The sequence below is a fragment of the Schistocerca cancellata genome, chromosome 6, assembly GCF_023864275.1.
Source record: "Schistocerca cancellata isolate TAMUIC-IGC-003103 chromosome 6, iqSchCanc2.1, whole genome shotgun sequence".
In the NCBI taxonomy this organism is placed as follows: domain Eukaryota; kingdom Metazoa; phylum Arthropoda; class Insecta; order Orthoptera; family Acrididae; genus Schistocerca; species Schistocerca cancellata.
Window position 1 is genome coordinate 286378667 of NC_064631.1, and position 1153433 is coordinate 287532099.

The window sequence follows — 1153433 nt, forward strand, 5'->3', positions numbered from 1 at the left end:
TATATTCTGTCACAAAACCTGAATGTAATAAGAATAACATATACTGCTAAAAAGTTAGGAATAGTCATCAAAAATAAGTTTCTACAAAGGTTTTTTTAAGATTGTTACATTGTGAGTAAGTTTCTTAAATGTTAAGAGTTTATCTGCCTCCTGGATGAAATACGCTGCAATGTTTCTCAATAAGCTACGTACACCATATATGAATGCATGGTCATGCAACGATAAGATGGAATAAAATCTACTCATTCTTCTAGCTGCTGCAAGTGGTCACTGACTGCTGTATTGTCGTGGCCTTGTCCTTATACAGCCGCAGTACTAATTGTGCTTGTCTAATCTCCCCCTCCCCAATCCTGCATCTGCTGCACCCAATCAACCCTCACAATGTCTGTGTTCCACACTGTACACAACTGTAAATTACTTTATTTATTCATGACATTATTAGATATTTTGATCTCTGTAGCTTACTTTATTACACTATTCCAGAAGCCATTAGACAACAGAGGTACTGTAGACTGTAATTTTTTGATTCAAATAATGAAAACTGCACCAGGTACTTGTTTTGATGCTTAGCATAATGCTTTTCCAGAATACATTCTCATTTTCTGGCGCATTTATATGACAAATGCACTTCAAAATGAGAATAAATTCTTAAAATGCGTTGCGTTAAGCATCAAACCGTAACTGGTGCAGTTTTCATTATTTAAATCATGATTGACACATTTGCAGTCTTTAATGAAACATCTAACGGAAATATGAAATTTTTTATGTTTTCCAGTGCCTTTTTGGACGCCGCTTTCTCTCTGACGTTGTTGCAGACCTCTCTCGTGTTCAGTTTGATAATATTGTCCACATTCACTTCTGAGGTGTACAGTATCTTCCACAGTCCTCTTTACATTTCATTAATACTTGTTCCACGGATCATCAATACATTTCATAATGATGTGGAACATGTCACTTTAATGTAAGTTTTCTTTATACCATTTTTGAGTAGGAGTAGTTGTCATTCAGAAATTCTTTTACTTTGTTTTTAAATGTTGGTTGGCTATTTGACAGACGTTTAATACTATTTGGAAAATGAGCTTAAGATTTTATCCGGAGCTTAAGATTGTTTTGATGTTATGTCAATTCACAAGTTGATTAATCTTCCATGTCACAGAATGGATCCTGATATTGCTTGTAATATTTATTTGCTGCATCATTCTCGTGGAATTCTTTTCGTGGGTGGTTTGTTTCTTGTGGCAAGTTATCAGAGGCAACTTCTGCTCAGTGAGTCCATGTCTTTAGAATAGTGTGCTATTTGGCTGGATGGTGGTTTAAAGTGTGCAGATATGGGTAAAGATGAGTGCTCTTTTTCAGTATACACAGTGGCAGAAGAGGCAGATGTCAGGTAAGAGTAAACTACCTTTTTTATGTCTGCCTTGAACTTGTTGTCACGGATGCTATTGAGATGTTTAAGAGGAATTGGCAGGAACGAAACTTGCATTAACAATCGACATAAAATTGAATTCAACCAGACCTCTATCATCATGAAGACTAAGGCCCATTTCATTTAAAATTGCCCAAAATAAAGAAATTTTGTCCTCATGTCACAGATGTTCGTGAAAAATCTGTGTAAGGAGGTACCTAATGTAAGAGAGTTAAAATAATTTTTCTAGATGTGTTTGATCACAACCACACTTCAAAGCACATATTGAAATACAGGTCATTTCACAAACTGGTGTCAATAGGAAAGGTTCGTTAAAACTTTGCGCTTTGCATCTATATGTTCTTCACTTGTCTCCAGAATTTTTCCAAGCCACCATTGATATGAATTTAGTAGATGATGAAACCAACTTTATCAGCAGTCTGCCTTCATTCATTGGTTTTTAAAAAAAATAGATGATTGCGTCTTGTCCCAAGAATGGTAAAACCAGTTTAATATCATTTCTGTAACATTTTTGTGAATTTTGTTATCTACTGTGTTGTAACATAAAATGTTTGTATTCCTGGAAACAGAGTTTGGGCAAATATAAACTAATGCTTTGTACTTAAAATTTGCTTGTCATATGAACACTGTAAACTTTCTCTTGTGGCTAAACTCTGTCATGTGCATTTTTGTCTTGACTAGTGGTTAAAAAATCCATTCTGAAATTACATATGATATTGCTTGTGATGTCACACATTTACAAAGTTCTTAAAGTTTTGTATTGTGCATAATTGTCATTACTGAAGTAAATGTCATGTTCACTGTTTGGTATTTGTTCCTTTACATAGGTGAGAACAATTTTTTTGGAAAACAGAATGTGTTTGTATATTGTGCTACAGTCAGTCACTTACACAACAAAAGGACACTGGCTTAATGAAAACTACTGTTTTATATTACACAAGGAAATGATAAAGAGTAATTGAATGTTCTGTCAGTGAAACTCTTGTGCAACTTCCTGGAACAGATGTATAGTTTCCAGCAAAATCCACTACAGCTGTACATAAAGTGTAATGGAGTGTATCCATGCTTGATTTTAAATAGCAACTGTGAGATTTCAGTATGTAATATTGTATCAAGTTTTGAAGTTTTTTGATGAGATATTCAACAAATTCATTGACTGTCTTCATTAAAGTGTCCAGTGTAGTCTATGAATTTGGATCAATTGCGTGAAAAATAACACTTTCAGAATAGTGTAAGGATTCCAGCTCCATTCTTATTCTTGAGGATACATGAGCACAGTGATGCAGCATGAATTCATTTTCTAGATTGCAAAATAACTTAAGTACACATCTTTTACGTTACACAAAATTAGTCTTTTTCCCTTGTACCCTCTTCTGACATTTCCTGAAGGGGCAGGTAGACAATTTCTTTATTAGCAGAAATTCAGCTTATATCCTTGTCCAAACTTTTTACTACAAATGTTTCCAAATCCTTACCTATTGTGCTTCCAACTTCACAGCTTTTTTTTAATAATAACCTTGATTTCTTCACTACGTATTCAGTAGTGCTAAAGTTTGGATTTTTGCTTCACCCCATGAAGTTGGTTCTAAGGTAGCAGTTTTTTCTTTAACAGAACTTCTGTTAAATTTCTCTTGAAGTTTTTGTATTAAACTACTAGACTATTATAGTCTTATTTTCCACTGGAACATGTAGCACTTCTGATGCTGTTTGCTGGAATATTAATGCTAAATGATGATACTTGGATTGAATATATTCTGGACACCTGTCTTTTGTTCTTTTGGTAATCTTAACGTTGAAATTTCAAGTAATTCATAACTTTCATTAAGTTTTTAAGGGGTGTAAATGGATTCGGTCTATGTTCTGAATCTTCAATTTGACACCCATCTATCCCTGCCAAGCTATGTAATGTAGGAGATAGGATGACATTTATGCCATGCTATAAAAAGTTTAGTAACTGGGATAAAACAAAGGCTTCTATATTTCCTTGCCATGGTTAAAAGACTTTCAAAGATTTGTTAGTCTTTTTATTGTGCTCATTAAGGGGTTACAACAATGAAGTCCTTCAGAGATTAAAAAGCACACACACACACACACACACACACACACACACACACACACACACGACACACGACACTTCGTTTCTGCGAATGCTGCTGCTAGTCGAAATTATTCGTTGTTGTTTAGCCATTTTAAGCAACAATCATTACAGCTTTATTTAAAAGGTACCAGATCTGGCAAGTAAAGAAAAACAAACTGCTGACTGTATATTGAAAAGTATGGCAATAGGTGTTACGTGAACCAAAAATTAGTATGGAGAGATAAAAAATCCTAAAATTAGAAATAGAGGCTTTCATTACAGATTTGAAAACATTTGTACACATTTTAATAATTTTATTTTATGGTCAATTCTTTTCTTTCCAGTGACACCAAATTAAAGAACATTGATTTGTAAACAAAAAAGTCTTGATCAAAAAATTATTTTGACCCTTTTTCAATAGGTATGTACATTCTTACACCAAATGTTCACAGAGAGATGTCATGCGAGGGTAGCGACCATTGAATGACTTCTGGAATCGCATAATGAAATATGATATAAGGATCTAAGTATCTAATAAAATACTCAATAAAAGTGGTTGTTTGTAGCTGAGTGCAGTGTGAAACCCAGCCATTGTGATGTTACAGCAGAAGCAGGAAGAAAATATTGCCTTACACAGTGATGACCTCAGTACCAGTGAAGCTACATCTGGAGAGAGCATGGCTACATAAGGACAAGTAGTTGGGCAGTTTCAGACCCGAACCATAATATTTTGTATAAAGTTTTTACTCTTTCTTTTATATACTCAGGGATGCTGATTTTTATGGGTGCCTCTTTGTCATCATTGAGCTTTTTTCTTTTTAAATTACATAATTTTTGTTAAGATGCTCTTATCAGGATTTTGAAGTGTTCCAAAGAATACAGAAAAATAAATGATTCTTTATTATTTTTTAATAATTTTTAAGATATATCCAGTCACGTCATCACATTTAAAACTACATTCCATTCTTATACAAACCCCCCCAGGGGGTCCACAACTCTTTTGTGGATACGTGCGTAGCGAGCACGGGACCCCGAGCTAATGTGGCCTTCCTTCCTTTCCGGGCTGCATACCTTCCCTTTCCGCATCCTTCCCCATCCCGCATCTTCGCCCCTCCTCCCCTCACCTCTGGCTCTTTGCTTCCCTTTCTCCCCATCTGGGAGTATGGTTTGTGCCTACGTCCGGAGACGGACGCTCGAAACTGTTCCAACTTCCTTGCTTTCTACACTTGCAAGTCTTCGTCCTTCCTCTATCCTTTTATTTTCCTTTCCTCTTCTCTTTGCCCTTTTCTCTGCTGCGGCGTTTGAGAGCCCTCTTCTTTCCTTTCCCTTTCTCCTTTTCCTCCCTGTGCGTGTCTGAAGGCCGACCCACGCACTTCCATGCGTAGCCGGTGACGGGGTAACGCGTAATTCCCCGCCCCGGGTAGACAGGTAGGACACGTACGTACCCCCTGGTAGCGGCCAGGCCCAGGGAGGGGTGATTACCTGAGCTGATACCTTCCGAAAGTGCCGATTGGTCCCTCCGTCCGTTTGTCGGGAGGTGTGACCTGAGGTGTGAACAATCACCTAAGGTGGGAGTGCCCTCAGTGAGGCCCCCCACTAGGGAGGAGCGCGCCATCGGAGACGCTGGTAATCATGGGGGATTCTTCCGCAATTCCCCCGAAAGGACCATCCTGCCACTCGGAAGCCCACAATTTGACTCCTTTTTAAACTCACTCATTGGCTATAAGAATCACGAGTGTGCCTTCCTGGCATGGTTGCCTGCTTGCTTCACATGTCTGCATCACACTGGCTGTGAGCATTTCCTATTAAAGGGTAGACACATATAGCACTCTGATAGCTATGCCATTACACTGTTGGCGGATGACACTGAAACCATTGCCAGTACATCTACTATTCCCAGGTGACATGTGTTGTCATCAGAACAAAATTGACATTGTATTTCCAGGTGTACAATATAACCTGTATCAGCAGAAACATGTGACTAAAAAGATGCTAGCCTTACATTATTCTTGCACATTATCATTATCTTTGATGTTAATATGACAAGAAACATGAAAAATGCAATATCGAAAGTGAAGTTCATGGGAGAGATCTATGAACCGTTCAGAGTAAAGACAGGAGTGAGGCATGAGGATGGCCATCACCTACTCTATTTAACTCAGTTTTGGAGAAAATAATCAGGACATGGGACAAAAGAGACAGATGGGTGAAGACTGAACCGTCGCCCTCCAAGTGCTGTGCCAAACAAAGACTGCACTCTACGTGTAGTCAGATCATGTCACACACCACACCATGGCTTGCGGAATATATATGCACATGTAGATAAAATGTCTGGCCTTGCTGATGATATAGCCATCATAACAAATAACAGAAAAGAAGACAAAAAAGCTCTACAAACTCTTTATCAAATCTCAGTCAAAACGGGACTACAAATCACACATAAAAAAACTTGTACATTGACACAATGTAAAGAGACAGACACCCACTGGTAACAAAGTATGGAAAGATATCACATGAAGAAAGTTTCCAGTGCCTCGAAGAGATTACACAGAAAATGGGACTGAACTCAACATCCAATGAAAAAAGAATCACAAAACTACATAAGGTATTCAGACTTACATGCCACAATTATAACAAAAGAAGTTTTTCCATCAATGCCAAATTAAGACACTGTAGTACAGCAGTTACCACAGGCCTTGTACACCTCAGAACAACAGCAATGAAGGGAAGAACAAAAATCAAAGATATGGAAAAACAGAAGGAAAGATCTACAGGCCAGTTCAGAGAGAGGGAATCTGGATAAACATATTGACAAAAGAATTGTACAAATACAAACAGAGGATTAAAAACACCAGGTAAAGAAGGACAAAGTTCTAGAGACACATACAAATTATGCACAAAAACAGACTTACCAAGAATATTTTTAATATAGTTATGACTAATAAAGTGAAAACCAACTGGGTATAGGAAACCATGGAGGACCTCAAGAAACTAAACATCTCCACAGAAGACATCACAGACAGGAAAAAATACAGAGTAAAAAACTGGAAAACAGAAATTTCAGCAGATATTGAAAGAGAAGAAAACGGGGAAGAACGGTACAGAAGAGAGGAAGAAGAATCACAATGAATATATGAGAAGTTTTTGAAAGACAAATGAAAGAGACAGAAAAAAAAGCCTTGAAAATTGATGGTGCTTTACTGCTCTCCTTAAGGGGGTATTAATTAACAATAATTCAATATAATAATAATAATAATAATAATAATAATAACATCAATAATAATAATGACACTGTCTCTGTCTCAAGAAACTGATCTTCGAAGATCAGCTGAAGTTATCTCCCATGTCTTACTCTGCCTCTGTCCATGTGAATAACAGTAAAATTTAGGCTTATTTGGGAAAACAGCATCAAAGAAATTGTTTATTACAAATGGAACAACAGTATTATAGATTCCACATAACAAAGATTTATTGCCACAAATTGATGTTATCACCACTCTTGATAAATCCTGTTAATACAGTACAATAAAAAATAACAACACCCGATAAATCTCTGTACACAAGCCACATTACCACAAGTGAAAACTACATGGAGTGGAAACAGAGGGAGATACTACGACGCAAAATTGTTTCCATCTTATGACCTTTTTGTTGTTGCTGTGGTAGTCTGAAGATTGGTTTGCTGCAGCTCTCGATACTAATCTATCCTGTGCAAGCCTCATCACCTCCACCTCTACATATCTATTACAACACCCACCCATTTAAACCTGCTAGTTGTCGTGAAGTCTTGATCTATTTCTACAGTTTTTATACCCCTTCCCTTCCAACACACACACACACACACACACACACACACACACACACACACTCTCTCTCTCTCTCTCTCTCTCTCTCTCTCTCTCTAGCCACCAAAGGAAGAACCTACAGCTTTGATTCCCCCCCCCCCCCCCCCAGTCATACCCTCATACCTCCCTAACTATGCTTTGTTCATTACTCCATCTTCCACAATCGCAACGAATTCCTCCATCCTCCATGAGATATATACATCCTAAACACCAATCCTGTAAAACTGTTGTCAACCTTTCTGCCACAACTCTTAGCCCTTCAGAAGTCTTGGTACTTTCTAAAGGCCTCACCTTTAGCCCAAAACCTAAATTCAAGTGTGCTGGACTTGTAAAGGACCTTCTTTCCTTACCTAATCTCTGCAGTGGAAATTTCTTCAATGTGCATTAGGGAGGTATGATGGTATGACTGGAAAGGGGGGGGGGGGTTGTTGAATCAAAGCTGTAGGCTCTTCCTTGGTGGCTAGTGTGTGTGTGTTGGAAGGGAAGGGGTATAAAAACTGTAGAAATAGATCAAGACTATGCTAAAGACTAAATGCTGAAAGGCATAATCAGTCTTAAATGATGATGATGATGCACCCCACTAATAACAGCCAACAAAAACCTCACATAGAACCTTGCTTAAAACAGTTCCAGCCTCCCTCCCACCCTGAACCTCCCCTTCCAGCCAGTCATCTCTTGGTTATCTTTCAGGAATTCGTCACTTCTAACCCGGCCTTACTTTCCTTTCCTAAATCCTCCCTAATGAGACCAACATCACTCCTATGTAACACACAGCTACCCATATCCTGAAAATCAATCCGTGCCTTATCATCTTTCCCACAGATAAAAGCTTCATCACAGTGTTCATGAATCATAGTGACTATGTGGCTGAGAGTCTTCACCAACTTTCTAACACCTCTGCATACAAACCTTACAACCATGATCACATCCTTGAATTCCAACAAGACTCCAGCAGCTCTCCAAGACCTTAAGTCCATCCCATAACCTGACTCCTGGATCAATCTCCCTCCTCACACCACTCCTTCCTTTTTACCTATTCGCCAAACTACACAAACCCAACTACACCGGTCTCTCCACTTGTCCAACTGTGGCTGGGTACAATCCTCCCACTGAACATCACATGCAAACCATTGTCTGTAACCTCCCATCCTACAGTGAAGACAATGCTCACTTCCTTCACCGCCTTTCTGCAGTTCCTGTTTTGCTACCACATGACTCCTTGCTGGTTACTATGGATGCAACATCATTTTACAACATCCCCCATGCCCATGGCCTCACTTTCCAAACATCCTCCTGATACCAAACCCACCACCTCTTTCCTAATCCCCTTACCCAATCACATCCTGACCCACAATTATTTCACTTTTGAAGACCAAGTCACAGGGTGAAATGCCTAAAGCTCGCACCACAAGTATGAAGTGCTATTGATTTGCGGCTTTGACAGAATGGATTGGTAGTCAGGGACTCATTATTGTTACCCAATCAACAGATTGTAAAAATCCTTTCTTGTGCAGATGTACACTTTTTAAATGAAACTGTGCTTACTGACATTAACAAACTAAAAATATGGTAAATCAGAATGTCAGTGGGGTTTGTTGCAGGATTCTAGTACAAGTTGTCAATGAGATACTGTATTTTTAAAAGTTTCCACACCAATACTAGTTTGTGCCACTCAATCTGGGTAGTTGCTAGGTATGTTTTTGTTTGCTCACAGTGTGTTTGTGTGTGTGGGTAGTTGCTAGGTATGATGTTGTTTGCTTACAGTGTGTTTGTTTGTGTGTTCCTCGAGTGCATTGTGACTTGCAAGTCAGTGAGTGTGTGACAGTCCAATCAGTAGGTCGTGAGTGGACGATGGGATTTACCAACGCAGAAAAAGGTGACATGCTCATGGTGTATGGAGAGTGTACGAAGAATGCAGTTCATTCTTGTACAGTATCTGCGGCAATAAATCCCAATAAATGTCAAGCATCTCGGCAATCATTTATCAACCTCTTCAACCAGTTATGTGGAAGTCATAGCCTAACTCTTAGCAACATAACAGATGAAACAAGTAGTTGATCCACATGTTACCTCTTGCACAATCGCATGTGGAAATGGGATTAATCGGGCAAGTGTCCTATGCATTTTCCATTGACATAGGTTTATCCCTTTCTATAAAGAGCTGCATGGAATTGATCAAGAGAATTGTGTTAACTTCCATACATGGGCATTAAGACAGGATACTCCAGATGTATCATGTATCTTGTTTAGTGGCGAAGGAAATTTTAACAATCGTGGCCTGGTAAAGTGCTGAAATAAGCACTATTGGTCTGTTAACAATTCTCTTTGGCTGTGGCAGGTGGAATGTCAGCATCCTTGGAGTGTAAACGTGTGGTGTGGGGCAGTGAACCATCAGCTCATAGGCCCGTTTTTCTTAGAAAGAACACTGAATGCGCACAAGTATCACAGCCTCCTAACAAATCATCTTCCACGGATGCTAGAAGAGATTCCTCTGCAGACTAGGAGCAACTTGTGGTTCCAATACGATGGCTGTACAACCCACAGTGCACGAAGTACAACATGGCTTCACAAACTGTTTACAAATCATTAGATTGGATGCAGAGGACCTGTATCTCGGTTGACCCATTCGCCAAATTTCATGCCTGCGGACTTTTTTTCTAAGGGGAAAGCTGAAAGACTGTCTACAAGGACATACCAACTACATCTGATGATATGCAATGATGTATTACTGCAGTCTGTCGGATTGTCCCTGCTGAAATACTGGTATGTGTGCAGCAGTCTTTCCATACCAGAATGGGAGCATATACTGGTGCTGCCAGTGGTCATTTTGAACACAGCCTGTGATGGTCAATTGTCTCATTACTGGTCACAATCCACATAACTAGTGTATGGACTTGGACTGTTCTTCGGTGTGTGCTACCGCAGCTAATGTACAAGTGTTGGCATGGGAACTTTACAGCTAATGTACAAGTGTTGGCGTGGGAACTTTTCAAAATATGATATCTCATGAATGGCTCACACTAGACTCCTGCAACAAACACCGCTGATAGACTAATTTACCCTACTTTTAGTTAATACCAATAGGCATAGTTTCATTTAAAAAAGTGTTATGTTTGCACAAAAAATGCACTTTCTAATATCACTACAATCTGTTGGTTGGTTACTAGCATAAGCCCCCAACTACCAATCCATCCTGTGAAAACCACACATCAATAGCACTTTCCATTTCTGCAATGTTTGTGGTGCATGTTTTAAGCGATTATCCCTGTATAAACAAATCTGTAGTACTGCCATGGGTACTCGCATGGTGCCATCCTATGCCAACTTTTTTATCGGCCATCAGGAGAAGTCCTTCCTATCCAGTCAACACCTAAAACCCCTTGTCTGATTCAGAGTAATTGAGACATTTTCATGATCTGGACTCATGGTATAGACTGCTTCTTCCATAACCTAAAAACCTACTCCCAAATCATCTTAACCTGATTATTCTCAACTCAATGCGCCATATCACTAGACATTGATATCCATAAATACATGTCAAGTGGACCAACCACCAACAGTACCTCCCTCCACTTTGACAGCTGTCACCCATTCCATGTCAAAAAGTCTCTTCCATACAGCCTTGTCACACGTGGACTAACTATCCTCAGTGGAAAGCAGGAGTTGTCTCAATATGGCAATAGCACTACCAGAGCCACAGTATCCTATCCGTCTCATTCATAAATAGATCTCCCGTGCCATCTCCTCATCTCACACCTGTAACCCTGTTAACCAGACAATGGTCAGCACTCGTCTAATCACCCAGGCCTTTAAAAGCTCAACCACATCCTTCACTGGGGCTTTGACTATCTCAGATGGGGTATACTGTACTCAAGATACTACCCACTTCCTGCAAAGTAGTGTCCCACTGCCCGCACAATCTAGAGAACATCCTTGTCCGCCCCTAATCCTGTGAGTGACCCAGGTGCAAGACCTGTCCCACAAATCCACCCACCATCTCCTACAGCAGTCCAGTCGCAGGCATCTCCCACCATATAAAAAGCACGATCATGTGCAAAAGCAACCTGTTAAAAATCAGATATGCTGCAATTACCATACAATTTTCCATGTAGGGATGACAAGTAACCAACTGTTCACACACAGTAATGTCTAGCACCAAACTGTGGCAAACCACAGACTTGACATTCCAGTTGCCAAGAGGCTGTACACCACTTCAACAACTGCTTCACTAGACATACCATTTGGATATTCCCTTCCAGTGCAAGTTTCTCTGAACTACGCAGGTGGAAATTGTCTCTCCAGCACATCTAGTGCCATCCACCTGACCTAAACCTCTGCTAATTTGTTTCCCACTGTATCACTTTACCTTTTCCCATCTCTCTTCTGTACCCACCAATCTTTTCCCATTCAGACCATGTACTGTCTTCTCCAATCACTCTGCCCCCCCCCCCCCCCCTTGCAGCTACTGTGGGTGTTGTGACAGTGCCACGAGATTTATAAGTGCCGCTACGTCAGTACACAAAACACGGCGATAGAGGCGCTTCGCAGCTCGGCTGAGCGCGGGAGCGCCACCTGGCTATGAACGGCGCCGGCCGCATGTCACGGCACGGCAGTTGAGTGACAGCTACGGAGTTGGTAGCATGAAACCCACTATTGTTTCTACGTTTGTATATCCACGCATGTTATTAGTGAATTAAAAGTTATAACACTGTTTGGCGACGAGGTCGGATATTTTTTTCCAGCGTTGGTGTATTGCGCGTTCGTGTCTGGGTAGACATGGAACAGCTTATGCAAGCGCTCACTGAACAACAAACCCAGCTGACGGCTGCTATTCAGGCGTTGTCGACGTCGCTTACTCATCGTCTGTCGTCCTCTTCTCCGCCTCCGTTCCCTCCTTACGACGAGGCCGCTGAAGACTGGGAGGATTATGAGAAGCGTTTGCGGCAACACTTCTTGGCTTTCGGCGTTGTTGACGCTCCGATGTGTAAGTCGTTATTTCTATCTTGGATTTCCCCATGGATCTATCAGCTGCTATCTCAGTTAGCACCTGCGGGAACCTGCCTCTCTGTCCTTCCAGGAAATGTGTGACTTATTGTCTAACTATTACCGAAAAACACCCACGTCGTTGCCGCCCGCGTGGCGTTCTACCGGTGTCGTAAACAGCCCCATCAATCTTACCGGGCTTGGGCGGCGGAACTACATGGTCTGAGTAGGAAATGGCAGTTTGTCACGGACACTCATCATGAGTCTTATGCTGATTCAATGGTTAGGGATGCTATTCTACGGCTTGCTCCTGATAAAGAAGTCCGGCAACATGCGCTACAACTGCCAAACCCGTCGTTGTCGGAAGTTCTAAGCATCGCTCAATCCTTTGAAGTGTCTCACGCTGCTGGCGTGCAAATAGACGCGTGGTGTGATGTGGGCGCTGAACAGTCAACTTTCGACACAGACAATTTGCCTGTTTCCCAGGAGAACGATGATGTGGCGGCGGTTCACTCGCGTAAACAACATCGCGTTGGGCCGCAACGCTTGCAACGAAAACAGCAACCACAGAAACAGGTTCGTTCCGCCCTTCCTTCTTGTCCACGTTGTTTCGTACAGCATGACAGGGCCGCGTGTCCAAAACATTGGGCCACATGTAATTCATGTAGGAAAAAAGGCCACATTGCTTCTGTGTGTCAGTCCCCTCACGTTCCTGTCAACGAGGACGAGGCATCGGACATGGATGTTAACTGTGTGCTTTCTCAAACAAATAAGTTGTTTGTTACTGTTCGTGTTCTGGATAAAGACATTCGCATGCAAGTGGACGCTGGCTCTGCAGTAACTCTCATTAATTCTCGCACATTTTTGGAGTTGGGCTCCCCTCCCTTGTCTCCAGTTACGTGAAATGTGAGAACTTATAATAAACAGAAAATTCCTATCGTTTGCCAGTTTGATGCTTCCACTGCCTACAAGTCTGTTGTTTGGCCCCTCACGTTTTATGTGGTGGATCATGCGGGCACTGAAAATCTGTTCGGTTATGATGCTTTCCAGTTGTTTGGGTTCTCCATTGATGATGATGTGCACCTCATATCTGCGGATATTCCGTATCAACAGCTGGATGGATTGTGTTCTGAATTCTCGTCCCTCTGCTGGTCTGAGTCGTTCCAAGGATTTTGAAGCCCACATTACTCTTAAACCTACAGCTCGCCCTAAGTTTTTCCGGGCACACCCTATTCCGATGGCATTGCGTGCACCTGTCAAGGCTGAGATAGACAGGTTAACAGCTTCAGGGATTCTCCTTCCTGTTACCTCCAGCGAATGGGCATCGCCAATCGTGGTGGTTTCTAAACCCAACGGGAGTCTGAGATTGTGTGGCGATTTTAAAGCCACTGTCAACGCTCAGAGTCTCATTGACACTTATCCTCTTCCCCGTCCTGAGGAGTTATTTACCAAGCTCGCCGGGGGCCAGTTCTTTTCCAAACTTGACTTATCGGAGGCGTACCATCAGTTGCCGGTGGATGGGTCTTTCAAGGAATTTCTTGTCATCAACACTCCTTGTGGGTTGTATCAGTACCAGTGGTTACCATTTGGTGTCGCTAGCGCGCCGGCCATTTTTCAGCGGTTTTTGGAACAGCTCACGGCTTCCGTTCCTGGCTGCATCAACTACCTGGATGACATTGTTGTCACGGGGGCCTCCACTGAGGAGCACCTTCGCAATTTGCGTTCATTATTTCGGGTTCTGCATTCGGCTGGGTTGAAGTGCAATCTGGACAAGTCACAGTTCTTCCAAACCTCCATTGTGTATCTTGGTTTCCACTTGTCCCGTGAAGGTATACGTCCTCTACATCAGCACGTTGCGGCCATCACCGCTCTCCCCCGGCCGTCTACGGTCAAAGAACTTCAGGCGTTTCTAGGCAAGATTGCTTATTATCACAAATTCATTCCATCCGCGGCGGCGGTGGCTCATCCTCTGCATCGGCTGTTACGCAAAAACGTACCTTTCTGTTGGTCCGACGAGTGTGAGCAGGCTTTTGTTTGCCTGAAGGCTCATTTGCAGTCGGCGCCTTGTCTTGCCACCTTCCGTCTGGGTCAGCACTTGGTTCTGGCGACTGACGCGTCACAGTATGGCCTAGGGGCTGTTCTCGCCCATCGGTATGAGGATGGGTGGGAACGACCCATCGCCTATGCTTCAAAGACCCTCAACGATGCCCAACGGCGTTACTCTCAAATCGAAAAGGAGGCGCTCGCTATAATTTATGCTCTAAAAAAGTTCAGCATTTTTTTGTACGGTTCTAAGTTTCACCTCATCACCGACCACAAGCCGCTGGTCTCTCTGTTCAGCCCTTCGGCGTCGCTTCCGGATAAGGCGGCTCACCACCTGCAACATTGGGCCCTATACTTGTCTCGTTTTCACTATGAGATTCACTATCGCCCCACGGCCCAGCACGCCAACGCTGACGCGTTGTCGCGTTTGCCGATGGGCTCCGACCCGGTTTTCGATCGAGATGAACTACTGTTTCCACATTGATGAGGAAGAACGTCGTGCGGTCGAGGGTTTTCCGCTTACAGGTTCACAGGTCGTGTCGGCTACTGCGAGGGACCCGGTCCTGCGTCAGGTGATTGGTTTTGTTCAACGGGGTTGGCCGGACAGGACCAAGGGCCGGGCATCGGATCCCCTTCGCAACTACCATGCCTTGCGCCTTCGTCTGTCTGTTCGTGAGGGTGTTGTTCTTCTGGCCACGGATGGCGCATCTCCACGGGTCATGGTACCAGCTTCTCTTCGCAAAGATGTTCTCAAACTATTGCATGAAGGCCATTGGGGGATTTCTCGGACTAAGTCCCTGGCCCGCAGGCATGTTTATTGGCCCGGTATCGATTCGGACATCTCCCACATGGTCGCTGCGTGTGGTCAGTGTGCTCAACAACTGCCTGCACCCCGTACAATGCCCTCCCCGTGGCCTGATCCGGCGCAGCCATGGGAACGGGTGCACGCTGACTTTGCCGGCCCCTTCCTCGGCACTTATTGGCTACTGTTGATTGACGCCTTCTCGAAGTTTCCGTTTGTGGTTTGATGTCCGTCGCCCACCACTGCGGCGACGATGCTGGCTTTGTCCAAAATTTTTGCGCTAGAAGGTCTTCCCTCCACGATTGTCACGGACAACGGCCCTCAGTTCTCTTCGCAGGCCTTCCGTGATTTTTGTACTGGACAAGGCATTCATCATGTTACAGCACTGCCCTTCCATCCCCAATCGAATGGGGAGGTCGAGCGCCTTGTCCGCACTTTCAAAAGCCAGATGAAAAAATTCCTTACTGATTTTTCTACCGATGACGCTCTGTTGCAATTTCTGAGTTGTTATCGCTTCACGCCTCTAGGTGATCGCAGCCCTGCTGAACTCTTGCATGGCTGCCAACCGCGCACTCTACTGCACCTGCTTCACCCTGTCAGGCTTAATACTGTGTCCCCTTGTGCGGGAAAATACTCGGTGGGCGCCGACGTGTGGGCACGAGGGTATGGATCTCGCCCTAAATGGATTCCAGGGGTGGTCAAGGCTCTTCGCGGCCGCTGGCTTTGTGAAATACGTACGGACGACAGCATGGTTGTTCGTCATTACGACCAGATGCACCCATGAGTGGTGGCCACGCCGGTGCCACCGCCCCTTCTTTCGCCTCCACCAGCCCGAGAAGCCAGTCCTGTTGCTGCTGCCGATCTCCCGTGCGTGTCGCTGCAGCCAACGTCGCTGCCGCTTCAGAGTACGCCGGAACCAGCCCCAGTCGCGACGCCGCCTTCTCCGGGACCCATCTCGCTGGAGCACACCCACAGGTTCACGACACCTATGGATGCTGCTCCGGAGTTTTCACCCATCATCTCGTCCAGGAGGCACGTTCCACGCACAGGCTTCCGTCCTGGACATTTTCGACCATATTCTCGTGTTTCTCCGCGGGATCTTCTCGGGGTCTCCCAAGAGGCCATGGATGTCTCCGCACTGTCCGTGTCTCCAAGGAAGTGAGCGTGTTTTTTTTTCAAGGGGGGAAAAGTGTTGTGACAGTGCCACGAGATTTATAAGTGCCACTACGTCAGTACACAAACACGGCGATAGAGGGCTCCGCAGCTCGGCTGAGTGCAGGAGCGCCACCTGCCTATGAACGGCGCCAGCCGCATGTCACGGCACAGCAGTTGAGTGACAGCTACGGAGTTGGTAGCATGAAACCCACTATTGTTTCTACGTTTGTATATCCACGCATGTTATTAGTGAATTAAAAGTTATAACAGCGGGTGTGTACATTTGGGTGTTTGTGTGGTTTCCAAACTAAACCATGTGCATTTTAGATATGTTAGATCCATATAATTTACCTGAAACTAATTCTCTGAGGTACTGAGACTACTGCTTACTGGCTCAGGGTTTCTATTTTCAGCTAACACAGAAGTATTGTCTACAAACAAAAGTGTATGGGACAGGATATTTACCAGTGAATCATTCACACTGGACACCAAAAAGACTGTTGTGTGGCATGTAGACAACCCCTGAGATGGTGCACCGAGGTAGTGTGTGCAGGAGCAGACAGCAAAAACTCTACACAAAAGATGGTCCAGCACTTCTCAGAGCTTACAGTCAAAAATTATCAGGCGAGGTGTCCATATTATGCAAATTAATGTAGGATTAACAAGTGACAAATGCAGTTACCAAAGCAAATTAGATGATGAGCATGCCATCAGTATTATAGCTCTATAGGAAATGCATTTAGGTGATAATTCAGCAGCTACATGCAAGATTACGCAATATAAAGCAATATCAATACTCCTCTCAATTGTTAGGTGCATCCACAATAAATGAAAAAAGGAACAGCTCTTGGATTATGCTGGCTTAAGCTGTCAGAAAAGTAGTGATGTAGAAGTAATTAGGACAAAACTCAAAGGCCTGGTTAATACATCAGTCCACAAATCACCTAACAGAAAGTGTCTGACACTAGTCTTACACACAGCAACTAGACAGCACGTATATGTTTAAGATTTTAATTCCAAAACACAACCCGGAGATACATAAATAGAGACAAAAATAGAGAACCATTGTTCGAATGGATCAACACACAAGAAATTATCTAAGTTTGATGCCAAGGAATTTAAAACGTTTTGGGCAGGCAGATGGAAACTGATACAAAACCTGACCCATCCATCTTTTCCACTGATGAGAACAAATTACCACTGAATCACTCAATAGTAGTACTGAAACATTTTTCAAGGATTGTACATTGGCTCACAAAAGTTATCATTGGTGCTGAAATATCAGTTACAAAATACATTGATAAACCCACATGGAAATTTGAAAAAGCTAACTCGATACAATACACCCAGGAAGTGGAGAGCAACCCGCACTGGACACCTCAAAAGGCAGAACATCGGGAATTATTGTAGATGTAGCTAAATGGAATATCTGAAGGGAAGTAACAAAATAATGTGTACTAGGATGGGACAAACCTGCCCAAGTCCTCTACAAAGGATACCAAGGGTCTAAATAATGTTTTGATAACATTTTGTATTTAAAAATATTTGTGTGTATAAATTGTTCATGTTGATGTAAATTTGACAATTTAAGAAATGGTCATGCTTAGGAACAATGTAAGAAATAGGTGTTATGTAAAAGCCAGTGTGCTTTTGTTTGAAACGAAAATGGCTGTGGGGAGTGGAAAAGGTGCGAAAGGCGAATTGGCGTGCTACCTTGAGCAAGTGCGGGAAGTAAGTCACACAGTCTGTAGGCAGCAGTGATTGAGGTAACTCCTTTGTGGAGCAGAAGCTTTGCCTGCAAATTTTCATAAAAATGCCTCGGTTGAAGACTGCAAACAGCTTACAGCATAGCTGCGAGTTGTTGAGCTACTGTATGTAAAACTGAATGAAGCCAAGAAGAGAAATTGAGCCCATACAGCAAGAAACTTGCAGGCCGTAGTGTGGGTAGTGTAGCCGTCATAACTGTTCACCACACCCAAGCCTACAGCCACCAGATAAGATTTTTTTGTATTTTTACCTTTGTACAGCATGAACCATTAATTTAAACTGTGTTTTAATAATCATTCTTGAACTTTACGGAAACTGGCTCACCCTGTTATTTCATCCTAATCATACATCTGTATAGGGTTCCTTCCTGGTGTTTGATTAATCCGAGTGTCCTGTTTTACAGACTTATGAAGTGCCAAGTTAATATAAAGAGGCACCATTTAAATTGCTTTAGTGTAAATAATAAAAATGTTTTCTTAACTATTGCAAAGTGTTATAGTTTGCTTACATAAAATTCAATCAGAGTGAAGCCAAGTTACTAGAACCTGTTAGATGGCTATACAGAATTAGTTCAAAGAATAATAGCTTTTGAAAGTAAATTCCACCAAGAAAGAGGTTTTTTTTTAAGTGAAATGTTCAGTTAAAAAGTGTGTGATTTAGTGTCTAAGTATTAAAGTTTCTTGATTATGGAAAGTGCTTTTCTAAAGGTTGTCCCCCCCCCACCCCGGATAATTTTTTTTACCTTCCTTGAAGTTATCTACTGGGCTTTTTCTTTTTTAAAAACATAATGTATAAAGATGTAGCCCAAAATTGTTTAAGTGGGGTAATTTATTTGAAGAGCCAAACTAAACAGTAGCAAGAAAGTAGGCAAAATTCACATTTCTGCTTCTCCAATACTTCACTATTTCATTGCCAGGATAGGTTGGTGACCATTAAGTACATGTTTTAAACCACTAAATGAACTTGGAAATGAGTTGTCCTAGCTTCAGTATATTATTATTCATACTGTGTTTCTATCTAGCCACTGGGTAAGATCTTAGGAAAAGAAGTGAATAGTCCAATTTACTTACCCATTAGACGCAACACACGGTAAATCCTGTAAGAAGGATAACTCTATTGATTATCTTCTCCTATAAACAGGAGTATCCTTCCATAATGTATTTTATTTGGAAACTAAACTAAATTTTAGTAAGAGGGTTATACGTGGCAACATAGAGACAGGGTTTCTGTTATTTACGTAAAAGCATACTAATATCATAATGGTAGTGTTATAAGGTCCTATTAATGTGTGGTCATGACATTTGTTAAATGTCTCACCACATTCCTATTGAAACTATTTACTCTTCTTGTAAATAACACCTATGACAATTTTATACAAATGTCCACTAAGACTTTGCTCATCAACTTTCATTTACGTAACAGCGATCTTTTAGATGTATTTAAATCAGTACTGTAAGAAATACTGACTAGCTTTATTTTCAAGAATCTCAAGTTTAAGTTATACATACTGTTATCCTCCAATAAGAATCATTGGCCGATTCTTCATCTTTGACAGGTTCATCATGCCTGCAATGCAAAACATTATCTTTTGTATTAACAGATGAAATCCAACTTTTTAAATTTAATAAATGCTTATACAAACATAAAGTTTCTTCAAAAAAATGTATTTCTGACAACTTCCTGTCAGATAATTTTCACTGAATGTTGCAACCCAGTTATATTGCTGATGAGAAGCAAATTTTGATCTTTTCCCTCTCTTCCTTCACCATCTCCTGTTTTGTTCACCTTGACATATTTCTACCAAAAAGACTACCCACTGCTTATATTTAACACTCAGTAAATTCAGTGCAAATATTTCCTTAACACAGGATGTGCATTGACGAGCTTGAATTAATCAGAAAAATATAAACAGATACTAACCATTCCACAGCTCTTACAAAATACTTGCATTAAGTAATCATTACAGCTACTTTTTGTACAGCAAGAGGACTAACAGTCAAAATGGTGCTACATGCTACAGGCAGTGCAATACAATTTATTTTACTCATTGCTACAGCAATAAATGTACTTATAAAAATATTCAGTATAATCAAATACAGAGAGAGAAAATATTCTAACTAAAGAGATATAGCAGCCATAGGCAGAAACAAATAAAAATCTTAGCTTTGAGGACCTAAAGTTTCTTCATCTGGAAAAAGTAAAAAGAGAAATGAGACTGTTCAAGAATTAAGGATGAAAATTCAGGATCTTGAGTCAAGGAAGATGGATGGTTAAATGAATGAAAACACTAGACTGGACATGATGAAATTCAGTTGCGAAAGAGCAGCAGATGATGTAATTTAAAATGCTGAGAAATAAGATCTCTTCAAGAGGAGCCACCAAAAGGTCAAATAAGTGAAGAACAAGCTGAAAATACTGGTAAATGGGCTAAAATGGCGGCAAATAGATAAAGGAAACAGAAAGAAAGTGCTGAAGAACAGGCAACCAAACAACAACAACAACAACAACAACAATAATAATAATAATAACAGCAAATTGTAGCAATATATAATAGCAGTCCCACAACATCTGGAGGAAGATTTTCCACTAACAGAGCAATAAATTCATGAAGCCATCAAATCATTCCAAAACTTCAAAGCAACAAATGAAGACTCCACTACAGCAAAATTATTGAAATAGTCAGAACACACAAATGATCTACAACTGCTGTTTGAGAACATTTGGAAAGCTGAAGAGATTATGGAAAGCATTAATCCACAGCTATGAAAAAAAGGGGACACACAAAATGTCAACAATTGCAGAGATGCCTCACTTCTGCCAGTGGTATACAAAATATTATCAAAAATTCTCTGGACAGAGTTGTAGAAACTTTAGACAAATAACTGGGAGAATCTCAAGGAGCTCTAGAAAGGCAAGACCCTGCACAGAACAGATGTTTATTAGAAAATCGATAATTCTCCACAGACTGTTAATCACCAAACCTTCAATAGTATCATGTATTGGTTTCAAGAAAACATTTGATTTGGTAGGCAGAGAAATTATAGGTAAAATCATCAAAGAATTTTGTGTTAAAGCAAACATAATCCTCAAAACACTAGCAAATAGGATGACTGAAGCTAAATTTATGGGAGAAGTATCTCAACCATTTGAAATAAAAACTGGTGTTAGACAAGGGGACAGTTTATCACCTTTACTGTAACACTGCATTCTAGAAAAAAATAGAAAGTATCTGGAATTTGGAGAAAAAAAATCACAAAATTGAACCAATAATTCTAGGACGAAAAACAAATGGAATTAAGGTAAACTGCCTGGCTTCTGCAGATGATTCTGATATACTTTCAAAAAAATTTGACAGACAGTTATTGAAAGAAATCTTTTGGAAGAAATAGCAAAGAGAGCTGGTCCCAAAATTTCAGCCGAAAAAACAACATTGATGACAATTTCAAACAATGCATCAACATTCTTAGAAAAACAAAAATGTAAAATAGCATTAGTAAGTAAATTTAAATATATTGGACAAACTGCACAACAAAATGGACTAGAAGAATTAACAGTAGATGCAAGAGTCAGCAAACTGGAGAGAGCAAATCGTTTGACAAAGGATATTTACAACAAGAAATGTACAACTAAAAAAACCAAACTAAAACACTATCCCACAGTGGTATGACCAGGATGTTTATATGGATGAGGATGCCTAATGATGAACTATAAGCTGGACAGAACAGAGGTTCCTCAAAGGAGCATTATTAGAAAATAATGGTTGCAATACAAGCTACAGATGGCTGGAAAATGAGAAGTAATGAGGAGATCTACAAAAATTTTGAGAAAATATCAGAAGTAATGGCTAAAAGAAGATTAATCTTTTTTTAGAGACCTCTACTGAATGAGTAGTTCTGGAAGAAGGAATCAATGATAGCATGGATTACAGAAATAAGAAAGAAACAACATCAAACAATCAGAAATAATAGAAAGAAACCTTTTTACAGATAAAATACTAAATTTAAAAGGATCATCACCTCTCCAAGATCAAAATTAATTTCATCCCTCTCAATAAGACCGTGAAAACCAGAAATAAAATTCATAAATATGATATTGCGAAGCTCAAAATCAATCAAAACATATTGGAACAATGCCACCAGTAACTGACAGTTGAATCCCATAAATGGGCAGACATTGCCTCCATGATCCTACAAGCAGCTAATACTACAATCCTGACAGCTAAAAAGAGGAATCATACATGGTGGAATGAGGTTTGTGATGAGGTGGTGGCCCAAACAGCAAGTGCATGGAAAAAGTGGAGCTCTACCAGGAGACCTGAAGATTTTGATGTATTCCATGAAGTTTGAAAATATGCAGCCAGAACTCTACGAAGGGCTAAGCAATTGCATGAGAAACAGCAGTTAGAACAGATCGATCAGCGTTTCCAGATAAACAATGTCAGAGACTTCTATCAGACATTCAAATCGAATTTGAAAGGATACCAAGCCCCAAGTTTTTGTTTTAGAGACGAAAATGGAAAGCTCAGTGTTGTGTACATAGTTCTGCGTATTCAGCGCGTACACAAATTTCCCACTAGAGTGCGACCCGCTAAGCACAACAGCGCAGGCGCAGCACTCGTCCATCTCCGCACTACGAGATGGCGCTGCCATAGAGACGGACCAAATTCTGCTTCCGCCGATCCACGTATTAATATGTAACGCAGCCAATGAGATTGCTGCTAACATAGAACACTTTCTCCTCGCGCATCTCACTCGTGCAGTGATACATGAACGCGCGAGGTATTATAACGAGTGTAAAGACCTTCGATCAGTCAGTCTGCATTTGTCTGCACCAGTCTGTACCAGTCTGCATTAGTCTGTAACAGTCTGCATTAGTCTGTACCAGTCTGTACGAGTTCTACAATTGTCTGTACCAGTCCATAGTCAAGATTCAGTCTGCGCCTAATAAGATTACCATATTCCTGTACATAGCCATGAAGATAAATGTATAGACACTTTTGTCAAGTATCCAAGATATACACTCCTGGAAATTGAAATAAGAACATCATGAATTCATTGTCCCAGGAAGGGGAAACTTTATTGACACATTCCTGGGGTCAGATACATCACATGATCACACTGACAGAACCACAGGCACATAGACACAGGCAACAGAGCATGCACAATGTCGGCACTAGTACAGTGTATATCCACCTTCCGCAGCAATGCAGGCTGCTATTCTCCCATGGAGACGGTCGTAGAGATGCTGGATGTAGTCCTGTGGAACGGCTTGCCATGCCATTTCCACCTGGCGCCTCAGTTGGACCAGCGTTCGTGCTGGACGTGCAGACCACGTGAGACGACGCTTCATCCAGTCCCAAACATGCTCAATGGGGGACAGATCCGGAGATCTTGCTGGCCAGGGTAGTTGACTTACACCTTCTAGAGCACATTGGGTGGCACGGGATACATGCAGACGTGCATTGTCCTGTTGGAACAGCAAGTTTCCTTGCCGGTCTAGGAATGGTAGAACGATGGGTTCGATGACGGTTTGGATGTACCGTGCACTATTCAGTGTCCCCTCGACGATCACCAGTGGTGTACGGCCAGTGTAGGAGATCGCTCCCCACACCATGATGCCGGGTGTTGGCCCTGTGTGCCTCGGTCGTATGCAGTCCTGATTGTGGCGCTCACCTGCACGGCGCCAAACACGCATACGACCATCATTGGCACCAAGGCAGAAGCGACTCTCATCGCTGAAGACGACACGTATCCATTCGTCCCTCCATTCACACCTGTCGCGACACCACTGGAGGCGGGCTGCACGATGTTGGGGCGTGAGCGGAAGACGGCCTAACGGTGTGCGGGACCGTAGCCCAGCTTCATGGAGATGGTTGCGAATGGTCCTCGCCGATACCCCAGGAGCAACAGTGTCCCTAATTTGCTGGGAAGTGGCGGTGCGGTCCCCTACGGCACTGCGTAGGATCCTACGGTCTTGGCGTGCATCCGTGCGTCGCTGCGGTCCGGTCCCAGGTCGACGGGCACGTGCACCTTCCGCCGACCACTGGCGACAACATCGATGTACTGTGGAGACCTCACGCCCCACGTGTTGAGCAATTCGGCGGTACGTCCACCCGGCCTCCCGCATGCCCACTATACGCCCTCGCTCAAAGTCCGTCAACTGCACATACGGTTTACGTCCACGCTGTCGCGGCATGCTACCAGTGTTAAAGACTGCAATGGAGCTCCGTATGCCACGGCAAACTGGCTGACACTGACGGCGGCGGTGCACAAATGCTGCGCAGCTAGCACCATTCGACGGCCAACACCGCGGTTCCTGGTGTGTCCGCTGTGCCGTGCGTGTGATCATTGCTTGTACAGCCCTCTCGCAGTGTCCGGAGCAAGTATGGTGGGTCTGACACACCGGTGTCAATGTGTTCTTTTTTCCATTTCCAGGAGTGTATGTGAGAATAAGATTAACGTACCAATACCAAAGGAACTTCAGATTGTCAATTGTAAATAGCATCCAGGACCAAGTTAAGTAATTTTTATATTTGTTATTATTTTAATAAATGTGTGTGAAAATTAATCAAGTTCTGTTTAAAGTTGCTCACCATCAATCTGCCACTCTAAGCGTGCAAGTGGCATTTCTATCGTCTGATCTAATGGCAGAAGATAAACATGCCATGATAAGACCACGAGACACATTGCTGACACTCGCTTACTTCGTTAGAGCAACAAGTCAAATAATCTGATGGTGTGTGTACTGAAGGTCTTACAGTACGCACACCACACTCGGCCTGACCAACAAAGAAAACTGCAAGATCATGTCTCGTTACTTTGAAAACCCACTTAATTGTGATGAACCGAAAGAAAGATTCCCTGTATGTGCCCCAATCCACAACTACCCCTCATCTCCATTTAGTAAAGAGGAGACCAAAGAGATCATCAACAACTTTAAGAATAATAAGGCAGATGGAGAGGATTCAATAGTGGTGGAACTACTGAAGCTGGCAAATAATGAAACTCTAGATATACTAGTCCAACTTTTTGAGGAGATCTGGAGAGCTGGGATGATACCAACTGAATGGCAGTCAGCTTTAATCCATCGTCTACACAAAAAAGGTGATAAATAGAATGTCAGTAACTATAGGGGTACCTCATTAGTATCTGTTCCATATAAGATTCTCTCCAAAGTGATACAGAATAGAATAGAAGATCATTGTAACCAACTGATTGGGGACTATCAAGCTGGTTTCCGAAAGGGCGATTCTTGCACAGAACAGATCTTTAACCTGAAGAACATCATCAGGTACAAAAAAACTGGAAGAAATAACTATGTGGTCACGTTTGTTGATTTTCAGAAAGTATATGACTCCATCGACTGACAGGCATTAATGAATATTTTGGAAAAGTTTGGGGTGGATAATACATCAAGAAAGCTGATCAAACAAACTCTTACTAACACAGTGTCAAAAATTAAATTTATAGGTGAGGTATCTGAACCCTTTACAATCAGAACGGACATAAGACGAGGAGATGGACTATCCCTCTCCTTTTCAATTGTGTCTTGGAAAAGGTCATTCGAGAGTGGAGAAAGTTATTAGCCCAAGAAGAAACAAATGAAGAGTGGTTCAGACTTGGTCCTAAGAACAAAGGGGTGTGCATTGACTGCTTAGATTTTGCAGCTGACCTGGCCATTTTTGCTAACAACATAGAGTCAGCAGTCAACAAGATAAATAGGCTGTCAGAAATTGCTGAAAAAAGTTAGACTCCAGATCTCTATTCAAAAGACAAAATATATGACGAGCATCTGTGACGGACCTGAATGGATGATAACCAACCTGGGAAAAAATCGGACGAGTTAAGAATTTCAGGTATCTCGGTGAAGTCATCCACCAGGAGAATGGATTAAAAGAAGAAGCAATTGTCGGGATGAGGAAGTTAGACCAAGCATACCAACTGAAAAAGAATACTTATAACAAAAAGTCTATGAGTATATGGGCCAAGTTCCAACATTATAATACAGTTGTAAAACCTGAGGGCTTATAAGCATCCAAAACTTTGACCATGAATAGACAAGGTCAAGCTGAGCGGCTGGAAAAGCGTGAGTGTAGGATATTAAGGAAAATCCTAAGGTAATAGATGGGTCGATGGACAATGGCGAATGAGAGCAAATGAGGACTCGTGCAGCAAGACAGAACCTATCACAGCATCCATTACGAAGAAATGATTGTTATTTTATGGTCATCTCATGAAAATGGACGGTGATCGACTAACAAAAAGAATACGGAGTTTCATCCTATCTAAGAAAATGAGGCCGAGATAGTTCAAAGAATGTGAAACAGATCTTAAGCAGATTGGTATCTCAGAGAGAAATTCCTGAAAGGAACAAATTTAGAAGATTGGTGACCAACTACCAAGGTTTTAACATGGCATCAACATCCGAAAGACAGTGAGGACCATTATCTGAAGAGCATAAAAAGGCACTTCTTGGAGGGGCTCAGAAGATACTGGCAGGAAGTCAAAGCTGGAGCAAGAACAAGACCTGGACACTAGAGTGAAGTCGGTTGTTACCACGCAGTCCGTAGAGACTCACCTCGATAAAAAAAATAAATAAATAAAAATAAAAGGCTTTTGATGCAGAAGAAATAGGGGATTGAGAACAACACGAATAGAATAAAGGGGGGAAAACATGAGGAGGAGATGGACGAGTACTGGAAAAACAGGAGACGACAAGGGAAGAAGAAGAAGTGAAGTTATTACATGACGAGAGATGGTGATTGGATTTGATTTGATTCAGTTTTCGTTACATACACCGAAAAAATGAGATGATTCTCGAGGATGTGGAACATGTCAGAATGTATAACACAAAACATTTTAATATAATGAATACTACCCTGATCATTTGTCACGAGATTGTCAAAATAGGTGAATACAATACAGTAAACTGGAAAAAGCTAATATTTACAGAATTAATACGCTGTCAGAATGAAACATTGTTATGCACTATTAATAAATTTATCATACACAAAATACCTAATATTGACTGTTGCAACCAAGTGCTGTCAAAACTTAAATCTAACATATTTTTACTTAAGCTGGCCTAACAGTCTCTGTTAGGATATTTATCTATAGAGTAGAAGGCATTGCCTATCAAAAAGTCATTCAAACTCTGTTTAAACTGTGCTTTATCTGAAACCAAGTTTTTAATGGTTGCTGGTAATTTATTGAAAATGTGTGTTCCTGAATATTGGACCCCCTTTTGGACCAACATAAGTGATTTTAGGTCTTTATGTAGATTGTTCTTATTCCTAGTATTGATAATATGTATTGAGCTATTTGTTGGAAATATAGATATATAACTTGCAACAAATTTCATTAAGGAGTAAGTATACTGAGAAGCAATGGTTGGAATTCAAAGTTCCTCGAATAGGTTCTACACGATGTTCTTCAAAGACTGGTCCCAGATACTCCATTGCACCATTCACCGAACCTGATAACCCCGAGCCATCAGTAACAAAAATTAAGTCTTGCTTAAGAGATTTACAACACTACATGCACTTGTTACCAAAGTCTCATTTACTTTTAGAGCTATCTGTTCCACTTCCTTTTTGGCCCCACTTCTCTCTGTCTTCACTATATCCCATACAGTTCTTATTTTGTTGCCCGATACAATTATCTTTTTCTCTTAATAAAGCTACTTCGATTTCTGGATTACTTGATTCAATATTTTGCAGTATTCTTTGTGATGCATTACAATGCTAATATCAGAAATGTTCCTAGATAGTAGATACAGTCTCCTTTTTGCCCCACATGATATCTTTATTCCTTGTGTAATCCATGGTTTATCTTTTGACTTTTGTGTGATTTGAGTTACCTTTAGGGGAAAACAATTTTCAAAAGAGGAGGTAACTTTATTAATAAATGCTTTGTATTTTCCATTTGAGTCAGGTAAACATCTCTCCAGTTCATGTCTTTGAGCAATTTCCTGAATTCCTCAATTTCTGGCTTATTTATTATCCTCCTGTACTCAGATTTAATATTTTTTTATCCTGACAAGTTTCAACATTTAACACAAGATGCTGCACGTCGTGATCAGATAGTCCATTTACTATTGGTTTTGTGATATGACTTTTTTCCCCTAGATTTGTTCATAAAGATATTATCAATAGCAGTCTCAGAGCTTTTACATATACTAGCTGCAAAGTTCACAGTAGGAACTAAATTGAATTTTTTTTTTTTTTCAAGCCATTCCTTTCGCTTTGTGAAATGAAGCACTGCCTAGTTCCAAAACACAGGACTACTATGACAAGGTGAAATGTTCTCAGAGTGCTACATGTATGATAGTAAATGTAATCAGCACTATAGTTGTTTTCTGAGTAGTTATGCTGTGTGTGTTTCATTCAATCAGATGAAATGGAATAAAATCATCAATTTATTTATTTTGGCTCTTTATCACCAAGATACATTCAATGTTGGTTGAGGTTTATCTTTTGAATTCACTCCAGTGTAGATTGTCAAAATTTTATCAGTTGTCAAAGTACTTGTAACACAGTTTCCGAATTTACTGCCATCCAGGAAAGTCTAGCACTCAAATTATTCTCAGAGACTGAGAGCTGGCTGAAACCCAGAGTAGAAAGCTCTGACATATTTAGTGATTAATGGAATATATATCAGAAAGGCAGGTTAGACACTGTAGGAGAGGGAGTGTCCATTGTCTCTACTGAGGTCAAAGCTGATTGTGACAGTGAAGTTACCTGGTTGCATATAACAAGTCTACGTGAAATCATGTTAATTAATGGATGTTTTAATCAGCCACCCGGTTCTGCTATGACAGTTTTGGAGCCATTCAAAGAAAGTCTACAGACAGTAGCACGTAAATACCTAGATCATGCAATACTAGTTGGAGGTGAATTTAGCCTACTGAGTATAGATGGTAGCCTATGGCTTCATTGCAGGGGGTGCAGTCAATCTTGTGAAGCACTTTTGAATGTGGTTTTCGAAAATTGTCTTGAGCACCTAGTTTGGCACGCCACATGCAATGGAAATATCTTAGACCTTGTAGTTACAAACAGGCCAGATATCATCAATGACTTCAGCATAGAGATGGGGATTAATAATCATGATAACATCATAACAACTAAGGTTACAAAAATTAATAAATCAGTCAAGAAGGCTAGGAAAATGTTCGTGCCAGAAAGAGCAGATAAGCAGATGTTAGCATCTCACTTAGACAGAACTGACATCACTTAGTTCCATTAAGATGGACGTAGAGAGATTATGGTCAAAGCTTAAACAGATCGTGAATTGCACTCTCAACAAGTCTGTACCTAGTAAACGAATTAAGGATGCAAAAGAGCCACTGTGGTTTAACAATGAAATTCGGAAAATACTGAGGAAGGAAAAGCTACTGCACTCTTGGTTCAAAAGAGAATGCCAAATGGCAACAAGGAAAGGTCATACCTTAGCAAAAGATCTGGCTGAGAAGCAGGGAAAATTATTGTCCTATGTAAAATCACTAAGTGAGTCAAAGGTTTCCATCAAGTCACTTGACCAGTCTGGTGTGGCAGTAGGAGATAAATGTTTTAAATTTTGCATTTAAGAAATCATTCATGCAAGAAAATCATATAAACATACCGTCATTTGACAATAGCACAAAGACACCTAACAACAATCACCACAAGAGGCCAGTGCTAGCACAAGTTGTTCACATGATATTTGTTGACTGCTGCCTGTAAACACGTGCCATGTCAGTGCTCTTGGAAGAGAGCTGTGGCAGTGACACAGCTCTGTTGTTGTTCCTGTGTAGTGATCTGCAAAGACGGGACGGGGGGAGGGGGGGGGGGGGGGGTCGGGTCGAGATTCAAGCAGTGATTAAGTACTTCATAAAGAAAGGTATGAAAGCGAAGGACATTCATGCCGATTTCCAGAATACACCAGGGGACTCTGGTCCTTTGTCTTCAACTGTTGCCAAGTGGATAAATGAATTTAAATTTGGTCAGGAGAGCTTAGATGATGATCATCCTTGAAATGGTCAGCCAAGATGTATCACTACTCTAGAAATCATTGCAAAAGTGCACATAATGATCAAGGAGGATCACCAATTTAGAGTGCATGAAATTGTTCATGCTTGCCAGATGTCATCTGAAAGGTATCCACAAGATGGGTGCCGCGACTCTTGACGCTGGATCAAAAACGCATGAGAATGGACATATCACAACAATGTTTGGCCTGTTTTAGGAGAAACAAACAAGATCTTTTGTGCTGGTTTGTGACCACGAGGAAACTTTGGTTTACTACTATACCCCAGAGACAAAGCAACAATCAAAGCAGTGGAAACATGCTGAATCTCCGCCGCCAAACTCCTTCAGCGGGGAAGGACATGGCGTCAGTGTTCTGGGATGCGCCACCAAATTCCTTCAGCTGGGAAGATCATGGCATCGGTGTTCTGGGATGAGAAGGGGATTCTGTTTGTACATTATCTCCCCACTGGGCAAACAATTACTGGAGAATACTATGCTAACCTTCTGGACAAATTGCAACAAAAGATATGCGAAAAAGGCCAGGTTTAATAAGGAAGAAAGTCATCTAGCATCAAGCCAATGCACGCTCGCACGCATGTGCCATCGCCATGGTAAAATTACACAAACTAAGGTATGAGAGAAATTTGTTAACATCGAGTATAGATTTAAGCGTCAGGAAATCATTTCTGAAAGTATTTGTATGGAGTGTAGCCATGTATGGAAGTGAAACATGGACAGTAAATAGTTTGGACAAGAAGAGAATAGAAGCTTTCGAAATGTGGTGCTATAGAAGAATGCTGAAGATTAGATGGGTAGATCACATAACTAATGAGGAAGTATTGAATAGGATTGGGGAAAAGAGAAGTTTGTGGCACAACTTGACCAGAAGAAGGGATCGGTTGGTAGGACATGTTCTGAGGCATCAAGGGATCACCAATTTAGTATTGGAGGGCAGCGTGGAGGGTAAAAATCGTAGGGGGAGACCTAGAGATGAATACACTAAGCAGATTCAGAAGGATGTAGGTTGCAGTAGGTACTGGGAGATGAAGAAGCTTGCACAGGATAGAGTAGCATGGAGAGCTGCATCAAACCAGTCTCAGGACTGAAGACCACAACAACAACAACAAGGTATGAATTGTTGCCACACTTGCCTCTTCCCTAAACTGAAAATTTTTCTTTGTGGATGAAGATTCACTTAAATGAAGAATTGATAGCCTGAGTTGACAACTGTTTTGTAGGCCTGGAGGAAAATCATTGTCGAGATGGGATAAAGGTATTGGAACACTGTTGGACCAAGTGAATTAATCTACAAGCAGGGTACATTGAAAAACAAAAAAGTTTCAGTGACATAAGTACTTTTTTTCTATTCTGTTTCAAGAACTTTTCAAACCACCCTCGTAAGCATCCCTGACACCTGAAATAATTAAAAATAAATAAGTTGCCAGTTGCAGATGGAATCTCAATTTGGTTTTACAAAGAGTGCTATATGGCACTGGACCCTTACTTAGCTTGTATTTATTGTGGATCTCTCACCCAGCAGAAAGACCTAAGCAACTGGGGAAAAAAATACAGAGGCGTCTCCTGTATATACGAAGGGCAAAAGAACAGACCCGCGAAATTACAGACCAATACCTGTAACATCAGTTTGCTGCAGAATTCTTGAATATATTCTGGGTTTGAATCTAATCAGTTTCATAGAGACCAATAAGTTTATGTCCACAAATCAGTACAAAGCATCGCTCATGGACAACTCAGCATGCCCTTTTGTCATACGACGTCTGTTCAAAAAATTCCAGAACTTTGTCCACAAAATTTTCTATGCTTATCTTTTAGTTACTATGGATTGTCTCCTTCGAAATACTCTCCTCCACAATTGATACACTGCTCCCAATATCATTTCCACTTCCAGGAGCAGTCTTGACACACCTCTTGCTGGGTCGCATAAAGTGCCGTCTGCGAATTTTCTTTTATCTCATCTACCATTGCAAAACTTCATCCTTTTCAACTTTGGAAATAAAAAGAAGTCTGCAGGGGTCATACTATTCTCGCAAGGAACATCTCATTCTAATTTGTGAGATCCAAAAACTGTTTTTGGTCTTGACTCATGAGCCGTGGAATGAACTTGGCGGCAACACAATGCATTCCAAGATGCTGTGTCATTTCATAACATGATCCAATTGAAATGTTACATTCTTCTACAATCTCTCAGACAGTGAATCTTCGACTGGCACACACAATTTCGTTGACGTTCCTGACACAAGTGTCATCAGGGGACATCCAAGAGCGTCCTGAACAAGGATCATTTTTGACTTTTATAAAGCCATTTTTAAAACATGTGAATAATACGTAACACCGAGTATGGCTTAAGAACTCATCGCTATAGGCTCCCTGCATCATTTGGTGTGTCTCTGCAAAGGTTTTCTTGAGTTTCACGCAAAATTTAATGCAGATGCATTGCTCCTCTAACTTTGCCATCACACAATTCACAAACCCAGATTCCATATTTCTTGATTTCCGAGAAGCATTTGACATAGTGCCTCACTGCAGACTTTTAACAAAGGTACAAGCACATGGAATAGGTTCCCAGACATGTGAGTGGCTCAAAGACTTCTGAAGTAATAGAACCCACTACATTATCCCGACGGTGAGTGTCCATCAGTGACTAGGGTATCATTAGGATCGTTCCAGGGATGTGTGATAGGAGCGCTATTACTCATATTTTCTATGTGCATAACTGATCTGATGGACAAAGTGGACAGTAATCTGTGGTTGTTTGCTGATGATGTTGTGGTGTATGGAAGGTGTCATCGTTGAGTGATTTAGGAGGATAAAAGATGACTTGGACAAAGTTCCCAGTTGGTGTGATAAATGACAGCTAACCCTAAATGTAGAAAAATATAAGTTACTGCAGATGAGTTGGAAAAACAAATCCATAATGCCAGAATCCAGCATTAGTAGTGTCATGAATGAAGAAGTCACATTGTTTCAATATCTGGACATAACGTTGCAATGTGATATGAAATGGAACGAACTTGTGAGGGTCATGGTAGGGAAGGCGAATAATCATCTTTCGTTTGTTGGGTGGATTTTACTACAGTGTGGCTCAGCTGTGATGGACATCACATATAGGATGCTAGTGTGATCTCTTCTTGAGTACAGTTCGAGTGTCTGGGATCCGCAAGGGGTCGAATTAAAGCAGACATTGGGGTAATTCAGAGGCAGGATACTAGATTTGTTAACAGTAGGTTGAAACAACAACATACAAGTATTATGGAGATGTTTCTGGAACTCAAATGGGAATCCCTGGAGGGATTTTGAGGAACACTGTGCTGACTGCAGAACAATTCTGCTTGCACCAACATACGTTACGCATAAGGACCACGAAGATGAGAGACGACAAATTAGGACTCATAGAGAGGCATATAGACATTCACTTTTTCGTCACTCGATTGGCAGATGGAACGGGAAAGGAACTGACTACAGTCGAATTAAAATTACTTGATAGTTGGCACTTCAAACGCCAATAAGAGTAGTCAGCGTCACACTTGAACTGTCTGCTGTTGCCAAACTCCACCAAAATTGGCCAGTCACTTCCAATTCCTGGTTCAGCATTCTTTCTTGATGTATTTGTATCCCGAATTATGAGCCCGACACTTTTATTATGTATTTCATGACACGCGATAACTACACAAAAAACAACACACATTAACAATGCTAACGAAAGACACACATTTCATTCATAGCACTAACCAAACACTACCGAATAACTCAGCACAAGGTGTAATTCAGTATCATACATATAGTTATCATATTCACAGAGATCATCTTACATTAGATAAGCTTTTCACTACACTGCGTGAAACTGAAATTTTTAAGGTTGCAATTCATAGTTGCAACTGGGTCACTACATTCACATATATAAATACTTCATGCAGTGCTGTGGCATAGCACAATGGTTGGCAGATTAATCTAATGTGTAGCATGTCATAGGTTTGAATCTCATCAATGTAGCAAAATTTTTATTTCTAAATCTAACCAAAAGAGTGTGATTATTATTTTCATTCAATTAATTGGTTTAAATGTATTTTTTTATTTTTAATACTTTGCTGCATCATTTTTCATCATTGTTTTGACTGTTCTATTTGGTCTTATTTTTCTTCCTGTCATTATTTCTTCATTTGCAATCTGCCTCAGTCATCTATAATCCACGACCAAGTGCCCACACAGACTGTTCACTGGTTTCTAACATGGCAGCATGTGCAGCTAGTGTAAGAATAGTTACAGGTAACAAATGACATGGAGAAATTTCAATTTGCTTTCAGCCCTGAAATTGAGTTTTTGTTGTCTCGAGTTTATCCTTAAGGGTTAGCTTTAATCGCCATGAACAAAGCAATCATGATATTAGTACTGCTGCAGACTGTTGACCACAATTTTCTTGGCTGGGTTAGGACACAAGTTTACAGTCAGGGATACAAAATGGGTCATCTGCCCCAGTTCAGTCACTGGTCACTTTAAATCAATAGTCGACAGAGTAGCCAACATTTCTGGCATACCTTGCACCAGCCACTAGAAAAATTGCTCTGTGTTAAACATTTAACATAATTTGTGAAGTGAGCCGCTTGTTTGTTGTCACCTGTAACCAAACGGTAGCTGGTAGCCAATGTGGCAACACTGTTGCAGCAAGTAATTGATGTCAACTATCAAGTAATTTTATTCAGACTATTGTAGTGAGACAGGGTACCTTCTGCCATGCACCATATGATGGCTAGTGGAGTATGTATGTAGATGTGGAATCAGTCTTTCCTTCTCATCCCATCTGGAAAGTCTCCCCTGATCTGCAGTTCTGGGTAACTTTCTCAAAATCTACCCTTTTTCCTAGACCTATCCTTCACACCTCTTCCTTCCACTTCAACCCTTCTGCCTGAAGAATGAGCTACTGGCTCTGAAAGCTCGCCTAATTATAATCTTCTTTTATGTGTGTGTTCTGCCGCCACTTAGCGAGTAGATTGTTTATCTATCCAATTCAATTATCATGTAATCAAAAGCTGCATTTAACACACCAAGTCTCTTTTACCAATCATTTTTAATATGTCCTACAGAATGTACTGTCTATCCTGTCCTTTTTTGAGATTACTGTTTTGTTGTACTTTTCTACAGGCATCATCTTACTTATTAGGAGTCAGTTCCTTCATAGTCAACAGTTAAGGAATGGGTGGCTGAATTCATATGTGGCATATGTCTCTGTAAGATGACTCATGAACAACTTCCTAGAATTACAATCAAATATGAAAATGCTGAGAAAGAACACAGTGTGATATTGCAAGATCAGTAATTAAAAAGATGTGCAAAATAGTTGATGCCGCAGCCGTACCAGAAAGTGAGTGGCATGATGTCTGTTGAAGCCTGACTACAACCTAATGTGAAAAACAATTTGGGACAATCTGACACACAACTGATTCTATGCACCAATCTGTTCCCGTGGATGAGAGATGACCAAAATGAAACAGCAGTTGCACAAAAATAGCCAAGGTGACTTCATCGGAGAGAAAGAGTGGTCATTGTTTTCTAGGATGCAAAAGGGATTTGTATTTTAGATTAGCTTGCAAGACTAAAACAATACCTCACAAATACTATGCAAGTATTCTGACTCAACTGGATGAAAAAATATGGAGCCAAGACCCAAGGGGGAAAAAAAAGTTTATCGTCAGTGAAATGCATATGGTCACAAAGGCACTTTCACAATAGGAAAACTGGGAGTTTCAAGTGTGAAGTCTTCAAATATCTATTCCATTCTCCAATTTTTTCACATTCTGACTTTAGCTTCTTCTTCTTTTCTTTTTGTGTGAATGATTCACTTAAGACTACATGCGTCACAGCTCAAAACTGTTTTGTGAGTCAACAACTGGATATGTTTTCACTGCTCTGTCTCTTGTAACTCCGTTGGACATGGAGGTAGCAAATGAGGATGTAGGATGTCCATGACATACTGCTGTGCTGTCAGAGTGACCTGAAGTCATATCCGATGCTGCCCCACACGCCCTCTCCCTATGTCGTTGTCATACTCACTGACAACTGTCATCGCGGGTCTTGCAGAATGTGACTCACTGCTGATCACATGACAGGTGCAGGTGTGAAAGGGTTCCAATGTGCTCGGCGTACATTACAGCAATTCTCCCATGGGCTCGTCAGACACGATCAACCGGAAGCTTGCTGACAAGCACGCCGCCCTTACGTTCCCAAGCAGTCCAACATGGGGCCACTACCACATCTGAATGTCTCACAAATCTGCATATTGCATAATTCAATCAGCCTGGCAAATGGAGACACACAATTAGGCCCCTTCAAATTTTGTTAGGTGTTGATAATGCTGACTCACAGAAGTACAGGGCATCTGTGTCCTTCACAGGGATCACTCAACATCTTACACTCTTCACATCTCTTATAGCTCCTACCATTCATGGTAACAATCCGAGACACAAACAAAGCTAATGCAATCTGGTGGCCTTTGTATCCATTTCAGAGAGTTGCAACTCTCATAATTTACCACTGGTATGCACACTCATGAAACTACGTTGCTTCAGGGAGCTTCCCTTTTTTTTCTTCAAGCAGTTTAGTTCTTTGAATCCTTTTTTTTTTTTTTTTTTTTTTTTTTTTTTTTTTTTTTTTTTTTTTTTTTTTTTTTTTAGCTCAGAATAATTATTTTATTGTGTAGCAAACTTACAGACTAGCATTCTGCTCTGAGCTGTCGGAGTTGGCGGTCATGTGTTTGTGAGGTGTGCTTACTTGTGTGAATGAATGGTGGGTGTGTATTTCTATTTCTTTTTCTGATGAAGGTTGTGGCCAAAAGCTTATGTGTAAGTGTCTTAACTGTGCCTGTCTGCATTTTAACATGCCATATTTATGGTAATTAGCACTCTATCTTTTTCTACACTGCTGATATTCCAACCTGGAGTTTCCATTGTTTGAACTTACAGTCTACTGTTTTATGTTGCAGTGCACTTCTACAAGTGTAATACACAAATGTTGCCTTAGGAAAGAGTCACAATAACATCCATGTCTACCGTTTGCTATTTTTTACGAAATAGCATGTCACACTCGAAATTTAACTTAGCCAATGAAATAAGTTTGAAGATTTATTGTGCGTAAAAGACACGAGGGTCCACTGTGTGGGAAATGTGGGAAGTTCTGTGCAGAGATGGAGTTATTCACAGACGCGGTAAGTCTGGGGAGCTATACGGGTGTTAAAACATCGCCACCTGCTGGGATGAGGGGCCACTTACTCTGTGGTGGCGCTGTGCCAGCAACGAGCTCGACCCATTGATTAGCACCACAGATGACAATGAGCAACCAGCTGCTTCTCTGTGCAGAGATATAAAATTTATCGATTTTGGACGTCGGGTGACAATCTGTCACATGGAGAACAATGTTTACTCTGGCAATTTTAACACTAATCTAGTGTTCTGCAACATATTAATGTGAAATGTTGTCTATGATGTTGAAGAGTGTAAGTTAAACTGACATCTGAGAATTTGTTGTTTTTGTGGCATTACCTGGAAAATGGCCTCTCTTGCAGCTCCAAGCATAAATGTCAAGTGAAGAAGAATAATTAGCACAGCACACTGGAACCGAGTAGGGATCCGGTTTACTGCTCGGCCACTAAATTAGCATATCGTGAGTACACCAGAAGAGACGCTGTACACACTTGCATATACTATATACACAAGTACAAGCATCGATCAAGCTACTGTGAAACTGCACTCTGTGTGACTCGTCACTACATCAGAATACTGTAAATGTGGTGATTCCAATTTCTTAAGGTCTCTTCCTGTTTGTTTTCATCAGTTGGATCTTATTTTTCAAGTATGTGGGAATCCAATGAGCTGCCTGTTTGGATACATTCTTTCTGTATGTCCCACAAGTTGGATTCTTTGGAGACACATTGTAACAAGAGTTTTTAGGAATTTGCCTGGAGATTTCACACTGGGTTCTGTGTGATGTATTCCATCTTTTATTCTTGGACCTAAGATTTTTACTACAATTTTACATTCTTCTAATTCAGTTTACTGTTTTCATGTCTTGTGTTGGACAAAGAGTCTCTCTCATGCATAAAGAGATTCTAATTTGATCACTGTTGTACAATGTTAGATTTTAGAGTTCCAGGAAAAATACTTTTAGTTAACTGAGAGACAGTTTGTATTTTCTGAAGTCTGGATTCTATGGCCTTCTTTTCATTATGATGTTTAGTGGTCTTTTTCACCTAATTATTTAAACTCTTTAACACCGAATACTATGTCATTGCCTATATAAGTTCACCCAGTGCCATTTTGGTATCAGCCAAGAATTTTTTCTCCAGGTGAAATTAGTAGTCCAATTTTCCTAGCTTGCTCCCTTAATATTTCAAATTGCTTTAGCACATCAGTGATGTTTTTGTCAATTAGTATTATGTCATCGGTATAGGTTACACAATATAATTCTATCTTTAAGTTTACGTTCTAGTCAGTGTAATAGTGCACCTGCTCTTCTCCATTGTTGTTGTTGTTGTTGTTGTTGTGGTCTTCAGTCCTGAGACTGGTTTGATGCAGCTCTCCATGATACTCTATCCTGTGCAAGCTTCTTCATCTCCCAGTATCTACTGCAACCTACATCCTTCTGAATCTGCTTAGTGTATTCATCTCTTGGTCTCCCTCTACGATTTTTACCCTCCACACTGCCCTCCAATGCTAAATTTGTGGTCCCTTAATGCCTCAAAACATGTCCTACCAACCGATCCCTTCTTCTAGTCAAGTTGTGCCACAAACTTCTCTTCTCCCCAATCCTATTCAATACCTCCTCATTAGTTACGTGATCTACCCACCTTATCTTCAGCATTCTTCTGTAGCACCACATTTCGAAAGCTTCTATTCTCTTCTTGTCCAAACTAGTTATCGTCCATGTTTCACTTCCATACATGGCTACACTCCATAGAAATACTTTCAGAAACGACTTCCTGACACTTAAATCTATACTCAATGTTAACAAATTCCTCTTCTTGAGAAACGATTTCCTTGCCATTGCCAGTCTACATTTTATATCCTCTCTACTTCGACCATCATCAGTTATTTTACTCCCTAAATAGCAAAACTCCTTTACTACTTTAAGTGTCTCATTTCCTAATCTAATTCCCTCAGCATCACCCGACTTAATTTGACTACATTCCATTATCCTCATTTTGCTTTTGTTGATGTTCATCTTATATCCTCCTTTCAAGACACTGTCCATTCCGTTCAACTGCTCTTCCAAGTCCTTTGCTGTCTCTGACAGAATTACAATGTCATTGGCGAACGTCAAAGTTTTTACTTCTTCTCCATGAATTTTAATACCTACTCCGAATTTTTCTTTTGTTTCCTTTACTGCTTGAATAACATCGGGGAGAGGCTACAACCCTGTCTTACTCCTTTCCCAACCACTGCTTCCCTTTCATGCCCCTCGACTCTTATAACTGCCATCTGGTTTCTGTACAAACTGTAAATAGCCTTTCGCTCCCTGTATTTTACCCCTGCCACCTTCAGAATTTGAAAGAGAGTATTCCAGTTAACATTGTCAAAAGCTTTCTCTAAGTCTACAAATGCTAGAAACGTAGGTTCGCCTTTTCTTAATCTTTCTTCTAAGATAAGTCGTAAGGTCAGTATTGCCTCACGTGTTCCAACATTTCTACGGAATCCAAACTGATCTTCCCCGAGGTCGGCTTCTACCAGTTTTTCCATTCGTCTGTAAAGAATTCGCGTTAGTATTTTGCAGCTGTGACTTATTAAACTGATAGTTCGGTAATTTTCACATCTGTCAACACCTGCTTTCTTTGGGATTGGAATTATTATATTCCTCTTGAAGTCTGAGGGTATTTCGCCTGTCTCATACATCGTGCTCACCAGATGGTAGAGTTTTGTCATGACTGGCTCTCCAGAGGCCATCAGTAGTTCAAATGGAATGTTGTCTACTCCCGGGGCCTTGTTTCGACTCAGGTCTTTCAGTGCTCTGTCAAACTCTTCACGCAGTATCTTATCTCCCATTTTGTCTTCATCTACATCCTCTTCCATTTCCATAATATTGTCCTCAAGTACATCGCCCTTGTATAAACCCTCTATATACTCCTTCCACCTTTCTGCCTTCCCTTCTTTGCTTAGAACTGGGTTGCCATCTGAGCTCTTGATATTCATACAAGTGGTTCTCTTCTCTCCAAAGGTCTCTTTAATTTTCCTGTAGGCAGTATCTATCTTACCCCTAGTGAGACAAGCCTCTACATCCTTACATTTGTCCTCTAGCCATCCGTGCTTAGCCATTTTGCACTTCCTGTCGATATCATTTTTGAGACGTTTGTATTCCTTTTTGCCTGCTTCATTTACTGCATTTTTATATTTTCTCCTTTCATCAATTAAATTCAATATTTCTTCTGTTACCCAAGGATTTCTATTAGCCCTCGTCTTTTTACCTACTTGATCCTCTGCTGCCTTCACTACTACATGCCTCAGAGCTACCCATTCTTCTTCTACTGTATTTCTTTCCCCCATTCCTGTCAATTGTTCCCTTATGCTCTCCCTGAAACCCTGTAAAACCTCTGGTTCTTTCAGTTTATCCAGGTCCCATCTCCTTAAATTCCCACCTTTTTGCAGTTTCTTCAGTTTCAATCTGCAGTTCATAACCAATAGATTGTGGTCAGAATCCACATCTGCCCCAGGAAATGTCTTACAATTTAAAACCTGGTTCCTAAATCTCTGTCTTACCATTATATAATCTATCTGATACCTTTTAGTATCTCCAGGATTCTTCCAGGTATACAACCTTCTTTTATGATTCTTGAACCAAGTGTTGGTATGATTAAGTTATGCTCTTTGCAAAATTCTACAAGGCGGCTTCCTCTTTCATTCCTTCCCCCCAATCCATATTCACCTACTATGTTTCCTTCTCTCCCTTTTCCTACTGACGAATTCCAGTCACCCATGACTATTAAATTTTCATCTCCCTTCACTACCTGAATAATTTCTTTTATCTCGTCATACATTTCATCTATTTCTTCATCATCTGCAGAGGTAGTTGGCATATAAACTTGTACTACTGTAGTAGGCATGGGCTTTGTGTCTATCTTGGCCACAATAATGCGTTCACTATGCTGTTTGTAGTAGCTAACCCGCACTCCTATTTTTTTATTCATTATTAAACCTACTCCTGCATTACCCCTATTTGATTTTGTATTTACAACCCTGTAATCACCTGACCAAAAGTCTTGTTCCTCCTGCCACCGAACTTCACTAATTCCCACTATATCTAACTTTAACCTATCCATTTCCCTTTTTAAATTTTCTAACCTACCTGCCCGATTAAGGGATCTGACATTTCACGCTCTGATCCGTAGAACGCCAGTTTTCTTTCTCCTGATAATGACGTCCTCCTGAGTAGTCCCCGCCCAGAGATCCGAATGGGGGACTATTTTACCTCCGGAATATTTTATCCAAGAGGACGCCATCATCATTTAATCATACAGTAGAGCTGCATGTCCTCGGGAAAAATTACGGCTGTAGTTTCCCCTTGCTTTCAGCCGTTCGCAGTACCAGCACAGCAAAGCCGTTTTGGTTAATGTTACAAGGCCAGATCAGTCAATCATCCAGACTGTTGCCCCTGCAACTACTGAAAAGGCTGCTGCCCCTCTTCAGGAACCACATGTTTGTCTGGCCTCTCAACAGATACCCCTCCGTTGTGGTTGCACCTATGGTACGGCCATCTGTATCGCTGAGGCACGCAAGCCTCCCCACCAACGGCAAGGTCCATGGTTCATGGGGGGGGCTCTTCTCCATTATCTTACAATTTTCTTAGGGGCATAGTTGAACAGCAATGTGATATGCCATCCCATTTTCATATTCTTATGTCTCTCTTAAATTACACTGCTTGAAAAAAAGTGAGACACTCAGAAGGTGGGGAGAAAACGAATTGAAACATAGCGAATTTAGAGGGTATGTGATGTTATTTCAGTGATTACAAAACAGAGTCAAATTTACACAGAACTTATCAGTTTGAGACCACTTATCAATACAGCATTGCACCCTGTCTGGCCTGGACAGTGCGGGAGGATGTCATAAAGCTGCTGCATACCCTCCTGAGAAAGGTGATCCACAACTGTTGTAACTGGACATTGCAATCATGGATACAGGCAGTGGGATGGAGTTGACGTCCATGTTGGTCCCATAATGTTCTATTGGGGACAGATATGGGGATTTTGCTGGCCACAGGAGTATATCAACATCACGCAGACAATTTAAAGAGACACATACTACATGTGGACAAGCAATGGCTTATTGAAAAATAGCACCACAATACTATTACACACTACTGTACCATCAGAGTTCCCTCGGCCATTACAAGCCGTGACCTGAAGTCATACCCAATGGCTCCCCACACCATGGGACTCCTCTGTGACCCCCCCCCCCCCCCCCCAAAATGTGGAAGAATGGGACCTCTCCCCATCTCCCCGGATCACTGTCAAACTTCTCCACGATAGTCATTTGGAGCAGTGCAGGACTGGGACTCATTAGTGAACATAATGTGACGCCATTCATTAGCAGTCCATACTTCTCGATCATGGCACCACTTCACATGCAGTCATTTGCTTGGATATTAATGGCAGCCTATGCGCAGGATGGCAATTCCATAGTCTGGTTGCTCCTAGCTGTATGACACAGCATGTTGCAAGGAGTCTATTACAGTGAACTCCTGTTTATCCGAAATGATCGGGACGGTGGTCGGTTCCGATAACGAAAATTTCAGATAAATCAAAGTCCCCCTGTTTTCACATGTGAACACTCCAAATTGCATCAATATTGCGAAATACGATTGTAAAACATGCGTAGGGTATGTAAAATGTTACTGATACGGTTGCAAATAACCCTGCACTTTTTTACTGAAAAAATTGTGTTGACATGTTAAAAAGGCACCAAACTATGATTGAAAACTCAAAGTTTTTAAATGCTGTATAACAAAGCTCGTTTATATAGCATTCTTACAGAAAAAATCTCCCTTATTTGGCAGCAGGAAAAAACAGGAGTTTTAATTTTATTACCTACTCTTTTGAATAAAAAATAAACTACTTAACAATATTATGAAACAAATCTAGAGATTACTCAAAGGAACGAAAAGTCTGTCTAGAGGAACTTTCAAGAAAAGCAAAAAAAAAAACTTTTTAAGTTATGGACATAGAAGTTCTAGGATGCTTCATTAGAGTTTATTTTTTGGTAACGAAGTCACGAATGTCTTTTTTTTTTTGTTTTTTTGCTTGAGAAACTATTGCTGCAACAATACATCTCCAACGTTGAAAACAAACTATTTCAGGATAAATCGTCTCCTCCTGTTGGCTGATGTACTCCAGGGCAGTTTGGATCACTTCGTAACAGAATGTGTGAGGAATATTTTTCTCTGATTCATCATCAGAAACATAGTCTTCTGACGCTTTATGATCGGTCACAATTTGGACGATTTCATCCTCAGTCACATGAAAAAATGCCATTTTCCATCCACTCTTCAACGTCTTCGAAGTGTGTGTCTTTACAACCAGCTTCTCCAGTAAATTCACCAAAATTATGTCAGCTTGAGTTTCGGTGTTGCCTCCTCCTTCCCACCACTTAGGTCGCCTTACGATCTAAGAGTTTTTTCCAAGACCTAACAAGAGGAACTGGAGGAATTAGATTGCAAGCCTCAGCAATCAATGAATGACACTTAAAACATCGATTTTTTTAAGAGCTTCCACAAAATCATCGGCAGCATCAATCACCCTACTAAGTATTCCAGCATCTTGCGTCTGGAATGTTTTTCCATCGCCTCAAGAATACCTTGGTCCATCGGTTGACATAGAGATGTGACATTTTGTGGGAGAAATACAACTTTGATATCCACATCTTGCAGATCACCTGGGTGAGAAGGAGCATTGTCCACAAGAAGTAGCGCTTTTCAAGGAAGTACATTTCCTTCCATGTAATTTACTACAGCTGGAACAAACTCTGCCTGGAACCACTCTCTGAAGATGGCACTGTTCATACATGCCTTAAGACTGATTCGTGTACCTCAGTGGCAAAGCTGGTTGGTTGGTGTCTAAATGCTCTTGGTGTTTTGGATTTGCCAATTAAAGTAAGACACAGTTTATGATTGCCAGTGGCATTACTGCAAGCGAGGACAGTAAATCTTTCTTTGATTTTTTTGTATCCGGAAGCCATTTTTTCTTCTTTAGAGGCAAGGGTTTTCGTTGGCAACATTTTGTAATTCAACCCAGTTTCATCATATTTGTAAAGTTGATTGCCAGTATAACCTCCTTTGTCAATGATTGTGTGCAGTTTCTTCTTAAAATCAGCGTAGCAGCTTCATCCCCAGATAATGATTTGGCACTGATGGCAATTTCATGAATGCCATGCCGCTTCTTGAAACGATCCTGCCGGCCATTACTTCCGAGGAATTCTTGCTTCTTTCCTTCAATCAGCTCATCAGCTCATTGTGACAAAGTAGAGGAACTGAAACTGACACACCTTTGGCTCTTATTTATTCATGCCACCTTTTCTCATTGTTTTTCAAGATTTCACTGCACTGCCCAATGCTTGGATGGAACAAAATTTTTCAATTCCTGATCGATTTGTCTTCTGATCAGTAATTGTACTCCTACTCTGCAGCAACTTTTGTGGGTGGCTCACCAGCATCAATTCTCTGCAAAGTGTGAAGCTCTTTTTCCAACAAGATCACATTCGTTTTATGTTTCGTGCCTGTAGTCACGTTCACTGTTCTTTTTACGTACACTCGACTGAGTCCTTTATGGTTTTTGGCCCCTTTTATCTCTGGACACTTTAATGCACATAGTGGGAGCACAAAACCTCAAATCAGAAACACACAGATGCACAACTTGACAACACTCGAGATGCACTAGACAAACTTTTGACTTTTGAAACCAGGCTGTGGCAGCCATCAAATGAAAGCATTCGATACATCTATGCCATTTCCTCTGTTCTACCCAAGCCCACGTGGCAACACAACAGGGTGTTGTACGTTCACTGTTAAACACTCAGCTTTGATGTACCGACAACAAGTGGAAAGTGTTAGGCGGCGCACTCTAATTGTCGGTTTCGACAGGGCTACGTTGCGCTGCATAGAACAATACTGTATGTACTGTACTTCCAAGGAGTTCCAATAGATGGCAGTGGCATGAAACCATGCAATACGAATAAGAAACACACTAGAGCTTCAACCAACACACGCACAAATTGACGATACTTGGACTTTTGACATGCACCAGTGCACTGATTAGCAGTAGATTGCCAAAAAACACCAGCAAATGCTTGGCTCCAGGTGCACGCAAATTGAAACTTGTCAAGTGTCAATCTAGCTAGCCAAAAGTGTAGCTGCACGAGAGTTTACTGTACTTGTTCTCAGATGGCAGTCACAGACGTGAACAGGTTACAATGTACTCAGTACACTATACAGTGATGCTCCCTTGTAGTGGTCTGATGTAGTCAACTGGAACATTGATGATGAGTATGCCCTTACTTTCCAACATCAGGCCACTGTCAGATCCAAATACTCCAAAAATACAGATGTTGCAAGGTTTAACCAGGCGACCAAATGGACATCCACAATGAGGTTTCTTTCAAACTCTCATCAGATAATGCTGTCTCACACCAATATGCAGCACCTTCATATCCTCCAGAGTGGTGATTCAACATCTGACGCTATTCGCATCCCTTATATACCACATGATGCTTGCTAAACAGCAATAAAAACAAAGAACACTAATGAATAATGAAGGAAAAGACAGACTGTTACTTACCATAAAGAAGATACCTTAGGCTGCAGATGGGCAGAATTAAAAGACACTTACATAAAGCTTTCAGCCACAGCCTTCATCAGTAAGTAGTAATCTGTCTTTTCCAACATTGTTGATATTCCTACTGGAGTTTCCATTGTTTCAAGGACACTGATGCTTTTCTGTGAGTGTTTCCTTTATGATGTTTTCTGCATTTTAGCTTTTTTTAAAAAAAGAAAAAAAAGAAAGAAAGAAAGGAAAAAAAAAGATTTGTTGCTGGAAAACTTCTGAAGTCCACTAAAGGAGTTACAACAGCCATATATGGTTATCTGGTGGACCTTGCAGAACCAAATTCTAGGGCTGAAATGTACTGTTGACCAATGGGCATTAATCAGAATGAATACTAAATAAAAAATTAAATCCAATTTTACACAAAAAACACAGGTTCTATCACTTTTGTTTTTCGTTCTATTTTGCTCTTATGTTTGCTATGACTTGTTAAGCAGAAATTTTCTTTCTATCTATAGAGTTACATTTGCTGTAATGTATCTTACCTGCATGTTGTTTCTTCTTTCTTCTCACTGCTGCCCCAATCATGGCAAGCAAGTCATCCTCACTGCATTTGCTTCGTATTGCATCTCTGAAACAACAGTTAAAACACCCGTTAAACAGTACCAGGCAATTACCACACAGTGAAATGTTGGTACACTAAAAAGGAAGAAAAACTTTGTAGAAATCTTCAACAGTAATCTTGTAGTCTGCAGTAAGCAACAGCAGGATAACAAACCCACTGGACAAGAATGGGAAAGTCATGATAGAAGTTACTTTTATTTTTATAAATAAACAGGTATCTTACACAAATGCTCAAGAGTATACATAGGATCTCGGGCTGAAGAGGTGGAGCAGAAACTGACATTAGTTTTGTTGAAGAGGGAGTAGTGGAACACAGCACAATTTCTTGCAAAATGAAGCCAAATTTATTGATAAACTGTTAATTAATTGCCAAGCTCACTAATGTGACCATTTTACAACAGGTACTTACTGCTTGGAGTATATGTGAATTTTCAGGCTTGCCTGATAGATCTGTTGCAAAAACACTTTGGGTTCCCCACCAGATAACATTATGCAAGTCCCTCCCTCAATATTTCAGTGACACAACTTTTTGGCATCTTCAGGTGGTGGTGATTTCCACCATCACTGCTGCAAGATGCAACTGGCAATTTCCACGTGACAGCTTTGAAATTTATCATGTGGATGACTATGACCATCATATTTAAAATTCAGAGGATTTCATAGAATACCTGAAGATGCTTAAACTAGAACTTTCAGATCTTTTATTTAGCTCAAATGTTATATCATTACTTACAAAAGTGCCCCTGCAGTCCTCATTAGAGGTTATTAGCAGCAAGTTTGAGAAAGAAATTGTGGTGCTGTTTAAACATGTGCATACCTCATCCTATTTCTTATGTAACACCAATTACTTTGATCAAGTGGACAGTGTTCCCATGGGAGATCCTCTATTTCCCTTAGTAAATATCCAACATTCCTCCTTCTGGCAGAATGCTGAAGAGACATTTGTGGTGTGGCCCACATAATACAGACACTACCTATGTTCCTGCAGCATTTGCACTCGCATCATCTGAATATTCAGTTCACTGTGGAAGTACAAAAAGATAGCAGCTTACCATTCCTGGATGTCACGGTTAGAAGAAAAGCTGACAGAACACTGGGGCACAGTCTCTACTGCAAACTGATACACGCAGAGTTATATTTGCGGTCCAAAAGTTGCCATCACCCTGCACAATGTGGTAGTGTCTTACACTCCCTGGCACATAGAGCACACGTGATCTCAGATACCGACAGTCTGCCTGGTGAACTGTAACACCTAAGAACAGTGTTCCAGCAGAATGTTTATTCTTGTAAACAGATTTGCAATGTATTCTGAGCAAAGCAAGTTCAGTGTAGGGATGTAAATGAAGATACTTAGACAAGCACTGCAAATGGCTTTCTTTCCATATTTCAGTGGCATGTTTACAAAAATAGAAAGAATCGCTAAGAGAAACAGAATCAAGTGTGTTTTTCATCTACCAGCAAAACTAAGGAATTGTTTGTGTTCAGTTAAAGACAATCTTGACCTTAGAAAACACAGATCATATATAAGATCTGATGCCATTATGGGAAATCTTACATAGGGCAGACACCTCACATTGTGCAAGAACACTGTGTTCAACAGCGCTGACAAAAATGCCACCCAGTAAATTAGTGGTAGCAGAGCACTGCCTGAATACAGGGCACCACACGTTTCCCAAGAGGACTGAAATTTTATCCTCAGCATCATCACTCTAGGATTTTGTTTTTAAGAATGAGGCATGTATCCATACGGTGGGCAATCTTACCAACAGGAATATGGAATTTTGACTAAGCACTGCCCAGAATCCAGCACTGACTGCCATGAAATTAAAACAGTAGAAACCAGATCCTCCGAAGTATGACCTGATGCAGCACCTTGCAGAGAGTTAATTCAGCTTTTAACCACACGAGTGTCCAGAAGTGCAGTCATTGCCCACAACACATAAGCAGAAGGCTACTTGTTGTGACTCGCCGATTATTCAAAGTGCCGCCGCGCAATTAGGCACGTCCTCTACGTGTGGCGCTGTCTGCCAGCCAGGCAGCAGCTGCGCCACCTAAGCGGCCACCCGAGCAGCGGCCGCTAGACTGAGACTCAGTGTTTAACCGAATGCCGACTTGTACACAGGTCAACTTACTCAGTGACTTATATGTGTTGTTGTGTTGTCCGAAAAATGTGTTAAATTTGAAGATATAAAAATTGGCGACGAGGTAGTGGATTTTTCCTTTTCACCGTTGACTCACAGGGTTCCATGGCTACTGTCGAGCAGCTCTTGCAAAATCTCCTTGAACAGCAAACGCTTCTAACAGCGGCGATTCGCGATTTCGTCGCGGCGTCCAATGCGGGGCGTTTCTCGTCGTTGGCTGTACCTCCTTTTCCACCTTACGACGAGACGGCGGAAGACTGGTCTGATTATGAAAAACGTCTTTGACAGCACTTCTTGGCATTTCATGTCACGGATAAACAACCCACTAAGAAACTGCAGCAAAATCCCCGGCAACTTCCTTCATGTCCGCGGTGTTTTACGAAACATTCACGTGAGGATTGTCCCCAACGTTGGGCTGTGTGTCACACTTGCAAAAAGAAAGGTCATGTGTCTTCCGTTTGTAAATCCAACCGCATACATGATGTTCATGAACATGACGCTGATTCTGATTCTGTGTTGTCTGTCAATTGCCCTTCTTCCCTTTCAGGGAAGTTATTCCTCACTGTCCAAATCCTTGGTCGAGATGTTCGCATGCAAGTGGATACCGGTTCTGCTGCCACTATAATTAATTCTCAGACGTATCTTCAGCTGGGTTCTCCACTCCTGTCCCCTGTCACTCGGCAATTACGGACGTACAATAAACAGAAGATTTCTCTCTTGGGACAGTTTATTGCTGAGGTATCTTACAAATCCATCGTTCGCACTGTTCCCATATTTGTGGTTGACCAGAGCACCGCAGAAAATCTTTTTGGTTTCGATGCCTTTCGCGTTTTTGGGTTCTCCATAGATGACTCTGTCAATATTGTCTCTGACGCTATTCCTTATGCTCAACTGGATTCCTTGTCGACGACATTTTCGTCCCTTTTTTCTTCTGGGTTAGGCCGTGCAAACGACTTTGAAGCTCATATCATGCTCAAACCCACTGCTCGGCCTAAGTTTTTTCGGGCCCGGCCCATTCCTGTGGACCCTTCGTGATCGGGTAAAACGGGAGTTGGATCATCTCACTGCTTCAGGGGTCTTGCTTCCTGTCACTTCCAGTGAGTGGTCCTCTCCTGTCGTTGTAGTTGCTAAGCCCAATGGTGATATTCGTCTCTGTGGCGATTTCAAAGCCACTGTAAATGCTCAATGCCTCATCGACACTTACCCTATGCCCCGTCCTGAAGAACTGTTCACTAAACTCGATGGAGGACAGTATTTTTCTAAAATTGACCTGTCGGAAGCTTATCATCAACTTCCTCTCGACGCTGCTTCCCGGCAGTTTCTGGTCCTTAACATGCCTTTCGGCCTCTATCAATACCAACGCTTGCCATTCGGGGTTGCTAGCGCCCCTGCTCTCTTTCAGCGATTCTTGGAACAATTATTGCTCCCTGTCCCGGGGTGTATCAATTACATGGACGACATTATTGTCACTGGCTCCACCACTGAAGAACATCTTCAAAATCTCCGCGCACTTTTTAATGTCTTACAGACTGCCGGTCTTAAGTGTAATCTTCAGAAATCACAATTTTTTCAGGCATCTATCACGTACTTGGAGTTTCAACTCTCTCGGGATGGTATTCGTCCGCTTCAACACACTGTTGCTGCGATCGATGCCCTTCCTCGCCCTACATCTGTTAAGGAACTGCAGGCCTTCTTGGGGAAAACAGCATACTATCACAAGTTTTTACTGTCTGCTGCTTCGGTGGCTCAGCCGTTGCATCGCCTGTTGCATAAAAACGTGCCTTTTTACTGGTCCGCATCATGTGATGTGGCTTTCCAGAAATTAAAGGCTATGCTGAAACAGGCCCCGTGCCTGGCTACTTATCAACCTGGCCAACATCTTGTTCTTGCCACAGACGCCTCTCAATACGGGGTCGGTGCCGTCCTTGCGCACCGTTTTTCTGACGGTTCGGAACAACCCATCGCTTATGCCTCCAAAACGCTCACAGATGCCCAACAAAAGTATTCTCAAATTGAGAAAGAAGCTTTGGCCATCATTTATGCTCTTCATAAGTTTGGTGTTTTTCTCTATGGCTCAAAGTTTCATCTTGTTACGGATCACAAACCGCTTGTTTCCTTGTTTCATCCATCAACATCACTTCCCGACAAGGCTGCACACCGCCTCCAGCGTTGGGCTCCTTACTTGTCCCGTTTCAATTATGAGATTCATTTCCGGCCAACGGCTCAACATGCGAATGCTGATGCTTTGTCTCGCCTTCCCATGGGTCCTGATCAGGCATTCGATAGGGACGAACTTTTGTGTTTCCACCTGGATGTTGCTGAGCAATGGGTTGTGGACGGGTTCCCCATCACTGGGGACAGGCTGGCGGCTGCTACAGGTTCTGACCCTACCCTCTCCCGGGTTTTATGCTGTATTCAGAAGGGTTGGCCAGATCGCCCGTCCGCTAAGACTTCTGATCCATTGCGGAACTACTACACTTTGCGCTACTGCCTCACGGCTAGGGATGGTGTTATCCTCCTCTCCACTGACAATGCTTCGCCGCGTGTTGTGGTACCTGCGTCTTTGCGTGCTTCGGTCTTGCGCCTCCTTCACCAGGGGCACTGGGGTGTGTCTCGCACAAAATCTCTGGCACGCCGTCATGTGTACTGGCCTGGCATCGACTCTGACATCGCACACATGGTCGCTGCTTGCGGCCCTTGTGCGTCACAGGCCGCTGCCCCGAAGTCATCTTTGTCACCGTGGCCTTCGCCTGAGAAGCCCAGGGAGCGCATTTATGCTGACTTTGCGGGACCCTTTATAGGTACTTATTGGCTCCTCGTAATTGATGCCTATTCTAACTTTCCTTTCATTGTCCGTTGCATGTCACCTACCACCGCGGCAACCACCAGTGCTCTCGCCCGCATTTTTTCTTTGGAAGGCCTCCCCTCTACTCTTGTTACTGATAATGGTCCGCAATTTGCCTCTTCCGACTTTGTGGATTTTTGTGCTCGTCACGGCATTACGCATGTCACGGCCCCGCAGTTCCATCCACAATCCAACGGTGAGGCTGAACGACTGGTCCGCACATTTAAGGGTCAGATGTGGAAACTTCTGACTTCTTCTGCTGCTGATGACGCGCTTCTCCAGTTCCTGGCGTCTTACCGTTTCACCCCCATGGGCGATCACAGCCTGGCTGAGCTCTTACATGGCCGACAGCCCCGCACGCTACTTCATCTTCTGCGGCCTCCCACCTCACGGCCGCGGGTGCCTTCCCTTTGCCGGTTCACCGCCGACGACCTCGTCTGGGTACGGGGATATGGCAGGCGGCCAAAATGGAGCCCGGGCCGCATCTTACGACGCCGTGGCAGACGCCTGTATGAAATCCAGACGGACACGGGTGTTGCAGTGCGTCATTCGGACCAGCTTCGGCCTCGGGTGCCAGCAACGCCTGTTCCGAATGCCGCCACACCACCTTTGGCTCTACCTGATGCTCGGGATCTTGGCATCTCTCAATACTCACAACGCAGCCCTCTCACCGTCATCGCGATGCCAGCACCAGAACGGATGCCACCAGGAGACGTGCCCATGCAGGAACCGGAGGACCATCCTCTGTCAGAGTACATCTACTCGCCTCCTCCTCCAACAGACGCCGACACATCGCCCATGTCTCCTGTCATATCAACTGGACTTGCCGCAACGGGCAGATTGGTGCAGGGGGCCCCAGCAGATTCAACCCCTATGTCTCCTGTCATCTCGACCCGTTATCATCGGGGACACTTCCGTCCGTACGGGAAGCCTCCTCCTCGAGACTTTACGGCGAGTCAAACAACGCCTATGGACATTAGCCATCTCCAGGACACCTCCATCAAGACCAGTGCAACAATTTCAAAGGGGGGAAAAGTGTTGTGACTCGCCGATTATTCAAAGTGCCGCCGCGCAATTATGCACATCCTCTACGTGCGGCGCTGTCTGCCAGCCAGGCAGCAGCTGCGCCACCTAAGCGGCCAGCCGAGCAGCGGCCGCTAGACTGAGACTCAGTGTTTAACTGAATGCTGACTTGTACACAGGTCAACTTACTCAGTGACTTATATGTGTTGTTGTGTTGTCCGAAAAATGTGTTAAATTTGAAGATACAAAACTACTATGAATGGCATTTCCATCCAACTGGGAGTGCCTGTCCACACATTCGTACTCCTGCTTCTAGCCTGACAAATTTCAATTCTGCTGTGCGAATATCACCAGTCACATCTTGCAGCAGTGATGACAGGACCCACCACTACCTGAAGATGACGAACAGTTGTGTTGGTGAAATATTGTGAGGCTTGCACAAAGTTATTCAGTGGCAAATCTGAGAAGATTTGTATACATTATTTTTCTGTGACGCAGGTAATGTGCAGCAAAATTTGATAACTTTCTGCATTTGCCTTTTTGTACATTTCAAAATACCCCAAAAATTGGTGAGAAACACTGAACATATGACGTAACCAGATGACATACCCCACAGCATGTGCAGCAGTCGGGGTTGAGTGTAAAGGAATGATTGAGCAGTGCAATACTTTCATTTGAGCAAACAGAGCAAATTTCGAAAACATTTTGTAAATATGATCTGTTGTAAATGTAGATGTTACAAAATTATTGTCCCTGCTGTAATCAAGCAAAAGCAGTCCTGATTTTGTGTTTTTTGCTTCTGTCCCTTCTCTTTTTGTTTACAGACATTAGTTAGTAAAGAAAACTTAGGTCATTTAATGGCGATGATGCTATTCTGAAGTTTATACTCATCTACTTGTTACGCAATATGGTAGGTTTTCATTGTACTGTACTTTGCAATAAATCAAGGAAACTGCAAGACCGGTAAATAAAATAATAAACCTCAATATAAATACATAATTGTTTAACACAATGAAAAAATACTGCCTGCCAGATGCAAGACTCAAATCCTGAACGCCATCACTAAAGTTGCACACGTGTGTCCGTAGCCACAATGATATGAATACTTGACTTGGGTTGGGATGATCAAGTGTGACAGACCGAGAGGCTCAACCACTGCAAGCATGGCAAGGTACATCATCTGGTGACATTTGTCATTCCCTTTTGACACATTTCCCAACATTTGTATCATATCCAACATTTGTGATCCCATGTGTCTTGTATTAAATTACTTGTCTCAGGGTCATCTACAGTGCTTTGGAGGTTCTTAAATGTTAATACGCATCACCCTGTCTGTGTGTGTGTGTGTGTGTGTGTGTGTGTGTGTGTGTGTGAAACAAATACTAACAAAGAGATAGAGGGGCTGGCCAGTACTTACCTCAGCTCAGTACAGCCGATAGATACACAAAACAGAACAGAAAATTGACGTATCCTAGCTTTCGGAACTTCATTCCTTCATCAGAGAGGAGAGAGGGGAAAAAAGGGGAAGAAGGGAAAGTGGATTCAGTTATTCACAACCCAGGTTATGAAGCAACAGGCGAAAGGTAAACAGGGAGGGTAGCAAAGATGGAGGCATGGATGTCAGAGGGAAGCCAAAGATATTCTACTGTAAGTACTGTGCCAGCTTCAAACCAAGGAGGATGAATACAGAAGTAAAGAGGTACATAGTATAAAGATAAACGCAACTATGTAGGATGAAAAGATGTGTGAATGGCTAAAGAGGAAAGGGAAAGAGGAGAAGACTAAAGAGTAAACGGGAGTGAGGTTGGTTAACGTAGGTTCAGTCCAGGGGGATGGCGGGATGAAAGGATGTGTTGGAGTGCAAGTTCCCATCTCCGCAGTTCCGAGGGACTGGTGTTGGGTGGGAGAAGCCAAATGGCACATATGGTGTAGCAGGTTCCTAGGTCCCTAGAATTATGCTGGAGGGCATGCTCCGCTACTGGGTATTGGACATCTCCTAGGCGGACAGTTCGTCTGTGCCCATTCATGCGCTCAGCCAGTTTAGTTGTCGTCATACCAATGTAAAAGGCTGTGCAGTGCAGGCATGTCAGCTGATAAATGACGTGTTGTCTCACATGTGGCCCTGCCTTGAGTTGTGTATGTTTTACCAGTAGCGGGGCTGGAGTAGGTGGTTGTGGGGGGATGCATGGGGCAGGTTTTGCATCGGGGTCGGTTACAGGGGTAGGAACTGCTGGGTAGAGAAGGTGGTCTGGGAATATTTTAGGGTTTGACAAGGATGTTACGGAGGTTAGGGGGTCGGCAAAAGGCAACTCTGGGTGGTGTGGGGAGAATATTGTCAAGGGATGATCTCATTTCAGGGCTTGACTTGAGAAAGTCATATCCCTGGCGGAGTAATTAGTTGATGTATTCGAGGCCAGGATAATATTGGGTGACAAGGGGGATGCTTCTGTGTGGTCTGGGGGTAGTAACATTGTTGTTGGGTGGGGAGGAATGTATTGCTTGGGAGATCTGTTTGTGGACAAGGTCTGCAGGATAGTTGTGGGAGAGGAAAGCACTGATATATAATATAATACAGGGAAACATTCCAAATGGGAAAAATATATCTAGAAACAAAGATGATGTAACTGACCAAACGAAAGCGTTGGTATGTTGATAGACACACAAACAAACACACACACAAAATTCAAGCTTTTGCAACCCACAGTTGCTTCATCAGGAAAGAGGGAAGGAGAGGGAAAGACGAAAGGATGTGGGTTTTAAGGGAGAGGGTAAGGAGTCATTCCAATCCTGGGAGTGGAAAGACATACCCTAGGGGGGAAAAAGGACAGGTATACACTCGCACACACACACACACACACACACACACACACACACACACACACACACACACACACACACACACACACACACATATATCCATCCGCATATATACAGACACAAGCAGGGTATATGTGCGGATGGATATGTGTGTGTGTGTGGCATACTGATCTGAACTATGCAGCCTTCAAATGGAAGTTTTTTGATCACTCCTTACTTTGCACCCTGCCACCTTGGCAATATGTACCGCAAATCATCAGACAGACGACCTTCCTGCATGCTTCGAGCATCCACTGGTGCTGTTCCGAACCAATGCTAATCTTTGTAACTGTGACGAGCAGTGTGCAGATTGCATCTTTGTACCCCACAAAGAGGTGACAGTTCCCAGTGGCATGAATGGTTACTGTTTATTGACTGTCACTGAGTTGGTGAGTCATTTGCTACGTTATGGCCCACCTGTTTGCTGCTAAAGCCATGCTAGTCAGTGGTAACCCCTGTCAATGATATCCTGTTGCCCATAGCAGTTCATTCTGCTGATTGTGATAGTATTTTCCTTGAATAAATCTGCTCACAGTACACCTTTGACACTGTGGTACAAGAAAGCCCAATGACTAAAACCCTTATAGAATAAGTGTCTCGAGCCATGGGTACCCACAATATGGCAGTGATAAAATCACCCTGTGATCAATTGTCACACTGCAGCTGTAAGCTGCACCTCCTTTTTCAGAATACTCAGATTTATTAATTTGAAGTAAATCAGATCTTTTGAAGGAAGATTTAACAAAAAGAGCACATCCAGGAAAGGATGAAACCATGTCTAATTAACTGGCACACAAAATTAATAATTAGTGGTGACAAAGATCCTCTGCAATAAAAAATAATGTCCACTGACTTCATGTATTAGTCTTCAAGTGACAGAATATATGTAACTGTGTCCTTCTTATTTACACTGATTAAACAATGGAAATTCCAGGTAGGAATATCAACAGTGCAAGGAAAGATAGATCACTATTTACCGTAAAGAAAACAAAGTTGCACACAGGCACAACACACAAGCAAGCACACCACGCGCGCGCACACGCACGCACGCACACACACACAGAGAAAAAAAAAACTGCCAAGTCCAGCAGCTAGGGGCAAGCTGCTGGAGTTGGCAGTCATGTGTGTGTGACATGTGCTTGCCTGTGTGTATGCATGTGTGTGTTTCTCTGTATCTCTTTTGCTGATTGAGGCTGTGGCCAAAAGCTTTGTGTAAGTGCCTTTTTAATTGTGCCTGTCTAAAATGTAACATGTCTCCTTTACAGTAAGCAGAAATCTATCTTTTCCTATATTTTTCATTTACACAGATGTAATTAACAAATCAGAGTCTATTTATTCCAGAGAAGTGACAATTTGTTCGTGACAGTTCAGCACAAATCTGATTTTTTTATATATAGCAAGGCTACCTATAAATTATTCTGTGTGCCAGTGTTCATGCTGACTATAGGGATTCACACTGATCATGTGTAATTTGACATCTGGTCCTCTAAACTTACTTCTGCTCAACGTGAAAAATTCTCCAATTCACATTTTGTAATTAACCTTAATACACTCCTGGAAATTGAAATAAGAACACCGTGAATTCATTGTCCCAGGAAGGGGAAACTTTATTGACACATTCCTGGGGTCAGATCACACTGACAGAACCACAGGCACATAGACACAGGCAACAGAGCATGCACAATGTCGGCACTAGTACAGTGTATATCCACCTTTCGCAGCAATGCAGGCTGCTATTCTCCCATGGAGACGATCGTAGAGATGCTGGATGTAGTCCTGTGGAACGGCTTGCCATGCCATTTCCACCTGGCGCCTCAGTTGGACCAGCGTTCGTACTGGACGTGCAGACCACGTGAGACGACGCTTCATCCAGTCCCAAACATGCTCAATGGGGGACAGATCCGGAGATCTTGCTGGCCAGGGTAGTTGACTTACACCTTCTAGAGCACGTTGGGTGGCACGGGATGCATGCGGACGTGCATTGTCCTGTTGGAACAGCAAGTTCCCTTGCCGGTCTAGGAATGGTAGAACGATGGGTTCGATGACGGTTTGGATGTACCGTGCACTATTCAGTGTCCCCTCGACGATCACCAGTGGTGTACGGCCAGTGTAGGAGATCGCTCCCCACACCATGATGCCGGGTGTTGGCCCTGTGTGCCTCGGTCGTATGCAGTCCTGATTGTGGCGCTCACCTGCACGGCGCCAAACACGCATACGACCATCATTGGCACCAAGGCAGAAGCGACTCTCATCGCTGAAGACGACACGTCTCCATTCGTCCCTCCATTCACGCCTGTCGCGACACCACTGGAGGCGGGCTGCACGATGTTGGGGCGTGAGCGGAAGACGGCCTAACAGTGTGCGGGACCGTAGCCCAGCTTCATGGAGACGGTTGCGAATGGTCCTCGCCGATACCCCAGGAGCAACAGTGTCCCTAATTTGCTGGGAAGTGGCGGTGCGGTCCCCTACGGCACTGCGTAGGATCCTACGGTCTTGGCGTGCATCCGTGCGTCGCTGCGGTCCAGTCCCAGGTCGACGGGCACGTGCACCTTCCGCCGACCACTGGCGACAACATCGATGTACTGTGGAGACCTCACGCCCCACGTGTTGAGCAATTCGGTGGTACGTCCACCCGGCCTCCCGCATGCCCACTATACGCCCTCGCTCAAAGTCCGTCAACTGCACATACGGTTCACGTCCACGCTGTCGCGGCATGCTACCAGTGTTAAAGACTGCGATGGAGCTCCATATGCCACGGCAAACTGGCCGACACTGACGGCAGCGGTGCACAAATGCTGCGCAGCTAGCGCCATTCGACGGCCAACACCGCGGTTCCTGGTGGGTCCGCTGTGCCGTGCGTGTGATAATTGCTTGTACAGCCCTCTCGCAGTGTCCGGAGCAAGTATGGTGGGTCTGACACACCGGTGTCAATGTGTTCTTTCTTCCATTTCCAGGAGTGTATATCAAATAATGCACCCTTCGATATAACTGCTTATTGTCCACTTCCCATCACTCTATTCCCAATGTCAACCCAGCTGACCTCTACTTCTAATCCAACAACCATGGTTGACTCAATGTTTGCTATTGCAAGCTATTGCTATTGCAACACAAAAGTGCCAGAGGCACCAGTAATGATATATAATTAAAAATACTAGAAAGTAAGGCTCACCGGTTAGTACATGCTAAGACGAACACTACAAGTGTCTATGACACTGCGCTCTCACACAACAAGTACGAGGTCTGAATACATTCCAGTTACGATACACTAAACTGTTTCATTCACAGTGGCAATATACATACTCTCTCGCCAATAAACAGAATAGTTATAACTCAATTGTTCACAAGTGTATATTATGACTCTTGCCACAGCTATGCAGTCAGTATGCCACAGGCGTGCCATAGAAAGGCATCAGGTTCAATTCCTTGTAGAGCCGGGAAATTCTGCTCGGTGGACAGACTGGAATAGGGTACACTCTGCTTGTAGTTCCAGCTGAGGAGCTACTTAAGTGAGAAGTAGTGTCTTCAACTTCTGAAAGTTGATAACAGCCTGGAGAGTTGTATACTGACCCCCTATCTCTCCATAGATATATAGTAGAGGACATCTCTCGAAGAGCATTACGTGGTCTTCTGGGCCCAATGCAGAGTTCCTTTATCAACGTATATTGTATATCACCACCTGTACACACTCATCAGCACAGTACCATATTGTCTCTTCATGTGGCAAATTTTTATTTCCTCGTTTCCAGATCAACATTTTTCCTCTTCTTCTTCTTATTCTTCTTCTCCTCTCTCTCTCTCTCTCTCTCTCTTTTTTTTTTTTTTAACTTTACTTGTACCACACATATTCCACATGGTTTATGCTCACTCCTTCAATGATACTGCCCATCCTTCTCTACTGTGCGAGTTGTCCCTGCTTTCCTGCGTGTTTGTTGGTTTAAACACCCTTGTTTCAAAAGAGAGTGACAGCTTAGATACAGTCTTGTCAACATTTTGTATTTTTATTTAGCAATTATTGTTTGAGCCTTATAGGCGAATGTCACAAGATATGGTCAACCACTGCATTCACTAGATTGGAATGGGGTTCATGGTAACTTATCAATTCATTTTTTAAGTTGCTGTTATCTTTTTCATCCTATCTTGGACTAGCTTTTCCATACTCCCACTCTATTTTACGTAGTCAAACAGTTATCTGCCCTTGCAAACTTGCTCCTTTACTACCAAGTTAACTAATACTGGGCAGCCTAACAGAAGTTCCAATATCCAGTCTTTCACCACAATTCACCTACACACACTTTTCACACACTGATTTTCTTTTTGCAATGTCATAAATATTTTGCTTTCACAGACTGCTGTGCTTTGAATATAAAATTGTAGGAACAGCTGCCTCACATGTCAGTTTTTTTTTTATTTATTTATTAAAGAATATGTTCCTTGCTTATTCCTATCTGCTTCTGATACATTTCCATTCTCACTTTTATTTTGTTTTGATCCATTTCTTTTTTCTTTGATAGACAAATCAAACAACAATGGCAATATGTTGCAGCCCTGTGTTTCACCCTACTTACTATGAACTTACTTTTCTTAGCTTCCAATTTTATTAGTCATTTGGTTTTTAATTGTTTGACCCTGTATTTTTATATCTTATTTTACCTTGGGTTGATAAAGGATTTCTGGTATGCTCACAAAGAGAGAGCTGATTCTTCCCACCCCCCACCCCCCTTACCTTGTCCTGAAACAAACTTATCGCCAAGTATCTTGCAGTTTTTTTCCTATTATTAATCTCTTAGTCTAGTCATCAATTTAAAAGTGTCAGTTGTTGGTCCCATTGTCTAATAATTTGTACATTTATACACATGAAGTTCCAATTTTTATTTGGAACATATAGACTCTGATAATCATGAATCACAGTTCAAATGGCTCTGGGCACTATGGGACTTAACATCTGAGCCAAGGCAGGATTCAAACCTGCGACCGTAGCAGTCGCGCGGTTCTGGACTGAAGCGCCTAGAACCGCTCGGCAACTGTGGCTGTCGAATCATAGTTACCATCACATGGACAGAAATACTGTGTTAACTTTATTACAACCTAGGGACATAGTTAAAAATGTCTTTACATAATTTCCAGTCCTGATTACTTTCCTTTAATTCAATCTCACAAATAGGTTAGTGTAACATGATGTTGACAGAGGCAAATTATATATACTCACAAATTATTTAGCTAGAGGTATCTGGTTTGTATGTCTGGGAGGGAGGAGGGTGCAAGCTGAAAACTTCAAGAAAAGATTACTCATTTCATACCTGCTGGATTTAACTGCAGTTTATCTCTTCCATATACCAACCACATACCTAATGAGCATGGCAAACAGTTTGAAAGTATTATTCTATACTCAGCATTTGGAACTATCAGTTCCTTCATGAGAGAGGAAAGAGGGATAAGTTTCTGAAGGTCTGAAAGATCACTTGGACTCCACCACTAATGTGAGGACAAGAGGAACGAATGTGTCTATAAGAAGTTTTGGAATTTCACCTCCTGAAGGTAAAATACTGATCAGTCTGTCAGTCTTCTAGTCATTTTATGGTTTCCTCACATGAATTTTCACTTGGACACAATTATTCTATGTTTCATCACTCACCTGAGAGATATCTCTGAATTCCCAAAGAGACACACCTTCAAATTGCCATCAGCTGTTATCCGTAAACGGTTGCACGTGTCACAGAAGAGTTCACTCATTGAGGTAATAAATCCCACACGTCCCTTGAAGCCCGGGACATGGTATGCCTGCAAAAAGAAATTGTAAGAAAATAGTTACTGCTGTTGTGAAAATACTATAAATGTGTTGCTCACCAAGTGGAGGAAGGAGAAAACGTGCATTAAGGGGAGTTTGAATGCCCTATCCTGACAATGTTAAATTTAGTGACTTAACTTCCCCGTATTTCAGGAACAACTGTAGCCATTGACAAGAAACTTTTACAGGACATTAAACTATATGTTCTGAGTCTTACAATAATTGCATTTCAGCCACTGCTTTTGGAAATACAATTTTTTAATTGCACAGTTAAAATTTTGTGTACTTTTTTGTATGTTATTCTAAATAATTTTATTTATACATAACATTATGTTCTTCTTTTAGTTCAGAAGACTCAGGATACGTATGTTATTACTCCCTGAAAATTTGAATTCGCTACTCGAAGTAGTTTCTTAGATTTAGGGAAAAATGCAAGAGAAAATGTAAATTTTCAGGAAGAGTTTTTAAAGTTTTAATAGACTGTAACTCAATATATGCTTAACATTTTATTTTTAGTTACTCAGAAGCACCCTGCACCATACTGTGTATCATCCTCTTGATCTTTTTTAAGTTTTTTCTTGTTTTCTTCTTTCTGGACTCCATAGTGGCCAACTGTGCTGCATACTCTGCTTTACCAGTGCAAACCTTGTCCATCCATTCAAATTCTCTGATGCAGTTTGCTCCAGAATTAATTCCCATATGTTGTAGCACTTTCACGCTACCAATGTTGCGATCATTAAAAGCAATAACAGCATGACTGACCCCCACTTTAGTGTCTTCATTACAAGAAAAACATTTTTTGGTCCACATCTACATCTACATCCATACTCCTCAAGCCACCTGACGGTGTAGGGTACCTTGAGTACTTCTATTGGTTCTCCCTTCTATTCCAGTCTCGTATTGTTTGTGGAAAGAAGGATTGTCGGTATGCCTCTGTGCGGGCTCTAATCTCTCTCATTTTATCCTCATGGTCTCTTCGCGAGATATACGTAGGAGGGAGCAATATACTGCTTGACTCCTCGGTGAAGGTATGTTCTCGAAACTTCAACAAAAGCCCGTACTGAGCTACTGAGCGTCTCTCCTGCAGAGTCTTCCACTGGAGTTTATCTAACATCTCCGTAATGCTTTCGCGATTACTAAATGATCCTATAACGAAGCATGCTGCTCTCTGTTGGATCTTCTCTATCTCTTCTATCAACCCTATCTGGTACAGATCCCACACTGCTGAGCAGTATTCAAACAGTGGGCGAACAAGTGTACTGTAACCTTTGTTTTTGGATTGCATTTCCTTAGGATTCTTCCAATGAATCTCAGTCTGGCATCTGATTTACTGACGATCAACTTTATATGATCATTTCATTTTAAATCACTCCTAATGCATACTCCCAGATAATTTATGGAATTAACTGCTTCAAATTGCTGACCTGCTATATTGTAGCTAAATGATATGGGATCTTTCTTCCTATGTATTCGCAGCTCATTACACTTGTCTACATTGAGATTCAATTGCCATTCCCTACACCATGCATCAATTCGCTGCAGATCATCCTGCATTTCAGTACAATTTTCCATTGTTGCAACCTCTCGATATACCACAGCATCATCCGCAAAAAGCCTCAGTGAACTTCTGATGTCATTCACAAGGTCATTTATGTATATTGTGAATAGCAAAGGTCCTACGACACTCCCCTGCAGTACACCTGAAATCACTCTTACTTCGGAAGACTTCTCTCCATTGAGAATGACATGCTGCGTTCTGTTATCTAGCAACTCTTCAATCAAATCACATAATTGGTCTGATAGTCCATATGCTCTTACTTTGTTCATTAAACGATTACGGGGAACTGTATCGAACGCCATGCGGAAGTCAAGAAACACAGCATCTACCTGGGAACCCGTGTCTATGGCCCTCTGAGTCTCGTGGACGAATACCGCGAGCTGAGTTTCACACGATCGTCTTTTTCGAAACCCATGCTGATTCCTACAGAGTAGATTTCTAGTTTACAGAAAAGTCATAATACTCTAACATAATACATGTTCTAAAATTCTACAACTGATCGATTTTAGAGATATAGGTCTATAGTTCTGCACATCTGTTCGACGTCCCTTCTTGAAAAAAGGGATGACCTGTGCCCTTTTCCAATTCTTTGGAACGCTACGCTCTTGTAGAGACCTACGGTACACTGCTGCAAGAAGGGGGAAAGTTCCTTCGCATACTCTGTGCAAAATTGAACTGGTATCCCATCAGGTCCAGCGGCCTTTCCTCTTTTGAGCGATTTTAATTGTTTCTCTAACCCTCTGGCGTCTATTTCAATATCTACCATTTTGTCATCTGTGCGACAATCTAGAGAAGGAACTACAGTGCAGTCTTCCTCTGTGAAACAGCTTTGGAAAAAGACATTTAGTATTTCGGCCTTTAGTCCATCATCCTCTGTTTCAGTACCTTTTTGGTCACAGAGTGTCTGGACATTTTTTTTTTTTTTTGATCCACCTACCGCTTTGACATAAGAGCAAAATTTCTTAGGATTTTCTGCCAAGTCAGTACATAGAACTTTACTTTCGAATTCATTTAACACCTCTCGCATGGCCCTCCTCACATTACATTTCGCTTCGCGTAATTTTTGTTTGTCTGCAAGGCTTTGGCTATGTTTATGTTTGCTGTGAAGTTCCCTTTGTTTCCGCAGCAGTTTTTATAACTCGGTCATTGTACCACGGTGGCTCTTTTCCATCTCTTACGATCTTGCTTGGCACATACTCCTCTAACGCATATTGTACAATGGTTTTGAACTTTGTCCACTGATCCTCAACACTATCTGTACTTAAAACAAAACTTTTGTGTTGAGCCGTCAGGTACTCTGAAATCTGATTTTTGTCACTTTTGCTAACCAGAAAAATCTTCGTACCTTTTTTAATATTTCTATTTATGGCTGAAATCATCGATGCAGTAACCGCTTTATGATCGCTGATTCCCTGTTCTGCGTTAACTGTTTCAAATAGTTCGGGTCTGTTTGTCACTAGAAGGTCTAATATGTTATCGCCACGAGTCGGTTCTCTGTTTAACTGCTCTAGGTAGTTTTCAGATAAAGCTCTTAAAAAATTTCACTGGATTCTTTGTCCCTGCCACCCGTTATGAACGTTTGAGTCTCCCAGTCTATATCCGACAAATTAAAATCTCCACCCAGAACTATAACATGGTGGGCAAATCTACTCGAAATATTTTCCAAATTATCCTTCAGGTGCTCAGCCACAACAGCTGCTGAGCCAGGGGACCTATAGAGACATCCAATTACCATGTCTGAGCCTGCTTTAACCGTGACCTTCACCCAAATTATTTCACATTTCGGATCTCTGTCAATTTCCTTCGATACTATTGCACTTCTTATCGCTTTAAACATGCCTCCCCCTTCACTGTCCAGCCTGTCTCTGCGGTATACATTCCAATCTGAGTTTAGAATTTCATTACTGTTTACATCTGGTTTCAGCCAACTTTCTGTCCCTAGTACTATGTGGGCATTGTGACCGTTTATTAATGAGAGCAGTTCTGGGACCTTTCTATAGATGCTCCTGCAGTTTACTATTAGCACATTAATATTGTTATTCCCTGTTGCATTTTGTCTACTCCTACCTTGCCGCATCTCAGGAGGTGTCTTGTCAGGCCTAGGGAGGGAATTCTCTAACCTAAAAAACCCACATGTGCACTCCACACATACTCCGCTACCCTTGTAGCTGCTTCCTGCATGTAGTGCACACCTGACCTATTCAAAGGGACCCTACATTTCTCCACCCGATAGCGGAGGTCGAGAAATTTGCACCCCAGATCTCCGCAGAATCATCTGAGCCCCTGGTTTAAGCCTTCCACTCGGCTCCAAACCAGAGGAGCACTATCGGTTCTGGGAACGATACTACAAATAGTTAGCTCAGATTCCACCCCGCAAGGCTTTCTGCCTTCACCAACTCCGCTAACCGCCTGTACGAACTGAGGATGACCTCTGAACCCAGACGGCAGGAGTCATTGGTGCCGACATGAGCAACAATTTGCAGTCAGGTGCACCCAGTGCTCTCTATCACCGCCGGCACGGCCTCCTCCACATCTCGGATGAGACCCCCGGCAAGCAGACAGAGTGAACACTGACCTTCTTCCCCGACCTTTCCGCTATTTCCCTACACAGCAGACGTGACGCAGACGGCAGTTATGACACTGACACTATAAGATTACTGAACGACTCATTGGGATTTTGAGTCTGACAATGCAGACACTTCTTCAATAATTCAGGATTGCCAGGTCTCTCTAAACAGGTTTTATGATATCCACAACTGCTGCTGGGATAGAATGTTTATGGCTGTATGACCTGTTTGAGTACTGGGCATTGCGGTAATTGCACCATGAACCAGATCCAGGAGGGCAAAGATGGTGTACTGGTTTATCATCAGCTGACAGTCTCTGGAAGAAGGTGGCCCATACTGCCTGCTTCATTTTCAACAAATCCTCAGTATTATTTCTAATGGCAATCTCATAATACTGTTGTAGTTCATCAATCATTTTGTCTGTCAGCCTGCTTCTTATGGTTTACCACCTGAAAGTTTCTTGTCTCTCAAACTTTGGTACCCATCCTCTACTGGACATGACCAACACATTCCAGTTCTGTGATAAGCTTCTCACCATAGGCTGAGTGGCTACTACACTGTTATATGCATTTCAATCTGCATAACCTAAGAACTTAGTGTAACACACTCCCCTTTAGTTTACAGATCGATTATAAATTTCAACAGCTGCACAGGCCTCCGTACGACTAGTGTCCTTCATAATTTCTGTCACAGATATGCCCTTCTTCATTCCCTGATTTATACTTATAACAATGTTTGGTTAAAATCTGGAAATCTATTAGCTTTCCAGTATCCACACTGGTCACTGTAGCAACAGAATTCTTAGAACTGTAGCTGTGCTTCTACCAAGTGCCCCAAAAGCTACTGATATGTCAATCATACCATCGTTTATTTCAGCAGCTTCATTTGCAGCACCCTTAATTGACTCACATGCAGCAGATTTCACAGCAGCTCCAATAAATCCTGCATACTTGTCGATTTTACAAAGTGGGCGTGGCATATACATCACAACACACATTGTTTCTGCCCCTTTGCCAATAGCTCTGAATCCATAAAACCACCTTACATTTATTTCAAAATAATTATCTTTACACTTATCAGAATTCCAAAATGAATGAGTATATTTACAACTGGCAGAATTAATGATAAGTTTTTTGGCTAGTCCATTTGATACCTCAATGTCTTCATGTAAACTAACTGGCCCTCCACATACATACAGCACACACATTCACATAACATCCCTGTTAGGATGTGTAAATGTATCAGAATATAACCTAACCTACCGTTTACATGACTTTTGTTTTGAGAAAACTGTGTTATCACTACGTTTTATTTTAATCTTCGAAGCACTAATGGGTGTTTCTCTAGATACTGATGAGTTTGCCAGTATTTCATTGTCTGTAACTTCACACACCACATGCTGAACACAATGTTTCTCTTTATTCAAAAATTTATTACCATGAAACCCACATTTCTTAAAAACACTTCATTTTGGAGTCATACTTTTTGAGACATTTACCAGTCTATTCGTCACTTTTCCTTGGAAAAACGTTAGCACTTCGATATACAAAGCATGTTTATACTATGAAAAGATACGATACTATTTTTGACAGTGCTACCAATACAAACACATAATTTAACCTTTATAACACAGCAATCCACAGCTTTCTACAGGGTGGTCCATTGATAGTGACTGGGCCAAATATCTCACGAAATAAGCATCAAATGAAAAAACTACAAAGAACGAAATTCGTCTAGCTTGAAGGGAGAAACCAGATGGTGCTATGGTTGGCCTGCTAGATGGTGCTGCCATAGGTCAAACTCATATCAACTGAATTTTTTAAAAATAGGAACCCCCTTTTTTTATTACATATTCATGTAGTACGTAAAGAAATATGAATGTTTTAGCTGGACCACTTTTTTCGCTTTGTGATAGATGGGGCTGTAATAGTCAAAAATGGTTCAAATGGCTCTGAGCACTATGGGACTTAACTTCTGAGGTCATCAGTCCCCTAGAACTTAGAACTACTTAAACCTAACTAACCTAAGGACATCACACACATCCATGCTCGAGGCAGGATTCGAACCTGCGACCGTAGCGGTCGCGCGTTTCCAGACTGTAGCGCCTAGCACCGCTCGGCCACTCCGGCCAGCTGCTGTAATAGTCACAAACATATAAGTATGTGGTATCACATAACATTCCGCCAGTGTGGACGGTATTTGCTTCATGATACATTACCCGTGTTAAAATGGACCGTTTACCAATTGCGGAAAAGGTCGATATCGTGTTGATGTATGGCTATTGTGATCAAAATGCCCAAGGGGCGTGTGCTATGTATGCTGCTCGGTATCCTGGATGACATCATCGAAGTGTCCGGATCATTTGCCGGATAGTTACATTATTTAAGGAAACAGGAAGTGTCCAGCCACACGTGAAACATCAACCACGACCTGCAACAAATGATGATGCACTAGTAGGTGTTTTAGCTGCTGGGGCAGCTAATCCACACATCAGTAGCAGACAAATTGCGCGAGAATCGGGAATCTCAAAAACTTCGGTGTTGAGAATGCTACATCAACATCGATTGCACCTGTACCATATTTCTATGCACCAGGAATTGCATGGCGATGACTTTGAACGTCATGTACAGTTCTGCCACTGGGCACAAGGGAAATTACGGGACGATGACAGATTTTTTGCATGCGTTCTATTTAGCGATGAAGCACCATTCACCAACAGCGGTAACCTAAACCGCCATAATATGCACTATTGGGCAACGGAAAATCTATGATGGCAGCGACAAGTGGAACAGCAGCGACCTTGGCAGGTTAATGTATGGTGTGGCATGAAGGGAGGAAGGATAATTGGCCCCCATTTTATAGACGGCAATCTAAATGGTGCAATGTATGCTGATTTCCTGCGTAATGTTCTACCAATGTTACTACATGATGTTTCACTGCATGACAGAATGGCGATGTACTTCCAACATGATGGATGTCCGGCACATAGTTTGCGTGCGGTTGAAGCAGTATTGAATAGCATATTTCATGACAGGTGGATTGGTCGTCAAAGCACCATACCATGGCCCGCACGTTCACCGGATCTGACGTCCCCGGATTTCTTTCTGTGGGGAAAGTTGAAGGATATTTGCTATCGTGATCCACTGACAATGCCTGACAACATGCGTCAGTGCATTGTCAATGCATATGCGGACATTACGGAAGGTGAACTACTCACTGTTGAGAGGAATGTCGTTACACGTATTGCCAAAGGCATTGAGGTTGACAGACATCATTTTGAGCATTTATTGCATTAACGTGGTATTCACAGGTAATCACGCTGTAACAGCATGCGTTCTCAGAAATGATAAGTTCACAAAGGTACATGTATCACATTGGAACAACCAAAATAAAATGTTCAAATGTACCTATGTTCTGTATTTTAATTTAAAAAACCTACCTGTTACCAACTGTTTGTCTAAAATTATGAGACATATGTTTGTGACTATTACAGCGCCATCTATCACAAAGCGAAAAAAGTGGTCCAACTAAAACATTCATATTTCTTTATGTATTACACGAATATGTAATAAAAAATGGGGGTTCCTATTTAAAAAAACACAGTTGATATCAGTTTGAGTTATGGCAGTGCATTATAGCAGGCCAACCATAGCGCCAGCTGGTTTCCCCCTTCGAGCTAGACAAATTTCGTTCTTTTTAGTTTTTTCGTTTGACACTTATTTCGTGAGATATTTGGCCCGGTCACGATCAATGGACTACCCTGTATATAAAAAATTACCGATTTTATTAGGTCTTAAAGTAATGCATGTAAAAATTTTAACATTTTCAACTGGTGTAGATTATATTTTAGAAAATAAAATAAAATACTTCCCACGCAAGTTTATAAGTAATATACATATCATTTTATTTGGAACATTGCAAATTTTATAATCAGATAAAAGCCCGAAAAAGTAAAAAAAGAATGTTTTCCCCTTCTAACTCCCCTTAAAGTTACGGAAATGTGCAAGCTTTCAGAGCCAGTGGCTTCTTCTTCTGGCAGAAACAATGAAGGGGAAGGAAAAGGGAAGAAAGAAAAGGATTGTCAAGGTTTAGGAAATGGGGAGAGTTGCAGGAAAGCTGCACAGAAACCCAGGCCAGGACAGACTTACTGAATGGGATGAGAAATATGTAACTAAACCAGTCCATCTCTCATACCACCAGCAGATGTGAAGTATTCTTGTGATTGGTAGTAAGTCACAAACATTAAATTATTTTCAATGTATGTTCATATGTAATACTGCACGTACCTTTGAGGTATCATTGGGCCCATTGGGAAGAGGTTCAAAATCAGGCCACTGCTTTCTAATTATTTGGAGCATTTCACTAAATGAGACCATCTTCCCATCATTCCATTTGTTGCCGCTGAAAGGCATGTACTCGATAAATCTTACATCAACATTTTTCTCTTTTGTTAACTCCACAAAACTGCACACTTCATCTTCATTAAAACCTCGCATTACAACACAATTTATCTGTGGAAGAAAGACACCATTAAAAACTTGGTATCAGATAAAGCATGGTTTAAACAGAGTTTGAAAGACTTTTTGATAGGCAACTCATCCTACTCTATAGATGAATATCTTAACAGTGGCTGTTAGGCCAGCTTAAATAAGAATGTCTGTTAGATTTCAGTTCTGAGAGCACTTTGTCATAACAGTCAAGATTATGTACTTTTTGTTTGATAAATTTATTAATAGTGCATAACAATGTTTCAGTCTGACAGCGTATCAATTCTGAAAATATTAGTAGTTCCAGTTTGTATTGTATTCACCTAGTTTGACAATCTCCTGACAAATGATCAGGGTATTCAAATGTTTTATATTTTTTATGTTATACTTTCTGGCATGTTACTCACCCATGAGAATCATCTCATGTTTTGGGTCTTGGAACAAAAGCTGAATCTAATCTAATGTAACCTACAAAATAATGGTTCTACAAGTCTGTCGTTATATTTGTATACCTCACTGATTCTGTTAAATTAATCTTTTTCTCTCTTTTTAGAGAATGTGGGAATTTATCTTAGCATGCCAAGCTGTTAACCTTCTTAACAATTTACAAAAATTAAACTACATACATCTCCAATCTTTTTCCCCACTCCAACGCACACATCTTTTGCTATTTACATTACATTAAATTAAGAAGCTTTCTTGAAACTGTGCTGCCATTTGTGAAACAAAGTTAAAAGTGTTCTCAATATAAAAGGTCCTCACAAAAGGAGCATTTAGTATCTGTGCAGGCGGTAATACTGACAGCCTTCATATAAACAAGCCCAAATGGTAGAACATCCTGCTTTACACATACACGCAATGGCAGAAAAAAGGAAAAGAGCACACCTTTCATTCAAGCATTGAATATATAAACTGATGAGACAAAACACTATGACCTCCTGTTTGATAATGTGTTTGTCCACTGTTGGAACACAATACAGCAGTGATTTTGTGTGGGACAAGTTCAACAAATTTCAGGTATATTTGCAGCATTATGTGAGGTATGTTCCCAGCATTATGCAGCACCGCATGTCTAAGCACAGGTCATGTAATTCCCATAAATTGGAGATCAGTGGTTTCTGGGTGCAGAACTGGTATCTGATAGCATCGCAGATGTATTCCATCAGATTCAGAAGGGGTGAATTTGATTCTGGCCTCGTGACACTGAAAGTCATATTGTTGAAACAAGTCACCTTCATTAAGGACAGGGTGCGGACAGTGCACAATAATGTTCACACAGAACAAAGCTGTTATGGAGCCTTCAGTTACTACCACAGGACCCACAGAAGACCAAGTGAATGTCCTCCATAGCATAATATTGCTCCCACTGGCCTAAGTCTGTAGCAAAGTGCACCTTTCAAGCACCAATTCACTCTGTTGACAGTGTATGTACATAAAACCGTCAAGCATGTGTAATGCGAAACACGAATGATTCAACCAGATGACACATTTCTATTGATTCACTGCCCAATCTCAATGCTCCTGAGCCACAGAAATTGTAATTCAACAGTGTTGTCAACATGAGAACATACAGGGGTTGTCTGCAGCAGAGCCCTATGTTTAACAATGTGCAATGAATGGTGCGCTCTGAAATACTCGTGCTTCCACCAGCACTGTGTCATCAGACCTGCCACAGAAATTAGCTTCCTCAGCCGAATGTCATCTTTTTCAAAGGAACCATCCCAGCATTTGTCTTAAATCATTTAGGGAAATCAAGGAAAACCCAAATTTTGGTGGCCCGATGGGACTCGGGTCCGTTGTCCTCTCGAAGGCAAGTCCACTGTCTGACCACTGTGGTGGCATGACCTAGTCTTAATTAAGCCAGAAAATCCTGGGAAATGGTGACATACTTATTGATTTAAGATATAACAATTTAAAACAATCCTTTCATGAATTTCACTACAATTTTCTGCTCTTTTGAAAAAAAATTTCTTTTGACTGTTTTGATGTTGTTTAGTATGTTTAAATAATGATGGCAGTCTCTATAAAAGGGCAGTTTGACTTTTAAGTTTAGTTATACTGTTTTAAACTACATCCTTCATCTATTTGTCCACCCAGAAGTGCTACAGGATATAACTTGAAGACTATGGTGAGGTGGTGGGGGACAGTCGTGTTGAGAAGGAGGTGCTGCCAGAAATGAAGTGTGTGAGGTGACGTTATTGACACTGCATACAGGGAGAATAAAAATACTCTATTCCATATTCATTTACAATCTACGTCTGGCCCCCATATGGTTTTACTTTTCTCCAATAAGAAAAAAGAAATTGTCAAAAGCTTACGTGTTTAATAGGTGGTTTTTTTTTTTTTTTTTTTTTGCCCCCCCTCCTGCCTGCAACACAACATCTACACTATACAGTGAGTGCCAATCTATCCTTTTCATAATACTGTCGTTACCATCTTGCCAAGAGGCATATTGTGGAGTAATCCGAAGGGCTCTACTAATTTGTACAAGAGAAGGAGAGCACAATCTCAATGTAAGTTTTTAGAAAACTGGTATGTGCATTACTTCTGCAAACCTTTCAGAAAGGACACGGTATGCACTTCATTCAGCAAGATGAGTAATAAACAATCTTAGCAATACTGCATCAAACTTGTTCACTTTCATCTTTGGATTATACATTCGATTTCAGAGTGTACAGAATTTGGCAGAATCAAATTTTGGGGATATGTGGAACTGGGACAATGGCATATTTTTTACCCATTCAACAAACTAAGCACTGCTGATTGCTACTTTTATTGTGTCTGCTGCTGCAATGCATATATGAAACTGTAAGTGCAGCATCTATGATGGAATAAAATGTTATACAAATGAAACAAACAGGCACAGTGAAATAGAGTAGTATGGCTCATCATTTCGGTCTCACAGATTAGCAGGTGTTGACTTGAAAGATAATACTGAAGAAGTTGAATCCAAAGGAGAGGATGTACCGTATTTACTCAAATCTAAGCCGCACTTTTTTTCTGGTTTTTGTAATCCAAACAACCGCCTGCGGCTTAGAATCGAGTGCAAAGCAAGTGGAAGTTCTGAAAAATGTCGGTAGGTGCTGCCACAACTAACTTCTGCCATCGAATATATGTAGCACTACACAGGCATGCTTCGTAGGCACAAAGATAAATACTGGTGCCAAAACCTCTGTGTCAGTAAATAAATTTAAAAAAAAGGTGGAAGACGATTTTCATACATTATCCAACGAAGTAAATACAAATTCCGTATTGTTCATCTTCGAATGTAGCAGAACTTCAATGTATTACGAAAACCCGACTGGCAAGACTGTTTGGGATGTTTGTCAATATTGACCAACTCTACGTTCTGAATTTTTTCCTACCTGTGAGAAGAGATGGTTGCTAATAGGAACCTGATGAAATGTGCATCACATGCAGTATTCTCTTCACCATAAGAGTAATACGAATATAAACATTTTGCCACGTATTCTTTCGTGTTTGCTGCTATCTTATTTAAATCCTGTCTGCCTAATAAACTACGAAACTAGAGTGAGACAACAGCAAACGCGGAAGAATATACGTATTGTGTCATGTTTATATTCGTATTATTCTTATGCCTAATAGTGATACAGTCAGAAATGAAGCACGGCAACTGACTAGATTTTTAAAATCTAAGATGACTCTAATTTCTGTGCAGAATTTGATGTACTAAAGAAGCGGCTGCAAAGATTTTCAAATGGAGAAAAATTTTCGCCTAACTCTCGTTCAGAACATGTTCTATCATACGCAGTCTATTATTTGGTTCTTGTTGATCATTATCAAAGAAAGCAGCAGTGTAAGTAACAACAAATAGTAGTCTCTTGCCATTGTTTCGCTAATGAGACGATTTCTCTCTCTCTCTCTCTCTCTCTCTCTCTCTCTCTCTCTCTCTCTCTCTTTTTTAATTGTAAGCGGCGGTAGCGTGCACAAAAGCAAGCCATGCCGCGAGCGACGACAGGCCGCAAACACGCACTATCAGAATGCGACAAACAATGCATGACACAGTACAGTAATGCATTTTCAGCTTAGAGTGACATAAATGCCTATAACAAGGAAAACGGCACTTATCAGATCAAAGCAAAATAAGCAATCGATTCAAACCAGATGAAGCACATGAAAAAGGAAGGGTACCAGAATAAATACGGATGGAGCGCCTGACGCATAGCAATGGCTACCTGGTAAAGCTTAACTGCTAAGCTTATGACTCGAACCAAACTACTGTAGCTGTATCGTCATTCATTCGACCTAAATTGTGTCTCATATTACAATGGACCAACTTTGTTTCGATATGGAGGTGCAGCCTAAAACTTTTCTCTCCCCTTGAATTTCGAGTCTCAAATTTCAGGTGCGGCTTAGAGTCAGAATTATTTTTTTTTTTTTTTTTTGCGAGTCTCATTTTTCAGGTTTGAGTGCGGCTTAGATTTGAGTAAATACGGTAGGTGGTATTTCAACTAATTCTGACTATGAAATAAAACAAAGTACAGCAGGGAGGTCTGACGAATCAAAGAGCAGCGATGAAGATTCTGATGAATAGTAAAGTATGAGTTAAGAAATAAGATGCTACTGAGATCGTAAATTTTTGTTGTATTGATGAATCTGTTAACAAACATATTCAAAAATGCACTGAAACATTGGCACATGTAGTGTTGGGAGGTGATAAACTGTCATTACTGTTAGAGGAGCTACGTATTTCTTGCTGTTCTACTCCTACATGACACTGTATCTGAAGGTATAGAATGAATCTTCACTGGCTAGAGAAATGGGTAACACAATTTTACAAGTCTCTGCTGTCATGTAATCTCTTCAGGGAAATCATGACTGTACTAAGATTCAGTTTGTGGTTGACAAGGTCAGAGTCATTAAGAAATGCAAGGCAGCTACCATGTCAGTCCTAGAAGAGAGAGACGTAGCAAACTGTCAAAGCATGTACATTCCCGGTCCATATGTTTGTGGTGATGTACTAACCAAGTAATACTGAAGTGTGATCCAAGTCGCACAAATATGGCTTTAATAATAACCTCCGAACAATATGCCTCTAAGGACTCAACAAGACACAGAACACTGATGTGCACATTACAAACTAGAATCACACAGAGAGTCAGTCAGCACTGTTCCACACTTATATATGTGCGAGTCGCCAGCAGATGGCACGTCAGGGACCGCGCCGCACGCTTGGCTCCCAGAGACGGCCTCCAGCAGCCAGCCTGCAATGATCAGTCGGTGACCAATTTAAAGACGCATGTACGGCAACACCACTCTCGGTGCACTCACACTGACACGTACTAGTAGCACGATACAGCAGTGATGAGCAGTAGTACCCCTCCTGTCTTGCGCGCCTTTTATCTGGCTCTACAATTTACTTTCCTAGACCCACACAAAAGCCTGATCCTCCTAATTCAATTTGCTCTGCAGACTATTTAAAATTCATAAAGAAAAAGGAGCCACAAATGCACTTTGTGTGCCAGTTACTTTCCAATACATTGGCACCAGCTGATCTTATTTAAGAATACTCAACTTTCGTAGCCATACTTACAGCACATCCTTTGCTTCCTGGCCTAAATCCAAGTTAACTCCCAGCTCCCCTCCCCCCCCCACCCACACACATGCACCTCCCCCCCCTCTCCCCAATCAGCTAGTTGTGTGCTGTTATCTCACGTCACACCCTAGTCTATGAGTGCCCAGCTGTCTGTCGCCTGACCCCTCTACCTGCACCCCTAGCTAGCCCACAGATGGCTCCCCACTCTCCCACGAGCCACTAAATGCTTCCCTCCAAACCCCTCCCTGCCTCCCATCTCTCTCAATCCCTTATAAAATTGCCTCAACCCACTCCATCCTACCCCACTCTAAAGCCCCACCTCACTCCAGAACACTCACCGTGGGCCAGTAAAGAGCTGGCAGTTGAGCGACCACAACATAAGGAGACATGCATGCGAATATATGTGTGTGTGTGTGTGTGTGTGTGTGTGTGTGTGTGTTTTCCCTACAGCTAGAAAAAGAAAGTGCATTCTGGAAGTTCGCCAAGCAACGTACCTTTTAGTTTGGAAGGTAGAAGATGAGGTACTGGTGGAAGTAAAGCTGTGAGGACGGGTCGTGAGTCGTGCATGGATAGCTCAGATGGTAGAGCACTTGCCCATGAAAGGCAAAGGTCCCAAGTTCGACTCTTGGTCCGGCACACAGTTTTAATCTGCCAGGAAGTTTCATATCAGTGCACACTCCACTGCACAGTGAAAATCTCATTCTACATACCTTTTGTTCGTGTGCCTATCCATGAGACAGTGCTTCTGCCTTTTGGTGAGTCATCTCCTTTATTCCTAAATAATTTGTAATTTTCAACAGAAACTTTCCGTACGTTACTATTGCATCCTACGTTACAATATGCAATTTCCACAATATGTGGTCATCTGTGAATATAATGGGGGTAACAACTGTAGGAGACCAAAAAATGACTGCAGTAAGCAAGTTCAAGTTATTGTATGCTGCAGTAGTTATTCAGAGGTGAAGAGGGTCACACAGGATAGGCTAGCATGGGCAACTCCGTGAAACCAATCTTCAGATGGAAGATCACAACAAGAAAAACATTTGATTCAGCATACACCAGACTCCAAACAGCGTACACAACCTGTATGCTCAGAAACACAGAAAATCATATTGGTTCCATCAGCAGGAAACTTCAGCCCGTAATTGTTATGGAACACTGCGGCGATTTTGTTCATTAATAAAACCCAAAACTGGGGAGTAATAAGAGAGTATTGTTGTAACTTCTTATCAACCTGGTTACCAAAATACATATTAAGAAGACTGGTAAAGTGTTATTTTAAAGGGGTCACTCCAAAGCGCCACGAAAGTATTTGAGCAATGTATAAAATTAGAGAATCAGTGCACAACATTGAAAGCCTATCTACATTATCTATATCTGCATGACTAGTCTGTAATTCACAATTAAATGCTGGCAGAGGGTTCAGAGAACCACCCTCAACCTATTTATCTACCATTCCACTCCCCTACAGCATTTGAGGAAAAACAAACACTTCAATATTTCCGTACAAGCTCTGATTTCTCTTATTTTATTACAATGATCATTTCTCCCTATGTACGAGGGCTCTAACAAAATATTTTCACATTCGGAGGAGAAAGTTGATGATTGAAATTTTAAGAACCTGCTCCAGCAAAATGCTTTTGCTTTAATGACTGCCACCCCAATTCACATGCGATATCTGTGGCATGCACTTTCCTGTTTCCCAATAATACAAAATGAGCTGCCCTTCTTTGAACTTTTAAATGATGTCCTCTGTCAGTCCTATCTGGTAAGGATCCCACGCCATGCAGAATACTCTAAAAGATGACAGACAAGTATAGTTGTAGATAGTCTCTTTAGTAATCCTAATCTTCTAAATGTTTTACTATTAAATCACAGTCTTTTGTTTGCTTTCCCACCGCATTATCTATGTGAGCATTCCAATTTAAGTTATTTGTAAATGTAATTCCTAAGTATTCAGTAGACTTCACAGCCCTTAGATCTGCGTGAATTATCATGTAACCAAAATTTAGTAGATGCCTTTTACTACTCATGCGGATGACATAACAATTTTTATTATTTAAGGTCAGTTGCCACCTTTTGCATCATATGGATAGGTAGCCTAAATCATTTTGCAGTTCATTTTGATCATCTGATCACTTTACATGACAGTAAATGATTTGCAAGACTGTAAATGATAGCATCATCTACAAACAATCTAAGAGGACTGCTCAGATTCTCTCTTAAATTGTTAATGTAGATCGGCAACAGCAGGTGGTCTATAACACTTCCTTGAGGAATGTCAGATATCACTTCTGTTTTACTTGACGATTTTCCATCAATTACTATGAACTGTGACCTTTCCGACAGGAAACCACACATCCAGGTGCACAACTGAGACAATACTCCATAGGCACACAATATGATTAGAAAATGCTTGTGAGGAACTGTTTCAAAAAGTCTTCTGGAAATCTACAAATATGGAATCAATTTGAGATCCCCAGTCGACAGCACTTATTACTTTGTGTGACTAAAGAGCTAGCTGTGTTTTAAAACGTCGATATTTCTGAATCTATGTTGGCTATTTATCAATGAGTCATTATCTTTGAGATAATTCATAATATTCAAACACAATATATGTTCCAAAATCCTAATGCAAATCAACATTAGTGATATGAGTCTGTTATTTAGTAGATTACTCCTCTTTTCTTTTGCCTGTAAACAAGTGCCACATCAGCAGTCTAGGAAGAGAGCTGGGGTGGTGACGTAGCTCTGTTGTTGTTCCCACGTAGTGATTTGCGAAGATGGAAAAAAATCGAGATTGGAGCAGTGATTAAGTAATTCGTACAGAAAGGTGTGAAAGCAAAGGACATTCATACCAATTTCCACAATACACTGGGGGACTCTGGTCCTTTATATTCAACTGTTGCCAAGTGCACAAATGAATTTTAATTTGATCAGGAGAGCTTAGATGATGATCCACACAGTGGTCGGCCAAGATCTGTCACTACTCCAGAAATCATTGCAAAAGTGCACAAAAATTGAAAGTGCATGAAATTGCTCATGCCTGCCAGATGTCATCTGAAGGGGAATATCATATTTTAACTGAAGAATTAGAGATGAAAAAATTATCTGCAAGACGGGTGCCATGACTCTTGGTGCTGGATCAAAAACGCATGAGAATGGACATACTGGATCAATGTTTGGCCCAGTTTAGGAGAAACAAACAAGATTTTTTGTGTCGGATTGTGACCACAGATGATACTTGGGTGCATTACTATACCCCAGAGACAAAACAACAGTCAAAGCAGTGGAAACAAGCCAATTCTCCACCACCAATAAAGCAAAGACAATTCCTTCGGCAGGAAAGGCCATGGCATCAGTGTTCTGGGATGCAAAGGGGATTCTGTTTGTAGGTTATCTCCCCAGTTGACAAACAATTACTGGAGAATACTATGCTAACCTCCTGGACAAATTGCAACAAAAGATACGTGAAAAAAGGGCAGGTTTAGCAAGGAAGAGAGTTATCTTCCATCAAGACAATGTGCGCCCGCACACATGCCATTGCCATGGCAAAATTACATAAACTAAGGTATGAATTGTTGCCACACCCACCTTATTCACCTGATATGGTTCCGTCAGATTTCCATCTCCTCCGTAAACTGAATTTTTTTTTTTTTTTTTTTTTTTTTTTTTGGTGGACGAAGATTCACCTCAAACAAAGAATTGTTAGCCGGAGTTGACAACTATTTTGCAAGCCTGGAGGAAAGTCATTTTCGAGATGGGATCAAGGCACTTGAACATCGTTGGACCAAGTGCATTACTGTACAAGGAGATTACACTGAAAAAAAAAAAAGTTTCAGTGATGTAAGTACTTTTTTTCTACTCCATTCTGACAATTTTTCAAACCACCCTCCTACCTATGACACATACCAATGACATTTGATGATTGCGACAGATTTCCACAATCACCAGTGGATCATATCGATCTAGCTGCTGCATAGACCGGCCTTGTCTCATAATGTTCAGTTGCCTTGGTGGCTGACAGTGTCAGACATTGGCTTCTATCTGCAGTGTATTGTCTCCCAGAACCCACTATACAATCGCCAATGTTTTGTATTATAGTGTACGGGATGTAACAGACAGAGAATGACAGCGTTGAAATTATGGGGACAGCAGCCATCGCCGTCTACTCCAATAAAATGTGCAGCAACTGGCTGCATTTCACGAATAACAGCTGGCGTTCAGAAATATTAGCATCTTTATTGAATTTAAAGGTCAGGAACCATGACTGCCAGCAAAAAGGAAGGAACCGTACATGCAGACACTGTGCCAGGCATCAGACAAAACAGAATCCATAATTACTTTTACCATTAATTCCACTGGTACAAGAAATTAAATAAATTGTACAAATAAATAATATGTAAAACACACATTAAAAACTAAATGTCCCATTGTGATCGACACTGCTTTCTTCACTTGTTTAAATTAGTTTATCAGACTACGCAAACACAATTACAGTAGGTGATCAAATGCCTGTCTCCAGCATCGCAGCATGCCTGATATCTGAATATTGCAGACTGCTGCACTCACTCAAAGATCCAGGAGTGGTGCAAACAACCTCATATGCTGCTTGTAGCCTCACCACCTGGTCTTCCACTGCTTTTACCAGGGCTTCGCACACCACATTCTTCAGAGGGACCCACAGGGCAAAGTCTAGTAGGTTGAGGTCAAGGTCAGAGGACTACGACAGCCACATTACAGGGCCACCTCGACCAGTTCAGTGATCTCTTAAACAATCTGCATTCTGGCAGCTCGACTGAAGTACATGGATGCCCCATCGTGCTAGAATCACATGTCAACAGACTGGAAGTGGCATCTCTTCCAGTAATTCCAACAGCACTTCATAGATGAACGTTATGTAACTGTCGCCTATGAGGAGACAGGGAAGCATCTAGGGGCCAATCAACTAACCGTTGACCACGTCAACCCTTACATTTCCTGATGACCTCGTTTGTGTGTGGCATGAGTGTTCGCCTTCACCCACACATGGCAACTGTGGGTGTTGAACATAAGCTCATGGGTGAAGGATACCTCATTTGGGAACAACACCACATATGCAGCATAATATGGCCGCCTGGCACAACGCCGCAGGAACCACTGTCTGAATTCTATATTTGGAGCAAAACTGCGGGCCAACAGCGTCTTTGTTTACTGAAGGCATGGGTGCCTAACCACCTCATGCAGCACCCACCAAACCTATGAGTGGGATCTTTTCTTTGTGCGCGCCAGAGCAGGGGTGCTTGTGGATGGCTCAGCACAAACCTCTCTAGTACATCCTTTTCCAATTGTGGTATGCATATGACCTCTGTCATGTTAACACCCTGTGAAGTCACCCGTTTCACCCAAATACCAACGGATGGCTGCAAATCACACTTGGTGGGCAGTATGCGATTCCTCATCCTAATTCAAGACAAAGGAATATATAGCAAAACCTAGTTCCGTTAATAGGTATTACAGAAATGCGATTTAAAAAATGAGGTTCTGGCAATGCCGTATCTGTGTGCTGTATGGCGAAGAACAGGTAGCATGAACTCTGTGCTGCACCATAACTGCCCCATTAGCTCGGTGAGATGAGGTAATGCTCTAGGGATCAGATATTCAGACTAATCCTTGTTTGAGCCACGGTTGCACCAAACATTCATTAGTATCATTATTTTTTTACTGTGGATAGGCCATTGAGAATCACATTCCAGTATCAATTCTTCATTCTTTGATCTTTCGTTTTCTTCTTTCATCTGTTTATGTTTTTTCTTTCCGTCTTCAGGCCATCCTGAAATTGTCTTTTCAGCTGCTCTGCCTGGGAAATTTTCCATTTTCAATATTCTCTCCCAAAAGGCTTCTCTGTTGTTTATACCTTCTGCTTTTAATTGTTTCTTTCTAAATTCTTTTTTACTTTGTTAAACCAGCTTGTGGTGGATTCCTTAGCCCACAAATATTTGAAAATCTTTTAGTTAATCTACTGTCTTGCTTTAAAAATAAATGCCCAAAAAAACATTAGTCGTCTTTTTCTCGTTATGTTTGAAATATTTTCTATATTTTTCCGTATTTCAGCATTACTTCATGATTTCCAACCTTTCATTGCGCTTTGTAGTCCTAATATTTTCCTTATAATTCATCTTTCTAATACTGCTAATTTATCCAAATTATAATTTCATGCCAGGCATTTGCTTGCACAAAGGCATTCGGGTTTCATCAGTGTGCTGTAATTCCTTATTTATGCATTGTTGGACATGCACATTTTCTGTAGAGATTTCTCCCTATTTTATGCAACTTTTCCTCTACTGTAAGATTTTTGGATAGCATTTTCTTGGATTATCTCTCCTAGATATTTCAATTTTTTAACCCTCTCTATCTGGCCAATATGTTTTCAGGAATTTTGGAGCATCCTTAATGTTCGTTAAAAATCTTGTTTTTTTTTTTCTGCAGAAATTCTTAGGCCAGTTCTGCTGGCTATTTCTTTCAGGAGATTATTTGTGTTATAGTAGATGCTACATTTTTCGAAAGTATAGCAAAATCATTTGAAAATGCAAGACAGTCGATTTCGGTCATTTTGCTTCCTCTTTCCAACCTTATTGTCAAAACACTGAGTTCAGTATGTTTTTTATTCTAAAGTCTCACTGTTTTCTCTAAAACACTATTAAAAAGAATTGGGGATAGGCTGTCACCTTGTTGTACACCTGTTTTTATTTTGAAAGGCTGTGAAATTTCTCCCATAAATTTTACTTTGCACACTGTACCTCTAAGTGTTTCACATATTAGGTCTGCCAGTTTAGACTTTATGCCAAATTCTTTAACTATTTTATCTATAGTTTCTCTGCTAACAGAATCAAAAAGCCTTTTTGAAATCCACAACAAAAACTACACTGTCCTTTCAATTAAGTAATCTGTGGCAAATTACTGACTTGAGATTAAATATTTGTTCTGAGCACGACCTTCTTTCCTAAAACCACCTTGATATTCACCTAAATAACTGTCTTGTGTTGTTTCTATTCTGTTTAATAAAATCCTGGAAAATACTTTATACACTACTGGCAGTAAAGACATTCCTCTGTAGCTGTTCACATCCTGTTTATTATCTTTTCTGTGGAATGAATGTATCAAGGCAACTTTCCATTCCTCTGAGATTTTTTCTGTTTTCCAGATTTCCTCCAAGAGTAAATTTAGCTCATTTGCTATATTTGGCAAGGGCCATGTAATAGAATCTTCTTGATTAGCTTTGTTGTTTTTGAGGGTTTTAATTACTTCTTCAATTTCTTTTATAGCGAGTGGTAAATCATCTTACAAATTTTCAGCAATATCTGAGAATTCCAATTTATGACTTGGTTCAGGACAGTTCAGAAGTTGATGAAAATATGTTGCTAGTATTTCACAATTTTCAGTATTGCTTATTCCAATTTTGATTTTTTCTGTTTTTGAAATGTCACGGATATTATGTTTCACAAAGTTTTTGTTTATTTCTAAAAGTCTCTCCTTTTCAAAGGCTTGTTTGGTATTTATGATTAACCTGGCTGTTTCCTTTCTTTGTTGTATAAATTGATCATGCTCTTTAGTTTTTTTGAGCATTTCCATTTTAGTCCTCTTTGCTATGGCTTCTTTTCATATTTCATTCCCCCAAATGTTCCTTTTATTTTTTATTGATCCAAATGTTTTTGGTGGATATTTCTTGCCAGTTGCCATGTTTAGCCACTTTAATTATGGCTTGATAGTTTTTAATTGATTCTTTCATTATAGCAAATTAGTCTGTACCATATTTTATTAACCTTTGTGGTTTTCTTTGTTCTTTATTAGGTAGGAGTCTGACTTTAGTTTTAGAGAGGTAATGACTAGAACCAAATTCACCATTCCTTACTACTTTCATATTCATATCTTCCATTGCACTTTTTTTTTGCAAAATAGCCACATGTTCCAACTGAAATTCTCCTAACATAGGGTTGGAAGGTATCCATGTTTTAGCTTTTCTTGGAGGTTTCCTAAAGAAGATTGACATTAGTTTCAGGTGAGAGCTTCGACACAAATTGATTAGCCTCATACCATTTGTGATGGTTCTTCTACTACATTTGTAAATTTCTTTTCTCTGCCTATTTGTGCATTGGAGTTGCCTATGGTGTTCACCTTTGGATCTTTCAGTTTCTAAAACATCCCAAAATTCCTCTGTTTTTTGTGGATTTTTCCTGTTGTCTTCATTTATTGGTGCATGGCAATTAACAAGTATGTATATATTGTTTTTGCATTTAATTGATAGGAAAGTTATTCTCTCCGAGGTGAATTTAAATTCTGTTGCATTTCCTATTATACTTTTACGAGCACAGAAAGCTGTATCCAGTAACGGAATCCGATTCATAATTTTGATTGCTGGTTTGCCTTTGAAGATTCTGTAATTACAAGTATCTACTACAATTTCATCTAGGAACCTTTCTTCTTGAACTGCTTAAATCTGTATTTTGTTTGCTCTAAAAGTATTTCTAGCTTTTGGTTTACCAGTCTTGAGTAGAGAATTTACATTTAAAGTGCCTAGAAAGAATTTCTTTTTGAATTTTATTTGAGAAAGATTCCAAGGTTGTTCCAATTCAACCTTTTGATTGCAATTGTAGAGACTCCCCACACAAAGTGATATCTTGTGTAATTCTTTCTGTTACTGTTATCTTTATTTAAACATTAAGACAAAATATAAACTTCCCACACATAAACAACCAGTTTGTTTTGTCCATGATGTTTAACATCTGGCGTATCTTCACAGAGCGGGTACGTACACATATGAGCAACGTTCACTTTAGAGGAGATGTTCAAAGCAACCACATCGCATCTGCAAACACTTCACCGCTCGCTGGTTCAAACTTTGCTGGACTGTACACAACATATCTGCATCCAGCATTGCTGAAGCGACATGCACATTTGTGGGTTGAGTATTATAAACTTATTCCTTTGTGTGTCCCCAAAAATGAAAATCTAGCAGATTAAGGTCTGGGGAACCAGGAGGCCAGAACACTGGACCTCCCTGACCAATCCATTTCCCCAGGAACACTTCATTTACATAGTTATGCATATTCATTCTGAATTGTGGAGGTGCACCATCATACTGAAACTGTAGGTGCCGCCGTACACCAACTGAAACATTTTTAATGGGCAAGCAAAGTGTACATGTCCGGCAATAGGTAAGGGCCCAAAAGAAAAACTCCCAGAATTCCAGCCCACAGATTTATGACAAAGCATGCCCGAAAGCTACATTCGCTGTTGATATGGGCCCTGTTCCAACCAACAACAGCTGTTGTAGAGGTTGTAAATAGCTTCAGGAGTTAAGCTAGATTTGTTAGTCCATGTTGTTGTTGTTGTGGTCTTCAGTCCTGAGACTGGTTTGATGCAGCTCTCCATGCTACTCTATCCTGTGCAAGTTTCTTCATCTCCCAGTACCTACTGCAGCCTACATCCTTCTGAATCTGCTTAGTGTATTCATCTCTGGTCTCCTTCTATGATTTTTACCCTCCACGCTGCCCTCCAGTACTAAATTGGTGATCCCTTGATGCCTCAGAACATGTCCTACCAACCGATCCCTTCTTCTAGTTAAGTTGTGCCACAAACTCCTGTTCTCCTCAATTCTATTCAATACCTCCTCATTAGTTATGTGATCTACAGGAAAATTAGAGAGACCTTTGGAGAAAAGAGAACCACTTGCATGAATATCAAGAGCTCAGATGGAAACCCAGTTCTAAGCAAAGAAGGGACAGCAGAAAGGTGGAAGGAGTATATAGAGGGTCTATACAAGGGTGATGTTCTTGAGGACAATGTTATGGAAATGGAAGAGGATGTAGATGAAGATGAAATGGGAGATATGATACTGCGTGAAGAGTTTGACAGAGCACTGAAAGACCTAAGTTGAAACAAGGCCCCGGGAGTAGACAACATTCCATTAGAACTACTGACAGCCTTGAGAGAGCCAGTCCTGACAAAACTCTACTATCTGGTGAGCAAAATGTATGAGAAGGCGAAATTCCCTCAGACTTCAAGAAGAATATAATAATTCCAATCCCAAAGAAATCAGGTGTTGACAGATGTGAAAATTACCGAACTATCAGTTTAATAAGTCACAGCTGCAAAATACTAACGCGTATTCTTTACAGACGAATGGAAAAACTGGTAGAAGCTGACCTCGGGGAAGATCAGTTTGGATTCCGTAGAAATGTTGGAACACGTGAGGCAATACTGACCCTACGACTTATCTTAGAGAATAGTTTAAGGAAAGGCAAACCTACATTTCTAGCATTTGTAGACTTAGAGAAAGTTTTTGACAATGTTGACTGGAATACTCTCTTTCAAATTCTGAAGGTGGCAGGGGTAAAATACAGGGAGCAAAAGACTATTTACACTTTGTACAGAAACCATATGGCAGTTATAAGAGTCGAAGGACACGAAAGGGAAGCAGTGGTTGGGAAGGGAGTGAGACAGGGTTGTAGCCTCTCCCTGATGCTATTCAATCTGTATATTGAGCAAGCAGTAAAGGAAACAAAAGAAAATTTCGGAGTAGGTATTAAAATCCATGGAGAAGAAATAAAAACTTTGAGGTTCGCCGATGGCATTGTAATTCTGTCAGAGACAGCAAAGGACTTGGAAGAGCAGTTGAACGGAATGAACAGTGTCTTGAAAGGAGGGTATAAGATGAACATCAACAAAATCAAAACGAGGATAATGGAATGTAGTTGAATTAAGACGGGTGATGCTGCGGGAATTAGATTAGGAAATGGCACACTTAAAGTAGTAAAGGAGTTTTGCTATTTGGGGAGCAAAATAACTGATGATGGTCGAAGTAGAGAGGATATAAAATGTAGACTGGCAATGGCAAGGAAAGCGTTTCTGAAGAAGAGAAATTTGTTAACATCGAGTATAGATTTAAGCGTCAGTCAATAACACATTATTTCTAAAAGGTCTGCTATCCTCCACTTGGTGCACAACTCATTCACAAAACTGTACTTGTAGAATGCAATCTTCTGGCCACTGGTGCTGAATCGAGTATAGATTTAAGCGTCAGTCCGTAACACATTATTTCTAAAAGGTCTGCTATCCTCCACTTGGTGCACAACTCATTCACAAAACTGTACTTGTAGAATGCAATCTTCTGGCCGCTGGTGCTGAGTTACCGAATGTGTAATGATATGGACCCAGTTCTTCATCATGCAACACTATAACAACCAGTCTTTGAGACATCTGGAACTACATTGCAATATCATGGATACTTCACTGAGGTGATTGGTGAACGGTTTCAAGAATCACGTCCTGTTTTTGTGCGGTATGTCTACTTCTTGAGCAATCTCTGTCCATTACTTGTGGCTGAAGATTACTGGTTTCCCAAAGGCATTGCTCCAGGCGATGAAAAACATTCTCATTGGGATGGTGCTTTTGAGGGTACCACACAACTGAGCAACAACAGCAGCTTGGTTATCTGGTGCACCTACCATCTGATTTTGCTTGATAAACTTTTGTCTTGATCTGGATGAGGGATTGCATGCCAACATCCCAGTGCGGAATTTTTTCTTCAACCCATATACAGTTGATTTTTTTTGGGCCTTTCTTATGTACTTCTTCAGTTTAAAGTAAGCACTCATGAAGTATCATAAATCTCTATTTTGCAACCCCAATATTATTAATATATTTAGTAATTCTTTCAAGCTTTCTTATTTCTACGTATCATTCGTTCTCCCCAAATGATTATTTTGAAATATAATAGTTGTGAGGTTCTGCACAGCTATACACTGAAATACATTAGTCTGAGGAGGATTGGGGGGGAGGGGGGGGGGAGATGTAAAATTTGCAAATTCTGGCTTTGTCTAAACCATAGTTTAAAATTCACATTAAGTATTAGATTTGACAATTTGCCTATAAGGAATGTTACTGATTTAATACTTCATCTGACATGAAGCAAATTAATCTCATTGAGTATGTAACTTGTCTTTTACACTTAGTAGAAATTATTATCCTTATGAAATGTATATTTATTACCATATTGAGTGTTTATGTTTATGCCATGTAAAAGGAACTTATAATTTTGCTATGAGTTTGCACTTAAGATGTAAGGAAATCTGTAATTCATACCCACTTCACACATTCTTTACACTCCACAACACTTATCAGTTTTACTAGTCAGATGCCAGTTTTCTGAAGTAATACAGCAATAAAAATATTTTCACAATTTGTATCTCAGGTAACAGAACAGCTTATACTAATGGAAGACACCAGATTAAGACAATTTGAACTGCTGTTTGAATGTTGAAGGCAAAAAGGGAACCAAAAGGCCTAAGACATCGGCTATGGTGAACAGATGTGGACCAAGTAGGTTGTTATCATGGACCAACTATTTTTATTTGTAAAAATATTTGTGAATCATTTAAAATATGATCTTTCATTTAGCTACATGAAAATGGACAATGAATCAAATGAAGTTGAGGGGGGGGGGGGGGGGAATTCTTTTATGCTATTATTCATCTCATTTGTACCTTCTTATGTAAATTTGTGTGTGCACCATATGCATGGACATTGAAACAAATGCGAAAACATAATGATAATTTTTAAAATGTTTGCATCTTTTTCTTTCTTACAGACATTCTTAACGGGGTTTGGGTTTTACACAGGATTCTGTTAAATTACAAAGTACACCTAAATCTGCCAAAATTTTTATGTTGCTAGATGTACCTAATTATGTTACTTTCAGAATTGTGAAGGGGGAAAAAAAAATAAAAATTAAAAAAAAAAAAAATATGTGCACAGCGTTACCCTGTTGGATAACATCTGCGCCAGTATAAATTATACTAAAATTTAGTTTTACTATACTTATAATGAGTTACAATTAAATTTCAATATCAATACCACACAAAAGGTTACGTACAATTCTGAATATTTAGGACAAAAATCAGAATTAAATTATATGGGAAAATTAATGTTATTATAAATACTTATATTACATAGTGATGATATGTAAGAAAAATGAATAATTTTTTCAACAAAGAAATTCCAAATTGGTGAAAATAGTGAATGTATACATATTTGAAGAACCAGTTAATTTGTACAGTAATATACAACACCAATATTTTAATTTTAGGTGATACTTTCAATGTATTTCAGCTTATGGCATTTGAAAAATTCCTCGTTATTATGGTAATTACAATTACGCAAGTACTAGGATTACTAGCAGACCTTTACCCAGCAAATTCAGCTAGAATTTAATATGTTCAAATTTACGGTGGTCTGAAACACTAGACCACACAAGAAGTTTTCTTTTTTTAACATTAAGCCACTTAACAAATTTATTTCTGACACTGATACAGTTGACGTCATAGTCAAGGATTTTTCAAACGAATCATCACATGTCTATGATTTCTGCCTCTGAAATCTGTTGTTACAAACAACAATCTGTCCATTCACTTTCTTCAGGGAACTCTTCTGAACACTAGATGAAACAGTTTGGTACATGACAAATTTGGTAGCACTTTGGCACTACAGGAGATAACTGTTGTTCATATTTTTGTGAGATACGTCCACAGGTCCATGCTTCTTCTCAATCAATCCTTAAATTGATTTTGAACTTTAATCCTGTTTACATTTCAGCTACTAATATTTCAAGGTCATATGTCAGTCTTGCTCACATCTTCCAACATTATGCCAGTTAAATGCATTAAAAAATCATCTGCTGAGAAACTGGCCCTTCTAGACGCAAAGTTTCTACTCAGTTTTTTAATATTTGCTTTCCTCTTCTTTTCTTTGGCTTTAGATATCCCCGTAAATATTATTTTTCTTGGTTTCTTAGGCCCAAGAATGCAACATGAACCATTTTTTCTAATTACTGGCTCCTCATATATAGTTTCCAGGTGTCTCGCAAGTGGTTTCTGAAATTTCTTATTCAAATAATAACTCTCAATATCTGCCACATCCATTTTGGCTGGTTTCAAACTGCATCGTCTGTTCTGTGTAGCAAAATCAGTTGGCTTCGAACAGCTTCTGGTGATCCTTCTTTGAGAGTCCATATTTTCCAGGATTACAGCATCTGGTACTTCACTTCCAACATCACGTAACTTCAAATTAGCCATAATTAATGGAAGTTCAACATCACTGTCTCCTAGAACATAAATGTTACTCTAATAGTAAAAAAACATGATACTGTGAAGGCAACACAGCATTAACCTGCAGTGAAAACTGAAGCAGAATCAAATTTTATGTAGTATTCCTGAGGACATCACAAATATGAATACACCACATAATATGAATTACCTATGGCGCTGTTAACAGAACTGCTGCTGTTGAGAATAGTTCCATAAAGAGGATCAGTAGAACATGCAATGTTATTTCTCTTATTATCTTTGGCAGATGTCACAGGGTTTGCAGAGACTGAATGAGACTGTTGGTTTGTTACAGAACACATCAGATGCAAACCAGGTGCAGCACGTGCTACCTGGTGGGATACCTTTGATGGCCTCCTAGAGTAAACAAACAGAAAACTTTGTTGGCATTACAGCATTTTTTGTTCAACCAAAAAGAGAGAACTTTATTTTTACCTTAAAGACAGAATATATGCAGTGCAAGACAGAAACAAATATTAATGGCAAATAAATAAACCTCCACTCTTTGATTTAAATGGAAACCAATCTGCAAAAAACTGGTTGTAATATGTGCATGATTGCAACGGAGCTTTGTTGCTGATTTATGATGCAATAAATCTTCAGGAAAAATGCAGAAAAAGATAAATTCTTTATTAATATGTAGCATACATTTTAATGACGTGTTTAGCTGACCATCTACCACTAATGCCTGCAAATACAAAACTATTCACTCACCATTAAGTACTCTTTATTTCATTTCTCTTTCAACTTGAGTCATTACTCGTTTTAGTGTTTCTTCAGTTTTTAAAATATCATGGCGCATTGCATAAATTTGTATTCACAACTGATTTTTACTTCTATTTCAATGTGAACCTTTACCCAAAATGGCCAGGGGATTAAATGAGTATTACACAAAACAGTATGCAACTGGTTATTGTTTATTACTGACTCTTTCATACCAGAAAGTGGATTAAAATGATACTTGTCAAAATTCATACTACAATAACTATGAATGAAAGCAGTTGTAGGGTAAAGGTACTCAAAATAGAAGACAAACTGTTATTTATTAAATTACATTAGAAAGTATACTGTGCAGGTGAGGAAGAAAAAGGGGGAAAAATTGATTTAAGAATCTAAGAACTAGTTTTAATCAGACACTATTCCACATGTTTGACACATCAAATAATATAATTTTACACTGATGCAGGAAGTTGACGCCTGGTCCTAGCCTTTATAAAAGATTTGCCAAAGATAAATACTACAGCTAATTGTAAAACAGGAACAAGCAAATGCCATAGACCAGAATACAAGAGATACAGTCATGCAACAACAAAATTGAAGAACTCAAAGCTTTTTGTTCACTGGTATATCTTCAGATTTTTTCAGGCTTTCCAGGAGGCTCGTCTCCCATAACAACTTTCTGAAAGACGAGCTTACCGAAGTTTTTTATCCACTAATGTTTTCTTCTAATTGGACAGCAAAGCATTACTATTAAAAATAGTTTCAGTTGCACAGATGGAGATATAGAATGGTAACTTTAGCTGGTTAATTTGAAAGCATTCTTTCTTTCAACACAATGGGACCTTTCTTTTGTGAAATGGGACTGTCGTGTCTGAAGTTTATCTGCAGGGTGTAGGAGGTTGTTACGAGTATGTATAGAGTTCGGTGTTACATTAGCTCACAAGATAAAAGGTGGAGGCTGAAATCCAGAGTAGACACACAAAGTTCATTCAAGCAGCAGTTTCCAACCGTCTCAGGTACACCTAGGGTGGAAAATTTTGCACGAGCAGAGGACTCCCCAGCTCCAAACTGTTTGGGACTGGCCAGAAGCTGTTCAATCAGTGATCACAGACAGCTGGAAAAATTAACAACAAATCAGGACTTTTTTCTCATACAGATTTGCTAAAAACTAATATAAATTTATGTGTTATAACGTCTTTTCTGAAAATATTTGTCTGGAGTGTAACCTTGCACAGACGTAAAATGTGCCCAATAAACAGTTAACACAAGAACAGAACATAAGTTTTTAAAATGTGACGCAACAGAAGAACGCTGAAGATTGGATGTGTAGATAATATAACTAATGAAGAGGTTAAATCAAACTGAGGAGAAAATAAATTTATTGCACAATTTGACTAAAAGAAGGGACTAGTTGAAAGGAGAAGTCCTGAAGCATCAAGAAATAGTCAGTCTGGCAAAGGGTGGGGGGGAGGGGGGGGGGGGGGGAAGTGAAATTTGTAGAGGGAGACTGAGACCAAGTAGTGTCAAGATGTGGGTTCAGGTATTAACCAGGAGATGAAGAGGATTACACATGATGGATTAGCATGGAGAGCTGCATCAAACTGTATCAAAGACCACACAATCCCAAACCAAATTATCACAATCCCAAACCAAAAATCAACACATATGTAAAACAGTATGTGTACGATCATGCAGCTCTCCTGCTAAATGAAATCAAAATGGGCTTTTGTGACTGAAAGCTGCCAAGTGCTTTCAAATACATTTCTTAACATAGCCTTTTATTTTCGAGTTATTAGCAGAGCAACCAATGTTTTGCAGACTGTTGAAGATTTCAGTTTGAAAATTAAATTAGGCTTTTATATACTTGATATTTTTTCATGTTTGCATTCCCTAATGGAGAACCACAATGAGGTCCCTTCTTGAGTTTGTCAGGTGCTGATAAAGCTGCCTTACATGGGTACGCATCATCTTCATGTCCTTCACAGTACTAGTCAGTATCTGATGCTGTCCACACAGCTTATGTAATTTACCAGGTCTAGCAAAACAACACTAAACACGAACAACACTAATGCACTCTGGTGGCTGTTCACTTGTCAAGAGAATTGCAACTACAATCATTAATTTACTTGTATCTGGATGAACAGACTTTAATGACAATTGTCGCCTGTCAAAAATTATTCCGAAATAAATTTGCTGACTGCAAATATCTTGGCATCAGCAGTGACATTTTCCTATATTATTAATAGGTTGAAAATCTACACCTAACACAGCTGATGCCAAGCTATTCGCAACCAACAAATTTATTTCGAACGTAATTATTTACATACACATCCATGAGTACATAGTTACATCAACATCCAGCTGTATGTTCAGGGTGCTTCACTTTATTAGTCAGACAGTATAGTATGGTACCTTGTACTTGTCACTCTAACTTACACACTGTTCTTGTTTAGAAAAAAGTCATGAGAGCAATGAATGGTACAAAACAACATGCACATATAGAAGACCTCTTATCCAACATTAATCAATTTCACATCTTGGCATACTAAGGACATCTAAGTTTTCTGGAAGCAAAATATGTTCTAAATATGTAAAACGAATCTCCATGTTCATACAACAGAAAACGTTGGATTTTATAATCTTTTTTTATCAGCATACCATCACCAACACCACCTACTGGCAAAATTGTGTGCATTATGCCATGGTGAACTACTTGTGTCAGTGTGGGCAGTGACAGTGTCAAGAAATGGAGTAGGAGGTGGCATTGCACCCATTGATTATGATAGGTTTGTCTCTCAGCTTCAATGAGTTGCTATAATATATGTCTTTTAATATCTTGTCTTTCATTGTACATTTATAACACAGATCTGATGAAACAAGAAAGGAAGGACATGAACAGAGTGAGAAAACATGTTTGTTATGCTTATTGCAGCAGAAAGCAAGAAATAAGAATAAAAACTGACAACAATCAACACCAAAGGTTTTCAAAATTACAGCCCTGGACTGTGAAGCAGGTCTCACAGGCCTGGTGTATTGGTCAGCGAGATCAACAGGCCTCACTTGTCTAGACTACTTCCTCTGGGTATATGTAAGACATTGGTGTATAAAACCCCTATTAACAGTGCTGAGGAACTTCGTGTACACATTGTGGCAGCTGCCGGGGAAGTCCAGGGCATGCCCGGTGTTTTCCACAAAATCATATCTTTCATTTGCCAGAGATGTGTGGCCTGCATTGTAGGGTGGGCCATAACTTGAAACACCTTCTTTAATGGCAAGTGGTGGCTGTTTTAGTTCTTATTTTTTGGTTTCTGCTGTATTAAGCATAATAAACATGTCTTCTCGCTCTGTCTGCCCCCTTTTTCCTTGTATTTTTTGCTGTCAGTACCGCACACCTTCTTAAATGACAACTCTTGGGTGTTTTTGTTCTTATTTTTTGGTTTCTGCTGTACTAAGCATAATAAACATGTGTTATCACCCTGTTTGTGTCCTTTTTTCCTTGTGATTTTTGCTGTCAGTACAGCACCTAGAAAATGCTTTGACCATGCACATGTGATTTTGCATCATCTAGGTTTTACTCTATCTCACCTCAAAGTTTGTAATCGTGCTGAAACACCCTGTATACTGGCATTCAAGACAAGTGTATTACCACTTCAATACACTGTTGTACTGAGTGGTGCAGATGACTGGATGGATGAAAATACATATCCTTGTGTTTCAGTTTGCTGTGAATAGCCTGACATAATAGGTCATCAAGATTTATTTGTACCAAAATGTTGAGTAATGGGAGACAATTATCTTCCTTTATTTCAGCTATGGATTTTCACTTCTCAGTGTCCACAACATTTGTTACCAGAGCCTGCTTGCCATGCAGCCTTAAGATGGAAGTGTTCAAACCCACATGCAGAGATAGATGGGTTTGAAACACATGTTTTCAATGGTAACTTTCTCAAACTCTTCAAAATATAGATTGTCTGCTTTAAGTTTCAGGATGGATTCCATAGTTACACTGTGCATTCGCTTATACTTTTGAAAATAAGTTGTGGGAAGAGTGAGTTGAAAAAGTCTCACCATGCATGGTCAGCGGCATTTGGTTGAATAACAACAACACTGAATTTCACCAGTTGGTGATCTTTGCCAAGTCAGACATTCTTCAGCAAGTCTCACAAATTCACACGTTTTTCCACATGATGTCAACAGTTTCTCACAAAAGGCTGGCTCCAGTACTACTTTCTGATATCTGGCCATTTCATTTCATAGGTCAAACAGCTGAGGACAGTGACAATCAGCCGTAGACTGCATTCTCTCCTTGCGAACTTTTGAAAGCTCCTATAAACTATTGAGACATTTTTGCCTTAAGAGGCCATCACACACTCAATATACTGAGTACTGCGTAATGATGTTGACTGTGTGAGGGGGGGTATTGACAGTGTGCACCCAGATATAGGTTCCTGCTACTCCCTAAATTTTGAAGAAAAATCATCTGCAATGTTGCCAAAGTCTTCGAGCATAGGAAATCACCCTCAGTCAGCCAATGGCCTTGTCATAGAGGGTGGAGAAGTGGGCAGAGGTTCAAAGCACACTTTTGCCTTTAGGAGTGGGAAATTGCCCCTAAAGGTGAAGAATCAGCAATGATCGATGGCATGAGGGTGCAGAAGGCAATGGAACATGGAAAACACCGCATTAAAGACACAATGTGTATCCACAGGACATGTGACATATAACTGACGAAGTATCATGATGATCTCTCCATTGGCTTAAGATTCTGGAGAAGTCCACCATTCAGATCTCTGTGAGGGGGCTGTCAAGAGGCAGATGACCTTGAGAAAATGATTGAATAACCAATGAAAGGATAATGTTCAATAAGTCGGGACTTGGAATGTCAGAAGCTTGAACTTGGTAGGGAAGTTAGAACATCTGAAAAGGGAAATACTGAGGCTCAATCTAGATACAGTGGCAGTCAGTGAAGTGAAATGGAAGGAAGATAAGGATTTCTGGTCAGATGTGTATAGCATAATACCAACAGCAACAGAAAATGGTATAATAGGAGTAGGATTTGTTATGGATAGTAAGGTAGGGCACATAGTGAGTTACTGTGAACAGTTCAATGATATGTTTGTTCTCACTAGAATCTACAGCAAACCAACACTGACAATGGTATACATGCAATGTTGTAAGCCGATGATGAAGAGACAGAGAGAGAAAGTATATGAGGAAACTGAAAGGGTAATTCAGTAGGCACAGGGAGATGACAATCTAATAGTCATGAGGGACTGGGACACAGTTGTAGGCAAAGGAGTAGAAGAAAGGGTTATGGGACAATACAGGCTTGGTAGTAGACACAAGAGGAGAAAGACTAATCGAGTTCTGCAATAAATATCAGTCAGTAATAGCAATCGCAAATACTCTGTTCAAGAATCACAAGAGGAAGAGGTATACTTGGAAACAGCTAGGAGATACAGGAAGATTTCCAGTTAGATTTCATCATGGTCAGCCACAGGTTCCGAAATGAAATACTGGATTGTAACGCTTACCCAGGAGCAGATATACTCACTTAACAATTTAGTAATGATGAAGAGCAGGCTAAATTTTAAGAAACTAGTCAGGAAGAATCATTGCACAAAGACATGGGACTTAAAGTAGTAAAAAATGAAAAGATGCATTTGAAGTTCTCAGAGGCTACAGATGCTGTGATAATGAATAGCTCAGTAGGCAATACAGTTGATTAGGGCTGGACATCTCTAAAGAGAGCAGTTATAGAAGTTGGAAAGAAAACCTTAGGCACAAGGAAGACAACTGCCAAGAAACCATGGATAACAGATTAAATACATCAGCTGATCGACGAAAGAAGGAAGTCAAAAATGTTCAGGAAAATTTAAGGATACAGAAATACAAGTCACTCAGGAATGAAATAAATAGGATGAGCAGCGAAGCTAAAGCAAAATGGCTGCATGAAAAAAAGAAAGCTTATAGGAAGAACAAATTCAGCATATCATAAAGTCAAGACAATCTTCTGTGATATTAAAAGCAATGGCAATAACATTAAGAGTTCAATGCAAATTCCAGTCTTAAATGCAGAGGAGATAGCAGATAGGTGGAAAGGGTACACTGAAGGCATCCACAACAGTGGATGATGTGATAGAAGAAGAAACAGGACTCAACAGGGAAGAGACACGAGATCCAGTATTGGAATCAGAATTTAAAAAAGCTTTGGAAGACTCAGCATCAAATAGGGCAGAAGGGATAGATAATATTCCATGTCCAGAATGAGATTTCCACTCTGCAGTGGAGTGTGCACTGATATGAAACTTCCTGGCAGATTAAAACAGTGTGCTGGACCGAGACTCGAACTTGGGACCTTTGCCTTTTGCGGGCAAGCACAGCTTGGGTAGCTCAGTTGGTAGAGCACTTACCCGCGAAAGGCAAAGGTCCAGAGTTCGAGTCGTGGTCTGGCACACAGTTTTAATCTGCCAGGAAGTTTAATATTACATCTGTTCTAAAATCATTGGGGGAAGTGACAACAAAACGACTATTCATGATGGTATGTAGAATGTATGAGATTGGTGATATAATGTCACGCTTTTGGTTAGTCTTCATCCACACAATTCTGAAGAGCCAACAATTATAAGAATTATGGTACAATTACCTTAACAGCTCATCCACCCAGGATAATATACAGAAGAATGGAAGAAAAATTCAGGATCTGTTAGATGACTATCAGCTTGGTTTTAGGAACGGTAAAGGCACCAGGGATGCAGTTCTGACATTGTGTCTCATAATGGAAGGAAAACTGAAGAAAAATCAAGGCCAGCCACTGGATTTGTCAAATGTGAAAAAGTGTTCGACGATTTAAAGGGTGCGAGATGTTCAAAATTATGAGAAAAATAGGGGTAAGCTATAGGGAAAGACAGGTAATACACAACACATACAAAAACCAAGAGGAAACAATAAGACTGGAAGGCCACGAATGAAGTGCTGTAGTCTTTCACCCCTATTTTTCAAGCTATACGTTGAAGAAGAAATGAGAGATATAAAAGAAAAGTTCAAGAGTGGGATTAGAATTCAGGGTGAAAGAATATCAATAATAAGATTTGCTGATGACATTGCTATCCTTGGTGAAAGTGAAGAAGGATTGTTGAATAGAATGAACAGTCTAATGTGTACAGAATATGGATTGGGAGTAAATTAAAGAAAGATGAAAGTAATGACAAGCAGCAGAAATGAGAACAGCAAGAAACTTAACATTACAATTGGTGATTATGAAGCAGACAAAGTTATGCAATTCTGCAACCTAGGCAGCAAGGTAACTCACGACTGATGGAGCAAGGAGGGTGTAAAAAACTGACTAGCTCCGGCAGAAAAAGATTTCTGGCCATGAGAAGTCTGCTAGTGTTGAACATAGATCTTAACTTGAGGTAGAACTTCTGAGAATGTACGTTTGGAGCACAACATTGTATGATAGTGAGACACAGACTGTGGGAAAACCGGAACAGAAGAGAATCGTAGCGTTTGAGATGTGGTGCTACAGAAAAATGTTGAAAATTAGGTGGACGGACAAGGTAAGAAATGAGAGTTGGCAAGGAAAGGAACATATGGAAAACACTGACAAGAAGAAGGGACAGAATGATAGGACATCTGTTATGGAATCATGGGATAACTTCCATGGCACTAGGAGTTGTAAAGGGTAAAAGCAGTTGAGGAAGAAGATACTGGAATACATCCAGCAAATAATTGAGGCTGTAGGGTGCAATTGATACTCTGAGATGAAACGATTGGCACAGGAGAGAAATTTGGATGGGCTGCATCAAATCAGTCAGAAGGCCGACGAAAAATAAATAAATAAATAAAAATTCAATTAGGTCCAAACAAATTTCCACAAGTAACTGAAAAAGTAGCCAATGAAAAAAGATCAGGAAGTATGCTGGAAGATGTATATCAAGCAATATTCCTTACTTTGAGAAATGGGGTCCTGACTGTTTAGGAAATGCAAACTACCCCATTGTCCACAATGGAAAAGGAAACTGCAGAGGATGGTGTCACAAAATTAAACAGAAATGTTTATTTTATCTGCAGTAGTTTTCAGAGTTGGCAAAATAAGATCAGGTCAGTTGTCCAGTGAGCATACTTTTTTCCCCAATTGCAACAGTTGTCACACCACTGATATAAGCTCATATAAGCTTTCAATCAATAATCACTACATAACTGTTTTATTTCTTTTGCAACAGTTGACACCGTAGAGAAATATATATTCACTTGTTGATTTTGCAATTAGTAGTCATTGTGTGTTATGATTCTATGCTGCAGAGAATAGGCCCCAGGTGCACTGAAACGTTTACTGGAAGCTTTTCAGGTTTATTCTGTCCATTCTGCGTAATGTGTATTTGTGTTTTGCAAGACAAGCAACTCGGTCATAATACATAAAGGTTCCACATCGTTGAGTACCAACATGTTCACTACAAAAGCACAGTTCTAACTGATGCCTCCTGGGCATAAATACTGTGCAATCATACTGTGCTGTTCTTGGCATTGGCCAATCTACAGACATAATATTATTGTGCAATAAACATTAAGCGTGTGAGGGCCCCTTTAGACTGTAGTAGTTTATCCCATCCTGTGGAAAGTCCTAGTTCTTCAGAAAAAAAGATAGCTGCTCCATTAAACCAATGTCATACCTTTCACAAGTCCCTTGCATGCTGGTTCTCCGGAGCAATGGGCTTATTTTTTTGTTGATATTCAGAGACACTCAACAAGATCATTGTAGAGCCTCCATCCACTAGCAGCTCTACAGTGTCTTTATTGACACACAATGTATGAAGCACTTTGCTTTCTGCCTGCATTAACATATGTTTTTGGGACTTTCAATATGCTGGTGATTTTGCACGTTTAATGTCTACTTTTGAATGCATCCACATACAAATTGTTAATGATCTGTTCCATTTCCCTAACGATCACTAGTTTAGGCAATGACATTAAGCTATTATAAAATTATGACTTTTCGCAGCACTGCTTTTGTTCCTTCTCTACAAGATTTATTACCACCCTATGAGCAGGGAGTTCTATGTTCTGTGTCCGCACACGTCATTCTGCCATGCTTGTTTTGCTGTCTCGAACAATCCTGTTGCTTATGCAAATGTTATTTCAATGCCATCCACCCAGTTCCACATATCAACTGAAAATTCTTTGGTGAAATGCAAATGATACAGAAGCAGTATATGTACAACCAAGTCAGGGTCACTAAGAGTTTAATGTATAAGCTCTCTCACAATGGCCATCCATGCCTTGAACAGAATTGTTTTTCTTAAATAAAATTTCCTGGATGCCATAGTTATGTTAACCAAGGGGGCGGGGGGATCTCATAGTCTTGGCACAGTTAGACAGCTATGCAGCTTAGTCTGTTGATAAAACTGCACAACTCAAATCCGTGCATTTCAGCAAGTACATCTGAACACTTAGTGACTGAAGGTCAGTGAAATGCATGATGAATTTATTTACATGCATTCAACTGCTACCATCCAGCCCAATTATGGGTGAATAAATACAGTAATTTTCACACCTCTTGTCATAAGTTAACCACTTCTTTACAAACTGAAATTTTTTACATCTCACAACACTATTCGGAATTTTATATTAAAAAGAAAACATTCCCTGTATGCTATACTTACACCATGTTCATGACCTGTCAACTGACAATATGAGGAGTCATGGAATGAACCTTCATAAATAATTTTAGCTGGTACAATTCCTATGATGTTCCCATATGGGCACAATATGTAGTACCACTGACAAATGCTGTCTGGTCCATATTTCTTGACTTTTTTAACCAGCGCAGATTTTCAGTCAGTATCTGCAGTCACTGTAAACAAGACAACCACAACACTAGACCTCAACGGCTTTAAAAATGATATTTAGTCTACTTAACGAAAGAAAGTTGGGTGAAAAGATTCATGTCATCCAGGTAGTATGTGTGGACAAAGAAAAAAAAATCCTGTATTTTTCCCAGACTCCCGGTTAAAAATACACTTTTTCCCTGTTAAGTGACAGTATACTTTCCCTTGGAACCGTAAAACTTATCAATCCTTTCAATGGTTAAGGTTTTATAAGTTGGTTTAACTTCCCGGCAGTTTAGAAAACTAACCACGACCCCCCCCCCACCTCCCCCCCCCCCCAAGTGTGTTTTGGAAAGATCTTTGGCGTGCAGCAACAAGTAAGCTGTATATTTTTCGTATTATGAAAGTATATATTTGAATTCCACCAAAAACAGCACCTTAGTTTCCAAAACATTGGAATCGAGATTGTGATGCACTTTAATAGACCAATCATAGCTCATGTTACGTAATCTCGCCAGCCGACAATGGCAGATATTCCGAGTATAGGACACGTGATGTACTCGGCCAATAGCAACATCACCACCAGTAGCGTGAACACGCAAATGGTTTAAATTAATAAACATAGTGTAGCTACAAGTAAAGCTAAGCTTTCATGTATAATATCGGTCTTTTTTGTGTGCATTACACTTTAATATACATCACACAAATGTGCCAGCAAAATTTTAAATAATGACATAAATGTCTGGTTTTCTGGGCTCAAGTTCCTTTTCAGTGGCTGGCTCTTTAAGTGTTTACGCTTTACGTGAGAATCAAACGCTCTGTGATTTAAGAAGTTCAAAGCACATTTGCACACGTAACATAATTCATCTTTCAAAAATGAAATTTACTTTGAAAGTAAAGTTTTTAACTACCATTCGCAATATTTTCCCGCAACCTGGAATTTGTTTCAGCAGTTATCATAGAGCGCCAAGAAGGCGTTAATGCGAGTGCGCAGCTCGATGACGTAGATTGCCCAAATGTTCGTACATATTTGCATTAAAAAGATCATACATTACATCATAAACGAAGCAGGACGTCAGTGGATACTCCAAGAGCATCGGAATTTCGTAAACCACACTAAAATGGATAATTCGGCCGAAAATGCACATTCATATGTCCAGATTCACAAAGACGTAGGCCCCACCCTGATATTATGCTTTTCAGTACGGTTTTAGGGCTGCAAATTTTCTTGGAGTGCCAGTACTGTATTATTTCTAGTTTGATTCTTTATTATGACAAAATGCCATGCGTGCCAAAAGATAAAAACGGGCACTTTTAATTCAGCAAACAGCTGACACTAGCCAATAGTGTGTAATGAAAAACTTCTTTTCAAACAAATTGACTGGTTCTGCGGTAAAGATTAATAAAAGCCAGATTTCTTTTGCAAATTTAAAAAAAATAATTTCATTGTTCTGCAAGGCAATTAATGCTCGACTGCCAAAAACCTAGAAATAAAAATAAAATAAAAAATCAGAAAACTGAAACTAACAACATATTTTTGTCTTCTATAATTATGTGAATGTATTTCAATTCATTGGTAGCTCCCGGCCATAGAAATCCGCTTTGTTGTCATTTGACGTGACAGCTGTAAAGGAAGAGGAAATAACAAATTACTAAACCTAAACATGGGTCACGTGGAGACTGCCCCCTCCCCACTATAACGAAGACTAATCTGCGCATGCGCGAGTCTGACAAGAACATTTCTGAAGTCTGGCTGCTTATTGCTACTGCTGATACAGCTAACAGCCGCACTTAAAAGTAGCCACAGGTGGAACAGGTAGTGCTCATACGTGACTCAACTGTACATGAGCCCTCTAGCAACTGCTCAAATGAACCTAATGTAAACCGTTTTCACGTCACACTCATTTTGTTATGAAGTATTGCATAGTCTTCGTCCTAAAGCCTTTGACACATTTTGCTGTTGGCAGACGCTTGAGTGTGCACTGTGTTTTGTTGATGTAATTGGTGCATTTCCCTTGCAATTTAAGTTTTATTTTTTTCCCTTGTTTGTGTTTTATTGGTTCAAAATGGATCTGAGCACTATGGGACTTAACATCTATGGTCATCAGTTCCCTATAACTTAGAACTACTTAAACCTAACTAACCTAAGGACATCACACAACACCCAGCCATCAAGAGGCAGAGAAAATCCCTGACCCCGCCAGGAATCGAACCCGGGCATGGGAAGCGAGAAGGCTACCGCACGACCACAAGCTGTTTTATTGGTTCAGTATTATTCTGCAGTAGTGGGCTAAAATAAAATTCTTTGTTAGAGCTTTGGTTCTTACCCGTCAAAATCACAAAAATTCATGGAATTATAAAAAAATTGCCGGGTTTTCCCGGTTTTGTCCCGGATGAAAAAATTCCCGGGTTTTCGCCGAATTTTCCGGGACGTATACACCCTGTTGTCACATATTTTTGTGCCGTGGTAGGAAGCAGTGCCAAGAGCAACAGTATACTACAAATGCTAACTGGTGGAATGTAAGTTTGGGGAACATTTTTCAGGTCACTATCTTGTTTTCTTGAATAACTAAAACTGAGGCTTCCAGTGAAAATGTTTTCTGTTAAAAAACTAAACTACATTAAATTTCCTACAAAAAGGCCCTATTCACTTTTTATCTATGACTTTTCAATTTTACAGGCAGACTATACCTCGCCAGCACCTCCTTCGAGTTCTCTTATGTGCGTAGACAAAATAAATTCACTGAGCACATGTTCAGTTTATTAAATGAATACTTACTTGCATTTGTTAAATGGGTTTATACATTCATACAAACGGTGGCTGAGAAATGTTTAATTTGTAAGTTTGATGTTATCAGTGACCTATGTAGTGTTGGTGGGAAAGGGATTGGATTGTTAAATGTGGTATCTTGTATCTTTCTATCATTGGCGGTGTACTGTGAAGTTGTGTTTTAGTCACTTTGTGGTGAATTAATGATTGACAAGAAAGTTATTGCATTTCAAGACAGAGTTACTGGTAGACTCCATAAATCTCTTACATTTAGGAACTGCTTGCACTTGTGGAGTGAGCTGCACTGGGTGGGGCCACTTACCACAAATATACTGTACATCTTCTAAGGTGGGTGTGAATATGTCTGATAGAATGGGACTGATTACATTCAAGTGTAGAATAGTAATCTGCTTTAATGCATCACTTGACTTAAATTGAAGCCTCTGGGCCTCTTTAGACATTGGGAACAAAGATGATGCTGGGGTAATAATGCATTTGGTACTCCTCACACTGTGGAAGTATACCAGCCAGTGGTAGCAGTGGCAATGAAACTGACAACTGCAAATTTTTATTTCCAACATACCTTAACTTCATTTTGTATGTTTTCTGATATCCCCACAACTATCCAAGATGTGGTCACACACAATATTTGTAACGAAGAAACACAATTGTTTATCGTTTTAAGCATACTGCCTCATAATTGTAAAATGTATTCTGATAGCAACAGAAAGTGTATTGTATCGTGCACCGAAAAATTTCTAAACACCACGGTAAAGTACACATTCATACAACTTAACTCATTTTGAGTTAGCATGTAATTTTCACCAAGTCCATTATATGCAAGGATTTGTTACTGATCCTGGAGCTATCTTTCAGTGCTAACTTGCATTGTCTGTGGTGGCTTAAGTGCTACAATTATGACAGAAATATTAGGTTAAAGCCAAGGGGATACACCTGACTACCATGCGAGAGAAGCCACGTGTGGGGCACTTTTCCAAAGTTTCTAAGACTATTCGTGGATTGTTTACAAGAGATTTCCAAGTCTCCAGTGGTCCACTTAGCCAGTTCTCAAACCACAGATGGGTTACCTAATGGATCCCATTCTGGAATTCTGTCACCAAAATTATTTATCAGTGTTACAACAGTTTAAATTCTGTGCCTACTTTTTAATGAATTCCTCAGGAAATCACAATTTTGACCCAAAAAGAATGCTTCAGGAACTGAGTGGCAAGTGGAACGAATATGGAGAACTACAAAGATGTATGAAAGTAATCCAAACATAACATTCTTCAAACAAAATTCAGTAAATGTTACCAACCCACCAGCTGATGACATAACTGCAGACTTTGAATTCTGGCTGACACTACTGAGACTTAAATTTTGGCAACAAAAGGCACCAAGTCTCAAGACACTTTTTCACATGGATCCCTTGAAAAATGAATTGTAACAAACAGCTGATCTCTCTCTTGCTCCAGCAATCATGTGTGCAAAAGACATTCATTCTTCTTGATTTATCCTAGATGATTCTATCTGAGGCTTTTCAACCAAAATTAAAGTAAGTTTTGTTGCATTTTTGGGACTAATCAAAATATATTCAAATTACCCATTTCGGTATTCCTCCAACGCCATCACACACAGACATTGCTGGTACTAAAGAAGTTCTATTCAGCTTTTATACCAAAATCTTGGTGATGGTGGTGCAAATTGATGTAGTCTTTAAAATTGTCGTATGGGGCACCAAATATATCACTAAAGTATAAAATTCTCTACAATTCAGTCACCATCTGCCACAAAAACATGAACAGCTACTTTCAAGGCTGATACTTTTAATGGGATCGTTCCATGTCAAGTGGTCCATTTCCAGAAATCAACCCCCCCCCCCCCCCACACACACACACTTTTCATATTTAATGCCAAGATGCCTGTATGCTCTGAATGTAATTTCATGTATTTTTCTGGTCCATCCGTACCCCACTCCCAACCCTTAGTCATAGGTGTCACACTCCTGAGGAAGATCAAGGTGAGAGACCTACCTGATTCAGCCACTCAGCACATCCTACTGCTGTCTTTTCATGGGCTTCTCCTACCATGTTAGAGGCAGAGCCACCTGTGAAAGCAGTCATGTCATAAACCAGCTCTGCTGCAACTTTTCCGCAGCATTTTATGTGGGCTTAACTGCAAACCAGCTCTCCCACAGAATGAATGCTAACTGCCAAACTGGGACCAAGAACAGAGTTGACCACCCAGTGGCATGACATGCTGTTAGGCACAACATGCTCGAATCCGATTGCTGCTCCACAACCCATGCAAACTGGATCCTTCCCTCCAGCACCAGCTTTTCTGAACCACGTAGATGGGACTTTCGCTTGCAACACATCCCTCACACATGTAATCCTCCTGGCCTCAATCTCTGCTCACCCACTGTTCCAATACCCTTTGTTCAACAGTTTCCCTTTCTCAGTCCTGTTATCCCCTCTCAATCTTCATTTCCATGTCGTCTTTATCCTGTGCTACTTGGACTCACCAGGTCTCATATGTTCAAGAACCTTGCTGTTCATTTCTATGTTAATGGTGTTACAAACACCATTAAGATTAACCTCACTTTTTTCACAGATGTGATTATCTACCAAATTAATGTCCAAAAAAGTTGCACAAATATTCAGTTGGGTCTTAATAAGATTTCGAAGTGGTGCAAGAATTGGTGACTAGCTTCACATGTTCAGAAATGTAAAATGTCACTCCCCCCCCCCCCCCCCCCCCCAAAAGAAGAATAGAAAATAAGTAGTATTTAACTACAATATCAACAAGCAACAAATTGAATCAGTCAATTCTTTTTAACGATGCGTAGGTATATGAAAATGGAATGCTCTCATAGGCTTAGTTGTAGGTAACTCAGGTCACAGATTTCAGATCATTTGCAAAATACTAGGAAAATGTAGTTAGTCTACGAAAGAGATTGCTCACAAAACTCTCATGTCACACATTCTAGAATACTGCTCAGGTGTATTGGATCCACAATAAATGCAAATGCACCACAAATGGTCACAGGTTTATTTGAAGTGTGGGAGTGTCGCAGAGATGCTGAAACAAATGAATTATCAGATGAAGAGGCAGACTATACAAAGGGAGCCTAACTGGAAAGTTTCAAGAACTAGATTTAAATTATAAATCTCTGAATATAGTAAAACCCCAACCACATATCAGTCACGTAGGGAATGCCAGGACAAGGTCAGACTGCAGACAGGACAATGGAAGAATGTCCCTGACACTTCACATCAGTGCCAGTTTGAGCTCTAGAATTCATAAATGATGCCATGGTGATAGTCCCATATTGCTACCCCTACAACTGATAGTTGCACATAGCCTACTGAAAGTGTACCAACATAGTGTAACATTGAGCGTAGTGACATTGCCAACCAAGCTACCAGCTGTCATGGGTGTTCTTTCAATAGTTCGATTATAATTACAGTGCACACAGAGGCGTGTAGGCAATTATTCTTCCAGTGCTCAACACACAAATGGAACAGAAAGAACTGGAAGTATCCTCGGCTGTACGCTTCACAGTGGTATCCAGAGATGGAATAAACAATGGTTTTGTGCACCTAGAGTTACAACATTGTATTTACTAATCTCGTTAAAAGTACAATTTGAAATTTTTAGCGTTTTTATTAGGACTTTTATCTATTTTGAGAAAATGGTCTCAAAATGTTTTGAGTCATCCTTATTTCAGCTGCTTTAATTGTCATTATGAGACCAAACACACTTAAAAAAAAATAATAATAATAATAACTGCAAGATGATAACATTATATTTCAAGCAGTTGCTGTCTATATTTGTGTATGTCTATTTTAGCACATAAAATAACTATAGATTTCGTCAGTTTTAGTACCAACCTTGTGATTTAAAAATAAAAAGTAGGCAAGGAAAGAAATATAGATGTGGTCATCTCAGTGTGCAACTATGAAATCATTTTCACTATGTATAAAACAAAAAATTTAGGAACCAAAGAACATTCAAGAATAAATCAGTTTGAAGCCTCAAAGAAAAGTACATGTAATCAGCATGAAGAATACTAAAGTACCAAATTTTGACTTTTCTTTCCTTATCTCAATGAGCATTCTCCATGGGATCCATGGAATACAGCCAATGATGATTACAATCACATCACACACTTGTTCAGATCTAGTCTGCATAAGGAACATTATCTTTCATTTAGTTCTGATAATGACACTATGAATCACCTCATATGGATCACAACCAGGATTTCAGAGAAAGGGAGGATGATGGCTATCAAACTCTGGCCCAAAAGATTTACATCATGTTCTGACTCTCTAATACGTTTCCATTTACAACAAATACAAATAGCATTCCTACTGCATGACTTAATATAAACAATGAATCTTCATGAATTGCACATTACTACCCAAAATTGTACTAATGAAGTGCTTAATTCTTAAGTTGTGAACACCATGACAGGTAAATATGTTGGGTGCACTTTGGTTCTAATGAGTTTTCTGCATCAGAATTTTAAATTAAGGAAATAAACAAAATAAGCTCTTTCTTTTATTGAGCCAAGTATAGTAAAATGCATCAACAACAAAACCCTGTGCAGATTCTAGTCTCTGTCAGTATCAAACAGTTCTCATGAGAAATGCAAAAAATAAAACGGAGTTTAAGGACGTTGACTTACAGTCTAAACATCACAGGATAGATTTATTATTTTGACAGCAGTCGAGTCTATCGAAAAAAGAATTCATTGCTTGCAATAAAAGAAACAAATTACAGAAGCCATACTGCCTAAGGGGAAAACAAGTGATCGTCTTGTAACGAAGTTATTTCATTGTATTTAATTACTGTACGTAATTATGTGGCCCAATGCTGAAAAATACAATATGAGAATTTCGTAGCAAATTACATTTTCACGGGTGGTAGTTTCCCATCTACATACACTCGAGTGACCCTTACCTGTAGCTTTCAAACGTATTCCACTACAAGCTCAATAGCAAAATAAATGTATTCCTGCAAAAAATCTACTACATTTATGTCTTAAGATAGTTTTAATAATCGGAGAAGCATCTGTTTCGTTCATACAAAACTTGTTAATGACACAAACACATCAACGACGCTAATTCACTTCGTTTAAATATACTTTCGCACAGTGTTAACTGTAAACTAAGGTTCACAACGTTGTCACGTTGTGGGTCGCACGGACAGACACCAACAACAAACTGCTTAGAATTAACTGAGAGCATTGTTTATTTAACTTACACGGCCTAGTACAGTCACCAGACAGTCACACGTGATCAATATGTACGAGTAGTGAAAATGTATAGGGACGAAACTGCACAATTTGGCAACGTACGGTCAACATGTCAACATGTTTGAAATCTAGACCATCATCTATGATGTGGGTGAAAAATATCGTAAAGTCTTGATCCAAGTTTATATTTGCCTCTGTTGCTATGAATTATTTTTAGCTCTTTCAACTTTTTTAAATATGATTTTACGTATTGAGGTATCTTGTAAATTGGAAAAGAAACCACCATGCTTATTTAAACGACAATATCAAAAATTAGTAACTCTATTCTTTGTAAAACTGAAGATAATTGAGGGGAGCATGGTCCTTAAGCATAATAACTAAAATGTGATGACAAGAAAGTTACTTCGTGATAAATTTTAAATAAGTGAGATAGTTCCTATCACAGTCTAGTTAGATTGTGGTCCCTATATTATTACGGATGTTACCGACTTGCCGAGACAGTACGTGATATCTTTCTGCTAAAGTTCGCTGGATGGCGTCTGCTATAGATATACAAATAGTTCAGGGGGCGTGCTAGTTTTCTGTAGTAGCAAAAGGTTATGAAGAGACGAAACTTCTTGTGGATTATTTACGATCTGACGGATGTTAAAAATTTTTGAGTGTGTTTTAAAAATACTGCTCTTGTGATGCCTTCTGCCAGGGACCCAGAAACACTTTTCGTACTCAGTCAAAAAGTAATTGTTGATTTCTTGACATTACCTTGGCGAAGTAGAAACCAGTTCACATTCGAAATTTCGAACCGAATCAATTCTATTTTATCATGTATACCGGCATCTTTAATAGATTCCGTCGTATCTGGTGTGATAGAAGAATTCTCGCGACTTAAAACTGTAACAGAAGGAGGCGCTGCCGAACTTTTACTGAAAGCTGTGGTCGTACCACAGTTGCAAGTGTTGGACTGCCGGACGCTTGTCAAGCTTGGATACGTTTCAGATGAAGTACGACATGGTTTTCAGTATACTATAGCAGGTTTGATTCCGTCATTGCGCAATTTAGTGCAGCTGTCTTTTTCAACTCACAAGAATGAATTCACACTTCCAGTTTGTGATGATGAAGTGCTATGGAACATAGGCTGTAATTGCCCTCATTTGAAGTCTTTAAACTTTAGATGTTGTAATCACGTTACAGATGAGGGATTAAAGTGTTTAATACCTGGGTTCTCTGATAGTACAGGCTGTAAACATCTCGAAGAATTATACGTGTTCGAAAGCTCTGTTACTGAAAAAGGTGTTACTCTCGCACTGGAACATCTAAAAAAGTTACGAATAGTCGATTTCAGAGAACTGTGCACTTCGCTGATACTTCTGTACAATAAGTGTATGACGAATGGTTCACCCTTGTTGGAGGATGGACTAAAAATAACCCATATAAATAATTTGGGTGTCTGCCGACCAGCACAAAAACTACAGTTCGACCAGAAGATTGTTAGAATTTGTCAGATTTTATGCCCCAACTTGAGAAATCTCAAAGTCAGGGTAACTGATTTTGATGTTGCACATTTAAAAAAACTTCCGTCATTGACAGCTGTAGAATTCGTCTATAATATTGGTAGGCCGCTGTCTCCTGGTGAAGGGACAGTAAACTTCCTGACGCAGTATGGCCATCAATTGAGTGCTCTAACAATAATATGCAATTTATTTGCAGTAGAACTGTTTGTCACTATAGGTGACAACTGCCCAAACGTAAAAGAGTTATGGATCAAATGTAATGAACTATTATGCAACCCTGAGTGGGTTGCTCCTGTTTCACAAAGAATAGTGTACACCCATCTAGAGTCTTTGTATGTGAGAATTGGGGAAACTGAGGATTCAGAGTGCTTTTTACCAGCAGAGGTGTTGGTATATATTTTGAGATGTAGTTGGGGCTTGAAATCTCTGCAGCTGATTTTTAGAAGTGTGTCAGTGGCAGATACTTGGTTTGATTCCATACTGATGGAGATAAACACTGGATCATTGGAAAAAATATTTATAGCGATTCCTGGCAGTAACTGCAATTATTCTGCTGTTATGTTGTCGATGGAAACTGTTGAGAGTATTATGATACACTGTCCAAAACTGAAAGTGTTGGGAAATTTGTTGGTATGGAATGTTACTCGCACACAGGTTAAGGAATTGAGAGACTGGATTACTGCCAGAAATTTAGATGTGATAATTGTATACAGATTCATGAAAATTAAGTGATTTCATTGTCTGTAGCCTTCTAATTGAACATTTTTTTTTTTTTTTAAATGTAGGTTATTGATGTGGACAAATGAAAGTTAAGCAGTAACTGAAGATTGGAATTTGAGAATTTCATTATTGTTTTTATGAAACCGGATGTGAAGTGGAGTGAATCGTTAAAAAAATACTAAGCATTGTTTTATGAAGGACTAAGTAATTGCCATTTGCACAGTGGCAACTGACTCATTCCAGTGCCTTACCCTGCTTTGTTTCTAAGATTTTTTAGGGTGTAAGAAACAGGTTTTATACTGTTTTAGACCTGTTGCAAATAGAATTTCACAAATGTGTATTGAAATTTTTGCATTTATTGTTGATTTTTTTAAAATCATGTACTTTGGTAAATGGTTAGACACAACTGGTTGCGTTTGACAGAGCATATTGTGTAACAAATGCTTATAAGTACTTATCTATATTTTCATGTTTGTTGTGTAATTTGCATTTCCTTTTGTGCTGATAAAGTCATCTAACAATTTTAATGGCACTAACAATGAAATCATTAAAGCATTAGTTTATTGCTGGTCTCGAAGAGATAAGATCTTCTATGAATCACCATTTCTTTAATTCTGCAGATAGTGCATTGATTTCAATTACCATTTTTTATTTAACTGCTTTCATTTTTAGTTCACAGGTAATTTTGGAATAGTTTTGTGCAGTCCTGTAACACACTGTGTTTCATGATAATGATATCATATAACTATGTAAACTTGTTTTGTTTTCATATGTTCTTCATTAACTGTATTCACTTCGGTTAGACATTGATCTCGTTAGTCTTTAAGTAGACGATGTAAGGATATCGATCGCTCTATTCTTAAATTTGTGAAACACTGGTTCTGTCTGAGTAGAAGCTTAATGGTGCTGCTTTGCCATCAAGTTTCCATTGTTAGTACAGCCAATAAGTAAAAGCTCATTTACATTGCTCTTTTTAATTTTAAAATCACTCATGGAAAAGTACTTTTAGGTAAATTTTATTACAAAAATTATGTTATATAAATAAATCTAGAATTTTTTAACATCAAAATGCCTGTATTGATGTCATCCTAGGTATATTGGGTTTAGGATTGTGCAAATCACCAACTCACAAGGAATCAGTTTTGCCTGGACCAAATTAAATACACTATAATCATCTCATGGATTTAAGTGTGCTGATAACAGAAGCAGAGAAGTAGTATGTTAAGCCAGAAGGCGACATGAGTTGTTAAAGCCAATGAATGCGGTGTCATGGAAAATAAGTAAAACTTTTTGTTCTGTAGGTTACAATTATTAGATTTTGGTGGGTGGCATATGGCTGCTATTTTTAGTCGCATCATTGGTCAGAACAGGTGGTGCAATACAGGTAAATTATTTCTGGCAGTATCAGTTAAGGCTGCAATGTGGTAGTAAATTCCACAATCTAAAGCCAGACAACAGCTTAGTGTGGCTTTTACAGTGTTCTGAGGTCTCCTCTTGAGTATTTATTTAGTTTTGTAAAAAAAAATAGACTAACTTTAACTAGCATTTTAATTAATACAGTATGAATAAATGTTTATAGTTGAGATTTCCTTAAGTATTTATAAGGAAGCTGTGCATCACAAATGTACCTGTACGAAATTTTGCTCAGTGTAAAGTACCTTCAAATGTGTACCTATTTAATCATAGAAATTCATTTTAAAAAATTTTGATATGTTGTAATGCATATCAGTGTAAAAAAAAAAAAAAAAAAAGCCAGTGGACCAATAAATAATTGTAAGGTAGTAAGCCCTGCATCAAATAGTGTGTTTGCTATCAGTGTATAAATTTATCATCTCTGCTGAAAGTAAGAGTTGCTAAAGTACATACTGTTCATTTTCTTTATGTTCGATGTTAATTTATTACATACTGCCCAATTGTAAATGACATTGAGGATTTCATTTACTTAATCTAACAGGAGTTCTGATGGATCACTGACTACTATATTGCTGTCGTTGACAGAAAGAACTTTCTCCATGGCGTACACTATCTGGAAGAACAGCATTGGACCTTATACAGTATACAGAGGATCTCCTATTTTGTATGTTTCTAGTCTAGCAATTGTTTCACTAAAAAATCATCATCAGCAGATATGTGAACAACCTTCCCCCTTTCCACCCTGTTTACCAAGTAAGGCTGACACCATTTATTTGCTGTTCCTTTACAGCCTGCACTTCTATTTTGCACAATAGTATTTTATGGTCAAGTGTCAAAAGCCTTAAAGAAGTCTGTAATACAATCATCCCTATCCAGTGCTTCCAGTGCTCTTCTGTGAACTTTGCAATGGCCAACATTGTTCTTCTCCCTCTTCTGAAAACAAACTGTGCTTCGTAAAAGAGGTGTTGTGTAGTATACCCTGTAACAGTACCCAATCATTTCCTTTCCTGTATATAAAGGAGGGAGAAACGACAGTCTATGTGCCTCCGTATGAGACCTAATTTCTTACTCCTTATCTTCGTGGTCCTCACATGCATTGTATGTTGGAGGCAACAGAATCATTCTGCAGTCAGCTTCAAATGCTAATTCTCTAAATTTTTCTCAATAGTGTTCCTCAAAAAGAACATCGCCTTCTGTCCAGGGATTCCCATTTGCGTTCCTGAAGCATCTCCTTCAATGTTGTCCTTTAATCCAATCTTGTATGGATCCCAAACACTTGAGCAGTACTCAAGAACAGTCATCTTTTTACAGATGAACCACACTTTCCTAGAATTCTCCCAAAAACTGGGTCGACTATTCACCTTTCCTACCACAAACCTCACAAGCTTGTTCAGTTTTGTATTGCTTTGCAATGTTATGCTCAGATATTTAAACAATTTGACTGTGAAGCAGGACACCACAAATACTGTATCTGAACATTACGGGTTTGTTTTTCCTGTTCATCTGCATTAACTAGCTGCCATTCATCTCAATAACTAGAAATTTGGTTCAAGCCGTCCTGTATCGTCCTACAGCCACTCATCTTGGACACCTTATTGTACATCACAGCATCATCAGCAACTAACTACAGATTGCTGACCATCCTGTCTGTCAAATCATTTATGTATATAGAGAACAATAGCAGTCCGTCATTCGCGATTGCTTGAACTATTTTTGAGAATGAAGACTGTAGTGCAGCTGGCTTGTAGTTTGCAGTGATTTCTGTATTACCTTTCTTTAGTAAGGCCACCACTCGTTCATGCTCTATTCTAGGAAAACACCTAAACCATAGGACTCTTTTTTTTTTTTTTTTTTTTTTTCTCTCGTCCACTATCTATGCACATCTTCAGAACAGATATGAACCTCATCTACTCCTGCAGACTTACTTACTGTTTTTAATATATACTTCAAGCTCTGTAATGGGAAACATCACCATTGTGCTTGCTGTGTAAATCATTGCGGGTTTAGGAAGATTTTGCTGTAGCTTCTCTGAAATACTAGAGAAATAATTGTTTTCATAATTTGCTAATTTCTGGGGCTTTTCTATTATTTTATCCTCGTCTTTGATGTGAATGTTATACCTATGCCTGCTTTTCTAGGTTCTTGTTTTACAACATCCCACACAGCCATGCTTTTGTTTGCTGCATTATACATTATTTTGTCATTGGAACTTTTTTTCCCGGCAATCAGTACCCTCGTGCACAGTTTTCTCTTGCTGTTTCCTTTACTTTTTACATAACTTCATTGATGTCGCACATAAAATAAACCTGGCTACGAATAAGAATAGGAACTTGTTTACATTGAATATTCCTATGTGTCAGATAATGGGACTCTTCACTCTAAACAACCTAAACATTTCTAATTAGTTATTAACATGCTGACTGCTGCATGATTATTTCATTACCAGGCCTTATCAGGAGTGAGGCTCTGCTGTAGCTGCTGGTGGACACATGGTGTCTGGTGTAAGGCTCTGCTGTGGCCACTGGCAATATCATGGCAGTCAATGTATTAAGTCAGCAAATTTAATACAGGGTAAACAAATACTTTGTATTATATGATCGCAGTAGATTCTGATAAGGACATGGAACTATATGTTGAAAATTTTTTTCTCATTCTTTGGACAGCTACAAACTAAAAATAATAAAGACAAAAATAATGGTGATGGAAATGAAGTGAGGCAGTTTGGATCTGCAGAGGAAGCCAGTGATCATTGTATTGGAGCAGATTATGTGTCAGTTTATTTACCATATGCTACTTCATTAAAGTTGGATTCTAATTTTGGCTTGGCAGCCATCAGTGTATCACAGACTCCTTGCCTGTAGTCACTGCTGTAATCATTAGATCTGATGATGGCTGCAGTTTTAATAAAGTAGCCAAGACATAGGCATTCTATACGCTAAGGTGATGGATAAATTGAACAGACAAGCAAGGGCGAACATTAAGATAGGAAATAAAGAAATTTGTTTTACTGCTTGAGAAGCATAATCACACATGACAACAGAAGTATAATGGAATTGCAGTAACTAAAAAGGCTTTCTGAAAGAAGAGTAATTTATTAACAACCAACCATTTTAATATAGGAAAAGACACATATTCACTAAGGCACTTTGAAGCATTTTAAGCTATGGCTATGAAGAGTGGAAAAAGCAGTAGAGATTTGGATATAGAGAAGAGCCATGAAAACATGGACTGAAAGAAAATATAATCAACAAATCCTAAAAGAAATTAAGAGAAAAGATGTTGATAGGCATGATACAAAGAAGGAAAACTAAATGAAATAGGTACCAGAGTCTACATAATGGCTTCACAAAAACATATTAGAAGGGAAAACCCTGGGTGGTGTGTGGAAAAAAAAAAAAAGAAAAAAAAAAAATGTTCAGGCCAAGAACATTCGTTTTATGAAGTGAAGTGTTTTCAATTGAACGATCTGCAGAAATTACATTAAAGTGGTAAAGATGGTGAGATTAGGAGAAAGATGGCTGCACCAACAAGGCAAGCCTTTTGTGTCATGATAATATTTTTAAAAATTTTCTTTGGAATGTACAGGTATTTTCAGTTTCTCGTTTTGTCAGGTGTGACCTCTTTGAAGGCGTCTTGGAGTTCAATGTAGTAAATGCACAGTGAATACCAAATTACATCAATAGTACATCTGATGAATTAAATAAATTGAAGTAAGTGCATACATAGTATGTGTAGAAGCTGATAAGTTGTAACAAGTGTTAATGGGCACAAATTATTTTTTTTAAAATGTTTTTGGGGGGAAGATGGTATAGAATGTACAGGTATACTAATATGTTAAAGTGTGATGCTTCAACATAATTTAGTACATGGAGGCTTCCAAAAGGTAAATATTAAGCTTCGTACAAACATGGCCCTATCATTTGATAGACTGTGGTTTGTTACATGTTGTTTATCTATGGAAATAAATACTTAGTTGTATGTGCAGGCACAATCCCTTAAGTCCTTGTTTATTGTGCGGGTTGCATTTTCTGTTGTGGGAATAGTGGTGATAGTAGTGGGACATTGGTGCTTAAATTTCCTTAGTCTGTTTCCTGTTGCAGTATCCATCTCAGTGTAATAAATTGGGGTATAATGTACTGACTATCACACAAATAGTGATGGATGTTTCATTGCCAGGCCAGTGGACACACAGTCAGGTGTGAGCGAGGCTGTGCTGCAGCCGCTAATAACCTCATAACAATTGGTGTGTTTAACCACTTCGTGATGTTACATCACAAGGAAACAATTGTGGAGTATCTGTTGCCTGTCCTGTGTATGTGCCTGAGGAAGTATCCTTATCATTAATTTAAATATTTTGTACTATAGATCCATTTTTCAAACCACTGTCTTCTGGGTGTTCAGGTTGTGCATTATAGTAATGGTTGCCTCTGTGCTATAATATTGATCTTTGCTCATCTTTCCACATGTTGTACACCCTCCATTTTTTTAGGGATAAGTAAATGCTTGTGCATTCTGCCCTTTGTAAGGCTGTCCATTTGGGCACCTGTTCTGTTCAGGACTCTGGTGTGACGGAAAACGAAGAACGTTTACCAAAGCTTCGTACTGCTTCAGCTCAGTTACCTTCTGCATTATGCTTAAAAGATGAACACTCTCTGCATTCCTGTGGCATCAAGAGCTTACAGTGTGCTTGTAACTTGAATAAAACTACAGTGACTTATTCAGTCCAGTGGTTTGATAGACAGGAGAGCCTGCTTGATGGCTGCTGCCTCTATGGTTAAGACTGTTGTGTTATGAGTGAGGAGTGTGACCATTCTGTTTGGATATCTGGACAAAGGAAGGCATTGTATGTATAGGATTAATCAGCACAGGGTTATGGAACCACACTTCGAATTTTAGGCAATGAGACAAAGTGTGCATAAAAATTATATTTGTTTCCTATGTTGTTACTGTATATATAAAATATAAACTGAAAGTGATTTTTAGAATTGAGAGCAAATGCTGTAAGGAATAAATATATCACACATGATAGTAAGAACTTAAAGTTCTTGGGAAAAGCTTCTGTAAGCTTTCCCAGTTTTCCTGGATAATGGCTCAAAAGCCAAAATCGTGACAGTCGAAATAGTAAAAACACCATACAGTTGAATGGCTGCAATCTTATCATTTAAACACTCCTGCAAGATGGTCAGTTACCCACTTTATAAATATTATTCACTATTGCTGAATAAATACTTTAATTACATTGATTTAGAAGATAATGCCACCAAACAGGAAGGAGACGTATGCAAAATAAAACAGCAACCTGGTCAACGACGTGAGGGCTACTCCAAAGAGCAAGCCATTCCAAACTTATCTTCTTGATTGTTTCTGTCTTGCTTTCATTTCAGTTTGTTATCCATTTATGCCTGACCTCCAAGGAACTTTACACACTTTCTTTTAGAGTATGACTATCAATGCCTGCTGCTGGTACTAGGAGATTATATTTATTTGCCAAAAATTGCATTTCTGAAATCAAAACTCATGATTGTGATGTCAAGCAATTATAGATATGTTAATTAAAAAAATAATAATTTGCATCTGTGCTTTGTCTTGTAAGGTTAAATTTGGACCCTTAATTAGTAGCCTTGTGTGATCTGCAGATACTAGGCTGTAAATTGGAAACTTGTTTATATAGAGCAGGAGTAGGAGTGTAATGCTGTACCTTGTGAGACTGTTTGATGTTCATTCTGAGTTTAGGTTTGTTTCCGTGGTGCTATTTGTTGTTGTTAGCCTATTCTTCCTTTAACACTGTATTCATGCCCCAAGTGCCGTAATATTTAGTGTCCCAAGCCTAACTTTAAAGTCCACACAAGAAAAGGTGTTGGAAGAGCCACAAAATATGCCAACAGACTTGTTTTTGTTGTTCAGTCAGGCAGGACTTCATTTATTAATCACATACTTCTGTCTCCTTAGAGCATCCTCTGCAAAAGCCAGATCGACAAGAAGAAAGGGCTTACACGCAACCAACTGATTTGACTCATGTTTGACAGGTTGCTTATGACCACTTAAAATGAAGGACCTGAGGTACTTTGGCTCACTGTTCCCCGTTCTTGAGAAAACCACTGTTAAAGTTCATGATGTGTAGTTGACTCAAAATTGTTGGGATCAATAGATACTTGAAAACTGAGCATTTTTCATTATCATGAATGATGTACGCTAATACCTTTTTTCCCCCCTGAGAAATCAAGAAAAGAAGCTTTTATAACTGCCACCGCTGTACCCATAATGTTAGCATCTGTCAATCATCAAGGAAAGCACTGCTGGCAGAGCTAGCAAGGCTGGGGAGTGGAGGGCTTATATTTGATTTGATTCCTACATGCATTCTACAGTTCTCTCCCCCCCCCCCCCCCCCCCCCCCCCACACACACACACACATATATTGTCCATGTATCGAAATTTGGGGGGAATAGAAGGGAAAGTAACAAGCTATGTAAATAAATTTCTCAAAGAACTTGGATGAGTAAAGTATTGAAATTTTAATCTTGGTCATTTTATAGTCTCTCTTCTACTCACTCTGTTAAATATCCTCACATCCTTTCAGTTAGCAAGGTGGGTAGTACTTATCACATAAATGATCAAAGCAAATTTATTTGTGCCACTGATCTAATAATGCAATCTTCGGGCAACTGCATTGTTCCTTCCCAAGATTTGGTGGAAACAAGCTTGGTTTACATCTTACTCTATTTCTTTTTTGGGAATTAATTTTGTGGCATATTGCACATAACATAACATTGCTTGAAAAATTGATGCTGAAAGCTAAATGAAGCTTTGGATAGTTATTGCATCTGCTCAATTGTGCACAACCCCCTCTCCCTCCCCCCCCCCCCCCCTTCCTCCCTGAACGTCTAGTTTTCCAGAAGAGATTTGCTATCATAAAGCATCAACATAAAGTTATTTGCGATCCTTTGTTACAAATTTGGAGCAGTCCTCCTTGAAGTTGTTTTCATACAATGATTAAAATTTTAATTCTTAACTCACCAAAGTGGTTTGAAAATTTTTTTACCTATTTTGTTAGTATTCCTTATTGATTTGTTTCTTATTAACTATCCTGTTAGCACCATTTCCAATATGGAGGAAATACATGTTAAAAATAATTTTTTTAGAAAACTACAGAATCCATGTAGAAATTGCCGCTTGCTTTCTGCTACCCAGCCAGCTACCCTGGTTACTTGGCCAGAACTGTTTTTGTTGATGGATATTAACCTTATGGGTACATAAGAAGCAGTTTTAAAAGTTACTTTCCTCAATTTCCCAGAAAATAAATGTTTGTTGACCCATATATAATGGTGAAAACTTCTCAGTTCTTCAATTATATGGTGATCCCATCAATTTTGAGTCAACTACACATCATACTCTTTAGGGGCAGTTTTCTCAAAAATGGGAGGATAGTGAGTCAAAGTATTTAAAGAGTCCTATATTTTAGGTGGTAAAAAAGTGACTTACCAAACATATGCTGAATGGATTGGCTGTCTCTGAGACCTTCCCCTTGTAAAAGGCAATTAGCAAGTCATTCTGTATCAAATGTGCATGTGTTTTAATGTTGCCTACTTTCTCAAGAAAGGACTAGGAGTGTGCTAGGTCTATATTTACATGTTTTGCTTGTCAAGAGTGGAAACCTTATTACCATCAGTAAAGTACAATTCCTCAGTCATTGGACATAAAAAAAAGTATGCACTGTGTCAAAGATGTTGAATGATAAAGAATAAATGATCAGGAGAATTATTGGAAGTTTCAAAAATAGCACACACAAAAATTTGATGACAGATTCCTAAGAGTGGAAGCAAAGGTAGGTGCTGGTTAGAATTGCTTGTGTCAAAGTATTACTGATATAAACTAAATTTCCACACCCAATCACCACTCCAATTTGAGCTGTCTTAGTAACTAGTCAGTAATCAACTCTAGCAAAATGTGTAATAGTAACGTCCAACTATAAAAAAATGGGTAAACCAATAGTAATTACAGATAAAATCACTCATATTTTTATCAAAATTTTTTAGCAGTACAAAAAACCCATTTTTCTGATTTTTGACCTTACAAAGGTATTAGATTACTTGGCATATAAAATTTAATTTGGAAAAAAAAAATGCCATTAATGACATCCCACCCTGCCTGTATAGATTGTGATTTTCATAAGTGAATGTCTCAGCTTTTACAAACTGTACTATAGAATAACACTAACCTTCATATGTCAGCAAAAATAACAAATTTTTGAAAATATAATGTACTTGGATATATAAAAAATCTACTCACAAAGTGATGGCATAATATGCAAACGAGAGTTTGGGTTATATGCTTTGATATCTTTGCCATATGGGCTCATGGTGAGGTTCACCTTTTAAAATTCTTACTATCTCTAAATACATTCTCCCAGTTAAATTTCACATGGTCCTATGACAAATCCTATGCCATTCTCCTTGATTTTGACCTCATCCTCAGTGAAAGTCAGCTATACACATGTCTGGCCTTTTACATCAGCATGACTACCACCAAGTCATCAGTTAGGATGAATGGGTGTAAGCAGAGTGTGTATACTGGCAGCACATAATATGTTGTTGCAGAGCATGCTTGACAACATGACAGTAATGGCTATGGTGCCTGTTCCACCACACTAACCATCTGGATTCTGCAGGTGGGGAACTGGTGTTGCAATATGTCCTTGGTTCTCACCACCCACCTGGCCCTAATTTGTGTAAATTTCTTTGGTCTCAGCATTTCTTCACTCCCTTGTAGTTTTCTATATCTTTCATTTTCTGACCTGTCTGTTCCCCCTTGTACACAGTGATGATAAAAGGCTTAAAACAAAATCCTTGTGGACTTTGCTTTCTTATGAAGGTTTCATAATATGGTTCTGTATTTTGGTGCAAGATGAGAAGGTACCACTGAAATATTTGTCTAAGAGATCTGAAGAGAGTTCCAAACATAAATATAAATGCCCATTTAGGGGATTCAGAACCTTTTACCAAGTGAGGTGGCACATTGGTAAGACACTGGACTCATAATGTAGAGGATGCTGCGATTGTTTCTTCAGCTGACTTCCTTCCTAAAATTCAAGTTTATACTCAGTCTGTAATGACCTCATAAGAGGGATGTTATACCTTAATATTCCTTCCCATCCTTACTCAGTGCTTTGTCTGTAGACGTAAAGCAGGAGGTTAGGAATCCCTGAATACTCAAAATATGTTATATTAATAAAACCTACAAATTACCTACATTTGACAGTTAAAGTTCATGATAACAGCATCATATGTAATAATTCACACTGTAAGTTGGCCTCTATTCTTGTGTGTAGGTAACTATTATTCTTTAACAGTTGCCAGTGTACTAGTGCAAACATTAATAGATGAACAGCAGCTGCACAATATAACTAAAAATCAGCATACTTTTCCTAGCTAGTGGCTTTCCTGCTAGTTGTGTTATGATGATTTGTGACCTTCATGAAAAAACACAGAAATTCTGAATTTTTTGACATCAGCTTAGTTGACATGATGTTTGAGTTTCAGAAGAATTCTTTTGAAGTTTCAGGTAGTTTCTTGATTGTAAATTGTGCAGTATTTCCATAAATCGTGTAAGCAATTATTCTGTGAAGTTTGGAAGGTATGAGTAAGACTGGTGGGAATAAAGCTGTGAGATTGTGTCATGAGTCGTGCTCAGGTAACTTAGTCAGTAGGGCACTTGCACAGGAAAGGCAAAGGTCCTGGGTTCAAGTCACAGTCTGGCTCACAGTTTTAGTCTACCAGAATGTTTCAACTGCGGTAAGTTGTTGTACTGGTGACCATTTTTCACTAAATGAACTTTCCAATTTTTTGTACTCAAGTGAATCCTTACCTGACTGGAGACGTGATCTTCACTCATCTTACCCTGAACTGCATATGAAAACTATACTTTGTGGTCAAAGGTACAGTTGTGTGTCATACCTTTGACTGGAAGGTATTGTACCTTTGACGATGTGGTGGTAGAAACTGACAGTTAGATACAAGTTATTTAATTAACATTTTTATTCAGAAATTTATACAAGTGGCAGGTATATCTGATTCAAAGGAGGTTAATAAAACATGAAATAAATTCCAATTTCTCAATAGTCTTGCGTGTTTACATTATACAGTGAAAAATCAGCTCCAAAAGAGAAGCATTCTTTTAATAGATTTGTGCCAACAGCTATGGTTGGATTTGGTAGCCCGGCCACAATATCTTGTAGTTTTATATCATAGAGCTGGTTATGTTCTTGGATAAATTTTGCTATCTTTGGTAGTTTTTCAAATATTTAACTTCTTTCCCCCAATGAAAATTCAATATCAGACTGAGAATCATAGACAAATAATCGATTTTTTTCCCTTTCCTTCGATATGATTTGATTTTAATTTCTATTTCTTTTACATTATGCTTGCTTCCTTCTATTTTATTTTTTGCAGCCTCAGTATTCAGTTTTTTGGGAGTGTCACTGAGAATTTGAGACTTTCAAGTTGGCCTTCCCTTGCTTCTTTTTTCCCCCCTTCTTTGTACTTTGGGAAACAGTCTTACAGCTTCTGGAGTCACTAGAATAGCAGATGTTGATGCAACATTTCCGTCTTTGAATTTGATGTCATGGCTGTGCGACAATTTCACTTGTGCAATATCCTATCAGTCACTGAGAATGGGAGGAACTCATCTTGCGTGAAAGTATTCTCATTATATGTACAAAACCTGTCACTAAATTCTTTCAAAATATTATTTTCCTTTCACTTATGCAACACCAGCTAGTTGAGCAATGTCATAAATTGTTGAGAGTTTCACAGCATTTCCTGGAGTCAGCATCCAGTTATTAGCCACCTGATTATAGAAAATATTGAATGACCCAATATATCGTCAGTGTCACACCATTTTCCTTTGCTAACTCAGTAATGGGAACAATTATGTTGACTTCATGATTGTCTAAATTTAACAGGATAGGCCTAGCAACACTTGGTTTAACAAAGGATATAAAGTGTTTCATGAATGGCAAGAAAGTTGTTTCATTGAACCAACCTGATGGATTGGCAGTCCCAGTAGAGCCTGGAGGTGCACCAACAAGCATAAAAGGCATGAAATTTACATGGGAAAACACAAATGAGGATATAATACTATTCCTGCTTGCACTTGTGCAAACCACAGTCACTGTGGTTCCTCTTTCAGCAGGTGTTATTGCTTTGATTTGTTCGTTACATTTTCAAGCAAGCACTTCTGGGATTTCAAGAAAGCGTTGATTCCTGTCTTGTCACTGTTCCATATGTCACAGGCTTCACACTTGTGATATTTCAAAACACATTTATAATTTTCAGATACAGCTACCACATTATGTTTATTGAAAGCTGTTGCACAAGCCATGCTTGTGGCTCGGCGTTTCCAAAGTTTTATGCCTTGGTCTTTCATGGTGTCAATGACAGAACATAAAGTCAGTGCAGTCGTTACAAGAAATGAACACTTTTAATGGTAACACAAAAAATAAACAGTACACAATTCCGATATGGAGGTTGCATAAGTAAAGCTACTTCGGTAGAGAGAAAGATTTCTCATGATAGTTCAAATAGGTGTCTTGATCGGTGTTGGGTCCATGTCTGATTTGTGTGCGGGTTGGTGATATGGACAGTGCCCTGGTCAGTGATGTTGCCGGTGTCCTAGCAGGTGTCCAACTCGATTGGATGTCGGCTGGTTGTTTATTGGTCAGAGTCTCTGGGCCTTGCTGGGTTGACTTCTGGTCGAAGGTTGCTACTGATTGGTGGTCTGTAGGCAGCAGCCTGCATTGCGTTCGGAGCGAGAGTGCAGATAGCTGTGACCATGCTGTGCCTTATGTAATCCAGCAGATGGATTTCCATGCTGGCCATGTGACATGAGGACCAAATTTAGTGCCCCAACTTGCAACACTGCGGTCAGCTGTGCGCCCTGCTGGTAGGGGTGATGGCCCCTCTCACATGGCCCACTGGAGTCTCGCCTGTACACAGAGGACAGTTTATGTTGCTGTTGTCCTTCAAGTGCACAGCAGGAAATGTTCTAGAATTGTTTCTTTCAGGAGTGCTAGTTCTGCAAGGTTTGCAGGAGAGCTTCTGTAAAGTTTGGAAGGTAGGAGACAAGGTACTGGCAGAAGTAAAACTCGGTCCAGCACACAGTTTTAATCTGCCAGGAAGTTTCAAGTTTCAGGAAATGTCTGTTGTGGTCTGGTATGTACTCAGCACAGTGTGAACAGTCAAACTCCACATATTCCTGGCTTCAGTAGAGGTGCCTAAGAGTGTGGCAACCCATCAGCTGCAGATTTGTTCCATGGTGTCATGTGCCCAGGTGAGTGGCCAGATACTACATGAAGAGACAACATATCATTGTGCTTTTTTCAGAAATTCCATAATCATGGCTTTTCAGCACTTTTATCTGCCAGCCAAGAGGTGTCCATAGTTTTATTATTTGGTATTGCAAAGTCATAAGCCAACCTCATTATCTGAGTTTTCGATAATCTGTAATGCATGTTTGCTGCCAAAGTTAAATTATCAATTAGTAAGAACTCCTTTTCATCAGTAAACATTATCTTTGGCATTTTTGATGGATATTTATAGGCTAAGGTACCAGGTTCCTTGAACTTTTTAAGAAGGAAAATTAAAGTTGATTTCTTCACCAATAGTCAGTTTTTTTTCCCCTGGAACTAACTTAATAGCAGCTTCCAGATCATCTTTGTTTATTGTCAAATGTTTAATAGCCGTTTTGCTTCTGGTCATCTTTACTCAGTTTTCAGTAGTACGTAGCAGAAAATGAACCCAAAAATTTTTAAATGTCCATCTTACATAATGCTAGAATTGGTAAGGAAGTATGTGCACATTAAATGCACCAGCCACCAACAGTACATGCCTTTTGACAGCTGTCATCCCTTCCACACCAAAAAATCCCTCGCACACAATCTAGTCACTGGGGCATAGCATATCTGCAGTGACAAGAATTCATTTGCCCAGTATGCTGAAGGTCTTCCCAAGGTCTTCACAGACAGGTATCCCGCCCCCCTCCAACCCCCCCCCCCTCCAGACCTAATCTGCAAACAAATTTCCAGTGCCATTTCCACACAAACAACCCCATCCTCCCACCACCCCCAAAAACCAACTACAAAGAAGTGTTCCCTTTGTCACCCAATACCACCCCAAACTGCAACAACTAAAGCAGAGCCTTCCTCAGGGCTTCAGTGATCTATCATCGTTTCCTGAAAAAAGGGAAATACTTCCAATGGCCCTTTCCACCCCACCTAAAGTGGTGTTCATATCCCTGTAGAAGACCCAGGTGCAAGACACACCCTATCCACCTACCCAGAACTTCCTATTCCACCCCTGCCACAGGCGTATCCTATTCCATCAGAGGCCAGGCCACCTGTGAAAGCAGCTGTCTCATGTAGCAGCTGTGCTGCAGTCATTGCACAGTGTCTCGTATTAGTATGACTACCAACCAGTTGTCCATCAGGATGTGAATTGCCACTGCCAAACGGTGGCCAAGGGCAAAGCTTCATTCTATCGTGACAGTCTTGTCCTGCCTCCATCTAGGCCGTGTATGCGTAGCCAGCTATCTTCTCTGCTACCCCTTCCCCTTCCCTGCTCCCTCCAGATTTCTGCTTTCATTCAACGTGACAGTTGCATTCTGGTCCAAGCTGCCAGGGATGGCGGTCATGTGTTCATGAGCTGTGCTTGCTTGTGTGAATGAGTGTTTGTGTGTGTTTTATTTTTTGAAGAAGGCTTTGGCCAAAAGTGTAATGTGTAAGAGTCTTTTTGTTGTAGCTGTCTGCAACTCATTGTGTCATCTGTACGATGAGTTGCAATGTATTCTTTTTGTTATATTGTTGTAAGTAAAAATATTTACATATTAATAAATGATAATTTGCCTTCAACGTGATCAGAGCAACAGCACCCTGTTGTGGTCAAAGGTACAGCACATTACATTTCACACCTCACTACAGTTCTGGGGTAATCCAATCATCTTAAAAGTCCTAACCACCAATCTATAGGCATACATTTATTACTCATTCTTGTTAAAATTACAATCAAAAGAAAACAAACAATGTTATTAAGGAAAGTTCACTTGCAAAATACTTACTTTTTGGTGATGGAATTGTAAAAATATTTTTTACTTCTTGCAAGTCAAAGATCTAACTGCTGCTAGGGGTGAAAACTGCCTCTAGTGGAAGTGTATACATTAAACACAAAAGTTTTTAAAGTATACTGATAAATCACAGCACTAGCAATGGTCATCAAAAATACAATCAGTCAGAGGTACAACACTCTCTGCTACTATGGTGTGTAAGTGTGGAGTTATTCCAGATACTGTTTTACTCCTTGTCTAATTGATTTTGGTACTTTCTCTGCTCTTTGTTCACAACTTTTGGACACCTCTCTACAATTATTTATCATATTCTGTAGATCCCATTATGGAGGAGGCCTCCAGGAATGAGGAAGAAGTCAAGGTAACTTATGTGTTGACAGACAAAGAAACTCCTATTGCAAATGAATTCTTCACACTTTAACATTGTTAACTGTTACACAGCTGACAGAATTGTGAGAGAGCAGTTTTGAGAGAGAGAGAGAGAGAGAGAGAGAGAGAGAGAGAGAGAGAGAGCGTGCGCGAGCTGACAAAGTTCGCGTATGCCTGTTGACATTTCAACAATTCAATTGTTCAATTGGTCTGTGTAACCCCACTCCACTCTTAATCCTAGATAACATTTGATATTGTCTCATGCTGTAAAATATAAAAAAATAAGAAATATATTCCCAAGTATGTAAATGTTAGAAGTATGTAAAAATATTTGTGATGGACAGAACCATCTAAATAATTTTTGGCTACAAAAGTTCATTAAAAACGAGGAAGAGTGACTGGATGGTTCATGTTTTAATGAATAAAAGTCAATCACAGTAGTAAGTGAAGTATTTAAAGTTTTGTATCCGGCAGGGCTAAAAAATCTGAATACATAATAATGAAATGTTATTCATCTAATTAAATAAAGACTGGGAAGAACGTTCATGTAAATAATGAAGAGAGGATAAACATGAAGCATTATTTTTTTATAATTATTGCACTATAAAAGATACAGCAAATGATATTCTTTCATTAGATATAATGTCATTATTACAAACATCATTTTAAAATGAAAAATAGCCTAAACTGACAGGAATTGTTCAACACTGTTGAAGAAATGCCACCATTACTATCAACAGCATCTATGAGGAGCATTCAGTGATTAATGTAACCCCTTTTTTTCCTTGGCCAATTTCAGTTGAAAAATTATGGAATGTATTGTGGGGCATCATGGAACATTACTGCTTCAGCCCCTATAGTTTCATGAAGATTCAATGCATGCTGTAAGCAGCTTTCAAAATGGTGTCTGTAACGGAGATGAGCATTCCAAGCAGCGTGCTGACATTGAGTTTGTTTTTGATGGAAAACCAGAGCATCACAAGTATTCATAGGTGCTTGCTGAATGTCCATGGACACCTGGCAGTGAACAAAAGTATGGTGAGTTATTGGACAAGGCATCTGTCATCAGTACAACAAGGTCATGCAAACCTGCTCGATTTTTCATATGCTGACTGGCCGCACACAGCTGTGACTCCTGGAGTGTTGTAATGTGTGGACACTGTCATTTGAGGTGATAAATGGATGACAATCAGACACCTCACTGCTCAAATGGATGCCTCTGTTGGTAGTGTTGACATATTCATCCACCGGTTGGGGTTGACCAGTAGAGTGGTACAGTGGTACCATATAGGCAAACAGGACCCCCCCCCCCCCCCCCCCCCCCCCCCCCCCCCCCGTGGCCATTGCATTGAACGGAAGTTATGTTGAAAAATAGGGTTTTGTAGCCAAAAGAGTGGGGGAATAATGTGGTGTATTGGAATCTTGAGTAAAACCAGTTCGCTCTCAGAAAAAAATGTGTTACCTTATTTACTGAGCACCCCTTGTACTTTATGTAGACCCAGATTTGCTTGTAGATAATAAAGTGAAATTTTCAAGGTAGATATGTGGTATAAATTTGAAGAAATTTCATATATTCCCCTCCACCTTCTGGATGATATTAAACCTCATGTCCACCATAAAACTGGAAAGTGCTTTAAGCATCCCATCATTTTTGTTAACAAATCGGTTTGATTGATTGGTATATGTACTGAAGTATTGACTTACTGCAATTTTTTTAATAACTGATTCCACTGCTTGAATCCTCCCCTCAGCGTGCTGTTGGCGCTACCACCGCTGCTTGCTACTAACTGAACAGCTGCCGATGAGAATGGCACTGAGGCATGAGGGTTGCTTTGTCTGGATCTCAAAGTATTCACACAACTTATCCATTGCAAGGACTGATCACCACAATCTCACTTCATGAACATGCTGTTGGTGACTCATGACTACAGGCATGTATTTTAGCTGGCCACACACGAGCAGAATTCTGTGACAGGTCAGAACTGCTGGCCAGTTCTGCGGGTATCTCCAATGGGTAGGAACCACTGATCTGAGGCCGGTTATTTGCCACTAACATGTAGGCCCTGCCTATCAGATATAATTTCTCTGATCTGCCCACAGACAAGGTTCATTCCTGTATGGCTTCAATCAGTAGATTTTCACGATTTATCTGCAGACCCATGACTGCAGTACTTGCTCAACGGGCCAGAGGCCAAGGGTAGCAGATTTCAGGAGTTGCAGCTGCCTCTCACTGCCCGTATGTTGTACAGTGTGCCATTTTATATGAATTTTTATTTAATGTAGTATATTTCACACTTTAAAATAGTTTATGAATATAATAGAGGGAAACATTCCACGTGGGAAAAATATATCTAAAAAGAAAGATGATGAGACTTACCAAACAAAAGCGCTGGCAGGTTGATAGACACACAAACATACACACAAAATTCTAGCTTTCGCAACCAACGGTTGCCTTGTCAGGAAAGAGGGAAGGAGAGGGAAAGACAAAAAGGATTTGGGTTTTAAGGGAGAGGGTAAGGAGTCATTCCAATCCCGGGAGCGGAAAGACTTACCTTAGGGGGAAAAAAAGGACGGGTATACACTCGCGCGCACACACACACACACACACACACACACACACACACACACACACACACACACACACACATATATCCATCCGCATATACACAGACACAGTCTGCTCGTGTCTGTGTATATGCGGATGGATATGTGTGTGTGTGTGAGTGTATACCCGTCCTTTTTTCCCCGTAAGGTAAGTCTTTCCGCTCCCGGGACTGGAATGACTCCTTACCCTCTCCCTTAAAACCCAAATCCTTTTGTCTTTCCCTCTCCTTCCCTCTTTCCTGACGAGGCAACCGTTGGTTGCGAAAGCTAGAATTTTGTGTGTATGTTTGTGTTTGTTTGTGTGTCTATCGACCTGCCAGCGCTTTTGTTTGGTAAGTCTCATCATCTTTCTTTTTAGATATATTTTTCCCACGTGGAATGTTTCCCTCTATTATATTCATAACCCAACAATCATGTTTGTTATTGTTATCGTTATTGTTATTGTCACTGTTACATTTCGTAGTCTTTTCTGTCGTCTTATTTCCTCCTTCTGTTTTTGCCAGCAGTTTCACTTTCTATTCACCTTCTCCTTTTTTACCGTAATCCAGTTTAAAATAGTTTATATATTTGAGAGACAATATGGGCCATGCTAGGAAGAAAATTGCGGCTCTTGCCATTGGTTTGTACACTATGAACTCGTACATTTCCTGAAACAAAAATTACACAATACACGTAAGATAATGGACATAACACAGCGGAGAATAGCATACAATAATGAACAGAGTACAAACAACATTTTATTGGTGCTCACTATATTGTCAGTTTATACAACTCATTCCCCCCTGTTACATTTCTTTCAAGGGGCCTACATCTTTCTATGCATATTTCTGAATTTATTGAAGGGTCTTTGCAACTTCAAGAAAGTGCATATTTTTGTCACCAAATGTGTTCCATTTTATTGAAATAAAGTGTCAGCAGTGGTCTGTAATGAAACATATTTACAATTTGACTCACTTTTTACCCCTAAAATAGTACATTACAAAAGATGATGATGATATTTACAGCCTGCTATGATTGATCTTCGCTCTTGTCAGAAAACACTGTCTGCTTGCTGTTTTTTTTTTTTTTTTTTTTTTTTTTTTTTAAAAAAATACGTATAGCCTGCTTTGGTGCTGTTGTTTCTTGTACCGTAGTTGCAAAAACACGTTTAAAATACCTTCAGTTATTATAAATTAGCTACAGACAACATGGTCACACAAACAAAGACTTTTTCTGAAATTTTATTTCAAATTCTGTCCTTAGTTTTTATAACACTGTGGTCCACATTTGGGACACCATCTAGAAATGTTTAACCATCTCATTGTACACCCAATTTTTACAGCTTTGTTTGTGTATTGCTCATGTGTCAGTTTTCACATACAAGGTATTTTATGATACAATACATAAGCTTTTTGAGATGTCACCTAAAAACCACTCATTGATCAGAGACGAATTTCAAGTAACACCTACATTTCTCTTGTTGTTATGTTAAAGTTTACTGTCTTTGACAAAACAAACTGTAGTTTGCACTTTGTTGCCTTGCTAACATCGTAATGCTGTTGCAATTGTGACAGAATCCTGAAACAGGGGTTTATTAAATGAGAAACTGAGGATAATTCAGATGAAAAGCTTGTGAGAAATCACATCTTAGTATAAAAATAAATGTGTAATTTCCTCACGTATCTTTTGGAAAGCCACATGAATTTTCATTTCACTAGCTATCGAAGCCCCTTAAAAAATTACATCATTCCACATGAAAAGTCTGTGGTTCCTCATACACCACGGTGGATAAGAAAGTTCTGCATGTTTATCATATAGCAAAATACTCTCTTCTTTCAGTTCTATCATTTGCATAAATCTTTTTCAGTATTTTGAACCTTTTATGAGACACAGGGATGTGAATATTTCATTCTTGCATGTACGCGAGTGGAAAGGAAAGCTGTACATATGACCTATTTTTTTGAATCTGGATTTAGATATTGATCTCCTTCCAAGTTCAAGGAAAAATGCAATGTAATAGCTAAATTTCACACACAACACTATGGTTGATCTACACCTGTCGTCTAGTGGTAGCATCTTTGATGAGTAATGAAAACATCCTCAGATTTGGGTTCAAAACCTGCCACTGCTTAAATTTTGATTAATAATCAGCATTGAGCGCCGAAGACTTCCGTCATGAGAAGTAACTGTCATTCTGCTAATGGCATTGTCAAAGAGGGCGGAGGAGAGGACAGAAGTTTAGAGCTCTCTCTTGACCTTTGGTTGGGAAACTGCCCCTAAGGTGGAAGAATCAACAATGATCAACAGCGTGAGGATGTAGAACACAATGAAACCACTGCTTTAAAGACAAAATGTGTATCCACCGTAATTGAAAAAGTGTCATGATGATCTCTCCGTTGCCAAAATATCCAGAATAGTCTCCCATTCAGATCTCCGGGAGGGGACTGCCAAGGGAGAGGTGACCATGATAGAAAGATTGAGTAACCAACAAAAGGACAACATTCTATGAGTTGTGGTGTGAAATGTCAGAAGCTCAAATGTGGTAGGGAAGCTAAAAAATCTGAAGAGGGAAATGGAAAGGCCCAATCTCAATAAAGCAGCGGTCTGTGAAGTGGAATGGAAAGAAGACAAGGATTTCTGGTCAGATGAGTATAGGGTAGTATCAACAGCAGCAGAAAATGGTATAACGGGAGTAGGATTCGTTATGAATATGGAGGTAGGGCAGAGTGTGTGTTACTGTGAACAGTTCAGTGATAGTGTTGTTCTTCTCAGAATTAACAGCAAACCAAAACTGACAATGATAGCTCAGATGTACATGCCAATGTTGCAAGCTGAAGATCAAGAAATAGAGAATGTATATGGGGGTATTGAAAGGGTAATACAGTATATAAAGGTAGACAAAAATCTAATAGTTGTGGGGGGACTGGAATGCAGTTGTATGGGAAGGAGTAGAAGGAAAGGTTACAGGAGAATATGGACTTAGGACAAGGAATGAGAGAGGAGAAAGAGTAATTGAGTTCTGTAATAAATTTCGGGTAGTAGTAGCAAATATTCTGTCCAAGAATCACAAGAGGAGGAGTGTAATTGCAAAAGACTGGGTGATATGAGAAGATTACAGTTCATTACATCATGGTCAGACAGAGATTTTGAAATCAGATTTGGACTGTAAAGTGTATCCAGGAGCAGATATAGACTCATATCACTGTGTAGTAGTGATGAAGAATAGGCTGAAGATTTAAGAGATTAGTTAGGAACAATCGATACACGAAGAAATGGGACACAGAAGTACTGAGCAATGACGAGATATGCTTAAACTTCCCTAATGCTATAGATACAGTGATAAGGAATAGCTGAGTAGGCAATACAGTTGAAGAGGAATGGTCGTCTCTAAAAATGACAATCACAGAATTTGGAAAGAAAGACATAGGCACAAGGAAGTAAGTGTGAAGAAACCATGGGTAACAGAAGAAATACTTAAGTTGATTGAGGAAAGAAGGAAGTACAAAAATGTTCAGGGAAATTCAGGCAGAGAGAAATACAAGGGACCGAGGAGTAAAATAAACAGGAAGTGCAGGGAAGCTAAGATGAAATGGCTGGATGAAAAATGTGAAGAAATCGAAACAGAAATGAGAATCGGAAACCTACAGTGAAATTATAATCAAGGGTGGTAACATTAAGAGGCAACGGGAATTCCACTGTTAAATTCAGAGGAGAGAGCAGATAGATGGAAAGAATACATTGAAGCTCTATGAGGGGGAAGATTTTTCTGATGTGGTAGAAGGAGGAACAGGAGTCGATTTAGAAAAGAGAGGGGATTCAGTATTAGAATCAGAATTTAAGAGAGCTATGAAGGACTTAAGAAGGGGTAGATAACATCCCATCAGAATTCCTAGAGTCATTGGGGGAAGTGACAACAAAATGATTATTCACGTTGGTGTGTAGCCTGTATGAGTCTGGTGATGTATCTTCAGACTTTAGGAAAAATATCATCCACAAATTACGAAGACTGCAAGAGCTGACAAGTGTGAGAATTATTGCACCATCAGCTTAACAGCTCAGGCATCCAAGTTGCTGACAAGAATAATATACAGAAGAATGGAAAAGAAAATTGTGGGTGTGTTAAATGGCTATCAGTTTGGTTTTAGGAAAGGCAATTCTGAGATTCGGTTGATAATGGAAGCAAGACTAAAGAGAAATTAAGACATGTTCATAGGATTTGTCAACCTGGAAAAAGCATTTGACAATGTAAAATGGTGCAATATGTTCGAAATTTGAAGAAAAATAGGAGTAAGCTATTGGGAGAGACAGGTAATACGTACAGAAGCCAAGAGGGAATAATAATAGTGGATGACCAAGAACAAAGTGATAGGATTATAAATGGTGTTAGACAGGAATCTAGTCTTTCACCCATACTATTCAATATGTACATTGAAGAGGTGATGATGGAAACAAAAGAAAAGGTTGAAGAGTGGAATTAAAATTCAAGGTGAAAAGATATCAATGATACGATTCACTGATGACATTGCTATACTGAGTGGAAGTGAAGAAGAATTACATGAACTCCTGAATGAAATGAACAGTCCAATGAATACAGAATTTGGACTGGGATTAAACTGAAGAAAGGCAAAAGTAATGAGAAGTATCAAAAATGAGAACAGCGAGCAACTTAACATCAAGATTGATGGTCATGAAATAGATGAAGTTAAGGAATTCTACTGCCTGGGCAGCAAAATAACCAATGATGGACGGAGGAAGGAGGAAATCATAAGCACACTAGCACTGGGAAAAAGGACATTCCTGCCCAAGATATGTCTACTAGTGTCAAACATAGGCCTGAATTTGAGGAAGAAATTTGTGAGAATGTACGTTTGGAGCACACAATTGTATGTTAGTGACACATGGACTGTGGGAAAACTGGAACAGAAGAGAATGGAAGCATTTGAGATATGGAGCTACAGGTGAATGTTGAAAATTAGGTTGACTGATAAGGTAAGGGATGAGGAAGTTCTGTGCAGATTCGGAGAGGAAAGGAATATGTGGAAAATACTGACAAGGAGATGGGACAGGATAATAGGACATCTGTAAAGACATCAGGGAATGACTTTGTGGCGTTGATAGGTCACATCGACCATGTAAAGCATGATCTTTGAACTCTAACTGCTCTGATGAGCCGCCATGTTAATGTTCTAGTCAGCCTTTGTACCTTGTACAGTATACACGTGTATCTTTCTTTGTGCAGAAAGATATGTATCTATAGACATTTATGGGAACAGTTTGTTGCGTATACAGTTATCTATATTCCTGTTTCCCATATTGGTGACCCCGAAGTTTCTACGTATTTCGCAACTTTCGCGCCGGCTGTGTGAAATCAACAGGTTTTACGTTTGACGCCATGACTGCCTCACCCAACATTTTATACGAGGATTTGGATGCTCAGCTACTACTACCAGGCCACTCCAATCCGCTGCCAACAGTTGTTTCATCGCTAACGGACAGTGATTCTCAATCTCCAATGAAGTTAACCTCGAACTTTGCAGCTCTACAACGGCCGAGTGTTACGCTGTTACCTCAAACCATAGACTCAGGTTTCATGACACCGGACTGTGCACGCCAACATGTGACAAGTGAAGTGGACGTTTTCCAGAATTGTGTAATGATCGATCGCTCCTGTAGTGTTCGAATGTACCCAAATTTGCACACATACTTTGATCCTCTACACGCTGCAACGTCGGTTACAGTAGTGTTGTGTGCAACACTACGATTTGTGCAAAATGCACACGCAGTCAACTGCTATCAAGCTATGCCAGTTTTGCCTTCCTCACAGTTTAATAATGGACATTTTTATACATCAAGTTCGCCAGGCTCAACCACCAGATCTGTCGCCCAGTTTCTCAAACACATGGGTTCGAGCACACTTGATTGTGATTCGCCATCCAGGAATGTTGTGCTACGACAATGTGATGCCAGCACGTTTCACCAGTGATTTGTGGTCCTAACACATGGGGTGCATTTCCGATGTGCACAGAAAACTCTCGCTGTAGCCACACCAAGTACCAAACCACCCTCCCTACCTCCCCTCACTCACCGGGGGCCCCGATTCCGACCATACAACTGCTCACTCCTTCTGCAGTACTGTCTGCACCAGCTGCACTGGCCTTCTGCGTCATTTCCGAGGTGGACAATTGAAGTACTGTGCCTTTAACCTCCGGTCCAGGTTACTGGCCTACCTCACCACCAAGGGACAGCAGGCCTTCCAAGATACGCCGAAGCCACCCTCGCAACCCCCTTTCCCCCCTCCCACCCTGGCCGTCTGCTGAAGTTACCTCCTTTATACAAGGAAAACCCCATTTCATGGTCTGCACTTGTGGAGCACCTTTTCGAGTTACATCAGGTGACCGATGACAACTCTAAATTTCTATGTCTTATCATGCACCTCCATGATCACTCAGATTTAATTTGTGACCTCCTCCTTCCGTCACCGCCGCTGCCCAAAATACGAGTTTGTCAAGAAAACAATATTGGACTGACTCGCCTGCACGCCACAGGAATTAATAATCAAGATCCTGTACGGGAACACCTGGGGGACTGCACTCCGTCACATCTCTGGCGCTGCCTTTGGCTACTTGTGAGTGAACACCCAATGCTGGACGTTACCCTGTGGGCGGTATGGTCTGCCAAGTTACCTACCAACCTGCAGATACACCTGCCACCGCACTCCTTCAAGTCTATTGTCTCTCCCTTCGCGTTGCAGATCAGCTGTATGCACTTCTGCGACAAAAACTTCCAGCACACCTCTCGTCGCTGGTTGGCACTATGCTGCCTGTTTACTGGCCATCTGCGGGCAGAGGCAGGGCTCATTCCACCTCCACACCACCCACATCACTGGGCAGTACTCATTCGCTCTCTCTTCTTTTCGAGCACTCAGGAATCACACACGCACCATACGTCCTGGTTTACATTCCAGAACAGATCAACGAGGACAAACTTCCTCTGCTGTCACAATTACTGCCACCGTCACATCTGGCTCATCTGTTCTGTTGGTACCACAGGATTTTTGGGGATGAGGCCAAGAAGTATAGATTACCTTGCCAGCACCCAAACGCCGACCGCAGGATCTAAAAGATGTTTAGTCCTGTGGGGAACTTCACTCAAACATTGCACTCCGTCCACTCGGCTGATAAGTCGTTTGTATGTGACCGACATTTCGTCGCGGTTTGTTTTCCTAGTCAACACAGGCGCTGATGTGTCCATCATACGTACATCATTGGCCCCTCCCATTTTTTCACCAACGAAGTCACTTCTACGTGCTTTCAACGAATCAACATTACAAACTGTCGGCTCTTCTAAAGTTATTGTGCATCTATCTCCTTCTTTAGGTTTCCCGTGGACTTTCTACATCGCCAACGTTGACAAACCAATTCTCAGTAGGGATTTCTTGTCCCATTACAAACTCTCCCTGAACATAGTACTAGGTTCAGTGCTACACCACCCTTCTGACACTCAGATACCGTGCTCAGGCACTTATGCTCGTAGTTCTGTTTCTGTCGCGACATGTGATTTGGTTCACGATCGCTCCACCCTCGTGGACAAAATTGTGACCTGCATCACTAATCTACTGTCAGAGTACGATGCAACTCTGTCAGCAAAACGATGAGTGGAAACAACGCATTGCTCACACTTTCGACGAGCTCACCGCAGCTTGTACCTCACTACTGCAACTGCAATCCACAGTTCCTTCACCTGATTGACTTTCATCAGCAGACACCAGCACGAACACTTATCAGGTTAGTGTTATATCAACAGGTTAACATCCATGTGCGAACAGAAATGTTTATTAGGTGGAGCAAGGCCACTGCTTAATTTTACAAAAAGATAAACTTTCTTTGAAAACAAAAGGCTTCTTCTCCTACCAAAATTTTATAACAAGCCAAAGAATATGGCACCTTATTGAATTGAAATATTAGCAACTGAACTGAATTTACTTTCCTTTGTCTGGTTTTCTCTCGACGCTTTCTGGCGGGTGCCAAGGAAGTAGATAGCTGCAGAGTCTTGGGTCGATGGCCAGCTTAGCGAAGATGTGGCACCTGGATGTTCTGGCGGCATCGAAATATCTTGCGGGCGGCAGCCTGCGGTGGATCGAAAGATGCCTGTCTCCCTTTCTTTTGGTTATTTAACACAGCGGCTCCTGTCTTCCTCCACTGATTCTGGAGTGATGATTGGTGGCTGTTGGCGATCCCTGACTGGTGGATAGTGATATCATAGTGTGACCATCTGCACTGGAAAAAGGCTCATGTGCGTGCGTAGTTCGCGGCTGATTGAATGTTTGGCGGGAACGCCTCTAGTGCCGGCTGGCAGAACGTGCCGACACTAAGTTACAGGTGCCGCTTAACTCTGCCACAGTAGCCGACCGTTGCATTTGTGTAGCTGTGTGCACCACGACAGTTAGTTCAAAAACATTCATTGTGTGTGACAATTCATGTTCAGTGATCACTGCACTCGCCACACACCCACTATGTGCAGTGCCATGTGTTTCAAACAGTACTTCTAATGACAGTCGCGCACACGATGCGAACATGCCCACCGCGCAGGCAGCCGCCGTGCATGCTGGTAAACATTCCCCCTCTCTCGCACGCCAACCAAGTGATACTGCGGCCATTGCCGTTCCCCGCATGATGCCAGCGCCTCTCTCGCCCGCACTGGTTACTCAAGGCAGAGTTAACAACAGACAGTCACTGCACGCCCCGTCCGCTCCATGCTGCACGCGCAGCTGACCTCTCCATGCTCGCGTAATAGGCATGTGAATTTCGTGTTGCCTTTTCCCACTTGCACTAATGGCTACACCTCATCATGCCCGACTTGTCCCAAAACTTCATTTCAGGACATTACTCAGCCTTGTGTGCAGTTCTCAGTCTCTTTCGTCACTGGTGGAACAACATACAAGATAATTACCACTGCTGGCCCTCCTGTTAGGCACAAGGTTAGACACCTCAACCCCATTAAGTTGTGCATGGCCTGGCAGCAAATTAACAAACTTCTGGAGGCAGCATTCTACAGCCATCAAACAGTAATTGTTCTTCACCGATTCACCTCATCACCAAACACAATGGTTCTTTTCGAATGTTTGGTAATCACAGACGCTTAAATGCTTGCACCATCTTGGACAATTACCCAACGCCGAACATAAATGTTTTCACCCATATTTTATCGGGTGCCACAATCTGCAGTGTGATTGACTGTAAACGTGCCTATCACCAGATTCCCGTAGCGCCGGAAGACATTCCAAAGACTGCTATCATCATGGCGCTCGGTTTGTACCAATACAACTTCATGCCATTTGGCTTAAAGAATGCGGCACAAGCATGGCAACGTTTCATTGACTCAATCTTACGACAGTTCGAGTTCTGCTTTGTATACCTGAATGACATCCTCATTTTCAGCAAGTCGACTGAGGACCATGTAGATCATTTATCCCTGGTCCTCCAGACCCAATGGTGTTGAGGTCAACAAAGATAAATTCCAATTGCACCAGTCTTCTGTGACATTTTTGGGTTATACTGTATCTGCAGATGGAATACAGCCTTCCAAATCCTGCATGCAGGCTATCATGTCATTGCCACCCCGGCTACATACAAATAACTCCAATGTTTCCTGGGCACTGTAAATTACTACTGCTGACATCTACCTTCGGACCTTAAGCCACTCCTTTGGACTGAACCTATGCTAGAGGCCTTCAGGGCTCTAAAGACAGTGTTAGCTCACGCCGTCGTACTCGCCCACCCCGATCAGTCTGCCAAATTGTTCGTCACTACAGACATCAGCAACATCGCGGTCGAGGCAATATTACAGCAACGCAAAGGTGACACGTTTCACCCCTTCATTTCTTCTCTAAAAAACTGTCTACAGCACAGAAGAAATATTCCGCTTTTGATAGAGAACTTCTGGCAGTCTATGAAGCCGTCAAACACTTTCTCCCTGACATCAACATCCGTTCTTTCTTAATCCTTACTGATCACAAACCACTGGCGGATGCCTTCTGCAACCCTCCCGAGGCCCCACCCCCTTGGTGTTTCTGCCACTTCAACCTGGTCTCTCAATTTACTACGCACATACACTACATCAAAGGCATGGAAAACATCTGCGCTGATTTCTTTTCGTGGATGAATACTGTCTCAGGCAACATTGATTTATCCAACCTCACCGCTCTCCAGGCCTCTGACGAGGAATCTCAAGCTCTCTTCACAGATCCTCAGACATCGCTTGTGTTTACCAAAGCCAAGTACCCGGTGGTTTGGGTGAAGTGTGGTGTGACTCTTCTACCGGCACTCTGCGGCTGTTGCTCCCTCCCACTTTACGCCGACAAGCCTTCGAAACTTGCATAATCTCGCCCACCCTGGCGTCCACGCCACCACATGCCACGTCACAGAGCGTTTTGTTTGGAAAAATGTTCAGCAGGACTGTCAAACCTGGGCACGAAACTGTATTTCCTGCCAACGCAACAAAATCGGACGCCATACCTCTCCCCCCCCTCAGCAAGTTTGACATTCCGCAAGGACATTTTCGTCATGTACATATCGACCTTATCGGCCCTCTGCCACCATCAGAGGGCCACAGTTATACCCTCTCCACAATTGACCGCATGTCTCGTTGGGTGGAAGCTGTTCCTTTGCCCAACATCACAGCAGAAACCGTAGCCAAGGGATTCGTCTTATCATGGATCACAAGGTTCGGTTGCCTATCCACCATCACCACCGACCAGGGTCGACAGTTTGAGTCTGCACTTTTCACGATTCTATGTAACCTTTGTGGTATTAAAAAAAATTCATACAACAGCCTACACCCACAAAGCAACAGATTAGTGGAACGATGGCACTGCACCCTTAAAAGAGCACTCAGGTGCCATGACTGCCTCTGCTCTGAGGCACTTCCTGTCTCCATTCGACCTTTAAACCTGACTTACAGGGCACCATTCCTGAATTCGTTTTCGATGAGAACCCAGTTCTACCTGGGGAACTTACCCTGCCTAAGCACCCGAGGACTTCCCCACCTCCCCAGACTTTATTAGTAGAATGCGCACCGACTTTAGACACGCACGGCTACACTGGCCTGTCAGTCATTCCCCACCGGACACTTACATGCCAACTGCACTCAACACATACTCCCACGTTATGCTCAGGGATGATTCTGTTAGACAACCACTGCAACCACCATGCCTTTGCCCTTTTGAAGTACTCTGGAGGGGCGAGACAACGTTTGACATTATGGTTAAAGATCGCCCGCAGACCATTTCAAGCCTGCTTTTGTGGACTCCGATGCCCCTCTGTCGTCCCAGTTGGACCATTCAGACAAATTTTCCATTGCTGAGCCCGATAACGAGTTAGCTCATCCCATGGTAGGGTCTTCTCCTTCTGGTGATTCGTCACCGCAGTTCGCGGGTTTCCCAAGCATGTCGTCATCAACCCCATGTACAGGTTTTGATGATATTTCATCTACTGGAGAGACTCGCTCCCCGACTTTCAACTTGCACTGCAATGAACCACCTAACCGCGTCGACGACGTCTCGATTATCGCTTTCAATGACAGTGTGCTCGTGCTCCTTACAGACATTGCAGACTTGACACTCAACAAGGAACTAGATGTCAAGGTAGTGCATAGCCTGTCCCTCTTCCAAGAGTGCGATCCATCAAGAGTTCATGCATTCATCTTCTCGGACGACTCGATCTACATTAGGGGCTGGCACGCTCGCATGCCGCATCCCTCCACACACCTCTACTCCTGGGCCGGCCAACGCATAATCCGCCCCCACTGGGTGTCTGATTACGATGTGGACCTGCAACCCGTCACCACGCCTTTGCATGCCGCCCTGACTGAGGTGGAGCTTCCAGTCGCGCCTGCCACCTCACACTACTCACTCCGATGCAAACGCCCACACGACATCCCCTCAGGCCTCACAGGCTCTACTCCATACTGCAGGGGGGAGGGGGAGGGGGTGCTGTGTGGCGTCAATAGATCACTTCCACTACGTATGGCATGATCTTTGAACTCTAACTGCTCTGACGAGCTGCCATGTTAACGTTCTAGTCAGTCTTTGTATCTTGTACGGCGTACATGCAACTTCTTGTTAAGTAAGAAGTTTTGGACCTGTGTGTAAGCTACAAGAGAAATGATACTTTTCAAGAGACTCATTCTGAGGAATGGTCAAGCCTTCCATTAACAAATAGTGTATGAGAGTCAAGCAAAAAATCAAGGCATTGGCAGCCATACATCAAGTAAATGATGACCTGAAATCGGTTGGAAGTGTCTTCAAGACTGGCGTTAACAAGGGAATGATTCTGGACTATCGCAGTGCTTGAGATTTGTATGGTGTGACTTTGAAGCAGAAGCAATGTAAAGAAGATGATGAAGCGAAGACAGGTAGATGGGAGAGGTCCACATCCAGCAAGTCAATGAACTGAAGGCCAAAAGGTCACAGATACTTCCAAGAGGCCACTGAACTGGTCGCTTTGCTCACAAAGGATTTTGGACTGATTTTCATTTATCAATTTTAATTGTTTGTTTGACATTTTATTGTTTGACAGAACACTAAGTATTATGCACAGAGAAAATGTCACTATAGGTTCCCGAGTACATCCTCAATGTTTGCAAGTTCTGCATCATCAGAAGATGGGAATGGCCTAATTAGGTTGTGGCTGATCTGTATATTTGCTCTGAACACACTGCGTAGAATTGAAATTCTTTGCAATGAAAAATAGGGGTCACTACAAAACAAATTACCTTCCCCAATATTGGACACTGATTTTTTTCAATGCATGAATAGCTGAAAACAGTGATGTCTTCTTATCAGCTGCATGCTGATCATGTGCTTTGTTAGACAAGAAATTATTTTCTGGACTGTTCCATATTTTTGAGTCTCAATTCATACATACAGCAAAGATTTTCCTGTAGGAAAATTGTGGCAACTGAAATTAAACATGCAGATTACACATTCAAGTGATAGAGATACTCAAGGTACCCTCCGCCACACACTGTCAGTTGGCTTGCGGAGTATGGATGTAGATGTAGATGTGGATGTGGATAATGAGACAGTTAAAAAAAAAAAAAAGAAGTAACATCATATATTTATCCCACTGCAGGACAAGATGGGCAGGTGTTCATGAAAAATGTTTGTGGGTGCCTGTGGAACCATGATTGTACCCAGGCATGCACCTTTTCATCCGAAGCAAGTCGATTACCACAAATGTCTTTCTTTGGGCCTCCAAAAATATGGAAATGGCATAGGAAGAGATTGGGACTGGATGGAAGATTAATCACCCAAGATTAGGAAAGGTGGGGGAGGCTGAGATTGAAATGAAAACAATATGTTCTGAGACACTTCACCATCAGGAGGGTGGTAAACATTGAAAATGTTAATATCCTGAAATGCCGTCACCTGAACAGCCACAGCCTCAAAAGGTGGACTAAGAGGCACAAGTCTGCTATATAGTGTGTCCAGAACATACGTCCAAAACCGCCCAACACCCTTTCATAGATAGCTCGATCCTCATAATATCCCCGGTATCCACAAAGAGCCAGGTCCACATTGCTGGAAACCAAATCTCCTGAAGGGTAATGTAGAAGGCATGGGATGTGTTTAAATGATGTCATTGTCAAGTATTGGAAAAAGCTGCTACAATTCCACTGGAGAATAATGTTGTCGATATACTATGAGGCTGTGAAGGAACCAAGGAGGCAGGTTATGCCCTAGGGTTACCTGCTGTCACTGGTTGAGGAGTTATGGCATCAACACACATAGGTTCTGGCTTGGTTGTGTGGTGTGACCCCAGGCCTCAGGAGCTATTGGAAACTCTGTCTCGGCCACAGGAGTGGAGCAGCCATGATCTGATGGTGTGGTGGCCACTGGAATCTCCTTCTTGGAGGACTACTTCTTATCTTTCCTCTCCTTAGAAGATTTGGATGACTGTTGAGTGCTTCTCTGAATCAGTTTCAGGTAATAATGGTCACCAACCCATGTGACAAGCAGTTGTGACTCTTCAGTCACTGGCTGGTGTCCAGTTGTAGACTGACAGAAGCCTTGGAAGGAAGTGTCCCAAGAGAGACCTTCCTGATGAGAGAAGCCAGAGGGAGGTGATTTGTCAGTGGCTGGGAGGTGGGCACCCGTGACCCCAGTGGATGGGAAGCAATGATCCCAAATATGCAGGAAGGACAGGCCCCAATCATCAGGGCTGCAGGAAAGGTCGAGTGGCCCTGAAAGCACACTGTAGGAAGTGTAACAGGTGAGAGTACCACCACCAAAGGGGGCAACATCATCATAGCTGTCAACTGTTGTGACTCTGGATAAGAATTTTGAACATTCTCTAACTCTTTGTTGAGGTCAGTGCCCATCTGAATCCTGAGGTTTTGTTGGTTGATGTTGAAAGGTGAGAGACAAACTTCACTGCAGATCGTCTTCAGTTCATTGGATAGGATTTGTTGTGTACCATTTGACAGCCCAAGTCTGTTACAGACTTCATAAATTGCCTGCCTTTGGTCTTCATGAATCATGTCATGCACTTTCATGATCATTTACAGTGTTGCGCAAGTTGGCAGTCAGCCAGAATGTTTGTCAACTGCCACAGATCCTCAGCCTTTTTTAAGCAGTTTAACCATTCAAATGTTCTTGCTTGACTCAGTGCCTCTGTAATGGTACTTTGACTTCCGCAAAGTTATAATTTACGATCACGCACGCAGAAGAGCGCTGCGCCAGCGACCGATTTTATAAATAATTTTGTTCTTATTTTTGCGTAGTTTTTTTGTTTTTAAGAACTAATGGATGTCTCTCTCTCTTGTCTGGATACGAAAGACGTGTATTTTTCCGCGATGTGTTGAATGTGCTTTTGGTGAAAATTAAAATTACATTACAAAGCGATATTGTTTCATTAGCTAATGAGGAGAAGTTATAAAAGGAAACACTACAATTGGCGTCCTGGTGACAGGATTTGATACAAGTGCAGTTTGGATTTGATACAAGTGCAGTTTGGATTTGATACAGGTGCAGTTATTATAAATTTTGCACATTTTATCTAATTTTAACCACTTAATAGCATCAGAAAATGAATTTGGACTAAGTCTCATTCATTTCAGTTGTAATGTTACGTGCATAAAATTTACAACAATATTGTTTTCCCTGTTATTAATTTGTGTTAATTTTCATTTTCATGTTGAGGAAATTAATTTGGTAAAAAAAAAAGGAAAAGGATAACGTTCCATAAAATAATTTGCACGGACGCGAAAGAAAAATTTTGGATTGAAAACTATATATTTGACGCTACATTTGCAACATAAGACTGAAAAAAAAAAAAAAAAAGGTGAGTACAGAAATTTACATTTTTTCCAGTTTCAAGCAGCCATCTGTACTTTCTTTATTCCGATCCATTTATTTCGAAATTATTTTTTCAAATTGTAGTTAAAATCGATTTACTACTATTATTGCAAATGATAAGTGAAGAGCATATTCACAGTCATTTATTTGTGAGAGGGAAATTTCAGTGCCAATTTAATAATTCAATTTCTAATTAGAAATCATATAGAAATATCCATTTCCATAAGAGAAATTTCAGATTTCAACATATCATATTTAAAAATTCTTTTTTACCAATGGAAAATTTTATTTGCAATTAATTATGAAAATCGCAAGATGGACGCTAGACGCGTAGAAATTGTTTCCGCGGACGAGCTTAGTGAAAGTGACACATTGCAAAACATGTCCGACAGTCAAATGAATATTGAACTTAATAGGGAGGATGTTCAAGACATAATTTTACCGGATCGATTAAGACAACAACCCCTATATTTAAACAGATATACAGGCGAGTGGAGAGTGAGTACTACGCGACAAAACGTGACATTGACAACGTCAACTTCACAACCAGACATCAATCAGACACAGAAAAATGACGAAACTAAGACACAGGACTCTGACATGCTCAACCAGATTCTGAAGTTACTTGGTGACCAAAACAGAAAATTTGACACTTTAGACAAAAGATTTGACACTAAATTCGATGAACTGACACGGGACATAAAACAAAATTTTGAAAAACAATCGAGACAAATTGCCGACTTGACAGAAACCACCAGTAGTCTTGGAAGGAAATTTACTGACTTATCAGACAAGGTTACGAGACGAGAAAAGGTATTTGTGGAATTCAGTGACGAGACAAAAACTGACTTACAGCGATGTAATGAGAAATTGTTAACAGTAGCTTTTGAACAACAGAAAACCAGTACCCAAGTTGATGAATTACGACAGTCACACAATTCCGTAAAAACAAACCAAGAACACTTAGACCTGACGATTACAGACCTTTCAGACAGATTAAATGATGTAACATTGGAGCAGAAATCCTTACAGGAAAAGTTAGAAAAGCTTGAAGACAGAGCAGATGTAGCATCTTTAAAGAATGACACAACTCTAGCAGAAAAACTTGTACATGAATGCAAATTATGTGATGATTATTTAGATGAGAAGTTTGAGACAATGACACAGATCATTTTAGATAAGACAAAGGAACAAGTAAAGGGAGAAACAGATAATATTCAGAAAGAGGTACGTAAACTTAAAGAGAATGTAATACCAAGTTCGTCAGTGATACCAAAACCCATAACAGACAACCAAAACATAAATGAGAATCATAATAATGCTAGACCCAGCACACAGCCGAAAATAGAATTACCAATGAGTGATACAAATCCCAATGAACCATTTTCAATGCTACCACAAGATCAAAATTACTATCAGACATCACCACATACTATGCACAGTTTGACACAAAATACAGGACCCATAATACCATCGGGAGTAGCTGATGAAACATTAGTACGACATGGATACTTTCAGACATTTTCATGTGATGAGAAAGACAAAGTGCATCCGATTGTTTTCATCCGCTCTTTTGATGGTATTTTCCCGAGACATTGGTTAGAACCCGACAAAATTCGATATGTTACAAATTTGTTACGTGGAAGAGCAGCTAAGTGGGGAGCAGCAATTAAAAGACGATGTTTAACATTTGAACAGTTTGAACAAGCATTTCTTGAGGAATTCTGGTCGATCACAGAACAGCAAAGTTTAAAACGAGAAGTATACAATCCAGAACTTTACAACCCGAAGACAGAGTCTTTACGACAATACTTTGAATGCTATCTAGACAAAACATTATATTGGACAAAACCAGCAGATTTACCAGATGTAATTAGAACACTTAAGAGCCACTTACCATTTCCTTACCGTGATAAATTAATAGGAGTGTCCGAGGACAACATAAAGAATTTTTTCAGTTATGTTGATGAGATAGATGTTGTTTACAGAGATGAGATCAGGAATTTCAATCAATTGTATCCGATCCATCCAAGCGATTCGCGTACGCACAACAGAAATGACAGAGGCTATTGGAATCCGCCTCCGACACCACAACAAAACACTCAAAGAAACAATTCACACTACACTGGGACAAATCCATTCAATATTAGGAGAAACAACTCGCAGCATTGGCAAGGAAACAGTAATTATTACTATAATGGTTATCCGAACAGTAATTACAATCAGAACAATAACAGTTATATTTAAAATAACAACAACAGAAGAAGGAACCGAAATTATAGAGATCAAAGAAGAGAGGATAACAGGTACCATCCAGGATATTTTCAGAGAAACAACATCCAACAACATCCAAACATGTATTGCAGGAATAACAGTAATGACAACACCAGTTACAGTCATGGGCGAAATAATGTATGGGGAAATCACAATGGACAACCGCCACGACACATGCAGTACAGCAACCCTCAATTTGTACCTAACGGAACTCCCAATGCGATGCGGGGTAATGTCAACAACCAAACAGCTGATACTTGGGTGACGCGCGACAGAAATGTAAATATTATTGAGTTGGGCAATGAACCCAACCCGCAGCAACAACCGAATTTGCCGGAAAACGAACGACGACCGAGCTAAGCGCTCGAGTTACGGTCAATAGGGAGCAGAGCGCAACGGAACCGACGATTTGTTTTCTCCGATATGATGACAGTAAGAAAATAGAAAAAGAATTATATCAGGATGTAGATTTTAATAGTACCAGTAAAACAAAGAAGATTATTCAGGCTATAACACGAGTTATGATTGGTAGTTAAGAAGTAGAAGTAATGTTAGATACAGGAGCAGCAGCAAGTGTCATTTCAATGTCCTTATATAATGAACTCAAACAAATAATGAACATACAAACATTGCCAGTACAGAATTGTCACATTATAAGTGCCATCGGTAACAAATCAAAGAATGTGGAATTTCAAGTGCTAATTAACTTCACATTTTCAAATATACCACTCAATTACAGTTTTCTGGTAGTAGACAAATTAGTTATGCATTGCATATTAGGAATTGACTTTTTGAATGAATATCAAGCAATCATAGATTTAGGAAAAGGGAAATGTCATTTAACCGTAAACCAACAACAACTGACAATAGAGTTAACACAGGGTAAAAACTTAAACAGTAAACAAGGTAAATTTGAACAGTTACATTTTGTGTATCCACCAGCAATAAACATATGTGATTTAACTTTTAATGAAGCTGTATCTCAGGGAATTAAACCTAATGATTTATATGAGAAATGCACAGAATCTGAATATCTGACGAAGGAACAACAACTTGAATTACTTGAAGTTTTGCAGCAATTTGCTGAGGTATTTGTGGAGAAACCTGGAATTATTAGAGGCTATACTTATGAGATGGATGTTAAACCACACAAAACATACTATAGAACATATTATAATATTCCTTGGTCAAAGAAACCCGCAGTTTTGAAAGAGATTGAAAAAATGCAAGCTTGGGGTATCATTGAAAGGTCACATTCACCATATTGCAGTCCGATCCTAGCAGTTAATAAAGAGGATGGTAGTGTACGGTTAGTGCTGGATGCACGAGAAATTAACAAAGTTATAATCCCAATCAACACACGACCTATTAATTTGGAAGAACAACTTTTAAAATTTCATAATGTACAGTATTTAACCAATATCGACCTCCGCTCATCATTTTGGCAGGTGAACCTCCATAAAAACAGTTGTAAATACACTGCATTTCTATGTGAGGGATGTAGTTATCAATTTTGTGTTCTACCCTTTGGTCTACAAGTGAGTGCTGGAGTATTTATCGAAGCCTTAGATGCTGTTCTTGGACCACAATTGTTATCGCAAATCACAGTTTGTGTTGACGACATTGTCATTGCCACCACTACTTGGGAAGAACATGTAAATCTTTTGAAGCAACTTCTGACTAAATTTTCTGACGCAGGTGTCACTATCAATTTATCAAAGACGAAATTAGGGAGGAGAGAAATCAAATTCCTTGGTCACATCATATCAACTGAAGGCATTTATCCAGACTCAAGAAAAATTGATGCAATAAAGAATTTTCCATCCCCACAGAATCGTAAACAACTCAAAGCCTTTCTTGGTCTATCTTCATTCTTCAGGAAATTTGTACCCTACCACCTTCTTAACAGTCCACATCTTCTATCTTTACTCAAAAAAAATAATATTTGGAAATGGACAGAGTTCTGTCAGACAGATTTTGAAGCGATTAAGGATGCTTTAGTTAATGCACCGTTGTTATGTCATCCTGACATGATGTCAGACTTTTGCCTAGTAACAGATGCAAGTTCCTATGGGCTTGGAGTATTTTTATTCCAAATTCATGTAGAAGATGAACAAACAGTCATCAAACCTATAAGTTTTGCTAGCCGCACGCTCACTGAATGCGAAAAGTCATATTCAGTGACCGAGCGCGAAACACTTGCCATAGTATGGGCTTTTCACAAGTTTCGCTACTTTCTATGGGGAAAACGTACTAAGCTTTATACTGATCATCAAGCTCTTTCTTTCCTGCTATCATGCAAGTTATTACATCCACGTCTTGCACGCTGGTGTGCATCACTACAAGAATATGATTTTGATATTATATATATATAAAAGGAGAATCCAACATTATAGCCGATGCTCTATCTCGTTTGCCACAAGGCCTACAAGAATTTTCAGATGTGACAGAACAAACATTAGATTTTAAAATTTTACTCATGTATGACGATACATTTGCACCTTACTACAAAAACAGGTGCAGGAAGTTAGCCATATTGCAGGACAATGATCCCAGGTGGATCCAGATAAAGAATAAATTACGTGCAGGAACAGACCCACATCTTGAAAAATATTACACGTTACACAAAGAAGTATTATTTCACCGACGAAACCCTGAATCACAGCATTGGTGCTGACCTGAAGCTCATGTTGATGATTTTATTTTATTTACACACAGAACTTGGGGACACTATGGTGTAACCAAATGTACAGATAAGGTTATACAATATTGCTATTTTCCAAATTTAAGGCGAAGAGTATTGAGTAATATTAGGAAATGCATCATATGTCAGAAAGCCAAATATTCCAATCGCACAAGCATGAATGAATTGCACCCAATCATACCTAAGAGGCCATTACAGTTAATTTCTTTAGATATTGCAGGACCCTATCCACAAGCACGTGGAGGAATGAAGTACATCCTTGCTGTGTTAGATGTTTTCACAAAGTATTTAAAATTATATGCTTTACGTTCAGTTTCTACCACTGCTATTACCAGACGTCTATTAACAGATTATTTTGTAAGAATAGGAAAACCTGAAGTTATGATCACGGATAATGCAGCTTATTTTACCAGTTTAAAATGGAAGACATTTATTGAAGAACAGAATGTTAAACATATTTTAATTTCAAGATTTCATGCAGCAGGTAACCCAGTAGAAAGAACATTTCGAGAATTTGACAGTTTATGAGAACACACACACCAGAGAAGCACACAAAATGGGTAGAATACCTAGCACCATTTGAACAAATAGTGAACAATTTAACTCACATTTCTACTGGATGCACACCAACTGAATTAATTATGGATAAAACAGAAAGAAATGAATGGACAGACCCTCTACCTAAATTTACAGCAACAACAAATCATGTTAGTTTAGAAGAAAAGGTAAGACAAGCTTACACAACATTATGTGACAAAGCTAAGGAAAGAAAGCAGAAATATGACAGAGGTGTCAGGAAAGCACAAACATTTCAAGTTGATGAGTTAGTTTTACTAAGAACACATCCTAAACCCACAAAACTGAAACATTTAAACAGGAAATGGCAGATCTTATACTCTGGACCATACCGAATTGCAAATATCCCACACCCTGGCTGTTATTCATTAGAATATCCATTAACACATAAACCCAGAGGTCTACATCCACACAGACATTTGAAAAAATACATACAGTAAAATGTTAGCTACTGAGGAGAAGATAATTAATATGATATACAGTTATGATGAGCCTACATTTAAGTTATACAGATACTTACAATCTAATGAATGCAGGTAAGTCTAGAAAGCAATGTGAACCATCCAATAGCTAATAAGATATTTGGTTATAAGAGGAGTTGCTATTGAGGCATATACACATTAGAGGAGGCATATACACATTAGAGGAGGCAGAGAACTGAACAGAATTATTTTCTTTAGGAGGCATGTGATAATAGTAATGTTGATATGAGTGATGTGAGTGACTGAATGAGATGAGTGAATGTAATTTTAGTTTAATAAGAGGATAAATAGTAATATGGAGAGAGGTAAATGGAATATAAGATGAGAAAAGGGTATTATTATTGTTTTTGTTGTTGAAGTAAAAAGTAAGTGGTGATGAATAAGAGGAAAATATATATATATAATGCTGAGGAATAAGTATATGTTATTTTGCGAAGAATGAATAATGGGTAGGTGAGAATGTTATGAGTAATTGAGAATATGTTGAGAGGAGAGAAACTAGATTTGAACGCTATATCACATGTACTCATGGAATACAGAATGAAAGTAGTGGAAAGAATATTATTTATTGAAAGATTGGTATGCCTGAGATAATAACTTATGTGGTGTCTTATATATTCTTATAACTAAAGGTGAAAGTATAGATTTATATGGAAAGAATTATTTACAGCAGCCACTGTTGGAAATATACCAGAAGATTTAAATCTATAACACTTTAACACTAATCTAATGGGAACTTGTAATGAAATTTTTGGAGTTATGTAGGCTTGACACTTCAGATTGGAAGAATTATTTAAGAGAACATATTTAGCAGTCATCTAATGACATAATTAAAGCTCAGCTACTGAACTGAACTGATACACCATTAAATAGAAAGGAGAATAAGGAGAAAACAAAAACGTCAGTCCTCTGTTGCGGCTCATACTCTCATCCCTTCCTTAGAAAAATTTATACATGTTGATGAAATATTGGACATTATATAATTCGTGATTATCTGACAGTATGGAGAGACATACACAAATATTTATTTATGAATAGAATTTTACAGGTACCACAAGGTAAATACAGAATGGATATACAGCGTGGAACGCAGCAGCAATTATCTAAGAAGATTTATTTATTTATTAAGTAAAACCTTTATTTATATTGCTTGACACAAACTTTATAGGAAACATGATTGACTTGAACTATATATATATATATATATATATATACTTACCACACTGATGTACATACTTGTAGGATCCTAAGATATTTAGAGGGGCACCACTCTTAGAAACGGTAATAGAGGGGTACCACTCTTAGAAACAGCAATAGTGGGGACACCACACTTAGAAACGGTATAGGAACTGTTACGTTATATTAAGTTAACATGTATTTTATTAATCATATTTTATTTTGTGTAGTCCATTGTAGGGGATCACTTTACTAGTATTTATGAAGTAGTCAGCAACCATCCCATGAACCTATCCTCCTACAGAGGGCTGTCTTGAAGCTTGAAATATGTGTAAATTTTATTCCAGGAGGCAAGATGAATTTTAAGTTGAGAGAGAGAGAGAGAGAGAGAGAGAGAGAGAGAATGAGCTAACAAATAAAATGTATATTTCAATTTGAATGTAATGTAATTCACATGTCAGCACAATGATATTGAATGTAACGTAAAAAAAAAATTGACTATATTTTTCATTTAATTCTGTATATGTACTATATGACAACAATGTATCTCATGTAATGATTAATTGTAAATATTTGTATATTTATGTAGTTACTATATCAAGAAATGTATTTTAAGGAGATGTTAATGAGCTGCAAAGGACTTGTGCATGTAGCACATGATTCATATAAATGGAACTGAAAATGCAAAGAAGAAACCAACGTGATGGAACTGGTCAAGCAATATTTACGTAGTGTCAATATGTTTTGAAGTGTATGGTGTTGTGGAAGCCGGCAGGTCTTCAGGTTGGTGTAAAAGACAAGCTCATCACCTGTCGTAGGCAGTGAGGTATTTCCTGTGCCCTCATTGACCATTTATACCCCGGTAGACGCCACCAAAATTCGACTGCTGGAGATCAAAATTTCGTGTTGACACATTGAACAAACTTTGGATTTTCTTCAAGCCACACGCAAGAGATCCAGGCAGTACACATACACTCAGAATCCGATACTACGTTTAAAGACATTGGAGCAATGTAATAGAAACATTTATTGTTCAAATTAATTCCATTGTAAACACGAATCATGTGATTGTGAACTGAATTCAAACGCCGCGCTAAGCAACGATAATACGCTGCAATTCAAAGCCATTAATGTTACGACTCCTAAAGAAGATACACACCAAAAAGACTGTATACAAAGACTGACATGCGAAGAGCATTGTGCACAGAAATATTTTTTGTAATATGTAAATTTCTTATTTTCTCATATATATATATGGAAATTTTCTATACTGCCACGCTCGCTTGCGGAGCGTGTCAGTAGAGGAGGCATTGTAATGGTACTTTGACTTCCGCAAAGCTATAATTAACGATCGCGCACACAGAAGAGCGCTGCGCCAGCGACCGATTTTATAAATAATTTTGTTCTTTTTTTTGCGTAGTTTTTTTTGTTTTTAAGAACTAATGGATGTCTCTCTCTCTTGTCTGGATACGAAAGACGTGTATTTTTTCCGCGATGTGTTGAATGTGCTTTTGGTGAAAATTAAAATTACATTACAAAGCGATATTGTTTCATTAGATAATGAGGAGAAGATAATAAAAGGAAACACTACAACTCTCACCAAATGCTTCTGTCAGTATGTGGTTTTCTTCAACCTTAAACAGAATTTGATTCAAATCCATTTCTCTTTCATGTTATCTATCCATTTCACAATTTTCAGAAGCACTGAAACACATCCTGACATGCACCACTAAAACTCACAACTGCATGCGCTGAAAGTGATGCAACTTTGGTTTCCAGCAATATGGACCTGGCTCTTTGTGGATACTGGGGATATTATAAGAATTGTGCTATCTATGACAGGTGTTGAGTGGTTTTAGACCTATGTTCTGGATACTCTATATAGTAGACTTGTGCCTCTTAGTCCACCTTTTGAGGGCAAATTAACCACAGTATTGTCATGTTTGATTTTTATGAATTCTGCACTGAATGAAATGTCGTTCACTTTTAATTTACCAATCTTGTAAATTGTAAGTCAGTGGTGGCATAAACTTATGTCAATTTTTTTGCTTTACGCCATTGAGATTTACGGAATTTGTGTGGGAGAAAAGAAAACTTTCATGGTTTTGCTCTAAAAAGAACTCTTGCACATCATAGTTCCATAAAAGTTATTATTCAGACAACACAATGTACACTACACACTTCTCACAAAAAATACTTCTTCTCCCTATGAGAACTAAAGACAGAGTCCTCTAAAAAATTGACAAAAAACTGAATGGAGTTTCCATCATTTGTCATTCACCTCCTGGCGTAGCAAACTACATCTTTTCCGATGCTTACAGTGGTCATGCTAGTGATTATTATCATTGGTTTTAAATTTTTATTGTAGCTTGTTGGGGCTTTTCCTTATGTACCTACACAATTGCCCCCACACTGTCCGGTGACATACAATGGAGGCACACAGTGTTTTGTACACACTCGTGCAGCTTAAATTTAAATTTTGCCAAAAGGTATACAATGACCTTTATTTGTCGACATATTTTTCTTTGCGTATTGGGTTGGAGATGTCAGCTTGTCTTTCTTACACATTATCTTACAGGAAATTCATAACTTACATACGGAATGATAATTCATTAAGTATTTACATGACAGCACTGCAAGAGCGGCTACTTGTCCTTCTGGCAACATTGTCAGTCTCTGTGCACATGCGCACAAAATATATTTGTTGGCTGGGGAACATATTATTGTGTACAGTCATTCGTGTTTCTACTCGTGCTTTTAGTGTCATTTTCACACTGAGTGCCGTACTATTGCGGAGCATAAAATTACCAAAATTGATTCATTGCACTATTGCATACGCGTTTGGATACCACTATATATTTCGTCGTTCACTTTGTCATGAGAATTGTTTTAGCCCTTGAGGTTTTTTCCTTTTTTGTTAGTTCCTCAAGTTCATCTTTTACATATGCCTCAATATACACTTAAAATTCACATAAACATTTTGACATAACAATGCATATTACAATGGCTTACATCTAAGGCTGACATTCCACCCATTATTTGTATCCAACGTAGAAAATTCTCAAATACTAAAACATTACAGAATTCCTTCCTCAATTACACTTACTCATTAGTATAGTTTGTCTCTTAACTTCAAAAAAACATTCCTTTGTACATAAATACAAATAACTTATTTACATTTCATTACAATGTGTTACTATATATGAATTTAATGCATCCACATTTTATTTTCCAGTCACGCACACATCAGTTATGAGAGTTTAATGTTTTCCTAAGGAGAAATAGAGAAAAACATTTATAGCAGGATTCTACATTACACATTGCTGGCTTAACTATGCTTTGGTGCCACCGCCTGCATTGGGGAGGGAATAAGGAATTACTATTCTACTGGTTTATGGATTACTAAGGAAATTCTGTTTGTCCTTTCTTAAATCACTTATCAGGGAACTCCTTTTTCATAGAAACAAAACATATGAAAGATTTACTCAAGTACTATATACCATAGCATTGCTTATATTTATTTACGTGTGTTCATAACGCAGAAGTTTTTGCATTACATCATGCTTACCTCTCTACAATTACATGGAAATGCTGTCGTTTATATTCACATGTGATGCGATATGAATTGATTAGTTTTATTTGAGGTCACATGCATCTGTGTTTATGTGCACTTCGTAGTCAGTAGGTACTGGTAATTGTTTTGTTGTTGCACTGTGACGATGTATATTGTTATTTTTCATTCACTTCATGACCAAAATATACACATAGACAAGCTAACAACTAAATCATTTCCTTGAGGTGTGGCCCGATTTTTCATTTGGTACCTATAACACCCATCGTAAATCTCTTCTTCTGTGCCATGTTGATGCACTGGTCAGTGCAATATAAAAAACTTATAACTAACTTAAAAACTGATTGTATTTCATAGCTCATGACCACTCATACACTCAGTCATCTCATTTGTTCGCAGACGTTTTTCATATTTCATTCTTATTTGTTTATATATTTATTCACTTGCATTTTCATACCTTTTATTCATTTACCATGCAAAGAAAGTTACTTTAATATCTCCTATGGTATCTTATCTTTTGTTAGCTAACATGTCCTGTATGTTTCATTGTAATGATTTCTTTTAATTCTAGTTACAATGTATACATCTTAGTATTGACACAACTTCACATGTTGATATATTATTATATTCTTTAATTCCCTGATAGTAAATATAGTTGTTACGTGTTATTATTTATTTTGAAATTGAATTTGATGCTAGTGTAGCTTCTCATTTATATTTGGTTGCACCGCGAGTAAGCCTGTTGCACTTGCACAAGTTCCAGGTTTCTCTCCTAGTACTGGCATAAGCGTGCATTGTTGAGCGCACACAGCTGAGTTGTACGCTGCTCCAGTTTGCATTTCACTTTGTGTGGCGCTGTGTTTTTACACTTTCTTCTTGTCAAATGTTTGTCTTTGCTTACAAAACAAGAAAATTACTTAAGTCTATACATATTTCATTCAAAAATACACATAATTTTTTTTACTTATAAAACTGTGATATTACTTACCTGATTACTGCTTGCACTTGTTGTCCCCTTGCTCATCAAATCGTACGAAACACATTTGAAAATCTGATTTGCCCCATCGCTTGTAAGGTCTGTAGTATGGGGCTCAACTACGACCAATTCGGGTTTTCCTGCAGTGTAGTCTGATCTACTTCTGTGCATGGAACAATTTCTGTCAGTTGTACTGTGTGATTGTTTCTCGAGTTCGTATCATTACCAGCTTGCAACATACTTTCTCGAGTGTTCATATGGCTGTTGGGAAACGTTGCTGTATTGTGATTTTGTTGGGCAAAGGTTTTCCGCAGTACAGCATGTGGCATGTTGTTGTTGTTGCCTCGCGCTGGCCTTTGGTACGGCTGACTGTTTTTATTTACACGCGGTGCATAATTTTGAGAGGAGAGACTGAAATTAGCTAGTGGATGGTAATTGTTCCTGTTATACGGAAAGTTTTGTTTAAATATCTTGTTCCTGTCATTTCCATTCCTGTATCCATTACCACAGTTAATGTATCCTTGTGGTTGCGCATACCGGCCTTGCTGTATTTTTGCGTCTGGCTTTTTGTATTGACCATTCGAGTTATGTTGTTGCGGTGTTTGGCTGTCTGTTATCACTTGTTATCACTTTCTCCTCATATATTAGGTTGATTGAATCTAAAATGGACAGAAAATATTGTGTGTCATGCTCATGTGTAGTAACCAATTTTTCACGAATGTGTGATGGCAAATTACTTTTTAAAAATTTTTAAAACATCAACGTGAGAAATAGGATTCGTACAATAACATGTTTTATTGAGATACTTCTCGAAATACCCTCACAAGCTATCATATTTGCTATTTAAAGGGACGGGGTTAAAAACCTCTCACTAAAGTATCTCCTGTATGGCTTCTGACCAGTATTTGTCAAGAAATACCTGTTCAAATTGTAAACATGTGGCACAATGCTTCACTGCCTTGGTTGCCCACAAACGTACATCGCCTTACGTATACCCAACAACAAACCTGAACTTTTGTGCTTCTGTACAATTTCTAGGAAGCACTAATAAATGCAACAGGATTCATCCTCTTACCCTCACTTGTAAACGTTGGAAATTGAGGGTGTCTTAATAGACCTTCCTCAGCAAATATAGCTGACAAGCTGTTTGTATTTTGTGCTGTGTTTACATAGCTGTCATAATTATTTACATTTCTCGTAGGTACTGGTTCTGGTGTTATTCCATGTAAAGTTACACTCTGCGGTCTGTCATTACTGCTGGTATTGTTTGTAGGGTTTGCAATGATCGGTGTGCATACATTACTTTGGTTTGCTGTGGCTGGCTCTTTGTTATGTGTACAACTTGTTTCTCTGTAAAACTTTCGCCTAAGTAGTTGAATATCCTGTGCTCCTTAGCTTGGAAATTGGTGTTAACTTTTTGTCGATGATGTCATTTTCCTTTTGCTGAATAACGTTTTTAAACTACATCATTGATTAATCTACATTCTTTCACTACCTTTTCTGCTGCGATACTGGTTTTGTCCAAAGTACCTATTTCAACTTGTGAAATTACATCAGATAAATTTTCATTAATTGTATCTCTTTCCTTTTTGGTACAGACTGTTTTGATTTCAAGTGATGCTACTTTTAAAGTGAGTCCAACAATTGCTATTGGTATATTTTTGTAATCCTTATACAGTTTGTTCACTATGGTAGGGATGGTCTTTACTGTGGAAGTTAATTGTGTTTGTGGAGCTTCCAGGTTGGTGTGTGTGTCTTTAATTGCTTTTATTTGCTGCTCTACTGTATCATTCTGCTCTTTAAGAGAGTCTAATTGCTGTTTAATTTGCGTAATATCATTGTTTACTTCAAAAAGTACATCTTGCTTTAGCTGTTTTTCCATGTCTTTAAATTTTACATTTGTTTCCTCATGAAAATTCTTTGTCAAATCACTGATCTGTTGTGTGACTGTACTCTGAAAATCTTTTAAAACTTGTTTCTGTTCTTGTTTTATGTTGTTTATGTCTTGTGTGACTATGGTAAGGTTTTGCAACAAACTGTCAAATTTTGTATTTATGTTTGCATGCAAATTGGTGTTTGTATATTTTATGTCTGTACGCAAATTGGTGTTCATACTATTGAGTTTTTGAAGTATGGCAGCAGGTGCGTTATTTTGGTTGCTATTTAATGTACTTTGGTTGTTAACAACTGTACTTTGTAAATTGACATTTGGATTTCGTATGATGGGTGACGGTAAAGTGTCGTCAAAAATCGCTTTACATGTTTTCTTGTGTGGTTAGAATGTTGCTCGCGGAGATACGTGATGTAGTTTCATCTGTTGTCATCAGTGTATCATCAAAGTTAGAACTCTGTGAAAGCTCACTAGCACTTGTTACTTTGGTTATGTTCATCTCTGATCTAATTAATATTTCTGAGTGTGGAAGACATTGTGCTGCTAGTTCAGATGTTCTATCTTGCAATTGTATGCCATCTTGGCGCATTGCATTTTTGCCATTGTCAACAATGATGGAAACTGATTTTTGTGCCATTTTGATTGAATATTAAAATTAAAATTTTGAAAAATAGAAAATTGAAATATATTATTTTCAGAAATTTAAACATACGATTTACTTGTCATCAAGCGTTAATTGGCTACTTTTATGGTGCATGAAATGATGTGACACAAAAACTTCAAACTTTTCTCTCGCTAATCATTACATAAAATTCCTGAAAAATTCACTGCAATACATTTAGGAAAGAAAATTAAGGAAAAGGATGTCTAATTACTACGCAGGAGATGCTACCAAGCATAGGTAAGCAAACAGTTGCGTAGCTGTCCTAACTTTGCTACGATGAAACAAACAGCGTATTTCCAAAATTTTCTGTAAATTCCAGTTTCACTTTTGATTCCATTTTTGAATTGGTTACTTTATCCACAATAATTTCTGGTTCTGGTTATTTTGCTCCCAGTTGTGGTGCTGCACATTAAAATTTAAAAATGATTAGTACATGTAAAAAATTTCATACAATGTTATCAATAATTTTAAATTACTTGCTTTATACATAACTGGTTTCATGGCTTTCTCAATGTCCTGTCAGTGTTGCCAGTTGTGCAAATAATCAAATTAACCACATTATTGTCATGTTTGATTTTTATGAATTTTTCAGCAAATGAATTGTCTTTCACTTTTAATATACCGATCTTGTAAATTGTAAGTCAGTGGTGGCGTAAACTTATGTTGATTTTTCTTGCTTTATGCCATTGAGATTTACAGAAGTGGCCGTGCGGTTCTGGGTGCTACAGTCTGGAACTGAGTGACCGCTATGGTCGCAGTTTCAAATCCTGCCTTGGGCATGGATGTGTGTGATGTCCTTAGGTTAGTTAGGTTTTAGTTCTAAGTTCTAGGTGAGTGATGACATCAGAAGTTAAGTCGCATAGTGCTCAGAGCCATTTGAACCATTTTACAGAGGTTGGTTATATGCCTCTTCTTCCGCCATGACTACTTCTCATTTTTGACCATGAGTATAATACTGATTTTTATCGGACTTCCTCTTCAGATACAGGCAGCTACAGTGACACGACGTTAGCATGATGAGTGGAAGAAAAGAAAACTTTCATGGTTTTGCACTACAAAGAACTCTCACACTTCATACTTCCATAAAAATTATTATTCAGACAACACAATGTACACTACACGCTTCTCACAAGAAATACGTCTTCTCCCTACGAGAACTAAAGACAGAGTCCTCTAAAAATTTGACAAACAAATTGAATGGAGTTTCCATCATTTGTCATTCACCTTCTGGCATAGCAAAATACATCTTTTCTGATGCTTATAGTGGTTGTGCTAGTGATTGTTATCAATGGTTTTAAATTTTTGTTGTAGCTGCTTGGGGCTTTTTCCTAAGTACCCATACACCATCCTGACAAAAGACAGTACACTGGTGGTCATTAGAGACTGGAGGTGGGCTCTCCAATGCCATAAGTGGCACCCATCATTGGAACACCTCATTGTCTTTAAGTGACTCTGTACCGGTGTTCATTTCAACCATCAGACCATGTACCTCATCTTCGCACGTTTGGGCAATGATCAGGTGCTTCTACGGGTACCAGATGCCTGCAGGTGTAATTGGTGTTACCTTGAATGGTGTGACCTGCTCTGACCCAGATGTTGTCACTGAACATTTTGCTGTGCATTATGCCCGAGCCTCTGTCTCTGAGAATAATCAACCTGCCTTTCGTGTCCTAAAACAGCAGGTGGAGCAAAAGCAATTGTCTTTTATTACACAACACCTGGAACCATATAATACACCCATTCAGCAAGTGGGAATTTGTCAGTGTCCCAACCACTGTTCTGGTACTTCTCCAGGGCTGGAGCACGTCCACAACCAAATTATCAAGCACCTGTCTCTGGATGGTCAATGTCATGTCCTTGCAATCTTTAACTGCATCTTGAGCAAGCCAAGATCTCATTGCATTGTAAGAAAGCATCATTGTCCAAGAACTGGAGCTGAGTAAGCACCTTCTAGAGATGTGTAGTTATCACCCAATTAGTCTCACCAGTGTTCCCTGTAAGTTGCTTAAATGCATGGTGAGCCAGTGGCTGTGTTGTCTCCCTGAGTCTTGGGATCTCTTGGCTCCATCCCTGGTTGATTTTTGCCAAGGCTGTTCCACTTCTGATGATCTGGAGTCTACCAACTGAATAACTTTCACCCAATGTCAGCACCTTATAACTGTTTTGTTTGACTGCAAAAGGCTTATGACACCATGTGGTGACACCACATCCTTGCTACCTTATATGAGTGGGGTCTCCAGGGTCCGCTACTGATATTTATCCAGAACTTCTTGTTGCACCATACTGTCGAGGTTCATGTTGGTGCTTCCCACAGTACCCCCTATACCCAAGAGAGTGGTCATGTAGGGTACTCTACAGTGTGTCCCTCTCTTTCTAGTAGCCATCAATGGTCTAGTAACAGCTGTGGGGTCCTCTGTATCACCCATCTTGTGTACTGATGACTTTTCCTTTGCTATTGCTTCTCTACTGTGAGTGTCACTGAACCGTGTCAGAAAGGTGCCATATGAAAGGCACTGTCATGGGCGCTCACCCTTGGCTTTTGGTTTTCAGCCACAAACACTCAAGTCATACACTTCTGTCAATGTCATACCATTCACCCACAACCATAACTTTACCTTGATGAGCAACTACTCAATGTGGTGGACACTTATCACTTTTTAGGACTGGTCTTCGATGGTCGGTTGGCACAGATTCCCCATCTTCGCCAGCTTAAGTAAAATTTCAGTCTGCACCTTAATAGACTTCACTGCCTGAGCAACATCAGCTGTGGTGCAGATCACACTACCCTCCTGCAGCTCTACAAGACCCTGATACAGTCCTGTCTTGATTATAAGAGTCTGACATAAGGTTCAGCATTCTCCTCAGCATTGCAGATACAATGTGCGGTTTGATTTGTGACAGGAGCTTTTCGAACTAGCACTCTGAACAGCCTATACTTGGATGCTGCGGTCCCTCCATTGTGGATCAGTCACCAACAACAGCTTATCAGTTGTGCTACACATGTTCGTAGCTCCCCTAAGCGTCTGAACTACCGTCTCCTCTTTCCAAACACCGAAATCCATCTCCTGCAATGGTGGCCCAGGAACTATAATCACAATCTGCATTCAGTCCTTCCACTCTGTACTGCAGTTGTTCCCTCTGCCACCTGTCCTCGGGGCCCACTCACGTACACCTCTGTGGTGCATCCCTCAGCCACAGCTTTGTCTTGACCTATCACAAGATTTGAAAGACTTTGTTCAGCCCAAGGTTCCTCTGACATCAATTTTTCTCCATCCTTGGTGCATACTGAGGTTCAGAAGTAGTCTATATTGATGGCTTGATGGTTGCTGATCACATAAGCTTTGCATATATTCGTGTGAGACATAATGAACTGTGCTCCTTGCCAGATGACTATAGTGTTTCCACTGTTGAGTTGATAGCCACCTCTTGTGCTCTTGAGCATATACATTCCTGCACTAGTGAGTCCTTTCCCATCTGCAAGTACTCATTGAGCAGTTTTGCAAGCTATCAACTAGTGTTACCCATTCCTTGGTCATGGCTGTCCAAGATTCCCTGTATGCCCTTGAACAGTGTGCTCACTCAGTGACCTTCATGTGGACACTGGGCCATGTTGGGATTATGGGGAATGAACTTTCTGATAGCTTGGCTGACTCTTGAGATCAGTATTCCAGAAACAAACTTCCAATCGGTATTACATTGTCAAGTTTTAGGGATATGGAATGACTCACTCTGACTTCACCAACAAACTATGGGTGACTGTGGGTGATAAAGGTGACTACAAATCTGTTGGGGTCCTCCATGCAGGTCTCTCGCAATAATCCTTTGCAGGCTCCATATCGGCCTTACTTGGTTGACTCGAGGTCATCTCCTCTTATGTGAGGATCCACCCCACTGTCATTATGGTTCCTGTTTAGCATTACATCTCTGATGACATATAGACATATAGTTTTCTCTGTTTGAGGAAAAAGGGACTGTTGACCTAGTAGTTTGGTCCCTTTAACCATCCAACCAACCAAACAATCTCTAATGCTTATTAGCAGTACTACAATAACATTCATGTTTCCCAAGTGAGAACTTCTACCTATCACATTAATGTGCTTCATAGTGCAACACAATTAAAAAACCACCATCCAAATACTATCAGATTTATAAAGAAAGAAAGAATTCTAAAAAAAAGCTGTAGTTATTTCTGATGAACAAGTATATAGCTTGCAGCTCCCACTATTGCCATGAGATATTAGTCCAAACACCAATTAAATATGGAACATATAACATGTTTTCTGCCTCCTGAGAACTTGCCATCTCCTATGCCAGACCAGGGCGAGTATCAGAATCCCTACAGTTATTCTTGAAATAACCATTCATACACAGGCGGGAAATGGTGGTGAGAGAGTTTAGTTTACAATATGTATGGAAGAAGAACATGTGTGCAGATGTACAGATTATGGTGATAATTTCATGTGGCTCAGTGGCCTGTTGCAAGTCTTTAGTGTGGACATCACTTTGGTGACTAGCATGTCCTTAAACAGTTATTCAATGTGGAGAGAGGCCCTACAGTTTAATGCAGAATCCAAACCATGTTTTGTTTATGGAAATCTCAACATCATTGAGAGGGGACTGAAAGGCTAAAACATAGAGTTAAAAATCAATGGTCCACCCAGTATTCAACCCTGTGATGTTTCAGTTTCCAGGCACATGCTTTATCACTTTTTATTTTTTTAAATTATATTTAATAGTTTTTAACATTACACAATATATCACAATAACATCACAAGTAGGTAAAGCAGAATCTGATTACAAATTATTATACACTTTGTGCCACATTCACACATCAGTCTTAAAGTATGGAAAGCTGTGGGCATATACATTCTGCTTGTTTTTGCTATCAGGTTCTATACTTGCAAAACATCAACTTTGAATGAATGTCCATTGGTAATAAACTGTCAAAAATTTCCTGAAATAAAATAAAAATGAATAATTCTTCTTTGCTTTGTGTTAAGCCATTGAAACTTTTTTGTATTTAGATTTATTCAGTTTTACCTTCTTTTAGTCATTTTCAGTTTGTCACTTGTTTCTCAAGTACTGGTAAGTTTCAAGAAAGTTTTTCACTAGACAACCAGGTCCCACATGGATTTTGGTCAAGCTTTGCTGCTCTGTAGTGTGGCAGCAGTTGTACTGCCAGGTGACAATGGCATCTTTTCACAGTGACACAAAATTTTAATTTATAATGGTTCAGCCAGTTTCCATGAAATTTTTGTAAATTGTATATACAACCCTTCCTTGTGAATAATTCTATCTATTAGTCAAAACGGGATCAAAATCCCTACAGAAGCTCCTGATATTAACCTGAAAATACTCATACAAGGAGAAAATGTGTCATGTGACTTCAGTTTATAGAATGTATAGAATAGATAGAAGATTATCTTGACATATCTAAAGTGTGCTGTGAATTGTATTCATGTTGTCCTTAGTATTTGATGCCTTGCCTATAGTAATCACATGATAAATTGTATTAATGTTGTTGTTCATGTGTGATATTTAATGTTATGTTGTGTATTGATCTCTGTTATGTTTGCTAAAGATGTCAAACCACAAAAATAGAACAAATGAATAAAAAAAATAAGAAGTGTAAATGAAGGAAGTTCACATCCACAAATAGTTTTTGTGGTTGTTAAAGATGACATAATGCACAAAGGTGATGTTTATGGCATAGTGCAGCTAAAGCAATTCGGGAAGAGGTCAAGCAGATACTACAACACACAAATTATTAGTAGAATTCGACAAGATGGCAGCTAGTGTTGATATGCATAGTGTTCATCCGAAAAAAGTGAAAATTACACCGATAAAAACAGCGTGTGCACGAATTGTAGTGATGAAATCAGAAAGTTAAATGATCGTGTAAGTAGTCTGCAACTAACCATTAATACTCTGATGAGCGAAATAAAAAAACTTATGTCCGGAAAGTGTGAACCTACATCAAACTTGCCTCACAGTAACCGCGAAATTCCAGGCAAAGTGAAAAACAAAGTGCCTTATTCTCAACGAAGCTTATTGTATGAGCCGAATATTGCGTTTACAAGCAGGTTCAATGCGCAATCAACTGTGCAAGATAAGAAACATTGTGCATGTGATAAAACTAACTTCCGAGCCGAATGTGAAACGACAAATACGCGGAGTGATACATCCAAAAGAATGCCTAACAACTCAACTACTGTTAGGAAAGGAAATGAAACTGAAAGACCTGAACACTTGCGTGATCTAAATATCAAGTATTTGTCCAGCGCTGATACTAAATTGTTTGGCCATAACGCCGTTGGGCCTTCTAAACATGCAGAGAAACAGAAACGAAGAAAAGTAGTTGTGATGGTAGACAGTAATGGTCGTGGATTTGCTCACCTTCTGAACGGTCAGTCCAGTGTACAAACAATCACTTACATAAAGGCTGGTGCTTCTATGTCGGAAGTTTGCAATCATGTACGATCCACAGACTTATCCTCTGAAGACTTTGTTGTGCTAATTGGTGGGTCAAATGACGTATATAAAAATGAAACGCACAAAGCAAAACAAGAACTAAAAAGGTGCTTAGGACAGTTGACACACACAAATGGTTTAGTGCTGAACATCCCACATCGGCATGACTTACCGTCTTGGTCATGCGTAAATAAAGAAATAATCGATGCCAATCAAGAAATGTCATTACTTTGCAAACATTTCAGAAATGTAGAACTCGTAAATGTTAACAATATTGTGTGCAGATTCCATACATTACATGGATTGCACATTAACAACATGGGGAAAATACTGCTGGTCAGAAAAATTGAAGAAATTATCATCAAGAGGCATCAAACACTCAAAAGTAAAATCATCCTGGATTGGCCCCCCATATATTCGAAGCAAACAATGCCAGCAAGACCTTACTCTCCAACATCAACAACAAAAGAAGGAACAAGGTGCCTCCAATACTCAGGCACAGCAACAATGAATGCAGTAACAGCTCTACCAATTGCAGACCCAGCTCTAACACCAGCAGCAATATTATCAACAGTAGGATCAGCAGCTGGACAACTACCAGGGGAGCCAGACACAGAAGAAAATTCTGCTGCAGATGATAATAGAAGATTAGGTGCAGTCGGGAAAAGAAAAGCAGTACTTCCAGCACACCTGAATGATTTTTTATTGACAAGGTAAAGGTAAGTGATCAATTAAATATGCCAAAGTCTAAAAATATGCCAAAGCCTAACAAATCCTTTAATTTCTTGCTGATTCATCAAAATGTCCAATCATTGCCATAGATAGACTGAATGAAACACTTGCAATGTTTTCAGGACATCCCTGTAGTGTTGTCCAATTAATGACGTGTTTGCAGGTACAACATGCTGATAAACCATTCCATGAATATCAAAGAATGAGATGGCCGTAACTTTCCCAGCAGAAGCAACCACTTTTGCTTTTTTGGGGGTTAGTGATGAAGGTGATTTCCACACTGAGCTTCGCTGTTTGCTCTTAGGATCAAAATGATGTAGCCAAGTTTCATCAGCAGTGATTACATTTGAAAGAAACTCCGGATCTTCCTCTAACATGAACTTTAACTGCATGCAGACCTGCAAGTGAATGTCCTTTTGTTCGGGAATCAACAGTCTTGGAACCCATAGTGCACAAACACGTGCCGTGTGTAATTTTTCTGTCACCAACGTGTGGGTGGCACCCAATGAAACGTTCAGTATTTCAGAAAGCGTTCTTAAAGTAATTCGTCGATTGTGTCTCACAATGCCAGCAGCAGTGTTGATGTTTTCTTCCGTAAGAGAGTAACTGGAGCACCGGGTCCACCTTCCTTTGAAATTGATTGTTTCCCTTTTTAAACATTTTAAACCACCTTCGAGCTGTGCTGTAGTGAAGAACAGACTCTTCATAGGTCTCTTGTAACATTGTATAGGCCTCAGCCGAAGATTTTTTGAGACGAAAGCAGAATTTCAAAGCCGTATATTGTTCCTCGCGTGTCACCTCCATTGCAGTGGTAGGGGATACGGAAAGCCTGACCTTGCCTGCCTCTCAATGGTGGGAACCAGGAATCCCAACAATGAAGCTACTCCGGCGTGTTTGTTGCACACTAAGCTAACAGAATACCATAAGATTAAATTTTTGCGCGAGAAATTACTACCATAAAAAATTATGACCATTCTTTATTGAACAGCCCTCGTAGATACTAGAGTCAATGAGGCTGAGAAATACCTGAAGTCGTTAAACTTGAATAAAGCTCCAGGCCTGACGGAATCGCTATCGGATTCTGTACCGAATTCGACGTTCAGTTATCCCCTCTTTTAGCCATAACATACGCCACCGAAGATGCCTCAAACACCAAGTTGTGCCGAGTGATTGGAAGACAGCACAGGTCACACCCATCTATATTGAAGAAGGGTGGAACAAGTGATCTACAAAACTAACGCCCAGTATCCTCGACGTCCATTTTTGTGGAATGTTAGAACATATTCTGAGCTCAAATGTAATTAGGTATCATGAACAGAGGACCTTCTCCACGACAACCTGTGTAGATTACGAAAACATCGATCATGTGAAATACAACTCGTACTTTTCTCATATGACATCCTGAAATCCATTGATCGAGTCGAGCAGGTAGATGCAGTGTTTCTTGATTTCCGAAAGTCATTTGACTTAATACTAAATACACAGTTTTATCGAAACTGCTATTATATGGGGTATCAAGCGAGATTTATGACTGGATTGATGATTTTTTGGTGGGGAAGACAAATCATATTATTTTGCGTGGAGAGTCATCTACAGATGTAGAAGTGACTTCAGGCGTGCCATAGGGGAGTATGTGGGGCCCTTGTTGTTCATGCTGTACCTTGCAGGCAATGTTAATAGTAGCTGCAGACTTGTCGCAGATGATGCAGTTTTCTATAATGAAGTACAGTGTGAAGAGAAAGCTGCACGAATATTCAATCATATCTTGATAAGATTTCAAAGTGGTACAAAGACTGGCAGCTTGCTTTAAATTTTAAGAAACGTAAAATTTTTCCCTTCACAAAACGAAGAAATCTAGCATCGTACAATGCAGGTAAGTCACTTTTGTAATCGCTCAACTCATGCAATTTGTAGCGACAGGAAATCAAATGATCATATAGCTTCAGTGGTAGGGAAATCAAGTGGCAGACTGCGGTTCGTCGGTAGAATACAGAGAGAATGCAGTCGGTTTACAACGCACATTGCATACAAAACCCTCGAGGGACCCAGCCTACATTGCTCAAGCTTGTAGAACCCAAAGCAAATAGATCTAAAAGGGATATTGAACATAGACAGAGAAGCGCAGCACGAAAGGTCACAGGTTTGTTTGACCCATGAGAGAGTGTCACGGATATGCTGAAAAAATTGAACTGGCAGACAATTGAAAATAAATGCAAACTATCCCTTGAAAGCCTACATAGTAAGTTTCTAGAAGCAACTTTAAGTAATAATCTAGAAATATACTACAGGTCGCATAGGGATCGTGAAGACAAGGAATCTTGTCTTTTTTTGTTTTGTTGAAGAAGAAGTTCCCTTGCATTTCACAATCCCTAAGTTCGAACAGGCCTTGAACGCCCAACGGTACCCACCGACTGCCCTATTATGCTCAGCCCACAGGCGTCAGTGGATGCGGACCTGATGGGGTCAGCACCCTGCCCTCCCGGCCGTTGACAGTTTACGAGACCAGAACCGCTACTTCTCTGTCGAGTAGCTCCTCAATTTGCCTCAGATGGGCTGAGTGCACTCAGCTTGCCAACAGAGCTCCGCAGACCCGTACGGTGCTAGCCAAGCCCGACAGCGCATAACCTCGGTGATCTGCCCTACACCGATGTTACAACTGAGGCAAGATTCAAATGGCTCTAAGCACTATGGGACTTAACATCTGAGGTCATCAGTCCCCTAGACTTAGAACTAATGAAACCTAACTAACCTAAGGTCATCACACACATCCATGCCCGAGGCAGGATTCGAGCCTGCGACCATAGCGGCAGCGTGGTTCTGGACTGAAGTGCCTAGAACCGCTCGGCCACAGAGGCCGGCTGAGGCAAGACCGTTGGCACATTTCACAATCAGTGAGGAAAAATTGCAGGTATTGTGATGATACATGCTGGTCGCTTAGTCCACCTACATTTACTTACTCCAGCTATATTCATGCATCTGTAACAATAGGAAACTAAACAAATATATTTTCTTTGCCCTTTTATTATTCTTCAAATTAAAATGGTGAGATCTAAATGGAAACACCTTAGAGACAGTTACAGAGAAGAACTTAAAAAACTTGGCAAAATGATCTAGGGAAAAGTCCATCGAAATGCAGTTCCACTTAGCCTTATTTTCATCACACGAATTTCTTAAAAGATATCTTAATTTCAAGAGCTACGCACACTACCTTGCACGTGGAAACAAAACCAGGGAGCCAATTTGCGTTGTCTCAGGAATGTGTGCCTCTCAATCTGTCTGTACCACAAGCTGAAGATCATTCAGAAAGGTCGTCATTGGCACCAGTCGATGAAACATCACCACTGACAAGCAACGCTTCACTAAGAAGAAAGAGAAATAAAAAATAGTGAGAAAAATATTAGAGAATTTTTGCGTCTCCGAAAGGACAAAATACCTTTGATGAAGGCACAGCAAGACATTACCGAAGATGACGACACTATTTACTTGCTGCCGTGTCTCAGGACTTCAGTAAACTCCCGTCCTCCTCAGATGCAAACATTTAAATACCAGAGCTTCACTATAACAAATTAGAGGCAGTGAGTTCTGTATAAATTTCTACTTCAAATCAACCATTGTACACTAATTTATCTTACCTTATTGTTATAAATAATTTGTTTTCTGTTGTTTTCCTCCAGCTTAAATCTGTATTCTGTTTCGAAATTTTGTCTTGCAGCGCATTCTGTAACACGAATACAATTTTTCAGGAAAGTCTTTAGTTCTTTATGTAAAGCTAAAACTGCCCTAAATATCTGTCGCTATTTATGCGATGAGTCTATAAAACCTCCCATTTCTTCTGCTCTTCAAAGCTGGACGAGTCACTGCGCTGTTAATACCAATAAAATAGTGAAGACAATAATGGTGTCATTATTCTGTAAGACTGACTGGCAGTGAGTAACTGATGGCTGCAGCTGTATTATCTACGCCCTTGTGTGTCAGTTGTCGAAGAGTGGGGATTTCCTTGGCCAGTCATCTCACCCCGCCCCCTTTCCTCCCATAAAGAAAAGCACGCACACCTACACCTTTTAGCTGCCCTGCAGCGTTTGAGGGTACGCTGAACCTGCCCATTATCCCTCCTCTTAACCGTCTGTCGATGTCGACGGGACGCTAAACCCCAATCTTCCCCCCTTCCTTCTTTCTGCTAAAACAGAAAAATCGAAATGGAAACTCCTCAGAGACAGAGATGAGAACTGAAAAATTTTGCTACGTGACATCAAGCAGTTCAGGGAAAAGTCCTTCGAAACGCAGTTCCACTTGCGCTTGGTTTCATCACATGAATTTCCTAAAAGAGATATTACTGTATTCCTAACAGCTGTCCACAGTCCTATGAAAGTTGAGACACGATCGCTCAAAAGCAAGTAATTACATAAAAAAGGGGACGACAAACCACGAGGGAAGTATCCGAATGGGATGGAAATAGGTAGATGTGATGTACTTGTGCAGACAAACCAATGATTACTATTTTAGAAAAAGTGGACGATTTATTCAAGAGAAAGAGCTTTACAAATTGAGCATGTCAATAATGCGGCTCTCAGGCAAGCAATATTCGACTTGGCAGTGATTGATTGGAGTTATTGGTTGTCCTCCGGAGGGATATTGTGCCAAATTCTGTCCAATTGGCGCTTTGGATCGTTCCAAGCTGGTTGGAGGGCTCTGCCCATAATGGCCCAATCTTTCTCAATTGGGGGAACATTCAGCGACCTCGCTGACCGAGATAATGTTTGGCAAGCACTAAGGCAAACAGTAGAAACACACGCCGTGTGTGAAAGGGCATTATATTGCTGAAATGTAAGTCCAGGGTGGCTTGCCGTAAAGGGAAGCAAAACGGGGCGGAGAATATCGTTGAAGTACCGCTGTGTCGCAGATGACCACCAAAGGGGTCCTGCTATAAAACGAAATGGCACCTCAGACCATCTCTCCTGGTTGATGGGCAGTATGGCAGGTGACAGTCAGGTTGGTATCCCACCGCACAGAGGTACGTTGACGATATCCTATGCCCCGTTAGGTTGCCCTTCATGACAAACCATTCTGTGCTTACATTTCAGCAAGAACCATGGCTAGAGTTTCTGCTGTTTGTCTTCGTTCTTGCCAAACCCGACTTTGGCCAGTGAGCTCACCAGATCTCTACCGAACTGAGAACTGGAATGGAACAATAAATGAGGATTGTCTTAAATACCAGTTGAGAACGGAGAATTATGGGTAGGGCCCTCCAACCAACTTGAGATTTTGACGATTTAATGCGCCAAATGGACAAAATTTGCCACGATACCTCTTCTGCTTGCTTAACGGCCAGAAACTGTCCAAGGCGTTATTAACTTGCTCAATTTGTGAAGATATTTCTCTTGAATAAATCATCCAATTTTTCTGAAATTGTAACCATTTATTTGTCTGAACAAGTACATCAAAACTACCGGTTTTCGCCCCATTCGGATGATCCCTTTGTCGTACGTGCTTTTCTTCTTCTTAGAGTGTATTTACAACTTGTGATATCACACTCTCGTGGAAATACTAAAGTAAAAGGTTGAAAAAGGGAACATCGAGGAAAGTAAAGCGTTTAACGAAAAAATAAGTTCGTAAAACGATGTGGCGAAGTTTTATGTAGCATCTATAGCCTTTACAAGATGAAAATCAAAGAAGGTAATTTTCCCCCCTTTCCTCCGTGACGGCTGGTCGAGCAGTGTGAACAACCTGGGCAGCGGCTTGTGCGAACAACACCTATAATCCGTTCATCATAAGAATAAACCTGAAGTAAACATTGCAATATGTATTCTTCCGCATTTGCTGGAACCTCATTGGATTTCCGTTTCACGTGAGACTGCAGCCAAGCTGTCGCGAGTAGTGTCAGGTATGATAATAAGGATACGTTTTGTGACGTGCGTTATGTACACGTCGACTTAGCCATAATACGGAAAACAGCTTTACTGGCGCATTTAACTTAGCACTGGCCGGTCAGCTGATACAGTTAGCCTGCAGTGACGTGGCCAGCTGCAGTTCACACGTAAAACGAGAAGAGCAGAGGAGCTTCGAATGTCATTTAATTTTTAAGCAGCATGAAATAATACATTGCGAATCTCCCACAGTACGGTCCTTAGACGACTAGACGAAAACAGCAACACGTTATCATTTCTAGCTAAGGTACTATTGTAACTAAAAACAAGTCACAAAAATTCCTGACTTAACCACAGGGTAATTTTTCTGCACCAGCTGTGTTGTGTAAAGTAAGAGAGTATCCAATGATTTCGCCATTTAGTTAAATATTGAAGCCACTAAAGGTATTACTTACAGTCAGTCGTCTGGTAATGTCTTAGCTCCTTCCTTATGCGAATCAATCCTGGAGGTGTCACCTGCTACGTGGACAACGAGCCTATCAAGAGAATCCACGAAGCCAACTAGGCGCAGCATTTTTCTTTTATGACGAGCCGTTCCATATCCCGCCAGCGTTCGGAAGTGACATTTTAAAAGGCTGCATGCGTTAGTTCCAGTACGTCTGGCAGCTTAACACTCTTGTTACTTCTCGGTCCAAATCCCGCCCCTTGAGTCCAGATCAGTTCTGTTGGATTCATATTGTAATGGTACAGTAGCAAATGTAAAATTGCAACATTTGTATGATGTGCTCGATGCTGTGAAAATGATTGTTTTCCATGTTTCTACGTTACTTATTTACCTCTGTATTGTAAAACGATGGACACAGTCCAAATAAAGAGGATTGGTTTTTCATTTTTGCCTTAAAATAAATTGTTGTGTTTTCTTAATTTAAACAACTTTTATGAACAATGCTTTCATGAAACACTGATAGTTAAGAATTTGTATTTGAAATGGAAAAAGGAATTCGCGTCCAATATGTAATTAGAAACGAGAACACGTGCATTATTCATAAAAAATGATGATGAGTTTCATAATTACGAGAGTAGGTATTTTAAATTTAACTAGAAGAAAAAAATGATACTGGGGAAGTTTAAACAAACGCACGAATAACCACTGCCATTGCTTTACATTATCTTATGCTCCGACTGCGCTACACGTTCAATGTGGGTTTATATATCAACTGCATTATATAAAACGCTGGGAAAACTTCAGAGCCGATTATCTTCGTAAATTTATGAAAAACATTAAGAACAGCCTATTTCTTGGCACTTTATAACCGTGTTCCACGTGCGTGTTTCGCTACGGAACAGAAAGCAGCCTCAGCCATTTTCATACTGCGCAATGCGCATTAACGGCGCGACAATCAGAGCACAACGCTGCGGAGGCTGTGGCTGTTCACGACTTTTGAAGTAAAAACTACGTGGCTAAAGCAAGATTAAGAAAAACGTTGAAGGCTGTTAATACATTTGAATATCTTAAAGTTTCATTTAACGTAACTTAGTAATAAGATATTTTATACATAAGTAGGACCTACTTCCAAGAGCGTAGCAACACCAGTGTACGTGTGTTACGGCTTCTGACCAATCATCGCGTTTGTGTTTGTTTATATCACGTTTATTCTTCTGATGAAAGGTTTATAGACCATGTGAGCTAGGCATAGGCCGATCTACTACATCATATCCCATCCCGTCCTGGCGCGCAGTGTGAACGCAACCTTATAGAGCACACACAGGAGTTAAGCAACCGTTCTGCTTGCTCTCAAGACGTAAACGGAACGAGAAAACGCACTAATAACTAGCACGATGGGAAATATCCTCTACCATGTACTTCACAGAGGTTTGCAGAGTATGGATGTAGATGTAGATACAACTATTGCCACCCTTTAAACATATTTAACTGTACCCAAGCTTTAATTTCCATCTACATTTTTTTGTTTACAGCCCCTTTCCACCACTTCCAGCCGCTACTAAGTCACCTATTCCTTGAAACTTCAGAATGTGTCTTATCAACCTATACCTTCTTTCCAGCAAGTTAAAGCTCTTTTCTCCAGAATGATATTTCTTCATTAATTGCTCGTTATATCCATCTAATCTTCGGCGTTCTTCTGCATTTGAATAACTTCTATTCTCTTGTGTCTGTACTGCTTATCGTTCACTTTCACTTCCATGTAAGGCTATACTCCAGACAAAACTTTTAAAAAAGACTTCTTAATATTCAAATTTATATTCAATGTTAACATACTTATCTTTTGCAACAAAGCTTTCCCTGCAGTTGCCAGTGATCATTTTACATTTCGGCCGTTGTCAGTTAGTTTACTGCCCAAACAGCAAAACTCGTTGATTGTGTCGAGGGTCTCATTTCCTAATTCAATTACCTAAGCATCACCTCAGTTTATTCGTATGTACATGCAAGTGGCACTTACAAAATGTGTACAGACGTGAACAGGGTGTGAGTCTGAAGTAGAGTTCGACGTTTCTCAGGGAAGATGTGCTCAGACTGCTTTCTCTGTGTTCCATTTTCTTCTACTCTATGACAAACTCACTACATCTTGAAGATTTTAATGAAACATGTGAGATTTTCAGTTATCAAACACCAAGGAAGTCCTTGGAGAAATTTTAATTGTGGTGTATAACATATGAAAATAGATAAAGCTTACATCTTGCAAAACATGAAATACATCACATTACACACACATTCACATATTGTAACATTTTACACAATCATCATTACTTACAGTGAAGCAAGTGTAATTTGTGGAAAGATGAAATGTTTGAAAGCACTGTAACAAAACACAGGTTAATTTCTTGACACAACATGCTTTAGCATCAGACTCTCAGCACTTCACTATATACAATAGAATTACTGTTATGTACAACTTTTAGGCTTCACCAATTGCAGTCATTAAAAAAAAATCACAGTCATTATACAAAATTCACAAATTAGCAAGTTACATGTGTACAACTTTCTTTCTTTTTTCTCTTTACACTGAAAACAGTACGCACAGCAGAGACTGCCTGAAGCGTTAAATCTCCTTAGGACAGTTACTCGGCAATAGTACGTGTCAACAATAAATAAACCACAACAATACAAAGCCAACCGCCAGTGGTAAGTGATGCTGCAAGCTGAAACACTTTATAGGTGCAATATCGCCTTTAGATGACAGCGTCCTGCACATCCATGCACTGGCGGTATGGCCTCTATGCAGTAAACCAAGTAGCTCTATATCTTACTTCACACGCATATTTGTGAACTTTACACTCTTAATCCTACATATCGTATCTCACGACAGGATACCATGCATGCCTCGGACCTTCCCTCAGAATCTGTTTATCCATACTATAGAAGTGCTGGTAGCATTCTGAACGTGCTTCATACATCTTCTCAAACAATAGGCCATCAGATATTTCAGCTGCACTTATTTTATATAGCAGTATACAACTTCTTCTCGGCCATCCTGAACTTGCTTCTGGACTTGAGAAGGAGAAAGGCACATTGTATCATATGGATTGCAGATAAGAGACTGGAAAAGTGTTTGGTGTTGTGGCATCCCTTTTAAGACAACAAATTCACTTTTTGGTTCCACCTGAGTGCTCTGTTAACAAAACAAAAGGACTTTCACAGGCTTATTAGTTCCACATGTGTGTTGTTTTAAACAGACAAGAGAACTTATTAAAGCTGAATATTTCCACATGAGAGTTCATCGTTTCTGTCTTGACTCTGCTGAATTCACTATGGAGGAATCCTACAAGAGTTCACAATTCGTTGCTGGCCATGACATCGGCACTTGCCTTTGTATGACGGTGGGAACCTAGGTTTCACAAGGACACCCCTTGGGCTGCTCTGCCCTATTTGATTTTCTTCATGTTTATAGGATTTCAAGTTCAATATCCAGACATCAGTTTCTTAAATTAATACATTTCACTTCTTAAGAACACTTGAAAGAAAATCAAATTTGATTTCCAATCCCAATTAAGTATAACAAATTTTGAACATTTTGACAAAGCTGTCCACAGCTTGAGTGGTTGCTGCTTTGATTCATGTTAGACACAACTTATTTTAATTTGATAACTAAATTTGTTACCCCAATAGAAATATTAATTAACATATACTGAATTATACAAATTAATAAAATAATTATTTTTAATTACTAACAGCATGAAAAAGTGAGTGTTCATAATATATTAAAATTTGATAAAGAAATCTGAAACATCAAATAGAAAATAATATGCTCTTGTTTCTAGAGGCAACAAATAAATACAATTATAATAAAAGAACACTGTTACTAATGTAAACAACATTTTCATTTAACAACAAGGTATCCACATTTTCATACAGTTACTAATTAAAACTAAAAGATGACATTTTATTGTAAATTTATGATTCAGTATTTATTAATTAATGTTTAAATTTCATAATAAATAAAAATTTAAATACATTCAGAAAATAATGGGTGATTGTCAAAAGAGATTCCACAACTTTTAAAAATTTTTAAAATATTTATTATAGCACTCTCAGTTGCAAACAGCTATACTAGGTAACTAGTTTTGTTCGCATTTAAAGGTCATCATCAGATCTAAAAATTAAATGAAATAAAGCAATAATAAACAACTGTTACTGCAGATCATAATTGAAAATTTTTAAGCTTTAAATAATCTTGAAATTTACCACATTATCTGTATTGTTCCTTAGTCATAAATTAATTGTCTTATGTCTTTTAGGAAATATTTATGTTAAATTTTAATACCACACAACATCTGTGCTTTTCCTTCTATCTCCCATTTTCCTCCCTCCTATCCATTATCCACAAAGTGTGGGTCTGTGTGATGCAAAATCGATTCACCTAAATGCTTGTGATCATGATGTGTTGTCACAAGTATAATTTAGTGCTGCTCCTTTTCTGTTACAGCTAATGACATTATTCTTTTTAAAGAATTTTAATTTCTCATATTTTGTGTTTAATCAGGTACAATTTTGAGAATCTTAAATTTTAAATATTGTCAGTCTATATTATGTGCTTATTCGAGCAAAATTTTGAGAATTTTTAAAATATAATTAATTTCACTGTATGCAATCTATGGAAATAGTTATTTTTTAATGTTTAATTTAATTTAATTTCATTTTTACACCTGAAGATGATCATTAAATGTGATAGAAACTACCATTATCAAGTACGACTATATACAACAGAGACTGTTGCAATAAATATTTAAGTGAGGAAAAAATTATAAGTTGTGTCTAATGAGGGTGAAACCAGCAGTCTCAAAGTTACAAGACTAGTAAGCCATTAACCCTTTCAGAACTGAATTTTTTCCAGAGGAAGGAAAATTTTTCTTTGTGGTCTGATACTCTTAGGTGACTTTAGATGCAAGATCTATACACATATATCTACACGTATTCAGAACATACTTTGTGCACTTGGCTTCTTTTATGGACTAAAATAATTAATTTTGAAATTTTCACTGTTGTAATAAATAATCCGATCATTCAATAATTACCATGCAAAATAACAATAATAATATTGAATTACACAGCAGAATAGAACTAACCAACTACTTGTGTGTATTCTGGCGGCCGTAAGCTGGTGCATACTGCCACATTCAATTGTTGATACTTTTATAATTATGCACAGCAGGTGGCAGGACTAGTGCATGGTGAAAAGGTTGAACATTCACAAATGTGTACTTGAGGTTCCCATTGAGAAAAATATTTCTATTGCAGCTAATACACAGCGAACGTTAATGTACACAATTGTAGCGAGCGGGTCTGAAAGGATTAGCGCAGCTATGGGTGGCTTTGTCATATTTTTGAAATTTGTTATACTTAAATGGGCTTGGAAGTCTTCATAGTCTATTGTTCTGGTGTTCTTGAGAAGCGTATTGTACTATTTTACGAAATTAAGTACGAAGAAAATTGAAAAGAGCTGAGCCCAAGAGGTCTCATTGTCTAATGTAGGATTGAGAACATAACGTCTTGGCGCTATGTAGATTCTCGATGAAAGTTGAGAGTATTTCATTCTAATTACACAGGGAAATGCCACGAGTGAGTCATTTATCTCGCAGAAGCAAGGGTGAGCCATTCCCAGCTCGACCAGCACGAAGAAAATCCATAAGGTCCCCTCGTGAAACCTAGATTTCTGAACATAAGTGACTGGCGTTATCTAGATTCTCGATCAAGGCCGATGGCAAATTTTATCCCAGTTGTGCAGAGCAACGCTTGGGGAACGCCACAAGTGGACCGTCCATCCTGCGGAAGCACGGGGGAGTCGCCGCTGCCTCACAGCTTGGTGGTGGCCTGCAGCTTGACGTAGTGCGGCGGACGCTCGTCGTCCTGCTGGCCAGTCAGGAAGTACTGGTGTGCGGCAGCCATGTGCGTCCTGCCGAAGACGACGCGGGAAGCGACGTACAGCAGCGCCACCAGGATGACCGTCGCACTGGCGGCCGCCAACGCCGCGACCACCCCGGCGCCGACCGGCTGGGGCAGGTCGCCGTTCTTCGACTGGGCCTGCTGGTGGCGCACCGGGACGCACAGCGTGTCGTCTTCGGGCTGGGGGCCCGGGGCGTCGACACTGGCGCACAGGCGGAGCTGGCCGGTCCCGTCCAGCTGCAGGCCTCGGAACAATGCCTCCGGGTAGGAACAGTTGACGTGCTGGCTGCGCTCGCGTGCCTTGCCGCGGTACACGGCGATGGTCAACGTGCAGGGGGCAGCCACAGGGACCTGAACGAGACAGCAGCATATTAGTAGAGAACATTTTCTACTATAATTCTGAAAGTTTACAGAGACGACATGAAGGTAATAAATTATTTTATCACTTATGACAAAAAGTCTCTTTTATGAAATCTGCGACCATCTTTAGCACGGAACGGAAATACACTGAGAAGCTGAAACATTATGACCACTGCCCACCGCAACGTTGGATCCCGCCTGTTGTCGTTGAGGGCACGTACGCGATAAAAAAATTATGTAAACGAAGCTGACATGTGCGGATGATCACCCTAACGGAGATAAGGGCTGCAAATGAGGAAATCCATTTAGATAAGCGACTTTGACAAAGGGCAGATTATTGTTAAGAGGATCGCGAAAACGACGAAGCTAGTCGAATGTGCACGTGCTACGGTCGTGAGCATCTACAGAATGAATGACGACAATGAAACTACTACTAGGCGCTAAATGGTTGGATGTCCATGACTCTCCACAGAACGTGGGGTTCAAATGGCTCTAAGCATTATCGGACTTAGCATCGGAGGTCATCAGTCCCCTAGACTCAGAACTACTTAAACCTAACTAACTTAAGGACATCACACACATCCATGCACGAGGCAGGATTCGAACCTGCAACCGTAACAGCAGCGCGGTTCGGGACTGAAGCGCCTAGAACCGCTCGGCCACACCGGCCGGCAGAACGTGGGGTTCGGAGGCTTGTATTCTCTGTCAAGGAGGATAGGATGTGGCATCTCTGAAGAAAGAGCATAATGCTGCTGCACAGACAGATGTTTTGGAACACAACGGTTGTCATACACTACTGGCCATTAAAATAGCTACACCACGATGACATGCTACAGACGCGAAATTTAACCGACAGGAAGAAGATGCTGTGATATGTAAATGATTAGCTTTTCAGAGTATTCACGCAAGGTTGGCGCCGGTGGCGACACCTACAACGTGCTGACATGAGGAAAGTTTCCAACCGATTTCTCATACACAAACAGCAGTTGACCGCCGTTGCCTGGTGAAACGTTGTGATGCCTCGTGTAAGTAGGAGAAATGCAAACCATCACGTTTCTGACTTTGATAAAGGTCGGATTGTAGCCTATCGCGATTGCGGTTTATCGTATCGCGACATTGCTGCTCGCGTTGGTCGAGATCCAATGACTGTTAGCAGAATATGGAATCGGTGGGTTCAGGAGGGTAATACGGAACGCCGTGCTGGATCCCAACGGCCTCGTATCACCAGCAGTCGAGATGACAGGCATCTTATCCGCATGGCTGTAACGGATCGTGCAGCCACGTCTCGATCCCTGAGTCAACAGATGGGGACGTTTGCGGCCACGTGCACGAACAGTTCGACGACGTTTGCAGCAGCATGGACTATCAACTCGGAGACCATGGCTGTGGTTACCCTTGACGCTGCATCACAGACAGGAGCGCCTGCGATGGTGTACTCAACGACGAACCTGGGTGCACGAATGGCAAAACGTCAATTTTCGGATGAATCCAGGTTCTGTTTACAGCACCATGATGGTCGCATCCGTGTTTGGCGACATGGCGATGAACGCACATTGGAAGCGTGTATTCGTCATTGCCATGCTGGCGTATCACCCGGCGTGATGGTATGGGGTGCCATTGGTTACACGTCTCTGTCACCTCTTGTTGGCATTGACGGGACTTTGAACAGTGGACATTACATTTCAGATGTGTTACGACCCGTGGCTCTACCCTTCATTCGATTCCTGCGAAACTCTACATTTCAGCAAGATATTGCACGACCGAATGTCGCAGTTCCTGTACGGGCCTTTCTGGATACAGAAAGTGTTCGGCTGCTGCCCTGGCCAGCACATGCTCCAGATCTCTCACCAACTGAAAACGTCTGGTCAATGGTAGCCGAGCAACTGGCTCGTCACAATACGCCAGTCACTACTCTTGCTGAACTGTGGTATCGTGGTGAAGCTTCATGGCCAGCTGTACCTGTACACGCCATCCTCGCTCTGTTTGACTCAATGCCCAGGCGTATCAAGGCCGTTATTACGGACAGAGTGGTTGTTCTTGGTACTGATTTCTCAGGATCTATGCACCCAAATTGCGTGAATATGTAATCACGTCAGTTCTAGTATAATATATTTGTCCAATGAATATCCATTTATTATCTGCATTTCTTTTTGGTGTAGCAATTGTAATGGCTAGTAGTGTATATTTTTGAACATGGAGGTCTGCAGCAGACCACCCCTGCGTGTTTACCTGTTGGCGTAACGACATCATCCACTACGATTGCAGTGGGCATAGGGTCATCGGGATTCGTCCGTCGATCAATGAAAACGTGTCTCATATTTTTGCTACACTACGCCGCTGATCCTCTCCACAAACACAGTAACACAGTCATCGAGATGAACGGCGGCTCGAAACGTGCAACGCGCCACGGACGCAGGCTGTTGGCAGTAATCGAAGATACTCTGACAGTTGCGAACCACCTGCATCCCTTCATGCTTGTTGTCTTCCCCGACGGCGATGTCATCTTTCAGCAGTATAACTGTGCATGTCTCGGAGCCAGAAGTGTGCTACAGTTGTTTGAGGAGCACTGTAATGAACTCACGTTGATGTCTCGGCGATCAAATTCGCCTGATGTAAATCCTATGGAACCTACAGGGTGTTTCAAAAATGACCGGTATATTTGAAACGGCAATAAAAACTAAACGAGCAGCGATAGAAATACACCGTTTGTTGCAATATGCTTGGGACAACAGTACATTTTCAGGCGGACAAACTTTCGAAATTACAGTAGTTATAATTTTCAACAACAGATGGCGCTGCAAGTGATGTGAAAGATATAGAAGACAACGCAGTCTGTGGGTGCGCCATTCTGTACGTCGTCTTTCTGCTGTAAGCGTGTGCTGTTCACAACGTGCAAGTGTGCTGTAGACAACATGGTTTATTCCTTAGAACAGAGGATTTTTCTGGTGTTGGAATTCCACCGCCTAGAACACAGTGTTGTTGCAACAAGACGAAGTTTTCAACGGAGGTTTAATGTAACCAAAGGACCGAAAAGCGATACAATAAAGGATCTGTTTGAAAAATTTCAACGGACTGGGAACATGACGGATGAACGTGCTGGAAAGGTAGGGCGACCGCGTACGGCAACCACAGAGGGCAACGCGCAGCTAGTGCAGCAGGTGATCCAACAGCGGCCTCGTGTTTCCGTTCGCCGTGTTGCAGCTGCGGTCCAAATGACGCCAACGTCCACGTATTGTCTCATGCGCCAGAGTTTACACCTCTATCCATACAAAATTCAAACGCGGCAACCCCTCAGCGCTGCTACCATTGCTGCACGAGAGACATTCGCTAACGATATAGTGCACAGGAATGATGACGGCGATATGCATGTGGGCAGCATTTGGTTTACTGACGAAGCTTATTTTTACCTGGACGGCTTCGTCAATAAACAGAACTGGCGCATATGGGGAACTGAAAAGCCCCATGTTGCAGTCCCATCGTCCCTGCATCCTCAAAAAGTACTGGTCTGGGCCGCCATTTCTTCCAAAGGAATCATTGGCCCATTTTTCAGATCCGAAACGATTACTGCATCACGCTATCTGGACATTCTTCGTGAATTTGTGGCGGTACAAACTGCCTTAGACGACAATGCGAACACCTCGTGGTTTATGCAAGATGGTTCCCGGCCACATCGCACGGCCGACAGCTTTAATTTCCTGAATGAATATTTCGATGATCGTGTGATTGCTTTGGGCTATCCGAAACATACAGGAGGCGGCGTGAATTGGCCTCCCTATTCGCCAGACATGAACCCCTGTGACTTCTTTCTGTGGGGACACTTGAAAGACCAGGTGTACCGCCAGAATCCAGAAACAATTGAATAGCTGAAGCAGTACATCTCATCTGCATGTGAAGCCATTCCGCCAGACACGTTGTCAAAGGTTTCGGGTAATTTCATTCAGAGACTACGCCATATTATTGCTACGCATGGTGGATATGTGGAAAATATCGTACTATAGAGTTTCCCAGACCGCAGCGCCATCTGTTGTTGAAAATTGTAACTACTGTAATTTTGAAAGTTTGTCTGCCTGAAAATGTACTGTTGTCCCAAGCATATTGCAACAAACGGTGTATTTCTATCGCTGTTCGTTTAGTTTTTATTGCCGTTTCAAATAAACCGGTCATTTTTGAAACACCCTGTATATGGGTCGCTATCGGGCGCCATCATCATGTACGCAAATCAGCGGCCCGTTATTTGCGCGAATTACATGACTTGTTCGTAGCCATCAAATTCCACATACCTCCACAAACCTACTAACAAAATGTCGGATTCCTGATACGCAGACTCAGTGATGTATTTCGTTTCAAAGACGGACAAACAAGCTATTAAGCAGGTGGTCACACTGTTTTGGCTCATCAATCTACACGAGAATTCATCACCAATACAACTTTTATTAACATCTCATCATTAAACGTTTTGGGACACTCCCATCATCAACCTGTGGTGTAAAACTGAAACATAATACAACAAATGAAACTCAAAGATACATATTTAAAAAACTTTATTTCAGTGTGCTTCTTTTATTATAAATTTTTTTATATTAGTTTACTAACAAAATTTATATAGGGTGTCCCACATAAAACCGGTTCGCCTCACGTACAGGTTATTCATCTCTAGTCGAATTGCTTGGGAAGTGGCAACACTGTCTCTAAAGTTGGCTACACTCAATTTGTCGGAAAGTTGAGTGCAGCTATGCTTTCATACATCAGTTGTTGTGAGCAGCTCGTGTTGTTGAGTTGTCACAGAAGTGAGGTAGTTTGCATTAGAACAGGTATTGATATTGTGCAGGGTTACATAAAGACAGGTTCCATCAAGGAAAGTAAAGAAATGTTTCAAGCGAAGTATCCTGGTGGGAAACTCCCCACGACCTGCACTATTCAAGCTCTGTACAAGAAATGGAGGGCTTTAGGATGTGTTCAGAACGTCCAGAGGAATAGGCGACTGACAATGAGGACACCTGTAACTATAGACCGAATTTGCATGAACAATACGAGAAGTCCCCACAAGTCCGTAAGAAGGTTAGTGCAGCAGGTTGGTGTATCTCATACACCGTGTCGCCGTGTACTAAGAGATATGAAATTAAAAGCCTATCGTGTGAGTGTGGTGTAAGGGTTGAAATTTGAGGATCAGGAAAAAAGAGTTCATTATTGTAATTGGCTGTTGAAATCTGTTGCTAATGGTTACTTGGATCTCTAGTTTTACTTTTTGCCAGAGGAAGCCCGGTTTCATTTGTCAGATCATGTAAACTCCCAGAATTGGAGATACTGGTCGCAGGACAACCCACGTATTCCGCATAAAGAACCTTTCCCCTCAGAGAAAATAGGTGTTTGGCGTGCATTGTCCAGCATGTGCATTACTGGTCCTATATTTTTGAATTTCACCTTAAACAGTGCTAGATATCTAGCGATCTTTAACTCTTTCTATGCACAATTAACAGATACAAAGAAGGTGTATGCAGTATTCCATCAAGACAGAGCAACTGTTCACACATCCAACCACAGTATGACCCACATCACCAACGTGCTCCCTTAAGACAGACTTGTCAGTAGAGGCCTCTGGCTCTCTAGATCCCTGGTCTTAACATTGTGTGATTTTTATTTATGGGGAACACTAAAAGGGAAAGTGTGTGCTGACAGTTCTCGCACAACAGACGATTTTGTAAGAAACATTAGTGGAGAAAGTAACATCACGCCTGCAGAATTACAGCGTGTTGTTGATAAAGTCATCATGCCAAGTCAGTGATGTCTTCCAGCATCTGTTATAAACGGGTAACTACATGTTCTTTAACGTTACTGTTATTTGATCTTTTTTAGTTAGTTCATTGTTACTTGAATCTCGGGCGTGAAGCATACCGGGTTTACGTGGGACACCCTGTATATAGGCTGATTCCATGATGATATTACAAACTTTCAGGGATGATGGAGAAGTTTAAACGCATCAATTTGAGGTAAGGGAACCTGGTCCAGAAACGACTGAGTGAAATTCATAAGCGAAATTCGTTCTGATACTTCCGGCATTAGAATACATGTACCAGTATTGTTGTTGCTAAGATTGTAGGGTGCGAAAATTTCAGAGGTGGTAGTACGAATGTAGGAATGTCTAGGAAACATGAGCTCTAAAAAAGTATATCTGATGAGCTGTGAGCGCTTGCTCATCTTCAGTACTATGAAACACATCTCAGCTTCTGCAAGCTCTTTGCTCTCCATATTTTTGGAGGCGGTAATACGGATCAAAACAAGATAAAAATGTCCAGTAAACAAGGGCTCTGAAGTAGGTACATACCTTAAGAGCTATGAACACTTGTTCATACTTGCTACTGTGAAACATATCTCTTCTACTGAATGTGTGCCCATAGCTCTTAAGGCACGCATTTTGGAGCCCATATCTACTGGGCGTCTTTTTCATGTTCTGATCCATACTTCCTCCTCCAAAAATGTAGAAAGCAATAGAAGAGACGTATTTCAAAGTATCGAAGATGTTAAGGTACGCATTTTAGAACCAATGCTTACTAGATATTTTTTTCTTGCTTTTGTGCATAACACCACCATTGAAATTTGTCTACGTTACAACCTTAGCAACAACAGCACCGGTGTATTTATTCTATTGACGAAGTATCTGAATGATTTGCGCTTGTAATTTTCGACTCGATCGTTTCTGGACCAGGGTCTCTGGCCTCATCTTGATACATTTACCCTTCTCTATTGTCCCTTAAAGTCTGTAACATCGTAGGGGACTCATGATGTATTCGTATACACAGTACTTAAATACTTCAAGTTTCAACTGGCAACGTTGTATACTTTGTGCCGTGTGATACTGCTTTTGTAAATTTGGACACTGACGGTCTGGAGAATGTAGTAGGAGGCGACAAAGGACTGTAATTGGATTTCACAGGTACAGTTGTCAATTCCTCTGAATTATTGAAATATGTAACTTTAAATTTCATTTCCTGTCTTATAAGTAAGTAAAGCTGCCACCAATCTGAAGATTGTTTTGAACCCCACAGTGCTTTACCAGACACGATCCTGTTGGAGTTGGTTTGCCTTTGGCTTCCTCTAACCGTTGAACTGAATTACCCAGCCAGCTGTGCGGGGACCAGCAGTTTAATGTGGGTTCCGAATCACGGATTAACTCGGCATTTCGACATCAACAATCATTGCCAGAGGTGAAAGAAGTGACAGATGTCAGATAAAAATCCTAGGATTGTCCAGGTATCAACCTCGACCCTTTTGGATTTGTAGTCTGGCACTTTTTTCCCCTATCATCGTGATCTTTCTTCTGAGTGGAGATCGGTTCTGTGCAGATTTCTCAAGACGTCCCTTAATAGTCTAATTTTGAAAATGTCACTCAATTATTATTATTATTATTATTATTATTATTATTATTATTATTACAGAAGGTTGCCGGCAGCATCCTGTCCGAACGTGCCGAGCACCGTGCTGGCCTACTGAGTCACTCAGTATATTTTATGTTTATACCACAGATCTAATGATGAGGATATTCCAGAAAGCTTGATGATGAGGTGTTAATAAAACTTATATTAGCGTTTAAGACTATTGCATTTCCATCTGGTAGTAAATTAATTTTTTCGTTATATTAAGATCATTTAACCTGAGACTGCGATGGAGTGTATAACAGTAAATATGAGGACTAGCCATCACTTCTTAGCTGTGACCTCAAAAAAAAGTTACATAATTATTTCTTTTGTATGTGGCGTCTGTTGTGTTCGACATAGCAGACACCACTGGTATTACAATGGCTGTGTAGAATACGATATTAAGAGAAAGCAGGACTTCAGTCGTCTACAGGCATTGACGGTGAAGGCTGAAAAATTTCTGCTAGACCGTGACTCAACCCCGAATGCTCCACTTCTCTGGAACTTGCCTAAATCACTTCAGGCAAATGCCGGGTTGGTTCCTTTGAAAGGGTGCGGCCGACGTCCTACCCCATACTTCCCTAATAAGATGGAGCCGATGACCTCACTGTTTGGGCCCCTTCCCCCAAATCAACAAACCGATCAGTCGTGTACACTCGACAAGTATACATATGACAGCTCTCACATATCCTCAAGGAAAGGGGTCAGTATGTGAGGAGGAAGAATACTCTTTCCAGCGGGTGGCTGAACTCACCCTGCGGGGTATCCCACGCAACAACTTGTTATGACGTTTATATTTACATTAATTTTACATTTTAATTATTTCACTAGTTTCTCTTGTCGGATGATATAGCATCTTCAGATCTGTGGAAATCACAACATACACAAGCGGAAAAACGATCGCAACACCAAAAAAGATTACAGTAATGAAATTTCAGAAATGTATTTGTCTAGGTAACATATTTAAGTGATTAGCACTGAAAGTTCACAGGTTAATGTAACCTTGAGATAAGCCATTGCAAATGTAAAATGCTGGTACGTTAATAACCGATGTAGCCAGCAGAATGTTGGCCGGCTGGAGTGGCCGAGCGGTTCTAGGCGCTTCAGTCTGGAACCGCGCGACCGCTACGGTCGCAGGTTCGAATCCTGCCTCGGGCATGGATGTGTGTGATGTCCTTAGGTTAGTTAGGTTTAAGTAGGGCACTGATGACCTCAGATGTTAAGTCCCGTAGTGCTCAGAGCCATTTGAACCATCAGAATGTTGAATGCAAGTGTAAAAATGTGCTTGCATTGTGTTGTACAGATGCCGGATGTTAGTTTGTGGGATGAAATGGAGTTCCATGCCCGTTGCACTTGGTCAGTGAATACATAGAGAGTTAATGCTGTTTTAGGCTGACGCTGGAGTTGTCGTCCGACGATGTCCCAAATGTGCTCAATTGCAGATAGATCTGGTCACCGAGCAGAATGTTGTGTTACAACAGCGGTATGTGGGCGAGCGTTATCCTGTTGGAAAACAGCTCCTGGAAGCCTGTACATGAATGGCAGCACAAGAGGTCGAATCGCCAGATTTATGTACAGATTTGCAGTAATGGTGTGTGTGATAACCACGAGAGTGCTCCTTCTGTCATACGAATTCGCATCCCAGATCATAACTCCAGATGTAGATCCAATGTGTCTAGCACACAGACAAGTTGATTGCTGGCCCTCAACTGGCCTCGACATAACCAACACACTGCCATCACTGGCACCGAGGCAGAACCAGCTTTCATCAGAAAACACAACAGGCCTCCACCCTGCCCTCCAATAAGGTCTCGTTTGACACCACGAAGTCGCAAATGGCGGTGATTTGGGGTCAGTGGGATGCACAATACATGGCGTCTGGCTCCCAGCTGTCCTTTAAGTAACTGATTTGAAACACTTCGCTGTGTCATTGTGGTACCAACCGTTCCTCAAATTGCTGCTGCGGATGCAGTACGATGCAGCAGAGCCATACACGAAACACGATGATCTTCCCTCTCGGTAGTGCCACATGGCTATTCAGAGAATGATCTTATTGCTACCGTACATTCTTGTGGCCACTGCTGCCAGCAGTCATGTACAGTGGCTACATCCCGTCAAGTTTTTCTGCAGTATCGCAGCTGGAACATCACGACCTCGTTAAAACTCAGTGTGGTGTTGATAACGGCATCTTTGTCCCCTTAAAGGTATTCTTCACTAATCAACTCACCACGTCCAATCTGAAGGCTAACTAACGCTCACGGCCATCACAGCGTGTATTTCAACGAAGCCTGATTTGAATCCTCGTAGTGGCGCTACTACCACCACTCTTATGCAACTGGTGCAAAATTAGAATCCATCTTTCAGATCCAGAGGGCAACGGCCTTGCCGCAGTGGATATACTGGTTCCCGTCAGATCACCGTAGTTAAGCGCTGTTGCGCGTGGCCGGCACTTGGATGGGTGACCATCCGGGCCGCCATGCGCTGTTGCCATGCGCTTCAACGGGGTGCACTCAGCCTCGTGATGCCAATTGAGGAACTACTCGACGGAATAGTTGCGGCTCCGGTCAAAGAAAACCATCGTAACGACTGGGAGAGTGGTGTGCTGACCACACGCCCCTCCTATCTGCATCGTCAGCTGAGGATGACACGGCGGTCGGATAGTCCCGATGGGCCACTTGTGGCCTGAAGACGGAGTGCTTTTTCAGATCCAGAAGCATGCCCACGAACTTTCGTTTATGTAGCAAAACTCCTTGATGCTGCGATTTCTTTTTCATCAGTGTATAATAACAGCATGAAATAAAGTTAATGACTAGAACTTTAATTACAACATGGTAACTTACATTAACTGTTCTGGTGGGAACTCGTTAGGTGTCAAAATCAGCACTCGGCACCATAGTGAACACGATGTATGTAAGCTCACTGGGCAAAATATTAGTCAGTCCCTCAGAACAAGAGCATACTGGTCGCTCTGAAGCGGGGTACAGCTGGTAGAAACCAGTCATCTACCACTCACTAAAGTAACGGCAGTGAAGTGTTGTGAGTGGGTCAGTCGGTTACACGCAGGCACCACAGTAAGGTGATTCGACCTGGATATGTCACAGAATGGGAGAAATGTGCGTTTGTGTTTGGACGTATGCATAACCAAATTGTGAAAAGAATTGTTCGATTTGTTAGAGTATTAACGCAGATTGTCCACAAGAAATGATGTATCACTCGCAGTCGTGTAGTATGGCGTAAGTACAGTGGTTGCAAAAAGGACTAACCAACAGAGACCAGAGGGGAAAGACATGCCTTGTCAATAAGAATCGGCTTCAGCCTGACAGGGATTGGTACAGTAAGCGAATTAGAGTGCATCTCAACCAGTTCTGAGTGAACATTGCAAAATAAATTGCATGAAATGGGTATTTGCAGTTGAATATTTCACAAAATAGCATTACTCACAATAATACATAAAACTGCACATGCTTTGTCAGCATAGTAATTTGACAGTAGCTGTCTAGTGGCATATAGGGTGATCGAACAAGTCCCGATTTTGCCTGTTTTCCAAATGAGGCAAGGCACTGAGACGATGAGTTTAGTCACAGTGTGTGGAGGCTGCAGCTCACGTTGGAGATAGCTCTGCGATGTCTTGGGCATGTTTTTCGTATCATGACTTTGGCCTTGTGGTTCAGGTCACTGCAAACATGAACAAGGATGGTTATTTCAACATTCTCGGTGATCAAGTGCTGCCGTTTCTACTACATCTTCATACTGATCCTCCAAAATGGCAACAGATGCGTTCACGTAGCTTCAAGAATATGTTTCAGATTTGAAAACAGCCAGACACCACACTGCTCTTTAACTGCCTTTCCAAATCGTCCAGTCTTAATCCTATAGAAAATCTCTAGGTCTGTTTGGAGCAGTGAGTGAGACATAGCAGTCGACATCCATGCAGCTTGATACCTATATGGGACCTAATCATCGATGAATAACTTCATCTGGATGTAGAATACCTGAAGTAAATTGTACACTCTCTTCCTCGACGAAATGAGGTTATTATCAGGACTAAAGATAGTATTATTAGCGTGATGTCTTTTGGGGTGACTAATTTTTTTGTCCGTTGTGCCCAGGGCGTTCAATAATTAATACAATATATTTTTTCTGAAAGTAGGTTGGTTTTATTCCATATTCGAACATAACACATTATTCCCGACTCTTTTGGCAACAAAATCCTGCTTTTCAACCAAACCTTTGTTGAATGCAATGGCCTTATGCCACCTCCATGCCCACATGGTCACTGATCGGCGTCAGCGCCATCGTCTTGCTTCATCAATAACCTCCCAATCATCCATGTACTGCTTCCCGTGAAGTGCCAAAGTGGGCCAAACAGATGGAAGTTGGAAAGTGCAAAATCCGGGCTGTAGGGTAGATGAGGAAGAACTTTCCAGTGAAGTTGAGCCCCTCCTGGGTATGCAGACTCGTGTGAGGCCTTGCGTTGTCATGGAGAACGAGAAGTTCGTTTGCATGTTTATGGCGACGAACACACTAAAGCCGTTTCTTTAATTTCCTGAGGGCCAGCCTGTATGTGGGAGAGCTGACAGGTTTGTACATTCTGTTGCAATGATGACAGTCGCCTCGCCTGATGACTCATTGTGCTTTTGTTCACTGCCAAGTTTCCACAGACATTCTGCAAGCACCTATGAATATCTGTAGTACTCTGGTTTCCTGCCAAAAGAAACTCAATGACAACTCTTTGCTTGGAATACACCTCTGTTACAAACGGTATTTTAAAGGATACACACAGGACAGATATGATAAAACGGTCAAAAAGGGCAGGGACGGATTCCTGTCTCGAAATGGAGGTACAAAGGTCCTATGAACATGTGTCTGGTAATAGACAGTGTGTATGCGACGACAACAAATCGTCCCAGAGCACAATACAGACCTGCATCACATCCATGTCACAACAGAAGTTAGAAGTGGTCTCCACAGAATTGCAGGTGATAGGGATAGTAGTCATGCTGGATACACAGAATCTCGTACTTTGGCTTACACTGTTTGGCAGGCCACTTGCCTGGCGCTTTTACTAGGCATTTTCTCAATGGCCTATAGAACCTGGTCCTTCGAGTATGGTGTACGCACAGTCTGCAGTGTCCCTGCAAGTTCGTCTGTCTGAAAGGAACCACGATCACACAAATGCCCAAAAAGGACTCGAAATGCTGTGTGATGCGGTTGGTGTCTGTGAGGGTACTTGTTTTGGTATAGCTCTGCTGCCTCTCGATTGTTTCCATCTGCTTTGCCGCACACAGACAACATCTCAACTCGTTCCTGACATTTATACTGGACCAATCTGCTATTTACAGTATGCTACGTCAGTCACACAGCCTGCAACTCACGGTATGTTGTGTGAATAACTGTCATTCGTCAACACCATCTAGTGTGGCATTGATGGATTTCCAGACACATCTTCAATGGACCTTTTTTCCTACATTTCCAGTCAGTTTGTCGCTTTTATTAACGTTCACCCTGTGTAGTGCTGCCACCTATCGGAACTTCCTGAAACTGTAGGGGCTAAAGCGGGAATATTTCACTTCCTAAACTGAAGAGCCAAAGAACCTCGTACACCTGGCTAATATTGTGTAGGGCCCACATGAGCATGCACAAGTGCTGCAACATGACATGGCATAGATTCGACTAATGTCTGAAGTAGTGCTGGAGGGAATTGACACCTTGAATCCTGCAGGGCTGTTTATAAATCCGCAAGAGTACGAGTGAGTGGAGATTTCTTCTGAACAGCATGTTGCAAGACATCTCAGATATGCTAATTAGTGTTCATGTCTGGGGAGGTTGATGGCCAGCAGAAGCGTTTAAGATGGCCAGCAGAAGCGTTTAAACTCAGAAGAGTGCTCCTGGAACCACCCTGTAGCAATTGTGGACATGTGGGGTGTCGCATTGTCCTGCTGGAATTGCCCAAGTCTGTCGGAATGCACAGTGGACATGAATGGTGATCAGTCAGAATGCTTACATACGTGTCACCTGTCAGAGTCGTATATAGATGTATCAGGGGTCCCTTATCACTCCAACTGCACACACCCCACACCATTACAGAGCCTCCACCAGCTTCAACGGTCCCCTGCTGACATATAGGGCCCATGGATTCATGAGTTTGTCTCCATACCTGTACACATCCATCCATGTACAATTTGAAATGAGACTCGTCCGACTAGGCAACATGTTTCCAGTCATCAACAGTCCAATGTCGGTGTTGACAGGTGCAGGCGATGTGTAAAGCTTTGTGTCATGCACTCATCAACGGTATAGGAGTGGGCCTACGGCTCTGAAAGCCCATATCGATGATATTTCGTCGAATGGTTCACACGTTGCACTTGTTGGTGGCCCAGCACTGAAATCTGCAGCAATTTGCGAGAGGGTTGCACTTCTGTCACATTGAGTGATTCTCTTCAGTCGTCGTTGGTCCCTGTTCTTGAAGGATCTTTTTCCGGCCGCAGTGATGTCAGAGATTTAATGTTTTACTGGATTCTTGATATTCACAGTAGTGACACGGTCGTACGGGAAAATCCCCACTTCATTGCTACCTCGGGGATGCTGGCCCATCGCTCGTTCACACTCATTTAAATCTCGACAACCTGCCATTGTAGCAGCAGTAACTGATCTAACAACTGCGCCAGGCACTTGTTGTTTTACATAGGATTTAATGTTTTACCAGATTCCTGATATTCACAGTACTCTCATGACATGGTCGTACGAGAAAATCCCCACTTCATTGCTACCTCGGGGATGCTGTGGCCCATCGCTCGTGCGACGACTATAACACCACGTTCCAACTCACTTAAATCTCGATAATCTGCCATTGTAGCAGCAGTAACCGATCTAACAACTGCGCCAGACACTTGTTGTCTTACATAGGATTTAATGTTTTACCGGATTCCTGATATTCACAGTACTCTCGTGACACGGTCGTACAGGAAAGTCCCCACTGCATTGCTACCTCAGGGATGCTGTGGCCCATCGCTCGTGCGATGACTATAACACCACGTTCCAACTCAGTTAAATCTCGATAATCTGACATTGTAGCAGCAGTAACCGATCTAACAACTGCGCCAGACACTTGTCTTGCCTAGGCGTTGCTGACGACAGTGCCGTATTCTGCCTGTTTACATATCTCTGTATTTGAATACCCAAGCCTATACCAGTTTCTTTGACGCTTTAGTGTACAACAAGTTCGCCGGCCGATGGTGGCCGAGCGGTTCTAGGCGCTTCAGTCTGGAACCGCGCGACCGCTACGATCGCAAGTTCGAATCCTGCCCAGGGCATGGATGTGTGTGATGTAGAGATGGGTAGTTCGCAAACGAACGGGTGCAAAGGAACGGTTCACCAAGATGAACGAAAGGACCGAGGAACGAATTCCAAGGAACGATCGGTTCATAGTTCACTTCGGTCGAAGCAGTCTACTTATAGTTCCCGGGAACGAGGAACGATCGGTTCATAGTTCACTAGTTCACTTCTGTCGCGGCGGTCACTTCGGCAGTTCTCGTTCCAGCCTCGGTCGCGTGCTCGTCTCAGTGTCGGTCTCTCTCGGCCGCATTCGTCGTTCTTCGCATGACCACCTGTCTCAGTTCCACTGCCGACTGCTCCTAGTTAGTTCAGTATCTAGTTGTTCGTTTCGTTCACTGCTCTCGCCTATTTAACATGTGTTCCAAAGTGTTCTTTGCACTTGGTTCTGGCTATTCAGCGACCACGACCGGTAATCAGAAAGTATTTTATAGTTACGTAAATTACATAAAAATTACGTTGTATGTAATAGGTACGTCTTTTCAGGTAACAAAAGGGCATATCAGCTCACTTCATTATATCGATGAGCAGCAGAAGACATACTTATAACAAGGCAAGTTTTTTTTTGTTATTCATATATTTTTTGGTTTCATCGACTTGATTTAGCGGCTAACTTTCAATAATTTGCTTAATTTTTAGTGTAAGAAAATTCATAGAAAACGATTTTCGTGTATCTTTCATATACAAAACATTACGTTTAGAAAGGCTCTAATTATTTTTAAGTTTGTTTGTTTCTAATCTGCATTACCTGCTAATTTCCTTTCTTTGAAAAAAAAAAAAGGTGTGTTGTGGGTCATTTTGGCTCAGTAGCAAAAGCGGTGCATCTCCATTTGAAAAGACATAGGTTGCCATAAAATCATATTTACTTATTATCTCAAAAACATTTGTTCAGAAGGAGCTTTCAAACCAAAAACTTTATTACTGCAAACTTAATTATTATTATTATTATTATTATTATTATTATTATTATTATTATTATTATTATTATTATCGCTGCATTAACGTTAATAATCCAACATAAAAACTTAATGTTTACTAAGTGTGTGACGCTAGTATGAGAAAACCACATTTTATTTTTTGCTTCCATGAAGTCTCTACTTCGCCTACGAACTCAGAGACAACGTGAAGTATATATAGGGTGCAAATGAATATTGTTTACAACTTAGCATAGCTATGTAGTGGAAGTCGAAACGAAGAATTTTGTACAAGAGACTTATGGTCTATTAAGTTGAGAAACAGCCACCATCAGGTGGCGTGGCGTGAGATTTTCATGTTCTCTTCTCCAGCTCTCTACACATCGTCATCGATTGTTTCGCAATTGTTGCTTGCATTACCCTTTTATTTCTTCACTGCCTGATTATTACATGTTTGTCTGTTTGTTGTATCTGCTCGTAACGGGCAACACATTGTCTGTAATTGGCGAGCAGTCTGTTCTCGGGGCCGGTTTTCCGTACACCACCCTATATTATTTCCCTGCGATCAGTCACACTAGGCTACGGTTGGCTTAACGAGAGGTTCTGCAGAATCACAGAAATTACTTCTAAAAGTGTGTAAGAGTTCTGTAATGAATAAAAACTCTATACTCCAGGAGGGAGGCAAGCGCCCCCTCTTGGTGCCCTCCATCCTTCAGTCACTCACACTACTAGTTTTCAGTTTTTCATAATAACCATATACCAAGCACAAATGAATGGTGAACGAGTAAAAATGAACGGTTCCCAAAAAAGAACGATCAGCAGTGAACTAGTTCCCAAGAATGAACGAGTTTGCCCATCTCTAGTGTGATGTCCTTAGGTTAGTTAGGTTCAAATGACTCTGAGCACTATGGGACTCAACTGCTGTGGTCATAAGTCCCCTAGAACTTAGAACTACTTAAACCTAAGTAACCTAAGGACATCACACACATCCATGCCCGAGGCAGGATTCGAACCTGCGATCGTAGTGGTCACGCGGTTCCAGACCGAAGCGCCTTTAACCGCACGGCCACACCGGCCGGCAGGTTAGTTAGGTTTAAGTAGTTCTAAGTTCTAGGGGACTGATGACCTGAGATGTTAAGTCCCATAGTTCTCAGAGCCATTTGAACCATTTTTTTTGTCCAACAAGTTCCGGATTTTTTCAAACGAAATTGGCCAAGGAAAAAATGTGTCGCATCGGTTTTTAAACGCCACTCGTAGATTTAGATTTCGTGCGAAGTTACGACTCAGCAGAAAACGAGGAACGGGATGTTTAAAGCTGGAACTGACCTCGAGAAGAGTGGCGGTGGCAGTGAGGACCCCGTCGGAGGCGACGTCGGCGTGCAGCGCGGTGAGCTCCGGCAGCGGCCGGGCGGGCGCGCCGTCGGCGGACAGCGGGATGGCGTCGCTGCAGCCCCACTCGAGCAGCAGCTCGTCGGAGCGCGCGCCGCCGCCGCGCAGCAGCAGCAGGCAGTAGCGGTAGCTGCGGCCGCGCTGCAGGCCCAGCCCCGCCAGCCGCAGCGGCAGCGCCGCCGGGTCGCCCACCTGCGACGAGTTGCAGTCGAGGCGCACGTTCTCGAGCAGCACCTCGCGCGCGCCGCGCTCCTCGTACACGACCAGCGAGTGGCACGAGTAGGCGCCCGCGCCGCGCACCGACCACTGCAGCCACACCGCGTCCGCCGCCGCGTCGTAGCGGAACGCCCGCAGCGCCGCCGTCGCCTCGCTGTCGGGCAGCTGCAGCTGCGCGCCCGCGCCTGCGCCCGCCTCGTCGCCGTCTCCGTCGGCGATCTCGTCGCCGACCTCGTCGTCGGCCGGCGGCAGTTCCTCGCCGCAGACCAGGTCGTCGGGCGCCACCTCGGCTAGCGCGCCGTTCTCCAGCGAGGGCGGCGTGGCGCAGATGGCGGTGGCCACGTCAGCCGCCGACAGCCGCCGAGACTCGGACGCGTTGCGCAGCCACGACGCGAACTCCGACAGGCTGCAGTCGCAGTTCAGTGGGTTGTCTGTGGGCAGTACGGCATCCCACTGTACTACGAGAGCACTGCTTTCGTAGAATGGGTGTTCCTGTCATATCCCAGAATACTAAACATTCTTCTGGGAAACACTGTATATGCCAGAGTTGTGTGGTCGACATTTAAAATCGTGTGAAATTAAGAGAGGGAGGTGGTGCAATGCTCAGTAGCAAGGATCAGCATACCTCGTGGCGCTCCAGCCAATAGTATCGTTCTGCCACGGCTGGTTGTAGTGTGCGCTTCGGGCTGCGCGTAGACCAATTAGCGACGGTGTTAATTAATTTATGGAGTGTGTACTTACCACCGCGGGGACACAAAGCAAAATTTCAAGGACTGCATAAGCAAGTCATAACGGTAGTTTTCCGAGCATATACATTTTATAGAGGCATTCAGAATCTGAAAGAATGGTCCACTGTGGTGCTTATCCCAGAGTTACCAGTTACAAGGGCAGGAAAATGATGGAGCGTGTGGCGTGCGATACACAGAGCACAGTGGTGATGCTGCAAGGTATTTCCTGTGACTGTCTCCACAGTGGCCCAGTATAACTGGGAGCATCGACAATGTACAAAAATTGGAAATTTGTGGTAAGTTCTATGGGACCAAACTACTGAGGTCATCGGTCCCTAGGCTTACACACTATCTTGTACATGGCTGCACGTTCAGAGACCTTGAATAGTTACAATTGAAAGAAAATGAGCCATCAGTCACTATTTTTAACAAATTAACCTGGTTTCGACACTGCTAGGGGTGTCTTCCTCAGAATTTAAATCAAAGAATGGTCTATATTCTATAACATGGTCACAGAATTATGACTAAAAACGTATGATAGAGTATAAGTACGGAATCGTCGTGAAAGACTGGCAGTACTTATATGTCATTTATAAAATAATAAATACTCTATCATACGTTTTTAGTCATAATTCTGTGACCATGTTATAGAATACAGACCATTCTTTGATTTAAATTCTGAGGAAGACACTCCTAGCAGTGTCGAAACCAGGTTAATTTGTTAAAAATAGTGACCGATGGCTAATTTTCTTTCAATTGCACTTACACAATACTTAAACTAACTTACACTAAGGACAACACACACACCCGTGCACAAGGGAGTACTCGAACCTCCAACGGGGGGGGGGGGGGGGGGGGGGGGGGGGGGGAGACGCGCGGAACCGTGACAAGGCGCCTCAGGGCGCACGGCTACCCCACGCGGCGACAATGTACAGTACAGTAAGCAACTGAAGGGTCCAGAATGGATTTATGTACTCTCAAGGTAGTATTCCGAGATTTGACAGGTACACTCATTTGAAGCAGTAAAGTTCGTATGGGCATATACCCTATTCTGAGTCGTTTCCGAGATGGAACACATTTAACCCTTCAATAGCCGCCCCTATTTGCCTCCCATCCTAAGTGGCACTGCACCTGTAAGGCGATTAACCCTTTCAGACCTGAACTTTTCTTTATGCTGTAATGTTCTTAGACGATTTTTTAATGACTTTGCAAGATTTGTACAAAAATATATACCCATTTTGAAAACATACTTTATACACTTGGCTTCTTTTTATGAACCAAAAAAAAACTAATTTTGTAATATCTACTGTTGTAATAGGTGAACTGATCATTCAATAATCACCACGTAATTCAGGTCTGAAAGAGTTAAGCGCCTTACAGGTACAGTGCCACTTTGGATGGAACGCAAATAATTACCACGTAAAATAATGATTATATTCATTTATACAATGGAATGTAACTAACCAACCACTTCTGTGTATTCTGCCAGTCACAAGCTGCTGTACACTGCTACATTAACTTGTTGATATTTTGGCAGCATTTGTACATGATAAAAAATGGTTCAAATGGCTCTAAGCGCTATGGGACTTAACAACTGAGGTCATCAGTCCCCTACACTTAGAACTACTTAAACCTAACTAACCTAAGGACGTCACACACATCCATGCTCGAGGCAGGATGCGAACCTGCGACCGTTGCAGCAGCGCGGCTCCAGACTTTAGCATCTAGAACCGCTCGTCCACAGTGGCCGGATGTACATGACAAAAAGACTGAACTTTCACACATGTGTACATGACGGTTCCACTAGGGAAAAATATTTCTATTGCAACTAAGAGACAATAAAAGTTAAGATACACCATTGTAGTCAGAGGATCTGAAAGGGTTAATCACTTTTTACCACTAAAAAAGTTTCCAAGCGTCTATGCCTTTTTAAACCCACGGATAAAGGAGGAAACAACAACTTTTATGTAAATAATAAACTCTTCTTCATTTTAAAATGAACAAATAAATGATACGGATTACAGACTTACGACTGCTAGAACACACTCGAGGTGTGTACAACTAACGGAATGTTAACGTCACATCTGTAGATTTTTCTGGAATAACTCGAAAATTGCGGTCTATAGCGAAAACGTGCTGCAGTACAATATTCAAGTGATTTAATTTCCTACAAAGACGGTCATATTCATTTTTACTCTAGGATTAATAGTTTGAGCAACGAGAGTGCAGCGCCCATGCACTGTAGCTTAGGTAGTGCTTGTAGGCCAATTTGAGTACTTTCCCAACTTGATACACCACAAGTATCCGTATCAAACTGTTCGTCTGGACTGCCTCTACACTATTTGTATTTATAAACAATGCCAACATATGTTCAAATGTTCAAATGTGTGTGAAATCTTATGGGACTTAACTGCTAAGGTCATCAGTCCCTATGCTTACACACTACTTAACCTAAATTATCCTAAGGATAAACACACACACTTATGCCCCATGGAGGACTCGAACCTCCGCCGGGACCACCCGCACAGTCCATGATTGCAGCGCCTTAGAAATGACAACATACTGAATACATTAAATAAATTCACAACTGCGAATAACGACAACCATGAGTTGTAGAACGGAATGACGACAGTGAAAATTTGTGCCGGACTGGGAAACGAATCCGAATTTCCCGCTTATCACGAGCGTCTATGACCTGTACTCGTACATCCATTATGTGTATTCCCATGCAGGTCAGACGCTGTAGACGCTTGGTTGACGACATATGGAAATTTGGGTCTGGCCGCGAGTCGTGCTTGGATAGCCAAATGGCAAGGCGACCGCGCGTGATAAGTGGGAAATCCGGGTATGTGTCCCAGTCAGGCACAAATTTTCATTGTCGTCATTACATTTTACAGCTGATGGTTGTCCTTATTCACACCTGCAAATTCATTTAATGTATTTCATAACGGCTGTAGTCGCCACAGTGCCTGCATGCATGCATGTACAAAGGAACTTTCCATCATAATCAGAATAACACAGGTGCATACTGAATAATACAGAAAATAAACAATAATTTACATCAAATGTGTTCATCTGGCTAAGGGCAGATGTCCACGAAAAGTAATTTACTTCAAATAATGATTCCTGTCATATCCCTGAATATTGGCCATTACTCATGGGAAACCCCATATTGAACAAACTTCCATTCAGCCAACCACCAATCCAAAACAAATTTTAAAAAATATGTCTTCAACTATTCTGTCGCACAGCACAGCCACATTGCAAACTACAGCAAGCTGCAGTCACGCTGTTGTATGCCGCCAACACAATTTTCCACTGTGTCTCTGGTCCTGCGTGACGTGGCCCAGGACCAGGAGTATAAACTGGGAGTGACCAGCAGTGTAGAGTACACAGGAAGTATGAATTAAAAGGCTTTCAATCACAACTTCCTCGTGTTCTACTGAATTACACTATGCATTTTCGAAGTCTAAATTAGTTAATGATGTCATATTTGGTTCTAGGCGCTTCAGCCTGGAACCGCGTGACGCTACGGTCACAGGTTCGAATCCTGCCTCGGGCATGGATGTGTGTGATGTCCTTAGGTTGGTTAGGTTTAAGTAGTTCTAAGTTCTAAGAGACTGATGACCTCAGAAGTTAAGTTACATAGTGCTCAGAGCCATTTGTCATATTTGCACCAAATGTCATCACAATTCTGGCCAACGCCACCGTGGACGTGTCACATCATGGGAAGGTCGTTACAGACCCTGTTACCCAGATTTCACCCCTTCTTTTGACGCCTCTGCGATGGAGGTTAGAACCGCGACACCCAACCTTGAAATCACACTTTTTTTTAGTGGTTAAGGAAAACATTTCAGATACACTGCCACTTGAAGTTGACACGAAAAGGCCTCGGGAAGTGGCTTGAAGGGTGTCAACGAAGGCACCTTTTTCCTTTGGACGTTGATTCCCACACATTCCGCGGTCGAAAATGACAGTTTGCAGTGCCAAGAGCAACAGGCAAGCGTTCTTGACAATATTTGATAAGCTGGCATCTCCCTGACGCTTTGACCAATCTCTAAGGACATTGTGGCCTAGCAGCCCCACTCAACGTAAACTCATCCCTTTGGACTGCAGTACGATCTCAGTTTTTGCTCTGGTGCACAGGATAGAACTACTAGCGAACGTTGAAAATCATTCGACGAAATTTGAACTGATCTGAAGCAGCATCTCTATTCTTTTTCAGTGCTCCTGTTTCATGGCCTCTTGTGATGCGACACGGAGGGATGCAACATTGATCATCAGTCCCCTAGACTCAGAACTACTTAAACCTAACTAACCTAAGGACATCACACATATCCATGCCCGAGGCAGGATTCGAACCTGCGACCGTAGCAGCAGCGCGGCTCCAGACTTTAGACACACCTTTGTTGAGCATGTTTGACATGTACCCGTCAGAGGCTTCGACACCCTGTCAGTGGTGCTTTGTGGCTGCTCTAGCGCCTGAGGGTAGGCAACCTCTTCGACATCCCTTAGATGCAGCTGCCTGCCCTCAGGCGCTAAAGCAGCTGTGAGGTACCACTCAGCTGAAAGGGTGTCGAAGTCCCTGACAGGTACGTTTTTAATGTGTTCAACAAATGTGCGTGGATGACACCAAAGGTGTTGGTGAACTGGAAGGTATTAGATGGACACTTTCCTGTTTTGTTCACGCACATGTCAATGTTGCATCCCTCTGTGATCACACCACAGGAGGGCGCGAAACAGGAGGGCTGAAAAAGAAGAGACACTCTTTGCTACTTCTGATCACGTACAAATTTCGTCGAATGGTTTTGAACGATCCCTAGCTGTTCCATTCTGTATACCAGAGCAAAAAGTGCAGTCGCACTACGCTCCAAAGGGATTAGATCTCGTTCATTGGGATTGCAGCCTCATGATGTCTGTCGAGAATGGTTGAATTGCCCAGCGTCAAAGATTCTCAAGAATGCCATCCTGTTGTGCATTGTACTGCGAACTGTCGTTTTCGACATTGAAATGTGTGGGAAACAACACCCCAAGGGAACGGGAGGTTTTATTGACACCTTTTATGCCACCCTCTGGGACCCTTTCGTGTCGTTTTCTGAGCAGCGGTGTGTCTGAAATCTTTTCCTTGGCCACTCGGAAGAATTCCGTGTGATTCCAATGCTGGGCGCCACGGTAGAGGCGTCAAAAGAAGGGAGTGACATGAGGGGAAGAGGGGCTGTGGCGACCTTCCCATCGTGTGCGGTGAAATTTGGTGCCAATGTAGTATCATTAACCCACTTTACAATCGAATGAGCTCTGGTCTTTTTTTCGTATGTGCCGACACCTTGCTGTTTACAGCGTCGGCGAGAGGGCAGCGTCGCAGGCCGCCATGCTTTTGCACTATTGCAGAGGAAGGGTGTAGGCACCTTTGAACCAAATTTCAGACTTACGCGTCACAATGGGAGGTAATTATAAAGTTTCGAAAAACTGATCCCTCAATTCTGTTGCGCAGTGTACGAGGGTTGGAACTTTAATAGTGGCAACTACTTATTTACAGCTCGTACACAATAGATACGTGTTTCAAAGCTTTGCTGGCCTTCAAAGTAGCCACCAGCATTGTGTATAACCAGTTGCCAGTGATGTGGAAGTTGTAGGATACTCTTAGCAGTGCGAGTTGTGTTGACAGTTCGAGCGGCGTGGTCTATTGCCCGACGAATTTGTTGCAGTTCTGAAGCAAATGCCGTGGAGTGTGTCCTTCAGTTTAGAAATCGAGTTGAACTCACGAAGGCTTAAATCAGGGGAGTGCAGTAGGTGGTATAGCACTTAGCATCCCCATCAGTCAAACAAATCAGTAACAGCTTACACTGTACGTGCTTGAGCATTGTCCTGCAAAATGATGGTCAAGTCCTGCATAAAGTGTCATCATTTCTGTCTCTAAGCTGGTCGTAGGTTGTGTTCGAAAAATGAACAGCATAGAGACAGAAGTGATGACACTTTCTGCAGGACCTGACCATCATTTTCTGGAGAGTGCTCAAGCACGCACAGTGTTCGACTCGATTTGTAAACTGAAGGAAACACTTCACGGCATTCGCTTCAGAAATGCTACAAATTCGTCAGGCAACAGACCGCGCCACTCGAACTGTCAACGCAACTGGCACTGCTAGGAGTATCCTACGACTTCCACATCCCTGGCAACGTGTTATAAACAATGCTGGTGACTACTCAGAAGGTCAGGAAAACTTCGAAACACGTATCCATTTTGTACGAGCTGTAAATAAATAGTTGCCACTTTTAAAGTTGCAACCCTCGTATGTTCACTGATGGAGTGAAATACTGTCAATAGTGAATGGAAATTTTGATTTTATGTTGTGTAGGTTTTGATTTTGTTAAAGTTGTGAGAGTTTGCACCTATTATAGTTCTTAAATCAAATGCATGATACTCCAGAATTTTTGGACGAATGCTTTTCAGTTGCTGTGAGTCTATGAACTGGAATTTCTTGGAAGTTATGCTAAAACTATGTACCAAGCACTGACACAAACAAATTATTACAATGCAGGGAAATGCTCCACAATCTACAGCTCCTCCCCCGTCTGAAGTGAACCCCGAGCTCTGCTGGCCCTGGATTCACCTGAATGCTTGTGAAGCCAAGTGTAATAGTGGTTTACGCCTCTAACACTCTATAGGGGAGCGCACAAGTAACCTGCTTCATTCGTTGTTTATTAATTCACCACTATATGTTTTGACAGAGGAAAAAGTTTTTACACTCTTGTTCATATTTAATTATTTCTCCTAGACATTGGTGGGCAAGCCTTTGAATCTATATATAATCTCAAATAGTAAGGTTGAAGGTTAATATTTGTTATTAAATCGTTTCATTTAGATGTTTGGAACTGGACCCCATACTTTTCTATGTTTAAAGTCTGTCTGTATTAGTAAATACTCCTATTTTGTCGGAAAATGTCGCCGGCCGCCATGACTGAGCGGTTCTAGGCGCTTCAGTCCGGAACCGCGCTGCTGCTACGGTCGCAGGTTCGAATCCTTCCTCGGGCATGGTTGTGTGTGATGTCCTTAGGTTAGTTAGGCTTATGTAGTTCTAAGTTTGGGGGACTGATGACCTCAGCTGTTAAGTCCCATAGTGCTTAGAGCCATTTGAACCATTTCGGAAAATGTCCGAAATGAAGTGCAATATACCTGAGGATGCTTCAAAAACAAGACGCAGACCTAAAATTTTGGGTAAAGATCCTGAAGAAGAGATGGTTTGCTACTATCCTGCTATGGAAGCTCCTTTCTTGGGCTTACTTGTAATGACTTGTGAAGAATGGCCGTGCAACAGGCAAAAAGAAATAACACTGAACACCTTTTCAAAATCGAAATTGCTTGCAAAAAGTGGGTTAGTATTTTTCTTAAACGCTACAAAAGCAGACTGTTAGAAAGAAGCCTACAGAAGCTTCGTATGGCAGGGCTCTACATTTCAGGAAAAAAAAATTACAGACGAATACTAGAACCAGCTGGAAGGTGTTATATTATACCTCGAAACTAGATTATGTCTTCTCTGGTTTAATAGCATTTTCTTTTTCTCTTTAGTGTTATTTCAATTATTTGTACAAGGAGTCCGATTTTGGCAACTATCTTTCAAACTCGCTAAGTGTAAGATTCTTGAAAATATTTTTACAATAACTTATAATTATATTTTGCAGCAGTAAAATATAAATCGTGCATAAAATTATAGAATAAATGTTACAAGGTTTTAAAACATATCTTTTTACTATTTTTAAAACAAAAAAGCAAAACGGGGGTCTGGTTTTGGGGACTTTCCTCTATTAAAAATATTATTTACTTTATTGTTATTATTTTTATAGCTGTAGGCTTTTCTGCAAAGTTAAAAGGGGCATTGATGGTAAGTCTGATTTGTTTTGGGGGGTGGGGAGAGGAAGAGAAACTGTAACAAACTGCGATCCCCACCTGGATTTTCATCTTATCCAGAATGGAGTTATGTACTCTGTTAGGAAGTTATTCAAGAAGCTTCCATCTAACAGGAACCAGAAAATTGACAATACCTACCAACTCAAAAGGAAATTAAAAATGCATAATTACACATTCGTTCTACAAGTTAGATGAGCTTCCATACTGAGGAAACGAAAAGTTGTGTCAGCTACCTGGCTAGCAGCAGTATTGTCATAATGCTGCAAGACAAGTGTGAATTTATTGCAAATAGAACTCACTGTTAACATATGTTAGAAAATATTTTCTTCTAAAACGCTTGGTAATCGAGTAAACATTAAGCCACCAATAGCTGACATTCAGCAGCTACCTAGTATAGGTGAGAAGGCAGGAGATTTCTTCAGAAGAGCAGCTTTCTTTCTAATTTACTACATTAAATTTAACCGGCATAAGTACGAACAGTGTTAACAGGTATAATGTTAGTTAATTGCTAATACAGTACACAGATTAAGTTGTGTTTTTTATATACACTGTAATTCTTTGCAAACTGCTGAAGGTTCTCTCCTTTTCGATGAATCTGCAAAACACGATGAATGAATGACAATGAGAACGCCTGTAAGGGGTATGCACAGAGTGGGGAAAAAGTCCTTGCCCTCACTCCCTATTGTTCTGCGGCTGCCCACAGTCTGTATCATGGCCATCTGAATATTATTGCCTTACCAGGTGACTATCCTGTCAGCCTTGTGTGTTTCACTGATTTCCATTTATGGTCTTCTGGCTTCTTTTATTTTTTACATTGCTGGTCATTAAAATTACAGTACCGTGAAGGTAGCATGCAACAATTGTAGAACTACCACATACTGTTCTACATGCTTGCACATGCAAATGATTAGAATTTCAGAACAAACGCACGAAGTAGGTAGTAGTAACATCATACATATTTTCTATGTGAAGAAAGAAGATCACACAGTGGGTTTATCATATCAAAATTTGAGTTGATTGTTTATAACACAAATGTGTTACGTTTCGTGCAAGAAGGAGAAATGTCTACAAGTAAATGTGATAATTCGACGACGATAGGATAATGGCCTATCAAGACTATGGTTTATCACTCCACAATATTAGTGCTCACGTTAGGTTGGGACCCACAAATGTCTTTTGAATGTGGCAGTGGTGGGTTCAGGATGGTCATGCAAGATTTCAATGGCCTCTTGTGACTCACACCTTAGAGGCAGGCATGTTGTTTGCTTGGTTGTAAAGAATTTTACAGCCAATTCATGTAACTTGAGGCAGGAAATGGGCAATTCAAGTATCCACGTGGAAAATGATATGATAACTAAGGGACCATGGACTCTCAGCATTGTGACCACCGTCGCAGCTTCCCTTGATGTGGAAGAAGGGAGAGGTCTGACAACAGTGGTGCACTTAATGACAACACTGGACACAGAAATGACAAAACAACGTCTTTTCAGATGAGTCTCCGTTCTGTGCACTAAATATCTTATGAGTACCAACCTACTACCGATATAAACCCATTCAGGTTATGGCAGCGCGACCTGGTGAGGAATGACTGCTAGTCAGACAGACACATGGATCATGTAGTATCAGTGAGCATGCTGTCTGTGTGTAGAATGAGGAAGGTGCGCAATCTATCTAAGTTTGACCAATGACAGATTTTGATGGCCTGGAAGCTCAGCACAGGCATTTGACAAACTGCATGACTTGTTGGGTGTTTGAGGATTGCTGCTGTGTGTGTCTTCAACATGTGGTGAAACCACGTCCAGATATTGTGGAGTTGAGTGGCCACATCTCATTACAGATGTCAGATGTCATAGGCTGGGCAGACTGGTAAAACAGGAAATGTTCCGAAAAGCGATGGAACCAACATGAGACTTTAATGCTGGGCAGAGTGCGCACAGTGCACTGAACACACATAACAATGGGCCTTCACAGCCAACAACATATGCATGTGCCAATGCTGCCACCATGACATCAGCAACAACAACTGAAATGGGCATGTGACCATCAGCACTGGACATTGGCGCAGTAGCAGAGCATTGCATGACCTAGCGAATTCCTACACATTCTTCATTATGCTGATGGGAGGGCGCGAATTCATCACGTTTCAGTGGAACAGTCCCTTGATGCCTGTATTGCGCGATGGAGACCAACTGGCAGTGACACCATTATGCTCTTGGGAACATTCACTTGAGGATCTGTGGGTCCAGTGGAGCTTGTGCAAGGAACGTGACAGCCGAGGAGTGCCGTACACTGGTGGGAGACCACATATACTCCTCATGACGATCATTTCCTGAGTGCCACAGCATTTTTCAAGAAGATAATGCGCCATGTCACAAGGCCAGAAGTGTGATGGGGTGGTTCGAGGAACACAGTGGTGAATTCCAATTGATCATCTTTGAATCCAATCGAACACATCTAGAATGTGATTAAATTTACGGAATTAGGTGACTTGTGTGTGCAGAGGTTGTGCCAACTCCCTCCAGCGACCTATCAAGGCCTCATTGCTTCTAAGCCACATTGCGTCGCCACATTTATCTGTGCCAGAGGTGGACATACTGGCTATTGGGAAGATGATCATAATGTTCTGGCTTACCAGTGTAAGTGCATTTCAGAATAAGTGTTTCAGTTAGCTAGCATTTCTCCACGGAAAATAATCACCTGGGAACCTATATCTTATTCCTCAGTTAAGCTGACTATTAGCTTTTTAGACGTGATACGTTTCGACATACCGGTGAGTGTGAGGCGGCTGAGGAGTGGCGCGGCGCGTTCGAGAGCGGCGCCGGCCACCATCGAGATGTCGTTGTCGTCGAGCCGCAGCTCTCGGAGGGCAGAGAGTGGCGCGACCAGGTCTGCGGCGAGTGCGCGCAGGAAGTTGTGCGCCAGGTCTAGGTGCGTGAGCGCGCCTAGCCGCGCAAGTGACGCACCCGACACGGCCACGATGCGGTTGTGCGCCAGCACCAGCTGCTGCAGCTGCGGCGCGCCCAGCGCCTCGTCCTCCAGAACGTCGATGTGGTTGTGCTCCAGCGACAGCGTCCGCAGCGACTCCAACCCTGCCGAGACAAAGCCCTAGGTGTAAACGACCAGTGACGTGGGCGCAATGTGGCTGCGCATCAGTACCAGCTGCTACAGCAGGTGCACCTCCAGCACCACATCGTCCAGTGCGTCAAAGTGAGTTCCCTCGGACGAAGTATCTGCAGCAGCTGTGGTGCACCCAGCACTTCATCCTGCCGACTGATAGCCCAGAGCATAAACTATCATGTCATGCAACACTGGGATTGTGCATGAACTGCCAGCTGACTGTCTTTCTGAATGCAATGGAGTGAGATGTTCGCAAAGAGTACAGGTTGAAGCTTCAGTCTAGCAATCAGTTTATTCTGTTCACAAGTTTCATCTTTAAATGAGGAAAAACAAACGATTCCCCACAAAAATATAGACCAATTGCGCTGCTCAGTATTAATTACAAACGTTTGGACGATTAATCTATAACACCCCATTCGAATAGCTAGGATTTGGCCCTCATCAAAGCTGCCCAGATCAAGTTTTCTGACTAACAACATTCATAGGAACAGACTACCAAAAACAATTGACAACATCAGCTGTGTCTATCGACATTACAGCAGCAAATAATGCTGTTTGAATACAGTACTTAATATTAAAACTAGAAAATGTGATTCGCTGCAATACTACAACCAACCTGATCAGTGGCATGATTTCTAGTAGATGCTTCCAATCATCGGTAATAGACTGAGCACTCAAATGATGCAGAACAATGGTCTCCCACAGCGATCTGTTCTGGCTCCCCAGTTATTCAGCTTTTATATAGCTGATATGGCCAAACCCACACCACAGATATTTGAATATGCTGATGACTGGGATCTGCTAGTAAGTTGCAAAGATGTAGATGGTAGTGAGAACATCTTGATCAAGGACCTAAACGTTATTGGGAAATACTGGAAATTGCAACCCAGTGCCACAAAGACAGAAGTCTCTACATTCCATCTTGACGACAATTAGCCAGAAGAGAACTCAGTATTTATTTTGAGAACAAACTACTGTCCCACAACTGACATTGTCCAAAGCTCTGGACTAGTGGCTAGCTCTGCTGCCACTGGATCACTGGGTCATGGGTTCAATTCCAGGCCGGGTTGGGGGTTTTCTATGCCAGCGGACTGGGTGTTTGCGTTGTTCTTATCATTTCATCATCATTCGTGAAAGTGGCTAGATTGGACTGTTTAAAGATTGGGAATTTGTACAGGTGCTGATGACTGTGCACTTGAGCGCCCCACAAACCAAACATAATCAAAAACAACTGACATCCAAAATATATAGGAATCACTCTGTATATATCACTGAGCTTCAACAATCATCTTGTACAAATTTGCTGGTACTTCATGGGGGTCTTCAGCCACCATGATATGGACTTTAGCTTTAGGCCTAGTCTATCCAGTTGTGGAATATTATGCGATGATTTGTCTGAACAGTACTCACACTAGTCACATTGCTATCCAACTAAATCAAGCTACATGCCTTACAACAAGCACAATAAAGGCATTAGAAAATTCAAGAAAGATAGAAAACAACCATCTTTACAAAACCATCAAAACATCCCCAACGACGAGAGAATCAGACTGCACTCTAGATGTCCACCCTTAAAGAGTGCAACAGTTTTGGATAAAAATGGATTCAGCCTAACTGATCGCTGGTAAGAGGTGTGGATCAAACCAGTACCCACTACCTCTCACAATATTCTTTGCCTCACCACCATACCATGCAGATTCGACAAGCCTTGCAAAATTTGATCTACGATAAATAGAATACAAACAAACTTCGATAGATTAGTGACATGTTGAATAGATAGATGGGGAAAAATTGCTTCTTCCAATTTAAATTATGGAGTTCCTCAGCAAATCGTAAAACATATAGCTGAAGTGCCTAGTGACATCATCAGTGGTGATCACTCAGAATTTCCGCACGCTACCAGAAAGTCAGTAGAGTATATCAGTAATACGGATATACACGCTACCAGAAAGTCAGTAGAGTATATCAGCAATACGGATATACAGTTTTAGTTATGTTCCCACATATTTTGGCCGGCCGGGGTGGCCGAGCGGTTCTAGGCGCTACAGTCTGGAGCCGCGTGACCGCTACGGTCGCAGGTTCGAATCCTGCCTCGGGCATTGATGTGTGTGACGTCCTTAGGTTAGTTAGGTTAAAGTAGTTCTAAGTTCTAGGGGACTGATGACCTTAGAAGTTAAGTCCCATAGTGCTCAGAGCCATTTGAACCATTTTTAACCATACTTTCTCTTTTTATACATTTTATGTCTTTGTACATCTATTTCTTTCTTTTTATATGACCAGTATGTTCCATATGTATTTTGAATGTTCGTATAGTAGAGTATTTTATGTAATTAATTCATGTGATGTACTGTGCCATATGCTAAATAAATCAATTATGGAAAAATCTCCACTTCACAGTGAATGATTCATTCGGCAAACAACAGATGTGTAGCTTACAAGATCATATTGTGCCTCTATCGATACAGTATTTATCTCTGTGTACAGAATAGACCTTGAGATAAATAACTGATAGTCTGGAATAAAAGTTTAACTTTTATTAAAATAAACATCTTACACTTGATACCAACAGTTTAAGGCCATATCAACTGTTCAAACTGACGAACACCAGTCCCAATACGTGCATTACAGCATGATCTATTGGTAGAACTGATCTCTCAGTTTAAAATAATTTGGTTCCATTACTTGTACACATTGTTCATTATAGTGTGTAACTACTGTTCCACCAGTACGCTCCACACTATTCTTAGAAGTGTACATTTTACAGCAGTGTTGATGCATCCTTATTGATAAATCTGATTCCATACAATAAAAAGCGACCTACTGAAATTCTACCATGCAAAATTTTCAGTTGAAAACTTTGGACAGCCGATATGATAAGGAGGACATAGCTGCTCATAATTTTCTATTCATGCTGATAAATTTCCTCGAATTAGTGTGACATTTGCTTCGAAAATTTTTTCTGTACATACATTAAGCTTTTCAGACATTGCCACACCTTGGATTAAATGCAGGTCTACTTGTTCCTGTAATCCTCCTCCATAGCTAAGTGGCCAGCATGGCTGACTGACATGTGGTGGATCTGGGTTCGATTCCTGGCACTACCAAGGATTTTTCATTGGAGAGGGGACTGGATTGAAGTACACTCAGCCTCATGAGACTAACTCAGCAATCCAGGTCACGAAAATTGACAACCGCCAGGAGCAGTGTGCTGAACCCATGCTCCTCTATACCGCAGCCAATTACGCTGCTCACAGAGACGAGATGGCGGCCGAATGGTACCAATGGGCCCACCAGTTTCTACGGACGGAGTTTTATGTGTTCTCGTAATGAGTAGTGCTATTCGCCAGCCATTCATTAACTGAAAACAATCGTAAAATCTACTGTAGACAGCTAGAGATGATGATGTGTTATTTTGTAGTGTAAAGCCACCAAAATCAATTCAACAGGCAGTTGTCTGTTGCGAAACAAGAGCATGTAACATATCATTACCTAGCTTCCCACATCTTCTAGCTCCCCACATCTGCTACGTTAGTTTTCAGGGCCAAACAGCATCTGACTATGAGGGAAGGTTCTTTTTTCCTTCAGCCTGAAGCTGATGCAGTCGTCTTTCCCCAATCCTCCTAAATGGGTTGTGGGTGGAGGCTACATGGCCTGACTCATAAGCAGAGTAATTTCCCTGTGATGACTGGTTTTCCCAACAACTACTGCAGATAAAGTTCTTAGGCAGCAACTACAGAAGTGCCACAACCAGGAGCAAGAAATGACCAATGAAAATGCCTGCATGCTACTCCTGATTCCGACTCAGCTGAAAGGCCTATATGTTAAATAATTTCGTAGAGCACTTATACTGTTCGTAAAATTGGAGAGGTGGCCGGCAAGCCTCATGGGACGAATTTGTATTCTATTTGGTAGTCTATATTTAATGATCCTTCGTAATCAACATACTCCTTTAGTATGGAAAGCCTATAAAGCATTCGAAAGTATGTTCCCGTATGTTGGTGTCGAATTCTACTTAGGCACGTTATTGCTTCTCTTAGAGTGTTGTGGATTAGTAAGTGTGGACTTGCTCAGTAGAAAGATGCCTCAGAGCGCAGCACGGAGCCATTAACTAGCTAGAGTTATTGTTGGATAAAACTGTCAGTCTTGGCTAGCGTTAATTGGGACCAATAAATTTCATTTGTTTCCGTCAAAATTTGAGAGAGTTGCGTTTGTCAATTTGTGAGACTCTTTTCGTACTGACTTTGAACTGCCATATTTTGCTGTGGAGATGATTACGCTGGGAGTCGCTAGTAGCCAATTGGAAACAGTGTATGGAACTGTTAGCGGTGAATCTATTCCCAGTTCAGTGGTCAGATCTTGGAATATTTTCTGAAAGCAGATGGATTGTTACAGAGCTATTAATTAATGATACTGAAGTAGTGAGACATTTGTTTCTGTCTCGCGGGTCAAAGCGGAGCTGACCGCCCTTATTTAGAATGATTTGGTAGTGTAACAGAGCACAGAATTAAGCTGGGTCTGCCATTAATAGTGTCCTATTAAATATTTCGAGCAGCTCGTCATGTAATTTGACTAATGCGCTGCCCATTGCCAAGAATACGTGGATTCTGCCTGTGGCCATGAATGTGATATTGCATGACAACTCTGATAGTCCAATACACGGACAAAAGGAACGTTTCAAAATGGTTCAAATGGCTCTGAGCACTATAGGACTTAAATTCTGAGGTCATCAATCCCCTAGAACTTAGAACTACTTAAACCTAATTAACCTAAGGACATCACACTCATCCACGCCCTAGGCAGGATTCGAACCTGCGACCGTAGCGGTCGCGCGGTTCCAGACTGAAGCGCCTAGAACCGCTCGGCCACTTCGGCCGGCGGAACGTTTCAAGCCGTTGACAAACACATGGTTTACATGCATAGTCCATTCAAGGCCTCGTTCCACCTGAAACATTAATTTCAATCCCTTTCTTCTTGAGTGAGGAACCTCTAGCATCTGAATAATTTTGACTCAAAAGTTTTCGGACATCATGTCGATTACTAGTCGTACCCAAGTATGGTACAGGTGATTCCTGTAAACCAAACGTTCTTGATGTTCATGTCTTGCAGCGAGTTGTTGACACCTCAAACACCAACAGTCCAGATTCGTATTTTGGTAGAGCAACTGTTGAAGAAGTATCATTATTGTGAAATCTCCACTGTACAGTGAATGAATCACTCTGGAAACAATAGGTATGTAGATGATGTGGGTATAAGGCTGTACATCTAAGTACATCATGATCAGGTGGCGCCAGTAACAGCTTCGGCATATTTGGGAGTGCAGCTGTTTCGGTTTGGACTTCAACATGAAATGGAGAGAAAACATACAACACTATCTTACACCAAAATGTCGAAGACGATCACAATGACCACAACGACATTGGTGAATTTAAGAAATTGTTAGATCAGTTGCATCCTCCTTTCTAAATAAAAGTTACTGCCAGAATAACAACTTTTCTGTAGCAAAAACCTATAAGAAAGGGTGGGTGACCTTCTGGCATAAGGGAATAGTCGTGCTTAGGACTAACACTTCCACTTATTCTCAATAATTCCTGAACAAAACTTTACATATTGCACTTAAGGCGAGTTATTATGAAGACTGGAACTTCAATAGTGGTAATACTGCCACAGAGGTGCAACACACATGACTTAGATAACTCCAGTCTTACCTCAGCACAAATAGTCGCTACCTTCCCACTTTGTGAACAAGTGCAGTTATGGGAAGAACAGACCCTCAGGAAGCATATGGTATAATGTGGTGCTGTCATGAAGTTTTCGAAACAAGAACAATCAAGTAATATGAAAATTATATGTGCTAGAGGACTTGCAGCATGAAAATGTCATCAAGGTCCTCTAGAGACATTCACAGAATCTGCATTGTCTTTCAGAACAGTGCCAAGTTGGATGAAAGCTTTCAATGAGGGATGCCAAAATGCAGCAGGGATTCGTTGGCCAGGTCGTCCTTGTGTTAATGAAGAAGAAGTGTCTGCTCTTAGCATTTTATGATACAGTGACTGACACCAAAAGATTTGTGATCTGGCCTGAGAGACAGGATTAGTTGCATGTGACAGTGCATCACATTCTGGGATAGAGAAAAATGGTATCATGATGCATTCTGCTCAGAGCTCTTATTCCCTTGGGTTGCTATGATCAAAGCTTTCATTACATGTGCAAAATTTTATGAGGCACATCGGATGCACCAATGAAATGAATGTCGTATTAAGGGTCACCATGATGATCGGAAGTTCGTGATAACCCCAGCAATGTGAAATTTGTGGTGATTCCCATGGATAACTGTGATGATGTAATTCTAACACACACCATTCTTAAATAACAAACCATCAGTGTACTGTATTACAGTTCATTGTTGAAACGCTTCATGGGACCAGGATTAAGAAAGAATCAAACACATTTTCTTTTGGGAAAAAATGCTTGGCTCATACAAAGCAAGATGTGACTAATTTGTTGAGTCGATAAATCTCGGAAGTGCTGTACCATCTCCCATAATGTCCTGAATTAAGCCTCTGTGTCTTCAACTGATTGATAAGATGAAGCTAGCATTTATGGCATTCATTTTAGAATTGTTGTATAGATTCGTCAGGCAACAGATTGCACCAGGTATCAACATAACTGGCACTGCTAATGGTATCCTACAACTTCCAAATCGCTGCAGTGATCATATAAAATTAATTGTTGGTAAGGCGGGTACAAGGTTGAGATTCATTGGGAGAGTCCTTAGAAAATGTAGTCCATCAACAAAGGAAGTGGCTTACAAAACAGTCATTCGACCTATACTTGAGTATTGCTCATCAGTGTGGGATCTGTACCAGGTCGGGTTGATGGAGGAGATAGAGAAGAGCCAAAGAAGAGCGGCGCGTTTCGTCACAGGGTTATTTGGTAAGCGTGATAGCGTTTCGGAGATGTTTAACAAACTCAAGTGGCAGACTCTGCAACAGAGGCGCTCTGCATCGTAGTGTAGCTTGCTGTCAAGGTTTCGAGAGGGTGTGTTTCTGGATGAGGTATCGAATATATTGCTTCCCCCTACTTATACCTCCCGAGGAGATCACGAATGTAAAATTAGAGAGATTCGAGGGCGCACGGAGGCTTTCTGGCAGTCGTTCTTCCCGCGAACCATACGCGACTGGAACCGGAAAGGGAGGTAATGACAGTGGCACATAAAGTGCCCTCCGCCACACACCGTTGGGTGGCTTGCGCAGTATAAATGTAGATGTAGGTGGGTTATATACAAAGCTGCTGATACTTTGGAGGACAGTAAAACTTTAATAGTGGCAAATATTTATTTCCATCTGATACAAAATGCATACATGTAAGACTCCATCATGGAGGTCGTATGCATTTGTTTGCTTGTATAAGGGTTGTAACTTAAATAGTGGCAAATATTTCTTTGTTATTTTATCCGTGTTAGATTTAGTGAACTCCATGGATGTTAATGATAGTCGGTGAATGACGCTACCAGCCACAAGAACTTTTTAAATGTTTTATTTTAGTGCTGTAACCAGTTTCAGGTTACGATGCCTACCTTCAGATGTCTAATTGATATATATGTGTTGAATTCGACACAGCACACATATTGAAAATAAATTACAGTGACACACTTCATAATATTTGTAATACCAATGTTGAGCATCACACATGTGCTATACACTTGATTTTTCTATTTACAGTGGAAATATTATCAGAAAGCAAAGATACAAAGATATCACTCATTTCATATTGACCAAAGATATATACAAAGCAAAGGTTATGTGGGGGATGTGTAGAATGCAGCATGTTAATAACAGAAAACTGTTTGCACTCTAAGAGTAAACTTATTAATAAAAGACATTATGGCAGTTATTTTATTACTGTGAGGCGAAACTTTTGATAAAAGTACAGATATTTGAATACAATTACAGTTTATAAGTTAGCTGCAGGAAATACAAAATTAAAAAGGGTGGGATGAGAACAACACTTTAGTTCATCATACTAATCTAAACTCTGCCTAAACAGGCCACAAAGGCCCAATGGTACTGACAGGCTGTTGTGTCATCCTCAGCTTGCAGGCATCACTGGATGCATTTTTGGAAGGGCAAGTGCTCAGTATACTGCTCTCCCAGCCGAATGTCAGTTTATGACACTGGAACCACTACATCTCAATGAAGTAGCTCCTCAGTTTGCCTCACAAGGGCTGAGTGCTGAGTGCACCCTGCTTGCCAACAGGGCTCGGCAAACTGGGTTGTCACCCACCAAAGGGCTAGCCCAGCACGAAAGTGCCTAATTTTGGTGATCTGACAGGTACTGGTGTTACCACTACGGCCATGCTGTTGGCTTTAGTTCATCATGTTAATTTATATTTATATAATTATATGCTAATAGCTTAAACTGCAGTGGCATGACTGTTGGTGGTCCAATTTGTGTTTGATTTCTGTGAAGAGCCAAGGAAATTATCTAGAAAATGCTAGCTCCAGCTGCTCATTTAAAATGTATTAGGGTGAGCTGCGGGTGTGAATACATATTTTCTGTTTAATAGCATATACATCAACCTTGGAACTGCATGAACCAAACCAAACAAATCGCCATCTATTGGAACTGATGTTTTATTTATTTATTGTTCAGCTAATTCAATCTATACAATATGTAGCCTCTTTAAGTTGTTAAATACATTTTTAAGAGGTTTTTCCATGCATCTCTGTCCGCTGCTGCCTTCTGCCAGTTGAAGCCCGCAACTTTCCTGAGTTCCTTATCCCAGCGATCGGGTGGTCTCCCTGGTGGTCTTCGTTTTTCTCTGGGACTCCTTTCTAAAACTGATCTTATTCATCTTCCATCCTTCATTCGTGCAATATGTCCTGTCCATTGCCATTTTAGAGTGCTAACCCGTTTTATAATATCTTTTACTCCTGTTATTGCTCGAATGTCTTCATTTTTCTGTCGATCTTTCATAGTGAGACCTAACATCGATCTTCCCATAGCTCTCTGAGCAGTTCTAAGTTTCTTTTTGAAAAATTCATTTTAAGTCCGAGTTTCACACCCGCATGTTAAAACCAGTAGGACACACTGATCAAAAACTGTCTTCTTTAAGTAGACTGGCATGTTAAATTTGAAAACTGTAGAATTCCTTCCGTAAGCCCTCCAACCCAGTTTAATTCGACGAAAAATTTCAGGTTTCAAATATCCTTTTGTGTCAATTAATTGCCCGAGATAAATGTATTCTGTAACATTGTTTAGGATGTTGCCGTTCAGTGTTACTTGTCCTTCAGCTACCCACTTATTATGCATAACCTTAGTTTTAGAGTGATTTATTTTAAGTCCAACTTTCTGACAACTATCTGTTAAGTCTTTTATAGAGGACTGCCTTTCCGCTCTTACTGTTAGTTAGGGCCACTACATCATCGACAAATCTCAGGTTGGTGAGCCTTTTACCGTTTATCCTTATTCCTCTGCTGTTCCAAATAATTTCGGACGTATCCCTCACGAGAACTGCTATAAATAACTTCGGGGATATAGGATCGCCCTGCTTTACTCCTTCTAAAAATGGGAAATTCGCACTTGTTTTTTCCTATGTTGATAGATGCTACAGATGTATCATAAAGGTTGCACAATACGTTTATATATTTTGTTTCCACTCCTTGCTCAGCCAGTGCTTGTATGATTGCAGTACTGATGTAATTGAACATAACTATTTTGCATAATACATAAGTGTATGTAAGCACTTAAGCGTATTTTTATTAATAAAACAACTTATAAAATAACACTAAATACTCAAACTTACGCAGTTAGGGAGCAGACGACATGCTGTTGGTCACAACATCTGTGCAACTAAAAATATTAGTCATTTGAAGCAGGGCATGGTAGCCTGAAATCGGTTATGGCGCTAAAATAAAATATTTAGAAAGTATTTGTGGCTGGTTGCATCAGTCACCAACTAAATATTTATTTACAGCTGATTCAAAATACGAGAGTCACTCCAAAAGAAATGCACACTATTTTTTTAAAATACATCTTTTATTCTACATGTTTGAAAGTTTTACAGTGTGTAGATACATCCTTTAGGAACAATATTTTCATTTCTCCACATAATTTCCATCCCTCTCAACTGCCTTATGCCATCTTGGAACCGGCACCTGTATACTCGCATGGTAAAATTCTGGACCAACCTGTTGGAGTCACTGTTTGGCAGTGTGCACAAGGGAGTCCTGGAGTCATCATCTTCAAACCTTGTTCCACGAAGAGATTCTTATAGTTTCCCAAAGAGATGATAGTCACATGGAGCCAATTCAGGACTGTAAGGCGGGTGTTTCGGTGTTGCCGATCCGAGTTTTGTGCTCGCTTCCACGGTTTTTTGACTGACGCGTGGCCGTGCATTGTAGTGCAAGAGCCAAACATCATGCTTTTGCCAATATGGTCGAACACGACTCAGTCGAGCTTGAAGTTCCTTCAGTGTCGTTACACATGCATCAGAATTTATGGTGGTTCCACTTGGCATGATGTCCACAAGCAAGAGTCCTTCGGAATCGAAAAACACCGTAGCCGTAACTTTTCCAGCAGAAGGTGTGGTTTTGAATTTTTTTTCTTGGGTGAATTTGCATGATGCCACTCCATTGATCGCCTCTTCATGTCTGGTGAAAAATGTTGGAGCCATGTTTCAGCACGGGTCACAATTCTTCCTAGAAATTCATCTCCACCATTCTCATACTGTTCCGAAAGTTCGCCACATACCGTTTTTCTCGTTTCTTTGTGAGCCAATGTCAACATCCTGGGAACCCACCTGGCACAAACTTTTTTTAACGCCAACACTTCCATTATTCTGCAAACACTTCCTTCCCCTATCCCAACGTAGCATGACAATTCGTTCACTGTGATGCGTCTGTCAGTAGTCACCAACTCTCTGCACATTGACTGGAGTGTGTGCAGTACGAGGCCTGCCACTGCGAGGACAATCCTGAATATTGTCGTGCTTTCATCACGTAACCTGCTTGCCCACTGACTAACTGTACTGCGATCGACAGCAGCATCTCCGTACACCTTTTCCAACCTCTTGTGGATGTTTCCCGCTGTCTCCATTTCACAGCACAGGAATTCTATGACAGCACGTTGCTTCTGACGAACGTCAAGTATAGCAGCCATCTTGAAGACATGCTGTGACGGTGCCACTCACGGGAACCGGTTGAACTAACAAGGAGACCGCACGACCGTGGGGTCAGGGATTTGTCTGCAATTTTGTGTGGTGAAAGAGGACCCCTAACACCTCACGTGGTTAAAATATTACGATGCACTACTCCGAAATTCCCGAGATAAATCGATCCAAAGTTTCTTAGGTGCCTTATAAGCATAAAATGTTAGTCCATTGTCGTGCCGCCATCTGACATACATGGACTCTTATGCCAGAGGTCTCGGGTTCGATTCCTCCTTTGGCACTTTTTTTTTTCTTCTGTTGCTTGCAAAATTGCAGCGCATTGTTACAGGAGAATCGTGAAATTAATTCCCGGGAAGATTGTATAGAAATTCATTCTATAATTCACCATGAATTATCGTCACCAATATTCCGAAACATGATTTAATATGCCTGGTTTGCCTCAAAATTGTCAGAAACTCGAAACATTTTCGTAAATGTTAATGGGGCATGTTTTTCTACAGATTTATTGCAAATGCCCTGTGATTGTAAAAAATCCGCTTTTTTATGTTGCACAAGATGTCGCAAAAATTATTGCTTTGTTTGTTTTCACGATAATTATCACTGTGGTTCTTGTTTATAAATATTACATGTATAAAAATTCAATGTTTCCCAATCGACTTTGTTATTCTGATTAAAAAGGCAATGTTTTTCCTCATATACTTTACAATGAAAAATGGAAAACCCACCGCCATGAATTGTGTTGTTGGATGAAGAGAAAATAATTTTTATTCGATAATGTAACTAATTTGTTAAAGATAATGTAGGTGTGGGCAACTTTCTGAATAATTGGTGGCATAACCAAAGAAAATGAAACAGAAGAAAAAAATAAGTGCCAGTGGAGGAATCGAACACAAGACCTCTGGTGTAAGACTCCGAGCCCTAAACACCTAAGCCAGAGGGGAGCTCGGCAGTGTACTAACATTTTACACTCGTAAGGCACACGAGAAACTTCGGATCGATTTTTCCCGGGATTTTCCGGGCAGTGCGTCGTAATATTTTAACCACGTGAGGTGTTAGGGGTCCTCTTTCACCACACAAAATTGCTGACAGATCCCCAACCCCACGGTCGTGCCGTCTCCTTGTAAGTTTGAAAACGAGTGGGAAGGATGTATCTACACACTGTAAAACTTTCACACGTGCAGAATGAAAACTGTATTTTTACAAAAATAGTGTGCATTTCTTTTGGAGTGAGCTTTGTAGATACATATTTGAAAGTTGCACCCCTCATACAAGTTGTGTTAAAATTATCAGATAAATAAAGAAGCAAAAAGGTGCGAGCTCTGTGACGGACGTATCGCGGCGCGTAGGTACCTGCGAGCGCGCCCCGCCGCACGCTGGTCAGCTGGTTGTGCGAGAGGTCGAGCGCGTGCAGCTTGGCGAGCCCGCGCGGCAGCGTGCGCGGGCCCAGCGGCCCCGCCAGCGCGTTCGCCGACAGGTCGAGCTCGCGCAGCTCGGCCAGGCCGCGCACGTGGCTGACCGCGTGCAGCCGGTTGCCGCGCAGCCGCAGCGTGCGCAGCGCGGGCAGCCTGCTGAACGCGTCCGCAGACAGCTCCGTCAACCGGTTGTCGCTCACGTCTAGGAACGTCAGCTCAGGTAGTTCCTGCAACACGTACAACAGTCAGTCAATAAAGCACACTGGAAAAAAAGGTAGTAATCCCAGGAGACAACACACCTATAGTCGGATTTACGAACGAGGGCGGTTTGTGCAGTTGAGGCAGGGACAGGGATTGCATTGTTGCCAGTTCTGAGCGAGAGTTGCGGGATGCACGTAGAGTGCTTGCAGAATAACGAGGCAGGTAGATGTGGGAACGGCAGGGCACGTGTGGGGCGAATTGTACTGGTGAGGGTTGTAGGTCAAAAAAATGGGTCTAAGCCAGGGCCAGCTAAACGCTGCACAGTGTGCAGACCTGCGGGAGTGCTGCACATGTGCGCACATGTGCGACAGCGAGCGACAGCGACATCTGTTACGTGTCCTAAATGTCCTAAATGAATGGCTGTGGCTCCACTTCCCTGTGGTACAAGTAAGAGCGCAACATATCCAGTCTCGTTTATCCCTGGTGACCGTAACCTTAACAGAGAAGTACTGAGAAATGGCAAGTACTGTGAAAAATCAAAGGACAGGAGATCTATGTTCTCAGTCTTTAAAAATGACTGGCAACTGCTATTCTTTTTTGTAGCCGTTGGTGAAAACTCACAGTGTTTGATGTGCCGCCGAATAATAGGCGTCCAGCGTAAGTTTTCAATTGAAAGACATGACAATACATATCACAAAGACGAGTGTAGTGCACTCAACACTGAAGAACGGCAAGCAAAATTAAATGTCCTTCAGAAAATGGATGAGACACATCAACTCGATTTTACTGTACATCAAAGTAACTGATACTTCTCGAGCTCTTAGTTTCTTGTGTTATATTTATGTCTGTTTTACTGTACGTTGTACAATGTACTGCTTTCAATTTTCTAGAATGACAACCACACTAAATCTTCACTGCGAGCAAGTTTTAAAATCGCATTAAGAATTGCACAATCTGGAAACCCTTTTCCGAAGGGGATTTTGTGAAAGGGTGTCTAATGGATGCTGCAGAACTTGTGTGTCCCACGAATGTTAGCAGGTTGCAAGAAATCAGTCTATCCAAACAAACAGTGACAAGACGTATCAGTGCTATGGCCGGCGATCTGCACAGGCAGTTTATAAATAAGGCTAAATACTCTGTTGTTTCTCTGTTGTGCTCGATGAAGCAACAGATCTTACAGATACAGCCCAGGTTGTGATATACATACGAGGTGTCGATAACGCAGTTTGTGTAACAGAGGAGCGACATCTGTGCGTAGAAACATACACTACATGAACGCTGACAGCTGCGGTGTGCACGCTGTGAGCCAGAAGTTGAACATGTACAGGAGCACCGCACGCATGTAGAATTTCTGGCTGGCCCTGGTTGACATTTGAGGTCACCAGTCCCTTAGACTTTTTAAAAAAAATTCTTTATTCAGTTATTGTGTTTATACAAATTAACCCACTATCTAAATACATTAGTGGGTCCTAATTTCATACTTTAAATTTTTGCAGCTGTTATTTCTACACTACAGGTAAATCCTTAATATTAATCTATCACTAGAAGATTCTCTAATTTTCTAGTTTTTAATTTCTACCTATGTCTGAATTTTAGTTACTTATATGTCTTTGTTCTGTTATTATTAAGATGCATCTGCTTTATTCTATGAGCCTATGCTACCTGCAGTGTTACAAGTGTGCCAGTGATCTATAAACCTAATTGTTGTTGGCCTTGCCCACCAAGCTAATCCCAGTGGGCATGCCCCTGGCATTGGGCTGGCCGGTAACTTCGTATCGCTGCACTGTATACTAAAGAGCATTATCCTATCTTTCTACATGCTAACCTATGTCTTAAATCTAGCGTCTCAATTGGTGCACATCATATCCGGTGGGTATGCACACCTTCCCCTAGACTTAGAAGTACTTAAACCTGACTAACCTAAGGACATCACACACATCCATTCCCGATGCAGGATTAGAATCTGCGACCGTAGACTGAAGCGCCTAGAACCGCTCGGCCCCTTGCGGCCGGCTGGGTGTTGTAGGGGAAATGTTGAGTGCTGGAGGGGAAGTGCTGCTCTAAACTGAAGACTACATACACATTTTTTATAAATATTAAGTGGAGCCCCTCCACGGCAACACTTTCCTGGTGACCCTACAAACAACATCTACTGTCACCTCTGCATTGGTTAGTATCTAGAAATAATCCCGCTAAAAATGCAACAAAAGCAGCGATTTATTTTCGTCTGGCATTTTAACCCTTTGGAACTTTCAGCGAAGCGATATGAATGGCCAAATTCGAGTAAAACTTACATTTCCATAGTTCTATTCTAAAATTTGCTTCTTTTGCCAAAACACAATGGGGTTTTACACAATGTGACTTAACATCTGAGGTCATCAGTCCCCTAGAACTTAGAACTAATTAAACCTAACTAACCTAAGGACATCAGACACATACATGCCCGAGGCAGGATTCAAACCTGCGACCGTAGCAGTTACGTGGTTCCGGACTGAAGCGCCTAGAACCGCCCCGCCACCGCGTTTGGCCAAATAATTCTGAAATCCTGGTTTATTAAATGAGGAACTGAGGAAAAGTGAGGTCAACAACTTATGAAAAAGCACATACCTGGTACAAAAAACATGTGTAATGTCTTCACTTATGTCGTTCCAAATCCCAAATCATTTCCCATTTCACCAGCTATCGATGCTCCTTAAAAATCATATCCTGTCATCGAAATAGTCTCCACTTAATGGAATAACACGGTAGATGACGAATATTTTTTGCATTATAACCATAGACAAAATATTTTCCTCTTCTCATTCTACCATTTGGCAAAATCTCATTTCGATATGTCAAGCCATTTATGAAATGTGAAGAATGTTGTGGATATTTCATTCTGGCTTCATCGTAATCACAAATGAGTGTGGTATATTAGATCAATTTTCTTGACATTAGTGGCAGATAGCGACCTTCACCCAAACCTAAAGAAAAATTAAATGTCTTAGCTACATTTCATACACACAACATATTATTTAAACCGCATCAGACGTAAAATCATACAGACACTTATTTTTCATTGCAAACTTTTTCGAATTTCACGCAGTGTCTTACTTAAATGCAAATATCTCAATAACTATGATCATTAACAAAATGATGGACATATCATCATGAAGCTGGCATATAAAGCTACATAAATAACGCAAAAATGAATTCCTTTTATTGAGTAGTTTGCGAAAAATCGTTTGAGAAAGACTGTAGGCCATGCGCTTCGATTATGTCATTGCAGCCTAAAAGGGGACAAACAATGTCAGCCTTCCCTTGTGAACAAACGAATGAACTTGCCCAGCACAGAAAAGTGGTCACTTCACATCGGCCACTCTATCCTGCACGGATTCTATGTGTGCTTTGCACTTGAAGAAAGCATCCTACAAATTATGTCTATCACTTGCTTATGTGTGAGGGGCATTCAATAAGTGATGCAACACATTTTTTTTCTGAAATCACATTGGTGTGATTCAGCATTCCAATACATCATATTATTCCCCACACTTTTGGTTGCAAAATCCTATTTTTCAACGTAACCTCTGTTCAATGCGGCGGCCTCACGCCACCTTACTGGGAGAACCTGTATGCCCGCATGGTATCACAATACTGGTCGATGTCAGAACCAACGACTAGCTGCATCAATAATCTTTTCATCACCTACGTATTGCTTCCTGTGGAGTGCATTCTTCATTGGACCAAACAGATGGAAGTCGGAAGGTGCGAGATCCGAGCTGTAGGGTAGACAAGGAAGAAGGGCCTGACAATTGCAATAACGTATTTGTTTATCTTATGCTGTTAAAATTTACAAAATTACTAGCCAAAAATTACACAAACGTCAATTTTACAATTTGTAAGTGCTCGACTAAGCCGCTGGCATAATAAAGCCAGTCAACGAACACCAAAAAAGGTTGAATGTAGGAAATAATCCGTGCAATCGCAAATATTTGTGTAGTGGTAGCAGCGATTGCCTTGAACAACATACTAGAAATGAGGACCGGTGAGGGCCGACAGTGGGCGTGGGAGTGTATTTGAAGGTCAGTTTTCTACGTTTTTTGAAGAACTCTAAAACTACGGTCTGTAGCGGAAACGTACCCAGCACAGAATTTAACTACATTAAATTTCCTGCAAAAAGATCCTGTTCATTTCTCTGTAGCACTAATTGGTAGTGCATAGCGAGCGACAGAAAATGGAAATATCACGCATGGTTCATGAAGGCCAGCTATAACATTGTCGGTCGCATCCTTAGGGGCAGCTGAGTCACCGTGTATGAAGGCACTTTCGATAAAATGCTTTGGTGTGGTACTTACTCTCATCTACATCGTGATCAGAACACGCACATCCCTGGACTTGAATCAGATTAACTAAGACATCTGTTTGCTTACAGAGCTGCTGCCATAGCAACAAACAATCCCAGTGTGGCAGTGATTCATTTTTATATTTGTGTGTTACGAGCAGTGATCTCTATCTACACTGTCTGGATTTCGAGCTCCAGCTGTCTGATTTTGCCATGTCACGAGAAAGCAAAGTGAAAATACTTTTTGATTATGCTTCCACATCAGCCTATTACATTACTATAAATTTCAAAGCCAGAAGTAAGTAAGGAATTCGTTATTACGTACAGACCGGTGGTAATTTTTTGACCCAATTACAACATGGCGGATTACGCAGATGACAAGTATCTGCGGATGATTTGATTTGATTTTTATTGTTGTAGAGACCTTGGAGATCATCTGAGGCATTATGAAAGTCAACATTACACAGTATAAATGTTACACATATAATTTTAAAAAAACAAGAAAAATATTACACATTATAAATATTACACAAATAATTATAGTACCTTCACACAAATACAAAACACACAAACTTCTGGTACAAATTGATATTCCATAGTAAATTTAGCCAATTACAGACTTACTCAGGTATAGAAGCATATACAAACTGATCACATAAAGTGTAGTCATACCATATTATTTGCCTCTCTTAAAAATTCATTAGTTTCAAAAATGGCTCTGAGCACTATGGGACTCAACTGCTGTGGTCATAAGTCCCCTAGAGCTTAGAACTACTTAAACCTAACTAACCTAAGGACAGCACACAACACCCAGCCATCACGAGGCAGAGAAAATCCCTGACCCCGCCGAGAATCGAACCCGGGAACCCAGGCGTGGGAAGCGAGAACGCTACCGCACGACCACGAGATGCGGGCTATTCATTAGTTTCATAAATGCTGAGCTTAAGAAGAAATTCTTTTAGTCTTTTTTTTTTTAATTGTTGGATTGGAAGATCCCTGATATGTTGTGGTTTGGCATTAAAAAATTTTATGGACTTGTATAGGAAGCACTTTTGTGTATTTTTATAGTTACATTGGAAAGAATCTATGTCCTGCTTGTTTCTTGTGTTAGAATTATGTCGCATATCATACTGTTGATAACTGGAATAGTTTTCCTTAATATGCATTACACACTGTAGTATAAATATTGATGGTAGGGTCATAATCTGTAGTTTTTTAAAGCTTGGCCTACAGTGAGCTCTGGGTACCAAGCTACATATCAGTCTTATTGCCTTCTTTTGTAGTTTGAAGACATTAGCTGCTTTGCTTTGATGTCCCCACAGTATTGTGCCGTAGAAAATGTGACTATGTATTAAAGCAAAATAAACCACTTTAAGTACTGGCACGTTTAGACAAAGACGAAGCTTCCTTAGAGCAAATATTCCTTTGCTAATGTTACTTCCCACTTTTTCTATTTGGCTGCCCCAGGATAATTTTGAATCAATTGAGATTCCATGGAAATTAACAGCATTTGAGCTCTGCTCTAATTCAGTGTTATTATTCCACGATACATACAGGTCTTGTACTTTTTTTGGTTGACACAAAGGGAATTAGCTTTACACTAATTTTCAACTTTAACAGTGCACTGGTCTGCTTCATATTTCACCTTCTGTGCTGTTTCTGCAACTATACATCTGCAAATAAGTAAATCCTAGTTGACGGCCCAACTATGTTACATGGTAAGTAAGATGAGAGATCTACATCTATTTACTGTACAGACTCTGGTTGTGAGATTAGCGATAGATGCATATGTGTTCTCCGACACACATTTTCATCTTTACCGTTCTCCTGTTAGTTCTGTGCTTTTCGTTATCCTGGGGAAACACTCATTTCACAACCATTCGTGCAAACGTGTTGGCATTTTGACGTCATACGCAATATCGACGACCGCATGATTGACTATCGAGTTTTGTTACCATTCGATATGGGACTATGACAAGACTTCAAGTACGCGTACCGGAGATTTATACAAACAGATCATTCTTGGAATGATTTATTATAATATTTGCTATAAGTAAACGTCACATTATGATTTATTGGCGGTTAATGCTACCATATAAGAGTGCTCTTTCAGGAGAGAAACCTCATCGTCAATAGTTTACAAATAAAGCATGAAACTTGACTGTATTATAATTTGCAGTATGCCGTTTCAGGGTAACAGGCATTGAAAATTTATCACAAACACATCACCATTATCATTAAATGTCACTTAATAACGCATCAACGATATAAGCCTTCAAGAGATAGGATGATAACAAAGACAGGAGATAAACTTCACACTATGAAGTGCTAACATAATGGATAACGTCGTGGCTTCTGCAGGCGAAAGATGTGGGTTCGCATCTCACCACATGTAAATATTTTTTTCATGTTAGCATTCTTAACACATTCTGGGACTTTATTATGAATGTAGTATAAATGTGTTCTGCTGACATTATTTTTATTCCGGATAAAATAAATATTTAGCCATTTCCGAGTGTGAACTTGGGCAGAAACCTAAGGGAACAACTTAAATTGCTGCGACTGAAACGAACAGCAATAAAGAATCATATTGCTCTTTCTCACAAATATTTGGCTCTTTACTTCCGAATATGTGCCGACTTCCGAGTGTGTGGTTAGGCAGGAACCTATGGGGACAGGTTAAACTGCTGCGAGTGAAACGAGGACAATAATATTCATATTCTTCCTTGTCACAAGTATTTCACTGTTTGTTTACGAATATGTGGCGATTCCCGAGTGTATGGTCAGGCATGAGTACGGCTTTAAATGCTGCGACTAAAACGAGCTGCAATAAAATTCGTATTCTTTGTTCTCGCAAATATTGGGCTCTTTATTTCCGAATATGTGACGAATTCCGAGTGTGTGGCTCGGCAGGAAACTAAGACGACAGCTTAAATTGCTGCGAGTGATCGAGAAGCGATAACATTCATATTCTTCATAAAGTCGATAGCCAATGATGCGGAGCCGGCCGCTGTGGCCAAGCGGTTCTAGGCGCTTCAGTCCGGAACCACGCGGCTGCTACGGACGCAGGTTTGAATCCTGCCTCGGGAATGGATGTGTGTGATATCATTAGGTTAGTTAAGTTTACTTAGTTCTAAGTCTAGGGGACTGATGACTTCAGATGTTAATTCCCATACTGCTTAGAGCTATTTGAACCAATTTCGATCATGTGGTCGCCGATATTGCGCGTGTCGTCAAAATGATGTCACGTTTGCAGGAGGTGCTATGAAACAAGTGTTACCCATTATCTTGCTTTACCGAACGTCCCTGTGTTTTTAAGATGGCGAATAAATATTAATTCTGTATGTTACAAGTATACGTACGATTATTTATACGGATTACGTATCGAAACAAATAACTGGTCACACCGATTAAGAAGTTTGTTGCCTTCCAGCGAACGGTATTTCCGATAAACGGCTAAAATACGCATGGAGACAATGGACGACGACAACATACTATTCCACGCCATCATCGACAAGATAAACGAACTATGCAACGATATAAAGATTTTGGAGCTACCTCTCTCAGCGATTCTGAACGTAAACGCTATGCAGTGCGACAAAACCGTCTCCACACCATGATAGAGTGAACATTTATGTCGAAGTGTGAGGCGATGTTAAGCCGAAATTGTAAATTCCGTCGAACCAGGTAAATTCTCCCATGTTGCCCCATGTGTTGTGAGGAACTCTACTACACTGTTGAGAACGTAAGTGACATAGCAAGTCCCACACCTTGCTGCAGCGATCTTTCCTGCTAAGACTGAAAATGTGGTCATGTCAGACTCAGGAACAGTAGCGGCACCAGCAACCTCTTCCGTGCCGCGTTCACAGTTCCAAACAACGAACTATTTGTACGACAGTTCGTCTGTGCCGCGCCTGCAGTTACGGGTTCCACAGTTTATGCCCATCCATCCGCAAACTTTGTAACGGATCATTTCCGGGCCGAGACGGTCGGTGAGTGCCGTTCGCTATTGTGGGCGCAATGTCCGTGAGACTGTGGCTATTCTCCAGTCCGAAGATAAAGGGCGGGCTTCTCTTAATCCGTCTAAAGGGTGATGGCCCGGCCCGAGTTCGTTCCCACAGAACGGCTGGCGTTTCGTGGTACGCTTTAGGAACAAACTTCTGGAAGTGTCGGCATGCAACAGCATTTTAAATATGAGAAGCTCGTTTCCAAAAGTACAAAATCCATTAAATCTAATTTAACGGGAGAGATAAAAAGCTTTTTACAATCACAGCAGCACCAGAATATGTTTTGTAGCTTTCTTGTTTCATTCGGACAAATGTTGGGACACATTACGCCAAGTATCTCTGTTAAATGTTTATTTGTTTGGTTGTTATTACATAAATAAAAATCGATTTGATACCTTCTGGCAGAAAACTGGGTTCAGTTTGGTAACTGCTGTTCTGGAGTTTCATTATATTGCAACTAGCAGTAAAACTTACCTGACTATATAATTTGAATTTTTTTGCACTGCAGTTTACACTCTTCATGGGTTATTTTGAACTGTTAATAGGTTAAAAGTTTAGAAAAACTGCAAAGAAAATTAGTGAGAATATTTTTATTTCACAAAATATTTTACTCGTTATTTTCACTTCCACACAACCTGAACAATGTAGTAAACGGGAATCGATGGCACTTTCTGCAGTGCTGTCATCACCATGAAGAACAATATTAAAGACCTACTGTATAACAAAATCTACGGGTGAGAAGGAGGTACGCCACGAAAATCTGTCATCGATGAGGAGACTGACATCATCACAACATCCTTTTCCTGGGTGTATAATATATGACTTTCATTCCTGTGTAAATTAAAAAAATAAACATGCTTTATAGAAACTGTGAGGTAACTCTTGAATCTCAGTAGGCTATAAACGTACAGCACTGCAAAGCCACTGTCATGTTCAAAACTAATTTGAGGCATAGCACTAGCCTTTTTTGCTTGGTTATTTTGTTTCGCGACAATTTTATTCCATTTTTCCGATCTACATACCCTTTTCCTTCGATTTCTGTTGGTGATTGACAGTATTTATCTGTTATATCAGAGTCCATAATTTATAATTTAATTAAAAACTCACAATGAAAAAAAAAAAACTGACGCGTCTTTACAACACACAATGTCATGTAAACAAATGTCGGCCATGTTGTGTGTGACCTCATTACCAAGAGGAACAACGTCTCGCTGCCGGCATTTGGTACGTATTGGAAACGAAGTAAGACTAGATTTGGTACTCTTTGCTACTAATCGCAAGTCCTAAGGGAAAATATCAATGGATATGATACGTTTTGGCACACATAAAAGTTCTTATTACATGAGTAATGGTTCTAAGTATCGCTGCCACCTTGATCTCATTTTTCAGGTTTTAGGATGTGCTACCTTTTCGAAATGAGCTTCTGGTATGTACTCTGAGCGTTGGTAGGGAATAGCCAATCGCAGTGACTAATTTCTGCTCTGGAGGCTGAATGACCGAAATGTTGGCATGTGAAAACAACGTCGTGGAGCTGTGGGCAGCTCGCGAAATCGAGGAATCGGTCAGTGGCAGTGGTAGGATGCAGGAGGGAAGTTGAGCGCTCTGGGGCGGAGGTGGTGCGGAGTCATATTTTGGAAGTTCGTAGTCAAGAAGCACTAAGATTGTTTCTATAGATGTAGAAAGTTCAGAAGTGTTCGGAAGTGTATTGGCTTTCTCCCGCTGGAAACGTCTTAGACTATTGCTGGTTTTCGAGTTGAGGTTTGATGTTAGCGAGCGTACACGGGCTGTTAACTAGGAGGCGGCCGAATACAAAAAATGGTTCAAATGGCTCTGAGCACTATGGGACTTAACTTCTGAGGTCATCAGTCCCCTAGAACTTAGAACTACTTAAACCTAACTAACCTAAGGACATCACACAAATCCATGCCCGAGGCAGGATTCGAACTTGCGACCGTAGCGGTCTCGCGGTTCCAGACTGTAGCGCCTAGAACCGCTCGGCCACCTCGGCCGGCGGCCGAATACAGCGCGCAGCGACGGGCTAGCTGGAGATGTTGTCCGACGCACGAAGCGGATTTTGCAAGGGATATTAGAAGAGGATATACTGTGTATTATTTCAACAGAAATTTTGAAGTACGCAGCCTGGCCGGCGACTTTTTATTTGGCTTTATAGCGAAGGTGTAGCAGGGCCTACAAATTATCCAGGTCCGCCAATAAAGGAAGGAAGTCTAGGGAGCAATACATCGGGTGATTTGTCACGCGCACCGCATGGCGCTAAGAATTCATGTATTCTGGCCACAGACACGACAGGACTGCACTAGACGCTACAAAAGCTACGAGACAGCTGTCGGGGAGGAACGTTTCAACTTGGTTCGCGGTATTACACTACTGGCCATTAAAATCGCTACACCACGAAGAAATGCAGATGATAAACGGGTATTCATTGGACAAATATATTATACTAGAACTGACATGTGATTACATTTTCACACAGTTTGGGTGCATAGATCCTGAGAAATCAGTACCCAGAACAATCACCTCTGGCCGTAATAACGACCTTGATACTCCTGCTCATTGAGTCAAACAGAGCTTGGATTGCGTGTACAGGTACAGCTGCCTATGCAGCTTTAACACGATACCACAGTTCATCAAGAGTAGTGACTGGAGTATTGTGACGAGCCAGCTGCTCGGCCACCATTGACTAGACCTTTTCAATTGGTGAGAGATCTGGAGAATGTGCTGGCCAGGGCAGCAGTCGAAAATTTTCTGTATCCAGAAAGGCCCGTACAGGACCTGCAACATGCGGTCGTGCATTATCCTGCTGAAATGTAGGGTTTAGCTGGGATCAAATGAAGGGTAGAGCCACGGGTCGTAACACATCTGATATGTATCGTCCACTGTTCAAAGTGCCGTCAATGCGAACAAGAGGTGACCGAGACGTGTAACCAATGACACCCCATACTATTACGCCGGTGATACGCCAGTATGGCGATGACGAATACACGCTTCCAATGTGCGTTCACCGCGATGTCGCCAAACACGGATGCGACCATCATGATGCTGTAAACAGAACCTGGATTCATCCGAAAAAATGACGTTTTGCTATTCGTGCACCCAGGTTCGTCGTTGAGTACACTATCGCAGGCGCTCCTGTCTGTGATGCAGCATCGAGGGTAACCGCAGCCATGGTCTCCGAGCTGACAGTTCGTGCTGGTGCAAACATCGTCGAACTGTTCGTGCAGATGGTTGTTGTCTTGCAAACATCTCCATCTGTTGACTCAGGGATCGAGACGTGGCTGCACGATCCGTTACAGCCATGCGGATAATATGCCTGTCATCTCGACTGCTAGTGATACGATGCCGTTGGGATCCAGCACGGCGTTCCGTATTACTCTCCTGAACCCACCGATTCCATGTTCGGCTAACAGTCATTGGATCTCGACCAACGCGAGCAGCAATGTCGCGATACGATAAACCGCACTCGCGATAGGCTACAAAAAAATGGTTCAAATGGCTCTGAGCACTATGGGACTTAACTTCTAAGGTCATCAGTCCCCTAGAACTTAGAACTACTTAAACCTAACTAACCTAAGGACATCACACACATCCATGCCCGAGGCAGGATTCGAACCTGCGACCGTAGCGGTCACGCGGTTCCAGACTGTAGCGCCTTTAACCGCTTGGCCACACCGGCCGGCGCGATAGGCTACAATCCGACCTTTATCAAAGTCGGAAACGCGATGGTACGCATTTCTACTCCTTACACGAGGCATCACAACAACGTTTCACCAGGCAACGCCGGTCAACTGCTGTCCGTGTATGAGAAATCGGTTGGAAACTTTCCTCATGTCATCACATTGTAGTTGTCGCCACCGGCGCCAGCCTTGTGTGAATGCTCCGAAAAGCTAATCATTTGCATATTACAGCATCTTCTTCCTGTCGGTTAAATTTCGCGTCTATAGCACATCATCTTCGTGCTGTAGCAATTTTAATGGCCAGTAGTGTAGAAAACATACTCTGTCAACAAAAAACGATCAACGAGCAAGAAAAATTTACTTTTGTACTTAGACAAGTGATGTACCAAGAGAAACGTGGTGACAAGGTCCCATCAGAGTTCTGGCGACATTTACGTAATTTAAGAAACAGCTCCACAGTGTCCGGCGATTTGTTACTGCTCATTGGCATCAAGAACTACCGACACAAGTACAAATAGCGTTGGCAGAACATGGCAATAACTCGCCCGACAAATCGCTGCAGGTCACAGATAGGATCTACATGACGCTCAAGCCGCCCGCAAGAGTTACTATGACAACACCGGTGCAGTTTCCAGCCGAACCCGACCTCTGCCTACCGAGCTCGCCCTAGGTGACAACATCGGACTGTGCAGCCGGCACGTCACGACGCCCGCCGAGCGATTACTAGGAAGTACACTCTAAGAAATAAATAAATAAATACACTAATGGCCATTAAAATTGCTACACCACGAAGATGACGTGCTACAGACGCGAAAAATAACCGGCAGGAAGAAGATGCTGTGATATGCAAATGATTAGCTTTTCAGAGCATTCACACAAGGTTGGCGCCAGTGGCGACACCTACAACGTGCTGACATGAGGGAAGTTTCCAACCCATTCCTCATACACAAATAGCAGTTGACCGGCGTTACCTGATGAAACGTTGTTGTGATGCCTCGTGTAAGGAGGAGAAATGCGTAGCCGCGCCGGATTAGCCAAGCGGTCTCAGGCGCTGCAGTCATGGACTGTGCGGCTGTTCTCGGCGGAGGTTCGAGTCCTCCCTCGGGTAAGGTGTGTGTTTGTCGTTAGGATAATTTAGGTTAAGTAGTGTGTAAGCTTAGGGACTGATGACCTTAGCAGTTAAGTCCCATAAGATTTCACACACATTTGAACATTTTTTTTTGAGAAATGCGTACCATCACGTTTCCGACTTTGATAGAGGTAGGATTGTAGCCTATCGCGATTGCGGTTTATCGTATCGCGACATTGCTGCTCGCGTTGGTCGATATCCAATGACTGTTAGCCGAACATGGAATCGGTGGGTTTAGGAGGGTAATACGGAACGCCGTGCTGGATCCCAACGGCATCGTATCACTAGCAGTCGAGATGACAGGCATTTTATCCGCATGGCTGTAACGGATCGTGCAACCACGTCTCGATTCCTGAGTCAACAGATGGGGGCGTTTGCAAGACAACAACCATCTGCACGAACAGTTCGACGACGTTTGTAGCAGCATGGACTATCAGCTCGGAGACCGTGGCTGTGGTTACCCTTGACGCTGCATCACAGACAGGAGCACCTGCGATGGTGTACTCAACGATGAACCTGGGTGCACGAATGGCAATACGTCATTTTTTCGGATGAATCCAGGTTCTGTTTACATCATCATGATGGTCGCATCCGTGTTTGGCGACATTGCGCTGAACGCACATTGGAGGTGTGTATTCGTCATCGCCATACTGGCGTATCACCCGGCGTGATGGTATGGGGTGCCATTGGTTACACTTCTCGGTCAACTCTTGTTCGCATTGACGGCACTTTGAACAGTGGACGTTACGTGTCAGATGTGTTACGACCCATGGCTCTACCCTTCATTCGATCCCAGCTAAACCCTACATTTCAGCAGGATAATGCACGACCGCATGTTGCAGGTCCTGTACAGGCTTTTCTGGATACAGAAAATTTTCGACTGCTGCCCTGGCCAGCATATTCTCCAGATCTCTCACCAACTGAAAACGTCTGGTTAATGGTGGCCGAGCAACTGGCTCGTCACAATGGGCCAGTCACTACTCTTGATGAACTGTGGTATCGTGTTGAAGCTTCATGGGCAGCTGTACCTGTACACGCAATCCAAGCTCTGTTTGACTCAACGCGCAGGAGTATCAAGGCCGTTATTAACTACAGAGGTGGTTGTTCTTGGTACTGATTTCTCAGGGTCTATGCACACAGATTGCGTGAAAATGTAATCACATGTCAGTTCTAGTATAATATATTTGTCCAATGAATACCCATTTATCATCTGCATTTCTTCTTGGTGTAGCAATTTTAACGGCCAGTAGTGTAAATAAAAGAACACAACGACCACCACGAAGGAATTATCCGAATAGAGCAGAAACTGGTAGATGTGGTCTACTTGTACAGACTAATAAATTATTACTATTTCAGAAAAAAATGGACAATTAATTCAAGAGAGAAAACTACACAAATTGAGCAAATCAGTAACGTGCTGGTCCACCTCTGGCCCTTATCCGAACAGTTATTCGGTTTGGCATGGATTGATAGAGTTGTTGAATGTCCTCCTGAAGGATATCGTGCCAAATTCTTTCCAGCTGGCACGCTGAATCGTCACAATCCCAAGATGGGTTGAGGGCCCTGCCAATAGTGTTCCAAACTGTTGGGTAGGGATCTGGCGATCTTGTTGCCCAAGGTAGGGTTACCAAGCACCAGGGCAAGCTCTCATCATGTGTGGGCGGGCAATATCTTGCTGAAATATAAGCGAAGGATGGCTTGCCATGAATCTCAACAAAATGAGGCACAGAATATCGTCGACGCACCTCTGTGCCGTAAGGGTGCCGCTGATGACAACCAGAGGGATCCTACTATGAAAAAAATGGCGCCTCAGACCACCACTCCTGGCTGTCAAGCCTTATGGTGGGCGACAGTCATGTTGGTATCTCACCACGGTCTGGGGTGTCTCCAGACACGTCTTCGGCCTGGGATCTCATTGACTGGAATAAAACTGTCTTCAGTACGGAGACCTACTTCGAACAGAGCTCTGATGACCAGTGGAGACGCCACAGCGCTGGGATACCAAACCGATTGTCTCCCCCATACGGCCCAACAGGCAGGAGTGATGGTCGTGGGCGCCATTTCTTTTCATAACAAGTTCCCTTTCGTTGTGATCTCCGGCAACCTTACTGCACAGTGGTACGTCGACGGTATTCCACGCCCCGATTCGTTGCTTTTCATGATAAGCCATCCTGGGCTTACATTTAGGCAAGATAATGCCCGCATGCAACATGGCATGAAAGGGCCCTCACACACTCAATACTTATTTCCAGTACTGAGCACTGCGCAATAATACTGACTGTTTGAGAACGGCAGTAGCGGTTTGCGTGATATATTTCAGAAGACTGCAGGGGTTTGAAAATATTGTCACTCGTTCAATACATTGCACAATATATTACAATGCGTAAGGTTGGTATTGCACAATACGTTAGTTCCTTCCGAGACCGAAATAAGTTCAGTGCACTCAGAACGAATTTCCACAAAGAACTAGAAAAAAGTAAATGATGAAAGATTAGAATGTGGTCAGAAGCATTTATACGAATGCACGATGTGACATACTGATTAAATGAAGCTCCTGATTATCAGAAAACATCAGATAACTACATGGCAGTAAGCAGAAATGTTACTCTACTTGCAGAAATTCTCAGAACTGGCAAGTAATATCAGGTCAGATGTCCAGTGAGCGTCGATTAATCTTGCAGCAGTTATCACACCAGAGATCATGTAAGCTGTTAATCAGCATAACTGTTGTATTTTGTTCGACACAATTTTACAATATGTAAATACACTACCAAAAACAAAAAAACAAAAACAAAAATGCAATACCTTCAAGGACTGTGTTCAGTGGCACCGGGGTACAGCAGAAGTTTGTGTGAGCTCAGAAGTTGTAGCGTTAGTGATTCATTTGTCACAGTCATTGGCGATGGCATGGCTCTCAGAAGGCCCGTCCATTCACCGTCTGTTTTGACTCAACAGGCAGTAGCTATAATAAGTTTGGAGGTGAACTGTGTTTGCAGTATTCATCCTAGGATACGCTCCAGTGACGAGTGCGCTTTCCTGTCGAACAGCTACAACCATTTGAATGGGATCGCATTGGGAGCCTGTGGGAAGCTGGGGGGATGTACCCACGGACTGCTGCACATGCAGGGCACAATCTGTTGGAGGTGTGTCGCTGCTTTGAACAGTGGTCTGTGGAACATTCCCACACCTGTACATCAGGATTCGGACGTCAATGTAATACAGACACATGTCAAATGGTTCAAATGGCTCTCTCAGCACTATGGGACTTAATATCTGAGGTCATCAGTTCCCTAGAACTTAGAACTACTTAAACCTAACTAACCTAAGGACATCACACACATCCATGCCCGAGGCAGGATTCGAACCTGCGACCGTAGCGGTAGTGCGGTTCCAGACAGACACATGTCAAGGTTGGCGCATGTGTAAGCAGCGTTGGCCAACCAAACATCATCCAGAGACGGGATCCGCAACTGCTGTGTCACCAGCGATCGCTAAGAGCCGCCTCCTTGTAACAGTATTAAGATCACGCATGCCTCTGACTAGGGTACCTTCCACGCCACGACAAAGCTAAGTACGGCTAAGCTGGCGTCGTGAAAGAATTGACTGGAGAGTGAAAAGGCGCTCTGTTGTAATCAGTGATGAGGGAAGGTTCTGTCTGTATGCGAGTGATGAACGTACTCGTGTGTGGTGCAGACATGGTGAGCTGCCTATTGCAGAATGCGTGCACCCACGACACACCGGTTTGATCCAAGCCTTCATTGTTCGTGTTTCGGGAGGGGGGAGGGGGCATCAGTTACATCACGTGGTCACGTTGGTGTTTCTGTAGGGCGAAGTATTCAGTGCCCTATACAATGGCTGCTTCTTCCTATCCCTGTGCTACTAGTATGATCTCTCGCCAGTTTAACACATACTGACTTGATGAAGTGGGAAGTTATTCATTCTTCAGAGCCTGGAAGTACCATTGCAGAACTGCAACAAAAGGCACATGATGCTTGAGACAATCTATCGTCGTAAGCCATACAGCATCTTTATGAACATTTGCATGTAAGAATTCATGCCTGCATTGCTGCCAGAGGATGATGCACTGTGCACTGATGTGACTGTTTGAGCATCCTTTAATGTGAAATATGTGTTTCATTTGGTCTGAATTTGTCATCATATACTCCTGGCAATGATGAACTTCCTGTCACCTCGCTCATCAATGAAATGACCTTGTCGTTGAAGGTGTTGCATTTTTTTCTCGCAGTGTGCATAGGAAACAGTGCACATACATGATAAATTATATAGTTAATTTGTTTAATTTGTAATTAGTTATCATTGTGTTTTACGAGTCTATGCTGTCATGAGTGCATTTCGCACTTGTTTCGCCAATGTGCAAATTTATGCTTCTCTTTTGCAAGGCAAGCAACTCAGTTGCAGCACATATCCACACCGTGGATCGTCGACATGTTAACTATGAACGGAGAATTCTAAAGCTGTGTTTTCTTAGGAGAAGAAATTATGCGCCGTGCAAACAGAATAGGGCATTTTGCATCGACAGGGACGCAAAACTTAAATACGAAGCGCATTTGTGTTTTCCCAGAAAATGAAAGCGCCAGCACATTAACTATTCAGTCCACAAGGGCAGTCTGGGAAGAAAGTTAAAAAATAGTTTTGTTAACTTTACCCAAACCACTAATACCAGGTGTCCCAGAAGGCTTTCCTTGATTACAAACTTCCTTAAGGCATAAAATATGACACATACACAAATAATTTTTATCTTGAATTGCTTGTGACATGTTCAAGTTTTTGTGTACGTTCGAACTCACTGTTACTTTGTTTGATACATGACCCAGTGACGTAACAACAGCGGAATCGGACACCATTTGTACACGACATATGTCTACTAAAATCAGGAGAAAGCCCAATATATCTTCTTATATCAAGAGAGACAATCACCAAAAACAGTCAACAGAAAGTTTCAGATGACGTACCATATATAGTTATCAGACGTTAAAAGCATCAAGACCAGATGTGCGAAGTTTAAGGCAATAGAGAGTGTCTGTAATCTTCCTACAACGGCTAGCCCTCGACCTAGTGCGCAGAAAATTCAGTGAGAGACGCCTTCGTGAAAGTCCCAAGAAGTCAGATCGCAGAGCCTCACGAGAATTGCTGACTCCAAAGACATCAGTGCACCACATCCTACATAAACAACTAATTTTCCGCGAGTCCAGATCAGGCAGTCGCCCCAACCAACGGATTACCGTGCTTGTTATGTCTTTGGTGTTGCCATGCTGGCTCAGATTGAGGAAGATGATGACTATCTGAAATGTGTCCTTTTCTCAGAAGATGCCACATTTCATTTAAACGATGTTGTCAACTGCCAACCTTAATAGTTTGAGTACATGTTGTTTGCAAATGGTGTCCAATTGCGCTGTTATTAGGTCAATGGGCCTTCTAACAAACAAAATAACAGTATGTATGTATCTACATTAAACTAGGATATGACACATGCAATTCAAGATAAAAAGTATATGTCTGTGTCATATTTTATGTCTTATGAATGTTTGTAATCAGGGAATAACTACTGGGACATCTGATATAGTGTCCAGTATTGATGGATCTGCCTGGGTTTGCTGACAGCAAGTCATATAATGGACCATGAAGAAGAGGATTATTTGCCTCACGGTAACGTGAATTGCAGAAAAACAGACACCAATATCTAGAATGAGATTTTCACTCTGCAGCGGAGTGTGCGCTGATTTGAAACTTCCTGGCAGAATTAAAACTGTGTGCCGGACAGAGACTCCAACTCGGAACCTTCGCCTTTCGTGGGCAAGTGGTTTACCTTCTGAGCTATCCAAGCACGACACACGCCCCCTCTTCACAGCTTTACTTCTGCCAGAACCTCGTCACCTACCTTCAGCGCACACTCCGCTGCAGAGCGAAAATCTCATTCTGGAAACATCCCCCAGGCTGTGGCTAAGCAATGTCTCCGTAATATCCTTTTCTTTCAGGAGTGCTAGTTCTGCAAGGTTCGCAGGAGAGCTTCTGTAAAGTTTGGAAGGTAGGAGACGACATACTGGCAGAAGTAAAGCTGTGAGGAGGGGGCGTGAGTCATAGTTGGGTAGCTCAGATGGTAGAGCACTTGCCCACGAAAGGCAAAGGTCCCGAGTTCGAGTCTCGGTCCAGCACATAGATTTAATCTGCTAGGGAGTTTCAGTCAGCAATATGTTTTTGACTTTGCATCATTTAACAGTTAATCTTCCTCAGCAGTCTCTCTCTGAGCACTATGGGACTCAACTGCTGTGGTCATAAGTCCCCTAGAACTTAGAACAACTTAAACCTAACTAACCTAAGGACATCACACACATCCATGCCCGAGGCAGGATTCGAACCTGCGACCGTAGCGGTCGTGCGGTTCCAGACTGTAGCGCCTTTAACCGCTCGGCCACTCCGGCCGGCCTCCTCAGCAGTGACAGTGAAGCCGGCCGCTGTGGCCGAGCGGTTCTAGGCGCTTCAGTCCGGAACCGCGCTGCTGCTATGGTCGCAGGTTCGAATCCTGCTTAGGTCATGAATGTGTGTGATGTCCTTAGGTTAGTTAGGTTTAAGTACTTCTAAGTCTAGGGGACTGATTCCCCCAGATGTTAATTCCCATAGTGCTTAGAGCCATTTGAACCATCAGCAGTGAAATGCACTTATAACTTTTCAGCACACATTGTAACCATTTTGCAACAGGCTTCACCTCAGTTGCATCAACTGCTTCAGTAAAGTGCAAAGCACAAAAATGGTTCAAATGGCTCTGAGCACTATGGGACTCTACCTCTGTGGTCATCAGTCCCCTAGAACTTAGAACAACTTAAACCTAACTAACCTAAGGACATCACACACATCCATGCCCGAGGCAGGATTTGAACCTGCAAAGCACAACATATCACAGTTGTCCAGAAGTAGTTGCCCTGTGACGCCCGACATGAGGCATTGGCATACTATGCGTTGCGCTCTGCCAGAAAAGACCTCCACTTTTTTTTTTGTCACTGTTGAGAGGACGACACACAACCCCGAGCTTGTTATGTACTATGTGATTCAAAATTTATGCTCCTAGGAAATCACGACATTCTGATGTGTCCTGGAGGTACCCTGAGGTGACAAAGTCATGGGATTCCTCCTAATATTACATCGCACCTCCTTCTGCCCGGTGTAGTGGGGCAACTCGATGGAAATGGAAATGAGCGTTTGGCGTCATTGGCCGGGAGACCCCTTGCGAGGCAGGTCCGGCAGCCTTGGTGCAGGTCTTACTACATTCGACGCCACATTGGGCGACCTGCGCGCCGGATGGGGATGAAATGATGGTGAAGACAACACAACACCCAGTCCCTGAGCGGAGAAAATCTCCGACCCAGCCGGGAATCGAACCCTGGCCCATAGGACGGCAATCCGTCAAGCTGGCCACTCAGCTATCGGCGCAGACGGAGCAACTCGATGTGGCATGTTTTGGCAGTCCCCTGCAGAAATACTGAATCATGATGCCTCTATAGCCATCCAATGCGAAAGCATTGCTGGTGCATGAACTGACCTCTCGATTATGTCCCATTAGTGTTCGATTATATCAGGCTATCTGGGTGGCCAAATCATTGGATCTAATTGTCCAGGATGTTCTTCAAACCAGTTGCGAACAATCGTGGCCCAGTGACATAGCGCACTGTGGTCCATAAAAATTGCATCGTTGTTACGGAACATGAAGTCAATCAATAGCTGCAAATGATCTCCAAGTGGATGATCATAACATTCCAGTCAATGATCGGTTCAGATGGACCAGAGGACCCAGTCCATTCCATGTAAACACAGCCTGCACCGTTATGGAGCCAGTACCAGCTCGCACAACATTTAGTTGACACTTGGCTCCGTGGTTTCACGGGGTCTGCACCACACTCAAGCCATACCATTAGCTCGCACCAACTGAAATCGTAACTCACCTGACCAGGCCACGGATTTCCAGTCATCTAGGGTCCAAACGATATGGTCAAGAGTCTAGGAGGGGCAGTGCATGCGAAGTCGTGCCGTTAGCCAATGTACTCACTCACATCGGTCGCCTGCTGCCATAGCCCATTAATGGCAAATTTCGTCACTCTTTCCTAATGGATACGTTTGTCGTATGTCCCGGATTGATTTCTTCAGTTGCTTCTCGCAGTGTTGCTTGTCTGTTACAGTGACAAGTCTGTGCAAATGCTGCTGCTCTCAGTTGTTACATGAAACCCACTGGCTACTGTTTTGTTCATGCTGAGAGGTAATGCCTCAAATTTGGTGTTCTCGGCACGCTCTTGACACTGCGGAATACTGAATTCCCTAATGATTTCCAAAATGGAATGTCCCCCAATTACCATTTCACGTCTGATAATTTCCCCGTGCGGCTACGATAGTCTCGGAAACCTTCTCACACGAATCACTGAGTATAAATGACAGCACCGGAAACGCACTGCCCCTTTATACCTCGTGTACGTGATATTGCCGCTATCTGGATGAGTGCATATTGCTGTCCCATGACTTTTGTCACCTCATTGGAAAGTGGCAACGATAATACGCCATTCCTCCAGTGGTATTTTTGTGCAGTACAGTCAGTTCCACAAGAAAGTGCACGCCGTTCTCTGTACTAAATAAATATATCATAAATATATGTTTACATGAAAATAAATGTTATTACTAATCGTACAATTTCCTAATAGTTAAGCCAATCGTCGCCATTACCGATTATAGCTTGGCACCTTGTTGGCATGCTTTTCACAAGATTTTCTCTGTAAAGATCTCCATATCGTCCTGATTTTATATGACAGCTGCTACAAAGTATACCGTATATTGGCTTTCTTTTAAGCTTCATCTCAACATACGACCAAACATTTGCGGTCGGATTTGCATTCGGAGACATTGCAGGCTAATCCATCGTGGACACCCTATAGTTTCTATGCTGTACAGAGACAGCTGCGATATTTCGGATCATTATCCTCTTGAGGCACCCAGTTTGCCTCGTTTGAAAATAGATTCTTACCGGACCTCAGAAGCCATTTTTAATAAATGTTGCACATTTTTTCAGCGTTTACATTGGCTGTAAATAACTGCAAATAGCCAAAAGTGTAACTGACAAAATGAAACATCCAACTCTCATACTGCTTAGCTATACACTGTCCAAAAGCGCATTGGGTACAGATGAGAGACCGCTGCCAGAGATGTCGCTGCGGACGTTACATTTAACACTATGGCGTACACTTTCTTGTGGAACTGACTGTATATTGACACGGGGGTCTGGAGCCCGCTTTAGGCCCGAAGTCTCACCTCCGGCGCTGAAATGTAAGTTGAAAAAAATAACGAGTACTCCTTCACCAAAGAAGACGAAGTAAATATTCCTGAATTCCAATCAAGAACAACTGGCAAGATGAGAAACATAGAAGTAGATATCCTCGGAGTAACGAAGCAGCGTAAATCACTACATGAAGGCAAGGCTTCCGATCCAGATTGTATACCAGTCAGGTTCCTCTCAGAGTATGCTGATAAAATAGCTCCATATTTAGCAATTATATACAACCACTCGCTCCCAGAAAGATCCGTACCTAAAGACTGGAAAATTGCTCAAGTCACACCAGTAACCAAAAAGGGAAGTAGGAGTAATTACAGGAGGAATTACAGTCCTATATCACTAACGTCGATTTGCAGTAGGGTTTTGAAATATATACTGTATTCGAACATTATGAAGTATCTCGAAGAAAACGATTTATTAACACATAGTCAGCACTGATTCAGAAAATATCGTACTTGTGAAACACACCTAGCTCTTTATACTCATGAAGTAATAAGTGCTATCGACACGGGATGTCAAATTGATTCCATATTTTTAGATTTCCAGAAGACTTTCGACACCGTTCCTCACAAGCGTCTTCTAACCAAACTACGTGCCTATGGAGCATTGCATCAGCTGTGCGACAGGATTCGTGATTTCCTGTCAGAAAGGTCACAGTTCGTAGTAATAGACGGAAAGTCATCAAGTAAAACAGAAGTAATATCCGGCGTTCCCCAACGAAGCGTTATAGGCCCTCTATTGTTCCTGATCTATATTAACGACATAGGAGACAATTTGAGTAGCCGTCTTAGGATGTTTGCAGATGATACTGTCATTTACCGTCTTGTGAAGTCATCAGATGATCAAAACGACTTGGAAAATGATTTAGATAAGATATCTGTTTGGTGCAAAAATTGGCAATTGACCCTGAATAAGGAAAAGTGTGAATTTATTCACATGAGTGCTAAAAGAAGCCAGCCGAAGTGGCCGAGCGCTTTTAGGCGCTCCAGTCTGGGACCACGCGACCGCTACAGTCGCAGGTTCGAATCCTGCCTCGGGCATGGATGTGTGTGATGTCCTTAGGTTAGTTAGGTTTAAGTAGTTCGAAGTTCTAGGGGACTGATGACCTCCGCAGTTAAGTCCCATAGTGCTCAGAGCCATTTGAACCATTTTTTTTTTTTTTTGCTAAAAGAAACAGCTAAATTTCGATTACGCGATAAATCACACAAATCTGAAGGCTGTAAATTCAGCTAAATACTTAGGGATTACAATTACAAATAACCTAAATTGGAACGATCACATAGATAATATTGCGGGTAGGGCAAACCAAAGACTGCGATTCACTGGCAGAACACTTAGAAAGTGCAACAGGTCTACTAAAGAGACTGTTTATACCGCGCTTGTGCGCCCTATTCTGGAGTATTGCTGTGCGATATGGGATCCGCATCAGGTGGCACTGACGGGTGACATCGAAAAAGTATAAAGAAGGGCAGCTCGTTTTGTACTATCGTAAAATAGGGGAGATAGTGTCACAGACACGATACGTGAATTGGAGTTGTTGTTGTGGTCTTCAGTGCTGAGACTGGTTTAATGCAGCTCTCCATGTTACTCTATCCTGTGCAAGCCTCTTCATCTCCCAGTACCTACTGCAGCCTACATCCTTCTGAATCTGCTTAGTGTATTAATCTCTTGGTCTCTCTCTACGATTTTTACCCTCCACGCTGACTTCCAATACTGAATTGGTAATCCCTCGATATCTCAGAACATGTTCTACCAACCGTTCCCTTCTTCTGGTCAAGTTGTGCCACAAGCTCCTCTTCTCCCCAATTCTATTCAATACCTCCTCATTAGTTATGTGATCTACCCATCTAATCTTCAGCATTCTTCTGTAGCACCACTTTTCGAAAGCTTCTATTCTCTTCTTGTCTAAACTATTTATCGTCCACGTTTCACTTCCATACACGGCTACACTCCATACAAATACTTTCAGAAACGACTTCCTGACATTTAAATCTATATTCGATGTTAACAAATTTCTCTTCTTCAGAAACACTTTCCTTGCAATTGCCAGTCTACATTTTATATCCTCTCTACTTCGACCATCATCAGTTATTTTGCTACACAAATAGCAAAACTCCTTTACTACTTTAAGTGTCTCATTTCCTAATCTAACTCCCTCAGCATCACCCGACTTAATTCGACTACATTCCATTATCTTCGTTCTGCTTTTGTTGATGTTGGAGTGGCAATCATGAAAACAAAGGCGTTTTCTCGTTGCGACGGGATCTTCTCATGAAATTTCAATCACCAGTTTTCTCCTCCGATTGCGAAAACATTCTGTTGGCACCCGCCTACATAGGGAGAAATGATCATCACGATAAAATAAGAGAAATCAGGGCTCGCAAAGAAAAATGTAAATGCTCGTTTTTCTAGCGTGCCGTGCGAGAGTGGAACGGTAGAGAGACAGCTTGAAGGTGTTTCATTGAACCGTCTGCCAGGCACTTTATTGCATCTAGACTAAAATTAGCTCGACATCCACGGAAAAAAATGGGTCCATTCGATATCACACTTTGTGCAGTTCAATTTGTGCCAAGTTTATTTTCGAGGCTTATTGTGTGTTTGTAGACAGGCATGCGGTGGTGGCGTTGACGATACACACGTCGACGAGGCATAGTGCTTCAATGCTGTTGCAGATAGAGCTCACAGCGGAATGGTTCCGCTGGCGTGCACTGCCCGCTTATATAGAGAACGCGTGACCTTGGTTACGTAACACGCTAATAATTTTCAAAAACTAAGACCGGCGTGTACCCCATTTTTCTCGTGCTGATTAACGTATACAAGCTATTGTCCGATGTGAGAATGTCTCTCTTCCCGGACTCAAATCATTCGGCGACCGAGATGTCATCGCTTACAAGACCTGGCATTGTGGAATAGATGCTAAGTCTCAGTCTAGACCTAGTTATGTATACAGGGTGTTACAAAAAGGTATGGCCACACTTTCAGGAAACATTCCTCACACACAAATAAAGAAAAGATGTTATGTGGACATGTGTCCGGAAACACTTAATTTCCGTGTTAGAGCTCATTTTAGTTTCGTCAGTATGTACTGTACTTCCTCGATTCACCGCCACGATTTCATACGGGATACTCTACCTGTACTGCTAGAACATGTGCCTTTACAAGTACGACACAACATGTGGTTCATGCAAGATGGAGCTCCTGCACATTTCAGTCGAAGTGTTCGTACACTTCTCAACAACAGATTCGGTGACCAATGGATTGGTAGAGATGGACCAATTCCGTGGCCTCCACGCTCTCCTGACCTCAACTCTCTTGACTTTCATTTATGGGGACATTTGAAAGCTCTCGTCCACGCAACCCCGGTACCAAATGTAGAGACTCTTCGTTCTCGTATTGGGGACGGCTGTGATACAATACGCCATTCTCCAGGGCTGCAGCAGCGCATCAGGGATTCCGTGCGACGGAGGGTGGATGCACGTATCCGCGCTAACGAAGGACATTTTGAACATTTCCTGTAACAAAGTGTTCGAAGTCACGCTGGTACGTTCTGTTGCTGTGTGTTTCCATTCCATGATTAATGTGATCTGAAGAGAAGTAATAAAATGAGCTCTAACGTGGAAAGTAAGCGTTTCCGGACACACGTCCACATGACATGTTTTCTTTCTTTATGTGTGAGAAATGTTTCCTGAAAGTTTGGCCGCACCTTTTTGTAACACCCTGTATAGTAATATGCCTTTTACATTGTATACCCGCTCCTGTCGTAAAGTTAGTAATGATGAAAAAATACATGTACGGATGAAAGGACTTGGTGTACTTGCTGAAAATGTAACTCTAACTGGTGATGTAACCCTGTACTATAATTATTAATGAAGTGTGATCTGTAGCGTCAGCCATTAACCGGGGAGCGTACATCGCGAACCGGGGGCTCAAGGATGCAACAGTTTGAAAAAAATTAACAAAGCATGCCGATTACGCAACCCGCTCGGCTCGGCGCCAGGCCGGCGCACCAGCAGACGCGCGCTGCTAGACAGTAAAGTGTGTGTCACCTGGAGTGCGCGGTCGTCGATGCGCTGCAGCAGGTTGCGCGAGAGGTCGAGCCGCTGCAGCGCGGGCAGGGCGGCGAGCGCGGCGGCGGGCACGGCGTCCAGCCGGTTGTCGGGCAGCCCGAGCGCCTGCAGGGGGCCCGCCAGCCCGGCGAAGGCGCGCGCCGACACGCGCCGCAGCGCGCCCGACGACACGACCAGCCCGTGCAGCAGCACGCCCGCCAGCGGCGGCGCGTCGAGCGCGGGCAGTCCGCGCGCAGACACCTCCAGCAGCGACACAGCGCGCGGCGGCGACAGCCCGCGCAGCGCAGAGCCCACGGCCCGCAGCGCGCCCGCGCCGCCCGCGCACCGCAGCGTGTGCGGCAGGTCGCACGCGCACGCCACGCCGCCGCCCACCGCCGGGCACCGCCACGACTGCACCTCCAGCTCCGAGGGAGGCGAAGGCGAAGGCGAGGGAGAAGGAGAAGGCGCGGCCGCCACCGCTGCCGCCAACAGCCACAGCCAGCGCATCCTGCAACACCGCACACACTGCCGAATAAGATCGTGTCCGGGCACGTTGCAGACACGGTCGAATAGTAGCTCAACCTGAACGTTACCCAAAGGAACGGGCACTGTGGTGACTACAGCCGTTATGAAATACTGTACATGAAATGTGTGGTGTCACCGCCAGACACCACACTTGCTAGGTGGTAGCCTTTAAATCGGCCGCGGTCTGTTAGTATACGTCGGACCCGCGTGTCGCCACTATGAGTGATTGCAGACCGAGCGCCGCCACACTGCAGGTCTAGTCTAGAGAGACTTCCTAGCACTTGGCCCAGTTGTACAGCCGACTCTGCTAGCGATGGTTCACTGACTACATACATTTTTATTTGCCGAGACGACCGTTTAGCATAGCCTTCAGCTACGTCATTTGCTACGAGCTAGCAAGGCGCCATATTCAGTTACTATTGACATTGATATTGTGAATCATGTACCCTCAAGTGCGACGTTCATCATAAATGGATTAAAGTTAAGTATCAACTAGCTACGTCCGCTTTCTGAATTCTAACTCCTTGTAATGTTCCAGACCTCACGTCAATATAGTCCTTCCCTCCTCACGCCAGCCTGCGTGAACTAAAACGCGTGCACTCCGGCCTCCTCTAGTAACACGGTGTTGGCTCTTCTGCCAACACAACAAAATGAATTCATACTTGCTCAAAATGGCTCTGAGCACTATGGGACTTAACATCTGATGTCATCAGTCCCCTACACTTAGAACCACTTAAACCTAACTAACATAAGGACATCACACAGATCCATGCCCGAGGCATGATTCGAACCTGCGACCATAGCGGTCGCGCGGTTCCAGACTGTAGCGCCTAGAACCGCTCGGATAAACTGGCCGGCTCAATTCATGCTTGCGAATATGGACAAGCACAGCGGTATAATGATATAGCGACAATGAAAATTTGTACTGGACCAGGACTCAAACCTTCTTATCGCTATCAGTTGCCTTACCATTACACTATCTGAACACGACTCACGGCCAGACCCAAATTTCCACACAATGTCAACCATTTGTCTACAACTTTTGCTTGTACATCCATTACGTACATTCCTATACAGTTGAGACATTTTATTGGAAGTCGCTTGCTCATTGTCGGCGAACAAATACGATATTGTCCGCCCCGACAGCTGAGTGGTCAGCGTGACAGAATGTCAATCCTAAGGGCCCAGGTTCGATTCCCGGCTGGGTCGGAGATTTTCTCCGCTCAGGGACTGGGTGTTGTGTTATCCTAATCATCATCATTTCATCCCCATAGACGCGCAAGTCGGCGAAGTTGCATCAAATCGAAAGACTTACACCAGGCGAATGGTCTACCCAATGGGAGGCCCTAGTCACACGACATTATAATACGATATTACAGTGTCTATGTTACTCGGAATTATGACGCTGTGTTCCGCTGGACAGCCATGCAGGCAGTTTGGGCCTTGCTGTGAGTCATGCTTTGATAGTCTAATGGTAAAGTGACCGCTCACGATAACTGGGAAATTCGGGTCTGAGTCCCAGTGTGCCACTAATTTTCATGGTCGTTCCGTTATGCGGCTGATGGCTGCCCATATCGCAATTGTGAATTCATTTCATGTAAACGTAAATAGTCTTTTTTGTATGGTTTCAGAATCGCTGTAAAGTTTGTACAGGAAGTGAAGTGTATCTCTTAACACTTTTTATTAGATCGCTTTCTTAGCTGTCTGTTCACTATAGATTTTAAATTGATATTAAACTAATCTCCCACGATCTAGAGACATGGAACTTTAAACTTAGATTATAACTGTATTAACCCTTGAGTGGTCCCACCTATGTATAAAGTGCTCCAACCACAAATAACATTGTCTTGTAGCGTTCCATTGTTGTGTTATAACTATCAGCCCATACTTATTTCTGTTCTGGCGTAAAGTCAAGGGCCGGCACTCCAATCGGGAACGTCAGGGAAGAGAGGGCCGGAAATAAGACGCCAGCCAATAGCACGCTTACCGACCCCTCTCTTGGACGACAACGCGACAGCAGCGGACTCTACGCGAAGAGAATATAAGCGTAGAAGTTAACAAGAAAATCACCATCATATTTGGCGTCAAGTTGCATAACGTCCATTATTGAAATTTAATGTGTAACCGATCACCAAATCAATCAGACAGTGCTGAAGACTACCCACACTGCTGTCGATATAGATACAATTTCAGTTATTAAGAACTGACGCGTAGAAGTTAAAAAAGAAAATCACCTCAGTGTTACGAACTTTGGTGGACACTAGAGACCTATCAAAAGCGCGTCCTGCTTAAGCAGGGGGAAAAACACACATCAAAAAAAGTTTTGCATCACCCCAGTTCCCAGAACTCCTGAAGATAGACATTGACTGTGGATACTGTAGACACAGTCCCTTTGACTGTTCAGGGACGTCACTAAACCGCCCAAAGATGTAAACAACCACGCATGAGCAGCGCCTATTAAACGGAAGGGTCTGACAGCCGATCAATTCAAAATGTTCAAGTGTGTGTGAAATCTTATGGGACTTAACTGCTAAGGTCATCATTCCCTAAGCTTACACACTACTTAACCTAAATTATCCTAAGGACAAACACACACACCCATGCCCGAGGGAGGACTCGAACCTCCGTCGGGACCAGCCGAGACGATCAGTTCCAATCATTCCACCAGGAAGGAGGTACATGACTCGTGTTGTCTGCAGTTCAGTCATGCCTAGACGGTCAATACCGCGGTTCGATCGCGTCCGCATTGCTACTTTGTGTCAGGACGGGCTCTCAACAAGTGAAGTGTCCAGGTGTCTTGGAGTGAACCAAAGCGATGTTGTTCGGACATGGAGGAGATACAGAGAGACAGGAACTGTCGATGGCATACTTCGCTCAGACCGCCCAAGTGCTACCACTGCAGTGGATGACCGCTACCTACGGATTAGGGCTCGGAGAAACCCTGACAGCAATGCCACCATGTCGAATAATGTTTTTCGTGCAGCCACAGGAAGTCGTGTTACGACTCAAACTGTGCGCAATTGGCTGCATGATGCGCAACTTCACTCCCGATGTCCATGGTGAAGTCCATCTTTGCAACCACGACACCATGCAGCGCGGTACAGATGGGCCCAATAACATGCCAAATGGACCGCTCAGGATTGGCATCACGTTCTCTTCACTGATGAGTGTCGCATATGCCTTCAACCAGGCAATCGTCGGAGACGTGTTTGGAGGCAACCCGGTCAGGATGAACGCCTTAGACACACTGACCAGCGACTGCAGCAAGGTGGAGGTTCTATGCTGTTTTGGGGTGACATAATGTGGGGTCGACGTACGCGGCTAGTGGTCATGGAAGGCGCCGTAACGGCTGTACGATACGTGAATGCCATCCTCCGACCGATAGTCCAACGATACCGGCAGCATATTGGCGAGGCATTCGTCTTCATGGACAACACTTCGCGCCCCCATCGTGCACATCTTGTGAATGACTTCCTTCAGGATAACGACATCGCTCGACTACAGCGGCCAGCATGTTCTCCAGACATAAACCAAATCAAACAGGCCTGGAATAGATTGAAAAGGGCTGTTTATGGACGACGTGACCCACCAACCACTGTGAGGGATCTACGCCAAATCGCCGTTGAGGAGTGGGACAATCTGGACCAACGGTGCCGTCATGAACTTGTGGATAGTATGCCACAACGAATACAGGCCTGAATCAATGAAAGAGGACGTGTTACTGGGTATTAGAGGTACCGATGTGTACAGCAATGTGGACCACCACGTCTGAACGTCTCGCTGTATGGTGCAATGTGTAGCTTTCATGACTAATAATACGGGCGGAAATGAAGTTTATGTTGATCTCTATTCCAATTTTCTGTGCAGGTTCCGGAAATCTCGGAACAGAGATGATGCAAAACATTTTTTGATGTATGTAGTAAGACACTAGCAATGCCTTCCATTCTGTAAACATGCATTAATCACGAGTGCTTCATTTTACGTAAGAAAAATATTTAAATTTTGACTAATGGAACTGTAGTTTGAACAGAAGAAACAGATATTTAGTTACTGTGCATCATTTTGTGAATTTTATGGTCCTCGGAGCCTTATTATCGGATTCCGTGATCGTTACTGTAATCAGTGAGTTTAGACTGGCCTTCACATAGGACTGTCTGTGAGAAAGGAGGTTTTCCTGAGTTTTGTCGGGACTAATACATGAGATGGCATCCCACGTACTAAGACATAATTGTAGCGTCATAGTAGCGTTGCTAAAAGTCACTGCAAACTTCACTTTTTCAAGGCGCATGGTATAAGCCACGAGCTACAGAGAAGAAATTCAATGGGGACGTCGAGACGGCTTTAAAAGATATGAGGTAAGCAAGCCTCCACATGGTAGTCTAGGGAAGAACTGAGTGCAGTTCGCTAGAATTTACCTTCATGCTTCATTCTACGTAGCGCTCCACATGCTAGCTTTCGTAAACAGCAACTTCCGCGTTTAGTATACCCGACGCGGTAAAGCGTCATGACAGGAAGTTCTTCCCTTTTTGGCTGTAACAATTTTTTAAGAGGAGAAACGCTTCAGAAGCTAGAGCATTGCTTCTTCTGACATCGTCGATGCAACGTTACACCGATATTCCCTCCTTTTGGCGGCCACTGTCGTCCTGTCCCGAGACATGCTGGAGAGAGGGCGGCCTTCTCCGTCTCTTGACAGATGGAGACCAAACCGCAGTCACACGAACACCTATCGATTACATAAGCGGATTTCTGTTATGATCCGACTTCCTGCCCACCTCCGCTACGGTCACCGCTGCCGTCGTCACCGGTGCAATGAACACAACAGCAGGGTGCTGTTCCTTTTAACGGCCTCATTTCAGGCGTTGTACGTATTAGTATTTATGACAGTAGAAGATTCTGTGACAATACTGAGCTCTGTTTGGTGACGTGATGGATGTGAGAGGGTATTGTCTGCCATGCTATCATTATGCGAATCTCAAAAAAACTTCTCGTGTTTTAGCGTCTTCATTTTTTTAAGGGCTGGAAGAAGACAAGAACATACCTGCGTCAGTAGGTTCGTGCCTAATAATGTTATTTGGTGTTCAAAACAATTTTCACGGTTATGAAAATATTATACTGTATAAATAAATTTAAGATCTCTGTGGCTTCGTCTTTAGAAGGATAGGCCGTTGGGATTCCACCTATTTTGCCCAGGGTACGTCCGGATGTGCATTAAGATCTTTGGCGAGGCTGCTTCTGTGTATATTTATGCTGATGATACAGCGGCTGCTCCACAGGACTACACACTCGAAGAAGTGGAAGACGAATTGGTTATATTACCGGTAGAACCTCAACTATCTAAAGCTAAACCCATAAAAATCTGCGTATGTGCTTCTCACCTAAGAAGCTAACAAGCTATTTAGGAAACTACAAACAGATGGATGTAACTATTAATGAGACTGGACGGATTGTGTCGGGCTTTGGAGACCAAACTTTATTGAGAAAATTTATCCCATTGGAGGAATTACTCTACCTTATACACTGAAGTGCCAAAGAAGCTGGTATAGGCATGCGTATTCAAATACAGAGAAATGTAAACAGGCAGAATACGGTGCTGCGGTCGGCAACGCCTATTTAAGACAACAAGTATATGGCGACGTTGTTAGATCGATTATTGGTCCTACAATGACTGGTTATCAAGATTTAAGGGAGTTTGAACGTGGTGCTATAATCGGCGCACGAGCGATGTGACACAGCATCTCCAAGGTAGCGATGAAGTGAGGATTTTCCCGTACGACCATTTCACGAGTGTACCGTGAATATCAGGAATCCGGCAAAACATCAAATCTCCTACATCGCTGCGACGGAAAAAGATCCTGCAAGAATGGGACCAACGAAGACTGAAGAGAATCGTTCAACGGGACAGGAGTGCAACACTTCCGCAAATTGCTGCAGATTTCAGTGCTGGACCATCAAGTGTCAGCGTGCGAACCTTTCAACGAAAGATCATCGATATGGGCTTTAGGAGCCGAGGGCTCACTCGTGTACCCTTGATGACTGTACGACACAAAGCTTTACGCCTCGCCTTGGCCCGTCAACACCGACAGTAGAATGTTGATGGCTGGAAACACGTTGCCTGGTCGGACGTCTCTCGTTTCAAATTTTTTCGAGCGGATGAACGTGTGCGGGTATGGAGACAAGCTCATGAATCCGTGGACCCTGCTTGTCAGCAGGAGATTGTTCAATCTGTTGTAGGCTCTGTAGTGGTGTGGCGATCCTGTCTGAACATCTGCATCCATTCATGCCCATTGTGCATTCCGACGGACTTGGGGCAATTCTAGCAGGACAATGCGACACCCCACTCGTCCAGAATTGCTACAAAATGGTTCAAATGGCTCTGAGCACTATGGGACTCAAGATCTGTCATCAGTCCCCTCGAACTTAGAACTACTTAAATCTAACTAACCTAAGGACATCACACACATCCATGCCCGAGGCAGGACTCGAACCTGCGACCGGAGCGATCGCGCGGGTCCATACTGAGGCGCCTAGAACCGCTCGGCTACTACGGCCGGCAGAATTGCTACAGAGTGGCCCCAGGAATAGTCTTTTGAGTTTAAACACTTCCGGCTGCCGCCAAACTCCACAGACATGAACATCATTGGTCATATCTGGGCTGCCTTGCAACGTGCTGTTCAGAAGAGACCTTCATCCCCTCGTACTCTTATCGATTTCTGGACAGCACTGCAGTATTTATGGTGTCAATTCCCTCCAGCACTACTTCAGACATTAGTTGAGTCCATGCCATGTCATGTTGCGGCACTTCTGCGTGTTCGCGGGGGCCCTACACGCAGATGTATCAGTTTCTTTGGCGCATCGGTGTGTCATCGCAAAAGAAATCCAAGGGGATTAACGAACTGCTGATCTACGCCATACTCTACACGAACATTAGATCTGGCCTTCCAGACTTAGTTCTAGGAAGAGCATTTAAGAGCAAGTGAGGCAATTATTGGTAATGCAGAAACGAGCAGAACGTAACTGTAGCAAGAGCAAGTACCAGTCCCAGGATTAGAGCTGAAGGAGGCTACCTCAGAAGGCTTTCACCTCCAGATCTAACTCGGAAGCCCCTTAACAGACCGAGGAAGGGAGTTTCAAGATGTCAAACCATGCTTGTTAAATGAGGCATCCCGAAGAAGTGACTGCAGCACTGTCACAAAGCGAATAACGTCCTATTCTCCCAGAATCTGAACCTCTACCAGTCGGGATCTTATAATATGATGTAATAATGCTGTGTTTTGTAGCTACATACTGATAAAACAAAATTTGAAATATGTTTTTATTATTACATTGCCTGACATGAAAACTGAACCATCCAGAAGGGGAAGACGAAACGAAATGAAACTTCACGGGATGAGAGTATACGATATTATTTCAGTGATTAAAAAATTGAATTAAATCTACAAATAATTTTGCAATATGAGCCCACTTGTCAGTATGACGTCGTACCCACTCTGGAGGTTGCTGGGAACGGCACTGGTACAGAGAGTGAGCCGGAGTTGGCGTCCGGGCTGGTACCACTCACGTTCGATTGGAGACAGATCTGGGATTCTTGCTGGCTGCGAGAGTACCTCAACATTAAGCAGGCAGTTAATAGAGGCACGTTCAATATACGGCGAGCATTGTCCTGTTGAAAAATGGCACCACAATACTGCCGCATGGGGGGTAACACATGAGAACAGAGGATGTCCGTGACGAACTGTTGTGCTGTCAGAGTTCCCGCAGTCACTACCAGCTGTGACCTGACGTCAAACCCTATAGCTCCCCATAGATGACGCCAGGAGTAACAGCGCTGTGCCTCTCCAAGACAATAGAAAAATGGGAAACCCCCACAGGTTGCCGACGGTTCTCATACGAAAGAACTTGCAGCATGCTGCAGATGAAAAATACGTCCACAACGTGTCTTATAATTAAAATAAATGGCTGTAGTTTGGTCATAACTTATATTGAGAAGTATCTTCTTTTATTTCTTGATGGTGACTAGTTTCGGACATTGTCCGTTTTCAAACCATCCGTATCGTAAGTGTGACAAATGCAGGAGATAGCCTATGTACAAAAGCTGCCCCTGCAGTGATGGCAAAAAGGCACTATGGCCGACTCAATAAAAGTAAATACACCACATAGGACTGACATTAGAGAACTCTAATATCCATCAGATGCTGAGTGATGGCTGCGAAGGACACGGAGATGCAGCGCAATCTTGTTAGATAGCCTATATATCCTACCAGGCCTGGTAACAACATAACCATGAACAACACTAATCTACATCTAAATCATACTCCGCAAGCAACCTAATGGTGTGTGGCGGAGGGTACTTTTAGTACCACTATCTGATACCTCCAACCCTGTTCCACTCGCGAAGAGTGCGTGGGAAGAATGACTGTCGGTAAGCCTCTGTATTGGCTCTAATTTCTCGAATTTTCTCCTCGTGGTCAGTACGCGAGATGTATGTGAGGAGAAGTAATATGTTGCCCGACTCCTCCTGAAAAGTGCTGTCTAGAAATTTCAATAGTAAATCTCTCCGTGATGCACAACGCCTCTCTTGTAACGTCTGCCAGTGGCGTGTGTTTAGCATTTCCGTAACGCTCTCTCGCCAGCTAAACGATCCCGTGACGAAACGCGCCGCTCTTCGTTGGATCTCCTCTATCTCCTCTATTAGTCCTACCTGATAGGGACCCCAGACAGATGAACAATACTCAAGAATCGGGTGAACAAGCGCCTTATAAGACACTTCTTTCGTGGATGAGTTAAATTTCCTTAAGATTCTTCCGATGCATCTGAGTCTGGCGTCTGCTTTTCCCATTATCTGTTTTATGTCGTCATTCCAATTAAGGTCGCTCTGGATAGTTACTCCTAAATATTTTACGGCAGACTCTGTCTCCAGCTGTTTATCATCAATAGTGTAGCTACAGTAGTGGATTGCTTTTCCTATGCGCCATATGTTACATTTATGTACGTTCAGGGTCAACTGCCAGAGTCTGCACCATTCATCAGTTCTCTGCAGTTCGTTCTTCAAATTTTACTATCTTCTGGTGTTGCTACTTTGGTATAGACAACTGCATAATCTGCGAAGAGCCTTAAAGAGCATCCGACACCTTCTACTAGATGGCTCTGAGCACTATGCGACTTAACTTCTGAGGTCATCAGTCGCCTAGAACTTACAACTAATCTGAAACTTCAGTAGCGCTCTGTTTGAACAGACCTCGAAAGGCCCAATGGTACCGACCGGCCGCCGTGTCATCCGGTCAACACATCGTTCTCCCGGCCGTATGTCAGTTTACGAGACCGGAGCCACTACTTGTCAATCAAGTAGCTTCTCAGTTTGCCTCAGAAGGGCTGAGTGCACTCAGCTTGCCAACAGTGCTCGGCAGACCGGATGGTCAACCATCCTAGTGCTAGCCCAGCCCGATCACGCTCAACTTCGGTGATCTGAAGGGAACCGGTGTTACCACTGCGGCAAGGCCGTTGGCTAAAAAATTGATGTAAATCCCATTTATGTTTTACATACACATTTATATATGTGATACAATACAAAATTATGTAACCTATGTCAATCCGAGTGTTCTTACGTGTATCGTGTAAAAATTGGAAGTACATCAGTCAAAAGCTTTCCGAGATTTATGGTAACAACGCTTCCCCCTTTACATATTACACACACACACACACACACACAAATATATAGCCTATCTGCTTATGTCCGTCCGAATATTAGAGCATCGTGTAAAAATTTGAAGTCAATAGTTCAAGAACTTTTAGAGAATGTCATAAATACGCTTCCTCTTTATATATTACATGTATATTTATGTCTTATATATATTACAAAAATATATTGCTTATGTCAGTATCGTGCAAAAGTTTCAAATAAATCAGTCGAGAACTCATGGTGATTTTCGGTAACAAGTTTCTCCTTTAGATATTACAGATGTGTTTATGTATTGTTTATACACTCCTGGAAATTGAAATAAGAACACCGTGAATTCATTGTCCCAGGAAGGGGAAACTTTATTGACACATTCCTGGGGTCAGATACATCACATGATCACACTGACAGAACCACAGGCACATAGACACGGGCAACAGAGCATGCACAATGTCGGCACTAGTACAGTGTATATCCACCTTTCGCAGCAATGCAGGCTGCTATTCTCCCATGGAGACGATCGTAGAGATGCTGGATGTAGTCCTGAGGAACGGCTTGCCATGCCATTTCCACCTGGCGCCTCAGTTGGACCAGCGTTCGTGCTGGACGTGCAGACCGCGTGAGACGACGCTTCATCCAGTCCCAAACATGCTCAATGGGGGACAGATCCGGAGATCTTGCTGGCCAGGGTAGTTGACTTACACCTTCTAGAGCACGTTGAGTGGCACGGGATACATGCGGACGTGCATTGTCCTGTTGGAACAGCAAGTTCCCTTGCCGGTCTAGGAATGGTAGAACGATGGGTTCGATGACGGTTTGGATGTACCGTGCACTATTCAGTGTCCCCTCGACGATCACCAGTGGTGTACGGCCAGTGTAGGAGATCGCTCCCCACACCATGATGCCGGGTGTTGGCCCTGTGTGCCTCGGTCGTATGCAGTCCTGATTGTGGCGCTCACCTGCACGGCGCCAAACACGCATACGACCATCATTGGCACCAAGGCAGAAGCGACTCTCATCGCTGAAGACGACACGTCTCCATTCGTCCCTCCATTCACGCCTGTCGCGACACCACTGGAGGCGGGCTGCACGATGTTGTGGCGTGAGCGGAAGACGGCCTAACGGTGTGCGGGACCGTAGCCCAGCTTCATGGAGACGGTTGCGAATGGTCCTCGCCGATACCCCAGGAGCAACAGTGTCCCTAATTTGCTGGGAAGTGGCGGTGCGGTCCCCTACGGCACTGCGTAGGATCCTACGGTCTTGGCGTGCATCCGTGCGTCGCTGCGGTCCGGTCCCAGGTCGACGGGCACGTGCACCTTCCGCCGACCACTGGCGACAACATCGATGTACTGTGGAGACCTCACGCCCCACGTGTTGAGCAATTCGGCGGTACGTCCACCCGGCCTCCCGCATGCCCACTATACGCCCTCGCTCAAAGGCCGTCAACTGCACATACGGTTCACGTCCACGCTGTCGCGGCATGCTACCAGTGTTAAAGACTGCGATGGAGCTCCGTATGCCACGGCAAACTGGCTGACACTGACGGCGGCGGTGCACAAATGCTGCGCAGCTAGCGCCATTCGACGGCCAACACCGCGGTTCCTGGTGTGTCCGCTGTGCCGTGCGTGTGATCATTGCTTGTACAGCCCTCTCGCAGTGTCCGGAGCAAGTATGGTGGGTCTGACACACCGGTGTCAATGTGTTCTTTTTTCCATTTCCAGGAGTGTATAACTTTCAAACTGATTTTTTTGTTATGAAAACATATGACAGCAGAACTATCAAACTAAACGCAACACATTTTTATTTTCTTTTTCATACCAAAAGTACCATTACCATCCCCAGTTACGAAAAGACACTCTCTCTTCTCTTCTCTCTCTCTCTCTCTCTCTCTCTCTCTCTCACACACACACACACACACACACACACACACACTAAATAAAAATATTTTTTAAAAAATAACAAAATCATCCTAATCTGTCGAATTGTCCTCAGATGATGATCTTTCTTTCACGCAACAACCGATTTTTATTTGGTTTGAAGTGGTAAACGTTAATTGAAACACAGTTTCAGATAATTTTGGTAACTCATTCTTGTCAGATAATGTTTCTGTAATTGTTCAGCATTACAACAAAGAAACACATCAAATTAAAGATAAGAAACCAGTTCAGTTCAATACAAAGTAGTTGTTGTTGTTGTGGTCTTCAGTCCTGAGACTGGTTTGATGCAGCTCTCCCTGCTACTCTATCCTGTGCAAGCTTCTTCATCTTCCAGTACTTACTGCAGCCTACATCCTTCTGAATCTGCTGAGTGTATTCATCTGTTGGTCTCCCTCTAGAATTTTTACCCTCCACGCTGCCCTCCAGTACTGAATTGGTGATCCCTTGATGTCTCAGAACATATCCTACCAACCGATCCCTTCTTCTAGTCAAGTTGTGCCACAAACTCCTCCACAATTCTATTCAAATAGTTCATAATATTCAACATATTATTTATTTTTGTACAGAAAATTGTCCCTAAAGGCGGAAGAATCAGCAATGATCAACGACATGAGGATGCAGAAGGCAATGGAAACCACTGCATTAAAGACACGTAACGTGTATCACAGGACATGTGGGCTGTAATTGAAGTGTCATGATGATCTCTCCATTGGCAAAAGATTCCGGAATAGTCCCCCATTCGGATCTCCGGAGGGGACTGCCAAGGGGGAGGTTACCATGAGAAAAAGATTGAATAATCTATGAAAAGATAACGTTCTACGAGTCGGAGCGCGGAATGTCAGAAGTTTGAACGTGGTAGGGAAACTAGAAAATCTGAAAAGGGAAATGCAAAGGCTCAATCTAGATATAGTAGGGGTCAGTGAAGTGAAGTGGAAGGAAGACAAGGATTTCTGGTCAGATGAGTATCGGGTAATATCAACAGCAGCAGAAAATGGTATAAAAGGTGTAGGATTCGTTATGAATAGGAAGGTAGGGCAGAGGGTGTGTTACTGTGAACAGTTCAGTGACCGGCTTGTTCTAATCAGAATCGACAGAAGACCAACACCGACAACGATAGTTCAGGTATACATGCCGACGTCGCAAGCTGAAGATGAACAGATAGAGAAAGTGTATGAGGATATTGAAAGGGTAATGCAGTATGTAAAGGGGGACGAAAATCTAATTGTCATGGGCGACTGGAATGCAGTTGTAGGGGAAGGAGTAGAAGAAAAGGTTACAGGAGAATATGGGCTTGGGACAAGGAATGAAAGAGGAGAAAGACTAATTGAGTTCTGTAACAAGTTTCAGCTAGTAATAGCGAATACCCTGTTCAAGAATCACAAGAGGAGGAGGTATACTTGGAAAAGGCCGGGAGATACGGTAAGATTTCAATTAGATTACATCATGGTCAGACAGAGATTCCGAAATCAGATACTGGATTGTAAGGCATACCCAGGAGCAGATATAGACTCAGATCACAATATAGTAGTGATGAAGAGTAGGCTGAAGTTCAAGACATTAGTCAGGAAGAATCAATACGCAAAGAAGTGGGATACGGAAGTACTAAGGAATGACGAGATACGTTTGAAGTTCTCTAACGCTATAGATACAGCAATTAGGAATAGCGCAGTAGGCAGTACAGTTGAAGAGGAATGGACATCTCTAAAAAGGGCCATCACAGAAGTTGGGAAGGAAAACATAGGTACAAAGAAGGTAGCTGCGAAGAAACCATGGGTAACACAAAAAATACTTCAGTTCATTGATGAAAGGAGGAAGTACAAACATGTTCCGGGAAAATCAGGAATACAGAAATACAAGTCGCTGAGGAATGAAATAAATAGGAAGTGCAGGGAAGCTAAGACGAAATGGCTGCAGGAAAAATGTGAAGACATCGAAAAAGATATGATTGTCGGAAGGACAGACCCAGCATACAGGAAAGTCAAAACAACCTTTGGTGACATTAAAAGCAACGGTGGTAACATTAAGAGTGCAACGGGAATTCCACTGTTAAATGCAGAGGAGAGAGCAGATAGGGGGAAAGAATACATTGAAAGCCTCTATGAGGGTGAAGATTTGTCTGATGTGATAGAAGAAGAAACGGGAGTCGATTTAGAAGAGATAGGGGATCCAGTATTAGAATCGGAATTTAAAAGAGCTTTGGAGGACTTACGGTCAAATAAGGCAGAAGGGATAGATAACATTCCATCAGAATTTCTAAAATCATTGGGGGAAGTGGCAACAAAACGACTATTCACGTTGGTGTGTAGAATATATGAGTCTGGCGATATACCGTTTGACTTTCGGAAAAGCATCATCCACACAATTCCGAAGACGGCAAGAGCTGATAAGTGCGAGAATTATCGCACAATCAGCTTAACAGCTTATGCATCGAAGCTGCTTACAAGAATAATATACAGAAGAATGGAAAAGAAAATTGAGAATGCGCTAGGTGACGATCAGTTTGGCTTTAGGAAAAGTAAAGGGACGAGAGAAGCAATTCTGACGTTACGGCTGATAATGGAAGCAAGGCTAAAGAAAAATCAAAACACTTTCATAGGATTTGTCGACCTGGAAAAAGCGTTCGGCAATATAAAATGGTGCAAGCTGTTCGAGATTCTGAAAAAAGTAGGGGTAAGCTATAGGGAGAGACGAGTCATATACAATATGTACAACAACCAAGAGGGAATAATAAGAGTGGACGATCAAGAACGAAGTGCTCGTATTAAGAAGGGTGTAAGACAAGGCTGTAGCCTTTCGCCCCTACTCTTCAATCTGTACATCGAGGAAGCAATGATGGAAATAAAAGAAAGGTTCAGGAGTGGAATTAAAATACAAGGTGAAAGGATATCAATGATACGATTCGCTGATGACATTGCTATCCTGAGTGAAAGTGAAGAAGAATTAAATGATCTGCTGAACGGAATGAACAGTCTAATGAGTAAACAGTATGGTTTGAGAGTAAATCGGAGAAAGAGGAAGGTAATGAGAAGTAGTAGAAATTAGTACAACGAGAAACTTAACATCAGGATTGATGGTCACGAAGTCAATGAAGCTAAGGAACTCTGCTACCTAGGCAGTAAAATAACCAATGACGGACGGAGCAAGGAGGACATCAAAAGCAGACTCGCTATGGCAAAAAAGGCATTTCTGGCCAAGAGAAGTCTACTAATATCAAATACCGGCCTTAATTTGAGGAAGAAATTTCTGAGGATGTACGTCTGGAGTACAGCATTGTATGGTAGTGAAACATTGACTGTGGGAAAACCAGAACAGAAGAGAATCGAAGCATTTGAGATGTGGTTCTATAGACGAATGTTGAAAATTAGGTGGACTGATAAGGTAAGGAATGAGGAGGTTCTACGCAGAATTGGAGAGGAAAGGAATATGTGGAAAACACTGATAAGGAGAAAGGACAGGATGATAGGACATCTGCTAAGTCATGAGGGAATGACTTCCATTGTACTAGAGGGAGCTATAGAGGGCAAAAACTGTAGAGGAAGACAGAGATTGTAATACGTCAAGCAGATAATTGAGGACGTAGGTTGCAAGTGCTACTCTGAGGTGAAGAGGTTAGCACAGGAAAGGAATTCGTGGCGGGCCGCATCAAGCCAGTCAGTAGGCTGATGACAAAAAAAAAAAAAAAAAAAAAAAAAAAAGTATACGAAGCTACGCTGACATCCCATCACACCTTCTGGGCGCTTCGTTTATGACAGACAACATTTTATTTTTGTGTATTATTAATATAATTATAGGTACGTTATTATCATGCACATCTTTATGTAATAGCAGTTGTATGTGTAGCTGGACATTGAAATTAATAAATAAATTTAAAGCAGAGTGGTGGAAGCAGCAGTTCGTTGCAGGCAAGTAAAGCCAGAGCCTCGGCACAGGGAAGCGTGGAGAGCGCTGCGTTCTGTTTGTCCAGCCAACACAGAGGACGAGGCGACTGCGTCGGTGCCGCCCACGTGCCCTGTGGGCGCCGCCGCCCACGTTGTCCCACATTCCTTAGCCGGCCGGCTCGCCGAAGGCCCACCAGCGCAGACCTCGGAACCGGTCATCCGAACTGTTACAACCATCCCACTCCTTATCAGGTGGCTGAGCACTCCCACCGTAACGAGATCCATTCACTCTGTCCCTCGATAGCATCACTGTCTCCTTTCCGAACAACTACATTAACATACACACTCCACAAGCCACTTGACAGTGCATCGCGTCGGCACATCGTACCAACGTCATCGATTTTGTTTCTTATCCCATTCACACAGTGAGCGAGGGAAAAATGACTGCCTACACTGAAGTGACAAAAATGATGCGGTACCACCTAATATCGCGTTGGACCTCCTTTTGTCCGGCTTAGTGCAGCAGCTCGACGTGGCAGGGACTCCACAAGTTGTTCGACGTCCCCAGCAGAAATACAGAGCCATGCTACCGCTGTAGCCGTCCATAATTTTGAGAAAGTGCTGCTGTTTCAGGATTTTTGCATGATGTTACCTCTGGCTTACGACCCATGTTGGGGGATCTGGGTGACCGAACCATTCGCTCGAACTATCCAGAATGTGCTTCAAACCAGTCGCGAACAGAAGGCTATATGGAAAGCTGAACTGCATAATAGGAGATGAACAATTTGGTATCAGGTGAGGAGTGGGAACTAGAGATGCCATTGGGCTACTGAGAGTGGTAGGGAAGAGGTACATGGAGAAGAAAAGGAAGGTGTATGTTGTGTTCATTGATCTTGAGAAGGTTTTTGACTGTGTCAGATGGGACAAACTGATGGAAATCCTAAGGAAACATGGAGTTGACTGGAGGGATACACGGCTAATTAGAAATTTATATTTGAACCAGAGAGCAAGAGTAAAAATGGGAGGTGTGATGAGTGAAGAAATTTACCTGGGAAGAGTTGTAAGACAAGGTTGTTGCTTATCACCAACACTGTTCAATATATATCCGGAGGAAACTATTAGTGAAAGTTTTGAAGGAAGGAGAGGAGTTTGTATTGGGAGTCGGAGAGTGGAGTGTATATTTGCAGACGACATGGTTGTGATGGCTGAGAGTGCAAAAGAGATGGAACAAATGTTAGATGATCTAAACACAAGAAGAAAACGAAAAGCATGGTAATTGGAGGAAAAGGGAGAAAATGCCGTATGAAAATAGGTGAGAGGAAATAGAGCAAGCGAATAACTTCAGTTACTTGGAAAATGTCCGCCCCCGGTAGCTGAGTTGTCAGCGCGACGGACTGTCAATCCTAAGGGCCCGGGTTCGATTCCCGGCTGGGTCAGACATTTTCTCCGCTTAGGGACTGGGTGTTGTGTTGTCCTAATCATCATCATTTCATCCCCATCGACGCGCAAGTCGCCAAAGTTGCGTCAAATCGAAAGACTTGCACCAGGCGAGCTGTCTACCCGACGGGAGGCCCTCGTCACACGCCATTATACTTGGAAAATGTAATAATGGATGATATGTATTGCTCAACAGAAATTAGATAAAGAATTGCAATGGCAAAAGAAGGATTCAGGAGGAAACAGAAATTACTTTGTGGACCACTAAACAAAGATCTGATGAAAATACTTGCCAAATGTTACATCGGAAGCGTTGCACTATTTGGTGCGGAGACCTGGACATTGAGGAAGGAAGATGAATGAAGACTGGAGGCACTAGAGATGTGGATATGGAGAAGAATGGAAAAAGTGAAATGGGAAGACCGAGTAAGGAATGAAGAAGTATTAAGAACAGTTGGAGAAGAAAGAAACATGCTGAAAGAGAAAACGGAATTGGATTGGACATTGTTTAAGAAGGGACTGTTTATTGAAGGAAGGAATAGAAGGAATGATGGAGAAAGAAAGGGTAAGAGGAAAAAGAAGATATCAAATGCTGGACAATATCAAAGGTGACATATATTCAGATTGGGAAACTGGCTGTGGACAGACAAAAGTGGAAGAGGCTTAACCCATGACAAGACCTGCCGTAAGGCAGAATACCACACTACTACTACTACTACGCGAACAATAATTGTGGCCCTTTTAACATGGCGCATTCTAATCCAAAAAAATTCCATCTTTGTTTGGAAACATGAAGTCCATGAGCGGCTGTAAATGGGCTCCAAGTAGCCGAACATAATCATTACCACTTGGACCAGAGGAATCCACTCCATGTAAACACAGCCCAAATCATTATGGAGCCATCAACAGCTTGTACAGTGGCTTGTTGACAACTTGGGTCCATGTCTTCGTGGGGTCTGCCCCATACTCGATCCCTAACATCAGCTCTTACCAACTGAAATCGGGAGTCATTTGACCATACCACCGTTTAAGGTCCAACCGATATCGCCACGAGCCCAGGAGAGCCGCTGCAGGTGCTGTTAGCAAAGGAACTCGCCTCGGTTGTCTGCTGCCATAGCTCATTAACGTCAAATTTCGCCGCACTGTTCTAAAGGATACGCACGTCGAACGTTCTACATTGATTTCTGCGGTTATTTCACGCAGTGTTCCTTGTGCGTTGGCACTGACAACTCTACATAAACGCCACTGCTCTCGATCGTTAAGTGAAGCCCGTCAGCCGCTGTGTTGTCCATGGTGAAAAGTAATGCCTGAAATTTGGTATTCTCGGCATAGTTCTTGACACTGTGGTTCTCGGAACATTGAATTCCCCAATTATTTCCGAAATGGAATGCGCCATGCGTTTAGCTTCAACTACCATTCCGCGTTCCAAGGTCTGTTAATTCCAGTCGTACCGCCGTAATGACGTCGGAACCCTTTCCACATGTATCACCTAAGTACAAATGACAGTTCAGCCAACGCATTACCCTTTTATACCTTGTGTACGCGATATTACAGCCATATGTATATGTGCATAGTGCTGTCCCATGACTTTTGTCACCCCATGGTATTCTTTCCACCTTCCCAATACTTACTCCGGTTTATGAACCATTGTATTATCACTTCTTTCTATTCCCGTATTTGTCCTGCTTTTCTTTGTTTCATAGACTCTATCCCTCAATAGTGTCACTCCCTCCTTTTCGGACAACTGTATCAACATATATACTTCGCAATCCACTTTACAGTGCATAGCGGAGGGTACAACGTATCAATGTCATCGATTTTCTTTCTGATCCCATTCACTTAGTGAGCGAGGAAAAATGACTGCATACCGGTATATATCCCTGCGCGTGTCTGATTCCGTGATGATGTGACAAAGTTTCAGGTATGATAGAGAAGGGTTAGTGTGTCGATCTGAGGTAAGGGAGCGTGGTCCGGAAACGATCGAGTCGAAATTTATGAGCGAAAATTGTTCTGATGCCCTAAAAATGGTTCAAATGGCTCTGAGCACTATGGGACTTAACATCTGAAGTCATCAGTCCCCTAGAACTCAGAACTACTTAAACCTAACTAACCTAAGGACATCACACACATCCATGCCCGAGGCAGGATTCGAACCTGCGACCATAGTGGTCGCACGGTTCCAGACTAAAGCGCCTAGAACCACTGGACCACCACGGCCGGCTCTGATGCCCCTAACAGTGGAATACATGTATTGGTACTATCGCTGTTCAGGTTGTAAGGGAGGCGACTTTCAGAGGTGGTAGTATGGACCAAAACAAGAAAAAAAGTACATAGTAAACATGGAGTATGCAATGCATACCTTAAGAGCTAACAGCACTTGTTCATCTTTGCTACCGTAAAACACCTCTTGCCCATAGCTGTTGAGGTACGCATTTTAGAGCCGACATTTACAAGACATATTTTTCTTGACATAACAACGTAGTCTTACGCGGCCTATGCCACGATAATCAAAATTCTTCTGGGTGTTGTACCGCGTCATTGTGTATAATACTTTAATTATAAACTTAAAACCAACGTCTCGACCGTATTGCAACAGACTTCCTCAGGGCAAGAGTGGTCTTGGTGGAGGAAAGTTGGCTCTATTTACTGCAAACGATCGGTGTCAACGCGTCGTATTATTGAAGTTCCGCCTTATGCAAGACACCTTTTTTCTTTTTGTTTCACCCATACATGTTTCAGCACTTTTGTGCTATCGTCAGTAGGTTCTATTTTTATTTTTAACTTACATGATGTTATTGTCCTCTTGTTTTGGTAGCTATTCTGCTACACAATTTACAACTTGTCATAGTTTTGAAGTTGTGGTACGTTTTCCTGTGTTGTTGGCGAAGTAAATGGGCTTACTTCTTTGCCTGTGTTCGCGTGGCAATGCAGTTTTTCCGATTACTCAAAACACAGGCGAAGTTTTCGCTGCCATTACGTGTTGTTCTAACACCATCTGATCAAAAGTCTGCGGACACCTAGTAGTAGACATTAACATATGGTGAGTCCACCGTTGCCTTTATGATGAACACATCTGGGGCACTTTCAACAAGATGTCCGAATGACTGTTGTGGACTGGCACTCAGTTCTTCCCCAAGATCCGGAATCAGAAAAAAGTAGTCATATTTGACGTTGGGTTTTAGGTTAGTGTTGTTTAACGTCCCGTTGACAACGAGGTCATTAGAGACGGAGCGCAAGCTCGGGTTAGGGAAGGATGGGGAAGGAAATCGGCCGTGCCCTTTCAAAGGAACCATCGCGGCATTTGCCTGAAACGATTTAGGGAAATCACGGAAAACTTAAATCAGTATGGCTGGAGACGGGATTGAACCGTCGTCCTCCCGAATGCGAGTCCAGTGTGCTAATCACTGCGCCACCTCGCTCGGTTTGACGTTGGGGTCTGGAACGAAGCCGACTTCTATCTTATCTCAAAGGTGTCTCAATTGATTCAGGTCGGAACTTGTGGCAGACCAATCCATTTTAGAAACGTTATTGTCCACAAACAGCTACCTCACAGATACTATTTTATGACACGGAGCATTGTCAAGCTGACAAAATTGTCATCTCTGAACTGTTCCTCTATTGTACGCAGTACATAACGCTGTAAGATGTGTTCTTATCCTTTCGTATTTAGAGTTTTGTCAAGCTCGAGAAAGGAACCACACCCTAATTACAAAAAACAAGCTGACACCCTAACACCACCTGCTCCGTACTTCACTGTTGGGACTACACATGATGGAAGGTACCACGTGGTGAAATCACAGGGCAAGCGTAATCTTTCATTTGTTGTTACTTTTGAATAGAGTCTCAGTAACCAGGCATTCACCTACAATATCTAAGATTTATTTTCTATCACAGATCGTTTAAAGAAATTCATGTAAACTTCGACTGCACACGTGTTCGTATACTCACTCTCGAACGTGTATTTAATTTGATCACGAACTTTACTGTGAAAGTTGCTTTCAGCAGAAATATTAACCAGTACGAAGTAAAACTATAGCCAGCAGAGGCCTTTTTCACTTTCTTTGCATGCCTTTGCAGCTCAGAAGGTAAGTAGTGCGGCAGAGACTTCGTGGCAAGTTGCTGTTTACAAGATTATGTTCGTCGTGATTATTACGTTTCGTTTTCTTGTGTCGGCAGGCATTAGGCTATCAGATGGAGGGTCACATCCTCATAGTACTCGATTTACCTACAAGGACGATCAGTTATACGTTCACCTAATAGGTTATGAAATTTCGAGAAGTAATTGTTATCTTAAGTTCACTCAAATATTAATACAGGCCCCCATTTCTTTCCGATGTGCAGTGTAAACATCTCCTACTCTTGAATACAGGGCGTCCATAATTAAGCACTGCTCAGAATGACGTCAAATTTGAACAGCATATTATTGACGCAGGGGGGAACCTCATGGGGATGGGGAGGGGGTGGGAGAGGGGAGGGAAATCGATAAAAACTTGACCAATGATGGTGCTGAAAGCATCAGCATATGCAGACCATGCCAACAGATGCGTGGCACATGGTTGTTCCTCTATTTGCCCCCGAGGCGCTGAACCTATCTCCACTAACGGATCGCACACTGCTGGTAAAGCTCTCTTTCAGGAACGGTGACTGTAGTGCTGCAGGCGTGCTGGACACTCAAGGGTATGAAAAAGAGCATTGGTCTGCTAAGTGTCTGGAGAAAATGATTAAAAAACTCAAAAAGACAGGTTCTTTTGAAGACCAATGTGACAGAGGGAGGAAAGCAGTTGGTTCGACGTCTGTCGAAGATGTGGCCACAGCAACGGAGGAGGGGTCGAACGACGGTGTGCAAAGATGCAGTGCTCGGGGAATTGCCCGAGCTCTGGACGTGTCTGCGAGCACAGTGCATAAAGTCCTACGAAACATCTTGCATTGCTATCCATACAAAAACATCCATCTTCAGGAGTTGTTTCCTGCTGACCTACCAGCAAGCAGATATTCGCTCTGGAGTTTCTTGCTTGCGTTGATGTGGGCAATGAATGGTCGTGGAACATCCTGTGGACAGACGAAGTTCATTTCCATCTTCAAGGTCACGTCAGTACGCAGAATATGTGCAATGGAAAATCCGCACGTACATCAACAGGCAGCTCTTCATTCTTCAAAGGTAACTGTGTTGTGCAGAAGATAGTATCGTTTATCGTGCGACCGTATTTTTTCGAGGAGATGAGTCCTGAGGTTCCTCTTCCCTGTAACATCACTGGTAAACGCTACGAGAGTCTTTTCCGCATAATCGTAGTTCCAATCCTTTAACAGCTTGGATGTGTGGGTGGGACAATTTTTGTACAAGATGGGGCTCCTCCGTACACTCCACAGCTATTGCATAGGCATTTCTAAAATGCTAAAATTATCAGCTGTCGTTTCTCTACAGAATGACCATACAGATCATCTGATCTTAAGTCGTGTGACGTCTGGATGTAGTGTTATCTGAACGGTGTTGTATTCAGTGCTCCAATTACGACCGTAGCTAAATTCCAGGCACGCATTGCGGAACGCATTCTGAACGTGATCCTCAAGACACTCCGATCTGTTGTGGAACGTGCAGTTTTCCAAATTGTGCCAGAAAACGGTGGACAGCACATTCAACATGTCTTGCGCCAGACTCACGACAATTAGAGACCGGTGTCATTTTGCTTTTTATGCGGTTGTTAGCCCCAGGAAAATTAAAAAGGTATACAATTTCGTTTTTCATGCCGTTTTTGGACTCAGGGCAATTAAAGACCGATTTCTTCCAACCGATGTGGTACGATCTTGCCTTGGTGGATGAGCTTAACGGTGCCACAACTGTTGACTACCGAATTTATGCAGTCATGCGCACTGAGCAGTACAAATTATGTAATCTGCAACTAAAACCACAGCAGTAATATTGCAATACATCCGTCATTTGTAGCCAACCCCATTTACGTTAAGACCCCATCTACTCGTATAATTTTCGTTACTTTTTTTTCAGGAATATCCTGTTCAAATTTGGCGTCGTTCTGAGCAGTGCTTCTCATTCTACAGCGTTTTGAAACTGGAACTTTAATTGTGGACACGCTGTATGCTTATGAAACTCTGGACTGATAGCATTATAAATAATTTCTTGGGTCAAATTTTTGCGCAAAAGGGGCATATGTTCCGAGCATTTTACTATAGTCACATGTTCTCAGTACTTAGTTCAGTTTCCGGCCCCTGTGGCCGAGCGGTTTTAGGCGCTTCAGTCAGGAACTGCGTGACCGCTACGGTCGCAGGTTGCAGTCCTATCTCGCGCATGGATGTGTGTGATGTCCTTCGGTTAGTTAGGTTTAAGTAGTTCTAAGTTCTAGGGGACTGATGACGTCAGACGTTAAGTCCCATAGTGCTCAGAGCCATTTGAACCTTTTGAACTTAGTTCAGATACAAAAGAGGGTAGGGGCTTATAACATTCAAGCTGCAAGAAATCATGCACATGTAAGTAGATGTCTATGTAAACTGAAGAGCCAAAGAAACTGGTACACCTGCCTAATATCGTGTAAGGTAACCGCGAGCATGTAGAAGTGCCACAATACGAGGTGGCATGAACTCGGGTAATGTCTGAAGTAGTGCTGGAGGGAACTGACGCCATGAATCCTGCAGTTTATCCAGAAATCCGTAAGAGTACGAGGGAGTCCAGATCTCTTCTGAACGGCACGTCGGCAGGCATCCCAGATATGCTCAACAATGTTCATGTCTGGGGAGTTTGGTGGCCAGCGGAAGTGTTTAAACTCATTAGGGTGTTCCTGGAGACACTTGTAGCAATTCTGGATGTGTGGGGTGTCGCATTGTCGTGCTGGAATTGCCCAAATCCGTCGGAATGTACAATGGACATGAATGGATACTTACGTACGTGTCACCAGTCAGAGCCTTGTCTAGTCGTACCAGTGGTCCCATTTCACTCCAACTGCACACGCCCCACACCATTACAGAACCTCCACCAGCTTGAACAGTCCCCTGCTGGTATGCAGAGACCATGGATTCATGAGGTTGTCTCCATAGCCGTACACGTCCATCCACTCGCTACAGTTTGAAACGAGACTCGTCCGACCAGGCAACGTGTTTCCAATCATCAACAGTACATCAGTGTTGACGGGCCCGGGCGAGGCGTAACTTTGTGTGGTGCAGTCATCAAGGGTACACGAGTGGGCCTTCGCTCCGAAAGCCCATATCGATGATGTTTTGTTGAATGGTTCGCACGCTGACACTTGTTCATGACCCAGCACTGAAATCTGCAGCAATTTGCCGAAGGTTTCCACTACTGTCACGTTGAAAGATTGTCTTCAGTCGTTGTTGGTTCTGTTGTTGCAGGATCATTTTCCAGCCGCAGCGATGTCGGAGATTTGATGTTTTACCGGATTTCTAATATTCACGGTACACTCGTGAAATGGTGGTAGGGGAAAATCCTCACTTCATCACTACCTCGGATTTGCTGTGTCCCATCTCTCGTGCGCTGACTGTTACACCACGTTCAGACTCACTTAAATCTTGATAACCTGCCATTGTAGCAGCAGTAATCGATCTACCAACTGCTCCAGACACTTGTTATTTTACATAGTCATTGCCGACAGCAGCGCTGTATTCTGCCTGTTTACACCGCGCGGGATTAGCCGAGCGGTCTGAGTCGCTGCAGTCGCGGACCGTGCAGCTGGTCCCGGCGGAGGTTCGAGTCCTCCCTCGGGCATGGGTGTATGTGTTTGTCCTCAGGATAATTTAGGTTAAGTAGTGTGTAAGCTTAGGGACTGATGACGTTAGCAGTTAAGTCCCATAAGATTTCACACACATGTGAACATTTTTTTTCTGCCTGTTTACACTTCTCTGTATTTGAATACGCATGCGTATACCAGTTTCTTTGGCGGTTCGTTGTAAAATGTCTTGTCTGAAAATCACTTCGAGCACCAATTCATTTAATAACCTCTATGTGATGAATATCTCCACAAATTTTGATAAATATCAGACTTGTGCCCCATGCGGGATAGCACTTTCCGTTTCCGTCAGCGCACCTTTCAGACGTTCCTGGGGCACCTGTGCTGAGAACAGGTTTCAACGTGCCCGGTCGGGTATCTTAAACCCGAGAAGCGCCACGTCTCGGCGTTTTTTTGTTTTTTGTTTTTTTTTTTTGGGGGGGGGGGGGGGGGAGATGAATGGGAGCGCGCGGCTATCGGCGAGCATCGCCGGCAGCAGGAGGCGGCGCTTCCGGCGGCGCGCAGGTTCACAACCCGCCGGCCCGGCGTGGCAGCCGAGGCCCCGGGCCGTCTGTTTGCTTACGACTTCCGGCGGCGGCCACTGGCGCGTGTCGGATCGACGGCACATAAAGCCACTTTATGTTTCCGTGCCCGCGAGATTCCGCCGGGCCGCACTGTTCCTAATGGAGATAACGACGCTTGAAACGATTTGGGCCCTCCCGCGAGATATGAGCAAAAAAGAGGAACGCGGCCAGGGCGCAGGGCGCAACGAGGCGGAACGGCGGCGCCGGGCAGGGAGGTCTGGCCAGTGTCTGCCACCAGGGCACAGCAGAGTCACATCACTCGGTTCCGCCTCTGTGGTCGCCGCCGACCATTAAGACGTCGCCTACACGGCTCTGCCGCTCCCCTAATGACGGCCGCGCTGCTCAAAAGCCAGATATCTGGTCTGCGCATGCCCTCAATAGCAAACATAATCAGCGCCTATACAGTGTTATTTAAAGACAAATATGCCTGTACCAATTAAAAGTCATACCCTCGAAGTGTCCATAATAACACCGTCAGACACAAAATTTCGTGTTTCATTAGATCAGAACATGCATTTCCGATCCTATGAATCCATCATCATTTACAAATCGTTTTAATACTGGCCATTAAAATTGCTACACCGAGAAGAATTGCAGATGTTAAAAGGGTATTCATTGGACAAATATATTATACTAGAACTGACATATGATTACATTTTCACGCAGTTTGGGTGCATTGATCCTGAGAAATCAATACCCAGAACAACCACCTCTGGCCGTAATAACGGCCTTGATATGTCTGGGCATTGAGTCAGACAGAGCTTGGATGGCTTCTACAGGTACAGCTGCCCTTGTAGCATCAACACGATACCACAGTTCATCAAGAGTAGCGACTGGCATATTGTGACGAGCCAGTTGCTTGGCCACCATTGACCAGACGTTTTCAATTGGTGAGAGATCTGGAGAATGTGCTGGCCAGGGCAGCAGTCGAACATTTTCTGTATCCAGTAAGGCCCGTACAAGACCTGCAACATGCGGTCGTGCGTTATTCTGCTGAAGTATAGGATTTCGCAGGGATCGAATAAAGGGTAGAGCCACGGGTCGTAACACATCAGAAATGTAACGTCCACAGATCAAAGTGCCGTCAATGCGAGCAAGAGTTGACCGAGACGTGTAACCAATGGCACCCCAGGTGATACGCCAGTATTGCGATGACGAATACACGCTTCCAATGTACGTTCACCGCGATGTCGCCAAACGCGGATGCGGCCATCACGATGCTGTAAACAGAACCTGGATTCATCCGAAAAAATGACATTTTGCCATTCGTGCACCCAGGTTCGTCGTTGAGTACACCATCGCAAGCGCTCCTGTCTGTGATGCAGCGTGATGGGTAACCGCAGCCATGGTCGCGAAGCTGATAGTCCATGCTGCTGCAAACGTCGTCGAACTGTTCGTGCAGATGGTTGTTGTCTTGCTAACGTCCCCACCTGGTGACTCAGGGATCGAGACGTGGCTGCACGAGCTGTTACAGTCATGCGGATAAGATGCCTGTCATCTCGACTGCTAGTGATACGAGGCCGTCGGGATCCAGCACGGCGTTTCGTATTACCCTCCTGAACCCACCGATTCCATATTCTGTCAGTCATTGGATCTCGACCAACGCGAGCAGCAATGTCGCGATACGATAAACCGCAATCGCGATAGGCTACATTCCGGCCTTTATCAAAGTCGGAAACGTGATGGTACGCATTTCTCCTCCTTACATGTGGCATCACAACAATGTTTCACCAGGCAACTGCTGTTTGCGTATGAGAAATCGGTTGGAAACTTTCCTCACGTCAGCACGTTGTAGGTGTCGCTACCGGTGCCAACCTTGTGTGTTCGCGTCTGTAGCACGTCATCGTCGTGGTGTTGCAATTTTAATGGCCAGTAGTGTACTTTATTCACTTCTGCTCAGAGTCGTAAAACTACCGTAGGCATCTGAAGACTAAGTAACTGTAGACTACGGCAGTTTTCTTAGTAACTTTGGTCAGTTAAAGTCGTACCTGCGTTACTTGTGCATTGGGTGTGTTGCATACCTATCGGGGGTTACCTCGTAACGATTGCTTTCTTTCCGTATGCTGTCAGTGTCTTACTTCTCCCCTAAAAACCAGAAGTGGTGAACCGTTTAGAATCTGAGAGAGGATATATAAAGGGCCAAGTAGCTTACAGCACATTTTTGTTCTACATAATTACCCTCCTGTCAGTTACTTAAAAGCAAACAGTATTTATAGCAAAACTAATATTGTCAATTCAGGTTTTATTCGAATATTGTTGATTTGAAACGTGAAACAGAGATATGTTGCAGTAAAAATAAAGAAAACAATATAGATTTATCATTCAGTGCTACAAAACGTAACTTCCTCAACAAAATGACAAAATAACAAAAAAGGCAAAAGAAAAATTTGTCAAACATCGTTTCAATACATCGTCGAACGTATATAAAACATGTTCCTGTTCTTCGTGAGCAGCTTTCGTCTTTATTTATAAGTACAAGAAACTCTTGCTTTTGTTCATGATGAAGAATGTTCTATTGAGCACAGAATAACAGCTATAATTAAATATATGTATTATACATAGTTTTTATGTTTGTGCTTATAAAGTGCACTTCCAACAAAAGTAATTGCTTTGACAACATAAAAGCACAGAAGTTGCGTGATCAATTAATTTTTATCACTTGTAAATTGCAATTTATATTCTGAGAGGATATAAACTACACAGTGGGCCGACACTGAATGATGTGCGAGTCCATTACGTGCAAAACAAACAACTAAACACACACACAAAAAAACAAAGAGAAGTCGTCTGCTCCAACTTTCTCTCTTACATATTCATTTGTGTTTCTTTCCCTACCAATACTACGAATGCTACCGGTAATCCTACCATTTATTACATCATTCATCTAATGTACCAAAACTATGAACCATAATTTTGGTAGGGCGCAGCTCTATTTCTGCTCTTAAACGAGGTGGTGCGAAACGGTACGTTTCTCTTATGGTAACGTTAGTTATTAAGTTTCGAAATTCGTGAATCAAATAACCCAAAATACTGTGAGAAACAATGAAAACTTACCGAAAGATCCAGGAAGAACATTTTTATGCTCTAAATCAGCAAACTTTGATTTATTCATTGTGTAATTAACTCAATATGACATCTGTCAAGGCTCATACTTGCATGTACACTGCAATATGAGATGAGCTAAGATGTTGTTTATTATTATTAACTAGTGTAACCTCGTCTCCGGTGTCGCTATGGGAGCAGTATGGAGGGCACTATAATATGTTTGTAGATTCAGCACTTAAAATTCTTTCTGGAACCTTTCTAAGTGGGTTTTCTCCGAACATTTTCCGCTTATCTTCAAGAGTCTGCCAGTTCAGTTCTTTCGACATCTCAGTGACACTCTTCCCTGGGAAGAGTAACCATTCTTGCTGCCCTTCTCTGGGTACGTTAAATATTCCTTGCAACTCCTTACTGGTACGGACTGCACACATTTGAGCATTGCTCCAGAATGGGTCGCACAAGTGTTTTGCATGCAACCTCCTTTGTATAATGATTGTATTTCCGTAGTATTTTACCAAAGAATCGCCATCTGTCACCTGCTTTACTTACGATGGAGACTATGTAATCGCTCCATTTCATATTCACACAAATTGTTAGATCCAGGTAGATAGTGGCGCAAAATAGTTATTAGAAAGTTTTTGTCTGCTACAACGTAACATTTGTGATATATTTTTCCTATATTTATACTATAGCAGACAACCCGAAATTTAATACTAACTTAATAAGCGGTTCCCTTTTGCAGCAAGTAGAGCCTCAAACTGAATTCCTTGATGATTTTTCTGAATAACATTGTTATAGACGACATGAATCTTTCTGTAAATTGCAGTACCAGCATCCTGGAGTGTTGCAGATGCATCTTTGAAGAATCCGTCTTTCAGACAAACCCTTTAAAAATAATGACATTGGTGAGATCGGGACTGTAAGGGGGCCACCCACACCATCTCCAGTGAATACTAAGGAGTCCAAGGCAACCATCTTATCTCTGAACGTCTCCTGAAAGAAATCAAAGATATCTGCAGTACGATGTGGAAGTGCCTCATTCTGCACGAACCAGCGGTTTCGGACATTTCGGCCGAGTCACACAACCGGTACAAACACACGTTCCAGTACCTGTCTTTGTCTGTCTCCACTGACAGCTCCGTCAAGAAGGATAGGACGAATAACGCATTGTGCATTGATTACACATCAAACCATGACTTTTTGTTGATGACGTGGAGCAGCAACTTGACCGTGTGGATTCTCAGTAGCCCAGATCTGATGCGTAGCGACAGTTCCATTTTCAAAAGTCTCAGTCATCTCATTTCCATTAGAATAACGTCGCTCCACATGCCTGTCCTTCAGAGGTTGCCACCGTTTCATTTTGTTAGGGAAAAGGTTACATTTCTCTTTCGTTATTCTCTGGGGAGAGAACTGAGTTACTGAGCTGCATGTCTTGTTGATGTAGTGGGCTCCTCACTGAATAAGCTTCGCACTCGTTCCACATTCTTCAGCATTACAACTGAGGCTGGCATTCCCCATTGTTACAACTAAGGCTGGTCGTCCTCACTCACCCTTCCGGGCATCATTTAGGGAGCTGATCTTTTCAAAACAATTCATCAACCCGTTAAAAAACAGGGACAACATTACTCAAAATCTGTACCAGAGCATCTTTAAATTTTGTCATTACAATTAGACTTCAGCTCCATACTGTAATCTCACCTAAAACTGGTCATTCTGAATGGTGCTGTTCTTGGACAAATGCGCTGTTGGACACGCTTCTCACCACAACGACAGCAGTACGTTCAGTATTTGCATAAAACCTCTTTACGACCAACAAAAGCTGTTCCAGTATTAGTGTTCCATCTCAAATGCAAAATGAGACATCGTTGATAGAGCTATAGAATTTTCAGAGCTACAGTACAACAATATCACAAGGCGAATGATTTACGACATACAGTTTGTAAGACGTGTTTATTTCTATTGTCTATTGTCAAACCACAATTTATGAATGATGTTTATATTTTATTAACAGGATTAAGTAGGAATAATTAATATTTGTCATGTTGGAAGTAATTGTGGTAGCAGGGAATGTCTGCATCAAAGTATTGTTGGTAAGAGAGACCGCAAATTCATATAATTTTAAAAAGGGTGGGAGAGACCGCGTATGGATACATTTTAAGAAAAGAGCGGCAAAGACCGCGCATTGATACATTTTGTAATGGTAGCAGGGATTGTCTGCACCAGAAAGCATTGTTGGCAGGAGAGACCGCACTTTAGCGTTCGTAGGAAGTCAGTAGTAAGGGAGATGTGAAGCGAGTCGGTAGCAGGTCTGAAGCGGGAGGTTGAGAGAGCAGTGTGCGTACCAGCCACCAGCTATGCTTTATAAGAGATTATAAACGGATGTACAGAGACATTAGCTAACTATTATCGTAAGAGGAACTAATATTAGTGAATTATTTTTTTGAGAAACTCAAGACTACTGAAGGTATGTTTGCGCAATGCTAGTTGTAAGATTATTGTAAAAAGTAAGTCCCATTTGAACGTTTGTAAAATCATTTCATTACCAACAGTAAATATTTGAAGCGTTTTCAGAATATGATTAATTTTGCCAGCAATGTTGCATTACTGATTATAATCCATCCCAAAAACCATCAACGTAAAACTTTGCAAAAATTTTATTGTTGTCAAGAAAAAGTGTAACTATGAATTACGTAACTTCAGTCAAATTAATTAAAGAATAACGTCAGCTTTACTATTGAAGAATAACGTCAGCTTTGGTAATAAATACAGCCACTTATTATGACAGCCCACCAGCAATTAATAGAATATAGTAAACCAGAGCAAGTATATTCATGTCGCAGTTCGATGTAGCAGTCAGATGGCGATCCAGTAACAGTAAAAAAGGTAAGGAACAGTTTTGGGTTATTGCAGATAACGACTGAGGGCCACGACGACGACACATTCTATGTTTCGTCTAAATAATCAGAAAATCACTTTTAATAAGCAGCAATTAAATTTGTATGCAAAGATTGAGAAAGAGAATAAATTGCAAAGGGAAGATTTCATTTGTTATTATTAAGCAAGAGAAAGAAATCCTAAGGAAAGGTTTCATAGGTTATGGTAGAAGGGAAGGTTATCATTAACAAAAGACATGTAGAATAGACGGTTGTTGAGTAAACAAAACAGAGATATAGAGGAGACGGGAAGGTTTCAAGTTAAATTACAATAGACAAATACTTTCTAACATCTATTTGCGTCATCCTGTATTTGTACGAGTTACTGATTGTGTATTGTGAATTACTATCTGTGCATGTCGTGAAACAGGACAGTGTTTAGTTGTGTAAGGGGTGACGATGATGAGTAATGCGAGCTTGCGCGGCTAGCAGAACGGCAGGTTATTCCTGGCGCCTTTCCAGGAACCAGGAGGCGCAGAGGAGCAAGGCTGGCAGTGGTGGGGGTGGCGGCAGCATCCGGCGGACCATTGTCCGTGGCTTCCGGTGCTGCGGCCGCCCCCACACGCCTGGCCTCGGCGAGCGCCAGTGTATTACAGCAGCACCCACAGGCAGGAAACTATCATACAATCCTGTTTATTTCACTGGTCTTTCTGTAAATTTAAAATCGATTACCAGCACTGCATCTACAACTTGTCGACTGTTTCAGGCGGAAGTTACTTTGTTCATCGTAACTTATTTTTTTTACGTAAGATAAAAACTGACTCCTTCAAGAAACAATGTTTGCTCTACTTTTTCTTTAACTGATACACAAGTGTTACATCGTCGTCAACATCTTAAAAGGTTTGCTCTGCTGATGATATTGTGTAACAAATTATGTCCTGGCCGCATCTTTGTGTACATGTGCGTTATTGTGTGCTAACCCTTGCACGTATGGCCGTGTCGAGCGCCAGTGTACACAGCTATATCTACACTAAGGAAACTGTCGTATAATCCTGTTGATTTAACCGGTTTTTTCGTAAATTTAAAATCGATTACAATCGATTATTTCAGACGTAAACCTCTTGGTTCAATGTAGCCTAATTTCTAATGTAAGATAAAAATTTACTATTTTCAAAATATTAGAACACGTGAGGCAATACTGACCTTACGACTTATCTTAGAAGAAAGATTAAGGAAAGGGAAACCTACGTTTCTAGCACTTGTAGACTTAGAGAAAGCTTTTGACAATGTTGACTGGAATACTCTCTTTCAAATTCTAAATGTGGCAGGGGTAAAATACAGGGAGCGAAAGGCTATTTACAATTTGTACAGAAAGCAGATGGCAGTTACAAGAGTCCAGGGCATGAAAGGGAAGCAGTGGTTGGGAAGGGAGAGGCAGGGTTATTCAATCTGCATATTGAGCAAGCAGTAAAGGAAACGAAAGAAAAATTCGGAGTAGGTATTAAAATCCACGGAGAAGAAATAAAAACTTTGAGGTTCGCCGATGACACTGTAATTCTGTCAGAGACAGCAAAGGACTTAGAAGAGCAGTTGAACGGAATGGACAGTGCCTTGAAAGGAGGGTATAAGATGAACATCAACAAAAGCAAAACGAGGATAATAGAATGTAGTCGAATTAAGTCGGGTGACGGCACTTAAAGTAGTAAAGGCGTTTTGCTATTTGGGGAGCAAAATAACTGATGATGGTCGAAGTAGAGAGGATATAAAATGTAGACTGGCAATGGCAAGGAAACCGTTTGTGAATAAGAGAAATTTGTTAACAGCGAGTATAGATTTATGTGTCAGGAAGTCGTATGAAGTGTAGCCATGTATGAAAGAGAAACATGGACGATAAATAGTTTGGACAAGAAGAGAATAGAAGCTTTCGAAATGTGGTGCTACAGAAGAATGCTGAAGATTAGATGGGCAGATCACATAACTAATGAGAAGGTATTGAATAGAATTGGGGAGAAGAGGAGTTTGTGGCGCAGCTTGACAAGAAGAAGGGACCAGTTAGTGGGACATGTTCTGAGACATCGAGGGATCACCAATTCAGTATTGGAGGTCAGCGTGGAGGGTAAAAATCGTAGAGGGAGACCAAGAGATGAATACACTAAGCAGATTCAGAAGGATGTAGGTTGCAGTAAGTACTGGGAGATGAAGAAGCCTGCACAGGATAGAGTAGCACAACAACAACAACCTCAAGCATCAGTGTTACATCCCCTCTTTATTTAACTGATAGAGAAGTGATATCCTGGTGATGGTGATGATTCCTGTAACATAAAATATCCTGGACGCGCCTTTGTGGGCTTGTCCTCGCACGTCGGTTCGCTCCGAGTGCCCGTGTATTACAGCCACATCTGTACTCAGGGAACTCTCACCTAATCCTGCTAAATCATCCTCTCTTTTTGGCAATTTAAAATCGTTTGCGTGCTCTGAACCTACATGTAATCACTGTTTCAGACGGAAGCCTCTTTGCTCATCGTAACCTAATTTTTAACATAAGATAAAATTGTGTACCTCAGGGATCAGTGCTTCCTATCCTTTTGTTTTAACTGATGCACAAGTGATATGTCGGCGTCAACATCTCAAAAATTTTGCTATGCTGATCGTATTGTGTATTACATAATGTACTACTGTGTCTTTGTGTAGTGAGGTTTTGTGCCGCGGCAGTCCGAAGACTAAAGACTGCTCTTTTTCTGATTCTCCTAAATGGAAGTTGGTCGGAGCCGAGTGATAGTTATTGTCCCTAGGACGACAGGTGCTTCCAAACACATGCCGGGAAAGAAATACTTCTAAATCCCTGGCAGTATTTTGCAGTGGAGTACTTAATGCGAACAAGGAATAGCCAATGAAAATTCCTACTTTCTACTCCTGAGTCTGATTGGCCAAAAGACCTGAATGTTAAATAACTTTAGTGGACAGTTGTGAATTCGAGGAATCTGCGGCAGCGCACACAGGTGGAGATGGCGTCGTGTCCTTTGGGGCGGAGGAAGTGTTTTAAAGTCTGTTTCTGCAGTCAGTAGTTGGGAATCCAGAGTGCCAACCAGTTTCGGCGTTTCCAAGATGTTCGTTTCCAGCTGCGAGGTTACAACAACGTTTTCTTTGTCAAAGTCGATTATGTCAGTGAATTTGCTCATTTTCGACCTATACCGTCGCTAGAACAATTCCCCATTCGTGTCTGCTCCGCTTATACAGGCTGTCCCAGAGGGAGTGGTCAATATTCAGGGATATGACAGGAACGATTATTTGAAGCAACAAATTTTGCGTAGACATATACCCCATTCCGAATGGTTTCCGAGACAGAATACAGGTAATCATACTCTTATTTATTTTCTGCATTAATCAATACAATGTCAGGTTTACACATCTACATATGTAGAACAGATTGAAAACGTTACAAAATACTTACTATCAAAAACAGTCTTGATCACAGATTATTTACTACGGTAACCGGTTTCGACCACTACTGTGGTCACCTTCAGACCTACAAGTCGTATACAAAGGTTTAATTAGAGGGCTACATACATTAAAGAAAATACATAAAGTTATAAAGCTATAAGACGATGAATTACCAATGAGTAAGTACCTCCTTCTGCTGGAGAGTCACTACTGGAGAAACCAGTGCACGTCTTACTATATATAATGGAGGCTCCAAATGGTTCACTAACAGGCCTTGAGAGGACAACACATGTACTGTCAAAACGAAGTTCATTTATCCTACATGTTTAAATATTTTTAACGCTTCTTAATTGACAATAGCTGTTAAATAAGCTAAGTTTAGTGTGTGTTTATTTTTCTTTCTTGACAATGTTCTTTTAACTAAGAAATTTTACATCGTTATTCGACCTATAACCCATTGGTTAGCAATGACAAAACTCCGTCAGAAGCGGGCGGAGCCTCCATTATATATATTAAGATGAGCACTGGTTTCTCCAGTAGTGATTCTCCAGCAGAAGGAGGTTCTTACTAATTGGTAATTCATCATTTTATAGTTTTATAACTTTATGTATTTTTTTAATGTATGTAGCCCTCTAATTAAAGCTTTGTATACGACTTGTAGGTCTGAAGATGACCACAGTAGTAGTCGAAACCAGTCACCGTAATAAATAAATTGTGATCAAGACTGTTTTTGATAGTAAATATTTGTAACACATTGATCACTGTTCACTCCCATTGTGTATTCAAAAGTAATTAAGTTTCAAAATACGTTTTACTAAAGATCATCTGAAAAATACGTATTTTAACGCATTCACCTCTAAGCATTATCGTACACATTACAAGTGTTGTACAGTTCACAATAAATTTTCGAATATCCCGCCATCAACTTCAGTGCATTGGTGCACTCGTGGGAGAACATGTCGCGTTACCTGTGTGAGTGCAGCGTCTATGATGCGACCACCAGTTCACCTCGTTTGTATACTTCGCACTTCTCTTGTATACTTCACACTTCTTCCAACCCCATAAACAAAAATCTGATGGCGTAAGATCTGGCCATGTCGTTGGCCAGTTAATCGTACTACCACGACCAATCCAGCGAGTAGGGTTAAGTGCAGTTCAAATGTTCCCTCACAATTCTGGTAACATATGAAGGGTCTCCTTCATGCTGGAAATACATTGCGGGCCGCGTGGCCAAAGAAATTTTCTCAAGATTTTCAACAAACTAAATGTGAAAAAAGAAAAAAAATGCAAGTAATTTTGACCTGTCATTCTCTCTTCTAAAATGACTGAATCTATCAATATGTTACCGATTACGCCGCACCAAACATTGATCTAAACACGAACTTCGAAGTTGGTTTCCACTGTAGCGCCCTGATTTTCCTGCGACTACCGATGATTCTTACTTGTGCTGTTGATTCCATTCCGTGTAAACGTGGTTTCACCGGTAAATAGTGTTAACGGAAGCAAATGACAATCGTCATTTAACGAGCGGCAAAATTCAGAGCGTGTGGGATTGTCGCCAGTGTGAAGATTGCGGACACGTTATATGTGAAATGGGTACAAGTTTTCCGAATGTAATGTTCGCCGTACACGTGTTCGTGAGACACTGGTTTGTGTAGAAAGCCGCTGTGTGCTGGATGTAGGACTACGCTGCACCATTTCAACAATATGTTACTTTCTGCACCGGTTGTTGCACTACACTTTCGAATGAAAAATGGGAACTTCAAAGAATACCTGTTACACATAATGTTCTGGAAACTTTGGTCATCACTTTACGATTAGGAATTCGACATTTCGGAGAGAGTCGATTGTATTCTTCGACGGCAGCAGTAGCACTAACAACGCAGAAGTCGTAAATATACACCATATTCTTCATTAGTGAAGATGTGTGGCATTTTAGCCAGCGCTCGCGTACAAACACAGTTAACCGACGCTCCTCTCTGATACACACGCAATGGCTCACGCTGCTACCATGGACAACAGCACGTCCAACGGTCTAGTTTAATGGCACAAGGACACCACGAGAAAAGAGGTTGAAAGCAACGAGGTAGGTTGACCTAGAATAAAACGTCGAAGAGGTTGGGTCGTAAGACAGACATGTGTGCGCCACTAGCCCAAAAACAAATTACGATAAATGCACACTATCTCGGAAACCATTTCGAATACGCCATATGCTCGTATGAAGGTTTTTGCTTTAAACAAGTGTTCCTGTCACATTCCTGAATTTTGGTCATTCCTCCTTGGACACCCTGTACATTTTCCTTACCATCTAACGCCATTGCTACGCGGTGGACAGCGTTCTTATAGTTCTGGCTCATCAATCTAGCTATATTGTGTAGCTTGTGTACTCGAGTGAATTGATGGAGTCCTGTGATCGTGGTTTAGATTTTCTATGGTTCTTCATAATTCATTTAAAACGAATGATGATACGGTTTCTTAAATAGGTCTCAACCGATTCTCTACTTTTCCATTCCCATCTAACCTATTCTGTTTCAAATGCGCTACATGTTTACTGTACGGTACACATGCTTCCTCCTCGTATTGGTACTAGCTGCGACATTGAAACTGTAGTTATGTAAGCAAACGCAAAAGGGAGTTGCATTTCCTAATTTTGCATTCCCTCATGATCGATGCTCAAACTAAAGTTTCTAGCCTTTTGATTCTTGAACAAGGTCACATAAAATCACTGAGGACGCGAGCCTGTATAGCGGCTACGTCAATACTTCCCCCAAATAAAAGGCCGACAGAAGAATGACACTTTGCTGAAGGGAACAGGAAATTCGGGGTGCAATAAAGAACGACAGGAAACCCATTGTGACTAATGTGGGACTGTGACCTCTGTGCAGTAAATAAAGAGACTGTCACAATGCAAATGACACCACGGACGTAAATGAAAATAAAGTTTCACAACAGCTGCGAAGGTCGTGGTACGGTATGAATTATTGCAAATGTCCTCGCCTGCAGCGAGAGTGGCGTAGGTACAGTACTCTCACAAACGTTGTCGTTTTTCACGACCAGGCATCGTAAGGAATGAAATTAGAGTCGAGCGTACATCAAGGTAGTGTGATAGGATCGTTATTGTTCATAATATGCATAAATGAGCTGGCACATGACGTCTGTAACCCTATGAGGAAATTCACAGACGTTGAAGTTGCGCACAGGCAGGTGCATAGTTAGGAAATGTTAATACATAATATTAAAAATAATAGAAGTGATTTTAAAGCAGCAGGTATACATAAAATTCTATGCACTGCCAAATCAGTAGGAAGTTTAAAATCGTTTAGCAAGAGCTTATCGGTCCAATCACATTAATACGAGGGTCACTCAAAAAAAAGGCACACTTTTTGTAGAAATACAGTTTTCATTCTGCATGTGTGAAAGTTTTACAGTGTGCAGATACATCCTTCCCACTTGTTTTCAGATTTAGTTCAACCTGTTCCCGTGAGTGGTGCCGTCACAGCATGTCCTCAAGATGGCTGCTACACTTGACGTTCGTCAGAAACAACGTGATGTCATAGAATTCCTGTGCTGTGAAAACGAGACAATGGGAAGCATCCACAAGAGGTTGAAAAAGATGTATGGAGATGTTGCTATCGATCGCAGTACAGTTAGTCGGTGGGCAAGCAGGTTACGTGATGAAAGCGGGCACAGCAGTATTGAGGATTGTCCTCGCAGCGGCAGGCCTCGTACTGCACACACTCCAGACTGTGTGGAGAGAGTTAACGAATTGGTGACTGCTGACAGACGCATCACAATGAACGAATTGTCACGCTACGTTGGGATAGGGGAAGCAAGTGTTTGCAGAATACTGAAAGTGTTGGCGTTAAAAAAGGTTTGTTCCAGGTGGGTTCCCAGGATGTTGAGAGCGGCTCACAAAGACACAAGAAAAACGGTATGCAGCGAACTTTTGGAACAGTTTGAGAATGGTGGAGATGAATTTCTTGGAAGAATTGTGAAAGGTGATGAAACATGGCTCCATCATTTTTCACCAGAGATGAAGAGGCATTCAATGGAGTGGCATCATGCAAATTCACCCAAGGAAAAAAAAAAAAAATTCAAAACCACACCTTCTGCTGGAAACGTTATGGCAACGGTGTTTTTCGATTCCGAAGGACTCTTGCTCGTGGACATCATGCCAAGTGAAACCGCCATAAATTCTTATGCATATGTGACGACACTGACGAAACTTCAAGCTCGACTGAGTCGTGTTCGACCACATCGGCAAAAGCAGGATGTTTTGGTATTGCACGACAATGCACGGCCAAATGACAGTAAAAAAACCGTGGAAGCGATCACAAAACTCGGATGGACAACACTGAAACATCCGCCTTACAGTTCTGACCTGGCTCCGTGTGACTATCATCTCTTTGGGAAACTGAAAGACTCTCTTCGTGGAACAAGGTTTGAAGATGATGACTCCCTTGTGCACGGTGCCAAACAGTGGCTCCAACAGGTTGGTCCAGAATTTTACTGTGCGGGTATACAGGTACTGGTTCCAAGAAGGCGTAAGGCAGTTGAGAGGGATGGAAATTATGTGGATAAATGAAAATATTGTTCCTAAAGGATGTATCTACACACTGTAAAACTTTCAAACATGTAGAATAAAAGATGGATTTAAAAAAAATAGTGTGCATTTCTTTTGGAGTGACCCTCGTATGATCACCGCCTATGTTCGAAGTCAATGTGCAATAATCTCTCGCAGACGCCAAGTGGCAGCACTAGCAGTGCAGGGTATACAAAGTGGGCTGAGGTGGGGGGAGGGGGGGGGGTGGCGCGTAAAACATTGCAGTTTATCAAATGGCATGACAAATGACTTTAGGGCTAACAAGGGGAAGGCCTCAGACACGGCCAACCGATTCGGCTCAAATTTGGCAGGTCGCTTGTGTACAACCTAAAACGAAGGAATCTAAGTTATTTTGGGTCAACATCCCCGCGTTTTTGAGAAAATCACCCCTAAAGGTTATGACGAGCAATCGACTCAAAATTGGCGGGATTGACAGATAATTGTAAATAGAGCATTTTTCATCATCAGTTATGGGGTCTGAAAACGAATACTTTTCCAGAAATCGAGGTAAGAAACTTTCACAACTTCCGCTTCTGTACCCACATGGTAAACGCTAGTAGCCGGCACTGTAGCTCAGTGTGTTCGGTCAGATGGTTAACTGCCCTCTGCAATAAAAAAACTGAGTCAACTGCTCAACACTGAACTTGAACAGGTGTCATGGGATATCCGCACCGAACAAATGGACCGACCAAAATCGGAAAAAAAAGATAGCGCAACGGCCAAGGTAACTGGTTGGGAATTGGAGAACCCGGGTTCGAATCTCTAAGAAACCTAGCGCATGTTCTTCTTTTCGTTTGTATTTTTCCATATCTCAATTCATAGGGATAGGAGGGCTAATAACGTGAGTAGATCAATAAGGAATGATAATAATAAGGTAGGAAAACTGATTTCCCAAACTCCGTGAGTTAGTAAAGTATTAAACTTTTAAGCCTTGTCACATGAAAACAACTCCGTGTAAGAGTGCAGGCAAATTCCTCACGAGTGATCACAGACAGCCAACCGCGCGACGCTTGTATACAGTGAGGCACGGGACAGAATGCACACGGGGAGAGTTATGTTGTCCCGGTTGCCTCTTCGTCATATCATAGTTGTGAACCAGGAAGAGTGAAGGTGTCTATCACGAGCCTTATAGAACTCCATCGGAACGAGTTGTTTTCTGTCATTAGGCTGCCGCGAACCTCGCGGATACATTAGTGATTTTTCAATCGTTAATGCGCCGAATGAAATACGTTTTGTGAATGAATGCAGTATTCTTCCGTAAGTAACGTATGACGAGTACTGATGTAGTTTGTAGTAATTAGCTCGTCTGCTTATGCCGTAATAACTTGTTATTGTTTGTTGTGTCATATCTTTCAGGCGCATAATCTGAATAATGGAAGGTGTACACCGTTTGACTAGCGCTGTAATATATAGTTGGCAGCCTGTCACAGACAATGGCAAGTGGGAAGATACTGACGCTGTATTTTGGTTTGTAAAAGTGTTGCCAGACAGATGCATTATCAATGCACTACCGGATGCAGGCAGTTCTGTTTCTCGGCGTTCCAGATTGATGTTTACATTTCCTGCTCCAAATCCGGGAAGCTGACGAATGCGATTTACAGAGCATTTGTTGAGAATGTTTTAAAACCACACGTTTCTGATAATAAGTTTTGTCTAATATTGGATTCCTGGAGTGGACAAATTAATACTACAATATGTGACACAAAGTTTATAGATGGCGAGGGTCAGCCGACGTGCACAGTAAAAGTAATACTGCCAAACTGTACACCTGAGTGCCAGCCGTGTGATGTTTATTTCTATAGCCAGGTTAAAAACTTTATTTCCAGGCTTCAGAATAGTAGTGTGCTTCTGGAAACCCCGTGGGAATCGCACAACCGCACGGATACAATAACTATTCACAGCATAATTCATAACCAACTTTCAGCACCGATTTTTCAGGCAATGATATCGTATGCGTGGTACGCATCAAAATTAATTCCCGAAAAAGACTTATTTTTAAATGTAAACCAAGTTTGTTTTCCGCCGACTCTTCGGAAGGAACAGTATTGCTGTCGAAAGATTGCATTCATTAGATGTTCTTGGTGCCGTGAGTATATTTGTTTCGAATGTTCATATGACAAGTACCATCCACCTAGTTGTTCGAAGAAAAGTGAGGACACGTAACAGTAACTGGAAGAGCCATTGTAAAGTGACCTGGAGTAACATTTCAGTTGTTTACTATCCCAAGAGGTTTGAGAAATTTATTTACCTACCTTATTATTATCATTCCTTATTGATTTACTTACCTTATTAACCATCCTATCCCTATCAATTGAGATATGGAAAAATACAAAAGGAAATAACATCCGCTAGGTTTCTTCGAGATTCGAATCCGCGTTCTCCAATTCCTTGGCCGTTGCGCTATTTTTTTGTAATGTCATTTTGTTCGTTTTCGTTCGTTGCATCTCCTCGGAGCGGCTGTCACAAGACATCCGTTTCAGTTCGTCGTTGATCCATTAACTCAGTTTTTTTTATTATAGAGGGCCGCTAACCCTCTGACCGAACACGCTGAGTTACCGTGCCGGCTGCTATAGGTGCTGTCTGCCACAAGTGGTTACCATGTGGGTACAGAAGCGGCAGTTGTAAAAGTTACTTACCTCGATTTCTGAAAAAGTATGCGTTTTCGGACCTCATACCTGATGATGAAAAATGCTCTATTTACAATTATCTATCGATCTCGCCAATTTTGAGTCGACTGCTCGTCATAACCTTTAGGGGTGATTTTCTCAAAAACGCGGGGATGTTGACCCGAAATATTTTAGATTCCTTCGTTTTAGGTTGTACACAAGCGACCTGCAAAATCTGAGCCGAATCCGTTGGCCGTGTCTGAGGCCTTCCCCTTGTAAGACTGGAAGTAATTCCGAAACAGCTAACTTTGCAAACTGTTCGCATGCTGCCGTGGTTAAAGTATATCGCGCATGACAAAATGGTGCTATCCAAAACAGGCGCCGCGCCTGCTATGATGCACCGTGGGCCATAGATGACGTGTGAACGACGGCTGAGGAGATGTGTACCGGTGAATAGACGTGCAACTGTAGAGCAACTGACTACCCAGATGAACGAAGGACTACCAACGGCATCTCCTGAACGACCATTCAGCGAAGGTTGCTGCATATGAGCGTCTGCAGCAGCCTTGGTTCATGCACCCATGATGACTGCTGTTCTTCGGCGATGAAGGCTGGAATTTGCACGCCAGTGCCGCAACTGGGCGTCCACTAAGTGGCGACAGGTGGCCCTTTCAGATGAATTACACTTTATGCTCCTTCTGACATATTGCCGTTGGCATGTACGGTGTGAAACTTCTGAAAGCAAACAACCTGAAACAATCATCAGAGGTTACGGTCTGGGGAACGTTTTCGTGGCATACCCTGGGTGATATAGTCATTCTGGAAGGTACAATGGATCAACACAAGTAAGCATATATGCTTGGGGACCATGCCCACCCCTACATACAGTGGAAGGTACAATGGGTTAACACGATTATGCATATATGCTTGGGGACCATGTACACCCCTACATGAGATACAATGGGTCCAACACAAGTATTCATATATGCTTGGGGACCATATCCACCCCTACATACAGTGGAAGATACAATGCGTCAACACAAGTATGCAAATGTGCTTGGGGACCATGTCCACCCCTACAAACAGTGGAAGACACAATGGGTCAACACAAGTATGCATATATGCTTGGGGACCACGTCCACCCCTACAAACAGTGGAAGACACAATGGGTCAACACAAGTATGCATATATGCTTGGGGACCACGTCCACCCCTATATGGAGTGGAAGGTACAATGGGTCAACACGAGTATGCATATATGCTTGGGGACCATGTCCACCCCTACATACAGTGGAAGGTACAATGGGTCAACATGAGTATGCATATATGATTGGGGACCATGTCCACCCCTATATGCAGTGGAAGGTACAATGGGCCCAACACAAGTATCATATATTCTTGGGGACCATATCCACCCCTACCTACAGTGGAAGATACAATGGGTCAATACAAGTATGCAAATGTGCTTGGGGACCATGTCCACCCCTACATACAGTGGAAGATACAATGGGTCAACACAAGTATGCGTATATGCTTGGGGACCATGTCCACCTCTACATACAATGGAAGGTACAATGGGTCAACACAAGTGTGCATAAACAGTAATGTCAGAAATTGAGGCCGTCTTGATGCAAGACACCTTGTTATTCGTTTATTTCTTTATTATCTGAAACTAGTTTCGGTGACAAATATCACCATCATCAGTGTTTTTTTTTAAATATAAAACATGCAGAAAATAGCATGGTTATACAAACACAGTAAAACATTATTACATTTTTACTATTCGTCTTTTGAAATATAGTTTTCTATGGATACTTTCATACTACCTTATTTATTGTATGTTACAGCATGTTTTAAGCAATTTTGCCGCTGTTTGCTGCATATTTTCTGTGCTCTTTTTTTTCTGTGGCCGTTTTTTACTTAGCGAACATCATGTCATCTGCAACCATGTGAGCGGCTGTTAGTAAACAGAGTACTAAAGGGTGAACTTCGTATGTCAGCAATATATTCTTGGGGTTGTGGTAGTGTTGTGGAAACCAGTTGCTTGGTGTGTACTGAGCTGTTTCCACAACACTACCACAACTCCAAGTATATATTGCTGACATACGAAGTTCACCCTTTAGTATTCTGTTTACTAACAGCCGCTCACATGGTTGGTTCAAATGGCTCTGAGCACTATGGGACTCAGCTGCTGAGGTCATTAGTCCCCTAGAACTTAGAACTAGTTAAACCTAACTAACCTAAGGACATCACAAACATCCATGCCCGAGGCAGGATTCGAACCTGCGACCGTAGCGGTTGTGCGGTTCCAGACTGCAGCGCCTTTAACCGCACGGCCACTTCGGCATGTTTTAGATTTAAAAAAAACCACTGATGAAAGAGTTCCAAGATAAAATCACAAGTATGCATATATGCTTGGGGACCATGTCCACCCTTACATACTGTTAGTTTTTCCTCAGCTCGATGGCATCTACCAGCAGGACAATACAACGTGTCACACAGCTCGCAGGGTACATGCGTGGCTCTAAGAGCTCCAGGATTTTGTTTTCCGCACTCTCTTGGCCACGAAACTTCCTGGAAATAAACAAAAGCTAGAATCCGTTGGACCATCTCGACCGGGCTGTGTCATGCCCTGGCTCCTCAACTGAGAAACGTAGCTCAGCTGGCCACGGCTCTGTGGTGGTATGGCTCCATATCCCTGTCGATTCCTTCCAGAACCTGACTGACACGCTTGCTGCACGTTTTTCAGTGGTGCGCACTGCAAGAGATGGTTATTCAGGCTTTCAACGGTTGGTGACATTAATGTGAATGGACAATGTGGTAAGGAAGAACGCATGCCAGAAACCTACTTTTGCATGCCATCTGCTCATAATGAATAAAATTGTCCGTCTTGATTGCTGTTTGTATTTTTCTTTTTAAAAATATACACCTTAATGTGTTCCAGTCACAGCCATCATCAGAATCCGCCAGATAAACAGAAGAAATGAGCAGTAATTTCTACAAAAATGCACTTAGAGAACAAAGTGATGACATTTAAATCTCGATACACTGCATCTCATCAGTTCACATATACACATCTACCATGACTAGTGTTGTTTAGTGGGCCAGCCTAACTTAAACAACAATCTGAGGCTGTTAGGTGGCGTTGATGCAAGTGGGCTTGTCACGTTAAATTTCAAATTAACGGCTACAAATTGAGTATACAGCCATTTCACAAAACTACTAATTCTCGTTTTATCTGTTTATCTGACAGATTCTGACGATGGCTGTGGCCGAAAAGCTTTAAGGTGTTCATTTTTAAAAATGAAAATAGAAACTGCGATCAAGATGGTCAAATCTATTGACTAGTAATAACGATCGCGGACTTTTACAATGTTTTTATGTCATTTATAGACAAGAAAGCCTCAGTCCCACAAGCATAAACCAAGCATTACAATTTTGAATACAGTGGAAAAATGTGACCTATGGACTTCCTTTAAGAATCTGAAAACAAAAAATTCTGCTCAGCATGAAAAGAACAAACGTCCCAACGTATAGAGAAATTTTGATAACACCGAGTATCTTGGTGTCTTTCAGAATATAAGTAAAGTATTTCTATGTAAGTGAATTTGACTCCTTGCTTAGGGTCTTTTGTCATATGAAAGGGTGGACAGATCTTACAGACAAAATAATAAAAAAAACGTAAACGTAAGACAGGAGTTATTGGTAATTAATATAAATGAAAACAGAACAACAAAAAGTGACCGTTACAAGCAATTATTATGAACTCAGGGCAAGGCCCACGAGAAAGACTTAGCTTCATAAAGCGACTTGTCAGAGAGGCGGACATTCGAGGAAGAGATGGGAGAATGATCTTGAAATTCCTGTTAGAACCGAACTGACTGTATAGCCCACTACGAAGAGGCGGATGAAGATGACCGAAAATTCTTTCTGGTGCTATCAACCAAGGCTTTCAAACAATTACACAAATATTTCCACTTTGTTCACATGTAAATAAAAATGTGCATCTAATAAATTCTAATAGCCTTACCTCCAGGTCAAAGGACGGGAAAAAACAACCAACTTCTGGTTCTTGCTGTCCATAAACTTCCAACAGTCACACATATTACTTTAATGAACGGAAACTGGGAGACGGCCGAGATATGTTAAGGGGCCTACATACCTTCAGTTTAACTGCGCTGTTTACCACGTTTGACATCAAGTCTGAATACCGGATGCGACTGAGCGGTTCAGACATACCGTTCGCCTGCGCCAGAGACTCGTCTTCTATGACCAGTTCCCTCCGGCAGTCTTACAGTTCTCTCAGTCTTGTCGCCGCGTCTCCACTCGAGACATACATAATTAAAACGATGACGCCCAATGATCCCTTCAAGTGAAAATACACATCAAGCTTGAACTCTTAGTGGAATCGGCTAGATGCCACGGGTAATAAGGCTAATAAACAGGGGCACTGCATCAGTACTGTGTGGAATAAGTTGAGAATTTGGGTCTGACGGGAGGCATGCTAGGGTAGTCCGTGGCCGGCGTAGTGGTCAGTACATCTGTCTTATAAGCAGGAGACCCAGGTTCGAATCTCGGGCCACCACAAATTTTCAACTTGCCCTACTGATATAAATCATATTTTTAACCGTCGGAAAAACGACGAAACATCACGCATATAAATGCGTCTACGAGATAGAATGGTGAACGATGTTCTGTGTGCTGCAGTGCTTGCGAGTTTTTGAAATCCATTTTCGCCTCCACGAGATACGTCAAAATATGAGATGCACACAGTACAACATTTTAATCGTCTTTACACCATTCATTTTTACATTTGGTTTTGAATAAGTTCGATAAATGGCTGTCGCGTGCAGGTTTGTCAACTAAGCTCTCTTTTTGGACCAAAAGCTGAATTTGCCATTTCAGAAGCATTTACACGACTGTCTCACAGTAACATAACGAACAGATTACAATATGTGAAATATTATCCGTTTTGGTGTAACCGAGATTTTCACATACCCAGTTCATCCGTTCCAGGGATCGAGGATCAACGATTTTTGCCTGTATCGACATTGATACTGGCAAGATATTGGTCCCAGGGATTCTACAACTTTCGAAAATGTATTAATTTCGAGTCTGAAGTTGGATAACAAATCGCAAAAAAGAAAAAAATTCGTGAGCTATGATTACAAATTAACTATTTTATAATTTTTTTCTTTTCTTGTCCTGTGTGACTTTTCTTTTGCCAGATTTCATGATTACAGACCAACGGGATGCATCCTATAGATTTTGATGAGTAAGTTTGCGAGTATCAAGATATGTGACGCAAATAACCGGATCTTTTGATTACATTGACTTAGAAGCTAACGTTTGTTATACCGCCAACGGACGATAGACCACAGTATATAACATAAGTTCAGCTTGATACGTCTTCCCGCTCCTGAGATAAAGGGTAGACAGCGGACGAACAATAAAGTGATTCAAAAGGTGCCGTTTTCAGCGTTTGAAGTATAAAAAAACAAAAACTCCTCCCGAACAGGCCATGAAGGCCCAACGGTACCGACCGGCCGCCATGTCATCCTCAGCCCACAGGCGTCACTGGATGCGGATATGGAGGGGCATCTGGTTAGCACACCGCTCTCCCGGCTGTATGTCAGTTTCCGAGACCGGAGCCGCTACTTCTCAATCAAGTAGCTCCTCAGTTTGCCTCACAACGGCTGAGTGCACCCCGCTTGCCAACAGCACTCGGCAGACCGGATGGTCACCCATCCAAGTGCTAGCCCAGCCCGACAGTGCTTAACTTCGGTGATGTGACGGGAACCGGTGTTACCACTGCGGCAAGGCCGTTGGCAGCGTTTGAGGTATGGAACCCTTATTTAACTCCAGATTTTGATTAAAAGAAAGCACCACTAAAGAAACGATATTATTGAAAGAGTATTACATTCATATACAATTCATGTGAAAAAACGCTGTAACAAGTTATCACAGATGACGTAGGGACGCTACGCTGTGGCGGCAGCCGAGAGATATTCCCCTGAAGAATGACACCAAATGGGGCAGTTGTGCCAGAAGAGAAGTTGTGGATTTGTGGCCGGAAAGCAGTTATAGATAGTTTGGGGCGGATCTGTCTGATGAACAGATAAGTGATGGACGTAGGGAGTGAACATTTGGCGAATGAAGGAATAATGAGATAATTGTTTTGTGACAGATACTGATGTCGAGAGATAGTGCTGATTCTTGATTATGAATGAACTCGAACAAGTTTATTGTGAAAAAGTGCAACGTAGAAGAAACATGTGGTACGGTACAACAGGTAACGACAGTGTATCGTAACTGTTGGTGTCTTAATATAACAGTCGAAATAATGAATCTTAATGCAAAGGAAATAATACTAGATCGCTTAGTCCAATAAATCATTTCCCGACGAATTGACCTCAAGAAAGGCCCGGCGCAGTCTATCACACCTCATCTCATTTTAAGGTAACAAAGAACCGATGTGTATTGCAGGAGTTGCAGCATAGTTTTTCAGACGAAGACGACTTGAGAGTGTTGTTTACAGGTCGAAATTCTCTAAATAACTTCCGCTGCAGTCAGATTCTATTTAAAACGAAGCGAGAATCAATAATAGTGTGCAGACGTATAAATTTCATCGGCACATAGTCATTAATATTTAATAAACAGATCAAGGTAGGCGTATTACTCCTGTCAACCCGTGCCAGGATAAGATAGCATGCATGTTATACTTGGCTTACCATACCAGTATAATAAACAGCGATGACGAAAGACAAACTGTAAATGCTTAATATTCCGGTCGTGTAAAACAGAAAGCAGGGGCGCGCAATATATGGTGGTTACATCATTGGAACGATTCTTTTACCGAAATGGTGTGTAACAAGTCAGTTTACAGGATATGCATATATGTTTAGAGGTGTTAATGATTATTTTTAGTCCCACTCAGGTAACTTCACTAAAAACCTGCCTAGCTTTTTTCTCCCACAGGCTCTCAGTTGTTTAACAGAAGTTCATCCACTGAAGAGAAGTAGTTATTCAGTAGAAAAGATTTTAGGTTAGATTTAAAACTTGCTTATTTATAGAATTGAGATAATGATGTATTTTTATTTTATTTTATCTTGTTTTATTTATTTTTTTGGTATATATTGAACTCGTTTCTGAGCCACTGACTGCTTTAATAGGGGTAATAAAGGTCAGTTTTTCCTCTAGTTCATCTGAAATTGTGATGGAGTATTTATGGCGAATTTCATTAGCAAATATATGTATTGTGATGGTGCACTTAAAATTCCCAGTTCCTTGAGTAGGTACCTACAAGAGGATAAACGACATCTTATTCTTACTGCTGACTGTTGTGCAATCATTACTTTCTTTCAAAGTGTTGTAGACCCCAGAAAATTATTAAAAAAGACATTACTGAGTGGAAATATGCAAAATATGTCAGAGATGGACTCGTTTATTTCCAAGAATAGAAATTATGCGAAAAACAAAAGTAGTCGAACTTAAAGATTTTAATAGACAAACTGGACTCTGGGACCTGAAGCCAGTCGTGACTGTATAGTGAAGAAAATAAAATTCGATCCGCTTTTCGGGAAGAAGTAAAGAAGGAACAAGCTCAACTACATTACATACTCTAGTGACTCATTGCCATGTCAAAGTACGCCCTAATGAGAGAAAACTGAATTCATCCTACACACCTGAGTTCCGACACCTGTATAGATTTTCGGTTGGACGGATAACTGCACAGTCAGACTGAAGGTGTTTAGATCCCTTTAAATGCACGTAGCACATGACGTCATACAAACTTGAGATGCTGTTACCTGGACTTGGTGGCGGCGACTTGGGACGCCTTCCTGGAACATAGGGCGCCACGAGGTAAGAGAAAGGCGGGTAGGAGTAGGGCGGGGGGGGGGGGGGGGTGGAGAGGGGGAGGGGTGGAAGGGAAGCAAGGCGACACCAGAGGCGTGCAGTGTGTGGCTGCAGGAAGTGCTTTTGGTCCTCCACTACGCGCGCCGCTAAATATAATCGCAGCCGAAGCGCCTTGTCCGTCTAATTTTACTGTAGCTTCTCCTGTCTTTAGGTCTGGAGCCACTCTGCTCCAAGCGACTGGCTTCATGTAAAAGGTGTAAAGGGCTTCATCTAAAGAGTGCAATTTTTGAGTGCGTAATAACGTACAAGTTTATTGGTGAAATTAAGCAATTTACATATTATTGCTGTGCATGCTGACTATGATTATGTATGATTTCGTTGGGCTTGCAGCAATATTATCAATCACGATGGCGAAGCTTTTCGCAGAACGACTGATAGGAGGTCACGTCGAGGGCTTAATACCCACAACGGAACCCGTTTTTTCAAATTTAGCTATCAGTCTCCTCACAGTCGACTTATTCTGTGCGTTACGTTGGGCCAGACATACCACGGAGTTTACGAACAGCATTTGCACCCCATCTGTAATAAATTTTCATTATGACTACATGCTGTTCCGTCGTGGAGGGATCCTTTGCTTAACACAAAAACGATTAAAATCGTGCTACGTTCAGTGCTACCAACATACTAGAACAGAAATGGAGGGGCCTTTAGTTCACTATCAAAATGTATCGGAATCAGTACATCTACTGAAATGACGTTTTCCTACTTTAGCTGCCACTATCGTTAATGTTCTACTATTGACCAATTACGGCTGTTATAAATTTCCTTTAGTTGACGTCTATGGCCACAGTTTTTTTTTTTTTTTTTTTTTTGTCATCTGCCTACCGGTTTCGGTCTGTAATGAACATCTTCAGATCAGTTTTATAAAAACATGTCCTAATATACTGGAGCCATAGCGGCGTCGTCAAATGCTAGTACTTGGCTCTAGTATATTAGAACATGTTTTTATAAAACAGATCTGAAGATGGTCATTATAGACCGAAAGCGCTAGTCTGATGACAAAAGAATTTGTGACCATAGAAGTCACCTAAAGGAAATTTGTTCTATGTTCGGATCACTGTTCAATTCGTGACCATGACGCAGCTGTCCAACCACCAGCCTGTGAAGCATGAATATAAAATTTACGGAAAGTAGTATTTTTTTTGTGCTTTTCACTCTCTAGGCGGAGGGGGCAGTTTGAGTAATGACCCGTTACAGAGTCAGCAACGTTTCAGCCAAATACTCAGCAAGCTGATAGTTTGACGGAGGGAGTCCACTTGGGAAAATCTGGGAGACGAATTTCAGTTTCGACAGTTACCTTACAGCTAAGCGAAACCTCATGGAAACCTTGGTGAAAACAGAGGAATGTGTGTGTGTGTGTGTGTGTGTGTGTGTGTGTGTGTGTGTGTGTGTGTGTGGATTAATAAGGGACTAGACTGCTGCCATCGGACCCTAGACTTACACAATACTTATACTAAGAACAAGACACACACCCATGCCCTAACAACGAGCTGAAAGCCCAGTTTGCAAAACTTAAGGACGAAAGTAACTTTGGCACGACGTGTCACTGACAAGTAATGTAGTTCGATGAAACTTGAACCACACATAGAAAGAACTGCTAAGTATAGTACATAACGGACGGCTTTCCTGATTTGGAAGGAGCGCCTGATCACCGGCACGAATCCGCCCGGCGGACTTGTGTAGAGGTCCGGTGAGCCGGTCAGTCTGTGGATGGTTTTTAGGAGGTTTTCCACCTGTCTAGGCGAATGCGGGCTGGTTCCCCTTATTCCGCTTCAGCTACACTATGGCGGCGATTGATGCGCAAACAAGTTCTCCACGTACTCGTACACCACCGTTACTCTACCACTCGTCTGGTGTGAGACGTTCCAGGTGAGGGGGGGGGGGGGGGGGAGGTCCACAGGGGGCCGAACTGCACAATAACCCTGAAAGAGTGGTTCGGTGTGGGGCGGTGGAGGGCTGAAGTGGACTGCGGTAGTCGTGGGATTGTGGACCACTGCGGCTGCAGCGGGGACGGAGCCTCTCAGTCGTTTCTAGGCCCCCGGTTAACATACAATACAATACTAGTACAGCAGGTAACCGAAAGAAATACACATTGAGACGAATAGAAATGACACTTTTAGTTAAAAGGAACATGGTTCTTTATAGGGTATGTAATCATCGCGGATGGAAATGCAGGGTCTGCAACGTGCTCCCATACTGGCCACAAGGTTGGTAAGGAGTTCTTGTGGTAGGGAGTTCCGTTGTTGAGAACTGCTGCATGGTCGTTGGTGCATGTGGACGGGCTGCAGAACGTCTGCCCAACACATCCCACGCGTGTTCCATGGGCCTTAAGTCGGGGGAACAAGCAGGCTAGTCCATTCGCCGAACGTCGTCTCGTTCCAAGATATCCTCCACCTGCACTGTTCGATGCGGTCGGGCATTGCCGTCTATAAAAATATTGTCAGAGATGAGTGCAACCCTGAAAAGTCGCACATGGGGAAAGAGTACAGTTTCAGAATAACGTTGACTGATAACTGTTGTGTGTTCCAAGGTTTGAAGGTCGGGTCGCGCAAGCACCATTATGTCCACAACATAAGAGGGCGAGTCAAATTAAAACCTTAAATTTGTAATAACAAATCGAAATTTCGCGCCGTTATCCTGTAAGTTGGTTAGTTTGCTACAAACAGCGTGCAGAATGGTCTGTAGGTGGCAGCATAGTCCAGATGCACGCATACCGTCGCAATATCAGTATAAAGGTGGCCGCCCCATTTGCGACTTGCACCAGGGAAGAGCAGCGTTCTGTTATTCGGTTTTTGCGTGGTGAAGGTGTGAAACCTATTGAAATTCATCGACAAATGAAGGTTCAGTACGGCGATGCATATTTGCCACAGCAGCAAGTCTACGAATGGAGCAGGAAGTTCGCAAATGGTGTGACTTCAGTGGTAGATGCTCCTCGTCCAGGTCAGGCACAACGAGTTGTGACTCCACAGAACATTGCAGCAGTTGAAGCCATAGTGAAGGAAAACCGCCGAGTGACACTGAATGACATTGCAGATGTTTACAGATTAGCCATGGGTCAGCACACCACATTGTGCATGATGTGCTCCAGTTTCATGATGTGCCTGCCAGGTGGGTGCCACCGCAGCTGTCTCCTGAAATGAGAGAACGACGTGTTGATGCTTGTGAAGAACTTCTTCGGCGCTTTGAACGAGAAGGTGATGGCTTCCTTTCAAGAATCGTTACTGGGGACGAAACGTGGGTTCACTTCCATTTTGAGTGTCTTCTTCATTCACCATACTCACCAGACCTTGCCCCAAGTGATTACCATATGTTTGGACCACTCAGAGACGCTATGGGAGGAAAGAAGTTCCGTTCTGATGAAGAGGTACGCCACGCGGTGCATGAGTAGTTGCGCGGACTACCAAAAGATTTTTTTTTCTAAAGTAATTTATGCACTTCGTAAGCGCTGGAGGACTTGCATTGAGCGTGGTGGAGATTATGTTGAAAATTGATACAGCTTTGTACCACTTCTGCACAATAAATAGTATTTTAAAAAATGTTTAAGGTTTTCATTTGACTCACCGTCGTAATACCTGGACCACCAAAAAGATCAATGTCGGCAATGTTCGTCGGCGCACTGCATGTTCCACCCTCCCGTCATAGGACGGTACGTCCAGAATCACTACTGAGTTCTTCTCATCCGAGAAGAGCACGCAACCCCTCCCCTCGTTGGTCCAGTCCCTATGCTTTTGACGCCATCTCGAACGGTGCTGCCGATGTGCGGATGTCAACGGAACACAACATACTGGTCGTCGGGTAAAGAGATCACCCCTATGCAGTCGTCGAGCCCCTCTGGAGAGTGAGATTGCGTGCTTTTCAGTCCTGTTAAATGTGGTTGCAACTGCACACGCTGTCTGACGTGGGTAAAAAAAAAAAAAAAAGGTTCAAATGGCTCTGAGCATTATGGGACTCAACTTCGGAGGTCATTAGTCCCCTAGAACTTAGAACTCGTTAAACCTAACTAACCTAAGGACATCACACACATCCATGCCCGAGGCAGGATTCGAACCTGCGACCGTAGCGGTCTCGCGGTTCCAGACTGCAGTGCCTAGAACCGCCCGGCCACGACGTGGGTCACTTCTTGCCTGTAGCATAATGTAGCGACATTTGCTGCATAATCTTCGGGGAGCGATGTCTGTGGTTCGAAAGGCTTCTTGTGCACGTGTAACAATTCTGTGATTAAATCAAACTCCTGGCTACTCTTAAATTTTCTTCCAGTCACACTTCGTCCTTCCCGATGTGTCTTCACATTGTGAAGTCATAACTGGTCGCTGATTGATACACATTTTCTATTCCCGTTCCTTCAACTACCTCATGCTGCGGGGCTAGCCTCATTTGGCGCTGTAGTCACGCTTACCTCTCGCTATGTGACGTCCAGCTTTCTATACACGGCTGGGAGACCTCTGGCAACATTCTGCCGCACCTTAATTCATTTTCACCCGTTTGTTAATATATGTTACGTTTGTTTATCTATCTCGTCCTTAAGTTTTGCAGAGTAGCTTCTATGAAAGTGTATTTGTTTATGTGAGTACAGAGTTAAAACGATGACTTTGCCGACTGCACAGCTGCACCGTTCCGCTAAAATAATCACGTGTTCATTTGGTATAGAAATAGTTTAAAAGCAGCAGCAGAAACGAGAACATTGCCCAGTGCGAGCCAACTGTCATAAAATAAGCTATCGTTGCACGAGCAAAGGGCTGACAGGTAATAACTTCCGCCACTGAGCGCACATGTTTCATTGCCGTGGCTCCAAAATGGAGCCTTTCCGACTTGTGGTTACCTGGAAAATTTTTCTCCATTCGATGCCTCCTACCCTGATCTAATATTATCATCGGGTTGTTTCTCTCCAGCCTGTATAGCCATGACGACGATAAACAGAAAAAACCAAAGAGGGCCCAAGCACTGTGTTGAACAATTAAACGCATCATCAAAGGAAGATTTAGGAAAAAAACCGGACAAGTATGAGCAGAACTCGCGCTCTGAGCTATTTATATAGATATTTCACCTAAAGGTTTTGATGACTGAGTTTGCGCATATCAAAGTGTAAGTAGGCCGTTTAGATTTTTATATTGGCAACGTTACGTAGCGCTCTGTATGAAAATCACTGGCTGTGCTGTGTGCAGTATGTGGCTAGTTTGCATTGTTGCCTGCCATTGTTGTCATGAACTGCTATAGCTGGATGTGAACAGCAGATTGCGTTGGGCAGTTGGAGGTGAGCCGCCAGCAGTGGTGGACGTGGGGAGACAGATGGCGGAGTTTTGATAATCTGTAAGACTGAATGTCAATTATGAATATTAAGGTAAATACATTGTTTGTTCTCTATTAATATCTTTCATTTGCTAACTATCCCTATCAGTAGTTAGTACCTTCAGTGGTTTGAATCTTTTATTTAGCTGGCAGTAGTGGCGCTCGCTGTTTTGCAGTAGCTTGAGTAGCGAAGATTTTTGTGAGGTAAGTGATTTGTAAAAGGTATAGGTTAAAGTTAGTCGGGCCATTGTTTTGTAGGGGTTATTGAAAGTCAGATTGCGTTGCGCTAAATAATATTGTGTGTCAGGTTAAGCACAGGCTTGTACAATTGTTCTAAGTGGACGTTTCACATGTAAAATTGTTCTAAGGGGACGTTTCATATGTCGACCCTTAGCCTAGGATACCTCACTGGAATCTTCTGATTTTTTCTTGTAGTTTGTGTATTTAGTGTAGCTTTTGTTTATTGCTAGCGCGTAATTGTAGAGAGAATCTCCTTTGTAGTTGCAGTCTTTCATTGTTGTAATGTAAAACAGTTGTGGCATGCATGTAGATTTGCAACAAGTATTTCGCAGCTGCGCTTGTAATTAACTACATATTATTTTCAGCGCTATGTTAATGTGTTCTCTTATTTTTGCTCTTCAAATTGTGTTTTTCTGTGTTATCGTGTGAAATATTGTCACAATAATGGCGTGTGAAAAACGTAACACTCGGCTCCAAAGTAAAATGAGAAACGACAGTGAAGACGAAAGCAATGTGTTAGCGCCACTGTGTAATGAGTTAACTAATGTTCAAAGTAGTAATTTGGTAACTGTGCATAGGGAAATGGAGCGGGCGTCAAACAATGGCGTAGACAGTCAAACAGGTAGTGAACAGGGAAGCATTATCGATCGATCGGTCGGCAACAGCTCGCCTCAGGAATCCGAAATGATAGGACACAATTTTGCAAATACTGTAGATTCAGGTTTTGCGTCCTCACCGTTTTCTCAAATGAGTCAAGACACATTTTCTGCTTGTCAAAATGTGAATGTTGCTGGTGCAAATGCACTGCCGAAAAGCGTAGAGGAACAGATTCCAGACACTAATGCATTGTTATTACAATTAATGCAACAAATGGGACAAAATCTCCTAAAGTTAGACACAATGGAACAAAATCTTAATAAGTTAGACACAATGGAACAAAATCTTAAAAAGTTAGACACAATGGAACAACACCAGAAACAAACACAGCAACAGTTACACACAATAGAACAAAATCAGAGACAAACACAGCAAAAGCTTCAAAAGTTAGACACCACACTTGAACAAACACGTGAAGATTTAACTACTGAATTACATAACATTGAATCGAAATGTCAAAAAGTCTGTAATGACGTAAAAACACAAATTTGTGAGCATTTTCAGCCTATTTTTTCGCGGCATGAAAATGCATTACAGAATCACGAAGCAGCCATAAAAGAGCTGCAAACCATTGTTCATGAAAATCATGAGACCTTGTGGGCTAAAATTGACTCAGTTGCATCTACCGATTCGGTTACGCAACTGGCAAAAACTCAGGAAAACTTAAAGAACACAGTAGATTCGATTTCAACACAAATGGACACTCTGAAACTTGGTTCAGAAAAACACACTGAGGAAATGTGTTCACTATCGGAGAAAGTAGCTGAACTTTCGGATCAGGTCACTAACTTATCTACAAAGGTAGATGATGATCTAAATGACACAAGACCCGTAGCCTTCACTGACACAGAAGAGTATGAACAAATAAGAAAATTCAAACAAAATCAGAATCAAATTAATACGCAATACAAAAGAGAAATGCGGGAAGTACAAGATCAGCTGACACAGGTAATACAAGAATTACGTATTTCAGAGGACACTCGCGCCCCAATAAGGGAAGAGGGACATAGAAATACGGAACAGCCGCAAAATAATAACACAGAGCATTTCGGTAATTATGAAAGGAATTGGCAAGGTGCACCGAATTTTGAGATGGAACCGCCGACACGACGTAACAATGACCGATATGTGACTCGCCATATGAAACGTCCCCTTAGAACAATTTTACATGTGAAACGTCCACTTAGAACAATTGTACAAGCCTGTGCTTAACCTGACACACAATATTATTTAGCGCAACGCAATCTGACTTTCAATAACCCCTACAAAACAATGGCCCGACTAACTTTAACCTATACCTTTTACAAATCACTTACCTCACAAAAATCTTCGCTACTCAAGCTACTGCAAAACAGCGAGCGCCACTACTGCCAGCTAAATAAAAGATTCAAACCACTGAAGGTACTAAGAAAGTTTTTCGCAATACATTTCATTCCATTGCTGTAATCGGTAACACCTGAGGGTATAATTACAATAAACCTCAGGGGGGTACACGCCTACTTTGTGTACCATGTGTTTGGCAAGCACAAGGAGCCCTAGCTAATATGGTATTTGCTTATACAACTTTACACATCGGTACCATATTTCTCTAACACATAAATTACACACCTATCTGATCATTTAACAGAGAAACAAACATCTTTTTACTACGTCAGTGACACATGTTTACGCAATTACAGAGTTGGATTACTTCACACTTAAGAAATTGTACTTTGTCTGTACTTTGTGAACTGTTCATATTTTTTCGGAACCATTGTGATACTATGAGAACTTTGAATGATGTATTTGGTAAGGGAGTATAATTTTTAAAGTACGTTTGAGGTAGATGACACTACTGAAATGAGCAGAGAATTTTCTTTAGGTTTTGAAACAATTGCAGAAAGCTATGACGTTTCTGAGATTTGACTGAGGTGTTATGATGTTATTTTTACGACGACGATGTGTATTATGCTGTTGAGGTATGTTTATGTCAATAAAATTCTTGACCTATGAAATGTTTTTATATGAGACTGTCACTGTAGCGGAAACTGCTGTCGTAAATATTTCCGTAAGAAAGTTAAGTGACCACCTGCACATAATGCGACGTGGGCACCCAGGTGTGTCAGACACCTGGAGAACAAGCCTTTTCAGACGCTCAGGTAGAAAAGAAAGCCATTAGGATGTGCCTTTCATCGCTAATGCGACACGCTCGTTACTTGAAAACATATGATTTTTGTAATGCGTTGTGGGCACACAGCTGCGTCAAACACCTGGAGAACAAGCCATTAGGGTGTGCCTTTCATCGCTAATGCGACACCCTCGTTACTTAAAAACATATGATTACTCGCACTTTGTGCTAATTACTGAAATGCTTATGAATTGATGGGAAATATTCGTACATCTGCACACCTGATTATGACACGTGTCTTTTTACGAGAGTTGAGAGCAATTAACTTATGAAACGAAATGCCACATGACTATTGAATGATATTTTTATGCTTTGCTTTTCGTAGTTGCTTATTTCATTTGATATCTGGTTTCCAGCTGTGTTGCAGCATTGCTTTTATAAAATGAGATGCATTTGCTAATGTGAACTCTTTCTGTCAACAGATCTATTAAATGATAATTTTGTAATCCACATTCTTTAAAAAGGGAGCACTTGGAAAGGAAAGAACAATAAGAAGTAACTAGTAACAGTAACACTTAATTTTCTTTTCAGGTACATGGTAATATTTTTTTACAATCAGTTGTTATGGTGCACCACTTCAATTACATAGACATTAAGATGTGAATATGCATTTCCCTTGTCTGCATTGTTGTTTTTACTGTAATATTTTTTCTGGTTGCGCTATGTCATGTTTAGGTATAAGTTGCTGCTGTTTGCCAGGCATAGTGTTATTGAATTTGACTTTTGCTAATTTATGCTGCTAGCTTTGCCAATTTGCATTTTTTGTCATTTCTGTTTGTGTTGATTTGTTGTGATGCTGCATTGCCTCGTCCTTTGGTATATATATCTGAGCTCAGTAGATTTAAGTTAGCTTAAGAGGGGGTAGACTATATAAGAAACTGACTATGGAGAATAGGTAAAGAATGCATTGCGAAGAAAGATTTGGGCCCCAATGAGTATTGTACAATCAGAAATAATTATTTTGAAATAAATATGAATAGAATACAGGAACGAGGTATAGGTAGGATTTTCTTGGAAATAAATGATGAGGTAAGCAATGTGTGAACATATAAATACAGAAAGCATGCTTAGATAGGATTTTTTTTGGTGGAAGCAAAGGTTGAAATAAGACGAACAATCTATGGAATGAAGGGAGATCTCCAAGCAAAATACTGCAGTAAAACAAACCCTGTCCTTTCCTCTTTGCTGCTTTTTCCCAATATGTAATTGTGTGTTGTCCTTTCCTTTTGTGTTATCCCACTATGTGTTTGTGTACCCTTGTGTATTTGTGTTTTCCTGTCTTTATGTGTTTAGCTGATGAGAGCTATGTTGTAGAATTTTTCTAATACTCTGTTATTTTCTTTGTAAAGATGCTTAGACTTTATTTATTCTGTTTTGTTTTAATGCTCATGTGTGAAGTTGACGTTTCAAAAGTTATTCTGATCTTTTATGTATGTACTCATGTCATCATTCCTGTAACACTGATGTATATGTTTATTTCTATTCTTTTGTAAAGCCCCTATTACTACAAATGTTATCTGTATTGTTATGTTTTTAATGATGTATTTTGTATCTTTGTAATTGTATTCTTATGTTATATAATTGTAATTGACGCCAGTTAATCAAATTAAGTAATTTGTAAGCATTCATTTCACTGCACACATTTCTGTTGGTCATAGTATATGGACAATATGTGAGAAGTAGGGACTGTTAGTGTTTGCACGTGTGTTAATAATTCAGCAAGGGACTGGATAACAGCATTGCTGGTTCTAAGGACAATTCCAAAAACTTTGTGAGTGCACAAGTGGTGGTTATGGACTTGCTCTATTATCCGCAAGACTCTTCAATGGTGATTGTGCACCTGCACAGTCGCAACAGATGGCTGCTGGCCATCTCTACAAGGACTACAGTGGGTCTACACCTCTGGTGGCCCACAAATACCACAATCTCTACCAGGACTACAGTGGGTCTACTCTTTGATGACCTATCTACCAATATTCTTCGAAACGTCGACTGACTCTGCTGGGGGTTTGCTCTGTTGTGGCCCATTACCTGTCAGCATGTCAAGAGTCAGCACTGTCTTTCCGTTGGAAGGACAACACTACTTCTTCAAGACTGCATGGAAATCCACTACTTCTGTGTGCAATTTCTTTTACTAATGAGACTTTGTGAACTGTAATTACTATTATGATGAATGATCAGGACTGTCTCTATGGACTGTGAGAAAGTTTTAGCTTCTGACCAACATTGTATCAATAATTGTGTGCATTTGATTTCGATGTTCTTGTAATTGTAAAAAAAAAAAAAATTTAACAAATATGTATTGGCCACTGCCCAAAAATATTATGTAAAATTTTTTGTGGGGAGCATGGGGGCTATGTAAGTAGGCTGTTTAGATTTTTATATTGGCAACGTTACGTAGCGCTCTGTATGAAAATCACTGGCTGTGCTGTGTGCAGTATGTGGCTAGTTTGCATTGTTGCCTGCCATTGTTGTCATGAACTGCTATAGCTGGATGTGAACAGCAGATTGCGTTGGGCAGTTGGAGGTGAGCCGCCAGCAGTGGTGGACGTGGGGAGACAGATGGCGGAGTTTTGATAATCTGTAAGACTGAATGTCAATTATGAATATTAAGGTAAATACATTGTTTGTTCTCTATTAATATCTTTCATTTGCTAACTATCCCTATCAGTAGTTAGTACCTTCAGTGGTTTGAATCTTTTATTTAGCTGGCAGTAGTGGCGCTCGCTGTTTTGCAGTAGCTTGAGTAGCGAAGATTTTTGTGAGGTAAGTGATTTGTAAAAGGTATAGGTTAAAGTTAGTCGGGCCATTGTTTTGTAGGGGTTATTGAAAGTCAGATTGCGTTGCGCTAAATAATATTGTGTGTCAGGTTAAGCACAGGCTTGTACAATTGTTCTAAGTGGACGTTTCACATGTAAAATTGTTCTAAGGGGACGTTTCAAAAGTACGTGACGTAAATGACCATAGCTCTTCAAAAAATGGTTCAAACGGCTCTGAGCACTATGCGACTTAACTTCTGAGGTCATCAGTCACCTAGAACTTAGAACTAATTAAACCTAACTAACCTAAGGACATCACACACATCCATGCCCGAGGCAGGATTCGAACCTGCGACCGTAGCGGGCGCTCGGTTCCAGACTGTAGCGCCTACAACCGCACGGCCACTCCGGCCGGCCAGAGCTCTTCATTCAGGTTACACTTTTTACACATCCAAGGGGCCGTAGACTTCAATATTTGACATAAATTTCAACTTGTTGCCTTTACTCGTTCCTGAGCGAAAGGCATCTTAACAGGCGGACCGACAGAGGGACAACAGAGTGATCCTGTAAGTGTTCCGTTTATTCCGACTGAGGTAAGGAACCCTAATAACTATGTAAACTTTTATAAAATTCTAGTTGTTCCAGTGTTACTTTATGGAAGAGGAAAGTCATATATAGGCGACAGAGATGAAATTTCTTAAATCTAACAAAAGGTATGCGTTATGTAATAAAGTATTTAGCGAAGAGTTTTAAAGTATTTAGCACCAGTGATAAAGATGGAAAAGAGAAGTGGAAGGATCATGTAAACAGGATGAGGAGATGAAAAATAACGAAAACTTAGCGGGCCTGTTCTTGAAACGGAAGCACTAGAAGAAGAAGAGAGGAGGAGGAGGAGGAGGAGGAAGAGTTTCACACATGACAAATTATGCTGGAAGTCACTGCTTTAGTACATGAGTACGCGACCAAGAATCTTTAATTTTCTGGTTTTATATTCAGTGCTACTTTACCACAGTAGGCTATAAACCTCAGTCTTTACCTCAATGTTTCTCACGCACGTGGAGAGATCACAGCGACCGTTACAACAAGCACTTTCAAAGAAAGTGTATCTAATTATTCAATTTATAACAAATGCAATGCCTGATACATGTAGGAGGGGAAATTACAGCTCTGATGATCGCATTGACGAATCAGTCGCGTGAGTATTTAATAAGCTGGAAACCTTAATACACAAATTTCCTCTATAATATCAACTATTGTGGGTATTCTGGAGCGACCGATGTATTGCTTTGGTACCAGACCGTTGGCTGGCGAGAGAGTAATTTTAAGACCGCCAAGCATATTGTTTAAGAAAGATCGCATAAATCACTGAAGAATAGAGCCATTGCGTTCAAATTGGCTTCGTAGCAACGCTCTCGCGGAGTAAGACATTTTTTTCGTGGGGGTGTCCAAAAGTGGCGCCGCTGCAGAATAGCCCGCTTAATGGGCCAGGGAGCCTCCCACACTCCCCGCCTAAAGTGCTGATGGAGGGTCTAGCACAACCTCCCCAGTAAAGTTGGCTGCAGGGACTACTTTTTATTGGTGGAGACACTCCACCGATGCACTATAACTGAAAACGCGCTCTCTGCCACACTTTGAAGCAGTTTTTCATCGGTGCAGTTTGGTTTTGAGATCGATAGTAACAAGTCAAAATGGTTCAAATGGCTCTAAGCACTATGGGACTTAACATCTGAGGTTATCAGTCCCCTAGACTTAGAACTACTTAAACCTACGTAACCTAAGGACATCACACATACCCATGCCCGAGGCAGGATTCGAGTTTGTGACCGTAGCAGCAGCGCGCTTCCGGACTGAACTGAAGCGTCTAGAGCCGCACGGTCACAGCGGCCGGCAATCGTAAGAACTGATGCGAAAGTTGCCGCTAGCTTTGCTTAGCATGTACGGACCTCCGCAACTTTAAGGTTAGTCGTACTGAGACTCGCAATGGTGAGCATCCGGTCTCATCGTGAGGGGATGCACGCGACTATTGAGATCATCAGAACCACGTGTGCCCGCAGTCTGCTCTGCGAGCTGATTGCACATCACACGCCGATACTACTTGGGTAAGAGATGACACTCTTTGCATTCGAATCTCGTTTCTTTCATGGCCTGCAATATCTTACATTTTCCTCTGAAGGTGGTTTCCCACATTTCTGCTATCTAGGACTCGCTAGGGGCTCGACGAACCTTTATTCATTTTTAATAACATTCTAATTCCCGTTGAGGAGTGACAATATGATGCATAAACCGGAATTGTGGATTGGCATCGTCCCATTCTGTAAAAGCCGACTCGCATTCTATTGTATTTAAAGGTGTATATACACACCAATCCACAATTACGCATTATCCGTCGTATTGCTAGTCCTCCACGGGAATTAAAACCGGACAAGTACGAGTAGGATATATCAGCTGACAGTCTGGTTTCCTGTTATGCATTTGTCTTACACCCTGGCCCTTATTCTATAACATTATCTGGCTGAAACAGCGGCTGTGGTTTCGATCTCCGATGCTGCCGTGGTCAAAGAGACAGAAGACTTTCAGGTAAGCTATCTTTTATCTGGAGACAGAGACAGCAATAAGGGCAGCACATTCAATTAATTCATCATTTCATTTAGTTACCTGAATGCATGCTACTGAGACTCACTACTCTTCAATAAATATTAATGTTAATAACCGGCGTCCCAAGCCACAAATTTTGCTTCACAGTGACAGGAACGTAAACGCCGCAAACTTAGTTATACCGTGACAGGATTTCACAATCTCGTAAAAAAATCAGTTCAACATTACATATACGCCACAAGACTATACTAATGAAAGATTTCATATTTCTCTTGAGAACGTAACTGCAACAACTTTCTCCATTTGACACATGTAAGAAACTCTCCAAACTGTTTTTATACTTGGATTGTATATTGTCTACGGATAGTCCGTAGTGATGCGGTGACGTCAGAAATTCACTGTCTCACGTTTGTGAGGGGGCGTGCCTCCGACGCCTTAGCTGTCGCTTGCTTTTATGACGCACTGACTAACGAAGTGAACGGCACGCTCCGACAAAACCGGCTTGGCGTTATTTCAGCACAGCTCCTAGGAGCAGCCCTTTTCCGTGGAGATTTAGGAGCAGTAAATATGAAACTACGAGACACCTTCTAAAGCGACACCATGGTCAGCGAGACTTCATTACCACACTAGTAGCCGTGACATACAAAACGAATGGGCAATAACTCACAGCAAACACTGGTTGCTTTGTATAACTTCGATGCTCTAGGAGATAAATTACAATAGATTAAACCAGTTTTCTGTTTCAGTAACTTTCTAATTTAATTGTCACGGTGTGTTTTTGTAACACGAGTGCTCTTCAGGTGCCTTATTCCTAACTTACATTTACGCTTTACAACTTGTAATGTTATGTGAGCCTCACTGCCCCTCTTTTTAACTAATTTGTGCCTGATTTTATTCTGAGAAGCTCAGTAATGTATGTAAATACCGTAAATGTAAATTTGATTCAAAAAGTACGTGAAGTGAAATGAAACGCAGCTGGACGGTAACAAACACTTTAGCGCGCAATCCCCGCAACGATAGTAGTTGTGAATGTTTGAGTATGGACTCTAAATAAAAAAAGAGACAATTGATTTATTAAAAAAAGGAGGACTGTTAATCTGTATCTTGTGGAAAGATGACGCGTTAGTAGGGCGTCGCTGAGAACGTATTGTTCCATTTAATGAAAATTGCTGTTTCAGTGATAAAACCGAGTAAAGTATGTGTAATAGTTGCCAAACATTTATGTATAAAAATTTTCTGGAAGTGAAGAATAGAAATATCTTGCTTTTGGAAAAGGAGGTGAACTTCATTGTCGTCGCCGGCTATCAATCGACAGAACTGTAAGTGTACAAAGTTCACTAAAATACAGGAAAGGAAATGCATTCTCTATAGTTCTCATTCAATACGTAATAATCTCTCATAATTTGTTAATTGCAGTAATTGGATTATGTTCTTGTATAATAGTATGGTGCTGAACTCCACTGACCAATTTTGATGCAGCAGGACGTGCAGTTCGAAGGAAGTTTGTGTGCTAAGCAATCTCCTTTTCTCACGAACAGCAGATTGCTGTTTGATCTTATTTACTTACAACAGTGGTCCCTTAGGTATGAAAAGCTACGAAAACTTGGGCTCACAGTTATCTGCAATACGGCCAAGTAACTTACAGAGTCGTGTTTTAAACCTTAAAGAACAATAACTTCCTCCAAATTATAGTACGTCACCAACTGGTGCAGAAGCTGATCATTCAAGGTGGCAGCAACCAAAATTCAGGTACCAGTTACGACTTAAAGTAAAAACTCAAAAAAAAATCAAAGTCTCTCTCTCTCTCTCTCTCTCCAAACACATATATAAATATTCGTATTATTAAGATTAAATTCATTTTATGAACTTCAGAACAGTGTACAATTTCATTTGCACCACTTTGCACAGGTTGTTGATGTTTTGTACGTTGGATCTGCAAGAGACACATAAATAATGTTACTCTGTACTTCTACTACTACAATATTTCCGATTCTGCAATAATACTGAACTTATGTGCATCAGATTGAGTGGTTGCGCAGTAATACAGAACAGATCAAAAACTTTTGAAATATATTGCGCAACGGGAGAAATATTGTGTCGTTGGTGGTCAGTGTTGACAATATCCTTGTCAGTCGCCCAAGTGCTTAGAAGTACTGTCTCTCGTCTTCTGTGTTGGCTATTGAATTTGCATATTAAAATGAGTTTAAAGAAGAAGAGAGATCATTCATATTAGAATGCGTCGAAACATACAAATCATTGCAGACAATATGAGATGTTAGGGCAGATGAAATAAGCAAATAAAGCAGATAAAATAAGCAAAAAATTAAGGAAGATTCTTATGAGCTGTTTCTCATCCAATACAGAGGGCTGTACCCAACAAGTACGAGGTAGGATTGCGTCTTTTTTTTTTTTTTTTTTTTTTTAAATTCGTTGAGAACAAACATAGGAACAACCATTTCCAGTAATGAATCAAATGTTTGACTATCAGCGCGTAATACAATCCAATAATCACTTATCTCGTTCAACCTCGGCTTCCTTGATAAGTTATTGCGAGTGAATTTTGGACGCACTTTATACCAATATTTCATCCACCTTTCTTCCTTCAGTTTCAAAACAAGTAGAGCGATTACCACAGAAGTAGCGTCTTGATACTTCAGCATTTAGAACCAGACTCAATACCCCACATTTGTACTGAGCAGTCTAGGAGCAACTTCAATAACATCGCACAATATTATTGTACAATAATACTGACCGCTTACGGGCCGCTTGAGACAAGACCTTGTAATTTGAACATTTTGCGACTCTTTGTCTAAAATCAAAAGATATTTGTAGTGTTTGCTAGAAATTGTACAGAGCTACTACACTGAAGCGCCAAAGAAACTGGTATACGCATGCGTATTCAAATACAGACATACCTAAACAGGCAGAATACGACGCTGCAGTCGGCAACCCCTATATAAGACAACACGTGTCTGGTGCATTTGTTAGATTGGTTACTGCTGCTACACTAACTGAGTTTGAACGTGGTCTTATAGCACGAGCACGAGCGACGGGACACAGCATCTTCGAGGTAGCTATGAAGTGGGGATTTTCACGTACTACCATTTCACGAGTGTACCGTAAATATAAGGAATCCGGTAAAACATCAAGTCTCCGATATCGCTGCAGCCGGAACAGGATCCTGCAAGAACGGGACCAACAACGACTGAAGAGACTCGTTCGACGTGACAAAAGTGCAACCCTTCCGCAAATTGCTGCAGATTTTAATCTGGGCCATCAGCAACTGTCGACGTGTGAACCATTAAACGAAACATCATCGATATGGGCTTCCGGAGCCGAAGGCCCCCTCGTGTACTCTTGATGACATGACACAAAGCTTTACGACTCGCTTTGGCCCGTCAACACGGACATTGGACTGTTGATGACTAGAAACATGTTGCCAGTTCGGACGGGTCTCGTTTCAAATTGTATCAAGCAAATGGACGTCTACGGATATGGGGACAACCTCATGAATCCATGGACCCTGCGTGTCAGCAGGGGATTGTTCAAGCTGGTGGAGGCTCTGAAATGGCGTGGGGCGTTTGTGGTTGGAGTGATACGACTCTGGCAGGTGACACGTACGTAAGCATCCTGTCTCATCACCTGCATCCATTCATGTCCATTGTGCATTTCGACGGACTTGGGTAATTCCAGCAGGACAATGCGACACTCCACACGTCCAGAGTTACTACAGAGTGGTTCCAGGAACACTCTTCTGAGTTAAAAACTTCCATTGGCCATCAACCTCCCCAGACATGAATGTTATTGAGCTTATTTGGCATGGCTTGCAACGTGCTGTTCAGAAGAGACCTCCACTCCCTCGAACTCTTACGGATTTATGGACAGCTCTATAGAATTCATGGTGTCAATTCCCTCCAGCACTACTTCAAACATTAGTCGAGTCCATCACCTCGTGTTCCAGCACTTCTGCCTGCTCGCAGGGGCCCTATACGATATTAGGCTGGTGTACCAGTTTCTTTGGCTCTTCAGTGTATATTACATCAGTTGTGGTAAGATGATTTACGTCAAAATTTCTGAGAGTATTTTTGACAGTGAGTAATTCACTCATTGGGAGATGTGTTCAATCGAGGAGAAACTTTTACAAGAATTCGTAGATTCATTCTTAACTTTCTCGCTTCACGCCTACACTTTTCTTTAGTATAAATGCTGAGTATTTCGATTTAATTAAGTAAATTCATTGTATAACTCTTAATTAACTGCGTGAATGGTCCATTTCTTTTAAACGCGTGAGGCCGGCCGGTGTGACCCAGTGGTTCTAGGCGCTTCAGTCCGGAACCGCACTGCTGCTACGGTCGCAGGTTCGAATCCTGCCTCGGGCATGGATGTGTGTGATGTCCTTTGGTTAGTTAGGTTTAAGTAGTTCTAAGTCTAGGGGACTGATGACCTCAGATGTTAAGTCCCGTAGTGACTAGGGCCATTTGAACCATTTCTTTTTTTAAATGAGTGATAATAATTGACTCTGCGCAGTTATTACGGTGTTATGCGTGGATGTAGCCTGTGTACCTTTTCTGGAAATTACCCGTTCTCACACTTAACACCATTTGACAGTTCTCGTAAGTCTGTCTCTTGGAGGCTTTGGAGCAGATGCATACATTGCTAAATACAATTTCGTGATCGTGTCTTATGGAACTAGTACGAAAATAGCTGCATGAGAGAAAATGACACACAGTGATGTTATATCGTCTATTTTTTTTCTGCCAGTACTAATGGGGCCGATGGGATGTGCATAAACATTAACCGTGACCTCTGTTCGTGATCTACGACGATTTAACGGTCTCGATCGTGGGCATCCAAAGTAAAGGAAGACGGTACGATTAGTATTTGTCATACGAATATCTATATAATATGATTACTGCTTGTGGTGTGGATATATCATCAGTTTTCGTGGTTGTTGGCATCTTGCCTGACGTACTGACTATCCACTTCCCCGTTCGATCCCGATGGAATTGGATTGTAAACTTGCTCTAGCTAAGGGCTTGTGGCACATCCCAGGAAACAATGTAACTTAGATACTATATTTTGCTATGAATCTGGCTTAAAGAGAATCAGGCGGTTTCTCTTTCATGTACATGATCGCGACATTGTAACCTCCTTTTTTTCCTTTCTGAATGAGCTAATTTAAAATGATCGGAATCCTCTCCTGTCAACATATAACGTTTCTAGAGAAGATTCAGGGTTTTTAGGCTATTATGGATTCTATGATTCCATTTTTCTCAGCTAGAGTCTATCTGCACCGCTATCTTTACATTTAACTTTATCTCTTCTTTGCCATTTTCTCTGTGATTGTCACATCAAAGCTCTTCATTAACGAGATTGCCATCCTGTTCTCCACTCAGCTGACATTGATCGTAATGGTGAATCCAAGGAAGTAACACGCCGTCATCTAGCATGAAGTTTACAGCAGTGAAAATTGTCGATAACAAACTGTTTGCTGGACCGACACTCAAGCTTTTCGAAGACAGTTATCTTACCGAGTGAGCAATCCAGTAATAACTCATGTCTTGTCTTCATAGCTTTAATTCTGCCAGTATCTCCGTCCTACTTTCCAAACTTCACAGAGGCACTACTATTTACTGAAGTGGTTGTTTTTGTTTTAGATGGCATTGTTCGACAAGAAACGAATGAGTGTGGAGAACCGGATAATACTGATAATAAACTCAACGGTCACATGAAAGGACAGTTCGCTTTGATCGAAATTCTTCACCCACTCTCTCGATTCGCCTTCGTCCCAACTCTCTAATACTGTGTCTGTAACAGATTTTATATTCTTCTTCTTCTTCTCGTGCCTTTGTCCCGCGTCGCCGAGGGGTGGTTATATTTACGTGCGGATTTGGCGTGGTTAATTTAAGGTATGGCCAGATGCTTTTCCTGTCATCACTCCTTTACCTCCCGGGACGGAAGAAGTTTATCCATACTGTCTGTGTATAGTGTTATTCATGTGAAAAACAGCGAAACTTTTGTAAACGACTACGAAGTCTTTCGCGGCGGAGTCCTTGCATAAAAAGTTCTCGGTTTACTAATCGCGTCAAATTTGGATAAAATCCCAAGCTTTCGATGACTACCTCCGTCGTCTTCGTCACGACTGACTGTCGTGGACCGGTGAGGCTTCCGCTTTTATAAGCAGTGGACGGCTTCTCATTGGCTGGATGACGTCACGGTGAAACCGATGCGTACTGAGGTGGCGGCCTCTATATCCATAGATTTTGTTTGCGCGCTTTATCCAGCGTTGCTTGCAGCGCCATCCATCGCAACACGCGGAGAACTGCGAGGAATGTAAGAAGTCTCCCTCTGCGCTCTTTCTATATCAATTGCGCGCTTCCATGCATTGCTGAGTGCATAACCGGAATCTCTGTTGAAATTATTTTCACAGAGTCTAATTTCAACTGCTTCCCTGATGACAGAGTCCCAATAGTTTGAAGCGTGAGCAAGTAGTCTTGTTTCATCGAATAAAATCTTATGTTTATTTAACAAACTGTGCTCAGCCACCGCTGATTTTTCTAGATACCTGTATTTCAGGTGACGCTGATGTTCCACACTGCGGTCGGCGACAGTTCTTATAGACTGGCCCACATAACTTTTGCCACACTCTGCCGATCTTGCTGGTCGTAGCACCGCAGAATGGTAGCCGCGCGATGTGTTGGTCCTCTTGATCTGTTCGAACAGCGTCCTTTCTTGGTTTCTTCGACAGAGTAGATCTGATATCACGATCAGAATAACCATTTTTTATGAATACCGTCGTCAGATGGTTAATCTCGGAGCCGAGATGATCCTTGTCCGAAATAGTCCTTGCTCTGTGTACCAAGGTGTTCAGCATAGCTCTCTTCTGAGCTGGGTGGTGAAAACTACGCTCGTTTAGATATAAATCGGTATGCGTCGGCTACCATTCTGCGGTGCAACGACCAGCAAGATCGGCAGAGTCCTGAGCCGGCAAGGAATCAGACCAGTCTTCCGGCCACCCAGGAAGATTAAGGAAATGCTGCGACCCGTGAAAGATAATCTTGGCCTGAGAGTACCGGGAATTTACAGCATTCCTTGCGAGTGTGGAACAAGTTATGTGGGCCAGTCTATAAGAACTGTCGTCGACCGCAGTGTGGAACATCAGCGTAACCTGAAATACAGGTATCTAGAAAAATCAGCGGTGGCTGAGCACAGTTTGTTAAATAAACATAAGATTTTATTCGATGAAACCAGACTACTTGCTCACGCTTCAAACTATTGGGACTCTGTCATCAGGGAAGCAGTTGAAATTAGACTCTGTGAAAATAATTTCAACAGAGATTCCGGTTATGCACTCAGCAATGCATGGAAGCGCGCAATTGATATAGAAAGAGCGCAGAGGGAGACTTCTTACATTCCTCGCAGTTCTCCGCGTGTTGCGATGGATGGCGCTGCAAGCAACGCTGGATAAAGCGCGCAAACAAAATCTATGGATGTAGAGGCCGCCACCTCAGTACGCATCGGTTTCACCGTGGCTTTTGTAAATGTTTGCGAATCGTGTAAGAGAGCCAGGTATTCACCTAGTGGGATGTGGGAGATCGCCTAAAAACCACATGCCGGTTCACCGACCCCCGTCGTTAATCCTCCGGGCGGATTCCGTCAGGGTCGGCGCACCTCCTCGCTCCGGAAGCGGCGCTTTAAAACTCACGGCTACCCGGGCGGGTATTCTCAAACAGGTTCTACGTGGAGGTAATATGTTCTGGGACGTTACGCCACGTCGTTTTCGTCTTCAATTTCTTCTACTCCATTCTTCGTTCCGACCCCTCTGCTTGGGATCTTCCTCAGGATTCTGTGGTATTCACAGTTAGTTGGTCTATGTGATTCTAGACATTTGAAGGATGGAAGAAGATTAGTGCTTAACAACCCGTCGACAGCGTGGTCATTAGAGACGTATCACAATCTCGAATTACGGAAGGATGGGGAAGGAAAACTGCCGTGCCTTTTTCAAAGGAACCATCTCGGCAGCTGTCTGAAGCGATGTACGGAAATTACGGAAAACCTAAATCTAGAGAGCCGGACGGGGATTTGAACCGTCATCCTCCCCGATGAGAGTCCAGCGTGTTTAGACAAGGAAGTAATTTTGGGAATATATGAAACACCTATCCGCCGATGCTGTACGGGAATTTGAATTGGACTCCTTCAAAATATTAGGTAAAATATGACTGTCAAAAATGAAGATTCCGCGAACGCCAGATATTTTCTGTATATTGTTCATCAACCGGAAATGGTCTGCGTGTCCACCAGTAGCAGTACGGACAAAACGTAGACGATAGGCAAATTCGTCGTACACTCTATGCATCATACGATAGTGTCAAAAGACACTGCGCTTCTTATTCTTTTCTTCAGCTCATCTGTGTCGCGAGGTAAAGGGGGGATGAAAACAGTTCTCTTCACATATCCACACAAGAAAGAATCGCATGAGGTGATGCCTGGAGATTTTGGAAGCCAAGAGTGTAGGTCAGTATGACACGGTCCCGTGCACCCTATCCAACGCTGAGGCAGCATGTAGTTGAGGTACTGCCGTACAGTGTTGTTACCAGTGCAGTGGGGTTCCGTCGTGTTGAAATATACAAGGGGCCATGAACTTTTTGATAAGAAATGGTACAAAAGGTTCACTTTAGGTGAGTCTTTTTCATGCTAAAAAATTACATGGAGGTGCTTTACCGCTAACATGAAATGTAGCTTCGCCACCGAAAACTAACCGTGATAAAAACGCATTTTCCATGTCTTCCAGGGGAGCATTTCTGAAGTCAACACGTTTCCCTTTATCACCAAGCCGAAGAGCTTGCACTGATTGTGGTCTCTGTGGTCTAGAGACCAATTGTCGCCATAACACTTGCCAGACAGTTATTTAAGGAACTGCAACTTCTCTGCCTGAGCGGCACATAGACTTTCGATGATTCCGCACAAATTTTTGCCGAATTTTTTGGAGCGTTTCATCAAATGCGCAAGGTCAACCTCGACTCTTACCTTTGCAGAAACATCCTTTCCTTTCAAATTGATGATACCGACGACTAATGTTTTCCAGGAAAGCCGGATCAGTCCCAAAATGCCGAAGAAACTCACGCTGGACTGGAATCGCTGATTCTCTCTTGCTAAAGGATAGTACACAAAGCGTCGTCCATTGATCGGACGCCATCTTGTTTCCTGAGCAGATGCATGGATTCTAAAACTCTAGGCTACGACCCTTCAATCAACACATATTTCCTGTCCGGTATGCTCCTGTTTCGCAATTATTACATTCTAAAATAGGTCATTCTTTTTTTTTACCAGGTAGTTCAGAACGTTAACTCCACTGGCCTTAGGGAGTACGATGCCTCACAGAGTCAATTTTTAAGGTGCTGTATGACAGTAGCGATGGCGATCTGACGACCTGTAGAGTAAAACCTAACAATATGCAGCATTACGATGGGTCAGGTCGAGGGAGACTCATCTACAACTGCGCTGTACGATGAGCGACCTACGTGATCGGTCCATAACAGTGCGCTGCTGCTCTCCGATTGAAATCGTCGACTTGGCAGAATTGAAACAAAAACTTGAACTCGTCAGACCGGGCGGTGTTTTTCCAGTTTCGGGCTTCCCGATCGCGCTGACTGATGGCCCCGCTGAACTCGGGCCGCGCTTGGCTTCTTCCGAAGTCGGAACATTCCTTCAGCTGCCACATCCTGTGAATCTGGAACTGAGCGGCGCCAGCAGACACCGCCTCACACGAGTCGTGCACCCTGGCGAAGTTTGACTGCGAGAAGGCAGGAAGATTTTCGTTTATCGCCCTCTCGGTGATGAAGTAATTAGAGCTGGTGCACAATCTCAGATTGGATGACGACGCGTAAGCAAATCGAACTTGCTCTTTTTCAAAGGGACGTCTCTGCCATAAGCCAAGAGAATTCAGATGGACATTCCTAAAAAGAGCAATTACTGCAAAGAGAAGTACACTACTGGCCATTAAAATTGCTACACCAAGAAGAAATGCAGACGATAAACGGGTATTCATTGGATAAATATATTATACTAGAACTGAAATGTGATTACATTTTCACGCAATTTGGGTGCATAGATCCTGGAAATCAGTACCCAGAACTACCACCTCTGGCCGTAATAACGGCCTTGATCCGCCTGGGCATTGAGTCAAACAGAGCTTGGATGGCGTGTACACGTACAGCTGCCCATGCAGCTTCAACACGATACCACAGTTCATCAAGAGTAGTGACTGGTGTATTGTGACGAGCCAGTTGTTCGGCCACCATTGACCAGACGTTTTCAATTGGTGAGGGATCTGTAGAAAGTGCTCGCCGGGGCAGAAGTCGAACATTTTCTGTATCCAGAAAGGCCCGTACAGGACCTGCAACATGCGGTCGTGCATTATACTGCTGAAATGTACGGTTTCGCAGGGATCGAATGAAGGGTAGAGCCACGGGTCGTAACACATCTGAAATGTAACGTCCACTGTTCAAAGTGCCGTCAATGCGAACAAGAGGTGACCGAAAAGTGTAACCCATGGCAACCCATACCATCACGCCGGGTAATACGGCAGTATGGCGATGACGAATACACGCTTCCAATGTGCGTTCACCGCCATGTCGCCAAACACGGATGCGACCATCGTGATGCTGTAAATAGAAACTGGATTCATCCGAAAAAATGACGTTTTGCCATTCGTGCACCCAGGTTCGTCGTTGAGTACACCATCGCAGGCGCTCCTGTCTGTGATGCAGCGTCAAGGGTAACCGCAGCCACGGTCTCCGAGCTGATAGTCCATGCTGCTGGAAAAGACGTCGAACTGTTCGTACAGATGGTTGTTGTCTTGCAAACGTCCCCATCTGTTGACTCAGGGATGGAGACGTGGCTGCACGATCCGTTACAGCCATGCGGATAAGATGCCTGTCATCTCGACTGCTAGTGATACGATGCCGTTGAGATCCAGCACGGCGTTCCGTATTGCCCTCCTGAACCCACCGATTCCATGTTCCGCTAACAGTCATTGGATCTCGACCAACGCGAGCAGCAATGTCGTGATACGATTAACCGCAATCGCGATAAGCTACAATCCGACCTTTATCAAAGTCAGAAACGTGATGGTACGCATTTCTCCTCCTTACACGAGGCATCACAACAACCTTTCACCAGGCAACGCCGGTCGACTGCTGTTTGTGTGTGAGAAATTGGTTGGGAACTTTCCTCATGTCAGCACGTTGTAGGTGTCGCCACCGGCGCCAACCTTGTGTGAATGCTCTGAAAAGCTAATCATTTGCATATCACAGCATCTTCTTCCTGTCGGTTAAATTTCGCGTCTGTAGCACGTCATCTTCGTGGTGTAGCAATTTTAATGGCCCGTAGTGTATTATCAAGTTGAGTGGATCACTCTACTGAAAGTAGAACTTTCTACAAGTTTAAGCAGCCAGGGAAGTCTGAATGAATACGTCACCGACACACACACACTATCTGATCAAAACTATCGGGAAACATGTATGTAACACGGACTAGGCCACTATGTGTCACGAGAGGCGCAGCCGCTAGTATAAAAAGAGGCGGAGTGTACGGTATTGTCAGTATAGAAGCAGGAACAGTAGATTGGGTTGGTGAGGAAAGCTCAGTGGTTTCGAACATGGACTAGTCATTTGACAACATATGACAAGGGAAGCTCCCCATCGCAACTCCGACAGATTTAAATGAAATTAGAATTATATGTTAATACTTTCAGCTGCTGACGGGCGTAGATATATACCAACGGGGACACGTGAAAATGTGTGCCCCGATCGGGACTCGAACCCGGGATCTACTGCTTACATAGCAGACGCTCTTTCCATCTGAGCCACCGAGGGCACAGAGCACATTGCGACTGCAGGGACTATCTTTCGCACGCCTCCTGCGAGACCCACATTCTCGCCTTATATGTCCACACACTACATTCGTAGTGTCCCTACCCAAAACACTAATTACTCGTGGAAACATTCTTACCAAGTCCCGTAATATGTGTGCATCCGCACAGAAGAGGAAGGTCATGGCCGGTATTGCCAGAACTATATACTTAGATGGATATGGTGTCTGTTCTTTCGCCGGCCGCGGTGGTCGAGCGGTTCTAGGCGCTTCAGTCTGGAACCGAGCGACTGCTACGGTCGCAGGTTCGAATCCTGCGTCGGGCATGGATGTTTGTGACGTCATTAGGTTAGTTAGGTTTAAGTAGTTCTACGGAACTGATGACCTCAGATGTTAAGTCCCATAGTGCTCAGAGCCATTTGAACCATTTGAATTTTGTCTGTTCTTTCGGACCATATCCATATAATTATATCCGTCAGATTTAGTAGTAAGATTACCCAGTGGATAGCCCGTCACAAACTGAACACAGATCAAGCATGTTAATAGACAGAAGGTGTACTGAGCTGTGAAAAAGGAAGCAAAAGAAAAACAGTGAACGGCTCGAGAACAAGATGTGCGACATCGAGTGAGTTTGAAGAGGCACGGTGTCGTGACTACGTGGTCACAATGCTGCGCTACGAAGCGGGAGATCCGTGTTCGATTCCCCTCCTGTCCCATTTTCTTCTCTCAGAACATTATGAACCGTCCGCCCGGTCATTGCCGTGTCTGGCCGCTGTATTCAAATTTGTGTTTTTGTCGTGGTATAATGTCCGATTGCAACAGCGAGGTGTAAGGAAGGGACTTCCAGAGTACGTACCTAGTTGTTCTACGCAAGTACCAATGTTAGGACTCTTGCGTTCCGTTTGGGAAATTTTGACCCTTGATTTCCTTTGTTGTAACATAATTCACACCCGTTTATTTGTTGTTTTCATTTCTGTGAGAGCTCTATGCGGAATCTCGCCTTCTCTCAATATTCATCACATACATTCCACAGTAATATATTCTTACTACATGACTCATGTTCTATTACCAATGTATGTATGGCAATTGACAAGACTACAGAAGGAGAACAGACACGTCAATGACCTGACGGACGGTTCATAACTTTGTGAAAAAATGGGGCACGAGGCAGATTTGAACTCGGATCTCGCGCTTTGCACTTCAGTTCCGTGACCACACAACCACGATGCCGTGATTCTTCCAATCGGCTTGATGTTGCACTTCTTGAGCTTGAACTATTCAGTATTTCTGTTTTGCTTTTTTTCACAGTTTAGTACTTATTCTTCCTGTTTCGATGCTTGATCTGTGTGGAGTTTTTGACGGACTATCCATTGGATCATCTTACCAATAAATCTGACGGGAGTGTGATGCGGAGTTTTCTTTGTGAGTAACAGATCCATCAGGAACATTTCAACATTTCTAATGCCGACCAAGTCGACTGTTGCTGATGTGATGGCGAAGTGGAAACTCGAAAGAACAAACCACAACTAAAACCTTGGTAGGGAGACCATTTGTACTGACGGACAGGGGCCGTCCACCACTGCAGAGGGTGGTAGTAAAGCACGAATGTACTCAGCAGAAGGAAGTGCTACCAGCAGTCCAGTTATCACAACGACTGTACGATGGAAAGAATGGGCTACAATGCTCGAGCAACTCGTCATAGGACACATATTTCTGTAGTCAGTGCTTGCCGACACTTGAGGTGGTTAAACGATTGATGTGGAGTGAGGAATCTCGCTTTATCCTCTGGCAATCCGATCGAATGGTCTCGGTTTGGCGAGTGCATGGTGAACGTTGCTAGCCACATTGCGTTGTGACAACGGTGAACAGAGGAGGTGGTGTTATAGTATGAGGGTGTCTTTCGTGCTTAGGTTATGGTCACCTTACTGTTCTTAAGAAACTGATAACTACTGAGAGGTATGAACTAATTTCATAGCACTGTGTACTGGGTACAGTAGAAGAACACTTCGGATACTATGATTATTGGTCTCATCATGAAAACGCAAACTATCTTAAACCATCATCTGTGAAGGCAATAATTTGTAGACAATAACATTCCTGAAGGGACTGCCTATCCAGAGTTCCGAACTGAGTCCAACAGGACAACTGTAGACTAAGTTAGACTTCACTCCACACCTCAGTATGCAACATCACTACCTTCTCTGGTTTCGGTTCTTGAGGGATATTGGGCTGCCATTCCTCCACAGACATTCAGACATATCATCGACAGTGTCCCAAACAGAGTTCAATCGGTCGTAAAGACAATGGTTGGACGCAGACAGTATTAATGTCCACTAACAGGTGTTCAGATATTTTTGATCACATTGCGGATGTTCACGAGTTGACTGATGATTCACAGTCTTTTTGAGTCCGTATTTAACTGATAAATATTGCCTCCGACACTTTGTATTTGTAACTCTGTATTCACCTGACCAGAAGTCCTGTTCCTCGTGCCACCGAACTTCAATAATTCCCACTATATCTCACTTTAACCTATCCATTCCGCTCTTTAAATTTTCTAACCTGACTGCTCGATTAAGGCATCTGACATTCCAAAGTCCGATCCGTAGAACGTCAGTTTTGTTTCTCCTGATAATGACATCCTCCTGAACCCGCTCGGGGATCCGAATTGGGGACTATTTTACCTCCGGAATATTTTATTCAAGAGGAGACGCCACCATCATTTAACTATACAGTAGATCTGCACGCACGGGGGAAAAATTGCGGCTGTAGTTTTCCCTTGCTTTCAGCCGTTCGCAGTACCAGGACGGCAAGGCCGCTTTGATTGATGTTACAGATCAGTCAACCATCCAGACTGTTGCTCCTGCATCTACTGAAAAGGGTGCTGCCCCTTTTAAGGAACCACACGTTTGCCTGGCCTCTTAACAGATACCCCTACGGTACGACTGTTTGTATCGGTGAGGCACACAAGCTTCCCCACCAATAACAACGTCCATGGTTCATGGGGGGGAGACGAACACTAGTAGGAAAAATAAAAACCAGGACCTTGTGCAACTTTTCAATTGCTACGATAACAAAGCAAACAACGTAATAAAGATTAAAAAGAGATGAAAGCACAAAATCAATTTCTGTAATAATGCTGAGATCGACCTGAATTTCCGATACTAGAAGACGCCGCCACAGTCCCTTGTCTCTCGCAGGCGCAGTTTTGCAGCATACTCGGAAATTTAGATCTCCATACTCAGCACTACCTATAGAACATTGACGTCTTACCCAACGAGGTGGCGCAGTGGTTAGCACACTGAACTCACATTCGGGAGGATGACTGTCCAATCCTGTCTTCGGCCATCCCGATTTAGGTTTCCCGTGGTTTCCCTAAATCGTTTCAGGCAAATGCCGGGATGGTTCCTCTGAAACGGCACGGCCGATTTCGTTCCCCATCCTTCCCTAACCCAAGCTTGCGCTCCGTCTCTAATGACCTCGTTGTCGACGGGTTGCTTGCTGATTTACATGCAGGCCGAAAGGCGCACGCACTTCGAGTAGTCGGCTTTGACCAGAAAGTCTCTCCCTTAAAATGGGCTTAACATTGCCACAACCCCTATAACAGTACCAACCCCGGAGAGAGGCAGGAAAAAGCAAGAAGGAAGTTCTTTGTTTCAGTTTTAAAAAAAGAGCATTTTCTTTATTTCATATTTTCCTAGCTTCCGTAAAAATGTGGTCCCTTTTTTGTTGGCTGTTGGCAATAAATCTGCTGTTTCCAAATTCTGTCGAGGTACTTCGCTTTTGTGCCGACTGTAAGACTGCTGTATTCTGGAGAGGAACAGGTAGGTATTGATGTTACGAGACGAGGGACAGCTGTTTACTCGGGGGAGCGCTGGAGGCGAGCCACGCCACGCCGGTGCTCCTTGGCCGGGAGTGAAAGGCAGCGGCGGAAGCAAGCACTTGGGATGGTAAACACGGCGCATCGCCCGATAGTACCTGCTGCCGAAACGGAAAACGAAGATTAGGGTTTCACGTCCCGTCGACGATGAGGTCATTAGAGGAGGGGCGCAAGCTCGGACTGGGAGACGATGGAGAAGAAACATCAACCAACAATCAAAAATAGAATAAAAATACCTCCCTTCTACAAACCGGAATTGCATAATGTTCCCGTTATCAGTAGACTGATGAAAGTCCTATTTCAATGTCTTTCTTCTAAGTAGCCGTTTGCTAGCGCTTGCCCACCGCGAGCCCAGTCATTATATTTGTAAAGGAAACGTGTTACCCTGCCGGAGTGGCCGCGCGGTTCTAGGCGCTACAGTCTGGAACCGTGCGACCGCTAAGGTCGCAGGTTCGAATCCTGCCTCGGGCATGGCTGTGTGTGATGTCCTTAGGTTAGTTAGGTTTAATTAGTTCTAAGTTGTAGGCGACTGATGACCTTAGAAGTTAAGTCACATAGTGCTCAGAGCCATTTGAACCATTTGAACCTTAGGTTAGTTAGGTTTAAGTAGTTCTCAGTTCTAGGGGACTGATGACCTCAGGAGTTAAGTCCCATAGTGCTCAGAGCCATTTGAACCATTTTTGAAACGTGTTAAGAAATCAAGGCTTAATGTAGACATTTATAGTCAATCACGTGGGAGTTTGTTAGAGCATTATTATTTGTGACTTATATTAACGAAACCAATACGTGTAAAAGAAATAAATTTATAATAAGAAAGTAAAGTACAGGCTTTAAATATTTTCAACATTTCGCAGCCCTGTCAGCAACTGTATAAATATTAATTTTAATTTTAATAACCAACATCCTCAGTTGCACCGTTTACCTAGAATTTACCTGGGTTTCAGCCGGGTAACCCAATCTTTTTCAGAATAAAAGTAACTACCGTTTGTCCATAGTGGACATCGTCAAGCTAAAACTACAAATCCATTAATTATCGTCAGACTGTAAAAACTTATCTGAAACTGGAACTTAGTACAGCACTCGTGGCTGCCGCATCGCGGTCGCGAAGTGGGGCCGATGCAGTTTCAGATACGTTTTACAGTCTGACGATAATTTCTGGATTTGTAGTTTTAGCTTGACGATGTCCACTATGGACAAACGGTAGTTACTGTTATTCTGCAGTAGGTTGGGTTATCCCGACTGAATCCTAGGTAAATTCTAGGTAAACGGTGCAACTGATGCTGTTGATTATTAAAATTAAAATTAAAGTATAGGATTATTTAAGTTACCTCATGCGGAATTGCTAGTATCCTATCGGGCGCTTCCCCAGATGGCGGATAGGGGAATGTTCACTAGATGTAGTGGGTACCGAGGAAATACACTGAAGAGTCAAAGAAACTGGTGCACTTGCTTAATATCGTGTAGGACCCTGCGAGCACGCAGAATTGCCGCAACACGACGTGACATGGACTAAACTAATGTCTGAAGCTGTAGTGCTGGAGGGAATTGACACCATGAATCCTGGAGGGCTGTCCATAAATCCATAAGAGTACTATGGGGTGGAGATGTCTTCTGCACAGCACGTTGCAAGGCATCCCACGCTCAATAATGTTCATGGCTGGGGAGTTTAATGGCCAGCGAAAGTGTTTAAACTCAGAAGAGTGTTCCTGGAGCCGCTCTGTAGCAATTATTGACGTGTGGGATGTGACATTGTCCTGCTTGAATTGCCCAAGTCCGTCGGAATCGACAATGAACATGAATGAATGCATGTCATCAAACAGGTCACTTATGTACGTGTCACCAGTCACAATCATATCTAGACGTATCTAGACTGCACACGCCCCACACCATTACAGAGCCTCCACCAGCTTGAAAAGTCTCCTGCTGACATGCATGGTCCATGGATTCATGAGGTTGTCCATCCTCTCGATACAATTTGAAACGAGACACGTCTGTGTTTCCAGACATCAGCAGTCCAATGTCGGTGTTGACAGGCGCAGGCGAGGCGTAAAGCTTTGTGTCGTGCATTCATCAAGGGTATACATGTGGGCATTCGGCTCCTAAAGCCCGTATCGATGATGTTTCGTTGAGTAGTTCGCACGATGACACTTGTTGATGGCCCAGCATTGAAATCCTCAGCAATTTGCGGAAGTGTTGCACTCCTGTCACGTTGAACGATTCTCTTCAGTCGTCATTGGTCCCGTTCTTGCAGGATCTTTTTCCAGCCGCAGCGATGTCGGCGATTGGATATTTTTCCGCATTCCTGTTATTCACGCTACAGTCGTGAAACGGTCGTACGGGAAAGTCCCCACTTCATCGCTACATCGGAGATGCTATGTCCCATCGCTAGTGAGCCGACTATAACGCCACGTTCAAACTCAAATCATGATAACCTGCCACTGTAGCAGCAGTAACCGATCTAGCAACTGCGCCAGATACTTGTTGTCTTATACAGGGTGTTACAAAAAGGTACGGCCAAACTTTCAGGAAACATTCCTCACACACAAATAAAGAAAAGATGTTATGTGGACATGTGTCCGGAAACGCTTACTTTCCATGTTAGAGCTCATTTTATTACTTCTCTTCAAATCACGTTAATCATGGAATGGAAACACACAGCAACAGAACGTACCAGCGTGACTTCGAACACTTTGTTACAGGAAATGTTCAAAATGTCCTCCGTTATCGAGGATACATGCATCCACCCTCCGTCGCATGGAATCCCTGATGCGCTGATGCAGCCGTGGAGAATGGCGTATTGTATCACAGCCGTCCACAATACGAGCACGAAGAGTCTCTACATTTGGTACCGGGATTGCGTAGACAAGAGCTTTCAAATGCCCCCATAAATGAAAGTCAAGAGGGTTGATGTCAGGAGAGTGTGGAGGCCATGGAATTGGTCCGCCTCTACCAATCCATCGGTCACCGAATCTGTTGTTGAGAAGCATACGAACACTTCGACTGAAATGTGCAGGAGCTCCATCGTGCATGAACCACATGTTGTGTCGTACTTGTAAAGGCACATGTTCTAGCGACACAGGTAGAGTATCCCGTATGAAATCATGGCGGTGATTCGAGGAAGTACAGTACATACTGACGAAACTAAAATGAGCTCTAACATGGAAATTAAGCGTTTCCGGACAAATGTCCACATAACGTCTGTTCTTTATTCGTGTGTGAGGAATGTTTCCTGAAAGTTTGGCCGTACCTTTTCGTAACACCCTGTATAGGCGTTGCGACCGCAGCACCGTCTTCTTCCTGTTTACATATGTCTATATTTGAATACGTATGTCTATAGCACGTTCTTTGTAGCTTCAGTGTATTTTGCTTGCAACAAATAATTGAAAAGAAACAAGTTAGAAATCAGCCCCTTCATTTAGTATTTGTAGACATAGAAAAAGCGTATGATAATATGCCTATATCTAAATTGTGGAAAGCTTTAAAAGCAGGAGAACTTCTGTAAAGTTTGGAAGGTAGGAGACGAGGTACTGGCAGAAGCGAAGCTGTGAGGGCGGGGCGTGAGTCGTGCTTGGGTAGCTCAGTTGGTAGAGCACTTGCCCGCGAAAGGCAAAGGTCCCGAGTTCGAGTCTCGGTCCGGTACACAGTTTAATCTGCCAGGAAGTTTCATATCATCGCACACTCCGCTGCAGAGTGAAAATCTCATTCAGCTTTAAAAGCGTTTAATATTAGTTCCATCATAATTAAAGCAATTTGGAACCTTTACAAAAACTCTATAGTAAGAATAAAAATACAAAATTATCTCTCACGCAGGTTTAGAGTTAGTAAAGTATCACGCCAAGGATGTAGCCTGTCACCAACACTTTACAAAATATATACAGAAAAAGCATTGGAGAACTGGAAAAGAAAATGTAAAAACATGGGAATTGCAGTAATGGTATTACGATACATTCATTCCAGTTTGTTGATTATCAACTAATTTTGGCACAAGATAAAGAAGACATAGAGTATCTTACATAGAAATTAATAGAGGCAGATAAAAGATGGGGACTGCAGGTCAACAGGAATACAACAAAATATACGGTAATAGGAGATACAAATCAAGATTTGACGCTGGAAGAAGGGATGGGAACTATTAAACACACTGAACAGTACAAATACCTACGAGGCAATATCACACAAGATGGAAAACAAGACAGTGGCATTATTTCAATTATAAATGCTGGGAAGTTTACTATTTGAACAGTAAATGGTATTTTATGGAAAAAAATCTTTCAACATAATTATCAGAAGCGTTACGACGTATGGACCAAAAGTATGGACACTTAAGTCGTAAACAGTAATAAGGTTGATGGCAACGGAGATGAAGTTTTAGACCGGTCTGCAGGGCTATCTAGGCGAGAGAGAATCAAAAATGAAGTCATCAGGAAGAATGTGGACGTTATAAATTCAATTGCAGACTTTATAGAAGAAAAACAACTGTTGTAGTATGGATGTACAAAAAGGATGTCAAAGGTGGGAGCTACCAGCCACCAAAAAGAAAGAAAAGAAGGAGACCACCGACCACATAGATTCAAGGAATTCTGATTTCTATCAGAAGAAGAAAAGTTGAGGAAAATTTATGGACAGATAGACAAAAATGAAGGATGAAAATCAAATTTGATGTGTAACCTTGGGGTACCGGAAAATCTAAAATGTTACATTGTGAAAACGGATAATAAATAAATAAAATTTAAATTACTATTCTACACATGGAAGATAAAGGATTTAAGGGGTGTGTTTTTCTGGACATTGATGTGTGGCTATGTCAGACATGACATTAATAGTGTCACATTTGAAGAAAAGCATAGCGGTTTAAGAGAAGATTAATTGAGTATTCTACAAATGCACACGGTTAATATAATTAAGTAAACCGAATCTCATAATATCTGCCAATGCAAAATCCATGTTTTTTCCCGATTGCTGCTTGACAGATTTAATAGAGAGCCATGGCACGAGGGAAAACACACTTCTTATGTAGTCACATGTATTTTAAAACAACTGAGACTATACACGACACAACAGTGGCTAGGGGAGCCATGGGGAGTTTGATACAGGCAGAAAGGGAGTGTGTGACAGAAGTAGAGAAAACATTATATACAGGGTCATTCCGTGACGATGTTGCAAACATTCAGGGATGATGGAGGAGGGTAAATGTATTAATTTGAGGTAACGGCATACACTTTGAAAGTTCTTTGCTTTCCATCTTTTGGGAGAAGGTAATATGAGCGAAAAACAAGACAAATTTGTCATTAAACATGGGTTCTGAAATGCTTACCTCAAGAGCTAGGAGCACTTGTTCAGTAGAAGAGATGCGTTTCACAACAGCAAAGATGAATATGTGCTCATTGCTCTTGAAGTATGCAATTAGAGCCCATGTTTACTGTCCAACTTTTCCTTGTTTAGGTCCATACTATCATCTCTAAAAATATGGAAAATATGGAACAGGTCCACTGCCAGAGGTGTCAGAACGATTTTCGCATGTAACTTTGACTTGGTCGTTTCCGAACGATGGCTCCTTATCTCAAATTGAAACATTTACCTCTCTCCATCATCCATGTAAGTTCGTAACATCATCACTGAATCATCGTGTATATGGACACATTTAATTCGAAGAAATTGTCTGTAAGAGAGTGTGTGAAAGAGGAAACACATAAATATACATATGAATACATTTTAATACACAAAAAATACACCAAGTAGAAACTGGAGTTAGGGTGCCACACGTTTTCTTTGTACAAATTGGATGCGTACGACGTTGCGTCTGATTAAAAAAAAAGATGTACTCTGCAAAAGAACAACTCTCATTACCCTATGGAATGTGCGCTGGATGGTGTGCTCCGAAACACTTGCGCCTGCACCAGCAATGAGTTCTGTCGTATCTGACATAGTTCGCCGCCTATCCAGCTTCACAGAGCGGGCAAGCCTCCGATCTCCAAGTTCTATGTAGAGGCGTGGACGCCAAACACCTTGTCGCTTGCCAGTGGGTTCCCCGTCCTTCAACCAGCCCCCACAAGCGCTCGCGACAGTAGTACGCGAACAGCCTACAAGCTTCGCCGTTTTCCGACAAAATTGTTCTCGGGTACTAGGGCGTAACAATCTGGTCTTGTTCGTCTCTAATCCGCTTATACAGTGTGTTTCAAGATTCATAGTAGTTTATTTCTTTTTTTTTTTTTTGGGGGGGGGGGGAGGGGAAGGTTGTAGAGGGGACTTCGTAAAAAGAGTTTTGCCAAGGATCCCATGTCCTCAAATGTGCCGTTTAGATGCGGAATAAGTGTGCAGATCGGATCACTTTCAAACCTCACTCTACACGGTAAGCACACAAACTGACAAGAGGGTGGCATCGTCAGTCCCGTTTGTAATTATGAGATCACATACAATTTTCGTCCGCCTACAACAACGACTGCCGGCCGCGGTGGTCTAGCGGTTCTGGCGCTGCAGTCCGGAACCGCGGGACTGCTACGGTCGCAGGTTCGAATCCTGCCTCAGGCATGGGTGTGTGTGATGTCCTTAGGTTAGTTAGGTTTAAGTAGTTCTAAGTTCTAGGGGACTTATGACTTAAGATGTTGAGTCCCATAGTGCTCAGAGCCATTTGAACCATTTGAACAACAACGACTGCGAGAAACTCGTGCGTTTGCAAGTGTATGGAGAGTTGAGCGTCGTGCTTCATGGTCGAGCCATGCTCTCTACCTTGAAGAGGATGTCTTTCCTAACGTCTCCGCCGTATGCAGACTACTGATATTTTTAAAATATTGGGAATCCGATATAGCGTTTAAAAAAAAAAATCATAATCGGCTCTCGATATATTGGAAAAATGTATCGATATATCGACGTAAAAAAATATGACCTACCACCCTATAAAAATATAGGCTGCACATTGTAAACATACTGCCGGTTTTAGACCAGTATACGAGGTGCATTCAAGTTCTAAGGCCTCTGATTTTTTTCTCCGGACTGGAAAGAGATAGAAACATGCGCATTGTTTTAAAATGAGGCCGCGTTCATTGTCAATACGTCCCAGAGATGGCAGCACTGTACGGCAGATGGAATTTTACCGCCAGCGGCGAGAATGATAACTGTTTTAAATACTTAAAATGGCGACGTTTGCCTTACTTGAACAGCGTGCAGTCATTCGTTTTCTGAATTTGCGTGGTGTGAAACCAATTGAAATTCATCGACAGTTGAAGGAGACATGTGGTGATGGAGTTACGGATGTGTCGAAAGTGCGTTCGTGGGTGCGACAGTTTAATGAAGGCAGAACATCGTGTGACAACAAACCGAAACAACGTCGGGCTCGCACAAGCCGGTCTGACGACATGATCGAGAAAGTGGAGAGAATTGTTTTGGGGGATCGCCGAATGGCTGTTGAACAGATCGCCTCCAGAGTTGGCATTTCTGTGGGTTCTGTGCACACAGTCCTGCATGACGACCTGAAAATGCGAAAAGTGTCATCCAGGTGAGTGCCACGAATCCTGACAGACGACCACATGGCTGCCCGTGTGGCATGTTGCCAAGCAATGTCGACGCGCAACGACAGCATGAATGGGACTTTCTTTTCGTCGGTTGTGACAATGGATGAGACGTGGATGCCATTTTTCAATCCAGAAACAAAGCGCCAGTCAGCTCAATGGAAGCACACAGATTCACCACCACCAAAAAAATTTCGGGTAACCGCCAGTGCTGAAAAAATAATGGTGTCCATGTCCTGGGACAGCGAGGGAGTAATCCTTACCCATTGCGTTCCAAAGGGCACTACGGTAACAGGTGCATCCTACGAAAATGCTTTGAAGAACAAATTCCTTCCTGCACTGCAACAAAAACGTCCGGGAAGGGCTGCGCGTGTGCTGTTTCACCAAGACAACGCACCCGCACATCGATCTAACGTTACGCAACAGTTTCTTCGTGATAACAACTTTGAATTGATTCCTCATGCTCCCTACTCACCTGACCTGGCTCCTAGTGACTTTTGGCTTTTTCCAACAATGAAAGACACTCTCCGTGGCCGCACATTCACCAGCCGTGCTGCTATTGCCTCAGCGATTTTCCAGTGGTCAAAACAGACTCCTAAAGAAGCCTTCGCCGCTGCCATGGAATCATGACGTCAGCGTTGTGAAAAATGTGTACGTCTGCAGGGCGATTACGTCGAGAAGTAACGCCAGTTTCATCGATTTCGGGTGAGTAGTTAATTAGAAAAAAAATTGGAGGCCTTAGAACTTGAATGCACCTCGTATTTAAGTATCGATTTATTATTAGATATTCTGTACATCAACAAGCTAGCAGCCTGCTTATCCCCCTTAGAGCAAGAATTGAAAGGAAAACATGGCTTGTTCACGGTGACTATAGCCATTTTTCTAACAACGGTAACTGCATGTGAGTGGCATGATAAAAGGTGTTCGATGGGTCCGTCGTTCGTTTTCTTCACATGTCGGATTTATTCAGAACATGTGGACTTCCAGGCTTTTTTTCCGTTTCTGCAGGTGCTAGCAACCTAGCAGTTATAGTGTCAAATCGGCGAGGTGAAGTTAAACGTTGGAGTTTCTTGTTTGTAGCGCCGGGCGCCGATTACGTCAGCATTTCCCCTCGCACATCTCCGCGAAGACCAATCTTGTCATTTAGATTTCTGTTCATGATTTTCAGCAACTGTTTATGAATAATGTCGATATGAATAAATTGCACACCAGTTGTGTTAAATTATTATTTTTTTTGACGCAACTGGTGTATTATTTCTTCACATCGGAAGTCCTGTTATTCCATTCACACCGACACTCCACAGTGCCACCGGACTTCTTCCTTGTGCCACCTATACTTGCTTCACGCAGTCAAAGAGAAAGACTGGACGTGATCAAAGCTCAAAAAGTAATAAGATTCTTTCGCAAAGTCAAAGTAAAATTAAGTTCTACTACAATTTCAAAAGACCAATTTCAAATATTTACCAAAAATTGCTAAAAAATACCGATATAAAATAAAAATATCGTCACTCGATATTGCCACTTCGATATAGATATATTGGGAAGGGAAATACTGCCAACCTGCATCAATAAATTTTCGAAAAAAGTCGATATATCGATATTTTCGCATAGCATATTATCCGTTGTAATTACCATCCGACAATAAAAGTTTTAGTATAGGGTTCTTCACGTGATGTGAATGAAACATGTACTAGTTACATGCCGGCCAGGGTGGCTGAGCGGTGCTAGGCCCTACAGTCTGGAACCACGCGACCGCTACGGTCGCAGGTTCGAATCCTGCCTCGGTCATGGATGTGTGTGATGTCCTTAGGTTAGTTAGGTTTAAGTAGTTCTAAGTTCTAGGGGACTGATGACCTCAGAAGTTAAGTCCTATAGTGCTCAGAGCCATTTGAACCATTTTTGAACTAGTTACAACAGTAATGCTCTTGTTTGCACAGGACATCTGCACACTTGATATTGAACGGTTGGTTTTAAGGTTAGTGTAACAAATTTTCGGGTGAATAAGCCATATATTTTTACCTCAACGTAAGTCATTTTTATCACTTTGTCTGCCGGTACGATACACACCAGTTTCATAATTACTGAGAATATTGCAGGTCGGCGTCGACCATTACAGCCTGTCAATCGTAAACAGCAAGAGCCGCATGTAACAGCAATGTAAGTCCGCAACACGCCAATATATGTACATATCAATAACAGACTCTCACAATACAACCATTTCACGTTTAATATTAAGCAGATTGGCTAACCAGGTCCAATTTTTTAATTAGTCAATCCATAAATATTTTATCCCGAGTGTGTGGTTACTTATTCACTGTTATAATACTAGTATTGATAATTTTTATACAGCGTCCCACCAGAAGATGCAATTAAAAATTGCGAAAATGGTACTGCGACTCTACAAGAAATGCAATAAACTGAGCTACAGTGGATTAACGAGCTTTCATTTAGCTATATGTTCATCACTTCCAATTTAATATCTTACTGCCTGAAAGTATTGTAAACCATGTATAAGTATTTTAGCTGTAATTGCCCTTGATCTAAAATTATCTGTAATGTCACTTGTTGTTATTTGGAAGAGGGTGACAGTTATTGAACTACACTCCTGGAAATTGAAATAAGAACACCGTGAATTCATTGTCCCAGGAAGGGGAAACTTTATTGACACATTCCTGGAGTCAGATACATCACATGATCACACTGACTGAACCACAGGCACATAGACACAGGCAACAGAGCATGCACAATGTCGGCACTAGTACAGTGTATATCCACCTTTCGCAGCAATGCAGGCTGCTATTCTCCCATGGAGACGATCGTAGAGATGCTGGATGTAGTCCTGTGGAACGGCTTGCCATGCCATTTCCACCTGGCGCCTCAGTTGGACCAGCGTTCGTGCTGGACGTGCAGACCGCGTGAGACGACGCTTCATCCAGTCCCAAACATGCTCAATGGGGGACAGATCCGGAGATCTTGCTGGCCAGGGTAGTTGACTTACACCTTCTAGAGCACGTTGGGTGGCACGGGATACATGCGGACGTGCATTGTCCTGTTGGAACAGCAAGTTCCCTTGCCGGTCTAGGAATGGTAGAACGATGGGTTCGATGACGGTTTGGATGTACCGTGCACTATTCAGTGTCCCCTCGACGATCACCAGTGGTGTACGGCCAGTGTAGGAGATCGCTCCCCACACCATGATGCCGGGTGTTGGCCCTGTGTGCCTCGGTCGTATGCAGTCCTGATTGTGGCGCTCACCTGCACGGCGCCAAACACGCATACGACCATCATTGGCACCAAGGCAGAAGCGACTCTCATCGCTGAAGACGACACGTCTCCATTCGTCCCTCCATTCACGCCTGTCGCGACACCACTGGAGGCGGGCTGCACGATGTTGGGGCGTGAGCGGAAGACGGCCTAACGGTGTGCGGGACCGTAGCCCAGCTTCATGGAGACGGTTGCGAATGGTCCTCGCCGATACCCCAGGAGCAACAGTGTCCCTAATTTGCTGGGAAGTGGCGGTGCGGTCCCCTACGGCACTGCTTAGGATCCTACGGTCTTGGCGTGCATCCGTGCGTCGCTGCGGTCCGGTTCCAGGTCGACGGGCACGCGCACCTTCCGCCGACCACTGGCGACAACATCGATGTACTGTGGAGACCTCACGCCCCACGTGTTGAGCAATTCGGCGGTACGTCCACCCGGCCTCCCGCATGCCCACTATACGCCCTCGCTCAAAGTCCGTCAACTGCACATACGGTTCACGTCCACGCTGTCGCGGCATGCTACCAGTGTTAAAGACTGCGATGGAACTCCGTATGCCACGGCAAACTGGCTGACACTGACGGCGGCGGTGCACAAATGCTGCGCAGCTAGCGCCATTCGACGGCCAACACCGCGGTTCCTGGTGTGTCCGCTGTGCCGTGCGTGTGATCATTGCTTGTACAGCCCTCTCGCAGTGTCCGGAGCAAGTATGGTGGGTCTGACACACCGGTCTCAATGTGTTCTTTTTTCCATTTCCAGGAGTGTATATGAAAAAAAACGTAAGTTAGATACAAAGTACGGTGTACACAAATATTATTCTACATGTAAGCGTCACTACAGATATTCGGATTTAGGTTAAGACATGTTCGGTATGCCTGCCATGATTGGCTATGGTGTGGCACTCACGAATAGCGAAATTCTACATGACTCGTTGAAGTGCCGGAACATCGATGCTAAATGTCTGTTTTCAGATCAGGAATGTTTTAGGGGTTGTTGCTGTACACACTGTCTTTAATATAGCCCCTGAAAAAGCAGTCGCATGTGTTCAGATCCAGAGAGTATGGTGGTCAATCGAGGCCCTTGTCATTGGCCTCTGGATACCCCAGAGCCCGAATGTGGTCACCAAAGTACTCCTCCAGGACATCAAACACTCTCCTGCTTCAACGGGGTCGAGTTACGTCTTGCATGAACCACATCTTGTTGAAATCAGAGTCACTTTGGATAATGCGGATGAAATCATCTTCCAAAACCTTCACATACCGTTCGGTAGTCACTGTGCCATCACGGAACATCGCACCGACAATTCCGTGACTGGACGTTGCACATCACACAGTCACCCGTTGAGGGTGAAGAGACTTATCGATCGCTGAATGCGGATTTCAGTCCCCCAAATGCGCTAATTTTGCTTATTGACGAACCCATCCCAATGAAAGTGGGATTCGTCACTAAACCAAACCATACAGCGCATAATAATTCCCATCATGCCACTCGGCCAACCGTGTAGTTTGAACGTCCTAAGCAACCCATACAGAAGTTATGACTATTTTATTTCATACAGTTCAATAATTGTGGTCCTGTATATAACTGACTTGTGCTTATGTTTGCTTTTACGATTCGTTGTTAACTACCTTATATTTGTTCCTGATTCTCCCGTTTTATAAATTTTAGTAGTGAAGATGACTTGTAATAGTTGAAATCTAGATCCGCTGTAGTAAAACGACGAATTTCGCGATCGAGGAGGAGGAGAATGGCCGAGCGGTTCTAGGCGCTTCAGTCCGAAACCGCGTGACTGCTACGGTCGCAGGTTCGAATCCTGCCTCCGGCATGGAAATGTGTGCTGTCCTTAGGTTAGTTAGGTTTAAATAGTTCTTAGTTCTAGGGGACTGATCACCTCCCATAGTGCTCAGAGCCATTTGAACCATTTTGAAGGAGGAGATTAGTGTTTAACGTCCCGTCGACAACGAAGTCATTAGGGACGGAGCGCAAGCTCGGTTTACGGAAGGATGAGGAAAGAAATCGGACGTTCCCTGTCAAAGGAGTCATCACGGCATTTGCCTGAAGCGATTTAGGCAAATCTCGGGAAACCTAAATCTGGATGGCAGGACGCCGGTTTGACCTGTCGTCCTCCCGAATGCGAGTCCAGTGCGCTAACCACTGCGACCCCTCGGTCGGTGGATTTCGCGAGCGATTGCTGTTCTTTTCTCCACTGTCTATATTCAACGATCACTGCGTACAACGGGATCATATAGATTTCAATCTAGTTACCCTCTATACTTTCCTCACAGCGACAAGTGTTGCAAAGCCACCATGCGGCGTTCAGTCTCATGGTTCCTGTGAAACAAAACTAGCTCTTTATTCACATGAAGTGTTGAATTATATTGAGAAGGGATTTCAGATCGATTCCGTATTTCTGGATTTCCGGAAGGCTTTTGACACTGTACCACACAAGGGGATCGTATTGAAATTGCGTGCTTATGGAATATCGTGTCAGTTATTTGACTGGATCTTGATTTCCTGTCAGAGAGGTCACAGTTCGTAGTAATTGACGGAAAGTCATTGTGTAAAACAGAAGTGATTTCTCGCGTTCCCCAAGGTAGTGTTATAGGCCCTTTGCTGTTTCTTATCTATATAAACGATTTGGGAGACAATCTGAGCAGCCGTCTTCGGTTGTTTGCAGATGACGCTGTCGTTTATCGACTAATAAAGTCATCAGAAGACCAAAACAAACTGCAAAACGGTTTAGAAAAGATATCTGAATGGTTCAAAATGGTTCAAATGGCTCTGAGCACTATGGGACTTGACATCTGTGGTCATCAGTCCCCTAGAACTTAGAACTACTTAAACCTGACTAACCTAAGGACATCACACACATCCATGCCCGAGGCAGGATTCGAACCTGCGACCGTAGCGGTCACGCGGTTCCAGACTGAAGCGCCTAGAACCGCACGGCCACACCGGCTGGCTATCTGAATGGTGCGAAAAGTGGCAGTTGACCCTGAATAACGAAAAGTGTGAGGTCATCCACGTGAGTGCTAAAAGGAACTCATTAAACTTCGGTTACACGCTAAATCAGTCTAATCTGAAAGCCGTAAATTCAACTAAATACCTAGGTGTTACAATTAGGAATAACTTAAATTTGAAGGAACACATATGAAATGTTGTGGGGAAGGCTAACCAAGACCGCGTTTTATTGGCACGACACTTAGAAAATGTAACAGACCTACTAAGGAGACTGCCTACACTACGCTTGTCCGTCCTCTTTTAGAATACTGCTGCGCATTGTGGGATCCTTACCAGATAGGGCTGACGGAATATATCGAAAAAGTTGAAAGAAAGGCAGCACGTTTGTATTATCGCGAAATATGGGAGAGTGTGTCACAGAAATGATATAGGTTTTGGGCTGGAAATCGTTAACAGGAAGGCTTTTTTCCTTGCGACGGAATCTTCTCACGAAATTCCAATCACCAACTTTCTCCTCCGAATGCGAAAATATTTTGTTGACACCGACCTACACAAGAAGGAACGATCACCACGATAAAATAAGGGAAATAAGAGCTCGTACGGAAAGATATAGGTGTTCATTCTTTCCGAGCGCTATATTAGATTGGAATAATAGAGAATACGAAGGTGGTTCGATGAACCCTCTGCCAGGCACTTAAATGTGATTTGCAGAGTATCCGTGTAGATGTAGATGTAGATGGTGGGCAAAAGTCGAAATGTTTTCGCTCATCAGTGGACACTGCCAGTGTTCCGTTCTAATTTTGTTTGAGCACGCACAACGTTGTTATTACGTCACGAATCAATGCCGACGTCTGGTGCCTCAGACTGAGGAGTAGTAGTCTTCCACGAGACACCCTCTCCCCGGTAGCCGCGACCTCAGACTGAGACCTCTGCCTGCTGGGCATCAGGGTCAGTGCTCTGTGTCCTTGTGAGGGAGGAGTGTCTGCGGCGCCGGCGGTACACACACAGCAGCGCTTGTTCATTCGCTTAGCATTCCCGTGACGCCGCTGTGCACACTGCCTGAGACTACTTACTCCCGTGGCACCACAACTCCTGCGAGACTACAGCCTCCCAGGGTTGTCGCAGAGGATTAAGAGGCTCTTGTGTTTAAAGCCGCTGGACTACCATCTTCATCTACATTTGAAATTAGAGAGCCACTGTTTATTGCACGACGGAACGGGCTTCGTGGAATAGGCGCCAGCAAAAAGAAAGGGGGGGGGGAGGGGAAATGACGAAGTGACGGTACCCCGAGACCTCAGTGGCCAGCTGTTTGTAATTTCCTCACTCCCCATGTAGAGCTGAGATCGTTTTGATGTTACTGACTCTCCCTATTTAGGAAGACCATCACGGTTTGATGATCGTTTAAGGGGGAACATTGATGATATCGGCCAAAAATGTCAATTTTCGATTTATTTTTTATTTGTTAGTACAACTCATGGACAATAAGTTCCCAAAGTTTCAATGTTGAAATCGCATTCGAAGTGCCTGAAAATTAAAAATGTGAAGCGGCCTCCCTGCCACGCCCACGTTTTGAAGCAGCACTTCAATACCAGCTCAGTGAACAACGATTCTATGTATTACTTTCAACCAAACGTGTGCGGGATACATCTAGAAGGCCGTCAAGCCCACCTACAGGTTTCTGAACGATCCTGCACTTCTCAAAAAGTGTGTTCATGGCAAAACCCAAAATCCAAATGAGTCTATAAATTCACTCTTATGGAAACGATGCCCTAAAAACAAATTTGCATCTGCTATAGTTGTCAGAATTGCAACTTATGATGTAGTTATTGTATTTAATGATGGGAACGTCGAGTGGATGAAGGTATCAGAAAGAATGGGCTTCAAGATACGAAATTTTACTGAAGACATTCCCGGCGGGGTCAGGGATTTTCTCTGCCTCGTGATGACTGGGTGTTGTGTGATGTCCTTAGGTTAGTTAGGTTTAAGTAGTTCTAAGTTCTAGGGGACTGACGACCATAGATGTTAAGTCCCATAGTGCTCAGAGCCATTTTACTCAAGACATCCTGAGAAAAACAGATTTACAGCACGTCTCTGCAACTGAAAAGTCAGTTGAAGACCTGGTAAAGGAAAGAAGACAGACAACAAGAAACCAGAAGAGAAGCCTTGAAGGGAAAGACGCCCGAGAGTACAAATGTGGTGCCTTCTGAAGAAGTGACAAAAGGATAAAAGTTCGGTTGAACTTTAAATTGCGTTTACTGAAAATTTTGTTTTTTAAAGTTTATGTACCTTTTCCTCAGATTGTATGGATACTAGAATTATGAAATTTTGTACACCTATTTCCGTAGACCTAATAAACCTTGTCTCGAGAGCAAATTTTGAAATTCTGATTGCAAGCTGAGATATGGGGCAAAGTGCTTCGAATTTCGCATGAATTTAAAATTGTACATGTGGAATTATAATTAAAAATTATGAAAATTCTCCTATTTGACCTGTTCCAAAAACCTCATGAGAGACGCTTACAACATATTTATAGATGAAACAGAAATTTTTGTAGAAATCTCTTGAATACTTCCTGAGAAAAAGGAATATACATTATTTTTTGAAAATAAAAACTTCAAATTTCATTAAAAATTGAGTATATATAATCAAAGGATTTTGTATGTAAATGTGTTACTTTCATGTAAAGCGTGGTACAAAATTTCATTGCCATATCTTCAAAACTGTGGATTTGATGCATTTTTGAAATAGTGTGTGTTTTTCATCAACGTACCTCTTTAAACACATTAATCCACAGTGATGCACGTCAGTGTGCTGGAGAACTGGCAAATGTGAAAACTGCCATCATTCCACCATCATGCGACATTTCTATGCAATTGTATGGCTATCACATGCTCTCAGCCAAATTCACAAAAGTCGGCGGGTGCATCTCTGCTTGCTTGTCATGAAATGGTTCGTGAACAGCACCGGCCATTACTATTCTGTATCGTTACTGGTGATGAAAAATAGTGTCTTTATGCTCGTGGTCTCGCGGTAGCGTTCTCGCTTCCCGAGCACGGGGTCCCGGGTTCGATTCCCGGCGGGGTCAGGGATTTTTCCTTCCTCGAGATGACTGGTTGTTGTTGTGTCGTCTTCATCATCATCATCCATCCCAATTACGGTCGGAGAAAGGCAACGGCAAACCACCTCCACTAGGACCTTGCCTAGTACGGCGGTGCGGGTCTCCCGCATCGTTCCCCTACGCTCCGTCACGGAGTATGGGACTTCATCATCATCATGCTAGCATAAGGAAAAAAAAACCGCTATAAATAATGTTATGCATTTGGTGGAACAACGACTGTCCACTGTTCTACGAATTGCTTCCCCGCGATGTAGCCATCGTTGCTGAAATTTATTGTCAAAATCCCTTACAGGAGTTGGGTTGCAAAGTCATTTCGCAGCCACCTTATTCACCTGGTCTTGCTCCCTCAGAGTTTTACTTTTTCCGCTCTCTGTCGAACAGCATCCAAGGAACTTCCTTTCCGGATGAAAATGCGCTACGAACTTGCGCCGACGAGTTCTTCGCCTCAAAACCACGTGATTTCTACAGTCGCGGAATCGATAAGCTATCTCAGCGTTGGCAGACTGCTATAAATAGTGCAGTGGGTGAGGGGTAGGGAGGGGGGATGGGGGCAAGAGGAGGCGTAGGTCTGGTCAGGGTTTTTGTTCGTTACAATATTAGCACATACACAATATAATAAAAAGTATCCGGATACCCCGATGTCATTCGGAAAGGGCCACTAAATGGCACGAGATGCGAACACGCCAGTATACAAGGAGGCTGGGAGTGTTCAGTTGCAGGTATAGAAGCAGTAACAGCAGATGGGGTCGGACAGGAGAGCTCAGTAACTTCGAACGCAGAATAAACGTTGGAAGTAACATGAGTAACCGATCCCTCAGGGACATTTCAGCCCTTCTAAAGCTGCCAAGTCGACTGTTCGGTATGTGATTGTGAGTGGAAATGCGAAGGAGCGACCATAGCTATATCAAGGTCAGGTAGACCTCATGTACTGACGGACGGTAGAGTTGCGGAGAGTGGTTGTAGCATGAAACCAGCGGAAGGAATCACTCGTGAGTCCCAAAGTGCAATCAGCAGTCCAGCTAGCATCACGACTGTGCGTAGTGAGCTAAAACTAATGGGCTACATTGGTCGGGCATCTCCTCATAATCCACACTTATTTGTAAACAATGCCAAGTAACGTTTGAGGAGATGTAAACAGCGACGCCACAGGGCAGTGGATGACTTCAGGCGAGTGATTTGGAATGGTGAATCATGCTGTAGGCCTGTCCTGGGGCAATCCAACGGAAGGGAAAGATCCAAAGAAGAGAGACGCGTTTCGTCGTGAGTTCCACTAGAAAGTGTGAGAGCGTCACGAAGTAGTTCACCTAACTCCAGTGGCAGATGCTACAAGAGAGGCACTCTGCATCACGATGTGATTTACTGTTAGAATTCCAAGAGCGTAAGTTCCTAGCAGAATCAAAAAATATGTTATTTTCTCCAATGTACACACATCAAGAAAAGTTTTGCATCAGCCCGGTACCCAGAGCTCCTGAAGATAGACGTTGACTGTGAATGTCGGATACAGACACAGTCCCTTTGACTGTTCAGCGATGTCACTAAATCCGCCCAAAGATGTAAACAACCATGGATAAGCAGCGCCTACAAGACGGAGGGAGTCCGACAGCCGATCAGTTCCAGTCATGCCACAAGGAAGGAGCCACACGGTTCGTGTTGTCTGCAGTTCAACCATGCTAGGCGGCCAATACCGCGGTTCCATCGCGTCCGCATTGTTACTTTGTGCCAGGACGGCTCTCAACAAGTGAAGTGTCCAGGCGTCTCGGAGTGAACCAAAGCGATGTTGTTCGGACATGGAGGAGATAAAGAGAGACAGGAACTGTCGATGACATGCCTCGCTCAGGCCGCCCAAGGGCTAATACTGCAGTGGATGACAGCTACCTACGGATTATGGCTCGGAGGAACCCTGACAACAACGCCACCATGTTGAATAATGCTTTTCGTGCAGCCACAGGACGTCGTGTTACGACTCAAACTGAGCGCAATAGGCTGCATGAATCGCAACTTCACTCCCGACATCCATGGCGATGTCCATCTTTGCAACCACGACACCATGCAGCGTGGTACAGATGGGTCCGACAACATGCCGAATGGATCGCTCAGGATTGGCATCACGTTCTCTTCACCGATGAGTGATGCATATGCTATTAATCAGACAATCGTCGGAAACGTATTTTCTGGCAATCCGGTCAGGCTGGACGCGTTAGACGCACTGTCCAGCGAGCGCAGCAAGGTGGAGGTTCCCCGCTGTTTCGGGATGGCATTATGTGGGGCCGACGTACGCCACTGGTGGTCATGGAAGGCGTCGTAACGGCTGTACGATTCATGAGTGCCATCCTCCGACCGACCGTGCAACCATATCGGCAGCATATTGGCGAGGCATTTGTCTTCATGGACGTCGATTCGCGCCCCCATCGTGCACATCTTGTAAATGACTTCCTTCAGGAAAACGACATCGCTCGAATAGAGTGGCCAACATGTTCTCCAGACATGAACGCTATCGAATATACCTGGGATAAACTGAAAAGGGCTGTTTATGGAAGACGTGACCCACCAAGCACTCTGAGGAATCTACGCCGAATCGCCGATGAGGAGTGGGACAATCCGGATCAGCAGTGGCTTGATGAACCTGTGGATAGTATGCCACGACGAATACAGGCATGCATCAATGCAAGATGACGTGCTACTGGTTATTAGAGATACCGGTGTGTACAGCAGTCTGGACCACCATCTCTGAAGGTCTCGCTATATGGTAGTACAACACGCAAAGTGTGGTTTTCATGAGCAATAAAAAGGGCGGAAATGATGTTTATGTTGATCTCTATTCCAATTTTCTGTACAGGTTCTAGAACTCTCGGAACCGAGGTGATGCAAAACTTATTTTGATGTGTGTTTAATTCGCGAGAAGATCAAGACCGCGAGATTAGATAGATTCGAACTGGCACAGAGGTTTATCAACAATCCTGTTTGCATTTTCTGTGTTCAACGGTCTACTATGAAGTATACTTCAGACATACATGCTCTTCTGAAGGAAGAGACACTGCTGCGATCTGTAGTTGTAAAAAGTACAGGAAGTATATTCGCAGTTGCGAATATCGTGAGACTCCAGCTGTACAATTTATTGGGAACATACGAAAATTTGCGCCTGAACGAAACTCGAACCCGGATTTCCCGCTTTACGCAAGCGGTCGCCTTCATGCCTAGGCTAACCGAGCACCCTTTCAGGACCCAACCAAACCTCCATAAGGCACTGTGCGTCGACATCCTGCGCTCGCACAGCTGCTGTCATTCCCGCAACTGCGATTATCAAATGGTTCAAATGGCTCTGAGTACTATGGGACTCAACTGCTGTGGTCATGTCCCCCAGAACTTAGAACTACTTAAACCTAACTAACCTAAGGACATCACACACATCCATGCCCGAGGCAGGATTCGAACCTGCGACCGTAGCGGTCGTGCGGTTCCAGACTGTAGCGCCTTTAACCGCTCGGCCACTCCGGCCGGCCTGCGATTATCAGCCCGGACCGCGCAACTGCTGCGGTCGCAGGTTCGAATCCTGTCTCTGGCATGGATGTGTGTGATGTCCTTAGGTTAGTTAGGTTTAAGTAGTTCTAAGTTCTAGGGGACTGATGACCTCAGATGTTAAGTCCCATAGTGCTCAGAGCCATTTGAACCATTTTTTGAAGGATACTGCATAACAGACCTTTAAGCACAGACACCGGAAACAGGCAAAGACAAAGGCCGCGACAATAATAGTTAAATCACTTCCTATGCGGGAATCATCATTGTCTCTTGCAGCAGACCTGTAGATAACCGGAGTTCATAATCCGAAGCTCCGATTTGCTTGCCGCTAGCAAACTCTCATTAATCAAACACGAGGGACAATGTCGAAGCTCTACCGAAAAGTTCATAGTAGGAGTCGGCTCGATCTGCCAGTTCTGACGGTATAGCGTGTCTTGCGTTTTTTGCCTCACTGGCTCGCAGAATGGAACACCTGCCCAGTAGTCTAGCGACAAGGTATGCAACAGGAAACCGCGGCATCACAATTCTGGTTCTTGTGCGAGCCGGATGAATGAAATGCTTCGCGACCGCCAGTCGAAAACAAAATAGTGAAACCAACGACAGTTAACAACGTATCTCAAACCTAAATCTGCAATGAAAAGTGTGTGTAAGCCGCAGCAGTGTAATAACATTCAAACTTCGCCAATGAGCGTGAAAAAACAATGTAATTAATCCAGAATACGATCTATAAACAGAAAACCAAAACGAATAGTTTTCCAAACGAAATTTTATCAACGCTCACAGTCCACTTTAAATATAAAACCGATGACAACACATTTAGAAGGCAAATTACATCTCAGGACAGATCAACCACTGTAATGGTAAGCGCCAAAACGGGGAATATGCCACTGCTTTACTGGCCATATTCTAAACAAAAGTTCAGTTCAGACGCTGCCCTAACATGCCCGTGTTGCAGACGACTTACTGCGTCAAAAGTTAAGCCACAAACGCACATGTCGTGTTGCAGATGACTTACTGCGTCATAAGTTAAGCCACAAACGCACATGTACGAAAAATCATTGCCACGAAATGCATAGGAAAAGGATAATCATACTTATTATGTCTCTCCCCCCTGTCCCCCTTTCACACATGTATATACTGTGTAGCCAATAAAAATTTGCTAAAAGGGAATGGCTACAGAATACACACATGGGAAACGGGCGGGGGGGGGGGGGGGGAGGAGTTTGTTTACCCTCTGCCTATCCTTTTTCTTTCATGGTAATGTTTGTACGCGCTTTCTTTGGCTTAACTTTTGATTTGGTTTAGACACTGTGTCGGGTTACTTTAATGTCTTTTTGGTACTTGACATGATCTTAACATCTGCCAATCTGTTTTCTTTTTTGTTTGTACACGGTTTCCCTGTCTTCCAATGCTTACACATATTTACATCACTTCAGTTTGCACTTTTCTGTTGCTTCTCGCATTGGTTTTGTGGCTCGCGCCGCTTTGTCGGTTCTTTTGGTTCCAGCGCATGCGCCGCTGTGCACTCTTCCTAGGATGGGGCTTGCTTATTCTGTATTCTGCCTTGTGATAGTAGTATAACTGGCCGCTACCTGAGAAGACGTCCCAGTTTCAGCTGGAAGATAGGGGACTTCAGTTATTTACCCTTATGCAGTTTTAAAGACGTTATGTATTGAAAGGTCCGTACATGTCATAGGTCAGTCAGAATTTTATCAGTTCGGTGTTTCGTTTTAAGATAGTTCTAATTACGATTTTTGTCTCTCTTTTATGCCAGCAGTTTGTTACTTGGAAATGTGACTGTACCGTCACGAAACTATTCTACATCTACATCCATACTCCGCAAGCCACCTGACGGTGTGTGGCGGAGGGTACCTTGAGTACCCCTATGGGTTCTCCCTTCTATTCCAGTCTCGTATTGTTCGTGGAAAGAAAGATTGTTGGTATGCCTCTGTGTGGGCTCTAATCTCTCTGATTTTATCCTCATGGTCTCTTCACGAGATATACGTAGAAGGGAGCAATATACTGCTTGACTCCTCGGTGAAGGTATGTTCTCGAAACTTCAACAAAAGCCCGTACCGAGCTACTGAGCGCCTCTCCTGCAGAGTCTTCCATTGGAGTTTATCTATCATCTCCGTAACGCTTTCGCGATTACCAAATGATCCTGTAACGAAGCGCGCTGATCTCTGTTGGACCTTCTCTATCTCTTCTATCAACTCTATCTGGTAAGGATCCCACACCGGTGAGCAGTATTCAAGCAGTGGGCGAACAAGTGTACTATAACCTACTTCCTTTGTTTTCGGACTGCATTTCCTTAGGATTCTTCCAATGAATCTCAGTCTGGCATCTGTTTTACCGATGATTAATTTTATATAGTCATTCCATTTTAAAGCACTCCTAATGCCTACTCCCAGATAATTTATGGAATTAACTGCTTCCAATTGCTGACTTGCTATATTGTAGCTAAATGATAAAGGAACTTTCTTTCTATGCATTCGCAGCACATTACACTTGTCTACATTGAGATTCAATTGCCATTCCCTGCACCATGTGTCAATTCGTTGCAGATCCTCCTGCATTTCAGTACAATTTTCCATTGTTACAACCTCTCAATATACAGGGTGATTCAAAAAGTATACCACAACTTTAGGAATTTAAAACTCTGCGACGACAAAAGGCAGAGCTAAGCACTATCTGTCGGCGAATTAAGGGAGCTATAAAGTTTCATTTAGTTGTACATTTGTTCGCTTGAGGCGCTGTTGACTAGGCGTCAGCGTCAGTTGATGCTAAGATGGCGACCGCTCAACAGAAAGCTTTTTGTGTTATTGAGTACGGCAGAAGTGAATCGACGACAGTTGTTCAGCGTGCACTGAGAATCCGCGGGAAACAACTCGGTATGAAGGTGACTCGCCTAAGGTGAACGTTTTCTGTGCCATTTCAGCCAATAAAGTTTTTGGTCCCTTTTTCTTCGAAGGTGCTACTGTAACTGGACTACAGTATCTGGAGATGATAGAGAATTGGCTGTTCCCTCAGCTCGAACAAGAAGCACAACAATTCATATTTCAGCAGGATGGAGCGCCACCACATTGGCACTTATCTGTCCGTAACTACCTGAATGTCAACTACCCGAGGCGATGGATCGGCCGCCAGGCAGCCCGTGACAGAGCACTTCATCACTGGCCTACAAGAAGCCCTGATCTTACCCCCTGCGATTTTTTCTTATGGGGGTATGTTAAGGATATGGTGTTTCGGCCACCTCTCCCAGCCACCATTGATGATTTGAAACGAGAAATAACAGCAGCTATCCAAACTGTTACGCCTGATATGCTACAGAGAGTGTGGAACGAGTTGGAGTATCGGGTTGATATTGCTCGAGTGTCTGGGGGGGGGGGGGGGGGGCATATTGAACATCTCTGAACTTGTTTTTGAGTGAAAGAAAACCTTTTTAAATACTCTTTGTAATGATGTATAACAGAAGGTTATATTATGTTTCTTTCATTAAATACACATTTTTAAAGTTGTGGTATTCTTTTTGAATCACCCTGTACTACAGCGTCATCCGCAAGAAGCCTCAGTGAACTTCCGATGTTATCTACAAGGTCATTAGTGATTCATAAATTATTGTGACGCAGTTGTTACAGCTTCCAGCAACCTAATTGTCTCATCACAGCCGTGGTTCACCCTCGTACCAAGTGATCCGTAAAAAATTGAGATGTACCGATGACATTATATACTGTCCAGTCACATTAATCTGACTACCTGTCTCAAGCCTCAATTACCATCTTTCGCAGGACGGATTGCTGCTAGACGTGCAGGAAAAGGGTCAATCAGGTTCTGGAAGATAGCGCCAGGGATGTGGAGGCATGCCGACTTCAGTGACTTGCCAAGTAGCTCTATGTTTCTCGGTTGAGGATGCATGGCGCGGACTACCCGATCGAGGTGGTACCACAGACTCTCGACTGGGTTTTAATCCGGGGAGTATGACGCCCAGGGAAGTACGGTAAACTTATCCTGGTGTTCTTCGAACCACGCACAGACATTGCGAGCTGTGTAACACGTTGCATTGTCCTGCTATTAGATGCCATTGTGCCACGGTGTGGATATGGATAGATGCATGCTGGGTCCACTGTGTCTTCCAGAACGACGACATCACTCAGGGAAATGCCACGAAAACATTCCCCAGACCATAACGCTCCTTCCTCTGGCCTTAACCCTTCCGACGATTGTTGGTGGGTGTTTTATTCTCAGACGCTTCACGGCGATGGGGCATTAGCGTGATGCATCTGAAAACGCCACCTGCGCCACTCGGTGGGCACTCATTTGCAGTATGGGGGTACAAATTTCGGCCTTCGTAGCCGATGAACAGCAGTCAGTATGGGTTCATGGACCAGGTGTCTGCTGCTAAGGCTTGTGAGCAGCAATGATCGTTGAACGGTCGTTGAGGAGACAGTATTGGTAGCCCCTTGGTTCATCTGGGCGGTCAATTGGTCTACAACTGCACGTCTATTCGCCTGTGCATATCTATGCAGCAGTCGTTCGCCGCTGTTATCTATGGCCCAAAGTGCACCACAGTTCCCTCGGTGCCAGTTTTGGAGAGCGCCATTTTCCCATGTGCGGTATACTCTAACGACGTTGGCAAGCAAACGGTTTACAGACTTAGTCGTTTCGGAGGTATTTCCACCCCTGGTCCGAAAGCCAATGATCATGCCCATTGGGACGTCAGATAAATCGCATTACGACGACTGCACTGCTTTCCGCGTCCCCCTCCTCTAAACGCTTTACATACCCCCCTCTGCTAATGCTGCCACCTGCCGTCTGTGAGTGGTTATTTCACGCAGACGTCGGTCATACGCGGTGGTCACGTTAGTGTCACTGGATCTTGTAATTCTGTTGGAGACGGCAAAGGACTTGGAGGAGTAGTCTAATTAAATGGATAGTGCCTTGAAAAGAGATTGTAAGATGAACATCAAGGAAAGTAAATCAAAGGTAATGGAATGTAGTCGAATTAAACCAGGCGATGTTGAGGGAATTATATTAGGAACTGAGAGACTAACAGTAGTAGACGAGTTTTGCTATCTGGGCGGCAAAGTAACATGGTAACCGAAGAGGACAGAATATAAAATGCAGTTTGGAGAGAGAAAAAGAAACGACTTGAGAAAAACGGAAATTTTTTAAGCAGAGAATATAGATTCAGATGTTAGCAAGTTTTCTGTGATGTTATTTCTTTGGCGTACAGCCTTGTAAGGAATTGAAACGGGGAAATAAACAATCCAGGCAACAAGAGAATAGAATATTTTGTAATGTATAGTGTTACAAAAGAATCTGAAGATTATGTGGGTGAATCGAATTACTAAAGAGGAGGTACTGAACCCAACTAACGGAAGGGATGGGTTTGATAGGACACACCTGTCGGGTCAAGGAATCATCAACACGGTAATGGGGTCAACGATTGTACAGAGACGTCAAGACTCGAATACAGCTAACAGGTTCAAAATAGATGTAGGTTGCAGTGGCTCTGTAGAGATGAAGAGCCTTGTACAGGACGGACTAACATGGAAAGTTGAATCAAACCAGACCTCAATAAACCCGTTATGTGGGAGCCAACAATGCTAGGCTCCCCCATTGGCGTATTACTGGTGGGAGCAGTCCATCCAGATAGTTGTCTATTGAGAACTAGCTTAAATCGGACTACACAGTAACTGATCAACAGTACCTGGACAACTATTAGTTCACATCAATATGAGGTGTTTCCACCTTTCATCTTTATGACGGCTTCAACTCCGCTGTGGACACCTTCCATGAGGTGTCTGAATGTCTGTAGAGGAATATCAGTCCATTATTCCTCAAGAGTCGAAACTAGAGAATGGACACTTGGGTCTGCATCGAAGCCGACGTTCTACTTTATCTCAAAGGCTTATCATAACTAGGCATGTTTGCATTGCTACACTGGTTTCAGGTCGCTGGGCATATCAGTCCATTTGAGGAATGTTGTTGCCCACAAACAATCATAGCGTCTGAGTTGTTCCCCTATTGTACGCAGCACGCAGTGCTGAAAAATGTGCTCATATTCTTTCGCATTTAGCATTTTTTACGCGCAGTAAGGGGACCACACACTAACCATGGAAAAGACCTCCATATCGTAACACCACTAATCCGTGTGGCGAGGTTGATACCTCGTATCCGCCGAAGCTGAGCTCCATCTTTGGGTGTCTGGGGAGCTACCGGAGGAACGATGGAGGTGGTAGTCGGGCAGAGGCTTGAGAGAGGCTTGGAGAGGAAGCACACGAGGCAGAGTGTACTTGTTTTTGGGTTAGTCTGACCAGTCTTCCCGGTGTGCATATGTTCCAGCAGCGGGCCCTGAGTACTGGCGCTGTTGGTATAGAGTTTTGCGGCAGTTAGTTGCTGCCGGTGACTCTTATATGTGCAGCATCGATTTAGTGATTATTGGCTGCTTGGTGCTCGACTCTTCGCTGCCAATTTCTGAACTTTCGTCACATGTGCTCAGCGCTCTCCCTTGTAGGCAAAGTACTGGATCTATTATGGCTAAATCCTCTTAAACTAGCAAGGCAAATCACACAAGGAGCTCAGTGTAGGTTAAAGCGTTTTAGTGTTATTCTTTTAAAGGGTCTTACGACTTGCATGCGGTGTTTTATCATATTTTAACTGTTCAGCTTCTCTTTATCAAGAAGGGAGCTCCCCTTTCTATAGTAATAACAACCGTTGTGCGGAAGCGTTAGTGGCTTGTAATTATTGTCAAGTGTCAATTAATAACTTCCTGAGTGATCTTTCCGACGTACTGAAGTCCTTGTTGCTTGTAAGCATGTTTAACTCAAATTCTATCCGAGCATCTGTCCACGATTGAGGTAACCGGTAGCAGGTGCGTTGTACCCTGAAAAGAGATCTTGCAGTGTTTGGCACGCTTGATTAACTTTAATATGAACTTCTTGGATATTAATGTTTTTATTTAGCTGCTGTTAAATTTCTCGTGTCGGCATCTGCTCAAGCCTTAAGTACAGTGTATTTTGGCACGGGCCAATGAACTATTGTTTTATACCTGTTTTATTTAGGAGAGGTTTATGTATGTTGTAGTTGAGTCAGTGTTAACTTCATACCTGGTCGCCGCGAATCGGGTATCCAAGGTTACCTCGGGGTGTAATGTGCCGTCCGTTGGTTTGCACCCTGATCTCACATCGTGCAGGTTCCTCATAATTTATTTGTGGTCTAAGGGACGTCTTTGAGTAAATTGTTTTTGTTGAAATTTTGGAGGCATAAAGGGAATACATACGTACTGCGCTGCTTAATAAGAAAAGTTTTAATGCCTGAAGAGAGTAAACTGCTTTTTGAAACTTTGGTTTCTTAATGTCAATGAATCTTGTTGTAGAGTTGCATTGTTTTAGTAAGAAAAGAGTTAATGCCTGAAATTAATTAACTGTTTCATGCAATACTTTTGGAACATAATGCAAAATTTGGGTTCTCACTGTGGGTTAACCTTTTCTAACGTTGCACTGTTTTAATAGGAAAAGAAAAGAAAATAATTCTTGCAGCTAGTAAATGTGTAGAGTAGAAAGAAAGGAACTTGTGAAAATTTGTAAAATATTGGGCTTCTCGTATTGCAGTAATAAATTTGTGAAGATTTTATTTTAAAGAAACTATCGATGTTTCAGTTGTTACCCAGTCCTGTTGATGGTATCCTCTCATTAACGTTCTTGTAAAGGGCGTATCAACCATATCTCCGCACTTCACTGTCGACACAAGTGATGAGAGGTAACGTTCTCCTTGCATTAGAAAAACTCAAACCCTTCCATCGGATTGCCACAGTGCAATATAAGATTCACCACTCCAAATAACTCTTTTCTAGTCACCCATTGTCCAGCGGGGAAGCTCTTTACACCATCTCAACCGCCGTTTACCGTGAATTACCGAAATGTATGGCATATGGGGAGCTGCTCAATCGTTGTAACCCATTCTTTTTAACTCCCTACGCACAGTCATTATGCTAGATCGATTGATGGTAGCGCTTTCCAACCAATGAGTGATTGCTTTGGTTCATTTCACGGGATTTTTTTTTTGCAACAATCCTTGGGAATGCTTGACGGTCCATGTCCAACTTTACACGAGGTCTGCCTGCTCTTGGTTTAGCTATGGTTGTTCCTTCACGTATCCGCTTCACAGTCACCTCTCCAACAGTCGACTTGGACAGCTTTAGAAGGGTTGACACTTCGCAGTGCTAAAAAAAAAAAATGGCTCCAAGCACTATGGGACTTACCATCTGAGGTCATCAGTACCCTGGATGTAGAACTACTTAAACCTAACTAACCTAAGGACATCGTCCGCATCTCGTGGTCGTGCTAGCGTTCTCGCTTCCCGCGCCTAGGTTCCCGGGTTCGATTCCCGGCGGGGTCAGGGATTTTCTCTGCCTCGTGATGACTGTGATGTCCTTAGGTTAGTTAGGTTTAAGTAGTTCTAAGTTCTAGGGGACTGATGACCATAGCTGCTAAGTCCCATAGTGCTCAGAGCCATTTGACCCATTTTTGAACCTAAGGACATCACACACATCCATGTCCGAGGCAGGATTCGAACCTGCGACCGTAGGAGCAGCGCGGTTCCGGACTGAAGCGCCTAGAACCGTTCGGCCACAACGGCCGGCACCCAGTGCTCCCCGCCTTCTTTTATAACGGCAGGTCCGCCTCTATAGTTGTCAGTTCCGCAGCGAATAGGGGTGCCTGGGTTCGTATGATCAGTTATTGTAGATGTGGTAGGTCGCTAAACTGCCGCATACTTTTCATGGCAGTGGTTCCTAGGGTCGCGATGTATCGGTGTGGTGAGAGCCGCACGCGGCGTGCCACCAGCGGCGCGCACCTGCAGGAAGCCGGCCTGCTACGCTCCGCTACGCGACGCTGCGCCTACGCCCACGCATCGCGCCGGCACGCGTGACGCAGACACGCCCGGCGGAGCGCTCCGGCACGCAACACGCAGCACGCGGCACGCAGCAGGTGCTGCCTGCCCGCCCGCTCTGCTCCGCCAGTGCTAATCGCCTCGTTATACACGCTTCCGCATGCAGATTGCACATCGCAACGGGTCTCGCGTCACCACTTCTCTGCGTTGGCTGGCGGGCCAGCAAACGTCCCAGCTGTGATCGCACAGGGCTACTGAAAAGAAAGACTTGACAAAGCTATAGTCATTTATTCCAATTATTTCTTCCTGAAATAACTTACTCTATCTGTAGTGGTATGCTACAACAGGACACCCATCATAATCTGGAGGGAAATTCCGCCTTATTGCAGACACAGGAGAATGGGACGGAAATCTGTAGACGTGCTGCCCAAACAAAGGAACAATTACAGTTTCAAAAAAAATTATATGATTTATTCAAGAGAAAGAGCTTCATAAATTGAGCAAGTCAATAACGTTCCGTCGGAGTCTTTCACGGCGGCACGACTGAATAAAATCTTCTCGGTTTTCAAGCCGCGTCAATTCCAATAAAATTCTCGACCTACAGTCAGAATTTGTAATGGTTCTTTATTTGCGAAACCATTACTAACCGCCAACCCAATTTTTCGATACCGTAGATTAATGAATATTTTTCTACGTAATGTCTCATATTTTTCACTCTATTCAAATTTGGTTTCATTTTTAAATGTAGGTACGTCGATATTTTGAGATGTTGAAATCGATATAATATCTAGTGTGAATATCTTTGTACTTATTGTTGTCTTTGAGGCTGGCTTGTGACTTTTGGCGCGCAAGTGTACAGAGTAGTCAAGTTTTTGTGTTGAATATGAACAGTCTTGACTATGTGTTGGAAATGAAAAGATGAGTCTGAGTTGTGGTCAATGAAAAATGTTGTGAGTTTTATTAAGAGCAGTAACGGCTGCGGAATTGTATGTTTTGAACATGCGAAAGTATAAAAAGTTTAATAGATGTGAATTTCTGTGAAAAGTGATTGTGAAGAATTATTTTCAAGTGACAATTGTTTAAAAAAGTATGAATCACTTTGCAATGAAAAACATAAATCATCAAATTAATCCTGAAAGATTGTCTTCGTAAGTTCTCCAAGTCGGCGCAATTAATATCCGAGTGCCTTTCGCACCAACAGCGATAGTCATGCTACCTAGACAACAATTTTAATTACGAGCCAAAGCCAGAGCGAGATCGTCGTTGGATTGCAAATAGAAGATAAGTGATGTTATTCTAAATTTTCTTCTGTGACTGTAATCAATTGATGTAGCAATACCTGCCGCGGTAAAGACCTTTTAGTTGCGCAATAAAAAGATCATACTTTGAGTGTGCGACGTGATAATTTTTGAACTAATTAACTGTTAGTGGAGGTATAGTTATAGCTTTCAGCACTAGAGGACGTGTTCAGAGAGAATGGCTACAGCAAAAGAGACATTGTAAACGCTTTCAGGTGTTACCAAAGAAGGACGCCTTGTGAATCGGCAGAAGAAGCCAAGGCGGGGGCTTTCCTACCATACTGTGGGGCAACGAGCAGCAAGTTAGGACGTGCACTGCAGAGACATGGATTGATACGCGGTGTGTTGCACCCTGTTAAAGATGACATAACTCTTCGTGTGTCCGGTGCGTATGGTGTCACTTGCGAGTGCGGCAGCATCTATATAGGCCAGACAATTCGAACAGTTGCAGAGCGCTGTACAGAGCACAAGAGACATATTAAGCAAAGGGAGCTCGACATGTCGGCCATAGCTGAGCATTGCCTCGAAAACGGACGCAAAATACAGTTTGATAACACAAGAGTCTTGGCTCATGCGTCAACATACTGGGGCTCCATCATATGGTTCAAATGGCTCTGAGCACTATGGGACTTAACATCTGAGGTCATCAGTCCCCTAGAACTTAGAACTACTTAAACCTCACTAACCTAAGGACATCACACACATCCATGCCCGAGGCAAGATTCGAACCTGCGACCGTAGTAGTCGCGGGGTTCCGGACTGAAGCGCCTAGAACCGCACGGCCACCGCGACCGGCTAGCTCCGTTATAAAAGAGGCGGCTGATATTTTAATGAGTAGCAACAATTTCAACAGAGACCAGGGCTACACACCGAGTAGGGCGTGGCAGCGGGCTTCGGATGTCCAAAGGAAGAAGCGGCGGATACCTAATGCTTGTAGAGAGGCGGGAGTGGCATTTCCAAACGTGTTGCCGGTCCCCTCCCCCCCCCCTCCGCGCCATCTGACGTCACTCGCTCCCGGCGGGCCGGGGCTGCTATGAGCTGCCCAACTTCGCGCACGCGTCGTTTCGTCCCTCTCTGATTGTTGCCAGCGGCCGTAATCGTACGTATATAAGCGGGAAATAATGCCAGCCCTGGCTTTCCTCTCTGGCCGGACATGCCACCCTCCACATCTACAGATCCTTACTCCGTCCCATCCTCTGTTATGCCAGTCCCGCCTGGAATCGCCTCCCCCTCCCCAAATTCTATGTCCTTCCAGATCCTCGAGCGCCATGCCCTCCGCCTCGCCTTCCATATACGCCTCCTGTCCCCCACGCGGATCCTCTATGACCTGATTCCTTTCCCCCATCTACTCCTTTTCCTCGAACATGTCCTCGTGCTCTACACCTCCCGCCGACTTGATCCCCTTCATCCCCCAGTTGCTCCTCTCCTCTCCAACCCCCGCCAGCTGCCGTGTCATCAACGTTGAATCCCCCATGCTCTTCATCTCTACACCATCTCCTTTTCCGAGGTGGCTTCCATCATCTACCCCTCCCGGATGTTTCCCTCTCTTGCTCCATTTATCCCTCCTATCAACTATGATCCCGGAAACGGCCTTGCCGCAGTGGATCCACCGGTTCCCATGAGATCACCGAAGTTAGGCGCTGTTGGGCGTGGTAGGCACTTGGATGGGTGACCATCCAGACCGCCATGCGCTGTTGCCATTTTTCGGGGTGCACTCAGCCTCGTGATGCCAATTGAGGAGCTACTCGACCGAATAGTAGCGGCTTCGGTCAAGAATACCATCATAACGACTGGGAGAGCGGTGTGCAGACCCCATGCCCCTCCTATCTGCATCCTCCACTGAGGATGACACGGCGGTTGGATGGTCCTGGTAGGCCACTCGTGGCCTGATAACGGAGTGCTTTTTTTTTTATCAACTATGATCCTCACCTCCCCCTCCCTCCCTCTCTCCTTTTCCCAGGCACCCTCTAACTCTCCTCCTCCTTCCACCTACCCACTGCTTGAATCCATTCTCCCCCCGAGTCCTTTTTCTTTCCCCTCCATAGTCTTCCCCCCTCCTTTCGCGCGTCCTCCCTGCTCTCCCCTTTTTCTATGCCCTCTCCCTCCAACGGCTCCCCTCCCATTCTCCCCCCCCCCCACTCATATGTCCGGGTCCTCCCCCCCCCCATACCCATATGCTTCGTACTCAATAGTGCAGTGTTTTCCGTGAGTGTTCAGTGTTGTGCGTCCCCTTTTTAAAGTGCTGCGAACAGAAATCAGAGCCCGCATCTCGTGGTCGTGCGGTAGCGTTCTCGCTTCCCACGCCCGGGTTCCCGGGTTCGATTCCCGGCGGGGTCAGGGATTTTCTCTGCCTCGTGATGGCTGGGTGTTGTGTGCTGTCCTTAGGTTAGTTAGGTTTAAGTAGTTCTAAGTTCTAGGGGACTTATGACCACAGCAGTTGAGTCCCATAGTGCTCAGAGCCATTTGAACCATTTTTTGAACAGAAATCAGACTGTCGCAGTGTTTTTTAATTGCGCCTGTCTATTTCCTAAGTGTTTTTAATCAGCATCACTGACCTCTTTGTTTTTTATGTTTTCTTCACAACTCTTTCGCTATGTAGCAGTTTTAGTCATCGTTTCATCACCTCTTTTTATTGGCATGTCTCTTCATTATTATCTTGAAGAGAATTCTACTATAATTTTATCCAAAATCGTTGTATTTTCCAATCCAGTTGCGCGTTGTGAAGGTTCTTCTAGGACGGGTTTCCAAGCCGTCGCTAGCGAAATCCAGGTAATGGGGTTGCCTTCTTAAGTCTTCCTGACATGCCTGGTTTTCTGTCAGTGTGTGCCCTAAGAAGAGAGGGACTCACAGTTTGTGAAGACGGAGCAGGTTCAATGCCTAATACATGAAGTGTAGAAGAAGATCCAAAAATGTGGTTGTTATAGACCATGAATGTACTCAGCAGGGACACAAGCAAAGGGCTGAAATTACCCTACGCCATCAGAAAAAAAATTAATCTCCACAACCCAAATTTGCATCAAGGTCGGTCATGCAGACATAATTCTGTATCAGCTTGCAGTTAGGCGGAATATGTAATGGATAGTGACGTAGCAAGTGTATCCATAGGCAAGGTGGAACATGTAATGAATATTGGCTTGTAGCAAGTATACCCAGAACCAAGGTGGAGTATGTAACGAATATTGCCTTGTAATAAGTGTATCCAGGAGTATAGTGGAATGTGTAATGGATATTGACTTGTAAAACGTGTACCTCAAAGCAACGAAGAATATGTAATAGAAATTGACTTGTAGCAAGCATACCCAGAAGTAAGACGAAATATCAAATAGATACTGAAACGTAGGAAGCGCACGCAGGACTAGATGCCGTAGAACTCAAAACTATTTCGCCATTCACAACGAAGATACGCTCTTGCTTTAGGATAATTCCAGTTTTATATTTTGCCTTTTTTAAAAATTCATGCATCGCTACACAATGAGATAAAAAATGATGAGTAGTTTTATTTTATTCATTAGAAATGGTTATTGAAAGCTCCTACTGTGAAAACATCGGTTTGTTTGTAAAAAAAACCTTATTCTGCTGCCAGCCACAATTTCCTTTTTATTTATCTTTTGCGCGATGTGTTTCAGGAAACGATTCCTATTTGTTTCCAGCGTGAGCACTCCGTAAATTGTGTGTAATGTTTAATATGTGTGAGTTTCCGCATAAGCGAGCAACAAGAAAACCGCACGTAAAGTTGTTTCCAACATTCGCCTTTAATTCCATATAAAGATCGATCATTAACTACAAAATTACGCGTGTTTACATATTACTTTAAAGGCAACATAGCAACACGGCACTTCACACTTCCAAAACAACACGAGTAAATGGCATATTACGTGAAAAATGTAGTTGAAAATGCGAATCATATCCCGAAACGGTCACGCAATCGATAAACGGATAGAGAATCGTCGCTGCCAGCAGAAAAAGTTATTTTATAAGTAAACCAGAAGCAATGGTGAACGAGTAATAATGAACAGGTGTCAAAAGAGGGCCGGTCGACAGTGGACCGGATCCCAAAGATGAACGCGTTTGGCCGTTTCTAGTCTGTTGAGCACCTCCGTAAAGCGTTGCGCTGACTAAACGATTTCGTGACATAACATGCCGCACTTCTTTGGATTTTCTCTATTTCTATTAGCCCAACCACCAGTTTTCAAACTGATGAGCAATACTAAAGGATCGGTCGATCAAGTGTTTTGCGCAATTTTTTAAAATTTTTTCAAAGAATCTCTTAGCCAGACAGCTGCTTTTTCTACAATGTAGTTTACGTGGTCATTACACTTTAAGGTCGTTCGAGATGGTTACTTCTAAGGATTTAACTATAGTTACTATTTTCAGTCACCAATACTGTAATCTAACAGTAGTAGATTTCGTCACCTATTTATGTGCATTACGTTTACGATCAGGGTGAACTGCTAGTCCCTGCACCAGACGTCGATTCGCTGTGGGTCTTCCTACAGTGCGCTGCAGTCTTCTGACATTGCACTCCTCTCATAGATAAATGATTCATGGGTATTTTCGAAGCTATCCACTAGATCATTTACATAAATTGTGAACATTACTGGTCCTAAAAATGACGTAAATAAATCACTACCAGCGGTGAAAGAAGAGGTAAATGAAAACGAAATGTGGGACTGATTGAGAATCGAAATCGAGCTGTCTGGACTGATAGTCAGGCACTTAACCATTAACTCATATGCGAAAATATACCATCAGAATTCATTAGTTACAATGTGATATGCAGCAAATGACTTTTTAACGATGTGCATAGGCCTACTACTAAAATTGTAGTACGGAAACTGTTCGGTAGTAAAAACGTCACTTTCTTTTTTGTTCTTGTAACGTACAAACTGTGAACTGCAGCTGTGAGACGTCTTTGAACAACAGTAGGCACAACGAGTTGGTATTGGTTAGACATTACTAATGGCGAATCACAGCACAAATAAAAACAACGAGAAGTCTTCAAAAAGTAAGTTACGCGTTGTTTGTCAGGTCAAGTAACTTTTTTTGAATGTTGCACTACACTCCAAAGCGAAATACATAAATGACACTATTTTTCACCTCCCCAAGTCTCTATAAACAGCGATCAAAAAGTTCTACCTATCTTTCTATTCTTCAAAAATAGAAATTTGCTCCTTGGTCATGGAGCCACGCGACAACCGCTGTATGAATGTCCTTATAGCTGAAAAATCTTTTTCTCCCTCCAAATGTTCTTTCAGTTGTTGAAAAGGTGTTAATCGCATGGTACAGGCTTTGGACTTCCCGATCAGCATGACGCACGTCTGTGCCGCCTTGGTAATACTGTTGGAACCATTTCACTGAGGCTCGACGCGGCGTTGCATTTGGTCCATACACCGCCAGAATTACACGGTGAATATGCGTACAATTTAGACGTTATGCCGTCAATAATCGTCTGACCCGTATACTTTGATTTTGGAACACGTTTCCAGTCGCCGCGCAATTCCAGTGCACGCTGCGATGCACCTGTCATCCGTATACCAGCACAACTGTATCTGCAAGAACCCCGGAGTGTGTACTCACTTCTGACCATGCGCCACACCTGTCGCGCAATTGTCTTAGCATGGGACGACGTGTATTATTTACTTTATGAAGCCATTACGTAGATTACTCAGAAAGGCATAATTTGGCAGCTCACACAACCCGTCCTCGCGGTTAACTTTCATCATGTATCTTCATTACGATTTTTAATAATCAATAAAGGAACAACCTGACGTTGCTCTTATTGTCCTTAATAACCACGTAAGCCATATTAACCGCATTCAATAAATTCCATGAATCAAAATGTAGTCATCAAAAATTGGCGTGAAAATGTAACGTGAAAATTAACACCGTAACTCCAATTTATACCATAATTATTTTATGGATGTTAAATTATGTAAAATAAACCAACAAAGGGCATTCAGATGTAGCTTAAGACCTATTGTGTTTCTAATTGCAAATGATTATGCCACGTAGTCGGTATTGGGAACGATAAAATCGGCCTACATAAGCGCAGCACACATTATTCCAGCGACAGTAAACGCTAGACAGGTAAAAAAAATGGCGTACTGAGCGACTCTCTATATCATGCCTAGTAAAAACCAGCCTTATGGTTGGTGACAGCCTCATCCTTTTTTATACAACATGAAGTAATTAGTGCGTCAGATGTCATCATTGTTTTCCAGGAAACCTGTCTCACAACACAGCCTGGAGGACTTTCAGAGGGCGCTGGCTCCGTCGCAGCAACGAATGCGCGCCTTACACGAAACTCTTGGCGCTTAAAATACCGCAGGAGCGGCGCGTATGCATATGTAAATGAGGACGACAACAGCGGGAAACAATGGCTGTATGATTGCGCCGAACAAGCCGGCTGGAGACGCCCGCTCCGGGGACAATGCGGAGGCTGTGCCACAGGAGGGCGGGTGGGGGCAGCTTTTGTAGCGTCCTCACGACTGCCAACTCCCCGCACACTCCCGCGCTCACAGTTGCCATATTCATGTCATCAGCCCCTCAGTCCTCCACCCCCTCCTCCCCTTGGCACCGTACAGAATTCCGTGCCTATCTTGTAGGACTTACCACTACCTGACCAAAAGCATGCAGACATTAACGTGGGGAGTGTCCACCAATTGCCTTAATGGTGGTTTGAACTCTGCTGAGGATACTTTCAATGAGGCAGGTCCATTCTTCTTCAAGGACCGAAACCAGAGACGGTAGTGATACTGGACGCTGGAATCTGGAGCGTAGTCTATGTTCTAATTCGTACCGAAGGTCTTCTACTGGGTTCAGGTCGGTACTTTGGGCAGGGCAGTCCATATCAGGAATGGTACTGTCCACAACTTGGTCGACTTACTCTTATTATCTCGTAGCGAAGAGAAAATTTTAACTAGACTACATACTGGGCACTGTGGTTTTAGCAATCGTCTTCTGTTAAACGGGGACCCCGCACTATCTTTCCCATTCTTGTCACACCAGCCCTGTAAATATGATAATGTCTGTGTATGTGAATTACTTTATTTTTGTTGTTCTGTAACTGTAACACCAAAAAATGTCCAGTATCCCTGTAAAAGAGATCTACAGATGAATAAAAAACTGCTACTACCACTACTACACTACTGGCCATTAAAATTGCTACACCAAGAAGAAATGCAGATGATAAACGGGTATTCATTGGACAAATGTATTATACTAGAACTGACATGTGGTTCCAGTTTCACGCAGTTTGCGTGCATAGATCCTGAGAAATCAGAACCCAGAACAACCACCTCTGGCCGTAATAACGGCCTTGATACGCCTGGGCATTGAGTCAAACAGAGCTTGGATGGCCTGTACAGGTACAGCTGCCCATGCACACACAGTTCATTAAGAGTAGTGACTGGTGTATTGTGACGAGCCAGTTGCTCGGCCACCATTGACCACACGTTTTCAGTTGGTGAGAGATCTGGAGAATGTGCTGGCCAGGGCAGCAGTCGAACATTTTCTATATCCAGAAAGGCCCGTAAAGGACCTGCAACATGCGGTTGTGCATTATCCTGCTGAAATGTAGGATTTCGCAGGAATCGAATGAAGGGTAGAGTCACGGGTCGTAACACATCTGAAATGTAACGTCCACTGTTCTAAGTGTCGTCAATGCGAACGAGAGGTGACCGAGACGTGTAACCAATGGCACCCCATACCATCACGCCGGGTGATACGCCAGTATGGCGAAGACGAATACACACTTCCAATGTGCGTTCACCGCGATGTCGCCAAACACGGATGCGACCATCATGATGCTGTAAACAGAACCTGCATTCATCCGAAAAAATGACGTTTTGCTATTCGTGCAACCAGGTTCCTCGTTGAGTACACCATCGCAGGCGCTCCTGTCTGTGATGCAGCGTCAATGGTAACCTCAGCCATGGTCTCCGAGCTGATAGTCCATGCTGCTGCAAACGTCGTCGAACTGTTCGTGCAGATGGTTGTTGTCTTGCAAACGTCCCCATCTGTTGACTCAGGGATCGAGACGTGGCTGCACCATCAGTTACAAAAAATGGTTCAAATGGCTCTGAGCACTATGCGACTTAACTTCAGAGGTCATCAGTCGCCTAGAACTTAGAACTAATTAAACCTAACTAACCTAAGGACATCACACACATCCATGCCCAGGGCAGGATTCGAACCTGCGACCGTAGCGGTCACGCGGTTCCAGACTGAAGCGCCTAGAACCGCACGGCCACTCCGGCCGGCGATCAGTTACAGCCATGCGGATAGGATGCCTGTCGTCTCGACTGCTAGTGATACGAGACCGTTGGGATCCAGCACGGCGTTCCGTATTATCCTCCTGAACCCACCGATTTCATATTGTGCTAACAGTCATTGGATCTCGACCAACGCGAGCAGCAATGTCGCGATACGATAAACCGCAATCGTGATAGGCTACAATCCGACCTTTATCAAAGTCGGAAACGTTATGGTACGCATTTCTCCTCCTTACACGAGGCATCACAATAATGTTTCACCAGGCAACGCTGGTCAACTGCTGTTTGTGTATGAGAAATCGGTTGGAAACTTTCCTCATGTCAGCACGTTGTAGGTGTCGCCACAGGCGCCAACCTTGTGTGAATGCTCTGAAAAGCTAATCATTTGCATATCACAGCATCTTCTTCCTGTCGGTTAAATTTCGCGTCTGTAGCACGTCATCTTCGTGGTGTAGCAATTTTAATGACCAGTAGTATACTTCGTTCTCACTGTAACAATACTACCGACGGTGCGTCAATTTTCTAACCCAATGTCAGCTTTTTAACCCCTGCGCCCTTCTGTAAGAACCAATATGGGTTCCGAAAACAACAATCGCGTGGAACCCAGCTCGCTCTGTTCGTCCACGAGACCCAGAGAGGAGCAGATACGGGGACCCAGGTAAACGCCGTTTTCCTTGACTTCTGGAAGGCATTCGATGCGTATGGAATATCAACTATGTGATTGGATTGAGGTGTTTCTAGCGAACAGAATACTCTGAACGGAGTACCATCTTCGACGTAAAAGTAATCTCGAGCATTTCCCAGGGGAATTTTATACGACCACTACTTTTCACATTATATGTAAATGACCTAGTAGAGAAAGCCGAAAGTCCCATGAAGCTTTTTTCGCGGATGATACTGTCGTATACAGAGAAGTAGCGACGCAAGAAAATGTAGCGAAAGGCAAGAAAATCAGCAGTGGATCGACGCCTGGTGCAGGAAGTGCCAATTGACTGTCAACATCAAAAAATATAACGTATTGCTGACAAAAAAAAAAACTGTGACCAACTTTTGTTTATGTCGCGCAACTCCTTCTTGATGTGATTTTTACAGCCCCTTATATCATAGATGAAGAATCGCACCGTCTGAGGGCAGGGACATGATGTATTGTTGAGATCCTCGGCCTCAGTTGGCAAGTAGTAGTAGATCGGGCAATAGCTGCCCGTTGCGACGTACTCGCTTTTGGACAGCACTGGCCATCACAAGACTTTTTGATCTACAAATCTAAACCCTTACCTATATTCCTAATACACAAATGTTCAATTTTGAGCATTTTCATTTCCTAACTGGCGTTATGTTTCCAACAATATAAAATAATACATTAGACTAGCTTCGATTTAAGTACATGTACAGCGTGAAAATATTACACATATTCGTCGCGAGGTGGCAGCGTAAATATGAATGGAAGCAAATAAAAATTTAAAATTGTAATAAATGTGCTGAGCTGTTTACCTGGCCACGGCGCTGTCAAAGCGGCCCGCCTCCTGTGTGCCAAACAGCCATCTGGACCTGCAAAACAAGAGACAAGTGTTACTTACAAGGCCTTACTGTGGCAAACGTCCGTGGTAGGTAACCGCTCCAGAGCTAAAAAGTTGATTTTACTGCACGACCAGCTTCGGCTTTTCTACTGAAACCATTTTTAGTGAAATCTGAAAATGACATCGTAAGTGCAACCAGACGTTTTACACAACCAGTAATGATGGAGCACAACAAATCTAGATTTAGGCTGGTGCCTAGCCATTATCTAGATTTGCTTTAATAAAGCCTGAAATAAAAAGACGACTGATTGCTGTGCTCCATTATTATTGATAGTCATAATACATTCTTTGATAGTCATAATACCCTGTCCCAGGATCCGGACATTATGTTTGTGGATCTTCCCAGTTGCGGCCCTTAGTGTAGCTAGAATGTTCCTCCATTCGCCTCTACAACGTCTGCATATTTTCCCTGCCGGCTGACGTGCAGACTACCACACGGCGGGCAGTGACCATTCCGAGAAAAGACGAAAACCCAACCACCATCGGAGAAGGTGATGAAGAGTGTTTATTGGGACTACGACAGTGTGGTGTTAATACGAGTCTGCACCCAAAAATTTAACTTCTCTCCTACTTTTTCGATTTCAACCGAATTTTGTAATCATGTATATTACTTAAAGATATAGCAATATCCCAGCTTTGCAATTCAGACGTTCACTGGCGTTTGAGTTTGGAATTTTTAATACGATTTTTAATAGTACTTTTGAGAAACAACTTTTGGAACAAATGTACCTGTCAGAAACATCGATACGAGTTTATCCTGGCGGTTGCTCTAGAGCCTGAGGATTAGGCAACCTTTTCGACACCACTTCGTTGGGTTTACCTACCTTCAGGTGCTAGACCAACCGCCAGGCTGATTTGGTGTCGAAGTTTCTGACAGGTAAATACATCATGTGCTCACCTGGGGTGCTGCCATACGATGGGCGGGTGGGGGGGGGGGGGAGGGCAGTCCCTTTGACGTTTTATTCACGCACCTGTTGCTGTTGCGCTCCCGCGTGCGTGATAACGCCACAGGGGCGCGGAAAACAGTAGGGCTCAAAAAGCGTAAGAACTTTCTGCCGCTTCGGATTACATTCAGAATTCGTTGAATGGTTTTGAACAGTCCCTAGTGGTTCCAACCTGTACACGAGAGCAAAAACTGCGGTCGCGCTGCCCTCCAAAGGGGTACGATTACGTTCAATGTGGATGCAGACCCACAATGTCTTTAGAGAAGGGCTGAAGCATACAAGTGTGTCAGCAGTGTCAGAAGCAGTCAAGAACATCTTTCCGTTACTTATTTCACAGCAAACTGTCGTTTTTAATGACGAAATGTGTGAGAATCTACGTCCCAAGATAAAGGGTGATCTCATTGAGTTCCTTTATGTCATCCCCTGAGGCCCTTTCCTGTCAGTTCTGAGCGGCAGTGTTTCTCAAATGTTTCCTTGGTCACTCATAAATTAACAGCGTGATTTTAACGCAGGTTGTACCGGTTCTCACCTCCATCGCTGAGACGTCAAAAGGAAGGGTGGAAATTGGGTACGAGAGGCTGTTACGATCTTCCAAATTTTCAAACGTAAGCGTTGAAATGGGTGGAAATTAAGGCGTTTCGAAAAAGTGATCCTTCAATACTGTTGCGTAGTGTACTTGATGCATGAATTGTTCTGCTAAGTGACTAACAATTTTATTGCACTGTAAATTACATGAACTGTTGTCTGGTGTTTTTCAACGACAGTTATTCTGTACTGACTATTGTCTATACAAGCGCCGCAATTTTTTTGTTTCAAATTGTACAAATATTGTCATGGCTTTTAAAAATTCACAAGCACAAATTCTGATCAATCTATATAGGGCTTGGAGAAAATATTTTAAACTTTTTAATCCGTCTCAAAAACACGTTATATTAAAAAGATTTATTTAAATAACTATTTTCTCCTTTTTAGTCTTGTGTGAATGAAATTTTTCAAACGATTTCAAACATTTTGATGAGATTACAATAAACTTATCGTACATTTCAGGTTCATTTCAGTTTCTGTTCACCTGAGTCAACCAATTTATTGCTTCCTTTTACGTTTATCTCGCGGGAAGACTGTGAAGGTAAAAATGAGAGAGAACCGAGCTCACACAGAGGCTTATTAACGATCTTTCTTATCGACGAACATTGGCGACTGGAGCAAGAAAATGGTCAAATATCAATAGTACACGAAGTACCCTAGGGCACGCATCAGACTCATTCGGTTCTGAGCGCTGATGGAAGTTTCTGGTCTCTATCCTGGCAGAAAGTTAGTTTGCAATCAGTTGCAAAATAAGCGAAAGTGAATTAATATTGCGTTGTCACACAGTTCTCAGCTTTGTTGAAATATTCGAGTGTCTAGCTCATATGTAAGTCAGTTTAAAATCAGCCGTAAAATTTGTACCGAACAGACAGACATGAAAGCGACCCAATAAAAATGGGTTAAAGTCTCGTGAAATCAGGGAAGGAATCGCTCGTGAGTTCCAATGTGCTACCAGGAATTAAGCTAGCATAATGACTACGCTTAGGGAGTTGAAAAGAATGGGGTACAACTCCGCATAAGGTACATATTTCTATAGAAAACGCTAAGCGACGCTTGAGGTGATGTAAAGAGGGACGTCACTAGTCAGTGGACGAGTGATTTAGAGTGATGAGTCACGCTATGTTCTGTGGTAGTCCAATGGAGGAGATTGATTTTGGTAAATGCCCGTAGAACGGTACCTGCCGTCATGTGTAGTATAAGTGAAGTACAGAGGAGGAGGTGTTACGGGAAGTGGTGTGTTTCGTTGTTAGAGTGTGATTCCTTATTGCGATTAATAAAACGCTAAATGTGGTAGGAGGTGTACTGCGTACAGTAGAGGAACACTTTGGAGGCGATGCTTGTTTGGTAGAGTCTGACAGTGCACCCTGACATAAAGCAGCGTCTGCGAGGCAATCGCTTGTGGACAATAACATCCCTGAAAGAACTGGCCTGCCCAGAGTCCCAACCTAAGTACACTGGAACTGCTTTGGGATCAACTGGAATATCGACTTGGCTCCAGACCCAGTGTAAACACGAATACCTCTCTGGTTTAGGCTGTTGAGGAAGAATGGGCTGCCAATCCTGCACAGACACTCAGACACCTCATTGAAAGTGTCCCCAGCTGAGTTGAAGCTGTCAGAATGGCGATTTTTGGTTAGATAGTGTTTAGCCATAGTATCTTCTGCTGAGCTAAGGATGTTGAAGGAATTGACGTCCGCGCTGGTGTCAGGTGTAGTACACTACTGGTGATTAAAATTGCGACACTACGAAGATGACGTGCTACAGACGCGAAATTTAACCGACAGGAAGAAGATGCTGTGATATGCAAATCATTAGTTTTTCGGAGCATTCACACAAGGTGGGCGCCGGTGGCAACACCTACAACGTGCTGAGATGAGGAGAGTTTCCAACCGATTTCTCATGCACAAACAGCAGTTAACCGGCGTTGCCTGGTGAAACATTGTTGTGATGCCTCGTGTAAGGAGGAGAAATGCGTACCATCACGTTTCCGACTTTGATAAAGGTCGGATTGTAGCCTATCGCGATTTCAGTTTATCGTATCGCGACATTGCTGTTCGCGTTGGTCGAGATCCAATGACTGTTAGCGGAGTATGGAATCGGTGGGTTCAGGAGGGTAATACGGAACGCCGTGTTGGATCCCAAAGGCTTCGTATCACTAGCAGTCGAGATGACAGTCGTCTTATCCGCATGGCTGTAACGGATCGTACCACGTCTCGATCTCTGAGTCAACAGATGGGGACGTTTGCAAGACAACAACCATCTGCACGAACAGTTCGACGACGTTTGCAGCAGCATGGACTATCAGCTCGGAGACCATGGCTGCGGTTACCCTTGACGCTGCATCACAGATAGGAGCGCCTGCGATGGTGTACTCAACGAGGAACCTGGGTGCACGAATGGCAAAACGTCATTTGTTCGGATGAATGCAGGTTCTGTTTACAGCATCATGATGGTCGCATCCGTGTTTGGCGACATCGCGGTGAACGCACATTGGAAGCGTGTATTCGTCTTCGCCATACTGGCGTATCACCCGGTGTGATGGTATGGGGTGCCATTGGTTACACGTCTCGGTCAACTCTTGTTCGCATTGAACAGTGGACGTTACATTTCAGATGTATTACGACCCGTGGCTCTACCCTTCCTTCGATCCCTGCGAAACCCTACATTTGAGCAGGTGCAGGGCCGCATGTTGCAGATCCTCTACGGGCCTTTCTGGATACAGAAAATGTTCGACTGCTGCCCTGGCCAGCACACTCTCCAGATCTCTCACCAACTGAAAACTTCTGGTCAATGGTGGCCGAGCAAGTGGCTCGTGACAATACGCGAGTCACTACTCTTGATGAACTGTGGTATCGTGTTGAAGCTGCATGGGAAGCTGTACCTGTACACGTCATCCAAGCTCTGATTGACCCAATGCCCAGGCGTATCAAGGCCTTGGTTACGGCCAGTGGTGGTTGTTCGGGGTACTGATTTCTCAGGATCTATGCACCCAAATTGCGTGAAAATAAAATCACACGTCAGTGCTAGTATATTTGTCCAATGCATTTCTTCTCGGTGTAGCAATTTTAATGGCCAGTAGTGTATGTCGTATCGCGGTCAGACAGTTTCTGCCTCTTTGATGCGCCCCCGGTAGGCCAGCGCGGCTGCGCTCAGGGCCGCAGCGGCAGGCGCTGCGCAGTGCGGTGACCCGGCGCGGCGCGGCGCGGCGTCCCGTGTGTACGGCGACACGGCCGCGGCTGTCGTGAGAGCGCGTGCTGCAGCCTGCGTACTGCTGCCTGTAGCCCGCCTGGCTGCCTCGCCCAGCCGTGGGCGGCGCCAGCCGACCCCGCGACCCGGCCGACGCCCACCTCTGTGCGGCAGGGACCAGCTCGCCGAGACACGAAGCTGCCCGGCCGCCTGCTCTTGCCGGCTCCTCCGCTATCAGACCGTCCCTCCGCTGTAGGGTCAAAACTGTGCACTGAGGTGACACAAGTCATGGGGTAGCGATATCCACGTATACAGATGGCGGTATAATGTAAATGTCAAGTGACTAGGGCCTGCCGTCGGGTAGACCGTTCGCCGGGTGCAAGTCTTTCGATTTGATGTCCCTTCGGCGACTTGCGCGTCGAAGGGGATGAAATTATGATGATTAGGACAACACAACACCCAGTCCCTGAGCGGACAAAATCTCCGGCCCAGCCGGGAATCGAACCTGGGCTCTTAGGATTCACATTCTATCGCGCTGACCACTTTTTTTTACTTTTTTATTTTTTTATTTTTTTCGGGAATCAAAGTTAAGAAGGAACGACGGTAGCCACTTTTTTACCTATCTTATATATACTGGGGTGGACCATTTCCTCTACCTAGGAAATATACTGTCATCTAACTGCTCATCTGGAAAAGATGTGGAGAATAGATTACGTGCTGCCCATGTATCATTTGGACGTCTTACAAAGCGTGTCTTCCTGAATAAAGACCTAACACTGTACACCAAACTGATGGTGTACAAAGCTGTAGTCATTTCCACCCTGCTATATGGTTGCGAAACCTGGACGTTATATTGCTGTGATCTGAAGAAACGAACGCTTCAACCAACAGAAGTTAAGATATATCATGAACCTGAAATGGGATGACTTCATATCCAACACGGCTGTTCTTGAGAAAGCAAAAATGTATAGAATGGAAGCTCTTATCATTGGGCATCAACTCAGATGGGTCGGACATGTCCAGCGGATGAAAAATGACAGACTTCCACGCCAAATGCTGTACAGCGAAGTGAGCACAGGTAAATGGTCACGAGGTGCCCCTCTCAAACGTTATAAGGATCAGTACAAGAAAAATCTGAAAAACTTGAATATCGATCCGAGTAACTGGTCCACAATAGCAGAAGATCGAAGTCGCTGGCGCTCAGTTACCTCAAATTCTCTTCAAAACTTTGAGCTGGAACGTCGAAGAATGGAGAATGACAAACGCCGGAGACTTAAACTCCTCCAGGCTCAGCCACGTCCTCCACCTTCCATCAGCTGTAATGTCTGTGGCCGCCTGCTCCACGGTAGGATTGGATTGCTAAGCCATCAACGACACTTCCACGCCTGAACCATGACAAAGGAAATCTCAGGAGAGAAATGAAAACTCGAATACGAGTATCAGCCGACGACGATCAAAAAGTCAGTATAAATTTGAAAACTTAATAAACCACGGAATAATGTAGATAGAGAGGTAAAAATTGACACACATGCTTGGAATGACATGGGGTTTTATTAGAACCAAAAAAAAAAAAATTGCTAGACGCGTGAACGATCTCTTGCGCGCTTCATTTGGTGATGATCGTGTGCTCAGCCGCCACTTTCGTCATGCTTGGCCTCCCAGTACCCAGTCCTCAGTCCGTGCGATTATTGGCTTTGGGGTTACCTGAAGTCGCAAGTGTATCGTGATCGACCGACATCTCTAGGGATGCTGAAAGACAACATCCGACGCCAATGCCTGACCATAACTCCGGACATGCTTTACAGTGCTGTTCACAAAATTATTCCTCGACTATAGCTACTGTTGAGGAATGATGGTGGACATATTGAGCATTTCCTGTAAAGAACATCATCTTTGCTTTGTCTTACTTTGTTATGCTAATTATTGCTATTCTGATCAGATGAAGCGCCATCTCTCGGATATTTTGTGAACTTTTGTATTTTTTTGGTTCTAATAAAACCCCATGTCTGTCCAAGCATGTGTGTCAATTTGTACCTCTCTATCTACATTATTCCGTGGTTTATTCAGTTTTCAAATTTATACTGACTTTTTGATCACCCGGTATATTACAGAGAATAATTGTTTTACCAGGCCAGACTTACAACCTTTGCTGACATACATTTTCTACACTACCGCATAAATAACGTCTAAAATGTCCAAATGTTGACAAATAGTGACAAATTAGAAAATTACTTAAGTAAGGAAATGAATAAAATTAAAAATGTCCAAATGAAAAAGACATGAAGACATCGCTGATAGTACAAATACAAAAGAAATATGCTCCTCTAGCAATTAAATGAAATTCATGTCGGGGGCGACACCTGATCACCGCCCGACTTTCGATAGAGCAATAGAGCCATCTGTCGACCCGTTCTCCAGACCTTGGCCTAAGACTGGGTCGTCTTCTCGAAAATAACTAAGGTTCCGTTAAGTGTGATCGATGTCTGTCTCGGCTTACTTCGTCTATCTCATCTCTCACCCGCACATCCCATCTGGCCGGCGAGTCGGTAAATGTCCGCCGCAGGTAATTAGCGAAGTCTGGCCTATATTTCTTATGCTGTTGCAGCTTCGCGTCTCCATCCAGGAGAAAATGCCAAAAATCCATTTTGTCCTTTTCCGATTCGTTGTAGACGTAACCCACAACCATTCCCCGTACCCATGTCACTGCATTGGTTTTATGGCCCGGAAAATAAGATTCTTGGGGGGGAAAAATGTGAGGGGCGGAGCGTAACAAGAACGCTAATAACTACGTTATGCTGAAAGAGCAGTAATGTAGACGCATCAGTTACCAACTGACAACACAACACCCAATCCCTGAGCGGAGAAAATTTCCGATCCAGCCGGTAATTGAACCTGGGCCCTTAGGATTGACATTCTGTCGCGCTGACCACTTTTTTTTCTCATTTTGTTCGGTATTATTCGTTGTGTTTGGTCTGGGCGGACGTCACTAGACATCCGTTCAAGTTGACCGTTGATTACTTGACTCAGTTTTTTTTTTTTATTACAGAGAGCACGCAGCCCTCTGACCGAACACGCTGAGCTACCGTGCCGGCACTCAGGTATCGGGGGCGGACAGATGGCGGTAGTATCCCGTACACAGTATACAAAAGAGCAGTGCATTGGCGGAGATGTCATTTGCACTCAGATGGTTCATATGTAAAATTCCCGCCGTGATTATGGTCACACAAGGGGATTTAACGGACTCTGAACGCGGAATGGCAGATGGGTCTAGACGCATCGCGCATTCCATTTCGGAAATCGTTTGGGAAATCAATATTCCGAGATCCACAGCGTCATGATTTTGCCGAGAACAACAAATTACAGGCACTACCTCTCAGCACGTACAACGCAGTGGCCGACGGCCGTCAGTTAACGACAGAAAGCAGCGGAACATGTACAAAACTGTCGGTGCTAGCAGGTAAGCACCACTGCGTCAAATAACCGCGGAAATCGGACTGGGACGTACGACGAACGTATCCGTTTGGACAGAGACGGCGAACTGTGACTTCAATGGGCAGACGGCCGACGCGAGTGCGTTCGGCAGCAGCACATCACCTGCAGCACCGCTCCTGGTCTCGTGACCACAACGGTTGGACCCTAGAGGACTGAACAGTGCCATGTCAGACGAGTCCACATTTATTTTGGTAAGAGCCGATGACAGCCAATTGAACCCATCATTGACTGGAAATACACTCGTGCTAATAAATTAAGGATAATTGCAGAATATGGTGCCACACGGCGTGGCACTACACAAAACTGGCCCTAATGGCATAGACACATAGGACATATACACGACACAGATCTGTAAGTCCACGGTATTAGTGAAGTGATAAGTTGACAAAACCGTCCTGAAACATATGTGCTACAAAACGTCCCTGTTTCCTGCGCATGTACCCCGACATCAATATGGGATATGATCATCATGCACACGTATACAGGCCGCCCAACGGGTTGGCATACTCCGGATCAGGTGGTAGAGCAGTTGCTGCGGTATAGCCTCCCATTCTTGCACCAGTGCCTGTCGGAGCTCCTGAAGTGTCGTAATTGTTTGAAGACGTGCAGCAATACGTCGACCGAGAGCATCCCAGACGTGCTCGATGGGGTTTAGGTCTGGAGAACAGGCAGGCCACTCCATTCGCCTGATATCTTCTGTTTCAAGGTATTCCTCCACGGTGGCAGCTCGGTGGGGCCGTGCGTTATCGTCCATCAGGAGGAAGGTGGGACCCACTGCACCCCTGAAAGGGCGGACATACTGGTGCAAAATGACGTCCTGATACACCTGACCTGTTACAGTTCCTCTGTCAAAGACATGCACGCGTGTACGTGCACCCATCATAATCCCACCCTACACCATCAAACCACGAACTCCATACAGGTCCCTTTCAAGGACATTAACGGGTTGGTATCTGGTTCCTGATTCACGGCAGATGAAAACCCAGCGAGAACCACTGTTCAGACTATACCTGGACTCGTCCGTGAACATAACCTGGGACCACTGTTCCAATGACCATGTACTGTGTTCTTGACACCAGGCTTTAGGGGCTCTTCTGTGACCAGAGGTCAGTGGAATGCACCTTGTAGGTCTTCGGGCGAATAAACCGTGTCTGTTCAGTCGTCTGTAGACTGTGTGTCTGGAGACAACTGTTCCAGTGGCTGCGGTAAGGTCCCGAGCAAGGCTACCTGCAGTACTCTGTGGCCGTTTGCGGGCACTGATAGTGAGATATCGGTCTTCGTGTGGTGTTGTACACTGTGGACGTCCCGTAATGTAGCGCCTGGACACGTTTCCTGTCTACTGGAATCGTTGCCATAATCTTGAGATCACACTTTGTGACGCACGGAGAGCCCGTGCTACGAGCTGCTGTGCTTGACCAGCCTCCAGTCGCCCTAATATTCTACCCCACATACCGTCATCAGTACGTGCTCTTTGAGCCATTTTCAACACACAGTCACTATAAGCACGTCTGAAAACGTCTGCACACTTACTCGCTGCACCGTACTCTGACATGCACCAACACACCTTTGCGTATGTGGACTGTTGCCAGCGCCACCGTGCGACGACCGCAGATCAAATGCACTGCATGGTCATACCCTGAGGCAATTTAAACCCGCAAACCGCCCACCAGAGCGTTGTTTCACCTTGTATCAGCATTATCCTTAATTTATGAGCATGAGTGTGGTTATGTCGGCTACGTGAAGAGACTTTTGTCGCCATTCATGGACTTCACGTTCCAAAACAACGATGGAATTTTTGTGGATGGCAGTGCGCCATGTCACGGGGCTACAATTGTTCGTGATTTCAAGAATATTCTGGGCGATTCGAGGGAATGATTTGGCCACCCAGATCGCTCGACATGAATCCCATCAAACATTTATGGGACATAATCTAGAGATCAGTTCCTACACAAAGTCATGCAACGGCAACACTTTCGCAATTATGGCCGGCTACAGATGCAGCATGGCTCAATATTTCTGTAGGGGGCTTCCAGCTAATTATTGAGTCTATGCCACGTAGAGTTCCCGCACTACGCCGGGCAATATTAGTAGCTATCCCATTACTTTTGTCACCTCGGTGTATAGCCGCTACACCAGTGCCAATCTTCGTGGGATGATTAGGGGAAGGCCGGGTAGTATCGCCAGTGGAAGTACCCAAGCGCATATTTACACGTTCGTTAAAGCGAACCGAAAATGTACCGCGTGGTTGGACACAAACGTGCGTTGCGCTATCAGCCTTCTCTGCAACGGGTGAGTGACTATAGCAACGGAGTGGCACCTAAGTCTACGGCCTTTTTGCCTTATGCACGAAGCATTTCCAACAGGATTGGCCGTATTTTGCGGAAATATGATGTGAAATGTGTTTCTCGACCACCTAAGATTAAGGCCCTGTTGGCGTCCGTAAAAGATGATCTTGGCTTGCGTAAGGCTGGTGTCTATCGTATTCTTTGCAGTTGTGGCATGTCATATATTGGTCAGACAATCAGGACTGTGGAAGACCGGTGTATTGAACATAAACGTCACACACGATTACAACAGCCGAGCAAATCCGCTATTGCAGAACATTGCCTTGACACCGGTCATCCTATGGAATACAACAACACGGAGATTCTGGTTTGCACGTCCAGCTATTGGGATAGTGTTATTAAGGAAGCTGTTGAAATCAAATATCAAGCAACCTTATAAACAGAGAAGATGGATTTTGTTTAAATGCTGCTTGGAATCCGGCTCTGTCTCTCATCAAAAAACAGAGGGTCAGAATTAGTGCTACCTCACCTGTTGATTAATAGTCACTAACGATATTTCTGACGTTGGTTATCTTTGGTTGTGTGTTGACTCTACGGTTACTTGTTCTGTGTCTGGTATCTTCCTTGTTTCTACTCTGTGAACCGAGATATTAAATTCCCTTGCACATTGCTTCCTCCTTGCAGTTGTGCCCTGAGAATGGCAGGGTGTGCTCCTGTCGAAATATCGGCGGTGGTCGACGACGTAGCCCGGCAGCAAACCCGTAAGTTATTTGAACATTCAATTCGCCGGGAAAAGTTAAGGTATCACAAAGGATGTTTACATTATGGCTTACTAAAGGCCATCTGTATAAAATATTTCGAAACTGTGGGTCCTCCCAGAAATAAAATTTTGATAACGATTATAACCTGAAATCGGTAAATTTTTGTTAATCATGTACAGGCGGAACGAATCGATTATCCTAATTACAACATATCGGACCGTGCAGACCACATGAGTCTGGAGACACGCTGCAGCTCTGTACTCAGTTACCTGAGTTCTACATCCATGCAGGAGGCCTATAGAGATCACTGAACAGTGTTCACTTTGAAACTTCCTGGCAGATGAAACCTGCGTGCCCGACCGAGACTCGAACGTGGGACCTTTGCCTTTCGCGGGCAAGTGCTCTACCAACTGAGCTACCGAAACACGACTCACGCTCGGTTTACTTCTGCCAGTATCTCGTCTCCTACCTTCCAAACTTTACAGAAGCCCTCCTGCGAACCTTGCAGAACTAGCACTCCTGAAGGAAAGGATACTGCGGAGACATGGCTTAGCCACAGCCTGGGGGATGTTTCCAGAATGAGATTTTCACTCTGCAGCGGAGTGTGCGCTGATATGAAACTTCCTGGCAGATTAAAACTGTGTGCCCGACCGAGACTCGAACTCGGGACCTTTGCCTTTCGCGGGCAAGTGCTCTACCATCTGTGGCTAAGCCCTGTCTCCGCAGTATCCTTTCTTTCAGGAGTGCTAGTTCTGCAAGTTCGCAGGAGAGCTTCTGTAAAGTTTGGAAGGTAGAAGACGAGATACTGGCAGAAGTAAAGCTGTGAGTACCGGGCGTGAGTCGTGTTTCGGTAGCTCAGTTGGTAGAGCACTTGCCCGCGAAAGGCAAAGGTCCCGAGTTCGAGTCTCGGTCGGGCACACAGTTTTAATCTGACAGGAAGTTTCATATCAGCGCACACTTCGCTGCAGAGAGCAAATCTAATTCTAGTGTTCACTTTGAGCAGAGACTGAACTGGCACCAACGATGAAACATCGTTCGCAGGGTGTTTGTTTCCATACGATGTACACTGATGAACCAAACCATTGCGAACGCCACCTGGTGACGTTGCGGACATGTGACGCAACAGTTAAAATATGTACACTGAGGTGACGAAAGTCGGAGGGATAGCAATATCTCACACACGGATGGCGGTAGTATCACGTAAAAAAGGCTTAAAAGGGCAGTGCATTGGTGGCGCTGTCATTTGTACAGATGATTCATGTGAAAAGGTGCCCAATATGATCACGACAGCACGACGGGAGTTGACAGATTTTGAACGCAGAATGGTAGTGGCAGCTAGACTCATGGGACATTCCATTTCGGAAATTGTTTGGGAATTAAATAGTTCGGGTTCCCCGTGTCAAATATACCAAATTTCAGGCAATTCCCCTCACCAAGGAAAAGGCAGTGACCGACAGCCTTCACTTGAAGACCGAGAAAGCGTTGTTCCTTTCGAGTTATCAGTGCTAATAGAGCAGCAACTCTGTGAGAAATAACCACAGAAACCAATGTGGACATACGACGAGAATATCCTTTAGGACAGAGAGGCGAAATATAGCGTTAATGGGCTATGGCAGCAGACGACCGGTACGTTGCCTTTGCTAACAGCACAACTTTGAGGCGCCTCTCTGGGCTGGTGACCATATCGGTCGGGTCATAAACGATTGGAAAACTTGGCCTGGTGAGATCAGTCCCGATTTCAGTTGGTACGAGCCGATAATAGGGTTCAAATAGTAAGCAAACTGTTTATTTTGAAAGTAACCACCATAATTTTTAATACTTGTGTCCCAGTGTGAAAAAAGCCATCATATGGAGGGCCCGCGAGTTACCAAACATGTTGCGTCTAAGCTGCAGATGTCTCGCTGGCAAGCCCTTCATATCCACCATACAGCCCCGTTTCATCCACCACATAGTTCTGATTTCCAAATTTTTGTTACCCTGAAAAAAGACATTCGTGGCCGTCTGTTTGCTTCGGACGAAGAGGTACACGACTGAGTACGGCCGGAGTGGCCGAGCGGTTCTAGGCCCTACAGTCTGGAACCCTGCGACCGCTACTGTCGCAGGTTCGAATCCTACTTCGGCATGGATGTGTGTGATGTCCTTAGGTTAGTTAGGTTTAAGTAGTTCTAAGTTCTAGGGGACTGATGACCACAGCAGTTAAGTCCCATAGTGCTCATAGCCAATCACGGTTACGCAGGCAACCGAAAACATTTTTCCGTGAAGGCACTGACCGGCTTTTCTCACAGTGTGATACATGTATCAACAGTCATCGCGATTACTTTTGAAACAATAAACAATAGAAAATATTTTTTCCATCTGTTTCGTTTTCATTTTGCTTCTTCTTACATGTAATAAAGATTTATTTCAATCAAAGAAACTGATTTATTTAGAACTCCGGATCGCAAAACTATTTTGATAATTGTTCTCACAAACAAAGTATGTAGTATGTTCATTTTGGTCAACAGCATAAATTTACTTGCTATCGAAGCCCAGATTTTCTGCGGCTTCACGTAACCCGAAGCCATAAATCGAATCTTGCTGAAAGAAGAAATTTTGGTCATCGATATTCGTCCAGTGATGCAAAGGGAAGTAGTTATATCGCGTTGCATAGCAGAATCCTTCGTTGTATCCCCCATCCTCCAAACTGTAGGCAGTGAAGTCATATGGCCCTACTGGTAACAATTTTCCCTACAGATGCGCATCTTTGAAAAAGTAGGCTATGTTTCGATTCTTGCATTCTCCTTCTTATTGATGTTTGTTGCTCTTGCCTCTTAATCTAATTTACTGAATATGAAATCTTTGTACTTGTTTAGTAGGCTTTTACACTTTGATAATCACTGTTGCCAAAACGGCATCCAAGTAACTTACCAGTTTCAACACGGACATCCTCAAACAGGTCAGGTCTGTTTGTTGCCGCTAGATATGATACATTTCCATCATGACTAGCTTCCGAAAATTTGGTCTAGGTAATTTTCAGAGAACGCACTGGTATTTATTATCGGAATATTTCCTCATGCACACCAGTTAACAGATCAAACTACCTCTATCGACTGTTACATCGTTAAAGTCTCCTCCAATGATGGAATATTGGTTGGGAAATTTACATACCACCGAGCCGAGGTTTTCCTTGAAGTTTTTCTTTAAGTCAAGAGGTCTGAGCCGTGGCGGACTGGCGCCAGCACAGGGTACGCTGTTACATCGTTGCGATCGATTTTGGAGGGTATATGAGATCTTTGTGTTGTGGACTGGCAAGACAGCCAATCCACTATGAAGGAAGCCGAAAGGCACGCGTTTAAGCTCACGCCTGCTGGCGTGAGGTCTGGAACAGGACAAGGAATTTATAGAAGCAAAGAACGTACGTAGCTGCTGGAATACTTAACTTTAATCCATAATTGGTGAACATCGCTCTTGACGGTACATGTTTTACAGCATCAATAGTAACTGGTAATGGCGCCTTGCTAGGTCGTAGCAAATGACGTAGCTGAAGGCTATGCTAACTATCGTCTCGGCAAATGAGAGCGTAATTTGTCAGTGAACCATCGCTAGCAAAGTCGGCTCTACAACTGGGGCGAGTGCTAGGAAGTCTCTCTAGACCTGACGTGTGGCGGCGCTCGGTCTGCAATCACTGATAGTGGCGACACGCGGGTCCGACGTATACTAACGGACCGCGGCCGATTTAAAGGCTACCACCTAGCAAGTGTGGTGTCTGGCGGTGACACCACACTTTGCATTTCGTGTGGCTTTCTTCCGGGTTGGCAGGCTTCAAGAGTCGGCGGTTAGCTTTCAAAAGAAAAACATAGAGAGACGTGGGACGTCTCCGGAGAAAGGAGCTTCGACCGGGTGTGCCTTATCAGCGTGATATACCGCGCAATTGTATTGCTCGGCAAGTCTGTGTTTTGGGGCAGCTCGGAGATCCAAGTTTCGTGATTCCTATCAAGGGAAAGGTCCATGAAGGAATGTGGTTAAGCTGTTTGAGCCGCTGAGTTGTGCTGTGTGTAAACATCAAGTAAGTTGTCCGTTAGTGTATGTGGCTGAGCGACGCGTTGAGAGGCGTTTCACTCGCTAGATGATTGTGGAACTTACACAGCCGTTAACTGAAAAGTATGTGGATGAGCTCCGTCTGAGCTGCTTAAATGTTGGCTTAGCAGTGAAGTCTTACTTATAGCTGTGTTAAGTGACTGAAAACTGTACCTAAGTGATATTATTATTATTATTGGTGAACCGTGCTTAAGTGGTTTCAATTTAAAGGGCAGTTGTTGCTGTGGACGGAACATTTTGTAGACTGATGCATGTATGTCTGATGCAAGCATTCTGCCCTGTATTTTGTGTGTGTTTCAGAGAATTGCAATTGTCCTGTGTTTGTCAAAAGCTGCTGTAAGCGCCAACGCGGGGAGTGAGGTGTAACCCGCAGCCTAGGTCCTGCTGTGTTTACGTAACCCTGCCACGGCCGGATTGCTTTGGGCGAAAACGCCAAACAAAGGGAACAGTATATATTTTCCTTCCGCCAAGGCGGGTAATTTGTGATTTTCTGATGTTTAAACAAATAGACCTGCAACTAAGCGTAATCTGGGTTTGTTTCATGGCAATCTTTCTTGTTTCTGTTACATATCTTTGTTCTAGTGAATTGTGGTTAACCACGTGAGATTTAAGTGTTGTTTGGGCAGTGTAGTATTTAAATGCAATTAAGTGGCTGGTCCACTCTGATAGGAACTGTACTGCTAGTTGTAAGCTTTTGTTAAGTGTGGCAAAGCCACGGCACATTGTTTGCTAGTTGTTTCTGAACTGTTTTTACATGCATTTTGTGGTGTCACCGCCAGACACCACACTTGCTAGGTGGTAGCTTAAATCGGCCGCGGTCCATTAGTACATGTCGGACCCGCGTGTCGCCACTGTCAGTACTTGCAGACCTAGCGCCACCACATGGCAGGTCTAGAACGGCGGACTAGCACTCGTCCCAGTTGTACGGACGACTTTGCTAGCGACTACACTGACGAAGCATCGCTCATTAGCCGAGCAGATAGTTAGAGTAGCCTTCAGCTAAGTCCATGGCTACGACCTAGCAAGGCGCCATTAGCCTTACAGTGATTGTAATTAACCGTATCTGGAGATAGACTCATTTGTATCGTCAATAGCGATGTACCACAAGGATGAATTAAAAGTTAAGTATTCAAGGAGCTGCATACTTTTCTTATAGCATTAATTAGGTATCCTGTTCCAGAATTCACGCCAGCCGGCGTGTGTGTACGCGTGCCTATCGGTAACCTCACCCTGTGTCTAGACTGTCTTGTTTAGACACAACACATTTTATGGTTATACTTGTTTTGTTTCAATAAGGAAAATGGCTCTGAGCACTATGGGACTCAACATCTGTGACCATCAGTCCCCTAGAACTTAGAACTACTTAAACCTAACTAACCTAAGGACATCACACACATCCATGCCCGAGGCAGGATTCGAACCTGCGACCGTAGCGGTCACGCGGTTCCAGACTGAAGCGCCTAGAACCGCACGGCCACAACGGCCGGCTGTTTCAATAAGAACTTATACTATCAAGGGAACTTCCCCATCGCACCCCCCTCAGATTTAATTATGAGTTAGCACAGTGAATAGGCCTTGAAAAACTGAACACAGATCAATTGAGAAAACAGGAATAAAATGTGTGGAACTACGAAAAAAAATAAGCAAAATATACAAACTGAGTAGTCCATGCGAAAGATAGGCAATATCAAGGAGAATGTGAGGATAGGAGCGCCGTGGTCCTGTGGTTAGCGTGAGCAGCTGCGGAAGGAGAGGTTCTTGGTTCAAGTCTTCCCTCGAGTGAAAAGTTTAATTTTTTATTTTCACACAATTATTATCTGTTCGTTCGTTCTTCCGATGCGAGGTAACAGCGCCGTAATATGGGGCGCTACACCTAAACAACATATTCCTGTCATGTGACGCACATGCCGTCACTAGTGTCGTATAGAAAATATCAGACGTGTTTTCCTGTGGAGGAATCGGTTGACCCATGACCTTGCGATCAAATGTTTTCGGTTCCCATTGGAGAGGCACGTCATTTCGTCTACTAATCGAACGGTTTTGCGGTGCGGTCGCAAAACACAGACACTAAACTAATTACAGTGAACAGTGACGTCAATGAACGAACGAACAGATCATAACTTTGCGAAAATAAAGAAAGTAAATTTTTCACTCGAGGGAAGACTTGAACGAAGGACCTCTCGTTCCGTAGGTGCTCACGCTAACCACGGGACCACGGCGCTCCTAAGCTCACATTCTCCTTGATATTGCCTCTCTTGCGCATGGACTACTCAGTTTGTATATTTTGCTTATTTTTTTCATAGTTCCACACAACGTCTTCGTGTTTTCTCGATTGATCTGTGTTCACTTTTTCAAGGCCTATCCACTGTGCTAACTTATAACTAAATCTGAAGGGGGTGCGATGGGGAGGTTCCCTTGTAAGTAACTGCTGCTTGTTGTGAAGATTGTGGGGAATGATCTGCAGGAACCTTATGTTAATAAATTAAGTATTTGTAAATCAAAGTACGACTACCAACCATGATTCGCCATCCCGTTTCCCGTACTGATAAGTTGTGGTATGGATTGTGCAAGGTCGTATTAAAGGGGCCACGTACCAAGGTCATTTGATAGTCGATAGAAAGATCCAATTATAAGTTTATGAGCACTACGTCTAGCCCAAACAATCTCGCACTGAGCTTCAATTTCTCTCTATGTGGATGTGAGATTCTTGTCTCCTGCGACAAATGCAGCATTCTATTTGATATTAGCCTGTCTAACGAAAATCTTACCCACCTCCTACCAACAACGTACCGCCTCTTAGCCCTTACCAACTCTCATTCCACAACTACTTTCCTATAATTTAGTCTACAATCTCATCTGCATCCAAATAGCTCTAATAAAAAAGTATTACCAGAAGCCCTCACCACCATCACCCTCAGAGGCTTCAAGACCACACACATCGCCACAGTCTCATCAAATTTCAGATTATCGTTTTTATTTCTGTTGATGTATCATTGATTGTTTTATTCAAAGGATGAAAAGTGGCCACAGACGGACCTCCCGCTACTGGGAAATGTAAACAACAAATTAAAAAAAACCTGATCGAAGACACAAAAGGAAGCCACCAGACATCAACGAACAAAGCACGCTCCAAGCTGTTGGCACGCTGTGTGGTAGCGTCGTAATGCACGCTAATGCACTACACGTGCAACGTCTGTCGTGCAAATGAAGTCTGACGATGAGTGATGCCACTCGAAACGCGTCGCATGGAATAAATGCCTATACAAACTACGTGGTGGCAGTACCATTCACTGCTTTAATCCCGTGTCGCAATCAGCGTCGAACCTCGGTCAATAAGGTGTTCAGTAACATAATGCGGAGGAGAAGATGTGCAGTGATGTTCGATAAAAGAACAAACCAAATGAAGCTAGAATTGTAATACGCAGCAGAATTTTTTCGGTGGTTATGACGCATAATGAGTATATAAAGTATGAGGAACAAACAAATTCAGGTTTAGAGGCGACTAATGGAATATATAGTTTTGAATGTTTATAGTAAAAGGATCACATTTTAAACAATATGGAGTCTGTGGATTGTGGAAGGAAGGCAAAAATGTACTTTTATTTATTTTTTCTTTTATTTACATCCAACTAGCTTCTCGCGCACGTTTTCTTTTAAAACATGCTGACAAATAGCTCGCTACAGTGCTTATTCTCATGACATAGTTAACGCAGTGAGCAACACAAATAAGAAACGGGCCATGCTTCGTTCTTTTAAAGTATTCCGAGTCAACTAAATACAGGAAAGAAATAAATAACAGCGGGTCGTTTTCGAACATTTTTAAACGTCAGCCCTCCTCATTCCCATCTCTACCCATAGAAGCAGTAGGGATATCTTATTCCTAGAGTATTTTTACACAAATAATGAGTCAAGTGTATACCAAATGTGGTTAGAATTTCTCGGATATTGCAAGTGATGTGTGCCAATCTGAGATTTCACTGTCTTTGAACTGAACCCCCCCCCCCCATTTAAAGGGTGAAACGTCATCGGAACTATCAATGATGAGCCTAGCGATCCCAGAAAACTATGGATTTCGTGCTAATATCGGTCGTTATCGAATATTTTTTCATGTCATGGCGTCTCACACCTACCCCCACCACTAGCGCTAGTAAAGCTATATCACCATATAATATTTCTTCTTTGTTTCGCAAATAATTATACAAATAAACGAATTCTGTGTGCAGGGTTCACAGGAGGTATGGTCAGTTATCAAAGAATACGACAGGAACCATCATTCGAAGCAAAAAATTTATTAAACTTGGGCTCTAAAATGCATAAATGCATACCTTAAGAATAGACGTGTTTCACAATAGCGAAGATGAACAAGTGGTCATAGTTATAAAGTATGCGTTTTAAGAGCCATATTTACAAAACATCTTTGTTTCGAATGATCGCTCCAGTCATTTCCCAGAATACTGACCATTCCTCTTGGGATACGCAGTACCGTACGTTCGTGATTTTGTTCATGGCTGTCAGTTTTTGCGGCAGCTGTACTGTATACCCTTGCAAAATTAAATAAGTTGTCAGCTGCACTACTGAAATATCTGATTGCACTTACCCTGTTTCGAGCGATATCTTGGAAGCCTTGTAAAATTTTTGAAAAACACGTCATTAGAACATAGCAATAAATGTACTTACAGTACAAGAAGCACGTTAGAAAAAACTTCTTCAGTAATGGCTTACAACGTGGAAAAGCAAACGTCAAACTGAGATCGGACTGTTAAGAAGTCCTAAAGCGATTGAATAAAAATATTACTATGTTTGTTTGAAATTATCTGATGTGCGATAGATAAGTCGGAAAATTTACATACTCTCCGTTAATGAACTATAATAACATGACATTTTGCAAAATGTCAATATCGTGAGCCATAACTGCAAAAACAGCCTGATAACTAAGTGTAAATCAATCACGCTTATATACATGCTGAACCAGAACTCCACCGACAAACTTTCAGAGGTTGTTCAGGGATACCTTCTGAGTATTTTGGTGTAAGAGAGCGGACCCACGGTCTCCGGCGACTCGTACAGACTTTTTGCTCAAAAAATGGCTCCAAGCACTATGGGACTTAACATCTGAAGTAATCAGTCCCCTAGACTTAGAACCACTTAAACCTAACTAATATAAGGACATCACACACATCCATGCCCGAGGCAGGATTCGAACCTGCGACTGTAGCAGCAGCGCGGTACCGGGCTGAAGCGCCTACAGCCGCTCGCCTACAACAGCCAGCTACAGACTTTTTGCATTTCGCGCGCTGTGTTTCTTTTTTGGATACGAACTTGTTCTATTCAATCACAATACTTGCTGCTGACAACAACAGTTGCCATAATTACATAATTACATTGCCACTCTGTAACGAACCACTCGGAACAGTGGGTCCCTTATGTCAAAACACTCATAAGATGTCCCTGAGCAACCTCGGAAAGTTTGTCACTGAAGTTCTGTTTCACCTCGTATATAGTGAAGTAGGTGGAGACAGTAACAAATGGGGTTAAAAGCATATAAAATATATAACTTAAGCACATAAAAAGGAAGCTAGTCATCAGGTAAAAGGGTTCATTCGGCCCTCAAATGTAAATTTTATATTAAAGGGAGCTAACAAAGGCTGGTATAGAATGTTACATATTGAAAACTGATGGTGGCGCCACAGGGCGACCGAGCGAGGTGGCGCAGTGGTAGCACACTGGACTCGCACTCGGGAGGACGACGGTTCAATCCCGCGTCCAGCCGTCCTGATTTAGGCTTTCCGTGATTTCCCTAAATCGCTCCAGGCAAATGCCGGGATAGTTCCTTTGAAAGGGCACGGCCGACTTCCTTCCCCGCCCTTCCGTAATCCGATGAGACCGATGACCTCGCAGTTTGGTCTCGTCCCCCCAAATAACCAACCAACCAACCACAGAACGATGGTGTAGCGGCAAGTCATGATACTTTCCACTATCCTGGAGACTAGGCTTGCAGTCGGAAGAAACACCAGGTAAGTCGGCTGCACACAGGCTTCGGTGTCGGCGAATGAAGAGCGCCGACGCGGAAACGTGCGAGGAGCAACAGCGCTTTGTTTACACGTCGTCTTCATATGCGGAAGGCGTGCGTATGGCTCTTATAAATGTTAATTACAACCTGCAAATACGTGTAAGATGCTAAATTGTAACATTCCCTTAATATTAACTTCTTAGCAAGCCAGAATGTGAAAGTACAAAGTTTGGTAATTGCTACACTTCCTTGTAATTAACACTGGCTCACTCTAACGACGCTTGCGGTCTCTTTTGCGAGTGTGTGGGTGATTTTTTCGCGGCGCGGCTAGCTACTGATCTCGCGATATGGTACACGAACGAAAGTATCTACACTTGTGAATTATAATCACACACAGCTTATGTCTTAAGTAGAACGTACACCGAATTATGTTCAAATTCACGTTTCTTGATTCCGTACCCCTCGCGGCGCGGCTGATCGTTGCCTCGATATGGCAGGTAAACCCGTACGTAATAATTTATAGACACTTTTACTGACTAAGCGCTGACGGAAAAAATGTGCGATTGTTGTTGTGAAACTTCTACCTCTTTTTCGAAACGCTACGGCTAGCATTCTGTAACCCACGTGTCCGGATATACACGTGCCGCGCATGTCGAAAGCTCACGCACAGCTATCGCCGCGATCTCGGAACAGGAAGTTACTGATTCTGAAGCGGGCGGCGATACTATAGTATGATTGCAAGGTTCATATAAGTACCATTTATGCGTATTCCTTCTTCATTCCAGTTTCATTACACTGCCTGACAAAAAAAGTTAAACACCCAGAAGACATGGTCGTATTTCGATGTAACTTCGTACAAGCCAGAGGGCTGCAACCCTATACTGATAAATGGGCTCATACAACCATAGCATGAAGTACCTTCTCAATCCGTGAAGTTTCATTTCGTTTCATCCTCCTCTTCTGGGCGTTTCAGTTTTTTTGCGAGGCGGTGTATTTGAAGAACACTTGTAAGTCTGACGTTTTGTCTGTGTCTGTTTCGTTAAACGGAGAGTGGGAGTAGGAGACAGTGCCGCTTCGTCCTTGGAGAGCTCTTGACGGCTCGACGAGCAGCGTCCGCGTCCTTGCCGGAGAGGCGCCAAAGCCCCACTCAGCCGCTGCCGCGGGCGTGTCCAGCTGAGCGAGACGGCGCCAGGAGCCGCTCCGTGCTGCCCGTCACGCTCGGAGTGACCACAGCGGCGCTGCCTGGCTGCACCGGCGACCGCGGCCCAGACTGACTTTCTTGTCCCAAAACACAATGGAATTACAGAAACTGGCCGCAAGCGCGCATTGACTGAAATCAACGGGGAAAGTTCAAAATTTGGGCGGGACCGGGATTCGAACCCGGGTCTCCTTCTTACTAGGTAGATGCTCTGACCACTGAGCCATTTTTTTTTTTTTGTTCGTTATTGATCATTGTGTTTGGCCGTTGCGGACGTCGCAAGACATCCTGTTCAAGTTCGGTGGTTGATCCTTCCACTCAGTTTTTTTTTTTTTATTACAGAGGCCAACCGGCTCTCTGACCGAACACGCTGAGCTACCGTGCCGGCTAGCCATCCGGACACAGTAGTCATTGCATCTGCACGGACTGCTTTATAAAGCCTTCTGTCAGATCCAAATTCTCAACTCATCACACACTCCCAATGTAGTGCCACTACTGGTGGCATTCTGCCGATTCCCGTACGATTTCGAGCCCGGTGTACACCCGCACTGAAGAGATCATTGGCCGTCCTCGCCCTAATTATACATATGCGGTGTCTGTCATTTCGGACATTTTCTACTTTCCCCATTGATTTCAATCAATGCCCGCTTTCAGCCAATGTCTGTAATTCCTTTCTGCCTTAATGGCTGCTGGATCAGAATGGTGTCTGTTCTTTCGGATATGTCCGAATGAACAGACAGCACACACACACATTGAAGAACCAAAGAAACTGGTACACCTGTCTAATATCGTGAAGCTGCGCGGGGTAGCCGCGCTGTCTGAGGCGCCACGGTTCGCGCGGCTCTCCCTGTCGGAGGTTCGAGTCCTCCCTCGGGCATGGGTGTGTGAGTTGTCCTTGGCGTAAGTAAGTTTGCGTTAGATTAAGTAGTGAGTAAGCGTAGGGACCGATGACATCAGCAGTTTGGTCCCATAGGAACTTTTATTGTATTGTATGTGAACCGGGGGACTAGAAACGACGGAGAGGCTCCGTCCCCGCCGCAGCTGCAGTGGTCCACAAGCCCACGACGACTACTGCAGTCCACTTAACCGCTCCGCCGCCCCACACCGATTCACTCAGAGTTATTGTGCAGTTCGGCCCGCAGTGGGCCCCCATCCCCCAAGGAACGTCTCACCAGACGAGTGTAACCCCTATCTTTGCGTGGTAGAGTAATGGTGGTGTACGCGTACTTGGAAAATTTGCTTGCGCAGCAATCACCGACATAGTGTAGCTGAGGCGGAATAAGGGTAACCAGCCAGCATTCGCCGAGGCAGGAGGAAAACCGTCTAAAAACCATCCACAGACTGGCCGGCTCACCGGACCTCGACACAAGTCCGCCGGGCGGATTCGTACTGGGGACCAGGCGCTCCTTCCCAACCCGGAAAGCCGTGCGTTAGACCGCACGGCTGACCTGGCGGGCCCCCATAGGAACTTACACAAATTTCCAAATTTTCCTAATGTCGTGTAGGGCCCCTTCGAGCACGTAGAAGTGCCGCAATACGACGTGGTACGGACTCCACTAATGTCTGAAGTAGTGCTGGAGGGAATTGACACCATGAATCCTGCAGGGCTGTCCATAAATCCGTAAGAGTACGGGGGGGTGGACATGTCTCCTGAAGAGCACGTTGCAAGGCATACCAGAAGTGCTCAATGTCTGGAGGAGTTTGGTGGCCAGCGAAAGCGTTTAACCTCAGAAGAGTGTTTTTGGAGCCACTCAGTAGCAGTTCTAGACGTCTGGGGTGTCTCTTTGTCCTGCTGGAATTGGCAAAGTCCGTCGAAATGTACAATGGACATGAAGCGAAATAGGCTCAAATAATCAAGCCAAATTCAAAATAGAATCGGAGGGTAGTGCTCTACAAAGAATCGGCAAAAAGTACATATATAAAGCAAGTGTGTTAAAACCGTATGCACAAAGACTCAGCAGCAACTGTAAAACACTAATGGTTAAAACTAATGTAAAATAGTTAAGCCTGAGAGCCACAACATATCTTTGCTACGGAATCTATGAAAGAGAGCGACATCGCTAAAGATATTTGATATGCGCGATGAGCAGCAAACAAATAACTGTCAAATCGCGACTAGTACATAGCATGTGCGACGAAAGTCAACCAATACATTGGTGACATGGAGGCCATTGAACAAGCCTATATAAAAAGTGGGAGTGCTAGTGTACATACAAGCTGTAATACATTCTGCGACAGCTGAAGCGCAAGTATGCATTAAACTTTATAAAAATCATATAAACGTTCAACAAAAGCACTGACACAGACAATAAACCATGAACCAAGTGCTAAGCAAACACACATATAAAAAATAACATCATTACTATGTAAAGGGAGCTAAACAAAAGACGGTAAACCGTTCAGATTTTATCAGTTTATATCGGCGACATGAGCCACTGGAACAATGACGATACGTGGAGCTGGAGCTGGAGACGAGGCCAGCCGCTGGACGCGAATTAACAGGAAACAGAACTAAGTGAACTGCAGTGCGGCTTCGATAGCAGGGGGTGGCCATCGCTTACCCGAAGGCGTGCGAGGGGCCCCGGCGAGTGTTTACAAGTTAACTTGGTGTGGAGAAACGTGTCTGTAGCTTGTCTACATACTAGGTTCAAATGGCTCTGAGCACTATGCGACTTAACTTCTGAGTTCATCAGTCGCCTAGAACTTAGAACTAATTAAACCTAACTAACCTAAGGACTTCACACACATCCATGCCCGAGGCAGGATTCGAACCTGCGACCGTAGCGGTCGCTTGGCTCCAGACTGTAGCGCCTAGAACCGCACGGCCACTCCGGCCGGCTTACATGCTAGGTAAAATCTATTGTGTCAGAGCTAATAAACCTTGGTAGAAGTTTTAGCAAGACATCGTGTGACAGCTACACATTAAAAATAAGTAGTAGTTCGTGGCTATATGAAGAAAGTCGGAAAGCAAAAACTCTATGTTACACAGAAACCATTTGTACATAGAAACGTTAAAATAAAATTACTTTAAAATTTGTGAGCATGCCAGCTTCGAAAGCCTAATTAAATACAGCAAGATTTGGACATTAAGTAGGTCACTGCAAACCATAACCCATACAGTCGAAAAACAATCTGTTTTTCAGTGTGAGTTGACGATTCAGCCAGTCCTTAGAGCTAAGGCGGAAATGTTTATAAATTTCAACTTCTTCTAAAAGATTTATTCTGCACCCTTTGTCGACCACACGGAAGATTTCCGTATAGAATAAAGACAGCGGGGATAATTTTTTTTCAGTTTTAAGATGTGCGAAAGTTGACTTATAAGAATCCTCACCATCTTTGTTGAGTGAGTGGTCGCGAAAATGTGTTTTAAAAGTTCTTCCTGTTTGTCCTATATAAAAGCTTGGGCACACATTCCTCTGAATATTCTATATGCCACATATTTTTTGGTTGTAGGCCTCTAGTTGTGTATGAAAAGCAGCTCAGTGACATTATTAGTGGTAAACGCAATCCGGTATAACATGTCCCCTAGGAAAGGAATTGTTCAAATGGTTCAAATGGCTCTGAGCACTATGGGACTTCTAAGGTAATCAGTCCCCTAGAACTTAGAATTACTTAAACCTAACTAACCTAAGGACATCACACACATCCATGCCCGAGGCAGGATTCGAACCTGCGACCGCAGCGGTCGCGCGGCTCCAGACTGTAGCGCCTAGAACCTCTCGGCCACTCCGGTCGGCGAAAGGAATTGTAAAATATTTTTTGCCACTGACAAGTTAAGTGAAGAAGAATTGGTGTGCTTACTAGTTTTAGCCTTACATAGTTTTACATGAGACTAGCCAGATACGCGTAATTTACTTAAGGTTGCTAAGCTCTGTGGCAATAGCAAAGGGAGTAAGAGTCACTCCAAACATGCGGTCACTCATAACATGAAAAAATGACATTTTGTACCTAAAAGGAAGAAGCGTCGATGTTGTTATCTGTTGTAGTAGATTACCAATTGAGGTCAAAACTAATGTTTCCGTCAACCAAATGCAATTTCAAATTGAGAAAACCAAGGGTTATTAGCTCTCAGACACTAGATTTTACTTAGAAGGGAACCTCCCCATCGCACCCCCCTCAGATTTAGTTATAAGTTGGCACAGTGGATAGGCCTCGAAAAACTGAACACAGATCAATCGAGAAAACAGGAAGAAGTTGTGTGGAACTATGAAAAAAATAAGCAAAATATACAAACTGAGTAGTCCATGCGCAAGACATGCAACATCAAGGATAATCTGAGCTTAGGAGCGCCGTTGTCCCGTGATTAGAGTGAGCAACTGCGGAACGAGACGTCCTTGGTTCCAGTCTTCCCTCGAGTGAAAATTTTACTAATTTTTTAAAAAGTTATGATCTGTCCGTTCGTTCATTGACGTCTCTGTTCACTGTAATGAGTTTAGTGTCTGTGTTTTGCGACCGCACCGCAAAACCGTGCGATTAGTAGACGAAAGGTCGTGCCTCTCCAATGGGAACCGAAAACATTTGATCGCAAGTTCATAGGTCAACCGATTCCTCCACAGGAAAACACGTCTGATATATTCTATACGACACTGGTGACGGCATATGCGTCACATGACAGGAATATGTTGTCGACCCACCTAACTTGTACACTTGGCGAATAGGTAAAAAGATTCTTCTACCTTGCCCGATACTACGGCGCAGTTACCTCGCATCGGACGGACGGACGGACAGATAATAATTGTCTGAAAATAAAAAATTAAACTTTTCACTCGAGGGAAGGCTTGAACCAAGAACCTCTTGTTCCGCAGCTGCTCACGCTGTTCACGGGACCACGGCGCTCCTGAGCTCACACTCTCCTTGATGTTGGCTATCTTGCGCGTGGACTACTCAGTTTGTATATTTTGCTTATTTTTTCTTAGTTCCACAGAACTGTTTTCTCGATTGATCTGTGTTCAGGTTTTCAAGGCCTATCCACTATGCCAACTTATAAATAAATCTGAGGGGGGTGCGATGGGGAGGTTCCCTTGTTAGCATGTAGATAAGCTACAGACACGTTTCTTGTAAACTCGCGTCGGGGCCCCTCGCACGCCTTCGGGTCGGCGACGTCCACCCCCTGCTATCGAAGCCGCACTGCAGTCCACTTACCCCTGTTTCCTGCTGACGCGCGTCCAGTGGTCGTCCTCGTCTCCTGGATACTGAACAGCTCCACGCGTCTCAGCTGTTCCATAGGCGGCGGCGCCGACAAAAAATCTGAACAGTTTACCGTCCTTTGTTTAGGTCTCTTTACACAGTAACGATGTTATTTTTTATACGTCTGTTTCCTTAGCACTTGGTTCACTCATTGTTGTCTGTGTCAGTGCTTTTGTTAATCGTGTATATGGCTATATAAAGTTTAAGGCATACTTGCGCATCAACTGTCGCAGAATTTATTTCAGTTCATATGTACACTATCATTCCCACTTATATATAGGCCTGTTCAGTGGCCTTCATTTCGCCAGTATGTTGGTTGACTTTCATCGCACATACTATACACAAGGCGCTATTTGACAGTCCATTGTTTACTTCTCATCGCACATATATATTTTCAGCAATGCCACTCTGATTAATTGATTCTGTAACAAAGGTATGTTGTGGCTTTGAGGCTTAACTATTTTACATTAGTTCTAACAAATGCTGTTTTGCTTCTACTCTTCAATCTTCGCTCATTTAGTTTTAACATACTTGCTTTATGTTTGAACTTTTTGCTAATATTTCGTAGGGCGCTACCTTCCGATTATTATTTTAACTTTTTCTATGTCCATAAAAAAAAATGGTTCAAATGACTCTGAGCACTATGGGACTCAACTTCTGAGGTCATTAGTCCCCTAGAACTTAGAACTAGTTAAACCTAACTAACTTAAGGACATCACAAACATCCATGCCCGAGGCAGGATTCGAACCTGCGACCGTAGCGGTCTTGCGGTTCCAGACTGCAGCGCCTTTAACCGCACGGCCACTTCGGCCGGCCTATGTCCATCCTTGTGATCGATGGTCTACGGGACCTCAGCCGTTCACCCACGAAATAAAATGAAACACCTGCAGCCACTGTTTGATGCTATTTTATTACACTATAACCAGTTTCGGTGACTCAATACTCCGTCTTCAGGCCTTAACTGACTCTTAGAAGATGAACTCTGATTGTATACATGATCTCATCTGCAGCCGCCATCTATGAACTGATTCCGAAGAACACTGTACCGGTGATATTGTGTCTGTAACCATCAACTAACACCACAAACTGCAAACTGCTGCCTGCCGGTGTGGCCGTGCGGTTCTAGGCGCTTCAGTCTGGAACCGCGTGACCGCTACGGTCGCAGGTTCAAATCTTGTCTCGGGAATGGATGTGTGTGATGTCCTTAGGTTAGTTAGGTTTAAATAGTTCTAAGTTCTAGGCGACTCATGACCTCAGAAGTTAAGTCGCATAGTGCTCAGAGCCATTTTCGATATACTCTGCTTACATGGCAGACGCTCTATCCATCTGAGCCACTGAGGACACAGAGAATAGTGCGATTGCAAGGACTTGTCTCTGGCACGCCTCCCGTGAGATCCACATTCGCAACTTATTGCCCCGTACTGTATTCATAGTGCCCCTGCCCACCATACTCATTACTCGCGGATTTACTGCCGATTCACGTATATATATGAAGATCGTATCTGATCTTTCGGACATGTCCGAAAGAACAGATATTATCTTCGTATATAATATTTGTGTTGACTGTGGGCTAGCCGATGTGGCCGAGCGGTTCTAGGCGCTTCAGTCTGGAACCGCGCGTCTGCTACGGTCGCAAGTTCGAATCCTGCCTCGGGCATGGATGTGCGTGATGTCCTTAGGTTAGTTTGGTTTAAGTAGTTCTAAGTCTAGGGGACTGATGACCGCAGATGTTGAGTCCCATAGTGCTCAGAGCCATTTGAACCATTTTGCAAACTGCATGTGATGGTGGACATGGTCCTTAAATATAGATCCATACTTGTGCTGATCCATTGTGCCTTCAAGAATGACGAGATCACCCAGGACTTGTCACGAAAACATTACGCATATCATAGAGCTCCATCTTCCGGTCTGAGCTCTTCGGACGATTGTTGCAGGGTGCTTGCTTTCAGACGGTTCACCCCGTACATGCAAACGGTCATCTGTCGAATGCGGCATAAAATGCGATTCATCTTGAAAAGACCACCTGCCGATACTCAGTAGGCATCCACTTGAGGCAATGGCGCACAAACTCCAGCCTCCATCGCCGTTGAAAAGCAGTCAAAAATGGTTCAAAGGGCTCTGAGCACTATGGGACTTAACTGCAGTGGTCATCAGTCCCCTAGAACTTAGAACTACTTAAACCTAACTAACCTAAGGACATCACATACATCCACGCCCTTGGCAGGATTCGAACCTGCGACCGTAGCGGTCGCTCGGTTCCAGACTGTAGCGCCTAGAACCGCTCGGCCACAACGGCCGGCGAATAACAGTCAGCATGGGTGCATGAACCAGGCGACTCCTGCAGTTCTCCATACACAGCAAAAAATAAAAAAAACCTGTCAAATCAAAAACGCCTTCAGCCGTCTATATTTCCAATTTTATTTCATTTTCGTTAACAGTTTCGGCGTTACAGTACGCCATCTTCAGGCCCACCTGAAGATGCCGCATTGTGAAGCTGAAAGACGGCGGCTGTGGGTGTTTTTGATTTGACATTTTATTTTAAACAGCTGAGGTCCCGCGCCCATCCTGTATAAAGATGGACTTACACAGATATGCGCAACAATGTTCGCTGAACGGTCGTTAAGAAGACACTGTTGGTAGCCTCTTGGTTCATGTGGACGGTCAGTTCTACATCTACATCTACGTCTACATCTACATGAATACTCTGCAAATCACATTTAAGTGCCTGGCAGAGGGTTCATTTCTCTATTCTCTATTCTCTATTATTCCAGTCTCGTGTAGTGCGCGGAAAGAATGAACATCTTTCCGTACCAGCTCTGATTTCCATTATTTTATCGTGGTGATCGTTCCTCCCTATGTAGGTCGGTGTCAACAAAGTATTTTCGCATTCGGAGGAGAAAGTTCGTGTTTGGAACTTCGTGAGAAGATTCCGTCGCAACGAAAAAAACCTTTCTTTTAATGATGTCCAGCCCAAATCCTGTATCATTTCAGTGACACTCTCTCCCATATGTTACCATAATACAAAACGTGCTGCCTTTCTTTCAACTTTTTCGATGGACTTCGTCAGTCCTATCTGTCAAGAATCCCACACCGCGCAGCAGTATTCTAAAAGAGGACGCACGAGCGCAGTCTCCTTAGTAGGTGTGTTACATTTTCAAAGTCTCCTGCCAATAAAACGCAGTCTTTGGTTAGCCTTCCCCACAACATTTTCTGTGTTTTCCTTCCAATTTAAGTTGTTCGTAATTCTAACACCTAGGTATTTAGCTCAATTTGCGTCTTTTAGATCAGACTGATTTAGCGTGTAACCGAAGTGTAACGAGTTCGTTTAGCACTCATGTGGATGACCTCACACTTTTCGTTATTTAGGGTCAACTGCCAATTTTCGCACCATTCAGATATATTTTCTAAATCGTTTTTCAGTTTGTTTTGAACTTCTGATGACTTTATTAGTCGATAGGCGACAGCGTCATCTGCAAACAACCGAAGACGGCTGCTCAGATTGTCTTCCAAATCGTTTATACCGATAAGGAACAGCAAAGGGCCTATAACACTACCTTGGGGAACGCCAGAAATCACTTCTGTTTTACTCGATGACTTTCCGTCAGTTACTACGAACTGTGGCCTCTCTGACAGGAAATCACAAGTCCAGTCACATAACAGAGACGATATTCCACAAGCACGCAATTTCACTACGAGCCGCTTTATGGTACAGTATCAAAAGCCTTCCGAAAATCCAGAAATACGGAAGCGATCTGAAATTCGTTGTCAATAGCAGTCAACACTTCCATGTGAATAAAGAGCTAGTTGTGTTTCAATGGAACGGTGTTTTCTAAACCCATGTTGAGTGTGTTTCAATAGACCGTTTTCTTCGAGGTAATTCACAATGTTCGAACAGAATACATGTTCTAAAATCCAGCTGCATATCGACGTTAACGATATGGGCCTGTAATTTAGCGGCCGGCCGTTGTGGCCGTGCGGTTTTAGGCGCTACAGTCTGGAACTAAACGACCGCTACGGTCGCAGGTTCAAATCCTGCCTCGGGCATGGATGTGTGTGATGTCCTTAGGTTAGTTAGGTTTAAGTAGTTCTATGTTATAGGGAACTGATGACCTCAGAAGTTAAGTCGCATAGTGCTCAGAGCCATTTGAACCATTTGAACCAATCCAAACCCTGTCATCTACGGCCCGTTGTGCACCACAGTTGCCTCGCTGCCGGTTTTGCATAGCGTCATTTTGCCGTGCACGATATACAGGGCTATTACAAATGATTGAAGCGATTTCATAAATTCACTGTAGCTCCATTCATTGACATATGGTCACGACACACTACAGAAACGTAGAAAAACTCATAAAGAAACTTCAGGTTTCTGCCGCCAGAGCGCTCGAGAGCGCAGTGAGACAAAATGGCGACAGGAGCAGAGAAAGCGTATGTCGTGCTTGAAATGCACTCACATCAGTCAGTCATAACAGTGCAACGACACTTCAGGACGAAGTTCAACAAAGATCCACCAACTGCTAACACAATTTGGCGATGGTATGCGCAGTTTAGAGCTTCTGGATGCCTCTGTAGGGGGAAATCAACGGGTCGGCCTGCAGTGAGCGAAGAAACGGTTGAACGCGTGCGGGCAAGTTTCCCGTGTATCTGGACATGCTGGAAAATTGGCTCATGCCAAAACTGGAGACCGACAGCGCCGACTTCATCATTCAACAGGATGGTGCTCCACTGCACTTCCATCATGATGTTCGGCATTTCTTAAACAGGAGATTGGAAAACTGATGGATCGGTCGTGGTGGAGATCATGATCAGCAATTCATGTCATGACCTCCACGCTCTCCCGACTTAACCCCATGCGATTTCTTTCTGTGAGTTTATGTGAAAGATTCAGTCTTTAAACCTCCTCTACCAAGAAACGTGCCAGAACTGCGAGCACGCATCAACGATGTTTTCGAACTCATTGAAGGGGAAATGCTGCGCCGAGTGTGGGAGGAACTTGATAATCGGCTTGATGTCTGCCGAATCACTAAAGGGGCACATATCGAACATTTGTGAATGCCTAAAAATTTTTTTTGAGTTTTTGTATGTGTGTGCAAAGGATTGTGAAAATATCTCAAATAGTTATTGTAGAGCTGTGAAATCGCTTCAATCATTTGTAATAACCCTGTACTATAACCACGCGAATAGTTTATAAAGTTAGCCATTTCTGAAATGCTTACACCCTTGGCACCAAAGTCATTGATCGTGCCCTTTTGGACATCAAATAAATTGCTCCATTTCTACATTACGACAATGATCGCAATTTTTCCAGATTCCCCTCCCCCCTCCCCAACAAGCTTTATCTACCCTCCACTGCTTGTGCCCTACCTCCTGTCCACCCGTGGACGGCGAACGTAAGCGTTGGCCACAGTAGCGTGAGTGGACCGTGTAGTTTAGAAAAACAGGATGATGGTACCGGTGACGGTATGCCCTTGCCGTGCTTCTATCTTCAGACTGACTTTCCCAGCCTGTTCTAAGGGACCTACAGTGTAACGTGTGCTCCGAACCGTGGTGCTACTTTGGGTTTGATGAAGTAGCAGACAGTCTTTTCTTGTCGGACTTAAAAATATTCTCTCTAGACGGAGGTAAAATAAAGAAGTGGTTTCTGGCTTGATTAGAAAGGCGCCTAGTTATTCGGCAGTGGCGGCGCAAGAAACGCAGGGAGGGGTGGGGGAGGCTGGAATTCCTGTGGGCCCGGGTCGCCACGCTCCAGGCGTCCAGTGCAGCCAAGGGCGCTTTTTGCGCGTCTCTCGGCCCGTGTCGGCCGGACTCGGCCGCTTGCTGTCTTCTCCTTCTCTTCTCACGGTCGCCGACGCCGATCGTCTCCGGCGAACGGAAAAAGTGCGCCGCGCCGCGCCGACACTCGACAGGTCCCTGGCCGCCGCTCGCCTGTTCCTCCCAGCCATCAGATAAAGGCCCCCGAGGCGTTCTGTGACCGGAACCACCTTTTAGCACACAGTAAAAAGAACTGGAAATGAGTCACGGTGCAGGAGATGACGCTACTGAAGTACCGCGACGTTTCACTGATACTGACGTCGGACAGTTCATCAGAAGGTACGAACTCCCACGGCTCGTAAATTCGTCCTCCGCTTTCGAGCTCAACAGTGGCATAATACTGTTGCCGTCAACTTCAGCTCTGTTCAAACGTCCAGCGCCTCAGTACCGTCGTGCTGAGCGCCGCCCTCAACACGCACGTGCGCAGACAAACACACATGCAGCTCCCTCTGGGTAGCCAGTCCCAGGTCCAAGGGTGCTCATGGGGGGCCATCAGAGTCTCTCGGTGGCAAAGGTCCCCTCCCCCCCCCCCCCTCCCCCGAAAAAAGAGTATTTTAATAGAAACGTTTTTATTTTTAAATGCACTGAGGTGACAAAACTCATGAGATACCTCCTAATATCGTATCGGACGTCATTTTGCCAGGAGTAGTGCAACAACTCGACGTTGCATGGACTCAGCAAGCCGTTGGAAGTACCCTGCAGAAATAATGAGTCGTGCTGCCTCTATAGCTGTTCAAAAGTGTTGCCAGAGCAACCGCTGACCGGAGTGGCCGAGAGCTTCTAGGCGCTTCAGTCTGGAACCGCGCGACCACTACGGTCGCAGGTTCGAATCCTGCCTCGGGCATGGATGTGTGTGCTGTCCTTAGGTTAGTTAGGTTTAGGTAATTCTAAGTTCTAGGGGACTGATGACCTCAGATGTTGTCCCATAGTGCTCAGAGCCATTTGAACCAGAGCAACCGCGCCACTAAAGCGGAGTTACTAAATACAGTTTTCCGTAATTCCTTCACCGAAAGAAGACGAAGTAAATATTCTAGAATTCAAAACCAGAAAAGCTGTTAGTATGAGTGACATAAAAGTAGATATCTTAGGTGTTGCGAAACAACTCAAATCACTTAAGTAATGAAAGTCTTCCAGTCCAGATGGTATAACAATCAGGTTCCTTTCAGAGTATGCAGACACAATAGCGCCTTTCTTACCAATCCTATACAACAGCCCACTTGACGAAATGTTTGTTCCTAAAGACTGGAAAGTAGTACAGGTCACACCAATATTCAAGGGAGGAAATAGGAGTAACCCATTGAACTACAGACCCGTATCACTGACCTCAATTTGCAGTAGGATTTTGGAGCATATACTGTACTCGAACATTGTGAATCACCTTCAAGAAAATGACTTATTGATACATAATCAACACGGATTCAGAAAATATCGTTCTTGTGCTTTATTCCCATGAAGGAATGAGTGCTGTCGGCAAAGGATCTCAGATCCATTCCACATTCCTAGATTCCCAGAAGGCTTTCGATACCGTTCCTCACAATCCACTATTAATCAAATTGCTTGCATGTGGAGTATTGTCTCAGTTGTGTGACTGGATTCGTGATTTTCTCTCAGAGAGGTCACAGTTCGTAGTGATAGACGGTAAATCATCGAGTAGAACAGAAGTGATACCTGGCGTTCCGCAAGGAAGTGTCATAGACCCTCTGCTGTTCCTGATTTACATAAATGATGTAGGTGATAATCTGGGCAGCCCCCTTAGATTGTTTGCGGATGACGCTATGATTTACCGTCTACTAAAATCATCAGACGATAAATTCCAATTACAAAATGATCTAGAGATAATTTCTGTATGGTGCGAAAAGTGGCAATTTGCACTAAACAAAGAAAAGTGCGAGGTCATCCACATGGGTACTAAAAGAAAGCCGATAAATTTTGGGTATACGATAAATCGCACAAATCTAAGGGCTATCAATTCGACTAAATACCAAGGAATTACAATTATGAACAACTTAAATTGGAAAGACCACATAGATAATATTGTGGGGAAGGCGAAACAAAGACTGCGCTTTGCTCGCAGAACACTTAGAAGATGCGACAAACCCACTAAAGACACAGCCTACATTACACTTGTCCGTCCTCTGCTGGAATATTGCTGTGTGGTAGGGGATCCCTACCAGGTAGTGTAGACGTAGGACATCGAAAAAGTGCAAAGAAGGGCAGCTCGTTTCGTGTTATCGCGCAATAGGGGTGAGAGTGTCACTGATATGATACGCGAGTTGGGGGGGGGGGGGGGGGCAGTCACTGAAACAAAGGCGGTTTTCTTTCCGGAGAGATCTATTTACGAAATTTCAGTCACCAACTTTCTCTTCCGAATGCAAAAATATTTTGTTGACACCCACCTAAGAGAAATCAGAGCTAGAACGGAAAGATTTAGGTGTTCTTTTTTCCTACGCGCCATTCGAGAGTGGAATGGTAGAGGAGTAGTATGAACCCTCTGCCAAGCATTTAAGTGTGAATTGCAGAGTAACCATGTAGATGTAGCAGGATTTTGTGCACGAACTGATCTATATACCCCCTAAATGTTCTACGGGATTCACGTCGGGCGACCTAGGTGGCCAAATCATTCGTTCGAATTTTTCAGAATGTTCTTCAAACCAGTTACGAACAATTGTGGCCCGGTGACATGGCGCATTGTCATTCATGAAAATTCCATCATTTTTTTGGGAACGTGAAGTGCTTGAATGCCTGCAAAAGCTCTCCAACTAGCCGAACATAACAGACCCAGTCCATTTCATGCCAGTACCGACCACCACCAGCTTGCACAATACCTTTTTGACAACTTGGGCCCATGGCTGTGTGGCGTCTGCGCCCCACTCGTGTCCTAGCACCAGTTTTGCCAACTGAAATTGGGACTCATCTGACCAGGCCATGGTTATCCAGTCGTCCAGGGTCCAACCGGCACGGTCACAAGCCCAGGAAAGGCGCTGCAGGCAGTGTGCGATTTGCAGGGGAGGGGGTTTAGTTTATGCATCCCAACCTGGGATGTTTATTTCCCACGCACTGGAGTAAAACTTTATAAATAATTTAAATTTGTGGAGCCGAACACTGAAAATTTTTAATAAGTCTTACTATTAATATGTTTCAGTTTTCTATCATCAAAATAAGTACAACTTTTCACAAATGTGCCTCTACTTTTTTAATTCCCCTCGTATATCTGTACTCGTATGTAGATGATTTTGTAAATAAGCTTTACCTATAATGTACTTTTAAAGATATAACAAGGGATGGCTTTTCTGATACTGCATACGCGTCAATAGTGAGTTTCGGCATTAACATCTATTTATAAATAACTGTTTAACCATGCGTAACGCCACGGTCCAAGCTAGTAACATATACAGGGTTATTACAAATGATTGAAGCGATTTCACAGCTCTACAATAACTTTATTATTTGAGATATTTTCACAATGCTTTGCACATACATACAAAAACTCAAAAAGTTTTTTTAGGCATTCACAAATGTTCGATATGTGCCCCTTTAGTGATTCGGCAGACATCAAGCCGATAATCAAGTTCCTCCCACACTCGGCGCAGCATGTCCCCATCAATGAGTTCGAAAGCATCGTTGATGCGAGCTCGCAGTTCTGGCACGTTTCTTGGTAGAGGAGGTTTAAACACTGAATCTTTCACATAACCCCACAGAAAGAAATCGCATGGGGTTAAGTCGGGAGAGCGTGGAGGCCATGACATGAATTGCTGATGATGATCTCCACCACGACCGATCCATCGGTTTTCCAATCTCCTGTTTAAGAAATGCCGAACATCATGATGGAAGTGCGGTGGAGCACCATCCTGTTGAAAGATGAAGTCGGCGCTGTCGGTCTCCAGTTTTGGCATGAGCCAATTTTCCAGCATGTCCAGATACACGTGAAACTTGCCCGCACGCGTTCAACCGTTTCTTCGCTCACTGCAGGCCGACCCGTTGATTTCCCCTTACAGAGGCATCCAGAAGCTTTAAACTGCGCATACCATCGCCAAATGGAGTTAGCTGTTGGTGGATCTTTGTTGAACTTCGTCCTGAAGTGTCGTTGCACTGTTATGACTGACTGTGTGAGTGCATTTCAAGCACGACATACGCTTTCTCTGCTCCTGTCGCCATTTTGTCTCACTGCGCTCTCGAGCGCTCTGGCGGCAGAAACCTGAAGTGCGGCTTCAGCCGAACAAAACTTTATGAGTTTTTCTACGTATCTGTAGTGTATCGTGAACATATGTCAATGAATGAAGCTACAGTAAATTTATGAAATCGCTTCAATCATTTGTAACAGCCCTTCCTTACTAACCCCCTAAGACATCCCCCCCCCCCCCCCCTCCACTGGTAAAAGGACAAATCGCACCCTGGCTGCAGGCTATGTAGTGCTTTTAGTAAAGGCATTCGCTTCGGTTGTCTGCTACCATAGCCGGTTAACGCCATCTAACGGATGCTTTCGTAGTACGTCCCACATTGATTTCTGCAGTTATTTCACGCACTGTTGCTTGTCAGGAACATTCGATCCTCTAACGATTTCCCAACTGGAATGGCCATACGTCTAGCTCCAGCTACCATTACGCGTTCAAAGTGTTTCAATTCCCGTCGTGCAGTCATAATGACGTCGGGCGTCTTTTCACGTGAATCACCTGAGTACAAATGACAGCTCCGCCAATGCACTGCCCTTTTGTACCTCGCATATGCGATACTACCGCCACCTGTATATCACTATCCCATGACTTTTTGCCACCTCCGTGTATAAGATTTTCCAGATAACGTGTTTTTTTCTGTAGCTTACTACACAAGTGAAAGGAATATTTATTTAGAGAGATAATCTTAAGACAAATTATCCTTCGCGCAGAGTTATGAATACTGTTTATTTAAAATTTTCCCAGCGAACTGGATATTGCAAGAAGTTAAGAAGATTAGGTTTTGCTCCTGGTCACCCTTCACGAAACTCCACGTTATTTTGACTGGTCAACTGCCAGTCATCTGCATTCGATAGATCACCTGAAATGGCAAGCAGGTGCTCTGCCGAAATACCGTGTAGTGAAGGGGAACCACATGTCAGACCGAAACCTCGTTGAATAGCTTATTTAGCAATTTTCCAGAGAGCTACAGCAGCGAGTTACAATTTTTCAAATAGAATATTATTTTCTTCTGTCGTGTAACTGACTGTATTTAAACCAACTGCGTACAAACCAATTTACATCATATTTCTATAATTTTATTTAGGAAGTTAAAAACATTCAAGTTTTAGAGTGGATGCAAAAACCTCTACGTAATTAACTGGTTCCGACGCAGCACGTTATATTGAATGGAGAGTGATCGACAGATGTAGAAGTGACTTCACGTGTAGCCCATGGAAACGTGTTGGGTCCCTTGCTGTTCAGGTTGTATAGTAATGATCTTGCGGATAATGTTAATAATAACCTCAGGGTTTCCGCAGATAATGCAGTTACCTACAACAAAATAAAGTATGAAGGAAGCTGTAGAAATATTTAGTCCCAACCGCCGCGCGGGAGTAGCCGAGTGGTTTAAGGCGCTGCAGTCATGGGTTGTGCGGCTGGTCCCGGCGGAGGTTCGAGTCCTCCCTCGTGCATTTAGGTTAAGTAGTGTGTAAGCTTAGGAACTGATGACCTTAGCAGTTAAGTCCCATAAGATTTCACACACATTTGAACATTTTTAGTCCCAACCCGATAAGATTTGAAAGAGGTGCAATTATTAGGAGCTTGCTTTAAATGTTCAAAAAGGTAAAACTGCGCACTTTACAAAACAGAAAACATAGTATCCTATGAAAATAATGTTACCGAGTCGGAATTCGGAACGATCACATAGTCTTAGTCGTGAGTGGAACTGGTAGCAGATTTCAGTTTATTGGTAGAATACGAGGAAAATGGAATCAGTCTACAACGAAACTTCCTTACAAATGACCGTTGGCATCCACCCTAGAGCACTGCTCAAGTGTGTGGGACCCGTACCAAATAAGACTAGCAGGGAATACTGAGCCTACACCGAGAAGTGCAGCACGAATGGTTTGAACCATCGGAATGTGTGGCTCTGAGTACCATGGAACTTAACATCTGAGGTCACCAGTACGCTAGAACTTAGAACTACTTAAACCTAACTAACCTAAGGGCATCACACACATCCATGCCCGAGGCAGGATTCGAACCTGCGACCGTAGCGGTCGCGCGATTCCAGATTGAAGTGCCTAGAACCGCTCGGCCACACGGCGACCGGCATCGGAGTGTGTCACTGAGACGATGAATGAACTGAACTGGCAGACTCTTGAAGGTAGCCGGAAACTATCCCAAGAAAGTCTACTAACAAAGTTCCAAAAATAGCTTTAAATGATGACTCTAGGAATATACGAGGGTCACTCCAAAAGAAATGCACACTATTTTTGTATAAATACAGTTTTCATTCTGCACGTGTGAAAGTTTTACAATGTGTAGATACATCCTTCCCGCTTGTTTTCAAACTTAGTTCAACCTGTTCCCGTGAATGGCGCCGTCACAGCATGTCTTCAAGATGGCTGCTACACTTGACATTTGTCAGAAGCAACGTGCTGTCATAGATTTCCTGTGCTGTAAAAACGAGACAGTGGGAAACATCCACAAGAGGTTGAAAAAGGTGTACGGAGATGCTGCTGTCGATTGCAGTACAGTTAGTCGGTGGGCACACAGGTTACGTGATGAAAGCGGGCACAGCAGTATTGAGGATTGTCCTCGCAGCGGCAGGCCTCGTACTGCACACACTCCAGACCATGTGCACAGAGTTAACGAAATGGTGAATGCTGACAGACGCATCACAGTGAACGAATTGTCACGGTAGGTTGGGATAGGGGAAGGAAGGGTTTGCAGAATTCTGGAAGTGTTGGCGTTGTGCCAGGTGGGTTCCCAGCATGTAGACAGTGGCTCACAAAGAAACAAGAAAAACGGTATGCGGCGAACTTTTGGAACAGTACGAGAATGGTGGAGATGAATTTCTTGGAAGAAATGTGACAGGTGATGAAACATGGCTACATCATTTTTCACTAGAGACGAAGAGGCAATCAATGGAGTAGCATCATGCAAATTCACCCAAGGAAAAAAAAAAATTCAAAACCACACCTTCTGCTGGAAACGTTATGGCTACAGTGTTTTTCGATTCCGAAGGACCCTTGCTTGTGGACATCATGCCAAGTGGAACCAGCATACATTCTGATGCATATGTGACGTCACTGAAAAAACTTCAAGCTCGACTGAGTCGTGTTCGACCGCATCGGCAAAAGCAGGATATTTTGCTGTTGCACGACAATGTACGGCCACATGTCAGTCAAAAAACCATGGAAGCGATCACAAAACTCGGATGGGAAACACTGAAACACCCTCCTTACAGTCCTGACCTGGCTCCATGTGACTAACATCTCTTTGGGAAACTGAAAGACTCTCTTCGTGGAACAAGGTTTGAAGATGATGACTCCCTTGTGCACGCTGCCAAACAGTGGCTCCAACAGGTTGGTCCTAAATTTTACCGTGCTGGTGTACAGGTGCCGGTTCCAAGATGACGTAAGGCAGTTGAGATGGATGGAAATTATGTGGAGAAATGAAAATATTGTTCCTAAAGGATGTATCTACGCACTGTAGAACTTTCAAACATGTAAAATAAAAGATGGATTAAAAAAAAATAGTGTGCATTTCTTTTGGAGTGACCCTCGTACTACATTAGATTAATTACAGCACGCGCAGAGGCATTTAGATGAGGTTTTTCCCGCGAACCACACTTGAATGAAACGGGAAAAAGCCTTAATAACCGGTACAGTGGGACGTACCCTCTGCCATGTACTTCAGAGGCGTACGCAGAGTACAGATGCAGATGCAGATGGCGGAATGTTCATTTAAATGAAGACCTCAAAACGGGTACCCATTTTCCTGAATGCACAGTTCTCTGCACCTTCTAAACGACCTTGTGGCACGACGATAGCGGTGTACTGCAGCTAAAACAAACACATCCATATCTTCAGTTCCTGCTGGTCTTCGTCTATTACCGCCTCTCTCTTTTAGACTACTCTTTCAACATAGGCGTTGCTCAACACTTAAGAATTCGACCATGCTATTCACTGGCGTCGTGTCGACATTCACCGAGCAACAGCAACACGTCAACGTACTCGTTGGATACGAATGCCAAGTTTATTCCACGTCCGTCCCCGTGGCTGACCGAACCTAGTTTGTTTGCTAATTACGACATGCGTTGGATACTGCAATGTGAGGATACAGTCTACAATATAGCCGAAAATGAATTTAAACAGCGTAACTTGGCGTCTAGAACGCGCACTGGATAGCGCATTCAGGAAAGTTAGCACTTGTTTGAACACCTCACTTAGATGAACATCCCTCCACCAGAACGTCTAATTAAGGACAACTTGTTCCGTCCAGTTCTAAAACTTTAAATCCTACTGACTACCTACATAAAACTGATAGGAATACGATTTAAACTGGTTTGTATATACACTGAAGCGTCAAAGAAACTAGTATAAGCATGCGTGTTCAAATACAGAGATATGTACACAGGCAGAATACGACGCTGCCGTCGGCAAAGCCTATGTGAGACAAGTGTCTGGCGCAGTTGTTTGATCTGGTAGTGGCAGGTTACCAAGATTTAAGTGAGTTTGAACGTGGTGTTATATCCGGCGCACGAATGAAGGGAACCAGCATCTCCGATGTAGCGATGAAACGGGGATTTTCCCGTACGACCATTTCACGAGTGTACCGTGAATATCAGGAATCCGGCAAAACATCAAATCTCCGACATCGCTGCGGGACCAAAGACGACTGAAGAGAATCGTTCAACGTGACGGAAGTGCAACCCTTCCGCAAATTGCTGCAGATTTCAATGCTGGGCCGTCAACAAGTGTCAGCGTGCGAACCATTCGACGAAGCATCATCGATATGGGCTTCCGGAGCTGAAGGCCCACTCGTGTACCCTTGATGACTGCATGACACAAAGCTTTACGCCTCGCCTGGGTCCGTCAACACCGACATTGGACTGTTGGTGACTGGAATCATGTTGCCTGGTCGGACGAGTCTGGTTTTTCCACTATCACAGTTATTAAACCGAGTTACGTGGCTGCCAGAAGACACCATTCCACGTATGAGAGGTGCTGTAAAGTAATGCCTCCAATTTTTTATCCTGTTCTGAACATCGATTGAGGAATTACATGTCATGCATGTTACTTGAAATAAGACAGTGTTAGTTCCTACGTTCTTACGTTAAACTGAAAATCCGCCACAAGGGCGAAACTAGTCATTGTCATAAATAGACAAAAACTATTTGCGACCAAGACTGTCTTATACCAAGAAATTCATTACCGGCTGCCCTACCAGGCGCCCGGCAGGGAATGGAATCAGTTCTTCTTCCATATTACTCGGTCGTCTTTAGTGCTTACTGCGGCCGCGCGAGGTAGCCGCGTGGTCTAGGCGTCCTGTCACGGTTCGCGCGACTCCGCCCGTCGGAGATTCGAATCCTTCCTCCGGCATGGTTGTGTGTGTTGTCCTTAGCGTAAGTTAGTTTAAGTTAGATTAAGTAGTGTGTAAGCTTAGGGACCGATGACCTCAGCAGTATGGTCCCATAAGATCTTACCACAAATTTCCAAATTTCCAAATAGCTGACAGAAACTGCCGCGCTTTGCCGCTAGAGGGCTCTGAATTGTAACGTATAACACGTCGGTGTGTAATATAGCAACGTCGATGCTTGAGAAACAGCTTGCTGTAATCGAGTTTCTAACCGCAGAAAATGTGCCTCCAATTGAAATCCATAGAAGAGTTGAAGCCGTGTGCTGTGTTGATTGCTTCGACATCATAATATGCGGCGTTGGGCTGTTCGTGCTAGTAACCAAGGAAACGGTGGTGCTAATGTCAACGTGTAGGACATAGCTTGGAGTAGACGACCGCGTACGGCAACCGACGAGATTCATCGGAAACAGGCTCATCAGCGTCCATCAACGCATCAGAGAAAATCGACGGATAACACAGATGCAGCTCTCACGAAAGCGCGAACAGTCCATCACTGCAGAACTGCTGTAGCCAAAACTATGTGAATGCTCACTCCTGACATGAAACACTGGACGTCTGCCAATAATTTCTTTTGCATTTTGAGCGTGTGGTTGATGAGTTTCTTACAACTTGTGACGGTTGATGAAAGTTGGGTTCACCATTTTGACCCGAAAACAGGAGAGCATCAATGGAGTTCCACCACAATAGGTCAGTGACCCCAAAAGAGTTCAAGACCAAGCCATCAGCAGAGAAAGTCACGCTCACAATCTTCTGGGATATTGAAGGTGTGGTGCATTTGGAATTCGTGCCTAAAGGCACCACGGCAAACTCTGCAAGGTACTGCGGGACTTTCAGGAAACTGAAAACACCAATTCGAAGAGTTTTTCCACACGTGGAGCACCCTCTCGTTCAGCATGACAATGGCAACCCACTCACGAACGCTCCGAGAACTGGAACAATCCGCTGCCTTGGGTTCACGGTCGTCGATCGGACTCCATACATTCCAGACTTGGCCCCATCGGATTTTCGTGTGTTTCCAGAACTTAAAGAACGCCTTCGAGAACTTCACTTTGATAGTGATGAAGCGGTGGAAGCAGAGATGAGGTTGTGGCTCCATCAACTGAGTCAAACATTCTACAGTGATGTTATCAACAAACTAGTCTCTCCGTGTGAGAAATGTGTTCGTTGCCATGGTGACTATGTTGAGAAATAAATATGTAGACATGAAGAATTAAGGTGCAGAATGTTAATAAAGCTGGTTTATTTAAGCATAAAAAATTCGATGGCATTACTTCTCAGCACTTCTCGTAGTCCGCGATCATACACCAAGCCGAGAGACCACATTAGTGGTGTGGTCATGGGAACATCCATGCCTGATAGCTGCCTTCTGTCATTGCCGAATCTTCACGACGACACGTCTTATTGTGGTGCTTTTCTTAAAAAGATAAACAACGCTTCGCTGCCATGTCTTACGTGGGCAGTGGAGGGCCGCATTACTGCCTGGTTCTAATTCTACGCCTTCTACAGCACTCCGAATGGATCAGTTTGCTCTATCAAGCTTTGTTCGGTGATCTTATTACATCCACATCTTGAGATATGAATACTCCCCAAGACGCTGTAAAGTGCTGCCTGTATTGGCGATTTTCTGTCCTGTTCCATTTAGGTACTGAGCTAGGGATAAATGACCATATACTTCTGCAAGCACCTACATTTTTGTCCGGTGAGTTTGCATCTCGCTTAATGGCCAAACACCAGAATTAGAGAAATACGGGTTCAAAAAATGAATTTCCAACAGGCTTACTTTTTGTGTATAATTCATGAATGGAGCAGGAAAGAGAAAAAATGATGCTAGATCGCCATGCATCCTCCGCTGCACATCGTATGGTGGTTTGGGATATTGATGTAAATGTAGAAATGGATTGTACAGTGTAACGGCTCCATACGAGCCGCTACATGGCTCGTTACATAGGGTCACACGCTCAAAACACACCTGGTTGCCCTTTCGACAGTCAGGGAATTTTAATCCGGAATTATGCTATATGATCACTCTTAGTATAGTCTGCAAATGTGAATGCGGGTCGTCTGATGACGTATGCGTGAGCTGTCTGCTGTGGGTTCTCTGAATGTGGAGATGCAGTTTAGCCAATCATTGTATCAAGTAGAGTGCGACTGCACTGGACCAGAGAAACAGAAGTTCCCCGCGCATTAGCAGGCCCCGTCAGGTTGGCAAAAGGCCGCTGTGCAGACTCACTGAGCCCTTCCGGACACCGTGTGTGGACCCCGGACGAGGGTAGACGGTTAGGCATTCCCTGATGAGACTCTGGTGAGTACAGATGCTCTGCGTGATGGTTCCTACAGCTATCTTAGGTAGGACATATAGTCAAGTTGCATAAAACTGCTATTTTTTTTGTATCACTGATGACGGGCCAGCATTTCATATAACCGTACCATTAAGTAAAGTGAGTGATCGATGAGTTATTTTCATGATTTTATTAAATAAAATGTTGTTGTTATATAAAATTCTTTGTCTCACAGCAACGTCTTATTTCCGTTACCATTCCAGTTAAGTTCTTCAAACTTTCAACTTAAAGTTAACAATAATCAGATATTTTGTAGTGATTTTTGCTCACGCAAACAGTCGTAGGCGTCTTTCACAAAAGATAAAGGTGCCATTTTTAAGTTAAGGATGCCTGCCAAGGCTTTGCGGAAAGCAAGTATCATGCAACAGTGAAAAGGAGAACCCCAAACGTACACGCGGTGTATGTCCACAAGCGCGCCGTCTTTACTCAAGTTGGTGTCTCGTGCTGAAGAGCAACGCGTGGGTATCGACATCTGCCTTCCGAGACCAAGTGAATACAAATCTGCGCCAAAAATGGCAGGCAATCCTGTGCCCTGCAGCCACGTTCAGCGGGACACGGAGCAGCGATAGTCAGTCAGAACTACGCAGCAAAGAAAAGGAAACACCGCTTGTTTATGCTCTTCAGAGATTAACCTGCAAGTAAGGTCTCGTGTCGTGCCCACGCGAGACTGTGTACTCTGATTATCTGGCCTTCAGCCGTATTACGTCAGTAGCTCGATCCTGCTCTTCGACCATTACAAGCTTTTCTCGTTTCGTCTTAAACCACAGCAACCGATGGCTATATAAACCTGAAATAGAAATGAAGACTGGTGAAATGTTCCTTCCGTCTCGCTACCGAAGCTTCCCTGGTGTCGCGCTAAGTCAAAATCGGAAACTAGCAGTGCCTGCGTTGTTAAGAACTACGATGAAATGTTCCCTCGGACGTGCATGGATATCCAAAGGAACATTGCACCGTACTTCTTCATAATGCAGGTACTGCTATTTCGTATTTATTCGGCAATACCAGGCTAAGCAGGGATGGCTAGAGGAGAAATGTAAGGATGTAGAGGCTTATCTCACCAGGGGTAAGATAGATACTGCTTACAGGAAAATTAAAGAGACCTTTGGAGAAAAGAGAACCACTTGCATGAATATCAAGAACTCAGATGGAAAACCAGTTATAAGCAAAGAAGGGAAAGCAGAAAGGTGGAAGGAATATATAGAGGGTCTATACAAGGACGATGTACTTGAGGACAATATTATGGAAATGGAAGAGGATGTGGATGAAGATGAAATGGGAGATATGATACTGCGTGAAGAGTTTGACAGAGCACTGAAAGACCTGAGTCGAAAAAAGGCCCTGGGAGTAGACAACATTCCATTAGAACTACTGACAGCTTTGGGAGAGCCAGTCCTGGCAAAACTCTACCATCTGGTGAGCAAGATGTATGAGACAGGCGAAATACCCTCAGACTTCAAGAAGAATATAATAATTCCAATCCCAAAGAACGCAGGTGTTGAGAGATGTGAAAATTACCGAACTATCAGTTTAATATGTCACGGCTGCAAAATACTAACGCGAATTCTTTACGGACGAATGGAAAAACTAGGAGGACCAACCTAAAATTCTGAAGGTGGCAGGGGTAAAATACAGGGAGCGAAAGGCTATTAGCAATTTGTACAGAAACCAGATGGCAGTCATAAGAGTCGAGGGACACAAAAGGGAAGCAGTGGTTGGGAAGGGAGTGAGACAGGGTTGTAGCCTCTCCCCGATGTTATTCAATCTGTATATTGAGCAGGCAGTGAAGGAAACAAAAGAAAAATTCGGAATAGGTATTAAAATACATGGGGAAGAAATAAAAACTTTGAGGTTCGCCGATGACATTGTAATTCTGTCAGAGACAGCAAAGGACTTGGAAGAGCAGTTGAACGGAATGGATAGTGTCTTGAAAGGAGAGTATAAGATGAACATCAACAAAAGCAAAACGAGGATAATGGAATGTAGTCGAATTAAGTCGGGTGGTGCTGAGGGAATTAGATTAGGAAATGAGACACTTAAAGTAGTAAAGGAGTTTTGCTATTTGGGGAGCAAAATAACTGATGATGGTCGAAGTAGAGAGGATATAAAAAGACTGGCAATGGCAAGGAATGCGTTTCTGAAGAAGAGAAATTTGTTAACATCGAGTATAGATTTAAGTATCAGGAAGTCGTTTCTGAAAGTATTTGTATGGAGTGTAGCCATGTATGGAAGTGAAACATGGAAGATAAATAGTTTGGACAAGAAGAGAATAGAAGCTTTTGAAATGTGGTGCTACAGAAGAATGCTGAAGATTAGATGGGTAGATCACATAACTAATGAGGAGGTATTGAATAGGATTGGGGAGAAGAGAAGTGTGTGGCACAACTTGACTAGAAAAAGGGATCTGTTGGTAGGACATGTTCTAAGGCATCATGGGATCACCTATTTAGTATTGGAGGGCAGCATGGAGGGTAAAAATCGTAGAGGGAGACCAAGAGATGAATACACTAAGCAGATTCAGAAGGATGTAGGTTGCAGTAGTTACTGGGTGATGAAGAAGCTTGCACAGGATAGAGTAGCATGGAGAGCTGCATCAAACCAGTCTCAGGACTGTAGACCACAACAACAACAACCAGGCCACGCCTCCCAATAAACATGTCCTTCATGGACACTTACCAGTGCAGATTGTGACACGTGGACGATGATATATGGAAATTTGTGTCTGGTCGCGATTCGTACTCTGATAGCCGAAACGGTTAAGGCGACCGCTCGCATAAAGCGGGAAATGCGGTTTCGAGTCCCAGTCCGGCAATTCTCATTGTCGTCATTCCAACATACGCTGAGGTGACAAAAGTCATGAGGTATCTCCTAATATTGCGCAGTGCCTTCTTTTGCCCGGCGCAGTGCAGCAACTGGACGTGGTAAGGGAGCAACAAGTCGTTGGAAGTCCCTTGCAGTAACATCGACCCATACTGCCTCTCTAGCCGCCCATAACAGTGAAAGGGTTGCCGGTGCAGAGCCAGCCGCTGTGACCGAACGGTTCTAGACGAATCAGTCCGGAACCACGCTGCTGCTATGGTTGCAGGTTCGAATTCTGCATCGGACATGGATGTGTGTGCTGTCCTTAGGTTAGTTAGGTTTAAGTAGTTCTAAGTCTAGGGGGCTGATGACACCAGATGTTAAATCCCATAGTGCTTAGAGCCATTTGTGAACTCAATATTCCGAGATCCATACAGTCAAGAGTATACCATATTTCAGGCATTAACTCTCACGAAGGACAACACATTGGCCGACGGCCTTCGCTTAACGACCCAGAGAGGCAGCGTATAGTTGTCGGTGCTAACAGACGAGCAACGTTGCTTGAAATAAACGCAGAAGTCAATGTGTGGGGTACGACGAACGTACCCGTTAGGACAGTGCGGAAAAATTTAACGTTAATGGGCTACGGTAGCAGACGACCGACGCAATCGTCCTGTGTTCGGTGCACTGTGTGTTCGGACACACTCTTACTGTGCCGAGCATTAAAGTCTGATGTTAGTACCATCACAGTTGGCTGCCTGCCCTGTTTTACTAGTCCGCCCAGCCTACGACGTCCGAGATGTGTAATGAGGGGTGGGCGCCCAACCTTAAGTCGGCTGGACGGGGTTTCATCTTGGTTTCGCCATGCGTTGAAGACACTCATCACAGCACTCCTCGAACACCGGACAAGTTGTGCAGTTTCCGAATTGCTCTTGTCGAGCTTCCGGGCCATCACAATCTACCCTCGGTCAAAGATGGATCGCGCGCCTTCCCCGTTCTCTACACGAACACACACACCCTGAGACTATATGCACCGTGCGTTGTCTGACCAGCAGTCATTTCTAGCCAAGTGAAGCTGCTATCGCCTGGACGGGAATATATGGGTAGCAGGTCGGTGGTCATAACGTTCTGGCTGATCACTGCAGTCTCCCTAGCTAACAAAGTCGATATTTTGAAATGTTGTTTTACTTCTCAGCACTTTAACAAACGAAATTGATGAAGAACATATGTTTGAAATTTGCTTCGGCCATTAATAAACGTTGTCGTCGGTTCCTCAATTCCGACACTATACTCCGACTTTATCATGGATGGTGATTCATAACCTCACTTTCGCCTATCGGTCCTAGGCTACTTACGAACAGAAAGGAAAAAGTTGTGCTGAATAACACAAATAATCACAATGAGATTTTCACTCTGCAGCGGAGTGTGCGCTGATATGAAACTTCCTGGCAGATTAAAACTGTGTGCCCGACCGAGACTCGAACTCGGGACCTTTGCCTTTCGCGGGCAAGTGCTCTACCATCTGAGCTTCCGAAGCACGACTCACGCCCGGTACTCACAGTTTTACTTCTGCCAGTACCTCGTCTCCTACCTTCCAAACTTTACAGAAGCTCTCCTGCGAACCGTGCAGAACTAGCACTCCTGAAAGAAAGTATATTGCGGAGACATGGCTTAGTTTTAATCTGCCAGGAAGTTTCATATCAGCGCACACTCCGCTGCAGAGTGAAAATCTCATTCTGGAAACATCCCCTAGGCTGTGGCTAAGCCATGTCTCCGCAATATCCTTTCTTTCAGGAGTGCTAGTTCTGCAAGGTTCGCAGGAGAGCTTCTGTAAAGTTTGGAAGGTAGGAGACGAGGTACTGGCAGAAGTACAGCTGTGAGTACCGGGCGTGAGTCGTGCTTCGGTAGCTCAGATGGTAGAGCACTTGCCCGTGAAAGGCAAAGGTTCCGAGTTCGAGTCTCGGTCGGGCACACAGTTTTAATCTGCCAGGAAGTTTCAGCACAAATAATGTTCGGAGGGTGATAAATTTTAGTGAATGGGGAGTTATCACAAAGGGAGTCCCACAGGGTTCAATTTTGGGTCCTCTGCTGTTCCTTATTCATGTGAATGACCTCTCACTTAACGTACAGCAAGCGGAACTAGTACTTTTTTGCAGTTGACACGAGTGTTATAATAAATCCTATTCCAGGAAAAGCAGCTGAAGATATTGTCAAGGATGTCTTTCAAGGAATTATTAAGCGGTTCTCAGAAAATGGTCTCTCTCTTAATTTTGAAAAAACTCACTATATCCAGTTCTGTACACCGAATAGAGTCATGCCGACAATTGATGTAGCATATGAACAGGGCTCAGTTAACAGGGCAGATTTCTCCATTTTGTGGTGTTCGCATTGATGACAACTTGAACTGGAAGAAGCATATTACTGAACTTCTCAAACAATTAAGTTCAGCTTCTTTCGCTCTTCGTATAATCGCTAGTCTTGGTAATAAACAGATCAGACTCCTGACGTACTTTGCATATTTCCACTGAATAATGTCTTATGGAATAGGTAACTCACCACTTAGACACAAAGTATTGATTGCACAAAAGAGCGCAGTGCGAATAATTAGTGGTGTTCACCCAGAGACATCATGTAGGCACCTTTTCAAGGAGTTAGGTATTTTAACTGAACCATCAGAGTACATATATTCGCTAATAAAATTCGTTACAAATAATCCATCTCAATTCGCGAAGAACAGTGATGTTCATTTGTACAACGCTAGAGGGAAAAATGACCTTTCCTACCCGTTTTGAAGCTGTCAGTTGCTCAAAAAGGAGTACATTATTCAGCAACAAAAATCTTTGATCGTTTGCCCAACAACATAAAGTGTCTGGTAGGTAGCAGATCAAGTTTTAAATCTAGCTTAAAATCATTTCTGTTGGACAACTCCTATTCCATGGGCGAGATTCTGTTTCAGAACTGGTAAAAAAAAAAAAAAAAAATGTACCTCTAATGTAGTTGCATGAATAGGACTAAAAATTTCAGTAATATAAATATTAGCACTATTCATGTGTGTACATATATCATGTCGATAAAATAATCTGGAAAATGATCTACGGAACATGACATAACTAAAACTAAACTACAACTAATAAGTGAATTGACGTGACGTGATAGACGTGTAAATGAGCGCTGACGTGACAGTGCCTTTATCTGATGCCCGTTCTTTTTGTTCTTCAAAGCTAAGAGCCCATTTTGTTCCGGGTATCAAGTGCAAACTGTTATGGAGTCTACAGAACGCATACACTAAATCCACAGCACCTACTAAGGGAACCTGTCTGCACTAGCGATATAATGACATTCAAGTTTTGTAGGACGCATTACAAACCTAAGCCGTTCCGAGATCACATGATCGCAGTGGAAATTTACGCTGACCACACAAAATCAATTCTGCCCATCTAAATGCTCACTCCACAGATATTTCTACTCCGTGATTGGAAGAAATGACAAGTTTCATCGTTGGCTCCAACGTAATCTCTGGTCGCAGTCAGCACTACATTATCTGTTTCATCCGTGTGATTCCGTAACTTATTCGATAGGCAGTCGCTTTCCTGGCGTAAACAATAGTGATTATTCTCGACAACTCGTTTTTCACAGAGAACTGACAAGGCACGTGAGAGATAATGTATTTCCCCTTTAATGCTAGGCCACTTATTCACGCTGTGGTTAGCAGATTGCTTGCTTTGTACAGCGAATGATTGAGTTGCGTTTATACACTATTGGCCATTAAAATTGCTACACCACGAAGATGACGTGCTACAGACCGAAATTTAACCGACAGGAAGAAGATGCTGTGATATGCAAATGATTAGCTTTTCAGAGCATTCACACAAGGTTGGCGCCGGTGGCGACACCTACAACGTGCTGACATGAGGAAAGTTTCCAACCGATTTCTCATACACAAACAACAGTTGACCGGCGTTGCCTGGTGAAACGTTGTTGTGATGCCTCGTGTAAGGAGGAGAAATGCGTACCATCACGTTTCCGACTTCGATAAAGGTCGGACTGTAGCCTATCGCGATTGCGGTTTATCGTATCGCGACATTGCTGCTCGCGTTGGTCGAGATCCAATGAATGTTAGCAGAATATGGAATCGGTGGGTTCAGGAGGGTAATACGGAACGCCGTGCTGGATCCCAACGGCCTCGCATCACTAGCAGTTGAGATGACAGGCATCTTATCCGCATGGCTGGGCATATCAAGGCCGTTATTACGGCCAGAGGTGGTTGTTCTGGGTACTGATCGTACAGCCACGTCTCGATCCCTGCGTCAACAGTTGGGGACGTTTGCAAGACAATAACCATCTGTACGAACAGTTCGACGACGTATGCACGAGCATGGACTATCAGCTCGGAGACCATGGCTGCTGTTACCCTTGACGCTGCATCACAGTCAGGAGGGCCTGCGATGGTGTTGAAAGGTGGCTACACTGAGTCACAGCGTCAGAGATTGCGCCAAAGAGTATTATTCCGCCGCCTCCACTGGCGCAGTAGTTGTTCAGAGAATGTCGAGAGCAGTTGTAGTTCAGAGGTTGTCGTGGGCTGTGCTTATTGAGAAGATGTCGAGAGCAGTACTAGTTGAGAGCATGTCGTGTGCAGTTATTGTTCTGTTGGGCGGGAGAGTAGATGTTCTTCGGTTGGTGTAATGTATATATGGAAGATGTCGCAATGATCACAGTGTATTTTTCGACAATATATATGGAGGTAACAAAAAAATTTTTATTTCAAATTTCCTAAATAACAATGCCTTTTGGTCACAGGTTCAGTCAACAAAGCATCTGGCTCGTGTTCATGTATTAGACTGTAATTCTGGTTTCTATTTGCAGTTATAGTATTTCTGGCTTTTTTAATTACTTCATTGTAAATGGTGTTTAAAATTTCTTGTCGTATTGCGGAAGAACCGTGCCAGATACATGTACGTTGAACCACACTACCGCACACAGAACAGTTACACTCGTGCTTTGTTGTTTCGTAGCTTTAATAGTTGCAGGGAACTTAATGAATCAATTGTGTTAACGGAAATTTCCTTTCATTCTTTATTGTTATTTTATGCAGTCAGATTGCGTACTAATACTGCAGGGCCAACCGGTTACGAGACTTCGTAACCGCATACACAGCTACTAAAATTATTGCATTTATTTTATAATTAAGCCCCCATGCAGTGTACTCAACGACGAACCTGAGTGCACGAATGGCAAAACGTCGTTTTTTCGGATGAATCCATGTTCTGTTTACAGCATCATGATGGTCGCATCCGTGTTTGGCGACATCGCGGTGAACGCACATTGCAAGCGTGTAGTCATCATCGCCATACTGGCGTATCACCCGGCATGATGGTATGGGTTGCCGTTGATTACACGTCTCGGTCACCTCTTGTTCGCACTGACGGCTCTTCGAACAGTGGACGTTACATTTCAGATGTGTTACGACCCGTGGCTCTACTCTTCATTCGATCCCTGCGAAACCCTACATTTCAGCAGGATAATTCACGACCGCATGTTGCAGGTCCTGTACGGGCCTTTCTGGATACAGAAAATCTTCGACAGCTGCCCTGGTCAGTACATCCTCCTGACCTCTCAGCAATTGAAAACGTCTGGTCAATGGTGGCCGAGCAACTGGCTCGTCACAATACGCCAGTCACTGCTCTCGATGAACTGTGGTATCGTGTTGAAGCTGCACGGACAGCTGTACCTGTGCACGCCATCCAAGCTCTGTTTGACTCAATGCCCAGGCGTATCAAGGCCGTTATTACGGCCAGAGGTGGTTGTTCTGGGTACGGATTTCTCAGGATCTATATGCCCAAATTGCGTGAAAATGTAATCACATGTCAGTTCTAGTATAATATATTTTTCCAATGAATACCCGTTTATCATCTGCATTTCTTCTTGGTGTAGCAATTTTAATGGCCAGTAGTGTAATTAAGTTTAAGGTAAACAATAATAATAACCTGGTGTCTTGTTTGAATTCCACAGTTATTTAGCGGACGTGTTCCTATACGAGATTGTTAGCCGTTACCCTATTCCAAACCGTAAACCGGTTCATCCTGCTGGCTGGCAACCGGCAGACTCACAAATTAAAGTGGAATCCGCACTACGCGACGATCTGGCGTGCCTCACATACCGGAACTACACTGGCGACGGAAGGCGCACCAAACGACCAACAACCAACTGGAAATAATCTAACGCCGAATGTTTGGATTTTGGGTTTGACACTTAACTAACAGTGCTACCAAGTCTACCATCTTTTCGAGAAATTTAGAAACAGGAAATATTCAGTTTTGGCAGTTACATTTCCAAAATGCTTAGTAATCGTACATATATCATAAGAAGTAAATAACGATTGTCTTGATAACCCAAATAACGAAACAGTGAAAGGTACAACCGTAAAAGGAAGAAAGATTAGAGTTTAAATTTGTGCCAGCGGTGCGGTCATTAGACCCGGAGCACAAGCTCGTATTACAAAAGAATGGGGAAGGAAATCGGCCGTGCCCTTTTCAAAAGAACCATCCCTGTGCTTGCCTGGAGCGATTTAGGGAAATCACGGAAAAGCGTAATCTGGATGGCCGGACGATGTTTTGAACCGAATGAGAGTCCGCCATGCTAAGCATTGCACCACCTCACTCGGTAAGGACACTTTCGTAATGAGTGGGTAAGTGAAGGATAGACGACTAAGGCTAGTATAAAGGCGGTAGTGAAATTATGGCGAAATGGGTAACGGTTTCCCGCCTCGTCACAGCTGAAAGTGAAGTAACGCGGTCAATAAGAGACGCTAGCAAAGAAAGAAAAACGCAAAAGCAGCTGAGAACTTCGACAAAAAGCTTTCCGCTTGTTTTACACGCAATCAAGCAAAATCATATCAGCTACCCAACGACAGTGCTGTAAAATTACATGTTCTGTGTTCGGGAAGTCGAAATTATTCCCAAAATTAATTGAGGACGAGCAATCGTCCAAAAAGTTCGAATCATTGCCGTTCATGTTTTGTTGAAATACTGAAGAATGTAAAAAAAAAAATGTTTCTATAATTTGTCATTGCTTTCAAAGGAAACTTGTTTTCTTTCGCTGGCAATTACATATATCTCCTATAATAAGACATTTAAGTTTTTAAAAGAGCAGAACATGTCGGTAGACAGAACTTTATACAAAAGGTTCTTGCTGTTCTGAGTGATTTATATCCAATACCGTAATCGATCTCTTCACCTATTTATGCGTAATACATCACACTTCTTTAAGTTCAGGTTCAATAGGAATGCCGTACTAATCATCGATCCTCTTAAAGTGTAGTTAGATACAGTGTTTTGGGTTGCAGGCTTCTATAGACAATCTTGACTGCGAACGCCCTTACGCAACTTCCGACGTTGTCCTATATACAGGGTGGTCAGAATCAGTCTGAAAAGGTTGTAAGGTGTTGCAGGGTTGGTTGTGCTGAGAAATATTTGTAAAGAAAAAAACTGGGTACGCTGCGTCGTTTCAGAGTTATTTAACGTTGAAGTTCAGCGATCAGGTCGTCGCATGTGCAAATTCTATCAGTCTGCCGGACTTGGTGTCTCCAAACGCGTTCTTCGTTTGGTTTCCTCAAACTGAACAAACGTAGCTTTTGCTCATCTAGCTCACTTCCGAAAAAGTCGGCCCCGGTAGTTGAGTGGTCAGCGCGACAGAATGTCACTCCTAAGGGCCCGGGTCCGATTCCTGGTTGGGTCGGAGATTTTCTCCGCTCAGGAAGTGGGTGTTGTGTTGTCCTAATCATCACTATTTCACCCCCATCGACGCGCAAGTCGCCGTAGTGGCGTCAAATCGAAAGACTTGCGCCCGGCGAACGGTCTAACAGACGGGAGGCCCTAGTCACACGACATTTGCATTTTTACTTCCGAAAAAGATACCTTTTAACTGGTAGTGAGCATTTCAACGAGTTCTAACTCACGGACCCACATATGTCTGTGCACTACCGCATTTTAGCGGGTGCAAGTGCTTGAATTTGCGCGCGCAACAATCTGATTAGCTAACTTCAATGCTAAATAACTCGGAAACGGCGCAACGTAGCGAATTTTTGTTAACAATTATTTCTCAGCTCAACGTACGCAGCAACACACTTACAAGCTTTTCAGACTGTTTCTGATCACCCATTACATGTCGTGACTGTCCAAAAGGTAGGCCGTGCCCTGTTTCTTCCTCAAACACGCAAGGCTAGTAGAACAAGGCAGTATTTCAACTAGCGATGGCAAAAGTCACGTGCATACAAATCCTGATAAAGTACAGGGAACCACCTTGAAAAAATGGCCGAATGACATTGTAAATTCATATACGTACACACCGCCAACAGGTATGTAATTCATTACTGCTGTAATTGTTTGTGACAGGTAGAACGGCCTCCAAAGGGCACGAATATTGTTGGCATTCAGTGATGTTACCAGGCCTGGTGGGGTATATGAGGATCGTGAGCAGCGTTTGATGTTGAGTGGTCACCGTTAAGGACACGGAGATGACACGTTGTATGTTAACCGGGGACCTAGAAACGACGGAGAGGCTCCGTCCCCGCTGCAGCCGCAGTGGTCCACAATCCCTCAACGACTACCGCAGTCCACTTCATCCCACCGCCGCCCCACACCGAACCCGGGGTTACTGTGCGGTTAGGCCGCCGGTGGACCCCCCAAGGGAACGTCTCACACCAGAGAAGTGTAACCCCTATGTTTGTGCGGTAGAGTAATGGTGGATGCAATAATAATGGGAGGCTGACGTTTAAATGGGCGTCAGTCTGTCTCCTCTATTGTTCGAAGTGATGAAGGAGATAGAATAATGGTTCAGAAGTGGGATTAAAATTGAGAGTGAAAGGCATCAGTATTACGAATTGCTGAAGATGTTGATGTCATCTGTGAAAATGGGGAATATTTATAAGAGCTAATGAATGGAATCGACATTCTTCTGAGCACAGAGCGTGGCGTCGGAGGTATCACGATGGTAACCAGGTGCAGCGCGCGCCGCTCACAACTGCGCGATAGGCGGCGCCTACAAATGTCTCGACAGCGCGCTGCCGTGCGAGCCAGGGACCACGAGAAATACGGTATCCCCCCCCACCGCGCAACGAAGTTGTGACTTCACAGCAGTCGCCTTGTCCGCCATAGTGCTCCCACCCACGGCTTCGTGCAAGATGGGAAATCAATATGATCATGAAAAAGTACCCTCTAAAGATCATGTGCTATCGAGAGTTTGCATGTATTTAAACGCACAGTTAAAAATTATTAAAATCGTCCGGAATAGTTGCTCACTCACCGCCGGAGACGGCTGATGGCCCTTGTAAGACGTGCTGCGTCATGTGTTGTGACGTATGCGCCGCGGCCTGTGTTTCTCGTGGGCCTCGGGGGGAGCCCGCTATCCATCACTCGCTGTTCTCCGCCGGGTGGCGCCACGCTCACGCGCCACCAGACGACGCTAAATTCACATTCCCTCACTGATTCGTCGGCTCGTCTTTTTAAGCAGTCGCTTTTCAGAGCTTCACTCCAGATTCAGAGCTTTTATTAACGTGAAACTACCTCTTTAATTATTTTTATTAAACACTAACCTACAGAATTTTCATTGACAAAGACAAACTTAACCTATTCATTTATTACCTACAATATACAAACTCAACGCAATCTGACTGCCATTCATTGAAACATGACTTCCAATAATTAACATAAAAGAATGGCCCTGAACTGCAGGAAATCCTAACAATAATACAAATCTCCCCCCCCTCCCAAAAAAAATTAAATAAATATGAAGCTACCTCCAACTCTGTTAATTGCATAAACTCATTTCAATCACGAATTCCAACAGTGCAAACCCCATTCTTTTTCGTAAGTCATTCACCTGACAGAAAATCTTTATAACACTAACTACAGCAATTACAGCAAGTAGCAATTACAGCCAGGTAAATGAAAAGAAATGGAAATGAGCGTTTGGCGTCATTGGCCGGGAGGCCCCTTGTGGGGCAGGTCCGTCCGCCTTGGTGCAGGTCTTATTACATTCGACGCCACATTGGGCGACTTGCGCGCCAGATGGGGATGAAATGATGATGAGGACAACACAACATCCAGTCCCTAAACGAAGAAAATCTTCGAACCAGCCGGAAATGGAACCCGGGCCCATAGGACGGCAATCCGTCATGCTGACCACTCAGCTATCGGGGCGGACAATAAAAAGATTCTGACTACTAGCTGCGCGGAGTGGAGGCGCGGTTTGAGGCGCCATGCACGTCACGGAATGCGCGGTCCGTCCAGCCTCATGTTCGAGTCCTCCCTCGGGCACGGGTGTGTGCGTTGTTCTTAGCATAAGTTACCTTAAGTTGGTTTAAGTAGTGTGTAAGTATAGGGACCGATGACCTCAGCAGTTTGGTCCCTTAGGAATTAACACACACATTTTCTAACTACTATAGTCTCTAACTACTAACAAGGGAACCTCCCCATCGCACCCCCCTCAGATTTAGTTATAAGTTGGCACAGTGGATAGGCCTTGGAAAACTGAACACAGATCTATCGAGAAAACAGGTAGAAGTTGTGTGGAACTATGAAAAAATAAACAAAATATACAATCTGAGTAGTCCATGCGCAAGATAAGCAATATCAAGGATAGTAAAATCACGATAGTGCAGTGGTCCCGTGGTTAACGTGAGCAGCTGCGGAACGGGAGGTCCTTAGTTCAAATCTCTCCACCAGTGAAAAATTTATTTTCGCAAAGTTATGATCTGTCCGTTCGTTCATTGACGTCTCTGTTCACTGTAATAAATTTAGTGTCTGTGTTTTGCGACCGCACCGCAAAACCGTGCGATTAGTAGACGAAAGGACGTGCCTCTCCAATGGGAACAGAAAACATTTGATCGCAAGGTCATAGGTCAACGGATTCCTCAACAGGAGAACACATCTGATATATTCTATACGACACTGGTGACGGCATGTGCGTCACATGACAGGAATATGTTGTCGACCCACCTAACTTGTACACTTGGCCAATGGGTAAAAAGATTCTTCTACCTTGCCCGATTTAGGTTTTCTTGTGAATATGATAACCACTCCCAAAAAAGTGATGAAAACATAAGAATTTGTCACATAAACTAAAAATAAAAAAATTAAATTTTCATTTGAGGGAAGACTTGATCCAAGGACCTCTCGTTCCGGAGCTGCTCACGCTAACCATGGGACCACGGCGCTCCTCAGCTGGCATTATCCATGACATTGCATATCTTGCGCATGGACTACTTAGTTTGTAGATTTTGCTTATTTTTTCATAATTCCATACAACTTCTTCCTGTTTTCTCGATTGATCTGTGTTCAGTTTTTCAAGGCCTATCCACTGTGCCAACTTATAACTAAATCTGAGGGGGATGCGATGGGGAGGTTCCCTTGTAAGAGGCATATAGTTAGCAAAAAGACAGATCTTGTTGAAGAGCAAACCATGTATTTATGAAATTTTACCTTAATCATGTGACATCCAGATCCAAAAATTATATAGTTGTCAATAATTCCACTAAAAAAAATGTCGTGTGACTAGGGTCTCCCGTCGGGTAGACCGTTCGCCGGGTGCAAGTCTTTCGATTTGACGCCACTTCGGCGACTTGCGCGTCGAAATAATTCCACTGCCCAAACATTATCAACCAAATATCCATCATCATACATTTCCTTGCGTATTTTCTTATAAAAGCATCAATTCATCTCACTTTACATTGCGTGTCCTTCCAACACCGAGTCTCCACTAAGAACATCATGTCCATACACTTCCCTATCCACTCGCTAACTGCTAGTCCGTCCAACCACAGAATCTTTTGCCGAGGGCGCAGAGCGCTGTCAGCGGTATTAACACAGTCTATAGCGCTGCCAACATACAGACAGGCTACTTAAAACGTTAGTAAGGAAGACTGTGTTGAGAACATTACATCAACGCAGCACGACGCTGCTAAACATTACAAATATTTAGAGATTATCTAAGTGTATGAGCGTTCATGACTGTTTCTTTGTATCAAAAACATTACTCTTTGTAACACTATTTCCATCTATTTGGCCCAATGAAGGACCTACTCCGCGTGAGGCAGTACATGGATGATGCGGAGGTTATTAACGCAGCATGACGCAGCCTCAAATGTCAACCAATAGAGAGCCATGCGGGCATGCAAGCCACAAGAGTGGGGAGTAATATGGTGTATAGTACTCCCGAATAAAACCTATCTGCTTTCAGAAAAAAATGTGTTGCATTACTTGTTGAATGGACCTCGTATGCAGCGTTCCAAACCAACAGGAGAGTAGGAAGAAAAAACTCAGTGCCAAATCTGTAAAATTATTGTTATTTGGTCACGAACCGGCTTTCGGCAAGCGACGGTGGACACGTTGGCCACACAAAGAACCGAAATATTTGTTTACTTCCGTCATTGGCTATTACATCACTGGTCACAATGAGCAAGTCTGCCTGACACCTCTCCAGATGTAAGTAATTCTGTTGTTCCATCAATTCTGTCGACTTAAGTCTGTTTCGCATATATAAAATCAGTAAACCCGTATTCTAGAGTCCTTAAATAATGGAACTCCCGTATATAAAACACAGTATCTCCCAAACCATGTGTCGTTCAATGATACAATTCTACAGATGAATTATATGATACATGTGGATACGATATGTAAAACGTATTGCGAGTAGAATTGGTAGTAAATAAGTAATAAATTAAAACTTCATGCCTGCATGAGCAGAAAACTCAAGTAAGTGATAAACCTTTTTCTTTCATTATTTTGTGGGAAGTGTCAAGCAAGGAAAAGTTTCAAAAGGGTTTAATAATGTGTTAAGTTTTTTTGGAAGTCATTAAGTACTCTCATTTTCAAATAATGGATGAATATAGTCTGGGAAATTTGCGCGCCGTGAGCTAAGATGCCTCAAGACATTACTCAGTTGCTAACTGTAATATTCGATTTAGTGTTAAACATTTAACGTAAGGTTGTACCGCTCAATGAGTATATTATGACAGCATTATAACTTTTTAATTCGGTTATAATTATATGAAATACTGAAAAAATCTAATTTATGTTGGGTTTAGAAGCAGTAAGATAGGTATCCTGCAACTGGGATCGTGCTCCGTTTTAGTTGGTTATTAACGTAGATGGACACCTTTCCGACCTGCGGTACAACATACCGTAGGACTGAAATAAATAAATAAATATTAGGTTGATGCATAAGTTCCCAGCGCTTTTGTTTTACATGTTGGTATTCCGGTTGCTATGGGTTTATTTATGGAATATAATTTTTTATTTGTAGTTACTGTTGCTATTTGAGTTTAAATATCGTCATCTTATCATTTGGAGATACCAGATGGAGCTATTCTTTTGTCTGAGTTCAGTAGAGGGGTAACAGCAGACGAGGTAGCCAGAAACATTTGCGCCGTGTCTGGGGATAATGCCATTGGACAGAGCAAGGCAAGAAAATGGGTTTTCTCGTTTTGGAGGATCGTTTTGACATTAGCGACTCTCCACATTCAAGAAGAACTTCGGGTTTGATGAAAATCGTTTAAATGCATTAATTCACAGTGTTACGACTTAGTGTACTTGAGAACTGGTATATGTGATGAACTGTGATCATTCCACCATCGTGCGACATTTGCAAGCAATGTGGAACGGCCGGGCAATGTGACCGAGCGGTTCTAGGCACTTCAGTCCGGACCGTGCTGCTGCAACGGTCGCAGGTTCGAATGCTGCCTCGGGCATGGATGTGTGTGACGTCCTTAGGTTAGTGAGATTTAAATAGTTGTAAGTGTAGGGGACTGATGACCTCAGATGTTAAGTCCCATAGTATCAGAGCCAATGTGGAACGTTCAAAAATCGGATGTCTGGGTACTGCATGCTCTAAGCCAAAATCACAAAAATTAGCGGGTGGTCTTATGTACTTCTCTGTTCAAAAAATGGTTCAAATGGATCTGAGCACTATGGGACTTAACATCTGAGGTCATCAGTCCCCTAGAACTTAGAACTAATTAAACCTAACTAACCTAAGGACATGACACACATCCATGCCCGAGGCAGGATTCGAACCTGCGACCGTAGCGGTCGCCCGGTTCCAGACTGCAGCGCCTAAAACCGCTCGGCCACCCCGGCCGCCGTGCTTCTCTGTTGCGCATTCACAAAAGCTAATGTTATGCATCTGGTGGAACAGGAATGGTGTGATGTACTACGAATTGCTTCCCTGACGTGTAACCATCACTGCTGACATTTAATGTCAACAAACGAGCCGTCTCGCAGGCGCAATCTACGCTCCTGGACTCGCCATGTTTGCGACTAGCGCTCACTACCGGCAAATTATCAAAGTACGCTATGGTGGTATACACGGAAAAAAAAAACTTTCAGGATTTCTCTTCAAAATGACGTATGTACGACATCTGTACAATATTTGGTTCTTGTGCAATACTGAGAAATTCATCAATGGATTAATAAGAGTTGGCCATCAATAAATTCTTTAGGCTTCTCTTAAACTGAATTTAAATGGTTGTTAAGCATTTTATGGCTGCTGGCAAGTTATTTAAAATGTGTGTTAGTGAATAATGCACACCTTTTTGTACAAGAGTAAGTGACTTTAAATCGTTGTGAATATTATTCTTATTTCTAGTATGGATTCCAGTAAACTTATGGAAAAATACCTAAGAACTTATGCACCAAATTCCGTAAGTTGAACCAGAACATCCGTATGTTGTGCTTTTTATGCTTATCACGTGTTTGATGATAACAGAGAAGACAGGTGGGGAGAACACAGGCGTCGGTGTCCTGAAGGGAAAGCCGGTCTTTAAGCGGCGTCACAAGTGAAAGCTACACTCGGTGTGCTTAAAGAGGCAGGGAGGCCACCTGCATACCAGCACCCGCATTAAGGCATGCAGGAGATGCGATGCAACGGACTCGTGGTAGCGGCCGTGGACGATTGTTGTCCTAAAAGCATCTGCAGAGTATTCCCGTAGTTTACAAGTTAGGCCTTGACACAGGAAGATTGTCTCTGAGGCGACTAAATTCTCACAACCCTCAAACTACAGGGAGCAATGTGAGTCTCTCAACTTACATTACCGTTGTCATTGATGATACAATCTTACAAGACGTATTGTAGCGTCATCAAATATCATCAGTACTCGACATTTTGATCCTTCTGCTGAGCTCTTTTTCAGGATTCCGGTGGCGTCCTTGGATCACTGAAGAATGTGTGTGTGTGTGTGTGTATGTTAGTACTGTTGATATCTTTAAAAATATCGGGAATCCGATATATCGATATTTAAAAAATATCATTATCTGTTATCCAAAAAAGGTATCGACTTATTGATATATCGACTGAAAAAATATAGACGTACCTGCCTATAAAAATGTCGGCCGCACGTTACAAATATGCTGTCTGTTTTAGTGTTATATATGTGAGTATTGGGCCGGCCGTAGTGGCCGAGCGGTTCTAGGCGCTACAGTCTGGAACAGCGCGACCGCTACGGTCGCAGGTTCGAATCCTGCCTCGGGCATGGATGTGTGTGATGTCCTTAGGTTAGTTAGGTTTAAGTAGTTCTAAGTTCTAGGGGACTGATGACCTCAGATGTTAAGTACCATAGTGCTCAGAGCCATTTTTGTAAGTATTGGTTTATTATTAGATGTTCTGCACAGCAACAAGCTAGCAGCCTGGCTATCCCCCTTAGAGCAAGAATTGAAAGGAAAACAATGCACGTTCACGCTTGGCGATAACCAGTTTGCTAACAATGGTAACTGCATGTAAATGGCACAAGAAAGGTGTCCGATGCGTCCGCCGTTTAGTTTCGTCACATATCGGATTTGTCCAGAAAACGTCATGGCGACTTCACAGTTTTTTTCATTTCTGCCAACGCCAGTGACCTAACAGTTGTAGTGTCAAAATTGCGTACTGAAGCTAAACGTAGCAGTTTCTGTTGGTAGCGCAGAGCGGCGAATACGTCAGCATTTCCCCTTACATGTCTCCTTTACCGCAAAGAATAGACTTGTCATTTAGATTTTTGTTCATCATTTCCAGCAATATTTTTGAAGAATGCCGATGTGAAAAAATAGAGCACTAGTTGTGTTAAAAATTGTGTTGTAACGCAGCTGGTGTACTATTTCCTTACATTGGAAATCTTGTTATTCCGTTCACGCCCCCACTCCCCAGTGCAATCGGGTTGCTTCTTTTGTGCCACTTATACTTGCTTCACACAGTCAAAGAGAAAGATTGGGTGTGATGAAAGATCAAGAAGTAGTAAGACTCCATCGCGCAGAGAAAGAAGTATTATGTTCTACTACAACTTCAAATACTACCAAAAATCGAGAAAAAACATGATATAAAATAACAATGTCGACACTCGATATTGCCATTTTGATATTGGTTCAAGTCACGCCGGTGTATATCGGTACTGTGTAATAGATATCGATATTTTATCAGTAGCCCAGATGTGTGTGTGTGTGTGTGTGTGTGTGTGTTTCCAAATTGCTACCTCCCTTGAGGCTGGACTTCTGGGGTGCATAGTTTTAGGTAAACTTTATTTAAGCGTAAGCAGGGACTTGGGCTGGGGGTCCTTGTGCCCTGCTGGGATGGTGGGAGGGGGGAATCGAAAATATTACTGTTGTGTCGCCTCAGTTGCTTCCCGATAACGGGTTATTACCCGACGACGATATTATTGCTCTTGGCCTCCCGTTGCCGTTATTGGGAACATGCGCTGGCGTTACAGTAAGCAAGTACATAGGAAATTGAGTAGAAAACATCGCATTGTGAATTATTTCCAGACTGGTGTGCATATATTATCAAGTGGTTCAGCGTGTCCTTGTGAAATATCACGATAAAAACTGATGATCAGCCGACCGAAGCGGCCTCACTCCCTAGTGCAATAATATTGTCGTCGACTTTTAAGCTCCTCGCCCGCCATGGCTGGGTGTTTATTTCCGCGACAGTGGGTAGCCAGCCATTAGCTATCATCGCTATCGAAATTGTACTCGTTCTGTGATATTTCGACTGCTTCACGAGTTTCTGTGTTAAGGTGTGTCTTCTATAAATTGTACTTTCTCTGTGTAGCATGCGTATGTTTTTAAAATTGATAACCTGGTCACATTCTTTTTGGTGCTTCGCTACCGTTGATTTCACCTTTTGTATTAAACGTGAGTGGCATTCGTGCTCTTTGACGCGTTCTTTTACTGTACTTCCAGTTTCGCTGATACATACACTTTGCCACAACCAAGGCTCTTCATACACTCCGGCAGTTAATTCGGTAGTTAATTAGTTAGTTACATGTTCCATAGATCATTTGAACGATTCTCTTGTCGAAATTATGTGGAACGAGTCAGTTTACAGGATATGTGTACATGATTAATATTAACATTAATGAACATATTATCATTTTATTTGCTACTCATGCAAGTATACTTAAAAATAAGTTTCGTGTGTGTGTGTGTGTGTGTGTGTGTGTGTGTGTGTGTGTGTGTAGGCGGTCACAACGCGCCCTTTGTAGTATGTGTTTACTGAAAGACATAGTACTCAAACCATTCAAAGAAGTTCAACACTGAAAATGCTCATGGCAAAAAGAGAGAACCGTATAGAGTTCTAGATTAGAGGTGAACTTAGAGAACCGCCGGATCGATAGTTACGATGTGTGTTCAAAGAGATTCAACCAGTTTAAGAAGACTGTACTTCTACGTGACTAAAGATGGAATCTAAGGTACATTTTAATTTATGCGTCGGAAGCATCTTTGCGTCTGCTGCAATTTGCGGCTTCCTGCAATTTACGGAAGGGGTCTCCATGCTGCAGCTAGCTCGCTCGATTTCAGCAATCAAATACCGGTATAAGTTGAAGAACTGGGTTTTTCTACAATTCCGAGTACACGTCGAATGTTCAGTTTTCCGCTGGACGTAGCGCCGCCGCACTGGTATCTGCGTGTTTCCAAATGTTGCTTTAGAAATGAAAATCCATGGCTATTGACCCCATTTTACTGTCGCACCACTACGAAGATGATTTGCCAGCGGTGCTGAGAAACCGTTGAAATCGCTAAACTGATTAAAGCTCCAGCCCCTAATGGAATCCCTAACAGATTCTATAACCAATCTGCGGCTGAGTTGGTCCCTCTTTTAAACATCATATACTGTAGATGCTTCGAAGAAAAATCGTGCCCAATAGTTGAAAGAAAGCAAGGGTCACACACGTTTACTACACGGCCAGCAGCAGCGACCACAAAACTACTGTTCAGTATCCTTGGCATCCATTTTTTTTAGAATCTTAGATCATATTCTGAGCTCAAACGTAATGAGGTATCTACAACAGAATGACCTCCTTCATGCAAACCAGCATGGATTCCAAAAGCACCGATCATGCGGAACCAAACTTGACTTTTCTTACATGGCGTACTGAAAGCCGTGAATCAGGGGAGCCAGGGAGATGCAGGATTTGTAGATTTCCGAAGAGCATTTGACTTAATGCCACACATAGGCTTAATATGAAAAGTAAGATCTTATGGGGTATTAAGCGAAATTTGTGATGGGATTGAGGATTTCTTGGTACGGAGCACACAGAATGTTATCCTGGATGGGGAGTCATCGACAGATGTATAAGTGACATTGAGTGTGTTCCAGGGAAGTTCGTTGGGTTCCTTGCTGTTTATGTTGTATACTACCGACCATGCAGACAATATTAATACGCACATCAACAAAAGTTTTGCATCCATTCGATTCCGAGAGTTCCGGAACCTGTACAGAAAATTGGAACAGAGATCAACATAAACATCATTTCCGCCCTTTTTATTGCTCATGAAAACCGCACATCCACACATTGCATTTTGTAGCACCACACAGCGACGCATTCAGAGGTGGTGGTCCAGGCTGCTGTACACACTGGTATCTCTAATACACAGTAGCAGGTCCTCTTGCATTGATGGATGCCTGTATTCGTCGTGGCGTACTACCCACAAGTTCATCAAGGCACCGTTGGTCCAGATTGTCCCACACCTCAACGGCGATTCGGCGTAGACTCCTCAGAGTGCTTGGTGGGTCACGTCGTCCATAAACAGCCCTTTTCAATCTATCCCAGGCATGTTCTATAGTGTTCATGCTAGAGAACATGCTGGCCACTCTAGTCGAGCGATGTCATTATCCTGAAGGAAGTCAATCACAAGGTTTGCACGATGGGGGCGCGAATTGTCGTCCATGAAGACTAATGCCTCGCCAATAACCTACCGCTGTGGTTGCACTATCGGTCGGTGGATGGCATTCATGTATCATACAGCTGTTATGGCGCCTTCCATGACCACCAGCGGCGTATGTCGGCCCCATATAATGCCACCCCAAAACAGCAGGCAACTTCCACCTTGCTGCAATCGCGGGACAGTGTATCTAAGGCGGTCAGTCTGACCAGGTTGTCTCCAAACACGTCTCCGACGATTGTCTGGTTGGAGACATATGCGACACTCATTGGCGAAGATAACGTGGTACCAATCCTGAGTGGTCCATTCGGCATGTTGTCGGACCCATCAGTACTGTGCTGCATGATGTCGTGCTTGCAAAGATGGACCTCGCCATGGGCATTGGGAGTGAAGTTGCCCATCATAAAGCCTATTGCGCACAGTTTGAGTCGTAACACGACGTCCTGTGGCTGCACGAAAAGCATTATTCAACATGGTGGCATTGCTGCCAGGGTTCCTCCGAGCCATAATCCGTAGGTAGCGGTCATCCACTGCAGTAGTAGCCTTTGGGCGGCCTGAGCGAGGCATGTCATCGACAGTTCCTGTCTCTCTGTATCTCCTCCATGTCCGATCAACGTCGCTTTGTTTCACTCCGAGACGCCTAGACACTTCCCTTGTTGAGAGCCCTACAGATAACACAAGCCATGTATCTTCTTCCTGGTGGAGTGACTAGAACTGAACGGGTCGGGCCCCCACCGGCTAATAGGCGCAACTCATACATGGTTGTTTACAACTTTGGGCGGGTTTAGTGACATCTCTGAACATTCAAAGGGACTGTTCTGTGATAAAATATCCACAATCAACGTCTATCTTCAGTAGTTGTGGGAACCAGGCTGATGCAAAACTCTTTTTGATGAGTGTAGTAACCTCAGAATTTCCGCAGAAGATGCAGTTACCTACAATCTACAGTGAAGTACATTATGAAAAAAGCTATGCATATAATCAGTCAAATCTTGATATAATTTCAAAGTGGTGTAAAGATTGTCTGCTTGCTTTAAATGTTCAGAAATATAAATTTATGCACTTCACAGAACGATAAAGCGTAGTATCCTATCACTACAGTACCAACGAGTAACATCTGGTATCTGTCTACTCACTCAAATATCTGACTGTAACGCTTTGTAGGGTTATTAATAATGTAACGATCAGAATGGCTGAGTTGTACCTAAACCAGGTTGCAGACTTTAGTTTATTGGTAGAGTACTAGAGATATGCAATTAGTCTACAAAGGAGATTTCTTACAAACCACTAGTACGACAGATTTTGGAGTATTACTCAATGTGTTGGACCCAGACGAAATAGGACTAACAGGGAATATTGAACGTGTACAGAGAAGGGTAACACGTATGGTCACAGGTTGGTTTGACCCGTGGGTGAGTGTCACAGAGATGCCGAAGAAATTGAACTGAAGTGGCAGACATGCGCTACGGTCGCAGGTTCGAATCCTGCCTCGGGCATGGATGTGTGTGATGTCCTTAGTTTACTTAGGTTTAAGTAGTTCTAAGTTCTGGGGGACTGATGGCCTCAGAAGTTAAGTCCCATAGTGCTCAGAGCCATTTGAACCATTTTGATAGACATGCAGACAGAGGCAAACTGTCCAAAGAACGTCTAGTTGTAATGTTTCAAGAATCGGCTTAAAATGATGACTCTAGAAATGTATTACAACCCCCTAACGTGTAGCTGACGTAGGGATCACGAGGACAAAATCAGATTACTTACAGCGCGCACAGATACATGTAACCAGCCATTCTACCTGTGCTCCATCTCTGAACGCAACGGGAAGAAGCCCTAATAACTAGTACAATGGAAGTACCCTCTGCCATGTACCCCACAGTGATGTGCAGAGAATTGAGGTGGATACAGATGTAAGAGTATTTCTTAACAATGAGCTGTCTCAACGATGAATCGCCTACAAGATGCGTACGTATCTCTCGCATTACACCACAGGCCTTCAAGGCCGTCTCTCTTTTTTTTGGGGGGGGGGGGGGAAATTGTGCATGGAATTACCAAAGACTCCGTCAATGTACGTCATTTTTCAAAAACTACGATGCCACATGGTAGGAGCAGTGAAAGCACTAACTCTAGACAAGCTCGCAAACGTATGGGGCAAGTGCGATTATCGTCTGGATCAAATGAAACTATATGGTTCCAGAGACCATTCCAAGTCTCAAACATCTATGATTATATTCAGAGTGAAGTGACGAATGAAAATTTGCACCAAGGCCGGGATTCGAGCTCCGGTCTCCTGCTTACTAAGCAGATACACTAACCGCTGCGCTACCCTGGCATAGCGGCTTTGCGCAACTGCAAACTCACTGTGCTAGTGTAGCGCAGCGGTTAGTGTATCTGCTTAGTAGGCAGGAGACCGGAGCTCGAATCCCGGCCTTGGTGCAAATTTTCATTCGTCGTTTCAGTCTGTATGCATATGTATCGTCTGGATGTTGGTCGTTTGTCCAATGGAATCCATAAATTGCACATTCATGTACGTAAAAGTTATAACCTTGTAAAATCTGATGGACCTTTTGGAGTAAGTTAAAATGTTCTCCAAGTTATTGCTTTAATTCCTGTGGAAGATACCGTCTAGTGGAATCGGATGAATGTTTTTGGAACACCGTGCGTTTAGGGATAACATTTAGTAACTGTATGGGACAGGACGAACACTGAAAGAAGCCGAACGCAAGAATTAGTTTTGCTGGAAGGGTTCTAGGAACTTGAAGTGTGTCAGTAAAGGAAATCACTTATAAGACACTTTTGGGGCCAATTATCGAGTACATTTCCTGAGTTTGGAGTCCTTATAAAGTGAGCACGGTAGCATATGCCGAATTATGAGAGGCACTACTGGAGTCCTGGTAAAGTAGCCACGAGAGCACACTCCGAATTCAGACAGCCGCTACGAGGATCAATCATAAAAGTTCGGTGTACATCACACAAGTGTGTAACAGATGTGCTCAGAGAACTTAAAATGTAATCATCGGAGGAAAGGTGAGATTCTTCTCAAGAAATCATTTTGTGTAAATTTAAAGAACCGGTAATCGAGAAAGACTGCTACAGTTTTACTGAATCCAGCATATATGTCGCGTAGTAATCATGAGGGTGAGATTACGTAAATTAGGCAGCTATTTTTCTTATACTTCACGGAATAGGACATAAAATTGCCAATATTAGTATGAAGTAGCCTCCCCAGTACACCTCATACACTGGGCTCCGGAGTACATAAGTAGATGTAGATGTTGAACATTCCATCTCGTCGTAGAAATGTTTTCCGACTGCAGCTGAACTACGATTTCTCAAATCATTTCAGTCAACAGAGCATCCCACAAAATTCCAGCTGTCTTCTGTCTTCCATGGATAGTAGATCGATTGCGTGATAAGCTCGATAGCTGACTAACCCATGCAGGCTGCACTGTCTTTGCACGTAGCCTAAATTAACGTAATATTTCCGTTAGATTTCGACTGTACACAGTATAGTTAACTTTAGTTTTGTATGTTCAGTGGATCATATTCACGACAACACGCCGTGGGGTGGAGCGCTTTAGTATGTTCACAGATAAGCAGAACTGTCTGTTTTAATGTTAAACTGCAAGAAAATTGGATAAATGAAACCCAACTGAATACACACTAACTACTCAGACTAGATGAAAAAGAACGAATTGTCAAATACAAAATTCCAGTTTGTTTTTAAAGCTTTCATTATCTGCCCACACCATTAATACACAAGGGAGTTAGTTGAATACTTTTATGGCACCGTGGCATGGGCAAGGTAGAGTTGCGAATGTGCAAGCAAGCACGTGCGAGCACACACACACACACACACACACACACACACACATACGCACGCACACACCGTCAGTTAGAAGATCTTCAGAAGCATAGATTGTCTTATTCTAGGAGAAGCTGTGTCGTAGAACGTGTAAGGCTTCTTTGTTGCAAGACCCGCTTACACGAGGGAAGATGATCGTTGCACGATTCAGTGCAGCCCGTAGAACGTTATCAGGTGTTAATCCTCCAAAGAAGCCTCGGAAACAGATATCAGATGACTTTCGGGCTGCGGGAAAGCCCCTCAAGAACTTTCCTGCACGTGTAACGTAATATCTCAGAAAAAGAGACGTCGCAGTGCCATGCGGCTAAAAAGTGAAGCGGTGGAACACTGGACTTGTGCGTCTACGTCTGCAGAGGTAACATCAGAAGTGTCCACTTGAAGTGCGGTAGCACCGCTCTTGGTCAGCATGCACATAAACGATCGGATAGGGCAAACAGAAATCTCAGACAAGAGCTGCGCTCTAACAAAACTACGGTTCGGCCGTTTTCATACTGTACATAAATGACGTAGTAAATGACCTAGTAAGTGGTAAGATTATCGATAGTGTTGGCAGCACTGTTAGACAAAGAAACGTAAGTGAATGTGTCTGAGAGAAAACGGGAGCCGACGACTTCTCTTTGTTTTCGTTTGGTTTTTGTTTTGCACATAAGTAGAACCGCACGTCGCTCAGTGTTAACCAGTTGTGTATTTTTTCCTTACAAAATAGAAACTGCATTTTGTAAATAATAAAAATTAGTTGATTGCGTAACTTCTGCGCAATTACTTTTCAGATACAAAGGAACTACAGACATTGGCTACCAATCGGCATAGATTTAAATCACGCCACATATATGCAATTACTTCTGATGAAAGTACGATTTACATGCACAAACATAAAAAAATCGATATTACTATTATTGTTTTTTGTACTCAGTAGAACGTTCTTCATCACGACCAAAGAAAGGCCAGAGTTTCCTATTGTTGTTCATAAGTGCGGAAGTTCTTAATCAATAACAGAAACATATTTTATATAAGCTGGACGAAGAATTGAAGCGATGTTTGATATGTTTTTGTTTTGGGGATTTTATAAATTTTTCCTTTTTTTGAGGTAATTGCGTTTTTTAGCTCTATATGATAAAACTGTATTGTTTTGTATTTTTACTACAACGTTTTCGTATAAAACCTGAATTAAATTCAATTTTGCTATGTTGTTGTTGTGGTCTTCAGGCCTGAGACTGGTTTGATGCAGCTCTCCATGCTACTCTCTCCTGTGCAAGCTTCTTCATCTCCCAGTACCTACTGCAACCTACATCCTTCTGAATCTGTTTAGTGTATTCATCTCTTGGTCTCTCTCTACGATTTTTACCCTCCACGTTGCCCTCCAATACTAAATTGGTGACCCCTTGATCCCTCAAAATATGCCCCACCAACTGATCCCTTCTTCTAGTCAAGTTGTGCCACAAATTTCTCTTCTCTCCAATTCTATTCAATAACCCCTCATTAGTTATGTGATCTACCCATCTAATCTTCAGCGTTCTTCTGTAGCACCACATTTCGAAAGCTTCTATTCGCTTCTTGTCTAAACTATTTATCATCCACGTTTCACTTCCATACATGCCTACACTCTATACAAATACTTTCAGAAACGACTTCCTTACACTTAAATCTATACTCGATGTTAACAAATTTCTCTTCTTCAGAAACGCTTTCCTTGCCATTGCCAGTCTACATTTTATATCCTCTCTACTTCGACCATCATCAGTTATTTTGCTCCCCAAACAGCAAAACTCTTTTACTACTTTAAGCGTCTTATTTCCTAATCTAATTCCCGCAGCATCACCCGATTTAATTCCACTACATTCCATTATCCTCGTTATGCTTTTGTTTATGTTCATCTTATATCCTCCTTTCAAGACACTGTCCATTCCGTTCAGCTGCTCTTCCAGGTCCTTTGCTGTCTCTGATAGAATTACAATGTCATCGGCGAACCTCACAGTTTTTATTTTTTCTCCACGGATTTTAATCCCTACTCCGAATTTTTCTTTTGTTTCCTTTACTGCTTGCTCAATATACAGATTGAATAATATCGGGGATAGGCTACAACCCTGTCGCACACCCTTCCCAGTCACTGCTTCCCTCTCATGCCCCTCGACCCTTATATCTGCCATCTGGTTTCTGCACAAATTGTAAATAGCCTTTCGCTTCCTGTATTTTACAGCTGCCACCTTCAGAATTCGGAAGAGAGTATTCCAGTCAACATTGTCAAAAGCTTTCTCTAAGTCTACAAATGCTAGATACGTAGATTCCTTAATCTATTTTCTAAGATAAGTGGTAGGGTCAGTACTGCCTCACGTGTTCCAACATTTCTACGGAATCCAAACTGATCATCCCTTAGGTCAGCTTCTACCAGTTTTTTCATTTTGCTATAATAACTGTTTATCTGTAAATAACAGGCAGTAGAATAACTATACAAAACAAATATGTTGCGTAGGTTACTTGGCCCTTTATATATCCTCACTCAATTTCTAGAGATTCACCGCTTCCGGTTTCCAGGGGAGTCTAGTAACACACTGATAAGATAGGCAATCAAAGCAATCGAAATTAGGTAACGTCCGATAGGAATACAACGCACCTATCGTACAGGTAACGTGGTTATGATCTTAATTGACCATAGCTACTAGGAAAATTACCGCAGTATACTCTTACCGCCGGCCGTTGTGGCCGAGCGGCTCTAGGCGCTTCAGTCCGGAACCACGCGGCTGCTACGGTCGCATGTTCGAATCCAACCTCGGGTATGGATGTGTGTTATGTCCTTAGGTTAGATTTAAGTAGTTCTAAGTTTAGGGGACTCATGACATCAGATGTTATGTCCCATAGCGCTTACAGCCATTTGAACCATACTCTTACCTGCGGCAGCATACGGTTGCTTTACGACTCTATTTCAGGCAGTTTGCTGATTTCGCTGTTGTATACAGGAAATTGTCGTCGTTGAGTGACTGTGGGTGGATTGAAGATCACTTGGAAAGAATTTATGTAAGTGGGAAAAGTGGGTAGGTAGGACGAGTATTCCTGTAGCATTCGAATGCGATGTTAAAGGCATGAAACTGTAAAGATACAGTATCTTACATGCAGGTAATAGTGTTTTCTGTATTTCGTCAGTCAGAGTAAAAATATTGTAAATATATGTTGGTCTAATAACTTCAGTGAGTTGAAAGAATAAGTGAAAGACTTTTGAAAAGCACAGAAAACCGGCAAATTTGTGGCAGGTAGCGTTGTATAAGAGGCGACGCCAAAAAGTAATTTACACATTATTATGGCAGGTCAAGTAACTTTTATTGAACGTTGCACTACCCTTTAAAGTGACACCGATACATGACACTATTTTTCAACATAGTCACGAAGTCTCTGTGAATAACGGTCGGGACGTTCTATCAAACGTTCAGTTCACCCACCCCTTGGTCACGACGCAATTTCAGAACCGCTGTGGAACGTCCACGCCACTTGAAAAATCTGCATCCCATGAGATTTGTTTCAACTCGCCGAAAAGGTGATAATCGTATGGACCGTATGGCAGTTCAGCACCATCCACTGGGCGTGGCCTTGGTGACATTGTTGGCTCCAGTTCACTACGACTGGAAGCGACATTGCATTTAGTCCATATACAGCCAGGATTTCACCTTGGATCGGAGTACAAATTTATGCATTTTGCCGACAAGAATCATGCTGTCCCATGTACTTCAACGTTTTCCATACGTCTCCAGTTGCTGTGTTCCACCTGTTATCCGTACCTCAGCAGAACTGTGTTCCATAGTACAACAATATTCTCTCCTTCTCTTTCTTTTTTTTTTTACTTTTTTAAACTCCATCTCTGAAGGAGAAGGCGGACTACACTGAGGCAGAGTCTTTTTCAGCCACTTGTTTGTGATACTCTTATACTGTTCTGGCATTCTTAATTTTATTTTGGGGGATGTAGAGACATGTCCGGTATTCACATGTCAGCCAGGGAAAACCTATGAAAATCCTGCAGCACTGAGTGCAGATGTCATCTTAAGGCATACTGCATCTACTGCGGTTATCATGGCATACTGTGGGACAAGATGTGTATATTACTTTCTGAAGTCTTTAGCTAGATTCAAAACAGTTCACACCATAAATTTTATATGAATAAAATCTTCATAGGTTAGTGTATGTGCGCCTTCTAACCTGTAACCAGATGAGATGAAACGCAGATTTTGGCAAGACAGAGGAATAACTGTAACATTTCATTCTTGTAAAAATGATGCTGTGAACTGTTTCGAAACCTTAAATACAACAAAATCCGAACTTATTTTCCAAAATAAGTCCACTGAAGACGTCTTTAAAATAAAAGGCGCAACGCGAATGGAATGTAAGTCAATATTACATTACAGTAAGAAGAAAGTGTTTTGTAGTTATAAAACAAGTTTTTTAGTGTTGGAGTTCACTGAGAATATCTGTGGCGCCATCTATCGCACTTGCTACACAGACCCATAAAGAAACTAAATCCTTGCTTCTCGATATTTAATTTTTAAACTCTGAAATGGGTCCATCACAGAATGAACGCAAACTTAACTACAAAAGCTATGGCGCAAGGAATGTTCTGTGCGACTCATGAAATAACATCCACAGGTAACGTAAATCGGGGCGTCTGGTCCGTGATCTGAAACTTCGACTCTCCAAATACGTGTACGTCCAACCCTCTCTGGCTTTTTTCATTCTGTACAGTACTCGAGTAATGGCTGGCGCAAAACCCTAAGGACTATGTCTTCGGCCATAACGAATTTCTCACCTGCTCGACGTAAGCACAAAGTTTGCGTCTCTAACAATTGCTACTGCGCGGAGAATGACCAATGGCGTGGGCGGGCGACCCGGAAGCTGTGACGTCATAGCTTGCGGTACCAACGCACACCTGCGGAGGAGCAGGAAGTAGGGTCCTGATTTTTAAAAGGCATTGTAAGGGGGCGAACGGAACCTGTACACAATAGTTCACTACAGTATTGGGAACGGTACATACTTTCTGTTCTGTATCACGAACTGACTGACATTAGGCATGATCGTGTCTTATTAGTCGATAATGCGGTACAGAGTCGATCGCCTAGTGGAAAGCTAAGAAAACAGAATCTACCTGTTTACCTGCACATATTGCCTTCAAGATATCAGTGTGCATTAAGCAAGCTATGTTTCATACTAGTAATACTACCTGAATCCGTGCTAATCTTGGAGACATGCTTCTTTTCCTCAAAGAACGTCACACTAGCGCAATACTGTCTGGCTTTATGTTTGTTGACTGTAGACAAGAACATGGAGCGTCGTCAACAAAAACTGCCGTGAATACTAGATACGACTTCTGTTCTGTACCCTTGCGCCGACATGCATCAAATATGTCGTTTTTCAACGTAATCAACGAAACAAAAGTATACATTTGCAAAATTCCAGTGGGAGTAATAAAGGTGGAACGTCCAGAAAAACCAGTGTAAGGATGGTGTGATAGCCACAACTGTTCACCCTGTATTTCGAAGAAACAATGAAGGAAATAGAAACTTCTTGCCAGATTTAAACTGTGTGCCACACCGGGACTCGAACCCGAAACCTTTACTTTTCGCGGACACATGCGCTATCGACTAAACTATCTAGGCTCACCCGCCCTCACAAATTTACTTTCGCCACTACTTCATCTCCTATGTTCCGAACCCCACAGAAGTACCAGTACTTATCTTACGGCACTGGTGCTCATGGCAGAAAAGATAACGCAAATTTATCCGACTCTCTCTCCCAGACAATGAAATATCCAGCCTAGCAACTATAAATCTTCCCCTCCTTTTCCACTCCACATCAGGGCTGCCCCTTCTTCTATCCCTCTCCATTTCTCTCCATCGCTGACCTTCCTGGTACTATGGCCCTGTCCACCCACCAAAACATATCGTTTCTTTCCGTCTCCCCACTGTCCACCCTACCGCCTACCTTCATTTCCAGATACCACCCGCAGACCATTTACCTATACAGAACACCTAAACGTTTCATCTCCTCACAACTGGTTTACCGAGTGTATGTCCTTCAGCTTTTCCCCTGTCTTAGTGAAAGTGCAGTGCTCCTTTTTAATGAACGTCCTTTTTAATGTCTTCAAACGTTTATTTTGTCATTATATCTTAATCTGTTAAACATTTTCTTTTTTAAATTGCCAAATCCGTAATAACATGTCAATACCATGAGGACACGAGATAAGATCAGGAAATATAATATGGCATTTAGATATCGGTCCCTTCAGCGTACTTTCTAGACGCACCTCGTACAGATTGAGCACAAAACATTTCCCTGGTTACAAAAAATTATTTCTAAGGAAATTGTAAATTAATGGTTCAAATGGCTCTGAGCACTATAGGACTTAACTTCTGAGGTCACCAGTCCCCTAGAACTTAGAACTACTTAAACCTAACTAACCTAAGGACATCACACACATCCATGCCCGAGGGAGGATTCGAACCTGCGACCGTAGCGGTCACGCGGTTCCAGACTGTAGCGCCTAGAACCGCTCGGCCAGAAATTGTAAATTAACTCATAGTTTTTTCTGGATAAACTTCCACATGTCTATGCGGCGTTTTTGCAAAGTGTAGCTTAACTCTTGGAGTTTTTATGGATACACGTCAGTTACTGGGATTTCGCTCATGGTTTGTGTTTGAACAAGATGGTGCATAGTCACACTGGGGTTTAGTTCTTAGATGAAACCTTGCCAGCCAGACGGATCAACAGCGAGAGTCCATCTTATGACCATAACGTTGATCAGAAATAACGCCCCACTGACTATACTTGTAGGGGTTACTTTTAGGATGAAGTGTTCAGTTCACCAGTTCCTAATGTGCAAACTCTTACGGCACGGATGAGAGATCCTGTAGAGGCGTGACGGAAGAGATGTTGACAAAGGAATGGAGAGAAATTGAGTATCCTGTGGAAATGTGTACCTAAATGATTTTATGATTTAAGCTACCATTTGCAACAAACTGCGTAGCTGTATTTAACATAGGCCTGTAGAACTAAATTTCTACAAACGTGGAAAGACTTTATGCTCACCCTGCACTTCAGACATGCCAACAGCCATGCCGCAGTGGTAACATCGAAGTTAAGCGTTGTCGGGCTGGGCTAGCACTCAGATGGGTGACCGTCCAGTCTGCCGTACGCTGTTGGCAAGCGGGGTGCACTCGGCCCTTGTGAGGCCAATTGAGGAGCTACTTGATTAGGAAGCAACGGTCCGGTCACGGAAACACAGCGGCCGGGAGAGCGGTTTGCTGACCACATGCCACTGCATATCCGCATCCAGTAACGCCTGTTGGCTGAGGATGATACGGCGTTCGGTCGGTACCGTTGGGCCTTCTAGTCAGACGGAGACCCCAGTCCGTTACACAAGTCGGTGAATGTTCAACAGAAATGAAAGCGGCGTCGTGTGTGCCGCGATAAAGTGTAATGTCGCCGGCGATGTCTTCATCGCACGGAACAGTTTCCAGTTAGCAGCACTACTAGGAAACCATCGTCACTGAACGAATGAAAAGAAATGCAGGAGACTTGGACAAAATTGCGGCTTGACTGAATCAATGACAGCTCTCTGTAAATGTGGATAAATACAAACAGACAAACCAGGAAAAAAAATCCGAGCGTATCCGATTACAAGATTCGTGTCAAACAACACGAGAACTACGCGTCATTTCAGTATTGAAGTGTGATACAAATAATCGATTGAAATGGGACGAAAAAAGGAAAACCAGTGTTGATGAAAGCAAATGAAAGACTTAGTTTTGTTGAATGGCTCTGAGGAATCCTGCCTCGGGCATGGATGTGTGTGATGTCCTTAGGTTAGTTACGTTTAAGTAGTTCTAAGTTCTAGGGGACTGATGACCTCAGAAGTTAAGTCCCATAGTGCTCAGAGCCATTTGAACCATTTTTTGAATAAACCATTCCCAAGTAAGTACAGGTGTTAACATTATTTTGCCTGTCCCCTGTATGTGTATATGTTCGTCTGAAAGTTTATTAGAGAATCGTGCAAAAATCTGAACGATAATGGTCAGGAACTTTTCGAAAACTACGATTTGTCTTTATATGGTAGTACAGATTTCTTCCTCTACGCGTGAGTAATGTTTCTTGAACGTTTGGCCACACATTTGTATCACCTTGTACAGACAATACGAAATGCGTAACAGAGAGACTCAGGGAGTGTAAATGGGGGACCAAGCAGGATCTGCGCAGCGGTAACACAGAAGAGTCGGCTCAAATTCGCGTCTGACAATCCAGATGTAGGTCTGTCATAATTACGCTGTATCACTTAAGGAACCTACCAGGAACGTTCCTTTAGGAAAAACACCGACTGTTTCCCTTGGCATCCCTTCCCAGAACAAGAATGTGCTCTGTCTCTTAATGATTCCGTCACCTCAGTAAGTATGAATCCTTGAAACGTTGCTATCTCCCGTGCTTCGGAGCCTTCGTTGCGTCGCGCGATGTCACACTCGCAGGCGCGGGCAGAAGCCTCGCACGCTTAGCTGCGTGCGGCGCGTCAAACTAATTACGTGACGTAATGCTCCAAGCAGGTTTACTTGGAAGCGTTTATCGGCCAACCCGGATTAATTTTCTGCACTGCTTCACTCGTAAAATGAAATTAAATGTGGATCCTCAACCCTCTTTGACTCGGGAGGTTGGGTTAAGATTCTGACTAGTCCAAAGTCAATAATTAAAAGCCTTCTAGGAAGCCAACGAATTTCCGGGATCCGGCGACTGCAGGGGAATATGCACACCCCTAAACATTCACAAACCGCCTCCAAATGGTTCATAACATACAAGTTACCTACGTGAGATCAAGAGCCAAGGGAAACATCAACGGCAAGAGATGTGGAACGTGTTACAGCAAACGAAATGTGGATATTTTATGGCGTTACAACGACAAATACCTCCAAGATCGTGGTTTACGAGGGCTCATTTTGACCAATCAACTATCTCCACCGTCATTTGACTCCTTCAACCATACCTCTTTTTCCTCTAGACCTATAAAGTGTCTGAAACTTTTTGGATCAAATACTAAGAAGTGATGGTGGATCCATAACCGATTGTATTGAGATAGGCTACCAAAGGTCGGAAATACATATTTATTGTGTTACTATCATAGCGTTCACCCCATAACAAGAACGTAGCTTATAGTAACTTGGGCTCGCTTTCAGTAGGACGACGGTTCAAACTACGCGTCCGGCCATCCTGATTTAGGTTTTCTGTGTTTTCCCTAAATTGCTTCAGGTAAATGCTAGGATGGTTCCTTTGAAAGAGCACGGCCGACTTCCCTCCCTGTCCTTCCATAATTTGATGGGACCAATGATATCGTAGTTTGGTCCCCTCCCCGAATCAGCCAACCAAACTTGTAGTAATTTTGGAAAAAACATTTTGTCAATGGAGTGAGTGATTGATTATTTTGTAAATTTTTTTGTTTATTTATGGAGGCAGTCACATTCTTATGACACAGTCATAACCGGTTTCGGCCATACAATGACCATCTTCAGATTCTATAACAATACAAAAGAAAATTTATATTAAAACCTAAAAATAAGTGCAGTATTTAAACAGGCTTATTAGTAATCTAACTGAATTTATGCGAAATACATATAGTTCATACCTAAAGGCGGCATACACTAAACACAGGTTCATGCGTTGTCAAACTAGCTATAAAATGTAAAACACCGGTCTTATATAGATATAAAAATTTCTTAGGTTTTGTTCCTCCTCTTTGCGCAATATACGCACGTCCTCTATAAGATAGTCTTTATTTTTCAAAATTCTAAAATATGACAAATTTACTATTAATATTTAGGTCAAATGTATGTAAAATTTAAAATTACAGAACAGATCGTTAAATCAGTCCCTGCCGTACAGACAACAGCATAAACAGGCAATAGCCGAAAATACAGCGCCATCGGGTGTCAGAAATACACTCTACAAGTGCTACTACTAATTTCATCTATAGCAATGTTTTCTCCTTGTTCTGAAATGTTATTTCACTGATTTAACGATTCTTAGTACAGTACTACTATTACATTTTACACATCGTTCAAATGGCTCTGAGCACTATGTGACTTAACTTCTGAGGTCATCAGTCCGCTAGACTTAGAACTACTTAAAACTAACTAACCTAAGGACATCACACACTCCATGCCCGAGCCAAGATTCGAACCTGCGACCGTAGCGGTCGCGCGGCTCCAGGCTGTAGCGCCTAGAACCGCTCGATCTGGAGATAGTGGAGCTGTGGTCGCTAGAAAATAGAGTGCCGAGTGGGGAAATAGGAACATTTCCGACATATTCTTCTGTTTGAGTTCAATAGAGGCTTTGACAGCAGCGGAGGCAGCCAGAAACATTTGCGCCGTGTCTGGGGATAATACCATTGAACAGAGCAAGGCAAGAAAATGGTTGTAAATAAGTTATACACATCCGCAACCAGTCATTTTTTTCAATAATAATGCTTTATTACATGAACCGGTTTTCGAACCATCTGAAGATGAACCTGAAAAGGTTCGAAAACCGGTTCATGTAATAAAGCATTATTATTAAAAAAAAGTTACTGGTTGCAGTTGTGTATAAATTATTTACATTCAATATACAGTCACGGTTCTAAAATATCCGTGATGGATAAGCATAAGAAAATGGTTTTCTCGTTTTAAAGAAGATAGCTTTGACATTAGCAACTCTCCACGCTCAGGAAGCCCTTGGGGTTTGATGAAGATCGGTTAAACGCATTAAGCCACAACAACCCACGCCAGTGTACTCGAGAACCGGTATATGTGATGAAATGAGGTCATTACACTATCGCGCGACATTTGCAAGCAAGGAGAACGGTTCAAAAATTGGGTCTATGGGTATTGCATGCTCTAAACCAAACTCACAAAAATCAACAGGTGGCCACATGTGCATGTCCGCTTGGGTCTAAGGCGCTGCAGTCATGGACTGTGCGGCTGGTCCCGGCGGAGGTTCGAGTTCTCCCTCGGGCATGGGTGTGTGTGTTTGGCCTTAGGATAATTTAGGTTAAATAGTGTGTAAGCTTAGGGACTGATGACCTTAGCAGTTAAGTCCCATAAGATTTCACACACATTTGAACATTTATTGTCCGCTTGCTCCTCATCAATTGGCTCTTGAACAACACCGACCATTCCTATCCTGTATAGTTACTGATGACAGGTAGTGGTGTCTCTATGCTAACACAAGGAGAAGAAAGCAATGGTTGAGCCCAGACTAAACAGCAACTCCCCGTACAAATGTTCAAATTGTTCAAATGGCTCTGAGCACTATGGGACTTAACATCTGTGGTCATCAGTCCCCTAGAACTTAGAACTACTTAAACCTAACTAACCTAAGGACATCACACACATCCATGCCCGAGGCAGGATTCGAACCTGCGACCGTAGCGGTCACGCGGTTCCAGACTGAAGTGCCTAGAACCGCACGACCACACCGGCCGGCCCCGTACAAAGGCTTGCTCGTATCCACAAAGGAGAATGTTACGCATATGGTGGAACATGGACGGTGTAGTGTGCTACGAATTACTTCCCCGAGGTGTAACCGTCACCTCTGACATTTATATTCAACAATCGAGGCACCTTACAGGTACAATCCAAGGACAACGACCACAAAGACTGCGTGCAGTGATGCTGTTACACGATAATGGCCGCCCGCATTCTGCAAGACAGGCAAGAAGCACTATACAGGAGTTAGATTGAGAATTCATGCCGCACCCACTTTATTTACCAGATCTTGCGCCCTCAGATCTCTACCTTTTCCTCTCTCTATCGAACAACCTTTAAGAAATTTCCTTTCCGGATGTAAGTGCGCTCCGAAATGACTCGTGTTCTTCGCCTCAAAACCTCTGATTTCTTCTGTCGCAGAATCTGAAAATTATAGCAACTAGTGAAGGAGAACATACTATTGACGAGTGAAGTCTATGTTTTATGTATCTGTTATGATTATTAAACTTATGGAAAAACGCTTCGAACTTATGGCCCAAACTAATGAAACAACAACCAAACACACTTCTCCCCATAGCGTCCGCGAAGAGAAAAAGGAAACAAGTACACCAAAAGACTACACTTAAAAATCAAAGGAAAGAAATGGAGTTTATTTGCTCGAATTAAAACTTGCATAGTCCGCTTCGTTCAATGAGCACTACCTCCAGCTAGCTAATGGCTCCACGCTCTGATAATATGCATCTTCCTGTCGAGCACTTGCGCGCTCATTAAAAAGCCACAGGCGTCGAGGGAACCCTAAAAGGAGCCCACATAATTAGGCGTCCTCACACTGGAACGCACTTCCGGATTCTCTCAGTTTTCCATATCGCAGGAAATAACCCAGCTGATGACGAAAGATCACCATCTCCCGAAATACATTACCGAAACACCACCTCCTTTCCACGGGGCACGCAACTCCTTCACTCTACAGGGTCTGCCGGACGATTAGGCGAGTTCCAAGCAGCGGTACGAAATTATTTAAAATTCAGCCAAACAGCATGAGGAACAGAATTGAAGGATTTCCGTTGGCCGTTTTCTGTTAACGTTGGCTGCTTCCTGTCAGGGCTCTCAAAAACTAATTTCCTAAGAGATGTCGGGAAATACCTGTCATTCTGGGAAAATACTGGCCTTTGAGCCATCAAGGTAAGCCTCCATCACCCCCATTTTAGGAGAGTTAGAGAAACACCTGTTTTGTGGGGATTAGGGACAGATTGGCCGGCCAACTTCAGGCTGGAGAAAACTTCCTTCCCCTGGATACCGACTCAGGCGTACACAGTAGCCGCATCAAGAGCAGACAAACTCCGTTAGCAACTGATATACACTACTGGCCATTAAAATTGCTACACCACGAAGATGACGTGCTACAGACGGAAAGTTTAACTGACAACAAGAAGATGCTGTGATATGCAAATGATTAGCTTTTCAGAGCATTCACACAAGGCTGGCGCCGGTGGCGACACCTACAACGTGCTGACATGGGGAAAGCTTCCAACCGATTTCTCATACACAAACAGCAGTTGACCGCCGTTGCCTGGTGAAACGTTGTTGTGACGCCTCGTGTAAGGAGGAGAAATGCGTACCATCGCGTTTCCGACTTTGATTAAGGTCGGACTGTTGCCTATTGCGATTGCGGTTTATCGTATCGCGGCATTGCTGTCGCGTTGGTCGAGATCCTATGACTGTTAGCAGAATATGGAATCGGTGGGTTCAGGAGGGTAATACGGAACGCCGTGCTGGATCCCAACGGCCTCGTATCACTAGCAGTCGAGATGACAGGCATCTTATTCGCATGGCTGTAACGGATCTTGCAGCCACGTCTCGATCCCTGAGTCGACAGATGGGGATGTTTGCAAGACAACAACCATCTGCACAAGCAGTTCGACGTCGTTTGCAGCAGCATGGACTATCAGCTCGGAGACCATGGCTGCGGTTACCCCTGACGCTGCATCACAGACAGTGTACTCAACGACGAACCTAGGAGCCCGAATGGCAAAACGGATGAATCCTGGTTCTGTTTACAGCATTATGATGTTCGCATCCGTGTTTGGAGACATTGCGCTGAACGCACATTGGAAGTGTGTATTCGTCCTCGCCAAACTGGCGTATCACCCGGCGTGATGGTATGGGGTGCCATTGGTTACACTTCTCGGTCACCTCTTGTTCGCATTGACGGCACTCTGAACGGTGGACGTTACATTTCAGAAGTGTTACGACCCATGGCTCTATCCTTCATTCGATCCCTGCGAAACCCCACATTTCAGCAGGATAATGCACGACCGCATGTTGCAGGTCCTGTACGGGCCTTTCTGGATACAGAAAATGTTCGACTGCTGCCCTGGCCAGCACATTCTCCAGATCTCTCACCAATTGAAAACGTCTGGTCAATGGTGGCCGAGCAACTGGCTCGTCACAATACGCCAGTCACTACTCTTGATGAACTGTAGTATCGTGTTGAAGCTTCATGGGCAGCTGTACCTGTACACGCCATCCAAGTTCTGTTTGACTCAATGCCCAGGCGTATCAAGGCCGTTATTACGGCCAGAGGTGGTTGTTCTGGGTACTGATTTCTCAGGATCTATGCACCCAAATTGCGTGAAAATGTAATCACATGTCAGTTCTAGTATAATACATTTGTCCAATGAATACCCGTTTATCATCTGCATTTCTTCTTGGTGTAGCAATTTTAATGGCCAGTAGTGTATTACAGTTTAATTTTCCTTCCTTTCTTAAATGGGAATCCCCAAAGAAGGGTGACTCTGTTCTTATTAAAGACGTGTTAGATAATTTTTAAGTTATGGTAGTGGAAGAAGATGGAGAAACAGTTCTGCTGCCACACTGTCATACACTTTGTGAACAAAAGTTTCCGAACAGGTCTATGTAATGTGGAACTGACTATTAAATATCACAAAAGGCGGACATGCAAGTATTAAACGGGACGTGGATTATTATATTGACAGTAGAGAAGCAGTGACAGCAGCATGGGTTGGTCAAGAGAGCTTAATGACTTCGAACGTGGACTAGTAATTGGATGTCACCCGATTAACAAATGCATCAGGGACATTTCAACCCTTCTAATGTTGCCCAAGTCTATTGTTCTGATGTGATTGTGAAGTGGAAAAGCGACACAGCTAAACCACGACCAGGGAGACCTCGTGCACTGACAGACAGTCACCATCGACAACAGCGAAGGGTAGTTGTGAAATCCCCGTGAGTTCCAAAGTGCTACCATTAGTCCAGCTAACACAAAAACTGTGCATAGGGAGTTAAAAAGAATAGGATGCAATGGTCGCACAGCTCCTTACAAGCCACATACTCTTGTAGTCAAGGCCAAGCGACGATTGAGGTAATGTAAAGAGAGAGGCCAATGGACAGCGGAGGACGAAACGACTGATTTGGAGTGGTGAATCACGATGTACCATGTGACAGTCCGATGGAAGAGTTTGGGTTGGTGAACGTCTGGAGAACGTAATCTGCCATCAGGTGTAATGCCAGCAGTGTAGTAGAGAGGAGGCGGTGTTATCGTATGGGGCTGTTTTTCGAGGTGATGATTGTGGTCCCTTTGTTGGGATTAAGAAAACGGTAAATGTGGAAGAATATGAACAGTTTACACCATTGTATGCTGCGTACAGTAGAGGAACGTTTCAAAGACGATGGATGGTTTGGTTCAGCATGACAGTGCACCCTGTGATATAGCAACATCTGTGAGGCAACGGTTTGTGGACAATAACGCTCCTGAATTGGTGTGGCCTGCCCAAAGTACCAACCTCAACCCATATTGAACACTTTTGGAATTACTTAGAACGTCGACTCCGTTTCAGAACCTAGCGTTCAACATCATTAGGTTCTGTACTTCCGGCTCTTGAGGAAGAATGGGCTGCCATCCCGCCACAGACATTCGGACGCCTCACTGAAAATTTCCCCAGCGGAGATTTAGGTGGACACACCCCTTACTACTGTCCACCTATCGCTTTCCGGATATTGTTGATTAAATAGTGCATATCTTACGAAGGTGACCACGAGAAAAGTATGAGGGAGATTAAGACGTGTACAGAAGTATATAATCAGGGTGTTTCAAAAAAATGTATGCACACTTTGAACTGTCATAGACAATTTATTTCCCGTTCTACAAGGTTAAATATCTGTGAGAAAGTAATGTTATGTTTCTTCAACAGGTGGCAGCAGTGACAAGGAAGTAACTGCAACGTGGCGGACGTGCCTTTAAGCTTTGAAGCGCGGAAGCAGATAATTAAGTGGTACTGGAAGTTTGAGAATGTAGCTGCAGTTCGAAGACAGTGGAGAAGTGAGTATGGTACAGAACCACCTTCAAGGTTAACAATTACACGTCCAGGAGAAAAATTCGAAATTCTTGGAACAGTGTGTGATGTGCATAAAGGTCGATCAGGGCGACCTCGTACAGCTACAAGTGATGATTCCACAACTACGGTCTTGGAACTGTTTCAGCGTTCCCCTCAAAAATCTTCAAGGCAAGCGGCACGTGAGAGTAATATAAGTGCTAGTAGTGTGCTACGCATTCTGGAGAAAGGCAAGTTTCGTGTGTACATTCCAAGGCTGGTGCAACAGCCAAGTGACAACGATCCAGATCGAAGGTTAGAATTTTGTGAATGGGTTCGGGTGATGGTGAGACGTGAACCGGGATTTATGGGTAGCATAATTTGGTCGGATGAAGCCCAATTCAAACTCAGTGGAAAAGTCAATAGGCACAATTGTGTGTACTGGGCTGAAGATAATCCTCACATTACAGTTGAAAAGGCTGTGAATTTGCCTGGTGTAAATGTGTGGTGTGGTTTGTCTGCAAGGGGACTCATTGGGCATTTCCGCTTTGAAGGTACTGTTACTGGAGAAACGTACCTAGCAGTGCTTGCTGACTACATATTCCCTGCCATTCGTGCATTATACGGTAATGATGAGATTTATTTCCAACAAGATGGCGCCCCGCCGCACTATCATGGGGACGTACGAGCATACCTGGATCACAATGTGCCAGGCCAGTGGATAGGAAGCAAGGGACCAATCGAGTTTCCTGCACGCTCTCCAGACCTCACGACGCTGGATTTCTTCTTATGGGGCACAGTTAAAGATGAGATGTACAAACGTAAACTACGTAACCTGGACACACTTTGGAATGAGATTCAGGCGGTGTGCGCAGAAATCTCATTGGACACTTTGGTACGATGTACGGAATCAGTGGTGACTCGTACTCAGAAATGTATTGATGCTGAAGGCCACCAGTTTGAAAATTAATCGAAAATTAATCGCATTTGCAAAGTACATTTATTTTTCTAATTGGACTTAAAGCTTCCCACTTTCAGAAATTTAACATTGTAGAACGGGAAATAAATTTACTATGACGCTTCAATGTGTATACATTTTTTTGACGCACCCTGTAGATATTTTTCCTCACTTAATAGGCGAAGAGGAAAGGGCGGAAAATGAGTATCACTGTTATGAAGTACGCTTCGTCGCGCACTTCATAGAGGGTTGCCGAGTGTGTACGTGGTTGTATATAAGATATTTCAGGCTTGGTTTACAGATTCAAGATTAGCTTTGTGTGTTATGCGTGGATGGCTAGATAGTTGGTCTCCACTTTGCTGTCAATAATGCTACTTGCAGCTGGCCACGTTATAGCGAGCAGCCATATTCGTCGCACGAAATCTCGTGATGTAATACTGCTGCTCCGTACGGCCTCACCAAGAGGACGTGATTCACCCGCCCCCTCCGAGGCTGCAGAAGCTTGCGTGCTGTAGAACATACACTTTCCGCTGCCGGTCAGTTAATTGGCGTAATAAAACACGGCGGCACGTACACTTCGTAATTTAGTGGCGTTCAGTGCCCTTTCTTGTTATTTAGTAGCATACTGACATCAGCGGTTCATTATTTCCTGTGTGTGTATGTGTGGGTGTCTGGGCGAGCACACAAGCAACGGTACGCGACAATATATCAAGCAGATCTCACCATCTTACAAGAATGTCCGCCTATTATTTTCTGCGTGTTTTTCCTAGCAGTTTCCTACTTCGCAAAGTAGCATACTGGTAGCAGTTACGTTCTACGCAACATTTGCAGGACCTTTCGTACTTAATATACTCGTTGTCGTAAATACGAGTAAAACTTGAAAGTAAGAATGAATGTGGCCCAGACTGTGACTAAATGACTAAATGATCTTCAATTTCATTTTAACAAAATCAAATTCCAGGTTTCTACCCCCCCCCCCCCCTCCCCACTTCAATTGTACCTGTTCACATTAAATAACTGCAATTATCCGGTGCATACATACGAGTGCTTTTCTATTTTTTCTCGACCACCGATCGGTGGTGAAATAAAAAGCACATTGAAAATCCTGTTAAGCTTTGCGCAGATGTGCTGCGCAGGGCATCTAGAATGCCCGTGTATCCCGTCATATCGCACAGTGAGCAGGTAAAGATGACTAGAAAATAGTGTCTCCCCATAAGTGAGAAGTCCTGTTGAGGGGTTCGGCTTGATTTCAAGCAGCCCACGTAACATAACTGTCATGCGTTCCCTTCTTCATAAGAATTCTTGGCCGCAAACAGCAGAGGCAACGATCAGAGGTCGAAAGAAAACAGCCCTCGTAATCCTATTGCATTACTTATTGCCTATGTATCAACAACTTCCTTGACGTCTTCCGTTCGTGAGATTAATTAATGCTCTTATGCTGAAGTCACAGGTAATAAGTTCATGCAGGCATAGGAGAGAAATATTTATACAGTGATATTGCCGAATTAAAGTATGTGGGGTTATTGATTAAATTGGATAGACTTCCATAGTATTTTAGAAATTACTTTTACATTTCTGTGCATTTTAGAGTAAAATCAATTATTGCCCCCCCCCCCCCAAAGCCCGATTCTTTAAAGAATCGAACTACCATGTATAAAACGCTATGTCTTCCTAACTATGTGTCATGAAATGATATTTAGCAAGTGTACGTGGATACTTTCCACAAAATCTGATGCGAATAGAGTTAGCAGTAAAGAAGGAATAAATTAAAATGTCATGCCTGATGCTGTTGTTTTACAGCAAGAACAGCTAAAATGTTGTAAGTAATAAACTTCTTTCCATCCGGTATTTTGTGGGAGATTTCAGCGTGAAGAAGCTTAAAAAAAAGTCTGAAATTATCATTAAAGTTCGTTGGAGGTCGCTGAGTGCTCTCATTCTCAAACACTGCGTAAATACAATACGGTTAATTTGCGCGCCCTGAGTTACACTGTCTCAAAACACAGACACAGTTCCTAGCTTTAATACTTGAGTTGATGTGTTAAATCTTTAATGCGAGATTATACCTCTTAATGAGTAGATTACGACAGGAATTTAATTACAATGAAATGAACACCCTTAGCTGCTTAGAGGCGTTGACATATGTCAACGGGGACAGATGAAAATGTGTGCCCCGAGCGGGACTCGAACGCGGGATCTCCTGCTCACATGGCACACGCTCTATCCACCTGAGCCTCCGAGGACACAGAGGATAGCGCGACGGCAGGGATTTATAGTTAAGGCTCACCGGTCACTTGACCATCTTCTTCTTCTGTGCGAATGCACAAACAGTGCCGATCTCTTACGGGAATCGACAACGCTCCGCGAGTAACAAGTATAATGGGCAGGGGCACTAAGAATGTAGTGCGGGACAATACGTTGAGAATGTGGGTTTCGCGGGAGGCGTGCCAGAGATAAATCCCTGCAGTCGCGCTATTCTCTATGTCCTCGGTGGCTCGGATGGACAGAGCGTCTGCCATGTAAGCAGGAGATCCCGGGTTTGAGTCCCAGTCGGGGCACACATTTTCATCTGTCCCCGTTGACGTATGTCAACGCCTGTAAGCAGCTAAGGGTGTTCAATGAAATTCACCGACGGCCGTGTAACTTAAGATATTAGTTTATTGTGAGGGCTACCAGTCTCAGCATTTCATTATGCATAAGGTGTATCTGAAGGTGAGGCTAGAAACCTCGAAATCGGCCTTGTTTAAATAAAACTGAAGATGGCACTCTGAGACATATTTACTCTTATTCTTAATTTACCATAAAGTTAAAACTTCAATCTAAAGATGCAGTTGAACACGGCAAGGCTTTACTAAACGTGGTTCTATTAGAGGCGGTACTCCGTCGCCTTATCCAGGCAGTTACAAAGCAACCCACAGTTTAACGCGCCCTCCGAGTCACGGTGTAACTTGTATCATTTTCACATTAACATATCACTCACAGATGTGGAAAAATCGATGATTAACATAAAAAATCACACTACTGTCTGGGAATCACGCCCCGACTTTCACTCGCGCACGCACCGATTTACGTACGAAGTGTAAGTACGAAATTAATGGATGCCAAGAATGGAAAACTTGGTAGCTAGTCAGCCCCATTGAAGGTCAGTTTGGGTTCTGAAGAAATGTAGGTAAGATATACAGCCCATAAGACTTATCTTAGAAATTAAATTTAAAAAAAGCAAACCTAAGTTTATAGCACTTGTAAATTTATACACGTTAAGAAATTTTTGTTTTTCAGAAACCTTTTTTGCCATTATTACCAGCCTGCATTTGATATCCTCTCTACTTCAGCCACAGTCAGCTATTTTGCTGACCGAATAGCAATACTCAATCGATTCGCTTTAGTGTCTCATTTCCTAATTTGATCCTGTAGCATCACGTGATTTAATTCGATTAAATTTCATTACTCTCGATTTACTGCGGCCGAAACTCGCCTTACAACCTCTTTTCAAGGCAGTATCCATTCCGTTCAACCGGTCTTGCAAGTATTTTGCCGTCTCTGACAGAATTACAATGTCATCGGCAGTTTTTATTTTTCCTCGCTGAACTCCAATTCCCTTCTCCAACTTCTCCTCGACTTCATTTACTGCTTACTCAATGTACAGATTGAATAACATTGGGGATAAGCTACAGTCCTGTCTCACTCTGTTCTCAACCACTGTTTCCCTTTCATACCCCTCGACACTTATAATTGCAGTCTGGTTTCTGTACAAGTTGCAGACAACATTTCGCTCCCTATATTTTAACCTCCCACCTTCAGTATTTCAATGTATCCCAGTCAATGTTTTCAAAAGCCGTCACTAACTCTACGAATGATATAAATGTAAGTTTGCATTTTTTCAGTTTATCATCTAAAATAAGCCGTAGGGTCAGCATGGCATCGCGTATTTCTGTATGGTCATACTGATCTTCCCCGCCGTGGGCCTCTATTTTATTCCCTTTCCTCTGTACATACTTCGTTTCAGCATTTTGTAGCCATAACTAATTAACCAGATAGTTCGGTAATATTGACACTTGTCAGCAACTGCCTTCTTTGGAATGGAAATTAAATTATTACATTCTTCTTTACGGCGAGATCGTATTTGTGTTAAGTGCAGGTGAAAATATTCAGTTACGTGTAATTTATAGTCTTATCAATCGACCCCCTGTGGAGTAAACTTCTGTGACCTGGCAGCGTGTCGATTCGTCAGAAGGACTTTTTCACCGTTATACATTCTCCAGCTGACACAAGAATGATGTACTTCATGGCGGCTTTGAAAAAAGAAGATGGATTGAAAACATTTTTGATATGTGGACCACCCTGCGCAGGTATATTACATGTAACGTACTGAAAATACATGAGCATAAGTGAAGCACGTAGCATATGTGATCAAAAGTAAGCGGACACCTGGCTGAAAATGACTTAAAAGTTCGTGGCGCCCACCATCGCTAATGCTGGAGTTCAATATGGTGTTGGACCACCCTTAGCCTTGATGACACCTTACACTCTCGTAGGCATACGTTCAATCAGGTGCTAGAAGGTTTCTTGGGGAATGGCAGCCTACTCTTCGCGGAATGCTGCACTGTGGAGAGGTACCGATGTCAGACGGCGTTCCAAAACATCCCAAAGGTGTTCTATACGATTCAGGTCATGACTCTGTGCGGGCCAGTCCATTACAGGGATGTTATACCACTCCGCCACAGGCCGTGCATTATGAACAGGTGCTCGATCGTATTGAAAGATACAATCGCCATCTCCGAATTGCTCTTCAATAGTGGGAAGCAAGAAGGTGGCTCTGAGCACTATGGGACTCAACTGCTGAGGTCATTAGTCCCCTAGAACTTAGAACTAGTTAAACCTAACTAACCTAAGGACATCACAAACATCCATGCCCGAGGCAGGATTCGAACCTGCGACTGTAGCGGTCTTGCGGTTCCAGACTGCAGCGCCTTTAACCGCACGGCCACTCGGCCGGCAGCAAGAAGGTGCTTAAAACATCAGTGCAGTCCTCTGTTGTGATAGTGCAGACGCAAAACAACAAGGAGTGCAAGCCCCCTCCATGAAAAACACGACCACACCATAACACCGCCGCCTCCGAATTTTACTGTTGGCACTACACACGCTGGCAGATGATGTTCAGCGGACATTCGCCATACCCACCCTCTGCCATCATATCGCCACTTTTGTACCGTGATTTCTCACTCCACACATCGTTTTACCACTGTTCAATCGTCTAATGTTTACGCTCCTTAAACCAAGTGAGGTTTCGTTTGGCGTTTACCGGAGTGATGTGTGGCTTATGAGCAGCCGTTCGACCATGAAATCCAAGTATTCTCACCTCCCGCCTAACTGTCATAGTACTTGCAGTGGATCCTGATGCAGTCTGGAATTCCTGTACGATGGTCTGGATAGATGTCTGCCTATTACACATTACGACCGTCTTCAACTGTCGGTCTCTGTCAGTCAACAGACGAGGTCGGCCGGTACGCTTTTGTGCTGTACGAGTCCCTTGACGTTTCCACTTCACTATCACATCGGAAACAGTGGACCTAGGGATGTTTAGGAGTGTGGAAATCTCGCGTACAGACGGGTGACAGAAGTGACACCCAATCACCTGACCACGTTCCGTGAGTTCCGCGGAGCACCCCATTCTGCTCTCTCACGATGTCTAACGACTAATGAGGGCGTTGATATGGAGTACCTGGCAGTAGGTGGCAGCACAATGCGCCTAATGTGAAAAACGTATGCTTTTGGTGGTGTCCGGATACTTTTGATCACATAGTGTAGCCATGGTCATAACGAGATGGCAATGAATATCAGCCGACTCGTCGTATAGTGTCTTAGGAACTATTTTGTGATAAACTTTGGCTTACCGGGAGCAGTCGTACTCGACGCGCCGAGCTGCTGGCCCCTTTACTCAGTATACAGCATTAGCACGGCACAGGTCCCTGCAGACAGAAGGATCCGTTAACACATTAACAGTCGCAGATGATACATAATAGATGTGAATGTTCAACTGAAATACAATATCAATTTGTAGCGTATTTCTCACTTAACAGTTACCACTGGGACGAAATTAAATAATCACTATTATCCCCAAAAAGTAAGCCGGCCGAAGTGGCCGTGCGGTTAAAGGCGCTGCAGTCTGGAACCGCAAGACCGCTACGGTCGCAGGTTCGAATCCTGCCTCGGGCATGGATGTTTGTGATGTCCTTAGGTTAGTTAGGTTTAACTAGTTCTAAGTTCTAGGGGACTAATGACCTCAGCAGTTGAGTCCCATAGTGCTCAGAGCCATTTGAACCATTTGAACCCAAAAAGTATTTTTATCAAATTAAAAAGAATATTCTTTTTTACCCAGGTACATGTCTCGAGGAAACTTACAACGGCTTTGGCTCCCTGCATAGGAAGAACTCTTAAGTAAACTCATCCACTACGCACGTTTAAAAACTGTTGACTGTTTATTCAATATAAATACAGAAAACTGCGACCAGTTTCTTGAAACGGTTAAACCGGTTTTCGAACCTTTTCAAGTTCATCTTCAGATAGTGCACAGGAGGTTACATTAGTCCTTCGTAGCATTATGCTGGGCACTGGCTATATGACAAGAATATGGAACGTGCTTTAATGTATGGCCATGAATATGGTTTATATGGCGAGTGGATCCAAAAATGAATGGAGCCAAATCGCCTTAAAAAGCCAGCTCCAAGTTTTCTTTTTCTCCTGAATCATCAGTCTTTTGAGTAGTTTAATGCGGCCTGCCATGACTTCGTCTCCTGTACCAACCTTTTGATCTCAGACTAGCACTTGTAACCTACGTCCTCAATTATTTCCTGCATGTATTCCAATCTCTGTCTGTTTTTAGCCTCTACAGCTATCTCCAGTACCATGCAAGTTACTCCTTGACGTCTTAACAGAAGCCCTATCATCCTGTCCGTTCTTCTTGTCAGTGTTTGCCATACATTCCTTTCCTCTACGATTCCACAGCGAACCCCCTCCTTTCTTATTTCTTCAATCCACCTTATTTTCAACATTCTTCTGTAACGCACCACGTCTCAGATGTTTTGTATCTCTTCTGTTCTTTCTTGCAACAGTCAATGTATCACTAATACAACGCTGTGCTCGAAACGTACATTCTCGGTAATTTCTTTCTCAAATTATCACCTATCTTTGATGTTAGTGGATTTCTCTTGGCCAGGAATGCGCTCTTTGCAAACTCAGCTATGAAAGAGACATGTAATCTCTTGTGCACCATCTGAAGATGAGCTTGAAAAGGTTCGAAAGCAGGTTAATGGAATGAAGAATATTTAAAAAAATGACTGGTTACAGTTTGCTGTATTTATATAGAACTCTTAAAAGTTTCAGTTGCGTTCTTCTGACCCATTCATTGAGAAGCGTGGGCGTCACTGTGGTGGTGTGTCGACGCCAGCTGGCGCCGCTGTGAGAGGAAGCGCGCGTGTAGCCTTCTGCGGTGTGTGAGGTGGCCCGCGGTCGTGTGAATGGGCGGAAGCTGCGTGTGTTTGGGCTGGGCCGCCAAGCCGGTCCCCACACAGCCCGCCCACGCACACACGGGGGCTTTGTGTCCGTGGGCACAGGCAGCGGCTCCTCCGCCTCCACACCCTCCCTCACGCAGTGGGGAAACTCCCAAACACTTGAGGTCCGGCCGCCACAATAGCCGGAAGCGAGGCCGCTAGCAGCTGACTGATCTCGCGGGTACGCTGCCCAGTACGTTCTGCACTGTCTCTGAGATCTTCACAGTAATTCCCCAGTACTATCTTAACTCGTGTTTCATTAGTCCGAACACTCACGTCATTGTGGAACTTTATGTTTTCGCGGCGCAAAGCCTGTTCCATAAAATTTCGGGGATGCAGCCGTATAAATTCAGCTTCTTCTTCTAAGAAATCAACAGTGGGCACAAGAAAAGCGGAAGAAGACACAGTAAGTTTTAAATCCATGGCTTTCCTGCCATACGAGGGAAGCCTTTCGTCAAAAATAGGACGGATCCTCAGAAAACACAAAGTGATTTTTCGTCTTCCACCAAGGACTGCAGCACTCCTGGGTTCCGTTAAAGATGATTTAGTGCTTCGGAAGCCTGGGTTTTATAAGATCCTATGTGAGTACGGCCGTTCATACATCGGACAGACGACACGTACCGTGCATGAGAGATGCACAGAGCACCGCAGGTACACCAGTCTCTTACAACCAAATAAATCTGCGGTGGCGGAGCACTATATTGACACTGGGCACTCTATGGTGTACGATGATGTCGAAATTATAGCCTCGACTTCATCTTTCTGGGACTCAGTAGTGATAGAAGCAACTGAAATTCGGTTGGCGACGAATTTAATTAATAGAGATAGCGGCTTCAGCCTGGGCAAATCACGAAATCCGGCAATTTCTGTAATTAAATCACAAAGACGTCGCGACGGTGCAGCTCTCCGTGACACATCGATATCACCGCGTGGGTCGACTGCGCAGCCGTAGAATTAATTTCCATGCATATGTTACACCTCTTTGCCACCTATCAACGTCTCTGGCGCTTTGTGTATCTTTGGCTGCATACGCTGAGGTTCGGTCCTCGGGTTTAAAAGGACGGAGTAAGTGCCGGAGCGTTATTCACCTTGGCTCACTCTGAAGATGGCTGGACGGTATTCAGCCGAATTATTACAAGAAGGAGCTGAATTTATGCGGCTGGACGCCCGAAATTTTATGGAACTTACGTTATTCTCACTATCATCATCATCATCATCATCATCATCATCATCAGCTATATGACACCGACTAGTGGACGTAGGCTTGCTCGCGATTTCTCCATGCGTTATACACTGAAGTGCCAAATAAACTGGTGTAGGCATGCGTATTCAAATACAGAGAAAGCAGGACACGGCGTTACGATCCACAACGCCTATATAAAGACAACAAGCGTCTGGTGCAGTTGTTAGATCGGTTACTGCTGCTACATTGGCAGGTTATCAAGACTTAAGTGAGTTTGAACGTGGTGTTATAGTCGGCGTACGAATGATGGGACACAGAATCTCCGAGGTAGCGATGAAGTGCGGATTTTCCCGTACGACCATTTCACGAGTGTACCGTGAATATCAGGAATTCGGTAAAACATCAACTCTCCGACATCGCAGGCTGGAAAAATATCCTGCAAGAACGGGACCAACGACGACTGAGGAGAATCGTTCAACGTGACAGAAGTGCAGCCTTTCCGCAGACTGCTGCACATTTCAATGCTGGGCCATCGACAAATGTCTGCGTGCGAACCGTTCAACGAAACATCGATACGGGCTTTCGGAGCCGAAGGCTCACTCGTATACCCTTGATGATTGCACGACACAAAGCTTTACGCCTCGCCTGGGCCCGTCAACACCGACATTGGACTGTTGATTAATGGAAACATGTTGCCTGATTGGACGAGTCTGATTTCATATTGTATCGAGCGAATGGACGTGTCCAGGTATGGAGACAACATCAATCCATGAACCTTCATGTCAGCAGGGAACTGTTCAATTCAGTCCGGGACCGCGCGACTGCTACGGTCGCAGGTTCGAATCCTGCCTCGGGCATGGATGTATGTGATGTCCTTAGGTTAGTTTGGTTTAATTAGTTCTAAGTTCTAGGGGACTGACGACCTCAGATGTTAAGTCCCATAGTGCTCAGAGCCATTTGAACCATTTTTGAACTGTTCAAGCTGGTGGAGGCTCTGTAATGGTATGGGGCATGTGCTGTTGGAGAGATATGGGACTCGTGATACGTATAGATAAGACTGTGACATGTGACACGTACTTAAGCATCTTGCCTGGTCACCTGCATGCATTCATGTCCATTGTGCATTCCGACGGACTTGGGCAATTACAGCAGGACAATGAGAAACTCCACGCATTCAGAATTGCTATAAAGTGTGAGTTTCAACACTTCCGCTGGCCGCAAAACTCCCCAGACATGAACATTGTTGAGCATATCTGGGGTGCCTTGCAATGTACTGTCCGAACAGATTTCCACCCCCTCATTCTCTACGGATTTCTGGACAGCCCTGCAGGATTCATGGTGTCAGTTCCCTCCAGCACTACTTTAGATATTAGTGTAGGCCATGCCACGTCGTGTTGCGGCATTTCTGTGTGCTCGCATGGGCCCTACACGATATTAGGCAGGTATATCAGTTTCTTTTGCTTTTTTGTGTAGCATCCAGTTTTACACATGTATGTTAGTTTCTAATCTCAACTATCATCCTTCCATTAGTACACCTTTTCCTGTTGTTCTTAAATCTATGACTCCAGCAGAGAACACCTATCCCTCTTTACTTTTCCTTCGGTTCCTAGTTACATTTTCTTTTTTTTAATTTTAGGCACAGTGACACTTGCTGTTGTTGTTGTTATTGTTGTTGTTGTGATCTTTAGTCCGAAGATTAATTTGATGCAGCCCTCCAAGCTAGTCAATTCTGTCAAGGTGTCTTCGCCTATGGGCTACTACTGCAACCTACATTCATTTGAACCTGCTTATTGTGTTCGAACCAAGGTCTCCCTCTTCAACTTTTACTCACCGTACTGCGCTCGATTATGATTCCTTGATACCTCAAGATAAGTCCAGTCCACTGATATCTTCTTTCAGTCAGGTAGTGTCATGAATTTCTTTTCTCCCCAATTCGGTTTACTACGTAAAAAGAAAAAGGTTGTACGAATCAATAATGACAAAAAATGGTTCAAATGGCTCTGAGCGCTATGGGACTTAACTTCTGAGGTCATGAGTCCCCTAGAACTTAGAACCATTTAAACCTAACTAACCTAAGGACATCATACACATCCATGCCCGAGGCAGGATTCGAGCCTGCAACCGTAGCAGTCGCGCGGCTCCAGACTGTAGCGCCTAGAAACGCTCGGCCACTCCGGCCGGCTCAATAATGAGAAATTATTTGTTTATACAGAGCGGACTTCTGGGAAATGGCAGAAGATGAATTAAAGCCACGCAAATAGATTTTTTTGAGAAGAAGTTGTAGAGTTTCTAGGTGGGAGAAGACCCAAAATTAAAAAGGAAGAGAACGAAATTTCTCGTGTGTGTTTAGTGTGTGTATTAAACCGGGGATCTAGAAACGACGGACAGGCTTCGTCCCGCCGTAGCTCTCAGTGGTTCACAACCCCACAACAGGCCACAGCAGTCCACCCACCCCACCGCCGCCCCACACGCCGGCCCCCAGTGGACCCTCCACCCGGGAACGTCTCATACCAGACGCGGGTGTAACCCCACATGTTTGCGTGGTAGAGTAATTATGGTGTACGCGTACGTGGAGACAGTGTCGGCGCAGCCCGCACTCGCCGAGATAGATGGAAAACCGCCTTAAAAATCATCCAGAGGCTGGCCGGCACACCTGGCCTCGACACTAATCCGCAGGGCGGATTCGTGCCGGGGACCGGCATGCCTTCCCGCTCGAGTAACAGCGCGTTAGACCGCCCGGCTAGCCGAATTTCCCACGTACATCACTGAATATGTGAAAAAACGGAATTTAAAATGGTGTGGGCATCTGATGAAATTAGGGGGTGAACGATGGCCGAAAAATAAGGTACCAAAGTAAACTGACCATTTTCAGATTCTACAGTAGAAAAAAAAACCTACATTATAAGTTTAAAATCAATTCTATAGTATCTGATCTAAGGGAAATATCCAGATAAATGAGATTCATAAAAACACTCTGCAGGTTGCATTATATGATCAAAGCATCGTCACACCCAATCTAAGAACAACACGAGCTAACTCCTTACTTCATGTCCTCAGGGCCGTGGGGACGCGAGGCTGTAGCTCGGTACGTTAGCCGCTGGAGCGCTGGGATCGAGATGAACTGCAGCGAACTCGGACTCGTTTCTCCGGCTTTCCGGAAGCTGTGCTTCTCATCAGTCACCGCCGCTCCCACATTAGCTCACAAGAGTGCCGCCTTAGTTTTCTCTGAGTGCTTTTTACTTTCTGTAAGTTTACACTCAGAATTTATCCACGTCATGCGGCATTGCATCTGGGTAACCGCGCCTTGATTCAAGTGATGTGCTAGACGACGCATTAAATGATGTTGGCAGCACAGCAATGTATAGACCTGAGACGTCGAGCGCTGAATACTTGCCATTTCTTTTCTTCGCCCTATGTTGCAGCACAACAGAATAGTACATAAAAGCTTTTTCTTATAATGCAACAGAATATTCGGAAAAATCGTTAACGCTTTTCAAGAGAAAAAAAAATTAAAGGTCACCTCGCTCTTGCATCCTTACGGTGTGGGCAGCACATTCTCAAAATCAAACCCAAACTCGCAGAGTAAGCGTTGGGAATATTGCGAGGATCCCAAATTCCTGTCCTGGGCGAGGAGTTTGCTATTTTCTTCCTCCAGCCTGTTGGGGATCGTCAGGTTTAGAGCTGGTGCAGCAGTGGTTTCTCCGGAGGCGGAGGTTTCGGGTTGTCCCAGTGAAGAGTCCCAGACTTCCTCCAGTTGGATAAGGAGCGGGGAATTTCAAACAGCCGGCCTCTGAATAAACCCATAAGTAAGATTCAGGCGGATGTGTCTCTTTAAATACCTTGTTTATATGCTACAGATAGCAAAAATGTATTTTCCCTTTGACGGATATCTACATCTACATCTCCATTTCTAGTCCGCAATTCACACTTAAGTGCCTGGCAGACGGTTCAGTGAACGCCTTTAAAACTATTTCTCTACCGTTCCATTCTCGAATAGCGAGCGAGAGAAACGAACAGTTAAATCTTTCACCTGTAATTGGTCCTATTTGCGCCTTTCTATTTAGGTTGGTGCCAACAAAATATTTTCGTATTCAGAGCAGAAATTTCGTGAAAAGATCTCACCGCAAAGAAAAACATCTTTGTTTTTATGGTTGCCACGGTAGCTCGCTTATCATATCTGTGGCACACTCCCCCTCCCCCCCCCAAAAAAAATCCCTATTTCGGCATAAAACAAAATGAACTTCCCGACTTTGAACTTTTTCGATGTCCTCCGTCAATCCTATGTGGTATGGATCCCATACCGCGCAGCAGTATTCCAGGAGAGGACGGATAAGCGTAGTGTTGGCAGTCTCTTCAGTCTCTTTAGTAGATATGTTGCAACTTCTAAGTGTTCCGCCAATAAAATGCCGTCTCCTATCCGCCTTCCTCACAATATTCTCTGTGTGATCGTTCCAGTTTAAGTTGTTCGTGATTGTTATCCCAAGTTATTTAGTTGAATTGTGTGATTTATCGTGAAACTATAATGGGTGACCTCACACTTTCCATTATTTAGACTTAATTACCACTTTTCGCACAATACATATATCTTGTATTAATCATTTTGCCATTGATTTTGACCTTCTTGTGACTTTACTAGACGGCAAATGACAGTATCATCTGCGAACAATCTAAGATGGCTGCCAAGATTGTCTCCTAAATCGTTTATATTGATCAGGAATAGCAGAGAGCCTGTAATACTTTCGTGAGGAACACCAAATATCACTTCTGTTTTACTGGTAACTTCCCGTTGATAACTGTGAACTGTGGTCTTTCAGACGGGAACTCACTAATCCAGTCGCACAGCTGGGACAATAATATGTAGACGCGCAGTTTGAAGTCAATTACGAGAAACGGCTTCAAAAGCCTCCTGCAGATCTAGAAATATGGAATCAATTTGAGATCCGCTATCGATAACATTTATTACTTCGTGTGAATAAAGAGTCAGTTGTGTTTCACGAGAACGATTGTGGTGTCACCGCCAGACACCACACTTGCTAGGTGGTAGCCTTTAAATCGGCCGCGGTCCGCTAGTATACGTCGGACCCGCGTGTCGCCACTGTCAGTGATTGCAGACCGAGCGCCGCCACACGGCAGGTCTAGAGACACTTCCTAGCACTCGCCCCAGTTGTACAGCTGACGTTGCTAGCAATGGTTCACTGACAAATTACGCTCTCATTTGCCGAGACGATAGTTAGCATAGCCTTCAGCTACGTCATTTGCTACGACCTAGCAAGGCGCCTTTATCATTTGCTATTTATCTTGTGTTGCATGTACCGTCAAGAGAGATGTTCACCAATTATGAATTAAAGTTAAGTATTCCAGCAGCAACGTACCTTATTGGCTATATTAATTACATTGTCCTGTTGCAGACCTCACGCCAGCATGCGTGAGCTTAAACGCGTGCTTTCCGGCTACCAATCATAGTGGCTTGGCTGTCTTGCCAAGTCACAACAACGATGTCTTCTGAATCCATGCTGACTACGTTTCAATAAATCACTTTCTTTAAGGTAATTCATAATATTCGAATACAGTATACGCTCAAAATCCTATTGCAGTCGCCGCAAGTGATATGGATCTGTAATTCAGCGGATTGCACCTGTTTCCTTTATTAAGTACTGGTGTGACCTGTGCAACTATTCACTCTTTAGGGTGCAGATCTTTCATCGAACCAGCTATTGTGTATGATTGCTAAGTATGGGGATATTATATCAACATACTCTGAAAATAACATAGCTCGTTGGTAGGTTGGTTTGGGTGGAGAGGACCAGACAGCGAGGTCATCGGTCCCGTCGGATTAGGGAAGGATGGGGAAGGAAATCGGCCGTCCCCGTTCAGAGGAAACATCCCGGCATTTGACTGAAGCGATTTAGGGAAATCGCGGGAAACCTAAATCAGGATGACTGGATGTAGGTTTGAACCGTCTTCCTCCCGAATGCGAGTACAGTATGCTAACCACTGCGCCACTTCGTTCGGTAACCTAACTGGTGTACAATATCGAAATGGGTTCATAAAATAAGAATCAAATTGTGATCGTGATCTTATTAACCACAGGGATACTCGTATAAAATTCATCTTTTCAAATGGAACATGCTGTTTTTTGATTGTTGTTGTTGTGGTCTTCAGTCCTGAGACTGGTTTGATGCAGCTCTCCATGCTACTCTCTCCTGTGCAAGCCTCTTCATCTCCCAGTACCTACTGCAACCTACATTCTTCTGAATCTCTTTAGTGTATTCATCTCTTGGTCTCCCTCTACGATTTTTACCCTCCACGCTGCCGTCCAATACTAAATTGGTGATCCCTTGATGCCTCAGAATATGTCCCACCAACTGATCCCTTCTTCTAGTCAAGTTGTGCCACAAATTTCTCTTCTTCCCAATTCCATTCAATACCTCCTCATTAGTTACGTGATCTACCCATCTAATCTTCAGCATTCTTCTATAGCACCACATTTCGAAAGCTTCTATTCTCTTCTTGTCCAAACTATTTATCGTCCACGTTTCACTTCCATACATGGCTACACTTCATACAAATACTTTCAGGAACGACTTCCTGACACTTGAATCTATACTCGATGTTAACAAATTTCTCTTCTTCAGAAACGCTTTCCTTGCTATTGCCAGTCTACATTTTATATCCTCTCTACTTCGACCATCATCAGTTATTTTGCTCCCCAAATAGCAAAACTCATTTACTACTTTAAGCGTCTCATTTCCTAATATACTAGCTCAGCATCACCAGATTTAATTCGACTACATTCCATTATCCTCGTTTTGCTTTTGTTGATGTTCATATTACATCCTCCTTTCAAGAGACTCTCCATTCCGTTCAGCTGCTCTTCCAGGTCCTTTGCTGCCTCTGACACAATTACAATGTCATCGGGGAACCTCAAAGTTTTTATTTCTTCTCCATGGATTTTAATTCCTACTCCGAATTTTTCTTTTGTTTCCTTTACTGCTTGCTCAATATACTTTCATGCCCCTCGACTGTTATAACTGCCTTCTGGTTTCTGTACAAATTGTAAATAGCCTTTCGCTCCCTGTATTTTACCCCTGTCACCTTCAGAATTTGAGAGTATTCCAGTATTTTTTGATTAAAGAGGAAAATCCTCAAGCTAGTACGGTATCAATCAGTTCTTCATTACAAAAAGTCACTGTAAACGTTAAAGAAACTTTACGAAAGGATAACGACATGACACTGCAAACAACCCCGATTTTCGCTGACTTTGATTCCACGTTGCTTCTTTTGAATCCTCAAAGACGAAACGCATCCCTACTTTCGCGACCGGAGTTTCACATGCGTGATGGTACATACATAGATTTCAATTTTGGGACAGAGGCTTCGCTTTTTGATTTGTCCACTTAAAATTTGCAATAAAAAACATCGAAGTACACAGTACACCATATGATACTGATGGGAAACTGTTACCATAGAGAATATGGAGTGTTACACAACAGCTGTAATTTACTATTGCAGAGTTTACGGACTCATGCCGCAATTCGTGACACTAGCCCTTCCCCTCATTTGTCTATAGTTCTTAAATTGTACTTTCGACGAAGCACAGGAAATGGGTGTGCAACGTCCTCTAGTTGTAATTAACATACTGAACAGAAGTGTAACCCCCGCTCTCGTAGACACTGTAAAAACTGTTAACTGGAACGCCCAGTTGTCTTATATGAGTCACTCATTGGAAGACAATGGTCTGTTCAGAAACCTGTTGTACTAACCGCATTCCTTTGGACCGGACGATTTGGAGAAAAAGAGTGACACGCTTTTGTTTCTTCAGCAGCATGACGGACCAGCACTTTGAAGCACTACCGTCGTTCTAGCGACCTCGGTATCTCGGGACGATCCCTTTTATTCTGGCACGCTGTTTTACTTCCAACGTACATATTCTATTCTCATGGTCACTGAGAATGGGATGCACTTCCTAGTTGCTTACAAAAAGCAATCTGAATTTGCTGAACCAATGAAAGAAGACCTGAATCGAAACAAGGCCCCGGGAGTAGACAACATTCCATTAGAACTACTGACGGCCTTGGGAGAGACAGTCCTGACAAAACTCTACCATCCGGTGAGCAAGATGTATGAGACAGGCGAAATACCCTCAGACTTTAAGAAGAATATAATTGTTCCAATGCCAAAGAAAGCAGGTGTTGACAGATGTGAAAATTACCGAACTATCAGTTTAATAAGTCACGGCTGCAAAACCCTAACGCGAATTCTTTACAGACCAATGGAAAAACTAGTAGAAGCCGACCTCGGGGAAGATCAGTTCGGATTCCGTAGAAATATTGGAACACGTGAGGCAATACTGACCCTACGACTTATCTTAGAAGCTAGATTAAGGAAAGGCAAACCTACGTTTATATCATTTGTAGACTTAGAGAAAGCTTTTGACAATGTTGACTGGAATACTCTCTTTCAAATTCTGAAGGTGGCAGGGGTAAAATACAGGGAGCGAAAGGCTATTTACAATTTCTACAGAAACCAGATGGCAGTCATAAGAGGCGAGGGGCATGAAAGGGAAGCAGTGGTTGGGAAGGGAGTGAGACAGGGTTATAGTCCCTCCCCGATATTATTCAATCTGTATATTGAGCAAGCAGTGAAGGAAACAAAAGAAAAATTCGGAGTAGGTATTAAAATCCATGGAAAAGAAATAAAAACTTTGAAATTCGCCGATGACATTGTAATTCTGTAAGAGACAGCAAAGGACTTGGAAGAGCAGTTGAACGGAATGGATAGTGTCTTGAAAGGAGGATATAAGATGAACATCAACAAAAGCAAAACGAGGATGATGGAATGTAGTCAAATTAAGTCGGGTGATGCTGAGTGTATTAGATTAGGAAATGAGACACTTAAAGTAGTAAAGGAGTTTTGCTATTTGGGGAGCAAAATAACTGATGATGATGATCGAAGTAGAGAGGATATAAAATGTAGACTGGCAATGGGAAGGAAAGCGTTTCTGAAGAAGAGAAATTTGTTAACATCGAGTATAGATTTAAGTGTCAGGAAGTCGTTTCTGAAAGTATTTGTATGGAGTGTAGCCATGTATGGAAGTGAAACATGGACGATAAATAGTTTAGACAAGAAGAGAATAGAAGCTTTCGGAATGTGGTGCTACAGAAGAACGCTGAAGATTAGATGGGTAGATCACATAACTAATGAGAAAGTGTTGAATAGGATTGGGGAGAAGAGAAGTTTGTGGCACAACTTGACTAGAAGAAGGGATCGGTTGTTAGGACACGTTCTGAGGCATCAAGGGATCACCAATTTAGTATTGGAGGGTAGCGTGGAGGGTAAAAATCGTAGAGGGAGACCAAGAGATGAATACACCAAGCAGATTCAGAAGGATGTAGGTTGCAGTAGGTACTGGGAGATGAAGAAGCTTGCACAGGATAGAGTAGCATGGAGAGCTGCATCAAACCAGTCTCAGGACTGAAGACCACAATAACAACAACATGAAAAATGTGGCGTAGCTGCATAGGAAACATTGTCCTGGTAAAGTGATACTTTTGAATTCGTCAGTGCCCCGCTGACAACAAATTTAACATCAGTTGTAAACTCCTGCATTTGTGGAAATGGTAGCACTAATTATCAACTACTGCATCCCTCTTTCTGTCAAGATAATATACTGACTGTAGTTAATTAAACGACAACATACAGCATCTTGTACTCCGCCCAGTACGTCGAGGACAACATTTAGGCTTTGCTTAGACCACTCTGTACAAACAGGGAAAATTCGGCGGGATAGGCAGTGAAATTCCATAGTGATTAAAAATTTCCGGAACATCGACACTTACACCAAATCACTACGTTACTACCGAAACGTGGAAGTCATGTAATTAACAGTACTCGAATACACAAAGAATTAGTTACAAGTGTCGAAAAAAGAAAATTAGGAAACAGAAATTAACGTTCGATGAAATGGAGCTGCAAGGTGGTGAAACTCCTAAAAGCACGGACGTACCCTACAGCAGTATAGGGCAAGAAGAAACCATACGAATAAAGACCAAGGGAGAAACCAGAGTATTAAAAAGAGCGTAAAACAGCTACGATGTCTTTCTACTCTACAGTTAAATTTACATATCGACGAAACATTGAAGCAACTAAAAGTAAGGTTCAGAAGTGGTGCTAATGATATTGCTGCCGTCTGTGAAAGTGAGAAAGTGTTACAGGACCTGTAGACTTGAGTTAACAGACTACTGAGCACAAAATATGGGTTCTGAGCAAATCGAACGAAGAAGCAGTATAAATGAGTTTAACGACAAACTTCACATTGAAGTCAGGACCACGTAGCAGACCAAGTACAGGTATTCTGCTACTAGGAAGCAAAATAATCCATGGTGTATGAAGTAAGGACATAAGAGGCATGTTATAATAGACAAGCAGAGCATTCCTCTCCAAAAGAAGTTTGCTAGTATCAAATGGTTCAAATGGCTCTGAGCACTATGCGACTTAACTTCTGAGGTCATCAGTCGCCTAGAACTTAGAACTACTTACACCTAACCAACCTAAGGACATCACACACATCCATGCCCGAGGCAGGATTCGAACCTGCGACCGTAGCGGTCGCTCGGTTCCAGACTGTAGCGCCTAGAACCGCACGGCCACTCCGGCCGGCGCTAGTATCAAACATGAGCCTTAACTTGAGAAAGAAATTTATGAGGAGGTACGGCTGAAGTGCATCATTGTGTGGAAGTGAAATCGGAAAAGAGAGCCTAAGTGTTTGAGCTATCTTACAGATGAGTGCTGAAAATTAAGTGGAATGACTGAGTAATTATGAAGTACCGAGCGAGGTGGCGCAGTGGTTAGACACTGGACTCGCATTCGGAAGGACGACGGTTCAATCCCGCGTCCGGCCATCCTGATTTAGGTTTTCCGTGATTTCCCTAAATCACTCCAGGCAAATGCCGGGCTGGTTCCTCTGAAAGGGCACGGCCGACTTCCTTCCCCATCCTTCCCTAATCCGATGAGACCGATGACCACGCTGTCTGGTCTCCTTCCCCAAACCAACCAACCAATTATGAAGTACTCCGCACAGAAGCGGCGAGGAAATCAACGTGTGGAAAAACGTTAATATTTTAAGTCGAAACGCGTCGTGTTTGTAATAATGTATCTTTATTGGATTTCTGATTCAAGCTGATAAATAACTTCGAAATATATATTCCTTGCATTTCTCTCTACTTTCCCTTTTACCTTCTACCTGGCTTTTTAGTCTCCAGGAATAAGCAGCTTGGACAAGAAACAGACTTCCACTGAATTGTAAATTAGAGAAATAACACATATGAAACACCTTATTGGATAACTTTCACACACATTATCTTTTTTTGCACTCTAAAGGTACAGCAGATTTGCATGAAGTAAACTACACGATACACATTCAGCACTTCCCTGCAACCACTGAAAACAGGTAGAAGTAGTGCCAGCTAAATTTTGTATGTATTTTGAAAGATTACTCAGAAGGTTTCTTATTTAGAAATAGCATTTGAATGTAGTTATTGGGAAGATTGTGTTTGCCTCGAGTAAGAAGGAGACGTTACTATTAGTACTTGTTGGAATTCGACGGTGTAAGGTTGGTGCACTATCGAGACTGCGGTTTCTCGTTGCTCGGAACTGCTGCTCGAGTTGGTCGCGATCGCATGACTGCCGTGCGAATATGGAACCGTTGGGTTCGGACGAGCCATACTCAACGCCATGCGGGATTTCAACGACCCCTTGAGACCAGCGTGCGAGAGGAAAGACACACAGTTTGCACAGTCTTGCAGTTTCGATTAGGAATATCACGTACTCTGTGTCAAGGAATGGGACTGTTTGCAGAGAAACTAGTATCCATGCGCTCAGTGCGTCCACTCTGGAGCACCAGGCGTTGTTAACTCGGTGACCATCGTCGCGGATTTTTAAGGCTGAATTTTACTTGCCCATTTTACTTGGCCATTCGATAGATCGGTCCCAGATTAGTGTAGTGCGATGTTCGTTTCAGTGATACGTATTACCAGGGACAATAAAACACTAAGAATAACAACCAGTGCTCTAGTAGCGTCTGAGCAGCGCTGCTGCATAGCGGTAGCATTCAGAGCAGGCCAGGACGTTGCTATCGCTGCAAGAGTATTGGTTATTCTTCGTGTTTTATTGACCCTGTTAGTACTTGTCGATAAAATAAATATCGCACTAGAAGAATTTGGGTCCGCTCTATCGAATGGTTATGTAAAACTCCGCTTGAAAAATCATTTTGTTTGTAATGAGGAAGAAACGGATACCTTCCGTCGACAGTAGGCGTCGCATGGTAGACATGACGGGCAGAAATTGTTTGGACTGACTACAGTTACATGCTGTAAAAACGAAACTGTGCATATCTGCCGACACAATAGAGAAAATGCGCCTGACGTCTCTTCGCAGACTAGTGTTGAGAAACTGACGTACTTTGTTATGTCAGTGTGGTGGAGCTCCATCCTGTTGGAGAAACGAAGTCACCGGAGTACTTCTGAAGACGTGGAAACAGCCAGTTCTACAGCATTTGAAAGGAGCTCAACACTGGACAGCGTGCACGAGACTCCGGGACACAGCCTTGCATTCTTGGCCTCCAAGATCGCCAGACATGACCCCAAACAGTTTTTTTTTCTTGCGGGTATATAGGAAGGAAAGTGTGTCCATCTCCCTTTCACATCGTGACATAGAAAATGTGAAGAACAGAATAATAGCCGCCATAACTTCTGTAAAAGCAGATACATTGTATAAAGTTCATGACGAATTTAGCTATCTTCTAGATGTTGCTTGTGCTGCTGCTGGTGGACACAGAGCGTTTGTGAGTACTTTGCAATTCATCCCATGTTTTTAGTATATTTTTATCAATAAGTCTAGAGTTTTGAAATTAGACATTTCTTTTTGAAACACCCTGTAAATGCCGTTTGTTAAGGAGAGTATAGTGCGCTTATAAAATAGCGATTCACATTCCAGAGCGGTCCTCAAACAGCGCCTGAGATGTCGCTTGGGCGGCGGAAGTGAGCATGCGTGAGTCACGCAGCGGAGAGGCCCTACAAGCTCAGCTGTACCGTGGCCCCACCCCTCCACTGGCCAGCTACACGACACTGCCAAATTCACTATTGCGCCCACAGCCACAGCTCACCACCCAGACTCCCTTCATTCTCAGCAGGTATGTTATCCGATCGACAGTATCAGGATGTTATTTTAGCAAACATTAATATAGGATGAGCCCACCCTTCTCATTTGCGACGGTTTCACCTCCTCTCGGAACACTTTCAACGTTGTGTCTGAATGTCTGTGGAAAAGGGCAGCCCATTCTCCCTCAAGCACCGAAATCAGACAAGGTAGTGATGTTGAACGTTGGTGTCTGGGACGAAGCAGACATTCTAACTCATCGCAAAGGTGTTCCACTGCGTTCAGATCGGGACTCTCGGCAGGCCAGTCCATTTCAGGAATATTGTTGTCTACGCATCATTACATGACGGATGATACTTTATGAGAAGGGGTCTTAGTCGTGCTGACACAAACAATAATCTAATATACGCAGTACACAATGCTGTAAAATGTATTCATATCCTTTCGCATTAAGCGTTTTCTTAACCGCTATAAAGAGAACACACCCCAACCGAAAAAGAACCCATAGAGCAACATAACCTCCTCCGTACTACACTATTGGCAACAGACATAATGGCAAGTAACGTTATCCAGGCATTCCCAAACACAAACCCTTCTATCGGATTACCACAGGGCAGAGCGTGACTCATCACTCCAAGTCACTCATTATTTCTAAGTCTCTGTCATTCTGGTGGCTGGATTGCTGGTAGTACTTTGGAACTCACAAGTGATTCCTTCCGCTAACGCCATTTGGTTTTTTACAACTACTCTCTGCGATGCTCGATCTCCCTGTCTGTCAGTACATGACGTCTGCCGGTCTTCGTTTAGCTGCGACTGTTCCTTCGCGTTTCCACTTCACAATCGCATCACCAGCAATCGACTTGGGCAGCTTTAGAAGGGTTGGATTATCCCTGTCTTTGTGGTGTCCTGACTAAGCCATTCTGCTATTGCTTCTTCTCTATTGATAACACAGTGTTCTTTGCGTCTCGTCAATTCCGCATTACATAGGGTGTCCGGATACTTTTGATCAACGCACACTTCATTGTGTTTTGTAGATGTGATTGACTTGAATGAATGGATCTATAGACCATAATGGTTCTTCAGCACTTACCTAAGCTGGGCAGAAGTAATGTTCTATTCCTCTGCAAAGAACTTAGGATTAATTCCCGACTATTCCTTAGACTGGACGGAACGCACAAATGCCACCTACATCTACATCTGGAATTGCGTAAGAAATGGTATCTCCCATTGTGTTGAATGCTATCTATGGGGCGTCTAGGAAGCCTGTTTCCTCGGATCGCTAGACAACAATTCAAGCAAATCGTATTAATGAGTTTTATTACGAAAAATACATGACAGTACCTAACTATGAGAAATACACGGATGTGTCGCAAGCAAAGGGCGACAGACTCTTGAGTATAACATTTCCAAGTTTGAGGTACATAGAATGTACGAGCACAGTAATGATCTTTGACACTTCTATTCAGGTCGCTGGTCTTGAAGTTCTAGTAGAACTGGGCCGCGGCCAGTCGGGCGCGGCGCTTATGTTCTCTTCGCATAGAGGCCGCTGCTGTTGCGTTGTCATCCTGGAAAGGGGCCGGCCAGCGTGCAGTTGGCTGACGTCTTCTTCAAAACCCTCTCTGCTCCCTCGTTCCCGACAAGCGTGCCGGTGCTTGACTTTACGCCGTAACACATTGTACCATGCATTAGGCTATTTTCATGTTGCATACGCACGTGAGTGGAGTGGGGGAAGAATGATTTCTCATCCAATGCAGCGGTGCTTGTGGCCAGATGCAGTACAAGGGCCAGTCTTACAGCTCAGAGTCGGGACAACAACGAAGAAAAACTAGAAAGGAGTGCGTCTGCTAGTCGTATAAAACATGAAGTCAGAGTATGGTCCAATACAGACCGGAATCGGTGACCGAATAATAAATATAAAAAAAAGTACAGATGTTGTATAAGGGGCAATCAAAAGTTTCCGTTCAAGGCCCTAAAGTGCAGAAATGGAGAACCAGTCAGGTAAAATCGTCTTGAGTACGGCAATCATCCTACCGACCCACTAACTTGAAGATACTCGTTTGGTAAACATCGTGTCCTGCTGTGTGATGAAGTCTGTAACTGCCGGCTGCACATCCTCGACAGATAAGGGGCCGAAGGCGTCATAATCGCATGGGGAGAGATCAAGACTATAGCGAGGGTGTTTGAGTGTGCCGGCTGGGGTGGCCGAGCGGCTCTAGGCGCTTCAGTCCGGAACCGCGCGAATGCTACAGTCGCAGGTTCGAATCCTGCCTCGGGCACGGATGTGTGTGATGTCCTTAGGTTAGTTAGGTTTAAGTAGTTCTAAGTTCTAGGGGACTGATGACTTCAGATGTTAAGTCCCATAGTGCTCAGAGCCATTTGAACCATTTTTTTGTTTGCGTGTCTTCCACTTGTCCGTAATCCATGAGCCGGCTTCCTAGACCGAACGGCGTCTCGTGTTGATTAGCGACAGGCACAGAACTTGGCATACCATTTCCTAATGGAAGTTTTCGAGAGACATGCTGCCCTATACACGTTATTCATTGTCCAACATACGAGGTGCGACAATAAAGTAATGAGACATTTTCTTTGAAAGATGTGGGAACCCTGCAGGCTTGCGTAGGCACAACTCTTTGACCTTGGTCTATAAGCTGCTTCTAGTCCAAGCAGCACATCGATGCAACTGCTCAGTCATGAGTTGTGCTGTAATAAGTTATCACGTGTTTGTGTCTCTTGTCACAGAAATGGAACCGCATAATATTGTGCAACGGTATGCCATTTCTTTTTGCGTTAAACTGGGTGAAAACGCGACGACAACTTACGGTAAGCTTCAGAAGGCTTTTGGAGAGGAGATTATGTCAAGAGCTCAAGTTTTTCGTTGGCATAAAATGTTTAGTGAAGGCAGAACGAATGTTGAAGATGAAGTCCGCAGTGGACGACCATCAACTTCATGGATGGATATCAACTTGGCCAGGGTGCGTGAACTCGTACGATCTGGTCGAAGATTATCCGTGATAATGATTACAGAAGAATTGAACATCAATCGAGAAACGGTTTGTCTCATAATAACTGAAGATCTTGGTATGAGAAAGATTTGTGCAAAAATGGTCCCCAAATATCTCACACCACAACAGCAAGAAACACGGGAAAATGTGGCAGCCGATCTGTTAGAGCAAACGGAAATCAATCCAGAATTGTTGAGCCGTGTTATCAGTGATGATGAAAGTTGTTTTTTTCAGTACGATCCAGAGACAAAACGCCAAAGTTCGCAATGGTGCTCAAAGGGAATCACCCAGACCAAAAAAAACTCGCACGTCAAAGTCAAAAGTGAAATGCATGCTTATGTGCTTCTTTGATTCCATAAAGAGTGCGTGCCTCCTGGACAAACAGTTAACCAATATTACTACAAAGAAATTTTAGAAAAACTTCGTAAAAGAGTTCTTTGTGTCCATGCCAACATTGCTGATAATTGGATTCTGCATCACGATAATGCCGCATCCCATACTGCTCTGTTAGTACAGCAATTCTTAACCTCAAAACAAATTTCAGTACTACCACAGTCACCTTATTCGCCAGATATCGCTCCGTGCGACTTTTTTCTATTTCAAAGAGTCAAAACGACTGTCAAGGGACAACATTTACAAACAACACAAGATGTCCAAAAAACTGTGACGAGGGTCTTGGAGGATATTACAGAAGATGAGTTCCAGAATGTTACCATCAATGGCCGAAGCGCTGGAAAAAGTGTGTGCTGTGAGAAGGAAATTACTTTCAGGGAGACAACACTAAACTTGACTAAAAAGGTAAGCAACATTTTTTTTTTCACATCAGTCTCATTACTTTACTGTCGCACCTCGTATGTCTGCCGGTGTATGTTCTTCGACAGTCAAGAAAAGAATAACAGCACGTTGGTATGTTTGTATGCATTTGGTAATGTCATCGATATAGTTCACGGTTCCGCGTTTACCGCACACATTTCGGAGAGACACAAATGCCGCTCTAATCCCTTGCCTACCCGCATCGCAGTCTCGCTGCGCTGCATGCACGCAGTAGCAACGCTCTCAGACGGAAACTTCTTGATCGCCTCTTACACATACAGTGAAGTTCCTCAAATATCTTAGAGCTGTCAACGACCGTTTACACAAAATAGTACCAGCGAAGCCTTCCGTACTTCTAGCGTGAACTTTCTTACTACTGGAGGTCTTCAAATACGTAATCTTACTAAAAATGTCCACTTATCACCAACTCACAACTTTCTATATTTCTCAAGCAGTAACTGTTGACACTATGTCTTGCACACAGAAAACGGGAAGAGAGATACCCCAGGAATACAGCCTCGTCTTCTTTAATTCTGTCTCACGATTTCTAGAGGCTGTGCGCGTGCAGGTTTTGGAATGTTACACCCAATGAATTCTTGATGTGAGTTATCACGCTCTTTTCATTAATTTTGCTAACTTGTGTCCTACTTCGCCTTGAGTCTATGATAAGTTAATTTCAGTAACATTTGTGTTCCTGGTATTGCAATTTTCGAAAACGGTAAGGTATCTTTATAGGATATCTGTCGGATACAAATTTTGGCAAATGACACTAAATTTAGAGACATTCTAATTTATGTACATCACTAAGAATAAAACTCTAAGGAGGTCTGAATACTGGCTTGATCGCTGCTGGCCGTGTTTCACAAACGTCTGAAACTGCCACTCAGCGGCATACGAAATGGAAGCACAACATAGCTCCATTATCAGGTAAAGCATGTGACATGTTCTCGTTTGAAGAGCGAACAGAGGATAACCTGCTTTTCATTCAACATAAAGGGAACTCCGAGACACTGAGTGGCACAAAGGTTTGTTTGACTCATGAGAAAGTGTTCCCAGAAATCCGGAAAAAACGGAAATAGCAGACGTTCGGCGAAAGATGCCAGCTATCTCGAGAGAATCTACTTACCAAATACCAAATTTAAGAACCGGTTTCCTGCGAGGAAACTGAAAATAACCAGCAGGCCGTTGCATACCGCAGCCGTTACATACCGCAGCCGTCATAAAGATAACGCTAATTGCAGCTCGCACGGTAGCGCCAAAGCTGCCGTTCTTCCCACACGCCGTCGCTGAACGGAACGCAATGATGCTTAATAATATACGGCTCAACAATAAGAAAGTACCATCAGCCAAGCGTTTTGCAGAGTTTCGCTAAGAATAGATGCCACAGTGGTTGTAAACTTTCTTCTGCAAATTCTTGTAATGTGTCACTAGTAAAGTTTTATAACACGAATTCGAGTATTCTAGTAACGTTTTGACGTGACAACGCCTTCTTGCAAGACAACCATGCCCGGGAAGGTTGTACAATAATTATTTTGCCTATCATCCGCTATTTATTGTAAAGTGTAAAATACACACAGTAGCGCTCACGGTGTTATCTGCATGGTCCAGGTGTATATTTTCCGTATCCCTACCCACGTAAGGAACCAAACCATACGCGTGTAAACTAATAAGCACCGCCGTTGTGGCCACATAGGGGCCAGTTACATCCGTCAGCCAATGGTGTCTTGTGAATGTGGTTAGCACATCGCACTCCCGGCCGTTGTCGGGTTAGCAGAACCGATGCCGCTTCTGATCGGTCGAGTCCTCCCACAAAGAAAAAATCCCCGATAGTGCCCAGATAGCCGTGCGTTTTAGAGCGGCCGCTTCAGGGATGGAGAGGTGCGTCGACGAATTCGCCAATGATGAGGGACTGTGTGCCGGTCAGCCTGGATGTGATTTTTAGTCGGTATTCCACGTTCTACTAGGTGAATTCCGGACTACTACCACTATCCCATCTCAGATACACGCTAAGCAAACATTTACAAAGCATTTTTACACTCGTACACAGAATTTACTGTGGACACTGACAGACGGGGTGCATTGATTCTGTCTTTTCTCTGGGGGGGGGGGGGGGAGGGTAAATAGGAAGACAGCTGACTTTAAGTGAATAGGAGACTGGGGGAGGGGGGAGAGTGAATAGGAGACTGATGACCTTACGCGTTTCGTCTCCTTAAATACATTATCAGCAACATCAGCTACGCTGACCACACAGCTACGGAAGCAGACGTGCGTAAACTGCACAAGATTAATTTCCGTTGATACACCAAAACAACTGAACTTAATAGACCGTTTGTGACACTTCTGGTGTTGCATTATTTTAAAATGAGTAATCTGTCAATATTATACTATAACTTTGCTTCCGCCGTTTTGCAATAGACGGTTGTAGCGGCAGAAAGGTGGCGCAGGTGGTAGGTCATAACTATCATACACCACGCTGAGGCATTTGTAAGCATAACGCCTTCCAAATATTTGTCGATTTGCGATTGTATCACAAAGTTATTCTCGATTGAATATGTCAGCTTACGAGCCCAGTTCTCATCATATCCGGGAAATTTTAATTTTCTTCTTTAACATGACGAAAGTTGCGGCTGAGGCTCATAAAGACCTATAGTGAGGCATCTGTTAGTGAAAGAACGTGCAGACAATGGTTTCAACGCTTCAGGAACCGCGATTTGACGTCGAAGACCGGCGTGGCGTTGAAAGAGAGAACGTTCTCTAAGTTACTGAAACCGACGGATACAAACACAGGAGGTAGTTATCGAAAGCAATTGAAGCGTTTGAGCCGAACACTGATAGCAAACGGTCGCAGTATGACGATATTCATGAAAAGGTGATTTTGCAAAATGACAGTGTTCGACCCTATTTCACAAAACATACCTGGAAATGTTGAAATTGGTGGTTTGAGGGTCCATGTCACGGATTGCGTAGCCCCTCCCGCCGGAGGTTCGAGTCCTCCCTCGGTCATGGGTGTGTGTGTTGTATTTAGCATAAATTAGTTTAAGTTAGTTTAAGTAGTGTGTAAGTCCAGGGACCTATAACCTCAGCAATTTGGTCCTTTAGGAATTCACACACAGTTGAACATATTTTTGAAATGGGAAGACCTACCCCACCCGCCGAATTATTCGGAGATTGCTCCCCCCCTGACTACCACGATTTTCGAGTGGCACACGGCCTCGCTGACCAGCACTTCCGGTCATATGAACAAGTGTAAAATTGGATCCATTCACGGATATCCTCAAAATTCGCTCGGTTCTTCCGCAGCGGGATCAGTACGCTGCCCAAAAGATAGGAGAAACTAGTGGCCAGCGATGGCCAATTCTTTGAATCGTAAATGTTTGTAAATTTTTCAAGATAAAGCCTCGAACTTCGAGAAACACGGAGGGAGCGAAGTTGTAGACCTAACATTGTAATGTAAAGCGATCGAAAAAGTTTTGTAGGAGATAATTTTTTTTCGACTGGAAATGTTTTCTTAACTCATTTGACCACACGAAAGCGCCTGGGCTCTGTAGATACAAGTAAAACTGCTTTCTTAGCGCAGTTCAGCAGTATGCGCCGTGCTTCTAGAGGTAAAGAAGACAAAGTGCAGCTGTGTACACTGTTCAATTTTCCACCGTTCCTAGAAGGGTGATTTCAAGCTTAGATAGTGCGTGCATCGTCGCTTTACGATACCAAGTGGCGTCAGCGTGGGCAGGCATCCACCGAATCGACATACATTGCAGCGATGCCATTCGAACATTCAGCTATGGGATACAAAACATTGAAGATCTGTCTCGTATTGGTCGCTCAGATTTAATACCAGACGACAACCGCTACCTACAAATTATGTCTCGTAGGTATCGCAAGGAAAATGCAACGGAATTGCGCCCTGGCTCTTTGGAGACTGTTGCGTACGCCGCCACACACGATACACACGCCAGCCGTGGCGACACGAAGTTCCGAGTAGTCGCCAAATAGAAGGCGCTGGTGCACATGAACCCATTCACGGTTGTGCGACAGAAACTTTCATGGGCCCTGGATGTTGTTGTTGTTGTGGTCTTCAATCCAAACAATAGTTTGATACAGCTCTCTATGCTACCCTATCCTGTGCAAGCCTCTTAATTTCTGAATAACTACTGCAACCTCTGCATCCTTCTGAATCTATTTACTCTATTCATCTCTAGCTCTCCCCGTACGATTTTTACCCCTTCCCCACACCTCTCCCCAGTTCTAAATTGGTGATCCCTGGATGTCTCAGAATGTGTCCTATCAATCGGTCCCTTCTTCTAGTGAAGTTGTGTCACAAATTTCTGTTCCCCACTTCTATTCATTATTTATGTGATGTACCCACCTAATCTTCAGCATTCTTCTGTAGCACCAATTTCAAAAATTTATATTCTCTTCTTGTCTAGACTGTTTATCTTTCATCTTTCACTTCCATACATGGTTACTCTCCATACAAATACTTTCAGAAACGATTTCCTGACTCTTTAAATCTATATTCGATGTTCAATTTTTCTTCTTCAGAAACGCTTTTCTTACCATTACCAGTCTACATTTTATATCCTCTCTACTTCGACCATCATCAGTTATTTTTCTGCCCAAATAGCAAAACTAACCTACTACTGTAGGTGTCTCGTTTTCTAACCTAATTCCCTCAGCATCACCTGATTTTATTTGACTACTTTGCATTATCCTTGTTTTGCTTTTGTTGATACTCATCTTGTATCTTCCTACCACGACACTGTCCATTTCGTTCAACTGCTTTTCCAAGTCATTTGCTGTCTCTAATAGACTTACAATGTCATCAGCAAACCTCAGAGCTCTTATATCTTCTCCCTTAATTCGTACTCCAAATTTTTCTTTGAGTCTGTGTAATGAATTGATGTTGCTTGTGATCTTCACTACAACACTGTAGTCACAAAGTCCCACATAAAGGTTACCATTCCTTCAGGAATGGATAAGGCTCAAATTAACAAAATGCAGTCTGAAAATATTGCCTTTTCGTGAACTTCCAATTGCTAAAACCAACTTGGATCCTCCTAACAATATTTAATAAATGCGAAATAAGCAACACAGAAACCCTTCATATATGAAGTTGTTACTTTTCGTTGTAATGACCTTGCAGCACCACAGAATTGCAAACCCAGTAAATAAAAGGTCGAGTACCCGCCATCTTGAAGCTCTCTAGGTAACTTGCCATCTGTTATCTGAATATAGTTTACCAATCCATAGCGTGATTTTTTGTGAACATTTAGTATGAGCAGATATGATTTTGACTGAGAAAACTTGTTTGGATTAGGCACGAGAATATTCAGCGTAATTACAGGGTGTTTAAAAAATGACCGGTATATTTGAAACGGCAATAAAAACTAAACGAGCAGCGATAGAAATACACCGTTTGTTGCAATATGCTTGGGACAACAGTACATTTTCAGGCAGACAAACTTTCGAAATTACAGTAGTTACAATTTTCAACAACAGATGGCGCTGCGGTCTGGGAAACTCTATAGTACGACATTTTCCACATATCCACCATGCGTAGCAATAATATGGCGTAGTCTCTGAATGAAATTACCCGAAACCTTTGACAACGTGTCTGGCGGAATGGCTTCACATGCAGATGAGATGTACTGCTTCAGCTGTTCAATTGTTTCTGGATTCTGGCGGTACACCTGGTCTTTCAAGTGTCCCCACAGAAAGAAGTCACAGGGGTTCATGTCTGGCGAATAGGGAGGCCAATCCACGCCGCCTCCTGTATGTTTCGGATAGCCCAAAGCAATCACACGATCATCGAAATATTCATTCAGGAAATTAACGACGTCGGCCGTGCGATGTGGCCGGGCACCATCTTGCATAAACCACGAGGTGTTCGCAGTGTCGTCTAAGGCAGTTTGTACCGCCACAAATTCACGAAGAATGTCCAGATAGCGTGATGCAATAATCGTTTCGGATCTGAAAAATGGGCCAATGATTCCTTTGGAAGAAATGGCGGCCCAGACCAGTACTTTTTGAGGATGCAGGGACGATGGGACTGCAACATGGGGCTTTTCGGTTCCCTATATGCGCCAGTTCTGTTTATTGACGAAGCCGTCCAGGTAAAAATAAGCTTCGTCAGTAAACCAAATGCTGCCCACATGCATATCGCCGTCATCAATCCTGTGCACTATATCGTTAGCGAATGTCTCTCGTGCAGCAATGGTAGCGGCGCTGAGGGGTTGCCGCGTTTGAATTTTGTATGGATAGAGGTGTAAACTCTGGCGCATGAGACAATACGTGGACGTTGGCGTCATTTGGACCGCAGCTGCAACACGGCGAACGGAAACCCGAGGCCGCTGTTGGATCACCTGCTGCACTAGCTGCGCGTTTCCCTCTGTGGTTGCCGCACGCGGTCGCCCTACCTTTCCAGCACGTTCATCCGTCACGTTCCCAGTCCGTTGAAAATTTTCAAACAGATCCTTTATTGTATCGCTTTTCGGTCCTTTGGTTACATTAAACCTCCGTTGAAAACTTCGTCTTGTTGCAACAACACTGTGTTCTAGGCGGTGGAATTCCAACACCAGAAAAATCCTCTGTTCTAAGGAATAAACCATGTTGTCTACAGCACACTTGCACGTTGTGAACAGCACACGCTTACAGCAGAAAGACGGCGTACATAATGGCGTACCCACAGACTGCGTTGTCTTCTATATCTTTCACATCACTTGCAGCGCCATCTGTTGTTGAACATTGTAACTACTGTAATTTCGAAAGTTTGTCTGCCTGAAAATGTACTGTTGTTCCAAGCATATTGCAACAAACGGTGTATTTCTATCGCTGCTCGTTTAGTTTTTATTGCCGTTTCAAATATACCGGTCATTTTTGAAACACCCTGTACTTCCACATAGACATTTTGCTAAGCCACATGGGTGCTCATTTTCACTACTCGATAAAATAAATAATTCGGTTAGTTAAATTTATGAAACGTGCGAATTTGAACTAAAGATATGAGATTTGCATGAACTTTATAATTATTATTGTACTTCAAAATTACAAAAAATGTCGTTCATCGCCCATGGCTGGACAGAATGCATCAAAATTACAAAACTGATATGTACAAATAACAAGTAACAAGTAACAATACAAAAAATGTTGACAGCTTATGGAGCTTACTTTATATATATTTAATCCTCCGAAAGATTCTCTTTTTTTGGAGAAAGTTCTGTAAATCCATCCATTTTCCTCAGAGTAAAAAAATTCCTGAATGAAATACGTAGCTTGAAGTTTTGTTTTTGAATCTCCCCAGAAGCAGGACATGCACTTCCATGGATAATGATCCAAACATTCTCAGGGCAATGTTATGATAGCTGTCTCTTGTATTGGACAGTCGACAGGTTGGTATGTTTATGGTCTCTTTGTTTCGAGTGTTGCCGTCATGTATGTCACGCATCTTGCAGAAGGTATCTAGAGTTTCCTTAATGTGAAGGAGGCACATAAATACATAACTACTATAAATAGTTATTATTCCAAATTTTGAGAATAATTGCCTGCAGTGGTCCTCTTTCCTACTCGATGTTATAATCGTGATCACTATTTTTGGAGTAATAATGTTTTTCTATATGATGAGGCATAGTAATAGGCCATAGATACTGGTCAGTTATCAAATGTTTCAGTTTTCTCTGGAGGTATATGACTCGCTATAGTTTGTCACACACATGTGCAGTATGGTCTTACCAAATGAGTTTGCTGTCCAGAAGTTTCACAGCCCCTACACAATTTAGGTATTCTTTATCACTGTGACTACACGCCAGTTTTTTCCTTTTTATTCACTGATTTTCATTTTTTTATACCAAATTACTCTTTTGTCACACATAACGAAACTCATTACCTTGTGTTGCAGAATAGGTGCATAGAAAGAAGCTGTAGGTGCTTGTAGTCACTTCGTCAACACACGCCCATTGATGCTTTCATGCATGGCTCCCTCTCTTTCTCTAAGTACATGCTAATGCAGCGACGTTCGTTACCACTCCATATCACTCACGAAAAAACACACGTTCCCACCAGAGGAGTCCAAACGGATAGACTTGAAACAGAACGCCTTGTCTTCCTTCAAAACAAGCAAGCCACTTTTGGCTACCACGACCTCGATAGAGATTGGCCACAACCACTCTTGGCTCAAAGACCTCAGGCAGATACACTAGCGTAGCAGAAACTGCCGTGAATATGCGAGAGTCGATCAATATGCCACAGACATAGTATCCAAGCTTACACACGAGATGAAATTAAGTAAAAACAGAATATGTGGATGATAGGAGACTATAATGGACACCTTTCCATGTACAAAGAGTCAGCTCTGTCTGCTAATATTTATTTCAGGTGTCGCCAAAGGTGCTGATATCAGAAACCACTTTCTGCATCTACCAATTAGCTCAGAGATGGCCACTGCTATTCATCGGTGACAAAGGCTGGAATTCGCACTTTAGTAGCGCAGTTAGATGTGCAACACGTGTTCTATTCAGAAAAATCACATTTTATACCGCTTCGTACAGATAGCCGTTGGTGTGAACAACGCTGCAACAATCGTCAGAAGGGGCCAGGCCTGAGGAGGAAGTTTTATAGTCTAGGAATGATTTCGTGGCATTCCCTGAGTAATCTCGTCATTCTGGAAGCCACAACGGATCAACACAAGTATTCATGTATCGTTAGAGATCTTGTCGACCCCTACATGCAGCTTGTTTTACCTCGGCACGACGGCATCTACCAGCATGACAATGCAATATGTCACACAGCTCGCAATGTACGTGAGTGATTCGAAGAACACCACGATGAGTGGCCACCAAACTCCCTGGATTTATACCGAATCCAAGATCTGTGGGACCATGTCGATCAGGTTGCTCCCGCCAAGAATCCTCAACCGAGAAACCTAGTACAGCTGGCAAAGGCACAGAAGGTGGCATGGCTCCACAACCCTGTCGATACCTTCCAGAGCTTCACTTCCTCTCTTCCTGCGCGTCCATCCTGCGACAGTGGTGATTCAGGCTTTCAACAGTAAATGTGACCGGATCGTATACAGGGTGAAGCGAAATTCGCGCAACCGGGCTTCGCAGCGTGACTCCTCAGATGCCAGCGATAAAAAAATCTCTCTCACAAAATTTCGTCTGGCGAGTACATCCGGCAGAAAAAGGACGTTAAAGAGTGGCAATATGGGAACACTGTAACAATGCGTACCGTAACTACCTCTGACAGAACATAGAAATCGTGTTGTACAGTTGGCGCAGTGGATAGAGTATGTAACCTCCCCACGCAAAATAGTTCACCGCAACCTCTCAACAGAAAATGTTAACATAAATAATATTCACGTTAAGTGTAACCTCGCCACAAAAAAAAATAAAATAAATATTATTGGGTTAATGATTCTAATATAAGTGTAACGTCCCCACAAAATTCATTCCTTTCACATTTGTAACCTCAGAACAAAATTCATTCACATTTAACCTCCACACAAAATTTGTTTCCCATTTAATGTAAGTTCTAAACAGAAAAATTCCTAAACCTCGTAATAAAAAGTAAATTCAGTAACCTGGTAGAATTTGGACGACAGCAGCGCTGCGTCATGGCCCTGTAAGATCATTCTGAATAAAAAAAGGAAAAATTCTTACCTCAATAAAAACGGCGAATATATCTGCTCTTATATAAAAATTTTTCCGGGACAGCTCTGTGCAATGCTGGCCGATAGATTTGTCATTTATGAAAGGAAGCAACTGATTTTTCTTTTGTAACAATAGGAATGAACATGGATTGAAGAAAATAGTAAACCCTTTAAATTGAAATGAATGCTTTTTTTTAGAAATTACTTTATATCGCGAAGATTATTATTAGGACATTTTTAAAAGATTTACATGGGACTTTACATAACATTACTAGATATGTGCGAGGCTACTTTTTTTTTACCTTATACAATAATACTCAGGCTTCGGCATCGCTGCACCGCGACCGGACCAGCCAACATGATACACCAGACCAGAGCAGACAGGCGACTGCTCGCTAGCAACAACTTACTGCTACTGCTACACATTTCCTACTGCAGTCAACACTGTTCTTCGGTCTCAGATTCTCTTATAGCTTACTTATCGCAGGCAGCACATACCTCTTACAAGTTTTGGGTTAGCATGCAGGCGGTCGACGTCGACGTTTCGATCTTGAGTTCAAGCATATGTTTTTTATTTGGTAAATGTAGTCCAGGTGGTATGGTATCTGGCATCTTAATCGTCGACAGCGATTGCAGCGGGTTCTCTGTATAACATTTGCACTTACATACGACAATCGTAGAAATAGAAGAGTGGTCAGCTTTGAAAGAAGCCCTTTGCACGTCGTGGGCTCGAATTTATTCGCACCACTTCGTCTACTAGATGCGAAACCTGTTTTCTTTGTACCCTCCTCTAATGGTCACATACATTAGTACCAAATATTATTTTTGCCCCCTTCAGGTTCATTACATTTCGTTAGGGCCTTACGTTACCAGTGGGACTAGCAACATGCTTTGGGAATAATATCCAAACTCGGTTACTATTTGTATGTGTTACCACTATGGTGCCATCAATTGTTTCAACAGTCTGTTTCTCATTTGTCTAACCACGTATTTGATGTGTTCAGCGTTACAAAATGTTGTAAATTTAGGATACATGTGACATAAGAAACGGTGTATACAGGGTGTTACAAAAAGATACGGATAAACTTTCAGGAAACATTCCTCACACACAAATAAAGAAAAGATGTTATGTGGACATGTGTACGGAAACGCTTAATTACCATGTTAGAGCTCATTTTAGTTTCGTCAGTGTATACTGTACTGTGTGTACGAAGGGCGACAAAACGGGGAGTAGAATATCGTCGACGTAGGGCTGTGCTGTAAGGATGACGCTGATCACAATCAAAGGAATCCTGCTATGAAATGAAATGGCACTCCAGACCATCACTCCCTATCGGACCGTATGGCGGGAGTCAGTCAGGGTGATACCCATCCGCTGTCCGGGGCGTCTCCAGACACGTTATTGGCTTGGAGTGATTGGAAATTGGAAATTTGTGGTAAGGTCTTATGGGACCAAACTGCTAAGGTCATCGGCCCCTAAGCTTACGCACTACTTAATCTGTCCGCAGCTCGTGGTCGTGCGGTAGCGTTCTCGCTTCCCACGCCCGGGTTCCCGGGTTCGATTCCCGGCGGGGTCAGAGATTTTCTCTGCCTCGTGATGACTGGGTGTTGTGTGATGTCCTTAGGTTAGTTAGGTTTAAGTAGTTCTAAGTTCTAGGGGACTGATGACCATAGATGTTAAGTCCCATAGTGCTCAGAGCCATTTGAACCATTTGAACTACTTAATCTAACTTACACTAAGGACAACACACACACATCCATGCCCGAGGGAGGATTCGAACCTCCGACGGGGCGAGCCGCCCGGACCGTGACAAGACGCCTTAGCCCGAGCGGTTACCCCGCGCGGCAGTGACTGGAGTAGAGTTGTCTTCAGTGAGTCCTGATTCGATCTGAGACCGATGACCAGCAAAGACATGCCTGGAGACGCCCCAGACAGCTGTAGATACCAACCTTACTGTTGCCCGCCGTACGACCCGACATCCACAAGTGGTGGTCTGGGGTAAGATTTATGGCCGAGCGGTTCTAGGCGCTTCAGTCTGGAACCGCGCGACCGCTACGGTCGCAGGTTCGAATCCCGCCTCGGGCATGGATTTGTGTGATGTCCTTAGGTTAGTTAGGTTTAAGTAGTTCTAAGTTCTAGGGGACTGATGACCTCAGAAGTTAAGTCCCATAGTGCTCAGAGCCATTTGAACCATTTTGGGGTAACATTTCTTTTCGTAGCAGGACCCTTTTGGTTGTCATTTGCAGCACACTTGCAGTAAAGTGGTACGTCGACGATATTTTACGCCTCGTTTTATTGTCCTACGTGGCAAGCAACCCTGGGCTTACATTTCAACAAGACAATGCCCGCCCGCACACGGTGAGAGATTCTACTGATTGTCTTCGTGCTTGCCAAACAATACCTTGCCCAGCAAAGTCACCGAGTCTCTCTTCAATTCAGAACGTTTGGGGCATTAAGGACAGTTCTCCTCAACCATCTCGAAGTTCGACGATCTAACGTGACAATTGATAGTCCAGTGAAACTGTCAGAAAAAAAGCCTGTACCTTGCAAAAGGTGGGGTAGAAGAGTTTATTTTTTTTACTCGTTCATATTCCTGGAGAGGTTAGAAAACCAAGTTTTGCCAACAAAATTTCTCTTGGGAAAACTTTCTGCAGTCAAAAAACTTCGAAAATTTCGGACTTTTTTCAGTTTTTTCAGAATATCTCAGTTTCATTGGCTCCTATCGCTTTGACGTCTAATTTCTTTTTTAAAGAGCACAAAATTCTCTACAAATTTGCTTCTTACCATTTTTTGCTACTCCCAGTATCTAAGGCGCTACAGCGCGTCAAAAAATACCAATTTTTCAAATTTCGGGCAAAGTGGCAAATTACCAAATTTTTGAACACTGTTATTTCAGAATGAGATTTTCACTCTGCCGCGGAGTGTGCGCTGATGTAAAACTTCCTGGCAGACTAAAACTGTGCCGGACCGCTCTCATTCTGGAAACATCCCCCAGGCTGTGGCTAAGCCATGACACCGCAATATCCTTTCTTTCGGGAGTGTTACTTCTGAAAGGTTCGCAGGAGAGCTTCTGTAAAGTTTGGAAGGTAGGAGACGAGGTACAGGAAGAAGTAAAGCTGTGAGGACGGGGCGTGCGTCGTGCTTGGATAGCTCAGTTGGTAGAGCACTGCCCGCGAAAGGCAAAGGTCCCGAGTTCGAGCCTCGGTCCGGCACACAGTTTTAATCTGCCAGAAGTTTCACTGTTATTTCAGTTTCTATTTGTGTTGTATAAACATATTACTCATCATGTTATTCATTGGAATTTACCATCTCACTCTACTGCAGGGCCAGAAAATACAGCATCATATTCAGTAACTACGAACACATTCACGTCGGATTGCGTGAAGTTTATTTATGTTACAATATGTAATACGATTGCTTGCAGGTGCCGTACATTTTCTAAAGTTGATTGACGTTAATGACCAGTTATAAGGAAAAGTATATAGGAATTGTTCTTTAGCGGACAAAAGCGTATTTATTCTTTGGCGGGCGGAAGGCGATTATCTCTGGTGATTGTTCACAGCGCGCTGACAGCTATTAGCACACAACAATAAGGGTCCTACAGTTTGCAGCTTCCATTCAGTATATGTTGTGGTGCTGAAAATGAGTATGTCTGACATGAATTTGTGTTTCATTTGCGAAAAAACTGTGGTGAGTGGTGGGCGCAATGTGGAAAAGAAAGGACTGAAAGCTACACGCAGGGAGTCTGCTCACACCCGTTTCATTGAAGCGGATCGATCAGGCAATTGGAAACTTCATCTTAAAAGCGTGTGAAAAATGCTTCCCTACTTCCATTCAGCTGGACATTTTATATACGCTAAAAGTGGCCACCTCTACGTACAGGATATGTTGAGACCCGAGGAAAAAATGGATTTATCAGGATATAAGAAGTTCACAACGAAAGGACATTTTACAATCCGGCGATCAGAAAAGTATTGGTCAGGGGTTCCTTCTGACATGGCTATAGAACAAACATTGATGAGAACCATGAAGAGTTCTGGAGGACTTACTTCTAGCCGAGGAATTACGGATAGTATATTAACCAGATGGACATTGGGTATGATTCACATGCAGAACATTTGTGAAGAAATTGAGTCGTATTGCGAAGTGAGCGCAGTATCATCAGAAGAGCATGTAGATGCAAGAAGTTGTCGCATCGAACGAGACGGCATAGACTTGCGTAAGCTGCGCGATAGGTTTTCAGTGCATCCTCCCTTCCCTGAAAGTGATTTTATAATGTCTATCAGCAGTGGTGTTGTCGGAACGGAGGATGTTAATTGCCATATGCGTCACGAACAGGGGGAAAAAGGCATGAAAAGAATTGTTGGTGACCATTTCCACGATGTAAAGTTCCGTAGGAAAGATAAAATTGTGACTCTCCTTTCTGCGTTCAATTCTGTAAAAGCTGGGAGCACTAAAATTACTCCTGTTGACCCTTTAACTCTTTTCCAAAGGATTTGTTTAATGAAACAAAGTGAAGAAGAGTTAAAAGTCTTTCTGAAGTATGAACTTGCTCCTTACCCAATGTCCCTATTCTCAGAAAAAGGCATGCGAAAAGGAACAAAATCTTCATTCTACAATGCCTTCGTTCCAGTGGAAGATGTGAAGTCAGGTGGAGCGAGTAAATTTTTTGTCATTGATGGAGGGTACCTTATCCACAAAGTGACTTGGACTCGAAATGTTTGCTTCAAGTCAATAGCCCAAAGCTATGTTCCGTACCTGCAACGTCATTTTGGATCTCAAGTTGCTATTGTATTTGATGGATATCCATGTGAGGGAGATAAATGTAGCACAAAGAGTGTTGAGAGGATTCGTAGGTCTAAAAAAATTCTTCGGTTGACGTTGTGGTTGAATCAGAGATGGTGAACCAAGTCCCTCATTACAAGTTCTTGTGCAACGAACGAAACAAGATGCGTTTGATCACACTTCTTAAAAAGGAATTTCTGGAGTGTAGCACTGAAGTGCACCAGGCACAAGAAGATGCTGACGTTATGATTGTAACATCTGCCATTTCAAGAACCAAAGATTTTGGTAGTGTTGTCATTGTAGGAGAAGATGTTGACCTGCTTGTGCTCATGACCGGCTAGGGGCAAGGCATTGAAAACTGATTTTTCTTAAAGCCAGGAAGAGGAAATGCAGAAGACAAGTGGTTTTCCACTGCATCTTACAAGTTTGACAGTGAATATATTCTGTTCACTCACGCCTTTAGCGGATGTGATACAACATCCGCTTTTTTTGGTCAAGGAAAAATTAAGTGCTGCAATATTGTTGTGAAAAATGAACACCTAACCTCAGCGCTTTGCACTTTCAATAAACCACATGCTACCCGTGAAGAAATAATAACAGCAGGAGAACAGGTTGCTATCGCATTGTATAGTGGAGGTGTCAGCAGTTCCCACATACTAGACCATTTGCGGTACCAGCTATTCGCCAAGTCTGCCACAAAAAGCAAAGTGAATCTTGCACGGTTGCCACCTACATAAGATGCTGCACAACATCATTCGTTGCGGACTTACCAACAAATCCAAAGTTGGATGGGAAACTGGAAACCTCCTGAGAAATGGGGCTGGAATCACAGTGACCACGGTCCAATACCCGTTATCTACATCTACATCCATACTCCGCAAGCCACCTGACGGTGAGTGGCGGAGGGTACCCTGAGTATCTCTATGGGTTCTCCCTTCTATTCCGGTCTCATATTGTTCGTGGAAAGAAGGATTGTCGGTATGCTTCTGTGTGGGCTCTAATCTCTTTGATTTTATCCTCATGGTCTCTTCGCGAGATATACGTAGGAGGGAGCAATATACTGCTTGACTCCTCGGTGAAGGTATGTTCTCGAAACTTCAACAAAAGCCTGTACCGAGCTACTGAGCATCTCTCCTGCGGAGTCTTCCACTGGAGTTTATCTATCTCCGTAACGCTTTCGCGATTACTAAATGATCCTGTAACGAAGCACGCTGCTCTCCGTTGGATCTTCTCTATCTCTTCTATCAACCCTATCTGGTACGGATCCCACTCTGCTGAGCAGTATTCAAGCAGTGGGCGAACAAGCGTACTGTAACCTACTTCCTTTGTTTTCGGATTGCATTTCCTTAGGATTCTTCCAATGAATCTCAGTCTGTCATCTGCTTTACCGACGATCAACTTTATATGATCATTCTATTTTAAATCACTCCTAATGCGTACTCCCAGATAATTTATGGAATTAACTGCTTCCAGTTGCTGACCTGCTATTTTGTAGCTAAATGATAAGGGATCTATCTTTCTATGTATTCGCAGCACATTACACTTGTCTACATTGAGAGTGAATTGCCATTCCCAGCACCATGCGTCAATTAGCTGCAGATCCTCCTGCATTTCAGTACAATTTTCCAATGTTACAACCTCTCGATATACCGCAGCATCATCCGCAAAAAGCCTCAGTGAACTTCTGATATCATCCATAAGGTCATTTATGTATATTGTGAATAGCAACGGTCCTACGACACTGCCCTGCGGCACACCTGAAATCACTCTTACTTCAGAAGACTTTCCTCCATTGAGAATGACATGCTGCGTTCTGTTATCTAGGATCTCTTCAATCCAATCACACAATTGGTCTGAAAGTCCATATGCTCTTACTTTGTTCATTAAACAACTGTGGGGAACTGTATCGAACGTCTTGCGGAAGTCAAGAAACACGGCATATACCTGTGAACCCGTGTCTATGGCCCTCTGAGTCTCGTGGACGAATAGCGCGATCTGGGTTTCACACGACCGTCTTTTTCGAAACCCATGCTGATTCCTACAGAGTAGATTTCTAGTCTCCAGAAAAGTCATTATACTCGAACATAATACGAGTTCCAAAATTCTACAACTGATCGACGTTAGAGATATCTGTTCGACGTCCCTTCTTGAAAACGGGGATGGACTGTGCCCTTTTCCAATCCTTTGGAACGCTACGCTCTTCTAGAGACCTACGGTACACCGCTGCAAGAAGGGGGGCACGTTCCTTCGCGTACTCTGTGTAAAATCGAACTGGTATCCCATCAGGTCCAGCGGCCTTTCCTCTTTTGAGCGATTTTAATTGTTTCTCTATCCCCCTGTCGTCTATTTCGATATCTACCATTTTGTCATCTGTGCGACAATCTAGAGAAGGAACTACAGTGCAGTCTTCCTCTGTGAAACAGCTTTGGAAAAAGACATTTAGTATTTCGGCCTTTAATCTGTCATCCTCTGTTTCAGTACCATTTTGGTCACAGTGTGTCTGGGCATTTTGTTTTGATCCACCTACCGCTTTGACGTAAGACCAAAATTTCTTAGGATTTTCTGCCAAGTCACTACATAGAACTTTACTTTCGAATTTATTGAATGAGCCAAGATCCAGCACCTGAAGCACTTCTTCACATTGTTTCATGCTGATGCAAGCTGAACTGTGGCGGAGCGTGCTCCTGCAGAAAAGCGGGTTCGAAATGTTCTTCAATTTGCAAGAAATGTATTGGGGTCAACTGTGAAAACGTGCCAAAATTTTTATATGAGGACAGTGAAGAAGATGTTATGGAGGATGTTGAGGAAACCGCTGACGAAATCAACGAACTTGCTGAGGCTGACTCGCTGTTTAAAGAAGAGGTCAATTTGGGATCAACTCTATGTACAGACCCTGAATCCGTAACTCAAGGTATTTCTGGTGACACTGAGGAACCTGGCCCATCAAAACGTTGGAAGTGATGCTCATATCTGTGTCAAGTGCGCTAAAGTGCGATATTACAAGTATTACACACCCAGAACTGTCAACATTTTTTAGTAACTGGCAATGCATTTTAATTGTGATAAAGCTACTTATTTTTAATGTCAACTATGCCGGTTTTATACACAAGAATTATTACCTACCTAATTAGGTTGCCTATTGCAGCTAATAATAGTTCAGTTTCCTGAGACAATTTATTTTGTGTTCGTGTGTGTTCGTGTGTGTGTGTGTGTGTGTGTGTGTGTGTGTGTGTGAGTGTGAGTGTGTGTGTGTGTGTGTGTGTGTGTCTATGTCTCTTAATGAGGTATTTTTATATTTATAGTTTTACAAATACCAGGGCTGAGGTGGCCCATAGTGAACTTCAGGTAGTGATGTAAGAATCACAATAGTTGGGTGTCCAGCAATCCTCATGTTGCATACAGAGAAATTGAATACCTGAAAGTGAGGTGGTAAATTCCAACATATAACATGATGTATAATGTATTTATACTACACAAACAGAAACTGAAAAAATAGTGTTCAAAAATAAGGTATCTAGCCACTATGCTCAACATTTGAAAAATTGGTATTTTTTGAGTCGCTGTAGCGCCTTAGAAATTGGGAGTAGAAAAAAATGGAAAGAATCAAATTTGTAGAGAATTTTGTGTTCTTTAAAAAAGAAAATAGACGTTAGAGCGATAGGAGCAAAAAAACTGAGATATTTTGAAAAAACTGAAAAAAGGCCGAAATTTTCCAATTTATTTGACTGCGGAAAGTTTTCCCAAGCGAAATTTTGTTGGCAAAACTCGATTTTCTAATCTTTCCAACCATACGAACGAGTTGAAAAAATAAACTCTTCTACCCCACCTTTTGCAAGGTATATCTGCTATTTGACTGGACTATGGACAAAATTTGGCACGATGTCCCTCAAGAGGACATCCAACAACTCTGTCAATCGTGCCAAGCCGAATAACTGCTTGCATAAGTGCCAGGCGTGGACGAACGCATTATTGAGCAGCTCAGTTTGAGAAGCTCTTTCTCTTGAATAAATCATCCGATTTTTCTGAAATTGTAATTAGTTGTTTCTATCCCATTCGGACAATTCCTTCATCGTGTGTCTTTTTTTTTTGTCTTAGAGTGTAGTTTCTCGATGTGATAATTAGAACTTTGTGTTTACCTATCGTAGACCAGTACCTCTGTTGCCTATGTATTGATGGCGAAAACTTCTTTTACCAGGTATCTCAGAGACGAACTGGGCTGCACACGCGCTCAGGGACGAGTTCCGTGGCGTTGAAATCAGTGGGATGCAGTGAGAAACGGTCAAGCTGCAGCGCGATGTGTAGGGGGATGCCGGCTAGGCGCAGCTCGGAGCTCGGAGCTGAGGGCTAGGCCGCCTCCGGGGGCGTGTGGGCGCCGCAGACAGGGCGTCCTTGGCGAGTCCTGCGACACGTGTGTCTGCCCCGCCTCCGGTACAGTCAGGTGGCCCGAGGACAGCACCTGCCCCAGGACACGCTCTGGCTACAGCAGACGACTCTGTGATTGACAGGCGCCAATGGCGCGGCCCCCCGTTGCCGGCTACTCAACGCTCCCCCTCTCCCCCCCCTCCCCCACCACTAAGCGCCGTACTTCATACTCACTCCGTACTGTGTTCTGGAGTGTTTTGGGACAACTCTCGTTTCTTTTGTGGATTTCGGATCGATCCTAAAATCACCGTAGACGACCTGGCGAAAGATCACAGGGAGCAGCGATGCTCGACAGCGAGACTGTCCGATGAAGAGTATTCAGACAAGTGTTAGTGGACAGGGTATATCCGATCTTCGCCTGTTGTTGTTGTTGTTGTTGTTGTTGTGGTCTGCAGTCCAGAGACTGGTTTGATGCAGCTCTCCATGCTACTCTATCCCGTGCAAGCTTCTTCATCTCCCAGTACCTACTGCAACCTACATCCTTCTGAATCTGTTTAGTGTATTCACCTCGTGGCCTCCCTCTACGATTTTTACCCTCCACGCTGCCCTCCAATACTAAATTGGTGATCCCTTGATGCCTCAGAATATGTCCTACCAAGCGATCCCTTCTTCTAGTCAAGTTGTGCCACAAATTTCTCTTCTCCCCGATTCCATTCAATACATCTCATTAGTTATGTGATCTACCCATCTAATCTTCAGCATTCTTCTGTAGTACCACATTTCGAAAGCTTCTATTCTCTTCTTGTCTAAACTATTTATCGTCCATGTTTCACTTCTATACATGGCTACACTCTATACAAATACTTTCAGAAACGACTTCCTGACACTTAAATCTATACTCGATGTTAACAAATTTCTCTTCTTCAGAAATGCTTTCCTTGCATTGCTAGTCTACATTTTATTGACTTTCTACTTCGACCATCACAAGTATTTTGCTCCCAAAATAGCAAAACTTCTTTACTACTTTAAGCGTCTCATTTCCTAATCTAAATCCCTCAGCCACGCCCGATTTCATTCGAGTACATTCCATTATCCTCGATTTGCTTTTGTTAATCTTCATCTTATATCCTCCTTTCAAGACACTGTCCATTCTGTTTAGCTGCTCTTCCAAGTCCTTTTCTGTCTCTGACAGAATTACAATGTCATCGGCGAACCTCAAAGTTTTAATTTCTTCTCCATGGATTTTAATTCCGACTCCGAATTTTTCTTTTGTTTCCTTTACTGCTTGCTCAATATACAGATTGAATAACATCGGGGACAGGCTACAACCCTGTTTCACTCCCTTCCCAACCACACCACTGCTTCCCTTTCATGTCCCTCGACTCATAACTGCCATCTGGTTTCTGTACAAATTGTAAACAGCCTTACGTTCCCTGTATTTTACCCCTGCCACCTTTAAAATTTGAAAGAGAATACTCCAGTCAACGCTGTCAAAAGCTTTCTCTAAGTCTACAAATGCTAGAAACGTAGGTTTGCCTTTCCTTAATCTATTTTCTAAGATAAGTTGTAGGATCAGTATTGCCTCACGTGTTCCAACATTTCTACGAAATCCTTACTGATCTTCCCGAGGTCTTCGCCTGTGTGCTGTTTGTACTCTACTGGGGGCACTTTCAATGAGCTGTTTCATTGTTGTGGGGAACTGGCGGCCTCTTCTTTGTCAAGAGCTGAAACTAGAAAAGATGGTGATGTTGGACTCCGGAGTGTGGAGTGAATCCGATGTTCTGACCTATATAAGGTGTTCCATATGGTTCAGAATGTTATTGTCCACAAGCTGTTGCCTCACAGATGCTGCTTTATGACAGGGTCCATTGTCATGGTGATACAGTCATCATTTCCGAACTGTTCCTCTACGGTGTTTAGTATACAATGCTGCAAAATGTGGTCATATCTTCCCACTTTTAGCGTTTCCTTCAGCTCCATAAAGGGACCACAACCTAGCCACGAAAAAAAAAAAACCCTATACCGTAAAACCTCCTCCCCTGCGCTTCACTGTTGGCACTGCACATGATGGCAGGTAACGCTCTCCAGGCAACTGCCATATTCAAACCCTTCCATCGGACTGCCACAGGGTTCAGGGTCATTGGTCTTCTCCTTCTTGTCCGAGGTACAAACTGGCATATTCCAGCAGGACAATGCAAGGCGCCACACTGCAGTTCACACTATAAACGCCTCAACGAATGTAGGGATCCTTGACTGGTCCACCTGGTCCCCTGGTTCGACAACCAAAGAACCTGTCTGGGACGCGATGGGAGGACTTATACTTTCACACCTATCTTTAGTCAGCAATCTTCATGAACTGATGTAGCGTATGTTCTGGCATGCCAATTAATTCCTCGAGAAGATTTTCGAAGGATGTTTGCTTCCATATAACAAAGAATTTTGTCCATGGAGATCAGGCTTCGTACTGATGTTGATGATGAAAAGAAACAATTAATAATTTAATACTCCTTATGTGATGGTCGTCCGCTGCTCGTGGTCTTGCGGTAGCGTTCTCGCTTCCCGAGCACGGGGTCACGGGTTCGATTCCCGGCGGGGTCAGCGATTTTCCCTGCCTCGAGATGACTGGGTGTTGTGTCGTCTTCATCATCATCATTGATCCCCAGTACGGTCGGAGGAAGGCAATGGCAAACCACCTCCACTAGGACCTTGCCTAGTACGGTGGTGCGGTTCTCCCGCATCGTTCCCCTATGCTCTGTCACGGAGTATGGGACTTCATCATCATCATCATCATGTGATGGTCATATCCAAAAAATTCGATAAACATCATAATCGTGCTTGGTGAAGTAACACTTCCCATTTCCATTAGTATAATTTCATTTACTTGACTGTGGCCCCTCAAGCACAGGGCGTTACAGTCACAACAGTTGGCTAAAAGGGCATAACCCAGCTACTATTCCGACGAATTTTTTCGAACTACCCCTGAGTTTCGAATAGTGTCTCATGTAGCGAGAATTCTTTCTTGCCCCTTTAGTCTCCGTAGATGCCTTGTACAGTAAGTTAAATACTTCACAAGACCCCACAAGAAGAAATCAGTTAGCGATAGACAGGTGAATGAGCCGACCGCTAAGCAGAATCCGTCACGTTGTACGTCGCCAGGCTGCTTGAGTTTGACTAACTTACATTTTTGGAAATTACTTATACGATTACTCGTATGATAATTCACTTTTTCCAAATTTGGCGACCTATGAACAGCGTAGAGCGTAAGGCTTTTGGCCTTATTTCTCCCTTTTCAGAACCTCTTCACTCTTTCACTCCGTTTCTTTCTCTCCTCCCCGAAAATGTAATGTACAGATTTCTGTTTTAGTGGCTTCTTTGCAAATAAATGTTTGCTGTTGACTTTGTTTCCGAAATATTTTCTAATTTGAGTTATCTCTAATGTAATACCAGCTTCGTGTGCATCTCTTTCGATCTCTTCTACCATCACAGAGGTGGACTTTATGGACCTGATGTCATCTGAAAATCTTTTTGTTCAATCTGTTATCGTCTATTCTTATTACGTGTCCATAAAATTTCAACCTTTTCGGTACTTCGTCCGTCATTTTTTCGGTATACTTCTACGACTCCGCGTTATTCTTATTCTTCCAAGCTGCATCAGTAATTTTCTGGGGACCCAGAATATTCCAGATAATCTTTTTTTCTTGTTTTCAAGTTGTTCTATCTGTCCCTTTTTATTTGAAGTAGGACACTCCGAAGCAGAGAGTCTTTTTGGTTTTATAACTGAGTTGAAATGCCTGATTTTGGTCTTGTAGGATATTGCTCGTTTATTGTGACTGTCCTGTGTTAATTTGTAAACAAGATTTAATAAATGGATTTAGAGTATCGTACAAAAAATGTCTGTAGTTACTCATATTCCACTCAAAGAGATGTGTACAACACCTCCGGATTCTACACTTTCGTCTCACTTTTATCATAATCAGTAGCTCCCCACCTCCTTCATCGATTTTTTATTTCTGTTATTTAAAATATTTTATATGAGTCGATCACATGGCTATGTGACAAGCCGTAAGCAGTTTGAAACACCCATTGGTCCACTTTAAATAAAAAGAGGAGAAAAACAATCATTACAGAAGCTACGTAATGATAAAAAACAACAAAATTACACACATCAAAAAAAGTTTTGCATCACCCCGGTTCCCAGAACTCCTGAAAATCAGATGGTTCAAATGGCTCTAAGCACTATGGGACTTAACATCTGAGTCATCAGTCCCCTAGAATTAGAACTACTTAACTATCTAAACTAAGGACATCACACGCATCCATGCCCGAGGCAGGATTCGAACCTGCGACTTTGGCAGCAGCTCGGTTCGGAACTAAAGTGCCTAGAACTCCTGAAGATAGAAGTTGACTGTGGATATTTTATCACAGACACAGTCCCTTTGACCGTTCAGAGATGTCACTAAATTCCTGTGCGGTCGATCCCGGCGGAGGTTCGAATCCTCCTTCGGGCATGGGTGTGTGTGTTCGTCCTTAGGATAATTTAGGTTAAGTAGTGTGTAAGTTTAGGGACTCATGACCTTAGCTGTTAAGTCCCATAAGACTTCACACACATTTGAAAATTTCACTAAATTCGTCCAAAGATGTAAACAACCATGCATGAGCAGCGCCTATTAGATGGAGTCCGACAGCCGATCAGTTCCAGTCATTCCACCAGGAAGGAGGTACACGGCTCGTGTTGTCTGTAGTTCAACCATGCCTAGACGGTCAATACCGCAGTTCAAGCGCGTCCGCATTGTTACTTTGTGCCAAGAAGGGCTCTCAACAAGGGAAGTGTCCAGGCGTTTCAGAGTGAACCAGAGCGATGTTGTTCGGACATGGAAGAGATACAGAGAGACAGGAACCGTCGATGACATGCCTCGCTCAAGCCCGCCCAAGGGCTACTACTGCAGTGGATGACCGCTACCTACGGATTATGGCTCGGAGGAACCCTGACAGCAACGCCACCACGTTGAATAATGCTTTTCGTGCAGCCACAGGATGTCGTGTTACGACTCAAACTGTTCGCAGTAGGCTGCAGGATACTCAACTTCACTCCCAACTTCCACGGCGAGATCCATCTTTGCAACCACGACACCATGCAGCGCGGTACAGATGGGCTCAACAAAATGTCGAATGGACCGCTCAGGATTGGCATCACGTTCTCTTCACCAATGGGTGTCGCATATGCCTTCAACCAGACAATCGTCGGAGACGTATTTGGAGGCAACCCGGTCAGGCTACATGCCTTGGACACACTGTCCAGCGAGTGCAGCAAGGTGGAGGTTCTCTGATGTTTTGGCGGTGGCATTAAATGGGGCCGTCGTACGTCGCTGGTGGTCACGGAAGGCGCCGTAAAGGTTGTACGATACGTCAATGCCATCATCCGACCGTCAGTGCAACCTTGTCAGCAGCATATTGACGAGGCATTCGTCTTCACGGACGACAACTCGCGCCCCCATCGTGCACATCTTTTGAATGACTTGCTTCAGGATAACGACATCGCTCGAATAGAGTGGCCAGCATGTTCTCGAAACATGAACACTATCGAACATACCTGGGATGGACTGAAAAGGGCTGTTTATAGACGACGTGATCCACCGACCATTCTGAGGGATCTACGCCGAATCGATGTTGAGGAGTGGGACAATCTGGAACAACAGTTGCCTTAATGAACTTATGGATAGTATGCCACGACGAATACAGGCATGTATCAGTGCAAAAGGACGTGCTACTGGGTATTAGAGGTACCGGTGTGTACAGAAATTCGTCAGGGAATTAAATATTCCGAGACCACAGTGTTAAGAGCGTTCCGAGGGTACCAAACTTCAGCCTTTAGCTCACGCCACAGACAACGCAGTGGCCGACGGCCTTAAGTTAACGACTGAGAGCAGCGGCGTTTGCGTAGAGTTGTCGATGCTAACAGACAAGCAACACAGTGAAATAACCGCAGAAATCAATGTGGGACGTATGACGTACATATCCGTTAGGACAGTGCGGCGAAAGTTGGTGTTAATGGGCTACGGCAGCAGACAACCAACGCGAGTGCCTTTGCTAACAGCACGACATCGCCTGCAGCCCCTCTCCCGGGCACACGATCACATCGGTTGGACTCTAGACGACTGGAAAAACGTAGCCTGCTCAGATGGGACGCAATTTCAGTTGGTAAGAGCAGATGGTAGGGTTCGAGAGTGGCGCAGACCGTACGAAGCCATGGACACAAATTGTCGACAAGGCACTGTGCAAGTTTGTTATGGCTCCATAATGGTGTGGGCTGTGTTTACATGGAATGGACTGTGTCCTCTAATCCAACTGAACCGTTCATTGGCTGTAAATGGTTATGTTTGGCTGCTTGGAGAGCATTTTCAGCATTTGCCAAACAACGATATTTTTAGCCTTTGACTACGCCTATTTAGGGAAGCTGTTTTATATTTGTTCTGAAGAAGGCGTGGTAACCCACGCTGAAACCTAGGTAAACACCAGGTAGTTTGTGCAGTCGAGGCGGATTTTTCATAATTATTTCGATACTTACGATTGCTGACGCGCTGCAATGCTGAAAGTTCTGGAATTTTTATGGATGATAATGCGCCATGTCACTGGGCTACAATTGTTGACGCTTGGTTTGATTAACATTCTGGACCATTCGAGCGAATGATATGGCCACGCAGATCACCCAACATCGAATATTTATGGGACGTACTCGAGGTCTCCTGCACTGGCAACACTGTCCGAATTATGGACGGGTAGGGAGGCAGCCTGGCTCAATATTTCTGCAGTCTAAGCTGCGTCCATTTGCTACACAACGTCGGGAAAAAGGAGGTCCGACACAACATTAGGAGGTGTCCCATTACTTTCGTCATCTCAGTGTAGATGATAGATGGTGCAGATAGTGAAGAGGATTCATTTAACAAGAAAATTGTTGGATTAGCGGAATGATTACATGCACTAAGTCAACATAGTAAAGGAGGAAAAATAATTAGTCGCTTATTATACTCATTAGGCAATAAGAACATAAGCTGCATTTTATCTCTGTTTGTTTGTCGTCGTGGAAAAACCGACAGTGAGGAATTTCCCGAACCTGCAGAAGAGAGACAGTCTTCTCATAAAAATCAGAGTAGTGTAAATTTACTGAAAAAATTAACCAACCATTCGCGGCTTTGCGAGAAGAACCCTCCTCTGGTATGGTATGTCCCGTGCACTGGGTGTTTACTGCGTCACAGTCTTGTGGGGACGATGAAAAGGAATGTAGGCCAAGTTCGCAGAAACGAGCCTTTTAACTCTGTTAACACCTATGACGTCATCTTGGCAGCTTTTGTCCGTACGGCCGTTCTAATTCCATTTCTCCGAAGCGGGGTCCTGTTTGCTTTACTTCGGAGACGGCATGCTTATCGGAAGGAAATATTTGGATAGGAAACAAGCGCCGGTAAAGGAACCTGGCGATAAAGAAGAAACAGGCGGGATTTACTGATCACACATGACAAGAACGCGCGCACTCATGCACACACACGCGCCACACGCACGCACGCACACACACACACACACACACACACACACATACACTCGCACACGCACACGCAATCGGCGGAGGAGCCACTGCGATTGCAACTTTCATAATCTGTAAACAGCGTTAGCAGGAATGTGGGCGAAACAGGTTATCGCTGTGACCCGTTGAGACTTCGGCCGCAGAAGGCATCACAGAGGCTGGGAGCGAAAACTGGCGGTCACGTCTGACCGGTAGTAAGTGTGCCACCATCAAGCCTGTCGGAATATGCTCTGCTGGAATAAGTTCTATCACTCAGGAAGGTAGTTTCCCCCTTTTAAGTATTTGACTGCTTCTAGAGTTGTCGTGTATATTAATGTTGAGGAGAAGATGGTGTGACCATGGGGACACTCTTTTGATATTCTATTGTGCTTGTGTTTATCTTTTTATGGTAAAAGTTGTGTAAAAATGTGAATATGGTTCTTGTGTTGGTGCCTTTTTGGTCAATGTGTATATTTTGTTATAGTCCACTGCGGAAACATTCTTCCTCTAATTTTTTTTCAAAGGATTGTTTTTAATCAACTGTAGTGTACGTTTGAACGTGTTGAACGGGCACACTTATTTGTATTATTTCGATATGCTGTTGGCACCTAGTACTGAAGTTCCCGTCAGTCATTTCAATGTATGTGTAATTGCAGCCATTGTATTTTAATTAATATGTTCCTATTCTATGAAACTAATGTTTTCCAGCTATTCATGTGTTTGGATGATTTTAATTTTTTAAAGGTAACTTTTTGTCATTGTTTCTTAAAGATGAAGTGTAGAAAGGAGTTAAGTCTGTCGAGTACAGAAGGGCAAACAGAAACTGCAATTTGAAAACGTCAAAGGCAGAGATGAAAGTAAGTGATCGTTCCATGTACTTTACTACTATCTGCTGTAAAACACGAGTTCACCAACTACTACGTGTATAAAGTTATCGCTTCTAAATAAAAGTTATATTAAGCAAATAACGGTACTTGAAGACTGCTAAAGATTCCTAAAATTTTAGTCACAAGACGTTTCCTTAAGAAAATAAGTACAATCAATTTCCAGACGAAGTATAATAGTAACTTTTAACTACAGAATAAGCAGCACATATGGCTCAAACACAAAAAACAGATAGTTTGGACGAGAAATGTTCATCTGTGGAGAAACCATTCTGATGTACTACCAACACACATACACACACACACACACACACACACACACACACACACACACACACACACACACATATATATATATATATATATATATATATATATATATATATATATATATTAGCCATTCTTCTCCTCATTAATTCTTTCACAGTGCGACTTCTTGTTCAGTAGTGTGGTACGTTTACCAACTTCAGTGTCAGCAGTTTTGTTTTTAATACGAGCAATATGATCCAACTTTTTAACACTTTTAAACACATGCAGACATTGAATTACTTTTAGTTAAATGAGTCACCATTTTCAAAATCATTTCAGCTGAAGATAGGCAATTAATTATACCGCTGTCAGATCAGCTTCGCCCTTGAAAGGACAGGGAATTACTGTACGTTGATGTCGTGATCATCACTCCGAACACTGGCAAGATGTTGCTCTCTATGTTAGTCTATTCTGTGCCAGCTTCTTCATCCCTGCATAACTATTGCAGTCTATCCATTTAAACCGGCTTACCGTAGTCTGGTCCTTGTCTGCCTCTATAATTTTAGCCCCCCCCCCCCTAAACTGTTCCTTCTATTACCAAACTAATTTTTACTTAATGCCTCAGGATGAATCCTATAAACCAATCGCTTCTGTTGGTCAAGTTGTGCCACAAACATCTTTCTCCTCAGTTCCATTCTTTCCTCTTCATGCATCCATGTGATCCTCAGTATTTCAAAAGCTTGTATTCTCTCCGTACCTAAACTGCTTATCGTCCACTTCCGTACAAGGAAAAATGCCTTAAGAAAAAACGGAAAGATTTTCTATGAAGGAAGAATTTAGCACACTTGCTCTCTAGTGAAGCAACTTCGTAACGGATGTGAAACGTCAGCATAAACGGCAATGTGGGTCGGCTCAGTATCAATGGAGGAAGCGGAAGGAATCGTCTAAAAATGAAAGCCGTCATAGTGTCAGCGGCGTCTATCCCTAAGAGCGATCTGCATCAATAATTATAAACTTCCTCCTATGCAAACCTATCCAGCAAATTGCGGAAGTGTGATTCGACGGGCCCACAGCATCTGACAACTTTTCCTTCGGTGGCATCCGGTCGGTGAAAATGAAAAATAGGCGATCGAATAGCCTTTTACCATGTTACTACCAGCCTATGTAAATCGTCGCTATACCGCAGCGGCTCGCAACACAGTTTGGCGATCAGAACTTCAGAAATGAGTAACATTTTCTGCTCAGTAATTTTATTCTTCTTTCTTCTATTCTGGTGAAGGATCTGGAAACTTCAGCTGCTCCTAATAGATACATGTAGTAGCTTCAGCTGTGTTTTTAATCATGTTGTTGTGGTTTTTAGTCCGAAGACTAACTTCAAGCAGCTCTCTACACTATTCTGTGCAAGCATCTTCATCTCTGCATAACCGCTGCTACCTACATCCTTTAAATCTGATTACTTGCATTCAAGCACTGGTCGTCCTCTACAATTTTTACCCATCACATTTCGCAGCAGTACCAAATTAATTATTCCTTTATGCCTCAGGATGTTTAATATCAACCAGTCTCTAAGTTTTTTCATGTTGTGCCACAAATTCTCTTTTGCCCAATTCGATTCAGCACTTACTCATTAGTTATTCGATCTACCCCGTAATCTACAGTATTTTTCTATAGCTCTACAATTCAAAATATTCTATTCTCTTCTTGCCTGATTTATTGTCATGCACATTTCACATCCCTAAAAGGTACGCTCCACATAAATACATTTGGGAAAGATTCCTAACACTTAAATGTTTCTGCAATGCCTTTCTTTTTATTGCCAGTCTGCATTTTATAACGTCTCTATTTAGACCGTCTTAAGTTATTTTGCTGTCCCAATAACAAAACTCTTCTACTATTTTTGGTAACTCACTTTGTTGCATTGATATGATGGAATTACGTTTTCTTGGAGATATACTGAGTCTCAGCTTTGTCTTCGTTAACGATAGAAGCTAAAGTCATGAATTAAAATTTGTGCCAAGGCCGGGACTCGAACCTGAGTCTCTGCATACCTAGGCAGATTTGCTACCCACTACTCCTGGCATTGTGGTTGACACAGCTGCACCCATTACTCTTCTCCAAATCCTCCCTAACACAAAACAGTAAATTTATTCTTCTTTCTTCTATGCGGAAACTTCATCTACTTGTAATAGTCAAAAATGATAACTTCAGCTGTGTTACTTAATCATGCTGTTGTGGTTTTCAGTCCGAAGAGTGGCTTCATGCATCTCCCCGTACTGATCAATCCTGTACTCGCTTCTTCATCTCTGCATAACTGAAGCCTTAAAGCCGGCGACTGTGGCCGAGTGGTTCTAAGCGATTCAGTCCGGAACCGCGCTGCTGCTACGGTCGCAGGTTCGAATCCTGCCTTGGGCATGGATGTGTGTGATGTCCTTAGGTTAGTTAGGTTTAAGTAGTTCTAAGTCTAGTGGTCTGATGACCTCAGATGTCAAGTCTCATAGTGCTTACAGCCATTTGAACCATTTTGAAGCCTTAAAAATGGGAAAATCAGGATGGGCTGAGATGTGAATTGAAGTTAGGGAGAGTACTGGACTAGGGTATTCCACGTCAGCCTCATTCCAGGGTGGTGTACTGGACAGCACATCTGCCTAGAAAGCAGAGCACATCTGCCTAGAAAGCAGAAGACGCGAGTTCAGATCCCGACCTTATCACTTTGTTGTGTCCCACTCCACTGTCCCTGCTGTGTAGTCCAACCTTACTTCACAACAGAGTGTCAGTGTAGCCTACATCTAGGCGAGGCTAAGCGAGGCGAGCACTTCGGCGGTTGTCCACAGAGGTCGCCAGCGACGGCCGTACTGTATCGCCATGCCTCGTCACGTCCACCAATCACGTAAGACGATAACATCACCCTCTTCGGCACCCAACAAGGGTGGTTCGCGTTATCTCCCGTAGCAACAGCCGGTCACGCAGATTCAGGTTATTAACCCAAAGGCCTTGTAACTCGCGGCCCAGTGAGTCCACCGAGAGTTCGTCGGGAGTGCTTCCTGAGTTTCTCGTCAGCTACGCACTCTGGAATTCGCGCTTAGCAACAGTCTGAAAAGAACAGCCACCAGAAGAGGATCAGTCGCATACAATGAACAGCCTGCGAGGGTGGGAACTGCGCAGCGATGTTGGTAACGGACTTGGGTTCTGAACGGATGTTTATTTCTGGAGGTGACTGCTTTGTTACAGGACGTAGTTCTCATCCTGGACAGAATCACATATGTGTCTAACCTGTCACAGCTAACGTGCGTGTAAAGATAAATAAGTGTACAGACATTATAGTAATTAATTATGTGTAGCGGTGTTGTAGAGCCCGATCACAATAGAGGAGACCACCCTATACAGTGGTGCAATTGGCTGGACATCAAAAATGGTTCAAATGGCTCTGAGCACTATGCGACTTAACTGCTGAGGTCATCAGTCGCCTAGAGCGTAGAACTACTTAAACCTAACTAACCTAAGGACATCACACACATCCATGCCCGAGGCAGGATTCGAACCTGCGACCGTAGCGGTCGCTCGGCTCCAGACTGTAGCGCCTAGAACCGCACGGCCACTCCGGCCGGCAGGTTGGACATCAACCTGCTATAAATCACGTTTGCTAATCTAAATCCCTCAGCATTGCTTGATTTAATTCGCCTACATTCCATTACCCTTGTTTTTATTTTGTTGATATATATATTGAAATGTAAAGGTAAAGTTATCATCAACTGGAAGATTGGTTTGAACATCTCAGTGAATTACTAGGTTTAGTCCTATTGGAGTTGGTATGCCGATACCTCTCTCCGACCTTTGTCGGAGAGACGAAATGTTCAAATGTGTGTGAAATCTTATGGGACTTAACTGCTAAGGTCATCAGTCACTAAGCTTACACACTACTTAACCTAAATTATCCTAATGACAAACACACACACCCATGCCCGAGGGAGGACTCGAACCTCCGCTGGGACCATTTCTCTCACTCTCTTCACACAAACTGTTACTCGTAGAGAAAAAATGAATCAGACCTTGTTGTAGGAAATTAAATTTAGTTTAACTTTGTATTCCGACGCGTTTTCGCTATAGTCCGCGGATTTCGAATCAATAAAGAAAAACGTACAAAAGTAACATTATACGTGTTGTGTCTCGGAAACTGTTCGGAATAGGACATATGTCCATATAAAGTTTTTCTTCAAATAACATTCCTCTGACATCACTGAATATTGACCACTCCTCCTGGGAAACCCTGTGTATTGACACAGCTGGAAGAAGTGACAGGTAAGAGCTATCGAAGCTAATATATTCATCTGACACCTTCGGTTGATTAAACTACCCATCCTCATGCAAATCCTGGTGCACATGGGCACATACATCAGTCATATATTATTATGTGATCAAATGGAACCGGACGCCTATTAGCAGTCATTAATATGGGGTGTGTCCACACTTGCCTTTAAGAAGGCTTGAACTCTGCTGGGGACACTTTCAATGAGATATCTGAACGTCTGTGGCGAAATGGCAGCCCATTCTCCCTCAAGAGCCGAAACCAGAGAACGCCGTAATGTTGGACGCAGGGGTTTGGGTTTGGAATTAAGTCTACGTTCTAAGTCATCCCAAAGATGTTCCATTTGGTCCAGGACGGGTCTCTGGGTAGGTCAGTCCATTTCAGGAACGTTACTGTCAAACAGCCATTGCTTCATGACAGAGTGCATTGTCATGCTGATACAGACACCGTATCCGAACTGTTCCTCCACTTTGTGCGGTACATGGTGCCGTAAAATGTTTTGCAGTGAACACATGTGCGTAATGGGGCGATCACTCTATTTTAGAAATGATTCAAAAGCCAATATCGCTGAAATACTGTTTACTGGATAACCGGTTTCGACACACTAAAGATGCCATCGTCGGATCTGAATGTAGCTTAACATTTATAAGCCATTACGATATAACGATACGTGAGGCAGATCAGCTGATATAAAATCATTGTCACAAAAAATAAAAAGCAACTCCTCTCATGGTCATTCTTTTCCATAAGATATGTAAAACCTTGGCGATGAATCAAGATATACCCTGTGGCAGTTCAATGGGAAGTCTTGGGTTTTGCTAACTCCTAGAGAACGTTACCTACCGTCAAGTGGAGTACCGACAGTGAAGTACGGAGATGTGGTGTTACTGAATGCGGGTGTTTTTCGCAGGTAGGTTGTGGTCATCTTATTGTACTTAAGAGTACGCTAGATCCTGAAAGATATGAACACACTTTAAAGAATTGTTTACTGCATGCAGGAGCATTTAGGAGAGCACGATTGTACCAGTATGAAAATACACAAATAATGTCATAAAGCAGCATGTGTGAAGTTATAGTTTGTGGACAAAAACATTCCTTGACAGACGGTCAGACACTTCATTGAAAGTGTCGCCAGCAGAGTCCCTCATGAAGGTGAAGTCCATATTAATGTCCACTAACAGGTATCAGATGCTTTTGATCAAACAGTGTATATGCATATGTTATGTTGATTTACATTGAGTCGTAACTGGCAGTCTCAGCATCAATTGTCAATCATCTGCCGATCTTCTTGCATTTCACTACAGTTTTTGACATTACAACCTCCCTATATACAACACATCATTTGCAAACAACCTCAGAGGCTTTTCTATGTCTTACACTACATTATGTGTGATATTGTGGTCAGTAATGACCGTATCAAAGTACCACCGTGTATTCCTTTAAAATTGAAAATATAGTCCCATTATAAATGAAGTTTTGAGTTCTATCTGCTAGGAAGTCCTGAATCCAGTTACCATACTTGTCATGTTCTGCAAGCTGGTGCTTTGTTCACTAAATGAGCTGTATCTAACGCCTTTCGGAAAACACCCGCATTCAGTAACACTTGGCGGTAGGTAACGTTCTCCAGGAATTAGCACAACCCAAGACTTCCCATCGAACTGCCACAGGGTATAGTGTGATTCATCGCCCAATTTTCCTGAAATTGCTATCATTTGCTTATCTGTACGTGTACATGACATCTACTGATATCCATCCCATTTGGATAATTCCTTCATGGTGATTCTTTTTTTAATTTTATTTATTTATTTTGTCTTGGAGTGTATATCTTGCTCACTAAGTGATCTGTATCGAACGCCTTTCGGAAGACAAAGAACACAACCTGAACCAGGTTGCCGTTATCTAAGGCCCTCTTAATCTCACGGAACGGGCTGAGTTTCATAAGATCGTTGTTTGCGGAAGCCACGTTTATTTTTAAGAGATGTTCATTTAGGAAAAAGTTTGTAATATTTTAGCATAAAACGTGTACCATAGTCCTACAGTAGAGTAACGTCAGCGTAATGTGACTATAATTACGTGTATCTGTCAGACGGTCCTTCTCGAAAACATGAATGATCAACGCCTTTTACAACTCGTTTAGCTACAGTGCAACATTTCAACATAAAAATATTTTCGTCTTTTATGTCGACGCAGCCAATTGAGATCTGAAGATGACGACAGCTGGCCGAAATCCATCAAGGTCACTTACAGTTTCTCGCAGCTGTGTATGAGGCTGTCCCGTTTGAATCTTTCCCGAAGTAATAAACTCCACTGATTAAGCCACATAAGTCATGGTACGGTTATTGCTTGCAATAATCGTAATCGGGTGTAGCACCAAATAGTTTTCGGATACTGTCGTGGAAGCTGAATTACATGTGAAAAAGGCAGTTACTCCCGAGCTCACTAGAAGAAGACAAGCAGCTGCCTAGACGGCATTCGGCTCTACACCCGATTACCATTATTGTGAGTAATAACCTTACTTGGTCTTATAAGGGATTATATGGCGTTGTCAGCTTACTCAAGTGATAGATCACTCATGCGAAACGCGAACGAGTCATTGTCAGACACACAGTTTTGTCTGGTCGATATAGAAGACTATGAGATCGTAATCTTCGCCTCATCGTAGCAGTGTAACAGTGGGTGGTAATTACTGAAGGAAGAAAGATTGGGTTCAACGTCCTGTCGACATCGAGGTCATCAGAGACGGAGGACAAACTTCGATTGTGTCAAGGATATGTAAGAAAATCGGCCGTGCCCTTTCAAAGGAACCATCCCGGAATTTGCCTGGAGCGATCGAGGAAAATCACGGAAAAACCTACATTTGGGTGTCCGTACGCGAGTTTGAACCGTCGTCCTCCCGAATGCGAGTCCAGTGTGCTGACGAATGCGCCACCACGCTCGGTTGGTAACTAATATGTTACTTAAGTTCTGTGGACAAGACAGTGTAGCATTTACAGCAATTTTGGCAATAAAAGGAAGGTTTATATTTGATTTACTCATCAACACGTGCAGTCTACGACGTCTAGTGGCGTACGGTAACAGAGACGTCACGGCTGACTTTAACGGCAGTGGAACGACTGTGACGCTTCTATATGTAGCCGCGATGAGTGTATTGCAGCATCGATGGTTCACGCATCTTCTATCGCTCAGTCGTATATCAGATTTCACGGAGCGTAAATATTTCTATAGAGAAAGCAGTTGTTCATGGCAATGCGGATATTTTCGGAATTTCAGCGAGTACCGGTTCTCAACAATACCCAAATAGCTTTTATGTGGGGAGTTAAAAGTTCCCTTATAAACGGAGGGAAAAATATTGTATCTAACAAACTGGTGTCGAGTAAACAAACCGCTCGAAGCACTCCATGAATCCCGATCTCTACAGAAGCCGCTCGCAGGGATTTCTGCCACCGACCTTGTAGGTATATTTATCTAACACCCTACAGGTACAACCTGTGATTTTTTCGTTATTGTCCGGCGTAATTAAAATCTGGATTCAACTACATCTGTACTTAGATTCCCAACTTTACCGGCGTACAGATTCTTTCATAAAATTTCGGGCGAACTGGCGGATGTCTGCTACAAGCTGCCACGATATTGTGCGGCGCAGAGTCTTCTGGCCATCTTCAGTTGAATACTGACAGGAAACGCATTGAGCTCGCGTACTTAATACCACGCCCGCACTTGGTTTAGGTGACTGCGTTATAAAGGGAATACAGGTTGCTTAGTGTTTAGTGTCCCGTCAATATTGCAGCTTATTTGCTACAAGGTGCAAATCAAACGTGTCATAAAATGCACTTCCGCTCGACATTACATTAAACTTGTAATGTCCTACTTATCGGCCACCATGTTTCCAGTGCCAGATTTGTCCTGAGGAATATATTTGTCATAAGATTTCCAATTTTATTTTCATCGCCGAAGTGTCTGTATGAAGAAAGCTTTTTTTTTCTTCTTTGATGGGCCAACTAAGGAGCAGGTGCCAATATCCATTCCGTATTCTTTGATTTTTCTTTTATTCCAGTACCCTTTTATATCTTCACAATGTCTCTTCTTCCTGTCTTCTGGCCACTTCAGACCAGTTTTTTTTTCTTTCCACTCTGCTACCATGGAATCCTTCCGTATTCAATATTTGTTCTCTAAACACTACTCTAGAAGTAGTTTATTCAGCTTTTATATTTTTTTTCTAAATTATTTTTACGTCATAGTTGACTTTTTATGCCACAAATATTTAAAGATCTTTTTGGATAATCTACTATCTTGTGTTTGATATACGTAAAAAAAAACAGTCTTCTGTTTCTCATAACGTCTTATATGTTTTACAAATTTCGATAAATTTCATCGTTATTTTGTCATTTCCAACCATATTCAGTTGGTCGTGGGCCTAATATTTTCGTAATGAGTCACCATTCTAGTATTTCTAATTTATCTAAATTATAGGTTAATGCTAGACACTCGCTTGCATATGGACATTGTGGTTTCAGTAATGATTTTCAATGCTTTATTTTTGCATTTTTAGACACACATTTTTTGTTGTAGAGGTCTTTAGTTATGTTGTTGTTGTTGTTGTCTTCAGTCCTGAGACTGGTTTGATGCAGCTCTCCATGCTACTCTATCCTGTGCAAGCTTCTTCATCTCCCAGTACTTACTGCAACCTACATCCTTCTGAATCTGCTTAGTGTATTCATCTCTTGGTCTTCCTTTACGATTTTTACCCTCCACGCTACGCTCCACTGCTAAATTTGAGATCCCTTGATGCCTCAGAACATGTCCTACCAACCGGTCCCTTCTTCTTGTCAAGTTGTGCCACAAACTCCTCTTCTCCCCAATCTTATTCAATACCTCATCATTAGTTATGTGATATACCCATTTAATCTTCAGCATTCTTCTGTAGCACCACATTTCGAAAGCTTCTATTCTCTTCTTGTCCAAACTACTTATCGTCCATGTTTCACTTCCATACATGGCTACACTCCATACAAATACTTTCACAAACGACTTCCTGACACTTAAATCTATACTCGATGTTAACAAATTTCTCTTCTTCAGAAACGCTTTCCTTTCCATTTCCAGTCTACATTTTATATCCTCTCTACATCGACCATCATCAGTTATTTTGCTCCCCAAATAGCAAAACTCCTTTACTACGTTAAGTGTCTCATTTCCTAATGTAATTCCCTCAGCATCACCCGACTTAATTCGACTACATTCCATTATCCTCGTTTTGCTTTTGTTGATGTTCATCTTATATTCTCCTTTCAAGACACTGTCCATTCCGTTCAACTGCCCTTCCAAGTCCTTTGCTGTCTCTGACAGAATTACAATGTCATCGGCGAACCTCAAAGTTTTTATTTCTTCTCCATGAACTTTAATACCTACTCTGAATTTTTCTTTTGTTTCCTTTACTGCTTGCTCAATATACAGATTGAATAACACCGGGGACAGGCTACAACCCTATCTCACTCCCTTCCCAACCGCTGCTTCCCTTTCATGCCCCTCGACTCTTATAACTGCCATCTGGTTTCTGTGCAAATTGTAAATAGCCTTTCGCTCCCTGTATTTTACCCCTGCCACCTTTAGAATTTGAAAGAGAGTATTCCAGTCAACATTGTCAAAAACTTTCTCTAAGTCCACAAATGCTAGAAACGTAGGTTTGCCTTTCCTTAATCTATTTTCTAAGATAAGTCGTAAGACCAGTATTGCCTCACGTGTTCCAACATTTCTGCGGAATCCAAACTGATCTTCGCCGAGGTCGGCTTCTACCAGTTTTTCCATTCGTCTGTAAAGAATTCGCTTAGTGTTTTGCAGCTGTGACTTATTAAACTGATAGTTCGGTAATTTTCACATCTGTCAACACCTGCTTTCTTTGGGATTGGAATTATTATGTTGTTGTTGTTGTTGTGGTCTTCAGTCCTGAGACTGGTTTGATGCAGCTCTCCATGCTACTCTATCCTGTGCAAGCCTCTTCATCTCCCAGTACCTACTGCAACATTCTTCTTGAAGTCTGAGGGTATTTCGCCTGTCTCTTACATCTTGCTCACCAGATGGTAGAGTTTTGTCAGGACTAGCTCTCCCAAGGCCGTCAGTAGTTCCAATGGAATGTTGTCTACTCCCGGGGCCTTGTTTCGACTCAGGTCTTTCAGTGCTCTGTCAAACTCTTCACGCAGTATTGTATCTCCCATTTCATCTTCATCTACATCCTCTTCCATTTTCATAATATTGTCCTCAAGTATATCGCCCTTGTATAGACCCTCTATATACTCCTTCCACCTTTCTGCTTTCCCTTCTTTGCTTAGAACTGGGTTTCCATCTGAGCTCTTGAAATTCATACAAGTGGCTCTCTTTTCTCCAAAGGTCTCTTTAATTTTCCTGTAGGCAGTATCTATCTTACCCCTAGTGAGATAAGCCTCTACATCCTTACATTTGTCCTCTAGCCATCCCTACTTAGCCATTTTGCACTTCCTGTCGATCTCATTTTTGAGACGTTTGTATTCCCTTTTGCCTGCTTCAATTACTACGTTTTTATATTTTCTCCTTTCATCAATTAAATTCAATATTTCTTCTGTTACCCAAGGGTTTCTACTAGCCCTCGTCTTTTTACCTATTTGATCCTCTGCTGCCTTCACTGTTTCATCCCTCAAAGGTACCCATTCTTCTTCTACTGTATTTCTTTCCCCCATTCCTGTCAATTGTTCCCTTATGCTCTCCCTGAAACCCTGTACAACCTCTGGTTCTTTCAGTTTATCCAGGTCCCATCTCCTTAAATTCCCACCTGTTTGCAGTTTCTTCAGTTTTAATCTACAGTTCATAACCAATAGATTGTGGTCATAGTCCACATCTGCCCCTGGAAATGTCTTACAATTTAAAACCTGGTTCCTAAATCTCTGTCTTACCATTATATAATCTATCTGATACCTTCTAGTATCTCCAGGATTCTTCCATGTATACAACCATCTTTTATGATTCTTGAACCAAGTGTTAGCTATGATTAAGTTATGCTCTGTGCAAAATTCTACCAGACGGCTTCCTCTTTCATTTATATCCCCCAATCCATATTCACCCACTATGTTTCCTTCTTTCCCTTTTCCTACTCTCGAATTCCAGTCACCCATGACTATTACATTTTCGTCTCCCTTCACTACGTGAATAATTTCTTTTATCTCATCATACATTTCATCAATTTCTTCATCATCTGCAGAGCTAGTTGGCATATAAACTTGTACTACTGTAGTAGGTGTGAGCTTTGTGTCTATCTTAGCCACAATAATGCGTTCACTATGCTGTTTGAAATAGCTTACTCGCACTCCTATTTTTTTATTCATTATTAAACCAGTCCTGCATTACCCCTATTTGATTTTGTATTTATAACGCTGTATTCACTTGACCAAAAGTGTTGTTCCTCCTGCCACCGAACTTCACTAATTCCCACTATATCTAACTTCAACTTATCCATTTCCCTTTTTAAATTTTCTAACCTACCTGCCCGATTAAGGGATCTGACATTCCACGCTCCGATCCGTAGAACGCCAGTTTTCTTTCTCCTGATAACGACGTCCTCTTGAGTAGTCCCCGCCCGGAGATCCGAATGGGGGACTATTTTACTTCCGGAATATTTTACCCAAGAAGACGCAATCATCATTTAGCCATACAGTAAAGCTGCATGCCCTGGGGAAAAATTACGGCTGTAGTTTCCCCTTGCTTTCAGCCGTTCGCAGTACCAGCGCAGCAAGGCCGTTTTGGTTAGTGTTACAAGGCCAGATCAGTCAGTCACCCAGACTGTTGCCCCTGCAACGACTGAAGAGGCTGCTGCCCCTCTTCAGGAACCACACGTTTGTCTGGCCTCTCAACAGATACCCCTCCGTTGTGGTTGCACCTACGGTACGGCCATCTGTATCGCTGAGCCACGCAAGCCTCCCCACCAGCGGCACGGTCCATGGTTCATGGACCTTGTTATACCGTAAGCCTTTTCCATTTTTATGTCGTTTCTTCTAAAGCTATGTTCTTAGATGATCTTTCCAATATATTTCAATTTTTTGAATTTCCTTATTTGGCCAATATCTATTTTCAGAAATTTATGTGCATTTTTAGTATCTGTTTTTCTTTCTTTCTCCAGAAAATCTTAATTCTGTCCAGCTGAATATTTCTTCTAAATGATAAATTTGTATTACGGCGGATGTCACATTTTCAGAAACAGTAGCAAAGTCATCTGCTAATGTGAGACAGTTTTAATTTTCCGAGTCTTATTGGTGAAATCTCATATTCTTTTTTTTAATCCACATTCTCACTATTTTTTCTAGAACACAGTTAAAAAGAACTGGGGATATGAACACAGCCCATCACCTTGCCGTCCACCTGAATTCATTTAGAAGGACTGAGATATTTCTGCTATAAGTTTCACTGTAGACACTGCGTCTGTGAGTGTTTCACGAAATGGATTTGCTAATTTAGATTTTACATCAAATTCTCCGGTTATTTTATCTGTAGCTTCTTTGTCAACAGAATAAAAGGCCTTTTTGAAATCCACGAACATTGCTACAATATTTTTTGAATTTAGTAATCTGTAGTGAATGGTTGACTTCAGTGTAAATATTTGTTTAGATCATGGACTGCCCTAAATGACTATCCAGTATTGATTCTTCTCTGTTTAGTAGAACCTTGGAAAACGTTTTATATGCAGATAGTAGCAAAGATATTCCACTGCAACTTCTAATAATCCGCGTAAAGCTTGAAGCCTGTCCTGTAATTGTAATAAAAGCTCAAACTGTAGTGAATGGATGAAGATGATGATATTTAACGTATTCAAGACCACTGGAAAGCATGGAACATAAAAGGATAGTAAACTGTATCCACAGTAACGAATTTCTTTTGGGGAAAAAATAAAAAAGAGAGCACCATAACTACGACAGGTTCACAGTGAGTAAAAAGGCATAATGAATGACTCATACAGCAAAACACTAGAAAATTTGTGTGTTACAATATCTTGAATACGCCATTTTTGTACCTAGAACCTATTATGAAGTACTAAGGATGACTACATTGTGTCGGATATCTTTCATTTTGGTGGGGAGGGGGTGGTAGGACGGACGGGGATCATCAGTGGTGTTCTGTCTGGTTTGATGCAGCCGGCCACTATTTCATTCTTCATCTCAGAGTAGTACTTACGTCCAAGGTCCTCTTGTATTTGTATGTCTTAAAATCAGTTTCTTTCCCCAAGATTTTTGCCCTGTGTTACAATGTCTTAACACGTTTTTTGTCACTGTATCCTTTCTCCTCTTTACTGCTTCCCATGTATTCCTTTCCTCATCAGTCCTGTGTGGAACCTTCTCATTTCTTATCAGTCCATTTCATTTATCACCGTCATTCTGTAGCGCCACATCACAAACTCTTCGATTCTCTTCTTGTTCAGTTTTTCAAAGTCCGCTATTCAGTTCCATCAAATGCTATGCTCCGGACGTACATTCTCAGAAATTTCCCCTCGAAGAAAGGCCTGCGTTTTTGCTCATACAGACTTCTTTTGGCGAAGAATGCCAGTGGTCGTCTGCTTCTAATGTTCTGCTTTGCTTCGTACAGCAGGCGTTTTGTTTCCAAGGTACCTTCACTTCGATTAATACCTGCTCTGCAGTTTTGATGTTAAGTTTTTCCTGTGTTGGATACCCTGTGTGAAGGCGCTGGTAAGCTGGCTGCGCAAAGCAATGGCCGTGTTCTCTGCGGGGCGTGACGAACAGTTGTTCCACAGCTTCGCTGTTGCGTTCGCTTCTCTCGTAAGAGAAAGCCATTTCATTCATAACTTCTTTCCAGCGATACACTGCCTCCCTTCTGGTCTTCTCGGCGCCCTCCACTTTCCATTGAGATACCGCTTTCACGTGAGCTCATGGAACCGGTTGTGAGCGGTTAATCTACCCAGCTAGACACGGTATTAGCTGGAAGCCCCAGCTCCCACGCTTCACGGACGTTAGTTAAGCTACTGCGGTTGAATTCTGGACTTCTTCCTCTAAAGTAAGGATTACACCCCTGTCTTGTTGCGAAGTGTAGAACTGTGGCTCATTTACTGTCGTAGACATGTTGATCGCTCCGTTACAAACGCAGCAGCGAAGAAGAATGACATCGATTTTGTGCTGCTTGTCACGTAGATGAAGTACCTAGGCGCAACGGCATGAAATGGAAGAGCGCATAATGTCATGTAGGGAAGGCGAATGGTAGAATACGGTTTATCTGGAGTCTGTCTTAGGTACAGCTCCAATTTATATGAAATTTATAAATTTTCGTTCGCGTAAGGTCGTATTTTTTTCCCTTTATTGTTATTTTAATACCTAAACAACAGGTAGGCTGACAGCGGCATGCTACGCCGCTCTTCAGCCATAGTGTTGACAATAACAGAACACAGGATGGAGAATATAAGGTCGTATGTAGGGAGCTGATTAAAAACCATATGTTTTAAATAACTGGACATTAAACTATCAGGCAGCCACAACGCTGTTTACATGCTGTTTTGCATAGTTAGCTCCCTGCCTAGTGTTATAACGCCCTCCGTCCTTATGTAGACTATCTGGTACATCAAAATTTCACTTTTTTCCAATTCAGGGAGTAAATTAAACTCTCTGTAAGTGAGTGTAGCGTATAGTTTACATCATCTGCTTTCAGCGCATCACTAGTTTTAGTTTTTGCTTCTTCCCAGCAGGTGGCAGCATCTGCTTAAAGGAATACAGTTACCGCTGTATCAACATGTCTTCGAAAAATCTGTTTAGAACACGTTTTAATATGTTAATATACTCTACACTATCGAATAAGTGATGGTTTGTTTCATAACAATAATCCAAAGCAGCAACGACCTACACTTTTACATTCCAGTGACGTTGTTTTAATAATTTTTAGGCGTTTAATACTGAGTTTTCTGAGCATTGCACACATTTCAGTTACTTTCTAACACAAACACTATTCACTCCGAGCATTATCTAAAATTTTGTATTTTATTTAAATTTAGTATTTTAATCTTATGTCGTCTTGGAGCAATGCATTGACCACACATATAAACTTTTCATTCATAAAAATCTAGGCACCGAGCGAGGTGGCGCAGTGGTTAGACACTGGACTCGCATTCGGGAGGACGACGGTTCAATCCCGCGTCAGGCCATCCTGATTTAGGTTTTCCGTGATTTCCCTAAATCACTCCAGGCAAATGCTGGGATGGTTCCTCTGAAAGGGCACGGCCGACTTCCTTCCCTAATCCGATGAGACCGACGACCACGCTGTCTGGTCTCCTTCCCCAACCAACCAACCATAAAATCTAGGCTCGGGACTGAGGAGGATACGTAAATGCCACAGCAAATGCGGAAGTTATATTTAAAGAAAGCTCGTTTTTTTTTTTTAAGTGTCGTAATTCGGAAACAGTGGTGTACTTCATTCCTACGAAGAGCAACATGTGATCTCAGAATGTGACTAATCTTGCACGATGAGTATGTACATCTACCTCCACGTATTTACTGCGCCACTGTATAGGTCATGGTGGACCGTACTTACCGCAATGCTAGTCATTTCCTCTGCTACTTTCCTCGTAAAAAATACGAACGAAAAATGATTACCTGTATGCCCCTGTACGAAACGCTATTGTTCCTTGGTTTGTCTTCATGTGAGATGAATATTGGTGGCAAATTGTGGTTCTCCAAACTTCTTCAATAACGTTTCGTGAAAATACAGCCTTTTTCTTTTCAAGAATTCCTATCTAACTTACAAGTCTACAGTCATTATATAACACTAATGCTTACACAATCGACCAGGGCTATTTAATCAAGCCATTGAAAAATAGTACATATTAACAAGAAACAAAACTATGTAAACTATATAAAGTTATTTTCACTAAATTTTATTGCATTTGCGTAAAAATATGTGTAAAATAAATCAGAGTAGTTTCGTTGCCAGTATTGTGATTAGATCCTTTGCCTACAACCGTAATGTCACTGATCCGCCTCGCTTCGTGGGAAGAGACGATGTAATGTAGTGAGTAGCTGGAATTTTCTAGCTCATGTGAACAAACAGAAATTACATTACTGTGAGAGGTGAATACGAGTAATTATCGTGAACCAGTTGTTTCTGTGTTAAAAAAACACAAGCTAAAAATGAATGAACTTCTGTTACTTAGTAGTTTCAGTCATTCATTGACTTATTACGATTTTGGAAAGTTCCGCGCGGCGGAGATTTACAGTCTGCAGTTGTAATCACCCGCATTATCTTATATTAATCAACATTTAAAACAAGCCGACATTCATCGTATAAATATAAACTCTGTACAAATCATCCTGAATCCCCTGGAGACACTCAAGGACGATACATTAACGTACACAACAGCGTCTTTAGCAAAAAGTTCAGATAGTTACCCACCCTATCCGACAAGCCGTTTACGTACAGGGTGTCATTTATTAAACTATATGAAATAAAATCGTCATAACTTCTGACTTCTGAACGATTTGCGTTAGGGCGTTAAAACTGCACGGTTGCCCGCGGGGCATGATGGGAATTAGTGTGAACATTGTTGTTTGGCTTAGCGACGAAACCCACCTTCATTTGGATGGGTTCGTCAATTAGCAAAGTTGGCGCATTTGGGGGACTGAGAATCCGCATTTCGCGATCGAGAAGTGTCTTCACTCTCAATGGGTGACTGTGTTGTGTCCAATGTCCAGTCAGCAATAATCGCTGCGATATTCCTTGATGGCCTGGTGACTACCGAACAGTATGTGAAGGTTTTGGAAAATGATTTCATCCCCATTATCTAAAGTGACCCTGATTTCGACAAGAAGGGGTTCATGCAATCTGGGATTGTAAAACAGTTAAGATCCTTAGACGCCAGGAAGATATCTGTATAGCACCATTCTTATCCATCATCTATCAGAGATCATTGGAACAGCGGAAAGTTCCACGGGACTGGAAGAAGGCCCAGGTCATAGCAATCTATAAAAAGGGTAGAAAATCGGATGCACGTAATTACCGGCCAATTTCACTGACATCGATTTGTTGTAGAATCATGGAACATACGTATATTGTGTTCAGACATAATGACCTTTCTTGACTCTGAGAAGTTCATCTGCAGAAACCAGCACGGTTTTAGGAAACACAGCTGGCCCTCTTTGTGCATGATATACAACAGACTCTAGATACCGGCTCCCAGGCTGATGCCATATTTCTCGACTTTCGAAAGGCGTTCGACTCAGTTCAGCACTGTCGCTTGCTACAAAAATTGTACGCTTACGGTCTATCCGATGACATATGCGGTTGGATAGAAAGTTTTCTAACAGACAGGGAGCAGTATGTCGAGCTGAACGGGGTAACTTCAACAGAAACAAGTGTAACTTCAAGTGTGCCCCAGGGCAGCGTAATAGGTCCTCCGCTTTTTACGATTTACATACGCTATCTGGTTAATGGTACTGACAGAGGCCTGACTGTTTGCCGATGATGCTGTAGTCTACAGGAAAGTAGTATCACACGAAAGTTGTGAACAAATCAATGAGGATTTGCAGAAAATAAATGCGTGGTGTAATGACTGGCAGTTATCTCTCAATATTAGTTAGTGTAACCTATTGCGTATAACAAGGCGAAAATCCCCATTAATGTACGAGTACAAAATAAATGCCCAGTCTTTGGAAGCGGTAACGTACGTCAAGTATTTGGGTGTGACTATTCGAAATGATCTCAAATGGAATGATCAGATTACACAAGTAAAGGGTAAGGCGAACTCTAGATTGCGGTTTATTGTTAGAATCATGAAGCGATACAGTCCTTCAACAAAGGAAATAGCTTACAATACGTTAGTTCGTCCAGTCTTGGAGTATTGTTCGTTTATATGGGACCCTTACCAGTTGGGTATGATTCAAGAGATTGAGAAGGTCCAAAGAAGAGCGGCAAGATTCGTGACTGGTACATTTAGCCATCGCGAGAGCGTTACAAGTCTCATAGAAAGTTTGAAGTGGGACACACTTGCAGATAGACGGCGAACTAAACAGAAGGGGCTGCTCACTAAATTCCGAAATCCGATCTTCACCGAGGATGCAGAGCATATATTATTACCACCAACTTTCAAATCGCGCAATGATCACCATTCAAAGATAAGGGAAATAAGATCTCGTACTGAGGCGTTCAGACAGTCGTTTAACCCGCGCACGATCCGCGAGTGGAACAGAGGGAGACCGCATTCTGGCTCTGGGATACCCAGAGGCCACTGGCATGGGCCTCGATTGTCCGCCATATTCTCCGGATCAGAACCATGCCACTCCTTTTTGCGGGGCTATATTAAAGACAAGGTGTACAGTAATAACCCCAAAACCATTTCTGAGCTAAAAACAGCTATTTAGGAGGTCATCGACAGCACTGATGTTCCGACACTTCAGCGGGTCATGCAGAATTTCGCTATGCGTTTGCGCCACATAATCGCCAAAGATGGCAGGCATATCGAGCATGTCATAACCTAAATCTGAGTATCTGTAGTGACGTTTACATGTGAAATTAAAGTGTGTGCGCGCCTTAGTTTGTAACTAATTTACTTTTTTTTGTATAGTTCAATAATTGTCACACTGTACACAGACAATAGGAGCGTTTCCATGACACTTCTCTTGGACACTCCTGATGTCGCCGAGCAAGACTCGCAGCGCAGAACAACGTTTTGGGTTATTTTACTTCGAGGAACAAGGCTCTGCGAAAATTATCGAAATGGTCATCTTAAAGTGATTATGAAGAAGAAAAGTGACATTAGAATTGAATTATGGAAGCATTTGTGAGGTCTGACGTCGAGTACTGGTAACCGTGTGTCTCGCTAAGGAGTTCTCAGCGAGGGTGGTGAAGAGCTACATAGTTTGCGACTTGTTTGCCTTGAGTCAGTATAAGCAGCGTCTTGCAAGTGCGGGATCCTCTTAAATGGGAAGTCTTCGCGAAAGAATGTCGCTGGGATTAGCACGTCTAGCTACGCCCATCGTATTTCGTGAACTGCTCATTTGGTATGCAGTGGGGAGAATGAGCACCTAGCGCTTCTCTTCCAGCTGCGGCAGCCTAAATTTAGTGAGAGCTAAGGACGACGGGAACCATTCTATGAAGCTACGAATTCACACACAATGGCGCCTTCGATGGTGAGCAGCTGTAAGTGGAAACATAAAGTAGCTGTCAACATGCGCTTTATACAGAAGACAGTTCCCTACTAGAAAAGTTCTTTACAGTTTTGTTAAGAGAATGGGCTTCGAATAACTATTACACTCGAACGAATCTCGTTATTTTTATGTTTTCTCTCGTTCCTTAGTTTCTCCTGTATTATTATTAATATGACTGCTATCATTACCTTCTTGGAGATGTGGCTCGTCCATGCAACTAAATAAAAGGCTATTTGCGTTTACGTCACACGCCTTTCGCTTCTTTTATTTGCGAAGTATCTTTAGTGGCCTTTACTAAATATTTTTGTATGTAAGTAACCAATGTGCTTCCAAATATATTACTGTATTGCAGTTTCTTCGTTATTGCCTTTTTGCCAAATAAGAAACAACATTTTGGAGCGCAGGTTTCTTAAGTTTAAATTACTGTTTGCTTCTACTTACCATTATTTAAGATCTTGTTATCAGATATGCTTCGGCCTAGAACTGTACCTCGGTAATACACTCCTGGAAATGGAAAAAAGAACACATTGACACCGGTGTGTCAGACCCACCATACTTGCTCCGGACACTGCGAGAGGGCTGTACAAGCAATGATCACACGCACGGCACAGCGGACACACCAGGAACCGCGGTGTTGGCCGTCGAATGGCGCTAGCTGCGCAGCATTTGTGCACCGCTGCCGTCAGTGTCAGCCAGTTTGCCGTGGCATACGGAGCTCCATCGCAGTCTTTAACACTGGTAGCATGCCGCGACAGCGTGGACGTGAACCGTATGTGCAGTTGACGGACTTTTGAGCGAGGGCGTATAGTGGGCATGCGGGAGGCCGGGTGGACGTACCGCCGAATTGCTCAACACGTGAGGCGTGAGGTTTCCACAGTACATCGATGTTGTCGCCAGTGGTCGGCGGAAGGTGCACGTGCCCGTCGACCTGGGACCGGACCGCAGCGACGCACGGATGCACGCCAAGACCGTAGGATCCTACGCAGTGCCGTAGGGGACCGCACCGCCACTTCCCAGCAAATTAGGGACACTGTTGCTCCTGGGGTGTCGGCGAGGACCATTCGCAACCGTCTCCATGAAGCTGGGCTACGGTCCCGCACACCGTTAGGCCGTCTTCCGCTCACGCCCCAACATCGTGCAGCCCGCCTCCAGTGGTGTCGCGACAGGCGTGAATGGAGGGACGAATGGAGACGTGTCGTCTTCAGCGATGAGAGTCGCTTCTGCCTTGGTGCCAATGATGGTCGTATGCGTGTTTGGCGCCGTGCAGGTGAGCGCCACAATCAGGACTGCATACGACCGAGGCACACAGGGCCAACACCCGGCATCATGGTGTGGGGAGCGATCTCCTACACTGGCCGTACACCACTGGTGATCGTCGAGGGGACACTGAATAGTGCACGGTACATCCAAACCGTCATCGAACCCATCGTTCTACCATTCCTAGACCGGCAAGGGAACTTGCTGTTCCAACAGGACAATGCACGTCCGCATGTATCCCGTGCCACCCAACGTGCTCTAGAAGGTGTAAGTCAACTACCCTGGCCAGCAAGATCTCCGGATCTGTCCCCCATTGAGCATGATTGGGACTGGATGAAGCGTCGTCTCACGCGGTCTGCACGTCCAGCACGAACGCTGGTCCAACTGAGGCGCCAGGTGGAAATGGCATGGCAAGCCGTTCCACAGGACTACATCCAGCATCTCTACGATCGTCTCCATGGGAGAATAGCAGCCTGCATTGCTGCGAAAGGTGGATATACACTGTACTAGTGCCGACATTGTGCATGCTCTGTTGCCTGTGTCTATGTGCCTGTGGTTCTGTCAGTGTGATCATGTGATGTATCTGACCCCAGGAATGTGTCAATAAAGTTTCCCCTTCCTGGGACAATGAATTCACGGTGTTCTTATTTCAATTTCCAGGAGTGTATAAGTAACAAATCACTGACCTTGTCAGCCACTAAAATAATAACTAACTGAGATGTAGAACATAACCACATCAGATAATAGCTTACTCAAACTCCCCTCCACTGTCACTGATCACTCAAACTCTCTCCTTCGCTCAGAAATCCCCCAACCGCACCAAAGACACACGCACCTACGTAACAAACAAACGAGTATAGACCTGCATACAGACACGGCAACGCATACAAAAGGCAACTGAAAAATAAACAGTGACAGTTGGCAACACTATAAATAGTAAATACACACAATCAACACGCTTACAAGAAAAAACAGTTAGAGTTAAGTGTTTAAGTGAAATGTCCTCCGGAAAACGGACATCTTGGTGTACGCAGGCCAGCGAGGCATGATTCTAGGGCTACAAATATGTGGTAGCAAGACACCAAAAATTCATAAACAGAACGGAACAGTAATTTGAGATTATGAAAACATGAGCTCAAAAAAGTTGTTTCTTATTTAACAATAAGAGAATAACGAAAAACTGCGTTACACTAATATCTCTATAGACACATTTATTAGATGCCTACAACAAACACGTAGTAAAGGTCGCTAAGGATGTTTGCAAATAAAGAGAAGCGAAATGCGTACGGCGTAAATACAGACAGTCTTTATTTAGCTGCATGGATGGAGCTCATCCCCAAGAACATAATTTACTAATAATAGGATCAAATCTATCATGTATTAAGTTAATGTTTCTTTAGTCGTTATTAGTAATGGCACACTAAATCACACATTCACAAGAGTACTCTATCCAAGAATGAAATTGAGAGTAGACTAGAAAAGAATCGGGCACTCCGGAAACAATTTCAGCAGTATCGAAAATAATGCAGGATACATTAAGAAGCAGCTAAGCAACGTACATTGCAATAGTAAATTTGGAAAAGACTTTTGATAAGGAGGACAGAAATAAAACGTTTCCATTATTATGCAGTGTGGTCCAAGTGCACGGCTATCAAGGTATTTTGGAACTTACTGAGTAGTCTATTCCGACGGAATCGTACAAGAGGCCAAAATAAAGAAAGGAGTTCCCTATGGCAACCACTAAAATTTTGTGTGTTGAAAAGGCAATGAGTGAAGTATAGGATCGCCTTGAAGTGAGAGTTGTTAGACTCGAGCAGGAAATCAGCACGATACGGTTCGCTGATGACATACCAGTGGAAGCTGAAAGTGAACAGAATCTGCAACGGTGTTTAACGAGGTGGAATGTGCGCTATGCTAGCTGAGAGCTGTAAGATACACATGAACAAAAAGCGATCGAAGGTGATCTTGTTCGCTGTAAGTTGACTTGCTACATGACAAAATGCTAGATTTGTACAAGATACGTTTGAAGAGGAGCGTGAATTCATTTTCTCGAGAGTAGGATAGACATAAAAGGAGTATGCAAGAAAGACACAGCAGCAAGCTGTTAGGTATAAAATATGATTTTATGCTTGCATAAATATGCTTCTATTTTTGAATTTTCGTTAATTTTCATGTATTGAGGTTTTCTCTGTGGTTAATTCAATTTTTTCTTTTTTTTGGTATTGTACGAGTTCTATGGAATTTATGTGCCTGGCTATATGATTTAATCTCATAAAGTCACTAATCAAGAGGCTCTTTTGCAACCCTAACTTTAGTATTAGTACTACCCCTACTCCAGCATCAAGTTGTGACGTATAATAGGTAAAAACAGGACTAATCTAGCATTTACAATATATGTATTATAAGATGATGCATTTTCACACCGCCACTTCTCGTCACATAAAACACTGATTTGAGTAACGAAAGAGGCCAAGAGCCATTTATTTGTCAATGTATAATATTTAACTACGCATTGTAATGATGTATGTTGACGATTTACAAGGAGAAATGAATCCAGTGCCACTGACGCGCCTAAGAGACTATAGACTAATTCAACACGCATGTAGAAACGTCGATATTAAAGACAGACTTTGAAGACATTTGAATATTACAAAAAACAAGCGCGCAACCAATCGTCCACTGCCGGACGATATCACTCTCTTTTTATCTTCTGTATAACATGGACCCACCATTATATAGGCGTCATTATAAGATTTGTAATTTGTTAAAACCTACAGAGATATACTGTCATTTTGTTGCATGTGGGACTAGTATGTGTGAAAAACGCAGAGTGGTTAAAGAATGAACATTTCTACGTGATTTCTAAACTTTCCAAACCACTCAGGTTCTGTCATTGTTATTAACGTAACATGTTAGCTGTATGTTAAATCCAAGCTCGTAATTATAGTGTCAATTACTCTAAATTTGTGTTTGCTTTGGTAGTTGGACAACCTTAATCATTTACTTTCTATGTGCCAAGTTTTTTCACGGAGCCAACCGTGTCCGACGTGTCATTGTGTGGACAGAACAGTCGAGGCCGACGTTAACATACTACTTATATTCCCTCTTGTAATATTCTTCAAACTCAGTTTTAAACTGGCCGTTCGATACATTTTCAGTGCGAGTGACGTCCGGGAATTTCTTAGCAACCTTTACTTCTCAAATCGTACATCGCTCGCACAAAGCCTCGCTGTTCCTCAATGGCACTTTCTAAACAGGAAAGGGAGCCACGCAAGTACGTATTCCTTCCCCTTCTCAATCTGATGCTCAATAACAATAATAATTAATATTTCCGCCGGCCGCGGTGGTCTAGCGGTTCTGGCGCTGCAGTCCGGAACCGCGGGACTGCTACGGTCGCAGGTTCGAATCCTGCCTCGGGCATGGGTGTGTGTGATGTCCTTAGGTTAGTTAGGTTTAAGTAGTTCTAAGTTCTAGGGGACTTATGACCTAAGATGTTGAGTCCCATAGTGCTCAGAGCCATTTGAACCATTCAGTTTTGAATAATATTTCCTTACATCAGAATTACCATATCCAAACATCGTTACTTGTCTGAAACATTAAATAACTGTTCCTTGCTCATAAGTGCACAAGCGCTACTCAATTGGATGTTCAGTTAGTGGTACCATCCGCCACACACCGCAGTATGAAGAAGATGTACAGGCAGATGCATATGAAGACAAGGCATCAGCTGTTGACATCGAAAAATATAAAAGTAGAGACCAGAAAAGATTAATGTAAAGCTTAGTGTGGAGCACAGCTCTGTTTGGATGTGAAATATGGGTAATGGAGAATACAGAAATGAAACCCGTACATTGAGCAAGCAGTAAAGGAAGGTAAGGAGAAATTTGGAAATGGATTTTAAGTTCAGGAAGAAGAAAAAACATGTGGTTTCGCGTTGACATTGTAATTTTGTTAGAGAAGGCAACGGAATTCCAAGAGGCCGACACGGTAGCTCAGCGTGTTCGGTCAGAGGGTAATGTGCCCTCTGTAATAAAAAAAACTGAGTTAACAGATCAACAACGAACTTAAATGGATGTCTTACGACGTCCGCCCCGAGCAGGTTAAACGAACTAAAGCGAACAAAATGAAAAAAAAAAAGGAGTAGTTGAATGGAATGGGCAGTGCCTTGAAAAGAAGTTATAAGATGAATACCAACAAAAGTAAAACACGGCAAACGAAATGCAGTCACTTTATATCAGGCGAAGCTGAGAGAATTAGGTTAGGAAATTAAACACTAAGAGCAGTGCATGTGTTTCATTACTTGGGCATCAAAATAACTGATGGCTGAAATAGGAAGGATATCCACTGAGGTGACAGAAGTCGTGGGATAGCGATTTGCACATATAAGGACGGGAGTAGTATCGCATACACTGGGTATAAAAGGGCATTACATTGGCGGAGCAGTCATTTGAAGTCAGGTGGTTCATGTGATTATGGCCGCACGATGGGAATTAACAGGCTTTGGTTGCGGAATAGTAGCTGGAGCTAAACGCATGGGACGCTCCATTTCGAAATCGTTAGGGAATTCAGTACTCCGAGATCCACAGTGTTAATGGGAGACGTAAGGCAATTTTTATCTCTATTCTGCCAATGCTATTTTACCCTTTGAATAGGTACACTTTTCAAAAGAACTATAAGTGATAAAACAATTAACTTTTTACTGCATATATATAGCACATATGCCTCAATTTACAAGTAAAATGAACATAATAAATGGTTCAAATGGCTCTGAGCACTATGCGACTTAACTTCTGAGGTCATCAGTCGCCTAGAACTTAGAACTAATTAAACCTAACTAACCTAAGGACATCACACACATCCATGCCCGAGGCAGGATTCGAACCTGCTACCGTAGCGGTCGCTCGGCTCCAGACTGTAGCGCCTAGAACCGCACGGCCACTCCGGCCGGCAAACATAATACTTCTTATGGTTTTGAAGATAAAAACTTTTATTCTTTCACTAGTAATATTTAACTTTTTTTGTACATTAATTATTATAAAACAGTTTCTGATTGTTTGGTGGCTCTCGATTTACTTGTAGTAACTTATTACCATCTTCAGTACAAATTGACTAAATTTCATGTTTCTAACCCCACTGGTTTATCAAATAATTGTACGCGAAAGTAAAAAAATTGTAGTTTTGAGAAAAATCCATTTGAAGTTTAATATTGCAATTCTAGTACAGTTATTGATGAGAATTACTTACCACTAATATTTTCCTGCACCATACTGAGCATCATCTGAATCATACTGACCTCCTTTTCTTCTCTTGGTCTATCATCTTTTCTGTCTGGCTTCTTTTGTGCATTTTAAATTAGCGATATCTGCTTTGCGGATTCTCTCTTTATCTATTTGCATAAAGGAATTTGCAGTATTTCCACTAGATTTTATGCCCAGTAATGCCAAAACACCCAGTTTTCTAATCACACCATCACTGAAGCATAAAATAGCATCATAAACACCAAATTTGAGGGTTGTAAGCTGAACAAATACAGTTTTCGGTAACCAGTTCCAAATGACAGTATTCACACATTCATTCAAATTTTGGGTTTTCCCACGAAGACATTTCTTGAACAAGGTATCTTTACAGAGGTCTCTAAATATGGGTTTAATTTCATTCATTACTGATGCAGGTGAAGAATGTTCGTGGTCATATCTGGCACTTCTCCTGTACTTGCACCAAGTGTCAGGATCATTCGGGCAAAGACCGTGCACTGGATTTTCATTTGTGCAAAGCTTATGGAAAAAGATAGCCCATACAGCTTTTTTCATGTTTTCTAAATTCCCTACACTTCTTCTTATGGCCAAGCCAACAACTCTGCATGACGCAAAAAGGAAGGTGCGGCATTTAAATGCCAGATTGCACAGAGTGTCAGGAAAACCATCATATCTCACGAAAAAATTGTCGTGTTTGTATAAAATAAAAACTGTTTCACGCAGGAAATCTATAACTCTAATTTTTGAAGCCCACATGCCTTCTGTCTCCCCTTAAGTGAGTGCCGATGATTCCAAATTTCGCCGGCCGGTGTGGCCGAGCAGTTTTAGGCGCTACAGTCTGGAACCGCGCGACCGCCACGGTCGCAGGTTCGAATCCTGCCTCGGGCATGGATGTGTGTGATGTCCTTCGGTTAGTTAGGTTTAAGTAGTTCTAAGTTCTAGGGGACTGATGACCTCAGAAGTTAAGTCCCATAGTGCTCGGAGCCATTTGATTCAAAATTTCAGTCTTTACATCTCACCACGCACAACACAGTGCCCGACGACTTCACTTGACTACAGGGAGAGCAACGGCGTTTCGATGGAGCTATCAGTGTTAACAGACAAGCAACACTGCGTAAAATACCCACTGAAATCGACGTGGAACGTACGTCGAACGTTTCCGTTAGGACAGTGTGGTGGAATTTGTCGTTAATGGGCTGTGGAAGCAAACGATCAGCGCGAGTGCGTTTGCTAACAGCACGACGTCGCCTGCAACGTCTCTTCTGGACTCGTGACCATCGGTTGGACCCCAGACTACTGGGAAACCGTAGCCTGGACTGATGAATCCCGATTTCAGTTGGTATGAGCTGATGATAACGTTCGAGTGTGGTGCAGACCCCACGGAGCCATGGGTCCAGGTTGTCAGGAAGCCAGTGTGCAAGCTGGTGGTGCCTCCATGATGTCCTCTGGTCCAACTCAGTCGATCATTGGCTGGAAATGTTTATGTTCGCCTACTTGGAGATCATATGCAGCCGTTCGTGGACTTCATGTTCCCAAACAACGATGTCACGTCACTCCATTTTAGGGGCAGCATGGCTCAATACTTCTTCAGGCGACTGGGAACGACTTGAAGCCATTCCACGTCCATTTGCAGCATTACGCAGGACAAAAGGAAGTCCGACATGGTATTAGGTAGTACCCGTTGACTTTTGTCACCTTAATGTAAAATGCAAACTGATAACATCAAAGCCGGCCGTGGTGGCCAAGCGGTTAAAGGCGCTACAGTCTGGAACCGCGCGGCCGCTACGGTCGCAGGTTCGAATCCTGCCTCGGGCATGGATGTGTGTGATGTCCTTAGGTTAGTTAGGTTTAAGTAGTTCTAAGTTCTAGGGGACTGATGACCTTAGAAGTTAAGTCCCATAGTGCTCAGAGCCATTTGAACCATTTTTTGATAACATCAAGAAAATAATTTCTGAAAAAGAAAGGAATGTGTTAGCACCGAATAATAATAAGTGTTGGGAAGCCTTTTCTGAAGGCATTTGCGTGGAGTGTGCCTTGTAAGTAAGCGAAATGTGGTCAGTAAACAATTTGGACAAGAAATTGTTCAAATGGCTCTGAGCACTATGGGACTTAACATCTGAGGTCATCAGTTCCCTAGACTTAGAACTACTTAAACCTAACTAACCTAAGGACATCATACACATCCACGCCCGAGGCAGGATTCGAAACTGCGACTTAGCAGACGCGTGGTTCCAGACTGAAGCGCCTAGAACCGCTCGGCCACCGCGGCCGGCTTGGACAAGAAAGAATAGAAGATTTAGAAATGTGGTTTTACAGAAGACTGTTATAAATTAGATGAGTAGGTGTCACAATTCGATTAAAAGAGAGGATCGGTTGACAGGACACATTATAAGGCAGCAAAGAACCGTCATTTTAGTGATGAAAGGATATTTGGGGGGGGGGGGGGATTGTAGATGGAAAACAAGGCTTAACAATAAAAACAAGCTGAAATCGATATAAGTTGCAGGAATTAAGCCGAGATAACAAGGCTTGCACAGGTTAGACTAACGTCGAGAGCTGTATCAGACCATTCTTCGGAATGAGGACCACAATATCATACATGAAAGTATTGGAAGCACTGAAGTTCAGACACGTGAATCAACTAACTAATGCAGACATCTTGCAACTTCTAAAGCGGTTGTCGGTGATGTGGGGTACAGCAGCTACGCGGAAACGATTAAAATAGCTAGCAAACCACAGGACTGGAAAACTACATAAAACCGACATTATTGTTGGTGACCGCAGTAACAAAAACATTTTCCCACCATCTTCACTCATAAAAGAGGTTTTGGATTTCTGTATCGGCCACCGGGAGAATCGATAGAGGTACTCAAAGTACTCTCCGCCACACACCGTCAGGTGGCTTGCGGGGTATGGATGCAGATGTAGATTTCTCGTTTCCTAAGCCTGCACCAGCACCTTATGTGCAATCTGATGAAAAGTATACGAACATCTCTATGTAATGCGGAATTGACCGCCAGATGCAACGAGAGGCGGATATTCGAGTATAAAAGGAGGCGGGGAGTATTGTGTTGCCAGCAGAGGAGCCGTAACAGCAGACTGCATCGAAGGAGAGCTCAGTGACTTCGAATGGGCACAAGTCATTGTCGCCTGAATAACCTATCCATTAGGAACATTTCAACGCTTCTAAAACTGCCCAAGTCGACTGTCTGCGATGTGATTGAGAAATGGAAATTAGAAGGAACAACCACTAATAAACCGAAGGCAGCAGACCCCGTGTAGTGACGGACAGGGACCGTCGAGCATTCCGGAAGGTCAATGCTAAAATCGTATGAAATCAGCGGAAGGAATCATTCACGAGCTCCAAAATGCTATACAGTGGCCGAGCATCTCCTATTGAGCCACACATTTCTGTAGTTCAAATGGTTCAAATGGCTCTGAGCACTATGGGACTTAACATCTGAGGTCATCAGTCCCCTAGTACTTAGAACTACTTAAACCTAAGTAACCTAATGACAACACATACATCCATGCCCGAGGCAGGATTCGAACCTGCGACAGTAGCGGTAGCGCGGTTCCAGACTGAAGCGCCTAGAACTGCTCGGCCACTGCGGCCGGTTATTTCTGTAGTCAGTGCTAAATGACATGTCAGATAGTGTAGAGATATGACTAGAAACGAGTTATGTGGAATGGTGCATCACACTATAAACTGTGGCAGTCCGATGGAAGGGTTCATGTTTGCGAATGCTTGCAGGACATTTCCTGGCATCATGTGTAGTACCGCCGGCCGCAGTGACCGAGCGGTTCCAGGCGCTTCAGTCCGGAACCGCGCTGCTGCTACGGCCGCAGGTTCGAATCCTGCCTCGGGCATGGATGTGTGTGATGTCCTTACGTTAGTTAGGTTTAAGTAGTTCTAAGTCTATGGGACTGATGACCCCAGATGCTAAATCCCATAGTGCTTAGAGCCATTTGAACCATTTTTGAGTAGTGCCAACAGTGAAGTGTCAAGACGGTGGTTGTGTTACGGTGTGGAGATGTTTTCCGTGGTTACTGTGATACCCTTACTGCGCTTAGAAACGCTAAAGGCGACAGGATCTGAACATATTGTATAGTATGATATACAGTGTATGATAGAGGTTCTAGGCGCTTCAGTCTGGAACGCGTGACCGCTACGGTCGCAGGTTCGAATCCCGCCTCAGGCATGGATGTGTGTGATGTCCATAGGTTAGTTAGGTTTAAGCAGTTCTAAGTTCTAGGGTACCGATGACCACAGATGTTAAGTCACAAGTGCTCAGAGCCTATTGAACCATTTTTTATGATATAGCAACAGTTCAGAAACGATGACCTTGCACCCTGTCATAAAACAGCATGTCTGAGGCAATGGTTTGTGGACAATAACATTCCTGAAATATGCTGATCTATCCATAGTCACGACCTGAACCCACTGAAATACCTTTGGAATGCGTTAGAACGTCTATTTCGCACCAGATCCTAGAGTCCAGTATCACTACGATTGCTGGTTGCGGCCCGAGGAAGGGGCTGCCATTCCTCAACAGACATTCAGACACCTCACTGAAAGTGTCCCCAGCAGAGTTAACCGTAATAAACGCGAAGGGAGGACACGTCCTATAGTAATGTCCACTTATAAGTTTTCGGATACTTTTGATCAAGTAGTGTAAATTGTTCTAGGGAGAGTCAGAAGCAGAAACGGTGAAACCATGTGGCGCATTACCCGGCGTTGTCGGTTCCCCCAGATTTTAGTTTTCAGAAGTTTCCTTAAACTGACTGAGACGGTTGCTTTGAAAAGGACGCAAAATCTGTCCCTATTGACCTCGTCGTCGACAGGACTCACCCTCACCGTCTGCAATGTTCACCGCCTCTGCAAACAGCCTAATAGTTATTCTAAAGCAAGAAATGCTCAACAGCAACAGTAGCGGTACATTTTATGACAGTTGCTGAGAAGTGGCTACTTTTACCGTCGTGAGAATTGTTCGCGTACGGCTTAGCTTGCGAATAGAAACAGTTACCTTGGAAGTCGAGAGTTTTGTGGAAGGTCTGGCGTGGATTCCCCGGATACCCCGAGGCTGCGCCCTTGCTCAAACAAGTTGGAGTTCCGCAGCCGGAGGAAGCATTACGTCACACACCTCGCCGCCAAAGGCTATTCACTCGTGAGAAAGCGGGCACCGGCGAGTCTTTGACCGGATGTAATACGAGCTTTGTGAACGGTTTTAGGCACTATGCTGATTCTCATTTAGCAAACTGCATCCTGAATGCACTTACCAGTTTCTAATTCTAAGCGTGTTATGTACCATACAATAACATACTAGAATGAAATAAGCCAGTACATGTGACGTATCATACATGCTGCACATCAATGCAACGTTTCTTCTCTGCAAGTGCTCGGCATTAACGTAAGTTCTGTGCTTACTTTGTAATGGGAATGGAGAATACTTAGTCTACACACTGCGAGATGGCGTTTGATGTTTACGCTATAGTCAGATCAACGTGACAAAAGGACAGAAGCCATTCTGTAGCTAAGAAATGAAACAAATCACTTGTGCATCATTTTACAAAGTATGTCAACCATAGATTAATTAATATAAATAGTAGTCATGTTGATACACAAATGGAAAGACCACAGACAGTGCAAAAGGTGCTTTAAGGGGCATCCCGTGCCAACGTGCGAGGGGCGTTCAGTAAGTAAAGCGAAACTCTTTGCCAGTCTCGGTTGAAGAAATGCGGAATTTGTAGTGGGAATCGTGGAATATTCTCACTTCAGCGCCTATAGCTTCATGAAGTTACAACACAAGACGGCGCTATACGTAGCCTTGAAAACCACGTCTTTAGTCCGCAGCTCGTGGTCGTGCGGTAGCGTTCTCGCTTCCCGCACCCGGGTTCCCGGGTTCGATTCCCGGCGGGGTCAGGGATTTTCTCTGCCTCGTGATGACTGGGTGTTGTGTGATGTCCTTAGGTTAGTTCGGTTTAAGTAGTTCTAAGTTCTAGGGGTCTGATGACCATAGATGTTAAGTCCCATAGTGCTCAGAGCCATTTTGAACCGCGTCTTTAACGGAGGTACGTCCCAAGCAGAGACCTGTTACTCAGCTCCTTTAGCGGAAAACTAGAGCATCACAGATGTTCATAGGCGCTTGCAGAATGTCTACGGAGGCCTAGCAATGAACAAAAGCACGATGAGTAGTTGGGCGACGTTTCTGTCATCATCGCAACAAGGTCGCGCAGTCCTGTCCTATCTCCCGCTTGTCCGCCGGCGACACGCAGCTGTGCCTTACGGAATGTTGGAACGTGCGGATACTCTTATTCGAGGTGATCGACGGATAACAATCAGACATCTCACCGCCCAACTGGACGTGTCTGTTGGCGGTGTTGACACACTTGTCCAACAGTTAGGTTACTCAGAGATGTGTGCCCACTTGGTTCCTCGCCGCCTGATAGAAGACCATAAAGAGCAACGAAGGACCATCTGTGCGGAACTGCTCGCGCGTTTCGATGTTGATTGTGACAATTTTTATCGAACTTCGTTGCAGGCGAGGAAATATGGGTTCATCGCTTCGATCCGGAAACAAAATGGCAATTCATGGAATGACGCCACACCACCTCTCCTCGGATGAAACCGAGAGAGGTGGCGCAGTGGCTAGCACACTGGGCTCGCATTCGGGAGGACGGCGGTTCAATCCCGCGTCCGGCCATCCTGATTTAGGTTTTCCGTGATTTCCCTAAATCGCTCCAGGCAAATGCCGGGATGGTTCCTGCGAAAAGGCACGGCCGACTTCCTTCCCCGTTCTTCCCTAATCCGATGAGAGCGATGACCTCGCTGTCTGATCTCCTCCTCCAAAACAACCCATCTCTGAACCCTCGGATGAAAAAGTAAAGAACCGTATCCTTAGCCAGTAGACTCATGACGACGGTCTTTCGGACTCTGAAGGGGTTATTCTGTTCGATGTCCTCCTCCACGGTGCAACGATCAACTCTGAAATGTTTTCTGTTGCCCTCAGGGAACTGAATAAACGACACCACTGAAATCGTCACCACAGAAACGTAGACGAACTTCTCCTTCTCCATGACAACACAGGACCGCTCGCAAGTCTACACATCCGACAAGAGCTCACCAAACTTCATTGGATTGCTCTTCCTCATCCACCCTTCAGACCTGAACTCGCACCTTCCGACTACTATCTGTTTGTCCCCGGAAATAGAACGTAGATAATGGGGCAGGTCGTTGATGCAGCAAGGCTTTGACTCCGCCGTCGACCAGTAGAGTGCTACTATGCAGTGATACGGACAGGCCTTCTCGGTAAGATAGCGCGAGGCCGCCGCTTTGAACAGAGATAATGTTGAAAACTAGGGTTTTGTAGCCGAAAGAGTGTGGAGTAATATGGTGTATTGGAATCCTGAATAAAACCAAGCTACTTTCAGAAAAAAATGTGTTGGTTTATTTATTGTACGCCCTTGATACATTCAGTGTACAGTAACATGGTACAATTTGGAGGGGCATGCGGAATTTGTAGTATACGTGCAAAAGAATAGCAGAGCCAGGCACGACACTGTTTCACGATACTGTTTTGATGTACGTTGTATTTGGAAACGCAGGCTTGAAAACAAGATACAGCAAAACGCAAGATGTCAGTCGTTTCATTTTCTGTACGGGCTCGGCATTTTTATTTGTCTGTTTTTGCAGTGTTAGTGGCATTTGGTGCCAGATTCCATTTCTGACGACATCACTCCAATCCCCCCTCCCTTCCCCCGAGAAGGAGTCTACACCTTCTGGCTGCGTCTAGTGTACATCTCGTCTTCATGTGTGATAACGTTTTTCAGAATGCTTGGGTGGTGTGTATCTAAGGCGCGACGTGGATACTAGCCCGGTGCTTATCTAATTGGACGCGGGAAACCACCTAAAAACCACATCAAGGTTGGCTGACTCAGTAGCCGAAGTCGGTATTCTGTGAGGCGAATTCGATCCGGGACAGGCTCACCTCTCCGTGACCCGGACGCGTGCGCTTTAGCGGTCTCGGCAATCCCAGTAGACAGAAGTGATAAAAATTATAGCAGATCTACTAAAAAACTTTACACACCACGTGACTGATTTTACATTTACTAGGGGAGAAGTCATAGAGTTTTCATTGTCTCCTCGACAAAAGAAAGATACATAATGAAATTTTTGTTTGTTTGCAGGTACATGTCTCGAGCAATGGCACACACTGAAGTCAGCGCGCCACAGTACTGCAGCATGGTGCTAAATGAGCCAAAACAAACTGATAAAGTGCATACAGACATGTACCTGCAAATGTATAAAAATTGGTCGTGTAATTTAATTTTTTCGAGCAGCAGCAATTCTTCATTGTTTACAACTTTTACCTCGTACTTATGAATTACTGTTAGTCGTCTTTTGCACCAAAAAAAAAGTACCAACAGCAGAACAATATTCTAAGAATACACAACTTCTCATAAATCAATAAAAGTTATCAACAAAAAGTTACGCGCGCACCAACACACACACACACACACACACACACACACACACACACACACACATTTGAAGATGACAAGATGGCTCTCACTACTACGAGGACTATTCGGAAAGTAAGGTCCGATCGATTGCGAAATGAAAACCACAGTGAAAATCCAATGAAGATTTGCCCAGGATGTGTAGGTGTCGCAAAAAAAAACTACTTTTTTGATTTTCACTGTGGATGATGACAGAACCCTACTTTCAGAATAGGCCTCGCATATCACTCCCTCCCTCCCCATCATAACATTGACGTAGAGCTTGTCCTTCTGCCGATACGTTGTATGTTTGCGCTGAAGAGCAAGGTACTGGCGGAACCGTCTGAACCTCTATAGCTGCTGACGCTGTAATATTGGCATTAAGCTTACAATAAAAACAAATTTAGAAGAAATGGACAGACAGCGTCGGAATCGTATTTTCTGACGTCCGTAACCAGTCACATGGTGTATCAAACAAAATGTTTTACAGTTAGCGCCTAAGGACTAAAAAATGTGCGGAAGAGACTGCGTTGTTTCGGTTATCAGGGCCTCAGATTACCAAAAGGAGTTTGTAGATGTAGTAACGACAAAGATTGAGGCGACGCTGCGGTAAATTGCCAGATAGATAATTTGTATGTTTTTTATTATTTGCAACGTTTTTTGCAGCCGGATGGCTTCTGAAGACTGGTGATCTTCTAATGAGAATAACTAATTCAAGCAGCGGAGTTCATCTTTAAGTTTGACGAATACTGTTTACTGCATTTCTCGTCGCATGCTGTTTCGGTATTTAATAATAATACACGGTTCAGTCATACTAATATGACCACCTGTCAGAAGCCTTAATAACCACCTTTTGCACTGCGGACGTGCAGGAAGAGAGTCATTGAGGTTCTGGAAGGTACAGACACGGATGTGGAGCCAAGGCGACTCTGCAGTGTTAGGATCCACGGTTGATGATCCATGGCACGAACAGCCCGATCGAAGTGGTCCCACAGAATCTCAATTGGGTTTAAATCCGTGGGTTGTCAGGGAAGTACAGTAAACTCACACTGGTACTCTTCGAACCACGCATGTACACTGCAAGCAGTGTGACACGATGCACTGTACTACTGGTAGATACCATCGTGCCGAGGAGAATCAAGCTGCATGTAGGGGCGGACAAGGTCCACAACGATACATGAGTACTCGTATTGATCCATTGTGGCTTCCAGGATGACGAGATCGCCCAGGGAATGCCATGAAAACATTCATAGACCATAACGCTTCTTCCTCCTGCCTGGACCCTTTCGACGATTGTTGCAGGACTAGGCATGCCAAAGGCCATCTGCCCGACGGAGCATAAAACGTTATTCAGCTGAAAAGGCCACCTATCGCCACTCAGTGGACGTCATTTGCGGTATTGACATGCAATTACAGTCTTCGTCGCCGATGGACGGCAATCATCATGGTTCGTGAAACTTTTTTTGCTTTTCATGTCCCTATTTTCTTCGTCTGTCATACTTTATTTTGCTTCCAACGCAGAAAAACTCCTTCACTTCGTCTACATCGTGGTCCCCAGTTTCGATGGTAAGTTTCTCATTAATCTTGTTGCCGTTACTCTTCCGTTTCGGTTTCTCTAATTTATTCTCAATCCATATTCTATGCTCAATAGTCTGTTCATTCCCTTCAACAGATCCTGTACTTCTGCCTCGGTTTCACTAAGGATAGCAATGTCATCAATGAATCTTATCATCGATATCCTTTTAGCCAGAATTTTAGTCTCACTCCTGAACATATCTTTTATTTCCGTTGTTGCTTCTTCTCTGTACAGATTGAATAGTAGGGTTGAAAGACTGTATACTTGTCTTAAATGCATTTTAGTCCCAGCACTTCAATCTTGGTCTTTCAACTTTAATATTAGCTCTTGGTTCTTATACATTTTGTACACTACTGGCCATTAAAATTGATACACCACGAAGATGACGTGCTACAGATGCGAAATTTAACCGACAGGAAGAAGATGCAGTGTTATGCAAATGATTAGCTTTTCAGAGCATTCACACGAGGTTGGCGCCGGTGGCAACACCTACAACAAGCTGACATGAGAAAAATTTCCAACCGATTTCTCATACACAAACAGCAGTTGACCGACGTTGCCTCGTGAAACGTGGTTGTGATGGCTCGTGTAAGGAGGAGAAATGCGTACCATCACGTTTCCGACTTTGATAAAGGTCGGATTGACGCCTATCGCGATTGCGGTTTATCGTATCGCGGCATTGCTGCTCGCGTTGGTCGACATCCAATGACTGTTAGCAGAATATGGAATCGGTGGGTTTAGGAGGGTAATACGGAACGCCGTGCTGGATCCCAACGACCTCGTATCACTAGCAGTCGAGATGGCAGACATCTTATCCGCATGGCTGTAACGTATCGTGCAGCCACGTCTCGATCCCTGAGCCAACTGATGGGGACCTTTGCAAAACAACAACCATCTGCACGAACATTTCGACGATGTTTGCAGCAGCATGGACTATCAGCTCGGAGACCATGGCTGCTGTTACCCTTGACGCTGCAGCACAGACAGGAACGCCTGCGATGGTGTACTCAACGACGAACCTGGGTGCACGAATGGCAAAACGTCATTTTTGCGGATGAATCGAGGTTCTGTTTACAGCATCATGATGGTCGCATCCGTGTTTGGCGACATCGCGGTGAACGCACATTGGAAGCGTGTATTCGTCATCACTATACTGGCGTATCACCTGACGTGATGTATGGGGTGCCATTGGCTACACGTCTCGGTCACCTCTTGTTCGCATTGACGGCACATTGAACAGTGGGCGCTACTTTTCAGATGTGTTACGACCCGTGGCTCTACCCTTCATTCGATCCCTGCGAAACCCTACATTTCAGTAGGATAATCCACGACCGCATGTTTCAGGTCCTGTACGGGCCTTTCTGGATACAGAAAATGTTCTACTGCTGCCCTGGCCAGCACATTCTCCAGATCTCTCACCAATTGAAAACGTCTGGTCAATGGTGGCCGAGCAACTGGCTCGTCACAATACGCCAGTCACTACTCTTGATGAACTGTGGTATCGCGTTGAAGCTTCATGGGCAGCTGTACGTGTACACGCCATCCAAGCTCTGTTTGACTCAATGCCCAGGTGTATCAAGGCCTTTATTACGGCCAGAGGTGGTTGTTCTGGGTACTTATTTCTCAGCATCTATTCATCCAAATTGCGTCAAAATGTCATTTCTAGTATAACATATTTGTCCAATGAATACCCGTTTATCATCTGCATTTCTTTTTCGTGTAGCAATTCTAATGGCCAGTAGTGTATATTACCTGTCTTCCCCTACCGCGTAACCTATTTTTCTGAGAATATCGATCATTTTTCACCATTTAACATTGCCGAATGCCTTTTATAGGACAACAAATCGATGAACGAATCTTAATTTTACTTAAGCCTTGCTTCCATTATTGATGGCAACGTCAGAACTATCTCTCTGGTGTCTTTATTTTTCCTAAACCAAACTGATCATCACCCAAGCCATGGTTAATTTTATTTCCCATTCTTCTGTATATTATTATTCTCGACAACTGGGATTCATGTACTGCTGGACTGATTGTGTGATAATTCTCGCACTTATCTGCCCTTGCTGTCTTCCAGATTGTGTGGATGGTATTTTTCCCAAACGCTGGCGGTATGTCTCCAGTCACGTAGATTCTATTCAGAAACTTGAATACTCGTTTGGTTGTCCATTTCCACAATCTATTTAGAGATTCCGAAGGAATGTTATCTACTCCTTCTGCTTTATTGATCGCATGTCTTCCAAAGCTCTGTCTACCACTGACTGGAGTACTAGACGTCCTACGTCTTCCAAATCGACTTCAACTGCTTGTTCTATTACGTCAGTAGACAGTTCCTCCCCTCGTAGAGACATTCAAAGTATTCTTTCTTCCTGTCTGCTCTCATTTGAGTTTAACAACGGGATTCTTTTAGCAATCTTAACTTCAGCAAAGGTTGTTTTGACTTCTCTAATATGCTAAATCATACTTTCTTATGGCCATTTCATTTGAGATTTCCTTGTAATTTTCCCGAATCCATCTCGCTTTAGCTTCCCTGTATTTCCTGTTTATATCATTTCTAAGTGACTTATAATGCTGTAGTCCTGTCTTTTCCAGATCAGTATTACTTTCTTCTTTCGTTGAAGCACTGAAGTATTTCCTCTGTTACCCAAGGTTTCTTTGTAGTTTCTCTCCTTGTACTTAGTTTGTCCAACTTCTGTGATTGCTTTTTTAGAGATATCCATTCTCCTTCCACTGATTTGCCTACTAAGGTGTTTATAGTCTCAGAGAACTTCAACGCATCTCATCATTTCTCAGGACTTCAGTATCCCTTTTCGTTTTACGAATCTCTTAAGTTTCAGCCAACTTTTCATCATTGTGTCCTGAGTCTATGTCTCCACCAGGGTATGCATTACAGTCCAATATCTGCTTTAGAAATCTCTGCCTGAACATGATGTAATCCAGCTGCAATCTTCCCGTGTCTCCAAGAGTTTTCCGAATGTACCACCACCTCTTAGGATTTCTGAACAAGGTATTCACTATTAATAACTGAAATTTATTGCAGAATTTAATTAGTCTTTCCTCTCTCTCATTCCCACTATAATTTTTCCCCATAACACCAGCTTCAATTCCTTTCCTTTGTACTGTGTTCCAGTCCCCCACAATTATTAAATCATCGTCTTCCATTAAATACTGAGTTGCCCTTTCATTGCGCTTATATACTTTCTCTATTTAACTTCTGCCTGTGACAACTGGATACCCGCAATATGGTTGTCGGCGTTGTTATACTATTGACTACGACGAGAACAATGACACTGAATTTTTTGAAGCAATTCACTCTCTGCCTTACATTCCTATTTATCGCAAATTACACTCCCATTATACTATTTTCTGCTGATGTTGTTATTACCCTACACTCGTCTGACCAGAAGCCCATCTTCTTGCCATTTCACTTCACTGACTTCCACTATGTCTAGATTGAGCCTTTGTATTTCCCTCTTCAGATTTTCTAGCTACCCTACCATATTCATACTTCTGACATTGCGCGCTTTAATTCGCAGAACGTTATCCTTTCTTTCGTTATTCAGATTTTTTGTCATAGTTACCTTCCCCTTAGCAATCCACTCCCAGAGATATGAATCGGCAAGTAATCCGGTATCTTCTACCAATGATGAAATTATCATTACACTTTTTTCGATTGCAGGCCCCATTCCATGTGGATGAACATTAATTTACTTTTTTGCAGCAGTTTATATTGCTTGCTGCATCCTCATGTTATTGGTCACTGCTCACTGCTGATTCTTCTTCCACCTTTTAGAGACCTATCCCCATCCCAAGGGCAAGATGGTGCCGCTCCTCCATCCCCTATGACAAGGCCTTTGAAATCAGGAACATGACTGCCCATACGGGAAATCTAAGGTCAACATTTCCGATGATTTGTATTCAAAATTTAAGAAGTGGCTGGGATCGAACAAAGGAGCAAGGAAGACTTTGTTACTAGCCAAAGGCGCTACCCTCGTTTCTTCAGCCTGTTTCTTCGTAGTTTTTCTTCAGCAGTTTTGTGCAGATATCGCATGAAATCTCTCAAATTCCATCGATGAAAATTCATCCGCGAACTGAAGCCCTAGGCCGTATTAGTTGCCGCGCGGGGTAGCCGCGCGATCTGGGGAGTCCTGTCACGGTTCGCACGGCTTCCCCCGTCGGAGGTTCTAGTCCTCCCTCGGGTATGGGTGTGTGTGTTGTCCTTAGCGTAAGTTAAAGTTAGATTACGTACTGTGTAAGCTTAGGGAACGATGACCTCATAGTTTGGTCCCATAAGATCTTACCTCAAATTTCCAAACTTCCGTATTAATTCATGTCATCTTGAATGCGTCGTCCCAAGGCACGGTACGAAAAATAGCCCCAAAACATCACAAAATAACATCTAGTGTGATTTACATCCTCCACACAAAGTGGCGTAACGGGCTCATTGGGCACTCGACGCCAAGATCATTTGAAAAGAGGCAGGATCATGACTCATTAGGCCACATTAAACGCCTCCAATCAACTAATGTCTAGTTTCTGTGTTGTACGACACAATGAAGGCGTCGAGCCTTTATGTGCTACTGTGAGCAATACAGTTTTTCTAGGAATTCGACTCCAAACATCAATCGCATGCAATTTCTCTCACTATTTTTGCTCGGATGTGGTTGAAATGGACATGCATTACCTGACAGTGCCAGTTGCTGTCGCGTATGAAAGGAATTGTTATCGACAAGGCATGTTACTCGTCTTCTGCTCCTGTCAATCAGGATATTTTTACAAACACTGTTCTTACACAGCTGCGAGTGGTACACCTTATGACCTGACGAAACTACAATCGTTCAGTCAAAACTGCGGGTTCTTTGATTGCTATGAGAGGGGGCTGATCGGAACTACAACATATGAAACATTAGTTCACTTTATAACAAGAAAAAGAGATTACTTAACTTTGTACGGTCCATTGCCGTAAGAGTGTGTAATATTGACAACTGTATTTGAACAGTAAAGCATCACTTGGCGCACACAATTACAAATTCATCTCTTGAAGTACAAGTTTAACATTGACAAAAGTACAGTTCCGTCTGATACTTGAATAACACTGGCGTCCTAACTAGATGATGTTCACTGCTTCATCGGAGATCACCAACTGCGGTGAGCGAGTCCGTGCTCGGCTCTTATATCTATCTACATTACTGGCCATTAAAATTGCTACACCACGAAGATGACGTGCTACAGACGCGAAATTTAACCGACAGGAAGAAGGTGCTGTGATATGCAAATGATTAGCTTTTCAGAGCATTCACACAAGGTTGGCGCCGGTGGCGACACATACAACGTGCTGACATGAGGAAGGTTTCCAGCCGATTTCTCATACACAAACAGCAGTTGACCGACGTTGCCTGGTGAAACGTTGTTGTGATGCCTCGTGTAAGGAGGAGAAATGCATACCATCACGTTTCCGTCTTTGATAAAGGTCGGATTGTAGCCTATCGCGATTGCGGTTTATCGTATCGTGACATTGCTGCTCGCGTTGGTCGACATCCAATGACTGTTAGCAGAATATGGAATCGGTGGGTTCAGGAGGGTAATACGGAACGCCGTGCTGCATCCCAACGGCCTCGTATCACTAGCAGTCGAGATGACAGGCATCTTATCCGCATGGCTGTAACGGATCGTGCAGCCACGTCTCGATCCTTGACTCAACACATGGGGACGTTTGCAAGACAATCACCATCTGCACGAACAGTTCGACGACGTTTGCAGCAGCACGGACTATCAGCTCGGAGGCCATGGCAGCGGGTACCCTTGACGCTGCATCACAGACAGGAGCGCCTGCGATGGTGTACTCAGCGACGAACCTGGGTGCACGAATGGCAAAATGTCATGTTTTCGGATGATTCCAGGTTCTGTTTACAGCATCTGATGGTCGGATCTGTGTTTGGCGACATCGCGGTGAACGCACATTAGAAGCGTGCATTCGTCATCGCCATACTGGCGTATCACCCGGCGTGATGGTATGGGGTGCCATTGGTTACACATCTCGGTTACCTCTCGTGTGCATTGACGGCACTTTGAACAGTGGACGTAACATTTCAGAAGTGTTACGACCCGTGGCTCTACCCTTCATTCGATCCTTGCGAAACCCTACATTTCAGCTGGATAATCCACGACCGCATGTTGCAGGTCCTGTACGGGCCTTTCTGGATACAGAAAATGTTCGACTGCTGCCCTGGCCAGCACATTCTCCAGATCTCTCACCAATTGAAAACGTCTGGTCAATGGTGGCCGAGCAACTGGCTCGTCACAATACGCCAGTCACTACTCTTGATGAACTGTGGTATCGTGTTGAAGCTTCATGGGCAGCTGTACCTGTACACGCCATCCAAGCTCTGTTTGACTCAATGCCCAGGAGTATCAAGGCCCTTATTACGGCCAGAGGTGGTTGTTCTGGGTACTTATTTCTCAGCATCTATTCATCCAAATTGCGTGAAAATGTCATTTCTAGTATAACATATTTGTCCAATGAATACCCGTTTATCATCTGCATTTCTTCTTGGTGTAGCGCTTTTAATGGCCAGTAGCGTATCTATAAGCGATGGTGCTGCGGTGCTGAGAGAGAGAGAGCGTGTATGCAGAAGCGCCTCCCTTTCGGCGTTCCGGATTGCAGCGAGACATCGCTAACGTCTGTGGTATCGATTCGCGTTGCTGTCTTTCGTGTGGGACTGTGAACTTTGAACGATGCTGCAGTACACTACTACTTATACACACGCTCGACAGTCTACGTTGAAACATTAACAGATCTGACGACTTCATAAACGGAGTGGTCATGCTGACATCCACACACGATAGCTCCATTTGTCATCCAGTCACATCCATACCTCGGTACATCTCACTACCCTGATTTCGTAAAACCGACTGGTGCATGTAGACCTCTCCAATGCGATGACTTACATCGCATCTCTTCCGACCTTCCACTGAGGAAGCATCTACATCTACATTGATACTCTGCAAATCACATTTAAGTGCCTGGCAGAGGGTTCATCGAACCAGTTTCACAATTCCAATCTTGTATAGCGCGCGGAAAGAGCGAACATCTATGTCTTTCCGTACGAGCTCTTATTTCCCTTATTTCATGATGGTGTTCATATCTCTCTTTGTAGGTAGGCGTCAACAAAATATTTTCGCGTTCGGAATAAAAAGTTCGTGATTGGAATTTCGTAAGAAGACTCAACCACAACGAAAAATGCGTTTGATTTAATGAAGTTGACCCCAAATCATATATCATTTCAGTGACATTCTCTCCCCTTTTTCGCGATAATACAAAACGTGCTGCCCTTCTTTGAACTTTTTCGGTGCACTCACACAATCCTATCTGGTAAGGCTCCCACACCGCGCAGCGGTATTCTAATAGAGGACGGACAAGCGTAGCGTCCTAAGTAGATCTGTTACATTTTCTAAGAGTCCTGCCAATAAAACGTAGTCTTTGGTTAGCCTTCCCCACAACATTTTCTCTATGTTCCCTCCATCAGAGCACCAGTCTTACAGGAATTCGAGGCTTATTCCGAATTTTCCGCATTTGTCGATTTCTAAGCGCGATGAGGGGAGCGCACCCAAACGACGAAAACCGGTTCCATACCGTAACACCGTCTCCTCCACACCTCACTCTTGGCACTATACATAATGACAGGTAGCGTTCCCTACGAATTCGCGAAACCTACAGACCCTTCCAAGGGCCCGCATCTCGTGGTCGTGCAGTAGCGTTCTCGCTTCCCGCGCCCGGGTTCCCGGGTTCGATTCCCGGCGGGGTCAGGGATTTTCTCTGCCTCATGATGGCTGGGTGTTGTGTGCTGTCCTTAGGTTAGTTAGGTTTAAGTAGTTCTAAGTTCTAGGGGACTGATGACCATAGATGTTAAGTCCCATAGTGCTCAGAGCCATTTTTGAACCCTTCCAAGGAACTGCCATTTTTTCCCTGTGGATATTCATGTGGCGTCGTTCTTAAAGCCGCCTAAAGCGTAATTTCATCTTGACTACATACATGTGCGGCTTTTGACTAGCTGCTAGATCATTATAAGTCATACTTTTACACTTGCTACACACAGTCATTAAGCTCTCTGGACAGCTGGTAGCACTTCGGAGCCAACAAGTGATTCCTTCCGCTTATTTCATGCAATTTTTTACGACCACCGGAATGTTCGAGGGTCCCTGTCCGTTAGTACATCAAGTTTGCCTGGTCTTGGTTTATCTGAGATTGTTCCTCCACGTTTCCACTTCATAATCATATATCTAATAGTAAGCTTGGGCAGCAGTAAAACGTTTGAAATATCTGTGATGGAATTGTTTCTCAGGTAATATCCAATAATCTGTCTTCGAACTCACCGAGTTCTCTGACCCACCCATCCTGCAGTTGCTGATTCTTACTGACAAGATGACGCTCCCCGCCTCCTTTTATACTGGCTGGTCAGCATCTTATGACTTCTAGTGATCAATTTCGCATTACACAGGAGCATCCGGATACCTTTGATCAGATACTGTATTGAACTCGCCTCGCCTTCAACGTCACGTTATGCCACATATCTCCTGCCAACAACTCTGGGTGAACTACGTCACGTTATAGCAACAACAGCGATTTCAGTAATCATAGAAATGGTCGCAAAAGTATGGGAGGCGTTGGACTATTGTCTGAATGTTTGTGAAAGGTAAATAAAAACCATAATGTCAATCGTGATTGGAAGAAGTACCCCGAGATTATTTATGGTGGGGAAGTTAAAGTTCACAAGTTTTCTCGCCTTCATTCGTGCAGAATATATAGTTTTGTGAAATCGGATTAAACTTTTTGAAACACCCTGTATTACAAGAAAAGGGCCGAGAGTAACGATTGCCGTTTATTATTTTTTAAATGCTGTCGTGGTAAAACAGAGCTCTAGCTCTCCATACAGACGAGCTGTAGCCAAGCAGGTTAAGTTCAGGAACTGTGACCGTGTGGAACAATTATTTGTAGCCGGCCGCGGTGGTCTAGCAGTTCTGGCGCTGCAGTCCGGAACCGCGGGACTGCTACGGTCGCAGGTTCGAATCCTGCCTCGGGCATGGGTGTGTGTGATGTCCTTAGGTTAGTTAAGTTTAAGTAGTTCTAAGTTCTAGGGGACTTATGACCTAAGATGTTGAGTCCCATAGTGCTCAGAGCCATTTGAATTATTTGTATTTTTCTGCTATCAGTCACCTTTCCTTATTTTATGTTCAATTTAACAAACTGCAACGGATTACGAGCATGTTTTGCTCATCATCAGGTGTTTATACATACATATGTTCCTTAAAAATAAAATGTCATAGTTTAAATTAACCTAGTACTGTTTTGATGACTTGTTTAGGAAATTCAATTGTTCTGAGTGATCAAAACAGTTCTAGTTTAATTTGGCCTACGACATTTTCTCTCTAAGTAACATTTGTATCGCCGGCCGGTGTGGCCGAGCGGTTCTAGGCGCTTCAGTCTGGAACCGCGTGACCACTACGGTCACAGGTTCGAATCCTGCCTCGGGCATGGATGTGTGTGATGTCCTTAGATTAGTTAGGTGTAAGTAGTTCTAAGTTCTAGGGGACTGATGACCTCAGATGTTAAGTCCCATAGTGCTCAGAGTCATTTGAACCATTTTTGAACATTTGTATGACGGGCAAAACATGATGCAAACACGTTGTAATGCGTTAAAATAATCAAAGCAAATAAATCTTACTGGTAACAGTAAAGTACAAGTAATTAGCTTGCTTTCCTGCCCCGTTCTCTCGCAGATCATTCGAGGCGAATGCAAAGTCAAGGCCAGTTCCTTGCTGGTGATTACGTAGTCTGCAAGTAGCGTTCTGCCTTTAAAGACCTTGCCGCCAGCAGATCATTAAATCTTAGCACTGAAAGTCCTATTCTGCGTGGAATGCAGCGCAGCCTTGGGTCTCGTGCCGAGCATCTGCGTTAGTTCGTTCACCATGGACAGAATGTTGTTCCCTACTGGTGACGCAAATAGCAGAAAGAAATTCGACTATCGTTGTCAGGAGCGGTGCGACAGTTGCGCTTCGAGCCTATTTAGTGCTACTGAACGTTTACTAATCTGCTCAGTTTTTGTAGAGCAACTTCTTCCTGTGTTTTACCCTCATTAACGATGTTTTTGTCACTGTTTTCGAATAAATCTTCTTAGAATATGGGTAATAATTCCACGATTTGCGCAGCTTAGCGTCAGCTAAAAATTTGAAAACATTTTCTCAGAGATACGGCTGTAATTATACCTCGGAAACTTTTTCTGCTGTGGACATTAAACGTAATGATATCTTCGAATGCTCATTAATGCAAATTTTCCAGCTCGAAATGTTAGATCATTACGTTTATTCGTTAGTTGTTAAGCCATAAAGTGGCATCCTGCTTAATTCTTCTCCGACTAAACAAATCGAGAAGACTTCCCAGCTACCGAGTAAAACAATGAGCAGAAAAAGCCAGACTCCAAATTTCCATTGGAGAAACAAAATACATCACAAACGTCCAAGCCACCGCTCGTTACCCGAAGACAGGATATAGTAAGATAGAAAGAATTGGTAGCTTTAAATGTCTCGTAGAAATCATGGAAGTGGAAACTAGTGAAAGAAATGCCAACCACAACAGTCGAGAAAGATTGTCAATACTTTTCTCAGGGCACATGCTTCACACAAGAAAAAAGCCATCTTTAGCCGAGCTAAACGTAGTGTGTCTGCATGCTGCGCAGTGAATACCTCAGGTTGACAATACTGTCGGGATTAATAGGACCAGAGAAATTCGAGAGAAGGCCGGCAATTGTGGCCGAGCGGTTCTAGGCACTTCAGTCTGGAACCGCGCGACCGCTACGATCGCAGGTTCCAAACCTGCCTCAAGCATGGATGTGTGTGATGTCCTTAGGTTAGGTTTAAGTAGTTCTAAGTTATAGGGGACTGATAACCTCAGATGTTAAGTCCGATAGAGCTCAGAGCCATTTGACCCATTTTTTGAAATTCGAGAGAAACATCGTTCACAAGAAAATGGGTACAACTATCGTTGACGTACAGCGTAGAAAGAAGGGACGAAATGTACTAGGAAAAATGAGAGATTAATTGAATCAATTAGAAAAATAAGACTAAAATTTTATGCACATGTGTTTAGGTTGGAAGAGAAGAGGCTGACAAAATATATTTTAAATTTATTCACAGTTCACAGTAGACGGAAATTTTCCGACAAATGATTTAGAGAGCATCTTGAGCGTGCTGGATCAAATGAGGAGACACCTCGAACCAGGCAAAGTATAGGACGGTGATCGACAGCTGTAAAGGCTGAAGACAGCATGGGCATAGGAAGCAGGACAACCATAGAAAAACTGCAAGGAATGTAGGCTGCAAAGAACGCTTCCAGTATTGTGTAATTGTCACCTAATTGTCTTTAATAGTCGCTATCCAATAAAAAAAGCTCTTACATGTTCTTTTACAAAATACTAGATCATCTCTAATCTCAGACTCCAGATAATGCTTCAGTACACGAAAGATAAAAAATAGTAATAATACAAAACTTCCTAGCAGATAAAAACTGTGTGCCGGACCGAGACTCGAACTCGGGACCTTTGCCTTTCGCGGACAAGTGCTCTACGAATCTGAGCTACCCAAGCACGACTGACGCCCCGTCCTCACAGCTTTACTTCTGCCAGTATCTCGTCTCCTACCTTCCAAACTTTACAGAAGCTCTAGTAATAATACACTTCACGCTACAGCTTTAGAGACATTTTTCTTTTTTCCGCTTTCCAGGAAAAGTCGGATACGTTACCTAAATTTCCAACAATTTCATTTATAACTGAACGCACATACTTTCCACTAAAAGTAACAAAACACGAAAAGGCGCTAATATCATGAAGTTAACGTAAGAAGAAAGGAGAAAAACGGAACTGACTGACAGCAAGTGTTCCTGAAATACGTATAAGTGGAAGACCCGACATAGTAAAAATGTACGGTTAAAAGAAAGCTTTGCATATAGAATTCCATCGCACTTCACCCACGAAACGTTGGAATGAAGTTAATTGCCAGTTACTTGCCGCGAGATTTGTCTAGCATCAGGGAAGCAGTTTCCGCGTTTGCCCTACTTGTATTATTAACGGTTCTGACCCTAAAGGGAAAAAATTGTTCTACCAAAGTTAACAGCTATTCACAAATTAGCTAGAAGTAGAAGAAAGTCAAAGAACCAAGACATACTCGCAAGGAGCTATGCGTATAGCGTCAATCAAAAAGCGACTACGTGGAACTATAGCACTTAGTCACACAACACGCCTGGCGCTACGCTCAGAGGCACTGTCATTGCATACAACAGGCAGCCACTAAACGTACCATTCATCGTTCACCACACATTTAGTACGTTCACATCTTCTCGTACAATGAGGAGAAAAAAGTCATGAGATACCTGCTAATATCGTGCCGGACCTCCTTTGCCCGGCCTAGTCCAGGAGCTCGACGTGGCATGGACTAAACAAGTCGTTAGCAGCCCCCGGCAGAAATGTTCAACCATGCTCCCTCTGTAGCTGCCCATAACCGCGGAAGTATTGCCAATGCAGGATTTTATGCAGGAACTGACTTGTCGATTACGTCCCATAAATGTTTGATGGGATTCATGTAGGGCGATCTGGGTAATCAAATGATTCGTTCGAATTGTCCAAAATGTTCTTCAAACCAATCACAAAAAATTGTGGCCTCGTGACATGGCGCGTTGTCATCTATAAAAACTGTGTTGTTGTTTGGTCTCCAAGTAGCCGACCATAAACATTTGCAGTCAATGATCAGTTCAGTTGGACCAGAGGAACCGGTCATTTCATGCAAATATAGCCCACACCATTATGGAGCCACCACCAGCTTGTACAGTACCTTGTTGATAACTTGGGTCCGTAGCTTCGTGGGGTCTGCGCCACACTCTAACCCTACCATCAGCTCTTACCTACTGAAATCGGGACTCATCTGAACAGGTCACGATTTTCCAGGCGTCTAGGTTCCAACCCATATCTTCACGAGCCCAGGAGAGGCGATGCAGGCGATGTCCTGCTGTTAGCAAAGGAATTGCCATTAGTCGTCTTCTTCCATAGTCCATTCGCGGCACATTTCGCCACACTGTCCAAACGGATACGTTCGTAGTACGTCCCACTTTGATTTCTACTTCTACATCTACATCTACACCCATACTCCGCAAGCCACCTGCGGTGTGTGGCGAAGGGTACCTTGAGTACCTCTATCGGTTCTCCCTTCTATTCCAGTCTCGTATTGTTCGTGGAAAGAAAGATGTCGGTATGCCTCTGTGTAGATTCTAATCTCTCTGACTTTATCCTCATGGTCTCTTCGCGAGATATACGTAGGAGGGAGCAATATACTGCTTGACTCCTCGGTGAAGGTATGCTGTCGAAACTTCAACAAAAACCCGTACCGAGCTAGTGCGCGTCTCTCTTGCAAAGTCTTCCACTGGAGTTTCTTTATCATCTCCGTAACGCTTTCGATCCTGTAACGAAGCGCGCTGCTCTCCATTGGATCTTCTCTATCTCTTCTATCAACCATATCTGGTACGGATCCCACACCGGTGAGCAGTATTCAAGCAGTGGGCGAACAAGTGTACTGTAACCTACTTCCTTTGTGTTCGGACTGAATTTCCTTAGGATTCTTCCAATGAATCACAGTCTGGCATCTGCTTTACCAACGATCAACTTTATATGATCATTCCATTTTAAATCACTCCTAATGCGTACTCCCAGATAATTTATGGAATTAACTGCTTCCAGTCGCTGACCTGCTATATTATAGCTAAATGATAAAGGATCTTTCTTTCTATGTATTCGCAGCACGTTACACTTGTCTACATTGAGATTCGATTGCCATTCCCTGCACCATACGTCAATTCGTTGCAGATCCTCCTGCATTTCAGTACAATTTTCCATTGTTACAACCTCTCGATATACCACAGCATCATCCGCAAAAAGCCTCATTGAACTTCCGATGTTATCCACAAGGTCATATATATATGTTGTGAATAGCAACGGTCCTACGACACTCCCCTGCGGCACACCTGAAATCACTCTTACTTCGGAAGACTTCTCTCCATTGAGAATGACGTGCTGCGTTCTGTTATCTAGTAACTCTTCAATCCAATCACACAATTGGTCTGATAATCCATATCTCTTACTTTGTTCATTAAACGACTATGGGGAACTGTATCGAACGTCTTGCGGAAGTCAAGAAACACGGCATCTACCTGTGAACCCGTATCTATGGCCCTCTGAGTCTCGTGGACGAATAGCGCGAGCTCGGTTTCTGCGGTTATTTCACGCTGTGTTGCATGTCTTTTAGCAGTGACTACTCTACGCAGACGCCGCTGCTCTCGGTGTTAAGAGAAGGCCGTCGACTACTGTGTTGCGAGAGGTAATGCCTGGAATTTGGTATTCTCGGCAGAACCTTGACACTGTTGATTTCGGAATACTGAATTTCCTAACTATTTCCGAAGTGGAATGTCCCATGCGTCTAAGTCCAACTACGGTTCCGCATTCAAAGCCTGATAATTCTCGTGCGACAATAACCACGTCGGAAACCTTTCACATGAACCACATGAGTAAAAATGACAGTTCCGCCACTGGGCTGCCCTTTTATGTCCTCTACATCTACATCTGCATGGATACTCTGCAAATCACCTTTAAGTGCCTGGCAGAGGGTTCATCGAACCACCTTCACAATTCTCTATTATTCCAATCTAGTATAGCGCGCGGAAAGAATGAACACCTATATCTTTCCCTACGAGCTCTGATTTCCCTTATTTTATCTTGGTGATCGTTCCTCCCTATGTAGGTCGGTGTCAACAAAATATTTTCGCATTCGGAGGAGAAAGTTGGTGAGTGGAATTCCATGGGAAGATTCTGTCGCTACGAAAAACGCCTTTCTTTTAATGATGTCCAGCCCAAATCCTGTATCATTTCTGTGACGCTTTGTCCCATATTTCGAGATAATACAAAACGTGCTGCCTTTCTTTGAACTTGTTCGATGTACTCCGTCAGTCCTATCTGGTAAGGATCCCACATCGCACAGCACTATTCTAAAAGAGGACAGACAAGCATAGTGAAGGCAGTCTCCTTAGTACGTTTGTTACATTTTCTAAGTGTCCTGCCAATAAAACGCAGCCTTTGGTTAGCCTTCCCCACAACATTTTCTATGTGTTCTTTCCAATTTAAGTTGTTCGTAATTGTAATACCTAGGTATTTAGCTGAATTTGCGGCCTTTAGATTAGACTGATTTATCGTGTAACCGAAGTTTAACGAGTTCCTTTTAGCACTCATGTGGATGACCACACACTTTTCGTTATTTAGTGTCAACTGCCACTTTTCGCACCATTCAGATATTTTTTCTAACTCGTTTTGCAGTTTATTTTGATCTTCTGATGGCTTTATTAGTCGATAAACGACAGCGTCATCTACAAACAACCGCAGACGGCTGCTCAGATTGTCTCCCTAATCGTTTATATTGATAAGGAACAGCAAAGGGCCTATAACACTACCTTGGGGAACGCCAGAAATCACTTCTGCTTTACTCGATGACTTTCCGTCAATTACTACGAACTGTGACCTCTCTGACAGGAAATCGCAAATCCAGTCACGTAACTGAGACGATATTCCATAAGTGCGCAATTTCACTACGAGCCGCTTGTGTGGTACAGTGTCAAAAGCCTTCCGGAAATCCAGGAGTACATAATAGCGCCGCCATATGTGCATGTCGCTATCCAATCACCTTTTTTTTTTTACCTCAGTATAGTTCAAGCATTTACCATGCACGCTAAGCACGCTTAGGCTCTAAAAGTGACCATACAAAGGTGTGCTTCCATCGTTATTACACGCCGTCGCACGAGCCCGTCACAAAGGAACTCCAGCAAACAATTTCGACTGCGTATCAGAGAATGACTGATTTTACAAACTGGAAGAGCAACCTGTTATTTAAACGATACGGCAACAGGATATGATAGGAAAACTTCTGCCGACAAAACAATGATGATTGGTTTAAAGCAAGGGGGCCAGAAAACTCAAAACCTGTTATTGAAGATACAATTATCGAAATGAAATCCCATGCATCTTGACAGAGCGTATGGGAACGATGCGGGAGACCCGCACCGTCGTACTAGGTAAGGTCCTAATGGATGTGGTTTGGCGTTGCCTTCCTCCGACCGTAACGAGGATGAATGATGCTGAAGACGACACAACAACAGCCAGTCATCTCGGGGCAGGTGAAAATCCCTTACCCCGCTGGGAACCAAGAAAGCTACCGCGAGACCACGAACGGCGGACAATTATAGAAGATCTAAGATACCCTGCCTGACAAAAAGTTAAACACTGAGGAGATATGGTCGGATGTCAATTTAACTTTGTTCGTATACAGCATCAGGCAGGTGTATACGTGGTTGGAGTTTGATTCTCTGTGATCGGCAAAACGGTTGCCAGAGTGCATTAGTTTTGTGACCTCTCAAGGTTTCTCCGTGTGACTGGCGGGCGTACAGCCGAGTTGTTGTTTTCATTTTCTGCACAATATTTGGACGACCGACCAAGTCGTTTTCTACAGGTGCTGTGAATTTTGCTGTTATGTGTGCTCGCCGCTCCAGCCAGACTGTGAGCTATCGTTGGCCACAAGCCGCTTTTTGTAACAGAGTTCAGTTCCCAACGTCCACTGCGCCCTTCGATGTTCTTTTGTTTTACAGAGTACGCTCTGATACTCCGCAAAACGCAGATTTCCTCAACGTTTTCTGACTCTCCTGGATGCTATTGTCGGCCAGATTTTAATAAACTGAGTGCTGGACCCCACGCGTTATTTGAATCGAAACCTCTGTCCCTTTTTATTAGACTTCGGCACTCACTTTATTAAAACTTCGCCAAGCACCACATCCATCAGAGCTGGAAAACAATGAAGGAATTTGGATGACACTCATTTCACAAGACTTTCTACAAATGTGACTTTTGACGTCACGCGCAGTATCGATAATCGCAGGAATTTCTATCGATTTTGTGACAAGAAAGAATATGAATGTTACTGCTTTTCGTTTCAATAGCAGCAATTAGTGCTGTCCTCTTAGGTTCCTGCCTAACCACACACTCGGAATCGCCTTACATTCGGAAATAAAGGGCCAAATATTTATGACAAGGAAGAATATGAATGTTTCACTCACAGCAATTTATGCTGTCGTTTTAGGCTCCTATATAACCAAACACACAGAAATAGCCACATATTCGGGAATAAATAGGAACATTATTGCTGCTCGTTTCAAAAAAATGGTTCAAATGGCTCTGAGCACTATGGGACTCAACTTCTGAGGTCATTAGTCCCCTAGAACTTAGAACTAGTTAAACCTAACTAACCTAAGGACAACACACACATCCATGCCCAAGGTAGGATTCGAACCTGCGACCCAAGCGGTCTCGCGCTTCCAGACTGCAGCGCCTAGAACCACACGGCCACTTCGGCCGGCTGCAGCTCGTTTCAATCACAGTAATTAAAAGCTGTTCTCTTAGGCTTCTGCCACATATTCGGAAATATAGAGTCAAATATTTGTGAGAAGGAAGACTGTCAATTTTATTGCTGCTTGTTTCAGTCGCAGCAGTTTAAGTTCCTGCCCAACCACGCATTCGGAAATCGCTAAATATTAGGAAATGAGTAGCGAAATATTTGTACAAGGGAGAATATGAATGCTATGGCTCCTCGTTTCACTCGGAAATCGGCAAATATTTATATCATCATTCGTTTTTTAATCACACGGAAATGCAAATAACATTGAATATTGCAGAAAATACTTGTATTACATTCGTAACAAAGTCCCAGAATATGTTGGCTACGTTAAGATGAAGAAGAAAAAAATATTGGTATTTAGTGTAATTCAAACCTACAGCCTTCGACTGTTTAAGCCACGACAGTATCCATTACGCTAGCGCTTGGTCATGTGATTTCAGCCTCCTGTCTTAGTTATCATAGTATGTCTCGAAGGCTCATATCGCCGATGCTTTACTAACTGAAATTTAATGATAATGGTGACGTTTATGTGATAAATTTTCAATGCGCCTTTGCCCTGAAACGGCATACTGCAAATTATAGTACAAAATAGCTAGATATGCAAAAATTAACATGGTGCAACATCGACCATCGTTATTGCGTGTGACGTCCAAATACGTCACGTTTGCAGAAAGTCTTGTGAGATGAGTGTTATCCAGAGAATTTGCGTTTCACGGAGTATCAGTGCGTGATCGGTAAAACAAAAGAGCAGCAAAGGGCGCAGTGGACGTCGGTACCCGAAATCAGCTATAAATAGCGGCGTGAGACCAACAATAGCTCACAGTCTGGTTGGAGTCCAGGGTGCGAGTGCACATAACTGCAAAACTCACAACTCTGAAAAAGACGGCTGGATCAGTCGTCCAATTATTGTGGAGAAAATTAAAACAACAACTCCGCTGAACATCCGGTAGCTCACTATTAATGTATTAGTGTTGTCCAAGTTTAGTGTCACCAGGGTTGGAAGGATATATGAGGGGCTTGGACAGCGTCAGATGTTGAATAATCACTGTGAAGCACATTCGAGAGTGGAATGGTAGAGAAGTAGTATGAAAATGGTTCGATGAACCCTCTGCCAGGCATTTAAGTGTGAATTGCAGAGTAGCCATATAGATGTAGATAAGCTCGGTACTCGGTCGAAACACCGGTATCAGTAATCATTAGGACACAGAGTTTGAAATAGCCTCATTTCGGCTCTACCGGCAGGCTGGTAGAATCGTGCAATATCCAGTTTTGTGAGGCACTCGTCGAATATGCTAGTGGCCCAAGGTTGGACTGATGGCAATGTGAAGGCAAGCATACTCGTCGTCAAGATTCAGATCGAACACATCTGACCAGCACAAAGGGAAGATGGTTCAAATGGCTCTGAGCACTATGGGACTTAACATCTGAGCTCATCAGTCCCCTACACTTAGAACTACTTAAACCTGACTAACCGCCGGCCGTAGTGGCCGAGCGGTTCTAGGCGCTGGAACAGCGCGACCGCTACGGTCGCAGGTTTGAATCCTGCCTCGGGCATGGATGTGTGTGATGTCCTTAGGTTCGTTAGGTTTAAGTAGTTCAAAGTTATAGAGGATGATGACCTTAGAAGATAAGTCCCATAGTGCTCAGAGCCATTTGAACCAACCTAACTAACCTAAGGACAGCACACACATCCATGCTCGAGGCAGGATTCGAAGCCGCGCGGGATTAGCCGAGCGGTCTCAGCCAGCCGCGGTGGTCTTGCGGTTCTAGGCGCTGCAGTCCGGAACCGCGAGACTGCTACGGTCGCAGGTTCGAATCCTGCCTCGGGCATGGATGTGTGTGATGTCCTTAGGTTGGTTAGGTTTAAGTAGTTCTAAGTTCTAGGGGACTAATGACCTCAGATGTTAAGTCCCATAGTGCTCAGAGCCATTTGAACCATTTTTTTTTGAGCGATCTCAGGCGCTGCAGTCATGGACTGTGCGGCTGGTCCCGGCGGAGGTTCGAGTCCTCCCTCGGGCATGAGTGTGTGCGTTTGTCCTTAGGATAATTTAGGTTAAGTAGTGTGTAAGCTTAGGGACTAATGACTTTAGCAGTTAAGTCCTATAAGATTTCACACACATCTGAACGTTTTTTGAACAGGATTCGAACCTGCCACCGTAGCAGCAGCGTAGTTCCGGTCTGAAGCGCCTAGAACAGCTCGGCCACAGCGTCAGGCACGAAGGGAAGATCGCCGTACTATTCACCTAGCGTACCGTCAGATCTTCACACCTGTACCTGGTATCTGAGAACACCAAATGGTGTCCTTGTAACCTTCTGTGTCGTCCCGCACCATTGACTAGCAGCAGCGGAGTAGGCAACTACCGTTGCATGCGTACACTGGCATTAACACCGCAACACAAGCGGCTGCGACTGGAGTGGTGCATGAACTGCCGATGAATGCCGTCGCATTGTGTTCAGCGATGAATCGCGGTTGTGCACTACCCAGACAACCATCGTCAGGAAGTACGGCGGCGACCAGGAGAGAGGTCCCATTCGTCCAATGCACTAGTTTTACTCCTAGCGTCATGGCGTGGTGAGCCGTTGTTGTTGTTGTGGTCTTCAGTCCTGAGACGTTTGATGCAGCTCTCCATGCTACTCTATCCTGTACAAGCTTCTTCATCTCTCAGTACCTACTGCAACCTACATCCTTCTGAATCTGCTTAGTATATTCATCTCTTGGTCTCCTTCTACGATTTTTACCCTCCACACTGCCGTCCAATACTAAATTGGTGATCCCTTGATGCCTCAGAACATGTCCTACCAACCGATCCCTTCTTCTAGTCAAGTTGTCCCACAAACTCCCCCTCTCCCCAATCCTATTCAATACCTCCTCATTAGTTATGTTATGATGGTGAGCCATAGGGGATGACTTCAGATCAAGGGTGATAGTGACTGAGGGAACACTGACGACACAACTGCGCGCCAAGGAGATCTTGCGTCCTCGCGTGGTATCTCTCGTCCGACAGCGTCATGGTCCCATTTTTCAACAGTACAGTGTCCTTCTGCAAGTTGCACATGTCTGTATTGTGAAACGTCCCCTTTGTGCAATTTATACACGACTGTGCTTAACCTTACACACAATATTATTTAGCGCAACGCAATCTGACTATCGATGATCCCTGCAAAAGAATGGCCCTGACTAACATTAACCTATACCTTTCACAAATCACTTACCTCACAAAAATCTTCGTTACTGGAACTACTGCAATACAGCGAGCGCCACTACTGCCAGCTAAATAAAAGATTCAAACTACGGAAGGCACTAACTACTGATAGGGATAGTTAGCAAATGAAAGCTTTTAATAGAGGACAAACACTGTATTTACCTTAATAATCATAATATATATAGCAGTTCAATTTCAAAACTTCCGCCATCTCTCTCCCCACATCCACCACTGCTGGCGGCTCACCTCCAACTGCACAACGCTACGCGCTGTTCACATCCAGCTGCCGCTGCCCAACACTACAATGGCAGACAACAATGCAAACTAGCCACAGACTGCACACAGCACAGCCAGTGATTTTCATACAGAGCGCTACGTGGCATTACCAATATAAAAATCTAAACAGCCTACTTACAGTATGAACTGTCTGATGTTGATGTTCAAAATGGTTCAAATGGCTATGAGCACTATGGGACTTAACATCTTAGGTCATCAGTCCCCTAGAACTTAGAACTATTTAAATCTAACTAACCTAAGGACATCACTCCCATCCATGCCCGAGGCAGGATTCGAACCTGCGACCGTAGCAGTCCCGCGGTTCCAGACTGCAGCGCCAGAACCGCACGGCCATCACGGCCGGCTGATGTTGAGGTACTCCCGTGCCCAGCGAGGTCCACTAATCTGCTCCAATAGAACGTGTGTGGAATCATCTCGGAAACCAACTCCGTCCCAGTGCGAGTATCCAGAACAGCGACGACCAGTTAGAACAGTTGTGGGTCAGCTTGCCTCTGCAGGGGATGCTACGGCTCTATGACACCCTTTCAACCGACTCACTCGTTTATCATGCATCTATGCGAGAGGGGTTCAAAGTGGTTCAAATGGTCCTGAGTACTATGGGACTTAACATCTGAGATCATCAGTCCCCTAGAACTTAGAACTCCTTAAACCTAACTAACCTAAGGACATCACACACATCCATGCCCGAGGCAGGATTCGAACCTGCGACCGTAGCGGTCGTGTGGTTCCAGACTGAAGCGCCTAGAACCGCTCGGTCACACCGACCGGCGCGAGAGGGGGTGCAGCCCACTATTGATAAATGGCTTGATACTGCCAACTTGTTTGTAAATTTGATTCGATATTGTAATCGTTGAAACTACGTCACATACCATTTCAGCACGCGATGTTCCAATTTTTTACTTCCTCCTCTTCTGGGTCCTTCACTTTTTTTTTGTAAGGGATTGCGTTTCAATATTTAAAATATTACATTTCACACAATAATGATACAAACCTGGATGAAAGACTAAATAAATTCTGAAATATATGCGAATCACTTACAAGAACCTCAAAACCAAGATACTTAAGGAAGCAACAAATTTTTTTAACACAGTTGCAGTTTTAGGTTTTATGTTGGGAACAAAGTTTGAACAGCAGCTACGCAATATCCAAAGCGAAGCAGAAGAAGTTAAAAAAAATGATAGGAAGGCATTGATATACTTTTTTAGACAGGAAGAGAAACCTAGATGCAAGATATTATAAGGACGAACCACTTTGAGTACAATGATAAGAAACTACAGAATATGTTATAAACATTTACAAACTATTCCTGGGTACGAATTATGGTTCAAAATGAAGATAGAATACGGAAAGACCGTAGAATATACACACATCGGAACAGACTTTGTCCTCGCTTAATCCTTGAATAGAAGATGAATAAGGAAATGTTTTTCTAAAGAGAATTTAGGGCAAGTTTCTACTCAAGGCAGGATTTGAATGCCGGAATAACAGCATAACATACATGATAGTCGCACAAGCAGGCTACAATCAATTTCTCAAGCACAGCAGTCAGTGTCACTTTATTACTTTTACCAAGAACACACTGTCTTCTGAAATGGCAGCAAATGATATTAATATACGTGTACACTGTAAATACTTGACTCAGCACCCGGAGACTAAGCAAACGCATACATGTTCCAACAATCGCAAATGAAGCGCGACATGAGCAATAAATAAGGCGGTACCTGAAGCTAAAGACGCATTGAGATGCAATAAACTACCCCTGTACGACTTCCTCTTTACCATCAAAATTCAGTTTAGGAAGCAGTGAAATGACAAACTAAGTCTTTCATGTGAAAGTAAGGGAAGAGGTTATGCTACAGTTGTCTCTGCAGTGCCAAAACATCCTTGATGAGTAGAAACAAATTACAACAGGAACTTCCAAGTGACAACATCTACATTTAGTTACGGAAGTTGTTGCCGACACCTGTATCGTGTCCGTATGGTCCCATCTCCCTTCTGTGACTGCTGCTCCGGAAATGACCTCAATTGTATCTTCTTCGACTGCCTCCGATGGCAACAAAAGCCGCTAAATTATGTCAAGAAGTAGTGACGGAGGGAAATGAACAGCCAACGAACGTCAACACCTTACCAGTGACAAAGGTACTTAGACTGTACATGTACACTTTGCTAGAAGAAAGTCCAACAAAGAATATAAACAAAGTTCCAGAAACATAAATGGGCAAATGATGATCATGCTCAGAATATTCCAAACTATAACGCTTTACGTAATAACTGCTTTATGTGTAATTATATCATATTAAGTTGTTACGCCGGCCGCTCTGACCGAGCGATTCTAGGCGCTACAGTCCGGAACCGCGCCGCTGCCACGGTCGCAGGTTCGCATCCTGCCTCGGGCATGGATGTGTGTGATGTCCTTAGGTTAAATAGGTTTAAGTAGCTCTAAGTCTTGGGGACTGATGACCTCAGATGTTAAGTCCCATAATGCTTAGAGCCATTTGAACCATTTTGAGTTGTTACGTACAACAATGTGATTTGCCCACACAGGTACACTACATTGATAAAGCTCATGGTGGTTGACTGTATTTATTATGTCAGGAGGCTAACAAATCACAGAAAAAGCAGCTAATTATTGTGGCACAATAAATTATCTGTTATAGCAAGTGGGGCGGCAAAAAGCGAGTGGCAACTACAAAAAGACGGTATGAGAAAAGTAAAAAGAGATTCGTCACTCCCTGTAAGTAACACTTGAAAAGCACGAGTCATTGGGAAATAAGTTATTTGGAAGAAATATGAAAAGTAATTAAATATAATGGTTTGTTGGGCTCGTCACAGACGGTAAATAATGTGAAGAACCAAGAGAAAAATTTCGGGTTTTATTCTCAGAAGATAACGTTTCTAGAGGGTTTCTGAATCTACAGATCGTGGAGTATTTAAAGGGGTTTTGGGCCAATTTCGACTCACGTGGGCATGTGAACGTCAGGATACTGGTAGAACTGTCATCCCACAAGAATGTAGCATAAAGTAAGCTTCTCTCAATTTGTCAGACACAGCTGTCAGTGTCACTAGCATTACGTACATATCCTCATGTATTACGCTAATCAACAACACACGAAGTCCTGAAGTGGCAGGGAACGATGTCAGCACGCGCTTTCACTGCTGACACTCGATTATACACCCGGAGACTGAGCATACACGTGTTCCAACAATTGTGAATGCTGGTGGCACACGGTATCTCTTCATAAATGAGACAGGAAAAACTGAGTGGAAGTCAAAAAAATATCATAAAAAGTGAAAAATAAGTATCGTCATTCTGCGTAAAAAAACCACACGAAACTGACGTTTTATTGGAAAGTCAGGTACGTAAAAGAAAAAAGTACAAAATCTTGAGAAAAAGTATTGGTTTCTTGGACTCACCACAGGCGGTAAAAGAGGAGGTTGGAAGCAGAGAAGAATCACGCGCTCCCGGAGTGCGTGTGACGTTTCGTTGACACTCGGCGCGCAGCCAGTAGTTCGACTGTAGATGCGGCCGCTAGAAGGCACGCATACGCGCTATCACACACCTCGTCGCCACCAGCGCTCGCTGCGCACTGACTGCGCGACGCCGGAGGCCAGGGAGTCCCGCGTCCCCTCCGCGGACACCGGCCGCAGCCGCAGCCGCTTCCCCTCCCACTCCACCCTTACCCTTCCCCTTCCCCGTCCCCTACCACCAGACACATATACACACACATACAGAAACCACTCGCGCTGCTTATAAGGCAAGCGCCGCTCCAGCGAGGCGCGCCGTTGCGACACGTCTCCAGACTCAAACACAGCACTCTGTCGCCGCAAATGCGTCACCACGCAGATCCCATCTCGCGGCGTCGTTGATCTGCAGACCAGGCACAGTGCGGGCCGTCCACTGGAAGGGGTCAGCTCTCGAGCCATGCGTTGTTCGTTTTACAAAAGCAGTTAACACCTAACCCCCATTTTTTAGGGAATCGAATCCCCAACGTCTTATTACTTTACTAACGAGTTACTTTGCTCATTTGACGTTAAGCATATGATCGAGAAAAAGTTTAGAAAAGGGTAGAAACTATGATTAAAGAGCAGTCAACAAGCGCTGTTGGCCAATTTCAGCTCTGTTTTAAGCAAAAACTAGTTTTTCTTGCATCTCATTGTGACGTCATATCTCAAGCACGGACACCTTAATACACGAGGGCGTGCTGAAAAGTAAAGCCTCCGAATTTTTTAATCTGTTCTCAATATCGAGCGTGTTATTACATGCCACTAGAGTTGTACTCCACCAAATGTTCAGTTCGGTAGTTTTGGTACAGAACATAGGGTAAATGACGTAATGAACTGTATGATTTCCAGTAGTCTTGGTAGCACTGGTAGGGAGAGAAACATAACGAATGTGTGCCAAAAAACTGCGAGACTTGTTGTGTGTTTGTTTCTGTTACACACAACTAGGCCCGCATGTTAGTATACTGAGTGATTTATATTCTTAAAAAAATATAAATTGCATTTTATAGGTAACAAAAATTATTTGCCAGCGTTAACTTCTGGGTTTTTATGTAACCAAAGCAATTACTTTTGATGCAAGCATGGTTTGGACAGTGTCTTGAAAGGAGGATATGAGATGAACATCGACAAAAGCAAAACGAGGATAATGGAATGTAGTCGAATTAAATGGGGTGATGCTGAGGGAATTAGATTAGGCAATGAGACACTTAAAGTAGTAAATGAGTTTTGCTATTTGGGGAGCAAAACAACTGATGATGGTCGAAGTAGAGAGGATATAAAACGTAGACTGGCAATGGCAAGGAAAGTGTTTCTGAAGAAGAGAAATTTGTTAACATTGAGTATTGATTTAAGTGTCAGGAAGTCGTTTCTGAAAGTATTTGTATGGAGTGTAGCGGTGTATGGAAGTGAAACGTGGAAAATAAATAGTTTGGACGTGAAGGGGATAGAAGCTTTCGAAATGTGGTGCTACAGAAGAATGCTGAAGATTAGATGGGTAGATCACATAACTAATGAGGAGGTATTCAACAGAATTGGGGAGAAGAGAAATTTGTGGCACAACTTGACTAGAAGAAGGGATCAGTTGGTAGGACACATTCTAAGGCATCAAGGGATCACCAATTTAGTATTGTAGGGCAGCGTGGAGGTAAAAATCGTAGAGGAAGACCAAGAGATGAATACGCTAAGCAGATTCAGAAGGATGTAGCTTTCAATAGGCACTGGGAGATAAAGAAGCTTGCACAGGATAGAGTAGCATGGAGAGCTGCGTCAAACCAGTCTCTGGACTGAAGACCTCAACAACAACATGGTTTACATGCACAAACACAAATGTTGAAATGTGTGTGAATACCTAAAGGACCAAACTGCAAACACAAAAAAAAATTTATCTTATTGTTGTCGTTATTTTGTATTCAATGCAACGTTCTCCATCGTGATAAAAGGCAATAGTTTCCTTTTTTATTAGTAAGAGAGCAAGATGTTTACGAACAGCGGAGACATGTTTGATATAGGCTCGACGAAGTATTGAAGCAATGTCTGATATGTTTTTGTTTTGCGTTTTTTTATTATAATACCTTTTTTTGAGGAAACTGTGTTTTCTAGGGCTACATTGTATCTTTATTTTCAATACAACATCCCTCTGTTCCACGTTACTAATCAATAAATTTCGAATAAAACCAGAATTAAATGTTGACATTTTCAATTGTACTATAGATACTGTGTACTTTTAAGTAACAGACAGGAGAATAACTACACAAAACAAAAATGTTCCGTAAGTCACGGGAGCCATTTATATATCCTCACTCAGTTTTTGAACCGTTCACCGTTGCCGGTCTCTAGGGGAACCTAGTAAGAGACAGATCGCGAACGCAAACAAGGCGATCGAAATGAGGTAATGCCTGGTAGGTATGCAGCACATCTAACGTATAGGTAAAGCGATTACGATCTTAACTGACCAAAGCTACTAAGGAAATTACTGCAGCCTATTCTGACTTAGCGATAGGCTACGGTAGCCTACGGTGGTTTTACAACTGTGTGAGCGTGCTCTATATGTCTTTCGTATTACTCAGGCGACTTTCCCGTTTCGCTGACGCAAGTTTGAACTCTCTGCTACTAGAGGGATCCAAATTGTAGTGTGTAAGATGGCAGTGTTTAACGTAACTGTGCTGGTGCTTGAGAACAGCATGCTGTAATTGAGTCTCTAATCGAAGAGTTCGTACACACACGAAGGACCCTCTCCTTTAGTATGACAATGCCAGGCCACACATGAGCACAGCATCAGCAACAATCGGTTGCCTTGGGTTCAATATCGTCGATTATTCTCCATACGGGTCATCGATTATTATCCATACGAACCCGACTTGGACCCATCCGATTTTCATCTGTTTCCAAAACTTAAAGAACACCATCGGGGACTTCAATTTGATAGTGATAAAGCGGAACTAATAGAGATGAGGTTGTTGCTCCGTCGACAATGATAGACATTCCACAGTGACAGTATGAACAAACTGGTCTCTCCTTGGTTGTCGCCTAAGTGATTCCGTTGAGATGAAAGCAGAAGACTAAGGATGTAGAGTGTTAATAAGGTTTCTTTTATTTAAAAATCTTTAAGTGTTTTCAGATTAAAACTTTGGAGGCATTACTTTTCAGTACGCCCTCGTGTTTCAGTGGCGTACAGGGTGGTCAGAAACAGTCAACATACACTATGTGATCAAGAGTATGCGGGCATCTGGCTGAAAACGATTTACAAATTAGTGGCGCCCTCCATCGGTAATGCTGGAAGTCAATATGGTGTTGACCCACCCTTAGCCTTGATGACAGCTTCCACTCTCGCACGCATACGTTCAATCAGGTGCTGCAGATTTTTTGGGGAACGGCAGCCCATTCTTCACGGAGTGCTGCACTGTTAAAGAGGTATCGATGTCGGTCGGCGAAGCCTGGCACGAAGTCGGCGTTCCAAAACATCCCAAAGGTTCTATAGGGTTCAATTGAGGGCTCTACGTAGTCCAATCCATTACACGAACGTTATCGTCGTGTAACCACTCCGCCACAGGCTGTGCATTACGAACAGGTGCTCGATCGTGCAGAAAGATGCAATCGCCATACTCGAATTGCTCTTCAACAGTGCAAACCAAGAAGGTGCTTAAAACATTAACGTAGGACAGTGCTGTGATTGTGCCACGCAAAACAACAAGGAGTGCAAGCCGCTCCATGAAAAACACAACCGCACCATAACACCATCGCCTCCGAATTTTACTGTCGGCGCTACACACGCTGGCAGATGACGTTCACCGGGTATTCGCCATACCCACATCCTGCCATCGGATCGCCACATCGTGTACCGTGATTAGTCATTCCAAACAACGTTTTTCCACTGTTCAATCGTGTAATGTTTAACACCAAGTGAGGCGTCGTTTGGCATTTACCGGCGTGATGTGTGGCTATGAGCAGCCGTTCGACCATGAAATCCAAGTTCTCTCACCTCCCGCCTTACTGTCAGTGCTTGCAGTGGATCTTGATGCAGGTGTCTGCCTATTACACATTACGACCCTCTGCAACTGCCATCAGTCTCTGTCAGTCAACAGACGAGGTCGGCCTGTACGCTTTTGTGCTGTACGTGGCCCTTCACGTTTCCACGTCACTATCACATCGGAAACAGTGGATCTAGGGATGTTTAGGAGTGTTGAAATCTCGCGTACAGATGTATGACACAAGTGACACCCAATCACCTGACCACATACGAAGTCCATGAGTTCCACGAAGCGCCCCCTTCTGCTCCCTGGCGATGTCTAATGATTACTGAGGTCTGAAACTTCCTGGCAGATTAAAACTGTGTGCCCGACCGAGACTCGAACTCGGGACCTTTGCCTTTCGCGGGCAAGTGCTCTACCATCTGAGCTACCGAAGCACGACTCACGCCCGGTACTCACAGCTTTACTTCTGCCAGTATCTCGTCTCCTACCTTCCAAACTTTACAGAAGCTCTCCTGCGAACCTTGCAGAACTAGCACTCCTGAAAGAAAGGATATTAATCTGCCAGGAAGTTTCATATCAGCGCACACTCCGCTGCGGAGTGAAAATCTCATTCTGGAAACATCCCCCAGGCTGTGGCTAAGCCATGTCTCCGCTATATCCTTTCTTTCAGGAGTGCTAGTTCTGCAAGGTTCGCAGGAGAGCTTCTGTAAAGTTTGGAAGGTAGGAGACGAGATACTGGCAGAAGTAAAGCTGTTAGTACCGGGCTTGAGTCGTGCTTCGGTAGCTCAGATGGTAGAGCACTTGCCCGCGAAAGGCAAAGGTCCCGAGTTCGAGTCTCGGTCGGGCACACAGTTTTAATCTGCCAGGAAGTTTCATATCAGCGCACACTCCGCTGCGGAGTGAAAATCTCATTCTGGATTACTGAGGTCGCTGATGTGGAGTACCTGGCGGTAGGTGGTAGCACAGTTCACCTAATATGAAAAACATATGTTTTTGGGGGTATCCGGATACTTTTGATCACATAGTGTATCTTGTAAAGGTGGCTGGCCGTTTTGCTCGAGCGGTTCTAGGCGCTACAGTCTGGAACCGTTCGTGCCTCGGGCATGGATGTGTGTGATGTCCTTAGGTTAGTTAGATTTAAGTAGTTCTAAGTTCTAGGGGACTGATGACATCATATGTTAAATCCCATAGTGCTCAGAGCCATTTCAACCATTTTTTTGTAAGGGTGTTGCAGGGAAGTTCCTCCTGTGAAATATTTGTTAAGGAAAAATTCGATATACTGTGTTGTTTCCGAGTTATTTAGCGTTGAAGTTAACCAGTGAGATTATGGGCGCTGATTCAAGCAGCCTGCCAGAGACAGTATCACCAAACGGATTCTTCATTTGGTCTGCATGTAGCTTTCGCTCACCTAGCTTAAATTTATCACTTCCAGAAAAGGTACATTTTAACAGAGTACGAATAAGTGGGGACTTACAAATGTCTGTGCGTTACCGCATTTTAGCGTGTGCAGGTACTTGAATTTGCGTGCACGACGACCTGATTGGCTAACTTCAATGCTAAATAACTCGGAAACCGCAAAACATATCCAATTTTTCTGTTAATAGTTGTTTCTCAGCGCAAACCACTTCTGCAACAACCTTACAAGCTTCTCAGGGTGTTTCTGGCCATCCTGTATATGGATACTGTCTGCAAATTATGTTGCGAATAGAATTAGAGAAAAATAGCGCACTACGAAGGGAAAGGTTTTAATGTGCCGTTTGTTGGATGCGCCCGATAAAAAATAATAAATAAAGTCGTGCAACTGCTTAATTGTTCGCTCATTTGAATAAGCACCTTACATGGACGAAAGCGTTCTCGCTGGCTTTATGTTGGCCATAGTTATGGGCCTCTTAGAATGTAATTCAGATCTCGTGATGGAGTTTGCTCTATAATTCTATCGCAATCAGAAAAACTGTTACTACGTGCTGGGAAGTTGCGACCAGTCCAAAGTCACAGGTCTCTGAGTGCCGTTTCTCAATTGTAAACACACTGAGCGGGTAGCGATCGAGGCCACTGATGAAATAAACTATGTCCTGACTTGAGTTAAGGTGACTCTGTTGTAGTCTTTCCCTGGTATCTGGGGATGTATCATACATTCTCCTCGCTCCAGTATGTTCGTCCCACTCACGCTTATTTCACAGAGTTTTGGGCTGCTGCCGTTGCGACACGTCCCCAAATACAGCGCTGTCGCCCCAAATGCGTCACCACGCAGATCTCATCTCACAGCGTCGCTGATCCTCAGGCCAAGTACAGCGCAGGGCATAAGATCTAGAATCATTCGTTGCTTTTTTCTACAAAGCGCTAATCGTGGACGTGCTCCTGATTGTTATTAATGGTGAGTCAGGATTAAATGAAACTAATAAAATGTTCGTAATCTGGCATGGCTGTTGTCTGGACATCGCGTGAATAGAAACAGCTATTGCGGGCAGTGAGCAGTGAAGGTATCCAAGGAGGAACTTGGAAAGAGTGTTAAAGTTCATGGGAAGAATCTGAAACTCTGAGGGTTGCCTTTGACTTGGCGATTAAATGTCAGAGAAGCTAAGGACTTTGTAAAGCAGTTGAACGAATCGGACAGTGTCTTGAAAGGTAGGATATAAGATGGATATTAAAGTAAATCAAAGGCAATGAATAAAATCGAATCAATACAAGCGATGCTGAAGGAAATGGGTTGGTAAATAAGACATTAAAAGTTGTAGACGAGTTTTATTTCTGGGACAGGAAAATAACTATGGCTGGCAACAGAAAGAAAAGCATGTATGGAAAAGAGAATGTTTGTCAACTGAACCTACCAAGTTCGGACGCCGGCTTCGACCGGTAGCGTAGTCATGATGTAGCATGTAATGTAATAGGTGAACAAAGAGAAAGAGAACATAACGCTAACAATATTTCCTTTACATCTGTATTATATATTGGATTACAGGTTGTGGTAATAGAGTGATATGTAGCGTAGAACGAGTTCTAGTTTAGCTTGTAAGGTGATGGCGTGTGAGGAGGTGTAGCGGTATCGTACGCTTCAGTTAGTTCGAGAACTTTTTTAACATCGAATATACATTTAAATATTAGGAAGTCTAATACGGAAGCAAAACGTGGACCATAATCATTTCAGACATGAAAAGAACAATAGCTTCTAAAATGTAGTCGGATAACTAAGGATCAGGTGCTGAATCGAGCTGCGCGGAAAAGAAATTTATGGTCTAGATTGACTAAAAGAAGGATTCGGTTCATAGAACACATCCTTACATATTCAGAAATAGTAGATTTGGTAATGGAGGGAAATACGTGGACTACAAATTGTAGAGGGAGATCAACCCTCCTTCTCAAGGACTGTCACCTTAACGTGGTGAGGAGATTTGCGTGTCCCGTTATACTCTGAGAGTTATGCTGGCGGAAATTTAAGCCAAGCCCAAGACAGAGGGGTCGAAGTATTGGGACCAGACGAAGAGCAGTCCACAACGAGGCCCCTGAAGACTTCGGATTAGACAGCCTCCAGGAGGGCCCAGATATGGGATAGGAAGGGCTCTTAAACATACTAAAGCAAACGTTCCTAGGGGAAATAACCCCGAAGAAAAATTAAAAAGCTGCTGCCTTGTAGTTAGGTGTCTGGTTCACCAAAGGCTAGAGGAAATAAACCTCGACGAATAATTACTGGCAAGTCATGAGGCCAAAAGGTGGCACCCGTACCACATGTCTACTGTGGCTACGGAATGTGATTTACTCATAATCTTCAAAGAAAGCAGCCGGAGGGATTAAATAGAAGACTATCCAAGAAAGAAAAGGAAAAACGATTTGGAATATTGGGACAGCTCAACGTTGCGCCTTGAAATGTGAGAAGCCTGCACTTAAAAGAAACAGAGCTGTGTAAAGAACTGAAACAAAGAAACATTAATATTGCAACTATTACAGAAACAGTGAAACAGCTGAGAGGAATTGCAGATTTAGACGGACACCTAATGCTCTATAGCGGTGTAGGAAGTGACAAAAGAGCAAGCAGTGGCGTAGCTGTATTAGTAGATAATAAACGGAAATCTAAAATCGAAGATTATGCTTACGTAAATGACAGAATCATAACATCAAGGTTCAGAACGGACAGAGGGCATTCATCAGGGATTGGTAAGTACGCTTCTGAAGATGGAAAAGAGACTGAGGCTTTTTACGAAACCCTCCAAATACAAGTAGAAAAATGCTACAAAACGGACCAACTATTAATCTGCGGAGATTTAAATGCCAGAATAGGAAATAATCCAGTGCCTGTAACAGTGGAAACTTTTTGCAGGCCACGCATATATGATAATGGACATTTTCCTATACATTTTGACTCAAGAAAATAATCCGGTGCCTCTAACAGTGAGAACGTTTTGCAAACAACACATAATTGATAACGAACATTCACTTACACACTTTGACTCAAGTAATGGACTGAAAATTATAAATTCTTTTTTGTAGGAATAGGGGCATACATAAATACACTTGGAGCGCTAGGAGAGAGAGATCAATAATAGTTTATGTGATGGCCAACAGTAAAACACGCAAGCAAGTTCAGGATGTTCTTATCTTTATATCATTTGCTCCGACCACTACCTAGTAGAAGCAAAACTAGTTATTCTCTTTAGAAAGAATAAAAGAAAAAGTGTTGAGACAAGAAGGGAAGACTGTTTTAAGGTCTGCCTATTACATACATCATCTATACTAAAACACAGTGAATCTTTCGCTAAACCAGACAGACGAGAGTCATAGTTTAGAAACAGAATGGCAAAATATAAAGCTATATATTGAACTGGCCGCAAATGAGTCACTAGGGGAAAAGAATAAGAGATGAAATAATAAGGGACTTAAGAGTATCGAATGTAGATATCGCAAAAGTAGTTGAGGAAAAGGAACGAGCGTACAGTTATATTTACAGGCGAAAACAGCATCTGCGAAATAAGAATATAAAAAGAAAAGAAATAAAGTAAAAGCCGTTGGTAGGAAAAAAAATGAAGAATCGCAGAATAATTTTTTGAGCGGAACTGAACACGACATCCATGATACACAGTCCATAGCTTACAAGATGATAAAGTATTTACACAAAACTGAAAGAACGTAAATTGATTACGCATTATAAACAGCTTTGGTGTAATGAAAACCTAGCGTTAGAGGGGGGGGGCTGAAAAGGATACACCAGATGACGGCGATGTCATAGCGATCCAAGAACTAAACGAGGCCCTGAGTAAAACATAAACGCCGAGATACTTAAATATGGGGCATTATTTGTAAAGTTTGGACTTCTCCGTTTACACGACATGCATTGGTATATACGCCAAATCCCAAAACCATGGACAGTTGCAGATGTCATACCAATATTTAATAAAAGTAAACGAAATGAACGCAAAATTATCGTGGTGTAACATCAGGGACACAGCGTATAAGATTTACGCCAAGTTAACAGAATTATTAAACGTCTACGAATTATTGCCGAAAATCTGTTATGTGAAGAACAACATGGTTCCGGAAAAGCAAGATCTTGTACTGGTAATATTTTCACACGTAACCAAATCATCCCATTTACAGACTCAGAGAAAGCCTTCGACCATGTAGATAGGAAAATCTTATGGAACATATTACACAAGAAAGCGTATCTTCAGCATATAGATAGAAAGTCTGTATACAGGCACAAAAATAGGAATAAACATATGCTATATCCGAAGACTTGCCGATAAATCAAGGGGTTCAACAAGGGTATAGGATATCATCCAAACTTCTTAATATGTACATTGTCGATACGACTGAAGCATGGAAATAACAAATCGATCCGGGCTTGAGACTAGCTATCACAAGACACATTTTTTAGTACGATGCTTTTTGCAGATGATCCTGCAGTTGTACGGGGAGATTTCTCTACAAAGCTCCGTCTATAGACAGAATCAAATTACTGGAGAATATAATATGAAAATATTCGTTCCAAAACAAAAGTGTTGCCTTTCAAAGGGATAAAACCGCTGAGGACTAAGAAAACAAAATCGTTGAGCAAGTCAGTCACTTCAATTACCTGGGAAATATTGTAACCTAGAAGAATGAACTGGATATTGACAATAAATTGCAAAATATCAAATGATAAGCGGAACAATCAACAGAACACTAAGAAATAAAGTATAAAAGACACAAAAATGAAGTTTTATAATGTAATGGCCAGGCCAGCCCCACATTGCTATTTGGAAGTGAAACTTGGACAACTAAAAAGCAAGAAAATAGAATCTAAGCGGCAGAAATTAAATTTAGAGGAGTTAAGGGCTGCACAAGATTAGATACACTAAGAAACAGAAGACATAAGAGCAGAGTTTGGGATATATGCTATAAATGAGAAGATCAAGTCTAACCGACAAAGCCAGAACATCTATGAAGAATGACAGATTCAAGACTACCAAGACGAGCCTTAAATTTCAGACCCTTAGGTACAAGATTCGTAGAAAGAAAAAGATGTCTCGATACTTAGAAGACGAAAAAAGCCTATGGTCTAGACCATGATGAAAGAAGAAGATCGACATTTAACTGCAGTAAACAGGTCCAAATCAGTGTTGTTTGCAGAATTTATGCAAGATAAAGGCCTCGATAGGATATACCACCGCGTAGAGCTGCATCAAACCAGTCTTTGAACTGAAGACCACAACAACAACAAAATTAACGGATGTCTATATATTTATTTACATTTCACACGATTTTCCCTCCTGAATCTCTATTACAGGTCGTGTTACACGTTTAACGCTAGCTAATATCCGCTAGATTTGTGTTCCCAATCCACTGGTTGATCAGCAGAAATTCTAGTTCTCTATTTTTCAATATCTTGTGCAAGCCTTTTCACTTCAGAGTATGTTGTTAATTTCACATCCTGTTTTATCTGCATGATGTAATAAAGCCTTGGTCTTCCTCGTGCATTCTTCCCAGGCGTTTTTCCTTCTGCTAGTTTCACAATGAAGCGACAATGTCTCTACAGCTGTCCAACCAATCGGCCCCTCCGTATCTTGATAGTTATCGACAATCATCATTCCTCTCCTATATTACCGATGACTTCTTCATTGGATATTCCCTCTGTCCATGAAATCCTTAGAACTCTTCTCCAACACCGTGCCTCAAAAGGTAGAAGTCTCTTCCCTTATGACTCCCTTACTGTCCACGTCTATGAGACATGTAGGACAACAACTCACACAGAAGTTAACTAATATTTTTCGATTTTAGTAGCTCCCTGTGGTTGGTGGATGGTGTTTTAACTTGTTCAGTCCTGTATTTAATCTCCTGAACTGACCTACCATTCTTTGTTATTCTGCTACTCAGTTATTTAAAGCTGGTAACTTGCTCCGGATTCCCTCCATCCAGACGCTGGTTTGAGGCTGTTAAAACTTTACTACAAGCAAGGATTCCAGTTCCTTCTTATTTATTTCTATATTACGTCTTTCTGAAATGGAAAAGGCTTATACATGCCATCTATGGCCTTTAGGAGACTATTTTCCGATTCGGCTAACATTGCTATATCATCTGCCAATCTAAGTACTTTACTGTCAACATTTGTATCTTTACATTCGTTAATGGCATCCTCAGTGTGTATGTTGAAGAGTAATGGGAAAAGGCTGCTTGTCTGCCGAACAGCTTTATTTACATTTGAAAATTTTATATCACTGATTTATTTTGAATACTGCTGCCTGATCCTTGTAAAGTTGGGGGATTATTTTCCTGTCTCGCCAATCCACCTTAATGCGCAGTAAAATTTGTGTCCTTTTAGACCACTCTACGCCATCTAAAGCCTTTTATCAAACAATAAAGCCTACAAACAATGAAATCTGGTGATTTTTTCATACAGTATTGATAAACCAATTATTGATTCTCTAGTTCCTTTACCAATCCTAAAGCCAAATTGATCTTTATCTCGGTTTTGATTAATTAAACTCTGAAGTGACAAACGTTATGGGACTCCTCCTAATATCGTGGCGGAGATCATTTCGTCTGGCGTAGTGCTGAAATCCGAAGTGGCATGGACTCAATAAGACTGCAGAAATATTGAGCCATGCTGCCTCTATAGTCGTATCCATAAAAATGCCATTGTTGCTTGGGAACATAAAGTCCATGAATGGCTGTAAATGGTCTCCAAGTAGCCAAACATTAACAATTTCAGTCAGTGATCGGTTCTGTTGGACCGGAGTGCCCAGTCCGTTCCGTGCAAACTGAGCCCATACCATTATTGAGCCTCCACCAGCTCGCACAGTGGCTTGTTGACAATTTGGGTCTATAACTTCGGGGGTGCGCCACACTCGAACCCTACAATCAGCTCTTACCGACTGTATTCAGAACTCATCTGACCTAGCCACGGTTTTCCAGTCGTTTAAAATCCAGCCGATATGACCACGAGTCCAGGGGAGGCGCTGTGTTCTACGTCGATCTGTTCGCAAAACGCTCGTGTAGGTCTTTTGCTGCCATAGCCTTTTAACGCCAGTTTTCACCGCACTGTCCTCACGGACGCGTCCGTCGTACGTTCCACACTGATTTCAGCGGTTATTTCACGCAGTGTTGCTTGTCCGTTAGCACTGACAACTACGCAAACGCCGCTGCTCTCAATCGTTAAGTGAAGGTCATCGACCACTGCGTTGTCCATGGTTGGTATTCTCGGCACGCTCTTGATACTATGGATCTCGGAATACTGAATTCCCTAACGATTTCTGATATGGAATGTGCCGTCTAGCTCCAACTATCATTACGCGTTCAGTGTCTGTTAACACTTGGCCGTCCGCACGTCTCGTACAAATTTATTTGCTTGGCGCCGGCCGCTTGTCACCTTTCCGTTGATGACAAGCTTCAAACACATTGACTTTTGCGCGCTTTAATTTTTCCGGAAATCCTCTATTTTGCCGTATCGTTCCACTCGAATTTTCTTTGCAAGCAACTTCTCTGCAATTTCTACACTGTTACAATAATTATCAATGTAGAGATGCTGCCACTTTCCATAAGAAGGTGTCAATAGTTCCATCACTGTTTTTGCTAAAGGTTGTCCAGCGCCGGAATATATCTTGAATGAGGAACTGTATCCCGTACTCGAATCACACAGCATCCGAATGAGTTCGCCATATTTCGTAATTTTCGACGGGTTAAACCTCAAAATTTAACTGTCTACGCCACAGTATCATTCCTTCATCAATTGAGATGTTTTGACTTAGGTTAAACGTTTCTTTAAAGTTTTTGGAAAAATAATCAATTACGAATTGCACTTTGAAAAGTCAGTCGGCGTTATGCTGTTTATTGTTGTTGTCGGAAAAATGTAAAAATGATCATATTTGTCAGAATCGGTTGCGAGACATCGTTTTGCGAAATATCGGTGTGTCTATCAACGGATTCTTTGACCAGTAATCATCGATCCTTGCTTTTTTTTTACTATTCCCATAAGGATAGCAAGCCCAAACCATTTTCTAAGTTCGGGTCCCGTAACGTCGACAAATTTGGAATTTTTTTGTCCAGTTTCCTTCTATTGCAATTTTGACTGTAATACTTGTTGGTTTTGTTGCTAATATATTTAAGTATATCGTTCCCAGTATATAATTCTACGATATCTACGACACTCTGCGTATCTTTGGGAATATGTGTGGACCCGGAGATCCTTCAAATTTATTATTGGCACTCAGTAAATTATAGTCTGTCTTCTTCGTCTGATTCATCTGAATTAGTTGACACCCGTAGCGTTCGCCGAATTCTTCTTGGACGTATTTCACTATCTACCGACGATTTTGTTCCAGTTTCAGTTTTTTGATATCCAATGTCTTCTTCCCAATCGTCCAAGTCGTCCGGAACGTCAGACAAGACATCCGTGCATTCATCGTAAATAATTGTATCGTCTCTTTCGTCTGCCATGATGAAAGTGCACAAGTACTTATAAAAACAAAAAAAATTATTGACGCGTGTAACTTACTCTTACATAAACAAAATACCAACAGAATGAAAACATACTAAAGTGCTGTCACAGGCCACTGTGCGATACTATGCTCACAACACCACTGTGATGTCGCCAGCCCCCAAGCGATACTATGCTCACGACACCACTGTGGTGTCGCCGGCCCCTGAGCGATACTATGCACACGACACCACTGTGGTGTCGCCGGCCCCTGAGCGATACTATGCACACGACACCACGGTGGTGTTGCTGGCCCCTGAGTGATACTATGCACATGACACCAAGGTGGTGTCGCCGGCCCCTGAGCGATACTATGCTCACGACACCACTGTGGTTCGCCGGCCCCTGAGCGATACTATGCTCACGACACCACTGTGGTGTTACTGGCCCCTGAGCGATACTATGCACATGACACCAAGGTGGTGTCGCCGGCCCCTGAGCGATACTATGCTCACGACACCACTGTGGTGTTACTGGCCCCTGAGCGATACTATGCTCACAACACCACTGTGATGTCGCCGGCCCCTGGACGATACTATGCACACGACACCACGGTGGTGTCGCTGGCCCCTGAGTGATACTATGCACATGACACCAAGGTGGTGTCGCCGGCCCCTGAGCGATACTATGCTCACGACACCACTGTGGCTTCGCCGGCCCCTGAGCGATACTATGCACATGACACCATTGTGGTGTTACTGGTCCCTGAGCGATACTATGCTCACGACACCACTGTGGTTTCGCCGGCCCCTGAGCGATACTATGCACATGACACCATTGTGGTGTTACCGGCGCCTGAGCGATACTATGCACATGACACCACGGTGGTGTCGCTGGCCCCTGAGTGATACTATGCACATGACACCAAGGTGGTGTCGCCGGCCCCTGAGCGATACTATGCTCACGACACCAATGTGGTTTCGCCGGCCCCTGAGCGATACTATGCACATGACACCACTGTGGTGTTACTGGCCCCTGAGCGATACTATGCACATGACACCACTGTGGTGTTACTGGCCCCTGAGCGATACTATGCACACGACACCACGGTGGTGTCACTGGCCCCTGAGTGATACTATGCACATGACACCAAGGTGGTGTCGCCGGCCCCTGAGCGATACTATGCTCACGACACCACTGTGGTTTCGCCGGCCCCTGAGCGATACTATGCACATGACACCATTGTGGTGTTACCGGCGCCTGAGCGATACTATGCACATGACACCACGGTGGTGTCGCTGGCCCCTGAGTGATACTATGCACATGACACCAAGGTGGTGTCGCCGGCCCCTGAGCGATACTATGCTCACGACACCACTGTGGTTTTGCCGGCCCCTGAGCGATACTATGCACATGACACCATTGTGGTGTTACTGGTCCCTGAGCGATACTATGCTCACGACACCACTGTGGTTTCGCCGGCCCCTGAGCGATACTATGCACATGACACCACGGTGGTGTCACTGGCCCCTGAGCGATACTATGCACATGACACCACTGTGGTGTTACTGGCCCCTGAGCGATACTATGCACATGACACCATTGTGGTGTTACCGGCGCCTGAGCGATACTATGCACATGACACCAAGGTGGTGTCGCCGGCCCCTGAGCGATACTATGCTCACGACACCACTGTGGTTTCGCCGGCCCCTGAGCGATACTATGCACATGACACCACTGTGGTGTTACTGGCCCCTGAGCGATACTATGCACATGACACCACTGTGGTGTCGCCGGCCCCTGAGCGATACTATGCTCACGACACCACTGTGGTTTCGCCGGCCCCTGAGCGATACTATGCACATGACACCATTGTGGTGTTACCGGCGCCTGAGCGATACTATGCACATGACACCACGGTGGTGTCGCTGGCCCCTGAGTGATACTATGCACATGACACCAAGGTGGTGTCGCCGGCCCCTGAGCGATACTATGCTCACGACACCACTGTGGTTTCGCCGGCCCCTGAGCGATACTATGCACATGACACCACTGTGGTGTTACTGGCCCCTGAGCGATACTATGCACATGACACCACTGTGGTGTTACTGGCCCCTGAGCGATACTATGCACACGACACCACGGTGGTGTAGCTGGCCCCTGAGTGATACTATGCACATGACACCAAGGTGGTGTCGCCGGCCCCTGAGCGATACTATGCTCACGACACCACTGTGGTTTCGCCGGCCCCTGAGCGATACTATGCACATGACACCATTGTGGTGTTACCGGCGCCTGAGCGATACTATGCACATGACACCACGGTGGTGTCGCTGGCCCCTGAGTGACACTATGCACATGCACATGCTGATAGAAAGCACTGAAGCTGAAATCGTTATAGGTACAGAAAGCTGGCTGAAGCCAGAGATAAATTCTGCCGAAATTTTTACAAAGGTACAGACGGTGTTTAGAAAGGATAGATTGCATGCAACCGGTGGTGGAGTGTTCGTCGCTGTTAGTAGTAGTTTATCCTGTAGTGAAGTAGAAGTGGATAGTTCCTGTGAATTATTATGGGTGGAGGTTACACTCAACAACCGAGCTAGGTTAATAATTGGCTCCTTTTACCGACCCCCCGACTCAGCAGCATTAGTGGCAGAACAACTGAGAGAAAATTTGGAATACATTTCACATAAATTTTCTCAGCATGTTATAGTCTTAGGTGGAGATTTCAATTTACCAGATATAGACTGGGACACTCAGATGTTTAGGACGGGTGGTAGGGACAGAGCATCGAGTGACATTATACTGAGTGCACTATCCGAAAATTACCTCGAGCAATTAAACAGAGAACCGACTCGTGGAGATAACATCTTGGACCTACTGGTAACAAACAGACCCGAACTTTTCGACTCTGTAAGTGCAGAACAGGGAATCAGTGATCATAAGGCCGTTGCAGCATCCCTGAATTTGGAAGTTAATAGGAATATAAAAAAAGGGCGGAAGGTTTATCTGTTTAGCAAGAGTAATAGAAGGCAGATTTCAGACTACCTAACAGATCAAAACGAAAATTTCTGTTCCGACACTGACAATGTTGAGTGTTTATGGAAAAAGTTCAAGGCAATCGTAAAATGCGTTTTAGACAGGTACGTGCCGAGTAAAACTGTGAGGGACGGGAAAAACCCACCGTGGTACAACAACAAAGTTAGGAAACTACTGCGAAAGCAAAGAGAGCTTCACTGCAAGTTTAAACGCAGCCAAAACCTCTCAGACAAACAGAAGCTAAACGATGTCAAAGTTAGCGTAAGGAGGGCTATGCGTGAAGCGTTCGGTGAATTCGAAAGTAACATTCTATGTACCGACTTGACAGAAAATCCTAGGAAGTTCTGGTCTTACGTTAAATCAGTAAGTGGCTCGAAACAGCATATCCAGACACTCCGGGATGATGATGGCATTGAAACAGAGGATGACAAGCGTAAAGCTGAAATACTAAACACCTTTTTCCAAAGCTGTTTCACAGAGGAAGACCGCACTGCAGTTCCTTCTCTAAATCCTCGCACAAACGAAAAAATGGCTGACATCGAAATAAATGTCCAAGGAATAGAAAAGCAACTGGAATCACTCAACAGAGGAAAGTCCACTGGACCTGACGGGATACCAATTCGATTCTACACAGAGTACGCGAAAGAACTTGCCCCCCTTCTAACAGCCGTGTACCGCAAGTCTCTAGAGGAACGGAAGGTTCCAAATGATTGGAAAAGAGCACAGGTAGTCCCAGTCTTCAAGAAGGGTCGTCGAGCAGATACGCAAAACTATAGACCTATATCTCTGACGTCGATCTGTTGTAGAATTTTAGAACATGTTTTTTGCTCGAATATCATGTCGTTTTTGGAAACTCAGAATCTACTATGTAGGAATCAACATGGATTCCGGAAACAGCGATCGTGTGAGACCCAACTCGCTTTATTTGTTCATGAGACCCAGAAAATATTAGATACAGGCTCCCAGGTAGATGCTATTTTTCTTGACTTCCGGAAGGCGTTCGATACAGTTCCGCACTGTCGCCTGATAAACAAAGTAAGAGCCTACGGAATATCAGACCAGCTGTGTGGCTGGATTGAAGAGTTTTTAGCAAACAGAACGCAGCATGTTGTTATCAACGGAGAGACGTCTACAGACGTTAAAGTAACCTCTGGTGTGCCACAGGGGAGTGTTATGGGACCATTGCTTTTCACAATATATATAAATGACCTAGTAGATAGTGTCGGAAGTTCCATGCGGCTTTTCGCGGATGATGCTGTAGTATACAGAGAAGTTGCAGCATTAGAAAATTGTAGCGAAATGCAGGAAGATCTGCAGCGGATAGGCACTTGGTGCAGGGAGTGGCAACTGACCCTTAACATAGACAAATGTAATGTATTGCGAATACATAGAAAGAAGGATCCTTTATTGTATGATTATATGATAGCGGAACAAACACTGGTAGCAGTTACTTCTGTAAAATATCTGGGAGTATGCGTGCGGAACGATTTGAAGTGGAATGATCATATAAAATTAATTGTTGGTAAGGCGGGTACCAGGTTGAGATTCATTGGGAGAGTCCTTAGAAAATGTAGTCCATCAACAAAAGAGGTGGCTTACAAAACACTCGTTCGACCTATACTTGAGTATTGCTCATCAGTGTGGGATCCGTACCAGATCGGGTTGACGGAGGAGATAGAGAAGATTCAAAGAAGAGCGGCGCGTTTCGTCACAGGGTTATTTGGTAACCGTGATAGCGTTACGCAGATGTTTAACAAACTCAAGTGGCGGACTCTGCAAGAGAGGCGCTCTGCATCGCGGTGTAGCTTGCTCGCCAGGTTTCGAGAGGGTGCGTTTCTGGATGAGGTATCGAATATATTGCTTCCCCCTACTTATACCTCCCGAGGAGATCACGAATGTAAAATTAGAGAGATTAGAGCGCGCACAGAGGCTTTCAGACAGTCGTTCTTCCCGCGAACCATACGCGACTGGAACAGGAAAGGGAGGTAATGACAGTGGCACGTAAAGTGCCCTCCGCCACACACCGTTGGGTGGCTTGCGGAGTATAAATGTAGATGTAGATGTAGATGTAGGTGGTGTCGCCGGCCCCTGAGCGATACTATGCTCACGACACCACTGTGGTTTCGCCGGCCCCTGAGCGATACTATGCACATGACACCATTGTGGTGTTACTGGCCCCTGAGCGATACTATGCACATGACACCAAGGTGGTGTCGCCGGCCCCTGAGCGATACTATGCTCACGACACCACTGTGGTTTCGCTGGCCCCTGAGCGATACTATGCACATGACACCACTGTGGTGTTACTGGCCCCTGAGTGATACTATGCACATGACACCAAGGTGGTGTCGCCGGCCCCTGAGCGATACTATGCTCACGACACCACTGTGGTTTCGCCGGCCCCTGAGCGATACTATGCACATGACACCATTGTGGTGTTACCGGCGCCTGAGCGATACTATGCACATGACACCACGGTGGTGTCGCAGGCCCCTGAGTGATACTATGCACATGACACCAAGGTGGTGTCGCCGGCCCCTGAGCGATACTATGCTCACGACACCACTGTGGTTTCGCCGGCCCCTGAGCGATACTATGCACATGACACCATTGTGGTGTTACTGGCCCCTGAGCGATACTATGCACATGACACCAAGGTGGTGTCGCCGGCCCCTGAGCGATACTATGCTCACGACACCACTGTGGTGTTACTGGCCCCTGAGCGATACTATGCACATGACACCAAGGTGGTGTCGCCGGCCCCTGAGCGATACTATGCTCACGACACCACTGTGGTGTCACTGGCCCCTGAGCTATACTAATGACATGATATCACTGTGGTGTCGCTGGCCCCTGAGCGATACTATGCTCACGACACCACTGTGGTTTCGCCGGCCCCTGAGCGATACTATGCACATGACACCATTGTGGTGTTACCGGCGCCTGAGCGATACTATGCACATGACACCACGGTGGTGTCGCTGGCCCCTGAGTGATACTATGCACATGACACCAAGGTGGTGTCGCCGGCCCCTGAGCGATACTATGCTCACGACACCACTGTGGTTTCGCCGGCCCCTGAGCGATACTATGCACATGACACCACTGTGGTGTTACTGGCCCCTGAGTGATACTATGCACATGACACCAAGGTGGTGTCGCCGGCCCCTGAGCGATACTATGCTCACGACACCACTGTGGTTTCGCCGGCCCCTGAGCGATACTATGCACATGACACCATTGTGGTGTTACCGGCGCCTGAGCGATACTATGCACATGACACCACGGAGGTGTCGCTGGCCCCTGAGTGATACTATGCACATGACACCAAGGTGGTGTCGCCGGCCCCTGAGCGATACTATGCTCACGACACCACTGTGGTTTCGCCGGCCCCTGAGCGATACTATGCACATGACACCATTGTGGTGTTACTGGCCCCTGAGCGATACTATGCACATGACACCAAGGTGGTGTCGCCGGCCCCTGAGCGATACTATGCTCACGACACCACTGTGGTGTTACTGGCCCCTGAGCGATACTATGCACATGACACCAAGGTGGTGTCGCCGGCCCCTGAGCGATACTATGCTCACGACACCACTGTGGTGTCACTGGCCCCTGAGCTATACTATGCACATGATATCACTGTGGTGTCGCTGGCCCCTGAGCGATACTATGCTCACGACACCACTGTGGTTTCGCCGGCCCCTGAGCGATACTATGCACATGTCACCATTGTGGTGTTACCGGCGCCTGAGCGATACTATGCACATGACTCCACGGTGGTGTCGCTGGCCCCTGAGTGATACTATGCACATGACACCAAGGTGGTGTCGCCGGCCCCTGAGCGATACTATGCTCACGACACCACTGTGGTGTTACTGGCCCCTGAGCGATACTATGCACATGACACCAAGGTGGTGTCGCCGGCCCCTGAGCGATACTATGCTCACGACACCACTGTGGTGTCACTGGCCCCTGAGCTATACTATGCACATGATATCACTGTGGTGTCGCCGGCCCCTGAGCGATACTATGCACATGACACCACGGTGGTGTCGCTGGCCCCTGAGTGATAGTATGCACATGACACCAAGGTGGTGTCGCCGGCCCCTGAGCGATACTATGCTCACGACACCACTGTGGTGGCACTGGCCCCTGAGCTATACTATGCACATGATATCACTGTGGTGTCGCCGGCCCCTGAGCGATACTATGCTCATGACACCACTGTGGTGTCGCTGGCCCCTGAGTGATACCATGCTCACGACACCACTGTGGTGTTACCGACCCCTGAGCGATACTATGCACATGACACCACGGTGGTGTCGCCGGCCCCTGAGCGATACTATGCTCACAACATCACTGTGGTGTCACTGGCCCCTGAGCTATACTATGCACATGATATCACTGTGGTGTCGCTGGCCCCTGAGCGATAATTGCTCACTACACCACTGTGGTGTCGCCGGCCCCTGAGCGATACTATGCTCATGACACCACTGTGGAGTCGCTGGCCCCTGAGTGATACTGTGCTTACGACACCACTGTGGTGTTACCGGCCCCTGAGCGATACTATGCACATGACACCACGGTGGTGTCGCCGGCCGTTTACCGCTATTTCGCGCACAACACCACTGTGGTGTCGCCGGTCGACAAAGTGTTAATTCCCGTCGTGCTATCATAACCACGTCGGAAACCTTGTCTCATGAAGCACGTGAGTACAAATGACAGCTTTGCCAATGCACTGCCCTGTTATACCTTACATACGAGGCACTACCGCCACCTGCGTAAGCATTATCGCTATCCCACGACTTTCGTCACCTGAGTGTATTTGGTATCCTATTGTCAATATCATAGAGGTATGTATTAGTAACTTTAGTGTACGTTAGTCTTCGTACTTGTCTGGTGTGGATTTCTTACGTTTTTGTACACGGACGATGCTTTGAAAATCTCCTGAGATTTCTCATTTTTCATACACCTCGTTGACAAGCTAATATAGAAAATTTATTTGGCTTCATATAGAGCGTGAATCATTTCGTCAGTTGTGCGACATACACGAGACCCTATTTTGGCTGCATTATGGAAGTCTTTCCTGAGTATTTTCAGTCAAATTTAATCTTTTATTAAATTTGTTACCTAACTCGGTAACTCATCTTTCATCTCGGCTCCGTCGCATAAATTCTCTGTGTATTCCGTCCAGTGTTCTGCCAAATCATTATTGTCTAGTGCACACATCATATATGTTTTTGATTGCCTCTCCGTGTGGTTTTCGCCCTCCAAATTGTGCCTTGAGTAATCGGTAGGCTTTTTCTACACTCCCTCTCTTCATACTTTCTGTAATTTTATTCCATTATTCCTCGATTATTATTCCTTACAGCTCAGCCCCAGGATAACGTATACAATAAAATTAAATTTTTCTATACCAGCACCAACTAAATAGGAAATGAACTCCGTCTACGTTCTATAACGCTATTACTGGTATACACATGTTAAAGGCTTCGATTCTTACCAGTCTCTTGATGTGCATTCTAAGTAACTACACGGCATCTAATTATCTAATCTCCGACTGTTACATGTTTCAGCAGTACTCGTCTCTCCCAAAGTCCTTGCAGCTTGCCGCTATTCTAACTTCTTCAAACCATTTATAACAATGTGCAACCAACCAAATATGATGTGATAACATTTAAATGTAAATGAACATACGTCACTGGATCTACATCTACATTTATACTCCGCAAGCCACCCAACGGTGTGTGGCGCAAGGCACTTTACGTGCCACTGTCATTACCTCCCTTTCCTGTTCCAGTCACGTATGGTTCGCGGGAAGAACGGCTGCCGGAAAGCCTCCGTGCGCGTTCGAATCTCTCTAATTTTCCATTCGTGATCTCCTTGGGAGGAAACCTGGACAGCAAGCTACACCGCGATGCAGAGCGCCTCTCTTGCAGAGTCTGCCACTTGAGTTTGCTAAACATCTCCGTAACGCTATCACGCCTACCAAATAACCCTGTGACGAAACGCGCCGCTCTTCTTTGGATGTTCTCTATCTCCTCTGTCAACCCGACCTAGTACGGATCCCACACTGATGAGCAATACTCAAGTATAGGTCGAACGAGTGTTTTGTAAGCCACCTCCTTTGTTGATGGACTACATTTTCTAAGGACTCTCCCAATGAATCTCAACCTGGCACCTGCCTTACCAACAATTAATTTTATATGATCCTTCCACTTCATATCGTTCCGTACGCATACTCCCAGATATTTTACACAAGCAACTGCTACCCGTGTTTGTTCTGCTATCATATGATCATACAATAAAGGATCCTTCTTTCTATGTATTCGCAATACATTACATTTGTCTATGTTAAGGATCAGTTGCCACTCCCTCCACCAAGTGCCTATCCGCTGCATAGTGCGCAGATCTTCCTGCATTTCGCTGCGATTTTCTAATGCTGGGAGCCAGACAAGTTGCCGGCCAGAGTGGCCGAGCGATTCTAGGCGCTACAGTCTGGAGCCGCGCGATCGCTACGGACGCAAGTTCGAATCCTGCCTCGGGCATGGATGTGTGTGATGTCCTTAGGTTAGTTAGGTTTAAGTAGTTCTAAGTTCTAGGGGACTTATGACCTCAGCAGTTGAGTCCCATAGTGCTCAGAGCCATTTGAACCATTTGAACCAGGCAAGTTCTCTTTTGTAAACTGCGGGTATTGCGTCCGCTGAAGACCATAATTCTGCTGCTCTTCTTAGAAGATTATTCAGATCTTTTGAAGGAAATTATACCATAAGTCCCAACGTAAGTGGACGGTGTATTACTACGTGCTAGGGATTACCAACCCACCAATAATCATACATTTCAATTTAAACAATTATTTCCGAGTGAGGATCACGACCACTGATATGACGAACTATGTCCTGATCTGTATTCTATCCCTGATATATGGGAATATACGAGCGCAACTCAAAAAGTAAAGGTAACTTTTTAAAACCATGTTTTGGGGAAAACGACATTGCATGTAACATCATTTCTCTACATACCCTCCCTCAGTCTCTATGCATAAGGTCCATCGCTTGACAAGCTTGTTAATTCCGTACTGGAAAAAGCTTTGTGGCATCGTGCATATGCACTTTTGCATCGCTTCCACAACACATCATCCGACGAAGCTCCTTCGGCGGTGTTGGAAGTCCTCTTTCGCGCCATATTGTTCAAGTTCTCAATACAACATAGACTGCAACGAGTTTGTAATCGTCGACGGTTTAAGTTGACTAGCTTCAATGCAAAAACATTTTTCAACATTATTTCACTCCATTTCTTGAAGGGATCCAACCAGAATGGATATGCAGTGAATTCGATACCATTTGTTTCGCAAGTCCATTAGCCTTTCCAGCGACAAAGGTCGTGATTTGGGAGGATTCTGAGATCCAGCTTCTTTCAATCAAACAAGCAAAATAGTATCCACATCTTCGTGTTTAACCGGCCCCACACTTTTCTTTATACTGACTTCAACACCCTTCGCTCAAAACTGGCCGTAATTTGATCTCTGTTTTTAATCGTCGCATACGGTATAGACTATTTACAGATTTACGTTTCCGACCTTCGTCTTCAACAACTGCTTAAGCAGCAGAATTTGCATTTTAAGCGAAACAGCGGTTTCTCTTCGACTCGATTTCTCTGCCATTGCATTTAAAAATAAATTAACAGTACACAAGAATCTCGTTTATCCGACCCTGGGCGGTACAGAGTTCTTACGGTGCGGTAGATCTACAGTTGTTGTTTTGGCACCTCAGGTAGCATATAGATCGCCAGTCCCACGCTTTCAGCTCCCTTCTAACGTAAAAGCTCTTCTACAATCGATGGATCAAAGTGCACTGGAGAACACGAAACGTGTATGCAGAAGATAGCTACTGGGTAAATTAATTAAAGAAGAAGGTGACGCTAGTGTGATTTCTGTACTGAAATTACATAGAGCGTCATGAGGAAACGACTCCAGCCGAACTGGTGTTAGTGAAGCGTCTACACGATCGTGCTACTCTCAAACGTCACACAAGTTCGGAACAAAAGAACCTTCTACGTTTTTCAGCAAATGAACGTGAGTAGACTACAATACTACAGAGTTTAAGTGGCAAAAGCGTGCTTCTCGTTAGTGTCAAAATAAAAGGTTTGAATATTGTAGTAAATATTAGAGTTTTTGAATTTAGTATGATATTGTCAAATTATCCCGATTTTTGGCAAGCCAGTTTACATCCGGTTCCACCTGGTTCGGATAAACGAGGTTGTTGCGTAACTGCACTTAAAAACAAAAAATACGAAATGATTTTGACTCAAATTTCACTGATTTGGGCACACAATTCACCGACTTCGACACACCTATCACTGAATCCGGAAACTCATTTAAGAGCTTTGACAATAGCAGCAACCAAATACAAACGGTTAAAGAGCAGCAGCTACCATTGCATACTGTTTCGGTGTAACGAGAAATATTAGTCAACAAATGTGGGTGACGGTGTAATTGCAAAGACTAGGTATATCAGTTTGTCTGAGAAGCGAAACTTTTTCTTGTTTAACGACTTTGTTTCGTATCAAAAGAACGGAAAGGTATGAAATTACAAATACTTTGTCATGGTCACAGATCTGTTTCATGCTAAGCGTTTTCGTGTTACTTTTTTCTTTACTGTACATATATTTTGCTAAGCTGGACATACATTTGAGTGCCCGTAACGTGGTGTTTCTATGTTTTACTAACGTTTATTTTGAATTATGTTGGTGTCTGGTGCCCTTAATTACAGGGAGTTATCTGAAAACAATGTGCATGTCTTAATTCAAGTCGTATTGTCTTCAAATAAGTTGTGCACGAAATTAATGTATTTGGAACGTACGTCATTTAGAACCACCACTTTCCACAGGTCACCTATTTGTGCACATTATATGCTTTCTATTCTGGTCGATGAATACGGAGTGCACCTTGATCGACGACGATACACGAGGCATGACGCAACATCACGTACCGCCGTGGTATGACGCTGAGGAAGCTATGCTGAAAGTATTTCGACCAAGATAAGGGAAATATTTGTGTCTGTGTTATCTACTCGCATTCCGTTGGCTCTTTTCATACACAGTACCTTGAATCCATTGAGCGCCCTGTTACACTCTCCATTTTTGGAATTTGCACTAAATGAATTTGGTAACGCGCTCTGGTGGGTGGCTCCAAGTCAAACAAATCAGCATGCCGTGCCTTTGCGGTTTATGAAATCAGTGGGAGCCGTAGGAACTACACAGAAGGTTAGTTCTTTCAATATTGAAGCAATTCAGAATGAAATACCTTAACACTTTCTAAAATCCGTGGGAACTGTGGAAACTTGGAGACTAGATTCCAGTATTTAGACAAGTTAGCACGAGATACCTTTCCCGTTTTTAAAAGTAGTGGGTTCTGTAGAAGCTGGAGGATTAGTTAGGCAGGTATTCAGACAAATCTACATGAGATACCTTTGCAGATTCTAAAAATCAGTGGGTGCTATAGAAAGTTAATTATCCAGGCCTAGAAAAACTTTGACCCAAAGAACTTTACATCAGATTTCCAGAGAAACAATATCATCACATTCTTGCACTAGGGATGAACGAGTAAATGTCACAGTAATGGATCAGCCTGGTCTCTTAGGGGTGTGCACTGCTAACAAGTACAGCGTGCAGAAGTTAGAAAGAAAAGTGAAAACAAAGCTGTGTAAAAAATTGCTTTAAAAGGTAAAGATAACAGATAAGCAATCTAAAATTTTTTAACAGTGGGAGAAAGACTGAAGAATTAATATATGTTGACAGAATTTGTGGACATAGGCAAAGACTTTGACAAACTTAAGCTGAAATAAAACGTTCCCTACGAAAAACTAATACGATCAAAGTACAGAAACAGTACAGATTACGTCATCAACAAAAACAGCAAAGCGGTTACAAGAGGGAAAGATCAAGAGATATTAACTGCTGTTACGAAGACTATATGGCAGAGCTGCAGCACGTTATACGTCACAGAAAACTGAAGAGAAATCAAAGTAAATGGGGATAAATGAATCGTTACGCCCAGATATTAAATTTACGTGAATGTCTCAAGCGGCATACCTTTAATATTGAAGTCAAACATTACAGGAATTAGTAAAACCTGACATTATAAGGAAATGGAGAAAGCGCGCATAAGTATTTACAGAAAATTTTTAAAGAATTGTATACAAAATCTTTTAATTGCCTGCACTGCAAACGACATAGAACATTAACTTTGGTAACTAGTTGATAGCCCAACCATCTTCGGATAAACCATTGTATAACAAATAAAATTCTGTCGTATAATTAAGTAGTATGCTAAGAAATATGTACATCCTTGGATTCAATATGTTAGAGTCTATGGAATTATTAAGTTGTTCTTCTGTAAAAAGCAGAGGAGGCTCTCTTAAGATTCCTTCTTGCTACCCACTTCTTCGGTCTCTACAAACATAAGATCGCCACTTTTGTGCCTCTAAGTTAATTGGGAGTAATAATTTTAATATTGGGTTAAATGAATTATTATCTTACTGAAGATTTGTCTCAACCGTCACCAATTATCTGTACTGATTTATTTCATGATTCGGCAACTTAATTCCGATGGAAAGGAAGTCTGGTGACGTCAAAATTGTGCACCTTCAGGATGCTATCACATGCATGCTTGCATCATTTCTATTAGAACCTGCAGTCTAAATCATTTTATATACGATGTCCGATTATTTTTGCTGTACACTACCACGTATTTTGTCGCTTGCACTGCATATTGACAAGGTGCGTCATCACCCAACTTATCTTTCTTCTACAGCGGTATCTGCGCCTGGTTTTATCACAACAGGAAATTTGAAAGGTAACAAATCGTAGATTCAGGTTCAGTGTGGTGTTTTGTTTGCATCCAATCCTTCTTGCAAACTAAGCATGAGCACTTTTACTCCCACTTTACCCTTTGTGATGTATCCCACCTCCGAACAATTAGCCCTCTCAGGTAAAACGCAATCTATCATTCTACTTTCCTTCTGACCTTTTTACGGGGTAAATCATAACGGTAAGTACATTGTGTCAACGTATACAGTAAGGTTACACAGTATTGTCTGCATATATTTGTACATTATCATATATGAGACAACTTGCTATAGCCCCCAAACGCTTAATAAAAAGAACATGATCCGTAGTAGGTTGCAGCATTAACGATCTTTATTTAAATCGTGCGATTAGCTCTGGCCCACTTGTCATTTACAAGCACCTGTAAAACCAACGTGGAAGAGTATCACAATGTCTGCTACATGTCCATACATCGCCATATATAAGTAACATATTACACACCACCTCACATTACAATACCACCTTACAGCGCACCGAGCGAGGTGGCGCAGTGGTTAGCACACTGGACTCGCATTCGGGAGGACGACGGTTCAATCCCGTCTCCGGCCATTCTGATTTAGGTTTTCTGTGATTTCCCTAAATCGCTTCAGGCAAATGCCGGGATGATTCCTTTGAAAGGGCACGGCCGATTTCCTTCCCCATCCTTCCCACACCCGAGCTTGCGCTCCGTCTCTAATGACCTCGTTGTCGACGGGACGTTAAACACTAATATCCTCCTCCTCCTCCTCCTTACAGCGCAAAATTGCTACTTACATATGAAATATTATGTTTTACGTATTGTAATTGTCAAATTATTTTTCACTACACGTAGAAATTAGACCTCAAAGTCCATCCTTACATTGTGAATGGATTCACGTTAACGTGACAATTTATAACATTATATTGCGAACTTTGTTCTCAGCACTACCAACAGCAGCTGACATTTTGTTGTCAGGGATACACGTAAATAGAATTCCCATAACAAATGTCATATGCTGCGTATGTTGCAGGTACGCTAGACTTTATTATAAAGTGTTGTATATCAGCGATCAAAACTACTTAAGGGCATACAAACAGAAAGCGTTTATCAACATTTTGGTATTTATTTACTTGTCTCGAGTCTATTTTGTACGATACGTAAACTATAATATACGAAATAAGCACAAATTTCACAAAATATGGAAAAATGAACAATCCATTATTTGCTGGCGAGCCAGACTTAACGATCGCCTCACAACGTAGGTCATCAGTTCTTGAATGCTGTGTGTAGGCACACAGAAGCCGAACTATTGACATTTTTTACAGAAGAGTAATCCATAGTAATTATCAAATTTAATGTTCTATATTGTCCGCAATCTATGCAGTTAAAAGATTTTGTATTATTTTTTAAAAAATGTTCTGACCTGCGAGGAATATTTCTCTTACCAATGTGCATCAACTATTTCACACAACTGAGCCAAAACGTTGTCATTACCTGCTTAATAGCGTGTTGGTACACCACTGGAACACAAAACAGCAGCGTTGCTGCGCTTAATGGAACCGACAAGTCTTTGGTACGTCTCGGAATGCACATGGCACCACATGTCTACGTATTGGTCGCGCAATTTCCATCAACTACGGGCCGGAGCTGTCGCCGATGGCGTCCAAGATGCGGGCCATCATTACTGTAGTAACATCACTTAGCCTCTCAATCCACGAAGTTTCATTACATTTTTTCCTACCTCCATTTTTTTATGAGGAAGTGTACATTCTGGGTGTCATTCCCACCCTACACTCGAGAGACACAGCGATGACTAGTGCATGTGACGACATCCCAGTTAAGGGAGAAGGTTATGTACTACATGCACGGTGATAGAAAGAGCTCTTGTTCCCCCCAAAAAATGGTTGCCTTATCCTTTCTCCCACGATAGTCCCTTAACGAAGACAGAAAATCGTCTTAAGTGTTTAGAAGATAGCAGTGAGTTAATGCAACTTGAAAACCGCAAGACAATCGTTAAGTACCACACTGACAGCTCATCCAGTTAGGGTGGCGAAGTAAATATTGCAGAATTCGAATCGAGAACAGCTGCCAACATGAGAAACGTAGAAGTAAATATCCTCGGAGTAGTGAAGCAACTTAAATCACTTAATAAAAGCAAGTCTTCTGGTCCAGACTGTATACCAATTAGTTTCCTTTTGGAGTATGCTGATGCATTAGTTCCATACTTAACAATCATATACAACCGTTCGCTCGACGAAATATCTGTACCCAAAGACTGGAAAGTTGCACGGTCACACCAATATTCAAGAAAGGTAGTAGGAGTAATCCACTAAATTACAGGCCCATATAGTTAACGTCGATATGCAGCAGGATTTTTGAACATATTATGTGTTCGAACATCATGAATGACCTCGAAGGAAACGGTCTATTGACACACAGTCAACATGGGTTTAGAAAACATCATTCGTGTGAAACACAACTAGCTCTTTATTCACATGAAGTGTTGAGTGTTATTGACAAGTGATTTCAGATCGATTCCGTATGTCTGAATTTCCGGAAGGCTTTTGACACTGTACCACACAAGTGGCTCGTAGTGAAATTGTGTGCGTATGGAATATCGTCTCAGTTATCAGACTGGATTTGTGATTTTCTGTCAGAGAGCTCACAGTTCGTAGTAATTGACGGAAAGTCATAGAGTAAAACAGAAGTGATTTCTGGCGTTCCCCAAGGTAGTGTTATAGGTCCTTTGCTGTTCCTTATCTATCTACACGATTTGGGAGACAATCTGAGCAGCCGTCTTCGGTTGTTCGCAGATGACGCACTCGTTTATCGACTAATAAAGTCATCAGAAGATCAAAACAAACTGCTAAACGATTTAGAAAAAATATCTGAATGGTGCGAAAAGTGGCAGTTGACACTAAATAACGAAAAGTGTGTGGTCATCCACATGAGCTCTAAAAGGAACTCGTTAAACTTCGGTTGCACGATAAATCCAGTCTAAGCTAAAAGCCGTAAATTCAGCTAAATACCTAGGTATTACAATTACGAACAACAGAAATTGGAAGAAACACTTAGAAAATTTTGTGCGTAAGTCTAACCAAAGAATGCGTTTTATTTTCAGGACACTTAGAAAATGTAACAGACCTACTAAGGAGACTACCTACACTACGCTTGTCCGTCCTCTTTTAGAATACTGCTGCGCGATGTGGGATCCTTACCAGATAGGATTGAGGGAGTACATCGAAAAAGTTCAAAGAAAGGCAGCACGGTTTGTATTATCGTGAAATATGGGCGAGAGTGTCACAGAAATGATACAGGATTTGGGCTGGACATCATTAAAAGAAAGGCGTTTTTCGTTGCGACGGAATCTTCTCACGAAATTCCAATCACCAACTTTCTCCTCCGAATGCAAAAATATTTTGTTGACACCGATCTACATAGGGAGGAACGATCACCACGATAAAATAAGGGAAATCAGAGCTCGTACGGAAAGATATAGGTGTTCGTTCTTTCCGCGCGCTTTACGAGATTGTAATACAGTAATAGAGAATTGTGAAGGTGGTTCGATGAACCCTCTGCCAGGCACTTAAATGTGATTTGCAGAGTATCCATGTAGATGTAGATGTAGATGTAGGTAGTGGCTTCAATACACTCTAAGACGAAAAGATTCACATAAAAAGGAATTATCCGAATGGGATGAAAATCGGTAGATGTGATGTACAAACAAATGATTACTGTTTCAGAAAAATTCGATGATTTATTCAAGAGAAAGAACTTCATAAACTGAGCAAGACAATAACGTGTCGCCGTTACGCGAGCATCTATTTAGCTTGGCACTGATGATACTTGTTGTACGTCCTCCAGAGAGATACCGTGCCAAATTGTGTCCAATTGTTGGGTTAGATACTTAAAATCCGGAACTGGTTGTAGGACTCTGCCCGTAATGCTACAAACGTTCTCTGTTGGAGACAGATCGGACAACCTTTCTGCCCAATGTAGAGTTTCTCAGGCATGAAGACAAGCAGTAGAAACATTTGTCGTTTGAGGACGGACATTATCTTGTTGAAATGTAAGCCCAGGGTGGCCTGCCGTGAAGGGCAACAAATGGGGGTTCAGAATATCGTCGACGTACCTCAGTGCTGTAAGCAACCAAAGTGGTCTCAATATGAAATGAAATGGCACCACTGGCCATCAGTCCTGGTTGTCAGGCCGCATGACGGACTAGAGTCAGGCCGGTATCCCCTCACGGTCCGGGACCTCTCCAGATATGCCTTCGCTAGCCATACAGGCTCAGTGCGAAGCGTTCATCACTGAAGACAATTCTACTACAGTCATTGAGATTCTAGACCGATTACGTGTCTGGAGACGCCTCAGGCAGTGGTGGGATACCAGCCTCACTGTCGCCTGAGCTAACTGGGCCAACAAGCAGAAATAATGGTCTGGGGTGCCATATCCTTTCATAGCAGGACCCCTTTGGTTGTCATCCGCGGCGCCCTTACAGCCCAGCGGTATGTCGACTATGCTTTACGCCCTGTTTTGTTGCCCTTCATGGGAAGCCAGACTAGCTTACATTTGAGCAAGATAATGGCCGCCCGCACATGGTGAGAGTTTGCACGGCTTGTTGTGTTATTTACGAAAACCTGTCTCGGCTAGAAATGATACTGGATCTATCACCAGTTGAGAACTTTTGCAGCATTGTGTGTAGGGCCCTCCAACCAGCAAGGGATTTTGGCGATGTAATGCGCCAATTGGAAGGAACCTAGCATGTTATTCCTCAGGAAGACATCCAACAACTCTACCAATCAATGCCAAGCCGAATAACTGCTTGCGTAAGGACCAGAGGTGGGCCAACGCGTTATACACTAACTCATTTTGAAACTGTTTTTCTTGATTAAATCATCCAATGTTTCTGCAGTTGTATTCATTCTATATACTTTAAGTGTACATAGCATATACCGATTTTCGTTCCATTCGGACAATTCCTTCGTGGTCTCTCTCTCTCTCCCTTTTTTTCTTTTTTATTTCCTGCACAGATGTGGCGCAAAGAGGTTTTTAACGGCAAGTACCAGCCTAATGTCAACTGAATAAAACACATTGGCGGAAGTAGGTTTGTTACTGGCTCTTTTAAAAAGAATTTTTTGTAAGTACGAGGGTCACTCCAAAAGAAATGCACACTATTTTTGTAAAAATACAGTTTTCATTCTGCATGTGTGAAAGTTTTACAGTGTGTAGATACATCCTTCCCGCTTGTTTTCAAACTTATTAAACCTGTTCCCGTGAGTGGCACCGTCACAGCATGTCTTCAAGGTGGCTGCTACACTTGACATTCGTCAGAAGCAACGTGTTGTCAGAGAATTCCTGTGCTGTGAAAACGAGACAGTGGGAAACATCCACAAGAGGTTGAAAAAGGTGTATGGAGATGCTGCTGTCGATCGCAGTACAGTCGGTCGGTGGGCAAGCAGGTTACGCAATGAAAGCGGGCACGGCAATATTGAGGATTTCCTCGCAGCGACAGGCCTCGTACTGCACACACTATCACAGTGAACGAATTGTCACACTATGTTGGGATAGGAGAAGGAAGTGTTTGCAAAATACTGAAAGTGTTGGTGTTAAAAAAGGTTTGTGCCAGGTGGGTTCCCAGGATGTTGACAGTGTCTCACAAAGAAACAAGAAAAACGGTATGCAGCGAACTTTTGGAACAGTACGAGAATGGTGGAAATGAATTTCTTGGAAAAACTGTGACAGGTGATGAAACATGGCTCCATAATTTTTCACCAGAGACGAAGAGGCAATCAATGGAGTGGTATCATGCAAAGTCACCCAAGAAAAAAAAATTCAAAACCACACCTTCTGCTGGAAAAGTTATGGCTACGGTGTTTTACGATTCCGAAGGACTCTTGCTTGTGGACATCATGCCAAGTGGAACCAGCATAAATTCTGATGCATGTGTGACGACACTGAACAAACTTCAAGCTCGACTGAGTCGTGTTCGACCACATCGGCAAAAGCAGGATGTTTTTCTGCACGGCCACTTGTCAATCAGAAAACCATGGAAGCGATCACAAAAGTCGGATAGACAACACTGAAACACCCGCCTTACAGTCCTGACCTGGCTCCCTGTGACTATCATCTCTTCGGGAAATTGAAAGACTCTCTTCTTGGAACAAGGTTTGAAGATGATGACTCCCTTGTGCACGCTGCCAAACAGTGGCTGCAACAGGTTGGACCAGAATGTTACCGTGCGGGTATACAGGCGTTGATTCCAAGATAGCGTAAGGCAGTTGAGAGGGATGGAAATTATGTGGAGAAATGAATATATTTTTCCTAAAGGATGTATCTACACACTGTAAAAAAATTGTGTGCATTTCTTTTGGAGTGACCATCGTAGATACTTGACCCGCTCGTACAGGTTAAAGGACAGTGCTCGGTCTAGAGAGACTAGGAGGTGAACGGGACCCAGATGAAATCCGCGCTGTGCAGTAACGGCATTCGGCATAGTACATCGGCTTGTCCGAGTGCAGTTCGTAGTCGGTTTTTACCTCCGTTCGCACAAATTCTGGACTGGCTCCAGTCTTCGCGTCATAAAATACGATACACAAACTTTTCAAATACGATCACACAAGAAAAAATATTTCGATAAACCACAGACTGATGGCACGCAAGACTTCCCTCGGTTAGGTTAACTGACGAGTGTGGCGATATCCAGTCACAAAACCGAAATAAAGGAAAATCTGCCAAATCATGAAAACTGCGGCATTCGTACGACAGGATACACACGGGGAAATGGAGGGCCCTACTTATTTTGCTCTGTCATGGCTAGCATTCCTTTTACTTTAACTGTGGCCGAGCGGTTCTAGGCGCTTCAGTGCGGAACTGTGCTGCTGCTACGGTCGCAGGTTCGAATTCTGCCTCGGGCATGGATGTGTGTGATGTCCTTAGGTTATTTAGGTTTAAGTAGTTCTAAGTCTATGGGACTGATGACCTCAGATGTTCAGTCCCATTGTGCTTAGAGCCATTTGAACCGTTTTTACTTTCCGATAAACAAGGTTGCGATTCACAAAGTTTAATGAATACTTCAGTAGTGTTATTCCTGTTCCGATTTTCCATGTTGTCGCACGAATGCACCGTCTCCAAAATAAAGTGCGCTACTAACTGCTCTACAAATTAGCACAATGCTAAAAACACAAATCAATTTCGAGCTTCTCACATACTGATGCGAAGACACATGGCAAACTGAGAGTTGTAGATACGAAACATGCCCAGCCGACTCAAACACACAATCTGTTCTGGACGCCAGCACTTCTAGGAATAATCCAACTTCAGTCCCTCTCCGGTTGCCTGTAAAGTGCTGTTCGCCTGCACAGGTTTATTGGCACATGAGATCGAGTAAACCTGTGCAAGTGCAGAGCAGCGTTTGTAGATGTAAGAAGTCAGACTATGAATTATTATAAAACTTTTTTTTTTAACATTAAACTCAAGAGAGCTGTGTTGCAACAGAAACCACTGCTTCAATCGTATTCTATACTTATCACTTTACTAAGGATATGGCTTATCATCCGATGGTGAAGAATGTTGTCGTGGAAATTATTTCTGTATGTCGCCGCCTCGTCTTCGAGCGAAAACACATCGCTATTTACAGGAGTGCCACGATCTTGCACACAAAGCAATAAAAGCACGGGCAGGATTACGTTCCGAGAGTGCCGCGAGATACTGTAGGGTTGGTACACAAGCTTCCTCCAACAAGGAAGACAAGCTGATAAGATTGGAGAGGTTCTTCACCTCGTCACCAACTTCTTGCGAAAGGGGAACATTAATGTTTTCTGCGCACAGGAGGCACAAAATAACGCCGAAAGCTAAGTGCATGAGTAAGGATCTTGTCTGAGAGTACTTGCCTAGGAAGAAGAAACAATATTTGCTTATTCGCTTTCTTTTTCCAGTGTTTTGAGGTCGCGACTTCTTATTCATCAAAACATAATCTCAATGTCATGCTTAAAGGATTCACGGTATGTAGTATGTCAAAAGATGAAGCTCTGAGCTCCAGGCTCACTAATATGCATACACTAAGCAACCACATAAAACCGAGTGCTGTTGCTTCATTTATAAAGGTAAGCCCGGGTTCCTGTGGGTCAAATTGTACAGACTTTATGAACCCTAAATTATTTTGAGATGCGGAGTCAATGATCTGTATCAAGTATCTTAACTGGTACGAGGTCCTGAACGAGCAATGCATCTAGAGTTTGTAAATTGCTCATGTTTCACAGTAAACAACTGCCTGTCACATTGAAGACTGTGAAGCTACCTTAGAAAACAAGCAGTTGACTATGATGTTTCTACGGCGATGCTACCCACCGTTCACAGTTTATAACTTGTTGTCGAAGTTAGAGCATTACTCCTTGCAAGAACTTGCAACTATGCTTTTAATCGCCGGCCGGAGTGGCCGTGCGGTTCTAGGCGCTACAGTCTGGAACCGAGCGACCGCTACGGTCGCAGGTTCGAATCCTGCCTCGGGCATGGACGTGTGTGATGTCCTTCGGTTAGTTAGATTTAGTTAGTTCTAATTTCTAGGCGACTGATGACTCAGAAGTTAAGTCGCATAGTGCTCAGAGCCATTTGAACCATATGCTTTTAATCAGACACGAGTCGCAGTTACAGGCTGTAAATTGGAGTTGCCCAAAGAAATATATCGTTATGGTCTTTAGTCCGAAGACTGGTTTGATGCAACCGTGCACGCTCGTGTATTCTGTGCAAGCCTTTAACGAAAGACGGTGACATATTGTGGAATGAAGAAGTGGGAAAGGAAGTTGTGAATGATACTGTTGTTATTCTAACACGTGGAAGATTTCTAATGAAACAATTCTGCACTTTTTCAAATATTTATATTTTCTCTAGGGAGGATACACCGATTAGTCTACAACGTTCTTCTTCGTGTTCGCGTTTATGCCGTAGTCTTCGTTTAGAGGTCACAGCAGTTCCAAAAGAGTGACTCTAAAACTGACATAATTTTCTGATGTGCCTGTAACGTGACTAAGGAACTACACTTGTGAGCATGTATTAGATCACCTCTGGATCGTCCGCCCATGGTAGCTGAGTGGTCAGCGCGACAGAATGTCATACCTAAAGAGCCGGGTTCGATTCCCGGCTGGGTTGGAGATGTTCTCCGCTCAGGGACTGGGTGTTGTGTTGCCCTTATCATCATCGTTTCATCCCCATCGACATGCAAGTCGCCGAAGTGGCGTCAACTCGAAAGACTTGCACCAGGCGAACAGTCTACCCGCCGGGAGGCTCTCGCCACGCGGCATTTCCATTTACCTCTGGATCGCAATACAGCAGCGATTCTGCGTGCCATGCATTCGACAAGTCTTTGCTGCGTCTCTGGAGATATGTGGCGCCAGAAGTCTACGCACAGGTCGCGTAAAGCCTGCAAAATGCGAGCCGGCAGTTTATGGGCGCGGAGCTGGCGACCGATTCGGTCCCAGATGTGTTCCAACGGGTTCAGATCAAGGGAATTAGATGGCAGAGACATCAACGTGAATTCGATGCCATGCTCCTCAAACCACTATAAACACCACTCAATCCTTGTGGCAGTGACAGCTACGCTGATAGAAGATGTCATCGCTGTCGGGGAAGATACACGGTCCAGTCGGATTGATGTCAACGGGCAATAACCGTTCACAGATGGCAGGTAACAGCACTAGCAGTGGAGGGTACATAATTCTTGTCGAGAGGGCGCAGAGAAAGAGTGCAGTCGTTATCGTAACGTGGAAACGGTGCGGTTTATCTAACATCGAAACGGACATTAGCTTTCCGGCTAAGGGTGGAAGGATTTTCGATTTTTCCGAAACGGCTAAGTTTGCAAATTGCTCGCGGTCGCTGTGGTTAAAGCATACCATGAATGGCAAAATGGCGCTATCCAAATCGGCGCCGAGGCAATTGTTGTGCACTACTGGCTACAGATGACATGTGTGAACGACGGCTGCGGAGATGCCTTTGGGCGAAAAGAAGTGCAACTGCTGAGAAACTGACTGCCCAAAAAATGTTCAAATGTGTGTGAATTCTTAAGGGACCAAACTGCTGAGGTCATCGGTTCCTAGACTTACGCACTACTTAAACTAACTTATGCTTAGTAGGACGCACGCACCCATGCCCGAGAGAGGACTCGGACCTCCGGGGGGAGGGACCGCGCAATCCGTCACATGGCGCCCTAAACCGCGGGGTCACTCCGCGCGCCGACTGCCCAAATGAACCAAGGGGCCACCAGCCATGTCTCCTCAATGACCTTACGTCCGCAGCTCGTGGTCTCGCGGTCGCGTTCTCGCTTCCCGAGCACGGGGGGATTTTCACTTGCCTCGAGATGACTGGGTGTTTTTGTTATCATTTCATCATCATTGCTGAAAGTGGCGAGATTGGACTGAGCAAAGATTGGGTATTTGTACGGGAGCTGATAACCGCGCAGTTGAGCGCCCCACAAACCAAACATCATCATCATAAATGACCTTTCAGCGAACGTTGCTGCGTATGGGCCTCTGCAGCAGGCGCCTGTTTCATGCACCCGAGCTGACTGCTGTTCATCGGAGACGAAGGCTGGGATTTGCACGCAAGTGGAGCAACTGGACGTCCACTGAGTGCTGACAAATTGCCTTTACAGATGAATCACGTTTTATGCTCCATTGGACAGATGGCCGTTGGCGTGCACAGCGTGAAACGTCTGAAAGCGAAAACCCTGCAACAATCGTCGGTAGGGTTCAGGGTAGAGAGAATTCCTTGGCTGATCTCTTCATAATGCCAGGCACAATGGATCAACAAAAGTACTCAGCTTTCGTTGGGTATCATGTCCATCCGCACACGCAGTGTGTCAGCATGATAACAAGTACCAGTAGGACAATGCAACGTGTCACATAGCTCCCAGAGTGCGTGCGTGGTTTGAAGAGCAACAGGTTGAGTTTATCACATTCCCCCGGCCACCAAATTTTCCGGATTTAAACCCAGTCCAGAATCTATGGGACCAGCTAGATCCCGCTCTTCACGCCATTGACCATCAGCCGAGAAACATAGCGTAATTGGCCATGACACTGGAATCAGCTTGGCTCCACTCCCCTGGCTGTATTTTCCACAACCTTAACAAATCTCTTCCTGCACATCCCGCAGCGGTACGCACCGTAAAACGTGATTTATTCCGGATTTTGACTGGTGGTCACATTAATGTGACTGGACAGTGTATAACATATGAGTGTATGCAGGTGCTTAAAAATAATCACGTGGTGCCTTCGATTGGTGCCTTCGATTACAACCACAGGTTATGAAGGCACAGGTGAATGTCCCCCATAGCATAATACTGCCCCCATCGGCTTGCATCCGTGGCGCAGAGCACGTTTCGAGCAGCTGGTCGTCTGGATGACGGCGTATCCGAACACGACCATCGATCTGGTATAACAAGAAACTTGATTCATCCGACTACACGAAGTAGTTTGTCATGTACCCAAACTTCCACATTCGTCATCCATGTGTCGCAACTCGCATTGAGAGCCGAGGGCCTGATACGGGCGAATAAATACGAAAATAGCAGTGCTTGTGTTATTAAGAAACAACTGCATCGTAATAATGCAGGTACTGCTATTTCGTATTTGTTCTCTCGACTCTCAATCATTATGTCCTTGATGGACAGAAAGATACGTAACGTACGAATGCAGACCGTGACACAAGCAAGATGACATAGTGAAGTTTGGGTCTGGCCGTGATTCGTGCACCGATAGCCGAAGCGGTTAAGGAAACTGCTCGCATACAGCGGGAAATCCGTATTCGAGCCCCAGTTTGGCTTAAATTTTCATTGTCATGACTGCCCAAAAACTCATCAATTCGTGGGATCATGTCGCTAAGGTCCCTTGCTGCACACCGGTTGACTGCCTACTGTAATTTCTCTTTTTCTCGAATCAGGAGATTAAAGGTTCATTGTATTGATTACTAGCAAGAAGGGAAAACGGACCCGCTCCTTACCTCTGTCCTTTTCCCGGGTTCCCTCTTTCTCCCCCCCCCCTTCCCTCCTGTTTTTCCCTGCCTACCCTCTCTTTGACTCCATTCTCTGCCCCGGGTCCTTTTGCTTTCCCCTCCTCTGCTTTCCCCACTCCTTATCGCATCCGCCCTCCCCCATTTGTATGTATCCTCTATATAGTGCAGTGTTTAAGTGAGTGTTAATGTTGTGCCTCCCCTTTTTCAAGTGTTGGAAACAGAAACCATTCTGTCGCTAGGTGTGTTTTTTATCTCTTGTGAACAGAAACCAGACTGTCGCCGTGTTTTTTTTTTTTTTTTTTTTTTTAAATTGCCCCTGTCTATTTAGTTTGTCTCTTCATTAGCGTCGTCACTCCAGTGTTCTTCTATTTCAACTTCCACAACTTTCCGTCATTTTACAGTTTTTTTAAAAATTCCCCGTTTTATCGCCTGTTTTCTATTGTTTTTTTAATCTTCTCATTATGTTTTTTTTTAACTCTTCTGTAGGCTGTAGAGCTGCATATTAACCTGCTGCGAGCCCTCTCCCCCTCTGAGGGGAAATCGAAATTCAATAAAGGAAAAAGAAAGAGAAAACGGAAGTACCCTAATGATGGGAGCTGAGGTGGAAATCGTAGTAATCAGTGACTGTTGGCTCGTTGCTAACAGGGTGAAGCATGGCCGTGAGAATAATATCAGTAATTCAGTGCCAGCCTTTGGTTTGCATTGCAATCATTCTTGAGAACGTATCGGACTTCGTGTGAAAAATTTACAATAAATGCAGGTTCTGTTATTAACCATGCAGTGCTGCTGCAATGACGACCGATCAATAGCATCGTCATATTAGTAACGTCCAGCTTAACTCGTTGCTCAATGTCACAAAAGTCTTTAAAATCAGTGTTAGGACTAGGAGTCGTTATTTAATTCAGTAGCAACATCACCCCTTCAAGTTCATATTATTGGTGTAAGAAGTACAAAAACTAGAATATAACCATCTTATACTAGGCGTTGGTACAGAAGTCGCTCTAAAAAGAGTGATGGCGAAACTTATACGATTCCTCCACTGTGTTTTAAGCAAAGTCCAAATGATTGTCCAGAGTTTATACACTTTACAAATATTTATAATATTACTCGTATCTCAGAGTTCTAAAGCTGCATAACAATCTATGTATGTGAGCCCCCAATGTGTCGTCTCAGCCCTTTCTGCACATCAGGAGACTACCTGAGAGTTCCCAGCCTCGTAGGACTGTGTTCTTGTTATTATTCCCTTGCTTCTCAAGACACTGGCGATCTCAGGTCGTGTAGACATTATTCTCAGAAATTGTATTTAGTTTGGGTCTTGAGATAAACAGTTGTTAATTCAGAGAACGGATTTCAATACTTCCAACCACACCACTCAGCAAAGGATACAGGATACTACAAACTGGATGCTCCGCAACACTTGTGCCTACACCAGCATCGTACTTTGTCGCCATATCTGCCGCAGATCACAGCCAATCCTGATTTACAGATCAGGCAAGCCTCCAACCTTTTCATTCTGGGCTGAAGCTGGATCTCCAGCACCTTGTCGCCTACTCGTGATTTCACCATCCTTCAGCCACTTATTATTGATGCTCATGACATTAGCACGCGAACAGCTGACCACTTTCACCGTTTCCGAGATGTTCGTTCCCATATGCCTAACTACAACAATTTGTCCTCTCTCAAAGCCATTTATAGCAGTGGATTGAGGGCCGTATCATCGCTAGACTGATTCCCCATTCGTCTCAGCTCGTGTTAAATGCTTTCCTCACCACGTCACGTATCGGCATTCACTCCAGAGGAGGGCAGTAGTCATAATGTTTCGTCTCATTAGAGCATCTTTGAAGTGGGTGCAGCAAGGAGTTTTGGATAAATGCGTTACAGTGAAAGATGAAATAACGATGAAAGCCAGTGAAGCTGGGAATGTGTCGGGGAATACACCTGAAAGAGTATTGAAAACAGACGTGGGTGAAATAATAACATTATGTGTCGCTTTGACACAAATTGTTGGGTCTTGCCCACTCGTCTCGTATAGGGTGCCTAAGGTATATTGCGTTCTCGGAATGCTATACAAAAATTCAAGCAAATAACATTGTTTTATTTCTATAAAGCAGATTGACAATACTTAACTTGGAGATTTACAAGGAGTAATCGCACGCAACGGGCGACCTGCAAACAGTAAAGTTCTTGCTACACACAATGTTTCTGCAAGTTGACACACGGCACTGATAACTGACCTGTGAGTGCTGGTCTACAACTGTGCCTGTACCGTCCACTAATGCCCGTATACTGAGCCTATCTGAGCGGCCGAGGCTGGCAGGAGCGGCGCATCTGCAACTGTTTACTCCTTACATGCTCATATTCATTTATTTAAAAGGATGAGAGAGAGGGAGAGGGGGAGAAAGGGAGTGGGAGAGGGAGAGGGAGAGATCGCTCCTGGCGTGGTCCTTGTCAGTGGGTTATTGGCTGACGTTTCCTCACTGCCTTCTCTGGTCTTGAGTTCTTCCTCTTCATTCCGGCGCTTGTAGTTACGCCAGAACACAAATAGCAACGCAAGAAGCACGAGTATTCGGAGTAAAAGTTACACATTAGAACCGAAGGAGAGAAATGGATGGATGGATACAACAATAGCTCAATAAACACTAAACGTATTTACATTTGTGAATATGGACAACCATTAGCAGTATAAAGGATTGAAGACAGTGAAAATTTGTGCCGGCTCGGGACTCGAACCCGGAATTCGCACTTATTATGAGCGGCTGCCGTAACATTTGCCCATCCGAGCGTAACTCAGAGTCACACCCAAACTTCCATATGTCGTCAACCACGTGTTTACACATTATATATCCTTTATGTATGAAAGTCGCTTGCCCGATGTCGGCGGATAAATACGATATAGCAGTGTTATTCAGAATTACGATGCAAAGTTCCTTCGGACATGCATTCATGTACAAATACAGGTTGTAGACACATGTTATGTTATGTTATGTTAACCGGGGATCTATAAACGACGGAGAGGTTCCGTCCCCGCCGCAGCCGCAGTGGTCCGCAACCCCGCGACGACTACTGCAGTCCTCTTCACCCCTCCCCCGCCCCACACCCAACCCAGGGTTATTGTGCGGTTCGGCCCCCGGTGGACCCCCCAGGGAACGTCTCACACGAGACGAGTGTAACCCCTATGTTTGCGTGGTAAATGGTGGTGTACGCGTACGTGGAGAACTTCTTTGCGCAGCAATCGCCGACATAGTGTAGCTGAGGCGGAATAAGGGAAACGAACCCGCATTTGCAGAGGCAGACGGAAAACCGCCTAAAAACCATCCACAGACTGGCCGGCTCACAGGACCTCGACACAAGTCTGCCGGGCGGATTCGTGCCGGGGAAGCGGCGCTCCTTCCCGCCCGGAAAGCCGTGCGTTAGACCGCACGGCCAACCGGGCGGGCTTTGTAGGCACATACTTGACGACATATGGAAGTTTGGATGTGGCCGTTAGTCGTGCTCAGATAGCCAAACGTTAAGCAGACCTCTGTCGAATGGAAATGGAAATGGAAATGATCGTATGGTATCAGTGGCCGGGAGTTCCCAGACGGGAAGTTCGGCCGCCAAGTGCAAGACTTACTGAGTGCGACAGCACATTGGGCGACTTGCGCGCCGGTGATGAGGATGAAAGGATGATGACAGCACAACACCCAGTCCCTGAGGGGAGAAAATCTCCCACCTCAGCCGGGAATCAAACCGGGGCCCCCGTGAGTCGCAATCCAACGCGCTGACCATTCAGCTAATGGGGCGGACGACGATAAGTTGGAAATCTGTTTTCGAGTCCCTGTCTGGCACAAATTTTCACTGTCGTCAATCCATCAAACAGCTGATGGGTCTCTACATTTGCAACTGAGAATACATTCCTTGTATTTCATAACGACTGTAGTCGCCACAGTGCCTTTTCCTTTGGAGATGCAAGCGTGTCTGAAAGAACTTTGCATCGTACCTGGAATAATACAGGCGCTGCAATATCGTTGACAGCCAATTTGCTGTAAAATTATGGATGTATTTTGTGGTCGCTTATTATCACCTTTTTGAGAAGAGAAAAATCGTAGAGAAATCGACATGAATTTCACAGAGTTCATGAGAAATTTAGCTCGTTCTCTTCGTCTATGAGATCCACAGATGCGTTGATAAAGGTGCTCAGATTGATTCCGTATTCTTTGCCATCCGAAAGATAACGTCTACCCAATGGTTTAATTAACAAAATACGAGCTTACAGCGTATCGAACCAGAATTGCTACTAGGTTCAGGATTTCCTTGCACGCAGAAATCAAGACGTCTTTCTTAACGAGAAATTGTCTGTTGAAAAGTATCTTCGGGCATACTCAAGAGAGTGAGACTGGGCCGTAGCTTTACGAGGTACATATAAACAATCAAATAGACAACATCGGAAGTTACGCAAGGATGTTCCAAGACGACATTGTTGTGGGCCTAAAGAGAGCGTTTCAAAATTCCTATTACAGGCTTCTATGTGTTGTAGTGGGGACCTGGTAGATAAAGCATTGATAAGAAACCCATGTTAAGAAATGTACCGTTTCACTGTAGAAGAAATTTGCGGATCGAATCATTTTCAAATTTCCCGCTTTTCGGTTTGCACACTAATAGAGAAAAGGGCCCTATAGCCAGTCCCTGATGTGCGTGAAACGGCAGGGAGTTGATTGAGGAGTGGAAAGTGTGGTACCGTACAAAGATCGCGTTGCTACAGCAAAGTGGCCATCGCGAATCGATACCACAGACATTAGCGGTGTCTCACTGCAATCTGTAATGATGTACGGAAGGCGCGTCTGAAGACCATGCCTCCGCTCTCAGCACAGCAGCGCCCTCACGAGGTCAATATAGCGTCGAGATAGCAAGATCTCTGCCCAGTTCGTGATCTCATCTGAAGAAGTCAACATCATAGTGCAGGACCTAGGTGATAGTTGAAGTTTCTGATGATTTTGTTCATTTAAATGTGGAACATCATAATGCAAGAGAACAGGTTGTTGACTGAAATTTCCTGGCAGATTAAAACTGTGTGCCTTTCGCGGGCAAGTGCTCTACCAACTGAGCTACCCAAGCATGACTCTCGACCCCTCCTCACACCTTTAATTCCGCCAGTACCTCGATTCCTACCTTCCAAACTTCACAGAAGCTCTTCTGCGAACCTTTCAGAACTAGCACTCCAGGAAGAAAGGATATAGCGGAGACATGGCTTAGCCACAGCCTGGGGGATGTTTCCAGAATGAGGTAGGAGACGAGGTACTGGCGGAATTAAAGCTGTGAGGACGGGTCGTGAGTAGTGCTTGGGTAGCTCAGTTAGTAGAGCACTTGCCCGCGAAAGGCAAAGGTCCCGAGATTTAGTCTCGGTACGGCACACAGTTTTAATCAGGCAGGAAGTTTCATATCAGCGCACACTCCGATGCAGAGTGAACATCTCATTCTGGAGGTTGTTGATTAGTGCATCAAGTGATGCTTTGCTGGTCCATGACTGTTGTAAATTATTCAGCACCCTTGTGACAAAGAAATGTGGCAAAGTGAAGTAAACCTTTTATTCATTAATGTAATAAACTGGACTAATGTTTCATGTGTTCTAATTTGATGAGCCTTCTCCAGGAGCAATTAAAGAACGCGCTTTTTTGACCAGGTGGGAACAGTTTCTTGTGGGCACAACAGGTAGGTAGTGGGATCACAAAATAACGTAAACTACAACAAACATTTTTCAACAAAAAATTAAAATTTTTGCAATGATAATTACCCCTTGAAATGTATGAGAGTAAGATAATAATTAAGATTAAAAAGCAACAAAGATTGAGGGGTGTCATGCCCCTCTCTCACTTTAACAGCATTGTCAGTCAGATTAACATTCATATTTTAGGTCATGACCTTGGTGTTCTCCAGTACTACATTTGCTACTTGTGGTTGATGACATTTAACACGAGGAAACTGTGGGCAGAATGTTCATATAACTGCATGTGTAACCTGTAGAGTACTTGTACTCAAGGGCCATAGTGGAGGTGACGGAGAACAGGGAGAGAGATGGATTGGGAGCCATAAATGCAAAGTGCAGCGACCTGGCTGTGTGAGTGATTCTGAGAAGCAGCACTCAGTGGATTGCACCTGCAGTGAGACTTCTGGCTGTAGTACTCTTCTCTTTCCGCTTATGATCAAAGAGGAGGGTGCCTGTTCGCAAAACATTTTATCTGGGCCAAGAAGCAGTCTTTTGCGAAGGCAGCCAGTTGGCAGAAAGTGGATGGAGGAGGCCATTTAAGAGAAACTGCTGTAAAATGAGCCTTTGTGCGAACTGTGGGAAAGTCACAAAACTTCGTGCAATGTGATGTTAGAAGCTGATACGATGTGGACGGAGCTGCTGGTATACATGTTTAGTGGAGGCAAGACTGTAACCCCCTGACGCCAGAGGGTTGCCAGGTTCTTTTAGCGGGTGGCAAAAACACATATTTCATGGGCACAACTGTCTGGGAAGCTTAACAATCTTCTTTCATAAATTGGAAATGGGAGCGCTAAATGTAAATGCCGTATGGGTAGGGCCTCCCGTCGGGTAGACCGTTCGCCTGGGGCAAGTCTTTCGAGTTGACGCCACTTCGGCGACTTGCGTGTCGATGGGGATGAAATGATGTTGAGAAGAGCAACACAACACCCAATCCCTGAGCGGAGAAAATCTCCGACCCAGCCAGGAATCGAACCCGGGCTTTTAGGTATGACATTCCGTCGCGCTGACCACTCACCTACCATGGGCGGACATGGTCGAGCTGGAAAGATTAGATCTCTCCCTAAATGAGGGATTGTGGTCTCGTCTTGGTAGATGTTTTTTTGCCAAAACATGGCCATGAGAACGACGCCTCCCCAGCCTAAGATCTTCTTCTTCAGACAAGAGAGTTTGGAGTCACTGATTGGCTCCTCTCAGGATACGCAAAATGGAGGCTTGCTCTCCCAGTGTGGTAACCCTGGTTCTGTGTCTGTATTGGCTACCAGGCCAACATAACAGTCAAGAGAGGAGATTCAATGAGTAGAGGATAGTTCGATTGGTTTGTGCAATGTGGGGATGGTTTTGTTCTTGCTTATTCGGCTCCCATACCGAGGGTTGGTGGAAAGAGGTTGTGATTCTTTGGAGGTCTACGTCTTACAGTCCTCCCCTGGCGGGGAGCTTCAGGTTTTTTCCTATTGAGAGACTTGTCACCTGTATCTTGTGGTGGACTTAAGAGCCGACTATGATGGCAGTGGAACTCCATATTATCTCGGATATATCGTGTCTCACGAGGAGGAACTTTTTTGTCCTGTATGAAGATAGTATCTGTTCTTTTGGACATGTCCGAAAGAACAGATACCATCTTCATATAGTTAAGGCTAACCGGCCATTGCCTTCTTCTGTGCTGGATGCACACGCATTGCCCGAACTCTTCCGGGACTCGGTAAGATTGTCTGCCGCGAGTAATGAGTGTAATGGGCAGGGCACTACGAATGTAGTGTGTGGACAGTAAGTTGGAATGTGGGTCTCACGGGGAGCGTACAAGGGATAAATCCTCGCAGTCGCACGATCCTCTGTGCCCTCGGTGGCTCAGATGGACGCCAGCACGGTAGCTCAGCGTGTTCGGTCAGAGGGTTATCTGCCCTCTGTAATAAAAAAACTGAGTCAACGGCTCACCACTGAACTTGAACGGGTGTCATGGGACATCCGCACCGCAGATGCAACGAACGATATCGGAAAAAAGATGGATAGAGCGTCTGCCATGTAAGCAGGAGATCCTGGGTTCGAATCCCGGTCGGGGCACACATTTGCAACTGTCCCCGTTGATGTATATCAACGCCTGTCCACAGCTTAGGGTCTTGATTTAATTATCATTTCATTTATTTGTCCTGAGTCGGCAGTCTGGCATTTGACAATTCCGCTCGCCGTCGTGTCTGGGAGTCAAATTGGTTTGGCCAGACTAGCGAACGGGTGCACCTCACACTGAAATCTGTCGGGATTTCAGGGCTCTATAGGGAAGTTTAGCCAACGGCCTTGCCGCAGTGGTAACACGGGTTCCCGTCAGATCACCGAAGTTAAGCGCTGTCGGGCTGGGCTAGCACTTGGATGGGTGACCATCCGTTCTGCAGAGCACTGTTGGCAAGCGGGGTGAGGCAAACTGAGAAGCTACTTGATTGAGAAGTAGCGGCTCCGGTCTCGGAAACTAACATATGCCCGGGAGTGAGGTGTGCTGACCACATGCCCCTCCATATCCGCATCCAGTGACGCCTGTGGGCTGAGGATGACACGGCGGCCAGTCGCTACCTTTGGGCCTTCATGACCTGTTCGGGAGGAGTTTGGTTTTAGTTTAGATAGGGAAGTTTCCCGCATTCTGATAATCAGAATGCCAGACAGCGTGGTTTGTAAATTTTCGTGGACGCGTCAGAACATTACAGCTGCCGCAGCGCACCGTTTCTCGCCCACAGCGCGCCGTTTTCTGCTGCCGCCTGACTCAAGATGAAAGGATAAAATACTGCTGCACCGGCGTGGCGTTGTTAAATGATATACATAGCTCCCTGTTCTCAGGTGAATCATAGTTTGTGGTGTACTTGGTCGTAGATGAGTCCACAAGAATAGAGTTGGGCCTCACAGTGGATTCATGTAAACAAAGTCAGATTGCGTTAAAAAAGGGATTAATTCAGGGGAGGATTTGTATAGCTTCCACCCAAAGCTATGCCTTGCCAATCAAACATCATTCCTAAATGAAATTTTCACTCTACAGCGGAGTGTGCGCTGATATGAAACTTCCTGGCAGATTAAAACTGTGTGCCGGACCGAGACTCGAACTCGGGACCTTTGCCTTAAGCGGGCGATGGTTCTACCAAGCTGTGAGGACGGGGCGTGAGTCCTGCTTGGGTAGCTCAGTTGGTAGAGCACTTGCCCGCGAAAGGCAAAGGTCCCGAGTTCGAGTCTCGATCCGGCACACAGTTTTCATCTGCCAGGAAGTTTCAAACACCATTCCTTTTCTGATTCGTGTTTGTCATTTTTGAGTAGGATCTGTCAGCTAGTTTTTGTTACAAAAGGATTAATAAAACTTGTCGTTACAAAATAATGATAAGTCTTATGAGAACAGTGGCGTATTTAAGTTTGCAAAATAAACGTAAATACGCCACTGTTCTCATTCATACTCTCTCAAATGGTCAGTGTTTTCATTGTATTGTAGTGGTACATAGGTACACCAGCAATTTAAGGTTAAATCTTATTAAATTAATTAATTTGATGATTATTTTGTGGTCTGAAAGCGACCATAGGCATAGGAAACAAAAATACCACGAGTAAATTTACTAATTGATATATAAGAATTAAGGGTGTAGCTCACGATTTGAAGGTTACTGAGACGTTTATGCCTTTCTTTATGTAAAAATAACACTGACGTGTATTTATGATTGAAGCAAGCGACGGCATGGAAGGTCGCCCCACGTTGGAGGGGCCTATGAATAAAGCCATTAGGGCAAGCATTAACAAGAAGCCCCATGAGTGCGAGATCGCAAGAGGCCGATGATGTTAACGGCATTCGACGCCCGCATATTGTCTAGCGTGCAACCACAGTATTGGCTGCTAATGGCAGCAGGGAGAGGACTGGAGGTATGCAGTGGTGAGCAGAGCATGAGGCTGAACTGGCCAGTGGACGAGTAACTCTCAACGGTGCTACAGTGCTAGTGGTGTTGATACCAAACAGAAGAATGGCAACTATAAACAAAGTTAATATTGCATTATATCTACAGCAACAGTTGCCAAAGTTGTCATTTCGTCAGAAAGGAACCCAAGGAATTTCGCAGAGTGAGAAAGAAGTGGCATATAAAATATTAGCGTTTCTGCAAGATGAGTCAGTGGGATGTGCTTCGTCGTATACGCTCGACTGTGCGGATAATATACATGAGGAGTACATGATGACGATGCGTGCTTAACAAGTGAAAGTGATGTTGATACAGTTGTCGAACCATGTAGTGCATCAGGGAGCCTCAAATCCCGTCTCCAATGAAACGTAGCAAAGGACTGTCGTTTTCAAAGGAGCGGGTACTAGACATAATTACGTACATGGAAGATCATCCACAGCGCAGTAAAAAAACAGTTATGAACAGATTCCAAACAAGAATAGTTACGGATATGTAAGTGAAGACAAGGCGCACTCGTTTCAAAAACTGGTGTTTGCGCATTTCAAGGATTCTCCATACAATTTACAGGATCTGCGTGATACTGACTTACTACATTATGCACATCAAATTTCGCGGGACACAGATTACAGTGATTTCAAGGGAAGCCATGGATGGCTGCATAACTTCAAAATATTTGGTTTGTGGGGCGCTCAACTGCGCGGTCATCAGCGCCCGTAAAAAGTCCCAATTTTTACACAGTCAAATTTTTTTACATATCCAATCTAGCAACTGTCACGAATGATGATGATGAAATGATGAGGACAACACAAACACCCAGTCCCCGGGCAAAGAAAATACCCAACCCGGCCGGGAATCGAACCCGGGGACTTCAAACACTGCTACAGAATTGGAGACGAAATTTCAAACAAAGTATAAACGTGACGATGCAAAGCAAACTGCGGAATCGGCCCTAAAATTTACAGATGAGATAAACAAATTTATCCCACCGTTCAGTAAGGAATTTGTTTTGAACTCTGACCACTCGGGGCTTGAGAGGAAATGCATATGACATGAACCCTGGAAATCGGAGGTATCAAGAGAGTAGTATCAAGATCAAGTAACATCAAAGCCTTAACGAATTCGTGTGATTACGCCGACTGTTAATCTGAATGATAAACTGTCAAAAAATTATTTATTGTGATGCGAGAAGTTGTTGGAGGTGCTCTGCCCCTTACGAATCTTTCTGGTGTTCGTGATCTTGCACGGGCAGGGGGGGGGGGGGGGGGGAGGGATATTTAAAATGGTTCAAATGGCTCTAAGCACTATGGGACTCAACATCTGAGGTCATCAGTCCCCTAGACTTAGAACTACTTAAATCTAACTAACCTAAGGACATCACACACATCTATGCCCGAGGCAGGATTATAACCTGCGACCGTAGCAGCCGCGTGGTTCCGGACTGAAGCGCCTAGAACCGCTCGGCCACAACGGCCGGCGGGAATATTTACGTCACAACAAGCAAGAGTGGGAAAATACGGGTCAAGAACAACTACTGTGGTTTGAGCACAGCTTTTGGCCAATAGCTGGTCTAAATAAGTGCTTTTGCTTGATTCCTGGTCTGCGTATAAAAATCCTAGTCCTTTGGAGTAAACTATTCCTCCTGAAAAGTATGTGACATTGCAATTCATATCACCTGGAACCACTGGACGAATTTAGCCTCTGGATGATTGTTTTTTCTGTGCCTATAAAATATGCGATACTACTATCTGCAGCTATGCCCTGAAGGGTAGCCAGTTTCACTACAAGCTCCACGAAAGACTGTTTCGCATCCGGTTGCATGCCGTCGTAATCCGTCAGTTCTGATCAACTCGTTACACCAATATCATTCTATATGCATTCTTTAAGAGTGTCTACCTGGCTGAAAGTCCTGCTCGATTTGCATCTCCCAAGCAGTTCGCCTTTGTGGTCAATGTGGCGCGCCATTTTTCATTCGGTGTTCATGGTGCAAGTTAATGGTTTGTTTTGAACATTTCTTGAATGTCAACGACGTCCATTTTGTGAAATGTAATACACACATCCCATAGAAAATTGATCTCTGCACTTGCCAGACACTCATTTTTAGTCGCCTTTGCCGGCCGGAGTGGCCATGCGGTTCTAGGCGCTACAGTCTGGAACCGAGCGACAGCTACGGTCGCAGGTTCGAATCCTGCTTCGGGCGTGGATGTGTGTGATGTCCTTAGGTTAGTTAGGTTTAATTAGTTCTAAGTTCTAGGCGACAGATGACCTCAAAAGTTAAGTCGCACAGTGCTCAGAGCCATTTGAACCATTTTTAGTCGCCTTCCTGATGCACACTGTGGGTCATTAGCAGCTAATACTTTTCCTGTCACAATTGTTAACACAACACTTTCAGATGAGTCTTACTAAAAACTGAACTTGCGACCTAGCACTCAAGGGCTTCGTTGTAAAATGCCAAAAATAGTATTGAATTAAAGGGTGACGAACACAGAACAAACACGGTTTGAAAAAAATACATGACATAAATAATATGTTAAGCAGGTAATTCTAATTAACCTTAATAGTAAGTACCTTCAGCACTACTTTAATACACTGAAGAGCCAAAGAAACTGGTACACCTGCCTAATATTGTGTAGCCCCTTCACCCCCCCCCCCCCCCCACACACACACACCCCACTTCCCGAGCACGCAGACGTGCCGGAACACGACTTGTCACGGACTCGACTACTATCTGAAGTAGTGCTGAAGGGAAATGACACCATGAATCTTGCAGGGCTGTCCATAAATCTGGAAGAGTACGACGGGGTGGAGATCTGTTCTGAATAGCACAATGCAAGGCATCCCAGATAATAATGTTCGTGTCTGGGCAGTTTGTTGGGTAGCGGAAGTGTTTAATCTCAGAAGAATGTTCCTGGAGCCACTCTGTAGCAATTCTAGAAGTGTGAGGTCTCGCATTGTTCGGCTAGAATTGGCCAAGTCCGTCGGAATGCACACTGGACATGAATGGATGCAGGTGATCAGACAAGATGCTTACGTACGTGTCACCTATCAAAGCAGTATCTAGACGTATCACTCCAAATGCACACGCCACGCACCATTACAGAGCCTCCACCAGCTTCAACAGTCCTCTGCTGGCATGCAGGGTCCATGGATTCATGAGGTTGTCTCCATACCCGTCCACGTCCGTCCGCTCCATACAATTTGAAACGAGACTCGTCCGACCAGACAACGTGTTTCCTGTAATCAACAGTCCAGTGTCGGTGATGAAGGGCCCAGGCGAGGCGTAAAGCTTTGTGTTGCGCAGTCATCAAGGGTACACGAGTGGGCCCCGGGTCGGAATCCCATATCGATGATTTTTCGTTGAATGGTTCGCACGGTGACACCTGTTGATAACCCAGCATTGAAATCTGCAGCAATTTGCGGAAGGTTGTATTGCGCACACTGTCACGTTGAACGATTCTCCCCAGTCGTCGGTGGTCCCGTTCTTGCAGGTTCTTTTTCCGGCTGTAGCGAGGTCGTAGATTTGATGTTTTAGCGGATTCCTGATATTCACGGTGCACTCGTCAAATGGTCGTATGGGAAAATCCCCACTTCATCGCTACCTCTGAGATGTTGTGTTCCATCGCTCGTGCGCTGACTATAAACCTACGTTCAAACTCACTTAAATCTTGATAACCTGCCATTGTAGCAGCAGTAACCGATCTAACAACAGCGCCAGACACTTGCTGTCTTATATAGGCGTTGCCGACCGCAGCGCCGTATTCTGCCTGTTTACATATCTCTGTATTTGAATAGGCATGACTATACCAGTTTTTTTCGCACTTCAGTGTAAAATACAAGAATGCTGGCAAGCATGACATAAAAAGTATCAGGGTAGGTAATCTGCAGATTGATATGACAGAAAGCGTGTATTGCCCACACAACAAACTAGCCACGCTGCTCAGTGATGTGGCGAGTAGGCAACAAAATTTGAAATTTGATACACGTTTGCCATAAATCGCGAATACGTGTTAGGAAAATCGCCAAGACACAGCCAAGTATCAGAACATAAACGAGGGTCTTTGGTTCACAACAGCAGACCGAAGGAACAATACAGATATCGGGCAGGGTCGAAAAGAGCCAGGATGCAGTGATTCACACATAGTTCGAGAAAAAATTACTGCCCAGACCAAAAAGTCCTCACCATATAGTCCATAGTATGGGCAAGCAGCAATTCTTCGAGCAGGCTCACTTCTTTCAACGGCCGATTAGCTAACAAATGTGTGAATTCCGAAGAGACCAAAATGATGAGGTCATCGGTCCCTAGACTTACACACTACTTAAACTAACTTATGCTAAGAACAACACATGCACCCATGCCCAAGGGAGGACTCGAACTTCCGGCGGGAAGAGCCGCGCAATCCGTTACATGGCGCCTCAAACCGCGCGGCCATTCCGCGCGGCAGTAGCTAACAGTTAAACTCCAACCGGTGTGATGGCCCCAACAACGCTCCACAGTTCAGGCTGCTGCCTGCCAACTATGTTCGGTCCAACAGAACGCTAACACGTCCTTCGTAAACACGGACTTCCAACTGCCCACCACTGCCAGCAATTCAATCCCCACTGTTAGCCGAGCACGGCCGTATATCCGTGTCCGCCTCTCGCGACCATGGCGCCCTCTCGATTCCTAGCAACGGACCAGAGACGAACACAGGGCAGATACGATCGATACTAGAGCACCTAAGACGTAGTCCGCCCCGATAGCTGAGTCGTAGCCTGCACGGTAGCTCAACGTGTTCGGTCAGAGAGCTGGTTGGCCTCTATAATAAAAAAACTGATTGGAAGGATCAACAAACGAACTTGAACGGATGTCATGTGACGTCGGCAACGACCAAACACACACACACACACAAAGTGGTCAGCGTGACGGATTGCCGTCTTACTGGCCCGGGTTCGATTCCCGGCTGGGTCGGAGATTTTCTCCACTCAGGGACTGGGTATTGTGGTCTTCATTATCATTTTATTCCCATCCGGCGCATAGGTCTCCCATTCTGGCGTCAAATGTAATAAGACCTGCACCAAGGCGGCCGGACCTGCCCCGCAAGGGGTCTCCCGGCCAATGACGTCAAACGCTCATTTCCATCCACCTAAGAAGTGGCGTGCACACGGCACAATAATTGTGACATCACATACAATTTTCGTCAGACTACAATCACTGGTTCATTCACAACTAGGAGGGTTGACTGTGGTGCTACATAGATGTGGCACATTCTCGACTTTGAAGAGAATATCTTTCGTCACTTACAAGAGAATCTGACAATGTTTACTCGAAATATTGCCCATGTCATTGACTCTTGTAGTGCATACAGGTCAGATATCATTGTCTCCACTGTGTGTGTACAGTGAACTGAGAGATTTGAAAGTGAAATGATTTTCAAACTTATTTCTGGACATGGGTTCGTCATCAAAATTTTATCTAGCAAGTCCTCTGCACAGCCCTTAGAAGTCTGTAATAGGAGCTGTGAAACACCCTGCATAGCTAACTGCAACCACAGAAAGCTGTAGCGAGGTCCAGAAAGCATTCGACGACTGGTGCACGATTGACAATTATGGTCGAAAGTAAATGTATGGAGGCTATGGTGCATAACTAAGTGCAAATATCCATTATTGTTTGATTGCACTAGTAACAGGAAAAGCAGATACTGGAGTGAGGGATGCAGTGAAAGAATCCAAAGGAAATTCTACCCACCCTCGAAAAAAGTAGCTCACATAAATCTCGTTCGACCAGTTCTTGAGTCTTACTCATTAATCTGGGATTGTGGGAATAGTGTAGAAGATCTAAAGAAGAGCAGTGCTTTCTGTCACTGGATAATTTACTGTGGAGCACAGCACATGCTTATGGTATTCCAGCAGCAGATATTCCAAGAAAAACGTTGTGCAGGAATGTTGGAGAGGTTTATTGTTCGAATTTTGAAAGGAAACATGCCAATAAGAGACAAAAAACTTACTACTGGCACTCACATACATCTCAAGAGGCAACCGCAACAGTAAATCAGAAAAATTTGATCTCACACGGAAGCTTACAAACAGTTGTATTCTGTACACGACTCACACGCGGAACTGGTAAAGAGAGAAATGGAAGTGATCCCTGAGGTACCCTACGTCACACAACGTAAAATGGATTTTAGCTTATAGCATTAAATGCTGAACAATTTGGCGGGTGGGGGTGGGGGTGGGGGGAGGAATGAACTATTATGGAAGGCCGTCGTTTGTGAAGGGATGGAACAACTCCTTCAATTCTGCATACTTTTTAGTTTAAATTATGGGAACTGAAGTGCCGCTATTAACCAGAGAACTATTCTTTATATGGCCTAAAAATGCTCCGGCAAATTTGTGCCATCGTCAGTGGGTACCTTAATACAGATCTGCAAAATAAAATCATGTTTTAAGTAATAATTATTGGAACGAAAATTAGGCCTAAAACATTTTGTCTTTTGTCATTATTACCTTATTTTATAGGGTGTCAAATTCTGTAGGGCTTTCTTCATATTATTACATAGCTTGCCATCTGCAAAGAAATGATGTTATTATGAGGTTGGTTAGCGAGTTAGAAGATTATTCTACCCTTTAACATAATTTTGTTGTGCGAAAATATTTCGTGACTATATTTAATGTATACAACGATTTGGTAACTAGCCAACCAATCTCACAATAATATCACGCCGTTGCACTAGCAAGCTATGTAATAATGCAAGGAAAGTTCTGCAGAATCCAACATTCTAGACAATAGCCGACTGCAAACCCAGAAAGCTGTAGTGAGGTCCAGAAAGTATTCGACGACTGGTGCACGACTGACAATTATGGTTGAAAGTAAATATATGGAGGCTACATGTAGTATATTTAGGCTTCATTTCCTTTCCAGTAATTATTACTTAAATGTATAGACTACCGTAGAATTTTTTGGCCTAATTTTTTTGTTTGAAATGTTCCTTAGAGAGCCTGTTTTTAAGGTTAATTTATATAAAATGTGCTATAAATGTTAAAAATCATTTAAAACCGCGATTTACTGTGAGGGTATCCGGCGTATGCGAGCGCTTGAATGCAAGCCATATAATACTATAATAGTTACCGACGGAACAGCTTCCTTTTAGTTTCGGACAGTATTACTGAGGACATTAGTATCAATTAAAATACTACTCTGAAACAGATTTCCCTTCGTAACACGATCCGTTTATGGTAAATAGTCTGAAAGCACATGCTTGTCTCGCATCTGCTTAACTTGTCATTTCGCTTGTTTTTTATACGAAGTAAATCGTAAGTGTTTGAAAATGACCAACAGACGTATTTATACGGATAGAAAAGGTTCGAAAAGTAATCCCAGTCGTGCAATAAGCGCTTCGATTGGCAAACGGAAACCAGTTAATCGATATAATTTCGTCGTTTCGATCACGGCAAAAAAGGCCAACTGTACGGTGTTGCCATTGCCGATTAAAGGTTTGTTCGACTTCAATATTAAAAAAGTACAAACTGAAACTTTAAACGCTTCTTTTCCAAAACAAGTTGGCGGGAGCTATAACTCATACACGCAATTACATTATAGCTTTTTGTAGCTTGTCAGTCGGCGCTTTTTTTTGTACTTTAGTACGTAGTATTTTTGCTATATACGTTAATTTCGATATTTGTGCGTTTTTATAACTACTTTTTTGTGTAAAAAATTGACTTTTAAGAGTGCCGCCCTTTTTTGTTAAAAACCATTTTTTGAATATTCCTACGTAGTGCGATATACTATATCGTCAGTTTATAAGCAGTTTTTGAAATTTTGTCCTAGGTTGAAAATTGAGGCGTTCAGAGCTCCCACCAGCTGCCCTCGCACTCCGCGAGGGCTTTTCGTCGATTTCGTGTAGTATCCTATGGTACAAGTTTTTTATTTAAAAAATACGTAATCTTAAGTATGTACAATAAAGGTCTAAAGTCAGTTTTGTAAATGTTTGTTATTTTATTGAAAAAGAATCGTGAATATCGGCTGCAGAATTGAGCGTCACCCTGTTCTACCCCCTTAAAACATGTTTTTACTTTACAGATCTGAATAAAGGTACCGACTGAAGATGTCACAAATGTGCTGGAGTACGTGTGGGTAATGTGAATAACAGTTCTGTGCATGATCGGCAGACGAGAATTCCTAACCTTTAAACAAAAAATGGTTCAAATGGCTCTGAGCACTATGGGACTTAACTTCTGATGTCATGTCCCCTAGAACTTAGAACCACTTAAACCTAACTAACCTAAGGACATCACACACATCCATGACCACGGCAGGATTCGAACCTGCGACCAGAGCGGTCGCGCGGGTCCAGACTGAAGTGCCTACAACCGCTCGGCCACTCCGGCCGGCTTTAAACAAAAGATGACAGTTTTAATCTAATTTCTCAGCTCATTCACTTGCGCACAAACAGCAAACTCTCTACGGAGAGTGTGGTTGTGGGCCTCCCTGTAACTTCCGTTTGTTAACCGCCAGCGAGAGAAGCCCGCTGCTTCTCAGTTCATTCACCGAGAGCCCACCAAAGCGCGACACGGCCAACGGAGGGGAAGGCGGCTCCACAGATATGCACCAGCACGGAATGTGATACGAACTCGCTGCAATATGAGCCGCGCTCCACACGTGAAAACAAAAATCTGCCCGTAAAATAACAAAAGAAAATCGCAGCATAGGGAGCGGAGAACACTGCGCACCTAGGAAATCAGAGCGAGGTTGTTAACCACTAAAACTACAACACTGTCAAGGCAGACGCAGCAAATGTCAGATTGGCGACAAGTACAGGGTGTTCCAGAATGATCTTCGCAATCTTGATTCCGCATACAGTATTTCAGAAATGCGGATAGGTGTAAAGATGCGATTTGCGGCAAAATACTCACTCACACATCAAGTTTTAGTAGCTGATTAACAGAGTTCAATGTATGCGTCATCTGCCTCACGCAGGATATCTAAGCTGTATTAAAGTTGCTCCTCATGTCCGTCCTAGTATGTCCTCATTAACGTGTGCAATTGTTGCTCTGATACGAGTTCGCAGTTCATGCAGGTCCCACACTGGAGTCTGGTAGACAGCACCCTTCAGATAGCCCTAAAGAAAAGAATATTTAATACGGTTATGTATCCATCACTCATACTCAGACGTCCAGAACTCGCACCGTTCATGACACAGATTCCTCGAACATCGCCTGATGGTCGGACTTGATTGTGGTGTTCTTTCGTGACGTGTTCGATAATTCCACTGGACCTGGGTGTCCCATTTGATCTGTATCAACCATTCAACAGACTGTGACATCAGCTCGGCAGTGGCCGGAAGCTGCACGTTTCTACCTACCTCGTTTCTGAAATATATGTGACCAAAGTTGTAATGGTCATTTTGGAACACCCTGCATATTACAATCTTGGTTTGGTTATAATTTCTGCGCTACCGTACAAAACAAGTAGGATTTACGTGCCAACAATTGTCTTGTTTTGACAGCTTCCAGGCTGGGATCCCACTACTCTCATGATAATATAAGATCGAAGAGTTCAAGAGGGCCATCTTCAACGCCATGCAGGACCCAGTGACCTCACGCGACTAGCGCCCTAGAGGAAAGACATTGTTGTCTCGACTGTGAAGATAGTACACGCACACCACGTACATTTAGTCTGGAAATGGACTGTTTGCAGCAAGTATGACGACGCCTGGCTCATCACGGGCTGTCAGCACAGTGACAATTGTAGCAGCTTTCCTTGTCGCGGTAGCAGAGAGAGGCGCGCTGCCGGAGGTGCGCCAACATCAACTGTTGACGCAGGAATGGCACCAAGACGTGTTTTCAGATGTGTTCTCCAATTCATACAGCATCAAGATGAACGTATCCGTGTAAGGACGCTCCCTGGAGAAGAAACATTAACAGTCTGCATTCGTTGTCATCACAAGTAAAGTTTCGCTAGTGCTACCCTTCCTGGTGATGCAGTTTTAATGGATTGTGTACTGGTGATATAATTAGATATTTTGCTGTTCATCGACCTGTGGTTCCGTTGCTGCTCGGGATCGCTTGCCAACGGCCTAGGAGCTGACTGGGCAATCTCTGACTTCAGAGTCCCTTGTAGGGACGCAAGAGTATGACACTTGCTGTGTACTGGATTTTGAGGCATTGTCTTTTATGTACGGCTGTAAACAGCCTTATTTAGTGTGTTTGCTTAATCCAAATACAATCCTGGCAGTATATAGGAAGTACTTTAAAGTAAATGGTGCTCTGTTCTCGAAATGTCGCTTTAAGCTAACAGAAGTGTTCCTTTTTGATTTATTTTGTTGACCTTCGGTTTTTGAACCACATAACCACTGACAAATACAAATTCTTTCTGGTGGCGTAATAGTGAAACTGACGATTCCAATGTTTTAAGGTCAATAAAATATTTTAGTCTTTACATGGTTTCAAATACTTCATACAAGAACATTAAACACAGTCGTTAAAACATTACTATTAGTTTGCTTACACATACTGCTTATTCAGTAGTCTTCAGGAAGCCACACTTCCTGTAGTACACACATTTTACGAGTGATTGAGATTTAAATAAAGTGCACCCGCAACACATACTGGGGGCTTATATATTTTTTGACACGAAGAAACGGGGTATCAGAGTAAAATGGCGTTGGAAATTGAGGTCTTTTAATTTGATAATTTCCCCTACCTCCCAAATGTCATTTACTCGTACTTTATTTTTCAGGCATTGCGATATTTTTGGACGGTGGAGATGAGTAAGTGTATCATCATTCTCCGTGTCTTTGATGCATTCTGGCACTATTCCTCTCCTCTGGGGACCTTTCCATCTCAGAGTATCATTTATACTAAACATTCCCTCAATTGTCTACTCGGTGTATTCTACTCTCTGTCTTCCCTTTCTATTTTTGGGCTTAACAGCTCCCTCTAATACTACGGAAGTTATCCCCAGATATCTCAACACGCCTCGTATCATCCTGTTCCTTTTTCTACACTCATGCTCATAAATTAAGGATAATTGCAGAATGTGCTGCTACAAAACGTGGCACTACACAAAACTGGCCCTAATAGCATAGGCACATAGGGAACACACACGACACAGAACTGTAAGTCCACGGTGTTGGTGATAAGTTGGGAAAACCGTCCCGAAACACATGTGCTGCAAAACGCCACTGTTTTCTGCGCATGTACCCCGACATCAATATGAGATATGATCACCATGCACACGTACACAGGCCGCACAACGGGTTGGCATACTCTGGATCAGGTGGTCGAGCAGCTGCTGGGGTATAGCCTCCCATTCTTGCACCAGTGCCTGTCGGAGCTCCTGAAGTGTCGTAGGGGTTTGAAGACGTGTAGCGATACGTCGATCGAGAGCATCCAAGACCTGGTTGATGGGGTTTAGGTCTGGAGAACTGGGAGGCCACTCCATTCGACTGATGTCTTCTGTTTCAAGGTACTCCTCCACGACGGCAGCTCGGTGGGGCCGTGCGTTATCATCCATCAGGAGGAAGGTGGGACCCACTGCACGCCTAAGAAGCGGACATACTGGTGCAAAATGACGTCCCGATACACCTGACCTGTTACAGTTCCTCTGTCAAAGACATGCAGGTGTGCACGTGCACCAATCACAATCCTACACCACACCATCAAACCACGACCTCCATACAGGTAAGGGGTTGGTAACTGGTTCCTTGTTCACGCCAGATGAAAACCCTGCGAGAATCACTGTTCAGACTATACCCGGACTCGTCCGTGAACATAACCTGAGACGACTACTGTTCCAATGACCATGTACTGTGTACTTGACACCAGGCTTTACGGGCTCTCCTGTGACCAGGGGTCAGTGGAATGTACCATCTTGCAGGTCTCTGGGCAAATAAACCATGTCTGATCAGTTGTCTGTAGACAGTGTGTCTGGAGACAGTTGTCCCAGTGGCTGCGGTAAGGCCTCGAGCAAGGCTACCTGCAGTACACCGTGGCCGTCTGCGGGCACTAAGGGTGAGATATCGGTCTTCTTGTGGTGTTGTACACTGCGGACGTCCCATACTGTAGCGCATGGACACGTTTTCTGTCTGCTGGATCGTTGCCATAATCTTGAGATCACACTTTGTGGCACAGGGAGGGCCCGTGCTACGGCCTGCTGTGTTTGACCAGCCTCCAGTCGCCCCAGTATTCTACCCCTCATAACGTCATCAATATGTGTTCTTAGAGCCAGTTTCTTCATTAGCACGTCTGAAAACGTCTGCACACTTACTCGCTGCACCGTACTCTGACATGCACCAACACACCTCTGCGTATGTGGACTGCTGCCAGCGCCACCATGCGACGACCGCAGGTCAAATGCACCGCATGGTCATAGCCCGAGGTGATTTAAACCCGCAAACCGCTCACCAGAGCGTTGTTTCACCATGTATCAGCAGTAACTTTAATTTTTAGCATGAGTGTAGCTAACATTTGCCATTTATTCCTTTATGTAGAGAACCATTATCAGTTCATTTAATTTTACTGTTCTTTTATAGCACCATATCTCAAACGATTTGGTTTCTTCTTTTCCATTTACTCCACTGTCGAAGATTCACTTTCGCGCAATGTTGTGCTCCAGATGTACATTTCCAAGAAATACCCTCCTCACATTAATGCCTATGTTTGTTACAAATAGAATTCGTTCGGTACATGTCCCTCTCTGTGCCGTGCTAGTCCACTTTTTATGTCCTCCTTACTTCGTCTACCGTGCATTTCTGGCTTCTAAGGTAACAGAACCCTTTCTCTTCCTCTGCTTCATGGTCATCAGCTATGACATTCGGTTTTTCCCAAACCTCATTTCTTCTACTCTTCGATACATTAGTTTTTCTTTGGTTTACTCTTAATCCATATTGTGTACTCTGTAAACTGTGGATTCCACTCAACAGTTCAGTTCTTCCACTCATGGAGCATTGCAATGACTAGTCTAGATATTGGTCTACAGTTATATTGCAAACGAGTGACTAAGTTCCATGGTCAAATCCCTACCGTTGTACACAGCTAAGGAAGACACCGCATGTCAATTCCCTTACTCGTTTCTCTTCTCCACTTCATCCTCTCCCACAAACCACCTCGTCATCGTTTTTTCGAACAGATAGTACGATACACAAACCCCGAGCTATCCGAATAAGTAAGGTTGAAGGCTACAATGGGAAGTTTGGCACACTCCAATGAAGGAGCGCTAAATTCTACGCTGAAGAGGCAAAGAAGTTGGTACACCAGCCTAATATATTATAGGACCCACGAAAGCACGCAAAAGTGCCGCAACACGACGTTGCATGTACTCGAGAAATGTCAGAAATAATGCTGGAGGGAATTCACACTATATATCCTGTTGAGCTGTCCATAATTCCGTAAGAGGACGAGGGGGGTGGAGATCTCTTCTGAACAGCACTTTGCAAGGCATCTCAGATACTCTCAATAATGTTTTAGTGTCTGGGGAGTTTGGTGGCCAGCGAAACTGTTTCAACTGAGAAGAGTGTTACTGGAGCCACTCTGCAGGAATTCTGCACGTGTGGAGTGTCGCATTGTCCTGCTGGAATTGCCCAAGTCTATCGGAATGCACAATGGACATGAATGGATGCAGGTGATCAGATAGGATGCTTACGTGCGTGTCACCTGTCAGAGTAGTATGTAGACCTATCAGGGGTCCCAAATCACTCCAAATACACAAGCCCCACACCATTAGAGGGCCTCCACCAGTTTCAGCAGTGCACTGGTGACAGGCAGGGACCATGGGTTCATGAGGTTGTCTCCATATCCTTACACGTACATCTGCTCCATACAATTTGGAACGAGACTCGTCCGACCAGGCAATATGTTTCCAGTTATCAACAGTCCAATTGCGGTGTTGACGGTCCCAGGAGAGATGTAAGGCTTTGTGTCGTGCAGTCATCAAGGCTACACGAGGGGCCTTCATCTCCGAAAGCCCATGTCGATGATGTTTCGTTGAATGGTTCGCACGCTGACACTTGTTGATGACCAGCATTGAAATCTGCAGCAATTTGTGGAAGGGTTGCACGATTCTCTTCAGTCGTCGTTGCACGATTCTCTTCAGTCGTCGTTGGTCCCGTTCTTGCAGGACCTTTTTTCTGCCGCGGCTATGTCGGAGATTTGATGTTTTACCAGATTCCTGGTGTTCACGGTTCACACGTGAAATGATCGTAAGGGAAAATCCCTCCTGCATCGCTACCAGGGAGATTCTGTGTCCCATCACTCATGTGCCGGCTGTAACACCGCATTAAAACTCCCTCATATCTTGATAACCTGCCATTGTAGCAGCAGTAACCGATCTAACAACTGCGCTGGACACTTACTGTCTTATATAGGCGTTGCCGACCGTAGCGCTGTGTTCTGCCTGTTTACATATCTCTGTATTTGAATACGCATGCCTATACCAGTTTCTTTGGCGCTTCAGTGTATACAGTCACGGATTGGTGGTAAGTATGAGTCTTGTATCACTATTGTATAAACCTTATACTACTTGACGTTCCTTGGAAACAGAAATGCTGGTTAGTGCGGTGTCCGGCGTACAAGATGTAGAAATACGATTTTGATATCCACAGCCAGAACAGAACTGGATTTGGGTCTACCTGCACATCCGCGAGTCATTACGTAGTGCATAGTAGTGTGTACGTTTCCATTCGCCCACTGAAAAAGGGTTTGACTGCTTGTATCGCTCGGTGCACCCCATGATCCCCCATATTTATTCTCATGATCCCTGAGCGAGATACACGTTGGAGGAAATGAATTTCCACACAGTTTTCAACAAAAATCATTCCTTAAAGTTTATTCAAGAGATATATGCGAGAATAACCCCGCCACTTTCACAAAAATTACCATTTAAGATCTCGAGGATCCCTGTTATACCTTCATGTGGACTATACCGACATCGTATCTCTGAATTTAACTCATATCTGTTGCCAACCTTATTCAATAACGACACCAAACACAGAAACATTATCAAAAAGTTGCTCTCAATAGCTCCTCGAATGCAGTTTTATATACAGTTTTCTGTACTTCCCCAGCACATCCAAATAACAGAAAATAGAGGAAGTGTCCTTTCCCCAAACCTAATACTGATTTAGTGGGTTCTTTCCATTTATTGTTGCCACGTCTACTGAAAACTCCAAGCTTTAAATGTTTTTATGGACTGAGAGAACTACCACTAATATTTCAATTGAATACTATCAGGTTCATTGTTTCTTATTGGCTTCTTGCATTTAGCCTCATTTAATGAGAGCTTCCATTCATTACACCTTGTCAATATTGTCCAAGTTTTTCTGCATTTCCTTGCGATAATTTGACGACTACAGATTTTCTTGACGACAACATCGCCGACGAACAATCGGCTAGTGCTGCTGGTGTCTTCTGATAAATTGCGTAATCACGCTCTAAGACAAAAGAACGACGCACCACGAAGGAATTATCCGAATGGGACGGAAATGGGTAGATGTGATGTACATGCACGAACAACCAAATCTGCATCTGCCATCTGAGAGAAATTGTATAATTTATTCAAGACAACGAGCTTCATCAATTGAGCAAGTAAATAAAAACCTCTGGCCTTTATACTAACAGTTATTTGGCTTGGTACTGATTGATATAATCGCTGGATAGCTTCTTGAGGGATATATTGCCAATTTCTGTCCAAATGCTGAGTTAGATCGTCAAAACGCCGAGCTGGCTGGAGGACCCTGCCCATAATGCTCCAAACGTTCTCAGTTGGGGAGAGATCTGGCAACCTTTCCGGCCAACGTAGGGTTCGACTAGCATAACAGCAAGCTGTATGAACTCTCGCCGTGTGCGGGCGGTCATAACCTTGCTGAAATGTAAGCCCAGGATGGCTTGGCATGAAGGACAACAAAACGGGTTGTAGAATTTCGGCGACGTACTACGGTGCTGTTTTGGTGCCGCGGATGACAACTAAAGGAGTCAGGGCATGAAAACAAATTGCGTCCCAGACCATCACTCCTGGTTGTCAGGCCGTATGGCGGGCGATAGGTTGGTATCCCACCGCTGTCCAGGGCATCTCATTGACAGGAGTATAATTGTCTTCAGTGATGGATCCCGCTTCGAATTAGGTCCCAAACACCTGCGAAGATGTGTCTGGAGACGGCCTGGACAGCTGTGGGATATCAGAGCCTCACTGGTTGTCAATTGCGGCACCTTTACTGCACAGCGGAGCGTCGACGACATTCAACGCCCCGTTTCGTTGCCCTTCGTGGCAAGCCGTCCTGGGCTCATATTTCAGCAAGGTAACGCACAAGGCGAGAGTGTCTACTGCTTGTTTTCGCGCTTGCCAAACGCTACCTTCGCCAGCAAGCTCGCCGGTTATCTCCCCATCTGAGAACATCTGGAGAATTATGGGCATAGCCATCCAGACAACTCGGGATTTTGACGATAAACGTGCCAATTGCACGGAATTTGAAACTATATCCCTCAGGAGGACATTCAACAACTCGATCAATGCCAAGTCGAATACCTCCTTGCACAGGGGCCAGATGTGGAGCAATGCGTTATTAAATTGGTCAGTTGGTGAAACTCTGTTGCTTGGAGAAATCATCCAATGTTTCTTATTTATTTTTATTTATTTACACGTCAAGTTCCGTAGGAGCAAATTGAGGAGCAAATCTCCAAAGTCATGGAACGTGTCAGTAGATGAACTTATATATAAAAGTAATAACAGATAAAAATAAATGTTCATGAACCTGAAAGAAAATCAGTGCATAAGTTTAAGCAAACGCTATCAGCAATACAATGAGAATCAGCTTAATTTTTCAAGGAACTCCTCGACAGAATAGAAGGAGTGACCCATGAGGAAACTCTTCAGTTTCGATTTGAAAGCGCGTGGATTACTGCTAAGATTTTTGAATTCGAGTGGCAGCTTATTGAAAATGGATGCAGCAGTATACTGCACACATTTTGCACAAGAGTTAAGGAAGTCCGATCCAAATGGAGGTTTGATTTCTGCCGAGTATTAACCGAGTGAAAGCTGCTTATTGTTGGAAATAAACTAATATTGATAACGAGAAACGACAATAAGGAAAATACATATTGAGAGGCCAATGTCAAAATACCCAGACTCGTGAACAGAGGTCGACAAGACGTTCGTGAACTCACACCACTTATTGCCCGAACCGCCCGTTTCTGAGCCAAAAATATCCTTCTAGAATGGGAAGAGTTACCCCAAAACATAATACCATACGACATAAGTGAATGAAAATAAGCAAAGTAGACTAATTTACGTGTCGAAGTATCATTCACTTTCGATACCGCTCGAATAGTGAAAATGGCAGTATTAAGTCTTTGTACAAGATCCTGAACGCGGGCTTTCCACGACAGCTTACTATCTATCTGAACACCTAGGAATTTGAACTGTTCAGTTTCACTAATCATATGCCCGTTCTGTGAGATTAAAACGGCAGGTTTTGTTGAATTGTGTGTTAGAAACTGTAAAATCTGAGTCTTACTGTGATTTAGCGTTTAGTTTTCTACAAGCCATGAACGGAGGTCATTTACTGCACTACTTGAAACCGAGTCAATGTTGCACACAACGTCCTTTACTACCAAGCTAGTGTCATCAGCAAACAGAAATATTTTAGAGTTACCCATAATACTAGATGGCATATCGTTTATATAAATAAGGAACAGGAGCGGCCCCAACACCTATCCCTGGGGCACCCCCCCCCCCCCCCACTTGATGGTACTCCACTCAGATCCCACATCACAGCCGTTATCAACATTGTGAATAATGAGCTTTTGCTGCCTGTTGCTAAAGTAAGAGGTGAATCAATTGTGAGCTACTCCTCTTATTCCGTAATGATCCAATTTCTGGAGCAATATTGAGAGATCAACACAGTCAAATGCCTTTATTAAATCAAAAAATACGCCAAGCGTTCGAAACTTTTTGTTTAGTCCATCCAGTACTTCACAGAGAAAAGAGAATATAGCATTTTCAGTTGTCAAACGACTTCTAAAGCCGAACTGTACATTTGATAGCAAATCGTATGATATAAAATGATCAATTAACCTTACATACACAGCCTTTTCGATAACTTTTGCTAACACTGATGGCATAGAAATAGGTCTAAAAATATCTACATTATCCCTTTCTCCATTTTTATAAAGCGGCTTTACTACTGAGTACTTTAATCGCTCAGGAAACTGACCATTCCTAAAGGAAAAATTACAAATATGGCTAAATACAGGGCTAACATTTGCAGCACTGTACTTTAATATTCTACTAGACACTCCATCATAACCATGAGAGTCCTTAGTCTTCAGTGATTTAATTATTGACTCAATCTCCCTCTTGTCTGTATCACAGAGGAGTATTTCAGACGTCAATCTCAGAAAGGCATTTGCTAAGAAATTTATATGATTTCCTGTAGAAACTAAATTTTTATTTAATTAACCAGCAATGCTCAGAAAATGGTTGTTAAATACTGTACATATATCTGATTTATCAGTAAGAGAAATATTATTACTGCGAACTGACTTTATATCATCAACCTTGTGCTGCTGACCAGACACTTCCTTCACAACTGACCATATGGCTTTAATTTTATCCTGTGAATTAGCTATTCTATTTGCATACCATATACTTTTTGCCGTGCTAATAACATTTTTAAGCACCTTCCAATACTGTTTGTAATGGGCTACCGTAGCTTGATTGTGACTGCTTCTAACATTTTGATATAATTCCCGCTTTGTTCTACATGATATCCTTATCCCACTAGTCAGCCAACCGGGCTGTCCATTACTGCTACTACCCCGTTTAGAATGTTCTAATGGAAAGCAACTCTCAAAGAGCATGAGAAATGTGTTATGGAAAGCATTGTATTTATCATCTATATTATCGGCACTATAAACATCTTGCCACTCTTGTTCCTTGACAAGTTTTGAAAAACTCTCTATTGCTGTTGGATTAACTTTCCTACGTAGTTTGTAATTAAATACGACGTTGGTTTGAGTACAAAAACCTTTTAATGTTAAAATTTGTGCATCATGGTCTGAAAGGCCATTGACCCTTTTACTAACAGAATGCCCATCTAGTAATGAAGAATGAATAAAAATATTGTCTATGACTGTGCTACTGTTCCCCTGTACCCTAGTTGGAAAAAACACAGTTTGCACCAGATCATATGAATTTAGATCTACCAACATCCTTTTCCTTGCACAATCATGTACAAAATTAATATTGAAGTCACCACATATAACTACTTTCTGGTACTTCCTACAAAGTGAATCTGAAATTGTAATCATTTGTTTGTCTCCACAAGTACATCATATCTACCGATTTCTGTCGTATTCGGATAGTTCTTTCGTGATGCATTTTTTTTCCCTTAGAATGTATATTGAGAACATTAGTGTTCCTATAACGCCTCCTTGGGTACACCGAGCGTTACTGTCGTTTCTATTGAACATTCACTGTCAAGCACAACGTGATGGCTTCTACCCTCATGCTCATAAATTAAGGATAATGCTGATACATGGTGAAACAACGCTCTGGTGGGCGGTTTATGGGTTTAAATCACCTTGGGGTATGACCATGCGGTGCATTTGACCTGCGGTCGTCGCACGGTGACGCTGGCAGCAGTCCACATACGTGGGGGATGTGTTGGTGCAAGTCAGAGTATGGTGCAGCGAGTAAGTGTGCAGAAGTTTTCAGACGTGCTAATGGTGACTGCGTGTTGAAAATGGCTCAAAGAACACATACTGATGACGTTACGAGGGGTAGAATACTAGGGCGACACGAGGCTGGTCAAACACAGCAGCTCGTAGCACGGGCTCACCGTGTGCCACAAAGTGTGACCTCAAGATTTTGGCAACGATCCCAGCAGACAGGAAACGTGTCCACGCGTTACAGTACGGGACGTCCACAGTGTACCACATCATCAGTGCCCACAGACGGCCACGGAGTACTGCAGGTAGCCTCGTTCGGGACCTTACCGCAGCCACTGGAACAGTTGTCTCCAGTCACACAGTCTACACACGACTGAACAGACATGGTTTATTCACCTGGAGATCTGCAAGGTGCATCCCACTGACCCCTGGTGCATACCACTGAGCCCGTAAAGCCAAGTGTCAAGAACACAGTACATGGTCATTGGAACAGTGGTCCCAGGTTATGTTCACTGACGAGTCCAGGTATGATCTAAACAGTGATTCTCACCGGGTTTTCATCTGGTGTGAACCAGGAACCAGATACCAACCCCTTAATGTCCTTGAAAGGGACCTGTATGGAGGTCGTGGTTCATGGTGTGGGGTGGGATTATATTGGTACACGTACACCCCTGCATGTCTTTGACAGAGGAACTGTAACAGGTCAGGTGTATCGGGACGTCATCTTGCACCAGTATGTCTGCCTTTTCAGGGGTGCAGTGGGTCCCACCTTCCTCTTGATGGATGATAACGCACGGCCCCACCGAGCTGCCGTCATGGAGGAGTACCTCGAAACAGAAGATATCAGGAGAATGGAGTGGCCTGCCTGTTCTCCAGACCTAAAGCTCATCGAGCACGTCTGGGATGCTCTCGGTCGACGTCTCGCTGCACGTCTTCAAACCCCTAGGACACTTCAGGAGCTCCGACAGGTACTGGTGCAAGAATGGGAGACTATACCGCAGCAGCTGCTCGACCATCTAATCCAGAGTATGCCAACCCGTTGTGCGGCCTGTGTACGTGTGCATGGTGATCATATCCCATATTGATGTCGGGGTACATGCGCAGGAAACAGTGACGTTTTGTAGCACATGTGTTTCGGGACGGGTTTCTTAATTTATCACCAATATCGTGGAGTTACAGATCTGTGTCGTGTGTGTTCCCTATGTGCCTATGCTATTAGCGCCAATTTTGTCTAGTGCCACGTTCTGTGGCTCCACATTCTGCAATTATCCTTAATTTACGAGCAAGATTTTGTGTATGAGCAAAGCAAATTGCATGCGAATAAGTTTTTTCCCAACCCGTGTTGATTCTTTGAGGTGATGCTATTTTCCTTCATGAACGTCATAACGTTCGAGCTTCAATTCGCCCTGAAAGCCAGCAAAAGTAGGGCGTTAATGATAATTATCTGTAATTTTTTACATCCGTTCTCTTACGCTATTTGTAAACAGGAGAGTCCTGCAATCTTTTCCAGTCAAACGGAATATTTGATGTGCGACGGAGTCTCAATAAATATGAGCTGTAAACGAATTAATTGCGCACGTAAAACTTAATGGCAACTCTTTCATTTCCTGGTGCCTTTTTCGATTTGAGTAGTTCCAAATGTTTTTTCATCAGAAGACGTATTTCTGTATCTCTCATTTGTGCATTCGGCTACCAAACTATGATATGATAGTATAAGCATGCGTGAAAATGCTTCTAAAGCAGTCTCTGCACTGGATTAATGTGAGTAGGTTAACTGTCACTGCAGAAAGACAGAGACTGAAGCGTACACTGATCGGGCAGTTGAAATCATCACACAGGAAACCATTTAAAAAGTGCAGATATTGTATTGGAAGACTATAAGTTGAGAAAGGCATTGATATAGCCACGCAAGTAATCGTGTAAGGTAACATTCTTTCCGAAAAAGTGGATATTGCACAGTCCTGTGTGCGCTGCGAATCGCTATTGGTGAGGGTATCACAGAAAATTGCAACTCTAGTCATATAGAAAAAGCCGTGACTGCGTGAACATCTGACCATGTCTTCCAAGTGCTTAACCTCTTTTGTCAGGCAGTGTACGTCCTAATTTTACTATGTCATAGGAGAAGTGACAATGAACGTTATAGTCATTCTGTTTGGTAAATATTACGTAAATGCTGCAAGCGCTACAGCCACTTATTACGCATCTGTATGTCACACGCTCGTGTTTGTTGCTTGGGTTTATCTCCAAGGTTATCGTAACTGCAATGCGAGCGTCACACAATCTTAAGAGAAGCTTTTGTATTGCGCAGGAGATTACGTGCTGTGTTTATCCTTATCTTCTGCAGATACACCACTAATAAGTTTCTCTCCGCTTACTTATGATTCATCATTAATGCATTGCCGGCATTTAAAAAAGGTCTACGGTCACAGCTCAAAACTCGTGTTAATAAATATTACCAGGTATCTCTCGACGATAAGAACTGTGAAACATTAACAGAGTGAAAGTTTTTGTTTGCACGACGGTATTGTGAAGGCTGAGCAGTAAATAGTTGGGTTTCACCAGCATCTTTGGCACTCAAAAAGAGGAATCGTGTCACAATATCTACACATACATATACATACATACTGCCCGGGCCAAAACCCAGCGCGTGGAAGACGGGCAGCTCAGCTTAGCGTCATTGTGACGTTCTTCCATTGCATTCAGTTATCACATACATGGTGTGCGTATCAGTCAACCCGTCGTCAGGAAACCTATACATGCTGCAGTGTATCGCTTTTAACGTAGAAGTGCCGCATAAACAATTCTACACACAACCGAGCAGCACCGACTGCAAGCTTCATGGCAAAGAGTAAGGTGGGCATTACTACTGTCAACGAAAAGTATTGTGAGTGAATGGGAGAACTTTCTTTCCAAATAAGAGACTCAGCGCATGCTGTCAACATTTGCACAGCCTTGCAGCTATTTTCACTCCAATACAGATACATAGAAATACGGATGTATGACATAAAAAATAATTCAGTTGCTCTGTAACAACAACCCATAGCATCACCATTTTGAGTAGGTAAAATTACGTTCTATATGCTTCTGTTCATGCCTTAATCTCTCTGATTTGATTCTTATTATCCATACTCAACAAATGCGACTGTGGTAGGTCAATGGTCTGAGTGTTCCTCGGGCGCAGGTTCTCTACATTTATTCAGCACGGTTTCGTTCGAACTGCTTCGTCTTTCTTCCAGAGGTATCCACTGAAGTTCTTCGTGCTGTTGTGTTATACTGTATTTTCGTGTGAACTATACCCTGAAACTGTGCCACGCCTGCATCGCAAGAACTCCAAACTCTGGAGCGTCATTCCACAGTTTTCCGCATTAGAGTCTGATACGCAATATCCTTCACAGATGCATTGCTCTTTCCCAGAACCGTTCCAACTAGACAGTTTGCTAGTAGCCTTCTCTACTACTCCTTTTACAATATTTCTACTGTTTCATGCTGCTCGTTAGTATTGTATCTAAACATTTGTCTAATATAGCGTGTTCCAAAAGTTCGCCATTAATCTCCAATCGAATAATCTCGAGTACCACCTCTGTATTCTGAAACTGGCTCATATTTAACATATTTAAAGAGAACTGCCACTCTTTACGCAGTTATCGATCACCACGATATACATTACACTCTCGGGTTAAGCTCTAAACCTCTCTGCAGTATCACATGGAGAAAGAACACATGATATTGGTGATCCAATAATCTCGGCAGCACCCTTGTGGCTTTTTGAAAGGGATAGGGAATGTGCAAGCACCTGGTTTGTAGTTACTGAGTCAACAAACACCAAGTTGTGCTGGGTGGGTAAAGTAAAACTGGCCCCCAAAGTATTTCAGGCGCCAAAAGATAGGTAACCCAACTTACATCATTCGTCCTGGGAGTGGGTGATGTAATTTGGGTTGCCTAACTTAAGGTGTATGAAATATTTTCCAAGTCAGCTTCACACTGAGGAGACGAGGCATGCTGTACCTCCTACTATCGTGTCCGACATCCTTTGCGGCGTAGTGCTGCAATTCGACATGACATGGACTCAATAAGTTGTTGGAAGTCGCATGCAGAAATATTGAACCATGCTGCCTCTATAGCCGGCCATAATTGAGAAAGTGTTGCCGGTGCACGATTTTGTGCACGAACTGACCTCTTTATTAGCTCCCATGAATGTTCGATGGGATTCACGTCGGGCGATCTAGGAGGCCAAACCATTCGCCCGAATTATCCGGAATTTTCTTCAAACTTATCGCAAACAACGGTCGTCCTGTGATATGACGTATTGTTACCCATAAAAATTCCACCGGCGTTTAGGAAAATGAAGTTCATGAGTGGTTTCAAATGGTCTCCAAGTAGCCGAACATAAACATTTCCTGTCAGTTACCGGTTCAGAGGGAGCAGAGGAGCCAGAATATTTCATGTAAACACAGCCCACACCATTATGGAGCCACCACCAGCTTGCACAATGCCTTCGTGACGACTTGGGCCCATGGCTTCGTGGGGTCTCTGCCAAACGCGAACCCTACCATCAGCTCTTACCAACAGAAATCCGGACTCATCTGACCAGGCTACGGTTTTCCAATCGTCTAGGGTCCATCGGATATGGTCACAAACCCTGGACTGGCCCTGCAGGCGTTGCGCTGTTAGCAAAGGCACTCGCGTCAGTCGTCTGCTGTCATAGCCCATTAACGCCAGATTTCTCCGTACTGTCCCAGCGACGCGTTCGGCGTACGTCGCACATTGATTTCTGTGGTCATTTCACACAGTGTTGCTTGTCCGTTAGCACTGACAACTCAACGCAAACGCCGCTGCTCTAAGTCGTTAAGTGAAGATCGTCGGCCACTGCGTTGTCCGTAGTGAAAGGTAATGTCTGAAATTTAGTACTCTCGGCACACTTTTGACACTGGTGATCTCGGAACACTGAATTCCCTAAAGATTTCAGATTTGGAATGCTGCATACGTCTAGCCCCAAGTACTATTCTGCGTTCAAAGTCAGTTAATTCATGTCGTGCGGCCACAACCACGTCGGAAACCTATTCACATGAATCACCTGAGTAAAAATGACAGATCTGCCAATGCACTGCCATTTTACACCCCTTGTACACCATACTACCGCCATATGTATATGTGTACATCGCTATCTCATAACTTTCTTTCAATTAGCGTGTAATAGGTAGTGAAATGAAAACGAGACAGATGAAAAAAGTAAGTAATCTATTTATTATTTAAAAAGTAATCCTCTTAACTGTTCACTCATTTATCCCACTGTGAGACAAGACTGTCAATGCCTTCACGGGAAAATGATTGCTGTTTCGTACAGAACCATTATTGTACCCAAGCGAACACCTCTTCGTCCGAAGTAAACCGATAGTCACGAAAGTCTCTCTTCATGGTAGCAAAAATATGGAAACCGCATGGAGAGAGGTCGAGACTGTATGCAGGAATGTAAGAGCTTCTAAGAAAAATTTCTGCAGCGTGGTAGAAGCAACCTGGACAGCGTGTTGGTCTATATGCAGACATTTTTCCATGAGGTCATTGACCATGTTGTCACACAGTGGGATAAATGCGTTAACAGTTATGACTATTACTTTTGACATAGTAAACATTTACTTACTTTCTTCCATCTGCCTCATTTTCATGTGACTGCCCTTCTATTTTTTGGGCCACTTTTATTTTGCCCAGCCTCTATAAGCACATCAAAGCCTTCCTTAGGACTTCACGAACTACAACAACAGCAGTTCAGGAGTGTTATAAATGCTACAGATCTTCTGTAAAGTCTACATCTAACTACATTTATACTCCGCAAGGCACTATATAAAATGTGGCAGGGAATACATAATGTACCAGAATCATTTCCCCTTTCCTATTCTATTTTAAGATGTAATACGGTGAAACTTGGCTGAAAAATCGCCTCTTTCAAAGCTCTGTTTTCCTTTATATTTTCATTAGTTCACGAAGTTGTTATCGCAACTTGAATGCAAAGATGATTCTCTACCAGTGTCGACTACAGACAGTCACTACCTTTGAAGTATTCTCTCTGTGAGGGTTGCAGAAGCATCGTCTCACGCTTCTGGGATGGTAGCCAATGAGCGAGCAGCCCCGCCGTCGAACAGGCTGTAATTAGCTTTTCAAACTCTTACTAACCCCCTGTTCTCCACGGCGTGCGTTTGACACTGGTGTTAAAGGCGGCATCGCAGTCTGATAGTTTGTTGAGAAGGCTTATGTTACTGTGATTACCGTGATGATCTACATGCGTCGCTTATCTGCAACGTAATTTGGTACTAAAATATCAAGCACAAATTTTCACAGTTGATAACTGCTACAAATCGCGGACTGAATATGTGTTCCACGTAGCATTACGATATGTTGCTGGTCTTTGTGAAGTGTGTAGACACGAGGCTGGATATTAAATCCGACTTCAGTCCTTCGACTCAAAGAATCATTCTTCACTTCAGTTTAGCGTATTAACCGCTCTGGACTGTCTGAAGAAACAGTTGTAGCGGACGGAAAAACAGGCGTCGGCCAGTGGTACGACCTTAGATTTCTTTGGAGGAGGCCGAGTTGATACTACAACACATACAGTATATTATATCACGTTGTTATAGCTTGAACAAGATGAAACACTTAACTTTAAAACGACATATGTCCACATGGATGCCGTGTGTGTCAGTTACTGTCACTGAACACTAACGTATCACTTCATATATAGTACATCGACATCTACATGGATACTCTGCAAATCAAATTTAAGTGTCTGGAACAAGATTCATCGAACCATCTTCACAATTCTCTATTATTCCAATCTCGTATAGCGCGCTAAAAGAATGAACACCTATATCTTTCCGTACGAGCTCTGATTTCCCTTATTTTATCGTGGTGATCGTTCCTCCCTATGTAGGTCGATGTCAACAAAATATTTTCGCATTCGGAGGAGAAAGTTGGTGACTGGAATTTCGTGAGAAGATTCCGTGACACTCTCTCCCATATTTCGTGATAATACAAAACGTGCTGCCTTTCTTTGAACTATTTTGGTGTACTCCGTCAGTCCTATCTGCTAAGGATCCCATACCGCGCGGCAGTATTCTAAAAGAGGACGGACAAGCGTAGTGTAGGTTCCTTAGTAGGTCTGTTACATTTTCTAAGTGTCCTGCCAATAAAACGCAGTCTTTGGTTAGCCTTCCCCACAACATTATCTATGTGTTCCTTCCAATTTAAGTTGTTCGTAATTGTAATACCTAGGTATTTAGTTGAATTTACGGCTTTTAGATTAGACTGATTTATAGTGTAACCGAAGTTTAACGAGTTCCTTTTAGAGCTCATGTGGATGACCTCACACTTTCCGATATTTAGGGTCAACTGCCACTATTCGTACCATTCAGATATTTTTTCTAAATCGTTTTGCAGTTTGTTTTGAACTTCTGATGACTTTATTAGTCGATAAACGACAGCGTCATCTGCAAACAACCGATGACGGCTGCTCAAATTGTCTCCCAAATCGTTTATATACACTCCTGGAAATGGAAAAAAGAACACATTGACACCGGTGTGTCAGACCCACCATACTTGCTCCGGACACTGCGAGAGGGCTGTACAAGCAATGATCACACGCACGGCACAGCGGACACACCAGGAACCGCGGTGTTGGCCGTCGAATGGCGCTAGCTGCGCAGCATTTGTGCACCGCCGCCGTCAGTGTCAGCCAGTTTGCCGTGGCATACGGAGCTCCATCACAGTCTTTAACACTGGTAGCATGCCGCGACAGCGTGGACGTGAACCGTATGTGCAGTTGACGGACTTTGAGCGAGGGCGTATAGTGAGCATGCGGGAGGCCGGGTGGACGTACCGCCGAATTGCTCAACACGTGGGGCGTGAGGTCTCCACAGTACATCGATGTTGTCGCCAGTGGTCGGCGGAAGGTGCACGTGCCCGTCGACCTGGGACCGGACCGCAGCGACGCACGGATGCACGCCAAGACCGTAGGATCCTACGCAGTGCCGTAGGGGACCGCACCGCCACTTCCCAGCAAATTAGAGACACTGTTGCTCCTGGGGTATCGGCGAGGACCATTCGCAACCGTCTCCATGAAGCTGGGCTACGGTCCCGCACACCGTTAGGCCGTCTTCCGCTCACGCCCCAACATCGTGCAGCCCGCCTCCAGTGGTGTCGCGACAGGCGTGAATGGAGGGACGAATGGAGACGTGTCGTCTTCAGCGATGAGAGTCGCTTCTGCCTTGGTGCCAATGATGGTCGTATGCGTGTTTGGCGCCGTGCAGGTGAGCGCCACAATCAGGACTGCATACGACCGAGGCACACAGGGCCAACACCCGGCATCATGGTGTGGGGAGCGATCTCCTACACTGGCCGTACACCACTGGTGATCGTCGAGGGGACACTGAATAGTGCACGGTACATCCAAACCGTCATCGAACCCATCGTTCTACCATTCCTAGACCGGCAAGGGAACTTGCTGTTCCAACAGGACAATGCACGTCCGCATGTATCCCGTGCCACCCAACGTGCTCTAGAAGGTGTAAGTCAACTACCCTGGCCAGCAAGATCTCCGGATCTGTCCCCCATTGAGCATGTTTGGGACTGGATGAAGCGTCGTCTCACGCGGTCTGCACGTCCAGCACGAACGCTGGTCCAACTGAGGCGCCAGGTGGAAATGGCATGGCAAGCCGTTCCACAGGACTACATCCAGCATCTCTACGATCGTCTCCATGGGAGAATAGCAGCTTGCATTGCTGCGAAAGGTAGATATACACTGTACTAATGCCGACATTGTGCATGCTCTGTTGCCTGTGTCTATGTGTCTGTGGTTCTGTCAGTGTGATCATGTGATGTATCTGACCCCAGGAATGTGTCAATAAAGTTTCCCCTTCCTGGGACAATGAATTCACGGTGTTCTTATTTCAATTTCCAGGAGTGTAGATAAGGAACAGTAAAGGGCCTATAACACTATCAAAAATATCAGTTTTCGACAAAGCAGGAGGAAAGAAGTTTTTATTACAAGTCCCATTAATATTGCGGCACTATGTTTGAATTGTGAGCCGCGCGGGATTAGCCGAGCGGTCTCAGGCGCTCCAGTCATCGACTGTGCGGTTGGTCCCAGCGGAGGTTCGAGTCCTCCCTCGGGCGTGTGTGTGTGTGTTTGTCCTTAGGACAATTTAGGTTAAGTAGTGTGTAAGCTTAGGGACTGATGACCTTAGCAGTTAAGTCCCATAAGATTTCACACACATTTGAACATTTTTTTTTTTTACTTGTGATGAAGTTCGTACAGAAATACAGCAGTATATTTTTAACTAGTAGAACTGAATTCAAGAAAAAGCCAGTCGCATAATTTTTAAATTTTGGAGCTCCAGAGGGAAGCACAGCTTGACACAAAGACGGTGCACCACTTACTAAAGCGTGCTGAAAAGACTTTCTCCGTGGTTTGGCACCTGAATCTAGTCTAGGGAGACGCAACAGAATACCGAGAACACAGTAGCACAGAAAACGCGTGTTGTGGAAAAATGTAACTTAGAACGTTTCCCATTTCCACTCATAAATATTCTTCCTTATTTTGATTCTCTAATTACTTATTTGCTCTTTAATTGCGTTAACGTAACTGAAATTCGGTGACCATTACTTGTATCACAATTTATTAGATAATCATTGTCTATATAAACTGATCCCTTGCCAAACGTTTAGATTATTTATCGTATCAAGATGAGTTCCTGTTATCATAATATTAGTACGTGAGCACGAAAATTGAAGTACCAATTTGTAATATTAATTATACAAGGAGACCGATGAAACTTATATAGTTCGAAAGGTACTTTGGCATAGAAGTGCTCGAAAAAAAAAATTGTGTTTATGTATCCGCTAAGAGTGGTAAAAAGGAAGTAGATGTTATCATATTCGTAACTCTGATGATACCTTCTCTATCACGCATTAAGATCTCCAGAATGTGAACGTGGAAAACTGGAGTGCTATCAAAATCTTCCTTGCGTGTGTATCAGGTTCTATGGTAGAAATGAGACACGAAAGTAACACTTCCTGAAAATCGCTTTCTAGGGACGCTCGTGTTTAAATGTTGCAGATGGTTCATTTGCAATAACACACGCTTACTGGGCAGCTAAAATGCCACAACTGTTACGCCATTGATGCTGTCAGCAGTGGAAAACGAAACTTAGTGACGAAGCCGTCGGGGATAACAGACGCTGTTTATTAGCGGCGTTTTTTGACATACTTTCGTCTAAGAGTATACGGGGCCAACTTTATGTTCATTTGCCTCCGTCACCACAAAATCTGAAATGTTTCTAATTTCTAGTGTCTTCATTTTGAATAGCTACGACTTCCCTTATGATATGGAAACTATATTTGTTTTAGGCTATGTCTCGAAGAAGAACACTAACGGGTCGGACTGAAAACCGAAGAGCTAGAGAGCCACAAGTTTTGTGGACAGAGTGTAATAGGAGTAATGTATAAGTGGACAGGGTTATTTCTATCGTTGTTTTGAAATATAAATTTAAATGTGCACTGAACGTAATTCCAAATAATTTTGAGAGCTATAATGCCGGTAGATGACTTTAGACTGCAGCTTTTGTAATGCAAACCATTTCGCATCTTAAGTTACTTTACGCGATGCAACGGCATAACAGTGTATTGTCATAAGGTAAAAGTTAATTTGCTGCTGTTAACACAACATTTATTTTTATAGGCACTGTGTCGCAGATTAACTTCAAATGATTGAACAGTTGAAGAGAAATTGAAGAATTATTTCAAGGATACTCGTACCTACAGTGCAGCATTTGCTATGGGTCAGTTCTGAGGCTAAAATTTCAGACAGTTTTACGTGCAGTGTATCACTTTAACATGCACGACAATTTTTATCACAAATCTGGTCCACTGACTCAGTTGATCGAATTTCGACCGCATGCAGTACTAGTTCCAAATATTACGTATCCCGTTCTGAGACTGAATATTCACAAATAATATGGTACACGTAGAGATTATGTAGTTCTGCAGAAGCGTATTTCGGAAGTGTCTCATATTTGACTGTTATAAATACAGTATGGGGTCTGCATTCTCATTGTACTGTGAGCAACTATACTCGTAAGTAGGGTTGTTACAACATATTCAATTTTGATAGCTTCTAAAAAAATTCATTTCATGTTGACATCCGTCCAATTTGCTATTGCTATGCCGTATCTTTTTCCGTTGCGCAGTGTAATGTAGGTGTGTTCAGCTCAGATTGCTTTTTTTCTCATATTGAAGTCATATTGCGTTCCTAAATTTCCTACATGGGTCACAATTTACCTTTGGTGGGGCACAGTTATTTCCAAATCAGAGCACTTTCGGTTTACTTTGCATTAGTAAGCCAAATTTTAAACAGAGCAGGCTGCTTACAACAGGGAAGAGGGACTGTCGGCACCCATTGTATGAAGCTGGATTTATCTTCCGTTAACGTCAGATTCATTACGTGAGATGTATGTCAGAGGAAGTAATACGTTCTTGACTCACTTTGGACCGTGTGATCTTAGAATTATGTAAGGCAAATGGTTGAGCGTATCTGTGACACTCTCACCTTGGCTAAAAATCGTGCAGCTCTCCAGTGAATATTTTTCTTTCTTCCATTAATACAACTCAGTACTAGTCCCTGCCCTACGAACAGCATTAAAGGTTTTCATAAAGACGCTCGTGAATGCTAAAACAGTTAAAATGTTTTCTTTTCCGACACAGTCAAAATTATCATTATGGATTATATATTTTGACAACCTCATATTACCAACTTCAGATTTAAAAATAAAAATAAAAAAGTGAATTAAAATTAAAACTTATTTATGTCACCTGTAAGTACATATAGTATTATAAAGTAATCAGATAATAAAACTACCGAACACAGTTCCTGCACTGCATCGGTCGAACAGTGGTTTGTACCACAGCTCTGTAGTAATTCGACGGTTCTTAGAAATCTCTCAACACAATGAGGTGACAAATGTCAAGGATAACGATATCATCATCATCATCAGCCAATTCAATCATTAGATGATGTGACCTCTTCGAGTCGTGGATTCAGGTAGGCTTTCAGAAGTCTTCTCCAAGTGGGACGGTCTTGGGCAGTTCTCTGCCAGGTGTTACCAGCGATCTTCTTGATGTCTTTGTCCCATCTGTCTGGTGGTCTTCCTCTATGCCTCCGGTGCTCTCTCGGACTCCACTCCAGTACTAGCTTCGTCCATCTGTTGTCTTTTCTTCTTACAACGTGACCAGCCCACTGCCATTTCAAGGAACCTACTCTCTCTAAGATGTCATTAACCTTCGTCACAGACCGGATGTCAGCTGCCCTTTTCCTGTCCTTTCTTGTATAGCCCAGCATTGATCTCTCCATGGCTCTCTGTGCTGTCCTAAGTTTCCGTTTTGTGAATGAGTTCAGTGTCCATGTCTCGCAGCCATACGTCATCACAGGAAGAATGCATTGATCACATACTGCTTTCTTCAGATTAACTGGCATTTTTGATCTGAATACTTTTGAATTCTTCACAAATGCTTGCCAGCCAAGTTTGATGCGTCGATAGATTTCTGGCCTTATGTCTCCCTTCATATTTATAATCTGGCCGAGGTAGACATATTCACTGACCTCTTCTAGTAGACTGTCCTTGACTTTCACATCTCCAGCTGGGACCCATTTGTTGGATATTACTTTTGTTTTGGAAAGGTTCATGTTCAAGCCAACCAGCTGACATTCCGATGCAAGATCTGTAACTAAGTTTTGGAGCTCTGCGAAGTCTTTGGCCAGTAAGGCAATATCATCAGCAAATCTCAAGTTGGTAAGCCTTCTTCCATTAATTCTAATTCCTTCTAATAATTTCCGGGTATGCAGCCGGATCCCGTCGACATTCTGCCACGATATTTCGGCCCAGAGACGTCCGGCCATCATCAGGTGAGTACACAACTACTGAAGAGCCCAGGTGCAGTCGCGGTATTTATGCCGAATCTCGCGCATGTGAAATGTACTGGCATCCTACAGCGCATGCGTCAGGTGTTGACATGCGCAGCATAGCCGAGTTGTACGTGCTGCCCTCGGTGGTGGAAATAAAGGTTCATCTAGTCATTGAGTATCGAATGACACTGTCGATTCCGCTGTGATTGTATAATTTTAATAACAGGATTCCAATTTTTATCCAGCTGAAAGCCGTTGTCACGATTTATAAGATTATTGGCAAGACGTATTTCCACTGATTCCTTGATTACGGAATCCCAAAAACCGGAAACCGGGGATAAAATTTTTGTTACATTGTATTCCATTGAATGTTCCAAGGAAATACAGTGCTCTGCTACTGCCGATTTTGACGGTTGCCGCAGACGGGTGTATCTTTCATGTTCTATACATCGTTCATGGACAGTTCTTGTCGTCTGGCCAATATATGCAGCGCCACATTCACAGGGAATTTTGTAGACGCCTGCCTTCTTCAGTTGTAAATCGTCTTTAACGGATCCAACCAGGGCCCGGTTCTTTGCTGGTGGACGAAAGATAACCTTGATTTTATTTTTCTTCAGTAATCGGCCTATTTTCGACGACACATTCCCGGCGTATGGAAGGAACGCAGTTGATTTAAAGTCATCATCTGCGTCCTCAGTGCGTTGCTTCTTGTTATGATAGTTGCGCATGGCCTTCCTTATTTGGCGAGAAGTGTAGCCATTCTCTTTGAAAACCTTCTCCAAGTGTTCTAATTCTGCGTGGAGGTTTTCATCATCCGATATTATATGCGCTCGATGTATTAAGGTACTGAGAACACCGGCTGTTTGTGCTGGGTGATGGCAGCTTGACGCCTGGAGATACAGATCTGTGTGAGTCGCTTTCCTGTACACAGAATGTCCTAATGACCCATCATTTTTACGGCGTACTAGCACGTCTAGAAATGGTAAAGTGCCCTCTTTTTCAATCTCCATCGTCAATTTGATGTTCTCATGTAATGAGTTTAAGTGATGAAGGAATTTCTCCAGTTCCTGTCTGAATTGAAAAGGACCCAACAAGCCGAATATCAAGGAAAACTACTACCCTTTTGAACGACTGTTCTCTACCTGAAGAAGTTATCAAGAGAATGAGACCACACAATGCAGTACCACCAAGACTCTACGGTCTTCCGAAGATACACAAGGATGGTGCCCCACTACGATTAATAGTGAGTAATATTGGTGCTGCGACCTATTCTACAGCAAAATATCTGGCCTCGTTACTAAAGCCGTATGTGGGTAAGTGTTGCCACCATATACGTAATTCCGAGGATTTTGTCAGTCGCTTGAAGGAAGTTAAGCTTAGCAGCTCGGATTTATTAGTCAGCTTTGATGTGGTCTCACTTTTTACCAAAGTGCCTTTAATGGAATCATTACATCTTATTGGTAACTTATTCAGTGCAGAAATGACGGCCTTGTCTGAACATATACTCTCCTCAACGTACTTTTTATTCAATGACGAATTCTTTGAACAAACAGACGGCGTCGCCATGGGGAGCCCTTTGTCGCCTGTGGTAGCTAATATCTTTATGGAGGACTTTGAGGAGAAAGCACTTGAGTCTGCTGTTTTAAAGCCTACGGTCTTCTGGCGGTACGTAGATGATACTTTTGCTGTATGGCCTCATGGCAGACAGGAACTGGAGAAATTCCTTCATCACTTAAACTCATTACATGAGAACATCAAATTGACGATGGAGATTGAAAAAGAGGGCACTTTACCATTTCTAGACGTGCTAGTACGCCGTAAAAATGATGGGTCATTAGGACATTCTGTGTACAGGAAAGCGACTCACACAGATCTGTATCTCCAGGCGTCAAGCTGCCATCACCCAGCACAAACAGCCGGTGTTCTCAGTACCTTAATACATCGAGCGCATATAATATCGGATGATGAAAACCTCCACGCAGAATCAGAACACTTGGAGAAGGTTTTCAAAGAGAATGGCTACACTTCTCGCCAAATAAGGAAGGCCATGCGCAACTATCATAACAAGAAGCAACGCACTGAGGACGCAGATGATGACTTTAAATCAACTGCGTTCCTTCCATACGCCGGGAATGTGTCGTCGAAAATAGGCCGATTACTGAAGAAAAATAAAATCAAGGTTATCTTTCGTCCACCAGCAAAGAACCGGGCCCTGGTTGGATCCGTTAAAGACGATTTACAACTGAAGAAGGCAGGCGTCTACAAAATTCCCTGTGAATGTGGCGCTGCATATATTGGCCAGACGACAAGAACTGTCCATGAACGATGTATAGAACATGAAAGATACACCCGTCTGCGGCAACCGTCAAAATCGGCAGTAGCAGAGCACTGTATTTCCTTGGGACATTCAATGGAATACAATGTAACAAAAATTTTATCCCCGGTTTCCGGTTTTTGGGATTCCGTAATCAAGGAATCAGTGGAAATACGTCTTGCCAATAATCTTATAAATCGTGACAACGGCTTTCAGCTGGATAAAAATTGGAATCCTGTTATTAAAATTATACAATCACAGCGGAATCGACAGTGTCATTCGATACTCAATGACTAGATGAACCTTTATTTCCACCACCGAGGGCAGCACGTACAACTCGGCTATGCTGCGCATGTCAACACCTGACGCATGCGCTGTAGGATGCCAGTACATTTCACATGCGCGAGATTCGGCATAAATACCGCGACTGCACCTGGGCTCTTCAGTAGTTGTGTACTCACCTGATGATGGCCGGACGTCTCTGGGCCGAAATATCGTGGCAGAATGTCGACGGGATCCGGCTGCATACCCGGAAATTATTAGAAGAAGAAATACGCCGGGAAAATTTCAGAAGTCACAATTCTAATTCCATTAATTCTTACCTTCCCAGCTCAGCTTTGACATAGCCATTTCCAATACAGCAGAGAACAGTTTTGGGGAGATGGGATCGCCTTGTTTATAACGATATGCACATACACAAATTGTGGTAGCTTCGCGTATACAAGGTATAAAAGGGTAGTGCATTGGCGGAGCTGTCATTAGTACTCGGGTGATTCATGTAAAAATGTTTCCTACGTGATTATGGCCGTACGTCGGGAAACAACAGACTTTGGACGTGAAATGATAGTTGGAGAAAGACACATGGTGGGATAGAATATTTCAGGCATTACCTCTCACCACGAAGTAGACAGTGGCCCAAGGCCTTCATTTAAGCACCAAAAGCAGCGGCGTTTGCGTACAGTTGTCAGTGCTAACACAAAAGCAACACAGCGGGAAATAACTGCAGAAATACATGTGAGACGTAAGACGAACGTATTCGTTAGGGCAGTCCGGTGAAATTTCGCGTTAATGGGCTGTGACAGCAGACGACCGACGCGAGTGCCTTTGCTAACAACACGGTATCACCTGCAGCGCCTCTCCTGGCCTCGTGACCATATCGGTTGGACCACAGACGACTGGAAAACCGTAGCCTGGTCAGATAAGTCCCGATTTCAGTTGGTAACAGCTGACGGTAGGGTTCGAATGTGGCGCAGACCTACGAAGCCATAGGCCAAAGTTGTCAACAAGGCACTGCGCAAGCTGGTGGTATCTCCATAATGGTGCAGCTGTGTTTACACGGACTGGACTAAGTCCTCTGGTCCAACTGAACCAGTCATTGACTGGAAATGGTAACGTTCGGCGGCACTGAGACTATTTGCAGCCGTTCATGGACTTCATGTTCCTAACCGTGTTGGGATTTTGTGTAGATGACAATGCGCCGTGTCACTGGGCCATTATTGTTGACGATTGGTTTGGAGAACATTCTGGACAATTCCAGAAAATGTCTAGGCCTCCCAGATTTCCCGATGTGCATCCCCATCGAACATTTGTGGAACATATTCGCAAGGTCAGTTTGTGCACAAAATCCTGCACTGTTCAGTGTCAGCTTACAATCTTCGCATCAGGCACTGATAACCTGCAAGTTTCTCTGCATGTCGTGACAAGTTTCTAAAGCTGCCACCTCTCTCTACGCAACTGCGAAGAGCCAGGTCATTCATACACAGGGTGTTAGGAATATAGGTAAAGATACTGTGATCCTTGGACGCTTGATATGTATGCACTTCAGTGAGACAGTTGTTATTTCTCTGTGGCTAATAGTTTTCCACAAATACGTCACATAATTTACTACCTTATATGTCTCTACGGTAGTAATTGCGCAGCAAAGTAGACTACTTCTGTCGGTATAGACTTTCCGTTTTGCGTCCCTGTGTGCACACTTCAACACCTAATCTGATGCCCATGGGAAAATAAACATTAATGGCTTACTTGTGCCATGCATACTTGGAAGCACCAACCAACCTAATAGCTATAATTACTAGTCTGCAAAAAATGGTTCAAATGCCTCTGAGCACTATGGGGCTTAACAGCGAAGGTCATCAGTCTCCTACAACTTATAACTACTTAAACCTAACTAACCTAAGGACATCACTCACATCCAGGCCCGAGGCAGGATTCGAACCTGCGACCGTAGCGGTCGCGCGGTTCCAGACTGAAGCGCCTAGAACCGCTCGGCCTCTCTGGCCGGCATTAGTCTGCAAATGAAGTAAATACTGAGATAATGTTAGGTAATGTTGTTCAGTGCACTGTCCTCAATCACCAATAAAACATCTGCACATACATCCATAACATCCTGTATACATTCAAATCACCATCATCTTGTAAAGGCTACATCTTATTGCTGTAATTATATCACGTATATTGTGATATTATCTTCATTTCTTAATAATTTTGATACTATATTACTTTCAATATATCTTCGACTATTTCTGTCTTGTTCTTCCTTTGGTTTTCTTTCCCAGCATTTTTTCTTCCAGTAAAGCTGTTAAAAATTTATTGTGTATCAAGAAATATCCAAAAATTTTGTTTTCATTTTTTTTAGATCGTTGCTGTGACGTTTCTCCACTCGCTGATTTCTTTCACAACGTCTTAATTGGCTTTTCTTTCTGTCCTTGGTCGTGATCTGCGATTACAGCCGCCAGACTGTGAGAGAAACCGGGAGGTGAAACCAGAAGTGCGAACTGATACGGATGCACAATTAGTAGAAACGCAAACATCTTTTTTTGTGATTCGCACCTACTACAAACCCTTCCTAGGAACAACTCGGCTGTCTCGCCCAGACGAAGGCCGCTGAATACAGCTGTTACGGCAAATGATGGACCTCTGTTCGTCACATGCAGAATTTCAGTAATGCAATCGAATGAGGCCTGCTGTAAGCATTTGGTTGCTAGTTTACATTCGTGCGAAATTATAACCCTTCTGTCTTCCAGGTTTTGAAATGACGTTAAAGCAGGGAGTCCCCAGTCAGCCAAAGGACAACTAACGACAGTCAGCTCTGCCCTCACAAAACACCGAACAAGCGACAATAGTTAATATTATTTATCCCAAAAAGGCAATGAACCCTCACTCGCGGCGCAACACTAAGGTAGAGGAGCACATTTCGAATAGGTCCGTGACGCTCTCAGAGATACGTCACGCGGAATTGGCCTCCTGTGTCCACCCCAGGTGGAGGTGTAGAAGAGAAATCTTAGCCCTAGCCCGTAAAGACCCCCTCCAATTTATTTATTTATTTTTGAGACAGTTCTCTCGATGTCAGTGATAGGTGCGGTGAACCTGTGACTTCCGATTTCCGACCAGAGGTGTACCGGGTGGTTACAATTAAGACTGCAACTACACATAGGGGTCCAGTGTGGGCTGAAATTATCGTATGATAAAGAAACGCGGTAGAGATTCTAATGCGTTAATGCGGAACAGATATATGATGGAAAAAATTACTTCCAATTTTGGTCAACAGCTGCAAATCGGCGCTGTAAAGAGAGAAAAACCTACAGAAATGTTTCCATATGTAGTGGATTAGGAAAGTGACATCGACAGAAACAAGTGACAAAGGCATAATGTTGATTTTATTATTAAGCGCCACTTACACAATTTGTTGGTTTAAACACCGGGGATGTCAACGAGATGCTGTACAGTGTTAGATTTATGCGATTGCAGTTTTTCTCGGCATATGCCACTGATGAATTCTTCTCGGGTTATCAGCCGAGAGGTGGCGTCGTCTTGTCGCAACGTTTCAATGAGTTTCGTACCCATCATCTTCTGGCGAAGTCAGACGATGGGTACGAAACTCATTGAAACGTTGCGACAAGACGACGCCACCACTCGACTGATAACCCGAGAAGAATTCATCAGTGTTAGATTGGCACCTGGTAGCCAAAATTGGAACTTTTTTTTTCCAGCGTACACCGCTTCCGCAAGTTTTGCAGGCATACTATAATTACAGCCCACAGTAGCTGCACTTTAATATAACCACCCGGTACAAGTTCGTACTTGCACGTCTCGCCTCATCGCAATTAGCGCTCGTGATGTATATCTCTCGTAGGACCTGAATGTTTTGTGTTGTCCCTCTGCACCACCTACGTACTACCTATATTGTTGCTTATGGTCATATACAAAAAGTACATAACTGCTGCAGTTCAATGTTGTATTTCAGTGGCATTTCTCTTTTTCCGAAGCCGTGTCCAATTCAGACGTCCCTACCAAAGGACACATAGCCGTCTCAGTTTTCAGCGTGAACCTTTCCTTTCACTAGATAGAAGCGGACCGCTCGCAAGGCCTAAAGGTGACGCATAGACCTCTGGTCACAACACCAGCTGGTCGTCGTTAACCTTCTCTAAAACCATATTCATATCAATTTCAAGCGCTTTCTGTCTGCGTTCAACAGTCTCCCGCTTTCACAACCATGTAGGGCTACACTCAGATGAATGTAAATATGTCAGATATAATGGATAACCGTAACTTTTGCACTTCACAGTATCAGTCACCTAAGAAAAAAATTATTGAAAATTGTGCCAAAAGTTGTCAAGTGCAACTACAGAAGTTTCTAGACACAATAAGTGATTTACATCGACAGATATATTAGGCGTTACTTATGGAAAGTTTAAAATTTTTCTAAATTATAAAAACATGGCACTACTTATTAATAACTTTTTGTTTCATATAGAGTGTATACCAGAAAAACTTTTAGTAGATATTGGAGCGGATTTCTTTCACCGAATCAAGAGAAAAATCTATATGAATACTTGGCAGAAAATCGCACTGAATAATATGGTTTCAGCGCCCAGTAATAGTTATTGTTGCTGTAGTGGAAACGGAGGCGGTGAATAACGTGAATACTGTATACAGTGCATGCGGAACTTCTGGTGATTTGCAGTCCGGATTCAGATACTCACTTAAACTCGCTGATGACCTCGCCGCGTGACACGAAAGCAGCACTCCTAACGCAAAAAGTCAAAACTATAGCGGCCGGGACATACTTTTTATGGAACCCCTTTCCCAATTCCCCAAGACACACCAACGAATTATGCTTCAAAACACGCGCTTTTGAGAGTTTGTTCATTTTATTTTCACCTGGAAAACAGTAAAATTAATACAGCAGAGAAGAAAGAGGAAACCTGTGACTTATGGCGACATCGTTTAAATCTAATACTACGGACGCTACAAACTCTGCAAACGGCCAGTTGAAGTATCTTGCTAAGTGGAAACGAAAACACTGTTGTGCAGCATTCATACTTTTTAAATTTAAAATGAAAAACTTCCGAATGTAATACGGATCACCTGGGCTACGCTACTTACAAGGACTACCGCAATCAACGCTGGTTACCGTACCCCGTATCTGAAGCGTAGCCAAGATAGTTGGTACTCGGTTGTGAGATGTTTTGGTTGTAAAATATGAATGCCACAAACCAGTGTTCTCATCTTTGCCGTTGGCTGTCGTACAGTAATTCTTACAGCAACGCCCGTAACATGTAGTTCGACGTTATAGCACCCGTGACATTAATGTTTATGTACGTATAATATATTTTAGCTCGGCGCTAAACTTTCCTACATATTATCACAATAAATTATGCCTGAAAATACGTTTTCTTTAATAAAAATAACATGAATATTGTCATAACAGAAACTCTCAAAATCAAACACAAGAATTCAGGGCAGTGTGAAATGTACAACGTGAGCGCCTCGCTCCCTCTCTCACGAATTGTTGTGTGGTCCGGACTGAAACCAATCGTGGACTGGACACCGCCCGCGGGCCGCCAGATGCCCATCCGTGCTGTATCCGTTTGATTATTCTATCAAGGACACTGTTGCTAATAACAGTGTTGTTGCTTGGACGAACAACAAGGGAGTCTAAATTATGAGCCAAGTGTACTGTCTCGTCCAACCATGCCTTACTTGTTGCTGCGATCGGAATCCACACATTCCCAGCGATGTGCGGCGTGCGAGACAAATTGTACAACGCATTCCACCGCAGATTCATGAAGAAACGTTTGTAGACAGACCCGGGGCACTTCTCGACGCTATTCCACTTTTCAGATCAGTCTTAAAGGGGCGACTGAGATCAACAAAGCAATATTAGACCTCTCACGACTCCAGTGTCAATATGACCACTCGTTTCGCATCAGTTGATAAGCCTCTGGAATATAATACGGCAGAGCTTCTGCGTTACATGGATTCAGAATGTCCTTGGCAGGTTTTAGGAGGTCTGTAGCAACGGATGTCTACGAATAGGTTACGGAATTCCTGTAAATTAACCGTTTCAGACCTGATTTTTTTTCTGGAGGAAGGACAAATCTTTTTAATGCTTTCATGTTTTTAGATGATTTTTAATGATTTTAGAAGCAAGACGCAAATATGTGTACCTCTATTTCAAAATATACTTTGTACATATGACTCCTTTTTATGGATTAAAATAATTTATTTTTAAGTATTCAGTGCCATAATAGATAAATTGGTAATTCAATAATTACCATGCAAAATAACAATAATATCCAATTATTGAGCGGAATATAACTAACCAAATACTTACATGTATTCCAACGGTCATAAGCTGCTGCGCACTGCTGTATTCACTTGTTGCTATTTTTACAGTGATGCACAACAGGTGGCAGCACTTGTGCGTGACGAAAGGATTGGACGTTCACAAACGCGTACATCAGGTCTCTATTGAGAAAAATATTTCTGTTACAGCCGGCCGAGATGGCCGAGCGGTTCTAGGCGCTACAGTTTAGAACCGCGCGACCGCTGCGGTCGCAGGTTCGAATCCTGCCTCGGGCATGGATGTGTGTGACGTCCTTAGGTTAGCTCGGTTTAAGTAGTTCTAAGTTCTAAGGGACTGATGACCTCAGAAGTTAAGTCCCATAGTGCTCAGAGCCATTTGAACCATTTCTTATTTCTATTACAGCTACGGACCAGTAAAAATTAATGTACACGATTGTAACCAGAGGGACTGAAAGGGCGTTCGTGAGCACTGGCATTCGACAGCGTCCCAGCTGTGTTCTATCGGGCTCACATATTTGATGATCAATATATCAACGTGAGTTCACTATTATGTTCTCAAATCACTACAGCATGATTCAGGTCTTGTGATAACGACAGTTATCGGGCGGAAAGATGCCATCGCTGTCAGGGAAGACATCTAGCATGACGGGACGCAGGTATCCGAATAACGTCGACGTAGTCCACAGTTGTCATGGTACCGTCGATTTCAAACACAAGTCACATGGAAGCTCCTGTGCATGTCCCCCATAGTATAATACTGCCACCACCGGCCTGCGTCCGCGACGTTTCGAGCAGCCGTTTGCCTGATTGACAGCGTACCTGAACATGACTGTCCATTGGTGTAACGAGAAATGTTATCCATCCAACCACGTGACAAGTTTTCAGTGATCCACTGTCCAGTCTCGACGGGACAGCACGGGAACATGTAGGAGTCGCCTGCTGCGGAGCCCCATATTCTGCAAGGTTGTTGAACCGTGTGCTCAGACACACTTGTGCCTGTCCCAGCACTCATCCCTTCTGTACTGTTACCATGTTTCTGTTAGATGAGATAATTCACATCCGACACAAACGTAGTGAGGAAATGGCTTAATATGATGCTAATGAGATCTACATTTCTTAAATTCCAAAAATTCACTACTATAAATATTGTTATCTTTACAGTTATTATTATTATTATTATTATTATTACAGTTGATGTGAACTTCTAAGGACCACATGATATAACTTACGTATTCTTCTTCTCTCCTTTCTTTCTTTCCAAAAATTTTTCATTCTTTACCTACGTGTTTCTCTTCTTCCTTCTGTCCATATTGGGCCTGTCTTTCTCTTCGTTTTCTCCTAGAAGCCCTTAAAACCTTTTAGTTTTGCTCTGTACCTTTCTCTATCTCCTATTTCTTCTTCCATTATTTACATTTCCCTCAGGTATGATTTAACTTCCTTTATTCATGTCACTGATGTTCTGGGGTTTCTGTCATAGAAGTTAAAAACTCTTTTTGTTATCATGTTGTCATCTAACCTTTTTAGGTGTTCATACAATGCATCTCTTCTCTTCCTCATCGTGTCTGATATTCGCTGTACTATTTCATAAACTTCTTTATTGCTAATCATATTGTAATGTTGCAGTTCTTCTTCTTATGTCCGTGCTTGCTATAAAAATAGGACGAGGAATTCCGCCTTATGCAAGACACTTCGCGAAAGCTGAAAAGGTTCGAAAACCGGTTCATGGAACAAAACAAAATTATTCAAAAAAGAGATTGGTTGCAGTTTTATATAACTTATTTACATTCAAGTAATAGTCACGGTTCTACAATATCCGTAATGGATAAGCATAACACTTTTTTCTGTTTTGTTTTACCCAGACATGTTTCAGAACCTTTTGTGCTATCTTCAGCGGGTTATTTTTTATTTTCTTACTTACACAATCTACAACCTTTCATGGTTTTGATATTGTAATGCTTTCTCATATGTGGTAGGCGAAGTGAATAGGCTGATTTCGTGATTTCGCCGCAGCGAAAACTCCCCCTATGTTCCGAAAAATCAGAGAAAGTGCAGTGTCAAGTGATAATAGGTCACGAAATCAGCCTATTCTCTTCGCCAACAACATATGAGATAGCTCTACAATATCAAAACCATGAGAAGTTGTAGATTGTATAGCAGAATAGCTACCAAAATAAATGTCCAATAGCGTCATGTAAGTAAGAAAATAAGAAATAACCCACTAAAGATAGCACAAAAAGTGCTGAAACATGTCTGGGTAAAACAAAACAGAAAAAGCTGTTTTGCATAAGGGGGAATTGCGCGTCCTATTCTTTATTACTTCTTATTTTCCATTTCCCATTCTCATACATTGGTCCCAAGATTTTCCTGATTTTCCTTTCCTACTTTTCTATTTAATCTGATGATTTGGCTGCACTTAACTAAAAGCATTCTGATTCATAAAAGCATTCTGGGTTAATGACAGTATTGTAGTGCAGAAGTTTCGAGTTTACAGAAATAGATTTCTTGTTGTACAGGTTTTTTGTTAGTTGAGGAGCCACCACCATTTTCCTTGCCCTTGCTGGATTAGCTTCCTTGTCTAAAGCATTTGGTTCTATTATTTCACCTAGATATTTAAATTCTGTAGCCTTTTTTATCCTACCATGATCAGTTTTCATATATTTCGACGCCTCCTTTCTTATCTGTCATGTATTCTGTTTCTTTTTTTTTTTCAAAATATATTTTTAGCCCTGTCTTGAAGCTGTCTCTTGTAGGAGATTTATCTCCATTGTTGCATCTACTACAGATTCGGCAAAGATGGCAATATCATCGCAAAAGCCAGACAATCAAAACTCAGATTATCCCTTTTTCTCCCAATTGTGATTCTTCTAATTCCTTCTTCTTCTGTTCTTTTCCTCCATTCCGTGGATATCTTTTCCAGCACGCAACTGGAGAGCAGTGGGGACAGTCCATCTCCCTGCTTTACGCCAGTTTTGATCTAAGAACCTTGGAGGTTTCGCCTAAAAATTTAATTTGTGTGGTGTGCGTACTGTAAGACTTTCGGTACACACACCATCAGATTATTTGACTTGTCGCTCTAACGAATTAGGCGAGTGTCAGCAATATGTCTCGTGGTCTTATCGAGGCGTGTTTATCTTCTGCCGTTAGGTCAGACGATAGAAATGCCACTTGCACGCTTAGAGTAGCAGATTGACGGTGACCAACTTTAAACAGAACTTGTATAATTTTCACACACATTTATTAAAATAATAAAAAACATAGACATCATGTAACTTGATTCTGGATGCTGTTTACAACTGACAATCTGAAGTTCCCTTGGTCTTGGTACGTTAATCTTATTCTCACATACCTCTGATACTTGACAAAGTGTCTATTCATTTATCTTCAAAGCTATGTACAGGAATATGGTAATCTTATTAGGCGCAGACTGAAACTTGACTAATGCAGACTGGTACAGATAGGTGCAGATAAATGCAGACTCATACAGACTAATGCAGACTGATTAATCGGAGGTCTGTACACTCGTTATAATACCTCGAGCGTTCAGGTATCACTGCGCGAGTGTGATCCGCGAGGAGAAAAGGTTCTACGATAGCAGCAATCTCACTGGCGGCGTTACATATTAATACGCGGATCGGCGGAAGCAGAATTTGGGCTGTCTCTAAGACAGCGCCATCTCGTAGTGCCGAGACGGACGAGCGCTGCGCCTGCGCTGTTGTGCTTAGTGGGGCGCGCTCTAGTGGGAAAGTTGTGTACGCGCTGACTACGCGGAACTATGTACACAACAATTTGCATTTTGTATTTGTTAGTATGTCTCACATGAACGCCACTAATTTGTTGTCAGCTTCAAACTCTTTTAAGGTGTTGAATAATGTTTTCTTGTCAATTGAATCATATACTTTTTTGAAGTCTATAAATATTACGTAAATTTTTATATTTTATTCTTATGATTATGAATATCAGATTTAAAATTCATTCCACACAGGATTGTCCTTTTCTAAACCCTTCTTCATACTCTCCTAATTGCTGAACCGGTTGGCTTTCTAGCCTGTTTTGTAATGCTTTTGAAAGAATTTTGTAAGTCACCGGAAGGAGGGATATTCCTCTATAGTTGTTGGGTTCAGTTTTATCTCCTTTTTGTGGATTCGGTGAATTACTGTTGTTTTCCAATCTTCTGGTACAGCTTTTGTTTCCCAGATGTTTTGAAAGACTCCATGTATCTTCTTGACTGTCCCGTACCTGCATTTTTCAACATTTCAGCAGTTACTGAGTCTTCCCCGGAGGCCTTGTCATTCTTCAGATCTTTAACGATATTTTGGATTTCATCCAATCTGGATGGTTCTGAGTTTGTGTGGGCGTATCCTGGATTTTATTCTGGAAAGTTTGCTCATGCATCCTCTCAATTTAACAACTTATTGAAATAGTTCGCTAATATTTCAAGTTTTCTTTGTTGTTTAGAGCTAATTTTCCTTCTTCATTCTTGAACCACATGGTAGGTGGTTGGTATGTTTGTAGGCTTTGTTTAAAAGTTTTATTAGGTTTCTACTATTGTTCTTTTGAAAATCTTCTTCAATTAGTGATTGGTGGTTTCTTTCAAACTTCCTTTTGACTGCTCTTATCGTTTTTGATGTTTGAGCCCTTTGATAGTTCGTGTTCCAATGACTCCCAAAAGCTTCCAACTTTATCTGGTTTTCTTTTATTGTCCACATTTATTGGAGCGCAACAATTTATGAAGATGTAAGCCTTATTATTATTATTATTATTATTATTATTATTATTCTGTTGCTCTCGTATCACATAGTTTGTAATGTTGATTCACTAAGGGTGTTTGGTTAAATTTACGAGAGGATCTGAAGACCAGAATCTTTACAGGTGAATACATACATAAGTGCCCTAACCCGATTTCCCAGAAACTTCACTCAATGGAAGAGAGGTCAAAATAAACGGACGCGTGTCCCGGCTTATCCGTAGGTACTCGAGCGTTTCTGAAAAAACGACGGTCATAGTTTTGGAGGTGTCTTCCAGGTACTGCATGTGCCTTTTAACGGGCCATGATGTCAGACGAAACAGTGGATGGCACAGTGGTTATCGTCGCAACTTCTTAGTTTTGCGCCCCATGTTCGAAAGTGGACTATGAATTTTATTTTTAATTTATACACCCAAGTCTGTAAAAGACGACTACACGAATGTTTTCCAGTGTATATTGATATAACGGTCTTCTTATTCGTGTACTAATTGCATGTCAAATGAATCAGTTTTAAAAAAATGAGAAAATTATTTGAAACTGTTTTCGGTGAAATTCCTGTGGCGTATCTTGATTCATATTCAACTGCAAGCGCCATTTTTCGCAAAGTAATCGGTTATGCGTGGTTTGTCAGGAAATTATTGCCAACGTGCGAAATCTTCAGCAGTGGTAATGACGTTTCTTTCCCGAGTGAGTTTCATATGAAGAAATGTCAGTGTGCCTAACTTGTCTTCGGGCGATGATGGTGATGTTCGGGACGTCCGTGTCTCGAATGTTTCTACGATCGGTGTCATCCCAGGGAGTGCAACAAATCTTGCTGAAGAATAAACATATGAATAAAATATAAGAACTAATGTAAGATTTCATATGGGAATGAAATATCACATTATAAGAATATAAAAAGATTGTAAACCCTCAACAACACAGAGCGTCTCAAAGTCAGAGACGCTCACCGAGGTCAGCTCGAACCGATAGGCCCCATAGTCAAAAAATTTAGGTCAACGCAGCAACAGCAGCTAAACTGCTTACACTGCCCACACACCTGGCATATGTCGCCAGTGTTTTTCAGCGAGCGAGTGAAACCCTCAACATACCATATACACATAATATACCGGGTGATCAAAAAGTCAGTATAAATTTTAAAACTTAATAAACCATGGAATAATGTAGATAAAGAGGTAAAAATTGACACACATGCTTGGAATGACATGGGGTTTTATTAGAACCAAAAAAAAAAGTATTGCTAGACGCGTGAAAGATCTCTTGCGCGCGTCGTTTGGTGGTGATCGTGTGCTCAGCCGCCACTTTCGTCATACTTGGCCTCCCAGGTCCCCAGACCTCAGTCCGTGCGATTATTGGCTTTGGGGTTACCTGAAGTCGCAAGTGTATCGTGATCTACCGACATCTCTAGGGATGCTGAAAGACAACATCCGACGCCAACGCCTCACCATAACTCCGGACATACTTTACAGTGCTGTTCACAACATTATTCCTCGACTACAGCTATTGTTGAGGAATGAGGGTGGACATATTGAGCATTTCCTGTAAAGAACATCATCTTTGCTTTGACTTACTTTGTTATGCTAATTATTGCTTTTCTGATCAGATGAAGCGCCGTCTGTCGGATATTTTGTGAACTTTTGTATTTTTTTGGTTCTAATAAAACCTCATGTCATTGCAAGCATGTGTGTCAATATGTACCTCTCTATCTACATTATTCCCTAATTTATTCAGTTTTCATATTTATACTGACTTTTTGATCACCCAGTATAATGAGTGTAGACACTTATTGTGAAATTCAGTTGTAATTTTACAATTAAAACAACACCCCTGTGTCCCATAATTCGATAAGAAACATTCGTGTAGTAATCTCCTACGGACATAGGTAGATAAACGAAAACAATAAAAATAAATAAAATACGTAAAAACAATCCGGTTTCGAACAGGGAGTGTAAATTTAAGAAGCCCTGACGCTACCACTGAGTCATCATTTCGCTTGACCATTTCTCGCGGTAAAAGGCAGATAAAGTACCTCGAAAATACCTCTAAAACTTTCACCGTCGTTTTTTCAGGAACGGATAAGCCGAGACACGTGTTCGCTTATTTTGACTTCTCTTTCACGAACCACCCCGGCATTTGTCTGGAGCGATTTAGAGAAATAACGGAAAACCTATATCAGGATGACATGACACGGGTTGAACCGTCGTCCTCCCGAATACGAGTCCACTGTGCTAACCAATAACAGCCACAAATCGCCAGTAACATTGCCTTTACTAACATGTTTCGCTCCACAGACGCGAACATCTTCACAAGTTAAATAGCCAAGGGCCACACGTTAAATACAGCGTGATTATAATAAAACTTTCGGTACTTGAGAGGGCCCCCAAGTAAAACGAGTGATCGTAGGACAGTGGAACTTCGTGGAGCATTTATAAGGACATGCGGAAGAGCACCAATGGGTAAACCATTTAGAGAGTAATATTTATTAACTGCGTACAGTGTTTACGTTACAGGTTACAAACAGTGCGATAACCATCTGCATCGACGACAGCCTGAAACCGCTCTAGAGATTGTTTTACTGCCGCCCAAAACATCTCAGGTGGATTGTTGGCTACCTCCCTCGCTATGCGCATCTTCAGCCTCCAACGTGTGTTAGTGTCCCATTCATAAACCCTGTCTATCATGTAACTCCACAACCAACAATCACACTGGTTCACGTTTGGTAGCCACGCAATCTGGAACGGTGAGCCAATGCTTCGGTTTTTTCCTAACGTGTTGCGGAGCGACCTCACGAGCGATGTGAGGTGGAGCTCCATTGTGCATCAAAACAGTTGGGAACAAAGCACCTCGCTGCCGTGAAGCAGGAATCACATGTTGGTAGGGCATATCGCATTAATGTGTTCCGTTCACGCTGCATGTTCTTCGTCGTTGGGGTCCGAGATTCTCCTACATCACGAAATTTAAAGTAGTAATAATGCAAATCCTTCAACGCACAGTCTAAAACATCATATCTACATGCATAAAAAAAGTTTTGCATCACCTCGGTTCCGAGAGTTCCAGAGCTTGTACAGAAAATTGGAATAGAGAACAACATAATCATCATTTCCACCCTTTTTATTGCTCACGAAAACTACACATTGCATGTTGTATCACCATACAGCGAGACCTTCAGATTGCTGTAAACACCGGTACCGCTAATACCCAGTGGCACGCCCTCTTGCATTATGCATGCCTGTATTCATAGTGGCATACTATCCACAAGTTGATCAAGGCACTGTTGGTCCAGATTGTCCCACTCATCAACGGCGATTCGGCGTAGATCCCTCAGAGTGGTTGGTGGGTCACGTCGTCCATAAACAGCCCTTTTCAATCTATCTCAGGCATATTCGATAGGGTTCATCTTTGGAGAACTTGCTGGCCACTCTAGTCGAGCGATGTCGTTATCTTGAAGGAAGTCATTCACAAGATGTGCACTATGGGGGCGCGAATTGTCGTCCATGATAACGAATGCCTCGCCAACATACTGCTGATATGGTTGCGCTATCGGTCGGAGGATGGCATTCACGTATCGTACAGCCGTTGCGGCGCCTTCCATGACCACCAGCGACGTACGTCGGCCCCACTTAATGCCACCCCAAAACAGCAGGGAACCTCCACCTTGCTGCCCTCGCTGGACAATGTTTCTAAGGCGTTCAGCCTGACCGGGTTGCCTCCAAACACGTCTCCGACGATTGTCTGATTGAAGGCGTATGCGACACTCATCGGTGAAGAGAACGTGATGCCAATCCCGAGTGGTCCATGCGGCATGTTGTTGGCCCCATCTGTCCCGCGCTGTATGGTATCGTGGTTGCAAAGATGGACTTCGCCATGGATGTCGGGAGTGAAGCTGCGCATCATGCAGCCTATTGTGCGCAGTTTGAGTCGTAACACGACGTCCTGTGGCTGCACGAAAAGCATTATTCAACATGGGAGCGTTGCTGTAAGGGTTCCTCCAAGCCATAATCTGTGGATAGCTGTCATCCATTGCAGTAGTAGCCCTTGGGCGGTCTGAGCGAGGCATGTCATCGACAGTTCCTGTCTCTCTGTATCTCCTCCATGTCCGAACAACATCGCTTTGGTTCACTCCGAGACGCATGGACATTTCCCTTGTTGGGAGCCCTTCCTGGCACAAAGCAACAAAGAGGACGCGATCGAACCGCGGTATTGACCGTCTAGGCGTGGTTGAACTATAGACAACACGAGCCGTGTAGCTTCTTCCTGGTGGAATGACTGGAACTGATCGACTGTCGGACCCCCTCCGTCTAATAGGCGCTGCTCATGAATGATTGTTTACATCTTTGGGCGTTTTAGTGACATCTCCGAAGAGTCAAAGGGACTGTGTCTGTAACACAATATCCACAGTCAATGTCAGTCTTCAGGAGTTCTGGGAACCGGGGTGATGCAAAACTTTTTGATGTGCGTATAAAGTTACGTAGCTACCCATACGATAAATAGGAACAGCAACCCCTTGACGCCCCTCCTATTCCATTCGGCTGCCTTCAGGCACCTAAGACTACTTCATAGGTTGTCTCTGTACATGCTTATTTCTAAAATTCTCAATAAAGGTGGGCGGGTGCCACCGAGGGTTTTACCAACTGGGAGGTCTCAGACTGACCCTATGCCGTTTTATTCACGCTTGCGTCAGTGTTCGTTTGGAGCACAGTGTTGTATGGTAGTGAATCATAGATTGTGGAAAAACCGGAAAAGAATAAAATCGAAGCGTTTGAAATGCGGTGCCACAGACGGATGATGAAAACTAGATGGATCGATGAGATAAGGTACGAGGATGTGCTCCGCAGAGTAAGTGAGGGGGCATATGTAAAGACATCAGGTAATGACTTCCTTGGTATTTAAGGATCTGCAGAGAGTAAAAATATTAGGAAAAGATAAGAACTGGAATATCTTCAATAAATCACAGAGGACGTTGGTTGTAAGTACAACTCTGACATGAAGAGGTTGGCACAGGAGAGAAATTCGTCGCGAGCCGCATGAAACCACCCAGGAAACTGATGACAACAGAAGAAGCTACTATACTGTATATGCCTAAGAAATAAAACTTCGTTTTCCTTTTGTGTGGCCTTAATGTCTGTAGTTGCTAAACAGTTACTGCAGGTGTTTTAAATCCGTCAGTGCAACCATAATTTTTCTTGTAGTTTGCGATGTAATCAAACTTAATGCACATTAGAAACCTTTTGATACGAGTAGCTAAAGATCACTTCAGTAATAAAAAAAAATAATAAATTTATGTAACTCGATTTCTGTTTAAGAGACGTACTTTATGAACAAATGCTTTCATTCGATATAAACAGAATAATTTTTAAGTTAATTAACAAGAACTATGTAACTACATAAATTTCACACAATTATTTAAAGCACATAAGTTTTTGTGTGGGCAACGGACCTCAATCTATGCATAACTAAAAATGTTTTTGGTATAATCTTACAAAAAACTGTACAGTCCTCTTGTAGCTGCTAATCCTCGTTTATTGTACAATCAAGGTACAACCGGTTTCGCGATAATGAATCGCATCTTCAGGTTAAATTAAGCCATTACACCAATAACATCTCGTAACGTTCTACAAGGCACAAATCCTGGCATTATCAAATGCAATGGATGTTTGAAAGATCGTGAGGTACATTCCAATTTGGACCAGTGTTGAACTCCTAATAGTACTTAGAAAAACAGGTATGTCGATTGCAATGAAAAAAATGATAACATAGTGTACAGACGCACGCGCTAGAAAGTCATAGCGGAAACTGACACGGTTATCGAAGCCAAGATAACTGTTTTTCTAAGTACAATCATGACTTCAACACCGATCCAAATTATAATGTACCTCAGTAATGAATTGTAATTATCTAAGATGTTTGATGGATCTTCCAATATCCATTCCATTTAATGATGCCATGGTATGTGCCTTATAGAACGGTGGGAGGTCGTATTGGTTTAAAGGCTTAATGTAATCCAGTCAAATTTAACCTAAAGATGCGATTCATTATCGCGAAACCGGTTGTACCTTGAGTGTACAATAAACGAGGATTAGCAGCTACGAGCGGATTCCACAATTTTCTTAGAAGATATTAACACAGAAAATTTCTAAACCTATTTTAAACAATATTTTCATTAAATTTTGTTGCATTTACATAAAAAATGAAGTCAATTTAAAAGATTCCGTTACCAGAAATGTAGATAATCAGATTCTTTGCCTAGACTTGAAATCTCTCTGATCTCGCTCGCTTGGCAGGAAAAGGGGATATAATGACAGACATGTTTGTACAGACGTACATAATAATTGCAATTTTTGTAGCTCATGTGTGCAGATGGAAATTATATTACCGTGGGAATTGAAAGATTATTGTAAACCAGTTGTTTGAGTGTTCGAAAAATAGAGAATCTAAAATGAATGAACTTTTAATATTTAGTAGTAAAGCCACCCCTTGAACAATAATTATTTTGGGAAGTTCCAGTTTTCTTTGTACAGGAAATACTCGAGACGACAGTTAGGGCTTGTACGCTTTGCTCGTGTACATTCAATAATGAAGTACGGTATCATTTTCTGTGGCAATGCACACCAGACCATAACAGTTTTCAGGAAACAAAAGGCAATTATAAGGATAATGGAACAAGTGAGCAGCAGAAAACCATGAAAGCCTTTCTTTAAAGATCTAAAGATCCCACCCCTTCCCTGCATTTATATACTGGAAGTAGTCATGCATGTCAAAACAAGGATACTGAGAAAAGAAAACCTTTTTCCTCAAAACAAAAGTGGCCATGATTACAGTACCAGGTCAGACAGTGACATACATGTTAATCATTGTAACACCACATTATGCCAAAAAGGTGTATATCATGCAGGAACAAAACTTTACAACAGATTGCCAAGACATATAAAATCTCTTCTTTCACTACAAAGCTTTAAAAAGTCTGTGACAGCCTACCTTCTGAAAAACTGCTACTATTCAATCTCACAGTGTCTTATGCAAGATAAAATGTGATTCGTATCTTTAATTGTAGAAATAAGTTATAGTATACACTATTTCAAAAAAATTGTAATTTTTAACTGTATAGATCCAGTTTGTTATAAAAATTTAAATACTGTATGTTTGACGTCTGAAAAACCAATAGCTAAAAGGGTTTTCTGTCCAATATCCTGTGTACAATATATGTACTGAAAAAGAGATTTATATGGACAAATAAATAAATAAAATCCAAAGAAGACAACGAAGAGGACTTAAAATCCGTGAAGTACCAGATCTTTTTTTTTTCAAAATGGCATGACTGCTTAAAAAATAAAAAGACGCACCACGAAGGAATTTCACGAATGGGACGGAAATCGACAGATGTGATCTATGTGTAGACATAAATAAATGATGAAAATTAAAAAAAAAGAAGGTTATTCAAGAGAAAGAGCTCTTTATGCAAGCAGTTATTCGGCTTGGCATTGATTGACAGAATTGTTGGATATGCTACCGATGGCTATCGTGCCATATTCTGTCCAACTGGTGCACTAGATAGTCAAGATCCCGAGGTGGTGGGAGGACACTGTTCATAATGCTCCAAACGTTCTCAGTTGATGAGAGATTCAGCGACCTTGCTGGCCAAGGTAGGGTTTATAATGCACGAAGACAAGCAGTAGAAACGTTCGCCGCGTGCGGACGGGCATTATCTTGCTGAAATGTAAGCTCAGGTTGGCTTACCATGAAGGGCAACAAAACGGGGCGTAGAAAATCGACGGACGGCTGTACTGTAAGGGTGCCGCAGATGACAATCAAAGAGGTCGTATGGCGGGTGATTGTTAGGTTGGTGTCCCACCTCTGTCCGAGACTTCTCACTTGTCATCGGGGCCCAATTCGAAGCGGGGCTCATCACTGAAGACAATTCTACTCCAGTCAATGAGATTCCGGGCTGAAGACGTGTCTGGAGACGCCCTGGACAGCGGTGAAGTAACGATCAGACGGTGGTCCGCCATATGACCTGACAGTCTAGAGTGATGCTCTGGGGTGCCATTTCTTTTCATAACAGGACCCCTTTGGCTGTCATCCGCGGGCCTTAACAGAAAAGCGGTACGTTGACGATGTTATACCCCCCCCCCCCCTTTCGTTGCCGTTCATGGCAAGCCATCCTCTAATTAGATTTCAGCAACATAATGGCCGCTCAACACGGCCAGAGTTTCTATTGCTTGTCTTCGTGCCTACCAAACCCTACATTGGCCAGCACTGTCGCTTGTCCTCTCCCCAATTGAAAAAGGTTGGAAGGTAGGAGACGAGGTACTACCAGAATTGAAGCTGTGAGGATGGGTCGTGAGTCGTGCTTCTGTGAAATTTGGAAGGTAGGAGACGAGGTACTGTCAGAACTGAAGCTGTGAGGACGGGTCGCGAGTCGTGCTTGGGTAGCTCAGTTGGTAGAGCACCTGCCCGTGAAAGGCAAGGGTCCCGAGCTCGAGTCTCGGTCCAGTACAAAGTTTTAACCTGCCAGGAGGTTTCATATCAGCGCACACTCCGCTGCAGAGTAAAAAATCTCATGTTGGATGATTTATTCAAGAGAAAGAGCTTCTCAGACTGGGCAAGTCAGCAACGCATAGATCCACCTCTGGCCCTTCTGCATGCTGTTATTCGGCATGTCATTACATGAGAGAGTGGTTGCATGACATCTTGAGGGCTATCGTGCCAAATGCTGTCCAACTGGTCAGTTTGATCGTCAAAATCTCGAGCTGATTGGAGCTTCTGTGAAGTTTGGAAGGTAGGAGACGAGGTACTGGCAGAACTGAAGCTGTGAGAACGGGTCGTGAGTCGTGCTTGGGCAGCTCAGATGCTACATCACTTACCCGCGAAAGGAAAGGGTTCCGAGTTCGATTATCGGTCCGGCACACAGTTTTAACCTGCCAGGAAGTTTCAAATCATCCAATGTTTCTAAAACTGTAATCATTTGTTTGTCTGTACATGTACATCACAACTACCGATTTCCGTACCTTTAGGATGATTCCTTCGGGTTGGGCCGTATTTTTTTTTCCTCTTAAAATGTGTATCAAAACTTTTCAGTGTCGATGATGGTATAACGTTAATAAAAATGACATGTCACAAGTTCGACATATGAATTTAAAATACACTTCTGGCCATTAAAATTGCTACACCACGAAGATGACGTGCTACAGACGCGAAATTTAACCAACAGGAAGAAGATGCTGTGATATGCAAAATGATTAGCTTTTCAGAGCATTCACACAAGGTTGGCGCCCGTGGCGACACCTACAACGTTCTGACATGAGCAAAGTTTTCAACAGATTTCTCATACACAAACAGCAGTTGTCCGGCGTTGCCTGGTGAAACGTTGTTGTGATGCCTCGTGTAAGGAGGAGAAATGCGTACCATCACGTTTCCGACTTTGATAAAGGTCGGATTGTAGCCTATCGCGATTGCGGTTTATCGTATCGTGACACTGCTCCTCGCGTTGGTCGAGATCCAATGACTGTTACCAGAATATGGAATCGGTGGGTTCAGGAGGGTAATACGGAACGCCGTGCTGGATCACAACGGCCTCGTATCACTAGCAGTCGAGATGACAGGCATCTTATCCGCATGGCTGTAACGCATCGTGCAGCTACGTCTCGATCCCTGAGTCAACAGATGGGGACGTTTGCAAGACAAAAACCATCTGCACGAACAGTTCGACGACGTTTGCAGCAGCATGGACTATCAGCTCGGAGAGCATGGCTGCGGTTACCGTTGACGCTGCATCACAGACAGGAGCGCCTGCGATGCTGTACTCAACGACGAACCTGGGTGCACGAATGGCAAAACGTCATTTTTCAGATGAGTCCAGGTTCTGTTTACAGCATCATGATGGTCGCATCCGTGTTTGGCGACATCTCGGTGAACGCACATTGGAAGCGTGTATTCGTCATCGCCATATTGACGTCACCCGGCGTGATGGTATGGGGTGCCATTGGTTACACGTCTCGGTCACCTCTTGTTCGCATTGACTGGACTTTGAACAGTGGACGTTACATTTCAGATGTGTTACGACCCGTGGATCTACCCTGCATTCGATCCCTGAGAAACCCCACATTTGAGCAGGATAATGCACGACCACACGTTGCAGGGCCTTTCTGAATACAGAAAATGTTCGACTGCTGTCCTGGCCAGCACTTTCTCCAGATCTCTCACCAATTGAAAACGTCTGGTCAATGGTGGCCGAGCAACTGGCTCGTCACAATACCCCAGTCACTACTCTTGATTAACTGTGGTATCGTGTTGAAGCTCCATGGGCAGCTGTACCTCTACACGCCATCCAAGCTCTGTTTGACTCAATGCCCAGGCGAATCAAGGCCGTTATTACGGCCAGAGGTGGTTGTTCTGAGTACTGATGTCTCAGGATCTATGCACCCAAATTGCGTGAAAATGTAATAACATGTCAGTTCTAGTATAATATATTTGTCCAATGAATAACCGTTTATCATCTGCATTTCTTCTTGGTGTAACAATTTTAATTGCCAATAGTGTACCTTCAAAAAATTCGCTGTTTGCTTTCGTTCCTGGTGAGAGTATTTTAATGGCCAGCAGTGCATACGTTGTGAACTGAGCACGATAGGAGCTTACCTACGTTTATTACTGTTGCACAACATGGATCAGGAAATGGTGGGGTGGCATTTGCTAGTGCCTCCGCCACACACCGTAATTTGGCTCGCGGAGCGCAGCTGCAGATGTAAATACGACCGTGCCCGAAATCAATCTCTGTGAGAGTAGGTTTCCCGCTGCGCGGATAGCCTCACCGCCGGAGAAAAAGCCCGCGGCCAGCGGAGCGCGGCGGTGCGACCGGCCCGGGTGTTTGGCGACGTCCGCGGCGGAGGGCCGGACAAAGGAACCAGTCCAGTCCCAGCCCGGCGGCTAGAGGTCGCTTCTTGCCGCCGCGCGCCGACGCCGCAGCATCGCGATGAGCTGCCGAAGGCAACTTTGTCTCCCGTCCGCCTCTGCGCTGCGCAAAAAGTCAACGGGAAGCGAGTCGCCGCTCCCCGGGTACCCGACGTCGAAACCTACGCCGGCCGCGGCAACAAGAAGGCCGCGAACTGCTTCGAGGAAGAGGAGAAATTGACAGCTGATGGGTGCGCCGGTCCCAGGACTCGAAGGCGGGACGCGATTGATGGTCGCCGGCGCAAACTTTATGGCAGGGCCTCGGACCGCATTGTGGGACGTTCACCGAATATTATATCCCCACCTTACCGCCTCTTAAGGTGTCGCTGCAACGACCGTACAATAACCGGCAGGCGGGCAGATGTAACACGTACCGCTATAAACGGGGCGCGATTCTTTGTTCGCTTTTCACATAACCAAACGTTTTTATTAACTTTTCAAACATTTACGGACAGGTTCTGAGCGCGAGGATACGTAATCAAAAATGACGCGTAGCACGAATCGCCAACGCACGCTCAGATAAGAACTATAAACTCCTGTAACACGTATAACTGCAGAATGACTCTTTCATTCTCCACCGAAGTGTACTCCGCAATCAGACATCATCACAGATGAATATAATGTGAAGGATCGGGACTCAAACCGGTCCTCTGCTTTCCTCTGACGAGGTATGCCCGAGAGCTTGGTTTGGTAAGGAGGGGAGAGTGGAAGCTTCATAAAAACTTAAACTCAGCCGATAAGAACTGTCCGGAAACAGCATTTTTCACGAAAAACAAAGATGCAGGTCTGACAAAAAAACACAGTTTTACTTTGTCAACAACTTTCTAAAGTAGCCGGAAATTAGGTCGGTATGCCCAGTGGGAAATGTTGTGTTGGCAGAAGAGCCAACACCGTGTTACTAGTGGAGGTCGAAATGCACGCGTTTTAGCTCCCGCAGGCTGGCGTGAAGAGGGAAAAACTATACTGACGTGAGATCTGGAACATGACAAGGAATGAGAATTCAGAAAGCGGACATAATTAGTTTGATACTTAAATTTAATCCATTAATGATGAACGTCGCTCTTGACGGTACATGATTCACAATATTATCTGTTCAACTTATAGTAACTGAATATGGCGCCTTGTTAGGTCGTAGCAAATGACGTAGCTGGAGGCTATGCTAAACTGTCGTCTCTGCAAATGAGAGCGTATGTAGACAGTGAACCATCGCTAGCAAAGTCGGCTGTACAACTGGGGCGAGTGCTAGGGAGTCTCTCTAGACTAGACCTGCGGTGTGGCGGCGTTCGGTCTGCAATCACTGATAGTGGCGACACGCGCGTCCGACGTTTACTAACGGACCGCGGCCGATTTAAAGGCTACCACCTAGCAAGTGTGGTGTCTGGCGGTGACACCACAGGAAACATCTTTGACGACTAATTTAAACGTCGTTAGTTTGATATCATCCGCTACTAACATTTTTTCTTTTTTTTAATCGGCTATGTGGAAAAGTGGGTACGCGTCAGAGTATAAATCCGAAGGATTTTTTTCTATCACTTACTGCATTTTAGAAAAAAAACAACATTTCGTTTAAGGAGAAAGTGACTGATTTATTATAAAGTTTATTCGGACTGCAATATTGACAACACATGAACACGCGTTCACCAAATGCCGCTGTTAGCACCTGAAAATTGCCATTGTGGTCGAAACTGGTTACGACTCTGTCCTAAAAGAGTGATTGTGTCGAAAAATTAAAAAAATTTAAAAAAACTTATTGCTTATTACACATTTGGTAATAAAAGTCTGACCGGAAGATACATATGTCTTTTGATGGGGTCGAAGTTTCTCATAACTGCATCCCTAAATAAGGAAGTGCCCCTCTCCATTGGACACTGTCATTTAAGTACGAACCTGTCCAACAGGCTTGGCTACAGAGTAAATCTAAACCGCAAAATAGCAGGAAAAAGTTGAGAAACAATACAGACTCGCTACGCAATGCCACAATTTCAATTGTGTACTCAGCTGCTGAATATTACGTTACTGCATGGGAAGGCAACGAACATAAACTGAGATAGACGTGCGTCTGAATGAAACCATGAAGATCATTTATGGTTATGTCAGAACTACTCACATTCAATGTTGGCTTTTCTATCGAATTTGGCTGCCCTGCTACCTCGCCCACCTCCCCACCGGATCTCAGGAGAAAAGCTGTCAAAAAAACTAAAACTAAACTCCGCCCGAACAGGCCACGAAGGTACAACGGTGCCGACCGGCCGCCGTGTCATTCTCAGCCCACAGGCGTCGGTGGATGCGGATATGGAGGGGCAAGGGGTCAGCACACAGCTCTCCCTGCCGTATGTCAGCTTACGAGAGCGGAAAAGCTGTCAAGGTGCAAATTATTAAGAAGACAGAGGAGCATAAAAAATCATGTCTAACTAACGCATCCCAGAACCCACCAGCTACACACCTGAAGCCACTCAAGAGAAGGGACGACCTTCAGGTCACAGAAGTTTTCTGTGTCATCCAGAAGTGGAAAGGACGCTAAAATAAACATCCACCCGAGAACGCCTATTTAATTCAAAACCAAACGGCGAAGTAATTAGTTGGTGGTGCACAGAAACCAGGCACAAATTGGTTTTACGTTACTTTATTCAAAATGTACCGTTACCAGATTCGAATTTACACACTTCATCATGAGACTGCTTTCACGCTTTTGCCAAAACAAATGATGCATTTGTTAACTGGTGAGTTTATCCTAGGGCAACTCACCAGTAAACCAATGTATCATTTGTTCTGACGAAAAATTGAAAGCTGTCTGATGATGAACTGTGTAAATTCGAAACCGATTATGGTACTTTATGAATAAAGTAAAGGAAACTCAATTTGCGGCTGGTTGCTGTACACAATCAACAACTTATTTCATAACAACCGAGGTCTCCAACCATGTCTTTAGTTGACAAAATTGCAAGAAACGACAAACGTTGCACTGCTTGATTTTATCGGTCACGGTTGGTCGTAATTCAGCCGCACTTGAACAAGTGACGTTATTGGGAATTGGAAATTTGTGGTAAGTGTCTATGGGACCAAACTGCTGAGGTCATCGGTCCCTAGGCTTACACACTACTTAATCTACCTTTAACTTACGCTAAGGACACATTAGGACATACTGTAGAGAACTGCCCTGCCACATGCTGGAAGACTTGAGTGAAGTGACACCAAGTGCTGCGAACTGAATGTCAAATTTAAACATTAACCTATAAAATCATTATGTATGAATATCTAAATAAATTGTAACGTCATAAGATAATAATAATAAAGTACCTTTGGAAACGATCCGTATATGTGAAGAATGTCTAATTGCACTGTGGTTCGGGCCGCCGCTTCAGTCTGGAACCGTGCGACAGCTACGGTCGCTCTTCCCGGCGGGGTCAGGGATTTTCACCTGCCTCGAGATGACTGGGTGTTTGTGTTGTCCTCATCATTTCATCATCATCCAGGAAAGTGGCGAAATTGGACTGAGCAAAGATTGGGTAACTGTACGGGCGCTGATAACCACGCAGTTGAGCGCCCCACAAACCAAACATCATCATCATCAGCTACGGTCGCAGGTTCGAATCCTGCCTCGGGCATGGATGTGTGTGTCGTCCTTAGGTTAGTTAGGTCTAAGTAGTTCTAGGGGACTGAGATATTAAGTCCCATAGTGCTCCGAGACATTTTTTCCACTATGGTTCGGAGAAAGTCCCCCAGTTATGGGTCAGTCACTTCAAACGCCTGGGGAAAGCAAGGACATGTTATCTCCAGCAGGCCTATGCTTAATTAGGTACTACAGTTCCCAGCATTCATATTGGTAACTGTTTTATTCACGTTACTTCTGATACCTGATGAGCGTCGTAGAAGATTGTAGAGGCACCCCGGGAAGTGTTGCAGAAGCCTTAGTGCACTGCATTTACTGTAGAAATGTTGATATTTTTAAAAATATCGGGAATTTGATATATCGATATTTAAAAAACATCAGTATCGTCCCTCGATACATCCAAAAAAATTAGCGGTAAATCGACGGAAAAAATATCAACGTACCGACTAAACAAATATCGGCTGCAAATTGTAAATATACTGCCAGTTTTAGAGCTAGGTATTTAAATATTGATTTAGTATTGGATATTCTCTACATTAACAAGCTAGAAGCCTGTTTATCCCTCTCAGAGCAAGAATTGAAAGGAAAACGATGCACGTTCGCCCTTGGCGATAACCACTTTACTAACAATGGTAACTACAGGATTGTTGCACAATAAAAGGGGTCCGATAGTTTCGTCGTTCGGTTTCGTCAAGTATCGGGTTTGTCTGGAATACTTTATGTCGACTTCCTTGTTTTTTTCATTTCCGCAAACGCCAGCAACCTAGCACTTGTAGTGTCAAAGTTGCAGTTTTTGTTGGCAGCGCCGAGCGCCGATTACGTCATCATTTCCCCTCACACGTATCAGCACACCGCAAAGACCAATCTGTCATTTATACTTTGGTTCATTAATTTCAGAAACTGTTTTGAAGAATGCCAACGTGAAGAAATATCACACAAGCTGCGTTAAAAGTTGTTTTTTAGCGCAACTGGTGTGCTATCTCTTAATATCTGATATCTTGTTATTCCATTCACGTTGCCACCTCCCCCTCCCCCGACCTCCCCCCCCCCATCCGCCCCCCACCCCGCCCATCACCCCTCTTTTTTGTACTTTTTACACTTGCTTCACACAGTCAGAGGAAGCTGAAAAAGTTGTAGGACTTCTTCACACGGTGAATGGAAATTTATGTTCTACATTTTTCTTTTTTTTAGTTATCAGTCTCCTGGCTGGTTTGTTGAGGCCCGCCACGAATTCCTTTCCTGCGCAAAACCTCTTCATCTCAGAATAGTACTTGCAACCTATGCCGTCAATTACTTGCTGGATGTATGCCAATCTATGTCTTCCTCTCTAGCCTTTACCTTCTGGCAGCTCTCTGATGTCTTAACCCATCTCCTATCAAAAATGGTTCAAATGGCTCTAGCACTATGGGACTTAACATCTGAGGTCATCAGTCCCCTAGAACATAGAACCTAAGGACATCACACACATCCTTGCCCGAGGCAGGATTCGAACCTGCGACCGTAGCTCTCGCGCGGTTCCAGACTAAAGCGCCTAGAACCGCTCGTCCACACCGGCCGGCCATCTCCTATCATCCCGTCCCTTCTCCTTGTCATTATTTTCCACATATTCCTTTCCTCTCCGATTCTGCACAAACATTCCCATTCCTTACCCTATCAGTCCACCTGATTTTCGACCTTCGTCTGTAAACCACATCTCAAATGCTTCGATTCTCTTTTGTTCCAGTTTTCACACAGTCCATGTTTCACTACCATACTATGCTGTGCTCCAAACGTACATTTTCAAATTTCTTCTTCAAATTAAGGTCTATGTTCTCTTGGCCAGGACAGCCCTTTTTGCCAGTGCTAATCTGGAATGAGGTTTTCACTCTGCAGCGGAGTGTGCGCTGATATGAATTTCACAGTCAGAGCTAATCTGCTTTTAATGTCCTTCTTGCTCCGTCTCCGTTATTGGTTATTTTGCTGCCTAGGTAGTAGAATTCCTTGACGTAATCTATTTCGTGAGCATCACTTCTGATGTTAAGTTTCTCGCTGTTCTCATTTCCACTACTTCTCATTACATTCGTCTTTCTTCGATTTGCTCTCAATCCATATTCTGCACCCATTAGATTGTTCATTCCGTTCAGCAGATCATGTAATTCTTCTTCACTTTCATTCAGGATAGCAATGTCATCAGCGAATCGTATCATTGATATCCTTTGAAATTGAATTTTAATTCCACTCCTGAACCTTTCTTTTATTTCCATCATTGTTTCTCCGATACAGACTGAACAGTAGGGGCGAAAGACTACTTCCCTGTCTTACACCCTTTTTAATCTGATCACTTCGTTCTTGGTCGTCCACTCTTATTATTACCTCTTAGCTTTTGTACGTATTGTATGTTACCCGTCTTTGACTATAGCTTACCCTATTTTTCTCAGAATTTCGAACATCTTGCACAATTTCCCACTGTTGAACGCTTTTTCCAGTTCAACAAATCGTATGATTGTGCCTTGATTTTTCTTTAGTCTTGCTTCCATGATCGACCGCAACATCAGAATTGTCTCTCTGGGCCGGCCGGAGTGACTGAGCGGCTGTAGGCCATACACTCCGGAGCCGCACGACCGCTACGGTCACAGGTTCGAATCCTGCCTCGGGCATGGATATGTGTGCTGTCCTTAGGATAGTTAGGTTTAAGTAGACTGATGACCTCAGAAGTTAAGTCCCATAGTGCTCAGAGCCATTTGAACCATTTGTCTATCTGGTGCCATTATCTTTCCTAAAGCCAAACTGATCGCACATCCTCAATTTTCTTTTCCATTCTTCTGTATATTATTCTTGTCAGCAAGTTGGATGTATGAGCTGCTAAGCTGATTGTACGATAATTCTTGCACTTGTCAGCTCTTACAGTGTTAGGAATTGTGTGGATGATATTTTTCCGGATTTCAGATGGTATGACGCCGCTCTCATACATTCTACACACCAACGTGAATAGTCGTTTTGTTGAAACTTGCCCAAGGATTTTAGAAATTCCGATGGAATGTTATCTATACCTTCTGACTTATTTGATCCTAAGCCCTCCAAAGCTCTGTTAAATTCTGATTCTAATACTGCATTGGCTATCTCTTCTAAATCGATTGCTGTTTCTTCTTCTATAACATTAGACAAATCTTCCCCCTCATAGAGATCTTCAATGTACTCTTTCCACCTATCCGCTCTCTCCTCTGCATCTAACTGTGGAATCCCGTACTCTCGATGTTGCCACCCTTGCTTTTAATTTCACCGAAGGTTATTCTGACTTTCCTATATACTGAGTCAATCCTTCCGACAATCATTTCTTTTTCGATTTCATCACATTTTTCATGCAGCCTTTTCGTCTTTGCTTCCTTCCAGTTCCTATTTATTTCATTCCTCAGCGACTTGCATTTCTGTATTCCTGAATTTTCCTGAACATTTTTCTACTTCCTTCTTTCACCGATCGACTGAAGTGTTTCTTCCGTGACCCATGATTTCATCTAAGTTATTTTCTTTGTACCTATGTTTTTCTTTTCAACTTCAGTGATTGCACCTCTTAGAGATGTCCATTCCTCTTCAACTGTACTGCCTGCTGAGCTATCCCTTACTGCTGTATCTATCGCCTTAAAAGACTTCAAGGGTATCTCATCATTCCTTAGTACTTCCATATCCCGCTTCTTTGCGTACTGATTCTTCCTGGCAAATCTCTTAAACTTCAGCCTACGCTTCATCATTACTAAATTGTGATCTGAGTCTGTATCTGCTCCTGAGTACACCTCATAATCCAATAACTGATTTCGGAATCTCCGTCTGACAATGATGTAATCTAACTAAAATCTTCCCGTATCACCCGGCCTTTTCCAGGTATACCTCCACCTCTTGTGATTCTTGAACAGAGTATTCGTTATTACTAGCTGAAATTTATTACACAACTCTTTCTCCTCTCTCATTCCTTGTCCCCAGTCCGTATCCTCCTGTAACCATTTCTTCACTCCTCCTCCTAGAATTGCATTCCAGTCCCCCATGACTATTCGATTTTCATCTCCCTTTACATACTGTATCACTCTTTCAATGCCCAGACGCGCTGCTGCCGTCGCAGCGGAAGGAGCTCTCAGCCGGTGATGGCCGGTGCAACGGTAGCTATTGGGGTTTAGGCCTCGCTGACCGCTCTGCTCTACAGAGAGTTCCCTTTCGAGGCGTCAGTAGCGCTCGGTGGATCGGCGGAAGGTTGAGCCTGCTCCCTTTCGTCGAAAAGCCGCGTAGCTCGCGGAGAAGCTCAATTGTCGGAAGAGTCACTGACTCGCAATAACCCGTCACTTCGGTTACAAACTTCCTTGGCGAGACTACCTCGTTCTGTGTTAGGGTTGATCAGTGCCAGGGGCCCGTTCACGTCGGACCACCCCGCGTACTGTAGGCCACTTCTCTTCCTCCGCACCTCCTTTAGGTGTCGCGCCACTGCACCAACGGCGCACGCTAGGCCATAGGGCATTCCCCCTCTTCTGTAGGACCTATTTGGTAGCTTTTATTTTCAGAAAAAGCATAATTTTCGTGCCCACCCACACCTAATAAATCTCCTGAAAGCACCAAGATGGCAGCTTCCGCCGGTGTTTCCCCCGCCCTAACCCGCAGCAAGGCTGCAGCTAAAGAGGCGCGTGAGTCGGCTGTTCCCGTCGACGTCAACGTCCCGCTTGCCGCCGTTGAGGAGGTGTTGGCCGACAAGGATCGGCAGATCGCTGCGCAAGCGCAGGAACTGCTGAGCCAGCGTCGATTGATAACCGACCTCTGCGGCCCAAGTGAGTCCCCCACGCGGACAAGTACCCTCCACATCACGCTACATTCACCTGCAACTGGTGACTCATGCACTACCGTCCCACTGCGGCAGCTGACTCCAACGGCGGAACCAGCAGCTGCAGATGCGGACACAGAACAACACTTCACTGGGCCCTGGCAGGTGGAGGTCCCACGACGCAAACAGAGAAACACCACGCAAACAGGCGAGCAACCACACTCTCAAGGTAGCTGAAAGGCGCTGCTGCCTACACCAAAATCCGCACTTCCGGTTAGGAACACCAACACAACAAGAAACACGACCCGAAACCGCAGCTACGCCCGCACAACAGAAGACTGGTTTTCCCTCAGTCGTAATACAAAACTACGGGGACCTTAGTGTCCTCAACACAACATTCACGGAAAGGCACACACCTTGCACGCTACACACGAAGTACTCTGGGGATAGGGCCTCACTTTACGTATCAACTAACAATGAATATAAAAATCTCCTTATCTTCCTCAAAGAAAAGGGGATCGAACATTATACGTACAGGACTGCTGAAGAACGGACAGCAGTACGTGGTACAGGGAGTGGACCCCAGTACCCCAAACACTACAGTACAAGCGGCGCTCAACTTCCTAGGATTCGACTGCAAAAGTGCTTCCAGGATGACGGACTTCCGCTCCCACCACTGTCTACCACACTACCTGGTCGAGAAGGCCGACACGGCCGCCTCCCGCGGCCTTCTGCAGATAAAAAGCCTTCAGCGGATGGACGTAAGGGTAGAGATATACGAACCGCCACAGGTCCCCCAACAATGTAACAACTGCCAGCGGTTCGGTCATTCGGCCCTCCGCTGCGGCCTGGCACCCCGTTGCCGCGGATGCGCTGGCAAACACGCATCCAACGCATGTACACTAATCCACAAAAACATACGCCGTTGCGCCAACTGTGGCCAAGGCCATGCGGCCAACTACAGGGGCTGCGACGTGTACAAAGAGGCGCAGAGGCGCAAAAATCAAAAGTCGAAGCCACCCAACGTCATAACACGTCCAAGGCCCGCAACAAACCCTGTCAGGAACGGAGTGTCGTTCGCTATGGCTACACGCCCTGGAGGAGCGGAGCAGGCCGCGGAACCCCTGCGCCCAGCACACGCACCTAACACAACCGCTGCGACAACACAGGCGTCTCAGCCAACACACAACACTACGAGGTGCATTCAAGTTCTAAGGCCTCCGATTTTTTTTCTAATTAACTACTCACCCGAAATTGATGAAACTGGCGTTACTTCTCGACGTAACCGCCCTGCAGACGTATACATTTTTCACAACGCTGACGCCATGATTCCATGGCAGCGGCGAAAGCTTCTTTAGGAGTCTGTTTTGACCACTGGAAAATCGCTGAGGCAATAGCAGCACGGCTGGTGAATGTGTGGCCACGGAGAATGTCATTCATTGTTGGAAAAAGCCAAAAGTCACTAGGAGCCAGGTCAGGTGAGTAGGGAGCATGAGGAATCACTTCAAAGTTGTTATCACGAAGAAACTGTTGCGTAACGTTAGCTCGATGTGCGGGTGCATTGTCTTGGTGAAACAGCACACGTGCAGCCCTTCCCGGACGTTTTTGTTGCAGTGCAGGAAGGAATTTGTTCTTCAAAACATTTTCGTAGGATGCACCTGTTACTGTAGTGCCTTAGGAACGCAATGGGTAAGGATTACGCCCTCGCTGTCCCAGAACATGGACACCATCATTTTTTCAGCACTGGCGGTTACCCGAAATTTTTTTGGTGGCGGTGAATCTGTGTGCTTGTATTGAGCTGACTGGCGCTTTGTTTCTGGATTGAAAAATGGCATCCACGTCTCATCCATTGTCACAACCGACGAAAAGGAAGTCCCATTCATGCTGTCGTTGCGCGTCAACATTGCTTGGAAACATGGCACACGGGCAGCCATGTGGTCGTTCGTCAGCATTCGTGGCACCCACCTGGATGACACTTTTCGCATTTTCAGGTCGTCATGCAGGATTGTGTGCACAGAACCCACAGAAATGCCAACTCTGGAGGCGATCTGTTCAACAGTCATTCGGCGATCCCCCAAAACAATTCTCTCCACTTTCTCGATCGTGTCGCCAGACCGGCTTGTGCGAGCCCGAGGTTGTTTCGGTTTGTTGTCGCACGATGTTCTGCCTTCATTAAACTGTCGCACCCACGAACGCACTTTCGACACATCCATAACTCCATCACCACATGTCTCCTTCAACTGTCGATGAATTTCAATTGGTTTCACACCACGCAAATTCAGAAAACGAATGATTGCACACTGTTCAAGTAAGGAAAACGTCGCCATTTTAAGTATTTAAAACAGTTCTCATTCTCGCCGCTGGCGGTAAAATTCCATCTGCCGTACGGTGCTGCCATCTCTGGGACGTATTGACAATGAACGCGGCCTCATTTTAAAACAATGCGCATGTTTCTATCTCTTTGCAGTCCAGAGAAAAAAAATCGGAGGCCTTAGAACTTGAATGCACCTCGTACAAACACACCGGTACCAACACCAGCCCCCAAAAACAACACAACCCCACTCCCTGAAGCCACTGCCTGCGAATCTACACACGACACACAGGAAGACACACTTACACAAGGAACCCCAGAACCAAAAACCCAGAGAAGGTGTAGGCGACCACGCGGAAACAGGAGCGGGAACACACGCGCACCACAACAAAGTACCCAACAACAACAAAACACTGACACACAGACACACAGTCAGAAAGCCAGTGATACCAGCACACACACACTACTCCACCCCCCACCACATCTGACACACAGGCACCTCAAAATGTTCCACATAACAACAACACAAGCGCCAGCCCACACATAACGCCAACACCCGCACCAGCGGCCGCCAACACCACAACCGAGCCACAGGCCGACACGCACAACACCAACACAACACTTGAGGGTTTATTGGAAACAATATTCCCCCATCACACGACCGCTCAGATCTTTAACAAGTTCGCGGCGGCCGACACCACTGTCGTTACACAGCTCATAACTGCTCAACCTGGGGAGTACTGGGCCGCCATACAAACAGCGCTCACCACACTGTTTACACCCATACATGGATAACATGCCACACCCGGCCCCCATCACAAACAACCAGACACTGACACAGATTCTGTTCTGGAATCCAGACGGGATCAACAACAAAAGGGCGGAACTTGCCGCGCTCATGGAGCGTAGGGGTATCCTTATCGCACTACTGAGCGAAACTAAGCTCAAACCACGCAACCAACTAAACTTCACCGGCTACTGCGTCTATCGTACCGACCGACCGGACGGCTCCGGTCACGGCGGAACAGCCATCATCATACACAAAGACATAGAGCACACAAACATAGTGCTCCCTGAACTTGAAAAACTAGAGGCAACCGCCGTCAGGGTCATGTTCAACGGAGCCTACACTACACTGGTGTCAGTATACAACAGCCCTAAAAACATTAAAACACACGACATTTGTCCGCAGTTCGTGGTCGTGCGGTAGCGTTCTCGCTTCCCGCGCCCGGGTTCCCGGGTTCGATTCCCGGCGGGGTCAGGGATTTTCTCTGCCTCGTGATGACTGTGTGTTGTGTGATGTCCCTAGGTTAGTTAGGTTTAAGTAGTTCTAAGTTCTAGGGGACTGATGACCATAGATGTTAAGTCCCATAGTGCTCAGAGCCATTTGAACCATTTGAACACGCGACATCAGCACAATACTCAACATATCACCGCACGTAATAGCCGCTGGAGATCTTAACGCAAAACACCCGGACTGGAACTCACGAATACGAAACTCCAACGGCAAGAAACTATACGAACACGCACTAGGGCGAAACTACATCACACTAGCGCCGACCGAACCGACGCACATTCCCTTCCGGAGGGGACACAGGCCAGACGTGTTTGACATGGCCCTCATCAAGGGCATAACAACGGCATTCAACGTTGCCGTTGAAAACGATCTGCCCTCAAATCACCAACCTGTTATACTGTACATTCAAGAAACACTGCAGTACATGGAACAACGCAGGATGTTAGACTACAGGCGCGCGAATTGGACCCAGTTCAAGGAAACGCTTGACAGTCGCATCCCACCCACCCACGCGATTAACGAGACAGCCCAAATTGACGAGGCAGTTGAAACCCTCACCGGCGCCGTCCAGGACGCAATAGCCGACACCATACCAATCCGCACGCCACTACAACACAGTGCTGCCCTGCCCCAGGAAATCCTGGGCCTAATCTCAGTGAGAAACCGCCTCAGGAGACATTGGCAGCGTACCAGGCGCCAGCACTTCAAACAGCACATTAACAGGCTCCAGGGTACAATCCGGGAAAAAATACAAACATTTAAGACACAACAGTGGGACCAGAAACTCGAAAGGCTGGACACCACGCGACCTGGCGTGTGGTAGCTAGCCCGACACTTCACCAGGGAGAAACTGTGCACCCCCACGTTACAAGGGCCCGACGGACCAGCATATTCTGCGGAAGAAAAAGCGGAACTGATGGCCCTCGCACTCGCAGCGTCATTCACACCGAACCTGGTTCCCTCAGACCCAGCGTTCACGCTTGCTACGGACCAGGAGGTCACACGCACCTTGGCCCAACCAGCGCGCAACTTCATCCGACAAGCTAGTACAGCTGAAGTCAAATGGGCCATCATGCATACCACCGCTAGGAAGGCCCCTGGTCACGATGGCATTCAAAACCATGTCCTCCAGGAGTTCACGGACAAAGCTGTAGACTACCTAACACACATCACGAATTACATACTCAAGCACCAACACTTCCCCGCCTTTTGGAAGACGGCCAAGGTCCTGATGTTCAGGAAGCCGGGGAAAGACCACTCCCTCCCACAAAATTACCGACCCATCAGTCTGCTGAGCGCGCTCAGCAAGATCGTTGAGAAGGTAATATTAAAACGACTCACCAGGCACTGTATCACAAACGACACCCTGAGTCCGGAGCAATTCGGTTTCAGGAATCACCACTCAACAACACAACTCCTCCGCGTCGTTGAATACATAACACACGGATACAACACAAACAAAGCAACTGGGGTGGTGTTCCTGGACATCGAAAAGGCTTTCGATCGTCTTTGGCACAACGGCCTAATACGCAAACTTAGCGACGCAGGGTTCCCCGACGGGCTCGTACGTCTCATACACTCATATCTCAGGACAGGAGTTTCAACACCGACGTGCAGGGCAATCAATCGACACGACATGGTATACAGGCAGGAGTATCCCAAGGAAGTATCCTAGGGCCCTTACTGTTTAACCTCTACATTAACGACCTCCCAGCTACACACAACACGACGGTAGCAATCTACGCGGATGACACCGCCATCCTTGCGCAAGATTGGAAGCCGTCTAACATTAATTCACGACTACAGTCTGTACTCAGAACGTCGGAGCCTTGGCTGGTGAAATGGCGTGTCAGAATAAACGTCGACAAGTGCGAGGCCGTTCTGTTCACTAGAAGACCGAAGCAACTGCGCAAACATCAGCACTGCAACCCAATAACACTACACACACGCCCAATACGTTTCCGCGAGAAGGTCAAATACCTCGGTGTCTGGCTGGACAGGAAACTACTTTGGGGGGGGGGGGGGGGGGGGGCCACATTCAACACGTGACCAACAAAGCTAACGCGAGGCTCAAACAACTCTACCCTATGCTTAACAGGAGTAGCACACTGAACAGGATGGTGTCTAGGTCCATGTACATGACACTTATTCGACCCCTGACGACGTACGCAACCCCTGTCTGGGGATACGCTGCGCCAACTCGCCTGCGCCGTCTGCAGCTCATACAGAACAAAGTACTCAAAATCATAAGCAATGCTCCGCGCTACACACGCTTCGCGGACCTTCACCGGGAATACCGGCTAGATACTATCTTACAGGTATTCCAAAAACTCTCTACACGACTGTACAATAACACGAGACACTCGCGCAACCCGTTTACCCTTTCTCTGGGTAACTACGACCACAACCATAGATGGAAGCATAACAGACCAAAGACATTACTGGTTAGGAACTAAACATCTATGGTCCATAGAACGCTAACACGACAGTACTGACGAGCCCCTGCAACACAGTTATTACTGGAAACCCCAGATGTTCGACCAGCCGAAAAACAGGCAACCGCAGGGAAACCGTACTGTACACAGCACGCAAACCAGCCACACACACCTCCTACACCGTCTGTGAGCCGATCTATGACCGATCGCCCACTAATCTACAACGACCTTGAACTGTTGCAGGGACGCAGCAACTGCAGCATGCGCCGCAACGAGCTCCAACAACGACAAAGGTAACGATGCACGATACCTCGCACTAACATAACCACACCTTGCATGCACTGTCGCAGATAACAAGCCGCTACTGCCCTTACTACCCGTCCTACTGTCGCAGAGGTTTTTTTTCCCTTGGCACTTGCCTTGGCACTTTTTTTCCTCTGCCCTTACAACCACTACCCTTCGATCGCTTTCGTCCACTCTCTATCTCCCGATGGACCATGTTAATGAGTAATCTTACCCAGACGCATGGATAACATCACAGCCCGCATCCTGTGACTCCTGATTCAAAAACTAACATGTTGTACGGAGGTGACAGTAGAACTTTTGGTTTGGTCACCACGTTGGTGTGGGCGTGGAGGGGCCCCTTTCAATGCCCAACCACAATTTCAAAAAAACAACTTCAAATATTTGTCTAAAACGGCGAAAAAAAATCGGCACTCGATATTGCCATTTCTATATCGATACACGTGTATATCAGTGAAACAACAGTTCCGGTATATATCGATATTTCTTTGAGCAAAATAATCGTTATTTAGATATTTTATAGAAATCCCTAGCACTTAGCAGCCATACAGTCCCCTGTCACTGCATGGAGGAGCGTCGGTCTTCTTTTAAGCCAGGGTGTGTACTGACGCTAGACACCTCAGGGAAGAAGTGAGGGTAGTCTGGGACTGCGCAGTGTCGGGAGAGGAACTACCTACTTTCCTCCCTGCTCTACAGTGAACATGTCGGCAATTGGTTCGTCTTTTATAACAATAATATACGAGCAAATTGAGCCCTTCTGCACCCAGGAGGCAGCTGTAGACCAAACACAATTCTCCGAGACCGTTCAGTATCGGGAGGGGAGCTACCAACTTTTTCCCAGCTCTACGGTGAACATGTCAGCAATTGGTTCGTCTTTCATGACCATAATGCACAAGAAAACCGCGCCCTTTTGCACGCAGGAGGCAGTTATAGACCAAATAGAATGGTCTGCTGGGAGCTGTTGAAACATGCAATGCGTCTTGACAGGAATCCATCTAACACAATGGATGAGTCAGGGGCGGCCGTCGTCGAAGAGTGGGCAGGCTTCGGCAGCGACGTCTCGGCCTCTTCGTGAACCGCATACTCAACAAGAACCAAGCTTACGGGATGGAGCAACTTACTATCGAATGTTACCCAGCAGCAGATTTTTGGATTCACATACATGCGTTGCCAAACAGACTGCCTTTACTGCAACTTATTATTATCATTATTATTATTATTATAACTGTTGTTTTATTATTATTACTATCACTACTCGTGGCAACAGCAGCAGTAGTAGAAGTACTGCAGTATTCATTTTATTAGTTTATTCCCAGTATTATTTACACACACACTGTTACTATAGACGTTGAAATCATTGTAATACGGTTGGTCATATCAAAGTTGCTTAGGTAATTATGATGTAATTATGTGTGAAACGCTGGTCCGCTCTGATAGAGGGCGTGATGGCCGTAATCAGATCAGGTTAAATTAATTTATTTTCTTTATTGTTTTGTTTTTATCTCAAGGAGAAGTTTGTTTGTTTCATCGTGCTTTAACCTGGTCAGTCCTAAGAGTTTTATTAGGCACTTATCACTTCTTACTAAGACAAGCGGGTAATGGAATGCAGTCTAATTCAGTCAGGCGATCATAGAATTAGATTAGAAGATGAGACGCTAAGAGTGGTAGATGACGTTTGCTATTTGGGCAGCGTAACGGCAAGCGGCGGGCGTATCAGAAAGAATATAAAATGCCTACTGCCATTAGCAAGAAAAGCGTTTCTGAAAAAGAGATATTTGTGAACATCGAATATAAATTTAACAGTTAGAAAATCTTTTCTGAACGTATTTGTATGCAGTGTAACCTCGTGCAGAAGTGGAATGTTGACACAATCAGTCCTGACAAGAAGACAATTAAAACTATCTGGACACCCCTATCAAATGCGGAATTGACATCTAGATGTCAGTAGTAGGGTAGTAAGACTGCCAGTGCAAATTGCATTATTGCTAGATGTATCCAAGATGGCGGCCTGTAGACTTGGCAACAGCGCATGACGTCATCCACGATGGCGGATGTGACGGCAGATGATGACGGAGTACCGTTATCAAAGGTGGCGGCTTTTGTGGGAAAGTGAAATGCCCCCTGCCACACACCCCCAGAAGGAAGCTTGAGTTTTGGTGGGAAACTGAATTATGTGCTTCAATGGGTCACCTGGCAGTCCCCTGACCCCCACCCCTTTCCGACGTTTTGCATGATGGCGCGTTATCCTCTTGGAAAATGGGTGGGAAAATTTGAATTTTGGGGGGAATTTTGCTCCAAGAGCTTACTACTGCAGCTGAGGGGAGTTAGTATGGTGTTGCCCCCACTATAGACTGCTCATGATGTCATTCAATTCCAATATAATTTGTTTAAATTTGTTTAGATTTATTATCTACCTACCTAGTGGCTTAGTGTGGTGTTACTACCACAAGAGGCTGAGATATCAATGTTTGTTGAGCTGTCAGTGTGGAAGGAGCATGTGTTCAATGAGTGAGATGTTGGTGCCAGACAGAGGGAGTTTTAATAGCTGTATTATATGCACTCATTCCGCCAAGGAGTGCATCCACGGCTCACTGCATGAAGAATCGAAGCAAGCGTTAATACTTGGACATATGAAGAGGAAGAATACAGTCCTGCAAATAACTACTTTGCATCGAGATGCATTAAAGATGCATTACACAATGCAAGGAAACATCTGTCTCTTCTGCAACTGTCTGTAACTTCTAAAACCTACATATAAGCTCCCACCCCACAAGAGACAACTGCCTCTGATCCAGCAGATCTAAGAACCGAGCTAGTTCGCGAGTTTACCACTAGAGTTCAGCCAATAGGAGCACTGCCACCACAGGGTGACATCATTCCTTCTGTGACATAATCCAAGATGACAGTCTGGAGGGGAAAAATGGTGGGAAAAGGACTCAGCCTACTCTGGGCTGCTGGAGAGAGAAAGGAGTGTACCTTATTTATTTTTAGAACTATTTATTTAGGACGGATTTCACATAGTTTGTTTATTATACTGATACAAAACATTTACCCTGATGTGCTTGAAGTCGCAATAAATAGTCAACAGACCTGCAAACTACTCATAAATAATGCAGTACACTGATATGCAGAGACGCAAACAACTCGTAAATTATCGAAAGAATGCAGTACACAGCATACTACCCGTAGATCACCGAAATAATGCATGTGTAATGCTGTGCAAACATGCTCACAACACTTAAACCCTGAAGATAATGCAGTGCACAAACAGTCTATGCACGTAAAAAACGCAACATATCAATGACTCAAACCCTGGTCCTCCTGGGCAGAAAGCCCAAGTGCACCCCCCTAACACAATTAAACCACCAGAGTTGCTTTGAGTTAATGAGAAATTAAAAATGGTGGTCCCTTTCTGGGACTTGAACCCTGGTGCTCCTGGATGAAAAGCCCAAGTGCACCCACTAATACATGGAAACTCTGCAGATGTGGGAGAGGAAGGTTAGGTTAGTGTACGTTATTTATTTTGGTCAGGAAGCTGACGCAAATATCGATCCTAATTATGTAATTAATCACAAAGATCTGTCTTAATTACACAACTATATGCATAGCGCTGCACAAGAACGGCATAAAATCACAATGCAGCACAAAAACTAATGAAACCATACAATTGGTGTTATCCTGCTGGGAAAAATTTCGCAATGCCATTCGAAACTGATGCAAATATCGATCCTAATTACGTAATTAATGTCAAATATCGGGCCTAATTACACAACTATATGCGTAGTGCTACACAATACCAGCAAAAAAGCGCAATAGACCACAAAAATGATCATACCATGCAACCGGTGTTATCCTGCTGGGAAAAATTTCGCAATACCATTCGAAACTGATGCAAATATCGATCCTAATTACGTAATTAATATCAAATATCGGGCCTAATTGCACAATTATATGCGTAGTGCTACACAAGACCAGCAAAAAAAGCGCAATAGACCACAAAAGTGATCATACCATGCAACTGGTGTTATCCGGCAGGGAAAAAGTTCGCAATACCACTCGAATCCAGTGACAGAAACACTCGAACTCTTCCCTACACCTACAAGCTGGTGCGAAAAAGGCTGGGGTGTAACATATTATATTTATTATTTTTGGCGGGAAATGTGTTCAACTGACGAGATGCTGGTGTTGAACAGAGAGGTTTTTAAAAAGTGTATTACCTGTAAGCAAAGAGCCTCTATCGCTGTTTGACACTGGACTTCGCTACAGAGACTACTAAAAATCACCCTATAGACCAAATAATCGAAGCCAATACACGCTATCATACCTGATGGAAAAAAAGTGTCGCAGTTGTAATTACACTTTGAAATTGTCATGAAAAACTAGCACTTGTAACGAACGGGCCATAATGCAGCACATGTACAGGGGAAAATAGTCGTCCTAAAATACCGCAGAAGAGGCGGCAGTTGAACGGGTGTTCTCCTTTATGTACAATCACAAACTGCCGAAAATTGAGGCCCTCTCCCGTCCCTCCCTCCAACCACCTACAAGATAGATGGATGAATGGATGGAGGGAGGGAGGGAGGGAGGGAGCTACTCTGCCAGCAGCCTCGTGGTACTTGCTGGCCACTGTCCATCTTGAGACGATGGTCCGTTGCCAGTACAAATGCAGGTATAGTTAACTAAACAAGGATATAAATGAACAGCTGTCCCGACTGCATCTTGGTCGTCTAAAGTATAATGAAACACCCACCCCTAATGGTTAGGGAGCCCACCTGCAGCGATGAGCCGTCACAGAATAGACAGGTCCTCAAAGCCTCCAATAGGCCTCTCGTTGTGGGATGGAAAACACTTTTGTTTAACGTCACATAGAATGCACCAGCTGGGACCGGGGCAGAGCTACAGTTCAGCGAACTCGCCCACCGTTCTGCACTGGACTATTTAACATCAACTCGACTCCTATAATAAAGAAAGTATTAAAAAAGGAAAAAAAATGGTGACGATAATAAATGTTCTCTTGCCACGAAAACAGACAAAGTCCTTTTTCATATAGTTTTATGAGCAATATCGGTATAGTTTTTTTACGTTTGACTACACTCGCATCTCATTATTTTGTGACATCCAGCGAAGTGTACCGCCACTGATCACAAATGATCAGCAGAGGCATACACCCACCCTGCGTAAAATCAGGAAAAAAAACTTCGACTATTTTGATGCAAAAACTACCAATCACTGCAGAATGTCCTCGTTATTTCGAAATAAAATTGATCATGAGATTCACTTTGAATGGCGAGTAAAGTTTGTTTTTGTTTTTTCTGTAATCAGATTACATTCACCGGGTAGGTCAAATGGGAATCTGTGGAGGGTTCAAAAATGGCTCTGAGCACTATGGTACTTAAATTCTGTGGTCATCAGTCCCCTACAACTTAGAACTACTTAAACCTAACTAACCTAAGGACATCACACACATCCATGCCCGAGGCAGGATTCGAACCTGCGACCGTAGCAGTCCCGCGGTTCCGGACTGCGCGCCTAGAACCACTAGACCACCGCGGCCGGCTTCTGTGGAAGGAACACGATGTTCTTTTCGAGGAACACTACTGAGAAATGACATCTGAAGCTGAACACAGAGGAATTCTACAGCCCACAACATACATTTCGCATAAGTACCATTCTATTAAAAACACGATCGTCGTGACTACGTTACCGTCTCCATGCATAAAAAGCATTCTTGAGTCTACAGGTACAGCCGCGCGGAATTAGCCGAGCGGTTTAAGGGACTGCAGTCATGGACTGTGCGCCTGGTCCCGGCGGAGGTTCGAGTCCTCCCTAAAGCATGGGTGTGTGTGTTTGTCCTTAGGATAATTTAGGTTAAGTAGTGTGTAAGCTTAGGGACTGATGACCTTAGCAGTTAAGTCCCATAAGATTTCACACATATTTGAACATTTTCTACAGGTACACACACGTGCCACTGATAGTGTTATGCTTTCTGGCACAAATGCTGTCAGCGATTTGGAATCAAGTCTATCCACTTACTTGTGTTGGATCCTGTAGAGACATTTTTAATGATTACAGCCACTGGTGAATCATATTCCTGGCACTCTCGTATCTCGAAATGAGTCACTTTTTGTCTCTTAGGGTGTATTCTTGTCTATCACCCAAACATATGTGGCGATTCTATTAAATATGCAGGTATTGCTTCGTTGGAGCATGTGGTTCTTGATCAAAGTCTCTTCCACAGACCGGTGTAAAGTTTCATCACCTGTACTGTAGGATGACCATATCCAACAGACTATTAATGACACGAGAGGGTTCCTGTATTGCTCCTTCATAAGCAGTTTAATACATTGTTGTTTTTTTTGTTGTAACACACCCAATCAGTGTACACAGCCATACACTTTGCTTTTTCTACCATGACTTAGAGACCTGAGTCAGCTGCTGCTAAATCGACATTAACAAGTGTCGATCCTCTGGCTCTCACAGAAAACTGAACATTGCATGGCATAAACCGTACAGCTATCGCACCACAAGCTGGTAGAAATAAAACACAGATGCGTTGTTTCTCATTGACAAAAATATGGAAGACATCGCAACATATGGAAAGTGGAAGAGTCTGCGGTATTGTAGACCGCTTCCAACAACTATTTGAAGGTAATTACCTGTTCAGTTAATCTCATCTTTCAATCAAAAGGGTAGCAGATGTCTCGGTGCTCCATTTAGGAAAGCATTGTTCCTTCATTTTGCAGTCATGTACATGGTTACTGTTCCAGTGTTGACCATCGCTAGAAGGTGCTGTTTACAACACGTGTGGGGTAGCACAAATAAAAAGAGGTACTGCTATCTTAATGGTTAAAAAATATAAATAAAACCACCTGTATGGTATAGCAACATATGTAAATAGGACGAATCTGTAGGAATGAGTAACGCTTCCAAACAACAGTATTAAGGTGATGGCCTCTACATTTAATCCCATGTCCCACAGCAACGAGTAGCAGATATAAAGTGTTCCATCGAGGTTCCCTCCATCTCAACGGAGTGGTGTCAGTCAATCATTATACGGTAACCAACAACATACCCAGTGGACGTTCTGGATTGGAAAGACCCCATTGATATGGAGCGATGTACTGTAATACACACTACAGTTGATAGCGAGATCAGTTTTTACAATTTTACCCAGAAGTTAATGCTATAGGAGCGTGTTTAGTCACTCAGTGGAAGTAGGAATATGTTCTCGTAGCTCCACGACCCATGTACGATGTGTAAAGTCAGTGTCAAATGAAGCCTGCTCCAGCAACACGACGACAGTATGAACAGTTACGGTGGTAATTCCTGCTAGAAAAATTAGGAAGACTCAACATCGAAGCAGATCTGCATCCCTCAGAATCCATTCACGTCCATCACCCAAACATTCTATCGTCGTTATTCTGTACCATCCAGCAGAGAAAAATTACGAAGTATCTGCATGCCGGCACTGAACACATGTAACGAACCTATTAAATATACAGGTATTGATACATTGCACAGAGCAGTGTAAAGTTGCATCGCCTGTAATGTAGGATGATGACCGTATCCCAAAAACTATACAATAAGGGCAAACATCTATTAGGCACACTATGAATGTAGTGGTGTGGACATGTTGCGAATGTGGGTCTCATAGGGAATGTGCAAGGGATAAGTCCCTGCAGGCGCACTATCCTCAGTGCCCTCAGTGGCTCAGACGGATTAAGCGTCTGCCATATAAGGAGGAGATGTCAGGTTCGAGTCCCGGTCGATGCACACATTTTCAAAATGTCCCCATGTTGTATATCAACGCCTGTTTGCAGCTAGGGTGTCGACTTAATTATCATTTTATACAATAAATCGCAAGAGTCGTTCCCTGCGACCCTGTGTTGTTGTTTGAAACATTCCTTTTTTGTTGTAACACGCTTTGTATACTGCCATACATTTTCTTTTTTTCCTCCACAACTTCGAGGTCCATGTCAGCTCTAAACTGACATTAATACGTTTTGACCCATTGCTTTTCACAGAATGCTCAGAATGCTAGACATCGCTTGGTATAAATCATGTTGCTAATGCTGCTACCGTAACACACCACACACACTGGATGATTTTAAGTAAAAGACAGTTGCGACATAAGGAAACTGGAAGAGTTTGGCGGTGTTGTGGAGAGTCTCCAAACTGCTGTCGGAAGGTGATTGACGACCTCTACATTTAAACTCACCTGCCACAGTGACGGAATAGCTGATGGCTCTGCATTCCATTTTGACTGATTCTACTGCAATCATGTACGCGATCACTGTTCCAATGCTAGCCATCCCCAGAAAGTGTTGCCCTTCCACCAAAACTCTTTCTCCATCTCAAACAAGCGATGTCAGTCAATAATTATATGGTAACCAACAGCGTACCGGTGGATGGATGGCGTGGAAAAGATACCATCAATGTACTGTAATAATAAGTAACACAGTTGATAGTGCGAACAATTTTAGCAATTTTACAGTAATTTCAACACCGACCAATGATGCGACAGCATGTTTCCCAATTTCCTTATGTTCGCTAAACCGTCCCTTCACTACTTTGTAGTGTCATTACGAATGTGGATAGATGACTGTGCAGTACGTCCATTCACTGTTAATTATCGAACATTTATATCATCAAAGTACTCCAGACAGTGCTCTACATACACTGCTGGAAATTGAAATAAGAACACCGTGAATTCATTGTCCCAGGAAGGGGAAACTTTATTGACACATTCCTGGGGTCAGATACATCACATGATCACACTGACAGAACCACAGGCACATAGACACAGGCAACAGAGCATGCACAATGTCGGCACTAGTACAGTGTATATCCACCTTTCGCAGCAATGCAGGCTGCTATTCTCCCATGGAGACGATCGTAGAGATGCTGGATGTAGTCCTGTGGAACGGCTTGCCATGCCATTTCCACCTGGCGCCTCAGTTGGACCAGCGTTCGTGCTGGACGTGCAGACCGCGTGAGACGACGCTTCATCCAGTCCCAAACATGCTCAATGGGGGACAGATCCGGAGATCTTGCTGGCCAGGTTAGTTGACTTACACCTTCTAGAGCACGTTGGGTGGCACGGGATACATGCGGACGTGCATTGTCCTGTTGGAACAGCAAGTTCCCTTGCCGGTCTAGGAATGGTAGAACGATGGGTTCGATGACGGTTTGGATGTACCGTGCACTATTCAGTGTCCCCTCGACGATCACCAGTGGTGTACGGCCAGTGTAGGAGATCGCTCCCCACACCATGATGCCGGGTGTTGGCCCTGTGTGCCTCGGTCGTACGCAGTCCTGATTGTGGCGCTCACCTGCACGGCGCCAAACACGCATACGACCATCATTGGCACCAAGGCAGAAGCGACTCTCATCGCTGAAGACGACACGTCTCCATTCGTCCCTCCATTCACGCCTGTCGCGACACCACTGGAGGCGGGCTGCACGATGTTGGGGCGTGAGCGGAAGACGGCCTAACGGTGTGCGGGACCGTAGCCCAGCTTCATGGAGACGGTTGCGAATGGTCCTCGCCGATACCCCAGGAGCAACAGTGTCCCTAATTTGCTGGGAAGTGGCGGTGCGGTCCCCTACGGCACTGCGTAGGATCCTACGGTCTTGGCGTGCATCCGTGCGTCGCTGCGGTCCGGTACCAGGTCGACGGGCACGTGCACCTTCTGCCGACCACTGGCGACAACATCGATGTACTGTGGAGACCTCACGCCCCACGTGTTGAGCAATTCGGCGGTACGTCCACCCGGCCTCCCGCATGCCCACTATACGCCCTCGCTCAAAGTCCGTCAACTGCACATACGGTTCACGTCCACGCTGTCGCGGCATGCTACCCGTGTTAAAGACTGCGATGGAGCTCCGTATGCCACGGCAAACTGGCTGAAACTGACGGCGGCGGTGCACAAATGCTGCGCAGCTAGCGCCATTCGACGGCCAACACCGCGGTTCCTGGTGTGTCCGCTGTGCCGTGCGTGTGATCATTGCTTGTACAGCCCTCTCGCAGTGTCCGGAGCAAGTATGGTGGGTCTGACACACCGGTGTCAATGTGTTCTTTTTTCCATTTCCAGGAGTGTATTTCTAGCACCTCGAGCATAGTGCATAATTTACGATCTTTCTCTATGCGGATGGAAGTCACGGAACATTCCCGCAGTCTTAGGGTAAAATTAGAGACTGATAGATCCCCTAGCATTGTCTTTGACCAATCCACCCTGCAGTTGTTGTTGTTGTGGTCTTCAGTCCTGAGACTGGTTTGATGCAGCTCTCCATGCTACTCTATCCTGTGCAAGCTTCTTCATCTCCCAGTACCTACTGCAACCTACATCCTTCTGAATCTGCTTAGTGTATTCATCTCTTGGTCTCCCTCTACGATTTTTACCCTCCACGCTGCCCTCCAATACTAAATTGGTGATCCCTTGATGCCTGAGAACATGTCCTACCAACCGATCCCTTCTTCTGGTCAAGTTGTGCCACAAACTTCTCTTCTCCCCAATCCTATTCAATACTTCCTCATTAGTTATGTGATCTACCCATCTAATCTTCAGCATTCTTCTGTAGCACCACATTTCGAAAGCTTCTATTCTCTTCTTGTCCAAACTATTTATCATCCATGTTTCACTTCCATACATGGCTACACTCCATACAAATACTTTCAGAAATGACTTCCTGACACTTAAATCTATACTCGATGTTAACAAATTTCTCTTCTTCAGAAACGCACACTGCAGTACCGTTACCGTTTTAATCTGCAGCTGACCAGAATTAGACTGCTACATTCCACGTCTCGTGAATGAATGGAGCTTGCCGAGTCCTCGCCCATCCAAGTGCACAAGATTTCTCCAGATGAGCCCATATAGAGGAGGTTAGCACCCCTTATCAGCGTATAGTGGTAGATTTAAAAGTGCTGTTATGTAATAGCAGACGGTTAAGAAGGTCAAGAAATGGGTGGTTTTTATGCATGGTGGTGCTCCAGACAGATGGAGTTCAAAGAATTTTACGTAAATCAACTACACTATCAATTTTAAAGTATGGTGCTGGTGTCTGGGATCAGTACCAGGAGGGTATTGGTAAGAGGGAACATAAACGCACACACTCCTAAGGCTACACGGTTCTGCACTGAAAGCAGGCTATAATGTTAAATCTCTTCAGTCTCCGACCTATCAGTCATGTGAAATGCAGCGCCGTTATCATTCCATTGTAAGAAATATATTTCCTGCGCATGACACACATCCATCTTGCAGGTTTCTCTACGATAAACTATGGTAACAAACTGTAAAACGAAAAAATCACTTCCTTAAAATATCGATTCTGTTTGATACGTGCACAATGTAGCTTTCCAGAGAAGTATAGCATCCACTGTTCACATCCGAACACGGTTAAGAAATTATACCATGCTCGGATCAGTCCTATATAAAATGATAAAGGGAAATGGATAGGTTAGATATAGTGGGAATTAGTGAAGTTCGGTGGCAGGAGGAACAAGACTTTTGGTCAGGTGACCACAGGGTTATAAACACAAAATCAAATAGGGGTAATGCAGGAGTAGGTTTAATAATGAATAGGGAAATAGGAATGCGGGTAAGCTACTACAAACAGCATAGTGAACGCATTATTGTGGCCAAGATAGATACGAAGCCCACACCTACTACAGTAGTACAAGTTTATATGCCAACTAGCTCTGCAGATGACGAAGAAATTGAAGAAATGTATGATGAGATAAAAGAAAGTATTCAGATAGTGAAGGGTGATGAAAATTTAATAGTTATGGGTGACTGGAATTCGTCAGTAGGAAAAGGGAGAGAAGGAAACATAGTGGGTGAATACGGATTGGGGGAGAGAAATGAAAGAGGAAGCCGTCTGGTAGAATTTTGCACAGAGCATAACTTAATCATAGCTAACACTTGGTTTAAGAATCATGATAGAAGGTTGTATACATGGAAGAACCCTGGAGATACTAAAAGGTATCAGATAGATTATATAATGGTAAGACAGAGATTTAGGAACCAGGTTTTAAATTGTAAGACATTTCCAGGGGCAGATGTGGACTCTGACCACAATCTATTGGTTATGACCTGTAGATTAAAACTGAAGAAACTGCAAAAAGGTGGGAACTGAAAGAACCAGAGGTTGTACAGAGTTTCAGGGAGAGCATAAGGGAACAACTGACAGGAATGGGGGAAAGAAATACAGTAGAAGAAGAATGGGTAGCTTTGAGGGATGAAATAGTGAAGGCAGCAGAGGATCAAGTAGGTAAAAAGACGAGGGCTAGTAGAAATCCTTGGGTAACAGAAGAAATATTGAATTTAATTGATGAAAGAAGAAAATATAAAAATGCAGTAAATGAAGCAGGCAAAAAGGAATACAAACGTCTCAAAAGTGAGATCGACAGGACGTGCAAAATGGCTAAGCAGGGATGGATAGAGGACAAATGTAAGGATGTAGAGGCTTATCTCACTAGGGGTAAGATAGATACTGCCTACAGGAAAATTAAAGAGACCTTTGGAGATAAGAGAACCACTTGTATGAACATCAAGAGCTCAGATGGAAACCCAGTTCTAAGCAAAGAAGGGAAAGTAGAAAGGTGGAAGGAGTATATAGAGGGTCTATACAAGGGCGATGTACTTGAGGAAAATATCATGGAAATGGTAGAGGATGTAGATGAAGATGAAATGGGAGATACGATACTGTGTGAAGAGTTTGACAGAGCACTGAAAGACCTGAGTCGAAACAAGGCCCCCGGAGTAGACAACATTCCATTGGAACTACTGAAGGCCGTGGGAGAGCCAGTCCTGACAAAACTCTACCATCTAGTGACCAAGATGTATGAAACAGACGAAATACCCTAAGACTTCAAGAAGAATATAATAATTCCAATCCCAAAGAAAGCAGGTGTCGACAGATGTGAAAATTACCGAACTATCAGTTTAATAAGTCACTGCTGCAAAATACTAACACGAATTCTTTACAGACGAATGGAAAAGCTAGTTGAAGCCGACCTCGGGGAAGATCTGTTCGGATTCCGTAGAAATACTGGAACACGTGAGGCAATACTGACCTTACGACTTATCTTAGAAGAAAGATTAAGGAAAGGCAAACCTACGTTTCTAGCATTTGTAGACTTAGAGAAAGCTTTTGACAATGTTGACTGGAATACTCTCTTTCAAATTCTGAAGGTGGCAGGGGTAAAATACAGGGAGCGAAAGGCTATTTACAATTTGTACAGAAACCAGATGGCAGTTATAAGAGTCGAGGGACATGAAAGGGAAGCAGTTGTTGGGAAGGGAGTAAGACAGAGTTGTAGCCTATCCCCGATGTTATTCAATCTCTATATTGAGCAAGCAGTAAAGGAAACAAAAGAAAAATTCGGAGTAGGTATTAAAATCCATGGAGAAGAAATAAAAACTTTGAGGTTCGCCGATGACATTGTAATTCTGTCAGAGACAGCAAAGGACTTGGAAGAGCAGTTGAACGGAATGGATAGCGTCTTGAAAGGAGGATATAAGATGAACATCAACAAAAGCAAAACGAGGATAATGGAAAGTAGTCGAATTAAGTCGGGTGATGTTGAGGGTATTAGATTAGGAAATGAGACACTTGAAGTAGTAAAGGAGTTTTGCTGTTTGGGGAGCAAAATAACTGATGATGGTCGAAGTAGAGAGGATATAAAATGTAGACTGGCAATGGCACAGAAAGCGTTTCTGAAGAAGAGAAATTTGTTAACATCGAGTATAAAGTGTCAGAATGTCGTTTCTGAAAGTATTTGTATGGAGTGTAGCCATGTATGGAAGTGAAAGACGTTAAATAGTATAGACAAGAAGAAAGTAGAAGCTTTCGAAATGTGGTGCTACAGAAGAATTCTGAAGATTAGATGGGTAGATCGCATAACTAATGAGGAGGTATTGAATAGAATTGAAGAGAAGAGGAGTTTATGGCTCAAATTGAGGGGGAGACCAAGAGATTAATACACTAAGCAGATTCAGAAGGATGTAGGCTGCAATAGGTACTGGGAGACGAAGAAGCTTGCACAGGATAGAGTAGCATCATACCAGTCTCAGGACTGAAGACCACAACAACAACAACAGATGGCCGGTATATTTGATCAGATAGCGTAGATGAGTGGACCGAATAGCTGACCAGGAAGTACTGAATCGAACTGGCGAAAATGAAAGTATATTGCAGCAGTTGCGCAGACATGAAGACGCTGGCACAGGATAGACAAGTGTGACTAGTTGCATCAAACCAGACTTCCAACTGAGGACCATAACAAGAACACATCTCTTGTTTCAATTCGGGCAATGTTTGTTGATACGGAAAATGATGAGTTGCGTCTTGGTATGGAGTGCACATTAAACTGTAGGTTTCTCTATAAGTGGCTGGTAAGTCATTTCAAACGTTGGAAAAAGAAAAGGGCATATCACTACCTGTGCTACGTTGTCTAATAAAGCTTTGTCGTGTTTAAGCCAACCTTCTGGATAATGGCTGCTTAGGTTTTCGTTGCCGAATCTAAGCCTATTGACATTCGCAGGTATACGAATGGCGGAAAACGTTTTTGATCTGTTTACACAATATGATCAAAAGTATCCGTACACTTGGCTGAAAATGACTTTAAAGCTCGCGGCGCCCTCCATCGGTAATGCTGGAGTTCAGTATCGTGTTGTCCCACCCTTACGCTTGATGACAGCTTCCAGTCTCGCAGGCATAAGTTCAATCAGATGCTGGAAGGTTTCTTGGAGAATGGCAGCCCATTCCTCACGGAGTGCTGCTCTGAGAAGAGGTATCTATGTCGGTCGGTGGGGCCTGGCACGAAGACGGCGTTCCAAATATCCCAAAGATGTTGTACAGGATTCAGGTCAAGACTCTGTGCAGGCAAGTCCGTTACAGGGATGTTATTGTCGTGCATTATGAACAGGTGCTCGATCGTGTTGGAAAATGCAATCGCCATCCCTGAATTGCTCTTCAAGAGTGAGAAGCAAGAAGGGGCCTAAAACAACAATGTAGGCCTGTGCTGTGATAGTGCCATGCAAAACAACAAGGGGTGCAAACCCCCTCCATGAAAAACACGACCACGCCATAACACCACCGCCTCCGAATTTTACTCTTGACACTACACACTCTGGCAGATGACGTTCACCGGACATCGTCATACCCACACCCTGCCATCGGATCGTCACATTGTGTACCGTGATTCGTCACTCCACACAACGTTTTTCCACTGGTTAATCGTCCAATGTTTACGCTCCTTACACCAAGCGAGGCGTCGTTTGACATTTACCGGCGTGATGTGTGGCTTATGAACAGCCGCTCGGCCATGAAATCCAAGTTTTCTCCCTCGTGCCTGTCATAGTACTTGCAGTGGATCCTGATGTAGTTTGGAATTTCTGCGTGATTGTGTGGATACATATCTGCCTATTACGCATCACGACCGTCTTCAACTGTCTTCTGTCTTTGTCAGTCAACAGACGAGGTCGGACTGTACGCTTTTTTGCTGTGCGTGTCCCTTAACGTTTCCACTTCACTATCACATCGGGAACAGTTGACCCAGGGATGTTTAGGAGTGTGGAAATTTCGCATACAGATGTATGACGCAAGTGACACCGGATCACCTGACCACGTTCGAAGTCCGTGAGTTCCGCGGAGCTCCCTATTCTGCTCTCTCACGATGTCTAATGACTACTGAGGTTGGTGATATGGAGTACTCGGCAGTAGGTAGCAGCACAAGCCACCTAATATGAAATAAGTATGTTTTTGGGGGTGTTCGGATACTTTTTATCACGTAGTGTATGAGGTTTATGATAGGTTGTGCGTAAGTTGGTAGCGTTTTTGTTTTGCATGTTGGTAATCCTGTACCTATGGGTTTATTTATTGATTGCCATTTTTTATTTATACACTACTAGCCATTAAAATTGCTACACCACGAAGATGACGTGCTACAGACGCGAAATTTAACCGACATGAAGAAGATGCTGTGATATGCAATTGATTAGCTTTTCAGAACATTCACACAAAGTTGGCGCCGGTGGCGACACCTACAACGTGCTGACATGAGGAAAGTTTCCAACCGATTTCTCATACACAAACAGCAGTTGACCGGCGTTGCCTGGTGAAACGTTGATGTGATGCCTCGTGTAAGGAGGAGAAAAGCGCACAATCACATTTCCGACATTGATAAAGGTCGGATTGTAGCCTATCGCGATTGCGGTTTATCGTATCGCGACGTTGCCGCTCGCTTTCGTCGAGATCCAATGACTGTTAGCAGAATATGGAATCGGTGTGTTCAGGAGGGTAATACGGAACGCCGTGCTGGATCCCAACGGCCTCATATCACTAGCGGTCGAGATGACAGGCATCTTATCCGCATGGCTGTAACGGATCGTGCAGCCACGTCTCGATCCCCGAGTCAACAGATGGGGACGTTTGCAAGACAACAACCATCTGCACGAACAGTTCGACGACGTTTGCAGCAGCATGGACTATCAGCTCGGAGACCATGGCTGCGGTTACCCTTGAGACTGCATCACAGACAGGAGCGCCTGTGATGGTGTACTCAACGACGAACCTGGGTGCACGAATGGCAAAACGTCATTTTTTCGGATGAATCCAGGTTCTGTTTACAGTATCATGACGGCCGCATCCGTGTTTGGCGACATCGCGGTGAACGCACATTGCAAGCGTGTATTCGTCATCGCCATACTGGCGTATCACCCGGCGTAATGGTATGGTGTCTCAGTCACCTCTTGTTCGCATTGACGGCGCTTTGAACAGTGGACGTTACATTTCAGATGTGTTACGACCCGTGGCTCTACCCTTCATTCGATCCCGGCAAAACCCTACATTTCAGCAGGATAATGCACGACCTGTACGGACCTCTCTGGATACAGAAAATGTTCGACTGCTGCCCTGGCCAGTACATTCTCCAGGTGTCTCACCAACTGAAAACGCCTGGTCAATGGTGGCCGAGCAACTGGCTCATCACAATACGCCAGTCACTACTGTTGATGAACCGTGGTATCGTGTTGAAGCTGTATGGGCAGCTGTACCTGTACACGTCATCCAAGCTCTGTTCGACTCAATGCCCAGGCGTATCAAGGCCGTTATTACGGCCAGAGGTGGTTGTTTTGTGTACTGATTTCTCAGGATCTATGCACCCAAATTGCGTGAAAATGTAATCACATGTTAGTTCTAGTATAATGTATTTGTCCAATGAATACCCGTTTATCATCTGCATTTCTTCTTGGGGTAGAAATTTTAATGGCCAGTTGTGTAGTTCACTGGTGCTGTCTGAGTTTACATATTGTCATTTTGTCATTTGTTAATAGGCATTCCCGCTGTCGACGTTAAAAGAGGACTACCAACTGGAGAAATCGAAAGATTTCCGACATATTCTTCTGTCTGGGTTCAATAGATGAGTGACAGCAGTGGAGGCAACCAGAAACATTTGCGTCCGGTATGGGGACAACGCTATTGGACAAGGCACGACAAGAAAATGGTTTTCACGTTTTAAGGAGAACGACGTTAGTGACACTCCGCGTTCAGGCAGACCTTTGAGATTTCGCGTTTCATGAAGATCGTTTAAACGCTTTAATTCACAATGACCCACTTTAGTGTGATTGAGAACTGGCAAATGTGATGAATTGTGATCATACCATCGTGCGACATTTGCATGTGATGGTGAACGTACGAACATTGGTTGTATGGGTACCACATGCTCTAAGACAAAATGACAAAAATCAGCGGGTGACCATATGTGCACCCCTCTTCGCTCGTCATCAGTTGTCTTCTGAACAACACCGACCATTCCTATCCTGTATCGTTGCTGCTGGCGCGGAATGGTGCTTTTATGCTGACATAAGGAAAAGAAAGGAGTTGCTGAGCCGAAACAAAGCAGCAACTCTACATACAAAGACCAGCACGCATTCACAAAAGATAATGTTGTGCATCTGGTGGAACAGCGACGGTGTGGTGTACTACGAATTGCTTCCCCGAGGTGTAACCATCTCTGCTGACATTTATTTCCAACAACTGAGGCGTCTTGCAAAAGCAATCCAAGAACAATGACCAGGGAGACCGCTTGAGGTGATGCTACTCCACGATAATACCCGCCCGGATTCTGCTAGACTGAGAAAAAACTCTATACAGGAGTCGGGTTCGGAAGTCATTCAGCTCCCACATTATTCATCTTATCTTGCACCTTCAGATTTTCACTTTTTCCTCTATCGAACATCCTTCAAAGAATTATCTTCCGCATGAAGATGCGCTCCGAATATGGCTTGAATAGTTCTTCGCCTCGAAACCTCATAATTTCTATTGTCAGGGAATCGAAAAGTTACACCACCGTTGGCAGACTGTTGTAAATAGATAAGGTGAATCTATTGTTGATGACTAAAGTCTCTATTATGTGGGCCTGTTCTGTTTAAACTGACGGAAGAACGCTACGAACTTATGCAACGCAGTAGTACGAGAGGTGATCAGAAACTAAAATTACGAGGACGATATTCCTACGGTTAGTAGCGTGCGGTAGTTCAGGGCAGAGTTTCAGCCCGCCCACCACCTACAGCGCTAGTTGTAAGTAATCACAAATGGCGACTCATTCAGAAAAAGTGTTCACGCGAAGAAATGTCAGTTATTTGATTTCTGTGAGCTAAATATGTAACAGAGACTGAAATTCACCGTCAGCTGGTAAAGGTTTATAGGAGGAATGCAATGTCTTGTCAGCATGTCGTAGAATGGTGTAGAGAGTTGGCGGCCGGTAGAGGTAAATGTCACCGACGAGAATTGCAGTGGACGACACGGGACAGCAATCAACAGATTCGAACACAGCTCGCGTGGAGGAGATGATTCAGGACAACAGGAGGCCCACGATTCGCTTCAGACGAGTAGGTGAAACACTGTACTCCAGAGTGGCTAGACACGCAAGGACAGGATTTTTACCAAGAGGGTGTATTCAAGTTCTAACAATACCACCATTTGCAAAGTAGGTTAGAAATCAGATTAATAATGTTGCTCACGCGGCATATGTTCGCTTTATCCGGCAACATCAAAGTTATTGACTGTGGATGATATCGTCAGAATGGAAATAACGAGGTCACTGTAAAAAAGTCATTAATTTTGGCACTTGTCTTGAATGGATTCCCACGAAGACTTCGTCGAAGTTGTTATGGCTCATCTTGTTGATTGTAGCGCGATTCCACTTTGACTGCTAGAAGGTCCAGATCTGTATTTTAGCAATATTTGAAGACCTAACAAATGCGTTTTTCAGGAAATTCTTAATGATCAAACAATCCCAGATCAGAACAATGGTATAGTAGAAATAATTTTTGACTTGGTATTCACGATCCACATTTTTGTTAAACTTCTTGTAAATTCACATATACTTCTTCTTAATTGTCACATCATCAAGAAAACAGTTTTGTATCAATCTTCATATATTTAATTTCCACTTTAACCAAACACAAGACTTGACTGTTCTTTTAAAAAGCGAAATAACAACTTCTGCAAAGTGAAACAAAGACTGCTCTGTGCGCATTCGCGCCAAAACGGTTACAAGTAAGTCAAAGATGGTGACAGTCTCACAGAAATGAATACACACAAGAACCATATCACTGTAATATATCGATACATCGGAGTACCTATACATTAATAAAACCAAATGTGAATATTGTCACAAAAATATGTCTGTGACTTCGCAGAAAAGTAGTACGATATTACTGGTATCGAGAACTGGGGTTGGAGTGCCGTAATGGTAACGTAAATAAAGAACCATTACAAAGTTCACACCAAGAGGTGCCTAAGCCGATATGGAGACTATGCCGAATAATAACCTAAGGTACGCACTATTGTTGGCCGTATTGCTTGCATGAAATAAAATGTACACGTTTCACTGGAGGCTTTGAACTTTAGCTCCTGATCACCCCTTGTATACGATCTATCGTTCAAAATGAATTTTTTTCGCACAGCTTTGTCCGGCGCTTGTCATCTTCAGAGAACGGTAGCGTCGACGTGGAACGTGTTCCCAGTCCTCACCTATCGGCGAAATCGTCGAATTCCTCCCGTGAAACGTCGGCGCCGATAGTTCCTGCCAAGCAGGCAAAAAAGGAAACTGAGGACTTTCGCCGCTGCTCTCCGTATTGTTCCTCGCGGTACGACCGCTACGAGACATGTTATTTAGTGCAATTATACAGCCATTATTTCCCATTGTCGTTGTACATGTTCTCATTTACATATGCATGAGTCTGCGGCCTTTCGGTACCTTAAGCACCACCGGTATAGATGAATAAGAAATTGAAGATTACTAGTTTAGAATTATTTTGATGACCTCCCAGACCACCTGTTCACTATTGTCAAAAAGAATGCTTTCTTCAACAGCAGCCTGTCTCATATTTCAGTAGTGAGTCACTCATTTTGTGTCAACAGTTTTTCAATAAATAAGAAATATAAAAAATTTGTCAGTTGTCGAACAAATAGAACACCACACTGTATCGAAGTCTGAGATGTTGTGATTCTCTGTAAGAAGTTCGTTACTTCGTAGTTACCTCATGAGGCCGTATGAATCCGAAAAAGTCTTCAAAGATTTTCCTTGGTTGCTTTCTATCCCACTTTTTCTGGACTGGTTCTGAATGAATAATGTGTCTTTTGTTAATAATGCTTTATTTGGTCTGCAAAAATTCGCATTCATTTTTGACAAAACAGTATATTACGCGCCACACATTTTTGGTCCTTTATTTGAAGCCATAATTTTATACAATTGATTTGATCTGCAAGAGATTTTTAGCTGGAACTACGTTGAATATGCACCAGCTTTATGCGAATTAGAACACAAAATATTCTGCTTCTTAAAATGATTAACCTGGGTGGACTTTTCAATTTAAAAATAGAAGTCACCCTTCTCACCAAACTTAGAAGAATCTCAATGATGTACGAAAATGTGTGTGCTGTCTCTGTACCTAGCAGATTAAAGTATCTTGTAACATAACGAAGTAACTAAAATGAAATTTATTTAATTTATTATCCATACCAACTTCACGTTTATTGCATAAAAAAGAACACAAGTAACAGACGGGGTACGATATCACTATATGGTAAATTACTCTAAATGATTTTCATTTTTGTAAAATGCAACATAAATGTTGTCATTGGAGACGCATTTGTTTAGAATCACGTGCCACTATTTTTTTAATGAAGTTTCTCGTTTTGTGTTACTGACAGGAATTTCAGACTAGATTGAGGAAAGTAATCGTAGAAAATGGTCTGCTAGAAGAGCAAACGGTGTTTAGGAAACGTAGATAGTGCACAGACAATACGTTCGCTGTTTGGCTAATCACTGAGAAACACACAGAGTTCGATGGAGAAACACCTTTACTCTTTATAGGTTATTTGAAAGCTTTCGCTGAAATAAACAGAGGAAAGCTATGGGACATAATGAACAAATGAGGACTATGTGCTGGACTGAGACTCGATCTCAGGACCTTTGCCTTTCACGGGCAAGCTGTAGAGCACAGATTAATGACAATTTCCAGCCTACAATAAATAATGTAGATATTATGCTCAGAAATGTTGAGAAAGAACAGTATCAACAGAACGAGACACATTTTGAAGAAGATAAAAAGTTAGATGAGATGATATCAGATTTTGAAACAAATCAACTTCAGGATAAACAGGAATTGTTAGTCAAGATAAACAATGTAGTATCGAGTGCTGTGGCCACTCAAATTGAAAGTGGCTAATTTGTTTTTGTTGTATGGTAATATATAGTTATATTTGCTGGAATTTTGTCTATGTGATAGTGGGAAGTTGAACTCATGATTAGAGAAACAGTTCAGCCCGTATTTAAGTTCGTAACTAATTTAGTAATTCTTGAAAAGTGATCAGCAATGTAAAAGTTAATCAGAAATACAACATTAAACTGTGTATTGCAACACTCATGGTGAGATTAGTCTGTTCTGTTAAATTTAAGAAAATTGTCCTGTTAGCAATAACATAAGCAATCTGACTACGAGAAAAATATGAAATATAAATAACCGGCAAAAATGCCCTGTCTGAAAAGTATAGCACTGTTGAAACGTTAATCGTATCACACGTAAATTATAAACGGCCTACCTATTTTCCCAACGAATAAATGCTGCTATCTCCAAACTACTGCGGCTGCTGCGACGCTAATTAAAACATAAAATTATAAACTACTAGCAAGGCGATGTGCAATGCATACTTTAAAACATAGAGACATCTACAAAACTTCTGTCCTAATAAATATCATTACTGTAATGATAATTGTCAATTAAAGTTCTCTTACTGAGAAACGCTGGAATGCAAAATTATATATGTGAAACTTGAAATAAAGAGACGAATGCTGATTGATGGAAAAACAATATAGTAACTGTATTAAACAAACTTTACATCAATAAGGCAAAATATTTTCACATCTGAAATATTAAAAATTCACTTTACATTAATAGTGGAAAACATGAACAAATTCTCTTTACTTTCATACAAACACATATGCTATCCCTCTTTGAAGAAAAATCAGTAAATCACACATTGTTACGTTACGATACAAATTTTCAGTTCTAAATCCCAGACCAAACTATTTGCTAGGCTATTACAGTACCTTTTGACGTCTTCTGAATGAATTTACAAAATATCTCTCCATAAATGGAAAAAATATAAGAAAATTATTGGCAATACCCAGCACGGCCTATACTCATCTTACTCCATCACAAGATACAACTCGACTCCTCTCTCTCTCTCTCTCTCTCTCTCTCTCTCTCTTTCTCTCTCTCCAAGACTGCGCTCCACTCACAAGCAAGGGTTCTACTAAAAGGATCTCTCACACTGCTACCTGTTTGGCAGAGATGTTGCCCGCTGGTACTCAGATGCTATTGAAACTTTACTTTTCTGCACGACATCCAAGATATTACGAAAATTACAATCTTCTGCATAAAACTCACAAAATAAAACAACAGAACGAGCAACTCGCTGCTGTTATTCGCAAAACAGGTGAAAAAATAGGAGCATTAAGATCACAATCAGAAACAGAGAAAGAATAACTAGATGCTACTTCTGAAAGGTTGGCGAAATTACTACAAAAGTGACAAATTTGTTGACCAACACAGATAGGATTTATGACTATATGTTACCAGTCCATTTTTAGGAAACCGAAGAATATCAAGCGTTGGAATGATTTACAGATGGTCAAATGAAAATCATCCAACAACAAAAACGGAAAGTAAACACAGTACGTAATCAGCTCACACATATGGAGAGAAAACTTACTCGGGGTGACGACGTTAGCGATTTTGGTCAGTCTCATTCAGACAGCGTATACTTATGGTATACCTAGGTGATCATCCTAGGGAGCAAAATTACCTTCATAGCCAAGACAGTGGGCAGCTAATGTGGTGCAATAAAGAGAATTCAAAGTGTTTCGAAATTTTGGTTACGAGATTTACCCCCAAGCTTGGCTACACCAATCTGAATTTTCATTACCACCTAATGGGCCACTTGTTCACATATTAGAATTCAAGTGCCGATACCTACAAAATGAACCAGCTACAAGGATGTGCTCCATAGCGAGATAATGTCGAAGTTATGGGGAATGCTGGCCTGCATTTTTATCTGCATACTAGCTGCAGGCTAAATGAGCTTGTGTAAAACATGGAGTTTCAAGCCCCCCAAATTATTTTGAAGACATGCTGGAGAATAACCAGTATTTGTGAAACTCTTATATTCCACCTGGATTCGTAAGTATTTGTTTGACAAAACTGCTAACGCATTTAAGACATGTCATACTTGCTGGCAGATGCAAAGACGATTTGGAAGAATTTCAAGGTTTATTGCAGGATCCAATGAAGAGAGGCGCTTCTCATCACGGGATCCTTTAGGCGCGAGAGCGTTACGGAGATGCTCGACAAACTCCACTGGCAGACGTTACAAAAGAGGCGTTGTGCATCAAAGAGGTTTACTATTGAAATTTCGAGGGAGAGCTTTCCGGGAAGAGTCGGACAGTCGGACAACATATTACATCCCCTCCCCCCCCCCCCCCGCCGCTCCTACCATCCCCTCTCGCTAAAGTCTTGCGTAATGACCACGAGGAGAAAATTCGAGAAATTAGAGCTAATACAGAGGCTTAACGACAATCATTCTTCCCACGAGTGGAACAGGGTTGGAGCGTTCAGTTAGTGGTACAAAATACACCCTCGATCACACACCATTAGATAGCTTGCAGAGAATTATGTAGATGTACATGAAGTAGATAAAGACGATTGCCATGCAAGAAACAATCGTGATACCTGGAAATGAAATCACAGCGGACAACACTGTTCCACATCGAACAAACACAGAAATAATTGGCATCTAGCTAGACATTTTGATAACTGGGACAATTTCAGACCTTAAAACAGACATCAGTCATACAACATATATAAATGGCAAACAAGAAACAATTTTCATAACAGAGGTAGCTTCCATGGCAAGGATAGGGAACGTAGTTTGTCGTACACTAGAAATTATGGTAATGAATATCGCTTTAATTAGAACAACAAAGGTAATTACAGGCAAGATTCTGCTCCAAACTGGTATTACTCAGGCAGAGAAAGTCCACAAAGACAAGTGGAATTGATTGAAGTTTGGCTACCAAACCCACATTCCGACATCACAAAGATTATGTTACAAGGAAGTTGTTGATCTTGCACTGATTAACATAAAGAGAGCTGCTGACAGATGAAAGAAATTACAACCTCTGAGAGTGGATGCAGAGAAATGTTGGACGGAAGGTGTTAATGAAATTCATGTAAATATAAATACCTGAGTCGCAATTTTTTTCTTATTTATAATGGACCTTACTGCATTTATAGAACAGCCCAAGACAATGTTGTGCAGGCTACAACTTCATTTGCACACAGGAGCAGAGGACTCTTCACCATATCACATATGTGAGACCATTTATTGAATAAAATTTAACATGATTGTTTTGAATGATAGAGGAACATTTTCATATTGTACGTTCATATGTAGCTATACTTTTGCATTCAGTTGCCTATTTTTTAAATTATGAGATGTGCACTAAAAGATGTATTTACAACCACATGTACTGAATTATAAAGAATGTTTTTTTGTATGTTAAAGGAGGGTATAACTCCAAGGGAAACTAAAGATGTCTTTTAAGGAACGTTACACAGAAACAAATAATTGTACTTACATGATGGAAGTAACTGATAAAAAAGATTATAAGATTTGCGTAGGTGAAGAAAAAAAGAAGACAAAGACACTATTTAACTTTCTGTCTTGTAACATAAAAAATATCTTAAATTTTTTTCTTTTACATTTAATTTTTCCTGCCAAGGCAAAGTTTAACTTTTAATGTTACCTGATGTAAAGATATTTGCTTGTAACAATGTTCTTTTGAGCCTTTTAGGACAAATAATATTTTACATAAATGAAATTTTCGGGGCATAATGGATTTAGGTAAACAGTTGTATGTGTGTGCTTGTAGCGCTAAGCCTGGAGAAGTTCGGACAGGAGGAAGTTAACTTTCATTCTACTTAGTGTGGAAGAGAAATCTGATATTTGATGGATGGTGTGTACTTAGGTTTTCTGGCCGTGTTGCAATGTTGGCAGTTTTGAAGAAGTAAGACAAAATCTCTATAAATTTATGGAATTTATTTAGGTTTTCTAGCTGTTGGTTGTTTTGAAGAAGCCCGAAAAATTCTATAGACGTCAATGAATGAAGTGTTATACCTTGGGATAATAATAATAGAGAAATACGATAATGAAGTAAAGATGTTTGAAGAAATAAGACATGGAATGTTGACAGAGGAAACACAGGAAGGAAGTAAAGATGTTATTTTTTAATGGTTAAATGTGTATGAAACTAAAGGTTCTTGGAGGTATGTACCGTCTGTGCAACCAATTGAAGGCAGTTTGTTTGTTGCCATACGCGTTTCGCTTCATTTATTTGGAAGGCATCATCAGTGGCCTGTAATACATGTTTCCTTTTTTACGTACAACAAACGTATTATGTGGTGGATATAACATGCGTATATATTACATTTTGTCGGGTCTTTCTCTTGTTTTTTTTTAGGTTAAAATCAACTTTTGTAGCACAAAGTTCGTAATGTGAACTAATAGTTCGGTGTTAGTTACGATTTCCAGCGCTGTTAACTCAAATTCCAAAGCAAATGAAGCGAAACGCGTATGGCAACAAACAAACTGCCTTCAATTGGTTGCATAGACGGCACATTCCTCCAAGAATTAAAAGCAACTAAAAGAAAGACGGATAACAGAAGAAAAATAACAAGATTTAATCGTATATGAAGTTATGATAACAAGGGAAGTGAGGATAAAGGTGATAAAGATTGGGAAAACAAAAGAGAAATCATAAAGGTAGTGTCTATTTTTTACCGCTAAGTTTTCCAAAGTCTTCTTTCTTTTGTATTCTGATTCTGTTTAAACGAAAATGCAGATGCTGAGGCAACAAAATAGGCAATTTGTAACATTACTTAATCATTATGTAATTAAGATTCCAAAAAGGCTGGTAAGTCAGATCGTTTTAATCTTTACAATAGACCTATTTCGGCAAATAGCCATCGACAGATTATGTGAAATGGCTTTGACATCCATATGTCATCGTGGTTGTATCGCTGTCTCTTTGTTTCAATTACGTCCCATTAGTCTTCTTGGAGTAATATTGCTGGTACATCTGTCAAACAAGCTGTCACATAATTATTGCTCTGAAAAAAGGAACACTATCTGAAAATGATATCAGATAACAAGTCATATCAATTATTACCAACCGTTATTACTCCAAGAACACTAATGGAATGTAATTAAAACAAAGAGACAGAGACAGAACCACGATAACGTGTGGATGTCAAACCCATCTCACATAACCTGACGACGGCTATTGGCCGAAACAGGCCTACTGTGACGTATAAAACGATCTGACTTACCAGCGTTTTTAGGATCGTGATTACATAATGTCCTTAAAAGACATATACAATGCAGTGGGGCCAAAAGACTCAAAATTATTTAATCAGTAAGATACGTTCACTTTGGAATACCGCTTAAATGTATCTTTTTGTCATTTTCTTTGTTAGTTTAGGATGAAATTTCAGTGTTTCTTTAGATCGGATTCTTCTGGCAGCTAATTCTCTGAATGCGTTCAATAACTTTTTCTTTAGTTAACTCAACCATGATTGTTCGCTATCATCATAAGAGTTTGTAGTTCACTGGTTTTCTGTCCTCACACGTGTTTGTAACTAATTTATTCTCTTTTCTTATATGTGTTTGTAGTGGGTTAGCAGTGAGTTGTGTTTTGAGTGTAGTTGAGTAAAACAGTGGAATATCTCAGGTGTATGCACACAAATAACACTGGCCTACAAAACTCAACTTTGTAAAAAATTTTTGCACCAAAATAGGTTATCCTTATGTATTACGATTTGGTGCACACGAATCTGGCACTGATTTCCCTACAGCACCCACAGCTTTTGTATAAATTATACTAGTCACTAGCAAATTCTATTCGTTTTTTTGTGTTGCTTGAACAATATGGTTTCGTTTGTAAATGCTAATTTATCAACACAAAGAGCACGACATGCTTATGAAATATGTTGTCATAGATATCTAAATTATTTTTACTGGCAACGGCCTTGTTGCAGTGGATACGCCGGTTCCCGTCAGATCCGAAGTCAAGCGCTGTCGGACGTGGCCGACATTTGTATGGGTGACCGTCTGCGTCGCCATGGGCTGTTGCCATTTTTCAGGGTGCACTCAGCCTCATGATGCCAACTGAGGAGGTACTCGACCGAATAGTAGCGGCTCCGGTCAACGAGAACCATCATAACGACCGGGAGAGCGGTGTGCCGACCACACGCCCCTCCTATCCTCATTCTCAGCTGAGGATGACACAGTGGTCGGATGGTCCAGATTGGCCAGTTGTGGCCTGAAAAAGGAGTGCTTTAAATTATTTGCTGCGCCTCTTACATGTGGCACTACTGTCCTGCAGTAGTGTCCAACAGTAGCCACCCATCTCGTTGCACGGTGACCCTAATTGCGTTGCTCCAGTGCAGATGTGGTGCTATGAAATCTATCCCCGTGTTTGTTGGACACTTGTCCAAGAGCACCAGCAGGAACAGGATCCGGATATGAGTGAATAACGTGCAGTTTTAACGACATGTTACAATCGAGATTACGTTAACAATCTAGCAGTTCACTGACTTAACACATCACTATTGCCTGCTTGCATGTTTACAAAGAAATCAGAAGGCAGGTTTTTGGAAGAATTCGAGCAGTCCAATTCAAGAGCGCTCGAAGCGGTGAGAAAATCAGGATCGTAAATAAGCTGTCTAACTTGAGGGCCAAAAAACAAACCTGCTTTTACTTTGGCTTCACTCAGCGCGGGGAATTTCTGACGTAAGTACATAAAACCAGGTCCACTTCTGTCGAATACACAACAGACGACTTCGTAAATCCAAGTTTTAAGTGAAGTAATGGCAAAAAAAGTCTTTCAAATTCACCAATGGAACGTTTGCTACGTTCTTCCAACCAGGTTCCATTTGCGTATTGGCAGGCCAAATCCGTCTGTCGTAATGACTCTTCCGATCACGGCTGTCCCATTCGTAAGGAAAACAGAAATGCTTTATATACACAGATTTTAATCCTGTAAGCATCCCAATTACTTTTAAGTCAGCACAGATTTCCCGCTTGTCGCTTTTGTATTGAGTTTTATTCAACAAGAATTCTGTACTGCTTTATGTTTCAAAAAAAGGTTCAAATGGCTCTGAGCACTATGGGACTCAACTTCTGAGGTCATTAGTCCCCTAGAACTTAGAACTAGTTAAACCTAACTAACCTAAGGACATCACAAACATCCATGCCCGAGGCAGGATTCGAACCTGCGACCGCAGCGGTCTTGCGGTTCCAGACTGCAGCGCCTTTAACCGCACGGCCACTTCGGCCGGCCTTTAAGTTTCCTTCAAAACAGTGGCATAAGCTATGGGGACAGGAGGATATACATTGCTACTGTGAAGAGTAGCGCTTTGAGGCTACTTTTAGAGCCATCAGGGAATATTCGCGATTCCGCTGATATATGTTTCATACCTATAGCTTTAAACGGCGCATTCACGCCATTGCAATAACAGAGTCAAAGAATGGTGCGAAGGCAGCCTGACAATGTCGAAAGAAACAAACCCTAGCATCTTTGTGTAATAAATAAAGTTGAGCTTGTGCTTTAGAAAGATTCACGTCCCTAACAAGGTCATTCAGATCATTTTGTGTCAGGAGATGTGGCGTCATTTCTTCATAGTCGAAGTCAGAGCTTGCATTCTCCACGACTGTAGTAGATTCGCCCTGGGTTTCGACTTCCAATGGCCTTGTTGAGCCGTGCGCGGCTCGCGGTCATGCCGTTTATTGCTCGTTATTTTGTTTTTATGGTTGTGTCCCCTCGGTTTTTTTTCTTTTAATTCGATTTACTGGCGTCACTTGGTTGCTGGTTTGCTTGCCCGTGAGTGGCAGCAGCAGCGCTTATCGACAAGTGCACTGTCGTACCATCTCTGGAGCGACCGCTAGTATTTCCGGGTCGTCGTCGTGAGAGTTCAGTCCGGAGGCAGCAGCAGTGAGGTAGGGGATGGACGGAGAGCCAGTGAGGTGCGGACAGCCAATGCGCGCCGGCCGCTGGCGACACACATGAACTGTCCGACGGAAAGAGATTGGGGGCAGGACGACCGTTGGTCAGTCGTTCGGTTGGTCGTCTCATCGGGTGACGTGTATTTGGTCTTTTGGCCGTTTCTGGGTCTTGTCACTTGGCCATCTTGCCGGACGTGGTTCGGTTCCTCCCTTGTGCAGAGATGTCGAGGCCAATGGGCAAGAGTTATCTCTGCATGGATGGGTCCGAGCCAGGGTGCCTGGGACGCCATATCTCCGAGTTCCGAATGGACACGGAGTTGAGTCGGGTTGGAGCTGCAGCCAGCTTCGGACAGCCAAGACTCGCCCGACCGTCGCCGACACTAACTTGAGTGGGAACGACCTGGGTTGGTCGTTCGGTCGGTCTTCTCATCGGACGGCGTGTATCTGGTCGCCGACCGCTTGTGGAAACACACTGTGTGTCGAATTGATTCGTCCTTGTGATTCCACTGTGATTGCTTTTACGATTGTTCGAGTTCTTGTGCAAGGGTGTTTATGTCGAACTGTGTGTAGCTTCTGTGATTTCCACTGAGCACGTGAATGCTGTCTGCGTACTGGAATAGACAGTTGGTCGGTTGCGACAGAGAGAGTTGATTAGGTTGTTAGTTGGCTCTTCAGCCGTCCCTAGGTCGTGTTGCAAACCGATTGTTTAGTGTTACGCTTGGCTGTCTGTCTCACTTAAACTGTGGTTAGAGTTTCTTCCCCAGGCCGACCCTTGGAACATTTCTGAGCACGACTTTGTTGTTTGTGATTGTCATTTTATTTGGTAGCAGGTACTGTGCAAGGCCTTCAGCCGTTTATTAATATTGTGTGTTTTATGTTTAGCATATGGCCTTCAGCCGAACTTCATGACAACTATTTTAAGATTAGGCCTTCAGCTGTGTTTTATTTAAAATTCTTGTTGTTCTGTTTTTAGGCCTTCAGCCACGTCTGTTTCAGAATCTGTGACTTTAATATGTAAATCCTTGCGTGTAAGGTTTCTCTTTAATTATCTTGAATTCTTGAAACGGCCTTCAGCCATGTTCTGTAAATGTTTATCTTAAGATGGTCTTTAATTTTTCGTGAGTAAACCGACAAGATACTTCAAGTTTTCTTAAGAAGTTTTTCTGTTGTACTGTGTAAAAGCTTATCTTCAAAGCCTCCCTTTTATGCAAATTTTTTTATTGGGCTTGCAGCCGAAGAATTTATTTGAATTTTCCTTAATATTGGCTGGTATGGCTCTGAGCACTATGGGACTTAACATCTATGGTCATCAGTCCCCTAGAACTTAGAACTACTTAAACCTAACTAACCTAAGGACAGCACACAACACCCAGCCATCACGAGGCAGAGAAAATCCCTGACCCCGCCGGGAATCGAACGCGGGAACCCGGGCGTCGGAAGCGAGAACGCTACCGCACGCCCACGAGAGGCGGGCCCTTAATATTGCCTTAGCCGAAATTTGTAAGCGCTTGGCTTTTAAATAATTTCCTTAGCTGATCTGAAATATTATTTCGGACTTAGCCGAGAAGATATAGCAATTTTACTTAAGTAAGGCCTTCAGCCGTTACTCTAAATCCCACTGTTTATCCTGGCCCCTTTCCACAACTTGATCCGGTCTGTCCTGCGAAATCAGATTTCACATGAGTCTGGAGAAACGTGGACAGGTAAGGAAGAATTGTCCGGCATAGGTCGAATAGCTTACTTGCTGGAGAGATACTTGAACGTCTTTCTTTCCTTATCCTTCATCCCTGCTATTTTAACAACGCAGAAATAGCAGTCATCTATGCGATTTGTCGGTTCCCTTCATATCATCGGAATAGCAAGAGACATTGCAGCTTTATCTTTTTTTCTCCCCAAACTGTAAAGACAAGACGAATAGTTCACACAGACAATATGTGGTACCCATTTTCGGTCCTGATCACCTGACTTGCGACTCAAATAAAGATCGTATAATTTCTTCACTACAGATGTCACATCTCGTCTGCATGCATGATTTAACAGTGTACTCCCCGCTGGTGTAGCAAAAGTTATTTGGCTGATTTAAACATACCAATGATACTGTAAAACACTAACACAAAAGCACCATTAAAACAAAACTAAACACTCAGTACAAGGTTTGTTCAGATCGCACTAAACACACTCGTGAATGCACAGCCAAACAAAGGAAGCATTTCTTCACGACTGTTAAGAACATTGTGTTCAGGAGCAACAGATAATGAGTCACATGTACTGTTGCTATATTACAAAAGATTAATTATAAGGAAACTTTCCGGTAGTCGAGTCATGAGGGCAGCCTTAATAGGTTGCATTTCTTAAGAAATTTACCTGTTTTTTCCATAACCATTCTTATACAATGAAGTATTCTCGAAACTAAGGGTGCTACAAAAAAAATGACGTATTCGTGGTCGGGGATCAAAATATATAAGAAACACCCATTTCCATTCTTGAAAATTTTTCATTGTTGGTCAGTGCAATATTTCTGTTTCATTCTTTCTCATCATTGGTCATTAGTGTATAATAATTTTGATTTTTCTTTTGTCACTTTTTGTAACATTTGAAATGTTTTACCTTTAAAATTGCTAGGAATAGGTTTATGTTAGTACATTATGAATGATTACTATATTAAACTGCTATGTTTGTTCTAAGTTTTATGAGAAAATTTGTTATATCTCCTGAGGTACATATCTTATCACACATGTCACTTCTTGAATTCCTACCATTTTATTTTGCTTTGTACAGCTCATTCAATCTTAAATTGTAATGTATGTTCTGTTATGTTTCATATTAACTTTCTTGATGGAGATGTAAATACAGTATTATCATGAAAGGATATGCACATCTGTTCAAGGGAAGAGGGACTTTGTGATGCTAACCCTTTACTGTAGCCACAACTAAAAATCTATTGAGCAGTAAGTTATTTGGTACACAAATATAATGAGCTGTGCAGTCAGCAGAAAGGAACTGGACATTCATGGCATAATCCTGTAAGCCCTAACAAATTTGTATTCATGGCATAATAAACTGCAATATTGGGCTGGTGATGCAGATGAGCCATCAGCATTGCATCACTAGAAATAATGGGTCTGTGCAGTGCACTAATGAACACATTCCACCTGTCTTGCTGTGTCTGCACCTACTGAAAATACGTTGTGTTTCATGCATCAATGTTGCACGCGATGTGATAATCACTATTGTTTCAATGAAGATAATAGATAGGTTGTCAGTGCGTGACATATCACTTAACGTCCTTCCTAAATCTGCCTTCTAGTTCTAATAGGCGTACTGTTTCAGGTCTTTATACTGATTTAATTCCTGACTGGAAACCCTGAGCAGAGCAGTGTCCTTTATATCCCTTGTTTATTGTTTAGATCACACTGTATGTACATATAACCTATTTAATCAAAAGCATAATTCTATCACTACCGTATTGTGTATTGAAAATATAATAATTTTTTCTTACTAATCAAATTCATTCTACTCATACTTTTGTTTAGACTTTCACTGTAGACTGTCTTTTGTCTCCTTTTTATGAATTTTGATGTAGTAGTTTGTTGTCTATTCATTCCCATTTGCAAGCAATATACTACTAAATTCTAATTGGTAAAAGTTGGGAAAAAGGAAGGTTTCTAGTTTATTTTTGGTTTCCAAGGAATGTGACGTGAGCTCTATATTTTCATTCGGTGTGTCATACTTCATATCTATACAATGGACATTTTTGAAACAGTAGTCTTCAGTAGTCGATATGTTACTCGACAGATGATCTGAATACACGCACTGTGATTTTCGGTAGCCAGTAGCATTCTCATTGTTGGAGCATTATGTGAGAAGTATGTGGGCGCGTCGGGTGTTGGTCACACTACTGAGTGGTCTGGATATAGCTTGCACAGGACAGAGATGATACACAGGATACAGATGATGTAGAAACTTGGAAATGTGGTTTAGTAAAGATTAATTTGAGAAGTGTGAGGATTTACAGGTAATAGTGTTCCTGCACTGCTTGCCTGCGCGTAATGTACGGTGCGTTTGGAAAACGGAAAGTTTCAGTGGGATTTTTCTTAATTGGTTCAGGTTATTTAGTTTCATGGTTCAGAAATGAATAAATAAAGTTACCTGTTCACATGACTTGCACTCAGACGCTATAGATTTACCACCCCTTTACTATCTCAGTTATTAATTACATAGCACAGTGATATTATTAACAATAAGTAATTTTTTTGTAATGTTACTCAAATAGTCAATAGTCAAAAAATGTGTTTGATTATTCACAATACAGTTTTTGACTCCTAGACTCCTTTCAGCCATTTAGTAGATGCAATGTTTTCTACTGTCACCTCATAAAAATTTGGTTTTGTAAAAATGTGTCTCCGCATTGCACTTCGACCGTCTTTGCATTGAACTACACACGATTTTCTTTCCTTTCAGCAGTTTTGTTGTTATGCTACACTTTTTTATCACTTCGGGCAGTACCAAGTTTCCATTGTCACAGATACGCCACATAAATTTAATATGCAGACAGTATTCTTATAATGCAGTATTACGTTTGTGGGTGCGTCATTTAATGTTCAGAATATTATTTAGTCAGTTTGCGTATGTACAATCACGGGGAATTTTCACTGAAACTTTTTGGTTACTTATTATTTCAAAATACAATTTGCAATTTTATGAAGCTTTTTCTATTCTCTTAGCTTTGTGTGTTTACATTGTGATGTCACGCACTGTAGCATTTTCATTGCACTACACAATATAGAATTTCACAGGATAGCTAATCTACCACACAGTTTTAAGTTTTCTAATTAATTTGGTAAATGTTAGTTTAAGTATGGTTATACCGTTTGTGATACTTTTGGCGACTAGTTCTTATCATATAGCGTTTCTGTAAGCACACCACTTGCTCAGCATTACAACACAGACACAAGAAGTTATAAAGAATTGGAAACCAATTCAGTTCAGTTATAATTCATAATATTCAACTCACTATATTTATTTTTATTCAGAAAAGTAACATTGTGGAGTTAAAAATCTCAATAGAAAAGGCAACTGGACGCTAGGAACAGCTATCAGACTCGGTGTACCAAGTAGAAGAACTACTTGTTCCCGTTCCATGACGATTATATGGTAGATCGCTTGAGCAACGGAGGGTTCCTAACAACTGGATTTCCGTTAGGCAAAAGGATCGTCGGACAGATCCACATAATTATGGGCCTTTATTGCTGACGTCAGTCTGCTTTAGCACAATGAAATACTTTTTATGCTCATGTAGTATTACCTTTGTGGAATGAAAAATTCTCATGTATATGAATCACTTTCTAAGTTTCTAAAACAGACATCTTGTGAAACTCAGAGCGCAGATGACAATGGTGCACAGGTTGAAGGCGTGGTCTTTGACTTCGGAAGGCATTCGATACAGTATTGCACTGTCACTAATCTAAATACGAACTTATCAAGTATTAAACCAGATGTGTGACTGGATTTATGGCTTTCCCAACGACCCGAACTTGTCTTTCTCAATGGGAGTAAATCGACGGGTATAGAAGTAACTTCGGAAGTATCCTTAGGAACAGTTATAAATGTGTTGTTGTTTACAATATACTTATATATAAATGATTTAGTAAATAAGGTCACAAAATCGGTAAGGTATGGCGGTACGCCACATAACCTGATAAAAATGATAGTGAGTAACTTCGCAAATACACCAAACCTGACGTCATAACGAAATAAATATTATCGCAGAAAAATAACAAAGACTGTAATCAATTAATATGATCTGCAAATGTAATTTCAATCTCTGTTACTTTGCAAAAGGATCGCTCTCTCTTCCCTTTTGTTTCTTCGTACTGTAAGAAGCTATTTTGTGACGAGGCACGAAAACGTCTAAGTTTTATGTAATACTTATCCCAACTATAATCAAATAATACTTAAAAAGGTGGTAAAATGTTATATATTTCAACTCCTATATTCATCAAGATGCAAAATTAATGTCTCTATGCAAATTTTATAGGGGAACATTGGTGCAGAGGTCAGCGACATTATTCTAAATGATAAAGGACCAGAGTCGTAATAAACATCTCAATACTTGCTAATTCTGACAAATAAAAATAAATGTAAATGTAGGAGAATTCTCTTCATTAGCGATTCTTCCTCTGAAACAGGAAAAGTGATCCGTTTTTCCGATATTGAATCATATTTGAGTAAAGCGACTACAGTAAATGTTCTGATCCCCGCTTAACGTGAATTGCAAGAATTTTCTTAGCGAAGCAATCAACTATCAGAAGTCAAACTCGGTTACAAAATATATAACTATTGATTACGTACCTTTGACGTTGGTCGTGTCTTTTTATATAAAAACATCGTGTCCGGCAACCTAACTGCGAGAAGTACCACAACTGAGTAAATGACGTAAATAATTTTCCTGTTGTGAAGCATCCAGAGTAACACTAACTCCAACTTTTCATAACTAATAAGGGCTTATTTCAATAGTGGTACAAATCCATTACCTCCATCTTTCTGCCTATGCTTCTGAAATTAATGATCCAAACAAACAGAAAGAAAGGTTCATCTCTAGCAAGAAGCCATATGCTTGAATATATGTGGTATCTTAATTGCAGATTTTTCAGCGCTCTTTTAACTTTAGTACTCTGTATCTCAATATGAACAAAAACAGACTTGTACCACTATTGAAATAAGCCCTTCATATAAATACCAATACATAATAGTACCACCAAAAAGGCTAGTCGCAAACGAGCTATTGTCTGCAAGGAACAGCTATCTCGTGTATCCCGGGAAATCCCGTATATTCACTTAATTTGGACGAAAATTATGGATCCCGTATTTTTCAAGATATATCCCGTAGTTTCAGAATGAGCGCCATTCATTCTTTTAAATTAGATTATTTTTTAAATCAGATGACACTTGCTATGATACTCTTTGTTCCTTACTTTCCCATGTTTTCCTCCCCTGCCCCCCCTCTCCTATAAATTAATTTAGGCATGACCTGTTCCAAACTCCAGAAAGCCATAAATTAATTATAGAGTTTTAAATCACTGTGAGAGTGGTCTGTCAAGTGTTTAATCTCTGTTCTGGTGTGGTTTTTCCTTTCTTTTCTGTATCTGCAGTAATGTATGTGATTGCGTAGTAAATGTAGTGCTATAATTTTTATAGAGAATAATAATACGATTATTTACCGTTTGTTATTCTGTACGAGTAGTCTACTTAGGCCCCTTATTTTTTTTAATTTTTTCCTTGTTTTCATTTCTATTACCCATTATTACCTCTTATCTCCACTCTAATGAGTTGGCTACCTTAGTAAGGAAGTTGCAACGCCAGAAGAGTTTAGTGAAATGTAGGAAGACCGTCATAGTATCGCTGATTGGGTAAGGGACTGTTAGTTGACCCATAAGTAAACGAACCATATTGTATAAAAATTGATGTAGAAATCCATTAGCGTTCGATTACACGATGGAAACAGCAACAACCACAAAATATCTAGGAGTCTACAGGTCGCTTAAAGTAGAATGCCCACAGAAAATAAGTTGTAGGAAAAGCAGATGTCAGAGTGAAATTCTTTCGAATACTGCAGTGGAAAAGCAACTCATCCACTCAATGTCTGTTCTATGCACTCGTTCGACATATTATTGTATCCGGTTTGTCAGTGTTGAACACTTTCCAGGTAGAATTACAACAAGAGATACAGAAGAACCACAGAAAAATGGCGCGTTTCGTGACTGGTTCGTTTAGCAAGAGCGACAGCACTTAAGAGGTGTTTACTATCAGAAACAGTCTTGATCACAAATTATTTATTCCGGTGACCGGTTTCGACCACAACTGTGGTCATCTTCAGACCAATGAGCAAGAACCTCCTTCTGGTGGTAAATCACTAGGAGGTTCTTGCTCATTGGTCTGAAGATGACCACAGTTGTGGTCGAAACCGGTCACCGGAATAAATAATTTGTGATCAAGACTGTTTTTGATAGTACATATTAGTAATGACATTGATCACTGTTTGCTCCCACAATGTATTCCAGCCGGCCGCGGTGGCCGAGCGGTTCTAGGCGCTTCAGTCCGGAACCGCGCGACTGCTACGGTCGCAGGTTCGAATCCTGCCTTGGGCATGGATGTGTGTGATGTCCTTAGGTTAGTTAGGTTTAAGTAGTTCTAAGTTCTAGGGGGCTGATGACCTCAGATATTAAGTCCCATAGGGCTCAGAGCCATTTGAACCATTTGAACCATTTGAACCATTTGAACCATTTGAATGCATTCAAAAGTAATTAATTTAAGAGATGCTGGTAGAACTATAGTTTCAGACGCTGCAAGAGAGATTTACTACTAAAATTAGGAAAATTACGTTCCAAGAAAACGCAGGCAACACCTCACATCCTCCCACATATTCATACACCTCTCGGAGTGACAATGACGGAAAAAATCAGACACTAGAGTCATTTTCTAGCTAACTGTCAGCCGTCTTTCTCGCAGCTGTTCGGAAATTCCCGTCACAAGCTTCTAGGACTTGTAGAGGGAAGTGAATACATTAAATTTTGGATTGGAACCCATGTCCGGCAACGTACAGTTTCCGTGCTACAGGAGTTCGAAAACATGTTTGCTAGGTATTTATGCGACCGGGTACGGTTCACGTTACACTACTGGCCATTAAAATTGCTACACCACGAAGATGACGTGCTACAGACGCGAAATTTATCCGACAGGAAGAAGATGCAGTGATCTGCAAATGATTAGCTTTTCAGAGCATTCACACAAGGTTGGCGCCGGTGGCGACACCTACAAAGTGCTGACATTAGGAAAAGTTTCCAACCGATTTCTTATACACAAACAGCAGTTGGCCGGCGTTGCCTCGTGAAACGTTGTTGTGATGCCTCGTGTAAGGAGGAGAAATGCGTACCATCACGTTACCGACTTTGATAAAAGTCGGATTGTAGCCTATCGTGATTGCGGTTTATCGTATCGCGACATTGCTGCTCGCGTTGGTCGAGATCCAATGACTGTTAGCAAAATATGGAATCGGTGTGTTCAGGAGGGTAATACGGAATGCCGTGCTAGATCCCAACGGCCTCGTATCACTAGCAGTCGAGATGACAGGCATCTTATCCTCATGGCTGTAACGGATCGTGCAGCCACGTCTCGATCGATGAGTCAACAGATGGGGACGTTTGCAAGACAACAACCATCTGCACGAACAGTTCGACGAGCAGCAGCATGGACTATCAGCTCGGGTACCGTGGCTGCGGTTACCCTTGACGCTGAATCACAGACAGAGCGACTGCGACAACGACGAACCTGGTTGCACGAATGGCAAAACGTCATTTTTTCGGATGAATCCAGGTTCTGTTTACAGCATCGTGATGGTCGCACCCGTGTTTGGCGACATCGCGGTGAACGCACATTGGAAGCGTGTATTCGACATCGCCATACTGGTAACGTGAATTTCCGAACACCCGGCGTGATTGTATGGGGTGCCATTGGTTACACGTCTCGATCACCTCTTGTTCGCATTGACGGCACTTTGAACGGTGGACGTTACATTTCAGATGCGTTACGACCCGTAGCTCTACCCTTCATTCGATCCCTACGAAATCCTACATTTCAGCAGGATAATGCACGACCGCATGTTGCAGGCCCTGTACGTCCTTTCTGGATACAGAAAATGATCGACTGCTGCCCTGGCCAGCACATTCTCCAGATCTCTCACCAATTGAAAATGTCTGGTCAATGGTGGCCGAGCAACTGGCTCGTCACAATACGCCAGTCACTACTCTTGATGAACTGTGGTATCGTGTTGAAGCTGTATGGGCAGCTGTACCTGTACACGTCATCCAAGCTCTGTTTGACTCAATGCCCAGGCGTATCAAGGCCGTTATTACGGCCAGAGGTGGTTGTTCTGGGCACTGATTTCTCAGGATCTATGAACCCAAATTGCGTGAAAATGTAATCACATGTCAGTTCTAGTATAATATATTTGTCCAATGAATACCCGTTTATCATCTGCATTTCTGCTTGGTGTAGCAATTTTAATGGGCAGTAGTGTATTTCAAGTCTGCCACTATCTCTCTGACGTGGTTCGAGCCTCATTCATTCGAGCCTCATTCACGTGTCTGTGAGTGTTAGAGCAATACGGTTGAGTGGACGTTTGCAGAATACGCCGACATGATCCTTCCGTATGATGAAGCTCAAGGTAATGGAAGAGTTGCTCGTCGCCTTTATCAATCCACAACGCTCGTTATGCACAACGTCCGACTCCATCGAATACCCTTTTAGCCATAATTACGTAACGGCTTCGAGATAGGGGTATCTTCACTGTTAGCGGGTGTGACTATGGTGCTCCAAGAAGACGCCGCGCATACGAAATGGAAGAAGCCATCTTGCATCACTCTGAAGTGAATCCGTCAATGAGTACACGAGCAACTGCGCGTGCAATGGATGTTGCTCCCGGAACCGTCTGACACGTTCTGCTCGAAATTACTTATAAAAGTGGTCGGATTAGCAACATGTTTTCAAATGATTGTAGCATGGAAACGGTACGTTTCCGACCATAAGTTCCAATTCAGCACATTATCTACTCAGTCCCCTCTACAATTCCTAGAAGTTTGTAACGTGAATTTCCGAACACCCTATATATTTAGATGTAGATGTATATGAATGAACGTTACTTACAAATGGCAAGGTAATGGAATCATTTTATGTCTGAGTTTGCAGCCCCCGTTAACTTATACGTATTACCGCTCTGGCCATTGTAAAGGCCGTTACTAGTGCGTAAACACGTATTTAATGCTCGAGGTCAAATTGATATCGATATGTGTCACAAGATCGGGAGAGCAAATAGGATCTGACAGTGATGAAGTAGCTGCCCCACGTATCTGCTGCAGTGTCAGGATCAGTGGATCAAGGGGAATCTCGCTCGGTATCTAAGCTATCAGTGGTGCTGTAAGAACATTAACAAGTGTTCTACTTCCGTGTCAGTGTAAGATATGCACACGTCAGCTGCTCGTGATGGAATGAAATATTTTTTCCCACTGTTTCAATTTGCTACAGTGTCTACAGCCACTATAACCAGTCTGGATGAACACATCCTGCCGAACTGGTTGCCAATGGATGTTTTAAAATATTCCTTTATTTTGCTTTGGTTATGGTACAGATTCGACTGTAAAAGCGTTTTCAAACTGTTATCATATCACAGTCATGTGTGTAACTCGCTCAAAATACCGTGGCAACAGAACAGAATCACAATCTCGGTGAACGCTGGACGACTCACCTCTTCGGAAGAGGTTTCACCCTTAGGAAGGAGTCTCCGGCTCCATTTACTATCACGTACCGACTCATTATCTTCCCTTTAGGATATACAAACGAGGAAACAAAAATTTCATTACAAATGTGCTTGAGAGTGTGACCGGAACTGCTGGATGTTCCAGTCGCTCAATTAAGGGAATGAAGCATATTTAAAAGTACTCCCGAAGATTTCACCATCTCGTACAGACGCGGAAGAAGGAGGAGGAAATTTTATTTTTAAGTAATATTGTTGAACAGGTTGTCAGAGGACAGACACATAACTGTATGTGTGTGGAGACACCACACATGTATAATTAAGGTTCAGATGGTTCAAATGGCTCTGAGCACTATGGGACTTAACATCTGTGGTCATCAGTCCCCTAGAACTTAGAACTACTTAAACCTAACTAACCTATGGACATCACACACATCCATGCCCGAGGCAGGATTCGAACCTGCGACCGTAGCGATCACGCGGCTCCAGACCGAAGCGCCTAGAACCGCGCAAGGCCACACCGGCCGGCAATTAAGGCGAGGGTGGCCAGTATCACTTCAGTGCTGATGCACAGCATGCTTTAACTATTATGGTATTTGCTGAAACGCCGTCGGCAATGAGGACAGTGGTCAAGGGACAATACATTATGTAGTTTGTGCGTAAGTTGTGAATTTGGGTTTGAGGGGAAGCGTGCTAGGGTAGTGCTGTGGGACGACCACTGTATCGGGATGGCGCAGCGGTCTGCGGATCTGCCTATTAAGCAGCAGACTCTGTTTCGAATCCTGGTCTGGCACAAATTTCTAACTTTCCACGCTGATTTAAATCAATGCTCACTAGCATCTGATCTCATTAATCCGTCTGTGACCCACCCGGTTGACCGTGCGGTCTAACACACGGCTTTGCGGGCGGGAAGGAGCTCCGATCCCCGGCACGAATCCGCCCGGCGGATTAGTGTCGAGGTCCGGAAAGCCGGCCAGTCTGTCGATGGTTTTTAGGCGGTTTTCTATCTGCCTCAGCGAATGCGGGCTGGTTCCCATTATTCCGCCTCAGCTACACTATGTCGGCGATTGCTGCGCAAACAAGTTCTCCACGTACGCGTACAACACCATTACTCTACCACGCAAACATAGGGTTTACCCTCGTCTGGTGCGAGACGTTCCATGCGGGGGGAGGGAGGAGAGGGTCTACCGGGTGCCGAACCGCACAATAACCCTGGGTTCGGTGTGGGGCGGCGGAGGGGTGAAGTGGACGGCGGTAGTCGCCGTGGGGTTGCTGACCACTGCGCTGCGGCGGGGACGGAGCCTCTCCGTCGTTTCTAGGTCCCCGGTTAACGTAACATCCCTCTGAGTCTAGATACAAAATTTCCATGTGACACTTGTTCTTTATCTTGTCAATATCATAGTAAGCAACGTTATCCACTGCGCTACATTTTTTACCTCTTTTTTGTTTAATGAGATTTACTTCTGGCAGCACGTGTTAGATTCGTTTTGCTTGCTTTTTTCCTGCATTTATTCTACTAGCTCTTTTTCTTTAATTTAGTGAGAAACTTTGAACGTACATATTTGTCAAATTATCGGTCGTACTGCTATAATCTGATAATACTATCGATCGCAGACCCACTAAATATGGCTTACTAGTTAGTGCATAGGCTTCAGCTGCCGAACTGCTCCTGCCCTACCGCTCTGTGGCCGTTCACAATGGAGCGCCCGCCTCTACTACTGTCTCCTACCCTACAACGTCATTTGTGCAGTTATGGGCCAAGCCTTTAACACAGATCATATAAAAATGTAACACTGCCCAAACATTAAACCAACGCAGGTTGTGTACTCGTAATAATAAAAATATAGTGTTAAGGTACCATATCGACAGGGCTGCCAAGACATTCATTCGGCATCATTATGTTGACAATGCGAGTTTTTCGATTTGAGCATGCAGGCGTTTTACAGTAGCCAATGGATAATGTGAGATACCACTTTGGTCTACAGATCTCAGTGAGCATGTTTTTACACATTCACACCCATCAAAATGTCGGGCCGCTGCTTAAAGACAAATTTTTTGTTAAGAACTATTTGTATCTTCTAAAGTATATTAACTGAAACTGTAATATTATGTTGCATGTGTACTAGGCTGCATGAAACAGCTGGGGCGATAGCACAGTTATCTAACAACGAAACATGGACCAAAGATGCCGTCGACCGTCACCACCATCGCTCTACATCAAAAGAGAAAAAACCTGAGTTGAGCGCTAAATTTGAAGGTCATTATTATTACAACTATTGCAAAAAATCAAAGAATAGGTCCTTTGTCCGATTCGAGCATGTTTTTGAGAGTCTACATTGAGATTTTTCCGGAGGGTCAATCTTAAGCCGGCCCATCGATCAAGTATTTTATTACGGAATATAGTGGAATTTTATGTTAATAGGTACGAGAAGGAGCGTACTTCGATTCTCAGATGTTGGTGTGAGTGTTTTGGTATAATTTGTAAAATGTTCTGGGAACCACTAGAGGGAGAATTGAATGCACGGTAGAAGGCAACGCCTGAAATGGGAAACCGACCTTTTTTCTCTGGTAGGTGTAAAAATGGTGTAGATGTATAGGATTAACTCAAATTTTCGTTTATTATTTATTTGTAGAAAGAGTAGGTTGGAAAAGCTACAGAATAAGTGGCATTATAGTTTTTTTCATACGACACAACACCACGCCAACCAACACAATAATTTTGATGAAAAAAAAACGAACAGCGCTCCATAATCCGAGCATATTAATATACACTACTGACCATTAAACTCGCTACACCACGAAGATGACGTGCCACAGAAGCGAAATTTAACGGACTGGAAGAAGATGCTGTGATATGCAAATGATTAGCTTTTCAGAGCATTCACACAAGGTTGGCGCCGGTGGCGACACCTACAACGTGCTGACATAAGGAAAGTTTCCAACCGATTTCTCATACACAAACAGCAGTTGACCGGCGTTGCCTGGTGAAACGTTGTTGTGATGCCTCGTGTAAGGTGGAGAAATGCGTACCATCACGTTTGCGACTTTGATAAAGGTCGGATTGTAGCCTATCACGATTGCGGTTTATCGTATCGCGACACTGCTGCTCGCGTTGGTCGAGATCCAATGACTGTTAGCCGAACATGGAATCGGTGGGTTGAGGAGGGTAATACGGAACGCCGTGCTGGATCACAACGGCCTCGTATCACTAGCAGTCGAGATGACAGGCATCTTATCCTCATGGCTGTAACGGATCGTGCAGCCACATCTCGATCCCTGAGACAACAGATGAGGACGTTTGCAACACAACAACCATCTGCACCAACAGTTCGACGACGTTTACAGCAGCATGGACTATCAGATGGGAGACTATGGCTGCGGTTACCCTTGACGCTGCATCACAGACAGGAGTGCCTATGATGGTGTACTCAACGACGGACTTGGGTGTACGAATGGCAAAACGTAATTTTTTCGGATGAATCCAGGTTCTGTTTACAGCATCATGATGGTCGCATCCGTGTTTGGCGACATCACGCTGGTTACACATTGGAAGCGTGTATTCGTCATCGCCATACTGGCGTATCATCCGGCGTGATGGTATGGGGTGCCCACTGGTTACACGTCTCGGTCACCTCTTGTTCGCACTTTAATAATAAATATTGATCAGTAACTAAATAATAGAAATCTGACCAATCTAGGACTAAACTATCTAATTTAACTGTCACTAAATAGGTGGACTCATATGGAGAATTAAGTTATTTTTCTTACCTCCAGTGCAATTTTAATGCCGAACTACTTCTTTAAATATGGCAAAGATTTAAAGTGAGAAAATGATCAGGCAACATCATTATGTCAAAGCAGTCGGTTGCAAATTAGTTTTACAATATAAATCATGTGGTTTTATATTTTTCTGCAATGAAATAAGGAAAGTTATTCCTTTTATCAAAGCAGCTATGCTGCTATATCTCTGGAGCGAAGATATTGCTTAGCCACAGTCAGAGTATGCATTTTTAAATTGGAGATTATAATCTTACTGAGAGAATTTAGAGTTGGTGATACTTCCGATGATCATAATATTAATACTTGAACACGACAATTGAAGTACAGATTTTTAAAATTAATTATAGAAGGAAGCCATTGAAACTCACATTATTCGAAAGGTACTTTGCCCCCCCCCCCCCCCCCCATGAACCATGGACCTTGCCGTTGGTGGGGAGGCTTGTGTGCCTCAGCGATACAGATGGCCGTACCGTAGGTGCAACCACAACGGAGGGGTATCTGTTGAGAGGCCAGACAAACATGTGGTTCCTGAAGAGGGGCAGCAGCCTTTTCAGTAGTTGCAGGGGCAACAGTCTGGATGATTGACTGATCTGGCCTTGTAACATTAACCAAAACGGCCTTGCTGTGCTGGTACTGCGAACGGCTGAAAGCAAGGGGAAACTACAGCCGTAATTTTTCCCGAGGACATGCAGCTCTACTGTATGATTAAATGATGATGGCGTCCTCTTGGGTAAAATATTCCGGAGGTAAAATAGTCCCCCATTCGGATCTCCGGGCGGGGAGTACTCAGGAGGACGTCGTTATCAGGAGAAAGAAAACTGGCGTTCTACGGATCGGAGCGTGGAATGTCAGATCTCTTAATCGGATAAGTAGGTTAGAAAATTTAAAAAGGGAAATGGATAGGTTAAAGTTAGATATAGTGGGAATTAGTGAAGTTCGATGGCAGGAGGAACAAGACTTTTGGTCAGGTGATTACAGGGTTATAAATACAAAATCAAATAGGGGTAATGCAGGAGTAGGTTTAATAATGAATAAAAAAATAGGAGTGCGGGTTAGCTACTACAAACAGCATAGTGAACGCATTATTGTGGCCAAGATAGACACAAAGCCCATGCCTACTACAGTAGTACAAGTTTATATGCCAACTACCTCTGCAGATGATGAAGAAATAGATGAAATGTATGACGAGATAAAAGAAATTATTCAGGTAGTGAAGGGAGACGAAAATTTAATAGTCATGGGTGACTGGAATTCGTCAGTAGGAAAAGGGAGAGAAGGAAACATAGTAGGTGAATATGGATTGGGGGGAAGGAATGAAAGAGGAAGCCGCCTTGTAGAATTTTGCACAGAGCATAACTTAATTATAGCCAACACTTGGTTCAAGAATCATAAAAGAAGGTTGTATACCTGGAAGAATCCTGGAGATACTAAAAGGTATCAGATAGATTATATAATGGTAAGACAGAGATTTAGGAACCAGGTTTTAAATTGTAAGACATTTCCTGGGGCAGATGTAGATTCTGACCACAATCTATTGGTTATGAACTGCAGATTGAAACTGAAGAAACTGCAAAAAGGTGGGAATTTAAGGAGATGGGACCTGGATAAACTGAAAGAACCAGAGGGAACAATTGACAGGAATGGGGGAAAGAAATACAGTAGAAGAAGAATGGGTAGCTCTGAGGGATGAAGTAGTGAAGGCAGCAGAGGATCAAGTAGGTAAAAAGACGAGGGCTAATAGAAATCCTTGGGTAACAGAAGAAATATTGAATTTAACTGATGAAAGGAGAAAATATAAAAATGCAGTAAATGAAGCAGGCAAAAAGGAATACAAACGTCTCAAAAATGATATCGACAGTAAATGCAAAATGGCTAAGCAGGGATGGCTAGAGGACAAATGTAAGGATGTAGAGGCTTGTCTCACTAGGGGTAAGATAGATACTGCCTACAGGAAAATTAAAGAGACCTTTGGAGAGAAGAGAACCACTTGTATGAATATCAAGAGCTCAGATGGCAACCCAGTTCTAAGCAAAGAAGGGAAGGCAGAAAGGTGGAAGGAGTATATAGAGGGTTTATACAAGGGCGATATGCTTGAGGACAATATTATGGAAATGGAAGAGGATGTAGATGAAGACGAAATGGGAGATAAGATACTGCGTGAAGAGTTTGACAGAGCACTGAAAGACCTGAGTCGAAACAAGGCCCCGGGAGTAGACAACATTCCATTTGAACTACTGATGGCCTCGGGAGAGCCAGTCATGACAAAACTCTACCATCTGGTGAGCACGATGTATGAGACAGGAGAAATACCCTCAGACTTCAAGAAGAATATAATAATTCCAATCCCAAAGAAAGCAGGTGTTGACAGATGTGAAAATTACCGAACTATCAGTTTAATAAGTCACAGCTGCAAAATACTAACGCGAATTCTTTACAGACGAATGGAAAAACTGGTAGAAGCCGACCTCGGGGAAGATCAGTTTGGATTCCGTAGAAATGTTGGAACACGTGAGGCAATACTGACCTTACGACTTATCTTAGAAGAAAGATTAAGAAAAGGCAAACCTACGTTTCTAGAATTTGTAGACTTAGAGAAAGCTTTTGATAATGTTAACTGGAATACTCTCTTTCAAATTCTGAAGGTGGCAGGGGTAAAATACAGGGAGCGAAATGCTATTTACAGTTTGTACAGAAACCAGATGGCAGTTATAAGAGTCGAGGGGCATGAAAGGGAAGCAGTGGTTGGGAAAGGAGTAAGACAGGGTTGTAGCCTCTCCCCGATGTTATTCAATCTGTATATTGAGCAAGCAGTAAAGGAAACAAAAGAAAAATTCGGAGTAGGTATTAAAATTCATGGAGAAGAAGTAAAAACTTTGAGGTTCGCCGATGACATTGTAATTCTGTCAGAGACAGCAAAGGACTTGGAAGAGCAGTTGAACGGAATGGACAGTGTCTTGAAAGGAGGATATAAGATGAACATCAACAAAAGCAAAACGAGGATAATGGAATGTAGTCAAATTAAGTCGGGTGATGCTGAGGGAATTAGATTAGGAAATGAGACACTTAAAGTAGTAAAGGAGTTTTGCTATTTAGGGAGTAAAATAACCGATGATGGTCGAAGTAGAGACGATATAAAATGTAGACTTGCAATGGCAAGGAAAGCGTTTAACAAGAAGAGGAATTTGTTAACATCGAGTATAGATTTAAGTGTCAGGAAGTCATTTCTGAAAGTATTTGTATGGAGTGTAGCCATGTATGGAAGTGAAACATGGACGATAACTAGTTTGGACAAGAAGAGAATAGAAGCTTTCGAAATGTGGTGCTACAGAAGAATGCTAAAGATAAAGTGGGTAGATCACGTAACTAATGAGGAGGTATTGAATAGGATTGGGGAGAAGAGAAGTTTGTGGCACAACTTGACTAGAAGAAGGGATCGGTTGGTAGGACATGTTTTGAGGCATCAAGGGATCACAAATTTAGCATTGGAGGGCAGTGTGGAGGGTAAAAATCGTAGAGGGAGACCAAGAGATGAATACACTAAGCAGATTCAGAAGGATGTAGGTTGCAGTAGATACTGGGAGATGAAGAAGCTTGCACAGGATAGAGTAGCATGGAGAGCTGCATCAAACCAGTCTCAGGACTGAAGACCACAACAACAACAACAACAAACTTTGCCATAGACGTACATAAAGAAAAAATGGTGTGTATGTAGCCGTTAAGAGTAGAAAAGGAAGTAAATGCTTTCACATTCATAACTATGATGATACCTTCTCGATCACTTATTAAGATCTCCAATACGTGAACATTGAAAACTAAAATGTTAACAGCTTCTGCACTGAATACCGATCAGTTACTATGGGTGAAATGATACACGAAAGTAGCAACATTTTGTGAAACCGTATTCTATGAATTCGCATTCTACGGGCGCTCATGTTTACATGGTTCATTTACTCTAACACACGCATACCGGGCAACTACAATGCGACAACTGCTAAATTGATGATTTCAGCGGTGGAAACCAAAATCTCTTACTAATGAAGTCTGTATATAAATAACGAATGTGTATTGGATTCATTATTTCGCTTACTTTTCTGTAAGAGCAACTTTGTGGTCGTTCGCCGCCTTTATAAGAAAATTTGAAGTAAGATCCTAATTTCCAATTTTTTTCGTTTTGAATAATCAAGACTTTGACTCCCTTATTATTCGGAAACTATATTTGTTTTAGGCTGTGCCTAGAAGGAGAACGCTAACGGGTCGGAATGGAAGATGAAGTGCTAGACAGACACATTTTTTGCGTAAGAAAGTAACAGGAATGTGGAAATTCATAATGAACGATATATTTACATGTGCACATGATTTTGACAGTTACAATTGCGGTTTGATGAATTTAGAGCACAGGTTTTGTAACGCGAAACATTTTGCATCGGAAGTTACTGTACGTGATAAAACACATTGTGCTGTCATAAGGAAAAAGTTAATTTTCTGGCTTTAAAACAAAACTTATTTTTCAACGCACTTTATCAAGGTTGCATTTCAAATGATCCAAGAATTCAAGAGAAATCAAAGGAATATTTCAGAAATATTCGTGGCTATAATGTAGCATTTGCTGTAGTATCTTCAGAGACCAAGATTTGAGACACAGTTTAACATGGAGTGTATCACTTTAACATACAGGACTTTTTTTTATCATAGGTCAGGTCCTATGACTTCTAAGTACAGTCGTTCACCATGTTCTGCACAATTATATTTTTATGAAATAGATAATGCAGTTCATTATAGACTGAATGAACAATCAAATTAGTCTTTCTATACTGACAAAAATGTAATTACTATTGGATTAGAATGCACTAATCCTATTGTGCATTCTTTCAATGCGATATAAGTATTGTGCAAGAATGAAAAATGAAAATAGAGAAATTGCTATGTCTATTATGGTTAATAAAAATTTAGATCCCCAGCGCTACAATGATGCAGTTCAAACTAATGCGGCTGCTATTTTCACCACAGTTGATGGTGTGCCACCATTTGAAAGAAATGTAGTGTGTTTCTTTAAAAATACTGGTACAGCTAAAAACATCTTGGTTTTAGATCACTCACTGGATCCATTATCATATCCATTGTTATTTCCTTATGGAGACACTGAGTGGCATGCTAATTTATTCCATAATACACGAAATACATCCACTGAGAGGCAGCCTATAAATAAAGTGACATTGTTGCAATATGCATGCTATCACCTTGCAATTAGAGATGATTTCAGCCTTTTATATCACTCATAAAAACTATTTTTGCAGTGAATTGTTGTTATGTACACATGTATTTAAAATGAAAGACTCCATTTTATAAGGCAAAGTCAATTTGTTTTAAAATCAAAATCTTATAGTAACTTATGTGATGATTTACCATTAAACCTGAATGATCCTGTAAGCATGTGAAGAAGAATTATTTTGCCTCCTTCATTTAATGGTTCTTCACGAAATATGTATCAAAACTATTTGGATGCAACATCTATTGTTCAACATTGCAGTAAACCTTCATTATCTATTACAATGACCTACATTCCTAATTTGCCAGAAATTAGTAACAACATTTATCCACATGAATCTGCTAATTTCCATCGAGAAATCATTGTGTGAGTATTTAAGGCTAATTTAAAAGAATTAATTGTTGCAGCAGTAACAAAACAGTTTTTTGGTAAAGTTCAGGAAGTCATTTACACAACTGAATTTAAAAAAAGAGTGTTGCCACATTCCCATATTTTAATCACATTATGTGGAATCGATAAAATAATAGACATTGGTGATACTGATAAAATCATATTTCACAAATTACAGCTACACAAACACACCATAAACTAAACAAATACGTTGCAAAACATATGACACATGGACCATGTGGTGCACTTAATCAAAATGCTGTGTGTATGACAGATGGCAATGCACAAAAAAATTGCCTAAAGATTTTTGTGAAATTACACAACGATCAGTTAATGTATATCCACCCTACAGACGACATGACAATGGTGTTAGCGTTAATGTTCGAGGACTATCACTTGGAAATTGTTATGCTGTACCATTAATCTATATTTGATTGCTAAATTCAATTGTTAGATGTAGCTGGAGTTTGCAATACAGTTGAAAGTGTGAAACACATTTAAAAATACTTATATAAAGGATATGATTGTGCAGCTGTAGAAGTAGGCAAGGAAAGAATATATTAAAATAAAAGGGTTCATATTGATGAAGTGAGCAATTTTGTGGACAGTTGTTAAGTTGGATCAACTAAAGCTGTATGTCATATTTGTGAATTTCCATGCATTTCCAGTCGAACGCTATCGTCAGGTTTGATATTAATTTATCACACAGACAAATGTTTACTTCAGAGCAGAACAAGAACAGGATTCAGTCAAAAACATGAAAACAACCAAATTATTATCATTCTTTGCATTAAATAAAACTGTTCCATCAGTGAATGTTTATCATTATACTGACATTCTTATGCACTATTTCTGGATTGCCGCTGAAAAAATGGAGGAAGAGAGTATGTGGTGGTGATAAAATTATTACATCCATGTATGGAGTATATCCACAGAAAGTACAACTTCTTCATTTACGTATGCTGTTATTTGACATTTGTGGTTCTAAATCATTTGAAGATGTTAGAACTCATAATGGAATTGTTTACTATTCTTTTATTGAGGTATGCTACAGTCATAGTATTATTTCAAATGACAATGAATGGCATGAATGTTTAAATGAAGCAAAGGAAATGAATTCGCAAAAGTAAATGCATCATTTATTTGGTGTAATTTGTGCATCGAATGTATCAGCATATGCCTTGGCACCAGGGACTTGAATTTAGAATACTTCTTTGCGAAGATTTTTGAAAGGAATTCAGTGAAGAAATTTCTTAAAACAGAGTATTTATTCAGGATCTATTTCGCCTTTTCAGTTTCAAAGAACGCAATTCTCAATTATTCCTACATTTGCTATTACCATTAACAGGTCACAAGGACAAACATTCGAAAAGGTTGGTATTTTATTTACGACAGTCAGCTTTTTGCATGGTCAGTTTAATGTAGCAACAAGTAAAGCGCAGTCTTCTGATGGTTTGAAATTTTATGTTTTTGAACATAGTGAGCACGGCAGCTAGCGAATGATGAAATAATATTTACTAAAACTATTGTTGATACTGAGTTTTGTATCGATAAATCGTAAAATAAAGCAATTATTTTCCTCATTTGTGCCTTTCATTCTCTCAGGCTTCCTCTTCAGCCTTTCTCACCCCTTTCCTCGTAATGTTCAGCTAAGATCTGAAAAGCTGCATAGTGTTCAGGTAAGAACTAAGACTCTGCATATGAATAAATTCCAATTACTTATGTTTAAAAAATTGAGTTGGGCGTTACTTCATAGATTCAACTGCTCGAATTTCGACCATAGTTGATACCAGTTTTAATTAATACGAGAATGCACTGCATTTAGGGTATCCATCAGAGAAGAAATAAAAGAATCTGAGTAATTTATCATAGTACGATTCAGCGATTATCATTCGATGGTTGTAAGTTTAAGAAAGATAGAACTTAAGGTTCTAAAGTAACCATCATTTTAATTGGCTATGATCAAATCCGAAAATTGCGTTTCAGATATCACCTTTTTCAAACTATACTCGACACATGTCACAAGTCTAGTGCGGTATATTTAACATTAATCAGCACCTTAATATTACATAATAAAAACAAAACACAGTACCTGATACTATTTGACTTGAGAAATAATAATTTTCATGGAGAATATTGTAGAGTGATACTAACCAGAGACCCCCCCCATGAACCATGGACCTTGCCGTTGGTGGGGGAGGCTTGCGTGCCTCAGCGATACAGATAGCCGTACCGTAGGTACAACCACAACCGAGGGGTATCTGTTGAGAGGCCAGACAAACATGTGGTTCCTGAAGAGGGGCAGCAGCCTTTTCAGTAGTTGCAAGGGCAACAGTCTGGATGATTGACTGATCTGGCCTTGTAACAATAACCAAAACGGCCTTGCTGTGCTGGTACTGCGAACGGCTGAAAGCAAGGGGAAACTACGGCCGTAATTTTTCCCGAGGGCATGCAGCTTTACTGTATGATTAAATGATGATGGCGTCCTCTTGGGTAAAATATTCCGGAGGTAAAATAGTCCCCCATTCGGATCTCCGGGCGGGGACTACTCAAGAGGATGTCGTTATCAGGAGAAAGAAAACTGGCATTCTACGGATCGGAGCGTGGAATGTCAGATCCCTTAATCGGGCAGGTAGGTTAGAAATTTTAAAAAGGGAAATGGGTACGTTAAAGTTAGATATAGTGGGAATTAGTGAAGTTTGGTGGCAGGAGGAACAAGACTTCTGGTCAGGTGACTACAGGGTTATAAACTCAAAGTCAAATAGGGGTAATGCAGGAGTAGCTTTAATAATGAATAGGAAAATAGGAATGCGGGTAAGCTACTACAAACAGCATAGTGAACGCATTATAGTGGCCAAGATAGATACGAAGCCAACACCTACTACAGTAGTACAAGTTTATATGCCAACTAGATCTGCAGATGACGAAGAAATTGAAGAAATGTATGATGAAATAAAAGAAATTATTCAGATAGTGAAGGGAGACGAAAATTTAATAGTCATGGGTGACTGGAATTCGAGTGTAGGAAAAGAGAGGGAAGGAAACATAATAGGTGAATATGGATTGGGGCTAAGAAATGAAAGAGGAAGCCGCCTGGTAGAATTTTGCACAGAGCATAACTTAATCATAGCTAACTTGATTTAAGAATCATGATAGAAGGTTGTATACATGGAAGAACCCTGGAGATACTAAAAGGTATCAGATAGATTATATAATGGTAAGACAGAGATTTAGGAACCAGGTTTTAAGTTGTAAGACATTTCCAGGGGCAGATGTGGACTCTGACCACAATCTATTGCTTATGACCTGTAGATTAAAACTGAAGAAACTGCAAAAAGGTGGGAATCTAAGGAGATGGGACCTGGATAAATTGAAAGAACCAGAGGTTGTACAGAGTTTCAGGGAGAGCATAAGGGAACAATTGACATGAATGGGGGAAAGAAATACAGTAGAAGAAGAATGGATAGCTTTGAGAGATGAAGTAGTGAAGGCAGCAGAGGATCAAGTAGGTAAAAAGACGAGGGCTAATAGAAATCCTTGGGTAACAGAAGAAATATTGAATTTAATTGATGAAAGGAGAAAATATAAAAACGCAGTAAATGAAGCAGGCAAAAAGGAATACAAACGTCTCAAAAATGATATTGACAGGAAGTGCCAAATGGCTAAGCAAGAATGGCTAGAGGACAAATGTAAGGATGTAGAGGCTTCTCTCACTAGGGGTAAGATAGATACTGCCTACAGGAAAATTAAAGAAACCTTTGGAGAAAAGAGAACCACTTGTATGAATATCAAGAGCTCAGGTGGTAACCCAGTTCTAAGCAAAGAAGGGAAAGCAGAAAAGTGGAAGGAGTATATAGAGGGTCTATACAAGGGCGATGTACTTGAGGACAATGTTATGGAAATGGAAGAGGATGTAGATGAAGATGAAATGGGAGATACGATACTGCGTGAAGAGTTTGACAGAGCACTGAAAGACCTGAGTCGAAACAAGGCCCCCGGAGTAGACAACATCCACTGGAACTACTGATGGCCTTGGGAGAGCCAGTCCTGACAAAACTCTACCATCTGGTGAGCAAGATATATGAAACAGGTGAAATACTCTCAGACTTCAAGAAAAATATAATAATTCCAATCCCGAAGAAAGCAGGTGTTGACAGATGTGAAAATTACCGAACTATCAGTTTAATAAGCCACAGCTGCAAAATACTAACACGAATTCTTTACAGACGAATGGAAAAACTAGTAGAAGCTGACGTCGGGGAAGATCAGTTTGGATTCCGTAGAAATACTGGAACACGTGAGGCAATACTGACCCTACGACTTATCTTAGAAAAAAGAATAAGGAAAGGCAAACCTACGTTTCTAGCATTTGTAGACTTAGAGAAAGCTTTTGACAATGTTGACTGGAATACTCTCTTTCAAATTCTAAAGGTGACAGGGGTACAATACAGGGATCGAAAGGCTATTTACAGCTTGTACAGAAACCAGATGGCAGTTACAAGAGTCCAGGGGCATGAAAGGGAAGCAGTGGTTCGGAAGGAAGTGAGACAGGGTTGTAGCCTGTCCCCGATGTTATTCAATCTGTATATTGAGCAAGCAGTAAAGGAAACAAAAGAAAAATTCGGAGTAGGTATTAAAATCCATGGAGAAGAAATAAAAACTTTTAGGTTCGCCGATGACATTGTAATTATGTCAGAGACAGCAAAGGACTTGGAAGAGCACTTGAACGGAATGGACAGTGTCTTGAAAGGAGGATATAAGATGAACATCTACAAAAGCAAAACGAGGATCATGGAATGTAGTTGAATTAAGTGGGTGATGCTGAAGGAATTAGATTAGGAAATGAGACACTTAAAGTAGTAAAGGAGATTTCCTATTTTGGTAGCAGAATAACTGATGATGGTCGAAGTAGAGAGGATATAAAATGTAGACTGGCAATTGCAAGGAAAGCGTTCCTGAAGAAGAGGAATTTGTTAACATCGAGTATAGATTTAAATGTCAGGAAGTCGTTTCTTAAAGTATTTGTATGGAGTGTAGCCATGTATGGAAGTGTAACATGGACGATAAATAGTTTGGACAAGAAGAGAATAGAAGCTTTCGAAATGTGGTGCTACAGAAGAATGCTGATGATTACATGGGTAGATCACACAACTAATGAGGAGGTATTGAATAGTGTAGGAGGGAAGAGGATTTTGTGGCACAACTTGACTAGAAGAAGGGACCGGTTGGTAGGGCATCTTCTGAGGCATCAAGGGATCACAAATTTAGCGTTGGAGGGCAGCGTGGAGGGTAAAAATCGTAGAGGGAGACCAAGAGATGAATACGATAAGCAAATTCAGAAAGATGTGGGTTGCAGTATGTACTGGGAGATGAAGAAGCTTGCACAGGATAGAGTAGCATGGAGAGCTGCATCAAACCAGTCTCAGGACTGAAGACAATAACAAGAACAATGCTCTCGTGCGGTGGAGACTACATGACGTCTGGATGAAATAACATACTGAACAGTAGATGATGACAGCCATTACCCCAATCATGGTGACCTTCAGTACCCAGACTGCATATGTAACAGTTGCCGCCTACAATGCCTTATGATTTTCCTGCTTAAGCAGACATACAGATATTAGAACAGTCCCTTCTAACATAATCAAAAAGTCAATTCCGGTTACAGCTCCTAAATTTAGAACAAGTGTCAACTCATCTGAGAGCTGACTGACTAAGCATACGAAAACATCTAGTCCTCTTGCAGTCACACATCAATATGGCCCCCTCCCACCCCTTCCTCTCTCTCCTCGCAAATTCAAGAAAGTTTACGATTTAAGTCTGAAAACCGTAAGGCGAGGAAGTGGTGCAGTTTCTTTCTGCAGGAAAAAAAGGTTGTAATGAAATGAAGGAGATAAAAATGGGATAAGCATAAGTAAAAAATACTTAACGTCATAGGAAATTAAAACTGGCGGATTTGCTATCTATATGAGCAATATTTTCATGAAAGTATTATTGTAATAGAGAATAACTTAGGAAGGAAGCGAGCACTGTTAATTAAAATAGAAAGCTAGAAGTGTTATTAATGTATTGTTACATCATAATTCTTTTATATAATGCGTGTGTGTCAGCAGGTAGTCTGAGATAACATTCAGCATGAAGGGCACATTTCCTTGTGCTTTGTTTCACCTAAAATTGTTTACCTTCCTGCGATTTCGTCCTATTGGGTAAACAGCCATATCGGCTTCCAAGGTGTCAGTTTTAAGTTACTACGTATCTTCTGTAGATCGAGTGGAGGAGGTTCTCAAGAGCAGTTCGCATTTTCCTTAAACATACTGTTTTTACTGATAAGCTGCACGTGACTGTGCTTTTCAACTGGTCCCAAGTTTTTCCATTACTTCTTCGTGCAGTTAACATATCTGTGAACAGATAAGTGATAAAAAACTCTGTGTTATATGGTTGTCTAAAATTCTCAATGATATTCGATGTTTTATTTCTTTGCTTTATCATCATCATCATCAACAACAACAACAACGGCATTAACAGCCATTGTGATGTGCAGAAAGTGCTGTTGGGTAGGAAAGGTTACAGGTGACAAGTCACTGGACCTTTGCTTTAATATTTCACTTACAACAATTTATTGCATGCCACATACATGTATACAATAGTACTTGAACAACGTAACTTCAGAAAAGAACAGAAATGCTAACATATGCTCTATCCTGTACAAGCTTCTTCATCTCCCAGTACCTACTGCAGCCAACATCCTTCTGAATCTGCTTAGTGTATTCATCTCTTGGCCTCCCTCTTCGATTTTTACCCTCTACACTGCCCTCCAACACTAAATTGGTTATCCCTCGATGTCTCAGAACATGTCCTACCAACCCATCCCTTCTTCTAGTCAAGTTGTGCCACAAGCTCCTCTTCTCCCCAATTCTATTCAATACCTCCTCATTTGTTATGTGATCTACCCATCTAATCTTCTGCATTTTCTGTAGCACCACATTTCGAAAACTTCTATTCTCTTCTTGTCTAAACTATTTATCGTCCACCTTTCACTTCCATACATGGCTACACTCCATACAAATACTTTCACAAATGACTTTCTGACATTTAAATCTATACTCGATGTTAACAAATTTTTCTCCTTCAGAAACGCTTTCCTTGCCATTGCCAGTCTTCATTTTATATCATCTCTACTTCGACCATCATCAGTTATTTTGCTCCCCACATAGCAAAACTCCTTTACTACTTTAAGTGTTTCATTTCTAATCTAATTCCTTCAGCATCACCCGACTTTTGTTGATGTTCATCTTATATCCTCCTTCCAAGACACTGTCATTCCGTTCAACTGCTCTTCCAAGTCCTTTGCTGTCTCTGACAGAATTACAATGTCATCGGCGAACCTCAAAGTTTTTATTTCTTCTCCATGGATTTTAATACCTACTCCGAACTTTACTTTTGTTTCCTTTACTGCTTGCTCAATATGCAGATTGAATAACATCGGGGATAGGCTACAACCCTGTCTCACTCCCTTCCCAACCACTGCTTCCCTTTCATGCCCCTCCACTCTTATAACTGCCATCTGGTTTCTGTACAAATTGTAAATAGGCTTTCGATCCTTGTATTTTATCCCTGCCACCTTCAGAATTTGAAAGAGAGTATACCAATCAACATTGTCAAAAGCTTTCTCTAAGTCTACAAATGCTAGAAACGTAGGTTTGCCTTTCCTTAATCTTTCTTCTAAGATAAGTCGTAGGGTCAGTATTGCCTCACGTGTTCCAACATTTCTACGGAATCCAAACTGATCTTCCTCGAGGTCGGCTTCTATCAGTTTTTCCATTCGTCTGTAAAGAATTCGTGTTAGTATTTTGCAGCCGTGACTTATTAAACTGATAGTTCGGTAATTTTCACATCTGTCAACACCTGCTTTCTTTGGGATTGGAATTATTATATTCTTCTTGAAGTCTGAGGGTATTTCGCCTGTCTCAAACATCTTCCTCACCAGATGGTAGAGTTTTGTCAGGACTGGCTCTCCCAAGGCTGTCAGTAGTTCTAATGGAATGTTGTCTACTCCCGGGGCCTTGTTCCTAGTCAGGTCTTTCAGTGCTCTGTCAAACTCTTCAAGCAGTATCATACCTCCCATTTCATCTTCATATACATCCACTTCCATTTCCATAATATTGTCTTCAAGTACATCGCCCTTGTATAGACCCTCTATATACTCCTTACACCTTTCTGCTTTCCCTTCTTTGCTTAGAACTGGGTTTCCATCAAAGCTCTTGATATTCATGCAAGTGGTTCTCCTTTCTCCAAAGGTCTCTTTAATTTTCCTGTAGGCAGTATCTATCTTACCCCTAGTGAGATAAGCCTCTACATCCTTACATTCGTCCTCTAGCCTTCCCTGCTTAGCCATTTGGTACTTCCTGTCGATCTCATTTTTGAGACGTTTGTATTCCTTTTTGCCTGCTTCATTTACTGCATTTTTATATTTTCTCCATTCATCAATTAAATTCAATATTTCTTCTGTTACCCAAGGATTTCTACTAGCCCTCGTCTTTTTACCATTTGATCCACTGCTGCCTTCACTGTTTCATCCCTCAAAGCTACCCATTCTTCTTCTACTATATTTCTTTTCCCCATTCATGTCAATTGTTCCCTTATGCTCTCCCTGAAACCCTGTACAACCTCTGGTTCTTTCAATTTATCCAGGTCCCATCTCCTTAAATTTCCACCTTTTTGCAGTTTCTTCAGTTTTAATCTACAGTTCATAACCAATAGATTGTGGTCAGATTCCACATCTGCCCCTGGAAATGTCTTACAGTTTAAAAACTGGTTCCTAAATCTCTGTCTTACCATTATATAATCTATCTGATATCTTCTAGTATCTCCAGGGTTCTTCCATGTATAAAACCTTCTTTCATGATTCTTGAACCAAGTGTTAGCTATGATTAAGTTATGCTCTGCGCAAAATTCTACCAGGCGACTTCCTCTTTCATTTCTTAGCCCCAATCCATATTCACCTACTATGTTTTCTTCTCTCCCTTTTCCTACTCTCGAATTCCACCCATCACTATTAAATTATACACTCCTGGAAATGGAAAAAAGAACACATTGACACCGGTGTGTCAGACCCACCATACTTGCTCCGGACACTGCGACAGGGCTGTACAAGCAATGATCACACGCACGGCACAGCGGACACACCAGGAACCGCGGTGTTGGCCGTCGAATGGCGCTAGCTGCGCAGCATTTGTGCACCGCCGCCGTCAGTGTCAGCCAGTTTGCCGTGGCATACGGAGCTCCATCGCAGTCTTTAACACTGGTAGCATGCCGCGACAGCGTGGACGTGAACCGTATGTGCAGTTGACGGACTTTGAGCGAGGGCGTATAGTGGGCATGCGGGAGGCCGGGTGGACGTACCGCCGAATTGCTCAACACGTGGGGCGTGAGGTCTCCACAGTACATCGATGTTGTCGCCAGTGGTCGGCGGAAGGTGCACGTGCCCGTCGACCTGGGACCGGACCGCAGCGACGCACGGATGCACGCCAAGACCGTAGGATTCTACGCTGTGCCGTAGGGGACCGCACTGCCACTTCCCAGCAAATTAGGGACACTGGTGCTCCTGGGGTATCGGCGAGGACCATTCGCAACCGGCTACGGTCCCTCACACCGTTAGGCCGTCTTCCGCTCACGCCCCAACATCGTGCAGCCCGCCTCCAGTGGTGTCGCGACAGGCGTGAATGGAGGGACGAATGGAGACGTGTCGTCTTCAGCGATGAGAGTCGCTTCTGCCTTGGTGCCAATGATGGTCGTATGCGTGTTTGGCGCCGTGCAGGTGAGCGCCACAATCAGGACTGCATACGACCGAGGCACACAGGGCCAACACCCGGCATCATGGTGTGGGGAGCGATCTCCTACACTGGCCGTACACCACTGGTGATCGTCGAGGGGACACTCAATAGTGCACGGTACATCCAAACCGTCATCGAACCCATCGTTCTACCATTCCTAGACCGGCAAGGGAACTTGCTGTTCCAACAGGACAATGCACGTCTGCATGTATCCCGTGCCACCCAACGTGCTCTAGAAGGTGTAAGTCAACTACCCTGGCCAGCAAGATCTCCGGATCTGTCCCCCATTGAGCATGTTTGGGACTGGATGAAGCGTCGTCTCACGCGGTCTGCACGTCCAGCACGAACGCTGGTCCAACTGAGGCGCCAGGTGGAAATGGCATGGCAAGCCGTTCCACAGGACTACATCCAGCTTCTCTACGATCGTCGCCATGGGAGAATAGCTGCCTGCATTGCTGCGAAAGGTGGATATACACTGTAATAGTGCCGACATTGTACATGCTCTGTTGCCTGTGTCTATGTGCCTGTGGTTCTGTCAGTGTGATCATGTGATGTATCTGACCCCAGGAATGTGTCAATAAAGTTTCCCCTTCCTGGGACAATGAATTCACGGTGTTCTTATTTCAATTTCCAGGAGTGTATATGTATAAATGCTTAATAATAATAAATTTTGGTTACTCGTCCACTAGGAATATTAGGTAAAGGTCCAGAAAACACATGATACCTTTGTATTAATTCGTAACTGCGGAGGATTAAAAATATTGGCACATTTGCATATAAAATTTTAATAAACTCCTCTGTAATTCTTTACAAACACGCCTGGTTTAAAAATGTAGTCCACTGTGACGTCTGCTGACGATGTCAGCTTTCATATGACGTATCATACACACTTGCTGCAGTGTTTTATTTTACAGGCTATCATAATTAAAAACAATATTATTTTTAGAATAGTAATCCTAGAGTCATGGTTGAAGTTGTGATCACTTCGACTCATCGCCGCAATTTCCTGATGTACTTGCTTTTGTAGGTTCTGTAATGTAATTTCATTGAACATATATATTATTTCATTTTTCGTTTCGCCCATCTTAGCTGCCATTGTCTCATCACCACCCATTTTAGCCAGACGCTCATGCTACAGCTTTCGGAAAAACACGCTTCCATTCGCTCAGGCACCCGCATTCCGCGCTGGCCTTGCCTGGCTGCATTGCTTGCTTAGCCCGCCTCTCCTTACTTAAGCCCTCGTTAGTTCAACTCGATTTCTAAACTGGAGGAAACACTTCACGGAACTGCTACAAATTCGTCGGGCAGTAGACCGCGCCGCTCGAACTATCAACACAACTGGCACTGCTAAGAGTATCCTACGACTTCCACATCACTGGCAACAGGTTATACACAATGCTGGTGACTACTTTGAAGGTCAGTAAAACTTTGAAACACGATCTATTTTGTACGAGCTGTGAATAAATAGTTGCCAGCATTAAAGTTCCAGCTCTCTTATAAACGAGTATTTGAACAACATCATTAATGTACGATAAATGGGGGATATTATAGTTTGTCAAATTATTCAATACTCATTCTAAAATAAATAAACTCAGAAATCTCTGGCACTCCTCTTGTCCGATGTCAATCTGTACATCTAGGAATATCTGGTGCTACTCCCTTTCTTGCAAATCCTCCTTTGCTACAGATAAATTTGTTTTTTGTAAGTCAGCCGTAATTTCGGTTCTGCTATACTGGTAGCCTGTTTGTGACTTAAATAAGAGTTCGAGAGTGCATTTTCTCTTTTCACAGTAATGAAACTTAAGATAATAGCCTCTTAAACATTTACTGAAGTACTCTATGTCTCATATGTTACAAGCAACAATCTGATAACTAGAAAGATTATCTCATTAGATGGGAATAGCCGTAATTGGAACAATAACTCATCGACTGTTATTTCCTTACTAGATAACATTCGTTTGTTGCCCTTCCAAATCTAATTTTCAGAAGCAAATTATATTTTTCCTCATGTTTTTTCATTATCTTATTAATAGCTCTCCAATTCCAAGGCTTCTTTTTGTTTTCCAGTCTTTTTACCATGCTATCCATATTGTCACCTTCTGTCTCCTAACCACACTTTTGGTACTTTCTTGGGTTCTCTGACTTACACTCTTTCTAAAACTGATACGTTTTCCTCAAATTGTTGCCTCGTTTTACTTCAGGATCTTTCATATTATACTTTCTATGTGTGTGTTTTAATTAATCCAACTTAATCCCTTGTTGGTTTATGTTTTCAGAGAAACTCAATGTTTCTTTTGTTAATCTGGCTTCAGTCATTCAGCGCTGATGCTCGAAGAAGATCTGCTTCCTTTTTATGGTTTCGTAACTCAGTGGGTAAAACAGAACCCTCAATAGATCGCTTTGTTGTCCATCTGTCTGTTAAAACACGTTTTTCTCAGGAACAGATACAGGTGTCACGATGCAATTTATGTCAAATACAAGATCTACGGTGCCTTGGTGGTGTCAAAAATTTAAGTTTCTAAGTCAGTGCAATAAAAAGACACACAGTTCTAAGCAAAGAAGGGAAAGCAGAAAGATGGAAGGAGTATATAGAGGGTCTATACAAGGGCGATATTCTTCAGGACAACATTATGGAAATGGAAGAGAGTGTAGATGAAGATGAAATGGGAGATATGATACTGTGTGAAGAGTTTGACAGAGCACTGAAAGATCAAAGTCGAAACAAGGCCCCGGGAGTAGACAACATTCCATTAGAACTACTGATAGCCTTGGAAGAGCCAGGTCTAACAAAACTCTACCATCTGGTGAGCAAGATGTATAAGACAGGCGAAATATCCTCAAACTTCAAGAAAAGTATAATAATTCCAATCGCAAAGAAAGCAGGTGTTGACAGATGTGAAAATGATCGAACTATCAGTTTAATAAGCAACGGCTGCAAAATACTAACACGAATTATTTACAGACGAATGGAAAAACTGGTAGAAACCGACCTCGGCGAAGATCAGTTTGGATCCCGTAGGAATGTGGGAACACGTGAGGCAATACTGACCCTACGACTTATCTTAGAAATTAGATTAAGGAAAGGCAAACTTACATTTCTAGCATTTGTAGAAAGCTATTGAAAATGTTGACTGAAATACTCTCTTTCAAATTCTGAAGGCGGCAGGAGTAAAATATAGGGAGCGACAGGCTATTTACAATTTGTACAGAAAGCAGATGGCAGTTGTATGAGTCCAGGGGCATGTAAGGGAAGCAGTGGTTGGGAAGGGAGTGAGACAGGGTTGTAGTCTATCCCCGATGTTATTCAATCTGTATATTGAGCAAGCAGTAAAGGAAACAAAAGAAAAATTCGGAGTTGGAATTAAAATCCATGGAGAAGAAATAAAAACTTTGAGGTTCGCCGATGACATTGTAATTCTGTCAGAGACAGCAAAGGACCTGGAAGAGCAGCTGATCGGAATGGACAGTGTCTTGAAAGGAGGATATAAGATAAACATCAACAATAGGAAAACGATGATAATGGAATGTAGTCGAATTACGTCGGGTGATGCTGAGGGAATTAGATTAGGAAATGAGACACTTAAAGTAGTAAACGAGTTTTGCTATTTGGGCAGCAAAATAACTGATGATGGTCGAAGTAGAGAGGATATAAAATGTAGACTGGCAATGGCAAGGAATGCGTTTCTCAAGAAGAGGAATTTGTTAACATCGAGTATAGAGTTAAGCGCCAGGAAGTCGTTTCTGAAAGCATTTGTATGGAGTGTAGCCATGTATGGAAGTGAAACGTGGACGATAAATAGTTTAGACAAGAAGAGAATAGAAGCTTTCGAAATGTGGTGCTACAGAAGAATGCTGACGATTAGATGGGTAGATCACATAACTAATGATGAGGTACTGAATAGAATTGGGGGGAAGAGAAGTTTGTGGCACAACTTGACTAGAAGAAGGGATCTGTTGGTAGGGCATATTCTGAGACATCGAGGGATCACCAATTTAGTATTGGAGGGCAGCGTGGAGGGTAAAAATCGAAGAGGGAGATCAAGAGATTAATACACTAAGCAGATTCAGAAGGATGTAGGCTGCAATACGTACTGGGAGACGAAGAAGCTTACACAGGATAGAGTAGCACGGAGAGCTGCATCAAACCAGTCTCAGGACTGAAGACCACAACAAACAAACTAAAGTCTACGGTCCCTTAGCGGTGTAATAAGATCTCCTAAGTCCAAGCAGTTAAAATACAAGGCTATTTACGTCACATATTTTGATACTCGCAAACTCGCTCTTCAAAACCTGTGTATGAACTACCGACACATCAATAAAGTTTGTGTGGAACCCTCAGAGAGTGAGTCCTACTCAAACTTGTCTTTTTGTTCGAAGTTATTTACATTTTCTTTACTGGTTCTCATATCTGAAACTCCTTTTGTTTCTATTACGACTTTACAACCAACCTTTTCTGTGTCAACCTGTCCTGATTGTAATTCATTGTTAAACATTTACATTAATATATACATTCCTTACTAAGAACCAGAATGTAGCATCTTAGTTTACCATTCCTACAGATATATTTCTTCTTGTGAATGTCTTTGCTTAAACAAGGCGCTGTTTGCTTCCTTCTCCAAGTTACAATATCACCTTGAGCTTCGCGAGTCGAGAATCTGCCCTTAATATAGCCAAAACAGTTTATAGATACATGAATCACCTAGCAGTTTCGTCTTAGATGTATTTTTTTCTTTCGTCTTTGGTACATCCATCTTGCGACAGGTACTGGAAAACGTTCCGCTTTTCTTTGCCCTGTGCCTCTTCCCTAATCTGCTTCTCCTTCTTCCTCCTCCTCTTCTTCTTCTCACTCTGTCTCTCTCACACTTTCTCGCAGTCTTTCTTTCTCTGGCTTAAGTCTTACTGAAAAGTTACTGATTAATCATAAAATTGTTCATAGTAAATGAAACATTATTCCTCAGATACTAAATGTCTTCTAAAATGTGCAACTGTGTGTTCATATAATTTCTGCGATCGCGATAAAATAATCTTATTTTGAATAACTCACTTCATTTTATCCTATCGTATGTTCTGCTTACACTTATGGTCTTCGTTCTTAATAAAATGATTGTATATTTTGTTGTAATTGTCCTCTAAATCATAAAACTGTTTATAAAAAATTCTAATTAAAGGAAATATTGCAAGGCGATTGTTTAAAGAAAAATGTGGTTAAGTTTTTACAGGCAATGAAAAGTTTATTATTTTATAATTCTCCAAATTCGTGATCTGCAGTTTTCATACCATACATATATTGATTTTGAGAAAAATTGGGCAGAAAGTATTAGACTTTCTCCTCAGTTTTGGAGCCGCTGTTTTAAATTTACATCTGATGGATATGCAGCAGTGCATTATCACGAATTTCACACGGTCTTACAAAATTTCAGTTTAATAAGGTAACACAAATTAGAGTAAATATTAATTATCAATTTTGAATCCCACACTTTGCGAATTTGGATGTTAGTGGCACCTAAATTAGTGACCAGACACTCATAAACAGGACGGGAACTGAAGCTGAGGAAAGAAAAGCAACGAAGAAAATCCACGGTTACTGCACCAATTTCATTCTCTACCACAGCAAAAATGAATAAAATAGATGTTAGTCCTATTGCAATGAGAAATAGCTTAAGTCGCTAAAATTAAACAACGCTACAAACCTGATGGAAGCCCTTCAGATTCTATACAGGATTTGCAGTTGTGCTAGCTCCCATTTTAATCATACGCTGTAGATCTTTTGACTAAAAAACAGTACCCATGACTGGAAGAAAGCAAAAGTCACACTCGTCTACAAAGTGTAACAAAAATGAGTGATCCACAAAACTACCGTCCAATCTCATTGACGTCCATCTGTTGCAGCGTCCATGAATATATTCTGAGGTCGAACGTAAGGAGGTACTTCCAACAGAACGACCTTCTCCACGCCAACCAGCAACGATTCCGAAAACATCAGTTATGAAAACCTAAACTCGCGTTTTTCTCACAAGACCTCCTGGAAACCATATATCGAGGCAGTCAGGCAGATGCAGTACTTCTTGACATACTAAAAGTATTTAACTTGGTACGCCACCAACGTTCTTTAACAAAAGTACTGTTATACTGACTATCAAACAATATTTGTGAATCAACTGAGGATTTTCTGGTAGGGAATACTTTATCTTGGATGGAAAGTCATCGACAGATCTACAAGTAACTTCATGCATGTCCCAGGGAAGTGTGTTTCAACCTCAGACTATGAAGGAGATTGCTTACAAAACACTCATTCACGTGTGCTAAAATATTGCTCATTTGTGTGAGACCTGTATCAAATGGGACTAATAGGGGACACTGAACATATATAAAGAAGAGCAGCATGAATGGTAACAAGTTTGTTTGAATCATGGGGGAGCGTGACGGAGATACTAAAAAAACCTGACCTGGCGAACATCTGAAGATAGGTGCAAACTATTCTGGCAATCGAATATTTGTAATTTTTTGTGTTTATATTACGCGAAGTTTAGAATTCAAACGGCCAAAGATGTTAGAAACAGGGATGTATTTAGGATCTATAAACTCCGACCTTGAAGCTGTGGCATGAGTCCCATTAAGGGAAATTTTTTAACAAGTAACCCACAAAATTTAGTTTTAGAGTATTTTCGAATTAAACGCCTATAACGCAGCAGTTAAGCCTCATAATTTACTTGTATAAAACTTTCCTGTACAACTTATAATTGTAGTAATTGTTGTCTTTGTTGTGATGTTATTATTCGCCTAAAATGAAGGATAGAGCCCCCATGGCAGTTCTGTATACTGCACATACAAAGTACAACTGGCATGATGCTGTAACAGGGATGTTGACAAATGTTTGGGAATTGTTTCCAGTTGATAGTAAAATAATTATTATAATTAAAAATACTTTTATTTACTTACTTTACTCTCTGCCACACGCTGTGGATCTTGCGATGTCTTGCTCGTTTCCAACAGTTCTCTTTGGATAATCTGAAAATAATGTTCTCCAAGTACAAGAGCTCAAGAGTCCTCGCCGAACAACAGGAAGCAAAAAGACTGTGGGCACTAGTTTCGATGAAATTACTTATTTTAAGAAGCCGGGTTTCCACGAAAACTAACATCCAAAGACTGATGATCTCAGAAGTTAAGTCCCATAATGCTCAGAGCCATTTAAACTAACATCCAAACTTCCGTTAATCATTCTGAAGACCTCATCGACTTCGACATCTGATATGCCAAGATTTTGTCCGAGGAAAGGAAAAAAGCCCCGTTCTCCTGGCCACAGGCAGGCCAATTGTCAACGACCGACCGCTGCTGTCGTCAGGCAGAAACGTCATCTGGGTGGGGTACTCAACTGCGTGGGGTAGAGGCCGCGCACGTACTGTGGCCGATACACAGTGACCAATTTTCATCGGAAGTTCTCGCTGAGTTCATTCGTTTGTTCGGAAACGGAGGTCAACAGTGTTTGCCCACTTTCGGCCGGTCGACGATGTCAGAATCGAAGCGTACACACTGCAATCTTCCTCAAACGATTTTACAGAAACTACTAGACAAAAGAAATCATCTTTGCTTTACTTGTAGCTTTATGCGTCAGCTTCATGATGGTGCGCCCATCATTTCATTAATGATCATAGTTCTTGTGATATTCACATGGAAGTAAGACGCTACGCGAAATTCGAAAAAGTTTGCAATTAAAAATAGGGGCCACTATGATTTAGTGTTTGATGCACTTTACATAATACATCACTGTATGTGAAATTTAGCTAATTTACTGAAGGTTTTTTTAGACTTGTATGAAGGTCTCTATCTGTCACTGATCTACAGAAAATTGATCTGGTGTAGTACAGTCTTTTCGGATCGCACGTATTCGCGGTAAAGCCAGAGTGAAACACGACATTTTGGCAAAAGATAATATGCAAAGAGGAGAGTATTTCGTCATATGGTCATTATGCAAAAGTCCATTATCTCCCGTATTATTCCAGTAAATACACACTTTCCTGATAAAAGGGCCATCAATAGTTCGTGAAACGCTATTTATTTGGAACAATATAAGTGAAGATATTACACGTTTATTTTTATACCAAGAATGTGATTTTTCATAGGCTACTGACCTTAATTTTCCTCAAATTCTCACTTAAAAAACTTAATAAACCGCTATTCCAGAATTCAAATGGCAACAAGAGCAATCTACATATACGTCTACATATATACTCCGCTAGCCACCAAGCGGTGTGCGGCGGAGGGCACAATTCGCGCCAAAGTCATATTCCCCCCCCCCCCATCCCCCCCCCCCCTCTGTTCCACTCGCGGATCGCGCGAGGGAAAAACGACTGAACGCCTCAGTACGAGCTCTTATTTCCCTTATCTTTGAATGATGATCATTACGCGATTTGAAAGTTGGTGGTAATAATATATACTGTACATCCTCGGTGAAGATTGGATTTTGGAATTTCGTGAGCAGCCCCTTCTGTTTAGCGCGTCGCCTATCTGCAAGTGTGTCCCACTTCAAACTTTCTATGAGATTTGTAACGCTCTCGCGATGGCTAAATGTACCAGTCACGAATCTTGCCGCTCTTCTTTGGACCTTCTCAATCTCTTGAATCAGACCCAAACGTTTTGTTCAATATTCGCCACCTGTGACATTTCTCCGAAAGTAACAAATGATCAACAAGTCGAGCGAAAATAAATCGCTGCTTTTGTTGTATTTTCAGCTGAATTCTTTTTAGATGCCAACCAAAGCAGAGGTGACAAATCTTTTTGAGTCTTCCCCATGCTCGTGGGCTCCACTTAATATTTACAAAACATGTGAGCATAGGCCCCAGTTTAGAACGGCATTTCGCCTGCAGCACCTGCCTGTAATCCACACCACCACAGCTCTCCCCACGCGTGCCTTGCCAATTGCAACTCACCTAGCCCTATTATTCCGTGCAGACTCGAAGCACACCACACTCAGGGTCAATGTCAGGTCCGCAGACCTGGATCACCGTGCCTGGAGGTGCTAGCTTTTATTCAAGGAGCTCCTCAATCGCCTGAATGGATCCCGTTCGTCCTCCGACTAAGGAAAAATTGGTGGCAGTACAGAGCATCAAACGAGGTTTACCTACATGATAGACACGCCGGCCACATTTACTTTTTAACTTGTACCTCAGCAAACCATTACATACATATGAGTTCACTTGAAATTTTCCTTAAACCTCAATTTGGCATCCACGTTGGGGTGTAGCACAAAAGTTGTTGCCCTGAAGTAATGTTCGTATGAATGTGAGTGTTGTCTGTTATGTCGGACATGTTCTACAGAACAGACAACACTCACTCACATTAATACACTCCTGGAAATGGAAAAAAGAACACATTGACACCGGTGTGTCAGACCCACCATACTTGCTCCGGACACTGCGAGAGGGCTGTACAAGCAATGATCACACGCACGGCACAGCGGACACACCAGGAACCGCGGTGTTGGCCGTCGAATGGCGCTAGCTGCGCAGCATTTGTGCACCGCCGCCGTCAGTGTCAGCCAGTTTGCCGTGGCATACGGAGCTCCATCGCAGTCTTTAACACTGGTAACAAGCCGCGACAGCGTGGACGTGAACCGTATGTGCAGTTGACGGACTTTGAGCGAGGGCGTATAGTGGGCATGCGGGAGGCCGGGTGGACGTACCGCCGAATTGCTCAACACGTGGGGCGTGAGGTCTCCACAGTACATCGATGTTGTCGCCAGTGGTCGGCGGAAGGTGCACGTGCCCGTCGACCTGGGACCGGACCGCACCGACGCACGGATGCACGCCAAGACCGCAGGATCCTACGCAGTGCCGTAGGGGACCGCACCGCCACTTCCCAGCAAATTAGGGACACTGTTGCTCCTGGGGTATCGGCGAGGACCATTCGCAACCGTCTCCATGAAGCTGGGCTACGGTCCCGCACACCGTTAGGCCGTCTTCCGCTCACGCCCCAACATCGTGCAGCCCGCCTCCAGTGGTGTCGCGACAGGCGTGAATGGAGGGACGAATGGAGACGTGTCGTCTTCAGCGATGAGAGTCGCTTCTGCCTTGGTGCCAATGATGGTCGTATGCGTGTTTGGCGCCGTGCAGGTGAGCGCCACAATCAGGACTGCATACGACCGAGGCACACAGAGCCAACACCCGGCATCATGGTGTGGGGAGCGATCTCCTACACTGGCCGTACACCACTGGTGACCGTCGAGGGGATTCTGAATAGTGCACGGTACATCCAAACCGTCATCGAACCCATCGTTCTACCATTCCTAGACCGGCAAGGGAACTTGCTGTTCCAACAGGACAATGCACGTCCGCATGTATCCCGTGCCACCCAACGTGCTCTAGAAGGTGTAAGTCCACTACCCTGGCCAGCAAGATCTCCGGATCTGTCCCCCATTGAGCATGTTTGGGACTGGATGAAGCGTCGTCTCACGCGGTCTGCACGTCCAGCACGAACGCTGGTCCAACTGAGGCGCCAGGTGGAAATGGCATGGCAAGCCGTTACACAGGACTACATCCAGCATCTCTACGATCGTCTCCATGGGAGAATAGCAGCCTGCACTGCTGCGAAAGGTGGATATACACTGTACTAGTGCCGACATTGTGCATGCTCTGTTGCCTGTGTCTATGTGCCTGTGGTTCTGTCAGTGTGATCATGTGATGTATCTGACCCCAGGAATGTGTCAATAAAGTTTCCCCTTCCTGGGACAATGAATTCACGGTGTTCTTATTTTAATTTCCAGGAGTGTATTATCGAGTACGACGGCTCCATGACTTAGGTTTTCGGTGCAGATGCACAAATATCGTTCAGACAGGAATCAAGAATATGCGAGTAGGTGCAATGGATGAGGGACGCTGAAATGCAATGTGCAATAATGAGAATCTGGGTGGTCTGGTAAACGTGGCTGCGTGGCCGAGACGGTCAAGACATCGGAGCATGCGGGTTCGATTCCCGGTTCGGCACAAATTCTGAACTTTTGCCACTGCAATATCGCAATGCCCTGTGCGGCTGAGTGTCATGATTTCCCACCTGCAGCTTTCCCTTCCTCTGTTTCAGCAAATTTTCTTATTGTCTACATAACTAACAGCTGAAAATCTAGGGGTCTATTTATGCTCCTCACCTTCGGCACAATTAATCCAATTTTTTCGTTTCACCAAAGCTGGAATACTTTTAGTGCAAGACACAAAACCTTCTGCCATGTTCAAGATTAATGCACCTTTCTTTCTTTCTTTTGCTACTGCCGTTATCCCGCATTGGGCGCAGGGTCGGCAGGGTTAAGTACGGATTTGGCATGGTTAAGTTCAAGGGGTGGCCGGATGCCCTTCCTGCCGCCACCCCATACCCCCTGGGATGGAATTAGTGTACCCCAGTAGTCTGCGTCTAGTGTAAATCGTGAAATAGTGTGAATGTGTTTCAATGGCTGCGAGTCGTGTAACTGAAGCGGGACGTGGGGACCAGCCCGGTATTCACCTAGTAGGATGTGGAAAACCGCCAAAAAACCACATCCACGCAGTGTTCGTTAATGCGCCGGGCGGATTCGATCTGGGCCCAGCGCGCCTACACGAGTCGAGGAAGCAGCGCGTTTGCGCTCTTGGCTATCCTGGCGGGTTGTTCAATATTAATGAATCCGACCGTAAAATAGGTAAAATCAAGCGTGCATACGGGCTGGTCTAATACTTCTGCTGTTAATAGTGTACTTCACCTGCTAATAGTCATGACCTTTTACTCTTCGTACGTGCTTCGTACTGTACAGCACCGAACAAGGACATCCAGTATTTCTATTGACACTCAAAATTTTACGTTGTTTCAACGATGCACCTATTCACTGAATTTCCTTGGTAACAACTGAGACAACTATAACAGCAAGAAAAGCCCCATGCATCTATACATTCATCTTTTTATTGCAACAGCTCTTGTTTTGACTCACTCATCACTGATAGCGATGCACTTTTTTTCCGCACACTGATCGAAGCACGAACTTCTCCTCCTTCAGACAGTTTACTTTCATTACATCTTTCCCATTTTTCATCCAACAGTCTATCTTCTCTTCTTACTTCGATACTTTCTTGATACGGTGTATACTTATTAGATACGTAGCCTTCGATTTTGAAACCTATCAAACAGACAACGGTAGCTATAGGAGAAGTGATATGAGATGCATATTTGCGCAGGTAAGCAAAAATAATATGCGACATGGTTATTATCTCTTCATTATGTGTATTTCCATTCAAATCACAGATTTTTGTTAAAAATACTTGTCCATTACGTTCAGTTGGGAATATGACACTTCATTTATTCGTATTTAAGTTTCATTTTCATTGTTCCGCTATTTCTTTTCATAGAAGCCACACAAATGCACTATGGACGCGGACCGTTTATCCGGGCGTCACTAAGAATCCGACACGAAGGAGCGCTACATTTGAGAGGTAAATGAGACTTCTCTCATCTGAGATGTCAACTGAAAAAATCAGCAGAATATAGCCCATACAAGGTAATTATATAAATGTCCTTTAAAAGAAAGCTGCTACCACAGTACTAAATTAGTTTTATAGGATGCCCATTTGAATCCTCCCTGATTTTCAAATGCAGTTAATAAAGAACCTATGAAACACAGATACAAGCGATCTCCAGCATTATGTGAAATATGCTAAGACGTTTTGTATACAAAATTAACGCACTTCTATATGGGCTTCCTTCGTAATCCTTAAAATATTTAGATTATACTCTGTCTCAACCCACGTGCACACAAGCATGTCTGCAGTGATCTAGGTTATTGCATCCACACTTCTTCGGCGGTGATTGCCTAGGTCACGAGCAGGCGAGGCATACACAAAATCACATAATCCGTCTGGAAGTAATCCAGAGCGGATATGTCCGGAGATCGCGATGGCCACTTGGTTCGCCGTCACGTTCTATCTGCCGCTGTGGAAATGTTCAGTCCAGGAACTCACGTACATGTAAGCTCCAATGCAGTTGTGCACCATACTGCTGGAAGACCACATCTGGCTGAAGCGTAAGAAACTGAGACACAGGTTCCTGTTAGTGTTTGCTCAATGAAGAAAAATGATACAACCATGCTGTCTTTCATCAGTGAACATCACTCATTCACCTTTTCCCTGTCTCTGATGCGATCACGAAAGCTATGGGGGTTTTCAGAAGCCCATACGCGCAATGTTGTGGCTATTAGCCATCTAACATGTGTGGAAGCTTGCTTCGTGAGAGAAAGCAACATTTCCTAGATATTTAAAGTAGTGCGCCATCCGGTCCAACATCTCAATAGCTGATTCGTAGCGAACCTGCAGGTTTTTAGCTTCAGTACTGGCAATTTGTACTTTGTAAAGGTGCAGACACAGTAGTTTCTGCAGCACCTTGTGAACTATTGGGCGAAGTATATTGAGCTCTCGTAATATTCGGCGAACTACACTCCTGGAAATGGAAAAAAGAACACATTGACACCGGTGTGTCAGACCCACCATACTTGCTCCGGACACTGCGAGAGGGCTGTACAAGCAATGATCACACGCACGGCACAGCGGACACACCAGGAACCGCGGTGTTGGCCGTCGAATGGCGCTAGCTGCGCAGCATTTGTGCACCGCCGCCGTCAGTGTCAGCCAGTTTGCCGTGGCATACGGAGCTCCATCGCAGTCTTTAACACTGGTAGCATGCCGCGACAGCGTGGACGTGAACCGTATGTGCAGTTGACGGACTTTGAGCGAGGGCGTATAGTGGGCATGCGGGAGGCCGGGTGGACGTACCGCCGAATTGCTCAACACGTGGGGCGTGAGGTCTCCACAGTACATCGATGTTGTCGCCAGTGGTCGGCGGAAGGTGCACGTGCCCGTCGACCTGGGACCGGACCGCAGCGACGCACGGATGCACACCAAGACCGTAGGATCCTACGCAGTGCCGTAGGGGACCGCACCGCCACTTCCCAGCAAATTAGGGACACTGTTGCTCCTGGGGTATCGACGAGGACCATTCGCAACCGTCTCCATGAAGCTGGGCTACGGTCCCGCACACCGTTAGGCCGTCTTCCGCTCACGCCCCAACATCGTGCAGCCCGCCTCCAGTGGTGTCGCGACAGGCGTGAATGGAGGGACGAATGGAGACGTGTCGTCTTCAGCGATGAGAGTCGCTTCTGCCTTGGTGCCAATGATGGTCGTATGCGTGTTTGGCGCCGTGCAGGTGAGCGCCACAATCAGGACTGCATACGACCGAGGCACACAGGGCCAACACCAGGCATCATGGTGTGGGGAGCGATCTCCTACACTGGCTGTACACCACTGGTGATCGTCGAGGGGACACTGAATAGTGCACGGTACATCCAAACCGTCATCGAACCCATCGTTCTACTATTCCTAGACCGGCAAGGGAACTTGCTGTTCCAACAGGACAATGCACGTCCGCATGTATCCCGTGCCACCCAACGTGCTCTAGAAGGTGTAAGTCAACTACCCTGGCCAGCAAGATCTCCGGATCTGTCCCCCATTGAGCATGTTTGGGACTGGATGAAGCGTCGTCTCACGCGGTCTGCTCGTCCAGCACGAACGCTGGTCCAACTGAGGCGCCAGGTGGAAATGGCATGGCAAGCCGTTCCACAGGACTACATCCAGCATCTCTACGATCGTCTCCATGGGAGAATAGCAGCCTGCATTGCTGCGAAAGGTGGATATACACTGTACTAGTGCCGACATTGTGCATGCTCTGTTGCCTGTGTCTATGTGCCTGTGGTTCTGTCAGTGTGATCATGTGATGTATCTGACCACAGGAATGTGTCAATAAAGTTTCCCCTTCCTGGGACAATGAATTCACGGTGTTCTTACTTTAATTTCCAGGAGTGTAATTTTGGTGGGCTTCTGAAGGTCTCTCTGATCTCCAACATTTTATCAGATGTGCGTTTTCTTTTTTTTTTTTTTTTCAAAACAGTACCAATGGCTACGAACTTGTCGGCGTCTTAATGCCTGTAATTCACAATGGAAATTTCTTTGGACAATAATGATGATTTCGTTTCCTCGTAGTAATTTTGTTTCCACATACCACACCACCCATTGGGCTCTCTCTTGGGAGTGTGATCATTTCTGGTAGTTATTTAACATCTGAAACAAAGCTAGAGGGATCGTTTGGAACAAAATTCACACAAAACATTTGAGTTGCTTTTCTTGACAATGTCCGCCTCCGTAGCTACGTGGTCAGCGCGGCTGACTCCCGCGCAGGGCTCCAGGGTTCGATTCCTGGTAATGCCGGGTGAGAGAACTGGTGCTCAGCCTCGTGAAGCCAACTGAGGAGCTGCTCGACCGACTAGTAGCGGCTGCAGGTCACGAAACCCGACAACGACGGAAAGAGCGGTAAGCTGACCACATGCCCCTCCATACCGCATCCGACGACGCCATTGGCGGAAGATGACACGGCGGTCGGTCGGACCCGCTTGGCCCATGTACGGCCAAAACGTGGAATTTTACCTCACCTTATTTTAATTGATACTGCTAATTACTAATATCTATATAACATTGTTTTGATTCCGCCTGGAAATCAGGGAGGTTTCATGTGAACACACTGCATTTAAAAATTTTCTGATACTGTCTTCTAGGCTGAACCTAGATAGTGAACTGCTGTGAGTGTTCGCAGGAGGACATGCTTGAGGAGGCAAATTGAGCGATGGCTGTCGACTCTGACAGGAACGTAATAAAGCAGCTTACCTGTGCCGTATGTCTCCGCCCAGGGGAAGCTGTCCAGAAGCGGACGTCTCTGTCCAGCGCGTCAGCCTGGCAACTAACGAAGCGTAGCGAAACAGATGGTGACTAGCCACTGGAAGTGTAACAGGTCCTGGAGTCTGTGGAGAAGATGGGACGCCTCACTTGACACCAATTGAAGCAGGCTGACCCTTAAGGAGAGGCAGACGCGCTCCGTGAAATGTGATCGATGTGCGGCTCCAGCTGCGAACGTCGGCGATAAATCCAATGAGCGCACCGCATCGAGCGACTGTCAGTTGACGCCTTTGTTCTAGCGCACGCGTATTACGCACAAATAGAGAACGGCGCCACTCTAGTTGAAGCGATGTCCAGCTGCAAATTACGAGGAGCGTTCAATAAGTAATGCAGCAGATACTGTTTTTCGGCCACGGCTGAAAACATGCGCCGCGCGGGATAGCCGCGCGGTCTTAAGCCGTCGGCACACGGACCGTGCATCCGAACGTTGAGCGTTGAGCGTGCCGAGTTTCTGACGTCATAACGTGGAATAGCACGTTCGGGAGTCTTCTTTCTGAGCGTTGACCAATGAGATGGCACAACGCCATCTACGTCACACGCACGCCGTCTCCCTTCAGTACAGAGTTGTGAGGCGCCATATTGGCATTCATTTCAAGCCATTTCAAGCCTATACGTATATATGCCGTTTCTGAGCACCAGCAAATTGAGAATCACTGGAAAATTCGTTGTTAACTGTGTGATCCGTTCCAATAAAATAATGAGAAACGTCATATTCGTGGCAAAAGAATTATTGTAACTTGCGTATTATGAGAGTAGGCTATTTGAAGGCAGCGACACACTGAAGATCCACCCAAAACGCATTTGTTATAATTAAATTTCAATTAGTAACATATCTACGATTAAGGTTTTCCGCAGACGGTAACATACTATGATTAGACAAAAGGGGTACGTTGGTGTAGCGTAATGACTAGTGTCGCTATCCGCTGTTGAGTTGTTTGTTGGGGCGGTGGTTTGCGTATTGTCACTTCCAAATTTTTTTCCTAACATTCGAGTTTTTATTAGGTTCTAATACTTTATTATTAGTTTAATATAAGTACATACTGTAATATTTGATGTTATGTAAATATAAGTTCACCTTTTTATGAGGGAAGACTTTGTTCGATTGGCTTAATCTACAGGACAGCTACTTGTATAAAGATATTTTGCTCCTTTTTCTTTTACGCTTCGTAATTCACATGCTGCAAAGATTCTGCTATTGGGTAGGAACAGTGATCAAGTAAGACTGACCTTGGGGTTTTACTAAAATGTGGGAATGATGAAACAATGTTTATCTTATGCGGAGAAGTATTCCAGATTTGTACCGCACTGTTTGTAATGGAACTTTCATAAGTCTATGTCCTTACTGATTGGACACGGTACTTTCCTTTTCGTGGACGATGGAGGAAATGTGCCGTTTAATAGAGCTAACGTGGGAATTTTACGCGCGCCCGTTGAGTAAACAGTGTGATTTACGAACTACAAACATCCCTCAACTGCCGCTGGAGTGCGTTGCGATCGCGTGTACCACGTTGTGGCCCACGTATCGTATGCACGAGTCGCATCGTTCCTGAGCGTTCAGCAGCGCGTTCAACTTGGCACGCTCAACATTAACGTTCGACAGCACGGTCCGTGTGCCGACGGCTTTAGGCGTCTTGTCACCGTCGCGGCTCCCCCCGTCGGAGGTTCGACTCCTCCCTAGGGCATGCGTGAGAGTATTGTCTATAGCGTAAGTTAGTTTAAATTAGATTAAGTAGTGTATGGTGTCACCGCCAGACACCACACTTGCTAGGTGGTAGCCTTTAAATCGCCCGCGGTCCGTTAGTATACGTCGGACCCGCGTGTCGCCACTAGGAGTGCAGACCGAGCGCCGCCACACGGCAGGTCTAGAGAGACTTCCTAGCACTCGCCCCAGTTGTACAGCCGACTTTGCTAGCGATGGTTCACTGACAAAATACGCTCTCATTTGCCGAGACGATAGTTAGCATAGCCTTCAACTACGTCATTTGCTACGACCTAGCAAGGCGCCATTACCAGTTACTATCGATGCTGTAAAACATGTACCGTCAAGAGCTATGTTCACCAATTATGGATTAAAGTTAAGTATTCCAACAGCTACGACCTTTTTTGCTAAAGTCTAACTTCCTTGTCCAGTTCCAGACCTCACGCCAGCCTGCGTGAGCTTAAACGCGTGCCTTTCGGCTTCCTCATAGTGGATTGGCTGTCTTGCCAATCCACAACATAGTGTATAGTCTTAGAGACCGATGACCTCTGTAGTTTGGTCCCATAAGACCTTACCACAAATTTCCAATTTTAAAAACATGCGCAATTTGTTGTGGGACACATTGGAATATTCCCGCTTCAGCCCCTATAGTTCCATGAAGCTCCGACAGGTGGCGGCGCCATATCTAGCCGTCAAAACTGTTACGGAGATGCGTTCCAAGCAGAGAGCTGTCTTTCGGTTCCCTTTGGCGGAAAACCAGACCATCACAGATATCCATGGGCACTTGCAGAATGTTTACGGAGACCTGACACTGAGAAAAAGCACGGTGAGTCGTTCGGCGAGGCGTCTGTCATCGTCGCAACAAGGTCGTGCAGACCTGTCCGAGTTCCCGCGTGTCAACCGGCCGCACGCAGCTGCGACTACTGTAGTGTTAAATGTAAATATCTTGTGACTAGGGCCTCCCGTCGGGTAGACCGTTCGCCGGGTGCAAGCCTTTCGATTTGACGCCACTTCGGCGACCTGCGCGTCGATGTGGATGAAAATGATGATGAGTAGGACTACACAACACCCAGTCCCTGAGCGGAGAAAATCTCCGACCCAGCCGGGAATCGAACCCGGGCCCTTAGGATTGACATTTTTTCGCGCTGACCACACAGCTACCGGGCACGGACACTGCAGTGTTGGAACGTGCGGACACTTTCGTTCCACGGATCACAATCGAACACCTTGCTGCATAACTGGATGTCTCTGTCGGTAGTGTTGACACACTCGTCCACCAGTTGGGGTACTCCAAGGTGTGTTGCCCTCTTGAGTTCCTCACCGCCTAACAGAAGACCGTAAAGAGCAACGATGGACCATCTGTGCGGCATTGCTTGCGCGTTACGAGGCAGATCGTGACAATTTTTCGTCGAACATCGTCACGGGCGATGAAGCATGTGCCCATCACTTCGAACTGAAAACAAAACGGCAATGAATTACTATTAAAACAGTCTTGATCACGATTTATTTAACAAGGTGACCGGTTTCGACCACTACTGTGGTCATCTTCAGACCATTGATTAGGAACCTCTTTCTGTTGGAGAATCACTAGTTTAGTAGTGATTCTCCAACAGAAAGAGGTTCCTACTCAATGGTCTGAAGATGACCACAGTAGTGGTCGAAACCGGTCACCTTGTTAAATAAATCGTGATCAAGACTGTTTTTAATAGTAATTATTTATAAGACATTGATCACTGCTGTTCCCGTAATGCATTCAAAAGTAAAACGGCAATTCATTACGTGGCGCCACACCACCTCTCCCCTGAAGAAAAAGTTCGAAGCCGCACCCGCAGCCGGTAGAGGCATCATGACGCACTTCTGGGATTCTGAAGGAGTTATTCTGTTTGATTCCTCCCTCATAGTGCAACGATCAACCCTGGGTGTATTGTGCTTCCCTCAGGAAATTAAAGAAATACGAGGGTGGGTCAAATGAAAACCTTAAATATTTTTTTAAATATGATTTATTGTGCAGAAGTGGTACAAAGCTGTACCAATCTCCTCCACGCTAAATGCAAGTCCTCCAGCGCTTACAAAGTGCATAAATTCCTTTACAAAAAAATTCTTTTAGTAGTCAGCGCAACCTCATGCACCGCGTGGCGTACCTCTTCATCAGAACGGAACTTCTTTTCTCCCATTGCGTCTTTGAGTGGTCCAGACATATGGAAAACGCTCGGGGCAAAGTCTGGTGAGTATGGTGTATGAAGAAGACGCTCAAAATGCAGGTCTGTGATTGTTGCAACTGTTGTACGGGGAGTATGGGGCCTTGCATTGTCATGTTGCAAAAGGACACCTGCTGACAGCAATAAACGTCGCTTTGATTTGATTGCAGGCCGCAGATGATTTTTTAGGAGATCTGTGTATGATGCACTGGTGACAGTGATCCCTCTAAGCATGTAATGCTCCAAAATGACGCCTTTTTCGTCCCAAAAGAGAGTCAGCATAACCTTCCTGCTGATGATTTGGTTCGAAACTTCTTTGGTCATGAGGAATGGTACCAATCCTTGCTCGCTCTCTTCGTTTCCGGTTGGTGGAAGTGAACCCAGGTTTCGTCCTCGGTAACGATTCTTGCAAGGAAGCCATCATCTCGTTCAAAGCGCCGAAGAAGTTCTTCACAACATCAACACATCCTTCTCTCATTTCGGGAGTCAGCTTCCGTGGCACCCATTTTCCAGGCACTTTTTGAAACTGGAGCACATCACGCACAATGTGCTGACCCATGACTAATCTGTAAACATGCTGCAACGTCATTCAGTGTCACTCGGCTTCAAGTGCTGCAATGTTCTGTGGAGTCACAACTCGTTGTGCCTGACCTGGACGAGGAGCATCTTCCACTGTAGTCACACCATTTGCGAACTTCCTGCTCCATTCGTAGACTTGATGCTGTGACAAATATGCATCACCGTGCTGAACCTTCGCACGTCAATGAATTTCAATAGGTTTCACACCTTCACTATGCAGAAACCGAATAAGAGAACGCTGTTCTTCCCTGGTGCAAGTCGCAAGTGGGGCGGCCTTTCTTATACTGATACTGCGACGGTATGTGTGCATCTGCACTATGCTGCCACCTACAGGCCGTTCTGCACGCTGTTTGTAGCACGCTTACCAACTTACAGGATAGCGGATCAAAATTTCGATTTCTTATTACAAATTTAAGGTTTTCATTTGACTCACCCTCGTAACTTCAGCTTGCTCGTGGCCACCAAACGCAAACGAACTTCTCTTTCTCCATGACACCGCAACGCCTGCGCACCAGAGAGGAGCTCGCAAAACTTCACTGGACTGTTCTACCTCATCCACCCTACTGTGCGAACCACGCACGTTCCGACTTCCATCCGTTTGGCCCAATGAAGCATGCACTCCGCGGGAAGCAGTACGCGAATGATGGGGAAGTTATTGATGCAGCGAGACTTTGGTTCCGACGTCAACCAGAAGAGTGGTACCATGCAGGCATACAAGTCCTCCGAGTATGATGGCGTGAGGTCGTCCCAGTGAATGAAGATGAAATCTGGTCTCGCAGGACAGAGCGGATCAGGTTATGGTTATGGAAAAGGGCCAAGATCAGTTACTGTTAGCTGCACAAAACACACAAACTTTATTTTCCTAAAAACACTTAATCACACATTGCCTTAAAAGGATTCAAAAACAATACGCCTAAAATCCCGAACGTAAGTTATTAAAAATGCTTTAAGGAATACATCCTGCTGAATGCCTTACTTAAAAAATTTTTTACGTAAATACTCGGCTGAAGGCCACACACTAGACATAGAAGAACTGAGGCTTAAGGCCTGGATAACAAGAATTTCCAATAGAGAAGAAATTTTAAAAGGTTTTTAACAAGTGCATTTTCAAATTTTAATTTAAGATGGCTGAAGGCCTTATCTTAAAAATATTTGACATTAAAGCTCGGATGAAGGCCACATACTGAACAAGAACAACTCAAGGCTTAGGGCCTGGATATCAAGGATTTTCAATAGAGCAAAATTTCCCCTTTTTCTTTTTTTTTAATTAGCTCAAACAAGAGTCTTCAAAGTTGTAACTTAAGACAGGTGAAGGCCTTATTTTAAAATTATAACAAACTAAATTACTAAGCGGCTTAAGGTCTCGCATAGTATTTGAGACAAAAATCACAATCTAAACATAACAGAACAATGGTGCTCAGAAGTGTTCCAAGGGTCGGCCTGAGGAGGTAGCTCTAACGTAAGGTGAGGTGAGATAGGCAGCCAAGAATAAAATTAAGTAATCAGATGGCAACCCAACCCAGGGACGGCTGAAGGATCGACCAACAACCTAATCAATTCCCTTTCGCCGACCAACAGCACGACAACAGAAAATATCAGCCGAGGACGAAGATACCAGCAGCACTCCGTCTTCAAAATTGGCGTCTAAAAACAGCCAAGGCACAATAACCACTCAAATATATGAACAACACCAAAGGCTGTCGAACTACACGCAGTACGGACAAAATCAACACGGCGAGGAAAAACACACTGCGGAACACTACGCTAATGACCTCGCCGCGGAGACTTCCTTGTTGCTCTGTTCCAACCGACCGACTGCCTACACCACTACGTAGTCAGCGTTAACATAACTGCTCAGTCGAAATTACACAAGCTAGACACAGTACTATGCAGAGGTAACACTTGCCCATTGGCCATCCCACATCTCTGCACAAGGAAGGAACTGACCCACGTCCGGCAAGATGACCACTAACGAGGCCCAGAAACGGTCAAAAGACCAAATACGTCGGCCGCTGTGGCCGAGCGGTTCTAGGCGCTTCAATCTGGAACCACGCGACCGCTACGGTCGCAGCTGCGAATCCTGCCTCGGGCATGGATGTGTGTGATATCCTTAGGTTAGTTAGGTTTAAGTAGTTCTAAGTCTAGGGGACTGATGACCTCAGATGTTAAGTCCCATAGTGCTCAGAGCCATTTGAACCAGACCAAATACACGTCACCCAGTGAGATGACCGACCGAACGACCAACCACGGTCGTTCCCTCTCCAGTCTCCTTCCGTCGGACAGTGCGTGTGTGTCGCCAGCAGTCTGCGAGTACTGGCTGCCCGCACCTCACTGGCGCTACGTCTCAACTCCACTTCCGACACACGACGAGCCGTAAACACTAGCGATCGCTTCGAAAATAATACGTCACTGCTCTTATCGATACGCGCTGCTGCTGCCATTCACGGGCAAGCAAACCGGCAACTTACTGTCGCCAGTAAATCGAATAAGAAACGAGGCGACAGTTCTGTAATGACAACCTGTCAAGCAAGAAACGGCATGAACACGAGCCGCGCACAGATCATGAGATTAAGTTGAAAAATAGAGTTTTTTAGTGAAACGAGTGGGCAATAATATGGGATATTGGAATCCGGAATAAACATAAACTGCTTTCAGAAAAGTGCTGTGTTACTTATTGAACGCCCCTCGTTCATCAGCGGCAGCCACAATCAATACCTTCATTGCGTCATAGCAATGCCAACGTTGCCAATGCAGTGATTATAAACCGATGACAGTGACACTGAAGCGGAGTTATGGAACAGCTGCCAACATCTGTAACTTAGAAGTACATATCATCGGTGTAGCGAAGAGGCTTAAATCACTCAGTAACAACAAGTCTTCCGGTCCAACGACATTAGATTCCGTTCAGAGTATGCTGATATAATAGCCCATACTTAGCAATGAGATACAACCGCTCTCTCGACGAAAGATCCGTAACTAAAGACGGGAAAGTTGCACAGGTTACATCAATACACAAGAAAGGAATAGCAGTGATCCGCTGAATTACAGACTCATATCACTAACGTCGACTTGCACTAGAATTTTGGAATGTGTATTGTGTTCGAACATTATGAATTACCTCCAAGAAAACGCCTTGTTGCCACATAGCACGGATTATGAAAACATCCTTCTGGTGAAACACAACTAGCTCTTTATTCTCACGAAGTAATGAGTGCTATCGACAGTACACTTCAAACTGATTCCATATTTATAGCTTTCCAGGACGCTTTCGATACCTTTTCTAGCAAGCGACTTTTAATCAAATTGCGTGCCTATGGAGTATTCTCCCAGTTGTGTGACTAGATTTGTGATTTCCACTCAGAAAGGTGACAGTTTGTAATACGAGTAACTGATGGAAAGTTGTGAAATAAAACAGAAGTAATATATGGCGTTCCCCAAGGTAGTGTTACAACCCCTCTGCTGTTCCTAATTTGCATAAACGATTCAGAAGACGAATTGAAAAGCCCTCTTAGATTGTTTCCAGATAATGCTGCCATTTATCGTCTAGTGAAACCATCAGAAGATCAAGACCAATTACAAAATGATTTTGACAAAATATCTGTATGGTGCAAAATGTGGAAACTGATTCTAAATAATGACAAGTGAGCGGTCATCCAGATGAATACTAACAGAAATAGTTAAATTTCGGTTTCAGAATACATCGCACAAATCCAAAGACTGTCAGTTCAGATAAATACCAAGGAAATACAATTATGAACAACTTAATCTGGAACAATCACGTAACTAATGTTATGGGGAAGGCGAACCAAATACTGCGTTTTAGTTGCAGAATACTTTGAAGATGCAACAGATCTGCTAAAGGGACTGCCTGAACTACGCTTGTCCGTCCTCTCACGGAGTATTTTTGCACGGTATGGGATCCTTACCAGATATTAATGACGGAGAACATCACAGATGTGCTAAGAAGGGCATATCGTATCGTATTATCGCGAAGCACGGGAGAGAATAACGCGAATATGATATGCGAGTTGAGGTGGCAATCGCTAAAGCAAAAGCGTTTTTAGCTGTGGCTAGACCTTTCGCGAAATTTAAATAAGCAACTTCCTCTGAATTTTAAAATATTTTGTTGACAACCACCTATGTAAGGAAAAATGATCACTGTAATGAAAAAAAAGAAATCAGATCTCCCGAGAAAGTTTTATGTACCCTTTTTCTCGATGTGCTATTCACTCAAAAACAGAAAGGTATGTCATTTGCCCCATTCTATCCCGTGCACGGGTCAGATTGGGGTGGTAAGTACAAGTGATTATAAAAACGTATAAAATTATCGGAGGTTGAGCGGTTCTAGGCGCTTCAGTCCGGAACCACGCGGCTGCTACCTACGGTCGCAGGTTCGAATCCTGCCTCGGGCATGGATATGTGTGATTTCCTTAGGTTACTTAGGTTTAAGTAGTTCTAAGTCTAGAGGACTGATGACCTCACATGTTAAGTCCCACAGTGCTTAGAGCCATTTGAACCATATAGAACCAAAATTATCGGAAATGCAGAAAATTTGGCTTGCTCAGTGTTTATTTAGTTTAAAGTGAATGTTAACGTCAAACTACAGTTTTCATGTATTGCATCCTTTTCTTAAGGCTATTTATAAAATTCACACACGCGGAGAGACTTATCATCTTCGCTATCTATTCCTACACAAGAATCGTGTGCCCATTTTTTGCATATGGAACAAGCAACCCAATCTTCAACTGATTTTGAATAAAACTCACCACAACATAAACTTCCCTCATAATCACTCACGTTAATATTGGATGCTCTCTCTTTCTTTTTTCCATTTATATTCAGGCCCTTTCCTTTCTTTTTTGAATTGTTAATTTTATTCTGTTTCGCAAATAGTTTTTTCTTTACTCTTTCTTCTTTGGCAAAGTTCTTTTCCTCTGTTTCCTTAATAACGGCTTCTAACTATTTTTGGACGGCGAATCAGTTAAAACAACAGTCTTCCCCCTCTTCCGTTTCGCCTTTTTCGTGCTTTCGTTAACTTTTGGCAAGGGCATCAGAATTTCGGTTGAAATAGGAAATGAAGACTCCATGTTGTTATTTGTCATCCAAGAGCACCCACGACTAGAACAACTAGCCTCAATAACTTTGTCATTGTTAGGCGGTAGTTCATTGTTACAATTCGCCGAAACCTCGCCAGCTTGATCATCCAACCCGTTGGCGTCGTCTTTTGTAGCTGGTGTGCTAGGTGAAGGCAATTCCAATTGTTCAGCTCCAGATATAATACCCTCTTTACCTGACGGCGTAACAAGTCCGATCAGTTGTGTCTGCCGGGAGGAAATCTGCATTGGTGAATATGGATGGGTCCGTGGGCCATATTCCAGTAGCTTCGAAACCTTTAATAGGCTTCATAAAAGAAACATCACGCGGCTGAAGTCTGTGAGAGGAATGTAGTGGTAAACATAGCAACAAAACGCCACTCTCCCTCGCTTAATCTATAACGTAAATGTTCTTGGTATGTGTTGAGTGGCTATCTAATACAAGGACTGGGAAGTCTTCTGATACTTTAGAAAATTCCACAAATTTTCGAAACCATACAAAGAATGACTCTGTGGTCAACCATCTGGTGCTGTGGACCTCAGCCCAACCTCCTGGTGGCAGTCCTTACTCAAATTCTTTCTGCTTCTTCTTTCGTGCAAAAATAAGCATTGAAGGCATGTAAGCTCCGCTTGCTGACATACAAATGAGGCAGGTTACAGTTTCGCCCCTTTCTGCAGCTGTTAACGATCCTACTTGACGTTTCCCCTTGCAAGCTATGATCTTTGATTGGTTTTTAGGGTTAACCGAAACGCCTGTTTCATCACAATTAAATATTTGAGAAGCTATTCGTTTGTGTTTATCAATTACATTTGTCAGTAACGAAAAAACCTATCGACAGCTACTTCATTAAAGCCCATGGCTCTTGCACCAGATGTTTCTTCGGGTTTGCGAACAGATAAAGTAGGATGTCTTTTAAGGAATCCGTTGGCCCAATCTTCGCCTGCAATTCCATTTTTAAATCTATGAACAATGCCAATTCTTACAGCCAACTGATAAGCTAAGTGCTGCAAGTCTTTGATTGTTAAGCCGAATAACCTAGCCTCCATACTTTTTAAGTATTTAACAAGCTCAAGTTCCTATTCTTCTGTAAATAAGTTTTTAACTTTCCAGCCATTTTATCAGTTTTGTATTCATGGTTTTCCCTTCCTTTTTAATGTATCTTTCCAGAGTAGTCTGGGGAACGTGAAATTGGTGCCGTCTTCTTGCGACTGTATATTCTCGTGACCACCGCTGCCAGCAGTCATCTACAGTGGCTACATTCCTGTCTGGTCTTTCAGCAGTATCGCAGAGGGAACATCCAGCTTCTCGCATTCCTATTACACGACCTCATTCAAACTCAGTGAGGTGTTTAATATGGCGACTTTGTCGCCTTAAAGACACTCTTGACTAACATGAACTCACGACATCCAATCTCGAAGGTATCTAACGCTCACAATCATTACAGCATGTATTTAAGTGAACCTGATTTGCATCCTCATAGAGACGTTACTAGCCCCTCCCATATTAGACTGATGCAAAATTTGAAAAGACATCACCTTTCAGACGCAGAAACGTGCCTATTAGCTTTCGTTTATGTAGCACAACTCCTTCTTGGGGTTGTGATTTTTTCCGTGCTAGTTTGCCATTCCTACTCACTGGAAAATTGAGTTTACCATTGAGCATGGAAATGATGGCAGTTTGTTGTTTCTCAATTTGAACATCAGAAGGCAGAGTAATGAGTATGCAGTTAACATTTATAGGAAACTATAGGAAGTGACTACGGTTGGTGCAGTAGTGTCTAATGAGTCATGTGTAGTGGCAACTTCTGAAACCGAATGTATCAGGATGACCAAATGTAGCAGAAAGAGGTAGAAGGCACCATATTAAGACTCATCCAAGCTTTCCAAGTGATTTATTGTTTCCAAATACAGTGCTGTGTTCCCCTCAGTCTGCGTCACGGGGTCCCGCAATGCTGAGGACACAACTTCGGTGTCTGCGAAACGGCTTGGCGAGAATGGCTGCCTCAGCGACCTGTGCACGCACTGTTTGTCGGCCTTGTACGCCAGCGGAGCTGTGGCGTCGTCTGGATGGCAGCAGCTGACTCAGCGGTCTGTGTCCCTAGCGACTCAGTGCCACTCGACGTGAGCCACAGGCGCCCAGCTGCAAGCTTCTCACTGGCGTGGCTGAGATCGCGGCGACAACGAGCTCCCAAGATCCGTCATCCGAATCTGTGGACCTCACCTTGCGATGCCTCTGGCGTGTGTTGGAAGCCAGGACGCCTGCCCGTGGTAGCGTGCTGTGGAGTGGCCCACCTCTGTTTGGCTAAGGACCCCACGTCAGCCTCAGAGGGTCGACCCAACGACCTGACATGGACTAGAACACTGGCCCCCATCTGCTGCTGCGTGTAGCTGGTGGTGGGACACTCCCCACCGTCCAGAAGAGCTGCCACACTTGAATGAATCTTGTTAGAAACCCACACCTATTGCACCTCTGTTTTGCCATACGCGCTGCTTCATGTCACGTACTCATAACACGCTAGGTTGGCCAGTGAGCCCCTTGTGCCTGTGATTTGTGACATGCAAAACCACTATGTATACTCTTTCAGCAATTTGACGGCCCTGTGGCCTACTTCGCAACTGCTGGTATGCGTAACTCACTGCAATCCGGCCTGCACCTGACTGCAACTTGTGCTCAGAATATTGCCCAAAACTAACTTTCCCTATCCTAAACGGCGGTGCTGCTGCATTATTCTCCTCTTCGGAAAGATCTGGTCCCCGGGCTGACCCTTAAGTAGCTCTTAACTCGTTTTGGTTGGCACCTATGGCATATTTCCTTACTATTATAAAACTTGAATGTGGTCCAGTGAACCTTAAAACCATGACATGAAACATTCCTTACTGGAAGACCACTGCCTGACCAACCCCTTACCTACTCGTCTCACGCCCTCAGCATCCATTCCACTGGGACTTGGACTACCCTTGGTTCCCTCTTGGAACTAGCTCTCTGCCTGATCAGAAAGAAAACAACACATAACCAAGTTAAGGGTGCAAAGACACTTGGCACAGAGGTGCTCAAAATTATCGTTGTTTGCCATTGCCATACTAAGCGACATGTTGCTGTTCGGCTGATATGCGCCCCTCTTGCTCTAAAATGAACTGGTTTATGGATCTCAACAGACCTGGCTCCACAGTTTGACTTAACAAGGTCAGATTCTGCCTTGGCTAAAGTGGCTTCAGGCCAGTACGGCTGTGGCTGCGTAACATTAAATTGCGTGACTCCTGAAATAGACGCTGGCAGGTGGAAGGTTGGTCCTATTATGTTACTCTTAGTTCCATTGATTAAAATTCCACTCCCCTCTAGCTCTATACATTTCGCTTCTGCAAATACTCCTTGTTCAAAACAACTTGCTACTACTCTCCTCGGCGAGTTGCGTCACCGCTTCCACCATGTTGTTCAGTTCTTTTATATCGCTTTTGTCTGCTGTTCCAAAAACTGTCTTTAAAATTTTTCCCCCCGCGTTCAGCCATCCTCGTTTCCGCCTTACCCTTGGCACCACTTCCTCCATCCATCCTACCTGCTTCCGTAGTGTCTTATAAGCCTCATGCAATTTCTTATACTGCCCTGCAACTTCCTTCAGCATTCCCTTGCCCTCTGCACATTGTCTAAGCTCTTCGAACTCTTCCTCAAGCCACCTTACTTCATTCGGCATTTCCCATACGTTCCATATCAACCTTAATACCCACTGGTGACTCGACACCACCACATCTTCCTGCCTTGAGTACAGCACACCCCCATCCGGTTGCAACCCTTAAATGGCTGTAACCACCCAATGTGTACTATCGTTGTTCTAGTTGGCAGCTGAAGCTTAACATTAACGGGGGATGTGGTTTTAACAACTTGGTATGGCCCTTGATATCTCGTGAGGAACTTCTTCATTTTCCCTTTTTGCGTATAGGTGCTGGACAACATTACCCATTGCCCCACTCTATACTGCAGTAAACTTCCTTTCCGCTTTACTGCGTCTTCCTGCCTTTCCAAAGCCTTTGTATTCGCCTTTTGTACTTGTTTCCAAACATCCCGAATTATCCTTGCGAATTGATGTACACATTCACTGGTCCCTCCTTTCTGTAGCCTCACCAAATCAAATAGTGATGGCATTTTTCGCCCATACACTACCTCATATGGAGACAAACCGGTATTTGTATCGACTTTTGCATTGTACGCACATATAATCTGCTTCAAATACTCGTCCCACTGATGGTGATGAGAATCCACAGCATCTTCCCGATTGTTCTGTGTACCCGTTCTGTCCTTCTGCTGGCCTGTGGATGCAACACACTCGTCCTCCACTTCTTTACGTTCAACAGTTTACACAGTTCCGTCATTACATCTGACCTGAAGTTGGTCCCTTGGTCAGTAATTTTTGTGTCCGGTACACCAAACTTCAAAATCCAGTTGTTTACTAACGCTTGCACGACCATTGCTGCCTGTTGATTTGGCATAGCCACCATGTTCACATAGCTCGAAATACGGTCTATTATTGTCAGAAGAATCTGTTTCCCAATGGTGTTCGCCTGAAAGGTCCTAAGACATCGATCCCCAGCATAGAGAATGGACATGCCGCTTCCGGAAATCGTTGTAGCCGTATCTGCTTCCGGCTCAAATCTGCTCTCTGTACACATGATATACAATTCCTGACGTACTGATCCACATCTCCTTTCCTACATCTCCACCAATACCTCGCCACCACTCTCCTATTCGTCGCTCTACACCCTCCATGACCAGATATCACGTGATCATGTGCTTCCTTTAAAACCTCATCTCTCAACTTCGCTGGCACTACTACCCTTGGCCTTAACTTCGTTTCCCTGCACAGAAGACCGTCCTACATATTAAATTGTGGCTGTGTCCGATACAATTTACAATCGTTATTCGCGTCCTGTAATTCTTGCCATACCGCTAGGTCATAACGTATGTCTTCTACTATTGCCACCTTCCTACTTAGTTCATCCGCATTATCGTGCTTCTTCCCAGGCTTGTGCACCACCTCATAGTCGAATTCACTAAGCCTCACAGCCCATCTAGCGAGTCTAGTGGACGGATCCTTCAACCCCAACAACCACTTGAATGCAGCATGATGTGTCACTACCCGAAACCTTCTCCCATATAAATAACATTTAAAATATGTGATTCCATAGATTACGCTAAGCATCTCCCTCTCAGTTGTTGAGTAATTCCTCTCCACTGCATTCAACTGCGTAGACACATAGGCCGCAGGCTGTTCTTTCCCATCAATTTCCTGACTAAGAACACACCATAATGCTTGATTTGATGCATCGCATGCTAGTATAAACTCCTTTTCAAAATCTGGAAACACAAGAACCGTACTTGATTTAAACACTTCTTTCAGTTTGTCAAACGCTTTCTGATACTCTTCTGTCCACTCAAATTTCACACCCTTCCGTAATAATCGCTTCGACGGCTGTGCTAAATCTGCAAAATCCTTCACGAATTTTCGATAGAAATTGCAGATTCCGATGAATGACTGCACTTCCTTAACTGTTTTCGGTTCCCGAAAATCCCTTACGGTCTGTACCAACCTCGGATGTGTTCGCACTCCGTCCTTACTGATAATATGACCCAAATATTTGACTTCTTATAATGCAAAATGACACTTCTCCCGGCTCAACGTCAAACGAGCTGCTCTTAACCTCGTAAAGTCTTCCATTAACCGCTGTCTATATTGCTCCATACTACTTGAAAACACTATAATGAGATCCAAGTAGACAAGACACTGCCGCGGTTTAAAACCCCTTAAGACACTGTCTAGCAACCTCTGAAACGTTACCGGAGCGTTTTTCAAACCGAATGGCATTCTAATGTACTGGTAATGGCCTCCAGGAGTAGAGACAGCAGTTTTTGGACGATCCGCTGGAGCCACCTCTAACTGATGATAACCACTTGTCAAATCCATCATAGAAAAGTCTCCGATATGTTTGGAATGGGCTAAGCGTCCGTTACTGTCTTATTATTGAGGTATCGGTAGTCACAACAGAACCTTTATTTCTTAGTTCCACCCATAGATTTTTTAGGCACAGCGACTACGCCCGCTCCCCAGCAACTATTACTACGCTCTGTAATACCGTCCGCAAGCCGCTGATCAATGAAATCCTCCAAAATAGGCTGCAAATACCTCGGTATTCTGTATGGTTTACGGTAAAAAAATGGTTCAAATGGCTCTGAGCACTATGGGACTTAACATCTGTGGTCATGAGTCTCCTAGAACTTAGAACTACTTAAACCTAACTAACCTAAGGACATAACACACATCCATGCCCGAGGCAGGATTCGAACCTGCGACCGTAGCAGTCGCGCGGTTCCGTACTGAGCGCCTAGAACCGCGAGACCACCGTGGCCGGCAGGTTTACGGTAAACAGGTGCTTCATTCCCTATTGTTATCCTATATTGAAATAATGGAGTTGCTGGTAACGGCCCTTACGGAAAAAATAAATCCCTAAATTCCCACAATAATTCTTCCACGTGCTCTCTTTCTCCTCCTTTCAAATGCTTAATTTTGTCACGCAATACCGTTCTATCGGCAGTTGGTGATTGATCGCTTCAGCTACCTCTCGAACGCCAGTCTTCGTCATCTGGCACATCCAAATTTGCTGCTAAAACTCCTTTCCTCAAATTCGCGTCTACAGCGCTAAAATTATGACACAAGTGACACCCAATCACCTGACCACGTTCCAAGTCCGTGAGTTCCGCGGAGTGCCCTACACTCCTTTCTTGCGATGTCTAATGACTATTGAAGTCGCTGATATGTCCAATGACTACTGAAGTCGCTGATATGGTGTACCTGGCAGTAGGTGGCAGCACAATGCACCTAATATGAAAAACGTATGCTTCTGGGGGTGTCCGGATACTTTTGATCACATAGTGTATCACTACTTTTCTTATAACAGCAAATAATACTTTTATAATCGCAACTTTCTGTTAATGTGAAATGTATTTAATACTAATGTTCCATGTGGCTGTTGTATAAATATTATTACCAGATTCAGTAAATACTTGTTGTCTAGTTAATGTGAACTCTACATCGACTAAATGTCCCCATCAGAAAAGTTAATGCCACTAGTGTGCAATTATACTCATTTTAATCGTGTTTCACAATTTTGCTATGTGTATTTGTGATTTAAAGTATTTCTGTCTCTTTATAAGTGGAAGGGAAAAACAGAATAATAATGAGATTAAAGTAAAATTTGAAGGCAACATCCCCCACTCAAGCGCCACCTGTCGACTAGAACTTACATTTTTTGTATAATTTTTAAACTGGTCGTTAGCTGACGCCCAGATTAGGTATAGATTTTAATACTGACACTGAGCCCTGCTTCTTAAGTTCAAAGATTTTTGTTAAATGAACCTTTCAAGATATTTTTTAACTTCTTAAAATTTTTGGAGATTGATGTTGTATAACAAGTGCCTGTCCTCCTTTATTTAACTTCCATCTTAGCTGCAGCTCTTTGATGATAGCAAATTCCGAAACGTCGAAATAAATACAGACTATTATTTGGCGATCTAGACGGTTTTATTCGCAAAAAAAAAAAATAAATAAAATCCCTGTGGCTGGGGAAAATTCGCAGTACGGTTCTCTCATGGGTGTGCAAATATTAAATCTTCGGCGTTTAGTTGCATTTATCGTTTTGCCGATGACTTTATTCGCTTTCGAGCGAGAAATTGAATCACTGTGTACTTTTTTTGTTGCTACTGCGCATCCGTTTCCGGAGGAATACGTAAGGTTTAGGCAGTTTTGAAGCACAGGATGCGACGAACAGTTCGCTTTTCCACAGGATGCGACGCCGCTGTAAGTAGCCAGAGCCATCAATTCTCCAGCACCGAAGCTGCCATCATCCTGTCAGGGCGGCAGGCTCATCTCGCATATCAGAAGGCAGGCTGATACTCACAGGTAGCGACGTCGCCTGCCAGGACTCAAAGCCAGTTTTAGAACTTAATATCGGCGATTATAAACAAAATATTCACAGACCGAAGAAACAAGTTCCAGGATAGAAATTACTTTTTACGATTTAATAACACCGTTTATTACGAGCAAGAGTAATCGAAGAGAAAACAACGACTTATTAGGTAGCAATTAAGCGCTAACACGACAGAAGAAGTGAAGAATCTTTGTTCTGGGAAGCAACACATCCAAGTAAAGCTAGACGCCAGGAACACAAACGCACAGGCAAACATAGAGATAGAGATAAAAAAACTCTTACAAAGAGGCTGGTAAAGTCAATCATGATAATCGAAACAATCATGTGAAGTACGACAGAAAGAACGACAGTGACTTATTAGATAATAAATTTTGCAGAGTCACAGTAAAAGAAGCGAATAAAATTTGGTACCTAGAGAGCAAGACCGCAGAACGTAAGCACGACACTACGAACATACTCGTGTTGGTGGAGAAAAGGCCGCCATCGACTAGTATCGAACATTTGTACAGAAATAAGGCACAATTTTAGATCGATAGAGGGAAAGCTGGAAAAGAAGCAATTGGATACATTTGAAAAGTGGTGCAGAGGATAGTGGTTAAAAATTAACTGGATTGATAACGGAAGGGGGAAGCAGTTATTCAGCAAGACTGGAGAGAGACAGAGAACAGTGGACGACGACATGAATGCCAAAACTTGTGATCTTCAGTCCGAAGAGAGGCTTAACGCAACTCTCCATGTTAGTCCATCCCGTGCGCGCCTCTTCATCTCTGCGCAACTATTGCAACCTGCGTGCATCTGAATACAACAAAATCTGGAGATATTAATTTTAAAAATTTCAGTATTTTAATGTCATAAGTATGAAGTAGGGGAACAACGGCTTATGTGCCACTTAAGCCAAAACTAGTGTAAATCATTGAAATAATGTATAGTTGCATATTTGTTTTGGTGTAAACGATGAAAAAAAAGCTATATTAAAAACGACACAGAATAGGAAAAGATTTTCTAGGGCTTACAATTCGAAGCAGGGATGGCTAGAGGACAAATGTAAGGATGTAGATGCACATATCACTAAGGGTAAGATAGATACTGCCAACAGGAAAAATAAAGAGACCTTTGGAGAATGGAGGACGACTTGCATGAGTATCACGAGCACAGATGGAAACCCAGTACAAAGCAAAGAAGGGAAAGCAGAAAGGTGAAACGAGTATATAGATGGTCTATACAAGGGCGATGTTCTTGAGGACAATATTATAGAAATGGGAGAGAATGTAGATGAAGATGAAATGGAAGATACGATACTGAGTGAAGAGTTTGACAGAGCACTGAAAGATCTAAGTCGAAAAAAGGTCCCAGGAGTAGACAACATTCCATTAGAAATACTGACAGCATTGGGAGAGCCAGCCCCGACAAAACTCTACCATCTGGTGAGCAAGATGTATGAGACAGACTAAATACCCTCAGACATCAAGACGAATATAATAATTCCAATCCCAAAGAAAGCAAGTGCTGACAGATGTGAAAATTACCGAACTATCAGTTTAATAAGCCACGGCTGCAAAATAGTAACACGAATTCTTTACAGACGAATGGAAAAACTGGTAGAAGCCGACCTCGGGGAAGATCAGTTTGAATTCCGTAGAAATGTTGGAACCCGTGAGGCAATACTGTTCCAACGACTTATCTTAGAGAATAGATTAAGGAAAGGCAAGCCTACATTTCCAGCATTTGTAGACTTAGAGAAAGTTTTTGACAATGTTGACTGGAATACTCTCTTTCATATTCTGAAGGTGGCAGGGGTCAAATACAGGGAGCGAAAGTCTATTAACAATTTGTACAGAAACCAGATGGCAGTTATAAGAGTGGAGGGGCATGAAAGGGAAGCAGTGATTGGGAAGGGAGTGAGACAGGGTTGTAGCCTATCCCCGATGTTATTTAATCTGTATATTGAGCAAGCAGTAAAGGAAACAAAAGAAAAAATCGGAGTAGGTATTAAAATCCATGGAGAAGAAATAAAAACTTTGAGGTTTGCCGATGACATCGTAATTCTGTCAGAGACAGCAAAGGACTTGGAAGAGCAGTTGAACGGAATGGACAATGTCTTTAAAGGAGGATATAAGATGAACATCAACAAAAGTAAAACGAGGATAATGGAATGTAGTCGAATTAAGTCGGGTGATGCTGAGGGAATTAGATTAGGAAATGAGACACTTAAAGTAGTAAAGGAGTTTTGCTATTTCTAGAGCAAAATAACTGATGATGGCCGGAGTAGAGAGGATATAAAATGTAGACTGGCAATGGCAAGGAAAGCGTTTCTAAAGAAGAGAAATTTGTTAACGTCGAGTTTATAGAATGAAGTTTTCACTCTACAGCGGAGTGTGCGCTGATATGGAACTTCCTGGCAGATTCAAACTGTGTGCCGGACCGAGACCCGAACTCGGGACCTTTGCCTTTCGCGGGCAAGTGCTCCACCAACTGAGCTACCCAAGCACGACTCACGCCCCGTCCTCACAGCTTTACTTCTGCCAGTACCTCGTCTCCTACGTTTTTAACGTCGAGTTTAGATTTAAATGTCAGGAAGTTATTTCTGAAAGTATTTGTATGGAGTGTAGCCATGTATGGAAGTGAAACGTGGACGATAAATAGTTTAGACAAGAAGAGAATAGAAGCTTTCGAAATGTGGTGCTACAGAAGAATGCTGAAGATTAGATGGGTAGATCACATAACTAATGAGGAGGTATTGAATAGAATTGGAGAGAAGAGAAATTTGTGGCACAACTTGACTAGAAGAAGGGATCGGTTGGTAGGGCATATTCTGAGGCATCAAGGGATCACCAATTTAGTATTGGAGGGCAGCGTGGAGGGTAAAAATCGTAGAGGGGGACCAAGGGATGAGTTCACTAGACAGATTCAGAAGGGTGTTGGTTGCAGTAGGTACTGGGAGATGAAGAAGCTTGCACAGGATAGAGTAGCATGGAGAGCTGCATCAAACCAGTCTTTGGACTGAAGACCACGACAGCAACAACAATTCGAAGTGTTAAGAAAAGAGCCGGGTACTATGGGCCGCACAAAAACTACAGGTGTTTAAGTACAAAAGGTGTTTTGTAGTTCACAAACAAAATTTCTTCGCAATTTTCTTCAAATGTTCGTTTGAAAAACCCCGTTGAGGTGTCACAAACATCTGTCTACGCCCTACGATAGTTTGAACCTCCTTTGCATCTTAGTTCCAGGCACGTTAAAAGAATCGGCAGCAGCCCTTTCCGTCGTTTCGCCTTTCAAAACGCTTGAAGCCGCCTGCTGCATTGCAGTTTCAGATCACTTACCTTGGCTCTCACCGGCAAGCTTCTTCAAGTTTGGCATCGTGGTCCAAATCAAATACAAAAAATTACTTTTATGGCTCATACCATCTGGCTGTGATATAGTCCAAACTACCGGACTGATACAACACATTGAAACATTGCGGAAACTGAACCGACTTGGGTGAGCAGAATTTCTTGGGTGAGCAGAATTTCATAATTACTATATATATTAGAGGACATTGGACTACTATAATATTAATGCTAGTATCAAAATATTACATCTTATCTTTAAGCTTGGAAATGGTTCAAATGACTCTGAACACTACGGGTCTTAACATATGAGGTCATCAGTCCCCTATAACTTAGAACTACTTAAACCTAACTAACCTAAGGACATCACACACATCCATGCCCGTGGCAGGATTCGAACCTGCGACCGTAGCAGTGGCGCGGTTGCGAACTGAAGCGCCTAGAACCGCTCGGCCACCGGGCCGGCTTTAAGCTTCGACACTCAAAAACAAATGAAATTTATTTGTGACACGAACTCAACGGCTACATCATTCAAGTTTTATCAATTGGCAGAGTGATGTCTGTGATTTATTGGAAGCAAAGCATTCGTCGGCTGTTTTCGGAAAATCCAAGAAACAACTAGAGGTCCATATTACCCGCCGACACAGACTAACTAACTTTCCCCTAAATAACATTTAATTTTGTCAATGTTTCTAAATTTTGTACTTTGTTGTATGGCTCATTGCCCGAAGCCATTTCAGTTTTTTTTAGAAAGGAGCAGAGTAAAAAGCGCAACACAAAATTTCTTCAGCACTCTCCACCGTTCGCAGACGGAGTGTGTCATCGTGGGAAGTTCGTTATGAAATCCATGGACACTTATAGAAAATTACCACTTCTTAAAGATAACGAGAACCGAAGCTAAATATAAGTAATTTGATGTAATGTAGGTAAATAAGTGATAAATATCTGTCTCGATGGAATGCGTCGAATGAGGACCACTTGAGCCAGTCACATCAAACGCCTCTTACGCAAGCATAAGTGACGACGTGGAACGGAATCTGATATAAATCTGACAGTGAACACATCTACTGACGGACGGCACCCGAACCTACACCGTATCCAGATCGTTATCATAATAATGGAAGCCGTTTGAACCAAAATCATTAACAGCCTTTTGCCCGTCGTGTAGGAGCTTTTCGTTGCGGGTAGAACGCCCTAAAAAAAAGGGAAAATGGACATTAGTCTTTCAACTGATTTGATGCTGTCGTTAACATTCTCCTGGCTTGAGCTGAACGCTTCATGTCTACGTACAGTGGGCAGCTGACAAGGATGTCTGAGAGGAGTGAGGCAGGAAGCGGAGAAAAATGTCCTTCCTCTCGTTCTCTTCCCCTTCGCGATTGCCCATGGCCTCTGCTGTTGACAGTCGTATGGTCCTTCATTGTCCGCCGTTTATGGTCTCCAATCTTCTTTCATTTTTTATATACGGTACCAGTCCCACAGGGGAAAACTCTAGAAACTTGCATGCAGATATCACATCCCCACTGTAAGCAACAAATGAACAAGGAAACCTTACCACTAGCGACGTTTTGACCGAATACGACGAAACAGGTATCGTGGCCGAAGAACGCACGTCAGTAGCGACGTACCATGTCCGAGAAGTAGTCACGAATATTCAAAGAACTGCTACTGACGCCCGAACAACAGGAAACTGATATGCATCGAGACTAGAAAATAGTGCATTGATAATGGCTAGGCACTAGCCGAAATCTGAATTTGACAAATAAAACTTGCGAAAAAAAAGGACGACTGATTGCTGCGCTCTATAATTTATAAATCATATCACAGTCGCTGAGTTCACCCACTTTCCTAATGGAAGGTAATCTGATGAATGTTAACGGGCGCTGATAACCTCGTTGTTGTGCGCCCTAAAACACTAATAATCATCATCTAATCATCATGAATGTTAAAGTGCTACAGAACATAAAAAATTTATTGAAAATGTTTTTTTTTATTGCAGACACATTAAGTGACTTCTCCTAATGTATGAAATATTATATCTTCTATATGACCACCCAAGGCCGCGCGGTAACGAGAAATGCGTTCATTGAAGTTCTCTATGACGCGTTCACAAACATCTGGTGGGATGCCGTTAATAAACATTTTAATTTCATTCTTCAACTGGTGTACTGTTTGAGATTCACATACACTTTTATTTCACAAATCCCCAGAAAAAAGTCACAAGGCGTAAGATCGCATCATCTGTCAGGCCATTTTTTGAGGAAACTTTTCATTCAACGGAGCAATCGTTTCAGGGGATGCGTGACATGTCGCACCATCTTGCTGAAACCAAAAATCGTTATTTTCATCTATAAGAGGGAAAAACCAATCAAAAAGCATGCTTCGGAAACAGGCTCGCAGTGACGGCAGCTCCCTCTTCATTTTCAAAAAAGTAGGAGTCGATCATTCCTATTACCCAGAACCCACAACACACAGTCGTGTGTTGCGTATGCATCTGATCTTTCGCAGTCACTCGCGAATCTTCGTTACCGCAAATTCTGCAGTTCTGCTTACTGACGTACCCACCGATGTGGAATTGCTCCTCATCTGAGAAAATTATTCTTTTTGTGAAGTTCTCGTTCTCCGCTTGTCGAGCCAAGACCCACTGAGCAAATTGATATCAGCAAATTGATATCAGCAAGCTTTAGTTCTTATATAAGTTTAATCTTGTACGCATGCATTTTCAGATCTTTTAAACGGGTTTCATGCAGTGAACTTGGTGACAAATTCAAATGTTGAGCTCGTCGGCAAACCGATTTTCTGGGGCTTGCGGACACGTTGCCATGCATGACAACAATATTTTCTTGTGTTCGAACAGAACGCGGTCGTCCTGTTTTCTTAACGTTTGAAACAGAACCCGTGGTCTCAAACTTCCGGATTAACTTCCGAACTGATGATTCGGTTGGAACACCATTACGTTCTAGTGTCACAACCAATTCACAAACGGTTACCGGTGGGATTTTCACTGTTTTTACAACAACTTTTTATCACCTGGATACGTTGCTCGGTTGTCATCTCCTACATGACGAAAATAAAACAATAAACAACTATGTTCACTGCGCAAAAGCTATCAGGCTACTAGTGAGAAGGAACGCAGCTAACAAACATGAAAAAAACAGGGTTGCCGACCGTCACATCACAAAATGGCGCAAAATTCAAATTCGTCCTCAATTCCCGGACACCCGTTAAATGCAGCCCCGGATATACGATATTTCCGAACCGGGGTTAAAGCTTGATAGCGGCGCCCCCCCCTCCCCCTGAGCGTTTGAGGTAGAACGTTGAACATTTTAAAATATCGATTTTTAATAAATTTGTTCATTTTGTAGCGTACATCTTTATGAAGAGTTTAATATATAAAACATATATATGTTCGAGGAAAAATAAGACATGTTATTCGGTCTTAAGTGTTGTAAAGTGCAGTGCTACGCCTCTACACACAGCCTTCTTCTGTCGCACGTCACTGTATTTCGCTCTGTGGAATTCAAACGTGTATAATTTTTAATGGAAGCCAACAAGCCTGTGTTCAGGACAGTGGAAGTTAAAATGTAATGTGGTGCCTCTCCTACTCCCAGGTGGCCGGTTTGACATCCTGACATCCTACCCGCCCTTTTCACAATTAACACTGGGTGGGATTATTTGTAACGGAGAAAATAAAAACTCTTCAGAAAATATGCTGTCTTTATGCCTATTAACAAATAACTTTCTCTTTTGTCTGACATAAAATTTAACACAGGAAACATAAAACCAGTAAAGACAAGCAAGACAATGCACTTTTCTTCAATCCTTAGGCCCCAGCATTTTTTGCTGTAATTTTGCTACAGATCTACACGGCGTGCTTCCCTTCCTCGGAAGGAATCTATTACTTCATCGAAGTTCGTCAAGCGTATTGCTACATGAAAAATCAAAATGTCTTTGTCTAATACTGAAAAATCTGTTAATACCAATAGTACCCAAGACGTACTCTCGATTTGATTACGTCTATTTTGTCACTGTCTGCTAAATAAAACGAAACAGGCCTTTATAATATTGCAGGAGTTGTAGCACACGCCAAATACACGTGACTGTTTTGGTACAGATGCTCATTTTTATGTACCTCATTTACATAAATAACCCGACGAAATATAATTCACCAAGTACCAAGTACCAATACCGAATACCTGATAGGCCTACTACATGTAAAAAGTTTTATGTTAGGAAATAATGTCGCATTTCATTCAAATGCTCCAGTTTCTCAAGCATGACATCGGTTAGTAGTAGCACGAAATTTTTATACAAATTTGGAACCCTCATATTCTTCCACATCATGAGTGTGATGTCCCTGTTTCTTCTCCTTCCTCGTTCTAAGTAACAATCTTGTCGTCACTAATTCTGTAACTATTCGTGCCATTATCTAAACTTATTCTCCGCTTAACTTCACTAACCCTGCCAGAATCACCGGTTCAGTTATCTCGCGTTTATTCTCCGGTTAAGCGCTAATACGTGCTCGTGCAACGCGTTTTCTGCGCTATTCTGAGAGTAGGACTTAAAGCAGCTGCTAACTAGGGACTGTACAACTGATATTGTAGCGACCTAGCAAAAATTTTCTGCCAAACTTTCATTTTCTTGGGTGCACCGAGAATATGTAATCTTTCTTACCTGTTATTCCTGTTAGTCGATTATTTCAACTCTGGTAGTCTGAATGTATGGACATCGCTAATAATTATAATAACGCTGATCATTTATACACACAATCAACCACATAAACAAACAGCAATTGACATTCACGCGTTCGGGTTTATTCGGCTCAGCTCGTATACTCTCGTCTCCTTTTGTCTGCGGGAAAGTTTTTTTAATTTCTAGCTGCGACGGGGATTCCCCTGGCAGAGACATCACGTACACTACGCACGCATTCAAAAATCAGCTTATTATTCGTTCAGAAATCAACTTAGAATGTGTTCAAAACTGTTCAGAAGCCAACTGGGTTGTGTTTCAAAATTATATGAATAATCAATAGACTAATGTGCGCTGAATGGTAGGCACTTTGTGAAACAAGGTTTTTTCCTTCAAGAACATGAGTTTGGTGCCCCCTGAAGTTACCACCCAGGACAGGTACTCCGGTTTGCCCTTCCCCCCCACCTACCCCCCACCCCCACTCCCACCCCCTCCCCCTATACCTGGATCTGGGCCTGTTAAATGCCAGTGTTAATAAACTACATATAAAACATTAACAGATACCACACAAACACTAATGAATTTTACCCATCTTACTCCAGAAATATTAGCAAACGGGAGGGCTGTGACGATTTAATATACACTGCTAGGCAAAAGTGTGAGGCACGCAGAAGGAGAGGAGCAAACGAAATGGGATTTGACAGGGTAAGAGGGCATGTGACGTTCTTTCAGTGCTTAACGAAATCTAGTCAAATTTACAAAGAGCTTGACAGGATGAGTCCACTTATCTGTATGATCTTTCATTCCCTCTGACCTGGATACAAGCATTGATTCGGTTGGGAAAGGTATCATTAAGCCGTTATATCCTCTCCTGAGGTACGCTGGCCCAAACCTGTTGTAACTGGTGCTTGATATCCTGGATACTGGCATTGGGTCGGAGTCGACTTCCGAGCTGCTCCCACACATGTTCTGTCAGGGATAAATGTGGGGATCTTGGTGGTCACGGGAGCATCTAAACATCATGTTGACAGGATGAACTTCCAGCATGCTGGAATAGCTGTGGGTCAGCTCTGATAACTGTACAACGAAAAACCAGTCCAAAGTCGCAAATATTCCTTTTTTTATTCACTCGATGACTAGTTTCGGGCCGAGATACTTTCTGAAATCATCGTAAAAATAAAATTTGCAACTTTGGACTGGTTTTTCATTGTACAATTATGTAGGCAGCTCATGAAGTGCATGACAGTCATTGGACCAGTTATTAGTGTTTCTTTCCGTTCCAATTACATATGGAGTGGGGAAATAATGATTACTTAAACGCTGGTTCTATGTGTGAACGAGCACTGTCCTGTTGAAAAATAGCACCGCAATAACAATGGGAGGTATCGCATGAGGATACAGGACGTCCGTGACCTACCGTTGCCCGTCAGAATAACAACGGCCAACAGCAGGTCACGGACGTCCTATGTCCTCATGTGATACCTCCCATGTGACAGTACTGTGGTGTTAAATCATTAGCAGGCCTAACCTGAACTCATCCCCGAAAGTTTCCCACAGCATAAGGCCAGGAGTAACATCGTTGTTCCTCTCTAAAACATTGGAAGAATGGAACCTCTCACCAGGTCGCCGCCATACTAGCCGACGATGGTCATCCGGAGTAGTGGAGACCTGCGATTCATCACTGAAGACAGTACATCATTCATAACAGTCCATGTTACACAGTCACAACACCACTCCAAATGCAGCCGTTTGTGTTGTGGTGTTAACAGCAGACTACACATGGTACAGTTCTTCACCAGTCTGACTACTTCTAGTCTCTGACCAAGGGCTTGGGATGGCACTGAATGTTTCAGGGAGTCCATTACATGGTGAAGGTTGGCAGGCGCTGATGTAGAGGGGTTACAATGTGCCTGGTGCACAATACAGTAATTCTCCCTTGCAGTGGTCAGACGTGGCCGACCGGAACGTTGACAACGATTATGCCTGCCCTCACGTTGCCACGCACTATCATCTGAATGCCCCATAAATCTGGATATTGCACGATTCGAACAGCCGGCAAAATGTAAACCAACGATGTGGCCCCTTCCAAATGCTGTCTCACACGAGTATGTAGCATGTGAGCGTCATTCAGAGTGATCGTCTGATGTTCTTCGCGCCATTTCAGGACTGGTAACAAGATTAAAAACACATAAAACACTCATGCACTCTGACGGTCGACCTATCTGTTTCAGAGAAGTGCAATTCTTAATAATCTACAAATCCGCCGATGGCGTGTACGTGTACCAAGTCATATTGACAACCGCCCATGTCTTCTAGGATCTTCTTTTTTTTGGCTGGTAGTGCGCGTTTACATCATTAAAATCTCGTCAAGTCTTAGTTACAATGTTTTAGAACAGCACACATTATTCTGCTCTAGAGCACAGTACAGTGTCAACCCGACTTACTTCCGCATTCCTGCCACTTGCAGTAACTATAGTCCAACATCCTTCATAATCATTTTCGCTCATTCCAATCTCACTGTGCCCCTATAAACTTTCTCTCTTTTGTTTCTTCCAGAACATAGTTCACCGTTCCCAGAAATAGTAACAGATATCCCACTAACTTGTCTCTTCTTCTAATAGGTGTACCTAGTACGTTTATTTCGTCATCTGTGCTTTCTATTTCCTCTTCATTCCTATTTACCCACCCAGTCAATTTATAAGATCCGTCTCTAGCAACATATCCTTCCACTTACTTCTCACCTGACTATTCCACAGTCGAGCTTCTAAGTCTAAATCCATAACACGCGAACCACAGTGAAGTGCATGAGTCAATGGACCAGTTAGTAGTGTTTCTTTCCGTTCGAATTACATATGGAGTGGGGAAAGAATGATTACCTAAAATCCTGACCGTGTCTTCTTGAATCGTAAGGGAATGATGCATAAAGGAGGTTGTGTTATACTCCTAGATTCAGCACTTGAAGCTGGTTCTAGAATCTTTCTAAAAAGATTTTTAGGGGATACTTTCCGTCTACCGTCAGGCATTTGCTAGTTTAGTTCTTTCAGCATCCCCGTGACATTCTCCCATGGGTTAGTCAAACTTATGACCATTCATGCTGCCCTTCTTTGTAGACTGTCTTTCCTATTTGGTACAGGTCGCAAACACTTGAGCAATATTCTATGATGAATCCCATAAGAGTTTTGTCGTTCCTATACATTGTAGTTCCTAGTATTTTGCCAAAGAACCAAAGTCTGCAGCATAAGTGACCATTCCATTTCATGTCGCTACAAACTGTCACATTCCAGATGTGACTCACTGATACTCTAGCCATAGTATACTATGTTTTTCAGTTTTGTGAAATGCACAACCGTAAATTTCTGAATATTTATAGGCAGGTGGCAATTCTTGCACCACTTGTAAATATTATCAAGATGTGATTCAATATTTGTACAGCTTTTTTTCAGACAGTACTTCATTATAGAATGGATTAATACCTCGCGTTGCTCGGGTATGTATTTATTTCAATCTAGTGGTCTACTTCTTCCTTCCCCCTCTCTTTGTCCATCTCCTCCCGCCCCTCTCTGTGTCTCTTTGCTACTCCCTCCTCTCTTTGTCCACCTTATCCTCCGCCTCTCTGTTAAAATCCTCTTTCGGTATCCAACTCCTCTTCAACTCTCTCTCTGTCTTGTGTCTCTCTCCTCCTCTCCCCTTCCTCTCTCCATCCCCTCCTCCTCCGCACTCTGTGTCATACAATGATATAATTTTATAGATACATTCAGCGGCATATGTGGATACTGTCTGCTCATCCACCCTCCAGCCCGGATCTCGTACCTTCCGATTTCCATCTGTTTTGCTCAATGAAAAACGCATTCCACGGGAAGCAGTATGTGGATGACTGGTTACTGAGGCACCAAGACGTTGGCTCCGACATCGACCAAACGGGCATACAGGCCCTCCCGCTAAGGTGGTATAAGGCCGTCGCATTTACCAAAGATTGTATTGAAAAACAGGATTCTGTAGTCAAAAGAGTGTGGAGTAATATGGTGGATTGGAATATTGAATAAAAACAACCTGCTTTCTGAAATAAAAGGGGTTGTATCACTTATTGAACGCCCCTCGAATGTACGGATATCTTTTTTCCCGTGATCCGATTTTGATGAAATAAAGCCTACATATTGCCCCTAGGTAGGCAGAAGTTACCAGTAAAAACCCCACAGAACTCCGTATAGTAGTTTTAGGGATTAACGTGTTCAAAGAAAAACGGACAGACAAGAGAATTTTAAAGTTTTATTATTAGCATAAATAAAGGTACCACATGCCAGAAGTGTGAGGTTCCTGTTATTACTATGTGTAAGGCTATTAATAAACAACATGAACAGTTTCGTGTGAGAAGGTCAAACCGCGTTCCCAGCTGAGTGACTGGAAAACGACCAACTGCCACTCTACTGCCTGCCCTGACCGTGCCTAAAGCGTCGAATTCATCTCATACTAAAGGGGTGACTCGAGCTTATCTTCAGAATCACAATGGAGAAGACCAGGCATGTTGGTAGTTTGAGAATGGGACGGGGTAGAACAACTCCACTTAAGTAAGAGTCGATTTACACAGTGCAACTTCACTAGTGGCTTTTGATAATTGATAAATATTATGAAATATATCCTGACTTGAGATCAATATATTACTATCCATTGCCCAGAGTGCGTGTGCACGACCTTAAATTTATGTATGAAAAGTCTGCAATTTAGAATTTCGGCCGTGCACTGTTGCTTTATGTCCTTATAAAAAAAGATTATTTATGTGGCATACTTAGTAAACAAGCAGTTAAAATTTTATAAACACGTCCGTAAATGAATGGATTAATGAATAAAGGTGATAAGAAAGGAATTATACCTCAGGATATTCAGGATATAAGTGCCCCCCCCCGCCTCCCTCCTATGTCACCAACAGCTTCCTCTGAGAGTGGATGAACGATCTGAGGTCAGGGCACTCTTTTGTCCTTGGGGTGAGAAATCGTCCTTACGGGCGGACGAACCAACGCATCTTGGTCAACGGCATAGAACAGAGAAGGCAACGAAAAACCGCTCCACTAAACATCTTAATGACATTCCGATTAGAATGCAACCAAGGAATTTGACATTAATCACGAATTAACTGCTGGTCATGGATCTCGGAACCCGACATCTGGCAGGAGAGGTAAGAAGGCTTCTCGGGTCATCATCGAAGTAAGTGCCTTTAAAATCGCGTTGAAAATGGGAACATGGAGTTCAAGAACGCCCTTGAAAGCGGGAAAACTGTTTGAAATGAAAGACTATATGAGGAAGGATGAGTTAGATACACAAGGTCTATGTCAAACAAGATGGGAAGGAAATACAGATGTTTGCAGCGGCGAGTTTAGAGTAATTTAAAGACGTGGCGAGAAAAAGCATGGAGCGGCAGTTATAATAAGAGGAAAATAGTCAAATAATGTGTGCAATATTAACCATTCCAGCGACCAGTTAATGATGGTAGAAAGAAATGGTTCACCTGTGGACTCGGTAGTAATTCAGATATACTTACTAACATCGGCTCATAACTTGAAAGAAGTGGAGACTGTGCATGAAGATATTAAAGAACTATTAAAACTGACTAAAGAAAAGATAATGTCGCAATAATACGTGACTTTAATGCAATAATTCATCGTATACAGGCAATAAGACAGAAGGAAGTTTGGCTTGGAGGAAACAAATCAAAGAGGTGAAAATTTTGTAATTTTTTGCAATCAAAACGATATAGTTATTACAAACACGTAATCTTAAATTCCTCCTAAAATAAGGTACACGTTGGAGGCGTCAGACAAAAGACGATTTCAAGTAAAATAAATGCCAATTGACCCGTTGTCTAGGGGTAGCGTCATTGATTAGTAATCCAAACGCCCTCGGCCCCGGTTTCGAATCCCACCAGTGCCTAAAATCTGAATAAAAATCATCAGCAATGGCGGCCGAAGACTTCCTGCATAAGAAATCACCCCCAGTCTGCCAACGGCCTTGTCAAAGAGGGTGGAGGGATGGAAGAGGTTCAGGGCACTCGCTTGCCCTTGGGGTGGGAAACCGTCCGTAAAGGAGGAAGAATCAGAAATGATCAACGGCATGGGGATTCAAAAGGCAATGGAAACCACAGCATTAAGGATACATAATATTTATCCACAGGACATGTGGGCTGAAATTCAAAAAGTTTCACGATGGTCTCTTCGTTGGCTAAAGTTCCGAACTAGTCCCCCATCCGAATCTCCGAGGTGGGGCTGACAAGGGAGAGGTGACCACGAGAAAAATATTGAACAAACAACCAAAGGATAACGTTCTACGAGCCGGGGCGTGGAAAGTCAAAAGCTTGAACTCGGTAGGGAAGCTAGAAAATCTGAAAAGGGAAATGCGTCTGTGAAGTGAAATGGAAAAACGACAAGAATTTCTGGTCGGACGTGTATAGGGTATTATCAACAGCAGCAGATATCGTATAACGGGAGTAGGATTAGTTCCGAATAGGAAGGTAGGACACAGAGTGAGTTACAGCAAACTGATCAGTGATAGGGTCGTTCTCGTCAGAATTGACAGCAAACCAACACCGACAACTATAGTTCAGGTAGACATGCCGACGTCACAAGCCGAAGATAAAGAGGTAGAGAAAGTATATAAGGATACTGAAGGGGTAATTCGGTACGTAAAGGAGGATGAAAATGTAATAATCTTGGGGGATTGGAATTAGGTAGTGGGGGAAGGCGTAGGAGACGGGGAAGGCGTAGGAGACGGGCTTATGACGAGGAAATATGGGCTTGGTGCTAGGAATGAGAGAGGGAAAAGAATAATTGAATTGTGCAATAAATTTCCGCTAGTAACAGCGAATATCCTGTCCATGAATCTCAAGAGAAGGAGGTATACTTGGAAGTGGCTGGGAGATCGGGGAGATTTGTGGTAGATTACATCGTGGTCAGGAGGAAATTCAGATATCAGATACTGGATCGTAAGTCGTACCAAGGAAGAGATACAGACTCAGCTCACAATGTAGTAGTGGTGAAGATTAGGCTGAAATTTAAGAGATTAGTCAGGAAGTGTCAATGCGCAAAGACGTGGGATACACAAGCACTAATTAATGAAGAGATACGATTGAAGTTCTCATAGGCTATAGATACTGCAACAAAGAATAGCTCATTAGGCAGTTGCGTTGAACGGGAATGAACATCTCTAAAACGGACCGTCACAAAAGGTGAAAAGAAAAGCATGGGTGCAGAAAAGGTAACTGTGAAGAAACCGTGGGCATCGGAAGAAGTACTTCAGTTGATCAATGAAAGAAGGAAGTGTTTAGGGAAATACAGGAAAATAGAAACACAAAACACTTAGGAAAGTAGTAAATAGGAAGTGCAGGGAAGCTAAGGCGAAATGACGGTATGAAAATGTGAAGAAATCGAAAAAGAAATGACATTCAGAAAGACTGACCCAGCATATACGAAAGTCAAAACAAGGTTCGGTGAAATTAAAAGCAAGGGTGGTAACATTAAGAATGCTAAGGAATTCCACTGTTAAATGCAGGGGAGAGAGCGGATAGGTGGAAAGAGTACACTGAAGGCCTCTATAAGGAGGAACACTTGTCTGATGGCGTGATAGAAGAAGAAATGGAGGCGCTGTAGAAGAGATATAGGATCCAGTATTAGATTCAGAATTTAAAAGAGACTTGAAGAAATAAAATCAAATAAATAAGTAGGGATAGATAACGTTCCATTAGAATTTCTAAAATCATTTGGGGAAGTGGCAACAAAACGACTATTCACGTTGGTGTGTAGACTGTATGAGTCTCGCTATACATCCTCTGACTTTCGGAAAAACATCTTCCACATAATTCCTAAGATTACAAGAGCCGACAAGTGCGAAAAACTCATGCATCCAAGATACTGACAAGAATAATATAAAGAAGAATGAAAAAGAAAATTGAGGCTGTGTTAGATGATTATCGGTTTGGCTTTAGGGAAGATTAAGGCACTAGAGAGGCAATTCTGATGTTGCGGTTGATAAAAGAGGCAAGACTAAAGAAAAATCAAGGCACCTCCATAGGATTTATCGAACTGGAAAAATCGTTCTACAGTTTAAAATGGTGCAAAATGTTCGAAATTCTGAGTGAAATAGGGGTAAGCTGTAAGTAGAGACTGATGAAATACAATATGTACAAGAGCCAAGGGGGAATAATAAGAGTGGACGACCAAGAACGAACCGTTCGGGTTAAAAAAGGTTGTAAAATAAGAATGTAGTCTTGCGCCCCTACTGATCAGTCTATACGTCGAAGAAGCAATGACAGAAATAAAAGACAGGTTAAAGAATGGAATTAAAATTCGAGGTGAAAGTATATGAATGATAAGATTGTCTGATGACATTCGTATCCTGAGTGAATGTAAAGAAGAATTACAGAATCTGCTGAATGGAATGAAGAGTCTAACAAGTATAGAATATGGACTGAGGATCGTAGGACACCAGTTAAGACATCACGGAATAACTTTCATGGTACTACAGCGGGAAGACGAAAGAAAGTCTTCTGCTGCCTAGGCAGCAACATAATTCGTGACGGACGGAGCAAGGTGGACATAGAAAAGCAGGCTAGCACTGCCAAAAAGGGCATTCCTGGACAGTAGAAGTCTACTGGTATCAAACGCTGGCCCTAGTCTGAGCAATAAATGTCTGAGAATGTACTTTTGGAGCCCAGCATTGTATGGTAGTGAAACACAGACTGTGGGAAATCCGGAAAAGAGGAGAATCGAAGCATTTCAGATGTGGTGCTACAGAAGAATGTTGAAAATTATTGGGTTGACAAAGTAAAGGAATAAGGGAGTTCTCCATAGAATCGACGATGAATGTAATATAGGGAAAACACTGACAAGAAGAAGGGACAGGATCGTAGAACACCCGTTAAGACATCGTGAAATAACTGCCATGGTACTAGAAGGAGTCTTAGAGGATAAAAACTGTAGCGGAAAACAGATATTGGAATATATCCAGCAAATAATAGAGGACGTAGGTTGCAAGTTTGCTCTGAGATGGTTGGCTCAGAATAGCAATTCGCTGTGTGCTGCATCAATCCAGTCAGAAGACTGATAACTCAAAGGTGCAGGAATCAGATGAAACGATGTCATAGCTATCCAGATCCAGTCGATGCTAGTGACCAGACATCTTTGTTACCAAAAGTCAAAATTAGATTTAGAGGAGCCATCTATCGAAAACAAATGGAGAGTCGAAGGATTCAAAGAAGAAGCAATAAAGATAGCTTTTGAAAAATAACCAATAAAATACCTAACAGACGTGATGAGCCAGTGCAGCGGGATAAGTTCAAGAGGAACGCAGGAAACCTTGGATGACAAGAGAAATAACAAACTTAATTTAGAAAAGTGAAAGGCTCAGGAAGGAAAACAATGAGATGTCCACAAAAGAATTAAAAATCACATCACAAAAAAATGCACAGAAGAAGGAAAGATATCGACCAAAAGTATGCTGACGAGATAGAAGACGATGGGGAGAAGGGAAAAAAAGGAACAAGTGTAGACGAAAATGAGAGCCTTTAGATACACACCGAGAACAATATCTGTAGTAGGTAAAAACAAAGAGAGAATGTAACTTGTAGACAATGATGAGATATGTTCTCCTTGGAAGAATACAAAGAAGAATAGTATGACGGGTAATAAGAGCTTCAAGAACGGAAATAAGCTAACTGAAGACACCAATAAAAGAGAAATGCAGGGTACTCCAATCATGACAAGTGAATCTGAACATGTCTTTAGAGTATCAAAGAGGTAAAAGCAAACGGTATTGACGACATTCCTGAAGAATTGCTGAAAAATTTAGGTAACAATAGAAAAGAGCACTGATACAGTGTAGTAAATAACTGCTACGAAAGAGAAATAATACCAGAAGAATTAACACAATGGAGAACCATTACCATACACAAGCAATTATAGAACACTATCATTGTTACCATACGCCCGTAAAATCATAATATTAATATGTGAACACGAAAACTGAAGTGCCAATTTTCGATATTAGTTATACAAGGAGGCCAATGACACTTACATAGTTCGAAAAGCACTTTGCCATAGGTGTGCATAAAGAAAAATCCCTGTGTGTACGTAGTCGCTAAGAGTGGTAAAAGGAAGTAGATGCTTTCATACTCATAACTGATGGTATCTTCTCTATCACGCGGTAAAATCTCCAATATGTGAACATCGACCATTGAAGTGCTGTCGACTTCTGCGCTACGTACAGATCAGCTGCTATCTTAGAAATGATACACGGAAGTAACAACGTTTCGTGGAATCGCATTCTACGGGCGTTCATGTTTACTTGTTTCATTTGCAGTAACTTACACTTAGAGGGCAGCTACAATGCGACAACTGCTAGGTCGATGGTGATGTCAACAGCAGAAATCAAAATGTAAATATCGTTGTATATTGGCGTCGTTATTTGGCTCATTTTTCTGTAAGCGTAACTTTGGGTCATTGGTAGCTGTTACCAGAAAATTTGAAGTAAGTTCCTAATTTTTTATTTCTGCTTTTCGAGTAACTATAACTTCCAACTTCCCTTGTTATACGGAAACCATGTTTTAGGGCTACGACCAGAAGGAGAACGCTCACAGGTCGGAGCGATAGACGCAGAGCTTAACAGACACAATTTCTGCGTAGAAAAAGGAGGAGGAATGTCGAAATTTATAATGATAAAGCATCGTTTTTAATTGAATGATTGTACTATCAGTACGTCAACATCGCAAATCGAAGTACCAATTTTTAAAGTTAATTATACAAGGAGGCTAATGAAACTTTTATAATCCAAAGGTACTTACGCCACAGTTGTGCATAAGAAATCGTGTGTATACATGGACATTAAGAGAGGTAAAAAGAAGTAGACATACGTACATGACAAAAAGTTTTTCTCTGTCTCTCACATTGCTACCAACTTCTAACATGCCTATCGATCAATCACTATCGTAGAAATGACACAGGAAAGTAACAACGTTTCGTGAAATCATTTTTAAGTGTTGCAGACAGTACATTTGCAGTAACACACGCAGAACTGGCAGCTACAACGACTTAACTGCCACATCTTTAATGTTGTCAGCAGTGAAATATGAAATTTCGTGACAACGTCAACGGGCGCAACAATCATTTTTTAGCGTCGTTTTCCAGGTTCCGTGTCTCAATAACTTAAAACGGAATCATTATACGATCGCTTTGTTGTCTGTCTGTCCGTTTGACTGTTAAGAACCCTTTTGCTCACCGAGTAGGCATATCAAGTTCAAATTTATATTACATATTAAGGTCTATGGTCCCTTGGGGATGCAAAAATTGTAAGCTATTACGTCAATTCAATCAAAGAGGATTCGTTACACATACTTTGACACTCGAAAACTCACTCATCAAAACCTATAGGGTACTTCTAGTTGACAAAGAATCATGAAATTTGTCAAGGAGCAAGGTTTCACAGTGAAAGTAAACGGATAAATCCTAAATCGCTGCTTTTGTAATTTTATCACACGAAAAAATTACTTCTTTTGTCATTTGTTATCCGACTTCAAACTTGAAATTAAAACATTCTTGAAATTCTTGCAATCCATGGAGTCGGATAACCTGCCAGTATCAATGTCAATAACAGGGCAAAAATCGTCAATATCACCGATTCCCGGAATGGATAAACTGACTATATACATAATTAAGTTTGTATGGAACCTCACGGCGCGAGGTGTACTTGCGCCTGGCCAATTTTTTCCCTTTCTTTCGTTTAAGAGTAAACAGAACTAACTGTGTTCGTTTGCCGCCGTCATCACAAAATGTGAAGCGTTCCTAATTTTCAATTCCTCCCTTTTGAATAGTTACGACTTTTCTTATCTTACGGAAACTATATCCATTTTAGGCTCCTTCTGCAAGAACACTAAAGGCTCGAACTGAAAGCCGAAGAGCTACAGAGACACAATTTTTGCATAGACAAAGTAATAGAAATAATGTGGACATTGGTAAGATAATCCTACTGTTGTTTTGAAAGACATATTTAATTGTGCACTGAACTTAATTCCAAATAATTTTGTGAGTTTTAACAGCCGTTTGACGAATGTACAGCCCAGATTTTGTAATGCAAGACATTTCACATTTTAGGTTGCTTTACACGATAAAACGGCATTCATGTTGCTTTGTCATAAGTTAATTTGCCGCCGTTAACATAACATTTATTTTTCAACGCGCTGTATCAAGGACTCACTTCAGATAACAGAAGACTTAAAGAGAAAGTAAGGAATTATTTTAAGACAACTCGTGGCCACAATGCAGCATTTGCTATGTATCAGTTTTGAGGCTAAAATTTCGGTTTTACGTGGATTGTATCACTTCAAGATGTATGACATTTTTTTAATCACAGATCAGGTCCATTTACTCAGTTGGTCGAATTTCGACCACAGGTGATGCTAGTACTCATTAATATAGTTAAGACAAGAATAAAAGGAAAAGTAGATAAGTGTTTTTGAGAAGACCAGTTTCGATTCAGGAAAGGCAAAGGAACAAGAGAAGCAATTTTGTTCTTGCGCATGATACTGGAGAGAAGAATGGAAATGAATAGAAGGCCTTATCATACCTTCATTGCCTTAGAAAAAGCTTTTGAAAATGTGAACTGAGAGCTCCTCTTCAGACCTACAGAAAATGTAGGACTTGAATGGAAGGACAAAAATGGCTCTGAGCACTATGGGACTTAACATCGGAGGTCATCAGTCCCCTAGAACTTAGAACTGCTTAAACCTAAGTAACCTAAGGACATCACACACATCCATGCCCGAGGCAGGATTCGAACCTGCAACCGTAGCGGTCGCGCGGTTCCAGACTGAAGAAGCGCCTAGAACCGCTCGGCCACACCGGCCGGCGAATGGAAGGACAGAAGAACGATAACAAAGATAAGGCAGAGGAAGAGGTCAGGATTAGAAGAGGAGCTACACTAGGACGTCCCCTACCTAGACATTTATTTAATATGTTCATTGAGGAAGCCATTTAGACCATGAAAGAGAAGACAAACGGAATAAAAGCGAATGGCGAAAAGAAACTGAGCCGTGATACGCCTTTTCTGGCACACCAGCTCTTTGGCACTACTATCGATTATCCGGTTGTACCACGATCTTTGCCCCTGTTGTGATCTGGCGGCGGGTATTTGCGGTCGGGGAGTTGGTCGTCGGACTCGCTACGAGGCGCTGGGACGTGCTTAAGGGGACGAACAAGCAAAACACGCGGGGTCGGCCAGCAGCGGCGGCGCCGGTCTACCTTGCAGGACGGTCGCGAGTTTGTGGTGCACCTGCCTGACGTCAACTCCGGACGCTACTCGTCGCCTTGCTTTGGTGCCTGTTTTCTCGGACAGAGCATTTCCTCAAGACCATCTCGAGCAACGCTACCCATCGGAGGTGTAAGTGGTTTTGGTGCCTTCGTTTCGTGGAACCATTTGCGTTGTAGCGACTGTCACTTGTTGGTTGGTTGGTTGCCCTAATGGATGTGTTGTTGACTTAAGAGCAGCTGGCAAGGTGTGTGATCGCAAGGAGACCAGCAGTCACTACTTGCTTTAAGGAAATCAGCGTCCCCAAAAGATCTAGTAACTGTAAGCTATTCAAGATATTAAGTCATCGTCTAGTTGTAATTTTCTGCATACCAAGTTCACACAACTGCAAGTTAAATTGAAGACCTGTGCAAGGAAATTAAAGTGTACAAAACCTAGTTCGTGCTGAAGTAGTGCGTTGGAATAACGTAATATTATCTTGAAATTATTTCCATTTCATCTTTGTACACATTGCCGGCCTTAATGACATGTGCAAATATTCTTGGGCTAACTATGAGAGTGTAAAAGTCTGATATTATTTTGTAACATTGCATTGTGTACAAGTCTTAGTTTAAATGTTTTACAGCATTGACATTACTGCAAACTTTTCCTTGTTTTTGAAAGCACTTATTGGTTTTTTTTTAAATTATATTATTACACTCCTGGAAATTGAAATAAGAACACCGTGAATTCATTGTCCCAGGAAGGGGAAACTCTATTGACACATTCCTGGGGTCAGATACATCACATGATCACACTGACAGAACCACAGGCACATAGACACAGGCAACAGAGCATGCACAATGTCGGCACTAGTACAGTGTATATCCACCTTTCGCAGCAATGCAGGCTGCTATTCTCCCATGGAGACGATCGTAGAGATGCTGGATGTAGTCATGTGGAACAGCTTGCCATGCCATTTCCACCTGGCGCCTCAGTTGGACCAGCGTTCGTGCTGGACGTGCAGACCGCGTGAGACGACGCTTCATCCAGTCCCAAACATGCTCAATGGGGGACAGATCCGGAGATCTTGCTGGCCAGGGTAGTTCACTTACACCTTCTAGAGCACGTTGGGTGGCACGGGATACATGCGGACGTGCATTGTCCTGTTGGAACAGCAAGTTCCCTTGCCGGTCTAGGAATGGTAGAACGATGGGTTCGATGACGGTTTGGATGTACCGTGCACTATTCAGTGTCCCCTCGACGATCACCAGTGGTGTACGGCCAGTGTAGGAGATCGCTCCCCACACCATGATGCCGGGTGTTGGCCCTGTGTGCCTCGGTCGTATGCAGTCCTGATTGTGGCGCTCACCTGCACGGCGCCAAACACGCATACGACCATCATTGGCACCAAGGCAGAAGCGACTCTCATCGCTGAAGACGACACGTCTCCATTCGTCCCTCCATTCACGCCTGTCGCGACACCACTGGAGGCGGGCTGCACGATGTTGGGGCGTGAGCGGAAGACGGCCTAACGGTGTGCGGGACCGTAGCCCAGCTTCATGGAGACGGTTGCGAATGGTCCTCGCCGATACCCCAGGAGCAACAGTGTCCCTAATTTGCTGGGAAGTGGCGGTGCGGTCCCCTACGGCACTGCGTAGGATCCTACGGTCTTGGCGTGCATCCGTGCGTCGCTGCGGTCCGGTCCCAGGTCGACGGGCACGTGCACCTTCCGCCGACCACTGGCGACAACATCGATGTACTGTGGAGACCTCACGCCCCACGTGTTGAGCAATTCGGCGGTACGTCCACCCGGCCTCCCGCATGCCCACTATACGCCCTCGCTCAAAGTCCGTCAACTGCACATACGGTTCACGTCCACGCTGTCGCGGCATGCTACCAGTGTTAAAGACTGCGATGGAGCTCCGTATGCCACGGCAAACTGGCTGACACTGACGGCGGAGGTGCACAAATGCTGCGCAGCTAGCGCCATTCGACGGCCAACACCGCGGTTCCTGGTGTGTCCACTGTGCCGTGCGTGTGATCATTGCTTGTACAGCCCTCTCGCAGTGTCCGGAGCGAGTATGGTGGGTCTGACACACCGGTGTCAATGTGTTCTTTTTTCCATTTCCAGGAGTGTATTTATTGGTTCGTAACTTATATTAATTGATGTTTGTTAGGTGTTTGCTGTGTTTTCTGCGGTCTGCTTGTGTTCCAGTTTTCTGTGAGTTGGGGTGTGTGGGAGTGGCGCCACGTTCTTCTTCGGTGCACTGAAGCTGTGACATGTCGTCTAATGGGAAGTGACTCCCGGCTGGGCCCCGGCGTATAGGTGTTGTTTTGGACGGCTGGTCTGCCGCTTCCGGTATTTTAAGTTAAGTCACCTTCTGCCCAGGGCAGCCTGGCGTCACTTCCCGTTTGGTAGTTATTGAAAATATATATATATATATATATATATATGTGTGTGTGTGTGTGTGTGTGTGTGTGTGTGTGTGTGTGTGTGTGTGTGTGTGTGTGTGTGTGTATGCGTGTGTGTTGTGTGTGAAAAAAGGGTTTTTAATTGCTTGGGAATCAATTCCATTAATTAACTTGTCGTACTCCTTGTGTTAATGATTGATTATTGCCTTTTTTTAAAAAAAGGGAAACTTTGTATGTGTCACCTTGTAAAATCACCTTCAGATTGTAATTTGTTTAAGTATTGAAATCTCCAGTAAGTTGTTGTAATTCTACATTTTCATATTGTCTTAAAAACGGTCACGTGTTGATTCCCTCTAATTTGTTTTATAAAAGCTTGTTTAAATAAATTGTTGATAATTGATGTCCTGGTTGTGTTAAGGAGTGACTTAGTAGGGGCCTTGACCTTCCATGCTAAGTGTTCCCCTCATCCCGACTTCGTAAGTCACAGAAACATTGTATTACATTTGCCGATGACATCGTGATGATTGTAGAATGCGTAAAGGAGTAAACAGAATGTTGTGATCCTACCACATACTTTCAAACAGTGGAATTAAAAGTGAACAGACGGAAAATAAAAGTAATGGTAGTATGAAAAAATGTGGGATAAATTAAAAGCAATACAAAAATTGATGACGTCTGAATTAATCTGGCGAAACAGTTTTGTTATCTTGGTAGTAAAATACAGAGGACAATAGATACTTAATAGAAGTGAAGAAAAGTACTGCACTGGCAAAACATTCATTTACAGCTAAGAAAACATTGTGATCAGCAATCATATGAACGTAGATGTCACAAGAGTTTTCGAAAAATCTTTTGTACGGAGTACACTGTTATATGGAATTGGAAGTTGAGCTTTGGAGCAATTGAAAGGAATCGACTTGAAGCTAATAAAAAGTGAGTATGGCGCGAAATGACAAGAACGAGTTGGACGGAAAGGAAAGTCTACCTGGTAGTCTTACGGGAAGTGAACGAAGAGAGGAAATTAGTAAAGGGAATGGAAAACAAAATAATAAAATGTACTGGACATACTAACAGACGCAACACCTTTATCGTTTATATTCTTAAAGGGAAAGTGCTGGAACAGAACGGAAGAGGACGACCTGGGCTTAAGTATACATTAGACATAAAGAAGAGGATAGGAAGTGGCAATTACAAGGAAATGAAACGAATAGCCTATGACAGTAGAGAGGAGTCGCATCGACAAGGCATTAGCCTTTAGAATATGTATGTAAGCAATAAGAGATCACTTACCTGCCCTAGGAGAGGAAGTAGAGCCTTCGCAAGCCAAAGGGACTATGAGGTACCCCTAAATCACTAAAACTAAACAAAATTCATACAGTTCAATAAGTTCCATCAGGACTATTGATAATAATTAATTCACTATGGCAAATTTCAGTCATTTACAATTACACTGACACTCACAGTCCAAAAATTTTCTAAGTTCCAAACTGTTATACTGAAATATTTCGAAGTCTTCGAACTATCACTTAAACACACGAAGCTCGCTGGCCGCACAAATCTTACTAACCATCTCACCCAACTAGAAACGAACATCAAAACACCAAGAAGCATGCTCTGCTCGCCTATTTAAAACTTCTGTCACGTTACGAAACGCTACCGTCAAATGAGCATCCTAGAACTAGGTCACCATTCTAATGAGTACACATTTTACAATCTTTACATATTTCAAATATATATAATGTACATTTCAGATAATTTGCAGACGTATATTACTTTATTAGAAGCTAAACATTGCAGAATACTAAAATTTCATTTATATGTTTACACGTCTTTAAAACGAACGGCAAGAACTAGTGAAACTCATGTCTTTATTCAGCTTGTCACTGCCGTTCTATGTTACTCAAACACCTATGTAACAAACATTAACTCGTTAAAATTCATATTAAATTAATGTAAACAATGTTGAATGAAATTCCAGCACCAGTTGCACATTTCATTTTGCTTTAAAAACCACGGCCGATTTCGGCCCCCAAGGCCGTTATCCGGTAGTAAATGCCAGGCATCCTGAGTGTACACAGAACGACAGTCGTATGTGTCAGGCGTCCTGAGAGAACGCAGAACAACAGCTGTTCTGTGTTCTCTTAGGACGTCTGACATATACCAGTGGATAGTGGCCTTGGGGACCGAACCCGGTCATGTATTTTTAAGCAAAAAGAAAAATGCGACTGGTGCTGGCTTTTTATTCAAAACCAGTACTATAATTGCGGAAGTTGCATCAACATGCTCCACATGCCGTACAAACAATTAAACACAAACAAATTGGAATAATAGGACAAAAACTCATGCTGATGCTAATTTATCGTGCATCTGTGGAGTACTCTTTGATTTGGTACTATTTTAAAAAATAAAGAGTGCGTCAAAAAAGTCTAGACACTTTGAGCTGTCATGGAAAATTTATTTCCCGTTTACAAGGCTCAATTTCTGGGAGAAAGTAGTGTTATATTTCTTCGACAGGTGGCAGCTGAATCGTCGCTCTCGCAACTGAACCCAGTTAGTAACAAGGAAGTAAAGTCAACATGGCGGAGTTACGTTTGAGTTTGAGTGTTTGAGTTTTATTACCAACAAGACGACGTCCGGCCGCACTATCATAAGGAAGTACGAGCGTACCTGGATCAGTGGATAGGAGGCAGGAGGCAAATCGTGTTTCCTCCGCGCTCTCTAGGCCTTACATCGCTCGATTTCTTCTTACGTAGCACATTAAAACACGAGATGTATAAATGTAAACCATATAACATCGACACACTGTAAAACGCGATTCAAGCAGTGTGCGCAGAAATCCCACTGGACGTTTTGGTGTAATGTACGTAATCAATGGTGACTGATACTCAGAAATGTTCTGATGCTGAAGGGCACCATTTTGAACGTCAATCGCAAAGAAATTGTATTTACATTTCAAACTGGACATAAATCTTTCCATTTCCATAAATTTAAACTTGTAGAGTGCGCAATAAATTTTCTATGCCAGTTCAAGGTGTGTACATATTTTATGACTCACCCAGTATTAAAAAAAAAGGAACTTATAACAATTGGTGTTTCTGTTCAGTAATATATAACATCAAGAACTACCCAACTGTGTGTTATACACACATCTAGTAGCATATCTATCGCTTTTGTTACTGTTGTTATAAACAATTTTACACCTGAATGTTAATAATTTTGTTAATATTTACTGTATAAATGTGGTAATAATTTTAGTGAGTCCATCTCTTTATTGCGATTTCAACGCTGACATCACATTTTTTGTAGCATGTCTGGAAGTGGTTTTCATGTTTTTAGTGAATATTCTAAGCGTTTAGTTTTAGCGTAGTCAAGCCTTGGTTATATCGCTCGACGTTCACAGGCATGAGGCAGTATAGTTTGTGTGGTGTCACCGCCAGACACCACACTTGCTAGGTGGTAGCCTTTAAATCGGCCGCGGTCCGCTAGTATACGACGGACCCGCGTGTCGCCACTGTCAGTGATTGCAGACCGAGCGCCGCCACACGGCAGGTCTAGAGAGACGTCCTAGCACTCGCCCCAGCTGTACAGCCGACTTTGCTAGCGAAGCTACACTGACCAATACGCTCTCATTTGCCGAGACGATAGTTAGCATAGCCTTCAGCTACGTCATTTGCTACGACCTAGCAAGGCGCCCTTACCAGTTTATATTGAGATTATATAATGTATCAACAAGAGCGATGTTCTCCAATTATGGATTAAACTTAAGTTTTACATCAACTCTGTACTTTATTTATTAGACTCAACTACATCTACATCTACATCTACATTTATACTCCGCAAGCCACCCAACGGTGTGTGGCGGAGGGCACTTTACGTGCCACTGTCATTATCTCCCTTTCCTGTTCCAGTCGCATATGGTTCGCGGGAAGAACGACTGTCTGAAAGCCTCTGTGCGCGCTCTAATCTCTCTAATTTTACATTCGTGATCTCCTCGGGAGGTATAAGTAGGGGGAAGCAATATATTCGATACCTCATCCAGAAACGCACCCTCTCGAAACCTGGCGAGCAAGCTACACCGCGATGCAGAGCGCCTCTCTTGCAGAGTCTGCCACTTGAGTTTGTTAAACATCTCCGTAACGCTATCACGGTTACCAAATAACCCTGTGACGAAACGCGCCGCTCTTCTTTGGATCTTCTCTATCTCCTCCGTCAACCCGATCTGGTACGGATCCCACACTGATGAGCAATACTCAAGTATAGGTCGAACGAGTGTTTTGTAAGCCACCTCCTTTGTTGATGGACTACATTTTCTAAGGACTCTCCCAATGAATCTCAACCTGGTACCCGCCTTACCAACAATTAATTTTATATGATCATTCCACTTCAAATCGTTCCGCACGCATACTCCCAGATATTTTACAGAAGTAACTGCTACCAGTGTTTGTTCCGCTATCATATAATCATACAATAAAGGATCCTTCTTTCTATGTATTCGCAATACATTACATTTGTCTATGTTAAGGGTCAGTTTCCACTCCCTGCACCAAGTGCCTATCCGCTGCAGATCTTCCTGCATTTCGCTACAATTTTCTAATGCTGCAACTTCTCTGTATACTACAGCATCATCCGCGAAAAGCCGCATGGAACTTCCGACACTATCTACTAGGTCATTTATATATATTGTGAAAAGCAATGGTCCCATAACACTCCCCTGTGGCACGCCAGAGGTTACTTTAACATCTGTAGATGTCTCTCCATTGAGAACAACATGCTGTGTTCTGTTTGCTAAAAACTCTTCAATCCAGCCACACAGCTGGTCTGATATTCCGTAGGCTCTTACTTTGTTTATCAGGCGACAGTGCGGAACTGTATCGAACGCCTTCCGGAAGTCAAGGAAAATGGCATCTACCTGGGAGCCTGTATCTAATATTTTCTGGGTTTCATGAACAAATAAAGCGAGTTGGGTTTCACACGATCGCTGTTTCCGGAATCCATGTTGATTCCTACATAGTAGATTCTGAGTTTCCAAAAACGACATGATACTCGAGCAAAAGACATGTTCTAAAATTCTACAACAGATCGACGTCAGAGAGATAGGTCTATAGTTTTGCGCATCTGCTCGACGACCCTTCTTGAAGACTGGGTCCACCTGCGCTCTTTTCCAATCATTTGGAACCTTCTGTTCCTCTAGAGACTTACGGTACACGGCTGTTAGAAGGGGGGCAAGTTCTTTCGCGTACTCTGTGTAGAATCGAATTGGTATCCCGTCAGGTCCAGTGGACTTTCCTCTGTTGAGTGATTCCAGTTGCTTTTCTATTCCTTGGACACTTATTTCAATGTCAGCCATTTTTTCGTTGGTGCGAGGATTTAGAGAAGGAACTGCAGTGCGGTCTTCCTCTGTGAAACAGCTTTGGAAAAAGGTGTTTAGTATTTCAGCTTTACGCTTGTCATCCTCTGTTTCAATGCCATCATCATCCCGGAGTGTCTGGACATGATGTTTCGAGCCACTTACTGATTTAACGTAAGACCAGAACTTCCTAGGATTTTCTGTCAAGTCGGTACCTAGTATTTTACTTTCGAATTCACTGAACGCTTCACGCATAGCCCTCCTTACGCTAACTTTGACATCGTTTAGCTTCTGTTTGTCTGAGAGGTTTTGGCTGCGTTTAAACTTGGAGTGAAGCTCTCTTTGCTTTCGCAGTAGTTTCCTAACTTTGTTGTTGTACCACGGTGGGTTTTTCCCGTCCCTCACAGTTTCGCTCGGCACGTACCTGTCTAAAACGCATTTTACGATTGCCTTGAACTTTTTCCATAAACACTCAACATTGTCAGTGTCGGAACAGAAATTTTCGTTTTGATCTGTTAGGTAGTCTGAAATCTGCCTTCTATTACTCCTGCTAAACAGATAAACCTTCCGCCCTTTTTTTATATTCCTATTAACTTCCATATTCAGGGATGCTGCAACGGCCTTATGATCACTGATTCCCTGTTCTGCACTTACAGAGTCGAAAAGTTCGGGTCTGTTTGTTATCAGTAGGTCCAAGATGTTATCTCCATGAGTCGGTTCTCTGTTTAATTGCTCGAGGTAATTTTCGGATAGTGCACTCAGTATAATGTCACTCGATGCTCTGTCCCTACCACCCGTCCTAAACATCTGAGTGTCCCAGTCTATATCTGGTAAATTGAAATCTCCACCTAAGACCATAACATGCTGAGAAAATTTATGTGAAATGTATTCCAAATTTTCTCTCAGTTGTTCTGCCACTAATGCTGCTGAGTCGGGGGGTCGGTAAAAGGAGCCAATTATTAACCTAGCTCGGTTGTTGAGTGTAACCTCCACCCATAATAATTCACAGGAACTATCCACTTCTACTTCACTACAGGATAAACTACTACTAACAGCGACAAACACGCCACCACCAGATGCATGCAATCTATCCTTTCTAAACACCGTCTGTGCCTTTGTAAAAATTTCGACAGAATTTATCTCTGGCTTCAGCCAGCTTTCTGTACCTATAACGATTTCAGCTTTGGTGCTTTCTATCAGCGCTTGAAGTTCCGGTACTTTACCAACGCAGCTTCGACAGTTTACAATTACAATACCGATTGCTGCTTGGTCCCCGCATGTCCTGACTTTGCCCCGCACCCGTTGAGGCTGTTGCCCTTTCTGCACTTGCCCGAGGCCATCTAACCTAAAAAACCGCCCAGCCCACGCCACACAACCCCTGCTACCCGTGTAGCCGCTTGTTGCGTGTAGTGGACTCCTGACCTATCCAGCGGAACCCGAAACCCCACCACCCTATGGCGCAAGTCGAGGAATCTGCAGCCCACATGGTCGCAGAACCGTCTCAACCTCTGATTCAGACCCTCCACTCGGCTCTGTACCAAAGGTCCGCAGTCAGTCCTGTCGACGATGCTGCAGATGGTGAGCTCTGCTTTCATCCCGCTAGCGAGACTGGCAGTCTTCACCAAATCAGATAGCCGCCGGAAGCCAGAGAGGATTTCCTCCGATCCATAGCGACACACATCATTGGTGCCGACATGAGCGACCACCTGCAGATGGGTGCACCCTGTACCCTTCATGGCATCCGGAAGGACCCTTTCCACATCTGGAATGACTCCCCCCAGTATGCACACGGAGTGCACTTTGGTTTTCTTCCCCTCCCTTGCTGCCATATCCCTAAGGGGCCCCATTACGCGCCTGACGTTGGAGCTCCCAACTACCAGTAAGCCCACCCTCTGCGACTGCCCGGATCTTGCAGACTGAGGGGCAACCTCTGGAACAGGACAAGCAGCCATGTCAGGCTGAAAATCAGTATCAGCCTGAGACAGAGCCTGAAACCGGTTCGTCAGACAAACTGGAGAGGCCTTCCGTTCAGCCCTCCGGAATGTCTTTCGCCCCCTGCCACACCTTGAGACGACCTCCCACTCTACCACAGGTGAGGGATCAGCCTCAATGCGGGCAGTATCCCGGGCAACCACAGTCGTAGTCCGATCGGGGGATGCGTGGGACGAGCTGGCCGTCCCCGACAAACCCCCATCCGGACCCCCACAGTGATGCCCATTGGCAACAGCCTCAAGCTGTGTGACCGAAGCCAACACTGCCTGAAGCTGGGAGCGAAGGGATGCCAACTCAGCCTGCATCCGAACACAGCAGTTGCAGTCCCTATCCATGCTAAAAACTTGTGCAAAGAACGTCTGAACTAATCTACAGAGAGCGCAAACAAAACGACACAAAATTGAAGCGGTTATTAAAATACAAGATTGCCTAGTAAATGCAGTAATGCTGCCACTTGTGCACTGCTGACACACTGCTCGGCGGCGGAAGGAGACTACGCGATTTAACACTATTCGAGTACTAAAACGCGATGCTACAACTCTCAAATACTATAATACGCCCGAAATTTATGAATTAAACAATGCAAGTACCAAAAACACGCAAAGAAATTAAGAATTAAACTATGTAACAAATGAGTGAGCTAGGAGTATACGACTTCCTGCTGCAGCTGCTTATCCAACGGCGGCAGGGAGCACTCCTTTAATCTGTTCCAGACCTCACGCCAGTCTGCGTGAGCTTAAACGTGTGCTATTCGGCTACAAGTCATAGTGGATTGGCTGTCGGGTCAGTCCACTACAGTTTGTCTAACCGTCATGGTTGCAAGTTGCGTCCGGCCAGTTGCCAGCGAGATAGCAACTCCTACCTCCTCACGTGGGTTGCTGCAGCGACTCGGAGAATTTCCCATCGCACGCGTTCCTACCTGACCCAGCAGCTGGCTACCTGATGCTCAACCAAAGCCGCCATTTTTTAATACCTTTTAAAGCGCACATACCAGCCGTAACGGTATAAGACTCAATTAAACATCTACATCATATTCCGCAATACACCTAATGGTGTGTGGCGGAGGATACTTCTGGTACCTTTAACTATTCCCGCCTACCCTGTTCCACCCGCGAATGGCGCGTGGGAAGAATGATCGTCGGTATTGGCTCTATTTCTTGAATTTTCTCGTCGTGGTCGTTACCCGAGTGTATGTGGGAGGAAGCGATAAGTTGACCGATTCTCCCTGGAAAGCGCTCTCTCGAAATTTGAATAGTAAGCCTCTTCGTGGTGCACGATGTCTCTCTTGTAACGTTTGCCAGTGGAGTTCGTTGAGCATCTCTGTAAAATTCTCGCGTCGACTAAACCATCCAGTGACAAAACGTGCCGCTCTTCGTTGGAACTTCTCTATCTGTCCCACGTGATAAGGATCCCATATTGATGAACAGTTCTCAAGAATCGGTCGAACAAGCGCCTTAGAAGCTGCTTCCTTCGTGGGTGAGCTACGTTAAGAGTCTTCCTATGAATCTCAGTCTGGCATCTGTTTTCCCATTTGTTTAATATGTTCATGCCATTTAAGATCGCTCTGGTTGTTACTCCATTTTATAATAGATAGCGTTTACAGCAATAGTGTAATTCTACCGTAATGACTTTCTTTTCACATGTTAGAGCAAAATGTTACATTTATTTATGCCTGTGTATACCATTCATCAATCCTCTACCGATTATTCTGCAAATCAATACTGCCTTTTGGCATTGCTTCTTTGTTATAGACAACCGTGCCATCTGCGAACAGTCTTAAAGAGCATCCAATAGTTTCTGTTAGATGATTTCGTCGTCGGCTGCAACTCGATTCCGAGTATGCGCAGCTTCTTCCTGCACATTATTAGAACATTTATATATACTGTAAGCAATAACGCTCCTATCAAACTTCCTTAGAGTCTTGTGGAAATTGCCTTTACTTATATCACTTTTGTACCGTTAAGACCAACGTGTTGCGTTCTGTATGCAAGGAAATCTTGAATCCAGTCACAGATCTGATCCGATACTCGAAAAGCTCGAATTTTTTCCACTAAATGGCAGTGTGGGACGGTGTCAAATGCCTTCCTGAAGTCAAGGAACACGGCATGAACATCACCGCCTACTGTGCTATGCACCTTATGGAGAAACAGACCGAGCTGAGTTTCGCAAGACCTCTGTTCGCACGAATCCTTGTAGATTTTTTATGCTGAAGATTTTCGTTCTCCAAAAGTCATAATTCCTGAAAATAAAACATACTCCATAATTCTACAACAGATTGACGCCAACGATATAGCTCTGCAATTGTGTACATCTGTCCTGTGGCCCTTCTTGAAAACGGAAATGACCAGCCCTTTTTTCCAGTGCTAGGTCCGTTCGGTGCTCCAGCGATCCACGACAAACTGCTGCTTGAAGGGAAGCAAGTTCTTTCGCATAATCTTTGTACAGTCGTATAGGTTTTCACTACTAAGCGATTGTAGTAGATTAAACATGTACGAGGTGTATTCGTGAAGTACTGAACCTTCTTCTTTCCAATGTAAACGAATGGAGCACTGGAGACTTTCTTCAGCAGAGATGTGGTGAGTAACATTCATGCGTGTTCGAGAATATTCAAAGCCGCAGAAAGCGTTACTTGCGGAGAGTCGGCCTTTTAGTGAGGACGTGTAGCGAGCGCTCGTCGGACTCCAGTAAGCTGTACAACTAACAAGGGGAGGCCGCCAATTGTGAAATTCAGATTCGATTCATACTGCGCATAATAAAAGCTCATGGCCAGAGGTGTCATGTGGCAAAGCACCAAGATGCACTTCTCAGCCGTTGTCGAGAAAATCGACAGTTAAAAGAAACGTTTGCGGTGAAATACTCTCTACGCTTAATGATTTTCTACAGCGTCGTGGCGCAGCGGTAAGCGCTGGAGTTCGTAATCCGAAGGTCGCCGGATCGAATCTCGCGTCATGCAATTTATTTTTATTATTATTTTTTTGTAATATATATAAACTATTAATGAATTGCTTATGCATGTTGGTGAAGGCGGATCGCTCTCCAATTGTACCGCCTCCATTTTTCCGTTTGTTTAACAGGGTGTACCAAAGCTCTCCCATCCGCACTGATTTTCGACGATGTTACAAGTTGCGCTAGGGACCGCATCTACCTTCTTTCGAAGTTAGCACGCAACTACGCTGTTATGCGGCGGCTCGTTTCGGCCCATTCAACATCTGTCTTTCAAGTGTAACGAGCGAGTAACGGAGTTTATATTTCATACCTGCCACAGCAAGTTTGTGTTCGTGGGGTCTCTATTCTAATTCGAACGTTTGACTTACGCTATATGTATTCGTTTCGGAATATCGTTTCTACGTCTTCCGTTAACTATACGTGGTTAACATTATGAAGACAATTAATAACCTTTGTGAAATACAACTTTGTTTGGGGAAAACGTAATGATGTTCGAAGTCGCCAGTTTTTCCACGACAAACGACTTTCAACAACTTATTATATGCATAATTGTTGCAACTGATGGCCGGGAATTTTATATATATATTTGAATTACAAAAAACAAATACTAAAAAAAAGTTGAATGGTTCAGGATTCGATCCGGCAACCTTCGGATTACGAACCCCAGCCCTTACCGCTGCACCACGACGCTGTAGAAAACTTTTCCTCTTAGAGAGTATTTCACCGCAACGGTTTCATTTAACTGTCGATTTTCTCGACAACGGCTGGGAAGTGCATCTTGGTGCTTTGCCACATTACACCTCTAGCCATGAGCTTTTATTATGCGCAGTATAAATCGAATCTGAATTTCACAATTGCCGGCCTCCCCTTGTAAGAAACAAATCGAGCACACATATTACATTGAATGTTGCCAAAAGCTTGTCGATACCCAGTTATAACCCATTTGTAAGACTCAACATATTTTCAGGGACGATGCTACGAGTGACTCACGGGTAAAGAACTGGTACAACCGCACATCAGTGTTCAGCGAACCGCGTTGAGGCATACCCTCAACAAGCCGAACTGTCAACGTCGTTCAACATGTAATGATTTTGGTAGTGGAAGATCATCGTACAACAGTACGAGAACTTGCGAACAAGAAGTATTGGACATGTACTCTGAAGCGCCAAAGAAACTGGTATATGTTGTCTCACTGTTTAGAGGCACAAAACGCGTGGGTGTTTTCAGTTCGTTACTAAATGCAAATAAGTTGGAGGCCGACTTAATAGGAGGTGAAGGAGTCCATGTTTCAATAATATGCGGTACGGCACACTGTTAGAGAGAAGGATTATTATTCAAGAAACACATAGTACAATGAAATTACTTATCTTCAGTAGTTTCTAGGACTGCAGCTGCGGCTATGAACTGACAATCTCGTAACATGGAATACCATGAACTAATATAACATATTATCAGGGACTAAGCCTGATGGGCCCTCCTCAGAGAATCAATGCAAACATTATAGAACTGGCTGAGAGCCGATTATGAAAGTGCGTCTGCCTAGGCTGAAATCTAGCTAAGAAGTGAACGAGGCACACTCCAGTTCCGTCGAGCTGCACAGCCCGCTGGAGTGCGCTGTGCCCGGCAGACGACGGGCTGCCAACCTTGTGTTGGTGCGCCGTTGTAGTAGTATCTGTGGCAATGCTACTACAATATAGACATGCGTATTCAAATACAAAGATATATAAACAGGTAGAATACAGCTCTGCGGTCAGCAAAGCCTATATGCAACAACAAGTGTCTGGCGCAGTTGTTAGATCGGTTAGTGCTGCTACAACTGCTACAATCACAGGTTATCAAGATTTAAGTGATTTTGAACGTGGTTTTACAGTCGGCGCACGATCGAAGGGACACAGCATCTCCAAGGAGACGATGAACTGGGGATTCTCCTGTACGACCATTTCGCGAGTGCACCGTGAATATCAGGAATCTCCGACATCGCTACGGCCGGAAAAAGATCCTGCAAGAACGGGACCAACGACGACTGAAGACAATCGTTCAGCTTGACAGTAGTGCATCCCTTCCGCAATTTGCTGCGGATTTCAATGCTGGGCCATCAACAAGTGTCAACATGCGAAACATTGAACAAAACATCATCTGCAGGGGCTTCCGGAACCGAAGGGCCAGTCGTCTACCCTTGATGACTGCACGACACGAAGATTTACCCCTCGTCTGGGCCCGTCAACGCCGACGTTGGACTGTTGATGACTGGAAACATGTTTCAAATTGTATCGAACGGATGGACATGTACGGGTGTGAAGACAACCTCATGAATCCATGGACCCTGCATCTCAGCTGGGGATTGTTCAAGTGATGAAGACTCTGTAATGGTGTGGGGACTGTACAGTTGGAATGATATGGAACCCCTGATACGATTGGATACGACTTAGACTGGTGACACGTACGTAAGCATCCTGACTGATCACCTGCGTCCATTCACGTCCATTGTGCATTCCGACTGACTTGGGCAATTCCAGCACGACAGAACTTCCAGAATTGCTACAGATTGGCTCCAGGAACATTCTTCTGAGTTTAAACAATTCTGCTGACCAGGAAACTCTCCAGACATGAACATTATTGAGATTATCTGGGATGCCTTGCAACGTGCTGTTCAGAAGAGATCTCCACTCCCTCGTACTCTGGCGAATTTACGGACAGCCCTGCAGGATTAATGGTGACAATTTTCTCCAGCACTACTTCAGACAATAGTCGAGTCTATGTTAGGTCGTGTTGCGACACTCTCGTGTGCTCGCAGGGTCCCTACACGATATTAGGCATTTGTACCAGTTTCTTTGGCTCTTCAGTGTATATTCCATTTTGACCCAATATTTATGCATAAGAAGAGAGTCAGTGAAATTAGTACCGAAAATGTTGACAGGGGACCAGAGGCAACGCCGTTTGCAAATCGCACAAGACATGCTGAACGCTGAAGGTAGCCTCAACGTATCCAACACTACGATCACACGCATTGGAGCGTAGGTTTAAGGGTACGGCCCAGAAACCAAGATGACCATAGGAGGGATAGTTAGAGTTTAACGTCAGGTTAACAACGAGATCATTAGAGACGGAGCACAAACTCGGATTACGAAGGATGAGGAAAGGAATCGCTGGTGCCCTTTTCAAAGGAACCAGCCCGTAATAATCACGGAAAACCTCAGTCAGGACTCTTGATCGCGAATATGAACCACTATCCATTCGAATGCGAGCCCCGTGTGCTAACCATTGCGTCACCTGGCTCGGTAAACCAAGATGCAGTCGTCACAGTGACACCTGACATACCAGAGCTGCAAAAAAAGCACGGAAATTGCCAAGGTCGTGTTGACTGTTTTCTTCGACCCTCATGAGGTCGTGCATCATGGGTACACATCACAAAGGAACGCTCTCAGGTCCTTCGTCGCCTTCATGGTGCGGTGCGGCGCAAACGGACCAATATAATGGGCAGCAAAGATAGATTCTGCGCATCTGATCCCTGCTTTCCTCACGAAGCACAGCATTCTTGTGGTTACTCTGCCTATCCCTTCGACATGACTCCATGTGACTTTTGGCTGGCTCCCAAGCTGAAAGTGTCCCTGAAAGCATTCAAGAGGAGGCATCATGCGGAATGCGATGGCCCGACTTGTCACCTTGTCAAAAGTGTTTCCAACAGTGGCGGGAGGGCTCGGAGAAATGTGTGCATAAGCAAGAGAAATACTTTGTAGGGGCTTGTTGTTCTGTGCCCGCAAATCTATAAATCGTTTTCTGCCAACCCAACAAACAGATCCGTGATTTTTTTAACGAAGATCAGGAAGAAAAATCTGCTAGAGGAAAACTACCCTCAGTTAAACCGCAGTATTCTCTGGAGGTATATACACAACAATATTCTATCGTCCGTTGTTGAAGCCATGTGGCACACGAGCGTCAGTGAAAAAGTACTAACCAACGAAAGCTTGTACAATACTCACATCAGAGCTACTTTCACTTGTGAAACATGTGGCTTCGTAGACACGTTAACGTACTGTAACCACAGATCGCACAACCCCAAATTGTATTGACATCATGGAAATAAGGCCGCGAACGCTGCGGTGCCCACGAACCAAAAACAACGCAGCAATTTGGGGTGATCAGACGCACGACTACGTACAAAATTCACAATCCAACAGCAGTTTTCTGCGATTATTACTCATACAACCAATTAGAATATGAAAGAATAAAATTTCATAAGAGCCATGTAGAATTATTTGGCAGCTCGTTAAACACAATGACCAATTATCGTAACAAAGAAAAAAATGAAGAAGAAAAAAGGAAAAAAGGAAGAATAAGAATCAAAAATAGCAGGCTGTAACAACGTTTGGTTAATGGTGAAGCGTTACGAGGTGTCGGGATCTCATTCACATGGTGGAAGAAACCCTAGATATGTAGGTGGCAAAATTTATATTATACTCCTAAATGATAATTTTTTGTTGTAAATCACTATGCATTGTAATGTGTAACGTTATTTTTAATAAATTTATACTAAAAAAGGTTCCATACTCTTTGAACATAACTCGTGTATTATGATAAAGTCCCACAAATACAGAATGAGCACAAAAGAGCTTTACACCCGAAAAATTCATAAAAATGAAAAAAAAACGAAACGCTACAACTTATTCATTTCAAGCCTTAACCTGTTAAAGAAGTAACTCTGGAACTTTTTTTTCATACTGGCGCAATTCCTTTGTTGTGAATGTCGTTCAGGTTGCCAAACGAGTATCCGTAACTGCTAATCAAGGAGCATTTGGGACACACTTTCACCAAGAGCCACCCAACACAATTTTCATTTATTCCTGGTAAAGTCTGAAGAGAAGGGCTGCATTTGCAAAGGAAAAAGTCCTGGTAGGCCTGCTTTGTCGATCCCGTTGGAGCAGAGTTTCAGTGAATCCCACAGGAATCAACACTTTGGGCAAGTCGTGAGCTTCAGACCACACAAACAACCTTTCCAAAATATTGGGTAAACGGTTGCTCAAGAAACTGTACAGACTGCAGTTCGTCCAGGCACTTACTCCATGAGATTATGCAGCACGTTCTGACTTAAGCACCGAGGTGTTGGCAGACAATGACGATGACACGTCAAAGAGTTTAACTTCTAGTGACGAAGCAACGTTTAACAGTAATCGTTCCAAGATGCTACTCCAGGCGGGTGTAAACTGAATGAGCGCAACGGAAAATAATAGACGCTAAAATGAAGATTTGGCCCGGTCTGACTACCCCCTGAAGCAGATCTTACGATCTCTTAATTCTATAAATTACAATCTAAACATAAATCCTACTAAATGATAAACATTGTTCCTGCTTATATATTTATTGTAGATTAGAAAAACCTTCATATTACAAAGTTTATATTTCCTAAGTAAAATTACTATTGCCCAACTCTGTCCCTTATTATGACTGCGTGGTCTAATATCAATAAAGCGAAATGACTGACATCATCTACGTACCAAACACTAGAATACACTACTTTCAAAGATGGTCTACGGTGGTGTGGAACCTCAGTGGAAATAAACTAACGTGATCACAACTGTTTAGCTTTTATAGACCTAATAAGCCGAAGCAATTTGCGATATCACCGTATGTACTGCTCCGGTGCGTCGAAATGATGTCTCTCGTACTCGTCTGCGACGATGGAAGAACTCCAGCCACAAATAAACTCTTTCAAACACTAGGACGGCAGAAGGCGGTCCTCTGACTAATATACTCTAATACTGTCTTCTCCTCCCTGTGTTCTACAGACGAGAAACGCGAATTCCCAGCCACAAGGATGGAGTTCAGATAACGTCTCAATGTAAGTATAGGCAGAGGAAGTGCTCTCATTTACTGAACGCTGCGTACTCAATGACGGCTTCCAACCCGGAGGTGAAATCCAGAATCGTATAGGTTCGCAACAGTACAGCTCCTAACTGTTATAACTATAAACTCTACTGAGAGCAAAGACAGCAAGTCCGTCTGTACCAACAAAAGCTGATATCGAGCGACCGTCACACGCGGGCGCTCACAACGTAAGCCACGTCTCTCCAGCGCTGGATTCCCAGCAAGGCTTGGCTCCCCACCATCGTAATTTCGAAAACGAATCATCCGAAACCACAACAACAAATATTCGACTCTCCCTCTCTACAGATTCTTCCGAACGCCGACCAACCATATTTTAGTCTTTTGTCGTCCAGCGCGGAAAGTTTGCGAGGAAATACCTGTTCTCGTACAATGGTACGCTTCTGAGTAAAAAAAACCTTGGAAATAACCCAGCCTGCGTGATTTCCGAGGTGCCGCTTCTTCGTTCCTCTCACCTGCGTCCAAGATTTTCAGCGTTCGGAAGTATTATCCGGTTATCCTTCCGGCCCCTACTACAACAGCGGCTGGCCGTCACCCTATTGTGGTCCGGATCTCAGGTGCCGCGACATGCGTCTAGCTACTTCCTGTTTTTAAGCAGGACCAACACCTGTGCAGGCCTTCCACTCAGAGCTTGATTTGTGCCTGCCGTTTCATCTCCACTGGCGTTCCAACCTCTACTAGTACAGGCAATCATTCATTACGCCGTTCTGATAATAAAAACACTCCGTCACCTTTCATGCAATAAGCGTTAACAGTTATTTATTAGGCGTACGTGACAATGTCAGTCTCCTTTAAATATTCATATATACGCTGTACAGCCTATCAAACGATATCTAATTGTGGTTGTAGTTCACGGCAAAGTATGTGGATGAGTGCTTCTAAGGTGCGAAATTATAGCCACCTTACACCCTTGCAAATCAATCAGTTACATCTGGACATGCAAAGGGACGCTTTCATCTGGAACAACAAACGATCTCGAAAACGCTACGCAACCATATGAATGATCGGCAGTGTCCTCAAAACGTTTAGGAAACTATCTTTCTAATTCTTTCAAGACCACAATGAATTCTTCAAACCCCAAGTTTTCCTTAACATCAGTGAGCTTAGGGAACTGGACTGTATTTGTAAGGAACTGTCCCTTCTACAACGCTATTTTTTTTAACCGCATCTCAATCAAATAAGAAATAACCTTCTTCACGCTCTGCACTGTCTTACAGTGGGCAGTGTGTAGTCAAGCCCACCTAAAATTCAAGATCTACAGTCCTTTCCGGGTGTTCTAATTTTCATCCCTGCACTCCTTTTTCCTTCATACGTTTAACAACAGCAGGATTCAAATCAATAAGCCATTCCAGGCATGCATCTTGTCTTTTCGGTAATATATAAACTCTCCATACTCTTCGTTCAGTTTTGCAGTAAACGTCGATTACGCGACTGAGTAACAGATTTGAGACTTCTCAACCCTTTCTTCTGTCATTCCCATTCATTTTTGAAACTTTTGACGATAGATCGCAGGACTGCCTCTTTTTGCTCAAACAGCCACTGGACCTGTGAACTTCCTACTACCACAAACAAATAGCAAAGGCTAAACAGCGTTGGCAGCACGATTCTGCCGAAATGAAGAGAATTGTGCCAACCAAAAAGTACAACATCGCAATACTAAATGACATGTCGCGCTGCGCCGTGTACTTCCAAGAACGACCGAGAAAAACCGAGACAGGCCGAGGCTCGGCCCGCATACCCGGCATGTGTTCTGTTTAGTCTGCAAAAAAAGAAAAAAAAACCGGAAATGATCTATTAACAGCATAAGGTTTGAAGCAAGTGGGTTGTACCGTTTCGTTTGTATGAATTTTTGAAAACGATTAGTTCTTTTGGGCTCGCCTCGCGTATTAACAATGATGCTCAACGACTGAATTACTTAACCCTTTAATTCATAGTGTAGCTGATCAGCTACAGACTTCATTTCTTCGATGTATTCTGTACTGAGCAACATTTTGTAACAAATTGGTTATGTAGTTAAGTGTATACACTCTACTGCAGCTGCTAGTAGTTCATAACGATGGTAAATGGTAGGATGAAGTGAGCCAGTTCGACACTCAGCTATGTGGAAGTACTGCAGCGCGTGTGTTTTGGCGGAAAGCAGAGACGTGTTTTTGGTGTTTCTGCACTGATTTGTGGGTTTGAAAATTACTTTTTTATTTTGAAAACGTAAGTAGATATGATGCCCACAGTTAATTCGAGCGTCTTTACGGTAGATTTGAAACGAGGTCTGTTTTTGTGTTTGCAGCGAGTGTCAACAATAATGCTTTGTTAATTTAATTTAAAAATTTTTTCAATATTTTTTTCGTAATGTAGGCACTATAAACTAAACGTGGTAATTTTTACAGCTTGAAATAAAAAATCATGCATTTAAGGATTAAAAAGGCGCTGAAATATGACAAAAGTGGCTGATTTCAAAAAAGTTATTAGTGGGTTGAGGGACAATGCATGGCCAATCAAGAGAAACCATACACATACGTAATCAAAGAACACAAAAGAAGAAATAACAGACGTAACTGGGGGCAAGTGAGGGACATGCTGTCGAAAGATGGCGCTTGGCAGTGGAACGTCGCAAATTACCTTACTGGTGGCATGGATACGCCAGTGGTTAGGATGCGGTCGTAATTACAAGTACGGAATTCTAGGTAATCTGACTGTCGCAACTAGCAGTCAACAATACATCAACTGTTGTTCCAAATAACCAGAAATCTTTTTTTTTCTGTTGCTGGAAACCTCCTTCATTACTGCCAATCGATTAGAAGCTGCAGTGGAAGGATGTATTAGGAAGGCTACCGAGAGTTGTGTACCATAGATACCAAAGGTACCTTAAACACTAACCTGTTCTGTGGATTCTGCCTGTCTTGCTGGAAGTGCGGGACTCATCATTAATACTCCACTTCACTAAGAATTTGAAAGAGAGTATTCCAATCAACATTGTCAAAAGCTTTCTCTAAGTCTACAAATGCTAGAAACATAGGTTTGCCTTTCCTTAATCTTTCTTCTAAGATGAGTCGTAGGGTAAGTATTGCCTCACGTGTTCCAACATTTCTACGGAATCCAAACTGATCTTCCCCGAGGTCGGCTTCTACCAGTTTTTCCATTCGTCTGTAAAGAATTCGCGTTAGTATTTTGCAGCTGTGACTTATTAAACTGATAGTTCGGTAATTTTCACATCTGTCAACACCTGCTTTCTTTGGGATTGGAATTATTATATTCGTCTTGAAGTCTGAGGGTATTTCGCGTGTCTCATACATCTTGCCCACCAGATGGTAGATTTTTGTCAGGACTGGCTCTCCCAAGGCTGTCAGTAGTTCTAATGGAATGTTGTCTACTCCCGGGGCCTTGTTTCGAAAGGTCTTTCAGTGCTCTGTCAATCTCTTCACGCAGTATCGTATCTCCCATTTCATCTTCATCTACATCCTCTTCCATTTCCATAATGTCCTCAAGTACATTGCCCTTGTATAGACTCTCTATATACTCCTTCCACCTTTCTGCTTTCCCTTCTTTGCTTAGAACTGGGTTTCCATCTGAGCTCTTGATATTCACACAAGTGGTTCTCTTTTCTCCAAAGGTCACTTTAATTTTCCTGTAGGCAGTATCTATCTTACCCCAAGTGAGAGAAGCCTCTACATCCTTACATTTGTCCTCTAGCCATCCCTGCTTAGCCATTTTGCACTTCCTGTCAATCTCATTTTTGAGACGTTTGTATTTCTTTTTGCCTGCTTCATTTATTGCATTTTTATATTTTCTCCTTTCATCAATTAAATTCAATATTTATTCTGTATCCCAAGGATTTCTACTAGCCCTCGTCTTTTTACCTACTAGATCCTCTGCTGCCTTCACTACTTCATCTCTCAAAGCTACCCATTCTTCTTCTACTGTATTTCTTTCCCCCATTCCTGTCAATTGTTCCCTTATGCTCTCCCTGAAACTCTGTACAACCTCTGGTTCTTTCAGTTTATCCAGGTCCCATCTTCTTAAATTCCCACCGTTTTGCAGTTTCTTCAGTTTTAATCTACAGTTCAGAACCAATAGATTGTGGTCAGAGTCCACATCTGCCCCTGGAAATGTCTTACAATTTAAAACCTGGTTCCTAAATCTCTGTCTTACCATTATGTAATCTATCTGAAACCTGTCAGTTCTTCCACTAATATCATCTAGTTTGATCAATATCTTTCCTCAACACATATTATTAGAAAATCCTTCTTAAACAATGCTACCTCCACTACACGGAAAGCCAGCTTCCATCCTTTTCAAACCAAATACATTGCCAGACTGTCCAATCCACACTGACACTGCTATTCTCTGTCTTACCCTGACCAGCATCTCTGATCTCAAACACAGTCTTACAAAGAAAATATCTATATAGATATTACAAAGGTTGAGTATATTTATCAAATTCGCAGCTTTATTCACATTTACGGCCAAACTTTTCTGAAAATCCTCATGGCATATAGGAAGCCCCTATTGAAGTCCCAGTGCCCGATGAAGTCCCTACCAGATTCTGTACCCAATTTGCCGCTGCATTAGCCCCTCTCTTCACTACTCTCTATTGCAGATGCCCCAAACAAAAAACCGTGCCCTATAGTTGCAAGCAAACACAGGTCATAATAGCTGTGTGCCAGAAGGGTAGCAGAAGCGATCCAGAAAACTATCATCTAATATCCGTGGCATTTTCATCATTTGGATTTGCAGCTCCTTGTGTTTACATTAAAAATGGTAGGATGCACGGACCGCCAGTTATGCAAAACACCATTTTTTCCCAAGTTCCCAAATATGTTTCAGCACCACTGTGCCATCATCAGTGGGTTTCCTTTTAATTTAATTTGTAATGTGACCATTTTTACTAAATGATTACAAAATTATGTACAAATTAAATTACGTTTAGATAATAGGTTAACTCCCAACAAAATTTCTTATCAATATCGTTTGATTGCAGATGACAAGCTACCTCTAATAAATAACACACAAGTGATCCTGAAAAATCATGCACACCAAGTGTAAAGGTATTAACAAAAAGAAACGAATTATTGTTTGAACTAAATATTCACATAATTTTGTAATCATTTAGTAAAAATGTTCACATTATAGATTAAATAAAAGGGAAACACACTGATGACGACACACTGGTGCAGAAACATGTTTGAGAACTTGCGAAAAAACGGTGTTTTCGATAACTGGCGGACCTTACATCCTACAATCTTTGTTTTTTTTTTGTTTTTTTTTTTGCATGACTCATGAAAGTCATGGGGAAAGTCAGGTAGATGCTGTATGCTGTACTCGTATTTCTCGATTTCTGGGAAGCATTTGACTCAGTACCCCACCTACTCTTATTATCAAAGGGGCTAAATTCGTGACTCACAGAGTATTTCTTGGTAAGGAGTACGCAGTATGTTATGTTGGATGGAGAGACATCGACAGATGTAGAAGTAACTTCGGATGTATCCCATGGATGTGTGCTTCGTCACTTGCTGTTCGTATTGTATATTAATGACCTTTCAGAGAAATTAATAATAATCTCAGACTTTTCGCAGATAATGCAGTTATCTACAATGAAGCATAGTCTGAACGACTATGCACAAATATTCAGTCAGATCTTGATAAAATTTCTAAGGGGCACAAAGATAGGCAACTTGCTTTAAATGTGCAGTAATATAAAATTCTGCACTTCACAAAACGAAAAAACATACTATGCTATGAATATAATATCCGTGAGTTACAACTGGAGTCGGTAAACTCATACAGACACCTCGGTGTAACACTTAGTAGGGACATGAACTGGAACGATCGTACAGGCCGAGCCATGGGTACAGCAGGTAGCAGACTTGGGTGCAACACCACAAAAAGTCAGGTCCTCGTATTCACGAAGAACAAGCTGCCTATTGACCTGTGGCCTGTCACAGTGATGGGTGCCTATTTCATGATCCAGGATGGGCAAATGCCTGAGTGGGCCTCTGGATGGACATCTCACCTGGCAACCACCTATCCGGAATATCAGGGGCAGCCTCATGAGGCTTGTACCCCAGCCTCAACACCGAGTCGATTCAGCCTTCACACTACGAGATTACAGTTCCAACCATATGCTTGCTCCATTGAGTACGTCATAAGTATACAAGCAGTTCAACAGTGGCCCAGGCACCGACCCCTGTGGCACTCCAGCACATATCAGCCGCTCCATTGACAACCCATCATCAGCACGAATCTGGAGATATCTTCGAACAGGTAGAAGTGGACAAGACTACTGGGAAACATTGGTTCTCCTTGCAGAAGAAGTTTGTACATGAGGCCGTCATTTTACATGGAGTTACACATCCTGGAGACATCTAATTGTAAGACCACCATCCCACTTGTGACGTTTCAGGACTCCAGAGCCTGCTCCATCAGCCACAGCAGTGGTGACCGTGGATTAGCCCCTCCAGAAGATAAATTGCTCGCCCGGCAAAACTGTCAATTGAGCTACCAAGATGGATACGGGAAAAAATGCTATTTTTTCTCTGGAATAATGGAATAATTTGCGCCTTGCGCCAAAATAAGCGTCAACATCACGCCCTAACGCGTACCTATAAATTAACGTGGAGACTGTATAGCGCCAGGATGTCAAATAGACTGAAGGCACGTCGCAGGATGATACGACTTTCGTCTGTCCCAATTCGCCAGTCACGTCGCACGCACACTACCCTTGATGATCAGTTTTAGATAGCACGCATGGCTGGCATTCATCTTAACTCATTGCGTTCTCATTGTAATTTAGTGATACGTAAATCACTAAACTATAAGAATCAGGACATTTATATGAGAACTACAGGGTGTTTCAAAAATGACCGGTATATTTGAAACGGCAATAAAAACTAAACGAGCAGCGATAGAAATACACCGTTTGTTGCAATATGCTTGGGACAACAGTACATTTTCAGGCAGACAAACTTTCGAAATTACAGTAGTTACAATTTTCAACAACAGATGGCGCTGCGGTCTGGGAAACTCTATAGTACGATATTTTCCTCATATCCACCATGCGTAGCAATAATATGGCGTAGTCTCTGAATGAAATTACCCGAAACCTTTGACAACGCGTCTTGCGGAATGGCTTCACATGCAGATGAGATGTACTGCTTCAGCTGTTCAATTGTTTCTGGATTCTGGCGGTGCACCTGGTCTTTCAAGTGTCCCCACAGAAAGAAGTCACAGGGGTTCATGTCTGGCGAATAGGGAGGCCAATCCACGCCGCCTCCTGTATGTTTCGGATAGCCCAAAGCAATCACACGATCATCGAAATATTCATTCAGGACATTAAAGACGTCGGCTGTGGGATGTGGCCGGGCACCATCTTGCATAAACCACGAGGTGTTCGCAGTGTCGTCTAAGGCAGTTTGTACCGCCACAAATTCACGAAGAATGTCCAGATAGCGTGATGCAGTAATCGTTTCGGATCTGAAAAATGGGCCAATGATTCCTTTGGAAGAAATGGCGGCCCAGACCAGTACTTTTTGAGGATGCAGGGACGATGGGACTGCAACATGGGGCTTTTCGGTTCCCCATATGCGCCAGTTCTGTTTATTGACGAAGCCGTCCAGGTAAAAATAAGCTTCGTCAGTAAACCAAATGCTGCCCACATGCATATCGCCGTCATCAATCCTGTGCACTATATCGTTAGCGAATGTCTCTCATGCAGCAATGGTAGCGGCGCTGAGGGGTTGCCGCGTTTGAATTTTGTATGGATAGAGGTGTAAACTCTGGCGCATGAGACGATACGTGGACGTTGGCGTCATTTGGACCGCAGCTACAACATGGCGAACGGAAACCCGAGGCCGCTGTTGGATCACCTGCTGCACTAGCTGCGCGTTGCCCTCTGTGGTTGCCGTACGCGGTCGCCCTACCTTTCCAGCATGTCCATCCGTCACGTTCCCAGTCCGTTGAAATATTTCAAACAGATCCTTTATTGTATCGCCTTTCGGTCCTTTGGTTACATTAAACCTCCGTTGAAAACGTCGTCTTGTTGCAACAACACTGTGTTCTAGGCGGTGGAATTCCAACACCAGAAAAATCCTCTGTTCTAAGGAATAAACCATGTTGTCTACAGCACACTTGCACGTTGTGAACAGCACACGCTTACAGCAGAAAGACGACGTACAGAATGGCGCACCCACAGCTTGCGTTGTCGTCTATATCTTTCACATCACTTGCAGCGCCATCTGTTGTTGAAAATTGTAACTACTGTAATTTCGAAAGTTTGTCCGCCTGAAAATGTACTGTTGTCCCAAGCATATTGCAACAAACGGTGTATTTCTATCGCCGCTCGTTTAGTTTTTATTGCCGTTTCAAATATACCAGTCATTTTTGAAACACCCTATATATCTGCTGCTCGAATCGAAAAGCCTTCGATACGCACGCAGAGTGAGGACTAGTGGTTCATAGTATGCTTTTGTGATCTGCGTCACACTAAGAAGAATGTGTGACGTGTGCGCACAAGTAGCTAGCATTTCAGCCTGACTGTTGTTCGGACATATGCATATGTAAACACTGTACTGGTTTACCTCCACCCAGTAAAAAATAGGCTTCCGTCACATTTTCTAGTGATAATTATATCGAACCACTTTTAAGCCAATCTGGGTAGTGTCCAAGGCTGATGAACAGATCTCGTATTTTTTTTTTCTTTTCACATAGCACGCTACGAAAATCCGAAGGGTGTTATGCATGTGATAAATAATTGTAGACTGGATCGAAAATGACGGATAATCACGCGTGTTTTTACGAATGCATATTGACCTTGGTGTAGCTTTGTGGAACTCTAGTGCATTTACACATATTACGTTATCTATTATGCAGTTAGAAAAATGAAAAGCGAAGTTGTAGTCATGTGACCAGTTTATAACCTGTTGATAGGTAATGCACTAAGTGTACTCGACACATTGCCTCCTTTGTCAGCAAGACAGTCAGAGTTGTACAGCTATTCTTTGCATTCCCCTTACTAGATTGCGTCCGTATTCCTAACATTAGCAGCTGCGCGGCGTAACCGCACGGTCTAGGGCGCCTTGTCACGGTTCGCGCGGCTACCCCCGTCGGAGGTTAGAGTTCTCCCTTGGGCATGGGTGTGTGTGTTGTCCTTAGCGTAAGTTAGTTTAAGTTAGATTAAGTAGTGTGTAAGCCTAGGGATCGATGACCTCAGCAGTTTGGTCCCATACCACTTACCACAAATTTTCATTTTCTTTCCTCAACACTAGCAAAGAAAGCCAGTTTTTACCACCTTTGGTATCAACAAAACCCTTACATTAGGGTACTGGTCGAAAATGTCAGAATCGATCCTGCTTGTACATGAACCTGAAACATTCCCGTCTCCTCTATATCTCTCTTATTACGCAACCTTCCCTTCTACAATAACCTCTGAAACCTTCCCTTAGGATTTCTATCTCTTGCTTAATAATAACAAATGAAATCTTCCCTTTGAAATTAATTCTCTTTCTCAATCTTCGCATACTAATTTAAATGCTGCTTATTAAAAGTGATTTTCTGATTATTTCGACGAAACATAGAATGTGTCGTCGTCGTGGCCCTCAGTCGTTACTTGCAATAACCCAAAACTGTTCCTCAACTTTTTTACTGTTACTGAATCGCAATCTGACTGCTACATCGAACTGCGACATGAATATACTTACTCTGTTTTACTGTATTATCTGCTGGTGGGCTGTCATAATAAGTAGCTGTATTTATTACCAAAGCTGACGTTATTCTTTAATAGCAAAGCTGATGTTATTCTTTAATTAATTTGACTGAAGTTACGTAATTCATAGTTAAACTTTTTCTTGACAACAATAAAATTTTGCAAATTTTTACGTTGATAATTTTTGGGATGGATTATAATCAGTAATGCAATATTGCTGGCAAAAATTAATTATATTCTGAATGAAATCATTTTACAAAGGTTCAAATGGGACTTACTTTTTACAATAATTGCGCAAACATACCTTCAGTAGTCTTGAGTTTCTCAAAAAAATAATTCAATAACATTAGTTCCTCTTATGATAATAGTTAGCTGATGTCTCTGTACATCCGTTTATACTCTCTTGTAAATCATACCTGGTGGCTGGAGGCACACCGCTCCTCTCAACCTCTCGCTTCAGACCTGCTACCGACTCGCTTCACATCTCGCTTACTACTGACTTCCTACGAACGCTAAACTGCGGTCTCTCCCGCCAACAATGCTTTCTGGTGCAGACAATCCCTGCTACCATTACAAAATGTATCAATGCGCGGTCTCTCCCGCTCTTTTCTTAAAATGTATCCATACGCGGTCTCTCCCGCCCTTTTTAAAATTATATCAACGTGCAGTCTCTCCTGCCAACAATACTTTGGTGCAGACATTCCCTGCTACCACAATTGTTTCCAACATAACAAATATTAATTATTCCTACTTAATCCTGTTAATAAAATATAAACATCTTTCATAAATTGTGGTTTGACAATAGACAATAGAAATGTACACGTCTTACAACCCTTTCACGCCGGTGCTGTGCCTGTTGCGTCGTGCGCTGTGGACGATTGCCAGTCCAGCCCGACCGTGCCCGCTGTATGGTGAATTTTTCGCGCTGCCCGCGGCGCTACTCTGTCCTGCTTTCACACTCGTAGTGTTACCACAATTACTGGACTTCATATTATTTATTTCTTCGGGAAAATATTTATACAAATCACACATGTTTTTGATAGCTTGTACAAACAGTCATTGTCTTGAGGCCGTTGGTTATTAGTGAAATGTAAAAACCGCAACATATGTTGAAATCGGTCTCTAGGTAGCAGTTTAGAAAATATTGGTGTATGAATAACGGTGCATAGGTCAAACTTCCACACAAGTCGAGCGTAGTGAAGCGGAGAAATGTGACGCGAGGCGTAACTGCTACAGCAGTCCACCGGCTGTGCGGCACATTCGCTCCCTACTTTTACACTAGTTCACCGTAGCGAAAGGGTTACGGGACAAACGAAAAAAATCTGTTTTATAAAGTTACATTCTCATCTGGATCTTCACGGTAAATGATAACAGCCAAACAGTTGCAGAATAAAGATTTATGGGAATCCTTGACCACGGTTTCGGTATATCTAAATATATCTTCATCTGAAGCAAAAATACACCTGAACAGGAAGACACCTTCATTAGCAAGAAACATAGCAACATAACTGAGATAGAAGACGAAAACAATTATAGCATCAAGTACCCATTAAAGTAAGATATAAAGGCCGGCCGCGGTGGTCTAGCGGTTCTAGGCGCTCAGTCTGGAACCGCGCGAGTGCTACGGTCGCAGGTTCGAATCCTGCCTCGGGCATGGATGTGTGTGATGTCCTTAGGTTAGTTAGGTTTAAGTAGTTCTAAGTTCTAGGGGACTGATGGCCACAGATGTTAAGTCCCATAGTGCTCAGAGCCAGAGCCAAAGTAAGATATAAATAACACATGCTAGGTAAAAATGGGGTAAACGTGTACAATTCCACGTTTGCTGAACATCTATTGCTCTTGCAACATACGCCACGTAAACTGGATGACATAGAATTGCTACACGAAGTGAGTAATGGTTACAAACTGGACCTGTTCGAAGAATTAGAAATTTTCAAACATCCATCTCAAAAAGATGGATTTATTCTTAACGAACAGGTGCAGTTTAGAAAAAAAAAATTTTGGATTGTTTCAAACCCCTTCTAGCTCTAACATAATGTACTCTGGCTGACTAGAAGCTAGTTTTCTTGTCTGTTGATGCTGGTGAGACGCTCCTTTCCTGTCTTGTTGGGATTTTACGTATTTTTGATGATTGTTGTTCGCGGTTTTTGACGTGTTTGTGTGGTTTAAATGATTCTGTTATGTTTTTTATTCATGACGATAGACGGTTTCAATTTACAACATTTTGTTCGTTTTCGCTAGTATGTATCCTAGCCCTTAATTTGCGCGAGATTCTTGCGCATAACACTAGTGTCCTCTCTCGTGGGGTATGTTCCTTAGCGCAAGCTTCATCTGCTTGACGTTAGGACACAAGTAAATTGGTGTTCATATTTTCTACGTATGCAAGTGTTTTAAATGGTTCTGATATGTTTTTTTTATTAAGACAGAGGGCTTAAACCAGCACAACCACTAAAATTTTGATACGCGTGAGTATGTATCCCGATGTTTTAATGTGCGCGAGTGTCTCGCGCATACCACAAGTGCCGTCTCTCGACGAAATTGTCTGCCCTAGTGCTTCCACACCCTCTTCACGCTAGTTCACAGGCTAAGTACTGATAGTATGCCGTGTTCGCATCGACAATCTATTTATAATTATGCTGTACAGATGGAGGTGATATTTTAATTTTAACTATTGACGACGACTTTGGCACTATTGTTTTATGCATCTCCACTGCAGGATGTGATTTTAGTAAGTGACTAAAAGTTTTTGTGCTTGTAATACTTTGGTAATTTTCATGGTTACTTAAAGCTATAATTTTTCTTTTCCCTTATACGGCGGACATGCCACCTTCTCCAGTACGCCGATGACACCGCCTTCCTTGCCCTCGCCCCCACCGTACAACGCTCCCAACACCTTGTCCAATACCATCTTGACCGGTTCACCATTTGGTGCAACCAGTGGTTGCTCAAGGTCAATCCTTCTAAGACCCAGGCGATCATTGTAGGCAAAACCACCCCTTCCTTCCGTCTCCTCGATTTCTATATCACCATTTATGGCCGTCCTATCGCCCTCACCCCCGCCCTCAAGTACCTTGGCGTCACCCTTGACCTTCGCCTCTCCTGGACCCCTCATCTCCGGACAATCCAAGCCAAGGCACGCTCCCGACTCCGACTCCTCAAGCTCCTTTCTGGCCACACATGGGGTCTGGACCCCTCCACCATCCTCCACACCTATAAGTCCCTCATCCGCCCTATCCTCTGCTACGCCCACCCTGCCTGGATCTCAACCCCTCCTACATTTTACAAATCCCTTTAAATCCTAGAACGCCTTGCTCTCCGCCTATTGCATCCGTCTCCCCTCCACCTCGCGGATCCTGTATGACCTTATTCCGTTCCCGCACCTCCTCCTTTTCCTCGAACGGATACGGATCCTCTACACCTCCTGTAAACTTGATCCCCCTCATCCACTTGTCTCTCCCATCCTCTCCCACCCCTGTCCGCTGCTGCGCCTGTATTCCCACGTCCCACCTCCTCTCTATCTCTCCACTCTTCATACCCTCTCCCACGGTGGCTTCCACCAACTCCCCCTCCCTGATGATTCCCTCATCCCCTCCATCTACCCCTCCTATCAACTTTGATCCTCCCAATCCCCACCCTGTGTTTCTTTAGGGCACCCTCTCTCCCTTCTCTTCCTCCTCCCTTCCTCCTCCTCCCGGGCTTCCCCTACCCCTGTACCTTCTGTTCTCTTTCATTTCCATAATATTGCCCTCAAGTACATCGCCCTTGTATAGATCCTCTATATACTCCTTCCACCTTTCTGCTTTCCCTTCTTTGCTTAGAACTGGGTTTCCACCTGACTTTTTCATATTCATGCAAGTGGCTCTCTTTTCTCCAAAGGTCTCTTTAATTTTCCTGGAGGCAGTATCTATCTTACCCCTCGTGAGATAAGCCTCTACATCCTTACATTTGTCCTCTAGCCATACGTGCTTAGCCATTTTGCACTTCCTGTCGATCTCATTTTTAAGACGTTTGTATTCCTTTTTGCCTGTTTCATTTACTGCATTTTTATATTTTCTCCTTTCATCAATGAAATTGAATATTTCTTCTGTTACCCAAGGATTTCTACCAGCCCTCGTCTTTTTACCTACTTGATCCTCTGCTGGCTTCACAACTTCATCTCTCAAAGCTACCCATTCTTCTTTTACTGTTTTTCTTCCCCCCATTCCTGTCAATTGTTCCCTTATGCTCTCCCTGAAACTCTGTACAACCTCTGGTTCTTTCAGTTTATTCAGGTCCCATCTCCTTAAATTCCCACCTTTTTGCAGTTTCTTCAGTTTTAATCTACAGTTCATAACTAATAGATTGTGGTCAGAATCCACATCTGCCCCTGGAAATGTCTTACAACTTAAAACCTGGTTCCTAAATCTCTGTCTTACCATTATATAATCTATCTGAAACCTTTTAGTATTTCCAGGGTTCTTCCATGTATACAACCTTCTTTCATGATTTTTGAACCAAGTGTTAGCTATGATTAAGTTATGCTCTGTGCAAAATTCTACCATTTCTTAGCCCCAATCCATATTCATCTACTACGTTTCCTCCTCTTCCTTTTCCTACTGTCGAATTCCAGTCACCCATGACTATTAAATTTTCTTCTCCCTTCTCTACCTGAATAATTTCTTTTATCTCATCATACATTTCATCAATTTCTTCATCATCTGCAGAGCTAGTTGGCATATTAAATTGTACTACTGTAGTAGGCGTGGGCTTCGTGTCTATCTTGGCCATAATAATGCGTTCACTATGCTATTTGTAGTAACCGGCACCCCTATTTTTTTATTCATTATTAAACCTACTCCTGCATTACCCCTATTGATTTTGTATTTATAACTCTGTATTCACCTGACCAAAAGTCTTGTTCCTCCTGCCACCGAACTTCATTAATTCCCACTATATCTAACTATCCATTTCCCTTTTTAAATTTTCTAACCTACCTGCCCTATGGAATGGGGGACTATTTTACCTCCGGAATATTTTACCGAAGAGGACACCATCATCATTTACTCATACAGTAAAGCTGCATGCCCTCGGGAAAAATTACGGCTGTAGTTTCCCCTTGCTTTCAGCTGTTCGCAGTACCACAACAGAAAGGCCGTTTTGGTTAGTGTTACAGGACCAGATGAGTCAATCATCCGGACTGTTGCCCCTGCAACTACTGAAAAGGCTGCTGCCCCTCTTCAGGAACCACACGTTTGTCTGGCCTCTCAACAGATACCCCTCCGTTGTGGTTGCACCTACGGTACGGCTATCTGTATCGTTGAGGCACGCAAGCCTCCCCACCAACGGCAAGGTCCATGGTTCATGGGGGGTACTCGTAGGTATCTCTGAGCAAACGGCAAGATGAGAAAAGGGGACATGTAGAGCAGGTAGCAAATAAACAGCAAAAAACCAGGTGTCAGAAGTAGGCCGCGACAACAGCGCTGCAGTTTTTCCCCCACTGCCACTAAGGCCGATTCGAGGTCAGGACAGTGCTCATCATCTGTCTAAACAAGGGGGCAATGGTGAGAGGAGAGATGGGGACAGTGGAGGACATATTTTTGTGGTGGTGTTAAGTTCCTATGTGACCAAACTGCTGAGGTTATCGATGCCTAGGCTTACACACTACTTAATCTACCTGAAACTAACTTACGCTAAGGACAACACAAACACCCATGCCCGAGAGAGGACTCGAACCTCCGACGGGGGGAGCCGCACGAACCGTCGCAAGGCGCCTGAGACCGCGCTGCTATCCCGCGCGGCGGAGGGTATATTAATTTAGTTTCGCAGTAAATGACAAGATAGTTTGAGTTAAGATTTCGCAATTAGTTACTCCGGGTACACTTGCTATTAGTCATATTCATAACATTTTCTGGCGTTTCATCTCATACTATAAAATGATGTTTATCTTAATAATATGAATATTTATAGATGTGTTTGGAGAAAGAGAGACTGATTTTTGATTGAGACTTTACTTTAAGTTGTAACTGGTGCCTGAATGTTGGTTGTTGCCCCCATAAATGATCAGTTTCTGCCCCAGTTGGGGACATATTATAATTTGGAGGAAGTTATTGTTCTTTAAGATTTAAAGTACGACTCTGTTGGTTACTTGGCCGTATTGCGGATAGCTTTGAGCCCAAGTTTTCGTAGCTTTTCATTCCTAAGGGACCACTGTTTTAAGTAAATGAGATCAAACAGCAATCTGCTTTTCGTGAGAGAAGGAGATTTTTGGCACACAAACTTCCTTCAAACTACACGTCCCGCTACATCAAAATTAGTCATTGGAGTTCAGCACCATAGTATTATACAAGAACATAATCCAATTACTGCAATTAAGAAATTATGAGAGGTGTTGATTGAAAACTATAGAGAATGCATTTCCTTTCCTGTATTTTAGTCAACATTTTGCACCTACAATTCTGTCGATTGATAGTCAGCGGCCGGCCGAAGTGGCCGTGCGGTTATAGGCGCTGCAGTCTGGAACCGCGGGACCGCTACGGTCGCAGGTTCGAATCCTGCCTCGGGCATGGATGTGTGTGATGTCCTTAGGTTAGTTAGGTTTAACTAGTTCTAAGTTATAGGGGACTAATGATCTCAGAAGTTGAGTCCCATAGTGCTCAGAGCCATTTGAACCATTTGATAGCCAGAGGCAACAATGAAGTTCACCTCCTTTTCCAAAAACAAGATATTTCTATTCTTCACCTCCAGAAAATTTGTATACATTAATGTTTGGCAACTCTTACACATACTTTACTCGGTTTTATCACTGAAATAGCAATTTTCATTAAATGTAACAATACGTTCTAAGCGACGGCCTAGCAACACGTCCTCTTTCCACAAGATAGAGGCTCTATAGAAAGGTCCCAGAACTGCTCTCATTAATAAACGATCACAACGCCCATATAGTACTAGGGACAGAAAGTTGGCTGAAACCAGACGTAAACAGTAACGAAGTCCTAAACTCAGATTGGAATGTATACCGCAGAGACAGGCTGAACAGTGAAGGGGGAGGCGTGTTTATAGCGGTAAGAAGTGCAATAGTATCGAAGGAAATTGACGGAGATCCGAAATGTGAAATGATTTGGGTGAAGGTCGCGGTTAAAGCAGGCTCAGACATGGTAATTGGATGTCTCTATAGGCCCCCTGGCTCAGCAGCTGTTGTGGCTGAGCACCTGAAGGATAATTTGGAAAATATTTCGAGTAGATTTCCCCACCATGGTATAGTTCTGGGTGGAGATTTTAATTTGCCGGATATAGACTGGGAGACTCAGACGTTCATAACGGGTGGCAGGGACAAAGAATCCAGTGAAATTTTTTTAAGTGCTTTATCTGAAAACTACCTTGAGCAGTTAAACAGAGAACCGACTCGTGGCGATAACATATTAGACCTTCTGGTGACAAACAGACCCGAACTATTTGAAAAAGTTAACGCAGAACAGGGAATCAGTGATCATAAAGCGGTTACGGCATCGATGATTTCAGCCGTAAATAGGAATATTAAAAAGGGTAGGAAGATTTTTCTGTTTAGAAAAAGTGACAAAAAGCAGATTTCAGAGTACCTGTTGGCTCAACACAAAAGTTTTGTCTCAAGTACTGATAGTGTTGAGGATCAGTGGACAAAGTTCAAAACCATCGTACAATATGCGTTAGATGAGTATGTGCCAAGCAAGATCGTAAGAGACGGAAAAGAGCCACCGTGGTTCAACAACCGAGTTAGAAAACTGCTGCGGAAGCAAAGGGAACTTCACAGCAAACATAAACATAGCGAAAGCCTTGCAGACAAACAAAAATTACGCGAAGCGAAATGTAGTGTGAAGAGAGCTATGCGAGAGGCGTTCAATGAATTCGAAAGTAAAATTCTATGTACTGACTTGGCAGAAAATCCTAAGAAATTTTGGTCTTATGTCAAAGCGGTAGGTGGATCAAAACAAAATGTCCAGACACTCTGTGACCAAAATGGTACTGAAACAGAAGATGACAGACTAAAGGCCGAGATACTAAATGTCTTTTTCCAAAGTTGTTTCACAGAGGAAGATTGCACTGTAGTTCCTTCTCTAGATTGTCGCACAGATGACAAAATGGTAGATATCGAAATAGACGACAGAGGGATAGAGAAACAATTAAAATCGCTCAAAAGAGGAAAGGCCTCTGGACCTGATGGGATACCAGTTCAATTTTACACAGAGTACGCGAAGGAACTTGCCCCCCTTCTTGCAGCGGTGTACCGTAGGTCTCTAGAAGAGCGTAGCGTTCCAAAGGATTGGAAAAGGGCACAGGTCATCCCCGTTTTCAAGAAGGGACGTCGAACAGATGTGCAGAACTATAGACCTATATCTCTAACGTCGATCAGTTGTAGAATTTTGGAACACGTATTGTGTTCGAGTATAATGACTTTTCTGGAGACTAGAAATCTACTCTGTAGAAATCAGCATGGGTTTCGAAAAAGACGGTCATGTGAAACCCAGCTCGCGCTATTCGTCCACGAGACTCAGAGAGCCATAGACACGGGTTCACAGGTAGATGCCGTGTTTCTTGACTTCCGCAAGGCGTTCGATACAGTTCCCCACAGTCGTTTATTGAACAAAGTAAGAGCATATGGACTATCAGACCAATTGTGTGATTAGATTGAGGAGTTCCTAGATAACAGGACGCAGCATGTTATTCTCAATGGAGAGAAGTCTTCCGAAGTAAGAGTAATTTCAGGTGTGCCGCAGGGGAGTGTCATAGGACCGTTGCTATTCACAATATACATAAATGACCTGGTGGATGACATCGGAAGTTCACTGAGGCTTTTTGCAGATGATGCTGTGGTGTATCGAGAGGTTGTAACAATGGAAAATTGTACTGAAATGCAGGAGGATCTGCAGCGAATTGACGCATGGTGCAGGGAATGGCAACTGAATCTCAATGTAGACAAGTGTAATGTGCTGCGAATACACAGAAAGATAGATTCTTTATCATTTAGCTACAAAATAGCAGGTCAGCAACTGGAAGCAGTTAATACCATAAATTATCTGGGAGTACGCATTAGGAGTGATTTAAAATGGAATGATCATATAATATTGATTGTCGGTAAAGCAGATGCCAGACTGAGATTCATTGGAAGAATCCTAAGGAAATGCAATCCGAAAACAAAGGAAGTAGGTCACAGTACGCTTGTTCGCCCACTGCTTGAATACTGCTCAGCAGTGTGGGATCCGTACCAGATAGGGTTGATACAAGACATAGAGAAGATCCAACGGAGAGCAGCGCGCTTCGTTACAGGATCATTTAGTAATCGCGAAAGCGTTACGGAGATGATAGATAAACTCCAGTGGAAGACTCTGCAGGAGAGACGCTCAGTAGCTCGGTACGGGCTTTTGTCAAAGTTTCGAGAACATACCTTCACCGAAGAGTCAAGCAGTATATTGCTCCCTCCTACGTATATCTCGCGAAGAGACCATGAGGATAAAATCAGAGAGATTAGAGCCCACACAGAGGCATACCGACAATCCTTCTTTCCACGAACAATACGAGACTGGAATAGAAGGGAGAACCGATAGAGGTACTGAAGGTACCCTCCGCCACACACCGTCAGGTGGCTTGCGGAGTATGGATGTAGATGTAGATGTAGATACAGATTAACAGTCCTCTTTTTTAAAAAAATAAATCAATTGTCTTTTTTTTAGTGCATACTCAAAGATTCACAACTACGGTATACTATCGTTGGGGGGATTGCACCCTAAAGAGTTTCTTGCTGTCCAGCTGCGCTTCACTTCACTTCAAGTACCTTTTGAATCAAATTTACATTAACGGTATTTACACTCATTACTGAGCTTCTCAGAATAAAATTAGGCACAAATTCGTTAACAAAGGGTCAGTGAGGCTCACATAACGTTACAATACGTTTGTGTGTTTGGCGGATATCAACATGCGAATTCTGTTTGTAAAGACTGCTCTATGAACAGATTGGTGGTGGTGGCTTATGAAGAAATACACTTTCTGTTTTACTGTTTATCAAGAAGCTTCAGTTCACCACAAGGAATTTCGTCACGGCACGTGGACCATGAGGAACATATACAATTTGATTTCATACCACTTATTTCTTGATTTCGTTTTTATTGCTGTAAAGGTGTCACCCTTTGTCAGAACATGACATAACGTTTTAATTTAACTAAAGCGGTGTCCTCTTCTGCCCTTCGACGGTTACGCCCTTGCGTTCAGTGTTTACAATCCGCAGGCTGTGTTTAGAATGTTCCTCTCGGTGCTGCGCAGAAAAGTGACGCGCCTCGGTTTCCCATTGAGCCGCACATAGCTTGCGCAACTGCTGGCGAAAGATAAAGAGGCGTAAATTTACGAGCACGGCAAACACACGCCGTCTGCGGTGCGCAGTGGGACACTGCTCGTGGACCGCGGGTCGCATTCCAAGGTGTGACATAGCCGTCTAGAAAGACGCATGCTCCAAAAACGCGCCAGAGCTGATGTGGAAGCACACGTCCCAGTATTGAAGCTCTCTGTCTTTCAGAATGATTATTCTCTCTGGAGCGGAATGTGCTTTGATTTGAAATTTCCTGGCGGGTTAAAACTGAGAGTCGGAACAGGACTCACATCTGGGATCGTTGCCTTTCGCAGGGAAGTGCTCTACGATTGAGCTAATCAATCACGACTCATGAGGCGTCCTCAGAGCTTGACTTTCGCCAGTAACTCATATCCCATCTTCCGGAGTTCACAGAAGGTCTGAATACGTTTCGGGACTAGCCCTTTTGGAAGGAAGGATATCGCAGATACATGACTTAACCCTTCTGGAAACAATACCTCAGGTTAAGGTTCAAAATGGTTCAAATGTCTTTACACACTATGGGACTTAACATCTGAGGTCATCAGTCTCCTAAACTTAGAACTACGTAAACCTACCTAACCTAAGGACATCACACACATCCATGCCCGAGGCAGGATTCGAACCTGCGACCGTAGCAGCCGCGTGTTTCCGGACTGAAACTCCTAGAACCGCTCGAACACAGCGGCCGGCCTCAGTTTAAGGCTAAACCATGTTTCCGCAATATCCTTCCTTCCAAGAGTGCTGATCCCGCAAGGCATGCAGAAGTTTGGAAGGCAGGCGATGAGGTACTGGCGGAAAGGGTCGTGATGTCTCGTCATGATCCGTGTTGGCAAAATGCTTGCCCACAAAAGGCAAAGATCCCAAATTTGAATCATGAAAAAATACACTTTCTGTTTTACTATATATCACGAAAGTTCAGTTCACCACAAGGAATTTCATTACATCACATGGATCATGAGGAACGTTTACAATTTGATTTCATATCATTTATTTCTTGATTTCATTTTTAGAACTGTGAAGGTGAGAAGGTTATGAATCACCCTCTGTCAGAACATGACATCTACGTTTTAACTTAACTAAAGCAGTGAAGCTCGCGGATGAAGGCCCCTTTGGGGAGCGAATGTTCAAACGTATGTGAAGTCCTAACGGACCAAACTGCTTAGGCCAGCGGACCCTAAGCTTACACACTACTTAAACTAACATATGCTGAGAACAACACACACAACCATGCCCGAGGGAGGACTCGAACCTCCGGCGGGAGGGGCCGCGTAGTCCGTAACATGGCGGCTCAAACCGGGTGGCCACCCCGTTTGGTGAGCGCAAAGAAGGAGTGTGAGGGGAGAAGGGAGTCCCCACCCCCAAAAAAAGGGTCCGACACACAGTTTTACTCTACCAAGGATTTCACATCTGTTGGCTGCTGTACCATTGCTATTCATCCCCTTGCGTATCTGTTTTATAAATTCAGAACCCTTTTTCTTGCTGAAACATATTATACAGGGTGTTTCAGGAGCAGTGAATATTTTAGATGGAGATAGTATGACTAATTCGAATGAAATGTTCCGTATAACATATGTCCAGATTTACTTGGTTACAGAGATACAACTGTTAGAATGCAACCCAAACAAGTAATCACAGAATATGTTAAGCAACGACAAATGATTAAGTTCAAAGTTAATTTTTATAAATTGCTTCTCCAATTTCAATGCACTTCAGAATTCTTTTGAGAACACCCGTGTAGCTAACACAAGAATTTTCTGAGTATCATACCGCGTCATAATGTAAATAACTATACCGGAGAAACCAACGTTTCTGCCATGGTTACAGTGGTTTTCTTCCCAGAAAAATGGCGCTGTAACCATGGCCGAAACGTTGGTTCCTCCAGTATAGTTATTTACATTATGACGCAGTACGATACTCATAAACTTTTATGTAAACTGTCTCTGGCCGCAGAAGCCTAAGCAGCTGTACTTATGTAGCTCTCCAGCGATAGCGTTCTTTTATGGGGGCAGCGCTATACATGATCCGAATAATCAATTCTTGCCTTGTGTTTAATTTTCCTTTGCAGATTTCGCTATTCAACTATCCACACAGACAAAAATCCAAACTGATGAGCTTCGAGTACCTTGGTGGCCAAGAAGCGTGGTCATTTGTGCCGATCCATCTTCCGCGGAATGTTACTTTTGGTTATGAGTCACCTGACAGCAAGAATGTACAGGGACAAGAATGTACAGGGACCCCGTCATGCTGAAAGAACATATAGTCCAGTCAAATTGCAGATATACCTTGTAAAAGGTGGGGTAGAAGAGTTTATTTTTTCAACTCGTTCATATGGTTGGAAAGATTAGAAAACCGAGCTTTGCCAACAAAATTTCGCTTGGGAAAACTTTCTGCAGTCAAAAAACTTGAAAAATTTTGGCCTTTTCTAAGTTTTTTCAAAATATCTCAGTTTCATTTGCTCGTATCGCTTTAAATTCTATTTTCTTTTTTAAAGAGCACAAAATAATCTACAAATTTGATTCTTGCCATTTTTTTCTACTCCCAATATCTAAGCGCTACAGCGCCTCAAAAAATACCAATTTTTCACATTTTGAGCATAGTAGCAAGATACCTTATTTTTAACACTATTTTTTCTGTTTCTGTTTGCGTAGTATAAATACATTATACATCATGTTATATGTTGGAATTTACCACCTCACTTTCAGTTATTCAATTTCTCTGTATGCAACATGAGGATTGCTGGGCACCCAACTATTGTGATTTTACATCACTACCTCAAGTTCACTATGGGGCAACTCTGCCCTGGTATTTGTAAAACTATAAATATAAAAATACATCATTAAGAGACATACACACACACACACACACACACACACACACACACACACACACATACACACGCGCACAAAATGATTTGTCTCAGGAAACTGAACTATTATTAGCTGCAATAGGCAACCTAATTAGGTAGGTACTTATTCTTGTGTATAAAACCCACGCAGTTGACATTAAAAATAAGCAGCTTCATTACAATTACAATGCATTGTCAGTTACTAAAAAATGTTGACAGTTCTGGGTGTGCAATACTTGTAATATTGCACTTTAGTGCACTTGAGAGAGATATGAGCATCGCTTCCAACGTTTTGATGGGCCAGGTTCCTCAGTGTCACCAGAGATACCTTGAGTTACGGATTCAGGGTCTGTACATAGAGTTGATCCCAGATTGACCTCTTCTTTAAACAGCGATTCAGCCTCAGCAAGTTCGTTGATTTCGTCAGCGGTTTCCTCAGCATCCTCCATAACATCTTCTTCACTGTCTTCATATAAAAATTTTGGCACGTTTTCACAGTTGACCCCAATACATTTCTTACAAATTGAAGAACATTTCAAACCCGCTTTTCTGCAGGAGCACGCTCCGCCACAGTTCAGCTTGCATGAGTATGAAACAATGTGAAGAAGTGCTTCAGGTGCTGGATCTTGGCTCATTATAACAGGTTTTGGACCGTGGTCACTGTGATTCCAGCCCCATTTCTCAGGAGGTTTCCAGTTTCCCATCCAACTTTGGACTTGTTGGTAAGTCCGCAACGCATGATGTGCAGCATCTTGTGTAGGTGGCAACCGTGCAAGATTCAGTTGGCTTTTTGTGGCAGACTTGGCGAATAGCTGGTACCGCAAATGGTCTAGTTCTAACATTCTGCGTGGTGTCTGTTTGTTCTATATCGTGTCTCCCTACCACTTTCGCGCAACGACGCTCTGAGTGTGTTTTTTAAGGAATTGACTAGTTTGAACCTGGGACCTATTGCTGGTAAGGAGACGTCAGACCACACATGACATGTAGAATTCAGAAGAGTTCAGTGAGACTAGCGATGATATAACAAAATACTTAATGATTTCAGCGTCAGCTCCACTGCACTCCCTGTAAAAGAATCTTAATACTAACTAAATTTAGTGGAAGGGGTTCAAGGCTTTCCTATTTTTAGTTAGCTGGTAAAATAACGTCGAAAAAGCAGTTAAGTTTACCATTGGAAATTTTATTCTACTCACAAAACATTGTTTATAAATTGCACTATTGATAAAAGGAAATGTTTTAATACAGGATGGTAAAAACCAACTGCGTTCAACAAAAATGTGAACGAATATTCCCTGAATGGGTTTCCAAGTTCTACAATGGATCGAAGGATGACCTATGCCATATCACATCTATAATCTAGGTTTAAATTAAGTTTCACAAAAGAGAAAACTATAAAAATGGTCTACAGTGACCCTCAATTATCTTAAATTACTTATCTAACTTGTCGTAAATTACAGTGGCTGATGTGGCTTCTCAATAACTATATAACAGAAAAATCATCGCATTTCAGATTTTTACTTCAAGTGGCAAATGTGAACACCATGAGCTTTAATTAACGATCGACACTAGTATTACGCAAAAAAGGAGGTGTAACAGATGAGACTTCTGCAGTTCTGAGTGAAGTTTTGTGCGCTGTTATGCGGCATCGCGTGCGTTCATTACCTTGTCGGTGTTCGGCGGCGGACAGCACAGCTCCGCTCACCTCGCCGTCTCGGAAGCAACTCTCCTACCTAACTTCTCCTTACTACAATTTACCGAAGTTGGTTGAAAAAAACTATCTGGCTGTGTTTTCATCTGACCAATCAGGGTCTCAATGTTAACCTTAAGCTCCACCTACAAAAATTCTGTCTATCCAATGAGAAACATTATACTTTTCGTGGTGGGGCAATGTTTTTTAAAGTTTGCAACGTAACAGAGACACGAAAAAGTCTCACGCTAAAACTTGCAGCTGGTGTGGTCCTTTTAGCGTTATCGTAAGATCTATACTGTTCTTCTGGAGGGTTCTATCTTTTAACATGGGCTGAGGGGTGGTCCTGACGTAACAGAGACGCGAAAAAGTCTCACGCTAAAACTTGCGGGTGATGTGGTCCTAGCGGTTAGCTGGCGACGTGGGTGTCTGTCCGTCCCTTATCGTAGGGCCTTCCAGCTTAACACGGTACTGCTCATGGCTTCTGTTCTCGTTTCTCCCCTCGGAACTGCGTCTGTCTCACGGTGGGAAGGTATGACATGCATTTAGGCATTCTTGTGTTAGTCTGTGGTATTCCATTTGCTCACTCGTTACTCGTATTACTTTGGTTAATTTAATGTCACGATTTATTCGGAGTTATGTGACATACTACTGGATTTGCTTATCATGTCAAGGTTTTCATGGAAGGTGTTGGATCTGCCTGACACCTTACATAGTGTGTGGGAACTGCTGACACCTCAACTATACAATACGATAGTAACCTGTTCTCCTGCTGTTATTATTTCTACTCGGGTACCATGTGGTTTATTGAACGTGCAAAGCTCTGAGGTTAGGTGTTCATTTTTCGCAACAATATTGCAGCACTTAATTTTTTCTTGATCAAAAAAAGCGGATGTTGTATGACATCCGCTAAAGGCGTAAGTGAACAGAATATATTCACTGTCAAACTTGTAAGCTGCAATGGAAAACCACTTGTCTTCTGCATTTCTTCTTCCTGGCTTTAAGAAAAATACTAGAGATTTCAATGCCTTGCCCCAAACCGGTCATGAGCACAAGCAGATCAACATCTTCTCCTACAATGACAAAACTTCCAAAATCTTTGGTTCTTGAAATGGCAGATGTTACAATCATAACGTCAGCATCTTCTTGTGCCTGGAGCAATTCAATGCTACACTCCAGAAATTCCTTTTTAAGAAGTGTGATCAAACGCATCTTGTTTAGTTCGTTGTACAAGAACTTGTCCTGAGGGACTTGGTTCACCATCTCTGATTCAATCACAACGTCAACCGAAGAATGTTTTTTGGACCTACGAATCCTTTTAGCACTCTTTGTGCTACATTTGTCTCTCTCACATGGATACCCATCAAATACAATAGCAAATTGAGATCCAAAATGACGTTGCAGGTAAGAAACATAGCTTTGGGCTATTGACTTGAAGCAAACATTTCGAGTCCAAGTCACTTTGTGGATAAGGTACCCTCCATCAATGACAAAAAATTTACTCGGTCCACCTGACTTCACATCTTCCACTGGAACGAAGGCCAAAGAATAAATACGCTTTTGTCCGCTAAAGAACAATTCCTACATACTTTTTCTTATAACTGATCATTAACGTCAATCAACTGTAGAAAATGTACGGCACCTGCATGCAATCGTATTACATATTGTAACACAAATAAACTTCACGCAATCCGACGTGAATGTGTTCGTAGTTACTGAATATGATGCTGTTTGTCCTGGCCCTGCAGCAGAATGAGATGGTAAATTACAATGAATAACATGATGAGTAATATGTTTATACTACACAAATAGAAACTGAAATAACAGTGTTCAAAAATTAGGTAATTTGCCACTTTGCTCGAAATTTGAAAAAAAATGGTATTATTTGACGTGCTGTAGCGCCTTAGGTACTGGGAATAGAAAAAAATGGTAAGAATCAAATTTGTAGAGAATTCTGTGCTCTTTAAAAAAGAAAAAAAGACGTCAAAACGATAGGAGCAAATAAAACTGAGATATTTTGAAAAAACTGAAAAAGTCCGAAATTTTAGAAGGTTTTTGACTGCAGAAAGTTTTCCCAAGAGAAATTTTGTTGGCAAAACGTCGTTTTCTAACCTTTCCAACAATATGAACGAGTTAAAAAAATAAAATCTTCTACCCCACCTTTTGCAAGGTACAGGCTTGTTTTCTGACAGTTTCACTGGACTAATAACCGTCTTGTAGGCAAAGGAACTTCTTCCAATACAGTTGGAAGCTTGTTTCCAAGAACTTCTAGATTACGTGGCCCTATAAGACAGTGCAGTAACACAACAAGCGCAGTCACCTGATTGTCACATCACGCCACACATTTACAGAGAAGAGTTCTTGAAGATGTGTCTCCACTAAGGTAAGTGAATTTTCGTCAGAGCACAGATGTGAGTTGACCAACGTTACTGATCCCGTCACGACTTCATCAGTCAAGAATATCAATAGGCGTTCTGCAAGTAGCCAACGACAAAATCTCCTTCATATCCTTCTCGAAGACACTGGATCCGCTGTATATGAGAAGAATAGAGACCTTGGATATGTAATGCCTTCCATTCCTGTATGTGGAACACTGATACGCCTAGAAATTCTGCACGTGCTTGCTTGTTGAGGGACTACGTTCTGCCAGTTAAGCAATGTCTTCTACTTCATGCACCCTCCGTTCATTTGCACCTTCAGATTGAACATCACTTCCGGGCACTGGACCACCACGCAGTTTAGTGAACACACGAATAAACACTCCTGACTCTAGTACTCTGCGGTTAGTAGACCGTCTACTGAATTGAATAGAAACATCAGTATCGTTTCCATTAAAAAGTTCGCACATAAATAACATATCAACGTACTCAGCACTTGCAAACACGCTGAAGCGCGAAAGAAACTGGTATAGGCATATGTATTCAAATACATTTTCAGAGATATGTAAACAGGCAGAATACGGCGCTGCAGTCGGAAACGCCTATATAAGACAACAAGTATCTGGCGCGGTTGTTAGATCTGTTTCTCCTGCTACAATTGCAAGTTATCAATATTTAAGTGAGTTTCAACGTGGTGTTATAGTCAGTGCACAAGCGATGGGGCACAGCATCTCCGACGTAGGGGGATTTTCCCGTACGACCATTTCACGAGTGTACCGTGAATATCAGAAATCCGGTAAAACATACAATCTCCGAAACCGCTGCGGCTGGGAAAAATATCCTGCAAGAACGGGACCAACGACGACTGAAGAGAATCTCTCAACGTGACCGAAGTGCAACCCTTCAGCAAACTGCTGAAGATTTCAATGCTGGCCCATCAGCAAGTATCAGCGGACGAACCATTCAACGAAACATCATAGATACGGGCTTTCGGAGCCGAAGGCCCACTCGTGTACCCTTGATGCCTGCACTACACAAAGCTTTACGCCTCGCTTGGGCCCGTCAACACCGGCATTGAACTGTTGATGACTGGAAACATGTTACCTGATCGGACGAGTCTCATTCCAAAGACAACCTCATGAATCCATGGACTCTGCAAGTCAGGAGGGGACTGTTCAAGCTGGTGGAGGCTCTGTAATGCTGCGGGGAGTGTGCAGTTGGAGTGATATGAGAACCCTGATACGTCTAGATACGATTCTGACAGTGACACGTACAGAAGCATCCTTTCTGATGACATGCATCCATTCACTTTCATTGTGAATTCCGACGGACTTTGGCAATTCCAGGAGGACAATGGGACACCCCTCATGTCCAGAATTGCTTCAGAGTGGCTCCAGGAACACACTTCTGAGTTTAAACACTTCTGCTGGCCTCCAAACTCCCCCGACATGAACATTATTTAGCACATCTCGAATGCCTTGCAACGTGCTGTCCAGAAGAGATCTCCACCCCGTCGTACTCTTACGGATCTATGGACAGCCCTGCAGGATTCGTGGTGTCAGTTCCCTCCAGCACTACTTCAGACACTAATCGAATCCATGCCACGTCGAGTTGGGGCACTTCTTCGTGCCCACGTGGGTCCTACACGATATTAGGCAGGTGTACCAGTTTCTTTGGCTCTTCAGGTATAAAAGTTGCACGAGCGTACTGACCTCTGAACTCTTTGAACACGGTACACTCGACGTTCGACGTTATTGTGAGACAGTGCTCCTTCCTCATGTCCGTCTATTCAAGGTGCGTTCGAACGTGACTTCATTTCTATGGATGACAAAACGTGACTGCATCGAACTGCGCAGGAGGTGCAGCTCTTGGACTGAGAGGATGTTCGGTCAGTGGACCCCTCTGCCCGATCCCCCGACTTTAATCCCATCAAGCACGTGTGGGACGCTTCGGTAGACGTATTGCAGCACTTCCACATGCACCATCGACCATCGAGCGGTTGTTGTCAACCGCACTGGTAGAGGGATGTAAAGCCCTTAACTTAAGAACTCCTTGTCAACTTTGAAGCCAGCATGGGAGCACGTTACAGAGCGTGCATTGCCCTCCGTGGGGAACACACACTCTATTAACAAACATGTCTCGCCATTTTTAATGTCTAGGGGACCGTAATAAATCACGGTGACTTCAGTGTAGTCGCTGTCTTTGAGTAAAAGTGCCATTTCGTTCGTCTCGTTGCGTATTTCTCTGGTTATCTTCTGTGCTGTAGTGTACTGTACTGTGCTATAGCAGTTCTTTCTATGTATGGTCCAAGATTCATCGAGCTATGTTACTTTCAAGTAACATATCATGCGAAAGTTTCTTTCGTCCTTAAGTTTTGCACAACAATGTAGTTGAGAGAAAAAACTCATATTTTCGTAGGACAGACGAGTAATTAAACTAGCCTTTAATATAAAAAGCGAAATGCTCCTTGAAAGTAAATAAATACTATACTGATGTAACAAAAATGCGTCTAAATTAATAAAATTAATATTTACATATGTGCTGCGGAAAATGGGAAAATGACCACACCAAGAAACTTGTTATTCCGCTACAGATTTCTTTTGTGAAAAGAGCGATGGAAAAGTGAATGCCTACATTTATTAAAAGACATCTTGCTGTACACTGTAAGCCGTATTTAAAATATTTAATTGCCGCCCCGGTACTTTGGTATACTTCCCATTGTCAAGGTCACCTGATAATGAGGGCAAAGAAATAAATGTATACATATCGATGTGCCGGCCGTTGTGGCCGAGCGATTCTAGGCGCTTCAGTCCGGAACCGCGCTGCTGCTAAGGTCGCAGGTTCGAATCCTGCCTCGGGCATGGATGCGTGTGATGTCCTTAGGTTAGTTAGGTTTAAGTAGTTCTAAGTCTAGGGGATTGATGACCTCAGATGTTAAGTCCCATAGTGCTCAGAGCCATTTGAACCATTTGAACCATATCGATGTCTGTAACAGTCTTGTTGAATCTAATACTTTCTGTATTCTTCTCTACCTTATGTTTAATAGATATGGATGAACAGCGTCCTTCGCTTCGGCATCAGATGCTACTAGTGGTGGTCTGTACACCTGAATATCTGTCTGGCAATTAAATAATTTAAATGCAGCTCATGGTGTACAGCAAGATGTCTTTTAACTAATATTTAAAAGCTGCTGAGCACCCAGCATCCCAGAATGCCTACATACCCATATATACCTTTTTCTTCATCAGTCTTATCATTCGTACAGCGACTTTCCACGTTTTCCTGTTCCGTGCCAATCGCTTCATTTCAACGTATCACATACACCCAACGTCCGCAGTTACTTGTTCTATATATTCTAATTCCTCTTCTGCTACAATTTTTGTCCTCTACGGCTCTCTTCTACCATAATAGTTATTCCTTTCCTTGCCGATTTTTCGGAGAAACTCCTCATACAATGACGAAAAAATTGCAATATTAAAAAATAATTAATGTACAGAAATGAAACTTGAGGAATGCATTTCTCTCGGTAGCAAATTTAACTGATTAACATTGCAGAATCACTGGTTAACGGCCTATTGACACACAGTCAACATGGGTTTAGAAAATTTCGTTCCTGTGAAACACAACTAGCTCTTCATTCACACGAAGTGTTGAGTGCTATTGACAAGGGATTTCAGATCGATTCCGTATTTCTGGATTTCCGGAATGCTTTTGACATTGTACCTCACAAGCGGCTCGTAGTGAAATTGCGTGCTTATGGAATATCGTCTCCGTTATGTGATTGGATTTGTGATTTCCTGTCAGAGAGGTCACAGTTCGTAGTAACTGACAGAAAGTCATCGAGTAAAACAGCAGTGATTTCTGGCGTTCCCCTAGGTAGTATTATAAGACCTCTGCTGTTCCTTATCTATATAAATGATTTGGGGGACAATCTGAACAGCCGTCGTCGGTTGTTTGCAGATGACGCTGTCGTTTATCGACTAATTAAGTCATCAGAAGATCAAAACAAACTCCAAAATGATTTAGAAAAAAATATCTGAATGGTGCGAAAAGTGGCAGTTGACCCTAAATAACGAAAAGTGTGAGGTCATCCACATGAGTGCTAAAAGGAACTCGTTAAACTTCGGTTACACGATAAATCAATCTAATCTAAAAGCCGTAAATTGAATTAAATACCTAAGTATTACAATTACGAACAACTTAAATTGGAAGGAACACATAGAAAATGTTGTGGGGAAGGATAACCAAAGACTGCGTTTTATTGGCAGGACACTTAGAAAATGTAACAGACCTACTAAAGAGACTGCCTACACTACGCTTGTCCGTCCTGTCTTAGAATACTGCTGTGTGGAATCCTTACCAGATAGGACTGACGGGGTACATCGAAATAGTTCATAGATAGGCAGTAAGTTTTGTATTATCGAGAAATATTGGAGAGAGTCCCACAGAAGTGATACAGGATTTGGGCTGGAAATCATTAAAAGAAAGGCGTTTTTCGTTGCGACGGAATCTTCTCACGAAGTTCCAATCACTAACTTTCTCCTCCGAATGCGAAAATATTTTGTTGACACCGGCCTACAGAGGGAGGGACGATCACCACGATAAAATAAGGAAAATCAGAGCTCGTACGGAAAGATATAGGTGTTCATTCTTTCCGCGCGCTATACGAGGTTGGAATAATAGAGAATTGTGAAGGTGGTTCGATGAACCCTATGCCAGGCACTTAATTGTGATTTGCAGAGTATCCATGTGGATGTAGATGTAAATGTAGAATGTAAGCGCGAGATAATCGATTGCAAATGTGAAATGCTGATACATTAATAACCGGTGTAACCGTCAGGAAGTTGAATGCAAGCACGCAAACGTGCATGTACTGTGTCGTACAGGTGCCGAATGTCAGTTTGTGAGATGGAATTCCATGCCTGTTCCTCCTGGTCGGTCAATACAGGGACATTAATCCTAGTTGTGACGTGAGGCTGGAGGGTTCGTCCAATGACGTCCCACAAGTGCTCGATTGGAGACAGATTTGGTGATCGAGCAGACCAAGGCAACATGTCAACGCTACGTAAAGCATGTTGGTTTACAATAGCGGCATGTGGGCGAGCGTTATCCTATTGGAAAACACCCCTGGAATGCTGCTCTGAATGAGAACAGAAACGGTCGAATCACCAGACTGTCGTACAAATTTGCAGTCACGGTGTGTGGGATAACACAGGAGTGCTCCTGCTCTCAAACGAAATCGCATCCCAGACCATAACCCCAGATGTAGGTCCAGATTCTCTAGGTATCAGGCAGTTTGGTTGCAGGTCCTAAACGGCCTCCTTCTACCCAACACATGGCCATCACTGTCACCGAGGCAGAACCAGCTTCCACCAGAAAACACAGCAGATCTCCACCCTGCCGTACAATGAGCTCTCTTTTGGCACAACTCAAGTCGCAAAATGGCTGTTTTTTGGGGTCAGTTGGCGTCTGGCTCGGAGCTGTCCTAGAAGTAATCGATTTGCAACAGTTCGTTGTGTCACTGTGGTGCCAACTGCTGCTCAGATCGCTGTTCAGACGTGGTCCGATGCGCCAGAGCCATATGCCGAACACGATAGTCTTCCCTGTCGGTGATGCCACGTGGTCGGCCGGAGCCTGGTCGTATTGGGACTGTACATTCTCGCAGGCACCACCGCCACAATCATTTACAGTGGCTACTTCCTGCAAGGTGTTCCTGCAGTAACGCAGAAGGAACATACAGCTTCTAGAAGCCCTATTACACGACATCGTTCAAATTCAGTGAGCTGTTGAAAATAGCATCTTTGTTGCCTTAAAGGAATTCTTGACTAACATCAACTCACCACGGTCCGCCCCTGGTAGCTGAGTGGTCAGCGCGACGGACTCTCATACCTAACGGCCCGGGTTCGATTCACGGCCGGGTCGGAGATTTTCTCCGCTCAGGGACTGGGTGTTGTGTTGTCCTTATCATCATCATTTCATCCCCATCGACACGCAAGTCGCCAAAGTGGCGTCAACTCGAAAGACTTGCACCAGGCGAGCAGTCTACCTGACGGGAGGCTCTAGCCACACGGCATTTCCATTTCCAACTCACCACGTTCAGTCTCAAAGGTAACTAACGCTCACGACCTTTACAGCATGCATTTAAGGTAACACTCATTATCTTTCATATGTAGAAACATGCCTACCAACTTTCGTTTATGTCGCACAACTCCTTCTTGGCGCTGCAATTTTTTCCCGTCAGTGTATGTTATCACTATGCTAAGATTTTAGCATCCTTTTGTATTATCGCATCTCAAACGCTTCGATGCTCTTCTTTCCTGGTTTTCCTACAGCCCACGATTGACATCTATACAATGCTACGCTCTAGACGCTCATATTCAGGATCTTTTTTCAGTTTAAGGCCTTTGTCTGATACTAACAGGTTTGATTTGCCGAATGCTGGCCTGCTCCTTCCTCGACCATCACGCGTTATTTCACTTCGAAGATAGCAAAATTCCTTCATTTCGTCTACTAAGTGGTCAACAGTTCTGATGTTATGAGTTTGTCGCTAATCTCGTTTATGCTACTCATCAGCACTATCATCTTTCTTTGGACTCCTCTCAATCTTTACGTAAGTTGCATATGTGCTACAAAACTGAGCTTCATACGAGCAGTGATTGTGAAGCCTTGAACTTTTACGCTGTGCAGTAAGTGTGAACTTCTAATATCCAAGAAACTAATTTGTAAACGTTAGGTGACCTCGTACATTGAGCAGAATATGCACAGACATACACGCTTACGTAATCTAAGCTCAATGAAAGTAGATTTTGCGCAGCTTCTGTTCAAATATTAAACGATAAATGGCTAATCAAGAAACTGGCCAAGAATTGAATAATGTGTTTGCTTTCGGCTTACAGCCTCTAGCAGTGCGCATGAGAATGTCCCCTCCGACAAGTAACCAGTGATCCTAAGCATGAAGGAATAAAAAGCCATTAAGATCAGCACACAAGTTGTGAAAACCATTTCCACCGAACATCTCAGCAATGTGCCAGGCCACTCCTTAGTATATTGAGAAAGCCAAGCTCCGCCGTCACAACAGCCGTCGATATACCTTTCTGCATTTAAACTCTAATTTCTTGCAAGGAGAGAACACTTATTCTTAATGTTTTGCAATTGAAGACTTAATTCAGAGAGTTGCCTCTAATGGGTCAGCATACTCGCGAGACGCTGTTTAGTAGCGTGCCGCTGGATCATGTAAAAAAATAAAATAAAATAAAATAAAAAATAAAAAAAGAGTTGCTTTGAATGGAAATAATTCAGAACATTGTCTCATTAATTCATAGACATATTGTTACCAAACAAAATAATTCAATTACTTCAGAAAGCTGCATTGGTGCTCAGGAGTTCAGGAGGGAACGATAACTTTGAACCGGTAACATCACCGAACCAAAAGATAACATTTGTTCCTATAATCACCCTCTATTCAATCAAAGATGAGCAACCTATTAAGTTCCATTTCACCATACGGAAGAGTGATGTTGAAAGCCTGAGCGCGGAGTAATGGCGAGAAATTAGGAACACACTCCAGAAATAACAAGTCGGTTAATAATCCCCACAGTAAGTAAGTGAAAGGATCTTACCCGATTTCTTCATCATTGTAGGAACTCCGACGCAGCTCGCACCAAACAAAGACAAACCCCATACAATCCAAACAGAACTGAACTCGACGAAAAACAAGAAACATCTCGTGGTTTACAAATCGCGAAAGTTTCATATTGGCTGACAACCAAACTGGTCTCCCGAAGGTGCGATAATACTTCAGTAGGTAGAGATTGCTCAAAGAGCTTACTTTGACCAATTGAAGCCGAATATAGCAGAAACACATACAGCAACGTCGGCTCTTGCAAAATATTACCGACGTGGTACAGTGACAAAAATAAGCAGATTGTGGTTCACTGTGTCATCATGATAGGCGGCGAAACTTAATATAGTTGCGATATTAGCTTTACCTAATGTGTTAAGCTCTAGTATGTTGTTTATATGTTTATGATTTCCGCTATGTTTTTTCTATTAATGCATTAATGTATCCTATATATTTCATTATTCTCTCACTGTTCACGAATAACAAACACGGAAAGCAAAAAAAGTGCATTGGGAACTTCATACTTGCAGAGCTGATTCTTTTCATTCACTTTAATGCTGAATTTCTTCATATGATGCTGTTGTGGTCTTGAGTCCGAAGACTGGTTTGATCAGCCCTCCATATTATTGTACCATCCGGATAACTAGTGCAACCTACATCCTCCTGAATCTGCTTGCTTTATTCACCTTTTGGTCTTCCTCTACGATTTTTGTCCCCCCCCCCCCCCCCCCCACTTGCCTCCAGTACTAAATTGGTGATCCCCTGCTGTCTCAGAATGTGTCCAATCAACCGATCACTTCTTTTGGTCAAGTTGTGCCACAAATGTCCTGTCTCCCCCATTCTATTCAGTTCCTTCTCATTAGTTACGTAATCGATCCATTTAATCTTCAACATTCTTCTGTAGCACCATATCTCAAAGGCTTCTATTCTCTTCTTGTCTAAACTGTTTATCGTCCATGTTTCACTTCCATGCATGGCTACACTCCATACAAATACCTTCCGAAAAGAATTTCTAACACTTGTATCTACACTCCTAGAAATGGAAAAAAGAACACATTGACACTGGTGTGTCAGACCCACCATACTTGCTCCGGACACTGCGAGAGGGCTGTACAAGCAATGATCACACGCACGGCACAGCGGACACACCAGGAACCGCGGTGTTGGCCGTCGAATGGCGCTAGCTGCGCAGCATTTGTGCACCGCCGCCGTCAGTGTCAGCCAGTTTGCCGTGGCATACGGAGCTCCATCGCAGTCTTTAACACTGGTAGCATGCCGCGACAGCGTGGACGTGAACCGTATGTGCAGTTGACGGACTTTGAGCGAGGGCGTATAGTGGGCATGCGGGAGGCCGGGTGGACGTACCGCCGAATTGCTCAACACGTGGGGCGTGAGGTCTCCACAGTACATCGATGTTGTCGCCAGTGGTCGGTGGAAGGTGCACGTGCCCGTCGACCTGGGACCGAACCGCAGCGACGCACGGATGCACGCCAAGACCGTAGGATCCTACGCAGTGCCGTAGGGGACCGCACCGCCACTTCCCAGCAAATTAGGGACACTGTTGCTCCTGGGGTATCGGCGAGGACCATTCGCAACCGTCTCCATGAAGCTGGGCTACGGTCCCGCACACCGTTAGGCCGTCTTCCGCTCACGCCCCAACATCGTGCAGCCCGCCTCCAGTGGTGTCGCGACAGGCGTGAATGGAGGGACGAATGGAGACGTGTCGTCTTCAGCGATGAGAGTCGCTTCTGCCTTGGTGCCAATGATGGCCGTATGCGTGTTTGGCGCCGTGCAAGTGAGCGCCACAATCAGGACTGCATACGACCGAGGCACACAGGGCCAACACCCGGCATCATGGTGTGGGGAGCGATCTCCTACACTGGCCGTACACCACTGGTGATCGTCGAGGGGACACTGAATAGTGCACGGTACATCCAAACCGTCATCGAACCCATCGTTCTACCATTCCTAGACCGGCAAGGGAACTTGCTGTTCCAACAGGACAATGCACGTCCGCATGTATCCCGTGCCACCCAACGTGCTCTAGAAGGTGTAAGTCAACTACCCTGGCCAGCAAGATCTCCGGATCTGTCCCCCATTGAACATGTTTGGGACTGGATGAAGCGTCGTCTCACGCGGTCTGCACGTCCAGCACGAACGCTGGTCCAACTGAGGCGCCAGGTGGAAATGGCATGGCAAGCCGTTCCACAGGACTACATCCAGCATCTCTACGATCGTCTCCATGGGAGAATAGCAGCCTGCATTGCTGCGAAAGGTGGATGTACACTGTACTAGTGCTGACATTGTGCATGCTCTGTTGCCTGTGTCTATGTGCCTGTGGTTCTGTCAGTGTGATCATGTGATGTATCTGACCCCAGGAATGTGTCAATAAAGTTTCCCCTTCCTGGGACAATAAATTCACGGTGTTCTTATTTCAATTTCCAGGAGTGTATATTCGAAGTTAACAAATTCCTTTGCTTCAGAAACGCCTTTCTTCCATTCCCAGTCTACGTTTTATATCCCCTCTACTTCGGCCATCATCAGTTACTTTGCTGCCAAAATAACAAACTTCATCTGCTACTTTAAGTATCTCGTTTCATAATCTAATTCCCTTAGCATCCCCTGATGTAATTCGACTACATTCAATTATTCCTGTTTTGCTCTTGTTAATCTTCATCTCATATTTTCCTTCGAAGAGACTGTCCATTCTGTTCAACTTCTCTTCAAAGTCCTTTGCTGTCTCTGACGGAATTACGATGTCATCGGCAAACCTTAAAGTTTTTATTTTTTGTCCCTGAACTTTAATTCCTACTCCAAAATTTTCTTCTGTTTCCTTTTCTGCTTGCTTAATGTACATATGGAATAATATCTTGGATAGGCTATCTCATACCTTTCTCACCCACTGCTTCCATTTCATGCCCCTCGACTCTTATAACTGCTGCCTGGTTTCTGTACAAATTGTAAATTGTCTTACACTCCCTGTATTTTAACCCACCATCTTTAGGATTTCAGATTATGCCGGTCTACATTGTCAAAACTTTCTCTAAGTATACAAATGCTAAAAACGAAGATTTGTCTTTCATTAACCTATCTTCTAAGATAAGGTTTAGTATTTTGCAACCATGACTTATTAAACTGATACTTCGGTAATTTTCACGCCTTTCAGGAACTGTTTTCTTTCGAATCAGAATTACGACATTCTCCTTGAAGTCTGAGGGTATTTCACCTGTCACGCACATCTTGCACACCAGATGAAAGAGTTTTGTCTTGGCTGACTCTCCCAAGGCTACAATAGTTCTGACGGAATGTCGTCTACCCCTGGGGCCTCGTTTCGACGTAGATCTTTCAGAGCTCTGTCAAATTCTTCTCGCAGTATCATATCTCCCACCTCATTTTCATCTACGTCCACTTCCCTTTCTACAATACTGCTTTCACGTTCAGCTCCCCTTCTAACATTCTGCGTGGTGTCTGTTTGTTCTAAGTCGTGTCTCCCCACCACTTTCGCGCAACGACGCTCTGAGTGTTTTTTAGGGAATTGACTAGTTTGAACCTGGGACCTGTTGCTGGTAAGGAGACGCCAGACCACATATGTCATGTAGAGTTCAGAAGAGTTCAGTGAGACTAGCGATGATATAACCAAATACTTAATGATTTCAGCGTCAGCTCCACTGCACTCCCTGTAAAAGAATCTTAATACTAACTAAATTTAGTTGAAGGGGTTCAAGGCTTTCCTATTTTTAGTTAGCTGGTAAAATAACGTCGAAAAAGCAGTTAAGTTTACCATTGGAAATTTTATTCTACTCACAAAACATTGTTTATAAATTGCACTATTGATAAAAGGAAATGTTTTAATACAGGATGGTAAAAACCAACTGCGTTCAACAAAAATGTGAACGAATATTCCCTGAATGGGTTTCCAAGTTCTACAATGGATCGAAGGATGACCTATGCCATATCACATCTATAATCTAGGTTTAAATTAAGTTTCACAAAAGAGAAAACTATCAAAATGGTCTACAGTGACCCTCAATTATCTTTAATTACTTATCTAACTTGTCGTAAATTACAGTGGCTGATGTGGCTTCTCAGTAACTATATAACAGAAAAATCATCGCGTTTCAGAATTTTACTTCAAGCGGCAAATGTGAACACCATGAGCTTTAATTGACGATCGACACTAGTATTACGCAAAAAAGGGGGTGTAACAGATGAGACTTCTGCAGTTCTGAGTGAAGCTTTATGCGCTGTTATGAGGCACGAGTGCGTTCATTACCTTGTCGGTGTTCGTCAGGGGGCGGCAGACAGCACAGCTCCGCTCACCTCGCCGTCTCGGAAGCAACTCTCCTACCTAACTTCTCCTTACTACAATTTACCGAAGTTGGTTTAAAAAAACTATCTGGCTGTGTTTTCATCTGACCAATCAGGGTCTCAATGTTAACCTTAAGCTCCACCTACAAAAATTCTGTCTATCCAATGAGAAACATTATACTTTTCGTGGTGGGGCAATGTTTTTTAAAGTTTGCAACGTAACAGAGGCGCGAAAAAGTCTCACGCTAAAACTTGCAGCTGGTGTGGTCCTTTTAGCGTTGTCATAAGATCTATACTGTTCTTCTGGAGGGCTCTATATTTTAACATGGGCTGGGGGTTGGTCCTGGCAGTTACTTTTCGTGGTGGGGCAATGTTTTTAACGTTTGCAACGTAACAGAGACGCGAAAAAGTCTCACGCTAAAACTTGCTGCTGGTGTGGCCCCTTTTAGTGTTATCGTAAGATCTATACTGTTCTTCTGGAAGGCTCTAGCCTTTAACATGGGCTGGGGGGTGGTCCTGGTGGTTAGCTGGAGACGTGGGTGTCCGTCCCTTATCGTAGGGCCTTCTAGCCTAACACGGTTCTGCTCTCGGCTTCTGCTTTTTAAATTTTCTCCTCGCATCAATTAAATTCATTATCTCTTGTTTATCCAAGGATATCTACTATGCCCTGTTATTTTACCTATTTGGTCCTCTGCTGCCTTCATTTTTCATCCCGTAAAGCTACCCATTCGTCTATATCGTATTCCTTTTCCCTGTTCTATTCAGTTGTTGTCTAATGCTCCTACTGAAACTCTCAACAACCTCTGATTCTTTCAGTTTATCCAGGTTCAGTCTACTTAATTTATATATATATATATATATATATATATATATATATATATATATATATATATATATATATATATATATATATATATAAATCTACAGTTCATAACCAATAAATTGTGGTCAGAGTCCATATGTGCCCCTGGAAATGTCTTACAATTTAGAACCTGTTTTCTACATCTCTGTCTAACCATTATATAATTAATCTTCGTACATTCATATTTAAACTGGAAGAAGGTGGGATACCAATGGTATAATTTTTATTAAAAATGAAATTCCTCCAGCTGTACTTAAGATTTTTTATTTACTTCGCTTCTAGTTTCGGCATTGCGTCAACGCTATCTTCAGGCCCATACACTTTGCTGAAATGAGTTGTGTGTGGCTGAGTTACTGCCCGCCATCCATGTGGAGCACGTATTGGTCTCACCGCGGACTTCTAGACTGAGCCACACACAACTGATTTCAGCAAAGTGTACGGGCCTGAAGATGGCATTGACGCAAAGCCGAAACTATTAGCGAAATAAGTAAAACATCTTAAGTACAGCTGGAGGAATTTCATTTTTAATAAAAATTATATAATTAGTCTGAAACCTTTCAGTGTTTCTGGGTCTCTTCCACATATACAACCCTCTTTTATGATTCTTAAACCAAGTGTTAGCGATGATTAAATTATGCTCTGTGCAAAATTCCACCAAGCAGTTTCCTCTTCCATTCCTTCCCCCAGTCCATATTCACCTACTATTTTTCCTTCTCTTCTTTTTCCTACTACCGAATTGCAGTCCCCCTTTAAAATTAAATTTTCGACTCCTTCAACTACCCGAATAATTTATTCTATCTCGTCATACATTTCTTCAATCTCTTCATCACTTGCGGAGCTAGTTGGCATACAGACTTGTACTACTGTGGTAGACGCGGGCGTCGTGCCTATCTTGGCTACGATGCTGTTCATAGTAGCTTACACGTATTCCTGTTTCCTTATTCATTATTAAACCTAGTCCTGCACTGCCCCTATTTGATTTTGTATTTATAATCTTGTCTTCACCTGGCGAGAAGTCCTGTTCCTCCTACCAGCGAACTTCGCTAATTCCCACTATATCTAACTTCAACTTATCCATTTTCCTTTTTCAGTTTTCTGACCTACCACCCCAATTAAGGGAGCTAACATTCCACGCTCCGATCCGTAGAATGCCAGATTTGTTTCTCCTCCTGACGACATCCTTCTGAGTAGTCCCTGCCGGAGATCCGAAAGGGGGACTGTTTTACATATCTTGCCCATCAGAACGCCATCGTTGCATGCCCTCGGGAAAAATTACGGCTGTAGTTTCCCCTTGCTTTCAGCAGTTCACAGTACCAGCGCAGCAAGACCGTTTTGGCTGGTCTTACAAGGCCAGATCCGTCAATCATCCAGACTGTTGCCCCTGCAACTACTGAAAAGGCTGCTGCCCCTCTTCAGGAACCACACGTTTGTCTGCCCTCTCAAAAGATACCCCTCCGTTGTGGTTGCGCCTATGGTAGGGCTTTTTGTATCGGTGAGGCTTCGCAAGCCACCGCGACCGACGACAAGATCCATCTTTCATGTGGGGAAATTTTCTCGTATACTTCCTTTTTTTACCAACACATATAGTCTTTTTAGCCTCTTGCCTTACAAGGGCAGTAATCTTAACTAAATCGAATATATTAATTTTACATATATAAAGAGAACTGTTTAAATACATTTAAATTTTATAATTAATACTGCAGCATTGTGAGGAATACAATAAAATGAAAAAATAAATGATGGTAGCAGGTGGAACCGAACCCTAGCTGACAAATTGCTAGTCGGTGCATTGATACAGTATGGAAACTGTTGCTCAAATAGCTCTAATACTCTACACGACAGCTTTTAAAAAGCGTTTTATCTTCTCTTACAGCCCATTCAGACGAAATATTCTAGGAACTTGAAAGGGTGACCTACCTGCTTCTGAAAACATAATTTGAGCCAAATCGGTGAGCCTCGTTTCACGTCCACTCCTTGTTAGATTTAAATTGGAATAGGTCTACCTAACTATTGTACTCTCACCGCCTCCTAACAAGATATATAGGAAAAGGGTCTCTTTAGTAGATCATCTACAGACTTCGCCATGTTGCTTGCTCAGCACTTTATACACACTTTCAAAGAAAAATAGTGACCTGGTGCTGTGAGCAATGTAGCACCCATAGTGTTGGAAGGGATAACATCGCATTAGAGCATGTGCAGCAGAAAACAGACAGCTGTGTCGCTTGTTTCATTTGATCGTAATGTGGCGACCATTAGTCCAGTGCTCAGCAATGGTTTCCAGTTATCATGGGGGGAGCCCTACAAACTTGTTGTCATACATTTTATTTGCATATCAGCACGAATTCGAAGAGAAATGACGTAATTTTAATGCGATTTCTGGCTTGCGTTCAAAGAGAAGTGGCAAAATTTAAGTACAATATTTACAATGTGCTGTAGCACGACCGCCACTAACACTAAGTTTCCACAAACGATGTTGCAATATTTATGAAAAGCAAAAGTATAGTGGGTAAAAACGAAGTTTTCAAATGAACAGGTAACTTTCATCTGTTCTGTCCTCATCATACTATTCACTCCATTCAACAGCTCTTGTAATTAATCTCTTGAACGTTGGGAGCCAACGCAGAATTCAAGCTTAACAACATTTCAGATGATGAGACACGATATTTAATTTTAACTAACGTGTAGTTCGAGTGTCTGAGTCTTAGTCAGCTGCACTGGAACATTTAGTATCTGTTACATGTCTGGTTACTTCTCTGGATCAGTATGTTCTAAATTTGATTTCTTGTAATGATTTATGAGGAGACACATGTTAGTTCATATGCATTTTTTTAAGGTAATAAGTACTCTTAATTACAACTATTCTTGATGTATCATGCCTATCACTTTGAGCTACTTAATCTTATCTTCATATTAGCCACCTGTAATCACGTAAATCTTCATTTACTCCAGTTACTCTACTTTCCTCATTATTTCCTTTTATTACATTACTCCATCTCCTCCCCATGTTGCCTTTTTTTAAATGCTGTCAATGTTAATCCTTTTCTATTATTTTTCCAGATTTGTTAGCCTTCTAAATTGAGGACCATAGTTCTACAAGTGTTTCTTTCTGTTGTGCCTGATTAAGTGATGTTGTTTCTTCCTACTTCCTTTCTTATTTCTGTGATCCAGGCTAACATTGACTACCTTTTCCAGGTACACTAAAAGCTGTCCTCTTCCATTCAGTAGGAAGAGTAAAAGAGTACTCTTAGCTTTACCATTACTTCTCATATTCCCTGGAAGACCCCTTCATCGCTTCTCATTTTTAACCACCTATTGTTTATGTGTCATCGATTATTTTTAAGTTGAACGGTCTTTCAGGTAGCATATCTGTAGTCTATCCAGCTTGTAATTCAGTATAAGCACTCGCATGCATATATACGTTCCCACTCCAGTGTAATTTTTTAGTTTTATATTACTAGAGATGAACATCGTATACCCATGTTTTCAGTTAAGACTTGTGCTCTTTCTATTTAATTTAACTTACATCTATTGCAGATCTCTGTAATCCATTCGGCTTATTTTTTTTTATTATCTTTATCTCTCTCTACATTGCGTTTGATGACGGCTGGCCGGAAGTAGCATACTTGTTATATTTTCCTATTAATACCCCTCCCCTTATTAATTCGGTTCTTAGCGAAAGTATCACAATGCTTTTGAACCTTTCCAAAAATTCTTATTTAACCCCATTAGCTTTTTCTTCAGTAAACGCACAAAAATTAATGATGACTATTTAGAAATACTTACATTCACTGATTAGATAAATTCTCTGATAATTCGCCTGAAATACCTTAACTGTAAGGATAACGTTGGTTTCCGCTATTAAACCATTTACAAACTCATTTTTCAGAAATATTTTCCCCACAAAATTTTGTGTAATTATTCTTTAAGAAAACATCTTCGTTCAACCATCTTGTTTCTTGGGTAGCAACAATGTTCATTTTGTATCTGGAGACTTTGTCAGTTAAGTTATGAACAGACAACTCATCATGAGCTGTCCGCCATTGTAGCGTACGGGTACGGGATATCTTTAGTAGTAACACACCGCATTTACAATGTTTTTATTTTTATTCATCTCATTTCGACGTTCCAAATCCATTTTAAGGGACTAAATAAACTCATTTGAAGGTTACATCAGCTTCACTATGTCAGGTAGAAGGAAATGAACGACATACTTGCTAGTTTTACAAGAAAGTGTTTCTGACGAGATTAATAGGCAAATGAAGTAAACGGTGGCCCACGTGGGTGGTTTCACCCTTCTAAAATAAAAAAAGATATATAAACAGACACTTAAAGTCAAGTACAGTAGTATGAGATCGTAGAGGGGGAAACCTGTGAGACTATATTACAAACATGGCTGCAATTTTGGAAGCAGCTATCTTTAATGCAACTCGTGATTTTCGATCTGATATTAGGGTCATCTGACATACCAAACAAACAGAGAATTATACGAGAAAAACAGTGATGAGTCGCACAGAAGAGTTACAGAGAGCCTATGATGCCCTAATCACTACTAACGGCAGATTTATCGTGTTAATTCAAATCAATGCTTGATGCATTAAGAATGATTTCCAGAGTAGTAGCCATGCGTAGGAAATTCTAGGTACGAAATATTAAATTTTTGCTTATTCTTTGACACTCTCGTGTGCCGCGCAGGATTAGCCGAGCGGTCTCAAGCGCTGCAGTCATGGACTGTGCTGCTGGTCCCGGCGGAGGTTCGATTCCTGCCTCGGGCATGGGTGTGTGTGTCTGTCCTTAGGATAATTTATGTTAAGTAGTGTGTAAGCTTAGGGACTGATGACCTTAGCAGTTAAGTCCCATAAGATTTCACGCACATTTGAACATTTGACACTCTCGTGTCATATTTGGTGTGATACATACTAAAGATAGTGTATATTTCGGGAGAGATTGATTTACTCGTGTAGTATCAGGATTCGTAAGTGAGTCCTCATATGTTCATTACACAACAGACATTCGCAGTAGCACTTCACACAATTTACCAGTGAGATTTTATGCAGCATATTGCTTCGTAAAGCATCTCTCAGCAACAGACAAGGTACTGGCTTCACACCCTGTGCCAGCATTCGATTTCAGCCATTCGCCAAAGTTGGCGAGAAGACTGCAGGAAGCAGTAGGCGACTTCATGCGCAGTCTACTATAGAAGTGCTACAGATAAGCCCCAAAGGTAATAGCTTCTTGTTACTGTTTATCGATGCGGATATCTCATAGTTGAGAAGTGTGGGAGACGAAATTATGAAACAGTCTTTTTTTTACATTCATCAACATCAAAGGAAATTAATCTCTTCCCAGTAAGTCTAGTGAAAAATGTAGCCTTTAATTCTCGTCACAATTCCTTGATAACACAGCCAATTGTATCTTCATGCGCCAGCATATTACATAATTTGTTACTTCTTGGAACTCACGTATTCCATAAGACTTCACCCGCTTAGCGAGAAATTGAGACTGAAAGGGTAATCAGGCAAACAGATTCCGTACGATCAAAAATAATCTTTGCAGCTCAAGATCAAGTTGACAAATCCTTGAGCTGTGAAATGAAGTAACACGTGATAATAAGCTGCGCAACGAAATTCAAGTGTCACTATTTCGAAACCTCGTAATTGTCTCCCAATAGGACGTAGAAGTTTGAAATTTGGCTTGACGGTGCTTACAACCTTCTCCTGTAATGGTACAAAATTCCCTGACTGTCATTCAACTACCACATTTTCACCTACACAAAAGTATCAATCAAACAGTCTCACGCAACTTAATTAGAACTCGCTTGTGAGGAACGGTGTCAAAAGCCATCAGGAAATGAATTTTACGACCCCTGTCGACAGCGCTGATTCTGAAAATATCGTTCTTGTGTAACTCAAACTAGCTCTTATTTTCTCACAAAGCAATGAGTGCTATCGACAGATGATGTCAAATTGATTCTATATTTTTAGATTTCCAGCAGGTTTTTGATATCGTTCCTCACAAGTGACTTCTAATTAAATTGCGTGCCTATGGAGTATCGTCTCAATAGTGTGACTGGATTCGTGATTTCCTGTTAGAAAGGTCATAATTCGTAATAACTGACAAGTAAAACAGAAGTAATATCTAGCTTTCCCCAGGGAAGCGTTATAGGCCCTCTGTTGTTCCTGATTTACATAAATGACAGGAGACAATTTGAGCAGCTCTCTTAGATTTTTGCACACGATGCCATCATCTACTGTCCTATAAAGTAATCAGATGATCAAAACGAATTGCAAAATATTTTAGACAAGAAATTTGTATGGTGCAAAAAGTAGCAATTGAATCTAAGTAATGAAAAGTGTGAAGTTATCCACATGAGTACTAAAAGGAATCCGCTAAATTTCAGTTACAAGATGAATCACAGAAATCTAAAGGCTGTAAACACAACTAAATGCTTAAGGGTTGCAATTACGAATAACTTAAACTGGAACGATCACATAGATAATGCCGTGGGGAAAGAAATCCTAACACTGTGATTTATTGGCAGAACACTTAAAAAATGTAGCAGGTCTACTAAAGAGACTGCTTACACTACGCTTGTCTGCCCTATTTTGGAGTAATGCTGTGCGGTTTGGGATCCGAAACAGGTAGGACTGATGGAAGACATAGAAAATGTTCAAAGAAGGGCAGCTCGTTTTGTATTATTGCGAAATAAGGGAGAGAGTGCCAGGCCATGGACATAATACACGAATGCGGTGGCAGTCATTAAAAAAAAGAGCTCTTTCGCTGCGGCGCGGCAGTAACTTCTCACGAAATATCAATCACCAACTGTCTGCTCAGAGCGTGAAAATATTATGTTGGCGGGCACCTACATAGCGAGAAATGATCATCATAATAAAATAAGAGAACTCAGAATTCGTACGGAAAGATTTAACTATTCGTTTTTCCAGCTCGCTGCTCGAGAATGGAACATTAGAGAAATAAATTAAAGGTGGTTCGGTCAATCCTCTACCACTCTCTTAATTGTGAATTACAGAGTAATTATGTAGGTGCAGATGTAGATGTAGTACTGTCCACACCATCTGACGTATCGTTTATGAACGTGGAGAGCAAAAGTGGCCCTATCACACCTACTGGTGGAATCCTGACGTATCATTTGTCTCTGATGAACATTTGCCCCCCTCGCCAATGTACTGGATTCTAACACGTAAAAAGTTTTCGAGTCTGTTACATGTCTGTGAATCTGTTGCATGTGCTCAGACTTAACAGTCTACAAAGTTGTGCATTGTAGTACTGTGTTAGAGTCCTTCCTCCAAATAAAGCTCCTTGGTCCTGGTGGGAATCTAACCTGGGTGCAATAGCAGTCAGAAATGTTACCTGCACAGTTATTGGTATGTTTAACAATAGAGCTAATTAGAAAACTTATAAATTTCCAATACTTTCAGGCGTAGAGCTGTCGCAATTCGACAAATGTAATGTTGATTGAATTTTGTGGTTAGTCTTGCGGAAACGCTTCGCAGTGCTCCGACGAAAGAACATGTTTCCAAAAACAGTTAATTAGTTGATTAGTTAAATTGATGCTGCATTTCCTCGAGCTGGACAAAGCTACGAGTTATAAGTCACGGAAGTAAACCTGTTCAATAAGGAGTTTCATTTCGCGGGCTATCTACACGCTCACATGCTTTTGAAACGTGTTGTGCCCACTGGTGAACTGGTACCGAATCAGTTAGTTCATTTATATTTTCTAGAGGTAAGGTTTCACATTATTTATAAATGCCTGTAGTTTTGTCTCAGACGGCTGCTGTGGTCGAGCGGTTCTAGACGCTTTAGTCCGGAACCGCGCAGCTGCTACGGTCTCAGGTTCGAATCCTGCCTCGGGCATGGATGTGTGTGATGTCCTTAGATTAGTTAGGTTTAAGTAGCTCTAAGGTTAGGGGACTGATCACCTTAGATGTTAAGTTCCATAGTGCTTTGAACCATTTGAACCACATTGAGTTCTGTTGTATCCAAGTCAACAGTACTCATATTTTAATAAAACGTCAATAGTGACTAGATTAGTTTGATTTGTCGCTTTGAAACATTTGAAGCATCTCTATTAGAACTGAAAATGTATTTCTGAAATTGAATTGTATTAAAGAAAATATGAATGATAATTTGTGTATAATATCCAGGTGCCAACTTTTGAGAACAAACGTCGCCGTACAGTGAGAGTAGTAATTTAGATTTCAAAGGGATGTGATATAGGCTATGTGACACTGCTTAGCGAGTGGCTGCAAGAAATGCTTAGAGAGGGACAAACTAAATCTTCCATTCGATGGAAAGTTAAATACTGATGAAACTGTCAATCTGTTATGAAGTTTGCAAGCAACTAGCATTATCTGCAATGAAGGATATATCTGAGAACACGAAGCAGCTCGATGACAATTGCCTACCACAACGTATATTAGACTATATAAAAAAAACTCGTTAAGTAAAAATAAGATGTAATGCTAGTTTTCGAACATTATGTAGAAAGCATTATGTAGCCAAGATAGACACGAAGCCCACGCCTACCGCAGGAGTACAAGTTTATATGGCAACTAGCACCGCAGATGATGAAGATATTGAAGAAATCTATGATGCGATTAAAGGAATTATTCAGGTAGTTAAGGGAATTGAACATTTAATAGTCATGGGGGACTGGAATTCGATAGCAACGAAAGGAAAAAAATGTGTGTGAATTCCCAAGGGACCAAACTGCTGAGGTCATCGGTCCCTAGACTTACACACTATTTAAACTAACTTACGTTAAGAACAACACACACACACACACACACACACACACACACACACACACCCATGCCCGAGGGAGGACTCGAACCTCCGGCGGGAGGGGTCTCTCAACCGTGACATGACGTCTCTAACCGCACGGGGTAAAGGAAGTGAAGGGAAAGTGGTAGGTGAATATGGACTGGGGGTAAGGAATGAGAGAGAAAGCTGCCTGGTAGAATTTTGCGCAGAGCATAACTATATCATAGCTAACACTTGGTTCAAGCATCATGAAAGAAGGTTGTATACATGGAAGAGGTCTGGAGACACTGGAAGCTTTCAGATAGATTATATAATGGTAAGACAGAGATTTAGGAACTAGGTTTTAAACTGTAAGACATTTCCAGGGGCAGATGTGGGCTGCGACCACAATTTATTGGTTATGAACTGTAGATTAAAAGTGTAGAAACTGCAAAAAGGTAGGAATTTAAAGAGATGGGACCTGGATAAACTGAAAGAACCAGAGGTTGTCGATAGTTTCAGACAGAGCATAAGGGAACGATTGACAAATATAGGGGAAAGAAATACAGTAGAAGAAGAATGGGTAGCTTTGAGAGATGAAATAGTGAAGGCCGCAAAGGATCAAGTAGGTAAAAACACAAGGGCTAGCAGAAATCCTTGGGTAAGAGAAGAGATACTGAATTTAATAGATGAAAGAAGAAAATATAGAAAAGCAGTAAATGAAGCAGGCAAAAGGTAATACAAACTTCATAAAAATGAGATTGACAGGAAGTGCAAAATGGCTAAGCAAGGATGGCAGAGGACAAATGTAAAGATGTAGAGGCACATATCACTAGGGGTAAGATAGATACTGCCTACAGAAAAATTAAAGAGACCTTTGGAGAAAAGTGAACCACCGGCATGAATATCAAGAGCTCAGATGGAAAAGCAGAAAGATGGAAGGGGCACATAGAGGGTCTATACAAGGGCGATGTACTTGAGGGCAATATTATGGAACTGAAAGAGGACATAGATGAAGATGAAATGGGAGATATAATACTGCGTGAAAACTTTGACAGAGCACTGAAAGACTTAAGTCAAAAAAAGGCCCCGGGAGTAGACAACATTCCATTACAGCTACTGATAGCCTTGGGAGAACCAGCCATGACAAAACTCTACCATCTGCTGAGCAAGATGTATGAGGCAGGCGAAATACCCTCAGCCTTCAAGAAGAATATAATAATTCCAATCCAAAGAAAGAAGGTGTCGACAGGTGTGAAAATTACCGAACAATCAGTTTATTAAGTCATGGATGCAAAATAATAACACGATTTTTTTAAAGACGAATGGAAAAACTGGTAGAAGCCGAACTCTGGGAAGATCAGTTCGGATTCCGTAGAAATGTTGGAACACATGAGGCAATACTGACCCTACAACTTATCGTAGAAGATAGATTAAGGAAAGGCAAATCTACGTTTCTAGCATTTGTAAACTTGGAGAAAGCTTTTGACAGTGTTGAGTGGAATACTCTCTTTAAAATTCTGAAGGTTGCAGGGGTCAAATACAGGGAGCGAAAGGCTATTTGCAATTTATCCAGAAGCCAGATGGCACTTATAAGAGTAGAGAGGCATGAAAGGGAAGCAATGGTTGAGAAGGGAGTGAGACAGGGTTGTAGCCTCTCCCCGGCGTTATTCAATCTGTATATTGAGCAAGTTGTAAAGGAAACAAAAGAAAAATTTGGACTAGGAATTAAAATCCATGGAGAAGAAATAAAAACATTGAAGTTTGCCGATGACATTGTAACTCTGTCAGAGACAGCAAAGGACCTGGAAGAGCAGTTGAACGGAATGGACGGTGTCTTGAAAGGAGCATATAAGATGAACATCAACAAAAGCAAAACGAGGATAATGGTATGTAGTCGAATTAAATCAGGTGATGCTGAAGGGATTAGATTAGGAAATGAGACACTTAAAGTAGTAAAGAAGTTTTACTATTTGTGGAGCAAAATAACTCATGATGGTCGAAGTAGAGAGGATATAAAATGTAAACTGGCAATGGCAAGGAGGGCGTTTCTGAAGAAGAGAAATTTGTTAACATCGAGTATAGATTTAAGTGTCAGGAAGTCGTTTCTGAAAGTATTTGTATGGAGTGTACCCATGTATGGATGTGAAACGTGGACGATAAATAGTTTGGACAAGAAGAGAACAGAAGCTTTCGAAACGTGGTGATACAGGAGAATGCTGAAGATTAGATGGGTAGATCACGTAACTAATGAGGAGGTACTGTGTAGAATTCTGGAGAAGGGGAGTTTGTGGCACAACATGTCTAAAGGAGGGACCGGTTGGTAAGACACGTTGTGAGGCAGCGAGGGATCACCAATTTAGTACTGGAGGCAAGCGTGGAAGGTGAAAATCGTAAGGAAGACCAAGAGATGAATACACTAAGCAGATTCAGAAGGATGTAGATTGCAGTAGTTACTCAGAGACGAAGAAACTTGCACAGGATGGAGTAGCATGGAGAGTGTATCAAACCAGTCTCTGGACTGAAGACAACAACGACAACAACAACAACATGTAGAAAAGGCACATTTCATTAAATATCTGACTTTATGCAAATGGGTACATTTAAAGTGGAACTATCTCGTAAAATAAATCGTAGAAAGGAAGATGGCAGTCTGAGATTCATTGAAAGATTTGTCAGGAAGTGCAACGCACATAGTGTGAAGGCAGCTTCCAGAACCCTCATTAAATATGCAGTACTTTAATATTGTTCCTGAGTCTGGGGCCCTAACCAGTAAAGGTAACAGAGAAGATTTAAAAAAACAGCGGGTTACGTCACAGGTTCGCTTAGTAAGCGTGGAAACGTCTTGGAGAAGGTCATCCAATTCTTTGTGAATGACGGTGTGGCTCACTGCCAAAATTCTGTTAGTGTATTTTCGTAGGAGATTCTATCAATATATTGCTTTGTACTAGGAATGTTTCGATAAAATACCATTAAGGGGAAAATGAGAGAGATTCTTTCACGGATTCTTAACGATAATTATTCTACGCGCCTTCCATCCGCAAGTACTCTCTGACGTACGCCATAAGATGACTTGCAAAGTACAGATGTAAATGAGCATTGGAAAAGATGCAAATACAACAATTACCACCGTCATGCCTTCGCAAAAGATCTTGCCGAGAACCTGAGAAAATTCTGGTCCCGCGAAAACTCGCTAAGCAGGTCGAAGGCTTCTAACCAGTCACCCTTTGACCAGTCTGAAGTAGCAATAAAAGACAGTAAAAGGAAAGCTGAACTTTTAAATTTCGCTTTTAAGAAATCATTCACGCCGGAGGATCGTACAAACATACCATCGTTTAATCAAATGGTTCAAATGGTTCTGAGCACTATGGGACTTAACTGCTGGGGTCATCAGTCCCCTAGAACGTAAAACTACTTAAACCTAACTAACCTAAGGACATCACACACATCCATGCCCGAGGCAGGATTCGAACCTGTGACCGTAGCGGTCGCGCAGTTCCAGACTGTAGCGCCTAGAACCGCTCGGCCACTCTGGCCGGCCATCGTTTAATCGCACAGACTCCAGTATGGACATAGTAATAGGCACTCCTGGCGTAGAGAAGCAACAGAAAGAATTGAAAACAAATATGTCACCAGATCCACATGGAGTACAAATTCTGTTTTACAGAAAGAGTACTTTACAGCATTTCCCCTTACTTAGCTTGAATTTATAGCGACTCTCTCGCCCAGTATTCTTGTATCCTCTTACAGTCAGCGTACACCACAGTGTCATCAGGAAATAGCCCCAGATTGATACTCACCTGTCCATCAGATCATTTATGTATATAGAAGATAAGACCGGTCCTATCACACTTCCCTGGAGCACTAGTGACGATAACCTTGTCTCTGAAGTAAACTCGCGGAAGAAAGTGAAGGTAACTCCTATATATAAAAAGGGTAAAAGAACGGACCTGCAAAATTACAGGCCACTATCCTTAACGTCGGTTTGCTGAGGAATTATAGACAATATTCGTAGTTCGAATATAACAGCCGGCCGCTGTGGCCGAGCGGTTCTAGGCGCATGAGTCCGGAACCGCGCGCCTTCTACGGCTACAGGTTCGAATACTGCCTCGGGCATGGATGTGTGTGATGTCCTTAGGTTAGTTAGGTTTAATTAGTTCTAACTTCTAGGGGACGGCTTTAGAAATCATCGCTCGTGCGAAACTCAGCTTGCCCTTTTCTCACTTGATATACTTGAACTATGGATGAAAGGCAATAGCCAGATTCCGTATTTCTAGATTTCCAAAAAGCATTTGACCCGGTGACCCATCGCCAACGAAGGTACAAGAATATGGAATAGGTTCCCCAAAATGTGGGTGGCTCGAATATTTTTTAAGTAAAAGAACCCAGTATGTTTTCCTCGCCCACTAATTTTCTTTAGAGACATGGGTATTGCCACGAGTGCTCCAGGGAAGTGTAATAGGACCGGTCTTATTTTCTGTATACATAAAAGATCTGACGGACAGGGTGAATAGCAATGTTTGGTGAGGATACTATGGTGCACGGGAAGGTGTATTTGTTGAGTGACTGCAGGAAGATACAAGATGGCTTAAATAAAACTTTTAGTTGGTCTGATGAATGGCAGCTTTCCCTGAATGTAGGTTAAATATCTAGGCGTAACTCTGCAAATCGCTAAGAAATGGAACGAGCACGTATATACAGTAGTAGGGGAACGAATGGTCGCCTTCGGGTTATTGGGAGAAATTTAGTAAAGCGTGGTTCATCTGTAAAGGAAATCGCATACAGAATACTAATGCGACCCATTGTTGAGTACTGCCCGATTGTTCGAAATATCCACCAGGTTGGATTAAAGGAAGACATCGAAGCAATTCAGAGGCGAGAAGTATTACCGGTAGGTTCGATCAGTACGCGGGCATTACGGAGATGATTCCTGAAAGATGGGAATCCCTGGTGAGACGATGACGTTCCTTTCGCACAAAACACTACTGAAAATTTTAGAGAACTGGCGTTCGAAGCTGACTGCAGAACGATTGTACTTACGCCAACGTGCATTTCGCGTAAGGAGAATCAAGATAATGAAAGAGAAATTACGTTTCGTACGGAGGCATACAGACAGTGCTTCCCTTCGCTCTATTTGCGAGTGGAACAGAAAATCAAATTACTAGTAGTGGTACAGGGTACCTTCCGCTTTGCAGCATACGCTGGCTTGCGGAGTTTGTACGAGGCGTGTTTTTTAAGTAAGTACCGTTTTGAACTTAAAAAAAGACGTGCTAAGATATCTCAATAATTTTATTTTTACATGAAAGCCTGTACCTTAATCTACTTTTCTACATAATTTCGTCAATATTGAGGCACTTGTCATAACGTTGTACCATTTTTTGAATATCCTCCTCATAGAAGTCTGCCGCCTGAATTGTTAACCACTGCATCACCACTGTTTTGACAGACGGTAGTCACTGGACGCAAGATCGGGGCTGTACGGAGGATGATCTAGAGTTTCCCATCGAAAAGATGTGATGAGATCTTTGGTGTGATTCGCCACATGCGGACGGGCATTGTCTTGCAGCAAAACGATGCCCTTGCTCAACTTCCATGTACTGTTGCTTTGATTCTGGTGTGACGTAGGCCACCCATGTTTCATCGCCCGTAACAATTTGGCTTAAGAAATCATCACCGTGGTTGTGGTACCGCTCAAGGAAAGTCAATGCACTGTCTAAACGTTTGATTTTGTGCACATCCGTCAACATTTTCAGTACCCAACGCGCGCACAATTTTCGGTAATTCAAGTGCTCGGTCACAATGCCATACAAAATACTACGAGAAACATTAGGAAAGCCATCCCGCAAGGAGTAAATCGTAAAGCGTCTGTTTTCTCTCACCTTATTGTCCACTTCCTGCACGAAACATTCATTAACGACCGAAGGACGCCCACTCCGCTGTTCATCATGCACATTTGTGCGGCCACCTTTAAATGCTCTCACCCACTTTCTTACCATTCCATCACTCAAAATGTTTTCTTCGTAAACTGCTCAGATCTCACGATGAATATCTATCGCTTTTAGGCCTTTAGCACTAAGAAATCTTATAACAGCCCGTACTTCACATTCGGCGGGACTCACGCTTATCGGAGGCATCTTAAACACTCAGTACACAACGTAAACAATGAAGAATCAGACTGTAATGGCGTCAGTGCGTAGATTAAGGTACAGGCTTTCATGTAAAACTAAAATTATTGAGATACCTTAGGACGTCTTTTTTTAATTTCAAACGGCACTTACGTGAAAAACACGCCTCGTACGTATATGTAGGAATGTTTTACTTTCTTTGTTAGACGAGAACGAGTAAGTTACTAAGTAAACACATTTCAAACAGTGCAGGATGAATACTCTGGCAGCAAACCGTGTTAATTACGTGCAGAATAAAATCAGAAGCAAAAACAACTTCATCGAAAATCACTCGAGCAAACACAGAGTCCTTTTCTTCGCTGGTGGATCAACCTGCAAAGAAACATTCCCGACTCCGGCCGCAGAAGTTACGCTGCGGAAAACTGCTGACTGCGTAGCGCTGTAAAGTTCCGTAAGGAAAAAGTTTTCAACCCTGAAGAGAGAACAAACAGCGGTTTTGTGCCGCAAAAACACGCCGATGCGGGTAGCGAGCAGAGCGAATGCGCGGGCTAGCGCGGGGATAGGCAGTGCCGGGCACGTGACCCGACCGCAGGCGTGGCGGTAGACCTCTGGCCAACGTGCGCAAGACGAGGCTCGTTCAGTAAGAACTCGTCTCGGGATTGAAGCTGCCACATTTTTCAAAAACGAAGGCGACTGGATCTTGTGGCGTATACTTCGTTGGGCAGCTGTGAGAAAATATGAAAATGATACAATTAGCCGGCCGCTGTGACCGAGCGGTTCTAGCCGCTTCAGTCTGGAACCGCCCTGCTGCTACGGTCGCAGGTTCGTATCCTGCCTCGGGCATGGATGTGTGTGATATCCTTAGGTTAGTTAAGTTTAAATAGTTCTAAGTCTAGGGGAAGACACCGAAAAAGATTTGATTGTCGGAAGGACAGACTCAGCATACAGGAAAGTCAAAACAACCTTTGGTGACATTAAAAGCAGCGGTGGTAACATTAAGAGTGCAACGGGAATTCCACTGTTAAATGCAGAGGAGAGAGCAGATAGGTGGAAAGAATACATTGAAAGCCTCTATGAGGGTGAAGATTTGTCTGATGTGATAGAAGAAGAAACAGGAGTCGATTTAGAAGAGATAGGGGATCCAGTATTAGAATCGGAATTTAAAAGAGCTTTGGAGGACTTACGCTCAAATAAGGCAGAATGGATAGATAACATTCCAACAGAATTTCTAAAATCGTTAGGGGAAGTGGCAACAAAACGACTATTCACGTTGGTGTGTAGAATATATGAGTCTGGCGATACACCATCTGACTTTCGGAAAAGCATCATCCACACAATTCCGAAGACGGCAAGAGCTGACAAGTGCGAGAATTATCGCACAATCAGCTTAACAGCTCATGCATCGAAGCTGCTTACAAGAATAATATGCAGAAGAATGGAAAAGAAAATTGAGAATGCGCTAGGTGACGATCAGTATGGCTTTAGGAAAAGTAAAGGGACGAGAGAGGCAATTCTGACGTTACGGCTAATAATGGAAGCAAGGCTAAAGAAAAATCAAAACACTTTCATAGGATTTGTCGACCTGGAAAAAGCGTTCGGCAATATAAAATGGTGCAAGCTGTTCGAGATTCTGAAAAAAGTAGGGGTAAGCTATAGGGAGAGACGGGTCATATACAATATGTACAACAACCAAGAGGGAATAATAAGAGTGGACGATCAAGAACGAAGTGCTCGTATTAAGAAGGGTGTAAGACAAGTCTGTAGCCTTTCGCCCCTACTCTTCAATCTGTACATCGAGGAAGCAATGATGGAAATAAAAGAAAGGTTCAGGAGTGGAATTAAAATACAAGGTGAAAGGATATCAATGATACGATTCGCTGATGACATTGCTATCCTGAGTGAAAGTGAAGAAGAATTAAATGATCTGTTGAACGGAATGAACAGTCTAATGAGTACACAGTATGGTTTGAGAGTAAATCGGAGAAAGACGAAGGTAATGAGAAGTAGTAGAAATGAGAACAGCGAGAAACTTAACATCAGGATTGATGGTCACGAAGTCAATGAAGTTAAGGAATTCTGCTACCTAGGCAGTAAAATAACCAATGACGGACGGGGCAAGGAGGACATCAAAAGCAGACTCGCTATGGCAAAAAAGGCATTTCTGGCCAAGAGAAGTCTACTAATATCAAATACCGGCCTTAATTTGAGGAAGAAATTTCTGAGGATGTACGTCTGGAGTACAGCATTGTATGGTAGTGAAACATGGACTGTGGGAAAACCGGAACAGAAGAGAATCGAAGCATTTGAGATGTGGTGCTATAGACGAATGTTGAAAGTTAGGTGGACTGATAAGGTAAGGAATGAGGAGGTTCTAGCAGAATCGGAGAGGAAAGGAATATGTGGAAAACACTGATAAGGAGAAGGGACAGGATGATAGGACATCTGCTAAGACATGAGGGAATGACTTCCATGGTACTAGAGGGAGCTGTAGAGGGCAAAAACTGTAGAAGAAGACGGAGATTGGAATACGTCAAGCAAATAATTGAGGACGTAGGTTGCAAGTGCTACTCTGAGATGAAGAGGTTAGCACAGGAAAGGAATTCGTGGCGGGCCGCATCAAACCAGTCAGTAGACTGATGACCAAAAAAAAAAAGTCTAGGGGACTGATGACCTCGGATGTTAAGTCCCATAGTGCTTAGAGCCATTTGAATCATTTGATAAAGTTTACTGGTTTCTGCCATCTGGTTTCATGCCAGATAGCACTTCAAAGAGTCGAAGGGCACGAAAGGAAAGCAGTGGTGAGGAAGGGAGTGAGACAGGGTTGTAGCCGATCCCCGATGTTATTCAATCTGTATACTGAGCAAGTAGTAAAGGAAACAAAAGAAAAATTTAGAAATTAAAGTCGAGGGAGAAGAAATAAAAACTTCGAGATGTGCCGATGGCATTGTAATTCTGTCAGGACTTGGAACAGCACTTGAGCGGAGTGAACAGTATCTTGAAAGCTTATCTCACTAGGGGTAAGATAGATACTGCCTACAGGAAAATTAAAGTGACCTTTGGAGAAAAGAGAACCACTTGTATGAATATGAAGAGCTAAGAAGGAAACGCAGTTCTAAGCAAAGAAGGGAAAGCAGAAAGGTGGAAGGAGTATATAGAGGGTCGATACAAGGGCGATGTACTTGAGGACAATATTTTGGGAATGGGAGAGGATGTAGATGAGGATGAAATGGGAGATATGATACTACGTGAAGAGTTTGACAGAGCACTGAAAGACCTGAGTCGAAACAAAGCCCTGGGGGTAGACAACATTCCATTAGAACTACTGACAGCCTTGGGAGAGCCAATCCTTACAAAACTCTACCATCTGGTGAGCAAGATGTATGAGACACGCGAAATACCCTCAGGCTTCAAGAAGAATATAATAATTCCAATTCCAAAGAAAGCAGGTGTTGACAGGTGCGAAAATTACCGAACTATCAGTATAATAAGTCACGGCTGCAAAATACTAACGCGAATTCCTTACAGACGAATGGAAAAACTAGTAGAAGCCGACCTCGGGGAAGATCAGTTTGGATTCCGTAGAAATATCGGAACACGTGAGACAATACTGACCCTACGACTTATCTTAGAAGAAAGATTAAGGAAAGGCATACCTACGATTCTAGCATTTGTAGACTTAGAGAAAGCTTTTGACAATGTTGACTGGAATACTCTCTGTCAAATTCTGAAGGTGGCAGCGGTAAAATACAGGGAGCGAAAAGCTATTTACAATTTGTACAGAAACCAGATGGCAGTTATAAGAGTCGTGGGGCATGAAAGGGAAGCAGTGGTTAGGAAGGGAATGAGACAGGGTTGTAGCCTCTCCCCGATGTTATTCAATCTGTATACTGAGCAAGCAGTGAAGGAAACAAAAGAAAAATTCGGAGTAAGTATTAAAATCCATGCAGAAGAAATAAAAACTTTGAGTTTTGCCGATGACATTGTAATTCTGTCAGAGACAGCAAAGGACTTGGAAGAGCAGTTGAACGGAATGGACAGGGTCTTGAAAGGAGGATATAAGATGAACATCAACAAAAGCAAAACGAGGATAATGGAATGTAGTCGAATTAAATCGGGTGATGCTGAGGGAATTAGATTAGGAAATGAGACACTTAAAGTAGTAAAGGAGTTTTGCTATTTGGGGAGCAAAATAACTGATGATGGTCGAAGTAGAGACGATATAAAATGTTGACTGGCAATGGCAAGGAAAGCATTTCTGAGGAAGAGAAATTTGTTAACATCGTGTATAGATTTAAGTGTCAGGAAATCGTTTCTTGTATGGAGTGTAGCCATGTATGGAAGTGAAACATGGGCGATAAATAGTTTGGACAAGAAGAGAATAGAAGCTTTCGAAATGTGGTGCTACAGAAGAATGCTGAAGATTAGATGGGTAGATCATATAATTAATGAGGAAGTATTGAATAGGATTGGGGAGAAGAGAAGTTTGTGGCACAACTTGACTAGAAGAAGGGATCGGTTGGTAGGACATATTCTGAGGCATCAAAGGATCACCAATTTGGTACTGGATGGCAGCGTGGAGGGTAAAAATCGTAGAGGGAGACCAAGAGATGAATACACTAAACAGATTCAGAAGGATGTAGATACTGGGAGATGAAGGAGCTTGCACAGGATAGAGTAGCATGGAAAGCTGCATCAAACCAGTCTCAGGACTGAAGACCACAACAACAACAACAACAAACAAAAGCAAAACGAGGATAATGGAATGTCGTCGAATTAAATTAGGGAATTTGATTTGGTAATGAGACACTTGAAGTGATAAATGAATTTTGCTATTTGACAATCAAAATAATTGATGATGGGCGAAGTAGCGAGGATATAAAATGTATACTGGTAATGGCAAGAAAAGCATTTCTGAAGAAGAGAAATTTGTCAACTTCGAGTATAGATTTGTCAAGATGTCCTTTCTAAAAGTATTTGTATGGAGCGTAGCCTTGCATGGAAGTGCAACATGGACAATAAACAGTTTAGACAAGAAGGGAAGAGAAGCTTTTGAAATGTGATGCTACAGAAGAATGCTGAGGGTTAGATGGGTAGATCACGTAACTAATGAGGAAGCACTGTATAGAATTGGGAAGAAGAAAACTTTGCGGTACAACTTGGCTAAAAAAAAGGGATCGGTTGGTAGAACACATTCTGAGTCATGAAGGGATTACCAATTTAGCACCGGAGTCAAGCATGGCGGGTAAAAATAGTAGACGGAGGCCAAGAGACAAATATAGTAAGGAGATTCGTAGGGATGTAGTTTGCAGTACTTAATCGGAGATGAAGAGGCTTGCACAGGATAGAGTGGCGTGGAGAGCTATATTTGGACTAAAGACCAAAACAACAACAAAGCCAACTGAATCTGCTCAGTAGTATGCAGTGCACGAATTTAAGGTTTGGCCGTGAGAAGCACACATCTCAGAAGCGAAAGCAGGATGTATTGGATTTACATCCAAACATACTAATTATCTCGTTGAGATTTAATGTGAATTCCTGTAAAATAACAAGAAATTAAATCACAATAGCTTACCAATTGGTGAATGTATCAGGCCTCGTGTCCTCATGAACGTACAATCGTTCGATATGCAGATTGACCGCGAAAATTCTTACTTTAATTTCTCCTATAAATAGTGGTAGCAAAAGTGAATCGGACTTCGTATTTAAAGATGCAGGTTCTATTCGGAATACAATGCTCAGACAGCAAGACGCGATCGGTCTGTTTGCTATCCAACAATGTACGTTGCCTTCCTGACACACTATCACTAAAACAGAAAACACACAACACAAAAACATAAGTGAGGGATGTATGGGTGACCACAGTGACGACCGGCCGGTGTGACCGAGCGGTTCCAGGTGCTTCAGTCTGGAACCGCGCAACCGCTACGGTCGCAGGTTCGAATCCTGCCTCGGGCTTGGATGTGTGTGATGCCCTAAGGTTAGGTTTAAGTAGTGCTACGTTCTAGAGGACTGATGACCTCAGATGTTAAGTCCCACAGTGCTCAGAGCCATTTGAACCGTTTGAACCACGTTGACGGTAGATACTTTTGATAAACACACCAAATTATTACTCAGTACAATATAAAGTACAAGTTTTGCCAGTTATTCATATCTACGTCTGCTTCGTGAGGACGGACATACGAGAGTGATTAACGGGAAGGGGCTTCTTCCTACAACACACTTTTGCTGTTTAACAACGACAATTTTTTCATGCATCCATACCTCGCAGTTTTACTATTATTGAATCGTCTATTCTCTGTTTATCATTTTCCATTTTTTATTTTACACGACTATTCCCATAGGACCAAATTGAGGAGCAAATCTCCAAGGTCACGGAACGTGACAGTACATGAAATTACAGCATGACAGTAATAACAGCTAAAATAAAATGTTTAAGAACCCAAAAAGAGACAAGCAATAAGTTTATGTAAACGTCAACATTATAGCACAGGTATCAGCTTAATTTTTCAAGGAACTTATCGGAAGAATAGAAGGATTGACCCACAAGAAAGCTCTTTAGTTTCGATTTGAAAATGCGTGGATTACTGTTAAGATTTTTGAATTCTTGTGATAACTTATTGAACATCGATGCAGCAGCATAGTGCACACGTTTCTGCAGAAGAGTTAAGGAAGTGCGATCCAAATGCAGAATGGGTTTCTGCCTAGTGTTGACTGTGTGAAAGCTGCTAATTCTTGGGAATAAACTGGTATTATTAACAAGAAACTAAAGTAAAGAATATATATTTCGAGAAATTAATGTCGGAATACCCAGATTAATGAACAGGGGTCCAAACCGTCCGTTTCTCAGCCAAAAATATCCTTTTAGAATTGGAAGAGCTAGCCCAAAATATAATACCATATGTCATAAGCAAATGAAAACAAGCAAAAGAGACTACTTTTCGTGTCGAACTATCACCTACTTCTCGTACCGTTTGAATACAAAAATGGCAGCATTAAATTTTTGAACAAAATTCTAAACGCGGGCTTTCCATGACAGTTTACTTTCTATCTGAAAACCTAGAAATTTGAATTGTTTAGTCTCAAAAATCATATACCCATTTTATGAAATTAAAACGTCGGGTTTTGTTGAAGTGCGTATTAGAAACCGTAAAAACTGAGTCCTACTATGATTTAATTTAGTTCATGTTCTACAAGCCATGAACATATGACATGTACTGCACTATTTGAAACAGTGCCTATGTTGCACACAACATCCTTTACTACCAAACTAGTGTCATCAGCAAACAAATATTTTAGAATTACCCTTAATACTAGAGGGCATGTCATTTATATAAATAAGGAACAGGAGTGGCCCCAGCACTGATCCCTGGGGCACACCCCCACGCCCCACTCGGACCCCACATCATAACCATTCTCAACACTGTGAATAATGACTTTTTGCTGTCTTTTTTTAAAGTGACAGGTGAACCAATTGTGAGCTACTCCCCGTATTCCATAATGATCCAACTTCTGGTGCAATATCTTGTGATCAACACAATCAAACGCCTTAGATAATCAAAAAAGATGCCTAGCGTTCGGAACATTTTGTTTAATCCATCCAGTACCTCATAGAGAAAAGAGAATATAGCATTTTCAGTTGTTAAACAACTTCTAAAACCGAACTGTAAAGTTGATAGCAAATTATGTGAAATAAAATGATCAATTATCCATACATACACAGCCTTTTCAATAACTTGAGAAAACACTGATGGCCTAGAAAGAGGTCTAAAATTGTCTACAACATCCCTTTCTTCCTTTTTATAAAGCGGCTTTACTACTGAGTACTTTAATCGTTAAGGAAACTGACCATTTCAAAGGAAAAATTACAAATATGGCTAAGTAGAGGGCTAACATGTGCAGCACAGTACTTTAATTTTCTGCTAAGCTCTCCATCATATTCATGAGAGTCCTTAGTCTTCAGTGATTTAATTATTGACTCAATCTCCCGTTTGTCAGTTTCATAGAGGAGTGTTTCAGACATCAGTCTCTGAAAGGCATTTGTCAAAAGCGTTATATGATTCCCTATAGTAACTAACTTTTATTTAAGTCACCAGCAATGTTCAGGAAATTATTTTTAAACACTGTACGTATATCTGACTTATCAGTAACAGTAGATGGGTGTACATTTTATTACGACAGCATGGATAAATAAAAACGAATGTCAAAATTTTATTCCTTACACTTGAATCTAAAGAGATACCTATGAAGTTCTACATACACTTTCCGACGAAAAGAATCCGGACACCTAGTCGTGGACATTAGTATGGGAAGTGTCCACCCTTCGTCTTGATGACGTCGTGAACTCTGTTGGGGGCGCTTTCAATGATGTGTCTGAATGACTGTAGAGGAGTGGCAGTTCATCCTTCCTCAAAAGCCGAAGTCAGAAAAGGTAGTGATGTTACACGCCGGAGCCTGAATCGAAGTCGAAGTTCTAAATCATCCCGAAGGTGTTCCATTGGGCTCAGCTCAGGATTCTAGAAAGGTAATCTATTTCAGGAATGTTAGTTCCCAGAGACTATTGTCTCACAGAAGTTATTTTATGACAGCACACATAGTCATGCTAATGTAAAAAATCATTGTCCTTCAACTGCTCCTCTACTGTTCGCAGTAAACATTTCTGTAAAATGTGTTCATATCCTCCCGCATTTACCGTTTTCTTAAGCGCAGTAGTGGGACCACACCCTAACCACCTAAAGCACTGCCAGCTGTAACACCATCTCTTCTGTACTTCACTGTCGACACTACACATGACGGCTGGTAACGTTCTCTGGGTACTCACCAAACCCAAGCCCTTCTATTTGTTTGCCACAAGTTACAGTCAACCACTGTCGAGCGGCATAGCTCCTTACATCACCTCAATGGTCGCTTAGCATAAACTACAGAAATGTATGACCTATGAGGAGTTCCTCTACCATTGTACCCCATTCTTTTTAACTCCTTATGCTCCATCATTGTGCTATCTGGACAGTTGATATGAATTTGGAACTCGCGAGTGATTCCTTTTTTTTTTCTTTATTGTTATTTTAAAACGTTGCACAAAAGGTAGGCCGGCAGCGGCCTATCTATGCCACTCTTCGGCCATAGAAAACCAGAGAGGAGATAACATGTAGATAGATATACAGAAAAGATGAATATGAAAAAACAGGTGACGCACAGAATGATGATAACGAAGACGTTCGAACTGAAGACACTGAATTGCATATGCTAGTGCAACTGTACACAAAGGCATAATGAGTACACTATCGAATGATGGAGAACACTGAAGAGACACTATTGCACTGGAACGAAGAAACACTGCACAGAAAACATTGATGATGATCATCGACGAACTGCACACACTACTGCACGAAAAAAGGGAGGAGCGCCTGCCACAGGGAATAGGGGAGGGTAGGAGGGAGGTGGGGAGGACGCCAGTGGAAGAGAAGAAGTGAGGGGGAGGGGGGAGGGTACGGTTGGGTGTGGAAGCCTGGGGGGGAGGAGGAGAGGGAGAGAGGAGGGGGAAGGAAGTTACGAGGGAGAGAAGGGAAAGAGGGATCCCTGGAGGAGGAAGGGGAAGATCAAATCTGGTAGGATGGGTAGATGGAGGGGACGAGGCATCATTCAGGAGGGGGAGTTGGCGGAAGCCACCTTGGGCAAGGGCGTGGAGGGTGGTAAGATGGAGCAGGTGGGATGCAGGAGTACAGGTGCGGCAGTGGACTGGGTGGGAAAGGACGGGAGAGACAAGTGGGTGAGGGGGATCAAGTTTACGGTAGGTGTAAAGGATGCGTATCTATACAAGGAAGACGAGGAGATGTGGGAAAGGAATTAAGTCATAGAGGATCTGCTTGGGGGATGGAAGTCAGATGCGATAGACGAGGCAGAGTGCATGGCGTTCTAGGATTTGAAGGAACTTGTAGTAGGTAGGAGGGGTGGAGATCCAGGCACGATGGGTATAACAGAGGATGGGGCGGATGAAGGTGGAGGACAGTGGAGGGGTCCAAACCCCATGTGCGGCTGGGGAGGTGTTTCAGGAAGTGGAGTTGGGAGCAGTCCTTGGCTTGGACTGTCTGGAGTTGGGGGGTCCAGGAAAGGCGACGGTCAAGGGTGACGCCAAGGTATGTGAAGGTGGGGGTGATGTTGATAGGATGGCTGTGGATAGTGATATAAAAATGAGACGGAAGGAAGGGGTGGTTTTGCCTACAATGATTGCCTGGGTTTTGGATTCCTTCCATTCACTCCCATCTATTTTTTACAACCACACTCCTTAATGCTCGACGGTTGCCGCCCGCCAAAACACGAGGTCTGCGTGGTTTTAGTTTTAGTTGTTGATGTTTCCTTCTCGTTTCCCTTCAAAATCACATCAGCAGCAGTCGACATGGTCAGCTTTAGAAGTGTTGAAAAGTCCTCAATGGATTTATTACTCAGGTGATTGTACTGTGGCGGAGTGTTAACCCCAGTACTCTACCTTTGGATAGCAAAGACAGAGGGAGTCGCTGTACTAAAGTCACACAACCTTCTATTGGACAGCATTACAACAACACGTAATGGCGGCGAAAACTCTGCCTATGTTTTTAAAAATCGGAGAAAGTGCAGTGTCAAGCGACCATATGTCACGAAATGAGCCTATTCACCTCGCCAACAACACACGAGAACGCACTTCAACATCAAAGCCATGAGAAGTTGTAGATTGTGTAGCAGACTAGCTACCAACATAAATGTCCAGCGGCCCCCCTGTCAGAGGTTCGAGTCCTCCCTCGGGCATGGGTGTGTGTGTTGTCCTTAATGCAAGTTAGATTAAGTAGTGTGTAAGCCTACAGACCGATGACCTCAGCAGTTTGGTCCCACAGGAACTTACCACAAATTTCCAAAACAAATGCCCAATAGCATCATGTAAGTAAGAAAATAAAAAATTACCCACTGCAGATAGCACAAAAAGTGACGAAACACGTCTGGGTAAAACAAAATTTAACAGATGTCTTGTATAAGGCGCAATTCCTCGTCTTATGGTAGGTATTAATTCGTACTATCAGGGTCAAATGGCTCCAAGCACTATGAGATTTAATATCTGAGGTCATCAGTCCCCTAGACTTAGAAACTACCTAAACCTAACTAACATAAGTACAGGACACACATCCATGCCCGTGGCAGGTTCGAACCTGCGACCGTAGGAAAAATGGTCAAATGGCTCTGAGCACTATGGGACTTAACTTCTGAGGTCATCAGTCCCCTAGAACTTAGAACTACTTAAACCTAACTAAGGACGTCACACAAATCCATGCCCGAGACAGGATTCGAACCTGCGACCGTAGCGCTCGCTCGGTTCCAGACGGTAGCGCGTAGAACCGCTCGGCCACTCCGACCAGCCGACCGTAGCAGATTCGGACTGAAGCGCCTAGAACCGCTCGGTCACATCGGCCGGTATGCTATCAGGTTTCAAGCACCTGTGACTCACATGTTTATTTGGGCCCTGCTTTATGTAAATTGAATGCTGGAAATACTCGTATTCTGTGCAGGATACAGCCTCCAGTTTGGTACTCAGAGGGTAGGAAACGGCCGTTTGGGGCGAGCCAGCCGAAACCGGCGCAGGGTTGCGGACATCATTCAGATAAACCTGCGTTGTTTCCGGTTCCGGTCCACACGACACGTGAGCATCGGTATCCGTAGCGGCATTCACGTATGCAGTACGACAGCACCAGGTCCCCCAGAAACCAAAGTGGGATGTTCATCATACAGAAGGTGAGGCATATGTTCTGAAACAACGTGTAAGAATTCGTTCTCTCGATCATGGTTTGCAAACACACATCATAATCTCGTGTTTGTACGGAAGTTATATTTATTATACAGGACTATCAAAAAGTATCATCCAATTTAAAAAATCGTAACTATTGTGTTTTTTTTAGATATGTGCTTGAACAAATTACTATTGGAAAGAACAAACTCTCGAGTTTTACATGGTTCCTGTTAGGTACCAGCTGTGTGCGCCCACTTCAGCTCTAGTAAAAATGGTGTCGGAACAACAGAAAGCGCTTTGTGTTCTACGTTTTGCGCAATGAGCGTCAGTAATAATTGTTCAACGTAACTTTCTTACTAGGTACACTGTGGATCCTACTGCAGCACAGAGCTTTAGACGATGGCATGAACAATTCCGAGAAATAGATCGTTTGTGCAAAGGCAAATCGCCGGGCCTTCCCTGAGTGTCTGCCACGCATCCGCCAGTTTCACAAGGAGTCCGCAGAAATCTGTTCGCCGTGCAGCTCGACAGCTCAACATGCTGCCGATCTCCGTCTGGTCTGGCGTGTGTTGCGTGGACGTTTACACATGAAACCATACAAAATTCAGCAACTGCAAGCTCTTCGTGAAGGTGACAAACAACAATGTGTGGAGTTCTGTAATATCGTTCTTGACAAGATGGAGGATGACAGTTTTCTTCCATGCTTAGTGGTTAGTGATGAGGCAACATTCCACTTCAATCGGAAGGTGAACCGTCAACACGTGAGAATATGGGGTACGAAACAACATGAAGTTGTAGAACATGGGAGGATCTCTCCAAAATTTAATGTGTTTTGTGCAGTTACATGGGAAATGGTGTATGGTCCATTTTTCTTTGCCGAGAACACTGTTACAGGATGCACATATCTCGATATGCTTGACAACTATCTTTTCCCGCAATTGGAGACTGATTGGAACGACTTCATTTGCCAACAGGATGGGGCACCGCCACACGAGCATCTGTAAGTGTGGGAATTTTTAAATCAAAGGATTACTGAACGATGGGTAGGTCGCACTGTACCAAATGATTCAGCCTTACACGACTTGCCTCCAAAGTCGTCGTATGTGATTTATTTCTTGTGGGGGCTTAAAAAGACTCTGTTTATGTGCCTCCAAATTAACTGAGACATCGCATAACACTGGCTGTGTAAGCTGTAACTCAAGACATGCTCGCTGCAGTGTGGAAGCAATTTGAATGCCGCATTGACATATGCCTTGCATCACAAGGGGGGCATATTGAACACCTATGAAAAGATATGAAAAAAGCTTTTGAGTTTCCCCTTCATCAAAAAACAAAATTCATTGTTTATGTTTATTTGTTTCACAAATATAGACGTGCCAAATCGGATGGCTCTTTTGATGCACCCTGTATTACTTTAATTTCTATTTAACATTTTCTTGCATAACATTCGTAATATGTACAGTACATTCACGATCTACGTTGAAATACAAAACAAACACAATAGTTCTCTGATTCCATTATTCTTGACGATAAACATGTAAGTGAGGAAAAGTTTCTAGAAGGGTTGAAATAATTATGCTTGAAGTGTGCTGGAACTCTGTAAGTGCTCTCAATTTGAAACACTGGAAGATTATAGAATGGGTAATTTGCGCTCCATTTAAAGCTCAAGCACGTTTTCGACAATTCCCATTACTTACGACGTCACGTCTGCCGAACTATTTGCTATACAATGATATAACGTTGCAGATGCACTTATTTATATCTGTAATACTATATACAAGATGTGTTGTCAATAACATTAGTAACAAAGAAGTAATAAATGTAAATGTCACGGTAGATACGAAAAGATTTACAACGAGAACAGCGAAGATAAACTTTTCTCCTTCCATTATTTTGTGGGAGTGTCCGCGACAAAAAGTTTCGTGAAAGTTTGAAATTTTAAGTGAATTTTTGATGAACAAAGTCGGAATATTCGAGCGACATCAGCTTCACACAAATACACAGTTTCTAAATGCAGCACTTGTCTTAGCGTGTTAAACCTAACGTAAGATTTTAGCTCTTAATGTGTAGATTATGATAGCATGTTAAATTCTTAAATTCCGTCGATAATTACACAAATATTTCCTCTGGAATTCGAAAGATAAGCCACGCCCGACAACAAATGTTCATGATAAACAACGAAAAAGGATTATATGTTGTAGATAATATACAGAATATTAAGTACAGCATGAACATATAACATTTAATTTCTTTTAGATGGGTGAAAGCGATCGGAGAAAGAAACTTTCTAGTACACAGAACCGAAAAAGTAAGCTGGAGAAAGAAGAGAATTTAACCCTTTATTTGGCAAATGGTGAAAATAAAAACAAAAAAAATGTCAGTGCTTATATTTGTTTATTGTGCTTAAAGAAATGCAATTCAGTCAGTTTTAGAAATTTTTGACAAAAATTATAAAAATTATGAAATGTTGCTTACAAGTGACATTGCCAGCAGTAGACCACATTTATACATATTATAGAAAAAAAGTGTTTGCCAATAACCTCAAGCAAAAGGTTTCCTGTCCGTGAATAATTTAATTTATAAACACATTTATGCATTCCTGCTGTGTAATAGAACTGTTTCATTTTCCCTTCTAGTTCTTCTTGCAATGGAATATTTAGAAACAGTTCCTCTTTGGAACGAAGCCAAATACTAGATTGCATTTTGAACACATGACTGTAGACAATCCAGGTGGACAATAACGAAAACGACCTTTGGGACCGTATACAGGCCAATGCTCCGTATTATCAAATCGGACATCTTGTGTAACAGTCGGAGCTGTTGGCTTCCTCCTCTTCTTTTGTGGTAGTGTTATGTCTATTGAGGGCCTTCCTACTGTCCTTTTCCCTGAAAACATCAAACCATTGGCAATATCTGCCCTGAATGACTTCAGTGAGGTCTTCTTGTCCAGAGATTCTCTTCGAAATATTAGCCAGGCATTTACAGCACTCAGATCTAGCATAAATCCAAACTATCTCTTGTACCAACACCTAGTTTTCATTGGTAGCCTGTAGAGTTCTATCAGCATACCAGCAAAATCAACTCCTCTCATATGCTTGTTGTACTGACGTACAATACTGGGACAGGGCACATCAATTCTTCTTTTTTCATTGCTGTCCCATCATTTTACTGTTGAGAGTGGTTGGACACCACAAAATGAGCTTGCAAGTGTCACGATTTTATTGTTTTGAATATCCGCCGTAATCATATGTATTCTACTAATGGCACATGCCCCAACCATGGGCAATGTTGCTCACAGGCAACATAAAAGTTTCATACTATTTACGTAATTCAAAACAATATTAGATTGAAATATTTCTGCTGTAAACTCACCTTTGGGTATTTCTTGAAGAAAATCTGCTAAGATTACTGCCAATTTATTGAAATCCACTCTTTCAGAACCAAAATAAGACACCCCTGTTGCTCACACGAGGAGATCTCTGTAATACCACTGCACAAACTGCCATCTCGTGTGGAAAACCTTGAACTATTACAACAACTGGCATTCGCAGTGTGTAAAGGAACGTTGCCTGGAGGCAACAATGCCAGTAAAAGGCACTGGGGAATGTTTGTTGTCCCATAAGGCCAACGTAAATTTGCTGTTGCTTGAGAGCAACACTGCCAAATAAAAGGTTAAAGAAGGTTACTATCTGTTGAGCGTCAGAACATGCCTGCACATAAAAACTGAGATTTTTTAAGAAAGGACTGTAGACTCCATGAACCAGTTTGAAACCGAACGCGAGAAAGAAAGATGGATGACTGAATAGAAAGAATAATTCATCTAATTTACTTTTTAGCATGTCAATGTTTAGAGCTAAGTGGGAAGTCAGAAAAACTTTCCCAGCCTGATGATGGAAATTTTTTGAAACTAGTTGAATGTGTTTCTAATTTCGATGACGTATTAGACTATGACGTCGTTCGCGTCCAAAAAGTTGTCCCGCATTACACATTACCTCGGTCATAAAATCCAAACTGATATTATTTATTTATTGGGGCAAAGAATTAAAAACATTATTACTTTTAACTTAAAGCAGTCGAAATAGTTTTCTATTATTTTAGATTGCAAATATGACGTGGCACACGAAGAACAGATTTCAGTAGTGGTTAGAATCGTTTCTCTTCATTCCTCTACAAAAAAAAAAAAAAAGGCTGAAGTAAAGGAAAATTGGGATTTTTCGTTATCACAGATACTGTCAATATTCAAGAAGGCTAGTAGGAGTAATACACTAAATTTCAGGTCCATATCATTAACGTCGATATGCAGCAGAAATTTGGAACATATACTGTGATCAAATATAATCAACTACCTCGAAGAGAACGGCCTATTCACACATAGTCAACACAACGAACATCTTTCTCGTGAAACACAACCTTTACTCCCACGAAGTGTTGAGTGCTATTGACAAGGGAATGCAGATGGACTCCGTATTTCTAGATTACCAGAAGGCTTTTGACACTGTGCCATACAAGCGGCTTATACTGAAATTGCGTGCTTATGGAATAACGTCTCAGTTATGTGACTGGATTCGTGATTTCCTGTCAGAGAGGTCACAGTTCATAGTAACTGACGGAAAGTCATCGAGTAAAACAGAAATGATTTCTGGCGTACCCCAAGGTAGCGTTATAGACCCTTTGCTGTTCCTTATCTATATAAACGTTTAGAAGACAACCTGAGCAGCCGTCTTAGGTTGTCTGCAGATGATGCTGTCGTTTATCGAATGGTAAAGTCATCATAAGAACAAAACAAATTTCAAAACGATTTAGAAAAGATATCTGTGTGGTGCTAAACTTGGAACTTAACACTAAATAACGAAAAGTGTGAGATCATCTACGTGAGTGCTAAAAGGAATCAGTTAAATTTCGGTTACACGATAAATCAGTCAAATTAAAAGGGCGTAAATTCAACTAAATACCAATGAATTACAATCACGAACAACTTAAATTGCAAGGAACACATAGAAAATGTTGCGGGGAAGGCTAACCGAAGACTGCGTTTTATTGACAGGACACTTAGAAAACGTAACAGATTTACTAAATAGACTGCCTACACTACACTTGTCCGTTCTCTTTTAGAATACTACTGCGCGGTGTGGGTTCTTTACCAGATAGGATTGACAGAGAAAATCGAGAAAGTTCAAAGAAGGGCATCACGTTTTGTATTATCCAGGAAAAGGGGATAGGGTGTCACTGGAAATGATACAGGATTTGGGGTGGACATCATTAAATCAATGGCGTTTTTCTTTGCTGCGGGATCTTCTCACGAAATTCCAATCACCAACCTTCTCCTCCGAATGCGAAAATATTCTGTTGTCGTCGACTTACATAGGGAGAAACGATCATCATAATAAAATAAGGGAAATCAGAGCTCACACAGAAAGATATAGGTGCTCGTTTTTACCGCACGCTGTACGAGTTTGGAACAATAGAGAATTATTGTGAAGGTGGTTCGATGAACCCTCTGCCAGGCACGTATATCGATATGCAGATATCGACGTAGATGTACTGGCCAGGGGTTAACTACATTTCTGTTAGATTCCTTGTCAATATGAGAGGTAAAAATACAGGTCTTCAGAAAAGGCCCTTAACGTACGTGCATTTTACATCCATTACGAGGCACACAGTGTCAGTTTAGTAGTGAATCACGCTGCTAAACGTTCACTAGAAATAACAGCTTTTTCTCTGTAGCTCAAGGAATCTATATGTTTCTTAGCGATGTTCCTACTTTCACTTTAAAGCCGTTGTCCACTTCCCGGTGGGAGAGCAGATTCGAAGCGTTGAAAGCACTTTGTTTCAACTTAGAAAAGATCTATGGTGATTTATATAAAATTTGCTCTGATGATAGTACAGATACTGAAAGTACAAACGTGGCCAATTCTTTAATAGCAAAGTTAAAGTCGTTTAAATTAATCTATTCCATAGTTGTCTGGTACGACATGCAGTTCAAAATTGACATTGTCTGGAAAGCTTTACAAAAATCAACCGTTGTTCTTCCGGAAGAGGGCAAAATGATATCTCAAGTTAAAAACGAATTACTTGCGTTTCGGACTTAATCCGCATTCAGAGAAATGATCAGTGATGCGGAATCAGTGAGTGAAGATGTTGGTGCGGGGACAAAATTTCTCGCACCGACCTGTCCCCGTCCCAGGAAAAAACACTTCATCTATGAGGTTAAGATCAGCCAGTAACAGGCCCAGAAACGTACTTTAAAATACATTTTTACTATTACTTTCTGGACACCTCTACTACAAAATTTGACGAATGTTTCGAACTTTTAAATGAAGCAGATTTCTCCTTCCTACAGAACGTATAGCTCTGTTCAAGTTTAAAATAAATAAATAAATTGAGCAGCGGCTTAAATTCTGATATTGATGAAAACGATTTGTTTAATGAAAGAGAACTTTTACCATTATTCGTAGATGATGCGCAACCCCATTGGACATATTAAATTATACGCTTCAGCACAAGTATTTTCGAATTTGTCTACCACTCTCAGAATTTATCCAACATTACCAGTCACAGCAACTCACAGCAAAAGATCTAAATTAAAAATAATAAAAAATTACCTCAGGTCGACGTTCTAGCAAAGTAGACTAACCTATTTATCTTCGATTTGTGTTGCACACGATATCAATGTTGAAATCAGTGATATTTTCATGATTTTGTGAGTGCAAAAGCTTGGAAAATGGATATTTTCTCTTATCTTCTTTTTAAAGTGAATGAGAAATTCTATTTTTGTTTTGTACGTGTGATAATAAATGAAGATTCAATAATATGGGTTTTATCCTGTAAAGGGAGGGGGGCGCAAAGCTAATACTAGCACCCCGGTGAGGGATAGGCTAGTCCTGAAAAATTCTAATTAATTCGTTAAAATCTTAACCTCACATTAGCTTAGGCAAAAATTAACTCTAAAACGATACCTTTAAGAATTCTTCTGATGAGCCGTAATAAATCGCTATCATTTGTTCAATACGATAATTTTCCCGACGTGAAATCGCGATATCTTTGAATTCTGCTACTGAGATAGTACTCATCTGTAATTAAGTATAGCAAAAGTTATGAATTATTAATAAATCGCTCTCTTCCTTTCTTTCTTTTCTGAGAAGTAGTTAAACGAAATAAAAATATATGAATATCTTTTGATTTCTAATTCCTTCTAACTAGATCGTAATCAGAACTTTAGATAGCTTCTCAATTGGTCGTAACGTATAGCAAAGATAACACGATCTTTGAATGTCACCGATAATGCGCAGTTGCTGTTAAACTTCGTTACCAATTGTTATTCACTCACGAAAATTCTCAAAATATAAATATGGGTCACTTTCTGTTACCTTTTTCTCTGCTATTTACTTTAACTAATCGCAAATGTCAAACAGATACCCAATTACGTATTCAGTACACAAAACCCGAATTCACGACCAACGAGCAATTGCTATTTTACGTTCTAAGTGCAACTCTTAACTATGCTTTCTTTAGCACTTCTTGATTACTGTACTCTTTATAGGAACCTTTATCTTTTAGCCGAATTCAATTACTGATTCTGATTACTGTACCCAATTTAGCTAAATCATGCAAACACACTGGCGGAAAGAAACGCAGCACCGAGAAGTCGTGCGACACAAACGAAAGTTGGTAGGCGTGTATCTACATCTGAACGCTGATATCTATTCATATTTCACGCCAGTCGCATAAGATTGGCGCTAATAGTGCCACTATGAGGATGCAAATAAGGTTTTGCTTTAAATATACGCTGTAAAGGTCGTGAGCGTTAGTTAGCTTTGAGACGACGTGGTGAGTTGAAATTAGTCAAGAACGTCTTTAAGGCGCATCGTACAGCATCTGCAGCAGCAATTTGAGCAGCATTTGATGCCACAGTGACACAACGAATGTTAAAAATCGGTTACTTCAAGGATAACTCCGAGCCAGAAGCCGTCTAGCGTGCATTCCACTGACCCCAGACCACCACCCAGAATTTGTAACACCACAACTCTGTGGATGAACATACAGTTTTTACGTGTTTTGCGAAGGTTGCTTTATTAGTTGCGCTGAATATTATTCTTGTAAATATGTTGTCAAGTTACAAATGCTATTTGAGCAGCGCGTGGCTCGTGTTCGTGCCATATCTCATTTGACACCCTGTTTTTACTGTACTACCACCTCATTATGTTAATTTCAATTACTGGTGTCACTGCGTAGCCGCCTTGCCTGCCCGTGAGCGGCAGCAGCGGCGCTTATCGATATAAGCCCTGACGTATTATCTTTGCTGACTGCTATTACTTCCCGGCTGTCGCGTGTTCGGAGGGAGTTCGGGTCTGCCAGTGAGGTGGGGGGCGCTAGCAGTGCAGTTCGTACCTGGCAGTGTTTGACTTGGACGCGGCAGAAGTTCAGTCGGGGCGCAGCTGCAGTGAGGTCCGAACAGCCTTGACTCGCCCGACCGATACATATCACTTGAGTGCGGACCACCTTGGTTGGTCGTCGGTCGATCGTCTTGTCGGACGACGTGTATGTTGGCCAGCTATCGCTTATGGGTTGCCTGCGTGTGCCGACTCGTGATTCGTCCTTGTTATTGCACGGTCGCTGCCGTTGGTATTGTCTAGTCATTCGTGCAAGTGTTCGTGAAACTGTGTGTAGCTTGTGATGTGGACTACTCAGTTATTTTAGTGGTGTCTCCGCGCTGATGTGTGGCAGTCGGTCGGTTGGCGTGGAGCAGCGAGGAAATCTCCGCGGGGCGTAGTTTGGCCAGGTCCGCTGGTGGTCTCTACGCAGTGTCGGAGTGTGTGGGGCTGTTTCCACTGCTACGAGGTCCGTGGCTCACCGACCCTCGACACGAAAGTTGAGGTCTGATTTAATTTACCATCAAGTGAAGACTGTTCCCACTGCTACGAGGTCCGTGGCTCACCGACCCTCGACACGAAAGTTGAGGTCTGATTTAATTTACCATCAAGTGAAGACTGCTCCCACTGCTACGAGGTCCGTGGCTCACCGACCCTCGACACGAAAGTTGAGGTCTGATTTAATTTACCATCAAGTGAAGACTGTTCCCACTGCTACGAGGTCCGTGGCTCACCGACCCTCGACACGAAAGTTGAGGTCTGATTTAATTTACCATCAAGTGAAGACTGTTCCCACTGCTACGAGGTCCGTGGCTCACCGACCCTCGACACGAAAGTTGAGGTCTGATTTAATTTACCATCAAGTGAAGACTGCTCCCACTGCTACGAGGTCCGTGGCTCACTGACCCTCGACACGAAAGTTGAGGTCTGATTTAATTTACCATCAAGTGAAGACTGTTCCCACTGCTACGAGGTCCGTGGCTCACCGACCCTCGACACGAAAGTTGAGGTCTGATTTAATTTACCATCAAGTGAAGACTGTTCCCACTGCTACGAGGTCCGTGGCTCACCGACCCTCGACACGAAAGTTGAGGTCTGATTTAATTTACCATCAAGTGAAGACTGTTCCCACTGCTACGAGGTCCGTGGCTCACCGACCCTCGACACGAAAGTTGAGGTCTGATTTAATTTACCATCAAGTGAAGACTGTTCCCACTGCTACGAGGTCCGTGGCTCACCGACCCTCGACACGAAAGTTGAGGTCTGATTTAATTTACCATCAAGTGAAGACTGTTCCCACTGCTACGAGGTCCGTGGCTCACCGACCCTCGACACGAAAGTTGAGGTCTGATTTAATTTACCATCAAGTGAAGACTGTTCCCACTGCTACGAGGTCCGTGGCTCACCGACCCTCGACACGAAAGTTGAGGTCTGATTTAATTTACCATCAAGTGAAGACTGTTCCCACTGCTACGAGGTCCGTGGCTCACCGACCCTCGACACGAAAGTTGAGGTCTGATTTAATTTACCATCAAGTGAAGACTGTTCCCACTGCTACGAGGTCCGTGGCTCACCGACCCTCGACACGAAAGTTGAGGTCTGATTTAATTTACCATCAAGTGAAGACTGTTCCCACTGCTACGAGGTCCGTGGCTCACCGACCCTCGACACGAAAGTTGAGGTCTGATTTAATTTACCATCAAGTGAAGACTGTTCCCACTGCTACGAGGTCCGTGGCTCACCGACCCTCGACACGAAAGTTGAGGTCTGATTTAATTTACCATCAAGTGAAGACTGTTCCCACTGCTACGAGGTCCGTGGCTCACCGACCCTCGACACGAAAGTTGAGGTCTGATTTAATTTACCATCAAGTGAAGACTGTTCCCACTGCTACGAGGTCCGTGGCTCACCGACCCTCGACACGAAAGTTGAGGTCTGACTTAATTTACCATCAAGTGAAGACTGTTCACATTGTGCCGTTTGGTTCTCGTTGTTGGCTGTTGGGACATTCCCGTGAGCAACAACGTGTGTGTTCGAGTCGGCGAAGGTTTAGCCACTGTCCGCTGGAATCTAACTGTATTTGATTATTTTCAATTGAAGTGCACGACCGTAATTTTCTGCCTTATGGCCGTTAACGTTCCGGTTACATGACCTGACCATTGACGTAAATTCAGGCAGTGTCCTTTCCTCACCGTGTTGTCGCTGTCCAGCAAGGTGTATAGTTTGAAAGCTTAATGTATTCTTTGTTCTACATCTACATCTACATTTATACTCCGCAAGCCACCCAACGGTGTGTGGCGGAGGGCACTTTACGTGCCACTGTCATTACCTCCCTTTCCTGTTCCAGTCGCGTATGGTTCGCGGGAAGAACGACTGTCTGAAAGCCTCCGTGCGCGCTATAATCTGTCTAATTTTACATTCGTGATCTCCTCGGGAGGTATAAGTAGGATGAAGCAATATATTCGATACCTCATCCAGAAACGCACCCTCTCGAAACCTGGGAGCAAGCTACACCGCGATGCAGAGCGCCTCTCTTGCAGAGTCTGCCACTTGAGTTTGTTAAACATCTCCGTAACGCTATCACGGTTACCAAATAACCCTGTGACGAAACGCGCCGCTCTTCTTTGGATCTTCTCTATCTCCTCCGTCAACCCAATCTGGTACGGATCCCACACTGATGAGCAATACTCAAGTATAGGTCGAACGAGTGTTTTGTAAGCCACCTCCTTTGTTGATGGACTACATTTTCTAAGGACTCTCCCAATGAATCTTAACCTGGTACCCGCCTTACCAACAATTAATTTTATATGATCATTCCACTTCAAATCGTTCCGCACGCATACTCCCAGATATTTTACAGAAGTAACTGCTACCAGTGTTTGTTCCGCTATCATACAATCATACAATAAAGGATCCTTCTTTCTATGTATTCGCAATGCATTACATTTGTCTATGTTAAGGGTCAGTTGCCACTCCCTGCACCAAGTGCTATCCGCTGCAGATCTTCTTGCATTTCGCTACAATTTGCTAATGCTGCAACTTCTATGTATACTACAGCATCATCCGCGAAAAGCCGAATGGAACTTCCGACACTATCTACTAGGTCATTTATATATATTGTGAAAAGCAATGGTCCCGTAACACTCCCCTGTGGCACGCCAGAGGTTACTTTAACGTCTGTAGACGTCTCTCCATTGATAACAACATGCTGTGTTCTGTTTGCTAAAAACTCTTCAATCCAGCCACACAGCTGGTCTGATATTCCGTAGGCTCTTACTTTGTTTATCAGGCGACAGTGCGGAACTGTATCGAACGCCTTCCGGAAGTCAAGAAAAATAGCATCTACCTGGGAGCCTGTATCTAATATTTTCTGGGTCTCATGAACAAATAAAGCGAGTTGGGTCTCACACGATCGCTGTTTCCGGAATCCATGTTGATTCCTACATAGTAGATACTGGGTTTCCAGAAACGACATGATACTCGAGCAAAAAACATGTTCTAAAATTCTACAACAGATCGACGTCAGAGATATAGGTCTATAGTTTTGCGCATCTGCTCGACGACCCTTCTTGAAGACTGGGACTACCTGTGCTCTTTTCCAATCATTTGGAACCTTCCGTTCCTCTAGAGACTTGCGGTACACGGCTGTTAGAAGGGGGGCCTCCGTGCGCGCTCTAATCTCTCTAATTTTACATTCGTCATCTCCTCTGGAGGTATAAGTAGGGGGGAAGCAATATATTCGATACCTCATCCAGAAACGCACCCTCTCGAAACCTGGCGAGCAAGATACATCGCGATGCAGAGCGCCTCTCTTGCAGAGAGTTCATGCCTTTTACGTTTGCATTGAACTCCTGGTTGTGTGCTGGTCGAGTGGGGCGCAAGTTACCTTGTCGGTGGGTCCATTGACTGTCTGTTGGTTGGGTTGTCATCGGATCGAGAATGGTTGCACCGACTGCCTGTCTCACCTAAGTGATCGATAGTATTTCAAGTGCTGGCCAACCCCTGAAACTTCTGAGCGCCGTTAGCTGCACTGCCTTTTCTTATTTTCTGTTGTGTGTATTTGTATGGCTCGTAGCCGATGGTTTTGAATTAAAGTTGAATTGTTTTTAGTGGTGTTTTAAGTCATGGGCCTTCAGCCGCTGTAAAATTAAAATTCCTTGTTTGTCAAGTGTCAGATTGTTTGAGCCTTCAGCCTGATTAATATATCGTTTAAAGATAAAGCTGTGGGCCTTCCGCCTACTAAAAATTATTTTAGTTGTGTTTTAAGTTATGGGCCTTCAGCTGTTTTAAAGTTAAACTTCCTTTTTTGTCAAGTATTAGATTGTTTGGGGCCTACAGCCTAATTTAAGATAAGGCTTTGTTGTTTAAATGTATTTTACCTTGAGTTTTAAGTCGTGGGGCCTTCAGCCGTTTTTAAATTAAGGATATTTCTTTTTCGAACATCAGCCTGTTTGGGGCCTTCAGTCTAACAGAAGATAAGGCCTTCTGCCTCGTGTTTTTTTATTTAGTTTTGCCTTGAGTCTTAAATCATCGGCCTTCAGCTATCTTTAAATTAAGGTTGTTGCTTTCAAGTGTTAGATTTTTGGGCCTTCAGCCAAGTTATAGAACTTACTTAACGTGAGGCCTTCTGCCTTCTAAATATTTTGGCGTCTGTATTTTGAGTTAATGGCTTTTAGTCGTTTTTTTAAATTTATTTTTTTTAAAATTAAAGTGGTTGTGCCCTTAAGGCATAAGATAGTGTGGCTTATTCAGCCAATAACTAAGTTCAAGAATTTGTACTGTAATGTTTGGTCAAATAAATAAAGTTATATGTGTTCGAGTGTAACTGACAGCCGCTCATTTTGGCCCCTTTCCGCAATTCCAACTACCTGTCCTGTCCTGCGGGTTTAGCAGGGCGTTTCACTATTTGTTATTTATGAAAGAGAATACGCTTGGAAAGTTAACATTTTGTAAGTAGACACGCTGGCCTAGTCAGGGGAAAGCTATTGTCAAAGATGTAATAAATTGTAGACGCTTTATCGCTGGGAGTGCGAGCGCGCCAAAAAACTAGCAGTTGGGAGTCGCGAGGAGACGGTTGGTGTCGTTGGTTGTGTGTATTCGCCGGTGTGGCTGCGCAAAAGTGCGGAGACAAAAGTCTGTTTCCGAAGTGCAGAGCAGGGAAAACTGAATTGGTTGCTTTGGCGGATGTTTAATATGGGCAAGCTATGGTATTTATTGGGCACAGAACAAATGCAGCAAGAGTAATTCACATAACATCAAGAGTACTGTGGGCTCTTGTTACTGGCTGTGGTATGGCAAGATCAACCTGTGCCCCATTTACCGCTAAATGAAGCCACTCGACAAACCAACGCCATCATGAAGTGAAGTAAGATCTAGGCTTTCTATAACTAGAAGTGTAATAGACTGACCAGCATACTTGGAATTTTATTGCTTGAATAACACTGTTTTCGTGCATATTGTTACATAAATAATTTTACTAAGTCAGCATCCAAGTAGTATCCATCTTATCCCTTTGTATGAACCGAGATAATCAGAAAATGAAGTGAACGTAATTTATTAGATTATCAATACATATTTTTTCCAACTTTTGACAATTACATAATAATGAAATCTTTGGTTGTAGTATGAATGATGTCAGAAACAGAATGACGCAAAAGCCAGTATTAATTCATCATCATTTTCCTGGGCCTTTGTCCCACTTCAACACGGGGTCGGCCCTGTTACTGTGGATGTGGCATTGTTAGTGTGTTAGTGTCAGAGGATGGCCGGATGCCCTTCCAGTCGCCATCCTGTACCCCCAGGGACGTAAGAAATGTGCCCCAGCTGTCTGTGTCTGGTGTAAACCATGAAATAGGGCGAACGTTTTCAAATGTCTGCAAGTAGTGTAACTGAGTTGGGACATGGCGACCAGCCCGGTATTCACCTAGTGGGACGTGGAAAACCTCCTAAAAACCACATCCCGGCTGGCCAGCGCACCGGCCCTCGTCGTTAATCCGCTGGGCGGATTCGATCCGGGGCCAGCGCTCCTATCCGAGTCCAAGACCTAGCCGGTCAAAAGCCAGTATTAATTCATTTGCTAAAAATAGAGTAACTTCCATAATAAAAAATTAGAAGTAAAACTTTACATAACTTGGACACTGAATTTTATTGACAAAGCACAGTTCTAATTTATAGCTTGTGTCACAATTTTTAACTTTTATTACAAAGAAATATCATAGTAACTGCTAAATTTAAACAATCTTTCTGCTTGTTACAATTACGACAGTCAGTATTACGGTGAGTAACGAAACAAAAAGTTTCTATCCACAGCCAGTAAACAATCATACTTTAACTGATCTTTGAAAATTAATATGATATGTTGTATGTGTTTGCTATTTAATTATTATATGACTACTGTGACATGTGAGGTGTGAAATGCTTGAAAGTGTGCGTTAGTTACTGTTCCTACGTCATAACGCCAATAACTATTCTTACGTAAGATTGCTTACAAGTATAAAGTTCAATTTCAATTTAATTATTCTTGCTCTGGTGAGGAACTGGCGACCGCTGGTTATTTAATTAATGACATACTTCGAAAATCTTTGTTACAAATTTTCCACTAACTACTGTTAATTAAAAAAACTAGTTTACGTAATTTAAAAAAATATAAAGTTAACCGAACTTTGTAGCTAAGCGTCATTGCTAAAATACTGAGCAGTGGTGATTCGGTTATAACTTCATCTACTTCTCTCGGTTTTGCATTATTCTTCGGAGTAGATGCCTTTTCCCCACAGATTAGTGACTTTAGGTACACAGTCATGTAGGAAAGCCTAATTAGCCGAAGAGGTAGGAGAGATATAAATTTGAGGGGCGGGGGGGGGGGGGGGGGGGCTTTCCAGCAGGATAACGCTCGCCCAAGTATCGCTGTTGTAGCCCAATATTCTCCACAGAGTGTCGACATGTTGCCTTGGCCTCCTTGATCGCCAGTTCTGTCTCCAACCGAGCACATACGGAACGTCATCGGACGACAACTTGAGCGTCATTCACAAACAGCATTAACCGTACCTGTACTGACCGACCAAGTGCAACAGGCATGGAACTCCATCCCACAAACTGACATCCAGCACCTGTACAACATAATGCTTGTACGTTTGCATGCTTGCATTCAACATTTTGGCGGTTGCGTTGGTTATTAATGTATCAGCAATTCACATTTGCAATGTCTTATCTCGGGCTTGCAATGTTAATCACTTAAATATGCTACCCAGACACATCTATTCACAGAATTTCATTGCTCTATTGCTCTACGTAATTTTTTTTTTTTATGTGTTGCGATTTTTATCGCTTGCATGTTGACTCTCTTTCTCGTTGATTTTGTCTACGTCAACCTAGCATATTTATTACAAATTATGTGATACTGAATTCGGCACTACGACATCTATCTTCAATAACTATAATTCAGAACACAATCTTTCTTTCACATTTCAGTCATGTAATATCATTTTATTTGAACCTTTTAATCTATTTCAGTGCTATTTTCTCGACGTAAGTGGTGGTGGTGGTGGTTAGTGTTTAACGTCCCGTCGACAACAAGGTCATTAGAGACGGAGCGCAAGCTCGGGTTAGGGAAGGATGGGGAAGGAAATCGGCCGTGCCCTTTCAAAGGAACCATCCCGGCATTTGCCTGAAACGATTTAGGGAAATCACGGAAAACCTAAATCAGGATGGCCGGAGACGGGATTGAACCGTCGTCCTCCCGAATGCGAGTCCAGTGTGCTAACCACTGCGCCACCTCGCTCGGTCTCTCGACGTAAGTGATCAAGTGCCAGCAACTAATTAACACTCCACAAATCTGTAATAACACAATCAACATAAATACAACAAAAATCGTAAGTGCCACCACCTCTTTCACCCTGATAATTAACAATCAAAGCAAAGCCTGCCTCTTTACGCGCTGGCATGAAGCGACCCGCTACAATTCCCTACTTGCAAATAGGCCACTCGTCACTTTTCACTCTCCAAGTCTCAGTTTGGTTACGTGCGGTTCGTTACTGGTTCAGCTTTACTATGTTGCGCACTAAACATCGGCTAAGGGTACGTGAAACTAACAGGGCAAATGATGTCTGCCGTGTATATTATGGCCCAAAATTCCACCAAAACGCACTCGAGTTGTTACCTCGCTCGATGCGCTTCAAACACTGACGAACCAGCAAAGAACCCAGTTACATCAGTGCGAGTTGTAAGCGACTAACAATAAGTCGCGGGCAAAAATATCAGGTACCTCTGTTATCACCAGAAAATTCAGTTACCATTATCGCTTCAGCACTTTACTCGAGCTGTGCCTTCCACAGCCTAAATTACTACAAAAGTCACTATAACGACGGGACGGGGGGTTATAAGTGGCGCAGCTGCTGCAGTTCATGATTCACAATTATCTCTTCCAAAAGTCTCACTTACCCCACCCATAAGTGTGCTATACTGCTAGACAGACAATCTGCTCGCGCCAGAAAATTGCTTCTCACACGCCCAAGCTTTGCTAAACACGACTGCCTTGGGACGACCCAACTCGCACGATGTCTGTTTGTGCAGAGACCTACACTATGTGATCAAAAGTATCCGGACACCCCCCAAAACATACGTTTTTCATACTAGGTACATCGTACTGTCACCTACTGCCAGGTACTCCATATCAGCGACCTCAGTAGTCATTAGACATCGCGAGGGAGCAGAATGGGGCGCTCCGCGGAACTCTCGGACTTCGAACGTGGTTAGGTGATTGGGTTTCACTTGTGTCATACATCTGTACGGAAGATTTCCAGGCTCCTAAACATCCCTAGATCCACTGTTTCCCATGTTAATGCCCGGTGAATATCATCTGCCAGCGTGTGTAGTGCGAACAGTAAAATTCGGAGGCGGCGGTGTTATGGTGTGGTCGTGTTTTTCATGGAAGAGGCTTGCACCCCTTGTTGTTTTGCGTGGCACTATCACAGCACAGGCCTACAGTGATGTTGTAAGCACCTTCTTGCTTCCCACTGTTGAAGACCAATTCAGGGATGGCGATTGCATCTTTCAACACGATCGAGAACCTGTTCATAATGCACGGCCTGTGGCGGAGTGGTTACACGACAATAACATCTCTGTGATGGACTGGCATGCACAGAGTCCTGACCTGAATCCTACAGGACACCTTTGGGATGTTTTGGAACGCCGACTTCATGCCACACCTCACCGACCGACATCGATACCTCTCCTCAGTGCAGCACTCCGTGAAGAATGGGCTGCCATTCCCCAAGAAACCTTCCAGCACCTGACTGAAGCCTGCGAGAGTGGAAGCTGTCAACAAGGCTAAGGGTGGGCCAACACCATAATGAATTCCAACAGTACCGATGGAGGGTGCCACGAACTTGTAAGTCATTTTCAGCCAGGTGTCGGGATACTTTTGATCACATACTGTACATCTGGGCTGTCTGAGACCTGTAAGTGAAATATTTATCTCACTCATAAAAATCATGTGGGAACCATTAAAGACGAACAAAAACATAAAGCCACATCGATTCTTGACAACTAGTGTATTATCGGCAGCGGCCTTCGGTTGACACGAGAGGCGATTGGATGATCCGTAGCTCTATCGTAGCGTCGCTGACTTTGCGAAGGTAATTGATCGCTTCGCAGCTACAACATGCATCAGCCTTCCGTCATCTTCGCGCTTACCGTGCATCTAGAACGCTGTGTTTTCACATCGCCTAAGATATCACACATATCAAATTATATATTTTTACTTGGTTTTAATACACACGTGTGTTCGGACGCCGAGCGATAAGAAAGGCGAATATACGCCATTCGTCTGACACAGCACACGATGTACAGTGGCTGATTCACGTTCGAAGTCTGTGAGCTCTCCAGACAGACGCATTCTCTACTGACATCGCAATACTTCCCGCGTCCTTTTATAGTCGCGGCTCCGCCTCCCGAGACACCTAGTGATCAATTCCGCATTATATTGAATTGTCCGGATGCTCTGATCATATACTGTATGTCTGATGGCTTTTCCCTGGTCATTACCGCTGTGATTCTCACGTTGTAACCTGCAGCGGTCGTTCGCTGCAGCGCATTTCTTCTTTCTTGTTGAAATTGTTGACATTTTTGTAAATTTCTGTGGTTTCTCTGAACAAGCAGGCGTATTAGATCTTCTCCACAATGAAAACCTCAGTGTCGACTAATTTTATTATGTGATCGGTTTGACACAGAGTGTACTTCGCCATGGCCGATTTCTCCAGCTGTGGCAACTTGCAATATCGTTTTTCTTCGGTGATGTTGGTATTGCCGGATCGCCCAGTCATTCCGGCATTCCATTCTGCTTCAAAAATGGACACAAACAAAAAATGGTTCAAATGGCTCTGAGCATTATGGGACTTAACTTCTGAGGTCATCAGTCCCCAAGAACTTAGAGCTACTTAAACCTAGCCAACCTAAGGACATCACCGTAGCGGTCGCGCGGTTCCAAACTGTAGCGCCTAGAACCGCTGGGCCACCCCGGCCGGCTGGACACAAACACGCTCGCCCGCAAAAACATTTATTTAGCCAGTTTCGGTCAGTTTTTGAGCATCCTCAGACAGTCATACCTTGATGGTAGGCGGTGGCGGTGAATGGCGCTGCACGGAGTTACAAGACCCACTCCATTCACTGCCACCTTCTGCCGTCATGGTGTGACTGTCTGAGGATGCTCAAAAACTGACCGAAACTGACTAACATCAAAATAAATGTTTTTGCGGTCGAGATTATTTGTGTCCGTTTTCAAAGCTTCTAATTAGACCACAGTTTTCCAAGAGAAATGTTCTCAAAAATTACTGATTCTATTTTGCCCTTCGTCGATCCCAGACAATCTTTGATCTTCTTGGTCGGTTTGTAAATAGCCTATGCGCCGTGTTTGCGCAGTATACGGCTGATTGTGTTCATCACCCTTATGATGACCGAACCTGTCATTATTGTCAGGGAGCGTCAGCTAAGACAACCACACAGCATCCTATTGATTCAGTATCAGTCTTCGATGTTACTAACAGCTGTCAGAATAGAACACCTGAGCTGAATCGAAAGGCATATCTGAAGGACCACCAGTTACCCATCAGGTATCTACCAGCAGCTCAAGCTTTTGCTTTTGTCGTTATGGGTCCAAGTAGTTGAAGAAACCATCTCGCACCTTACTGAGTCAGCAGCAATATTCTGTTATACATAAAGCTGTCAATCTACAACTGCTAGGTTTGAACCCAAGGCAATTTTTAGTGCCCAGCACCAGAAGTTTTCGTCAGTGTCAGGATGCACATATAGGCAGCTATTTATTTTTATTTTTCGTGTGACTAGGAGCTCCCGTCGGGTAGACCGTTCGCCGGGTGCAAGTCTTTCGATTTGACGCCACTTCGGCGGTTTGCGCGTCGATGTGGATGAAATGATGATGATCAGGACAACACAACACCCAGTCCCTGAGCGGAAAAAATCTCTGACCCAGCCGGGAATCGAACCCGGGCCCTTAGGATTGACATTCTGTCGCGCTGACCACTTTTTTTTTCTTCATCTCGATTTGTTCTTTATTGTTAGTTGATTTTATTCGTGGCGGACGTCCGATGACACTCGTTCAGGTTGTTCGTTGATTCGTTCACTCTGACCGAACACGCTGAGCTACCGTGCCGGCATTCAGCTACCGGGGGCGGACTACAGCCAGCTGAGAAAGCACCACTCATTGATGCTATCAGCTATCAGTCTAGAGCCTCTGGGTCGAATACAAAGGAGGACCACCAATTCCGAATCGCGCAACCACCACCAGCTCAAGCCTTTACAGCTGTGAACGTAGCTCCAGGTGGCTGAGACAACCAGCCAGCAACCAGTGTTTGGTGCTGGCAGCGGCTGCCGGTCTAGAAACTGGCTGGTGGCCGTAATACGACGCTGACCCCGCCCGCAGGCCGCAGCCCAGACGGACATGTGTGCGCTGTGCGGCTGGCCAGGTGGTGCAGTGCTAACGCCTTGTAGGGCACCGCCTCGCCGGTGGCATTCCCGCCAGCCGGACACGTCTTAATACGGAAGGCCACCGCTGCGCACAGGCGGAAGGCTCGACCAGGTGGCCAACGCGCCACTGCAGACCTGCTAGCGTCGCCAGCTGTCCAACGGCCAACCGCCCCGAAATTACCGCTGTTCGTACCGAAGAAACCAGCCTTGCAACCAATGGCGTGGAATACCTTAGTTTGCCATTTCTAAAGCGTTTTTACGAGTCTGATCCAGGAAGTATCGACCTGTTGTGCATTCCTTATCACGCTTCCATCCACCGTCGAGTGCTTTCCTCGATGTTTCTTCTCCGAACAGTGTGATCACTCAAGGGTGCACCTAGTAAAGGGTGGAAGAGAGCAGCTGATCTCCCACAATTAATGTCTTTGACAACCAATCTTGCTTCTTGCTCACGAGACTGACAGACGTATTAATGCAGTATGTATACAGGGTGTTCCAAAAAGGTACGGCCAAAGTTTCAGGAAACATTCCTCACACACAAAGAAAGAAAATATGTTATGTGGACATGTGTCCGGAAACGCTTACTTTCCATGTTAGAGCTCATTTTATTACTTCTCTTCAAATCTCATTAATCATGGAATGGAAGCACACAGCAACAGAACGTACCAGCGTGACTTCAAACACTTTGTTACAGAAAATGTTCAAAATGTCCTTCGTTAGCGAGGATACATGTATCCACCCTTCGTCGCATGGAATCCCTGATGCGCTGATACAGCCCTGGAGAATGGCGTATTGTATCACAGCCGTCCTTAATACGAGCACGAAGAGTCGCTACATTTGGTACCGAGGTTGCGTAGACAAGAGCTTTCAAATGCCCTCATAAATGAAAGTCAAGACGGTTGAGGTCAGGACAGCGTGGAGGCCACGGAATTGGTCCGCCTCTACCAATCCATCGGCCACCGAATCTGTTGTTGAGAAGCGTACGAACACTTCGACTGAAATGTGCAGGAGCTCCATCGTGCATGAACCACATGTTGTATCGTACTTGTAAAGGCACATGTTCTAGCAGCACAGGTAGAGTATCCCGTATGAAATCATGATAAGTGCTCCATTGAGCGTAGATGGAAGAACATGGGGCCCAATCAAGACATCACCAACAATGCCTGCCCAAACGCTCACAGAAAATCTGTGTTGATGACGTGATTGCACAATTGCGTGCGGATTCTCGTCAGCCCACACATGTTGATTGTGAAAATTTACAATTTGATCACGTTGGAATGAAGCCTCATCCGTAAAGTGAACATTTGCACTGAATTGAGGATTGACACATTGTTGGATGAACCATTAGCGGAAGTGTACCCGTGGAGGCCAATCAGCTGCTGATAGTGCCTGCACACGCTGTACATGGTACGGAAACAACTCTCCATACAGTGACGTGGTCAACGTTACCTTGTACAGCAGCAACTTCTCTGACGCTGACATTAGGGTTATCGTCAACTGCACGACGAATTGCCTCGTCCATTGCAGGTGTCCTCGTCGTTCTAGGTCTTCCCCAGTCGCGAGTCATAGGCTGGAATGTTCCGTGCTCCCTAAGACACCGATCAATTGCTTCGAACGTCTTCCTGTCGGACACCTTCGTTCTGGAAATCTGTCTCGATGCAAACGTACCGCGTCACGGCTATTGCCCAGTGCTAATCCATACATCAAATAGGCATCTACCAACTCCGCATTTGAAAACATTGCACTGACTGCAAAACCACGTTCGTGATGAACACTGACCTGTTGATGCTATGTACTGATGTGCTTGATGCTAGTACTGTAGAGCAATGACCCGCACGTCAACACAAGCACCGACGTCAACATTACCTTCCTTCAATTGGGCCAACTGGCGGTGAATCGAGGAAGTACAGTACATACTGATGAAACTAAAATGAGCTCTAACATGGAAATTAAGCGTTTCCGGACACATGTCCACATAAAATCTTTTCTTTATTTGTGTGTGAGGAATGTTTCCTGAAAGTTTGGCCGTACCTTTTTGTAACACCCTGTATACAGGTGTATATAGGGTATAAATTTGAAAACTTAATAAACCACGGAATAATGTAGATAGAGAGGTAAAAATTGACACACATGCTTGGAATGACATGAGGTTTTATTAGAACCAAAAAAAAAAAAAAAAAAACAAAGTTCACAGAATGTCCGACAGATGGCGCGTGAAAGATCTCTTGCGCATTTCGTTTGGTGATGATCGTGTGCTCAGTTGCCACTTTCGTCATGGTTGGCCTCCCAGGTCCCCAGACCTCAGTCCGTGCGATTATTGGCTTTGGGGTTACCTGAAGTCGCACGTGTATCGTGAGCGACCGACATCTCTAGGGATGCTGAAAGACAACATCTGACGCCAATGCCTCACCATAACTCCGGACATGCTTTACAGTGCTGTTCACAACATTATTCATCGACTACAGCTATTTTTGAGGAATGATGGTGGACATATTGAGCATTTCCTGTAAAGAACATCATCTTTGCTTTGTCTTACTTTGTTATGCTAAGTATTGCTATTCTGATCAGATGAAGTGCCATCTGTCGGACATTTTTTGAACTTCTGTATTTTTTTGGTTCTAATAAAACCCCATGTCATTCCAAACATGTGTGTCAATTTGTACCTCTCTATCTACATTATTCCGTGATTTATTCAGTTTTCAAATTTATGCTGACTTTTTGATCACCCGGTATATACATACAGAGTGGTCCATTGATCGTGACCGAGCCAAATATCTCACGAAATAAGCGTTAAACGAAAAAACTACAAGGAACGAAACTTGTCTAGCTTGAAGGTGGAAACCAGATGGTGCTATGGTTGGCCCGCTAGATTGCGCTGCCATAGGTCAAACGGATATCGACTGCGGGTTTTTTTTTTTTTTTAAATAGGAACCCCAATTTTTAATTACATATTCGTGTAGTACGCAAAGAACTATGTATGTCTTAGTTGGACCACTTTTTTCACTTTGTGATAGATGGCGCTGTAATAGTCACAAACATACGACTCACAATTTTAGACAAACAGTTGGTAATAGGTAGGTTCTTTAAATTAAAATACAGAACGTAGGTACGTTTGAACATTTTATTTCGGTTGTTCCAGTGTGATACGCATGCTGTTACAGCGTGATTACCTGTAAATACCACATTAATGCAATAAATGCTCAAAATGATGTCCGTCAACCTCAATGCATTTGGCAATACGTGTAACGACATTCCTCTCAACAGCGAGTAGTTCGCCTTCCGTAATGTTCGCACATGCATTGACAATACGCTGACGCATGTTGTTAGGCGTTGTCGTTGGATCACGATAGCAAATATCCTTCAACTTTCCCCACAGAAAGAAATCCGGGGACGTCAGATCCGGTGAACGTGAGGGCCATGGTATGGTGCTTCGACGTTCAATCCACCTGTCCTGAAATATGCTATTCAACACCCCTTCAACGACACGCGAACTATGTGCCGGACATCCATCATGTTGGAAGTACATCGCCATTCTGTCATGCAGTGAAACATCTTGTAGTAACATCGGTAGAACATTACGTAGGAAATCAGCATACATTGCACCATTTAGATTGCCAACGATAAAATGGGGGCCAATTATCCTTCCTCCCATAATACCGCACCATACATTACACCGCCAAGGTCGCTGATGTTCCGCTTGTCGCATCCATTGTGGATTTTCCGTTGCCCAATAGTGCATATTTTGCCGGTTTACTTTGGTGGATAACGCTTCGTCGGTAAATAGAACGCGTGCAAAAAATCTGTCATCGTTACGTAATTTCTCTTGTGCCCAGTGGCAGAACTGTACACGACGTTCAAAGTCGTCGCCATGCAATTCCTAGCGCATAGAAATATGGTACGGGTGCAATCGATGTTGATGTAGCATTCACAACACCGACGTTTTTGAGATTCCCGATTCTCGCGCAATTTGTCTGCTACTGATGTGCGGATTAGCCGCGACAGCAGCTAAAACACCTACTTGGGCATCATCATTTGTTGCAGATCGTGGTTGACGTTTCACATGTGGCTGAACACTTCCTGTTTCCTTAAATAACGTAACTATCCGGCGAACGGTCTGCTCACTTGGATGATGTCGTCCAGGATACCGAGCAGCAGACCTAGCACACGCCGTTGGGCATTTTGATCACAACAGCCATACATCAACACGATATCGACCAATAGATAAACGGTCCATTTTAACACGGGTAATGTATCACGAAGCAAATACCGTCCGCACTGACGGAATGTTACGTGATACCACGTACTTTAAACGTTTGTGACTATTACAGCGCCATCTATCACAAAGCGAAAAATGTGGTCCAACTAAAACATACATATTTCTTTACGTATTACACGAATATGTAATAAAAAATGGGGGTTCCTATTTTTAAAAAACGCAGTTGATATCCGTTTGACCTATGGCAGCGCCTTCTAGCGGGCCAACCATAGTGCCATCTGGTTTCCCTTTTCAAGCTACACGAGTTTCGTTCTTTGTAGTTTTCTCGTTCGATGCTTATTTCGTGAGGTATTTGGCCCGGTCACTATCAATGGACCACACTGTATAATTAAACATATTGATTGTACTATTGGTATATTTGATTTTTTTGATTTTTTGCAGGGAATAAATTGTCTTTTCTTTTAAATCATAAATATCGTAAATTGTGAGCCGGTGGTGCTGTGAACTTGCGTCTGGTGTCCTTGGTTATATTCGTCTTCTTCCGCCATGACTATTTATCTGCTGACCGTGTGTATAACAGTTATTTATCGGACTTCTTCCGATGCAGACCGCTTGTGGACCTGACAGTGAGGTGGTGCGCGGAAGAAAAGAAAACTTTCTTGGTTTTGCACAAAAAAACGAATTTTGAGACTTAGTATTTTCGTAGGATTATTATTCATACAACACATTGATTCACAAGAAAAACGTCTTCTCTCCACGAGAACTAAAGACAGAGTCTCTCTATTAATTGACAAAAAAATTGAATGAGGTTTCCTTCATTTGTTATCGCCTTCCGTCATGGTAAAATACATCTTTTTCTGACGCTTACAGCGGTCGCGCAAATGTTTTTTGCCAGTGCTTTCCTTACGTACCAATACAAATCGTGAAATCTAAAAACTACCATCCACCGAAGGCCGCCACGACCTGATATCATAGTCACTAGTATATCTTCCTGACTGTATTGTCGTGTTCCATGAATCTCTTTTCGTTCCTAACTTTCCTTCCAGATCTGCGCTTGACATCCTCAGATATGCTTCCGGCTATGCTGCGTTTTGGCTATTTACGTGTCGGATGCCGCAGAAATGTAATGGAAAATGACCATGCAACCCATAAGATTTACCAGTCTTAAAAGTGTTTCGGCACTAGAGAGGGAACTAACATGAGTCCTCCTCCCGCCCCTCCCTTCACCACAAATCCCTCTATCTTAGGTACGAGATTAAGCTCTTGCAGAGTGCCAACTGAAACGTGTTGTTGTAAATTCTCTGATATTTTAAACTGAATTTTGTGATAGTAAGTTTCACAGACGCTGATAACCCATATACGTTATTTACCTTTACGAGAAATAATCATAAACTTTTTATTGTCATCTCGAAAAATCAAATTACGTAATTAATGTTTGGGTCGACTGAAAAAAAAATCGTATTCATAGTTATAATTTGCTTTAATTCCCACTACGCGTCTAGAATCAAAAACAGCTGTCAGTATAAGTAACTTAGAAGTAGATATCCTCGCTATAATGAACCAACTTAAGTCACTTAGTAAAGGCAAGTCATCCAGAACAGATAGTGTACCAATTACGTTTCTTTCGGTCAATGTTCTACGTCTACATCTACATGGATACTCTGCAAATCGCACTTAAGTGCCTGGCGGCAGAGGGTTCATCGAACCACCTTCACAATTCTCTATTATTCCAATCTCGAGCAGCGCGCGGAAAAAACGAATGCCTATACCTTTCCGTGCGAGCTGTGAGTTCCCATATTTTATTATGATGATGGTTTCTCTCTATGTAGTTCTGCGTGAACAAAATATTTTGGCATTAGGAGGAGAAAGTTGGTGATTCAAATTTTGCGAGAAGATTCCACCACAACGGAAGAAGCCTTTGTTTTAATGATATCCACCCCAAATCCTGTATGATGTCCATGACACACCCTACCCTGTTTCTCGATAATACAAAACGTGCTGCTCTTCTTTGAACTTTCTCGATGCATTCCCTTAATCCTATCTGGTAAGGATCCGACACCGTTCAGGAGTACTCCAAAAGAGGATGGACAAGCGTAGTGCAGGCAGTATCTTTAGTAGATCTGTTACATCTTCTAAGTGTTCTGCCAATAAAACGTAGTGTTCAGTTCGCCTTCCCACAACATTTTCTGTGTGTTCTTTCCAATTAAAGTTGTTCATAATCGTAGTTACAAGGTATTTAGTTGAATTTACGGCTTCCAGATTTGACTGATTTATCGTGTAAGCGAAGCTTAACGGATTCCTTTTATAGCACTCATGTGGATGACATACATTTTATTATTTGAGGTCAATTGCCAATTTTTGCACCATACAGATATCTTTTATAAATCGCTTTTCAATTTGTTTTGATCTTCTGATGACATCACTAGACGATAAACGACGGCATCATCTTCAAAAAACCTAAGACGGCAGTTCAGTGTGTCTCCTAAATCGTGTAGATAGATAAGGGACAGCAGAGGACCTATAACACTACCTCCGGAAACGGCAGAAATCACTTCTGTTTTACTCGGTGACTTTCCATCACTTACTACGAACTGTGGTCTCTCTGACAGAAAATCATGAAACCAGTCACATAACTGAGACGGTATTCCACAAGCACGTAATTTAACTACAAGCCGCTTGTGTTCTTGTGTGGTACAGTGTCAAAAGCCTTCTGGAAGTCTAGAAATACAGAATCAATTTGAAATCCCTTGTCAATAGCACTCAGTACTTCATGTGAGTAAAGAGCTAGTTGTATTTGACAAGACCGATGTTTTCTAAATTCGTGTTGACGATGTGTCAATAAACCGTTCTCTTCGGGGTAATTCGTAATTTTCGAACAAAATATATTTTCCAAAATCTTGCTGCATATCGACGTTATTGATATGGGCCTTTAATTTAGTGGATTACTCCATCTTTCTTGAATATTGGTGTGAGCTGTTCAGCTTTCCAGTCTTTGGGTAGGGGTCTTTCGTCGAGCGATCGGTTGTATATGATTGTTAAGCACAGAGCTATTCTATTAGCATACTCGGAAAGGAACCTAACTGGTATACAGTCTGGACCGGAAGACTTGCTTTTGTTAAGTGATTTAGGTTGCTTCCCTACTCCGAGGATCTCTGCTTCTACGTTACTCATGTTGACAGTTGTTCCTGATTCGAATTCTGGAATATTTACTTCTTCTTCTTTGGCGAAGGAATTTCGGAAGGCTGTGTATAGTAACTCTGCTTTGTCAACGCTGTCGTCGATAGTATTTCAATTGCTATCGCGCAAAGAAGGTAATGATTGTGTCTTGCCAGTAGCTTAATTTACATACGACCAGAATGTCTTTGGATTTTCTGCTAGGTTTCGAGACAAGGTTTCGTTGTGCGCATCTCGCACTGAAGTCCGCGATAAATTTCAAGCTTCTGTAAAAGATTTTGCGTCTGTTTAAATTTGGCATGATTTTTTCGTTGTTTCTGCAACAGTGTTCTGACCCATTTTGTGTATCAAGAGGGAACAGCTCCGCTGTTTGTTAATTCATTCGGTATAAATTGTAAGATGGCAAGAACTATGCCCCTTACATGAAGTCATTAAAGACCACCTAACTCACGTTGAGCGAACAGTAGGGCTGAACAAAAATGACTGACAAGGCACAATGCATCTTGTAGAGGGTATAGTATGGATGTATTGGAATAATTAATGTAAGGTGATGGTTTTAAAGTAATTCACACGACATGAAAACTTTGTGGAAACGCGTCGATTTACTGGAGGCTAGTTTATCCAAGGGAAGTATTTGAGTTGACTGTGGCTGGCTGGGGAGCAGTGAAGGGAAGCAACAATAGGCAGCTTAGGGCGGCTCAAGCTCTGAGAAAGCGGTAATGAGGCGTGGCCTCCAGCTGCCTTAAGATGAGCGACAGTGAGTGGGTGGTTGACCCCATGCTGGTGTACCGGGAAGCAGACGGAGAACTTGTACGCCTGTTGATAAATGTCCGTCGTCCCGTTTTCAGTGAAACATGCGAGAAAGCCGCGCAAAACTATGGTGGAGCAGTCAACAGAGGCCAAAATATGCGTGTTGGTGACCATAGCAACTTCACGCTGAATTCACGGTCCACAGAGTCTGAAGTAAATCAGGTGAAGAGCGACATAATGAAATACGCCGGCCTCTGATGGGAACGTAGGACCGAGGAATTTGAAGTACTCTTCTGGGAGTAAGAATTCCGGAAAAATTTGTGTTTTGTGCAGACGGTAACATTGATGGGTGGCCTGGGAGGAGCTAAATAGCAGAAGTTGAGAGGAAGGGAAATTTTGTGGGAATTTGTTCACTTCCCAGAGCAGGCATTGGTCGGCGCTGGGAAGCGACGCATAATTACCGCGAGTTGTGATTCTGCTGGAGGGGAAACCGAGGCAAAGAGCGGACTGGGAGAAGTCTCCGTAGTGGTCTTCCGTTGCCAGCTTGCCTAGAGTGCGGACGTGGCGCTCTTGACTCAGCTTGACTGAGAAAGAGTGAGCATCTCTGCAGTTTAGGACTTAGCAAATGGAACGATTGAGCTTGGAGATAGAAAGTTTTGGTTCAGCTATGTACTGAGCAAGATAGCTAGGAGTGAATAGTCGAGCACCATGAGGCCGGCCGACGTCCTCACAACGACGACGCTCCGCCACGCTGAATTCGGTGATATTGCACCCGCTCCGGCTTGAATTAGGCCACATTAATTTGTTGGATCACGTCGGCAAAGTTTCCAAGTTTCCACGAGGATTTCGTGGGCCGTGTATTGGGGAATTCTTCTCGCACTTCGCATTAAGCCTGGGTCAGTCGATAGGAATTAATTTTGATTAATCGCGCTTTACTCCACATAAACGCAATTTATTAACACTGCCTGATAGGAGAGTCATGTAGTGTGATGATGGAAGGTCGGGAGTTAAATAAATTTGTGCTAATCGACTGCATCTGTTTTCAATCAAGTAGTTGAAATCCCAAGTCATTTTCTTAATTAATTTTATGTTCAACATTTGCATCTGGTGTTCAATAGCTGAATATAACATCAATGTGCACCCCTTTGTAATTAAAAGTGATCAATTCTGAATCAATTAATGTCAACATTGCCACCGCAGTTCAATCAGGAGTCACAGGGCCTTATTACTTTCATTGCGTTATCCGATATTGCGGCAGGTTTGCACTCTCTGTTGATCTGTTAGTCAATTAGCTGGGGTGAACACACGCCAAAACCGGATAAGTGATGGGTGGGGTGTTACAAAATCTCTCAATTGCTGCCGATACCATTTCTTTGAATGCAAGTCGCATCTAGTCTACACTTACTGGTACACTGTTAATTTAGGAGGGGATATTGTCTCTGAGGAAGGCGTCAAGTGAAATTTTGTCTGATTTATTTTCTAATAGATATATTTTTCGTTTGTTTTTGGAGGATTTGGGGGTTACAATATCAGCCTCGCTACGACAGCATTGACTTCACTATCCCTGTATCCGTTTTGATGATCTTTATTAGCTCAAAATTATTTGTTGCTAAGAGATCAAGTGTGTTTTCGTAACCGATTACTATTTGAGTTGCCTCGTGAAATAATTTTCAGAGAATGCATTTAGCATGATTTCGGACGATGTTTAATGTGTACCTCCGGATCTAAACATGTATTTTCGCCAACATATCGAAGGTAAATTTAAGTCACCACCAACTATAATTGTATGAGTCGGATACATGCTTGAAATTAGACTCAAGTTTTCTTTGAACTTTTCAGCAACCATCTGAGTTGCGAGTTTGGTAAGAGGATACAACCATATTTTATTCCGGTTGCAAAGAATAACCTCTAGTCACATTACTCACAGTAAGTATCTACCTCAGTTTCGCTACAACATAAACTAACTACTTCGAACAGCAACAAAAACGCCATCGCCAACTGTGTTTAGCCTATCCTTTCTGAACGCCGATAGGTCCTTCGCAAAAATTTCAGCTAAAGTTATCTCCAGCTCTAAACAGCTTTTGAACCTGTAACGACTGGAGCATCTGTGCTTTCTATTAGCGCTTGGAGCTCTGGTACTTTCCCAGCACAGCTACGACAAGTTACAACTGTTATACCGATGGCTTCTGGATCTACGTTCTTCCTGTGTTCGACCTATATTTTTCGAGACTGAAGCCCTTTTTGTGTTTCCCCGAGACCCTCTAACCTAAAACCCGCCATCCACACCAAACAGCCCCTGCTACCCGTGTAGACCCAAGCACCCTATGGCTCATGTGGAGCAATCTGCAGCCTACACGGTCGCAGGACCGTCTGAACCTCTCACTGAGACCCACCACTCGGCTCCGTACCAGAAGTCCGCAATCGGTCCTGTCGACTAAGCTTCAAATGGTGAGCTCTGCTTTCATCTCGCAAGCAAGACTGGCAGCGTTTACCACTTCTGATAGACGCTCGAAACCATAGAGAATCTCTTCTGATCCAAAGCGACACATCTCTTTGGTAACGACGTGAGCAACTACCTGCAGTTGGCTGCATCCTGTGCTCTTCATGCCTTCCCGAAGGACCCATTCCACGTCTGAAATGAGTCCACTAGGTATGCACACGAAGTGCGCATTGCCGTTCTTCCCCTCCTAGGCAGCCATGTCCTTAATGGGGACTCCATATTTAGCAATCGTTTATAAGCTCTAGCTCGACGGAGATCTGCTCTTAGGAAATGGAAAATTGCACAGGTAACACCACACCATAAGAAAGGAAATAGGAGTAATGCGCTGAATTATACAGGGTGAGTCACCTAACGTTACCGCTGGATATATTTCGTAAACCACATCAAATACTTTCGAACCGATTCCACAGGCCGAACGTGAGGAGAGGGGCTAGTGTAATTGTTTAACACAAACCATACGAAAATGCACGGAAATATGTTTTTTAACACAAACCTACGTTTTTTTAAATGGAACCACGTTAGTTTTGTTAGCACATCTGAACATATAAACAAATACGTGATTAGTGCCGTTTGTTGCATTGTAAAATGTTAATTACATCCGGAGATATTGTAACCTAAAGTTGACGCTTGAGTACCACTCCTCCGCTGCTCGATCGTGTGTATCGGAGAGCACTGCAACATACATCGCGTTTCTACAGATTGATCTGCCAACGTTGCTCGAAAATTTCCCACTGTAAACGCGTAGACGTATGTGGTATCAGCATGATCGTGAACCAGCACATTCCGCAATTAACACTAGGTTGACCCTTGACAGGATGTTCGACGGGCGTTTCATAGGACGTGGAGGACGCATATATTGGCCAGCCCGTTCTCCTGATCTTACACCTCTGGACTTCTTTCTGTGGGGTACGTTAAAGGAGAATGTGTACCGTGATGTGCCTACAACCCCAGAGGATATTAAACAACGTATTGTGGCAGCCTGCGGCGACATTACACCAGATGTACTGCGGCGTGTACGACATTCATTACGCCAGAGATTGCAATTGTGTGCAGCAAATGATGGCCACCACATTGAACATCTATTGGCCTGACATGTCGGGACACACTCTATTCCACTCCGTAATTGAAAACGGAAACCACGTGTCTACGTGTACCTCACCCCTCATGGTAATGTACATGTGCGTCAGTGAGAAAGACCAATAAAGAGGTGTTAGCATGTGGACGTAATGTGCTGTTCCAGTCTCTTCTGTACCTAAGGTCCATCACCGTTCCCTTTGGATCCCTACGTAATTCGGTGCTCTCCGATACACACGATCGAACAGCGGAGGAGTGGTACTCAAGCGTCAACTTTAGGTTACAATATCTCCGGATGTAATTAACATTTTACAATGCAACAAACGACACTGAATACGTATTTGTTTATATGTTCAGATGTGCTAACAAAACTAACGGGGTTCCATTTAAAAAAACGTAGGTTTGTGTTAAAAAACATACTTCCGTGCATTTTCGTATGGTTTGTGTTAAACAATTACACTAGCCCCTCTCCTCACATTTGGTCTGTGGAATCGGTTCGTCAGTATTTGATGTGGTTTACGAAATAAATCCAGCGGTAATGTTAGGTGACTCACCCTGTATATCCTTATCACTGACATTTTGGAACATATACTGTATTGAACTTTATGGAATACCTCGAAGTAAACAATACGTTTGACACACACTGGGGTTGTATAAAATATGGAAAAACCACAAGAATGCAAGCTTGGACTTGAATGCAGATGCCAGGGACTACTGAAGGTCGCACTGTTGTATTTGACCACCAACGGCACCTGTGCAACGACCATAATACATTGTAATAGTCAGTCACGCTCAGAACAATGTCCTCTGTAGTTGTGTGTGCATTAAATCGGAACGAAGTGAATTCGAACATGGGCATATCGTTGGTGCTTGCATGGTGGCCGCTTCTGTGCTGGATGTAGCCGAAGTATTTGGTGTGTCAAGATACAACGTTTAGAAGGTTTGTACAGCATGTAACGTGGCTATAATTTCGCACCTTACAAGAAGTCATCCATATACTTTGCCGTGATCTACAAACACAATTAGGTATCATGTGACAGGTTGTACATCGTATATATGAATATATAGAGGACACTGACATTGTCACGTGCGTCTTGTAAGTAATTGTTAACGATTATTGCATGAAAGGTGACGGAGTGTCTTTATTATAAAAACGGCATAATGAATGATTGTCTGTACTAATAGAGGTTGGAACGCCAGTGGAGACGAAATGGCAGGCAGAACTCAAGCTCTGGGTAGAAGGCTCACACAGATGTTGGTCCTGCTTAAACACAGGAAGTAGCTAGACGGACGTCGTGGCACCTGAGTTCTGGAGCACAATAGGGTGACGGCCGGCCGCTATTGTAGTAGGGGCCGGAAGGATAACCGGATAATACTTCCGAACGTTGAAAATCTTGGACGCAGGTGAGAGGAACGAAGAAGCAGCACCTCGAAAACCACGCAGGCTGGGTTATTTCCAAGGATTTTTGCTCAGAATCGTATCATTGTACGAGCATAGGTATTTCCGTGCAAACTTTCCGTGCTGGACGACAAAAGACTAAAATATGGTTGGTCGGCGTTGGGAAGAATCTGTAGAGAGGGAGAATATTCCATGGTTACGAGAATATGATTCCCCGTCTGTGTTACGAGGGTGGGGAGGCGAGTCTTGCTGGCACACCAGCAGTGGAGAGAAGTGGTCTTCAGTTGTGAGCCCCCTTGTGTGACGGTCGCTCGATATCAGCTTTTGTTGGTACAGACGGACTTGCTGCCTTTGCTCTCAGTAGAGTTTATAGTTAGAACAGTTAGGAACTGTATTGTTGCGAACCTATAAGATTCTGGACTTCACCTCCGGGTTGGAAGTCGTCGTTGAGTACGCAGCGTTCAGTAAATGAGAGCACTTCCTCTGACTATACTTACGTTGAGACGTTATCTGAACTTCATCCTTGTGGCTGGGAGTTCGCGTTTCTCGTCTGTAGAACACAGAGAGGAGAAGACAGTATTAGATTATATTAGTCAGAGGACCGCCTTCTGCCGTCCTAGTGTTTGAAAGAGTTTATTTGTGGCTGGAGTTCTTCCATCGTCGCAGACGAGTACAAGAACCATCACTTCGACGCACCGGAGCAGTACATACGGTGATATCGCAAATTGCTTCGGGTTATTAAGGCTATAAAAACTGAACAGCTGTGATCAGGTTTATTTCCGCTGAGGTTCCACACCGCTGTAGATCTTTGAAGGTAGTGTCTTCTAGTGTTTGGTACGTAGATGGTGTCAGTCGTTTCGTATTATTGATATTAGACCGCACAGTCAGAATAAGGGGCAGAGTTGGTCAATTGATCAGTAATTTTATTTAGGAAATGTAAACTTCGTAATATAAAGGCTGTTTTAATCTACAATAAATATATAAGCAGGAACAACGTTGATCATTTAGTAGGATTAGTTGCCTTCATCATTCGTTTATGTTTAGATTGTAATTTATAGAATTAAGAGATCCTAAGATCTGCTTCAGGGGGTATTTAGACAGGGCCAAATCTTCATTTTAGGGTTTATTATTTTCCGTTGCGCACATTCATTTTACACCCGCCAGGAGTAGCGTCTTGGAAGAATTTATGGAAAGCGGAAAGACATCATCCGCTAAGCCACTATCCGGACAAAAGTTCGTGTTGAGTGATCATGACGGATGGTCACTGATTAGGATTGTGACGAAACATAAGAGAACGGCAGCTGCAAACGTCACTGCAGAATTGAATGTCGCACTCGCAAAACCCCATCAGTATCAAAACATCCTGAATGGAGCTTTATAAGCAGAGGATTACAGGCTAAGCTGGAAATCCAACTTCACTTACCAGCAATGCAAATCCCCACAAAAGGAAAACGTGATGCCGAAGTCATAAAACATGGACAATGGACCAATGGAAGAAAGTCATTTTATCTTGTTGCACACTGCTTCCAAATTTGGCTGAGTTTACGTCCCAGGACTGAAACATGGCGGGGATTTGATGATTTGGGTAGCCATACCTTGGTATTCCATGACCTCATGGGTACTCTGCAAGGTCGCATTACTGCCAAGGATTACGGGGTCAATGTCCGCCCCGGTAGCTGAATCGCCAGCGTGACGGATTGTCAATCCTCTGGGCCCGGGCTCGATTCCCGGCTAGGTCTCTGCCCAGCGACTGGGTGTTCTACTGTCCTCATCATCATCCTATCAGTCCGATCGACTGCAGGTCGCCGATGTGGCGTCAAATTGAAAGACCGGCAACCGGCGAATGGTCTTGGTCTGTCCGACGAAGGACCCTAGCCATACGATTAAATTAAATTTAAAAAATGGGATCAATTTTGGTGATCAAGTCCACCTCACGGTACAATGTTTATTCCCCAATGGTGATGGTGTGTTCCAAGACGTCAAGGCCCTGTTCACGCAGTTCACATCGTCTAGGACTAGTTTTGTGATCATGAAGATGAATTGTCGCATCTCCCCTGGCCTTTCCAGTCTCCATATCTCAATATTGTTGACCCTTTGGAGAGAATAATGCGTGATCACTATCCACCTCCATCAACATTACCTGAAGTTGCTGCTATTTTGCACGAATACTAGTATGAGATTCCTCTGAAAAGCATACAGGATCTGTATTTATCCATTCCAAGACGACTGGAAGTTGTTTTGAATGCCAACGTTTTTCCTACACAGCATAAGGTATGGTTGTGAGTGGTGTCCGTGTGTTGCCATGTTTTCGTCCATCCGCTACAGACAACATGTCTTCAGAAAATATCGTTTTTGCGAAACATATCATGCAGTTTATTCACGTGAAGTAACGAGTTCTATCAGCAGGAGATCTTAAATTGATCCCATATTTCTAGATTTCCAGAATGCTTTTCCAGAAGGCTCATAAGAGACTTCTAATCAAACTGCAAATTTGTGGAGGATCGTCGCAGTTGTCATAAAGAACACAGTTCGTAGTAATTGACGGAAAGTCATCGAGTGGGACAGAAGCGATCTTTGGTGTCCCCCGAGGAAATGTTCAGATCCTCTGTTGCTCCTAATACACTCCTGGAAATGGAAAAAAGAACACATTGACACCGGTGTGTCAGACCCACCATACTAGCTCTGGACACTGCGAGAGGGCTGTACAAGCAATGATCACACGCACGGCACAGCGGACACACCAGGAACCGCGGTGTTGGCCGTCGAATGGCGCTAGCTGCGCAGCATTTGTGCACCGCCGTCGTCAGTGTCAGCCAGTTTGCCGTGGCATACGGAGCTCCATGGCAGTCTTTAACACTGGTAGCATGCCGCGACAGCGTGGACGTGAACCGTATGTGCAGTTGACGGACTTTGAGCGAGGGCGTATAGTGGGCATGCGGGAGGCCGGGTGGACGTACCGCCGAATTGCTCAACACGTGGGGCGTGAGGTCTCCACAGTACATCGATGTTGTCGCCAGTGGTCGGCGGAAGGTGCACGTGCCCGTCGACCTGGGACCGGACCGCAGCGACGCACGGATGCACGCCAAGACCGTAGGATCCTACGCAGTGCCGTATGGGACCGCACCGCCACTTCCCAGCAAATTAGGGACACTGTTGCTCCTGGGGTATCGGCGAGGACCATTCGCAACCGTCTCCATGAAGCTGGGCTACGGTCCCGCACACCGTTAGGCCGTCTTCCGCACACGCCCCAACATCGTGCAGCCCGCCTCCAGTGGTGTCGCGACAGGCGTGAATGGAGGGACGAATGGAGACGTGTCGTCTTCAGCGATGAGAGTCGCTTCTGCCTTGGTGCCAATGATGGTCGTATGCGTGTTTGCCGCCGTGCAGGTGAGCGCCACAATCAGGACTGCATACGACCGAGGCACACAGGGCCAACACCCGGCATCATGGTGTGGGGAGCGATCTCCTACACTGGTCGTACACCACTGGTGATCGTCGAGGGGACACTGAATAGTGCACGGTACATCCAAACCGTCATCGAACCCATCGTTCTACCATTCCTAGACCGGCAAGGGAACTTGCTGTTCCAACAGGACAGTGCACGTCCGCATGTATCCCGTGCCACCCAACGTGCTCTAGAAGGTGTAAGTCAACTACCCTGGCCAGCAAGATCTCCGGATCTGTCCCCCATTGAGCATGTTTGGGACTGGATGAAGCGTCGTCTCACGCGGTCTGCACGTCCAGCACGAACGCTGGTCCAACTGAGGCGCCAGGTGGAAATGGCATGGCAAGCCGTTCCACAGGACTACATCCAGCATCTCTACGATCGTCTCCATGGGAGAATAGCAGCCTGCATTGCTGCGAAAGGTGGATATACACTGTACTAGTGCCGACATTGTGCATGCTCTGTTGCCTGTGTCTATGTGCCTGTGGTTCTGTCAGTGTGATCATGTGATGTATCTGACCCCAGGAATGTGTCAATAAAGTTTCCCCTTCCTGGGACAATGAATTCACGGTGTTCTTGTTTCAATTTCCAGGAGTGTATATGTAAATGGTTTACAAGACAATCTGAGCAAACATCAGATTGTTTACAGATGATGCTGTCGTTTACCGTCAACTAAAGTCATCAGAAGGTCAAAATCAATTGCAAAATGATTTATACAAAACATCTCTCTGGGGCGAAAAGTGGCAATTGATCCCAGACAGCCGGCCGGAGTGGCCGAGCGGTTGTAGGTACTTCAGTCTGGAACCGCGCGACCACTACGGTCCCAGGTTCGAATCCTGCCTCGGGCATGGATGTGTGTGATGTCCTTAGGTTAATTAGGTTTAAGTAGTTCTAAGTTCTAGGGGTCTGATGCCCTCAGATGTTAAGTGCCATAGTGCTCAGAGCCATTTGAACCATTTGATTCCAGACAATGGAAACTGTATGGTCATCCACATGAGTACCAAAAGGCTCCCTTAAATTTCGGTTACACGATAAATCACACAAATCTCAAGGCTGTCAATTCAACTAAATATCCAGAGATTACAATTATGAACAACTTAAACAGAACCGAGAGAGGTGGCGCAGTGGTTAGCACACTGACTCACATTCGGGAGGATGACGGTTCGAACCCGCATCCTGCCATCCAGATATGAGTTAGTATATACTTCACAATACCTTTTACACATTACAATAATAGAAATTCTTCTGCGGGATACAAGGAGTTGTCAAGGACAATCTTTTTCAGTTTGTTTTAAGATTTTACTTTGATGCCAGTCAGACATTTTATGTCACTTGGTAAGTTGCCAAAAATTTTAGTTGTGGCATTGTGTACCCCTTTTTGTGCTAAAGGTAATCTTAATGAGGAGTAATGAATGTCGTTTTTCCTTCTGGTATTGTAATTATGTACATCATTGTTTCCTTTGAACAGCAGTGGATTATATGCAACAAACTCCACGAGGGAATGACTATACTGTAAAACAGTTATCATAATGCTCAACGTCTTAAACAGATGTATACAAGATGGATAAGCACTACACATTATTCATACAGTACGTTTTTGAGCAATGATGACTTTCCTTCTTAAAGATGAGTTATCCCAGAACATTATTGCATATGACATTATCGAATAAAAATACGCAAAATATGTCGACTCACTGATTTATTTCTACCCACGATTTGCAATGACAGTAAGTGCAAATATGGTTGAACTAAGTTGTTTTAGAAATGCCAAAATGTGCTTTCCCCAGCTTAAATTTTCATCAATGTGAACATCCAAGAATTTTGAAGTTCCATCCTATTTATTATTCCTTCACCATGTGTTACACTTATCATTACTATAGGACCTCTAGATGTGCAAAACTGAATACGAGGTGCGACAATAAAGTAATGAGACTGATTTTCTTTGCAAGATGTGGTAACCCTGCAGGCTTGCGTAGGCACAATATCTTTGACCTTGGTCAGTAAGCTGCTTCTAGTCCAAGCGGCACATCGAAGCAACTGCAACGGTTGTGCTATAAGTTAATACATGTTTTTGTCTCTCGTTACAGAAATGTAACCGCATAATATTGCGCAACGGTATGTCATTTCTTTTTTGCATTAAATTGGGTGAAAACGCGACGACAACTTACGGTAAGCTTCAAAAGGATTTTGGAAAGGAAGTTATGTCAATAGCTCAAGTTTTTCGTTAGCATAAAATGTTACGTGAAGGCAGAACGAATGTTGAAGATGAAGACCGCAGTGGACGACCATCAACCTCACCGACAGATGTCAACTTGGCCAGGGTCCGTGAACTCATACGATCTGATCGAAGATTATCCGTGAAAATGATTGCAGAAGAACTGAACATCAATCGAGAAACAGTTCGTCTAATAATAATTTAAGATCTTGGTATGAGAAAGATCTGTGCAGAAATGGTCCCCAAAAATCTCACACCACAACAGCAAGAAACAGAAAAAATGTGGCACCCGATCTGTTAGAGCAAACGGAAATCAATCCAGAATTGTTGAGCCGTGTTATCAGTGGTGATGAAAGTTTATGTTTTCAGTATGATCCATAGACAAAACGCCAAAGTTCGCAATGGTGCTCAAAGGGATCACGAAGACTAAAAAAAGCTCTCATGTCAAAGTCAAAAGTGAAATGCATGCTTGTGTGCTTCTTTGCTTCCAAGGGAATTGTTCATAAAGAGTGGGTGCCTCCTGTACAAACAGTTAACCAATATTACTACAAATAAATTTTAGAAAGACTTCATAAAAGAGTTCTTCGTGTCTGTGCCAACATTACTGATAATTGGATTCTGCATCACGATAATGCGCCATCCCATACTGCTCTGTCAGTACAGCAGTTTTAAATCTCAAAACAAATTTTAGTACTACCACAGCCACCTTATTCATCAGATATCGCTCTATGCGACTTTTTTCTATTTCCAAGATTTCAAACAACACAAGATGTCCAAAAACCTCTGACAAGGGTCTTGGAGGATATTACAGAAGATGAGTTCCAGAAATGTTACCATCAATGGCAGAAGCGCTGGAAAAAGTGTGTGCAATCAGAAGGGAACTACTTTAAAGGAGACAACACTAAACTTGACTAAAACGATAAGCAACATTTTTTTTCATATCAGTCTCATTTTTTTATTGTCGCACCTCGTACGTTGCGTCTATTTATAGTTGAAGGTGAGACCATTGGCAGGAAACCAGGCAATGATATTTTTAAGAAAACTGTTTACCATTTTTTCTGTTTCTGCATGCATACTTGGGATGATTAAAACTCGAGAGGCTCTTGCAAAAGTTTTGTCGTCTCATCATCTGAGAAGCTTTCCGGAATCAGGACCATTCATGAAATGCCCCTTTCGTTACATTCCTTCGTCCGTGTAAGGTAGACGTCAAAGGAAGGTATTTCTTTCGTAATGCTATTCTTTATTAATTGATGAACTGTCTCGTCTGTGACTCAGAAATGTTATTTTGACACAAAGAACTTGCACTCTTTTGTAATCCTAGATCACTGATATATTAGTTCCTTTGCATCATAGAGGTTCGTTTTGAAGTTCCAAGCTCGTGTTCTAGTTTTTCGAGGTCGCTCTGTGAATCTGTTATTACCAGGGTATTTTTGTTTGCTACAACCTCAGACCTGAAGCTGATCGTTTTAGGGGGAAGCTTGTCCACACAGTACTTCTGGTTTCCATACTAGGATAGGAGTACGCAATAGTTCGCAATAGTTCGCCAGTGTACGTATATCAGGATCCGTGTTGGACATCCTGTCAAGATTTGCTGAATTGTTCCTCGGTGATGGAAGGGGAGCAGGGCCTTGCTTGATACAATATAGACGGTGTCACATCATTCAGTATGAAGGGAATGATGGCTGTAAATGGGAAATAACAGAGGTAGAGTATTTCTGTGCTCCACAGAATATCGACGGACCTGATAGCTAGGCGGCATTCGAAGTAGAAGAGAAGGTAGGGACAGAATTGAAGCCATGAGAGTGGATTCTTGCCGTCCTTAGGTAGCTGAGTCATTAAGAGCATTGCTCGCAAAATTCAAAGTTCTGGGTTCGAGTATATTTAAGGCACAGTGTTTTAGCCCTGTCGCACGAGTTAAAGTGATGCTGGCGACTATGATAATTTATTATGAAGTGCCTGATACACAGATGCTGCGTTATTTACATTTTATTCCGACTGGTTTCAGTCATGTCCATTATAATTATCCGGGCTGTTATGCCGTGGTCGGTTGATGAATTCTGTGTCGATTCATCAAACGACCACGGCATAACAGCCCGGATAATTATAATGGACATGATATTTCCGGCCGTGAAAGTCTACATTTTGGTTTCAGTCATAAACCATGTTCACAGTCCTTTACGAAATACAAAACAAAAATCATGTTAAAATGTGAAAAGGAAATGACCTACTAGAACACACGTTTATTTCGAATGTAACAGTAGAAAAATTACTTATGTTGAAAAATTAATATGCAGCCAACATAACATGCCAAAGCTAAAAGTGTCGTTCATTTCGAATATTACAAGTATGATGTCTGTGTGAAGAGCTACTAGCTGAAGAGTACCAACATGATATACACTGGCATTTCAGTGCCAGAACTTATAGGAAACAATTCAAGGATCAAGGGCTATAAAGATATTACATTCGTAGTCAGAATGAATATAATACTAATCATACATGTCGTATCTGCGGCTGGTCCCGGTGGAGGTTCGAGTCCTCCCTCGGGCATGGGTGTGTGTGTTTGTCCTTAGGATACTTTAACCTAAAGTAGTGTGTAAGCTTAGGGGCTGATGACCTTAGCTATTAAGTCCCATAAGATTTCACACACATTTGAACATGTCTTATCAAAACCGTGTTCCAACCAAACATTTTCAGGAAGACAAAGCAATAAACTTTTAAAATTATATTACATAAGGGCTGTTTTTTTACTCTAAGATAACTACATCCCTTCTCGTTACAAGGACTAAAGAGTAACATCTTTACAAGAAAATATAACAAAGTTAACAAAAAGGGGTAAATAGCATACTGCAAATATCCAATTCACGCTGACATACATAGCTAAAAGGTGTTGCCTCAATTTACAGACTCTTTTAGGAAAAAAGTAACTATTACGCAATGTCTGAAACATCTTGAGCAAAGGTAATCAGAAATGGTCACAAACACAATCATGTGAAACGATGAGAACAGGTATGACCCGTTAAATGCTATCCCATGACATAATCAGGGTCATAATCCCTCAGAAGTGATATGCTAATAGCATATCAAATTAACAAAGAGTATACATTCATATAATCATAAATAAGGACTTTGAAGGATACAAAAAACTGTCATAATGTTTATTCAGGAGCGACTTACTAACAATGCCATTTGTCACCAAAAATGTGCGAAAAAGAAACATAAATGCGCTTTGTTACGTGAAAATATAAGAATACTAGTTTAGCGCCTGCTGCTTCGCTCATGTTGACTGATCTGTACAGACTTTTTTTTTTTCCTTTAATTGAATTTTTATATTGCTCACAAATTGCAACATCTTCTAAACCTTTCTCGCTAATTAAGGCCGTAAAGCACGGTCTTTTCTGAATTAACTTCTGACCATAAAGCAATTCGGAGGTCTTTGTTAATCCTGCCTTCTGAGTTCTTGTGGTGATACTTGATAGAAACTTTCATCCCCTTACACATATTTCTTTAGTCGTCAAATATAAGTGGGGTTAAAAAATAAACGAGCCAGAGGCTTAATTAGAGAAACCAGTACCTGTTTGTTAGTAGTATTGACCCTGGCTGTTAAGACACTTGTCCCACTGTGATACAAGGCGCTGAATGGCTGTCTCATAAAATTCCTGGGGCTGCGACGTTAACCAGTTCCGCACATACAGCTGGACGTCGTCGTCCCAGCTGAATCGTTTGCCCCTTAGAGAGCCTTTTTAAGCCCCCTCCCCCTCCTTCTGGTTCACTTCCTACAGCACGGGACAACAGTGAATTACCAGCGTTACTCGCAAACCTTGACCACCCTTCGCCAAGCGATCAAACCAAAACGACCAGGCAATCTCACCCGTGGGGTCATTCTGCTTCACGACAATGCAAAGCCTCATACGCCCAACACAGTCGCGGCACTCTTGCAGAAATTCAAACGGGAGGTTCTCGGCCACCCTCCATACAGTCCGGACCTCTCTCCCTGTGATTACGCCGTTTTTGGTCCCCTTAAAAAGGCTCTGAGCAAGAGGTTGGACAAGCGAAGTGCAGGAAATCTTTTTAGTAGATTTCTTGCATCTTCTGGTGAAGTGTTCTTTCAATAAAACTCAGTGTTTGGTTCGCCGCCTTCCCCACCATATTTTCTACACGAAAGTTCCAGTTTAAGTCGAAGGAATTTAGGTTAAAGTTTAAAGTCCCGTCAATATCGGGATCACTAGAGATGGAGCACTATCTCTGCATGTTTCTAGGATGGGGAAGGAAATCGGCCGTGTCCTTTCAAAGGAGCCATCCCGGTATTTGCCTGGATCGATTTAGGGAAACCATGGAAATTGTTTGTAATGTGTAAAAGGTATTGTGAAGTATATGCTAACTCATATCTGTATATTTAATAAAATAAATAAACAAATAAACAGTTATAAATGTTCAGCATGTAGCTACATTTACAAATTAATTTGCAGTGTGAATGTAAAATGACTCGTCCCACATCATTAGAATCTATAGTTCAAATGGTCCATGGAACAGAAATTAACTAAATAATTAGCTAACTAACCAGTTGCAGCTTGCGTATAAACACCGTGGAACTGCGGCAGCCTCTACTTGATATTATCTACAGCATTTAATATAATGAGGCCTTTTTACTTTAACATTTTTCTTTATACTTGGACAATATCTAATCCTTTAGACTAATGTCAGTAGCCATCATCCAGTTTATGAAAAAAAATACGAAAACCTTTGTGTGCAACTGTGCAATTAGCAGTTCTAGCGGCAGTGTTTTGTTGTTGTGCGCATGCGCACTTAAGGAGGCTGCAAGGGAAAGGGAAGAGCACCGTCCTTCAGCAGCGCAGTCTGCCGTGTGTTGTGTTGCACCATGTACAATTTTCGTGAATTGCATGAAACGGGTGATTAGATTATTATCCTGCTTCCTACTGTTCGCTTTGATTCCTTTTTTCGGTTCTTATATTTTACAGAAAATGTTAACCATGGGCTTTCATCCCCACAAAATAGGTTCTGTGACTGTAAACGAACTTCAGCAGCTTACGTTTCCATAGCTGTATCTCCACGAGGAAGCAACAGTTAAGAAATATGTCGTTCAACACCTGATAGTCTAATATCTCAGCTAGACAGCAAATATATTCGTAGTTGTAACTCTGATTGGTTTGAACGGAAAAGTTGGCTTTGCTGCTGTGAAGTAAAAAATAATAATTGTTTTGCTTTCCTTGTGTGGTGTAACGTGGCCAAATATAATTTTAGAAATATAAACAAAATTAAATTAAATACTGAAAAGCATGAGACGTCAAAGAAGCATGTTTATAATATAGTCTCACAGTTTTCACCATCGTTTTTAGGAAGCGATAGTATTAAGGAAAAGCTTAGTGAGGCATATAGACTTTCAATCAATGAGTGTAGTACCTTACACATCTAAAAGGAATTGTGAAATTTTGTCGAAAATAATAGACTAAATTTATCAAAATTTAAAAATGGCATAAGCAGCAACTGTTGAAAATCATCAAGGTAAATGATAACAGCCAAACAGTTGTAGCATAAAGATTTATTGAAATCCTTGACCACGGTTTCGATATATGTAAATATACCTTTGTCAGAAGCAAAAATACACTAAAATCAAATCCTGCAGTGGAGAGACATAAAACAATCGTCAATTTTTTGTTTTATGTATCTCCACCACAGTATGTGATTTTAGTGTATTTTTGCTTCTGATGAAGGTACATTTAGATATACCGAAACCATGGTCAAGGATTTCAATAAATCTTTATCTTGCAACTGTTTGGCTGTTATCATTTACCGTGAAGACTACATTTACTTTTGTGGAAACTTCGAATCTCTCTTGCGTGAACATGATGAAAAAGACTATTTAGTAGATCCAGAGGTGTTTTGAGGATCTGTAATTTCTCTATCTAAATTAGATTCAGTTTTGAAGAATCACTTAGAATCCAGGGCAGTCTTCAAAGGTGTTTCTAAGACTATTTAGAATGAGATATTTGGCTGCTTGTTACAAAGGAGATAAGGACAAAAATTTGAAAAGCTTTTCTTAGCTCTCCTGTTTGTTCTACCTTACATATTCTATGGAGAAATAGTTGACTGCTGTTAGGGGTTCTTCATTTCGAAAACTCAAACAGCAGATGGCATATGAAAACGTAATTTAGAATAATATGACGTAATCCTTCAAGGAAATGGACAAAAACTGATAGCTCAGGCATTTGATGGTGCATTTCTTGTTGCACTATTTAGCAGCTACTGTGTTTTAGATGAAGAATATCTGGCCATTAATCAACACATGACAGACACACACTTCCTTAGCTTCAAATATGAGTGTTTTTGAAGGATTCTCGCAGTACTTTGAGTTTATCAACTCTATAATAGTAATTCTGAATATTTCATACTTCTATTCATTAACTTTAAATACACTAATCTCTGGAGGTTGCGTTTGGTTGTAAATTTATTCAAAATGACACACAGTCTTAAGAAAAAGCTCTAGCCAAAACTTGAAATTATCATGCACCTTGAAATTCTCGTTGCTTCTGCAATAGTCTAATCTGCATTCGATGTCCACTGGATTTCAGTTGGACTATTTCTTAATCGTTGCAAATTTTGATGAACTTTCTTTTCGATCCATATGTTGAAGTTCCATTCAGTAGAGGGTGGACGTGGAATGATGACGTCCGTAACTTCTTAAGAGTTTGCGGTGGTCCTGAGAATAATATTCTAACAGCCACAATGTTAAAGAAAAATATCCTTGCTTTTCGTGTAATAATTGCTGCATTTCTCATTATTACATTAAGTTGATGTGCATAACAATGAATGAAATGTGTAGTACCATAAACAGCTTTTGTTTTTCCTTGAAATCTTACTTCCTTGTGTCAGTGACATGCGCCAGCATTTTGTCCCGTGTATTTCAGAGGTTTTGTTTCATCAGTGCCATATCTCAAGTGTAATCAGCCCCTACTGCCCACAACCTCCGTTTGCTGAATGTGTTAACTGAAACTTAGAGTCATCCCTGGTTATTTTCTACGCCAAGTCTCAGATTAAGCGACTAGATGGCTTAATTTCGCTTTCCCTACCACCCCGTACACGAAAGTAATGTTTGCCTTCCTCGTAAATTCATCACTGTCTAGCTTGTGGCTCATGAACATTTTGCCTCAGAACAATAATCTGAAAGTCATAAGGGTGTGGGGTCCACTTGTATGTCTAGTCCGATTTTGTAATAATTCATGAAAAAGTCCTGAAATGAGTGTCATTTGTTAAAGAGATTGTATCTTTGACACCACTGAACCAAAGATGTCGCCTGAGTGGCAGAATCCATTGTAAGTAGGAGCGCAGCGGCTGTTGTTGTACTCTGTAATAGGTAGGATGTAAGACTTAAAGCTAGTGGCTAGCTGTGTGAATTCAGTTGTTAGTCTGTGAAAGTAGCATAACACAGTTTTTATAAAATGAAATGATGAATGATATTATTTATGCTCACACAGAGCCAGTAAATGTTATGTCCTAGTTATTTCTATGTTGTTGTTGTGGTCTTCAGTCCAGAGACTGGTTTGATGCAGCTCTCCACGTTACTCTCTCCAGTGCAAGCTTCTTCATCTCCCAGTACCTACTGCAACCTACATCCTTCTGAATCTGTTTAGTGAATTCATCTCTTGCTCTCCCTCTACGATTGTTATTTCTATAAAGATGTTAAATGTGTATTATTAATTTGTGAGCTATTAGATTATCGAGAATTGAAGTGATGCTGATCGTTAACAAATATTGACCATTGTCCATGGCAGCTATAGAAGAGTAATGAATTTATATTGTAACTCAAAGAGAAAGCAACTGGGACAAGTTTGTAAGGTAACGAAATTTGGTATATTTAGTTTTAAGTACGCAGCAACACTATATGTGGACTTGGTTGAATTTTACAATACTCACTCTTGCATGTAGGAACCAACTATTTTTCATCAGATTTAGTATATATAGCTTGATTAAGTATATCCGATTTGTAATGTTTTGTGTTTTGTAATCCTGATGCAAAGAAGTTAAATTTTGGAATCTATTTTGTCAAATGATGTCAGATTTTTTCTCATGTAACAATCCAAGTGTTTTTAATTACGACAGTAAGTGAGAATTGTAGTGCAGTTGGGAAGTTCACTGATTTTTAAGTTAATGTAAAATGTTTCTATCAGATTTTGTGAATGTGAAACTTTATTTTGAATACAATTTTCAAACTGAATCATTCAGTCTTAGCATATCCCCTTATCAGTACCTCAACCTCTTCCATGTCATGTTTATTTAAATCTAATGAATATTTTTCTAAAATGAAATCATTTTTCAATCAGAATCAGAAAAATATTAATGTGCCAGAATCAGAAAAGTATTAATGTTTGTAACAGTTTCAATATGGGCCGCACTGCACAGCGCTGAGCCAATATCCAGTATTTTCGCTGAACATTTGCATCATTATTCATTTATCAGCCAATCTACTGATATTATTTGTATGAAGGTATTTTACTGCCAGCATTGCAATTCGCTGTGAGCCAGCCGGTGTGGCCGTGCGGTTAAAGGCGATTCAGTCTGGAACCGCGTGACCGCTACGGTCGCAGGTTCGAATCCTGCCTCGCGCATGGATGTGTGTGATGTCCTTAGGTTGGTTAGGTTTAATTAGTTCTAAGTTCTAGGTGACTGATGACCTCTGAAGTTAAGTCGCATAGTGCTCAGAGCCAACCAACTTCGCTGTGTCAAGATTGAATATTTTCTATGCCTACTGTGGAGAGAACAGGACACCAAGTTTATTACATCCGTTGCGACTCTAGAGCTAAGGAAAATTCATTTCATTCTTTATTTGCATAGAGAATCTTGTCAATTTATTGTACAGGGCCATATAACTCGGTGCTCACGAGACTAGGTAACTGTCAGAGGGATTCATTTCATTATGGGCATGGCGTATTGGATTTCCAGATTAAGTTGTTTAATTTTTTTTATTACAGTAAAACTGATTAAGCACACCATTTGCTCAACATCGCATCACACAGTAAATTTGCTTAACACAAATATTATGCATTTCATATTCATTGGCAAACAAACAAGTAACATTTTTAAACAACGTTACACATTTGTAAGGAACGTTACAAGCGGAAACTGGGAAGCTGCAAGGAACAATATTCAACTTGTGCACCAGAGTGAGGCTGCCCATTATAACAATAGAAGGCGTCTGGTGTCGCTAAGGTTGGGAGGATCTTGTCTTTGTAAAGAACTTCTGGCTTTAGGGCAAAGATGCACTTCCAAAATGTTGTCTCCGTTTGTGGGGCCATACAAATTGGTAGGGTGTTTTCCCCAATGAGGTTCTTCATCAAAGATCAGACCACCAAAAACTGTACAGGACACAAATTAGTCAGTTAAAGATTGCTACTGGTGACCAGGATACTGGGGAACCCTCTGACACTTCGCCAAGCTTGTTACAAAGGAGCCATGCATGAGCCATATCTGAGCAGCATGGATGTGGTATCAATAGCGACTGCTCTGCAGAAACATCTTTTCCCACTTTGCCTCTGGAATAATGTGGCACCAAGCAACAATATTTGGGCACGCATGCCATACATGAAAAGAATTGGCTTATTGGAAGCACAATGTGCTGTTGGGCATTCGCTGTTTTGTTACAGACGTGTTTACCTTACCAGTGGGCTGATCACTGGGGCAGAAGCAACAGGTAGCCTGGCCTGAGGACTGTTGGTGCTGAGATGCCTATCTGACCATTTGACGGATGGGAACATGACCAACAATTTCTTCTCATCCAAAAACTGTTGGAATCTTCATGGTGAGCATCTACCTCAGTCACTGGGTAGCGCTCTGATCTTGTGTCCTGAGCCCCATCATCCTAGCTGTGACGCAAATTGCAAGTAAGTTTTCTAAGCTTTGCATAAAACCTGGCAAGAGTGCACTTATCAATTAATTGTATCATTGTGGCCATTTTGAGCACACATTGCTGAGTGCATGTATCAATTGCTGAATTTTTTGTTAACTGCATCTGGTAACCAGATGCCGTACTTAATTAATGTGTGTAATACGTTGGTGCTCATACGTTTCACGTGTAATGTTGTTGTTCTTTTGGTGAGCTGTTTTAAAACTTCTTTGCTGGTTTGCATTTTATGTCCTCATCCGTGCTGATGAGTCAATTTGTACGTGTGTTAGTAGCAAATTTATTCGTATAATTTCGTACATTGGAGGGGAGCATAGAATTATTATTATTGTAATTGTATGTACATGGTAAAGAAATGCGGGAGGAGATCTCACTGTATAGCCCTGTGCCTGCGATCAGTTGCCATAGGCAACAACTACTTCAAAACAAAGAGCCAACTTGATGATCTACTCAAATTCCAAACGCAGTTCCTAATAAATTTATCTGTCTCCTTTTATTAAAGCAGCTGGCCAACTAGTTAAATCTGTGTGCTTCTATTTTAATTTTTGAATGCCGGAGCCACATTTCGGGTGAGCTTGACCCTTTGTAATACTATCACCACGTTATGTTGTTATCTGTTGTGCTGCCTCCCTTTCATGCCCCAGTAGGCGAAAGTTAATCAAAGGCTTTTTTATTTGCTGTTTCTGGCTGTTCAATGGAGTTAACCATTAATTTTTTGAAATTAAGTCTCAAGCATTTCATTTTATTTTTAAAAAGTTTAATTTGCTTACTGGTGCACTACATTTGCTACTCGGTTTTTGCTTATTATTGCTCTACGGTGCTTGTTCTAAGCCTAATTGCACATGGGCAGTGATTCTGCTTTCTTTTGGTAAAAGAAACTGAAATAGACCTTTACTAGTACCGTCACGAGGAATTTGTTCACTGTCTCTAACTTATAACTGATCGTTGTCGGTGTATTAGGACTTAGAAGGTTTTTGTTCTTACCATCAGTGGGGCTCACCTATATTCCAGCTCTCATTCATTTATGTTAAGTAAAATTTTGAGGCACCCCAGTTAACTGCAAACTTATAACTAGCCCTTTTTATTATAATTTATTCATTTGCCAGAAAGCCTTGGCCATTTTTAAAATATTGGAATTCTATTTTTTTTATTGTTGCCATGAGGTGTTCAAGATATTACTAAGCTTGTGTTTGTCTGTGGTGTCAAAAGAAGAGTAACCAACTGTCTTTCTAAATTACTTTCTTGGTGGCGAATTGCATTATTATTTATTCTATCTTGCTCTTTCACGAGAACCATAAGAGCTTCCACATTAAGTCTTTACTATTTGTTTATTTGGTGGTACTTAACGTTAACAAATAGTTGTTAAGATTTACGAGTCACACTACCAGCTCCCTACCACTTCATCAGTACATTATCTTTGTCTAATCTCTCAGTGGTAACAGAGGTGAATTGTAATGGAAACGTCTGCAATGGTGATTTGTCGTCATTTCCTGAAGTCAGGTTCTTGCGAAATGGATAGGATAGGAATAACTGTTCACTAAATCTTTTTAAGCACATAGTAATGATTTTGTGTAAGTAATCATATAGTGGAAGACAAAAGGATATTTTACAAAGCAACCACAATGTATAAGGCATCATAAGAAACGAAAGAAGCAAATCCCCAAAACAGTGGGCAATAATAATGTGCTAACCCCAGGGGCTGTATCATGGATTATTCAATGAAACAATAAGTGTGATAAACAGTGTCAGTTCTTCATGTTTGTTCACTTGAAGTGTATATACCCCAATCTGGTTTGTGATGATGGTAGCAAAGCATAGCAATTAAAAGCATAGGTCTGTTGTCCACATAATTGATGACAGTCTGGGAAATGTATTTGGTGTGTGTTCACTGAAGCAGACTACTTATGGAATGAACTGTCTGAACTTATAGTTTGTGTAAGTGGTAGTTTTGAACCAGATCACAAAGTTTTGATATAATACTGTACATTATTGTAACCTTGAATAAATATTAGTCATTATTTGCTTGTGTGAGCATAGGCATTCAGGCGATATTTTTCATGTGCATATTTATTCGATTTTATATATTTCCCAAAAGCAATTGGACAGAAATTCTTTATGTGAAATAGGCGAGCATGTGTAACATCTTTACCCCTGTAATGCTATAATTTGTGTAGTTAAATGCTTTCAGATATTTACATATGCTTTTAAAAGTATGTGCTGCTTAATAACGATATATGTGGTAGTGCAATACAGACTGCAAAGTTGGCACTAAATACAATATCATTGGCGAACGTATTTTGGAGGCCATTTATCTATGCAATAGCCTAACAAGTGATTAATAGAAATGATCACTTCAGAGTACTGTGTAAAAATGTGTATTCTTCAGCAAACAGTATTTGCTGTGTAACTGGTATCTAAATTCGAAACCCTAAAAAAAAACAGCAATGGATAGGATTCGAATTAGTGTCAAGAAATAATGCATCTAAGAAGTGCAGTGTGCCAATGTAGCACACTCAAAGGTCAACTAAGCTTCACCAGAAGAAAAAACCTGCAACAGTGAAACTGGAGAAGATGGAAAAGGTAACAAGTTGTTACAGAATCCATAAAAGTCTACACAACTGTCTCATTAGCTCAGGTATTAGAGCGATATCCGGATTATTTATCTTGGTCTCTAGTGTCACATATTTCCAAAATTCAATGATTGATCATTGTCTGAGCTACTATATCCACCTGGTTATTCGGCACAGCAATCATGGATAAATAACATGAAAAGCGATCAGTTAGAGTCAAGACGTATCAGTTCCCTGCTGGTGTCTGTCTTAGAACGGCCATACCAGTCATCTGGAATGGTCTTTTGGTTTTCAACACTCTCTGTAGCGCAGTTTCCCTCAGTACACAGGATATGCAGTTTTTCAAATATTGCTTTACATCCTGCTTGTGCATTTTCCACCAATAATTTTTCGCAACATATCACTTAGTAGCTCAACAGTCTTCATGTCCTGCTAAGACAGGGTCGTGGACCTGTCTCAACACTTCGTCACATAAAACTTACCAGCATGAATATCTGTCATCCACATTTTACTTGTTTGTACTATACTCAATTGACAATACAGAACTGACCTTAAATCTTAAACTACAGACAGTCTCAGTCAGTGGGCTGAGACTTTCGTCACTCTTCTGCAGAAATAAGAGAAATTACACTGTGTATACCTCAGTACGTAATCAATCAGCACTGCCTTGCGCTTTCATGTGGTGGTGTTTTGCTTCAAAATCAAACTCACTATGCTATAAGCCCACTGGGCCACACGGGTACCTGGATCTTTAAGCCCAATTGGTCATTTCAGTGCTATGTAATCCATTATAACCTTAAAGCACCTACCATACAGATAACAACAGAAATATGAGATACCACAAAACAGGCTGAATATCTCCTTCTCCATTCTTTTCTGCCTTATTTCGTTGCCTAGCAGCAAAGGCTATCGAGTGTTCTGTCCTATCTATTTCATGTCTTAACAAGAGCCCTAATGCATGATTCGTGGCATCACAAGGTGGTATGTATAGTTTTTGATGACACACGAAAACAAGGACTGGGCCAGGGATCAGTAGGTCCTTTATTGTCAATCCAGATTCCATTGAAGTTTTGTTCCCTTCTTTAATAAATGTGTAAGAGGATTACATGCTTCTGCAAACTTAGGCACAACCTTCCTGTTATAATTAGCCAAACTTAAAGGGACTGAATCTCTTTTTCTGTAGTAGGAGTAGGGAATTTACACATGGCTTGTACAAATTGGGGCTCTTTTTGCACAGCATTCTGGCTGATAACATCGCTCAAGTAAGGGACATTCTTCAATAAAAAATGAGTCTTTCTAAAACTAAGTGTCAGTTGTGCTACTTTCAATCAACTAAAGATATCCCATGAATATACAACACGTTCTGTAACGTCCTCAGAATATACTATAATATTACATAGGTACACTGTTTTGGTTTCATTCCTCGTAATACGCCCTACAACAGGTACTGAAGTACTACTGGCACATCATTCAGCCAAATGGCGTTTGACTGTACTGGTAATGACTGGATGGAACTATAAATGCAGTCTTAAATCTATCCTCTGGCTCTATCTCCAACTGATGGTGTCCACTTGGCAAATTCATTGTTCTAAAATCGCCTCAGCTTATCCAAAGTTTCTGTGATTTTTGCCAGTGGTGCACTTCTGTGAAAGAACATTGACACAAATATCAAGTATCACAATAGAATCTGTAGGTCCTATTGGCATCCTAGCTCTTCTCTGGTACAATAACTACTGGCATATCCCAGCTGGTAATCTCATCTAGTATTCCATCGCAGAATTGGTTGTTTATAAAATGCTCCACTATCAGTTGGAGGTGATATGGAACTCAGTATGGTTTCCTGTATGCTGTTGGTTCATTCCCAGTGGGAATCCTATTCTACATAACTGGTATAAATGACAATAGTCTGGGAGGTTTAGTAATTCTCTGTAATTCATAAACAGCTTTCCCATTACTTCCCTATTACTTCCTTGCAGATGAGACAGTTTTCCCCACAATGCAGCTAAATTGGCTGACTGTCCCAGCTTAGAGCACTTTATATTGAAACCTCCATCAAGCTCTTCTTTCTCCTACACTTCCAGGTTGGCTATCAGTACGTCTCATTACAGTTCCACCTCCATTAACCTAAAATTATCTACACTGAGGGCAATATGTACTTTCTGTCAGCCTCTTCCACATATGACAAACTACACTATACGAAGCACTGTATCCTGTGGTTTCTCGTTTTATGCCCAGGTTCAATTATGTACAACATTTTAAGTGGTAAATCTGCTCTTTCATGTACTTAGACTAGCTTCTCTACTCCTTCTTCTCAATGGTATTTACTAAATCTAGTACAGCGCTATTGTACTCAAGTTTCTGCAAATTTATTTTCTTTATTTAAATTTTCAGCTCAAAGCCCTTCCTGTTGCAAAAGTCATGAGTTACCTAAGGCAGGGAAATTGTATGCACCAACTGTCTCTGAATTGCGAGAATTTTGTTCTGTGTGTGATCGTATTTTAACTGTTTGTGTATCGTATTTTCTGAGAAAAAAGTGGATACCAGCCCGGCATTTGCATAAACAAGCCTGAGAAACTACCTAGAAACCACACTCAGGCTTTCCGGTTCACCAGAGACAGTGGTTAATTCACTGTGCAGATTCCACACGGGTCTGGCTCATCTCCTGTCTCACAATCTATCACCCTGCACGTTATGCTATGAAAGCAGGTTAACTAGCTTCCCTTTACCTTCCGGCAGTTTATCCCACAAGGTGCGTCTAAGAGACTATGCAAACATTAAGGGCGTGACTTTGCAGCATTCAAGTTCCCTACCACTCTGTCCTCATGTACTGCAAACTCTTAAAGAAGATCAATGGAATAAAAAAATCAGAGAATTCAAGTTACCTCACCAGCAGTTTTGTGGACCGGGCTTTTATCCTAATCTTCACAACATTCCAAGTATTCCAAGTTACAGCACGGATAATGATTCTTTTCGATAATTAATAATTCATTAATCATTTATCGGACTCGACTAGAGCCCGTATTTACTCGGGACCCTACATCTCTAAAAACCTAATCCGACGCAATAAACAAGGAGTAAACGGATAGTGCATGGAGCGCATATCAAAGATACATCGTAGTCACGTAATAGTCTTTGATCCACACAGTAGTGTGTTTAAAAGTGCTTTTAACTACAAGCGTAGTCACTTTTCACACTCAAGGCCAATCTCGTATCAGTTCAATTTGGAATATGTGTAAGGTCACTGGTCCCTAAGCTTATGCACTACTTAACCCAACTTATACTAACTTACGCTAAGGACAACACCCACACTCATGCCCGAGGGAGGACTCGAACCTCCGACGGGGGGAGCAGCATAGGCCGTGACAAGGCGCTCTAGACTGAGCGGCTACCTCGCGCGGCTCATATCAGTTCATAAATGTTATACTACTTTATTTGACTGTCCCTTATACAGTGTGTTTTAAAAAGAACTCCCTAGTTTTAATGTGTCCTAGACTCTGTACAAAGTGGCATAGACTATTCTAGTTTGTGGTGTTCGATTAACCAACTCTCTAAGTTGGCTCCCCTGCAGTTGGCAGGTCTGCATGACCCTGAGACGGCACCAGTACTGGTTTTTTCCTCAGTTCAGACCAGGAATGAGTGCAGTGCCATGCAGAGCAACTCAGCAACAATGTGTATTCCGCAACAGAAAGCGCAGTGTGTTATTTGGCTTGTGAAAACTGAGTCAGTTATAACAGTGCAATGTAATTTTAGACATCAGTATGGTGGTGAACCACCTACAGCAAAATCTATCAGTCATTGGCTAAAGTCTTTCAAAGAAACCGGTAGTGTTTTAGAAGCAAAATCACCAGGTAGACCAAGAATTTCTGAAGATGTTGTTGAACAGACCCCTGTTTCGTGTGTTCGGAGCCCAAAGAAGTCATTGACTAGACACAGTCTACAATTAGGAGTGCCTAAAAGTGCTGTGTATGATACTGTGCATAAAAGAGTTAAGTTGCGCCCCTACACATTGCAACTGTTACATGAAATGGTTCAAATGGCTCTGAGCACTATGGGACTTAACATCTGAGGTCACCAGTCGCCTACACTTAGTACTATTTAAACCTAAGCTAAGGACATCACACACATCCATGCCCGAGGCAGGATTCGAACCTGCGACCGTAGCAGCAGCGCGGATCCGGACTGAAGCGCCTAGAACCGCTCGGCCACAACCACCGGCGTTACATGAAATAAAACCTCTGATAAATCGAAAGGTGTGAGTTTGCTGTTGACTTTCTACACAGAATTCATGATGATGTCAATTTTTTTAAAAAATTCTCCTTTCTGATGAGGCTACATTTCATGTCAGTGGAACAATTAATCGTCATAGCTGCAGAATTTGGGGGGGGGGGGGGGGGGGCAGAGCATCCACATGAAGTTATTCAGCATCAGTGTGTCTCTCCCAGAGTTAATGTCTGGTGCGGTTTGCTGGAAGATCGTGTGATTGGTCCTTTCATTTTTGCAGAAAAAAACAATAAACGTGGACGTTTACTGTGACATGTTGACAGAGCACGTATTTCCCCAAATGAACGATACTGAGGCGGAAAAGGAGCTTGTGTTTTTCCAACAAGATGGCGCCCCACCTCATTACAGTAATCATGTGCGTGAGGCTCTTGCTACTCGCTTTCCAGGAAGGTGGATGGGCAGGGCCGGCCAATGCCTTGGCCACCACGATGCCCAGGCTTAACCCCATTGGACTTTTTCTTTTGGGGTCTCACAAAAAATGTTGTGTTCAGTGAAAAGATCAAAGCCATCAATCATTTACAGGAAAGAATCGTCGCGGCGGTTAGCACAGTTATACCTGAAAAGTTAGTGAACACGTGGCGAGAAGTGGTTCAAATGACTCTGAGCACTATGGGACTTAATATCTGAGGTCATCAGTCCCCTAGAACTTAGAACTACTTAAACCTAACTAACCTAAGGACATCACACACATCCATGCCCGAGGCATGATTCGAACCTGCGACCGTAGCGGTCGCGCGGTTCCAGACTGAAGCGCCTAGAACCACTCGGCCACACTGGCCGGCAAATGGATGAGAAGATGAATTAGGAGGAGGGATAAATATGGTGCTTCCGCAAATCTTTTGAGGGAATTAACGTGCGAAGATCCTTCTGCCTACAGAAATATAATGAGGATGACATCAGAAAACTTTGATGTGTTATTGGAAATGGTAGATGATAGAGTAAGAAATCATAACACCATCACGAGGATAGTGATATTGCCAAGGACAAAACTTGAAATAACACTACGCTATTTGGCAACGGGTGATAGCTTCAAAACACTTGAATATCTATTTCGTATACCAAAACGCTCTATCTCCAAGTTGATTTCACAACGCCTGGACGCTATTTCAGAGGTTTTAAAACAATATGTACAGTTTAAGTTTACTTATTTAATTGTTTATTGTAGTATATATTTTCAAAAAGTTTGTCAGGAACAATATCGAAATACAACTTTTTTTACAAATTACATTTTATAGCAAGCAACGCGAATGAAAAAAATAAATTGAAATTAGAGTTTGTGATAACACTGTCTGCGGTTACTTGAGTGAAATTCTCTCGTCGTCTTTGTCTATAAATGAAACAGCAACGGCTTCATTCAGAATATCAAGAGTCCTGCTGCCACTTGGGGCTGAAGGTGTCAAATGAAAACAGTGGACGTTTGGCGAATGTACTTCAGTTGCATCATTTGAGGGAGAGGATGGAACGTACTCAGAAAGCTTCCCACTGCATTCTATTTCTCTCAGTTCGAAAAGATTGGTCCCGTACTTGATTTCTGGATTTCAAACTGGAGTTTCATTGCGTAACGCTGCGAAAGTTGCTTCAGTTCCGCTGCTATATATTTTCCGAACTAGTCAAATGTGTCTTCAATTTGGACCTTTGTCGACAATATTACTGAACTTATGTAACGACTCGTCAATTAATGATGGTGAATTCTTTTTCATTTCCCGTGTTCGCATTGCTGTTGTTGTTGTGGTCTTCAGTCCTGAGACTGGTTTGATGCAACTCTCCATGCTACTCTATCCCGTGCAAGCTTCTTCTTCTCCCAGTACCTACTGCAGCCTACATCCTTCTGAATCTCCTTAGTGTATTCATCTCTTGGCCTCCCTCTACGATTTTTACCCTCCACGCTGCCCTCCAGTACTAAATTGGTGATCCCTCAATGTCTCAGAACATGTCCTACCAACCGATCCCTTCTTCTAGTCAAGTTGTGCCACAAGCTCCTCTTCTCCCCAATTCTATTCAATACCTCCTCATTAGTTATGTGATCTACCCATCTAATCTTCAGCATTCTTCTGTAGCACCACATTTCAAAAGCTTTTATTCTTGTCCAAACTATTTATCGTCCACGTTTCACTTCCATACATGGCTACACTCCAAACAAATACTTTCAGAAACGACTTACTGACACTTAAATATATACTCGATGTTAACAAATTCCTCTTCTTCAGAAACGCTTTCCTTGCCATTGCCAGTCTACATTTTATATCCTCTCTACTTCGACCATCATCAGTTATTTTGCTCCCCAAATAGCAAAACTCTTTTACTACTTTAAGTGTCTCATTTCCTAATCTAATTCCCTCAGCATCACCCAACTTAATTCGACTACATTCCATTATCCTCGTTTTGGTTTTGTTGATGTTCATCTCATACTCTCCTTTCAAGATACTGTTGCTAGGGGCTTCATTTTTTTTCTGGCGATCGCTTAATTAAGGTAGTTGCTGCTTCAAGAGACGATACCAATTGCGAATCATTACTATTACATTCATACTCATCCTGTTCCAGGGATTCCTCTGTCGATTGGTTTATTTCCTGAAAAAATTATTATTATTATTATTATTTTTGTTGTTATTATTATTATTTACAGGTGTCAGGCAAAGGAGATCGTTGACGCAGATTAGTGTTTCCGATATTTAAATGTGATAGAAGTGGATGTGCTGGTGACAGTGTGTTTTTCGTGACTCTTCTCTCAATATAAAAATGCAGAATAATCTACTTGACATACCAGAAAAATCGGTGATCATAAGTGATGATGCCTTTCTTTCGCGAAATAGTTTAATGAAACTTTACAGCAGAAGTGGGTTATCAAACGCAGAAAAAGTATTTAATTACAGGCTACTGAAAGCTAGACGTGTAGTGGAGAATCCTTTTGGCAGACTTGTATAGCGGCTTAGAATATTTCTTAGTTCAATCGAACTTAAAAGTTCTACAATTGATAAAGTAATATGGGTTTCTTGCAGTCTACACAACTGGTTAAGAACAGCATATACAAACTATCTCCAAGCACAACACGTTGACCAAGAAGATTTCGATAGGGCTGGGGATATTCCAGGGGAATGATGCGAGTATACAGTTGCTCTGCAATCAGTGGCACATTTGGGAAGCAACAATTATCAAAGAGAAGCCGAAAATGTGCGATGGGCATGTACTGACTATTTCGTGCGGGAAGGATCTCTACCGTGGCAGTGGAAAAAGTTGGAATTAACGAACCACTTTAATAACGTAAGCCTAAACATTTGACATGACGATGAGTGAAGTTGAATGAAAAGTCTTACATAAGTTCTGAAAATAGTTTATGGATATCTAAACTCTCCAAAATATGTAGCCTATTGATTCTTACAACATTATCTCTTTAACAAGGTCTACTAATAAATAAAATTATTGTAAATTATAACAACATAATTCGAAATTACTTGTCCTTACAAGTAATTTGAACTGGCCAGATTTGATTGTGTTTCCTGCGTAGATATCACTTCTCTGAGGAATTCTGCATTTTCAAACCAAGCAAGTTTTGGTAATAAACATGGTCTGTTCCTTGAACACTTTTCTTGGAACGAAGAATTTTTGCCAGTTTCTTGGGGGAGACCGTCAATCTTCAATTCCTCAAACAGCTGGTTAAATCGAGTATCTTTAAGTTTTGTATTTATATAATCCTTATTTCTAATGTTCAATAATAGAAGAAAACTGTGATAAATTTCCAGAAATTTGCAAATTTCGTTACAATTCCATTTCATGCTTTACACTTGGTAATCAACTAACCTCAAAAACAAAAGATCATATACTTCGTTGTGTTTCAACTGTTACGTAAACGCTAGCGTTTGAAGTCGCTGCATGTCATTGTGTCAGCTCATTCATTCGCTATTCGCCTATACGCTGAGCGGCCAAAGACGCTGTAATGGAGCGAACAAATATGCTCCGTGTAATACAGCCTTAGCAGAGGGCGTTAAACGTATACAAAGAAGAGCAGCACGGACGGTCACAGTTATCCATGATCTTTGGAAGAACGTCACCAAAATGGTGAAAACGTGAAATGACAGACGATTAAAGATAAACGCAAATTATACAGCGAAAGAATTCACGGACGAGTATTAAGTAAAGAATCTAGAGGTTTTCAGCCATGTAAAATCGCTCTGTAGAGACCAGGAAGATAAGATTAGACTATTTACGACGTCCACAGCGGCTACTAAGCAATCGTCCTTTCCGTGCTCCAAACGTGAATGAAATGGGAAGAAACACAATTACGTACTACCATGGAAAGTATTCTCTGCCACACATTTCAAAGTGCTTTTGCACTTTCCGTAAGGTGGTCAGAAACAGTCTAAACAGCTTCTAAGGCTGTTGCAGGGTTGGTTTGCTAACAAGTAATTATTAAGAAAATATTCGATACGTAGCGCTGTTTCCGTGTTAATTAGCATTGAGGTTAGCCGATCAGCCTTTGCTCGCGCAAATTCAAGTGGCCTACCATATACAATTAGTGTCAGTTGTTCTCATAGCGTCGATGACAGCACACGACGCTGCTTACACTTTGGCTTGGGTTCGATCCTTGCTACGAACCCATATCCAATTTTTTTATCGCTCTCTTGTTCGGTTTTAGGAACCCAAACGAAGTGCACGTTTGCAATAGTATCTCTAGAGGGCCACTTCAATTCGCGCGCGTTGCCGCCTGATTGGTCAACTTCAGTGTTAATTAACTCAGAAATAGCGCGAAGTATAGAAGTTTTTTCTTAACAATTATTTTTCAGCACAACCTACCCTGCAACATCCTTCCAAGCTTTTCAAACTGTTTCTGACCGCTGTGTATAAGTAAAAGGCACCGTAGGAAATGAACACTGCTGCCAACGGAATCGTCTGTCACTTATGCTATGTCCTAGTCTTGGTTCAAATGGCTCTGCGCACTATGGGATTTAACTTCTGAGGTCATCAGTCCCCTAGAACTTAGAACTACTTAAACCTAACTAACCTAAGGACATCACACACATCCATGCCCGAGGCATAATTCGAACCTGCGACCGTAGCGGTCGCGCGGTTCCAGACTGTAGCGCCTAGAACCGCTCGGCCACCACGGTCGGCTGTCCTAGACTTCTTCTTCCGATCTTAGAACTTATTTATCGAATATTAGTGTGGGCTCCGTACCATGGTGCCACAAGAGGATGGGGTACTTTAACATAAAAAGACATTTATTTACAATTGTTGGACCTTATTTTCATTTTCCGTAATATTTATGTAAATAACGAGTATGAATTTGGTAGGTTTTCATTTTCAACTAAAGAAACGGCAGCAGTAGATTCCAAAATTGAATGTGTGGATGAACTGCTCTTTTAATTCGTCTGCTAGAATGTTTATCGCAGTTTGACGTCTCCAAAACTCACAAAAGTCGATACACGGCTCCTATCGTCTTCGACACAGGTTGTTCACGTCATAGTGACGTCACACTCGCCTCACTTCGTATAAAATGATAACTATACGCTCACAAATGGGCAGCGCCATTTTCTTTTGACGGATTTTTACGGTACTGTGGCGCAGGGATTTCAATATGTGCAGACATGTACCTGCAAACAAACCAAAAATTAATTACGGGAGTTCATTTTTTCGAGATGATACTAAAATTTTATAACTATCCCTCTTAGATCTTTAGGCGGTAAAACCTAAGTTATCAGTTTATATAAATAAAAATGTGGCCAAACACGAACTATCCACTTCATATAGATTTTCACCAAAGCACGTACATCTTTTATAGTGGTGTACATCACGTTTCATTTCGTACAGCGAATTGGACAACCAACGAATCATACATTGTGAGTTGTTGCGACGTATATGACATATAATGCTAATCTTCTGCTGGTCGTTCGAAATTTAGCGCGACACTGATGTTCATCCAAAAGGACAGTTGCTAAAGGCGTATCAGTTCCCACGTCCGGAAGACTGCGTTAAATGAATCACTTCCACAACGAACTGGTTCTCAGATTTGAGATGCAAGCAGAACCGGTCACACGCCAGCCGGTGACCAGAACGATCAGCAGAAACTGGACGCTGCCCCGAAATTAATAAATCCGCCGTCCGTCATTAATTATAGTGACTGGTATGCATTTTATACTGAAAACTGCTTCACTTCCTGCCCAAATTATTTTTTGTCCCAGACTCTGTGGGAACACTTTTTTTTCCTCTGGCCGCTGCGTTCTAACCTGTACCTCGAACAGAGGCTTGTTTGGGGAAATAATGATATTAACTACTGCTTCCCAACGTATTTATTCCTTAATAAAATTTCTCATTAAAATACATCTTTTTTACAAACCAACAGCTCAGTTCATGGTACCAATAGAGAAATAAGAATGGTCTTCACAAAGATTCAAAGTTACACACTTTGGTCCAAAGTTGTCCCTTGTTCAAGAACTCGCATATTCCTTAACTTGCCAGCAGACATAAAAAGTTTAACTGCTGATAAAGATCAGTTTAAGAACTGCCTAAAGGACTTATTGGTGGCCAACGTCTTCTATTCAACTCATGAATTTCTTAGTAGAACCAACTGATGTGTGTTAGTTACTAATAATACGTACGTGTTATAGAAATGGATGTATATACACTATGTGATCAGAAATATCCGGACACCTGGCTGAAACTGACTTACAAGGTCGTGGCGCCCTCCATCGGTAATGCTGGCATTCAATATGATGTTGGCCCACCCTTAACCCTGATGACAGATTCCACTCTCGCAGGCATACATTCAATCAGGTGCTGGAAGGTTTCTCGGGGAATGGTAGCCCATTCTTCACAGAGTGCTGCACTGAGGAGAGGTATCGATGTCGGTCGGTGAGACCTGGCACGAAGTCGGCGTTCCAAAACATTCCAAAGGATTCAGATCAGGACTCTGTGCATGCCAATCCATTACAGGGATGTTATTGTCGTGTAACCCCTCCACCACAGGCTGTGCATTATGAGCAGGTGCTCGATCGTGTTGAAAGATGCAATTGCCATCCCCAAACTGCTCTTCAACAGTGGACAACAAGAAGATGCTTAAAACATCAATGTAGGCTTGTGCTGTTATAGTGCCACGCAAAAGAACAAGGGATGCAAGCTCCCTCCGTGAAAAACACGACTACACCATAACACCACCGCCTCCGAATTTTACTGTTGGCACTACACACGCTGCCAGACGATGTTCAACGGGCATTCGCCATACCCACACCCTGCCATCAGATCGTCACATTGTGTACCGTGATTCATCATTCCACACAACGTTTTCCCACTGTTCAATCGTCCAATGTTTACGGTCCTTACACCAAGCGAGTCGTCGTTTGGCACTTACCGGCGTGATGTGTGGCTTATGAGCAGCTGCTCGACCATGGAATCCAAGTTTTCTCACCTCCCGCCTAACTGTCATAGTACTTGCAGTGGACCCTGACGCAGTTTGAAATTACTGTGTGATGGTCTGGATAGATGTCTGCCTACTACACATTACGACCCTCTTCAAATGTCGGCGGTCTCTGTCAGTCAACATATGCGGTCGGCCTGTACGCTTTTGTGCTGTACGTGTCCCTTCACGTTTCCACTTCACTATAACATCTGGAACAGTGGGCCTAGGGATGTTTAGGACTGTGCAAATCTCGTGTACAGCCGTACGACACAAGTGACACCCAATCACCTGAGCACGTTCGAAGTCTGTGAGTTCCGCGAAGCGCCCCATCCTGCTCTCTCAAGATGTCTAATGACTACTGAGGTCGCTGATATGGAGTACCTGACAGTAGGTGGCAGCACAATGCACGTACGTTTCTATGGGTGTCCGGATACTTTTGAGCACATAGTGTATTTGTGTGTGTCTATACTTGTATGTTCCACATCTCTCCTTAAATCACTGGCCGATTTCAACCCAATTTGGTACACATATATCTTACTGTCAAGTAGCAATCGCTGTTGGGGTAAGAACCACCTACTTATCATTGTTCAGGAGATATGACGTCATAAACAATGAGATGCTTGAAAAACTGCCACATCATGCATGGCGATTAAATGTTATCCTTCTGTGTTACTAACTCTACCCGCAATAAAGTTCGCCGACAGTATTCACATATGCCGCTGAATGCACCTATAAAATTATGTCATGGTACCATACATAGCTCAGGAGATATGACATCATTAACACTGAGAACCATGAAAAACTGCCTCATTGTACATGACTTTTAAATGTATTACTTCTCTGCTACTAACTCTATTCGCAACACATTTTGCAGACAGTATCCACATATGCCATTGAATGTACCTACACAGTTATATCGCTGTATGACACACCGATCAGGAGATAAGACGTTACAAACAGTGAGATGTGTGAAAATCTGATGCATCATGGGCGACGTTTGCTACTAATACTATTCATTGTAGCTCCTGGGCAATTATTAAAAATAATATAATAGACATAAACAATGTAATCAAGTTTTGAGTTAAATAAACACTACAGAGAATTTGTATTTGGCATACTATGATTCTGAATTACGATAGTTATTATTGCAGGTTATGGGTATTTCTTTGTACAAATGTTTCAAAATTTCAAAGGTATTTTCATGAATGCATGGGAATGAAATTTTTCCAACAAAAACGGATCAGTTTTGTTTACATTTCAATAGAAAATTGGTAAAAGGAATACCCAGGCAATGCCAGATTTGTCAGCTAGTATCATATTACTCCAGTATTAGTACAATATGACTTCTGTACAAATTCAGTGCTGTAATGTGATCATTGTCAGTAAGTGTTGTAAAATGATTCTTCTATTTGATGATGCATGTTTACAATAGCCTAAGAATTATCATATGCTCCTAAATGTACTGAACATTACATGTTTTGTAACATGTATTTATAAACTTTTAAATGAAAATATGTTTCAATTTTTTTATTACTCATTCTGCATTCATGAAGATCATTTCCCTTGGGAACTGTGGAAGGTAAATTAGCATCTTCGTTTTGATTGTAAATATTTATAGTGTATTCTTGTTGTTCTGGTCTCCTCACTACGGACCTGTTGGAACGAGAAGTACATCTAGTCTTATCTAATGTAATATAATCGTGTAAGGACTGACTTACACCAAAACGAAAGACGACCGAACGAACATAGGCATTTTCTCGGCTGTAAACAGTAAGCGAGCGCAAGCAAACAACTTCAGGTGTCTTTGATTTGCATTTGCAGGTGCCCGCTAGCATTCCGGTGGTTACTGATCTTTCAACACCGAATCGTCTAAAGAAGTTCAACTCTCTTGCTCAGCGCTTGTCTCGGGGTAAACAGAGAACAGAGCATTCACTGTCATAGGCTGTTGTTCTCCGCACGAGACCTACTCTTCTTACTGAATGTGAGTTGTTTGAACGAGTAAGTGATCAGAGAAAGTAATGTTCTTAATAGATAAATATATAGCCCTGAGGGCTCGTGGGATCCAAGAGATCTACAGTATAAGAGGCTTGCCGGGTACCCACAGAAGAAAGGAACATTAGAGTCCTGGCGACAGCGCAGTCATTAGAGACGGAGCACAAGCACGGATTACGAAAGGATGGTGAAGAAAATCTGACATGTACATTATGGTTGAACTTACGACAAACAAAGAACACCATAACTTTCGCCATTTGCTAAGAAACAGAGGTGATATTGCTCGTAGGTAACTTTTTTTTCCGTAATTGGTTGGCTTCCCTGTGATACAGGTCAGCTTCCCACACACTTATAGACCTGAAGGAATAATATTAAGATTTACATAACAGATATGCATAGTTATTCAGTTGCCCCTATCTATGGTTTTATGCAGCCTGCAACACCTTCAAATATCACGCGGAACATTTTCATATCATCTCACTCGCTATGCGCAAACTATTCGTCCTTCAGAAAAAATGAACAGGACATGTTTGTAGGAAGTTGAATGTAGTTAAATTTTGTGCTGGGATACGTTTTCGCTGGAGGCCACGGTTTCCGAGTTATTCAAGAAAACGCGTTCGAAGGTTATTTTTGTACGATTTTCTAGAATAATTCGAAAACTACGGCTTCTAGGGAAAACGCATTCCAATACAAAGTATAATTGCTTTAAAGTTCCTACAAAAAGGTTCTGTTTACTTTTTCTGCAGGACTAACAGTTTTTGGTGTAGCAAGCGGGAGAATATGAAAACCTTGCTCGTGGTTATTTGGGGGTGTTGCGGGTTGCATAAAGCCCATGAGTAGCTGAATCACCTTACATAAGTACTGTAGTTTAATAATTAGTGCACAAATATAGCAAATGCAGTTACAATCTGATGCCACCATTGAAACCATTGTTTTATGTTTCATGAATGTCTGTCATACAGTAAGTTGTCTAAGAAGATGCGTTAACGGGCCAAAACATAATGACAGCCTGCTTAAAAGCGCATAGGGTCGCCTTTGCAACCCTATACAGCAGTGATTTTGTGTGGCATGGATTCAGCAAGTCCTTGGTAGATATCTGGTTGTATTTGGCACCAGATGTCTGAGGCACAGGTCACGCAATTCCTGTAACTTATGGACTGTTTTCTGGGCATAGAGCTGGCTCCCAGTAGCATTTCAAATGTGTTCCAGCAAGTTCATATCAGACAAATTTGGTGGCCAAGATAGCAAAACGAGTTCACTATAATATTCCTCAAACCACTGTAGCATGATTGTGGATTTTTGACAGAGCTGGAAGCTGCCCTCACCATTAAGGAAAACATTAAACATGATAGGATGCAGGTGGTATGCATTAATGTTCACGTAGGCCACAGCTGTTGTGGTGCCTTTGATTAATACTACAGGTTCCATAAAAGCCCAGATGAATGTCCCCTTTAGGATAACACTGATCCACAGGTCTGTATCTATGGCGCGCTACGTGGTTTGGGCAGCCATTCGCCTGGATTGTAGAGTATCCTGACTCTACCATTGACCTGGAGTAATAATAAACGTTATTCATTGGCCCAGGAGACATGTTTCCATTGGTTCGCAGTCCAGCATCGACGATTCTCCGCACTGCAATCGTGATTAATGACGTTGTTAAGTCAACAGGGTAATACGCAGAGGTAGTCTTCTCCAGAGCCTCATGTTCAACAGTGCACCCCGAAACACTTGTGCCTGCACTAAGATTATACTCTGTCGTCAGATCTGCCACAGATCGCAGCCTATCCTGCTTTATGGAGCAGCCAAGCGTCCGACCTTCACGTTCTGTGATGAAACATGGACGTCCAAAACCTTGTCGCCTACTCGTGATTTCTCGTCCTCCAACTACTTTCCACAGACGCTCACCACAGTAGGACATCAATAGTCGACCAGCTTCACCGTTTCCGGAATTGTCGTTTCCACGGTTGGATCATAACAGTCTGCCTTTGTCAAAGTCGCTTCAGTTAGTGGATTTCTTCGTTTATGGTCCGTGTTGTCAGTCGAGCCTCTGGTCCACTTACACAGGGTGAGTACACTAAGATAGACCACCTCAGATATATCCCAAATGAATAAATATATCAAGTTACGATTTTCGTCAAGTTATAGCGGACAATAAGACGAGTTTTCTGCGTTCGTAAGTATTTTTTATCGTATATAGTCGCCGAATTATGACTCCGACTTTTTTTTTTAAATGAACTACACGCTCAAGTTTGTGGCACCTGAAAGAAGCTTCTAACAGTACTTCAGCGACTTGATTAATTAGTATCAAGATAACAACGCCGCAAACCACTGAACCGCCGTCAGAAGAGAACGTTCCACAAACCTCTGCCCTATGATGCCAAATGTAAGCAACCAAGTAACTCAGGTACGGTTCGTGTGTTTCTTATCACGACTCTAATACAAAGTGCTAAAAATAGTGACAATGACCACTGCTATACGCTATAAACTGATTCCTGAGTAACGATACTGCACGCTGAATTTCATCTGGAGTGAACGGCAGCAGAGGCCCGTATTACAAGGAGCCGTCGGTATTTCCTAATCGCTCTCTTGTTTTTTTTTAATTTTCGCCACAGATAAAAGTACAGAAATGTTAAGTTTGTTGAGTGTGCGGACCATTTTGCCTTTCCTGAACGACGTTCCAGTGCACTCCAAATGTGTTCTTAAGAGCGTCTGCCATTAAATATGCCGAATGGGAGGAACATCCGTCATGTTGGTACCACACTGATTGTCTTATGTCCACTGGGATGTCTTCCCATAACTGCGGCAGCAGCATATCTTAGGAACTCGAGATAGTATAGAAGAAAACTATGTGTCCTCGGAGTCTGCAACTACCACCTGAAGACGCTACATTTATTAGAAGACGCCATGTACTGCAAGCTTAGTCGTGATCCCACATAGGCCATTGTCAGAAAGACAGGGAAGTTATTAAAGGATTCTGGTTTACCACACATGAAGTGGTGAAGAAATTAACGGCTCGTGCCGCCATACCTCCCAGGCTTTATGGATTACCAAAGACACACAAGGAAAGTGTTCCTCTGACGTCCATTGTTACTGCAATCAGTTCGCCCACCTAAAGACTTGCTAAACATCTGGCAGGATTATTAGCACCAAAATTGGTACATTGTGAACACCATGTTGTCAACTCGCAGAAATTTGTTGAGAAACTCAAGAGAATGAAGACAGGCCCAAGCGACCTAATGGTTAGCCTGGACGTTGTGCCACATTTTACGAGGGCGCCAATACAAGATACGCTGGATCTTTTGGCCCAACATTTTCCATCTGGAATCATTAAGTTGTTCCGTCCCGTCCTAACGACGATGTACTTTTTGTACTGCGATGAATATTATGAGATGACGGACGGCACAGCCATGGGATCACCACTGTCTTCAGCAGTCGCAAATTTCTTCATGGATCACTTTGAGGAGCAGGCTCTGCAAACTGCGACATTACGACCGTCTTGCTTTCTACGATTCGTTGATGACACCTTCCTGATATGGCCTCGCGGGGAAGATACACTACAGCAGTTCGTCGATCACATGAAGGGTGTCCATCCCAACATTAAATTTACTGTCGAGATGGAGAAGCACGGCAAGCTACCATTCTTGGATGTTTTGGTTGAGCGGAAGGCAGGAGGCCAGCTTGATCATTCAGTGTACCGGAAACCAACACACACTGATCGGTACTGAACGCCAATAGTTTCCACCACCCTGTACGCAAGAAAGTGGTCCTCAACACGTTGGTTCATAGAGCCAAGATTATCTCTGACAACAACCTCCTACAGTCTCAGTTGCAGAGCGTAAAACGTGTTTTCGGGAAAAATGGATACAGCAAAAGAGACATCGCAAACGCTTTCAAGGTCTGCCGACGAAAGACACCTGGTGAACCTGTAGAAGAGGCCAAACGGACTGCATTCCTGACGTACTGTGGAGGAACTAGCAGCAAGTTAGGACGTCTGCTGCAGAAACATGGGTTACGACCAGTGTTCCGGCCCGCCCCCAAACTACGAGATATGTTGCACCCTGTTAAAGATGACATTGCTCTTCGAGTGTCCGGGGTATATGGTGTACCCTGTGAATGTGGCAGCATGTATATCGGACAAACGGAGCGTTGTACTGAGCACAAGCGCCATATAAAACAAAGGGAGCTTGATAAGTCGGCCATAGTGGAGCAATGCCTAGAAAACGGACATAAAATACAGTTCGAAAATACAAAAATGTTGGCTCATGCTTCTACATATTGGGACTCCGTTATAAAGGAAGCGGCCGAGATTCGTTTAAACAACAACAACTTCAACAGAGACCAGGGGTACACACTCATCAGGGCATGGGGGCGGGCGCTGGACATCGAAAGAAAGCAAAGACAGATGCGCGACGCGGGGGCGGCAGTTTCAAACGTGGCGCTTGCCCCTGGCGCCACCTGACGTCACCGGCGCTGCCACGGGCGATGGTACCGCTAACTGCACGGGTCGACCTACGCGCGCGAGCGCCATAGTGGGTCTATCTGATTGGCTGCTGATGATGTCATCATGCCTATATAAGCGAGAAACCGTAGCAGCCCCGGCAGTCAGTGAACTACTGACGACGACGACGGAGATGGTCATCGAAAGCTCGAGGACTTTATTCGAATTGACTAAGTCGAACGTAAAACAAGTCTTACAACCACAACATACTGAAACGATTAAACAAGACGAAAGTGTAACACAGGATACTCTGTAAAAATCCTACTGATAACACAATAAGAGACATGATAAATCGCTGTTGATATAGTTCTGGGATATTCCCAATACAATCCATATTTATGTCTATGCATCTAATTTAAGAATAAAACGTTCTTTCGTATATCCAGTAAGAACTGTTTCAAACTCTGCGGATAAAGATTTGAATACTTGTGTTGGTGTATAAGTATCATCCAGACAGAACATGATAACAGTATACGAGATCCAGATTTGGCTATTGCAGCCACGCGTACAGATACACCGGTATTCAGATATGTACATATATTAGGTATGTATTGACTGGATATACGAGTACACTAGGTGACAAAAGTCATGGAATAGCGAGAAGCACACATACAGATGGCGGCAGTATTGCATGTACAAGGTTTAAAAGGGCAACGCACTGGCTGAACTGTCACTTCCACCAGGTGATTCGTGTGAAAAGGCTTATGACGTGATTATGGCAGCTCGACGGGAATTAACAGACTTTGAATGCAGAATGGTAGTTGGAGCTAGACGCATGGGAATTTTCACTTCGGAAATCGTTGGGGGATTCAGTATTCCGCGATCCACGGCGTCAAGAGTGTTCCGAGAATACCAAATTTCAGACAATACTTCTCAGCAGGCACAACGCAGTATCTGACGGTCTTCACTTAACGATCGAGAGCGGCGGTGTTAGCGTAGAGTTGTCAGAGCTAACAGACAAGCAACACTGCGTGAAATAACCACAAAAATAAATTTGGAACACACAACGAACGTATCCGTTAGGATATGCTGCGAAATCTGGCGTTAATGGGCTGTGGGAGCAGAAGAACGACGCGAATACCTTTGCTAACAGCACGACGTAGCCTACAGCTCCTCCCTTGGACTCGTGACCATATCAGTTGGATTCTAGACGACTAGAAAACCGTGGCCTCGTCAGACGGGTCCCGATTTCAGTTGGTAAGAGCTGATGTTAGGTTTCCAATGTAGCGCAGACCCCATGAAACCATGGATTCAAGTTGTCAACAACGCAGTGTGCAAGCTGGAGATGGCTCCATAATGGTGTGGGCCATGTGTATATAGAGTGGACTGGGTGCTCTGGTCCAACTGAACCGATCATTGACTGGAAATGGTTATATTTGGCCACTTGGAGACCATCTTCAGCCATTCAAGGACATCATGTTCCCAAACAATGATGGACTTTTTACAGATGACAATGCACCTTGTCACAGGACCATAATTGTTCACGATTGGTTTGTAGAACATTCTGAACAATTCGAGCGCATGATTTGACTACCCAAATCACACGATATGAATCCCATCAAACATTTACGGGACATAATCGAGAGGTCAGTACGTGCACAACATCCTGCACCGCCAACACTTTTCGCAATTATGGGCGGCTATATAGGCAACATGGCTCAGTATTTCTGCAGGGGACGTCCATCACTTGTTGAGTCCATGCCAAGTCGAGTTGTTGCAGTACACCAGGCAGAAAGAGGTCTGACACGATATTAGGAGGTATCCCATGAGTTTTGTCACCTCAGGGTATTTGGGGTGGCCTGTCTTAGATGCCTCACTCGCTAAAACGAGGTATTCGAGTTCACTTTTTTTTTCTTTATTGTGGTTTCATTCCCTTGCCCCATATGGGCAGGGGAGGGCTGTCAGTGGCACAATCCGCCGCTCTTCAGCTGAGTGACAAGACAACTAATACAAGAATAAAATGTTACATATAAGGCGATAAAAAAGGGGGACATAAAACAGAGTAAGTGGAGATAATGGAGGTAAAAATACACTGACATGGAGACGTTCATATGGGGACAATTAAAAAGTCGACATAAAGTGAAAAAACACAGTTGGCGATTCTTAAAACACAAGAAGACACTGAAGGCAGATGCATAGATTAAAAATCGGCCACATATTAAAACCACTCTATAACAGCACACTTTAAATCCACTTGGAGCACACACGATGAAGAATAAAACTGCCAGGTGGGACCTGCCGAGAGAGAGGACAGAGAGGATGGAAAAGGAGGGGAGAGCAAGGTGCAGCAGGGGAGGGGGCAGGAAGAAAACTGGAGGGGCATCAGTGGGTACACCAAGAGGCAGAAGACTGGTGGGGCAGGAGATGAAGAGGGAAGACAAGGCAGGAGGGAGCGCAGAGACACTGAAGGGGAGCACAAGAGAGGGAGGGGGAGTAGGAGGGGAAAGCCGATCAGGAGAAGGGAGGGGGAGGAGAGGGAGCCCTGAGGAGGAGGCAGGAGGAAGATGGGGTTAGAGTTGGTAGATGTCAGGGCGAACAGGGCGAAGCTCATCATCCAGGAGGGGTAGATGGTGGAAGTAGCTTTGGGAAAGGAAGCGGAGGGTGTGGAGATGGAGAGAGGGGGGGGACACAACGGTAAAGGCGCGGCAACGGTCTGGGGGTGGAGAGGAAGGGAGACACCAGGGGGCTCGACTTCACGGCGGGCAGTGCTCATAATGTTTTCGCTTGTCAATGTATATGTGTTGTTCTCTACGTTAAAGTATCTTTTGATGCTAACAGTACGGTGATTGACTGAGTCTAGATGGAGCCAAAGAACATGAGGTTTACATCTTCGCCTTCAACAAAGTCGTACAGATTGCTCTACCTCACTTATACTGAGTGCCATAGTTTTCGTAACGCAGGTGAGAGCTTGCCCCAGCTAGCGGGCGAGGTAGATACTGATAAGCCGCCGTATCCCATAATTAATATTCTACCCAGTAACGGACCTGATTTGAATGGATTCTGGGGGAAAGGTGGTAGAAATGGTAACACTTAACATAAAATATTTAGAAACAAAACAAAGAATTATGTTATGAAATCAGTACAGAACTTCGTACTTGCCCTTGGGGGCAGCCTTCTTTGCATAAAAACATTAACCGAACGACATATGAAATTAGCATTGATATGTAACTACTTAACTTTAACTGAGAAAACTTAGAGAGATATACAGAACCATGAGAATTAAGTTTCTGCAGAATTCGGTGAACCTTACCGCATGGTTGGCGCTGCTGCTCTCCCGTAGTGTCGCGAAATATTCGCGATCGCCAAACGACCGAACAGCGATACAATCCGGGCATAATTACTAGACTGTACCAGAAGTAACGAACCGTTAAACTTTACCGTGGAATGGCGGAGTGTGCCTATAGACAAGACGCGGTAGCAGGAGACTGGTAGAATTTCTAAGAAGACGCTGCATGGGGCGGAGCGACGATGCTTAGAGGTTTCATTAGCTGCTCGACACCTCACACTAAAGTGCCTACAGCTGAAAAAAAGTAGTTCTGCTTAGCTGTCGCCTGCTGGACCATAAAACTGACTGCTTCCTTTTTGCCCAAGAGGCATGCTTTTCCGTATTCGTCAGCGCCTCAAGACCAAGGAGACGCTCCGTTTAAACTTGCGTCTCTTTAACGGCCACTACCATACTGAACAAGTTATTAATTTCTCTCAAAATGACGGCAGTCGAAATGTGCTTATCGTTTTTGGTTCCTCTGTATGCAGGGAATTATTACTATGAGGTTTGCTTCCTTTTTGTAATTACCTAAATCCTTGATTCTCAGGTTAATTTTTAGATATATCGAAATGAAACTGTACCATAAATTACGCATATAGCAGTGGTTTGTTCCTCATCAAAAGGTCCCGAATATGTCACCTGTTTTCATATTCATTAATTACTTCTCGGCTGATCCACTGTTTCTGCCTTGCGCAGCCGCCTTTGCACTCGTCACGACTCTTGCACCCCGTTTACATGGGGCTCCCAAAACCGGCTTTTGTAAATTGGTTGCCCAATACCAATTCTGGGTGGTTATGTGAACACTTCAAAACCGATTCTGGAAATCTACTTCTAGTTGCCGGTTTTCCAACTTCACAATCTATTTCCGCTCCCATGTAAACACAACCGGTTTTGAAGCGTTATTGGACTGTCTGATTTCGGGTATTGTGTCGTTTTATGGTGGTTTTATGTCTGTCACTACGTAAGAAGCATGCTTTTGCGCATTGAAAGAATAAAAAGGTATTGGACAGATCAGGAAATAATTCATATGTTGTACTTAATAGAAGAAAAGCACATATTAACTTTGTTGGATAGAAAAAGATACCGAAATAGTGACATTTTCGCTCAGTGAGCCATAGCTGTGGCTGAAGGTGATTCCATACGAACGCCTGAACAGTTAAGATTGGTGTAGCTTTTTAGATAAGAAGTAGTTCGTTTGATTTAAATCTAATTTTTTTCTGTGTTTAAATTGGATGTAACTCGAAACAAGAGGCCAAGAGGTGAAATAATACTAGCGGATGAGGCCGCTCTGATTTCACTTTTTATGACGAGATGGAAAGTCTCCTAGACCGCAGGTCATCTGCTTTATTTGTTGGAATTAGTGTAGATTCCACCATGTGAAGTAAGTAAGTGTTTCGGTCATATAGTGATATAGCAAGTTTAGTTAACTTGATATTTATGATCCTAAATTAAATGCTAAATCGTACATTTCTTTACTGCACAGAATCTGTAGAAACTGCCCACGAGACAGAGTCTGAAGCGCTAGTACAAGACGAGATAGGTTTTATGGTGTTTGCATAGGATTCTTCAAATTTTACTGTAACAGCAACCAGCAGACCTGCAAAAAGTGAATGCTGCATATATCTGAAATTTATGTAGCTTTTCATATTGAAACTGATTATTATGCAGCTGATTTTGTCTTCTGGTTTCGTTACATAGCCAGGATGGTAGTTCGGATGCGTAGTGTGATTATACAGTGTTCATATTACATTTATTTGTCTCAGATAAAAGTTGCATTTCTTTGTAGTTTATGTACAATATATGTAAATAATATACATCAAAATACCCGTCAGTGACTTGTCCATTACCTGGTAAATGTTTTCTGAATATACTTTCCAGTTGTATTTTTGTGACCCGTCTGTTACCACAACTTTTATTTTGCATTCATAATCGTTTGCTTCGCTAATTCAGAACCAAATCACCATCTTCCGCATTCATCTAGACCTTAGGCTATGTTGCAAACCAGTCTTTCGCCACACCCAAGATTACAGGAGGGAGGGGGTTGGGGGGTCCAATATAGCCCCCTAGCTTCTAATACAAGCTTGGTAGCTGATTCACATTATGGAACAAAGCCATTGTATCTGTTGAATTACGATGGAATGTATATTGTTTATTCATAATTGTACTCTTTATTCAGGACTAATAACTCACACTGACAAAAGGTATATGCAGTTGCTTTGGATACCTTTGCAAAGAATGTGCGAGCAAACCAGTTGGAGGAGTAAAAGGAACAACAAAAATGGTAAAATAAATGGTTCAAATGGCTCTGAGCACTATGGGACTTAACATCTATGGTCATCAGTCCCCTAGAACGTAGAACTACTTAAACCTAACTAACCTAAGGACATCACACAACACCCAGTCATCACGAGGCAGAGAAAATCCCTGACCCCGCCGGGAATCGAACCCGGGAACCCGGGAAAAATGGTAAGACTTGGTCTTATTCAACATGTGAACATTAAATTGAGGTACAGCAACAGTAGTGGGAATCTTTTTAGAGATTGTCACATCATTAAAATTTATTACTGAAAGCATCAGCAGAACATAAAACTGACTGAAGTTATGTAATCATCCAATTAAAGCTAAGTACCAATTCGGAACAATGATAGATCTACACTCCTGGAAATGGAAAAAAGAACACATTGACACCGGTGTGTCAGACCCACCATACTTGCTCCGGACACTGCGAGAGGGCTGTACAAGCGATGATCACACGCACAGCACAGCGGACACACCAGGAACCGCGGTGTTGGCCGTCGAATGGCGCTAGCTGCGCAGCATTTGTGCACCGCCGCCGTCAGTGTCAGCCAGTTTGCCGTGGCATACGGAGCTCCATCGCAGTCTTTAACACTGGTAGCATGCCGGGACAGCGTGGACGTGAACCGTATGTGCAGTTGACGGACTTTGAGCGAGGGCGTATAGTGGGCATGCGGGAGGCCGGGTGGACGTACCGCCGAATTGCTCAACACGTGGGGCGTGAGGTCTCCACAGTACATCGATGTTGTCGCCAGTGGTCGGCGGAAGGTGCACGTGCCCGTCGACCTGGGACCGGACCGCAGCGACGCACGGATGCACGCCAAGACCGTAGGATCCTACGCAGTGCCGTAGGGGACCGCACCGCCACTTCCCAGCAAATTAGGGACACTGTTGCTCCTGGGGTATCGGCGAGGACCATTCGCAACCGTCTCCATGAAGCTGGGCTACGGTCCCGCACACCGTTAGGCCGTCTTCCGCTCACGCCCCAACATCGTGCAGCCCGCCTCCAGTGATGTCGCGACAGGCGTGAATGGAGGGACGAATGGAGACGTGTCGTCTTCAGCGATGAGAGTCGCTTCTGCCTTGGTGCCAATGATGGTCGTATGCGTGTTTGGCGCCGTGCAGGTGAGCGCCACAATCAGGACTGCATACGACCGAGGCACACAGGGCCAACACCCGGCATCATGGTGTGGGGAGCGATTTCCTACACTGGCCGTACACCACTGGTGATCGTCGAGGGGACACTGAATAGTGCACGGTACATCCAAACCGTCATCGAACCCATCGTTCTATCATTCCTAGACCGGCAAGGGAACTTGCTGTTCCAACAGGACAATGCACGTCCACATGTATCCCGTGCCACCCAACGTGCTCTAGAAGGTGTAAGTCAACTACCCTGGCCAGCAAGATCTCCGGATCTGTCCCCCATCGAGCATGTTTGGGACTGGATGAAGCGTCGTCTCACGCGGTCTGCACGTCCAGCACGAACGCTGGTCCAACTGAGGCGCCAGGTGGAAATGGCATGGCAAGCCGTTCCACAGGACTACATCCAGCATCTCTACGATCGTCTCCATGGGAGAATAGCAGCCTGGATTGCTGCGAAAGGTGGATATACACTGTACTAGTGCCGACATTGTGCATGCTCTGTTGCCAGTGTCTATGTGCCTGTGGTTCTGTCAGTGTGATCATGTGATGTATCTGACTCCAGGAATGTGTCAATAAAGTTTCCCCTTCCTGGGACAATGAATTCACGATGTTCTTATTTCAATTTCCAGGAGTGTATAATCCAAGTAGCATGGGCATGAGGATAGATGTATGTCATGGGTATATAGGAAAACCATGTCATCACATCGGCATTTCCTTATAAACGAAGTAGCATTACAAATTATTATTACAACAATACAGTGCTAACTTCACTGTTACAGGTTATCAGAGGAATTTGAAAGGGACAGGCAGTGGAAGAAGCGGACGCTATGAAATATGCAGATAAGACATTCAGAAGACACAATACAGGTGACCACTTTATGTAGTGTCCTTCAATCAATTTACGGCAGGAACACCCAATAACAGTTCGTGTCTTACCCTCCAGTTCTTTCCACAACATGGTTTCTTTCTACCAAGATCACCTTCTCCAGCTGTTCCCTTCTCCATCAGCATCCAGTTTCCCATCTCCATAGAGTTTCCCATCTACATCCAGTCTCTCGTCTACATCCAGTCTCCCACCTACATCCGGTCTCCCATCCACATCACAGTTTCAAACCAAAAAAATTTACGCAAAACACTGTGTTTTCCTGTTGCCCATAAATGTTTCTTTACCTCTGTGCCATCATCAGTGGCATTTCTTTTATTTTATGCTTGATTTTACATTATACAGGACCACTTTTACATTCTCATGTACTGGTAGCTTTGTCATATTTTGGTTCAGCAGGTCATTTTTCTTTTGCATTCCCATGAACCACACACAGATAACACACGTTATGTCACAAACATTTTTCACTTTACAAAAGAAACAGTGTAAGCATTCTTACTGTGTGTCAAAATTTTAATTGTAATATGAAACATAGTGCTTGTCGCAAATACTTTATGTACTGGTTGTCAGTATATATTATTTACAGAGTGTACACTGTAAATATTAAAACCATAATCTAGATTTTCTTAATGTATAATTGGGAGTACAGTATGTTTTTAGACAGTCTCTAAGCCTTTCTGCTTCTTGGTCAGCTTCCGTGCAAGTGTATTCATTTAAGTGCAGGAATATTTCATTTCCATTTCCATGTCATTTAGCCAATTTTCATTGAAGTGGTCTCTGTGTGTTTAATGGCGTTGTGTAGTACACAACATGCAGAAACAACTTGAGGTACAAATTGGAGGTTTACATCTGCGCGTTTGGCAAGGCACCTCCATCAAGCTTTGAGACTACTAAAAGCATTCTCCACAACAGTTCTGGTAGAGCTCCAGCAAACAGCAAAACTGTTTTAGAAGGCCATTTGAAAGGAGCGAATGGAAAAAGGCGTGAAAAGAGATTCTAAGAATAACACACATAATAGTAAAACAAAGGTAGTGGAGTTTAGTCGAATTAAGTGCTAAGGAAATAGTATTAAAAATTGGTCACCAAACTAAATGACAGACGAAATAAAGAGGACTAAATTGTAGACCAGCAATAGAGACTAAACTTTTCTTGGAAATGGACAGAAAAGAGATTTATGGCACAACTCGACTAAAACATACAGTTACAGATACAATTAGCACATTCAAATAGATGTAGATTGCAGTAGTTAAGCAGAGACGAAAATAGCTGCATATGATAGACTGGTGCGTAGAGCTGCATTGAAGCAGTCTTGCTCTGGTTGCAACAACAAACTAGAAAAAAGAAGAGGGAAACTCGATAATGGATTATATCTCTCATATTCGTCTTACATCATACACAAGGGTTGGACAAAAAATATAGAAAACCAAAAACACAGCACATTACTGTACCTAGTACGGTGCAGGAAATCTGTTGCCGTTCGGAACGGCATCCAGTCATCTCGCAGTGGGTACAGACAGGCCCTGTATGGTGGTAAAGGGATCTTATTCCATTCTTCCTGCTAGATAGTAACACGTTTAGGCAAGGGTGATGCAGATGGATAGTTATCACGTAACCTCCTCTCCGAAGTAAACCACAAACGTTCAATAATATTCAGATGTGATGACTGGTGACTGTGATGGCCACGGGAGATGTGACGAGTCATCCAAAACCAAACCTGAAAGATGCGGGCTATGTGAACAGTGGCCCTGTTGTCATGGAATAGGACACAGCGTTAGGAAATAAACATTGTACGTGCACTACATTTCTCAACCCTCATACAATAAGAGGTTTATTTTTTATGTTAAACACATGCTTAAGTAATATTCCACTTTAGATTGTATAATGGGCAACACTGTGAACATTGTGCACATTGGTTTCCTCCTCAAGCCCCCTCTCTTTTCTCCACCTACGTAATCAGTCTACCCCACACTACCCGCCTCCCACACCACCCGCAACCGTCCACCACTTCTCTATCTCTTACTTGTCATTTATTTCTGTTAACTCCAACCTGCACTTTATCCTTCCCCACTCTGCCTTCTCCCCTCTTTTTTCTCTATTGTCTTCTTGAATTTTTGATCTTTTATGAGAATCTTTAAATCTTCAGTGTAAATCTTCAGTGTAAAGATGTTTTAACGATGTTTGTAACCATTAATTTTATATTATGGACCATGAATCAAACATGCCCTTGTATAAAGTCGTTGTAAAACTTAGCGATGTTTATAATTATTTATTTTTACAATGGACCACGAATCAAATATTAAACGATCTTACAAGGTTGAACTTCTATGACCCATAAATTACGATGGTGTATATCGCGTTCTTTACGTGCACACTATGAAGTTGGCTCTCCACGGCATATAAAGTAAACACTGGCATCTCGTACCTATTGCAAAGATAATGTCACCGGCTTCTTAAAAAAACAGTTCCACTACCTGGTTCCCTGAAATACCATAGATTACATGGTGCATACTGCGACGTTTCTGTGACGATCTCTGAAGTTCATTTTATTTATGTTTATGTTGGTTGCTGCTTACATACAGTGAAACGAAGTGTAGACCCGTGATTTGTTCCTCCGTTTTATTTTACAGCCTTATCCTATTAATAAGTCATTTAAGTCACCAGACAATTAAGATATCACCAAAAAGTTATTTATTTACGAAACACCAGGTTTATGTAACTGAAGATACATATTTTAACGAGGACTTGTGTTACACGCATGTCAAATGGTTTTTGACATGTAAGTAAGAAAACAATTCGTGTAAGCTGTACATTAATTATATTTTGCTCTACTTTTCTGCTATTCGCACTTTTATTGTGTACTCATTCATCCCAGTTGTAACGCTTCCAAACGACGTAAACCGTGTAAGCAAGCATATCTTATAGTCAAATGGACCAAATCACCCAAAATGGTCACAGACATCTCGGCAGTAATGCGACTTCACAGATTAACCTTAGGACACGGGGAATGTCACGATATGGCTGCGCAAATCATCCCCGAACCCCCGTCATGTTTCACTCTTGGGGCGTAAACTCGTCCAGAAGTTGGAAACAGTGTGAAACAAAGCTCTTCCGACCAAATTACTTTTTTCCATTGCTTCGTAGTTTACGTTTTAATGGCTTCGGCACCACGTTCTCCTAATAGGGCCATTTACATTACTGATGAGCGATTTTGAAATTCCATTTCGCCCACCAATTCCCTGCTTTTCGAGCCCCCTCCGTGTTCTTTAGGTGCTGACAGGGTGCGCGAGTGCGACATTCAGTTCTGCAGTGTCTTTTGCAGCTGTCGTCCTCTTATTTTTCTTCACAATCCTTTTCAATGACCGTCTGTCACTATCACCCAGCGCACACTACCGTCTGCGTTGTAACTTAGCGGATGATATTTTTCCTGCGCCCCCAGTATGCGGTATAAATCTTCGATACGGTGCCGCTTGAAACACCAAATATTTCGGCCCGCTCGCACCACCGTATGAGCAAAAACAGTTTCTCCACATTCGAAATCACTTAACTCTGACACAATGCACTCACAATTACACAGAACACTGGTCTTACCACGACTGACGGTTACAACGTACAGAGAACATTGCACAGGTGCCATTTGTGATTTGATACACAGCGCAACCTGCCGGCTGCATTTATGTTCAAACACGCATTTCTTGCCGTGTTTCCATATTTTTATCGAACCCCTGTACATACTCCGTGAGCCACTCTATTGTGCGTAGCGGAGCGTATATCGTGCCACTATTATCGATTTTCTTTCCTATTCGATTAGTGCACCGTGTGAGAGAAAAAGATCGTCTATATACCTCTGTACGCGATCTAAATTCTCTCATGAACCATATGCGAGATGTACAATGACGGCTGCATAATGGTCACACAATCTTCTTGAACTACAGGTTCTCTAACTTACCCAACAAGGCGAAAGTTTTACCGTAAAAACTGTAATTATATTCAGCATGGTGAAAGACGTACGTAAATATGTAAAGCTCTGTCTCGGACAACATTATTGTTGCCTATACATTTTTACTAAAAATTGTAAGCCAATCTAGTGAAACTTTATTATCGTTATCATAAAATTTGATATGTAGCCGTACATCTTGCGTTATGAAAATCCTTATCCGACACATCAGTATTCAAACATTTTCTAGAACCTCCTACTATCAGACATGTCAGTATTCTGAAAAAAAACGAAATTAATTACTCTTCCTATAAATCATGAAAAATCAATTCTCTCATATGTGACTGCGATTTTAAAAATTATTCTCTAACATCTCCAAACAATTATACTGCAGTGCTCCTGCACGCAACAGACAACTTGCTTCGTCTTGCCATTGCAACTGCATAAATACACACATCCAAAAAACGTTTTGCATCACTCTGGTTCCCAGAACTCCTGAAGATAGACGTTGACTGTGGATATTGTATCACAGACACAGTCTCTTTGACTGTTCAGAGATGTCACTAAACCCACCCAAAGGTGTAAACAACCATGCATGAGCAGTGCCTATTAGACGGAGGGTGTCCGACAGCCGATCAGTTCCAGTCATTCCACCAGGAAGGAGATACACGGCTCCTGTTGTCTGTAGTTCAACCATGCGTAGACGGCCAATACCGCGGTTCGATCGCGTCCGCATTGTTACTTTGTGCCAGGAAGGGCTCTCAACAGGGGAAGTGTCCAGGTGTCCCGGAGTGAACCACAGCGATGTTGTTCGGACATGGAGGAGATAGAGAGAGACACAAACTGTCGATGACATGACTCGCTCAGGTGGCCCAACGGCTACTACTGCAGTGGATGACCGCTACCTACGGATTATGGCTCGGTGGAACCCCGACAGCAAAGCCACCATGTTGAATAATGCTTTTCGTGCACCCACATGACGTCGTGTTACGACTCAAACTGTGCGCAAGAGGCTACATGATGGGCAACTTCACTCCCGACATCCATGGAGAGGTCCACCTTCGCAAGCACGACACGATGCAGTGCGCAACACATGGGCCAAATGGACCGCTCAGGATTGGCATCACGTTCTCTTCACCGATGAGTGTCGCATATGCCTTCAACCAGACAATCGTCGGAAACGTGCTTGAAGGCAACCCGGTCAGGCTGAAAGCCTTAGACATAAAGACATCGCTCGACTAGAGTGGCCAGCGCGTTCTCCAGACATGAACTCTATCGACATGCCTGGGATAGATTGAAAAGGGCTGTTTATGGATGACGTGACCTACCAAACACTCTGAGAGATCTACGCCGAATCGCCCTTGAGGAGTGGGACAATCTGGAACAACAGTGCCTTGATGAACTTGTGGATAGTATGCCACGACAAATACAGGCATGCATCAATGCAAGAGGACGTGCTGCTGGATATTAGAGGTACCGGTGTGTACAGCAATCTTTACCACCACCTCTGAAGGTCGCTGTATGGTGACAGAAATCCAGCATGTAGTGTTATCATCTTATGAAAGGGCAAACTCTTACGACAGAACTGCTTCAAGGGGTGGAGGACCATGCATTTATATCAGAAAAGTGGTAGTATGGACACTTTTTTTCAATAAATTAACAGAAGTTCTAGATAAAGTCTCAAGTACACAACGGTCAACATAATTCTGTGTGGGGAAAATAACATCAACACTAATATCATAAATGAATCCAGCAGCACCCTCTCATAAATATCCTCCAAAGTTTTGGTATGTCCCTATTGGTCAATATTGCAACAAGGTTTACTACAATGACTGCATCAGTAATTGACCATGCGGTCACAAATATGGACAGGGAAAAATGTGATGTAGCTGTAAAAGATCTCAGGCTATCAGACCATCTCTGTCAAATAACAACAGTAAAATCAGGCATCGAATCATTCCCTGAACTACAAGCCTACAAACGACATCTATCAGAAATCAAAATAAAAGATTTTCAAAAGAACTTGCAAAACAAAGCAAGAATGAAGTGTATAAGGAAACCAATGTGAATATGAAATTCTCCACATTATTTAAACTGAACTTTGAAAAGGCATTTCCAGAAGTATGCATGTATGTATCAGCATCTCACAATCAGATGGATAACAGCAGGTATTAAAAAGTCCTGCCGAGCACTTAAATACCGCAGTTCCACGAAAAAAAGGCGCCGTGATCCAGAATTCTTAAATTTCTATCATAGATTCAAAAAGATCTATAGGAAAGTGCTGATTGCTGCAAAAAAGTCATTTAATGACAAAATAACGTACATACATCAAAAAAGTTTTGAATCACCCCGGTTCCGAGAGTTCCGGAACCTGTACAGAAAGTTGGAATCGAGATCAACATAAAAATCATTTCCGCCTTTTTTATTGCTCATGAAAACCCCGCATTGCATGTTGTTCCACCATACAGCGAGACCTTCTGGTATGGTGGTCCGGATTGCTGTATACACCGGTACTTCTAATACCCAGTAGCACGTCCTCTTGCGTTGATGCATGCCTGTATTCGTCATGGCATACTATCCACAAGTTCATCAAAGCACTGTTGGTCCAGATTGTCCCACTCCTATACAGCAATTCGGCGTAGATCCCTCAGAGTGGTTGGTGGGCCATGTCGTCCATAAACAGCCTTTTTCAATCTATCCCAAGCATGTCGATAGGATTCATGTCTGGAGAACATGCTGGCCACTCTAGTCGAGCGATGTCGTTATCCCGAAGGAAGTCATTCACAAGATGTGCACGATGGGGGCGCGAATTGTCGTCCATGAAGATGAATGCTTCGCGAATATGCTACCGATATGGTTGCGCTATCGGTCAGAGGATGGCATTCACGTATCTTACAGCCCTTATGGCGCATTCCATGACCACCAGCGGCGTACTCGGCTCCACATAATGCCACCCCAAAACAGCAGGTAACCTCCACCTTGTTGCACTCGCTGGACAGTGTGTATAAGGCATTCAGCCTAACTGGGTTGTCTCAAACAAGTCCCCGACGATTGTCTGGTTGAAGGCATATGCGACACTCATCGGTGAAGAGAACGTGATGCCAATCCTGAGCAGTCCTTTCGCCATGTTGTTGGGCCCATCTGAACCGCGCTGCATGGTGTCGTGGTTGCAAAGATGAACCTCGCCATGGACGTCGGGAGTGAATTTGCGCATCATGCTGCCTATTGCGCACAGTCTGAGTCATAACATGACGTCCTGTGGCTGTACAAAAAGCATTATTCAACATGGTGGCTTTGCTGTAGTGTTTCTCCGAACCATAATCCGTAAGTAGCGGTCATCCACTGCAGTAGTAGCCGTTGGGCGGCCTGAGCGAGACATGCCATCGACAGTTCCTGTCTCTCTGTATCTCCTCCATATCCGAACAACATCGCTTTGGTTCATTCCGAGACGCTTGGACGCTTCCCTTGTTGAGAGCCCTTCCTGGCATAATGTAACAATGTGGACGCCATCGAACCGCGGTATTGACCGTCAAGGTGTGGTTGAACTACAGACAACACGAGCCGTGTATGTCCTTTCTGGTGGAATGACTGGAACTGGTCGGCTGTCGGACCCCCTCCGTCTAATAGGTGCTGCCCTTGCATAGTTGTTTACATATTTGGGTGGGTTTGGTGACATCTCTGAACAGTCAAAGGAACTGTGTCTGTAATACAATCATGGAGGTAAGTGTGGTGTCACCGCCAGACACCACACTTGCTAGGTGGTAGCCTTTAAATCGGCCGCGGTCCGCTAGTATACGTCGGACCCGCGTGTCGCCACTGTCAGTGATTGCAGACCGAGCGCCACCACACGGCAGATCTAGAGACACGTCCTAGCACTCGCCCCAGTTGTACAGCCGACTTTGCTTGCGATGCTACACTGACAACTACGCTCTCATTTGCCGAGACTGTAGTTAGCCTAGCCTTCAGCTACGTCAATTGCTACGACCTAGCAAGGCGCCGTTTATCTTTTGCTGGTTATCTTATAAAGCCTGTACCGTCAGTCCGATGTTCACCAGTTATGGAATAAAGTTAAGTATACATCAACTACGTACTTTATTTGCTATATTAATGACATTGTAATGTTCTAGACCTCACGCCAGCCTGCGTGAGTTAAACGCGTGCATTTCGGCCCCCTCTAGCAATACGGTGTTGGCTCTTCTGCCAACACAATAGTAAGAATAAGGGGAGATGGCGCTACGTATCCCAGCCGTACTACGTTTTGAAGCCATGGGGGCGTGGCTCGCTGCCATAACACTCTGACCAAAACATTGCCAGTGTGCTATAGCGCTGCGTGTATTACAGTCGCTAATTGCACCATATACGCATGTAACATTATCAGATTGGTTGTTTCAAAGTTTTTGTTTAAAATAAAATCTCGTAAAGGCGAAATTCCGCGTTTCTTCTGATTAAAAATAGTTTTTAATGCAATATTACGAATAGCTAGTCTTCAATGTAAACGATACAATTTTATTAATTCAGTAATAAAAGTGTATCACAAACTAAATAATAGAAACTGAAAACTAAGTTAGCTACACCCTCCCTCCAAAGCCCCATAAATACATCTTGTTTGTAATACGTACTGGAACATTTCAGTTACGTTACACTACTGGGAAACACTGTTCATTACCACCAATATTTACTGAAATACGGTACATAGAATGGCAAATCTACACAGTGTCCTGTTTAGGCCTATACTTTACGCCAGTTAATGTAGTGTTAGCTTTTAATTTGGTACATGATGAAGACAAAGTGAGTTACTCAACACTTCGATTATCGACGATACGTACGTATTATACTGAAACGTGAACTTGAAAACTAAGAATTTAATTCTTTGAATTAACATACCTTTTGCAAATGTTTTGGGTGTGTAGGGAAAACTGATGGTACAGCATTTTCTCGGAGCCTTACTGTTGAAAGGGAAGTTCGGTCTATGTCCTCTTCTTGGAAATGCTGAGAACATATAGTGCTCCATTTTAGACGCACGCCAATTCTTCCTCCTCACGGCATTCTCCCACAGAGCTTTCCGACTTTCAGTTTTAGGAAATCTAAAATCATACAGGAGAAAAACACGCTATAGTACAAGTACCGATGTAGCACACGTTCATTCACAATGAAGTTGTAAAATCACACTTAACGAGACAACTTACACATGAAATGTTATTCCCTTCGATGTCGCATCACAATCAGAACGATTCGTACATCCGAACACCACACAAGTCACCATAATAGCGCAAAATCCTTCCAAAAGCGAGCGACAAGCCTATGCACACAAGCTTACAGCAGCAATGTTTTGGTCGGATTGAGATGGCTACCCTCGACTTCACACAGCTTCGCAGCTGTGACGTCACGGCGTCTCCCTCTATTCTTACCTCCATGGATACAATATACACAATCAACATCTATCTTCGGGAATTTTGGGAACCGGGGCGATGCAAAACTTTTTTCGGTGTGTTTATAATGCAGAGAATTAAAGCAAAGCAGTCTGGGATGTTATAACAAAATGAAACAGGGAGAGGCAAAGAAACGTAGAATAACATAGTGCTAAGGGAGGAGGATAAGGTAATAAATGATACTCAACACTTAGCAAACTATGTAAATGAGCATTTTTCAAGTATTGCAGAGAAGTTACAGCAAAAATTCCCCAAAACAAATATAGCACCTGTAAATAATAGTGCACGAAATACAATGATGTTACCAGAATGAGATTTTCACTCTGCAGCGGAGTGTGCGCTGATATGAAACTTCCTGGCAGATCAAAACTGTGTGCCCGACCGAGACTCGAACTCGGGACCTTTGCCTTTCGCGGGTTAGTGTTCTACCATCTGAGCTACCGAAGCACGACTCACGCCCGGTACTCACAGCTTTACTTCTGCCAGTATCTCGTCTCCTACCTTCCAAACTTTACAGAAGCTCTCCTCTCCACAGGAGAGCTTCTGTTAAGTTTGGAAGGTAGGAGACGAGATACTGGCAGAAGTAAAGCTGTAGGAGAGTTTCTGTAAAGTTTGGAAGGTAGGAGACGAGATACTGGCAGAAGTAAAGCTGTGAGTACCGGGCGTGAGTCGTGCTTCGGTAGCTCAGATGGTAGAGCACTTGCCCGCGAAAGGCAAAGGTCCCGAGTTCGAGTCTCGGTCGGGCACACAGTTTTAATCTGCCAGGAAGTTTCACAATGATGTTACTTCCAACCACAGAGAATGAAGTCAATCACACTGTTCAAAAACTAAGAAATAAGAATTTAGTATGCTTAGATGAAGTAACAATGTGTGTACTGAAACAATGCATAGAAATTATACAAGGCCCCTTAACAAATATAATTAAATGAGTCCTTCACATCAGGGACATTTCCAGAGTAGTTAAAGCAGGCAAGAGTTGTACCACTGCTTAAGAAACGTAATGCAGAAGACACAGAAAATTACCGGCCCATTTCCGTGCTGTCACCATTTTCAAAAATAATAGAAGCAATTATGAATGACAGATTAATGAATTACCTGAATAAATACAATCTTTTAAGCAAATCACAGTTTGGTTTCCGAAGTGGCAAAAATACGGAGTCAGCCATAGTAGAATTCACAAAGGCTGTACTTGAGGCTCTTGAAAAAGATAAGTGTGTCACAGGCATATTTTCGGATCTTTCTGAGGCCTTTGATACAGTTGACCACAAGATTCTATTAAATAAAACAGAAGCATTAGGAATAAGATGGGTAGCTAATGACTGGTTTCGATCATTCCTAGCAGATAGGGTACAAAGAGCAGAGATAACACATACTTCATATGTATCTAAACATCTAGTAAAACATTTATCAGAACCAAAATACATTAATAAGGGGGTTCTGCAAGGCAGCATATTAAGACCAACACTATTCCTGATATACAACAATGACTTTCCTGGTAATGTTACTCATGGTGAAAAAATTCTCTTTGCTGATGGCAGCAATATTATAGTGACTGAGAAAACAAGAGAACTCCTTACAGAGAAAGCAAATGAAACTCTCAGGGAAGTTTATGATTGGTCAATAAGCAATAAAGTGACTTTGAACATAAAGAAAACTAATGCCACGAATTTCAGTTTGAAGAGAGAAAATGACAATGTTAAATTAAATGTAGATGGCACCTCTGCAGACAATATAACATATACAAAATTTCTCATCATCATCATCATCATTTAAGACTGATTATGCCTTTCAGCGTTCAGTCTGGAGCATAGCCCCCCTTATACAGTTCCTCCATGATCCCCTATTCAAAGCTGACATTGGTACCTCTTCTGATGTTAAACCTATTACTTCAAAATCATTCTTAACCGAATCCAGGTACCTTCTCCTCGGTCTGCCCCGACTCCTCCAACCCTCTACTGCTGAATCCATGAGTCTCTTGGGTAACCTTGCTTCTCCCATGCGTGTAACATGACCCCACCATCTAAGCCTGTTCGCCCTGACTGCTACATCTATAGAGTTCATTCCCAGTTTTTCTTTGATTTCCTCATTGTGGACACCCTCCTGCCATTGTTCCCATCTACTAGTACCTGCAATCATCCTAGCTACTTTCATATCCGTAACCTCAACCTTGTTGATAAGGTAACCTGAATCCACCCAGCTTTCGCTTCCATACAACAAGGTTGGTCGAAAGATTGAACGGTGCTCAGATAACTTAGTCTTGGTACTGACTTCCTTCTTGCAGAAGAGAGTAGATCGTAGCTGAGCGCTCACCGCATTAGCTTTGCTACACCTCGCTTCCAGTTCTTTCACTATGTTGCCATCCTGTGAGAATATGCATCCTAAGTACTTGAAACCGTCCACCTGTTCTAACTTTGTTCCTCCTATTTGGCACTCAATCCGTTTATATTTCTTTCCCACTGACATTACTTTCGTTTTGGAGATGCTAATCTTCATACCATAGTCCTTACATTTCTGATCTAGCTCTGAAATATTACTTTGCAAACTTTCAATCGAATCTGCCATCACAACTAAGTCATCCGCATATGCAAGACTGCTTATTTTGTGTTCACATATCTTAATCTCACCCAGCCAGTCTATTGTTTTCAACATATGATCCATAAATAATATGAACAACAGTGGAGACAGGTTGCAGCCTTGTCTTACCCCTACAACTACTCTGAACCATGAACTCAATTTACCGTCAATTCTAACTGCTGCCTGACTATCCATGTAAAGACCTTTAATTGCTTGCAAAAGTTTGCCTCCTATTCCGTAATCTTGTAGAACAGACAATAACTTCCTCCTAGGAACCCGGTCATATGCCTTTTCTAGATCTATAAAGCATAGATACAATTCCCTGTTCCACTCATAACACTTCTCCATTATTTGCCGTAAGCTAAAGATCTGGTCCTGACAACCTCTAAGAGGCCTAAACCCACACTGATTTTCATCCAGTTGGTCCTCAACTAATACTCGCACTTTCCTTTCAACAATACCTGAGAAGATTTTACCCACAACGCTGATTAAAGAGATACCTCTGTAGTTGTTACAATCTTTTCTGTTTCCATGTTTAAAGATTGGTGTGATTATTGCTTTTGTCCAGTCTGATGGAACCTGTCCCGACTCCCAGGCCATTTCAATTATCCTGTGTAGCCATTTAAGACCTGACATTCCACTGTATTTGATGAGTTCCGACTTAATTTCATCCACCCCAGCCGCTTTATTGCACTGCAATCTATTGACCATTTTTTCCACTTCCTCAAATCTGATCATATTTCCATCATCATTCCTGTCCCATTCTACCTCGAAATCTGAAACGTTACTGATCGCATTTTCACCTACATTGAGCAACTCTTCAAAATATTCCCTCCATCTGCCCAAGGCATCCACAGGATTCACCAGCAGTTTTCCTGACCTGTCCAAAATACTTGTCATTTCCTTCTTACCTCCCTTTCGAAGACTGCTAATTTCACTCCAGAATGGTTTTCCAGCAGCTTGACCCATAGTCTCCAACCTATTTCCAAAGTCTTCCCACGATTTCTTCTTCGATGCTGCAATTATCTGTTTGGCTTTGTTTCTTTCTTCAACATAACTTTCTCTGTCTACCTGGGTTCTGGTATGTAGCCATTTTTGATACGCCTTCTTTTTCCTTTTACAGGCTGCCTTGACTGTATCATTCCACCAAGCTGTTTGCTTCATCCTACTTTTACACACTACTGTTCCAAGACATTCTTTAGCCACTTCTAGTACTGTGTCCCTGTACCTTGTCCATTCCTTTTCCAATGACTGTAATTGACTACATTCAACTAACTGGTACCTTTCTGAGATCGATGTTATGTACTTGTGCCTGATTTCCTTATCCTGAAGTTTCTCCACTCTTATCCTCCTACATATGGACCTGACCTCCTGCACTTTCGGCCTCACAATCCCAATTTCACTACAGATTAAATAATGATCAGTGTCATCAAAGAATCCCCTGAATACACGTGTGTCCCTCACAGCCTTCCTGAATTCCTGATCTGTTATTATATAGTCAATGACAGATCTGGTTCCCCTGCCTTCCCAAGTATACCGGTGAATGTTCTTATGTTTAAAACAGGAGTTTGTGATTACTAAGCCCATACTGGCACAGAAATTCAAGAGTTGTTTCCCGTTCCTGTTGGCCTCCATATCCTCTCCAAATTTACCCATAACCTTTTCATACCCTTCTGTTCGATTTACAATCCTGGCGTTAAAATCACCCATGAGCAGAACACTGTCCTTGTCCTTTACTCTAACAACTACATCACTGAGTGCCTCATAAAAACTATCCATCTTATCTTGATCTGTCCCTTCACAATGCGAATATACTGACACAATCCTAATTTTCTTGCTAGACACTGTCAAATCTATCCACATCAGTCGTTCGTTTACATACCTTATTGCAACTACGCTGGGTTCCATTTCTTTCCTGATGTAAATCCCTACACCCCTGTGCTATTCCTGCTTTGACTCCTGACAGGTAGACCTTGTATTCTCCCACTTCCTCTTCTTTCTCACCCCTTACCCGAATGTCACTAACAGCTAAAACGTCCAGCCCCATCTTACTTGCAGCCTCTGCCAGCTCTACCTTCTTCCCAGAGTAGCCCCCATTGATATTAATAGCTCCCCATCTCATTACCATTTGTTTGCCAAGTCGTATCTTAGGAGTCCCTGGATTGTCAGTTAGAGGTGGGACTCCGTCACCTCCAAAGTTCCGAGGCATTTTGCTCTGATTGTTGCCAGCATCATATTTAAAGTACCAGGGAAGCAGGTTACTAGCCTTACTTGCCCCGAGTCCCATTGGGTTTTACCCCTAACGGCTGAGGGACTAACCGGTGGATTTGGTAGTCTTTGCCGTATGAGCACAAAGGTGACCACGACTCAGAATATGTCCGAGATGCCCAGCCTTATTCCAAAGTAACTGATATCCCGACTGTCGGGACCACTTACTTGGCCACTCATACGTTGCCCGTGGCTCATGAACTAGGACATGACTACAGGAACCCACACCATGAACCACTACAAAATTTCTAGGAATGAATATTGATTCTTAGTTGAAATAGTGTGAACACATAAAGGTACTTGCAAACAGAATATCATCAGCATGTTATGCCCTTAGAATCCTGTCGTCAGTGTCTAACATGCAGTGTCTTTTAGTTACATACTATTCATATGTACACTCGATTCTTAGCTACGGCACGCTTTTTTGGGGAACAAATGCACAAAATATGAACACAGTTTTCAACTTCCAGAAAAAAGCCATAAGAATCATAACCAAAAATGGTAGTCCAGCTCAGTGTAAAGATCTGTTCAAAAAACTGGGGATTTTAACTGCTCTGTGTGAATACATTTAGCAGTCAGTTGTACACATCAAAAATAACATTGGTAATTACTGCATAAAGAGTTCTGTCCATGACCATAGAACAAGAGCTAGACTCAACTTACATTTACCAAGAAAAAATAAACAATAACTCAAAACAGCATTTTCTACCAAGGAATAGAACTGTACAATAAATTACCAAAGCATAAAAGAAATTGCAAAAATACATTTATTTAAAAAGCAGCTAATAAGTACCTTTTATGCAATATATTTTATACATTGAAGGATTACTTAGATAAAACAGAGTAGGGATTTGGTAAAAAAATGTTATACAAATAAATAACAATTATTATAAAACATCCAACATTCCACATAACACCTTCACACTTTGTGTTCTTCCTTCTTTTTTCCTTTTCAAGAAAAACTTACCCCCAAGCTATGTATTATTGCACAATACTAACACATCTTCCTCTTTCTGAGTTCAACAACATCTCACTCATTATAGAGGGACGCTGACTCAGTTTTTCAGGATAGCAAATGGGAAGTTGTTGTACAGAAAATGACCCAGAGATCACCAGTGTGTGTGTGTGTGTGTGTGTAGTGAGTGGAGTGTTATGAAACAATGTTTGTATAGTGTGTGTAGTGACTGATAGTGAGATATGAGTGAACAGTGAAACATTACATTATTTAATAAGTTATTTGTAAAAAAAGTTTTGTATACCAGGAGCAAATCTAATGATTGTCTTTAACTAGATATCTGTAAATGTATGTGTATACGAATTAGCTTATTTTAAATTGGTCTAAACTTGTAAATACTTTGACATGTCCTATATCCCTGTAAAAAGAGATCTACAGATGAATAAAGCTAGTACTACTACCACTAAAAACAGGAAGACCAGATGTAAACAAAACACTAGGCCACCTACTTTTGTTTCATTTCAATTTTTGATTGTTCAAGTCCGTTCAGTTCGCAAGTCTTAATTATGTCTCAGTATGTGGAAGATCTGAACAACGCAAATTATCAAACAGTTTATATTTTAAGATATATACACTAACATACACGTTTCTGTTTCTATCTAAACTAGCTTAGCGCCAACTGTCTCGCTCATGTAGACTGTGTAGGCTGCAGAGATTTTTTTGTATTTATTTAATCGAATTTATTTTATTTATTTTAATCAAATTTTTAAGCTGTTCACAAATTGCAAAACCGTCTAAGCTTTTCACGCTAAAGGCCAAGTAAGCATGGTTTTTTCCGTATGTACTTCTGGCCACAAAGCAATTCTGGTAGCTGGAGTCCAAAGTCGTTGTTAATCATGCATTTTCGTTCTTGTGGAGATATTTCCATAGCAACTTTCATCCCCTAAAAGTATTTCTTTATATTAACCGAAAAGTGAATACCAATTTTCATAATTTTAGCTTTAACAATTTTTTAATGCACAGAATATTTTCTTAAAAATGTTCATCCCGTATTTCACTTCCTCGGGGGTTGAATTTCCATAAAAACTGAAACACATACTTTATTTCTAACCGAGAAGTCAAAAACCAACTGTCATGGGCGCAACCTCAAAAATCTTTCAGTAGTTGTTTAGTAAATTTTTATTTCCAAAAAACTTTCACCCACTATTTTACCACATTAGTTGAATTTCCAAAAATACTGAAACACATATTTTTAATTTTCGATCTGAGAAACCAAATATAAGTTTTAGTAGTTCTAGCTTCAAGATTCCCTTAATAGCGGCATAATTTCAAAAAGCCTGTCATCTTATTCCACCTCCTTAGGTGTGGATTTTCGGACGACCCCTTCTTAAAGGATGCCTACAGTATAAGATACACACCCTCTTCAAACTTCAAATTTCTCTCCTTAGCGGTTTGGGGTGTGCGATGACGAGTAACTGAATCAGTCTGATCCTATTTCACGCCCTTAAGGGGCTGAATTCTCAAAAACCGTGACACATGTATTTTTTCATCTCTAGCGGAGAAGCCGCAAAGCAGTTTTCAAAGATTAGCTTTTAAAATGCTTTCGCAATGAAATATTTTCATACGACGTTTCACCCTCTATTTCACCCTCTTAGGGGCTGAATTTCCAAAAACAGTGATATGGGTATGTTTTATTTGTAACAGAGAAGCCAAACTTTCATAGATTCAGCTCCAAAAATGCTTGCACAATGAAATATTTCCATTAAACCTTTCATCCCCCGCTTCAACCACATGTAAATAAATATTTTCTGAAAAATCTTCAGCCCCTATTGCTTGCTCTTCCTTAGGGGTCGAATTTCTATAAAAACTGAAACAGTATTTTTTATGCCTAACCGAGAACTCAAACATCAATTGTCACGGATGTAGCCTTAAAGATCCTTTAGAAGTTGTGTACTAATTATTTATTATTAAAAATACTTTCACACATTATTTTGCCCCATTAATGGTTGCAGTTCTAAAAACGCTGAAACACGTATTTTTTAGTTTCTGACTGAGAAACCAAATACCAGTTTTCGTAGTTCTAGCTTCAAAATCCTCTTAATAGCGACTTAGCTTCAAAAGGCCTTTCAACCTCTATTTCACCCCCTTAGGAGTTGAAATTTGGATACTCTCTTCTTAAATGATGTGTAGGCTACTGCATAAAATCCACACCTTCTCTAAACTTCAAGTTTCTATCCTTAACGGTTTCGGCTGTGCGATGATGAGTTAGTGAATCAGTCTGACCCTGTTTCACTCCCTTACGGATGGAATTTCCTGAAACAGTGAAACGCGGATTTTTTCATCTCCAACCGAGAAGCCAAACACCAGTTTTCGAAGATTTAGCATTAAAAATGCTTTCGTAATAAAACATTATCATAAAAAGTTTCACCTCCTATTTCACCCCCTTAGTGGTTGAATTTCCAAAAAACAGTGACAGGCGTATTTTTTATTTCTAACAGAGAGGCCAAATACACATTCTCATTGATTTAGCTACAAAAACATTTGCACGATTAAATAATTCTATAAAAACTTTCATTCCCCGTTTCACCCCATAGGGGTTGAATTTTCAAAAACAGTGAGACACGTATTTTTATTGTTAACTGAGAAGCCAAATTTAAATTTTCGTAAATTTAGCTTTAAAAATTCTTTCGTAATGATGTATTTTCATATAAAATCTCATCTCCTATTTCACTACCTTTTGGGATCAGTTTCCAAAAACACGGAAACTCGTATTTTTTTATTTGAACCGAGAAGTCAAATACCAATGTTCACAGATGTAGCTTTAAAAATACTTTAGCAGTTCTTTCATAATGATACATTTCCAAAAAAGCTTTCACCCACTATTTCATTTCCATACGATTAAATTTCCAAAAATGCTGATACACACACTTCTTTATTTCTGACCGAGAAAGCAAATACCAATTTTCGTAGGCCTAGCCTCAAAATTGCCTTAATAGTGATATATTTTCAGAAAAACCCTTCATCTGTTATTTCACCCCCTTATGGATGGAATTTCGAAAAATCCCTTCTTAAACCACGCCCACAGAATAAGATCCATACCTTCTCCAAATTTCAGGTTTGTATACTTAGCAGTTTGGGTTGGGCGATGATGAGTCAGTCATTCACTCAGTCAGTCCTAATATTGCCATTTATGTGTGGAGACACAGAACGTATAAAAATGAATTTGAATATTGCGTGTTCTATAAATGACACGTAGATATGAAATAGAAGACGAAATAGAGTGTAAATATGAACAGAAATTTACGAATGAAAATATGTATCTATGCTTGAAGCAAATAATGGTAGATTTTTGTTGCATTATCTCATGCGACCATAACCGACGACGAGTGGATAAATTTCTTTTTGTGTCCGTTTTTATGTGTCATTTTTAACAGGGATTAACCCTTTACCGTCACGGTTAATACTACCATAAGAGAAAAAGACATAAACAAATTACTCACATACAACAACTCTCATAAGTTTAGTATGGATTTTATATTTTTTAACTTCAGGAGAATTTGACATTAAGCACCAAGATGATACGAGTTAGACATACGTAGACGACTCATGTAATACGGGTATCAAACACCAATTCCTGTAACATCAGCTCGTCTGTTCATAGAAATTTCGAGTTTTGAGCCAATAGTAGTTTAATTCATCGCACAATAGTCGTCTTCAGGTGACCCTTCGAAGACTGACGAAGACTTGCCCCATTCTGCAATACATAGATCACTGCGAGTATTCCGTGCATGCGTCAAACTCAAGTTGACAGACGGACGACACTTTCTGGCGGCAGCGCCTTTGCTGTTGGAACCACGGAACCCAGCTGTCCTCTGCATTAATGCTTGCCGCGACTGCTGGCGCACTCTGTCGTCTTCGATTAGAACCAATCGTGGAGATGACTGGTTCCATGCACTGTCCAGCTGGTAGCCACTATCTCGGTTCATATGCTGTTCCGTCAGACGTTTTCCCATTACATCTACATCAATATTCCGCAAACCACCTGGCAGTGTGTGGCAGAGGGTACTTTGAGTACCTCTATCGGTTCTCCCTTCTATTCCAGTCTCGTATTGTTCGTGGAAAGAAAGATTATCGGTATGCCTCTGTGTGGGCTCTAATCTCTCTGATTTTATCCTCACGGTCTCTTCGCGAGATATACGTAGGAGGGAGCAATATACAGCTTGACTCCTCGATGAGGATATGTTCTCGAAACTTCAACAAAAGCCCGTACCGAGCTACTGAGCGTCTTTCCTGCAGAGTCTTCCACTGGAGTTTATCTATCATCTCCGTAACGCTTTCGCGATTACTAAATGATCCTGTAACGAAGCACACTGCTCTCCGTTGGATCTTCTCTATCTCTTCTACCAACCCTATCTGGTACGGATCCCATACTGGTGAGCAATATTCGAAGCACTGGTCGAACAAGTGTACTGTAACCTACTTCCTTTGTTTTCGGATTGCATTTCCTTAGGACTCTTCCAATGAATCTCAGTCTGGCATCTGCCTTACCGACGATCAACTTTATATGATCATTCCATTTTAAATCACTCCTAATGCCTACTCCCAGATAATATACGGAATTAACTGCTTCCAGTTGCTGACCTGCTATATTGTAACTATATGACAAAGGATCTTTCTTTCTATGTATTCGCAGCACATTACACTTGTCTACATTGAGATTCAATTGCCATTCCCTGCACCATGCGTCAATTCGTTGCAGATCCGCCTGCATTTCAGTACAATTTTCCATTGTTACAACCTCTCTATATACTACAGCATCATCCGCAAAAAGCCTCAGTGAACTTCTGATGTTATCCACAAGGTCATTTATATATATTGTGAATAGCAATGGTCCTATGACACTCCCCTGCGGCACACCTGAAATCACTCTTACTTCGGAAGACTTCTCTCCATTGAGAATGACATGCTGCGTTCTGTTATCTAGGAACTCTTCAATCCAATCACACAATTGGTCTGATAGTCCATATGCTCTTACTTTGTTCATTAGACAACTGTGGGGAACTGTGACGAACGCCTTGCGGAAGTCAAGAAACACGGCATCTACTTGGGAACCCGTGTCTATGGCCCTCTAAGTCTCGTGGACGAATAGCGGGAGTTGGGTTTCACACGATCGTCTTTTTCGAAACCCATGCTGATTCCTACAGAGTAGATTTCTAGTCCCCAGAAAAGTCATTGTACTCGAACATAATACATGTTCCAAAATTCTACAACATTACTGAATGCTTCCTCTTTACCTCAAGAGGTCATCAAGCGGTGAAGACCACATAGCTGTGAACCACTAAGACTGTATGACCTTCCAAAAATTCATAAGGAAAATGTTCCGTTACGTTCAATAGAAACATTGGAGCTTCTACATATGGTTTAGCCAAATATTTCGCTCCTTTGCCGACACCGTTGGTGGAAAAATGCTCACATCACATCCGTAACTCAGATGACTTTATCAATAGACTGGGGGCTCTCCGTTTAAGCAGTTCTGACCGTTTGGTTGGCTTTGATGTATTATCACTTTTTCCAAAGGTTCCTCTCGCAGCTTTGGCACTAATTGGTAAAAATGTTTCAGCTGGAAATCACTGCTATGTTTCAGCATGCTCTATCCTCAACATGTTTTATGTTCAGCCAAGAATATTTTGAACTGACTGACAGTTTCGTCATGGGGAGCCCTATGTCTCCCTTGATGACTAACCTTTTTGTGGAGGATTTCAAGGAGAGAGCGCTTGAATCAACTGCCCTTAAACCAATTATATTTTTGACATATGAGGACGTGTGATGGAGTTACGGTATATTGATAATTTTTACTTATGGACCGTCTGACAGCAACTGAATAAAACACAATTTTAGTGCCATACGTGTTTCGCCTTTATTTTCTGCAAGGCATCATCAGTGGCCTGGAATATGTACATATGTTAGCTATTTTATTTACATTTTTGTCATTGTGCCTATAGGTTATAAACAGTTCTGGTGGTTGGTATTTCCTATTAAGTAGTAATGTTTTGAACTGTACTTACAGGTTGCGTTGACAATTTCTTACATATTACGCTCCTGTTGCATTTTTGGTGTTGTTCTTCTTCTTATGAACGCCAAGCGGTTTTTTCCACATTCCACAGCACTATGCACTGAACGCTTGTTTTAATGCAATGTTTTGGTTTCTGTTGTCGACCGTCAAATGTTTTTGCCAAAGATCAAATGTTATTGCCAAACTTATGAGTGTAACTATTGAAGTATCTGTGATCTGTTTGTGTATGCATTTGTGTGTGCGTTTGTGTATGTGTGTGTGTGTGTGAGAGAGAGAGAGAGAGAGAGAGAGAGAGAGTGTTTTTTGGTGTGATATATATTTTTTGTGCTGTGTGTGTGTGTGTGTGTGTGTGTGTGTTTTGGTGTTATATTAAAAAAAATAATATAACACCAAAATACACACACACACACACACACACACACACACACACGCAGCACAAAAAAATATAGATCACACCAAAAAACACACACTCTCTCTCTCTCTCTCTCTCTCTCTCTCTCTCTCTCTCACACACACACACACACGCACACACAAATGCATACACGCACAGATCACAGATACTTCAATAGTTACACTCATAAGTTTGGCAATAACATTCGATCTTTGGCAAAAACATTTGACGGTCGACAACAGAAACCAAAACATTGCATTAAAACAAGCTTTCAGTGCATAGTGCTGTGCAATGTGCAAAAAAACCGCAAATTGGCGTTCATAAGAAGAAGAACAACACCAAAAATGCAACAGGAGCGTAATATGTAAGAAATTGTCCACGCAACCTGTAAGTACAGTTCAAAACATTACTACTTGATAGGAAATACCAACCACCAGAACTGTTTATAACCTATAGGCACAATGACAAAAATGTAAATAAAATAGCTAACATATGTACATATTCCAGACCACTGATGATGCCTTGCAGAAAATAAAGGCGAAAAGCGTATGGCACTAAAATTGTGTTTTATTCAGTTGCTGTCAGACGGTCCATAAGTAAAAATTATCAATATACCGTAATATTACACGCAACTGAGGAAGACAGGACTATAAAAGTTGAAGGTGTGATGGAGTTTCTTCACCAACTGAAATCCTTTCATAACAACATTCGGTTCACTATGGACATAGAGAAAGATGGTTGTCTGACTTTCTTGGATGTCTTGGTCAGACGAAAGAATGATGGCTCTTTGGGGCATTCAGTTTACCGCAAGCCCCCTCATACTGAATTGTATTTGCAAGCATCGATTTGTCATCACACATCGCAAACTATGAGCGTGCTTGAAACACTCGTACACAGAGCTCAGATTGTTTCCCTGAAGAGCTCGCCCACCTAAGGACAGCGTTCAGAAGAAATGGATATTACACACAGCAGATTAACACGGCACTGTCAACGAAAACCAGGAATGAGAAAAGAGGACACGCCGGCAAAATCATTAGTTTAATTGTTTTGTGGACAATATTTCGCTTAAAATAGCAAAAATCCTTCAGGTGAAAGTGATTTTCTGTCCACCATCTAAGATTGCAGCCCTTTTGGGATCAGTGAAGGACGACTTGTTATTGCAGAAGACCGGAACTTAGAAAATACAATACTGGCCATTAAAATTGCTACACCACGAAGATGACGTGGGACAGACGTGAAATTTAACCGACAGGAAGAAGATGCTGTGATATGCAAATAATTAGCTTTTCAGAGCATTCACACAAGGTTGGCGCCGGTGGCGACACCTACAACGTGCTGACATGACGAAAGTTTCCAACCGATTTCTCATACACAAACAACAGTTGACCGGCGTTGCCTGGTCAAACGTTGTTGTGATGCCTCGTGTAAGGAGGAGAAATGCGTACCATCACGTTTCCGACTTTGATAAAGGTCGGATTGTAGCCTATCGCCATTGCGGTTTATCGTATCGCGACATTGCTGCTCGCGTTGGTCAAGATCCGATGACTGTTAGCAGAATATGGAATCGGTGGGTTCAGCAGGGTAATACGGAACGTGGTGCTGGATCCCAACGGCCTCGTATCACTAGCAGTCGAGATGACAGGCATCTCAACCGCATGGCTGTAACGGATCGTGCAGCCACGTCTCGATCCCTGAGTCAACAGATGGGGACGTTTGCTAGACAACAAGCATCTGCACAAGCAGTTCGACGACGTTTGCAGCAGCATGGACTATCAGCTCGGAGATCATGGCTGCGGTTACCCTTGACGCTGCATCACAGACAGGAGTTCTGCGATGCTGTACTCAACGACGAACATGGGTGCACGAATGGTAAGACATCATTTTTTTTTCGGATGAATCCAGGTTCTGTTTACAGCATCATGATGGTAGCATCCGTGTTTGGCGACATCGCGGTGAATGCACATTGGAATCGTGTATTCGTCATCGCCATACTGGCGTATCACCCGGCGTGATGGTATGGGGTGCTATTGGTTACACGTCTCGGTCACCTCTTGTTCGCAATGACGGTACTTTGAACAGTGGACGTTACATTTCAGATGTGTTACGACCCGTGGCCCTACCCTTCTTTCGATCCCTGCGAGACACTACATTTCAGCAGGATAATGCACGACCGCACGTTGCAGGTCCAATACGGGCATTTCTGGATACAGAAAATGTTCGGCTGCTGTCCTGGCCAGCACATTCTCCAGATCTCTCACCAATTGAAAACGTCTGGTCAATGGTGGCCGAGCAACTGGCTCGTCACAATACGCCAGTCACTACTCTTGATGAACTGTGGTATCGTGTTGAAGCTGCATGGGCAGCTGTACCTGTACACGCCAAGGCGTATCAAGTCCGTTATTACGGCCAGAGGTGGTTGTTCTGGGTACTGATTTCTCAGGATCTATGCACCCAAATTGCGTGAAAATGTAATCACATGTCAGTTCTAGTATAATATATATTGTCCAATGAATACCCGTTTATCATCTGCATTTCTTCTTAATGCCAGTAGTGTACGTTGTATGACTTTCATGGATCAGACCACACGTACTGTGAAAGAACGCCGCACTCGCTGTTTGCAATCGAGCAAGTCCGCTATTGCCACACACTGTGTTTCCACCGGACATCCAGTTGTGTATGATATAACTACGATTCTGACCACATTTTTCTAGGACTATTATTAAAGAATCCGTGGAAATACTCCAGGCGGAAAAGCCGATGAACCGAGATAGTAACTACCAGTTGGATAGTGCATGGAACCCCATCATCTCTACATTTGTTCTAATGGAATACGACAGGGTGTGCCAACAGTCGCGGCGAGCGGTGTTGCAGAGGACAGCTGAGTTCCGCAGTTCCACCGGCGAGGGCGCTGCCGCTGGGAAATGTGGTCCGTCTTTCAACTTGATATCGACGCATGCGCGGAACTCTCGCAGCGCGCTAAATATTGCGGAACGGGTAAGTCTTCGCCACCCAAAAGGGACTGAAGCTGATAAAAAAGCATTGTACCCGCTCTTCGTCAGCAGTGACTTGAACTTAAGACACCAAGCTCCGACTGTACCGTACGATTGTCCACCCTTCCCTCACCTGTGGATCCACTGCGTGGGCCACGATTAGTGCCTCCAGGATGCAGACCTTCCAGCGCCTGCGGAATAAGGTGCTTCGATGGAGCCTTCATACCTCTCCACTCACGAAGATTGTTACTCTGCACGAGGAGACAAACATGGTCCCTGTAAAGAAGACCATTCGAGTGAAAGCAAGGCGTTTCTTTGACAAAGTGGATCCCCTGCCCGACACGATCAATGGCTTGCAACACGTTGGTATTACGACTCCCCGGCACTGGTACCGCCACTCTGTTCCTCGAGGTCTCGGATTCGGACTATGGCTAACGAGAGCCCTGGTATGGCCACTCATAATGTGACAGTTTTGACATGGCCACTCATTATGTGAAACCCTTCGCACGCACACCACTGTAACTACCAATTTAGTTGTCACTTCTTACCGCCAACATTGAACTCAAACTTCAAGTCCCACAGCCACACCTTAAACGTGCAATATAATGATATAATTGCAATGATGTTACTGTAGGAAGATCTTACCCCTACACTAAGACTGCTCTAAACCCGTGAAACTGAACTGCAACTTCCCGAAAACAAAAGTCTTCTTCAGTCTTCGATGGCTCAACTGAAGATGTCTGACATGTGCCGAGTCAGATCGTGCGATGAATTACACGACGACCGGCTGGCAAGCCCGAAATTTGTTTGAACATACAATTTGCCGGGAAAATTTTAAAACTCACGTCAGCTGGTCTTCATAAAAAGAGTGAAAGTTGTGAGTTTGAAATTGATTTTAACGATCCTGGCACATGGCCGAAAAAGTTTTCTAATATTGAAAGATGTTATGCTGTAAAAATGAGAGTAGGAAACGAACGTGGTCCTGACATCAGTAAAAGCTATTGGGAAGGCCGTAATTTAAATAAAAATTGGTTTCGAAAGGTTTTAAAAATGGGACAAAAGTGAAAGAAAGATCATGGCTAAGCTATAAAGAGAGCATAAATGGTTTATATTGTATTCCTTGTAGGTTATTTTCTCATTTAGGTTCAGATTCTGAATTAAAATCATTCTTAGCTAAAGAGGAAGGGATGTTTAATTGAAAAACTTTTAGTGCCTGGGCACGAAAATTCACCGGACCATAAACTTTGTTTCTGCTCTTGGAAGCCTCTACAGTCTTCTCTCGAAGTCGAGAGCAGCAGCGCTCGTGTGTGATCTGCTATTGTCAGGATGAAGGAGAGATTGCTCCACGCGTGGACAAACTGTTCGAATTCAATACTCGATTACAGCAAGCAGTTTCTCACGCGCCAACATAGTTACGTTACTCACCGTCATGTTACACGCTACCATTCAGAGCTCTCTAGCAGCATAGAGCTGCAAATATGTAGACATGGAGAATAAGGAGTAGAATATTAATAACATTTGTTTTATATAATAAGCTGTAAGAGTTTTCACATAAAAAAACCGGAGGCACTACTTTCCAGCACGCCCTTGTACCTATTCTTTGTGACTTCAACTTGCAGATGGGAAATCTTACAAATACATGTTCCCATAACATTAAAATCCCAGGCCACGACTAGGTGGTTTACGAGAGTAGAGGCGGTCGAAGCTGTTTATAAGCATTCTGATGAAGTTATAAAAGATCTGGAAGAAGTTAAAACTTACAACTTGTCAACACCAGAAACAAAAATTAGGCAAATTCTGTTTTGAAGAGTATGAGAAAACTCAAATTTATTGCATTAAATTCTTTCTCGTATAATCAGTTTCTGCAAAAAGATGACCTTACGATTGATAAAGCTGCTCCAAATATTCAAGGTTTTTTAAGCTCTCGTAAACCCTTTAGAAACTCTTGTACCTCCGAAGCTATTTCTGAGGTTTCAAAGTATTTGTAGAAAATAATGTGATATCATTGGAATTCACAGAAAAAATGGCAGAGGAGCTTTCCGAAAATGAAGTATCTGATCACTCACAGTAAGATCTGTCCAGGACGTCCCTGTCAGAAATAATTGACAGAGTGATGGTGCAGTTGAGTGCCAGGTTGAAGGCACTGGAGAAAATTAGTGCAAACTTTAGTTTTTTGCGTAGTGTTCAAATTGAAGACTTGGAAGTGGATACCTTGAGATCAAAGCAACAGTATTGGCGGATACCTATGTAGAAGATCTTAACAAGGAAGAATTTATTTTTGAAATTGAAAGTTTAAACAACATGTGTAGGCAATAGGGAGAGGCTTGCAAGATGCCAGTGCATCATTTACATTAAGTTTAAAGTATACAAACAAACTGGCAGAGCGGTATTTCAATCTCAATACAGCCTTAAAATTTTTCCTTACCATCCCAGTTTCTGTATCCTCTGGAGAAAGGAGTTTCAGCAAACTGAATCTAATTAAACGTTATTTGAGGACCACTACTGCTCAACAAAGGTTAATAAAGCTGAGCTGCTTCCATAAAGTATGATGAGTTCAAATATTTTTGCTGCCAAAAAGCTCGGAAAGTGAAATTTAAATTTATTATTTGTACAATGAGAAAACATGTTTTATATCTTGAACTAAATTTGTTTGTTTTGACTTTAAAAAGAAAGGAAAACTGCCTCAGTTTAATCCTCGTGCCACGGAAAAGATGAATGAAATAACTATTAGTGTCAGTGGTGTTGAGAAAGAGCTGAAATAGTTAAAACCGAACAAAGCTCAAGGGTCTGTTGGAATTCCTGTCAGATTATGTGTTGAACTGCGGCTGAGTTAGCCCCTCCTCTAACTATAACCTATCGTAAATCCCTTGAACAAAGATGTGTAACCATTTCCTTGAAAAAGGACAGGTCACACTTGTCCACAAGAAAGATAGTAGAAGTGATCTACAAAACTACCGTCCAATATCCTTTACATCAATTTGTTGTAGAATCTTAAAACATATTCTGAGTTCAAACATAATGGGGCATCTCTTCAGTGCCAACCAGCATGGATTCAAAGAACATCGATCACGTGAAACCCATGTCGCACTTTTCTCACTTGGCATACTGAAAGCTTTAGATCTAGGCAATCAGGTAGATGCAGTATTTCTTGATTTCCGAAAAGCATTTAGTATCACAGCGGCTGGTCCCGGCGGAGGTTCCAATCCTCCCTCGGGCATGGGTGTGTGTGTTTGTCCTTAGGATAATTTAGGTTAAGTAGTGTGTAAGCTTAGGGACTGATGACCTTAGCAGTTAAGTCCCATAAGATTTCACACACATTTGAACATTTCAGTATCACACCTATACTTATTGTCAAAACTACGATCATATGGGGCATCAAGCGAAATTTGTGACTGGATTGAGGACTTTTTGATATGTAGGACCCAGCCTGTCACCTTGGATGGAGAGTTATCGTCAGATATTGAAGTAACTTCAGGTGTGCCCCAGGGAAGTGTGTTGGGACTCTTGCTGTTTATGTTGTATATTAATGACCTGGCAGACAACATCAACAGTAACCTCAGACTTTTTGCAGATGATGCAGTCATCAATAATGAAGTGCTGTTTGAAAGAAACTGCATAAATATTCAGTCAGATCTTGATAAGATTTCAAAGTGGTGCAATGATTGGTAACTTGCTTTAAATGTTCATAAACGTAAAAGACGTATTATCCTATGACTGTAATATCAATGAGTCACTGTGGGAATCACCCAAATCATACAAATATCTGGGAGTAACACTTCGTAAGGATATAAAATGGAATGATCCACAGGCGCAGAGTGGATAAGGCAGGTGGTAGACATTGGTATATTGGGTAATTACTGGGTAAACGCAATCAGTCTACAAAGGAGATTGTTTACAAATCACTTGTGCGATCGGTTCTAGAATATTGCTCAAGTGTGTGTCCAAATAGGACTAACAGGGGATATTGAACGTATACAGAGAAGGGCAGCACGAATGGTCACAGTTTTGTTTGATCCTTCGGAGACTGTCACAGAGATACTGAAGGAACTGAACTGGAAGGCTCTTGAAGTTGTACGTAAACTATCTCGAAAAAGTCTGTTAACAAATTTTCAAGAACTGGCTTTGAATGATGACTGTAGGAATATACTACATAGAATCCCCTACGTATCGCTCATATGTGACCGTAAGAATAAGAGTAGAATAATTACCGCAAGCACAGAAGCATTCAATCAATCATTCTTCCCGCTTTACATAGGCGAATGGAACGGAAAGAAACCCTAAAAACTGTTATACTGGGACACGCTCTGCCATGTACCTCACGCTGGTTTGCAGGCGCCCCCTCTGCCATAAACCTAACGATGGTTTGCAGAGTATAGATGTAGATGTAGCCTTTGTGCTTAATTCAGTCAGTAAAATAAGTTAATGTTATGAAATTAAAGCAATTCAGCGGCAGGCTGCTGGATTTGTTACCGGCAGATTCGAACAACATGCAAGTATTACGGAGATGCTTCGGGGAGTCGAATGGGAATCACTGGACGGAAGTCGACGTTCTTTTCGAGGAGCACTATCGAAAAAATTTAGAGAGCCAGCGTTTGAGGCTGACGATTCTACTGCCGCGAACGTACATTTCGCGTAAGGGGCACGAAGATACGATTAGAGTGTTTAGGGCACGTACGGAAGCAAATAGACAGTCGTTCCCCCCTCGCTCTATTCGAGAGTGGAACAAGAAAGTAAATGACTATTAGTGGTACACGGTACCCTCCGCCGTGCACCATAGACAGCTTGTAGATGTAGATGGCGATACTTATTTCGAAACATATGACCTAAATTAATGTTACAAAGTTATTGATTTTTATGGAGAGGAGGGGAGAAGAAGGGGCGGCAAATTTGAGCTTGCCCACTGTGGGTAAAAATCCTAGTTTCGGCCCCGCAGTTAACAACTATTATTCTGAGTTTCTCATTCCTTGCATTTGCTATCTGTTCTGTTGCAGTAATCGGTTCTTTTATTTTTTTTTTTCAACTGAGAGTCTCGAAATATCTTAATTTAAATTTAAAAAACCACCATGTGTATTCCACATGTACTCTGTGTGGTGTTGGCCTAGGAGTCTAGAGCTGATCTCGTTGCAGACCCGACGAGGTCTCTCGATTAGACCCTCTACACCGCTCAGCAGCAGAGGGTATGATCAATCCTCGGAACGAGGCTGTGCGGAGACCTAACGAGTGACGCTAGCCGTCGTTATACGAGGCCCACGCGGCGCGTACGTCATGAAGGTAGGCCTGAACTCGCTCAGCTCAGCACACAAAATGCGTTCCTAAACCTGTTAACACGCAGCTAGGCGTGTCCATACTAACGAGATGCATCTTCTACTGGAATCTTCTATTATGAGGCCTATGATTAACAGTACTACAACAAAATTTAATTTAAGAGCAATACTCGACATAAATGGTATTACGGCTTGTTCATAGCATTTAGTCTCTTCTGCATAAGTCCTCATTTCATACAAGAATTGGTGCCTTATGCAAGTGATAATCGTTTTGAAATGATTTTAATTTTATTGTACCCCAGCACAGCCGTAACAAATTATAATCAGCCCTATGGCCTTCCGATTATTGTAGGACTATTAACAGATTTCATTTATGGAAGTGAGAAAGGGATCTGTAATGTGAAAACATTCCTGAATTATTTCTTTATCACAGTGAACCACATTGTACACATGAGGGCTAATAAGGTTTTTTCAGGGTTTTAATTTTATATTTTGGCTCTAACGATCGTCTTTACAATAATAATTGCTAGTATTTACCCATATTTTTATCCAACACGCAGCTCAACAACATCAGGTGCTAAAGCTTAGCTGATGAGATTAAAACGCTAAAAACTCTACCGACACAATTGCGACATTCATAAAACAAAGCGGAATAAAAACGAACTGGACTACGGATCCTCGCCTTAACATTAAAGTCGACTACTTCTGTCCCATCTGACAGCGCACCCTGCACCAGGCCTCGTCCAGCTGATCAGCTTCTAGCTGCAAGTGTGTCTTGTTGACGTTTATGCAGAGGTCCGGGAATTGTTGTGATCTGACATGTCTGCAGTATTGCCGCGTCCGTAATGGTTAATATTAAAGACGTTTATCTTGACGATGAGTACTGGTTTGAAATGAACGTTGTGCCCGAAACTAATAACCAATAAATTTGTATGTGAACGCAGCTAAGACAGAAAATGAGAATCGTTAAGTCTATTTATCACGTTTGTGCCAATGTAATACGAAAGTGTTATGTCAACCACTACTCTTAAGATCTCTGTCGGAGACGTTATAAAATGCAAGATGCGGCCTCTGCCTTGGACTGCGGTAGCAACTAGCGAAGGTGGCTGGTGGCTCGGCTTGCTGTGCTGTGGCGAAGAGTCCAAAGGGGCTACTCTTGCCGTATACGGCTGCCTCGTGTTCCCCCTCCACCCTAGCCAGAGTTCTCCTCCGCCGCCCCTTGACTTTCACCGGTCAACGCCGTCCCACGCGGGTCGCGGCTTCGAGTCCTACAAACTCGACGACGACAGCGGACAACGTCCTTTTCACGGCTGTCCGTCACATTCGTATGCACGTGCTTTTCAGATAGGAGACTATGAACGGTTATCTAGTTGGAAGCGTTAGCTGTGAGTATTTTGTGCTTAGGAGGCATATTTAAGAACTGGTTTATGACTGAATATTTTCCACTGTGTGAGGAACACCACAGCGGAGTGTATTTTCAGTAGCAAAGATAAGACGCCAGCAGTGACGTACCGGTATACAAAATTACTTGCCCTGATATGATAAGTTTTATATTGGTCAATCTGGCAGAGACATAGCAATTAGGCTTCCTCAACATGAATACAGCTGGAGGTTGCAGAACTGTGATTCCAAATCTGCTGAGCCAGTACTGAATCAGTGCCACAGCTACCGGCCACAGTCCCATGTCGTCCACTTAGCAAACAAAGTCCAAAAACTGAACCTGTTGGAAGCCCAGGAAAACAACAAACATCTGGACCACAGTCCTCATTTAATACCAAATGGCCACACACGGCTCAGTACTTCCCTCTTTCAAATTTCATTTAGTCCTCTCAGTATTCCATAGTTTTCCACACTGTCTTTTTCTTTCTATTCCTCCATTTTCCTGTATTTATTGTATTGTGATTGCCTATGTACTCATACGTTCTGTTGTTGTCATCGTCAATTATGTCTTTTATTCTGCTTTAGTATCACTTTCCATATAATACCTTGTGAAGCCATTCTTTAGTAGTCTCGTCGAATATTAATTTATTCTATTAGGATTGTTAACTCAATGTAAAATGTTATGTAGGCGTTCTTTCTCAGTCTAGATTAATAACATCTTTTCCAATCTTGTTTACAAATATTGTACCTACTTTGACAACGATACGCTGTTAAAGTATGATGATGGCTTTGTAAGCCGAAAACCGGTTAACTAAATAAATTAATGCTTTATAACATACAGAATTGTTTTCTTTCCATTTATTTTATGTTGTTCTGCCAAGAAGCGGCACATACAACTCTCCTCTTCAACCATTCTGAGGTAAATGCACTGGGCATATTTTCTACAGCCGTCCACTTTATTTCTTCGTATATTTCAGATAACACGGCTAGTGATGGCACCAATCAGTACTTCAACTCACCTTCCAGTTAACATCGCAAGAATATATGTTTGTTAATCGTAGTAAATTCCTTGTTTTGGTCTATGTAAGATGAAAATTATTCCCAAAAGTCTGACCAAGATTCAACGTTGCCCAAAACAGCTCTGTATGTATCTGTGGCTTTTTGACAGATCACGGACGTGATGAACGCATGACAGAAATTTAGTTACCTTATGTGTTGTGTGTGGTATTAGCGGTCAGTTTCTCATGTTAGTTATATGTGTTGCCTTCAGATACCACATTTAGGTCTGTTATTAGCAACAACACTTTTAGCTGCCTCAAACAGAAGACATGCTTTGTTGTGGTCCATGATTATTTCTGTTATAAGCGATTTCTTGTTTCTCCTTTGTGTACAAGCGCGAACATGTGTCAGATAAATTCGCTACAGAATTCTAGATTCTAAATTGTTTCAGTCATTTCTCCAGTATCCTTCCAAGACTGTGCCAAAACTTGTGTGTGTCGTGTAAAACAGGGTACAGTGGGACGTTTACGAGTTCCGCACGTAATTCGTTTAGTTTTTTAGTATTTCGGAAACTTATTATTTTTGTGCATAAGGCATTTCATATAAATCGACAGTTGAGAGCTATAGTTGTGTAGTCTATAAAATTTGGGCAGAAATATCTTGTATTAACAGTCGTTTCCCCCTAACTGAAGCAGGTACTCACGTACAGAGTAATACCTTTTTCCGTTCACTATCAAGCGGTTCTAAGAAATTTTTCGGTAGTGTAAGATTACAGCATTAACATACATCATACGAAGTCGACTCTGTGATGTAATATAACTGTCATATCATGTTATTGTAAGTTTATCCAACAGTGGTGTTCATTGTAGTATAGCTTGGGTGCTGTCTGCATTATTTCCAGATTCCTCTCCCCCCCCCCCCCCCACCTCCTCCTCCACTTATCTGTAAGGTGTCAGGCTTCTCCACCTCTCCCATCCTTTGACACAAGTTAGTTGCCCTCTATAAAATGGCAGAAAATTCAAAAATTGTCCAACTGTGCTAGAGGATTTTCCTCCATTCCTATGCTATTACTGTGAAGTAGGACATTTTCCTGTGAAGTAGGACATTTTCCTAAGCATAAATTGACATGACATTCAAAAATTGCAGATGGGACAATGTCCTCTTGCTGTGAAATTCAAAAATCCAAGATGGCGATTCAAGATGACAGACCTCATGGCTGTCAAATTTTCCCAGCCCCATGACATCACATTCTACAACAGTGGACGTACGGACATGGATGCAGCCTGCATGGTGTAACGGTACGTTGACTACCGTGCCTCCGCCAAAACAAAGATATGATTTATGATCGCGCATGCGGAAGAGCGCTGCGCCAGCGACCGATTTTTATAAATAATTTTGATCTTTTTTTTACTTTTGCGTAGGTGTTTGTTTTTAACAACTAATTGATTACACTCTCTCTCTTGTCTTCATACGAAAGACGTGTATTTTTCGGCGCTGTGTTATATATCCTTTTAAGTGGAAATTAAAACTATATTACGAAACGAAGTTATTTCAATAGTGATTCGAAATGGTTATCGCCAAATTTATAAATTAATCCTGACAGTGACAACTTAAAGAAATTTTCAACAGACGGAGAACAATGAAAACAGGTCATCCTACAAGAAAATTAAGAAGACGGCCACGAAGACTATATTATAATTAATACTACGTTTCTAACAGACTTATAAGGTAAATTTCAACTTATTTCTGATGCTATTTCCTTACAGTCGCTTTTTATAGTGTTGCCGACCCGGTCTGCCATGAACGGTCAAATTACAGCACTATCTCAATCAATAATACGAAGTCCGCCTTATCCGTAACTTAGTCCATCAAAATTCAAAACCCAATCAGATTTTCTATTTTATATTTTCACGGCAGAACCCCGAGCAAGGAACCACTACAATTGGCGTCCTGGTGACAGGACTTACAATCTCCGGATTTGATACAAGTACAATTATTATAAATTTTGGACATTTTATCTAATTTTAGTCACTTAATAGCATCAGAAAATGAATTTGGACTAATTCTTATTCATTTCAATTATAATGTTACGTGCATGAAATTTACAGCAATATTGTTTGCCCTGTTATTAATTCATATTAATTTTCATTTTCATTCTGAGGAAATTAATTTGTTAAAGAAGAGGAAAAGGATAACGCTCCATAAAATAATTTGCACGGACGCGAAAGAAAAATTTTGGATTGAAAACTGTATATCTGACGCTACATTTGCAACATTAGACTGAAGAACAAGAAAAATTGGTGAGTACAGAAATTTGCATTTTTTTTCCAGTTTCAAGTGGCCATCTGTACTTCCTTTACTCCGATCCATTTATTTCGAAATTATTTTTCCAAATTGTAGTTAAAATTGATTTACTATTATTGCAAATGATAAGTGAAGAGCATATTCACAGTCATTTATTTGTGAGAGGGAAATTTCAGTACCAGTTTAATAATTCAATTTCTAATTAAAAATCATATAGAAATATCCATTTCCATAAGAGAAATTTCAGATTTCAACGTATCATATTTTTAATTTTTTTTTTTTTTTTTTTTTTTTGCCATTGGAAATTTTATGTGCAATTAATTACGAAAGTCGCAAGATTGACGCTAGACGCGAAGAAATTGTTTCCGCGGACGAGCTTAGAAAAAGTGACACATTGCAAAACATGTCAAATGAATATTGAACTTAATAGTGAAGATGTTCAAGACATAATTTTACCGGATCGATTAAGACAACAACCCCTATATTTAAACAGATATACAGGCGAATGGAGAGTGAGTACTACGCGACAAAACGCGACACTGACAACGTCAACTTCAGAACCAGACATCAATCAGACACGAAAAAATGACGAAACTAAGACACAGGACTCTGACATGCTCAACCAGATTCTGAAGTTACTTGGTGACCAAAACAGAAAATTTGACACTTTAGACAAAAGATTTGACGCTTTAGACGACAATTTAAAACGTGACATTGGAAATATGACACTAAATTCGATGAACTGACACGGGACATAGAACAAAATTTTGAAAAACAATCGAGACAAATTGCCGACTTGACAGAAACCACCAGTAGTCTTGGAAGGAAATTTACTGACTTATCAGACAAGGTTACGAGACAAGAAAAGGTATTTGTGGAATTCAGTGACGAGACAAAAACTGACTTACGACAATGTAATGAGAAATTGTTAACAGTAGTTTTGGAACAACAGAAAACCAGTACCCAAGTTGACGAATTACGACAGTCACACAATTCCGTCAAAACAAACCAAGAACACTTAGACCTGACGATTACAGACCTTTCAGACAGATTAAATGATATAACATTGGGGCAGAAATCATTACAGGAAAAGTTACAAAAACTTGAAGACAGAGCAGATATAGCATCTTTAAAGAATGACACAACTCTAGCAGAGAAACTTGTACATGAATGCAAATTAGGTGATGATTATTTAGATGAGAAGTTTGAGACAATGACACAGATCATTTTAGATAAGACAAAGGAACAAGTAAAGGGAGAAACAGATAATATTCAGAAAGAGGTACGTAAACTTAAAGAAAATGTAATACCAAGTTTGTCAGTGATACCATAACCCATAACAGGCAACCAAAACACAAAAGAGAATCCGAATAATGCTAGACCCAGCACACAGCCGAAAACAGGATTACCAATGAGTGATACCAATCCCAATGAACCATTTTCAATGCTACAACAAGGTCAAAATTACTATCAGACATCACCACATATTATGCATAGTTTGACACAAAATGCAGGACCCATAATACCATCGGGAGTAGCTGATGAAATATTAGTACGACATGGATACTTTCAGACATTTTCATGTAATGAGAAAGACAAAGTGCATCCGATTGTTTTCATCCGCTCTTTTGACGGTATTTTCCCGAGACATTGGTTTGAAGCTGATAAAATTCGATATGTTACAAATTTGTTACGTGGAAGAGCAGCTAAGTGGGGAGCAGCAATGAAAAGACGATGTTTAACATTTGAACGGTTTGAACAAGCATTTCCTGAGGAATTCTGGCCGATCACAGAACAGCAGAGTTTAAAACGAGAAGTATACAATCCAGAAATTTACAACCCGAAGAAAGAGACTTTACGTCAATACTTTGAACGCTACCTAGACGAAACATTATATTGGACAAAACCAGCAGATTTACCAGACGTAATTAGAACACTTAAAAGCCACTTACCATTTCCTTACCGTGATAAATTAATAGGAGTGTCAGAGGACAACATAAAGAATTTTTTCAGTTATGTTGATGAGATAAATGTTGTTTACAGAGATGAGATCAGGAATTCCAATCAATTGTATCCGATCCATCCAAGCAATTCGCGTACGCACAACAACAGAAATGACAGAGGCTATTGGAATCCGCCTCCGACACCACAACAAAACACTGAAAGAAACAATTCGCACTACACTGGGGCAAATCCATTCAATATTAGGAGAAAAAACTCACAGCATTGGCAGGGAAACGGTAATTATTACTATAATGGTTATCCGAACAGTAATTACAATCAGAACAATAACAGTTATATTCAAAATAACAACAACAGAAGAAGGAATCGAAATCATTGAGATCAAAGAAGAGAGTATATCAGGTACCATACAGGATATTTTCAGAGAAACAACATACAACATCCAAACATGTATTGCAGGAATAACAGTAATGACAATACCAGTTACAGTCATGGGCGAAATAATGTATGGGGAAATAACAATGGACCACCGCCACGACACATGCAATACAGCAACCCTCAACTCCTACCTAACGGAACTCCCAAAGCGACGCGAGGTAATGTCAACAACCAAACAGCTGATACTTGGGTGAGGCGCGACAGAAATGTAAATATTATTGAGTTGGGCAATGAACCCAACCCGCAGCAACAGCCGAATTTGCCGGAAAACAAACGACGACCGAGCTAAGTGCTCGAGTTACGGTCGATAGGGAGCAAAGCGCAACGGAACCGACGGTTTGTTTTCTTCGATATGATGACAGTACGAAAATAGAAAAAGAATTATATCAGGATGTAGAGTTTAATAGTACCAGTAAAACAAAGAAGATTATTCAGGCTATAACACGAGTTATGATTGGTAGTTATGAAGTGGAAGTCATGTTAGATACAGGAGCAGCAGCAAGTGTCATTTCAGTGTCTTTATATACCGTAAAATGGGGCGACTTTGTGACTGGTGGGGTGACTTTGTGACAAGAGATCGAGTTTTCGTATTTTAAATCTCGCGCCGCGACCGCTCGTCTCAGGAAAGAGCTGAACCACCTTCGACCATAAATATAATAGACTGGCCCTGACGTCATTTTCGTGGCTCCAACATCTCTGGGCTGAAGTCACGTGAATGTTGGCAAAACATGGTTGTTTCGTGTTGCGCTTATGGCTGTACTCAGCGTTTTGTCGGGGAAATGGCATTACATTTCACGTGTAAGTGTGTCTAAGATAGTGCAGATGCGTTTATTGAAATCTGCTGAAGTGACTTTTGTATGTTTTTTACACTTGAAATAGAGTATCACGCAAATTAAAGTGTTGAAAGTGATGCCTGTAAAGTCAGACTCATATTACATTTTGGAAAGTATCTGTGATAATTCGGTTACAGAAGTAAGTATAATCGTTTCTCGTTCCTACTCATAGGTTCTGTAAGGATGCAAACCGAAGGCAGCTTTGGATACAGGCCCTGAAACGGAAAAACTTTAAGCCGTTTGCACTTACACGCTTTTGCTCGAAGCACTTCGAGGAGAAGTGTTTTGATAGGTTAGTTATTATTTACAATGTATATCTATAATTTGTATTTACAGTGTCTGTCATTTTTAAACCTAGGCTCCGAAATTATTTTCTGAAACTGCAAAGTCTCACCTTTCATCTAAAATATCATTTTTTTAAACTGATAGTTTAAACTTTTGTAAAAATAGGGGGAACTGAACCTTTGAAGTGCACCTAAAATTGATACTCTGAAATGGACCTGCTCCTAAAGTAAACAATTTTGACACCTAAAGTTGACATAATTCCCATAGCCCATTTTCTTTTATAAGTGACTAAAGCTCGAAACGTGGCGAATACAATGTTTAAAGTTTTGACACGAGCCCACTCTTACTGTTTAAAAGAATTTTAACGACATTTTCGTCCCACTGCCCACCAGAGTGGCGTTCGATGTATTTGTTAGATTTTATAAATGGTACTTTGAACAAATCCAGGTCAAATGTAGTTCTGGCATAAATTTTCACAAATAAGAAAGTAGTTTTTGTTGGAAGCGTTTGGCAGTCAATTGAGAAATGTGGGGAAAATCCGATACACGATACAAACATAGGATGGCAGACCGCTGATTTGAAATCCCGCCACGTTTTGCCAACAGTCACGTGGTTTATGTTGGAGCCACACTAGCCCCATAGCTTCTGCACAGCAAGCCCAGTCTACTAGTATCTATGGTCGAAGTGAACCACGCATTTCGTTTGTCAGACATGCCACGCCACGTAGCGGCAGCAGGGTGAAGCTTCTGCACACGCATAGTTCCTTCCGACGCCGTTGCTTAGAAACGCTGTTATTTACGTTTTCGTAAAACGAGGGAAACTTTATATTGTGAAAACGTTTATGTTAAGGACGCAACTAAAACAGGTATGTACATTTGTTTGTTAATATGTTGGGCAAATTAATGTAGAATATCGATTAAATCAAGCCATGTTTGTTGAACATATGAGACAAAAACTGAAATGCACGCACTTTGTGTGGCGACTTTGTGACACTCCAACTTGTCACAAAGTCACCCCACCATGGTTTTAGGTTATATTTTATCACGTTTTTTTGTCTTTCAAGCACTGAAAAGAAGATGAGGTCTTATAAAAGGAAGTTGGGTGCAAGAGTCTATAGAAATTACTCTCCAGAGACGTTAGATAAAGCCGTTAAATTGGTTTTAACAAAGAAAATGACCCTGCGAGCAGCATCTGAAAGGTTAGTGGCAGTTCTTTAATTTTTCATACACTGTCACACAGGAAGTAAACGTTTTATTGGATACTGTAAGGCTAAAATAGACATTTAGATGACCATCTGTTTGGCGTTTTTAAGCAAATTCTTCTGCTTGAATAGGGAGCAAAATACAGCTATGTACACCAGGAAGTTACCTACATTCCTTTATTTTGTTACAAACTTTACTGTCATAAAACGGGTTTTTACACCAATTTGCAACTTCTGGCATTTGTAAAGGAAGCATTTATGCAAATTTTAAACCTACCTTCGTAAAATTCTGATATTTTTGGCATTTTTTCTATTAAACATCTTTTAAACGGTATGGTATTTTTTTCTGAATTATACCATACTGGTATATATGTTTTATACGTTCTTTTTCTCTGCTTTTAGGTTCAATATTCATCGAAACACATTGTGGAACAAAACCAAAGAGATAAAACGTTCGACCACCTCAAACTCAGAGACAGTCAAACCTAAAAGACAGCATGGGGGTCAACCTATTTTTACAAAAGAAGAAGAGGATACATTCGTTGCTCATTCCATTGCAATGGCATCTTATGGTTTCCCAATGACATTACTTGATTTGCGCTGTGTCGTCAAATCATATCTAGATCGAACCGGAAGAAAAGTTCCCGTGTTTGGAAATGGAAACTTTCCTGGGAGAGAGTGGGCCATGTCATTTATCAAGCGGCATAAGTATGTTCTCTCCGAACTTGTCGCCAAAAATATCACATATGCAAGAGCTGCGACTGATACTGAAGTGATTGACTCATATTTTGAGCATTTAGAGAAGGAGTTAGAGGGTATTCCGCCAGAAAAAATTTGGAATTACGACGAAACGAACGTCCAGGACGATCCGGGAAGCAAAAAAGTGTTGGTCAGAAGAGGAGCAAAATATCCAGAGCGGATACAAAATTGTTCCAAAGCGTGTACTTCGATTATGGTCTGTGGGAACGCCGCAGGACAGTTGGCTCCACTATACGTAAATTACAAGGCCGAGAACATGTGGTCGACCTGGACCGAAAATGGACCTGAATGAGCCCGCTACAATCGTACTAAATCTGGATGGTTTGATCACCAAGTGTTTGAGGACTGGTTCATCAATCTTATGCTCCCCATACTGAAACAACAAGATGGCCAAAAAGTTCTTATTGGCGATAATTTGAGTTCGCATATTAACCTAGAGGTTATTCGAATCTGCGAAAAGTATGGGATAAAATTTATCGCACTCCCACCAAATGTGACACATCTATTGCAACCGCTAGATGTTGCCATATTCAGAGTTCTAAAACTGATTTGGCCTGAAATTTTGTCAGATTGGAAGCAATCGACATCTGGTAGCCGGTGCACATCAGTTCCAAAAGATGAACTGCCTGGTCTGTTAAAGAAAATGATGGACAAGCTGCAGGAGAACATCATAAAAAATCTCCAGTCAGGATTTAGGAAGACTGAGATTTTTCCGCTTAACAAAATGGAAGTCCTCCAAAGACTCCCGAAGGCCGTCTTGGAAGAGAGCCTACAGTCCTTATCAGGAGTGGTTGGTGAGATCTTCATAGAAGAACTGCAGAAGAAGAGAGAAGAGGTTACAGGATGCCGGGCCCCCAAGAGAAGGAGAAGGCTCACTGTTCCAGCAGGCAGAAGTATCTCCAGTGCCGAAATCGAAGCCAGTAGGGCGGAACAGCCGAAAGGGAAGAACACAAAAGCCAGCACTTCCTCCAGACCCAGCGGATCCAAGGAAAAGGCTGTACTGGCAGGTGAGATGTCTGAAGAAAGCTCTTCAGATGAAGACAACAGCAGAGAGAGGAACTGGACGGATGAAGATCCCAGTGACCCCGACGTGCTGGATGAATCTTTCAGCTGTTTGGAGGATTCAGAACCTGAAATGTCTCCCACAAAAGTGATTCCAAATGATAAAGACGTCTTGGGAATCGACAGCATGGCTCCTGAAAAAAACGTTTTCAAAGTGGATGATTTTGTAGTGGTGAACTTTGAAGGGAAACTTTTTCCAGGAAGGGTGACTGAAGAAAAACAAGAGGGCTACATTGTCAGCGTTATGGAGAGGACCAAGATGTTCTGGAAGTGGCCTACTAAAGAAGATGCTATTCTGTAGTCCAAAGAAGAAGTTTTGTACACTATTGACCCCCCAAGACCGGTTGGAAAGCGAGGGTTCTTTGAGGTGAAAAATCTAGATTAGGGAGCTCCTTTTTCATCACTTGTAAAAATGATGTAGCTCTACCAAAGCATCAAACACATGTACATTGATTAAATATACTTTTTGATTGGTCAAAATTGTGACATTATTTTTTTCCCATACTTTTTAACCCAAAAACAATGTTGTCACAAAGTCACCCCACAGGGTGGGGTGACTTTGTGACAGAGTTTTCCCTTTATATAGTCGTTCATAAAAAAGATACAAATTTTTTGAAGACATAATCTTGTAAAGGAAGGTTGTAGCTATCTTATGGTGCCATCAGTGTACGAGTGAAAACATGCAAAACTTGTCACAAAGTCACCCCATTTTACGGTAATTAACTCAAACAAATAATGAACATACAAACATTGCCAGTACAGAATTGTCACATTATAAGTGCCACCGGTAAAAATCAAAGAACGTGAAATTTCAAGCTCTCATTAACTTCACATTTTCAAATATAACACTCAGTTACAGTTTTCTGGTAGTAGACAAATTAGTTATGCATTGCATATTAGGAATTGACTTTTTGAATGAATATCAAGCGATCATAGATTTAGGAAAAGGGAAATGTCATTTAACCGTAAACCAACAACAACTGACAATAGAGTTAACACAGGGTAAAAACTTAAACAGTGATCAAAGCAAGTTTGAACAGTTACATTTTGTGTATCCACCAGCATGTGATTTAACTTTTAATGAAGCTGTATGTCAGGGAATTAAACCTAATGATTTATATGAGAAATGCACAGAATCTAAATATCTGACGAAGGAACAACAACTTGAATTACTTGAAGCTTTGCAGCAATTTGCTGAGGTATTTGTGGAGATACCTGGAGTTATTTCATACTATACTTACGAGATGGATGTCAAACCACACAAAACATACTGTAGAACATATTATAATATTCCTTGGTCAAAGAAACCCGCAGTTTTGAAAGAGATTGAAAGAATGCAAGCTTGGGGTATCATTAAAAGGTCACATTCACCATATTGCAGTCCGATCCTAGCAGTTAATAAAGAGGATGGTAGTGTAAGGTTAGTGCTGGATGCACGAGAAATTAACAAAGTTATAATCCCAATCAACACACGACCTATTAATTTGGAAGAACAACTTTTAAAATTTCATAATGTACAGTATTTAACCAATATCGACCTCCGCTCATCATTTTGGCAGGTGAACCTCCATAAAAACAGTCGTAAATACACTGCATTTCTATGTGAGGGATGTAGTTATCAATTTTGTGTTCTACCCTTTGGTCTACAAGTGAGTGCTGGAGTATTTGTCGAAGCCTTAGATGCTGTTCTTGGACCACAATTGTTATCGCAAATCACAGTTTATGTTGACGACATTGTCATTGCCACCACTACTTGGGAAGAACATGTTCATCTTTTGAAGCAACTTCTGACTAAATTTTCTGATGCAGGTGTCACTATCAATTTATCAAAAATGAAATTAGGGAGGAGAGAAATCAAATTCCTTCGTCACATCATATCAACTAAAGGCATTTATCCAGACTCAAGAAAAATTGATGCAATTAAGAATTTTCCATCCCCACAGAATCGTACACAACTCAAAGCCTTTCTTGGTCTATCTTCATTCTTCAGGAAATTTGTACCCTACCACCTTCTTAACAGTCCACATCTTCTATCTTTACTCAAAAGAAATAATATTTGGAAATGGACAGAGTTCTGTCAGACAGATTTTGAAGCGATTAAGAATGCTTTAGTAAATGCACCATTGTTATGTCATGCTGACATGACATCATACTTTTGCCTAGTAACAGATGCAAGTTCCTATGGGCTCGGAGCATTTTTATTCCAAACTCATGTAGAAAATGAACAAACAGTCATCAAACCTATCAGTTTTGCTAGCTGCACGCTCACTGAATGCGAAAGGTCATATTCCGTGACCGAGTGCGAAACACTTGCCATAGTATGGGCATTTCGTAAGTTTCAGTACTTTCTATGGGGTAAACGTACTAAGCTCTATACTGATCATCAAGCTCTTTTTTTCCTGCTATCACGCAAGTTATTACATTCATGTCTTGCACGCTGGTGTGCATCACTACAAGAGTATGATTTTGATATTATATACGTAAAAGGAGAATCCAAGATTATAGCTGATGCTCTATCTCGTTTGCCACAAGGCCTACTAGAATTTTCAGATGTGACAGAACAAACATCAGATTTCAAAATTTTACTCATGTATGACAGTACATTTGCACCTTACTGCAAAAACATGTGCAGGAAGTTAGCCATATTGCAGGACAATGATCCCAGGTGGATCCAGATAAAGAATAAATTACGTGCAGGAACAGACCCACATCTTGAAAAATATTACACATTACACAAAGAAGTACTATTTCACCGACGAAACCCTGAATCACAGCATTGGTGTGCTTGCTTACCTGAAGCTCATGTTGATGATTTTATTTTATTTACACACATAACTTGGGCACACTATGGTGTAACCAAATGTACAGATAAGATTATACAATAATGCTATTTTCCAAATTTAAGGCGAAGAGTATTGAGGAATATTAGGAACTGCATCATATGTCAGAAAGCCAAATATTCTAATCGCACACGCATGAATGAATTGCATCCAATCATACCTAAGAGGCGATTACAGCTAATTTCTTTAGATATTGCAGGACCCTATCCACAAGCACGTGGAGGAATGAAATACATCCTTGCTGTGTTAGATGTTTTCACAAAGTATTTAAAATTATATGCTTTACGTTCAGTTTCTACCACTGCTATTACCAGACGTCTATTAACAGATTATTTTGTAAGAATAGGAAAACCTGAAGTTATGATCACGGATAATGCAGCATATTTTACCAGTTTAAAATGGAAGACATTTATTGAAGAACAGAATGTTAAACATATTTTAATTTCAAGATTTCACGCAGCAGGTAACCCAGTAGAAAGAACATTTCGAGAATTTGGACAGTTTATGAGAACACACACACCAGAGAAGCACACAAAATAGGTAGAATACTTACCACCATTTGAACAAATAGTGAACAATTTAACTCACATTTCTACTGGATGCACACCAACCGAATTAATTATGGATAAAACAGAAAGAAATTAATGGACAGACCCTCTACCTAAATTTATAGCAACAACAAATCCTGTTAGTTTAGAAGAAAAGGTAAGACAAGCTTACACAACATTATGTGACAAAGCTAGGGAAAGAAAGCAGAAATATAACAGAGGTGTCAGGAAAGCACAAACATTTCAAGTTGATGAGTTAGTTTTACTAAGAACACATCCTAAACCCACAAAACTGAAACATTTAAACAGGAAATGGCAGGTCTTACACTCTGGACCATACCGAATTGCAAATATTCCACACCCTGTCTGTTATTCATTAGAATATCCATTAACACATAAACCCAGAGGTCTACATCCACACAGACATTTGAAAAAGTACTTAAAGTAAAATGTTAGCTAATGAGAAGATGATATGATATACAGTTATGATGAGCCTACATTGAAGTTATACAGATACTTACAATCTAATGAATGCAGGTAAGTCTAGAAAGCAATGTGAACCATCCAATAGCTAATTAGATATTTGGTTATGAGAGGAGTTGCTATTGAGGCATATACATATTAGAGGAGGCAGAGAACTGAACAGAAATATTTTCTTTAGGAGGCATGTGATGATAATAATGTTGATATGAGTGATGTGAGTGACTGAATGTAATGAGTGAATGTAATTTTAGTTTAATAAGAGTATAAATAGTAATATGGAGAGAGGTAAATGGAATATAAGATGAGAAAAGGGTATTATTATTATTATTGTTGAAGTAAAAAAGTAAGTGATGATGAATAAGAGGAAAATATATATAATGCTGAGGAATAAGTATATGTTACTTTGTGAAGAATGAATAATGGATAGGTGAGAACGTTATGAGTAATTGAGAATATGTTGAGAGGAGAGAAACTAAATTTGGACGCTATATCACATGTACTCATGGAATACAGAATGAAAGTAGTGGAAAGAGTATTATTTATTGAAAGATTGGTATGCCTGACATAATAACTTATGTGATGTCTTATATATTCTTATAACTAAAGGTGAAAGTATAGATTTATGTGGAAAGAATTATTTACAGTAGCCACTGTTGAAAATATACCAGAAGATTTAAATCTATAACACTTTAACACTAATCTAATGGGAAGTTGTAATGAAATTATTGGAGTTATGTAGGCTTGACACTTCAGATTGGAAGAATTATTTAAGAGAACATATTTAGTAGTCATCTAATAGCATAATTAAAGCTCATCTACTGTACTGAACTAATGCACCATTAAATAGAAAGGAGAATAAGGAGAAAACAAAACGTCAGTCCTCTGTTGGAGCTCACACTCTCATCCCTGCCTTAAAAAAATTTATACATGTTGATGAAATATTTGACATTATATAATTTGTGATTATCTGACGGTATGGAGAGACATATACACATATTTATTTATAAATAGAATTTTACAGGTACCACAAGGTAAATACAGAATGGATATACAGCATGGAATGCAGCAGCAATTATCTGACAATAACTAAGAAGATTTATTTATTTATTAAGTAAAACATTTATTTATATTGCATGATACTCATGAAAGGAAGGAGATGAACTACACAAACTTTATAGGAACATGATTGACTTGAACTAGATATATATATACACTTACCACACTGATGTACATACTTGTAGGATCCTAAGATATTTAGAGTGGCACCACTCTTAGAAACGGTAATAGAGTGGTACCACTCTTAGAAACAGCAATAGTGGGGACACCACACTCAGAAACGGTATTAGGTACAGGAAATTTTACATTATATTAAGTAAACATCTATTTTGTCTATCATATTTTATTTTGTGTAGTCCACTGTAGGAGATGACTTTACTAGTATTTATGAAGTAGTTAGCAACCATCCCATGAACCTATCCTCCTACAGAGGGATGTCCTGAAGCTTGAAATATGTGTAAATTTTATTCCAGGACACAAGATGAATTCTAAGTTGAATATTCTAGCAAGTTGCCACAATTAAAATGTTGCAAGTGTAACGAAAGGGAAAGGAACAAAAAATGGAAAGAAAGGAAAAAGAATGAGCTAACAAATAAAATAAGTAAAATGTATATTTCAATCTGAATGTAATGTAATTCACATGTCAGCACAATGATATTGAATGTAAAGTAAAAATTTACTATATTTTTCATTTAATTCTGTATATGTACTATACGACAACAATGTAAATATCTCATGTAATGATTAATTGTAAATATTTGTATATTTATGTACTTATTATATCAAGAAATATATACACTCCTGGAAATGGAAAAAAGAACACATTGACACCGGTGCGTGAGACCCACCATACTTGCTCCGGACACTGCGAGAGGGCTGTACAAGCAATGATCACACGCACGGCACAGCGAACACACCAGGAACCGCGGTGTTGGCTGTCGAATGGCGCTAGCTGCGCAGCATTTGTGCACCGCCGCCGTCAGTGTCAGCCAGTTTGCCGTGGAATGCGGAGCTCCATTGCAGTCTTTAACACTGGTAGCATGCCGCGACAGCATGGACGTGAACCGTATGTGCAGTTGACGGACTTTGAGCGAGGGCGTATAGTGGGCATGCGGGAGGCCGGGTGGACGTACCGCCGAATTGCTCAACACGTGGGGCGTGAGGTCTCCACAGTACATCGATGTTGTCGCCAGTGGTCGGCGGAAGGTGCACGTGCCCGTCGACCTGGGACCGGACCGCAGCGACGCACGGATGCACGCCAAGACCGTAGGATCCTACGCAGTGCCGTAGGGGACCGCACCGCCACTTCCCAGCAAATTAGGGACACTGTTGCTCCTGGGGTATCGGCAAGGACCATTCGCAACCGTCTCCATGAAGCTGGGCTACGGTCCCGCACACCGTTAGGCCGTCTTCCGCTCACGCCCCAACATCGTGCAGCCCGCCTCCAGTGGTGTCGTGACAGGTGTGAATGGAGGGACGAATGGAGATGTGTCGTCTTCAGCGATGAAGAGTCGCTTCTGCCTTGGTGCCAATGATGGTCGTATGCGTGTTTGGCGCCGTGCAGGTGAGCGCCACAATCAGGACTGCATACGACCGAGGCACACAGGGCCAACACCCGGCATCATGGTGTGGGGAGCGATCTCCTACACTGGCCGTACACCACTGGTGATCGTCGAGGGGACACTGAATAGTGCACGGTACATCCAAACCGTCATCGAACCCATCGTTCTACCATTCCTAGACCGGCATGGGAACTTGCTGTTCCAACAGGACAATGCACGTCCGCATGTATCCCGTGCCACCCAACGTGCTCTAGAAGGTGTAAGTCAACTACCCTGGCCAGCAAGATCTCCGGATCTGTCCCCCATTGAGCATGTTTGGGACTGGATGAAGCGTCGTCTCACGCGGTCTGCACGTCCAGCACGAACGCTGGTCCAACTGAGGCGCCAGGTGGAAATGGCATGGCAAGCCGTTCCACAGGACTACATCCAGCATCTCTACGATCGTCTCCATGGGAGAATAGCAGCCTGCATTGCTGCGAAAGGTGGATATACACTGTACTAGTGCCGACATTGTGCATGCTCTGTTGCCTGTGTCTATGTGCCTGTGGTTCTGTCAGTGTGATCATGTGATGTATCTGACCCCAGGAATGTGTCAATAAAGTTTCCCCTTCCTGGGACAATGAATTCACGGTGTTCTTATTTCAATTTCCAGGAGTGTATTAAGGAGATGTTAATGAACTGCAAAGGACTTGTGCATGTAGCACATGATTCGTATAAATGGAACTGAAAATGCAAAGAAGAAACCAACGTGATGGAACACTGGTCAAGAAATATTTATGTAGTGTCAATATGCCTTCCTTGAAGTGTATGGTGTAGTGTAAGCCGGAAGGTCTTCAGGTTGGTGTAAAGGTCAAGCTCATCAACTGTCGTAGGCAGTGAGGTGTTTCCTGTGCCCTCATTGACCATTTATACCCCAGTGGACGCCACCAAAATTCGACTGCTGGAGTTCACAATTTCGTGTTGACACAATGAACAAACTTTGGATTTTCTTCGAGTCACACGCAAGAGATCCAGGCAGTAAACACAAACTCAGAAGCTGATATTACGTTTAAAGACATTGGAGCAATATAATAGAAACATTTATTGTTTGAATTAATTCCATTGTAAACATGAATCATGTGAACTGAATTCAAACGCTGTGCTAAGCAACGATAATACGCCGCAGTTCAAAGACATTGATGTTACGACTCCTAAAGAAGATACACACCAAAAAGACTGTATACAAAGACTGATATGCAAAGAGCATTGTGTTCAGGAATATTTATATATATATATATATATATATATATATATATATATATATATATATATATATATATATATTCTATACTGCCACGCTCGCTTGCGGAGCGTGTCAGTAGAGGAGGCATTGTAACGGTGCTTTGACTACTGCGCCTCTGCCAATACAAAGATATGATCTACGATCGCGCATGCAGAAGAGCGCTGCGCCAACGACCGATTTTTATAAATAATTTTGATCTTTTTTTTTACTTTTGCGTAGGTGTTTGTTTTTAACAACTAATTGATTACTCTCTCCTTCTCTTGTCTTCAACGAAAGACGTGTATTTTTCGGCGCTGTGTTAAATGTGCTTTTAAGTGGAAATTAAAACTATATTACGAAACGAAGTTATTACAATAGTGATTCGAAATGGTTCGCCAAATTTATAAATTAATCCTGACAGTGACAACTTAAAGAAATTTTCAACAGACGGAGAACAATGAAAACAGGTCATCCTACAAGAAAATTAAGAAGACAGCCACGAAGACTATATTATAATTAATACTACGTTTCTAACAGACCTATAAGGTAAATTTCAACTTATTTCTGATGCTATTTCCTTACAGTCCCTTTTTGTAGTGTTGCCGACCCGGTCTGCCATGCACAGTCAAATTACAGCACTATCTCAATCAATAATATGAAGTCCGCCTTACCCATAACTTATTCCATCAAAATTCAAAACCTAATCAGATTTTCTATTTTATATTTTCACGGCAGAACCCCGAGGAACCAAGGAACCACTACAATGGTTGTCCATTTCCTCAGCTCTATGACATCAGACTCCAATATGGTGGAACTGCACATACATATGCAGCCCTATGACATCAGAAACCAAGATGGCGGACCGGGGATACTGGTAAAGTCCATGATGTTAGAAGCCAAGATGGTGACCCACAATAGCGCACCTGAAGATACTGGCACACCCTGAAAGGTTGTCAGCTCCCCCCCCCCCCCCCGCCCAATGTCATCGCAGTGCAAGATGGTGTTTGTGAGAGATACAGGTGCATGGCTGACAGGCGATTTGCACTAAGAGCAGGATCCATTCCTATATTTAAATTGGTGGAAAATTTAAAAAAAAATCATTGGTGTTTTGTCACACGTTACAGTTCACACCCTTTCAGACCCGATACGCACAGTTGTGTGGGTGCGGTTTATTTGCGTTGCAGCATCATATTATTCCGCTATGCAGTTGAGTCCCAAGTGACACGAGTGTGCAGGAATCGCTGTTTCGTATACAACTCGATTTATATCGATATCTCGTTACAGATGCGAGATATTGTGTCTTAATCTTTGGTAATTTTCAAGATGGCGGGTCGGAAGCATGTCTGTCGAGGTAAATGTTTATTGTGCTTTATTTATTGCGTTCTGACATTTGGAAAAATGTGTTTGAGATTCCGAAAGGTGTACAGGAGTAAATAAAAATATGTCCGCCACAATTATTTGAATACTTTCATAGGTACAATGACTGTAACATGCACATGCACAATTGTGCGTGTTGGGACTATTTTACCAGCATATGGTCGTTTTCGGTCGATGTTTGTGGTTACGATTCGGAACAGATTACGGAATAGATAAGTCATTTTACTATTGTATTTACGCATTATTTTCACAGTTATTTTGTTTGTTTCGTTTTAGTGCTTACTGACGAGGAAATTCTAGCCATATTAGATGACTCTGAAGTGGAAGTCTTCAGTAGCGATGACGAATTGTTAGATACAACTTGGACTCTTCCAACAATCAAACCTAGACTTGGACAAAGCTCTGAATCTTCTGACGAGGAGGAAAATTGTAACAATGCTTCTGCAACAATACTACCAGTTGCTCCAGAAGTTCAGGACAATTTTCCCAGTCAACACAGTAGAAAGAATTCTAAAAAAACAGTGGAAACACATCGTCGTTTGTCCACTTGGAGAAAAAGACCATTCACCTCCAAAATTTTTGCGCATTCAGAGAGTGAGGTAGGACAGGAAATTAAAACTCCTATGAGCTATTTCAGCGACTACTACCCAGAAGATTTTTTTCAGTTAGCATCTGACTGCACTAACAGTTACTAGTTTTCGAAGAAAGGGAACTTGCTTCATACAAATTCTCAAGACATAAAAAAGCTGTATGGCATACATGTACTTATGGGATGCATTAGATATCCTCTTACATGTATGTACTGACAGAAGTCATTGCGTATGCAAACTATTGCAGATTGCATACCTAGAAACAGGTTCTTCACTCTCAGAACAGCACTGCGTGTTGTGGACACTAACAACGTTCCACGTGAATCAAACTAATAGATTGTGGAAAGTACAACCCACAATTAATGTTGTACGCAATGTTTGTTTGAGACTTCCACACCCCTCTAAAAATGATTATTCCATTGATGAGCAAATGGGACCATTTACTGGACGCTGCACATTGTCTCAGTATGTTCCAAACAAACCGCGCCCTTTGGGAATTAAAAACTTTGTTTTGGCAACACCGAAAGGTTTAGTACTCGATTTTGAATTTTGTCAAGGTAAATCAACTCCTCTGCCAGATGTTGGCCTTGGTCTTGGGCCATCTGTAATACTTTGCCTTGCTCAGACATTACAGATATTTTACAGCTTTGCCGTTATTGCAACATTACTTGACCTAGGGCTGGAAGGAACAGGAACCATAATGAAAAACAGAGTGAAACCTGTTCACCTGACAGAAGAAAAAAGACTGAAGAGAGGAGATATGTAAGAATTCTGCAGGGACAATGATAAAATAGTCATTGTCCAGTGGAAAGATTCAAAAGCTGTGACCCTTGCCTCTACTTGTACAGGATGTGAACCTGTAAGCAATGTTGAGAGATGGAGTAAACCAGAAAAGAAGTACATCTTAGTGCCATATCCTGCAGTCGTAGTGAAGTACAACCTGTGTATGGGAGGAGTGGACCTCTATGATCAAATGATGGAGACCGACAGGACTTTCTTGAAGACAAAAAAGTGGACTTTAAAAGTTTTGATTCATTTACATGATTTGGCTTGCGTCAATTCCTAGTTACAATACAAAGTTGAATGCGAAGCCAATAAAGTACAAAAGAAAAACACTTTAGATCTTCTTGGATTCCGACAAGTGATTGGGGAAGCGCTAATTTCTTTTTCTTCAAGACAGGAACATGAAAGTGAATCCGATGAAGAGCTACCAAATAAAATGTACAAATCAGCAAACACATCATGTGATGAGAAGCGGCTAGACGGATATCATCACTGGCCAACTGTTGATGATTTGCCTTCAGCTCGTTTCTGCAGGCAAAAAAATTGCAAGAAGAGGACGAGAACAAGATGTCTGAAGTGTAATATTTATTTGTGTTTGTCAAAAGACAGTAATTGCTTTCGTGAATATCAATCCAAGAAATGACATAAATATGTAAGATAATCCCGACCCACACAATCGTGTGGGTTCCAAATTTGTATCAAAATTAAAAAATAAAATTTTCTAAGCAATTGGTACACGATTCTATATTCTTTTTAGTTACAAAAATGCATTTATTTCAAAATTTTCATTTCAAGTTTGGGTGGGGTTCTGAAAGGGCTGCAGTGCCTGCATGTTTAAACAATTATCCCACCTCTCTCATGCCACAATTCAAATATTTGCCACACTAAGTTTGAAGCTAACTTGCCCTAAGAAGTCCACTTGTGCTGTGCTTTAATAACTGCCACCAGTGGTGGGATAGGATATGAATGTTTATGTCTTTAAAACAAATACCACACCTGCGAGAGACCTCTTTCTCCAGTCTCAAAACGCGCCGATTGTAAAGTTCACTGTCAGTAAGACCTCGACAACAGCCCCATGTCTCGCATCATGCCAAGTGCAGCCAACTCACCTTTGCCACTGCTGTCATCGGATTGTAACACCATCAGAGAACTAGAACCAGTCCTCCTACATCACGCACTAGTGTGAACTGCGCAGGGATGCTGTATGATGCGCACTGCTGATAGGACTACCTAATTTTAAATGCAGCATTGTAATTCCTACTTCCACTACTACACTATTGGCCATTAAAATTGCTACACCATGAAGACGACGTGCTACAGACGCGAAATTTAACCGACAGGAAGAAGATGCTGTGATATGCAAATGATTAGCTTTTCAGAGCATTCACACAAGGTTGGCGCCGTGGCGACATCTACAACGTGCTGACATGAGGAAAGTTTCCAACCGATTTCTTATACACAAACAGCAGTTGACCGGCGTTGCCTGCTGAAACGTTGTTGTGATGCTTGTGTAAGGAGGAAAATGCGTACCATCACGTTTCCGACTTTGGTAAAGGTCGGATTGTAGCCTATCGCCATTGCGGTTTATCGTATCGCGAGATTGCTGCTCGCGTTGGTCGAGATCCAATGACTGTTAGCAGAATACGGAATCGGTGCGTTCAGGAGGGTAATACGAAATGCCGTGCTGGATCCCAATGGCCTCGTATCACTAGCAGTCAAGATGACAGGCTTCTTATCCGCATGGCTGTAACGGATCGTGCAGCCACGTCTCGATCCCTGAGTCAGCAGATGGGGATGTTTGCAAGACAACAACCATCTGTACAAACAGTTCGACGACGTTTGCAGCAGCATGGGCTATCAGCTCGGAGACCATGGCTGCTGTTACCCTTGACGCTGCATCACAGACAGGAGCGCCTGCGATGGTGTACTCAACGACGAAACTGGGTGCACGAATGACAAAACGCCATTTCTTCGGATGAATCCAGGTTCTGTTTACAGCATCATGATGGTCGATCCGTGTTTGGCGACATCACGGTGAACACGTATTGGAAGCGTGTATTCGTCATCGCCATGCTGGCGTATCACCTGGCGTGATGGAATGGGGTGGCATTGGTTACACGTCTCGGTCACCTCTTGTTCGCATTGATGGCACTTTGAACGGTGGACGTTACATTTCAGATGTGTTACGACTCGTGGCTCTACCCTTCATTCGATCCCAGCGAAACCCTATATTTGAGCATCATAATGCACGACCACATGTTGCAGGTCCTGTATGGGCCTTACTGGATACAGAAAATGTTCGACTGCTGCCCTGGCCAGCACATTCTCCAGATCTCTCACCAACTGAAAACGTCTGGTCAATGGTGGCCGAGCAACTGGCTCATCACAAAATGCCAGTAACTAATCTTGATGAACTGTGGTATCGTGTTGAAGCTGCATGGGCAGCTGTACCTGTACACGCCATCCAAGCTCTGTTTGGCTCAATGCCCAGGCGTATCAAGGGCGTTATTACGGCCAGAGGCGGTTGCTCTGGGTACTGATTTCTCAGGATCTATACACCCAAATTGGATGAAAATGTAATCACATGTCAGTTCTAGTATAATATATTTGTCCAATGAATACCCGTTTATCATCTGCATTTCTTCTTGGTGTAGCAATTTTAATGGCCAGTAGTGTAGTATGCGATTTCTGGTGGCATTGCAGGCAGCCCCACAATCCCTGTGACATCACAGCCCATGTGACACAAGTTAAAATGGCGAGGAAATTTGAGAAATTGCAAGAAGCTCACTTATGCTTTAATCCAGATTGAAAAATGGCAGGAAATATCATATGACCAAAGTCCACGAAGATGTACTGCAGAAAATTAATACACTTGGCCCCTTGGAGACTTGGGCAAATGGCTCAGAAGCCCAAAACAAGGGTACTATGTTTATTTAAAAAATCGCAATAAAAAAATTAATGTATGACAGCTATTAAACTTATCATCAGCTGCCTTGCTCGTAACCACGCCCCCCGCCCCCCACAGAATTTACACGCACGAGGCATATATGTATAACATTCCAGAGGTAAACATATTTATACAAATTTACAAAAAATGGTTCAAATGGCTCTGAGCAGTATGGGACTTAACATCTGAGGCCATCAGAACTTAGAGCTACTTAAAGCTAACGAACCTAAATACATCACACCCATCCATGCCCGAGGCAGGATTCGAACCCACGGTTCCAGACTGAAGCGCCTAGAACCGCTCGCCACACTGGCCGGCACAAATTTGCAAATCAAATAAATATGACCAAAAATGTCGCGAATATAGAAGACGGAAAGAACGACATTTTTTATTAGAGTGCTCAGTGGGATTCATGTGCATAGCATTTCAACATGAAGAAAATGTCATCAGTGTTAGATGTTGGCCCACACAGAGCATCCTGTCAGCATGGTCTGGAGATGGCACGTGAAGAGTGTCCCCGAACATTCATTTAGCGTGGGATGACACTGTCAGTACAGCGAAGTCCACCCAGAGTACTGGTGGCCAGTGGCTATCAGCAGTGACGCCCTTAGAGAGCAGTGTAAGTGACATCACTCCAATTAGACACACTGGCATTCCCATTGTTGAACATTAATGTGAAATGAAGTTATAATCAAATCTAGACCTTTAGCTGCTTACAGGCGTTGATAAATATCAACGGGAATCGGTAGATTGACTGTCGCGAGTAATGAGTATAGTGGGCAGGGGCACTACAAATTTAGTGTGTGGACAGTAAAGTGGGAGATGTGGGTCTCACAGGGAGCGTGCCAGAGGTAAGTCCCTGCAGTCGCACTATCCTCTCTGTCCTCAGCGGCTCAGATATGTGTTCTATCAGAGGGTTAGCTGCCCTCTGTAATAAATAAATAACAACAACAAAAACGGATAGAGCGTCTGCCATGTAAGCAGGAGGTCCCGGGTTCGAGTCGCGGTAGGGGCACACGTTTCAACTGTCCCCGTTGATATTTATCAACGCCTGTTAGCAGCGAAAGGTCTAGATTTCATTATAACTTCGTTCATCGACAGCTGCAAGATCACCAATGATATCTGTACAGATACCAGCTTCATATTAATGTGAATGTTTACAGGATAAAGTTGCGACAGGCAGCATAAAACAGTTCACATCACATGTAAAGAACTTGAAGACAGGAGCCTTCAGAACTCGCCCAAAAGCATGCAATCGTTTTCCCCTCGCTAAAGTATCGTTACTTGCTGTTTTGATAAGTTTTTTGGCAAATTCTAATGACAGTGTTGTTGGACACCAGCTGTGCTATGAGGGAGAAGACCAAAGACTACTGACCAGGGCACTTTATCGTTTATACTAAAATCCAGAAACATATACGATTCAAGACCGTAAATGTACATATTCTGTCAGGACCACTAAGACAGGAGAAAACAGGACTAATACAGAAGCACATAGTCGTTATCCCGTCACTCCAATTGGGACTGGAAACGCAATGTGAATGACTATCGGCGATGCAAAGCGCCTTACACTATGAGCTGTATGTTGGTTTGTAGAGCAAGCACTAATATGCGATTTTGAGATAGAAAGTTACAGTGGCATACCTAAGACTACAGCTCAGAGCACTTTAACAAGGCAACTACGCTAGATGTCAAAATAGTGTGAGCAAAGTGGCATCAAATGTATAGAAACCTGCAAACAAAAGATCAGTCAACCACATCTAAAAAAACTTAACGAAACACACCATTCACGACCCATCATGAAAACATGAGTGTAACAAAAAAAAAAGGGTTGTGGAACTACCGCCTTCCGGAATGGCCGAGCGGTTCTAGGCGCTACAGTCTGGAACCGCGCGACCACTACGGTCACAGGTTCGAATCATGCCTCGGACATGGATGTATGTGACGTCCTTAGGTCAGTTAGGTTTAAGTAGTTGTAATTTCTAGGGGACTGATGGCCTCAGAAGTTAAACCCCATAGTGCTCAGAGCAATTTGAACCATTTTTTTGTGGAACCATCAATAGGGAAGTCCAGAAGGTCTAAATTTTAACTGCTTTATAGCCACATGAAGTTTTCAACACAACATATATGGGCATAAATGACAGAGAATATGCAGTGTAACTCCATATAAGAATGTCAATATTCGGCTGCATAAGGGTTCTGGATGTTCCACCTACAATAAATTATCACCAACATCAAGTCTAATTCGTGTTATAAAATGCACCCTTCTTTCCTAAATACCACTGTGAATATAACTGAAGAGTTATTTCCTGTATTACTTACATTCAAAGTCAATGAAAATGCACCCATTTGTATGGAAAAAAATCCAGCTCAGTGTCTTGACCAAATGCTGTTACAACTTACATTGCGCCGCTTAGAATTTTCGATAGATCAAAAGTGATACAACGGATTCTTCCAGATTTCCAGAGGCATCTGACATTACATGTCTACACATCTCCCACAAGTTGCGGATGCTGAACTGACATCTAATAGTGTCGCAGTTGCTTTCAGATCAGACAAATTTGATGGTTAAGACACCAACATGATTGCTCCCTCATACCACTGTAGCAAGATTTGCGTCTCATAGCACCGTCAATTATTTGACGCTTGTGCAGAGAAACGTGCTATAAAAATTCATAAAATATGTGGTCGTTGTAACGAAGTTATAGGGTGCTAGTAGTAGTTATAATTGTACATTCGTTCCATAGATTCAAACAGTAGGACCCCTGGCGAATTCAGAATGCTAGTACCAGTGTGTTGATACTACACATTCAATGGTGATCGATTCTCATCTAGCTGTACACACTGCACACATTTTTGATGGATGACTGTATTATTCTTCAACTAACTGATTTGCTTGCTGCGATGGGCATTTGATATTGATGCAGACGAAACGTTAAACTCCAATTAATTATCTTTCGTGTACACAGAAAGCGACCCAATGTTCAGGTGAGCATTAGGTTTCGAAGTGATATTTTAGGGATCCCTCGCTAAAATTGCAAGTGTTTTATACACAAAAGGCATCGAACAATTCTAGCGGATTTCTAAATAGCTGACAGCTGAGTAATCTAGACGTGTGAGCAATATGCGAAAGGTTTTCATGATCATAATTAGCTGGATAGTTGGACTTCTTTTTATGAACTTACAAGGATACATAGAATTTCTAAATAATTTTCTGGCAAATGCCGATATAACTCCCTCAACATGTGTGATTGTGCAGATCTTTTGCTGGTCAAGATACCGAGTATCACGAAATATGCTGTCTGTTAAAAAAATCCCGGAACATTCGTAATTTTGCGCCAATGGTGTGTTGGAGCGAAATGTCGTTGGCATCCGTGTACACACCTGTGTTTACTGTATAGCTGCCAGAAGCTTCATTGTTGTATGTATTAGTTATTTTTCAGTGCTGAGATGTGTAGAACGTTGTGTCGCACAGTTTGCGGATTCCGAGATGACAGAGACAGAGGAGCAACCCCTCTGCCTTACATTTTGCATGAAACTCAAGAAAACTTTTACAGAGACACACCAAAAGAAGCAGGAAGTCTACAGTGATCAGTGCTTAAATCGTACTCTGTGTTACGTATGGTTCAAATGGTTTAAAAATGATTGGACGGAAGTTAAAAGATGATTCTGATTCAGGACATTGTATGGCCTCCTCAGCTACCAATATACATCATCTCTAATGCATCCCTAATAATGATTTACTTTCAAATTAAATGCTGCAGTCCATTTGAGTGTGGCGTTCTACCCATAGGTAGCGCTCGTGGTAAAAGTGTGTGTTTACAGTCAATGTCGGGGTAACCTGATCAGTGCAGGAGCAGTCGCAATAGCAACACACCTGCACAGCATACAGTGACTGACGCAAAACTTTAGTTGATGTATGTTATATAGGAGCAGGACACAGGATTGTTTGCAGACTGAGTTTCCACTATATCCAACGTTTGCATCACTCACTGAGCCTCAGCTAAGCTGTTTCAGAATCCTGTTGATTAACACTACTTATTAGTCGACTGCCAATGAATCTAAGCAAGTTAATGTTGGTTTAGTACCTGTATAGACTTTGAAGTTACAGTAGAGTCAGCCATAGTGCCAGTAGTGTCAGTGTCGTCGTAACTGCCGTCTGCTTCACGTCTGTTGTGCAGCGAGCTAACTTAAGTATTAACTGTATTTTTCTTACTTGTCACTTCTTCTTCCGTGTCTTTTTGCTTTTAGGAAGCTTTAATTGTCGAGTGCTAGTAATAGTGTTCCATAGATTTCGTGTTTGTTTTGAATACAGTCAGAGAGAGTCCCTTTAGTCAACCATCGTGCCAGTAGTGCTAGTGTTTGTTTTCAATACAGTCCAGAGACACGTATTGCTATTTTCATTGTTTTCTACAAGAACTGGCTAGCAACCACAGCTCAGTCAACAATCAGCCGCCTTTAGTGAATTAGCAGTCTAGTTAAAACTTGATTAACTCTCTACAGTAAATTGATTTCTTAGGATGGGTAGGATGTGTGACTGCTGTGTCCGAACGCAGGAGGAGCTGGCCACTGTTCGCGAACAGCTGAAAGTGTTGACGGCCGCGGTCAGCCGTCTTCAGGCTGCTGCCTTGGAGTGTAGCAGCAGTGGGGAGTCTGGTGCGTCGCATGGTACACCCGAGGTGTTACATGCTTCACCCACTGTCCCTGCTGTCGAGACATCTTCACAGGTACCGGGCGCAGTTGGGCCACCCTCTCCCCAAGGGAAGTGGCAGGTTCAGCAGCGTTCGCGGCCCACGAGGCAGAGGGTCAATGTGGAGGCTGGCTGTGTGGCATCGCCCGCTCTGCCTGTGAGTGGACATGTGGCCACTCCTTCAGCAAGGTCCGAGCAGGCACATGGGGGGAGGGGTTTATTAGTTATTGGGAGCTCCAACGTTCCCCCTTAGGGAAATAGCGGAAAGTTCGTGGAAGAAGGCCAGTGTTCACTCTGTCTGCTTGCCGGGGGGTCTCATCCGAGATGTGGAGGAGGCCCTGCTGGCGGCGATAGAGAGCACTGGGTGCACCCGACTGTAAATTGTTGCTCATGTCGGCACCAATGACTCCTGCCGTCTGGGTTCATCTACATCTACATCTACATTTATACTCCGCAAGCCACCCAACGGTGTGTGGCGGAGGGCACTTTACGTGCCACTGTCATTATCTCCCTTTCCTGTTCCAGTCGCGTATGGTTCGCGGAAAGAACGACTGTCTGAAAGCCTCTGTGCGCGCTCTAATCTCTCTAATTTTACATTCGTGATCTCCTCGGGAGGTATAAGTAGGGGGAAGCAATATATTCGATACCTCATCCAGAAACGCACCCTCTCGAAACCTGGCGAGCAAGCTACACCGCGATGCAGAGCGCCTCTCTTGCAGGGTCTGCCACTTGAGTTTGTTAAACATCTCCGTAACGCTATCACGGTTACCAAATAACCCTGTGACGAAACGCGCCGCTCTTCTTTGGATCTTCTCTATCTCCTCCGTCAACCCGATCTGGTACGGATCCCACACTGATGAGCAATACTCAAGTATAGGTCGAACGAGTGTTTTGTAAGCCACCTCCTTTGTTGATGGACTACATTTTCTAAGGACTCTCCCAATGAATCTCAACCTGGTACCCGCCTTACCAACAATTAATTTTATATGATCATTCCACTTCAAATCGTTCCGCACGCATACTCCCAGATATTTTACAGAAGTAACTGCTACCAGTGTTTGTTCCGCTATCATATAATCATACAATAAAGGATCCTTCTTTCTATGTATTCGCAATACATTACATTTGTCTATGTTAAGGGTCAGTTGCCACTCCCTGCACCAAGTGCCTATCCGCTGCAGATCTTCCTGCATTTCGCTGCAATTTTCTAATGCTGCAACTTCTCTGTATACTACAGCATCATCCGCAAAAAGCCGCATGGAACTTCCGACACTATCTACTAGGTCATTTATATATATTGTGAAAAGCAATGGTCCCATAACACTCCCCTGTGGCACGCCAGAGGTTACTTTAACGTCTGTAGACGTCTCTCCATTGAGAACAACATGCTGTGTTCTGTTTGCTAAAAACTCTTCAATCCAGCCACACAGCTGGTCTGATATTCCGTAGGCTCTTACTTTGTTTATCAGGCGACAGTGCGGAACTGTATCGAACGCCTTCCGGAAGTCAAGGAAAATGGCATCTACCTGGGAGCCTGTATCTAATATTTTCTGGGTCTCATGAACAAATAAAGCGAGTTGGGTTTCACACGATCGCTGTTTCCGGAATCCATGTTGATTCCTACATAGTAGATTCTGAGTTTCCAAAAACGACATGATACTCGAGCAAAAGACATGTTCTAAAATTCTACAACAGATCGACGTCAGAGAGATAGGTCTATAGTTTTGCGCATCTGCTCGACGACCCTTCTTGAAGACTGGGACTACCTGTGCTCTTTTCCAATCATTTGGAACCTTCTGTTCCTCTAGAGACTTGCGGTACACGGCTGTTAGAAGGGGGGGCAAGTTCTTTCGCGTACTCAGTTTGTACAGGCGGTTGGCTGAATTGGTGAAGACGGAATGCCTCACTCGCGGGGTGGAATCAGAGCTAACTATTTGTAGTATCGTTCCCAGAACTGATCGCGGTCCTCTCGTTTGGAACCAAGTGGAAGGCCTAAACCAGAGGCTCAGATGATTCTGTGGAGATCTGGGATGCAAATTTCTCGACCTCTGCTATCGGGTGGAGAAATGTAGAGTCCCCCTGAATAGGTCAGGCGTGCACTACACGCAGGAAGCGGCTACAAGGGTAGCGGAGTATGTGTGGAGTGCACATGTGGGTTTTTTAGGTTAGAGAATTCCCTCCCTAGGCCCGACAAGACGCCTCCTGAGACGCGGCAAGGTAGCAGTAGGCAAAATGCAACAGGGAATAACAATATTAATGTGCTAATAGTAAACTGCAGGAGCGTCTATAGAAAGGTCCCAGAACTGCTCTCATTAATAAACTATCACAACGCCCATACAGTACTAGGGACAGAAAGTTGGCTGAAAACAGACGTAAACAGTAATGAAATCCTGAACTCAGATTGAAATGTATACCGCAGAGACAGGCTGGACAGTGAAGGGGGAGGCGTGTTTATAGCGATAAGAAGTGCAATAGTATCGAAGGAAATTGACGGAGATCCGAAATGTGAAATAATTTGGGTGAAGGTCACAGTTAAAGCAGGCTCAGACATTTTTTTTTTTTTTTGTGGTTTTAGGGCGCACAACTTCAATGGTCATTAGCGCCCTGACTACTCTAAAAATGCACCGCGAGGCACAAGTTGACAACAACTAAAAGGGAAAACACGCTAAAAGAGACTGACAGGCATAGGATTAAAAAACAACATCAAATGTCCTTAGCGAGGTTTGTCAAATTGATAAAACAAAGAACACGAGCTGCTGCTCGTGGGTCATCCGCTAAAACGGCATCGAAAGTATTAGGCAGGTTAAGATCGAGGCGCAGTTGGTTAAGATCGGGACAGGACATTAAAATGTGTCTAACCGTCAGCAAGTGCCCACATGGGCAGAACGGCGCCGGCGCAGCCGTCAGCAGATGGCGATGGCTGAACCGGCAGTGTCCAATCCTTAACCTTGCTAAAACGACCTCCTCCCGCCGAGAAGGGCGTGAGGAGGACGTCCAAGCCACGGGAAGAGGTTTTAAGGCCCGAAGCTTGTTGTCGGTAAGTGCAGCCCAATCGGCATGCCACAGCGACACAACGCGCCGACAAATGACCCTGCTAAAATCGGACGAAGGGACACAACAAGAAGCTGTCCGAGGCTGGAGGACCGCAGCCTTGGCCGCGGCATCTGCAGCTTCGTTCCCAGGGATACCGACATGGCCAGGAACCCACATAAAGCTAACTGGCGGACTGACGTCCACCAGCCGCTGAAGAGAGCGTTGGATCCGGTGTACGAAAGGGTGAACCGGGTACGGATCACTGAGGCTCTGGATGGCGCTCAGGGAATCTGAGCAGATGACATAAGCAGAATGTCGGTGGCGGCAGATGTAAAGAACAGCCTGGTAGAGGGCAAAGAGCTCAGCTGTGAAGACCGAACAATGATCATGGAGCCGGTATTGGAAACTTTGTGCCCCGACTATAAAGGAACACCCGACCCCGTCATTGGTCTTAGAGCCATCTGTATAAATGAAAGTCATGTTGATGAACTTCGAACGAAGTTCCAAAAAACGGGAGTGGTAGACCGAACTGGGGGTGACCTCTTTTGGGAGCGAGCTGAGGTCAAGGTGAACGCGGACCTGAGCCTGGAGCCAAGGTGGCGTGTGGCTCTCGCCCACTCGAAAGGTTGCAGGGAGTGAAAAATGAAGGTGTTGAAGGAGGCGACGAAAGCGAACTCCAGGGGGTAGCAGGGCAGAGACATACAACCCGTATTGACGGTCGGGAGAGTCGTCAAAAAAGGAACGATAAGACGGATGGTCGGGCATTGACAGTAGCCGACAGGCATACCGACAAAGCAGTATATCGCGCCGGTAAGTGAGCGGCAATTCGCCAGCGTCAGCATGAAGACTCTCTACAGGACTGGTATAAAATGCTCCGATCGCAAGTCGTAAACCCCGATGTTGTATGGAGTTGAGGCGGCGTAAGATGGATGGCCGTGCAGAGGAGTATACGAAGCTCCCATAATCCAGCTTGGAGCGGACGATCGACCGATATAGACGAAGTAGGACGGTTCGATCCGCTCCCCACGACATACCACTGAGAACGCGGAGGACATTTAAAGAACGGGTACAACGGGCGGCCAAATATGACACATGTGGAGACCAGCTAAGTTTCCTGTCAAAGGTAAGGCCTAAAAATTTGGTTGTCTCCACGATTGGGAGAGCAACGGGACCAAGTCGTAAGGACGGTGGGAGAAACTCTTTGTAGCGCCAGAAGTTAATACAGACCGTTTTCTCGGCAGAAAAACGGAAGCCATTGGCGACACTCCAGGAGTAAAGACGGTCAAGAGAACGCTGAAGACAGCGCTCCAGGACACGTGTACGCTGCGCGCTGCAATAGATGGTAAAATCGTCCACAAAAAGGGAGCCTGATACATCAGCTGGGAGGCAATCCATTATTGGATTGATCGCGATGGCGAACAGAGCGACGCTCAAAACTGAGCCCTGTGGCACCCCATTCTCCTGGCGAAAGGTGTCGGACAGGACAGAACCCACACGTACCCTGAACTGTCGATCCATTAAAAAGGAACGAATAAAAAGAGGGAGGCGACCGCGAAGGCCCCATGTATGCATGGTGCGGAGAATGCCCGCCCTCCAACAGGTGTCGTAAGCCTTCTCCAAATCAAAGAACACAGCCGCGGTCGGGCGCTTCCGCAAGAAGTTATTCATAATGAAGGTCGGCAAGGTAACCAGATGGTCAACAGCAGAGCAGCGCCTACGAAATCCACATTGTACATTTGTAAGTAGGCGTCGAGACTCAAGCAGCCAAACCAATCGAGAGTTAACCATTCGCTCCATCACTTTACAGACACAGCTGGTAAGTGAGATAGGTCGATAACTGGAAGGCAAGTGCTTGTCCTTCCCTGGCTTAGGAATCGGGACAACAATAGACTCGCGCCAGCATGCGGGAACATGTCCCTCAATCCAGATGCGATTGTATGTACGAAGAAGAAAACCTTTACCCGCAGGAGAAAGGTTCTTCAGCATCTGAATATGAATAGAATCAGGCCCTGGAGCGGAGGACCGTGATCGGCCAAGTGCGGTTTCGAGTTCCCGCATGGTGAATGGGGCATTATAACTTTCACAATTCGAGGAGCAAAAGTCAGGTGGCCTAGCCTCCTCTGCCTGTTTGCAGGGGAGGAAGGCAGGGTGGTAATGAGCGGAGCTCGAAACCTCGGCGAAAAAGTGGCCGAAGGCATTGGAGACAGCCTCAGGGGCCACAAGGACTTCATTCGCGACCTTCAAGCCAGAAACTGGGGAGTGGACCTTAGTGCCAGATAGCCGGCGCAGGCTATCCCAGACAACAGAAGGAGTAAAACTGTTGAAGGTGCTTGTGAAAGCAGCCCAGCTGGCTTTCTTGCTTTCGTTAATAATACGACGACACTGAGCACGTAATCGTTTATAATTAATACAATTCGCCACTGTAGGGTGGCGTTTAAAGGTGCGTAAAGCACGTCGACGAGCACGTAAAGCGTCTCTACATGCTGCGGTCCACCAGGGGACCGGTACGCGACGTGGAGAAGAAGTAGGGTGAGGGATGGAATATTCAGCAGCAGCGAGAATGACTTCCGTGAGGTGTGCGACCTGACGATCGCAGCTTGTGAAGGTTTGATCCTGAAAGGTCGCCCTGGAAGAAAAGAGCCCCCAGTCTGCCTTGGAGATGGTCCAACTAGAGGAGCACGGAGAGGGAGTATGCTGCAGGAGATGGATAACACACGGGAAGTGGTCGCTCGAATATGTATCAGCAAGTGCATACCACTCAAACCGGCGTGCAAGTTGGGGAGTACATATAGAGAGGTCTAAATGGGAATAGGTATGAGATGTGTCCGAAAGAAAAGTAAGGGCGCCAGTATTAAGGCAGACAAGATTGAGCTGGTTGAAAAGGTCTGCTAACAAGGAGCCCCTCGGGCAGGAGGCTGGAGAACCCCAAAGGGGATGGTGGGCATTGAAGTCTCCAGTTAACAAAAACGGTGCAGGTAGCTGAGCAATAAGTTGCATCATGTCTGCCCTGGTAACGGCAGATGACGAGGGAGTGTAAACGGTACAAAAGGAAAACGTAAAAGTGGGGAGAGTAATGCGGATGGCGACTGCCTGCAGGCCGGTGTGCAACGTGATGGGATCGTAGTAAATATCATCCCGGACCAGCAACATAACCCCTCCATGAGCTGGGATTCCTACCATAGGGGGTAGGTCAAAACGCACAGAGGTGTAGTGTGCCAAGGCAATGTGATCGCATGGGCGTAGCTTCGTTTCCTGGAGGGCTACGACGAGCGGACGATGCAAGCGGAGCAGCAACTTCAAGTCCTCTCGGTTGGAGCGAATGCTGCGAATATTCCAGTGAATAAGTGCCATCGTAAGAAAAGGAAGATGAGAGAAGGGGTCACCTCGAAGGCCGCTTAGGGCCTGGCTTCGAGCGAGCACTGCCGCCGCTATCAGTAGGCGGACAGTCATCGTCCATGGGGTCTATAGGGTCATCGGCCATCTCGGGAGGATGGCCAGGAGGGGGAGCTTCCTCCGCCGGTGAACGGCCAGATGTACGGCTACCGGCGGTGCGGCCAGGCGAAACGGATGACGGCCTGGGGCGGCAACCGCTGGGTGGCGCAGGAGAAGAGATGCGCCGTGGCGGAGAAGGAGAACTGTGCTTCCTATGCGCCTTTTTGGAAGGACGTTTGGTGGAAGTATCGGTCGAAGGCTGGGAGGTCGAGGGACGGAGGAAGTCTGCACGGGATGGTTCCTTCTTGAAGGACCGTGCATCTGACTTCGGTGTCTTCGACTTAGCAGAAGCTGAGGAAGTGGCTGGTGTCTGTGGTGTGATGGGAGGAAGAGGAGACGTCGACCGCGCGATCTTAGCACTGGCCGAACGGACGACCGTGGTGCTGAAGGTCAGATCACATGTCTGGGTTGCGACCTCCCGGGTAGTCCGAGGAGAGGCGAGGACAGTACTATATTTCCCCGCTGGGAGCAGCGTGGGCTTCCTACTAGCCAATAGCTTGCGAGCAGCCGAGGTGGACACTTTCTCTTTGACACGAATTTCTTGGATGCAACGTTCGTCCTTATAGACAGGACAGTCGCGGGAGGATGCGGCATGGTCACCCTGACAGTTCACACAATGAGGAGACGGAGGTGGACAGTCACCCTCATGGGCATCCCTGCCACAAGTGACACATTTAGCCGCATTGGAACAAGACTGTCGAGTGTGATTGAAACGCTGACACTGGTAGCAGCGCGTAGGTGTCGGGACATAGGGGCGAACAGAAATAACCTCGTAGCCCGCCTTGATGCGCGATGGCAGCTTAACACTATCGAAGGTCAAGAAGAGTGTCCGGGTCGGTACAAGGTCGTTGTTGACCTTTTTCATGACCCGATGGACAGCCGTCACGCCCTGCTCAGCGAGGAAAGATTGAAGCTCCTCGTCAGTCAATCCGTCGAGGGAGCTAGTATACACGACACCACGAGACGAATTCAAAGTTCGGTGGGCCTCCACCCGGACAGGGAACGTGTACAGGAGGGTGGCCCGAAGCAGTTTTTGTGCCTGAAAGGCATTCTCAGTTTCTAGTAATAAGGTGCCGTTACGCAACCTGGTACAAGATTTGACAGATCCGGCTATGGCATCAACGCCCTTCTGAATAACAAAAGGGTTGACAGAGGAAAAATCCTTTCCGTCCTCAGTGCGAGAAACTACGAGGAACTGTGGGGCAGGCGGTAGTACTTTTGTCACTGTTGGCTGGTCACGTTTCCGTTTTTGGGTCGAAGTCGAAAGCGATGGAGTAGAATCCATTGCGGAGGAATCCCCCATGATTGCCAGCGTCTCCGATGGCGCGCTCCTTCCTTGTGGGGACCCTCTCAGAGGGCACTCCCGCCTTAGGTGAATGTTTACACCTCAGGTCACACCTCCCGAGAAACAGACGGAGGGACCAATCGGCATGGTCAGAAGGTATCAGCTCAGGCAATCACCCCTCCCCGGGCCTGGCCTTTACCAGGGGGTACGCGCGTGCCTTACATGTCTACCCAGGGCGGGGACTTACGCGTTACCCCGTCACCGGCTACGCATGCGAACGCGTGGGTCGGCCTTCAGACACGCACAGGGAGGAAGGAAGAAGAGGAAAAAGAAGAGAGAGAGGGAGAAAGAGGACAGACTGTCTCAAACACCGAGGCGGAGACCAGAGAAGGCAAGGAGAAGAAGGCAATGAGAAGGCAAGGAGAAAAAGGCAATGAGAAGGCAAGGAGAAAAAGGCAATGAGAAGGCAAGGAGAAAAAGGCAATGAGAAGGCAAGGAGAAAAAGGCAATGAGAAGGCAAGGAGAAAAAGGCAATGAGAAGGCAAGGAGAAAAAGGCAATGAGAAGGCAAGGAGAAAAAGGCAATGAGAAGGCAAGGAGAAAAAGGCAATGAGAAGGCAAGGAGAAGTCAAGGGAAAGAGTAAGGAAGACAGTGAGGTGGAGAAGAGCAAAGAAAGGGACCAACAAAAGGAAGGAAGAAACGAGAAGTTTAAAACCAAAAAGACCACGATTATAGGTCGTGAAACAGTCCGTCTCCAGACGCAGGCGCTAACTACCCCCGTGAGGGGGATGGACTCCTTTTAGTCGCCTCTTACGACAGGCAGGAATACCTCGGGCCTATTCTAATCCCCGGACCCGCAGGGGGGAGGCTCAGACATGGTAACTATAGGTCCCCTGGCTCAGCAGCTGTTGTGGCTGAGCACCTGAAGGATAATTTGGAAAATATTTCGAGTAGATTTCCCCACCATGTTATAGTTCTGGGTGGAGATTTTAATTTGCCGGATATAGACTGGGAGACTCAAACGTTCATAACGGGTGGCAGGGACAAAGAATCCAGTGAAATTTTTTAAGTGCTTTATCTGAAAACTACCTTGAGCAGTTAAACAGAGAACTGACTCGTGGCGATAACATATTAGACCTTCTGGTGACAAACAGACCCGAACTATTTGAAACAGTTAACACAGAACAGGGAATCAGCGATCATAAGGCGGTTACTGCATCGATGATTTCAGCCGTAAATAGAATTATTAAAAAGGTAGGAAGATTTTTCTGTTTAGCAAAAGTGACAAAAAGCAGATTACAGAGTACCTGACGGCTCAACACAAAAGTTTTGTCTCGAGTACAGATAGTGTTGAGGATCAGTGGACAAAGTTCAAAACCATCGTACAATATGCGTTAGATGAGTATGTGCCAAGCAAGATCGTAAGAGATGGTAAAGAGCCACCGTGGTACAACAACCGAGTTAGGAAACTGCTGCGGAAGCAAAGGGAACTTCACAGCAAACATAAACATAGCCAAAGCCTTGCAGACAAACAAAAATTACGCGAAGCGAAATGTAGTGTGAGGAGGGCTATGCGAGAGGCGTTCAATGAATTCGAAAGTAAAGTTCTATGTACTGACTTGGCAGAAAATCCTAAGAAATTTTGGTCGTATGTCAAAGCGGTAGGTGGATCAAAACAAAATGTCCAGACACTCTGTGACCAAAATGGTACTGAAACAGAGGAAGACAGACTAAAGGCCGAAATACTAAATGTCTTTTTCCAAAGCTGTTTCACAGAGGAAGACTGCACTGTAGTTCCTTCTCTAGATTGTCGCACAGATGATAAAATGGTAGATATCGAAATAGACGGCAGAGGGATAGAGAAACAATTAAAATCGCTCAAAAGAGGAAAGGCCGCTGGTCCTGTTGGGATACCAGTTCGATTTTACACAGAATACGCGAAGGAACTTGCCCCCCTTCTTGCAGCGGTGTACCGTAGGTCTCTAGAAGAGCGTAGCGTTCCAAAGGACTGGAAAAGGGCACAGGTCATCCCCGTTTTCAAGAAGGGACGTCGAACAGATGTGCAGAACTATAGACCTATATCTCTAACGTCGATCAGTTGTAGAATTTTGGAACACGTATTATGTTCGAGTATAATGACTTTTCTGGAGACTAGACATCTACTCTGTAGGAATCAGCATGGGTTTCGAAAAAGACGGTCGTGTGAAACCCAGCTCGCGCTATTCGTCCACGAGACTCAGAGGGCCATAGACACGGGTTCACAGGCAGATGCCGTGTTTCTTAACTTCCGCAAGGTGGTCGATACAGTTCCCCACAGTCGTTTAATGAACAAAGTAAGAGCATATGGACTATCAGACCAATTGTGTGATTGGATTGAAGAGTGCCTAGATAACAGAACGCAGCATGTCATTCTCAATGGAGAGAAGTCTTCCGAAGTAAGAGTGATTTCAGGTGTGCCGCAGGGGAGTGTCATAGGACCGTTGCTATTCACATATACATAAATGACCTTCTGGATGACATCGGAAGTTCACTGAGGCTTTTTGTGGATGATGCTGTGGTGTGTCGAAAGGTTGTAACAATGGAAAATTGCACTGAAATGCAGGAGGATCTGCAGCAAATTGACGCATGGTGCAGGGAATGGCAATTGAATCTCAATGTAGACAAGTGTAATGTGCTGCGAATACATAGAAAGATAGTTCCCTTATCATTTAGCTACAAAATAGGTCAGCAACTGGAAGCAGTTAATTCCATAAATTATCTGGGAGTACGCATTAGGAGTGATTTAAAATGGAATGATGATATAAAGTTGATCGTCGGTAAAGGAGATGCCAGACTGAGATTCATTGGAAGAATCCTAAGGAAATACAATCCGAAAACAAAGGAAGTAGGTTACAGTACGCTTGTTCGCCCACTGCTTGAATACTGCTCAGCAGTGTGGGATCCGTACCAGATAGGGTTGATAGAAGAGATAGAGAAGATCCAACGGAGAGCAGCGCGCTTCGTTACAGGATCATTTAGTAATCGCGAAAGCGTTACGGAGATGATAGATAAACTCCAGTGGAAGACTCTGCATGAGAGATGCTCAGTAGCTCGGTACGGGCTTTTGTTAAAGTTTAGAGAACATGCCTTCAGCGAAGAGTCAAGCAGTATATTGCTCCCTCCTACGTATATCTCGCGAAGAGACCATGAGGATAAAATCAGAGAGATTAGAGCCCACACAGAAGCATACCGACAATCCTTCTTTCCACGAACAATACGAGACTGGAATAGAAGGGAGAACCACCGTCAGGTGGCTTGCGGAGTATGGATGTAGATGTAGATTATATATGCCTAGCAATGCACAAATGTGCAGTTTTGTGATGTGGAACAGGATCAACTGTGAGGCAATCTGAACTACATCAAGGATTGCATGACCATTTTCAGCAATGACAATGCATCCACATGGACATGTTTGGAAGCTGATATGACGAAGTTAACATCTCAAGACCAGACATGGTGTACATATTTAAAGTGTCCAAGTGATATGAATCTGTGCAGCTTGTACGCTGTAATACAGGTCCCCTTTATACACTTAATGAACGGTGAACATATTTTAAACGCCCTGATGATGTCAAGTGTGTTGGAACATAAAGTTCATGATAAGGAGGAAAGTTAGACAAGTATCTGTATGTATGCTACACCTCAATCAACTAATATTACTCCTAGACAGAACTTCCAAAGAAGTTGAATTTACAGATGGCAGGCCTAAGTCAGTGCTTCAATTAGTTAGCGCGCAATACAAGCTGAATTTAAAGCATACAAAAACAGATATTTTGAAAATATTGGAGAGTGATAAATAGGGTTGATGTGGACAAACAGAGTGACAATGCTTTAATGATAGTGATTTATTTCCCACACTTCACAAAGTACAAAAATCTATATATTAACAATGTAGAACATTTGTATCAAATACATCAGAATAATGTTAAATAATTTTATGCATATTCACATAAAGAATAATAATAACAGAGACGAATGGGTTAGTACTTACATCCAACTGTGTGACTCAGTTTTTTCTGTCTGGAAGTGACAGATCTCTGATGATGCTTCATGATGAACATTTCACTAGTGCACAGAGCATAAGTGTTGAGTCCACCAGTTGGCAGCGTGGATGCTGAGGATGACTGGTGGAGGTAGGCAGCTGCAGAGCCACAGAAAGTTGCAGACTGTGCCTGTATCCTATCATCCACCACCTTCCATCGCCATTTTGGATTCTGACATCAGCAGTCATGTCCTGAATTGTAACACCATAGATTTGCCATATCGGATCGCCCTCTTGGATTTCAAACTTATTGATCATCTTGGATTCTATACTTAGCACAAGTCACCTACTTTCACTGTGACAAGAACTCAATAAAACAAGTGAAATCTGACATCCATACAGAATGATCAGCTATGGAATGTCTGTCAGCTGTAAATACATGCCGGCCGTGGTGGTCGTGCAGTTCTAGGTGCTCCAGTCCGGAGCCGCGCTGCTGCTACGGTCGCAGGTTCGAATCCTGCCTCGGGCATGGATGTGTGTGATGTCCTTAGGTTAGTTAGGTTTAAGTAGTTCTAAGTTCTAGGGGACTTATGACCACAGCAGTTGAGTCCCATAGTGCTCAGAGCCATTTGAACCATTTTTGTAAATACATCATACATCCGTTAAACCATGTGACCTCAGGTAAAATGATTTAGGATATGTCTGTTGGAACTAAGAGGTATTTGGCAACAGCATTGAACATTCTGAAACCTATGACATTACAGCTATTAATAGCCTGCATATCAGCACAATTTGTGCATGAGTGTGCAGAACTTGTACCAACTGCTGTGGTAGTTCTGTGATCTGACCTAAGGCTCTCATGGAAATCTACTGTTTCCATACATTCAGTGAATTTTGCTGTGCGATTGTGATATGTTGAGTAATTTGTTACAACTTTTTATGTACGAGTATCATGGGAGGGTTTGTTACAATTTTAGTGTACCGTGGGGAATTTTTTTCAATTTCACTTTTGCTGTGACATGCGACATTTTATTACAATTTTTCCTGAAACATCAGGCAATTTGTTAGAACTTTGCTGTAACATGGAGAAATTTCTTACAGTTTTTGGTGTAACATTGGGCATTTTGTTGTAACTTTTGATGAAAAATGGGATAATTTGTTGCAAATTTTGCTGTAGCATGTAGATGTATTGCGTAAAGTTTTACGTAGTCTCCACTACGCAGCACATGCACTGTTCAATTTCCTGTCATATTTCCATTTCACGTTATTAAATATTCAAAGCTGAAATTTCATCCAAAATAGTTTAGAATAGCCTTTATGAAATAACACTTCCCACGACCTTGATAATTATAAGCTGAAAAATTACTGAACTATTTCATTACAGTGAAACACATCTGAATGGCCTATGATCAATCAGACTTGTAAATCTCCAGATGTGAGTCATTTTACATCACATCTCCTGGCACTGGGTGTCTTGACCAGCAAAAGATCTGCACAATCACACTTGTTGAAGGCATTATATCAGCATTTGCAAGTTGTAAGTTCATAAAGAGAAGTCCCACTACCCCACCAGTTGATTATGATGATGAAAAGCTTTAGCGTATTGCTCACACGTCCAGATGCCTCAGCTGTCAGTCATTTAGAAATCCACTGGAAATTTTTGATGCCTCATGTGTAACATAGAACACTTTTAGCGAGCGATCCCTAAAAAATCACTTCAAAACAAAATGCTTGTTTGACCATCAGATTGCTTTATGTTTATACAAAGGATGATTGGAGTTTAACACTTTGTCTACATCAGTATCAAATTTCCATTGCAGCAAGTAATTTCTACTGCAAAAATCAGTTAGTTGAAGAATAATATTCATCCATCAAAAATGTGAGCAGTGTGTACAGCTAGATGAGAATCTTTGGTTAAATCTACTACTACTACTGCTGCTATTACTACAGGTACCTGGTGACATACTTGAAAATGTAGTATCAACCTACTGGTGTTACCATGCTGAATTCGCCAGAGGATCTACTGTTTCAATCTATGGAATGAATGCACAACTATAACTACCACTAGCACTCTATAACTACACCACAACGACCACATTTCTTATGAATTATTATAGCAGATTTCTCTGCACAAGAGCCAAACAACTGACTGTGTTATGAGATGAAAACCATGCTACAGTAGTATGAGGAGCAATCAAGTTGTCTTAACCATCAATGTCGTCTGATCTCAAAGCATCTAGTATCATGTTGATTATGATCATGAAAAGCTTTAGCGTGGCACGTAAAGTGCCCTCCACCACACACTGTTGGGTGGCTTGCGGAGTATAAACGTAGGTGTAGATGTTTGATCTGTTGAAAATCCTACGCAGCCAAGTGAAGTACAACGTAAGTTGTAACAGCAGTAGGTCAAAAGACAATGAACTGGATTTTTTCCTAAGAGATCGATGTATTTTCATTGACTGTGAATGAAACTCTTACAGGTAATCGTTCTTACAATGACACTTTGCAATAGTATTTAGGAAGAACTGTGCACTTTGTAACATGAGGCCCCCACGCATAACAGCATTGTATTGCAGATGGCCTGTACCACATGTCACAGGCACTGGTATCGACATGAGAGTGTGCAGTCAGCAAGGACCTAATCGCATCCACAGGGTCAAGGTCAGTGCATGGCTAAAGAAAGCCAGTTCTTCATGGATGAGCACTCTCGGCAATTATGCCGATCAGTGCTGCAGGTCCATAATCAGGGGGTCTCCTGGAGTCATTCTGCGATCTGGCACCTAATGCCAGCCCACTTACCGTGAATCTTCTCCTCCACTGTGATGTGGAGCAGTCAGTTGCCATCTTCCAGCTATGTCAAGACTTTGACTCTGTGGAACTCCTGGACTTGGTATTTTGGCCTGATGCAGTGTTTTTGTGTAACTAGGCATTCTGTTCCTCATGTACCAACATACTGACTCTAAACTATGATTGAGTTTTCTGTGGCTAACAGTACATCAAAGATACATTGCTTTTCCACTTAATTGTGAACTGCTATCTATGTTGTGCACCTATGGTCCGAAGAACTAAAGTTAATGTTAATTTTAATAAACATGGTTTCCACTGTTTGCCTGGGCTTGAGTTTCTCTGTGCAACAACTGGCCTGGACCACTTCAAATGGTGATGAGGTTTATTTATGGGACATTAGCACTCAAGTCCTACTGCATCTCCAAAATATGCAACAAGCTCAAGAGTTGATGTTAGGGATGCCTGCCATCACCACCACACCACCAGAAATCTCAGCACAGTTGTCTAACATCAATTCATTGGTGAAGGGACTTCAGATGGCACCCTCTGCGTTCAAGGCTTTTGACAAAAATCTAGAGTCAAAACAGACAGTTTAGCTCAGTTGCAAGGCCTTTGAAGACACTGCCATTTCAAGTGTTCTAATCCTCAGTGCAAGCAGTCATACAAAGAATCGTTGGTTAGTGCTATGATCATGGTTCACTGTCAAGATGAAAGACTTCATTATGACCACTTAAAGATCAACGATCCTTCTTTAGCTATGTGCCTTCCCTCACCAGCATATTTGAACAGTCAGTCAGGTCCTCAGTCACTCTGCAGGAACAACCACTGGTATTTGCCACCCATGTGATTGGTCACTCCACTCTGCCCCAAAGTTGGCCAGCTTCGCTGACCATGCCTTGGGTTGATTTGGGGAGGAGGGGGGGAGGGAGACAAAACTAGAGGTGATTGGTCTCATCAGATAAGGAAGGACAGGGAAGGAACTCAGCTGTGCCTGAACCATCCCAGCATTTGCCTGAGGCGATTTAGGGAAATCACAGGAAACCTAAATCAGGAGGGCCGGATGTGGGATTGAACCTTTGTCCTCCGGAATGCGAGTCCAGTGCGCTAACCACTGCGCCACCTCACTCAGTGACCATGACTCCCTTGGGCATAGACCCCATGGGTAAACAATGCCCCCAGCAATTACCATCATGTAGTAATTGTTCAATTATCATCATGTAGTAAATGTTTTGTAACACATCCGCACCGGTATTGCTGCTTCAACAGGGTGAAATGCACAGCCTGTTCTGCACAGCCTGTTCCAAAAAGAACAGAAAGCTAAAGTGTGACAATCAGCCTTGAAGATGAATGTCTGATTCCGACAACACTGCATGCATCTATGGCTCTAATGTCCTCCATGTCCAGGCCATTCTTCCTATCTCTGGTATAAGTCAATGACCTGGAAGTGACCAACACCACCTCAACTCTTTTTCAAATTGATATTGGATCTTCAACCATGTGCTGCTACCTGTGACCCTTCCTCCACAAATTTAATTAGACCAGCTGAAGAGCTATAGTAATGACACATCAAAGGCTCTAGTTAAGCACTTGGGTTCAGTACAAGGCAGCCTCTCTGACAGCCCATATCCTCATTGTTGACCCATGTAGGCCACAAAAAATTTGCAATTGGATTTGTTCAATGCCCTTGGCTTGCAGATCCTCGGTTCAATGAGTAAACATTTGTTCCAAGCCCCTACTTGAATGATCTTTTCTCAAAATATGCCTCAGTTTTCTCAAGTCCAACAACCAGCATCACCAACATTAAAGCACACATCTCTTTGGTATAACTGTCTGCCTTTCATAACCACTAGAGCACCAGTCATCTTCCAACCCTGTTTGGAACACCTCACATGGCACATTCTGCAGATAAACTATTTATATGATATCGTTGTCACTATTAAAAATGCAAAGGATGTAGTAACTAATTGGGACTCCTAGCTCAGTGAGATCCAATGAGCTAATTTGAAATGCAATAAGAAAAAATCTTCCTTCGTGTTGCAAGTGAAATATCTGGGACATGTTTTCAGATACACTTAAAATTCTGCAGAATGATGAGGCCATGAAGAAACTAGCAGCCTCCAGAGATTCCAAGCAATTAAATCCGTGTTCAGCCAACTGCATTATTACAGAAAATTCATTCCTCATGTGGCAGGTATTGCTGAATCATTGCATCAGTTTCTCCACAGTGATGTTAAGTGGCAATGGTCTTCCAGTTGTGAGAAGACTTCTCAGAACCTGAAACAGGCACGACTCCACCCAACATGCCATATGGCATCTGATTCTTCCATACCATACTGGAGTAAAAAGATATGTCTGACTATGGGTTGGGGACAGTTCTTGCTGAAAAAGTCAATGGAGTAGAGCACCCAATAGTATTTCCTTCCAAGACGTTAATGCAAGTGAACTGAAATTACAGTCAAATCAAAAAGCTATTATTTTTGCACTGAAGAAATTGCACAGTTATATTTCTAGTTGCAGGGGACTTTAATCGACTGATTACAGACTCTGGCATCTATGGATACAATGCAGGTGGTGCAGGCATGCAATCTTGTGAAACACTTTTGCATGCATTTTCCAAAAAACTGTCTTGAGCAGCTAGTTCGACAGCCCACACACAATGGGAATATTTTATACATTGTAGCTTCAAAACAGGCCTGACTTTATCAATGATTCAGGAAAGAAATAGGCATGTGTGATTATAGTGTCATCATAGTGACAATGACTGTTGTTGTTGTGGTCCAGAGACTAGTTTGATGCAGCTCTCCATGCTGCACTGTCCTGTGCAAGTATCTTCATCTTCGAAGAACTACTGCAACCTACATCCCTCTGAGTGTATTAGTCTCTTGGTCTCCCTCTACGATTTTTACCCTCCACACTGCCCTCCAATACTAAATAGGTGATCCCTTGATGCCTCACAACATGTTCTACCAACCAATCCCCCCTCCAAGTCATTACTTATGTGATCTACCTATCTAATCTTCAGCATTCTTCTGTAGCACCACATTTCAAAAGCTTATATTCCCTTCTTGGCTACACTCCATACAAATATTTTCATAAAAAACTTCCTCACACTTAAATCCATACTCGATGTTAACAAATTTCTCTTCTTCAGAAACGCTTTCCTTGCCACAGCCAGCCTACGTTTTATATCTTCTCTACTTCGCTTCGACCATCATGAGTTGTTTTGCTCACCAAATAACAAAACTATTCTACTACTCTGTGTCTCATTTCCTAATCTACAAGGTGAGACAGTCAAACCTGCATTTTTTAAATCAGTGTAAAATAAACACAGATGCAGATATGAAAATTTTATTCATACAATCTTATTCTACATTAAAAAGCATTTAAGACACATCAACACCTTTTTTTCATTGTTTGAAAATAACATCAGCATGATAGCGTCCTCCTCCATCATGGCATTCTCGCAGGCGCTTTACAAAGCTGTCTATCACATGACGGAGCATACCCTGAGGAATTCTCTCAATTTCCAGCCGGATTATTGCTTTGACATCACCAGCATTATGAGGTCTTTCTATGTAAAGTTTGCTATTAAGGTAACCCCATAAGAAAAAATCACAAGCTGTAATGTCGGGTGAACAGGGGAGGGGGCAAGCCATCACTCCATTCTTGGAAATCACCCGTTTAGGAAAAACTTCTTTGAGGACGTTAATGCACACGTGGGCTGTGTGACTTGTTGCTCCATCTTGTTGAAATAATGTTTGATCATTCACTGTATATTGACAAAGCTGAGGTATGAAGAATGTCCTTAACATTGTTGAATAGTGCTCAGCATTGACAGTAACAAATTGCTCTCTTTCGTTCTCAAAAAGTAAAGGTCTATTATTCCCGATGAGGACATTGCACACCAAACTGTTACATTGGTCGAGTGCAGGGGTTTTTTCATGGAGTTGGTGAGGGTTCTGATCACTCCAGTATCTAAAGTTCTGTTTGTTTACATATCCATTGAGGTGAAAATGTGACTCGTCACTCATCCAGAGTTTGTGAACAAGCTCCTTGTTTTCTTCAATCATTTGCAAAAGACTTTCACAGAAATGCTGTCCACAAAGTCGTCATAATTCAAAGTGTTAACCACTTGGATTTTCAGGATGTACATGTGGCCAAGGAAAAAAAATTCCCGGATTTTTCCCGGATTTCCCGGTTAAAAATAGACGTTCTCCCGGGTGACAGTATATTTTTCCATATCAATCCTTTGAATGGTTATGGTTTTATACACGGACGTACAATTTCCCAGCACTTTAGAAAACTAAACTCAAGGAAAAAGACACGTTTTGGAAATATCTTTGATTTGCAGCAACATGTACGCTGCGTATTTTCGTATTACGAAAGTATACATTGGAATTCCATCAAACACCGCATGTTATTTTCCGAATCATTGAAATCGAGATTTCGATGCGCTTTTGTAAGCCATTCGCAGCTCATGTCATGTGATCTCGCCAGACGATGACAGTGAATATTCAGAGCATAGGAGACATGATGTAGTCAGCCAACAGCAGCGTCACTGTTAAGTAGCACAAACACACAAACAGGGAAAGTTAATAGTTTAAATTAATATACATAGTGTTATTACAAGAAAAGCAAAGCTTTCATATATAAGACTGGCCTCAAGCTGCAAGAGAAGCTAAGCTTTCGCATATACACAAATGTGCCAGTAAAATTTTTAATGATGACATAAATGTCTGATCTTCAGGGTTTGCAATTCTTCTAAATGGCTCGTCATCAAAGAGTTGCTTTTTGAATGAGACTAAAACGCTATGTGGTTTAATAAATTCATGGTACGTTCTTGCACATAGCTCAACTTAGGTAAAAGGATATTTACTTTGAAAGTAACACTTTTCAAACCACTATTCGGAATATTTTCCCGCGACCTGTTAGAAATAAGTTCGTTTCAGCAGTTGCCAGAGAGCGCAGATAACAGGCGACACCGCGCTTGGGTAGCTACCATGACGTAGGAAGCCCGTATGTACGTACGTGTAAAATGTTAAAAGATCATACATTATGGCATAAAAGACACAAAACATCAGAGGATACTGCAAGAGCATCGGAATTTCGTGAACCATATTAAAATGTGCACATTTAAAGTGCATACATAAAGAGCACATTCGTATGTCCAGATGCCCAATGAAGTAGACCTCGACCTGATATTAAGCTTTTCAGTGTGGTTTTCCAGATGTAAATTTTCTTTGAGCACCAGTACTGTATTATATCATGTTTGGTTCTTTATTATGGCATAAAGGTGGAAATAAAATAAAATCTGAAACTAATGACATATTTCAGCCTTCCATAATAATGTGAATGTATTGTAATTCACTTGATAGCTCCCGGCCACAGATATCCGTTTTGTTTTCATTTGACGTGCGAGTAAGCGAAGGGGAAATAGCAAAATCACTAAATGCTAACACGCGTCACGTGGAGACTACCCACTATTACACAGACTGCTCTGCGCATCAGCCCCGGATCTACGACATTTGCGAAGCGGGTCAATACTAAAAAAGAATCGCATTTTCAAAATATGTTCATCTTTTTGCGCACATCTTTCTGAAAAGTCTGAAACATAAAACATATGTATTCGAGGAAATGTAAGACATATTACTTGGTCTTAAGTATGCCAAAGTGCAGTACCACGCCTCTTCATAAAGCATTTTTCTACCACACGTCCAAACTATATTCAGAAGAGCGCAAACTGAAATGTCCTGTGATGCCTCTCCTGCTCCCAGTCGGCCGGTTTGACAGCCTGCCCCTCTTTCAAAAATCTCGCAATTAATAGCGGATGGGATTACTTGCAATCGAGAGAACAACAACTTTTCAGAAAAATCTTATGTCTTTATTGCTTATTAGTTAATAACTTACTATTTTGAGCGACACAAAATTAAATATAGGCTATATAAAACCAATACTGACAACAGATAAGCAAGAAATTACACATTTCTTCAAACCTTAGCTCCAAGCATTTTTGTTTTCTCTCTAATCTTGCTACAGCTTTACATGGCGTGCTTTCCTTTCTGCAAAAGAATCTATTACCTCATCATCAAAGTTCGTCAAACGATTTGCTACATGAAAAAACGAAATGTTGTTACCTAATACTGAAAAAGCTGTTAATACAAATAATACCCACGACTGGTGTGGTTTCTCGATCTGATTACGTCTATTTTGTCACTGTCTGCCAGATAAAACAAAATAGGCCTTTCTAATATGGCAGCAATTTTGTAACACAGCAAATAAACGAGACTGTTTTGGCACAAATGGCCATTTTTATAACACGACAGAATATAATTCACGAAGTACCAATATCAAATGCCTATTAGGCCTACTACAAGCAAAAAGTTTAACGTTAGGAAATAGTTTCACATTTCATACATGAGATCGAAAAGTACATTTCATTCGTACGCACCAGCTTCTCAAGCATGAGATCGAAAAATAGTATTACGAAATTTTTATATAAATCTGGAATCGTCTATTGGTGCCACTGTCAAAATTTGTTCACCGATCAACTTCTCTAACCCTGCCAGAATCACAGGTTTAGTTATCCCGCGATTATTTTCTGGTTAAGCGTTATTACATCTTCGAACAACGTTTTCGGCGTTACTTCCAGAATAGAACTTATCGACTGCTAGCTGGGGACTGTACTACTGGTCCTCACTAGTGTAGCGATCTGGCCAAAAATTTTCTGTCAAAATTTCATTTTCTTGGATACACCGAGAAGCTAATAAGTAATCTTTCTCACCTGTTATTCCTGTCAGTCGTTTATTTCCATTCTGGTAGTCTGAATCTATGGATATCGCTAGTAATTATAACAATGTTGATCATTGCAAACCCAATCAACCACATAATCAGACAGCGATTGGCATTCTTAGTATCTTAGTAAATTAGCTTACTACGCCTATTTTCACTCATTGCTTTCATATGGCATCATATTTTGGGGTAATTCAATCACTGAGGAATAAAGTATTTATTGCACAAAAGCGTGTAATCAGAATAATAGCTGGAGTCCACCCAAGATCATCCTGCAGACATTTATTTAAGGATCTAGGGATATTCACAGTAGCTTCTCAGTATATATACTCTCTTATGAAATTTGTTATTAACAACCAAACCCAATTCAAAAGTAATAGCAGTGTGCATAACTACAATACTAGGAGAAAGGATGATCTTCACTATTCAAGATTAAATCTAACTTTGGCACGGAAAGGGGTGAATTATACTGGCACTAAAGTCTTTGGTCACTTACCAAATAGTATCAAAAGTTTGACAGATAACCAACAAGTATTTAAGAAGAAATTAAAAGAATTTCTGAATGACAACTCCTTTTACTCCATAGAGGAATTTTTAGATATAAATAAAAAAAAAAATATTAAAAAAATAAAAAATGAAAAAGTTGTTATATTAACTTAAGTATGTTATTAAATTAACTTAATTATGTCATGTATTGGAAAATTTGACTCGTTCCACATCATTACGAAATATCGTATTCATGATCCATGGAACTAGTATTAATCTAATCTAATCTAATCTAATCATTCATCCGTTCGGCTTTACTCCCTCAGCTCGAATAGCCCCGTCCCCTTTTGTCTGCGAAAGTTTATTTCTAGATGCGATGAGGATTCTTCTGACTGGGTCATCACGTACACAATGCATGCATTCAAAAGTCGACTTATGATTCATTCAGAAATCAATGCGTTCAAAAATGTTCAAAAACCAACAGGGAAGCGTTTCAAACTCATATGAATAATCGATATACAAACGTGCGCTGGATGCTAGGCGCTTTGTGAAACAAGTTTTTTTCCTCAAGAATATGAATTTGGCGCCCCTTTTTCCTGGTAGCATCTAGCTGCTTGCTGCAACTTCTTGCATAGCCAACAGCAACATTCTTGTAGCCAGAAGCGGGAGAATCTGCTACTCAAACGTGACTCAACTGCGCATGCGCACGAGCCCGGTCTTAACTCTAAAACGAATCCAATGTAAACAGTTGTGACTTCACGCTCATTGTAGGCAATTTGTTGTTATGAAGCACTGCATAGTCTTCCTAGAGCCTTTGACACATTTTCAATTGGCAGAAGCTTTCATGAGCACTGTGTGTAGTAGTTGTATATGGTGCATTTCCTATGCAATTTAAGTTATTTTCGTTTTTTTCTCTCGTTTATGTTTTATTGTTGAAGTATTATTCTACAGTAGCAGGATACAGTAATATCCTTTGTTAGAGATTCGGTTCTTAACAGTCAAAATTACAAAAATTTAACTGTAAACTAAAACAATGAAAAATTCCCGGAATTCAAAAAACATTCCGGTTTTCTCCCGGATAAAAAAATTCCTGGGTTTTTAGCGGATCTCCCGGTTGTCCCGGGTCGTATACACCCTGATTTTGTATTGGTGGTGATGTAAGTCTAACCTCAAATGCCTTCAGAGAGTCCTGCCAGAAATCCCAATCGCAACACTCTGTCTACGCACTGACCTCTGGGGGCTTTTTCCCACAGCAATTCTTACATGTTCCACATTCTTGGGAGTACACACCGTCTTCACTCTGCCGCCTTTTTTCCTTGTTGTTTCGCTGACGTTTTCGAAGTTTTCAGCCAAGTTTTTATTGAATTAACTGAAGGCACCAGCATATTACGATTAATTTGAAAATGCACCTGGAAATGACGCTGAACAGCTACTGCTTTGGTAGAATGCTTTCACTGCAAACGACCACTGTTGCTTGGTCCACTGCCAGATGGAAGAGTTTTGTAACGGCTGGCTCTCCCAAAGCTATCTGTAGTTCTAATGGAATGTTGTCTACTCGCAGGGCCTTATTTTGACTTGGGTCTTTCAGTGTTCTGTCAAATTCTTCACACAGTATCACACCTCCCATTTCATCTTCATCCACGTCCTCTTCCATTTCCTTAATATTGGCCACAAGTACATCGCCCTTGTATAGACCCTCCATGTTCTCCTGCCACCTTTCTTTCTTCACTTATGACTGGTTTCCCATCTGAGCATTTGATATTCATACAGGTAGTTCTCTTTTCTCCAAAGGTCTCTCTAATTTTCCTGTTGGTGGCATTATCTTACCCCCTAGTGATATATGCTTTCACATCCTTACATTTGTCCACTAGCCATCCCTGCTTAGCCATTTTGCACTTCCTGTCGATCTCATTTTTGAGAAGCTTGTATTCCTTTTCACCAACTTCATTTACTGCATTTTTATATTTTCTTCTTTCATCAATTAAATTCAATATCTCTCCTGTTACCCAAAGATTTCTACTGCCTTCATCTTTTTACCGACTTGATCCTCTGCTGCCTTCACTATTTCATCTCTCAAAGCTACCCATTCTTCTTCTACTGATTTCTTTCCCCTGTTCTTGTCAGCAGTTCCCTGATGCTCTCTGAAACTCTTGATCTTTCAGTTTCTCCAGGTCCCATCTCCTTAAATTCCTACCTTTTTGCAGTTTCTTCAGTTTTAGTCTACGATTCATAACCAACAAATTGCGATCAGAATCCACATCTCCCCCTGGAAATGTCTAACAATTTGAAACCTGGTTCCTAAATCTCTGTGTTACCAGCATATAATCTATCTGGAACCTTTCAGTGTCTCCAGGCCTCTTCCATGTATAGAACCTCTGTCATGATTCTTACACCAAGTGTTAGCTATGATTAAGTTATGCTCTGTGCAAAATACTGCCAGGTGGTTTCCTCTATCCATATTCACCTACTACTTTTCCCTCCCTTCCTTTTCCTACTACCAAATTCCAGTCCTCCATGACTATTAAATTTTCTTCTCCCTTAACTATCTCAATAATTTCTTTTGTCTGTGTCATACATTTCTTATTTTCTTCATCTACACAGCTAGTGGGCATATAAACTTGTACTGCCATGGTAGATGTGGGCTTCATGTCTATCTTGGCTACACTAATGCATTCACTATGCTGTTCATAGTAGCTTATCCGTGTACCTATTTTTTATCATTGTTAAACTTAGTCCTGCATTACCTCTATTTGATTTTGTATTTATAACCCTGTATTCACATGACCAGAAATCTTGTTCCTCCTGCCACCGAACTTCACTAATACCCACATATCTCACTTTAACCTATCCATTTCCCTTTTTAAATTTTTTAACCAACCTGCCCGATCACAGGATCTTACATTCCATGCATCAATCCGTAGAACTCCAGTTTTGTTTTGCTGATGACATCCTCCTGAGCAGTTCCTTCCTGGAGATTCGAATGGGAGACTATCTTACCTTCGGAATATTTCACCCAAGAGGACGCCATCATCATTTAACTAACTAAAGCTAAAAATCCATCAGGAAGGCTAGGAGAGTATTTTTGCTAGAACAAGCAGATAAGCAGTTGTCTGCATCAGTTAGCAAAATGAGTCCTGGACATCATTTAGTTCCAGTATGATACCAATTTGGTTTTACAAAGAGTACTCTATAGCACAGCTCCTCACTTGCATTTATTGCAAATCTCTTGTCCAGCACAAAGTCTCACACTACTGGAAAAAAGCACAGGTGATTCCTGTATATAACAAGGCTAAAAGAACGGACCCACAAAATTATAGACCAATATTCTTAAGATCGGTTTGCTGCAGAATTCTTGAACATATTCTCAGTTCAAATATAGCAAATTTCCTCGAGATGGAAAAGTTTCTGTCCACGAACCAGCACAGTTTTAGAAAGCGTCACTCATGTAAAATTCAACTTGTCCTTTTCTCACAATACCCTGCGAACTATGGACGAAATGCAACAGGCAGATTCCATATTCCTGGAGTTCCAAAAAGTATTTGATGTGGTTCCCCACTGCAGACTTTTAACGAAAGTTTGAGCATATGGGATAGGTTCCCAGATACATGAGTGGCTTGAGGACTTCTTAAATAGCACAACCCACTACATTGTCCTTCATGGCAAGTGTTCATCGAAACAAGGGTATCGTCAGAAGGGCCCAACAGAAGTGTGATAGGACGACTGTTATTCTCTATACACACAAACGATCCAGTTGACAGGCAGACTTCAGTTTATTGGGAGAATATCAGAGAAGTGTGACTCATCTGTAAAGGAGACCAAGACAGTACATAAAACACTAGTGTGACCTTTCTTGAGTATTGTTCAAGTGTTTGAGATCCCTATCACGCCAGAGTAAAGGAAGACATCAAAGCAATTCAGAGGTGGGCTGCTACATTTGTGACCTGTAGGTTCGATCAACATGTGAGTATTACTGTGATGATTTGTAAATTCAACTCAAAATGCCTGGGGGGGAGGGGGGGGGGGGGGAAGACTTCTGTTGTGAGCATGAGTAGCTTTTTGCAATCAACAAAATCTTCACAGTTTAACTGAGCATCTCGACTGATGACTCGAACTCATGTAATTCATGAGTGGGATAACAATAACAACCATCCACAGCAACCTTTTCTAACTGTGCTTACTGGAATAACATCATCAATGTGGAGCTTTGATCTCCCTAATTCCGTGACCGTTAGTGCTGCCTGCAAGAATTCCCATCTAAGAATAACATTTTGACTACATTCTGCTAAACGGACAATTCACAGAGATGTGTTCAATCACTGATAGTTATTCTTCCAACACATGTTCCTGTCACCTGGAAATATTCCTCCGTTTGTGACCGTCAGCTCAACCACTTTCATATATTGGTAGATAGTCTTACTGAGCGGGTGACGGCATTCAACAAAGGGAAAAGCAAGCCCCATTTGACTAACAGCCAGACAGGCTGGCCTCTGATGATCAAGTTGACGTGATTCCCTGACATTTTGCTAACTGTTGTCCATGGAAGATTTCCATCTGTGCCAGCCTTACCTCCATAGACAGTCGCCTCACTTACTAACCTGAAATTTTTCTCACAGGAAGAATACACTGAAAAGAAATGCAGTGTCAAAATTCTAGCTGTTTAGGCCACTGGTTGCCAACCTTTCTGGGAGCATTACCCCTGAGTGCACTTAGGTATTAGCTAGTACCCCCTTCCCCCAATGTTTAGACTGTTGAAAAATTTTCTTGACAAGGGGCTAAATCACACTATTAGTTCCAGGTGGAATCCAAATTATATTAATAGTCTTTTCATGATCCTCCTAAAAACAGAGGTGCCATTATGCCCAGACAAAGAGTCCAACAAAAGCAATGAAATACTGTCCACAAATGATAAGAAGACATTTCAGAAGTAATGTTGTCTCCCATTTTTCCAGGTTTTGCTAATTCAAACAAGATTTTTACAAGTAAACACTCTTTTTTTATTTTTTATGCTAATTTACCTTGATATTTCTGAGACAGATATAAAGCTGTGGAAACAGTAATCCACTGATACTTATCACTGGCACTGTTGGATACGAATGTGTCCCAGCATTCATTGATTGCACAAGTGAATGTCTCCCCACCCCCCCCCCCCTCCCCATGAAATTATAAAAGTGCGGTCTGCACAAAACCTGACTGACTGGCTTTACATGCAGCACTTTAGGAGATAACAAAGCGCTTCGTCTTCACATATCACCTACGAATTTCTCTACAGTAAAAGGTGCGGCAATACGGAAGCCGGACACATGCTCCTACTCTTTTCTGGGGGGGGGGGGGGGGGGGGGGGGGGGGGGGGGGGGGATCACTTACACAGCTGAAATGTTGTCCCCTTCAATGTAGTCCCCTCCCAAATCCCTTTATCCCTCTGTGCGAATTTTCCACTGTTGGAAGCACTGCTGTAAGTCTTTTTCTGTTATGCTGTTGAGGAGTCTCTTAACTTTTTCCTTCACTGCATGCATGGACTCGAACCCTGTTTCTTTGCGTCCAGATTTCGGTTTCGAGAAGAGAAAGAAGTTGCATGGTGCTACGTCAAGCAAATAAGGTCGCTGTTCTACCACTGGAATGTAGTTTTTCACCAAAAACCTCTTCATAGACATCGCGTTATGGCCACCGCATTGTCTTGACGAAGAATCCATTAGCAATTCTTCCACAGATCTGGTCTCCTTCATTGCACACATTCACAGGGGGTCTTCAGAAAAGTTATATAAGAAGCTTCACTGACAGTCTGATCTTCAGGCATCCAATCATTGTAGATAACCTCTCGGATATCGGAGGGGAGGGGAGGGGAGGGGGGGGGGGGGGGGGAACAGCCATCATTGCTTTGGATTTTCATTTGTTCAAGCACACTTTGAAAATGTCTGCTTGTGTCTGTGTATATGCGGATGGATATGTGTGTGTGTGTGCGAGTGTATACCTGTCCTTTTTTCCCCCGAAGGTAAGTCTTTCCGCTCCCGGGATTGGAATGACTCCTTACCCTCTCCCTTAAAACCCATATCCTTTTGTCTTTCCTTCTCCTTCCCTCTTTCCTGACGAGGCAACCGCTGGTTGCGAAAGCTAGATTTTTGTGTGTATGTTTGTGTTTGTTTGTGTGTCTATCGACCTGCCAGCGCTTTTGTTTGGTAAGTCTCATCTTTCTTTTTAAATATATTTTTCCCACGTGGAATGTTTCCCTCTATTATATTCATATCATTAATCTCACTCTTACTTATACTAAATTTCATCCCATATTCTTGTACTGTTCATTCCCATATGTCCAGCTGCTAATGTACTTCCTCCTCCTCATTCCTCCAAATCAGGGCTCCCCAACGTTTTCAGCTGGCGGACCCCTTCTTCAGTCGAAAATCCATGGTGGATCCCTAGTCATTCAAGAGCTCAGTAACTTTCAATTTCAGAGCGAAACGCATGGGAACTGAAAGCTTCTTAATGCAAGTGCCATGTTCCAAATGACCCCCCCCCCCCCTCCCTCCAAAGTATCAATACTCTTTGGTTTAGAGATGAATGAAAACAACTTGAAATTAACGATCCAGTTTGAATTCCCACTGTATCCAGACACTTGCTAGTGGATTTATTCCCTTCATTCAACACACTATAGCCTGATTAAACTTACTTGGTAATTGACATTTCACCAGGAGCAATCAACGCCGTCCAAACTGTTCGCTGTTGCCGCTTGTGGTCTGTTCACTTCCACACTTCCACTGTTTGGCTACTGTTGCGTAAGGAGCATGCATATTTTGTAACAGTCGCACGTGTGTGTGTGTGGGGGGGGGGGGGGGGGTGTTTCCTCAAAATCCGAAGAAAAATGTTCAAATGCACGTAAAGTCTATGGGACTTTCTGCTGAGGTCATCAGTCCCTAGTCTTACACACTATTAACCTAAGTTTCACTTCCGCTAAGGACAACACACGCCCACACAAGCGCGCGCGCGCGCGCACACACGCACACGCACACGCGCACGCGCACGCACCCCCCCGGTGGAAGACTCGAACGTCCGGCGGGAGAGGCCGCGCAACCCACGACGACGTGGCGTCTCAGACTGCGCGGCCATTCCTTGCGGCTGTGAAGAAAAGAGGCACACCCATGATTCGGGATACAAACACATCACGAAAGAAAAGGGGCCAAGGAATTACCTTTAAAGGACTACTGTGACATCTGTTGTGCAATGTGTGCGAATACATTCACCCAGTTTACATGCGTTTCCAAAACCGGATTTCGTAAGCCAAGGTCCCAGTTCCGCTTTTGGTTCGTCAGGTAAACACTTTTATAAAGCCGTTTTCCAGTTCCACAATCGATTTTCGTGCCAAGGTAAACAGCTCGGAAAGTCTAGTTATTTTTACGTCTTTGTGTATCTATTGAATGGCAGCTGTCAGTCCATATCCGGCTGCTAGCAGGCCACGTTGCAACAGTGTACTGTCAGTTGGTAGCTGGCAACTGGCAGGCAGCGTGGCAATAGTTTACCCACAGCTGACAACTTCAACTACTACTTGGACACTATATCGTGGCAGTCAGCCTCGACTGTAAACAAATTAGGAGAACACACAAATGGACACTTATTTCTATATAAGACGACAAAGCATTTCACAGAACGTAAGACTTTTTTCCTCAAAGGAAACAATTCTGGCACAGGTGGTTTACCTTTTACAAGGTGGCATGTGAAAAGTCCTCATTTGTTTACACTCGCAGCCAGTTGCCACAATATAGTGTCAGAGTAATAGCAAGTAATTGTAATTGAAGTATAGGCAGGCCATATTATTAACTGAAAGGACGGAATATATTATAAAGAAAAGAAATTACCTTTAGAGATCATTTTAATTTTCGCGACAAAAATATCAATGCCAACAGAATTCAGTTAATAATTATTTTGTAAATGATCGAAGACAAAAACAAAATTCCTACAGAGTTATAATTCAGGTACGTTCACTGAGCATCTATGAAGAAAAATGCATTCTTCTTTACTATAGATCAGTCTGTAGGAATAATGATGGAATCCTAATGTGATGGTTGTGGGTGCTTCTGCTGACACAATTTTGAAAAGTTGGGTTCAGTTCTTGACAACTGGTGACAGATGTCTGGTTCTGCATCTAGACAGCTTCAGTACTTAGTTTTGTGGGCAGCATAGATCGAGAATCCAGTTTCACACATGTATGTTGTGGCAAATGGAAGTAGTACCCGTTTTGCCTTTTCAACAAGGGGATAGTATTTCTTGTTATCCAAACGGATCCAAAAGTGTGAGTAACCATCAGTGTCAAAACTTGATTTCAAGGTAGGGCCTGTGGTAATTTCTATCAACAACTCATATTCATTTGATGATAGAATGTTTGGGTGAATGGGTTGACCACCCATTCGTATTTCTGCATCTTCTCATCTTCAGCTTTTGGGAAATAATGCTCCAACAATGACATCAAGCTTCGGAGATGTTCCAGGATTTAATGAAACAAACTCTTCCCCAAAGCCAATGTTTTGTTTTTCAAAAACTCCTAGAGAAGAGGAAAACACTCTACTTCCCCCTCCTCGACACTCTCTGCCCAAAAATTGATTTTCCTCCTGAATGCTCGAACTTTGTCGACAGCAGTGACCTTCGTTTCACTTTGCCCTTGGAGTGAAATATTAAATTTGTTCATTGTGGAGAAAGTATCTGACAAACAGGCAAGTATACACTGTCAATTTTCGTCATTAATAAGGTCTAATTTGGTGTTATGCTCCAAAAGGAAAGCTAAGACTTCCAATCTTAATTCGTACAACCGAGAGAGTGCATTCCCACGTAAGAGCCACCTCATTTCTGAGTGGAGAAGCAGGGAACGATGAAGGCTTCCCATATCTTCACACACTATTGTGAAAAGTCTTAACTTCAACAGCCTTGATTTTATGTAATTAATGATTTGAATGGATCCATCTAAAACTTTCTTGAACGAAACAGGCATTTTTTTCGTAGCTAAAGCGTATCTGTGGAGAGCACAATGACTACTGCTGCAATTCTTAGCGTTTTCTTTTATCTTCGTTATTTCTCCGACTGTAGGACCTGTCATAGCTCTTGCACCATCTGTGCACACATCTATGCAATTAAACCATGAAACTTCATTAGTCCTTAAAAAAATTATCCAACTGACGGAATATTTCAGCACCTGTTGTGATGGCAGGTAGTGGTCTGCACAATAAGAGGTCCTCCTCAAAACATCCAGAATATTCATAACGGAAAAAAGCCAATAAAATAGCTAATTCTGCAACATCAGTGGATTCATCTACCTGCAGAGAAAATGGATTGCCTTGGATGCAAGAAACAAAGAGTGTCTTTCACATCATTTGAAATGTCAACAATGCGTCTCTTGACAATATTGTTTGATAATGGCACCGAAGATGCAAGCTTTACTGCCTTTTCATCTAGCATGCAAGAAACAATATCACTAACAAACAGCTTTACGAGATTTCCTGAAATGGTATGAGTTTTGCCTGTTTTTACCACTCTATAACTAACCAAGAAAGAAGCTTTTAATGAATTTTCATTGATTGTTTTTGCATGAGTTTTCATGCAATGCTGAGAAGCAGCTAGTTCAGCACTCTTCCTTTTTAAAAAATTGATGTCTTTAGCCTGGAAATCCGGGTGAGTACCTTCAAAATAACGGTGCAATTTAACTGGAACCATTGAACTGTTCGGAAGGACTCGCGCACAAATTACACACTGAGCTTTACCCTCCTTTGTCTCCATAAAGCCCATTTCTAAATAGCTTTTGTTATACTTACGCTTCTTGGTTATTCCACTTCCACAGGATATTGCAACCAATGGAGTACTTGCAGCGTTTCCACATAATAAATCCGGCTGTGGAGCTTCTTGTGATTGTTCTTCCTTTGGTCGTCCTCCCTCCTCATTCATTTCAACTGGAAACTTCCCTTGTTGTGAAGGTGATGGAGAAACTGCACTCTTCTTCAATGATCCTAACTTCAGCCACCGATCCATGTTAGAAGTAATAAACTAGTCAAAAATTGACTTATGAAATATGTAGTGCACTGACAAAGCAAGTTTAACATTTAATGATGCCTGGGGCCACATACATGCCAGCAAGCACTGTGATTGGTTGACAAAGCTCGCTCCGCGCATGCATAAAAGGTTTAAGTGCATCTAGCGCCATGAGCAGGAGCACAAACGACCCCCGTATTGTTGCGAAACAATCAATCAGAGAAGCCACATTCTCCGGCACTAAACTGTGCATGCATTCTCACTTAGCAACTGCAAAGGCTGCTTGGGAATACAACCTGAAGTAAAAGTACTCGCATTTTCCACATGAAAAAATAATAGTGATGAATTTGATTTTCACATTTTTATTCAATAATTTTACCCGGTTTGGTTTAAGGTGGCCGTAGACCCCATAGAAAAAGCCGGTGGACCCCACATTGGGAAGCCCTGTTCCAAATCATCAGATCATCTGCAAACACCATGGCTTTCATCTTCCTTTCACCAGTTACTTATGCTACTGTACTCATTATATCATCCATCACTACAATGAAAAGTAATGGTGAAAGTGCACTTCCCTGCCTCAAGCTATTACTCTGTTCAATCCAAGCTGATATCTCTCCTCCCACTTTCACACAGCTCATGCTTCCATGGTACATTTCCCTTATCCTCCAGATAATCTGTTTTGCTACTCCTCTGTTCTCAGAGATTTTCCACACTTAGCTTCTACTCACCCTATCATATGCTTTTTCAATGTCCAGGAAGGTCATCAGTAGATCTATTCCATATTCATAATGCTGTCCCTGCAGTTGTCTTACAGCAAAAATTAGATCCACCATGGACCTTCCTGTTCTGAAGCCATGTTGCTCTTCTCTCATGCTTCCTTCTAACTTTGCCCGAATTCTTGCTTCCAAAATTTTCTCAAAAATCTTTGCACAGTGACCCATCCATGTTATACCCCGATAGTTCTTGCACTCTTTTCTATTTGCCTTCTTAAAGATCGGGACAATTATTCCCTTCTTCCAAGTCTTCTGGGATCATCATCTGTCTCCACACATTTTTCATTACTCGATATAGCCATTGTACCCCACCTCTCCTGCTGCTCTCACCATCTCTAAACTTAGCTCATCGAGACCTGGTGACTTCCATCCGTTCATCTTGCCCGATGCCTCTTCCACTTCTCCCCATGTAAGGTCTTTTTCTATTTGTTGTTTCTCCTCTTTTTTTCTCTCCTTGGCTTGTTCCTCTTCATCCAGGTCTCCATTCAGGTTCAGGTGTTCTTCAGAATACTCCTTCCTTGAGTTCCTCCTTATTCGCTACATCCTGTCCACTTTTGTTCACCATTCGAGCATAATCTGTCAAACCGTTCTTCCTCTTACTTTTAATCGTCCCATATAACACCTTTTTTTGAATCTTCACTATCCTCCTCCATCATTATGGTCCACTGTTCCATCCATTTTCTTCTTGCATCGGCCACCACTCTTTTTGCTTCTTTCTTGCTTGCCTGATACTCTTCTCGTCTCTACTGTTCTCTTCTGGAACCATACCCTAAAGGCTCTATTCTTCTTCTGTACTATATCCTTTGTTTTATCATTCCACCAAGGTGTTTCTTTCCATCTCTTTTCGTTGCTTGTCCTCCCATATATTGCTTCCGCCCACCTTACGAATGTTCCCTTGAATCTACCCCATTCCTCTTCTACTATTTTTGGTTCACCCTTTGGGATGCTTTCCTTTACTACTTGTAGGTACTGTAGCCTGCTTTATTCATCCTTCAACTTCCATACCCTTATATGTCTTTCCTGGTTTTCTGTCCCTTTATTATGCTTAGTCCCTCTCAGGTTCATTGCCAGCAAACGGTGGTCACTATCCAAGGCCTCTGAAGGTATTACCTTAATGTCAGTGATGTTTCTATTCATCTCACTATTGTACAGGAAGTAGTCAACTATCAAGTTTCTCTTTAAGTCTTGACTGTACCAGGTAATCTTATGGCTCTCTCTTTCCCTAAAGTAAGAGTTCCCAACCAGCAAGCCATTCCTTTGACAGAACTCCAATAGTCTTCCACCTTCCTCATTTCGGCAGTCCCAACCCTCTGGTCCAAGCACACTTTCGCAGCCTTGTCTTTCTCTTCCAACATGTGCGTTAAAAACTCCCATTACTATGATATTCTTCCTTCCCATCTGCTTCTGCATTTCCTCTTCAAACTCTTGCTTCTCCTCAGAAGTGTAACCCACCTGTGGTGCATACATTTGTATTACCTCTATGGTCGTTCCCTTAAGTGATATTTTGGTCTTCATCATCCTATCACTTATTCTCTTAACTTCCTCTTTTAATCCATCTCTTACTACTATTCCGACTCCATTTCTCCTTCCCTCATCATTTCCACTCCAGTAGTCGGTAGCCTTTCCTCAGTTCTCTCCTTCCTTCTCCTTTCCATCTAGTTTCAGCTAACCCCAATAGGTCTAACTTACTTCCTTCCATCATGTCTACCACCTCCTCCACCTTTCCAGTCAATGTTTGTATATTTAATGTTCCAAATCTTAGTCCTTGTTTATAGCCAGTTCGCTGTTGATTAAATCTGTCCTTTCCGAGGCCCATTCTATTTTATAAAGCAGAAATCATAATCCACTACTGGCTTGCCGTCACTTTTCAGGGTTCCTGTAGGCCCTTCACAGCTACTGCAACGGTCCTGGGGCATACATAGTCCCCACTGTACCTCGCTCCTACAGGCAATCCCCTACTTCATGTCATTGCCCGTCTCCCACAACTTGGACGTGCCACAGCTCGTATTATCAACTAATGATGTCCTGTACATGTTTACTTGAAGTAAACACTTTTTCGTAGCTTCCTTTTCTGTGTAATTCCCTGAAACTGTCTAAGCACGTTGAGAAAGCCTGGAAATCAGTGTCATTCATCTCAATTGCAATTCAGATCACCAAGTCTCGTAAATCTCCTTCTGTAACGGTGCACCAACTTCTCAGCACTTCTAAATCCTTCAAATAGTTTTTCCTTCCCACTTTTGCAGGTTTCATTTTGACACATATCTTTTAGTTTGTGTAAATCTTTCTTCCATTTATACAATTCATGATCAGATTTTATGAAATGATCCAGCTTTGCACACTGCTAAGGCATAAGCATTTTCTCTCTCCTTTAACTAAAAAAGTGATGGCCTTTTCTTTCCCATTGAAGGCTATTACTGTACATCTTTTTTGGGGTTGGAAGGTACTTGTTTTTTCTGGATTTTAACTATCACAACAGTCATCATTCAAACCACATTTCATGGAATTTTTCTGAGTTGTTCCCAGATCGCTCATAGTGTTTCCACGATTTCTAACTAAATGTCGACATAATTCAAATGAATGCCCAAGAAATTAACTCATAAATAACACATATGCAGGACTTCAGGAGAAGTATGTGATTTTGACTGTACACCACATTCTTCAAATTTCGTCTGTGAAAGATAGGAAACATTAACTGGATTTCACATTACTGTGAAACTCTGGAAACTGCACAAAGACAGATGCTATTAGAAGCATATACAAAGAAATCATAATGAAAATAATTCAGTTTTATCTCCACCGTTAAAACTCAAGTAATACCACAAAGGCAACTGCTAATTATTATCAATATTAAATGAGTCCCCCCCATGAACTGTGGGCCATGCCATTGGTGGAGAGGCTTCTGTGCCTCAGCGACACAGATAGCCGTGCCGTAGGTGCAACCACAATGGAGGGGTATCTGCTGAGAGGCCATACAACGTTTGGTTCCTGAAGAAGGGCAGCAGCCTTTTCAGTAGTTGCAGGGGCAACAATCTGGATGATTGACTGATCTGGCCTTGTAACATCAACCAAAATGGCCTCACTGTGCTGGTACTACGAATGGCTGAAAGCAAGGGGAAAATACAGCCACAATTTTTCCCAAGGGCATGTTTATTGTATGGTTAAACGATGATGGCATTCTCTTGGGTAAAATATTCTGGAAGTAAAATTGTCCCCAATTCAGATCTCCGGGCAGGGGCTATTCAGGAAGAAATCGCAGAAACACAACTGGCGTTCTAGGGATCGGAGCATGGAATGTCAGATCTCTTAATTGGGAAGGTAGGTAGGTTAGAAAATTTAAAAAGGGAAATGGATAGGTTAAAGTTAGATATAGTGTGAATTAGTGAAGTTCGGAGGTAGGAGGCATGAGACTTCTGGTCGGGTGAGTACAGGGTTATAAACACAAAATCAAGTAACAGGATAATGCAGGAATAAACTTTATAGTGAATAAAAAAAATAGAAACACGGATAAGTTGCTATCAACAGCATAGTGAATGCATTATTGTAATCAAGATAGACATGAAGCCCACATCTACCACGGCAGTACAAGTTTATATACCAACTAGCTGCGCAGATGAAGAAGAAATGTACGACGTGTTAAAAGAAATTATTCGGATAGTTAAGGGAGACGAAAATTTAATAGTCATGGGGGACTGGAATTCAATTGTGGGATTTCCCACAAAGCACAACTCAATCATATCTAACACTTGGTGTAGGCATCGTGACAGAGGGTTCTATACGTGGAAGAGGCCTGGAGACACTGAAAGGTTTCAGATCGATTATATACTGGTAACACAGAGATTTAGGAACCAGGTTTCAAATTGTAAGACATCTCCAGGGGCAGATGTGAACTCTGATTGCAATTTGTTGGTTATGAACTGTAGTCTAAAACTGAAGAAACGGCAAACAGGTAGGAATTTAAGGAGATGGGACCTGGATAAACTGAAAGATCAAGAGTTTCAGAGAGCATCAGGGAACTGCTGACAAGAACAGGGGAAAGAAATCAGTAGAAGAAGAATGGGTAGCTTTGAGAGATGAAATAGTGAAGGCAGCAGAGGATCAAGTCGGTAAAAAGATGAAGGCAGTAGAAATCCTGGAGTAACAGGAGAGATATTGAATTTAATTGATGGAAGAAGAAAATATAAAAATGCAGTAAATGAAGCTAGTGAAAAGGAATACAAACTTCTCAAAAATGAGATCGACAGGAAGTGCAAAATGGCTAAGCAGGGATGGCTAGTGGACAAATGTAAGGATGTAGACGCATATATCACTAGGGGTAAGATAATGCCGCCTACAGGAAAATTAAAGAGACCTTTGGAGAAAAGAGAACCACCTGTATGAATATCAAATGCTCAGATGGGAAACCAGTCATAAGCGAAGAAGGAAAGGTGGCAGGAGTACATGGAGGGTCTATACAAGGGCGATGTACTTGAGGCCAATATTATGGAAATGAAAGAGGACGTGAATGAAGACGAAAAAAACGGCTCTGAGCACTAGGGATTTAACTTCTAAGGACATCAGTCCCCTAGAACTTAGAACTACTTAAACCTAACTAACTGAAGGACATCACATACATCCATGCCCGAGGCAGGATTCGAACCTGCGACCGTAGCGGTCGTGCGGTTCCAGACTGTAGCGTCTAGAACCGCTCGGCCACCATGGCCGGCGGGTGAAGATGAAATGGGAGATGTGATACTGTGTGAAGAACTTGACAGAGCACTGAAAGACCCAAGTCGAAACAAGGCCCTGCGAGTAGACAACATTCCATTAGAACTACTGATAGCTTTGGGAGAGCCAGCCATTACAAAACTCTTCCATCTGGTGAGCAAGATGTACGAGACAGGTGAAATACGTTCAGAATTTAAGAAGAATATAATAATCTCAAAGAATGCAGGTGTTGACAGGTGTGATAATTACCGAACTGTCAGTTTAATAAGTCATGGTTGCAAAATACTAACACGATTCTTTACAAATAAAAGGAAAAACTGATAGAAGCTGACCTCATGGAACATCAGCTTGGATTCCATAGAAATGTTGGAACATGCGAGGCAATACTGACCCTACGATTTATCTTAGAAGATAGGATTGGGAAAGGCAATACTACGCATCTGGAATTTGTAGACTTAGAGAAAGCTTTTGACTATGTCAACTGGAATACTCATTTTCAAATTCCTAAGGTGGCAGGTGTATAATACAGGGAGCAAAAGGCTATTTAAAATTTGTACAGAAACAAGATGGCGGTTATAAGAGTCGAGGAGCATGAAAGGGAAGCAGTGGTTGAGAATGGAGTGAGACAGGGTTGTAGCCTATCCCCGATCTTATTCAATCTGTATATTGCGCAAGCAGTAAAGGAAACAAAAGAAAATTTTGGAGTGGGAATTAAAGTCCATGGAAAACAAATAAAAAGCTTGAAGTTTCCTGATGACTTTGTAATTCTGTCAGAGACAGCAAAGACCTGGAAGAGAGCTGAATGGAATGGACAGTGTCTTGAAAGGAGGATATAAGATGAACATCAACAAAAGCAAAACAAGGATAATGGAATATAGTCTAATTAAATCAGGAGCTGCTGAGGGAATTAGATGAGGAAATGAGACACTGAAAATAGCAGATGATTTTTGCTATTTGGGGAGCTAAATAACTGATGATGGTCAAAGTCGAGAGGATATAAAATGTAGACTGGCAATGGCAAGGAAAGCGTTTCTGAAGAAGAGAAATTTGTTAACATTGAGTATAGATTTAAGTGTCAGGAAGACTCTTCTGAAAGTATTTGTATGGAGTGTAGCCATGTATGGATATGAAACCTGGACGATAACTTGTTTAGACAAGAAGAGAATAGAAGCTTTCGAAATATGGTGCTACAGAAGAATGCTGAATATTAGATGGGTAGATCATGTAAGTAAAGATGCAGTACTGAATAAAATTGGAGAGAAGAGGATTCTGTTGCACAACTAGACTAGGAGGGAGGATTGGTTGGTAGGACACGTTGTGAGGCATCAAGAGACCACCAATTTAGTATTGGAGGGAAGCGTGGAGGGTAAAAATCGTAGAGGCAGACCAAGAGATGACTACACTCAGCAGATTCAGAAGGATGTAGACTGCAGTAGTTCTTCAGATATTAAGATGCTTGCATAGGATAGAGTAGCATGGAGAGCTGCATCAAACCAGTTTCTGGACTGAAGACCACAACAACATTATTAAATTAGCAGCAAATTCCAGTAATAGCAAGTCTGGACAATTGCGTCAGAGAAACTATCAATGGAAACTGAAATTTGCTTTACAAATTACGATAGCATTGTGCCTCGTTATCTGTTTCCTGATGTACTGTCAACCAAGGATTTGTGCCCACCATGTTGCACATGCACTGTCAGCTACAGCAGGAGTGTGCTTTCTCCAGCTCCCTGATGGGCTGCAAATTTCTACCCTTTTTTTAAAAAAAAATACTTGCAGTGTGTCTTAGCAGCTAGAATTCTGATATTGTATTTCTTTAGATTTATTCTTCCTGTACAAAAATTTTAAGGGCAGGTTTTGACATGCTGGATTCGATAGCTCCCTTGTTACTTTTTCTGAATTTGGTAGGTAGCTAAGCATATGGCTGGTACCTCTTTACAGCAATGGACAACAGTTATGTTTTCAGGAGCGCCTCATCCTGGGCATGGTGTGGGCTTCTTCCCGTAGTGTCCTTTCAGTCTTCTGCAGTGACACATTTCAATAAAATCTTCTCGGTTTACGAGCCACATCACTTTGAAACACATACGAAGTGTGATTGGAAAGTTTGAAGAATGGATCCGCTACTACTTACTGGTTCGGCGGGCAGGTACACGGGTAGTGGGTAGTGAGTCAATGCCTTGTCCTTGAATGCCCTCTGACAGGGAACTGTGTTTACTTTATTCAGTACGTTGTGGCAGCTGGTTGTGTGTGCGTCTTTTAGGGCTTGTTGCTGGATTCTGCATGAAAATTGACGTAAGAACGGAGCAACAAGTTTGTGTGAAATTTTGTTTTAAAACCAGAAAATCAGCTTCTGAGACTTATGAACTATTAAAAACAGCTATTGAAGATGATTGTATGAGCCAGTCAAATGTTTTTGTCTGGTTCAACAGATTTAAAAATGGCTGTGAATCATTTGAAGATGAACCATAGTCCGGCCGTCCTTCCACATCAAAAACGAAAGAAAATACTGTGAAAGTTCGTATCTTAGTGTATTCTTATCATAGACTTAACAATCGGGGAGATGGCTGATGAACTAAATTTAAGCTTCTATGTAGTTCAGTCAATTTTAAATGAAGATCTGAACATGCGTCGAGTGTCTACAAAATTCATTTCAGAAGTGTTGTCAAGTGACCAGAGACAATACTGACTTGAAGTGTGCCAAGAACTGATTAATCAGACTAAAAATGACCCAGATTTGTTAAATAGGGTAATTAGAGGTGACGAATCATGAGTATATGGATATGATCCTGAAACCAAAGTGCAATCTTCACAACGGAAGACTCCACTATCACCATGACTGAAAAGAGCACGACAAAGTCGGTCGAAGGAGAAGACAATGTTGGTGATTTTTTTCAATTCTACCGTTATTGTACATCATGAATTTACCCCTGGGGGACAAACAATTAACCAGGAATACTACAAATGTGTCCTTGAGCGTTTGTGCTAAAGGATGTGGAAGAAAAGGCCTGGATTGTGGAAAGACAGGAGTTGAAACTTCCTGGCAGATTAAAACTGTGTGTCCGACCGAGACTCGAACTCGGGACTTTTGCCTTTCGCGAGCAAGTGCTCTGGTTCGCAGGAGAGCTTCTGTAAAGTTTGGAAGGTAGGAGACAAGGTACTGGCAGAAGTAAAGCTGTGAGTACCGGACGTGAGTCGTGCTTCGGTAGCTCAGATGGTAGAGCACTTGCTCGCGAAAGGCAAAGGTCCCGAGTTCGAGTCTCGGTCGGGCACACAGTTTTAATCTGCCAGGAAGTTTCATATCAGCGCACACTCCGCTGCAGAGTGAAAATCTCATTCTAGACAGGAGTTGGGTGTTACACCATGAAAGTGCTGCAGCTTATCGTGCCTTCTCCATTGCTGAATTTTTGAGCAAATTCAAAATTCCTGTGCTTCTACAACTGCCATATTCCCCACATTTGGCCCCTGCGGACTTTTACCTGTTTCCTAAACAGAAATTTTCACTGAAAGGGAAACGATTTGACTCAATTGAAGGCATCCAGGCAAATACGGAGAGCGTCCTTAACACACTTCAGGAAAAAAATTGCCAGGAATGTTTCCAAAAGTGGAAACACCATTGGAGTCAGGGTCAGGGTGTATACAGGGACAAGGAAAAAAAATTCCCGGATTATTCCCGGATTTCTCCCGGATATCCCATTTAAAAAATATGCTTTTTCCCGGACGAAAATACACTTTTTCTGTTCTAAGTGACAGTAGGTTTTCCGTAGATTTTCCCTCGGAACTGTAAAACTTATCAATCCTTTGAATGGTTAACGTTTTATACAATCGCGTAGAACTTCACAGAAAAAAAAGGAAAGACGGGGCAGAGAAGTTTTGGAGAGACTTTTAATAAAAAAGAAGAGAATTTTTGGAAAGACCTTTGATTTGCAGCAACAGATACGCTGCATATTTTCGTATTACGAAAGTATAAATTCGAATTGCACCAAACACAGCGCGTTAGTTTCCGGAGCGTTGAAACCGAGGTTGCGATGTCCTTTTGTAAGCGAGTCATATCTCAAGCCACGAGATCTCGCCAGCCGATGACAGCAGCTATTCAGAGCATAGGACACGTGTTATAGTCAGCCAATAACAAGATCACTGGTTACATGCGAACACGCAAGAGGAAAAGTTAACGGTTTACATTAATGCACACAGTACCGTATATCTACAAGAAAAGCTAAGCTTTCACATATAATATTGGTCTCTAAGATTAACACTCTACAACAGAAGCTAAGCTTTCACATCTAATAATGATCTTTTTTGCGTGTGTTATTCTTTAAGATACATCACACAAATGTGCCAGTAAACTTAAATTTATGACATAAATGTCTCGGCTCGAAATTCTTGTAAGTGGCTGATCCTCAAAAAGTTCAGTTTCGAACGCTCTGTGATTTAGAAATCCATCCCACTTTCTCACACGTAACATAATTCACCTTGCGTAAATAGAAATTTACTTTGAAAGTAACGCTTTTCTAACCACCATTCGCAATACTATCCGGAGACTGTTAGAAATAGGTTCGATTTACCAGTTGCCAGAGAGCGCCAGAAAACAGGCATTATTGTGCGTGTGCAACTACAGTGGTGCAGGAAGCCCGCATGTTCGTGTGTATAAAGCACTAGGAGAGCTTACATTACACAATAAAAGAAACAGGGCATCAGAGGATACTCCAAAGAGCATCGGAATTTCGTAAACCAAACTAAAATGCATAATTCGGCTTGAAGCGCAAATTGGCTTTTTCCAGATTCACAATGAAGTAGGTCCCATCTGATATTTAGCTTTTCAGTGTGGTTTTTGGGATGTAAATTTTCTTGGAGTACCAGTACTCTACGATCTCATTTTTGGTTCTTTATTATGGCATAGTGCCATACATGGCAGACGATGATAACGTGCACTTGAAATTCAGCGAACAGTTGGAACTAGCCAGTACTGTAGAATGAAACACTTCGTTTAAAATAAAATGATTGCCTCAGCGGAAAGATTAATAAAGCCAAATTTCTTTAGCAAACTTGGAAAAATAACTTCATTGTTCTGCAAGGCGATTAATGCTTGACTGCTACTAACTTGGAAATAAAATAAAATCGGAAAACTGAAATTAATAATATATTTTTGTCCTCCGTAATTATGTGAATGTATTCTAATTCACTTGATAGCTCCCGGCCACAGAAATCCGTTTTGTTTTCATTTGACATGGGAGCTGTACACGAAGAGAAGCAACGAAATCACTTAACGTAAACACGGGTCACGTGGAGACTAGCTCCCTCCCCACTACAACTCGGACATCACTGTGCAAGCGCGAATCTGGCAGCTAGGGCGCGCGAGAAAAATTTTTCTCATTTGCACCTGGCTGCTTGCTGCTACTACCGATACAGGTAACAGCCAAACTTCAAGTAGCGGGAAGTGGGAGAAGGTACTGCTTATACACGAGTCAAACGCGCATGCGCAACAGACCGCTGGCAACTGGTCAAACGAACCTAATGTGAACAGTTGTGATGTCATGCTCATAGCAAGCAGTTTATTGTTACGAAGAATTACAGTCTGCGCCCTACGGCCTTTGACATATTTTTGCTATTTGCAGACGCTTGTGCATGCACGGTGTTTTGTTGTTGTAAATTGCACATTTCCTTTGCCACTAAAGCTTTATTTTTTTCCCTCTCGTTTATATTTTATTGCTGCAGTATCATTCTCCTGTAACAGGACACAATAACATTCTTTGCTAGAGAATCAATTCTGCATTCAAAACTACAAAAATTTAACTGAAAGCTAAAACAATGAAAAATTCCCGGAACTCCGAAAAATTCCCGGGTTTTTCCCGGTTTTCTCCCGGATGAAAAAATTCCCGGGTTTTTCCCGGATTTCCCGGTTGTCCCGGGTCGTATACACCCTGCAGGGTGTTCAGACGGAAGGGGACTATTTTGAAGGAGATGCTTCACAGTAGCATGTAAGTGCCACTACTGTACAATTACAAGCCCATTCTTAAAACTTTCCAATTACACCTCGTATAAAGCCTGTATTGCCGCTCCCAATGTATCACAGAATCTGTCACCATGTGCAAGGATTCCACTTTGTTGAGGCCGCTTTTACCTTCAGCTAGCAGAAGTCCCCACTTCTTCCAGAAGTTATTCCTGAAAATTGCTTTCTGCAACAAAGAGAAAGGTGCTTTACGAACTCCCAAATTAATTGTTGCTCATTTCATGATAAGAAAGTTGGGCTTTGTTTTAAAACCAAACGTATCAAGCTCCCTCACTTTACGGTATTCACTCATGTGAAGATTTTTCTGAGTCATCATCCACAGTTTTTACAAGTTATTCTATTTTACTCCTATTTTTTTCCTTTTTTGTAAATGATACGTTGCTGATATCAAAAGCTTTAGAGATGGAAGTTGAAGGTTCAACATGGTCATAGCTTTTAATAAGTTCCTATTTATCAGTAAGAGTTAAAGTTTTATGCTTATGTTTAGCATTTCCACTTGTGCTTGTAATCACACAACTCTTTTCAACACAAAAATTAAAACAGGACAATTAAGCCACATAGCAGAATTTAAATTCACTAACAACATGAAAGGAGCACTCACAATAGCACATTTGTATTGGTGTGAGGCATGGGGCAGATGGGAGGAGGTGACTGTCGTGATAAATGTGTGCCTGTCTGTGTATGGAGCAAGCGCAGTGCCCAGCTCCAACGTAGCATTGGACTGCCGAGCACGTCAGACTGTCAAATATCAGATTATTGCAAGCCTACTGTATTTTGTTTTGTCCTGACTTAAAATATCAGTTATGTAATTTATAATCAATATATATGATGATGATGATGATGATGATGATGATGATGATAATAATAAAATAATAATAATAATAATGCAGCTGGTAGGTACTTCATTGTTTTGTACCATGCGAAAGTTTTATTTATCAAATGAGAATGTGTCAAGTGATATAAAACAGAGTTAAAATGATTGCATGTAATAAATAATTATTACTTTCTACTTGAAAGCATTTTGTAAACTAACATAAGAAAGAAATAACAAAGACAAACAGTATGTATATAATATGAAAATGATTGCACATTAGTTTTGCAAATAAATTTTGTAAAATAATTATAAGTCAGTGAATTTAATAAACATAATTGAATCTCTAGTCTTATATAATGACTGTAAAATTAAAATTTACAACAGCATAAGATTCATTGTCATTATCTCAGTTTTGACTCACCGTCATGATATATTACTATCGCAGGGGGTTCGGTGGTTGTACAGCATAATATATAATATTCAGTTTTCAGTATTTTTACATGACTTTCTAATAAACTCCAGAATTCACGTGAAGTAGGAATGTGTTTATTTGCATCTTTACTTATGTACAAAAAGCCCTACACAAGTGCTCAAGCTTAATATGAAAATGTAATTAGGGCAGAGAATCATTGTGTCTTTTGACTGAGCCAAGTGTAGGATTATAGACATCTGTGTGTGTGTGTGTGTGTGTGTGTGTGTGTGTGTGTGTGTGTGTGGGAGGGGGGGCACGCGCGTGCACATATACATATGTATATATTTCTGTAAGATATAATAAAATATATATTTTAATAGCCTTAAAATATAAGTCTCCTTTGTGTTACCTACAATGGTTTAACTAGAAAATTGCTTCACTAGCATTTGGCGTTTTTCTTAATGTTTCCTATCTCTGTAACGTTTGAATTGATTTCGGACACACACCAAGAATCCTTGTATATCATTTGACTGAGCCAAATGTTCTTGTAATTTCTTTTCTATTGGCAGATGTGTGTTCATAGAAACCACTGTGGACAAAAAAATACATAACATTTAAAAATCGCAAACTGATGTGTATATATTTACGTAAAGTATAATATAAATTTTATGTATTGCACGAACATATTTTAATAGCATTTAACTATTTAAGTTTCCTTTGTGTTACCTATAATGGTTTAACCACAAAATAAGTTTTACACATTTTCCATTTTTACATGTCAAAAGTTAATACAAAGTAGTGAAACTCTGCACCATTAAATTCTGTTGTACGTAGATAATAGTTGCATTACAGGACAACAATCTTTCAAATATAATCTCCCTCTGTTTTAGTATGACAGTATGATCTTGAGATGGAGTCCATGTTCAAAACCTGAAAGGGTGAGTGGTCATAGGAGCAATTATCCATTTTGGATTTTAACTGGGGCAATAATTACATGTTTATCTGAGTCTGATCTGATTAACATAGCTATCAGAGAATCAAAAGATAACATCTGTCAGAGTTACCAGGAGGAATGTTTTTGGGCCCCATAAATTACCTGCTCAATTTTATTGGAAACCAAGAAATGATAGGTTGGATTTCCATAATCCACAAGCTTTCGAGCTTTATAGCGTCTAATATGAGCACTGATGATGTACAAGGATTACCCAGACAGTACTGCACCACATTTTTTTTTCCTTCAACAATTCTTTATTGAACATAACGGGAATTACGCACATCAAAGAATGGTGTTTTATCTACACACCCTATTTTTCCACATAATCTCAATCCCATTCTACAGCCTTCCTCCAGTGCGAAAAAGGGGCGTGTATGCCCTGTCGGTACCAATCCTTGTCTTGGTGGTGGAGCCAGTGCTTCACTGTGTGAATCGCCTCCTCAGCGTCCTCAAAATGTCTTCCATGAATTGCATCCTTTAATGGTCCAAACATGCGGAAGTCCGAGGGGGCTGGGTCAGGTGTGACAACTGTGGATGGTCTCCCTGACCGCTGCAAATCGGACAGCTCTGTCGAACCACCTTCTGATGACCTCACCCTAGATGCCCAGCAACTAACTGTACTTCTGTCAACAGCAGATGCTCCAATATACTTTGCACAAGGGTTTGTGGAGGGGGAGGGGGGGAGAGAGAGAGAGAGAGAGAGAGAGAGAGAGAGAGAGAGAGAGAGTGTGTGTGTGTGTGTGTGTGTGTGTGTGTGTCTGTGTGTGTGTGTGCGTGTGTAGATCTGTCCAATGGTGAGGTCTTCGGCACCTTTACACTTATGAAAAACAAATGTGGAGATGAACTAAAAGATTTGTACATGCATGCACTCGAAATGACCACACAGTCACTCTGTATCACATACACTAAACCCAATTAGGAGGGAAGAGAGCTAATCAAGAAATTAAAACACAGAGAAAACAAAACACTGAAGAACTAAAAGAAAAGCACAGGGACATGCGACTGGCTGAACACTTACAAAAAACGAGGGTGAGCCAGCCACCCTTTGACACATAAAGAACATCTCCCTAAAATCTCGTTTAACATGTTGGACATTTCACAAAACTTTAAAACTCTAACCACATTAGTTTAATCATTACGTAAAATAGACAGCAGGTCCGCAAGCAAATCCACCGCAGTCCACTTGTCAGTACATAAAATGCAGTCCAATAAAATGTGATGCACCGTGATCTGCACACCATAAGCACCACACACTGGAGGGTCCTCTCACCGGAGAAAGAATCCACGTGTCATAGGGCTGTAGCCTATGCAAAGACAAGTAATAAGGACCTTGTCTCACCGGCGTGGCTGGAAGGAAGTACTCCACGGCCCAGTTAAGCGCTTGATGACACAGAGCTTGTTATCTATCACTGTCAGCCACTTGTCTTTCCATCGACACACGACTTTGTTCCTCAACAGCAAGGTGATAGCATGCAGGGGGATAGCACACCGAAATACCAGAGGATCGCGACATGCCTCCTTGGCTGCTCGACCCGCCCTTCCATTCCCCGCAATTCCAATGTGCCCAGGTACCCAGCAGAAAGACACCTCCTTCCCCAGTCGTCGTAGCTGTAGGAGGACATCCTGTATATTAGTGATTACTGTATCTGCTGGGTACAAATGTTGGAGAAAGTACAGTGCCCTCAGAGAATCTGAGCAGACGAGAAATCTAACACTGGGAGAACATCTCATCTGCTCCAGTGCTCACGAGATCGCATATAATTCTGTGTCGAATACGGTAAATTCTGGAGGCAGTCTGACCTTGAGGACATGATCCAGGAAAACAACAGAGCAACCACTAGGGTCCCCCTGCTTAGACCCACCCGTAAAAACAGCTACTTGGTCGTGGTACTCATATAAAACATCAGAGAATATTGCATTAAAAACAGAAGCAGGAATGCTATCTCTTCTACACAATACCAAATCTAAAACCACTCTGCATCTCTCCAGCAACCAGGGCAGCAGATAGTTAAAACCCTGGATGTGGGGTTGTACTGGCTCCACAACGAGTGACTTCAGCACACACACTACGCAGATCCCAAATGGCATCGTGGCTCGTAGACAGTTGGAAAAAAGGCATTCCATAGGTGGACGAGCAACAGTACCAGGTGTACTGGTATGAAATGAGCGGGGTTTTTGTGTGTGTGTGTGTGTGTGTGTGTGTGTGTGTGTGTGTGTGTGTGTGAAAATGAAACACTAATTTAGAATTGAAAAGTAAAAACATTTTATTCAAAGTACTGACCATGGCTTTTTATACATTTTGACCACCTTTCTGGCAATTTGTGGACACCACGCCAATAGAAATGTTCATCTTTTGAAGCAAACCAATCAGACACCCAATTTTCGACTTCTTCGTAGGAATCAAAGTGTTCCTCAGCCAATACATGTCCCATTGATGAAAACAAATGGTAGTCGGAAGGGGCCAAGCCTGGTGAATACGGCGGGTGGGGTAGCAGCTTTATTGATGAGACAGACAATCTAACATCTCTGCTCATTCTTGTATATTCGAAGAATTTGTATGGTGATCTCTGTAGTTGATGATACAAATATGAAATTCTCCATGAAGATACCTCCCCTCATGAACTTCATGCACAGCGTTCCTATTCCATCTCATTTTCATAAGTAAAGCTAATTTTGTTGCCTTACTCTTGGGCTACAGCATTCTGCAGTTTAAGGACACTGTTTTATAGTAACAGCTGGTCAGCTCTAGTGGCCACATTGTAGCTGGAGATCGTCGCTTGCACACAGGGCTCCCAAGCATATTGCCTAAAGCTGCCACTTGCTGCTAGAGTGTAACTTATCCAGATATAATTCACTGTCAGTTGATTTTGATGCTTCTGTAGAATGCAGCCTTAAAAAATAAAAGACTCCGATTCCCTCGAACATGTACTACAAACCACAATTTTAATTCACGAGCTGTTCATACAATACATCTTAAATACTGTGAACTGGAGAACACTTTCCAAAATATCACTACAGATGATGAAGATTTGGATGTACAGTCATTCATCAGTGCTTCTGGCTTGCTTAGCATTTTCAATAAAACTCAATTCCTTTTCCTGCTTTGCCTTTACAAAGAAATCTTTACCTATATTGACCATCTCTGTGCACTGCTTCAATACAAAACTGCAAGTGTGACATGTGGCAAAGTCTTACACACCCCAGTGTAATGCATGCAGCAACTGGAGTTTCCAAGGATGCAACACTGAATAGATGACCACTCAACAACTTTGCTCGTCTGTGGCAAGCATGAGGACCTCCTGGACAACTAGGAACCAATCCCCTAGCAGAAAAAAATGTACACCACACAGAATCTGCTACCGAAGGAGTGCACTCGGGCCAACATGTCCGGACAGTGGAAATGGTTTTCTGAAAAAGTGAGTCGGCAGCAGTGGCAGCTACAACCTCCAGCACAATCAAAGGATAAACCAAGCAATGTTTGCTGAAAGGTGCCATCCAAACCAAGAACTAGAGCCTTCTGTCAATTTAACTCCGAATGGGGCCAACCCACAACTGTAGTAGTGCATTTGCATTAGCATGCTGGGCAGTGGACAGGCAACAAATGTCCTAACAGTAATTGCTGAGAAAGAGAATCGCAACCTACCTCTGCGACCAGTGGGCAGTCCAATCCAGTAAACCACAGCGATAGCTGAATAAGGAAACTAGGGTATTGCGGTCGTTGATGAATAACAACTACGCTCCATGCTAGCACCTCCTTTTCCATTTGTGAGTAGTTATGTTGCACCGCAAAAAATATCTTAAACGCTTGAGTGATGGGCTGTTTGGTGCCACCTGACTTCCGAAGGGACAGAACCACATCAACACCAGACTGTGATTCATCGACAGTTTCCCTGGCATAAAGGAAGCCAAACAGAAAGCAGAACACAAACAGCTTGAGAGACTGAAATTCCTGTTGCCAATCCAGACCACATGAACATTGTGGAAGGGCATCAAGCACATGATCCAAACAATGCACCATCTTGCAACAAAGGCCATTTTCCAGAAGGTATTGGAAAACTGCCTGAATATTTCGTAAATGCTCCTCTCGTGTATAGACTGATGCTCAGATGATGTTGTGGTAGTTTACACAACAGGGAATGTCCTGAATCAACTCCTCGAAGTATTGTTGATAAATTCCCAGCACAGATGAGATTCCAAAAGACAAGAATTTGAGTGGTAAAGCTCAAAGCAAGTGTTGTGCACAAAGAAATTCCAAGAAGCCACAGCCAGCAGCCACAGATACGTATCGCGCAAGTTGATGTGTGAACAATACTGACCTCCTTACAACTTTGATAGCAACTCCTCTGGCCACAGAACTTCATATGAATCTGCAACACAATGTGAGCTGGCTGGCTGACTGTTTAAAATTATCGAAAAATTGCACGATGCTGTCTGGTTTCTGGATCACCATTAAACGGGTGGCCCACCAATTCAACGAAATAGGAGAAGCCCACTAACTCAATAAAATAGGAGAAACAACGCTGAGGTCCTGCCAATGCTGCGACTCAGTCTTGACTGTCACACGGCAAAGGGTATAGGGTAGGGACAACAAAAGTTAGGTATCAACAATTACTTAAGTGAGATGTCTGTCTCAAAATTTTCTGCCCAAGCCACGGCATTCACAAACAGCAGGTCTTATGACAATACCATGGAATCCAAATCTGGAAAGGGGACCACTGAGACTTTTATCAACTACCCTGAAGCCAAAATGGAAAAGGGTCTAACTGAAAAACATTTTGTCCAAATTGTGAATTTACTGCTAACAATATAAGTTGCCATTCCACATTTTTATAACAAGCAAAGATGCATACCTCAAAGGAATTCACTGTTCACTGTAAGACACAACTTGATGTAGTGGCTGTCGCAGCACAGGGCAGCCCAAGAGTGTGTATGTATCTGCGTTAATAAGGCTGACCTTTGCTGCTGTGTTAACCTGCCAAACAGTCGACTATCCACTACCAATGACAGCATAAAATGCTGGAGCGATGCTTAGGGGGATCTGAGACGGCCTCCAAGTCCAGGGGAAACACTGGAGACTTTGACATCTGTCCCACAGCTTGCTGTCACAAAACTGTTGCAAAATGACATATATTGCAGCAGACCTCACAAAAAGTTGGCATTCCTGTCGAAAATGCGCTAAATGACCATCAGGACACAAACACCGGTGTGCCCATTGAGTGGGAATAGGTACAAAAGGAAAGTGACAAAGAACCTGACAAATGTTCTGAGTGCAGATTATGACATTTTGATTAACAGGTACTCACCAAGCTTGGCGTGGGCAACGACAGGCAGCGCTGTGAAACCTCTGCACTCTAATAGTCAATGGCAACAACTCTAATCGTCAATGGCAACACACAGCATTCAAGTGGAAGGCAAGGACACTGAGCTCACCAAATGGTGCACTATTAGATCACTACAAAGCACATCTAATTTTGCCATCTGCCAACTGCAAAAAGTATGTCCCACACCACTCCCATAAGTTCATGTGATTCAGCACTCTTAGTGACTTTGGTTGTAGAAGGATCGAAAAAGGCAATCTCAGGGGGAGAAGAGGGACTGGTCTGAGATAGCTGAAATCAGCATAAGAACTGCCGGGAAAGACTTATCACCGCCAACAACTAAACACCTAAGTCAGTGCCTCTCCCCATGCCATGCTTCACGTGCTCCCTCTGTAACAGCATTCTGTACTGTTCCATTTTGATAACTACGCCTGCTCATCTGCATGCATCTCTACATCCACTGACCAGCTTACTAAAAGAAGCCCAAACGCTACCCTGTGAGGAATCTGTTTGGAAAGTATAAGAATTTTTTGAATTTCAGATTCATGCAGCTGTTGTATGTTTCAAACTTTTTGAAACCATCGTTATAGTAATTAGTCTTACAAAGAAATGGATCGCTGAACCCCAGGGCATGACTAGAAACAGTACATTCAACTGCACTTGTGGAGCTTCTTTTCAAGATGAAATGCTTCATGATGCCGTTATTCAGAATCTTGTGGACCACAGAATACATGTTGAGATTCTAAAGTGTCACAATCCTTGTCTCAATGATGTAACCAAAGGTAGGAAGTACAATAGGCTGCAGAATTTGTGCCTGTTGGCAAAACACTCACCGCAACTAGTTCTACGCATAGCTCATGCTGACGACAGCTGCAAGCCAATAAACCAAGTCTCCTCGCATGCACAAAAAGTGAAAGGCTCTGTCTCTCGCACAATAGATTCTTCTGAAAGTCATGAATGACAGCCATATTCACAGACCAAACCATAAACTATTCATATCTTTACAGATCTGCAATCAAACTGTACCATTTCAGTTGTATAGTGGTGCTTCAATCACACTGATTAATCACACTGCTTACAGGCAACTGGAACACACTCAGCTCATGTGTGCACCTCACAGCCTACAACAGACACAGTAATTTTTCTTGGAACATGCATTTTGCAAGGAAAACAATGAGATAATACAACTACATCAGTGCCATTCACAGTAGTTCAATCATGCTCGAGTCCCAATATTTCTGACATGGATGCAGTTGATTTGTTTGGATTAGATATTCATTACTACGTGCACGCTATTGATGTACACGTTTCCCATGCCAGCATTCATTAATGTGGACATTTGTTCAGTGGCACATTGGGGCATGCAAAGAATAATTTTCAAGCAGACATTGCACTCAAATACTTGACCCAAGTTCTACCAGCACATCTGGTGCCTCCCGCCATTTGCAATCAAGCTGCTTCCGAACTCAAAAGGTTGGAACAAATTTGTGTGTTTATACATATTCCTGCTCGTCAATGGGCACCTCATCTGGTTATCACCAAAACACCTCTGGTGTAAAAATCCCCCTTTCTAATTGACAGGAAAATGAAACAATCATTTCATAAGTTGAAAAATGCATTGCCTAGTCACCCATGGATTATTCGTTTCAACCTGCAACAGCCACTAGTGCTTGCAGTTGATGCAATAGGTGTGGTTTTATCTCAAAAGGTTGGAAACAGTGAATGATCCACAAAATTTGCATCTAAGATGTTGACCATGGGCCAAGTCAACTACAGTCAGCTGGAAAAGGAAATCTTAGCATGGTGCGGACGTCTGGTGGAGACATGGGGCTGTTTCACATCACCTCCATGTTAACAAATTAAGCAAATCGCAAAGAGGTGGCGTGGCAGGAATGCACCTCATCGTGGTCTGCGCCATGTCTGTTTGTCACCACATGTAGTATACAAAAGGGACATGTGGCGGAGATGTCCAAGTGGTGCACTGCTGTTCTCATTAACCCTCTCATGCACGAATTATCAACCCAACATTGAAAATAATTTCTAATACATTATTTGGTTCCTTAAGACCTACCTTATACATACTTCATCATAAATTATCTAAAATAAATAAATAATAATAATTCCATAGACCAACAGCAAGGCGTCCTCAAATGAGGACAAAGAACACAAAAACTCAAACGTTTTACATATAACATTTATTAGTAATATCAAAGAATACATGAACAGTGTGCACTATTTTGTATTTTGTCGACAATGTAATTGTTTGATGCTCTCAGGGCACACAGCAACTTTACACTTTTCACAAATGTAACGGGTTTTCCAACGGTAGTCCCGATCGTGACACCTGTTGGCATTGGAACCACCCGAGTTCGCTGGCCAGTTTGATCCACCATCGAAGCGTAATTCGTTGGGTACCGCATGACAGGCTCTCTATTTTGATTGTACAGACAGCAATGGGCTTTCATCTGATGGCCTGCCTCTACTCTTTCTTGTAATCTCTGCTTTCAGTTTGTATATTAGCCCAGAGGCGACTACTTTTGAATGCTAACAAATCCATATTTTCTTTTTCACTCATCCTCCACAGTATCCATGCATTTAGTACAGTCACATTTAGCATGTGGTAGAAAATCCTCACGCACCACCTAAGATTTCTGGTGTCATTTCTATAGAGGGTCACCAAAGAATCCATTAGGTCAACTCCACCAATGCAGTTGGGTCTTTTGATCTCTATAAACTTCTTTTCCTTTCGAGAAAATCGGGTTGCAACACCTTCAGGTTCTCTTCCAGCATATGACGATACAACAGTTACAGGTGAATTGTCAATCCATCTCGTGACAGTAACGCCTTCTGTTGATGTCACTACTGAGGAACTGCCACGTCCCTTCTTCTGTAATTCTTTTGCCAACTTCAGTTTTTTATCTGCTCCCTCCAGTCTGTTATCGCGAATGGTACCAACATACCATATGTTTAGCTCTTTCAGTTTTAGCACCAAGGGAATGCTACTGAAGAGACTGTCAGCATATACTTTGTGGTTCTTTCCATGAATGTCATGACACATGGAGCACAAAATCTCCTGCTGCCCCAAATTCTGAGATATTACTGCATCCTCCTCCAGTGCACTGAAACAGTTTGAAGCAATAAACATAACCAGACACACCTGCACGCACCCACATTTTGTAGCCCCATTTCTTGGGCTTTTTGGGAAAATACTGCTTCAATGATGATGTCCCTTTGAACAAAATCACCATCTCAACAACACTGAAATTCTTCAGGTTTGAGAGCCCTGTGATAGTTATCATGCAGGGCTTCCAAAATTGATTGTAATCAGATAGCTTTGTCAGGAGGAATTGTAGAAACATCTTTGAAATGTAGGAAACGGCACAGTTCTTCATATCTCCAGCACGGCATAGCATCAGCAACCAAGTTCATGCTTAAGCCAGTTTCCTCAGACCAATACTGTCGTATTCTTGGATATCTCAAGTAAGTCATTACGAGTGTTATTCCAAAATATATCTTCAGTTGAGAAACAGAAGTAGAGAAAAATTCTTTTCCTTTCTGATGCACATATAAGTTGGTCTGCTCATCTACTGCAGCTAAGAGTTTCTCTGGAAATAGCTCCATAAAGAAATCAAGGGGACTTTCTCCAGTAATGCACACTTTTGCTTTTCCAGTAAATGGAGGCACAATAACTGACTTGTCCAATTCACTGAACCAAATCACATGCCTTTTAGGACATTTTGTTTATATTCCTGGTTCAGAAGGATCTCTTCAAATTTAATTTTCAACCTCAGTACGATTTGTTGCACTTGTTTCATTGTTGGGAAAATTTTCATTGTCAGTGTCACTTGTTTCTGAAGATATATTACAAGTATCAGTGATGAGGTCCACTTCAAATGATGGGTCGATGTCAGAGTCATCACTACAACCCAAATCATCTTCTGAGTCAGCTTCCAAAACCTGTAGAATTTCCGCATCACTTATAATCTGGCGAAAGTTCTTACTTCGTTCTTTATTTGAACGAATTCTATCGTCCTCAAATATCTTGGCTGATGAATGCAGCCTGTCTGTCATCCTAAAGGCATAATATAGATTTACTCACTTTTTGGAAAATAACTATAAAATCATGTACGCATATCGAACTAATTTTCTAATGTTTGTCTCCAGCCACTATCTATGTTAGTATACATCAAAACTGACTACGTGACCGAGAGCCACATACAGTAAAATAAGGTACTATAAAACAGAGGAGAAAAAAGACAATACTCTGTATGTACTGAAGACAGTAGTGTAAAGTCATCTTGGCAGATAAAGTCCTCAAATGAGGACACAAGTAATTTTTATGAAAAACATTTATACGATTCAGATATGTGCAAAAAGTGTCAAATAATTTGTAATAAGTATTATCAAACGTATTATAACACATAGCTTTCCAGAGAGAGCAGTACTTTTCTCACAGAACAATGTCAAACTTTCACAACACAGCTCCGTAATTATATCAAAAATGGAGTGACAAATCTAAGGTTTCCACGTGCCAACCACCAACACTGCCATCTAGGAGACATTCTTGCAACTATTGTAGGTCCTCATATGAGGTGCCTGTGCTTTTACGATCACCTCAGATGTGAATGATGACAGAAATGACCCGAAATTTAAGTGTCCACATTTGAGGACACGGCGCACAAGATGGTTAATTTGGAGTCATCCTATGTGCCTCAAAAATAAATAAATAAGAAACTATGTACTTGAAGCAAAGCTACATTGACTTGTGTACATTGTTTCTCAGTAAAATTTTTATCACATAAAAATTTAAAAACCACTGTTTTGGAATTTGTTCATGATCTCTTCAATGCAGTCTCTCTCATTCAATTTTGAAGAAACTATTCAAAACGTTTTTCTGACATCATAGAGTCTGACATCACAACTTGATAGTGCACTGGATTTATTTTCATTATTGTCAGTCACTATTTTGTAACTTCCCAAATATGTAAACTATTGGGCATATTTGGAAAAGTTTGCAGTGAAGAACATAGTCGCTGGCCAGTTTATGTTTGATGGGTTTTAGAACATAGCAATTAACATATTAAAATTGTTTTTAAGTGGAGAAAAAGAGTGATACCACTATCCAGTCCTGAGTAAAAAAGTGGCTTTTTGACATTTGGCCGCAACATGGTACAACGTACAACACTTGATGTTATGACCACACACTATGCGGATTTGTGGCTCATCTATCTTTCATGTTCAGTTTGTGAAGGCACTTACAATCACATTTTAAGTTAACATTACATTAAAAGTTATTTTCATTTTAAAACTAGAGGTAGACAATCATAAATCCAGCAGCAGAGCTGGCTATATACTGTATACGTAACGTTTTCTTGCCTACACTACCAGTTTCATTCACGAAACATTCAATAACTATTTTTGCTCACATACTGTCGAACAAAAGGCATGTGTTCCAGCAAGCAATGAATGAAAAATGGCTTTTACTACTGATATATCTTATTGACGTATCTAAAGTATTCTGTGTTCTACTATTTCATGCATACCTTTTTGGGCCTTCTTAATGCAGGCAGTGCACACGAGATAAAATGCCATTTTACATATTTTTGTAACAGTTATTGCACAATTACTTATGTTATCTATAAAAAAATTTAAAAAAGCACTATATTTTATTTTCCCGAACAAATGATGCCGAATCTATGCAGTTACAATATTGTGCAGCTCAAACACTCAAGTTTTTATGTACTACTTATCACAGATATAGAAACCTTATTTCGAGAAAGTACAACAACATTGGTCAAAATACATAATATTTATTTGAATACACATCTGCACAAACAGCAACAGAAGATAAGGAAAAATTTAAGACTATTCCTGTTGCAGCTGCACTAAATACGTACAGTCAGCATTACTTTCTCTGTCCTCAATCACTGGGTTCCGACAGATGTGCAAATCTACTATTCACTTTTTACTTGCTCATTGAAAATTCATTTTATCAACTGGGATATGCTGGCACTTCTCAAGTATGGCTTTCTTCTCACGACTTTTTACTGGCAGAGTAGGGTATTTTGACTGTTTTCTGGAAATTGTCTTAAATGATTAATTACGTCATTTTATGTTCCTACCACACTTTTTCCCCCTCTCAAATTTGAATATTCTTTTATAAAAATGAAAATGAAATTCAAATAATTTTAAAGCCCACTAAAACGCTCCAATCGACTCATGTGGCTGTGATGTCACTGGCTAGCTCACTGCCCCTACTGCCATAATGCTAATTCAGTGATGTCTTGTTTTGTGATTTACATTTCAGAAAATGGGTTACAAATGGTGTGTGGTACCATACTGTGCAAATACGTTTTCGAAAACTTCTAAAAAGTTGTTTTTGAGTGTTCCAGAGAATAAGATGCACTGTACAGGCAAATTGCCACCACGATGAGACAGAAGTCCAGTTAGTCAACTAAAAATATGTTGCACAGTGAAGTTAACATTAACTTGCCTCCGATATATGCTCTCCCACTGTTACAATGAAAGATAGTGTGATTCAATGAAATTAAACACTTAATGAAAATTGTCATTTTACCCAACTACTTTTAATAACCTTACTTACGTCTTGAGCACACTTATTTTTCATCACACGTTTGCACTTGTCTCATGCTCGAGAATGTATCTACTGTTTTTGTGACTCTCATAGTAATGCCTTTAAAAATGGCAGAAAATCTAAATGTGTAAGATTGATGAAAAACAAAAGTGTGTTCAAGACATGAGTACAGTTATTAAAAGCGCATCCAGATGGCCACGTCGTCTCATAGAATTTTCACGCAGATTGCAGCTGTTATCCAATGACACCTCAGTTGTTCAGTTGTTAGAGTGGTAGACCATCAAATTTTATAGGACAATGTCCATAGATCGCAGGTTCAAATCTAACCTGAAAAAAATATTCCTAACTTATTTGTAAAACGACTCAACAGTCCTCTGAGGTGAAAACCAAATCATACTTACAAAACTTCATCACACTGATCAGAAACAGAACATTGTTGTGTTTTCTTTGCTGTTTACATGCCCTTACATTTGCAATTGCCATTAACACACATCACTTTCAAAAAGATATTTTCTAGCTAATGTGACCACACACTTTATACTTTATTAGAAACAACATTTTTATCTTCAAACTGTCCAGTTAGGGTACTTATTGTTTAAACTTTTACAGTGTCATCATCTTACATAACGATGAAGTAAGTCTGCTTCAGATATTAACATCAGTTTACACTCACTAACATCACACCCCTTATGTTTGTGTAATCTGCATGTTGTATACACTTTATATCGCTCCGTATAACCTCATTGTTCTACATCTCTTTGTACTCTGAGAGTGTGGTTATATCTTCAGTATTGGCAATGCTTTCCAAAAACATCAACTGTCTGTCCGCAAAGTAAATGCATTTATCTTCTGTTGTCCATTTCTCAGACTAGGACTAATGTCAAATTATATATTTAAAAAATCCCACAATCGAAACAACTGCTACATTTTCTTTTGCTAATGCTATTTTCATATTTCATGTAAAACTTTTAAAAATGTTTAATGCTTCCAGGATTTGACCTTTTTATCTGCAGTCTGATGCACTATTCGTTATGCCACCGAACACCTGCTATAGGCTGTCTCTCAGTTTCTTCAACATAGGAAATCAGCAATACGTTTTGCCAAGAATAATTTTATTGTGCTTGGGGCATAGCTCACGACTGACAGTTGACAATCTAATTACAATATACCTATTTGCCAAAGTTCTACAAATCTTTTGTTATGAGCAAGTTTAATGATGCAGGGAGCAGAGAACATAATGTCTGTCACTGCACATTTCACCGTTCAAAATGGGTGGGGCATAAATACACAAAGTTTCGCTAGGCTTCCATTATCAGCGTTCATAGAATTCCTTTCCACTGTTACTTAAAAATTATAATTGCACTTTCTGTCACTAAACAGTTAAACTGTTTGCAGAAACATTATGTAAAACCCTAGCAACTTCAGCTAACACTCCTTAACAAACGTATAGCTTTGTCTTACTCATAGCCTGTGATGCCACCAGAACATCAGGTAATAACAGAGCGTTTTCGATCATGTAATCAGATCTTGATATTTAACGATTTTTGAGCTTTAATTACGTAAAAATAACAAGATATTTTGTGAGAATATCAGCTATAAATGTTATTTATATGTTATAATCAATCAGAATAACAACAATCAGAACCATATTTGTGACACAGGAAAATAGCCTGTTTTATCACACAAGATATAGAAAACTTAACATTATCTTTGCTGGACATTATGACTTTCCTTTCTCCTTAGTGTAGAAGGTCTATCATATGACAAGTGTAGCCAGACATACTCTGTTACTTTGAATGGGGCTGTGTGCCACCCTTGGTCTAGTGCACTAAGATACCTGAAATCCTCTGGTTCTGTCTTGCATGGAAGGGATTTGTTGTCCTTGACACTGACAATGACTGGAATCTAGTTGTCTGGCAGAGAGGACATTTTGTTACTCACTATAAGGGCTAATGTGGTAGGAAACTACACCCTGTGATGAAGATTTCTGGTCTACTACTGTGAGATATTTATGAGTGATCAGATTTTGGGAAAGAGTCCTAATACTCTGAACATCTCACAAAATACTGAAGTGAACATTCAAGTGAAAATCACACCAAAAAAAATTCTAGGTTCATTACTCTTCTCTGTATGCTGTGCTTCACTTTTTTCAACACAATACACTTTTGGGACATTCTGTGAAAGTGCTGGAAATTTTCGGAACACATGTTCAGTTTTTTCATTATGTTGAATGTGCCATACTTCTTTTCCTTTCTTGAAACATTATCAATGCACCAAAGATGATCTTCGTTGCTCAACATTTACGAGTTGTGTTATGAAGACTGCATATTCTGATCCACTCTTAGCACAATGGTCCCATTCTGTCTGACAGTGTCTATTCAATGTTGAGTGCTCATGCCCCGTCTGTGTCACATCCCTGACTCACCGCTACCAAGCCACTGTGCCCACCCATTTCTGTCTGAATTGAGGCTTAGCCATCATCTGCGGGATCAAGAAACTTCGTCAGTATCTGCAATGCAGAAATTTTTTTTCTCATGATAGGTCACAAGCCGCTGGCTGCTCTTTTTCATATGACAAAAGATGTGCCTGACTGTACAACACAGAAGCTGCAAAGCTGATCACTACATCATATAAATTACCAGTATAAAATTCTGTATCACTCTATGGCACAGCATTCAAATGCAGACAACCTGCCATGCAACAGGCACTGCTGCACCAGGAATTTTTTAATTGGTCTCAACCTAGCAGTCCTTGGCAACGCATCCACACCGATTTTCCTGGTCCCTTCTGGAACGCATTGTGGCCGATTATCACTGATGTGTGCTGTAGGTATCCATTCATAATTCACTGAATTCGACACTATAAAAGCTCTTTCATTTAGAATGTCTTGTTTAGAATGTTTGGCACGAACAAGAATTTCGGGCACTGGTCATCAGTTTTCTTTAAAGAAATTTCAACATTTTTGCCAACAAAAAGGGATGGAAAACACTTGGTTGTTGCTGTTTCTCAGCATCTATAGTATGCCATTTCACAATGCTTCACCAGCAGAATTATCACATGTTCGTTATCTCTGCTGCATCTATTTTGCCCTCAACAGCATGCTTCAGACGCCAACTTCGCAACGAAGTTCCACACAAAGAAATGAGTTTTCTATCATGACATTAACAAGCTTCAAAACTGGGAATCCGTCAGAGTCACTTCATTATACCACTCGTGGCTAAACAGGCACCCACTGATGGCATCAAAATCAACTATGTTTTTGTGATTACTGTGTTCCAGTTGTAGATTTTCATTTTCAGACACTCTCTCTGCAACCCAGCCTGCTGTGCCCAAGCAGCTCTCGCCGTTTCTGACATTCGGGTGCATAGGCCATCAGACGATACTGCCATGGAAGTTAATCACTCCCTGCCTACACAGCCACTACTGCAGTATTGGCAATCACAGTTCACAGCGACGACATCAGTGACGAATATTGAGTCTGAATCAGCCACAAAAACTTTGAAGTCCACAACAGTACCCTCGCTGCACCCACCTGCGCCACTGGTTGGACATCCTACCTTCAGTTTTTTGACAGATGTTCTCGGTGGTTCAGGAAGGTTGAAATATGGGTTGGTTGGCACCATTTGCCATCACACCACAACCAACTCCATCAATAGCACCTTGGCACAGCCCTCCCCCACGCCTTCACCCATACCCACACTATGGAACAATGGTACATTATTCTGGGAGGTACATTATTCTGGGAGGGAAGAGGGGTGGGGTGGGGAGTGGTAATGATATTTACGATGTCTTTGTCGACTGAAATATGTCTTGATGAGTCTTGACAAAATACCCCCCTTTTTTGAAGTTTTTTGAGTTATTCAGACTTTATCTCACTTCCTAGTCATCAAGACTTTTGATATTATCTCCCAAGGGAATAATGAACAAATGTAAAACATAATAAACTGTGTCAGATTTGAGTACCAGCATAATATGGGCCCCATTTTCAATGCACAGCCATCTTGTCATTCTTTTTTTAGGGCCCAATAGGCTCACATTGCAAAACCAAACATAGTTTTTAGATGTTTCCAGAATGAGATTTTCACTCTGCAGTGGAGTGTGCGCTGATATGAAACTTCCTGGCAGATTAAAACTGTGTGCCCGACCGAGACTCGAACTCGGGACCTTTGCCTTTCGCGGGCAAGTGCTCTACCATCTGAGCTACCGAAGCACGACTCATGCCCGGTACTCACAGCTTTACTTCTGCCAGTACCTCGTCTCCTACCTTCCAAACTTTACAGAAGCTCTCCTGCAAACCAAGCAGAACTAGCACTCCTGAAAGAAAGGATATTGCGGAGACATGGCTTAGCCACAGCCTGGGGGATGTTTCCAGAATGAGATTTTTCACTCTGCAGCGGAGTGTGCGCTGATATGAAACTTCCTGGCAGATTAAAACTGTGTGCCCGACCGAGACTCGAACTCGGGACCTTTGCCTTTCGCGGGCAAGTGCTCTACTTGCCCGCGAAAGGCAAAGGTCCCGAGTTCGAGTCTCGGTCGGGCACACAGTTTTAATCTGCCAGGAAGTTTCAGTTTTTAGATGGTTTGGAACATGATTTTTCTAATGTAAACTGTTTAAAAGAATTTGCAAAAGACTTGTAAAAGTCGGTAAAATAGCCATTTCTGGTATTTTTATAATAATTGTCAACTTTTCACTCAATAACTGGAAAGTAATAAGGAAATGAAATGTTATATTGTGAGACCTTGTATTGTTAAGTTATTAGGTGCAATGTTTCAGGCGTATCCCACAATTACTTCTGGAGATATAAAAAGCTAAACTTCACACTCTTTTGGAGCATCTATATTTCTGACGGACTTTGCTTCAAATTACTCACATGTAAATCACTCAGGAATTTTTTTATTATTATTTCACTTAACAGAGCGCAAAATGTTGTACAAGATGACCTAGTTTTATTTCTTGAAAGAAAATATTACTGGAGATAATATGCCTCGAAACTTCTGAAAACTCAAGGATGCACTGTTGATAGCTGAACTACGGGGTCAAACAAATGACTATATATCAGGAAGTATTGAATTAATGATTATGAAAGTATACCAATGTTCTTTGAAAACATGTGCAATTGTTCATACAAAATTACATCAAAATCCATGATGTTCATGTGGGAAATTCCACAACCTTGTTGCGATGATCCTTGATGCAAATTGTCTGTCTTTTGTGCCACTTACAACTTGTTCAGTCACATAAAATGTCAATAGGAAGAGAATGGGCCGAAGTCAAGCGAGATTTCGAGTAAAAATGTAGAATCGAGGTAAACGTTAGTAGCAAGAAACAAAAAAAATGGGAAATTTTTAGCATTGATCGTATGGGTATCTCACAAGGGGCTACGAATTTACAGTGTAGAATCACAAAAAATGTAATTCAAAGTTCCTCTGTAATGATATAGGCTTCAGAAGGAGTATCTGTCCGAACACACTTTTCAAAGGGGTCACCGCATAAGAGTATCAGTGGATTTTAAATGCGGTATTGATGGGTAACTGACACTAAGGACAAGCCACTGTATCATAGGTGTGAGAGTAGAACTGCAGAGCATTGAGTTGATTGCAGAAAAGATGGCACGAGTAGCACTAAAAGGCAAGGGGGATTCATGTATTCCTCAGGTGCTGAAATCTGGGAGAAGTCATTCTAGTCATTGACCTTGCTGTCCAATAGATAATTACGAGTGCTGAAAACACTTGGCAATGTAAAGGGGAGGGGTGATAAATGAAATAGTTCTCCCACCTCCTGATAAAATATGCCTCTACTGGAGGAAGGTATGAGCTGCAAATCATTACACAGGCATACTGCTGGATACTAAAGGCAGCATCCTTGAGTACGGTATCGGGTACTACAAGCTCGCTAAAAGTGGATGACTGTACTAACATCTACATCCACACTCCGCAAGCCACCCAACAGTGCATAGGCAGAGGGTACCTCGAGTACCTCAATCGGTTCTCCATTCTATTCCAGTCTCGTATTGTTCGTGGAAAGAAAGATTGTCAGTATGCCTCTGTGTGGGCTCTAGTCTCTCTGATTTTATCCTCATGGTCTCTTCGTGAGATACATGTAGGAGGGAGCAATATACTGCTCGATTCCTCGGTGAAGGTATGTTCTTGAAACTTCAACAAAAGCCCGTACCGAGCTACTGAACGTCTCTCTAGCAGTGTCTTCCACTGGAGTTTATCTATCACCTCCGTAACGCTTTCGCAATTACTAAATGATCCTCTAACGAAGCGTGCTGCTCTCCGTTGCATCTTCTATCAACGCTATCTGGTACGGATTCCACACCGGTGAGCAGTATTTAAACAGTGGACGAACAAGTGTACTGTAACCTACTTCTTTTGTTTCCGGACTGCAGTTCCTTAGGATTCTTCAAATGAATCCTACTCCGGCATCTGCTTTACCGACGATTAATTTTATATGGTCATTCCATTTTAAATCACTCCTAATGCCTACTGCTTCCAGTTGCTGACCTACTATATTGTAGCTAAATGATAATGGATTTTTCTTTCTATGTATTCGCAGCACATTACACTTGTCTACATTGGGATTCAACTGCCATTACCTGCACCATGCGTCAATTCGTTGCAGATCCTCCTGCATTTCAGGACAATTTTCCTTAGTTACAACCTCTCGACATACTACAGCATCATCCGCAAAAAGCCTCAGTGAACTTCTGATGTTATCCACAAGGTCATTTATATATATTGTGAATAGCAATGGTCCTATGACACTCCCCTGCGGCACACCTGAAATCACTCTTACTTCGGAAGACTTCTCTCCATTGAGAATGACATGCTGCGTTCTGTTATCTAGGAACTCTTCAATCCAATCACACAATTGGTCTGATAGTCCATATGCTCTTACTTTTTTCATTAAACGACTGTGGGGGACTGTATCGACCGCCTTGAAGTCAAGAAACACGGCTTCTACCTGGGAACCCGTGTCTACGGCCCTCTGAATGTCGTGGACGAATAGCGCGAGCTGGGTTTCACATCATTGTCTTTTTCGAAACCCATGCTGATTCCTACAGAGTAGATTTCTAGTCTCCAGAAAAGTCATTATACTCGAACGTTGGAGATATAGGTCTATAGTTCTGCACATCTGTTCGACGTCCCTTCTTGAAAACGGGGATGACCTGTGCCTTTTTGGAATGGGTCTCTTCTAGAGACCTATGGTACACTGCTGCAAGAAGGGGGGATGGGGGGGGGGGGGGGGGGGGTGGCGGCAAATTCCTTCACGTACTCTGTATAAAATTGAACTGGTATCCCATCAGGTCCAGTGGCCTTTCCTCTTTTGAGCAATTTTAATTGTTTTTCTATCACTCTGTCATCTATTTCAATATCTACCATTTTGTCACCTGTGCGACAATCTAGAGAAGGAACTACAGTGCAGTCTTCCTCTGTGAAACAGCTTTGGAAAAGACATTTAGTATTTCGGACTTTAGTCTGTCATCCTCCGTTTCAGTACCATTTTGGTCACATAGTGTCTGGACATTTTGTTTTGATCCACCTACTGCTTTGACATAAGACCAAAATTTCTTAGGATTTTCTGCCAAGTCAGTACATAGAACTTTACTTTTGAATTCATTGAAAGCCTCTCGCATAGCCCTCCTCACATTACATTTCGCTTCATGTAATTTTTGTTTGTCTGCAAGGCTTTGGCTATGTTTATGTTTGCTGTGAAGTTCCCTTTGCTTCTGTAGCAGTTTTCTAACTCTGTTTTACCACAGTGGCTCTTTTCCTTCTATTGCGATCTTGCTTGGCACATTCTCATCTAACGCATATTGTACTCTGGTTTTGAATTTTGTCCACTGATTCTCAACACTATCTGTACTTGAGATAAGACTTTTGTGTTGAGCCGTCAAGTACTCTGAAATCTGCTTTTTGTCACTTTTGCTAAACAAAAAAATCTTCCTACCTTTTTTAATATTTCTATTTACGGCTGGAATCATCAATGCTGTAACTGCTTTATGATCACTGATTACCTGTTCTGCGTTAACTTTTTCAAATAGTTCGGGTCTGTTTGTCACTAGAAGTCTAATATGTTATCGCCAGGAGTCGGTTCTCTGTTTAACTGCTCAAGGAAGTTTTTAGATAATGCACTTAAAAAAATTTCACTGGATTCTTTGCCCTTGCCACCCGTTATAAACGTTCGAGTCTCCCAGTCTATATCTGGTAACTTAAAATCTCCACCCAGAACTGTAACAATGTTGGGAAATCTATTCAAAATATTTTCCAAATTTTCCTTCAGGTGCTCAGCCACAACAGCTGCTGAGCCAGGGGGCCTATAGAGACATCCAATTACCATGTTTGAGCCTGCTTTAACCATGACCTTCACCCAAATTATTTCACATTTCGGATCTCTTTTAATTTCCTTCAATTCTACTGCACTTTTTATCACTATAAACACGCCTCCCCTTCACTGTCCAGCCTGTCCCTGCGGTATACATTCCAATCTGAGTTTAGAATTTCATTACTGTTTACATCTGGTTTCAGCCAACTTTCTGTCCCTAGTACTATGTGGGCATTGTGACCGTTTATTAATGAGAGCAGTTCTGGGCCCTTTCTATAGACGCTCCTGCAGTTTACTATTACCACATTAACATTGCCATTCCCTGTTACGTTTTGCCTACTGCTATCTTGTCGCGTCTCAGAAGACATCTTGTCGGGTCTAGGGAGGGAATTCTCTAACCTAAAAAACCCACATGTGCACTCCACGCATACTCCGCTACCCTTGTAGCCGCTTCCTGCGTGTAGTGCACACCTGACCTATGCAGGGGGACCCTACATTTCTCCACCTGATAGCGGAGGTCGAGAAATTTGCACCCATAATCTCCGCAGAATCGTCTGAGCCTCTGGTTTAAGCCTTCCACTCGGCTCCAAACCAGAGGACTGCAATTGGTTCTAGGAACGACCTACAAATAGTTAGCTCAGATTCCACCCCACGAGCAAGGCTTTCTGCCTTCACCAACTCCGTCAACTGCCTGTATGAACTGAGGATACCTCTGAACCCAGAAGGCAGGAGTCATTGGTGCCGACTTGAGCAACAATTTGCAGTCAGGTGCACCCAGTGCTCTCTATCGACGCCGGCAGGGCCTCCTCCGCATCTCAGATGAGACCCCCGGCAAACAGACAGAGTGAACACTGGCCTTCTTCCCTGACCTTTCCACTACTTCCCTAAGGCACTCCATCATCCGCCTAACATTGGAGCTCACAATCGCTAAAAAATCCCCCCCCCCCCCCCCCCCATGTGCCTGCTCGGACCTTGGACCTTGCTGAAGGAGCGGCCACAAGTCCACTCACAGGCAGAGCGGGCAATGCCACACGGCCAGCCTCCACATTGACCCTCCATCTCGTGCAACACGAACGCTGTTGAACCCGCCACTCCCCATGGGGAGAGGGTGGCCCAACCGCACCCGGTACCTGCGAATATGTCTCAACAGCAGAGACCGTGGATGAAGCATGTAACACCTGGGGTGTACCATGCAACGCACAGGACTCCCCACTGCTGCTACACTCTGAGGCAGCAGCCTGAAGACGGCTGACCATGGCCATCAGCATGTTCAGCTGTTCGTGAACAGTGGCCAGCTCCTCCTGTGTCCATACACAGCAATCACACATCCTATCCATCCTAAGAAATCAACGATTTACTGTAGAGAGTTAAGAATCAACTTTTAACAAGACTGCTAATTCACTAAAGGCGGCTGATAGCTGACTAAACTGTGGTTACTAGACACTTCTTGTTGGAAACAATGAAAATAAGTACTAATGTGCCAATGCCTACTGAAGCCTTTTTCATGTTTGTTCAATTATTTCCAAAGATAGCAGTTTTCAATTGCAGGAAGGTGCTCTTCCAATAATCACAATACTTGCAGTGTGTATCATGTATGGTGGAGAAGAGGAACAAACCAAGAGTTTAGCCAGGTGGTGATAATGACCACTACAATTCCATTCCATGATCGTCTATAGGGGGAGAACAGGTATAGCGAAACTGAAAGACAGATGGGTTACGTTGTTGTTCGTTGGCTGGGTACCCATACAATAGGTGTAATATCCACATTTTGAGGTATTTCACTATAAGGGATGATTCAGTCTAAGAGCACCAGTGAAAGAGGCTTTTGGTTTACTTCTTATCCTTTCTCTTCTTCTCCGGAAAATTTCATTTTTTGAAGACTTGTCAAGTTTTATACCCAGGTAACAGGACAATTTAACTGTTTTACGTCCTGATGCTCAATATATTCTCCTACCGATTGTTATTTATGTGCAGGTCCAGTTTAATTACAGGAGGAGGCTGTACTTTGCATCAAGGATAGAGGGTTTCCAGCTGCAAGAGGAGAGTTGTATCCACTGACTCAGTATTGGTGGAGTTCAAGGGATGTGCTAATCTCTTCCTCTTTAGCGGATAGTCCATGATTGAACAGATTACCTGCTAGCTATAATCTTTGTAGAATTTGTTATCATACAAGCTGGTTGAAGTCAGTCTCTCTCTCTCTCTCTCTCTCTCTCTCTCTCTCTCTCTCTCTCTCTCTCTGGGATGGGGCACTTCAAAAGCGCTTCGAAGTATGTGTGTCTTCTTGTAACGTACTTTCCTTTTTAAAAATCAAGCAAACTTGCCAGGAAAGGTGACTGTCCATGCAGTTTCTGAACAAAGCACATTGTTCACCTGTGCAATCGTGTTGACAACGATGTCAGTATTTGGTTTGTGGGGCGCTCCACTGTGGAGTTATCAGTGCCCATACAAATTCCGAATATTTTCACTGTCCAGCCTTACCACTTTCCCGATTTATGATGAAATGATGAGGGTAACACAAACACCCAGTTCCCGGGCGGAGAAAAATCCCCAACCTAGCCAGGAATCGAACCCGGGACCCCATGATCCAGAGGCAGCAACACTAGCCACAAGCTGCAGATGAGCAATCATCATGTGCAATTCTGCTATAGTTTCCTCAGATGGGTCATGAAGTTCAGTGAAATCATAAGTGACCAAAACAGAGACATCAAAAGCAGCTCATGAGCGGCACCCCATAGGGCTTAAAAGTCAAATCTTTTCAGGTAAAAATTGTCCTTCAAATGACAATATTAAGGCACATGTGTAGATCTGGTTTTCCTGGCAAACAAAATGAATGTTGCTACCTTCATGTTTGTTCCAAGTTATCTGGCAGATTGGATCATTATCTCTCTGTGAAAGATAATATCTTCGCTCATCTTATACCTTTTGTATGGGGTAATAGTGACAGGAAGCCCTCTTAGATTGGTGTATGACAGCAAACTCTCTCAGCTTGGTGTGGGTCCAGAGTGCTCGAGAGTGCATTTCAGTCACCACTGTAATAAATAAGGATCCATTCTCCAGTTTTTCCAGGATTACTGCTTTGCCAAACTGATCTTTGGAATTCACAGTTTTGTTGGTGTGATGGAGTCATTACTTGTCTTAGTGTAAACTCACAGACATGGAAAAGTCACAACGTTGGGATCACAGATTTACTTCAAATGCTGTACACCTTTAGTAAGCCATTAAAACAACATAATGTACAAGTAGTAAGGAACAGTAATCTGGCAATTCCGAGAAAATCACAAGAGAAGTTTTACATGTCTGTTAGGTAACTGATGTATCTGTACGAAGGAACTGGCCATGAGATGTCATTGTGGTAAAGTGGTTAGCATTCGCATGTTGCAAGACGGTCGTAACGAGGCAACGGTTCGAGTCCTGCTAACACTTATTTTAAATCTATTTTTTTTTCCATCACTGGTTACATTATTTAATTTATATGACATTTAATTCGTAATACAGTGAAAAAAAAACCACATGCATTTTCATGAAGTTGTAGTGAATTTCATATGTTGTTTGGCTATTTACTGTTTGTAATTAAATTTTCAAGGACAAGGGACAGGCTTGGGAAGCCCAAGTCAAATCTTGATAAATAATAATGCAAATGACGTTATTCATAATCAGTAAGTCACAATGTGAAAGATCATAAGCGTAATGTACAATTACTCATCACATGTGCTTGCGATATCACATGTGGTAGGATGGTATTTGTCATGCAGACATGGGAAACATAAATTGAAACTCCATGCAAATACTTCATGCAAATACACATGGCCTTTTTTTCCATCACATTGCTTCTCAAACGTTATATAAATTAAATATGACAAGTAATGAAAAAATAGATTAATAATTATGTTTGAGCAGGAGCTGAAGCGTCTCCTCATATATGTTTGCCTTATAAAGCTCGAACACTAATTACCTGATCACAATGAGCTCTAACATGCGGCACCTACACACATACATAAGCCACATTACTGACGCATCCAACTACTCTTGCAGTTTTCTCGGAACTGCCATAGTGCACCTTACTACTTGCACATTATGTTGTTTTAATGGCCTACTAAAGACGTACAAAGAAAATCTGTGATCCCAACATCGTGGCCTCCCCTTGTGAGTAAATTGTTTGGAATCTCATTGCCTAGCCTGTTCATCGTCCAAATGATGGGGGGCTATGGAAGGTCCAAAGTCTGAGGGGATTACGGGTTTCTACACAGCTGTTATTGCTGCGAGTTTAATTCTTTTCATTTGCACGGTGCCTAGTCCATTTTAGAGCTGTCCCCATGGATGCCACAAGGGCAAAGTCGTGTCCATCTGGCTTGACGGTCACTGCTCAGAATTCTGATGCTCCAAAAGGGCATGCGTTTACTCTCTGGCATATGTGGTAAGGTAGCAGCTCATGAATCAACCATGCAAGCTGTGGGCTGTAAATGGGCAACACTTGAGAGGGTAGGTGGTGATGACCCCTATCACTTTTGACTTTTTGGCAGTAGTACTAATTCGCATAGTGAGAATGTGTAGATGACCATCGACTGCCATGGTTTGCATGTGATCTAAGGAGTCTTTTCTTATATGCTCCAGACAAGTTAAAATTTTAGAAAAAAGGATAAAAAGACAAGTCACATTTGAAAAGAGGGTCGATAGTTTATTTTGCCAAAAGGGTGAAAGAACAAAGCAAGCGGAGTAGTCAGAGTCAGAACCAAAGGAACAGCCACACTGACATTGAGGCAACAGTGTCCAAGGAGAATCTGAGAATGGTGGAATTTCAGCATAGGATGGGGAAAGAAATACGCTGCAATGGCATATAGCCTCATGCCAACCATTCACAAACCCACAAAAAAGCCATGGACCCTACTAACAGTAGGGAAGGAGGGGGCCTTGGGGTGTAACAATACAAAAATCTTATCATCATTTTGCCTGTTCTTTCAGACATACATGTTTACTGATATGAACTTAATGAGAGATGTGTAAACATAGCTGGAATAGCAACAACATTTCAAAAGAATTTACATCACAGTTGCAATGGAAATGAAACCTGGTTAATAAGTATTTTAACTACACGAGGTCTGTGGAATATTCTGCAGTAAGAGCACATTTATTCAAAGAGTCTTATGAAGGAGTATTTGGGCTGTCTGAAGATCAGTTGGATACAGTTGACATTTCTACATTGCAGCAGCAACATGTTAACCTTGTCTGCTACTGACAAATCTTTTACAATTACTATATGCTGGAGTAAGTAAGGATACATAATTTATCGCTTTTCAAAAGTGATTAAGTTGAGTCACCTTTGACAAGTCAGGGCTTTTTACTACATAACTCTAAACATCACTTCTGCCAGAGATAGGAGTAAGTGACTATGCTGATAGTGTCCAATTACCATAAATAGTCATATCTAAGAAATACAACTAAATACTAACAGAGAATTACTGAAACAAAATATCTAATAACAGAACATAAACTGAGCAGATTCGAGTTTGAACCACTACAGCGACAGAAATCTTATACTTAATTGAAAAGTACTAAATTATGTAGGTTTTAGCTGGATAAGAATCAAAAATTGGCAACTACACAAACTAAAGAAGACGCTTTGTTTAGCTTGCTTTTGATATGCATTGATTTCTTTTTAATATTTTTGCTTCCCTTTTCGGGCAATGCAGATACAGTAAAAGTAGTATGGTCTCGCCCAAGCAAGCACTATGAATACTGGGTTAAGTAGTCAACTGAACAACCTGCAGAGGTCCTTTCAGCCATCTTAAATTTTTTTACATTTATCTTAGAATACATTTACTCCCAAATAGTATTTGATTGGTAAAAAAAAGTTTAGCTGAATTGTGATTCACACAATTTGAGTACATTATAGGAAAATAATATCTGCACAGAATTTCCGATAAACAATAACATAAGCCTCTTAAAACCTATTGCTTTTATTGTATTTGGCATAGGAACAATATACATTTTACATGGGGGCAACAGACTGCACAGTTTTAGGGTCCAAATATAGGCTAGTGGAGTTGGAAATGGAGATGAATGCAACAGTCTGGTTGTCAAAACTTTGGCAAAAAATGAAGACTAAATACAACTGAAATCACTATGTTTTTTCATAGAGGAACAGAGCAAGGATATAGTGCAGGTGTACACTCCATAGGAAAAAAGATTGTGAGTACTGAAGACATCTCAGACAAAACAGTAAGATATGTTTGAAAACTAAACAACATAATATTTCATGGATTCATTCAAGGCCAAGAGTCTGATAAATAACAGCATTACAGAGAAGTTTTATAGCTAAAGCAGAACAAAAATCCATCAACAATCCTTCAATAGGAAACTTTGTGTATGATGAGAAATAACAGACCACATATTAGAAGAACTGGCTAAAAGCCAACATGTTCGTGCTAACCATTTTCTAATGGAAAAGAATATAACAAAATTGATAGAAAGCAAAGTCACTTGGCAAGGACCCTTCATCAAAAATAAAATGAACTATACATGGTATGACAGCCCTAAATCAATAGACTCATGAAGAGCAAAAATATGTTCAAAGCTGGAAAGAAACAGAGTTATGATGTCTGACACACAGATTGAGAATTTATGTAAGAGAAGGAAGGTACACATCAGATTACATACAACAACAAATTCAGAGACTTAGAAACAATATCGAGAATACACTGCAACATGAAACAAGGCACTAGCTGTCAAGGCTGGGGATGTGAGATAAGTGGAATAGATGTGGTTTTACAAATACTAAAAATTTCTATTTCAGTATGATTTCTTTTGAATTATGCTTTGCTTATCTTTATTCTCTCCTTATCAGTACAGAAGACGTGTATACTTACTTTCCCAAAGATCCTCTTTTTGTTGTAATTTAACACTGTACTCACTGCCAGATTCTTTGTCAGTTTTAAAAAAGTATACCGTAAAAATTTTGCTGTCCTCATCATTGATGTCAATATATATTTTCAGGTTTTTCTTGTAGAGGTGCATAGCCTGGCAATGTACTTCCCATACTTCTTTCATCTCACTCACTTTTTTGTCCCTTTCTACAAAAAAGAATTAATTATGTCAGTGTGGGTGTAAATAGATGTATGCAACAATAGTTTCAAATGTTATATTGATTCCATTATTTCAGTCAAATAAGGTTCTTATTCCAGTAAATCATATATGCCATTCAATTCTTGAAGCTCCTGTACTGAGAATTCACATATAGGAACTATTCTCTTTGGGTGTTACAAAAAGGTAAGGCCAAACTTTCAGGAAACATTCCTCACACACAAAGAAAGAAAATATGTTATGTGGACATGTGTCTGGAAACGCTTACTTTCCATGTTAGAGCTCATTTTATTACTTCTCTTCAAATCACATTTATCATGGAATGGAAACACACAGCAACAGAATGTACCAGCGTGACTTCAAACACTTTGTTACAGGAAATGTTCAAAATGTCCTCCGGTAGGGAGGATACATGCACCCACCCTCCGTCGCATGGAATCCCTGACGCGCTGATGCAGTCCTGGAGAATGGCGTATTGTATCACAGCCGTCCACAATACGAGCACGAAGAGTCTCTACATTTGGTACCAGGGTTGCGTAGACAAAGAAAATGGGACCGGAATTCTCAAGTCTACTAATGATCTAAATAAATGGTATAATGGTGCTGGGATAAAATTTATTCTATTTTGCAAATCAATAAGAGGCTGGATGTATTTACAAAGTAGTTTATGGAAGAAATAATAAAATTATGAACTTCATTAACATACAACAAAGTTTCATTTACTCCTCTCATTGCGACAAGAAACCTGTATATTCGTACAAACCAGCAGATAATAGAATGTCAGTACCTTCTTAATATGTATCTGGTTATTCCATGCGAACTGCCCAATTTTAGAAATCACCCTCACTTCATATTATGTTCATACATGGTATCAAGATGCCTATATATGTTATAAGCAATTCCACAATTTCTTAGCTCTATATTTGTAGTACTCTGCCTTCAGGAGCCGTCGAAGTCAAGGCTGCTGAAACTTCATGATGAGGATATAACAGTTTTAAAATTATCTCTTTCATTGCAGAGTTAAGCTACACCGATCAGCTGGAACGTTATGTCCACCAACGTACTATCAACATAAACCTGTCCAGATGATAGTAGCCTCACATGGCACATGCACGGTGCATGTAGTATCAGGGAGAATGGGGAAGGCTTGCGATCTGAGTTTCACCAAGGGCAGATTGTGATGGCCCAGAGTCTCGGCACGAGCGTTTCGGAAACTGCACAAATTGTCAGGCATTCGGCGAGTGGTGTTGTAAGTGTCTTCAACACATGGCGATACCAAAGTTAAACTATGTCCAGACGTTGTGAGGTTGGGTGGCCACCCCTCATTACAGATGTCAGATATCGTAGGTTAGGCAGACTGGTATAACAGGACAGGCAGCGAACGACGGCGGAATTAACATCAGACTAACACTGGACGGAGTTCACACACGAACACACAGTGTGCCGAACACACTTAACGAAGGGCCCACAGCCGATGACCCACGTGTGTGTCAATGTCAACACCCTGACATCAGCAACTACGAATGAAATGGGCACATGACCATCAGCACTTGACATTGGTGCAGTGGCAGAGCACTGAATAGTCTGAGGAATCCCGATACCTTCTTTATCAAGTTGATGGAAGGGCACGAATCCATCATCTTCTAGGGGAGCAGCTCTTTTACACCTGTTCTGTGGGACGGGGACAAGCTGGCAGCGGCTCAAATTATGCTCTGGGTAACATTTACATGGGCATCCATGGGTCCAGAGAAGCTCATGCAAGGCATCATGATGGCCAAGGAGCATCAAACACTGGTTGCAGACCATGTACACCCCTTCATGACAATCATGTTTTTTGACAGCAGTGACATTTTTCAACAAGATAATGCCATGCCACAAGGTCAGTAAAGTGATGAAGGGGTTCAAGGGACAGAGTGGCGAGTTCCAATTGATGTGCTGCCCCCCCCCCCCCCCCAAACTCTCAATCTGAGCCCAATCGAACACATCTGGGATACGATTGAACGCAGTGTCAGAGTTCATTGCCCCCCCCCCTTTCCCTGAATTTACAGGAATTAGGCGACTTGCATGTGCAGATATACAACTCACTCTAGCAACATAACAAGGCCTCACTGCTACCATGCCACAATGTGTCGCCCGTATTATCCGTGCCAAAGGTGGACATATCGGCTATAAGGCAGGTGGTCATACTGTTCTGGTTGATCAGTGTACATACTGTGATTTGGCACACTAGTTCAATAGTTTGGATAGTATTAGATAAACTTCAGGGAGAAGAAATAAAAACTTAGGTTTGTTGCTGACATTGTAATTCTGTCAGATACAACAAATGATTTTGACAAGCAGCCGAATGTCTTGAAAAGAAATTATACATTGGACAAGAAAGTAAAGCAGTGACAATAAAATTGATCAAATCGATACTTAATTTATTTGATTAGGAAATGAGGTACTGAAAGTAGTACACGAGTTTTGCTATTTGTCCAGCAAAATAACGGATGATGGCCGAAGTAGCAAGGATATAAAAAGCAGAGTGGCTATCGTACGAAAAGCATTTCTGAGAAACAGGAATTTTTTTTAACATTAACACACATTTAGGTTTTAGAATGTGTTTCCTGAAGATTTTTTGTTTTGGTTTTGGGGCGCAAAACTGCTATGGCCATTAGCGCCCGGTTTGTGACTTAGGAAACAGTAAAAAACAAAAATGGAAACCAGCAACAATGGGAACAAAACTCAAAAAATTGGAGAAACTAAAAGCAGAAGGAAAGCTTAAAAATTCACTACAGAAAGGAGTTGGTTGTCCCCAAAAAGAGCTTCAAATGACTGCCGTCATCTCATTGGCACTAATAAACTCGAGAACGCAATCGGCCGAGCGCGTGTCATCTGCTAAAATGGACGATATATCAGGCGACAGCTGTAGACGGGGGCGTAACGGAGTAAAATAGGGGCACTCAATTAAAAGGTGTCTTACCGTCCACAGCTGAGAGCAGTGGGGACAGAGTGGGGGAGGATTGCCGCTTAAAAGATGTCAATGGCTAAAAAGACAGTGCCCTATCTGGAGTCTAGTTAAAATTACCTCCTCCCAACGACGCGTTCAGGAGGAAGAGGTCCAAGCACAGGGAAGAGCTTTCACGTCTCTCAATTTATTATGGGGAAGTGTCGACCAATGTGCGTACAATAAAAGAACAACACGACAACATAAAACATTCCGTAGATCGGCGAAGGGAATCGATCGAATAGCTGGCCGAAGAAGAGAGACTGCAGCCTTGGCCGCTATATCGGCCGCCTCATTTCCACAGATACCAACATGTCCTGGGAGCCAGAGGAACGCCACCGAGACGCCCCCCAACTGGAGCAAGCACAGGCAGTCCTGAATCAGGTGGACCAGAGGGTGGACAGGGTAGAGAGCTTGGAGACTGAAGAGAGAGCTGAGAGAATCTGAACAGATAACATACTGTATCCGCTGATGGCGGCAGATGTATTGGACAGCCTGGAGAACAGCGTAAAGCTCCGCAGTATAAACCGAACACTGGTCGGGAAGCCGAAATCGATTTGGGGTGTCGCCAACAATATAGGCACTCCCTACACCTAACGATGTTTTCGAGCCATCAGTGTAAATAAATGTGGCTTCCTTCATTTGTGCACATAGAGCAGCAAATGCCCGACGATAAACAAGTGAAGGGGTACCATCCTTGGGAAATTGACAAAGGTCACGGAGCAGGCAGATCCGGGGACGGAGCCAAGGCGGTGCTGGGTGCTGTACCTTAAGTTGACGAGAAGGTTTTAGGAAAGCGGAAGGAAAGAGAATGGAGCAGTTGATGGAAGCGGACTCCCGGTGGTAGTAGGGAGGAAGGGTGGCCTGCATACCCTACATCCAAGGAGGCATCAAAAAAAATGTCATGGGCCAGATTAGCAGGCATGGAAGACAGATGGCTAGCATAACGACTCAGAAGGACTGCTCGCCGATTGGACAGCGGAGGTTCAGCAGTCTCAGCATAAAGGCTTTCCACAGGGCTGGTGTAAAAAGCTCCAGACACTAAACGTAATCCACGGTGGTGGATAGAGTCTAGACGCCGAAGAATAGACAGCTGAGCAGAGGAGTAAACTATGCTTCCATAGTCCAATTTCGAGCGCACTAAGGCGCGATAGAGGCGGAGAAGGACCACTCGGTCCGTTCCCCAGGAGGTACCATTCAAGACACTGAGGGTGTTGAGGGATCGCAGACAGCGAGCCGAAAGATAGGAAACGTGGGAGGACCAGCACAGTTTTCTGTCAAACATAAGATCCAAGAATTTAGCAACATCTGAAAACGGAAGGTTGACAGGTCCTAGATGTAAGGAGGGTGGAAGAAACTTCTTACGACGCCAAAAATTAACACAAACGGTCTCACTGGGAGAAAAGCGGAAGCCGGTTTCGATGCTCCAAGAGTGGAGGCGATCGAGACATCCTTGAAGACATCGTTCAAGAAGGCTGTCCGTTGAGAGCTGTAGTAGATCGCAAAATCGTCCACAAAGAGGGAGCCTGAGACATCGGGAAGGAGACAGTCCATAATTGGATTTATGGCAATGGCAAACAGTACAACACTCAGCACGGAGCCCTGGGGTACCCCGTTTTCTTGGGAGAAAGTACGGGAGAGAGTAGTGTTCACCCGCAATCTAAATGTGTGCTCTGCCATAAATTCGTGAACAAAAAGGGGCAGCCGACCTCGAAAGCCCCGAGAGAACAGTGTGCGGAGGATGCCTGTCCTCCAACAGGTATCGTATGCTCTCTCCAGATCAAAAAATATTGCTACTGTTTGGCGTTTCCGGAGAAAATTGTTCATGATATAAGTGGAGAGAGCAACAAGATGGTCAACTGCAGAACGATGCTTTTGGAAACCGCATTGAGCAGGTGTTAAAAGACTGTGGGACTCCAGCCACCAAGCTAAACGGCAATTCACCATACGCTCCAAAACCTTACATACACTACTCGTGAGAGAAATGGGGCAATAGCTAGAGGGGAGACGTTTGTCCTTTCCAGGTTTCGGAACAGGGACGACGATAGCTTCCCGCCATCGTCTGGGAAAAGTACTGTCGGTCCAAATTCGATTATAAAGGCGAGGTAATGCAGGCTATGGGTTGATAAATGCAGCAACATTTGGATGTTGATACCATCCGGTCCTGGGGCAGAGGAGTGACAAAAAAGAGAGTGCATGTTGGAGTTCCCGCATGGAGAAAACTGTATTATAGCTTTCGCGATTTTGAGAGGAGAAAGCAAGAGGTTGCACTTCCGCTGCACGTTTCCTCAGGAGAAACGCTGGCGGCTAATTTGAAGAGCTCGAAATCTCAGCAAAGTGTTGACCCAATGAGTTAGAAGTTGCGACGGCGTCCACTAACGTATCATGCACGACAGTGAGCCCAGAGACCAGGGAGAGGGAGTGAAGGTGTTAAATGAGCTAGTAAAGAATTTCCAGCTTGCCTTATTGCTATCGCGGATGACGCGACGGCATTGCGCACGGAACTGCTTAAAGCGTATACAGTTGGCCAAAGTAGGATGGTGGCGGAAAACGTGAAGAGCTCGTCGCCGCTCACGTATTGCGTCACGGCATGCCTCGTTCCACCAAGGAACTGGGGGGCGCCGGGGCAATTCGGAGGTGCGTGGTATTGAACGTTCCGCAGCTGTAAGAATAACGTCTGTAATATGTGTGACCTCATCGTCGACGCTAGGAAAGTGACGGTCATCGAATGTCGCTAGAGACGAAAAAAGTGTCCAATCAGCTTGGGCAAATTTCCAGCATCGCAGGCGCATATATGGCAGTTGAGGCTGCAGTCTAAGGACACATGGAAAGTGGTCACTCGAGTGTGTATCATCAAGGGCGAACCATTCGAAGCGCGGGTCGGCCTTCAGACACGCACAGGTTGGAAAAAAGAGAAAGGGAAAAAAACAAAGGGAAAGGAAGGAAGAGAGGTCTCAAACGCCGCAGCATAGAAAAGGGCAAAGAGAAGAGGTAAGGAAAAGAGAAGGAGAAAGGAAGGACGAAGACTTGCAAGCGGAGAAAGCAAAGAATTTGTTACAGTTTCGAGTGTCCGTCTCCGGACGTAGGCACAAAAAATACTCCCAGAGGGGGAGAAAGGGAAGGAAAGAGGCGGAGGTGAAGGGGTGGGGGGGTGGGGGTGGGGGGGCGAAGATGGTGGATGGGGAAGGATGCGGAAAGGGAAGGTATGCAGCCCGGAAAGGAAGCAAGGCCACATTAGCTCGGAGTCCCATGCTCGCTACGCACGTATCCACAAAAGAGTTGTGGACCCCCTGGGGGGTTTCCTGAAGATATTTGCAGTGAAGCATTGTACTGAAGAAAAACATGGACAATAATCAGTCCAGACCGAAAGAGAATAGAAGCTTTGGAAATGTGATGTTACAGAAGAATGCTGAAGATTAGGTGTATAATTTTCATACCTAATGAGGTGGAACTGCCTTTAATCAGGGCAACTAGATATTTATGGCACAATTTGAGTAAAAGTAGAGATCAATTGATAAGATACATCCCGAACATGAAGGACCCATTAATTTGGTAATGGAGGGAAAAGTGGAAGGCAAAAATTGAACAGAGAGTTTAAAAGTCAAATATAGTAAGCAGGATCAAATGGATGTGGTTGTAGCAGTTATTCACAGGCAAACAGGCACTTGCAGTACACAGTAGTATAAATAGCTGCAATAAATCAGTTGTCAGACTAAAGACAACAACAATAAGGTAGACAAGTTTTAAGAGCTTTGACATAGTATTCACCACACCAGGGGCTCTCAAAATTGTAAATAAATATCATAGCAATTAAAAATGTTCAATGTCTAGCATAATTATTTCATGAAAAAGAGAAACCTGTCATAGAAAGCTCTGCCTTTGGGTGTTTGTTCCCGTGAGCCACTCCATGGGATCTGTAAAATTTAGCTTATATAAGTAGATGGTTATTGGGGTAAACAGGTAGCAAAATTTAATCCAAATCAATTCTTCCTTGGTATCTAGGCATTTTTAACTCCATCTCGGAAACAGCACCTCCAATGTAATTTTATCAGTAGTCATGTGAAACAGCAATTTTTTTTCCTCTACAAAACACCTTATTTAAATTTTGATATTTTTTAGATATGCCCAAAACTATCCTATTATAGCCTGATGAGCAAAAGTTGCAAAGCACTCTTTCACATAACTTATCTTAAAAACTTATAAGCTCATTTTGAATTAACATTTAAATTCATTAAAGTCTATTGTAAGCAAGGGTCAGTTGCTTATCCTAGAGATCCTTATCACCCAGAAATCACACCCGATGTTTAGGCAACTGTAGTCACAGGTAACGTACTTTCTCGAGGTTCCCAAGCCGTAAGCAGATTAATTGGAAGAAGTTGTCAAGACTCATAGTAGGGTGTTTAGCTAATATTCTCTAACTTGAGGTGGTTGCCTAACAAATTCCAAAGTGGAATCCTGTCAACAAAATCACCTACACACATGCCCAAAGTCACCTACATGGTGATGTAAGTTAAGGTCCCAGGTATCACACCCTGCAACCATTCACCCTGGTGGACCCTCCTTTCCGACCACAAAAAAAAAAAAAAAAAAAAAAAAAAAAATTCAGAATTTCGCATGATGCTCTACAGCAATGGTCTCCACACCACAGCCCATGGACCAACACCGGCCTGCGAAAACCAGCAATCCGGACCACAGTAACGGGTCAGAAATGCATGGTATCTTGCCCGCCATAATTTTTTTTTTATTACAGTCGAACCTTGCTCATTGATCACCTCCCGTAACGAGTCTCGCTAAACGAACAATGTCTTGCATAAAGAGTGTGGTCATTGTTATTTTTTTAGTCTTTAATAAACATTTTGAAAACCATCTCCTGGTGCGGATCAGTCTGTTTGACCACTAAAGCACGCATTCTCTTATCAACTACAACTCTGTAAAGTAGAAGCTCCGACAATGCTCTCTTCAGTCAGTTGTACTGGTCGCAATGCACCTTGTGCTACAATTGTTGTCACCCGTACCACTGCTCGGGCTCCTGCAACAATGTTGCTGATTCTCTGTAACAATGATGCAAGATCTTTCCCGGTCCCCTGATCTTTTTATAGGAGCAAGATTTGGATCCACAACCTTCTGCATCTGAGGACCATATAGATGGTTTCAAGAGTTCAATGCCACTGCTGGGGACTTCTCCCTGTTCCTGTGGAACACATGTTAGGGTTTCTTTCTGTTCCACTGGCTTTTGGAGCACAGGAAGAATGACTGCTGAAGTATCTCTGTGCTGTACTTAGTGTAATCTTATCTTTGTGGTCAAGATGGGACCAATAAGTACAGAGCTGAAGTATCTCTAAATTCTTAATACTGGTTCTTGAAACTTTAAAAGTAGGTTCTCACTGGATAGTTTGCATTTGCCTTCAAGTGTGTGCTAATTTAGGACTTCAACATTTCCTCAACACTCTCTCATGAGCCAAACAGACCTGCAGCCATTCATTTCAACCTTCTTTGTATACAGTCAAATCCCCCATCAGTCCTATTTGATAGGGGTCCCACACACTAGAGCAAATTCTAAGCTAGAACAACCAAGTGATTTGTATGCATTTTCCTTTGTAGACGTTGCATTTTGCTCAGCATCCTGTCAACGAACTGAAGTCTGCCATCTGTCTTATCCACAATCTTGCATATGCAATACTTCCATTTCGTATTCCCATCAGTTGTTACAATCAGATATCTGAACAAGAGAACCTTTTCCAATGGTGACTCACTGATGATGTAATCATAGGATAACACTTGCACTCAGTTTGTGAAGGTCACAATTTTATATTTCTGAACACTTCCAACAAGCTACCAATCTTTGCACCAATTTGGAAGCTGATCAAGGTCTAACCGGCTGTTTGGGCAGCTTTATTCAGCTATTATTGCAAATGTTAAAAACGGAAAACTTCCTAATGTTCTGCAAAATTATATTTATTTGGTCACGAATTGGCTTTCGGCTTCTCGGGCCATCTTCAGGTGACAACTGAATGGTTCAAACAGAGATAAACATGGTGTGTGATTTGCACAGATATTATTTGTACACAAGACACAAAAATAATCAAGTGTTTAAACAGCAAAATATTACAATGATTACATTAACGAATAAAGATGTAAACAAAATTTTTATTTGGACATACATATAGCAAATGATGAGAAATAAAATTAATTTACAGTTTGGATCTAGCATTCGTAATGAAAACTTTAGTTAGCAAGGAGGAAAATGAAAACAGTCTGATCATTTAACGCCAATCTGGTGTTTATTGATATCCGTTATTTGCAGTAGAAAACCATCCATATGATGTAGAATGTGAAGTTTTACATTTGGTCAAAAAAAGCAGAAAGATACCACTACTGGAAGTAGCGGAAATCAAGAAACAAACGGCATAGAATGCCAGCCACTGAGACTCAATTTCCATTTTCCCCCTTCCTAAACTAAGTTCTCATTACAAATACTAGATTTAAACTGTAAATTCATTTTGTTTCTCATCATTTGCTGTATCTATCTCCACATAAAAACTCGGTTTACCCCTTTATTAGTTAATGTAATTGTAATATTTTACTGGGTAAACACTGTCATTTTTGTATCTTTTGTACAAATAATATCTGTGTAAGTTGCACATCACACTTATCTCTATTTGAAACATTCAGTTGTCACCTGAAGGTGGCCTGAAAAGCCGAAAGCCTGTTCATGACCAAATAAATATAATTTTTCATAATACTAGGAAGCGTTTTCCTTTTTAATATTGTTATCATGTTCTGCCAAGCATCAATGGAAAATTCAGTTAATGTTTAAGCTATTATTTCATTACAGATAACTGCAATTTCTACACAAAGTCTGGTTATTATTGTCAATGCATTCCCATACAATCAATAGGTGACCCAACACGCTTCCCTGGGGCATGCCTGATATTACTTTTACTTCACCTGACAAATCTCCATCCGCTACAAAATGCTGTGATCTACCTAGCAAGAAATTCTAAATTTAATCACAAATTTCACTTGATATCCCAAGGAATTGTACTTCTGTTAATAGTTGTTGGTGTCTTACTAAGTCAAATGCTTTTTGGGAGTCAAGAAACATTTCATCTATTTGAGTGCCTTGATCCATGGCTTTCAGGATGTCATGTAACGAAAATGCAATTGGGTTTCACAGGACCGAGGTTTTTTGGACTTCGTATTGGTTGGCATGGCGAAGGCCTTGGTTCGAGACACCTCATAATGTGTGAGATGGGAAAATGTTTTAGGATTCCACAACAGACGGCGTCAGTGAAATCAGGTGGTAGTCTGGCTGATCACTTCTGCTACCCATCTTGTAGACGAGTGGACCCATGCTTTTTCCTGTCAACAGACATAGTTCTTTGTTTAAAGATCTAACTCAGTTGAAAATTCTGTGTATAGTCTGACAAATTCCTCTGTGTCTTTGAGCCTTGTTTAATTTTACTGATTTTAACTATTTCTCAGTCCCAGAAAGTCATATTACTATATACAAAACTAGGTCTACTTTAGTTCTTGGGATCTATTCCAGAATGCCAAGTCTTGTAGGCGATGATATTTTGATCGGCGAAGGATTCAAGTCCAGGAAGGGAAGCATTTTCACAGCGAACTATAGCAAGCTTAAACCACCCCTTGCCAGCTGCTCCCGTGGTGACGTCCAGTGAGAAATTTATTCGACAACCATGAAAGAACACAGGTCCATTCAGAATAACATACTGTGCAGTGCCATTGGTGCCAAGTTTATTTTCTAGACTAATTATGTGTTTGTAGACAGGCATGCAGCGGCGGCATTGACGGGCACACGTCGACGAGGCGTAGTGCTTCAATGCTGTTGCAGATAGAGCTCACAGCGGAATGGTTCCACTGGTGTGCACTGCCCGCTTATAGAGGGAATGCGTGACCTTGGTAACATAACATGACTGATAACGGACTTAGACTCTGCACACACCACCGACAGAGCGTTATAGCGTATGTGCGCTGTAGTCTCACTGACAGCGAGCGACTGCTGGTGCGCAGGCCTGGCCCTGAGCCAGGGGGGTTGTATCACCGGCTGGCTAGGCGCTCAGCGGGCAGATTTTTTTTCAAACTGTTCCATCCTTGAGCCCCCGATTACCAGATGTACATCTAGCGGTTCTCGGCTGACACCCCCAGTTTCTCAGTCCCACTTTACAGCATTCACTTGTGAAGTGGTGCGAGATGTAAAAGGCTAGTACTTCTCTACCTTTCTTAGTAAAGGAACAGTTGCTAATGAGGGTCAGCTTTTGCGTTTTGCTTTGCTACCCTATATTTCAGCATATGTGTCATCCAAGAGTGTTTTGAAACTAACCTTTATGCCAGTGACAAGCTTTACAGATGATCACAATTTCTTTGGGTTTTGTGAGAGGTAATTTGGTAAGAGTCTGCTGTGGTAGTCACTGAAGGCTTCGTGCAATGCTCTCTTGATAGCCAAACACATTTCATTCAGCACCTGTTTATCAGCAGTCTTATGCATTCTTTCCTATCTATTATGCAGTAGTCCGTTTCTTCAGAAGTACCTTTACATTGACTATATACCACACAGTATAATTTCCCTTCATGAACTGTCCTACTAGATATGTACACCCAGTGAACAAGTTCATGGTCACTGACACCAATTTATCAAATCAAATCAAATCAAATTTTTATTGGCGTTAAACAACTTAGTGTTGTAACAGACAGTGTCAAAAAATACAAGGAAAGGTATCAAAACACAATACAATACATACAGTTTTTTTAAGGTACCAATTATTTTTTAAAAATATACACAAAAGTATTTACAGTTATACATCTCCTTGGATCAAATTTGTCACAGAATATGACACCGCCTATATTTTCGCTTCATGCTATAATCATCATTCAGTCTGGAGGTGTCTCAAGTTTTCTTCGAATTCCAGAATGTTGTAGGTTGTATTCAGAATCAGCCAATTATTTAGTTTCTTCCCTAGTTGCTGTACTGGCATTTCCCTCAGTGTTATAGGCAGTTTGTTGAATAGCTTGGGGTTTTTTTTTTTTTTTTTTTTGTCTTACCTGGGGCTTGTCAATGTAATGTTTATTTCTTGTGTTGTGTGAATGTACTTCCCGCTTACTGTGAAGTTACTCTGGTTTTCTTTGATGTGTATCAGACAGTGGTATATGAATATTGCAGAGACAGTCATTATTTTCAGCTCCCTGAATACTGGTCTGCATGATTCATTGTTGGGTAAGCCCTTTATACCCCTAACTGCCCTCTTCTGCCACTTAAAAACTTCCTGAGCACCTGAAGAGTTCCCCCAATGTATTATGCCACGGACCAGGTGCAAGTGGAAAAAGGCACAGTATGCCTCTAATATTTGGCTCTACTGACACAAGTTCTAAGTTTGCGCAATAAAAAACTACTCTGGACAGTTTCTTGCATAGTTGTCGTGTATGTTCTCCCCAGTTCAAATTCGGGTCTAAATAAATTCCTAGCAGTTTGACAGATGTGTTTACCGTCCCTTCTGGTTTCAACTTACTCAAATGAAAATATATTGTCTCTGTTTTATTGCCATTTAAGATCAATTTACTGCTTTGAAACCATGTGGTGGAGTTTTCTACCATGTCTGTATTTTTGTCCTGTAAAGTTTCCAGATTTCCGTCTGATGTTATTAAGTTGATGTCAGCATATAGAATTGATTTGTCTGGCAAGTTATGTGGGAGGTCATTGATATACACTAGAAAGAGAAATGGGCCAATTACTGATCCTTTAATAACTCCGGTTTCAATTTTGAGTATGTTTGATAGTTGGTTCTCAATTATGACCACTTGTTGTCTGTTATCAAGGTATGATTCTATTAGCGATAACTGTGAGCCCTTTATTCCGTATAGTTTTAACTTAGAAAATAAGATCTCATGGTAAATAGTGTCGAAAGCCTTACGGAGGTCTAAGAGTGTAATACAAGTAATTAAATGTAGCTCGAAATTGGTAACAATCTCATTGATGATATTGTCTACAGCTTTAATGGTCGATTTACCTGTCCTAAATCTAAACTGAGCATTGTTAAATAAATTGTTCGTTTCAAAGTACTTCAATAGTTGTGTTTTCATGCAATATTCAATGACTTTTGATAAAATAGGGACAATCGAAACTGGTCTGTAGTTATTTGGACAGTCTCTGTGTCCTTTCTTGTGGATTGGAAACGTGATAGTCATTTTTAAACAATCTGGAAAGATTCCCTCCTCAAGGATGCAATTTATGAGATAAGTTAACGTTAACAATATTGTGTCTGAGATTTGTTTCAATATTGCATTAGAGAATCAGTAATAATCCTCAGTTTTGGGGTTACTCAATTTTGCAATTATTTTAGACATTTCACTAGGTGTGACTTGTTTCCAACTAAAATTTAATCCCCTAGTTCTATCTGCGGTATAGTTGCTCACTCTATGTTTATATGTTAACTCATGTTTGTTAGTGGGAGTAATATTTTTAACACTATTTACAAAGAACTCATTAAATATGTTAGGTGCAATAGGCATTGATTCCTTTCTTACTTTTCTTCCTAATTCTTTATTTATAACTGCCCACGCAGCTTTACACTTATTTTTAGAATTATTGATAAAATTTTCATTGGCTCTTATCTTGGCTGCTTTTATTTCCCTTCTATAGACTTGTTTTGCCCTGGTATACCTATCTTTATCTGCCTGGTTTCCTTGTTTGGCTTTTTTATGAAGGATGATTGCAACCTTCCTAAGGGCTGCAAGTTCTGGAGTGAATCATTTGCAGCTCTGTTTCCTTTTCAAGTTATTTTGGTTACTTAGTACCTTTGTTATCTTTGGACAGTATTTAATAATATTAAAGCTAAGTGTTGACAAAAAGTTTGTAAAGGCCTCATTTACATTCTTACAGTTTACAACTTTACTCTCCTAGTCCATCTCGCATAAAATGAATCTCAGTTTCTCTATGTTCCTTTCGCATAACATTCTGAACGTTTTTTGTTCCCTTTTATAATGCTCAGTTTTTGTCATTGGAAATTTAATCCAGATCCCACTGTGGTCAGAGATGAGTGGATCTTCAACTCCGTATGAAAATGAATTTCTATCTAAGTTGGTGAGCATATTATCTAGGTAAGACTTCTTTCTTGCTGGTTGGTCATTAATCAGATAGAAGTTGTATGATCTTAAAATATTACATAATTGGGTCCTAGCATTTGACTGGGTTAAGACATCGATATTAATGTCCCCTAGATAAATTCTATTGAAATTCTTGTATTTCTGTAGATGCTGTGTCAGTTGTTCCCAGTGGGTTATAAATATATTTATGTCTGTGTCTGGGGTTCGGTAGAGTGAGATCAGAATCAGCTTAATTCCTGGGAAAAGGACACCTGCTACTTCAAATGACTGTTCTAAGCAGAAAGTTCCTAGATTCAATAGCTGATGATCTAGATGATTATTACTTCTTAGAAAAATTGAGACACCTCCATGACAAAGTCTCTGTCTGTAAAAACCTGTTTTTAATTCAAACCCTGATGGAACATACAGAGTTCCTTCAACCTCTGAGAGCCAGTGCTCATTAATACATAGAATATCACATGGAAAATCTTCCAGAAAATTCTCTAACTCATGTATTTTGTGTCTCAGACACTGTACATTGATATGAAAAACACTTAAAATATCCTTCTCAATAGAAAATTTCCCTAATTTCTGCTTGTATTCCTGAGTATTATGTGCTAGGGGCCTTGTTTTACAATTACTTTGTAAGGCATTCTCAGTGCAGTTGTTATGGGTACATATTTCTAATCTAAAAAAGTATTACTTTCCTGACTGGCTGAGCTTGAATAATATTCTAATGGCAACATATTACTAACACAATAGATAGTACAATTTTACAAATTTCATCACTCAATGATCTTTTTCCTGTCTGATTTAAATGAAGTCCATGTCTGGTGTGCATTCCCCTTTCAAGATTAGAAATATCTACAACTTAAACATTTTTGAAGTGCTTAATGACCTTTAATATATTAGAGTTTGTTGTTTTCACTGCTGAATTTATGCAAGAATTTTCCATCAAGTCATGGCGATGTGGTATATTTACGACAATTACAGTAGTGTGAGTGAGTAATGACAATGAATCTTTCAATGAGTTTTTCACTTTTTCCCTTCGTTTCTATAAACGTCATTTGCACCACTGATAATAATCACAAAATCATTTGATGATAGTTGTGCACACTCACGTTTCAAGTCCTTTGTAACTTCACCTATATGGGCGCCTGGCTTGACCACCGATGAAACTTCTACTTCCGAGTTCCTGCTGTAAATCTCCGCCACTACCCCCCGTCCATGACTGTCTGCATAAATAAGCGCCTTCCCTAGCTTGATCTTCTTTCTCCTTTTTTCACTAAATGTCTTCTATTGCATGGGTGTGTAGTCGTCTGTAGTTTCTACATTTTCCTCAAGAACTTTGAAGGAATTTGAGACCGGAATTTCCGCTGTTATGTTTCTCACTGCTACTTTAAGCCTAGTATTTCGATTACTGGCACCTTTCACTACACTTGCCCAAGATATTTCTTCTCCTAAATATCAGCATCAAATCAGTCAGGTCTATTAGCTGCCATTAAGTCATATTTGTACTATAGTCGACGTAACCGTCACTGGACAGAAATTTAAAATAATTCTCATTTATTGTTCCATCTCAGTTGCACATTTTTAATTAGATTAAATGTTTTGATCACTCTAGATCAGGGTTCTCCAAACTTTTTAGTCCGCGGGCCACATTGACTCCTCCACGAAGTTATAAGGGCCAAGATCTACCTAGCACTCCATGATCATCGTAATTTAAGACTAAAGGAAAGATTAAATCGCAAAAATCTAAGGTTGTGGGAATAGCTAGCACTGAAACGAACTACGATTTTTACTTAATTACATAATTTTGATTGGTGGACGTACCTGATAGAAATTCTGGCATATTTTATTCTGGCAAATTTCACCGACAAAAAAGTATGTCACTGCACATTCTTCACGAAAGCATCCTGCAAAGTTAACGAAATCTCTAAATCATTGTTAGCAACACGTAACAGAGGTAGAGTATGTCAACTCATTGTTATTTCAAGCGGCGCAACAGTAAGTTTAGTTACGTAGTCTTATAGCGAGTAGCAGAGCCAATGTCGCAGTGTATTGGTCGCGATAGGCCTCGAAACTCAATTGTTGGCAGTATAGGTACCACCTCAAATATTTGGTGGGCCGGATACCGGGGATGTACGGCCAGCTAACGCAGGCCGGTTTGCCGGCTCTCGTGGGTCGTAGTTTGGAGACCCGTGCTCTAGATCATCTTCATATCTAAAACAAAGTAAACCTAAATATCTACCAGCTAATGTTCTGCAATAAGTAGAAAAGAAATGAGTTATACTTTAAGCGGCATTTTACCTAAGTAGTTTTGTCAACAGCCTGTCTTGTCTACTCAGAACCGCATACCAGAATACTTTGTTTTGCGGTCAGTATTTTAAATCTAGCAGAGATGCTGATTCACAGATAGGTGCAACAAAAATACTGTCAGAAAATGAGGTTTCGGCCAACCAGGCCTTCATTGGAGACACACACACACACACACACACACACACACACACACACACACACACACACACGAAACTTACATACATGACTGCAGTTTCTGGCTGCCTATCCCACACTGCAAGCAGCTGCACATGATGGGAGACGCAACCACGTGGTAGGGATAAGGACGAGGTTGGGGCAGCGAGGGGAAGGGAAAGCAGGGTATGGTGGGTAAAATGCTGCTTGCAGGAGCATACAGGAATGAAGCTGAGAGAGGGTAGGGCAGCTAGGTGTAGTCGGGAGGATAGACAGAGTCTGGGGGGGGGGGGGGGGGGGGATTGGCAGAAAAGGAGAGGTAAAAAGATTGTGGGTCAGTTGATGGAATGAAAACTGTGTAGCACTGGAATGAAAACGGGGAAGGGGCTAGAAGGTAAGGACAAAAACTAATGAAGGTTGAGGCCAGGAGGGTTATGGAAACGTAGGATACACTGCTGCGAGAGTTCCCACCTGCGCATTTCAGAAAAGCTGGAGTTGGTGAGAAGGATCCAGATGGAACAGGCTGTGAAGCGGTCACTGAAATGACTGGTCCTACTCAACCCAACAAGTCACATCCCTCGATGTTCGATGTTGACCTCCATCTCAAAGATGGCTAAATCACTACCCCTGTCCATATCAAACCCACCAAATAACAGCAATACTCCACTTTGACAGTTACCACCCATTCCATACCAAGAAGTCACTTCCACACAACCTAGCCACCTGTCGCCATCGCATCACAGTGACAAACAGTTCCTCTCAAAATACACGGAGGGTCTCACTGCGGCCTTCACAGACTATAATTACCCTCCAAACATTGTACAAAAACATATCTGCTAGGCCTTATCTCCCCACCCACCACCTCTGAAGTCCCACCGTCCAGCTACAGAGGAGCATTCCCCTCGTGACTCAGTAGCACCAAGGACTGGAACAACTGAATCACATTCTCTGACAGGGTTTTGACTAGCTTTAACTACGTCATGAAATGAGGAATTTCCTACCCATTATGCTTCCCACCCCTCCCACAGTGGTATTCCACAGCCCATCAAACCTACACAGTAACCTTGTCCATCCCTATACAACTCCTGTTCCCAACCCCTTGCCTCATACCCTGTAATAGACCTAGATGCAAGACCTGTCCCATACATCCTACCACCACCACCACCACCACCACCACCACCACCACCACCAACAACAACAACAACAACAACAACAACAACAACAACCACCCCATTAAAGGCAGGCCCGCCTACGAAACCTGTGATGTGATTTACAATCTGAGCTGCAGCCACTGTGCTGTATTCTACATGGGCATGACAACCAACATGCTGTCTGTCTGCATGAATGGCCACTGACAAACTATGGCCAAAAAACAACTCTACCACCCTGATGCTGAGCACACCACCCAACATGACATTCTTCATTTCAAAGACTGCTTCACAGCTTGCGCCATATGGAACCTTCGCACTACCACCAGCTTTTCTGAATTGTGCAGGTGTGAACTCTCCCTGCAGTATCCTAAGTCCCCGTAACCCTCTTGGCCTCAACCTTCATTAGTCATTGTCCTTACCCAGTTAGCCCTTTCTCTGTTCCCATTCCAGTACTACACAGCCCTCTATTCGACCAAATCACACAGAGTCTTTCTACCTCTCTCCTTTCCTGCTACCTACTCAACCCTCCCCCCCCCCCCCCCACTGCCCTACCCTCTCTCCAACTCATTCCCATATGCTCCTGCAAGCTGCACTTTACTGTCCCCACACCTAACCTGCTACCACTCCCCCTCCCTGCCCCAGCCTTCTTACCCCCATCACCCAGTTGCACCTCCCATCATGTGCGGCTCTCGCAGTGTAGCCTCAGCAGCCAGTGACTGCAGTCATGCGCATATGAGTTGTGTTTGCGCATGTGTGTTCAATCTCCAATGAAGGCCTGGTTCGCCGAAAGCTCATTTCTTTTTGTTGTGCCTATCTGCGACTCAGCATCTACGCAATACGTTCAGTAGCAACTATCCTTTTCATAATACTGTTACATTCCATCCTGTATTTCCCACTGTTCACTATTTTAAATAAGTGTACACTGTAGGTATGGCGGCAGCAGTGGTGGTGGTGGTGGTGGTGGTGGTGGTGGGATGGGTGGAGGGAAGGTGAGAGAGTGAGGCTGATTTACATATTGTAAATAACTGGATGATACATACTTAGTTTTATTTTGTTTCAGACCTGAAGATGATCCAGAGTGATCTAAACATGTAATCTAATTTAAAATTTGCAACAGAGACGAAACAATAAATGAGAATTGTCTCTAATACACATATGTATCATAAGTTGCCTTCTGAACACTCTGGTTTAGGTTGTTCTTACAGAAGTCATTTAGTAATGGTTGGCAGGATGTTTTGTCATGCCCACCACTTTCAAAACTAATGTTTTCAATTGGTTGTAGGATGATTAAGTCTCATCCAAAGATGACAAATTGATAGGTGATCATTCATACTAACAAATTAAGCTTTCCTCTAAGGTTACATCAGAGACATGTCTGGTGGTCAACAGAAAGGTTAAATTTCACGTTGACAACTAGCGTACCTCTGACATTGAGTTATGCCAAAAAATTTCACATGCAGCTTCAATTTCCATCTCAATGGAGCCGACTTGTGCACGACGATGAATACACCACCTCTATTTTCCATTAATCTATAATTTCAATATTAACTCTGATAATTTCATTGGTCTCAATTTCAGGTTTCGGCTACCTTTCTTCAAACTCTGGAATCTTGTCGCAAATGCTTTGGCAATTTATCACTAGGATGCCGACCATTTCGTGTGGGGATGCAAACTAGAGTTAAGTATTTCACATGCACTTCTTCATCAGAAGATGCTAAATCTTAATCACATGCCAAATTATTAATCAATTCAATTTGACATGACCTGTATACTTTTTGAGCAGGTAAAAAAAGCACCTCTCAGTTTACTTCTTACAAGCTGCACTGTCAGGTACAAACTTTTCCAATCATCATGATCATTTCTTAAAAAAAGAAAAAGTAGTTTTCCAGCTATTGGCCCCAAAAATCACACCCACAGACATTTACAACAGATCCTTCCCCAACACATTTTCATCTATTTTGTGATCAGGCACATAAACTTACAGCAACATGCCATAGCTGTCGATTGGACAAATTTCTTATATCTCTAAATAAACAGGATAGTACTACAGGATTTCCTTACAATAACAATTCATACATAACAACAGAAAGCTTAATTTTGGTGGGTAAAAAAAATTAGTAACATACAACAAATTTACATCAGTGTGCCCGTTAGGACAAAGTTAATTCTAAATTCATTTACACGTACCTCTAATGGAGGAGTATTTAGGTACCAGGACAGCTTTCCACACAAACAGCTAAAGCTGTACTGACTAAATAGCTAATTAAACATAAAAGTAGATTGTAAGAGTGCTATAGCAATTCATGAAAACTGGCATGAATATATCTTTGAAAATTTTGGGTGTATCTGATAACATACCAAAACAAATACAAGGTAATTTGTATAAGACAAAACAAATTTCATTTGTGAGGCTTCCTGAGACACAATAATGCCCAAATATCAGTAAAGAATTTTAAATTTTACAGATCCCACAGAGTAGCTAAGGGGAACAAACTTCCACCAGCAGAAATTTCTTTGATAACTACTTTTTGGGATAATTATACCACAACATTGAACATTTTTCATGATCATGAAATTTCCTTGACAACCTCAGATAAACAAGTTGCAGTGAATGGGCCTAATAAACAAAATATGTAAACATACTACCCACACTATGTGACACTGACAATTACAATTACTAATGTTACAAACTGTACTCCAAAAGTTCGGGCAGTTTCATCTAAACCTCAACCTGTACGTGTTTCCATGGAAATGCATGCTCTTACTACAATCACTATTACCACATTGTTTTAAAAATAGCTTTTTGTGTATGCAATGATATCAGCTGTAAAATAATTGAAAGCTGGTCACCATACAGCCCTGTAGTATGTTGAACACGCAAATAAATGAAAAAACTCTCTTCATGACAGCAGTTTGACAATACTGTAGCCAAGCAATAAGCAACACCATGCCCCACTTAAGTCTTCGTTGCGTTAACGAAACTGGCCTGTAGCACAGTGCGAGGTCTACGTCTAAGAGAAAGAGTAAACTGCAGTTTAGAACCTGTTATCGAGGCAAGAATATTACGAGACGATCTCACTCCAACGACATAATAAAAATGAAAATTCCTTACCTTCTAGCCACAATTGGTATTCTGTTGTTAAATCGGCCACTTCACTTTCAAGTTTTTGGTTGGCTTCTTCGAGTACGGATATTTTTTTCGTAAGAGCGGCTTTCTGCTTTTGAACAACGTTGTTTTTCTTAGATTTTATCTCAAGTAGTGCACTTTCTGCGTCTCTTGCACTACTATCAAACAGCAGTTCCTGAGCACGTAGCTTGTCTAAAATAATAATACACCTTTACACAAAAATAGTCATGCATATAAAAGACTACTATTTACACACATGAAACTTGTACCTTGAAGTTTCGTCACACCATTTTCCCACTTATTAAAAGCGGAGCATATGTCGTATAAAGCTAAATTCTTGGCATTATGTAGTTCATCGAAGATACCCCGAGAAGGGGTAATCGATCTCATAATTGATAGTTTCTCTTCCCGTTAATGTACACACTACACAGGGAATCTGCTGTCATTATAAACAGTTGAAAATTAAAATTGGCGGGAAGATTTTTCAGAGACATTACGTTCATTCGTTCGCATCTTCGCATCACACTCTAGTACAGTGTAGGAAGATCTGTGGAGTGAGCATTAAGGCCCGTCCACACGCAACGATCTGTCTGCGCAAATGTCTGCGCACATCACATCTGCGCAGACAGATCGTTATGTGTGGACAGAAGATTTGCACCAACCTGAGGTGTGTGCAAACCTGTAAGTTGGAGTTGGAGGTTTGAGCGAAACCTCTCAAATCTGTGGGTTCAAACCACATCTGTGCAGACAAGTTGAAGCGTGTGGACAGGAGATCGCCGCAAATCTGGCGCGAAATAGCTGTTTGTTCAGTCTAGTGTTTGTATTTGTGCGCACGGGGCATTAAAATGGCTGATACTCGCCAGTTTGTAAGTGAATTCATTGAAATATATACAAACCACCCATGTTTGTGGAAGATTAACAGTAAAGAATATGTTACCCCCAGCCGTTCATGAGGAGAAATTGCCCTTCTCATACAAGTATTTTTTCTCATAATATGAGGGGTTAAAAACTTTAAGAGATAATTATAAGTTTCGACATCCATCAGCAAATAATTTCGCCAGTCGTTAGGTTCGCCCTGCAAATCTCGCAGTAAATTTACGTGAGAAAACTGCTTTCGCTTTAGCAGTCACTGTCTACACCATTTTGACCGCTTTCTGTTTCCTGAGGTTGGTCTGAATGTTTTTTTGCATCACAAGTTGCGAACACAGACCACAACAGAACTTCCTCCACTTCTATATTTCAAAATAACTGAATTAAATTTTTGACGTTTACGGTGAGCGTGGTCGCTTGCCATTGCTATTCCTTTTCTACACCGACAGATGGCGGGCGAGTAGTAGATTGGGGTTTGTGTGGTGTGAACACATCACAATTGCAGCGATCTTTTGCATGTACAGACATCTGCGCCGATGTCTGCGCAGACAGATCGTTGCGTGTGGACGGGGCTTTAGGATGCGCAGGACATGATCACGCGATGCCGTAGATTTGCCCTACAAGCGCCTTGGACGTTTAGAATGTCATTACATCACTAGGACCAACAGATTCTCTTCGTAGGTACCGTGGATTAGATATAGACACTTCATAAATACCATAACAATTTGCACGGAATACCTGGAATAAACTGGTCTCTATGTCTTTCAAAATGAAAATAAAGAGGCATTGCTTGTTTGAGAGAAGTTCAGAGCCCAGATGCAACTAATTTCTTGATATCCGGGACAGCAACCACTATATTTGGGCTATATATGGAACTTATCGTATTGCCGAATCTGTTGTAAATTTTTGCTATGATAGCATTCCAAACAGCTTAACAGCAGCAAACCAGTGTCCTTGAAAGCGTCACTGCGCGAGGTGGTCGCGCGGTTTAAGGCGCCATGCCAAGGATTGCGTGGCCCCTCCCGCAGGAGGTTCGAGACCTCCCTCAGGTATGGTCGTGTGTGTTGTTCTTAGCATAAGTTAGTTTAAATAGTGTAGTAGTCTAGTAAGGTCATCTGAAGACCAGTATCAGTTGAAGAGCGATTTAGAAAAGATTGCTGTATGGTATGGTGTGGCAGGTGGCAGTTGACGCTAAATAACGAAAAGTGTGAGGTGATCCATATGAGTTCCAAAAGAAATCCGTTGGAATTCGATTACTCGATAAATAGTACAATTCTCAAGGCTGTCAATTCAACTAAGTACCTGGGTGTTAAAATTACGAACAACTTCAGTTGGAAAGACCACACAGATAATATTGTGGGGAAGGCGAGCCAAAGGTTGCGTTTCATTGGCAGGACACTTAGAAAATGCAACAAGTCCACTAACGAGACAGCTTACACTACACTCGTTCGTCCTCTGTTACAATATTGCTGCGTGGTGTGGGATCCTTACCAGGTGGGATTGACGGAGGACATCGAAAGGGTGCAAAAAAGGGCAGCGCGTTTTGTATTATCACGTAATAGGGGAGAGAGTGTCGCAGATATGATACGCGAGTTGGGATGGAAGTCATTAAAACAAAGACGTTTTTCGTATGGCGAGATCTATTTACGAAATTTCAGTCACCAAATTTCTCTTCCGAATGCTAAAATATTTTGTTGAGGCCAACCTACATAGGTAGGAATGATCGTCAAAATAAAATAAGAGAAATCAGAGCTCGAACAGAAAGGTTTAGGTGTTCTTTTTTCCCGCGCGCTGTTTGGGAGTGGAATGGTAGAGAGATAGTATGATTGTGGTTCGATGAACCCTCTGCCAAGCACTGAAATGTGAATTGCAGAGCAATCATGTAAATGTTAAGTCTAGAGATCGATGGCCTCAGTAGTTTGGTCCATTAGAAATTCACACATATTTGAACATGTGAAAGTGTCACAAAAAGTACTGCATTTGCCGCACATTAGCGGTTATATTGCCTGCATGTTCGTCATTTTTCTCCAGTTTTCGTGTATTTATTTTCCCCTACAACACAATTTTGCTTAGTGATGCATTGCGTTTGATGCATTTATTTAGCGCATTTAATGTACATTCTCGTAATACATTACAAATTAGAAGTGGAAAAAAAACCGATCGCTGGTTAAGTGTACTACGAAGCCAAATGTATCCCAAATAGTAAAAATATGTATGGCGCAGTTCACTCTACTCTCGCTGCCCCCCACCACCGCCACCACCACCTCGATAACACACTGAAGAGGTGTAGACCATGTAACACGCTGAAGGGAAGACGTATAAAAAGGAAAAAAAGCCTAACTTTTACCAGTCTTTTTTGAGATTCACCACTGTCTAAAGAAAATACCATTTCTTACGCTGGGGTTTCTTACCATTTGTGTGTGCGAATACTAAGAAATGACTGCTGCAGATTACTGAAGACTTTGTTCAACAATCCTATACATGTTGCACATATAATAAATTGAAGAGATTTATTCGAAATTCAACCAAAAAGCACACTAAGGTGTCGGTAAGTCAAAGTATTCATACTACACCAAGTTTTTCTCCTTTCACGTATTTTTCTTTGTAACTGTAGCAAGTACATTAATTCTCGATTGCTATTATGAATAAACAAACGGCGAAATAATATTAGATGTTCCGGAAATCAGATGCAAACCCAAATAAATTGCGTCGTCCCTATATCACGTGACACTCGTCGTTTTGTGTTGACAATGTGTAGAATGCAATGCTCACTCCAGAGATATTTCTACTCTATGCATAACAGTCGCGACAGTGAGCTCAATACGAAACTGGAGAGACTACTCCACGAAGCAAACCCATGAAAAGTCCCACGGAAAAGTCTGGCAGCAGCATGTACGTCACAGCGCTTTGACACGAGGCCCACGAGAAAGACAGGCCTCGGCGCGTACGGCACGAAGGTAGTCCTGAACTCGCTCGCTCGCTCAGCTCAGCAGACAGAATGCGTTTCTAAACCTGTTAACTCGCAGCTGGGTGTGTAAGAACTAACGAGAATTGCATCTTCTACTGGAATCTGCTATTATGAGGCCTACTGATTAACAGTACAACAAAATTTAATTTAAAAGCAATACTCGATATAAATGATATAACAGCTTGTTTATAGATTTAGTCTTTTTTACTTAACAGTAGTCATTACACGCTGGAAGTGGTGCCTTATGCAACTGATAATCAGTTTAGGATGATTTTATTTTATTGTATGCCAGTACTGCCGTAACAAATCATAAGTTGGCCCATGGACTTCCCATCATTATAGGACTAATGACAGTAAGATTACATAGTAGTGGATTCCAGTAGAAGTTTCAGTTTTCATTTGTACACACCTAGTTACGAGTTAACAGTGTAGAAACGTAGTCTGTCTGCTGATTTGAGCGAGCAAGCAAGCGCAGCACTACGTTCGTGACGAACGCGCCTCTGTCTGTCTTTCTCGTAGATCTCGGCTTGACACTGCACGTGCGTCTCGCGGGCCCCGAGGAATCGCTTCATGACGTCATCAGAAAGGCTGAAAGCGTGACAGCGCTGCCTGGTGACTAGACCTGTAAACAACTCTGTTGACGTAAGTGACGTCAAAACAGCGTTTAAACAGACCTGCCTTCAGCTGTTGTTTTGGAACGTGAAATCAATCCAGATTGTTTGAATGAATCTTCCGTTAACAGAATTAAATGTAGAAAGAAGGTTTGAATGCGAATAATCCGGATTATGGTGACATAATAATCCGCAGCTTAGTCAAAGTTACATATTAGAGTCTTACGTGATTGATTGAAGCCAACTGATTACAAATTATTGGTCGAAAGGCAGAGTGATTTATAGCATAACACATATTACGCATTGAGGACAATGTGTCTAAATGTTTTTAACACATTAACTGCAGCTTACTAATGTAGACTAACTACCACGAATTTGTCTTTGAACCCATACCAGCAGTAGCAAATGCGGAAAAACGAATCAAATATGGTAAAGGATACGTAGTGGAACGCCCATTGCATTTTTCCAGTTTGTGTACGATATCTGTACGTAATATGCATCAAAACACGTCGGATGCTTGTTCATTTTCTAATATATGTTTTTGTGGATGACCTAGTAGTTTTATTATTTTTTTTAATTATGAGAAATGCGTTAAATGTGGGAAAATACATTTAAAAATGCCGCAAACAAATATTAGGCAAAGCCACACGTTTGTCTGTTACCACAACCTTTATTTCTCATTCGCTGTGTTCCACAACTGTCAACGAAATTATCGCTTCTCATCCTAATCTATACCTCAGACTATGCTACAAATAAATTTATAACTCCAGCGAAGGTTGCTATGGAAAAGGGGGGGGGGGGGGGGAAGGCGGCGAATAGCCAAGATTTCTAGGGAAAATGGGGGGGAGGGGGGGAAATCCAGTATAGTGCTCTTGCCCAGTGTGTGTTACCGATATGCTTAAATTTTGATCGTTGTTTTTCTGTAAACAGCTATAGGCCATCTTCCTGTGTGTAGTTTCTCAAAAATCCAGTTTATGTGATATTAGATAAAAAGAGCTCACTGAGGGAATATTAATAGATCTAAGCAATACTGACATCTCCAAATTGTAAGACTGCTATAGATGCAAGTCACTGATTGTCAGAGTGTTTCAGTGGGACAAAACATTTGAAGTAAATCACGAAGCTGTAGGTTAGTTCAACTATTATTCTTAATGTAGTAAGCAGTCACAATTTTCTTTCGTATTTTGATGTATATACATATTACACAAGCAACCAAATGGTACCTGGTGGAGGGTACCTTGTACCACTGCAAATCATACCCTTTCCTGTTCCACTCGCAAATAGATAGACGGAAGATAGGCTATCTACTATCCGAGCCCTGTTTTCTCATGCCCTCTAAATTTTCTCAATAGTGTTATACAAAAAGAACATTGTTTCCCCACCAAGGGATTCTCACATTAGTTTGCCAAGCATCTTCATAATACTCGCACATAGTTTGAAACTACTGGTAACCTATCTAGTGACCAACCTCTGAGTTGCTTCAGCGTGTTGCTTAAATCTGACCTGGATCTCAAACATTGGAGCAATACTCATGAATGTGTCACATAAGTGTTCTATACGGGTGGTGTAAGTGATCTTCCCCTCATTTCCAGTCACAAAAGATATTCATCTTCTCAAAGGAAGGAAGTAATGACCGTGACAGCTAGAAATGTTTTTTTTTTTTTAATTCAAGTTCTGTTTTTCTCTCATACTTCGTTCAAAGCAATGAGTACTGTCAGCCCTGCATAAAATGATAAAATTAAATTCCTGTTAATTTGAACCGTAGTGTTAACTAGCATATGCATCCTTGAGTCAAAACATTATGTTTAATTATAATTATACAAGGAGAGGCTAGTAAAATAATTTTTTTATTTTGTATTTTTTTTAATATCTTAGGATTTTCAGTTTTCTGCCTGATGGTTAGCAGCAACCTATTGAAGACTTTCAATCCGAATGTGAAATTCCATTCTGAATCGTAGGCATGGATGTATAGTCTACATGGACATTGTTTTTACTTCCAGTATTTTGCAAGTTAATTTAACTGAACTGAGTAAAATTACCCCTATTATGAACAACAAATACTATTAGGGAGTAACTATGTTGACATGTAAGCGAAAGACTCCGAAGGGCCCTGAAGAGACTTCTGTAAGAAGCTGCGCTATCGATTTTACACAATAGTTTTACTCACATGGATAAAAAGTTCTATTGACTTGCCACATCAGATTTGAATGAAATTGCAAGCTTTTCATAACAGCCTCCATCACCATCACCAGTAATGGTACTGGTATGTAGTGGTATGGTGTACTGTAGCAGCACATCAAGTGTTTCAATTGAACTGATTCTGCATTATTTCTCTTTCCCATGTCCTTGACATTAATGCTACCAAGTAATGTTCTTGCACGGTAATTAGTTTCCACATTATAACATGTTAAATATAGAAAGTTTAACTGTAACCAAGCAGTAGTTTTCTTTGATGACAATATCAGTTCCAGTGCAAAACTGAATTTCAAAATCTGTCTTGTGGGGTGAAAATCCATTACTGCTGGTATCTTGTGCTGACAATGAGATGATTTTCATAGAAATAACGAATTGTTTCATTTGTAATACAGTTTCATAGTTTTTGTAGTTGCTCATGATATTTACACTTGCGTGCAAAGGAGGTAGCATCGGCATACAGAACTATCCTTGAATTTGGGGAGCAGTATTTTGTCATTTACATAAATCAACAAAAGAAAGTATCCCAGTACAAAGTCCTGGGTACCCTGTATTACATATCAGCAATGTTAGATCTGCGTGTGTCACTCACCATCCTTAAGAGTGAAAACTGATTTGTGTTAGATAAGGTTTTATTAAACTGTGAACAATTATCAGCATAATTACCCAGCTGTTTTCCCAGAGTATTTATTATCTCTCTCTTCAAGCAATTGATAGAGATTAGCTAAAAAAATATCTGTACTTTCGGATGGAGGTCTTTCTATATCTAAAATTATGTTTCCTTTCCCATCTATAGCTTATCGCAGAAAGTTCAGTAACACCTTCAACACGTAAGGAATTACATCTTTGAGCACCAATTATTGCCACTTTTTGCAACATCACCATAAGGTTTGATATCCCTACTGAAAGATGAGCAGAAATTCTTTGTTGATGGGTGCATAATAAGATTCTTTATTGGTATACCAGTGCTCAGTAATAACTGAAACATCTGGTTTATTAAAACATGCTATTATGTCAAAATCACTGTGCTTATTTCCTAGGCTCGTAAACTTTTGGAGGATGATCATAGTTTTCAGGTTTCATTGTATCCACTCTTTTTTGTTACCATAAATATCCCCATTAAGCAAATCAGATGTGCTTGTCAAGCTGGGAAGAGAAAACAAAAAGGCCACACATGTACAAAATAATAATAAAAGGAAAGATTCCAAAAGAGTTCCTGACAGCAAAATGTAAAACTTAAGAAGGCTGTTAGTTTAGTGTCTTCAAGGCATAATGCTGTTGAGCATCGCAACAATCAAGTCTGAGATAGTAGTGTACTGTGATACTACCTATGAAGAAATTGATGCACTGGATGTGAAGTGCACAGTTTAGTCTACCCAGCAGGTGTTCCAGAAGATGTCCCTGCACTGTTCTATACCATCATGAATATACCTATCATTAGTGATATATTCATCACTGGCAGAAAATTGAATAATCACATTTTTGCTTCAAGTTTCTGAAATGGCAGTTGATGAGATCATATCTGAAGAGACAGCTATCAACCCACACTTTCAGCATGAGGTAGGACTAGCAATTACCAGAATTCTGAAATGTGGATCTTGTAAACCTAGAGTTGCTCTAGGAAAACAAGTAAGATGTGACACGTGTCCCAGATCAAAGATGAGAAAATAAAAGGTTGCTGTATTAGTTATAGCATACAAATATGCAGTGAATAACAAGTTTGAAATGACTATGTTCGCCGGCTGGGGTGGCCGAGCGGTTCTAGGCGCTACAGTCTGGAACCACGCGACCACTACCGTCGCAGGTTCGAATCCCGCCTTGGGCATGGATGTGTGTGATGTCCTTAGGTTAGTTAGGTTTACGTAGTTCTAAGTTCTAGGGAACTGATGACCTCAGAAGTTAAATCCCATAGTGCTCAGAGCGATTTGAACCAACCATTTTTTGACTGTGTTCAAAGCTATGTAGACTTGTTTAATTCCTGGTTTAAGTAATTCACATTATTTCATTGCTGTTTGCTGCTGTCATCCATTAATACCTGAATGTCAACAACTACTTTGTTAATTTAAAACCTTCAACATGATCACTGTGGCTGACACAAAGGTCAATATAAGAGCTACTAACACCGTGCTTTTAGGTGTCATCCGCAGTGAATGTGCAAAACAAGAATATTTTTACAATTTAATTGAAAGTCCTAATTCAGCTTCCTTTTTCAGGCATGTTTATTTTTTAATATTAAAACTGATGAGAGTTCCATTACTAGACCACTAATTTTGAAATCTGGATGACATCATCCCAGCACTGCAACAAAATGTGCACCATACATATACAACAGGTTCAATGCAATCTCTCCTCTCCACAAATTTGCACCTCAGATGTGTTGTATGTCATATAATAATACAGTTAATTTTCTATATATCTGAGCAAAACCAGTTCTTGTGTGTCCAAGTTTATCTCATCTAGACATTGCACCTTTCCCTTAACTTAAGTGTGCTTTACAATAAAATTTGTATGAAAAGTTTTCCGTGTAAATTACCTATTCTACACCTACAGCTAATGCTTGTGTAACCCAGTGTGCCATTCAGGTGGGTTTACTTGTGTGTCAATATAATTGCCAGGTTCGGTATGAAAGGGTTTCTTGAAATATATTCCCACATAAATTTTTTAGTATCTATTCTCAGTTGCAAAATATATTATGCACTGTCAGTGCCATTTCAATGCAAAAATTTTAAATCATGATGGGCAATATACCAACAACACAGTTCCAGCACACCTCAGAAATTTGATTTTAGTTGCTTCAACCAATGAGAATTACGGACAAGTCTTGCACTGCCCTATTTTGTGTATTAACCCGTTGGCTGGCATGAAGGTGCCGGTGGTCACAGCAGACTGCTCTGCTGGGGCCAGCAGTGATATGGTAACAACCAGGTATCTGCAATTTTACTCTTTAATCTTACTGAGGAAAAATATTTACTTATATCTGATATTCCTTGCCATTTCCATACTATTTTTGGGTCTGCAGTATTTTTATTTAAATGTCTTACAAAACCAAACGAGTAAATGACTACAAAGTTATTCATGAATTCATTTTTAGATACATATTTAACTGTGTAAAGGATAATTCCTGAAACAGTAATTAGCATTCTAGCTGTTCTTTTTAGCCACGACTGTACAGATGCATATACTTCACACTGCTTAACACATTGACTACCATGCTGCTCACAGCAGAGCAGGACGCTTAATGCTGTATGCCTGACCTGGTGGTGAAACATCCATTACTAATCATGTCAGGGTCAAGAAATGCAGAAGTTAATCTCTCAGGGAGTACTGTAATCCAAAAATGTAAAATTATAACTAAAAAGGCCATTTCCAATTATGTCTACCAAGCAAATTATGCTTTCAGTCAGTGATTTCTTTTGCCATAAATGACTAGTGAACGCACATGCCTGAGGATGGTAAATGTTCATACTTTGCCTCTGAGAAGCAGCAAAGCCATTAGAAACAGCTATGCTCTTAGTCCAATTTATGTTAAAATTATCACCTGGGTATTTTAATTAAATTTGGTCTACTATAAGCAACATGATAAAGGAATCAAAAGAAACACACACACATACACTGAATTAATTTCTTTATTAACAACGCTCGGATTTCCACATCACCGTAGAGGTACCAAGCTTGATGTGTTACTTGTTTTTTTACATGGCGAGTTTCCCCAGTAGGCCTATAAACCATGAAACAGACAAAAAGCCACTTCTCGCTGTCTTATCTTCTTTGGATTTTCACTTCAGAAACTGAAACATCCATTACAAAAACAGATTACATCACTCACAAATCTGGATTCAGTCACTGCAATTCATACCTATTTTACTGTAAAAAATACTGACTATGATGAATGATGTAATTTTGAACATTCAAAAGTTTTCAAATGTGCAGGTTACTGATGTTAGAATAGTTACTACACAATTTTTGATCACGAAAAAGTTAAGATGATTGCAACATAAATACCGAAGCCATTTGCTATAAGAATACTCCGTTACCACAATAATCCACATACACTCCTGGAAATGGAAAAAAGAACACATGGACACCGGTGTGTCAGACCCACCATACTTGCTCCGGACACTGCGAGAGGGCTGACAAGCAATGATCACACGCACGGCACAGTGGACACACCAGGAACCGCGGTGTTGGCCGTCGAATGGCGCTAGCTGTGCAGCATTTGTGCACCGCCGCCGTCAGTGTCAGCCAGTTTGCCTTGGCATACGGAGCTCCATCGCAGTCTTTAACACTGGTAGCATGCCGTGACAGCGTGGACGTGAACCGTATGTGCAGTTGACGGACTTTGAGCGAGGGCGTATAGTGGGCATGCGGGAGGCCGGGTGGACGTACCGCCGAATTGCTCAACACGTGGGGCGTGAGGTCTCCACAGTACATCGATGTTGTCGCCAGTGGTCGGCGGAAGGTGCACGTGCCCGTCGACCTGGGACCGGACCGCAGCGGCGCACGGATGCACGCCAAGACCGTAGGATCCTACGCAGTGCCTAGGGGACCGCACCGCCACTTCCCAGCAAATTAGGGACACTGTTGCTCCTGGGGTATCGGCGAGGACCATTCGCAACCGTCTCCATGAAGCTGGGCTACAATCCCGCACACCGTTAGGCCGTCTTCCGCTCACGCCCCAACATCGTGCAGCCCGCCTCCAGTGGTGTCGCGACAGGCGTGAATGGAGGGACGAATGGAGACGTGTCGTCTTCAGCGATGAGAGTCGCTTCTGCCTTGGTGCCAATGATGGTCGTATGCGTGTTTGGCGCCGTGCAGGTGAGCGCCACAATCAGGACTGCATACGACCGAGGCACACAGGGCCAACACCCGGCATCATGGTGTGGGGAGCGATCTCCTACACTGGCCGTACACCACTGGTGATCGTCGAGGGGACACTGAATAGTGCACGGTACATCCAAACCGTCATCGAACCCATCGTTCTACCATTCCTAGACCAGCAAGGGAACTTGCTGTTCCAACAGGACAATGCACGTCCGCATGTATCCCGTGCCACCCAACGTGCTCTAGAAGGTGTAAGTCAACTACCCTGGCCAGCAAGATCTCCGGATCTGTCCCCCATTGAGCATGTTTGGGACTGGATGAAGCGTCGTCTCACGCGGTCTGCACGTCCAGCACGAACGCTGGTCCAACTGAGGCGCCAGGTGGAAATGGCATGGCAAGCCGTTCCACAGGACTACATCCAGCATCTCTACGATCGTCTCCATGGGAGAATAGCAGCCTGCATTGCTGCGAAAGGTGGATATACACTGTACTAGTGCCGACATTGTGCAGGCTCTGTTGCCTGTGTCTATGTGCCTGTGGTTCTGTCAGTGTGATCATGTGATGTATCTGACCCCAGGAATGTGTCAATAAAGTTTCCCCTTCCTGGGACAATGAATTCACGGTGTTCTTATTTCAATTTCCAGGAGTGTAGATGCATTGAAAGAAACTTTACTGGGTAACATAATGCATCAGAATACTATAGGCACAAAGAATGAAATTTCTGTAGATTTACCATACACTTTACTTTTCTTGAGTATTATAAGATTACTAACGGAAGTTACTTACCGTCCATTATCTGGAATATAAACTATCTTTTCTCCTCTGCTTTTGCAGCAAGTATTGTCAGTTTTTTTCCGTGATTGAAAAGCTTTAACGCACACAAATCACAAAACCCCGCATTATACACCCACACCGGGTCTAGTGCAGCAGGGGATACAACCCGTCGGCTTTGAACAATAACGTCACAAGTCGCCAGAGACCATGTATTAGAAAGATGAAAGAGCAGAAGCGTCTCGCGGGCCCTGAGGAATCATGACGTCACATCATGACATGACGTCGTCTCTCACGCTAGCCAATATCGCTGGTAGTTTTCGAAACGCGGATATTCTTTGAACATGACATGCTAATGCCTTGTGGGTGTGTGTGTATAATGGTGGGTTTTGTGATTTGTGTGCGTTAAAGCTTTTCAGTCACGGAAAAAAATTGATAATACTTGCTGCAAAAGCAGATGTTTGCAGAGGAGAAAGGATAGTTTATATTCCAGATAATGGACGGTAAGCAACTTCCGTTAGTAATTTTATAATGCTCAAGAAAAGTAAAGTGTATCGTAAATCTACAGAAATTTCATTCTTTGTGCCTGTAGTGTTCTGATGCAGTATGTTACCCAGTAAAGTTTCTTTCAATACTTCTATGTGGATTATTTGTAGTAACGGCGTGTTCTCATAACAAATGACAACGGTATAAAGTTGCAACTTTTTTCTGATCAAAAATTGTGTAGTAACTGTATTCTAACGTCAGTAACATGCACATTTGAAAACTTTTGAATGTTCAAAATTACATCATTCATCATAGTCAGTATTTTTTACAGTAAAATAGGTATGAATTGCAGTGACTGAATCCAGATTTGTGAGTGATGTAATCTGTTTTTGTAATGGATGTTTCAGTTTCTGAAGTGAAAATCCAAAGAAGATAAGACAGCGAGAAGTAGCTTTTTGTCTGTTTCATGGTTTATAGGCCTACTGGGGAAACTCGCCATGTAAAAAAACGAGTAACGCATCAAGCTTGGTACCTCTATGGTGATGTGGAAATCCGAGCATTGTTAATAAAGAAATTAATTCAGTGTGTGTGTGTGTGTGTGTGTGTGTGTGTGTGTGTGTGTGTGTGTGTGTGTTTCTTTTGATTCCTTTATCATGTTGCTTATAGTAGACCAAATTTAATTAAAATACGCAGGTGATAATTTCAACATAATTTGGACTATGTGCATAGCTGTTTCTAATGGCTTTGCTGCTTCTCAGAGGCAAAGTATGAATATTTACCATCCTCTGGCATGTGCGTTCACTACTCATTTATGACAAAAGAAATCACTGACTGAAAGCATAATTTGCTTGGTAGACATAACTGGAAATGGCCTTTTTAGTTATAATTTTACGTTTTTAGATTATAGTACTCCCTGAGAGATTATCTTCTGCATTTCTTGACCCTGACATCATTAGTAATGGATGTTTCACCACCAGGTCAGGCATACAGCATTAAGTGTCCTGCTCTGCTGTGAGCAGCATGGTAGTCAATCTGTTAAGCAGGCATTTAGGAACTTTGAATGTGAAGTATATGCATCTGTACAGTCGTGGCTAAAAAGAACAGCTAGAATGCTAATTACTGTTTCAGGAATTATCCTTTACACAGTTAAATATGTGTCTAAAAATGAATTCATGAATAACTTTGTAGTCATTTAATCGTTTGGTTTTGTAAGACATTTAAATAAAAATACTGCAGACCCAAGAATAGTCTGGAAATGGCAAGGAATATCAAATATAAGTAAGTATTTTTCCTCAGTAAGATTAAAGTGTAAAATTGCTGATACCTGGTTGTTACCTGGTTGTCTACATAGCTTTGAACACAGTCATTTCACACTTCTTAGTCACTGCATATTTGTGTGCTATAACTAATACAGCAACCTTTCATTTTCTCATCTTTGATCTGGGACACATGTCACATCTTACTTATTTTCCTAGAGCAGCTCTAGGTTTACTTGATCCACATTTCAGAATTCTGGTAATTGCTAGTCCTACTTCATGCTGAAAGTGTGGGTTGATAGCTGTCTCTTCAGATATGATCTCATCAACTGCCATTTCAGAAACTTGAAGCAAAAAAAAAACTTCCCAGTTTGACAAGTACATCTGATTTACTTAATGAGGATATTTATGGTTACAAACAAAAAAAAAAAAAAAAAAAAAAATAAACAATGCAACCTGCGAACAAAGATCATCCTCCAAAACTTTACGAGACTAGGATGTAAGCACAATGATTTGAACATAATAGCATGTTTTAATAAACCAGATGTTTCAGTTATTACTGAGCACTGGTATACCAAAAAAGAACCTTATTATGCACCAATTAACAAAAAATTTCTGCTCGTCTTTCAGTAGGGATATCAAACCTTATGGTGATGTTGCAAAAAGTGGCAATAATTGGTGCTCAATTCCTTATGTGTTGAAGGTGTTACTGAACTTTCTGCGATAAGCTATAGATGGGAAAGCTAATCTCTATCAATTGCTTGTAGAGAGAGATAGTAAATACTCTGGGAAAACGGCTGGGTAATAATGCTGATAATTGTTCACAGTTTAATAAAACCTTATCTAACACAAATCAGTTTTCACTCTTAAGAATGGCGAGTGGCACACACAGATCTAACATTACTGATATGTAATACAGGGTACCCAGGACTTTGTACTGGGATACTTTCTTTTGTTGATTTATGTAAATGACAAAATACTGCTCCCCAAATTCAAGGATAGTTCTGTATGCTGATGCTACATCCATTGCATGCAAGTGTAAAGGTCATGAGCAACTACAAAAACTATGAAACTGTATTACAAATGAAATAATTCAATATTTCTATGAAAGTCATCTCATTGTCAGCACAAGATAGCAGCAGTAATGGATTTTCACCCCACAAGACAGATTTTGAAATTCAGTTTTGCACTGGAACTGATATTGTCATCAAAGAAAACTACTGCTTGGTTACAGTTAAACTTTCTATATTTAACATGTTATAACATGGAAACTAATTACTGTACAAGAACACAACTTGGTAGCATCAATGTCAAGGACATAAGGAAGAGAAATAATGCAGAATCAATTCAATTGAAACACTTTTAATGTGCTGCTACAGTACACCACACCAGTACCATTACTGGTGACGGTGATGGAGGCTGCTATAAAAAGCTTGCGATTTTATTCGAATCTGATGTGGCAAGTTAACAAAACTTTTTATCCATGTGAGTAAAATTATTGTGTAAAATTGATAGCGCAGCTTCTTACAGAAGTCTTTTCAGGGCCCTTCGTCCCCCTGCGGGTTCGGGGGTTAGAATAGGCCCGCGGTATTCCTGCCTGTCGTAAGAGGCGACTAAAAGGAGTCTCACATGTTTCGGCCTTATGTGATGGTCCCCTTTCGGGTTTGACCTCCATCTTTCTAAATTATTCCGAAGAGCGAGCCAATTGGGGAAGGGCGCCTAATGTGGTGCACTGTATCCGTCGTGCATTGAGACCTTTAGCTGGCTTTTTCGTCGTTGCAATGGTGTCCCGCTCGTTTTCCATCTCTTGGGCGAGGATACGTCCCTGGGTGCGATTCCCACGCTGCACTCTGCAGTGTTTCTTTTACCTGCGACGACGACCTTGGACAGTTTTGCACCTAAGATCCAGCACGGTAGCCAGTCCGTTGTGGTGGGGCCGCCATGTACCCTCTTGGTTGTAGCCCCCTGACAACACAGGGATCGCTCTACTGATGCCTGCGCCGTTAACTCCCCACGTATGCCAAGGAGTAGATGCCCGTCTCCCTGGGGCATCAGAACTCCCGGCAATGGCCATCCTGCCAGGTGGCTATTGCTGCGGCTGGGTGGCGCCCGTGGGGAGGGCCCTTGGTCGGAGTAGGTGGCATCAGGGCGGATGACCCGCAATGAAGCGTGGTACATCATCTCTCGCTGGCGGCCAGCCGCCAGCAGTCTCTAAGCGTTCTCGGGCTCAATTTAATGCTGAAAAGTACAATCCGAAAACGTTCCCCTCTCTGGCCATGCCGTGGGAGGAGCGTAAGTCTCAGGATGGAGGTAATAGTTATTCGCCCTGATTCTTAGTTTGTACGAGAGTTGATGGGGAGTCTTTTCTCTCCACAAAGCCTCAGTTCTTCGTTGAGCATTTAGAGGACAAGTTTGGGGAGGTGGAGGGCTTGTCAAAAATGCGCTCTGGATCGGTCCTGATCCAAACGGCATCCTCTGCCCAGTCACGATGGTTGCTTGCTTGTGACAAGTTGGGGGATGTTGCTGTTACGATCACGCCGCATAAGAGTTTAAATATGGTTCAGGGAGTTATTTACCATAAGGACCTTCTTTTGCAGTCTGATGACGAGCTGCATGCCAACTTAGAGCGCAGGGGTGTACATTTCGTCCGGAGCGTTCATCGGGGTCCGAAGGAAAATCAGATAGCTACCGGTGCCTTCATCTTGGCCTTCGAGGGTGATACGTTACCGGAAAAGGTCAAGGTGATGGTCTACCGATGTGACGTCAGGCCCTATATCCCTCCCCCGATGCGGCGCTTCAAGTGCTGGAATTTCGGCCATATGTCTTCCCGCTGCACTTCCAGCCTCACATGTCGAGATTGCGGACGCCCGTCTCATCCCGATACTCCATGTGCCCCGCCTCCCATCTGTGTCAACTGCGGGGAGCACCATTCACCTTGCTCGCCTGACTGCAATGTCTTTCAGAAAGAGCGCAAAATCATGGAATATAAGACCCTGGACCGGCTGACCTATACTGAGGCCAAAAGGAAATATGACAGACTCCATCCTGTGAGAATGACATCTTCTTATGCAGCTGCTACGACAACTGTGCTAGCCCCATCAGTTTCGAGACTTCCAGCCAGCTCGATAAGCAGTAAGACTCCTCCTGCCCCCTTGCCTGTGGGGGGCTCTACCCAACCGGTTGCTCCTGCACCACCTACCTCAGGAGCAACCTCCTCCCACCCGTCGGGGACATCCGTCCCCGCTTCTCAGCCGGAGAAGCGTCTAACTTCTTCGGCTACTCTCGCCCGTAAGAGTTCCCTTGGGACCCTCCCTTCCCAGGGTTCCACCAGCGGGAAGGATGACAGCCGCCAGTGGCATAAATCCTCACCAGCGGCCGGGCGTAGGGCTTCACGATCCTCCTCTGTCCCGGAGACTGAATCGGTGAAGCCTTCCCAGCCGGTGCAACCCAAGGTTCAGCGAGAGAAGTCCAAGAGAAAGACCTCTAAGGCCAAAGAACTTGTGGTGGCACCAACCCCACCGCACCTTTCGCACACTGCGTCTGAGGATGAAGTCGAGATTCTAGCGTCCGCTGAGGACATTGATCTCGCTGGTCCCTCAGACGCCATGGATGCCTCTCGTACGGGTACTGAATCGGTGGCAGTGAGTGAACAAGCGGCGTAAATTGCCTTCCCAGTCCTTTCACGCCTTTCTCAGCCATGGACAATATCATCCTCCAGTGGAACTGCGGCGGTTTTTTCCACCATCTAGCTGAGCTCCAACAACTTATCAGCCTTCACCCTTTCTTCTGCATTGCTCTTCAGGAAACTTGGTTTCCAGCAATGCGAACCCCCTCCCTCCGTGGCTATCGGGGTTATTATAAGAACCGGGCAGCATATGAAAGGGTGTTGGGTGGCGTCTGCCTCTATGTCCTTCACACTCTGCACAGCGAGTCTGTCCCTCTCCAAACACCTTTAGAGGCTGTTGCTGTTCGGGTGTGGACGCTGCAGTCTTTACCTTCCACCGGATGGTGATGTCTCGCAGCATGTCCTGGCTGCGCTGATAGCCCAATTGCCGCCACCTTTCTTGCTATTGGGCGACTTCAACACCCATAACCCTCTGTGGGGTGGGTCAGTGGCAACAGGTCGAGGCGCCATCGTTGAGCATTTATTGTCGCAGCTCGATCTCTCGATTTTAAATGATGGTGCCTTCACACACTTCAGTGTGGCGCATGGCACATACTCCGCCATTGACCTTTCAATCTGTAGCCCTAGCCTCTTACCGTCTGTCCAATGGAGTGTGCATGACAACCTGTGTGGTAGTGACCACTTTCCGATCTTTCTGTCACTACCACAGCGTCACTCTTCTGGGCGCCCTAGCAGATGGGCTATGAATAAGGCTGACTGGGACTTGTTCTCCTCCACTGCCGCTCTTGAGTCTCTCTCTAATGATGACATTGATGCGGTGGTTGAATCGGTCACCACCGGCATCGTCATTACTGTCGAATCTGCCATTCCCCGATCTTCTGGGTCCCCTCAGCGGAAGGCTGTGCCTTTGTGGTCGCCTGAGATCGCTGAAAGATCGCCGGCGGGTCACAAGCGACATCCCTCTTTAGACCACCTTATCGCCTTCAAACGGCTGCGTGCGCGGACCCGCCTCCTTATCCGCCAAGGCAAGAAGGAGTGCTGGGAGCGGTATGTGTCCACCATTGGCCTCCATGTCACTCCTTCGCAGGTCTGGGCCAAGATTCGACGTGTCTACGGCTATCGGACCCCTGCCAGCGTCCCTGCGCTCTCACTGAATGGAGCAATTTGTACTGACTCCGACGTCATTGCCAATCGCTTAGCAGAGCATTTTGCTATGAGTTCCGCTTCTGCGAATTACCCCCAGGCCTTCCGCTCCATTAAAGAGCGGATGGAACGTCGGAGCCTTTCGTTTTGTACCAACCACCCAGAATCTTACAATGCTCCATTCAGTGAGTGGGAATTTCGCAGTGCCCTAGCTGCTTGCCCTGATACCGCTCCTGGGCCAGATGGCATCCACTGTCAGATGCTGAAACACCTTTCAGTGGACTGCCAGCGGCGCCTTCTCGATCTTTACAACCGTCTTTGGGTCGAGGGGGTGTTTCCGTCGCAATGGCGGGAAGGCGTTGTCATCCCCGTTTTGAAACCTGGAAAGACCCCTCTGGAGGTGGACAGCTACCGCCCCATTAGCCTCACCAACGTTCTCTGTAAGCTTCTCGAACGGATGGTGAGCCGGCGCTTACATTGGGTACTGGAGTCTCGGGGCCTTCTGGCTCCGTCTCAGGGTGGGTTCCGGAAAGGCCACTCCGCCGCCAACAATCTGGTGAGCCTGGAGTCGGCCATCCGTACTGCCTTTGCCTGCCGTCAGCACCTGGTCGCTGTCTTTTTCGACATGTGGAAGGCGTACGATACGACATGGCGTCATCACATCCTTTCTACGCTTCATGGATGGGGTCTTCGGGGCCCTCTGCCGATCTTTATCTGCAATTTCCTGTCGTATCGTACCTTCAGCGTGCAAGTCGAAGCCTCCTATAGTTCCACCCACGTCCAGGAGAACGGTGTGCCACAGGGTTCTGTTTTAAGTGTCTGCCTGTTTTTAATAGCCATTAACGGGCTCGCTGCGGCCGTGGGAAATTCTGTCTCTGCTTCCCTGTATGCTGACGCTTCTGCCTTTATTACAGCTCTACTGGCATTGCAGCTGTTGAACGTCAGCTACAGGGCGCAGGCGCAGTTTTGGGCTGTAGCGCATGGGTTTCAGTTTTCGGCAGCCAAGACCCACGTTATGCATTTCTGCCGGCGCCGAACAGTCCATCCTGAGCCGCGGCTTTATCTTGCCGACGAACTCCTTGCTGTGGTGGAGACCCACAGGTTTTTGGGGGTGGTTTTCGATGCCTGGTTGACTTGGCTGCCTCATATCCAGCAGCTTAAACAGACGTGTTGGCGGCATCTAAACGCTCTGAGATGCTTGAGCCACACCCGCTGGGGCGCCGACCGCTAGTCGCCATCTTTCGAGTCCTAGAGTATATCCGCTCCTGCTCAGGTGAGTCCTTCGTTATCTGTAGCGATTCCCTGAGCGGTTTACGAGCTCTCGACCAGTGTTTTCCTCGTTCTCGTCTGGTGATGGCTATCCATGAGTCCCTGCATACTCTTGCGCGTTGCGGCCGCTCTGTGGTCTTTGTGTGGACCCCCGGTCATGTCGGTATCCCGGGCAATGAACATGTTGACCGCCTGGTGAAAGAGGCCACGAGTAAACCATCTCTGGATGTTGGCCTCCCAGAGGCTGATTTGCGGGCAGTCCTCCGCCGAAAAGTTTTTGCGCTTTGGGACGCTGAATGGCGCGATCGGATTACACCCAATAAACTCCGTGCCATTAAGGAGACGACGACTGTGTGGCGGTCCTCCATGCGAGCCAACCGCAGGGACTCAGTCGTCCTTTGTCGGCTCCGCATTGGCCACTCCCGGCTAACACACAGTTATTTACTGCGCCGGGAGGACCCTCCTGTATGTCGCTGCGGGGCGGCTTTGAGGGTGGCCCACATTCTGTTGGCCTGCCCCCTTTTAGCTGTGGTCAGGCAGACATTTGCACTGCCTGATACGCTCCCTGCCGTTTTATCTGATGACCCTGTTATGGCTGCCTTAGTTTTACGTTTTATTAGGGCAGGGAGTTTTTATTCTTTCATCTGAGTGTTTCTGTTTTATTTTATTTTTTGTGTTGATTCTGGCCTTTGGCCTATGATTTTAAACTGATCTTTTAATATGTTTCTAAGTGGTTGGCTTTTCCTTTTTTATTTCTATGGTCGGCCAACCACTGTCACACTCTGTGTGGTTTTAGTTCGTTTTGTCTTGTCCTTGTCTCCGTTTCTCTTGTTCTGTATCGTCTGTGATCTATTCTGTTCCTCGTTTTTATTCTCTGTGGGTGTTCTTTGTATTTGGAAAAAGGGACCGATGACCGTAGCAGTCTGGTCCCTTTCATTCCCCAAACCAACCAATCGGGGCCCTTCGGAGTCTTTTCACTTACATGTCAACATATTTACTCCCTAATAGTATTTGTTGTTCATAATAGGGGTAATTTTACTCTGTTCAGTGAAATGAACTTGCAAAATACTGGAAGTAAAAACAATGTCCATGTAGACTATACATCCCTGCCTACGATTCAGAATGGAATTTCACATTCTGATCGAAAGTCTTTAACAGGTTGCTGCTAGACGTCAGGCAGAAAACTGAAAATCCTAAGGTATTAAAAAAATACAAAGTAAAAAATATATTTTATTAGCTTCTCCTTCTATAATTATAATTAAACATAATGTTTCGACTCACGAATGCATATGCTAGTTAATGTTAACACTAAGGCTCAAATTAACAGGATTTTTAATGTTACCATTATATGTAAAGCTGACAGTACTCATTGTAAAATTATGAAATGATTTGTACAAAGTATGAGAGAAAAACAGCACTTGAATTAAAAAAAAACATTTCTTGCTTTCAGCGTTGTTACTTCCTTCCTCTGGGAAGATGAATACAGTTTGTGACTGGAAATGAGGGGAAGATCACTTATACCACCCGTATAGAACAATTATGTGACACATTCATGAGTACTGCTCCAATGTTTGAAATCCAGGTCAGATTTAAGTAACACAATGAAGCAACTCAGAGTCTGGATGCTTTATAGGTTACCAGTAGTTTCAAACTATGTGCGAGTATAATGAAGATGCTTGGCAAACTCATGCGAGAATCCCTGGAGGGAAAATAATGTTTTTTTTGTACAACACTATTGAGAAAATTTAGAAGGCGTGAGAAATCTGGGCTCGGATGGTAGATAGCCTTTCTTCCCTCTCTCTGTTTGTGAGTGGAACAGGAAAGAAAATGATTTGTTGTGGTACAAGGTACCCTCCACCAGGTACCATTTGGTTGCTTGTGTAGTATGTATGTACATCAAAATACAGAAGAAAACTGTGACTGCCTACTACATTAAGAAGTAATAGTTGAACTGACCTAAGCTTTGTGATTTACTTCAAATGTTTTGCCCCACTGATACCGGTACACTCTGACAATCAGTGACTTGCAACTATAGCAGTCTTACAATTTGGAGATGTCAGTAGGCTTACTGCTTAGATCTATTAATATTCCCTCATTGAGCTCTTTTTATCTTAAGATCACATAAACTGGATTTTTGAGAAACTATATACAGGGAGATGTGATTGGCATATAGCTGTTTGTTTACAGAAAAACAGCGATCAAAATTTAAGCATATCGGTAACACACTCTGGGCAAGAGCTCATATCTGGGCTAGAACACTATACTGGATTTCGCCCCCTTTTCCCTAGAAACCTTGCCTGGAGTAATAACTTTGTTTGTAGCATAGTCTGAGGTCTACAGTAGGTTGAAAAGCGATAATTTCGTCGACAGTTGTGGAACACAGCGAATGAGAAATAACGGTTGTGACAACAGACAGACGTGTGGCTTTGCCTAATATTTGTTTGCGGCGTATTTAAATGCACTTTCCCACATTTAATACATTTCTCATAATAAAAAAATAAAACTACTGGGTCATCCCCAAAAAACATATATTAGAAAATGAACAATCATCCGACGTGTTTTGATGCATATTACTTATAGATATCGTACACAAACTGGAAAAACGCAATGGGCATTCCACTACGTATCCTTTACCATATTTGATTTGTTTTTCCGCATTTGCTACTGCTGGTATGGGTTCAAAGACAAATTCGTGCTGCAAACGTCTCAGTGGTAGTTAGTCTACATTAGTAAGCTGCAGTTAATGTGTTAAAAACATTTAGACACATTGTCCTCAATGCTTAATATGTGTTATGCTATAAATCACTCTGCCTTTCGACCAATAATTTGTAATTAGTTGGCTTCAATCAATCACGTAAGACTCTAATATGTAACTTTGACTACGCTGCGGATTATTATGTCACCATAATCCAGATTATTCGCATTCAAACCTTCTTTCTACATTTAATTCTGTTAACGGAAGATTCATTCAAATTTCAAACAATCTGGATTGATCTGACGTTCCAAAACAACAGCTGAAGGCAGGTCTGGATAAACGCTGTTTTGACGTCACATACGTCAACAGAGTTATTAACAGGTCTAGTCACCAGGCAGCACTGTCACGCTTTCAGCCTTACTGATGACATCATGAAGCGATTCCTCGGGGCCTGCGAGATGCACGTTGAAAGAGCTGAGGGGAATGTTGAGAAACAAAGGAATGCGAGAGAGATAAACATTGATCTTGTCAAAAGCCGAGAAGCGATTCTTCTTAGTGTTGTAGCTCCCTTCAGTAGCTGATAAGTGTTTTTTGGCTTTTTTAAAAAAAAATCTCACGAGATAGAATAAAGTGATCCTACTTTATTAAGCAATCAGTAAAAAAACGAAACTGAAACATAACAGCAAAAGCTGTTATGTTTTAGTTTAGTTTTTTTATTGATTGCTTAATAAAGTAGGATCACTTTATTCTATCTCGAGAGATTTTTTTTTGAAAAGCCAAAAAACACTTATCAGCTACTCTGCCTTGGACGCTAATAGTATCACATTCGTTACTTGAGCTGTATAGCTATACGCAACATTTTTATCTTGCTCACGAATTGACATATATAGTGTCAGTGTGAAGGCGAAGGGAAGTATGGGATACAAATTATAGTTGTGTCGTCCATGTAAAGGCGAAGTGAAGGATGTTGTTGTGATGGGGGGTTTCGGAAGTACACATTCGAAAATGTCATGCTGATACTAGAGCTGGAAAACGAAAAAAGATCGCCAGCTCCCACCCACCTCCCCAGGAGTCGGAACTCCCGCACCCATTAGAAGATACAGATGCTTCAGTAGCTGATAAGTGTTTTCTGGCTTTTTTAAAAATAAAAATAAAAAAAAAAAAAAAAAAAAAAAAAAAAAAAAGATCTCACGAGATAGAATATACTGATCCTACTTACGAATAGGTGGAAATACACGTACGTTAATTTGCAACCTGTTTCATTTTATATGTTTTGATTGTTTATTTAACCTTTGTCTTTGACTTGTCTTTTGCTGTTATGTTTTAGTTTAGTTTTTTTATTGATTGCTTAATAAAGTAGGATCAGTTTATTCTATCTCGTGAGATTTTTTTTTAAAAAGCCAAAAAACATTTATCAGCTACTGAAGCATCTGTATCTAATATCAAGCGATCGATTTTAGATTCACATTCAATTATTTTAATGATAGCGCTTATTAGAACACAGAACTGCTTTATTATCTATGCCTCGAAGTGAAGAAATTACTATCTATGACTAAGGAATGACGTCGTTGTTCAAAGCCGACGGGTTGTATCCCCTGCTGCACTAGACCCCCCACTCCCACAAGGCATTAGCATGTCGTGTTCAAAGAATATCCGCGTTTCGAAAACTACCAGCTATATTGGCTAGCGTGAGAGACGACGTCATGTCATGATGTGACGTCATGATTCCTCGGGGCCCGCGAGACGCTTCTTGACACTGCAGGTCTTAAGAGTGCCAGCAGCCATCTCTGGAGTGAAGCAAGTAACTACCTCAGTCGAGTTTAAAAATTCTCGATTGCCTGTTTAACGGCATGCAAGTTGTCGATATCACATGACAAAACTAAGACCTCTAGTGGATACGGTTTCAATTAAATATTTATCTCCTGTAGGCCTTGCATGAAGGCAAGCATTCACGAAGTGCGGCGGACAAGCTGGCTAGTGTGACGTCACAAGGTCGTTGCACGAGGCCTATGAGAAAGACAGGCCGCGGTGCGTGCGTCACGAAGGTGAGAAGCGTCTCGCGGGCCCCGAGGAATCATGACGTCACATCATGACATGACGTCGTCTCTCACGCTAGCCAATATCGCTGGTAGTTTTTGAAACGCGGATATTCTTTGAACATGACATGACATGCTAATGCAGTGTGTGTGTGTGTGTGTGTGTGTGTGTGTGTGTGTGTGTGTGGAAAAAATTGATAATACTTGCTGCAAAAGCAGATGTTTGCAGAGGAGAAAGGATAGTTTATATTCCAGATAATGGACGGAAAGTAAGTTACGGTAGTAATCTTATAATGCTCAAGAAAAGTAAAGTGTATGGTAAATCTACAGAAATTTCATTCTTTGTGCCTATAGTATTCTGATGCATTATGTTACCCAGTAAAGTTCCTATGTGGATTATTTGTGGTAATGGTGTATTCTCATAACAAATGGCTTCGGTATTTAAGTTGCAATCATCGTAACTTTTCCCTGATCAAAAATTGTGTAGTAACTGTATTCTAACGTCAGTAACCTGCACATTTGAAAACTTTTGAACGTTCAAAATCACATCATTCATCATAGTCAGTATTTTTTTACAGTAAAGTAGGTATAAATTGCAGTGACTGAATCCAGATTTGTGAGTGATGTAATTTGTTTTTGTAATGGATGTTTCAGTTTCTGAAGTGAAAATCCAAAGAAGAGAAGACAGCGAGAAGTAGCTTTTTGTCTGCTTCATGGTTTATAGGCCTACTGGGGAAACTCGCCATGTAAAAAAATGAGTAACGCATCAAGCTTGGTACCTCTATGGTGATGTGGATATCCGAGCATTGTTAATAAAGAAATTAATTCAGTGTGTGTGTGTGTGTGTGTGTGTGTGTGTGTGTGTGTGTGTGTGTGTTTCTTTTGATTCCTTTATCATGTTGCTTATAGTAGACCAAATTTAATTAAAATACCCAGGTGATAATTTCAACATAAATTGGACTATGTGCATTGCTATTTCTAATGGCTTTGCTGCTTCTCACAGGCAAAGTATGAACATTTACCTACCTCAGGCATGTGCGTTCACTAGTCATTTATGGCAAAAGAAATCACTGACTGAAAGCATAATTTGCTTGGTAGACATAATTAGAAATGGCCTTTTTAGTTATAATTTTACATTTTTGGATTACAGTACTCCCTGAGAGATTAACTTCTGCGTTTCTTGACCCTGACATGATTAGTAATGGATGTTTCTCCACCAGGTCAGGCATACAGCATTAGTGTCCTGCTCTGCTGTGAGCAGCATGGTAGTCAATGTGTTAAGCAGGCATTTAGGAACTTTGAGTGTGAAGTATATGCATCTGTACAGTCGTGGCTAAAAAGAACAGCTAGAATGCTAATTACTGTTTCAGGAATTATCCTTTACACAGTTAAATATGTATCTAAAAATGAATTCATGAATAACTTTGTAGTCATTTAATCGTTTGGTTTTGTAAGACATTTAAATAAAAATATTGCAGACCCAAAAATAGTCTGGAAATGGCAAGGAATATCAAATATAAGTAAATATTTTTCCTCAGTAAGATTAAAGTGTAAAATTGCTGATACCTGGCTGTTACCATATCACTGCTGGCCCCAGCAGAGCAGTCTGCTGTGACCACCAGCACCTTCATGCTAGCCAACGGGTTAATACACAAAATAGGGCAGTGCAAGACTTGGTCTGTAATTCTCATTGGTTGAAGCAACTAAAATCAAATTTCTGAGGTGTGCTGGAACTGTGTTATTGGTATATTCCCCAGCATGATTTAAAATTTTTGCATTGAAATGGCACTGACAGTGCGTAATATATTTTGCAGCTGAGAATAGATACTAAAAAATTTATGTGGGAATATATTTCAAGAAACCCTTTCATACCGAACCTGACAATTATATTGACACACAAGTAAACCCACCTGAATGGCACACTGGGTTACACAAGCATTAGCTGTAGGTGTAGAATAGGTAATTTACACGGAAAACTTTTCGTGCAAATTTTATTGTAAAGCACGCTAAAGTTAAGGGATAGGTGCAATGTCTAGATGAGATAAACTTGGACACACAAGAACTGATTTTGCTCAGATATATGGAAAATTAACTGTAGTATTATATGACATACAACACATCTGAGGTGCAAATTTGTGGAGAGGAGAGATTGCATTGAACCTGTTGTGTTTGGTGCACATTTTGTTGCAGTGCTGGGATGATGTCATCCAGATTTCAAAATTAATGGTCTAGTAATGAAACTCTCGTCAGTTTTAATATTTAAAAATAAACATGCCTGAAAAAGGAAGCTGAATTAGGACTTTCAATTAAATTGTAAAAATATTCTTGTTTTGCACATTCACTGTGGATGACACCTAAAAGCACGGTGTTAGTAGCTCTTATATTGACCTTTGTGTCAGCCACAGTGATCATGTTGAAGGTTTTAAAGTAACAAAGTAGTTGTTGAAATTCAGGTATTAATGGATGACAGCAGTAAACAGCAATGAAATAATGTGAATTACTTAAACCAGGAATTAAACAAGTCTACATAGCTTTGAATACAGTCAAAAAATGGTTGGTTCAAATCGCTCTGAGCACTATGGGATTTAACTTCTGAGGTCATCAGTCCCCTAGAACTTAGAACTACGTAAACCTAAGGACATCACACACATCCGTGCCCAAGGCGGGATTCGAACCTGCGACTGTAGTGGTCGCGTGGTTCCCGACTGTAGCGCCTAGAACCGCTCGGCCACCCGGCCGGCGAACACAGTCATTTCAAACCTATTATTCACTGCATATTTGTATGCTATAACTAATACAGCAGCCTTTTATTTTCTCATCTTTGATCTTGGACACGTGTCACATCTTACTTGTTTTCCTAGAGCAACTCTAGGTTTACAAGATCCACATTTCAGAATTCTGGTAATTGCTAGTCCTACCTCATGCTGAAAGTGTGGGTTGATAGCTGTCTCTTCAGATATGATCTCATCAACTGCCATTTCAGAAACTTGAAACAAAAATGTGATTATTCAATTTTCTGTCAGTGATGAATATATCACTAATGATAGGTATATTCATGATGGTATAGAACAGTGCAGGGACATCTTCTGGAACACCTGCTGGGTAGACTAAACTGTGCACTTCACATCCAGTGCATCAATTTCTTCATAGGTAGTATCATAGTACACTACTATCTGAGGCTTGATTGTTGCAATGCTCAACAGCATTATGCCTTGAAGACACTAAACTAACAGCCTTCTTAAGTTTTTGAATGAAGGATATAAGAAGTAATATATCCAAAGCAATTAAGTTTTACATTTTGCTATCACGAACTCTTTTGGAATCTTTCCTTTTATTATTATTTTGTACACGTGTGGCCTTTTTGTTTCCTCTTCCCAGCTTGACAAGCATATCTGATTTGCTTAATGGGGATATTTATGGTAACAAAAAATAAATAAATAAATATGTGGATACAATGCAACCTGCAAACCAAGATCATCCTCCAAAACTTTACGAGCCTGGGAAATAAGCACAATGATTTGGACATAATAGCATGTTTTAATAAACCAGATGTTTCAGTTATTACTGAGCACTGGTATACCAAAAAAGAATCTTATTATGCATCCATTAACAAAGAATTTCTGCTCATCTTTCAGTAGGGATATCAAACCTTATGGTGATGTTGCAAAAAGTGGCAATAATTGGTGCTCAAACATGTAATTCCTACGTGTTGAAGGTGTTACTCAACTTCCTGCGATAAGCTATAGATGGGAAAGGAAACGTAATTTTAGATATAGACAGACCTCCATCTGAAATTACAGATTTGTTTTAGCTAATCTCTATCAGTTGCTTGTCGAGAGAGATAGTAAATACTAAGGGAAAACGGCTGGTAATTATGCTGATAATTGTTCACAGTTTAATAAAACCTAATCTAACACAAATCAGTTTTCACTCATAAGGATGGTGAGTGGCACACACATATCTAACTTTACTGATAGGTAATACAGGGTACCCAGGACTTTGTACTGGGATACTTTCTTTTGTTGATTTGTGTAAATGACAAAATACTGCTCCTCAAATTCAAGGATAGTTCTGTATGCTGATGCTACACCCATTGCATGCAAGTGTAAAGATCGTGAGCAACTGTATTACAAATGACATAACTCAGTATTTCTGTGAAAGTCATCTCATTGTCAGCACAAGATAGCAGCAGTAACGGATTTTCACCCCACAAGACAGATTTTTAAATTCAGTTGTGCACTGGAACTGATATAGTCATCAAAGAAAACTACTGCTTGGTTACAGTTAAACTTTCTATATTTAACATGGAAACTAATTACCGTACAAGAACGTAACTTGGTAGCATTAATGTCAAGGACAAGGGGAAAAGAAATAATGCAGAATCAATTCAATTGAAACACTTTTAATGTGCTGCTACAGTACACCATACCATTACATAGCAGTACCATTACTGGTGACGGTGATGGAGGCTGTTATGAAAAGCTTGCGATATTATTCAAATCTGATATGGCAAGTTAACAGAACTTTTGATCCATGTGAGTAAAATTATTGTGTAAAATCGATAGTGCAGCTACTTACAGAAGTCTCTTCAGGGCCTTTGGAGTCTTTCACTTACATGTCAACATATTTACTCCCTAATAGTATTTGTTGTTCATAATAGGGGTAATTTTACTCTGTTCAGTGAAATGAACTTGCAAAATACTGGAAGGAAGATTTACCAGAAGAAATGTCCATGTAGACTACACATCCCCGCCTACGATTCAGAATGGAATTTCAAATTCTGATTGAAAGTCTTTAAGAGGTTGCTGCTAGACATCAGGCAGAAAACTGAAAATCCTAAGATATTAATAAAATACAAAGTAAAAAAATTATTTTATTAGCCTCTCCTTCTATAATTATAATTAAACATAATGTTCTGACTCAAGGATGCATATGATAGTTAACACTAAGGTTCAAATTAACAGGGTTTTAATGTTACCATTATATGTAGGGCTGCCAGTACTCATTGTAAAATTCTGAAATGCTTTGTACGAAGTATGAGAGAAAAACAGTACTTGAATAAAAATACCATTTCTAGCTTTCAGGGTCGTTAGTTTCTTCCTCTGGGAAGATGAATACATTTTGTGACTGGAAATGAGGGGAAGATCACTTCATGAGTACTGCTCCAAAGTTTGAGATCCAGGTCATATTTAAGCAACACATTGAAGCAACTCGGAGGCTGGATGCTAGATAGGTTACCAGTAGTTTCAAACTATGTGCGAGTATTATTTTGTATAATACTGTTGGGAAAATTTAGAAGGCATGAGAAATCAGGGCTCGGATGATAGACAGCCTTTCTTCCCTCTCTCTATTTGCGAGTGGAACGGTACCATTTGGTTGTTTGTGTAGTATGTATATACATAAAAATACGGAAGAAAATTGTGACTGCCTACTACATTAAGAAGTAATAGTTGAACTAACCTAAAGCTTCGTGATTTACTTCAAATGTTTTGTACCACTGACACACTCTGACAATCAGTGACTTCCATATATAGCAGCCGTACAATTTGGAGATGTCAGTATTGCTTCGATCTATTAATATTCCCTCATTGAGCTCTTTTTATGTTACTGGATTTTTGAGAAACTACACACAGGAAGATGTGATTAACATATAGCTGTTTGTTTACAGAAAAACAATGATCAAAATTTAAGCATATCGGTAACACACACAGGGCAAGAGCACTATACTGGATTTCGCCACCTTTTCCCTAGAAACCTTGACTGGAGTAATAACTTTATTTGTAGCATAATCTGAGGTCTACATTAGGTTGAAAAGCGATAATTTCGTTGACAGTTGTGGAACACAGCGAATGAGAAATAGAGGTTGTGGTAACAGACAGACGTGTGTCTTTGCCTAATATTTGTTTGCGGCATATTAAATGCACTTTCACACATTTAACGCATTTCTCATAATAAAAAAAATAAAACTACTAGGTCATCCCCAAAAAACATGTATTAGAAAATGAACAAGCATCCGACGTGTTTTGATGCATATTACGTACAGATATCGTACACAAACTGGAAAAATGCAATGGGCGTTCCACTACGCATCCTTTACCATATTTGATTCGTTTTTCCGCATTTGCTACTGATGGTATGGGTTCAAAGACAAATTTGTGCTGCAAACGTCTCAGTGGTAGTTAGCCTACATTAGTAAGCTGCAGTTAATGCGTTAAAAACATTTAGACACATTGTCCGCAATGCGTAATATGTGTTATGCTATAAATCACTCTGCCTTTCGACCAATAATTTGTAATCAGTTGGCTTCAATCAATCACGTACGGCTCTAATATGTAACTAAACTATGCTGCGGATTTATCATGTCACCATAATACAGATTATTCGCATTTAAACCTTCTTTCTACATTTTATTCTGTTAACGGAAGCTTCATTCAAACAATCTGGATTGATTTGACACTCCAAAACAACAGCTGAAGGCAAGTCTGTATAAACACTGTATCCAACGTGTGACGTCACTTACGTCAACAGAGTTGTTTACAGGTCTAGTCACCAGGCAGCGCTGTCACGCTTTCAACCTTTTTGATGACGTCATGAAGCGATTCCTCGGGGCCCGCGAGACGCACGTCACGAAGGTGGGGCTGCACTCAGCTCAGTAGAGAAACTACGTTTCTACACCTGTTTACTCGAAGCTAGGTGTGTATGTACAAACGAGAATTGCATCTTCTACTGGAATCCGCTATTATGGAGTCTTACAATGAGCAGAACTCCATAGGCCTATTTATAATTTCTTATGGCTGTACTGGGGTACAAGAAAATTAAAATCATGCCAAAACGATTATCAGTTGCATAAGGCACCACTTCTTGTATGAAAGGAGGACTGTCAAGCAGAAGAAACTAAATGATATAGACAAGCCGTTATACCATTTATATCGAGAATTGACCTTAAATTAAATTTTGTTGTAGTACTGTTAATCAGCAAGACTTCATAATAGCAGATACCAATAGAAGATGCCGTTCTTGTTAGTATGTACACGCACAGCTGCGAGTTAACAGGTTTAGAAACACATTTTGTCTGCTTAGCTGAGCGAGCGAGAGAGTTCAGGCCTACCTTCATGACGTACCCGCCGTGGCCTGTCTTCTCATGGGCCTCAGTCGTTTCAGATCCCGTATATCTCGTTGTCACCGAGCAACGCTTGACGTCGCAGTCGCTATGTTGAATTTGAGTAAGGTGTGAAATTATTCTGCTACATAGAAAAAATATAACTACCATTTATGTACGCTATATGACGCTGTGGGTGGTTAGTTTCTAGTTCTCTGTTAGCTGTTGCCTTGTACCTTCTAGATCTTCCCTGCAAGATCAGTTTCGCAGTTATTCTCTTGTGTTTACATACATAATTTCCGTACAGCTGCTAAGGCTGCTGACAAATTATGCTTCTCAAAAATCTTACCCCTGTGCAACAAATTTTTCTCTTTCACTTTTCGCAATTTATTTCGTGAATAACGAAACCATATAGCGATACAAAATGATCAAAACATTGACATGAAAAATGTATTAATATAGTTACCTCAACAGATATGTGGCGAAATTACACATCGTAACATATTTGATGCAAAGTGCATCTCCCTCTACACCAAACGAGAATAGTTCTGTACACATTGTTAGGCAATAAAACTGCTAAAGCATTGTTCTGTTGCTAATTTCAGCTGCTAAAAAGAGAAAAATCTTTAATGTTAATGTGAATCACTCTGCAGGATGCCAAGTTAACAGTTTGCAGGTAAGAATTATGGGAAAGGAAGGAGATGGTTAAATTATTAACACACAAACATCCAATTTTTATCTGTTATTTTGCTTCATTCAATATGTATTCACATGTCATACATTGGCAAATGTAAATAGCTTCCCCAACTTTTCCCTCGTGACATAATAGTTACCCTATGCAGCAGCTGTTGCTTTTTTTGTGTATGCTTCTAATCTAATCTGAAGGTATATGGTAGCAATAAGTACTATTACTTTGACTCATGCATGTCGTTACAGTCAATGGCAGAGACTAGCATATGCACTTTGCCAAGCGTATTGGCTGGTCACCAAAGAAACAACAAACAGAATTAATATGCCTGTCATAAAGATGGTTTGAGTTTAAACTAAATCTTACTAGAGCAGAACAAAAGCATTTTTCTGTACACTGCACTATAGATATGTGAAACAAACCAACTCTGTCAACCTTCAAAGTATACCGAGCGAGGTGGCGCAGTGGTTAGCATGCTGGACTCACATTTGGGAGGACGATGGTTCAAACCTGTGTCTGGCCATCTTGATTTCAGGTTTCTATGATTTCCCTAAATCACTTCAGGCAAATGCTGGGATGGTGCCTTTGAAAGGGCATGGCTGATTTCCTTCCCTAATTTGATGGGACCAGTGGCCTTGTTGTTTGTTCTCCTCCCCCAAATCAACCAACCAGCGAACTTTCATAGTAAAGGCAGTTGGATTTGCCACAGGGGCCATGCTGTGAAGCAGCCCTCACACGTTCAATAATATTGTCAAACTATCAGTAGGACAGATATTGTTAATACTAGAAATATTGATGTGCAGTATTGATGGATATTGTAATATTCTCAGTATAGTCAATTCATAATGAATGTGTGAGGTCAAGTATTGACAGTTTCACAACATTCTCTATTCAGATGTTGGCAAAGCTTCAGGAATGAGCCATACGGTGTTAGTATGCACTGCTCTATTGTTCAATCCGCTGTCATGTATTTCAGACCTCAGATTCAATTTTTAAGAAGTACTTTTAACCT

At 42.6% G+C, this 1153433-nt stretch overlaps 5 protein-coding genes, 1 non-coding gene and 2 pseudogenes across 9 annotated transcripts; 3 read left to right on the forward strand and 5 right to left on the reverse strand.

Annotated features, from left to right (window-relative positions):
- Positions 1–19156: 19156 nt before the first annotated feature.
- Positions 19157–75900, reverse strand: LOC126088537 (molybdenum cofactor biosynthesis protein 1-like). Of its 2 annotated transcripts, XM_049906717.1 has the most exons (6): positions 75851–75900; positions 69599–69823; positions 61035–61180; positions 46459–46544; positions 19607–19664; positions 19157–19194 (listed from the first exon to the last, which is right to left on the reverse strand). In XM_049906717.1, the coding sequence occupies exons 2-5, from the start codon at positions 69806–69808 to the stop codon at positions 19609–19611; spliced, it is 498 nt and encodes a 165-aa protein (XP_049762674.1). In that variant the 5' UTR covers positions 69809–69823; positions 75851–75900; the 3' UTR covers positions 19157–19194; positions 19607–19608. The 2 variants fall into 2 exon arrangements, with proteins under 2 accessions (XP_049762674.1, XP_049762673.1); XM_049906716.1 differs by lacking the exon at positions 19157–19194 and having other exon boundaries at positions 19229–19664.
- A 12141-nt stretch (positions 75901–88041) lies between these two features.
- Positions 88042–108203, reverse strand: LOC126088536 (uncharacterized). Of its 2 annotated transcripts, none has more exons than XM_049906714.1 (4): positions 108080–108203; positions 99877–100067; positions 89649–89854; positions 88042–89496 (listed from the first exon to the last, which is right to left on the reverse strand). In XM_049906714.1, exons 2-4 carry the CDS (start codon positions 99885–99887, stop codon positions 89006–89008), a joined length of 708 nt encoding a protein of 235 aa, XP_049762671.1. In that variant the 5' UTR covers positions 99888–100067; positions 108080–108203; the 3' UTR covers positions 88042–89005. The 2 variants fall into 2 exon arrangements, with proteins under 2 accessions (XP_049762671.1, XP_049762670.1); XM_049906713.1 differs by lacking the exon at positions 108080–108203 and adding an exon at positions 107777–108044.
- A 410-nt stretch (positions 108204–108613) lies between these two features.
- Positions 108614–112840, forward strand: LOC126088533 (uncharacterized). The gene has a single exon (XM_049906707.1). It carries the CDS (start codon positions 108758–108760, stop codon positions 110309–110311), a length of 1554 nt encoding a protein of 517 aa, XP_049762664.1. The 5' UTR covers positions 108614–108757; the 3' UTR covers positions 110312–112840.
- A 61284-nt stretch (positions 112841–174124) lies between these two features.
- Positions 174125–765833, reverse strand: LOC126088532 (protein artichoke-like). 2 transcript variants are annotated; one of them, XM_049906705.1, is made up of 8 exons: positions 765731–765833; positions 460629–460703; positions 366599–366655; positions 246590–247097; positions 219804–220092; positions 206935–207255; positions 195257–195966; positions 174125–178263 (listed from the first exon to the last, which is right to left on the reverse strand). In XM_049906705.1, exons 4-8 carry the CDS (start codon positions 247094–247096, stop codon positions 177823–177825), a joined length of 2268 nt encoding a protein of 755 aa, XP_049762662.1. In that variant the 5' UTR covers position 247097; positions 366599–366655; positions 460629–460703; positions 765731–765833; the 3' UTR covers positions 174125–177822. The 2 variants fall into 2 exon arrangements, with proteins under 2 accessions (XP_049762662.1, XP_049762661.1); XM_049906704.1 differs by lacking the exon at positions 765731–765833 and adding an exon at positions 568405–568592.
- On the forward strand, positions 188057–188174 carry LOC126089934 (5S ribosomal RNA; annotated as a pseudogene).
- LOC126089561 (5S ribosomal RNA) lies at positions 294627–294744 on the reverse strand (annotated as a pseudogene).
- Trnas-cga (transfer RNA serine (anticodon CGA)) lies at positions 493221–493294 on the forward strand. Its single transcript has one exon. It is a non-coding gene; the product is annotated as a tRNA-Ser (tRNA).
- A 305020-nt stretch (positions 765834–1070853) lies between the features above and the next one.
- LOC126191544 (uncharacterized) lies at positions 1070854–1120371 on the reverse strand. Its single transcript, XM_049932452.1, has 4 exons — positions 1120160–1120371; positions 1119876–1120082; positions 1098841–1099044; positions 1070854–1071330 (listed from the first exon to the last, which is right to left on the reverse strand). The coding sequence occupies exons 1-4, from the start codon at positions 1120278–1120280 to the stop codon at positions 1071200–1071202; spliced, it is 663 nt and encodes a 220-aa protein (XP_049788409.1). The 5' UTR covers positions 1120281–1120371; the 3' UTR covers positions 1070854–1071199.
- Positions 1120372–1153433: the final 33062 nt, after the last annotated feature.

Excerpts from the sequence above, each read along its gene's own strand:
- LOC126088533 (XM_049906707.1), top strand. The coding sequence starts at position 108,758 with ATGCCTTCTGCCAGGGACCCAGAAACACTTTTCGTACTCAGTCAAAAA.
- LOC126088537 (XM_049906717.1), bottom strand. The coding sequence starts at position 69,808 with ATGCGAGGTTTTAATGAAGATGAAGTGTGCAGTTTTGTGGAGTTAACA. Across the intron at positions 61,181-69,598 it reads GGCCCAATGATACCTCAAAG|GCATACCATGTCCCGGGCTT; the intron begins GTACGTGCAGTA and ends TTCTTTTTGCAG. Across the intron at positions 46,545-61,034 it reads AATTCAGAGATATCTCTCAG|AGATGCAATACGAAGCAAAT; the intron begins GTGAGTGATGAA and ends CTGTTGTTTCAG.
- LOC126088536 (XM_049906714.1), bottom strand. Across the intron at positions 89,497-89,648 it reads TTCTGTTAACAGCGCCATAG|GAGACAGTGATGTTGAACTT; the intron begins GTAATTCATATT and ends TTTATGTTCTAG.
- LOC126088532 (XM_049906705.1), bottom strand. The coding sequence starts at position 247,096 with ATGCGCTGGCTGTGGCTGTTGGCGGCAGCGGTGGCGGCCGCGCCTTCT. Across the intron at positions 207,256-219,803 it reads GCGGCGGGGCGCGCTCGCAG|GGTTGGAGTCGCTGCGGACG; the intron begins GTACCTACGCGC and ends TTGTCTCGGCAG. Across the intron at positions 178,264-195,256 it reads CCACCGCCACTCTTCTCGAG|GTCCCTGTGGCTGCCCCCTG; the intron begins GTCAGTTCCAGC and ends TGTCTCGTTCAG.
- LOC126191544 (XM_049932452.1), bottom strand. The coding sequence starts at position 1,120,280 with ATGAGATCGATTACCCCTTCTCGGGGTATCTTCGATGAACTACATAAT. Across the intron at positions 1,120,083-1,120,159 it reads TGGTGTGACGAAACTTCAAG|ACAAGCTACGTGCTCAGGAA; the intron begins GTACAAGTTTCA and ends TTATTATTTTAG. Across the intron at positions 1,071,331-1,098,840 it reads AAAAGAGGATCTTTGGGAAA|TGGTTTCTATGAACACACAT; the intron begins GTAAGTATACAC and ends TTTTGTCCACAG.